The following is a 1,153,433-nucleotide window of genomic DNA, read 5'->3' as shown; positions in this document are numbered from 1 at the left end:
TCATACAAGCATGAGAACCCTCTCTTCATGGACTTTTCTGACTCTATTTGTTAGGGTGTTCCTAACATTAGTAACTGCATTTTGATTTTGACAACTTTTGCATTACAAAATAAAAAGGTTTTTAAAATGTAGAAACAACAATAAAATAAGCCAAATAGCTAGAATCTCCCAGGAAAAGCCAACATGACCCTCTTATGTCCTGCCTACTCTGTCTTTGTTGGGAACCAAAGCTGGGAGAAGACACTTGGGCTGACTGATGCCTGTGTCTCTTGCCAAATAATGTGATAGATAAGGGAAAGCTAAATATAGCTTTGCTTACTTTCACTTATATAGGCCACAGTGTCTTGCTGACTTTAGAGAAATTCCCTTCCAAAACATTATTCTACAACTGGTTTATTTGGACAGTCCAGTCAAATGACCAGTTGATTCACTGAAGGGGAAAAAAAAAATCACCTAACAAGTTGAATTATCACTCAGAATATCAACTCCTTCACCCAGTACAGACAGTTATGGGATGTATGTTCATGATAAAACAGCTCCAAGAACAGCTTTTAGGTAATTTAACTTGGGGTTTTTAAAAGTAGAGAATCATACTTGGAATAAGCATTACAAATAATTAGCACTTTGGAAATATGATAATTTAACTGTAAAAACTAAGCTGAAATGTCACAAGAACATTTAGAGCTGGAAAAGACCAGAACTGTTCCTGTGTTAGTTTGCTAAGGATAATGGCCTGCAACTCCATCCATGTTCCTGCAAAGGACATGATCTCATTCAGTTTTATGGTTGCATAGTATTCCGTGGTGTATATTCACCACATTTTCTAATACCTCATGTTCTCCCTTGTAAGTGAGAGATAAATAATGAGAACCAATGAGCACCAAGAGGGGGAACAACAGACACTGGGGCCTACTTGATGGAGAAGTGTAACAGGAGGTAGTGGAGCAGGAAAAGTAACTATTGGGTACTATGCTTAGTACCTGGGTGATGAAATAATCTGTATACCAAACACCTATGACATGACAAACCTGCACATGTACCCTTGAACCTTAAATAAAAGTTAAACAATAAAAAAGACCAGAACTCATCTACTCAAATCACTTCATTTTATATGTAGCAGAAGTTTATATCTGAGTGAAAACTAAATTTCAGACATATCTGGGCATCCATTTCCTCAGATTCATTATAGGGACTGGGGCCTTGGAGGACTTTGTTTTACTTTCTGGCCCTTGAGGGAAGAATCTTGGTGATGAATGGGTGAGTAGAATACCTATTCCTTTGGCTCCATAGACTAGGCCTGAGTCCTATGGAAAGAAGAGCATTCTTTCCATTTCTCCTCAGAACACAGCATGTGTTAAATGCAGTGAGGACTGAATGGAAGCTGCAGATTGGGAGCACAAGAAGGCAGTGTTTCAAAAACAGTAGCAATGGCAATGACTTTTCTGGAAGCAAAGAGAAAATTTGTCTATTTATTTAATAAATGTTTGTTGAGGACTTACTATATTCCGGGCACTGTTCTGGGTGCTTGTGATACAGCAGTGCTCTCAGGAAGCTTACATTCTAGTGATGGGAGTAGGGAGAGTACGACAGAGGAAGAAACAACAGGTATAATAAATAAATAAATTATATAATGCGCTTGAATGTTTTAAGTATTACAGAAAAATAGTAAAAATGCAGAAGGAGAGGGGTTCAGAGTGGCACTGAGGAGAGGTAGAGGCTGTACTGCTGAATAGTCAGAATAGACTTCATTAAGCAGAGAAGATTTGAAGGACATAAAGGAGTTAACAGAGCTGACATCTAAGGGAGGTGCATTCCAGCAGAGGAGACAGCCAGAGCAAAAGCCCCAAGGTGGGCATGTGCCTGCAGGTTTGTGGAATGGCAAAGAGGCCTCTGTGACTGATTGAGAGAGGCAAGGGAAAGAGTATTGGGTAAGTAGTTAGAAAGGTGATTGCACCAGATGACATATAGGGCCTTGCAGGCCATGGCGAGGACTTGGGCTTTGACTCTGCAGGAGATGGGAGCCAGTTTGGGGTTTTGAGCAGAGGAGGGGTAGGGCCTGGCTTGTGTTTGAATGCAATCACTCTGGCTGCTGTGCTGGGAATAGACTGTAGGATGGCAAGAAGATAAGCAGAATACCAGTGATGAGCCTGTTGCAGCAATGTAGGGGCTCACACCAGAGTGTTAGCAGATAAGAGCTGGTGTTAAGAAGGTCAGATTTGGCCAGATGTGGTGGCTCACACCTGTAATCCTAACACTTTGAGAAGTCAAAGTATGTGGATTGCCTGAGCTCAGGAGTTTGAGACTAGCCTGGGCAACATGGTGAAACGTCCTCTTTACAAAAAAATACAAAAATTAGCCAGGCGTGGTGATGCATGTCTGTAGTCCCAGCTACTTGGGAGGCTGAGGTGGGAGGATTGCTTGAGCCTGGGAGGTCAAGGCTACAGTGAGCCATGATCATGCCACTGCACTCCAGCCTGGGTGACCCAGTGAGACCCTGTCTCAAAACCAAAGCCAACCAAACAAAAAAAGGTCAGATAGAAGGTCAGATTTTGGGGAATGAGTTGAAGGAAGTGTGTATAGGATGTGTATAGGATCTCCTGAAGATTGGATGTGAGGTGTATGAGAAAGGAAGTAATCCAGAAAGCATGAGAAGGATGGAGTTGTTATCAATACTGATATGGGGCAGACCATAGTAGAAGCTGGTTTGAGGACCCAGGAATTGGCCATGTTGAATTGGAGATGAGTATTAGACACTGAAGTGCAGATGTTGAATAGTTGCTGGATATATGAGTCAGGAATTTAGAGCTAGAGATATAAATTTGGGGATCGTCAGCAGAAAGCTGATATTTAAAGCTATGTAGTAGAGCAAATGAGATAGTTACAGAAGAGGACCAAGGATGAATCCCAAAATTGATGTAGGGAAAGAGAGGAAAGTCAGTAAATGAGACTGAGAGTGTTGAATGAGGTAGGAGGGAAACACAAAGTGTAGGGTGTTTTTGAAGTCAAGGGAAGAAAGGGGAAGGGTGTAATACAAGCTCAAATGCCCCTGATAAGTCAGGTGAGAGATAAGACTTGAAGGTAGATTTATCAATATAGAGGTTATTGTAGGAGTGAAAGCCTGATTGTAGTGATTTTAAAAAGACTAGAGGATGCCTGGGTATAATAGTTCGCAGTTGTAATCCCAGTGCTTTGGGAGGTGAAGGCAGGAGGGTTGCTTGAGGCCAGGAGTTTTAAGACCAGCCTGAGCAACATAGTGAGACCTCATCTCTACAAAAATTAAAAAAAAAAAAAATAGCCATATATGGTGGGATGTGCCTGTAGTCCTGGCTGTTTGAGAAGTTGATCATGACACTGCACTCTAACCTGGGCTAAAGAGCGAGATTCTGTCTCAAAAGAAAAAAAAAAAAAAAAGAAAGAAAAAAAGACTAGAGGAATTGGAGACAGCAAAGATAGGAACTCTTTTGAGAATTTTTGCCTCACACAGGAATGAACAAATCAAACAATAATTGGTGGGAGGAGTGAGGTCAAGGGAAATGTGCTTTTTTTAAGGTAATGTATTTCATAATTTAAAAAGGAGATTATTTCCACCTTCGAAGTTTATCAACAAATGCCCAATTGATGCAGATTGTGTTGAATTAAGATGTGATGTGTCAAATGTAAAAAGAGGGTGTAGAGCAGTGATTTTCAAAGCAAGATCCCCATAACAGCAAGAGCAGTATCATCTGGGAGTACGTGAGAAATGTAAATTCTAGGAGGCCACATCCCAAACCTACCGAGTCAGAAACTCTGTGGTTCAACAAGCCCTTCAGGTGATTCTGATGTACATTAAATTTTGAGAGCTCCTGGTGTAGAACACTGTTATCAGGTGAGTTTACTTCCAAATCATTAACATGAATGAATGAAGAATTTTTATTTTTTCTTTAAGAGCAGAAGGTATTTTTATTTTTTTCTGTCCTTGCCCAACCACGTATTGTTCAGGTGTCTCCATTCTAAGGAAAATCCCCCCTGCATTCCCCCACTCAGAAATAACGGCATATTTATATGTTGGTGGAAATGATCCAGTAGAGAGTAAAACATTAGTGATATAGGAGAGAGAGTGTAAAAATGTTGGAGTCATGTACTTCAATAGGTAAGAGAGGAAGGATCAAATACATAAGTGACATTAGATAGAAGCAAGTAGAGCTTCACTTACGGTGATAAGCAAGATGGCAGAGAGCATAGGCACAAAGGTGGTGGCAATAGGAGTCTGTGGAGTTTCTTATTGCTTCAATTTTCTCAGTTAAGTAGGCATCAAAGTCATTAGCTGAGAGTGAGGATGGAGAAGTTTGACAAGCTTGGCAACACATTCTATGGGCAATACTCTATGAAAATAGTCACTCAAACATTGCTAGTGTGAAATTATAGTGACTCCTTTGGAGAGAGATTTTGCAATATTTTTATCTTTTGACACAGCAATCTCACTTCTGGTATTTTAACCAGAGGATCCCCCTCCACAAAGAAACAACATATGTACCGAGGTTATTTATTGCAGCATTGTGTGTAATGGAAAACAATATTAGAAATAACCTATATGATCATTTATAGAGGACTGGCTAATGATGTATCATTTGGTTGTTTGAGTTTTGCTTCTTTTTTTGATGTAGGTGCTTATTGCTATAAATTCTCCTCTTAGTACAGCTATCACTGTATACCATAGGTTTTGGTATGTTGTTGTATTTCCATTTTCATTTGTTCCAAGATGTTTTTTAATTTCCATTTTAATCTCTTCATTGACCCACTGGCCATTCAGGTTCATACTGCTTAATTTCCATGTGTTTATGTAGTTTCCAAAATTCCTCTTATTATTGATCTCTAGTTTTATACCATTGTAGAGACAATGCTTGATATTATCTCAATATTTTTAATTTTTAACACTTGTTTTGTGGCTACTATATGGTCTATCTTTGAGGATGATCCATGTTCTGAGAATAATGTGTATTCTGCAGCCATATGATGAAATGTTCTATTCTGTAAATATCTGTTAGGTTTATTGTTCTATAGTGGAGATTAAGTCTGATGTTTCTTTGTTGATTTTCTGTCTGGAAAGTCTGTCCAGTGCTGACAGTTGGGTGTTAAATTACACAGCTATTTTTGTATTGGGGTCTATTTCTCTAGCTCTAATAATATTTGCTTTATATATCTGTGTGTTCCAGTGTTGGATGCTTATCTATTTAAAATTATTACATCCTCTTGATGAATTCACTCCTTTATCATTATATAGTGATCTAATTTGTCTCTTCTTATAGTTTCTCTCTTGAACTCTATTTTGTCTGATATAAGTACAGTGACTCCTACTCTTTTTTGGTATCCATTAACATAGAATATCTTTTTCCATCACTTTATTTTCAGTCTATCTGTGTCTTTATAGGTGAAGCATGTTACATTTAGGCAACCGATCACTGGGTCTTGCTTTTTAATCCCTTCAGCCATTCTATGTCTTTTGATTGGAGAGTTTAGTCCATATACATCCAGTGTCATTATTGGTAAGTAATGACATTCTCCTGCCATTTTCTTGTTTTCTGATTGTTTTATAGTCTTTTTTTCTTTCTTTCCTTCCTTCCTCTCTTCCTTTTAGTGAAGGTGATTTTCTCTGGGGTATGTGTTAATTTCTTGATTTTTAATTTTGTGTATCTGTTGTATGTTTTAAGATTTGAGGTTACCATGAGGCTTGCAAATAATATAGCCCATATTTTAAAATAACAACACTTATTACATAAATACAAAAAATCAACTAGCGAGAAGAAGACTAATAAAATCTCCACACTTTAACTTAATTGTCCCAGTTTTTACTTTTTGTTGTTTCTGTTTCTATCTTACTATACTGCCTAAGTCTTGAAAAGTTGTTTTAGTTATTAGTTTTGATTAGATCATCTTTTGGTGTTTCTACTCAAACTATGAGTAATTTATACACCATAATTTCAATGTTATACTTGTCTGTTTTTCTGTGCACTATTACCAGTGAGGTGTTTTTTTTTTTTTTTGTTTTTGTTTTTTTTTTTTTTTGAGACGGAGTTTTGCTCTTGTTGCCCAGGCTGGAGTGCAGTGGTGCGATTTTGGTTCACTGCAACCTCTGCCTCCCAAGTTCAAGCGATTCTCCTGCCTCACTCTCCCAAGTGGCTGGGATTACAGGCATGTGCCACCATGCCCGGCTAATTTTGTATTTTTAGTAGTGACGGGGTTTCGCCATGTTGGCCAGGATGGTTTCGAACCCCTGACCTCAGGTGATCCACCCACCTTGGCCTCCTAAAGTGCTGGGATTACAGGCGTGAGCCCAGATGTTTTCTTACAGTTCATTAGCATCCTGTTCTTTCAGATTGAAGAACTCCCCCTAGCATTTCTTGTAGGACAGGTCTTGTGTTGAAATCCCTCAGCTTTTGTTTGACTGGGAAAGTCTTTATTTCTCCTTCGTGTTTGAAGGATATTTTGTCTGGAAATGCTAATCCAGGATAAAAGTTTTTGTTTTTGTTTTTTTCCTCAGCACTTTAAGTATCTCATGCCACTCTTTCCTGGCCTGTAAGCTTTCTACCGAGAAGTCTGCTCCCAGACATATCGGAGCTTCATTGTATGTTATTTGTTTCTTTTCTCTTGTTACTTTTAGCATTCTTTCTTTATCCTTGACCTTTGGGAGTTTGACTAATAAATGTCTTGAGGTAGTCTTATTTGTGTTCAATGTGCTTGATGTTCTATAGACTTGTTTTTGTACTTGAATATTGGTATCTTTCTCTAGGTTTGGGACATTCTCTGTTTTTATCTCTTTGAATAAACTTTCTACTCCTATTTCTCTCTCTACCTTCTATTTAAGGTCACTATCTCTTAGATTTGCCCTTTGAGGCTAGTTTGTAGATCTTGTAAGCATGCTTCATTCTTTTCTCTTTTTTTTTCTTCATTTCGTCTCCTCTGAGTGCAGATTTTCAAATAGCCTGTCTTCAGGCTCACTATTTCTTTCTTCTGCTTTATCAATTCTGCTGTTAGGAGACTTTGATGCATTCTTCAGTATGTTACTTGCCTTGTTCGCCTCCAGAATTTCTGCTGCTTCTTTTTTTTTTTTTTTTTTTTTTTTTTTTTTTTTTTTTTTTGAGACAGGGTCTCACTCTGTCAGCCAGGCTGTACTGCAGTGGTGCGATCTTGGCTCACTGCAACTTCTGCCTCCTGGGTTCAAGCAATTCTTGTGCCTCAGCCTCCTGAGTAGCTGGAATTACAACATGTGCCACTGCACCCAGCTAATTTTTATATTTTTAGTAGAGACAGGATTTTGCCATGTTGGCCAGACTGGCCTTGAACTCCTGGCCTCAAAGTGATCTGCCTGCTTCGGCCTTCCAAAGCACTAGGATTACAGGCATGAGCCACTGCACCAGGCCTGCTTGATTCTTTTTAAATTTCAATATCTTTGTTAAATGTATCTGATAGGAGTCTGAATTCCTTCTCTGTGTTATCTTGTATTTCCTTGAGCTTCCTCAAAACAGTATTTTGAATTCTGTCTTAAAGGTCACATATCTCTGTTTCTTTGGGATTAGTCACTGGTGCCTTATTGGTGAAATTATGGTTTTTTGGATGGTGTTGATGCTTGTGGATGTTTATCAGTATGTGGGCTTCAAAGAGTTAGGTATTTATTATAGTTTTCACAGTCTGGGCTTGTTTGTATCCTTCCTGGAATCTTTCCAGGTATTTGAAGGAACTTGAGTGTTGTGATCTAAGTCTTTGGTTACTGTTACCATATCTGCTTTGAGGGTTCCCAAAGCCCAGTAATGCTGTGACTCTTTAAGACTTGTAAAGTTACCGCCTTTGTGGTCTTGGGTAAGACCTGGGAGAGTCCAGGGAGAAACTCTTGTCTTCTTCCCTTACATTCCCTGAAACAGAGTCTTTCTCTTTCTCTCTCTCTCTCTCTCTCTCTCTTTCTCTGATGCGCTGCCAGGAACTGGGGGAAGGGTGATACAAGTACCCCTGTGACCACCATGACTAAGACTATACTGAGTCAGACCTGAAGCCAGTACAGCACTGGGTCTTACACAAGGCCTGCAGTGACCACTGCCTGACTACTGCGTATATTCACTTAAGGCCCAAGGACTCTACAATCAGCAGTTGGTAGAGCCTGCCAGGTTTGTGTCCTTCCCTTAAGGATGGAGAATTCTCTCCGGCTCTGGGTAGGTCCAGCGATGCTGTCTGGTAGCCAGGGCCTGGAGTTGGAAACCTTAGAATTCTACCTTGTGCTCTATTTTATTATGGCTGAGCTGGTACCCGTGCCATGAGACAAAATCCTTCTCACTCTACCCTCACCTTTCCTCAAGCAGAAGAGACTCCCCATGGCCACCACTGTTTAGGCCCATGGTAAGTGCTGCCTGGCTACCACAGATGTTCAACTAAAGACCAAGGATTCTTCTGTCAGCTTGCAGTGAATGCTGCCAGTCTTGAGTCTCTTCAGCATTGTAGATTCTCCTTTGTCCCAGGGCGGGTCCAGGAATGCCATCTACGGTCTAAGGCCTGGAAACAGGGATCCTAAGGGCCTATTTGGTGCTCTACCCCACTGTGGCCAAGCTGGTACCCAAGCTGAAAAAGTCCCCTTTATTCTTCCCTCTCCTTTCCTAAAGCAGAAGGAATCTCTCCCCATAGCCACCATAGCTGGGAGTATGTTGGGTCACACCTGAAGCCAGCACAACTCTGAGTCTCACCCAAGGCCTACAGTGAGTGCTGACTGGCTACCACTGCTGATTATTCTGGTCTCAAGGACTCTTTAGTCAACAGGCGATGCCTTCTGCCAGGACTGAGTTTTCCTTTTAAGGCAACAGTTTCCCTTCTGGCCCAAGGTGTGTTTAGAAATGTCGTCTGGGAGCTAGAGCCTCAGGACTCTTCTTCGGTTCCCTATTCTACTATGGCTAAGCTGGTATACAAGTTGCAAGACAACATCCTCTTTACTTTCTGCTCTTCTCTCCTCAAGAGAAGGAGTCTCTCCAAGAGCTGCAAGTTATGCTGCCTGGTGTTGAGGGAGAGGGTGATGCAAGCACTCCCTTGGCCACCCCAGCTTGTGTCTCACTATGTTGTATGCCCCCTAGTCCACTGGCTTCCAACCTGGAAGAGCACCAGGACTTGCCCGGGAATTGCGGTCCTTGTGGCCTCGACTGCCTTTCAAGTTTATTTAAGATCCTATAGCCCTTTAGCATACAGTGGTGGGGCTTGCTGGAACTTAGGTTCCAACCACTGGGCTAGATAATTTGCCTTTGTCTAAGGTTGGTCTAAATGCTCCCTCTATGGGCACCAACTGAATTCTGCCCCATGTTGCTTTCCACTCTGACAGGGCAGCACTGAATTCCAATGCATAGTCCCACAACCATTGTGCTCTCCCTCCAACAAGTGCATGCATTCTCTCTCCATGTGCCATGTGACCACTGCCGGGGAAGCGGGAGGGGTTGTGTAGGCGACTGGGGACTGTCTTTCCTGCCCTCTTCAGTGCCTCTTTCTTTAATATGATGTTATAATAAAACCAGGTACTGTGATTGCTTTCTTAATTTTTGGTTCTTATGACGGTGTATTTTTGTGTAGATAGTTGTTCAATTTTGTATTCCTGCGTGGGGAACAATTGTGGGAGGCTTCTATTCAGCCATCTTGCTCTACTTCCCGCTCCAACTGAGGTTTCATATAAATTTGAGTATCAGCTTATTAATTTTCACAACAAACTTGTGACTTTTTAGGGGGAGGGATTTTATTGACTCCATAAATCAAGTTGGGAGGAAATGATATATTAACAAAATCAAGACTCCAGCCTATGAACATGTATATTCATGTTCATAAGTATATTCCTGTATTTAAATCAGTTTTTAAAAAATTTCTCAGAAAAATCTTATGGTTTTTAGTGTAAAGACCTTACACATCTTTTTAAAGATTTATTTCTAGGTATCTGATTATTTTTGGAAGATATTGTAGTTTTAAACATTTGTACTTACTCTCCTGATCTAGATAAATGAAATTGATTTTTATATTTTCAACTCCTTCCAACCTCCTTAAAACAGCTATTAATTCAAAACTTTTGTAGATACTTCTGGATTTTTTCACTTCTAATCCTTATACCTCTCCTTCCTTTCTTTCTTGACTTATTATGCTGATTAGGATCTCTAGTGTGACATCAAATAGAAGTATTGCTAACAGACATCTTATCTTGTTCCTGATCTCAGGGGAAATTTTTAAAATAATTTAACAATAATTATGATGTTTGCTGTAGGATTTTTGTAGCTACTATTTATTCAGATTGAGGAAGTTCCCTTGTCGTCTAAGTTTGCTAAGAGGCTTTCTTTTTTTTTTTTTTATTAATCACAATTGAAAGTAGAATTTCATTAAATGTCTTTTCTGCATCTAGTGAGGTGATCATATGATTTTCTACCCTTTTTTCCTGTTAATATAGTAAATTATAAGTTAAATGAATTAATTTTCCATAAGCTTCATGTGGTTGTGTTATATTAGCATTGTTAAATATCACTAAGTTAGATTTACACACACACACATATTATTAATGTGATTTTTATTTCTTGAAATGTCTTTTACAAGTTTTCATTTTGCTGGCTTCATAAAACAAGATGGGAAGTGTTCCATGTTTTCTCTCTCTTTTTTTTTTTTTTTTGGAAGTATTTGCGTAAGATTAATATTATTTACTCTTCAAGTGTTTGAAACACTTAGTGAAGCCATTTAGGCCTGGAGTTTTACTTTGTGGGGAGGTTTTTAATAACAGTGATTTTTTCTTTCATAGATCTAGGACTATTTATTTTTGTGTCAATTTTGTTGAGTTCTGTTTCTTAAAGAATTTGTCCACTTTCTCTAAGGCTGCTTGTACCCTAACTCCCTTGCTCTTCTTTTCTTAGGTCCCCCAACTACACTTATATTAGTCTTTCCCACTATTATATATATATATGTATATCTTACAACCTTTTCAGGAATGTCAATGCTTTTTACTTCTACACTTCATTCTAGATACTATCTAGTGCACTAATTCCATTTTCAACCTTGCCCAATCTGCTGTTAAATCCATCTGTTGAGCTCTTAATCTTAGCTATTTTATTTTCTGTTTCAGACTTCCATTTGGCTTTTTATTGTAGATTCCAATTCTTTGGTGACATTCTGTCTTTTGCCATATGTTTCCTTGAACCTATTCATCACAATTATTTTAAAGTCTTTGTCTGATAACTCCAATATTACCTGTTTCTGCTTCTAGCCTCTCTCTTTTTCTCTTGCTCCTGTTTATTTGTATGTCAGTAAATTTTTACTGAATAGATCAAGAATGTGAAGGACTAGAACCTCCTCCTCTCTGCCTATTTCTGACCCGAGAGATGAGGCCTGAACTGAGATTGAAGAGAAGATTTGAATTCAGAATGAGATTGAAGTTTTGATTTAAACCGAAAAGCTTTAATACCTGAAAAGAAGATTGTTTTAAAAAATGAAAGTGCTTATGTTTCTCTTATTGTTTTGTCAGAGTTTGAAAGAATACAACTCTTTGTCATATAAAAAATGTTTTTGACTGAATGCCCAACATTGTGTATGAAACATATAGAGACTCCAGATCATGGTATCTTCCTCCAGAGGATATTGCCCTTTCCTCTGTGAGGCAGCAGAGGATTAGATAAATGTAATTCAACTTGGGGCTTTGCTTACTGAAAGCTAATTTGCAGTCGTTTTATGTCCCAGTTTATTTCTGGTTTACACCCACTTCTAGGGTGTAGCTCTTTAGGAGTTCCAACTAAGAATCAGGGTTGTTTGTTGGAGCTCCTCCTACTTATAAGGTCATGAACTCCAATTTTTCACCCTGGAACATTGTGAGCCTGCTTGCTTGCTATGCTTTGTTGATGCTTTCTGCTTGGCTTCTTACCCTAATTTTCTGCACTGTTTAAACTGTAAATGCCTCTAGAAGAACATTGGTTCCAAGCGCTAGGTTCTTTTCTCTGTCCCTTCTATCTCTCTGGGAGCTTGGTCTCTCAACATCTAGCTGCCTTGTCCACTGCACAATTTAATCTCCCCAGCCCCAAGAGGTGACCTAAAACTGCTCTGCTAAATTCTTTATCTCATCCTCCATGCCAAAAACATCCAGGAAGAAAATAAGTTTCCATGAAGTAAGCTCACCTTAATGAGCTCCTTTCTGGATCTAGTTTCTTAGTAGCCTTCTTATTTCTTCTCAAAAGATGTTTATAAAAACCTGCCTTTTCTAGTTTTTCTTGTTAAAATATTCATCTCTGCTACAAGCTACTCAATCATAGAAGACATCTGAACTCATGATTAAAATGCATGCATGCATGCATGTGTGTGTGAGTGTGTGTGTATGTATCTCTGTTTATCTCTGTTCATTGATTGACTGGATATAGGAGTAATGACCCTGTAGTAGCATACATACCTAACACCAAGATATTTGTTTCTGTGCATCATTTCCTACTTAAACTAATCAGGTTTCTTTGGAGAAACTACTGATTTCAGTGAAAGTACAAGCACAGTGTGAGCCTAGATATAGATACCTTGCTATACCAGTGATATGGTTTGGCTATGTCCCCACCCAAATCTCATCTTGAATTGTAGCTCCCATAATCCCCACATGTTGTAGGAGGGACCCAGTGGGAGGTAATTGAATCATAGAGAAGGGTTTTTTTCCCTGCTGTTCTCATGATAGTGAAAAGACTCACAAGATCTGATGGTTGTATAAAGGGCAGTTCCCCTGCACATGATCTCTTGCCTGCTGCCATGTAAGACATACCTTTGCTCCTCCTTTGCCTTCCACCACGATTGTGAGGCCACACTAGCCATGTGGCACTTAAACCTCTTTTTTCTTTATAAATTACCCAGTCTCAGTTATTTCTTCATATCAGTATGAAAATGGATTAATACAACCAGAAAGTAAGAAAGTGATCAGAGAATGATGGGAATATTTCATAAGGACACAAGAAGCAACTTGAAGGGACACCCACTGGCTAAGTCTGGGATAATTTAAACACACAAATGAATGATGGTAATAGTTTATAGTACATTGAGTTAAGAAAAAAAAATTCACAAATTCATGCTAATATTCAAAGTAAAATAAAAGGAGTGGAGAAAAAAGAATTCCCAGTGTGTTTTTTTAAACAGAAGAATGCCAGCTACTAAATGTAAAAGGAATAAAAATAATTAGAAAAGCAATATTTTTTTAACACCCAAAGTAATAATTGGCTCGGGTAAGGATCATCAGAGGATGCTAATATGACTGGGCAAAATGTTGAAAATAAGTCTCAAAATATCACTCTACAGACTACTTTTAAAGAGAAAAAAACATGCTTTCTCAATGGAAAAGTCTGGTGGTCACTACTTTAACCAAGTGACAAGCTTGTCAGTGCCAATAGTGGTTTTACTTGATGATGTGCCTTCAGTATGATCAAGAGGAAGGTACACAACGTAATTTATGTGATGTTCTTGCTGGAAATGTTTGATCTAAATATCGTAGCGAGGAAAGAGGCAATTCTAGAATGTGAGGCATGATGCAGGACATCCTACCTGGACTCTTTAAAGAGACACTCAAATGCTCTGAGTGAGTCTTGAGTGGATCTTGGATTGGAAAAACAGAAGCCATAAAGGATATTTTGGTGGATGATCGAAGGAATTTTAGTAAAGACCGGATGCTGGATGATATTGAATTCATGGCGACTTTTTTAGGTGTGTTGATGTTGTGGTTAAATAGAGGAATCAGTTTATTCTTGGAAAATACATCCTGAAATATTTTGCAGTGAAGTGTCGTGATGAAAGCAACCTACTTTTGTATGATTTGAAAAAAAGGATGTGTGGGTATGGGTGTGTATTTAGATAAATGGAGTGGGTGGATCCAGATGTTAACAGTTAGCAAACATAGGTGAGAGGTATGCAGGTCTTGAAAATTAGAAGAAAAAAATTCTTGTAGCTTTTTATTTTTTCAACAAAAATCCACAAGATGGCAGTAGAGGAACACTCTCAGAATGGGTTTCTTGGGGGCCTCTTGTAAGGTGATATTTTCTGATTTGAAAAGCAGGATGCGAGATCCAACAAAGGATTGTTTTTGCTTTGTGAATACATTTACATGTAATGTTATACAAAGGTATGAAGACAAAATGCCGTTTGACTGTATCATTCTATGAATTGCTTTCATCGAAATAAATACCATTTTGTTAAATCTGGTCCATACACTCCTGAAATGTGTCCAAAATGTTATCTGTGTGAGCGTTTTTCTGTTATGATGAGAATAGCTAAAGTTTCTGCTAAGTCTCAAATGGGTCAATTATTGCTCCCCAAACTTAAAAGCTTGAGGGTTTCAAGAAAGTGCACTAGATCAATGCCTTAACCACGTCAGAGCTGGTAGTAGTTTAAGCCATCTCTCTTTAATATGTGCTTTGAAAGTGAGTTTAGTGAAGTGCTCTGGCAGTGCTTGTTTGTTAAATGGATTGATGTAGGAACTAGTAGATGTGGATGGATATGAGTCAGAAGACCTGGGTGTGAATGTAGCACTTATGCCATCCTCTTCCCGAACATCCTTCCCCAAACACACACACCAAGATAAAATTGTAGCCAGCAAGATGTTTGTGGTCACATAAAACAATTCCCCACCAAACAAAATCAGTTGTTTGCCTGTGTTTCATTTTTTACTTCCCAAAGAGAAACAGCTTATTGGTTAATGGAGATGCCTGCAATATAAAATTTTCTCGTTATAAACATTTGTGACGAGTTCATATTTTTAGGGCAACATGAGCCAAGCTTGTAATTACAGGAAGCTTCTAGTCTACTGTGAGTGTCACCTTGCCTCTTGTTCCCACCTCCAACCCCTGCCACCCCAGGAGTTCTTGGTTTGGATCAGGACTAGGTTTCTATAAATTGCAACGTGAGCAGCTAGGTGATCACAGTAACAGCCAAGCCATGTAATGCTCTTCTTCTGATTCACTGGGCAGATAGTTGTCTTAGAAACTTACGTGTTGACTTGATTGTAAAATAAAATCCCTGTTGAGCAACTTGATCTGGCTATTTGAGTGGTATGGATTTTTTTAAAAAGTGTAAACTAAGGGAAAATAAAATGCTCATTTAAAATGTGTTGGCAGCGTGTAGTTGGCTTAAAGTGTCATTTACTGAGTTGTTACCATTTTTGCTCTCTCAATTTTATTAGTATTAAAAATTCATTATTGAGGGACCGTGAGCTACATGCAGTTAGTAATGTGACTGAAAGTGAGAGACTAAATAGTAAGATGGTCATGTATCTAGAAATAAACTTTTAACTTCTCTTTACCGCATTCCCCATGGAAATACCATGTTGTGCCATGTTGTTCCTTAAAAGATCTTATGTTCAGTAGAGAACTGGTGAAATAAATAATGACACATTCATATATTGAGATTGTATATAATTGTTGAAAATAATGACATAGATTCATATATATTGACATGGAAAGATATCCAAGCTGAACTGTAGGAGAAACAGATCTAGTTGCAGACCTATACGTAAAGCAGAATACTATTTTGGAGTATACATTTGCTATTGCATGTTCAGAAAATAAGATATGGGAGATCATATAAAAATTTGCTTAAAGCAATTTATTTATGTTGTGGGGAAAGGAGTAGTATTGTAGTACAAGGGAACTTATGTTTTCTGTTTTATGTGTTTTTCTGTTGTCTGGATTTGTTAAAATGAGAATGTAGTCAGAATAAATAAGGATATAAAGGGAGTGTATGTTGGCACTATCCTTTGAGACCTTCATGTGCCAAATGTAATTGTGCAATATAATCAGTTCTGTCATTCCTCTTGAATAGACAACAGTCAAAGAGAGCCAGTTAGTTAACTTATAAGTTATATCCCTTCCACATTCAAAGCTGTTTACAATATTAATAGACTGAAATGAAACAATAAAAAACAAATGTATAAACTAAAAAAGACAAATTATTTAGAAGGAATGAGATAACTCTTTAGAAGGAATGAGATAACAGGACCTGGAATATGGAATGACTTCTCTACAGAATATAGCAAAAAGTTTACCTCTGAGCTTTCTGGTATCCAAGGGGAAAAGGAAAATATGTTGGCTCTATATATTTCTACCAAAGTAAGGAATGCTACAAAGAAATTTATCATACGGCATCACATATGTGACACTGACATCTTGGACAATTTTTTAAAAACAATTTTGCTCATAATTTATTTCATTGATTTATTTTACATATATGAAATAGAAAAATGATATTTCAAAGAATTATGCCTCTCAAGTTTTGGAGGAAATTAATTTTTAGAAATAAAAAATTAAATTCAAATTGCACAAATAAAAGATAAATTTAAACTCTGCTTAAAAGTAAATTTCAATAGAAGATTGTTGTTCTCCTTGAATAAGAAGATGAAATTGTGGAGTGAGGTTGTTATTTGTTTTACTTTTTATGGGGATTTTTATTTTTTAATTTTTATTTTAGATTCGGGGGTACATATGCAAATTTGTTAACTGGGTATATTGTGTGATGCCAAGGTTTGGAGTATGAATGATCCCATCACCCAAGTACTGAGCATAATACCCAATAGTTTTTCAACCTATCTGCTCCCTCCTCCCTCCCTCCCTCCCTGCCTCTTCTAGTAGTTCCTAGTTTCTATTGTTGCTATCTTTAGGGCAATGGTTTTTTAATTGTATTTTTACGAAAGACACAGAGACCTTTGATTGAATATTTGCACTATTTACCCTCTATCAAAATGCAGTCAAAACATCAAATCACAACTCATTCACTGAAAACATCTTTTTGGGAAAACTGAGGAAATATAATCCAGGTACATATTTTCCTGATAATCCAAACAAATTTTTTTTTTCAAACCGGGCTGCACAACAGAATCAACTGGGGAGTTTTTAAAAATTTACTATCTGTAATCCACCATGAATCTTCAGAGATTCTCATTCCAAAGGTCTGGCATGGATCTTGGGAAACTAGCTATTGATGCTCTGCACATGTTCTGATGCAAATCCTGGTTCGAGAATCACTGATCTGTGATACACAATAGGCATAGCATGCCTTCCTCTAGCATATGTTTTATTTGAAGGCAAATAAGTTGAAACATTTTTGTATGAAAACAAACAGATGAATTATGGAACAGAATTCTAATTTTGCATTAGTTTCTGAAATAAAATATGAGCTTTAGACATTTGATGCATTCAAGGACTCACTTAGGGCTATATTCCCAGACTCTGTGGAGGTAGAGTTTATGATTCACTGCTATGAAATTGTTTTGGTGGAAAGGTTTTGTAAAGCACCAAGGGAATTGTATCAGTCAGTGTTCAGTGCTTATAAAATCCTTGGAAAGGTTAGAAGATTGGAGGTCAGGAAACACACCACCATAACTGTGAACTAGAGGCTAAGAAGCTACCACTCAAGAACTTCTGCAACCACTGCTGTTAACTCCACTACTTCTGCCCCACAGAGCTCAAAGCTGACTAGTAAACTTGACCAAGAGTGGCCAAAGAAGTAGGAAGATGGCATTTTCCTCCCTCCCACATTTCAAATCTTGTGTAAGTGCATCTCATTGGGCAAATGGAATTCACATCCAGAATTGTGTTGCAAGAGAGGCTGGGAAATAGAGTTTTTAGATTTTTTACCCCTGTGAAATAGGAAGGTGCATGGAAGAGGCTACTGAGGGTGCTGAGGGTCAAACGATGTTGTCAAGCACAATCGTGAATCAAAAGTGCTAAAAAGTTTGATATAATTGGCTAGGGAGGACATTGAGATTCACAAAGCCTGGAGATAATGCCATCTCCTTGTAAAGCTGAGTGAAATACTCTTTCCATACAGCCTAAAATAGAAATTTACATTTTATCTCTTTTGTAGAAGTTATTCTATAGATGGCTCTGTCTTGAAAGATGACATTCATTATTGGCAGTGACATTTCAGCCAAATTCCTTCAACTGAGTTTGTGAATTGCATTTTTTTCTAAATTAATAAATTGCTTATTTGTAAAATAGTTTCTTTCAGTGTATATGCAACTGAATCTGAATTATATGTGAAATGCTATCCCATTCATTTTGCCTGGGGTGTGCATGTGCATGTGTGTTTGTGTGTGTGTGTATGTGTGCATGTGGACACTTTCTGGAGGGCTTTATTAAGCTAGGATATAAACTGGTTATTTCCCTGATTGTCCACACATAGGTCATCATTCAAGGGTAACTTTAACCTGACAATGATTCTATTGACCTGGAGTCAGAAGGGGTGCTTCTCTGAGGGAATCTCAGTAATAATAGGTACTTATCGAGTACCTGTTCTCTGCCTAACTTTGTGCTAAATGCTTTACATGTAGTGTTTCCCTTATCCTTATGACAATTGTTTGAAGTATATATTACTATTCCCATTTTGCAGGTGAGGAAGTATGCACAAAGAGGTCAAATATCTTTCTGAGTTGACAGAGCTTGTAAGTGGTATAATCGGAATTCGAATGCAGGTGTTTGATGCCAAAGGTTCCATTAACTTAGGTGACATTGAAGAGAACCTCAGGAGATTACTTGTGGAACTACTGAAGCCTTTTTTCCACTTTACTCTTATCACCTTAGCCCCTGTATTTTGGCTAAATGTATGACCATACTTAGTAGGGTAACTGAGTTTAAGAGGGGAAGAGAGCATTTTTAGCACAAGCTGAGATACCCATGAATGCAGACAGAAGAAAAACTATGGTCATTGAATCAACTGTTCCAGAGCAGACATAAGACAACCCTCTCATCTTCCCTCCTTTCAAAGCCATTCAGCAGTATTAAATTGTGGAGTGGGAATTATAGTACGTAATGTAAATTCCTACAATGCTTTGAGTTTAGATGGTGAAAAAAAATAATAATGTGGGAGAAAAAACATGCATTTGTCCACTGCCTTGTGTGAACTAGGAAACTTCTCTCAGAAAGGATTGAATTATGGGATTTTTTTTGCTGTAACTGGACTGATGGCAACAGAATTGAAATTATTTCTTCTCATTCTTTAACTTATTACCCCCAATTGCATCATTCCAGTTTTATGTGTGGGACTGGATCATATACAGTAAAAGTAAGTGGGAAGGGAACACTTTCCATCCAGTATAAAATAGCCAACTCAACAATAAACTAAGCACAGTTGCTCTTATCACACAGACATTTCACACAGCGTTTATCAAACAAGACACCATCAATATTTTGGGAGGGACTGGTTTTCATAGTGCAGAGCTGTCTTAGGGAAATTGTTTAGGGTCTCTGACTTCAGGGTACTAAGTGTCAATAGCCTAACTCCATCTTCTGGAGAAGCAGGATAGGTGAGGGCTCTGCCTCATCCATGGCATGATTGAATAGGGAATGTTGCTTGCCTGTGGGCATTTCTTCAGGGAAACTGCCTGAAACACAGACAAGTAATTTGCTCAAATTGGGATAACCAGATGAAAATACAGGATGCTTGGTTAAATTTTAATTTCAGATAAACAATGAGGAATTGTTTTGTATATGTCCCTAGATTTTTACTGGGTGTCCTGAATTTTTATTTGCTAAATCTAGCAAATAATCAGGCAACCTTAGCCCAGTGTCAATTGGCAGATCCACGACTCAATAAGTGGTAGATCCATGACTTGAAGCCAGGTCTGTTTAGTCTGACATCAGACCCTGCGTGCTTTCTACTGTTCTGTACTGCTTTCTGCACTTGAGCAACTTTCATGCACAAAAATCATGCCCTGGAAGATACAAAGATAAAGCATAATCCATGCCTTCAAATTATTTGGCTTTTCCAGGACAAGAAAAGAGGATTTGGGAAGAAATGTGTATTAACACTATCTTCTTGAGAGCCTACTATATGATGAACGTTGAATCAATTTATATTCTAGGGGAATTTTAAAAGTTTAAACAAGGAACATATGTTATGCCTTCCTCTGAGAAGTCTTGTTAAAACATTCAGGTTGTTTTGTAGGGTGATATATCTGTAAAGGAAGCACCATGAGAGGCTCTCCCTTAATGTGACTTCCTATTCTTATTTCTCCTTTGGTTCAAGAGGTAGCTGATTAAGAAGCTCAACCAAGGTTAGAGCTTCAGTTAATTAATGGCTTTCATATATTGAGCATGGAGGCCCTAAAGATAAGAATACAGCTTAGATCCTAGTAGGTTTCTTGAGCTAATGAAGTCTTTACTGAAAATTCTCAGGACTCTCAAAACTGATAAAAGCACTTTTAAACATTAACGTATTTATCTTCCTATTTGCCTTTATTAATGAGATTGTGTATATAAAAGTGCTTTGCAAACTGTAAAAGATATTTAATTGAAATAACTGTGAAATAATATTTTGTGATCTCTTTTTAACATGAATAAACAGACATCAGAAAGCTCAGAGTTACAGAGGAGCAAACAAATATGTAGATGGTGTCATCCCGCATGTATATGTTTGCAACTTGCCTTATTTACCCGACATTGTTTTTGAGATTTATTTGTGTTAATACATTTAGATCTAACCAATTTATTTTAACTTCTTTATGGTATTCTATGATATGAATAAACCACAGTGATATTTATCAATTCCCCTACTGAAGGATGATTAGATTGTATTCACTATCCATTTTGCTATTGCAAATGGTACAGCAATGAATAGTACTGTAATGCACATATGTGTCTTCTTGTGAACATGTGTAAAAGTTTTCTTAAGATAGATACCTGGAGGTGGTAAGTTTGATATTAGCTTTGCAAATTAAAAATTTCCCTATATGATATTGTATATTGTTTATGAAACATACGTACAGAGAAAAGAATAAGAACATTCATTGAGGCCAGGCACAGTGGCTCAATCCTGTAATCCTAGCACTTTTGGAGCTCAGGAGTTTGAGACCAGCCTGGACAATATGCCAAAACCTCATTTCTACAAAAAGTACAAAAATTAGCCAGACGTGGTGGCATATACCTGTAGTCTCAGCTACTTGGGAGGCTGAGGTGGCGGATCTCTTGAGCCCGGGAGGTCGAGGCTGCAATAAGCCATGATTGCACCACTGCACTTCAGCCTGGGTGACACAGTAAGAACTTATCTCAAAAAAGTAAAACCTAAAACAGACCATTTATTGAAATGATACACAGCAACTTCAGTAGAGTGGTTATTCTAAGGAGAGAAAGGCAGGAAAAACATGGGAGGGGTTTGGAGCTCAAGCTCTAACATTTTATTTTGATTCCATTTTACTTTATTTTTATTTATTATTATTATTATTATTATTATTATACTTTAAGCTCTAGGGTACATGTGCACAATGTGCAGGTTTGTTACATATGTATACATGTGCCATGTTGGTGTGCTGCACCCATTAAATCGTCATTTACATTAGGTATATCTCCTAATGCTATCCCTACCCCCTACCCCCTCCCCACAATAGGACCCGGTGTGTGATGTTCCCCTTCCTGTGTCCAAGTGATCTCATTGTTCAATTCCCACCTATGAGTGAGAACATGAGGTATTTGGTTTTCTGTTCTTGCAATAGTTTGCTGAGAATGATGGTTTCCAGCTGTGTCCATGTCCCTACAAAGGACACGAACTCAAACAAATATTCCCCTTTATTTATTTATTTTATTCATCCTCTTCCCTCTAACCTCCTCTTCCTGGCTTCTGGTAACCGGTAATCTACTGTTTGTCTTCATAAGATCTACTTTTTTTTAGTTCCCACATATGAGTGAGAAAATGAAATATTTGTCTTTCTGTGCCTGGTTTATTTCACTTAAAATGTCCACCAGTTCCATTCATGTTGGTGCAAATGACAGGATTTCATTCTTTTTTTTATGACTAAATAGTATTCCATTGTGTATAAATACCACATTTTCTTTATCCACTCATCCATTGATGGATACTAAAGTTGATTCCATATCTTTGCTATTGTGAGTAGTGCTATAATGAAGATGAAGCTTAGATGTCTCTTTGATATACTAACTTCATTTATTTGGGGTATATACCCAGCAGTGGGATTGCTGGACCATGTGACAGTTCTGTTTTTTAGTTTTTTTTGAGGAATGTCCATACTGTTTTCCATAGTGGTGTACTAATTTACATTCCCACTAACAGCATATGAAGGTTTCCCTTTTCTTCACATCCTCACCAGTATCTGTTATTCCTTGTTTTGTAATAAAAGCCATTTTAACTGGGATGACATAATATCTCCTTATGGTTTTGATTTGCATTATTCTGATGATTAGCGATGTTGAGAATTTTTTATATACCTGTTTGCTATTTGTATGTCTTCTTTTGATTAATGTCTATTCAGATCTTTTGCCCATTTTTTAATCATATTATTTGTTTCTCTGCTATTGAGTTGTTTGAGTTTCTCATATGTTCTGGGTATTAATCCCTTACCAGATGGATAGATTGCAAACATTTTCTCCCATTCAGTGGGCTATCTCTTCACTTTGTTGATTGTTTTCTTTGTTGTGCAGAATATTTTTAGAGTAAAGTGATCCCATTTGCCTATTTTTACTTTTGTTGCCTGTGCTTTTGAGGTCTTACACAAAAACTTTGCCCAGCCCAATGTCCAGGAGTGCTTTCCCAATGTTTCTTTCTAGTGGTTTCACAGTTTGAGGTCTTAGATTGGAGTCATTAATACATTTTGAATTGATGTTTGTATATGGTGAGAGATAGAGGTCTACTTTCATTCTTCTATATATGATTTTTCAAATTTTCCAACACCATTTGTTGAAGACACTGTCCTTTCTTCATTGTATGTTCTTGGCACCTTTATAAAAAAATGAGTTGGCTGTAAATGCATAGATTTGTATCTGGGTTGTTTATTCTGTTGGTTTATATGTCTGTTTTTCTGGTAGTACCATGCTGTTTTGGCTATTATAGCTTTGTAATATATTTTCAAGTCAGGTAGTATGATGTTTCCAGCTCTGCTGTTTTTGGTCAGGAATGCTTTACCTATTTGGGGTCTTTTTTAGTTACATATACATCTTAGAATTGTTTTTCTCTTTCTGTGAAAAATGTCCTGGTATTTTGATGAAGATTGCATTGTATCTGTAAATTGCTTTGGGTAGTGTATTAGTCTGTTCTCATGCTGCTAATAAAGACATACCCCAGACTGGGAAATTTATAACTTCCACCTCAATTGAACCTTGAGACAAGGTTCAATTCTTGTCTAGAAGCTGCTAAGACTTGGAGCTTGCACCTACTGAAGCAACAGCCCAAGCTGTACCTTGGCCCCATCTAGCCATGGCTGGAGCTGCTGAGACACAGGACAAGTCCCAAGGCTGCACACAGTAAGCAGGCCCTGGATCCAGCCCATGAAATCATTTTTTCCCTCCTAGGCCTTCAGGCCTGTGATGGGAGGAGCTGCCATGAAGGTCTCTGACATGGCCTGGAGACATTTTCCAGGTGATTAACATCTGGCTCCTCGTTACTTATGCAAATTTCTGCAGCTGGCTTGAATGTGTCTCCAGAAAATGGGTTTTTCTTTTCTATCACATTATCAGGCTGCAAATTTTCCAAACTTTTATGTTCTGTCACCTCTTGAATGCTTTGCTGCTTAGTAATTTCTTCTACCAGATGCCCTAAATCATCTCTCTCAAGTTCAAAAGTTCCAGAAATCCCTAGGGTAGTGGCAAAATGCCATGCCACCAGTCTGTTTGCTGAAGCACAACAAGTGTCACCTTTATTGCAGTTCCCAGGAAGTTCCTCATCTCCATCTGAGATCATCTCAACCTGGACTTCATTTTCCATATTACTACCAGCATTTTGGTCAAAGTCATTCAACAAGTCTTTAGGAAGTTCCAAACTTTCCCACATTTTCCTGTCCTCTTCCAGCCCCTCCAAACTTTTCCAAGCTTGCCTGTTACCCAGTTCCAAAGTTGGTTCCACATTTTCAGGTATCTTTACAGCAGCACCCCACTTCCCAGTACCAATTTACTGTATTAGTCTGTCCTCACACTGCTAATAAAGACATACCTGAGGCTGGGTCATGTATAAAGGGAAGAGGTTTAATGGACTCGCAGTTCCACATGGCTGGGGAGGCCGCACATTCATGGTGTAAGGAAAAGGAGAAGCAAAGCTACATCTTACATGGCAGCAGACAAAAGAGCTTGAGCAGGGGAACTCCCATTTTTCTTTTTTCTTTTTCTTTTTTTTTTTTTTTTGAGATGGAGTCTCACTCTGTCTCCAAGGCTGGAGTGCAATGGCACAATCTCGGCTCACTGCATCTCTGCCTCCCAGGTTCAAGCGATTCTCCTGCCTCAGCCTCCCGAGTAGCTGGGACTACAGGCACGTGCCACCACTCCCGGCTAGTTTTTGTATTTTTAGTAGAGATAGGGTTTCCCCATGTTGGCTAGGCTGGTCTCAAACTCCTGACCTCAAGTGATCCACCCATCTCAGCCTCCCAAAGTGTTGGGATTACGGGTGTGAACCATCGCACCCAGCTGGAACTCCCATTTTTAAAACCATCAGATCTTGTGAGACTTATTCACTATCACAAGAACAGTATGGGTGAAAACACCCTCATGATTCAATTATCCCCACTTTGTCCCGCCCTTGGCAGATGGGGATTATTACATTTCAAGGTGAGATTTGGGTGGGGACATCCAAACCACATCAGGTAGTTTTGTCTTTTTAACAATATTAATTCTTCCAACCCAAGAGCATGGAATGTATTTCTATTTTTTTTGTCCACCCTCATCAATTTCTTTAATCAGAGTTTTATAGTTTCCTTGCAAACATCTTTCACTTCTTTAGTTAAATCGATTTGTAGGCATTTTATATTCTTTTTGGCTGTTGTAAATGGGATTGTTTTCTTGATTTATTTTTCAACTTGTTTGCTGTTGGCATATATAACTGCTACTGGTTTTGTATGTCAATTTTGTATCCTACAACTTTGCTAAATTTATTTATCAATTCTAACAGTTTTTGTTGGAGTCTTTACATTTTTACAAATCATTTCATCTGCAAACAAGGATAATTTAGATTTTTCCTTTCCAATTTATATGCCCTTTATTTCTTTCTCTTGCTGAATTGCTCTGGCCAGGACTTCCAATACTATGATGAATAAAAGTGATGAAAGTGGGCATCATTATCTTCCAGATCTTAGGGGAAAGGCCTTCAATATTTTCCCATTCAGTAAAATGTTAACTGTGGGTTTATCACATATGCCATTTATTATGTTGAGGTATGTTCCTTCTATACCCAGTTTTTTTAATTGTTAATTTTCATGAGTACATAGTAGGTGTATATATTTATGGGGTATATTTAACATTTTCATACAAGCATACAATGTGTAATCATCAGGGTAAATGAGGTATCCATCACCTCAAGCATTTATCATTCATTTTACAAACAAATTATTCTCTTTTAGTTGTTGTAAAATGTACAGTTAAATTATTATTGACTAAAGTTACCCTCCTGTGCTATCAAATACTAGATCTTATTTATTATTTCTATGTTTATTTATTTATTTATTTGTATTATACTTTAAGTTCTAGGGTAAATGTGCACAACGTACAGGTTTGTTACATATGTATACATGTGCCATGTTGGTGTGCTGCACCCATTAAATCGTCATTTATATTAGGTATATCTCCTTATGCTATACCTACCTGCTACCCCTTCCCAACAATAGGACTCGGTGTGTGATGTTCCCCTTCCTGTGTCCAAGTGATCTCATTGTTCAATTCTCACCTATAAGTGAGAACATGTGGTATTTGGTTTTCTGTTCTTGCAATAGTTTGCTGAGAATGATGGTTTCCAGCTGCGTCCATGTCCCTACAAAGGACATGAACTCATCCATTTTTATGGCTGCATAGTATTCCATGGTGTATATGTGCCACATATTCTTAATCCAGTCTGTCACTGATGGACATTTGGGTTGATTCCAAGTCTTTGCTATTGTGAATAGTGCCACAATAAACATACGTGTGCATGTGTTTTATAGCAGCATGACTTATAATCCTTTGGATATATACCCAGTAATGGGATGGCTGGGTCAAATGGTATTTCTAGTTCTAGACCTTTGAGGAATCGCCACACTGTTTTCCACAATGGTTGAATGAGTTTACAGTCTGACCAACAGTATAAAAGTGTTCCTATTTCTCCACATCCTCTCCAGCACCTGTTGTTTCCTGATTTTTTAATGATCGCCATTCCAGCTGGTGTGAGATGGTATCTCATTGTGGTTTTGATTTGCATTTCTCTGATGGCGAGTGATGAACATTTTTTCATGTGTCTGTTGGCTGTATGAATGTCTTCTTTTGAGAAATGTCTGTTCATATCCTTTGCCCACTTTTTGATGAGGTTGTTTGTTTTTTTTCTTGTAAATTTGATTGAGTTCTTTGTGGATTCTGGATATTAACCCTTTGTCAGATGAGTAGATTGAAAAAATTTTCTCCCATTCCATAGGTTGCCTATTCACTATGGTAGTAGTTTCTTTTGCTGTGCAGAAGCTCTTTAGTTTAATTAGATCCCATTTGTCAATTTTGGCTTTTGTTGCCATTGCTTTTGGTGTTTTAGAAATGAAATCCTTGCCCATGCCTATGTCCTGAATGGTATTACCTAGGTTTTCTTCTAGGGTTTTTATGGTTTTAGGTCTAACATTTAAGTCTCTAATCCATCTTGAATTAATTTTCATATAAGGTGCAAGGAAGGGATCCAGTTTCAGCTTTCTACTTATGGCTAGTCAATTTTCCCAGCACCATTTATTAAATAGGGAATCCTTTCCCCATTTCTTGTTTTTGGCAGGTTTGTCAAAGATCAGATAGCTGTAGATGTGTGGTATTATTTCTGAGGGCTCTGTTCTGTTCCATTGGTCTATATCTCTCTTTTGGTACCAGTACCATGCTGTTTTGGTTACCGTAGCCTTGTAGTATAGTTTGAAGTCAGGTAGCATGTTGCCTCCAGTTTTGTTCTTTTGGCTTAGGATTGTCTTGGCAATGTGAGCTCTTTTTTGGTTCCATGTGAACTTTAAAGCAGTTTTTTTCCAATTCTGTGAAGAAAGTCATTGGTAGCTTCATGGGGATGGCATTGAATCTATCAATTACCTTGGGCAGTATGGCCATTTTCACGATATTGATTCTTCCTATCCATGAACATGGTATGTTCTTCCATTTGTTTGTGTCCTCTTTTATTTCACTGAGCAGTGATTTGTAGTTCTCATTGAACAGGTCCTTTACATCCCTTGTGAGTTGGATTCCTAGATATTTTATTCTCTTTGAAGCTATTGTGAATGGGAGTTCATTCATGATTTGGCTCTGTGTTTGTCTGTTACTGGTGTATAAGAATGCTTGTGATTTTTGCACATTGATTTTGTATCCTGAGACTTTACTGAAGTTGCTTATCAGCTTAAGGAGATTTTGGGCTGAGACGATGGTGTTTTCTAAATATACAATCATGTCGTCTGCAAACAGGGACAATTTGACTTCTTCTTTTCCTAACTGAATACCCTTTATTTTTTTCTTTTGCCTGATTGCCCTAGCCAGAACTTCCAACACTATGTTGAATAGGAGTGGTGAGAGAGGGTATCCCTGTCTTGTGCCAGTTTTCAAAGGGAATGCTTCCAGTTTTTGTCCATTCAGGATGATATTGGCTGTGGGTTTGTCATAAATAGCTCTTATTATTTTGAGATACGTTCCATCAGTACCGAATTTATTGAGAATTTTTAGCATGAAGGGCTGTTGAATTTTGTCAAAGGTCTTTTCTGCATCTATTGAGATAATCATGTGGTTTTTGTCTTTGGTTATGTTTATATGCTGGATTGCATTTATTGATTTGCATATGTTGAACCAACCTTGCATCCCAGGGATGAAACCCACTTTATCTTGGTGGATAAGCTTTTTGATGTGCTGCTGGATTCGGTTTGCCAGTATTTTATTGAGGATTTTTGCATTGATGTTCATCAGAGATATTAGTCTAAAATTCTCTTTTTTTGTTGTATCTCTTCCAGGCTTTGGTATCAGGATGAGGTTGGCCTTGTAAAATGAGTTAGGAAGGATTCCCTCTTTTTCCATTGATTGGAATAGTTTCAGAAGGAATGGTACCAACTCCTCCTTGTACCTCTGGCAGAATTTGGCTGTGAATCCGTCTGGTCCTGGACTTTTTTTGGTTGGTAGGCTATTAATCATTGCCTCAATTTCAGAGCCTGCTATTGGTCTATTCAGGGATTCAACTTCTTCCTGTTTTAGTCTCGGGATAGTGTAAGTGTCCAGGAAATTAACAATTTCTTCTATGTTTTCTAGTTTATCTGCATAGAAGTGTTTATAGTATTCTCTGATGGTAGTTTGTATTTCTGTGGGGTCAGTGGTGATATCCCCTTTATCATTTTTTTATTGCATCTATTTGATTCTTCTCTCTTTTCTTCTTTATTGTGGTCTATCAATTTTGTTGATCTTTTCAAAAAACCAGCTCCTGGATTCATTGATTTTTTGGAGGGTTTTTTTGGGTCTCTATCTCCTTCAGTCCTGCTCTGATCTTAGTTATTTCTTGCCTTCTGCTAGCTTTTGAATGTGTTTGCGCTTGCTTCTCTAGTTCTTTTAATTGTGATGTTAGGGTGTCAATTTTAGATCTGCCCTGCTTTCTCTTGTGGGCATTTAGTGCTATAAATTTCCCTCTACACACTGCTTTAAATGTGTCCCAGAGATTCTGGTATGTTGTATCTTTGTTCTCATTGGTTTCAAAGAACATCTTGATTTCTGCCTTCATTTCGTTATGTACCCAGTAGTCATTCAGGAGCAGGTTGTTCAGTTTCCATGTAGTTGAGCGGTTTTGATTGAGTTTCTTAGTCCTGAGTTCTAGTTTGATTGCACTGTGATCTGAGAGACTGTGTTATAATTTCTGTTCTTGTACATTTGCTGAGGAGTGCGTTACTTCCGACTATGTGGTCAATTTTGGAATAATTGCGATGTGGTGCTGAGAAAAATGTATATTCTGCTGCTGTTGGGTGGAGAGTTCTGTGGATGTCTATTAGGTCCACTTGGTGCAGAGTTGAGTTCAATTCCTGGATATCCTTGTTAACTTTCTGTCTCGTTGATCTGTCTAATGTTGACAGTGGGGTGTTAAAGTCTCCCATTATTATTGTATGGGAGTCTAAGTCTCTTTGTAAATCTCTAGGACATGCTTTATGAATCTGGGTGCTCCTGTATTGGGTGCATATATATTTAGGATAGTTAGCTCTCACTGATGAATTGATCCCTTTACCATTATGTAATGGCCTTCTTTGTCTCTTTTGATCTTTGATGGAATAAAGTCTGTTTCATCAGAGACTAGGTTTGCAACCCCTGCTTTTTTTGTTTTCCATTTGCTTGGTAGATCTTCCTCCATCACTTTATTTTGAGCCTATGTGTGTCTCTGCATGTGAGATGGGTCTCCTGAATACAGCAGACTGATGGGTCTTGACTCTTTATCCAATTTACCAGTCTGTGTGTTTTAATTGACCATTTAGTCCATTTACATTTAAGGTTAATATTGTTATATGTGAATTTGATCCTGTCATTATGATATTAGCTGGTTATTTTGCTCGTTTGTTGCAGTTTCTTCCTAGCTTCCATGGACTTTACATTTTGGCATGTTTTTGCAATGGCTATTACCTGTTGTTCCTTTCCATGTTTAGTGCTTCCTTCAGGATCTCTTGTAGGACAGGCCTGGTGGTGACGAAATCTCTAAGCATTTGCTTGTCTGTAAAAGATTTTATTTCTCCTTCACTTACGAAACTTAGTGTGGCTGGATATCAAATTCTGGGTTGAAAATTCTTTTCTTTAAGAATGTTGAATATTGGCCCCCACTCTCTTCTGGCTTGTGGAGTTTCTGCCAAGAGATCTGCTGTTAGTCTGATGGGCTTCCCTTTGTGGGTAATCTGACCTTCCTCTCTGGTTGCCCTTAACATTTTTTCCTTCATTTCAACTTTGGTGAATCTGACAATTATGTGTCTTGGAGTTGCTATTCTTGAGGAGTATCTTTGTGGTGTTCTCTGTATTTCCTGAATTTGAATGTTGGCCTGCCTTACTAGGTTGGGGAAGTTCTCCTGGTTGATATCCGGCAGAGTGTTTTCCAACTTGGTTCCATTTTCCTTGTCACTTTCAGGCACCCCAATCAGACGTAGATTTGGTCTTTTCACATAATCCCATATTTCTTGGAGGCTTTGTTCATTTCTTTTTACTCTTTTTTCTCTACACTTCTATTCTCACTTCATTTCATTCATTTGATCTTCAATTGCTGATACTCTTTCTTTCAGTTGATCAAGTCGGCTACTGAAGCTTGTGCATTTGTCACGTAGTTCTCGTGTTATGGTTTTCATCTCTATCAGTTCTTTTAAGGACTTCTCTACATTGGTTATTCTAGTTAGCCATTCATCAAATCTTTTTTCAAGGTTTTTAGTTTCTTTGCACTGGTTACATAGTTCCTCCTTTAGCTCTGAGAATTTTGATCGACTGAAGCCTTCTCTCAACTCCTCAAAGTCATTCTCCGTCCAGCTTTGTTCTGTTGTTGGCGATGAGCTGCGTTCCTTTGGAGGGGGAGATGCACTCTGATTTTTTGAATTTCCAGCTTTTCTGCACTGCTTTTTCCCCATCTTTGTGGTTTTTACCTGCCTTTGGTCTTTGATGATGGTGACGTACTGATGGGGTTTTGGTGTGGGTGTCCTTTCTGTTTGTTAGTTTTCCTTCTAACAGTCAGGACCCTCAGCTTTAGGTCTGTTGGAGTTTGCTTGAAATCCACTCCAGACCCTGTTTGCCTAGGTATCAGCAGCAGAGGCTGCAGAAGATAGAATATTCCTGAACAGCAATTGTTGCTGTCTGATTCTTGCTCTGGAAGCTTCATCTCAGGGGTGTATCATGCCGTGTGAGGTGTGTGGTGTCGGTCTGCACCTAGTGGGGTATGTCTCCCAGTTAGGCTACTCAGGGTTCAGAGACCCTCTTGAGCAGGCAGTCTGTCCATTCTCAGATCTCAACTTCCATGCTGGGAGATCCACTGCTCTCTTCAAAGCTGTCAGACAGGGACATTTACCCCTACCGAGGTTTCTGCTGCTTTTTGTTTAGCTATGCCCTGTCCCCAGAGGTGGAGTCTACAGAGGCAGGCAGGCCTCCTTGAGCTGTTGTGGACTCCACCCAATTCGAGCTTCCCAGAGGCTTTGTTTACCTGCTTACGCCTCAGCAATGGTGGGTGCCCCTCCCCCAGCCTCACTGCCTCCTTCACTCCATGACCACTCTAACTATCCTTCTCACCTCTTGTCACCATCATTCTACTCTTTGTCTCCATGAGTTCAATTGTTTTAATTTGTATTATTTTTTAATTTTTAATTTTTTTGCATACTTAGTAGGTGTATATATTGATGGAATGCATGAAACGTTTTGATATAGGCATGTGATGTGAAATAATCACATCATGGAGAGTGGGGTTTCCATTCCCTCATGCATTTATCCTTTGTGTTACAAACAATCCAATTACACATTTTAAATTATTCTGAAGTCTACAATTAAGTTATTTTTGACTGTAGTCAGCCTGTTCTGCTATCAAATAGTAGGTCTTATTCTTTCTATTTTTCTGTACTCATTAACTATCCCCACCTCCTCCTCAGGACCCCACTACCATTCCCAGCTTCTGATAACCATCCTCCTACTCTTTATCTCCATGAGTTCAATTGCTTTCAATTTGCAAGAATTTAGTAAGAATATGCAAAGTTTGTCTTTCTGTGCTTGGCTTATTTCATTTAACACAATGACCTCAGGTTGCATCCATGTCATTGCAAATGAAAGAATCTCATTATTTTCTATGGCTGAATAGTACTCCATTGTGTATATGTACCACATTTTATTTATTAATTTGTCTGTTGATGGACACTTGGGTTGCTTCCAAGTGAATGTTGCTATTGTGAATAAACATGGAAGTGCAGATAGCTCTTCGATATACTGATTTCCTTTCTTTTTGGTAAATACCCAGCAGTGGAATTTATGGATCATATGGTAGTTCTACTTTTAGTTTTTGAGGAACCTCCAAACTGTTCTCCATAGTGGTTGTACTAATTTACATTTCCACCAACAATATGTGAGGGTTCCCTTTTCTGCACATTTTCGCCAGCATTCATTATTACCTGTCTTTTGGATAAAAACCATTCTATTTGTGGTGTGATTATTTTATATCAATGTTTTCTTTTAGTACTTTTTTAGTCTGAGGTCTTAGATTTAAGTCATTAATCCACTTTGATTTGATTTTTGCATGGTGAGGGATAGGAGTCTAGTTCCATTCTTCTATATACCGATATCCAGTTTTCCCAACACCGTTTACTGAAGAGACTGTCCTTTTCCCATTGTATGTTCTTGGCACCTTTGCTGAAAATGAGTTCGCTGTAGATGTATGGATTTATTTCGAGTTCTTTATTGTATGCCATTGGTCTCTGTGTCTGTTTTCATTGTAGTATCATGCTATTTTGTTTACCATAACTCTGTAGTATAGTTTGAAGTCAGGCAATGTGGTTCTTCCAGTTTTGTTCCTTATGCTCAGGATAACTTTGGCTGTTCTGGGTCTTTTATGATTTCATATAAATTTTAGGATTTTTTTCCCCAAATTCTGTGAAGAATGTCATTTGTATTTTAATAGGGATTGCATTGAATCTGCAGATTGCTTTGGATAGTATGAACATTTTAACAATTTCAATTCTTTTAATCCAAAAACATGGCATATCTTTCCATTTTTGTGTGTGTGTCTTCTTCAATTTCTTTTATCAGTTTTTTATAGTTTTCCTTGTAGAGGTCATTCAATTCTTTGGTTAATTCATAAGCATTTAATTTTATTTGTTGCTGTTGCATGTAGGCTTACTTTTAAATTTTTTTTCAGATTGTCTGCTGTTGGCATACAGAAATACTACTGATTTTTGTATGTTGATTTTGTATCCTGCAACTTTACTTAATTTGTTTATCAGTTCCAATAATTTTTGATAGAGTCTTAAAGTTTTTCCAAATATGAGATCATATCATCTGCAAAGAGGAATAATTTGACTTCTCCTTTTCCAATTCAGAGAGACCTTTATTTCTTTGTTTTGTCTGATTGATCTAGTTACGACTTCCAGTACTAGTGAATAGCTATGGTGAAATAGACATCCTCGTCACGGTCCCAATCTTAGAGGAAAGGCTTTCAGTTTTTCCCCATTCAGTATGATACTAGCTTTGGGTCTGTCATATATGACGTTTATCATATTGAGGTATGTTCTTTCTATACCCAGTTTTTTTAGGGTTTTTACTGTAAAGGGATATTGAATTTTATCCAATGCTTTTTCAGCATCAATTGAAATGATCCTACAGTTTTTGTCCTTCATTCTGTTGATATGATGTATCACATTGATTAATTTGCCTATGTTGAATCATCTTTGCATTGCTGGAATAAATCCCACTTGGTCATAATGAATGATCTTTCTATCATGTTGTTGAATTCTATTTGCTTTAATTCTGTTGAAGACTTTTGCATCAATCTTCATCAGGGATAGTGGCCTGTAGTTTTCTTTTTGTGATGTGTGTTTGTCTGGTTTTGGTGGTAGGGCCATATTGACCTCATATAATGAGTTTATAAGTATTCCTTGTCTATTTTTCAGAATTGTTTGAGTAGGGATAATATCAGTTCTTCTTTAAATGTTTGGTAATATTCAGCAGGGAAGCCATTGAGTCCCAGGCTTTTCTTTGCTGGGAGACTTTTTTACATGGCTTTGATCTCATTACTGTTCTTGGTCTGTTCAGATTTTGGATTTCTTCATGATTCAATCTTGGTAGGTTGTGTCTAGGAACTTATCTGTTTCTTCTGTTTTCCTATTCATTGGCGTAGCATCACTTATAGTAACTTCTAATGATCCTTTGAATTTCTGTGGTATAGGTTGTAATAACTACTTATTCATTTCTGATTTTATTTATTTTGATCTCTCGTTTTCTTTTTAATAGTCTGGCAGAAGCTTTGTCAAATTTACTTTTTCAAGAAACAACTTTTTTTTTGTTGATCTTTTATATTTTTTTCATTTCAATTTCATTTTTTCCTACACTGATATTTAATTTTTCTTTACTTCTACTAAGTTTATGTTTAGTTTGCTCTTCATTTTCTTGAGATGCACCATTAGGTTGTTTATTTTGAGTTTTTCTTTTTCTGATGTAGACACTTATAGCTATTAAATTCCCTCTTAGTACTGCTTTCACTGAATCCCATGTATTGTGGTATGTTGTATTTCCATTATCATTTGTTTCAATAAATTTTAAAATTTCCTTCTTAATATATTCATTGACCCACTGGTTATTCATGAGCATATTGTTTAATTTATGTGTGTTTGTATAATTCCCAAAATTCTTTTTGTTATTGATTTCTAGTTTTATTTGGTCTTTGTGGTCAGAGAAGATGCTTGATATGATTTAAATTTTTTGAATGCTTTAAGACTTATTTTCTGGCCTATCATATGGTCTATACTTGAGAATGATCCTTGTGCTGAGGAGAAGAACATTGGGTCTTGTTTTATGATCCATTCTGCCACTCTATTTCTTTTGATTGGGGAGTTCAGTTAATATAAATTTAATGTTATCATTGATACATAATGACTTACTCCTGCTATTTTGTTGTTTTCTGATGGTTTTGTCATCTTGCTTCCTTCTTTCTTTTTCTCTTCTCTAATGAAGGTGACTTTTTCTAAGAATATATTTTAATTTCTTGCTTTTTATTTTTGGGATTGTGTTGTATGGTTCTAGATTTGAGGTTACCATGAGGCTTGTAAATAATATCTCGTAACTCATTATTTTAAACGGATAACAACTTAATACTTATCGCATAAATTAAAAAAATCTAACAAACAAGCAAAAAATAAAAAAAATACTAATAAAATAACTACACTTTAACTTCTTCTCCCTACTCATTATTGGTTTATAGAGGTTTACCATTTCTTCAAGGTTTAATCTTTGTAGGTGGTATGTATCTAAGAATTTATCCATTTCTTCTAGCTTTTCCAATTTGTTGGCATATAGTTGCTTATAATATTCTCATGATTTTTTGTATCTGACCTCAGTTATGTCTTCTTTTTTATATCTGAATTTATTTATTTGGGTCTTCCCTCTTTTATTTAATCTTAGCTAAAGGTTTGGTAATTTCGTTTATCTGTTCAAAAAATCAAATTTTCATTTTGTCAATCTCCTGTGTTTTTTTTTTTTTTTTGGTCTCAATTTCATTTATTTCTTCTCCAATTTTTATTATTTCTTTCTTTCTACTAATTTTGGGATTGTTCTGTTTTGGATTTCTAGTTCCTTGAGGTGCATTGTTGGGTCATTTATTTGAACTTTTCCTTCTTTTTTGATTTAGGTATTATTGCTATAAATATTTCTCTGAGTACTGCTTTTAATGTATTTAATTGATTCTGTTATGTTGGATTTACATTTTCATTTGTTCAGGAAATTTTTTTTAAAATTTATTTATTATTATTATACTTTAAGTTGTAGGGTACATGTGCATAACGTGCAGGTTTGTTACATATGTATACTTGTGCCATGTTGCTGTGCTGCACCCATCAACTCATCGTTTACATCAGGTATAACGCACAATGCAATCCCTCCCCCCTCCCCCCTCCCCATGATAGGCCCCTGTGTGTGATGTTCCACTTCCTGAGTCCAAGTGATCTTATTGTTCAGTTCCCACCTATGAGTGAGAACATGTGGTGTTTGGTTTTCTGTTCTTGTGATAGTTTGCTAAGAATGATGGTTTCCAGCTGCATCCATGTCCCTACAAAGGACACAAACTCAACCTTTTTGATGGCTGCATAGTATTCCATGGTGTATATGTGCCACATTTTCTTAATCCAGTCTGTCACTGATGGACATTTGGGTTGATTCCAAGTCTTTGCTATTGTGAATAGTGCTGCAATAAACATACGTGTGCATGTGTCTTTATAGCAGCATAATTTATAATCCTTTGGGTATATACCCAGTAATGGGATGGCTGGGTCATATGGTACATCTAGTTCTAGATCCTTGAGGAATCGCCATACTGTTTTCCATAATGGTTGAACTAGTTTACAATCCCACCAACAGTGTAAAAGTGTTCCTATTTCTCCACATCCTCTCCAGCACCTGTTGTTTCCTGACTTTTTAATGATCGCCATTCTAACTGGTGTGAGATGGTATCTCATTGTGGTTTTGATTTGCATTTCTCTGATGGCCAGTGATGACGAGCATTTTTTCATGTGTCTGTTGGCTGTATGAATGTCTTCTTTTGAGAAATGTCTGTTCATATCCTTTGCCCACTTTTTGATGAGGTTGTTTTTTTCTTGTCAATTTGTTTGAGTTCTTTGTAGGTTATGGATATTAGCCCTTTGTCAGATGAGTAGATTGCAAAACTTTTCTCCCATTCTGTAGGTTGCCTGTTCACTCTGATGGTAGTTTCTTTTGCTGTGCAGAAGCTCTTTAATTTAATGAGATCCCATTTGCCAATTTTGGCTTTTGCTGCCGTTGCTTTTGGTGTTTTAGACATGAAGTCTTTGCCCATGCCTATGTCCTGAATGGTACTACCTAGGTTTTCCTCTAGGATTTTTATGGTATTAGGTCTAACATTTAAGTCTCTAATCCATCTTGAATTAATTTTCCTATAAGGAGTAAGGAAAGGATCCAGTTTCAGCTTTCTACTTATGGCTAGCCAATTTTCCCAGCACCATTTATTAAATAGGGAATCCTTTCCCCATTTCTCGTTTCTCTCAGGTTTGTCAAAGATCAGATGGCTGTAGATGTGTGGTATTATTTCTGAGGACTCTGTTCTGTTCCATTGGTCTATATCTCTGTTTTGGTACCAGTACCATGCTGTTTTGGTTACTGTAGCCTTGTAGTATAGTTTGAAGTCAGGTAGCGTGATGCCTCCAGCTTTGTTCTTTTGACTTAGGATTGTCTTGGAGATGCGGGCTCTTTTTTGGTTCCATATGAACTTTAAAGCAGTTTTTTCCAATTCTGTGAAGAAACTCATTGGTAGCTTGATGGGGATGGCATTGAATCTATAAATAACCTTGGGCAGTATGGCCATTTTCACGATATTGATTCTTCCTATCCATGAGCATGGTATGTTCTTCCATTTGTTTGTGTCCTCTTTTATTTCACTGAGCAGTGGTTTGTAGTTCTCCTTGAAGAGGTCCTTTACATCCCTTGTGAGTTGGATTCCTAGGTATTTTATTCTCTTTGAAGCAATTGTGAATGGAAGTTCATTCCTGATTTGGCTCTCTGTTTATCTGTTACTGGTGTATAAGAATGCTTGTGATTTTTGCACATTGATTTTGTATCCTGAGACTTTGCTGAAGTTGCTTATCAGCTTAAGGAGATTTTGGGCTGAGACAATGGGGTTTTCTAAATATACAATCATGTCATCTGCAAACAGGGACAGTTTGACTTCTTCTTTTCCTAACTGAATACCCTTGATTTCTTTCTCTTGCCTGATTGCCCTAGCCAGAACTTCCAACACTATGTTGAATAGGAGTGGTGAGAGAGGGCATCCCTGTCTTGTGCCAGTTTTCAAAGGGAATTTTTCCAGTTTTTGCCCATTCAGTATGATATTGGCTGTGGGTTTGTCATAAATAGCTCTTATTATTTTGAGGTACGTTCCATCAATACCGAATTTATTGAGCGTTTTTAGCATGAAGGGCTGTTGAATTTTGTCAAAAGCCTTTTCTGCATCTATTGAGATAATCATGTGGTTCTTGTCTTTGGTTCTGTTTATATGTTGGATTATGTTTATTGATTTGCGAATGTTGAACCAGCCTTGCATCCCAGGGATGAAGCCCACTTGATCATGGTGGACAAGCTTTTTGATGTGTTGTTGAATCCGGTTTGCCAGTATTTTATTGAGGATTTTTGCATCGATGTTCATCAGGGATATTGGTCTAAAATTCTCTTTTTTTGTTGTGTCTCTGCCAGGCTTTGGTATCAGGATGATGTTGGCCTCATAAAATGAGTTAGGGAGGATTCCCTCTTTTTCTATTGATTGGAATAGTTTCAGAAGGAATGGTACCAACTCCTCCTTGTACCTCTGGTAGAATTCAGCTGTGAATCCATCTGGTCCTGGACTTTTTATGGTTGGTAGGCTATTAATTATTGCCTCAATTTCAGAGCCTGCTATTGGTCTATTCAGGGATTCAACTTCTTCCTGGTTTAGTCTTGGAAGAGTGTAAGTGTCCAGGAAATTATCCATTTCTTCCTGATTTTCCAGTTTATTTGCGTAGAGGTGTTTATAGTATTCTCTGATGGTAGTTTGTATTTCTGTGGGATCGGTGGTGATATCCCCTTTATCATTTGTAATTGCGTCAATTTGATTCTTCTCTCTTTTCTTCTTTATTAGTCTTGCTAGTGGTCTGTCAATTTTGTTGATCTTTTCAAAAAACGAACTCCTGGATTCATTGATTTTTTGGAGAGTTTTTTGTGTCTCTATCTCCTTCAGTTCTGCTCTGATCTTAGTTATTTCTAGCCTTCTGCTAGCTTTCAAATGTGTTTGCTCTTGCTTCTCTAGTTCTTTTAATTGTGATGTTAGAGTGTCCATTTTAGATCTTTCCTGCTTTCTCTTGTGGGCATTTAGTGCTATAAATTTCCCTCTACACACTGCTTTAAATGTGTCCCAGAGATTCTGGTATGTTGTATCTTTGTTCTCATTGGTTTCAAAGAACATCTTTATTTCTGCCTTCATTTCGTTATGTACCCAGTAGTCATTCAGGAGCAGGTTGTTCAGTTTCCATGTAGTTGAGCGGTTTTGATTGAGTTTCTTAGTCCTGAGTTCTAGTTTGATTGCACTGTGGTCTGAGAGACAGTTTGTTATAATTTCTGTTCTTGTACATTTGCTGAGGAGTGCTTTACTTCCAATTACGTGGTCGATTTTGGAGTAAGTACGATGTGGTGCTGAGAAGAATGTATATTCTGTTGATTTGGGGTGGAGAGTTCTATAGATGTCTATTAGGTCTGCTTGCTGCAGAGATGAGTTCAATTCCTGGATATCCTTGTTAACTTTCTGTCTCGTTGATCTGTCTAATGTTGACAGTGTAGTGTTGAAGTCTCCCATTATTATTGTATGGGAGTCTAAGTCTCTTTGTAAGTCTCTAAGGACTTGCTTTATGAATCTGGGTGCTCCTGTATTGGGTGCATATATATTTAGGATAGTTAGCTCTTCCTGTTGAATTGATCCCTTTACCATTATGTAATGGCCTTCTTTGTCTCTTTTGATCTTTGATGGTTTAAAGTCTGTTTTATCAGAGACTAGTATTACAACCCCCACTTTTTTTTGTTCTCCATTTGCTTGGTAAATCTTCCTCCATCCCTTTATTTTGAGCCTATGTATGTCTCTGCGTGTGAGATGGGTCTCCTGAATACAGCAGACTGATGGGTCTTGACTCTTTATCCGGTTTGCCAGTCTGTGTCTTTTAATTGGAGCATTTAGTCCATTTACATTTAAGGTTAAGATTGTTATGTGTGAACTTGATCCTGCCATTATGATATTAACTGGTTATTTTGCTCGTTAGTTGATGCAGTTTCTTCCTAGCCTCGATGGTCTTTACATTTTGGCATGTTTTTGCAATGGCTGGTACCGGTTGTTCCTTTCCATGTTGAGTGCTTCCTTCAGGGTGTCTTGTAAGGCAGGCCTAGTGGTGACAAAATCTCTAATCATTTGCTTATCTGTAAAGGATTTTATTTCTCCTTCACTTATGAAACTTAGTTTGGCTGGATATGAAATTCTGGGTTTAAAATTCTTTTCTTTAAGCATGTTGAATATTGGCCCCCACTCTCTTCTGGCTTGGAGAGTTTCTGCCGAGAGATCTGCTGTTAGTCTGATGGGCTTCCCTTTGTGGGTAACCCGACCTTTCTCTCTGGCTGCCCTTATGATTTTTTCCTTCATTTCAACTTTGGTGAATCTGGCAATTATGTGTCTTGGAGTTGCTCTTCTCGAGGAGTATCTTTGTGGCGTTCTCTGTATTTCCTGGATTTGAATGTTGGCCTGCCCTACTAGGTTGGGGAAGTTCTCCTGGATGATATCCTGAAGAGTGTTTTCCAACTTGGTTCCATTTTCCCCCTCACTTTCAGGCACCCCAATCAGACGTAGATTTGGTCTTTTTACATAATCCCATACTTCTTGCAGGCTTTGTTCATTTCTTTTTCTTCTTTTTTCTTTTGGTTTCTCTTCTCGCTTCATTTCATTCATTTGATCCTCAATCGCAGATACTCTTTCTTCCAGTTGATCGAGTCGGTTACTGAAGCTTGTGCATTTGTCACGTATTTCTCGTGTCATGGTTTTCATCTCTTTCATTTCGTTTATGACCTTCTCTGCATTAATTACTCTAGCCATCAATTCTTCCACTTTTTTTTCAAGATTTTTAGTTTCTTTGCGCTGGGTACGTAATTCCTCCTTTAGCTCTGAGAAATTTGATGGACTGAAGCCTTCTTCTCTCATCTCGTCAAAGTCATTCTCCGTCCAGCTTTGATCCGTTGCTGGCGATGAGCTGCGCTCCTTTGCCGGGGGAGATGCGCTCTTATTTTTTGAATTTCCAGCTTTTCTGCCCTCCTTTTTCCCTATCTTTTTGGTTTTATCTGCCTCTGGTCTTTGATGATGGTGATGTACTGATGGGGTTTTGGTGTAGGTGTCCTTCCTGTTTGACAGTTTTCCTTCTAACAGTCAGGACCCTCAGCTGTAGGTCTGTTGGAGATTGCTTGAGGTCCACTCCAGACCCTGTTTTCCTGGGCATCAGCAGCAGAGGCTGCAGAAGATAGAATATTTCTGAACAGCGAGTGTACCTGTCTGACTCTTGCTTTGGAAGCTTCCTCTCAGGGGTGTACTCCACCCTGTGAGGTGTGGGGTGTCAGACTGCCCCTAGTGGGGGATGTCTCCCAGCCAGGCTACTCAGGGGTCAGGGACCCACTCGAGCAGGGAGTCTGTCCCTTCTCAGATCTTAACCTCCGTGTTGGGAGATCCACTGCTCTCTTCAAAGCTGTCAGACAGAGTCGTTTGCGTCTGCAGAGGTTTCGGCTGCGTTTTGTTATTGTTTACTGTGCCCTGTCCCCAGAGGTGGAGTCTACAGAGACAGGCAGGTTTCCTTGAGCTGCTGTGAGCTCCACCCAGTTCGAGCTTCCCAGCAGCTTTGTTTACCTACTTAAGCCTCAGCAATGGCGGGCTCCCCTCCCCCAGCCTCGCTGCTGCCTTGCCGGTAGATCACAGACTGCTGTGCTAGCAATGAGGGAGGCTCCGTGGGTGTGGGACCCTCCCAGCCAGGTGTGGGATATGATCTCCTGGTGTGCCTGTTTGCTTAAAGCGCAGTATTGGGGTGGGAGTTACCCGATTTTCCAGGTGTTGTGTGTCTCAGTTCCCCTGGCTAGGAAAAGGGATTCCCTTCCCCCTTGCGCTTCCCAGGTGAGGCAATGCCTCGCCCTGCTTCAGCTCTCGCTGGTCGGGCTGCAGCAGCTGACCAGCACCGATCGTCCGGCACTCCCCAGTGAGATGAACCCAGTACCTCAGTTGAAAATGCAGAAATCACCGGTCTTCTGTGTGGCTCGCGCTGGGAGTTGGAGACTGGAGCTGTTCCTATTCGGCCATCTTGCTCCGCCCCCCTGTTCAGGAAATTTTTAATTTTCCTGTTTAGTTTCTTCATTGATCCTTTCATTTCTTTGGAGCTTGTTCTTTAAGTTCTGTATGTTTGTGTAGTTTCTGAGATTCTTCTTGTTATCAATTTCTAATTTAATTCTATTCTAGTCAGAAAAGATACTTCATATGATTTCTATGTTTTAAAATTTGTTGAGACTTGTTTTTTTGGCTCAAGCTTGTTCTATGTGCTGATGAAAGAATGTGTATTCTGCAACAGTTTGGTGAAATGTTCTGTAAATGTCAGTTATGCTTATTTGACTTAGTGTGTACTTTAGTTCTGATATTTCTTTGTTGATTTTCTGTCTGAATGAACTGTTTGCTACTGAGAGTGTAGTTTTGGAGTATCCTTTAATTATTGTTTGTCAGTCTGTCTCTCCCTTTAGATCTATTCATGTTTGCTTTAGATACTTGGGTACTCTAATGTCAAGTGTGTAAATATTTATGATTGTTATATCCCCTTGTTAAATTGACTTGTTTACATAGTGATTTTATTTGTCTCTTTTTGTAGTCTTTGACTTTTGGTTTATTTTATCTGGTATAAGTCTAGCTTCTCCTGCTTTGTTTTGGTTTCAAGTTGCATGAAATATCCTTTTCTACCCCTTCACTTTCCATTTACATGTGTCTTTATAGACAAAGTGGGTTTTTTGTAGGCAATATCTAGTATTGTCTTGTTTCTTTTTCTATTCAGCCATTCTATGGCTTTTAATTTGAGAATTGAGACCATTTATATTCAGTGTTACTATTGATAAGTATAGACTTTGTACTGTCATTTTGTTGCTTGTTTCCTGGTTATTTTGAGACTCCTCTCTTCTCTTCTAGTTTTATTACTGTCTTTCCTTGTGGTTAAATGATTTTCTCTGGTGGCATGCTTTAATTTGTTGCTTTTTATTTTTACTGAATCTATTATAGGTTTTTCCAGTGTGTTTACCATGAGGCTTACAAAAAACATCTTTTAGATATAACAAGTTATTTTAAAGAGATGACAGCTTAGATCATAAAGAAAAGAATGGAAACAAATAATCAATCAAACAAACAAACAAACAAACAAAAACCGGTTACACTTTTAACTCCATCTCCCTTCCCATTTAGACTTTTAGTTGACTCCATTTATGTATTTTTATATTGCTTATATCTTAACAGGCTGTTGTGCTTATAATTGTTATTGTTTTTGACAGATTTGCCCATTGAGCTTCATAATAGTTATGAGTGCATTGCACATCACAATTACAGTTTCAGATTATTCTGGGGTTGTCTGTGTATCCGTGTGTTATATATTTATTTTATGTATCAATTTAAAATATTTATTTTACCAGTGTGTTTTCTACCTTCATTTTTTTTTCTGCATGTTAGTGGTTTTTTTTTTTTTCTTTTAGATTGAAGTACTCACTTTAGCATTTCCAATAAGACAGGTCTGGTGGGGTAAATTCTCTGTTTTTGTCTGGGAATGACTTTATCTCTCCTTCATGTTTCAAGTATAGACTTGCTGGATACAGTATTCTTGGATGGCAGTAATTTTTTTTCTTCCTTTCAGCACTTTGAAAATGTTGTTTCATTCCCACCTGACCTGTATGGTTTCCACTGAGAAGTTTGTTGCCAGACAATTTGGAACTTCTTCATGTGTTATTTGCTTCTTTTATCTTGCTGCTTTCAGGATCTTCTTTTAGTCCTTGACTTTTGTGAGTTTTATCATTAAATTCCTTTGGGTAGTCTTATTTGGGTCAAATCTGTTTGGTATTCTCTGAACTTCCTACACCTGGGTATTTATATCTTTCTCAAGTTTTAGAACATTTTCTGTTATTTATTTATTTTTTTGATTAAGATTTTTAGCCATTTTTCTTGCTTAGCTCCCACATAAACACCAATAATTTTTAAATTTTGTCTTTTCAGGTAATTTTCTCTATCTTGTGGGTTTTCTTTGTTTTCATTTTTTTAAATTTCTCCCCTCATTGTATATTTTTAAATTGCCTATCTTTGAGCTCACTAATTCTTTCCTTCACTTCGTCCATTCTGTTGTTTAGAGCCTCTAATTTTCAGTTCAGCAAATGTGTTTCTAAGTTCCGAGATTTCCATTTTTTTAAAACTAATTTTAATCTCTTTGCTAAATTTCTCTGAAAAACTTGTGAATTTCTTTTTTGTCTTACCTTGGAGATTGCTGACATTCCTTCAAATTGTTCTTTTTAATTCTTCATCAGAGAGTTCACATATCATTGTCTCCTTAGGATCAGTCACTGGTTCCTTTGTCTGGTTTGGAGAAATGATGGTTCCTTTTGCTATTGTTTCCTGAGAATGTATGTCTTTGTCTTTGTGTTGGAGGATTAGATTTTTATTCTGTATTCTTTGTAGGGCTAGTTTTGATTAGGTATGTTTGCTTAGAGAGTCTTTGTATTTTACCTGTTGATACTCTTTTTTCTTTTCTTTTTTTCTTTTTCTTTTTTTTTTTTTTTTAGATGGAGTCTCGCTCTGTCACCATGCTGGGGTGCAGTGCTGTGATCCCGGCTCACTGCAACCTCTGCCTCCTAGGTTCAAGCAATTCTCCTGCCTCAGGCTCCCAAGTAGCTGGGACTACAGGCACACACCACCACACCCAGCTAAGTTTTGTATTTTTAGTAGAGACGGGGTTGCACCGTGTTGCCCACGCTGGTCTTGAATGCCTGAACTCAGGCGATCTACCTGCCTCGGCCTCCCCAAATGCTGGATTATAGGCGTGAGCCACCACACCTAGCCGATATTCTTTTTTTTTTTTAATACTTTAAGTTCTAGGGTACATGTGCATAACGTGCAGGTTTGTTACATACGTATACTTGTGCCATGTTGCTGTGCTGCACCCATCAACTCGTCAGCCCCCATCAACTCGTCATTTACATCAGGTATAACTCCCAGTGCAATCCCTCCCCCCTCCCCCCTCCCCATGATAGGCCCCGGTGTGTGATGTTCCCCTTCCCGAGTCCAAGTGATCTCATTGTTCAGTTCCCACCTATGAGTGAGAACATGCGGTGTTTGGTTTTCTGTTCTTGTGATAGTTTGCTAAGAATGATGGTTTCCAGCTGCATCCATGTCCTTACAAAGGACACAAACTCATCCTTTTTGATGGCTGCATAGTATTCCATGGTGTATATGTGCCACATTTTCTTAATCCAATCTGTCACTGATGGACATTTGGGTTGATTCCAAGTCTTTGCTATTGTGAATAGTGCCGCAATAAACATACGTGTGCATGTGTCTTTATAGCAGCATGATTTATAATCCTTTGGGTATATACCCAGTAATGGGATGGCTGGGTCATATGGTACATCTAGTTCTAGATCTTTTTATTTATTTTCCACTAGGTCACTGCCTCCTTTTTCTCACTAGATGGTACCTTGATTTCAGATTTGCCTCAACGTTAGTGAATAATCAGATGTCTGCCTGTCCTGAAATTGGGGAGGTCCCTAAGGGAGGATCCTGGCAGTGTGGGAAGCCTAGCTAGGGATATGTGACCAGGAAACCTGTGGAATGGGCCTCCACAACATGATGCTGCTGAATAGCATCTTTGGTTTGGTGTCTCCTTTGGCCAAGTTAACAAGAAGAGTTTCCAGGGCTGGGGATGGTAGTCTCACCTTCCCCTTTGTCTTTGGCTCCCTTCAGAGATATATCTCCTTTCAGGCACTCATGATGTTTCTTGTGGGTTGAAGTAGGGACAAGTGTCTTGCCAGGGAACCAAAGATGGTAGGGAAACTGGTTGTCTACCTTGATCTTACTTTCCCCTGCACTGAAATGGTGAGTCAGGGGAAAATTTTTCATTTGCTTGGTGATGAGTAGATTGGGGTGAGGAGCATGACAGATACGGAAGTCATATTCTCTACTGTCTGCTTGAAGATGTTTCACTTCTCTGTGGTCCTGGTAACTGTCTCAATCTCATATCTAAGTTCTCGGGTATTGCTGATGACAAACTTGGCACTGTATACTTGCTTTTGTTTTTTTGTTGGGGAAGGGGGAACTGAAACAAGCTTGCTTCTACACTACTATTTTGAAATAGAAAGTCCTATAACATTTTATTTCTTTAAAAAAGCAGAGAAAGTTCAGAAGTACACATGGCAAGATCTTAACATCTGTTAAATATGGGTAGTGAATACATAGGCGATATTATTTCCTATATGATGTAGATATTTCATAGACAAAAACAAAAATACTGTTATATAACTAAAAAGGTATTTTGAAGGAATTCAGAACACCAGCCCTAATATCTGACCTCTAGTTTTCACTCAGATAAAAGTGAAGAGTGTAGGATTCCCCTTTCCTTTAAATCAGCTCAGAGTCACTTCCTGTAGTACCACCTCCCTCTATGGACCAACAAGAGGGGACATGCTTGTTCACACCAAAGCAAAATGTAGCCCAAACATCCATAAAACTCCCCAAAACAATGAGCAAAGACTTCCTAAATAAATCTCTATTCAATCACATTTCATTCTCTCTGATGGAAATGAGGGCCCAGTTCAAGATCTTATGAGTGCTTTAAAATGGAGGCATGATATTTCTAAAGCTAAAAATGCTGACGTTTTTTATTGGTGGTTTTTTTGGTAATTGTAGTGACAAATCACATGAGGGAGCTATAGGCAAAGGGAACTAAAAGAGAGTGCTGGGAAAAGATATTTTGCCCTGGAGAAGTATACAAGAATTGTCTGAAAAGCCTATCTAACTACCTCTCTTAGACCATTTGCTATTTGAGCAAGGACAAATGCTCTCTTGCATCTTACAGCGGATCTGAAAACAGAGGGGCAACAGGAATCTCTTATGAATTCCCAATCCAAAACTCAAGCCAATGCAAATCAATAGTGAAGTAGGAACCAAATCCTAAATTTTGAGAAAAGGCATTTTCCTCTGTAATTACATCTAGAGAGATTTCACTATTTGGTATTACTGGCCAAGAGTTGTAGGATGCATTACTGAATTCTGGAACATAGCTATTTGGTTAACCAATGTAATAATGTTAAAAGACAAGAGAAACCCAAAGGCTCTATAAGTAGACAACAAATATCACATTTTGTGCCTAATCAGGTTTTTCAATATTATTCATTACTTAATAATTTCCAAATATTATTCAATCATTAATTAATTATTGTAATCTAGTAAACTGGTGGGCTATTTATTGTGGCTTGCTGACCAGAGCTTAATCAATGCAGAAGCTGTTTTACTTTAGGTAAAACCACACTCACATGGAAATTTTCTGCTTTATATTTATTGCCATTAAAATCACCCCCCCCATTGCATTTCACAGATCAGATTAATATATCAATATTAATAACATAAGTTAAATTTTAAAAGGATCCCATCCAGTCTTCCAAACTAATTAACCAGCAAAGATTTAAATAAGAGCTCTGCATTTCCCTGTCCCTAGAACCCACACGCAGCAGAGGGCTTTGTCCTTGTTACAAATCTGACCACATGGGAGAAATTTGCTAAAGTGGCTTTTGTACATGCAGTGGCATCATTGGGTCTGGCCACTGCTGTGATTCTTTGCCAACAACTGCTATTGAACATTTGCCACCTTCCCTGCTGCTACTGAGGCTCAGGATTAGATGCTAGGACTTCATTTCTTGGCATGGCAGGCGGGAGCCAAGCAGCATGGCAGAAAGAGAAGAAACCTTTGAAATCATCAATTTGAAGGCCCAGACTCAAATTGGCAAGTATGAAGGGGAGGGAAGTAAATAGGACTCTAAGTCAAAGGGCCAATGCTGGTCCTCAGAGAGAGAAAGAGAGAGCCCTTTGGGAGCAGTTTGGGTTGAGAGTCACTCTCTTCTGATAGGGAGCATATGGGAAGCAGACAAGATTTTGTTACTTTAGCATAAGGTTTCTTAACTTGGACACTATGGGCATTTTAGGCCAGATACTTTTTGTTTTGGGGGCCCTGTCCTGTGCATTGTAGGATGTTTAGTAGCATCCTTGGACCTTACCCACCAGAAAACAAATAGCACACCCGTCCCCCTGTTAGGACAACAAAAATGCAGACATTGCCAAGTGTCTACTGAGGAGAATAATCACCCTGGTTGAGAAGCATAGCACACAGTGACCCTTTTAGCAGGTTGCGTTTTGGATTTTGTTGCACCAAATGTGACCTTATCACCTGTTATTATTTGAATTGTGACTTCTCCTAAAATATATTAAAGTCCTAACAACCATTACCTCAGAATGTGACCTTATTTTGAAATAATGTATTTGCAAATGTAATAAGTTGAGATGAGGTCATATTGGTAAAAGGTGGGGCCCTAATTCAATGTGACTGGTGTCCTGATAAGATGGTCATTTGAAGACAGACACACACAGAGAGAATGCCATGTGAAGACAAAGGCAGAGATTGTAGTGAACACCAAGGATTGCCTGAAACACCAGAAGTTAAGAGAAAGGCACAGTATAAGAAACTGCACTGCCAACACCTAGATTTTGGACTTGGAGCTTCTAGAACTGTGAGACAAGACATTTCTGTTGTTTAAACTGCTCAGTTTTTGGTACTTTGTTATGGCGGCCCTAGAAAGCAAATATACCCTCCTTACTAAAGTGACCTGTTAACAGTTACTTTGCAGGGAGACATTTTTAGAACCAGTACACTAAGCTCCAGGCAGGAATTTAGCCTTCAGGAGCAGTCCATCAGAGGCCTGCTAGGTCTCCACTAGCTAAGTCAGGTTATTCACCTGTCTTTTAATTCAATTGGTCCCTGAAATGAGGTTGAGGACTGCTTTGAAAGACCTCAGGTTAAAGGTAAATGGCAAACACAACCAAACCCCTATGGTATGTCCATTACTGTCCATCCCTCCCCTGGATCTTCTCTGACTCTTTCACTTAAAAACAAGACTCGGGGGCAGTGGAGAAAGCATCCCATGTTAATCTATGAGAAACTAAAAACCCATCCACTCTTCCATACTTATTTGTCAAACAGTGGAAAAGTTAGTTAGGATCTTGAGCTCCTGGCACATCTTCTTTCTTTTACCTGCTTTCCTCAGAAATGCAGCTCACAGCAAAAACTATGGTTCCCCTTCCTCCACATCTTCACCAACATTTATTTCTTGCCATTTTGATATTAGCTATCCTAATGTATGTGAGGTGGTATCTTATTGTGGTTTTGATTTGCATTTTTCTGATGATTAGTTATGTTGAGCATCTTTTCATGCACTGTACAATGTAGCCATTTGTATATCTTCTTTGGAAAAATATCTATTCATGTTCTTTGCCCATTTTAATCTCACTACTAAATCTATTTCCCAAAGAAATGCAATCAATATGTTGAAGAAATATCTGTATTCCCATGTTCATTGCAGCACTATTCACAATAGCCAAGAAATGGAAACAAACAAAGTGTCCACTGACAGATGAACGGATAAAGAAAATGTGGTACACACACACACACACACACACACACACACACACACACACCCAAAATGGAATATTATTCAAATTTTAAAAAGAAGGAAATCCTGCCATTTGTAAGAATGTAGAATAATCTGGAGGACATTATTTTAAGTGAAATAAGCCAGACAGAAAGACAAATACAACATGATCTCACTTATATGTGGAATCAAAAATGTTAAATTCATAGAAACAGAGAGTAGAATGGTGGTTGCCAGGCCCAGGGGTTGGAGATATGGGGAGATATTGGTCAAAGGGTATAAACTTCCGTTCTAAGATGAATAATTTCTACAGACCTGATGTACAGCCTGGTAAGTATAGTTGATAATACTGCATTGTATACTTTAGTTTGCTAAGAGAATAAATCTTAATTGTTCTCACCACAAAAAATAGTAACTATGTGAGGTTATGAATATGTTAATCAGCTTGATTATGTTAACCATTTCACATGTATTTATATTAACACAGCACATTTTACATGTTAAGTATATACAATATTATTTGTCAATTTTGTCTCAAAGCTGAAACAAATTTTTAATAAAGTCAAATGAAACGAAAGAAGAAAAATAAGTTTGGGGACTTTGGTATGTTCAGAGCTCCCTTAGCCCTTGGCTTCAACATCTCCCTGGGTGTCCCTAGAGGTTGGAGGTCTCTGCAGCTTTGAGTGCCAAGTCCAGGGAAGGCAGGCAGAGGAAAAGGGAAGAAGTGGGAGGCATTGGACCCTTGGAGCTGACAAATGTTCCCTGTCCCCACCCAGCCTGTGGCCCAAGTCCAGCTGCTTTCTTAATTTAACCCTTAATCTGCCTTGGCAGGGCCTGCTGGGCACATAGCCAAATTTGCTGTTTCAAAGTAGAATAGAAATGGTGGTGGAAGAAATTATGTGGATTAAAAGCTTTACTTTTTTCCATAAAAATTGGGGAGTGTGAACACTAAACAGCTATCATTTCATATGTCCTTTTGATGTGCCGGGTGCTTCATAGACTTACCTCACAGAATCCTGGCAACTATCCTTGGGAGATGGAGATTTATTAGACCTGTTTTCAGGAGATATAACTGAGCCTCAAAGAGGTAAAAGAGCTTTCCTGAAGTTTTCACAACTATAAGGAATAGAAGCCGATTTGAGTCCAGATTTTCCCGGTTATCATACTGCTCCTCTCCAGTGAGCCCTTGCCTCTACTACAAGGCCTGGATGTCTCCATGCTGTGGTAGGTGTGGTATGGGAAGCCTACAGGGTACCTGGATATGGAAGGCAGAAAAATAACCCCACCAAAGACATCCACATCCTAATTTCCAGAACCTAAAATCATGTTGCCTTAGATGGTATAAGGAGTTGAATTGTGTCCTTCAAAAAGATATATTGGTGCCTAACTCCAGGTACCCTAGATAGTGAACTTATTTAGGAATAGGATTGCTGCAGATATGGTTAAGTTCAGATGAGGTTATACTGGAGTAAAGTGGGCCTTAATTCAATATGACTGGTCCTCTGATAAGAAGAGAGAAATTTGGACACAGGGACATTTAGAGAGAAGGCCATGTGAGTATGGAGGCAGTGACTGAAATACTGCAGCTTCAAGCCAAGAAACACCTGTGACTATCAGAAACTGGAAAAGGTAAGCAAGGATCCTCCCCTAGAGCCTTTGGAGGGAGCACAATCATACTGATACCTTGGTTTTGGAGTCCTAGCCTTCGGAAGCATAAGAGAATAAATTTCTGTTGTTTTAAGTCTCCCAATTTGTGGTGCTTTTTAATGGCAGCCTTAGGAAACTAAAACACATGGCAAAAGGGACTTTGATGATATAATTAATGGTATAAACCTTGAGACAGGGAGATTAACCAAGTTTATCAGGGTGATCCCAATGTAATCACAAGGGTCCTCATAAGAGGGAGGCCGGAGGGTCAGAGCCAGAGAAATTCGAAGATGCTATTCTGCTGGCTTTGAAAATAAAGGAAGGGGCCATGAGCCAAAGACTATGGGTAGCCTTTAGAGGCTAACAAAAGCAAGAAAATGGATTCTTCTCTATAGCCTCCAGAAAGAACACAGCCTTGTCAATACCTTGATTTTACCCACTGAGAGCCATTTGGACTCCTGACTCTAGAACTGTATGCTAATAAATTTGTATTGCTATAAGCGATTAAGTCTGTGGAAATTTGTTACAGCAACCATAAGTGATGAATATACTCGAAAACCTGGCAGCCTCTCCTATGAATAGCATCTAGCATCCAGCTGCTCTCTTGGACACTAAGGTTAGAATGAGGACCTGCATTATTTCACTCACTTGTCTCTGGGTATATACTATCAAAAAGAGTCAAATATGTTTCCAAATCAGATGTTTCTTCAGACACTGATATTAATGTCAAAAAATGTGAGAAAAAAAAGGACAGTACAAGATGAATGAAAATAAATGTGTCATTGTTAGTAAAACCTAATATGTGTAAAGAGCTTTACGTTTTACAAAATACTTACGTTTTAGATACAGGGTCTTGTTCTTTTGCCAAGGCTGGAGTACAGTGGGGTGATCTAGCCCACTGCAGCCTCCTGGGCTCAAGCTGTCCTCGTGCCTCAGCCTTCTGAGTAGCTAGGATTACAGGAGCATATCACAATGCCCAGATAATTTTTTTTTTTTTTTGGTAGAGATGGGGTCTTGCTCTGTTTCCCAGGCTGGTCTTGAACTCTTGGCCTCAAGCAATCCTTCCTCCTTGGCCTCCCAAAGTGCTGGGATTGCAGACATGGGCCCCTGCACCTGGCTCTAAAATACTTACTTGTTTGATTTCATTTCATTTTCATAAGGGCACGAGGAGAAAGGACAGTGATCGATCTCATGGATGAGAAAACTGAGTTTCTGAGAGGTTAAATTACTTTTTCAAGGTCACAAAGGTAGTAAGAGGGTGGCTTGAAGACGGAGGTTCTGATTCTAAGTAGAAGCCTGTCCTACTAATTCATGCTTTCTCACAGCAATATAGTAATATTTGTTTTAAAAATGAGTATATACTAGATACAAATGTTATAGCCCATAAAACTCAGTTGTACAGGTTACTTCACTGTTTCTATAACTGAAGCTTTTTTTTTTTTATTCAGTCCTGAATCTGCTGGATGGCGCAAAGTGTACTCTCGGTCATTTTCAGGTCACCAAAGTGATTTAAGGTCTTGGCTCACATCAGAATCCTCTTCCCCATTCTCTTCCATGTACTGTCCCCTCAGTTATACAGGGTTTATATAACTTTATGGTGTGGGGAAAAGGAGGATGATGACAGCCTCTGCTGCAATGTACACCATGCACTATGTTTGCTGTCCACTCTCACCTCCATGGAGCATCCTCTGAGACAGTTATATTCCCACCTGGCCTCATGCCATGTGGCATATCACTTTATCCAGCCTTGTCCCCCCCTCACAACCACATGACTCTTTTGGGCCTACCAGCTCATACTTTCAGGAATAAGGGGAAATCTTCCTGCTGTCTCTTTCTCCCACACTATTTGGGGCTGTCTCAGAGTCCAGTTTTGTCCCTGACATCTTTAGCAGTTTTCTGTACTGTTTCCATAATGTGGTGGTGCAAGGAACTCCTGTCAGGATGACCTTACTGTCATTATTTCTTCCTTGTATTCACAAGCTGAAATACAAGAGGAGAACATTCACATGTTTCTCTTCTCTACATCTCTTCAGTTACAGTCCTAACCTGAAGGCAGTGCTTGTGGAATGCTCTAGCTCTTTGAGTTTGAGGTACAAGGTTGTGCTGGTGTGGGAAAACATCAATTAATAATTCAAAATATTCTCCCACCAGGTCATCTTAACTCAATTATCAATTATGTGGAGGTGCATTAGAGTTTGGAAAATTTTGTTATGTGAAAAAAATACGAATCTCAGAATAACTAAGTAGATTATGTTTTACACACATAATTTAATGACTGTTACATCTTGGAGAAGTTACTTAATTTCACTTAGCCTCAGTTGCTGTCTATAAGATGGGAATTATCAGGATCAGATTCAGTTTGGTGGGGTGCAAAACTTATACCATTTGAGGGACCCTCTAAAAGAAAATTACAAAAACAGAATTAGGTATAAGAAGGAATATGTGCTTAACTAGCACCCAACTAATCCAACTCTGGGGCCGTAACAACCTCTGAATACCAGTCTCAGAATTGGGGAGGAGCTCAAAGGTAATGGATGTGAGAGTGTTTTGTAAACCGTGAAGTGATGTGGCTACAAAATTGGAACCAACTTTAGAATGGTCCATTTGATGTGCTACGTAGACATTCTTGGTTTAAGTAACTGCATGTAAGAAAATTTAAATTATTTCTTTTCTAAGGATCATTCCATGTTTTTCTTGAAAATTATAATTTGAATGTTAAAAAAAAGGAAACCAGTTAAAATGAGGCCTTTGAGCTAAAAGCTTAAAAGAGATTAAGCTGAATCTAATCAAAATTAGACTACTGTGAAATAGGTATAGTGAAAAGAAAAACAAGCAAGTTTGGGAAGGTGGCAATGCCTCTTCAAATAAATAACATTGTTTCAGAATTGGAATATGATGAAATGAGCCTGGAATTGATAAATGGGATAATTGAGTTAAAATCTATCTTTACCCTAACTCACTGTGTCACTTGGAGTTGGTGTCTTACCTGATCAGGGTCTCAGTTTTTTTACATGTAAAATGAAATGATGATACTAGATAGTCCCCAGTGTTATTTCCTGTTATTTCCTCATTTTTTTTTTTTTTGGAAAGTGATAGCAAGTTTATCAACAAAGTAAAGGAATAAAAGAATGACTACTCCATAGGCAGAGCAGCCACTTCTTCATTGTTGTAAAAAAAAAAAAAATATATATATATATAGATAGATAGATTACTTGAATAGTTTTGGTGTAAATGATAATTTGTAATTATAAATAATTTAAGGATACAGCAAAGTACAAAAAGAAAGTTAGAAAAATCTCCTTAAAAGTTCAATATTTCAAAATAACCATGTGAATATTAGATGAACTCAAATGGCTCTCCTAAATATTGAAGGATGAAGATACAGATACGGAGAAACCCCTTATAAAATGGGTTCATACCCTACATGCTGTTTTTAAACGAAAACTACTATACTTAATTTTATTTGTATTTTACACAAAAGAGAAAAAAACTAAAATGAAACTATCTTAATTATGACAATAGGTACAGGGAAAAAATACTTCATGAGAATTTTTAATCTGATAGCTCCTTTGTCTTTTCAGGTCAAATTCACTCCAGATGTGTGGTCTAAAAAATTTCAAACAGAGAATTTTATCTAATGTGCCTCCAATTTGGTAGCACTCCAAGGCAAATGGTAGAACCAAATACAAATCCTCTATGGAGAAAAGTGTCAATGAATTTCCATAGATAAACTTTCAACCTAAATGAGCAGCTCACAGTAAACAAACAAACATGAAGCAACAACAAATAAACAAGAAAATCATAAAACACCCAAGGAAAGAAAGCACTGTAAGCAAGGACCAACAGAAGAAAAAGAAACAATAGAAACAACCCCTAAAGTGTTTTAAACACTGGTATTAACACACTCTGTTTAATGTTTAGGGCAATAAATTTGAAGATTGATACTAAGAGGAGGGAATAGCAGATTTTTAAAATAATTATATGTAATTTATAGACATTAACATATGATAATTGAAATTCAAAACTCAATGACTGTACTAGTTAGCAGATTAAACACAGCTGGAAAATGAATTCATGTATTGGAAAATGTACCAGAAGAAATTATCCAGCACATAGTTCAAAAAGACAGAGATGGGAAATATAAAAGCAAGCACATGAGACATGGAAGATTGAGTGATAGGCCTAATGTCATTGATGCATCTGTTGAAGATAACAGAGGAAAAGCAACATTAAAGAAGTAATTGCTGATGATTTTCCAAAATTACTCAAAGAAACCAATCCTCAGATCCAGGAAGTCAAAATCAATCCAAAGTAGAAAAAATAAATCTTCATCTAGAGGTACTGCAGTGAACCCAAAGAATATCTGTGTTCAAGAAACAAGATATCTCAGAAGCAGTCAGAGAGAAAAGACAGATTACCAATAAAACAGGAATAGCAATGATGAATGACATTTAAACAGGAACAATTAAAGTGAGAAGACAGTGGAATAGTATCTCCAGTAGACTGAGAGAAAACAATTGTCAGCATAGATTGTACACACAACAAAAATATTTTTCAAAGTGAGGTAATTAAAGATATTTTCAGATAAATAAAAATTGGGTATCTATTACCAAAGGAAAAAACCACTAACGGAAAATTTCAATGCTACACTTCAGATAGGAGAAAAAGGATTCCAGCTAAAATGAAACATAAAAATGTGAGTGAAGATATTGGTTAATATGTGTGTAAATCTAAAGAGACACAAATGATAGAAAACAATAAAAACAATTTCTAATTTATGAAGTTAAAAATAGTCCAGAAGTAAAATATTGGACAATGATATCATTTAGTATTTTGAACTAGTATGAGCCCTTCTTAACTCCTATGCTTTCTGGACTTAATAGTCCAAATAGAGGAATATCTGAACTGCTGAACTGCAGTTTGGAACTACTATCTGTTGCTATGTGCTGAAACGATAGCAAATAGGGAGGATTCATGTGACTGGCTGCTCTTTGAACCCTGGGCATGGCTTTAAGCTGAGCTGGGCAGTTGTACTTATGTTGCAGCTAGTCTAGCACTTCATCCTCATTGTTCTATAATTAAAGCTAAATGGAAGAATGGATATTTGGTTAGAAACCTAGAACTCTCTACCACAGCTGTATACTTACATCAAGTTGTAGCTGAGAAGGATGAGGCTCAGAGAGGTCACAAAGCTGATGGCTGACAGTGAAGGAGCAAGAGTTTGGGTTTACTGACTTCAAGTTTAGTATTCTTTCCTCAGGTCCATGTAATCTCTTTGTTGTTACAGCAGTTATTTTCTATTCATAACTCTTTGCAACAAGGGTGTTTAGAGGATAGCATTTGGATCTGATGTCAGGCACCTGTCTGTGGATTATGGAGTTATTTGGCCTTGGTCTATAGCCACCTGAAGGAGGATTAACTCAGGATCTCTGAGCAGATTAGGCAGTTTGAGATTCCAACTTCATGACTTTCAATCCACTATGAGGGAGCCTCTAGTGAACTGGGAAGTAGTTTCCTTTCTCCCAGGAGTCACTTCCAACACTAACTCGCAGAGGTCTCAGGCCGTTGTCTGACTGGGGCTCATCTGACCTTGGAGTAACCCCCCAAGACTGTAGTTGATTAATTTTCAACAGAAAATCCTTTTAAGTTTATCTGTCTTTGTGGATGTAGGTCACTTATGTGGTGTAACACTAAAGCAGGGTAGCCTTGAAATTTTTAATAAGAGAGTTGACATTTTTCAGAGAGGAGAGCGAGAAACTAGTTGGGGCCTTAGGCAATCAAAATAACAATGAGAATATGGTGGTTGTAGCAATAGTTTCTGCTGGCTTGAGGCCAGAAAGCTGACTACAGAAGTTAGAAGTAGGCCACATGCAGATTTATCTTCAGGGATTTCAGGAAAGGGGTGCTCCAAGATGCCAGAAATATGACTGGCACATTTTGGAGATAATTAAATTGTCTATTATCTTCATATTAATAATAGCTTGTTGGAAGAAAGAAAAGACTCCACAAAAGAACTTGACATTCTGATAAAAGGATTTACTTACACTATTCAATTTAACTCTACATTTTTATGTCATGTATGAATTTTTACTTAAAACAGATCTCGATTATATGTGCTTATTCTTTTAAAAAAATCCTCCTTGCTGATTATTCATTTTTCTCCTACTTAGCCTAGATGACACTTCTCATAGGAAGTTATCAAACCTTCATATCATGAGAGATGTCCCTTTCCTGTGCTCACAGTTTCCTACGTTATACACTATGATGTAATTGCTTATTTACTTGTCCATCCGTATCCCCAGTGCCCTGCACCTGGCACATAGCAGACTTCAGTGATTATTAGTTGAATGGAAGAATGAATGAATGAATGTAGGTACATTTTTGTGAGAGTTTGTAGAAGAAAGAATTTGCATCTGATTGGGTGAAATATAAGATACTCTATAAAAGGTATATCATTAGAGATATGTTTAAAAATATGTAGAGTTTCATAAAGGGGAAAAGGCAAGAAGAATTCCAGACAAAGCAAAGGAAACATCACGAGTAAACCACAGACACAGGAGCAGTAAAGTATATCTATGTAATGGCCAGTTCAGATTGGCTAGATCTGTGATTCTCAAACTTGACACACATTAGGATCACCTGAAAGGCTTATTAAAATCTTAAAGTTACTGATTCAGTAGGTCTTTTGTGAGCCCCAATAAGTTGCATTTCTAACAAGTTCCCAGGTGATGCTGGTCCAGAGACTTTGAGAACTATTGAGCTGCAGAATAGTGTATTTGGAAGGAGCGGTAGTAAATAAAGATGGGAAGATAGACTGGGGCTAAACTGTGGAAGGTCTTTAAATGATAAGCTGAATGTTTTGTTTTATTGGTAGGTACAGGAGAATCACCGGAGAGTCTTGAATGTTGAAGTAATTTAATCAGAGCTATTTCTTTCTCTCTTTTTTTAAAAAATTATACATTAAGTTCTGGGATACATGTGCAGAACGTGCAGGTTTGTTACATAGGTATACATGTGCCATGGTGTTTTGCTGCACCCATCAATCCATCATCTACATTAGGTATTTCTCCTAATGCTATCCCTCCCCTAGTCCCCCAACCCCCAACAGGCCCAAGTGTGTGATGTTCCCCTCCCTGTGTCCATGTGTTCTCGTTGTTCAACTCCCACTTATGAGTGAGAATATGCGGTGTTTGGTTTTTTGTCCCTGTATTAGTTTGCTGAGAATGATGGTTTCCAGCTTCATCCATGTCCCTGCAAAGGACATGGACTCATCCCTTTCTATGGCTGCATAGTATTCTATAGTGTATATGTGCCATATTTTCTTTATCCAGTCTATCATTGATGGGCATTTGGGTTGGTTCCAAATCTTTGCTATTGTGAATAGCGCTGCAGTAAACACACGTGTGCATGTGTCTTTATAGTAGAATGATTTATAATCCTTTGGGTATATACCCAGTAATGAGATTGCTGGGTCAAATGGTATTTCTGGTTCTAGATCCTTGAGGAATCGCCACACTGTCTTCCACAATCATTGAACTAATTTACACACCCACCAACAGTGTAAAAGCATTCCTATTTCTCCACATTCTCTCGAGCATCTGTTGTTTCCTGACTTTTTAATAGCCATTCTAACTGGTGTGAAATGGCATCTCATTGAGGTTTTGATTTGCATTTCTCTAATGACCAGTGATGATGAGCTTTATTTCATATGTTTTTTGGCCGCATAAATGTCTTCTTTTGAGAAGTGTCTGTTCATATCCTTCACCCACTTTTTGATGGTTTTTTTTTTCTTGTAAAATTGTTTAAGTTCCCTGTAGACTCTGGATATTAGCCCTTTGTCAGATGGATAGATTGCAAAAATTTTCTCCCATTAATCAGAGCTGTTTCTTTAGAAAAATTTGCAGTGGCCAAAAGAATGGCTTTATGGATGTGGGTAGTTGGGGATTGGATGAAGAGATTGTAGGTAGAAGGCCAGTTAGGAAGTGAATCAAATATTCCAGGTTTTAATAAACCATTCTATATTGCTGAGTTTTATCTTTTAAAATGTTAATCATTTTTTAATGGAAATCTTCTTAAAATATATTACACACTCTCTGCTTTCCTACAGAGGCAACCCTGAACATAATGCATCCTTTCGATGACACCAAGTTATCATTCTGAATATCAGTGATTGCACTGGGTTGTAACACAGTGTGCTGTCATGGGTATGGAAGTGTAAAGAGCTTTTTTGCCCAATTCTAAATGCCCTGGAACTGCTGTGAATTTTTAGTTTTGTGTCTTCTATTGATAGCATTTCTGACTCTCCCTTGGCAGCTCCTCTCTCCATTCTAATTGGCTGATTCTAATCTGCAATGGGCTGGAAAACCAGATATAATTGTTTGTAATGTAGGAGTAAATAGAGTATGGGTGAAGTACTCTTCTATAAATAAAACCTATAAGCTTTGGGGTGTGAACTCTGCAACATTTATTTGGGCTGCTTACAGGTCTTTTGATGTTCTTTCTATTTTATGGCTCAATTCCAGGTAAATGAAATTGCCAAGAAGATGAGAAGTAATGTGTTGTCAGTAGGAGTTTCATGTCTTTTCTTTCCAAATCATAATACTTGGAAGACATATAAAAGCCATAATTATGAGTAAATTCACTTCCAGGGAAAGAGAAATAGTATTTTAAAAGACACATTTATTGTTTTCAGATCACTCTCCTCCATCTTCCCTACCCTGATAGTCATTTGAAGTTAGACTCTAGACCACAAATTATTTGTGATATTCCTCTTGAGAGGTCACCATAAAAGGTGCAGAAAACTTTCTAATATATGAGATGATAGTGTTTATTAAAGTGGTAAGATAAACTCTTTCCTTGGAATACTGTTGGGAGCTAGGAAGATGGGGAAAACCCCACTATGTTCATAGCATATTGAGTCTCCAAATAGCCTGCCTCTTTTCAAAGGAAGCCGAGTCCCACAAAAGTCTTCAGGTAAACTGCGTATGGGCCCTGTGGAGTTTATTAACTTGTTTTTCAACAAAGTGTAAATGTTGCAGATATAAATACAGTTATACAGTTAGGGGAGGGGAGGGGAAGAAAGGGTACTAGGCCAAAATATTTATTATCACAGTGACATTGTAAACTAATTAGAAAACATTTACTTATTAGTTTGATATTATATATGTATAATATGTGTATCTGTATATATATATATATGTGTGTGTGTGTGTGTATACATATACATACACTATTGGCAGAAGAAATTGCTTACGAAGTTATCAAATTTTATTCTTAAAAGAAAAAGCCAGAAAACAAGACCACAAATGACAAAACATCCTAGTTAGAGCCCAGATGGCTGCATAAAATAAATAGCCATTTCCTTGATGGAAGCATAGGCAATTTGGCTTGTGAAGCTGCAATTCCAGTGAAGCTGCAATTCCAGCAGAGATCCTTGAAACAGATGTTGATATTGCTTGTGCGTCAAAACTTTCTCAAAGAGCAAGATGTTCAGGTAGCATGATAAACAAATAACTGGTACCTTCAAATTCTTGTTAGTGTCACAGGGAGACAGTGCTCCCCCGAAAGGATTTTGCCTCAAGATGCCCAGAGCAGAGCACACAAGGACAAAAACTGGAGGAAGATGACATTTTTCTAGTGTTCTGTTACAGATGAAAGCAGCTCCCAAATCTCCATTTTGTTTGTGTTCATTTTGATTCTTCCATCTGCCTCCCTGTATAGCTCTGCCTCTTCAACGTCATGTCAGAGAGAATACTACATTAGCTGTTCCTTTGGGGAGGATGAAAGGAGTATAGGGAAGAAAACGAGGATGATTAGGATTCTGGCAGATAGTGGTAAATGTCAACAACTTTACAACTGTAGGGAGTGGTAGAAACAAAGACCATAGCTGGAAAAAGAGTATGATGAATTTATGGGCTGGTGGCCAGAGAAATATGACTAGAATATAGGGTTTGTAGAGGGAAAGAGAAGGTTGAGAAGAAGCATGAAAAAATTGAGTGAAAAATAATGATTGGGGAACTTTAAACTCAATAACACTCTTTCAAGAAACCTTGTACTAGTAATAACTTTCTTAAAAATTTCCATCTGATATCTTATTTGAGAAAGAGTACTTGGATTTCAGCAACTTCAAAAACATTCACCTTTAGAATGTACAAAAATACCAGGAATTTTCAAAGTAAGATGTTTAGAAAAATTTTAGTTATAATAATAAAAGGGTTTTTTTTTTACAAACAAGGAAATATCATATGTTTTTTATATCTGTCCTGTAAAATATTCATCAACAGCAATAAAAAAGATGTCACTGCAGATGCCTTAGATTAAATAAGAAATTATTATGAACAATTTTATACCAGTAAATTTGAAAATTAAGATAAAATGGACAAACTCCTAGGAAAATATAGCAAAATTAATTGAACAAGAGTTAGAAACCTGAGTAGTTCTATAACAATTAAAGGAATTCAATCACTAATCATAAGCCTTCCCACAAAGAAAACTCCAGGCCCATATGGCTTCGTTGGAAAGTTCTACCAAACATTCAAAAAGCAAATAATTTCAGTTTTGAATAAAATTCCAGAGAACCAAAAATGAGTGAACACTCCCTGACTTATTTCATGAGATGAACACAATCCTGATTCTCATGGATGAAAACAATAAAATAAAAAAATATAGAAAAATATCATTTATTTCAATAAATGAAAAAATTCTAACCAAATATTATCAAATAGAACTCAGCAACATATAAATAGGATAAATCATTATGACTGTCTTAGTCCATTTTGTGCTGGTACAACAGAATACCTGAGACTGGGTAATTAATAAAGAACAGAAATTTATTTCTTATAGTTCTGACTGGGAATTGCAAGATCAAGTGGCTGGCATCTTGCAAGGACCTTCTTGGTGCATCATCCTATGCTAGAAGGTAGGAGGGCAAGAGAGGGAGAGAAAAGGGGCCCAAAATGCCCTTTTATAATAAACCCACTCTGGAGATAACAGCATTCATTCATTCATGAGAATGGAATTCTCATGACCTAATCACCTCTTAAATGTCCCACCTCTTCTTAATACTGTTAAAATGTTAATTTTATTTCAACATGAGTTTTAGAGGGACCAACCATTCAAACCATAGCAAAGACAAGGTACAGTGTATCACAGGAATATATGATTACCTTCATAAAATCAAACAATGTAATTCACTACATTGACAAATTAAAAGAGAAAAATCATATGATCCTCTCAATAGATGCAAATAAATCATTTCATAAAATTAAACTTTCATCTGAAAATGGTATTTATTAGAATTATACAGTAGAAGTAGAGATGTCCAGAAAGGAAGAATAAGAACCTCCATAAATTTATCCCTCCATAAAATAAGTGAAAATGCTGGCCAGAAAATATGTCAAAATAAACCTTTTCAACCCTCTATAAATTAATCAAAGGCTTGAAAAAATTTGAGGGGGATTTACAGAAGAAGCACTGCTAAGCCTGAGTAAGAACAGCAGGGACTGTGGCTTTTAAACTTCTCCTATTCCCACCTCCATCTCCCCCGCTCTGTGGTAGCCTTGAAAACCAGTAGCTTCTTCACAATGACTAGGAGCTATGAAAACTAGTGTCCTTGCAACTACTGGAGAGGCACATCAGTTTTATAGCTCCTCAAAAAATCCCATTCTCACGAGAATTGCCTCTGTTTGAGATCTCTAGCGAAAACTCATTTTTACGGCTTGTCATTACTTGACCTGATTCAGTGCTTACTCCTCAGAAAAATTCCTCTTCCTAGGATGTTTGTTGAAAATAATAAATGACAATTCTTCAATATCACAGCTACATGAGGCTATGACACCAGTTAGGGAAAACAAGAATATGGAAAAAAAAAAAAAAAAACAACACACACACACAAATGGAAGATCTGGGAACTACATGTTAACATGGGGCTTTGAAAGCTCTTATACATGTTTTAGATCTAGAAGAACAGAAACATGTGTTGGACTGTGAGAATTCCTGAATTCGAACAAATGACATCACTTTTAGTGAGAGTAAAAACAGGTATGACTACTTTGGAAGACAATTTGCTATTTTCTAATCAAGTAAAAAATGATGTATAACAATGACTTAGAAAGTCTACTCCTATGTATATGTCCCAAATCAATGCACGCTTATAGTCATACTAGAATTATTCAAAATTGCCAATAACTATAAATAAACCAAATGCCCATCAGTAGAATGTATAAGGAAATTATGGACTACTATATGACCATAAAGTGAATTAACTGCAGCCACACATATCATAGATTAATCTTTCAACCATTATACTGAGAGTAAAAAATACATGCACCAAAGAAACATGAAGTGATTTTGTTTTATAAAATTCAAAACCAGGGAAAATTATACTGAAATGTTTGAGACTGCGTACATATGTTGTAAAACCATAAAGAAAGACAAGAAAATAGTCACCATACAATTCAAGATGGTGACATCCTTTAAGGGGTTATAATGATAGGATACATAATGGGCTGCTGGGTACCAGCAATGGCGTGATCTCGGCTCACTGCAACCTCTGCCTCCCAGATTCAAGCTATTCTCCTGCTTCACCCTTCCGAGTAGCTGGGACTACAGGCATGTGACACCATGCCCAGCTAATTTTTTGTATTTTCATAGAGACGGGGTTTCACGCTGTTAGCCAGGATGATCTGGATCTCCTGACCTCGTGATCTGTCCGCCTCCGCCTCCCAAAGTGCTGGGATTACAGGCGTGAGCCACTATGCCCAGTTGGGATCATGATTTTTAATACATATAACCATTACACTCAGAATCCCACTTGTAACTCTTCTGATTTCTAGTACAGTTAAAACAGTTTATAAAATGCTCTTGACGGCAGCCAGAAAGATTGCTAGAAAAAGCATTAGCATTTTTTGGCAGCAGTCTCAAGGGATTCTCAGGGGGAAGATGTCTTGGTGTAAAGGCATTATTTTTAAGACACTGGCTTACACTAGCTATCTGATTTGCCATTTCTAACATTTCTAACGTTCAACTGCAGGTAATGCCTGCCTTTTAGTTTTTTGTCTTCAGCTACTAATTCAGTCCAGAAGACTGAAACACAAATGAAAACACATTTTTTCACCATGCAAGCCTCTCATCAGGCTTCATTTTCTCAGTAACCAATCTGGCAGAAGATAAGTGTCTTTGGAGCATAATTTCATTATCATTCCTTCTTTTTACATCCAGAGAGAGAATTGTCTCTGGGTTCATGTTAAGTTGGTAAGGATCTCACACTCTCATACTCTCATATCTAATCCCTTGAAATCTGTACACCCATAAGGTTTTTTCCTCTTGATCTTCTGATAGGCACTGATTAGGTACGTGATGGAAAGTAACAGGGGTATGGGCATGATTATGGTCAGATATAAGATATAGAGGGCCGGCCCGGCGCGGTGGCTCAGTCCTGTAATCCCAGCACTTTGGGAGGCTGAGACGGGCGGATCACGAGGTCAGGAGATCGAGACCATCTTGGCTAACACGGTGAAACCCCGTCTCTACTAAAAAATACAAAAAACTAGCCGGGCGAGGTGGCGGGCTCCTGTAGTCCCAGCTACTCGGGAGGCTGAGGCAGGAGAATGGCGTGAACCCAGGAGGCGGAGCTTGCAGTGAGCCGAGATCCAGCCACTGCACTCCAGCCTGGGCGACAGAGCAAGACTCCGTCTCAAAAAAAAAAAAAAAAAAAAAAAAAAAGATATAGAGGGCCAATCAACGAGCACCTTGTAGAATATGCTGTAACCTCACACAATGCAAGTCACTTAATAGAATGCAAATAATCAAGCTGGAAGGAAGACAGGTCCTGGGGTAAGCATATCACACCCACCATGGGTAGTCGCATTCTCTCTCCTTTTTTTCTTGTGTCCGTGTGTTCTCATTGCTCAACTCCCAATCATGAGTGAGAACATGCGGTGATTGGTTTTTTGATCTTGTGACAGTTTGCTGAGAATGATGGTTAATTTTATGTGTCGACTTGACTAGGTAAAGGATGCCCATATAGTTGGTAATACATTATTTCTGGGTGTGTCTATGAGGATGTTTCAGGAAGAGATTAGCATTTTATTCAGCAGACTGAGAAAAGAAGATCACCTTCACCTATGTGGGTGGTCATTATCCACTTCATCAAGGGCCTGAATAGAACCAAAAAGCAGAGGATGAGTGAATTTGCTTTCTGCTAGAGCTGGGACTTTTGTCTTCTCCTACCCTTGGACATTGGAGGTCCTAGTAGCTGGGCTTTCAGATTTGAACTGGGCCTGTACACCATTGGCTTTCCTTGTTCTCAGGGCTTTTGGCTTGGACTGGAACTATAGCACTTATTTTCCTGGTTCTCCAGTTTGTAGGTGGCAGATAATGGTACTTCTCAGCCTCTATGATTGCGTGAGCAAATTCTTCATAATAAATTTACTTCTATATATCTGTATATGTACAATTGGTTCTGTTTCTCTGGAGAACCATGACTAATACTGGGATATCCTAATCCAGTGGTTTTCCAGTTATGCTCTGGAGTGGCCTCTCTTCTGGGCCACTACAGAGGGGACTTGATCCCCTATTCTAGAGCAATCAAAAGAACTCTACTTTATTCATTTATTAATTGAGGAAATATTTACTTTACATGTCCTATATGACAGGCATGAATTGTGTCTGTGTGTGTGTGTGTGTGTGTGTGTGTGTGTTTGTCTCTGTGTGTGTATGAAGACCCATTGGTGAGAAAGAAAAGAACTTGAATTGCTTGGAGGCACTGAAAGGTGGCCCAGTATGGTTGAGTGTAGAGTAGGGATAGGAAAAACGAGAGAGCGATGAGGCTAGAGGAGTAAGGGTCTGTTTTTTGTGGTGGATCCTGGGTTTCTGGACTCAGAAGATGTCCTTTTCATAGAAGAGTATATCTGGGAGATGCTATGGCTTTTTCACATGTACCTCAATAGTCTATTCTCTCAGATGGCAGATATATTGCCAGCCTAATTCATATGGAAGAATATCTAGGATAGCGTGATATGCCTTTGATAAATGTACATTTGAAAATGAGGTGGTGGGTGAACAAGAAGAGTTATAGATCTGTATCCTCCAAGTCCTTGCTTCTAATTATCTGGATTAAAAAATAATTAGTTAAAATCTAGCTGTTATTTCCAGAGATTCCTCCTGGAAATAATGTGCCAATGTGGGAATATGTTGCTTTGAAACAATAATACCTATCGTCTATGCATGCTAGACACTTGGCCAGAATTATTTCATTTAATCTTCATAATAACCCTATGAAGTAGATACTATTATTATCCAAATTTTATAGATTTTTCAGATATTAACTTACCCTAAGTCTCATAGCTAGTATTTAGCAGAGCACGAATTTGAACTTAGGTGGTCTTGGCCCTAACGAACAGAAAAATAATTAAAGATAATATTATTTCAAAAATATAATTCATTGAAACTCATAAGCATTAACTATGTTAGAAACTCTCGAACTGCAGATCAGTGTGCCTAGTTTTTATTTTTAATTTCAACTTTTATTTTAGATATGGGAGTTAATGTACATGGGAATATTGAATGATGCCCAGTTATAGAGATCCCATCACCCAGGTAGTGAGCATAGTACTCAATAGTTAGTTTTTCAGCTCACGCCCCTTTCCCACCCTCCCTGCTCTAGTAGTTTGCAGTGTCTATTATTCCAAAATTTATGTCCATGTGTGTTCAGTGTTTTGCTCCCACTTATAAGTGAGAACATGCAGTATTTGGTTTTCTGTTCCTATGTTAATTCACATAGGATTATGGTCTCCAGCTGCATCCATGCTGCTGCAAAGGACATGATTGTATTCTTTTTTATGGCTGCGTAACTTTCATGGTGTATATGTACCACTTTTTTATTACACAATCTACCATTGGTGGGCATCTGGGTTGATTTCATGTCTTTGCTATTGTGAATAGTGCAGTGATGAACATATGAGTACATGTTTCTTTTTGGTAGAATGGTTTATTTTCCTTTGGGTGTATACCCAGTAATGGGATTGCTGGGTTGAATGGTAGCTTGACTTTAAGTTCCTTGAGAAATCTTCAGACTGCTTTCCACAGTGGCTGGATCAATTTACCTTTCCACCAAAGGTGTACAAGTATTCTCATTTCCCTGCAGCCTCACCAGCATCTATTGTTTTTAATGTTTTAGTAATTGTCATTCTGACTGGTGTGAGGTTTGATATCATTGCGGTTTTGATTTGCAGTTCCCTGATGATTAATGATGCTGAGCATCTTTTTCTACGTTGGCTTCTTGTATGTCTTCTTTTGAGAAGTGTCTGTACATGGCCTTTGCCCAGTTTTTAATGGGATTGTTTGTTTGTTTTTTGTTTGTAAATGTGTTTAAGTTCCTTATAGATTCTGGATATTAGAGCTTAGTCAGATGGCATAGTTCGCAAATATTTTCTCCCATTCTGTAGGTTGTCTGTTTACTTTGTTGATGATAGTTTTTTTTGCTGTGCAGAAGTTTTTTAGTTTAATTAGGTCCCATTTGTGATTTTTGGTTTTGTTGCAAGTGCTTTTGGCATATTCATCATTGAATCTTTGCCAGGTTCTATGTCCAGAATGGTACTTCCTAGGTTATCTTCCATGGCTTTTACACTTTTAGATTTTATATTTTAAGTCTTTAATTTTACATTTAAAATTCTCGTTGCATTTCTGTCCACCTTGTTGAAGATCAGATGGTTGTAGGTGTGCAGTTTATTTTTGAATTTACTATTTTTTCCCGTCGGTCTATGTGTCTGTTATTGTACCGGTACCATGATGTTCCTGTTACTGTGGCTCTGTACAGGGTCTTTGTTGTTGAATTCTTACCCTTAGTATCACAACGGAGAGAATTAAGTGTTCTTTGGTGGTGTTGTTTAGGCTGTGATCCAGTAGATGGCGGTGGAAAATAATGGGCAGTAGATAGCTTCTTAGCTTTGTGGATCCTTTGTGTATCTTCCAATTTGCATTTGTGCTCTGCAGTGCAAAAAGTAGATAGGACCTTACCAGATCCAATCCTGGGCGTTGGGGGAGCCACCTCCGATCACTGGCACTGTGCTTGTGTGTGTGTGTGTTTGTGTGTGTGTGTGTGTGTGTGTGTGTGTGTGTGAGATGTTTCAGGTTATGGGGTCCCCTCGGGCAGATGTCCAATAGGGAGACAGGCCACACCCTTAACTGACCAGCCCTGTGGAAAGAGGCACACCCTGGTCCCACACCAGGCCACGAACTGGTGCCACTCACCTGTCTCAGTTTTCTGAGAGTGTGAGCTCCTTCCTTTCTCAAGCGCTGGCCACAGATCCTGGCTGGGCACTCCCAAGCCGTGGGCTGCAGCTCTGGAGCACCAGGACCTGCTTACAGCTTCCTCCTCTGGACTCATGAGGTTGGGTTCCAAGTGTGCTGGGGTATCCAAAGGACTCTCAGCCTGCCAGAATGCATTCAGGTGGAGCAAAGCACCCAGGCTGGGCAGCAGAGGCTGCACTGTGTGCACACTTCTGTGGGGTGGCCAGGCAACACTGCCCTGGAAAGGGTTGGTGAGCAGGTGGACCTGCAAGACAGACATGCCCCAGTCCCACAAGAAAGCCAGCCTTGCTTTTTCCCCATTGGGTGTTTAGCTTGGGCCAGAACCTCCCAGATGAGATGGGGAGCCCTAGAAGATAGGTGCCTATGGCCAGATTCCACTGCAGCTTTCCTGTGCACAAAGGTTCCTGGCTCTGTACCTGCTTGTATTAGTCCCTTCTCATGCTGCTATAAAGAACTGCCTGAGACTGGGTAGTTTATAAAGGAAAGTGGTTTAATTGACTCACAGTTCTGCAGGCTGGGGAGGCCTCAGGAAACTTACAGTCATAGTGGAAGGGGAAGCAAACACATTCTTCTTCACATGGTGGCAAGAAGAAGTGCCGAGCAAAGGGGGAAAAGCCCCTTATTAAAACCATCAGACCTCATGAGAACTCACTATCACAAGAGCAAAATGGGGGTAACCCCTATGATTAATTATCTCCCACCGGGTCCCTCCTATGACATGTGGAAATTATGGGCACTATACTTAAAGATGAGATTTGGGTCGGGACACAGCCAAACCAAATCACTGCTAAAACCCTATCTCTGCCTAAGCCCTAAGGAAATACCCCTGCCCACTCAAATGTCTGTGGTTGGTGTGGGGTCTTCTGCAGCTAGGATCCCAGAGGTCCATGGCGAGAACAGGCATTCCCCCAGTCCCTTCACACATTCCTTCCTCAAGAGCCATTCAGGGCTAGGAACGCCCCAGTGTTCAGGCACTCCATGTGGAGTTTCCAGTTTCCACTGTCTTCAGCCTCTGTATCTGAGTCTTTTCTGCATCCACATTTGGCATTTTCTCTCTGAAAATCTCTTCAAATTATGTTGGTTTAGTCAAAAACCCGGTCTCTCTCTCAGCAGGAGGGGCACTTCCTGGCTGCATCTAGTAAGCCATCTTGAAACAAACAAACAAACAAACACCTAGTTTTTTTTTTCTTTACTTGTGAGTTCAGGCAAATTTATGCTCTGAAGTCAGTTACAGCTACAGAAAGATGTACACATAGTGTCATTGCCTGAAAAGTATTGGATAGACCTGGCTGAATTCTCATTTCTGGCATTCTCAGACTGTGTGGCTTTTGTCAAGCTCTTCACTGTCTTAATCTCAGTGTCCTGATCTGTAAAATGGGGCTCACAATAGTGCCTACTTCATATAGGTGCCTTAAGAACTGAATTATATAAAGTGCCTACCATGGTTAAAAGTAGCACTGTCCAGTGGAACTCTCTGCAATAATGGAAATGCTCTAGGGCTCTTCTGTCCAATATGTAGCCGCCAACCACATGGGCTATTAAACACTTGAAATATGGCTAGTTAAACTAATGAGCTAAATTTTAAATTTAATTTAATTTAATTTACATTTACACTTAAATAGCCACATATAGCTGCTAGCTACCATCTTGGACAGTGCAGATCTAGATACAGAACTAAATTCTCAATAAATTGAATGTTTTTATTATTGTACCGATATTTTGCCTAAATTACAGATCTTCTAGCTTAGGGTCCTTCCATGGACTGTGGACTGACTTTTTTCATGCATAGATTGATTTACTCTTGTCTGCCTTTCTTGATTTGTCTGTACTTAATCTTTTAATCACTGAATTATACCACGTATCAGTCTGCCTTCTGTGACCTGGCATCCTTGATGTTGCAAAGCATACATCCTTGGATATGGAAATTATATGACAATCGAGATAAATAGTTGAATGGTGGACTCAATGTTCTTTGCCTTCATGTGACTTTTTCCAGGGTGCTCAATAGTTTCTATCAAAGGAAGGTGTTTTACTTGTCTATCTCCTCAGTGGACACTCCGTAAAGACAAGTTGTAGAAAGGCCCAATGGAGGCTTCAGGGAAAATCATACCATTTATCTGTTTGAAATATATTTTTGGGTTTTTACATTCATGTCATGAGAAACTGATTTTTAAAAGTTTCTGGCTTGTAGTAGATATAGTGTAGAGTACCTGACAAGGGAATGAAAAGGTAAACAGGAGTCAAGAATCTGTCATTTGTTGATTTGTTAATATCTCTATTCAGTCATCCATCCATCCATGCATTTAACACACACTTATTGAGTGTCTGCTATGTGCTAGTCTCCAAGAACCAAAAGATAAGACTTTGTGACTGCTCTTAAGGAGTTCACAAATAAATGTGATGGAATAATGTTACACACATTGAAGTGAGAGTTCCCCAATTTTTTCCTTTCCCCCAGCCAGTCAGAGAAGGCCCTGTATATGCCAACCCAATTGTCTCTGCCTTTTGAGGACAGTTTATTTCTTTTTTTTTCATTCTTGTAGAGAACGGGATCTTGCTATATTGCCCAGGCAGGTCTTGAACTACTGAGTTCAAGCTATCCTTCTGCCCCTGCCTCCCTAAGAGTAGGGATTACAGATGTGAGCCACCATGCCCGGCAAGGACAGTTCATTTCTGCTAGTACAGTTCCTATGATTTGGGGATACAGAATCAGAGAATGGGAAAAGGAAGACAAGACTGAATAGAAAAGAAGGGAAGGACTTAGCCTATTTAGCTAAAAACATAAAGTCAATTTACAGATAAAATCTCGGGAGGAGGGAAGAATGGAGGAACACACAGTAAAAGCCAAGGGTAGAGGGCAGAGCTCCCTAGCAAGGGGAGAAGGTGGTTGGTGAATGAGAGGTATAAAGAGTGTGAAGGGCAAGAAAAGCGGGGAGGAAATAAAAATGGAAACCAAGAATATTCCCTTACCACTAACTTGAGAATTTTGATGGGATCCTAGTTCAAGCCTTTTGAGAGACTAAAGTAAATAATATAATTTTTATACTATTATTTCTGTGTGGTTTGACTATGCTTTCCATTACTTTGTGATGGAGCCACAGGAATCACAGTTTTAATAGGGTTGCACATGTAAACCATTACAGTATAACATGCCAACCACTAAATGAAGTAAGCATAGGATTTTAGGGAAGGGTTCATCAAGGAGTAGATTGTTGAACTGAGTTTTAAACGGTAAGAAGTCAGTCAGGTAAGAAGGATGGCAGAATGTGGACATGTGACACAATGTGGCCTAGTCAAAGAATTATAAGGGACTTGGAATGGCTGATATGGGTGGTATCAGCCACCCATGAGGAAAGCAGAAAGAGGTGAGACTGGAGAGGTTATAAGGGCCAGATCATGAATGGTCTTAATGTCACTGCTGAATCTTATTCCATAAGCGTAAATTGTATGCTGTAAACAACAGAGAGCCACTAAGTGTTTTGAGCATGGGAATGGCAGAATCAGATTTGTGTTTCAGAAAGATTTTTATGAATGATGAAAACTATCTTGGCTGCATGTGAGCAGGGCAAGGCTGGAGGCAGAGAAAGTAATTATGAGCCTTGAGCAATGCTGTAAATGAGAATTCTGTTTTGGACATATTCAAGTTTATATGTCTTTGAGACACCAAAATAGATATATTTGGTACACTGTTGGGTATGTTGATAGAGATTTCTAGTGCTCTCTCATATCTGGCTCTTCTAACCTTACGAGCACATTGGAGGATTGTACTTGAAATTAGATGAGGTCTTGTGACTTGTTCTAGCCAATTTGCTGTGAGTGAAAGTAATGTAAGTCACCTCTGGGCTAAAGCATTTATTTAGCAGTATAATTCTCCAGTCTCCCTTCACCTGCTGTATTGACCAAAGAGGCTAAGTGTCCCATATGGTATAGGTACAGGATAATAGCACTTCCATCAGCCTGACTACTGGAGGACAGTGTCTTGGAGTGTTACCCAGATTTAGATTTTATATATAGAATAAGTAGGAAGTAAACTTTTGTTTTGTTGAGCCAATAAGGTTTTGAATTTTTAAGACCAAATAATAACTTATCCCATTTTGATTAATACATGCCTGAATCTCAAGAGAGATATCTGAGCTATATGTGGAGATTTGGAATCACTGGTATATAGATGTAACTGAAGCCATGGAAATGTATGCCCACGGGGTAATGGTATAATCAAAGAAAAATGGACTGCATATAAGAACCATAACTCCAGACACAAAGTGAAATGTAGAAGAAGATAACCCTATGAAGAATTAGAAAGAGGAATCAGCGACATAGGAAGAAAGAGAAATGTGGTGCCATGGGAACAAAGTGAGGAGAAAATGTCCAGAAGGGTGGTTAGTAGAATCAAATGTAGCAGGAAGGTCAAGTCTGATTAAGTCCTGTTAAGGCTGCAAATGATTTTTCAGCAAGGAGATGGCTAGAGACTTTGGAGATACTAGTTTTAGAGGAAGACTAACTGCAGAATCCAGGTTGCATTCAACTGGTGATTAGGAAGTAGGTATGAAAAGAAAGTAAACATAGATTATTTATTTAGAAAGTTTAATTTCAAGTGAAGGGAAAGTGGGATTTTGAGAAAAAAAGAAAGAAGGAGAGAGGAATAATGTTATTTCAATGGTTAGAGGAGGATGTAGGGAAGGATAGGTTGATGATACTGTGGTTGTTGCTTATGTGGACCTGCTGGTATTGAGTTTGGGGCATTAGTCCAATGTGGCCAGGAGAGATCCCCATGGTGAGTGTACTTGAACCAAGAGGGAGAGTTAGCAGCTGGGAGGAATTGGAATCTACAGAGGACTGCTCATTAACAAAAAGATGATCTTCACAAGGAAAAAAGATCTGCCTGCTACAGAAGTGGAACCAAGGTTTAAGGCCCTGGGTTGGGAGTCAGCAAGTAGGGTCAAGAGTGAGCTCTCTTCACACAAAACTGAAGGGCTGAAGGGTCATATAGCTTTCAAATTAGGACAAGTTAGCCTGTGCAAGGGGGACTGGAAAGGTTGAAAGGCTGAAACAGCAAAGGCTAACAAACAGGAGCAAGGGGTGTGGCAGGAACCTAATTGAGGGTGCATGAGTCAGAGAACAGAGCAAGAAGCAGGCCAGGTAGGGATGGGAAAGGTAAGTGATGAGTGACTCATTGGCAGGAGATTTTGAAGTAGAAGGAGTGCTCTCAGATCTTCCCTTTTGGGTTCTCAAGGTACTGACTCCAGATATTAGGGCAGAAGCTGCAGGGTAGAATATGCTTGGCATGCAGCAGGACTGGAAATTGGGGACTCAGGTAAAGCTTTAGCATTGACCACTAAACTATAATATTTCCCTCAAATGTTGAATATTCTCAAAATAATAAACAATATACTATTGCATTGAATTTCAGCCAAATTAATAATATAAATTTGGTAGATTTTCTGAATAGACTATCAGCTCCATGAGGGAATAGTTTTGCCCACCTGGGTCACCACTGTGTCCTCACTGCTAGGAATATTACGTGGCTCCAAGCAAGTGTTTAACAAATGTCACATGAATCAGCAACATGGCTGAATCTCTTTAAAATGAAGAAAGGGAATTTGAGGAAGTAACGTCAAGATGGACCAACTGATGCTGAAGATATAGGTAAGCAACAAACAACTATAGCAAAGTCTTCAGAAGGATGCTGTGGAAGAAGGTAGAGTTTAAGATCAGGAACAGGCAATGGTAGAGTCTTCTGGAATAGCTTAAGACTAGGAGCAGCAACAGCAGCCTAAAACAGACTAGAGAGAATGTGAAAAGGAAATGACGCAGCCAAAGCAAAAGAAGTACCCAACATCCAGCCCTCTCCAATAAACTTTGCATATTTCAAGTACCATCATGGAATTGATGCAGCAGGATTGTGGGGCTTTTAAAAAGTAATCTCCTGTTGCCTGATTGCTCTGGGTAAGACTTCCAGTACCATGATGAATAGGAGTGGTGACAGTGGGCATCCTCTTGTCCCAGTTCTCAAGGTGAATGTTTCCAGCTTTTGCCCATTCAGTATGATGTTGGCTATTGGTTTGTAATAGGTGGGAATATAAATTACTTCACCCACTGTGGAGAGCAGTTTGGAAATTTCTCGAAGAATTTAGAACTACCATTCAATCCAGAAATCTCATTATGGGGTATATACCCAAAGGAATATAAATCATTCTACCATAAAGACAAATGCATATATATATTCATCGCAGTACTATTCACAACAGTAAAGGCATGGAATCAACCTAAATGCTGATCAACAGTAGCTTGCATAAAGAAAATGTGGTACATATACACAGTGGAATAATACACAGCCATAAAAAAGAATGAGATCATGTCCTTTGGAGCAACATGGTTGGACCTGGAGGCCATTATGCTAACCAAACTGACACAGAAACAGAAAACTAAACACCACATGGTTTCACTTGTAAGTGGGAGCTAAATGATGAATATACATGTGATATGGTTTGCCTGTGTCACTGCCCAAAATCTCATCTTGAATTGTAATCTCCATAATCCCCATGTGTCAAGAGTGGGATCAGGTGGAGGTAACTGGATCATGGGGGAGGTTCCCCTATGCTGTTCTTGTGATAGTGAGTTTTCACAAGATATGATGGTTTTATAAGCATCTAGCATTTCCCCTATTTGTTCACTCTCCTTTCTTCCAGCTTGTGAAGAAGGTGCCTTGTTTCCCCTTCACCTTCTGCCATGATTGTGAGTTTTCTGAGGCCTCCACAGCCATGCTGAACTGTAAGTCAATTAAACCTCTTTTCCCTTATAAATTACCCAGCCTTGTGCAGTTCTTTATGACAGTGTGAAAATGAATGAATACAGTAAACTGACATTGAGGTAGTGGGACACTGCCATAAAGATACTAAAAAATGTGGGAGAGATTTTGGAACTGGGTAACAGGCAGAGGTTGGAACAGTTTGGAGGGCTCAAAAGAGGACAGGAAGATGTGGGAAAGTTTGGAACTTCCTAGAGACTTGTTGAGTGGCTTTGACCAATATGCTGGTAGTGATATGGACAACAAAATCTAGGTGGAGATGGTCTCAGATGGAGATGAGGAACTTGTTGGGAACTGGAAGAAAGGTGATTTTTGCTTTGTTTAAGCAAAGAGCATGGCAGCATTTTGCCCATGCCCTAGAGATTTGTGGAACTTTAAACTTGAGAGAGATAATTTAAGGTATCTGGCAGGATAAATTTCTAAACAGCAAAGTGTTCAAGAAATTACCCAGATGCTCTTAAAAGCATTCAGTTTTATGCATTCACAAAGAGATGGTTTGGAATTGCAACTTATGTTTGAAAGGGAAGCTGAGCATAAAAGCTTGGAAAATTTGCAGTCTAATGATGTGATAGAAAAGAAAAACCCATTTTCTGGGGAGAAATTCAAGCCAGCTGCAGAAATTTGCATAAGTAATGAGGAGCCAAATGTTAATGGCCAAGACAATGGGGAAAATGTCACCAGGGCTTGTCAGAGACCTTTGTGGCAGCCCCTCCCATCACAGGCCTGGAGGCCCAGGGCAGGAAAATGGTTTCATGGGCCAGGCCCAGAGCTCTGTTTCTCTGTGCAAGAGCAGCCTTGGGACCCGGTGCTCTGCATCCCAGCCTCTCCAGCTCCAGCCATGGCTAAAAGGAGCTAAGGTACATCTCAGGGCATTGCTTCAGAGGGTTCAAGTCTTGAGCCTTGGCAGCTTTCACATGGTGTTAGGCCTGAGGGTATGCAGAAGACAAGAACTGAGCTTTGGAAACCTCTGCCTAAATTTCAGAGGATGTATAGAAATGGCTGGATGTGCGGGCAAAAGTCTGCTGAAGGGGCAGAACCCTTGTGGAGAACCTCTGCTAGGGCAGTGTGGAAGGGAAATGTGGGGTCAGAGTGCCTGTACAGAGTCCTCAGTGGGGCACTGCCTAGTGGAGCTTGAGAAGAGCGCCACTATCTTCTAGACTCCAGAATGGTAGATCCACCGACAGCTTGCACTGTGTGCCTGGAAAAGCCACAGACACTCAAGGCCAGCCCATGAAAGTAGCCGGGAGTAGGGCTATACCTTGCAAAGCCACAGGGCAGAGCTGCCCAAAGCCGTGGGAGCACACCTCTTTCATGAGCGTGACTTGGATGTGAGACATGGAGTCAAAGGAGATCATTTTGGAGCTTTAAGATTTGACTACCTCTCTGGATTTTGGATTTGCACAGGGCCTGTAGCCCCTTCATTTTGGACAATTTCTCCCATTTGGAATGGGTGTATTTACCCAATACCTGTGCCCTCATTGTATCTGGGAAGTAACTAACTTGGTTTTGATTTTACAGGCTCATAGGCAGAAGGGACTTGCCTTGTCTGAGATAAGACTTTGGACTTGGACTTTTGGGTTAATGCTGGAATGAGTTAAGACTTTGGGGGACTGTTGGAAAGGCATTATTGTGTTTCAAAATGTGAGGACATGACATTTCGGAGGGATAGGGGTAGAATGATATGGTTTGCCTGTGTACCCACCTAAAATATTATCTTGTATTCTAACCCCCATAATCCTCACATGTCAAAAGCAGGATCAGGTGGAGGTAATTGGATCATGGGGGCGGTTTCCCCCATGCTGTTCTTGTGACAGTGGGTGAGTTCTCATGACATCTGATGGTTTTATAAGCATCTGGCAGTTCCACCCTCACTCTCTTGATCTCTTTCTGCCTTGTGAAGAAGGTGCCTTGCTTCCCCTTTGTCTTCTGCTGTGATTATGAGTTTCCTGATGCCTCCCCAGTCGTGCTGAACTGTGAGTCAATTAAACTTCTTTCCTTTTGTAAATTGCGCAGTCTCAGGCAGTGCTTTATAACAGTGTGAAAACGGCCTAATACAACATGGAAACACAGAAAGGAACAATAGACATTGGGGTCTACTTGAGGGTGCAGAGTGAGAGGAGGGTGAGGATTGAAAACTACATATTGGACATTATGGTTATTACCTGAGTGATGAAATAATATGTACACCAAACCCCCGTGACTTGGAATTTATCTATAGAACATACCTGCACATGTAGCCCTGAAACTAAAAAGTTAATTAATTAATTAATTAAAAAATAATCTCCTGGAACTTTGGAGTTGGTGTTCTTAAGGAAGAGCACTCTCCAGTGAGAAGTCTTATATTGAGGAGAAAAGGTACCAACTTGTGTTGAGAAACGAATGAGTGGCTGCACGCTACTGCCTTTCCAGGAACCAAAGAGGATCATACCATTGTTAGCTACTGCTTTTGATGTGTCAAGCGTTTACATACATTATTTCTAATTCTCTCAGCAATCCTCCAAGGTTAGTGTCATTATCCCTGCTATACAACTGGAGAAACTGAGGCTCAGAAGGAATTAATGTCTTGCCTAAGGTCCTGTACTCAGAACTGGTAGAGCTTGATCTCAAATACAGCACTGTGCTCCTGCCTTATATCCAGACAGTTGTCCCTCCAAGAAGGAATAGGAATAGCTGGAATCACCTCATGTATTTACCTTATACAGGTTTCTGAGGATCAGCAATCCAAATGTATGGTTATAACTGTCATGAGCTTCCACTCCCTTTTGAAGACACACAGATCTTATGTGGTGATTCAGAGGATGTAGGAGCAAATACCAGATTAAAACTGCATTACCCCAAGGGAGCCTTTCCTAACCTCTTGTCCCTACCCGGTGAGGAACACCAGTGCCACATAGCATATAGATAAAAGTGAAAAAAGCACCATAAATACAAAACTCTGTGCATTTACTTTATACAGTTGAGGATTAAATGAGCTAATACATGTGAAGCATTTTGAATAGTGCCTGGCACATAGTAAGCCCCCGTAAATGTTAGCTGTTCTTGTGGCCATCATTGTGATAATCACCATTATCATCATGATTATTATCATTATCACCTTGGCTAACTAAGCTCAGTGAACAAGACTGTACTTTACGTATTTTTATTTTTTTTAAATTGGAATCTCCAGCAGATTCCTAATTGACAGCAGCAGAGGCTTCTGTAAAAAGGTAAGGAAATGTCTTTGGTAATGTAAGGAAAACAGTGAAAACAATGGCACCACACCCAATGAGAAGTGGTGGAGTGAAACAGTAGAGAACTCTGGGCAGAGAGTGGGGACATCTCATGGCCCTGATCCTGGCTCTGCACTAGGAACTTGTGTCATCTTGGCAAAAGTTTCAACCTCTGTGAACCTCAGTTTCTTCATCTGTAAATTGGAAATATTTATTCAACATTATCTCTACCCCTTGCAACTATATGGTACAATTACATTGTATACAGATCACAGCAAACTGGATTTGATAACCAAATGTGGTACACTCCCTATGCTTGAAACTAAGGCACTGCGAGAGACTGCCAAAATAATCTAAATTATTGATTAAAGAAACTGATTTTGTCAAAGGGCCTGAGGAGAATCAAACTGAAAAAAAAAACAATTAATTATGATGTATTACATTTTTAAATGTCTTATAAGTGGAATAATATATTGTATAACCTTTTGGGACTGGCTTTTTTTCACTAACCATAATGCCCTGAAGTTTCATCCAATATGTGTGTATTGCTGAGTAGTATTTGATGGTAAGGATGGACCATAGTTTTTAAAATCCATTTATCTGCTAAAGGATATCTGGGGTTTTCAGTTTTGGGCTATTACAAGTAAAGCTGCTATGAACAGATTTTTGTGTGAACTTAAATTTTCACTTCTTTGGGGTATAGTCCCAAGGGTGCAATTGCTAGGCTGTGTGGTAACTGCATATTTAATTTTATAAGACACTGCCACCTTTTTTTCCAGAGTGGCTGTATCATATTACATTTCTACCATCAGTGAATTGTATAAGTGATCCAGCTTCTTTGCCCCCTTGCCAGTATTTGGTGGTGTCACTATTTTTTATTTTGGCTATTCTGATATCTCATTATGGTTTTAATTTGCATTTCCCTCATGGCAAATAATTTTGAATACCTTTTTATGTGTTTGTTATATATAAGCCTTGTTTCCTGAAATGTCTCTTTATGTCTTTGCCCATTTATATATCCTGAAGAACAGATTAGTGACTGCTAGGGGTTAAGGATGGAGGTGTGAGGGAAGGGGATGAAGGAGAAAAATGGGTATGTTTATAAATGGACAGAACAAAAGATCCTTGAGTTATGGAACTGTTCTGTATCTTGATTGTAGTGGTAGTCACATAAACCTACAAGGTGATAAAAATGCATAGAACTAAATACACACAAGTGCACACTAGCACAAATGAATACAAGTAAAACTGGGTAAATATAGATAACTGAATTGTATTAATATCAATATCCTGGCTGTAACATTTTGCCATAGCTTTGCAAAACATTACCATTGGGGGAAACTGGGCAAAAGATACGTGAAATTTCTCTGTATTGTTTATTACAACTGCATGTGAATCTACAATTATATAAATAAGAATTCAATGAAAAAAAGTAACTGGAGACGTATCTGTGTTCAATGCCTTGCTCTTTTTTCCCGTAAGACATCACCCTCTTACTAAAGACTGGTAGATTGATAATTCAGTATGTTGTGGATATTTAACACAGCCTATATAGATATAGTGATGATAGGACCAAGCAGAGTACAGATCTGTAATGGATCAGGGAACCTTAGGCACCATCAATGATGAATTAATCATGCAATTTGTTTAAGCTCTGTGATATGGTTTGGGTTTGTGTCCCCGCCCAAATCTCATGTTGTATTGTAATCCCCAATGTTGGAGGAGGGGCCTGATGGGAGGTGACTGGATCATGGGGGCATATTTCCACGTTGCTATTCTTGTGATAGTGAGATCTCATGACATCTGGTTGTTTGAAAGTGTGTAGCAGCTCCCCCTTTGCTCTCTTCCTCCTGCACTGGTCATGTAAGACGTGCCTTTTTCCTCTTCGCCTTCTGCTATGATTGTAAGTTTCCTGAGACCTCCACAGCCATGCTTCCTGTACAGCCTGTGGAACCATGAGCCAATTAAACCTCTTTTCTTCATAAATTACTCAGTCTCAGGTAGTTCTTTATAGCAATGTGAGAATGGATTAATATACTTTATCTAACATAACTTTATGTGTGCAAAGCCATGTCTGCATATTTTAGTTATTTATTGCCTGCCTATACACTACTATGTGCTCAATAAATGTTTACTAGATGGATAAATAAATTAATAAACTGATGAACAAATGTTGTCCCAGAGAAACTTGCCAAATGCAATGAGAACTTGAAGAGGACAATGGAGCATGGGATTAGGAATTATAATGATACCAAGGTTGTCTGTGGCCAAGATAACTAGCTTTCATTTTTCCTGTATTATAAAAGTAATATATACTCATTGCAGGCAATGTGAAAAACACAAAAAGCACAAATCTATGCATAAATAATTTAATATTTTGGCTTCACGCAGTGGCTCACACCTTTAATACCAGCACTTTGGGAGGCCAAGGTGGGTGGATCCCTTGAGGCCAGGAGTTTGAGACCAGCCTGGCCAACATGGTGAGACCATGTCTTTACTGAAAATACAAAAATTAGCCAGGTGTGGTGGCACATGCCTGTAGTCTCAGCTACTTGGGAGGCTGAGGCAGGAGAATCACTTGAATCCCAGAGTGGAGGTTGCAGTGAGCCAAGATCGTGCCACTGTACCCCAGCCTGGGTGACAGAGCTAGACTCTGGCTCAAAAAAAATTAATTTTTTTCAAATGTTGCTGCTGTTGCTTGTCAGAGCAGATGCATCTGAATCTGGTGTGGGTACAGGTTTGTGATGAGGCCTTCGTAATGTCAGTTTCCTACAACATATCTCCATAAAATGGTTGTAAATGGTACAATCTTTATTTCTTATTCGAAATTGTTTCATTAGCAGTTTGGGCTTGGCTAAGCTAGAACCCTGAAACATTAGAATAGTGTGGGGGCTTGTTAGAAATGCAGAATCTCAGGTTCTGCTCCAGATCTTCTGAATCCCGATATGCATTTTAATCAGAGCCCATGAAAGTCTGAGAAATACTAAGCTAGATCATACTTAAGTATATATATATATAAAAAATATGTATATATACTTAGTATATAAATATAATATATTAATACATATTATATAATGTATACTTAATATTAAGTAAATAAAAAGTATACATATTATATAATGTATACTTAATATTAAGTAAATAAAAAGTATACATATTATATAATGTATACTTAGTATATATTAAGTATACTTACTATTAAGTATGCATTACATATACATTATATATAATATATGTATGTATTAATATAAAGTATACTTTATATATAATATGTATATATCATATATATGTATGTATATACACACATACACACTTTTTTCTTGCAAAGTAATGGATATTCATTGTGTAATATTCGGAAATTTTAGTAAAGTTTAAAGAAATAAAAATTATATAAATCCCAACCACCTAGAGATACATTGTATATATTATATATTTTAATATATGATACATTATAACATAGAATATAACCACTTGTGAATATTATGATTTTTTTCTAGAATTTTATTAAGAATTTTATTTTTTTCTTTGGCATTATAGTGTATGTATTTTTGTATGTTCACATTATTACCTGGCATTTCCACACATACTAAATGTTTTTGTTTGTTTGTTTGCTTGTTTGTTTTTTTAGATGGAGTTTTGCTTTTGTTGCCCAGGCTGGAGTGCAATAGCGCGATCTCGGCTCATTGCAACCTGTGCCTCCTGGGTTCAAGCGATTCTCCTGCCTCATCCTCCTGAGTAGCTGGCATTACAGGCATGCACCACTATGCCCGGCTAATCTTGTATTTTTAGTAGAAATGGGGTTTCTCCATGTTGGTCTGGCTGGTCTCGAATTCCTGACCTCAAGTGATCCACCTGCCTCGGCCTTCCAAAGTGCTGGGAATACAGGCGTGACCCACCGCACTGGCAATATTTTTCAAAATCATAGTTTTTATTGGCTGCATGATAATCCACCTGAGGGATAAAGCTTAGGCATAACTCCACTGTCAAATAGTAAGATTATTTCTAACTCGTTGCTAGTATGCTGTGAACATTTTTTCCCATGCATTTTAAACAAATATCTGATAAACTCCCAAAGATATGTTCCTACAGGATTAAAGAGTAAGAATTATTGTGATAATCTTGATATATATGGCCTAATTATAGCAACAATCTACCTTTCACAGCAGTATACAAACATGCTTACTTTGGTATCTTTTCTGGGCCGTATTTTTTCCTAATTCTTCATGTTGAATTAATTATAGATTTATGGCATGTTGAAACAGTAGCAATAGTCTCTTGCCCTTCATCCAATCTCTGCAATGGTGCAATCTGACATAACTGTAGTACAATAGCAAAGCTAAGAAACTGATATTAGTGCAGTACTATTGGACTACAGACCTTATTTGTATTTTCACCATTTTTATATACACTGTGTGTGTGTGTGTGTGTGTGCATGTGCATGCACACACATGTCTAGCTCTAGGCCATTTGATTCATCCATAAATTTGTGCAATCACCATCACAATCATGACACAAAACTGTTCTATCTGCACAAAGGAACTCCCCTGTGCTACCCCTTATATTCACATCCATCTCCTACCCTAGTCTCTGTCCCCTGGCAACCACTAGTCTATTCTCCGTTTTTATGGTTTTATCATTTAAAGGATATTATATAAATGCAATCATATAGTATGTAATCTTTTGGAATTGACTTTTTATTCACTCAGAATGATGCACCTGAGTACCATTCAAATTGATGCATGCATCAAAATTTCATTCCTTTTTGTCGCTGGGTAGTATTCCATTACAGAAATGTACCAGAGTTTGTACCAGGGATATTTTAGTTGCTTTTAGTTTTCAACCACTATGAATAAAGCTGCTATGAAAATTCATGTACAGGTTTTTATGTGGATGTAAGTTTTTATTTCTCTGAGATAAATGCCCAAGAGTGCAATTGCTGGGTTGTGTGGTAAGTGATTATGTAGTTTCGTAAGAAACTGTCATACTCTTCTGGAGTGGCTGTATCATTTTACATTCCCACCAGTAATGTATGAATGATTCCGTCTCCACATTCTCTCCAGCATTTGGTGATGTCACTAGTTTTATTTTGGCCATTCTGACAGGTAGTTAATGATGTCTCATTATAGTTTCAATGTGTATTTTCCTGATGGCTAATGTTGAACATATTTTCATGTGCTTATTTGTCATCATAGCTTCTCTTTGGCAGAATGTCTATTCATGTCTTTTGCATAATTTCTAGTTATATCATTTTCTTTTAACTTTCGATAGTTCTTTATATACTGTGCTTAAGGTATGGTGTCTATTTACCAGTGCTGTACCAATTTAAATGTCCTGGTTTTGATTTGGTAATACAGTTATATAAGATGGCATCATTCATAGTGAATTTATATATCAATCCAGTGGAGACTAAGATAAGAGTTCAAGGACTCTCCTACTAAAGTAATTAACTTTTTCAGATATGGGTTTTGCAAGTATTTTCTCCCAGTTGTTAAGTTGTTTTTCATCCTCCTAACGCTGTCTTTCACACAGCAAAAGTTTTGACACAGTTTAATAAAAAGAATAGATGAGAAGTATCTAGTGGAATGTGGACAGATACAAAGGAGCACCACCGCTTACCAGCTTAATGGAGAGTTCTTTGTAGTCTCTGGAAGCAGATATGAAAACATTTCATGTCACCTTAGTGGTGTCACACTGATCTCCTCCTCCCTACTCTGGCCCCATCTCCTGCCTCTGGCTGCAGGACCCACTACGTTGAGATTCCTACCTTTGGCACGAAATAGATAAAGGACCCCTGCCACAGTAGGACTTTGACTTCTTATTCAGCTCCATTATTTCTCTTGGCTATTTCTTAGTCTCTTGGAGTATCAGCCTTCTGCCTTGCATCTTGCCTCTAGCAGCCTGGTTTCCCAGCCTCTCCTTGAGGGCTTGCAATAGCTCAATGACCATTCTCCTACATGTACCTCCTCTTGTCATGGCTTCTAACACACATGCTCTCTGGTAACTGCTAGCCTGAACAAAAATCACACAAAATTTTGTTACAAGTAGTTGCACAAACTATTAAAGTAGCCACTTTAATGCTAGAGAAGTGAAGCTGGGTAAAATGTCAAGATCATGTTTCAATCTATTTGAAGGCAAAAGATGAGGATGGCACCTATGCCCCACCTATTAGTGACCAGGGATGAAAATACAACGGCTGCATAGGCAAGGCATTACACCTTGTAGAGTCCTGCCCTTCCATACTTGAAAGAATACAAAATATATGAGAAAGGCAAGAGGGTAAAGGGGAGAGAATATTCATATTTATTCTTTCGGAGTTCAGGTATCATGAACCATATCCAAATCCAATCTGCTTTTGTTTGATGTACATGATTAATCTTACAGATAAACATGTGTTGATTAGAGGAAATGGCATTCCTCTTGCTTGTCTTCCAATTCCAGACTTAAGATCATTTTGTGAATCTAAGAAATTTTTCATGAGCACCAACGCTGTGCTGGAGCTAGCTCATACCTTCTTGCAAGAACTCATTATGCACATCTCTTCCCCACTCTGCGTTAAGTGAAATAAAGTTGCTAACTTGAAATCAGCCATGGTGGAAATATTTACACCATAAAACCAGCAAACACTACAAATCAGAACTTACTTTTCTTTCTTTTGGGGAAGCCAGTTGTTCAACATCTACTCATATACCAGTGGGTGCCTGCCATTGGGTATTGTGTAGACTCCGGGAGATAAGAGATGATCCTCTCTCAGGCACCTCACAGTCTGGGAATTAGAATGCCCTTTTGGAAACCAAACCTCTTCTGTCAGCTCTTCTGTTCTGTAGTCCCACCCTGGCTAATCCTTTCTTCCTCTCCCTTTTTTATTTTTTATTTTTTTTAAACAGAGTCTCGCTCTGTTGCCGGGCTGGAGTGCAGTGGCCTGATCTCGGCTCACTGCAAACTCTGCCTCCCGGGTTCAAGCAATTCTCCTGCCTCAGCCTCCCAAGTAGCTGGGACTACAGGCATGCACCACCAGGCCCAGCTAATTTTTGTAGTTTTAGTAGAGATGGGGCTTCACCATGTTGGCCAGGATGGTCTCTATCTCTTGACTTCGTGGTCTGCCTGCTTTGGCCTCCCAAAGTGCTGGGATTACAGGTGCGAGCCACCGTGCCCGGGCCCTCTCCCTTTCTTTTCAGCCCTTCCCTTTTGCTTTTTGGGAACTCCCATTTCATTCTTATGCAGTTTCTTTATCATCTCAATACTTTCCCCAACCACCTTCAACATTTCCTTGCCTTCACTGAAGGTTGGATTTCTGAGGGTAGCGGTTTTTTGTGGCTCTCTCAAATGGAACATGCTCAGAATCTCTCATGTCCTCAGCCTCTAAGGGACCCCAAGGAGGACCTGCCATTCTGTTGGCATTCTGTGGCTATTACCAGACCGTTACTGCAATACTTTTAATTAATATCTCCTCTTTCTACATGATCTAATCAGACTATCCCTCCTTCATTAACCCAAAGAGGGAACACAGATGGAGCAGGTTTGGGAAGAAAGAATTTGACAGGGGTGATACTGGTGGAACATCTAGGTGGAAGATGTCCAGCCAGATATTGGACATGCAGCTACCAAGGATCTTTGTAAGCAAGCAACTTTGTGGAAATTTCCTCGGATTTATATGGGGGATTTATTTCTTCCTTTATCTTTTCTACCCTCAGGACTGGATAAGGAAAAAATTACCTATGAGAGATGAGGTAAGATTCTGTTTTACCTCACAAATCATAAAATTAAAATGAATTTATGTTCAAAATATAGTTTCAGTGATATTTCATTTTTATTCTTCAAAAATTGAGGATCCATTAGCATATGACATACAGTGGTGATTCACAAGTCAGATTGCCTTTCAGAATAATCTGGCACATTTATTTAAAATACACATTCTTGGCAACAGACTATCCCAACATTCTCCAATGTTCAGTTAACTAGATAATCCTTTTCTGACCATTCTGACTAATTAAAGTACACTTCATTGTATGGGTCCAGGGAAGCAAAATATAAGTTTGCAACATACAAGCTTGATAACCCTGATTTTTCTGTTTCATAACAAATAACACAGGAAAGAAGAGAAGGAAATATAGCCCACACTGGGATCTGTCTTCCTTTCTACATATTATATCCCATCTTGAGCACGCATGCCACAGCCTGATGCTGATGGTGATAGTGATTAGAGTAGTACATGTATCAGTGGATTGCTGAGAACAATAAATGGTTATTGTTTAAGGGGCTTAGAACAGTGTCTGGCACATGGTAAGTGTGATATAAATATTAACTTTAAAAAAAATTTTTTTATTATTAAAATTTAAGTTCTAGGGTACATGTGCATAACATGAGGTTTCTTACATATGTATACTTGTGCCATGTTGGTGTGCTGCACCCATCAACTCATCAGCACCCATCAACTCATCATTTACATCAGGTACAACTCCCAATGCAATCCTTCCCCCGTCCCCTTTCCCCATAATAGGCCCTGGTGTGTGATGTTCCCCTTCCTGAGTCCAAGTGATCTCATTGTTCAGTTCCCACCTATGAGTGAGAACATGAGGTGTTTGGTTTTCTGTTCTTGTGATAGTTTGCTGAGAAGGATGGTTTCCAGCTGCATCCATGTCCCTACAAAGGACACAAACTCATCCTTTTTTGTGGCTGCATAGTATTCCATGGTGTATATGTGCCACATTTTCTTAATCCAGTCTGTCACTGATGGACATTTGGGTTGATTCCAAGTCTTTGCTATTGTGAATAGTGCCACAATGAACATACGTGTGCATGTGTCTTTATAGCAGCCTTTTGGTATATACCCAGTAATGGGATGGCTGGATCATATGGTACTTCTAGTTCTAGATCCCTGAAGAATCGCCGTACTGTTTTCCATAATGGCTGAACTAGTTTACAATCCCATCAACAGTGTAAAAGTGTTCCTATTTCTCCACATCCTCTCCAGCACCTGTTGTTTCCTGACTTTTTAATGATTGCCATTCTCACTGGTGTGAGATGGTATCTCATTGTGGTTTTGATTTGCATTTCTCTGATGGCCAGTGATGACAAGCATTTTTTCATGTGTCTGTTGGCTGTATGCATGTCTTATTTTGAGAAATGTCTGTTCATATCCTTTGCCCACTTTTTGATGGGGTTGTTTGTTTTTTTCTTGTCAATTTGTTTGAGTTCTTTGTGGGTTCTGGATATTAGCCCTTTGTCAGATGAGTAGATTGCAAAAATTTTCTCCCATTCTGTAGGTTGCCTGTTCACTTTGATCGTAGTTTCTTTTACTGTGCAGAAGCTCTTTAGTTTAATTAGATCCCATTTGTCAATTTTGGCTTTTGTTGCTGTTGCTTTTGGTGTTTTAGACATGAAGTCCTTGCCCATGCCTATGTCCTGAATGGTACTACCTAGGTTTTCTTCTAGGGTTTTTATGGTATTAGGTCTAACATTTAAGTCTCTAATCCATCTTGAATTAATTTTTGTATAAGGAGTAAGGAAAGGATCCAGTTTCAGCTTTCTACTTATGGCTAGCCAATTTTCCCAGCACCATTTATTAAATACGGAATCTTTTCCCCATTTCTTGTTTCTCTCAAGTTTGTCAAAGATCAGATGGCTGTAGATGTGTGGTATTATTTCTGAGGACTCTGTTCTGTTCCATTGGTCTATATGTCTGTTTTGGTACCAGTACCATGCTGTGTTGGTTACTGTAGCCTTGTGGTACAGTTTGAAGTCAGGTAGCGTGATGCCTCCAGCTTTGTTCTTTTGACTTAGGATTGTCTTGGCAATGCGGGATCTTTTTTGGTTTCATATGAACTTTAAAACAGTTTTTTCCAATTCTGTGAAGAAACTCACTGGTAGCTTGATGGGGATAGCGTTGAATCTATAAATTACCTTGGGTAGTATGGCCATTTTCATGATATTGATTCTTCCTATCCATGAGCATGGTATGTTCTTCCATTTGTTTGTGTCCTCTTTTATTTCACTGAGCAGTGGTTTGTAGTTCTCCTTGAAGAGGTCCATTATATCCCTTGTGAGTTGGATTCCTAGGTTTTTTATTCTCTTTGAAGCAATTGTGAATGGAAGTTCATTCATGATTTGGCTCTCTGCATGTCTGTTACTGGTGTATAAGAATGCTTGTGATTTTTGCACATTAATTTTGTATCCTGAGACTTTCCTGAAGTTGCTAATCAGCTTAAGGAGATGTTGGGCTGAGGCAATGGGGTTTTCTAAATATACAATCATGTCATCTGCAAACAGGGACAGTTTGACTTCTTCTTTTCCTAACTGAATACCCTTGATTTCTTTCTCTTGCCTGATTGCCCTAGCCAGAACTTCCAACACTATGTTGAATAGGAGTGGTGAGAGAGGGCATCCCTGTCTTGTGCCAGTTTTCAAAGGGAATGCTTCCAGTTTTTGCCCATTCAGGATGATATTGGCTGTGGGTTTGTCATAAATAGCTCTTATTATTTTGAGATAAGTTCCATCAATACCGAATTTATTGAGAGTTTTTAGCATGAAGGGCTGTTGAATTTTGTCAAAGGTCTTTTCTGCATCTATTGAGATAATCATGTGGTTTTTGTCTTTGGTTCTGTTTATATGCTGGATTACGTTTATTGATTTGCATATGTTGAACGAGCCTTGCATCCCACGGATGAAGCCCACTTGATCATGGTGGATAAGCTTTTTGATGTGCTGCTGGATCCGGTTTGCCAGTATTTTATTGAGGATTTTTGCATCGATGTTCATCAGGAATATTGGTCTAAAATTCTCTTTTTTTGTTGTGTCTCTGCCAGGCTTTGGTATCAGGATGATGTTGGCCTCATAAAATGAGTTAGGGAGGATTCCCTCTTTTTCTATTGATTGGAATAGTTTCAGAAGGAATGATACCAGCTCCTCCTTGTACCTCTGGTAGAATTCAGCTGTGAATCCATCTGGTCCTGGACTTTTTTTGGTTGGTAGGCTATTAATTATTGCCTCAATTTCAGAGCCTGCTATTGGTCTATTCAGGGATTCAACTTCTTCCTGTTTTAGTCTTGGGAGAGTGTAAGTGTTCAGGAAATTATCCATTTCTTCTACATTTTCTAGTTTATTTTCGTAGAGGTGTTTATAGTTTTCTTTGATGGTAGTCTGTGTTTATGTGGGGTTAGTGTTGATATCCCCGTTATCATTTTTTATTGCATCTGTTTGATTCTTCTGTCTTTTCTTCTTTATTAGTCTTGCTAGTGGTCTATCAATTTTGTTGATCTTTTCAAAAAACCAACTCCTGGATTCATTGATTTTTTGGAGGGTTTTTTGTGTCTCTATCTCCTTCAGTTCTGCTCTGATCTTAGTTATTTCTTACATTCTGCTAGCTTTTGAATGTGTTTGCTCTTTCTTCTCTAGTTCTTTTAATTGTGATGTTAGAGTGTCAATTTTAGATCTTTCCATCTTTCTCTTGTGGGTATTTAGTGCTATAAATTTCCCTCTACACACTGCTTTAAATGTGTCCCAGAGATTCTGGTATGTTGTGTCTTTGTTCTTATTAGTTTCAAAGAACATCTTTATTTCTGCCTTTATTTCGTTATTTACCTAGTAGTCATTCAGGAGCAGGTTGTTTAGTTTCCATGTAGCTGAGCGGTTTTGATTGAGTTTCTTAGTCCTGAGTTCTAGTTTGATTGCACTGTGCTCTGAGAGATGGTTTGTTATAATTTCTGTTCTTGTACATTTGCTGATGAGTGCTTTACTTCCAATTATGTGATCAATTTTGGAATAAGTGTGATGTGTTGCTGAGAAGAATGTATATTTTGTTGATTTGTGGTGGAGAGTTCTGTAGATGTCTATTCTGTCTGCTTGGTGCAGAGTTGAGTTCAATTCCTGGATATCCTTGTTAACTTTCTGTCTCATTGATCTGTCTAATGTTGACAGTGGGGTGTTGAAGTCTCCCTTAATAATTGTATGGGAGTGTAAGTCTATTTGTAAGTCTCTAAGGACTTGCTTTATGAATCTGGGTGCTCCTGTACTGGGTGCATATATATTTAGGAATTGTTAGCTCTTCCTGTTGAATTGATCCCTTTAACATTATGTAATGGCCTTCTTTGTCTCTTTTGATCTTTGATGGTTTAAAGTCTGTTTTATCAGAGACTAGGATTGCAACCCTTGCTTTTTTTTTGTTTTCCATTTGCTTGGGAGATCTTCCTCCATCCCTTTATTTTGAGCCTATGTGTGTCTCTGCATGTGAGATGAGTCTCCTGAATACAGCAAACTGATGGGTCTTGACTCTTTATCCACTTTGCCATTCTGTGTCTTTTAATTGGGCCATTTAATCCATTTACATTTAAGGTTAATATTGATATGTGTGAATGTGATTCTGTGATTATGATATTAACTGGTTATTTTGCTCATTGGTTGATGCAGTTTCTTCCTAGCATCGATGGTCTTTACATTTTGGCATGTTTTTGCAATGGCTGGTACCGGTTGTTCCTTTCCATGTTGAGTGCTTCCTTCAGGGTCTCTTGTAAGGCTGGTCTGGTGGTGACAAAATCTCTCAGCATTTGCTTATCTGTAAAGGATTTTATTTCTCCTTCACTTATGAAACTTAGTTTGGCTGGATATGAAATTCTGGGTTTAAAATTCTTTTCTTTAAGAATGTTGAATATTGGCCCACACTCTCTTCTGGCTTGTAGAGTTTCTGCCGAGAGATCTGCTGTTAGTCTGATGGGCTTCCCTTTGTGGGCAACCCAACCTTTCTCTGCGGCTGCCCTTAACATTTTTTCCTTCATTTCAACTTTGGTGAATCTGGCAATTATGTGTCTTGGAGTTGCTCTTCTCGAGGAGTATCTTTGTGGCGTTCTCTGTATTTCCTGAATTTGAATGTTGACCTGCCTTACTAGGTTGGGGAAGTTCTCCTGGATGATATCCTGAAGAGTGTTTTCCAACTTGGTTCCATCTTCCCCCTCACTTTCATTCACCCCAATCAGATGTAGATTTGGTCTTTTCACATAATCCCATACTTCTTGAAGGCTTTTTCATTTCTTTTTCCTCTTTTTCCTTTAGACTTCTCTTCTCGCTTCATTTCATTCATTTGATCCTCAATCACTGATACTCTTTCTTCCAGTTGATCAAGTCGGTTACTGAAGCTTGTGCATTTGTCATGCATTTCTCGTGTCATGGTTTTTATCTCTGTCAATTCAATTCTCTGCATTGATTATTCTAGTTATCCATTCTTCCATTCTTTTTTCAAGATTTTTAGTTTCTTTGCGCTGGGTATGTAATTCCTCCTGTAGCTCTGAGAAGTTTGATGGACTGAAGCCTTCTTCTCTCAACTCCTTAAAGTCATTCTCCGTCCAGCTTTGATCCATTGCTGGCGATGAGCTGTGTTCCTTTGGAGGGGGAGATGCGCTCTTGTTTTTTGAATTTCCAGCTTTTCTGCCCTGCCTTTTCCCCATCTTTGTGGTTTTATCTGCCTTTGGTCTTTGATGATGGTGACGTACTGATTGGCTTTTGGTGTGGGTGTCCTCCTGGTTGTTAGTTTTCCTTCTAACAGTCAGGGCCCTCAGCTGTAGATCTGTTGGAGACTGCTTGAGGTCCACTCCAGACCCTGTTTGCCTGGGTATCAGCAGCAGAGGCTGCAGAAGATAGAATATTGCTGAACAGCCGGTGTACCTGTCTTATTCTTGCTTTGGAAGCTTCGTCTCAGGGGTGTACCCTGCCGTGTGAGGTGTGGGGTGTTGGTCTGCCCCTAGTGGGGGATGTCTCCCAGTTAGGCTACTCAGGGGTCAGGGACCCACTTGAGCAGGCAGTCTGTCCGTTCCAAGATCTCAACCTCTGTGTTGGGAGATCCACTGGTCTCTTCAAAGCTGTCAGAGAGGGTCGTTTGCATCTGCAGAGGTTTCTGCTGCTTTTTTTGTTTGTTTGTTTGTTTAGCTGTACCCTGTCCCCAGAGGTGGAGTCTACAGAGACAGGCAGGCCTCCTTGAGCTGCTGTGGGCTCCACCCAATTCGAGCTTCCCAGAGGCTTTGTTTACCTACTTAAGCCTCAGCAATGGCGGGCGCCCCTCCCCCAGCCTCGCTGCTGCCTTGCCCTTAGATCGCAGACTGCTGTGCTAGCAATGAGGGAGGCTCCGCGGGTGTGGGACCCTCCTGGCCAGGTGTGGGATATAATCTCCTGGTGTGCCGTTTGCTAAGACCCTTGGTAAATGGCAATATTGGGTTTGGAGTTACCCGATTTTCCAGGTGTTGTGTGTCTCAGTTCCCCTGGCTAGGAAAAGGGATTCCATTCTCCCTTGTGCTTCCCAGGTGAGGCCATGCCTCACCCTGCTTCAGCTCTTGCTGTTCGGACTGCAGCAGCTGACTGGCACTGATTGTCCGGCACTCTCTAGTGAGATGAACCTGGTACCTCAGTTGAAAATGCAGTAGGCGGAGCAAGATGGCCGAATAGGAACAGCTCCAGTCTCCAACTCCCAGCGCGAGCCACACAGAAGACCGGTGATTTCTGCATTTTCAACTGAGGTACTGGGTTCATCTCACTGGGGAGTGCCGGACGATCGGTGCTGGTCAGCTGCTGCAGCCCAATCAGCGAGAGCTGAAGCAGGGCGAGGCATTGCCTCACCTGGGAAGCGCAAGGGGGAAGGGAATCCCTTTTCCTAGCCAGGGGAACTGAGACACACAACACCTGGAAAATCGGGTAACTCCCACCCCAATACTGCGCTTTAAGCAAACAGGCACACCAGGAGATCATATCCCACACCTGGCGGGGAGGGTCCAACACCCACGGAGCCTCCCTCATTGCTAGCACAGCAGTCTGTGATCTACCGGCAAGGCAGCAGCGAGGCTGGGGGAGGGGAGCCCGCCATTGCTGAGGCTTAAGTAGGTAAACAAAGCTGCTGGGAAGCTCGAACTGGGTGGAGCTCACAGCAGCTCAAGGAAACCTGCCTGTCTCTGTAGACTCCACCTCTGGGGACAGGGCACAGTAAACAATAACAAAACGCAGCCGAAACCTCTGCAGACGCAAACGACTCTGTCTGACAGCTTTGAAGAGAGCAGTGGATCTCCCAACACGGAGGTTAAGATCTGAGAAGGGACAGACTCCCTCCTCAAGTGGGTCCCTGACCCCTGAGTAGCCTGGCTGGGAGACATCCCCCACTAGGGGCAGTCTGACACCCCACACCTCACAGGGTGGAGTACACCCCTGAGAGGAAGCTTCCAAAGCAAGAGTCAGACAGGTACACTCGCTGTTCAGAAATATTCTATCTTCTGCAGCCTCTGCTGCTGATGCCCAGGAAAACAGGGTCTGGAGTGGACCTCAAGCAATCTCCAACAGACCTACAGCTGAGGGTCCTGACTGTTAGAAGGAAAACTGTCAAACAGGAAGGACACCTACACCAAAACCCCATCAGTACATCACCATCATCAAAGACCAGAGGCAGATAAAACCACAAAGATGGGGAAAAAGCAGGGCAGAAAAGCTGGAAATTCCAAAAATAAGAGCGCATCTCCCCCGGCAAAGGAGCGCAGCTCATCGCCAGCAACGGATCAAAGCTGGACGGAGAATGACTTTGACGAGATGAGAGAAGAAGGCTTCAGTCCATCAAATTTCTCAGAGCTAAAGGAGGAATTACGTACCCAGCGCAAAGAAACTAAAAATCTTGAAAAAAAAGTGGAAGAATTGATGGCTAGAGTAATTAATGCAGAGAAGGTCCTAAACGAAATGAAAGAGATGAAAACCATGACACGAGAAATACGTGACAAATGCACAAGCTTCAGTAACCGACTCGATCAACTGGAAGAAAGAGTATCTGCGATTGAGGATCAAATGAATGAAATGAAGCAAGAAGAGAAACCAAAAGAAAAAAGAAGAAAAAGAAATGAACAAAGCCTGCAAGAAGTATGGGATTATGTAAAAAGACCAAATCTACGTCTGATTGGGGTGCCTGAAAGTGAGGGGGAAAATGGAACCAAGTTGGAAAACACTCTTCAGGATATCATCCAGGAGAACTTCCCCAACCTAGTAGGGCAGGCCAACATTCAAATCCAGGAAATACAAAGAACGCCACAAAGATACTCCTCGAGAAGAGCAACTCCAAGACACATAATTGCCAGATTCACCAAAGTTGAAATGAAGGAAAAAATCTTAAGGGCAGCCAGAGAGAAAGGTCGGGTTACCCACAAAGGGAAGCCCATCAGACTAACAGCAGATCTCTCGGCAGAAACTCTCCAAGCCAGAAGAGAGTGGGGGCCAATATTCAACATGCTTAGAGAAAAGAATTTTAAACCCAGAATTTCATATCCAGCCAAACTAAGTTTCATAAGTGAAGGAGAAATAAAATCCTTTACAGATAAGCAAATGCTTAGAGATTTTGTCACCACTAGGCCTGCCTTGCAAGAGACCCTGAAGGAAGCACTAAACATGGAAAGGAACAACCGGTACCAGCCATTGCAAAAACATGCCAAAATGTAAAGACCATCGAGGCTAGGAAGAAACTGCATCAACTAACGAGCAAAATAACCAGTTAATATCATAATGGCAGGATCAAGTTCACACATAACAATCTTAACCTTAAATGTAAATGGACTAAATGCTCCAATTAAAAGACACAGACTGGCAAACTGGATAAAGAGTCAAGACCCATCAGTCTGCTGTATTCAGGAGACCCATCTCACACGCAGAGACAAACATAGGCTCAAAATAAAGGGATGGAGGAAGATTTACGAAGCAAATGGAGAACAAAAAAAAGCAGGGGTTGCAATCCTAGTCTCTGATAAAACAGACTTTAAACCATCAAAGATCAAAAGAGACAAAGAAGGCCATTACATAATGGTAAAGGGATCAATTCAACAGGAAGAGCTAACTATCCTAAATATATATGCACCCAATACAGGAGCACCCAGATTCATAAAGCAAGTCCTTAGAGACTTACAAAGAGACTTAGACTCCCATACAATAATAATGGGAGACTTCAACACTACACTGTCAACATTAGACAGATCAACGAGACAGAAAGTTAACAAGGATATCCAGGAATTGAACTCATCTCTGCAGCAAGCAGACCTAATAGACATCTATAGAACTCTCCACCCCAAATCAACAGAATATACATTCTTCTCAGCACCACATCGTACTTACTCCAAAATCGACCACGTAATTGGAAGTAAAGCACTCCTCAGCAAATGTACAAGAACAGAAATTATAACAAACTGTCTCTCAGACCACAGTGCAATCAAACTAGAACTCAGGACTAAGAAACTCAATCAAAACCGCTCAACTACATGGAAACTGAACAACCTGCTCCTGAATGACTACTGGGTACACAACGAAATGAAGGCAGAAATAAAGATGTTCTTTGAAACCAATGAGAACAAAGAGACAACATACCAGAATCTCTGGGACACATTTAAAGCAGTGTGTAGAGGAAAATTTATAGCACTAAATGCCCACAAGAGAAAGCAGGAAAGATCTAAAATTGACACTCTAACATCGCAATTAAAAGAACTAGAGAAGCAAGAGCAAACACATTTGAAAGCTAGCAGAAGGCTAGAAATAACTAAGATCAGAGCAGAACTGAAGGAGATAGAGACACAAAAAACTCTCCAAAAAATCAATGAATCCAGGAGTTCGTTTTTTGAAAAGATCAACAAAATTGACAGACCACTAGCAAGACTAATAAAGAAGAAAAGAGAGAAGAATCAAATTGACGCAATTACAAATGATAAAGGGGATATCACCACCTACCCCACAGAAATACAAACTACCATCAGAGAATACTATAAACACCTCTACGCAAATAAACTGGAAATCTAGAAGAAATGGATAATTTCCTGGACACTTACACTCTTCCAAGACTAAACCAGGAAGAAGTTGAATCCCTGAATAGACCAATAGCAGGCTCTGAAATTGAGGCAATAATTAATAGCCTACCAACCAAAAAAAGTCCAGGACCAGATGGATTCACAGCTGAATTCTACCAGAGGTACAAGGAGGAGTTGGTACCATTCCTTCTGAAACTATTCCAATCAATAGAAAAAGAGGGAATCCTCCCTAACTCATTTTATGAGGCCAACATCATCCTGATACCAAAGCCTGGCAGAGACACAACAAAAAAAGGGAATTTTAGACCAATATCCTTGATGAACATCGATGCAAAAATCCTCAATAAAATACTGGCAAACCGGATTCAGCAACACATCAAAAAGCTTATCCACCATGATAAAGTGGGCTTCATCCCTGGGATGCAAGGCTGGTTCAACATTCGCAAATCAATAAACATAATCCAACATATAAACAGAACCAAAGACAAGAACCACATGATTATCTCAATAGATGCAGAAAAGGCTTTTGACAAAATTCAACAGCCCTTCATGCTAAAAACACTCAATAAATTCGGTATTGATGGAACGTACCTCAAAATAATAAGAGCTATTTATGACAAACTCACAGCCAATATCATACTGAATGGGCAAAAACTGGAAAAATTCCCTTTGAAAACTGGCACAAGACAGGGATGCCCTCTCTCACCACTCCTATTCAACATAGTGTTGGAAGTTCTGGCTAGGGCAATCAGGCAAGAGAAAGAAATCAAGGGTATTCAGTTAGGAAAAGAAGAAGTGAAATTGTCCCTGTTTGCAGATGACATGATTGTATATTTAGAAAACCCCATTGTCTCAGCCCAAAATCTCCTTAAGCTGATAAGCAACTTCAGCAAACTTTCAGGATACAAAATTAATGTGCAAAAATCAAAGGCATTCTTATACACCAGTAACAGACAAACAGAGAGCCAAATCAGGAATGAACTTCCATTCACAATTGCTTCAAAGAGAATCAAATACCTAGGAATCCAAGTTACAAGGGATGTAAAGGACCTCTTCAAGGAGAACTACAAACCACTGCTCAGTGAAATAAAAGAGGACACAAACAAATGGAAGAACATACCATGCTCATGGATAGGAAGAATCAATATCATGAAAATGGCCATACTGCCCAAGGTTATTTATAGATTCAATGCCATCCCCATCAAGCTACCAATGAGTTTCTTCACAGAATTGGAAAAAACTGCTTTAAAGTTCATATGGAACCAAAAAAGAGCCCGCATCTCCAAGACAATCCTAAGTCAAAAGAACAAAGCTGGAGGCATCACGCTACCTGACTTCAAACTATACTACAAGGCTACAGTAACCAAAACAGCATGGTACTGGTACCAAAACAGAGATATAGACCAATGGAACAGAACAGAGTCCTCAGAAATAATACCACACATCTACAGCCATCTGATCTTTGACAAACCTGAGAGAAACGAGAAATGGGGAAAGGATTCCCTATTTAATAAATGGTGCTGGGAAAATTGGCTAGCCATAAGTAGAAAGCTGAAACTGGATCCTTTCCTTACTCCTTATACGAAAATTAATTCAAGATGGATTAGAGACTTAAATGTTAGACCTAATACCATAAAAACCCTAGAGGAAAACCTAGGTAGTACCATTCAGGACATAGGCATGGGCAAAGACTTCATGTCTAAAACACCAAAAGCAACGGCAGCAAAAGCCAAAATTGACAAATGGGATCTCATTAAACTAAAGAGCTTCTGCACAGCAAAAGAAACTACGATCAGAGTGAACAGGCAACCTACAGAATGGGAGAAAATTTTTGCAATCTACTCATCTGACAAAGGGCTAATATCCAGAACCTACAAAGAACTCAAACAAATTGACAAGAAAAAAACAAACAACCCCATCAAAAAGTGGGCAAAGGATATGAACAGACATTTCTCAAAAGAAGACATTCATACAGCCAACAGACACATGAAAAAATGCTCATCATCACTGGCCATCAGAGAAATGCAAATCAAAACCACAATGAGATACCATCTCACACCAGTGAGAATGGCAATCATTAAAAAGTCAGGAAACAACAGGTGCTGGAGAGGATGTGGAGAAATAGGAACACTTTTACACTCTTGGTGGGATTGTAAACTAGTTCAACCATTATGGAAAACAGTATGGCGATTCCTCAAGGATCTAGAACTAGATGTACCATATGACCCAGCCATCCCATTACTGGGTATATACCCAAAGGATTATAAATTATGCTGCTATAAAGACACATGCACACGTATATTTATTGCGGCACTATTCACAATAGCAAAGACTTGGAATCAACCCAAATGTCCATCAGTGACAGATTGGATTAAGAAAATGTGGCACATATACACCATGGAATACTATGCAGCCATCAAAAAGGATGAGTTTGTGTCCTTTGTAGGGACATGGATGCAGCTGGAAACCATCATTCTTAGCAAACTATCACAAGAACAGAAAACCAAACACCACATGTTCTCACTCATAGGTGGGAACTGAACAATGAGATCACTTGGACTCAGGAAGGGTAACATCACACACCGGGGCCTATCATGGGGAGTGGGGAAGGGGGAGAGATTGCATTGGGAGTTATACCTGATGTAAATGACGAGTTGATGGGTGCAGCACACTAACATGGCACAAGTATACATATGTAACTAACCTGCACGTTATGCACATGTACCCTACAAGTTAAAGTATAATAATAATAAATAAATTAAAAATAAAAGAAAAAGAAAATGCAGAAATCACCAGTCTTCTGTGTTGCTCGTGCTGGGAGCTGGAGACTGGAGCTGTTCCTATTCGGCCATCTTACTCCGCCCCCCCAGTGAATATTAACTTTTATATAAAGATTTTCCAGATCCCCTAACTCATTGGTGAAGTGTCTGCTGATTGACTTGCAGCATACACAAACAGGCTGTGTTGGCTTATTTGTTTTGTTCTATTCTGACTATACAGGGAGAGTAGGCGTCTTCATTTCTATCGAGTCTCCCTTTATGTAGTTCAAGATTATTAAGTTCCCATCTAGGCTTCTTGCTTCGAGTTCAATAATTATAAATATTTTTATCTTTCATTGTAGCTCATGCTTTCCTACGCCTAAATAACCTCTTTCCTGTTCCCCTAACACATTCTCAGGAACTGTTTTGCTCACTGAGTGAGTATCCCTTTAGATGACTTTTATAACGAAAGAATAAATGGTCTCATATGGTTGAAAGACCCATGAGACAGAGTTTAAGTCAGTGCTCCTCAAAATGTGATGTGCATCAGAATCATTTTTGGCTCTTTTTACAAATAAGGATGCTTTTACTCCACCCTGAAGATTTTGATTCAGTAGGCCTGCGTTGGGGCTTTGAGAGGTGTGCTTTTCAAAACCTTATAGTTAGATTCTGAAGTATAAGGGTTGAGAGCAACTACATTAGGGCATATGCTTACCTGCTAACAATCAGCTAGCTCTACTGGGTTCAAATACTCAAGAGGCTCCTCCATGGGCATTTGGAGCTTAATGCAGTCAGGTATTACAATCCTATGCTCACAAGGGGATCTGTGATTATTATCATCATTATTAACAATATTAAAATGGACTAATAAAGGGTTAACATTTATATAGCACTATGTGCCAGGCAATGTTGTAAGTGCATTACATAAACATACATAAATCAAGGCATTTAATCTCCATAACTTTATGAGGTAGGGACTACCTCTTTTACCCTATTTAGCAGAACAACCTACCATCCTTGTTATCAGATATGGAAACAGAGACACAGAGAAAATAATAGCTAACTTTATTGACCACTTACCCTCTGCCAGGTTCTAGCTTTAGTAAATCCCTCACTTGCATCTAATTCTCACAGCACTTAATGAGTACAGTGAGGCCTCATTGAGGTAGGTCCTTTTCCAAAGTTAATGCTGCTGGTCAGTGGCATCACCAGAAGAGCATCCTACATCTTCACTGATCTAAAAGTCTGTGGGATCTGGCTGTCAAGATAGGTTAGCAGCTTTTTCTTTTAATAGTATGTGAATAACCCCATTATTATACTGACTTGTAGATACTTTTGTGATGAGTTAAAGGAGTTGGGAAAGAAAGTATTCTTTAAAAAGCCTTTGGAAGCCCTCTCTTGAAGTAAGTGGGAGAAGTTTAATTCAATATATTGTTTGAAACAGATCCCCCTAAGTGTGAATCTAAGAAGTTAGGGCAGGAACTTCCTTCATGCCTCCTTCAATTGACCCTGGATTTTTCAGAGAATGAAATAGTAGAGAAGGGGTTAAATGTGAGGGTGCCCTGGCTGAAACTTTTTACTCCCTCTTAAATCTAAGAATGTTCTGAAACAAGCCTCAGAGCACATGACAAAGGTATTTCTGACGCATCTAGATGTGAGAAGCAGTACCTTTGGGTGAAAAAAACAGTGGAATTTAAGAGGACATTTTTTGGTGGATTAAGGAGGCAGACAACTTGGAATTGTTCTGGAAAATCTGTTCACTGTGCACTAGCTGGGTGGCTAGTCAAGATGAGAAAAATTTTAATCTTCTCATCTAGGAAGTATGTGTTCCTAGAGACAAGACAGGAACTACAGCTCTTGCTGTAGTTTTTTAAATTGCCTAGGAGATTAAGAATATTGTTATCTTGGGCAGAGTTTTGGATTTCCCTAGCTCTGAATGGGCAGATGTATTTTGGGACTATAAGATATTTTTCAGACTCAAAGGGTAAAAACAACTACACAACTTATTTGGAGTGCAGGAATTTCCTATCTTTCAATAAAATTAATGTTATTTTTAAAAGCATAGATAATAATCAGCAATAATAGATAAATAGATATATGGAAAAGCACACAACAAATAATCTGTCAATGTTTAGCAAAAGAAGAGAAATGTAAGGGGGAAAAGGAATAAGTAAGGTAACAAAATCCATATGCATCTGTGGTGACAAATATGGGCTTCTTTGCAGGAAGGAGTAGAGTATTTTGGGGATAGGGTAAGCACCTTGCTACTCAATACGTGATCTGCAGACCAGGCGCATGAGGTTTACTTGGAAGCTTGCTGGAAATGCAGAATCTCAGATTCCATCCCAGGCGCACTGAAACTGCATTACATTTTAACAACCTCGATGGATGATTTGTTCTGACATTAAACTTTGAAAAGTACTGCGGTAGAAGACTGATTTAAGATCTCCTTTTGTTTGCTGCTCCATTTTTATGCATTCTTTAGGAGGAAATGCCTTTTGTTTGAAGGAAAAATGTCTCTACTGAGTGGTGAATGTAGAGATCAACCTTGGAGAGAGCCTGGAAGCATATTACTGTCTCCTTCTCTGGTTCTGACAGTGAAAACAACAACAACAACAAAACAAACAAACCAAACAAAGCAACACCTAAGCCTTTCTATTTACAATACTCTATGTGATTTAAATAAGAACACAAAGATAATCATTACCCTCATTCTTCACAAACATGCATGTGCAAGGCTTTGTAGATGTGAAAGTTACTTGGTTGTAACTGTTTTGTTCAGAGTTGAAAAGTACTGAGAAGCATCCCTAAATTGACTTCAAACTTGGGGTAGGTGAGAAACAGCTGGGGGGAGTTGAATGAAGTTGGTAGAGATTCATTCTGACAGGATAGCTATTAAGACTAAACACTTCTTTGATGGTGTGGGAGCCTGGAGCACTGACTGTAATTGAAAGCCTGAATCTCCCATTTGTAATACAAGTTGACAGTGAAGGCCTGATTGTTGAAAGTATTCTAAAGTTGTTTTCAGCATATGTTGGGACTTTCTCTTATAATTAAAAGGCATCAATATGAAACCTTTTTTTTTATTAAGTAGACTATTGACAAGTGAGATCGTTGTAGCTTTCTCATTATGGAACTGAATGAAAAAAGAAAACAGTTAAATGGTTTGAGTTCTCAATGTGGTGAGTATACAGTTTAGTAAAATAGACGCATTAGCAGCCAGAAAAAAACAAGGGGTAACTAGAGTTGTGCTGCTAAATGTAATACTATTTTGGAGGACTTCCAGGGACTAAAGAATACCATGAAATATTATTTATGTGGATACATCCATTGTCATACTGAGATAGTTCCTAAACAGAGTCTACAAATAATAGCTAGATCTTGATTCCTTAGCAAAATGATCAAGATCTTTTTGATCTTGCTAAGTCTATGACTTCCAGCTGAAGTTGCAGTTCCTTAAGAGTACATTAGGAGCCGGGTGTGGTGGCTTTCACCTGTAATACCAGCTGCTTGGGATTACAATAGTTCAAAACTGCAGTGAACTGTGACCCTGGGACCATGCCACTGTACTCCAGCCTGGGTAATAGAGTGAGAAAGAAAGACAGAAAGAGAGAAAGAGAGAGAGAGAGAAAGAGAGAGAGAGAAAGAGAGAAAGGAAGAGAGGAAGGAAGGAAGGAGAAAAGAAAAGAAAAAGAGAACTTTGGTGAAAAGTGGCAAGGGAATGATATCAGCAAGATAGCTGAATAGAAGTGCCTCGTGCTGTCCCCACCCCCATAAGACCCCAAACAACTGCATTTGGACTAAAGTGTCTGAAGGAGTGTGCCAGAGTACAGAAAGGGCATGGCTGAATCCCTGTGGAACACAGAAACCCAGGATGGTACCATAGAGAGGCGAGCAAAATATCCTGTCTCTGCCACCCTGTCTCCTCCACTGGAATCAGCTCAAAGCCAGGAGGAACTTCTTGTGGGAAAAAGGTAAGCAGTAGTCCCCACTACCACTGCACATACCTTCATCCCTTGCTACAGGAGAATCTTGCAGTCCTTACAAGCCCTGAACCCAGTTTGAGAATGTTAGATTTTACACAGCGGCATTGCTCCCAAGTAGGATCCCAGGTTGTGAATCACTCATTCCCCATGACCCAAGCTGCTGTGGAACAGCAACATCTTGAAACTGGACCCACTGCTAGAGTGTGTCCTCACCTAAGGGTCAGTAACCACTGCATGCCTTCATCCCTGAGGCTCTACCACCATTCTACCATGCTCACACACGTGGCTGCAGTTCTGCTACTCCAGTTACTTGTAGCTTAGGCCCAGAGAAACAACCCTGACCCTTGTGCCTGAACCCATGTGGTACCCTACCGCTCAAGAAACAGGGAGTTCTGCACAGTGAGGAAGCCAACCTTGCCTAAGGGACCTACCATGCATGCACACCCCTGGCCTAAGAACCATCTCAGTGGCCCCATATCTGGTGAGCCTGCCTCCAGACCAGCCAGCCAGCTGCACACGTGTACCCTTGTCCTGAGAACTAGCAGACCAACCCACCCCTGCAAAGCTACAGCACTGCCACAATGAACTCCCACAGCCTAGGCCACTGAAGCACTCACAGGCATCACTGACATGGATTACAGATGAAGAACCTATAGACTATACTATTGTATCTTCCCAGAGCCATAGCCAAGATACAATATCCAACCAATACCCTAGGAACTATCTATAGGAAAAAACTTTCCTTATGAAAGGTATTCCATACAATTGGAAGAGGCAACTGTTCCCCCAGATGTGCAGATATCAATGTAGGGACACAGGAAATGTAAGAAACAGGAAACATGACACCTCAAAAACAGCACAAAAATTCTCCAGTTAACAGGACAAAAATAACTTATAAATGCCTAAAAGGCAATTTAAAATAATGATCTTTAGGAAATCTAATGAGACACAAGAGAATATAGATAATCAATTCAATAAAATCAGGAAAACAATTCATTATTTGAATGAGAAATTCAACAGAGATAGATCTAATAAAAAAGAATGAAATAGAAATATCGGAGCTGAAGAATACAATCTATTAAAGAATACTATTGGGAGCCTCAGCAATAGACTAGATAAAGTAGAAGAAAGAAAGTCTAAATTTGAAGGCAGATCTTTTGAAATACCACAGTCAGAGGAAATAATAGAAATAAGAAATAAAGAATGAAGAAAGCCTATGGGACTTGTAGGACACAATTGAGTGAACAAATGAAAATTTGCATTATGGGAGTTACAAAGAAGAAGAGAGAGAGAAAGGCACAGAAAACATATTTAATATAAATAATTTGAAAACTTCACAAGACTTGGGAGAGAATATGGTCATCCAGATCCAGGAAGCTCAAAGGTCCCCAAATAGATTAACCCAAAAAGGTCCTCTCCAAGGCACATAAAATCGAACTGTACAAAGTCAAAGACAAAGAGAGAATTCTAAAAGCAGCAAGAGAAAAGCATCAAGTCACATATAAGGTAATCACCATTAGATCCTCTGCATACTTCTTAGCAGAAACAGTATAGGCCAGGAAAAAATGGGGTGATACAATCAAAGTACTGAAAGAAAAAAGCCTGCTAGCCAAAAAAACTATGACCAGGCACAGTGACTCATGCCTGTAATCCCAGCACTTTAGGAGGCCAAGGTGGGAGGAACACTTGAGCCCAGGAGCTCAACACCAGCCTGGGAAACATAGTGTGACCCTGTCTTTACAAAAAATAAAAAATAAAAGATTAGCCAGGCATGGTGGCGTGTGACTGTGGTTCCAGATACTCAGGAGGCTGAGTTGCTTGAGCCTGTGAGGTTGAGACTGTGGTGAGCCATGATTGCACTACTGTACTCCAGCCTCAGTGACAGAATGAAACCCTGTCTCAAAAAGAAAAAAAAAAAAAAAAAAAAGAACACTATACTCAGCAAAGCTATCCTTCAGAAATGAAAAAAGAAACTCCTTCTCAGACAAGCAAAAGGTGAGAGATTTCATCACTACTAGATTGGCCTCACAAGAAATGCTTAAGGGGGTTCTACAACTGGAAGTGAAAGGGTGATCATTACTATCATGAAAACACATGAAAGTATAAAACTCACTAGTAGAGGTAAATTCATAATTAGACTCAGAACGTTCCAGCACTGTAATGGTGCTATGTAAATATTTCACACCTCTAGATGAAGGTTAAAAGTAAAAATGGTTAAAAATAAATATAGCTAAAATTAGTTGTTAAGGAACACATAATATTTAAAGATCTAAATCAAGGCAACAAAATATAAATTGATGAAGAGAGTAAAAATTTAGAGCTTTTATGCAATCAAATTAACTTGTTATCAGCTTATAAATACAATATTCTTTATGTTATCCCCAGAGTAATCACAAAGGAAGAAATTGCATCAGATACACAAATAAGAAAGAGAAAAGAATCAAAACTTGGCATCACAGAAAACCGCCATGCTACAAAGGTGAACAACAAGAGAGCAAAAAAGGACCAAAGGTTCTACAAAACAACCAAAAAACAATGAACATAATGGCAGGAGTAAGTCCTTATCTATCAGTAACAACCTTGAGTGTAAATAAATTAAATTCTTGAATTAAAAGGTATCAAGTGGCTGAACTAATTTAAAAAAAGAAATAAGACCCAACTATATGCAGCCTGCAAGAGACTTACCTCTCCTGTAAGGTTATACATGCTGAAATGAAGGGGCGGAGAAAGATATTGCATGCAAACAGAAACAAACAGTTAATAAGAATAGCTATACTTATTTCACATAAAATGTACTTTGGTAAAAGCTATAAAAACATACAAAGGTTATTGTATAATGATAAAGCAATCTATTCAGTAAGGTGATGTAACAATTGTACATATATATACACTCAACACCAGAGCACACAAATATAAAAAGCAAATTTTAGATCTAAGGGGAAAGATAGACTACAAAACAATAATGGCAGTGAATTTCAACACTCCACTTTCAGGAATGGACAAATCATCCAGACAGAAAATCAGTGAATAAACATTGGATTGAAACTGCATTGTAGACCAAAAGAACCAAACAAACACTTAAAGAACATTCTACCCAACAGTAGAAGAATACACATTCCTATCAACTGCACATGGGACATTCTCCAGGATAGATTATATGTTAAGACACTAAACCAGTTTCACCAAATTTGAGAAGATAGAAATCATATCAATTATCTTTTTTGACCACAACAGTATAAAACTAGAAATCAAAAACAGGAGGAACATAGGAAACTTACAAGATACATGGAAATTAAACAATACGTTCCTTAATAACCAATGGGCCAATGAATAAATTTAAAAGGAAATTAGAAGATTTCTTAAGACAAATAAAAATGAAAATACAATATACCAGAATCTATGGGATACAGTAAAAACTGTTTTAAGAGGGAAGTTTATAGCAACAAATGCCTACATCAAAAAAGAAGAAAGTGGAGAGGATGCAGAGTGAGATGGCTGAATAGAACCCTCCAGTGATCATCCTCCCCACTCCAGAAACAGAACATTGAACAACTATCTACACAAGAAACCACCTTCATAAGAACCAAAAATCAGGTGAGTGATACCTGATTTTAACTTTATATCACTGAAAGAGGCACTGAAGGGTGTAGGAAAGACAGTCTTCAGCTGCTAACAACACCCCTCCCTATCTCAGGCAGGGCAGTGTGGTGCAGAGAATCTGTGTCCTTCTGGCAGGGAGAGCAAAGTGATTGTGGGTCTTTGCATTGGAACTCAGTGTTGACCTGTCATAGCAGCATTTGGCAGAAAGATACTTGATATGATCTCTATATTCCCAGTGCCCATAAAGGGAGCACTTAGACCTGCACTAGCCAGAAGGGAATTTTCCCTCCCAACGGTAGGGAGAAATAATTCCACCTGGGAGTTATAAATTCAGTGGTTCTGAACTATCAGTTAGGATCCAGGAAAAAGACTCGCTGCTACAGTGTTCAAGGAGATGAACAGGATGTTGAGAATAAGAGCATAGGCTCAAGCCGACCTCAGTTCAAATTGTAGCCAGTGACACCTGTTCTTTATATATGTATTTGTGTGTGTGTGTGTGTGCACATGTGCGCGTTTGTGTACATTCGTTTAATCTTTTAAAAAAATTATGGATACCTACTTTACAAACTCTTGATGGTTTGAGATATCATATAAAAAGTACTTCAAACAGTACCCATAACATAGTAGGAGATCAACAAACTAGGATTTAGTAATAGTAGCAGTGTCATCAGGAGTAATACCAAAATGGTGGGTATATAAAGTCAATCTAATCTTTAATATTTCTGAATAGTGTGGCCTTGTTTATAGGCCAACTCACCTTTACTGACTAATAACAGATGGGGAACAATGGATCCTTTTCCTCATGAGTGACATAAACAGGAATGGTACACAAGAAGTAAATATGAAGAATTAAAAGTATATATATACACACACATACACACACACCCATATTGTTTATTCTACAAATTACTTGCTATTCATATTGTGCCATGACTTTTGTATCAAGCTCTGTGACCCTGAATGGGAGGTGCTAAGTTACTTTGTATTTAATTGTTATAATTTATTGCTTTTTCTGCCTTCAGCCGCTGACTGTAAATTTTTGTAGAGAAACACAAAATCGCTTCCTGTTCTTGACACATAAAGGCCTTTTTCCCCCTAGTTATGCTCATAATTTTATGTTGGATGACCTTTGTTTCTGTGGCTTGGTTTTATGATTTAAAAACTGCTTTGGATGACAGACAGTTCTGGAAATGATTTTTTTAACCAATGCAAATTGCCTGAGCCCACGACATAATGCTAGTTCCTCTCTTTATATTTCCTGTTAGCATTACCGGCGTCATGCTGCCTATAAATCAATTAATCTGCCCTGGATGAGAATCTCAAGGCCTGTGAATATGTTACTTGAAAAAAATACCTTTGTCTCTACCAGCTTTTATTCCCAACATGAAATTCTTGTAAAATCACATTAAGGCAGTTGGAAATTAAAAGCAATCCATTTTTTTCTTTAGATAAAAGGTTTGGTTCTGATACATAACACAGTCCCTTTGAGTGAAAGAGAAGAATTTTTGTACTGAGTATTTTTTATGGTGCCTGAAGCTTTAACCTTCTTTTCTTTCCTTGTTGTGTGTAAAGAAAATTAAGTATCATAAGTAAGGGAGACTACATTGGTATGTGCAGCCCCCATTGGCTTTTGATTGTGAAAACACAGGCCAAGGCCTGAGCATCTTGATGGAAATCATGAAGATTCACCCGCAACAGCAGGTTTGAATTTGTCAGCTTGAATTTATGAGATTTAGTATGCACATGAATAAATACTAAAGAGAAAAACTTTATCTCCAACAAATTTAAATAATTTTTATTCAAAAAATGCAATGAAAGCAAAATTAAAAGAAGTATTTTATTTACTCGTAAGCACTAATGAACAAGGGCACAGTGGCTCTGGACTTGGAACTATAGCTTGTAAGTCCCATTTAGGGCAGTATCATCCGTGACCCCTTAGCAGGCCAATTTCCTGTTGAAATCCATGGAGGAGTCACAGACTTTTGAAGAAGATCAAGTCTTGGAGAAACTTCTGCTTAATCCATTCACTTCTCTCTCCTCTTTTTCTGCTACATAGGTTACAATGATCAGTTATCATTATGACTAGAGCCATTTAAGAGAAAATATGCTTGTGTCGGATAAAGGATAACCATGTCCAATAGTGATGTTATTGAGGTTATTCAAAGGCCTTACAAAAGCATGGTGCTAACCTGTATACAGATTTATGGGAATTTTGCGCTTATTTCTTTACATATTAGTCACCTACATGGAGAACAAAATAAGAGAATAAGGGGGCAGAGCAGACATTAAGAGGTGGAAAACATTTTCACAGCAGTATCTTGTTAGCTTTCCAGTATCCTCTGATTTATCAAGACACAAATACTCACAGCTGGTGCATATTTTGATGCCAGAAAACCAGCATGGCTGAAATTGGAAGTCACCACGTCTCCCTGTATCAATTTAGTGTCCTCATTGCCCCATGCAACTTCTTAACATAAATTTGGATTTTAAAAAGAGTATTTTTTTTGAAGTGTGGGCTTTTTGAGATTAAGTGTAGGCCAAAGGGATGCATGGCTGAGAAGTTAAGTATGATCAAAATCCTGCTAAGTGCCTGCCTTATATTTGTCAACCAGGAGGAATAGTCTAAGGCTGTTGGCAGAAGTTCAGGCTCTTCCAAAACAAGGGCAGTCTACCAATCTAAGAGCCAAAAACAGCGAAGGAAATATGTGCCAGCGTTCTCCCTATATTGGCCCATTGGGTTTTGGTCACCCATCCTTAACAGGGTCATTTTCTGGCTGCTAATAAAAACAGCAGGCCCAAATTTAGGGTTCTTGAGGGCCATTAGGACAATGGAGAAATTACAATACAAACAGAGTGGTTGAGATAGATAGGGACAAGAATGGAGTTGTACCTATCTGAGAAAAGATGTTCTGAGTGTCTGTGATTCATGGAATCAGTTTGAATAGTGGGAATGAAAACATAAAGTGATTTTGGAAGTTTTCAAATAACATATGTACCAATATGTGTGTGCACATGCACACATGTGTGATGGCTGTTTGGTAACGTGTGTATCTCATGTCCTGATGATATCATCTTTCGGAATGAAATATTTATTTTTGCAGCTACCTATGAGAGTTTGAAGGCTAAGTCCAGTCCACTTTCTGAGCCTCTTCGATCTGAGCAGAGTCAAAAATCCCCAGTGGTTACTGAATCCTGGAATTAGCCACATTTCTGTTGACCAAGAACACCTAGTGTGCTTAGTGGTGTTTCTTGTTCCCTCATGTGCTTACCAAATCATACCTTTCTCACTTCCATCATGTTGGTCCAGTCTGTCTGCCTGAGTTCATGTTTTGGTTTTGAGTTCCTCACTGGAACTAGGTTTTTCTTGAATACCTGCCCACTTGGCTGGGTTCTTATACTGATCATGACCCCCTCCTGCACCAAACCTGCATGCAAGAGTTCCTTTAAACTTAGGACATTTGTCTGCCTCCTGATATAACAAACAAACTACCATTGGATCAGTCCTCCCTCAGCTGTGTTGGACCTACTGTGGTCTTATTTTCCCTCCTCACTTGAACAGGTTAAAGAAGATCCAGCATGCCATTTCACCTGAGATTTTTCTGTTTGATGGCAATCAACATCCAAGAGTTCATACATTTACCAAAAAAGGGGACATTTTTGGTTTAGAATACTTTGAAATGTCAAAATGAATGAAAGTATTAACTAGTAATATTAGTGCATTAATATATAACCTAGTTACATATGTCTCCATTTTTTTAAGAACCAATCACAAGTCTAATGAGTACTAGTCCCAGTTCTGGTCCTATTTTGGTGATTTGGAATATCACACAGTAAATTCCTCCTTTTATATATGTTACAAACTGTAGCTATTGCAATATTCATAAGCAAGAGTTCTCACAAATATGTAAAAATGAGGTATGTATCTTTATGTCACATATTTATAATTTTAAATCTGTCACATATTTACAAGTAATCAAATAGAACAGGTAGAAAACACATTGGCTTTAAATAAACCAAAATTTAGAACTTAAAGTATTTCTATATTGATGTTCTTCAAAAATGGTATGGACTAGGGAGTGAGATGTAGAAAGATAAAGAAAAAAGAGCTTAATTATGATGAATTTTTTTATCATCAGATAATACATATTAATAATTTCTCTATTTTCTGTGTTTCCATATCTGTAAATAAGCCAAATTAATTTTATGAGCCTGCCAAATTATAAGTAACACTTCCTAATGCTGCCAAACCAACAAAGCACTTTTTAATCTAATCAGCACTAAAGTGTTACATATATTTATCTTTTAACAGTTTAGTAACTTGTGGTTAATTGCCAAAATATTACAGTGGGACTGAAATAGGTTTCTAAATATCCAGAAGAAGGGAGGGGTGGTCCTACCTTCAAAACCTGCCAGATTTAATTCTCCTTAGGAACTTCAAGCAGGAAAGTTGTGAAGCAACTCAAAGACCATCAACAAACTCACTTGTGCTGTCTGCAATATATGTTTTCTGCAGACCTTGCAATAAAACTCCTGATACACACACATATATAATACACACACACATATATACACACACATATATACACATTTATATATACACATATATGGGTATACATACACATACATATATATTTAAACTTTTTGTACATGTTGTTGATTAAGAGGAGGTAAAATTAAGAGGGGCTAAAATTTCAAACTGACACATATTGCTGAACATAGAATTGTACACATGAGGTCATTACTGCAGCACATGTGTGCTGGGCTCAATAATTAAATATCAGGTGCGCACTTTCCTTCAGAGGCAAGGAGCAGTTGTACAATAAAAACAAGGGGGTGTGGCATTCATCTCATGGTGACAAGATACCATTTTCTTCGTTAGTGCAGAGGCAAGTTTGGGATACTTTTCTCTGAATTTTAATATGTAGAAGAACCTTATCTGGCAAGATATGCTTCTAAAGTTCCTAGGATTGTGGTTGTAGTTTTAGCAATGAAATGAAAAGCTAAAGCTGGATTCATTATGGAAAACAAAATAAATTTGGTGGTTTTGAAATGTCCAGAGGCTACCTGAAAAATAGGTATTGATGTATCTCACATATTTTAAAAATATGATCAGAACAAGACATATTAGAAAAGTAATTTCACCACATAGGGTTGAGAACTACATTTATTGTTTAACTCCAAATTTAGCATGTTCTAGTTGAGACCTTATATCAGTTGTTAAATGTTGGTGATTAAATTTCCAAGAAAAACAAACAAACAAAAGCATTTCCTCTGTGGAAGGCAATATGCTGAATTGGTTAAGAACACGGACAGGTTCTGGCAGCAGATTTAGCTGTGTCACCTTGAGTAAATTTCTTACTCTCCTTCTGTCTCAATTTCCTTATCTGTTAAGAAAAAAAGGTGACTTTAGACACAATTACCTGATTTGGGTACTCAGGAGAATTAAATGAGTTAATACATACACAGACATATATGAACAAATTAACAATAAAAAAGCAAACAATCCATCAAAAAGTGGGCTTAGGACATGAGTAGACAATTCTCAAAAGAAGATATACAAATGGCTAACAAGCATATGGAAAAATGCTCAACATTGCTAATGATCAGGGAAATGTAAAACAAAACCACAATGCAATACCACTTTACTCCTGCAAGAAGGGCTATAATCAAAAAATTAAAAAATAGTAGACGTTGACATGGATGTGGTGAAAGGGAAGCACTCCTACACTGCTGGTGGGAATGTAAACTATTACAACCATTATGGAAAACAGCATGGGGATTCCTTAAAAAACTAAAAGTAAAACTACCATTTGATCCAGTAATCCCACTACTGGGTATCTACCCAGAGGAAAAGATGTCATTATATGAAAAATATACTTGCACATGCATGTTTATAGCAGCATAATTCGCAATTGCAAAAACGTGGAACAAGCCCAGATACCCATCAATCAATGAGTGGATAAAGAAACTGTGGTATATATATACAATGGAATACTACTCAGCCATAAAAAGGAATGAATTAATGGCATTTGCAGCAACCTAGATGAGACTGGAGACTATTATTCTAAGTAACTCAGGAATGGAAAACCAAACATCATATGTTCTCACTCATAAGTGGGAGCTAAGCTATGAGGATGAAAAGGCATAAGAATGACACAATGGACTTTGGGGACTCAGGAAGAAAGGGTGGGAAGTGGGTGAGAGATAAAAGACTACAAATAGGGTGCAGTGTATACTGCTCGGGTGTTGGGTGTACCAACATCTCACAAATCACCACTAAAGAACTTACACATGTAACCAAACACCATCTGTTTCCCAAAAACCTACGGAAATAAAAAAAAAAGTGAGTTAATATACATGAGGTCCTTAGAGAAACACCTGGTATGTAGAGAATATTCATGAGCAGTAGATATTATTATTACCACTTACTGTTCAAGGTTCTGGATTATTTTAGTTGAAGAATATGCTGAGATTTCTAAGCAATTTAAAATATATATCATTTACAGACATTTGTGTATATGAATCATAATTTTTCTGATACTAGGAAAGCAAAGGAAGTCCAGAAATAAATTAGACATAGAGACAAATGTCAGCGCAATTGATAACCATTATACCAAATTTCAAAATTTCATGTACAACCAGACAGTTTCTTTCTTCTCATTAACCAACTTGATAATACCTAAATATTAGGTTTGTGCAAAAGTAAGTGCGGTTTTTGCCATTACTTTTAATCCCATTACTTTGAACATACTTTGTATGTTTTCCATCATTTTTCTTACCATTTTGTAAACAAATTCTTCCCCCATTCCTTTTAATGGCAAAAACCACACTGACTTTTGTACCAACTTAAATAGTTATATATTTGAAATTAAACAACAAATCTGTTCTATATATTAAGGTTCCATGTAAGATTATATTTTTAAAAGTCCATCCCACTGATTAAAAAAAAAAAAACAACTAAAAAGATTTAAAGTTCATTGATCTAAAGAAGATAGTGTTTCTTTTACTGTAATTATAATAATAATAATATAATTTTTATGAAGTACTATCTTACCTATGACCTCATTTGTTACAACAACCCAGCAAAGCAAGCAGGATTGGAATTATCATTCATATTTTACTGATGAGAAAATGAAGCCTTGAAGAGGTAAAAGTAACTTACTCAGAGTGACAAGGCTATTGTGACTCAAAGTCAGAAAGGATTCCAATCCAATTCTCGATTCCTCATTCAGTTTTTTACTTGACCTGCCTTGCAGCTGACAGGCCTAAGTGTTCCTCTTCCAAAGCTGAGAGGACCTTTTCTCCTGGGTGCTCCTGATGCAATGATTTATAGCAGAGGTGCGGGGTCAATGCCTTTCTGACTGTACAGGAGGGAGGTTTTCCGTGCACCTTGGCTTCTGATCGCCCTGTGTAGTGAATTTGGAGGTGTCAGGGTGGACTCACATGGTAATGTGAGCCTAAGATGAGAAGTTAATTAGGTCTGTTGATATCTAATGAGGTTTCAAATCATTTATCACCAGTAGAGAGCACTATAAGATTAGAATTAATAGCAGGACTTGCATGAAGAAAGTGATGTTTGTATCAAGAATGTATTACAAAGGTAGAGTTAAAATGATTGATTTTAAGCAAGCATGATCTGCCATTGTAATAGTAGATCATTTCCATCAGTTGAATCTTTACAAAGCAGTCACTCAAAACTTGCATTTAAATGTAATAGCAATATTAAAAGAAGTAGACGTTGCTTGCTTGTTGAAGTTACATTGAAGAGGTTCAATTCTGAATCATAACCCAGGCATATGCGCCTTCTGCTTGAATACCTTGCTTCCAAACAACTGTTGCGTTTTTCTAACACAGAGTTCCTTCTTTCTTCCTGACTCCTGTGTTGCATATGGGACTCCATACATACAAAATAGGTTCAAAGAATTACCATGGGGCTTCATGCTGACCTCCTTTATTTTTCTTACTTGGGATTTGTGGCTGTTGGCTTTCTTAAACCTTTTTTTTTTTTTTCTGGTTGTAGATATAAAATCAAGCTTCATTTCATAAGTAGCCTTCAGTGTATTCATATTATTTAGAGACATGCAGTAAATACAAATCTGCCCACAGTGTACAGACTGAAATATTGGCATTTGGTTCCATCCCAAGTACAGTATTTTACTAGTCTATCACTGAGATGCATCACACAATGACTTTAATGCTGTGGAAAGCTTTGAAATGGATCTGCCTTAAAGACAGATGCATTTACACTTCACATGTTTTTCATCATTTTTTCTTACCATTTTGCCTGTTCCCAAACTAGCTGTATTTAAACAAATTTTTCCCCACAGCCATTTTGTTCTCTGATTTCATCCTGCCGTGAAGTCTCAATGCAAAATTGGCAATAGCATGATTGATCATTTAGCTGACAGCATAATCATGAACACAAGGTAGAAACTTCACTTCACATCCAGTAAGAGGAGAAGCTGGAATGCAGAGGTATTAAAATACAAATATCTCCCATGAAAACAGAGGAAACACGAGAGGTTTAATGTTTGAATAAATCTCCTGTATTCCCCAAACCCGAGCCATTGATAAATGTGCTCCCTCTTCAATCTTGTTTCAGTATTCAGGTTTTCTCATAAGTAGTGTGTTTATTGAAAAAAGCCCTCTCCCTTTACTCTGTCCTCATCACAACAGTAAAAGAACCCGCCCCTTCCACCCCCCACCTTGCAAAAAGAGCCTGTGAGAACGCTTTCCTCTAAGGACTCAGTTACTTGTTTGCTTAAATGAAGAAGAGACATGTCTGCAGTAATACTTGCATGTTGGATGAGCCCCATTCAAAAGAAAATCACAATGAGGTTTCTGTTTATACAGGTGCCATTAGGGGTACTTACTGTCCCAGTTGTAAGTTAGGTAGCTAACCAAGTGCACTGCACATGGAATTAAAAAATTCAAATTAAAAAAAAAATGCAAAGAAGCTAACTGCTGTGCTGGCATGAGGATTGGGTCTCCCAAACACAGGTTCTATCATTTAGTTCCCCAAGGGGGCTCTACATACACTTACAGCAGTATACTAGCAGTATACAGTATGTAGTATACTAGGCTATTGAATACCAAGTCAATTTTATCTGTCATTGACAAAGATTGGTATGGCCTCAAAGAGGACTTTCAACTGGGGGCTATTGCTTTTATTTTTGCCTTTTGTGTAGAATTGGCACTTTAGGGCTGCTGGCAAAATAAATTTACTGACAGTGACAGCATCTGTGAAATAAATTTACCTAGAAAATATAAATATGAATATACATATATCAGAAGAATGTATTATAAAAAGTTTCACATTACTTGTGTTAAATATTCAATGACACAATAGATATGAACACATTTCATCTAGAGTCTCACCACAGTAGGGTAGTATTTTTAATAATAATTTTTTGAATCTTATACATTTTAAAGCTATTATTTGGGGCTTTAATTTTGTATATACATAAGTGTCTCTTAAGTGAAGGAATTTAGCACAGGTTAACTGATAAACTGAAATGACAGATATGTACTAGGCACTCCCACTCAGCTTGTGTGAAAAAAGACGGCAAGGAAGTCCAAAAAATACCACAAGGTTTTCTGCAAGTTACAGAACCCTTGCTCTTTCCAACCTTATATAATTCACCTTTCCTCTTGTTCAGTCATTCAGCAATTACTCATTACTTTTGCTTTATATTTGAAGTATTGTCTTATTTTCATAGTTGAGCTTATAAATGATACATAGAAAGCATGAGCAGAGAAACTTATCAGAAACATCCATCACTGAGCAGAAACTCTCAGATTTGGGATGTGATCCACTTGTTTATTTTATGTAATTTTTGCTCTCTTTGCAGCCCAGCTGTATTCTCCCAAGAACTTGTGGTTGTTTTTCTCAGTATTTCCTTATCTTAGATTCCAGTGATACATATGTGTGAGGCTTTAAAAAGTTCTTCTTGTGCCATGTCCTCTTAACATATAGCTAAAACTCCTGGGCATCAGAAGCAGTAGGCGAAACTTGAGTCAAATCAATTTTTTTTTCCTGTCTGAAAGATCTGTATTACACAACAATAGTAAAGTAGATGGTTTGGAAGCAGAATATGACATATGGTCCTCCAAACATCATCCAACCTTCTCTATGCAGTACATGGCATGAAACTTGGCATAACACACCTTGGACCAGGTCCAATGGCATTCAATCACTGGCAATGCTAGAAACACTTTGATGAATCATGGACTCACTATTAGCAAACAATTTCATGGCCCTTCCCTAAGGATGGTGTAATAGTGGGACTTCAGTGTATTATATAAAAAGAAAAAAATACATATAATAATATATGGAATAGTCTTGTTTTTCTCTAACCCCTTCACGCACACACACACACACACACACACCAATGATGGAAACACACTCTTCTTTAGTCCTTCCCATTTGTCCATTTGCAGACTAGTATTCCTGTTTTCTTCAGTGACAATGTGACTCTTAACGCCCACTCAAAATCAATTTCAGGAAAAATTCATTACATTTTGCCATCACTGGCAAGGCTACATAATACGTACTCAATAAATATGCATTTGAGTAATGAATGACTGCATCTGTCAAGATGAAAATAAGGATTTCCAAATTAGAATCATTTTCTTGGTCTTTCAGCTTTGGTACCTGTAAGCTATTTTTGTTCTTTGAAAATTTGATTGTAAACAATATTGTTGCCATTTCTAATTTTAAAATCTTTTACTCTTATATTAATCGAGAAAATTTATGCATGATGTCTTGCATGGTTCTTGATATGTGGTAGGCAGGTAGTGTTAGAATGAAAATTGGTGAAAACAGTGTGATAGGCTCAATTGCATTAAATAAAATGAACACATTAAAAGGTTACTAATTATAGCACCTATGAGCTGTAATGTAAACAAAGGAATTGTAGGGATACAGATTAGCCTTATACCATATAGAATAAAAAGTGAAAGGGAAGAAAATCCAAGAGGAAAGAGGAGAGGGAAGAAGATTGGTTAAACCTCCTATTTATTAAAATTCAATATTAGTTTGGACAAAAATAAATGTTGGACTTTATAATTCTTGTTATTTAATATTTTAAAAACTGTGATAAAATACACATAACCAAAAATTTACCATTTTAATCATTTAAAAGTGTACAATTTTGTAGCATTTAGTACACTCATATTGTGCAATGGCCACCACTGTCTAGTTCCAGAACATGTTTATTACCCCAAAAGGAAACCCCATGCCCATGAAGCAGTCACTCCCCATTTTACCCTTCACCCAGTCCCTGGAAATCACTAATTAATTTGCTTTCTGTCCTTATGGATTATTCTGTTGTGGATATTTGATATAAACGAAATCATATAATATGTGGCTTTTTGTGACTGACTTCTTTAACTTAGCTTAAAATTTTTGACGTTCACCCATGTTGTAGCATACTCAGCACTTCATTCCTTTATAAGGATGAATGATATGCCATTGTATAAACAGACAACATTTTGTTTATCCATTTATCACTTGATGGACACTTGGGTTGTTTCCACCTTTTGGCTATTGTAAAAAGTGCTGCTATGAACATTTGTGTATAAGTTTTAGTTTGAACACCCATTTTATATTCTTATGAGTAATATACATAAGGAGTGGAGTTGCTGGGTGTGATGGTTAATTTTATGTGTCAACTTGACTAGGCAAAGGGATGCCCGGATAGCTCCCTTAATAATATACCAGATCACATGATAATTAGATGTTTGGCTTACCCCAGTGTTTTCCACAGTGGCTGCACCATTTCACACTTCCACCAGCAATGTAGGTAGGTTCCAATTTCTCCACATCCTCATCAACAATTATTATTTCTCATTTTTCTTGTAGTCACCCTAGTGGGTGTAATTTTCTTACTCTAAATTTCCTCCCATATTCCACATTGGAAGTATGCAATATTGTACAGGGCAAAGATGAAGTACCATACACCATTAGTGCCGGATGAGGGCCAAATAGTGAAGGAAGTTCTGTTTGACTTTCATGCCTCTGCATTCCCATTCTGTATCCTTCCTTTATCCACCTTTGGTGGTGCCTCTTCTTTTTTTCAGGTCCTTGGTGTCCACCTTGGTCAAGGTACGACTTAGTCACTTTAAGATAACCGTATAACATCTCACTCCTGTTGGGAGTATTTATATTTTAACAGACAAACTAAACTTCTGAAATTGCCAGCAATTAGCAGGCGTGTATTTTAGGAGGCACAGGGTAGACAGTAGGCTTGCTATGAGTCTCTATCATAGATAATGGATGTGAGCTCACAGTCTGTTGACTGACGCCCAGTGTGAACAATGTTCACATAATAAAGCACATGAAAAGGAGTCAATTGGTCAACTCTCAGGAGGGTAGTCAGTCATTCACCTTATAAGAATTGGTCAAATGCTTATTTTGTGCTAGGTACTGGGAATGGCGCTGTGGGTTGAATCTGTACTGCATCCTGATTTCAAGGAGCTTATATTAGACTTGTGTTTACAAGCAGTAGGGCTGATGTTATAGGGACCCACATTATCCTCTGATAAGGCTACCTTGTGACTAGTGGACAACATGTATGCAATAGCTGACCACATATACAAATATAATCTGTGCTCCTGAAAACAGCAAAATGAACTTAGGAATATTCACCATGCTCCTGTGACTCATACACTAAAGTTTTAGGCCCCCATTTCCCACATCCTAGACCTGAACTGTCCAATACAGTAGTCGTATGTGACCTTTGACACCTAAAATGTATAGTGAAACTCAGGAACTTATTTAAATGAATTTTGATTAATTTATATTTTAAAACTGGTACTTGATTCAGTTATTGGAAAACTTTCACATGTTTGAAACAGCTTGGTCATTTGAATCTACTTTGTCAACTATAAATGTTATTAGCTCTAAATAGAGATCAAATATTTTCAATGAACATTTAGCATCCAAATTGGGGTGTGCTAGAAATACACACCAAGTTTTACAAAAACAGACATATAGACCAATAGAACAGAATAGAGAAATCAGAAATAAGATCAAACACCTACAACCATCTGATCTTTGACAAGCCTGAAAAAAACACAATGGGGAAAGGATTCCCTATATAATTAATGTTGCTGGGATAACTGGCTAGCTATATGCAGAACATTGAAACTAAACCCCTTCCTTACACCTTACACAAAAATTAACTCAAGTTGGATTAAAGGCTTAAATGTAAAACCAAAAATTCTACAAAAAAAAAAAATCAAAAAACAAAAAACAAAACAAAATTTAAAAAACCTAGGAGAAAATCGAGGCAATACCATTCAGAACGCAGGCACGGGCAAATGTTTCATGACGAAAATGCCTAAAGCAATTGCAACACAAGCAAAAATTGACAAATGGGATCAAATTAAACTAAAGAGCTCTCGCACAGCAAAAGAAACTATCATCACAGTAAACAGACAACCTACAGAATGGGAGAAAATGTTTGCAATCTATCCACCTGACAAAGGTCTAATATCCAGAGTCTAAAAGGAACTTAAGCAAATTTACAAGAAAAAAATAAGCAACCTAATTAAAAAGTGGGCAAAGGACATGAACAAACACTTCTCAAAAGAAGGCACATATATGGCCAACAAACATGAAAAAAAGCTCAACATCACTGATCATTAGAGAAACGCAAATTAAAACCACAATGAGATACTATCTCACACCAGTCAGAATGGTGATTATTAAAAAGTCAAGAAGTGTCTGTTCATATCCTTTGCCCAATGTTTGATGGGGTTTTTTCTTGTAAATTTCTTTAAGTTCCTTGTAGATTCTGGATATTAGTGCTTTGTCAGATGGATAGTTTGCAAAAATTTTCTCCCATTCTGTAGGTTGCCTGTTCACTCCGATGATAATTTCTTTTGCTGTGCAGAAGCCCTTTAGTTTAATTAGATCCCATTTGTCAATTTTGGCTTTTGTTGTGACTGCTTTTGGTGTTTTAGTCATGAAGTCTTCGCCCATGCCTATGTCCTGAATGGTATTACCTAGGTTTTCTTCTAGGGTTTTGATGGTTTTAGGTCTTATGTTTAAGTATTTAATCCATCTTGAGTTAATTTTTGTATAAGGTGTAAAGAAGGGGTCCAGTTTCAGTTTTCTGCATATGGCTAGCCAGTTTTCCCAACACCATTTATTAAATAGGGAATCCTTTCCCCATTGCTTGTTTTTGTCAGGTTTGTCAGAGATCAGATGGTTGTAGATATGTGGCATTATTTCTGAGGCCTCTGTTCTGTTCCATTGGTCTATGTATCTGTTTGGGTACCAGCACCATGCTGTTTTGGTTACTGTAGCCTTGTAGTATAGTTTGAAGTCAGGTAGTGTGATGCCTCCAGCTTTGTTCTTTTTGCTTAGAATTGTCTTGGCTACATGGGCTCTTTTTTGGTTCCATATGACATTTAAAGTAGTTTTTTCTAATTCTGTGAAGAAAGTCAATGGTAGCTTGATAGGGATAGCATTGACTGTATAAATTACTTTGGGCAGTATGGCCATTTTCACCATATTGATTCTTTCTATCCATGAGCATGGAATGTGTTCCCATTTCTTTGTGTCTTCTCTTATTTTCTTGAGCCGTGGTTTGCAGTTCTCCTTGAAGAGGTTCTTCACACCCCTTGTAAGTTGTATTCCTAGGTATTTTATTCTCTTTGTAGCAATTGTGAGTGGGAGTTCACTCATGATTTGGCTTTCTGTTTGTCTATTGTTGGTGTATAGGAATACTTGTGATTTTTGCACATTGATTTTGTATCCTGAGACTTTGCTGAAGTTGGTTATCAGCTTAAGGAGATTTTCGGCTGAGACGATGGGGTTTTCTAAGTATACAATCATGTCATCTGCAAACAGAGACAATTTTACTTCCTTTCTTCCTATTTGAATACACTTCATTTTTTTCTCTTGCCTGATTGCCTTGGCCAGAACTTCCAATACTATGCTAAATAGGAGTTGTGAGAGAGGACATCCGTGTCTTGTGCCAGTTTTCAAAGGGAATGCTTCCAGCTTTTGCCCATTCAGTATGATATTGGCTGTGGTTTGCCATAAAGAGCTCTTATTATTTTTGAGAAGATGTTTATGTGGCCAACAAACATATGAATAAAAAGCTCATTATCATTGGTCATTAGAGAAATGCAAATCAAAACCACAATGAGATACCATCTCATGCCAGTTAGAATGGCGATCATTAAAAAGTCAGGAAACAGCAGATGCTGGAGAGGGTATGGAGAAATAGGAATGCTTTTATACTGTTGGTAGGAGTGCAAATTAGTTCAACCATTGTGGAAGACAGTGTGGCGATTCCTCAAGGATCTAGAACCAAAAATACCATTTGACCCAGCAATCCCATTACTGGGTATATACTCAAATGATTATAAATCATTCTACTATAAAGCCACATACACACATGTTTACTGCAGCACTATTCACAATAACAAAGATTTGGAACCAACCCAAATGGCCATTAATGACAGACTGGATAAAGAAAATGTGGCACATGTACACCATGGAAAACTATGCAGCCCTAAAAAGGATGAGTTCATGTCCTTTGCAGGGACATGGATGAAGCTGGAGACCATCATTCTCAGCAAACTAACACAGAAACAGAAAACCAAACACTGCATGTTCTCACTCATAAGTGGGAGTTGAACAATGAGAACACATGTACCCAGGGAGGGGAACATCACACACCAGGGCCTGCTGGGGGGTCGGGGGAAAGGGGAGGGAGAGCATTAGGAGATATACCCAATGTAGATGATGGGTTGATGGGTGCAGCAATCCACCATGGGACGTGTATCCCTATGTAATAAAGCTGCACGTTCTGCACATGTGTCCCAGAATTTAAAGTATAATTTTTAAAAAGTCACGAACAACAAGTGCTGGTGAGAATTCAGAGTAAAAGGAACACTTTTACACTGTTGGTGGGAATGTAAATTAGTTCAACAATTGTGGAAGATAGTTTGGCGATTCCTCAAAGATCTAGAAGCAGAAATACCATTTGACCCAGCAATCCCATTACTAGGTGTATACCTAAAGGAATATAAATCATTCTATTATAAAGATACATGTGTGTGTATGTTCATTCCAACACTATTCACAATAGCAAAAACATGGAATCCACCCAAATGCCCATCAGCGATAGACTAAATAAAGAAAATGTGATATATATATATATGTATATATATGTGTGTGTATATATATGTGTGTGTATATATATGTGTGTGTGTGTGTGTGTGTGTATATATATATATATACACAACATGAAATACTATGTGGCCATAAAAAAGAAGGATATTATATCCTTTGCAGGGACATAGATGGAGCTGGAAGCCATTAACTTCAGCAAACTAACACAGGAGCAGAGAACCAAACGCCGCATGTTCTCTCTTATAACTGGGAGCTGAATGATGAGACCACATGGACACAGTTGGGGGGTGGTGGTGGAAACCCACACACACTGGGGGTGGAGGTGGGAGTAGATAGCGCATCAGGAAGAATAGCTAAGGGATGCTGGGCTTAATACCTAGGTGACGGGTTGATCTGTGCAGCAAACAACCATGGCACACCTTTACCTATGTAACAAACCTGCACATCCTGCACATGTACCCCGGAACTTAAAATAAAAGTTGAAGGGGGAAAAATAAGTACCTATCAAGTTTCAGAAACTTACTATAAAAAAGGAATGTAAATTGGCTCTTTAATAATTTATACATAGAATACATAGTGAAATGTGATTTTGAATTTGTTTAGAAAAATTATTAATAATATTAAAATCAATTTCTGTTGTTTTATTTTACTTTTTGAGAATGTGGCTGCTAGAAAATTTTAAAATACTTCTGTGACTCACATTGTGATAGTGTTTCTACTGAATAACACTGCTCTAAAAGATTAGGGTTATCTGAATCTATTTTCCTTTTACTGTAATATACGCATCTTTTCTTTGTTTTCATTTTACTCCAGCTTTATTAGGGTATAATTGACAAAAATTTGTATATATTTATAGTGTACAGTGTGATGTTTTGATATATGTACATGTTGTGAAATAATTTTCACAATCAAGCTGATTAACATATCTATCACCTCACATAGTTATAATTTTTCTGTGTGGTGAGAATATTTAAGATCTACTCTGTTAGCAGTTCTCAAGTATGCCATACATTATTATTAGCTATACTCATCAAACTATGCAATAGATATCCAGAACTTATTTATCCTGTGTAACTGAAATTTGATACCCTTTAATCAGCATCTCCCTATTCGTCACCTCTGCCCCCAGTCCCTGTCAACCACTATTTTACTCTCTGCTTCTATGAATTCAAACTTTTTAGATTCCACATATAAGTGAGACCATGTGGTTTTTATTTTTCTGTGCCTGTATTATTTCACTTAAGTTAATGTCCTCCAAGTTCATACATGTTGTCACAAACGATGGAATTTCCTTCTTTAAGGCTGAGTAGTATTCCATTGTGTGTGTGTGTGTGTGTGTGTATAGATGTATAGAAAGTTTAGTGTGTGTGTGTGTGTGTGCGCGTATATATACTTTCTTTATCCCTTCATCTGTTGATGGACACTTAGTTTGATTATAACCTGGCTATTGTGACTAGTGCTGCAATGAACATGCAAGTAGATTTGGAGTAAAACTCCCCCTTTGTCATCCCACCTTCTTTCATCACATCTCCCAAGGATACTATCACCTTGCCACACTTCTCGAGGCTGACATCCAGCAAATGGCAAATACGTGAAGAAACATCTGGGAATTTCTCACAGCCTTCTTTCTAAATACATTTTTCCCTTTCAGTCCATGACCAGGTTCACTTATAATTCCAACACACTCAAATCATGCTCCCCTTGGCTTTACTTAAGTGACAAAACAATCCAATAGAGTAATTTACACTAAAATGATCTTAGTTTGATATGTTTTTGCTCTCAGGGGTATTTGCATTTTAAAATTTGCTGCCTGTAGAGAACAACAGTTAAAGGGAAGAATTTAAGAGTGATATTTTGAACACTATGACCAGTAAACTTGATCTAGTTTCCTAGTTATAAACAATACAAACAGACAAAAATCTTAGGTCTTCCTCCATACATTCTCTTCCTGTTCCCCACCTTCTTCTCCCTGAGTAAGTAGCCATTGATAGAAAAATGATCCTTGACTTTAGGTAAATTTATCTGTTTCATATGGTAAAGTGAAATATTTATGACCAATCAGAGGTAAGGTTTGAAACAAATTAATGTGCCTTTTATTTCTTTCTTTGTTCTAGATATGATAATAATGAGCAGTTTCTCTTTCATAAGACTGTCAGCTCCTCTAGGGTTGGCTGCCTGGAATTGAAAATACCAAATAAGTGTTCAGTCAATTCATTTGATTTTATTATGAGCTCATTAAAAAAATACAACCAATCTCAGTAGAGCACAACTTATTAGCCCAAAGAATACAGCAGAAGGTTTTGGTCCATTCTTTAGTCTTCCCAAAGAGATTTATAGCTGAAAGAACTAGAAGACTGTTCTGCTGTGCAACCTACAGCATGTACCTCTGTCTCTTCATTTTATTAGGAAATATTGAATATGTTATCATAAGCATAAGAAAATGGATGTTGTTTCTCCCAGTGTAAGGATAAACATGTAATCTAATTATGTTTATTAATTTTTCTTACTCCCTTGAAATTATCTCTTTTGATAGAAGACTGATATGTTGAGTTGTTCTCTGAAAGTCGACAGGGAGTGAGAGAATTTAAGCTTCTCTTCTTTGGGTTGAAATGGTAGGACCCCGTTGAACTGGAAAAAGAGTTAGGAGTTTGTAAATATATTGTACCTATCAAGAATACAGGAATGTGATTTTGGAGTATCCCAGAGAGTGCTTATTTTACCGCCCCATTGCCAGTGGAAAACTTGAGACAGAATAGGGTTAAGCAGTTTCCCAGTGTTCCACAGTAAATTGGCAGTTGAATTGGGATTAGAATCTAGGTCTCCAAACCTTAGGGACTTCTCTATTAGCTCAGATCATGTACGGCTCAGCAGTTTCTTTCACAAGATCCTCCTGACATGACACATGCCATCAGTCTTATTTTATAACAGATGTTTTGAGGGTGGAGCAGATGGTCTCTTCCCTTCACCCTCCCAGCCCTTGACTCCAGAGAGTCAGAACATGTCAGATATGGCACTCATAGCCATCTTTCCCCCGGGATCTATCTCCCCTTCTGCTCTTCTTTCTCATATGCTCATCTTTCCCATAATCGAGAAAATATTGTTCCTATGGTTTCCTTTTTTGATGAGGCCGTGTACTTTTCCCATCAAGTTTTTTTTTTTTTTTTTTTTTTTTTGTCATTTATGTTCTTGCTGTCCCGACTTTCCTTTAATTTTTGTAGAAGACAGCATTGTCTAGTTGGTAGGAAGAACACTGTCCTCTATGACACTGGCCTCCACATTCCGTTATGACTCCTGATATAATGGATGACCTATGGCAGGTTGCTTTCTACCTTTCTGTTGTGTACATTTTGGACTATCTTTGGTCCCCTGGAGTACCCCTATGGATGTCACTTGGGGAGCCACTGTCCTAGAGTACTTAGAAATTCGGAGAAAAAGAATAAGGCCTCATCATCAAGTTCCAGATGCTCCACTATCTTTGTCACCCATGGTTTACATGTAGCTTACTCTCTGTATTACCATTTTTATTCTTCAATGCTTTTCCACTATATTTTGCTGCTTTAATGTTGTTAAATGGCCTTCTGACATTTATTTCTTTTTTTTCTGAGCTAACCAGATAACTTTATGTCCTGAGAGAACCCAGTGTTAGATGTATATGTGTGTATATGTGTGCATTTACATGTACACACATGTGCATGTGTGCCTGCATACATGTGTGTTCATGCACTTCTACAAATTTCAGTAAATTGTATTTAATGGCAGAAACATTGACTCTGGTGTCATAGATGCTTTTATTTATCAGCCTTGACATACACAAGCTGTGTGACTGTGGGCAGGTCATTCTACCTGTTCTGTATAGACACCCAGGAAATCGCTGCTGTGGAGAAGCAATTGAATACACAAGCTGTGTTAAAAACAATGAAAACCAAAAAGAGGAAAAAAGGTTCTTCACTGGTGAGCCATTGCCCCAAGGATGGAATAACTGCCAACTGACCCATACCCTTGCCTCAAAGTGAGCAGTCCTGAGTAGATTGAGCAGCTAGGTTCATGTGGACTTGTTCCATTCTGGGAAATCCTCTAAGGGAAGCTAGTTAGTTTCTTTCAATACTGCAGACAAACTACCTCATTTACATTTTAATGCAATAAATGAATGGAAATGATGGCCATTCATTTCTGACCATAGCCAGAGTCATTTAGTTTTTTTTAAATTTTGCTTTGTTATTACTAACGAAACAACCTTATAATTAATCCCAATGTAGTTTCCTGTATTGGGCTGAATGGATATAATCAGAATGACAATGTAGAATTATAAACTGAAAGATTCTTATTTTCCTGGTGAGCCTATCATGAAGCCCTCCTGTGCCCTTTTGCCATAACATAGTGCAACACTTTTATCTGCAGCCAGTAACAGGCCTTGTTTTTTTCTTCTATCCTAACTTGGGATTCAGTTGCCTTTTACTCCCTGTTTATCTCTGTTTGAGGAAGTGCAGAATGCAGATGGTGAATGTTGATTCTCCTTGGACATAACCTTGAAATTGGACCCTAGAGGGTCCTAGGAATTTTCCAATTATTTATTCCAATGTTAACATGTTTTACGATCTCCCTGGGCTTTTCTCTGTTCACAGTAACTCTGGTTAGGAGATTGGATTAAGTGACCTCTCATTAAGTGAATACCATTGCCCTTGGTTTCTTAATTTGGCCACTAGCTAACATCTGTCCCTTTCTACCTTGGGGTCTAAAGTCTCTCATCTTTATATCCAAAGATGATTACGAGATTATTCCAAGTAAGAAAAGTCCATTGAAAACAATTGAAGGGACCAATTTGTTTTAAACATTTCATCTTATTTTGTCACTGTTTTATCCACTTTTCAGTCTTTTAAAATAAATACTGGTATAATGGCAGCAAAATCTTGTGAGAATATCATCTCTCCTAAATGTACAACCTCCTTGAAATATACTGACTTTTGTATGGTCCTAGAACTAGAGGAAATTTATGAGAGCTTTGAACCCAGCTTCTGTTTTTAAGGCTTCTTCCTCTAAATTCTCCATGATAGATGATTGCTCACTAGGGGTGGAAAATTTTGTAATAACATTTGATGGCCTATTCCAATGTCTGGACAGTTGTTCAGTGGATACTCCTAAGACATTGCTATATTACATTGAAAATCACACTAGACTTTTGCTCTTCTAATTTGTTTGAGTTTACAAAACACCAGCCAATATTCTATTCGCAGAGCCTCAGATGTGAGGGCTGTATCATGTATCACCAGAGTTTATTCACCTGCTCTAGCTAACTAGAAGGCTGTCGCCTTCCTTCCTCACTTCTCTGCACGTAGCCAAAGAGGACAACCTTCTCAGTTACTTACAGCTTTATTTGTATACTAATTGTAATACCAATTGTACCAATTAGTACTTGGTAGCAATACTAAGCAAGCATCAGCCTGTAAGCTTGAGTTCACAAAAGTCATTATACTACATTAGAATACGCAAGGGTTTGAGTTCTCACAAGGACCAGAAGGGCTGCATAATGATGCCGTCCTGCCTATGTTGACTCCTGTGGAATGCATTTTGTGTACAGTTTTCTAATGATGCTCCAGGGACTTTCCATTCCATTAGTCCTTTGGCACCTTCTAATATGTTTACTGACTTAGGACATGCCTCAGTGCCCCCCAAAAGGGTTAGAATTGGTTTTCATGGGCAAGGCTGCTTGGTGGGTAATTTAATTCTTTGGAAGTTTTTCATGCTGGTCCTCTGTTAATTTCCACAACTTTCAGTGTTCTCTGTGAGCGTCATCACAAGGAGAAAAATTGAGAGACCCTTGAACATTGTTTTATGTCTTCTACACTCTTGAATGTGGAGGAAATAAAAACGTGGTTGTTGTCCCAAACCTGGCTTTGAGTCATAGGGTCCCAATTTGCTTCTCAAACCTCTTCTCTTCTCATTTTCTGCACCCTGGGCGCCAGAGATCTTCCCACCACAGGCTTTCACACCTGTTTTTTTTTTTTTTTTTTTTCCTGTTTCTCTGTTTTTGATGCTTTTTTCTTCATTATTACTTGGCAATTCTCTCATTTGCCCAGCTAGCTCTATGGTTTTGACTTAAATGTCACCTCCTTGGAGCTGCCTTTCTTAGCTCCAGAGATTATGTCAGGCCTTTCTGGACCATTTATCTCCTTAGTTGCATTTGTCAGAGAGGAAAGTTATACCTTTACTTGCAATATCACTTCATGTGGTGAAGAATAGAGCACAGTAAAGCTACCCTCAGAAGCAGATGCTCAGTCAGGCAAAGGGATCTGCTTTTCTGTAGCTCATGATATTAACACCTTTCTGGATGTTTATTGGGCCACTCAAACCTGGCATTGAATCCATGGATGGCAACAGTCTTTGAGCGTCTGCTGAGTGACTTTAATCTTAATGACAAATTGAGGAACATTTGATCCATTTGATATCAAATTAAATTAATGATTATTTTCCAAACACCCATGAGTAATATTGTGTTAAGTGCCTTGAAGTAAAAGCAAATTTATAGAACATGCTACCTACCTTGTGATCTGGTTGTGTAAGCCTGTGATCTGGTTAAGATGAAACAAACTTCACACCCAAAAAATTAGTAACTTCCCCTCCCCTGGTGATTACACAAGTCCTCTCTTCTTGAATATGGGCATGAGCTATGACTTGCTTCTAACCAATAGAATATGGCAAAGGGGACAGGCCCTACTTGATTACATGTATGTGATTGCATAATCTGGACTGTATTGCTTGAGTCTATTTTTCTGTCACTAGCTTTGAAGAACTAAGCTGTGATAAATCCCATGGCCAATTGCAAGGAAATGAGTTCTGTTAACAAACTGAGGCACACTGGAAGTAGGTCCCTCCCCAGTCAGGATTTCAGATGAGATCCCAGTCCCGGATTGCAACTTTATGAGAAACCATAAGCAAAAAGCCCAGGTAAGCTGAGCCCAGACTCCTGATGCACAGAAACTGTGAGGTAATATGTGTGTATCATTTTATACCTTTGAATTTTTGGTAAATGTTACATATCATAGAAAATCAACATTGCTATCTAATAATTATTTGCATGATCAGAATCAAATGTTTATCCCCCACACTTTATGAGTTTCTTATGGACAGGAACCATGTCTCTCTCTTTTACTGTTATATCCTCTATGCGTATGACAATGCCAGGCAGAGTTGCCACTAAATAAATATTTGTTGAATAAATTTATGAATAAATAAACAAATAAATTGGAATGTCAAACTTAGTTCAGGGCACCACATGTGAAGATACATTTAACAAATTTTACGATCTTTAGTGCAAAGCCACAATAATTAAGGTAAGAGGTGTGGAAAGCATGGTGTGTGAGGAACAGTTAAGACAATTGCAGATACTTGGCTGAAGAAGTAAGAACATCAGATGGGAAGTAATTACTAGGGCTCAGACATGTGAAGATATGTCCCATGGAAAAGAAGCTCTGCCCATGCACTTTTGCAACCCCATAGGTTAGTTGAACTGGGAAGCCAATGAGTAGGAGATATTGGAAGACAGATTTTGCTTGGTGTAAGGAAGAGTGTGTGTATGGTGGTGGTAGTGTGATTAAAAATTATAGCTGCTTTTTACTCCATGGGGTAGTAGTGAGTTCCATTTCACTTGAGGTGCTTAATCAGTGAGAGGCAACCATTTTTTAAGGATGTGGTAAAGAGGACCTCTTCATTTAAAATGCTTATTGTACAGTTACGAAAAAAGACAGACACAGAAGATACATATTAACAAGACATTATGCTAAGTGTCAAATGAGATACAGACAACAAATCAAATATACAGTATTTTAGAGAAAGAAGTCCTCCTGAAAGCCAAGCAATTAAAGAGGACTTTGTAGAAGGGACTGTATTTGAAAGAAGAGTAAGTGTTGGATAAGTGAATCTAATAAGTGCGGGATATTTCGTACACGAGTAATAGCATGGACAAAAGGGAAAAGTACATTCCAATCTACAAATTACTAGACCCACCTAGCCATCTCCTGTTTAAAATCACAATGAGCTGCATTCTCTATCTTTGCTTACCAAGTATTTCTGCAGGTGCTCTGCCCAGGTACCTCCCGTCTTTGTATTCATACACCTCAACTTCTTTCTGAGCCTAGAAGTGCATAGACTACCAGAAGCTATTGGTAGATGTGTGTCTTTGGGTTTTTTTCAATTATAGAAGAGACTATGTCAGAGCACACTAGCTGAAAACACAGTCATTAGTCATGTGCTTTCCCAGCCTAAGCAGTGAATTAATGTGAAATTTGAACACATTTCTTAGCGTCTTGATTTTTTAATTTCTGCTACAAAATGATAATGCTTCTGGGTTTCTCATTGAAACCTCAGGGTGCCGAGTATTAACTAAAGAGAAATAGCAGTTACTGGTACAGTCTGTGTTTATTCTATTACCAAAGATGTCACCAACAAAAACAAATCTTAGACCTTCATTCTCATCCACTATAGTGGGTTCTTTAAAGAACTAGGATGCCAGGGAGGGAACTGATGAAGACTAGTGATGAAGGATTACTTCTTCAGATGAAAAAAAGAGCTCCTCCCATTTCAAAATAAATTCTTGCCTTCTAATATTAGGTAAGTTACTGATTTATAGAGTAGTTTTTGACAACACTGAGGCTTAAAACTCTCTTCACAGCATGGATACCAGCAGCCTGAACTTTTCCCTACCCTATTTCTAGGAACTTTGACCCCAGAGGACCATCCTCTTACTCTCCAAAAGGAAACGCATATTTCATTTTATGCTGGCAGAACATTTTAAAGCTAAATAATGCAATTTAATCTCACCTATCTGGAAAAATATCCATTTGAGTAACAGCCAGATCTTTCTAAATATATCTTTTTTTTTTTTTAACTGATTTAACATTTAGCACTGTCTTTTATTGAGGAAGAGGAAGGCTGTGTCTGGGCCCCTATATGAATGGCCTTTATTTAAAACCTTTCTCCATATTAACTTCCTTTGACTTTCATGTCAATCTAGAAGACTTCATGAAGTAGTTGGTGCTGATATTATATTTTTATTCCTGAAGTCAGGCAGACTCCTTACACTCTCTTAACTTAGATGAGGTACACTGCCTTATTATCATGAGCTATTTTTAATGGAATGGGCTTCAATCCCATAGAATAAATACAATTACTAACTGAAGGCCAGGGTGTAACCATTGAACTATTGCCACTAAAGGCAAATGGGGAGGTCTGTACGAGCACTACAAAACAAACAGATGAATATAGGTGGGCCAATAGTAAGAGAGTGAAAATTCAATCTCTACTATTTGGGCTAACCTAAATAAGTTTGATCTGGCGACATCTAGACTGGCAGATAGATATCCTCCTACTAGGTAAAGCATGGTTCTTCAATGATGAAACACCATTCTTTAGTATTGAAACAATAGTAAGGAGGTTAATGAGTACAGACATACAATTAAATAGAAGGAATAAGTTCTAGTGTTTGATAGCACAACAGGGTGACTATGGGTAACAGCAATTTATTGTGTATTTTAAAATAGCTGGAAGACAAGATATTATTCTCAAACACAGAGAAAAGATAAATGTTTGAGGTGATGGATATCTTAAATATCCTGATTTGATCATTACACATTGTATGTATGTGTCAAAATATCACATGTATCCCATAAATATGTACAATTATAATGTATCAACTAAAAATTTAAAAGATTAAGATGGCCAATTTTACATTATGGGTTTTTTGCCACAGTTTTTTTTAATGCAAGTTTCAGAACACTACTGCAAGTGTGCTAGGTCAAATCTCTTGGGTAAAGGGACTGGGAATGTGCATTTTAACAAGTTCCCTGGGGATTCTCAGGCACACACTAAAGTCTGAGAAGAGCTGAACTTGACCCCTACAATTCACAGAGCTCTATTCACCCACATCTTCTCATTTAACACATACCAACTCTGTAGGTGGGTATTACTGTAATCACTATTTCGCCAGTAAGGAAATTAAGGCTCAGAAAAGCTAAGCAAATTGCTTTGGATCATACAGCCAATAAGTGGTGGAGCCAGAGTTCAAATCTGGGTCCACCTGGCATCACACCCATTTTGTTTCATTGTGTATTTCAACTTGTTTCTTATCCATGGACATGAAAGTTAGACTTAATCTGCCTTCACGTGTCTGACAAAGTATTAAATGTCTCAAAACAGTATTTATCTGATCTTTTGTGGTTATTCATATTAGCATTTTTAGCAGGTGCTCATTCTTGTTTAGTGCTGTCTGATTTGTCACTCACTCTGATGCCCAGGTATTATTCAATTGAACCAAACCAGGGTTTTCTTCTATTTGGATCAATGCTCTATATCTTTAGTCACCCGATGTATGTATCTTGTAAAATTCCCAATGTTGATACATCTGAGGTTTTCTGTATTTATTTCCTCTAATTTCAAGATACAACTTTGAATTTTGTTGATATGTCTCACAAATAGTTTATTGAATTAATTAATATTGATCTTCTGCTCACAAATCTTTAGTGGCTCCTGAGTACCAAATTGTCTACTGAGTAATGTCCAAGTTTCTTAACTTTGTATATGAGACTTCTATAATCTGCTGTCAAGCTACCTTTCTAGCCTTTTCTCCTCTACATGCCTGATATTACATCCAATTGGATAGAGTGTCACTTTTGAGTATATGTATTGAACTTTTCTACCTTCCTGTTTTTGCTGCTGTCATTTCCAGTGTTTAGAATGCCTTTTCCAACCATATTTACCCATCTTTAGAAATTTGGCCCAATTCTTTCTATTTTCTGCATGATTTTTTCTGCATATGATCCCACCATAAAGTGACTTCTCATCTTATGTATTTTTAATGCATTTAATTTGTTTTATGCATAAGACAAAATTTTCAACTGCCTTGTATTACTGCAATTTGCATTTGTGGCCAATTTTTGCCTATGAGATTATAAGGACTTTAAGACAGACCATAAACTTGTAGTCCTTAGTTTAACATTACTTTTGGACCTACTGTGTGTCACCCACTCTTCTAGGCACAAGGATCACTGAGATAAAAAAGAATTCCCGCCCTCATGGGGGCTCACAGCATAAAAGAGGAGACAGAGAGGTAAACAACTTTATATGTCATACAAGTATAACTCCTCGTGTTCCCCCTAAGAATTGCCACTCTGTACCTATCTTTTAAATTCAACAGAGTCGTCACCAATGTAATTTCTTTGATAATTAATGACATATTTCAATCAGATCAAAAACTACTAGCCAGCAATCACATAACTTCTGAGCTAAAACCAAATATAAATGGAAGTTCACATAACTGGCCTGAGATATTTTAACTCATGTGTCTGAACTTGGATGGGACCCGCTAAATCCTCTTCAATGGTCAATAAACATTTTGCAATGAAAAATAAACATATGACGGTGATTTAGTGAGTGTTTCTTATGTCAAGAGAAGGCTGTAGGTTTTATGTTCACTTATTTAGTGGGGTTTTCTTTGTCACCTATGATTATACTCATCTGTAACTATGAAAAAAAATCAATATGGTATTGGATTGGTTTTGCATGGGAGGGGGTGGATTAGAGAATAAGAAAACATCAAAACATCATACATGAACACAACTACTTTATGATAAAGAATTACAAACAGAAAATACAGGCTGATAAAGCCTTAGAATGAAATTGAAATTATTCCTGCATTCACTTGGTTTTCTGTAGTATTTATAACAAAGTTTAACAAAGCCTTTCTTAGCCCCATAGGCCATATACTTAAGATAAAATGTTTGCCAGTCGAGGAATATAAGTGTATTCTAAGTGATGAAATTTATTGTAACCTAAAATAACAAGAAGCATGGAGCGTTTGGGGACCATTGTTATTGAAAATGACAATAGATAGTGTTCTTGGGTGTTACCTTGATTTTTCTTTAGAAAGAGCAAAGCTGTCATTTTTCTTTAAAAAGAGTAAAGCTCCTGGCCCTCTGAAGGAGATGGTTGTCTCTATTAGCATGCATTTGTTTAGCACTCCATGCTGTCAAAGCCCTTTCTTCGTTCACCTGCTGGATATGTCAGATGTATTACTGAGATGATTTTAGTCACAATTCATTGGTTTCTTTCCATTTTTGTATCATGATTAGTGTTAAAGATGGAATTACAAACACGGTCTGGGTATAGGATCACAACAATATCTCTAATTAATGGAGCACCTTGGCAAACAAACACTTCAAACAGAAAGGAAGCTGTATTTTGTGATACTCTTCAGTTTACTGAAACTCTGTTAGAAAGATTTTCCCAGGGAAACTGATTCCTTTTTAGGTTTCATTTTATCAATTTGCATTTGGTTTTTAATATGGTTTGTTTTAATTTATGAAGTCTAAAGTGAATGAATGGTGAATAAATATGTGTTTTCTTATGCATTTTAACCCACACATAAATGTACAAGTCTTCATATGCATATGCATATGTGTACATATACATGCACCTCTTTTGTTTTGGCCCTGGCCCTTCAAACTCAGCCAACCCACCTACATGCCCCATATTCTGAAATTGTAGAAAAGCTTAGAGGATTCTTGGTATTCCAGTTATTGCCTAGGCCTTCTACTTGCCTGCTCCACATTTGATCTTGATCATGGCTCTTCTCTCCTCATTCTGTACCCTGCCCCATACATTTCTCTGTCCACCTTTGGTTTTGCCATTCTTCCTTCTAGATGTTACTCTCACTTCTGCATTTTTGCATATTGTGGCTTTCACAAAATGCTCTAGTCTCTGTGCCTCTCTTGATTTTGGTGTTTTTGTTGCCTTATAAAAGAAACTCCCTACTCTAACATTTCTCGTTGAACCAGATCCTGGTGTGAGAAAATAAGAGAAATAAAGGGTGGAAAAATATGGCATTTTACTTTGTGTGAAATTTGTATTTAATCATTGAGAAAATATTGAGCTGAATGACCATATGCAGTGCTCTCCTTCTCCCTCCAGTCCAAGTCACAATCCTCTTTTGTCTGAACTACTGCAATCTGCTGTCCTCTGAGCTTCAAACCTTGTTCCCTACAATCCATGCACCATGGAATCCATGCAATGGAATGAACTTGTAACATATAAATCAGATAATGCCATTCATCTGGGTCAAAACTCTCTCCAGAGAAATTGGATAAAAGCAAATTCTTGACCATGGTCTATGAGGCTCTGTATTATATTTCCCCTGCCTACCTCTCTGCCTCATCTCCCAACATCCCTCCTCTCTGCTCCCTCTGCTTCCTCTGCTTCAGCCTCATTGGCCTTCTTGCTGCTTCACAAAAACACTACACTCTTTCACACTTGAAGGCTTTGCACTGGCTCTTTCCTCTTTCTGTAATACCCTGATCCTTGATCACACAAACTGATTTTTCTTGTCATTCAGATTTCAAGTCAGATATCACCTCTTTGGAGAGTTTGCTGGCCTCGCAATTAAATGTGTCTCCCAGCACTCTCTACTATATGATACTGTTTTATTTTCATTATATGTTCTTGCTCATTCATATATTTAGCTGTTTACTATCTGTCTTCCCACCGTTAGCATGTGAATTCCATAAGAGCAGGGATCTTGTCTGGTTTGTTCATTTCTGAAAATCCAGCAAATAGAATAATGCCTGGCATTCAGTGGAACTACATAAATATATTTTTATTAATATTTTGGCCTTTGAGTGAAAGCTAGAGTATATATATACTTAACATATATTAAGCAAGTATATTAACACAGTTAACATATATTTATTCATTACTTCTCGCGATGGCCTTGTCAGATAAATGACATAATCTGCATTATATAGATGAAAAAAACTAAGGTCCAAAGTGTAAAGTGACACACATATATAGGAAGAGGTGATGCTAGTATTGGACCCCAAGTCTATATGATGCTGTATCAGCTTTCTGTTGCTGCACAACGACTTACCACAAGCTTCATAACTTAAAACAACACTTATTTATTATCTCACAATTTCTAAATATCCAGGCATGGCTTTCCTGAGTTCTCTGCTCAGGGTGACACAAAGCTGAAATCAAGGTACCAGTTGAATTGTATTCTTGTCTGGAGGCTTGCCTATGGAAGGAGCCACTTCCAAGCTCTCTCTGATTGTTGGAAGAATTTCTTGTGACCATAGAATTTGTGGCAGCATGCTTCTTCATATCTAACAGTGGAGAGACTGGATTCCTGGTATGAGAAAATAAGATGGATAAAGGGTCCATTATAAAGGTCTGCTCCTTTAGTCTCTGACTTCCAGGAAGGTCTAGATCCTCTTTTAAAGGATTCACCAGATTAGATCCAACCCACCCAATATAACATCCATTTTTGATTAACTAAAATGCAATGGATTCGTGACCTTAATTATATCTGCAAAACAGGTCCTACCCAAACTCAAGAGAAGGAGATTATACAGGGATGTGAGACATTAGGAGTCATCTTAAAATTTTGCCTGTCATGTGGTACAAAAGATCTTTCTATTTCTACTTTAACCTACTTTGGGTAGAAGATTGGGTGCAAGATCCTTTAGAGTTTTAAGATACTATAATTGCATAAATACATAGAAGAAGGAATAACTCCCAAGTGAATAAATAGTTAAGAAGAGATTACCCAAACCATTGCACTTGAAAATGCAATGCAAATCACAAGAAATCAACAGAGCATTGTATGTGATCAAATCTGAGATTGGCCCACATCTCTCATGTTGGATCACAGTTTGCTTTGCAATTCTCTGCTCCTCTTGGCCATCCCATTTTGTCATTCAGAATGGAGACACTCCACTTGAAAGGTGAATTCATGTTGTCAGATATGTGCCTTACTGAAGCAAAAAGATGGCTTTCTATGGAAAGTGAACAGATTTAACCAGGCAGCTGCATTAAAGACATGTCTTTGAATTGCCTTTTTGAATTTTCTGCTTTGGAAACTAGGAAAAATGGATGAGCCATGTCTCAAGAGTCTGCATGTGTTCATTCACTGAACTTCTACAGAGCATCTACTGGGTGCTAAACTCCATGGAGCCTAGGCACAGAGGTCCAAAGATGCACAGAAGAGGGTTCCTACCTCAAGGAGCTTACAGTTTAGTGGAACATATAGACCAACAAGCTGAGAAGTATATAGATGAGTGTAGGCTTAGGCATTGGAGTGGAGGTAGAGAGCAACCACTTCTGCCATGCTGAGAAAGAGTTTCCAGAGGACAAGCCAGGTCATGAAAGATGCACAGGTGCTCACTTTATAGTTTAAAAGGGCAGGAGCTTAAGAGACATTCTAATAAGGGGGAACAGCATGTGCAAAGGAGTAAAGACCTGAAAGGCCATAGCATTTGGGGTACTGTGTAAGATTCAGAGGGGAGAGCAGAGAGTGAGTGTGGGGGACAGGAGAACTGAGGTGAGAAAGCTAGTTACAATGTGTGAGTAGCACTGTCATTGTGTTATAGGTGGCCTCACTCAGGGGAAGGCACCCCAATCAGACTGGACGATATGATGTGGTCTGCCATCATATGCCTCTATAAGCAATATTTACTAATGTCAGTAGCATAGTGCAGACCCTACCAAAGGGCCCCCTATAAAGGGTATATGATGTCTAGAACTTTCCCCTATATTGTTAGTTAGTGAAAACCTGAGAAACTCCTACTGCTGCTTTTGTTTTTCATATTACTTTAATGGAAATTATGCATTTGCTTAATCCTAAATAACCAACATTGAATTTTATAACATTGGAGTGTATGGGAAATTAAAAATCCATTTTGTTTTTCTTCATTTTTCTTTTTACCCAATGAAGACCAAAAAATGTATCTTTTAAAACTTGTAATATTAAATGTCTTTCAGCATGACTATTTTTATATTAATGTGAAGTATATGAAATCGGTGCAAAGAACTGTAAGAACAAGCAAGTCTCTTGTATGCCTTTCAGTTCTCACAAGGTGGTTCTGATGGTAGTGCTATAAGTGAAGTGTCCATCTCGTGTTTAGAATGTGGGTTTCCAATGATGCTAGAACAAAACCCAAGAGGCCAATTGCCTTGGTGTATGTGTGTACATTTGCAGGGGAGGGAGAGGATAGCAGAAAAGTTGAAAGTAAACTCAAAATACATAGCTTCATCATTTATAAGTAATATTCCACAAGGATTACTTTTATTTTTATTTCTTAAATAATAATTAATAATTTACAGATAACTTTAAAATCTGATAAGGTCAGGATTTGGAGCTAGCCAGATCTGGATTCAAAGCCAGATTCACCACTTCCTAGCTATGTTTATTTGTAGACTTGAGTGAGTGGCTCACCTTCTACAAAATTTCACTTTCCTTATTTCTAAAATAGGAACACAGTAATTAAATTATCTTGAAGTTTTACTAAATAAATTATGTGAGGGAACAAATATAAAATGTGTAACATCAGAAGCAAGAGATAGAGATTGGGTCATGGAAAAGACAGCATGTAGAGTGGTGGGAGCACACATTTTGGAGTTATTCCTTCATTCAATAAGCACTGATTGAGTTAGGCATTCAGTAAGTGCTAGTTATTGGGTTAGGTTCTAGATGCACAATGATGAATAAGGTTACTTGATCTGTCTTAGAGCTTGACCCTGGTGATTAGAGCACCATCTCTGCCACTTACTAGCTGTGTAAGCTTGGTAAGAGCCATTTCTTCTCTCTGATCTTTGGCTTGCACATGTGTAAAGTGGGAATAATAATACCTGCCTTGCAGTATTCTTGTGAGGTTCAATGAAACAATGTATGTAAAATATTAAGCTTATGGTAGTTGCACAGTAAAACAAGGCAATAGATCATCATCGTCATCATCATCATCAGAATCTCATTATTGCCAAAAGAAGTTTAAAGTAGTTGGTTGACTGAAAGATACTTGGAGCTGAAACTATAGACTCTTCTGGATTTAAGCAAGTTCTGTGGATTTTCTAATGCCTTTTCTGGTGTTGCAGCACATTGAGTCCCCACCTCCCCAACCCTGCCTTCAGCCCATTTTAGCTTGGGAGATAAACATTAACTTCAACATTGTAAGACCTTTTAATTGTAGCTCTTGCAGAAGCTTAATCCAGAATCTGTTCCAACCTTCTTAACTGACCAGTGAAAGCAAAGGCCGGTTATTGCCATTCAGGAGCAGAGCCCTGCTTTTCGGACTCCAAGTTGAATGCTCCTTATACCTTCCCACTGCTGCTTACAGAATGAAGGAGCAATAAGGCAAATGTACCTGCAGACTGCATATTACATAAAGCAACTTGTCTCCTAAATTTAACTGAGAGTGGACAGATAGCAAAAAAGAAGGACTGCTTTATAAACGTATTTTTGTCATGAATATTATTGTGGATGACAGCCTTAGTTTTGTAGGTCTTGTGTTGGGAAAGTCAATGTGTAGCCAGTTGTTTTTTTCTGTATAGTTATTGGGTTCTATGACACAACAAAAGTCTGGTTTATGATTAGCTGATTTATATTTTCTCCTGCATATTTTACTTTAATCTTTACTTGTAGAATAGCATCATGGAAATACAAAGGATCTGGAGCCAGAGATAGAGCTGGGTTAAATCCCAATTCTGTCACTTATTATCTATGTAAGTGACTAGAGGCATGAGGCATGCCACTTGACCTCTCTGAACCTCAGTTTCCTCCTAAGTAAAAGGATGGTAATAATAGTCTTTATACTGCAGGGTTGTTGTGAGGATTCAATGAGTTAATCTGTATAAGATGCTTAGAATATTTCCTGATACCCAGTATGCACTCAGTAAATATAAGCTATGTAAATATTATTTACAATATTACATATTGTAATATATGTTCAAAACCTTATCAGTTGGCAGTTGCTACCATCTTAAATTGTATGCAAATATTGAGAAGCCTGAGACATTTAAAATAATTTGCTACGGTATCACTTTATACTTGGATGACACATTAACTTTCTAATCTTTTAACGTATTAATAAATATTGATTGAGAGCTTGTTCTGTGCTAGGCACTGTTTTATCCCGATGAAAGAAACAGGATCAGTGTAAGTATCTCCATCTGAAAAAGGAAAAAGCACATGTACATAGATGTTAGAGTATTTGCTTCATGTCATGTTGCTTGTTAGGAGTTCAGGTGGACTGGAGCTCAGATTTTTTGAGTCTATACTCAAAGCTCTTCCAGCTTTATTCTACTATTGTGTCTAGTGCAATGGGCCTGGCCAGGGGCATGCTGAGTGAGTAGCAGGAATGCCTCTTTAAAAGGCAGTGCTGTGTACTTAAAGAGGAGAGTGATTTTTTTTTTTTTAAAGGAGGCACCAAGAGCCAAAGGAGAGTCCAAAATCCAAAGTTCAGGAGAGAAACAGAGTTCAGAGCAGCTGGGAGCAGGCAGGTATCTGGAGCCCACTGAAGTAGCATAGCAAGGTGCAGCCAAGCATTCTTATAGATGGCGTGGCTGACTTGAGTGGGATTCCTGTCTGTGTGGCAGTTTTTGTCCTGGGGCATCTTCAATGCAACGCTGGGCTTCTGTTCCAGCGAGGCTCTTTCTTTTCCCTGATCTGTTTCTCTGCATGAAGGCAAATCTTTTCTCTTAAAGGGTGTCTCTTTTCTTGATTGTGATAACATACGCTAGCATCATTGTAAATCAATTAAGCTTGGTGTAACAGGTAGTCAGGTAAGTGCAGGAACTTCAAAGAACTTTGGCAGAAATGATGCTTGTGGATGAAATTTAGTGTGGGAAGTGGAGAAGACAGCAAAAATGAAAATGGGCTCTCCTGTTTATACCAAGATGGCCCTCCTGACTCCTGGTCATTCCTTCGTAGCCACAAGGATGGATTTGCACTGGTATAACCACATTTTCTCCTTGACTCTTCTTGTGACCAACAGCACCATTTGCCAGATGAGTCAATGGGTGAGAGGAGAGCATGGGACGGTGACATGGCCAAGTTAACTGACCAACGTGGGAACTGGACTGATAGCTTTCACATAAGGCTTCCAGAATCTCATTTCTTATAAACTATAGCATTAAACAAAAGGTTATATAAACAGATCAAAACCAATTGACTTTGGAGTAAAAAAACGGCATTCGTTCTGACTTGTAATACTCATCCATTTTTTTAGACAGATGTCTGGGGTTAGGAGTTTGAATGAAGACTTGATTTTAAAATGACAAGGCACTCATATGGACAACAGGAGAACTTTGGTACCTATAAATTGCTGGTGAGAATGTACTATTGGCTCTGAGCAAGCAACTGTAAATGTTAAGAGTTTCAGGAGTAAGGGCTGAATAGCCCCTAAATCAGTCTCCAAATCTCAAGACCCTCAATATGATCTTGATCTCTACCGCCTCCACTGAAGAAAAATACTAACTTTAAAGAACTCCTTGAATTTCTTGATGTATAAAATTTTTTCCATGTTGAAAGTTCTTTTACATTTCTGTGCTCAAATCTATGGAAGTATAAGAATCAAAGTTAGACATAAAGTCGTGCGTAAAGTTCAGGTTCCGCATTTTGCTGCAGATAACGAGTCGAACATCTGACAATGCTGCTTTGCAGTTACCTCTGGCTCTTTCCTAGTCACACTGTTAGTATTAGTGCTAACAAAAGTGTCAGCACCATTTTTAGGTTTTCTGTGGTGTTAGCGTCTATCCCTCATCACCCCCCTCCTCCTTTGCCCACCCACTGACTTGCAAGGGTATAGCCTGTTGTTGTAATACACTTGTTATTCCATTTTTATAAAGAATTTTTCTCCTTTCCTTCTCTCCATTGTCTCTGAATCTAGCCTGATTTTCACAGCAAGGCTCCCACCTGCTTTTGGTTGCAGAATGACCTTGGAATCTTTTGCTAAGGGAGAACTGCTCTCTTGCCTTCTAGCTAGTAATTAGTGTCAGATGATGTAAACTGCATGGGTTGCAAATACAGCTAGGAAAGGTGAGACGTGCCTATTGGATGAAAATATTCACATCATAGAATTGTTGGAAAACTTGAGTATTGAGCCCTTGTATATTACATATATAGTATGTGTGTGTGTGTGTGTGTGTGTGTGTGTGTGTGTATACACACATATATATACACACACACATATATAATTTGTAATAAGATGTGGATGGAGTGCAACTCCTCACTCTCCCGTTTTGGAGCTGAGTTTCTTTACACTGCAGTATTCGTTTTGATAACCGTGCAGAGACAGATGGCATTTTGTCCGCCTTCCAGAACAGAGGAATAGTTTGCCTAGCTATAGCTAGTATAATGAGAAGCCGTGTAAGTTGAAGATGAGGTAAAACCGGAGCATCTGTCAGTCCTCGCGTGCCAGATTGGAGATGCTGCAGACGAACTAATATTTCAACAAAAAGTTGAAGCAAGTATAGATTTGTGACCAAAATGATTGCATTTGATAACAATGGCATAGCAGATGTCCTAGAGTTCATGCTTGGTTTTTATTACTGCTCTGTGAATGTTTTTGGAAGCGAGACCTACCAGCACAGCTTGTATGGAACATGTTCATTATAAAATTTTATTTTACAGAAGACAATGAGATGGAAAATTTGTAGCTAATTTGGTACTTTCCTACTCTATCATGTTTCTTTACTTATTATTTGGGAAAAGGTTGCATTCTTGTTTGATTTACATTGGCATGTTCTGGCGTAATGAAAGAATACCATGTTAATTTGAGGCAGAGAATGAAAACCAAAATGAATGTCCATTATCTAATATTATGTTTTCAGTATGGACCATAGGAAGATACGTCTTAACCTATCTGGGATCCTCCTTTTCATCTATTTTCTCTTATTTTGTTTTCTTATTTGAGGCTAATTTTTAAAAAGTCCTTTAGGAATCTTGATTAGGAGAGAAACAGGAAATATAAGTGTTTCAAAACATCATGTAATACATGATAAATATATACAACGTTTATTTGTCAATTTAAAAATTAGTTAATTTTTTAAAACAGAAAGAAAGAAAAGAAACAGGAGAACCATGGTTTGCCTGCTAACATCATTCTTCAATAGTTAGATTAGTAGTTATTATTTCCTCAAGAAAGTAATTGCTTTATACTTAGATGGTTTAAGTTCTTTACATATTGTGAAGAATGTGCTTCTAAGTGTGCCTGATGCTTGTTTTGGCCTCAGTGCTATGTAAAGCAGTGTTAATGTGACTCAATTAAAGAAAGTCATGGGCTCAGAACCCAAATCCCACCACATGTGCCTTCTATGAAGGGCAACTTCTCTGGGTTTTAGCGAATTGGAACATAGCTATATAACCTGATTGCCTTAAAACATACCCTTATTGGGAGAAGGCAATTATTTTCAAAGGTTGATGTATGTTAATAAAAGGTTACATGTAAATGTCAAAATGTTATAGCATCGAGTTTACACACAGAAAGACAGTCCAATTACATACAAAAATACATCCTATTACAGAAGCTGTTAGGATGATTTCTCTGCCATATCTTGTAAGCAAATCATAGTTAAGGACAAGTGCTCCTGTCTCCCTGCAACTCAATGGCTCTTGGGAAACATATGGTTTTACTTCTGGCACTCCTCTTTTTGCTTCCCTTCAAGGTTTTAACTCAGATTATTCCATTTCCTAGCAGTTTGTGGTGTTGGAGCCTTTGGGTTACATGGGAACCATTAGCATGGTTTTGGGTTTGCCTGCATGGGTTGATACCTGCAGTTGTTTTGTAGAGTGCTAAACCACACTCCTGGCGAGTCTCAGTTTGAATTAAAAATGTTGATATAGTAACACACTAGTGTGTTAAAATAGATATGTGTGTAATTAAATAAACATGCCTAGCTGAAAGAAGAAAAAGAACCTATTCAATTCACTCTCATCTACTTAAAGGCAATCTTGCTTGTCTGCTGTCCTTATATTGCTTGTTTTCTCAATGCTCTTTTTAAAAACAGTTTTCTTATTTTTAAAGGGAATTGAATTTCATATTTTTAAAACTTAAATCTATTATAAATTATTATCAGATAATCTAATGTTCTGAATGGCATATCTCAGATATTAGGCTTGTGAGATTTTAAGTTGATTAAAGTGTTTTAAGAAATACGTACATCGTATTGCAGAAAATTTTAATTAACATGCTGCAGAGAATTTTCTCATGCATTCCCCCTGAATCTGATCAGATCACTTCCTTGCTTACAAACTTTCAAAGTTCTAGAAGAGAAACATCTTTGTATGACACTCAAGGTCTTTCATATGACTTGAGATTCAGTCCTGTCTCCCATTGCTCTCCCTACCCCTTTCTCACACATAACGCACTGAGCTCTATCCCTCAAAACCCAAGTCACACCAAGGCTTCCTTGTGCCACTGTGCCTTGCCACATGCTGTAGCTTCTGAGTAAAATCCCCTTTTTACTGCCAACCTTCTGTTTCGTCTTTTAATTGTCCATATCAGGCATGATATTCATATTCTGACACTAAAATTCTTGAAATTGCCAAATGGATATGCTGTAATAATAACTCTTGCGAGCCATTCTACAAGCTCATGGTGCATATATGCCTATGGCTCTCACTCTTTCCCATTAATTCCTCAAGTTCCTACCTGCTCATTGGCAGGAAATACAGTATCTCTCTCTTGACAGTCTTCTCCTACCCCTATGACATTTCGAGGAACTCTAAGTCTTCCCACAGTTCAGAGAGGATGGGCTTCAGGGCTTCTCCACCTAAATAAAGGAGAAATTGGAATCTCAGTTCTCTCTCGCTATTGCCATACAGGGATGCTTTGGAAAACTGGCAATATTTGAAGGCTTCAACATGATTTTTCTTGCACCTCTCACACTTTCATATATATATATATTTTTCAGAGAACCCCCAATAGATTCAATCACCTCTGACACTGGAAGAAAGAAAAAGACACATTTGATTTCCATGGGTTACCCTCTACCTTCAAATTTCAAAAAGGAAGAATTCAAGTGACAAAATATTTGTATCTTAACAATAATCAAGACCTTACATTTCTATACCACTTTCAAAATACTTCCATATAATATCAATAGAGGAGATAGGGTTGCTGCTTGTTATGGATGAAAAAATTGAGGTTTAGACAAGTTAAGCAATGGGCTTAAAATGACAAAGCAAGCTAAGTCATAGATTTTGGACCAGAGCCTGTTTTTGACTCTGCCTTTCCTTGAGATTTCTTTTGCTTCTGCATTTTGGATCTCATTTGTTCTGGCTGTTTGTCTCCTGGCTGACCATTCTTTCAAGGCTTGGGCCTATACAATGGGCTTTCCCTTCTTTGAGCTACCTGAAAGGGACACACCGTTAGGCCACCCCCTTGAGATCCAACCCTGAACACTGGGACCAGGCCAAAGGCAGGGAGGGAAGAGTTTAGATCCCTTTTAGACCAAAATTCTTTCTCCTGTATGACTTTTCATGTTAATATCAAATAAGCATCATTTTTCTTTGTTCTCATTTTTACTTTAACTGACCACCTTAGCACATGATAGGAAAATAGTTTTTCCAGTGTATCCACCAACATGTGAGTGTGCAACTAGAAACTATGGTGACTTTTCTATGTCCATATTGACAATTACTTTACGCTGGAACTCATCATTAGAATTATTTTTGTCATTGTGCTACTTATTAAGTAATAAAATATACTGATTTAAAATAAGAAATCAGATGACAATTTGTGGAAGAACATCTGAGGAGGGAAGAGAGAAGATTGTACTGAATGTATATTCTATCAAGGTCAACAGTCACTGTTGCTTACAAGATAAACAAATTACTTAGAAATGAAGATGACCCAGGAAAACAAGTGCAGCCTCATTTCATATTCTGATAATTTAATCCTGTACATAATGCTGAACTCAGACTCTACAATAATGCTTATGCAAAATCAGGACTGGTTTGACAAATGAACAATGAAAGAGGAAATTAAATTAAAGATTAAAAGAAGTTATTTGAATCCCTTCTTGGTCAAAATGGGCATATTCACATAAAAATTAAGCTCAATGAGTATAAGAAAGTTTATAAATCAGTAGCTGGGAAGAATCTTATCACTTCTTCCCTCAAAGTAACTTGTGCAAGCCTAGGATGCTCCTAGACACACTATAAGATATGGAGAATTTAACATAAAAATGGGTATTAGAACTCAGAGTAATATACTAAGTTATGATGAGTCTTTTTTTCTGGGGTAAATGGTTGAGGTAACCCTGAACTGTGTACAAAGATGGTGCTACAAGTGAGAGATCATAGCTACCTTTGCTCTATGTTATTATCCTTCAAAATCCCTGTGCCTTAATAGTGACTAGTAGGTAGTAGTAGAAGAAATTTCCTTATATAGATCAACATTTTAGACAAATATTCAGATGACTCATTTGCATACTGCTGACTTCAGATAGATTGAATATTTTCCTTGCACCAAGTGTGACTTTTCTACATTTTCTCTATGCTAAATCCTATCTTTAATGATTATTTTTATTAGTGTCCATTGAAACAAATTAGTCTATTAGGTCTGGAACAAAGGCTTTAACAGTGTTTCCAACAACAAATATGTATCACACACATCTTTATATTTGCACTTAAGAATATCAAATCATGAAAATCTGTACAATCTGTGCAAATCAATGGAGAATGATAGGATGTACATATATTTTATGTAAATTGTTACATACTTCATGATTACTTCTGTAATCTAATCATCCAAAAACTGAAAGAAGAAAAAAATGGTTACAGGCATATTTTCATGTCAAAAAACATCAGCATCTTTTTTATTGGCTGCTTTGCACTACGAGATGTAGCAGCTGTATGTTAATTTATTTAACCTGTCCCTATTGAGGTACATTTGGATTTCTTCCAGTTTTTCAGTATTACAAATAGTGCTACAATAAACATTCATATAAATACTGGTTTTTTTGTGTGTGCATTTTTAAAGAACTTTAATTTTAGATTTGAGGGTATATGTGAAGGTTTGTTACATAGGTAAACTCATGTTACAGTGGTTTGTTGTACATATTATTTCATCACCCAGGTATTAAGCCCAGTACCCAATCTTTTCTCCTCTTCTTCCTCTCAACCTCTACCCTCAAATAGGCCCCAGTGTTTGTAGTTTCCTTCTTTGTGTTCATAAGTTCTTATCATTTAGCTCCCACTTATAAGAGAAAATGTGAGTTTTGGCTTTCTGTTCCTTTGTTAGTTTGCTAAGAATAATAGCCTCCAGCTCCATCCATGTTCTCACAAAGGGCATGATCTTGTTCTTTTATGGCTGGATAGTATTCCATGGTGTATAGGTACTATACTTTCTTTATTCAATCTGTCATTGATGGGTCCTTAGGTTGATTCCGTGTCCTTGCTGTTGTGAATAGTGCTGCAGTGAACATTTGCATGCATATAAAATCATTTATATTTCTTACCCAGTAATGGGATTGCTGGGTCAAATGATAATTCTGCCTTTAGCACTTTGAGAAATTGTTGTACTGCTTTCCGTAATGGTTGAACTAATTTACACTCCCACAAACAGTGTGTAAATGTTCTCTTCTCTAGGCAACTTTGCCAGAATCTATTAATAATAGCCATTCAAACAGGTGTGAAATAGTATCTCACTGTGTTTTTCATTTGCATTTCTCTAATGAGCAGTGGTATTGAGCCTTTTTTATATGCTTGTTGACTGTACCAATGTCTTCTTTTGAGAAGTGTCTGTTCATATCCTTTGCCCCCTTTTTAATGAGGTTGTTTGTTTTTCTCTTGTAAATTGGTTATGTTCCTTATAGATGCTGGATATTAGACTTTTGTCAGATTCATAGTTTGCAAAAATTTTTGCCCATTCTGTAGGTTGTCTGTTTGCTCTGTTGATTGTTTCTTTTGCTGTGCAGAAGTTCTTTAGTTAATTAGATTTCATTTGTCACTTTTAAGTTTAATTAGATCTAACTTGTCAATTTTTACTTTTGTTGCAATTGTTTTTGGCATCTTTGTTATGAAATCTTTGCCCGTTGCTATGTCCAGGATAGTATTGCCTAGGCTGTCTTTCAGGGTTTTGATAGTTTTGGGGTTTACACTTAAGTCTTGATTTTTGAGTCTAGAGTTGATTTTTGTATATGGCGTAAGGAAGTGGTTCAGCTTCCATCTTCTATGTATGGCTAGCCGGTTATCCCAGCACCATTTATTGAATAGGGAATCCTTTCTCCATTGCTCATCTTTGTCAGCTTTGTCAAAGATCAGGTGGTCATAGATGTGTGGCCTTATTTCTGGGCTCTCTATTCAGGTCAATTGGGCTATGTGCCTGTTTTTGTAGCAGTACTATGCTGTTTTGCTTACTGTGGCTTTGTAATACCATTTGAACTCAGGTAACATGATGCCTCCAGCTTTCTTCTTTTCACTTAGGATTGCCTTGGCCATTTGGGCAGTTTTTGTTCCATACGAATTTTAAAACAGTTTTTTTCTAGTTCTGTGAAGAATGTTATTGGTAGCTTGACACAAATAGCATTGAATCTGTAAATTGCTTTGGGCAGTATGTCCATTTTAATAATACTGATCCTTCCTATCCATGAGCATGGGATGTTTTCCCATTTGTTTGTGTCTTCTCTGATTTCTTTCAGCAGTGTTTTGTAATTCTCATTGTAAACATCTTTCACCTCCCTGGTTAGCTGTATTCCTAAATATTTTATTCTTTTTTTTTTTTTTACTATAAGTTCTGGAATACATGTGCAGAATGTGCAGGTTTATTACATAGGTATACACGTGCCATGGTGGTTTGCTGCACCCATCAACCCATCATCTATATTAGGTATTTATCCTAATGCTATCCCTCTTTTAGCCCCTCAACCCCTGACAGGCCCCAGTGTGTGATGTTCCCCTCCCTGTGTCCATGTGTTCTCATTGTTCAACTCTCACTTATGAGTGAGAACATGTGGTGTTTGGTTTTCTGTTTCGGTGTTAGTTTGCTGAGAATGATGGCTTCCATCTTCATCCATGTCCTGGCAAAGGACAGGAACTCATCCTTTTTTAGGGCTGCATAGTATTCCATGCTGTATATGTGCTCTATTTTCTTTATCCAGTCTATTATTGATGGGCATTTGGGTTGGTTCCAAGTCTTTGCTATTGTGAATAGTGCTGCAATAAACATACATGTGCTTGTGTCTTTATAGTAGAATGATTTATAATCCTTTGGGTATATACCCAGTAATGGGATTGCTGGGTCAAATGGTATTTCTGGTTCTAGATCCTTGAGGAATCGCCACACTGTCTTCTACAATAGTTGAACTAATTTACACTCCAAGCAACAGTGTAAAAGCATTCCTATTTCTCCACATCCTCTCCAGGATCTGTTGTTTCCTGACTTTTTAAAAATCACTATTCTAACTGGCATGAGATGGTATCTCCTTGAGGTTTTGATTTGCATTTCTCTAATGACCAGTGATGATGAGCTTTTTTTCATATGTTTGTTGGCTGCATGAATGTCTTCTTTTGAGAAGTGTCTGTTCATACCCTTTGCCCACTTTTTGATGGTTTTTTTTGTTTGTTTGTTTCTTTCTTTTTTTTTTCTTTTTTGTAAATTTGTTTAAGTTCCTTGTAGATTCTGGATATTAGTCCTTTGTCAGATGGATAGATTACAAAAATTTTCTCCCATTCTGTAGGTTGCCTGTTCACTCAGATGATAGCTTCTTTTGCTGGGCAGAAGCCCTTTAGTTTAATTAGATCCCATTTGTCAATTTTGGCTTTTGTTGTCATTGCTTTTGGTGTTTTAGTCATGAAGTTTTTGCCCATGCCTATGTCCTGAATGGTATTACCTAGGTTTTCTTCTAGGGTTTTGATGGTTTTAGGTTTTAGGTTTAAGTCTTTAATCCATCTTGAGTTAACTTTTGTATAAGGTGTAAGGAAGGGGTCCAGTTTCAGTTTTCTGCATATGGCTAGCCAGTTTTCCCAACACCATTTATTAAATAGGGAATCCTTTCCCCATTGCTTATTTTTGTCAGGTTTGTCAAAGTTCAGATGGTTGTAGATGTGTGGCATTATTTCTGAGGCCTCTGTTGTGTTCCATTTGTCTATATATCTGTTTTGGTACCAGTACCATGCTCCTTTGGTTGCTGTAGCCTTGTAGTATAGTTTGAAGTCAGGTAGTGTGATGCCTCCAGCTTTGTTCTTTTTGCTTAGGATTGTCTTGGCTATACAGGCTCTTTTTTGGTTTCATATGAAATTTAAAGTAGTTTTTTCTAATTCTGTGAAGAAAGTCAATGGTAGCTTGATGGGAATAGCATTGAATCTATAAATTACTTTGGGCAGTATGGCCATTATCACGATATAGATTCTTCCTATCCATGAGCATGGAATGTTCTTCCATTTGTTTGTGTCCTCTCTTATTTCCTTGAGCAGCAGTTTGTAGTTCTCCTTGAAGAGTTCCTTCACATCCCTTGTAAGTTGTATTCCTAGGTATTTTATTCTCTTTGTAGCAATTGTGAATGACAGTTCACTCATGATTTGGCTTTCTGTTTGCCTATTATTGGTGTATAGGAATGCTTTGTGATTTTTGCACATTAATTTTGTACTCTGAGATTTTGCTGAAGTTGCTTATCAGTTTAATGAGATTTTGGGCTGAGACGTTGGGGCTTTCTACATATACAATCATGTCATCTGCAGAGACAATTTAACTTTCTGTCTTCCTATTTGAATACCCTTTATTTCTTTCTCTTGCCTAATTGCCCTGGCCAGAACTTCCATTACTGTGTTGAATAGGAGTGGCAAGAGAGGGCATCCTTGTCTTGTGCTGGTTTTCAAAGGGAATGCTTCCAGCTTTTGCATATTCAGTATGATATTGATTTTGGGTTTGTCATAAATAGCTCTTATTATTTTGAGATACGTTCCATCAGTAGCTAGTTTATTGAGAGTTTTTAGCATGAAAGGGTGTTGAATTTTATCAAAGGCCTTTTCTGCATCTGTTGAGATAATCATGTGGTTTTTGTCATTGGTTCTGTTTATTGATGTATTATGTTTATTGATTTGCATACATTGAACCAGCCTTTCATCCCAGGGATGAAGCTGACTTGAGCATGGTGGATAAGCTTTTTGTCATGCTACTGGATTCAGTTTGCCAGTATTTTATTGAGGATTTTCACATCGATGTTCATCAGGGATATTGGCCTGAAATTTTCTTTTTTTCTTGTGTCTCTGCCAGGTTTGGGTATCAGGATAAGGCTGGTCTCATAAAATGAGTTAGAAAAGTAAACCTCTTTTCCTATTGTTTGGAAGAGTTTCAGAAGGCACAGTACCAGCTCCTGCTTGTACCTCTGGTACAATTTGGCTGTGAATCCGTCTGATCCTGGGCTTTTTTTGCTTGGTAGGTTATTAATTACTGCCTCAATTTCAGAACTTGTTATTGGTCTATCCAGGGATTCAACTTCTTCCTGGTTTAGTCTTGGGAGGGTGTATGTGTCCAGGAATTTATCTATTTCTTCTAGATTTCCTAGTTTATTTGCATAGAGGTGTTTATAATTTTCTCTGATGGTAGTTTTTATTTGTGTGGGATAAGTGCTGATATCCCCTTTATCATTTTTTTATTGTGTCTGTTTGATTTTGCTCTTTTCCTCTTTATTATTCTGGCTAGTGGTCTATCTATTTTGCTAATCTTTTCAAAAAACCAGCTCCTGAATTCATTGATTTTTGAAGGGTTTTTCATGTCTCTATCCTCTTTAGTTCTGATCTGATCTTAGTTATTTCTTGTCTTCTGCTAGATTTTGAATTTGTTTGCTCTTGCTTCTCTAGTTCTTTTAATTGTAATGTTAGGGTGTCAATTTTATATCTTTAACACTTTCTCCTGTGGGCATTTAGTGCTATATATTTTCCTCTAAACACTGCTTTAGCTGTGTCCCAGAGATTCTGGTTCATTATGTCTTTGTTCTCATTGGTTTCAAAGAACTTCTTTATTTCTGCCTTAATTTCGTTATTTACCCAGTAGTCATTCAGGAGCAGGTTGTTCAGTTTCCATGTAGTTGTGCTGTTTTGAGTGAGTTTCTTAATCCTGAGTTCTAATTTGATTGCACTGTTGTCTGAGAAACTGTTACGATTTCTTTCTTTTGCATTTGCCGAGGAGTGTGTTATTTCCAATTATGTGGTCAATTTTAGAATAAGTGCCATGTGGTGCTGAGAAGAACGTATATTCTTTGGATTTGGGGTGGAGAGTTCTGTAGATATCTAATATCCTTGTTAATTTTCTGTCCCATTGATCTTTCCAATATTGACAGTGGGGTGTTAAAATCTCCCACTATTATTGCATTGGAGTGTATGTCTCTTTGTAGGTCTCTAAGAACTTGCTTTATGAATCTGGGTGCTACTGTATTGGGTGCATATATATTTAGGATAGTTAACTCTTCTTGTTGCATCAATTCCTTTACAATTATGTAATGCCCTACTTCGTATTTTTTGATCTTTGTTGGTTTAAAGTCTGCTTTATCAAAGACTAGGATTGCAACCTGTGTGTGTGTCTTTGCACACGAGATAGGTCTCCTGAATACAGCACACTGATGGGTCTTGACTCTTTATCCAATTTGCCAGTCTTTGTCTTTTAATTGGGGCACTTAGCCTGTTTACATTTAAGGTTAATGAGTGAACTTGATCCTGTCACTATGATGCCAGCTGGTTATTTTGCCCATTAGTTGATGCAGTTTCTTCATAGTGTCGATGGTCTTAACAATTTGGTATGTTATTGCAGTGGCTGGTACCGGTTTTTACTTTCCATATTTACTGCTTCCTTCAGGAGCTTTGTAATAATGCAGGCCTGGTGGTGACAAAATCTCTCAGCATTTGCTTGTCTGTAAAGGATTTTATTTCTCCTTCACTTATGAAGCTTAGTTTGGCTGGTTATGAAATTCTGGGTTGAAAATTCTTTTCTTTGAGAATGTTGAATATTGGCCCCCACTCTCTTCTGGCTTGTTGGGTTTCTGAAGAGATATCCACTGTTAGTCTGATGGGCTTCCTTTTATGGGTAACCTGACCTTTCTCTCTGGCTGCCCTTAACATTTTTTCCTTCATTTCAACCTTGGTGAATCTGATGATTAGGTGTCTTGGGGTTTGTCTTCTTGAGGAGTATCTTAGTGGTGTTCTCTGTATTTCCTAAATTTGAATGTTGGCCTGTCTTGCTAGGTTGGGGAAGTTCTCCTGGATAATATCCTGAAGAGTGTTTTCCAACTTGGTTCCATACTCCCCATCACTTTCAGTTACAACAATCAAATATACGTTTGGTCTTTTCGCATAGTACCATATTTCTTGGGGGCTTTATTTGTTTCTTTTCATTCTTTTTTCTCTGATCTTGTCTTCATGCTTTATTTCATTAAGTTGATCTTCAATCTCTGATACCCTTTCTTCTGCTTGATTGACTTGGCTATTGATACTTGTGTATGCTTCACAAAGTTCTTGTGCTGTGTTTTTCAGCTCTATCAGGTCATTTATGTTCTTCTCTAAACTGGTTATTCTAGTGAGCAATTCCTGTAACCTTTTTTCAAGATTCTTAGCTTCCTTGCATTGGGTTAAAACATGTTCCTTTAGCTCAGAGGAGTTTGTTATTACCCACCTTCTGAAGCCTACTTCTGTTAATCTGTCAAACTCATTCTCCATCCAGTTTTATTCCCTTGCTGGCAAGGAGTTATGATCCTTTGGAGGAGAAGAGGCATTCTGGTTTTTGGAATTTTCAGCCTTTTTGCACAGTGTTTTCTTGATCTTCATGGATTTATGTACCTTTCGTCTTTGTTGTTGGTGACCTTTGGATGGGGTTTTTATGTGGACCTCCTTTTTGTTGATGATGATGTTATTCCTTTCTGTTTGTTAGTTTTCCTTCTCAGTCAGGCCCCTCTGCTGCAGGTCTGCTGGAGTTTGCTGGAGGTCCACTCCAGACCTTGTTTGCCTGGGTATTGCCAGTGGAGGCTGCAGTACAGCAAAGATTGTTGCCTGTTCCTTCCTCTGGAAGCTTCATCCCAGAGGGGCACCCGCCAGGTGCCAGCCACAGCTCTCCTGTATGAGGTGTCTGTCGACCCCTGCTGGGAGGTATCTCCCAGTCAGGAGCCATGGGGTTCAGGGACCCACTTGATGGGGCAGTCTGTCCCTTAGCAGATCTCGAGCACTGTGCTGGGAGATCTGCTGCTCTCTTCAGAGCTGGCAGGCAGGAATGCTTAAGTCTGCTGAAGCTGGGCCCACAGCCATTCCTTCCCCCAGGTCCTCTGTCCCTGAGAGATGGGAGTTTTATCTATAAGCACCTGACTGGGGCTGCTGCCTTTCTTTCAGAGATGCCCTGCCCAGAGAGGAGGAATCTAGAGAGGCAGTCTGGCCACAGTGGCTTTGCTGAGCTGTGGTGGGCTCTGCCCATTTTGAATTTCCTGGCAGCTTTGTTTACACAGTGAGGAGAAAACTGCCTAATCAAGCCTCAGTAATGGCAGGCACCCCTCCCTCCACTACGCTCGCCCGTGCATCTCAGGTTGCCTTCAGACTGTTGTGCTGGCAGCGAGAATTTCAAGCCAGTGGATCTTAGCTTGCTGGGCTCTGTGTGGGTGGGATCCTCTGAGCTAGACCAGTTTGCTCCCTGGCTTCATCCCTCTTTCCAGAGGAGTGAATGGTTCTGTCTCTCTGGCATTCCAGGTGCCACTGGGGTATGAAAAAACAAAACAAAACACCACCTGCAGCTAGCTTGGTGTCTGGCCAAATGGTCACCCAGTTTTGCCCTTGAAACCCAGGGCCCTGGTGGTGTAGGCACCTGAGGGAATCTCCTGGTCTGTGGGTTGTGAAGACCATGGGAAAAGTGTAGTATCTGGGCCAGAATGCACAGTGCCTCACGTCTTCTCTTGGCTAGGGGAGGGAGTTCCCAGACCCCTTGTGCTTTCCAGGCGAGGTGACACCCCACCCTGCTTTGGCTCAACCTCCATGGGCTGCACCCACTGTCTAACCAGTCCCAATGAGATGAGCTGTGTACCTCAGTCGAAAATGCAGAAATCACACACCTTCTGTGTGATCTTGCTGGTAGCTGCAGAATGGAGCTATTCCTATTCAGCCATCTTGCCAGCCACAGGTATTTTATTCTTTTTGTGGCAACTGTGAATGGGATTGACTTTCTTATTTGACTGTTATTGGTGTATAGGAATGCTAGTGATTTTTGTACATTGAGTTTGTATCCTGAAACTTTGCTGAAGTTGTTTATCAGCTGAAGGAGTTTTTAGGCCAAGGCATGTTTTGATTATCTTAGAGTTGGCCTTGTTCAACTTTGCTAATCTGATAAGGGTGAAAGATATCTCATTGTAATTTTTATTTATGCTGTTCAAATGTTACTGAAGTTGAGTACCCTTTTATATGCTTAGTGTCGTTTGCTTTTATTTTCTCATTTCAGAAGGTACCCTTTGCCATTTTTTCTATTATAACCTATTTTTGTTCTTTTTAAAAATTTTTAGTTTATAAGAGCTTATTGTATATTAAATAATATATTCTTTTCTCTCATCATATGTAGCTGAAAATATTTTCCACAGTTTGTCACTTTTTAAAAAATTAGTTTGAGGTGTTGTTTGACTAAACATAATTTTTAATTTTTAGTTTTCTTATATTCAAATTTTCCAGACCTCAAGTTTATGGTTCCTGATTCTTATGACATGTTAGGAAGTTCTTACCCTAAAATTTTCCGAAAAACTCAACTAAAGTATATTTTATAGCCTTTTTGGTATTGCTTTTTTAAATTACATTTTTTATATATCTGACTTCAATTTTGACATAAAAAGGTAGAATTTCAACTAGGAATGTATCCTTTGATTTCATTTTATACACAAATTAGTGTTAGTTGGGGTTAAATATTTCTAATCTTAATCTTTCCCCAAAGTTGATATCTTGTTGACCTAATATCGTATATTAAATATTATTTCATCTTTTCCCAAGTGATTTTTATCATATACTGAATTGCCACATATATTAAGTTCTACTGCTAGATTATATTTAGTAAAATACTCATACTTAATTTAGGAGACTATATCACATATAGAAAAAGTACAGCTTTGAGGCCAGATTCACATAGGTGTATGAAATCATTTTGAAGAGAACATATCTTTCTTGAGTGTCCACTATTTGCTAAGTATCTTATATATAACTCTATTATTTCCAAGCTGTCTGACCTTTAGTTAAGTACTTAACATCTCCTTTCTTCTTCACCTGTGTGATTTGAACTGTATACCTATTCCCTAGGGTTTTTCTGGGTTTCAAATGAAAAACTGTAAGGCAACTCATGCTTTGCACAATAGTGCAATTCCATAAAAATGACCATGTAAGCTGAAAACATGTAAGGTGGTCCCATTGATTATTGAGAGTAATTATTGTTTTGTGTCTTTTAAAAATTTCTCAAAATGTCATCACAAATTCTTACTGTTTGTTATAAATGTATAAGGGAATGTAATAAAATTATGAAACTAATATTTAGTCATACACTATAATTTAAAGCATTAGAAATATTGAAAATGAGAGTGTTTTATATCTTTGTTAAAAATTGTTGTATCAGGAATAGTGTGAATAATGTTCACCTTGTCTTACAGTAACTTTCAATATGGATCAAAAATTTTTTCTATACCTTGGTGAGTTGTCATACTCTTTTCCAAGTTTGAATCAGCTTCAATATCTTATCATTTACACTGTCAATATTGTGAAATACCTCCAAGAGTTTCCTTAATGTGAAAATTTTCACTAGTGTCATTTCTTCAGGGACCACCCCATCCTTTTCTTACAATGACTTTCCTGATTTATGTTGATTAGCTCACCTTCACGAAGTTACCTCTGGCTTCATATCTAGAGTCTCTTGAATGATGGCAGTGTCATACTTTCCACTGTCAGATATTTCTTCTATAAGTCCATTTATGTTTGATTCTAATTTCACTTCCTATGTTATTATTTACTGTTTCATTGCTTCTCTTTGTCTTTCTTGTTCCATGTTTTAGTTATCATTCATTTATTTCATTCCATAGACAAACTAGTGTTAGTTGGGGTTAAATATTTCTAATCTTGATTTTTCTCCAAGTTGCCATCTTGTTGATCAAATATCATATATTAAACACTATTTCATCTTTTCCCAAGTGATTTTTACCATATACTAAATTACCACATATATTAGGCTGTAATTATTGATTTTATTTAATGAAATACTCATATTTAATTTAGGAGGCTGTGTTACATATAGAAAAAATATAACTTTTATAGACATATATCTATTTTCATAAAATGTCATGGATGTGTCACTGAGAGGCAAGGGGACAACACAACTACACATCTTGCTGTATGTGTATGAACTGAAAAACAGATGATTAGTGACCAGTCACTGGCAGACATTGAAAGAAGTGATGAAATAAATCACTAGTCATGATGCACATTGTTATTACATAGTAGATTTGTAGACTGAAGAGCCAGCAGTGAGGTTTGTACTTAATGCAATTATTCACAATATACCGTGGGAACTGAAATCTGAACTGTAGTGTCAAGGAGCTAGTGTTCTTTAAATAAACTGTGGAATCTGAAATATATGTATATCAGAATTGTGAAAAGTTAAGAACTGGATGCAAAGTACATCCCACAGTCCTTGACACAAGGTAAGTGCTCATAAAAGTTAAGCCTCCTTTTATTTTCCCTTTAGATGAATCTAAACACGCCTACACAAATTTTGTGTTAATTGGGGTTAGTCATTGTGTCCTTCAGCTACTACTAACCTCTCTATACTCCATCCTATAATCATGGTTTCCCTCCCAGTTTGGGGCTCTAGTTATATCTGACATTTTCAACCATTATTTATAAATATGTGAGTTTTAAAATTAAGTGTTCTCCCTCAAAAAATGTTCACAAATGACTTAGGCATTGATAATGAAACAAGTGAGTCTTATCAATGAGAGTAGCTTTAGGTAGGTGACCAAGCAGAAAGTCCATTCAAGGGCTGATGTTTTAAATTTTTACTTCTAATGATGTTGAATTTGAATTCTTTATTGGCTCTAGGAGACTAGGATGTTGAATTTATTGTAGAACCTTGAAAAGTGTTGTTACCTCCTTTTACTAGCACCTTAGTACAGATACAACATTGTTGCAGTGCCACTTCCTCTCTTAGAGGTCTTCATTGAGTATGTGAAATGACTCCGAAATACCAATTTCAGACATGCCCATTTTAGGTCATAGTTTAGCTTTCACAAAGGTAGGCCACCATTTTGTCATTCTTTAACAGATGCCAATTGCTGTTAAGCTAAACTTGCTATAAACAATAGTAATTCTCTGGCATGATGACTCTTATGGCCATCTGTTAGGGTGGCACTGTGCCCACTCATAGGATAGTATGCCAGTTTCAACAGGGCACAGGTGCCAGCCAAACATAGGTTTAGAAGGATAGCCTGCAAGAACTCAGCAAGGAGATCCTCCAAGTGGTTAGTGATGCCAAATTAGACCCACGTGCTTCATTACAAGGGATCACATCTGTTGATGCTTGTGGGCATTATATTGTCAATTAAGGCTTTTCTTTCTGTTTCTTTATTCATTCCAACTTTGGAATGGGAATACAGAAAATCAGGACCAAAATTACTCCTTGGCCAGAAAAATAATCAATATTTCCCATGTCATCCCCTGATGTTTTCTGCAGTTCCAAACTTTATTCTAAATTATGTGAAAACCGAAAGACACATGATGCTAGCTTATGATGCTAGCTTATGATGTTAGCTTATGATGCTCTATTATTAAAGATGATATCTAGGAAACAACGAACTAACTCTATCTCTGATTATCAACAACATTTTAAGAATTTATCTGCTGGAAACAGAGATTTTAATCCTAGTTAAGTATGTGTCTCATGTATCATCTGTTATTTCTTTATTGAAGGATTATTTTCAACCAAAGACAAGATGGACCACAACGAGTCATTTATTATCCAGTGTTCTCTTTCATGTCTGTGTTGCAGTGCATGGCTTGACTCCAGAATAGTGTTATTACACCTTTGTGTGTTTCAAACTACACTACAGGTTAGGTACATGAGACATAAGGGAAATACAGCTACCTATGCCACATGGAAACACAGAAAGAGTTTTTGGAGATTTAGGAGCAGAGGCAGGGCTGAGGTTTGAGAGTTTTCTTGTTGTATAATAGAGACCATGGTAGTGTCTTAAATATGGGATGGTGTTTAAAAGTTCACATCAGTCATTTTCTTTTCCCCCAAATGTTTATGTACCTAGATTACAGATACATTCATGAATACCTTAGCTTGTCATGTAAAAGAACCTAGAGGACTTTGGAATATATGCTTGACTTTTGTGATTGCTAGCTTAACATGTGTATTTTCCCTCTCTCACTCTTTTCCCTTGACAACACTAACATAAACAGAAATCGAAATTGGGCATTCTGTTCCATCCCAGTGTATTACTTCCTCATGGTACTGAGCGTTCAATCTATCAATCCTAATTATCAGGCAGATTAGAAGTAACCAAAGCAGGATATAGCCCACAAAGGCCCAGAAATTATAGCATGGAAACCGCATAAAGGGACGTGGGTGATGGTGGGGAAGAGGAAAAGAGTAGAGTGGTGAGTGCACAAGCATTGAGGTCACAGAGACCTGGGTTGAAATTCCAGCTCTACTCCTAGCTCCTATTAATACTACTAGCAGATGTGTAACCTTGGGCAAAACATTAAACCTCTCTCATCCTAATTTTTCTCACCTGTAAAATAAAGACAGTTATACACACACATACACATACACGCAAACACACACACACACACAGACACACACACACACACACACATATAGCTACTGGCCCATAGTGGGCTCTCAGCAAATGGTTGTTATTAAGAATATGATTACTATTATTATGGTGTAGAGTCAAGGAAAGGAAGGGGTGGCAGAAGAACAATCTTATTTTGTCAGCGTAATGACTCAGAGGGCCCACCAGGTGCTTCTTCAGAATTATTTTGGAAAGCTAAATGTATTATGATTTCCCAGCATATGCCCCACAGTGGCTGCCTTAAGTGCCATTATTCTCTCCTAGCCTCTAATCCCATCATAATGTCTTCACCATGCACATCTGATCATCCTTCCTCTCTGCATAATTAACCTTTATCTCTTTTAGGATTATATTTAACACATACAAACAAATATACATACATATATATAATTTTTTTTGAGGGGGGAACCAGTGCTCTGTGGCATGTGGTTTTCTTTTTATTATTATTATTATACTTAAGTTCTGGGATACATGTGCAGAACGTGCAGATTTGTTACATAGGTATACATGTGCCATGATGGTTTGCTGCAACCATCAACCCGTCATCTGTATTAGGTATTTCTCCTAATGTTATCCCTCCCCTTGCCCCCATCCCCTGACAGGCCCTAGTGTGTGATGTTCTCCTCCCTGTGACCATGTGTTCTAATTGTTCAACTCCCACTTATGAGTGAGAACATGTGGTGTTTGGTTTTCTGTTCCTGTGTTAGTTTGTTGAGAATGATGGTTTCCAGCTTCGACCATGCCCCTGCAAAGGACATGAACTCATTCTTTTTTATGGCTGCATAGTATTCTATGGTGTATATGTGCCACATTTTCTTTATCCAGTCTATCATTGTATATAATTTTTTATTTGGTATAAAGAAAAGTGTAATGAACATGCCTATACCCACCCTGAAGCTTAAGGATCCAAGATTACAAACATCACTGAAGTTTCCTGTGTGCCACCCCTACCCTCATTATGCCCCCTTCATCCCCATGAGGGCAAACACTATTCTGATTTTATCTTTTCTTCTTTTTCATTGCTTTCTGTTATACTTTTATCACATATGTGTCAATACTTAAATAATACATTGTCAGTGCTTTTGAGCATTATATGAATGGTGTCATACTGCCTGTTTTTCCCCCTGCAAGTTGCTTTTTTCACTCAACATTATGTTTGTGCAATTCATCCATGTTGATGCATTTTTGCAGTTCATTCATTCTCATATAAATAGTATTTCATAGAACGAATGAAACATAATTTATTCATTCTTCTTTTGATGTCCATCTGGATTGCTTCCCACTTTTTGCTACTAATGAACATTCTTAAGCTTGTCTCTTCATGTACATGTGCAAAAGATTATTTAGGTATATACCTGGGAGAGAAACTGCTGACATTTAGGGTCTGTTTAACTTCAGCTTTTCAAGACAATGTGAAACTTTTTTAAAAATTTATGTTAATTAATACTTTAACAGCAGTGAACAAAATTCTCTTTGCTCTACATCCTGACTAGATCTTAGTATCATCAGACTTCAAAATTTTTGCCAATCCAGTGGTATAAAACTATAACCCATTGCTTCTAATTTGTGTTTCCCTTATTACTAATGAGGGTGGGCATCTTTCCAGGTTTATTGGCCATTCATGTTTATTATTCTGTGAAATGCCTGTTAATGTGTTTTGTCTGTTTTCCCCATGACTTGTTAGAAGTGACCCACTTTATCTTAGTAACATTTTTTGCCTTGAAGTTGACTTTATCTAATATCAGTAAATGATTTCAGCTTTCTTTGAGGTGGTATCAGCATAGTAAAGTTTATCACTTTCTGTTACCTCCAACCTTTATCCTGTTATCCTGTGTTTTAGGTGAGTCTCTAATAACTAGCAGATAAACGGATTTTTAAAAATTCAGATAAACAATCTTGTCTTTTAACTGGAACATTTAGTTCACTTATACTTAATGTAATTAATGGCATATTTAAATCTACTGTTCTTATATTTTCAATTAGTCTTGGCTGTTCTGTTTAATTTTCCTTTCATTAAGTGTGGCCTTCTAGAGTGATCACATGTGTTTTTATTCCATCCCCCTTCCTGTACTGGTTTAGAAGTCATATATGCTTTATTATTTCAATTATAAACATATATACTTTACTTCTATTATTTTCAGTTATACTATGTACACTTATTAAAGACTAATGGCAAGGAATAACTTTACCCTTCTCCTGGGAAGTACAAAGAGCTTAAGACAGTTTTACTCTAACATCCTTCCAACTTATATTACTATTAAATAATTTTATTTCTGTTTAAGCCCACCAGATGTCATTACTATGGTTTTAAAAAATTGATACATAATACTTGTACATATTTATGGGGTACATGTGATATTTTGATACATGCATACAACGTGTAATTATTAAGTCAGGGTAATTGGGATTACTATGGTTTTACACAATCAGTGTTCATTATATTTGCCTACACATTTACTACTACTTTTTAAAAATACTTCTTGCATGTCAGACCTTCTATCTGTGATTACTGTCCTTCTGTTTGAAGTATATCTTTTAAAATTTCCTTCAGTGAAGCTCTGTTGGTGACAAATTTTTTGTTTATTTTTAAATGTCTTTATTTCCCCTTTGTTCTTATAATACACTTTTTTCTGAGTATAGGATTTTTTTTTTTTTTTTTTTAGCACATTGAAATTTTTATTCTACTCTCCTCTGGCTTCCATAGTTGGTATTTCTCTGGCTTACTTAAAGGTTTTCTTGTTGTCCTATGATGTCTCTGGGTATAGATTTCTCTTTGTTTTTGTTGTTTTTCCTATTTAGGAATTGTTGTGTTTTTGGAATCTGTGAATTAGAATTTCTTAGTTCTGGAAAATTATCAAACATTATTTCTTCAAATGTTGCCTCTATTCTTTCCAGTTTTCCCTTCTGGGAGTCTGATTAGACTTATGCTAAACCTTCACATACTGTAATCCATATCTTTTAGCTTCTCTTTCATGTTTTTATCTGTGCTCCAATCTAGGTAATTTCCTTAGATACACACTTTAGTTTACCATTTCTGGCTTCAGCTATATGTATTCAATTTGTTGGTTAAGCCATCCATTAGGATTTAATATCAGTGGTTATAGTTAAGTTGTTTCTATTTTTAATTCTCAAATATTTATGTTCATTGTTGATCTCTTATTTTCTGCTCATTTTTGTTTCTTTTATTTCTTTGAAGATTCAGATTATTGTGCATTCTATCTTTTATCAGTAACAGTTAAAATTATTGGTTGGGTGCAGTGGCTCACGCTTGTAATCCCAGCACATGCAGAGGCCTAGGCTGGAGGATCACTTGAGCCCAGGAGTTCAAGACAGGCCCGTGCAACATGGCAAATCCCTGTCTCTACCAAAAAAAAACAAAAAACAAAAAACAAAAAACAAACAAACAAACAAAAACCAAAAAAACACTGGCCAGGGGCGGGGGTGGTGGCATAGTCCCAGCTATGGGGAGGAGGGGACTGTTGCTGAGGCCAGAGGATCGCTTGAACCCAGGAGGTCCAAGCTGCAGTGAGCTGAGATCCTGTCACTGTACTCCAGCCTGGGTGATAGAGCGAGGCCCTGTCTCAAAACAACAACAACAAATACTTAAAATTCTTAAATGTTTAAATCTGTTCTTTCTTGTTTCTTCTGAGTCTTATTCATGGTAACTTGTTTCCTTATGTGTTTAGTGATTAAACACTTGTTTCCTGATGTGTGCTTCTATTTGGCTAAACAATCTGTGGGGCTCTTATAGGTCTGGGTTGAGGACGGTTTATTCACAGATAATTTTATGTGCTTTTGCTGGCCAAAAGGGATGCTAGTATACTGGAATAACTTCTAGGCTTGGTGTTTTTCAACCATGCTGGTTGAATAAATTTAAATCCCAGTTTCTTCTAAAGGAGATCTCTGGAAACAAATTTTTGGGTTTAGGGTATAGTCGAGATTCCTACTATTGTTATTAATTCATGTCCATCTGCAGCTGTGGTGAAGAAAAGTTTCCTTGCGGGCTTGTTCTGATGGCTGACAGATTTTGTTTCTGGCCTATTTTTCACTGACAATGTAGCACCTTCAAAAGAGCCAGATGTACCTGATTATCTCAGGTACAGCTTCTTTATTTGCCTAGGCCCAACGATTAGGATTTCATTTCCAACTTCCAAAACTCTACATTACTGGCATGTATATCTTCACACTGGGTTTCTTTACTTTTACATTGTTTACTACCCTATTCTGGTTTCAGCTTGTTCCTCCTTCTTTATCTACCTCCTACCCCCACTTCTGTGTTTCCTTCCCCCACTACCTTCGATTCTTACTTTCTTCTGAGCTCAGCATGCATTTTAAAATATATTGTTAAAAGTCATCCACAGCATTTAGAATTTTCGAAGTAGTAGGGCTATTTAGAATATCTTGTTCACAATGTTACCAAAACAGGAGTTTTCCTTCTCTTAATATCTAGTTTTCAAACTATAGTGTCTTTTTTTCTTGCAAATAACACCTTTTTGTGTGTCCTTGATCTTATCTCTGCCCAACTCCTCTCAAACCTGGTTCTATTATTTGTCCTGTTTGTCTGTTTCATCTTCAACATTTTTCCCTTCTGAATCCAAATACCTCTGGGTACCCTCCCTCCCAAGAAAATCTTCCCACAATCCTAGTAGCTCTCAACCTACTATTTTATCTTTCTGATTACTATAACTAATCAATCAAATATTATCTTTCTATGGCTCACACCTGTAATCCAAGCACTTACGGAGGCCAAGGTGGGTGGATCACTTGAGGTCAGGAGTTCGAGATGAGCGTGGCTGACATGGTGAAACCCCGTCTCTACTAAAAATATAAAAATTAGCCAGGTGTGGTGGCGCATGCCTGTAATCCCAGCTACTCTGGAGGCTGAGACAGGAGAATTGCTTGAACGCAGGAGACGGAGGTTGCAGTGAGCCGAGATCATGCCACTGCGCTCCAGCCTCTGTGACAGAGCAAGACTCCTTCTCAAAAAACAAAACAAAGCAACAAAATAATATTATCTAATAATCTCTGTAGCTGGCAGCATTCTTTGACACCAACCCTCTTTCTTCTCTGAAACTTGAAACCCTTGGACTCCTCTCTCACTTCATATGCAGGCAGTTGCCCAATCCTATATGATAGGGCTTGCTCTGGAACATATTTCATAGTCATTTTTTTCCTGTCCCAGGACACAGCCCCAGTTAATTATTGCAACCCTCTCTAACCAGTCTCTCCAGCTCAATCCTCACCAAAGCTGCATCTTCTTTTCAGTAATGCTCTGTCTGGGTTTTCCATTAAAATCACCTGAGGTGCTTTAAAAACTGTTAATACCCAAATCTCATCCCCAAGATTTCTGATTTGATGAATATGGTAGGCAGCTTTGCACATCAGCCTATTTTTTTTTTAAGCTCCCAGGTGATTCTAATATGCAGTCAAACTTGTGATCTGTTTTTCTAACCCAGTGGTTCTCACACTTCAGAGTGCATCTGAAACCTCTGGAGGGTTTATTCAAAGTGAGTGCTGGGCACCACCCCCAGAATTTCTAATTCAGTAAGTCTGCAGCAGGCCTGAATGTCTCACAAACACTCAGGTGAAAATGATGATGCTGGACCAGGGACCACAGCTCTAATTCTATAGCCATAACTAAACAACAGGTCTCATAATATCACTGCTCTGCTCTAAATCCTTTAAGGGTTCCCTATTAACTATCAAAATAAGTACAAGTCACTCTTTATATGGCCTTCAAAGCCCTTTACCATCTCTTCCTAGATTCCTAATTCCTGCTATATTTTCTGTTACTTTCTCTATGTACCAATCAAATGAGACTACTGGCTCTTTTCAAAATACAACCAATATTATCTCTTGCCTTCATATATTTGCTCATATTGTTTTGTTTGTTATTGAAAAATAAACTTTATTGTGTATATTTGAGGTATATGGCATGATGTTTTATATATATAGTATGATGGTTAACATAGGAGAACAAATTATCATATCTGTCATCCCATTCTTTCCTCTTTGGCAAGAGCAGCTATAATCTACTCAGGAAAAATCCCAAATACAATACATTATTATTAACTGTAATCCTCATATTGTGCATTCGATCTTTCAACTTGTTCATCCTACATGTTTTTTATTTTGTACCCTTTAACTGACATCTCCCCATTTCTTCCCCCCACCCTGCCATGACCCTCTAGAAAGACTTTTATTCTGTCTCTGTATATTTGACATTTTATTTAAAAAAAGATTCCACATATAAGAGATATCATGCAATATGATTTTTCTTTCTGCGTCTGGCTTATTTCATTTAGCATAATGTACTCCAGATTCAGCCATGTTGTGGCAAATGGCAGGATCTCTTCCTTTTTTAAGGCCAAATAATATTTCATTACACACACACACACACACACACACACACACACACACACAGTTCCTTTACCCATTCATCCATTGATGGACGTCTAAATTGTTTCCATATCTTGCCTATTGTGAATAATGTTGCAATGAACATGGGAGTGCAGATATATTAAGTGGTGATTTCCTCTCCTTTGAGTATATGCCCAGAAGAGGGATTGCTGGTGATTGATACTGGTAATTGATTATGGTAATTACCATAATCGTATGGTAATTCTGTTTTTAATTTCTTCAGGAACCTCTATAATATTTTTATAATGGCTGAACCAATCTACATTCCCACCACCAGGGTACAAGGGTTTCTTTTACTCCACACCCTCAGCAACCCTTGTTATCTCTTATCTTTTTGATAATAGCTATACTAACAGGTGGGGAGTGGTATCTCATAGTGATTTTGGTTTGCATTTTCCTGATAATTAGTGATGTTAAGTACTATTTACTCATATTGTTATCCTGGCTGGTGCTCATGTGTTCCCCTGTCAAAATTCTATCTATCCTTCAAGGTTTATCTCACATACCTCCCTCAATGATATTTCCTTTTTCTCAGTCCCCAACTGCCAATACATACTCACACTCAATCACTCACTCACTTATTAACTCACTCACTCATTTATTCAGCATCACAATTTTCTCGTCTGCCAACAGGGTCTCCCCAAAATCTACTATCACAGGCTGCCCAAAACGATATGCCTCATATATGTGAAAGCCTTCATGCTTAACCACTTCCACAATTTATCCAACTAAATTTTAAATGTCTTGAATAGAAGGAATGTATTGTATTATTACTACCTTATGTCCTTGCTATTCAAAGTGTGATCCAAGGCCAAACAGCATTGATATCACCTGGGTGCTCAATAATGATATAAAAATCTCAGGTCCCACCTGAGAACTTTTGAATTAGAATCTACATTTAAAGGATGTGCAGGTGATTTGTATGAACATTAAATCTTGAGAAGCAGTCTGTAGTACGTAGAACAATGCTTGGCAAATAGTAAGTATACTTATGTGCCGCAGAATGACATTTTGGACAATAATGGACAATATATATGACAGTGGCCCCATAAAATTATAATACTGTATTTTACTGTATCTTTTCTATGTTTGAATATGATTAAATAGTTATTATACTGTTACAGTTGCCTACAGTATTCAGGACGGTACCTGCTATACAGCTTTGTAGCCTGGGAAGAATAGGCTATACCATATAACCTAGGTGTATCGTAGGCTACACCATCTAGGTTTGCATAAATGCACTCTAGGATGTTTGCACAATAGTGAAATCACTTAAAGATACATTTTTCAGAACGTGGCCCATCAAGTGATACATGATCATACGTGACGAATATATGTTGACCTGAATCATTTAGAACAGGAAATACAGCAGAATAGATCTATGTTTTTTTCTGACCTTCCTCAGGGATACAGCTCATCAAATTGCATCCTGTATCATTTTGCAGGAAACAATAGGATTCACTGAGTCAAGATTGAATCAAAAAACAAGAGTAGGTACACAGAGATGATATCAGAAGGTAGGAACACTTCTGTGGAAGAATTTGTAACCTAACTCAGCAGACTAGACAGACTCACTGAGAAGATAATCTCAGTTTGGAGTGACTAGATAACAACCTTGTTGCAGAACATTTCTGCTGAAATGCAAAGTCCCCAGCACCTGTGGGGCAGCAGCATAGTGAGGACTGCTCAGTTCCCAATAATTTCTCTCTCTCCTTATGGAGTTTTGGGTTCCTTTACTCTTGAAAATTTTTGACTTTTTAGTTTAAATCCTAGGAGGGAAAGATTGGTCAGGAGGAGTATTGCCTAGTGCTGTTAGTCACTTCAGTGTAAGCGACCATCTTGAATTAGTGCACAGGTCAGTGAATCATGATTATCTGGCAGACATTTTACTATCCCATACTTGATGGTATATTTTGTGTATATAGTCCATTCCCACTTTCACTGACAGGAATTAAATGATCATTTATCAATCATAATTTAAAAAATATTTATATCACACTTCATTCTGCAGAGGCTTCAAGGCCATTTACAACATTTATACATACGTGAATCAGATATGGGGGAAATGTAAGTCAAAATTTTAAAATATTAGGATTATACAAAGAACAATACTTGTGTCTAGACAAAAAAAGATCAACAGAATTGTCATAGTTGAATTTCAAATTTGCTTCTGAGTTCCCTGGAAGCTAAAGTGAAAAAGGGAGGCATCAGTTCTACTAGTTGTTTTTGCAAATTCAAATAATGAAAAGTGCCTTTTAAAGGGAAAAATAAATAACTACAAAACTTATCTGTTAACCTACTTTTACTATACTGTTATTATGCTATGGAAAAAAAGTGAACACAAACTTCTTATGTCTATGGTCTTAAACAACTATAAAACTGAATATATATATATGTATGTGTGTGTATATATGTGTGTGTGTGTGTGTGTGTGTGTGTGTGTGTATTCTCAAGCCTTTTCAGCTGGAGGCTGAATATATGTGTGTGTATATATATACACACGCACACACACATATATAGCAAAACTACAAAACCAATGACATCCAAAATAATTACATAAATTTAATGGACAGATGATGATGTGCTGAAACTAAATTTTGAACGTTGGGCCAAGTAGAGAAAAGATGTATTATCATCCTTTATTTTCTGCTTGTTTGTGGACTTGATCTTTTGGTTTTCTGCATGATGGACCATCATTTGGGTAATCATTGTTATCATGGTCGTTATTTTTCTTCTTTAACAAGGAATTCCTTTTTTAACCAACCAGCCATTTTGTGTTAGGCAAGGAAATTTAACAGTGCATTCAAACATCTACAAATGATTTACCAAAAATGGAACTTAAATTAAAGTTATTCATTGCATATTTTTTACAACACTTACAGTGAATGAATTTAGAGAGTGGATGGAGTACGTATTCTCCAAATATGCTACACTATGGCATAATCTCCAAATATGCTACACTATGGCATAATGCTGAAAAGCCAGGGTTTGAAGTTTCAGAAGCAGGGTTGAATACTGCCTCTAATATATATGAGCAGTGTAGCTTTGGGGAAATTACTTAACTGTTCTGGTCCTCTGTTTCATCATCCGTAAAATGGAGGTAATGATAATACCCTATTATTAAGACTGTTGAAAATAATAAATGAGATAATGCATGTAACATGCCTGTATCAGTCAAGATTTAACCAGAGACCAGAACCAGCAGGAGATATATACTAAGAGAGTCACTGCAAGGAATTGGTTTGCATAACTGTGGGAGTTGGCTAGACAATTCTGAATAACTAGGGCAGGCTGTTAGGAAGCGCCTGGAACCCTTGGGCATAGGCTGAAGCTGTGGCCCATAGGCAGCAGAATTTCTTCTTCAGGAAAGCCTCAGCTCTGCTCCTAAGGCCTTTCACCTAATTGAATCAGGTCCACCTATATTATCTAAGATAATCTCCTTTACTTAAAGTTAACTGATTGTGGACTTCAGTCACATCTGCAATACATCTTCATGGAATGCATGGGTTCGTGCTTGACTGATAATTGGGGACTGTAACCTAGCCAAGTCAACACACAAAACTATCACAGTGCCCAACATGGAGAATGACTTATAGTGACTATTCAGTAGATGGTAGACAGCGAGACTGTTGGAATGGTACATGACCATGGGTAAGACATATAAGTGTCATGAGAAGTAGCCTGGGGTAAAACATGAGATTCGGAGTTGGAGAGACCCGAATTCAAATCCTATTATAGCAATTTACTAGCTGCATACATTCGGGCAAATGACATTTCCTCTCAATGCCCTTGTTTCCTCATCTGTAAATAAATGTGAGATAGTACTCCTGACAGCTACCCTGTGAGGTAAGTGTTACATGAGATTAGATAAATGCCTGGAATGTATAATAATTCAACAATGGTAGAAATTCCACTTTCCCATTTGTTTTCTTCTTAACCTCTCTGGTCATCTGCCTTCTCATCTATAGCATGAGAAAAAATATAATACCTACTAATAGTTTTGTAAGGATTGAATGAAATAATGCATTAGATCTTTAAATGTATAGTAAGTACTCAATAAATGTTAGCCATAAATATTCATATTATTATCGTCTTTTTTTTAGCATAAATAAAGATTTTATTGGTCAGTTTGGGTGAGTGACAAACTGACATGCCCCCAATTCACTATTCCACATATCCAAGCCCCTGAGCGGGCGAGAGGAGAAGCTAAGCTTATTGATGGTGGGCAATGGGTGAGAGGTGGAAAGGACTTGAAGGCCTCTGGGGGTTAACAAGGCTACCAGGACCGGAACCAACGTCCTAGGAATAAGTCCAGGATGGAGAAGGCATCATCCAGGGCTTGGAGGTCTTGGTGATTCTGGATCATCCCTAGGACTGCTGTCTGCTTCGTACTGGGTTACTGTGGTCTCTGTCTGGCCCTCACTGTCCACCACAGTCCAGCGCTCCTCCACTATCCCATCTGGCTTAGTGATCTTGGTCACAGAGATGCTCTTGAAATAGGATCTGGGCTGGGGCTGTAGAACCGGGCCAAAACCCTCCTGGGAAACCTGGGAATCAAGATCATTGTCCTCTCTGGTTCTAGGATGGGGGTCCACAGGCCATACATCATCAAACCTATGAAATGGTCTCTGGGAGGCCCAGTCTGGTGCTGTTTTGAGGGATTCACTTCTTGCATCACTCTCCAAGACCCCCTCAAAGGTCCTGGGCTGGTGACTATCTAAATACTTAAGAATCGAGTCTCGAAGTGTCTGTCCCTCCTGCAGTCTGTCACCAGGTGTCTCTGACTCAGGACCTGGAAGTTCAGGAGGATGGGAAGGCAAGGTCCAGGCCTCCGTATTGCTGAAGATGCTATTGAAATCTCCTACTAGGGAGTCAAAGCCGAAGTTATCGTGGAAACGTATCCCTCCTCCTGGGCTGAACTGAAGCCAAAACCAAATTCCTTGGGGTGGAAGGGTGGGGGGAGGGGTGCTGAGGACTATGGAACCTTGGGTTCCCAGGGCCCCATGAGCCCCCTTCTTCCTCTTCTTCCTCATCATCATCTTCATCTTGAGTCATCCCTCCAAAAAAGGGATCTCTGTGACTCCGAGATCCAGGAAAGCCGAAAAAGCCCCGGAAGAGATCAAAGAGGCTCATTCCCGTATTAGGACTCGAATCTTTGAACCCCTCAAGTGGTTCATTCGCAGAAGGGGGAAACCTGCGCAGCCCTGTGGGAAATTGAGCAAGGCGTCAGCCCATATTACTGTTCTCTAACCGTCACTTCTTGCAGTTGGGCTTCCAATAAGCACAGAATAGCAGATAGCTTGAGATTGTCCACTCAGAGGAAGCCTGGAACCAAGGATTTCTATGTTGCTAGTTGAGGGCAGACTCAAATGCTTTAGGGATCTAATGAAAAGCTTGTTTTCTTATGTGAAATTGGGGACCTGCCTTCAAAATTGTAGATATTTTACCTCCTTGTATAGTATATACAAGCAGAGACAAATTTTTCCCTTAGGAAGTAGTTAGGAAGTTTCCCTTAGGAAGTACTTCAAGTGAGTAAGTTTTTAGGATCAAGTCATGGAAGCTGTATCTCATGAGGCTCTTCCCAAACTAGAGCACAATTTCCTATTAAAATGAAACCAATATTTTGCAGATTAACCATGCACACCAAACCTGAAACCTCCTCTCCCCTATCCCTTATTTAAAACCTATTCCCAACTCTTGTAGACTCCACCTACAATATATTCTGAATCCAACAATTTCTCAGCCCTGCTGCTACCACTGTAAGCCAAATCCCCATTGCCTCTGACCTAGCTGCTCTCTGCCCTCCACTGTAGCCTCATTCTAACCCATTATTTACAAATCAGCCAGAGGATCCTCTAGAAATGTAAGCCTGATCATGTTATTCCCCCCTTCCTGCTCAACAGCCTCTGCAGATTCCTTACTGCACTTAGGATAAGGGCTAATGTACTTTATGACACACAAGACCCTTCATGGGCTGGTCTCCACCAACCTATAGTGAACATTGTTGGTTTGGAGCAGCTCAGTATTCATTCTTTCTTCCTAACTACATTCCACTTTTCTTTTAGGAAATAACTTCTTTCCCACTGGATATAGTCTGGGGATGCCATCAGACAGGCACTCTGTCCTCCCTTAGGTGGGGGCAAGCTCATATTGAAAACAAGACCATTAGTATGCTCCAGGAACTGGAGCAGAGGGACAAAGAGGCAGAAATTGGTTAACGTTGATTCATCCAAGTGGGTAGCACCTAGACATGACCATTTGTATGCTAATACATTTCCTGGACTTCCTACTCCCTAGCCCTTCAAAGTTTTCTAAATCCTGTTCATTTGAAAGCTTTTCCATCAATCCTTTAAGCTCCCAGTATCCTTCCCCAAACTGTTTCTCCTCTGTCATTTGTGTCACTTTTCTGCTTTCTCACTCTGATCCACTTATATTGCTTGTATTAGTTTGTTCTCATGCTACTATGAAGAATACCGAGACTGGGTAATTTATAAAGAAAAGAGGTTTAATTGACTCACAGTTCTGCATGGCTGAGGAGGCCTCAGGAAACTTACAATCATGGCGGAAGGGGAAAAGGTACATCTTCCATGGCGGCAGGCAAGAGAAAGCATGTGTGAATGCAGGAAAAACTACCATCTATAAAACTGTCAGATCTTGTGAGAATTCATTCACTATCGTGAGAACAGCACAGGGGAAGCTGTCCCCATAATCCAATCACTTCCCTCCCTCCATATGTGGGGATTACAATTCAAGATGAGATCTGGGTGGGGACACAGAGCCAAACCATATCAATATGCTATATTACCTTTGCTCAGAATCTTCTTTCCCCACCTACTTTAGTCAAGTACTCAGTCTCAAGATCTCAGCTCAAAGTTATTTCCTTATGATGCCTTCCCTAATTTCCCTCATTAGTTCAAATCCTTCTATTGGAGGTCTTGTGGAACTCTGCTTTTCCTCTAAGTAGCTCTTAATGCAGCTATTATTTTACTGAGTTGTGTGAAACTTTGTTTCTCTTGCTCCTAGAATGCTAACTCCAAGAAGGCAGACATTGTATTCATTTTGTTTACTGATGCACCCTTGGTAGTGGCGCAGTGCCTACCATATACAAGGCTCCCAGTAAATATTTATTAAATAGATGAAAGCAAAATTTGTGTGGAAACTTAAGCCAAAATATGATACTTCTAAAACAATTCATGCTTGTTGGCAGTATAGCCATAGGAACACAGAGTCAGGCTTTTCTATAGCCAGGGGTACCTTAGTGGAAAAAGTTAAGACATACTGAAATAGTTGTGACTCACCTCAACAAGACAAATGCTTGGAGATCATGCCTGCAGAAGTCATATTTCTTCATTCATTCATTTACTCATTCCTTTATTTATCTACTCATCCATGTGGTCAACAAAAGTGTATTTAGAACTCAATTACTGGGGCTCCAAAGATGAATAATGAGATCAGATAAGCTTTGAGTATTAAATATATGTTTTTGTTATAAATATAACCAGTTAATATAGAGAAAATATAAGTTAACTAGTTATTTGATGTAGAAATGGATATGCAAATAACTGATATTTTTTCCTAAGATAATTGCCCTCATACAGTCATCAAAATAATGTTTATTGGGTTACTGTTTTCATTTTCACTTTTAAGATGACCTTCATAATTATTTTCCCAATGTCATGGCTCCTTATCTCTGTATTAGCAGAGATATTTCCAGCTTTCCTTGCCTGATATCCCCAAGTGTCTCCAATTAGATTGTGTCACATTGTGATGGTTTTTACCATTTTCATGCTACATAACTAATTTTCATTGGCTGTGTTTCTTTAAAAATACACACACACTACATATTTTAAGAGAGGAGATAAGTAGGGCATCAAGTAAAATAACAACAAGAGAAAGTTCTGTACTCCAAAAAGATTGGAAATTACTCATGTTATCTTTTAAGAATCAGCTTCCATCTATGCTTTTTCTAGTCTCTCTGTCTCTTTCTCTCTCTCTCCCCCTCCATCCCTTCTTCCCTCCCTCCCACCTTCTCCGTCTCTCCTAGGGTTTTAAAAAAAATTCCAGCCCAACTCTGTCCATACACAATGAACATGTTACTCTAAATTCAATAATATTTCAGTTTTAAAAAAAGCATAAGTGATCGCTTCTTTGTTGTTAATCACTTGCCTTACTTAATTCATTCATTATACTCAGAGGCTCTGAGATTAAGTCTCCAGGCTGGAGAGCTTCATATGAATCCTTTCTTTTTTATCTATTCCAACTTAGATTAAGTCTAGGTCCTGTTTAATGAGGTGCCACTGCTGGGTTTTCACGCAGAAAGAATTCCTCATCCTCGGTGGTATGTATATACCAAATAAATTATCTTTTATTTCTTGAATCTCCGACTATTGCTTCTTGTATGAAAGACTATGATTATGAGCTCCCTGGGATCTGGGCAGCTGGGTTTCTTTGATATGGATTTTTTTCCTTTTCATCAAAGCCTTATCTTGGTTTTTTTTTTTATTATATTTACGGTGTGTGAGATTATGAAGAGTTTTCTAGACAGCACCAAGTGCCATGCCATAATGAACTGAGTTAAGTTATTGGGTTAGGACTCCCCATGCTCCAGTCAATTTATATTCCTTGGTATAATCTGTTTATAAATGAGCAAAACTACTTTATGTTTCTGCCACAAATTTTATTGTGTGTGTGTGTTCACATGTGTGTTTTGGTGGGAAGAATTGCTAGTTTTTATTTTTCATGCATGGTTGTGCACACAAATTCAGTAATTTAATTTCCCCTTAAATACTGCCTTTTCCCAAACATCCAGTTTCCAGATTAAAAAATGCATATGTAGGAGTGTTTGCAGTGTGCACTACATTCCTTGAAGACTAGTCTCACAAGGCTGTCTCATCACAACTAAGAGTTGTCATCCTGGCACTGCTGAAGTGTTCACTGCTGCTGCTGAGATAATGGTACTACTTCCCCATGGGCCTGCTTGGATAGACTGGGACTCAGCAGCCCCATAGTAAGGTTAGGAAATAGTCACGGAGGCAAAGAAGACCAAAAAAAAAAAATAGAACAAAAGGGTGGGTGGTGGAGGTAGAAGGGAGGAGAAGAAGTTCCCATGGAAGGCAATAAGACATCAGTACTGCCAGCACATTACCCCCAGTGGCACCATTCCCATCCCACTGTAGACAATCTGGATCCACAAGTCTGCTTTTTGGGACAAATTAATGTGTTTTGGTAAGAACCCACTAGTAATGAGGCCAGTGTCTTGGGTGATGTTATCATACGGTCCACTTGGCTTTGTATAGAGGAAAAATAGTTTCCACACCCTCTTACTGCTGCTAATTACCAACAAAGAAAACCAAGACAGAGAGTAAATGGCAGAGTACAGATTTCTACCAATAACCACAAATCAAATGCTGCAGCAGGTTATATATAATTACAGCCTATCCTTACAAAATCAATTATAAAAGAACAGGTGGATTTTACCAAGCTTAATATTCTGCTAATTTAGAGCTCTGTAGCAACAGCATGCCAGAGCAGTGAGTCTTAAACTTTTTCATACCGTGCAGCAACAAGAATGCCTGTCCAAACTCCTTGAGTAACCACATGAGTCTGTTCATGATTAGAAGTTACAGATCCGGGGGCTCCAGCTGTCCCAGATCTCACCCAACCAATATGAGAACTGAAGGAATGAATATAGGGCCACCACTGTATCCCACTAGTTAGATGATCTCTTTTCTAGAAATTTTCAGCAAAATGGGATTCTACCACTTCATTTTAAAATCAACTTTGATGGAATTACTGTAATGAGCACATTTATCGATTTAAACTCTTGGATATGTATGCACGTGTGTGTGTGTGTGTGTGTGTATGTGTGTGTGTGTGTGTATGTATTTCTGTGAAAGCATTTCTATTTTTTTGTTGTTAAATAATTTCTCTTTCAACTTTATACGTCCAAGACTGAGTCATAAGGCTTATTGCCCCAAGGGAGGAGAAGACAAAACCTGCCCCAAACAAAGAGGTTATTGATCAGCTGTAAGTCTTAAAAATTGACTATTTTGAGATCATAGAAAGACCATTGTCTTGAAAAACCAAGTCTGTTGACAGATAAAATTATTTGCTAATTTTTTTCTAGTTCTTATTTAACATATGACAGACTGGGCATAGCTGCCTAGATCATGGAGGTTTACTATATTCTTAAAATAGAGAAAACACAGGAAGTGAGAAAAAAAAGTTGAAACAGTTTTTTCTGTTCCTAGTTAGTAAGGGAAAAAAGAGAGAAGAGGGAAGGAGAAGGAAGAGTTCACATGCTTGGATGTTTCTTGTCCCTACTCTTGACATACTTTGGATTGGCCTTGGGACTCTTGCAAAGGCCCGCACAGGGCCGCATCCAGCATGCTTCAAAAGTAATAATAATACGGGATGATCTAAGTAAGGAAGCTGGCCTTGTGTGCTGAAGGCAGTGATCAAGGATCCCCATGGACTGGATAAACTGGAAGATTCAACATATCCTGGTGAGGGAGTGAGGAGGGGCTGAAAATGCCTGTAGTTGGAACAAAATTGTCTCTATGAATGAGGACTTCCAATCTGAAGAAAAGTGATTAAGACTATGGACCCTAGTGCTGAGTGTCAGCTTGTTGCCTTGACAGGTCAGATGGAACTCATTGTACCTTAAATGCCACTACTCCAGGGGGTAGAATACAGCATGGAAGTCTTCCCTTAGCCATGGTTTCACTTTCTATGGTTTAACTTATCCACAATCTACCACAGTCTAAAAATATTACAATATTTTGAGAGACAGAAACCACATTCATGTAACTTTTATTATGGTATATTATTATAATTGTTCTACTTGATTATTAGTTATTGTTGTTAATCTCTTAGTGGGCCTAATTTATAAATGAAATGTTATCATAGGTATATATGCATAAAATGTATTATATATTGGATTTTGTACTACCTGCAGTTTCAGGCATCAACTGGGGGTCATGGAACATATCCCCAGCAGATAAACAGGAACTATCATAGCTGTTCTGTTACAGACACCAGCTAGGATCTAGGAAACATCGTGTGGACTCAGAGACACTATCTCCTCTGCCACCTTAGAGCAGAAAGATTCTAAGGTGGCCTTCTATGATCCCCAGCTGCTGGTGGTCACAACCTTGTGTCATCTCTTCTAGTTGATTATGGGCCATACCTGTGACTTGCTTCCAACCAATAGAATGTGCCAAAGGGGATGGGGTGGTTACTCCAATGATTACATTATGTCATATGTTAAATATGAAGGGATTTCACTCCTGTGATGATGCTATATTATACAACACTCTGTCTTGCTGGCAAACTGTCTCAAGAGTCTCTTATTTTCTGTTGCTGGCTTTGAAGAAACAAGCTGTCATAAACTCTACTGCCACAGAAAATTGAATTATGTCAACAACCTGAGTGACCTTAAGTGGATCTTTCCCCAGTGGAACCTACAGATTAGAACCCAGTCTTACTCAGTACCCTCAATTACAGCCTTGTGAGACCCTGAGCAGAAGGCCCAGTTAAGCTGTGCCCAGATCTCTGATCCACAGAAACTGTGATACATATGTGTTGTTTTAAGCCACGAAGATTGTGATCATTTGTTATGCAGCATAGAAAACAAATATACCTAAGGTCATATAAGCCTTGGCCCCCTTATATACCTGCAGACCACCTTTTGAATTTTTATTTATTTTTATTTTTTATTTATTTTATTTTATTTATGTATTTATTTATTTATTATTATTTTTGTGTGAGACAGAGTCTCGCCCTGTCACCCAGGCTGGAGTGCAGTGGCTGGATCTCTGCTCATTGCAAGCTCCGCCTCCTGGGTTCACTCCATTCTCCTGCCTCAGCCTCCCCAGTAGCTGGGACTACAGGCACCTGCCACCAGGCCCAGCTAATTTTTTTTTTTTTTGTATTTTTGGTAGAGACGGGGTTTCACCACGTTAGCCAGGATGGTCTTCATCTCCTGACCTCGTGACCTGCCCACCTCGGCCTCCCAAAATGCTGGGATTACAGGCATGAGCCACCGCGCCCAGCCAATACCTGCAGACCACTGTGAAGAAGAGAAGGAGAGGAGGAAAAACTCTGAAGAAGAAAACATTTATCTAACAGAGACTGAATTGAAAAAAGACCATTAAAAGCAGAAGACATTGAATTGGACCGGGTTTACTGAACTGCAAGACATTTTTCCTAATATCCAAGAGTGTGGGCATTGCCAAGCTCATGTGGATATTTTGATAAACTATAGAGAAATAAGGTACTTTTTGTATGTCTGAGTCTAGTAAGAGTAGATTAGTGATACACACACACCTGCATACACAAACGCTTCAGACACACTATTGTGATTATCTTGAAATTTATGTTTAGAGTCATTTTTGGGAGTTTCAATTCTCCTTGGATCCAGAGCATTCATGTCTGTGATACCTCTTTACTTTAACCTGATGTTAAATTGAGATCAACTTGTGAACATCGAGGAGAACAAAATATATTAATGAGCCCAATAAAGATCCTGTTTCTTTTCTTTCTTTCTTTCTTTCTTTCTTTGTTTCTGATGTGGAATTTCCCCCTGTTACCCATGCTGGAGTGTAGTGGCATGCAATCTCGGCTCACTGCAACCTCCATCTCTGGGGTTCAAGCAATTCTCCTGCCTCAGCCTCCCAAGTAGCTGGGATTACAGGTATGCGACACTACACCTGGCTAATTTTTTTTTTTTTTTTGTATTTAGTAGAGACGGGGTTTCACCATGTGGGTCAGGCTGGTCTTGAACTCCTGACCTCAAATGATGCACATCCTCGGCCTCCCTAAGTGCTGGGATTATAGGCGTGAGCCACCGCACCCAGCCTAATCCTGTTTCTTTGAACACAGTTTAATAAAATGAATAAAGCCTAGTATCTATGACTTCTGTTTGTGGGGTTTGACTGCTCAATATAATGAGCCCTCATTTGGAAAACTGTATCTTCATCTGTAAGAAACTTTAACATATGGAAGAAGCATTAAAATGGCACAGTTTATTAATTATACTTGGATGGAGTTCAGAATTGTTTATGGCAATGCATCTGGGAAACAGTAGCCACTGGCAGAGTTCAGGTATCCTTTGGCAGCCACATGACTTGTGTTGACAGTGTGAAAGGAAAGGTTTGCATTCTGACAGGGAAACTGGCATAGATCACAGCCAGCATCCACGATGTTGTTCACTTGAAGTTCCCTGAGTGGACTCGAATCTCTCCAAAAAGAGATGCACTAATGGAGATTGTTAGATTCAATCTAACAATCTTGCCTCTAACATTTTGTTATAGGCAAAATGATGGTTGGCACAGTATTTGTCTTTCCTACCCAGCTGTGCCAGAGCCAATCATTCCTAAGTAGCTGCTTCCTCATCACTTTATACTAGAGAAGTTCCCTTGTTGGGTACCAGATACTTTGCTTCCCTGATCCCTTATTCAGTGTAGGCGGGACTTGTTGAATTTCCATCCATTTGAGACCTGAGGAAAGATTCATCTCTACACTCCTCAAGTGAGGACCCAGGACTCCTGTGAGTCCTGGGCTAAGAAATGCCTCTGAGCAAGAATAGGCCAGAAGGAAATAAAAGGATATATTGTTTTCCTTCCAGAAATGGACGTAAGGATGGGTGTAGAGTTAATCTGTCTTTAGGAGTGGGGTCTTGGCAGTGGTCACACAAGCAGCTGGCCACTCCAAGGGGTTGGCAAGCTACAGGTGCAAGTCCAGGGCTTTAAGTACAACAATGCCTTCAGCGCAGGGAGAGAGGAGAAATCAAACTACTGGTAGTGTTGTGAAGTTCTTCCTCTTCTAGTTCATTTTCAGCAAAATTAAATGATCAACTGCTCATTTGATTTTTCTCACAAATGCATAAACCACTAACAAAGAAATCATGGAACACAATAGATATGCACTGAGTTCACTGAGTTATGCTTATTTCCTCAAAAAATTGTGCCTTTTGAAAGAGAAAATAATCATTCTTAGGACAGTATGGAATAACTTGCTTTAATAAATTTAAATCTATTTTTAAAGATAAAGGTTTAAGTTGAGTAGAGTGGGCATGGAGATAGGGAAAAGGGAGAGAATTACTTATGTCTATGAGTTCGTGTTTTCTTGAAACAGACATGGTGGTTTGGCTACTGCCCCATCCATATATTATACTTCGTAGAGTTCAGGCAGTCTACTTTCTCAAGAGGAATAGCAAACAGTTTGCATTGCTCTACATCTGGGTACTATATTGGGGGCACTGAGCAGGAGGCCTGCTTCCCGCTGACTTCTTTAGAGAAAAGAACAGTAACATTTCAGCTCCATAGTGGGCTGTTATCAAATATTTTGAACTTATAATCTTGTAATTGCTATTAATGTTGCATTAAAAGATTATTTAATGAAGGAGATCATGCCAGGAACAAGTATTATAATGACACCAAGCAGCCTGCCTTCCACATACCTGGAAAAATTCCCTACTGTAGTGGAAAGTGAAGATGAGCACTGCTTGCCAGTTCTAAATAATAGGCTTCACACTAGAATTACTAAGACCTGTTGCTTTTGTCATGCGCTCCCACACATGTGTGCAGATGCACACACACATACACCCCTCATAGACAGAAACACAAAATTGATGCCAGTGGCTCACGACAAGTCGAACAGAAGTTTCTAGCTTCAACTGCAGTATTTAATCCGAGATTAAATAACTGGGTAAGAACTTTATATAGAGAAATACTATGGAGTTGGCCTTCAAGTATGTTTTAGGTAGAAAAAGATTTCCTCTGCCACTCTCCCCGGTTTCTAGGTCCTCTTTTCTTTTGCAGCCAGATTTTCAGAGGCTTGCATCTGAATCTGGAGGAAAAGCCATGTTTGGACTGAGAAACTGGGTGGCAAAGCAGAATAATTACCTGATTGCAAACTAGTATAGGCATTTCTTTGGACAGAAATTAGGTTCTGCATGGGGCAATATGGCTTTTTAGGACACACATCTGATTGGTGTATTTTACAACCCTTGTTTTGGAAAACTACTTTAATCTTCACCTGTGTGGAGAAGCAAAGCTGAGACTGAGAAGCAAAATTTCTGTATAGCAAACCAGAGTTTTGTTTCTGTAAGCAAGTCCCCAAAACACCAAGAGCTTATCTGTAGTTACCAAAGAAAAGGAACGATCCTTTATTGAATTTTTGTCATGTTCTAGGCTTTGAGATCAATGCCACATACATACCTGACTAGAGCAAGGTTTCCCAACCTCAGAATTATTGACATTTGGGACTGGAAAATTCTATTGTGAGGGGCTGTAGTGTGCCTTTTAGGATGTTTAGCATCATCCCTGGCCTTCACTCACTGGATGACAGTAGCACCACCCTCCCCCCAGTAATAACAACCAAAAACGTCTGTAGATATTGCTCAATGTCCCCTAGTGAGAAACATATTTGCCACCAGTTGAGATCCACTGCTTTAGTGTTATCCTCAAATCCTATGTATGAGGTGCTATCATTATTCCCATTTAACAGATGGGGGAACCTGAGTCACTAAGAGGTAGTGGCTCACCCAGGTTCATATGAGTAATGTGTGTCAGAGCTCCCAGCTTCTATTCTGTGCTGTCTCCAGCCTATTAGGTGATGAGAACAGCAGAGTGGGTGATATGGTTTGGCTCTGTGTCACCACCCAAATCTCATCTTGTAGCTCCCATAATTTCCCACATATTGTGGGAGGGACCCAGTGACAGATAATTGAATTATGGTGGTGGGTCTTTCCCATGCTGTTCTTGTGATAGTGAAAGGGTCTCACGAGATCTGATAGTTTTTAAAACAGGAATTTCCCTGCACAAACTCTCTTCTCTTCTCTGCCACCAAGAGAGACATGCCTTTTGCCTTCTGCCATGATTGTGAGACTTCCCCAGCCATGTGGAACTGTAAGTCCAATTAAATCTTTCCTTTGTAAATTTTCCAGGCTCGGGTATATTTAACAGCAGCATGAAGACAGACTAATACAGTAAATTGGTACCAGTAGAGTGGGGTGTTGCTGAAAAGATACCTGAAAATGTGGAAGTGACTTTAGAACTGGGTAACGGGCAGAGGTTGGAACAGTTTGGAGGGCTCAGAAGAAAACAGGAAAATGTGGGAAAGTTTGGAATTCCCAAAAGACTTGTTGAATGGCTTTGACCAAAATACTGATAGGGATTATGGATGATAAAGTCCAGGTTGAGGTGGTCTCAGATGGAAATTAGGAACTTTTTGGGAACTGGAGCAAAGGTGACTCTTGTTACATTTTAGCAAAGAGACTGGTGGCATTTTGCACCTGTCCTGGAGTTTTGTGGAACTTTGAACTTGAGAAAGATGATTTAGGGTATCTGGCAGAAGAAATTTCTAAGCAGAAAAGCATTCAAGAGGTGACCTGGGTGCTGTTAAAGGCATTCAGTTTTATAAGGGAAGTGGAGCATAAAAGTTCAGAGAATTTGCAGCCTGACAATGCAATAGAAAAGAAAATCCATTTTCTGAGAAGAAATTCAAGCCAGCTACAGAAATTTGCATAAGTAACAAGGAGCCAAATGTTAATCCCCAAGACAACGGGGAAAATGTCTCCAGGGCATGTCAGAGACCTTTGCTGCAGACCCTCCCATCACAGGTCTGGAGGTTTAGGAAGAAAAAAACGGTTTCCTGGGCTGGGCCGGGTGTCCCTCTGCTGTATGCCCTGCATCCCAGCTGCTCCAGCTGTGACTAATAGGGGCTGAGGTACAGTTCGGGCTGTTGCTTCAGAGGGTGGAAGCCCTAAGCCTTGGCAGCTTCCACATGGTGTTGAGACTGCAGGTGCAACCTTTCTTTTGGAAATTGTCTAGTCTAGGTATATCTTTATCAGCAGTGTGAAAAAAGATTAATACAGTGGGCCTGACCATCAGTTTGGGGCCATCTAGGAAGTAGGTTATTTCACATGTTGACACTTGAGTTTCTGTCCAAGCTTTAAAGGAAGCAGCACTAGAATTATGGCTGGAAGCCTGAGGACCTACCCCAGAATCCTTTGCTTCACACTCAGCAGTGACCATTATCATCATTATAATCACAGTAATGGAAGAGGTTTCAGGTTTTGAAGATTTTCTCTTTTGTAAAGCTAGGCCTCATTCTCTTTCTGGATGTCTGGGTTTCAACTACAGTCAAATAGAAAGAAAAGGAGTGAAGTACCAGGAAGATTGGGTTCCAATCTTGTGTAACCTTGGACAAATTCTTGCCCTTCTCTGTACCTCGTTTGGACTTGTGTGCAAGGAGAAGGTTAGACTTTATTATCTTAAAAGGCCATTTTAACTCCAACATCTTATAAGAGGGCTTAGCCAATATTAACCGTAACTTGTATTAGGTGCCCTTGGGACTCAGCATTGCTGTCTTAATGGCTATGAATTTGGTAAATGGCTTGAAGAAGGCTTATTGAAAGCATCTCAGAAATACCTTCCTCCTGCAGACTTAGGAGGACCGAGGCACAGACTATGTCTGAGGGAGAATAGAGAGAAAGGAAAATTCCTTGTCACTGCTTGTTTTTCTACATTTTAAAAACCACTGTCACCAACCTGGGGAAATGCCACTGATTTGGCATCATGAAAAGAGTATAAAGACTTTTGCTCACAGTGCTATGGCTTTTATTAGATTTCTGGGGAAAGAACAGCAAAGCATTCCTTATTATATATCTTCAGGTCAGAATTGTATTGCTTTTGGCCAAAGGCCATTGCAAGACTTACAGAGCAAAGGGTAGATTCAATGTGATTTTTAGAAGAAATTGTAAAGATCAGAACAGAACTAAGTTAGAATAAGTCTCTAAGTGTAAGAATTTTCAACATTATAGCATTTTTTCCTAAAAGGAATAATCATTCTTCGCTGTTTGAACTAGGGTCTACAATAGCTTATGCTTCAGTATTTGAATAATTCAATGCAAATAGACACTAGAAATATATGTCTTCAAAATGCCATAAGTAGTTAAAATTAGCCCCCAAACTTTTGAGCTATATTCAGAAACAGATGACTTTGTGCACAACCATAGACTTAGCCCATATATACGTTTTTTACCAAACTAGGAGATTCTGGCTGGTTCTGCCTTCAATCATGAAAGTCAGCATGCCTTGGAAATAGAGTGCTGTAAAGGACTGGTTCTCCACCTTGACTGCACATTTGAAACATCTGGGAGAGCTTTAGAAGTTACTGTTGCAAAGGTCCCACTACCCAGGATTCTTACTCAATTGACCTGGCATGTGACTTGGGAATTTGGGGTTTTTAAAAGTCCTGCAGCCGAATGAGCTGGCGAAGTTAAGAACTACCCTGTAAAGGCTTTTCTGGAAGGTAAGTTTTTCCAAATGATTCCTTTTTACTATCCCACAACTATCTGGGAAATTATATGTGGGAATGATAATAGTTTGGAGCATGCAATAAGTATTCAGTCAGTATGTGTTCAATATGAATCTGAATCTGGAAGAAATATGCCTTTAACATAGCCAGGCCATCAAATGGAGTGTCTGATCAAATATAGTTTTCCATATTTTTTTTTGTCTCCACTTCTCACCTAAACTCCAGGTTTATACATCCAGTTTTCCAATGGACATCCCTTACATGTCCCATGAGGACCTCACTTCCCATGCACCTAGGCCTGGACCCGTGCTTGTCTTTCACAAAACTTGTTTCTCTTCCTCGGTTCTTCATATTGGCGGTGAAAGACAACCATCTAACCAGACACCTAAATTATCTCCCTTCTCCTGTCTCTTCCCCACATCCAGGTATAGCCTTTTAAATTCTACATTTGAAATTTCTTTTTAATATGCCTCCTCCCTCCTTTTCTCCTTTTTTCTCCATCACCATCATCACTACTTTAATATAAGGACCTCTCATCCCTTATTGCCTTCCAGAGGCCCAGGACATTTCAATGCTGGCTGCTAAATAGAATCATCTGGGGGAACTTTGAAAACACTCTGATGTCCGAGATCACCTTCAGATACTGGTTTCAAATGTTCTGGGATGGGTCACCATATAGACTATTAAAAAGTAAACTCCCTGCTTTATAATATGCGGCTGAAGGTAAGGATCTCTGTATCTTATAAACTTCTCTTAATAACTTCCTGCCTCCAAACATATGTTATCTGCTACCTGCTGACATAATCTTATGAAATTCCTGTTTAAACCCTTCAGTTGTTCCCTATAACCTCTACGGTAAAGCCTAGAGTCCTTTGCAAGGCACTGGTCGTCCTTGGAGATCTGATCCCAGCTGATTTTTATGCTCCATCCCTTACCATGTCCCTTTCGCATGTTACTCCATCAGCTCACATCCCTTGAGTTTGTTCACACTGCTCCCTCCCCTGAGTGCCTTTTCCTCCTTCTCTGCCCAGCAATAATTCATCTGGATCCTTGTCTTCTGGGATCCCCAAAGTACATTGTTTAATCTTTGTTCTGGCACTGATCACATTGTAGACTAGTCAAAATTGCTTAAGTGTTTGTTTCTCTACCTCACTCTACTTCAAATGGATTTTTATCTCTTTGAGGACAGGGACCATGTCATATTCATCTTGTATCCCTACTGCGTGGGTCACTATGCATTGTAAACATTCAATAAAGTGATTAAACCAATAGGCCAGTGCCTACTTCAACCCTGTATATCAAAAGGAATAAAATTGACACAATACAAATTATTTATGAAATTTGTTCTTCCTATTATGAGGCTAAGCCCAACATAAATTTGATATCTAGTTCTCAGGGGGAAAAAATGACAGTTTCTTTAGGTCTTTTATTATGATCTCACAAATACAGATTCTGATGGGAGTCCAAAATGACCACATTAATGTTTGCAAGGTACTGGAGAGGTGAGAGTGAGGGGTAAATATAAGAGTGCTTTTAGAAAACTCTTTTGTAATGTTTCCAGGTTTGCACTCTGTTCATTATCCCAGTCCCATTCCTTTATTCAGATAGAATTTGGGTCACTGAATTACAGTATGGAAGAATTTTAGAGGAAGATCGATTAAGTGGCCCCTTTTGGTGCAAGAGAACTTCAGTCTGGCTCCTATGGCTTTAGTAACTTTGGCCTTTACTATCTTAGCATGTAGTTTCCAGGAAAGTGCTTAGTTAAAATAAATACCTAGCTATTTAAATACCCAGTATCAATCAATTGACTGACAATATGGAGCCCATCAAATTGCCATTTGTCCCTCTCCCAATCATCATTTTTTTATAATTAATATTTCATGATAATTCCTTAAGTGAATTATTCTATGCAGATATATAATTGGGCTCCTAGGTGAGTATTTTTGTATGTATTTAGATTATACCTCATTTCACAAAGGAATTAAGTCAACTTGTAAAAGGACAAAAAATTACCTAAAAATTAAGAAAAAATTCCAGGGTTATAACGGTTATAAGTTTTAATACAATATTGGCAACCACAGGGATAGAGGTTTCTAGGGTCACTTGAGGGAGGAAAAATACTGCCCAAGATAGCTTTTGAAATTTTGATATTAGATTGTTATCTTGGATTTTATAGAACAAAAATAAGGCATGTATTTTATAAAATATTTACTATAAAAGAAAAAGTTTCATGACTGCCTATTCTGTACTTTATTGATTTTATGTTAAAAATTTAAACAAAGATTATCAGTAGTATTTATTACAAATATTTCTAGGACTCTGTTATCAAGTAACAAACTGGAACATTATCCAATAATACCTCGGCAGGACAGACCAGAGCCCAGGATTGCCTTACTTTTTAAAAATGACAGAGAATGGGAGGAGAACACAAGTATACAAGCAGAAAAGTCACTAGGGAGAGCCAACACAGTAAATAAACAGAATAATAATAGCAGGCCAAAAACTTAGTTTATTACTTGCACACAGCATCAATTTAGAATTTGTGCAGAGATAATGAAATACCCTATAATATGATTTCCAGATTAAGTGTGTCATTAAGATAAAGGTTGAATAGAAGCAGGACTAAGGTATGCCCTTGCTTCACTCATGGTCAAAGAACTGGCAATTCCTACCTTTATTTCATCTAGGGTGCCGGTGAGAACCTGTTGAAGCAGAACAAAGAGATGTCTATCAACGATGATGCAAAGCTATCTGTCCAGAGCCGATTGCTTGTGACAGAGCCAGAGGCGCAGCAAAATCTACAAATACAGCAGAGTAGTGTTTATTAGGGCTTCATATACTTTGTTGTACAAAATAATAAACAGGTTTTATTATGTGTAAAATATTCTTTGTGCATGAAAGCAAGTCATGCTAAAATAAACTTAATGCCTTAACCATCTATTTAAAAAGAGTTTTCAAAGTCTGTTATTAGACTCATTTGATCAGGAGATTGTTATAGATGTAATACATCTGGTTTTCTGCAGTGTTTGATATTTACTCATTCAACAAATATTTGTCAAATAGCTGCTATCTTCTACTCCATGCCAGGCACTTCTCTAGGAACTGGGGAAACAGCAGTGGACAAAACAGTTAAAAACCCATGTTTCTTGGAGCTGACATTCTAGTGGGAAAGAGAGAAAATAATCAAGTAAATAATAAAGTGTATCTGCTGAGGTCAGTGCTGGGGGTTAGAGAATACTTGGCCAGTGGGGCCTGAGATGGGATGGGGGGTATTATTTAATATAAGATAATCAGGGCAGGCCTCTCTAATAAAGTGACTATGAATGGAGACTTGAAGGAAGGGAGAAAGTCATGTGACTGTCTGGGTAGAGTATCCCAGGTGGAAGGAACAGCAAATGAAAAGGTCCCAGAGTACAAAGGTTAGTGCTTGAAATGTGGCAAGGAGGCCAGCATGACTACAGCTGATCGTGCCAGGAAGAGAGTGAAAGGAGAGAGGAGGAAAGAACAATGGCAGGAGATGAGAGGAAGGGACACATAATGTTGCTCAGTCATAGTGAAGACCTTGGGGTTTACTGGGAGCAGAATGGGATGTCATGTTCTCCTCTGGCATTTTGAAGATGGTGAAATGAAAACTGAATAGTACAGGTAAGTGAATTCCCAGCTGATGAAGCCACTACATCTGAAGTGATCATTAATGGATCAATGTAACAATGGAGCAAGGTCTCCAAGTGGCCTATCATGGAGTTCTCCACTTGGCTGTACCATCATATGCAATTCCTTTGACTTGGGTAAGTAATCATGATTATATTAATAATAGCTAATACTTACCTAGCACTTACTGCAGACCAAGCACAGTTCCAATTGTTTTACATGTATTCCTTCATGTAATTCACACAGCAGCTTTATGATTAAGTGCTATTATAATCATCACTGATAAAGCTACAGAAACACTAAGATGCAAAATAAAGTGCCTGGGTCACAAGGCCAGCATGATGGTGACCTGGTTCCAGAGTGTGTCATCATAATCATTATACCATACTCTCAAAATGGAACACATACATGGTCACCAAATTTTCAGATAAAACAAAGCTGCTATAAATGATAATATGTTCACTGACAGAAGCGGGGTTCATAGGAGACACATTTTTCCGTGGTGATCTAGAACGTGAATGCACACACACACACAAACACACACACATACACACATAGACAAGACTTATATAGCAGTAGTCACTTTTACTATGTGAGTTGTACTCTATCTTTTCTTTTTCTAATTTTAATTTTTTTTAATAAGGCATGACAACCAAACAAATTTTACATCTCAATAACAGGTCCCAGTGCACAGTTTGAAAAACAGTTACCTAGAACAATGTGTTAGTGAAACCTAGTCCTCCCAGAATGCAAGGTATCACTTGCATTTATCACCCAACCCACCTATACACATATGTATACCCCTTGTCCAGATATTCTCTGGTAGATGTACTCTCTAACTCAATAAAGAAGAGCCTTATGAATGGGCTGTGGAGAAAATGGTACTCTGGCTATATCAAAAAGTTGACCCATAGAGTAGAGGGACAAGCACCCAGTTTTTTTATTAGGGAAATCTCACGTAGCTGAACTGATGGGCAGATAGCCAGAAGGCAAGTTCTATGTGCAGTTGTATAGCATAGACTAGAGCATGGAATACATTGTCTGCTGATGTGTCAATGACTTTGTGGTTGCACTTGATAGAAATTCCCCCATTATTTTGGAAATAGGTTTGTCATCAGCCCTATTGTTCTGCGAGTTTCATTTTTTCTTGAGTGTCTTTATATGTATTTTAAGAGAAAAACTGCATCAAGAGCTGATAATCATAACCATGATGTGGTAGATCATTTTTGCTAAAATTCAAATCTTATTATTGGATAGTAGGAAAGATAAATTTTATGTTTTATAATCCCCTTCCTTCATGTCTTTTTTTTTTTCCTTTTGAGCATAACACACTATCATTTGGGTCCTGGTCATTTATTGTCACTATTTTTCATTTTTGACAGGGAATTAGATCTTAGGTGATCATTGATTTATTTTGATGAAACAGTAAATTTCATATCCCTAAACACAACATTGAAATATAAAAATACCAGTTAGACCAGGTGCTGTGGCTCATGCCTATAATCCCAGCACTTTGCGAGGCTGAGGCAAGTGGATCATGAGGTCAGGAGATCGAGACCATTCTGGTCAACATGGTGAAAACCCGTCTCTACTAAAAATACAAAAATTAACTGAGAATGGTAGCATGTGCCTGTATTCCCAGCTACTCGGGAGGCTGAGGAAGGAGAATTGCTTGAACCAGGGAGTGGGAGGTTGCAATGAGCTGAGATTGCACCACAGCGCTCCAGCCTGGCAACAGAGTGAGAGTCCATCTCAAAAAAAAAAAAAAAAAGAGAGAGAGAGAGAGAAATTCATCTTTACATATTTAAACTATCATAATTTAATGACTTGGTAAGTACATCTTTTTGCAATATGAGTTGGTCTGTCTGCTATGCCACAGGCTCTTGAGAACTTGCCATGCCTATAGAACAAAGGCCACATGTCATCTCAGTCCTCTTACCTCTCTTCCCCTCTTTGAATGACTCTCTTTTCTCTTGGTCTTTCATGATAGTATTTGCCCTTTACTTGGTGCCAAAGCTCTTGTATAAAAATGCAAGTTCTGAAAGTTATATTAGCATTTAGTTACAAGGTGACCACTAGGTGAAAATGATACTTTTATAATGATACATGAAAATATAAAACTAAATAACTTTTATAAAACTTCAAGATCCCTGAAAATTTGTCATTTGGTTCCAGTTTGAGAAACATTGAGTTACACAATTGATACATTTCTAATGAAAGATGCTACTATTTATTCAAAGGAAATAAAGTATTTTATGGTGGGAAATGTTAAGTTTTTCCTGTGGCTTTCCAGGGTGAAAACAGCAAAAACAAGGCTGATCTTATGTAGTTCTTTCTCATAACAATATGAGCACACCAAAAGTGACTTTGATGGAGCAAAGGCAATGTGGTTCAAGCAGGCACCATTCTGGTGGCCAGGCTTGATCCCAGGGAAGAGTGTAAATAAGCTAGTAAGGTGGCTAGTGGACTACAGGTCCTTCAGTTTGGTGTCTGTTGTGGTGCTGTGCTTAAGAGCATAGGCTGCCAAAAAAAAAACACAGACTGGAGAGTCACAGATCTGGATTTCAATCCTGGCTCCATGTCCTATGCTGATTTCTGTTATTTTCTCATTAGCCTGAGATACTTAAAATATTTGTAATTGGCAGCAGTGTGGCCGTAAACACAAAAGCCAACATGGGCACTAAAATCACAAAACAGTGCCCAGTTAGAGGGGGTCACCCAGATGGTTTCTAAAATTCTTACACTGATATTAATATTTTAGATATTCTATCAAAGTTAAAATCCACACTTTAAAACGTTGTTGTGTAACTATAGAACCTCGAGAATATAGCGGTGGACCTTAGCTTAGGAAAGTGGGTTAAGGGAGGTCCCAACCTTCTGTAGTAAACCTTATGTCAGTTTAGACCTTGCCTTATTTGAGGATGAAGTAACTGAACATAAGATCTAAGAAAACAGTATATCTAAACAGGACTGAGAGAGAATGTACCTTACAGCCTGTCTACTCACACTGTAATATGCATGATAATCCCGGTGTGTCGTGTAAAATGCAAATTGCCATTCTGTAAGACCAGGATGGCCTAAGATCGTGCATTTCTAAGCTTCCAGATTATGCCATGCTATTGGTCTGCAAACCACTCTTTGAGTAGGAAGGGATTAGAGTTCTGGTTCTCAAATTTGGCTACATATTTGAATCCCCTGGAAATATTTTTAAAAATACTTATGACTTGGGCCCACCTTCTGAGATTCTGATCTACTTGCTATGGAGTCATGGTTTGTAAAAGCTCTCAGGGTGATTTTTATTATGCAGCCAAGTATGAGAAGCACTACTTTAAACAAAGCACCCAGAAGTAGGTGAATAGAGGGGTGGCAAGAGGTCTAGAAATCATTCCACATAAGAGACAGCTGAAAACAAACCAGGTTATTCAGCCCAGATTAAGAAAAGTATGTGTGTGCATGTGTGTATATAAGATCTCTGTGTTTTTATATTTGATGGCAGATAAGTAGACTGAGTCTGATTATTGCAGAAGATACAGCTAGGGCTGAAGGATGAAAGCTACAGATTAACCTGATTTCAGCTTTTCAGTTTAGCATAAGTTTGTGCTTTCTGACCTATTGGGCTGTCCAGTAAAGGAACAATCTCTCTGACAGAGTAGTGAGTTCCCCACCTGTCAAAGTGTACATGCAGAAGCGAAGTGCTGGTCTGCTGGCTGGGTTTCAAAAGGCTCTGTATTAGTCCGTTCTCACACTGCTAGAAAGAACTACCTGAGACTGAGAAATTTATAAAGAAAAGGGGTTTAATTGACTCAGTTCTAAATGGCTAGGGAGGCAGGCCTCAGGAAACTTCCAATTGTGATGGAGGGCGAAGAGAAAGCAAGCACATCTTCACATGTCAGAGCAGGACAGGGGTGGGGGGTGAGGGGTTGGGGGTGGTTTGAGGTGGGTGGGGTATGCCACACTTTAATACCATCAGATCTCCTGAGAACTCATTCACTATCAAGAGAACAGCAAGGGGGAGGTCCACTCCCGTGATTCAATCACCTCCCGCCAGGCTCTTCCTCCCACACGTGGGGATTACAATTCGAGATGAGATTTGGGTGGGGACACACAGCCAAACCATATCAGGCTCACTGCAAAGGTTGGGAGTTTGAGCTATCTGACCTCAAATTTTCCTCTTGAGGGGCACGGCTCTCAGAAGCCCCCTGATTGGACCCCAATGTCTGCCCTAACCATGTCGGGTTGTGACTCTGGAAGTTACTTTATTCTTTAAAAGTTTGAGCAACTGGAGAATAGATATAGCCAAAGAGACCTCATTATATGACTAGGGCTTTAATTATAAGATGACTTTTTTCCTTTTAAATTTGAATAGTACATCATTTTTATGCAGTTGATTAAATAATAAACCTACCTTCTCACCCTTATTTGTGATTGCATTCATAAGCCATGAATAATTAGAAATAATATTTGAAACAAAGGCCTTCTGGGCTTATCTCATGAAAAAATAATTAAACCATAATGAAATTTCATAAGAATAATCAGCCTCCCTACCCCCATTCCCAGAGACCAGAAACACACACACACCACACACACACACACACACACACACACACACACACAATATTTAATATTTCTCAAAACCAGGAGAATTAGTGTGGGTTGTTTGTTCTTCCATGTGTTTCAGCATAGTGCTTGCTCTGTGTGTGTGTGTGTGTGTGTGTGTGTGCGCATGTATGTGTGTAGTCTTTGGATGATGTTGTTTATCCCTGTTAGATTTACCCTCATTTTGTGTTGACCAAGTGGCCAAATCTCAGACCTCTCAACAGAGGCAGTGTGGGGAAAGCAAATGGGCTTGGGAGTCAGAACAGGGGTCAATCCTGGAGCTGCCATTCCCTAGCTGCCCCACGATCTTGGGCAAAGTGCTCTAAGTCATGATAATAATGCCTTCCATATAGAGCTGTGGCCATGATCGCTAAGATAACACCTTTTAAGTGCCTAGTGCAGTGCTGGGCACATTCAGGGGCTCAACAAAGGACAACTATTATTGATATACTGCCAGTATGATTTATAAGCCCCTGACTCCCAGGCACTTTCATACATATAAATGAGTAGTATGTAATAGTGAATGGGCAATTGACATTCCCCAAAATGGCAGCTGTTTTGTGTTTGCTGATCCAGAATGCCTGAAAGGTGATTTACCTACAGACAATTTTCCAGACATTTTTTTTGGAAAAATGTGGAGAATTAATGAATCCAGATATCTGGGATTCTCTGCCACCACTCAGCCCCTTCTAGCTCCTACTGTTGCAGATGGTAAAAATGATACTAATGATGACCTGCGCGGCAGCAGCTATGGAAATAACATTTCTTGAGCTCTTACCACATGTCAGGTGCTGCTCAAAGCTTCCCATGCATTGGTTCTTTAATATGAAGTAACTATTGTTGACTACGTTTTACAGATGAAGAAAATGAGGCTCAATGAGATTGGGAAGTTGCCCGGGACTGCACAACTGATATGTACATGAAAGTATGGGTTCACAATCCCTTGTCTGCAATTCTGAAATCCAATATGGGTTAGAAACTGAATTTTTTTGCATGTTTCTAGCAAACTTCTTTGGTGTCCTAACTCCTTCTGAACAGACTGTATAGCTATTTGCAGCCTATTTATTCTACTTAATCTGATTATTCATCTGCTTCACGTCAGAAAAATTACTGTGTTGATTCCAGGGTGCTACTCCTGACTCCACTAGTGGTGTTACATCACATACAGTTACATACATTGGATTGCATTTCTAAGACCTAAACAATTCTGATTTTTGAAACATTAGGCACCAAGTGTTTTGGGTGAGGAATCACGACCCTGTCGTTGAAAATATCCATATTTAAGTCACATGTGTGTTAATTAAGCATTCGTGAGTTCCACTGGTAGGCTCATCATGGAAGGGACTGACTTACTAATGGACTTCTCAACACAGCCCTTCTCTAAGAAGCCCTTCTCTAAGCTTCTGCCTATAAAACCCAAGGAAGAGAAATTGTCAAAGCCCTGCCCTCTGTGATATGCTGGTGCTATTTGGGGGAAGTGCCTAGAAGGAAACAAGGCTAAGGACAAGGAAACTTAACTTGAGAGCAGCTGCAAACAACACAATCTAATTTCCATAATTAGCGTTAAATGAGACATTTGGGAAAGGTGAGAAGCATAGTTCCATTCCCCAGCTCCTTGAAGTACTTTTACATTTCTCTTTCTCTTTTGCAGCCATGGTTGCTGTAGAAGCTCAGTAGTGTGTGGAAAAAGGCCTCAGAGCTGTCCTTCTTTATCCCAGGGCTACAGCCATTCCTCAGCTCATAAACAGCTGGGTCTTGGGGATTTTTCAGTGCCTCCACTTGGACTAGGCACTAAGAAGATTTGCTGAAGTTACCACAACCTGACCACAGCTATCCTATATTTATGCTTCTGTTGTGCAACTTTAAAGGTAAGTGTTTGTTTGAAGTAGATAGACTTTTTAAGGAAAAGGGAAGGCAGAACATAGAGGAGGGGCAGCACAGAAAATATATGAGCAGAAATATCTTCCTGATGATTGATCAATCCCCCAAATGCAGATGGAATTCTGTATTTTCCCACCACAAGTGGTATTCCCCACCAAAATATTGGTTTTATTTTGCTTTTTCCTCTTATTTTTCTGATGCAATTTGGCATGTCTCACTTTGTGTTTCAGATGATAGGATGCAGATAACTTAATGACTTTTGGGAAAATACAATAAAATCAGAATGAAAATTGAAAAATTGAATGTGATTTCCTGTGGTGCTCAACCAAGAACCAATATCCTTAGTCCATTCTGGTACATTTCTTTTTTCTAACTTTTTAAAGCATAAAAATAACTAACTTGTATTTATGCTGACCATGTGCCAGACACAGTACTTGGCATTTTATTAATTTATGCCACACAACCACCTCATGTGGTGAGGCAGTAATTTTTATTTTTAAAAAAGTTTTATTTTAGGTTCGGGAGTACATGTGAAGGTTTGTTACATAGGTAAATTCATGTCATGTGGGTTTGTACATATTATTTCATCACCCAGTACTCAACAGTTTTCCACTCCTCTCCCTCCTCCCACCCTTCACCCTCAAGTAGACCCCAGTGTGTATCGTTCCACTCTTTGTGTCCCTCAGTTCTCATCATTTAGTTCTCACATATAAGTGAGAACATGTGGTATTTGGTTTTCTGTTCCTGCGTTAGTTTGCTAAGGATAATAGCCTCCAGATCCATCCACGTTCCTGCAAAAGACATGATCTAGTTCTTTTTTATGGCTGAGACAGTATTTTATAAAACAGATTTATTGAGGTATAATTCACACACCATAGGATCCACCCATTTAAAGTCTACAATTCAATGTTTTTATTGTATTTACAGATATGTGCAATGATCACTGCAATGAATTTTAAAGTAATCTATCACTCCAGAAAGAAACCCCATACCCATTAGCAGGCATTCCCTATTCCTTCTCCCCTCTGCCCCTGGAAACCTGTGGTCTATTTTCTATATTTATGGATTTGCCTATTCTGGGCATTTCGTATAAATGGAATCATAAAATATATGGCTATTTCTGAGTGGCTTCTTTTACTTAGCATCATGTTTTGGAGGTTATCCATATTGTTGCATGGGTCAGTACTTCAGTGTTTTTAAGGCTCAATAATATTTCATTGAGTGGGTAGATTTCATATTGTTTACCCATCCGTTGAAGTACATTTGGATTCTTTCCAGTTTAGAGCTATTATCAATAATACTGCCATAAACATTCGTATACAAGTTTTTGTGTAAACATATGTCTTTATTTCTTTTTGGCATAGACCTAGGAGTAGAAGAGACAGTGTATTTATTGTCCTCATTTTACAGAAGAGGGAACATAACCACTGAGATCATATGTCTCTCTTTCATCAGAAAGGCAAGGCATTCAGTCAGCTGATCTAGTTGAGCATAGTGGCTTTAAAGTCACACTGATGTGGGTTCAAATTCTGGTTTGCCACTTAATCACTGTGTGACCTTTGGTAAGTCAGTTAATCTCCATGAAGCTTGGTTTTCTTTTCTGTGGAATGGCAGTGAAAACAATAGTAGCTATATCATGAGTCACTGTTGTTGTGAAGATTAAAGGAAATATTACATGTGATGTGCTGAGCATAAGACTTGCCTAGCACATAGTGCTGAGAAGGTTTTAGCTGCTATTATTATTTGCCTCTCCTGAAGCACCTAGAACATTACTGATAAAGCCTAGTTCAAAGTGACATTAACAATGATCTCTGCGGTGTATGAGTTGTCATTGAGTCCAGAAAAGGGTGAGAGTCTTCAAAAATAATTGCATAAACTAAAGTAAGCATCTTCTAAGCTTAGAGACTGACATTTGGAAAGACATGCATGACTCAGAGTCAGGCTGACCCAGGGGTAGAACAGCCCATGACTAAACTGTCTGGAAGCACCACTCCAGATGAATTTTGTGGGCATGAACAGGGCCAGGAAGCCAACTCTATAGCCATCACAAAGTCTTCCTCCCAGCAAACCAGTGTTTCAGGAGGTCCAGACACATTGGTGAGGTTTCTCTTACATATTTGATAGCAGTGAGGTTGTATAGTGCAGTGACTAATGGTAGGAACACTCACACTGGACCGCCTGCATTTAACCCTGCTTTACCACTTACTTGCTATGGGAGGTTGGGAAAGTGACTTTATCTGTGCCTCAATTTCCTCATCTGTGAAGTAACTAATAATAGCCCCTACCTCACAGGGCTGTTAAGAGAATTAAATGAGTCCATATACGTAAGATAGTAGGAACAATACCTGGCACAGTGTGAGTCCTATCTACAAGTTCAATGTTGCTGTTACTATTATTGTCCTCTTGTCTTGTAGCTGAGGCTCTTACCAAGGGTCTGTTGGCCCAGAGAAATGTTGCTTATGTGGGTTGCTTCTTATTTCTATTACTGTTGCATAACAAGTGACACCAAAACATAGTGACTTAAAATAACAACCATTTCATTAGACTCATTTGCTCCCTGTGGCATCAATTAATGTCATTCAGTAATATGCAACTCGTATATGGGTTAGTATGAAGAATTCAGGATACCTTTATTCCCATATCTGGTGGCTCCTGGGGATGGCTCAAAGATCAGTACTACCAACAGAGGACTTTCACCTGGCCTGTCCTTGTGGCTTGGGCTTCCTTACCCCATGGCAGACTCAGGGTAGTCAGCCTCCTTCCATGAAAATTCAGGGCTCCTAATGCAAATGCCCCAGTGGATGGGCAGAAGCCGCATGGCATTCTATGACAGTACTGGACGTCTTGCAGTCACTTCTGCCACAGAGCTTGTAAGTAATTAAGCCAGGATTTGAACCCAGGTCTGTTTGTCAGCAGAGTTTGTATTTCAAATGAGTCTTTCTCCTTGTTCTGGGGAAAAAATAGGATATATAGAAAGATTCTCATCAGTATGGTACAAAGCTAACTGCATATGGCAATTTTCACTGAAATTATTCATTTGGTTTCCTCCTGTGGTCACTTTATTACAAGTAAATACAGCTGATGTCTCCACAGCATGTGATATGATTCTGGGAGAAGGGAAAGGAAATAAAAGAAATTCCTTTTTCTCCAAGACAATCAGGTTTATTCTTACTCCCAGAGAACTCATAGTTTTCACTTAACTCAAGAAGAAAAACAGAAAAAGTACTAACCAAGAGCCAACTTGAGGAAGCAGCAGTTGGGAACCATGAAGACATTTCTCTGAATTACCAAGTGTTGTGTGTAGGGGGAAAATGGATTTATTGAAATGCAAAAATATACAGTACACATTATGCTGAAAATTGCCTATGTTGTAATTTAAATTTAAGGGTGCTATAAAAAAATCAAATGTGGAGTAGGCCCACTTTCTCTATATTCAGATTGAGTCTGCTCTTATTACAATAATTACAGTACTATGCAATCATTATTTAAAGGGATCAATGATTTTAACGTGACTGATGTTGTATGTAGCACAGTCATTGGAAAATATTATGCTTGTGAATGAAACAAGGCCAAGAACTATTGAAATTCAGATATAGGCAGCTTTCTTTGTTTCATTAAGATGCCCTTGTCGGATAACATGGAAAAATGACAATTCATATCATCTGTTTCACTCTCTTAGTGCTTTCAGTTATGAATGTGAGCTTTACCAAGCCCTCAAGAAGAAGAGAGCTGAGAGTTTAAGGTTATTGTATTTTCTTAGGTTATGGTTCAAGAGAAATTCTCAGTAGATTCAGAATCAGATTATATTTATTTAGTACCCTTCCTGTCCCCAGCACCATGCTAGGCATTTTTACCTCACGTTTGCTTAATTAATCTTCCTAACAAACTGTTGGTGATCAGTATCCTTAACTCTGGTTTTATAGACGAGGCAACTGAGACTCAGAGCACCTTTTGGAGGGAGGGATACTGTGGTTTGTGCCCTGACCAAATTTATCTCTATCACTCTCATTCTACCCTTTCCCCCTTTTGAACTGCTTCAGAATTCTCAGTTCTTCAGTGCACTCTGTTTACTTTCAGTTCTCAGCTTCAGACCTGTGGTTTCCTCTGCCTGGAAGGCTGTTCCTATCTTGCAGAGATCCTTTAAGTTTCTATTTAAAATGACTGTTGTCAAAGTCCTTCTCTGGTTCCTCGGATGGAGTTAGGCCTATCTTCTACCTGCTTCCAGAAAGCTCATGCTCCATATTCATTCCCAGTTGTTTGCAGACACGTAAGTATTAAAGTATCTGAGTGACTCTTTAGTTGTTAGTTTGTTTCCCACATTAGCATTATAACTGTAATAAGGCAGGGGGTTTTGTTTGCCTTGTGCTTCACCACACTCTTGTACCTAGTGTATTTCCTGGGACACAGTAAGTTCTCAATAAAGATAAATTGACAGGCTGATCCAGAGAAACTATTGACTTGCCCATAATCACACAACTGATTTCTGCAACAGGGAAGAGCAATGAGCAAATTCATGATTCATCCTCCCATTTATACTCTAGCAAACAAGCTGATAGTTTTAGGATTAGATTCTGCCTGATCAGAAGTATGAGTGTAAGTGGCATTGGCTGAGTTAGATATTCTGCATGAGAAATTGAAATGAAGTTTACCTTTTAAAGTTATTCATAGTACATTAGTACAGTGGTCTGGAGTACAGTTTTTGGAGCCAAGCTGTCTTGGTTTGAATCAAGTGATATGTGACCTCAGACAAGTTACTTAAACCTCACTGTACCTTACTTTCCTCATCTGTAAACTGGGGACAATAATAATAGTATCTATCTCATAGACAAGTTGTAAGGATGAAGTGATTTAATACAAGTAAAATGTTTAGAAACATGCCTGGCACATGCTAAGTGCTATGTAAGTTCTGTTTGTAATGCATAGTATCCATCAGAAAAATCAAGTCCACCTAGAACCTCAGAATGTGATCTTATTTGGAAACAGGGTTTTTTGCTGATGTAGCTAGTTAAGAACCTCGAGATCAAATCATCCTGGATTTAGGATAGGGCTTGCATTCAACGGTTGGTGTTCTTATAAGAAGAAGAGAAGACACAGGCACACAGAGATGAAGGCCATGTGAAGACAGAGTCAGAGATTCAGGTAATACATCTATAAACCAAGGAATTCCAAGTATTGCCAGCAACTGTCAGATGCTACAAGAGAGGCCTGTAACAAATTCATCCCAGTGAGGGTGAAAGAGGCCAGAGTGCCATGTGGTGACCTGAAGCCAGGTGCTTTCCCTGTTACCTCAGTATCCCTGCCAGGGCCCAACTTGCAGGCCTCTCTGGCCAGAGGTTGTCTGCCCTCTGTTCTCAGCAATCCTGCTCTGTGTTCCCTTCTCTGCTTATTCTTCCATGGTAACTTTCCTTCCAATGTTCTTCCTTAGGACCTTTAGAAGCCTGGTCCTGAGCTTAACTATTTTCCTTATCTAACATCCTTAACTAACATCTTTCACAGAATGTCTGCCTGCCCAACTCCTGCCTTGCTTCAAATCTGTTGCCAGTGCAGGCTGCTGGTTTTCCATGAGGATGGGAGCTCTTTCCTCAGACCCTCATTGACACTTGTTTTCTATGGCAGCTGTAACAAAGTTGTACAAATTTTAGGCTTAAAACAAAAGAAATTTACTTTTCCACAGTTCTGGAGGTGAGAAGTTTGAAAGAGGTTTTACTGGGCCAAAATCAAGGTGTCAGTAGGGCTGGACTCCCTCTGGAAGCATTCAGGGAGAATCCTTCCTTGCCCCTTCCAGCTTCTGGTGGCTGCTGGCATTCCTTGGCTTGTGGCCACATCATCCCAACCTCTGCCTGTTGGGTGCATTACCTGCTCATCTTCTGTGTCTTTCCCTCTGCCTCTCTTATAAAGACATTTGCGGTGACATTTGGGGCCCATCTGGATAATCCAAGATCATCCCCTCACCTCAAAATCCTCAATTTAATTACATCTGCAAAATCCCTTTTGCCAAATAAAGTCACAGTCACAAATTCTGTGGATTCAGATATGGCCATGTCTTTGGGTCACATTCTCAGCTTCCCACAATCCTTCCAACCCTCCTCTCCTCCTTTGTGGAAGATGTCCTCACCTTAGTACTGGACCACCAGCTGGCTGCAGTTATCTGTGGTGCCCTGCTCATGCCCTCACAGCTCATTGTTTGGGGTCTTCCTCTCCATTATAAGGTCCGCCAGAATCCTTCCTGGGTGGCTTCAGTGTTCTTGCAGAAAGCCTACCCATCACCCTGGTCTCACAGCTCCCAGACCCCTTTTGTTCTCATGACCTCTGTACTCCAGAGGCTTCCATCTTCATGGTTAATTTCTCCTTTGAAACTTGAAACTTCAGTATCTCATTCTCTTGCAACAACTACCAAACTTTTCTGGTTTCTCATGTCCTTACTTTCCTTTTCCTGCTTTTATGATCTCAATTTGATCTCTGGTCCAGTTAGCCCTCTCTGACTTCACTGCCTTCCCTGTTCAGAAGCGGCCTAGCACTCCAATAATCCATTTACCTGTTGCCAACCATGTATTGCATTTTTTATTTTGTGGCACAGAACTCCAACTGTGGGAATCTGAACTATCTGGAGATTTTATACATCAGAAACTTTGACCCCACGCATACCTTAGCCTACACTGTCTCTAGGCTTTAGACATTCTTAGTAGTTTTAATCTTTCCTAATATACTTTTTATAAGGAGTATTTACATTTTATAAGGAGCATTTACATTCCCATTATCCTATAGAGGAAAGTAGCAAGTTTGTCCCATTGAAATACAAAACAATGAAGCTGAACTGTGTGATATTTGAATACCAGCAGAACTTGGGTAAGGATTCAAATACTTTGAATCTAAATTGGGATGCTTAGTCTGTCCTTTTTATGAGAGGAGAAAAATAAACATGGTTAGAAAATGGCAGTTCTGTTTGAAAATAACTTTAACTCCATCAGTAGGTTTTTCCAGGTCATGTTTGAAAAACTTCCAAAGAAAGATAGTTTCTTCATTTTGCAACCTCATTGTACTGATAGAAAGAGAAGTGGGAATGTTGGAGTCCAAACAGTTTTCAATGCCATGAGAGCAATGAAAGTCTACAATGCCATCCTCTGTCCCTTTGTCCCACCTTTACTACTGTAAGTGGCATTTTGAAGCAGCCCGTGGCATTTTCATTGTATAATCTTGCCTCATCCCTTGCTATCCCCATTCCTTGACTCACACATGGGGACATTCCAACAAATGGGACAAAATTAACCCAAAGAATCCCTGAGGCAATAACATCAGGCATCTGAGACCAACTTGGAAGGTTGTTCCCCTGGCATTTAATTCACCCTCCCCCTTCCACTCATCCTGCCAAGAACAGGACTTCAGCATTCCGGGGTTTCATGAAAGCTCCTTTTAGAGCTTCTCTCCAGGATATGGATTTGAGTGACTGTGTTGAGGTTAGGACTTACCTTGTGCAAAGTTCTGAGCTAGGTGCACAGAGATAATTGAGGACACAGCATCCTTCAGGGAGTTTACATAGTCATGTGGAGAGTGGAGACAATAGCAGGCTGGAACTGCCTTAAAAGAGACTACAAGAGCTAATCATTACATTTTTAAGAATTCTGAGAGCTGGTTGTTAAATGCAATCATTATTAAAAATTAAATCATATAAACATATAATGAAATGCATTTTATTAAAAACAAATTTAATTCATTAATTTCTAGTTATTTTATGATATTATTTGTGCAATTGAGATTATTTACATCTATTGGTATGGTAGAAACAGTATACGATCATTAACTACTGTGCAATCTTCACAACCACACATTCAGTGACATATTGGTAGCTTGAAATTGACCATGGAGTCATGGTAGGAGTATTTATACTATTGAATCAGCAAACACTATAAATCAGGACTTTTTTCCAGAAAGTCAATTATTCAACATTCACAGTGTCACCCCTGGTTGGGCAAGGAGGGAATGCCTTAGTAATGACTGAGTGCAGTAATAGAAGTTCAAGCAAGTTCTCTGTTTGTGTTGAGAAAATGCTTCAAAATGGTGATGATATTTGAGAAAAACCTTGAAGGATGAATCACATTTTATCCACCACAGATTGATAGGTATGGTATCCTTGAAACACAGAATAATGAGCAAGGTCATGGCAGGGATAAAGCATTGGACATACTTGAGCAATAGCCAGGAATGTATCTGGCTGACATACATGACCAGTGTAAGGCAGTAATGAAAATGAGGGTGAGAAAGCCAGTCAAGGACTAAGTGTAGAGGGTTTAAAAGCTATAGTTAGGAGCTTGAATAAAATTCAGAGTAAAATAGGGGGCCAGGGGAGATTTTAGAGTGGAAGCAAAGCATCTTGAGAGCTGTGTTTCGGAATATTACTATACCAGGAACATGCAATCGGGTCAGAAGCAGGAGGCTGATTAGGAAGTCACTGCCTCAATACTGTGGAGCTAACGAGGATCTAAAGTGGGATTCTGACTCAGGAAGGAGAAAGGAAGCTTCTGATGCAAGAGACATTTTGAATGTGTATTTCACACATCTTGGCTAAAGTGCTGATTCTATCCTTGAATGTTTCCAATGCTAGCTTTTGTATAAGTTTCTACTGTTATCTGAGTGGTCTCTTAGCCATGTGATAAAAGAAAAAATATATAGGTAGATATAAAATTCATGCCTTTAATGGCAACAATTGGCAAGTGTTTCACTGGTTATTTTCTGATTCAACATCCCTAAGGATGTGCCTGATATCTTCAATGTGCATTTAGGAGGACAAATAACAGTATTTTAAATGTTCCATATGGTTAATCTAATTATAGGAGCCAATAGTCAATGTAGCAATGTAGTAGGCAGCTTCTATGACAATGGTTTCATAGCTTGACTTCTAGAAAATTAGTATAGAAGAAGATTAAATTGAGGCCAGGAAAAATCTCTCTCTCTCTCTCTCTCTCTCCCCTCCTCCTTCTCTTCCTCCTCCTCCTCTCTCCCTCCTCCTCCCTCTCCCCCCCTTTCTCCCCTCTCTCCCTTCCTCTCCCTCATCCCTCTCTCTTCTTCTCTCTTTCTGCCTCTCTCTTCCTCTCTCCCTCTCTTTCCCCCTCCCTCTCCCTCTCCCTCTTCCCTCTCTCTTCCTCTCTCTCTCCTCCTCTCCCTTTCTCTCTCCCTCTCTCCTTATCTCCAAAAATTAATATTTTTTTCATTAGCAATACTCATGAAATTTTGCTGTGAAAACATGGAATTCCAGGAGAGAAGTTTGGTTTCCTCACCATAATCTGAGAGGGAGACCTGCATCAAGTATGAAATACTTCAATCTAGGCAGGTAATTTTTAAATTTTTCATAGAGATGAGGTCTTACTATTTTGCCCAGGTTAGTCTCGAACTCCTGGCCTGAAGCAAGTCCTGCCTTGGCCTCCCAAAGCACTGGGATCATAGGTGTAAGACACACCCAGCCCCATTTTTTTTGTCTTTCCCTTCTCCCCATCCCCTGTTCTTTATTGGAAACCCGGGATTCTCAGTTGTTTCAAAATTGCCTGAAAGTTTCAAAAAGCTTTGCAAAGTAGTGGTTTAGAAAACTCATGGTTGGACTTCAGCAGACTTGAAGTTGGCACTTTAGACACCCAACCCTTAAAAACACCAAGTTCAACACCTCACTTCTGAGATTTCTTAGAAAAGGCAACTCCCTATAGTCTTCCATCTTGAAATATAATGGAGATAAGGCTGCTACTGACACCAATTAAAAATGGCTGTGATTAAACTTGCTGATGTTTGTATGTGGAATTTACATTCATCTTGGGGGTGAGAAGAGTGTGTGGCAATGCTTCTTTTCAGTTGCGGGGGAGCTTTGAAAATGCTGGGTGGGTTGGAACAGGGATACCTGAAGATATTCAGAAGAGGCAATGGGAAAGATTGGAGTGGATGTTCTAGAGGTAGAGTGGATAAGAACTGGAGAAGAATGGATTGGATATAGTGTGCTGTAGATGATGAGGGCCTGTGGTGTGGTGGGAGGCATTGGGTTGGCATGGATACTGTTCAGGAGGGAGTTAAATAATTGCTTTATTTCTTGCTGGCAACCTTTTGGAGGTGACACTGGGAAAAGACTACGAGAATGATCTGGCCCTGGACATAGTTTTTCTTGGAGAATGAGTCATTTATAGACTCTGAGAAATAAATTGGAGGAAAGATAACAATGAGTGCAGGTAGAACAATTGGGGAACTATTGGTGACAGTTTTGGTGAGAGATGATGGGGACCTGGGGCTGGTGTATTGATGATGGAAATGGAGAACCTCAAAGGTGAAAGGCAATTGTGAAGACAGATGCTGCGGGACATGAGAGGAAAAGAAATTTAAGAATGAAATTTTAGAAAGAAGGCCTCTGATACATTTATTTGATGCCAAAAAGGGTCAGCTTCCGACAAAAAGCTGGGAACCATGGTACCAGAATGGAGTGATTTGGGGTAATTACTCTTTCTCAGTTGTGGTCTGTGACTGTCAGAGCTCACAGGCAACGGGGCAATCTTTGAATATTATTTTCCCCTGAACTCTTCAGGAGCAGATGCGTTTCCAAACGTCAGTCTCTTCTGTAGTGGACAACAACCTTTTCCCCTCTGTGTTTTGTTTTTTACCAAAACTTACCCCAAGACCTCGCTTCACATAGTTTTCTAAACTCCTGACATCATTTCCTTTGGGCTATATCCTGGAGAGGCCCAGAAAGCCTCGACTGGGTAAAGAGGAGTCTTTGATTAGAGGAACCTCCAACACAAAACGCCTTGTCTTCCATTTGTTTCTCGCTGGCTTTGGGAGCTACATGCTAACTTCCATGGACAATTCAAGAAAACCTTTTTGTCAGTTGTTTTCACAGGTAACCCAGTGACAATGTTCTCTTTCCCTGAAGGAAGATTTGTGCCTATTGTCACTGTTTATAATTCAAAGTGCAAGCTTAACACCTCTGATTCTCATAGTAAAGCTACCATTGCAGTGGAAATCTTTATATGACAGGATTCCCAAGCCTAATCAATGGCACACTTATTCCAAGTAGCAGTTGATGTGATTACTCTCGGGACAATAAAAACACTTGGACTATGTCTAGGACTTCATAATAATGAAATTGGATATAAAATGAACCAATGCCAAGCCAGCTTTAATTCCCCACTGTTTCAGACCATGGTTCTAATGGGGGAGTTAGAGGGGATATCCCTCAAATTCTGTCCTTGAATGATAACTACTGTATGAAACTTTACCTATTCCAATATCGTGTTAAACAATGGAGATAGTCACCAAGAAATCTTTAGTATGTCCTAAAGCCAAGCCTTGGACTGGCTTGTGTTAGTCCAAGGATAATAACCAGGGAGCAATGAGAAGAAAGGAGGAGCTTGGCAGCAAGCACTATTAGTGGAAATTTTCTCTTCAGCAGGAGTTGGAAGCAAAAAGGGGACCTCTATATGGATGTTTGTTTCTTGATCCTGGACATTTCAAAGACTGGGAGCCAGGCAAACCAGTATTGGAATTCTGATGGTGTGACCAGAGAATCAGTTTTCTTATCAATAAAACAAGGATATAACATTTTCTCACAGTGTTCTTAGATACCCCCATTCCATCACAAACTTATTCTTCCCTCAATGCATCATTGCTTCCCATCTCAGAAAATAGTACTACTGTCCAATCAGTTGCTCAATCCCAAAACCATTTACTTCTTTCTTGTCCCTCCACCCACGTCGAATTCATCAGGAAGTGCTGCAAATCCCACCTCCAAAGCATAGCCCAAGTTTACCTACTTCTCATGAAAGATCTATATAATGAAAACTATAAAACACTGATGAAAGAAATTGAAGAGGACACCAAAAAATGGAAAGATCTTTCATGTTCATGGATTGGAAGAATCAGTATCTTAAAAAATGTCTATACTACTCAAAGCAATCTACAGATTCAGTGCACTCCCTATAAAAATACTAATGACATTCTTCACAGAAATGGAAAAAAAAAATCCTAAATTGTATATGGAACCATACACAAAAGACCCAGAATAGCCACAACTATCCTAAGCAAAAAGAACAAAACTGAAGAAATCACATTACCTGACTTCAAATAATACTACAGAGCTATAGTAACCAAAACAGCATGGTACTGGCATAAAAACAGACACATAGACTAATGGAACAGAGTAGAAAACCCAGAAACAAATCCTTACACCTATGGTGAATTCATTTCTGACAGAGGTGCTAAGAACATACACTGGGAAAAAGACAGCCTCTTCTATCAATGGTCCTGGGAAAACTGGATATCGATCTGCAGAAGAATGAAATTAGACCCCTATCTCCTGCGATATACAAAAATCAAATCAAAATGGATTAAATACATACATCTAAGATTATGAAACTACTACAAGAAAACATCGGGGAAACTCCAGGATATTGGCTAGGCAAAAATTTCTTGAGTAATACTCACAGACACAGGCAACCGAAGCAAAAATGGACAAATGGGCTCATTTCAAGTTAATAAGCTTCTGCACATCAAAGGAAACAATCAACAAAGTGAAATGATAAACTACAGAATGGGAGAAAACATTTGTCAACTACCCATCTGGCAAGGAATTAATAGTGAGAATATATAAGGAGCTCAAACAACTTTAGAGGAACACTAATAATCTGATTTAAAAACTGGCAAAATATTTGAATAGACATTTCTCAAAAGAAGACATACAAATGGCAAACAGGCAAGTGAAAAGGTGCTCAATATCATTGATCATCAGAGAAATGCAAATCAAAACTACAATGAGATATCATCTCACCCCAGTTAAATGACTTCTACCCAAAAGAAAGGCAATAGCAAATGCTGGCGAGGATGTGGAGAAAAGGTAGCCCTTTTACAATGTTGGTAGGAATGTAAATTAGTACAACCACTATGGAGAACAGTTTGGAAGTTCCTCAAAACCTGAAAATAGAACTACCAAATGATCCAGCCATCCCACTGCTGGGTATACACCCAAAAGAAAGGAAATCAGCATATCAAAGAGATATCTGCACTCCCATGTCTGTTGCAGCACTGTTCACAATAGCTAAGATTTGGAAGCAACCTAAGTGCCCATCAACAGATGAATGGGGAAAGAAAATGCTACTTATACACAATGGAGTACTATTCAGCCCTATAAAAGAACAGAATCTAGTCATTTGGAACAACTCAGATGAAACTGGAGGACATTATATTGCATCAAATAAGCCAGGCACAGAAAGACAAACTTCACATGTTCTTACTTATTTTTGGGAGCTAAACATTAATACATTGAACTCATGAAGATAAAGAGTAGAAGGATGGTTACTAGAGGCTGGGAAGGGTAGTAGTGTTTGGGGGTGGATGTGGGGATAATGAATGGGTACAAAAAAAGTAGTTAGAGTGAAAAAAACCTAATATTTGATAGCACAACAGGGTGACTATGGTCAATAATAATTTAATTGTGTATTTTAAAATAAGTAAAAGAATATAACCGGATTGTTTTTAACACAGAGGATAAGTGCTTGAGAAGATGGATACTCCATTCTACATAATGTGATTATTATGAATTGCATGTGTGTATCAAAATATCTCATGTACCCCATAAATATATATGCCTACTATGTATTCACAACAATAAAAATTTAAAAAAATTATTGTGTAGGCAAAAGTTTACCTACTGTTGTTCATCTCCTCTAGCCATACACTATCCAGTTCCTGGACATACCTCACTAGGTCTCCACCCTAACCGTTCTGCATTCACCCACTCTTATCCCTCTCCAATCTATTTCCCAGAGTAACCTTCTAAGAATTCAAATTGATTTACAATCCTCCAGTGACTTGCCATTGCACTTAGAGTACAATCCATACTCTACACTCCTTTCCCCTGGTTTCAAGGCCCTCACCAATCAGTTCCTGCCTGTCTCTCTGGTTTCATCTCATGCACATTTCCATCTGGCTCGCTAAGTTCCAACGACCCTGGTAACATTCTTCCAGTTGCAAGAACACAGGGGACTCTTCCCTACATCAAAGCATTTGCCTGGCTGTTCCCTCCACCTAAAACACTCTTGTCCCTACACCAACCCACCTCCCTTCTTTGCATGACTGGCTCTTTCAGGCCTCAACTCAAATATAACCCTCATCCGTATACACTCTATTGAAAGGAGCACCTGTCCCTTGACACAATCTATGGCATCACCCTATGTCAGTTATATATGTAGGACTTATCCTTTGTACATATTTTTATTTGTGTGATTTTCATGTTTATTGTTGGCTTCTTCTCAGACCATATGCTGTATAAGAACAGGGACCTTAACTGTCTTATTCCCATGGTTTTTCCAGCATCTAGAATGGTGCCTGACACATAGGAGGTACTGTATACATATTGGTTAGAAATGAATTGAATGAATGAATACAAATGAGTAAGATGAATAAAATTTCATGAGGATCAAGTGAAATAATAGAGGATGAAATCACCTGTAAACTGCAGAGTTCCATATTTTGCAGTTGTTTTTCTTTGTCCCATTAAAATCCTTGCACTGCTTATCCTCAAGAACTCCTCTCCACGGAAGATGGAGAATGGTCAATTCTTTGCTACTGCTCACGGCCTTATGCATTGTCCACACATGTTGTTAATTTGTTTGGTGAATTTTCAGTAGTTGTTTATTCCAGGCCTCAGCATATCCAGCATTTATTTTGGCTTAATGATCCCTCAGCCCATTTTATATTTCTGAACACTGTAAAGCCTGAATTATTAGGGGAAAGAATTAGAATTTACTTTAGGGGATAGTTTGTTTATTCATTCACAGTGATTTTCTGTCCCTTTTCTAGATAAGCTGGTTTAGAGATGCCCAAGGCCCATAAACTACAAATTTTAAGATGAACTGTGTCAACCAGAGCCCTTTATTCTTCGATGGTAGATAAAGTGACCAGTTGATTCTCTCTGTTAGAGAGGTCTTTCAGAGAGCAGCTTAAGACAAACTGATATCATCTTTGTTTGAATAAATATTAAAAATCCTAGGGCTCTTCTCCCATGGGTGTTGCTTATGCCTCCCAATCGTATCCTTCCCCAAAGCATGGAAACAAGTACTTCCAATTTGTTGGTGAGTCACCTGCCATGGGCCTCTCCAAATAGTAATTCTTACCTTAGCTTTTTCAGCCAAGCCAGTTCCTAACCCCATACCTAAAGGTGCTTGTTGAGACAATGGCCGCTGCTGTCTTGAAAGGTAATGAGGGAGGCTGAGCTGCCTGATAGACTCAATATCATCACAGTGGCAACAGTGACAGTGCCATGTCATCAGTATCACCAAGAATCTCATGTGCTTTCCAAAGCTTTCCGATAAACTGGATTTCCTCAAGGACAGTTTGAAGAAGCTGCCTCCAGAATAGGATAGCTGGGCTATTTTCTGCCTGCATAGTGTATCAATAAGGTAAACTAACTGCATATTTCCTAAAGACTCTAACCTTTGACTGTGAGAAAAATCTAGAAATCCTAACTTTCAGCACTCAGGTGTTTGCTGCTCAGGGAACAAGGTTATTCTTCTTGTTGGCCTTGAATTTCTGTTTATACCTCTGTAGATATATTTGTCTCATTTGTTTGAATTTAGATGTATCTCTCAGGAATTGGATTTTCTTTTGCCTGATTCCTTTGGTGTTTGTTGTTGTTACCCATGGTAATCCTTACAGAGAGACATGATATCAGTTGCAGGATTGTGTTCTTTTTCAATGAAATAAAAGCAGAGAATACCATAAAACTTAGGCAGCCCATGATGTGAGCTTACAGCTACAAATTTCTTATAACCTTAATTATGATCTTTTGCATTTTTCATTGTTTTTCACTTTTCAGATGGTGTTGTCAAATCAATTAAGACTCCTAGGAACTGAAACATTTAAAAATCCTATTCTCTATCTGAAGAGACTGACAAATGACATCATTTATTCTGAGAACCGATTGAGTTTGGACTTCTCAGTCAACATATTCACAATCATCTCTTGCCTTTTCACAATTAATTTTAGGGATTACCATAGTTAGCATTCTGCCAGCATTCTCTTCACTAGAGAAATAAATGTCCCTCATGAAAGAGAAAGTGTGCACTAAACTGGAAACTGCTGCCTAGCTATAAAGATTCTGAGGGTCAGGGAAACAAAAGTCTGAATCTTTGCTAAAGCAAGCTGTTCTGATCTATTTGCCACAAAATCTCTCCTCACTGTTTCCTCTTAACCCCAATCTTGTTGTATATCCCTAAGTCAAATGCCTTATTGCTATGAATAAGAAATCCTCTTTTATAATGTGCATATATCCTTGCAGTCAGGAGAGAGCCTGGCCTGGCTGTAGCTGCAGGGTTCTCTGCAGGGCTAAGGTTAGTGGGAGGGATGTTTCATGCCCAGAGTATCTGGGACTAGGGAAGTCAAGGAAGGGTACCTGAGGTCAGCACACCAAAGGGGAGTAAACAGGTTACCAAAAGGGGAGAAAGTTTGAGATACTACTGTGGAGATAGAGAAGAATAGAGCTGTGGAGAAGAGGATTAGAGGCCATGGGTTGAAAGCTAACTGAATGGGTGGGCCTGGGAACATTCTTGGTGGCAGAGGTACTGGGCTATGACTTGCATATGGCTTTTTATTTGAATTCCTTGTTATTTGCATGGGAGAACCTGATCAACTATATCCTGGACATGGCAAGAACATGCCTTCCTCTAATGATGAGCAAAGTTTTGTGCATAGGGAAGAATTATTTGGAAAATAAAGATATTCATCAACCTCATTTCCCCATTAAAAATGAAAATTGCTATATAATGTCATGGTAAAAATGCAAATACTTACAACTTAGATTATCAACTTTATTGAAGAGCTTCAATGAGAAAATTGGCATTACTTTTAGTCACTGAAATTAACATCTGGACATAAGCATTCCCTTTGAAAACTGGCACAAGACAGGGATGCCCTCTCTCACCACTCTTATTCAACATAGTGTTGGAAGTTCTGGCCACGGTATTTGGGCAAGAGAAAGAAATAAAGAGTATTCAATTAGGAAAAGAGGAAGTCAAATTGTCCCTGTTTGCAGATGACATGATCGTATACTTAGAAAACCCCATCATCTCAGCCCAAAATCTCCTTAAGCTGATAAGCAACTTCAGCAAAGTCTCAGGATACAAAATCAATGTGCAAAAATCACAAGCATTCCTATACACTAATAACAGACAGAGAGCCAAATCATGAGTGAACTTCCATTCACAATTGCTACAAAGAGAATAAAATACATAGGAATCCAACTTACAAGGGATGTGAAGGACCTCTTCAAAGAGAACTACAAACCACTGCTGAACAAAATAAAAGAGGGCACAAACAAATGGAAGAACATTCCATGCTCATGGATAGGAAGAATCAATATCGTGAAAATGGCCATACTGCCTAAGGTAATTTATAGATTCAATGCCATTCCCATTAAGCTACCAATGACTTTCTTCGCAAAATTAGAAAAAACGACTTTAAAGTTCATATGGAACCAAAAAAACTTACATTGACAAGACAATCTTAAGCAAAAACAACAAAGCTGGACGCATCATGCTACCTGACTTCAAACTATACTACAAGGCTACAGCAACCAAAACAGCATAGTACTGGTACCAAAACAGAGATACAGACCAATGGAGCAGAACAGAGCCCTCAGAAATAATACCACACATCTACAGCCATCTGATCTTTGACAAACCTAACAAAAACAAGAAATGGGGAAAGGATTCCCTATTTAATAAATGCTGCTGGGAAAACTGGATGACCATATGCAGAAAACTGAAACTGAATCCCTTCCTTCCACCTTATACAAAAATTAATTCAAGATATATTAAAGACTTAAGTGTTAGACCTAAAACCATAAAAACCCTAGAAGAAAACATAGGCAATACCACTCAGGACATAGGCATGGGAAAGGACTTCATGACGAAAACACCAAAAGCAATGGCAACAAAAGCCAACATAGACAAATGGGATCTAATTAAACTAAAGAGCTTCTGCACAGCAAAAAAAAACTACCATCAGAGTGAACAGGCAACCTACAGAATGGGAGAAAAATTTTGCAATCTACCCATCTGACAAAGGGCTAATATCCAGAACCTACAAAGAACTTAAACAAATTTACAAGAAAAAATCAAACAACCCCATGAACAAGTGGGCAAAGGATATGAACAGATACTTCCAAAAGAAGACATTTATGTAGCCAACAGACACATGAAGAAATGCTCATCCTCACTGGCCATCAGAGAAATGCAAATCAAAACCACAATGAGATACCATTTCACACCAGTTATAATGGCGATCATTAAAAAGTCAGGAAACAACAGGTGCTGGAGAGGATGTGGAGAAATAGGAATGCTTTTACACTGTTGGTGGGACTGTAAACTAGTTCAACCATTGTGGAAGACAGTGTGGCAATTCCTCAAGGATCTAGAACTAGAAATACCATTTGATCCAGTTATCCCATTACTGGGTATATACCCAAAAGAGATAAATCATGCTACTATAAAGACACATGCCCACGTATGCTTATTGCAGCACTATTCACAATAGCAAAGACTTGGAACCAACCCAAATGTCCATCAATGACAGACTGGATTAAGAAAATGTGGTGCATATACATCATGGAACACTATGCAGCCATAAAAAAGGATGAGTTCATGTCCTTTGTAGTGACATGGATGAAGCTGGAAACCATCATTCTCAGCAAACTATTGCAAGGACAGAAAACCAAACACTGTATGTTCTCAGTCATAGGTGGGAATTGAACAATGAGAACACTTGGACACAGGGTGGGGAACATCACACACTGGGGCCTGTTGTGAGGTGGGGGGATGGGGGAGGGATAGCATTAGGAGAAATACCTAATGTAAATGACGAGTTGATGGGTGCACCAAACTAACACGGCACATGTATACATATGTAACAAATCTACACGTTGTGTACATGTACCCTAGAACTTCAAGTATAATTTAAAAAATATTAACTACTCATGTAAAAAAAAAACCTTTACAAAGTCTTTTTAAAGTATAAATACACACACACACACACACACACACACGAGAACCTAATTTCAGTGGGGTTAGGTCTAAAATTTTAACCTAATTTCAGTGGGGTTAGGTTTAAACATTCAAGTGTTTCCTTGACTACAGGGCAATGTATCAAAAACTTGACCACAGGTTAATATACAACAGCGTAAGTACAATAAAAGGAATGGAGAGCACCGCCCATACAGATTCTGATGGGTATGGCATCCCTGAAATTTGGGCAGTATAGTAGCCCTGAGTGAGCCTTAGCAGGTGCCCTCCCTGGGTGAACAACCAAGGTAGATAAGGAGAGTGCTTTTGTGTTCTTCAATTCTTCATTTATTCTTGATTTCTCAGAGAAGTGTACATCATGAGACATAATGAAGAGAAACATGTGAAAAGGAGTGGTTGAACTATTAAAATTAGAAGTTTCAAACTGCTAAAAGTAAAAAGGAGTGCAATTAATAGATGCACAGGGCCAAGAGGCTTAAATTAACTAGGACCATTTCAGAAAATGGAATCTATGTTCACCCTAATTAACATCCTCTGTAGCAAGAAGTCTTGACCAACCTTGACAGGAAGGAGAGTTTCAAAAACAAATGTGATTGATTGACAATTAATTTCTTTTCAGCACTTTTACCACTGAAGTAGTTTTCAATGGAAATTTATGGCTTTATATTAATTATCAAGTTAAAAGTCAGTCTATATATAAAAAATCTTGAGAATTATTTTATTTAACACATATTTCTTCCATATCCCCCAGGAGAAAATATCTAGCAATTTCTATTTTGTGTTTTTATTTTTAAAAGTAAACTCCCTTTTATATACACACATATCTGGGGATTTCTAAAAGAAAAACTCAAATCATAAATTCATGGGACCTTATCTATTCTTTCCTTGGTTATCAGAATATTAAATGTTGATGATTTAAGAAAAAAACATCTGGACATATTTGAGAAATAGCACACTGGGAGGCAATCTTCTAATATTTTCTCCTGAGATGAGAGAACATGTCATAGTAAGAACAGAAGCCCACCACTGGCCTACCTGTCCTGAGTTGCTCATCAGTCTTGGGTATACTAGAAGGAGTGATGAATATACTCTAAAATGGTTCCTCACCAGATGCTGGGACATCCAGTGGTTTCCAGAGCTCTGAAAATTAGACTCACAGAGCAGGTGACATTTGAGAAAAGACTTACAGCAAGTAAGGAAGTGAACAAAGGGGTTATCTGTAGATGAATATCTGAGACAGAGAGACCAGTAGGTACAAAGGTCCTGAGATAGAAGCTAGACTAGCATGTTTGAGGAACAGTAAAGAGGTCAGTGTGTTATGTCCCCCAGGCATTATTCAGGTAGATGAGAGTGCTGCCAAGTAGGAAAAACCTTTGGCTAAACTACTTTTCATTACTGTCAGTGGCACCCTCTGAGGTCCTCAGTGGGTGAGAGATGGAGGACTCTAGAGATCACGGGTGACAGTTAAAGGGAACATATATAGAAAATTGGGGTAAAAACCAAAGGCTTTGTAATTTTTTAAGTTGCTCTGAAAAAGACACTGTTAAGAGGATGAAAAGACAAGCCAAGACTAGGAGAATATATTTGCAAGTCACATATTTGACAAAGAGCTTGTAAAGAAACACACAAATAAACTCAACAATGTAAGAAAAATTTTAAGAAGGCAAAATATTTAAACAGACACCTCACCAATTAACAAAAAATTTAAGAGGGCAAAATATTTAAACAGACACGTCACCAATTAACATATGTAGATGGCAAATAAGCACATAAAATTATGCTCACCGTCATTTATCATTATAGAAATATAAATCAAAATCACTATGAAATACCATACATACCTATCAGATTGGCTAAAATCCCCAGCACTGACAACACCAAATTTGGATAAGGATGCAGAGCAACAGGAACTTTCATTCATTGCTGGTGGGAATGCAAAATGGTATAGCCATGTTGGAAAGCAGTTTGGCAGCGTCTTACAAAGTTAAACTTTAGTCACTTTAATGTTACTTCAGCAATCACACTCCTAGGTATAATCCAAATGAATTGAAAACACATATCCACAGAAAAACTCGTGAATGTTCATAACAGTTTCATTCATAATCACTAAAAACTGGAAGCAACGCAGGTGTCTTTCAGTAGGTGAATGAATAAACAAATATGGTCCACCCATACAATGTCATACTATTAAATCGGTCTGAACAGGCATGCTTCCACTTATATTATACTCTGGAAAAGGCAAAATTTTAGAAAAAGAAAACAGATTCTTGGTTTCCAGTGGTTGTGGAAGTAGGGAGGGTTGAGTAGGTGAAGCACAAGAGATTTTATTAGGGTGGTAAAATTAACGTGTGTGAATTGTATTGGTGCATTTCACACTATGCATTTGTCAAACCCCACAGAACTTTATGGCATGAATAGTAAATGTTAATGTATACAAATTTTAAGAAATCACTTTGGAGATCAGAGAATCCCAGAATGGAAAACAGAACATGGCAGAAGAACTCAACTATATTATAAATGTATGAAATAACCTCACTGAAGGGAATGGGGGAAAAGGTGCTGCCCTAAGTAGCAATGGAAATGGAGTCTTTAAGACTAAAGGCAAAATAAACTGCCCCTAAGCACTAACTTCTAGTTAATAAAGTTATCCCTCATAGAGGTATACATTAACAATTATGACACTGCTATACATGTATACTTGCACAACTAAGTAAATTTATGGTAGACGATGGGAACCAGGGTTTTCACTGTTGAAATGAGAGCTTACAGATAAGCAAGGGGAAGAAGCTAGAATGATCCATCTGATAATGAAATGGAGTTGGAGACATGGTATGAATTCATGTTTAGCTTAATTTAGATACAAATGGTTACATATAGAACTATATGTAGATATGTATATATACAGGCATTAGTAGAGATATATACCTCCTTGCTCTGTTGGCTGAGAATGCCAGTAGCAATGAGCGTACTTAGTGGTCATATTTCAGTTTCTAATACCACCCTCCAATAAAAGGAACCCAGAACTCCTTTGAGAGATAGCTGATTTTAGAACTGGGTCTGGAAATATCTAAGGTGACCCTGGGGCATTTCATAGTAACAGAAAGTAAGGAAATACTTAAACAAATTTGATAGGTATATTTCAAAGGGGCACAGGGGCCAAATGAAAGCACCCCAATAGTGAAAGCCAGAACAATATAGCCAACAAAATTAAGTAATATTGCATTATAACTCAAAAGGTAAAGTAAATATCTATGAGTCCATACTGATAAAAATTAAAAGTTGTATAAATAAATAAATTAAGGAGAGAGACAATTCTCCCATTCGGAAGAATTATCTAGATACTCTGCTCTCCAAGAAGTGAAGCATGACTACCCACTCCTGCAGTGGGTAAGGAGTGGCTTTACAGTGGAAAAACTTGATATATGCTACATCAGCCAGGTCATCAAGGTTAACATCAACAGTGATAAATCATGTTCATAATATGTTCCATTGATATGATGTGACAAGAACCTCTGTGGTCTTCCTCCCAAAAACCCATAACCCCAGTCTACTCATGAGAAGAGCATCAGAAAAATCCCAGTTGAGAGACATCCTGCAAAATACCTGATCAGTACTCTCCAAAAATGTCAAGATAATTTTAAAAATAAAAAGGAAAGCTTGAGAAACTGTCACAGCCAAGAAGATCCTCAAGAGACATGAACACTAAATGTTATGTGGCTTCTTGGATGGGATCCTGGGACTGAAAAGAACTTTTAGGAAAAATCTAAGGAAATCTGACTTAATAATAATGATGTGTTTGTACTAGTTCATTAGTTGTGACAACTGGATTATACTAATGTAATTGGCAAACTGGGTGTTGAGGGCGGGTATACACAGGAACTCTTCATGCTATCCTTGCAACTTTTCTGTAAATCTGAAAACATTCTGAAGTAGAAAAGTTTGTTTAAAACAAACAACAATAAAGCCCACATAAGGCTTCTGGAGTCAGATTTACCTAGGTTTAGATCCTCCTTCTGCCACTTACTAGCTCTATGAACTTGGGCAAGGTACCACATCTCACTGAGCCTCTGTTTCCTCCTGCATAAAATGGAATATGAAAGTCTGCCTGATAAGGTTGTTGTGAAAAATGTCATGAGGCAAGTGTGGTAGCATATATAATGCATATGGCTATTAGTTAGGAAGCACTCAATGAATGGAAGGTATGGTTAAAAGTCATGTCTGCTTTTGCTACCTGGTGGGGAGGCAGCAGTTTGCAGGGTTCCTGGAGTATGGCAGAAGAGATCAGTAAACTTTAGAAGAGAGCTGAAGCAGGAAAGAGAGCCAGCCAGGAGCATCTACCAGGAGCCAGAGTGTGGAGCCAGAATGGGAGCACAGTTCAGATGAGAACAAGGAGCATAAGTCAAAGGGGCTCTCAACATGAGGGTGAGCTGTTGTTGCCCAAGCCTCATTTTAAGTTTCTATCCATATTTTTGAACATGGGAAGCCCACCTGTGTTAAAATCTCTCAGGTGGTGTAAGCCATGTGAGGCAAACCCCTTAAAGTGGTACTGTCATTATCTTAATTGGTATTTCTCTCACCCACTCCCCTCTTTGATTAGTTCAATCTTTTGGTCTGATTCAATCTTGTGCCAACTTTTCTAACAGGATGAAAATAAGCCATGGCTTAGAGATCTGAAGATATGTTGCCTATTGATATTATTTGAAAGGAAGTGTCATTGATATTATATTATCCAGTCCCATCTTGGAAAATAGTAGACAGGTTCTCAAAGTACATGGAGGCCAGGCTACAAATTTGCATGTACAGAGTTACTCTTTGAAAATGAGCTCTAGTAGTCCCTACTTCATTAATTTTGTGGTGCTTACTTCATTTACTAATTTAGTTTTTGCTTCATTAATTTGCTCAGAATTGCTTTAACATTTTAAATGCCAGTAGCAATTCCTCTTCCACAACTATACAATGAAAATGTGTGCTTTCATTTCTCCTTCCCACTTACTCTCTTACTTCTGCAATCTCATATGCGTGCCACACTTGATTTTCCAATTTGCTAATTATCCACGGGAAATATTTGATCTCATGTTTATTCTCACTCTCCTTAACACAGGCTTCTAGTGGTTTTTATTCTTTTCCTTCTTTCTTTTGTTTTCAACACTCAGGGGAAGAACCTAAAGAAGACCTAAAATGCTTTGGTTTTAAGATCAAGATCAATACCTCTCAATTAGATGTTTCTGAGACCTTTGAATATGGGTTCTTACCTCTTCTAAGAAAAGAACTGTGACATATTGCTCTTTTGAATTCACACTGTGACAACGATGTGATACATGCACAACTACTACGCAACAGGCACTAAATACTACATCACAAAATCCAAAGCTAACTAGTAAGGGGAGAAGGGAATTATAGAAAAACTCAGAGTCTGTACTTGGAAATGATGTGCAGGCTCTACACTTTTCTATAAAATTTATGGCATGGGGCATGGCTAAGAGAAGATACAAAATAGGGAGAAGTCAGTTGTACAAGTTCAGTGCTATATATCTATATGGACTCTCCCTGTAGGACAATAGCTACTCTGGAAAATATGCTGGTGTATTAGTCCATTTTCATGCTGCTGATAAAGACATACTCGAGACTGGGCAATTTACAAAAGAAAGAGGTTTAATGAACTCACAATTCCATGTAGCTGGGGAGGCCTCACAATCATGGCAGAAGATGAAAGGCATGTCTCACATGACAGCAAACAATAGAAGAGAATTTGTACAGGGAAACTCTCCTTTATACAACTATCAGATCTCGTGAGACGTACTATCATGAGAATAGCATAAGAAAGACCTGCCCCCATGATTCAATTATCTCCCACTGGGTCCTTCCCATGACACATGGGAATTCAAGAGGATATTTGGATGAGGACACAGCTAAACCATATCAGCTGGTATTCTTAGCTCTCAGGGGATTCAAGTTGCCTAGGAGCAAAAAACAAAAAAACAAAACAAACAAACAAACAAACAAATGCCCCATTCTCTCATTACTGCACAGCAGATGCTGTTCATTGTTGGCAGAGCTGAGCTATGAAGAATCTCAAGACCTTCTTCAGTGGGTCTTCATAATTTAGACTTAATTATATACTCTTAGTGCTGCCTGGTACTTTTTTTTGAAAGAATATTTTTGATGCAACCAACAGCTGAAATCAAAGGCTCAATGTAGTGTGTTTCCAGTGAAATATCATATACTTGAGGAAATTACTAGGGGGAAACCCCAAATACCATACTGGATGGATGACTTGTCTGACTATGCAGGGGCTTCCCATTTGTGAAATAGACCACTATAATGTGGGTTTCTTGGCAGGGCTGGTGTCTTAGTTTTTTAAAAAAGCACCTAGTACATATGGGGGCATTCAATCTTTGAAGAACAAATGAAGTTATCATAGAAATGTGGTGTTTATTACATATGTTACAGAAATTTGAATATTTTAAAAGTTTCAAATGAATTTGCATCCTAGCTAAAGACAGAATAAAGAAAGAATAAGTAGCAGAGTAATAAATTTCTTTTATTTTTTTCTTCAACTTTTATTTTCTATACATTTATTTTTTATTGTACTTTAAGTTCTAGGGTACATGTGCACAATGTGCAAGTTTGTTACATATGTATACATGTGCCATGTTGGTGTGGTGCACCCATCAACTCATCATTTACATTAGGTATATCTCCTAATGCTATCCCTCCCCACTACCCCATCCCCACAATAGGACCTGGTGTGTGATGTTCCCCTTCCTGTGTCCAAGTGATCTCATTGTTCAATTCCCACCTATGAGTGAAAACATGCAGTATTGGGTTTTCTGTTCTTGCAATAGTTTCTGAGAATGATGGTTTCCAGCTGCATCCTTGTCCCCACAAAGGACATGAACTCATCCTTTTTTATGGCTGCATAGTATTCCATGGTGTATATGTGCCACGTTTTCCTAATCCAGTCTGTCACTGATGGAAATTTGGGTTGATTCCAAGTCTTTACTATTGTGAATAGTGCTGCAATAAACATACGTGGGCATCTGTCTTTATAGCAGTATGACTTATAATCCTTTGGATATATATGCAGTAATGGGATGGCCGGATCAAATGGTATTTCTAGTTCTAGATCCTTGAGGAGTCGCCACACTGTTTTCCACAATGGTTGAACTAGTTTACAGTCCCACCAACAGTATAAAAGTGTTCCTATTTCTCCACATCCTCTCCAGCACCTGTTGTTTCCTGATTTTTTAATGATTGCCATTGTAACTGGTGTGAAATGGTATCTCATTGTGGTTTTGATTTGCATTTCTCTGATGGCCAGTGATGATGAGCATTTTTTCATGTGTCTGTTGGCTCTAAGAATGTCTTCTTTTGAGAAGTGTCGGTTCATATCCTTTGCCCACTTTTTGATGGGGTTGTTTGCTTTATTCTTGTAAATTTGATTGAGTTCTTTATAGGTTCTGGATATTAGCCCTTTGTCAGATAAGTAGTTTGCAAAAATTTTCTCCCATTCTGTAGGTTGCCTATTCACTCTGGTGGTAGTTTCTTTTGCTGTGCAGAAACTCCTTAGTTTAATCAGATCCCATTTGTCAATTTTGGCTTTTGTTGCTTTTGGTGTTTTAGACATGAAGTCCTTGCCCATGCCTATGTCCTGAATGGTATTACCTAGGTTTTCTTCTAGGGTTTTTATGGTTTTAGGTCTAACATTTAAGTCTCTAATCCATCTTGAATTAATTTTCGTATAAGGAGTAAGGAAAGGATCCAGTTTCAGCTTTCTACTTATGGCTAGCCAATTTTCCCAGCACCATTTATTTAATAGGGAATCCTTTCCCCATTTCTTGTTTTTGTCAGGTTTGTCAAAGATCAGATGGCTGTAGATGTGTGGCATTATTTCTGAGGGCTCTGTTCTGTTCCATTGGTCTATATGTCTGTTTTGGTACCAGTACCATGCTGTTTTGGTTACCGTAGCCTTGTAGTATAGATTGAAGTCAGGTAGCGTGATGCCTCCAGCTTTGTTCTTTTGACTTAGGATTGTCTTGGCAATGCGGGCTCTTTTGGTTTCATATGGACTTTAAAGCAGTTTTTTCCAATTCTGTGAAGAAAGTCATTGGTAGCTTAATGGGGATGACGTTGAATCTATAAATTACCTTGGGCAGTATGGCCATTCTCACAATATTGATTCTTCCTATCCATGAGCATGGTATGTTCTTCCATTTGTTTGTGTCCTCTTTTATTTCACTGAGCAGTGGTTTGTAGTTCTCCTTGAAGAGGTCCTTTACATCCCTTGTGAGTTGGATTCCTAGGTATTTTATTCTCTTTAAAGCTATTGTGAATAGGAGTTCATTCCTGATTTGGCTCTCTGTTTGTCTGTTCCTGGTGTATAAGAATGCTTGTGATTTTTGCACATTGATTTTGTATCCTGAGACTTTGCTGAAGTTGCTTATCAGCTAAGGTGATTCTGTGCTGAATCGATGGGGTTTTCTAAGTACATGATCATGTCATCTGCAAACAGGGACAATTTGACTTCTTCTTTTCCTAACTGAATACCCTTTATTTCTTTCTCTTGCCTGATTGCCCTAGCCAGAACTTCCAACACTATGTTGAATAGGAGTGGTGAGAGAGGGCATCCCTATCTTGTGCCAATTTTCAAAGGGAATGCTTCCAGTTTTTGCCCATTCAATATGATATTGGCTGTGGGTTTGTCATAAATAGCTGTTAGTATTTTGAGATATGTTCCATCAATACTGAGTTTATTGAGCGTTTTTAGCATGAAGGGCTGTTGAATTTTGTCAAAGGTCTTTTCTACATCTATTGAGATAATCATGTGGTTTTTGTCTTTGGTTCTGTTTATATGCTGGATTACGTTTATTGATTTGCATATGTTGAACCAGCCTTGCATCCCAGGGATGAAGCCCACTTGATCATGGTGGATAAGCCTTTTGATGTGCTGCTGGATTCGGTTTGCTAGTATTTTATTGAGGATTTTTGCATCGATGTTCATCAGGGATATTGCTCTAAAATTCTCTTTTTCTGTTGTATCTCTGTCAGGCTTTGCTATCAGGATGATGTTGGCCTTGTAAAATGAGTTCGGGAGGATTCCTTCTTTTTCTCTTGATTGGAATAGTTTCAGAAGGAATGGTACCAACTCCTCCTTGTACCTCTGGTAGAATTCAGCTGTGAATCCGTCTGTTCCTGGACTTTTTTTGGTTGGTAGGCTATTAATTATTGCCTCAATTTCAGAGCCTGCTATTGGTCTATTCAGGGGTTCAACTTCTCCCTGGTTTAGTCTTGGGAGAGTGTAAGTGTCCAGGAAATTATCCATTTCTTCTAGGTTTTCTAGTTTATTTGTGTAGAGGTGTTTATAGTAGTCTCTGATGGTAGTTTGTATTTCTGTGGGTCGGTGGTGATATCCCCTTCATCATTTTTTGTTGCATCTATTTGATTTTTCTCTCTTTTCTTCTTTATTAGTCTTGCTAGCAGTCTATCAATTTTGTTGATCTTTTCAAAAAACCAGCTCCTGGATTCATTGATTTTTTTTTGGAGGTTTTTTTTATGTCTCTATCTCCTTCAGTTCTGCTCTGATCTTAGTTATTTCTTGCCTTCTGCTAGCTTTTGAATGTGTTTGCTCTTGCTTCTCTAGTTCTTTTAATTGTGATGTTAGGGTGTCAATTTTAGATCTGTCCTGCTTTCTCTTGTGGGCATTTAGTGCTATAAATTTCCCTCTACACACTGCTTTAAATGTGTCCCAGAGATTCTGGTATGTTGTATCTTTGTTCTCATTGGTTTCAATGAACATCTTGATTTCTGCCTTCATTTCGTTATGTACCCAGCAGTCATTCAAGAGCAGGTTGTTCAGTTTCCATGTAGTTGAGCGGTTTTGATTGAGTTTCTTAGTCCTGAGTTCTAGTTTGATTGCACTGTGGTCTGAGAGACAGTTTGTTATAATTTCTGTTCTTTTACATTTGCTGAGGAGTGCTTTACTTCCAACTATGTGGTCAATTTTGGAATAAGTGCAATGTGGTGCTGAGAAGAATGTGTATTCTATTGATTTGGGGTGGAGAGTTCTGTAGATGTCTATTAGGTCCACTTGGTGCAGAGTTGAGTTCAATTCCTGGATATCCTTGTTAACTTTCTGTCTCGTTGATCTGTCTAATGTTGACAGTGGGGTGTTAAAGTCTCCCATTATTATTGTATGGGAGTCTAAGTCTCTTTGTAAGTCTCTAAGGACATGCCTTATGAATCTGGGTGCTCCTGTATTGGGTGCATATATATTTAGGATAGTTAGCTCTTGCTGATGAATTGATCCCTTTACCATTATGTAATGGCCTTCTTTGTCTCCTTTGATCTTTGATGGTTTAAAGTCTGTTTTATCAGAGACTAGGATTGCAACCCCTGCTTTTTTTTGTTCTCCATTTGCTTGGTAGATCTTCCTCCATCCCTTTATTTTGAGCCTATGTGTGTCTCTGCATGTGAGATGAGTCTCCTGAATACAGCAAACTGATGGGTCTTGACTCTTTATCCAATTTTCTAGTTTGTATCTTTTAATTGGACCATTTAGTCCATTTACATTTAAGGTTAATATTGTTATGTGTGAATTTGATCATGTGATTATGATATTAGCTGGTTATTTTGCTCATTGGTTGATGCAGTTTCTTCCTAGCATCGATGGACTTCACATTTTGACATGTTTTTGCAATGGCTGGTACCAGTTGTTCCTTTCCATGTTTAGTGCTTCCTTCAGGATCTCTTGTAGGACAGGCCTGGTGGTGACAAAATCTCTCAGCATTCGCTTGTCTGTAAAGGATTTTATTTCTCCTTCACTTATGAAACTTAGTTTGGCTGGATATCAAATTCTGGGTTGAAAATTCTTTTCTTTAAGAATGTTGAATATTGGCCCCCACTCTCTTCTGGCTTGTAGAGTTTCTGCCGAGAGATCTACTGTTAGTTTGATGGGCTTCCCTTTGTGGGTAACCCAACCTTTCTCTCTGGCTGCCCTTAATATTTTTTCCTTCATTTCAACTTTGGTGAATCTGACAATTATGTGTCTTGGAGTTGCTCTTCTCGAGGAGTATCTTTGTGGTGTTCTCTGTATTTCCTGAATTTGAATGTTGGCCTGCCTTACTAGGTTGGGGAAGTTCTCCTGCATGATATCCTGCAGAGTGTTTTCCAACTTGGTTCCATTTTCCTTGTCACTTTCAGGCACACCAATCAGATGTAGATTTGATCTTTTCACATAATCCCATATTTCTTGGAGGCTTTGTTCATTTCTTTTTACTCTTTTTTGTCTACACTTCTTGTCTCTCTTCATTTCATTCATTTGATCTTCAATCGCTGATACTCTTTCTTGCAGTTGATTGAGTCGGTTACTGAAGCTTGTTCATTTGTCACATAGTTCTTGTGTCATGGTTTTCATCTCTATCAGTTCTTTTAAGGACTTTTCTACATTGGTTATTCTAGTTAGCCATTCATCAAATCTTTTTTCAAGGTTTTTAGTTTCTTTGCACTGGTTACATGGTTCCTCCTTTAGCTCTGAGAAGTTTGATCGACTGAAGCCTTCTTCTCTCAACTCATCAAAGTTATTCTCCATCCAGCTTTGTTCCATTGCTGGCAATGAGCTGCGTTCCTTTGGAGGGGAAGATGTGCTCTGATTTTTTGAATTTCCAGCTTTTCTGCACTGCTTTTTCCCCATCTTTGTGGTTTTATCTGTCTTTGGTCTTTGATGATGGTGACCTACTGATGGGGTTTTGGTGTGGGTGTCCTTTCTGTTTGTTAGTTTTCCTTCTATCCATCAGGACCCTCAGCTTTAGGTCTGTTGGAGTTTGCTTGAGGTCCACTCCAGACCCTGTTTGCCTGGGTATCAGCAGCAGAGGCTGCAGAAGATAGAATATTCCTGAACAGCAATTGTTACTATCTGATTCTTGCTCTGGAACCTTCATCTGAGGGGTGTATCCTGCCGTGTGAGGTGTGAGGTGTCGGTCTGCACCTAGTGGAGTATGTCTCCCAGTTAGGCTACTCAGGGGTCAGAGACCCACTTGAGCAGGCAGTCTGTCTGTTCTCAGATCTCAACCTCCATGCTGGGAGATCTACTGCTGTCTTCAAAGCTGTCAGACAGGGACATTTACCTCTACCGAGGTTTCTGCTGCTTTTTGTTTAGCTATGCCCTGTCCCCAGAGGTGGAGTCTACAGAGGCAGGCACGCCTCCTTGAGCTGTTGTGGACTCCACCCAATTCGAGCTTCCCAGAGGCTTTGTTTACCTACTTAAGCCTCAGCAATGGCAGGCTCCCCTCCCCCAGGCTTGCTGCCACCCTGCAGTTAGATCTCAGACTGCTGTGCTAGCAATGAGGGAGGCTCCGTGGGCATGGAACCCTCCCATCCAGGTGTGGGATATAATCTCCTGGTGTTCCATTTGCTAAGACCCTTGGTAAAGCGCAGTATTAGGGTGGGAGTTACCCGATTTTCCAGGTGTTGTGTGTCTCTATTTCCTTTGGCCAGGAAAAGGAATTCCCTTCCCCCTTGTGCTTCCCAAGTGAGGAGATGCCTCGCCCTGCTTCAGCTCTCACTGTTCGGGCTGCATCTGCAGACCAGCACCAACTGTCTGACATGCCCCAGTGGGATGAACTCGGTACCCAAGTTGAAAATGCAGAAATCACCCGTCTTCTGTGTTGCTCATGCTGGGAGCTAGAGAGTGGAGCTCTTCCTATTCAGCCATCTTGGGTGCACCCCAAATTTTTATTTTAAGTCCCAGGGTACATGTACAGGATGTGCAGGTTCATTACATAGGTGTAATGTGCCATGGTGGTTTGCTGCACATATCAACCCATCACGTAGGTATTAAGCCCAGCATACATTAGTTATTCTTCCCAATGTTCTCCCTTCCCTGACATGCCCCTTCCTACAGACCTTGTGTGAACCCCAGTGTGTGTTGTTCACCCCTCATTGTTCAGCTCCCACGTATAAGTGAGAACATGCAGTGTTTGGTTTTCTCTTCCTATGTTAGGCAAAGTGATAAATTTCTATCCTGTGCAAATGACAGCCTGTGCTGAGGACGGCCTCTTAACAATGATAGCTGTTTTATTTCTTAAGTAAGTTTGATAATCACAAATCAGGCATTCATAATAAAGCCAGTATCATCCCATTTTTCTTTGATTTAAGATGTTTCATAAGGCAGGAGGATATAATTAAACAGTGATTGGCTTTTGGACTAAGAATATACTCACAAACACCATGAATTAATTAAAAAGATGAAATAATTTGAGCATTTTTTCCTGCTGTGACTAACATTTGACATTTGGTACATTCATTGTAAAGTTATCAATCCAATTTTTACTGCAAACTGAAATGGCTGTTTTATTTTTCTTTCTTCCTCTTTTTAATTTTAAACAAATGTACCAGAATTATTTTCTTTCTAAATGAGTGTTATCCTTCAGACTAGTCTCCTCGCTGAAAATACTCATTCCAATGATGTCCCAATTGTTCAAATCGTTTTTGTTGCTCCTCTCTTCATTCATTTATTCCATAAGTGTTTGTGCCAGACACTATGGTACGTCCTGGAGACAGAGTGGAGAGCAAGGCCTGGCCTCTGACGTTCCAGAATTTTCAGTCTAGTCTCGTGGTGCTGCCTCAAGAAAGTTGTGGTTCTCATAAGAAAACCACTCATTTAATAGTTTCTTTCTCTCGCTAAATCCTTTCAGCCTGATTACAGAACCAATACACATGTATCTGAATGAGTTTTTACAAATCAAATAAAACCAAAAAAGCAAACTACCACCTTAGTAGCCTTACTTCTATCCAATAGTCTCCCACCTTTGGGTTATCCCTACTGGTCTCCCTGCTCACTATCTTAATCCACGACCATTTAAAACCTTTTAAAGTTTTTATTTCTTCATTGTCCTTAAGAGAGGGTCAACACAACCCTTCTGATTTCATCTCTCACCTCATCTCCTTCTTTTCATGTTTAGTAATCTAGGCTACCTCTGTAATGGGCATTATCTGAGACCTTGCAGATCTCAGGCTAGTCTTCTCTTGCTTTTACATGTGAAAGACAGCTTTGCTGGGTCTAAATCCTTAGGCCACTGTAATTGTCCCTCAAAACCTTGTAGACATTGCTCCTTTGTCTTTTGGTGTTTTTTTGTTGAAATGAAAAAATCATAGATAACTTGATTTGAGTCTTTGTTTGCTGCTTGAGTGCTAGCAGGAATCTTTTTAATAATAATTTATCAGGATATACCTGGATTATATATTGATCTTAGTTCAATTTTGTCTGAAATACGGAAAATGGCAATTCTCTCCAAATTCAATTTCAGATAATTTTTCTGAACTGAAAATTTTCTTCGATTATAACTTTGATTGCTGTTTCTAATCCATTTGCTCCATTTCTTTCCTCAGAAACAACTGGTACTGGTAGGTAGAATATGTCACCTATCTTCCATAATGGTTATTTTGTTCTCTAATCCCTACCAAGCGTTTTAGAGATGTTTTTCAATGTATTTCTCTCTTTCAATGATTCAGCTTTCTGTTGTGTCAAGTCTACTTATTCCTTTGGATTTATTCTTTCATCTTGATTATTGCCTTTTTCTGTTTGGTTCCATCACGGGAATCTGGGATGGAAGATTGTATACATTCCTAAATGATTATGGAATGTGTTTGCTCCTTAATTTTCACTTTTATTGCAGATAAACCTCATTTTTTTTTCAGATTGTCTCATACCTGTATTAAAGGCAATTTGGGAGGTTTTCTGGTAACCTCACTTATCCCACTGTCTTCCTGGGGGACAAATGTATGCATTTAAACACAATATAAATGCTGAATTCTGTGAATTTTGATAACATATCTTTAAAAGCACCAACATGCATTTACTGCATTAACCATAACCTGGATAGGTCTCCCATATTTTGCAACTATGTTCACAGTCCTTTTCTATAAATTGTAGTACTTTATGTTGATTCTTATTTTTAAATTAAAAAATGCATAACTTAAACTCATTTTTCCTCTCCATGTTCTTGATGTTTTCTTGTTCTTTCTATGTCTCTTTACCATGTCTCTTAGTAAATGTAGCACCTTATATATGTCTGCTAATAGCTCAATTAAAACGCTACATTAAATTTTGGTGATTTATTTAATTTTATTTTCTTCAAAATGAAGATAACATTTTTTCTGATCACAAAAGTAATACATACGCTATAAACACTCGGGCAATATAGAAGCAGGTCACATGTTTTGAAAAGAAGTTCATAGAAGGGAAAAACGATATAGGGGATAATGGTTCAACTTCTAGGGAGAAATTGATGGAACTAAATTATGCCACCTAGGAAAGAAGTAGTTAGACACGTAGGTGCTGTTTTATTCAGTTTTTTAAAAATTCTTAAGATAATGTCCAGGCTCTTAGAAAGGAAAGAAATCTTTTGCCTGATAACTCTCAGAAACTGCTAAATACTTAGGAAATACAGTTATACAAGGCTCAAAGAATATGTAGTTCAACTATCCATTTGAAAATCAGATGTTGTACATGTTTCTAACTATCTGAAATGCCTGCATGTTTATGATAGAGGGAGCATTTAATGGGGTTAGACAGACTAGATTTCCAGACTCCAAAATACAGATGATGAATTGCAAATTCCTTCTACTTTATCCCTATGGGTTATGGTTTCCTCCTTAAAAGCTGTATTTGAATGATATATAGTGGCTGGTAATAGCATCTAGCTCCAATCATGGAACTCCCTTTGGAACTCTGTAAAGCTTATGGTTTTTGTTCATATTCCTTTCTTTTAAAAGAATAGATCCCATGTTCTATTCTGAAGGACTATTAGTTGTAGCAGCAATTAGTTGAACTATTAATAAGTCCTTTCAAATATAAATGTGTATGTATGCAGTTACAGATGTGACTGTAAATGTGAAATGCATATATAAATAATGCATATTTTCAAGAAAAATGCAAACTTTTCTTTTTTTTTTAATTAATAGATACAACTGTACATATTTGACATGTGCAACATGATGCTTTGGAGTATACCTACGTTGAAGAATGACTAAATCTAGTGAATTAACATATGCATTACCTCATATAGTTATCATTTTTGTGCTGAAAACATTTTGCATCCACTCTCCATATTTTTCAAGAATATATTATTAAATATATTCACCATGTTGTACAATAGATCTCTTGAACTTATTCCTCCTATCTAACTGAAGTTTTATATCCTTTGACCAACATTTCCCCAGCCACACTGTAGCCACCCCAGCCCCTGGTAATTACCATTCTACTATATTTCTATGAGATCAACTTTTTTAGCTTCCACATATGAGGGGGATCATGTGGTATTTGTTTTTCTGTGTCTGGCTTATTTCACTTAGGTAATGTCCTCTAGGTTAATCCGTGTTGTTGCAAGTTACACAATTCCTTCTTTTCTGTGGCTGAATACTATTTGTGTATATACCACATTTTCTTTATACAGTCATTAATTGGCAGACACTTAGGTTGATTCTATATCTTGGCTATTGTGAATAATGCTACAATGAATATGGGAGTGTAGGTATCCCTTTGACATACCAATTTCATTTCCTTTGGATATATACCCAATAGTAGGATTGCTAGATCATATGATAGTTTTATTTTTAATTTTTTGGGTAATCTCCATAGCATTTTCCATAACAGCTTTACTAATTTACATTTCCCCCAAGAGTATGCATGCGTGTCCTTTTCTCCACATCCTTTCCAACACTTGTTATCTTTTGTCTTTTTGTTTATAGCCATTCTAACCGGAGTGAGGGGATATTTCATTGTGGTTTTAATTTTCATTTTCCTCATCATTAACGATGCTGAGCACTTTTTCAAATAACTGTTGGCCAGTTCTGTGTCTCCCTTTAAGAAATATCTATGCAGGTCTTTTGCCCATTTCTAAATTAGATTACTTTTTTTTTGCTATTGAGTTGAGTTCCTCATATATTTTGTATATTAATCTCTCATCATATGCGTAATTTACAAATATTTTTCCCATTCTATAGATTGTCTCTTTACTCTGCTCATTTTTTCCTTTGCTGTGCAAAGCTTTTTAATTCAACGCAATGCCATTTGTCTATTTTTGGTTTTGTTGCCTGTGCTTTCAAGGTTACATCCAAGAATTATTGGCCAGAACAATGTCATGGAGCTTTTTTCCTATGGTTTCTTCTAGTAGTTTCATAGTTTTAGGTCTTTCATTTAAGTCTTTCATGCAGGCTAAGTTGGTATTTATATATAGTGTGAGATAGAGCCTAATTTCATTCTTCTGCATGTGAATATCCAGTTTTCCCAACACCATTTATGAAAGAGACTGCCCTTTCCTTGTTTCATGTTCTTGATACCTTTGTGGAAAATTAATTGGCTAATGTGTGAATTTATTTCTGAGTTGTCGATTCTGTTCCATGTGTCTGTTTTTATGTCACTCCTTTTTATGCCACTCCTTTGCTGTTTAGGTTACAATAGGTTTGTCATATATTTTGAAATCAGGTAGTGTGATGCCTTAAGTTTTGCTCTTTACAGTGAAGATTTCTATGGCTAATCAGGTCTTTTGTGGCTTGCTGCAAATTTAAGGATAGTTCTTTGTATTTCTGTGAAGAATATCATTGTTATGTTGATAGAAGTAGTGTTGAATCTGTAGATAACTTGGGGTAGTACAAATGTTTTTAAAATATTATTTCTTCCAATTTGTGTACAGGTGATATCTCTGCATTTATTTGTCTCTTTTTCTTTCATCAATATGTTATTGCTTTCAGTGTACAGATGTCTTACCTCCTTGGTTAAATTTATTCCCAAGTATTTTTGGAGTTTTGGAAATGAGATTGTTTTCTTGATTTCTTTTTCATATTGTTTGCTGATAGTGTATATAAATGCTACTGATTTTTGTATGTAATTTTGTATCCTGTAACTTTACGGAATTTGTTTATCAGTTATAACAGTATTTTGGTAGTCCTTAGGGTTTTCTATATATAAGGTCATGTCATCTGCACACAGGGATAATTTAAATTCTTCCTAATTTGAATGCCTTATATTTCTTTTTCTTGTTTTATTGCTCTGGCCTCAGACCTCTGTTACTATATTGAATAAAAATGGCAAGAGTGGACTTCCTTTTCTGATATGGTTTGGCTGTGTCCCCACCCAAATCTCATCTTGAATTATAATCTTCAAGTGTCCTGGAAGGAACCTGGTGGGAGGTAATTGAATCATGGGGGTGGTTTCCCCCATACTGTTCTCATGATAGTGAGTGCGTTCTCTTGAGATCTGATGGTTTGATACATGTCTGGCATTTCCCCTGCTGGCACTTCTCTTTCTTGCCACCATGTGAATAAGGACATGTTTTATTCCCCTTCTGCCATAATTGTAAGTTTCCTGAAGCCTCCCCAGACATGTGGAACTGTGAGTCAATTAAACCTCTTTTCTTTATAAATTACCCAATTTCAGGTATTTCTTCATCCCAGCATGCAAAGAAACTAATACAGTAAATTGGTATCAAGGTAGTGGGGTGCTGCTATAAGGATATCAAAAAATGTGGAAGTGACTTTGGAAGTGGGTAACAGGCAGAGGTTGGAACACTTTCCAGGGGTCAAAAGAAGACTGGAAAATGTAGGAAAGTTTGGAACTTCCTAGAGACTTGTTGAATGGCTTTGACCAAAATGCTGATAGTGATATGGACAATGAAATCCAGGCTGAGGCGGTCTCAGATGAAGATCAGGAACTTGTTGGGAACTGAAGTAAAGGTCACTCTTTCTATGCTCTAAGAGACTGGAGGCATTTTGCTCCTGTCCTAGAGATCTGTGGAACTTTAAACTTGAGGGAGATGATTTAGGGTATCTGGTAGAAGAAGTTTCTAAGCAGTGAAGTGTTCAAAACGAAGCAGAGCATAAAAATTTGGAAAATTTGCAGCCCAACAATGCGATGGAAAAGAAAAACCCATTTTCTGAGGAGAAATTCAAGCTGGCTGTAGAAATTTGCGTACATAATGCGGAGCTGAATGTTAATCACCAAGACAATGGGAAAAATATCCCCAGGGCACATCAGAGACCTTCACAGCAGTCCCTCTCATCAAAAGCCCAGAGGCCTAGGAGAGAAAAATGGTTTCATAGGGCAGGCCCAGGGCTACCCTGCTCTGTGCAGCCTCAGGACATGGTGCCTTGCATCCCAGCTGCTTCAGCTCCAGTGGTCGATAAAAGGGGGCATGGCACAGCTTTAGCTATTGCTTCAAAGGGTACAAGCCCTAAGCCATGGTGGCTTCCACATGATGTTGAGCTTGTGGGTACACAGAGGTAAAGAATTGAGGTTTGGTAACCTCTACCTAGATTTCAAAGGATGTATGTAAATGCCTGGATGTCCAGGCAGAAGATTGCTGCAGGGGTAGAGCCCTCATGGAGAACCTCTGGTAGGGCAGTACAGAAGGGAAATGTGGGATTGAAGCTCCCAAACAGAGTCCCCACTGAAGCACTGCCTAGTGGAACTGTGAGAAGAGGGCCACTGTCCTCCAGACCCCAGAATGGTAGATCCTCTGACAGTTTACACCATGCACCTGGAAAGGCAGGAGATACTCAATGTAAGACCATGAAAGCAGCTGGGAGTGGGGGCTGTACCCTTCATAGCCACAGGGGCAGAGCTGCCCAAGGCCATGGAAGCCCACCTCCTGCATCTGGGTTATCTGGATGTGAGACATGGAGTCAAAGGAGATCATTTTGGAACTTTAAAGTTTAATGTATGCCCTATTAGATTTTGGACTTGCACGGGGCCTGTAACCCCTTTGTTTTCACCAGTTTCTCCCATTTGTAATGGGTGTATTTACTGAATGCCTGTACCCCCATTGTATCTAGGAAGTAACTAACCTGCTTTTTATTTTACAGGCTCATAGGTGTAAGGGGCTTTCCTTGTCTGAGATGAGACTCTGGGCTTGGACTTTTGAGTTAATGCCAGAATGAGTTAAGACTTTAGGGGACTTTTGGAAAGGCATGATTGTGTTTTAAAATGTGAGGACATGAGATTTGGTAGGGGCCAGGGGCACAATGATATGGTTTGGCTGTGTCCCCACCCAAATCTCATCTGAATTGTAATTCCCACAATCCCCACGTGTAGAACCTGGCAGGAGGTAATTGAATCAGGCAGGAGGTAATTGAATCATAGAGCTGGTTTCCCCCATGATGTTCTCATGATAGTGAGTGAGTTCTCATGAAATCTACTACTTTTATTAGTGTCTGGCATTTCCACTGCTAGCACGTCTCTCTCCTGCCACTATATGAAGAAGGATGTGTTCTTCCCCTTCTGCCATGATTGTAAGTTTCTTGAGGCTTCTCAGCCATGTGAACCTGTGAATCAATTAAACCTCTTTTCTTTATAAATTACCCAATCTTGGGCATTCATAGCAGCATGACAATGGACTAATACATTTTCTTATTTTGAATCTCTGGGGAAAAGCTTTCAAATTTTCCTGTATGAGTGTGATATTAGCATATAATATATGACCTTTATGATATTGAGGTATACTACTTTTATATTTAATTTGTTAAGAGTTTTTACTATAAAAGGATGTTGAATTTTTTCAAGTACTTTTTCTGCATCTACTGAAATGTTTTTTTCCTTCATTCAGTTAGTGTGATGTATCACATTTATTTATTTGCATATGTTGAACCATTTTGCATCCCTCGTATGAATCCCACTTAATTACAGTGAATGAGCTTTTAAATGTGCTACTGAATTGAGTTTGCTATAATAGAATTTTGCAGAATATTTTTTTCATCTATGTTTCTTAGGGATATTGGTCTGTAGTTTTGTTTTCTTTTTTTCAATATCTTCATTTGACTTTGATATTAGGGTGATGCTGGTCTTGTAAAATGATTTTGGAAGCATTCCCTCCTATTTGATGGTTTTAGATGATTTGGGAAAAATTGGTATTAAAAAAAAATATTTGGAAGGATTCAGCAGTGAAGCCATCATTTCCTAGGCTTCACTTTGAATGGGAGACTTTGTAGTATTGATTCAATCGCTTTACTCATTGGTATGTTAAGATTTTTTATTTCTTCACAATTAAGTCTTCATAGGTTGTATGCATCAAGGAATTTATCCATTTCTTCTGGGTTATCCCATTCATTGGTGTATAATTCTTCAAAATACTCTCTTATGATTCTTTGCATTTTCATGGTAGCAGAGGTAATGTCTCCTTTTTCTTTTTGCTCTCTCTCTCTCTTTTTTTTTTTTAATTACACTTTAAGTTCTGGGATACATGTGCAGAACATACAGGTTTATTACAGAAGTATGCATGTGCCATGGTGGTTTGCTGCACCCATCAACTCATTATCTACATTAGGTATTTCTCCTAATGCTGTCCCTCCCCTAAGCCTCCACCCCCCAACAGGCCCCAGTGTGTGATATTCCCCTCCCTGTGTCCATGTGTTCTCATTGTTCAACTCCTACTTATGAGTGAGAACATGTGGTATTTAGTTTTTCTCTTCTTTTGTTAGCTTGCTGAGAATGATGGTTTCTAGCTTCATCCATGTCCCTGTAAAGGACCTGAACTCATCCTTTTCATGGCTGCATAGTATTCCATGGTATGTATGTGCCACATTTACTTTATCCAGTTTATTATTGATGGGCATTTGTGTTGATTCCAAGTCTTTGCTATTGTGAATAGTGCTGCAATTAACATACGTGTGCATGTGTCATTACAGTATAATGATTTATAATGCGTTGGGTATATACCCAGTAATGGGATTGCTGGCTCAAATGGTATTTCTGGTTCTAGATCCTTGAGGAATTGCCACAGTCTTCCACAGTGGTTGAACTAATGTACACTCCCACAAACAGTGTAAAAGCATCTCTTGTTTCTCTACATCCTCTCCAGCATCTGTTTCCTGACTTTTTAATGATCGCCATTCTAACAGGCGTGAAATGGTAACTCATTGTGGTTTTGATTTGCATTTCTCTAATGAGGTGATGCTTAGCTTTTTTTCATATGTTTGCTGGCCACAAAAATGTCTTCTTTTGAGAAGTGTCTGTTCATATTCTTCAGCCACTTTTTGATGGGGTTGTTTTTTTTTTCTTATAAATTTGTTTAAGTTTCTTGTAGATTCTGGATGTTAGCCCTTTGTCAGATGGATTGATTTCAAAAACTTTCTCCCATTCTGTAGGTTGCCTGTTCACTCTGAAGACAGTTTCTTTTGCTGTGCAGAAACTCTTTAGATTATTTAAATCCCATTTGTCAATTTTGGCTTTTGTTGCCATTGCTTTTGGTGTTTTAGTCATGAAGTCTTTGCCCATGCCTATGTCCTGAATGGTATTGCCTAGGTTTTCTTCTAGAGGTTTTATTGTTTTAGGTCTTAGATTTAAGTATTTAATCCATCTTGAGTTAATTTTTGTATAAGGTGTAAGGAAGGTGTCCAGTTTCGGTTTTCTCCATATGGCTAGCCAGATTTCCCAACACCATTTATTAAATAGGGATTACATTTATTGATTTGTGTATGTTGAATCAGCATTGCATCCCAGGGATGAAGTTGACTTGATCATGGTGAATAAGCTTTTTGATATGCTGCTGGATTATGTTTGCCAGTATTTTATTGAGGATTTTTGCATTGATGTTCATCAGGATAGTGGCCTGAAACTTTCTTTTTTGGTGTGTCTCATCAAGGTTTTGGTATCAGGATGATGCTGGCCTCATAAAATGAGTTAGGGAGGAGTCTCTCTTTTTCTGTTGTTTTGAATAGTTTCATAAGGAATGATATTAACTCCTCTTTGTACCTCTGGTAGAATTTGGCTGTGAATCTCTCTGGTCCTGGGCTTTTTATGGTTGGTAGGCTATTAATTACTGCCTCAATTTCAGAACTTGTTATTGGTCTATTCAGGGATTCGACTTCTAATTGGTTCAGTCTTGGGAGTGTATGTGTCCAGGAATTTATCCATTTCCTCTGGATTTTCTACTTTATTTGTGCAGAGGTGTTTATAGTATTCTCTGATGGTAGTTTGTATTTCTGTGGGATCAGTGGTGACATACACTTTATCATTTTTTATTGTATCTATTTGATTCTTCTCTCTTTTCTTCTTTATTAGTCTGGCTAGTGGCCTATTTTGTTAATCTTTTCAAAAAACCAGCTCCTGGATTCATTGATTTTTTTGAAGGATTTTCAGCCTTTTTGCACTGGTTTTTCCTCATTTTCGTCAATTTATCTACCTTTGGTCTTTGATGTTGGTGACCTTCAGATGGTGTTGTTGTGTGGACGTCCTTTTTGTTGATGTTGATACTATTTCTCTCTGTTTGATAGTTTCCCTTCTAATAGTCAGGCCCCTCTGCTGCAGGTCTGCTGGAGTTTGCTGGAGGTCCACTCCAGACCTTGTTTGCCCAGTTATCACCAGCAGAGGCTGCAGAACAACAATGATTGCTGTCTGTTCCTTCTTCTGGAAGCTTTGTCCCAGAGGAGCACCTGCCAGAAGCCAGCCAGAGCTCTCCTGTATAAGGTATCTGATGACCCCTTTTGCGAGGTGTCTCCTAGTCAGGAGGCACAAGGGTCAGTGAACCATTTGAGGAGGCAGTCTTTCCCTTAGCAGAGCTCGAGCACTGTGCTTGGAGATCTGCTGCTCTCTTCAGTGACGGCAGGTGGGAACGTTTAAGTCTGCTGAAGCTGTGCCCACAGCCACCCCTTCTCCCAGGTGCTCTGACCCAGGGAGATGGGAGTTCTATCTATAAGACCCTGACTGGAGCTACTGTCTTTCTTTCAGAGATGCCCTGCCCAGAGAGGAGGAATCTAGAGAGGCAATCTGGCTACAGTGGCAAAGCTACAGTGGGGTCCGCCCAGTTTGAACTTCCTGGTGGCTTTGTTTACACTGTGAGGGGAAAACCGCCTAATCAAGCCTCAGTAATGGTGGATGACCCTCCCCCCCACCAAGCTTGAGCATCTGAGGTCCACTTCAGACTGCTGTGCTGGCAGCGAGAATTTCAGGCTAGTGGGTCTTACGTTTTTGGGCTCCACGGGGATGGGATCCACTGAACTAGAGCGCTTGGCTCCGTGGCTTCAGCCCCCTTTCCAGGGGAGTGAATGGTTCTATCTCACTGGCATTCCAGGTGCCACTGGGGTATGGGGAAAACAAAAACAAAAAAACTTGCAGCTAGCTTGGTGTCTGCCCAAAGGGCCGCCCAGTTTTCTGCTTGAAACCCTGGACCCTGGTAGTGTATGCACCCAAATGTTTCTTCTGGTGTGCAGGTTGCGAAGACCATGGGAAGCGTGTAGTATCTGGGCTGGAATGCACAGTTCCTCATGGCATAGTCCCTCACGGCTTCTCTTGGCTAGGGGAAGGAGTTCCCTAACCCCTTGTGCTTCCTGGGTGAGGCAACACCCCACCCTGCTTTGGCTAGTCCTCTGTGGGCTGTACCCACTGTCTAACCAGTCCCAGTGAGATGAGCTGGGTACCTCATTTGGAAATGCAGAAATCACCCACCTTCTGCATTGATCCCGCTGGGAGCTGAATTTTTCAGATTTAAGATGCACAACTAATAAGTATAATGTGAATACTCCAAAACTGATCCCAAGCATTTTGGATAAGGAATCCTCAGCCTGTTTAAGTAGAACTACTCTTGTAATTGTAAATATCTATGCATCCAATGTTGTAATCTTTTCTTATCCTTTTACTATGTCTTTTTTATTTATATTATATTATATTATATTATATTATATTATATTATTTTGTGTATGTGTGTCTGTATGGGTGAAATTAGTTTCTTGTAGGCAACATATAGTTGGGTCATATTTTTTTAAATGTATTTAACCACTCTGTGGCTTTTGATTGGAGAATTTCATCCATTTATATTCAAAGCAATTATTGACAGGTAAGTAATTACAACTACTATTTTGTTATTTGTTTTCTAGTTGTTTTATAGATTCTTTGTTTCTTTCTTCCTCTCTTGCTGTATTCCTTTGTGGCTAAATGATATTCTCTAGTAGTGTGTTTTGATTCCTTGTGTATCTAGTATAGTTTTTTGCTTTGCCATTACCATGAGGCTTATAGAAAACATCTTATTGTTATAACTGATTATTTTAAGCTTGTGACAGTTTAACACTGACTGCAAAAAGAAAACCAAACCTTTATACTTTTAGTGCACTCCTTCTCCACATTTTGGATTTTTGATGTCACAATTTATATCTTTTTATATTTCATATATCATAACAAATTATTGAAGCTATTATTGTTGTGTTTAATAGCTTAATCTTTTAATCTTCATACTAAAAATATCAACGATTTAAACACCATTATTATAGTATTAGAGTATTCTGAATTGAGCATGTGCTTACTTTTGCCAGTGAGTTTTATACTTTTAGATGTTTTCTTATTCATTAGTGTTAGTTTTCTTGTAGCTTGAAGAACTCCCTTTAGCATTTTTTTGTAAGAGAGGTCTGGTGGTAGTGAACTCCTTTAGCTTTCTCTCATCTAGGAAAACATTTATCTCTCTTTCATTTCTTAAGAACAGCTTTGCTGGGTATAGTATTCTTCATTGGCAAGTTTTTCTCCACTTCAGCACTTTCAGTATATCATCCCACTCTTTAATGGTCTGTAAGGTTTCTGCTGTGAGGTCTACTGTTAGATATATTGGATATCCCTTATGTCATTGGCTTCTTTTCTCTTGCTGCTTTTAGGATCCTTCCTTTGTCTTTGATCTTTGACATTTTAGTTATAATATCATGAGTTAGTCTTATTTATATTGAATCTTATTGGAGACTTTTGACTTTTGTTTACCTCAATATTTATAGTTTTATTCATATTTGGAAAGTACTTTTCTATTATTACTTCAAACAAGCTTTCTACCCCTTGATTTTTCTCTTGTCTTTTTATGACACTTATGACTCAAATATTTGTTCTTTTGATGTTCTCCCATAAGTCTTGTACCCTTTCTTTATTCCTTTCCGCTTTTTTCTCTGACTATATATTTTCAAATAACCTGTCTCTGAGTTCACAAATTCATTCTTCTACTTGGTCAATTTTGCAGTTGATGCTCTCAATAGCGTTTTTCATTTTGTTCATTGTATTTTTCATTACCAGGATTTCTGTTTGATGTTTTTCATTGTTTCAGTATATTAAATCTTTTGTTCTGGTCACTTATTGCTTTCCTTTTTTGTTGAATTGTTTCTCTTTATTTTCTTGAAGTTTGTTGAGCTTCCTTAAAACTGTAGTTTTCAACACTTTTCCAGCACTTCGTACATCTCAATTTCATTAGAGTCAGTCACTGGCACCTTATTTGATCCCATTGTGATGTCATGTTTCCTTGATCCTTGTGGTTGTGCATTGATGTCTGTGCATTGGAAGAAGAAGGTACTTATTCCAGTCTTCACAGGCTGGCTTTGTCTGGGAAAGTCCAGTTGCAAATATGTCACTTAGGTGCATCAGAAGCCTGGGGCAGCTGCAACCAACATGGCACTGCCAGAAACTTGGGGTACCCTGTGGAAGGCACAGCACTGAGTTGTACCATAAGCCCAAGGAAGATGCAGCCAGCATTAGACTGGGACACAAATGAAGCCAGGGGCCAGTGAGGCCTGCCTACTGCGAGGGCTGCCTGAAGCTGAGGGCTGTTGATGATGGCCTGGCAGTGGTACAGGCTAGAGATTGGGCTTGCCATGCAAGGCTGATGTCTAGAGGAGCTGTGTGGCACTGTCTGGCACCAGGGCAGGTCTAGAGGCTCAGTTTGTGGGTACTGGCCTGGTGTATAGGGTCATGAGGATCTGCCCAGGGCTGGGTTCTACTGCAGCAGTCCCAGTGTTGGGGTCCCAGAAAAAGTCCTGCACTCACTGACATCTCTTTCCCCCAAGTAAAGGGTATCTTTCTTTATATTGTACTGCCTGGTGTTGGTGGAGGGTGACCTGGCTAAGGTAAAACTGCCCTTTCTATCCTCTTCAATGTGTCTTTTCTTATTATTGTGCTAAAACCAGGTATTCTGATATCTCACCTGTTTTCCTTAACTCTTGTGAAGGTATTTTTTTGTTGTTGTTTGAATAGTTGCTTAAATTGATGTTTTTGCAGGGGAGCAATTACTAGAGAGTACTACTCCATCATCTTGCTCTGTCCCTTCTCAAACTTACCATTTGCTAGTCAAATGATATCTTAGTACTGAGCAAGTACCCAATGAAACCATTCTTATTTTCATGTAAATGGATATCTTTAGTTACTTGGCTGATTGTCCATCATTTCCAAGAACATAAACTTTACTGTAAGAAAGTTGTTTCAATACTCATTCATTATTTCACTCATTCACTATTTTATTGATAATCTGTTGTGTATCAAGTATTGTACTAGCTTCTGGATAAATAATAACAAAAAGAGTAGAAGAGGCTTTGTTTTCTATGAGCTAGTAATGCTCTAGTGGAGTCTACAGGTAATTATAAAATTATGCAATAAGTACAAGAACAGAAATGGCTACATGGTGCCAGTAGAGCACATAGTAGAGACATCTTACTTAGAGTGATGGACTAGAATGTTAAAGGCATTTTTATCAATGATATACATTGGCTCAGTTTCTATCACAAGGAGGGTTTCATGCTGAATTCTGAGTATTCAAGAGGTATGTGACCTCAATGGGCTTAACATCAAATTGGTGAGAAGGAATATTTACATATTTAGGAAATAACAAGAAGACAGAATTCTTATAGGACAGGAGTAGGAAATAAAGTTGAAGAGGTAGTTTAGAGCCATGTTGTAAAGATCCCTGAATGCTACAGTAAGAAGTTTTACAATTTATTCAGTGTACTAACGAGTAAAAAGGGGCATTGAAGGTTTTTAAGAAGGGGTGAATGAAAATGTGTAGCTTCTCTGCTATAATATAAGCTCAAAGAATCCAGGAACTGTGTCTCCCGTGTTTGGCACTGTCAATCCAGAGCCTAGCTCAGTTTTTATCCTACAGCATGTACTCGATAAATGTATATTGACCAACAGCCTATATACAAAGTGTTGCCTTAGAAAGATAACTCTGGCTGGCCGGGCGCGGTGGCTCACATCTGTAATCCCAGCACTTTGGGAGGCCGAGGTGGGCAGATCATGAGGTCAGGAGGTCAGGACCATCCTAGCTAACACAGTGAAACCCCGTCTCTACTAAAAATACAAAAAAAAATTAGCTGGGTGTGGTGGCGGGTGACTATAGTCCCAGCTACTTGGGAGGCTGAGGCAGGAGAGCACTCCAGCCTGGGCAACAAAGCGAGACTCCATCAAAAAAAAAAAAAAAAAAAAAAAAACAAATAAAAAAGATAACTGGCTCTGGTTAATACCACGTATTGGGTGGCAGACTAGAGTCAAATGGAAAAAAAAAGTCTGTCTGTTCTTGAGTAAAGTAATGAAGGTCTGGGCTATAGAGAGAATATTGGAAATAGAATGAGGATATGCTTGCACGGAAGAAGTGGGTAGCACTTATTGACTGGGTAGGTTAATGAGCAAGGCAAATGTTGGAAACAAGGGTTATTCTAAGGTTTTAAGAGGATAATAGCAAAGAGCTATTGGCAGAAATAGGGGAGTCTAGCAGAGAAACTAATTTGGGGAGAAAAATTATGAGTATGGGCTTTAAAAATACAAATACACTAGTCCAAAAATTGTCAACTAATTTCCAATAGGCTAAGTGTCTAAGAGATTGTAGACAACTAGTTTTGTTTATTGTTATACTACATAATGGTTATGTTCAAGCCATCAGTTATAGTAATGGTCTGATGCCAAGGCTATAATATTTTCCACACACATCAATAGGCAGGAAGTCCACCAAGCCTTTTAAGATGGAAGCTTTTTGAATGTGGAGTGTCTTAGTCTGTTTTGTGCTGTTACAACAGAATACCTGAGACTAGGTAATTTATAATGAACAGAAATTTACTGGCACACAGTTCTGGAGGTTGGAATTCCAAGGTCAAGATCCTTCTTAAAGGACCTTGGCAAGAGCCTTCTTGCTGCATTATCACATGGCTGAAGGCAGAAGGTCAAAGGCACAAGAAATGAACCCATTCCTACGAGTACTTTTTATGTCAGTATTAATCCATTCATGAAGTCGGAGCCCTAATGACCTAAACACCTCCCATTAAGCCTGACCTCCCAACATTGTTGCATTGAGAATTAAGTTTCTAACATATGAATTCTAGGGAACATATTCAAACCACAGCATGGAGCAAATGAATCAATCAAATGAAAGTGTAAGTGACTTCAACGGCAACTCAATAATAATAATAATAGTAATGATAATAAATCATACAGAATTTTGAAATACCTAACTATTGAAATACTATCTTTTTAAATTCAGTACTGCAATTTCAAGGTTCAGTTTCATTAACTAGTATACTGAAAATTAATGATATGTATGTCCTTGCAGAGAACAGGAGTTGAATGGTGTTTAAAAAAATAAATAAATAATAAATTAATCAAATACAATAGCAATTTACTAAGCCAATATGTCGTAACTCTGATTATGCAAAAAGTGAAGTGGAGTGTAGTGAATTTGAGGTCAACTTTTCAAACAAGTCATCAGGGGGAAAATAAGAAAAGTGGCAAAGAGCTAAATATGCATGAAGCTGCTATTGAAGTTTAATGGAAAAATGGGGCTCTTGTCAGCTAGCTGACTACTTAATAATGTTAACACCACTACAAACAAGTTGTGGTTTATTGCTTCAATTTCCTACATACTGGCAAGAGAATTAACAAGACTGATGCATTAAGATCTTAGATTTCAGTGAAATTAGGTGACTAAGGGGGTGATGAAAAAACACTTGTTCTTGAAGGAAACACAACTCTATCAGGAACTTAATACATTCTACCTCAGAGCATTGGATAAGCTGCTGATTTAATAGTTACACTGAAAAGGAAACCCTTTAATCAGTCATTTCTGTACAAGAGTTATTATGTGTTAATTTATTTAAAGAAATCACATGCCGAAGTGGGAAATTTAAGTACATCTTTAAATATTTGTGTTTGAATTCAGAGATTAATAAAATACAATGACTTTGTGAATATCCCTGATTCATTCAGAGTGTAAGATACTAGTGAAGTAGACTTTTTAAAGGAGAATGTACTTCAGTTTTCCCTGAGATTTAATGGAGGCTCTCCAAGCAATTAAATGGCTCACCTGTAATGTCTTAGTCAAATAGAAACTTTCTCCTTCAAGCTCTTTCTCAGCACCAGTATGGATACTACCCAATGACAATCATCACTGTTCATATCTACCTTTTCTGGCTCATAAACCAGACAGAGAAAAGAGACTGGTCCATTACAAAATAGCACGTACAGGCCAGGTGCAGTGGCTCACGCCTGTAATCCCAGCACTTTGGGAGGCTGAGGCTGGTGGATTACTTGAGGTCAGGAGTTCGAGACCAGCCTGGCCAATATGGTGAAACCCCATCTGTACTAAAAATACAAAAATTTGCTGGGCATGGTGGTGGGCACCTGTAGTCCCAGGTACTCGGGAGGCTGAGACAGGAGAATCACTTGAACTTGGGAAGTAGAGATTGCAGTGAGCCGAGATTATACCACTGCTCTTCAGCCTAGGTGATAAAGCAAGACACCATCTCAAGAATAAATAAATAATACCACACATCTACAGCCATCTGATCTTTGACAAACCTGAGAGAAACAAGAAATGGGGAAAGGATTCCCTATTTAATAAATGGTGCTGGGAAAATTGGCTAGCCATAAGTAGAAAGCTGAAACTGGATCTTTCCTTACTCCTTATGCAAAAATTAATTCAAGATGGATTAGAGACTTAAATGTTAGACCTAATACCATAAAAACCCTAGAGGAAAACCTAGGTAGTACCATTCAGGACATAGGCATGGGCAAAGACTTCATGTCTAAAACACCAAAAGCAACGGCAGCAAAAGCCAAAATTGACAAATGGGATCTCATTAAACTAAAGAGCTTCTGCACAGCAAAAGAAACTACCATCAGAGTGAACAGGCAACCTACAGAATGGGAGAAAATTTTTGCAATCTACTCATCTGACAAAGGGCTAATATCCAGAACCTACAAAGAACTGAAACAAATTGACAAGAAAAAAACAAACAACCCCATCAAAAAGTGGGCAAAGGATATGAACAGACATTTCTCAAAAGAAGACATTCATACAGCCAACAGACACATGAAAAAATGCTCATCATCACTGGCCATCAGAGAACTGCAAATCAAAAGCACAATGAGATACCATCTCACACCAGTTAGAATGGCGATCATTCAAAAGTCAGGAAACAACAGGTGCTGGAGAGGATGTGGAGAAATAGGGACACTTTTACACTGTTGGTGGGATTGTAAACTAGTTCAACCATTATGGAAAACAGTATGGCGATTCCTCAAGGATCTAGAACTAGATGTACCATATGATCCAGCCATCCCATTACTGGGTATATACCCAAAGGATTATAAATCATGCTGCTATAAAGACACATGCACACGTATGTTTATTGTGGCACTATTCACAATAGCAAAGACTTGGAATCAACCCAAATGTCCATCAGTGACAGACTGGATTAAGAAAATGTGGCACATATACACCATGGAATACTATGCAGCCATCAAAAAGGATGAGTTTGTGTCCTTTGTAGGGACATGGATGCAGCTGGAAACCATCATTCTTAGCAAACTATCACAAGAACAGAAAACCAAACACCGCATGTTCTCACTCACAGGTGGGAACTGAACAATGAGATCACTTGGACTCGGGAAGGGGAACATCACACACCTGGGCCTATCATGGGGAGGGGGGAGGGCGGAGGGATTGCATTGGGAGTTATACCTGATGTAAATGACGAGATGATGGGTACTGACGAGTTGATGGGTGCAGCACAGCAACATGGCACAAGTATACATATGTAACAAACCTGCACGTTATGCACATGTACCCTAGAACTTAAAGTATAATAATAATAAAAAATAAATAAATAAAAATAAAAAAATAAAAAAATAAAAATAAAAAAGAATAAATAAAAATAAAATTTTAAAAAATCAAAATAGCATTTACATGTGGCCTCTTTAGAAAAGAGTAAAGCAAGAGGTGAAGATATGAGCCCAATTGATGAAGAGCTAAAGATATTGCTGAGGAAGTATCACCACGGCTTCAGCTTATTCAGTGAAAAATATCCATATTGGGTATACAAACTGACTAAAAGTCACCTAATAATAGTATGTGGAGAAAAAACAGACTGTCATTGTTTAAAATATTAATTTTTTCCATAGAATATGGGATGCTTTTTTAATTTGGAAGTTGATTTTTTTTTTTACTTTAATTTCCTGGATACATGTGTAGAATGTGCAGGTTTGTTACATAGGTATACGTGTGCCATGGTGGTTTGCTGCACCTATCAACCCGTCACCTAGGTTTTCAGCCTTACGTGCATTAGGTATGTGTCTTAATACTCTCCCTCCCCTTGGCCTCCAACCCCTGACAAGCCTTGGTGTGTGTTGTTCCCCTCCATGTCCATGTGTTCTCCTTGTTCAACTCCCACTTATGAGTGAGAACATGTAGCATTTGGTTTTCTGTTCCTGTGTTAGTTTGCTGAGAATGACAGCTTCTAGCTTCATCCATGTCCCTGCAAAGGACATGATCTCATTCTTTTTTGTGGCTGCATAGTATTCCATGATGTATATATGCCACATTTTCTTTATCCAGTCTGTCATTGATGGGCATTTGGGTTGGTTCCTAGTCTTTGTAAATAGTGCAAATTTAAAAGAATAAAAAAAAAAATCCCACCAAAAAGTGGGCAGAGGACATGTACGGACACTTCTCAGAAGACATTTATGTGGGCAACGAATATGTGAAAAAAAAGCTCATCATCACTGATCATTAGAGAAATGCAAATAAAAACCACAATGAGATACCATCTCACGCCAGTTAAAATGGCAATTATTAAAACGTCAGGAAACAATAGACGCTGGCGAGGCTGTGAAGAAATAGGAATGCTTTTACACTGTTGGTGGGAGTGTAAATTAGTTCAACCCTTGTGGAAGAGAGTGTGGCAATTCCTCAAGGATCTAGAACCAGAACCATTTGACCCAGCAGTCCCATTACTGGGTATATGCCCAAAGGATTATAAACCATTCTACTATAGAAACACGTGTACATCTATGTTTATTGATATTTTTTCTTCAGAAGATTTACCTGGTTTGATTCTTCTATTGGAGTAGAGGTTATAGATTCATTGAATCATAGGTTATTAGACCTTAGAAATCCAGTAGCTTAAAACTTTTAGCTGTGCAATTATTTAAAAAATGAAATCGTATGTGAAAGCCCATAATATCTATGGATGGAAATAGAGCTGCTTGGGTAAAAGTGGGGAAAGGAGCTGGCCCCACCAGCTGTCCCTGCCATCTCTGCAGCAGCCACTCCTAAGGCACATTAGAGGATCCCAAGAATAGTAGGTGTGATTAGAAAACACATAAATTTCACAAATGATAAAACTAAGGCTCAGAGGTAATAAAATGACTTAGCCAAGGTCACACAACCAAGAAAGCAAAGGTAGTATTTAAGTCTTCTAAGCTGGGCTAAAGTCAAGATGTTTATAGCCACCCACTGGATGGTAAAAGGTGGCTTACCTCATCAGGCCTCTCAAACTATCACTTTTTGGCAATTTTTAGAAATAATTAACACAAAAGAGAAAGTTACATTAATTTTCTTCCCATTAAATAGATGGCTTAAGAGTAAAAGGCAAAACAACTTTTGTCTAGTGCTTGGTAGATCTCTGTTCCATGGAGGAAAGGAAGAGACTAGGCACAGTCATTAGGAGGACTTCTTACAGAAGCTGAAGTTGCTTGGGAAATTACAGAACCATTGACTAGAATACATCAAGTACAAAAGGGATATGTAATAATAGAAAAGTAGTTATGCACCTAAGTCCTGAAATGTAGTATTACATCCATCCTGAGAGGTAATCACTCCTGTCATTACTAAGCTCTGCAATCATTCAGTCAGGCATGATAGATGGCTTCGCACCCAATCCCATCACAGGCAGACCTTGCTTCAGAACCCTGGGCTCTTATGGCTCAGCTGAGGTTCAGGCACAAGAGAGAAATAGCCACCCTGGCAGTTTTTCACTAACCTTTAGGTATTGGTTATTGGCCTTCTTAATTGAAATAAATGATTTTTTTTCATTAGTGCTTTATGGAGCCATTTAAAATTATAATCTTTCCTGTCTCAGAATTAGTTTAATATGATCCACTATGATTACCTCTAATTGGATTTAATTTAGATTAAAATGTTTGAGCTCATATGATGGATAAGGTTCTATTGCAGTGTGTATGGGGAGGGGGGCATGTGGGTATGCCTGCTTAAATTTCAGGAGATTGATTTTTCTTACTATTGACTGCTGCAATTGTATGTTACTAAACCCTGGACTAGCAAACAGTCAGAATGTCATTTTACTGCAAAAATAGTTTGTCCTTGTTGAAAGTTGTAGTTAGAGAACACAGAGTGTACTAAAATTCTATCTTGAGAAGGAATAAAATAGAAGCATGCTATTTTCTTCTATCCCTTTCCCAACCCCCACCCCTGTGTATATGCTGCAACTTTTGCCCTAAAATGTATATTTGTGCCTATATATCTCTCTAAAGCTCTTGAGGTTGTGTTGGCCATTCCTCGCATGGATACTGAAGAACGCTTGTTAATGGGCAAAATGGTAAATGGCATAAGCATTTAATTCAGGGAGTAATCATGGTAGAAACAGTCTAGGGCTCTAAACAATAGATGGAATGCTCCTCGTTGTGAAAGAGTAAGGGCTGATGGTTAGCATTGCATGAGAGCCCATTCCCGGCACCTAACAGTGGTGTTTGCTTTCTGCTTGCTTCTACGTCGCGAGTGGATCCTTGCTTGTGTCTTGCTGCTTCCTTCCTCTATTAGGGCTATAAAATGACTTAGTTTTGCCATAATCAGGTGACTAAACCATTGTAGTGCTTTCCCAAACATGTATTTTTAAAGCCATTTACACAGTGACACTGAGTTTTAAGAGCTCAGTGTGTCTCTCCAGGGGCCTGGCACTTGCAGCTCACTAATGCACTGGCTTAGTTCCCTTTTTAACAGGAGGCACCGGTTAAAAGCCTGCTCCACCTCAGGCCCATCAAGTCTAAAACCTGACTGACCCAAAGGAGCCTTATTTTAGTGATTAAGACTTCAGATGGATTACCCTTGACTTGAATGCTATGGATGGATTTGGTTATCACAGTGTGCAGATTTAAGGTTTGTTATTGAAAGTCACAGAGATGAGATATCAGAACTGTTCCCTATAAAACTGGAAGCATTATATACTGACTAAACATGTGCATGAAATCCAGAGAGGGCATGAGAAGCAAATCTGGTGCCAAACCTGATGAGCATAAGGCCTCCCTCCTCTGGTTTCTTTCCAATCTTTCGTAGCATTCTGGGACCTAGAATTTACAGCCTTGGGAATCTATTAAAATGAGTTTCAGAGTATTATGGGATTAAAAATGAGGAGTTAGAAGGAAAATTTGCTTGGAACCAGGCAACTTTATCAATACTTACATTCACTTTGGTTTTGTTTCACCTTGAAACATCTGAGCATAGAAGTGTTAGAAAAATTGACTCATCAGTACAAGTGAGATGCTAATATTACAACTGAGAAGCTGACCTTGATAACCCTGAAGGGAGAGTTGGATGTTGGTGTTTCCTCTTTTATCCTTCATAGGTTGAGTCCCCTTAGAAACTGTTACTCTTGGGGTGAGACATTGATTATAATCAGACTTTCCACTTGACTATGGTTGTTATGTTCTTGTTGAAGGATAGACAGGAAACATCAAGATAGACACCATTGTTGTCAAGAGAACTGGGTAATCCCCATTCACTATCAAGAGAAAGAAGTAAGTCTAGTTTTCATTTCCTTCTGTGAGATGGAGTACATAACATATATGAGAACCATCAAAGAATCTATGGAGGCTTCTGTTTAGTCTACAGCCAAGAAAAAGTTAAGTCTCAAGGTGAAGAGTAAAGATATATCTTTAGTAACTCATATAATTTAACAAAGCAGCTCCTGAATGAAATAAATGTGAGGAAGTGCGATGTGAATCTTAACAGAAAAGAGGAATTGGTAGCACAAATAAACAGTTTTCTAGATTGTCAGGACACTTATGTGTTCATATTAAATCCAATCCAGAATATGAGCTAGGGATTCCCAACTCTCCTTTAGTGGCGGTGCTCTCTTACTTAACAATCTTCTGTCCCAGCCCCATTCCTCTGAATAAAGGTAGTGAATGACATTTGTTTGTTATATTTCAGATTAAAGCAAGGATAAAATTACTTTTAATGAGGGGTGGTATAATTTTACAGTGCTCCTTAAGATCACTGAAGGCATTCTGAGGTGTCACAAAACCAATATTGGGAAACTAAACTAACTCTTCCGTTAAATTTGGTTTAAAGAGTTGGCAATTTTCAAATGTGTAATAAGTATGTTTAGAAATCATGAGGACAAACTTCCTTTGGGTTTTTACCAATTTCACCTTTTACCACAGCTCTTCCAACTCTGTGGCCATCTGTTTTGAGGTGGGGACTGACAAGTCCCACAGGAAACTTCAGATTCTTATCTATTCTTACTGATGCAAGAGACATCTCAGTCTCAGGAATTTTGTGGTCTAGTTCTTTAAATAATAGCATCCATATTAAAATGCACATTTGGTGATTTGGTGCATCTGAATAGACTAGAGGCTACATGGATTGGTTGACTGTTAGTACAGCAAGTCAAAGAGAGCATAGCCAGCAACCTACTGTTGAATTTTGGAAAGGGTGAAAATAGCCAGTGGAAGCTGTTATTGTCCTTATTATTATCATTGTCATTGTTTTAAAATAATTCACATAAAAATCTAATAAATAGTATAAAATTAAAAGTAAAGTTTTCTTCTCTGTCCCCTCAACCCCAGTCCCATTTCCTAGAGAAGCTACTTTTAGTTTTTTTAATGATTCTAGAATATCATAATACTAAAAATATAGTGTTCTTTCTTCCTTTTTCATTGTTAGATAGTACATATTGACAGTATTTTCTGTTGCTGTTATATATGAGGAATTTAGGAAACTACACTCCCTGTTTTCCACATTTCATCTCAACTTCTTGATTTTTTTAGTTATACTATTTTTTAAACCACCAGTGATTTCATTTTCAAATTTGAACAACGTATATCCAGCTCTATTTCTTCCAGGTCTATTTCTTGTTTCATCAAATTTTGACACTATTTATTTACTCTATACTTTGTAAACAAAATAAACTAATACATACACACATATCCCACCTCTTCTTCTCTCCTTCTGCCTCCTGTTGTCTCCTACATCATTACTCTCATGTTGTCAAGGTTTGTAGCATTTACAACGTATTCTGTAACTACTGCTTTGAACCATATGAAATTGTCATTTATGTTGGTCAAAAATAGTCAAATATCAGCAATTTTATGTGGTTCATTCCATGTTTGCAGATTATATAATCTTATATTTGGAAAAACCCAGAGTCCACCAAAAAACTATTAGAACTGATAAACAAATTCAGTAAAGTTGCATTATACTAATACAATTATGTTTTCTGTGCTTGCCTGTAGCTTGATTCTAAAAGTTGAAAGCCAATAGACAGTCATAATATTAGATATATGTATGTTTCTCATGACAACAAAGTTTTGTAGGATCCATGGTTTTAAATAGCATTTAATGACTCATAAATAAATTCCCAGTCTCAACCTGTTCCCTGTATTACAGACTGATATCTAATTACCTACTTATTACCTGTGCATTCTAACATGCTATTTCAAACTTAACTTGTCCAAAACATCTCTTTTTTCTTTTTCATTTTTTATTTATAATTTTTGTGGGTACATAGGTATATATATATTTATGGGATACATGAAATGTTTTGATATAGGCATATAAAATATAATAATCACCATCTGGTGCCAAGATGGCTGACTACAAGCAGCTATGGTGCATGACTCTTATGGAGAAGAATGAAAAGGGAGAGTAAATATGGCACCTTCAACTGAAACACCCAGGGACTCACATTAGGACTGATCAGGGAAACAGCTCAACCCACAGGGAATGGAGAAAAGCAAGGCAGGGCGACAGCCCACCTGGGAGTGACATGGAACCAAAGGAATTTCCCCTGCCCAGCGAAGCAGTGACTGAATGTGCAACCCAAGGAAACCATGCTTCTCCCATGGATCCTTGCAACCCTTGGGACAGGAGATCCCCTCATGAACCCACTCCTCTAGGGCCTTCAGTCTGACACACAGAGCTGCATGGAGTCTTGGCAGAACAGCCACTCAAGCATGCATGGAGACCCAGGAGCTTTACCTACTGTGGCACTGAGCTTCCCGGTAAAAAAGACTGCCACTCTGGTAAGGTGGGAGGTGGGACCTCCATACATACCCCTACAGAGGTGACTGAATCCAGGGGGCAGAGCAGCAATGGTCTGCAGGCTCCACTCCCATTGTGTCCCACTGCTTTAGAATTCCAGCCCCATCAGCAACAGTACTGCGCCTACCTGGGAGGGAGTTCCAAGGCAGGGTGGAAGGGAAGGGTCGGGCTGCCATCTTTATTGTTTGGGCAACTCAGCCATTCTACCCTGTGGGCTTTAGAGAGTACAAAACAACTGTGGACCAAAGGTATCTCACAGCACAGCACAGCCGCTCTACCACAACATGGCCAGACTGCTTCTTTAAGTGGGTACCTGACCTGTTCCTCCTCACTGGGCAGGACCTCCCAGCTGGGGCCTCCAGTCACCCCCATTGGTGTTCTCTGGCTGACAGAGATTTGAATTCTCCCTGAGATGGAGTTCCCAGAGGTGGTGGTAGGCTGCCATCTTTGCTATTTGGGCAACTTAGACATTCCGGCCTGTGGGCTTTGGAGAACCCAAGCCAACCAGGGTAGAAGCAATACCCCAGCATAGCACAGCTGCTCTAAGAAAGTGTGGCCAAACTGCTTTCTTAAAAGGGTCCCCAATCCCGTTTCTCCTCACTGAGAGGATCTCCTAACCAGGGCCTCCAGCCACCCCCACCAGTGTTTTCTATGGGATGGAGCTTCTCGGGGAGGGGTGGGCCGCCACCTTTGCTGTTTGGGCAACCCAGATATTCCAGTCTGCAGGCTTTGGAGAATCCAAACTGACCAGGGGTGGAAGGGATCCCCCAGCACAGCACAGCACAGCTGCTCTACCAAAACATGGTCAGACTACTTCTTTAAATCTGTCCCCAGTCCATTCCTGCTCACAGTGTGGGACCTCCCAACTGGGGCCTCCAGCCATCCCCACTGGTGTTCTCTGACTGACAGAGATTTGAAAACTTCTTGGACAGTGCTCCCAGAGAGAGGGGCAGGCCACTATCTTTGCTGTTTAGGGAACTCAGCCATTCCAGCCTCCACACCTTGGAGAGTCAAAGCCAACTGGAGGCAGAGGCAGTACCCCAGCATAGTGCAGCTGCTCTGTGAAGGCGCAGCCAGACTGCTGCTTTAAGCAGATCCCTGATCCCCTTCCTCCTGACTGGGCAAGACTTCCCATAGGGTGTCTCCAGTCACTCCGACAGGTGCATTCAAGCCAGCAACAGGTTCATACCTCCCTGGAATGGAGCTCTCAGAGGAAGGGGTGAGCTTCCATCTTTCTTGTTTTGCAGGCTTCACTAGTGATACCTCCAGGTACTAGAAAATGCAAGGCAACTAGGGACTGTAGTGGAACCCCAGCAAATGGCAGCAGCACTATGGAAAAGTGGCCAGACTATTGAAAAAAAAAAGCCATCCAAAGGTCAGCAACCTCAAAGATTAAAGGTAGGTCAGCCCACAAAGATGAGAAAGACTCAGTGCAAGAATGCTGAAAACTCAAAAAGCCACAGTGCCCTCTTTTCTCCAATGACCGGATCACCTCTTCAGTAAGGGTTCAGAACTGGGCTGAGGCTGAGATGGCTGAAATGACAGAAGTAGAATTCAGAATGTGGATAAACACAAATATTCACTGAGCTTAAAGAGCACATTGTAACCCAATGCAGGAAAGCTAAAAATCATAAAATATTACAAGAGGTGACAGACAAAATAGCCAATATAAAGAAGAATGTAACAAACCTGACGGAGCTGAAAAACACAATACAAGAATTTCATAATGCAATCACAAATATTAATAGCAGAAAAGGCCAAGTGGAGGAAAGAATTTCAGAGTTTGAGGACTGTGTTTCTGAAATAAGACAGACAGACAAGAATAGAGAAAAAAGAATGAAAAGGAATGAACAAAACCTTCAAGAAATATGGGATTATTTAAAGAGACTGGATCTACAACTAACTGGTGTGCCTGAAAGAGATGGGGAGAATGGAACCAATTTGGAGAACATGTTTCAGAATATCATCCAGGAGAATGTCCCCAACCTAGCTAGTCAGGTCAACACTCAAATTCAGGAAATTCAGAGAACCCAAGTAAGATACTCCGTGAGAAGATCATTCACAAGACACATAATCATCAGATTCTTTAAGGTTGAAATGAAAGAAAAACATTAAGGGCATCTAGAGAGAAAGGTCAGGTCACCTACAAAGGAAAACCCATTAGACTAACAGCAGACCTCTCAGGAAAAACCTTTCAAGTCAGAAGAGATTGGGGGCCAATATTCAAAATTCTTAAAGGAAAGATATTCCAACCCTGAATTTCTTATCCAGACAAACTAAACTTCATAAGCAAAGGACAGATAAGATCTTTTTCAGACAAGCAAATGCTGAGGGAATTAATTACCATCAGACCTGCTTTAAAAGAGATCTTGAAAGGAGCACTAAACCTAGAAAGGAAAGACCACTACCAGCCACTACAAAAGCACACTGAACTACATAGACCAGTGACACTATAAAGCAATCACATAAACAAGTCTGAAAAATAACCAGTTAACAGCATGATGACAGGATCAAATCCACACATATCAATAATAACCTTAAATGTAAACAGACTAAATGGCCCCATTTAAAAGACACAGAGTGGCAAGCTGAATCAAGAACCAAGACCCATTAGTACACTGTCTTCAAGAGAACCATCTCACATGCAATGACACACATAGGCTCTAAATAAAGAAATGGAGGAAAATCTACCAAGCAAATGGAAAACAGAAAAAAGCTGGGATCGCAATCCTAGTTTCTGATGAAACAAACTTTAAACCAACTAGATCAAAAACGACAAAGAATGGCAGTACATAATAGTAAAGGGTTCAATTCAACAAAAAGAGCTAACTACCCTAAGTATATATGCACCCAATACAAGAACACCCAGATTCATAAAGCAAGTTCTTAGAGACATTCAAAGAGACTTGGACTCCCACAGAATAATAGTGGGAGACTGTAACACCCACTGACAATATCATCATCAAGACAAAATTAACAAAGATAGTCAGGACCTGAACTCACCTCGGGATCAAATGGACCTGATGGGTATCTTCAGAACTATCTGCCCAAAAACAACAGAATATATATTCTTCTCATTGTCACATGGCACCTACTTTAAAATTGATCACATAATTGGAAGTAAAACCACCTCAGCAAATGCAAAAGAACTGAAATCATAACAGCTTCTTGGACTACAGCATAACCAAATTAGAACTCAAGACTAAGGAATTCACTCAAAACCACACAATTACATGGAAATTGAATAACCTGTCTTGAATGACTTTGGGGTAAATAAGGAAATTAAGGCAGAAATCAAGAAGTTTTTGAAACTAATGAGATGAAATATACAACATACCAGAATCTCTGGGACACAGTGAAGGCAGTGTTAAGAGGGAAATTTATAGCACTAAATGCCCACTTCAAAAAGACCTCAAGATAACAACCTAACATCACAAGTTAAAGAATTAAAGAACCAAGAGCAAACAAATCCCAAAGCTAGCAGAAGACAATAAATAACCAAAATCAGAGTACAACTGAAGGGGATAGAGACATGAAAAGCCATTGAAAAGAGCAGTGGATCCTGGAGATGTTTTTTTTTTTTAAATAGTAAAATAGATAGACTTCAAGCTAGAATAATAAAGAAGAAAAGAGAGACAATTCAAATAAACATAATCGGAAACAAAAAAGGGGATATTACCACTGACCCCACAGAAATACAACCAACCATCAGAGAATACTATAAATTCCTCTGTGCACACAAACTAGAAACCTAGAAGACACAGATAAGTTCCTGAACACATACACCCTCCCAAGACTGAACAAGGAAGAAATTGATTCCCTGAGCAGATCAATAATGTGCTCTATAGTTGAGTCAGTAATAAATAGCCTACCAACCAAAAAAAAATTCCAGGACCTGATGGACTCACAGCCGAATTCTACCAGATGTACAAAGAAAAGCTGGTACCAGTCCTACTGAAACTATTCCAAAAAATTGAAAAGGAGGGACTCTTTCTAACTCATTCTATGAGGTCAGAATCATCCTGATACCAAAACTTGGCAGAGATAAAACAAAAAAATAAAGAAAGAAAGAAAACTTTAGACAAATATCCTTGATGAACATTGATGCAAAAGTTTTCAATAAAATACTGGAAAACCGAACCCAACAGAACATCAAAAACTTATCCACCACGATCAAACAGACATTATCCCCAGGATGCAAGGTTGGTTCAACATATGCATATCAAAAAATGTGATTCATCACATAAATAGAACTAAAGACAAAAACCACATGATTATATCAATAGACACAGAAAGGCCTTCAATGAAATTCAAAATTCCTTTATGTTAAAACTCTCAATAAATATGGTATTGAAGAAACATACTCCAGAACAATAAGAACCATAAGTGTCAAACCCACAGCCAATATCATAGTGAATGGGAAAAGCTGGAAGCATTTCCCCTGAAAACTGGCACAAGACAAGGATGCCCTCCTCACTCCTGTTTAACATAGTATTGGAAGTTCTGGCCAGGGCAATCAGGCAAGAGAAAGAAATAAAGGGCATTCAAATAGGAAGACAGGAAGTCAAACTATGCCTGTTTGCAGATGACATGATCCTATATCTAGAAAACCCTGTCTCAGCCCAAAAGATTCTTAAACTAATAAGCAACTTCAGCAAAGTCTCAGGATACAAAATCTATGTGCAAAAATCACTAGCATCCCTATACACCACCAACAACCAAACTGAGAGCCAAATCAGAAATGAACTCCCATTCACAGTTGTCACAAAAAGAATAAAATACAGCTAACTAGGGAGATGAAAGATCTCTAGAAGGAAAACTACAAACCACTGTTCAAAGAAATCAGAGATGGCACAGACAAATGTAAAAACTGGCCACGCTCATGGATAGGAAGAATCAATATTGTGAAAATGGCCCTACTGCCCTAATCAATTTATAGATTCAGTGCTATTCCCATTAAACTACATTGGCATTCTTCACAGAACTAGAAAAAATTATTTTAGATTTCACATGGAACCAAAAAAAAAAAAAAAAAAAAAAAAAAAGCCCAAATAGCCAAGGCAATAAGAACAAAGCTGGAGGTATCCCGCTACCTGACTTCAGACTATACTACAGGGCTACAGTAACCAAAAGAGCATAGAAGAGACACATAGACGAATGGAACAGAATAGAGAACCCAGAAATAAGACTGCACACCTACACCTATCTCATCTTTGACAAACCTGAAAAAAGCAGGTTTGTCAAAGGATTCCCTATTCAATAAATAGTACTGTGATAACTGGCTAGCCATATGCAGAAGACTGAAACTGGACCCCTTCCTTACAACATATACAAAAATCAACTGAAGATGGAATAAGGACTTAAATACAAAACCCAAAACCATAAAAACCCCGGAATACAACCTGGGAAATACCATTCAGAACATAAGCACTGGCAAAGATTTCATGATGAAGATGGCAAAAGCAATTGCAACAATAGAACAAATTGACAAATGCGATCTAATTAAATTAACCCCTGCACTGCAAAAATAAACTATCAACAGAGTAAACAGACAACCTACAGAATGGGAGAAAGTTTTTGCGAACTATGCATCTGGCAAATGTCTAATATCCAGCATCTATAAGGAACTTAAATTTGCAAGAGAAAAACCAACAACCTAATTAAAAAGTGGGCAAAGGACATGAACACTTTTCTAAAGAAGACATACATGTGGCTAACGGTCATATTAAAAAAAAAGTTTAACATCACTTATCATTAGAGAAATGCAAATCCAAACCACAATGAGATATCACTTCACACCTGTCAGAATGGCTAGTGTTAAAAAGTCAAAAAATTACAGCTGCTGGTGAGGTTGTGGAGAAAAGGAAACACTTACACGCTGTTTTTGGGAGTGTAAATTAGTTCAACCATTGTGGAAAGCAGTATGGCGATTGCTCAAAGAGCTAAAAGCAGAACTACCATTTGACTCAGCAATCCTATTATTTGGTATATACCCAAAGGAATATAAATAATTCTATTATAAAGACACACACACAGGTATGTTCACTGCAGCACTATTCACAGAGCAAACACCTGGAGTCAACCTAAATGCCTATCAATGATAGACTGAATAAAGAAAATGTGGAACCCATATGCAGCCATAAAAAACAACAGGATCATGTCCTTTGCAGGGACATGGATGAAGCTGGAGGCCATTATGCTTAGTAAACTAACACAGGAACAGAAAACCAAATATTACATATTCTCACTTATAAGTGGGAGCTAAATGATGAGAACACATGGACACAGAGAGAAGAACAACATACACTGGGACCTATTGGAAGTTGGAGTGTGGGAGGGAGTGGATCAGAAAAACTAATATGTACTAGGCCTAATACCTCGGTGATGAAATAATCTGTGCGACAAACCCCCATGACACATGTTTACCTATGTAACAAACTTGCGCATGTACTCCTGAACTTAAATATATATTTAAATGTATGTATATGTGAAATTGGGTATCCATCTCCTCAAGCATTTATCCTTTGTATTACAGTCTATACTTTTATTTTAAAATTTATAATTAAATTATTATTGACAATAGTCACCCTGTTGTGCTATCAGGTAGTAGATCTTACTAATTTCTAGTTTGAAAAACCATCTCTCTGCCTGTTTCTAGTAAAAGACACCACTACACATCAGTTGCTCAAACCCCAAACCTGGGAGTCATCTCAGATTCCGATCTGTCTTTAAATCCCTATTCTACCTTTAACATCTCCTATTGTCTCTTCCTCCAAAACATATCCTAAATTGATCAATTCTCAACCCATCTAATATTACCAACCTCATTCAAGCCATTATCGTCTCTTGAATCATACTCTAGCAAATAGTCACCTAACTGGTCTCCCTGTTTCTATTCTTGATCTCATACCTACAGTCTATTCTCCACAGAGTAAGCAGAATGATTTTAAAGCAAAATCCGATCATTTCCCTCCCCTGCTTAAAACCCTTCAATGGTTCTGCAGTATTTAGAATGAAAGAATAAAACCTTTTGCATGGCCTGCAAGGCTCTGCACAATTCAGCCGCAAACAAACTTCTCTGATCATGTGTTCCATCACTCGTCTCTCATCTGTGGTCTTTCAGCTACAGTGGCCTTGCTGTTTCTGCCCCATACCATGATGCTTCCTACATTAAGGCCTTAAAATGTGCTGTTTCCTCTGCCTGCAATACTCTGTTTTCAGATCTTTCCATGGCTGGCTCTTTGCTGTCATTCTGGTCTCAGTGCAAATATCACCTCGTTACCTGATCACGCAATCTTAAATAGAACATACTGCCCCATCATTGGTCACTCATAACCTGCTCTGCCACCTACCCAGTTTTATTTTCATCATAATACTTAGAAGCTGAAATTTGCTTGTTTATTTATTTATTTGTTCATTATTTATCTTCCACTTTCTGATGTTTGCTTTATTATGACAGAGTATTTTTTCTATTTTGTTCAGTCATGTATTCCCTGAGCACCTAGGACCAATGTCTAGCATGTAATATGCACTCAAAAAATATTTATTAAACAATATACTTTCTAAAGAAAGATGCCACATTTAGTTTGCTTCATCATTTGAAACATAGCTCTTTTGTGCAGCTTTTTTTTTTTGCCAGAGTTTCTAATTGCCTTTTCTTCCCTCCGTCTCCCCCTCCCTTCCTTCCTTCCTTTCTTCCTTCCTGTCTCTGACAGAAGAGGCACTTGCTACTATTTCATCACTAAGAACCTCAAAGTTCTTACACACACAGTTTGTGGGATAGATTTATTTTCTTCTTAAAGATATTTTTCAAGCATTCCTCTAACTTCATGTCCAGATTGAATCAATTACCTTCTGTCATTCTGGGATACATTTTTATTTCCCACTTTAAAAGTACATCCTTGAATGTTTTTCCCCAAAAAAAGAATGAAAATTAAAATTTTCAAGTCTTTTTATGCAGAAAATGGCTTTACTTTGCCCTCTCAGTTGATTGTTTTTTCTAGAAATAAAATTGCAGGTTTAAATTTATTACCCATTAGAACTTTAAAGACATTGTCCTTTACAGTTTTAATAATGAAAGTAACATCAATCTGATCCCACTCCTTTAGAGATGACTGATTTAATTGGTTTTCTTTTCTATCAGGAATCTTTTCATTTGTTCACTCATTCCACAAATGTTTATGGTGTATCTACTATATGTCAGGTAGTATTTGAGTAACTAGATGTATAGAAATGAATAAAACATTATTCATTGTTTTGTAGGCTAAAATCTCTGCCTGATGAAACTTATTTTTTAGTGGGTAAAGAGAATAAAAAGTATAAGTATATAAAATCTGTGGTACATAAGATGGTGATAAATCCTTGGTAGACAAAATAAAGCATGGAGGGATAAGAAGTACTGTGTGGGAGGGGGGTATTAAATTTAGATAAGGTGGTCTCGGAAGTGTTCACTAAGAAAATGACTTTTGAGTAACGATTTGAAGGAACCATAAGGATATATCATGCCACTATCTGATGAGAAATATTTCCAAGGAAAATGAATAGTCATAAAAGCCCTGATTTTAAAGCCAGGCAAGTTCATTTCAGAAATAGTGGGGAGGGCAGATAGACCAGTGGAATAAATGAATGAATAGTGTGAGATGAAGTCATGGGCAAGTCATGGAAGATGTGATAAGTTAGAATAAAGAATTTAGTATTTACTCTGAGTGAGATATGAAACCACTATCAGGTTTCAAAGAAAGTCTTCTGAATTGAAGTAGAGTAAATGTGGGCAAAGGCAGAAGCAAGGAGACTAGTGAGGAGGCTACTGCAATAATCCAGGTAAGAATGATGATGGTTTGGATCAGGGTGGTGGCAGTTGAAGTGGTGAAGAGTGTCTAGATTCTAGATATATTTTGAACCAGAGACAACAAGGTTTTCTGCATGTGAAATATAGGAGAAACAAGAGTCAAGGATAAGTCAAAGTATTTTTTCCTAAGCAACTGAAAATATGCCATAATTAAAGTATGTGAGGGAAATTATAGGGAGATGTTTCCTTTGGGTGGGGTGGGTGGGATATCAGAAGCTCAGTTTCATGTATCAATTTTGAGATGTCAAGTAGGCAGTTGGATATACCACTCTGGATTCAGGAGAAAAATCCAGGATAAAGATATAAAGTTAAGACTCATCAGCCTATAACTGGTATTTAAATTCATGACACTGAATAATTCCACTTAGGAAGTAAGAAGAGATAGAAAAGAGGACCAAGAACCAAGTCCTGAGTTACTTCAATGTTTACTTCAATGTTACTGTCTGTGGAAATGAGAAACCAGCAAAGAGACTAGAAAGGAATGATTTGTTATCAAGAAGGGAAATCTACAGTGAATGATGTTTCCTGGAAGCTAAGTGATTTTTCTCTTTATCTTTCATGAACTGAAATTTCAACATGAGTAGGTATAGGCCATTTTTTAAATCCTGTTTGGCACTCAAAGGGCCCTTTTTATTTTATCACCCAGGTAATCAGCATAGTACTTGATAAAGAGTTTTTTTATCCTCACCCTCCTCCCACCCTTCACGCTTAAGTAGGTCGTGGTGTCTGTTGTTCTCTTCTTTGTGTCCATATGCACTCAGTGTGTAGCTACCACTTATTAATGATCCCAGGATTATCTATTTCCTCTAGTTCCATTTTTTTTCCCCAATTCAGACTGGTCCTTCTCTTTCATGTTGTTGTTTTTCCTCAAACATCTGATTATCTATTATTAGTCATTTATATTTATGGATGAAGAACTATATTGACTAGAACAGTTGCTGACACTGGTTTCTTTTACAGTTATACCTGTACATAACTCCAAAAGGCTACTCTCTAGATTGAAAATGCTGAATATTGAATACAGACTCTGTGGAAATGGGTTGACAGGCTTCTTTTTAGGATTTCTTAGTGGGAAGTAGGTAGGCCGCCTCAAGACTCCTCCATGTAAGTGCTAAAGTAAGGAAGTCTTTACTTTGGGAGTAGAGTAATTCAGAGTTCATTTTAGAAGTAGAAGACTTTCATGTATTTCATTCATTGATGAAGTTACCTTTCCTTGTTGTGTTTTTTGTTTGTTTTGTTCTGTTTTTGAGACAGAGTCTTACTCTCATGAGTTCAATGGCATGATCTAGGCTCACTGCAACCTCTGCCTCCCAGGTTCAAGTGATTCTGGTGCCTCAGCTTCCCAAGTAGCTGGGGCTACAGGTGCACGGCACCGTGCCCAGCTAATTTCTGTATTTTTAGTAGAGACAGTGTTTCACCATGTTGTCCAGGCTGGTCTGGAACCCCTAACCTCAGGTGATCTGCCCACCTTGGTCTCCTAAAGTGCTGGGATTACAGGAGTGAGCCCCTGTGCCAGGATTTCCTTGTTTTGTTTTGTTTTGTTTTTTCACTTCATATGAGGTGTAGTGTCACAATACTCTGTACTCTGCCTCTTTACTTAGCTACAATATTCATAGTATTGGCCTTCTCTAGGAAAATATTCTACTCTGTTTAGAAAACTGTACTTAGAACTCCAGACAGCAATAAATATTATAGCTAGCTACTTTGTATGCATAGAATAGGGGGAGGGGACAGCTGACCTTATTACCCATTGACAGTTTCCAATGTGACTACCCTGATTTATCTCCCACAGCCCATTTCTGCACTTAGCACCTACTGACTATGAGCTTGGTGGCTTTCAGGGGCTCTGACAAAGTATATCACCTCCCTGAGCCTTCTTCCATATGTATTTTGGATGACACCAGGCAGTGTGGTTCTAATCAGTACACTATGATATTTCACAATATATCTTTACTTTGATTTGGTTAGGTCCATGAAGAATGGGGACATCAACAAAAGTGCTCAGTCATTTGGAACCAGAAATCCCGCGGCTATTTTCCAACTTTAAACACTAACTACAGTACTTTCCTCATTTTTTGGTTCATTTAATAAAACGTTTACAGTATTAAACAGCTATGCATGATATGCTCCTTTCGACAAACTGTTCTTAGCCTCCAGATAGCCTACCACATGCTTACATTTTCTTCTTTTACCTGGTGGATGGAAATGGTGGCTAGGGAAGGGAAGAAGACCTAAGGTATTTCATTTAATACCCTTTACAGCTTTATGAGGTAGATAATATCCCCATCTTACAAATGATGAAGCAGAGGCTTAGCGAATACAGGAACTAGCCCAATGCCATTTGTATCGTCAGTAGTAGACCTGGTATTGGAATCCAAGTCTATTTTACTATAAACCTATACTTGTGTTACAACAAGCTCCCTCCCCACCTGTCTGACATTGTTCTCTATCATAGAAAAGGACTCTGCCCAACTTAATGAATAATATTTGTAGGCATTAAAAATTAAAAATTAAAATTTCAACATGGTATATATGAGAAGTATTGTAGTTATAGGATTTAATTGGTGATGAAGTTGTTTAGTGATTTATAATCTTTTTTCTTTGTGAAACACATTGCTTTTCAAATGTTAAGAATTCTTTCTCAATGGGAAGGCTGATAGTACCTTTTATTTCTGTCATAAGTTTAATGAATAACCAGTAAAATTCTGCTGGAGGTAGTGGTTGTGTGAGTAATTTTTGTTGTTCATGGTCTGAGTTTGCATTGCAGGCAGTTGCTCATTTTTTTCAATCTGGCAGCTTTAATAGAATAGAAGAGCAGCTATCCTGAATGCAGTTGACTGTTACTGTCCAGCTGTAACAGCTAAATCCCACAGGTACTTACTCAGTTGTAGAGCTGTGAATGCACCCAATAAGCAATGATCTGAACAGATTGAGGGAAGTATATTGGAGAACTCAAGGAGCAGACTGGCTGTAGCAGGATAGACCCCTCAAACCAGGGGCATAGTGAGAAGTTTGTCACTCTCTTCATTTTGCAGCCTCTTCTCCACTGACTGTCTTATTCCATTTTGTGCTGCTCTAAAGGAATACCTGACTGGGTAATTTATAAAGAAAACAGTTTTATTTCACTCACAGTTCTGCAGGCTGGGAAGTCTGAGAAGCATGGCACTGGCATTTACTTGGTTTCTGGTAGGGCCAGGTGCTAGGTCAAAACATGGTAGATGAGGTCAAAGGGGAAGTGCATACATGCAAAGAGAGAAAACCTGAGGGTCATCTTGGCTTTATAACAACCCACTCTCAAGGGAACTAATCCATTCCCAGGAGAGTCCTATGAGAGTGAGAACTCACTCACTACTGTAAGAATAGCAGCAAGTCCTTCATGAGGGATATGCCCCAATGACCCAAACACTACCACATTGGGGATCAAATGTCAATATGAGTTTTGATGGGGACAAACTCAAACCGTAGCAGACTGCTACCATATCATCCACAGTTCAACATGCAGAACACAGGAACACACAGAACACAGGAAAGCACATTATAGTTACAATAGCATCCACTCCTAGCTACTAAAAAAGTGCACTTGGGTCCTGAGGATAGTGCATCTGACCCTCTTAACCTCTGCAACTCACTTTTCCACCCCAGCTTTTCTGTCCTTCAGTGAGTTTACCCTTGTTCCTGGGGACTGCAGAGCTCAAGTGTGATGTTCTTGTCTATGTGCTGGGTCACCTTATTATAAAAACATTCAATTGCTCATCCCTTGTGTGATGTCCTGATACCCATCCTTAGACCAGAGCATCTCAGGTCTGATTCCTTCGAGGCTGATTGGACTTTCCCCCAAACAAATGTTTATTTGGTTATTACTAAACGCAAAAAAACAAAAACAAAAACAAAAACAAACAAAAAAAAAACCTTTCCATTATGAAAATAATACTAAAATGTTTATGAAGATAGAATCCAACAGGGCTGGAATTTGGGAGAGGTAAGAGAGATGAGCCTTGCAAGTGTTGGATCAGCTCTCACCAAAGTGTTTTCTTAACATTTGAAACAAGGGCAAGAAAAAATCTCATAATTGCTGTTTTGCTTTTTATCACTTCAAATGAGAAGTATAAAAATGTGTTCAAAAGGTCTGAAGAGTGATATAAATGCAAAATATGACTATGTAACTAAGTCTGGCTAATTCTTTGACTTACTAAAGATTTACACGAATTTGACCCTTTTTCCCCTAAGTCATATAGAAAACAATAAGGTAGCAAATATATGCTGCAAGTGTCATTCTAAGCAGAAAGAATGTGACCTGCTATTGGGGAGTATTTGGTTTAACTTTCCAGCCTTCCTTTCTTTTCTTAACTACCATTTACTTAGAACACAAAACAAAGAGAAACACAGTACTTAGCTCCCCATCACATTTAGGGAGATGCCTTTTACAATCCCAAACTGAGAAAGGATAATATGGCAATTTTACAAGCAATTAGAGGAATTTCTGGATTTCTACACACTCTGTGACTTGGCATCATGATAGAATCTAAAAGATTTTAATGTTAGTCCTGAAAGATGGTAAAAATCATGTCTTGTGATGTAGAAAATGGAAGTTTCTTCCAAAGCTGCATTAATGAGCCTATTTCCCTAAACCTCATTAAGCCAACCATAGATGCTGTTCAGTTTCAGCCTATCTTACAGTTATTAGAAGATGATGTCGAAGCGGCAAAGATTTAGAATTTACAAGTTAAGACTTAGTGTTCAACTCTGGCCTTTGAACTACCCTGAAGTTATCGTCTAATTCAATTAAAGGCACATAACTAATTCAATAAGCTACACATATCCTGACTTGGAGTGCATTGCAGGTAGTCTAGGAAAAGAGGAATAGAGAAACTATGTTTTTATAAATACAGTGTAGTACAGGTGTTACTGGCTCCTGGAGATATTCAATTCCTGTGAATTAACAAACCAAAGCTGGAATTTGAGACAAGCCTAGAAAATTACAGATTAGATCATAGTAAAATATTTTTAAAAAATCAAAATCCAATGTAAGAAATTAAACTCAGTGTTTTTTTTTTTTTTTTTTTTTTTTTTTTTTTAATTGGGGAAGGTATTCAATGGAGTGTGTGTGGTTGGCCGAAACGTACAAAATAAAACTTGCACCTTAATTGGGGTAGCTCAAGTTTTTGTCTGCAGAAGCATGATGCTTTTCTGTCCTCTTTCATATGGGATTGCCTAGGAACATTCAGAAGGTGAGGATGAAAGTCAGCCATTTAGCTTTATATCAATTGCTGTTTTAAGGAAACCATTTCTTAAAGGTGCTCTTTTCTGTTTCTATGTCCAAATTTAGGAATAAAATAAATACTACAAATATCCATTAAAGTAATCCCATTTTTCACACTGCTTTACAGTGTGAAACTGCTTTACAGTTTACAAAGCACTTTGATCTCCCATCATTTAATTTAATATCTGAGAGGCAGGAAGGTAGCACAGTAGAGTTTGGGCTCTGGGTATCTGCCTAGTAGCTGTGTGCCCCTGGAAAAATACAGTGCCTGGCTGAGCCCCCATGTCTTCACTTGTCCTAAGGGGATCACAGTACCTACTTGTGAGAGGGATTGTGAGAAATAAACAAATGCATGCCAAGTGCCTGGTGCTGTCCTGGCACAGAAGAAAGCCCTAGCAAACATGAGCTCTCATTGTTATTAATATACCAAAGACCCTGTAAATTAGACATGATTATTTCTAAACTACAGCTCATGAATCCAAGGCTTATGGAGGTGAAATGACTGGCCAAATTAGCAGAAAAAAAGGATTTGAACTCAAGTCTTCTTATTCAAGTTTAGAGTATACTCCAGTCCTCATACCACAACTGGTTAACTAGTGTATTTGTTTCCCATGACTTCTGTAACCAATTACCACAAACTTGGTAGCTTAAAACAATATAAATTTATTCTCTTACAGTTCTTGAGGCCAGAAACACAAAATCAGTTCCACTGGGCTGAAATCAAGGTGTCAGCAAGACCCAATTCTTCCAGAAGCTCTACGGGAAAATCCATTCCTTGCCTCTTCAGCCTCTGGTGGCTGCTTACCTTCCTTTGCTTGTGGCTGCGTCACTCAAATCTCTATCTCTGTGGACACATTGCCTTATCCTTTTCTGTGGGTGTCAAATCTCCACTGCTTCACTTTTATAAGGCTACATGAGATTACATTTAGGGCCCACCTGGATAATCTAATGTAAATTCACCATCTTGAGATCTTTAACTTTATCACATCTGCAAAGTCCTTTTTGACCATATAAGGTAACAGAGACACATTACCGGGATTAAGACATGGATAGCTTTTGAGAGCCAGTTATTGAGTGTACCACAGCTAGTATGGAAAAATTTGTCTGGGCAACCTGTACCTAGCTGGGTTTCTACCCCATGCCAGTTTATTGAAATGCAAATCCATCTCTATTCTCCTGGCGGCTTAGACATCTGGAGCCCTGCCAGGCAATCTGGTCCCCTAGCCTGTGTTTGCATGAGCCTAGAACTTCAAAAGTCTGATTCCAGCTTCATCCTCAGGATCCACAATTGCCTTTCTGCTTGGGTCTGACCCTTACTGGTTTTTCATGCCTCTCCCCAACATATGACCTATACGCCCAGGGAATGCCCCCCAAAAGTCAGGTTAATTCCATCTCATTCAACAAGGGTTGATCTACATTCTACAGTTAGAGAAGGGGATAGTGGTGGAAGGTTCTGATGCACTCAGATTGCCTGGGATGTGAGTCAAGGATTTCAGGGCCTACAACCCTGAGCACCTTCTCTAAGATAATGGTGCTTTGAGGAAGTTCTGGAGAAGGCTACCCCTCCATGGCCAGTGCTGGCTGCTCTATAGGCCCCTGTATAATTTTACTGATGCTTATTGAAATACACACACACACACACACAGAGCATACATGTATATATGCACATGTGTATATGTGTGTATATATAATATAGTCATATATACATACATAGGATGAAGTATTTTGACGGAAAGTATAGGATAGGTCTATAAGTATATGCATATATCCTATACTTTTCATCAAAATACTTTATTTATATATTCTAATTCACATGACAACTCAAATAATACCACTTAGTGGTTCTCATGCATTCATTTACTGAGCACCTCCCCCATGCCAGGCCGCCTTGCTTGGGGTTAGGGATACAGAGGTGAATCTCCTGTGGTCTGCACTCTTACAGGGATCACAGTTTGTGCAGTAGACAGATTTATATATGAGTAATTAAAGAATAGAGTGATTGTTGCTATTAGACTATGCAATCCTGGGGTCAGGGTGAGGCGAGTGAGGTACACACCTAGGGCACAAAATTTAAGGAGTCTCCAAAATCTCAGTAATCAAGGTGATTAATATTTTACTGCAATACTTTGAAAAAAATTAATGGGAAAAAAATCCATGATGAACAAAAGTGCCTTCTTTTGCCATGTAAGGTAACATATTTACAGGTTTCAAGAACTGAGTCATGAATATCTTTGGGGAAGGGGCATTATTCAACTTTTTGGATTGGTCAATGCATTGACTGCTGTGGGGTCTGAAGCTAGAAAGCTTGAAATGTGTGAGTCGATGAGAGCTGATGCCTTCAGGAAGACCTTCCTGGAATGTTTCACCAACTTACTGAGGGTCACAATGGACAAAAGAGTTAGTGTGATGCAAATGTTAGAGGCAGCTCCTAATAGGCATCAGATCAAATTGAAATCTCTAAGCATATCTTGCTTGCATTGGAGAGAATTTGTCCTAGCCTGCTTCAATTTCAAGATAAGAGCCAGGGCAGTGTGAATCTTGATTAAGTTAATGCAGAAAAAGAAATAGAATACTTAGGATCAGAAAGTACAAGAAGGGCCAGGTTTACTAGCCCACATTATATCTCTCTTCTTCTGCTCACACATTTCATCCACATAGCATCTACCTGTTACAGAATCCTCCCAGAGGGTACATGTTTCATTTCTCAAACAGAAGCAATTTTCATAGTCTTCTAGTAGGTCTTCTATTTCCAAGTCAGGGTTACATCGTGGTCAGCTAAGAAATACATCTTGTTTTTAATATAGTTTTTTTATTACAAGTGTAATAAATATTCATTCTAAAGAAGCTGGGAAAGTATAGAAAAATGAGATAAGGGGCGAAATCATATAATCAGACCCCTGAAAAACAGATTATTGAAGTATATTTTCTTTCAGTTGTTTTCAATGCATAGTGACTTTTCCATGCTTAGTTATATACATGCATGTGGGAATATATATATATATATATGTGTATATATGTAGAAATAGTATATATGTATATATATACATATATATACACAGGATACACACACATCATATACATATATATATACACACACACACACATACATATATGATTAAGAGTTTTTACAACTTTGTACTCTGATTATTTCTTACCGTTCTTTGTTCTCATCTGTTTTGACCTAATGATCAGCATCAGCCCACACAGTCAACCACTTCCTTCTCAAAACACTTACTTCCCTTGGCTTTTCTATCACCGAACTCTCCTAATTTTCCTCTGATTCACTTCCCATTTGTTCTGAGTCCTTTATCATCATGGCTTCCTTTATCTGACTACTGAATGTTGGAATTCTTCAGAGTTAAAACCTGCTCCTCTTTTCTTCTGGCTTTGTATTTCTGCTCCAGGTGGTTTCTCCCATTGTCATGATTTTAAACACTATTTGGATGCAGATGCCTCTCACATTTTGATCTCTAGTACAAACCTCTTCTTTAAAATCCAGGTTTACACACCCAGCTGCCTTACTTGACATCTCTACTAGAATGCTTCACAGACTTCTCACACTTAACAGGTCTACACGGAGCTCTTGACTTCCCCTTCTCACAACTGCCTCTCCAATCTTGCCTGTTTCAGCAAATGTTACCCTATTCCACCTGTGGCTCAATCACAAAATGAAGGAGTCATCTCCATTTCCCTTGCCTCTCACATCCAATCCATCACCAAGTTCTGCTTAGCCTATCCCATATTAGGCTTTGAATTGACCCATTTCTTTCTATCTCCATTGCTATCCCTTGGGCTTAGCAAATACCTTCTTTTACTTGACTATGACAGCAGTCTCTAACTTTTGCCTCTTGTAATTGATTCTCTATATAATATCCATAATCATCTTTTATAAAATAAATTATGTGACAAAAATTCTTAAATATCTAGCTATTGACCTGATAAATGAATTATGATATAAACATATGATGGAATACTATACTCTTATAAAAATGAATGAGGCAGGCAGTCATGTACTGAAATGGAAAGATCTCCAAGACATATTATTAAATGAAATAAAATCAATATAGAGAGTAGCATATAATAGCAAAAGTAGTAACTTTTGGCATAAGAAATATAGATAAAACAATATCCATTTGTATCTCCATCATAACTGTAAAAGCCTTCATAATAAACTAATAAAATGGTTATTTGTGGATGGGTAAGGGAAATATATGGTAGACAGGTAAAGGGGTGGGGGCAAGACATGTCACAGTAAACCTTTTTTTTTTTTTTTTTTTTTTTTTTTTGAGACGGAGTCTTGCTCTGTCACCCAGGCTGGAGAGCAGTGGCCGGATCTCAGCTCACTGCAAGCTCCGCCTCCCGGGTTTACGCCATTCTCCTGCCTCAGCTTCCCAAGTAGCTGGGACTACAGGCGCCCGCCACCTCGCCCGGCTAGTTTTTTGTATTTTTTTAGTAGAGATGGGGTTTCACCGTGTTAGCCAGGATGGTCTCGATCTCCTGACCTTGTGATCCACCCATCTCGGCCTCCCAAAGTGCTGGGATTACAGGCTTGAGCCACCGCGCCCGGCCAGTAAACCTTTTTTATATTGTTTGGATTTTTGAACCATGTGGATGTATTTCCTATTCAAAAAATAAAACTAGAAGTAGCTTCCCACTGCACATAGAATAAAACTAATTTTCCCTGTCGTGGTGTACAAGGCCTCTGCCCACCCACCCCCACTTCCCTACCGTTCCTATCACTTTCTCACTACTTATCAGTTCAAATGATCTTCCTTAGTTAATCCTATACTCCATGCATTTTTCCATCTCAGTACCTTTGTGCTTCCTTTTTTCTTTGCCTTGACTGCCATTTCTCCTGGTCTTCACATGGCTAACTCCATGAAATCTCTGTTAAAACATTACTTCAGGCCAGGCACAGTAGTTCATGCCTGTAATCTAAGTACTTTGGGAGGCTGAGGCACGAGGATCACTAGAACCTAGGACTTTAAAACCACGCTGGTAAATATAGCGACACCCCATCTCTAAAAAATAAAAAATAAAAAATTGGTCAGGTGTGGTGGTGGATGCCTGTAGTACCAGCTGTTGGGGAGGATGAGGCAAGAGGATCTCTTGATCCCAGGAATTTCAGGCTTCAGTGAACCATAATCATACCACTGTACTCCAGCCTGTGTGATAGAGTGAGACTCTATCCCCCCCGACCAAAAAAAGAGGTCACATCAGAGATCTTGTCCCTGAGGTGACTTGGTAGGTTCATTGCATCCTACCTTTTATTTATCTCAATCACAGTACCTTGGTTTCTTCCTTCCTAGCACATGCCACCATTTTTCATTATTTTGTTTAAATAAATAATTTATTTGGTTGGTCACCATCTGTTATCTTTCACTAGAAACCAAACTTCATGAGGGTGGGAACCATGTATATCTTTTTCACTCTTGTGTAACCAGCTTCTACCCTCTCTGCCTGATACATAGTAGGTAATCAGTAAATGTTAACTGCATGTGTAAATGCAGATGCGTGTCATAAGCATTTAAGCCACATCACTGTAATTTTTTAAAAACATCTTTGTAATAATTGTGTAATATTCCATCCAGTGGGTACACAATAGTTAATGCAGCCATTTTCGTGTTGACACTTAGGTGGTTATCAAAAATGTATGAAAATATGCTTAACCTCAACATTGTCAGTATTGCATATAGTCATGTTTAATTTTTTTTATTTATGTTATAGTTTGAAAAGTGATATTTTAAAATTTTTAATTTTTATTTCTTTGCTTACTGATACAGTATTATATGCTTTCTGTATGAACCACTTGGATTTCTTTTTTATGGATTGTCCTAAACATCTTTTAAATTATATCCTTCTCTTACTCCAATGCTAATGTCTTAAATCCAGGTCTTATCATTTCTGGCCTAGATTGTTTAACAGCCTTCCTACTACCTACTAGTCTTGTGATCTCTATCCTCACTGCCTTCCTTTCAGGAGAATGTATCCTTTCTCCTAAAGCCAGAGTGTTGTTGTTTTTTTTTTTTTCTAAAATGAATATTTGTTTATAGTATTTACAGTATTGCTTAGAACTCTTGATCCCATTGCCTAGAAGATAAAGACTAAGGTCTGTCATATTATAGCTTCAACAGAGCTATATAGCTTCAACGGATCCAGCTAAAAATCTTACCCCCATCCAACATCACATACTCATACCCAACCCCCTGCCACACACACGTCATGTTCATGTCTAGTTAATTACTCTCTCTTTCTGGAATACCCTTACACCTCATCTTTCATCCAGCTGGGAAACATCTGCTTATCTTTCAAGATTAGATCAAGGGTCAGTTCTTCTATGAAGACTGAGTCTCCCAGTCTTGTTAAAACTGACCACTACCTTCCTTATGTTCCACTTATACTTCATTCAGATTTGTATCATAGCAACTGTAACACTTAGCTGTGCTCCTTTTTTCATGTTCAATTCCTAGTAGATTTTAACTACTTTAAGAGACAATTTCTTATAAACTTTACCTTCCCTAGTGCCTAGCACATTTCTTGAAATACATAGTCTACATCCAATGAATATGTATTGAAGGTATTTGCCATTATTTGAGTATTAGTATTTCCTTATAGATTTATATGAGTGATGTATATGTTAAACATAATAATTCTTTGTTTTACTTATAATGAATATTTTCATCAGTTTACAAATTGGTTTTTAAGTTTGATTATAATATGTTTGAATAAGTTGGTTGCTTTATAGGAGTGTTAAATCTGTAAAAAGTCAAATTTATTCATGCTCTAAATTATTTTTTTCATTATGTCTAACTTTAGAAATTCCTATTCCCATTAGAGATTTGATAAATATTTATCTCTGTTTTCTTCTTGTTTTATTGTTTGCATTTTTTAAACGTTTAACTCAGCTGAGCGCAGTGGCTCACATCTGTAATCCCAGCACTTTGGGAGGCCGAGGCGGGTGGATCACGAGGTCAGGAGATCGAGACCATCCTGGCTAACATGGTGAAACCCTGTCTCTACTAAAAAAATACAAAAAAAATTAGCCGAGCATGGTGGCAGGTACCTGTAGTCCCAGCTACTCGGGAGGCTGAGGCAGGAGAATGGCATGAACCCGGGAGGTGGAGCTTGCTGTGAGCTGAGATTGCACCACTGCACTCCAGCCTGGGTGACAGAGTAAGTCTCCATCTAAAAAAAAAAAAAAAAATTCAACTCAATAATCCATCTGGAATTTACTTAAAGGTGTATAATAAGTATTTCATTTATTTTTCCCTAGTTAATTAACTACTTGTCTCAATATCATTTATTAATAAAACGTTTTCCCCGTTGATTTGAGACACCTTCTTTATCATATATTTGTTTCATATACATAGTAAGATCAGCATGGGCAATATACATGACTTCATTCATTTGTATGTCTACATTTGTTCCAGTACCCTAATAATTATAGATCTATAACCTGTATTTCAAAGGCAGTAAGGTATAAATGAATTTGTTAATATCTGATATGATGAATTTCCATTCATTACTCTTGTTTTTCAAAGTTTTCTATGCAATGTTCTTCCATTTTTTTTCTCAAGTAAATCTTAGGATTATTTTATTGAGTTCCCAAAGGAATACTGTTATTATTTTGTTTGGAATTCAGCTGAAATTGTAAGTAATTTAAAAGAGAATTAATCTTCCTTTGCCACATTCAGTCTTCCAACTCAGAAACATGGTGTTATCCCCTACTTATTCAAGTCTTTTTTTTAAATATATGTATTCCTCAGTAAAGTTTTAGAGTTCTCTATTGTAGGTCTCATATAGTTCCAATTAAGATTACTCCTAGGCATTTTGAATTGCATTCAGAAAACTTCTCTGGTATGACCAAAAATGACCATGCAACCCACTGATAAATCTAAACCAAAATATTGGGGCTGATATTTTTTAGGCCACGTGGTCTGATGGCAATTGAGGCCATATAGTGTAGTGGTTATGTTCATAGGCTTTGGTTTCTAGATAGATGTGATTCTGAATCCTGGTTGTCATTTATTACCTATGTGACTTTGGGCAAGTTATGTAAACTCTGTCTCAGCTGTTTCATCTACAGAACAGGGATACTAACGGTACCTCTCCTCATAGGGGTTTGCTAAGGAACATGCAGGATAATTAAAGTGAAAGCTTAACATGGTGCTTCAGACATAATAAGTGCTCAATAAATGTGAGCCATGATGGCAGTGCTGATTAATGGTGACAACAGAGAAGAATTAGAAATAGAACTATCTTGAAAATTCTGATAGCCAAAAATCACAGGAAAGTGAAAAGGAAAAATACTCAAAGGAAAGTGAAGATAAACAGGGAGACGAGAGTGGGAAAAGAATAGGTACTTGTGTTAGGGAGTTATAAGATGCTGTTTTCTGGTTTGAAGAATATGGAGAAAGGCTGTATCATTATTGGAAGTAGCAATAAGAACTATGCTAGGGAAACTACCAGAAGCCAAGGAGAGGGAAGGGGAAGCAATGATATGATTCATCATTTTATTAATCACAGCATATTTTGTATGAGAATGTCAGTAGCATTCAACTAGAAGAACAGATCACTTTTTAAATGTGTACAAGCATGGAGTACAGAATGGGGAGGATGGAAGGGAGGGAGGCAGGGAAATGAAAGAGAAGAGAGGGTTGTTTCTTATATGTGAATGCTTACACAAATGTATACTTAATTATGCCATATGAACAGCAGAGTTTGAATTTTAATCTAGATGTGTTTGGTGTTTTGGCATGGTCAACTGCAAGGAGGAAACTTGATTTATTGTGCATAACCTTGTTTGGGGAAAAATCAAATTAGCATCCTTAATTTAATCTGAAGTACAAACAGGAAGCTGAAGGCTGAGGAGCTCTGTAAAGAGAGTATGGGAAAGTGTCATGTTGCCTAATGGTTCCTGTTCCAAATCTTTTCTATTCCCATTAATATCCCCAAGATGCAACTCAGCAACGATATTGATATGGTTTGACTGTGTCCCCACCCAAATTTTATCTTGAATTGTAGCTCCCATATTCCCACGTGTTGTAGGAGGGACCTGGTGGGAGATAATTAAATCATGAGGGTGGTTCCCCTATACTGTTCTCGTGGTAATGATTAAGTCTCACAAGATCTGATCATTTCATAAGGGGAAACTCCTTTCACTTGGCTCTCATTCTTTCTTGTCTGTCACCATGTAAGACATGTCTTTCACCTTCCACCAGAATTGTGAGGCCTCCCCGACCACGTAGAACTATGAGTTCATTAAACTCCCTTTTCTTTATAAATTTCCCAGTCTCAGGTATGTCTTTATCAGCAGCATGAAAACAGACTAATACAGTAAATTGGTACCAGTAAAGTGGGATGATTCTGTAAAGATACCCAAAAATGTGAAAACAACTTTGGAACTGGGTAACAAGCAGAACTTGGAACAATTTGGAGGGCTCAGAAGAAAACAGGAAAATATGGGAAAGTTTGGAACTTCCCAGAGATTTGTTGAATGACTTTTACCAAAATGCTGATAATGATATGAACAATGAAATCCAGGCTGAGGTGGTCTCAGGTGGAGATGAGGAACTTCTTGGGAATTGGAGTTAGTTGCAAATACAGTAAAAGTGACCCTTGCTATGTTTTAGCAAAGAGACTGGCAGCATTTTGCCCCTGCCCTAGAGATTTGTGGAACTTTTCTGAGGGAGATGATTTAGGGTTTCTGGTGGAAGAAATTTCTAAGCAGCTGAACATTCAAGAGGTGACTTGGGTGCTGTTAAAAGCATTCAGTTTTAAAAGGGAAACACAGCATTACAGTTCAGAAAATTTGCAGCCTGTTGATGCAACAGAAAAGAAAAACCCATTTTCTGAGGAGAAATTCAAGTCAGCTGCAGAAATTTGCATAAGTAATGAGGAGCCAAATGTTAATCCCCAAGACAATGGAGAAAATGTCTCCAGGGCATGCCAGAGACCTTTGTGGCAGCCCCTCCCATCACAGGCTGCTCCCCAGAGGCTTAGGACGAAAAAATGGTTTCATGGGCTGGGCCCAGGGCCCCACTGCTACATGCAGCCTAAAGACTTGGTACCCTGCATCCCAGTCACTCTAGCCATGGCTAAAAGGGGCCATGGTACAGCTTGAGATGTTGCTTCAGAGGGTGCAAGCCTCAAGACCTGGCAGTTTCCACTGTTGAGCCTGCAGGTGCACAGAAGTCAATAATTGAGGCTTATAAATCTCCATCTAGATTTCAGAGGATGTATAGAAATGCATGGATGTCCAGGCAGAAGTTTGCTGCAGGGGGAGGGCCCTCATGGAGAACCTCTGCTAGGGCAGTGCAGAAGGGAATTGTGGGATTGAAGCCCCCACACAGAGTCCCCACTGAGGCACTGCCTAGTTGAGTTATGAGAAGAAGGTCACCATCCTCCAGACCCCAGAATGGTAGATCCACCAACAGCTGGCACTGTGTGCCTGGAAAAGCTACAGACACTCAATGCCAGCCCATGAAAGCAACCAAGAGGTGGGCTATAACCTGCAAAGCCACAGGGGCAGAGCTTCCCAAGACCATGGGAACCCACCTCTTGCATTAATGTGAGCTAAATGTAAGACATGGAGTCAAAGGAGATCATTTTAGAGCTTTAAGATTTGATTGCCCTGCTGGATTTTAGACTTGCATGGGGCCTGTATCCCCTTCATTTTGGCCAATTTCTCCCTTTTCAAATGGGTGTATTTAGCCAATGCCTGTACAGGCTCATAGGCAGAAGGGACTTGCCTTGTCTCAGATGAGACTTTGGACTGTGGACTTTTGGGTTAATGCTGAAATGAGTAAAGACCTTGGGGGACTGTTGGGAAGGCGTGATTGGTTTTGAAATGTGAGGACATGAGATTTGGGAGCGTCCAGGGACAGAATGATAGGGCTTGGCTGTGTCCCTACCCAAATATCATCTTGAATTGTAGCTCTCATAATTTCCATGTGTTGTGGGAGAGACCCAGTAGGAAATAATTGAATCATGGGGGCAGTTCCCCCATACGGTTCTCATGGTAGTGAATATGTCTCATGAGAGCTGACGGTTTTATAAGGGGAAACCCCTTTTGCTTGGCTCTCATTTTCTCTTGTCTGGTGCCAGGTAAGATGTGCCTTTCACCGTCCACCATAATTATGAGGCCTCCCCAGCCATGTGGAACTGTGGGGCCATTAAATCTCTTTTTCTTTATAAATTACTCAGTGTCAGGTATGTCTTTAGCAGCAGTGTGAAAACAGACAAATACAGATATTTTTAGACACAAGGTCCATTATTAAATATAAGATATTCTAGATATTCTGTAGTATCATGGCATACTCTAACATTAGTGCTGTAAAAGCCCTTCAAGCCCAACTAATCGAAGGGCTTCATTTGACAGATAGCATCACTAAGGCCCATAGGAGGGAAATGACTCATGTACAGTTGTGTGATGAGCTGGTTGGCAGAGCTACAACTGACACTGAGATCTCCTGATTCACAGTGCCTTGCTTTCCACCATAACACAGGTTCTGCCTATTTTTGGAAACTCCCTAGGACATCTGTCTCTTGGCGTATACTCATCCTTTGCTCTGGGACCTTCTAGTGCATGTAGGAAATGTTTTATAAAAACTCACCAATGTGATTTTCTTTCTGTGGGGGACTAGGGTGATGGGAACATAATACAGACCACATATGGAGAAGGAAAGAATATTTTCCAGAAGCTAAATTGTATTTTTATCTTTTTCCCTCTAGAGGTATTTCTGAAAAGATTTTTAAAAATTTAAACATTTTCACTTCATAGCCTCAAAGGCTGGCCTGTCTGGGCAAGGTGTTCAAGATAGGCTATGCCAATTCTGCTTCCCTTCTAGGCACCCCATGGGAAAATAGCTTACATCTACAGAATACTAGTTTTCTTTAAAGTATGTAATAACAATGATAATAACACTTACAGAACCCTTTACAGCTTTCAAAATGCACACATACTATTTTAAAAAGCTATATTATGTTTCTGATTATACACATGTTCTTGCTCTTTAAAAAAATCTAAACTATAGAAACATACAATATAGACAGTATGTTCCATAATCTTATACCACTGGAGATAGTTATAGCTGTTAACCATTTAGTCTCTGTTTCCTGTAGACCTTGTTCTTTACATATGTAGATATATAGTTTATTGCTATTACAAAAGGGAGCACCTAATATAAAGAATTTTGCACTTGATTTTTTTTTCAACTCTCAGTGTGTCCTGGATAGCTTTCCATCCTGATCTATGTATCTTATTATTTTTAATGGATATGTACTACAATTGACCCTAGAACAACGTGGGTTTGAACTGTGTAGGTCCACTTATACATGGAGTTTCTGCTACTTCTGCCAGCCCTGAGATGGCAAGACCAACTTTTTCTCTTCCTCCTTCTCCTTTGCCTACTCAACATGATGAGGATGAAGAGGATGAAGACCTTTATGATGATTTACTTGCATTTAATGGATTGTAAATGTAATTTCTCCTCCTTATGATTTTCTTAATAATATTTTCTTTTTCCTAGCTTACTTTATTGTAAGAATACAGTATAGTGGTAATCAATTGTTTATGTTATCAGTAATGCTTCCAGTCAACAATAGACTATTAGTAGTTAAATTTCAGGAAAGTCAAACTTATACATGGATTTTCAACTGTGCTGGAATTGGTGCCCCTAACTCCTAAGTTGTTCAAGGGTCAGCTGTGTTCCATTGAAGAGATACTCTTTAATCCTTGTAACAGAGATCAGCAAGTTATAGCCCACCAGCCAAATCCAGCCCACCTACTATTTTTATAAATAAAGTTTTACTAAAAGACAACCATGCTTGTTTGCTTACATATTATTATATATGGCTGCTTTTGTGTCATAATTGCAGAGATGAGTAGTTGCCACAGAGACCATCTGGCCTTCAAAACTGAACGTATTTACTATCTACTATCTGACTCTGCAAAAAAAAGTTTTCTAACCTTGTCTTATAACAACCACCCAAATTAAGCAAGGCACGATTGCCTTATTTGGGTAATTGTGTGTGTGTCGGGGTGGGGGTGGGCAGTAGTGAATGTTTCCGTGTGTTCATATACATATGTATATGTCCTACAAATTTCATCCTATATGATAGTCTCATTCCTGAAAGATCACATGTCAATTGAATCATATTTTCAATGACCTCAGTTTGCTAATTAAAGAACTATTACACCAAGTGATTTGTTCTAATGAAGAGATCTTCTCAAAAGTGAAAACGCAACACCTAATACCATACTGTTTTGTTCAGTATTTTGACTTGCTGTAATGTACCCCTGTTCATCTAAAACCCACATATGCCAGCACACATACTTACACACTCATAAATACATTGATATGTACATTCACATTCATATTCACTCATACACACACGCACACACACACACACCTGCACACAATACAATGTTGAATGAGTAATATCATGCCATCAGCATTAGCAGGCTAGTTCTTATTTTGGCTTTCTCATTCACTTTATCCTAGGAGGTGCCCCAGTCCTCAGGTCCACTGAAGGAAAGAAAGGTTTAAGAAGTGTGGCCTGGCACAGTGGATCTTACCTGTAATTCCTGCATTTTGAGAGGCTGAGGTGTAAAGATTGCTTGAGCAAGAAGTTTGAGACCAGCCTGGGCAACATAGTAAGACCTCATTTCTACAAAAACAAAAATATGAAAAAAGGAGCTGGTTGTGGTGGTGTGTGCCTGTAGTCCAGGCTACTCAGGAGGCTGAGGCAGGAGGATTGCTTGAGCCCAGGAGTTTGAGGATGTAGTGAGCTGAGATGATGCCACTGTACTCCAGCCTAGAGGACAGAGAGAGAGCATACCTCCAAAAAAATAAAAAGGTGAGATGTGATGGCTTTGACAGGTCTATGAGCTTGAAGGTAGGAAGAACATTCAGTGGAGTGAACAGCAGGAAAGGAAACCAAGTTGGAAGTGGGACGCTCAGATGTGGAGGAAACAGGAGACCGGAGCCTCTCTAGAGAAGGCTAGCCTAGTGGAGAGACCCAATCCCTTAAATCAGTGGTTTGTTCTGGGGCAAAAAGGGAATAAGAAGCCATTGGCAGTGCTACAGGCAAGGTTGAATGGGAAGACCAAGCACATGGAAAAGGTTGTGTCATTAATCTGAACAAGAGCAAAAAGAAAAGCCACCAGTTGTTGAATACTTCCTATGAGCTGGGCACTAGGTTAAATCCTTACCTGCTTACCTTAGTTAAACCAATACCGGTCCTTCCCCTTCTTAGCTGAGCAGCTTCAGCTCAGCCACTAAACCTATCTGAGTCTCCCTTTCCTCATCTGTAGACTGGGAATATTAATGGCACAGCCCTCACAGGTTTCTGGTGAGGGTTAAATACTTATAAAGTGCTTAGAGCATTGCTCAGCACTGACATAATAAGTGTTAGCTATCGTTATCTTTGTTATCATAATTTCTTTGCCTATGACTTGGGTGCTATTATGATCACCATTTTACAGATGATGAAACAGAGGCTCAGGGAGTTTGCATGACTTGTCTAACGTACGCAGAGAGTACGTTAGAGGAGCAGGTTTTGGATCCCAAGTGAGAGTTCTTAAACACTCTACTCCAGGGCTTCTTCATCTTCCACTTGCAGATGGATCACCGGAGCATCCTATTAAAGTACAGACCTTTAAGTCTGCAGATCTGGAAAGGGGCCTGAGATTCTACACTTCTAAGGAACCACCAGGGATGCTGCGTTGCTGGTCCTTGGCCACATTTTCAGGAGGAAGGTTCTGTTACCTTTCTATTAGAGACTGAGGTCCTCACACTGAGGAGATTCTTCTTAAGAATGTCTGTCTGAATTTCTCAACACTCTTCTCATTGAGTTTAGAACACTGGCTTTCAGGGCTTTTTTTCCACCTTAGATATGAGTCTCACAGAATTCAATTGAGTTTATCCTATAACTTGTCATCATTTTCAGACATGTCATTTGAAACAGCAATACACAAACACTCACAAAGTTATCCTAGCTTTGCCAGTTAAATCACTTTTAGTGCTTATCAAATCAATTTCTGAAATGTCAGTTTCATATTGTTAATTATTACCTTTCTGCTTTTATGAAAAGTAATGTATTTTCTTTGGTTCTTTTCCTAACCATCTATTCAATAAATATATATTACCTCCCTACCATGGGCCAGGCACTGTTGTGGACACTCAGCATAGAAAAATGAACAAAAACAGGCAGCTTATCCTCAGGGAGTTGACAACCTGTTAGAGGGAGGATAAAGAGAAAAATAAGTAAGAGTATCAGCTAGCAAGTTATTGATAAATTACAATAGAGACAAGTAAATCCAGGCAGTCGGGCAGGGAGAAGGTTGAAGGTGTCGGGGGGTGAGAATGGAAGATTGTTTTTTCTGTAGAATATCTAGGGAAGGCTACACAAATAATGTGTCCTTAAAGCACAACCCTCAGGGAAATGAGAACACACTATGTGTCTATGTGGGGAAAGAATATTCTCAGCAAATATTTGGAGAAAAGCCAGGAGGAGATTGTGGGAGTCAGAGAATAGGAGGTAGTAAGAGTTAAGGTTGGAGAAGTCATGGGGTGGCACTGGCTAGGGAGTACCTTAGAGAGCTGTGGAGGAACTTGGGCTTTTACTTTCATGAGATGGGATCAATGGCAGAATTTTGAGCAGAGGAGTTTTTAGAAGATGACTCTGTCTTCTGCATAAACAATAATTAGGGTCAGGTAGAAATGGAACGTACACCAGTTAGGAGGTTGGAAATATTTGCTTTACAGTATGTTATGATGTAAGTAAGCATTTAACCACTAACGAGTTTATAGGGCTGATCTCTGTCCAAAGAATCAGCAATAAGGATGGCAAAAACTACCATTGACTGAGGATTTACTCTGTTTCAGGCACTCAGATAATGGTTTCACTTGGTGTGATCTCATTGAATCCTCACGACAACCCTATCAAGTAGGCCATTTTCAGAGAAGGAAACCAAGGTGCAGAGAGGTTAAGCCACTTGCTCACAATCACACAGCGAAAAAAGGGGAAAATCAGGAATCAAGCTTGTCTCTAATTTCAGAATACTATCCCATAATCATAAGGATCACAATTAAAGACAGATCAAAACTTCTGTCAACTGTAATTTATCTTTATTCTATCTTTATCAATATGGTAACAAAATTCTGCTATTCCATGGTTTTATGACCAACTTTTAATTTGGAGCGATGCAAAATAACATAATGAGTATAAGGTACTAGGTTGAGAAATTGGGTCCAATTTTATCAGATGCCTCTCTTGGCAAAGGAGAAAAGAAGTCTGTTCTTAGCTGACCTATCAGCTTTTCAAAGCTTTTTGAGACAAACTCATTTTTGAGCCTCTTTTCCTCTAATTCTGATAATTTCATTAGCTACTTATATTAAAGGGAACAGGTCACTCTCCCCTCTAGACACTGCTGATTAGTTTATGCTGGAGACCATCTTATGTGCTTGGTTGTTTAGGACGCCTTGCCTCTGTGAAGTGGCACTTAAGGCAAAGCAAGGTTTTAAAGGCAAAACAAGGTTTATATTGCTTTTCAACCCTGGTGTTAGGAAAGCTTCTGCTATGGATCATATGCTCATGGAATTAACTGCAATATTTTAAGAACTTTATAGTGAACCCACTGCATCTGGGAAATTCAATTTAGTAACCAAAAGACAAAGTTGTTGTTGTAATTGTTAGGATCATATAACCTTGGAAATGCTGGAGTAACTTAAACAGAGAAAATATATGTTAGTTCCAGGTAAAACAAATCTAATAGATCCATTTAATTCAGTGATACTACCCTTTCATCCCTTCCCTGCTCTCCTAAACATGTGTGCACACTCATGCTTTTATACACACACACACATACAGGAAAGGCTGCAAGCTGTCTTTATAGACTTTCTATTGCTTCAGAAGCCACTTCCTGGCCTGGTCTTTCATCTGAAATCTCAGTACAACATCTCAGCACTGAAGGCAGTTATTTCTGTTGGTCTCTGGTTGAGAGATAGGCAGTGTCCCATCTCCAAAGCTTCATTCTGTGGGTTGGGTAGCCATGCTGCCCCTCACCCTCACCCCAACCTACTTCCCACCCAACATCCAGGAAAGAAGATGAAACTAGTATGTAGACTTAACAATATTTTTTCAAAGACTGTAAATCTCTACTATTTATTGCTAGCAAATAAGCATCCTGGTGATTCACATATATTTTCAGGCAAATGTTCAGAGATACATGGCCAACTGTTACCCAAATTAAAGGGCATAAAGTGTCCCCTGTGAGCAAAAGTTGCAAGAACTTTATCTAGAAACTGTCAAGCAAATCTTAAGGCTTTGCCACTTAACTGCCTCATGACCACAAGCAAGTAACTTCAGCTCTCTGAGCCACAGGGTTCTCATTTATAAATGAGGTAAATGGCATTTCCTTCCTTTCCACTTGCATTGGCCCTCATTTGCCCCAGTGCAGGTCCTCTGGTTTGGTGGTGAGTTGTTTTCCCATCATAGATGCTCTTAAGTGCTGTTTCCAGATAACGGGAAAGCAGAAAGCCGCAGGTGAGAACAGAGAGCTGATTGGCCACATTCTCCCTGATTAACCCCATGGGAATCCTTAGGCACATTTCAAATCCTTTGGCCAGAATATAGGCCACCTAAGACCTTGCAGGGACTGAAGGACCAGCCATTGGGAGAAGGGTGCTGCCTCAAGTGGCCCAAGTAAAGAGTCCCACAGGCAAATGTGGGTGCTCATTCTGTAGCCTGGGCATCTTGGGTAATGTGATATTCTGTACTTCTGGATGGTGCTTTTCAGTTTATAAAACATTTTACCATCCACAGTCACATTCAAGCTTTCCACTCATATGTGAGGTGGGCAGGACAGTTGTTACTCTGTGTCCATTTTTACAGATTAAAAAACTGAGACTCAGAGAGTTGAAGGGACTTGCTCTTGGATGCAAGAGTCCAATTCACAGGACCAGCTTTACTAATCATAAACTCAGTGCTTTTTCATTATCTCCCCACCTTACTGCCAGATCTGTCCCTAGATTTGAAATAAGAATGCAGCTGTTTTTCTTTCATGACACCTGTGAGGAAATGGAGCTGAAATTCTCTTTGTCTACACTTAGTCCCTGATGATCTTTTGGCTTTAAATATGTACAGATGCATTTGCATCTCCAGCATGGACTCTTGAACTCTAGCCTCATCTATCCAACTGACTACTTGAAGTCTCCTCTGGGATTGCTAGGAGATATTTTGAACTTAGGAGGTTCCAAACTGAAATCCTGATATTTCCCTACCCCCTGCTCAGACAGGCCATTCTTCCAACTGCTCTGGTCAAAAGCCCTGGAGTCACCTTTGGAATCTCTCCTCTTATACCTCATGTCTGAGCTATCAGCAAAATATATTCTCCAATCTAACCATTTCGTCCCCTCCCACTCCTACCAGCCGGGTCCGAGTGGATCTCATCTCTCCCCTGCATCACTACAATCACCTCTTTGTTCCTACTGGTTCTTTACTTTTCCCCTCTATACTTTATTCCTCCCAGAGGCAGCCTGATCACATGTTTGAGTCACAGCATAGCCCTCCTCTTCTCAAAATCTTCCCATGGCCCCTCAACTCACTCAGAGTAAAAGTCTCCACAGTGGCTTCTGAGGCCTTGCATGATCCAGACACCCTGTAACTTCTTAGACCTTCTCTGTTATTACTCTCCTTTGGCTTCTCTCTTTTTCTTCTTCTTCTTTTTCTTTTTTTTTTTTTTTTCTTTCTTAATCTGTCACTGACTTGAAGCTCAACCCTTGGCTATTCTCTTCACTCAAACTTTACTTCCCATCTAGCTGTTCCGGGAGCAAACCAGACTGTTCCTACCTCAAGGCCTTTGTCTTAGCTGGTTTCTCTGCCTGGACCATGTACCCTCTTCACCTGGATATCATCAGGGCTACCCTCCACAGCTCCCAGAAAGTGGTGGCTTAAGACATTTTGTTGAATGGATATCTATTGAACATAGAAAGGTGGAGATAGAAAGCCAGTGAATGTCAGAGATGAAGAACTAAGGACACCAAGTCATCTAATTCATGCAGAGACCTTAGTCCCTGCCCCCAATGCATTGTAATTTATAGGTTTGCATACCTGAATAAATCATGCTTACAGTAATAATTAGAGACAGGATCAACAGTTGCCTCTCAAGTGCAGGGACCTGTATGCTTCATTTTTCAAACTCTAGCTACTAGCATAGCTATTAAGGTATAGTGAATGCTGAAGAAAATGTTTATAGAGTACATGAAGAAATGATGGGTAATCCCATGAACAGAAAGGGGAATTATTAACTAAAGATAAAAACGCTGGTGAGAGAGAGAATAAACATCCTTAATGATGATAATAGCAAACAGTGTGCAGCATTTACTCCATGCCTGACACTATTCTAAATATTTTATACATATTAACTCATTTACTTTTCACGTAACCTTCTGAGGTATATATTTCCCCATTTTTCCAATGAGGAAATGGAAATACTTTGAAGTAGCTTGACCATGACCACACAGCTACTTAAATTTAAAGCTGGGATTTGAACTCAGGCAATCTGATCCCAAATCCATGTTTTTACCTCCCACATTATACCAAATCTAGAATTTAAGACTATTATAAATGTCTATTTTAATATACTGAGCCCTGGAGAGGTGATTAAGGAAAGAATAACACTACAAGAATTCACTATTTTCCACTGTTTTTGAACCTTTATTAGACCAAAGTTTTAGACTACCTTATTGACTAATGTTTAACAAGTCATATTTTAGTGTATTATTCTACTTGCTTTTTAAAAGCTCAATGTGATTTATGAGTTTGCATACCTACATGAGTCAGCTTTAGGATAATGATTACAAATGAGTTAGGGGTTGCCCCTCAAGACCAGAACCTCATATGCTTCATTTTTGAAACAAGCTTTTGGCCCAGAAAAGATATTGTTCAAATAATATAAAAATAAAAGTTTTGCTCATGTGCACTACTAAAAATATCATGGCTGGGGCATGGATTGGACTGACTTTGACCTAGGCTAGAATGCCATCTATCAAAGGAAAAGAACAGAAGTTATGTGACCTTGAAAACTACTTTGAGAATCAAATAATAAATTTCTATAGACTTGTTCTACAGTAAAGAACTCTGCCAAGATGGGTACATATTTATGCCAAGCAAGCAGAAATTAGTGTTGTTTTCATTTTGGTTATTGTTCTTTGAACTTCCTGGGGAGATAGGCTAACAAGTTTATGTTTGTGTATGTGTATACATAGATATATAGATATAGATATAGATATTCATATATATGTATGTATAGAAGGCCTTCTATATATATGAATATGTATATTCATATATGTATATATATTCATACATATATTCATATATATATTCAAGGCCTTTTAAACACATATCACTATTATTGGAATGATGAAGAGACTTAGAACTGTTTGATATTGTTATCTTTAGATTACATGATTTAACATATGGGATTTAAAAGCTATATTCCTATTACACTGTTCCTTTCAGCTAGTAAAAACATTAAAATCTCAGTGAAAATTGAGTCAATAAGATCACATAAGATATACTCAGCTGCATGTCTCTATTGACAAAAGTACAATGAAAACATTGTGGTTTTATATAAATCTTTCTTGGTAGCTCACTGGAATAAGTACATTCTTAGACTGTTGAATACTTTTTGTTAAATATATGAAAACAACAGTGAACTATACGTCCAGTAGATTGCTACCTAAGTTTTGTGATACAGTCTGTCTTTGTGGCCATCTGTGTCCCAATATAATTAAGTTATTGGATCAGTTGATTCTGACGTGGGGTGTTTTATGCATCAATCTGATAGACAAAAACAACAAGGGTTGAATAATCTTCTTGGTTAGTAGTTGCCAAAACTTGCTATAGTCTTGCTGTTTAAGAGAAGCCACTAGACTTATGAATATATCCCATTAGCTTGGCAGAATGCATTTCTGTAACATGCAGTCCCTGATGCAGAAGTAGTCATCATAGGGATGTTGGGGAGGGACAGTGACATCATTCAGCACCATTCAATAGCCATTCACATAGTACATGCTCTGTGCCAGGCCCTGAGGTAGGCCCTGGGGACACAAAGATGAAGAAGTCATAGTCCTGCCCCAATTTATAGAATTACCTTTGGCTTTGAAATAGTATCTAATAGCTTTACCATTCAATGGGAACCTTATTGTGGCATTGGAAGGTAAAGCTTTTGTTCGCTTTGAGGAGGAAGGCTTCATTAGGTTGTGCTGATTCAATTGCTTGACATTTTCCTTTTTACTTTTCACCAGGGAACAATGGATTTCTGTGCAGAAATCACATGGGTTGGCAGTTTGTAATTTGGGTGATTAAGGATTTTTCCTTAAAAATGTGAAGCTGCCAACAGCTATAAAGAAAAGTTTAACTATTCATAATTAATTGAGTCATAGTTTATGTATTACTACAAATGTTAGTAGTATCACTTATAAATATATCATTGACTTGGAAACGAAAATGACTTACTGAATTTTCTAGTCCATTCTCTATCAACGCAAAATTTTTCCCTCCTGTATTTTCTTAATTGCTTAAGCCAATCTGTCATGTTTTTAACGACTTGATATATTAATAAATTAAGGTTTGGGTCCCACAGAGGGAAAATGTGTATATACATAAAATAGTAGATTATGTTCCTTACAGGAGGGTTATCCTCCTGAGAATATCAAAATTATTTGCTTTTTAAAAAGAAAAACAAAGGAGATTTAAAATATTTTTTATTTTTTATTTTTTTATTATACTTTGTTCTAGGGTGCATGTACACAACATGCAGGTTTGTTACATATGTGTATACATGCCATGTTGGTGTGCTGCACTCATTAATTCATCATTAACATTAGGTATATCTCCTAAATGCTATCCCTTCTCCATCCTCCCACCCCACAACAGGCCCTGGTGTGTGATGTTCCCCTTCCTGTGTCCAAGTGTTCTCATTGTTCAATTCACACCTATGAGTGAGAACACATGGTTTTTGGTTTTTTGCTCTTGCAATAGTTTGCTGAGAATGATAGTTTCCAGCTGCATCCATGTCCCTACAAAGGACATGAACTCATCCTTTTTTATGGCTGCATAGTATTCCATGGTGTACATGTGCCACATTTTCTTAATCCAGTCTGTCATTGATGGACATTTGGGTTGGTTCCAAATCTTTGCTATTGTGAATAGTGCCGCAATAAATATATGTGTGCATGTGTCTTTATAGTGGCATGATTTATAATCCTTTGGGTATTATAAATACCCAGTAATGGGATGGCTGGGTCATATGGTACTTCTACTTCTAGATCCTTGAGGAATCGCCATACTGTTTTCCATAATGGTTGAACCAGTTTACAGTCCCACCAACAGTATAAAAGTGTTCCTATTTCTCCACATCCTCTCCAGCACCTGTTGTTTCCTGACTTTTTAATGATCGCCATTCTAACTGGTGTGAGATGGTATCTCATTGTGGTTTTGATTTGCATTTCTCTGATGGCTAGTGATGATGAGCATTTTTTCATGTGTCTGTTGGCTGCATAAATGTCTTCTTTTGAGAAGTGTCTGTTCATATCCTTTGTGCACTTTTTGATGGGATTGTTTGTTTTTTTTCTTGTCAATTTGTTTGAGTTCTTTGTAGGTTCTGGATATTAGCCCTTTGTCAGAGAGTAGATTGCAAAAATTTTCTCCCATTCTGTAGGTTGCCTGTTCACTCTGCTATTAGTGTCTTTTGCTGTGCAGAAGCTCTTTAGTTTAATTAGATCCCATTTGTCAATTTTGGCTTTTGTTACCATTGCTTTTGCTGTTTTAGTCATGAAGTCTTTGCCCATGCCTATGTCCTGAATAGTATTGCCTACATTTTCTTCTAGCGTTTTTATCATTTTAGGTCTACCATTTACGTCTCTAATCCATCTTGAATTAATTTTTGCACAAGGTGTAAGGAAGGGATCCAGTTTCAGCTTTCTACTTATGGCTAGCCAGTTTTCCCAGCACCATTTATTAAATAGGGAATCTTTTCCCCATTTCCTGTTTTTGTCAGGTTTGTCAAAGATCAGATGTTTGTAGATGTGTGGTATTATTTCTGAGGGCTCTGTTCTGTTCCATTGGTCTATATCTCTGTTTTGGTACCAGTACCATGCTGTTTTGGTTACCATAGCCTTGTAGTATAGTTTGAAGTCAGGTAGCGTGATACCTCCAACTTTGTTCTTTTGGCTTAGGATTGTCTTGGCGATGCAGGCTCTTTTTTTGGTTCCATATGAACTTTAAAGTAGTTTTCTCCAATTCTGTGAAGAAAGTCCTTGGTAGCTTAATGGGAATGGCATTGAATCTATAAATTACCTAGGGCAGTATGGCCATTTTCACCATATTGATGCTTCCTATCCATGAGCATGGAATGTTCTTCCATTTGTTCATGTCCTCTTTTATTTCACTGAGCAGTGATGTGTAGTTCTCATTGAACAGGTCCTTTACATCCCTTGGGAGTTGGATTCCTAGATATTTTATTCTCTTTGAAGCAATTGTGAATGGGAGTTCACTCATGATTTGGATCTCTGTTTGTTTGTTATTGGTGTATAAGAATGCTTGTGATTTTTGCACATTGATTTTGTATCCTGAGACTTTGCTGAAGTTGCTTATCAGCTTAAGGAGATTTTGGGCTGAGAAAATGGGGTTTTCTAAATATACAATCATGTCATCTGCAAACAGGGACAATTTGATATCCTCTTTTCCTAATTGAATACCCTTTATTTCTTTCTCTTGCCTGATTGCCCGGGCCAGAACTTCCAACACTATGTGGAATAGAAGTGGTGAGAGAGGGCATCCCTGTCTTGTGCCAGTTTTCAAGGGGAATGCTTCCAGTTTTTGCCCATTCAGTATGATATTGGCTGTGGGTTTGTCATAAATAGCTCTTATTATTTTGAAATACATTCCATCAATCCTGAATTTATTGAGAGTTTTTAGCATGAAGGGCTGTTGAATTTTGTCAAAGGCCTTTTCTGCATCTATTCAGATAATCATGTGGTTTTTGTCTTTGATTGTGTTTATATGCTGGATTATGTTTATTGATTTGCGTATATTGAACCAGCCTTCCATCCCAGGGATGAAACCCACTTGATCATGGTGGATAAGCTTTTTGATGTGCTGCTGGATTCGGTTTGCCAGTATTTTATTGAGGATTTTTGCATCGATGTTCATCAGGGATATTGGTCTAAAATTCTCTTTTTTTGTTGTGTCTCTGCCACGCTTTGGTATCAGGATGATGTTGGCCTCATAAAATGAGTTTGGGAGGATTCCCTCTTTTTCTATTGATTGGAATAGTTTCAGAAGGAATGGTACCAACTCCTCCTTGTACCTCTGGTAGAATTTGGCTGTGAATCCATCTGGTCCTGGATATTTTTTGGTTGGTAGGCTATTAATTATTGCCTCAATTTCAGAGCCTGTTACTGTTCTATTCAGGGATTCAACTTCTTCCTGGTTTAGTCTTGGGATGTTGTATGTGTCCAGGAATTTATCCATTTCTTCTAGGTTTTCTAGTTTATTTGAGTAGAGGTGTTTATAGTATTCTCTGATGGTAGTTTGTGTTTCTGTGGGGTTGGTGGTGATATCCTCTTTATCATTTTTTATTGCATCTATTTGATTCTTCTCTCTTTTCTTCTTTATTAGTCTTGCTAGCAGTCTATCAATATTGGTGATCTTTTCAAACACCGGGCTCCTGGATTCATTGATTTTTTGAAGGTTTTTTTTTTGTGTATGTCTCTATCTCCTTCAGTTCTGCTCTGGTCTTAGTTATTTCTTGCCTTCTGCTAGTTTTTGCATGTGTTTGCTCTTGCTTCTCTAGTTCTTTTAATTGTGATGTTAGAGTGTCAATTTTAGATCTTTCCTGCTTTCTCTTGTGGGCATTTAGTGCTATAAATTTCCCTTTACACACTGCTTTAAATGTGTCCCAGAGATTCTGGTATGTTGTGTCTTTGTTCTCATTGGTTTCAAAGAACATCTTTATTTCTGTCTTCATTTTGTTATGTACCCAGTAGTCATTCAGGAACAGGGTGTTCTGTTTCCATGTAGTTGAGTGGTTTTGATTGAGTTTCTTATTCCTGAGTTCTAATTTGATTGCACTGTGGTCTGAGAGACAGTTTGTTATAATTTCTGTTTTTTACATTTGCTGAGGAGTGCTTTACTTCCAACTGTGTGGTCAATTTTAGAATAAGTGTGATGTGGTGCTGAGAAGAATGTATATTCTGTTGATTTGGGGTGGAGAGTTCTGTAGATGTCTATTAGGTTTGCTTAGTGCAGAGTTGAGTTCAATTCCTGGATATCCTTGTTAACTTTCTGTCTTGTTGATCTGTCTAATGTTGTCAGTGGGGTGTTAAAGTCTACCATTATTATTGTGTGGAAGTCTAAGTCTCTTTGTAAGTCTCTAAGGACTTACTCTATGAATCTGGATGCTCCTGTATTGGGTGCATATATATTTAGGATAGTTAGCTCTTTTTTTTGAATTGATCCCTTTACCATTATGTAATGGCCTTGTTTGTCTATTTTGATCTTTGTTGGTTTAAAGTCTGTTTTATCAGAGACTAGGATTACAACCCCTGCCTTTTTTTGTTTTCCATTTGCTTGGTAGATCTTCCTCCATCCCTTTATTTTGAGCCTATGTGTGTCTCTGCATGTGAGATGGGTCTCCTGAATACAGCAAACTGATGGGTCTTGACTCTTTATCCAATTTGCAATCTGTCTTTTAATTGGACCATTTAGCCCATTTATATTTAAGGTTAATACTATTATGTGTGAATTTGATCCTGTCATTATGATGTTAGCTGGTTATTTTGCTCGTTAGTTGATGCAGTTTCTTCCCAGCATCGATGGACTTTACATTTTGGCATGTTTTTGCAATGGCTGGTACCGGTTGTTCCTTTCCATGCTTAATGCTTCCTTCAGGAGCTCTTGTAGGGTAGGCCTGGTGGTGACAAAATCTCTCAGCATTTGCTTGTCTGTAAAGGATTTTATTTCTCCTTCACTTATGAAACTTAGTTTGGCTGGATATGAAATTCTGGGTTGAAACTTCTTATCTTTAAGAATGTTGAATATTGGCCCCCACTCTCTTCTGGCTTGTAGAGTTTCTGCCGAGAGATCTACTGTTAGTCTGATGGGCTTCCCTTTGTGGATAATCCAACCATTCTCTCTGGCTGCCCTTAAGATTTTTTCCTTCATTTCAACTTTGGTGAATCTGACAATTATGTGTCTTGGAGTTGTTCTTCTCGAGGAGTATCTTTGTGGCATTCTCTGTATTTCCTGAATTTGAATGTTGGCCTGTCTTGCTAGGTTGGGGAAGTTCTCCTGGATAATATCCTGCAGAGTATTTTCCAATTTGGTTCCATTTTCCCATCACTTTCAGGTACACCAATCAGACGTAGATTTGGTCTTTTCACATAGCCCCATATTTCTTGGAGGCTTTGTTCATTTCTTTTTACTCTTTTTTCTCTAAACTTCTCTTCTCACTTCATTTCATTCATTTGATCTTCAGTCACTGATACCCTTTCTTCCAGTTGATCGATTCAGTTACTGAAGCTTTTTCATTTGTCATGTAGTTCTTGTGTCGTGGTTTTCAACTCTATCAGGTCATTTGAGGACTTCTCTGCATTGGTGATTCTAGTTAGCCATTTGTCAAATCTTTTTTCAAGGACTTTAACTTCTTTGTGATGGGTTCAAACTTCCTCCTTTATCTCAGAGAAATTTGATCATCTGAAGCCTTCTTCTCTCAAATCGTCAAAATCATTCTCCATCCAACTTTGTTCTGTTGCTGGTGAGGAGCTGCGTTCCTTTGGAGCAGGAGAGGTGCTCTGATTTTTAGAATTTTCAGCTTTTCTGCACTGCTTTTTCCCCATTTTTATGGTTTTATCTACCTTTGGTCTTTGATGACAGTGACATACACATGGGGTTTTGGTGTGGATGTCCTTTCTGTTTGTTAGTTTTCCTTTTAACAGTCAGGACCCTCAGCTACAGGTCTGTTGGAGTTTGCTCGAGGTGCACTCCAGACCCTGTTTGCCTGGGTATCGGCAGCAGAGGTTGCAGAAGAGTGAATATTGCTGAATAGTAAATGTTGCTGCCTGATTGTTCCTCTGGAAGTTTCATCTCAAAGGTATACCTGGCCGTGTGAGGTGTGAGGTGTCAGTCTGCCCCTAGTATAGGGTGTCTCCCAGTTAGGCTACTCTGGTGTCAGGGACCCACTTGAGCAGGTAGTCTGTCCATTCTCAGATCTCAAACTCCACGCTGGGAGAACCACTACTCTCTTCAAACCTGTCAGACAGGGACATTTAAATCTGCAGAGGTTTCTGTTGCCTTTTGTTTGGCAATGCCCTGTTCCCAGAGGTGGAGTCTACAAAGGCAGGCAGGCCTCCTTGAGCTGCGGTGGGCTCCACCCAGTTCAAGCTTCCCGGCCACTTTTTTACCTCCTCAAGCCTCTGCAATGGTAGTCGCCCCTCCCCCAGCCTCACTGCCACCTTGCAGTTTGATCTCAGACTGCTGTGCTAGCAATGAGGGAGGCTCTGTGGGCATGGGACCCTCCGAGCCAGGGGTGGGATATAATCTCCTAGTGTGCCATTTGCTAAGACCCTTGGTAAAGTGCAGTATTAGGATGGGAGTGACCCGATTTTCCAGGTGTTTTGTGTCACAGTTTCCCTTGTCTAGGAAAGGGGATTCCCTTCCCCCTTGTGCTTCCTGGGTGAGGTAATGCCTTACCCTGCTTTGGCTCTCGCTTGATGTGCTGCACCCACTTTCCTGCACCCACTGTCTGACATGCCCCAGTGAGATGAACCCAGTACCTCAGTTGGAAATGCAGAAATCACCCATCTTCTGTGTCACTCACACTGGCAGCTGGAGGCTGGAGCTGTTCCTATTCGGCCATCTTGGAACCAAACCTCAGGAGACTTAAAATTTTAAGAGAGAATGTTGAGTTCAATATAAACACTAGCAAGAAAATTATAGTTATTAAAAGGCCTTCTATTTGAGTAAAATGATCACAATTTAATATTTAGCCTCATTCTATTGCAATATTTTTATTCTTGTTTAGTATTGTAACCATTTTGGATACCACATATTTTGAGGTTTTTCCAAAATGTCCTTAAAGAAATTAATGAACAATTGACTCTTTTGGCACAGGCTGATTCTTCATCTCTAATACTCCTGCTTTTATCCAAGACACAGTAAGCTCCAACTTTTTCTCGCTTCTCCTACTGTGAACTCCAGTACCCTATATTTTTACCTAGAAGCACGATTCTGTTGTGTCCTCTGGTTGCCAATCCCCCACACCCCTCATTTCTCTCTCTCCCTCTCTCTTTCTCTCTCTCTTTCTCTCTCTCTCTCATTTGAAACGTAGTTCCCTTCTTTCAGTACATTTTTTTTCCCATCCCAAACTGGTGCCCAAGGTAGAAAAATGACATGTGATGGGGGCCAATAAAGAAACTGTTATTACAAATCCCAAGAACTAGGCCAAAGAAGAAATGAATAGAAAAGCAATGACTAGACTTGAGTATAATTTAAAAAAATAGAAAATACAAATGAATTATGACACCTGTCATCTTTTTAATATGGAATGCTGTCCAATACCCCAAATCACTTGACATTTATATGTGACTTTGTTTTCACAAACTCTTTGAATACAAAGAGCTTTGTGATAATTACTTGATTATTTATGTTCATGTTCTATGTGGGAGTTCAGCATTATATCAAGATCTCTTTTACATTAGGGGAACTTGCTCTTTCAGCACTACTGACTCATGGGAAGTACAGAGGAAACCAAGAACAATGCTAATCTAAACAGCTCCACCTCCCAAATTGGACACGGTTCTCCTTGGGATCAGTAGTTTAGAACCATTTATTGTTCATTTCTTGAACTAAGGAACAGGGAATTTTTTTCTTTCTTGAATTTGGAGATGGGAAACGTCATATTCTCACATTCAGATTCATGATTACAAGATTTTTAATTAATTTTACACATGCATCTTTTTTTTTTTTTTTTTTCTCATGCTGAAAATTTCAGTGATTTGGAAAGAGGCAGATGGAGTCCTGGCAGAGTTTATAGAATGGAAGAGACTGGAGTTGACTTAAATGTTGGTACATAAGAGGCACCAAATTAGGAAAAGTTGAAAATTTTAAAAGTAAGGGATGGTCAATAGTGTAAAATTCCTGATAAAGCAGGAAGAGGGACACTCTATCCATAATATTATTAGGCCACAAGCAGGGTTCTAGAATACTGGTGCAGGAATCCTGCAGTCTTTGTCACTTGGAAGGTCTCTTCCTCCTGGATTCTGTAGGAATGCATATCTCCCCCCAAGTTGATCCTGTCATGACCATTTAGGTTTAAGAGAAGGCATCATATATTGGTTCTCTACCGTCCATGGCAACACACTTAGGAATAGAACTGGCTTGGATTCCCAGGCCAATGCTCTTTCCCTACATTATGCTTTTGTTGTTGAACATACTGCCTTAAAAAGTTATATCTTCATTATTTTTAGTTGCTGGTTAATGATTTTCTCTGTACTTTGTACATTTTGTCTACTGGTTTTATTTAGAGCTGGTTTCTGCATATGAAGTAAATCTGAGAGAGTGGGTTCTCCTTGCCCAGATGTCTAACGCAGCCCTCCTCTCCCACTCCACTGCTCATATCCTTCTCATCACTAAGTTCTACAGTGTTATACTACTTATTACCATTTGAAAATATCTCTTTAGGTTGTTTAATTGTTTATGATCTAATTAACTCCCCACCTGGACTTTGAGCTCCTTGAAGATATAAAATTTCATTGTTCTGGTGCTAGAACCATACCCCAAGTTCTAAACAGTGCTTGTCACATAGAAGCCCTTGGATAAGGTCATGCTAGAAGTTTGTAAGGAGTTCATATTTGTCCTTTCCTCAAGAACAGAATTTGTAATAAATAAACAGGTAAATAATAAACTCATTAAATGGAGTATCTGCAATAAGGTGGTATGTGTTTATTCATTCTTTTTTTGATCAAATATTTGCCAAATTACTATTTACAGGGCTGTGCAGTGGGCTAGGTGTTTAGAGTACAGTAAAAATGAGCCATGACTCCTGCCTTCAAAGAACGTATAGTCAAAAACAAAAACAAAAACAAAAACAAAAACAGACATGTAAACAAAAATAGAAATATTGGGTACAAAAATACTACTATATAAATCATCTCTTCCCTCTCCACCCTGGCTTCACTGTAGTCATAAAGGGATATTTTAAAAATACTGATGCCTGAAAGGAGTCGGAGACAAAAGGCCACATATTATTTGATTCCAGTTATGTACAAAATTTAAAATAAGCAAATGCATAGAGAGAGAAAGGAGATTAGTAGATACTGAGGGCTGAGGGGTGGAGGAAGAGAAGAAATGGGGAGTGACTGTTAATGAATATGAGGTTTTTTTTTTTTTTTGGAATGATGAAAATGTTCTAGAATTGGATAGTGGTCCTTGAAAATATACTAACAAATTCAATTTTATACTATATGAGTGCATTATATGTTATGTGAATTATATATCAATACAATTTTTTTTTAAATTCTGGTGCCTGACTTTCACTTCTAAAGATTCTGATTTAATCGGTCTGGGGTATACTGTGGGCATTGAGGTTTTCAGAGGCATCTCCGGAGACCTAGGTTGAGGACCACTGGTCTGACTACAGTGGTAGGTAAGAGAAGGTAGGGATCAACCCTGCTCAGAATTAGAAAGTTTTCCAGTGGCAGAAGATGGAATTAAAAGATAAACAAGTCATTTGACTTTCATAGGTATGACTAAGACTTGATTCAACGTAGAAATAGTCTATTATTGCTAATTTGCCAAGATTTTGTCAATATCTAAGCACTGATTTAACGTAGTGCCTTTTATATGCAGTGTCACTTTTCAAGGTTTCAGTTACCTGCAGTCAACCATGGTAAAACAATATTAAATGTAAAATTCCAGAAATAAGCAATTCCTATGTTTTAAATTGCACACCATTCTGAGTTGTGTGAACAAATCTTGAGCCATCCTGCTCCATCCTGCTTGGGACATGAATCATCCCTTTGTCCAGCATAGCCACGCTAGGGATGCTACTCTCCTGTTAGCCACTTAGTAGCTGACTCAGTGATCAGATTGACTGTTGTAGTATAGTAATGCTTGTGTTCAAGTAACCCTTATTTTAATTAATAATAGCTCCAAAGCACAAGAGTAGTGATGCTGGCATATTGTTAATCACTGGCTGTGTTGAGTTTATAAATTAAACTTTATAATAGATATATATGTACTTTAGAGGGAAAAAACATAGTATGTGTAGGTTTCAGTACCATCCATGGTTTCAGGCATCCATTAGGGGTCTAGAAACGTATCTACCAAAGATAAGGGAGGACTACTATATTTCTGCAGCATTGTCAATATGGCTTCTAGGTGGTCAAGCAGGTGAGATTTCTTACCTTCAAATGTAGAATATGGAATTTTATTTTTCCATATCTAAGCAGTCATATATATTCTGCTTAAATATGCATTCTGACCCTGATGTAGTAAAGTTTTTGGAATTTCACAAGGGAGTTGATAAAGCCAGTGAACACAACAAATTTTGAATAGCTTGGGATTACAAATGATTCACTCTTTGATCAGAGAGCTTTCTAAACTTTGGTAATTTTCTACCTCATAGCTGGTAGGACGGTAGATATACAGAATCAGTATAGTTTACAAAGGAAATTTCTTACATGTTAGCCTCCATTTGTGCTATTCTCAAAGTTATCTTAAAATACTACAACAAAACTAGTCAAATGTCCTTTAATTTTGATTATTTCTGCAACAGAAAATGGCAATTTGCTCAAGGGGAGAATTAGGAAATTTGATATGAGTTAGACTCACCACCCCACTTCATGTTTCACAACCTGAAATTTAGATGACAAGGCTGAATTATCCAATTACTGACTACAAATTCTTATTTCAGATGTTGATTAATGTTCCAGTGCTTCTCTGCCTCCTGTTACTTCAGCATTTAGAACATGATTATAGTAGACAAGAGCTTTCTTATTGGCTCGTGATGACTATAGAAACTCCACAGGAGCAAAACGGTCAGGAAAGATGACAAGAAAGAGTAAGAGAAAAAGGGACACAGAGAAAGTGTGGCAGGTAGGGATGGCAGAGCTACCAAAATGAGATTAGAAGTGGCAGCTCACAGACTCACAAGGCAGTAGATCACCACTTCCAAACCTTTGTGCTTACCAACATGACCTTAGTCCTTATTAAAAACACAGATCTCTAGTCCCACCACTAGAATTGAGTTCAGCAGATATAGGGTGAGGTCCTAGAATCTGAATTTTTACATGGTCTTACCCAGATGCAAATGGTTCCCAGCCCACACTTTGAGAAACTCCGCAAGAGAGATGACATGACTAGTACTAGTAACAAAAACCATGTTTTGTAAATATAGAGCATTTTAACTGCATTTTTCTTTTTGCTTCTCATATGATCTTAGAAGATAGATTGGGTAGATATCATTTTTCCTCATTTTAAAAATGAGTACACTAAAGTTCTAGGAAGTTAAATGATCTGAAATCCAACTTTTTCTACTCTTAGATGACCAATCCTTTTACTAAATGAAGAAACATGCACTAAAATAATTCAGTAATATAGAGACATTCAGTGTAAGGGCAAGCCTGCCTCATTAAGAAAATGGTCTTTAATGCAGGGTACTATTAAAGGATAGAAGATAATAGAATATATTGTTGAAAGTTTTTTTTAAATTTTAACATGTCAAAGTTTAGGACACTTCAAGTGCTTTCTTTCTTTAGTTTGAGCCTTCACTAATATACAATCATCTAATGAAATATTTATTCATTTATTCAATAAATATGCTGCATAATTGAGATATTACTGGGACACAGCTTTGCATTTGTAACCCTTTGAAAACATTCTCAGTTTTGTACATATTATTTTATCCTTATTACTATCCTTTATTATTTTAAAATGTATTTCTTCTTACACATAGCTATGCTGTTGTGTATTTGTAAACACAATAAGCCCATAAGCAGCATTCAACAATTCCTCATTAAGTCAGTATTCTCCCATACTCATTTTGTCCTACTTCATCTACCACTTTCTAAGATGTGAGTCACCCATTCAGGTGCTCACTTTTTGTTTCATCCTCAAAATGGTAATTTTTTGTTCTTGATCCTCATCCCTTCACTTTGTTGAATAAGAGTATATAAGCTCTCTTTGTGGCCATTAACTTGTTTCTTCATTCTTCCTTACATAATCTTGGCTGAAAGGCTCTTGTGTGGCACACTGTGAACCTATGTTGCTACATGAACTGGTGGGTTGGAGCTAGGTTCTGATCATTTTCTTCTGTCTTCATAAACTTGAAGAGCTAAAACATGAAACTACTGCATAATTCTGTATTGATCATGTTCAGCCCTCCCTCCTCTGGTGACAAGCTGCCTTCTGACTATAAATCAAGAGGGCTATGCCAACTGTTACCTCCTGGCAGGACTGTACATTTTGAAGGGAGCCATGAAATGAACAGGAAACTAGTGCCAAAACATTCTTGATCATACATAAAATTTCCTAATGAAAAATTCCCAAATCCTTCAGATGGTCCCTTCTTTGATTGATGTTTTTATTCCCATGGACCAATTTATTTTAACATCTTCCCCTTCAAACAATTGTCAAGAACCCTGAGGAGCCCTTCTTCGACCTTTGTATTTTGAACCCTGGCATTTTATTTTTCACTTGAGCCCACATGTTTGTAGCTTTATGCTTTGTTTCACCAATTTTGGCTCCTGCTTTTTAAGCTTAATCTTTAGAGATTTTTAATCCATGCAGGCTTTCATCTGTTGCTTTTGCAAATGTGATATAATACATCAGCTGTATCAGCTGTGACTGGTGTGGTTGGCCATATTAGGCCTGACAAAGGAAAGCCCCAAAGTGGACCAAACTGAACACTTTTAGTCCAGGTAATACAGATGCAGAAAGGTGGAGACTGTCCCATCAAATTCAGAAAAGCAAGAGTTTCAAGTGTAAAAAAAAAAAAAAATCACAAACATTGGGCCCAGATGGTATGGCTGTCTGAATATTATATTACCTCTCATATAAGCTGTTCCTGGGTGCCAAATACTAAGTATCTTAGTCAGTTCACACTGCCATAACAAAATACAACAGGCTGGGTGACTTAAACAATAGGAATGTATTTCTCACAGTTCTGGAGGCTGGAAGTCCAAGATCAGTGTGCAAACATGGTTCCATTTCATTGAGACCTCGCTGCCTGGCTTGTAGATGGCTATTTCCTTGTGTGTATTTGAATGACAGGGAGGAAGAGCAAAAAATAGAATATGAATGCAAGCTTTCTCTTGTCTCTTATTATAAGGAAAAATTCCATCATGAGGGTCCCACCTTCATGACCTCATCTAACCCTAATTACCTCTTAAATGTACCATCTCCAAAGACCATTACATTAGTGCTTCCACATACAAATTTTGGAGAAGGGTACACAAACATTCAGTCCATAACACAAAGGGTGTGAAAGACAGCAAACCCATTTCCAATATCTCTGGCATGGTGGACATCTCCATGTGAGCTGCCAACACTACAGAATTCAGGGCATGCCTTTGAAAGATGCAAGGGAAGCCTAGGCAGCTAAGCCCATCCCTGCATCCTTATTTCATTTGATCTTTGGTACTGCTGATCTACCGCTTTGATAATAAACCAAAGTAAAAGTGACCTCAAACCTGGATCAAACTTCATAGTTTAGTCTCATGCAACTGTAATCAACTGTTACTTTTTTATCTCCACTGCTCTGTAGACCTTATCAGCAGGTCCACAGGCAACACATAGAGGAAGAGGCTCTGGGAGAGGCTTTGCCTCATTCTTTGCTTTATATTCATTTCTATTCCCCAACTTGCTTTTTCTAACTTTTCTGGTTATTGATCCTGACCGTGTGATTGCATTGACATTGAATAAAATCATTCTTTAAAGAATTTCTTTAAGCTCCTACTATGTGCCAGGTGTTGTTCTGAGCACTGAATATACAACAGTGAACAATAGAGATAGAAACTCTGCCTTGGTGATGCTGACATTAGGCAGAATAATAGATCATAAGAGGTACCAAGCAGGGAATGGGGATAAGCAGTGCTAACGGCCACTTGAAACAGAAACTTGAACAAATTTACAAGAAAACAATAAACAACTGCATTAAAAAGTTGGCAAAGGATATGAACAGACACTTCTCAAAAGAAGACATACATGTGACCAACAAGCATATGAAAAAAAGCTTAACATCACAGATCATTAGGGAAATGCAAATCCAAACCACAATGAGATACTATCTCATGCCAGTCAGAAAGGCAATTATTAACAGGTCAAGAAACAACAGATGCTGGTGAGGCTGCAGATAAATAGGAATGTTTTTACACTGTTGGTGAGAATGTAAATTAGTTCAACCACTGTGGAAGACAGTGTGACAATTCCTCAAAGACCTAGAACCAGAAATACCATTTGACCCAGCAATCCCATTACTGGGTATATACCCAAAGGGATATAAATCATTCTATTGTAAAGATACATGCACACGTTTGTTTATTGCAGCACTATTTACAATAGCAAAGACATAGAACCAACCCAAATGCCCATCAATGATAGACTGGATAAAGAAAATGTGGTATGTATACATCATGGAACACAATGCAGCCATAAAAAGTAAGGAGATCATGCTCTTTGCAGGGACATGGATGGAGCTCGAAGCCATTTCCTCAGCAAACTAACAAAGGTACAGAAAACCAAACACTGCATGTTCTCACTTATAAGTAGGAGCGGAACAATAAGAACACATGGACGCAGTGAGGGGAACCACACACACTGGAGCCTGTTAGGGTGGGGGTGTGGTAGGAGGGAGAGCATCAGGATAAATAGCTAATGTATGTGGGGTTTAATACCTAGGTGATGGGTTGATAGGTGCAGCAAACCACCATGGCATAAATTTACCTATGTAACAAACCTGCACATCCTGCACATGTATCCTAAAACTTAAAATTTAAAAATGAAGGAAAATTTTTAAAAATTAGATAGTGGTAATGGTTGCACAACTCTATGATAATGTACTAAATACCACTGAATTTTGTACTTTATAGGGATGAATTTTATGTTATGTGAATTACATCTCAATAAAGTTATAAAACAAAGAGGAAAGTCTGGCCAACAGGGCCTCTAGAGATTTACTTCAAGTAATAGATTGTGAAAACTTAGTATATGATACATGTGACAGGCCCGCTCTTTAGGAAAAAAAACATGAAGCACACTGAGAGGTGGGAGAGTGAGTGAAAGAGAGAGGATGAGTAAGTGTTTCATCTCCCCCACCCACCGCATATCAATAAAGGTGAACTTTGTGGAGGAAATGGAGGTTTGACAAAAATATTCCAACCAGATTTTTGGGGAAGTTGCCAACAGAGCAGATGTATGCCATCTTCACTGTCTGAGACTCTGGAAGATCACCTTTAAGAGTGTCCCTCACCAATAAGGAGTGATCATAACAGAGGAGAAATGGATACAAAAAGAAGGGCACTTCTTCCATAGCTCCTACCTGGCATAGAGAGATCCAGAAGTCTCTACATACTCCCAGTGAGGGACATGGAAAGTAGCTGAATGTTGAGAGCCAAGGTGACTCCATGGCAGAGGCTACAGGTGGCAGCCTAATCCAGGGGCTGGTAGAATCGTGTGGCTGAGACACAGAGGGCCTCAAGGGCAGTCATAGGCTAAGACAGGGCCTACTAGACAGGATGGAGAGCAACATCATGCCTGGATTGAGACGACAGGACAAGCAGTATTTCATTAGCCCTGTACCTCATTGTTGGATGCCAGGAAGGTGGAGTATCTGACGACATTACTATAGAGGCCATAAGCATTCACACAAGGATCTCCTTGCCAACCTCTGTTGCTATCTTGGGAAAAAAGGATATAGGGATGGGTGGTGAAACTCTGGAACACTGAACATTTACCTAACGGGACTAAGTTAACCCAGAAGAGACTATTTTTGATTGATGGAGATTTCATACCCACTAATTAGAAGATTTTAAGATACTCCTCATCACCATTATTTATTGGAATAGGGACTTCAGATAGAGATAAGAACACTTATCAGAGTTTCTTGACCAATCATTGACATTCTGGGTAAGATAATCCTTTGTTATGCAGGATTGTCCTGGGCATTGAAAGATGTTTAGCAGCATCTAAGCCCTCTACCCATTAGATGCCAGTAGTTACTCTCCCCTCCATTCCAGAAGTCACAAAATCCTCTCCCCTCAAGAATAAAATTGCCCCCAGCCAAGAAATATTTCATTTTATGCATTCTATACACATCTGAGGACAGAGGGTTCACTTTTCCACCCCTCTTTCTACCTACATGTTCTAGCTCAGGCCTCAAATATTCTACATGATGTGAGACAAGCAAACTTCCTCTCCTGTGTGACTTCTTCCTCCTGTTGAACAATGCAAAGAGCCTGAAAGCCATGCCCTTTCCTGCATAATACATGCCCTTCTTTGTATTCAGCTTTGTTTCTTATACTAAAATTACATCCTGTTTCTTTGCTCTCCGAGCCCCACAGGCTGTGTCTCGAGCTTCCTGTGTTCTGATATGATTGTATTACCTGTTCTGAGATGTGCTCTCTGCCACTCGTGTGATTTTAATTCATCCTTCCAGGTTTCCTTTGCCCTCCTGCATTTTTCCTCCTCCTACACTGCCTCCCATAGCGGCTACTCTTACCTCTGCTCTCCTCTTTATTTCTTCTTTTTTGAGTTGGGTCCATCTCTCTTGGCTCTACTCAGCCCTTTTTCTCTTGGTTTATTTTCCAGTGGATTCTGGGAGGTGCCCATCCCCCACCTGCTCCACCTCCACCCTGCTGACCTCCTCTGTATAGTCCGATGAGCCATTGCTACTGAATGAGGAAAGGCTTAACCTTCCATTCCCCACCCCATATTCCTTTCCCTGGCCCCTCTTTTCCCTCCATAGCTTCTGTCTCTGTTTTTATTCTTTGTTTCTTGTCCACTGCAAGGTGAAATTCAGCCTTGTCCTTATGTTCCTCATCTCATCCTTTCCCACATTTGTGACATATCTTCCCTTTGTCACATGAAGAACAGCAGCGGGGTGGAGAGCCTAGCGGAGAGGATGCACACAGTGCCGGGAGTCAGTCATTCAGACAGGGACATAGATCTTGGAACTTATACATTTCTCAGCTGTGTAAAATGTGGGTAATAAAAGTAGCTAATCCATAGGGTCACTGAAGGATTCAATGAGTTTGCAGTGTACAATGTTTAGTAGATTCTAGACTGTATGCCCTGATATCTAGTGGATATGCAGTGAATATTTGTCACATGGTTAAAATTTTGCATGATATGCATCCCAAGACCTGGCACATAGTGAATGCTCAAAGTAAAAATGTTCTTCAACTGAACCGAATCAAACTGTCTTTTCGACATTAGATTTGATGGTCCAGACCTCAAAGTCAAACCTTACTTTCTTCATAAGTCACAGTCTTTTCTTCTTCAGGTTGAAACTTCTCCTATGTCTATAATTTGATTCCTCAAGAAAGCAAAGATGCTACATTAACCTACTACACAGAATCCTTCCCAAACTATTCTTACTGACTGTTCTCCTAGTGTACCCTCCAAAGTAAACTCGTTATTTTCCTGCTGATTTGAAGCTTATATCAAACTTTATGGGAATTTAATCATGACAAATTGGTCCCTAGGGTACATGCCAATTGGATTAGTAATCAGGATCCCCTGCACATAATCTGTGTGCAGCTTTTGAAGCAGATCCACATGCCAAATCTTCCCTTAGAGGACTCTCCCTGCTCTCCTCCCCTTCAATATGGAAAAAGTTTCTTATCTTTTCTTTGTCAGCTTCTCTTCTGCACCTCCTCCTTGCTCCCAGTTGTTTTATTCCTCTTTCCTCCACCCTGCTGCCATTCTTCAGACTCTTTTCTTTTCCCTCTGATTATCAAACTGAATTTAATCCTGATAGATAAATTGAGCATGTGGTATTAGCTACATTGACAGATGAGGAAAGTCAGGGTGGCACATTACCACCATTGCTCAAGTTATAGAATGGCACAGTACTGCTGGAATCGAGATTAGACATGAAGGTCCTGCCTCTAAGCCTGTGGATTTTTCACTTTGTCAAAACCATATTGACTTCAAACAGAGTGTCAGTGAACATTACCAATCTCTACAAAATCTAAGATATGTTGTGTTTTTATCATTAAAGGTTGTTACCCATAATGAAGAAAGGATTCATATTAGTCTAATACTTCTATAGAGCAGTGTTCAAAATCATTAGTGTTTTATCTCCATATTTGTCATTTGTTGCTTCAAAAATTATTTATGTACATAAACAGGAAACAGTAACTACAATTTTATAGCACTTCAAATTTACAAAGTCATTTTATAACCCATTGTTTCATTTGCATCCTCAAAACAATCTTGCAAAGAATGCATTGTTAACCCTATTTTACAGATAATGAAACTGAGGCTCAGAAAACTTCAATAATTTAATGTGATACACTTAGCTAGGAAATGACAGAACCTTGAGTTGGAAACTTTTCTTCTTGATTTCAAAGCTCATGCTCTTTCAGTTTGAGCATTGTACTTCACACATGAAGGGGCTGTGCTTCTAAAACCCATTTAGCTTAGTTTATGAACATTTATTGTCAAGAGTAGGAATGCATCAAATTTACAGACAAACAATGTAAAGGCAAATCAGTAATATTATGTTTAGCTATTGATATGAGATGATGCCACTTGCAGAATTAAAATTCATTACAGGCAATAGATCTTTTTCAAGACTAAGCTTTGCTAGATCCTATTATTTTGTAAATAGCACCAAAATAAAGGAGTGGGGCTTATTAGGGTAATTAAATATGTTGATTTAGTCCCCAGTTGAGTACAGTGGGCCTGACTGCTCACTCAACAGTGCACTAAAAGTCTGTGACACGGTATGGGGAAAACAGGCCGGGCTTTGCAAAGCTGCATGTAAAGCATCTGCATTTTCAGCATTGGAAGCTTGATCAGAATTTCCATAATGAAGTTAGAAGACAGGAAGATCTGAGACTAGATTATACAGCTCATTGAAAACTCAAACTGTTTCTATGAATTATAAGAATAGATTTAATCCCCAAATTGAAAGGTTACATGCCTGAATTCATTTTGTACAGGGAGATGAGGTTCCTTTTCAGTCTTGAGTTTGCAGATGGACCAGATGGCATGTACATGCCCAGAAGGTCAGGTGACAAAATGAGGGGATAGATGCTTATGTACATGTTTCTGGATAGAGGTTTTGTAACTTCCATGAGTTTCACAAAGAGGGCAGGGATTGGTTAACCACTGATAAAGAGGGCAGTTGATGCCTTGGGAATGAGTAAGCCCACCTGGAGGGAGTGGGGATAGAGGAAGATCCCAGGCAGAACCTAGAAAATCGACCAACTATAATACATATCAGACATTTTAATAAAATTATTCTCAAATTAGTGTCACATGAATTACAGATAGTGTGATTAGACATCACAATGATAAAGTTAGTGGTGATTACTGGTGACTTTTGATTTTGGGCCTATGGATGCATCATATGTGATGCATAAACCCCTTCAAATTGGATGCAAAACTGTATGTATATGTGCATATGAGCATGTCTAGGGAGAGGAGCTCTAGATTTTCTCAAAGTCTTAGAGAGGGTACTTGACCCCTTTGAAGATTAGGAATCACTGTGGGGATGGAGCAAGATGGCAGAATAGAAGCCTCCATCATTAGTCCTCCCCACTGGAACAACAAATTTTAGCAATTATCTGCACACAGAAAACCATTGTCACAATAACTGAAAATTAGGTGAGTAATCACAGTACCTAGATTTCACTTCACATTAATATAAGAGACATTGAGGAGAGCAGGAGAAACAATCTTGAATTGCCAATACCACCTCTTCCCTATCCTGCAGCAGTGACCATGCAGCATGGGGAGAGAATCTGCACTGTGGGGAAGGACAGCACAGAGACTGGGGGACTTTACATGGAAATCAGTGTTGCTCTGTCACAGAGGAGAATAAAGCCATGCTGGGTTCAACTAGCACCTGTGCATAGAGGGATCATTTGGAAAAGACCTGGCCAGAGGGGCATCACCCATCCCAGGGGTTCGAACATGAGTTTCTCAGCAAGCCTCACCACCATGAACTGAAGTGCTCTGGGGTCCTAGGTAAACTTAAAGGCAGTCTAGGACACAACGACTGCAATTTCTAGACAACTGCTAGTGCTAGACTGGGCTTAGAGCCAGTGAACTAGGGTGGCACATGATCTAGGGAGACACCAGCTGGTTTGGCTAAGGGAGGGCTTGCACCATCCCTTCCCTAGGCCTCAGGCAGTGCAACTCACAGCAACAAAAGTGACTCCTTCCTTCTGCTTAAAGAGAGGAGAGCAAAGAGTAAAGAGGACTTTGGTTTCCGCCTTGGATACCAGCTCAACCACAGTAGGATAGGGCACTAGGCAGAGTTCTGAGGCCCTCATTTCAGGACCAAGTTCATAGATGAAATTTCTAGACACACCCAGGGCCAAAAGGGAATCTACTGCTTTGAAGGGAAGGACCCAGTCCTGGCAGGATTTATCACTCACTGACTAAAGAGCCCTTGGGTCCTGAATAACCAGCAGTGATGCCCAGGGAGTACACCGTAGGCCTTGGGCTTTAAGACCTGCTGACTACAGGTCTGACCCAGCACATTTTCAGCTGTGGCGACTGTGGTGAAAGACTCCTTCTGTTTGAGAAGAGCAGAGGGAAAAGTAAAGGGGACTTTGTCATGCACCTTGGGTACCAGCTCAGCCACAATAGGGTAGAGAAACAAGCAGGCTCTTAGATCCCCGAGTCCAGACCTAGGCCCTTGGACGGCATTTCTAGACCTACCTTTGGCCAGAGGGGAGCCCATTGCTATGAACAATGAGTCCCAGGCCTGGTAGCATTCACCACAAGCTGATGGAAGAACTCTTGGGCTTTAGGTAAACATTGGCAGTAGCCTGGCAGAACCTCCATTGACCAGTAGTGGTGGCCACAGAGAGAGGCTCCTCTACCTGTGGAAAGGGGAGGGCAAAGTGGGAAGGACTTTGCATTCTGGTATAAGTACCAGCTTAATCTCAGAATAGAACACTAGGTAAACTGCTGAGGTAAACACTAGGTAAACTCCAATACCTGGCTCCCAGGCAGCATCCCTGGACATGCCCAGGGCCTGAGGGAATATACCACCCTGAAGAACAGGGCCTTGGGCAAGATCCAGTGCTGTGCTGGCTTCAGGTCTCACCCTGAAGCCACAGGGGTACTAGTATCACCATACCCTCAGCTCCAGGTGGATCAGCACAGAGAGAGAGGGACTCTATTTGTTTGGGAAAAAGTAAGGGAAAAGAACAAGAGTCTCTTCCCGGAAATCCAGAGAATTCTTCCAGATCCTATACCAGACCACCAAGGCAGTACCTCTAAAAGTCTGCAAAAACCACAGTTTTAGTGGGCTTGGGGCCCAATTTCCTTCAAATACCTGGGAAGCCTTTCCCAGAAGGACAGGCACAAACAATCCCTGTGAAGAATACAATAAATATCTAACTCTTGAATGCCCAGACACCGACAAACATCTACAAGCATCAGCATCATCCAGGAAAACATGACCTCACCAAATGAACTAATTAAGGCACCAGAGAACAATCCTGGAGAAACAGATATGTGACCTTTCAGACCAAAAATTCAAAATAGCTGTCTAGAGGAAACTCAAATAATTTCAAGGTAAAACAGAGAAGGAATTCAGAATCCTGTCAGATAAATTTAACAGAGAGACTGAAATAACAATAACAACAAAATAAAGCAGAAATTCTAGAGTTGAAAAATGCAATTGACATGTGAAAGAATGCATCAGTGTATCAGTGTCTTAATAGCAGAAGTGATCAAGCAGTAGAAAGAATTACTGAGATTGAAGACAGGCTATTTGAAAAAAAACACAAGGAAGACAAAAAATAATAAAAAACAATGAAGCATGCCTACAGGAAGTAGAAAATAAATGCAAGAGGACAAATCTAAATGTTATTGGCCTTAAAGAGGAGATAGATAGATATAGAAAGTTTATTCAAAGGGATAATATCAGAGAACTTCCCAAACCTAGACAAAGATATCAACATTCAAGTACAAGAAGGTTATAGAACACCAAGTAGATTTAGCCCAAAGAAGATGACATCAAGACATTTAATAATCAAACTCCAAAAGGTCAAAAATAACATATCATAAAAGCAGCGAGAGAAAAGAAGCGAATAACGTACGACGGAGTCCCAATATGTCTGGCAGCATACTTTTAAGTGGAAGCCTTACAGGCCAGGAGACAGTGGCTTGACATATTTAAAGTGTTGAAGGAAAAAAGTTTTACCCTAGAATAGTATGTCCTGGAAAAATATCCTTCAAACATGAAGGAGAAATAAAGACTTTTCCAGATGATATGGATTGGCTCTGTGTCCCCACTCAAATCTCACATTGGATTGTAATTCCTAGTGTTCAATATGGGGCCTGGTGGGAGGTAATTGGATCATGGGAGTGGTTTCTAATTATTTAGCACCATCTCCTTAGTGCTATCTCATGATTAAATTCTCATGAGATCTGGTTGTTTAAAAGTATATAACACTACCCCCTTTACTCTCTCTCTCCTGCTCTACCATGTGAAGATTGCATCTGTTTCCCCTTCTACCATGATTGTAAGTTTCCTGGGGCCTCCCAAGCCATGCCTCCTGTACAGCATGCAGAACTGTGACCAAATTAATCCTCTTTTCTCCATAAATTACCCAGTCTCAGGTATATTTTTATACAGTGTGAGAACAGATTAATATACCAAACAAACAAAAGCTGTGAGACTTCATCAATATCAGACCTTTCCTACAAGAAATGCTAAAGGGACTTCTTCAATCAAAAAGAAAAGGATGTTAGTGAGCAAGAAGAAACCATCTGAAGGTACAAAGATCAGTGGTAATAGTAAGCACACAGAAAAGCACAGAATAGTATAACACTGTAATGGTGGTATATAAACTACTTTTGTCTTAAGTAGAAAGACTAAATGATGAACCAACAAAAAATAATAACTGCAACAACTTTTCAAGACATAGACTGTAAAATAAGACATAAAGAGACACATATTAAAAAGCAGAAGGATGAAGTTAAAATGTAGATATTTTATTAGTTTTCTTTTTATGTGTTTGTGTCTTTATTTGTATATGCAATCAGTGTTAAGTTGCCATCAGTTTAAAACAATTGATTATAATGGTATTTGCAAATGTTATGGTAACCTCAAATTTTAAAAATGTACAACAGATACACAGACACAGACACAGACACACACACACACACACAGAGAGAGAGAGAGAGAGAGAGAGAGACAGAGCAAGAAATTAAAGCATATCACCAAAGAAAATAACCTTTGCTAAAAGGAAGACAGGAAGGAAGAGAAACCTTCAAAACCACCAAAAAAAAAAAAAAAAAAAGGCAGGATTAAGTCCCTACTTATCAACAATAACATTGAATGTAAGTAGACTAAATTTTCCAATGAAAAGACACAGAGAGGCTAAATAGATGTAAAAACAAGACCTAATAATCTTTTGCCTACAAGAAACACACTTCACCTAAAATATACATATAAACTCAAAATAAAGGAAGGGAAAAAGACATTCCATGCCAATGGAAAGCAAAACGGAGCAGGAGTACCTATACTAATATCAGACAAAACAGGTTTCAAGACAAAAACTGCAAAGAAGAGACCAAGAAGGTTATTATACGATGATAAAAGGGTTAATTTAGCAGTAGGATATAATGATTATATGTGCACCCAACCCTGGAGCACCCAGATATATAAAGCAAATATTAGTAGAGCTAAAGGGAGAGGTAGACACCAATGCAACAGTAACTGGAGACGTCAACATATACTTTCAGCATTAGACAGAAGTCCAGTCAGAAGATCAATAAAGAAATATCAAATTTAATGTGCACCAAGAACAAATGGACCTAATAGATATTTATAGAACATTTAATCCAATGGCAGAATACACACTGTTCTCCTCAGCACATGGATCATTCTCATTCTCTGACCACAATGGAATAGAAGTAGAAATCAATAACAAGAGAAATTTTGGAAGCTATATGAACACACAGAAATTAAAGAATATGCTCTTGCGTGGTCAGTGGGTCAATGAAAAAAATAAGAAGAAAATTGAAAAGTTTCTTAAAACAAATGAAAAAGGAAATACAACATACCAAAACCTATGGGATACAGGAAAAGCAGTTCTAAGAGAGAATTTTATTGCTATAAATGCCTACATCAAAATAGAAAAAAAATTCAAATAAATAATCTAATAATGAATCTTAAAGAATTAGAAAAGCAAAAGCAAGCCAAATCCTAAATTGGGAGAAGAAAATAAATAATAAGGATCAGAGCAGAAAAAAAATGAATTTGAAATGAAGAAAACAATACAAAAGATCAATGAAAAAAAAGTTGGTTTTACGAAAAGATAAAATTGGCAAATCTTTAGCCAGACTACAGAAAAAAAAAAAAAAAAAAAAAAGGAGACCCAAATAGATAAAATCGGAGATTTTAAAAAAAGGAGATACTACAACTGAAACTCAAAGGATCATTAGTAGCCCCTATGAAAAATTATGTGCCGATAAATTGGAAAATCAAGAAAAAATGGATAAATTTCTAGACACATACAACCTACTAAGATTGAACCATAAGGAAACCCAAAATCTGAGCAAACCAATAACAAGAAATGAAATCTAAGCTGTAATAAAGTCTCCCAATAAAGAAAAGCCTGAGACCCAATGGCTTCACCACTGAATTCTACCTAACATTTAAAGAACTGATACTGATACCAATCCTACTATAACTGTTGTGAAATAGAGGAGGAGGGAGTCCTTCCAAATTCATTATATGAGGCCAGTATCACCCTGATACCAAAATCAGAACAAAGGCACATCATAAAAGGAAGGAAGGAAGGAAGGAAGGAAGGAAGGAAGGAAGGAAGGAAGGAAGGAAGGAAGGAAGGAAGGAAGGAGAAAGAAAGAAAGGAAGGAAGGAAGGAAGGAAGGAAGGAAGGAAGGAAGGAAGGAAGGAAGGAAAAAGAAAAGAAAAGAGAAAAGAAGGAAGGAAAGAAAACTACAGGCCAGTATGTCTGATAAATATTGATGCAAAAGTCCTTAACAAAATACCAGCAAACAAAATTCAGCAATACATTAAAAAGATCATTCATCATGACCAAGTGATATGTATCATAGGGAGGCAAGGATAGTTCAACATACACAAATTAATCAATATGATACATCATATCAACAGAGTGGAAGACAAAAATCATATGATCATTTCAATTGATGCTGAAAAAGCATTTGATAAACTTCAACATTCCTTCATGATAAAAACCCTCAAAAAATGGGTATAGAAGGAACATACCTCAACATAATAAAAGCTGTATATGACAGACCCACAGCTAGTATCATGCTGAATGGGAAAAACCGAAAGCTATTCCTCTAAGACCTGACACATGACAAGGGTGCCAACTATCACCCCTATTATTTAACATAGTACTGGAAGGCCTGGCTAGAGCAATAAGACAAGAGAAAGATATAAAGAACACCCAAACTGGAAAGGAAGAAGTCAAATTATCCTTGTTTGCAGATGATATTATCTCATATTTGGAAAAACCTAAAGACTCCACACACAAAAAAACTGTTAGAACTGATAAACGAATTCAGTAAAGTTGCAGGATACAAAATCAACATACAAAAATCAGTAGTATTTCTGTATACCAACAGTGAACCATCTGAAAAAAAAAAATTGAAAGTAAGCCTATTTGCAATAGCAAAAAATAAAACTAAATAACTGTTAATTAACTTAACCAAAGAAGTAAATAATCCCTACAAGGATAACTACACAGAGCTGGTAAAAGAAATTGAAGAGGACAAACACAAAACATGAAAAGATATACCATGTTCATGTATTGGAAGACTCAGTATTGTTAAAAAGACCATACCACCCAAAGCAGTCTACGGATTCAATTCAATGCTGTCCCTATCAAAATACAAATGACATTCTTCACAGATTTAAAAGAAACCATCCTAAAACTTACATGGAATCACAAAAGACCCAGAAAAGCCAAAGCTATCCTGAGCATAAATAACAAAACTAGAGGAATCACATTACCTGACTTCAAATTATACTAGAGAACTACAGTAACCAAAACAATGTGGTACAGGTATAAAAACAGACACATAGACCAATGGAGTAGAAGGCAGATCCCAGAAAGAAATCCACTGCCTGCAGTTAACTCATTTTTGAGAAATGTGTGAAGAACATACAGTAGGGAAAATACATTAGGGTCTCTTCAATAAATGGTGCTCTGAAAACTGGATATCCATATGCAGAAGAATGAAACTAGAACCCTATCTTTCACCACATACAAAAGTCAAATCAAGACGTGTTAAAGGTTTCACTCTAAAATCTAAAATTATGTAACTACTACAAGAAAACATTGGGGAACATCTCCAGGTTATTGATCTAGCCAAAAATTTCTTGAGCGATACCCCACAAGCACAGGCAACCAGGGCAAAAATGCATAAATGGGATCACATCAAGTTACAAAGCTTTTGCATAACAAAGGAAACAATCAACAAAATGAAGAGACAACCCAGAGAATAGGAGAAAATATTTGCCAGCTACCCATCTGACAGGGGATTAATAACCAGAATATATAAGAAACACAAACAACTCTATAGGAAAAAAAAACAAACTAATATTCTGATCAAAAGATGAGCAAAAGATTTGAATGCATATTTCTTAAAAACACACACACACACACATACAATTGGCAAACAGGCATATGAAAAGGTGCTCAACATCACTGATTAGAGAAATGCAAATTGAAACCACAATGAGATATCATCTCAGTCAAGTTGAAATGGCTTATATCCAAAAGAAAGTCAATAACAAATGCTAGCGAGGATGTAAAGAAAAGAGAACCTTTGTACATCATTGATGAAAATATAAATTAGTACAACCAATATGGAGAACATTTTGGAGGTTCCTCAAAAAACTAAAAATAGAGGTACTATATGAAGCATTCCCATTACTGGGTATATACTCAATAGAAAGAAGATCAGTATATCAAAGAGGTGTTTGCACTCCCATTATTATTACAGCAGTAATATCCAAGATTTGGAAATAACCTAAGTGTTCATTAACATAGAAAATGAGGTACTCCTAAGCTAGCAGAAGACAAAAAATAACTAAAATCAGAGCTGAACTGAAGGAGATAGAGATACAATAAAACATTCAAAAGACCAATTAATCCAAGAGCTGGTTTTTCGAGAAAATTAATAAAATAGACTGCTAGCTAGACTAATAAAGAGAAGATTCAAATAAACACCATCATAAATGATAAAGGGGATATTACCACTGAGCCCACAGAAATTCAACCAAAGACCAGAGAATATTATAAACTCCACTATGCACATAAACTGGAAAATCTAGAAGAAATGAATACTCACCTGAACACATATACTCTCGTAAGACTGAACGAGGAAGAAGTTGAATCCCTGAATATACCAATAATGAGTTCTGAAATTGAGGCAGTAATACATAGCTTACCACCACCACCAACAACAAAAGGCCACGGACCAGATGGCTTCACAGCTGAATTCTACCAGATGTACAAAAAATGAACTGCTGCCATTCCTACTGAAACGATTCCAAAATATTGAAAAAGAGGGCCTCCTCCCTAACTCATTCTGTGAGACCAGAATCATCATGAAACCAAAACCTTGCAGAGATACAACAAAAAAAGAAAACTTCAGGCTAATATCCTTGATGAACATCGGTGTAAAAAATCCTCAAGAAAATACTAGCAAACTGAATCCAGCAGCGCATCAGGAAGCTTATCCACCACAAGCAAAAAGGGTTTTTCCCTGGGATGCAAGGTTGGTTCAACATGCATAAATCAAAAGATGTGATTCATCACATAAACAAAACTAAAGACAAAAACCACATGATTATTTCAATAGATGCAGAAAAGGCTTTCTGAAAAATTCAACATCCCTTCGTGTTAAAAACTCTCAATAAACCAGGTACTGAAGGAACATACCTCAGAATAGTAAGAGCCATGTGTAACAAACCCACATCCAATATCATACTGAATGGGAAACAGCTGGAAGCATCCCCCTTGAAAACTTGCACAAGACAAGGATGCCCTCTTTCACCACTTCTATTCAACATAATATTAGAGGTTCTGCAAGGCACTCCACCTGATGGGCCTCGCTGAGCTCCCAGCTGACAGCCAGCACCAACCTGGAGCTGTGTAAGCGATCATCTTGTACTTTCCTGCCCAGTCAAATTTCAGATATCTGCAACTCCTGGCACATGGAGCAAAAGGTTCACAGAGATGAGTCCAGTCCTCTGTCAGCCCAGATAATCCTGAGACAATAAATAGTTATTGTTTTAACCCACTAAGTTTTGAGATAATTTTTTACACAGAAACAATCAAAATCGTTATTTTCACTTCTCGTGGGTAAGTATTAGGAGTAGAACTGCTGACAGGCCAGGTGTGGTGGCTCACACCTGTAATCCCAGCTCTTTGGGAGGCCGAGGTGGGTGGATCACTTGAGGTTGGGAGTTTGAGGTCAGCCTGACCAACATGAAGAAACCCCATCTCTACTAAAAATACAAAAATTAGCTGGGCCTGGTGGTGCATGCCTGTAATCTCAGCTACTCAGGAGGCTGAGGCAGGCGAGTCACTTGAACCTGGTAGGCAGAGGTTGTGGTGAGCCGAGATTGAGCCATTGCACTCTAGCCTGGGCAATAAGAGTGAAACTCCATCTCAAAAAAAAAAAAAATTTAAAAAATGAGTAGAACTGCTGGATCATATAATATGTGTATATTAATCTGTATAGAAAATTACCAAATTATTATCATATTATCAAAAGTAGTTTTACCTCTTCATACTCTCACTAGCAAAGTAAGAGTGCTCTGGTTTCTCCATATCCTCATCATAACTTTTTAAAATTTTAGCTACTGGCAGTTATTCATGGTATCCCATTGGTTTTTGTTGTTGTTGTTTTGTTTTTTTGTTTTTTGTTTGTTTTTTTGAGATGGAGTCTCACTCTGTCACCCAGGCTGGAGTGCAGTGGTGCAATTTCGGCTCACTGCAACCTCTGCCTCCCGGCTTCACGCCAGCCGTTCTCCTGCCTCAGCCTCCCAAGTAGCTAGGACTACAGGCACCCGCCACCATGCCCAGCTAATTTTTTATATTTTTAACAGAGACGGGGTTTCACGTGTTAGCCAGGATGGTCTCGATCTCCTGACCTCGTGATCCACCTGCCTCGGCCTCCCAAAGTGCTGGGATTACAGGTGTGAGCCACCACGCCCGGCCCTCCTATTGGGTTTTTAATTATTATTTCATGATTAGTAATAATGTTGAAAACTTTTCATTGTGTTTAATTATCATTTGTTAATCTTCCTTTGTGAAATCTATTTACAAATCTTTTGTCTATTTTGTTTTAAATTGAGTTTTTGCCATTTTATATTTATTTGTTGGAGTTCATTGTATATTCTAGATACAAGTCCTTTGATTGATAGATAAATATAGTGTGATTCTTTACTCCAGTCTATAGCTTGACTTTTTATTTTCTTAAGAATGTCTTTCAATCCTAAGTCAAAAGAACAAAGCTGGAGGCATCACGCTACCTGACTTCAAACTATACTACAAAGCTACAGTAACCAAAACAGCATGGTACTGGTACCAAAACAGAGATATAGACCAATGGAACAGAACAGAGTCCTCAGAAATAATACCACACATCTACAGCCATCTGATCTTTGACAAACCTGAGAGAAACAAGAAATGGGGAAAGGATTCCCTATTTAATAAATGGTGCTGGGAAAATTGGCTAGCCGTAAGTAGAAAGCTGAAACTGGATCCTTTCCTTACTCCTTATACGAAAATTAATTCAAGATGGATTAGAGACTTAAATGTTAGACCTAATACCATAAAAATCCTAGAGGAAAACCTAGGTAGTACCATTCAGGACATAGGCATGGGCAAAGACTTCATGTCTAAAACACCAAAAGCAATGGCAGCAAAAGCCAAAATTGACAAATGGGATCTCATTAAACTAAAGAGCTTCTGCACAGCAAAAGAAACTACCATCAGAGTGAACAGGCAACCTACAGAATGGGAGAAAATTTTTGCAATCTACTCATCTGACAAAGGGCTAATATCCAGAACCTACAAAGAACTCAAACAAATTTACAAGAAAAAAACAAACAACCCCATCAAAAAGTGGGCAAAGGATATGAACAGACATTTCTCAAAAGAAGACATTCATACAGCCAACAGACACATGAAAAAATGCTCATCATCACTGGCCATCAGAGAACTGCAAATCAAAAGCACAATGAGATACCATCTCACACCAGTTAGAATGGCGATCATTAAAAAGTCAGGAAACAACAGGTGCTGGAGAGGATGTGGAGACATAGGAACACTTTTACACTGTTGGTAGGATTGTAAACTAGTTCAACCATTATGGAAAACAGTATGGCGATTCCTCAAGGATCTAGAACTAGATGTACCATATGACCCAGCCATCCCATTACTGGGTATATACCCAAAGGATTATAAATTATGCTGCTATAAAGACACATGCACACGTATGTTTATTGCGGCACTATTCACAATAGCAAAGACTTGGAATCAACCCAAATGTCCATCAGTGACAGATTGGATTAAGAAAATGTGGCACATATACACCATGGAATACTATGCAGCCATCAAAAAGGATGAGTTTGTGTCCTTTGTAGGGACATGGATGCAGCTGGAAACCATCATTCTTAGCAAACTATCACAAGAACAGAAAACCAAACACCGCATGTTCTCACTCATAGGTGGGAACTGAACAATGAGATCACTCGGACTCAGGAAGGGGAACATCACACACCGGGGCCTATCATGGGGAGGGGGGAGGGGGGAGGGGGGAGGGATTGCATTGGGAGTTATACCTGATGTAAATGACGAGTTGATGGGTGCAGCACACCAACAAGGCACAAGTATACATATGTAACAAACCTGCACGTTATGCACATGTACCCTACAACTTAAAGTATAATAATAATAATTTAAAAAAATAAAAAAAAAAAAAAAAAGAATGTCTTTGAGGAGGAGAAAGTTTGAATTCTGATGAAGTCAAATTTACCAATTTTTTAAATGATTAATAATATTTTATATTTGTTCTCTCTAAGAAATCACTGTCTACCTCCAAGGTTGAAAGATATTCTCTTACAACTTTTCTTAAAGTTTTCCTATACCTTTTATATTCATGTATATAGACCATATTGAATTAATTTTTTGTGAATGGTCCAAAATGGTAACTGAGATACGTTGTTTCATTTTTAATATAACTATATTTATATATTTATATAATATATAAATAAATATATATATTTATATATAATATTAAAAATAGTATCATATATAATGTGTTTTATTTTATATATATATATAAAAGAGGTTCTGGCCAGAGAAATCAGGCAAGAGGAAGAAATAAATAGTATTCAAATAGGAGGACAGGAGGTCAAAGTATGCCTGTTTGCAGATGACATAGTCCTATATCTAGAAAACCTCATCTTCTCAGCCCAAAAGCTTCTTAAGCTGATAAGCAACTTCAGCAAAGTTTCAGGATACAAAATCTGTGTGTAGAAGTCACAGTATTCCTATACACCAAAAACAGTCAAGCCAATAGCTAAATCGTGAATGAACTCACAATTCCTACAAAAAGAATAAAATACGTAGGAATACAGCTAACAAGGGAAGTAAAGGACAAGTGAAAATGTGGTAGATATACACCAAAGAATACTATGCAGCTGTATAAAAGAATGAGATCACGTCCTTTGCAGGGACATGGATGAAGCTGGAGTCCATTATTAGCAAATAATGCAGGAACAGAAAAACAAATACTGCATCTTCCCACTTGTAAGAGGGAGATAAATCATGAGGACAGATGGACACATAGAGGGAAACAATGGATACTGAGGCCTACTGAAGGGCGGAGGGTGAGAGGAAGGAGAGGATCAGAAACAATAATGAATAATAGGCTTAATACCTGGGTGATGAAATAATCTGTATAATATACCCCCATGAGACAAATTTAATTATGTAACAAACATGTACATCCTCTACATGTACCCCTGAACTTAACAGTTATAAAAAAAAAAAGAAAGAAAGAAAATGAGGTGCTTATACACAATGGAATACTATTCAGTCATAAAAATGGATGAGATTCTATCATTTTCAACAACATGGATGGAACTGGAGGTCATTATGTTAAGTGAAATAAGCCAGGCACAGAAAGACAAACTGGATATTCTGACTTATTTGTCAGATCTAAAAACCAAAACAATTGAATTCATGAACACAGAGTGTAGAAGGATGGTTACCAGAGGCCGGGAATGGTAGTGGAGATCAGGGAGTAATGGTTATTGGGTACAAAAAATAGTTAACAAGAATTTATAAATATAGTATTTGATAGTACAACAGGAAGAGTACAGTCAATAATAATTTCCCTGTACATTTAAAAATAACTAAGAATATAACTGGATTATTTGTAACACAAAGGATGCATGCTTGAGGGATGGATACCCAATTTTTTATAATATGATTTTTACACATTGCGTTCCTGTACCAAGATATCTCATGTACCCCAGGAATATATGCATCTATGTACTCACAAATATTGAAAGTAAAATTTTTTTAAAAGAAAAAACATTTGTGAAGCTTTGAACTCTGATAATAACAGTGATTCAGCCTCCTTCCTATGTCAGACTCTTAGATTTACATTCCTTTCCATCTCTCTCTTTTTTGTTTATTTGACAGAGTAGTGCATTAAGTGCAGAATAATGCAGTCCAATCTGAATACATAAGAGCTGAAGGGGGAGAGCTGAAAGGAGTGTATCTGAAGGGATTACTCCAAGAAGACTCCCCCAGAAGAGGTCTCTCTTAAAGTGAGATCTAGTAGGTCTGTTTAGCACTTGATTCTTGAGCTGGCATGGAGGAACAAGGCTGCTTGGGCAGAAAGGCATGGATAAGAGGGCTTTGGATGACCACATAATTGAGTATTGAGTTAACATGCAAGACAAGGTATTTCCTTTTTGATTGTGTAAGACTCTATAAATGAGGAAGATCATTGCCAGACAGAAAACTTCATAGACTATTTATCATTATAAAGTGGACAGAAGAAATTGACTGACCTGGTGGCTTAATCTGAATTTTGAGCAAATGCTTCATTAAATTATAATTCAGTGCATCAGATTTATATAGCCCCTGTCTTCATTAACAATATAAATATTTCTTTAAAATAGCATTTTGGAATTGAACACAGTATGGTAATAAGTTTCTTTCCTCCCCAAGCTGCTAGCAATCGATTCTCACCTAGTTGTGTGGATGACACTTAGACTTTAGCCTTCTTAAGAATCATCCATGAGGCATGAGTTACTGTGCTATAATTCATATTTTGCCAGGGTTTTTAGATTTTATAAAGGAAGCTGTCTTTAGCATCAGTGGGAAATCTCCAGGAACAGACTGGATCTGTGATAGGATATCCTCAGAATATTCTAGAATACAAATGGTGCTCTTGAGCTCCCTAGAAATGTTTGACATTTATTTATTCCCAGCAAAAGGCTGAGGCTTTTGCAGGTATGCCCCCATTTATGTAATAGGTGTGCTTCTGAAAATCACTGTGTAAAAACATCCACATACATAAATAATGAAGCTTTAAATTAACAGTATGTGGTCACTATTGAAGAACAAATTTTTGCAAAGTGAAATATCTTTGTGTAATGTGAATATCATCACTGGTTTTATAAGCATGGTTTCTGGTATATTCAGCTTCTTTAGAAGTGAAACCTATTCATATGTAAGCCCAGGGAACTAGTAATTGCAGTCTTCATGTGTTTAGGCTGATTGGGTCAATATTTTTACAGGGTCTCTCTAATTCTTTTAAGTTGGGAGCAGATGGCCCTTTTACATGAATGATAAATTGTGAAAATTGAACATAGAAGAAAAAATAGTATTTGAATCAAACAAAACTTGTTACAAAGTTAAAATGAGACATATCTAATGATTTGCGTGGTAATTGGGCCAAAATATTAAGTGGTTTCTGTAAATGGCTATAATTAGTGTGACTCTAGGTACAGAGGATATTGAAGAGAGTGTTGAAGAAAAGTGACCAGATCTTTTTGAGAGCCCCTTGAGTCATAACTCAGAAGGACTCAGGGCTTTCCCTCCTTCAGCTAGTCATGCCAATAGCCCAGCTTTCAAGGAATTTCTGTTTGACAGAGATATATTGTGTCAGACTCAAACCTGTAAGACCAAACCAGGCAAGTCATACTTATTGTGGACCACTTGTTTCTCAACTTGAGCATGAGTCAGAATCCCCTGGAAAGCTTGTTAAAGCACAGATGACTAAGACCCATTCCCAGTGCTTCTCATTCAGCAGGCCTAGGATTGGGCTCAATAATTTGTATTTCTAACAAGTTCTGATGTGATGCTATTCCTTTGGGGGACACTCTTTGAGAATCACTGGCTTAGAGAAAGGGTGCACATCTTAGTCTGTTTTCTGCTACTACAACAGAATACCTGAGACTGGATAATTGATAAACAGTAGACATTTACTTGGCTCATGGTTCTGGAGGCTGAGTCAGCATCCAGTGAGGGCCTTTATGCTGCACCATTCCATGGTGGTGGGAGGAGGGGCAAGAGAGGGCAAGAGTAAAAAAGCAAGAGAAGGCTGAACTTGCTTTTTTAAAAACCAATTCTCACAATAACTAACCCACTTCTGAGATAAGGACATTAACCCATTCATGAGAGTGGAGCCCACATGGCCTAATCACATCTTAACAGTCCTACCTCTTAATATAATCACAATGGCTATTAACATTCAATATGAATTTTGGAGGGGACCTTCAAGCCATAGAAGTGCCACTGCAGGAACCTCAGGAACAAATTGCTAATCAAGAGAAGAAGCCCAATAAGTTGTCATTTTTACCTCATGACATGGAGAGAGAACTGGGTACAGGGGTGGGTGGGTTTCAAGAGCTATCAGCTCTCCTCAGTATCCCTCTCCCCAGGGTCTCACTTGCATTCATGGATTCATTGGAGACATATCAGTCATGGGAACTGCAGCAGAGAAGATTACAGTCCAGAAATGTGCACACTGGATGAGAATCTAAGTTGACAATGCTATGTGCATACAAGAGGTACAACTCCTACTACAACTACCTTTTCAGTTTCATTCACCTCCTATTCTCCAATATGACAATTTCCCACACTCCCTCTCCACAATCACCCAACACATCTTGCTCCATTCTCACTTAGGGGATGACGTTGCATTTTACTTCACCCAAAACAGCAAAACAATCCAAGGAGAATTTTCACAAGCTTCCACATCTCTCCAACCACCTTCACCTGAGCCAGGTATTTGGTCTTCTATTCCATTACACTGGATTAATTCGAGTTCTCCAGAGAAATAGAACCAACAGTATGTGTGTGTATGTATATGCATAGATGATAGATGATAGATAGATAGACAGAAAGACAGACAGACAGACAGACAGACAGACTTTAAGGAATTGGCTCACACAATTGTTAGGGCTAGCAAGTCTAAAACCTGCAGGGCAGGTTGGCAGGCTGGAGACCCAGGAAAGAGTTGATGTTGCAGTTCAAGTCCAAAGGCACTCTGGAAGCAGAATTCCCTCTTCTTTGGGGTACCTCAGTTTTCCTTAAAGCCTTCAACTGATTGCCTGAGGCCCACTCATATTATAGAAGGGAATCTGCTTTACTCAAACTCTATGGATTTAAATGTTAATCACATCCAAAACACCCTCACAGAAATATCCAGGATAATATTTAACCAAATATCTGGGTAATGCAGCCCAGCCAAGTTGACACATAAAATTAACCATCACACTGGGTTAATTGGTCATGTTCTTTCCTGGGCCAGTCCTTGCAATGGTGCCCTACCTAGATCCCATGTCTGTCACATATTCATGAACTTCTTTCCTGCCATCTGTCCTTGTTTTCCTTCCTGATCATTTTTTTCTACTTGATCTTTCTCATCAGCTATAATATCTCTCATCATTATAAATTTTCCTTTGACCCCCATATTCTCCTCTAGCTAATTCCCAGTGGCTGTGCTCCCCTTTATAGCAAATCTTCTCCAGTGAGTTGTCTATAACTGCTCTCTCAATTCCTACTCCTCCAATTCTCCATTGAACTCCCTGCAGTGAGTTCAGTTGAATGCCTTAAGTGAAAGCCTTAAGTGAAAGCAGTCAGTCTTTCATACCCAAAACTACACTTGTCAAGGTTACCAGTCACTCCGTTGGTGTCAGATCCAATGGATGTTGCTCAGTCCTCATTAAGCAGCAGCATTTGGCACACTCGGTTTCTTCATTTTTCTTCAAATATGTTCTTCAGTTGTCCCTCAGTACACCACACTCTGGGTTTTGCTCTACCTCATTGGCCACTAATGTATCAGTCTTCTTTTCTGGTTTCTCCTCATCCTCCTGATTTCTAAATATCAGAGTACCCTTGGGCTTAGTCCTTGGCTGTCTCATCTTTTCTATTTATATTCACCTGCTAGGTGATCTAATGTGGCCCCATGGCTTTAAATACTTTGGATATACTAATGACCTCAAAGTGAGTCTAATAAATGTGTAACTGCACGATGGAATCAATCCAGTGAAAGATACACTGTGCTATGAGATCATATACCAGGGGTTCTTGTCCGAGTCTAAAACAGGTGTTTACAAACTTTGGCCTGCAGGCCAGTATTCAGCTTGCAATCTGTTTTTGTCAATAAAGTCTTATTGGAACAGAGTTACACCCATTTGTGTACTATAAGGCTGCTTTTTATACTACAATGGCAGAGTTGAATCTTTGTGACAAAGATTATACAGCCAGCAAACCTGAAAATATTTACTGTTTGGCCCAGAAGTTTGTTGACCCCTGGCTGGGAGATCAAGGAACACATGATATTTGAATTGAGATCAGAAATATGAATAGGAGTCATCCAGGCAAAGGAGAGACAAGAGCATTTCAAGGCACTAGAACAGCACTGTACAAGCCTTGAGAGGGAAGGGAACATGGGGAATCAGAGGACCTAATGGAAAGCTAGCATGCCTGTAGAATGGGTTCAACATACCAAATAAGACTGACTAATGGTGGAGGCAGTTGTGTACCTCACAAATATTGCATAAACCAGTGCTTCCAAAACTTTATTATGTGTTAAAATGAAAACACCTGTTAAAATGCAGATTCTGATTCAATAAGTCTGGGATGGGGCCTGTGATGCTGCATTTTAAGCAAGCTATCAGGGATGCTTAAGTGGTATGTCTTCAGATCACATTTTGAATAGGAAGCCATGCTGAGTGGTTAGATAAGAGGCATGGGTGGGGGAAGAAGGAATCAAGGATAATTCCAAGTTTCTAACTTGAGCAACCAGGTAATGCCACTCACTGGGATGAGGAGACTGGGGACCAAGAACGTTTGAAGATGGAGATGCTGAGTTAAGTCTTGGATTAGTTAAATTTGTGGTGCTGATGGGGACATTTAGGTGTAGACCAGCAGGTAGTTGAATATTGAAGGTTGAATTTAAAGGGGGAAATTTGTACTAAGGGAGGGTTTTTCAAAATTAGATGAATGAGACTTATGCATTTTAATAGGCTGGGGAAAGGAAGTTTTAATGGGGATGTATCCAGAGGAATTGCTACCCTTGAACAGGAAGAGATGGGGGTGTGAAAGGTAAAAATGTTTGTTTCTGTAGATGTTGTGGGTGGAGGGGAGCTTGAAGGCACTCCCACTGTTTGTCCCTCTTTCCCTTGTGAAAAAGGAAGCAAGGCCATCTTCAATTTCCTTATTTATAAAATGAGAGGGGTGGGAATTTATCTCAAGGTATCATCCAGTTTGATGGTTCTGAGTCAATACCAAAAGATTTAAATGTAGCATATAAATAAAAACAAATATTTACATTATATATAGAATCGTAATGAGAAATACTATGTCAAGAATTGGGTACAATTCAAATATGCATTTTATTTTAAGTCACCCTAAAGGTAATTGATGCATTAGAAAAGATAAGAAATTCTGTAAAGATTTAGATCTGTTACGATTTCTGACTAAGGGTGTGCAATAATATATAACACTCATAATCTTTAAACTATTTGGCAGTCATAAATCTGTCTTCACAAAGTACCCTGGGAGACTGTTTCCCTTTTAAGTGGTATGGAAACCGAGGCAAGGAAATTGTGACTTGTCTAGAACTTTGAAGGAATCTTGCAATCCTGTTTTTTAAAGCCAGGATGTGAGAAGGGTCACATTTGGCTGATTTTCTTTACTTGAAATGAAAAGGCTCTGGAGGAAGCTTGTAGGGAAACTGGGTCATGTCACCTTCACCTAACGACATGAAGCATATCCTATCAACAAGATTATCTTCTTTTAAGGGATATTTTAGAAGCTTCTTGAGAGCAGAAAACTATATACAACCCATCTAGATATTTTTTACAGCTTCTAGAACACATAGTAGGAACAAAATATGTAGTAGTTGAATAAGATTTTCTTTTTAAGCATTGTGTCTTAGAATGAGAAAATTAGACTTTTCCCAGTAATGCCTGGCCATAATCAGAAAAGTCATGGCTGATCCTTGGGTTCAGAGTTTTGCTCACAGAGAATGTGGCTCTTATACTTTATTCCTGGCAGGAAATTTCTTCTTGCCCAACTTGCTCTATGGAATGAGAAAGTGGACTTTGGCCTTTTACTAAGTTGCTGTGTCCCAGTGTAACTGAAAATTTTTTTTACTGTTTTCCCATCTAAATGTTCAAAGCAATGGTGCCTCCTCCTATCTACCCCAAAGGTTTTTGTAATGATAGCTCTTCAGGATGCTGAGTTCTTAGAAGAAAGGTATATATATGAAAAGTATTATCATATACAAAACAGATACTTTTCAGCCAAGATACATTTTAAAACCAAAATGAATACAGTTTCTGGAGTATCAGTTAATAAATACAAATGAATATGCTGAACTTATCTGTATCATAGGGGAACTGAAAGAAGCAATTGATGCTTATAAACTTTCTTGAAGTCTTTGAATTAAAGAGTCTAAAATGTATGAGGTATGATTACCTTCCTTATTATGAAAGTTATAATTAATACACACACACATTTTCCAATTCAGATTCACAGTTAGGACTTGTTTCAATGGAACAAACCCTTTAAAATTAATATTTGAGTAGGTAGTCTCTATTCCCTCTAGAGTCTAACTCATTTGGGTGGGCACAAACTTGTACAGATTCTAGTGTCACCCAAGTACATTCTGCCACTTGTATATGTGTGTGTGTGTGTGTGTATGTATATGTGTGTGTGTGTGTATATACATACATATATATATATATATATATATATATATACATATATATATATTTTTTTTTTTTTTTTTTTTTTTTTTTTTTGAGATGGAGTTTCGCTTTTGTTTCCCAGGCTGGAGTGCAATGGCGTGATCTCGGCTCACTGCAACCTCCGCCTCCCGGGTCCTGCTCAGCCTCTGAAGTAGCTGGGATTACAGGCACACGCCACCATGCCTGGCTAATTTTTGTATTTTTAGTAGAGAGGGAGTTTTACCATGTTGGTCAGGCTGGTCTCGAATTCCTGACCTCAGATGATCCACCAGCCTCGGCCTCCAAAAGTGCTGGGATTACAGGCATGAGCCACCGCACCCGGCCCTGCCACCTGTATTTTATAATTTTAGGAATCTGCCTTGCATTCATGGCAGGAAAAACTTAAATAATCCTGTGTTATTTATTCGAACTTCACAGAAATCAGGAGCCAAATAAGAGAGAGGAGATATATTTCTACATTTAGCAACGTTACTTCAGATGGCTGGACGTTCTCTGTGACATTTGCTTTAAAAACATTTCTGGTTTCATTAAACTATCTTTGATAGATATTAACCAAATATTCACTGTAGTCTAGTTTTTCACATTCCTAAATGATTGGCATTAGAGTTAGAAGGGGAAAAGGGATATATGAGTAAATGGGCTGAGATGGGGGGCAGACAGTTCGAAGAACTCATGGGGCAGGGCAAAGGAGTGACCAGTATTCATTAAACAACAAAACCCTGTGGAACTTTTTAGAAGTATACTGTATTTTCATTCATTTACTGAGAATGTAGATACAATTTGTTCAGATTACAAAGGAATGTCCCACTTAGGAACATACTGTTCAGAAGGACAGAGAACAAAATGTTTCTGCCCAAGCTCACTTGCTCAGGGTGTGCTAGGGAAAAGAAAAAAAAAAAAATACCATTTTTATAGTTCAAAAACACTTGAATACTCTCCACTGTAAAATTCTTTTAACTTTGCTGTGGGTTTGAATTTTCTACAATAAAATGTCAGAGAAAAAATTAGAAATGTCTCTTTACTCCTATTCCACTACCACCCCTCCCTACTTCAGACATCAAGCACACAGAATCAGAGCTCAGAAAATCTATCTAATTACTTTGTAAATTATATATTCTAGAATGTTCTTTGCCATTCTAAAGTGAAATTTAGGCATTCCTCTCTCATCACCTAAGGAGACGACAATAATATTATCAGAGCCAAACTATAGTAAGAGGTCTTTAAATACATTGAATCATACAGGACATAGAAAAGGTGATAATAACAGACCCATACACACATTATTAATACCCAAGTAGCCAGAGGTGATCTGAGGTTTTCCTCTTTAGAGGTGACAGACCGAGAGGTACACAGGGAAACAGTTCACAGTAAAAGAAAAGAAAGAAAAAATCAGTGGTCTTCATTATGTGGTGTACCCTGTAGGTTCTTTAAAAAAAAAAATGTGGATTAACTATTTAAAAAGTGAAGTAACCAAATATCATTGTTCAATTACTGTTGCAATTATGAGGATTGTATTTTCCAAACCCCAAACTGGGACATACACTTTGAAACTGGGACTGCCTAGAAAATTCAGAATGTGTGATATATTCAACAGTCTGATTCTGGTCTCTTTCTTTGTACTCCATAGAACTGAAGGAAAACATTTGAGACAAAATTCTATGAAGGTTTGTTATGAATCTCATTTTATGTTAAGGGACAATTGGCATTTCTGAATTGGAGTCCTGGGGCTGAAAGCACAAGTACATAATGTAAATATCTTTATTATCATTCATTATCCATCTTCAGAGGTACATTATTATACATGATTATGCATATCCCTGTAAAGAGGTATGGTTTCCACCTACAGTGACCACAGTTCCCAAATCCCAAACCAAGAAGCATAATCAGCATGCTTTAACAGGGAGATTGGATTTTTTGAAATCTGGGCTGTCCTGAAAAAGCTCAAATATCCCTTGGCAATATCTGTGTCGAATATGCAGGCACCTTTTAATAAAGCAAGGCAGAATAGGCCTGTTGTTCAGAGGAAAAAGGTCAGAAGAAGGTCATGGCTGGGTGACCTTGGAGCCATTGGGTCATATCTCTTTTGCAGCTGGGAAGAGTGAGGAAGGTTAAAAGCAGAAGCTCTAAGAGAAAAAACAAAAAACAAACAAACAAAAAAATCCAAGGTCTCCATTTGGCATTGGAGTAAAAGAGAAAAAGAAACTAGCATTTTGAAGGACAGGCAGTACCCTGGGAGGATTCTCTCTTAGGCTGGGGACTTGGACCCTGGGCTCACTGTGTGTGAGCATATAAGCTGTGATGGGCTGAATCATATACCCCAAAACTTATATGTAAACATCCTAACTCCAAGTACATCAGAATGTGACTGTATTTAGAAACAGGATGTTTAAAGAGGTAGTTATGTTAAATGAGTTTAATTGGGTGTGACATAATCCAATCGGACTGGTGTCCTTATAAGAAGAGAAAATTAGGACACAGGCATACACTCAAGGAAGACCATGTGAAGACACATGGAGAAGATGGCTGTCTACAAGCCAAGGAGACAAGACACAAACCTGCAGATTTCTAACCTCCAAAACTGTGAGACAGTAAATTTCTGTTGTCTAAGCAGCCCAGTCTGTGGTACAGTCAGTCCTCTTTTCCATGGGTTCAGCATGTGCAAATTCAATCAATCATGGATTCAAAATTTCTAAAAATAGCAATACAACAGTAACAATAACACAAAATTGTAAAAAATACAGTATGACAACTATTTACATAGCATTTACATTACATTAGGGATAAGTAATCTGGAGATGATTTAAAGTATATGAGATGTGTGTAGGTTATATGCAAATACTATATACCATTCTAAGTAAGGGACTTGAGTCTCCAAGGATTTCGGTATCGTGCAACCAATCCCCATGGATACCAAGGTACAACTGTAGTTTATTACAGCAGCCTGCCAAACCAGCACACCAACATAATGTTGTTGCACATCAGGGCCTCCAACAGGAAGGGAGCCATGTGGACCTGGAAGGGAATAGGTCCTCTGGAAATTTCTTGCCCTTGGCGTTTTATTTCTCTGGTTCTTGGAGAAAGCCCCAAAAAGGAATTTAGAAAATGTATCACACTCTGAGACCTATCGTCCATGAGTTTTCTACACCTGTTTCCAGCCTTTCCAGAGTGATTTGAGCATCACGTATAACCAGTGTGAGGCTTTACCAGGACTTGTATGAAATTAGCTTGCAAAGACTCTGAGAAGGCTGGTACCATCAAAAAGATTCCTCATGATAGTACTGATGGATGTTACCCTCTAGTACCCCCAAAGAGAGTTACAATGTCATGAGATGGCATCATCTTCAACTGATACCTCAATAGCTATTTGAATTTGATCATGCACAAGGACAGTATTTGATTGTAGTTGTTAACAGTGCCCTGGGTTATTGCGATCTCCCAGGATAGAAATCAAGAGAGATCACCAAACATAGCAGCAAAGGAAAGTTTATTCAGCTTGTGCAGAGGGATTCAGCACCAAGAAGGGGAAAAGGAATGGGCTGCTTCTTGAAGGTAGTCTGTGGGTTAGGGCAATAGGGATTTTCTAGAGGAAACTATTACATCAGGGCATGTAGGAGGGGTTTTCCTAGTGCTTGTGCATTAGCTCAGCATGCTCCTTCATACATCAAATGTAGCATTAGCATTTTAAATCTCCACCCTAGGCATAACTTTTGGCATTAAAATGAGGAGGGGTTAACTATAGCTTGGAGTTTAAGACTAAGTGCACATGAGGGGCCCCAGGGAAATCGCTAGCCTCCTGAAGTAGACACTTTCTATTAATAGCTTCTTGGGTCTTTTGTTACTGATTGGCTGAAAGTTAGGTAAGCTACAGCTTGAGTAGTAGATTATTGTTATTTTCCTCCAAACCATATTAAAACAGGGAACCCTTAGGCAAAGAATTCATGACCAAGACCCCAAAAGCAAATGCAACAAAAACAAAAATAAATAAATAAATAGGAACTAATTAAAGAGCTTCTGCACAGCAAAAGAAATAATCAGCAGAGTAAAGGGACAACCCACAGAGTGAGAGAAAATCTTCACAAATTACGCATCTGACAAAAGTCTTATATCCAGAATCTACAAGGAACTCTAACAAATCAGCAAGAGAAAACAAATAATCCCATCAAAAAGTGGGCAAATGACACAAATAGACAATTCTCAAAAGAAGATACATAAATGGCCAACAAACATATGAATAAAATTCTCAACATCACTAAAAATGCAAATTAAAACCATAATGAGATAGCACCTTATTTATTCAAGAATTGTTATAACTAAAAAATCAAAAAATAGTAAATGTTGGCATGGATGTGATGAAAATGGAACACTTCTACACTGCTGGTGGATATATAAACTAGTACAACCACTATGGAAAACAGAATGGAGATTCCTTAAGGAACTAAAAGTAGAACTACCATTCAATCCAGCAATCCCATTACTTGGCATCTACCCAAAGGAAAGAAGTCATTATATGAAAAAGACACACGTACACACATCTTTATAGCAGTGTAATTTGCAATTGCAAAAATATGGAGTCAACCTAAATAACCATCAACCAACAAGTGGATAAAGAAAGTGTGGTATATATACACCATGGAATACTATTTAGTCACAAAATGGAACAAAATGATAGCCTTTATAGAAACTTGGATGGAGCTTGAGGTCAGTAATCTAAGTGAAGTAACTTAGGAATGGAAAACCAAATATCATATGTTATCACTTGTAAGTGGAAGCTAAGTTATGAGGACACGAAAGCACAAGAATGATATAATGGTCTTTGGGGACTCCGGGGAAAGGGTTGTGGGGTGGGTGAGGGATAAAAGACTACATATTGGGTATAGTGTACCCTGTTCAGGTAATGGGTGCACCAAAATCTCGGAAATCACCACTAAAGAACTTATCCATGTAACCAAAAATTACCTGTTCCTCAAAAGCTTTCTAAATTAAAATTAAAAAATAAAACAAATCAGCGAAGCAACCAGCCTGCCTATCTCATTCCTCCCTGAGAGATTGTATCCTCCTTATTCTTAAGGGGTTCTGGGTGAAGGTCTTTTTTTCTGTAACTACTTTCTGCTGAGCATGGGCATACTCCCTATCTTTATCCCTGGGAGGAACAGTCATCTCTCATAACTTGGTATAGGGGCCAATATGGTCTGGACTGGCGGTCTCCAGAATTGGCTGGAAGCCTTGTATGACAATTAACTTGACATAAAGTTGTTATCTGGAACACAAAATTTTACTAGTAGGTTAAAGAAACATTAAACAAACAACAGCCCAGAAATTAATAGAAGAAGCATGGCCAATAAGGGCCCCAAGAAGGGAAGAAACCAAGTTATACAGGGTAAGGCTGATTTTACAGCATTCAATATCGAGTCAGCTGTTGGATTCCCTTTACCTAAAAGGTGTAGCCACTTTGCCTGATTACAGATTGTTTGGATGTTAACTTCTACTTGCCCTGTAGTATTTATCCAAGTACAGCAGGAGGTGTTGGCGACTGTGCATATGCCTCCTTGTTCTGCCAATAGATAGTCTAGGTCTAAGTGGTTGTCCAACACCACATTAGCAAGAAAATTGATGGAGGTCTTCAGAACTTTCAGATCCTTTCCTGTCTTGTCTACTATATGACCAATCTGTCATGTCAGATCATATAAGATTACCTCACAGGAAGTGAAGACTCTGCAAAAGGTGCAACTAGTCCAATATTTAGGCCTATTCCCACCGTGACCATGCCGAGGCCTCACCTTGCTCAACTAGGGGCCTGATGTTGGCAGGTAGAGTTACAGAAGATTACTTCATTTATCATTTCCAAGGCACATTTACCCACGAATTGTATATTGTCTATGCAAAAATAGGCCTGAGCCAGTGGAGAAAATGTATAAGAGAAGTAGGACGTGACCCATGGGAGGTGGTTATTAGGGTGGCCATAAAGAAAAACAATTCTGGGAGGAGTGCAAATGCAAATGTCCTCCTGGGTGTTATTGAGAATTGTGAGGTTCAGGTTATTAATTGTGCAACTGTGGCCTTGATCATTGTCTGTGTGTTGCTCCATGATGTTATGTACTAGGTGGTCAGGGATGACCTTTGAGGTACCTTGAAGTATGGTAGATCTGCCCCCATAACTGAGCTTGTAAATTGCTGTGAAACCTTGGGCAGTGTAAAGCCGTATTTCTAAAGTGGTGGGATGTTACCCTGCCAGTATTCACACTGCTCTGAGTAATCAGAAAGCATTTTGCTAGCAGGTTTGGGCCCATACATTTTTAGTAATTCTATAGGGCACCAATGAGTTAACTTACATATGCAGAATTTTAAGTTAGAGGTGGGGTACCAAGTAACATTGTAATGAGAAGAAAAATTGCAACGAATACATCCTGCTCAGATGTGGTTTAATTCCTCATTTCCTATAGCGAGAGAATAGTTTTTAGCTGGGGGAAGGGTATAACAAGGAACTTGATGGGTAGGAAGCAGTCTGACAGTTAAAGGATAGGGTTTAGATAGCTGACCTCTATTTAAGTAATATATGATCAGGTTTAGGGTAGACAGGTTTAAAGGATCTGCAAAAGGAACACACAAAGAGAATTGGGGGTGCCTGTGGCAGATCCAGCATTTAGAAAGGGATTCTCCTCTACTGATGATTTTGGAGAAACTGACTAGGCTATTGCGATTCCAGGGGCCTTGCACCCAGATTAAAAGAAAGAGGGTATAATGAGAGCATGATTAATATTCAAGGCAAGATACTTGTTTGGTTAATAATTATGCACTTGTAAGTGACTTGATTCTAGCCAATAGAGGGCAGACAGAGTGATACCAACCAGTAGATTATTAAGAAAACACTAACAATTAACAGGAAGAGTAAGCACACTCGTATCAGTTATGTATTTAAGAGTATTCCTTAGTTTTATTGCTGCCTTCCAGAGGCAGCTTCCTGAAGAAATATTTGAGGTCCTCTGTAAGCTTCCAGGAGTAGACTGTTTCCTCCGAGAAGGCCTGTTCGTCAGAAGAAGCAAAAGGTTTTATTCTAGAGACATGGACTCAAGTCGGAAGTCCTTCCAACGTTATGACCATTGGAGTGGACAAGATAACCTGGTAAGGACCCTTCTATTTTTCAGTTAACTGATCCTCTGGGTTTCCTTCTCACCATGTCTTGAGTAGGACCTGTGAACCTCGGCTAACATGGAAATGATCTGAAATCCCCTTTCCTAGCTGAGGTAATCTTAATACTATATTGAATGATTGCCTGCTGAACTTGTCCCAAGCTAATGATGTATTTTAGAGCCTGATTTAAATCTTCATCTAGTAGAAAGCTTGTTTTGAGAAAAGGCCACCCATAGATCATTTCAAAGGGCCTGAGCTTTATGTTTCCCTTCGGGACAGCTTTTAATTTTAGTAAGGCAATAGGAAGAAACTTAATCTGTGATTCCTCGGTGTTTTGGCATAGTTTAGCCACAGTTTTGTTTGTTTGTTTATTTATTAAAGAGTTTGGTTTATTCTTTCAACCTTCCTGGAATACTGAGAAGGTCAGGTGGAGTGAAGTTTGTACTGGATGCCAAGACTGCTAGACAGTCCTTGGGTGACCCAGGTGATAAAAGATGGCCTGTTGTCACTTTGTAGAAAGGCTGAGAACCTTAACCTAGGAATTATTTTTTTTAAGCAGTGATTTATAAACTTTGGTTGCTTTCTTTGTTCACATGGGAAAAGCTTTCTCCCAGCCTGTGAAAGTGTCTGCCAAAAATAAAAGATATTTGAATCACTCTTTGGGAGCATCTGTGAAAAATCAGTTTGCAATCTCCTCCAAGACAGGTCCCGCAATGTTGCACTACAGCAATCAGAGGTGGAGCCAGTAGATGGGCTTGGGGATTATTTCTAAGACAAATTTCATATGCCTGAATTACCTGATCCACTGTGATTTTTAAAGCCTTGCCCAGTAGGAAATTTTGAATTAAATTTCATAGTAAGCCTCTCCTATAGTAAGTTGCCTCATGAAGGCCCTTTATGATTTTCCACTGGTCAGCTTCTGGTAGGAAGAGGCATCCTTGCTAATCTTCTAGACATCCCTGACCATTTAAATTGTATCCCTCCTTCTCTGGCAATTTCTCTTTTGATTGGCTCTATTGGGGATTTGAAGGCAAAGTGGAGGGTCTGATTACAAGGGCCAAAGTGTCAAGTTACCCTATCCATGCTGCCTGTTTGGCACTTTATCAGCCTGGTTGTTTCCTTGGTTGATTAAAGAACTGTCCTTTTTGTGCCCTTTACAGTGTGTAACAGCTATTTGGTGAGGGAGTTGAACTGACTCAAAAAAGGATAGAATCACTTCCTTATCTTTTATCAGGTAGCTCCTAGCAGTCAATATTAACCTCTCTTTCCAGACAGCTGCAGAGCATGGAGCACTAGGAATCTATACTTAGAGTCAGTAGATACATTAAGTCTTCTTCCTTCCCCAAGCTGAAGAGCCCTGAGTAGGGCTCTGAACTCTTTTCCTGAGCTGAAGTGCTTAGGGGAAGTGCTTTTGTTTCTATGGCTTAGTTTAGGCTGACAGCATGTCCTGCCTTCCAGACTCCATTCTCTACAAAGCTACTCCCATGTAAACCATTCTTCATCTGGATTTTCTAAGAGAGTATCCTGCAGGTCGATTCAGCTAGAATAGGTCCTCTCCAAAGTCTCCACATAGGTGTGTTCTGGTGTCCCCAAAGCGAGCGAGGGAATCAGGGCAGCAGGATTCAAAGTCTGACATACCTTTAAGGTCTGGGGTGTCCAGTAGTAGGGTCTGGTGTTGAGTTAACCTCCCCCGAGTCAACCAGTGGTGCTCTTTTATTTCTAACACATCCTGGACCTGGTGGGGAGTGTAAACATCAAGGAGTTGGCTTGTATGAGTTTGGAGACCTCTCTGACCAGTAGGCTAGTGGCGGTCACTGCCCTAAGGCAGCTGGGCCACCCCTGGGCTACTGGGTGTAATTTCTCTGAAAAGCAAGCCACTGGCCTTTGAACAGGCCCTAGCTTCTGAATTAGGACTCCCAGGGCTTATCCATACCTCTCATGTACAAAAAGAAAGAAAGGCTTCCACAAATCTGGGAAGGTTCCACACATCCCAAGGCAGGAACCTGACAATACTCAGATTTTAGGGTTTCATATGCTTGCTGGCAGCCCTTTTTCCCAGTGGAACAGTTCTTTTTCTCCACCCTTGAGTACCTCATAAAGGGGTTTAACTATGAGGTCAAAGTTTGGGACCCAAATCTGGCAGAAGCTGGCCATCCCCAGAAATCCCCACAGCTCTCTTCTATTACCAGGGACCAGCAGGAAGCAATTACCTTTTTTCAGTCTGGGGTGAGCATTCTGGCTCCTGCAGTAAGTATGAATGCTAGATAGTGAACCTGTATCTTAGAGATCTGAGTCTTTGAATAGCGGCTCTTATATCCCTAGTCAGTCAAGAAACTTAAGGTTTTAATAGTATTTTGTTGAGAATCATGGAAGTCCTCACTAAAAATAAGCAAACTGTCCCCATCTTGCAATAAGGCGCCACTTGTAAGTTTATGGTCTCTGAGGTCTTTTGCCAGAGCTCACCCAAAAAGGTAGGAGCTATCCTGAAACCCATGGGGTAGGACTGTCCAGGTATATTGGAAAGTTTCCTGGGTCTATGGATCCTTCCATGTAAAGGCAAACATGTAGATGGAGTCAAGATGCAGCAGTATACGAAATAAAGCATACTCTAGATCCAGCACAGTATAGAAATGAGTGCAGCCAGGGATTTGAGAGAGCAGTGTGTATGTTTAAGGAACTATAGGATAAATGGGGACAACTGAGTTATTCACTGCCCTAAGACCTTGAACAAAGTGGTACTTTCCATTTGTTTCTTTCACAGGCAGGATTGGAGTATTACAAGGGGGCTGGCAGGGCTAAATTAGCCCATGCTGTAGGAACTTTTCCAGGAGGGGCCATATCCCCTGTAGGGCTCCAGGTGTCAAAGGGTTTTAGGGCTTGCATAGGTAGGGTATGCTTGGCTTCAGTTGTATTTTAATAGGCTCTGCAGTGATGACTCATGCCAGTGTACTGGTATCCCATATGGACTTTGCCACTCAAGTCAATATCTCTTCTGAGACACAAGGCGGTTTCTGACCTTGGGGAGCCAAAAGGGCCAGTTAATGAATTTCCTTTCTAGGGGTTGTCAGAACTTTTATGGTATTCCCTCAGAGAGAAACTGAGGCTCCGAGCTTGTATAATAAATCATGACCTACTAAAGGAAGAGGATCCTCAGAGACATATAGAAAGGAATGAGTAATAGCCTTATATCCGATTTCACAAGTCAAAGTCAAAGGAAAAGTAAATTGTCTAACTTTTGGCTGACCACCTTTTCCTGTCACCCTACAGTCAGCATTGGAGAGAAGTCTGATAGGTTGGATAAGCATGTCGAGGGTGATCTGAGGCTCCAGAATGGTGATGATGACTTGAGGCAGATGAGCAGGCCCCCTCAAGCAGACAGAGTAGCCTACCCATCTGAGAGGCTAGCAACAAGAGTAACAGGTTGGGGAGACTCATTCTCTCCTGGCTTCCTATGACAGAATAGGCAGTGCCTTTTCCAGTGCCCCTTTTTCTTACAGTAAGTGTACTGGTTGCATCCCATTTCTATTGCTGCTGGTCAAGGTCTATTCACACCTCATCCAAGGTTTTTCTATTGCCTAGGGTTACCTCACGGCAGACCTATAATTATGGCACCCAAAATATGTGCCTTGTTTTCATTCTCTCATCCTTCGTTTCCTTCTCTGTCCAGTCTTGATTGTTAAAAGCCTTTAAAGGCCTAAGGGATGTGAGGGCCACATTTCAGCTTCTGAAGCTTTCTCTGAATATCTGACACAGTTTGGGTTATGAAACTCATGGCCAGAAGGGTTTGACTCTCATTGGTCTTTGATTCTATACTATTAATAGTATGTTTTCTGAATATTTCAGAGAGCCTATTAAGGCACATAGCTGGACTTTCATCCTTTTCCCAAGTAATTTATTTTGCTTTGTCATAATTTGCTGGATTTTCTGGAACTTTCTTGCTCCCTCCATTTTGCAGTTGAGAAAATGACCTACCTTTGACTGTTATCTTCTATCTTCATAAACCCCCTGGGAGTTTTGTTCTGGGATCACCTCACTAGATGCTTGGTAGACAACATGACCAGAATTAGATTCTGCTATCCTTTCTGTATATTCCCTGGACTTTTTCAAGATCTGAACTTTTTCATCAGGCATATAAAGGTGGGTCAGAACTATCATAACATCTTGCCAAGTTAAAACACACACACACACATTAGATCCAATTTAGTAAATTCTGAACTTTCCAAGAACCAGACGAACCACTCCTTGTATTGACTTATATCTGACATTGAAAAGGGTGCAGGGGAATGGCCAAGATGGACAACCAGAGCAGCTAGTTTGAGTGGCTTTCACAGAGAGGAATGGAAGGGGTGAGTAAAGACATCACCCTCAACTGAAGCATCCAGGAACTCGCATTGGTACTAATCAAGGAAACAACCTGACCCACAGAGAAGAAAGAAAAGCAAGAAATGACAACGACCTACTCAGGAGCAACATGAAGCCAGGGAATCCTCCCTCACTGAGGGAAGTGGTGAGTGAATGTGCAACCCCAGGAAACTATGCATCTCCCATGGGCTTTGGAGAGTCCAAAACGACAGGGGCAGAGGTGGTTCCCCACCAAGATACAGCTGTTTTGTGTCGAGGCATGGCAAAACCTTTTTTTTTTTTTTTTTTTTTGTGACGGAGTTTCACTCTTGTTGCACAGGCTGGAGTGCAATGGCGTTATCTTGGCTCACTGCAACCTCCGCCTCCCAGGTTCAAGCGATTCTACTGCCTCAGCCTCCCAAGTGGCTGGGATTATAGGCATGCACCACCATGCCCAGCTAATTTTGTATTTTTAGTAGAGATGGGGTTTCTCCATGTTGGTCAGGCTGTTCTAGAACTCCCGACTTCAGATGATCCGCCCACCTCGGCCTCCCAAAGTGCTAGGATTACAGGTGTGAGCCGCTGTGCCCAGCCAAAACTGCTTGCTTAAGCGGGACCCCAATCCACTCCTCCTAGCAGGGCAGGCCCTCCCAGCCGGGTCCTCCCAGCCAGGGCCTCTGGCCACCTCTGCCTGTGTTCTGCCTGGGGCCACAGGCTAGACTAATTAAGAAGAAGGAGAAAAGATCCAAATAAACACAATTAGAAATGACAAAGAAAATGTGACTACTGACCCCAAAGAAATAAAAACAATCACCAGAAACTACTACTAATCCCTCTATGCACTCAAACTAGAAACCCTAGACAAGATGGATACATTCCTGGACACATACACCCTTTCAAGACTGAACCAGGAAGAAATTGATTCCCTAAACAGACCAATAATGAACTCTGAAATTGAATCAATAATGAATAGCCTACCAACCAAAAAATAATAATAGTAAATATCTGGGATCTGATGGATTCACAGCCAAATTCTACCAGATTTACAAAGAAAAGCTGGTACAATTCCTACAGAAACTATTCCAAGAAAATTGAGGAGGATGGACTCCTCCCCAACTCATTCTATGAGGCCAGAATCATCTTGATACCAAAACATGGCAGAGACACAACAAAAAAAGAAAACTTCAGGCCAATATCCTTGATGAACATTGATGCAAAAATCCCCAACAAAATACTTGCAAAACAAATTCATCAGCACGTTAAAAAGCTAATCCACGATGATCAAGTAGGCCTCATCCCCAGGATGCAAGGTTGGTTCAACATACTCAAATTAAATAAACGCTATTCACCACATAAACAGAACTAAAGACAAAAACCACATAAGTATGCAGAAAAAGCTTTAAATAAAATTCAACACCCCTTCATGTTAAAACTCTCAAAAAATTAGGTATTGAAGGAACATACCTCAAAATAATAAGGCCATCTATGAAAAACCCACAGTCAATATTCATACTAAATGGGCAAAAGCTAAAAACATTCCCCTTGAAAACTGGCACAAGACAAGGATGCCCTCTCTCACCACTTCTATTCAACATAGTATTGGAAGTCCTAGCCACAGCAATCAGGCAAGAGAAAGAGATAAAGGGCATCAAAATAGGATGAGAGGAAGTCAAACTATCTCTGTTTGCAGATGATATAATTTTATATCTAGAAAATCACATAGTCTCAATTGCAAAGCTCCTCCAGCTGATAAATAATTTCAGCAAAGTTGCAGAGTACAATATCAATGTACAAAAATTACTAGCATTCCTATACACCAACAACAGCCAAACCAAGAGCCAAATCAGAAAAGCAATCCCACTCACAATTGCCACAAAAAGAATAAAATACCTAGGAATGCAGCTAACCAGGGAGGTGAAATGTCTCTATAATGAGAATTATGAAACACTGCTGAAAGAAATCAGAGAAGACACAAACAAATGGCAAATCATCTCATGATCATGGTTAGGTAGAATAAATATTAAAATGTCTATACTGCCCAAAGCAATTTACAGATTTAGTGCTATTCCTATTAAACTACCAAGGCCATTCTTCATAGAACTAGAAAAAAACTATTTTAAAATTCATGTGGAACAAAAAAAGAGCCTGAATAGCCAAGGCACTGCTAAGGAAAAAGAACAAAGCTGAAGGCATAATGTTACCTGACTTCAATTATACTACAAGGCTATAGTAACCAAAACAGCATGGTATTGGTACAAAAACAGTCATGTAGACCAGTGGAACAGAATAGCCTAGAAATAAGGCCACACATCTATGACTATCTGCCTTTCAACAAAGCTGACAAAAGCTAGCAATGGAGAAAAGAGTCCCTATTCAATAAATGGTGCTGGGATAACTGGCTAGCCACGTGCAGAAGATTGAAGCTGGATGCCTTCCTTACACCGTACACAATAATCAACTCAAGATGAATTAAAGACTTAAATGTAAAACCAAAAACTCTAAAACCCTGGAAGACAACCCAGGCAATACCATCCTTGACACAGGCATGGGCAAAGATTTCATGACAAAGACACCAAAAGCAATCATAACAAAAGCAAAAATTGAAAAGTGGGATCTAATTAAACTTAAGAACTTCTGTATAGCAAAAGAAACTATCAACAGAGTGAACAGACAACCTAGAGGGTGGGAGAAAATATTTGCAAACTATGCATGTGACAAAAGTCTAATATGCAGCATCTATAAGGGACTTAAATTTACAAGACAAAAACAACCCCATTAAAAAGTGGGCAAAAGACATGAACAGACACTTCTCAAAAGAATACATTCATGTGGCCAAAAAACATATGAAAGAAAGCTCAACATTATTGATCATTAGAGAAATGCAAATCAAATCCACAATGAAATACCATCTCATGCCAGTCAGAATGATGATTATTAAAAAGTCAAAACACAATAGATACTGGCAAGGTTGCCAAGAATAAGGAACACTTTTACACTGTTAGTGGGAGTGTAAATTATTTCAACCATTATGGAAGACAATGTGGTGATTCCACAAAGACCTAGAAGCAGAAATACCATTTGACCCAGCAATCGCCTTACTGAGTGTATACCCAAAGGAATATAAATCTTTCTATTATAAAGATACATGCATGTGTATGTTCATTGCAGTGCTATTCACAGTAGCAAAGACATGGAAACAACTTAAATGCCCATCAACGACCAGATTGGATAAATAAAATGTGGTACATATACACCTTGGAATACTATGCAGCCATGAAAAAGGAATGAGATCATATCCTTTGCAGGGACATAGATGGAGGTGGAGGCCATTATCCTTAGCAAAAAAACACAGGAACAGAAAACCAAATACCACATGTTTTCACTTATAAGTGGGAGCTTAATGATGAAAACACATGGACACATAGATGTGAACAACATGCACTGGGGCATATCAAAGAGTGGAGGGTGGGAGGAGGGAAAGGAAAAGAACAATTAACTATTGTGTACTAGGCTTAATACCTGAGTGATGAAATAATATGTGCATCAAACCCCCGTGACATGTGTTTGCCTATGTAACAAACTTTCATATGTACCCCCAAACCTAAAATAAAAGTTAAAAAAAGGCCAGGCGCGGTGGCTCACACCTGTAATCCCAGCACTTTGGGAGGCCGAGGCGGGCAGATCACGAGGTCAGGAGATTGAGACCATTCTGGCTAACACGGTGAAACCCTGTTTCTACTAAAAATACAAAAAATATTACCAGGTGTGGTGGTGGGCACCTGTAGTCCCACCTACAGGTGAATGGTGTGAACCTGGGAGGCGGAGCTTGCAGTGAGCCGAGATTGTGCCACTGCACTCCAGCCTGGGGGTCAGAGTGAGACTCCATCCCAAAAAAAAAAAAAAAAAAAAAAAGATATTAAAAGACACACTACAGACCAGTAGAAAATATTTGTGTATTATAAACTTGCTAAGAATTGTATTTAGAATGTATAAAAAACTCATTCAACTCAATAATAATAAAAATTAAAATCTATTTTTTTTTAAAAAAGGAAAGTGTACATGTATCAAAACTGTCCTTCCAGTGCCATCTGTTACCTCCCAGAGCTGGTGGAGAAGTAAAGGAAGGTGCAAGCTTTGAGCCTGACCAGAGCCCCATTGGGAATAGCACTGGGGGTTGTTGGGAAGTAGAAGGGGAAGTCCTCCCTGACACAGCCCAATATGGGGGAGGCTCAGAGTGAGAGGAAGGAGGACCCACCAGGGCAGAAGGACTCATTGCTCCTGCCTGCCCCTAGAAAGGTGTTGAGAAGACAGCATCTACAGGGTCAAAGTCTAAAGCAGAAATTGGCTCCGTTTTCAATTGTTTAAGAGATGCCACATAGACTCTGCAGGAGTCCCACAGTTTTGGATCCTGGTTTAATTTTATAAAGGCCAGCACATATGGGATCTAAACATATTTATTAGAATTTCTGCAACACAAATTCAATTGTAAATAGTGTTATAACTCAAAGACCCCATTCCTAGGCTATGTCTCTTTGTCTCCCTGGGGATTCCAAAGCCAAACAACATTACAGAGATACATCAGCTTCTTTTTCTTTAAATTATCCAATTCAAATTCATCTCAATTACTGAGGATGCATCCTAGGGAGAAATCTTTTGGTATGCCTGCAGTGTTTTCCATGGTAGACCTGGTGTCCTATGATTAAGTAGCCTGATGAGGGATGGAACCCTTGGCTCTAATGAACCACTCCTCTTCCCACCCAACCCAGACCCTCAGAAACCTGGTGAGAACCAGGCAAGAGAAGGAGGACAGAGAGAAGGAAGCTGACTGAGGGAGCTTGAGAGACTCTAGCTTCCAAATTTTCTGGCCACAGCCCTCAAAATTTAATAGGTTGTAGCTTTTGCACCAGCTCTAAGTAGAACCTACTGTATATTTACATTCATTGACACTGACTCTATCAAACGATAAGGTGATGAACTAGACAAAGTGGTGATCTGATCTGGTGAGTAAGGCCTTTCCCAGGAATTGTGAAGGGTCAAGCTCACATGCAACAAGGACCATCAAAGGAAGTACATTTTCACTTAGACAAATGACAAAGCAAATTTCCAGTTTCCAGACCCCATAGAGAAGACAAAAATTGAGGAAAGTACTGAGAAATTTCAAAGTCTGAGACAAAAGAGAACTCCAGATTGCTGACTGCTTTTTAGCCAGCTCAAGAACAGGAGACAATTTCCCAGTTCAATATCAGAAAGCTGAGCCAGATTCGCTCCAGCTACCCAAACAAAATACCAGATGGGTAAATAGGAATCACTCCCATTGGACAAAAAGAAACTGAAACCAGGGTTCCAAGGCTGATTAATTAAACACCAGGACTCCTGAAGAGTCAAAACAGACTGAAAAGGAAGAAGGTGAAGGGAAAAGGGAAGGGAAAAAGGAAGGCAAAAGGCAAGGCAAAAGGCAAGGCAAAAGGCAAGGCAAGGCAAGGCAAGGCAGGGCAGGGCAGGGCAGGGCAAGGCAGGGCAAGGCAGGGCAAGGCAAGGCAATGCAAGGCAAGGCAAGGCAGATGAACGAAAGGGAACAGGGATACATTCAGAGTCTGGATCTGACTCACCAAGGCGCCAGCACTGAAACACTGGTCCAGGATGCTAGCTTTTGTTCATGTCTGGTCAGACACCTCCATCCTCTGGGCAGTCTCACTCACTCTCCTGGAACCTAAAAGGAGAGCCTCACCTGGGTGCCACAAAATGTTACCAGCATCATGCATTTTTGTGATTGCCCAGGATAGAAACCAAAAGAGATAACCAAACATAGCAGCAAAGGAAAGTTTATTCCGCTTGTGCACAGGGGAATCAACACCAAGAAGGGAAAAGAAATGGGTTGGTTCTTGAGGGTAGTCTGTGAGTTCGTTTTATAGGAGTTTTCTACAGGAAAGTATTATATCAGGGCATATATAGGAGTAGGAGGGATTTTTCTAGTACTTATACATTGGCTCAACATGCTTCTTCATATATCATATGTGGAATTAGCATTTTACATCTCTACCTCTGGGCATGATTTTTAACATTAAAATAAGGAAGGGTTAACTATAGTTTGAAGTTTAACTCTAACTGCACATGCAGGCCCTGGGGAAGTCCCTAGCCCTCTGAAGCAGGAATTTGTGGTTAACAGCCTCTTGGGTCTTTTATTACTGATTGGTTGAGAGTTCGGTAAGCCACAGCTTGAGTAGGGAACTTTCATTCTTTTCCTCCAGACCATATTAAAACAGGGAACCAACCAGCCTGCCTATCTTATAGCGAGTTTGCTTTAATCTGTTCCCAGCTTACCTTCCTTTTCCTAGATGAAGCGAGACTCAGGTTAACCAAAATGCCATCCTACCTTTTGTCTTTTGACTAGATACATTGTAGAGGTTTGGATTTTTTAACCTGGGATGGGAAAGGCTGAGAGGGGAAATGATCCTGGGTATGCTAATGAGAAGAAAGAAAACAAGTATGGCACGGATACCTCTCTCCCCCCCTTCTATGTGTGTCCTCTACCTGTTGTACATTCGTATGAGGTAGGTATTAATATAACCTACACTTTGTAGGTGAGGAAACAGGCTCAGAGAGTGAAAGGGAGTTGACCAAAGTCACAGAGCCAGTGAGTAACAGGGTCAGGGAGAGAAGCCATGTCTGCATGACTCAAAGCTTATGTCTCTAATTACCCTACATACTAGCCCGCTGCCTTTGCAAGTTATAAATAGGTCATGCTGGCTTTACTCATTAAGTCCTGGGATGCTAAAGTGAAAGTACAACTTCCTTCCCAGTATGCCTTGTACACATCCTGAAACTGAAAGAAAGCACTTTAGAACAAATTAAAGGCAGTTGTCTTCTGTGTCTTAGGGAACAAAAATACTAATTGTATTTTTGACCTCAAATTGTAGAGCCTGAAAAGATTGGCTTGAGCCTAGATCATTCCCTGGACAACTAGAGGTCTAGAGGGCATAATAGAGGTCCACAGGTTTTTCTCAATGTGAAGCAAACACTAATCCTCCCAACTAGACAGAGAATTTACATATGCTCCCTTTCAGACTGGGCAGGCAGACAAAGTCACAAGTGCTTTGACTTTGGGTTAGGATTCTGTCAAGTCCATCAATCCATTAACCTCTCCTTCACAGCCATGATAGCTAACCCTGACTGAACACTTTCTTTGTGCCAGCCACTGTTCCACTTCCTTTACTCTTCATAATAACCCTGAGGTTATGACTAGTATCACCTCTATTTTGCAGATGAAAAACTTGAAGGCATCTCATGCTGACAAGAAACTGATTGGGAGTTACCTGATCCTTTCAATTTATTCTTTAAAAGGGAAAATTTATTTAATTATTACCTCATAAATGCAGGTGGTAAAGAAGGCTATTCAAATAAATAAATGCTGTTTGATATAGCAAAATATTTCAAAATGTGTAGTTCCCAGTGAGGACAGTTCTTTATAAAGGTGGCCTTGATGATGAGAAGCTTTGGGCTGTCTATTGGCTTAGATCATATAATGAGTGATAATCTTACTGGGCTATCAGAGAATTCCAGGAAGTCTAATGTAAACCCTAACCTTTGGGGGCCCATCTCAGGAAGATCAGTGACCATTCTTGCTCAAATTCATCACTAGAGTCTCTGGGCTTGGTCATCAGAATGACCCATTTCATATGTAAAGTCTTTGAACACAAGAAATCAGTCATCTTGTAACACTAAGACAACTCAAAAACATGCAAAAAGGGACACGTGTATGATAAATCTGTGGCTTGGGCCCCATTTCTACACTAAAATACATCACTCTTGCCTTCTGTTCTACTTATTGTCACTGGCTGCACTTTGCTAGAATGGTCAGATCCATTGGGGGTAAAAATCCCAAGCATAGCAACAGTGTCCAAGCAGAAGCAGCAGTCAAATGTTTTTAACTAGCAGAGGAAAGGCCTGTGTACCAATAATCAGCTCAGAAGCCAAGTCAAAGTGGGTTCCACTGTAGCAGAAATGATGTGGGGTAGAACTGGCAAGGAACAACAGGCAGGCCCCGTCTTTTAGAATTTTGCACCAGATCTATGGAAATCTCAGTCCAACAAAATGCATCTCAGCCAGCTAGAAGAAAACCGCTGGCTGAAAGTTTAGTGGCAGAGAATGTGACCTGATTTTCCTCAGAAATAACAATAATGGTCATTGAGTGATAACTAACTACACACCAGATACTATTCTAAGTGTATGTTATCTCATTTGATTTTGCGAAGGGATACACAGCAACCCCATTTTGCGTAGAGGGAAACTGAGGCTCGGGAAGATTAAGGAACTTTCCAAGGTGACACAATTTCAAAGTAGCAGGGCTAGAATTCTAATCTCAGTATGTGTATATTCTAAGTCCATGTGTTTACCGACTAGACCAGGGAATAGCAAACTTTTTCTGTAAAGGGCCATATAAATATTTTCGGGCTTACAGACTACATGGTCTCTCTCACAATGACTACTCTGCTGTCATAGTGCAAAAGCAGCAAAGGACAATACATAAATAAATGTGCATGACTGTGTTCCAATAAATCTTTATTTTAAAACACAGGCAGTGGGCCACGTTTCACCATAGTTTGCTGATCTCTGAACTAGGCTATAATAGTTCCCTAGTTGTCTGAAGCAACAATTTGCTCTGGTCTTACACTTAAGTGCCATGTAATCAGAGACAGTAGTTTATTGGAAGGAAAGGGAACTGAGCTTAAGGGTTTGGGCTCAAGCCTCAATAATGTCACTTTTTGTGGGAACTTGGGCAAGTTATGAAATGCCTTTGTGCCTTAGTTTCTCTATTTACAAATAAAAATGAGACTTACTCTTCTGTGTACCTCACTGGAATATGTGTTTTCAGGAAGATAGGGAAAACATGGAGGGCCTGCACCTTGAAAAATGTAATTGCCATGTAAATCTTACCTGCTTACTTTTCCTTATACCAGGGAGTGGTTACCTGGAGCCCTGGTGTCTTTGGAAGGAGCAGATAACCCATAGCTTTTCTGCAGAAGCAGGTGAGTCAGGGGCACTTGCATACCCCTGTGAAACTAGATTCCTATGGCAACAAACAGAATTAGAAGCAGCTCCCGTGCTGTGTAAAAGAACAATGGGAAGACAGCAAACTAGAAAGGGAAAATCAGACAAGATATGGAATTGCAAGAATTGTTGGTTAAGCTCAGCTTGAGTGGCTAATGCTGATACCCAAATAAACTGCTGATGTTGATAATGTACTATCTCTGTCAGTGATAGGGATTGTTTACATTGCGTGAGAGAGAGCTCTTGCCTTGTTGAAGCATGTGTTTGTGACACCATGAAACAGTTAAATAATATACTCCTTCTTGACAAGGGGCTTTTCAGCGCTCTCACATCTGGGCACTGAGAAGGAGCTTTCCAACTGATCCCGGAAACTTCCACCCATAGAAAGAGGCTGCAAGGAGGACAAGTCACTCAAGCTGAAATGGCCTGTACAGTGTATTTGGTCCAGCTCTTCATGCTTCCAGTAGGGAAACAGACCCAAGAGGTGGCCAGCTGAAGGTTCTTAGATGTAAATAGCAAGACCTGCACCAGAACCTGCACAAGACCTGACTCTTTTGCCCAATGAGTCATCCCATATTTGGAATTTGAAATGTCTGCTTCAATACAATGCTATGTATTACCGTTACTTTCATTGAAATACCCTGATATTGGCAAATGAGCCCAAGGCAAGAATTTCCTTGATGATTATTTTTGCAGATCTTCAGTTCAAAGCCAATTATTTGGCCTCCTTCATTCCAAAGCAATAAGGAACAAGGCCCTCTACACCTCTGTTTTCCCATGTAACAGTTTAAAAAATTAAGTGGTAATCAGTAGCTTGCTCTTTTCTCTTAGTTCTAGTCATTATTACTTAGAGTCACATTGTAAATAGTTAATACTGATTTTCAGTATGTTTTAAGAGAACAAGTGGTATCTATTGTAAGACAACTTTCTTTCTTTCTTTCTTTCTTCCTTTTCTTTTTTTTTTTTTTTTTTTTTTTTTTTTTTTTTTTTTCCTTGAGATGGAGTCTCACTCTGTCACCCAGGCTGGAGTGCAGTGGTATGATCTCGGCTCACTGAAACCTCTGCCTCCCAGGTTCAAGCAATTCTCCTGCCTCAGCCTCCTGAGTAGCTGGGATTAAAGGCGTGTGTCACCACACCTGACTGATTTTTGTATTTTGGGTGCAGATGGGGTTTCACCATGTTGGCCAGGCTGGTCTTGAACTCCTAACCTAAGGTGATCCACCCACCTTGGCCTCCCAGAGTGCTGGGATACAGGCATGAGCCACCACACCCGGCCAATACAACCTTTTTAAAGCTTTCCTTTACTAATAATATCTAGACCCAACCACTGTGTACTATCTCTTAACAAATATTTTTTAAATTTTACCCTTAAAGTTACTAAAAAATAAAATATTTTAACTTTGCCAGTCTAGGAAAACCTCAAACAAAAAAACCTCTGGGTCCCTGGATGTAAGAGTTATTTTTTTTTTCCCTAATTAGTTTTTAGATATCTGTACCTATTTGCTGTGAGTTTTGTATTTTTATAATGTTTTCAGGTAAGGTATTTCCTCAACATTGCCAAGACATTTAATTTTATCTTATGCATTGTACACATGAGGAAACATTGAGGCAAGGAGAGTTTACATATAACAGTAAAAACATGGGATTTGGAGTCAGTGAAATTCAAGCCATAGCTCCTTTATATTCTAGTTGTATGAGAATGGGATAATTACCCAAACTCTCCATCCTCAGTTTTCTCATCAATAAATAGGGAAAATAATGGTACCTGCCTCCTAGGATTGAGTTCCAGGTGAAATGAGCTAATGCAAGTATGCTTGGCAAAAGTGTGCTCAATAAGTGTTAGTCATTATTTCCTTGGGGATTCTGGGAAGTTTATACCACTTACATTCTACGATACAGGATAAAAATGTGAAATATTTATTTTGAAGCCATGAATAATGTTAGATAAAAATGCAGAAATGCCAATTGTTAGTGCTGACATACCCGCACCTTGTATGTTAAACCAACTTAAACTCAATTTCTCCATCAAAAATTCCATGCTGTGAGAAAATGTTTTCTGTCACCCAAATGCTTTCCCATTTTGAATGTAACTGGTATGTTTTATTAATGCTACATTATTTCCCACTGAACCATTTTTCCTCCAGAGCATGTGATGTCATTTATAGCCACTGGTACACACATTTCTTCCATATTTTGTCAATTAAGCATGTCATAGAATTTAATATTTACAATCTTGTATGGTTCACTGAACTAATTGAGGGAAAGAGAAATAATGACATGGGGAACAAAATAAGACATGCTACTTTTACCAAAGAAGTAGGGATAGAATCCTATCCTGTTGATTTTATTAGTGAATATTAAATATAATTATGAGGCTTATAATGAACATACTAATAACTTTATTAACCATTTCAAAGAACAAATTAATATTTAAATATTTAATATCTGGAACTCAAACTTTCACACTCATGCTTGCCAATTCTCTCATAACAGACAAGATTTGTCTTAGGAAGCAGATGGTATAGCATATTTGTGGAAGGTAATGTTGCTTGTTGCCAAAACCTAGGTAACACAGAGGCAAACTCATTTGTGTCGGTGAGATTTGTGTGGTAGCATGGGCAGGTCACAGAAATTTTTGGTTTTGGCATAAGCAATTATGGGCAGAAATGTATAACCCTAAAATTTCTATTTGAAGTCCTAACCCCAACTACCTCAGGATGTGACTGTATTTGAAGGTAGGCTCTTTAAAGAGATAACTAAGGTTAAATGAAGTCATAAGGGTGGGTTCCTAATCCAATGTGACTGGTGTCCTGATAAGAAGAGGAGATTTGAACACAGACACACAGGGAAGACCATTTAAAGAAGCAGGGAAAAGGCAGCCATCTACAAGCCAAGGAGAGAGGCTTCAGAAGAAACCAACACTGCTGATACTTTGGTCTTAGACTTCTAGTCTCCATAACTGTTAGGAAATAAATTTCCATTGTTTATGCCAATCAATCTGTGGTGCTCTGTTATGGCAGCCTGAACAAACAAATATATAAGCCCAGTCATTGATGACTTGATCCCCTCAGCTGAGGCAGGGAATCATAGTAAGTTCATATATGTGTATCCTTCCACCTCATTGACTCAATGAGAGAGGAGCAATGTTGTCAAAACACCCAGAAGGCCCTGTCTAAAGGCCTGCCTCTCAGGTAACAGAAGAGCTGGAATTTTCAAACAGAAGTCAGGCGTGGGACACCAGAGTACAGTCAGGGGTTCAGAAACCTAAGGATGCAAAACACAGGTTAAAGAGACAGCAAAGTGTCAGGAGCCATAGCAGACAGAAGGGCCATAATACAGGCTGATAATAAATCTAAGCCAAAGTAAATGTATCAATGATCAAATGCCAAGATGTGAACCTGATTCAGACAGTGATTTCTGCTTTTGCAAGTGGTTTTCTATATTCTTTCTGTAGATGCATGAACAAGTTCTGAGATAGTTAGTGTTGAGCTGGAAGAAAAAGCATGGTACAGTGAAAAGGACATTGGGCTTCCAGTAAGGAAGTCTGAACTCACATTCCTGGTTTCAAATTATTCTGGCAATTCATTGTTCTAGAATATATTAGGTATTTATTTACAGTATGTCACGTGCTGAGCTAGGTGCTAGGGACACAGAGGAATATGTGATCCAGAGGGAAAGGAGAGGGAGATAGGGGAAATTGCAGCAGAGGTTAATTACGTTAGAGCTATAACAAAGTATGCGGTGAGGACTTTCACTTAAGTCAGAATAAACGCTCTGATGACAATTCAAAACTCTGGATAAGGAAGGGGCCTCAGGATAGCTGACTAGATGCATCTGGTACTTGCCTTTCCTGTGGAGAAGAATCAAAATAGCCAGTAGATAATCACACTTTGAATATATTATTTAAGAGAGAACATTGTTGTTCAGCAGAGAAGTGATGGGAAGCACTGAAAGCAAGGAAGAAGAAAGCCAGGCAGCCTGTTTGGCTGGAATTAGCAGAGTCTGGAGAAGTTCCTCAGTGTGGGGAAAAGGTAAGTGAGAGACCCCCAGTCGTCCACGTTTCTTTGCAGATAATCCTAGACACAGGAAAACACCTTGACCCTCACAGGCCCTGAGACACACACAGGCATTTGCCTGGAGACCTTGTGAAGGCATTGCTCCAGAGAGAGGGCTTATGCTGGGTCCCACAAACCCCTGAGTCCCAAGAAGCTCCAGTATGGCACCATTTTGAGATATAAACCCTCGCCAGACAGTGTCCTTCCCTGGGGCTCAACAACCCCTGCATTTCCACACCCCTGGAGCCCCACTGACATTCCATACTCATAGCCACCACCACCAGGATTGAGATGAGAGCCACAGTCAATGACTCCAAACACCCCAGCAAAGGGGTGGCCAAACATTTTCACACACACAAAGGATAAATTTGACTGGGCTTTGTTCATGCCTTGGGTCTGCACTGGTGGCAACACTCATAGCCCCAGCTACCTGCCTACCTCTGTTTTCACTTAAAGTAACACTGCCCTCCCCGGTAGCAGGGCTGCTATACAGCTGCTGCTGCCTCTACCTGAGCATTATGCTGGGGGCCTGTGGATCACCCACCTTTGCCAACCATAACCAGTGCCTGTACACACCAACAGGGACTCTGAGGGCAGGTCTGTTTGGACCAGCTTTACCCACTCCCAGTATCCAAACACACCATCTGGGGGCTTGGAGATGGCCAAGCCCAGTTCACCACTGGTGGCACCTGAGCACTCCTCCTGGGGTCTGACGTCAGGTCCATCCAACCTGCTGCTACCATCACAGCTGAAACTCAACTGCACAGGCCATGTGGAGGGCTGGGGACTGGCCCACCCAACACCAACACAGGCAACCACCAACCCCAACATGGACCGCTTGGGTCCCAGAAGGTGTCTTACTACTGCCACTGCCATTGCTCAGGCTGCACCTGCTGCCCAGGAGCTGGAAAACTCTCTCACCTACTTAACCCCCTACAGTCACTCCTGGCACATGATCAAGCCATCCAGAGGCCCCCAAATCAGCCCACCCAGACTTGCTAACACAGGTGGCAGCATATGCCATCCTGGGACCCAAGAACAGGAATACATAATGTTTAAAAAAATAAATAAATAAAAAACATTGATAAACCATTTGTTAGGCTAACCAAGATTAAAAAAAGAGAAGATCAAAAAACCGAAATCTGAAATGGAAAAGAAGAAATTACAACTAATACCACGGAAATACAAAAAAAAAAAAAATCATCAGAGTTTATAATCAGCAAATATACACTAAGAAACTAGAAAACCTGGAGAAAATAGACAAATTCCAAGGTACACACAATCTACCAAGATCGAATCAGAAAAAGATATGAAAATTGAACAGACCACTAATGAATAATGAGATCGAATCAGTAGTAAGAGGCCTCCCAACAAAGATAAGTTCAGAACCTGATGTCTTCACTGCCAAATTCTACAGAAGAACTTACAGCAATTCTCCTCAAACTATTCCAAAAAACTGAGGAGGATGAAATTCTCTCTGACTAATTTTACAAAGCCAGCAATACTCTGAATTGACAAAACAGGCAAGAACACAAAAAAGAAAACTACAAGTCAATATTTCTGATAAACATAGATGTAAAAATCCTCAGCAAAAAACTAGCAAATTAACCCCAACAGCATATCAAAAAATAATATACCATAATCAAGTGAGATTTAACCCAGGGAAGCAAGGAGGGTTCAACATACACAAATCAATAAACATTATATGTCACACCAAAAGAATGAAGGACATAAGCTATAAGATCATCTCAACAGAAACAGAAAAAGCATTTGATAAAATTCAACATCTCTTCATAATAAAAACCCTCAACCCACTAGGCGTAGAAGGAATATACCTCAACATATTAATGACCAAATATGACAAACCTACAGCTAACATCATACTGAATAAGGAAAAGCTGGAAACCTTTTCCCTAGGAACTGAAACAAGACAAGAATGCCCATTTTGACCACTCTTATTCAGTATAGTACTGGAGGTCCTAGGCAGAGGAATTGGCAGCAGAAAAAAAAAAAAAAAAAAAAAAAAGACATCCAAATTGGAAAAGAAATCAAATTGTTCCTCTTCTATCTAGAAAAACCTAGAGACTCCACCAAAACAACACTTAGATCTGTTAAATAAATTAAGTAAGTTGCAGGATACAAATCAACATATGAAAATCAGCAGCACTTCTATATAGCAACAATGAAATAGCTGAGAAAGAAATCAAGAAGGCAACTCCATTTAAAATAGCTACAAAAAAGTAAAATACTTAATAAACCTAACCAAGGAGATGAAAGGTCTCCACAAGGAAAACGACAAAACACTGATAAAAGAAATTGAAGAGGACACAAGCAAATGGAAAGACATCCCAAACTCATGAATCAGAAGAATTAATAAGATTAAAATGACCAAAATGCCCAAGGCAATCTAAAGATTCAATGTAATTCCTATCCAAAATACTAATGTCATTTTTCACACAAATAGAAAAAACACTCCGAAAATTTGTACAGAAAACCAACAAACAAAAAGAGAGCCAAAATATCCAAAGCAATCCTGAACAAAAATATCAAAGCTGGAGGCATTGTACCATCTGACTTCAAAATGTATCACAAGGCTACACTAACCAAAACAGCATGGTATTGGTAGAAAAACAGATGCATAGACCAATGGAACAGAATAGAGAACCCAGAAATAAATCCATTTATTTACAGCCAATTGATTTTCAACAAAGGCATAGAGAGCATACATTGGAGAAAGAATACTCTCTTCAATAAATAGTTCTGATAAAATTGGGTGCCCATATGCAGAAAAATGAAACTGGACCCCTATCTCCCATCATATACAAAAATACACCTGAGATAGACTAAAGACTTGAATGTAAGACCTGAAATTGTAAAACTACTAAAAGAAAACAGGGAAAACACTTCAGAACATTGGTCTAGGCAAAAATTTTATGTCTAAAACTCCAAAAGCACAAACAGCCAAAACAAAAATGGACAAATGGGACTATATTAAACTAAAAAGCTTCTACACACCCAACGAAACAATCAACAGAGTGCAGATTCAACCTGTAGAATGGGAAAAATAACTGCAAATTATTCATCTGACAAAGGACTAGTATCCAGAATACATAAGGAACTCAAACTATTCAACAGTAGAAAACAACAACAACAACAACAACAAATAATCCTATTAAAAAGTGGGCAAAGGACATGAATGGACATTTCTCAGAAGAAGGCATACAAATGGACATAAGGTATGTGAAAAAAATATTCAGCAGTACTAACCAGGGAAATGGAAATCAAAACCACATGAAATAACATTTTATTTGAGTTAGAATGGCTATTATTAAAAAACAACAATAGTTGCTGGTGAAGATGTAGAGTAAAGGAAATTCTTGTGCATTGTTAGTAGGATTTTAAATTAGTACAGCCACTATGAAAAACAGTAGGAAATTTCTCAAAAATAGTACAAATAGAACTACCATATGGTCCAGTAATCCCCCTACTAGGTATCTATCCAAAGACAGGAAACCAGTATATCAAAGGGATACCTGTACTTGCATGTTTATTGCAGCAGCAATCACAATAGCAAAGATATAGAATCAACCTATATAAATGTCCAACAATAGTCAAATGAATAAAGAAAATGTGTGTGTGTGTGTGTGTGTGTATACACACACACATATATGTATATACAAATGTGTATATATACATATATATACACACACACAAGGCAATATTATTCAGCTGTAAAAAGAATAAAATCATGTTATTTGCAGCGATATGGATGGAACTGGATGTCATTATGTCTAATGAAATAAGCCAAACACAGAAAGACAATGTTCTCATGTTCTTACTTGTATGTGGGATCTTAAAATGTTGATTTTTGTGGAAGTAGAGAGTAGAAAAGTAGATACCAGAGGCTGGGAACAGTGTATGGGGAGTAAGAAAGACAGAATATATAGATAAGGCTTTATAGGATCTTGTAGATCAGGCCTTACACAAGACTTTGGCTTTTATCCTGAGTGAAATGGTGAGCTACTAGAGGAAAGTGTACAGAGAAGGGTCACCATCTTGTTTTGATTTTAAGAGAACCCCTCTGGCAGCTATGTTGAGAACAGACTATGAGTGATCAAAGATAGAAGAAGCCAGTCCAGCTTAGGTGACTATGGAGTAAACCAGAAGTAGTTATATTCTAAAGAATTTGTTCATTCAACAAGTAAGCATTGAGCAATGGTGGAGGTTGTGGGAAGTTATCAATGATGCCACCAAAATCTCAGGCAGTTATCTGGAAAGTGACAACTGTGAAACCAAATTTGTAAAAGAAAAATACGTTACAACAGCATGAATAAGCCATCTAATTACAAGTGTTAAAATCTAATTAGTATTCAGTTTATAACACCTAAGGTGCAAACAGCAGTGTGTGGGAAGCCTAGGATGCTGTTGGACCTATCCTTTTTGCATGGATGAACACTCTCTATTGTCTACAATAAGTCTCCACAGAACTATGTATGGCATATCTAACAGCTTTGCAAAAGTTATAAGAACTCAGTATTAGGAATTGGGGAATTTGATACAGCTGAAATAATACTACATGGTAGGTTTATTCCTTAAGAAAACCAAAACTTGAATTAAACTGTCAGACTTGTTGATTGGGAAAGAGAAGTAGATTTTTACTTAGTGTTGTTTCTTCTGCTCAGCCAATAATATGTGATCCCAAATCACACTTCTAGTTTTTGATGTGTGCCTTCATAAGTGTTTGTCATGGGGCCTGATATAATTAAATGGATTTTCAAGTGTTTTTCGAGGTACATTGCCCTCCATCCTCAGAGTACTATGGCCATTATACTGTAGATCTTCATTAGGCAAAAGCTTACAAATCTTCAGTGGCTTCATAAGGAGGGATTAAAAATTAACTCAGGATTTTTAATGTTGAAGCTTATGAACTGTTATTTTATTAGGGCATATTTTGTTCCACCTACTGCACATATCTACAAATAGCATATGCCCTTAGTATAATCCCAGTACTAGTAATAGACTGTTCACTTGTTTTAAAAAGTAATTTAGACTGGAATGAGTAATTATGTCCTAATTGATATGAAACAGGTTGTTTCTGGGTCTGAAAAGGAGTGCTAGAAGGGGAGAGAGCCCAACCATCTGGACGCTAGACTCTCTCAGAGTCATATGAGACACTCTTCAAGTGTGGTAAGGAGGCCAAAGAATGCAAACATCATAAAATTTGGAGGTCGTGCTACACAGTCCTGCTCCCTAAGTATAATCAGCCAAAAGTATTTGTTGGGGTCTACTGAAACCTCACTCTTCATTCTGTCTCCTGATAATTTAACTGATTAGTTGCTGGCAGGTACATTGGATAGTAGTGAATTAGACCACTAAATGTCCCCATTTAATTAGTAAGGTGATATAACTGGCCCACAAATAGAGTAAGGTTACTTTGGATTTCTCAGGGACCTAACTAGGTCAATTAATCAACTATTTGGTCTACTGTTCATTGGCTGACCACCAGAAGCAAATGCTAATTTGCCTGGATTGGGTTCATTAATAATACCTAATATTGGCTGGGCATGGTGGCTCATGCCTGTATTCTCAGCACTTTGGGAGGCTGAGGCAGGTGGATCACCTGAGGTCAGGAGTTCGAGACCAGCCTGATCAACACGGTGACATCCCATCTCTACTAAAAATATAAAAATTAGCCGGGTATGGTGGCAGGTGCCTGTAGTCCCAGCTACTTGGGAGGCTGAGACAGGAGAATTGTTTGAGCCCAGGAGCCAGAGGTTGCAGTGAGCCAAGACTGCACCACTGCACTGCAGCCTGGGCAACAGAGAGAGAGAGACACTGTCTCAAAAATAATAATAATAGTAATAATAATACCTGATACTTATTTATTGCTTATAAAGACAGTGTGTTAAGCATTATGTAATTTAATCCTCATAATAACTTCATTAGGGAAGTTTCATTATCCACATTTTACAGATGAAAAACTGAGCATCCAATAGAGCTCAAGTGACTTGACCTGGGTTACACAGCCAGTAAATAGTGGAGATGTGATTCAAATACAAATCTGTCTCACTGCAAAATCCCAAGCTCTTGGTAATAATATTATTCTGTAGTGGTCTATGGAATATAGCTCTGTAGTTGTAACATCAGGCTTAGTGCTCATCTTGCAAGTCTGGAGAATGAAGATATGCTCCATGTGGTGAGGTTAGAAGTGAAGAATTCTGGTAGGTAAGTAGGCCATTTCAGCAGAGATGCTGTTCATCTATTATTATTTATCCCTCCATATTTATGCTCAATATCATTATCCAGGAGTGGCCAAGGCCTCATTTCCAATCCCTCCCCCGATTCCTGAACCTCATCCTTCACAACAAAAAGTTATCTCTGGATTCCAAGGTGTCAAATATCTGATAGGATAAACAAATTCATCTCAATATGTGAATAAAACAAGACTATAGCACCTATGCCCCAGACTATTCCTTTATCTCTCTAGTATTATAACATGTTCTCATTTAATGGAAGACTTCTGTATGCATTCTTCTGCATTAGCTGTCAAACCTTGAAGAATCACTGAAATAATGGGGGTTTCAGAGAAACTCCTAGACAAGCAGGTGGAAGACACCTGTTGGATAAGGTATAACCTTGGCGAACTTCATTGATTGCAGCTCTCTGTAGAGTTAATTCTATAGATGCATTATGAAGGCCATCAGTTAAGAATTCAAATATTACATTTGCTTTGCATAAGAACATACACTTCATAGGCAGAGTGGGAGCAATGTTTTCATCTGCAGTGAAGCCCCTGATTAAGTCACTTAATTAGGTTAATCAGGTGCTTTACTTTCCTAACACAAAAAGTTTTACTGAATAGTAATACTAGATTATTGGTAGCAATGTCAAAGATAAGCTGGTGTGTGTGTGTGTGTGTGTGTGTGTGTGTGTGTGTGTGTGTGTGTGTGTGTGTTTAAATGTATTTCAGATAAGATAATCAGATTACTGTTACAAAATTCTAGAGTCTCTTGGCTGTAAAGTGACATACTAAATATTGCTTTCTAATTTTCCATTGTAATGCATGAAAGAGATAAGCACATACTTTTATCAACAGCAATGAAAAATGCAAATCTATTGGAATAATAAGAACTACTTAATGTTAATTAAGAGATAACTTTTTAAAGGAAATAATTTGGAGTTTGGAACTCTTTGATATCAAGGATCTGCTTCAGAAGGTTAAAGGTTATTTTTGCAATTGATCCCATGTAGAGAACTGTCTTCCAGGAATTGTTCTCATATTGTTCCAAAGTGAGCATAGAGGGAAATGTAGAAGCCAGGGATCAAAGAAACCAAGCAATGTGAAAATGATAAATCAGTGGGGCAGGTGGAATTAATTTAGCAAATAGCAAATATGTTAGCTTGAGTGTCCATTTTGTATAGTGGATATCTATAGATAGCTTATTATGAATAAACAATATACCATAATGCAAGTTTCACCATAGTGTTTTTGAAAAATGGTGTGGTTACTCATTTGGGAGTATCCATCCAGAATGGATTATTATTAGTACTCAATTCTGAGACAGAGGAGCCAAAAAGTTTATTCCTTGGAGGACTAACTTTATTACATAAGGCAACCCAAAGTAACACTGTCTTTATTAGTTTCCTGGGACTATCATAACGCATGACCACAAATTTGGTGGCTTACAACAACAGGAATGCATTGTTACATTGTTCCAGAGGCTAGAAGTATGGACTCAAAATGTTGGCAGGACCATGCTCTCTCTAAAAGCTCTGGTGGTCTATCCTTCATTATTTCTTCCAGCTTCTGGTGGTTGCCAGTAATCCCTGGCATTCCTTGGCTTGTAGAAGCATCATTCCAATCACTAATCCAACTATATTAGTCCGTTTACATACTGCTGTTAAAGACATACCCAAGACTGCAATTTACTAAAGAAAGAGGTTTATTGGACTTATAGTCCCACATGGCTGGGGAGGCCTCACAATCATGGTGGAAGGCAAGGAGGAGCAAGTCACATCTTACATGGATGGCAACAGGCAAAGAGAGGAGCTTCTGCAGGGAAACTCCCATTTTTAAAGCCATCAGATTTCTTGAGACTCATTCACTATCATGAGAACAGCACAGGTACGACCCACCCCCATGATTCAGTCATCTCACACCAGGTCCCTCCCACAACACATGGGAATTATGGGAGCTACAAGATAAGATTTGAGTGCGGACACAGAGCCAAATGGTATCACCAGCCTAATCCAGTATGACATTATCTTAACTTGATTACACCTGCAATGATCCTGCTTGCAAATAAGGTTACATTCACATGTATCTTTACTAAGGCTTTAACATACCTTTATGGAGGACACAGTTCAATTCATAAGAGTGTCCTATAAAAAGCACTAAATTTTTAAAAATCTCTTGATTAAAGGAAGAGATTCCAACCAACTACACTTCAGTGATGCTATATCTTTAGTACTGACTGTAGAAAGATGAATGAGAAACAAACAATGGACAAAACAAAGAACTCAAATACTCTTTTTAATTCTGGGTATTAGTCCATTCTAACACTGCTAATAAAAACATACCCAAGACTGGGAAATTTATAAAGGAAAGAGGTTTAATTGACTCACAGTTCAGCATGGCTGGGTAGGCCTCAGGAAACTTACAATCATGGCAAAAGGGGAAGCAAACACCTCCTTTTTCACATGGTGGCAGGAAGGATAAGTGCTGAGCAAAGAAGGAAAAGCCCCTTACAAAGCCATCAGATCTCATGAGAACTCACTCACTATCATGAGAACAGAAGCATGGGGGTAACCACACCCATGATTCAATTACCTCCCACCAGGTCCCTCCCATGACATGTGGGGATTATGGGAACTTACAATTCAATATAGGATTTAGGTGAGGACACAGCTGATATGGTTTGGCTGTGTCCCCACCCAAATCTCACCTTGAATTGTAATAATCTTCATGTGGCAAGGGTGGGGCCAGGTGAAGATAATTGAATCATGGGTGCAGTTTCCCCCACACTGTTCTCATGGCAGTGAATAAGTCTCATGAGATCTGATGGTTTTGTAAATGGGAGTTCCCCTGCACAAGCTCTCTTGCCTGCTGCCATGCAAGATATCTCTTTGCTCTTCCATCATCTTCCACCATGACTGTGAGGTCTCCCCAGCCATGTAGACCTGTGAGTCTATTAAACCTCTTTCCTGTATAAATTACCCAGTCTTGAGTGTGTACTTATTAGCAACATGAGAACAGACTAATACAATATCCAGACCATATCATTCTGGGAAGCCGTTTTCCTATCTACCACCTCTGCTTCCCAATATATCCCTAGAGTAAGTGGGGAGGGTGGGTGATATCTTCAAAGTGACCATACATCCCATCCCTGAGCTTCATCTGAACCCCATTTCTCACATCATTCATGATTAAGAGCACAGGCTCTAGAATCTTATTATTTACATTCAAATTTCAGCTACCCTCACCCCCGCCAAACACCATAACTTGCCAACTGGCTCCATCCCTCAGTACCAACTAACACACAAATTGAAGGAGCTGTCACCATTTCTTTAGCTGAGTTTCTTACAGTGAAGTTGCTTAGTGAATTACATCATTTGATGTTAAACTCCCCGCCACAACCCTATTAACTTTGAAAATCTTTTTTAAATGTTTTCATTAAAAGAAAAATATCCTTCTCAATGCATTACATTATTTTATTCATATATAACTAGATATCTAGCTCTTCATTTTGAACCTAATGCTCATCGTGGGATTTGCTCCTTTAACCTTTATGATCTTGTGGAAATCAGCATAAAATATGTTCTGGGAATTCTTTTTTCTAAACATTATTTTTGACAAGTGCTGGATGTTTTAACTGATCTTTGACTTAAACCCTGGCAGTTTTATCTTTCATGTCTTCCTTTGCTCTTATGGATGGGTTAGGGTGGTTTTTCTGAAAAGAATGTCCAAACATAGCAAACGGTTTAGAATAACTCTGTTTATATCCTTTGGTGAGAGGGGAAAGGTCTTGGGAGAGAATTAATAATGTCCTATTGCTACTCGCAAAGGACATCAAACAAATTGATAGTGATCTTGTTTTTCCTGCAAGATAGTACTGAAATTCATAAGGATGAACTAAAGCTGAAGAAGCTAAAGCCTGGACCAGATGAAAGGGCTATTCTGTGCAGGTCTGGGTTGTTCATTAGTGCAAGATGAAAATTCAAAGACAAGATGGCTGGTCAGTAAACTCACAGGAGAAATGTACTTATGGATGGAATGAGGGTGTAAGAATTTATACTCAGAAGTAGTATATGTTTGCTTTTGTCTATATTGTAAAATTATTCTGAACAATTTTGAAAATCACTCGCTTCCATCTGCTTCTCAAGGGAATTCTGCCAGACTACAAGCTTTCTCTCTTTCTTCTCCCAGGTCACTGGGTATCAATGGGACAAATAATCACTCCATGGCATCAGCATGTATATCAAGAAAGAGAAAGTCACTCTTTAATAAAGCTAGAAAACACCAGTATTTTCTCAGGAGAAATTGCAATTTTCATTTTTAATCTGTCTTGATAAAGTTTTACAAGATTCAGGACTTTCATTTCTCTCAGGTAAGTAAGGCTCCTTAACTATTATTTCTAGGGCTTTGGTGGAGCCCTTCATCTCTTGGACTCTCAAAAAACCCAAACTATACCCAGGCAATCATATATCACTTATAAAGCACAACATGCAATGAAGGCTTAACTTCTAGGGTAGGAAGTGGCCTGATATACCTGCAGTTTGATGCAAGTATTCTAGGAGGAAAATAGTTCTTATTTACAACCAAAACATACACCCAGACAAATTTTCAGATCCCCAGATAAGGAGGGAAGTGGCCAGGTCTCCTGACCCAGAGAGTCCCACAAACTCTATATGACCATGAGCAGGCAGTCTGCAATTTTCCCATCTCTAATATGAACAGGTTTGACTAAGCGAAATCTAAGGAGCTTTCCTGCGCTAAAGTTGAGGTGTTTCCCTACATACTATGCAGCTGTGTCCCAGTGTGGCTTTTGGGATCCATTTCTGTGTCCAGGCTCTTTCCATACTTCTGCACTATACATTTCTATTTACTCCCTTCCTCTGCTCCTTACTCATCATTTTTCTTTTTCTCTTTGTTTCTCTAACCCCATTTCTTCCCTTTTCTCTCATCCTACATTAGGACTAAGTAAATTCCCTTCGGGGTCTTTTTAATGTTCAAGTAGCACTTAGATGTTAACAAAGCTACTAACCTCCATTCTCTTGACAAACCAGGCTTTTTTATTTTAAATCAAATTTCAAAATACATGCAAGAAGCTCTTAATACCCACAGGTTATGATGAGGCATTCTAAAGATCCTGCAGTAATGCTGTTTCCATCCAGCACTCAGGGACTCTTTCACCAGGCTGCTGACATCTTGTCTGCATTCAGCAGTTCCCCAAACCTCATTGTTCCCCCTACCCCAAGGAGTTTCCCAGGGCTAGACAGACAAGCTGATTGTATGTGGCCCTTCCGGAAATCAAGATGCTCTAACTTGAAGAGAGTTACTTAACTTGACCAGGACCCACTCAAACAGTCACAGGGGACCTCTCCACAGGGTGGCCCTTCTAGCCTTGTGTGGCCACTATTTGAACAACTTGCAATGCTCCATCTCTCATGTACATGTGGAGTAAATCACATTCTTATTTGTTTTATAATTTGCACAGAAGATATCTGCAGTCCTTTAGGTCCTCAACAATCACAAAATGCCAAGTGCTCAGTCCCTCCTCACCATGACTCCATGGGGTAGATGCTATTATTAACATCCCTATTCTGCAGCTGAGGAAATTGAGGCATGGAGATGTTATGCAAATTGCCAGAACATATACAGTTAAGCAAGGAGCTAAGCTGAGTATCAAACCAAGGTAGCCTGGATGAAAGCATAGGTACTTAACCACTATACCATGTTCACATTTTCTTTTCCCCAGTTCCACAGCCTGTCAGTGGTGGGACTAGAAAAAGAACCCATGTCTGTCTGGGGATAGAGCCCATATCCTCAACCAGCATGTCCTGTGGAGGCATGGTGGGGTTATGAAGCAGGCTGACCATGATGTGCCTTCTTTCTTGTGACTCTGATGCTGTAATAATTGAAGTGAGGCAGGAGAAACACAACCAACAGTTGTAGATATTCAGGTTTTGGGGTATCACTTTGTAAAGGAGAAACCTGAAACTAAATGCATACCATGAGAATTACAGAACTACCAAACTAAAATGGCAGGGAAATTGTAATATCTAAAATCAGCTTGAGGCAGAATCTAATAAAGAGGGGTGAGAGTTCAATAAAATAGACTTTTAGCATTCACACAATAAACTATCTAATAAACTTGGCAATTGTCATAATATTTGGTTTCATTGAGAATACAGCCTGTTTACAACATGGAATAACTTTATCTGTTAATTAAATACAAAATTCAGTTCTCATAAAAATATAATAATTAACCTTTTCTTACCTTAGGATAGCTTCATCAGTAAATACTGGAATTTCTCAAGAAGGGAAATAAGGGGGTACTTGTGTCTGTAATGCTCACTATTGCTTTGCTGCTATAGATTTGCAAGTTCAGCACTCGGGATACATTTTTTTTTAACTTTTAGATGTTTTTCATTTATTGCAATTAGTATATGCTACTATCTGGCAACAGTAGATGACTCAGTTAAATTTATGTTACTTGAGCTACAAAAGATTCCTAGATGAGTATCCTGCTGTGAATTTCTACTTCTTTAAACCCAACTAACCCCTCCACCCCAAAAATTCATTTTTAACACTTTAAAAATTGCTAAGAGAGTAGATTTTAAGTATTCTTACCACAAAAAATAAATATGTGAAGTAATACATGTGTTAACTAGCTCATTTTGGGTATTCCACAGTGTATGCATATTTCAAAACAACATGTTATGCACAATAAATATACACAATTTTTATTTGTCAATTAAAATAAACAAAAAAAGTATGCATAAAAAAAACAAACAAACTCCGTAGCACTCACTATTCAGCCCATCTTGAAGCACTGGGGTCATTCATCATTAAGTAATTAGAGGCAAGTTAGTCACCCATTCAATAAATGCCCGTTATGATCTTTTAATACGTGCCAAACTATCTTTCAGGCACTGGGAATACATTGAAGAATAAACCACATAAACACTCCTGCCATCATGGAGTTTACATTTTAGAGAATTCCACTAGTCCCATATTAAAGATGCAAACAACTAGTATAGGAAGTTTTCACTGGGAGCTATCCACTGAGGAGCTTATTGCACTACACTCCTTACATCTCATCGACTAGTCAAGGACCTTGTCCTAATCATTCTCCTATCTGTCTCCTGCGTCATCAATGTTATTTTCTCTACTAGACCATTTTTCACAAATGTATACACATATTATAGTTTATCCCAGTTAAGAAAAAATGCTCTTGACCCCACATTTCTCTCTAGTTACCACTCTACTTCTTCACCCCTTTATAGTGTAAAAACTCCTTTAAAAAGTTGCCTGTATTGATTTTCTCTACTTTCTCTCCCCCTAAATGGTCATTTTATCTCCTTTCATTCTCTCTGGAACCTCTTCATATCAAACATTCCCTTCCACCAGAATGGCTTTTGTCAAAGTTGCCTATGATCTCTACTTTGTTAAACTTAGTGATCGACTCCTAGTACTTATGCTGCCTAACCTGTCAGAAGCATTTATCTCAGTTGATCAATTTCTTCTCTTTGAAAAACATCTGGGACAGCACATTATCCTGAGCTTCCTCTTCCCTTACAAGCCATTTAGTGTAAAAGTTAAATTCCTACAGCCACCTATAAGACCCCCTAAACTTATTCGTTTTGCCTGAAATAGTCTTCTCACAGATATCCACATGGCTCGCTCCTGCCCCTCCTTCGGCTCCTTGCTCAAATATCACCTTCTCAGTAAGACCTTCCCCAACTGCCCTATTTAAGGGTACAACCTCCTATTCTCCATACCCTACCTCTCACCTATTCTGTTTTTATCCATAGCACTTTGTCATCATTTAACATATTGTGTATTTTATTTCTTGTTTATTGTCTACCCCTCTGCTGCTCACCCAGAGAATATAAACACTAAAGAGAGTCAGGGATTGTTGTCTGTTTTATTCATTGCTGAATACCTAGTATATAGACCAATCTTGGACACATGGTAGGCGCTCAGTAATATTGTTGATTACTTGAATGAATGAATAAATGAAAATTTATTCTTATACAGGTATAGGAGACACACTAAACAGCAAGACATGGTCCTTGCCCCAAAAAGTCCATGGTGGAAAGAAGAGAAATATAAAAGTTAACAGAATTTCTGTTCAGTATGTTGATTGCAGTCCTAGGTATGAATGTCAAGAAGACTATGGGAACACATGGTAGACAATAAATGCTTACCACAGTTTTAATGAATGATTTCCGTTAGTTTTACTAACAAGAGAAACACTTCTCTTGAGACACTGACAGTCTCCTAATGACTCTTGTCCTTTACAATCCCCAAGGAAGGACTGGAAACTAAAGAGAAACTGTTGATATTACAGTGTCTGGCTTTACCATTGGAAATGTAAAGCACTAATCTTTGTTACTTGTTAAAATCACAAAGTAAAAATATAGTTAAACTGAAAGCAAACAGCAAAAATGTGCCAGGATAGGTAGTACCCAAGAGAATTCCAATGAGACTTATTACTCTGCATTAAGATGTAAATTGCATAGTCCTTTGAGTCAATATTTGCCGATTGTATATTTTCTTTAGCCAAAGGTGAGTCAGTTTGAGGAGTAAAAATAAAATAACAAAAGCATGAATTGCTGAAATGAAACTTTCCCCCTGCTGCTAAAACTTTGCACTGACACTGTGTCTGACAACAAAGCAATAGATTGGAAAATGAAAAAGTGAGTCAACCAATTGTTCTGTCCACATGACACAAATGCTTTGACTTCTTTACCCACTGAATTGATACTGTGTATGAGTGGTTTGAAGGGTAGAAAATGGGGCAGTGGAGGGGAGGGTATTTTGAGAAGCATTTGGTTCCACATCATTCTCTTTCTCATAATCTGACTTTTCCTAGGTGGTGAATGATTGAGAGTCAGCATAAACTGTTCCGTAGCTATCCTAAACATAGTTTGCATACTGTGGTTCCAAATACTCCTGTTTCATTTTTCTTCACATCCAGGGAATGGTACATTTTGATCTGTACTAGAAGCAGACAAAGTCATCATAGGGACCATTAGTAATTGGTACTATGGAGTAGGTATGCTCACTCAACTAAGCGGAGTGCAGAGAACGAGCAAACCAGATCAAGGCTGGGCTCTTTGGAATCCCTACTTTGAAGGAGCCCATGAAAGAGAGAATGAGAGGGTGGTGGTCAGAGAAGTTGGAATAGTGGTCCATTTCAGTAGTGAAGGAAAGAAAGGATTTATGATAGAGGTCAGCAATGTCACATGCCTCTGAGAGGTCAAATCAGATGAGAACTAACCACAAGGTGGAAGCAACCTAAATGTCCATCAACTGATGAATGGATAAGCAAAGTGTGGTAAATCCATATAATGCAATATTATTCAACCTTCAAAAGGAATAAAGTACTGATACATGCTACAACAGGGATAAACCTTGAGAAAAAGGATGCTAAATAAAGGAAGCCAGTTACAAAAGACCACACATTGTATAATCCCACTTTTGATGAGATGTCTAGAAAAAACAAATCCATAGAGACTAAAAGCAGATTACTAATTGCTAGGGGCTGAGGGGATTGAGGGGAAATGGGGAGAGACACTGATTAATGAGAACAGGGTCTCCTTTTGGGGTGATGGCAATATTTTAGGACTAGAGGTGATCATTGCACAACAAAAGACTGTACTAAATGTCATTGAATTATATACTTTAAAATGTTAATTTTATGTTAATGTGAATTTTACCTCGATAAAAAAAGACAGGGACTGAGCATGGCCCTTGGATTAAGAGGTCATTAAGTTTTCCATAAGAGCAGTGTCAGTGGTGCGATAAGGAAGAAGTTAGACTCTAGTCACTTGAGTAATGACTGGATATTGAGAAAGGGGATGCAAAGAGTATACAGAAATCTTTCCAGAAGTAGAAAGATAAAGTTAGAGTTGGAGGATTAAAGGAGGATATTGTTTATTCACTCAACAATGTAGGCCATTGTATTTACTAAGGAGAGGCAACTAGTGGAGAGAGAGGGGCTGAGAATACAAGAGAGACACTGGCTGGCAAATAGAGTGAGGTTTCTACACAGGCAATTGGATGGGAGCCAGAGGTAAAGAGGTTCATTTTAAATAAAAGATGGAACTATGCCTCCTATGGGAGGGAGGGAAAAGTGATGCTAAGGCAGATGAGAGTATGTAGAGGAACTATTCACATTCTTTCTATGAGATCGGAAGCAAGGGCAATATATAGAAGCATGATTAAAACCGGCTAGTTGAAATAGCCCATGTGTGATTACCAGAAATTGATTGACTTTTCCTTTCCTATAACCCTTAATGAGGGAAAAAAGACTGTTCTCAAGAGTCTTTCATTTTTATTTATTTCAGTTGTCTATATCGGGCTCATTTTTTAAAATTCTATAACTCCTCACTCCCCACCACACACATGAATTTAAATTTTGAATTCCGTTTGTCTAATGAGTAAATATATTTATATCATTAAAATAACAGTAAACCCAGTGAGCCCTCCAATTCTAATAATCTTAAAGTACAGTATCTGAGGCATCTAAAGTTCAGTGCCTTAGAGAGTTAATTAAGTCAAGTTAATTGGAAAGGATCCAATCTCCAGATAGGTAACATGGTTGATTATCTTGTTTATGCTTAAACAGAATAACAGAGGTCATTACAATACTTTTTAGAGCATTATTGATTGATACATAATTTCTTAATTAATTTTGATTGACAATATCTTGCCTCTTGAATTTACTCTTTCATCGGAATGTCCTTAGCACAATTGATCTATTGAAATCATAATGATTTAGCAAATGATCATTTGTATAATTTAATTTTAACGTACAAAATACCCTGGCATTTGGCATTTTACTGACACTCTGTGTAAGCCAGCACATTCACACATATGTGTGGCATGCTGCCAAGGGCCAAACTGAAAGGATGAAGGTTTCTGGGAGCAGTAGAGGTACCAATGAGTAGTTTGGACAGGATTTTTAGCACCCCCACCCTCCTTAATCTCCATAGCTTTTTCCCACTCCGAAGCTACTTCAAGTAAACATGTACTCTAGGTAAAAACTATGGGCTTGGTCAAGTGCAGTGGCTCATGCCTGTAATCCCAACACCTTGGCAGGCTGAGGTGGGAGAATCGCTTGAGCCCAGGAGTTTGAGACCAACCTAGTCAACATAGCAAGACCCCATCTCTACAAAAAATGTAAAAATTAGCCAAGTGTAATGGTGCATGTCTGTAGTTCCAGCTACTTGGGAGGTTGAGGTAGGAAGATTGCTTGAGCCCAGGAGGTTGAGGCTGTAGTGAACCATGATTGTGCCACTGCATTCCAGCCTGGGTAAAAGAGGGAGACCATTTCTCAGGAAAAAACAAACAAACAAACCAAAAAGAAAAAACAAAAAACAAACAAAAAAAATGTTTATTTGCTTGCCAAATACAACTTCAAGACAAGTTTTCTAACCCCTTCTTCCAACCAGTTTGCAATCCTCAAGCCTCTGCTCTATAGAAATGCTGGAACTCTGCATAAGATAGTCATTTCTCAAAATGAAGCTGGGACAGGCTAATTTGTGACTGGAAGGTACTGTAGGGGAATCTGCTCGAGTGACTGTAGAGGGAGTTTCTAGTTTCAATAGAAGTTCAGACTAACATGATCTTCTAGGTGCATTTAATTATAAATTCTTAAATTCCATGCTTTGCAATGAGGTTGAACCCCAAAGAGCTACCAAAGATACCTTTAACTCATTCAGGTTTTAACTATATATGTATGCCAGCATATAGTTAAAACATAAATGTACATATATACATATGCACACATGCACATACATATATACAGTATATGAAGTATATGTATGTATATATATACAGTATATGTATGTACATATGCAGCATATATATGTATGTGTATATATACAGTATATGTATGTACATATGCAGCATATAGGTATATACCTATATACTGTATATGTATATTCTGTATATATGTATGTATACATACATACATATACATACATGTATATGTATATTCTGTATATATCTATATTCTGTATATATGTCTGTATATTCTGTATATATGTATGTATATATACTGTTTATGTATGTATGTGTATGTTTGTACTGAATATGTACGTGTGTGTTTGCATATGTATATATATGTACATTTCACTGAGATCTCAGTTTTACAATATTACAACTATTAAAATAGTTATCTATAACACTGTATTTCTCCCCAAATATTATCAGGAAACTTAGTTACAGCAGTGGCCATTTGTAAAAAGATACCCCCAAAGAAGTTCTGAAGGCAAATTACCTTTCTTTTCTGCAATATTCCATAAATTAAAGCTAATGATTTTAGAGCAATTATCTGGAACAAACCATGGGCTTTTAGAGAAAAGGAGCTCATATGGATTATATCTCACTTTGGAGTGTTCCCTTGCACATTTGTGAGTTACCTTCATCAAATGTCTACTGTTCTGACCATTTTAGAAACATAAAAGATGGAGTTCAAAGGTTCAAACTGAAGAAAATGGAGAAAATTGACAATAATACATAAAGCAGCTGTGTTTAAAATAAATCTTCAAATATTCTCCACCTCACCACTGGCACAGCTGTAGGGGAAACTGCTGTAAATGAGCATGTTTTACATTTGGACAGTATAATGAATTTTCCCATAATACTTAAGCAATTAGCTAAGCGTTAGTGTTTTGCATAGAATTTTGTCCTTGTTACAATAATTTCTTACATGTTTATATCACTTTAGAGTTTGTAGTGTTCTTTGATGTATATCCTTTCACTTTAACAAGTTACTCAACAGTTTCTCTGTGCTAGGCATTTGACACATTCTACAATGTATCTCATTTAGCCTTCACAACAGCTCCATACAGAAGGGCCTGTGATCTCAGCTTGTGGATGAGCAGACTGAGGCTTGGATTGAATAAGTACCTTGTGCCTGCTGATGCACCTTCAAATTAGAATATGGAGCCTGGCTTATACCTCAGATCCAAGTTACCTGGAGCCCATGCTTTTTGCCATCATCCCTTGTGGCTTCTGAACTTTGCCTTCCCTTTCTTCTTGTTTCACTTCCACCTCTTATGTGTGGTCCCACATTGTTTAAAACCTTTATTAGTAGTTACTATGGGGAAGTCGTTACATAAGATAGAGCTGCTAAACAATGGCAATAATAACAATAACAATAATAACAGTAGTTGCTAATATTTACTGAGCTAAACTGACTGTGTCTGGCACTGACTAGGGGCTTTTGATTCCTTATCTCCTTGAATCCCAACACATGTATCATGTGTTGCATTTAAAACTTACTCAGTCCTGGGAGGCTGGCAGAACTAGCATCCATATCTATGGTTCTTTGAGGCTAAGAGACATTTCTAAGGTCACACTGCTAGTAGGATGAATACCAGAACCTAGGTTGTCTCTCCACCCATCGGATTCCCTTACTCTCTACTACACCTTACAAATACTAGTGATTAACTACTATATACCTCCAGATGATACTATTTACGTTTGTTTTACCAATTTATTTCCACAGCAGGCACTAATACTGCAGTAAAATTAATGATTGTGTCCCTCTTTAGTGCTCTTCTATTCAAATTGCTTTATGCCCCAAGGATAGAAAAGTGATAGCCTCTCTGTACATCTGTGTCTCTTTTTCATTTCATCTTATTCCTGACAACAAATTGAACTTCTGATGTGGACAGATAAGATTCTAACTCACTGAGCTGCAAGGCAGGAGTGACTCAGTAGAATAAATGTGTTCTCATGGAAGTCTAGAGAAGTGATCTTAGGCAAGAAAAGAGCATGTACTAAGAAAATTACGTTTGCCCCCAAGATGAGTCACGGTGTCAACACCTCATTGTAACTAGTCCATTTTGTCCTAAGTTCTGGGAAGCAGTTAGCTACTTTGCTTCCCTTGTCTATAAGGAAGTATTATATAATGGCAAGAGCGTAGGAGGCCAGAAAATTGGGTTCTAAACTGATCTCTACCACTAACTAGCTGTGGGACCACTTCCCTTCTCTAAGCCTAAATCTCCTCATTGCAAAAGGAGGTCACGCTGTCACACTAACTCATCTATAAATGCCTTTTTACTTGAAAAATAATGATAGCTAAGTTTTGCAGAGAGCTTCATGAACCACTTCTATGAACCTTATTGCATTTGCTCATCATTACATGCTTGCAAGGGAACCATTTGTCCTTCTTCATTTTACAGATGAGAGAAAGACCAGGACTCAAGAGCCTAAGTGACTGATCCAAGGTCATACAGCTAGAAGTGGTGGAGCCATGATTCAAACTCATATATCTCTAATCCTGAACTTCATCTTCTTTTCACTACCCCACATCTACATTTGCTTACTCTATGTGTTAAACATTTGCCTGTGTCTTATTGATTGACATGACAGTCTCAACAGTTGATTTAGTTGTGTGTATAGATTATTTTCCTAAATGGCCACACATTACATTAATTTGCTGACTTCCAACTAAAGAAACATGTGATAAATTGTAAGGAAGAATAATCTTTTATGATAGGGGTAATGGAGAAAGTAAATAGTTTCTCGAATAAATAAAATTTATTAACATGCCATTATATTTAGGGCTTAAATTTACTCAGAAAGCAATAAATCCCCAAAATAATTTATCCTTCTGAAAGGTCATCCAAGACCTGCTTCTTAACCCTCTACAACATCTCTTTCCACACACAAGTCTGAGACAGAGACTTTGGGTGATATGTGGCCAATCAACCACACCTTGTGGCTGAGCCCTGGGGGAAGAAGACCTAACTAGAAAAACACCCAGTTGGAGTTTTGACTGGATTTCAGTAGGGGCATTCCATCTTCTCAGAAGCAGAAAACTGATAAGTCATCCTTTTTATCACTTGATGTGGTCTATGGCTTTAAATGATCCTGTTTAGTTTCTGACCCAATAAACATGAACCGATCTCCTAGAAGGCAAGCTCTGTGCCATGTGGGAAATAAGAAGAATGAATAAAGATGGATGGTTCCTATTCATAAGGAGCTTCCATGCAAGTGGGGGAGACAAGCAAATCATAATTACTGATCCACACAGGATGCAGTATATAAATAGGAACAATGGATGGGCTATGGAAGCTCAGAGCATAGAATAAAATAAATCTGACTTGACAGGAAATGGAATTCATGATCAAATGATCGAGGAAGACTTCACAGAGGAAGTGGCACTTGAGCTGTGACTTAAGAAAGGATATGATTGCAAGAGATGGAGAACTGAAGAAACAGCATCCCAGGCTGAGAAACCAGCATGTGGAAAGTCACAAAGGCATGATTTTTTATACTGACATTTAGATTGTCTTGAATTCCATGCTTTATTCTGTAGGCATTAAGGAGGTATTGCATGTTTTGGGGCAGAAGATAGATGTGCTCTGTCTAGAGGTTAAGTAAGAAAACGTAGGTGGTGGTATGGAAGGATGGATGGGGCAGCAGGGAGACAGAGGAGATACAGGATAAATTGGAGGTAATCATGAGGTTATGAAATGATGATAAGATATTGAGAGCCTGAATGGTGGTGATGATGGAAATGAAGACATGAATCCAAGTTTTTTTAGTGTTTCCACACTGAAAAGGGAGAACCTGATCAGTTGGATATGGAGATGATGAAGAAAGACATGACCATCTGATCTTCAATAAAGCTGACAAAAGCAAGCAATGGGAAAAAGACTCCCTATTCAACAAATGGTGCTGGTATAACTGGCTAACCATATGCAGAAGATTGAAGCTGGACCCCTTCCTTACACCAAAAAGTCAACTCAAGATAGATTAAATACTTAAATATAAAACCCAAAATTATAAAATCCCTGGAAGACAACCTAGGAAATACCATCCTGCACATAGGAATGGGCAAAGATTTCATGACAAAGACACCAAAAGCAACCACAACAATTGACAAATGGAATCTAACTAAACTAAAGAGCCTCTGCAGAGCAAACAAAACTATCAACAGAGTAAGCAACCTACCCAGTAGGAGAAAATATCTGCAAACTGTGTATCTGACATCTAATATCCAGAATCATAAAGAACTTAATTCAATAAACAAAATGCAAATAACCCCATTAAAAATGGGCAAAAGACATGAACAGACACTGCTCAAAAGAAGACATACAAGGAGTCAACAAACATGTGAAAAAATACTCAGCATCACTAATCATCAGAGAAATGTAAATCAAAACCACAATGAGATAACATCCTGCACCAGTCAAAATGGATATTATTAAAAAGTTGAAAAAAACAGATGCTGGCAAGGTTTTGGAGAAAAGGAATACTTATACATTGCTGATGGGGTGTGTAAATCAGTTCAACCATTGTGGAAAGCAGTGCGGCAATTGCTCAGAGAGCTAAAAGCAGAACTACCATTCAACCCTGCAATCTCATTACTGGGTATATACCCAGAGGAATATAAATCATTCTCCCTCAAAAACACATGCATGCAAATGTTCATTGCAGCACTATTCACAATAGCAAAGACATGGAATCAACCTAAATACCCATAGACTGCATAAAGAAAATGTGGTACATATACATTGTGGAATACTATGTAGCCATAAAAAAGAATGAGATGATGTCCTTTGCAGGGACATGGATGGAGCTGGAGGCCATCATCCTTAGCAAACTAACTCAAGAACAGAAAACCAAATACACATGTTCTCACTTATAAGAGGGAACTAAATGATGAGAACACATAGACACATAGAGGGGAACAACACACGCACTGAGGCCTATCAAAGAGTGGAGGGTGGAAGGAGGGAAAGGAGAAGAAAAAATAACTCTTGGGTACTTGGCTTAATACCTGGGTGATGAAGTAATCTGTACAACAACCCCCATGACATGAGTTTACCTATACAACAAACCTTCACATGTACCCCCGAACCTAAAATAAATGTTTTTAAAAAGCTGAAAATAAACAAAAAAATAAATAACTTACATAACACTCAACTGTTACGTAACACAACACTCACTCTGTTCTAAGGGTTTTACATAAATTAACTTATTTAATCCTCACAAAAACTTTTGAGATAAAGGCTGTCAACTTTAAACATTAAGAAACTCAGAGAAGGGGCGGAGCAAGATGGCCGAATAGGAACAGCTCCAGTCTCCAACTCCCAGCGCGAGCGACACAGAAGACCGGTGATTTCTGCATTTTCAACTGAGCCTCTGCTGCTGATACCCAGGCAAACAGGGTCTGGAGTGGACCTCAAGCAATCTCCAACAGACCTACAGCTGAGGGTCCTGACTGTTAGAAGGAAAATTATCAAACAGGAAGGACACCTACACCAAAACCCCATCAGTACATCACCATCATCAAAGACCAGAGGCAGATAAAACCACAAAGATGGGGAAAAAGCAGGGCAGAAAAGCTGGAAATTCAAAAAATAAGAGTGCATCTCCCCTGGCAAAGGAGCGCAGCTCATCGCCAGCAACTGATCAAAGCTGGACGGAGAATGACTTTGACGAGATGAGAGAAGAAGGCTTCAGTCCATCAAACTTCTCAGAGCTAAAGGAGGAATTACGTACCCAGCACAAAGAAACTAAAAATCTTGAAAAAAAAAAGTGGAAGAATTGATGGCTAGAGTAATTAATGCAGAGAAGGTCATAAACGAAATGAAAGAGATGAAAACCATGACACGAGAAATACGTGACAAATGCACAACCTTCAGTAACCGACTCGATCAACTGGAAGAAAGAGTATCAGCGATTGAGGATCAAATGAATGAAATGAAGTGAGAAGAGAAACCAAAAGAAAAAAGAAGAAAAAGAAATGAACAAAGCCTGCAAGAAGTATGGGATTATGTAAAAAGACCAAATCTACGTCTGATTGGGGTGCCTGAAAGTGAGGGGGAAGATGGAACCAAGTTGGAAAACACTCTTCAGGATATCATCCAGGAGAACTTCCCCAACCTAGTAGGGCAGGCCAACATTCAAATCCAGGAAATACAGAGAACGCCACAAAGATACTCCTCGAGAAGAGCAACTCCAAGACACATAATTGCCAGATTCACCAAAGTTGAAATGAAGGAAAAAATCTTAAGGGCAGCCAGAGAGAAAGGTCGGGTTACCCACAAAGGGAAGCCCATCAGACTAACAGCAGATCTCTCGGCAGAAACTCTACAAGCCAGAAGAGAGTGGGGGCCAATATTCAACATTCTTAAAGAAAAGAATTTTAAACCCAGAATTTCATATCCAGCCAAACTAAGTTTCATAAGTGAAGGAGAAATAAAATCCTTTACAGATAAGCAAATGCTTAGAGATTTTGTCACCACCAGGCCTGCCTTACAAGAGACCCTGAAGGAAGCACTAAACATGGAAAGGAACAACCGGTACCAGCCATTGCAAAAACATGCCAAAATGTAAAGACCATCGAGGCTAGGAAGAAACTGCATCAGCTAACGAGCAAAAGCAGTTAATATCATTAATGGCAGGATCAAGTTCACACATAACAATATTAACCTTAAATATAAATGGACTAAATGGTCCAATTAAAAGACACAGACTGGCAAACTGGATAAAGAGTCAAGACCCATCAGTCTGCTGTATTCAGGAGACCCATCTCACACGCAGAGACATACATAGGCTCAAAATAAAGGGATGGAGGAAGATTTACCAAGCAAATGGAGAACAAAAAAAAGCAGGGGTTGCAATACTAGTCTCTGATAAAACAGACTTTAAACCATCAAAGATCAAAAGAGACAAAGAAGTCCATTACATAATGGTAAAGGGATCAATTCAACAGGAAGAGCTAACTATCCTAAATATATATGCACCCAATACAGGAGCACCCAGATTCATAAAGCAAGTCCTTAGAGACTTACAAAGAGACTTAGACTCCCATACAATAATAGTGGGAGACTTCAACACTCCACTGTCAACATTAGACAGATCAATGAGACAGAAAGTTAACAAGGATATCCAGGAATTGAACTCATCTCTGCAGCAAGCAGACCTAATAGACATCTATAGAACTCTCCACCCCAAATCAACAGAATATACATTCTTCTCAGCACCACATCGTTCTTACTCCAAAATTGACCATGTAATTGGAAGTAAAGCACTCCTCAGCAAATGTAAAAGAACAGAAATTATAACAAACTGTCTCTCAGACCACAGTGCAATCAAACTAGAACTCAGGACTAAGAAACTCAATCAAAACCGCTCAACTACATGGAAACTGAACAACCTGCTCCTGAATGACTACTGGGTACATAACGAAATGAAGGCAGAAATAAAGATGTTCTTTGAAACCAATGAGAACAAAGATACAACATACCAGAATCTCTGGGACACATTTAAAGCAGTGTGTAGAGGGAAATTTATAGCACTAAATGCCCACAAGAGAAAGCAGGAAAGATCTAAAATTGACACTCCAACATCGCAATTAAAAGAACTAGAGAAGCAAGCACAAACACATTCGAAAGCTAGCAGAAGGCAAGAAATAACTAAGATCAGAGCAGAATTGAAGGAGATAGAGACACAAAAAACCCTCCAAAAAATCAACGAATCCAGGAGCTGGTTTTTTGAAAAGATCAATAAAATTGACAGACCGCTAGCAAGACTAATAAAGAAGAAAAGAGAGAAGAATCAAATAGACGCAATTAAAAATGATAAAGGGGATATCACCACCGACCCCACAGAAATACAAACTACCATCAGAGAATACTATAAACACCTCTACGGAAATAAACTGGAAAATCTAGAAGAAATGGATAATTTCCTGGACACTTACACTCTTCCAAGACTAAACCAGGAAGAAGTTGAATCCCTGAATAGACCAAGAGCAGGCTCTGAAATTGAGGCAATAATTAATAGCCTACCAACCAAAAAAAGTCCAGGACCAGATGGATTCACAGCTGAATTCTACCAGAGGTACAAGGAGGAGTTGGTACCATTCCTTCTGAAACTATTCCAATCAATAGAAAAAGAGGGAATCCTCCCTAACTCATTTTATGAGGCCAACATCATCCTGATACCAAAGCCTGGCAGAGACACAACAAAAAAAGAGAATTTTAGACCAATATCCCTGATGAACATCGATGCAAAAATCCTCAATAAAATACTGGCAAACCGGATTCAGCAACACATCAAAAAGCTTATCCACCATGATCAAGTGGGCTTCATCCCTGGGATGCAAGGCTGGTTCAACATTCGCAAATCAATAAACATAATCCAGCATATAAACAGAACCAAAGACAAGAACCACATGATTATCTCAATAGATGCAGAAAAGGCTTTTGACAAAATTCAACAGCCCTTCATGCTAAAAACGCTCAATAAATTCGGTATTGATGGAACGTACCTCAAAATCATAAGAGCTATTTATGACAAACCCACAGCCAATATCATACTGAATGGGCAAAAACGGGAAAAATTCCCTTTGAAAACTGGCACAAGACAGGGATGCCCTCTCTCACCACTCCTATTCAACATAGTGTTGGAAGTTCTGGCTAGGGCAATTAGGCAAGAGAAAGAAATCAAGGGTATTCAGTTAGGAAAAGAAGAAGTCAAATTGTCCCTGTTTGCAGATGACATGATTGTATATTTAGAAAACCCCATTTTCTCAGCCCAAAATCTCCTTAAGCTGATAAGCAACTTCAGCAAAGTCTCAGGATAGAAAATTAATGTGCAAAAATCACAAGCATTCTTATACACCAGTAACAGACAAACACAGAGCCAAATCATGAATGAAATTCCATTCACAATTGCTTCAAAGAGAATCAAATACCTAGGAATCCAACTTACTAGGGATGTAAAGGACTTCTTCAAGGAGAACTACAAACCACTGCTCAGTGAAATAAAAGAGGACACAAACAAATGGAAGAACATACCATGCTCATGGATAGGAAGAATCAATATCGTGAAAATGGCCATACTGCCCAAGGTTATTTATAGATTCAATGCCATCCCCATCAAGCTACCAATGAGTTTCTTCACAGAATTGGAAAAAACTGCTTTAAAGTTCATATGGAACCAAAAAAGAGCCCGCATCTCCAAGACAATCCTAAGTCAAAAGAACAAAGCTGGAGGCATCACGCTACCTGACTTCAAACTATACTACAAGGCTACAGTAACCAAAACAGCATGGTACTGGTACCAAAACAGAGATATAGACCAATGGAACAGAACAGAGTCCTCAGAAATAATACCACACATCTACAGCCATCTGATCTTTGACAAACCTGAGAGAAACAAGAAATGGGGAAAGGATTCCCTATTTAATAAATGGTGCTGGGAAAATTGGCTAGCCATAAGTAGAAAGCTGAAACTGGATCCTTTCCTTACTCCTTATACGAAAATTAATTCAAGATGGATTAGAGACTTAAATGTTAGACCTAATACCATAAAAATTCTAGAGGAAAACCTAGGTAGTACCATTCAGGACATAGGCATGGGCAAAGACTTCATGTCTAAAACACCAAAAGCAACGGCAGCAAAAGCCAAAATTGACAAATGGGATCTCATTAAACTAAAGAGCTTCTGCACAGCAAAAGAAACTACCATCAGAGTGAACAGGCAACCTACAGAATGGGAGAAAAGTTTTGCAATCTACTCATCTGACAAAGGGCTAATATCCAGAACCTACAAAGAACTCAAACAAATTTACAAGAAAAAAACAAACAACCCCATCAAAAAGTGGGCAAAGGATATGAACAGACATTTCTCAAAAGAAGACATTCATACAGCCAACAGACACATGAAAAAATGCTCATCATCACTGGCCATCAGAGAACTGCAAATCAAAAGCACAATGAGATACCATCTCACACCAGTTAGAATGGTGATCATTCAAAAGTCAGGAAACAACAGGTGCTGGAGAGGATGTGGAGAAATAGGAACACTTTTACACTGTTGGTGGGATTGTAAACTAGTTCAACCATTATGGAAAACAGTATGGCGATTCCTCAAGGATCTAGAACTAGATGTACCATATGACCCAGCCATCCCATTACTGGGTATATACCCAAAGGATTATAAATTATGCTGCTATAAAGACACATGCACACGTATGTTTATTGCGGCACTATTCACAATAGCAAAGACTTGGAATCAACCCAAATGTCCATCAGTGACAGATTGGATTAAGAAAATGTGGCACATATACACCATGGAATACTATGCAGCCATCAAAAAGGATGAGTTTGTGTCCTTTGTAGGGACATGGATGCAGCTGGAAACCATCATTCTTAGCAAACTATCACAAGAACAGAAAACCAAACACCGCATGTTCTCACTCACAGGTGGGAACTGAACAATGAGATCACTTGGACTCAGGAAGGGGAACATCACACACCGGGGCCTATCATGGGGAGGGGGGAGGGGGGAGGGATTGCATTGGGAGTTATACCTGATGTAAATGACGAGTTGATGGGGGCTGACGAGTTGATGGGTGCAGCACACCAACATGGCACAAGTATACATATGTAACAAACCTGCACGTTATGCACATGTACCCTAGAACTTAAAGCATAATAATAATAAATAAATTAAAAAAAAAAAAAAAAGAAACTCAGAGAAAGAGAAATAGGATTTTTCTTCGCAAATTCACACAGCTAGCTCTGTGTTAAAGATGGGGTTGAAATCCAGGCACTTTGGCTTTTGAAATCCATGTTTTTTAACCACCACCCTCAAAAGCCAGTAGGATTTGAGTGTGCCTGTAACCATATAGCCTTGTAAATACTTAACGTTTTATCATAAATTGTTGCCAATATAAGTCCAAAATAATACCTCATAATTATTTTAATTTATGTATTTTTGTTATAGAACCACTTTTGTATATTTATTGGCCATTTAAAATTTGTTCTGCTAGTTTATTTGCTCATTTCCTTATTAGGATGTTTTTTCAACATTGTAGAACTATTTATATACGAGGAGCCCTGCATCTTTGTCATATATTAGTTTGAATCACATAAAATTGCTAATATTTGACCATTTTGGATCTATAAAAATGTCAGTTTCATATGGTTCAATGTAATGTATTCATTAGTCATATGATAAGTGATATTTATTTAACACAGGCAAAGCACTGTGTTTTATTTACATATATCTCCTCACTTAATTTTGACAACTATTCTACAGTGTACATGCTATCATCTCCATTTTATAGATGAGGAAACTGAGAGGTTACAAAACTTGCTGAGTTCGTGAAGCTAGTGGTAGGCATGTATCGGGGGAGGGGTATCAGGATTTGCCTATGGTCTTTCGGACTCAAAGGGATATGATTTTAACCACTGCGCTATATTGTTTTGCATGTTTGTATTCCAGATAACTTTTTAGACACAAGTTTCTCCAAAAAAATTCCTGGTGGAATTTTAATTTGGATTACATTAAATTTATAGATTAATACATGGGGAATCAATATCTTTACACGATTGAGTCTCCCTATCTAAAATCAAGGTATGTTCCTCCATTAATTATTCTTTTAGCCCCTTTATAAAGTCTTATATATTTATTTACAGGATTATTCAAAATGATAATTCCAAGGATTTAATAACGTTTATCCTTTGGGTTTTTATCTTTGTGTTGCTGATGTGATGAAATTGTTTTCCATTATATAATCTAAAATAGCTACTATTTGTATATAGAAAAGTATTGATTTGAGTACATTAATTTTGTACTTATTCATTATACTAAATTATTTCTATCTCTTGAATCTGTTTCCTTCTTTCCATCACAAGACAACCATCCTCTCTTACCTGGATGACCAGTCTCCTAACTGGCCTTTTTTGTCTCCTAGCTTCCCTGCTAAAATTTGTCTCACACTGTTACGACAGTGAGCATTCCAAAGTACAAGTCTCATGCTTGCTTTACACCCTTAAGGGGATTTATGCCCATTGCCTTTTGGAAACATTTATGCCCCCTTACAAGGTTTCCAGGTCTCCTTGTGACCCAGACTGATTTACCTACCTTTTAAACTGTGTGTCTTGCTATTCACCCACATGGATACAACATCCTAGCCGTACTAATTACTCATATTTATTATAATGCAGTGTGAACATTCATGCCTTAACACATATTGCATCCTATGAATAGAATGCATTTCTGACTTATTCCCCTTCTTCCTGGGGAATGACCCTTCATATATCAGCTCCTCAGCTCTTCTCTGAAGACTTTTGAGTTATCCAGGCAACTTCCCCATGCCATTCACTGTGTTTCCACACTGTACCATTTATATGTCCCCAGTATTGCCCTTACCATGCAGGATTGTCATTGTTTCTCTACACAGATTAGTAGTTAAGATGGCCTTTAGAATCAGACAGATCCAAGCCCATAGCTCATGCAACCAATTGCTATTTGTGTGACCTTGGGAAGGGTATATGATCCCTTTTGGATAATAATAGATAGACACCTCACAGGGAAATTGTGAGGATTATTTAGGACAATGTGTGCAAAGTACATAGCCTAGTGCAAGGCACGCAATAGATACTCAGTATTTTTTTTATTTAACAATGCAGAAGATGAGAAGAGGTAAGACTAACCAGATGGCATAGGCTTCAGGGACAGAGGGGTTGCTAAAGAAGATTTATGGAAGTTATTATGGGGAGCATGGAGAGAGATAGCTTATATGTTATCCTGAGGAGTGAGTACTGTGGAAAAGTGAGCAGACTTCACTGAAGAGTATTGCTAAACAATGACGTTTTAAAGGAATATTGTGTTTTGGTTAAGGCAATGATAGCTGCAGAGGAAATATTTAAGATTTTCACTGGAAGTTACATGTGATATTGTACCTGGAAACCCTCAACTCTCCTACTCTGGAGAAGAAGTTGTCCTAACAGGCTGACGTAAAAATGTAGTCAATGGTGGTGAGTCATAGGAGGGATGCCAAGTGTGGAATCACCACAGATGCCAGTCAAGGTTCAACATGACCAGCTGTTCAGGGTGCTTTGAAAATCCAAAACCTTGAAACTACCTAAAGGCTCCTTTTGAGTCAAGTATCAAAACAATGGATCCCAAATGACTCATAATATGATTTCTCCCAGATGCTCTTTCTGATGACTTTGTTTCCAACATTGGTATCTGATGCTCTCCTAATTACTTTGGACCACTTCCTGGAAGACTCTATACGACTCTCATCATTGAGCAGTTGCTTTGCAATGAAGATGGGAAAAGACCTCCTCTATCTTCTGTTATCATCTAAGGCCCTCAATGATGTACCTATTGCCTCCATGTATCTTCTTGGGAAGGTCTTTCTGAGGCTTTGGCTGGTATGTTAATTTCTTGTGGAATATACGTACTGGTGTTCTGGTGCTGTGATGTCTGAATATATTGAGGTATTGACCATACACTGGCCGATGGTTTTCCTTTTGTTTATGTGGAGAGAGTCCCTGCTCTGGCAAGGGAAGTGATGAAGGGAAGGGAGGGCAGAAGAGGGGAGGGGAGAGGAGGGAACAATTTACTGTGCCTTTTTAAAAAGAGATCAGCCAATAAAAATGTAGATTTTGGAGACAGACAAATCTAGGTAAAGCCTTGCCTTCATCACTTTTAGCGCTGTAGTGTGGAGCTGGTTAATCTTTCTGAGCTTTAGTTCATCTGTAAAATGAAGCCAATACCATTTCGTGTTCATGAGCAAATAAACATATAAAAAACTATGGATTTTTTTTTTATCTTCTTATAAAGAAATTTTTTAAAAAGCAAAACCAGACCCAGAAGTTGTCTGATTGAGAGCACAGTGGATTTAGGACCCACCCAGACCTGGACTGGAGTCCTGGCTTGTGTGACACTGAGGAAGTCACCTTGCATTTCTAAACCTCAGTTGTGTTAAACTTCTCAAATTGAATTAAAGTCAATGTAAAGTGCACATGAAGTGCCTAGTGCAGTTTCTGAAACATAATAGGCTGTTTTAGTCAGAGCTCTTCAAAGCAACAGAACTAATAGCATATTTAAATATATATGTGTGTGTGTGTGTGTATATATACGTGTGTGTGTATATATATGTGTGTGTGTGTGTATATATATATTTCTTATGAAGAATTGGTTCACATAATTATGTAGGATGAGAAGCCCTCCAATCTGCTGTCTGCAAGTTAAAAACCCAAGAAAGCTAGTAGTATAATTCCAGTCTGAGTCTAAGGGCTTGAGAACCATGGGAGCTAATAGTGTAATTCTTAGTCCAAGAGCAGAAGATGAGATGAGATGTCCCAGCTCATGCTGTGATACAGAAAACAAAATGCAAGAGGGGTCTGGCAAATTCCTCCTTCCTCCACCTTTTGTTCTATTCAGACCCTCAGTGGATTGAATTATACCCACCCACATTGAGGAGAGCAATTCTCTTTATTACTGAATCCCTGTATTTAACTGCTAATCTTATCCAGAAACGCCCTCGAAGACATATGAGAAATAAAGTTCAATCTGGGCACCCCATGACCCAGTCAAATTGACACATAAAATTAACCATCATATAGGGCCTCAGTAATTTTTAGCCATTGTTATCATCATCATCATTATCATCATCATCAGCGGACATGTTTGCTTTTCTAGTTTTGGCATCAACAGCAGCAACAAACGTTTATTTGATGCTTATTCTATCCAAACAGATATCCTCTGTTTGTTACCCCAGTTGTTACTTAAATGTTGAATAGCCTTGAATAGTGGAAACCAAAGCTATGGTTTTGGTGGTAACATCTAGTCATCATTTATCAGTATACACAACATACTAAATTTAGAAAGCCCCTAAAAGTTCTTTGTCCTCAGACATAGGAGTATTCCCAGAGTCACAGGGGAAGGCAGAGTGCTTGAAGTTCCTGAAGCAGTTACGATGTATTTTTAGTTCCTACATTAAAGTGTTTTTCTCCCTCTCTTTTGTATGCACATGTGTGTTGAGTGGGGTTGTGGAAGTAAGAGATCTTGAGAATGAAAATGGGCTAGATTGTCTTCTTTCTTTGTCATTTAAGAAAATGATTCACCTTTCCATTTTAGCCCTTTCCGTAACTAAGGGGTACCTTTGGCCAATTATGACTCACTTTTCTATTTTTGTGTTATAGATTTAGACTTGAAACCTTAAACAAATGCAATTTTGATATATGTTTTCTTAATAGTAAAAGTGACCAAAACTCACTATAAAATCAAAGATCTTTGTGAAAATGTCACCAAAATGGAAAAAGAAACCTTTTATATGTAGTAGCAATTTACTCTCATCTAACAATGCCAAGGGGTTGAAAGAATTATCTCAGATATTTTTTAAAAATTGTTGGGCTTAATTTTTTACATCCTGGATTGTTAACAAAAGAACAAAAACAAAAAAATATTTTAGCAGGCAGACGTGCACACACCTGGGACCAATTAAGTATTTTTCCTTCATCTTAATCAGAACTCTGGGGCTCCTCTCTTTCATAGTAGACCTACATTCCTCAATTTTGAAGGTTTTCTTTTCTAAATGCTATTTTAAAAAAATTACTGATATTATTTGAGGATTTATTTAAATCAAATAAATTACTAGTTTTAATGGTAGTAATGATATTTCACATTTGGATTGATTTTACAGATTTCAAATGACTTCCACACATTATTTTACTTGATCTTTACAACAGATAACAGCCTTATAATAAGGTAAGCTGGCCAGTCCACACTCCCACCGTATAGATGAAGAAACTGAGCCTTATACTAGTTCAGGATCATACATTAGCATCAGAGCTGGAGTTAAACTCAGGTCATCTGATTACTTAACCCAGTGTTCTTCCAAATGCACTGCCCTACTACTCAGTCATTTTTTGTTTCCTTTTCGTCCCTTTAAAATGGCATGAAGAACTCTATTAGTTTCCTGCAGCTACTGTAACAAAGTACCACAAACTTGGTGTCTTAAAGCAATAGCAGTTTATTCTCACATAATTCTGGAAGCCAGAGTCTGAAATAAAGGGATCAGTGGAGCCATTCTTCCTCTGAAGGTGCTAGAGGAGAATCCTTTGCCTCCTAGCCCATCAATCCTTGGTGTTTCTTGGCATGTAGTTGCATTACGCCAATCTCTATCTTCATTGTTACATGGCCTTCTCACTGTGTGTCTCTGTGTTTTTGTCCAAATTTCTGTCTTCTCATCAGGATACCAGCCATATTAGATTAGGGCCCACTCTACTCCAGTATGACCTCATCTTAACTAATTACATCTACAATGACCCTATTTCCAAATAAGATGACATTCCTGAGGTACTTGGGATTAGGGATTTAACAAATTATTTTTGGCACAATTCAACCCATAACAAGTACGAGCCATAGCTTTCTTTTCCTGGGTGTAATTTGATAAATTACACTTAAAAAAATAATAATAACATGTTATCACACCAAGCATCAAAAGACATATATAAATATTGACAAAAACACACAAAAATATCTTAATCAATGTTATAGTATTTGATGATTTCTATCCATACCACAAATGGCAGGTGGGTTGAGGTTTTGTGTATACTTTTGAAGCATTTTCTTCTAAGTAGGCATGTGTTCTCCCATAAATAATCTCTCATTTTTGAGGGATACCAAAACCTCTTAGCTCCTAAGGGGAGGAGAGGTTACTAAGGGTGGAAATTTTTGGAAAATATCTTCAGGCATATATTTGTGTATTTTGTAATGTGGATCTGGATACCACAAAGCTGGAATTGGATCCATGTTTGAATGTGATTCTCAGGAGCAGTTGCTTTTGGAGGGTACTTAGAGAGATTTCGTGATTAGAGAGGAATAATCAGAAGGCATCTCCTTTCAACTGGGGCAAGAGTGTAAGTTTAGCTTTGGGGTATGACCTTGTTCAGTGCTTTGTAACACAAATCCCCATTACATTCATAACAACAGGGCTTGCAGGAGGCCTTTGAGTAAATAATGGGTTCAATGTAAGGAGCATTTAGTGAGCAGTTACTCTTTGCAAGGTCCTTTATTATGTTGGACACAGAGAGGAGTCAATCATTACACTCCAGGGAATCTAGCCTAGTTGTTCAAGTAAAAATAATACTCGCAACCTACTTTGTGCAAGGCACGGTAAAGATACTGGTGTTATAAAGGTGATGGAGAGGGGAAGGAGAAGGAGGAGGTGGAGGAGGAGAAAACATCACAGGGGCATTCAATTTCTAGTGAAAGGGGGAAGGCAAGTAGGAAGGCTCATATAATTCAGCCTATTCAGGCCTGTAGGAAGACAGACAAGGTGCAGCTAGCACAGCCTGGGACTTCAGGCAGGACCACCACATTGCATGATTCTGAGGAACATTAGTCACATAACTTGCAATACGAGGGTCCTCTTTCTGGGGGAGGGTGCTGCTGCCTTAGCTGATTAAACGGTGAATTAGAGTCAGCAAATAAAATATGGAGAACAGATCCACCCCCAGTTCATACTGTTCTGCAAATTAGACAAAGTACGCCTTTCTCTAGGTGTGTGCAGCCTTTCAAATGGAATATAAGAAGTTTGGACCTGATTCTGCCAGTGGGGTGTGAGGAATTGCCTTGACTGTACTGGGCAGAGTATTAAAGTAGTTAGAAAGTATTAAAGTAATTAGAAAGGTTGCCAAGGTATCAATACAAAGAGCAATGGAAGGGGAAGAGTGTGGAAGCAGTGAAGTCAGTTAGAGGCTATTATAAAGCTTCAGGAAGGAGGATGGTGTCATTTCTGACCAGGTCAGTAGCTTGGTCTTTGCACTCCTTATCTAGTCCTGCTACAACCTATTTTCAACCCGGCAGATAAATTCAGTGTTTTAGAGCATAAGACAAATCATGTCATTCCCCTGCATGTACCCTGCCAGTGGTTTCTTATTGTCTCCTCACATCACTGATCTTGGTATTCAAGGCTTGAAGATGGCATAGCCTTCCTCTTCAAGTTCACCCCATCCCACTCTTCCCTTTTATTTTCTGGGATCTAGTCAAACCGCTTTCTTTTCAGCACTTGAAACACAAAAATCTCTTATCTGCTTTAAGACCTTTGCATGGACTTTTTCCTTCTGCTTGGAAAACTTTTCCCCAGGTCTTATCATCATCCTAATCTTTCAGATCTCAGATAAAATGTCTTCCACTCAGAGAGGACTTTACTTTATCACTTTATTTAAAGCATCCTTTCTATTACCCTATCTCCTCATCCTACATGGTAGACACTGTTAATTGACTACATAGCATGAATTCCCTCTTCCTGCCTAAATGGGACACTGCTTGTGTTCATGTGTTTAACTGTCTCCCATTCAACTCTGTGTCTGAAAGGAATCTGATGCTGCCATAGTTGCAAGAATGGGCATGCTTAGTATACAGGTAACTGTATTTTACTTGCTAACTGTTGGTTGAGGAATGGACATGAGACCCAACTCTAGACAATGCATTCACTCACGCAACAGATGTGTTCTGCATACCTTCTGCCTTTGTTTGTGCTGCTATAATAAAATACTACAGACCGGGTGATTTATAAACAGTCGACATTTATTTCTCACAGTTCTAGATGCCAGGAAGTTCAAGATCAAGGTACCAACAGGTTTAGTTGTCTGGTGATGGTCTGGTCTCTGTTTCCAAGATGGTGCCCTGAATGCTGCATCCTCTGGAGGGGAGGAGCGCTATGTATTCATACGGCAAAAAGTAGAAAGGTAAAGGGGGTAAACTCCCTCCATCAAGCCCTTTTATAAAGAGCACCTAATCCCACTCACAAGGGAGGAGCCCTCGTGGCCTATTCACCCCTTAAATGCCACATCTCTTAATGCCATCACATTGGCAGCACATGAATTTTGCAGGGACACATTCAAATCCTAGCACCTTCTGTAAACCATACACTTCTATGTCCTGGGGATACAGCAATAAACAAAGCAAATTTTAAAAATCTGCCCTCATGTAGTTTACATTGTAGTAGGGGGAACAGGCAAGGAGCTAAGGCAGAAATAGGGAGAGCAGCTTAATTATTGCAATAATCCAGGTGAGAGATGGTCACAGTGAATTGGTGAGAAGTTGTATGTTTCTGTATATATTTTTAAGGCACAATCAGGGTGAGAGATGGTGACAGTGAAGTGGTGAGAAGTTGTATGATTCTGAATATATTTTTAAGGTACGATTGATAGAATTTCTTGGTAAATTGAATATGAAGTATAAACAAAAAGAGAGAGAAATCCTGGAAGATACAAATATTCTTTTCCCTGAGAAACTGAAAGAATGGAGTTGCTGTTAACTGGATTAGACAGATGGCAGGATAAGCTGGTTGGGGGGTGGTCAGGAGTTGAATTTGGAACTTTTAAGTTTGAGATGCCTGTTAGACATACAGATGGAGATATCAAATAGGCAGTTGATTATAAAGGTTTAAGGGAGAGGTCCAGATTGGAATTATAAATTTGAGAGTCAAAAGCATATAGATGATCTAAGTCTTGAGACTGGATGATATAATCATGAGACTTACTGTAGAGAGAGAAAAAAAAAAGAAAAGTGAAATAAGAAATAAGATGTTAAGCTGAAATCTGCAAAAGAAGAGGAGAACCAGCAAAGGTGACATGCAAGGAATAATCAGAAAAGTAGGAAGAAAACCCTAAAAATATGACTTCATGAAAGTCAAATGAAGAAAGTGTGTTAGGGAGGATAGAATGATCATTTGTGTCAACGGCTACAGAAGGGCCAACCAAAATGGAGTAATGAGCACCGGATTTAGTCACATGGAAGTCATGATCATTTGGGATTGCAGGCAGTGTGAGCCTGATCAGAATGGGTGGAAAAGAAAACTAGAGAAAAAGAACTTGAAGACTGTGAACATAGGTTAATCTTTCAAGTGTTTTGCTATAAACAGAAGGAGAGAACTTGGGTAGTAGCTAAAGGGGAAATATGAGTCAAGAGTTTTATTTCATTTAATTCTGACATGATAAAAGAAATAACAGCACATTTATACACTCATGAGAACAATCCATGACAGAAGAAAAACTTGATGATGGAGAAGAAAGAGATTTATTAGAACGAAGTCCTTGGTTAACTGAGAGGTGATGAAGTATACTGCACAGTACCTTCATAGAAAGTGGAGGGAAGGCAGGCTGTGTGCAAATGCAAGTAGGTGTGAGCTCATGGAAGGTTTCTTCTATTTTCTCACTGAAATAGGAAGCAAGATCATCAACTGATAGTAAGGTGGAGGAGGAAGAGTTCAAAGTATGAGGAAAGAAAAAAAGGTATATTAGTCAAGGTTCTCCAGAGAAATAGTACCAATAATTTATTTTTATATATGTGTATATCAAATAATATCTATATATAAATAATATATGTGTGTATATATGTAGTGTATATATATATATAAGTTGTATATATATTATGTATTATATAGTATATGTGTGTGGTGGGGGGAGGAGATGTAGAGATTTATTATGGGAATTGGCTCATGTAATATGGAGTCTGGAAGTCCCATGATCTGCCATCTGCAGGCTGGAGAACCAAGAAAGTCAGTGGTGTAATTTAGTCTGTGTCCAAAGGCCTGAGAACCAGGGGACCTGCTGGATTAAGTTCTAGAGTCTGGAGGCCTGAAAACCAAAAGCTCCAATGTCTAAGAATAGGAGAAGATGAACATTTCAGCTCAAAAAGAGAAAGAACAAATTCCTCCTTCCATGACCTTTGTGTTCTATTCAGGCACTCAACAGACTGCATGATGACCACCCACACTGGGGAGGGCAGGTCTTTACTCAGTCTAATGATTCAAAGGCTAATATCTTCCAGAAACACTCTCACAGACACACCCAGAAATAATGTTTCTGGACATACCTTAGACCGTCAAGTTGTCACATACAATTAATCATCACAGGAGGTATAAAAGACTTTTGCAGAAGAATAGAAGAAAGAATGGAGTCAGGAAATATGATTGCAAGGCAGCATTAAGAGTTCACCTAAGGCAATGGCCATTAATTTCAAGTGAGACCAGTCCTTACCATGGTAAGGTTTTCTCTTGGCACATTCAGCTGAATGGGTAGAGACATGAGTAAAAGATGGATATAATGAGACATTAGGAGAAGCCTGTTGCAGAATTTCTGGTAAGGCTTTCCTCTCATTTATTTGAGTAGGAGTAGATCTAGATCATGTGGGAACGAACGCTTTCACAGTTTGAGGGGAGTACTCTTTGATAAAAGCAATTCAAAATTGCAAATATAAAATTGTTTATGGGATTTCATACTCAAAATGAGAACATAAATCATAAGTTATAACTTTTAAAAATCTGACATCACAGGTTAAACAAAGCAACACATTGTTTTTATCAGCTGCCTTGCAGACTGTTATATATTTTTTTCCCCTAGACATTTTTGGCTGATATTCTTTGATCACCTCTTTTAATGACAATGATTTTGTAATATTTTCCACAGAATGATAAATTAGTGTTTCCTCTAACATGGTTGATTAAAATTTTATTTTTTTAACATTGGTAATTTAGACGCATTTCTTTGAGCATCAGAACTTGATGTTATTACCATCAGATAGATTTTTAGAATTGTCAAATTTGGGGAAAACCTTTATCAAATTTCTTTCATAAATGTTGAAAAAAGGTTTTTCAGGTCTTCTTGTGCAAAGATTACTCTTTGAATTAAGACACTTATAAACCAGTTTGTGGAATGACCTCCTACAAATGGCAAACTCAGTTTTATATTCATTGTCTGTGTCATTATTTCATAGCAAATTACAAAGAAATTTAAGTCAATATGTTTATGTGATTCACTCCTCTTTATTAAGTGGAATATCAAAAAACCCAAGTCTTTCTATTGGATGTTTATAATTATGATGCTGATATAGGAGAAAATTTCGATTTTGGTAAGTTTGAATGAAAACCAAAATTTCCCCAAAGCTTCTGGCTTTGATCGTTCCAAACCTTGTTTGTTTTCCAATTCCACATATTTCTGGTATCAGGCATGGTAAGATAATACTGTGCTATGATCTCTGTCCAGCACCTTCATTTCCCTAAAATTCCCAGTGCAACCTGACCCAAGGGAAAATGTAACAGAACAGAGTTTGGAGTAGAGAGAGTGGCTTTAACTGAAAGTGGTTAAAATCTTATGTTTTCAAATTTTATGAAAACCTATGACCTTGTGAATACATTGCTAGGCCCTACCTAGAGCTTTGAAAGGAGCCTGTTCAAGTGAGGGACCCTAAAGCTTGATTAATCTTCGTTAGCATCACAATAAAGTTTCCCCTGTTTTGTGAAAGGTCCAGAAGAAAAATGAGTTTGTTGTATCTTCAGGTGATATCTAAAATGCTGCAGCATCTTCCTCCCAGGCTGAGGATGAAGTCAGTTTCAAAGATGACAGAGCAGTGGTGGAGACTGCTTGGATCCTTGATATTGTTGAGTCATTATTGAACCAATTCTGGAGCCTACTTTACCTCTGGACTTTATTCCTTAAATGATTTTGAGTTGGAGTTTCTACTACATATAGCTGAAAGCATCCTAATTTCCTTTGTCTACTCTCCTTTCCTCTAAGTACTTATCAATTTCCAAAATTATCTTTTGAGTTTACTTGCTTGGGGCTTTTTTGTCTATCTAAATGTAGGTTTTACAAGACTTTATCTTGTCTACTATAGTATCTATAATACCAAAAACAGTGCCCAGCTCATAGTAAATGTTCAATAAGTATTTGTTGAATTAAAGAATAAACAAAGTGTGGTGTTAACAGTGAATGAGGCTGGCAATGAATCCTCACTTTTATTATGTTTTACACTCTCAAATATGTACACTACAGGAAAGAGTCCATTTCAATGAAAATATTCACCTGGTTATTGTGATTGCTATGTTGAAGCATTACTGTTGCAGACATTTCTTCATTCTACTCAGGACCAATGGCCCACTGATTTCCTCTTGCCAACAAAGGCTAGGATGCTCTGGGGACTGAATGTGTAAGCCCAAAGGTTTCCATATTGTCTTGTTTCCATATGTAGTATTAAATTATGGGCTATCTAACAGTTAAAGGAGCTAGACCTCTTGGTAGGGAAAAGAAATAAAATATTTTCTTTGGAGAGTAACTTTTGGCTCCTAAGTATGCTTTGTTCTTCACAACCCATCTGTCACCATGTTCTGACATTTCCCTGAACAGAACATCATGTGTATTTGCCCTCATCTCTTTATTTCCTGAGTAGGCTCCTTCCTGGAGTTATCTAGTGTCCTCAGCACTTTCACAAATGTTCTTCAACAACCCACTCTCCATCTCTGGCCAGTTTCATCTTTAATTTCTCACATTAATGACCTCTTTCTACCAAGGAGCCTTTAGTGACTTCCTGGGGGTCCTGCAGGTTAAGGCTGTATTAGTTTCCTCTCAGCTTTAAGAAAAAGATATTAGATTCCCTGGATACAATTGGCAACTATAGTCTTGGTGCTAGTGACAGCAGCCAATTCCTATTAGAGGATTAGCAAGACACAAGACTCCGTAAACTAGAGAAAACTGCCTAGGTACTGACTCATCCATTTACTGTTTGTTTATTTATTTATTTATTTATTTATTTATTTATTTATTATTTACTGGGCACTTACTGTGTACCAAACACTATGGATGAAGCTGGAGATACAGAATCAGGCACAGTCCTTGCCCTGAAGGCGTTCACTGTCTGGTGGAGAAAACAGACACATAAACTGATGTTTACAAAGGAGTGTAATGAGGGTAGATACAAAGGAGTGTAATGAGGGTAGATTCAGTGTTAGAAGAGCCCTTTGAAGGGTCATCTAGACCCCTCATGGTGATGTAAGGAGGAAAATCCTATGGTAATCTAGCAAGGATGAGTACAAATTAGCCCCTTTTTGATAGAGTATTGAAGTAAGGTATTCCAGAAAAGGGAACAGCATGCATAAAGCCCTGAAAGACAGAATGTATGTAGCACATTCAAAGAATGAAGAAAATCAGTATGGTTGGTGAAAGAGTTGTGAGAATAGGGTTAGAAGATAGATGAAGCAGGAGAGGCAAGAAAGAACCGGAGCATGAAGAACTGTTAACATATTAAATGTGTCTGTATGAATTTAGACTTTGCCTCAAGAGAAGTGGATAAGTATTGATGGGTTTTCAACAAGGAAGTGGCATGGTCAAATTTGCATTTTAGAAACATCACTATGGCTTCAATGAGGAAAATAGAGTAGAGAGTATTCTTGTGATAGGGAGCACAGTTAGGAGACTGGTGCAGCAGCTTAGGTGAGAGATAATGGTGACCTGATCTATGATTTTAAAGGTGAATGTGAGCATATTTGAAATATCTTTTGGAGACATAGTTTACAGGAATTGATGACTAATTTAGTTGTCTGGGAGTTGAAGCAGGGGGAGAAGTTAAAGTAGGGATGGGGATAGTCAAGAATTTCTTAAACGGAAAACAAAAAGCACTAGAAAATGAAATTTTAATAAAAATACATACATTGACTTTATTAAAATTAGGAGCTTCTATTTGTCAAACGATACCATCATAGAGTGAAAAGGCAAAGCAAGGACTAGGAGAAGATGATTGGAACTCATATCTAGAATACATAAAGAAATTATATACATCAAGAAGAAAAAACCAACCCAATTTAAAATTTGGGTAAAAGAGTTGAACAATCACTTCACAAAAGGATTTCTAAATGGCCAATAAGCATATGAAAAGATGCTCAACATTACTGGTAATGAGGGAAATTTACATTAAAACCACAATGAGATATCACTACACTCCCAGCAGAATGGCTAATATTAAGAAGGCTAACAATATCAAGCTTTGGCAAAGATGTAGAACAATTAGATGCCTCGTACACTGCTGGTAGGAGTACAAATTGGTATTACCAGTTTGGAAAACTGATCAGCAACATCTAGTAAAGTTAAACATATACCTACCCTGTGACTCAAAAGTTCAACTTCTGGGATAAATAGAGGACTATGTTTACCAAAAGACGTGTATAAAAATATTGATGTCATTCTTATGAGCCCCAACTGGAAAAATGCAAATCTCCATCAACAGTAGAATGGATAAACAAGTTGTGGTATATTCATAAAATAAAATACTACAGATAAATACAAAGTAACAAATAACTGATAGATAAATTAACATAGATACATCTCACAGATATAATGTTTATGAACGACAAATGAGCACCTACAATATGATCCCATTTATCTAAGCAGGCACAACTAGTAAAAGGTTATAGATGTCAAAAGAGTGGTTGTCTTTAGATGTTGGTACTGACTGAGAAGGAGCACTAGGGAGCCTTTGGGGCACTAAAAATATTCCACATCTTGAGAGGGGGAGTGGTAACATGGGTGTACACACGTGCAAATATTCATTGAACTTTACATTTAGATGGTTTGCTCATTGTTTGAACATGATTATAGTACATTGGGACAGGCATAGGGGTTTTAGAGAGAAGATGATGTCAAATTTGGACATTTTGAGTTGTAAGTACATAAACACATTGAAATATACCAAACCAAAACTTGGGAGAGAGATCTAGACTTGATTCTTCAATTAGAGGCTGTTTTCCATACAAAAGTTTATATGAAGGCCGTAAAATAGGATAAAAGCATGCAGTCCATAAGATTCAGAATAATGAGTGATCTTTGCTTTTAGAAACCCTTATGCAAAAATACAGCATGGAATAATTAATAACATTGTTAAAAAACTAGATCAGTTGATGCGGGGTCTTAAATCTTAACCTGGAGAATTGGATCTTGACTTGAGGTGTAGTGGGAAGCCTTGTGGGTTCTTGAGCTTGGGAGAAAGAAAATCAACCTGCTTTTAAAATAGATAATTCTTGTAGCCATGGGAAAGATAAACAGGAGCATACCAAGTGTATTAGTCCTTTTTCATGTTGCTGATAAAGACATACCTGAGACTGGGCAATTTACAAAAGGAAGAGGTTTAATTGGATTTACAATTCCACGTGGCCTGGGAAGCTTCACAATCATGGCAGAAGACAGGGAGGAGAAAGTCACTTCTTACATGGATGGCAGCAAGCAAAGAGAGCTTGTGCAGGAAAACTCCTGCTTATAATAACCATCAGGTCTTGTGAGACTACCAGGAGAACAGCACAAGAAAGACCTGTCCCCAGGATTCAATTACCTCCCACTTGGTCCCTTCCACAACACATGGGAATTCAAGATGAGATTTGGGTGGGGACACAGCCAAACTATATCACCAAGTCTGACAAGGGAAGGGCCAGTGAGGAGGCCAGCTGCAGTCATTTAGGCTTGATGTCAGAAAGGCCTGGCCAAAGGAGCGCCAATGAGAATGAAAAGGAGAAGATACAAGACCAAGAAAGTGTCAGGAAAGAACCAGCAAGATTTGATGGCTGATGATGTATAGATATGAGGGATAAAAAAATAAAAGCCTAGCTCCAGCTGAAATAATATGAGTTAGCAGACTTCTTCAAACCAGCACTTGAACCTATTTCATAGTTATTGAGTGCATTTAATGAGGTAACACATGTAAAGTGGTTAGCACAATGCCTCACACATGCTAAGTATTCAATTAAGTTAGCTGCTATTATTCTATCCACAACTGCTCATTGCTAGAGAAATTTATGCAACCAGGCAGGTTGGTTCCTCTTTAAATTCCTGGTTACCAACCTCAAATGGGTCCTTAACTCAGCTTATTCCTTCACCCGCTGTACCCACGGTTTTTAAGCTTTTTACCCTCCTCAAGCACCTTGCCCTGCTTCACACTTTCTGTCTAAGCATCACCTAGCCTGTCACATTACAGAGAAAACAGATGCCATCAGAACATCTGTTGATCCTCCCTCAACAGTTCACCACCCCAGTCCATATGTGTGTCTCTTTCCCATCCACTCCTCACCTGCTGTTACCGTGAAGAGGTGTGCTGTATCAAAGACCAGTACCCAAGAGAGCACCACTTCTAACCCCCACACCTGTCTCTTTAACCACCTCATCTCTGGATCAGAGAAGGTGAAAGCAAGGGCTCTTACTGCCTGGGTTTGCACACTGGTTTTGTCACTTACCAACTGTGGAACAGTGGGTAAGCCTCTTAACCTCTTGGCACCACCATGTCCTCAATTGTAAAGTGGGGACAATAAATGTATCATCTTATAGGGTTGCTATGAAGCTTAAATTAGATTATACATGAAAAGTACTTAGCCAGTGTCCAGTATATGTTAGCTAATGATATTATCTATTGCTCCTTGAGTCTTTCTATCAGAATTCTAAAGTGCTTTTCATCTTAAAAACACAAAACTCCCACATACTCTTCCAACTATTGCCTTATGTATTTGCTGCAACATAACAACTGAACAAATAATCTGTACACATTACAGCCATTTCCTTTCCTCCCCATTTATTCTTCAGATTCTTCCAAACTTGTCAAAGTCACCAATAATTAAAATGTTGCAGGATCCAACACACACTCTTCTGTCTTCATATTATTTAACCATTCAGCAGAATTTCCATGGCTTCTTGGGCATGCCCTCGTCCATAACCCCTCACTGCCATTGATTTTAGGACTTTCTGTGATCTTGGTTTTCTTCCTACCACTTTATCAGATCTTGCATAATCTTCATTGCCCAATCCACCTCTACCTGAACTTTAGTTACCAATGTTCTTATGGCCCTGTTCTAGACCCTCCCATAACTTCAATTACCACCTGCTTTAGTCAGGATGAGCTGTTATACTATGGTCAGAAATTAGTACTGAAATATCAGAGATTGAAAAAAAGAAAAACAATTTATTTCACACTCGTGGCCAATGCAGGGACACTGGATAACATTTTATCATGTCCCAGTCCATGATATGGCCTCAGTGTCCACTACATCAGGGAATTTCAAACATGGAAAACTCCCACTCCCCCCTTAACTGCTTCCAACTTTACAGTGACATGTGTCACTTTCACAGCCAAAACTAGATATATTGTTTGAATTCACTTTAAAGGAGGCTTATTATGTGCCAAGGAAGGAGGAGAGAGCTGATTATGGTGAGTTCTGACTGTTTGCACCAAACCATCTATATGCCAATTAACTCGCCAAATGATACGTCTAGCTCAGACCTCTCTTTTGACTTCCAAATCTATTTAAGTTGGGATTCCTGGTTGCAAATAATACAAATCTAACTCAAATGATTTATGGATATAACATAATTTGTTTTCCAGATTATTAAGTTGTCTTGAGAAAGCTAGAGTCTGGGATATCTGCCAGAATTGAACTGGAACCAAGAAAACTAGAACCCAAGAAGGACTCTGTCCATCAAGTGCTGTTTTCCTCTCTGTGTGTATCTACTTCGTGATTTCCCTTTGCTTGTACCTGAATGTTTCTGCTCCTAGTCAACATTTCAGAACAAGTCACTGCCATCTTTTGAATTTCCAAGTCCTCTGTTTTATCTGGCAGAAGAGAGTGTGACTCCTCTTTATCAGCCCTGTGTCTCAAATGCTAGGAAAGAATGTCGATTGTTTCAGCCTAGGATAGGTCCCAGCTCCCTGACTATATCACTGTGTGTAGGGTCTCTGCAGCTAATTTAGTGATGGGAAGTGGGCAGCAGAAGGGCAATTCACAGAAATTAAGGACAATTTGGGGATAAACAAACCAACAGACGTCAAGTAAAACATTTAGTAATATGTTTAGCCAAGAGTTCATGAAAGTCTATTATATACCCAATCCTGTTCTGGGCACTGGGCATACATTACTGAATGAGATAGAGCCCCTGCCCTCAAGGAGGTATATTCTCATGGAGAATAATAACAAAGAAATAAATAACATAATTTGAGGTGATAAGAAATACTAGGAAGGAAAATAAAATGAAGTAAATGGAATAATGAGTGATAGGTAGTGCTACTTGAGATAGGATGATGAAAGACATGACTTTTGAAAAGGTGGCATTTGAACAAAGCCATGAATGAAATATGATAGCAATGCACAAGAATATCTGGAAGGGAGAGTGTTCCAGGCCAAGGGAAGAGAAAATATAATGGCCCTAAGGGATAAATGAGCTGGAGGAGTTCTAGGGAAAACAAGAAGAGTAAGTGAGGGTCAGAGTGGTGGGAGCTGAGCTTGGAGAAACAGGCAGGGTCAGGTTATGCCTAGTTGGGTCTGTTAAGGTCTTTGGATTTAAATCTGAGTGCAGAGGGAAGTCTTTGAAGAGTTCTGAGAAACAGAAAGATACGATTTTATTTACATTTTTGAAAGATCATTCTGGCTGCACTGATGATAAAAACCTCTAGTGGAGTGAGAGTAGAAGCAGGAAGCCCAAGTAGGGGGCTGGGGCAGTTGTTCAAGTGAGAGAGGACAGTGACTAGAGCTAGAGGGATTACAGTAGAGGTGGTGAACAGAAGTGTTTGGACCGTGGATGCATTTTGAAGAAAGAGCTGCCAGAACTACTGATAGATTGGATGTGAGGAGCAAGAGAGAGAGAGGAGAGTCATAGGTTTTCAGCTGGAGCACCCAGATAGATGGTGGTACCATTTACTGTAATGGGGAAGATGAGGAGAAGCTGTTCATTTCTGTGGGAATGAACAAGATTAAGTTATGGTTCTTTGGATGCATTAAATTTTAACAGACAGATATCAATAAGGTGGGAGCCATTGGCGTATAGATAATATAAATCCAAGGGACTCATGTGTCATGAGCACACCAAAAGATGAATGCTTGAAACCAAGCTCATAAGCTTCCCACACCCTTTCTCCAACCTGTATCTCCTCCAGTAATCCCTAGTTAGTAGAATGCATCACCACGTACAAGATTGTTCCTGTGAAAAAACCTGCACGGCATTGTTACTTTTTCCTCTTCATACCCAAACACCCAATTTATCACCAAGTTGTAATTGATTTCAAAGGTAAAATTTCTCTTGAATCCTACAATTTCTCACTAAAACAATTATGACTTTTCCCTGCTCAAAACTATTTGAGGGCTTCTCATTGCTTGAAGATAAATCCACAACTCACAAAGCTTTGAATGAGTGAACCACTGTGGTCCTCTCAAGCTTTATTTTATATCTTACAGGGTTCTTCCTGGTGCCCTCCACTCCTGTCACACCAGCCTTTTTTCAGTTCCTTGACCATACCATAAACTCTCTCCTTCAGACCTCATTTATTGTTCCTGAAACACTCTTTCTCCACCTCTGCGTAAGTTAATTTCTTTTTTTTTCTTTAATAGATGTTATACCATAGTGGTGACAAGGACAGGCTTTGCAGCTGCACAATCTTGGAGAATTACCTAAATTTGCTGTATGCCTCAGTTTCTCCATTTCTGCAATGGCGATAAATGGCTTTTGTGAGGATTAAGTGGGTTCAGTCATGTAAAGCCCTTCAAATAACACCTGGCATGGAGCAATTGCCCAGTAAACAGGTGCTCTTATTCATTCTTTCAGGTGCAGTTTCAATGTTCTTTCCTCAAAGAGGTCCTTTTATGATGCCAGCTGCCCTAGACATGGTTAGGTCTGCCTGGTGGATGTGCCCACGGTCCACTGTACATATCTCTATCTCCCGTATCACGATTATAGTAATTTTGTGTAACCCTGAAATTACAGCTCCTCCAATCCTGGACTGTCTTGTTCTATCTTTCTCTAACAGTTAAACACAGTGTTTCAACATATATCACTAAACAAAGTAATACATATGCCACACACTGCTAAACATGAGGATTCAAAGATATCATCATACTCAGTAACACACACACACCAAGCTCTGTTAACTGAGTTCTAACATTCATCATTTAATGTAGTACATGTAGAAAAGTATTTTTCTACTGTTCAACATAGTGTGTCACACAGATGTTACTATAGTGAGTTATTCACACACCTTACTCTGTCAAAATACTTTCAGCATGTATCCCTAAAGAAGTCTACATGTAGTATGTGTTGCTAAACAGTGTTTCATGCAGATATCACTGTAGTGAGTCATTCATGCACCTAGCTGTGTGAAGCATAGTTTCAAATATGCCACTAAAGAAAGCAATACATGCGCCCACACTGCTAAATACAGCATTTCACAGATATGTCACTATACTCAGTAACACATGCCTCAAGCTCTGTAAACAGAGTATCTTTTACGGGGCATATTTGGAAAGGTAAGAGTCAATCTATTTCAGAGGCCACCGCTACTCTGTCTTGCTTATGCCTTCTTGCTTCTCCCATTTCCATTTCATTTTGCAGCCTGCAATTCCTAAGGACCATTTCCATAGTCCAGGGGGTGAACACACATACTCTCACAGGAAATCCACTTACGGGTTCACTCCAGTGCTTAATAATTTTTATTGTCCAAGGCCTAGAGCCCTGCACAGCCCCAGTCTTCACAGAGAACATCCTCACCTTCACACCTTCTCTGTGCAGATTCCCACTCAGCTTTAGGGAGGGTCCTTAGAAGAATCCATTCCTTCCCCAAGAACCTCGAATAAGGCTTTGACATTCCTAAGTCCCTTCCCTATCTTCCTGCTGGGAAGGGCTCCTTTACAAGACTTCTCTTTCCAGGTGATCCAATGGGAAATTATTAGGAAGAGACAAGGCCTCCATACGAACATCTGTGCAGCCCCAAAAGACAAATATAAATTCTCCAGAGTTGTTTGAGTCCTTTTTAAAGGAAAGAAACACTTCCTGACTCCACAGCGATCGGTCCAGCTGACCCAGGACGTACTGGAGGTAGCAATTTACTCTGCTATGCAGTGCTTTGTCAGTTCCCCTTTGTTCATTTTAATGCTTTCAAGGCTGTGCCCAGGGGGCCTGTAGGTGCATAAGAAATGGGAGCCATTACTGGGTTGTTGGACTTTTAATAGCCACCACTTAGCTACACAAACACCTGGCAGAAGCTTTGAATGGAAAGGGTTTCCTTTGTCTTGCCTCTTTTGAATGTGGTCAGTTTGTTAGGCAGGTTCCTCAGCTATAATCTCAGTCTGATGAAGGGAGTCCAAAGTGAGGACTCAGTATCCTCCAAGAAACTGCCAGGGGTAGAGCTGCTGATGGAACAGCACAGGGATGCTCTTGAGTTTACTGATAAAATGCCTCAGACTGGAAGCTCTGTTTGTCTCATATCCTAGTTCCTGGCACATAGTAAGTGCTTGATGAATATTTAGTCAAGGAATGAAACTTTCAGAAGTGTGATTAACTGCTCACATCCTTAGATAAGTTATGAGATAATTCAGAGAGCTTACGTGGCAGACTACAATGTGAGCAGAAAGGAGACCAACCGAGTTCACCTTACGTTAAGGACCACACAGTTAAGGACCCTAACTAGGAGATGAATTTGTATAGAATTTGTCTTGCCAGTTACCATTGGTCCAGGTGGGAAGTCCACATCTTGAGGCAGAGGGCTGAAACCCAGACAAAAACTCAGTATTGTGAAGTGGCAACTTTCCCAGGAATCACATGGGGGAAATAGGTGAGTTCTAGAGGCCTAAATAAGCACCCTGGTAGGGACAAAGTCCTGAGGAACATGGAAGTGAGATACTGGCAATCGGAACTTCCTCCACTCTGAGCAGATGGGCAGAAGGAAGCAAACCAACAAACCTCAATGAACTCAACAAAAGAAGTCACCTCTTCACATTTCCAGATTATGGATCTGAAATACAAAAGTATGAGGGCTGAGCAGCATGCAAGTAACTGGGAGTAACATTTGAGTAAATATTTTTTTTAAGATAGAGGCTCTGCATTCTGCCTAACGCCAGAACAAGGCTTCAAGGGTTGATGGGATAGAACCCTCAAGTGGGCTCAGGAAATGAACTTGGCTCAGGGAAAGTTTACAAACTAAGGTCTGGATGCCAAGCAGTTCCTGACAGCAGAGGATGATGAAATTAAAAAGAGTGCCTGCATTATTTTGACCTCCTGGACACAATCCCTTCATTCCTCTTCATGTTCCTTTGCTTTTGCTCTTTCTTCCATTCTTTCTGTCGATTCCATTCTATTATTTTTCCTCCTACTTTTCCTCCTCCTCTTGTTCTTCTCCTTCTCCTTATTCTTCTCCTTATTCCTATTCTTATTCATATTAAGCAGATAATAACTGAATACCTTTTTGTCATACAAGATTCTCACATTACCATTATTTATCTGAAGCCCAGCTCAAGACCCAAGATCCGTATGTTCTGAGATGTCTTTCTGATCCTGACACCATTCTCATGTTTTAGTGTTTATCTTTGGAACTTATAATTCCTTTCCTTTTTTTTTTTCCCCATTGCCATGACCTCAATTACCGACACTTTCTAATCTTTCTAGAATTCATTTATGCCCATTGCAAGCTTTTAAGGACAAGGTCTATTTCCTTGTTAAACCTTATCATCCATTCATTCATTCATTCAAAGCATCTGTTGAGTGCCTGATCTGTTCTAGGTGTTTGTTTAATCTATAGATTTATTGCTTTCAGAAAGAGAAGCACAGAAAACATATTTATTAATAGCATCTTAGTCTGTCCAGGCTGCTATAACAAAATACCATAAACTAGGTAGCTACTGAACAACAGAAATTTATTTATCATAGTTCTGGGAGCTAAGAAGTCCAAGAACAATGGACCCACAGATTCAGCATCCAGTGAGAGCCCACTTTCTGGCACCTTCTAGCTATTTCCTCATATGGCAGGAGGGGCTGGCTAGTTCTCTGAGGTTTCCTTAATAAGGACACTAATCCCAATCATGAGGGCCCTGCCTTCATGACCTAATCATGTCTCCAAAGGCTCCACCTCCTAATACCATCACCTTGGGGGTTAGGGTCTCAACATATGAATTATGGGGCGACACAAACATTCAGACCAGAGCAGTCAGATATCTTTTTAAAAAGAATGAAAGAGGACAATGTTTAATATTCTTGATGCTGACACAGTGCAATTTTATTTTAGGACTGATAGTTGGTCTAGCCTAACTGAATTGGCTTTTTCCAGCTCTTTTTGCACAGCCTCAAATTTAGCCTTCTGATACCTTTTCAACTGACAAGGAAGTTAGCTGTTCTTGCTAAAGGTCATCATCATTACAGGCTGCTGTAGTTTATTGCTCTTAACCTGGGAGAATTCCCTTTAAGAGGTTCAATTTTCATAAAGTCTTTTCTGGTTTTTTGGAGCAGCCATAATTTAGTGCCCCCAATTAATTGAGGGAGCTAAAATTTCATACATAGTTAACTACATCTTCAATCAGTATTTGGTGCCTAGAAAATAAGTCCCCAGTGGACATTTTCCCCTGCAAGTCATGTTGCACTGAAAAATTGGTGCCTGTTCACAGACGGTTTCTCTTTCAAATGTTCAAGTTCAGCAATGATAGCAGTCAGCTAAGTAGAGAGTGTTTCTGAGAAAACGAGTGCTCAATGCTGCTCTGGGGTATCTGACAAAGAAATGGAAGTGACTTTAACTTCCTCCAAGTAGATGAGTCAATAGTTACATTATTCACTCTTCAACCCATGTTAAATAAATGAGGGTCCCCAAGAAGCTATACATTCTCTTCCAACGGGTTGTTACTGTTGCGTAGAAGCAGTTACTCAACCCAGTTGCTGTCAGGACCTCACCGATTACAGATGGTTTAGATATGGCAGCTCACCCTGTACCCTCCTCCAAATCCCTGGAAGAAACATCTCTGAAAGGTTTGCACAGATTTCTGACTGGGATGAACACTTCAGCAAATGGACAGAGTCCTGTCCCTTCGGAGGAGTCAGGAGTCCCTTTTGGAGTCAGGAGGTCTGGGCTCTGGACTCAACTCTGCCATTGATTCCTTGTGTGAGCTTTCACATGTCTTTTCCCCAAATCCTGCATCTGTTTCCCCCACTCCAGATCTTTGATTGTTGCCTGCTATCACTACACGTTGCAGGAGAATTGAAAACAGGTATCTACTCAACAAATGTCCATAGCAGAATTATTCATAATAGTCCAAAAATAGAAAAAACCCAAATGTCCATCAACTGGTGAATGAATAATCAAAATGCAGCATGTCCATATAATAAAAACTTATTCAACCAATAAACAGGAATGAAGTACTGATACATGCTTTGGTAAAAATTAACCTTGAATACATTATGTTAATTATGCTCATTGAAAGAAGCCAGAAACAGAAGGCCACAAACTGTATGATTCCATTTATATCAAATGTCCAGAATAGACAAATATATAGACACTGAAAGGAGATCAATGGTTGTCAGAGGCTGGGGGAGGGGGAATGGAGAATGGCTTCTTAATGAGTATGGGGTTTCCTTTTGGGGGTGATGAAGATGTTCTTGAATTTGTTAGTGGTGAGAGTTATACAACCTTGTGAATATACTGAAAACCACTGAATCATGCACTTTGAAATAAAAGAATCACCATAATAGTTTGTTTGAATTATGGATTCCAATCAAGAGTGGAGACCAGATCATCTATATTTTTAACAAGTGGCCAGGTAACTCTAACGGTCAGACAAGTTTATAATGACTTTTTCCTAAGGGCCCTATCCAGTCTCTATTATCTGACTTCTTGCTGTTCAGATTATTCTTTTGTTCATCCATGCACCATTCACTGTGCACTTGAATAAATGTATCAGACAGCTCATGGTTAAGATATGTGGAATAGATAGGTCTCGCCCTAGTGAAACATACATCTAGTGCTTTGGTTACACGAAATGTTTCTAAATGCCTTTTAAATTTTAATTCACATTCTATCAAACAACCAAACAAACTACCATAGAGAGCTCAGCACATCTACTTAATAAAACATTTTTTAGATGGAAAAGGAGAATCATGATGTTGAAGAGTAGCTTCTCACCAAATTACCCTTTTTAGAGCTAGTCCTGCAGGGTCTATGAGTAACTTCCAGAATCCCTTTGGTTAAATTAATAACCAAGACACTCGATGGTCTTTTGGAGCACAATAACATGGAAGACTCCACACTGAGACATCATTTCTGTGGCAGCTCTAGTCCATGGCAACACAGAAGGCTGAACACATTCAAGGTTTAGGGGAAAGCCTTTCTAACTCATGAATAGGAGGGGGCCTCACAGCAGATGCCTCTCTTGGCACTAGGAAAAAAGGCTGCTTCTCACACTGTCACTTGCTGTCATAAAGCCTTGAAAATTCTGTGATTGGCCTTGAAAAAGAAATGAAACCACTATACAATGGTGTGATTGAAATTTCAAAAAGGGTGCCACACTAATTAGTACTTATGATTTGGAGACAAATTGCTTGAAATGATGCTGATGTTTTTGAATGCAATAGAAAAATGTATATTCTCAATCAAGAGTAGGCTCTTGAAAAGATTTTTTTTTTGAATTGAAAACAAATAGGAGTGTTCATAAAAAGAGGTAGCAGAGCAAGATTCTCCCATACACACTTTTAGGATTGTGGCAAATCCTGCCACTGCCTATCTTTTCTGTGTTCAGGGAGCTCCAGTGTCTTCAAAGTGGTCTCTTCATATGAAGAGGAATGAGATTTGAGGAGGACGGAAGAATGAGGCAACCAAATAATTCACTTTCCTGCAAAAATATTTCTACTTTGGATAGAGATAGAGAACAGCATCCATTTTTTAAAACTAGAATGCTGGGAGCTTCATGAGACTCTTTTGTTCAAGCCTCCAGGCCTCTTAGTACAACTAGGTGGGGCACACCTGGAACAGAAAGCCCTATGTGGGGACTTCTGCCTATCTGGCTGGCTGCAGTAGATACTCCCACTTACTTCTCTCCTTCGCTCTTTTTTCTCCCCTCATCTATCCTCTTCCCTTTCTGTCTGTCACCCTTTGTCTACCCTGCCTCAGACTTTGTTCTAGGTTCTATGAAACCAGAGATAAGTTAGCCTTGTTCTTGTCCTAAGGGAGCTCACAGCTAGTAGGGGGACACAGACAGCAGACATATGAATACCAGGCCAAAAAAAATCCCGTTTTCAGAGGTGTGCATAGGAGGGAGCAAGTACTGGTAGCTTTGCTCGGTAGTGATATGGCAGAGTAGATGGGCAGGGGCCAGCAAGGTTTCCCTGGGGAGAGGAGAACAGATGCTATGATTTCCTGCAGAAGAGAGGTACATTTTCAATGCAAAGGGCTTTGACCAGTCTACATGTTTGTGGGAAAGTAGGAGGAAGCCACATGAAGCCGGACCTTTAGGTGTTTGGATGTGCCTTTTCAGGATGGTGGGGTACAAAGGCTGCTGACTTCCTGATTTCCACTGGGGATGCCTTGTTTGTCTTTTCCACATCTGGCCCTGCAATTTTGCTATTTAGTCACAGCAAACATGCTGTGGGTATTCTTGTGGGAAATTTATTAAATATTTCAAACTAAATGTGGTTAGTGGAGGATTACAGAACACTTACTTTGGTTAAGGGCAGGGGAGAATTTTTTTTTTTTTTTTTTTTTTTTTTTTTTTTTAAGGAAAAGGCTACCCTGATTATCAGAACCCCATGAAATAAAATAAGGGCACCTGTTTCCTTCCTCGGAGGAGATACTTTTTAAAAGGTAAGACCCCTTCCAGATTTCTAAGGGCTCCCAGGTTCTTGGATGCTTATGAAATAAATGTTATTTTCAGGATAGAATGTGCCTGCTAAAAATCACAGACCAAGAAGGCATCTCTCTGCCTACTAAATACTTGGGCTGTGGTGTGGTGGACGTGACATACTAGAATTTCAGGATGGGAGACGCTCTTTCCTTCTTTCTTTTGTGCTTTGGTACATAACAGTGCTGGGGAGCTTGGTTATTCATGCACCAGTCTTGTGACAAGAAGATCATGCATGGTAGTAACCTACATTTGAGAGCTTACCCCAAGGGTGGCTTAGAGTTTAGATTGATTAATATTTGTTCAGATATTATCTAATGGAATCCTTCATTTTGTAGAATGGGGAAAATCAGAGAAGGACAAGCCCTGTAATGTTTCTTTATGGAATGAGGCTGTCCAATAGGTCTTTTATGTCTAGTTTAAGTTTACCACACATCATCACTTATATATACATTATTATTTTCCTCTTTAGCGTATAAAATCTAAAGAAATCAGCCATGAGATATTGTAAGTAATCTGGTGATGAGAAAAACAGAGACATATTGCTTATTTCTCACTTTTTTCTCATGTTACTGAATGCCCTTCCCTTCTCTAGTTGTTTCCTTGCGATTTTGTGCCACAGTTTAGCACTGCACATGTCCTAATTCTGCAATACGGTTTGTTGAGTATCTCTAGGCGTGGAGCATAGAGCTGAAATAAAAAGTATTTTTAGGCCATAGTTAACTCCTGCTTGCTCATGCACAGAGATGTAGTGCTGAATAGGACATGGGCTTTGGAGGCAGCAGAAGTTGCATAAGAACCACAGTCTTGCCCTACAGGTAACAAATACAGAGCAGCTGCCATTTTTCACTTATTAGGTAAGTGAACTTGAATAACATGTTTAACTTTTCCAAACCGTGGTTTTGTCATCTGTAAAATGGGAATAATCACTCCCATGCTCAAACCCCTGTACTGTCTTCCAATCACACTCAGAATAATATCCCAGGCCTTTACCATGACCCTAGGCAGGGTTTGCAAACTATCCTGAAGAGAAGAATCACCCAGAGTTTTTGTTAAAACTTCAATTTTGTGCCAAAAGACATCTCCTTTATGCCACGTTGTAGTCCTCTTCTTCCAGTCCCTTGGTCACTTCCCCTAGTTTCTTTTTTTCTCCTTTGATGATTTTAGCTCCTGGATCACTGTCACTCTCTCAAAGACTAGTGTTGTATTAATTATTGGTGATTTCAATATCGACGTGGACAAAATTCAAACACCTTGGCCTCTCAGTTCCTTGACTTCCTCCTCTTCTCTTGTGACCTTGTTCTCTACCCTCTCAGCCAGTCACTCCCGTGGCATACTTTAGCTCTTCTCATTACCAATAACTACAACCCCCACAACCTCAATGTCACATATCCTGTTCTCTTTCCACCACTTCCCATCTTTCTGGCTCATTCCATCTAATGCTCTATCTCCAGTCATCCCTTCAACCATGGCGGACTGTACAATCGATTGATCCTACAAACGTTTCACTCTGATGTCCCCTCTTCTCTCCTTAATTGCATGGACAAGCATTTTAATTGCTTCCTATACATAGCCTCAACTCCCCTGCACCCCTTTCACTTTGTTTAGCAAAACCACAATCTCAGTTAAATCTGTCTCTCTGCCTACTTTGCACTGTACTTGTGCAGTCAGTCATGACTGGGAAAAAACCCACAACTATGCTGGCTGGTATCACTCTGAATTCATGACCAGGAACCTCAAGTGGACCCTTAACGCTGCTCAGCAATTGTGCAAGGTTTGCCAGGTTCTTCTACTCTCCCATTCTCCAAGACGACTATTACATATCTTTTTCTACTAATCAAGCTTCTACCTCCTCCTTTCCATATTCATTTTCAGCTGATAAACATGCTTCCTATTATTCACTGAGAAAATTGAAGCAATCAGAATGGTTTACTCACATTCCTTCCACTGTATCTACCAACCTGCCTTCCTTCCTGCTAACTGAATGAGCAGTTAGTGCTCAATCTAATGGTCAGTTCATTGTCCTTATCTGATTGGACCTAGCAACAGCTTATTGACACAGTTGACCATTCCTATCTCTGGGACACCCCCAAGCTCTTGGATTACCTTCTACTTCACTGGCTGCTCCCCACCAATCTTAAACTCCTTTGCTGGCTCCTCCTCACCTCTCCATTCTCTAAACACTGGAGTTGCAAAGTCAGTCCCTAGACTTTTCTGTCTATACTTATTTCCTTGGTGATCTCATCCAGTTTCATAGATTTAAATATCATCTATTTGCTGACAACTCTCAAATTTATATCTGCAATCCAGACTTGACCATCCTGTATAAAAACAATGCAGTTTATCTGCAGCCACAGCACTGGCAATTCCACTTATTGGGTTATGTTTTGTTTGTTCTTTAGCATGTAGCTATATCTAGTGTGCGATGTCATTGTTTAAAAGCCATGATCTTGCTCTGTCATCCAGGATGGAGTTCAGTAGTGCAATTACAGCTCACTGGAACCTCAAACTCCTGAGCTTAAGTAATCCTCCTGCCTAAGCCTCCAGAGTAGCTGGGACTACAGGTGTGTACCATCACACCCGGCTATATAATTTTTAAAGATGTTTATTTTCTGTCTTCCCCTATTAGAACATAAGCTTCACTGGGACAGTTTATTTTCTGTCTTCCCCTATTAGAACATAAGCTCTATCGAGAACATAAGCTCTTTTGTTTGTGTGTGGGGTTTTTTTTTTTTTTTTATGTTGTATTCCTAGTGTCTAAAATGGTACTTTCCATGTAGTAGGTGATGAGACTATTAAATCAGAATTTCCAAGGAAAAGCCCTGGCAATTTGTGTATTTGGCATGGGTCCAAGGCGATTGGCTTATATTGGGGAAGTTGGGTGAGAGAGTTCTGGCCTAATGAAACTTTTCATTGTCTGCCCCCTCCTAATCTGCTTGACCTAATTTTAGCTACTCTCTGTACTGCCCATGTTGTTTTACCACACTGATCTTTTCATGATTCTTATAACGTGCAAAATATCTTCTGACCCCAGGACCTTTGCACTTGCTATTCTCCCTGCCTGGAATATTCTTTGTATGACTTTCTCTATCAGCTTATTAAGGACAATATTTAGTTTGTATGGTTTAATTTGGTTTATTCAGGACTGATAAATATTCAGGGCTGTGCTTGAAACACCCTCCAAGAGGTCTTTCCTGCTCCCATGATTCTCAATCCTCTACCTTTTTTCATAGCACTTAGCACTACCTGGAATTAGATAATACGTTTTTGTTTGTTTGTTTTGTTTTTGTCTGTCTGGATTACTATGTGAAAGTAATGATAGCTAACACTTGACACCTGCCAGATACTATTAAAAGTAATTTGCATATAATAATTGTTTTAATCTTTACAACAACTCCAATGTTGAAATTTTACCATATCCATTTTGTAGACATAGAAAACTGAGGCACATGGAGATTAAGTAACTAGCCCAAGGTCATACCAGCAGTAAGTAGTACAGTTTGTGAATCTGGCTCCTGAATTTGCCTCTTTTTAGATAAAGAGGTTTGTCTATTTTCTTTAACATTGTATCTCCAGGGCTTAAAACAGTGCTAGGCACATAGTGAGTGTTCAATAATAGTTAAGTGTTGAATCACTATCGCTTGTATTAGTCTTTTAGGGCTGCTATAACAAAATACTGTTTTGTTTTGATTTTTTAAATACATCAGACTGGGTGTCTTATACATCAGAAATTTATTTTCTCACAGTTCTGGAGACCAGAAATTCAAGATCAAAGCGTTTGTAGGTTTGGTCTCTCTTGAGGCCTCTCTTCTTAAATTTACAGATGGCCACCTTCTGTCTGCATCTTCACATGACCTTCCCTCTGTGTGTGTCTGTGTCCTAATCTTGTCGTTTTATCAAGACACCAGTCCTTTTGGAATAGGGTCCCACCCTTAAGGCTTCATTTAACCTTAATCACCTCTTTAAAATCCCTATCTTTAATTATACTCACATTTGGCATTAAGGTTTCAACCTATGAATTCGGGGAGAGATATAATTCAGTCCATAACAGGCTGAAGTTCAGTTCCTAGAGAATCAGGATACCAAAATCAGAGTTGCTGCCAAAGACCAGACATGCCAGGGAAGAGAGAAACTCATGTGCCATGTACTCCATTGGTTTTCAAACTCGTGTGTGTGTGTGTGTGTGTGTGTGTGTGTGTGTGTGTGTGTGTGTCTGAACTCCTTTCTCAAAAGAAATCTTCCATCTTCTATGGAAGCCTATTATAGCAAGCATGGAAACAAGGGTTCACTGTTGGGAGCTGAGGTGGAAGGCTTGACCCCAAGCACTCACTGGGGAACCACAGACCCCCGAGGTCTCCTGACCAAATTTCAGCACCTCACTTTACATGAAACACTTTTGAATCTATAAAGGAGCTAGAACACTCTCTACATTCCCCATGTCTAGCAACAGACTTGACCTCAGCTCAAAGAGAAAGCCAGAATGTCTAGTTCAGCATTCATGGGCTCCAGCAGAAAGCCTGGAAGCTTTGGCAGCAGGGAACCAGGCCAGGCCTTAAACCAAGAGAGTTTAAGTTTTAGGTGGCCATCACAACTATACCAGGTGTAGTTGGAGGCTCAACTTCATCCCAATCAAAATAATGACCATGCTGCTGCTGCCTTTGTATTATTGGCAACTCATCATTTTAAATGAGAGGTTTAGGCTGTTTGAATGAGACAAAATCCTGCAGTTAAAGTTCTCTGATTGTATAGATCTATATCGCCTTCCTTCTAAAGCACTGGAACTGTTGAAAACACTATAAATCACTCCCAAGTGCCTTAATTCAAATATTATTTCAGTATGCAAATTACAGTCATAAAGCATAATGAAGCACATTTCAATATCAAGTACAAAAGTCAGCACATAAATATAAAATAGGAGTGAATGAATGTGGTCAACGTTTTATTTTATAAATGCAATTTGCCTCCTGAAGCCTTTGAAGAGCTTTGGACCAATACGTGGAGAGTCCAGCTGAATTCGATAACCAGGAATTTTCTTTTTTTTTTTTTTTTTTTTTTTTTTTGAGACGAAGTTTCACTCTTTTTGCCCAGGCTGCAATGGTGCCATCTCAGCTCACTGCAACCTCCGCCTCCTGGGTTCAAGCGATTCTCCTGCCTCAGCCTCTCGAGTAGCTGGGATTACAGGCATGTGCCACCATGCCTGGCTAATTTTTGTATTTTTAGTAGAGACGGGGTTTCTCCATGTTGGTCAGGCTGGTCTTGAACGCCCAACCTCAGGTGATCCACCCGCCTTGGCCCCCCAAAGGACTGGGATTACAGGCGTGAGCCACCACGCCTGGACAGGAATTTTATTTTTCTAATTATGAAGGAGGCAAGAGTATGAATGTATGTGTGTGTGTGTGTGCATGTGTGTGTGTGCACGTGCATGCACCTGTGTGTGTGTGTGTGTAATTTTGTATTGTTTTCCATATTTCTCCATACTATCCTATTTTTAAAAAGTTATACTTTAAGTTCTAGGGTACATGTGCACAACGTGCAGGTTTGTGACGTATGTATATATGTGCCACGTTGGTGTGCTGTACCCATTAACTCATCATTTACATTAGGTATATCTCCTAATGCTATCCCTCCCCCCTGTCCCCTCCCCACAATAGGCCCCAGTGTGTGATGCTCCCCTTCCTGTGTCCAAGTGATCTCATTGTTCAGTTCCCACCTATGAGTGAGAACATGCGTTATTTGGTTTTCTGTTCTTGCAATAGTTTGCTGAGAATGATGGTTTCCAGCTGCATCCACATCCCTACAAAGGACACGAACTCATCCTTTTTCATGGCTGCATAGTATTCCATGGTGTATATGTGCCACATTTTCTTAATCCAGTCTGTCACTATCCTATTTTTAAGTAAGCTGTCTAGCTTGGCCATTCCTTGCCTCAAGGATTTTTTCAGTTTTGAAGTCAAATATATGCCCCGGACCACCTTACTGGAAGGACTATAAAGATGGAAGAACTCAGGGGAATGGCTACAAGGGTCATGTAGAAGAGATGCCTTACTGAAGAGTCAGGGCCTCCAGTAACAGAGCTATAGCCCTGAAGGGCCCATGAGGACTGAGAAGAGTTCTCCTCAATGCTTTGGTGTTGTCTAAGTCCCTGGGGTTTTTGTATAATCACAGGTGTGGTAGAGTCCCCACCAATGACTAAGTTTAGATAGCCTACCATTCCAAAAGTATAGGACCTCAGAAGTACAGTTAATATGGTTTAAACAGGATGTGTATGTGTGTGTGTGGGGGGTATATATTATATATAATATATATGACATATATATGTATTTTTTATATATATATATAATATATATGATATTTCTTTGACTTCAACCCAAACTTGTGTCCAGCCCAGAACATAAATGAGAATGAAGGCCTCATCTTTGTCAAATGCCTTGCTTCTGCTCTTTTCTTCCTTCTTAACAGTTGTATCCCATTACATCTTTTAAATTACATAGATAATATGAGAGTACATTCTTGTTAAATAAGATTCTGAAATTTCAATTGCTTCAGTCAAGATCCAGTTCAAGATTTCTATTTTGAAAGAGGTCTTTCCCATCCTTATTTCTGTCTAATGACTTAACTCTGTCTTATTAGAACTTCAGATATTAGTTTGTTTCCTATAACCAGGACTCATTATTGATCATTTAAAACTATTCCAGAGTTTCATTTATGTAAATTTTATCTGAGTAGATTACATTTCTCAGGGGAAAGGGTTATATAAGGGCCTTTATTTCTTTGATAAAACTCATGCTTAATTCAGGCTGGGCACGGTGGCTCACACCTGTAATCCCAGCACTTTGGGGGGCCGAGGCAGGCGGATCACAAGTTCAGGAGATCGAGTTCATCCTGGCTAACATGGTGCAACCCCATCTCTACTAAAAATACAAAAAATTAGCTGGGCATGGTGGCAGGCACCTGTAGTCCCAGCTACTTGGGAGGCTGAGGCAGAAGAATGGCGTGAACCCAGGAGGCAGAGCTAGCAGTGAACCGAGATCGTGCCACTGCACTCCAGCCTGGGTGACAGAGCAAGACTCCATCTCAAAAAAACAAACAAACAAAACAACCATGCTCAATTCAATAAATCAAAGCATTTGCAGAGTGCCAAATTCTGTGCCAAACAATGTATCAGGGATTTTTAAATTAATGAACAGATTAATTTTGGAAGGAGAAGGTTCAGACCAGATTTAGAAGAGGAGAAACTCGAAGACATAAGCACTGAAGCTGCATAACCTTCACTGACCTTGCAGTCACTCCCTTTGCACTTGGTTATGAAAGATTCTATGGTTCTCAGCTTTAGGAAAACTACACTTATCCCTGCACCATTCTCTATCTTTTTCTATTTGTCTGAAACCAATTCTCTGTACATTGTTAAAGACAGCCCTATCCATTAAGAAATGTATCTTCACTCGTTACTCTAGTGTATTGTTTGGGTCAGCCTCTCTAGTATAGATTTTCTCAAAATGTGGCCCAGTCCTCTAGGGTGCTTGATAGAATGCAGATTCCTGGGCCAAGTAATAGACATTCAAAATAATATTTGTGATGGGCCTGAAAATCTGTATCATAACTTATCTACCCCAAGTGATTCTGAAGCACAGCAGTACCCGAGAGCCGTATCTCCAGTACCTCTGCGGCCACTGTGGTGAATTCCATCTTGGTTCTCAGTGTCTTCACTTCAGCCCATCTTCCTTAATCACATAGAGAAGACTGTCTCCTCTTTTTGAATGGCTCTCTCTAGTTTGAAGAATCAGTTCTTGCTTAGATGCAAAGCAGATCTGCCTAACAAAAACTGAGCTTAGTGGCCAACCCAGTCAATCATTTGTATAACCATTTCTATTGTCCAACTTTTGGCAATTCTCCACTAATTCCAGAACCTAGATATCTTCAGGGGCATGGTCTTCCATAAACTTTCATAATTTGAGCTATATCATAATACTTTAAATGAACATTAGTAGTGATATAGGCAACAATTCCACCAATGAAAAAGGAAGTTATGTGTATATTCAAAGTGATGTACACACACAGAAGCTGTTTCCCACATACTCAAAATATTAAACATGTGTATTAATTCCAGTGGTATTTATTGTTCTTTTTATGTGCTAGATGCTATGCTAGGCAAAGGCTAAAAATGATTAAGAAATAATTTTCATCTCAATAGAGTTTAACAATGACCTAGGTGTTAAGACTTTCAATTGAGCAATTCTTACGTGTGGTCTGTATCTTCCCATTCTAGAGAAAGTGGTCAGGGGAACCTCTAGCTTTTTATTGGTGTTTGGCTGCTCAGCTTCCAACGGAGAAGGGTGAAAATGAAAGAAACCACTTATTAAGCCAATATTTAATGAACACCAGGCACTGTTCAGGGTCCTGGGGACACAATGGAAACGAAAACAGGCATGGTTATTGCTGTCTTGGAACTGACAATCTAGTGGCAGATACAGGCAATAAATAATTAAATGAACAGATGAAAGTCATATTGTGAAATGCATAAACTCAGTGAAATGTCATAATATATTCTAGGGTGGGGCGGGGTAAAGCAAAGATAAAGAAAAGTAGATGGATTCAAGATATACTTTTGAAGTAGAGCTATCTAAGTTTGCTGATAGTTTGGATGTGGTGGCATAAAAGACCAAAAGTAATCAATGATAACTCCTAGATTTCTGACTTATGCAACTGAGTGGATGATGGTGCTATTTATTGGTATGAGAAAGACAAGGCATATAATATTGATGGTATATGTGCTGAGGACCTAAAAGCTCTAAATTAGATACGTTTTAATTGACATGTTCTATGAGAAATGCAAGAGTATATTTTGACATGTAAGCATAAAATTCAGTGAAGGGCCAGGGCTGGACATATAACATTGGTAGTCATCAGCCTAGATGTAGGCTAATTTAAAATTCCTGGGAAGAGAATATGGATAGAGAAGAAACAGAAACCAAAAGCTTAATTTTTTTTTTTTTTGAAGAGACACTCAAACTCACTAGTTATCTAGGAAATATAAATTAAAACAAGAATGAGATCATCCAGTGGACAAGAAGACTCACAAAAGTGAAACATGCCAAGTTTCGGTAGGGATGTAGCATCAAGGAGCCCTCATGTACTGTTGTTGGCAAGTGGAGACTGGAGCAGCCATTCTAGTGGGCAACCTGGTAGTAATCACTCAAATTAAACACCCACTCCATGACATAACAATCCAGTTCCTGGGATTGTAGCTCAAAGGAATATTCACAAAGGATCGTAGCTCAAAGGAATATTCACATGGGCCAAATGGGGAACATAAGCAAGGATGTTCATGGAAATGTTGACAATCGAAAGGTGGTGGTGAGTTGGAGATAATTTGTGCCTCTCCAACTGAAGGAGAGAATGGACAGGCTGTGGCGTGAGTACTATGCAATGCTCAGTAATGGACCAAAGGGATCTAACTACTGCTCAGTAAAAAAAAGCCTGCCACATATTATGCAATGCCATTTATGTAAGTTAAAATATATGCGTACAGGTAACTATGTGAAATGATGGGTATGCTAATCAACTTGATTGTGGTAATCATTTCACAATGTATACATATACCAAATATGTTATACACTGTAAATAAATATAATTTTTTATTTGGCAATTATACCTCAGTGAAACTGGAGAAAAACACGCATACGAAATGACTCTCTGTTTCATAAGAACAGCTACAAACAAAAGGACATACACTGATTATATGAGAATGGTTATCCATGAGGCCAAAGGGAAATGGAATTGGGAGTTGGTGATGAGAGGGAACAGATACATAAATAAAACAAGAGAAGGGCCTTGTACAGTCCAATTATAAGGGCCATGATTTGAGAACTAATAAAACCCAATACACTTGAGGTTCAAATCAAAAGGAGAGAGATGAGAAAAGCAGGTACCAGACTGAAGAGCACCAGCATTTAGAGGTCGGGTGAGGTAAAAACCTGAGTCCACCAGGTAGGCTTTGTGTGCACCATACCCTCAGACTAGATGCAAGATGTATTCACATATTTGTTTCCTGCCTGACCTCAGAGGATTCTCTCTTCTTGTTGTCAGGAATACTCAGGTTTCTCTCTTCTTCTTGTCAAGAACTTCAATACTCCCCCACCTCAGCAAAGGTTTTGTAAGTTTTAACACTGGAGATATACGACACATAATTCAGAATAACCATTTCTGATTTGTTTCAGAAGATACTTTCCTTCAACTATTTAAGAATAAAGGGGGCGACAAAAATATACTGTGCCTCAGTTTTCTCAGATATGAAATGGTGATCATTTGGTTTTCATCAACTTGTGCCTGGTCTATATTGTCAGCCTCCTAACTGATTTCCTCTCCTGAAAGTTCTCCTCCCGTCCTCCCTTTACATTGCCACAATGATATTTATAAAAATAAAATGGGATCAAGTTGTTTCCCTCATTAAAAGTGTTGCATGACTCACCAATGTCTTCAGAAAAATATCCCCTGCCAGGAGCAAGGCAGTATGATGTTGGAAGAAACTCAGGGGTTTTGGGGTTAGACGAACAACTTGAAAATTATCTATATGACCTTAAGCTAGTTACTGCACCTCTGAGTTTAGTTTCTATACCTGTAAAATATGGACAATAATTCTCACCTTACAGGGCAGTGGTTCTCACGATTTAGTATGTATTAGAATCACCTGGAGAGCTTGTTAAAATAGAGTGCTGAGACCCACCCCCAGAGCTTCTGATTCTTTAGGTCTGGGATGGACTTAAGAATCTGCATTTCTAACAAGTTCCCAGGTGATGCTGATGTTACTGGGCACTTGACTACACTTACAGAACCATTATTACAGGGTATTGCGAGGACAAGAGATTATGCATGTCGAGAGCCTCCCTACTATGCTGTCTGTAAATGCAAGTTGCTATTGTTTCTTTCATGTCCCTCCAACCACTTGGTCTCTACTTCTCCAGTTTCATTGCCCATCACCAGCCTGCACACATCCTGTGTGCCAACCACAGCAAACCACTCACTGTTCCCTGAACCTCCGGTGTAGTTTTGCCCTTGGGGACCTATGCCTGTGCTTGTCTTTCTTCCAAGAAGGTCCCCGCCCCTCCTCCCACCTATACCACCACCACACTTTGGAAGAATTTCCTCCTCTTCAAGGCCCAGCTCAAATGCCCAGGAAGTTTCTGTACATCTTCTTCAGTTGAAATTAATTGCTCATTCCTACAACACTTCATCCATCTATTTGTTTATTTATTCTTTTTGTAAATATTTATTGAGTATGTGCTAGGCTCTGTGTTGGCTGCTGGGAATGAAATGTTGAACAAAACCAGATATTATCCGTGTTTCGAAGGAACTCAAAGTCTTTGAGGGGAAAAGAATTGTTCCTCAAATAAATACAAATGAAAGTAAAATTACAATACCAACAAGCAAATAAAAGAGGGAAGAACAGGCTGCTTTGAGCACTTTTAACAGAAAAAGATTTATAGAGGATTAAAATTCCCCTTTTTCTATATGAATTGTTGAACTCTGTAAGGTTAGAATGGAGGAACAATACAAAAATGACTTGGGTTTGCATAGTGCTTTTTATAATGAACTTATTTTCTGGCACATTATGGAGATAATTTCATTAATTCTCATAATAGCATGATGTGCAATCTCACAGCTAACACATATTGAGCACATACTAACTTCATGCAAGTGTTCTAGCTAATATCAGGGGCTGTCAAAATAAATGAAGTATGGCTCCTACTCTCAAATTGCTAACACCCCAGTGGGAAAGGTTATATTGCACACAAGTCTCAAACCCAAGGCATGGGGAAAAAGTATAGAAAAAGGCATAATCATCTAGTTCTCTCCTCCCCCACCAGAATGCAGATAGTGACACTTTCTCCCTTGTGTACCAGTGTTGCCCAAGATCAAGAACAGTGCCTGGTGTATGATGGACAAGTGATATCTGTTAGGTGAATGAACACATCCCCACACTCAATGTGCCTGTTTAGGCTTCCATCATAATTGCCCTATACTGTTACAACCTGACCTTCCTGGCTTCAGCCATGCCACCTTCAAGCCATTCCCCTTACCACAGCAAAAACAACAACAACAAAACCCACCACCGGGCAACTCACAACTCTTCTATCTCCTATTTAAAGCCTGCCAGTGTTCCCTCTGCTTTTGAGAAAAGTCCATTATGTCTCTTGTGGGCTGTGAGGCCCTTTGTGATCTGGGTCTGGTGTATATCTTCTGCCTAAGCTGCTGTCCATCTTCTGCCTCAGCTTCTGTCCAGCAGTACTGCCCCCCCGCCACCACCCTCCACAATGTGGTCCAGCAAGAGTGTGATGCTTGTGGTTCCTTGAATGTGCCAAACTCTTTCTCCTCTGGAAACTTCATCCCTCACTTCTGTTCCCACTGCCCACTGCTGATAAATATAAGCTAAAAGTTAAATTTCCCAATTTTGAGATAACCTGCTAATAACTTTCTTATATCCTTTCTTATATCCTCAGCTTTCTATCTGAGGGTGGGAGGATGAAGTTAATGATTAATGATGATTAACAATTGGGATAGAATTCCAATGATTTTACAGAACAATTGTAGTTCCTGACCTAACAACCTTATTCTCAAATTAATTTTGGATAAATATGTGATTGTTTAATGAGCGAACACAACAGCTTCCATAGGAGATCAGGTAAAGTAATAGTGGCCTGCCCTTAAAAGCAAGCTCCCCTATTTTGTTAATCAATGAGGGACTAACAGTGTTGTTGCCTGTGGCTCTGCTAGGAACAGACCACATCTGCACATTTTAGTTTTCCTGATTTACAAATTGAAAATCAATGTGTCCTTATGAACACATAGACGCTGGATGGGTCTGCCCCATAGATCCAAAGCATAGTGTAAAGAAAGACAAACTGAAGGCCATAGTCCACTCACATGGCTGCTCCTCAAGGGAAGGCTACAGTCTCTTAGGAAAGTCTGCATCCTCTTCCTGACATGTTGTTGACTGTTAACACCTGGTCTTTCAGTGTCATTAGAAGAAACGTCATTAAAATATTGTGGCACTTCTGCTTTTAGTAGAACTAGAAAGCCATGAAGCATGCAAACAGAGCATGAAAATGAAACACACCAAGGATGGTTATGAAACTTTTTCAGACCCAACAAAAGTTTTACTTCAGTCCACATTTTGGTTTTGGTGGGAGTCCACATGATTTCCTTCACTTAAAGTGGTAGATCCATGTCTGTTTTCTAACTAACCTCTTCTTGGTTACATGGTTAACTGGCCTCCACAGAGCCAACTTGGGCAATTCTGACAAGGTCAGGCAGTGGAAATGTCCAGGCATAGATAGACCTCTGGTGCCCATTGCCCATTCAAAAAAGTCAAAATGTGAAGGCTGACTTATAGACTTCTGAGCAAATGTTCAGTGAGCTGAAACACCCTGGGAGACCATGACTTTATCCTATGAGGATCCTCAGGCACAAATCAGTTTGTCCTATAATATAGTTGTATGCCTATCTTCTCCACAAGTGTGTGTGTCTCTGTAAGGTGAGAGTTCTGATCAATCTTTTCTCTGTCTTTCAAACTCCCTTTATTCCCTCCCCTATCTCTCTCCTGAACACAAGTATAGCTTCTGGCACAGTGCCTTACAGGACTTCAGGAAATTTCTTCAATCAAAAAATATCTTATGCTCATATTTGTGAGACTCAGCTATGCTGGCCTCTCACCACAGTTCAATCCATGTTAGGTATAGAGTAGAATGCCCTAAACAGTTCTCTGGAACCTCACCCTTCTGGGGGCTTAATACTGAATTTCCAGAAGACTTCCCAAAGCACAGGCTCTGAATCCAATAGAGTAGGGAGGTTTATAAATAGCAAATTTATGCCTTTTTCTGCTAGAAGTTGCTTTTCATTTAATTAGTGAAAAAAAATCAGTGTTACTGTTTTTCTTACTTTCTTTTAATGATAAAAATATAGCCATCATGTTATCCTTTTATAAGTATATTGCTGATTACATATGCTGATTCTTAGTTTTTCTACTCTTTGTCATACCTGGATCCTATTTATGAACTTAATTCATCTGAAAAAGAAATCACCCCTGCCATTTCTCAGTTCCTGCTTTTCTCACAGGACACATGAGTTCCTGGATACATCCAGGCAAGACCTGAAAGTATAGGATGTTCCAGGACTGTAAATAATGCTAGGAAATCATTCTGCCCCAGCCCATGGGGACAAGTAACAGAAACCCTGGACACTGCCATTCTGGTAAGCTGCTGGCAGTTGAAATGTACATAACATTCTGTTCTCTCTGTTTCTAAGAAAGGAGTTATAAATATGAAAGGGCAAACTAAAACATTTGGATGCTTAGATAACTGTATCTCTGATGAGAATCTATGCTGTCTAAAAGTAGGCTAGGAACTGATTAAATGAAAAGGTCCTAGAGATTCCCATTCAAGAACCCTGGAATGACAACATGAGTAATTTTAATCTTAACTATTTGTTGTTGCTCTGGATACCAAAGGCTGTTAGTAAAAACTAACACAACAGATTTCTAAATAATAAAGTTGAGAAATTGTTGGCTCAGGTCTGAGCCGATGGTTCCTATTCTGACTGGGTCCCTTTCCAGTGAAAATCATTTGTCATTTTTCAGTCTTCCATTTTCTCTAGCCAAATGTCTTGGAGTGATCCGTGAAGCCTTTCACACTCCACATCCAAACCATTAGGAAATCTTATGGACTTTACCCTCCAAATTATGTGTAGAATCTGACCATTTCTAACTGACTCCAGTCCTAACTACCCCAATTTAAACCACAATTTACTCTCACCTGGATGATAAATAGCCTCTTTGATCTATGGGTTTATACATTTTATCAAAATTGAAAATTAATTGGCTATTAATTTATCAAATAGTTTTTCTTCCCTCTCTCTTTTCTCTTTTGCGGACTTCAATTACGCATGTATTAGGGCACTTGAAGTTGTCCCACAGTTCACTGACACTGCTTATTTTATTTATTTATTTTTAATTCCTTTGTCTCTGGGTTTCATTTTAGATACTTCCTATTTATATATCTAACAAATTTATTATTTTTTTTCATGCGATGCCTAATCTGCTGTTAATCCAAAATCCAGGTTACATTTTATTTTAGTCATCATTATTTTCATCTATAGAATTTCAATTTGAATCTTTTTGTATTTTCCATCTTTACTATGTTCAGTCTTTCCTCTAGCTTCTTGAGCATATGGAATATATTTTTAATATTTTTACCTACTAGTTCTATCATCTGTGTTAATTCTGGGTCAGTTTCAATTGATTGAAGTTTTTCTTTATTATAGGGGGTATTTTTCTCCTTCCTTGGATGTCTGATAATTTTGGATGGGATGCCAGACTTGGTGACTTTTTTTTTTTTAGCTTATAGGATATTGTACATTTTTATTTTCCTATGGATATTAGTGAGCTTTATACTGAGACATAATTGCATTCCAACTTTTTGGGGGGCTAAATTTGTGGTCACTAACCTTCATGGTACCCATAACCTTGCTACTAGACAACTTGCATTACTGTGGAGTTTGGTACTTAGAAACAACTATCTACAAACTGCCCCATGAGATCTCCTTTGATTTTCATATATAATGCTCGTTTGTCACTTTTCACATCTTGAGTTGGGAAGTTTTATACTGCTGTCGACACTAAGTCTTCCCTAAGACTCACAACAGTAAGTCCTCACTTAATGTCATTGATCAGTTCTTGGAAACTAACTTTAAGTGAAATGACATAAAGCAGATTTTCAAGTAACATAATTTCCTTCAACATCGTTTTCTTGCAATGTTGCTTTTAAAAATTTGTTTTGTTATACATCATTTCACTTGAAGTCAGTTTCCAAGAACCTATTGAAAATGTTAAGTGAGAACTTGCTACACTTTACTTATCTTCTTTCCATCTTTGTTTTTCCCCCACCTTGTTATACCCATTCCCACCCCGGCCCACTGTCCTTACAATTGTTTGGGGCCCTGGCCTGTGATTGGTAATAAGTGTTGCTAAGGGCCTTCTAGATTTACACTCAGTGATACTGTACATGTAGGCATCTGATAGCCCCCTAATGGCCCAATAACGTCAGGAGTATCCTTTTCAATTAGAAAATTTAAGGCATCATTAAACAAACAAAAAACTTGATGTGGACATGTTAATACAAAGAACATGATTACAAGCAGGATTTTCCAAATTTCTAGTGAATCTATTTTGCTTGCTTCCAATGCATCTATAATATAGCATGATCAGTATTTTTAGTATGAATTACAACTTAAATACATGTCATTTTCAAGTAGATGCAGATCATGTTTGTTAGGGGAGGAATAAATGATGACAAATGGAATTGGACCATAGCATTTCCTGAATCCAGACTATTGAAATCTGCTCTAAAGTGTTAAGAATTAGGTGGTACAAATGTATTCCCTCTTGAAAAGCTTTTGTTGTATAATTTCTATGTGGGGGAAAAAAAGAAGGATAGATGACAGCTAATATATTTTTGTAAATGAAAACAGCATCTAGAGTCTGCCTGAGGAGAAATTGTCTATGAAGATCATATTTCTGAATAAAAACAGGATTTCCTTTGTGGTTTAATTCAATGAGCAATTATGGTAAAACATGATTAACTCAGATATACTCATTTTCAATATGTAATCTTTTGGACACAGTGGACAGAAGGTTACTTTTGTCTAGAAAATTTCTTCTTATTTTTCTTAAAGATAATTCTTATCACTGCAATTCGTTTGGCCATTATCCATAACTTTGTCTTATTAGGTCCCCATCCTTCTTTGTCCTGTTATGCTTGTCACCATCCCAGCTACCCACACTTCCCTGCAGTTCATCTGTGGCTCATGTTCTGATCCTGATCTCACAAAGCAGAAATCCCATGAATTAACTGGGTAATTATCCTTTACCTGTGCATAGCACTTCGCACTTTATAAAAAATTTTATTTTTGTATTTCACTTAATCTTCATAAAAGGCTATTTTTCATACCCCATTTTACAGATATAAATATTGAGGTTCAATGTAGCAGTCATTAATACTGTTCACCACATGTTTCTATTTCTCCCCCTCCTATACAGATGCTAAGATGGCATTTCCTGGCTTCTTTTTGGTTTTGTGGAGCCAGATGACTGATAACAATGAGTGGTTAGTGGCAGTAACATGTACCACTTCTGGGCAGAGCAATTAATTGTCAATATCATACCCTCCAGAGCTCTCTTTTCTGTTTGCCGTAGGGACTGCCAATGTTTGCTGTAGTAGCTGCTAAGTGATTACAATGGAAATGGAACATGAACTATGCTGGTATTTCCAAAAATGTCTTTGAGCTAAAAGAGTTAATTTTCTGTACCACTGTTTGTCCAAGTCGCTAAATATTAAGGTGCACTGTGAATCTGCAGGAACAAATAGTATGCAAAATTTTCCAAAATTATTTTACTAGAAAAAAATGCTATCTTTTCTTGTATAAGAACTTGCAGCATTAGCATTCTGCAGAATACACTTTGGGAAGACTTGTACTAGACCCTCCTTCTGCTTCTGTTCATGCATGTTCCTTCATCTTCCTCAGGTTAAAGGCCTTGGTTAGAGATGTGGTTAGGGAAGTTTGGTGGAGCTCTAGAGGGAAATTAGAATTAGATCGAAGATCACTTACCAGCAAGATCAGCATGAGCTAGGCAGAGGGTGGTGGCCATTGAGAGTATCTAAAGAAGCAAGTCCAAGGCGAGCTGTGGGTCCAAGCCCAGTGTGAATAGTGAAGATGAAAAAAAGGGCAGTTGCCTAGGGAAAGGGACAGTCAAATGAGCCTCCAAAGGACATGGATGGTGGAAGAATCCATATATGAGACAGACTGCTGACCAGGAAGTGAGCATGGGAAAGGTAGAGATACAGCCTTACTAACAGCTACTATAACAATTATTAAATCTTACAGAGAACTCACTAAGTGCTAGGTACTTTGGTTAGCACTGTTTACATTTTTCTCAATCCTGCAGGCATTATTAGTATCCCCACTTCATAGGTGTGGGACTTACACAGTGTTACACAAACATTAAGAAAGCAAGTTGGGATTTGCATCCATATCAGCTCAATTTCAAACACCATGTTTGTAGCCACTATTCTCTACTGCCTCTTTATAGCTCATGAAGCCCAGCTCTTAAGAAATACTTTTTGCATGTAGCTGCAACACTAGAAAGATGGCAGAGCAAGAGCAAAGAAAAATCCCTTTGGTTCCAGAAAATCTCCTGAAAAAGAGGAAGACTTATCAAGCCCTCAAAGCCACCCAGGCAAAGCAGGCACTTTTGGCAAAGTAGGAGCAGAGGAAAGGAAAAGGACTTAGGTTTAAGCCACTGGAATAATTCCTACATGATTCCTGGTGGCAGAAATGTGACAAGGTGCATCTCAGACAACTAGAAGTGAAACCTCATGACTTGGAATTGCCAGATAAATATTCCTTGGCCTTTGTTGTATGCATCGAAAGGATTGATGACATGAGATTACTGCTGCAGATCATTGCAAGACTTCGCCTAAAGAAAATTTTTAGTGGTGTGTTTGTAAAAATCAACCCCCAGAACCTAAAAATGATGCATATAGTGGAAACTTATGTGACCTGGGGATTTCCAAATCTGAAGTCTGTCCGGGAACTCATTTTGAAACATGGACAATCCATGGTCAAGAATAAGATCATCCCTCTGACAGACAACACAGTGATTGAGGAGCACCTGGGGAAGGTTGGTGTCATTTGCTTGGAAGACCTCATTTATGAATTTGCCTTCCCAGGGAAGCATTTCCAGGAGATCTTATGGTTCTTGTGCCCTTTCCACCTCTCAGTGGCCTGTCATGCTACCAAAAATAGAGTGGGCTTTCTCAAGGAGATGAGCACACCTGGCTATCGGGGTGAATGCATCAATCAGCTTATCCACCAGCTGAACTAGACCCAGGTGCCAAACTGCAGTAAATTTTTATCAATGAGGTGGAAGCATGTGTTTTTGTTTTTTGGGAATTTTTATCAAGTATCTTCAGAGAAGATTATTTCCTGCTTTATCTTCAAAAACTGGAAAGGAGGGGTCAAAGAAAAGACAGTAGCTTATGTTCATAGCAAGCACCTCTCATCACGGCCCAGTTCCAAGGAAAAATTCCCAGCGTTTTCTGCATTGTGGCTGCCACCTCGTCTGAAATCAGCACATTCCATGGAGGAAGGAGTCCTGCTTTGTTGCATCTTCTATCCTAGGGTTTAATGTTGGTAAATGAGTAGCTCAAGCATTTGTATAAGGCTTCCTAAGACTCCTGCAGCAATCGACCAAGCCCAGGGACATAACTGAATCTGGAGATTCCTGGGGCCTTGTTTTGAAAAAGACTTGAAATACACATAGGAAGAAAGGCACAAAAACAAATATCCACTTGTCTCTGAAAAAAAAGAAAGAAGAAAGGAAGGAAGGAAGGAAGGAAGGAAGGAAGGAAGGAAGAAAGAAAGAAAGAAAGAAAGAAAGAAAGAAAGAAAGAAAGAAAGAAAGAAAGAAAGAAAGAAAGAGAAAGAAAGAAAGAAAGAAAGAAAAAATACTTTCTGCTATCTTGACTTTTCTCTTTACTAGCCTAATTAGTGACATTTGAGTGTATTCGCAATGAAGAAACTAGAGCAGGAAACCTGTGGGATATAATTTTAGGGGACTTCCATGTTTGTATAACCAGGTATTCTAGCTCTTTTCTCAAAAGTCAATCTAATAGATAAATCATCTTCCAAAATTATCATAGTCAGTAAACAAAAGACTTTCAAAACACCTTAATAACTATAATCACTTTCTAATATAAGGCAACATCATTTTGATCTCAAAAAGAAACTGTTGGGTTTTGTGACAGAAGGAGAAACTGGATACAGACTGATCTCTTATATAGATAACTGGAGAAATCCATCTGAAACTGTTAAGCTTCTAAAAGAAGATGACTTCTAATTCAGAAAGTTTATTTTTTTCTTGCACTGCTCAAATATTGGATTTGGATCATTTCATTTTCTCCCCTGTTTAGTTTCTGTGATTAGGTCCACAGAGTTTAAAAGATATGAGTCATAAACTATGAAACACAAAGACCTCTGATTCATCTAGAATTTGTTGAGTAGATGAGTCAGTATATTGATTAACTTTAGTGGCTACTGACACTTTTCCCTTTCATTACTAGTCATTCAGACACAGAATGGGTGGTGAGATACTTTTTCATACTTCTTTATCATCAGACTTTGTTTTCTGTGGTTTGTTAGCTTTTTTTTCTTGGTTATCTATACAGAGATGAAAACTAAGCTATAAACAAAGGCATTGATTGCGTCAATGAGTTGAATCACTTGGTCTTTAATTATGAACTACTTGGAGACTGTTAAAAATTCATGCAGTCTTGTATTCATAATGGTACAGGTTTAAAAGTCATTAAGAAACAGCATGACTAGCTTAGATAATTAATATTTGGCTTGAAAAATAAAAACATTGCAATTATGAACAGCACGACCCATGGTCAATTATCTATCACATTTTTCCCAAGTAAATTCTAAAATCCAAATGAATTTATTATGAAATTAGCCATTCATTCATTCATTCATTCAACAAACATTTATTATTTTTAACTACTGGGTGTCAGGAACTCTGCCAGAAACTGTCAAGGATCAGAGATGAAGAAAATTCCATTCCTACCCTCAAAGAGCTTATAATCTAACAAAGGAGTTAATACCTCTGTACACGAAATGCCCTTTAATACAAGATACATGTAGAAAATGATCAAAGAAGCATCAAAGTAATTCAAGAAGAGACATACTTTCAATGGGGGAATACAGGAAAAGCATCATAGTACAAAGAATTCTGAAAAGTAACAGAGAAGGCATGATCAGAAAGTAAAATGTAATGAAAGATAAGGTATATTCAGGGACTGAAACTAAGTTATTTTAACAACTGCAAATGCATGACATAGGGCACTGCCTCTCAAACTCTATCATTTGTAAGAATCACTTGAAGATCTTGTTAAAATGCAGAGTATTTTTCGGTAGGTCTGCAGTGGGTTGTGAGATTCTTCATTTTTAGCTAGCTCCCAAGTACTGCCCATTCTGTTGGTCCATGGACCACATTTTGAGTGCCAAGGTCCTAGGGCACTGTACTAGAAGTCAAAGACTGTAGAGTGCTCATAGTCAACAGTGTGATACAGACAATAAGACCAACGGGATCTTATAGGAAGGTGAGGTCAGTAAGCACTGGAGTGGTTATAAAATGTTTCTTAGAAGAAGTAGAGCTAGAACTAAGATGTGAAAGTATAGAGGACTCACTCTAACATGTTGGAGAGGCAGAGATTCTAGGCAGGTAAAATATGGTGAGTGAATATGCAGAGGAATGCATATAATCTGTCCAGGCAATAATAAGCAGACCAGTCTGGCTACAGTGGAAGCTTTTTGGAGAGGATTAGTGGGTTATAATGCTAGAAGTATAAGGTTTAGACCAGATCATGGAGGTCTTTGAGAGTCAGACTAAGATGCTTCAAAATCAGCTTGAATGCAGGCTTGGCATGATGGAGATAAAATACTGAAAAGTCAACAACAACAAAAATACCCGCAAAAGTACCATCCTGTTACTAAGCCATGTACCCATAGCACTGGACCTCCCTGAAAGGTACATTTTAAAATTTTTGTGCACAGCTGCCATATGGGTATCTGGCAAGGAGCACTGGTAAAATGAGTGTTTCACCAGTTGTAGCTTCCCTAGAGAGTATATTTACTAATGTGTAGTATTACTGTATACCAGGAGGAAACATAAAGAGTGAGAGATACTTAAAAAGCTAAAGATTAAGGGGATGGTCAGGTGGAAAACTGGGATTTGGAAGGCAATCATTTCAGCATTGGAGGATGGTAAAATTGCCCAGGGAGGAAGTCTAGAGCAAACGTTCTTAACATTTTCTGCAGGGTCCTGGACTCCTTTGAAATTCAATTAAATTATGGCCCCTTTTACCCAAATGCATAAACAGATGCACACACAAATACAGTTTGGCATAAACTTACCAAGGTTTCCTGGAACCCTCAGAAGCTTTTCCATTTCTTCCTAAGATTAGAAACCTTGCTTCTAAAGAGGAAAAAAAAAGGTGAAGGACAAAGCCTTGGAAGAGGAAGCAGTGAAGAAAAACAAGGAGCCCTTAGGTAAGAGGAGAAACCATAAATTTCTGTATAAGATTGCCTGAGCCAAGGAAAAAGAGTTTCTAGAAGGAAATGTCAACATTACGATAGGTCATAGTTCAATGAGGAAGAGCATGTTGGATCCAACCATGTTGGATCATGGTTGATTGCAAAAGAGAATGGTGAGTAGCATGCTGAGAGTATAAACCCTAAGTTCAGGAGTAAATAGACAATGAGGAAGTGGAGTTGGAAAGAAAGAGGATTATAAAAAGAGAGATGGTAGAAAAAATAAATAAGGCAGAGAGGAATTTTAGCATGAATGAGAAAAAATTGAAGAAACTTGTGTCAGTAAATTAAGGTGTGATGTTGTCATCTTAGGAGGGTTTGTAGAGTTGGAAGCTTGATGAAATGTTTGAATTGGCTGTCATAAACATAGAGAGTCCAGAAGGGATGAAATCAAGATCTGCAATCAGTATTTGATATATTACTAATGATGAAATATATGAAGCTTTTGAGCTTACAATGTTTCTCTCTGCCATCGTTCCCCAAGGATTCGCCATTTATATCTGCCATGGTCAACTGCAGGGCTAAATTCTTGAGGCAAAATGCTGGGCATATATGCGTCAAGTCATAATCTTCTCATGTTACTGAAAAGCTGTTTTCTGTAAACAACTTTCCAAGAGTTGTTACTTCACCCATCAAATGAAATTTCTCCCGTGAAGAGGCAGTGTTACCTGTATAGATCCACTGGACAGGCAGCCATTGACAGTGAAATAAATTAAAAATTTCATTGAAATTACTGTACACACATGCATATGGGGAATAATTTCATATTAAAATATGAAGGTAAATCATGAATATCAGATAGCCAATCAGTAAGAATTTGAAACATATAACAGTTATTATCATACTCCCCAGAGTAGTGATAGTCCAATTCGGAACATTTGAATACAGGAAAATTGTAGTTTCCTCTGCTTCCTGGCAAGGGTCTAAAGGTCTTGAGAGGGAAGTTATGTGGATGAAGAAGAATAAAGACTGATCCAGGGGAGCATGGCGAGGCACAAGCACATTTTGAAGGCAAAATATGTTGCTTGTGCCTGCCAACATTGTGAATGGGTTTGTTACATGGATTGAAATGTACCAACTATCTACAAAGTAGGCAGTACCAAAGTCATCTGATTCACTTTTATCAGGTCTGATATATGGCACCCATTGAGATTACAGGCGTGAAGTACCTAAGACAGGGCCTGGTATGAACAGTAGCTTCTCAGAGAGGGCAGTTTCCCCTTTCTCCTTTTGAATTGGTGATTGCAGGAAGGAAGTGTTGCTGTTTTGATAATGGCACTGAATCTAGCCTTAGCAATTAAGGCTTCTACCCATGGCAAAACTTACATTTAATTTTAATTCATAAATAGTTAGATTTTTGTGCCTCCACATGAATTTTGTCGACATTTGTCCACATTACAAAAACGCAACACCAGATGACACATTTTGGCACTGCATTTAATCTCCATTTGAAAGACAGAGAATTGTAATGGGGAGTTGGCAGAGGTGTGTATCTGCATTTGTAGCTGGTTGTAGCATTTTTCTTCTCTTTGAAGCTCTAAAAAGTCATCACTTTTCATAAGCTGCAAGATAATGGCTAGACTCTCTGAGATGTCAATATTTTACCATTGTCAATTCATCCAGAAGCTAAGAACACACTAATCAGTCATCTATGGCATTCTTACAAAATAACCAAATTAGAGAGCTGTAAAATATAGGGTCACAGCCTACTAGCCACTCAGTTGTTATGTATAATGTACAGGCAACATCATCTCCATTGAAAAACATTTTCTAAAAACCTAATTGCCCTTCTGGGGTTATTCTAAGAAGAGAAGGGCATAGAACCCAAGCCTTTGAAGAGGAGGACATGAACTCTGAACCCTCAGAAGTCACAAATGTCACACAGTGACAGTGGAGCAAACCTATGGAGAGCAGGAGAAACATGCTCAGCCATGCATGACTATCCAGTCAAGCATATGGCAAGAGCAATTTTCCCATTTGACATATTCCCTCCTTTTGGGCACCTCACAATCAATCAACCACTATTTTTGAGGGCCTACTATGTGCAGGGACTTATGCTTGTATCTGTGGTGATCTACCAAACTGGCTGGATTCAGAAAGGACACCACAGAGGTCTTTGCTATAACTTCTCCTCCTTTCACCAGGATTTCCAAGGTTTCTGAATATTCAAGTATAGTTATGGGGGCAAGCTTAGTGTTTTCTTTAATTGAAATACAAACATATAAGGGAAGCAGAATCTTGTCATTAAAAATTGAATATTAATATTAAAACATTTTGTCTAGAACTAACTTTTGTGTGGAGCAAATTTTTGTTTTGAGGGCAAACTCCATGATACAGAATTTGAAGAGGAAGTTGGGAACTAACTTATCTGTGCTTGAAAAGTGCAGCAGAATACCAATTATGAAGAATTAGCTGCTATCCTCCTTCAACAAAAGGGACACATATTGTACTGCATTCCCATTCTGTTCTTTTCATTGACATGGGGAAAGGATACTACAACAGAAATGAAAAGGAAATGAGAGCCAAATTCATGGCTTGTGAATTTCAAATGCTGAGGTCTAGTATCTCTAAGCATGTAACCAGCCTGAATCAGCCTCTTCACCCACTTCCTTGGTATATACTCTCTGAGGGGCAATGTAGTATCTTCATCAAAGTATGACCATCGCAGACAGGCTGTATGAGTGAAAATCCTAACTCCACCACACACTAGCTATGTGACCTTGGGAAAGGCCCTTAACTTCTTGGTGCTTCAGTTATTCCACCTGCAAGAATAGTGCCAAAAGTAGTACCTACCTCACTGGGACTATGCTTCCTGTATAGCCTGTATAACTATGAGCCAAATAAACCTCTTTTCTTCATAAATTAGGCAGCCTCAGGTATTCCTTTATAGCGACACAAATGGACTAACAGGGGAAGGGTTGGATTACAGGAACTGTAGGCAGGTTTTAGGGTTTCAAGAACAGATGTGACTTGTGTCACACTTTGCAGGTAGTGGACTAGGCAGTAGTGAGCCTCAAAGACATCTCTCTTGAACCCAACGTGGCTAAGGAGCAATAGATTTGAAATGGATGAGGATGTCCCTAGGTTGAAGATACCCAGGTAGCCTCTCAGCCTCTGTCAGTCCCAGAGCAGCAAGAAAGAGGAGCTGGATGGTTTCCCATACACCAGAGATGGAGTCCTGGACTGAGAAAACCAGAATGGGGAGAGGGCCAATAGTGGAGAGTGAGGGTCAGAACAGTGACAACTTGTGTGGGTGTGCTATGATTTGTATGTTTTTCACCTCCAAAACTCATGTTGAAATGTAATTGTCATTGAAACAGTATTATGAGGTAGGACCATTAAGAGGTTATTAGTCTATGATGGCTCCACCCTTATGTATGGGATTAATGCTGTTACACAAGGGCAAGTTCCGTTCCTTTTTTGTCTCTTCTTCTGCCTTCTACCATGTGAGGATGCAGCAAGAAGGCCCTCACCAGATCAGATGTCAGCACCTTCACCTTTGACTTCCAAGCCTCCATAACTGTGAGAGAATACATTTCTATTCTTTATAAATTACTCTCCCTCAGATATTCTGTTGTAACAAAATAAAACATAAGGCAGGGTGCCAACATGAGAAGATGGAGCCTGCTGACGATCAGTACACTTGACCCTGGAACTCTAGAGGTAAGTGGAAAGAGAAAGCCCCTGACCTGACTGAGATGATATGTCTTCCATCTAGCAAAGTGGAGACCAGTAAAAAAGGAATTAAATTGATTTATCAAAAAAGAAGTCACAAATTTTACATACTTGTATTTAAGGCCTGAGATTCATGCCAAGGACTCATGTTTAGTTTTTTTCTAATAGTCACAAGTATACTATGCACTAGTTAATATTATCCTCACTTTATAGATGAGGAGTGTGAAGCTGAGGAAGGCTAAGCAATTTATCTAAGGTCACAAGTCTAGCAAGTGACAGAGCTAGAATTCCAACCAGGTCTCTGGATCTAAAAGCCATGCCTGATCTTCCCACTCTGGCACTCTGCTTCTCAAGAGCTTGGAGGGACTATGCAAGTCTAGATCTCAATAAAGCAGGACTAAGATGGTCTCTATCAAACGATATAAAGCATACTTTATATCTTCTCCTGAACCTTCTTCTTTGCCCACAACTTGAGCAGGTCTATTCCATATGCCAAAATGAAACTCCCAGCCAGGGTAAACACCTCAGCCTTGCCATACCTCTGTCTCACCTTTAACTTGTGCCTTCTTGAATCTATCTTCTACTGATAATTTTCCATATTAAACCACATAAAAATGATAGCTCTCCAATTAATGTAAAGGATCTAGGATTGAACAGAAGAAATACTAAGCTAATACACAGATTTAGAATCAAAAGAAATCTAGTTCCAGTGTCAACCCTGATAATAAGAGACCATGCTAAAATAAACCATAGGAGGTACAGTGCAAGTATTGGAGGGCATGACTACATTGGTTTTTATTTTACTTTTTTTTTGATAATAAAAAGGCACCTGGTAGAGAACCAATATTGGAGTCAAATTTACCTTATTTTCATGAATCTTTACACAACTATCTAAGCCACAGAACTTAAACACTTTATAGAAGCACACATGAGGTGCTTTTATTTGTAAAAATCTCTCCTACTTATGCAAAGAATATTGAATCTTATTTTCTTTCTATGTTTGGAATTCTGGCTAAGCTTACTTAAATCTTTACTGACTTACCTTTAAGCAGTGAATGCTTCCATTACCTAATGCTAATATTACATTTTTCTTGATGCTTTTGGTTTTGCCTTGCTTCTTAGTCAGGTATGTCATTTTTAGAAATAGATGATCATAGTCAAAATAATGCAACAAGGGGTAAATATACACAGAGAAATGTTATTTTGCATTTTCTATAGATTACAAGACTATCCCAGGTATGCATGCACAGGACTAAGCAGGCATAATTTTTCACCTTTTGAATATAGTATAATAGAGTCAATGCCTGATTATCAGTATGTACTGTATTCTTTTTTTGTGAATTGTTGGCATGAATTTTAATGCCTCTATCAGCTTCCCACAACTCCGTGCAACATTCCTCCAAATCAACTTCCCCCATTGACTGGAATTATTTACATTCTCATTTGCTGAAAATACTGACTTATAAAACACAATTAGGAAAGTAGGCTTAATTAAAAGACAATGTATTCTAAGCTAAGATAGAGAACACTTCCAAAGGCAAACAGAAATGACTTTGGATTTTTTGGACTTCTTGAGTTATCTGTACTACAATGCCCCTCTGTTTTATGGGTTATTGAGAGTTGGCTGTAGTTTCCATTTGGTGTTAAATCATGAACATATGAGTAGATATAAGCCAAGAAGCATGTACATCATCCATATGGAGCTGTTACAGAAAATACCCTGCTGATGCTGAAACAGTGAAAATAAGAAGCCAATCTTGCTGGAACAGTGAAAATAAATGTGAAGATTGTGAAGATAAAAGACCAGAGTATAGAAAAGTTGACCTTAAATTTCTTTTGTTTTTCCTATGCTACTCATTGTTCTATTTTTCAAAGAGAAATTGCTGTTGAATACAGAGATTTGCATAAAATTCATGAAAAGTTGCATTCTAGAAGGCAGAACAAGAGAGCTTTTCAGCATAAGTGCACATATTTGTATCTCTCAGAATAATTAGTCATAGTGAACCAAGCAAACTATGTTTTTACCATGGTGAACATTGCAAACCATTATTCAGTTATCTGTGAAAACTTCAACTGCCCTTTTCAGACACTTTTTAAAAATAGAATAGTGAATCTGTGTATTTGAGAAAAATACAGATAAGAAGATGCTATGTATTGTCCAAGTGACTTATTAAGTCTTAAAATAATTTTTCTTGGAGACTAAGCGTCATATTTTGTAAAATTATACAGACTTAAAATGCAATAAGGTCATGTTTATCCTAGAGAAATTTGAAAACTGACATTGGTGTTAAACTTTGGTCAAATTTATTCTTGCTTTTTGACTGAGTCATTTTAGTAGTTCATTTAACAATCATTCTAAGTAAAGTACAGTATTTATTGTATTATTGAGGAGAAGAAAGAAGAAAATCGAACAGTGAAATCTGTTTGTTTTTTTTTTCTACCATGGTTTTATTTGACTTTACATGGCTACATGGCTGAAATATCAAGGTTGGGTTATTTTTTGCATTATCTGTTTATCTTTCTTATAGGTAAATAGCGTTAGGATTTTGCTGTTGGCAAATCACCTCTTGCTTTTGATCATGATACAAGTTAACTCTCTAGTTTATGTCCAACTAGAAAAAAAAAAATGGAAGCTAGCATAAGAATGGCAAATGCCTTATTTATTGACAGAAACAGTGGACCAAGACATTTGAAATCAGTTAATTCATCTGAAATAGTGGTCTCAGGTGGACCCAGATTTGAGACTTCAGTTCTATTTAGCACAACAGGGATATAAACTAGTCAGAAATATATTATTTCAGAAACCTGAACCACAAAGTGGTCCAGGAAACAGCCTGAAAAGGTGGAAAGAGCAATGGATGAGGACTCAGGAAACCTAAGGTCAAGCCCTACTGCTTTCACTAAGAAACAGGGAGACTTTGGACAAGTCATTTCCCCTCTCTGAGCCTATAATTCTCATCTACAAAGTAAGAACAATAATATGTCTTCTGTTTTCTTGGGAGGATCAAATGAAAGTTTTGCAAACAATAAAATGCCAGAGCTTTGTACTGGATTCTCAGTATTGAGAAAAACTTTCGCTATTCTCCTATAAGAATGAAGGAACTATTGGTTGTTTATCTTTATGTCATGTGTAATATATACTTTGTTGTTGTTTAATAACTATATAATGTTCTTATTCCACTAGGATGCCAGCTGGTATAGTTTACACTGAAGTAAAAACAGATAAATAAGGAGATGAATCATAACAGATGGAATAGTGGAAGCATTCATAGTTGTTATATGTTAATGGTTATGCCCAAATCAGTTTCCATACCCAAGATTTCCATTAGGAATTTATGAAAATTGGTTTGATGTCTTTGAGCTTCTAAATTCTATTTGGATGGCTTGTTGTTCCCTAATCGTAATTCCCTAATTTTGAAAGCCTATAAGCCATCAACAGTCTTTAAAATTCATTGCCTAGAATATGCAGAGTGCACGCTGGGTATTCTCAAGTGGTGGCACTCAAAAAGGAACCAGGTCATTTTCTGTACTCATTTTTTTTTTTCAGTGACATTATCAGTCTCTTAATCACTCAGGTCAGACAATGTCACCATCTCTAAGCACTGAGCAAGCAACAGAGCACTATAGTTATGTAGGCTGTGCCTTGCTTGCATACTCCCTATGCTTCCGCAGAGTACCCCACACCATCTTTCCAAATACTCACGCAAGTAGGGCTTTGTACCCCTTCCTTAAGCCAGAGGGCGTAAGTACAACAGAATGGTCAGAATGAGAAAAATTTTGAACTCCATATTTCAGTTATAGTAAGTAGTCTTAAAGTGTCAATGACAATTATTGTCATTTAGAAAGCATTTGAACTATAAGTATTCTTGGATGTCTTTCCTAGAACTGCTAGTGGCACCACCTATTTTGGAAACATTGGCATGCACATTGTTGGCTGGAAAATTCAACAGCCATTTCCAACTCTCTTCTCCCTGCTTCCTACAGATGTTGGAAGGCTAGGTACTTATAGCTAGGTTTGGCTAGAACTTGTTTGAGACTTGGGGAAATTATTGTGGTTTCCTGATAACAAAGCACATGTGTCTTCTCCTTTTCATTCTACCTGCTAAATTGAAGCCATAATATCTGAAGCTATAGCAGCCTTCATGTGACCATAAGGTGATAAAACCTCATCACACACACACACACAAACACAAAGGCCAAAACTTTGAGTGTAGCAGAATAAAGAGATGGAAATAGCCTAAATTCTTGAGGACACTGTTAAGCTGTTTGCTCAACGATGAGACTGCCTTACTTCATACTTAACAGTGAATATCCTCATAGATTCGAACTATACTCATCATCAGGTATTAGTTACTTTCAACCTAAAGCTTTTCTAATGAATATAAAAATATTCATAGGGAATATTGACAGTTTTAGACAGGAGAATAACATTTTTCCTTAGAAATGCCCATGTCGTCCATCACTTAGATCGCAAAAGCAAAAGATTAATAAAGTATATATGAAGAAAGAGCCTGACAGTAGAATTTTTTTATTACACATCATTTTTATATCTAAAATTTTGAATTGTCCATTGCTAATGGGCAGTCCTCTCACCTCAAATTTAAATTCTTATCTTTTAATCTCTATTGCATTATAGCAATATTTTTGTTATTTTCTACCCTCCATAAAAGGGAGTAAAGTTAGCGTCTACAATATTGGAATAAAAGGCATCTTTAAATCTCTTAAAAAAATAAACATAAACAGACATCAAGTAGTAATTGTAGTACAGCAACCTGCCTGCTAATGTAGCCTACAAAAATGACAAAAAAATGAAAAAATGAATCAATATAAAAACCATACCCTTATCATAGCTTAAGGACAGCGAATGCCCAAACTTCAAAGTAACTGTGAGTGAAAAGATAAAATTCACCAATTCCCAGAGTTTCATCTCTCCTGGTCCTGGCCCATGTCTGTCCTACTGTAAGGTTCTGTGGCCAGCAAAGGCAGACTTTTCAAAAACAAACAAAGAAACAAACAAAAAACCAACCTCAGGGAAGACAAACGAGGGAACCTAGAAAAATGTGCTAAGTTTATTTTAAATCTACTTCCAGAAAGACTAAGTCCACTTTAATCTTGAAAATACAAAATAAAAAGTTTCTAGGAAGATGAGAACATGAACTATAAGGAGAGAACTTAAAAGTATACATAATTAGAAGGGACACATATGGTTTAAAGGAGTCAAACACTGTTTAAGCAGGCAGGCATGATGTAAAAGAGCAGGCATGATATGAAGGAATGGGCTTCAAAACACATAGCTTTGGCAGGGAGAAGAAAAGTAAGAAGGAAGGGAAAAGAAACATTTGGCAATTGGGTAGTCAAAAGGAATACAAAAGCAAAGGGGGAAAATTTAGGGCCCTGTAAGCCAAAAGAGAACCACATCATCTAAGCACTTACAACTCCCACATCACAACCAAAGTACCTGCTCCTTGCTATACTGACAAAAGAAGATGGCATTTAATTTGCAGTCTTATAAAAATAACTCAGTACCATAAAAATGAACAAAAGAAAACTGAAGGTAACAAAGCTATGACAGAAAATTAGGAAACAAAATATCATATGTATGAACTGAGGAATCCCCCCCCAAAAAAGTATGAACCATATAAAGAAGTAAGTCAACACACCAAATATAATTAAATATATTTAAACAAGCTTGTGAGGATATAAAAAACTACCTTCAGTCAAAGTTGAAAACTAAAAGTAGAAATGAACTAAACACAGGAAGAAATAAGAAGAAAGATGAGTAAACTCTGCAAATAAATGGAAGAAAAATACAAAATTATCTTATGAAAGAAGAATAAATGACAAGGGATCCAAGGGAGAAGGAATGGGTTGAAATGAAAATGTAGTAAGGGGCATTGAAAAAGGCAGAGAGAGAAAAAAACATAAATATTAAAAGACCACAAAATATAAGTAAAAAGGGTCAAAAAGAAAGTAGTGGAAATGGAAGAGAGGCAAAGAAGGAATAATATTTGTGTTATTGGAGTCCCTGGAGAAAAAAATGTAGAAACACTGAAACAGGGCTAATATTTAAAACTACGAAACAAATATCTTCCCAGAAATAGAAAAATGCCTGAGTTGACCTATGAGTACTAGGGGAAATTAACAGAGAATTTTCAACTCTAAAACATGACCTGGTAACATGATTAGATTTAAAAAATAAAAGTAAAATCTTCTAGGCCTCTAGGCAAAAAGATCGATTAACTTACAAAACAATTAGACTGGCACAGAATTTTCATAATCAGCATACAAGCAGAACAGCAATGAAGCAGCATTTTGAAAAATAAAACACTAAATGAAAAAAAGTATAAACCAATAATTGTATATATTAATACAATCAGGCTGTTCTTCAAGTTTCAAGACTAGAAAACCAGTTTTCAACATTCAGTAATTTAAATAATTTGATATTCATCACCTTGTTCTGTGGAATTCACTAAGGGTAAGTTTCATCCAATCAAGTTACGACTGTGAAACTTCTGCAAAAGAACATATGGTGACATATTAAAACTATAAAAGTACAGCTAAGACAAAAAGTATGAATGAGGGTGACATATATACACACAAAAATAATCTATTGTGATAAAGTGGAAATAATTTAACTAAAATTGAGAGGAGGAAGAGTGAAAGAAAAAATGTAAAGGTCACTGCTATGTAGGCAATAGATGTGTATTGAAGAATACAAATTTATTTTCTCTATTGTGTTTATTTTTTTCAATTGAATAGATCTTTCTTCTAATCTTTATTACTTACTTTCTTCTCTTAACTTTGCATCTAGTTTGCTCTTTATTTTCTAGTTATTTAAGGCAGAATCAGGTTACTAACTTTAGATCTTTCTTCTTTTCCGATGTATACATTTAATGATATAAATTTACCTCTGGGTGTTACATTAACTGCATCCCACAGATTTTGATATTCAGTATCAAAATATGTTCAGTTCAAAACATTTTAATTTTTCTTCAAATTGCCTCTTTGATCTATGTGTTATTTAGAATGTGTTGTTTATTTTCCAAACATTTGGGTATTTTACAGATATCTTTTTGTTAACGATTTCTATATTAAGACCATTACAGTCCAAAAATAAACTTGATTATTTCTATTCTTTCAAATGTGTTGAGCTATTATTTTATGGTTCAGAATATGGCCTACCATGTGCACTTGGAAAGAATGTGTATTCTGCTGCAGCTGGGTAGAACATTCTATTAATATCAATGAGGTAAAGTTGGTTGATAGTGTTGTTCAGGTCATCTGTATACTTTCCGATTTTCTGCCATCTTGTTTTATCAATAACGCAAAGAGGAGTATTAAAGTCTCCCACTCTAAGTATGAATTTGTCTATTTCTCCTTTCAAATTGATCAGTATTTTTGCCTCATGTATTTTGAAGCTCTGTTATTAGATGCGTATACATTTTCTAATTGTTATGTCTTCTTGAATAATTGACCTTCATCATTATGTAATTTCCCTGTTTCTCTCTAATGATATTCTGAGGTCTACTTTGTATGTAATTAATACAGTTTCCTTTTAGTGTTTGCATGATATATCTTTTTTCATCTTTTAATTTTCACTTAACCATTCATTTGTATTTAAGGTGGGTTTCTTATAAACACAAGGATACATATTAAGGCTTAAAGTCATAATTTAGAATACAAATATATGACTTATAAATATTTATGCACCAAATAAGATAGCAACCACCTTTATGAAGCAAAAACTGCAGGAGATGGCATTAATAATGGGAGAGATTAATAAACCAATTCCAGTACAAAGCAGATCACATTGACAAAACGTAAGCAAGGAGAGAGAAAATCTAAACAACACAATCAATAAAGTGTATTTTATGGATATATATTGAATGTCCTTATAATAGCAAATACACATTTTCTGCATCAATTGTGGCACAGTCACAATACTGATCAATATTGGAATCTAAAGAATAGCTATACTGTTTTGGTTACATTCAGAAAAAGCTATAACAATAGTAAAAAGTAAAAATCAAGTAAAAATATTGCATGGAATACTCTAATCACAATGTAATGAAAGAAGACATTGTTATTTAAAAAGCCAGAAAATAGAAAAGGACCTTCAACTTGAATTCAAAAAAATCTTTTTTTTTTTTTTTTTTTTTTTGAGACGGAGTCTTACTCTGTTGCCCAGGCTGGAGTGCAGTAGCACGATCTTGGCTTACTGCAACCTCTGCCTCCGAGGTTGAAGTGATTCTCCTGCCTCAGCCTCCCAAGGAACTAGGACTACAGGCGTGCACCACTATGGCTGGCTAATTTTTGTCTTTTTAGTAGTGATGAGGTTTCATCATGTTGTCCAGGCTTGTCTAAAACTCCTGACCTCAGTCAATCCACCCACCTCGGCCTCCCAAAGTGCTGGGATTATAGGCATGAGCCACTGCGCCTAGCCAACAACTCTTGAATGTAAGAGAAAATGTAAATTGAGGTTATAGAATTAAAAAATAAAATAATGACATTAAAAACATTTCTTATCAGAATCTATGGAATGCACTCAAAACAGTGAATCGGGGGATAATTCACTACATTATACACTTACTGATAAAAGTGGACTTTTGAAAATAAATGAAATGCCCAGCTCTAAAAAACTAAAAGGAGAAAAACCAAAAAATAAACAACAAGGTAAACAAAAAAATTAACAAGGAAGAATGTAAAGTTAAAAATAGAAATTAATGAAGCAGAGAATAGAAAAAAGTAGGTCTAATTAATCATTAAAAATTATTGGAAAAGCTGTGAAATGCAGTTGTTCTGCCAAACCACACTCCACTCCTTTCATCTTCCTTTCTAGGGAAATATTTTAGTTTGTCAGTTACCATTGAATAACTCAAGGGCTGATTTGTAGATTTTATCCAATGTCAAAAAAGTCTATCTTGCCTTTATCAAGCCACTTCAAATAACTATGGAGATTATTATCACCCTGTAAAGTATATTGTTTTACTCCTAAGCAAGGGTGAGGAATCTGAGTATCATGTGCAAGGCTCAAGATGACGCTTAGGACAGAACATGCAGAGTAAAAATAGTTTCCTTCCATATCCAGGTAATAGAAAGCTGACAATTGTAGTCCTGTCTTTATGGGATGAAAACAGTCCCTTTACAATAAGTTTCCTGAAAGGGAGAACAAATAGATAATAACTCTTCTGGTAACATATTATGGTACACTGGCCAGTGTGTTTTTGGCGATTAAACATAATCCTGTGAATCAGATTAATTCACTTGCTGAGTGTTCATTTGCGGCATCCCTCTGTTGGGTCTTGGGGGCCCTCCACGACCTCGTGGGGCTCCCCGTGGTCCACTCTGCCCAGAGCCTCGCTTGAAATTCTGCTGATATCCATCCCGTTGATAGCCAGAGTAATCCCAGGGAGCACTGAACTGAGACTGTGTATAACCACTGTTTGGAGTGTTAGAGAATGAAGGGCGGTAACCATCATATCCTCCTCTGAATCCATTGGCAGGGCCCCGGTATCCATTCATCAAGCCTCTAGCACCACGGGAGCCTCCACGAGACACACCACGACTATTGTAATAGGGCTGATTGCTACGTGGAAATCCAGTGTTCTGCTGAGGAGGCTGCTGGTGGTTACCAGTCACTTGATGGGACTGGTCCGGGGAACCATGGTAAGTGCCAACCACTGTTTGAAGCTATTCTTGCTGAAGCTCTGTTTGTTCTACTTGGTGAGGCTGACTAGAAAAGCTCTGGTTATAACTGGCCTGGTACTGATTTTGCTGTTTTAAAGTTTCTGGTTCACAGCTTTTCCAGTTAAATTGGAGCACTGAACGTTCAGATGCATACCAAATTATGCATGGGTCCTAATCACACCTATAAGGCTGGCTACCAGCTTTGACACAGCACTGTTCATCTGGCCAAACAACTGTGGTTAAAAACACATGTAAAATGCTTTTTAACAGCTGATACTGTATAAGACAAAGCCAAGATGCAAAATTAGGCTTTGATTGGCACTTTTTGAAAAATATGCAACAAATATGGGATGTAATCTGGATGGCCGCTTCTGTACTTAATGTGAAATATTTAGATACCTTTTTGAACACTTAACAGTTTTTTTGAGACAATGACTTTTGTAAGGATTGGTACTATCATTCCTTATGACATGTACATTGTCTGTCACTAATCCTTGGATTTTGCTGTATTGTCACCTAAATTGGTACAGGTACTGATGAAATCTCTAGTGGATAATCATAACACTCTTGGTCACATGTTTTTCCTTCAGCTTGAAAGCTTTTTTTTAAAAGGAAAAGATACCAAATGCCTGCTGCTACCACCCTTTTCAATTGCTATCTTTTGAAAGGCACCAGTATGTGTTTTAGATTGATTTCCCTGTTTCAGGGAAGTCACAGACGGTAGTTTCAGTTCTGATGGTATAAGCAAAACAAATAAAACATGTTTATAAAAAAAAAATTATTGGAGATTTTTTTCTTAATGTTACCAAAACATCAAAATCAGTAACTAACTAAAGAAAGAAACAAAAAAGGAAGTAAAATCATACAAAAAAATAACTGATAAGAGGGAGGAAATTTAAATAAAATCTAAAGATACTACTTTTCAGACCTCTTTGTAAATACGTTGAAAACCTAGAAAAATGGATAATTTTTAATGAAAATCCACTTACTAAAAATAAGCTCGTTCGATATAGAAAATTTAAGCAGACCAACTTTCATAGGAATAGAGAAAGTTTTAAGGATTTACCTTACATTTTAAAAAAGTCACACTCAAATGGTTTTATAGGGGAACTCTATCAAGCTTTCAAATATTAGTTTATCTCAATGTGCTATAAATTCTTTCTAAGCATTGAAAAGGGAGGAAAACTTTCTAATTACTTTTATGAAGCAAGTATAACATAAATAACTAAATCAGATGAATATAATATTAAGAAACTAAACCAGAGAATAGTATCACCTATGATTATAATGCAAAAATACTAAATAAAATATTATTAAATAGGTTACAATATCATATTATGAAAATAACATACCATAATCATGTGAGACTTATTCCAGGCATGTAAGGTTGGTTCAACAATAGAATATTCATTAATATGCTATATTAATAAATCTAAAAAAAATGCACAATTATGTTCATAGATGCTAAAAAAAACCTTCAGCAAATTTGATTAATTTATAAAAATAAAACAAAACATTGAAGAAAACAATAATTTAATATATGACAAAAGTGTTAAGTCACCAAGGTAAGATGGAATAAGGGACTTTCTCACAGGTTGTTCTGGAAAAACTGGGAAGCCAATTGATGAAAAAGTAAAGATTGATTACATCCTCATTTCACATCAATAGACTCCAAATGGATTGGGATCCAAAGGTCAAAAATACAACCTTACAAGTACTAAAAGAATACTGAGAGAATTCTTCTTTAACCTTAAGGTAAACAAACTTTAAGACCCCAAATCTAGAGCCAAAAAAGAAAAGATTGATGAATTTGACTACATACAATTAAAAGATACATGAAAAATATTATATAAAAAGTCAAGGACATCTGATAAACAGGGAGAAAAATATTTGCAACATATACTACAGACAAAAGACATATCCTTATGATATAAAAACTCTTAGAAATTGAGGAACAAAGCTTCTACACAACAAAAGAAACTATCAACGTAGCAAACAACCTACAGAATGGGAGAAGATATTTGCAAACTATGCATCCAACAAAGGCCTAATATCCAGAATCTAAGGGAACTTAAATCAATAAGCAAAAACAATCCCATGAAAAAATGGACACTGGACATGAAAAGACACTTCTCAAAAGAAGACATACAAATGACCAAGAAACATATACCAAATACTCAATATCATTAATCATCAGAGAAATGCAAATCAAAACCACAATGAGATACCATCTAACACCAGTCAGAATGGCGATTATTAAAATGTAAAAAAAAAACAACAGATGCTGGCAAGGCTATGGAGAAAAGGGAATGCTTATACACTGTTGGCAGGAATGCAACTTAGTCCAGCCACTGCGCAAAGCAGTCTGGAGATTTCTCGGAGAGCTTAAACTAGAGCTCCTATTCAACCCAGCAATCCCATTACTGGGTATATACCCAAAAGAAAACAAATCATTCCACCAAAAAAATCATATGAATTCATAAGTTCATTGCCACACTATTCACAATAGCAAAGACATGAAATCAACCCAGGTGCCAATTAAGGTTTGATTGGATAAAGAAAACATGGCACATGTACACCATGGAATATTATGCAACCATAAAAAAGAAAAAGATTATGTCTTTTGCAGGAACATGGATAAACTGGAGGCTATTATCCTTAGCAAACTAATGTAGGAACAGAAAACCAAATACTGCATGTTCTCACTTATAAATGGGAACTAGCCATTGAGCACACATGGTCATAAATATGGGAATAATAGACACTGTGGACAACTAGTGGGTGTTTGGAGGGAGGGGGTTGGGTTTAAAAACCACCTATCAGGTACTATGATCACTACCTGGGTGACAGGATCCACACTCCAAACCTCAGCATTGTGTAATATTCCTATGTAACAAGCCTGCACATATACTCTTTGTATCTAAAATAAAAGTTGAAATAAAAAAATTAAGGAATAAATGACCAAGACTTTGGTAGGGATTGGGAAATAAGACAAGAACGGGCAATGCACAAATACACACACACAAACACACACTTCCATACAGATACACACAGATACACACACCCACTTCCTACTTCTGTCTGCCAGGACACCTGAGAGCAAGAATACCCCAGTAGCAATGAGCACATCCAGTGCCCAGATCTTGATCTCTAAACTCCTTGCTTCCATAAAGGGAACCAGGAGCTCTCAAAGAAGTGGTTGATTCTGGAGCTGGGGCAAAGAAAACACAAGGTGATCCTGGAATATCTTGTGGTAATAAAAAATAAGGAAGTGCTCAAAAAGGATGAATGCATATCAAAAGAAAACCACATTCCTTAATTAAACTAAAGAGCTTTTGCATGGCAAAAGGAACAGTCAGCAGAGTAAACAGACAACCCACAGAGTGGGAGAAAGTCTTCACAATCTATACATCTGACAAAGGACTAATATCCAGACTCTACAATAAACTCCAACAAATTAGTAAAAAATAAATAAATAAAATTAAATAAAATAAAAAAATTAAAAAAAGTGGGCCAAGGACATGGATAGACAATTCTCAAAATAAGATATACAAATGGCCAACACACATATGAAAAAATGCTCAACATCACTAATGATCAGGGAAATGCCAATCAAAACCACAACGTGTTACCTCCTCACTCCAGCAAGAATGGCCATGATCAAAAAATAAAGAAAAGTAGATGTTGGCATGGACGCGGTGACTAGGGAACACTTCTACACTGCTGGTGGTAATGTAAACTAGTATAGCCACTATGGAAATAAGTGTGGAGATTACTTAAGGAACTAAAAGTAAAACTACCATTTGATCCAGCAATCCCACTACTGGGTGTGTACCCAGAGGAAAATAAGTCATTATACGAAAAAGATACTTGCACGTGCATGTTTATAGTAGCACAATTCACAATTATAAAGATGTGGAACCAACCCAAATCCCCATTAATCAACAAGTGGATAAACTGTGATATACACAAACACACATATACACACACACACACACACACATTTCTATATATATATAGAGAGAGTATATCACATATATATGATATATACATATATGATGGAATACTACTCAGCCATGAAAAGGAATGAATTAATGGCATTTGCAGTGATCTGGATGAGATTGGAGACTATTATCCTAAGTGAAGTAACTCAGGAATGGAAAATCAAACATCTTATGTTCTCACTCATATGTAGGAGCTAAGCTATGAGAATGCAAAGGCTTATAAATGACACAATGGACTTTGGGGACTCAGGGAAAGATTAGGAAGGGGGTAAGGGATAAAAGACTACCAATTGGGTGCAGTGTATACTGCTCAGGTGATGGGTGCACCAAAATCTCACAAATCACCACTAAAGAACTTACTCAAGTAACCAAACACCACCTGTCCCCAGTAACCTACGGAAATTAAAAATTTTTTTTAAAAAGAAAGAAAATCAGATTCCAAAATGACAGCACTCCCAACGGCCAAAGACGGAACAATATGGAAATAAAATACACAATGATGATATTGGATTATAATTTGTAGAATAAAATTAACATCCATGAATCCATATTGATATAAATAATTGAAAAAATGGGGAGAGGGGTTGGGTAATTCATTCTAACAGAATAATGCCAATTGATAAATGTAGAAGGAAAGAGAGAAATAGAAAATAACCATTAAAACATCACAGTAATCTAGGCATTGTGGTGCATGCCTGTAGTCCCAATTACTTGGGAGACTGAGGCCTAAAGATTGCTTGAGTCAAGGAGTTCAAGGCCAGCCTGGGAAACACAGCAAGACCCCATCTGTTAAAACAAACAAAGAACCAACACAGTAAAGAAGAAATCTAGATGACCTCAAGTTTGCTGATGATTTTTTAGATATAACACCAAAGGCACAATCCATGAAAGAAAAAATTGATGAGCTGGGAATCATTAAAATAAAAAAATTCTGCTCTGTGAAAGACACTGTCAAGAGAATGACAAGGCAAGCCGCTGATTGAAAGATAACATTTATAAAAAGAAATCTGATAAAAGACTGTTATTCAAAAGAAAACACAAAACCAGACTAAAATATGAGCCAAAGACCTTAACAGACATCTCACTAAAGAAGATATACAGATAATGAATAAACATATGGTAAGATGCTCCACATCATATTATCAGAGAAATACAAATTAAAACAATGAGATACCACTACACATCAATTCAAATAGCCAAAATCCAGAACACGACAACATCAAATGCTGGTGAGGACGTGGAACAACAGTAACTCTCATTCATTGCTGGTGGGAATACAAAATGGTACACACACTTTAGATGACATTTTGGCAAGTTCTTACTTAACTAAACATACTCTTACCATAAGATCCAGCAATTGTGCTTCTTGGTATTTACCCAAAGGAGTTGAAAACTCATGTCCACACAAAAACCTACACACAGAAAAAGTTTACTCATAATTGCCAAAACTTAGAAGCAACTAAGATGTCCTTCAGTAATTGAATGGATAAATAAACCGTAGTATATCCAGATAATGGAATATTATTCAGTGATAAAAAGAAATAAGCTATCAAGCCATGAAAATATATGGAGGAAACTTAAATGCACATTACCATGTGAAAGAAGCCAATATGAAAAGGCTACATATTGCATGATTCCAACTATATGACATTCTGGAAAAGGCAAACCTATGGAGACAGTAAAAAAAAACCAGTGGTTGTCCAGGGTTAAGAAAGGAGGGAGGAATGAATAGGCAGAAAACAGGGGACTTTTAGGGCAGTGAAACTACTTTTTACGATACTGTAATGGTGGATATATGTCATTATACATTTGTCCAAACCCATAGAATGTACAATGCCAAGAGTGAATCCTAATGTAAACTATGGATCCTCGGTGATAATGATGTGTCAGTGTAGGTTCATCAGTTTTAACAAATGCACCACTCTGTGGAGGATGTTGATAATGGGGAAGGCTGTGTATGTGTGGAGACAGAAGGTATATGGAAAATCTCTGTACTCTCTGCTCAGTTTTGCTGTGAAACTAAAAGTGTTCTAAAAAAAATAAACTTTGTTTAAAAATAAATAAATAGCTTTGGGCATATATAGTTTAAAAAGAAAGAAATACTTGCTTATCCCTAAAACTGGGGATGGTGAGAGCAAGCACGGAATAAGCAGAGAAGAGATTTCAAATTCACAACTATTAGGTTGGTGCAAAAATAATTGCAGTTTTTGCCATTACTTTTGATGACAGAAAGCCCAGTCACTTTTAAGCTAGGCACTGTTATAAATTTAACAGTCATTTTCCATTTCAACATCCCAAGAACCTGAGTTGATATTTTGTAAGTGGACATAAAAGATGTTCAAAAATGTGTTGTGACTTGCTCAAGGTCACACAGCTCTTAAATTGGAAGATTTCTGGTAATACTTATTTTTATGTTTATTTTTATTTTCTACATTTTCCTAGATTTGACATATATTTTGTTGGCGAATTTTTCAAACATCAAAGAAATATTAAATTATTTGAATTTGTTTAGGTCTTTTAAAGCAATTGTTTAAATATTCCTAGAGTACTACATTAAATCAATAGACTTATAGAAAACTTGGTGCTCGAGCTATACTTTTTGGCAGCCAGTGAGCAGGTAGAGCACTACTGCCTAGACGTAGAAAAGGAAGGGATTGGGGATGTGAACAACATGGATTTTAACTGTGAGGGTCTACTTATACGTGGATTTTTTTCAGTATGTTACATCTAGTGTGCCTACCTCTCCTGCCTTCCCTTCTACTTCCTTCACCTCTTCTGTCTCTGCTACCCATGAGACAGCAAGACCATCCCCTCCTCTTTCTCTTCATCCTCAGCCTACTCAATGTGAAGATGATGAGGATAAAGACCTTTATGTAGATCCACTTCTGCTTAATGGAATAGTAAATATATTTTAAATATATTTTGTCTTCCTTATGATAGTTTTAATAAAACTTTATTTTCTCTAGCTTACCTTCTAATAATACAATATATAATACATATGATATACAAAGTATGTTAATTTATTATTTCAATTGTCAGTAAGGCTTCTGGTCAACAGTAGGCTATTAGTAGTTTAGTGTTGGGGGAGTCAAAGTTTATATGCAGATATTTAACTGTTCTAGGGATTGGTGCTCCAACCCATGTGTTGTTCAAGGGTCGGTCACATGTACTTTGAACCAGATTAGTCCTCTATCATAACAGCCCCAAATAATGTAAGGCCTCCTCAGACTTGACAAACATGATCTTTAGGTCTTAAACCCACTGATTAAAATGTTAAATTTGAGTACAGAGGAGCTAATAGTGACCCCAGTATACCTCACCATAAGAACTTTTTTAGGTCCTGTGAAGAACTACAAAATCCTAGTCATTTTTGGTAATCAGCGAGTAGTAAATTCATTTGGTTGTTCAAATTCCTCCCCTTCTAATGCTTCATTAGGTACTGACCCTTGACTCTCCATTGGAAAACACACTTGGGGAGACTGTGGGTAAAGGACTAGCTATAAGGAGATATTAAGCTGAAGTCTTCCAAAGTAATGTGGTGGAAAATGAGCTGTCAGTAAATCCTGGATCTTGTGTCATCCTGGCCCACTTTGTGACTTCAGCAAGGCTTTTTTCTTTTTTGTCTTCTCACTTTCTAAATGAGGGATGTCCTGGAAAGGAGTGGAACATTACAGAAGAACAGACCTCAATTTGAGTGTTGGCTCTTCAACCTATCAGCAGTGTGATGTTGAACAAGTTAGTTAAGTTCTTGAAGCCTTGGTTTCCTCACCTGCTGTGATGGTTAATTTTACATGTCAACTTGACTAAGCCATATGGGCAAAGATGTGAGGATAAACCGATTATTTTCATAGTCTCAAAATATCTTCCACAAGGTATTTATTAATTACAAGAAGAAAATTACAGTGGAGAAAGTCAGCAGATACATTATTAAGGTTAATGCCACCAAAGATAACATCACCAAATCCATGATGAGACATACTGAGAAAGTTACAGTATTACTTCTGTGATATTCTTGCCAAAAATGCATAGCCTCAATCTAATCATGAGAAAACATCAGATACACTCAAATTGAAAGACATTCTAAAAATAACTGACCAATATCATGAAAGTCAGGGACAGACTGAGTAACTATTTCAGACTGGAGAAGACTAGGGTGACAGGACAACTAAATGCAGTGTGGGATCCAGAATTGGATCCTCAGACAGAAAACAAAAATGTCATGAGAGCAGAAAGTGGTGACATTTGGATAGTTTCTGCAATTTAGTTACTAGTACTGTACCAATTGTAATTTGTATCAAAATACAAATAATTTATATGATTATATAAGATATTTACACTAGGGGAAGCTGGGTGAAGAGTAAATGGCACCTTTCTGTATTATTTTTGCAACTGCTCTGTATGCCTAAAGTTATTTCTTTTTAAAAAAAGTACAAATTAGAAAGACACAAAAATACCTGCCCTTCTGAAGCTATCATTCTGAGAAAAAAAAAGGAAAAAAAAAGAAAAAGCATAATCATATAAATTAAAAAAAACAAAAGCCCTGGACCTATCCCCCAGGAAATATAGTGAAAACCTGGGGTAAAGCACAGCCTTAAGCCTTCAAGGGCGTAAACACACAAACATAGATTCTTGCACTTTCATAGGTTCTGTTTGCTGACTTGAGTTGCTGCAATGGTTCTTTTATGATTCCTTGCTGTCTTTTCAATGTTAGTATGAATATATGGAGCCCTACATAGTTTGAATCAGGTGTAACAAGGACATCATCTCAGATTTCCCCACCCCTTTCAATTTCCTTCAATGGCTTTGTCTCTAAAATAGATTGTCTTTTCCACTTCTTCAAAGGAATATACCTCACTGAGAAGATTTCTACTAATTCACATCTCTTAGATAATACAAGGCAGATTTTTGAGACCCAGTGGGGATTGGCCTTGGGGAACTTCTGTGGAGAACCTACCCCAATCTGAAAGCAGAGTTAACCTCTTTTTAAACAAAATTTTATGTGTATATATATATATATATATATATGTATATATATATATATATATATTCACTTAAAAGGTAATACAGGAGCATTATAAAAACTTTTGGAAAACACAGAAAAATAGAAAAACAAATCACCCACATCTCACTCCCTCGCCTCCCTCTGAAGACTATATATACTTTTTGGTACATTTGCTTCCTTCCAGTCTTCTCCTTATGCATCTGTTTCATGTAGTTCAGACTTATGTTTATACGATTTCATACATTTTCCTTTCATAATAAAACATTTTTCAGGTTATTACAAACCTTTTGTAAATATAACTGTAATGGCTGAATAATATTGCTTCATGTGGCTATTGTCTCAATCCCTTCTCCCCATTTTTTGATATTTCATTTGAAGGAATGCCTTGTTAGTTTATGTGAGCTTTAGGAGTTGTGCTACTCTTCTAGAGGATGCTGACTACTGGTGTGTTTTCAGAAAAGGCATTGTGATGGAGAGGAATGAGCTCTAGGCTTGTAGCAGAAGACATGGGTTCAAATTTTGAGTTTTTAATAAAGCTTTTAAACTTCATTTGCTCATTGTTCTTTTCTCATCCATTTCCTCAGTTGCAAAATGCCATAACTGATGCATAATCTTCAAGTTTCCCTTGAGTTGTAACATTCTATGATAAGATTATGTGTTTTCCTATAGACTTGTTTGAGTTCCTTATATATTCTGGTTATTAAATCCTTGTTGGATGGATAGTTTATAAATATTTTCTCCCATTCTGTAGGTTCTCTTCACTTTCTTTGTTTCCTTTGTTATGCAGAAGGTTTTTAGCTTGATATAATCCCATTTGTCTATTTTTTGCTTTTGTTGCCTGTGCTTTTGAAGTCTTATTAAAAAAAAACAAACAAACAAACAAAAAAACTTCTATCCAAAAAAAAAATCTTTACCCAGACCAATATCCTGTAGTGTTTCCCTGATGTTTTCTTTTAGTGGTTCCATAGTTTCAGGTCTTAGATTTAAGTCTTTAATCCATTTTGAGTTGACTTTTTTATATGATGAAAGATGGGAATCTAGTCTCACTCCTCTGCATATAGATTTCCAGTTTTCCCAGCAGCATTTATCAAAGAAACTGTCCTTTGCCCAAAGTATGTTCTGGCAACTTTTTAAAAAATGAGTTGGCAACAACTCAATAGTAAAAAGCAAAACCAATTAATCTGATTAAAAATGGGCAAAAGACCTGCGTAGACATTTCTCAAAAGAAGACATACAAATAGCCAACAGGTATGTGAAAAGATGCTCAACAACAGTAATCATTAAGAAAATGCACATCAAAACTACAATGAGATATCCTATCATCCCAGTTAAAATGGCATTTATCTAAGAGACAGTTAGAATGGCTATTGTAAGAAAGACAACAAATAGCAAATGCTGGTGAGGATGCAGAGAAAGGGAAGTGCTCATACACCATTGCTGGGAATGTAAATTACTACAGCCACTGTGGAAAGCAGTATGGAAGTTCCTTACAAAACAACAGAACTACCACATGATCCAGCAATCCCACTGCTGAGTATATACCCAAAATAAAGGAAATCAGTATACTGAAGAGATCTGCACTCCCACATTTAGTGTAGCACTATTCACAATAGCCAAGATATGGGATCAACCTAAATATCTATCAGTGAACAAATATAAAGAAAATGTGATATATATACACAATGGAATATTATGCAGGCATAAAAAATGAAATCTTGTCATTTACAGCAACATGGATGGAACTGAAGGTCATATGTTAAGTGAAATAAACCAGGCACAGAAAAACAAATATTGCATGTTTTCACTCATGTGGTAACTAAAAAAGTGGATCTCACGGAGATACAGAATAGAATGGTGGTTAGCAGCGGTTTAGAGGTAAGGGGAGGTGGACTATAAAGAGAAGTTGGTTAATGAGTACCAAAACACAATTAGAAAGAAGGAATAAGTTCCAGTATTCAACAGTAGAGTTAGGCGACTATAGTTAATGATAATTTATTGTGTGTTTTAAGATAGAAAAACTGGAATGTTTCCAACACAAAGAAAAGATAAATATTTAAGGTGATGGGTAACCCAATACCCTGATTTAATCATTACATATTGTATACAGGTATCAAAATATCAAATATACCCTCAAAATATATACTAGTGTTATATACCAAAAAATTTTTAAATGTTTTTAGTCAAAATTTTTTATTCCGTTTTCAGCAATTTAAAAAGTTTTATATGTCAATGAATCATTATTGATATTGATGTTTACATGTTAATGCTTCAACATTTATAGAGGACATGGTTATATAGTTCAAAATGTCAGGAAATGCTACCTACATTTTTTGTCAGTAGGCATACTCTTTGGCATCTGGGACCTGTAAATGAACTCTTTACAATTTTTCTGTATTATCCCCAGTTTGTATAGAAAGCCTCTGTTTACACGTCACAATGGCCTACATACTCTGAACCAAATTAATTGATGACTAAGGTACTGTTGGATGTCCGACAGGAACACTAGGCCCTTTCCTAATGGACTTATTGTTAGAAGTTTCTTCCTTATTTTATGTTTTTTTAAAAAAATAAATCTCACAGAGATTATAAACTTCTTGTTCCTATAAATGGTCCTGATGCCTGTTCAACCTTTAAAAATGTTAACTATAAACAAAATTACTGCAGAAAGTTTCTATCATCTTTTTATCAGTGAACTTCTAGAAACTACACTTTGGTGAGCGCTATGTAATGGTTCTAACTGGCTGCTTGGAGACCTGTAATAAAGGTTAATGCATTGAAAAACCTACTCATTTAAAATATGCTTTTGGTTAAAAGCAGACACTTTGACCAAAACTGGGGCATGTGAAAATGGAAAGAAAATACTAGAGAACATTTCCATTCTTCACTAGCTCTTGAATATGAGATCAAAAGATTTTCTTCACACTCACATTTGCCTCTGATGCATTCGAGGTGAATGAGAAAAGTAAGCAAAAGTTTTGTCTGCTTCAGAGATAAAATATGGTTGCCATTTGACCTAGGTGAAGCATTTTCCCATACAGAATCCAGCAGATCAGAATGGGGAAAGGAGGATTCTATCATGATAGAAGATTTGGGGAGGCAGAATGGGGGCTGCATGTAGGACTTTACATGTGCTATGTAAATGATAACATGTTGAAGAAAACACACATTACTAATGAGGATAGTAGAAAATGAAAGTACAGCCAGAACATTTCCCATCCTAGAGACTGTGGCTTTCTTTTGGGTTTTGTTCTTTAACTGAGAATTACTTGGCACCTTACACTCAATAGAGTCAGTATAATTCATTCCAGGAAGGCATGTTTTAAATAAAGTGAATTTTATGTGCTTTCCAAGTAGAGCTGACCATTTTCTCTTTCAAGCAGTGGTATCGCAAAGTGTCTACTTAACCTGGAACCTTAAACTGAGAGCTTAATGAACACTTCTTGAAGATAGTTGATTACAGAGATAATCAATCCTAAAAAAAAAGTAAATCATTCTCTTACAGACTATCGGATGGAATTTTCATTTTTCTCCAAAGCATAAGTTTTTCCTTAATTTATAGTTCAAATGACAAGTATTTTAAAACATAAAATGGTATAAGATGCAGTGGTTTAGGATTTCAAGACTGCATAATTTGAGTTTCAATTGAGACTTGGGGGATCTCTTGGTGAGTAACCTGAGCCTCCAATGGACTACAGATAATCAATAAGGTTCCTGGTAGTGCTGATATTCTATGATATTTTAAAAAACCCTAAATGCTGGCAGAAAAGTAAAAGGCTATCTTGGGGCCATCATCCTACTGAGAAATGTAAGTGACTAAAATGCCATGATCTGATAAATAAAGTCTCAAAGTATGGCCAGTTGACCTAAGGAGAAGCTATTGAGTGAGCCACAAGTGTGACACCTGGAAGTGCAGCTGGGTGAGGGATATGGCCCTCTTCCAAGCTGTGGTCTTTCAGAAGATTGTGAAAGTATTTTGGCCTGGAGTATACCTTTAAGTTGGATCCCTCACAGCAATGCAAAGTACACTATGGGGTGGAAATGGGCAGGCACTTGTTTGCCTGTTCACAGTAGATCCCATTATCACTGGTGGTGGGTCCAGAGGCATCTCATTCATTGAGGAGGTTGCAGGTTTATGGAAGAAAGAGTCTAAGTGGGGGCCATGGGAATAGTGGTGGAAGGTCTCCTCAGTCATTTAACTGTTACAATCCAGGCCAACTCTGGGTCATCCTGATCATACAGATGTGGTTTGATTGCTGTGAAAGGAGGAAGGATGAACCACCTAGTGGCAGGGAAGCATGGCCTCTTTGGAGCAGCAATTCCCAGGAGGTGAAGTGATTAGGCAAAGGTTCTAGAGGCTGAGGCCTCTGCTCTCCTTTCACCCACAGAACAACACAGCTTAATTGTATCTCTGATGGCCATCACTGAGCCCAAGCATCAAAGCTTTCAAGAATAATTCAGAACTTGAGGAGCTTACTGCATTCCATTTCCTGAAAATAAAAGAGGCAGAAGCAGCTAAAAGTTGACTTTAGGCAGTCATTTCATTTCTATTAATGACACCGCCAAGGATTTTATTGTTAGCAACTTATTAGAAAAATAAAAGTTTCTCACAATGCTAATAACCAGGATGCTTTAAACAAAGGCACTGATTTAAAACCCTTTAAATATTTCAGTATGAAAAATCAATGATCTGAATTCCCTCCAAAAAATGATTATCAAGTAGAAATACGTTTATACATCTTAATAAATATTACTTTAAAAGCATGAAAACTTGCAACTGGAACCCATGCCTGGTTAATATATACCCTTTTGTAAACAAACTAACAACAACAACAAAAAACTAGAACAAAACATCCAACTACAGCTAGTACTCTTAGCACTGCTGATGTCACCTGATGGGGAAGCCTCTAAGACATCAACTCTCGGGATGATGAGAGCACACATTTATCTGGGGCTTTTTACCATTTACAAAGCACTTTCATATACATTAGGTTTCCTCTCTGGCCACTGGGAAAAATGCTTGACTTCCCTCTGGAATCCAGTCCTTCAGCCCTGCAGAGCTGGCTCCAGGAAGAAACTGTTGGCAACCACACTGCTGAATGGGTTGAGAGCAGCCCAGGGATAGCAGTCGGAGCTCCAGGAAGTAAATTTCTCAATCACCATATCAGACATGGAGATTATTGATCTGGGCAATTCAGGTGACTCTTCACTTTGCCTTCCTCATCATTATAAACTACCAATCTGCATTTGGCCATGGACTGGAGGTTATACAAAGGGACTTCAAATCAAGGAACCATAGAATGCCAGAGTTGGACTGTTTCCAACTTCCTTAATTTGTATACAAGAAAATGGAGCCCTCAAGAAGTTAGAAGAATGAGCCAGGGATTCGTCATTGCATAGCAGCATAGTCATATGCAGAAGATAACTCCCTGTGGATGCCTTACAGCCCACCAACATGTGTTCCCCAAAAGTTGGCCAAAGAGGTTTCTTAGCCCTAGATTTATAATCTCCAGGAAAAAAGCCCATCTGAGTCTTCTTAAATGATGAAGCAAGAATTGCTCCACCGTATTCTTGCTTCCTGTTGTCTATTAGATTGACTTTCATTAATACAAGGGCATGGCTCAGTCAACTGCCTTCCTCCAATTCAGCCACAGTTGAGATCAGGGAAATTGCACCATGAGAATTTTTTTTCTAATCCAACAGTTAACTGATGCCACTTCAGTCCCAAACTCCCAGGGTATTATAGTTCATCAGGGTGGCCCTGAGACTATAAACAACAATGTGGTAAGTAGAACAAGCACTGGATTTCATGCCCAGCCCCAGCTGCTCAGTTGTCCCACCATGTACCCTTGGTGAAATCACTTTAACTTGTTTCCTCTACTGTTAAATGGAGCGTATGGTTAATTCTCTGCTTACCTCTCAGAGCTAAAGTGAGATGAAATACTTTGTGAATGTAGAATGGGGATAGTATGGCAGTGTGGATTAGTACATGGGCTTTGCCAGCAAACCAACTTTGGGACAAAACCTGGCTATGGCACTTATTAGCTCTGTGACTTTGAGTAAATACTCAGATTCTGTGAGCCGTGGTTTCCTCCTACAAAATAAGTAAGTACAATACTAGTATCTACCTCAGAGAATCATGCTGATGAGTAAATGAAATAATGTATATACAATGCTTAGTACCGTGCCTGGTACATAGTGGCTCAATCAATATTATCTGTTATATTGTTATGCTAAATATGTAAAAGGAATTACAGCAACATATCATCTAAAATCAGAATAACGTGACCTTTCAAGTACCATAAACCTAATTAAGCAGATGATTGACATAAGGTCACATGGTGTTTCATATTTAGGACCTAGTAGGAATCCAGAGCCAGGGACTTTAGAAGAGCTCTGAAATGGGATCATTACCTATGATAACCAGAAAACTCAAGGGTAGGTTCTTTCAATCATGATACCTGATTGAGATCCAAAATATAAATGGTAGAAACAGGAGTTGTGAAAAAAAAATACATATGCATATTCAGGAAGTTCAGAGAATTGTCCTGACCCAATTTGAAATCAACTCCTGAGATTGCTACCTATACAGAGGCTGGTTAGATAGATCCTGGAAGGGCCTAGTATGTGTCAGATACCATCCTGGGCTTTGACGACATAGACTCAGGCCCTGCCCTCATGAGGCTTACAGTTTCTAGGGAGAACTGATATTGAAATAGGCTGGGCACTGTGGCTCATGCCTGTAATCCCAACAGTTTGGGAGGCCGAAGTGTGTGGATCACTTGAAGTGAGGAGTTCGGGACCAGCTTGGCCAATATTGTGAAACCCCATCTCTACTAAAAAATACAAAAAATTAGCTGGGCGTAGTGGCGTGTCCCTGTAATCCCAGCTACTGAGGAGGCTGAGGCAGGAGAACCTGGAAAGCGGAGGTTGCAGTGAACTGAGATCATACCACTGCCCATGCGCTACAGCCTAGGTGACAGAGTGGGACTCCATCTCAAAAAATAAAAAAAAATAAAAAAAAATAAAATTGAAGTATATCTTTAGAAGGATCATTCTGGATATTGCAACCCATGTGTGGAAACTGCCCCAAATTCAGAGTCATGTCACTCCATTCTAAACTCATGGCAGCACCAAGTGGTTCTGTCAGAAGAGGAGCCACAGTTATGAAAGGTGGTAGTACCCATGGTGTCCATGGAATTCTTTACAGCAAGCTTCCCCAAATGAACTGTAACCTGGATCATAAGTTCTTCCTAGAAAGTAAGTCAGCCTGACAGCATACCAGGTCAGAAACAAATGCTTCATATTTTAAGTGGAAATCTGTGGTGTGACACAATGACACATGTATCACACGCTGTCAATTTGTTCATTTCCTGTAACTGACATGCACAGTGCAACTTTCTTAAATTAATCCTAATTTTTAGACACTATCTACCCGAATCTACATGACATTGCCTTTAGTACAATTGTACAAATGGAGGATTTCAAGTTCTTTGAAACAAAGATTAGTACCTGGAGACTACAAATTAAACTCCTTTAAAAGTAATTCAAGTCAAAAATCTCACTTTAGAAAATCTGAAAATCAGCATTTCTATAAAACCAATCCTTCTTAAAAACAATTTCTGGTTTTATCTCAATGGATTGAGTCATGGAGTCTCAGTTTTGATCCTTTCCTGTCAGAAAAGATGGCTTTCTGTTGGCCCATGGGTTCTCCCAGTAGGTTCCTTTTGGTTGGGGTTTTGTGACTAGGGGAAATTGGTGAGGCACTGGCAGGGACAGGGGAGGCAGTCAGAATGGGAGAAGTCAACAGAGGGAGAAGAATCAGAGGGAGAGAAGGTTGTGCCTGCAGTTTCTAAAATATTCGGTTGAACTGAGAGTTCTGAAACTGGGGCCTGAGGTGGGTTTTGCTAGGTAAGAAAGGAGCTTTTCCAGCCAAAACAAGGGCATTAGGCTGGTGAGGAGGAATATTCCATCTTAGCTAAGATGCCGTAGTGAGTGGAATGAGAGGGAAGCAACTGAATCCCCACCACAGGCTAGATGACAGCTAGATGATCCCAGTATGACAGCAGCAGTGGGCCCTCCCTCCAGATAGCCTTTTTATTTCCTCTTGCTACTGTCCTCCATGCAAAGTGCTTTCTCCTCCCTCCTGCTAGCTTTTGGTGGAGGAAGCATGGCTTGGATCCAGCATCCTGCCCGAATATTTGAGGATTCATTGAAGAGCTGAGTTCTTGGGCCCCTGGCCCCATCACAGCCAGAGATGCACAGAGTGAGGAGGAAGGGAAAAAACACACCTTGGATCAGAGAAGACAAAGCTTCTATCTTGCCCAGTAGCTGATGCTCAGTGAGCAGGTGCCAGGCCCGGGCCAAGAGACCTCAGGGACAGCCTGGCCCCTTCAGTGTTGCTTGTCTTAGCCTCATCTCTGTTTGAGGAGCGTGGCTAGGAAGTGGGAGTTCCTTCTACCCAACTCAACCTTCCTGCTTGGTTTTGATCTCAGGAAGGGAAAGCCCCTGCCCCTCTTTTGAAGCAGCAGCTGGCACCGCTTGTCTCTTCTCTCCTTCCCGCAGGCACTTCTGTTCATAGTGCTGCCTCTTGCTGGCTCCTTCTGCTTCTGCTTGGTCCTCCTGCTGATTGGGAAGAAAGTGCACCAGTGGAGTGATGGGGGGCTGGAACTCTTAAAGGGGAAGCTTTATTTCTGTTGAAAATTTGTTTGCTTAGCATACTATTTGTTTTTCTATCTTTCCCCATTAAATACAATTTTGTGAGAAAAGTAAACCAGAAATAAAGTGACCATAATCACCATTTAAATGTTAATTGTAGATGTTCTGGCTTTCCTGTAAGGATTTTCAAGCAGATCAAGTACTAATGCTGGCAACAATCATTAGCAATCAAATCCAATTTGAGGATTTTTTACTGAAGGCATAAAGGTTGTAGGCCACAGATCTGAGCGAGGCCGTCCTTGTTGCTTTAAAAGGGCTCTCAGAATAGGGCCGAATACTAGAATTCTATGAATAAACAAGGCACAGAGATAATTTGAAAATCCCCAGCACCATTTTTGCCAATAACTGTTTCTCCATAGAGTCTTTTTGACCATCCGAGTTTATAGGTAGCCAAATCTACAAGTCACTTTGAGATGTAGTCTCCCCTTGGCTGCCCACTGGTTGATTTTCCATCAATCAACCAGTATCTGTTGAGGACTTGGTCCCATGCAAAGTAAATAGAAATCTAAGCAAAGTCCCACTGGATGCTTGAGTTGCAGAGCCTTGTTTCTCTATGTTAATGATGTGCTTTTTTCCCCCGCATAAAACAATGTGAAAGAGACCAGACCCTGGGTCCCTTGTAGCTCAAATGCTGAAGTCATTCATGGTTGGAGCTGAGGCACCTTCTACTGGCTTCAGCCCTGGAAGAGCTTCCCAGGTTCTAGGTTCTAATCTGGGATCCCCCTCTAGGGGAAATATCAGATCTTGAGTATTTTAATGTCTTGGGGCCTCTGTTTCTTCAGGAAAAAAAAATGAAGTTAAAAGCTATTTGGATGATTTTGGTAATATGAGCTAATACTGTAGAAGCATATTCAAATAGAAGGGAGAATGTCAGAGAAGTATGAGCCAGAGGGCTGCTGGGTGTTTCATGGGGAAACTGAGGCCCAGATAAGTGACTTGCTTGGAGTCACACAGAGAGCTACTGGCACCCTGCTCTGTCAGGGTTCAGTCTACTGTCCTTCCCAAGAGAGTTCTAGCCTTAGGATTTGAATAATATGCCAATACTATTCCCTCTGTATAACGATACGAAGAAGGCAAATTAGATGCCCGGGACTCCAGAATGCTCATGTCCTGAAATGCCAGAAACCGGTCCCGCCCCTTCCCACAGGCCTTTCTCTGCAAGGAGGCCAGGGAACCTTTCCCTCCAGGGAATTGGCTAAAGGGATCCACCCCTTCCTGGGGTCCCTTCCTGGACCAGAGGTGGAGGTTGAAGGGAGTAGGAGGCTCTGTTAAACCCTCCACGTGCAGAAAGAGAATTTCAGGCCAGAAGGGAGACGGGCAGCCGGTGCGTGGGATACTGGGCACACACCCAGTGGTTTTCCCATTTATCAGAGGAAGAGCGTGCAGAAGTCTTTTGCTCAAGGCACCTGGTGACTGTGCGAGGAAAGTGACAGTGGAACCCAGTTTAACAGTGTCCCAACCCCGAACTCAAGGACCACACAAGGGCAGTCATTTGTTCCTATCCTTGCAGCCCACTGAATCCAGGGCCTACAGCTCGCCGACCTACTAGGTGCGCGCCTAAAGGCATGCCTGGAGGGCCTGGGTGCGGGCACGTGGAGCCACGGGGACGGTGAAGGTGACCGCCTTCTCCTTCCTGGACCCGCATGCTACGCACTACAGACCTGAGGGATGCTCAGGCCCGCAAAAGTTTGTTCCACTACTCGGGGGCTCAAGGAGCTGTGCTTGAGGTGACAGGGGGCGACCTTCAACCCCAGGGCTGTTTGTGCTGTCTTTTCTAGATCGAAACTAATTCCCAGTGGGGCGGGGGGTGGGCTGGGTTTCAGAGAGGGGTCGCATTCCCCAAGCCAGCGTCCGGGTCCCGCCAGCCCACCTCCTGTATCCCTGCCACGGCGGCCCCTGCGTCCCGGGTCCGGGTCCGCGTCCGGGTCCGGGTCCGAGTCCTCAGCTCTGTGGCCGCTCCCACTAGCTGATTTTGACAGTGGGGGGTGGGAGGGGGTTCCTGAACGGCGGGGGCGGGCACCTCAAGCCCCTGCCAGATCCGGGGATGATAACGTGCCTGCTCCATGTCGCGGCTTCGAGCTGTCCAGGCTCCGCCCCCTGTGAGTGTGTAAGTGTGTGATGCTGCCGCGGCCGCCGCCGCCGCCTGTGCAGCCGCTGCCGCCGCCGCCGCTGCCGCCCCGGCTGCCGCGCCGCGCCGCTGCCTCTGCCCCGGCCGCCCCCGCCGCCGCCGCCGGCCCGCAGCCCGCCAGGCGGGCGGCCCAGCCCGCCTGAGCCCGCAGCGGCTGCCGCCGCAGCGTCGGGACGCTGGGTGCGCGGGCTACCGCAGACCGAGCGGACCTGAGTGGGCGACCAGGCTCTTGCCCGCCCAGTGCCACTGCCGCCGCTGCCTCTCCGGAGCGCAAGACCAGGCATCTCCAGCGCCCGCCCCTGCTGCCGATGCGGCCCGCACACTTTTAGCTGGGCGGGAGGGCTGGAGAGCCGGGCCGCCGAGAACCGCCAGCGAGCTGTGCCGAGAGTCGCGCCGACCCGCTGCGATCAGGGACAGGCGCCCACCCGCCGCCGCCGCCCGACCGCTATGGATCTATTCGACTTTTTCAGAGACTGGGACTTGGAGCAGCAGTGGTAGGTGTTGATTTTTGCCTTCTCCTTTGATGAGCGAGTCTCCTGGCGAAGTCTGAGGTTTTCGCCTTTGTTAAGAGGAGCTGGAGCTGTCGTGGGGGGCGCCCCGGACTCCCTCCCACTTGCTCTCAGCCACCTCTGGCCCCGGCCGCGCTGACTCCTAGGTCGGATGCCAGGGTGGGGGGAGGTGCGGGAAGAGGGAGGGATGCGGACCCTAAAGCGTCGCTTTGCGCTCCAAGTCTAAAGAGTTGCATTTGGCTCACATCGAATTCGGTGCCGCCCGAGAGCTGAACCGCACGACCTCCCAGGAGCTTTTCTCTCGGAGCGGCTCGCGGGTCTGGCCTCCTTGAGCCCCGGATGCCGCCCGCCCGAAATGCCTCAACTTTCCAGGTGCCCAACGCTCGCGGCCGGCCATGGGGGAAAGGCAACGGCCAGGTGCCGCCGGCTGCCCTCTGCTTCCTTGGTGGCCACCGCCCCCGCTGCCGCCACCTCCATCCCTGCGCTGCGCGGCGCGCACACCTTTCCTTCTGCCGACTCAGCCCAAGTTCCCTGCACTCCTGGGTGGAGCAGCGGCTTTGGGGGCCACCACTCAGGGGACCTTGGTTCGGGGCCGACTTCGGCGCTTGGCTTTCAAGACTGAGGGTTTTCGGAGTTGGCCCCCAAAGTCCGCAGCTCTGATGTCAATGCACATTTAATTACCGGCTGGACCCCCGTCGGCCTCCCACTGGGAGGCAGCCGTAGTTTTTTGTAATGGGCATCCAGCTCGGATTCAAAGGTTGAGTCAGCTCTTCACAAAATACCCTAAACTTGTCGCTGAGACATTTTGAAAGATGGTAGAAAGGTGACTGGGGAGCTGGAAAGTTGTTACTGTCTTAGAGATGTGCGTGCGCGTGTGCATAAATACTGATATACATATCTATTAACTTTTCAAAAACTTCACTTACTACAAACATTATCACAGTTTATTTGTCATAGTATTTAAACATATCAGATTCCCCCCGCAGTCTAAGGAATTAGATAGGGAGGGGGCGCAGTGGTAACCGCTTAAAATTGCATTCTTGGTTATTGCCTTTTAAAATGTATTTAGAATGATCTGTAGTACCTACCAATAGTGCAAAATCTTTTGCAATGTTAAACTACTAGCGGCCGTTGGTTATGAATGCTGTGTATTTTTACAAGGATTTCCCCTGTTGATGTGATATTTTAGGCAATTTCCTTCTTTAAAAAAGGGTCATATGCTTAGCCAACAGCTTCATTATGCCAATCATGCCTCCTTTAGTTGCAAATCCAAGATAATCAGAACTTAAATACATTTTATTTTACAGCAATTCCGGATAAATCCTTGAAGCACAAATTATGCTGTGTTAGTATTAATCTATAAGGCGTTTTTGATACCACGGTTTTATCAGCTCTGTAGAAATACATTGTTACATTAAAAAAATGCTGTTATTTGAAAGTAAAAATTACAATAAAATTATTGCTCAATTAGATATGCTCCTGCACACAGCCTTTACTCTGCTTCACTAATTTATTTTGCAGACAACTGATAACCATAGCACTACTATTTGCATACAATTTGCCTAATATATGGTGTGGGTTACATCGTTAATTTAGCAGACATTGTTATAATTAATTTCATGGGTATAGTTCAAATGTTAAACATATACAAGGTATTAGGTTTTTAGAAACATTTTTTATATTAATTCTGGTTTAATCTTATGCATATGCAATTGCATATTTAAAGGGGATGGACTCTTTTATGTTTGATTTCTTTAAAAAAAAATGATAGGCTCCCTCACCCCTGTGGGAGGCTTTCTTTTTCTTATCTTAAGGAAAATGCAAAACCTTTTTTTCCTCCAGATCCCTAACTGAGCCACATCAGTTAAGGAGCACAGACTTGGACACTTCGAGAATATTATGTGAAATACTGATTAATTAGTGTAACGCATCTGCATAAATAAGTCTGTCCTTTCCCTCCGTACATGATCCAGGAAAATTTCTCCGTCTTACTGCTCATGAGTGGCACACTTCGTTATGCATCTCTGTTTATAAACATTTGTAATGTGGTTGTGCTTCTGTGTTTTATACAGCTCCACAGAGAAAAGGAAAATAAATGTGACAATAGTGGATGAACTAAAAAGCTTGACATTGTCTTTTCCCACTTCTCTTTGGAAGTCCAGAGCATGCCAGTTACATATTCATTATATGTTTACGTGCCTTCTTTGGGAGTAAATAGCTACTTAAAGTGATGGCCTCCACTCCCCACACCCCCAACCCCCCAGGAAGGCCAAGAAAGGAAGAAAGACCAGCAAAGTTAATGATCTTATTTACCTTTAATTTATTCTTAACATTCACTTGTGGAGCAGTAAGCTCTGAGCTATCTCTACTGCAGCCCTAGATGTCTGACAATAAATGGATCAGGACAGCTTAAAAACGAACTCATTTTCCTAGACATAACATACAAAGGCATATGTGTTATTTGCAAACATTTGACTGTAGCAAACAAAAAGTGTGTGCCCATTTATAAACACACACATTTGTTAGGACAAATGTAAATGGAAAGGATGGAGTACTAATGATGCTGCAGTGTGCATGTTATGGGCAGTGTTTGGGAATGCTCACATGCCTAATGGAACATACCACTGGATTTCACAAACTGCAAGAATAACTAAATGGGTCATGCTCTGGACTCGATTAAAGGGCCAAAGCTCAAGTTCTTTAAGATTCCTGAATGAATGAGCAATGTTCACCTGAGTTTGAATTTAATATAAACCATTCTGTGAAAGAAAAAAGATTTCACAGATGTCTGTCTGTGTGCATGAAAGACATCACTTGCTCTTCAAGAAAAAGATAAATTTTTAAAAAATCAAATTTCTTCATTTAAATCATTCCATAGACTTGTTTTTGGTAACCAAGTAAATGAATTATTGAGGTGACCGAAGATCATGTAATGATGTCATTAATCCCCAGTTAAGAGGGGGAAAAAAAAGCAAATTCAGAGGGCCTTTCAGTTCTGTAAGTACCTCCCACCCAGTATTGATTAGTTATTGCTTTGTGACATGCCAAGGTTCTTTGTGGGGATGCTTACCTTTCCTTCATTGGAAGGAAGGAAAGGAAAGAAAATACAGAAAATACAGAAAGGGACACATTCTTAAAAATTAAAAAAAAAAAAATGAAAAGAAAACCACCATGATAGCAAAATCAGAACGTTCAAAAGCCTAGTTATAATTGTAAAGTGATTGTGACAGTGGCTGGCTTCTCACTGCAAGGGACAGCATCAATTGTTTGTAGTTTTTATGTGATGTCTCACAAATAGCCTAATTAGAGGCAAGCTTGCAAACGGGCAGTTATACAGGAAGAGACTTCAACTCACTAAACTGTTATATAAATAGAAAGTTCAAAGGTCTGTGTGGGGCTGTCAAGGCTGAGAAGGGGCCATGTGTCGGCCAGGCTTCTCCTCCTAGGGTAAAGGCAGCCCCAGGGCCTGCCCCAGCAGTCCGAACTGCACTTTCCCCAGTTTTCCTCGACCTTACGAGGGCGGGGCAGTACTGGAGAAGGGGCGGGGGGCTGCTTTCTAGACAAAAGTGAACTGTTTCAGCTCCAGCCGGGCATGGCCCATGCACTGCAGCAACCCGGCTGCCTCCTCCTGTTCTGTGAGCACAGGTCTTCTGAGGCCTCGTTAGCTACAATCCTCCAGAAGAGCGGAACAGGACTGTTTATGGATGGGAAGGTGTGGAGATGGGGGGACACAATCTTTGCCAACTTGGAGATGCTAGGGCTGTGGTGGGGTAAGGGAAGGGGAAGTCCTGTTTTGAATAAGGCCTAGAGATTCCCAGCATTTCTTGGTCTCTACCTCCATCCATTTATCTTTCCCCTTTTCCCTCTGTGGTCTCTTAAAAGGCAGACTGCCTATGGTCTGTTTTCTTTGCTAGTACAGTATGCATTCTCCCGTGTGTTTGAGCATTCATTCAACAAACCATTTGGGGTTGTGTTTCTTAAGGGAATGTGTGGGTAGGAGAAATATAAGTTGGTGAAATTCACTAGTAAGGTCTCCTCCGCAACTCCCCAAACCCTCCAAAGAATGAAAGCTCTCAGTAAATCTTAAGAGGCACATCTATTGGACACCGAAGAAAATTATCTCATGGTAGAAATCAGCTTAATGATAAATGAATTGTTTTGCTAATGATTCAGTCAAGCGTTTAACAACTTTAAAATATACAAATCAAGATAGAAAATGACTGCCTCGAAAATGAATCCATCATTATAGACATAAATGAGATTCCATACATTTAAGCATCCTGTAGATGGATACAAATTATATTGTATTTAAACAGGCTAATTATTACTGAATAGAAATGGTTTTAATGTACTAACCTTTAACATGAAATAAATGCCCATTATTCTTAGCTAAGATTATTTTTGCATGCAAAATTTGCACTTATTTAACACAATTTCAAAACTGTAGAAGTCCAATGAAATGGCCTTCTCTGGAACAATTTAGAGCTGTGGCCTTAAGAGCTTGTAACTGTAGGTCATACCTCAAAGAGGAAAACTGCCATATACTTGATTAGCCTGTCATGTAGACAAAACAATTTTTGCTGCAGTGACTACATTTTTTACTTGTAATTTTGTTTTTCTTTTTCTGACTGCTGTGGGATAAAGAGAGATTTTAAAAACTTGCTTACTGATAAATGGAAAGAAATGTTACTGATTAAAGAACTCAAGACCAAACTTGAAGAAACCTTTTTGAGTGTGTGTGTGTGTTGTGCATGTGTGTGTTTCACCTGTGGTGGAACTCAACATTATCATTGCTGCTATAATTCGAATGTTTACTCTGTGCCACAAGCTTGGACTAAATTCTGGAAGGACTCAATTTCATTTAATCCTTCCAACAACTTTCTGAGATAGGACCTGTTATGATCCCTGTTTTACAGATGAAGCAATGAAATCACACAGGCACTCACTCAGTGATGCAATCCAGGTTTCAGCATAGATGGAGCTGACCCCAGAGCCTGCAGCATCAACAACTGACATTTTGTCTGAACCTTTCCAACATGTGGAATGCTGTTCCACATGCTATCTCATTTGATCATTGTGAGTTAGAATGTTCAGGTGTTCTTGGCATTTTATTGAATGGCAAATTCAATCTTAGAGAGGTTGTGTGACACATGTAAGTTCACACAGCCTGTTGGTAGTAGAGCTTGCTCAGAAATCCACATCTGCCTATTTCCAAGTCAGGTGCCTTTTCACAAAAGCTCATTGCCTGTTATTTATTGTGTGGGTCCGAATATTTATTTAGCTGTCACTGAAACAAATGGATTGGATTGTGTATGTTGTACTTGTGGAAAAAATCTGTGGAATTACCATGTAATTTGACCAGCCCTGGAACTCTGTTTTTTCCTTTTAATTAGAAAGAGAGCAGTCTATATACTGATACAATCTCTTAGTATGTCATTTATGGAAGCCCCTTTCATGAAAATGTGAGAATGGAAAATCATGTGTGTGTGTGTGTGTGTGTGTGTGTGTGTGTGTGTGTGTATGACAAATCTCAGGTCCATTTAAATCTGAATGCTCAAATTTTGAAGATTTGATACTTGAATATAAAGAAGACCATGGTATACTTTTTGGCTCATTTGGAGCCTCAAAACTGGAGGTGGGAAGTTGGTAACATTTCATTCCAAAGCTTTCTAATTTACCACTTGTGCTAATTGATTGGACCCTCACAATAACCTTAAAGGTTTGTTAGGATTGGTATTTTAGCTTCATTTTGTAGATAAGAAAACGGAAGCTCAGAGAGGTTAACTTACTTGCCTGAATTTACACAGCAGGTGAATAGTCTTAGGATATGTGTTTGTTGCTCTTTTCGCTGTATCATCACTGTTGCATTAAGTTGTTAATATTTAAATATCCACGTTGCTTCCTAGAGAATGGTGTGTCACTCTCTGGCATCATTTAGCACGGTGTTTTTCCATCACAGGTACTCAATAAACATCTGTTGATTGATGTTACTGTCACATTCAACTCAAAGACTGTTCCATGCAAATGCAGGTCTCTTTCAAGGATAATTGCTTAGTAAATCCTGGTGATAATACTGTACCTCTGCCTGTGTGATCGTATATTAGTTATTTGTAATTCTTTTCATGTCTTTTAGCCAGTCTGATCTCTTTTGCAGAAAATAAAGAGAATAACCAATGGTTACAGAAGAAGATTAATAGGAAAAGGCAAAAATAGTATTCATATAATTGGCATGATTTTAAAAAATAGAATTTCTATGAATTCCAAGGTGTGTTTAGCCCAGAAGAAAAACAAGAGGAAAGAATATCTTTTAAGGTACAGCATTATAGGAATTAACGGACTGGTATTGTGTCTCAATCTGCATTGAGAACATTAATAAAGAATGTGTAACAAAAATCTGAGGGAAAAATGAGTGGCCGGAGGGTTGGGATTCCTCCAGCTTTCCTTGAGTTTCAGTCTTTATGACTTGTATTTCATGAGAAGGCTGTTTTTCTACTTAACTACAGCAGATCCACACCATAAATTATCATGACTGTTAAACAAAGGTCCAGCCCTAGGTTCTTCTAATGTAAAACTTTTATGTTACACTTTAATGAAATTTTATATGCATGTTCAAAGCAAGGCACACTTTACACCGTAGAGAGGGTGATGTTCTGAATTGTTGAATTTATTTTAAAGTAAATCTTTTAGATGACCTTAGCTCCTAACATCTACCTACTTACCGAGCTCAAAAAAAGTTGTCTGAGAACTGAAAAAAATGGCATGATTTAAGCAAAACTGACAATAGCACTATAGCTAGAACCTGATTTTGATTATGGATTGCTTAGTTTATGGGATGCTGTTTTTCAAATATACCTGTGTATTTTGCTTCATTTGAAAAATAAAATCAGCTAATGTTTCAAAGTAATCTTTGATTTGGTTCTTCAGTAGGTACTTTCCCTTATATGAAGGTGTAAAAGTCACACTTTGAGGAATAAGCTAAGGAAACAAGCTTTATTTTCATTACAAAATCAAAATCACTCATCTGTTTATTTTTCCAATGTTTCTTTTGTTGGAGAAATAAAAGACATTACTTCCATCCTATGAAGAACAGTTTGTTTTGTTAGATTTCCAAATAAGAGTTCTCTGCATCATCTACCATCTTCAATGAAAACCAGATCTCAGTAGCAGATACTGGTTCACTTGGTGACCTTTATTAAACCATTTTCCTGGAGTCAGTTTTTGTGTTTTGTAGGCAATGTATCTCCTGGAAATAAATAGCTTTGAAATGGTTTCTTTTTTGTATAAGTAAAAAATCATATGCTACTTGTCTTGTAGTGGTGCTGCAATTGAAATCTCAGCTTTAACAATCACTGGAAGAAGTTGTTTGCTAAAAGTGTGATGTCTTCTTGGTGTTTGGGTTTCTAGTATGGTTTGATCAAACCAACCAAGCAGATGGAATGTATTGTTATAAGGTCATTTTAACCTTTAAACTATGGCAACATGTACATGACACCCTGACTATCTGTTGAACAATGAAAAATGCAATTACATAGACTTTATTTCCCCAATCAGGATGTCAGTCAACTAATGTTTTAATAAATTATTTTTCAAAGGACTGATTGTTTTCATGCCAGGTCGGCACAGCCACAGTGAGTAAATTAGACTCAGTGTGATGGATGTTTCTGATGAAGTGCCATGGAGAGGTTTCATCAAGTTGCTATTATTTATTTGCTGCCAAAGTGCTTGGCTTTGGTGTGTAGATGTTAATCAATTCCTAGAAGCTGGAGTTTTAAGGCTGGAGGGCCCCTTTGAATCATGTGATCCAAACTCCTCATTGTACAGGTAAGGAGACTGAGGCCCAGGATGGGAAAATGACTTGCCCAAGGACATCCAGTCAGTAATTGGCAAAACCAGGTCAGGAGCCCTTGTACTCTACTTCAGTGTTTGTCATCTTTCAAGAACTGTTTGTATTGCCTACCTACTCTGTGCCCAACACTTTGCTAGTCAGTCATTTTTAGGGAGAGATAAAAGGCCCGTAGAAGATGACCTCTGGCCTCGCAGAATTTACATTGAAATGTATAGTTAGCATTAGGGAAATAGTATGACATGAACTGTAAGTAAAATAGGAATTCTGGGAGAGAAAGAGAATGCAAGCTAAGTAGGCAAAACAATCCTGGTCAAGGCCCATGAAACTCTTTTATCAGTATTAGTACAGTTCAGAGTGAAATGGAAATCCAGAAATTTTTATTGTTTAGGGGACCAGGAGCATTGAATACTAAACGTAAGACAATTGACTTTGGACCCTGAATTATCTGGTTTGACAATAGCTCACATTCATCACATAATTGCCTGAGTCCTCTTTTGCTGTGTGAATGGAGTATTCTCATTAACACAGACCAACATTTGCTGAGGGGCAACCACAAAACTCTCCCAAGAAGAGTTTTGGAAACATTCATGCAAACATTCTTCAAAGAAATACCAAATGAAAATGTGGTTTTTTTCTGAAATAATTGAAACAAGTGTTTGTAAATTGGTACAGTTGCTGGCAAAATGGCCATTTTTCAAAAGAAGTGTATAGTGTAGCTCTTGAGATGTTCACAAATACATTGCTTCTTTTGCTTTTTCTCCTTTTCTAAAAATATAATTAACTGTTTTGTTTGTTAGGTGTGTACCAACATTTTACCATCAGTATTTCTTTTTTCCTAAAAAGTGAGTTGGTGCCTTGGTACTGTGTGATTGGTGTTGACATCTGTGTTTATGATTAGCTGTTTGGCCACCAAGTAATTCTTTGCCTGGCTATGTCATTGTGCAAATCTCAGCTTTATCTCTGGGAAGCTGCTAGGGAGCAGCAAACCTCCTGCCTCCTCCGCCCCTCAAACTCCCATACTCCTACCCAATCTGTTCAGATGCCTCTCCTCTGTGCTTTCATATCTTCCTGAGCTGACTTCCACCTGGGCTGGATCCTGCTTTCTCCCTTTCCCAACTCTTCCCATGCACCTTTGTTGTTGTGAGTGATGAGAATGTGTCTTTTATTTTTGTGTTCCCAGTGCCTGGCCCAGAATAATGACCTAATGCTGCCAGTCCCGAGTGCAGCATCATTCATTTATTCAATTCGTTCAGGCACTATGCTAGCTCTTCAAAATATTAAATCTAGGCGAGAAGACCTAAAAGCAGTATTAATAATAGTAATAATTTAAGCTAATAATTAGAGGTAACATTTCCTGTGTGACAGGCTCTGATTTGTGTTATCCTATTTCTTTATTTAACAGAGCAGGAAACTGGGACAGAAGGGTTCAGCGACTTGCCCAAGGCCATACTGGTAGTATGTTGCTGAGCTGGAATTAATCCACAGACCATGTGAATCCTTAGCTTCTCTGCTAATCTATAAGGATACCTAGGATAGATGCTATAATAGCGGCAACCGCTGCTTGCGCTGAGGCTCTGTAGTAGACTGGGCTAATGAGGACTTTACCACCCATCCTTAGTATTTACAAATTGGGTTTAAGTTCATTACCAAATATGAGGCATGACTTTCCAGATACCTACTCCAACAAGAGACACACAAGTCTGTTCCTCTTTGGTGTAAGTGGCAGATTCTGTGCTTGGGAGGAAGGTATACTCATCCATAAGCCTGAACTTAATTCAAACTTGACAAGAATGTGAGCTCATTAAGGGTGGAGAGTTTTGTTAGTTTTATTCACTGCTGCCACTGCAATGCTTAGAATAGTGTGTGGTGCACAGTAGGTGCTCAGTTATTTCTTTACTGAATAGGTAAATGGAATGATAGACAAAAACCTGCTTAATACTTTGTGTGATCAAATTTTTGAAGAGATAGCTCAAGAGGTGTAAGAATGAGGACCAAGAGAAGTGCTAAAATCACAATGAGCAGACAGGTGGGTACAGGTAGGTGTGTTGCCTTGCCTTCCGTACATACTTTTCTGAAATAGGACGCTTATAGAAATGTTATAAATTAAATGTTCTTTATGTGCATCTTACTTGCCAGGAATACTCTAGGGAAGTCTTTGTTGATGAGCAAAATCTCTCCCAAACAGCCCTAAACTTATCAGATTTGTATACAGCATTTTTAGATTTTAGATTTTTGTGTACAGCATTTTCTTGTCATGACGTATACCTACATTTAGTATCTGCAACAGTGCTTTAAGGGTAATTGTGCAGCCTTAAAAAAAAAAGGTGTAGCAACTTGTTACCGTCCCTGAATTGTAGCTTTCATCTAGTACAAAGAGGGGGAGAACAGACCTTCAACATTTGCTGTGTATTTTTCTCCACAATTTTGTAACATTGTCTCCTCTTAGCTAGATGCCTTGTTTGCTTAATAGTTCCTGCTTTGGAGGCTAACCTGGGATTTGAATTTCCCTAACATACATTTTTACATTGAACACATTTTCTATTTATGTCTCTGGAGAATTCAAATTACAATTTCATACCAAGGATATGCAGAAAAGTTTCCACACGTGCTGATTTTTAAGAAATCTGTAAGATAATTTGGTAGGGAAAGAGGATTCGCATTTACAGAGCATTATGGCATATACTTTACAAACATCACCTCATTGAACAAGGACCCTAAAAGATAAGGGTTTTTACCCCCATTTTACAGATAAGAAAGATGAGGATCAGAGGGGTGCACCCCTAACTTTCTCAAAGTCACATGATTAGCCAACAGCAGAGCCCCAAGTTTCTTGGACCCAGAGATCACATCCCTTCTGCTATAACCTGCCTTCACAGAGTTGAAGATGAGCTGATAATAGAGTTTGTTGGGTACCTTCAAAGTACTAAAAGTAATCTGGAAAAACACCCCTGAATATTATTTTATTATCTTCAAATTGCAAAATTAAAGGTAGCAGGATGCAGGTCCAGAAGATAGACAAAAACATGAGATGACAAGGAAATTTAGGAAATTTTAGTGAGAGTGAAACACCCAGCCAGTTAAGTGAACCAGACTTTAAGGTACATACTAGGAGGACAGACTGTAGATAATTAATGGGTCTTTAATAAATTGGGTCTCATAATCAGAAATGAAACTTATCTGAATATTAGTTACAGATCCAGAAGAAATTCAAGAGCCATGATGGACCTTATAAAAAAAATAACAGTTAAAAGTTAACTATATCTCTTTTGCTACAATTAGGCATTTCGGCCATTTAGTTTTGAAGTTCTGTAACAGTTTAAACTTCAACAGTGCAAATGTATTCAGACTGTAAGTGGTAAAACTTCCTGTCAAGAATGATGAAGGCTGTGTTCATTGTATTCTGATTAGCATCATACTTAGAAATTACAATGAAATGCCAATGAGCACTCTAATGCCATTGAAAAAGGACATCCATGACACACGTCTGCCATACATACTTTGGTAAACAATTGCAGTGACTCATATACCTTGAACAAAAAACAGAAATTTGATCAACCTATTTCAAAAGGCTTGAAAGTTAAAGCGAATTCTAAATGTAGATTAGTAGCAAATAATGACAGCTGAGCCAGCATTACCTCAGTTGATTAATTTATAAGGATACTGGTCAATGATTTTACCCAACAGCTATGCATAGTAGAATCCTAATGGGATCTGTCTGTTAAAATTACATAAAGTAGGGCATTTGATTTATTTCATAGTTTCTCAGAGCTCAATTTTAACTTCATACAAATAATACATTAGTCACCCGGGATAAATGACATGCTGAATACAGTTGTGATTTTGTCTGCTTCTCATAATCAGATTTAGCAAAGGATTACATCTGTCTTCGTAGTTTATTCCTATCCTAAACATTTGTAGGTAGAGTGGGATCTTTTCTCTTGTTTCATATCTCGTTAGATGACATCGGACCATCCAGCCCTTTCCCTGCCTCTGGGTTTCTGGAGTGTGTAAGGAAGATTCACTGATTTAGGGGTAGTACTAAGACCTACCACATCAAATAGAAGGGTTTAAAGACATTGCTACTCTAAATATATCATTAAGAATATATCACTATCTATCTATTTATATATTGCTGAACTATTTTATTTCATTTTTGAGATTTGGTTACATTCTTAAATCTGGAGTACATATTATTATAAAGCTAATTCAGTAAAATAACACTTAAATCATTCAAATGCACTAAAGGAGGTGAAAATGTGGGGATCACCAAACTTTGCCTAAGTGCCTATACTCCAAATCATCATCTCCCTCACTATTGACCCTGGGGTTGGGAGAGTCTTTTCTTTGTGTTGTGAATGCTGCAGTAGCTGCTCCAGGGATGTACATCTCTGAGCCTTACAGTGTCAACCCAAATGTGATTTCAATGTCAAGATCTGGCTGACTTTTACACTCTGATCACCATTATTTCTGTCTTTTAGTAGCTTCATTGCCTTAACGGAGGATGGAAAGGTGAGTTTGCCCAACTGAAAAACTTTGAAATCTGTTCGGCCTACACTTGCACACCAAAATTAGAAGAAGGGGGAGGTTTTAAATTTGTGGCTGGCTGGAAATATGTGGGTTTATATTTTTAAGATGTAAAAAATATGATTAGGAGAAAGTTCTCAGAACTTCATGGACATCATGTAACTCTTAGAAAGTAAGGTAAATGATAAAATATGGGATAAGTTTCCTTAAATTGAACATAATCATAAAAATTCAAGGCAAAGCAACATATTCTGCAAAATTTATGAGATTTGAGGGTGGGGGAGAGTTTGCAAAGCTTGACAACCTCCAGTGCATCTGACCTGGCACATTCCTGTTGGTAATGAGAACCTTATGGGGTGCTGGGCCTCGGTTTTCTTAGGCAGGGCCTACTCCCCGAGGGTATCATAAATGATACGCAAGTCAGGAACTTCATGGCTCATGGCATTTCTCAGGGATATTTTAGTTAAGCTGTCCCACCCAGGTACAGTGGCAGAAGTTGAGAAGAGGGCCCACTTATAAATCTTTATTGAACTTTAATTAATTAATTATTTGCCATTGTTTATAGGAATTTGAAAGGGAAAGACATATTGAATGACCATGCCTATCTGACTTTATAGAAATGGTCCAGGTTCTTGGGGTTAATGTGACTTTTATTATTTGATAGTCATGCATTTGTTTAACAATGGCAATAACCAGAAAACCACAGAAGTATAAATACCAGTAATGAAAAGTTCAATGCAAAGAGGGAAAAAGAAGAAGAAAAAGTGCAATGCCAAAGTTAGGACTGTTTCTTCTGGTGTTTTCTTATGTTTTGTCTTCCCTTTTCTTTCCTTTTATTCCCACGTGCTGTGAAAGTTTGGAGTTGTCCACAATCTCATTTGTGAATTTGGGCCTTCCATCGTAGGATGTGTAGGGTGGTCAGTCACGAAATGTGTATTTGTAAATATGTGTTTGTTCAAAAAAGTCTTACCACCCGGATTTCCTGAACATAGTTCTCATATAGCTTTATTCTCAAAGGACTTCTAGCAGTGATGCTACATTTTTGTGGTGACAGTTGGAGGCAAGGAAATGTCCAAGTTGAATTGGTACTTGATGTTGATCCTTTAACTATGAATGTTTACTGCCTTCCCTGGGAACCTGGAACTTAGCCAACTTTAACAGCCATAGAAGACAAGCCTGATGTTACTTCTAAATACACAACCCTCAGTTCTCTATCACCTACCCTCCTCTTTCACTATCTTTTAAATTCCTGATATTTATTCATATAAACAGTTTAGTAGTTACTGTTTTATTTGATTCCTTGAATAGGTCTGACAGCATTTGGAAAAAGATAGTTTATGATATGGGCATCATGGTCTTATTTCACTGTTGTCCTTTTAATTGTATTACTTACATCTGATAAATTTTCAGATTTTTTCTACCCTTTATTAGTGATCTAGGATACTTATGGCAGTGTTTTGAAAGGTGAGAAACACAACACTGCTTTCTGAATTTTTTCTAAAGACTATGGTGCATTTTATGAGAGAAATGTTTAAAAGGTTGTTATGAATGAGACAGCCTACACTGAATGAATGAGGAGATTGGACAAAATGAAACCTTATTTTAAAGGAAAAATAAGAAGCCATTTTTACCTTCCATAAGTTTACTTTGAAAGGGTAATAAACAAATTGTTTCCTCACTGGAAAAAAGGGAGGAAATAACATATTCGGGAGACAGAAGCCTTTAATATCTTGCAGGCAGTTTTATTGTATTCTGAATTTCAGGTCCAAAACTGTCGTGGCTAATGTAGATTTATGAACCATCATTTAAAAAACTCCGAGGAGCCATCTTGCATTTAAATTGTCGAATTATTAGACCTTAATTTTCAATGAAATAAAAAGACACTAGAAATTCTGGGTGTTTTGCTTTAGCTAATAAAGCCATACTTGTTTCCATTTCCAGTGTCTTATTTCCAGTAAGACTGAATTTTCATAAATAGACAATGGATAAACAAGCCTTCTTAGCTTTAGTACTGATACTTTGTATCCCTCCATTATTTATTAACTGGACTCATAAGGCCCTCTGTGAGCTACATGTTTTTCATAATGATAGTCTCCCATTTAAAAATAGAATTGTAAAAATCATAAAAACTATAACAATATAAAAAGAAATGTGATCAATTTTTATGAATCAGTGTGAACTAATTTCAGTGGTGTGCAGGCAAAATGGTAAATGCAGCTATGGCTCAGTTCTCATGCAATGTATGATGTGTAAAGAAGAAAGGAGAATCTACCATTGGTTCTTTGCAACGGTTGCTCCTGATTCATGTCCCAGCAGTGGTATAGAATCTTATAACTTCAGATCTGCAAAGGTCCTTAAGGGGGATGAGAGTGAGGCCAGCCCCTTGTTCAGTCTCCCCACAAGTAGTTATCCAGCTTCTGCTAGCCAGAAACCAAAAACAAAAAGATGATGAGAATGAAACTACCTCCTATGGTAGCAAATTTCTTCTTTTTTGGATAGGTCAAAACAAATTCCATTGTGTGTGGGCAAAGAAGCCTTCTTTGAACTTCCAGCCTTTGGTAGCAGTTCTGCCCTGGAGACCACACAAAATAGTCTAAGCTCTTCAGTTCACGTCAGCCCTCCCAAGGTCAAAGGACAGCTTGCCTATCTGTGTTCACTGTGTTCTCATTTCTTAGGGCAAAACGTCCCAAGCCAAGCTTGGAGAGACTTCAAGAAACTCTGTCTAGATATGCAAGTGGGAGGTGGCTGGGCCCTAAAGGCTCTAACTCTATTTTTAGGTTAGATAGAGCAGGGAGAGGCGTCTTTATCTCCTGCGTATAAACTTTTTCAAGGGAACTTGGGCTGAGAAGCAGATATTCAACGGTCTTTTCCCAGGAAACACCCCTCCGGATATCCCCTCCAATTGCCACAATATGAGAACCCCAAAAGATCAAAAGGTTAACAGGAATGTTTCCAGGAGGAATCAAATAACTAATGTTAAAGCGTGATGCTTCCTGTGAAACCATACATCTCTCACTGTCACCATATTGGCATATACTTGGCAGATGACAATGGCCCTCAGAGTTGAGCAACTACTGCACGTCAGACACTCATCTGAACGCTTTCCACACACACACTATTAATACTTCCAGTAACCTTGCGAAGTAGTAGGCAAGCTTATTGCCATTTTTATGATGGGGAAATTGAGGCCCAGAGAGGTTGAGTCACTTGCTTAAGATCACATAAGTAAGTAGTAGAGCTGGGATTTGAACCCTGGCACTGTAACACTGAACTGTGATACAGCTTCTCAGAGATAAGTCTTGAGATGTTGCTCAACGTTGGCCCCCTCTGAACAAGCTACTACTTGGATGTTATGAAAAGCCACTCTTCTGGCTGTGATGATCGTTTCATCCTGTAAGGGGGAGATTGGGTCCTAGTATTATTTATTCCACTCTGATACTACATCATTGAATAGCTACATTCTCTTTGCAGTCTATTTGGTAGCCGAGCACCAGCTTTGTGATGAGTAAAATTTTAAGTATAGTGCCTCCTGAAGAGAGGAATGGTCATTCATTTATTCCTTCATTTAACAAATATTTCTGGGTGTCTACCATTAGCCAGGCACTGGGGATATCATAGTGATATTTGTGTAAATGGCCCCTGGAGTCAGACCATTAAATACTAAAAGTAGAACAAGCAGTGGGCAAAAGTCCAATGTTTTTCTAAGATGCCACAGATCATATCTGAAAATCCTTCTGGTGGCAGAGATTGTGGCACTTTAAGATGACAAAAACAGATACCCATTGCCCAGTCCTACCCAGCCTTCTCTTCAGTACCACGGCCCTGGTTGCTTCATGCTGGAGATTTATATGAATGAGATCAGCATAGGAGATGGAATTTGTCAAAGCCATAGCAAACCCACTTCCAATGAAAGGGCTTGAGTCATCTGTCATATAAGGAAATGCATGACACAGAGCATCTGGCTTTCTTTGTGGCTGCCAGGATGCCAAGCGGACCCAACACTCCCTTGAATGATTTTTTGTGTCTAGTACTCATTTTTTTCACTTGTTGTACAAGAGGCATCTTAAGTCAAAATCGAGCCCTTAATACATTGTACCACATTGTTGATTACTGCAACCTTTCAGTCATTATTCAACAAATCATTTCTTGTACTGCACTATTGATTAGTTATTATAAAACCCTGAATTCAACTGTACATTATTGGTTTTTTTTGCCAAAGGAACTCTAAATTAGAAAATAATTTTTTCAAATACTATTGTCACAGCTATTAATGGGGCATCCCAAGATGAATAGTTTCTTGCTACCAAATATCTTTTATAAATATTGCGTTTAAAATTGAGACTCGAGATTCATCTTGATTTGGGGGGAAAAGTCTATTAAAAGGACTTTTTATTCCATTTTGCTTTGGTCTGGTCTTGGCACAGGAGTGTGGATTTTGCTAATAAGATCAAACAAAGCTGTTTTCTTCCAGAGAGCCACCTTGACTATCAGTGTGGGTGTCAGATGACAGCCTTTGTGGTGAGAAGTTTATTGTATTTACTTGGGCGGTGGTCTGTAGTATTTGCAGTGCTTCATTGGCATAGTGTCTCACTTCTGCAAGAGAAGTTATCCACCACCGTGGGTCATTTACTGTCTGTCAGGCGAGACATTTATAAACCAATGTCCTTTGTGCTCTGCCCTGAGCAATGACCCCACATATGATTGAGCTTTGATGGAGAAAGGAAAAAGTGGTGTGTTGTGTTTGGTCACTTTCCACTTGAGTGGCAGTTACCTGGTAAAATTTAAGGTGGAGGAGTATGCATGTCTTGTGTTTAAGCAAAGACTGGATGACCCTTATTAGGAATGTTGCAGAAGGAATTCCAGCTTTAGATGAAGGTTAAACTAGATTACCTTTGAGGTTGTTTCAGCTGCTGAGTTTTTATGATGCTTTAAAATCCTTTAGGAGAAAAGCTGCAGTGTAGGTCATAGGCTGTGAATCCTAAGCTTGAAATTGTTGGAAAATTTTGCTCGAATCAAATCACATTAAATTCACTTTAAATTTTAGAAATATATAACTTACAATATTTTGACTGTTCATTGGGGTAAGGGGGAGAATAGGAGGAAGATTATTACAACATAAAATACAACAAACCATGAAAACAACATCATACTTCAAAATTAATTTTTTTTTCTCAAAAAATTAAAAGGATTGGGAATCACTGACCTATATATTGCTTTATTTTTCTTTTTGGCTCATTTGTGAGCTCAACAATTTGAGCCTATTAATTACTGTTGCCTCCTATTGGCATTTTAATGGCACCTTATATAAATAGAGGCAGTGAAGCTAGTTGCTGCTCTCCCAATACTCCCCATTTTTTGCATTTCTGACTTAGTGCAGGGACCCTTCTCCATTTGGTTGTTGGCATGCTTGTTACAGAAGTCAGTTAAGTATTCTTCAGGTCAGAAGTGAGATGTTAGCATTCTCACAATGAAGAATGTATGGTTTTCTCTCTCTTATCTACTCACTTTCTGTGTGTTTTTAAAATAAAACCTAAGCATCTTATTCTTCTTTGTTCATAGCATAATGGAATAAATATTACAGTCTTTGAACACATTCTTAGTGAAATCACTTGCAGCAATTTCTAGTGTTTGGTTTGTACTAGATATCTCCCACTCATGTAGACATGAAAATAATACGAAGCGGAAGAAACTACAAATGAAAAAAGAAAACCAAAAAGAGTGTTTACAAATTCAGGGAAGAATCTAAAGTATTCTTGTGCTTATGCATTAAGGGAACATACTATGCATGTGTCATCATTTAATGACATTTGAATGTGCCATTCAGAGACCCGAGGAAATAAATTAATAAGAATGTTTATCTGTGCATATATACAGTATGTATATATGCATACATATGTACTTACATACACACTGTATATACACACATATATACACACATATAAAAACACATATGTAAGCTAGTTGTAGAGTCTAGGCTTTTGTGAAACTTAAACTCTTAAGATATATGGTTCTAATACCCCATCCCACCTCTCCCCACTCCATATATACAAATAACCTTTCTTACTCCATTAGCCTTTTGGTCTGGTTGAAGGCTGTTTTGTCTAAACATATTATGACATTTTGTTTTAAACATTTTTTAGAATAAAATAATTAATGCTAGCTGCCCTGAACATTTGTGCATTTAAAAGTAAAATAAAAGTATATAAATCTAGTTTACATCTGAGATGTTTCAAAGAGGGACTTTATCTAACAATTCAAAAACGTACAAAATCCCTTAATATCCAAGATGGACACACCCAGCTGTATTCGGGGCCTGCTGCTTGTCTAGAACTATTTTCAAATGCTTTTGGATTCAGTGAAACCCCAAATGCACATTGCCTCAAGTACTTTTTCCCTCTTTAACTTTGAGACCCCTGTGTATTTGGAGGGAAATGAAATACATATGTTTCTGATTCATTTACACTCATCAAAATGTTTTGTGAGAGCATTTGATGTTCCAGAAGCTTTTGTGAATTTTTGAAAATAAACTTTTGCAAACCTTCCTCACCACTCTCACTGCCACTTTCCATAAGAAAGTCATATTTAGCTGAGGGTAAACAAATTGAAATGCCCAACAGGGTTGAGTTCAATTCTTTGTAGCTTAGGCAGAGTGTTTTGGGGGCTCCAGGTGGCAGGCACCGGGCTCCCACGTTTTTGTGCTGGTGTAACTGGGCTCAGCAGGTCGCAATACTCTTCTGGTTCTTCTTAACACTAGCCCAGCTGTTCTTTCTTTTGGATGCAATAGAAAGAATTTCCAAATAGATTTAAACCGAACAGAGAATTGACTCCTGTAACCAGAACTTTCATTGAACTCTTTGTAGAAGAAAGGCCTTGATCCTTATTTGTTATGTGAAATAAAATGTCTTAAGTGGGAATAACTTTCATATCTCACAGTGCCTTTTACTTCAGACATTAGAGCTGTGTTTATAATTTTAATCGCATATCTACAGTTCATTTTTTTTTTAAATTAAGGAATCTGATATACAGTAATCAGAAACAGTTTTGATCAATCTCTTTCATTGTGGCTTGTGGCTCTAGCCTTTTTTGTAAAGTAATTTGTTTATGCTTATAATTACAAAGCACTCTAATAGCCTTATTCTATAATGACCCAGACAGGGCCTCTGAGAAGAAGTCTTTGTGTGGAAGTCAAACAGTTTAGTGGAGCATAAAGACGGCAGACATTGCCAAGGCCAGGAAAGCCATCAGTGCATGGCCTACTATGCACTGAAAATGAACTTGGATAGAAGCTATCTTAAGTCTGCTTCCTTCTCACAGGGGTTTGGCTTGATGGAAGCAGGCCTTCAGGGTTGCAGTCATATCAGTGCGTCAGTGGGTCACCAGGTACCATTTGCATGGAGCCTCTGATAATGTCACTGTCACCATTCTTGCACCCTGTGACAACACAGAGGACTGGCCAATTACAAACCCAAGAAAGCCTCTAGTAATTATTCAAATTCATGGTACATTCAGGTATAATTTACAAACTGAATGTACCACATTCAGGTTCCACAGCTACCTGAAACAACAACAAAAACAACAACAACAACAACAAACCAGACGCTTTTGCCTTGATCTTGCAAAAAACTTACCCTAAAAAATAATATGTCTACCTTTGGTGGTAACTAACACTGAAGCATATTTCGTGGGAGGTAGTTTTGGTTATCAAGATATACTTCCCCTCTATCTCATAAACCTTAAGAAGGTATTAGAAACAAATTACATTGCATAGTTTACATATCCATATCTCCAAGGCTTTCTATATGTCAATAAAATGCCAATCATCAGATTTGAACTGATGTGAAAGTCAGGGACAAAATGACCACCTAACTTCTCAGTTGAGACTACATGGAATTACGTATGAATATTTCAGATAAGATCAGATCTGATCATAAACTCTTATTTTTGTAGCATGCAAGTGTGTGGATAATGTGTAAAAAGGAAGACATAAGTCAAATGTGTTACATCTGAGACTCTCTTGCACTGAGGTTGAAAAGGCATTGCATCCATGAAACAGCCCTTGTGCCATCCAAAAGCACTGCTCCTTTCTTCTCAGTTGCATCAACTTTCTATGGAGCTCATACCATTGCCAGATTAGGGCACTCAACAGGGGCAGAGAACTTCAAATGAAACTTCTGCCACAGTTCAAGCATTTGTCACCACATTGCCAGTGAGCCAAAACCTTTCCTCTTTGTGCTGATGGCTAAACAAGAATACTCTCACAATCTCCCCTGTTGTTCTTTTTCTAAGTGTGCCCTGAAAAAGTTCTGATGCAAAATAGTCAAATCATGACTGTTACTTGCTTGCCATCTGTCCTGACGACAAGAGGAAACATGGGTTGCACCTACTGGACCTAAAGTCTTCACTTCTTCTCCAAGGATTGCAGGTGCACAGTTCACTATATTTAACTATGTGGGCTGTCCCAGAGGGGGCTTGTGCATGCATTTGCATGGGGCAGAATGATCAGCTCTTGCCTCCAGTCCACCTGGTGATAGGGACAGTTTCACATTATATGTGTATTTTCGGGAACATTTTGTATTAAGAGGTGAGAGTGGACTTTCTGGGCGTGCAATTGTTTGTTTATGGAAAGAGGCATACATTGTGTCTACAAAGCAATAGGGAAAAGGCTTTGAGGGAAAACTTCAGTCCCTTCCTGCTTGGGGAACATGCCGTGGGAACCTTTTACGTTTTCTATTCACTATTTTACTGTTCTAGGTCTGCACTGAGTGGGAGTTAAATTTTAAATGCACATCAGGTCTTTGCAAAGACTTTTAATATACAATTGCTGGTACAGTTGCTTATACAATTGTACAGTTGCACAACAATTACTTATGATTGATGTGTATTTAGATTGACTTTGGCTAGGCAAGAGTGGTACCCCAAAACCCTGTTCCAGTTTTGAAAAAAACTACTTTATTAATATATTCTTATCTTGTTGATATTGTCATATTTATACATTCATTTCTTGCAACTAAAACCTTCTGGCATATTCATTGATAAACTATTCCAATAACTTAGTATAAAGATCTGCTCTACGTGATCACACACGTGGGCATGCAAACACTAATAAAAGGAGAAACCGAGGCAAGGAAATCATGCAAATTTCCGGAGGTCAAATTTTGTATTGTGATAGTATTGAGAATACATCCTTGAAACTGGAATTCAACTTCAGTGACTAAAACACTTGCTCTCTGTAGCATCTTTGTGAAATGTAGGGGTGATATATATGCATATATATCATCTTCATTAAGAGGAAAGTGAGATATTTATGGTAGCTGCTAATGTTAATATCAATTTTCAACATTAATAACAAAATGAGCAGAATGAGGCCAATAGATCCAGGTCCTGTATATGATTAAATTTATTTATTTTCATTTTGAAGTGAAAATGTTAAATCAATTGCATGATTTCCTTTGAATTTGTAATAATGACATTATAAAGCATATACATGCACATATACCCCATTCATGTAATTAAACAGATTCATCAAACATATTGTTGAAAAATCTTGGAAATGTATGGGACAGAGGATTAATTAACTCAGAAGCATATAAACTCTAAAAAGTTTGTTAATCTATTTTCATTATACATATGCTCTTCCATGTACGATTTGTGACAGCTTAAGGACAGATGGCCGAGTAATTTACAACTCTGACTTCAATTATATACCGTGTTGTTCAAATGAAAATAGCTCTCTTGCAGCACAGATAGAGATGTTAGCAACCATTTATAAGAAGTGTTTGGAAATTAGGATGAAAGACAAAGCCTGCTTTGTTTGATTTCATGCAAAAAAATTTAGAATGCCTGTTCATAAAATAATTTCCAAATATTAGTCTTTAGTTCTTGACAGTTTTAAAATTGTGCAAGTGTAAAAGGAAATTATAACTGCTTTTCTTTTCTCTTTCATGTAGTTCATAGCAGATATTTCAACACTGTCGCTGCTCCAGAAAATCCTTGGATCCAGTTCCTCCAGATTGAGAAAGGAATGACATACTCCTTAGGGTAATCATGTAGGCAGGGATGAGGAGAATGGTCAAAGAGAGAATTCTGTGTTTTGACTTGTAAAGGCACCCACTCCACCCTAGTATTTTCAAAGTGGCTCTTAGATGTCAGGCAGTATGATTCTCATTCAAAGCCTGGGACACCACAGAAGAAACTGCATCTTGCCACTTAAACTTACTGTTAGCACTTCAGTACTGATGTACAGCTTTGGTTGAAGCCTTTCTCTCTCTCTCTCTCTCTCTCTCTCTCTCTCTCTCTCTCTCTCTCTGTGTGTGTGTGTGTGTGTGTGTGTGTGTGTGGTTTGAAAATTTTATCCCCCTTTAGACTGTAACCTAGTCTTTTAATGTGCATGAAGAGAGTAAAAGTAAATATATGCCCTTATAGAGAAAAGGAGGTGATTTATTTATTGCTTTCCCATTTTTAATTTGCCCATTCTAAATAATGTTCCAGAAGGATCTGTATGACTTAATACTTTCCAGAAAAATTCTATTTTTGTAGGCTAATGGTTCAGTTTACTTCTCATTTCTTCATTGCCTTTCAGAAAAGTACTTCCACAGGAACTTAGCATTAAAATTTGCCTTTTCAAATATACCATATGGAATTCCCAAAGGAAATATTTAGTCCAGTCTCACTCATTAATTTGGCTGTAGAGCTGAGTTCTCTTCCTCTCACAACCCCCTTCCCCAATTTAAAACATTTTCGTAAAGTCAGAAACAGAGGAACTAACAAGAATCTCTGGATCCATTAACATTCAGTCATGTAGAATTTCTCAGAATATTCCCATCGTAAAGAGAATGTAGAGACAACATTTGAATGGATGGCATTATGTGTGTTTTAGAAGCCAGGTGTACAGAGCACTTTTCCGTACATTTTATATCTGAGTTACCAATGCCTCATTTTCCAGAGAACAGGCTGTAGGCGGCATGTGTGTCCGGGGACACTGAGCTTGCCTTCCTTTACTAAGGACTGTAACTGCCACATCACCATTTGGAGTCATGACTTATAAAGTACTCAGTCTTCTTTGTTGACAACTGTTGTGGGCACCTCTCCCTTCTAAGTGTTCTTAAGGAACAAGTTTTGAGAAATTAGGTCAGTTGAATTTTCTAATAGTTTTGGAATGCAAATTAACTGTACAAAAAGCTTCAACTGCGGTTGTAATTGTAGCTTGTTAAAAATGAAAAACAGAGATGTCAGAATTCTATTAGGAAAAAATAATTCTAGTAATATTTTCCTGCTATATTGACCCTGCTAATTGTATAAAAGTAAGTACATTCAAAATTTAACTTATGTGTATGTGTGTGTGTGTGCATGTGCAGGAGAGAGAGACAGGTGTTAGAGCTACCGGTTTGCTGAAGTAATAACTTTCCTTTTCTTCTTTTCTATAACCAAGCATAATATATTAAGAGAGCTTTGACATCACATTTAAAGTCTAAAATCCAGCCAATGTCAATATTATATAGAAAATATTGACTTTAATCAAAAAGGTCTGACTGATGTTAAAGCTTATAAGAACTAACAAAATTGTAACACTTATCACTAAATTACCACTATAGAAATATGTAGATGATAATCTCAGCCCAGTTAATGAGCTGATTCTCAATAGATAATGGTCCCATTAGTCAGATGTTATCATTTAGCTTATCTATATTACTTATACATAGTTTATATTTAAATAACCAGAATAGAAGACTTCATAAATACACATTAGAGTTTGGGCTATAGATTTCAACACTATCTATAGATAAAGCTATAAATAGATGAATATTGAATATAGTAATTTAACACTTAAGTAATTTTATAGTATCATTAAAAGGAATGACAGTTGAGCCATTAATTGTAAGGATTTGAAATGTTAGAAAAAACAATTGTGAAGTTCACAGAAAAAGACAGGAAGAACATTTTAAACATCATCTATTTTGGAGATGGAAAACAACATTTGATTTCATGTATATATAATGTATCCCATAGTAGGGACCCAGTGTCAGTAGACTGAGATAACATACAAGAAATCTGGAAGTTCTGACTGCTCTGTGTGCTCAGGACCTCCACAGGGTACCAGGCTTTACCAACTTCAGGACTTCCACTAGTCTGAGTAGCCAAGGCACAGCAGTCACAGCTCAGAGAGACATATCTTTAGGTTTGCTGAAAACACCTGTTTCTGAGAGCAATCATAGTGTAATAGTTTTGACTCAATAAAGTGATCTTCGGTGAGCAAGAAGATCAGTTGGCAGAAATGCAATAGGAAATGTGGCACAAAAAACTTGGCACTCCACTATAAGAAATAACTTTACCTTTGTTAATTCATTTAATCGGTGGATTCTTATGTATTTAATGAGTTATAATCCATTACTATCATTTATTTATTTATTGCTAAAATTTGAGATAATTTTAGATTCATACATAGTTGCAGGAAAGAATATACAGAAGTCCTGTGTACTTTTATCCAGTTTTCCACAGTGGTAATATCTTGCAAAACTATAGTACAATACAACCTTGTTATTTTTTTGATGCACAGATTTTCCCAGACTTGACCAGTGGGAGCTGTTTCTAGCTGGCTCCTATGTCCTTTTGATTTTTAATCTCTTCCTTAATTTCTGGAAAAAAAATACTTCAGGTTCTTCTGGTACTTTTTCTGCTTCAGCCCCAGAATCATTTCTCTTAGGAGCCTAATTTCCTTTATTGGAAAATGGTACTTATAGAATAAGATATAGAACAAAATGGTACTTAAAGAAAAGGGGATAGGTATACCTTTACTACCAGAATGCCATTATTTCTAGGCCATCTCAGCAAATAGAGCTAGGAAATATATACATGTATGTGCACATACACCTACATGAACACACATCTATCTCTATTTCTATGTCTGTTCATCTGTATATACAGAATATGAAAATATCATGAGGTTATAATGATCTCACCAATTCCAATAAAACACCACATTCCAGTCTTTCCCCTTTTCTTACCGGAAACTCCCTTCTCTAAAATTAAGAAATTTAGCTCACGTGATCCACAATACACTTAGTTATTTGCTCAATCCAAATGTGCTAACCCCTACCACTGTGAAAAATCAATTCAGGTAAGAGTCATCAATGGATTGTAAAAGCAGTGGGTGAAAGTTTCAGGAGTAATGATATATTTACATAATTTCTAATATTTCCCTACAAAATATTTATTAATTGCAAGGGGAAGAAGTAGCAAATTGGCAGTGGAGAAACCTGGCAGACACCACCTTAAGCAAGTGACCAAAGTGAGCATCATCAGGAATGAGACATGGAGACCTCCTTTGCCTCCTAATGAAATGCACTGAAGGGAACACAAGATCACTTTTGTGGTATTTCTGCCAATAGTACATAATCTGGATTTAACTATGAGGAAACATCAAACAATAAACCCACATTGAGGAACATTCTGCAAAATAAGTGCCCTTTTTCTTAAAAAAAAAAAAAAAAAGTCAAGATAGTGAAAAATAGAACTGGAGAACTGCTCCAGGGTAAAGGAGGCTAAAGAAACATGAAAACTAAATTCAAGGCGTGAATCTAGATTGGATCTTGGACCCTTTCTTTTTTTTTCTATAAAGTATATTATTGAGACTGTTGGTGAAATCTAAATAAAGTTTATAGATTAGATAACAGTAGAATATCAACATCAATTTCCTGATTTTGATAATCATATTGTAGTTATGTAGGGGAATGTTCTTTTTTTAGGCAATACACAATGTTGGTTTTACAGGTAGGGGGCTATCATGACTGCCAATTAAGACTATGTGAAAGATATATAGGCTGTTTTAATATTCTTGCAGCTTTTCTGGAAGTCTGAATTTTTTTCAAAATAAAAATGTTTCAAAAAAACAAATGTGTTCCCCCACCACCTCATCCTCATTCTATGCATTGACGTTTGTCATTTCCTGGACCAGTAATTGGGTCCCTTCTAAGTCACCTGAAGCCATCTCGTTTGCTTGCTCTAACTCTAGTACTGGCTCAGATGAACCTACCTCTGTACCTCTGTATCCCATTTCTCCTGTTGATTTCTTTCTTCTCCTGACATCAGAAAACCATTTGAAGGACAGTATACACATTATCCTTTCTCTTGACTCTTTTTACCAGCTCTCCAATGACCATTTGCCTTTACCTGACCCAAGAAAGTGATGCTGCTGCTAACCATAGGTACTGTCCTGTAATTGCAGATTTCAACTTTTTTGATATGCTCAAAGTAGCCTAAGGCAAGTAACAATCTGTGCTAGGAGAAGAGCAAAGACTACTGCAATTCACTTTACTTTTTAAATTTACCTAGAAAGAAAAAGAGAGCCAATAAAAATTTGAGGGATTTGTTAATTTGTTAACTTGGTATTTGATTTGCCCTTACAGTTGTACCTCACCTTTTAGATATTTTTCTACTTTGGGAAAACTTTAGCACACTAGTCAATTATATACTATTTTAACTTATCAAGGTGAGCTTCTCATTTAAAGGGAAACTGAGATCAATTCTTTTGTTAAATCAGTCATCACTTCCTACTCTTGTTAAAGGAAATTTTTTCTGTGTTGATATGTCTTTGGGTGTGAAGTGCACATATATGTTATAGAAATTCTCATGATGTTCCTGGTGTTCAGCCTTAGACCTTTGACAAACTCCTGGTCACATGGTCTCTTGAAAGGCAGAGTGGAAATTGGGGCTTGGCATGATGTTATGGCTATCAACTGGCTCAGGAAAGCTTCTGGAACTAGGGAGGGAAGTGCCTTCCCATTTACATTTTGGATTCTCTCCAGTTCATATTTTGGATTCATTTCAGTTCATTAATTTTTTTCCTAAGCACTATAATGCTTTAAAACAATAAATATTTCTAAAAGAAACAATCCATTCTCAACTCAAACCAATGTATTCAAAAAGCCATATGAGTGTTATTTTCATTTAGAAAATTACACATCTGGTTATGGAATTTGCTTCAACTTCAGCATGTTGAGTATAAGTGGTCCCTATTTTTTTTAATAAAGGGCTTTTCTGTAGTTATCTGAGCACATTCACACAAATATCTTTCAGATCATTAAAGTAAAAAATTTGATTTAATGCTGATAAGTTATTGTAAAGACTTTCCTTTAGAAACATCTTCCGTTTTCCCACTGTGCTCATAAAGTTGATAATCATAACTTAAAATTATATTGATACAAGTTTTGTCACAGATTCCAGATCTGAAATATCATTAATCATAAAGATTTATAAACAAATCAGTAAAAATAAGTCCATCTATTTTCTACTCCAAGGGTGCTAATGGAGGTGCACACCAGTGTGATGTCCAGGACATTTTGTCTGCCTCCTTAATTAGTGAGAAAATCTGTGGTAGCCCAGTGCTGGCTTTGGTAGGTTGAGGGAATGGACTCCCGTGCATGACCCCATGACCCTTCCCATTCCACTGAAGCTTTTTTTCACCATGATGACATGAGCCAGTGTGTTATCATTAAAGGAACACTGAGAGCATCTATCAGGCACCTTTTTTGTTCCTATGAAATGGGGCCTTTATGTACAAAAACAAAGTGTAGGTAAACACAGCTACAGCAACTGGCTAATCAGCAAATGAGTAGATTGTGCTTGTGTTGACATTTCTGTTGTCAACCTAATCATTTGTTTGTTTAACTGATGGTTGTTAACATATCAAAACTAAGCTTGAGAAAGTGATAAAATGGATGCATGTTTGTCCAATTGTCTCTGATGCAAGATGATATTTTAGCAAAAACCTTTTGATGTGCACAGATTCTCTGATGAGGTTCAAGGAGTACATAAATTATTCTGAGGGTAGGAGTACTCCCACCACATGGAAACTTGCTTTGAGGTTTCTAGCACCCTCATGACCAGCTTTCCAAACCAAAGAATGAGGCTTCTTGAAAACCCACCCATATTTTACTAAGTATCACCAGATGGTTGTAACGATTATTAAAACAAAATTGGAAATGTTTTTCCTCTGTTGTTGGGAATGAAGTGACATAGGTGGCTCTCTTGGAATGGCTAAAATGATAAGGAAGCAGCAAGTGGGTAGTCAACAGTTTCTGGAGGCACACTGTTGCCCATTTGCATGGTAACTTAACCATGTAATCCTGCGACTTTGGGCAAGTCCCTTCCCCTCTTGGTGCCCTGGTTTCCTTATCTGTAAAAAGGAGTGGTTGTGTTTATCAGATAGGTTAATATGTGAAGGGGCTGAGAAGAGTGCCTGGCATGTGGTAATACCTGTGCCTACTTTGTGGGGAAGTCAGGAGCATTAGATGACTTCATGTGTGTCAATTATCCAGGATGGTGTCAGACTCATATTGAGCACCCAAGAAATGTTAGCTACTGTTATCATTGTTGTCATTTTCATGTCATCTGTGGGCAGATTTGCCAGCCTTTTCCATTGAAGAGCAGATACTCAGTATATGGTAGCTATTGTTAATATTATATAATATTATGCCTGGCACATAAGTGCTAAAAAACATCAGTATCACTACTATTTAAAATTGTTATTACATCATGAAAATGTCCAGGAATCTTCCATTTGGTCGAATTAAAACGTTTTCCAAGTTAGGTGACTTGGCAAGTGTTGCCTTGGAGTGATTTTTGCAGACTGTTCATAACTCCAGTCTTTCATTCCCATCCCATGCCTTCCTCTTTTCATATGAATTAATTCTATGCATTGAGATTTCCTAAGTCTGGTGGCAATTCTTGTAAATTTGCTCCTTTTTTTTTTTTTTTTTTTTTTTTTTTTTTTACTGTTTGCAATGTCTTATATAGTTAAGCTGCAGTTCCCCACATCACCAGCAGGTGCTGACGACTAACACATAATATGTTTCATTCTCGAATTTTTTAAGATTGGGAAGCTTGGAATTTAGGGAAAAAAATAGTGTTATACTTGGGAAATGAGAATACTGGAAACTATATAGAATAAGTTGGACTACAACAAGTATATCCTATAGGTATGGTAGCCTGACTATTCTTGAGAGAGAATTGAAAGCTTAAGACCATCCTGTTTTTGTCTGTTTAATCATTTATATTTAGCACATGTTTAGGTGGCTCTGGCAGGTGCCCAGCTGAGTGCTGTGGGACCAATGATGAGGAAAAAATGGAAAACAGACATTAACTTTGCTCTGGCTATTTCTCTTTTTAAGGCATACAGACAGGAAAAATGGCCAGTGAATTGTTCATTAAGAAACATATAACTTCTGTTTATTAAAATAGACTTTTTTTATTAAAAATATATCAGAAAGATTAAAGCAAAAATATATAGTAAAAGTATGAACATAACATTCAAATGCATCTTGCGGTGATGAGGCAGAGGCAAACACAATTCTTCCCCATCCCCTATCTGACATAGTCTTCACAAAGCACTGTATTTGCCAGGAGGACTGAATATTCAACTTCACAAAAGAAGGCAATGAAATTTAGTACTCATCCAAATAAAATGAAATCTCATGTTCCAAAATTCTGAATATTTATTTTAGGTTCAAGGTAAAGGGCAGGTTGGAAAAATGTGGCTTGTTTATCATCATTTCATAGAAGATACAGTAGGAAAACATTCAGCATTATGGAACATGTGATTTCATCTTCAGGAAAGTTGCCCTGAGTTCTACTGAGGCAAGAAGAATGCAAATATGTATTCATTTGTGCATGACTATTTATTATAGGTAATGCATGAAGTAGAAGGAGGAGTATGGGACCTCTCTGAGCCTCAGTGTCTTCATCTGTGTAATGGGGTTGTTGTGAGGCCCTAGGGCATAGTGTAGGTGAAAACATTTGTAGACTATTAAGCAGTATACAAATGTGGAAGATGGTTAAAGGGTTCACGTTTTTCCAAATATTGAATTTATGTTTGTAAATATATACAGTATCTGTCTATATGTGAAGTTGGAAGTATTTGTATTTTTGTTACCAGGAATCAGATATTTGACTGTTTTAACAGCTACACAAGTCAGCTGGATTTCCTCAGCTTTTATTTTTACATATTTGTTTATTTTAGAAGGTTTGTGTATACATGTGAGAAGAATAAGTATTGATAGGAGATCATTAATTATCTTTTTTTTCCCAAAAAAAGGCAAAACATTGAACTAGCTCCTTCCTGTCTTATTTGTTCAAGTGTTGTTAACATTCTTTAATGGCGGGTTTTAATCAGTTCATCATCATCACCAAAAGTACATCACTGAAATCTAGATTTAGTAACACAGCAAAGACAGAACATACAAATTGACATTTGTATGTTTTTTTGATTCCCATTTTGTGCAAAGCTAACTTAAGATGCCAGTGACTCACAAAACATATTGTTTAAACATGTTCAGATTGCTAACAGACCATACTGTTATGCCTTTTAGATTCCAATAAACCATATGAAAATGCTAATTATTGAGTCTACATTAATTTGTATAAATTATGCAAATTGAGTAGCAATTAAGTATTACTGTAGTTGAGGTGGATTCCATGCCATTTTTTAACTTAATGTTGGATTGACACAGACTCCATTCACTAAAACAAATTGTTTTATTGTTGAGTGTTTACAAAGCAATTGCTGATGGTAATTGGTTGTAGATGACACTATTGTGCATTTCAGTAAGATTTATTTAACCACATGCACCACAACCAAAACACAAACACAGGAAGAATGGTCAAGGAATTACTTTATGACAGTTCATTCAGAAACCGGAGTTTCTGTCCATGAAAATAGGCATTCTTTAAGAAATTTTAGAAAGATGAAAACAGACAAATAAGATAAAGTAAATCACTTGGAGATATGTAGTTAAAGAACAATTGAAAGAAGTGGAATTTAGCAAGAAGTCAAGGCATCACATTCAGTGTTTTAAGCAGGATATTGGGAAGTAATTATAATTTTAGCTGCCTCCATGGTATACGGATGAGAAATTCAGCCCTGATTTGTTCAAACTAATTGTGTATACTTTTGCCATGGTGCACAATGGTTCTATCCAAATTACTTAGACATAAGCAAATATTGTAACCAAATACTGAGCCTGGATATGTGTGTGTGTGTGTGTGTGTGTGTGTGTGTGTGTGTGTGTGTATTTAACAGTCGGTCAAACAGCATCTTCATACTTTATCAAACATTAATTAGCAAAGTTATGAAGTGTTGGCATCTTGGGAGCAGCTTAGCCAATTTTTAGTGATGTTTCATAGAAGGCTAATTCTGGAAGAGATCATCTCAACCTATTTCTATGGAAACCAGGAATCTGCAGTCATGCTCTATCACCACCAAACAGAACTCAAGGCCAATTATCTTCTGTTCCTGGGATTCAGAGTGGCTTTTGCAAATGTAAAGGTTAAGCACACTGATGCCATAATTATGAAAGGAAAACAAATCTTACCTTTCACCAGAAAGTGTTGTGTTAGATAGTGCATAAATTATGATTCACAAACACAGTAATGGCTTTAAGGTTGAAACATGGTATCCAGGTGATTAGTAGATTGTGTCAGCCTTTCATAATTTTTTTTTTTTTTTTTTTTGAGATGGAGTCTTGCTCTGTGGCCCAGGCAGGAGTGCAGTGGTGCGATCTCGGTTCACTGCAAGCTCCACCTCCTGGGTTCACAACATTCTCCTGCCTCAGCCTCCTGAGTAGCTGGGACTACATGTGCCTGCCACCACACCCGGCTAATTTTTTATATTTTTAGTAGAGCCGGAGTTTCACCATGTTAGCCAGGATGGTCTCGATCTCCTGACCTCGTTATCCAACCGCCTCGGCCTCCCAAACTGCTGGGATTACAGGCATGAGCCACTGTGCTTGGCCTGATAATTTATTTTTTGTTAGTTTCTCTAATCGGCGGTGGATTTGGAGACTCTAGATTCATGACAAGTGATCTTCCTGAAAATTGAACCAAAATAAAGAGAATATGTTATGAAATTTCTGCTAGGGTCATATTTATGCCATTATTCTAATAAGAACTTTAATAAGGCAAATCTAGAAATTGGTTTTACTGGCTTCATAAATTTGTCTTTCATAGTTTCCAACCCAATTTTCATTTGCTTTGACTTAAAATATATCAGCATTCTGAAAATTTTGAAGAGTGAATCATTAAATTCAATATTTATTACTTAATATCTTAATAATAAATGTTAAATCTCTTAATGGACTGTATTTCAAATACAGTTCACTAAGTCCTCTGGTTTTCTTTTAAAAACCATGCTTCATTGTAATTCCCATTGCCACTTTTGCCGGACATCTTATTTCCCTGGCAAATCTATTGAGGAAAAATGAAATTTTAAGGCAAGGTCTGTGCTTGGAAAATCTAATTCACTCTAACTCACTAGGTCACTTAGAACCAAATGATTCAAATAGAATTCTACCTACAGCAAAAGAATGGAAGCTGTATGTAGGGATGTGAGTGAAAGCCTTGCTGCTTTTCTCAGATAGGATGACTGGGTGCAACAGTGGCCGAGTACTTAGCCACAAGTCTGAAGACCCCTGCCTAGGACCAGCTTCATGGCTGTAGGCAAGTTGTCAAACTCTGTGACTGAGTGTTCTCATCTGTGACTATCATGAAGATAAAATGATATGCATATATGAAAGTTCTTTGGAATATGAAAAGGATGTATAAATGACAAGAATTCGGACTTATTTAATAGAGCAATGCATTTAGAAGCTGGCATCACATGTTGATTTTGGCTCAAACTGTGGCACTGCATAGTCTGCATTTGAATTCAGAACTATCCATGTTGACCTGTGCAACCATGGACACGTCACATAGTTTTGTAGGCCCTAATTTCCACAACTGTGAAATCATGAAAATAACAGTTTCCACCTCATAAGGTTGTTTTAGTGGTTAAACAAAGTAATGTCTGGCACAAAAAAAGACACTTAGTAAAGGTTAGATATTACTACTGGGATACATTGTATTAATGATGACAGAAAAACCACTGTTCTTATTTTGCAAGTAATAGAAGATGTCTGACTAAGCTTTATTTCTTTTTGTATTAATTATCTTCCTACCAGAAATTTTGATCCTCAAAACTTTATTGAATTGTCTCCAGTATCCCACATTTGTCCATGTAGTTTTGTTTCATTTCTAAATCACATATCAAATCTTGTTACCTGCTTGCTCAGTAGAATACAATGGCTCCTCAAATGACACCCTGAGCTGTCCTATAAGGAAATGATGAAAGGTGTGGCTTTGTGGTCAGAGAGACATGGATTTGAATGCTAACTCTTCCCCTTACTCATCATCTGGCCTGGGTAAAGTTATTTAAATTCTCCAGGCCTCAATTTCATCATTCGGAAAATGGAGATAATCATAGCACCTAAGTCATAGGGTACTTGATTGTGAGGTAATTTACACAAGGACTTGACCCATAATAGTCACTCAATATGATAGCTGCTGCCACCATCAATGTGGTTATGATATGATTATTATGAATTAAATTCAAACTCTTGAGGCTGGCATTAAGAAGCCCCCTATAATGTGATCTACCTTTATTCTTTTCATTCCTTACGAAACAGTTTTTTTTTTTTTTTTAGCATTAGCATGGCCCAAATATTGCATGAGGCATACTTATATTAGCTAATCATTCACTATGTATCTGAAATTCAAATTTAACTGGGCATCCTGTGTTTTCATTTGCTAAATCTGTCCACCCTACTCACACATCTATACCTCCCACCAGTACCGCCACCTTACCTCCTGCCAGGGACAGAAAGACTTCCAGAATGGCAGAGTTTCCTAAATGTACCCATTTCTGAAGTTTCTACTCAAGGAGGCATTCAGGCCCTGTGCCGGGCATTGTAACAAGAAATTTTTAAATTATTTTCCTTTATTTATTTTTATTAACATTTGTTAATTCTTACTTCCCAAATGTGTAGTGTATAGAAGATTGGTGGGCCTACTCACTTTCCCCATGGCTGTAGCCTTAGTTACCCCAATCACTACCCTGCTCTGCAGCCCCCTAACTGTCACTGTGGTTCTCTGCCCTGGCTTCATCGTAGCTGGTGGCATCAGATTTTATGATGGTGTGACTCAGCATTGGCATGTTATAAAAAGCTCCCCTAGGCAATGCCGATGTGCAGCCAGGGTGCTGAATAATTGCTAGGCTTCTGCTTCAGGCTGTTCCTTCTGCCTAGAGTGCCCCTTCATTCCCATTCCCACGTTTTTTCCTTCAAGAATTCGCACTTTGGAAGACCAAGGCAGGTGGATCACCAGGTCAAGAGATTGAGACCATCAGGCCAACATGGTGAAACCCCGTATCTACTAAAAATACAAAAATTAGCCAGGTGTGGTGGTGCGCCCTTGTAGTCCCAGCTACTTGGGAGACTGAGGCAAGAGAATCGCTTGAACCCAGGAGGTGGAGGTTGCAGTGAGCCAAAGATTGTGCTACTGCACTCCAGCCTGGCGACAAGAGCGAGACTCTGTCTCAAAAAAAAAAGGAAAAAAAAAGAATTCAACCCTCCATTTACATCCTAAACCATATCACTTTATTCATCTTCCCCAGACTCAACACTATCTGCCTTCCATCATCAGCAGGAAATCTTCTTGTGCCTGGTTGTTGGTCCTGCAAGACTGGGAAGCCTGAAGGGCTGGGGGTGCCCGGTTGGATTCAGCGTCCCTTGCCCCAGTTCCCAGCACAGTCCCCTCAGCATCGCTGACAAGCCATTGATAGCTGCCCAATTGAAGTGACTGTGATGTAGTGGCCCAAACTTTCTATGAAGCTAATAGAAACAGAAACTCATTATAACTTTTCTAAGTACTTGTTTATGAAGAAACCTATGCAGATATCTAGTAATCATTTTATCCCAAATTGAGATAACTGTTAACTACCTGTGTTGAAACTTTAATAAAGAGAATAATAAATATCTTCATAGAAAACATTAACTATTATCAAGCTTTGGTTTTTAGTTTTACGTTGCTATCATAAGTTGGGTAAGGTTATTTCAAAACCTATAGAGGAGACATTGAAGTGGCTTAATTATTTAATTAGCAATAGTGAACTTTTGGAATTTTGGTCTCTGTATGTGACTCCTAGACACCATTGTGATATCTGCATTTTTGTTTAAAACAGGTTAATAAGCCAATAGATTTTTTAGAAGATCTTTTCCCATCTCAGTGAGCAGTGAAATCTGAATCTATAGCTTGCAAATGAAACTATTTTTCCCTAAAGCCATTGAGGGCTGTTACTCAGTCTGGTGTAAACAATTTATTATTACAGTCTTAGAATATTTGCATTTTAATTAAATAAAATTTTAATTAAATTCTAAACTTTGCTCAGAAAAGGCAAGTTTGGGCAGCTAATGCATGGTAAGGTAAGTTGCCTATTCAGAGATGACTTAAATTTCAGGAATTCTGTGTTTGATGCCATTTAAATAGCAAAGGAATGTGTGTCTTTCCTGCTTAAAAATATTTCCCAGCTGCCTTTGGGAACCCTCCCCAGGAGCAGACAAGAGGTTTGGAAAAGCTACAGACTGGTTAGATATTGAGATGTTTTAGACAGACAGAGATGGATACAACAGATCTGATTGTCATGGAGGTCAGGAAAGGGTTGGTGAAAGATGTTGCTTAGGAGAGAGGTACACATGAATGGGTACAAACATTTTCTGAACACCTTCTATGTGCTGGGCACCAAGTTACCCTGAATTCAAAGATGAGTTTTGCCAAGATGATTTATGTGGTCCAGGTGTAAGCTGATGAGAGCCTGCTCTGTGATGGGAGCTGTGGGAATGGGAAGGAAAGGAGAAACTTGTTTCTAAATTTTGATTTTTTAAGTTTTTTTTTTTCTTTCTAGCTAATGCTTATATAATTGGAGCTTCTTGGATCTGCCATTATGCTCTAGGGCATATAGTTTGCAGTGTATGTTTTTGTTTATTTCCAGGACCTTTTACTGAGATCCATTCACTGTCAATCCCCTGGCTCCTTGTGTTGCTTTTCCTCCCTGCTGCTTAACTCAGGGCTTCAGATAGAGCTGCTTCATTTTGGGAGGTCAGGATAATGATGCTGCCCTTTGTTCGGTCCTCCTGAAATGAAGCACTGATTGCAGAAGGTAAAAGGCAGTGGCTTAGGGAGAAGCCGAAATGGCCCCATCAGTCGCATCAAGATTAAACAATTCTCCCATCTAATGGTAGGAAATGAGGCATTTTCTGTGAGCCAAACCCTGATAGCTCTGTCCTTGTGGTGCCGCACAGGACATGCGGGGGTGTAAGTACTTTGTAATGAAGCAAGTTAAGAAATAGACTGAGACATGGGCCATCCTTCCTCTCCCCTCAAGGTCAGACTTCAGTGTCATTAGACCAACTCCTACGTAGTATCAAAACCTCTTATTCAGAAACACTGACAGGTATTTGACTGAATTCAAGAAAATCTACTGTTTCCAATCTTGTAACTGTTTATCAAGGTATTAAATCAAGCAAAACTATGAGGACATGTATTAGATGTTTCCCTGTGTGTAAGGCATTATGCCTAATACAGTTGTTCTCAGGTATAGGTGAGCATTAGAGTCACCGGACTGCTAGAAGCATGCAGATTGCTGGGCCTCACCCCAGAGTCTCTGCTTCAGTGTGTCTGGGGTGGGACTTGAGAAGCTCCCTTTCTGACAAGCTTCTAGGTGAAGGCCATGCTGCTGGTCCCTGGACCGCACTTGAAATATGAGGTTGAAGGGCAACTTACGAGGTCCGTGCTTTCAAAACTTTAATGTACACAGAAATCATTCAGGAATTTTGTGAAAATACGGATTATGCCTCAGAATATCTGGCGAAGCACAGACTAAATTTACGTGAAAGTTTAAGCAAAGTCTATTGATTTATTTGCCTGAAAATTTTGATTTATCAAAAACAATATTTAAAAAGAAAATAAGCCTTTGATCACAAATAGCTACTATTTCTCTTTTTTTTTTTTACTTTGTTTCATCCATGTTTCTGTGAATTTATTGAACCATCCTTGCATTTGTTACATAAATCCCACTTGGTCATGGTGTATCATCTTCTTTTTTTTTTTTTTTTTTTTTTTTTTTTAAATTCCCATTCTCTTTTATTTGTTTCTTTTATTATTATTATTATTATTATACTTTAAGTTCTAGGGTACATGTGCATAATGTGCAGGTTTGTTACATATGTATACTTGTGCCATGTTGGTGTGCTGCACCCATCAACTCGTCAGCACCCATCAATTCGTCATTTACATCAGGTATAACTCCCAATGCAATCCCTCCCCCCTCCCCCTTCCCCATGATAGGCCCCAGTGTGTGATGTTCCCCTTCCTGAGTCCAAGTGATCTCATTGTTCAGTTCCCACCTATGAGTGAGAACATGCGGTGTTTGGTTTTCTGTTCTTGCGATAGTTTGCTGAGAATGATGCTTTCCAGCTGCATCCATGTCCCTACAAAGGACACAAACTCATCCTTTTTGATGGCTGCATAGTATTCCATGGTGTATATGTGCCACATTTTCTTAATCCAGCCTGTCACTGATGGACATTTGGGTTGATTCCAAGTCTTTGCTATTGTGAATAGTGCCGCAATAAACATACGTGTGCATGTGTCTTTATAGCAGACACATGAAAAAATGCTCATCACTGGCCATCAGAGAAATGCAAATCAAAACTACAATGAGATACCATCTCACACCAGTTAGAATGGCAATCATTAAAAAGTCAGGAAACAACAGGTGCTGGAGAGGATATGGAGAAATAGGAACACTTTTACACTGTTGGTGGGATTGTAAACTAGTTCAACCATTATGGAAAACAGTATGGCGATTCCTCAAGGATCTAGAACTAGAAGTACCATATGACCCAGCCATCCCATTACTGGGTATATACCCAAAGGATTACAAATAGCTACTATTTCTTAGATCCTTACTGTGTGCAAGGTCTTGTGCTAAGTGCTTTGCATGTCTTATCTTATTTAATCATTACACTAACCTTATTAAAGTGAAGACAATCCCTGTTTTACAGATGAGAAAACTGAGGGCTCAGAGAGATTACTCAAGTCATACAGCTAAGTAAATTACAGATTCCAGATCTGAACCTAGGTGTGGCTGACTTTGAAGCCCTGTGACTTTCTTTTATACTACACTGTTTCTCTTAATAGCTACCCAAGATAGTTTCCACTCTGAAGACATTAATTTGATATTTAAGCTGTCTACCCTACTGTCAGTTATGTTCCTTGCTGATCCTTCTTTGACTTGTCCTCTGCTGAGCTGAGTATTTATGGCTAGACCCAAATAAGCAGACAGGTTCTGCAAACCAGAAATTTAAAAAAGAATTTTTCATTAAGCATGTGATGGGTTATAGAGTTGTAATTTTTCTTACATTTTGGCAACCTTTAAAGGTAGTATGCCCTATGAGAGTTACAGGAAGACAAAGTAATCTAATTCATTAAGCACTTATTAAGTACCTTGTGCCTTAATATCTTTTTTATCTTGTAACTCTCTTAACCATCCTGAAGATAGGAACTACCTTCCCCATTTTATGGATTATATTAGAGAAGTTTACTAACTTGTTTAGCATCACACAGCTAAACAGAGACTTGAATTGTGATAGGAAGCTGGCTGTGTTAGATTTCTAAGCCATGCTATTTTCTTTAGATCATAGTGCCTCTCAGTTTCCTCATCTGTAAAATGAGGAGAATGATACTCATTATACAGGCAAATAATAACGTCTGGCATAGATTAGGTGTTCAGTACATGGTAGTTATTTATTATTTTTATGAGAATCAACAAGAACTGGAAGCAACATAGACCCACAACATTCTACACTCTCATTTCTCTTTCTCCTGCTATTCTCTTCTCTTTCTCTTGTCCTTTCCCCTCTTCCCTCTCCCCATCCAACATTCTGTAAGATTGAACTATCTTTTTGTATTAAAAAATAAAAACATTGAACTAGCTCCGTCCTGTCTTATTTGTTCAGGTGTTGCTAACATTCTTTAATGGGGGTTTTTAATCAGTTCATCGTCATCACCAAAAGTACATCATTTAAATCTAGATTTAGTAAGCCCTAATAAGCCCTACTTAGGCTACAGTTCGGACACAGGGATTTTCAGGTCCATAGTGTTCACCTTGACCCTCACAATTACAAAGAGGAGTAACATTAGATTCCCATTAATTAAGGGCAAATGCTACCCATCACTTTGAAAGTTTTGGTGTTAAAGTGTGTCTGTATTTCTGGTTTAGAAAGACATGATCTAAGTTGCTAGATATAAGATGTCATTTCTTGTCTTTTCTGTTAGCCCTAAACATCAGCTTGCTTTAATTAGAAATAACTGTAAGGCATCTGCTGAAAATATGTGCACTTTCATTAATCTAGGGTTACTCAAGAGAATGGCAAAGCAGTTTCTATATTACATTTGCTAATAAAGATTATAAACAGTATTTCAAGATGAGGACTAAAATGAAATACCTAAAACCTTACCAGCTCCAGCTGGTTCATATTTACATTGCCAGAAGGAGGGATTAGAGAAGCACTGCAAATGCACAACACCTTCTGTATTCTTAAAATTAAAGGGACAAATTGTTATCTGAAATGAGCTGCAGGCCAGGGAGGGGGAAAGATAACAATATCAGCAGGAACAAAGGTTGTGGCTGACCAGCTAAAAAGTGACCTTTTTTTTTTTTTTTCATTTTCTCAGAATCTAAAAATGGAATCCCATTAAAATGCATTAAAACTAGGAAACAAATATAACATAAAAAAGCCAGTATAGTCGCAGATGCTAAGTGTACACTTCCCACAACAGGGTTGTGCCTTAGTGTCATTCCCATCAACCCATCCACCCAGCTTCCCCCTAAGCAGACACCACTTCCTGGGAGTAAAGGAAGCATTTTTGGGAGCTAATCTCCCAGTTGGTCTCGGGCCACTAGGGTCCCATTCAGTTAGTTATTACTTCAGGACACTTACTGGTTCCCTAGTGGTCCCGAATAAATGATTGCAGCTCCTAAAACATTCTGACTTCCAAAGTAGCTTGTGCATGAGGAGAATGTGCAAATCTCATGAAATGAGATAATTCTGAGCTTCCAAAATCCTGTTAAATCCAGTATAAAACTGTGAAGCTGCCATACTTGGTGTCTTTCGTTAGTAAAAATCATGGACATCCTTCAGGAAAGCAAAACTACCCTCTCACTGCTAGTTTCCTTCTCCATAGCCAAGACGCGAGAAAAAATAAACGTCTGAAAATTAAAGATCTTTCAGCTATACCAGATGCCTTTGAAAAGAAACAACTCAGTCATTCAAACAGCCTGATTTTATGAGGTGACATTTTAGATTATGATATGACATTGCAGATTTGACATGATTGTGCTAATTGTGAGAAAATATGCTACTTTGATCAAACTAGAATGAAGGAAATAAAAAGACACTGTGGCTCAACTTGTAATAAAGAGCAGCTCATCCTCACAGCTTTGTGATTGTTGCTATAGTTATCTATTCAACATGGGATGCACAATACAGTTAACGTTTCATTACCAGTAGCCTGTTGCGTGCTTATTGTTAAAAGGAATTTAACATACAAGTTTTTGTATGGGTTGTTCGCCTAATTCTGATTCCTCGTGCTGACTGGCATGAGACAGGGAGCTGGATTGTATTAAACTGGTTTTATTGTGATGTGACTATGATGGATGTGACAAGGGCCTCTATTATTCGCTGGGGAGTGTGGCCGTTAATGAAGCCATTAGCTGAGCTAAGGCAAGTGAAGAAAATAGGGAAATTATCACTATTCTGAAGCCATTAAGTTGTAATCCACCACTTTCTCTCCTTACTCAAGGCATCTCCTTTTAAGGCCTCCCTGACTGTCCTTTAAAGATTCATTAATTCATTAACTTTCCAAGGAGATGGGGGTGGATAGCATAGTTGAAATTTTAATCAGTTCAGCGTATCATATTATTAACATTATGACAGTGTCTGTGCTCATTGCTGGATCACATCAGGTTAATTTTAAACAAACCACATTACAGCAGATGTCTTTCTGTTCTATACATAACAGAAGAGCTTCCATTTGTAGAGTACTTTAGATTTCACCAAGCTCTTTTATGTTTGGTTGATACCCAGGGCAGGCACTATCTACCCCTGTTATACAGATGAGTGAACTGAGGCTTAGTGAGGCTAAAATAACCTGAGGAATGAAGATCAACCAGCCACTAGATGGGCAGAAGTGGGTTTCACCCTTAAATTCTCACTGAACCTTTGTATTATGAATCATGCTTTTCACATGTATAGTCTTTGCTGGAAAAAATGAAACCTCTGGTGAGCACAGATCTTTTGAAAATGAATAACTCGTGTTGTATTCTGTATTAAATGTTTAAAAATATTTATTTAGCTATTCAGGGCTTTGCATCTTTTTAAAACAATGGCGGTGTGCTCTGTGCGAGTCATATATGTTATATACTACCCTGTGGGTGGTTTCAGTTTACTTATAAAACGTTTAGCTCAGTCAAGTTGAGTGATGTCTGGTACTTGGCAAAGCAGAGTGTTCTTAAAGACACAAGTTTTGGCTCCATAGCCCTTAGGAAACCAACATTTCCCAAGCAGAAGTCAGGACAGTTTTTTCTTTAAAGGGATAGTGAGGTCAATTCTATGCTCAATCCTTGCCATGCTAATAAAATTTGGGACCCAGAACCAGTGCCTTAGCTCATCCCCAAATTGATGCATCTTCAGACCTATTTGTGTATATATGTTGCACATTTAATTGTTGCTACCTATTGCAAGATCCAAATGGGTAAATGACACACATTTTGATCTTCTACACTAGGGTATTCTTGAGACCTCCTAAAAGGGAGCATGAAGAACTGAGGCTTGGCTGGCTGCTGGGCAGACCACTTTGCTTAACAACCATCCATGCAGACAGGTGCCCACAGGCTGATGGGCTGTCAGGGGAAGGCAGTCACAGGAAGGAAGGAAGTGGGATAGGAACTGAAACAAAGATTATTTCTCCTCATATATTTATGAGTTTCTCTAGGTGGGCTAGAGCCTAGAGCGAGGAGAAACTCAGTATGTATTGTTAAACAGAATGGATAAAAGGAAAGGGACTGTGACTTAAGAATTCATTGAGCAGTCTATGATCTTTTGGACCATCCCTGTCTTCATCACAAGTAAGTCCACACCTGGAAATGGAACTTTTCCTTCCAAACCACAGAGTGGATCACCAGGGAGAGAACTGTAATGAAATCTCTGTTTCTGAAACCAGGTGGCCTTACTGTTTCTGTGTGAGTTGGTGTTAGCAAATGGTTGCATGAAACCTTCCTGATGACTTATCTTCCTCTAGAGGGCAGAGCTAGGACTGGATCCGGGCCTCCTAAATTGTAGACCCTGGTATTCAAAAGGGGGTCCATGGAACAGCAGCATCGACCTCTCTTGGTATAACTTGTTGGAAATGCCCAATGTCAGGTGCCAGCCAAACTTCCTGCACTGCCAAAAGATCCCCAGGAAATGCATATGCACAATAAAGACCAAAGAGCCCTGCTGTTGAGCTCACACTGCTGATAGGCTTGGTTCATTGAAATGTGAATCTTATGTGCAATGACTAAAGATTGTGTTCTTTTGCCTTACTTTTACAAAAGAAGAAGGGAACTGATCTTGATTGGACCCCCTACCCTGTGCCAGTAACTGAATGTGCCTGGCATGCTATGTTTCTGCTTGGTTTCTGCTTGCTCAACCTTCACAACTACCCTGGGAGATAAGCATTGTCTTCCTAATCTTATAGGCAAGGAATTCTAAGCTGAAAAACAAAGTGACTTGCCCAAGGCCACAGGGTAATTGTCAAGGCTGGGGTTTGAACCCTAGTTTGTGTGTTTTCAAAGCCTTCCGCATGACAGCATGCTGTAGTAGAAAGCACAGAGAGAAAATCTGGAGGAGACGAAATTGCCTAGTTCCTCGGGGAACATCTCTAGAGGATTGATTTTATTATTGTTGTTTAATAATCCTAATTATTTGAGTATATTTTTTTGTAGTGGCTTACAGCATATCTTGATAAACATGCAAGAATTGATATTTGGCAGTATTATGAGAAATAACATTAGGCTGTAACAGTGTTGTAAGTTTAGATACTTTTGTTGAATGCTCAATTATCTGCATGTCCTACTTTCAACTTTTTATTAATAGGGTTAAAGTAAGTGAACAACTCTTCTGCTCCTACCATCCATATCACTTATTTATTTTTGTCTCTCCATGTTCTGTGAAGGCAGAAGTCTTTTAGGTCTCAATAGCTAATTACCTCCCTTGGGAGAACGCTGGGAAGACAGGAAACATCGAAAAGGTCAACTCAGTTTAAGCTGGTGGTTTGCCACAATGTGAGGTGAGGTGGTCACTTTCGAACTTGGAGCGAATGGTCACTAAGAGGGGAACTTGCCAGGCAGCAAGAAAAGGAACCTCCCAGGGCCGCCCATTTGCCTCAGGCCTTGTGTTTTATTTCATAGCCTGCTCGAATTCATTGTATGGTTACATTTTTCCCCAAACAAAATACTCACCGCTTAAATATAATCCAGTTCTTTCCAAGAATTTTGGGATTTGCCATTTGAATTACTCACAAGACTTCTTTCCTGTATACTCACGACTGTTTCTTAAAAGTATCCCAGTTGGGAAATGATTTGCTGCCCCAAGAAAACAAGCAGGTTTACATATCCCCATCCCCACCCCGCTTCTTTCTCTCTCTCTCTCTCTCGCTCTGATTTCTTCCACTTTTCCACTAGGGCCAGCTGAGAATCCTCCCAATGTGTGAGTGTGTACACACCTGTGTAAGTGTGAGTGTGCACACATGTGTCTCAGTTTGCCTCTGTCTTAGGGATTGGGGCTGCTGTAAAGCAGCCTTATATTGGGCAGGTTTTCCTACATGTTGATTGTTAATGAGATTAATATTTTCTCCCTTGTTATGTAGGGCAATTCTGTATTAACAAGCTGTCGTCTTTTTCTTTCTTACTGTGGGGCTTTCTCAACTGTCATGCCATCAGGCTCATGAGCCTTTCATGAGAAAGATATGGGCCTCTTATGAGTCCACTGAGCTCAGTCCACATGAACAGCCAGTCCAGTCACTGGCAGAATCTGTGGTACTGTGTTACAATCACCACAGTCATGAGTAAATTTGAGAGGAGATGCTGTGAGGCTATGCAAATATCCCATTGTTTCTTAGAGCTTCACTCACTAATTTTAGCATCTGTTGATGAAAGTTGCCTGCAGAAATTATTACTATGGTGTTCTAATGATTTTCTATTTCTCTCCTTCCATCAACCTTTATTAATTTCTTCTGTGAAGAATCCCTTCTTCTATTTATACATTACCCAATTTGTTTTAATAAGTTGGGAATCATGGATATTTATTTTATTCTATGAGTTATAATCAAATACTGTTGTTATTTATTTTCTTGCTCAAATTGTTCTAGCTGTAGTTAGGGGTTTTCCATCCCCTTCGTTTCCGGTTGAGGAACAGGCTGGAGAGGGGAATGCCTTGCCCAAGATCATGCCTTTGGAGAGAGTGCCAGGGTTAGAACGCAGATCTATCTCTTTTTGAACTCACAGTTCAGGCCTGTCTCCATTATACTGTGCCACTTTATGAAACACTGAAAAGTATCTAGGTATACTCTCTCACTTTGCTGTGTTTCTTTACTCTTTTGATTAACACAATTTTGATTGTCCTTCGGAGTTGGGTACAGGAGGAAATTTTGGGTGTCAGCCTCCTCTGTTGGAAAGCCTTTTTGTCACAGACAAATAACTTCACTAGCTTGATCTACTGTAGAGTGGAATTTAAAATAAGCTGGATGCCTTTGGGTTGTTATCTGATAATAAGGCAGCATAGGTAGGGTGACCATGCATACTGGTTTGTCTTGAGTAGTCCTACTCAAGACCTACTCAAGGCCAGTATATTTAGTGTTTTTGTAGTATTGGGTTTAGATGTATGATACTGCTTTGTATTTACTGTGGCCATATGCAAAAAGATATTACCACTTTAGCACTGATTGGGTCTCAGTTATTTGTGTGTTATCATGCATCTATTTAATTGAGCAGCTACTACATGCAAGGAGCTGTGAGAAATGAACATGAGGCCAAGATATTGACCTTGCCCTCAAGGAATTTACAGTCTTTTCAGATAATCCATACCCACAAACACCATAAAAAGTAGACAGAATTAAGAACTATGAGAGCTACACAGAGAACATGATGGGAATTCAAAGAAAGTACTGCTCCTTTCTTGCAGTGAGGGGTCTAGAGTGGCTCTGAGGTTGATTTTGTACATGAAGAGATGAGAAAGGATAATCTAAGTGGAAGATACAGGAGAAACACAGATATAAACAAAAGAATATCAAGGGAACTGTTTGTAGATCCCTTTGTCTGGTTGCATGACACAGAATATAGCAGAAAGCCATGAACCAGCTGAAAGTAAGAAGAATTTGGCTGGCTGCAGACAGGCAGTACAAAAATGTAAGGGCATACTAACCTTTATTCCATCACTGTGGGCCAGTTACTATGCTAGGAATCTTATATACCTTCTCTCATTTCATCCTCAAAATTTCTCTGAGGAAGGGAGTGCTTTTCTTATTCTTTCCTTGTATTAAGGACTATGAATATATTTCAGGAGAAGAGCTTCCAAAATGCTTCCAATAAATATGTGGGATGGTTAAGCAATGGCACAACAAATTTAGTTGCCATGACCTAGGTCTGTCCAAAGGCCCCTCTACAATTCAGAAGCTCTCAAGAGAGAAATGTCAGCTTCCCAAGTGTCCAGGTTTAATAACATTTGAACAAAGAAAAAGACCTTCCTAGGAGACCTCCATTTTACCTAGAGGTATTTCCTTTCTATTAGTTCTACCTGTCTATCTATGTGTGTACCAAGAAGAGGGTCACGTTTTCCCCTTCATCCTGCACCTATCACTCTCCATCACTCTCCACTGCTCTGACCGCTAAGCTCTTTCATCATCCGACATTGACTTGTAATTTAACAGAGGCCATGTGCTAAGCAGGACACTGCAGTATTGGCTGGCCAGTTTGACTCAGCTGTCTTCCCACTGCAAGTCAATTGTTTTTGCCTGAAATTATTTCAGCAAACTTTGTGCTGTATCTGTGTCATGCTTTTGGCCAGTTTGTCAATGTAAATGCTCCTTGGTAGTAGGAGTAAGATCAATTCCTGCTCTACCTACCCATGGCCCTTGGACAATACCCTCTACCCAGTGGGTTTCACCAACAGACACTTTGTGGTGGGCATGTTGGCAAAAATGTTTGACTCCCAACCACTACTTCCCAAGGTTTTGCCATGCACAAAGCTCTCCTTATTTGCACACTGGGGTTTTCTGTAACTGCAATGTCCATCCATGTCTAAGGAAGCAGCCAAATAAAGAAGCTGCTTCCCTTTTATTTTATTTTATTTTATTTTATTTTTTTGAGACAGAGTCTTACTCTGTTGCCCAGGCTGGAGTGCAGTGGTGCAATCTTGGCTCACTGCAGCCTCCGCCTCCCGAGTTCAAGCAATTCTCCTGCCTCAGCCACCCGAGTAGCTGGGATTACAGGCACGTGCCACCACACCAGGCTAATTTTTGTATTTTTACCTGAGATGGGGTTTCGCCATGTTGGCCAGGCTGGTCTTGAACTCCTGACCTCAAGTGATCTACCCACCTCGGCCTCCCAAAGTGCTGGGATTACAGGTGTGAGCCACTGCACCTGGTCTGCCTCCCATTTACTTTAAAACATCTGTTCTAGTCTTCCAGTGTAGGCATGATCATAAGGTGGGAACACCTTTAATAGTTAAAATGGATTCTGAACAATTGGCTCATGAAATTCAGAGAATATAAAAATACAATCTTTTTGGTATGTGTGCCATAATATATACTGGCTAGTTACATCTTTAATCATTTTTAAAGTATTGAAATATCATCTACATGAAAATAACTCTGCATTGGTATAAAATATTTGCTTTTTATGATGTTTTTGTTTTGGTTAAAAAGATTCATAGAGCTAAAAGGAACTTTTAAAGGTCATCAGGTTTGTTCTCATAATCTAGCAATCAGCCATTCTAGGCAAGTGAAAATGTAGTTTGCTTATAACAGTGTCCTGAAAAATAATTTTTCAACCTTGAGGTGGGGCTATGTCGACTATTTCCGTATCCCATTCCTTGCTTGGAAATAGTAGAGACTCAACAAATATTCACTGAAAAAGCGAATGAGCCTTTAAAGGAAATGCATTTAATTGGCTAGAAAGCAAATTCTGAACACATATTTGTAGAGTGGATGCATGGAAGAAGGAATGGGCAGACAAGCCACTAGGAAATCTTCTGATGTAGCTAACCTGATTTTCTCATGTTACAGATGAAATCAGTTTCTTCTTATTCAGTTCACACAGTGTAAGTGAGTTTCCTCAACTAGTCATCATACCCTCTCTATTTGAAGGAAGTTATTAATTCTTCCCTCAGTCCCGTCTCCTCTGGCTGAGTAATCATAGCCTCATTTACCTTTCCTCATAGGTTCATCTTTCCAAGCCTTTGAGAGTCTCTGTGGCTCTCTGATCCCCAAATGCATCATAATCCTCTCTCTGTTTTAGAGCCTAGGCCTAGATATGCCAATGTGAGATTTACAGAGGGATTAGTGGGCATTTTGTATCTAAACCTGGATGATGACAATCACAGACTTCATTAGTGGATAAAGAAAACCATAAGACAATAGGGGTTTTGTGAGATTTGTGGTGAGTTTTTTTCAAAATTATGTTTGACCACTCTTTGCTCTTCTTTCCCCAAGTTGCTGTTTCTGGAACTCACAGTTGTGATTAGATAACATCAGAAAAGGAGGCTGCTACCTTTCACTCTTGGTTATTAAAAACAATATGTTTAATAGTTTATTACACATTTTCAAATAGCTTCCTCTGAAAACTGGAGAAAGATTCCCCCCACCCCCATGCAATTCTGTGGCTCAAAGATTGTCTTTTAGCTAGAAATATTGATTTTCTGTTGTTTAGCCACCAATGGATTGCTTCTTATCTCTGAGACTGGATTTTTGTTAGAATGAGAGTTGACAGAATTCAGATTTAGTCAAGTGAGGTGTGTCAGAGTTGGTAAAATGTTAAAGTTTGAGAACAAATTGGATGTTAACCCAGGAAATTCTGTGTGAATTTTGTCAAAAGAAGTGATTTCAGGAATCAGGACCTTTGTGGTGTATATTTGCAGAGAATAATTATTTAATTGCCGAAGATAATTATTTAAATGCCTGAATCTCCTTTTGGGGGAGGAGAATTGATTTCCACAGATTTGTTTATACAGATTCAGTCATAAAGCAAACCTGAAATGAAAAGTCAGTCCAAATTTTTAACAGAGAATTGCATTAGGTTTGGTACATTCGTATACTGGATGATAATTAATTTTTCTTCTTTGTATTTTTTTGAAATTTCTAATTTTGTTTTATAATGACCCTGCATTACTTTTATACATGCTTGTATAACAAGTAAAGAAAGACACAAACATACTTCAAATATGAACCCTATTTTGTCAAATAAAAAAATCATATACAAATGCTCCCCCATCAATCTATGATTTTTTTTACCTTACAGTGGTTTGAAAGTGATAAGCATTCAGTAGAAACCATACTTCAAATTAGTAATTGAAATGCGTGTTCAGCTTACAGTATTTTCAACTTATGATGGGTTTATCGAGGAGCTTCTGCAAATACATATGTGCAGGAAAAAAACTAGAAGGAAATATACCAAAATGTATTGTGTTAATGGTTATTACCAATGATTGATAAGATTATAGGCTGCTCATCTGATCTTTGACAAACCTGACAAAAACAAGATATGAGGAAAGGATTCCCTATTTAATAAATGGTGCTGAGAAAACTGGCTAGCCATAAGTAGAAAGCTGAAACTGGATCCTTTCCTTACTCCTTATATGAAATTAATTCAAGATGGATTAGAGACTTAAATGTTAGACCTAAAACCATAAAAACCCTAGAAGAAAACCTAGGTAATACCATTCAGGACATAGGCATGGGCAAGGACTTCATGTCCAAAACACCAAAAGCAATGGCAACAAAAGCCAAAATTGACAAATGGGATCTAATTAAACTAAAGAGCTTCTGCCCAGCAAAAGAAACTACCATCAGAGTGAACAGGCAACCTACAGAATGGGAGAAAAAATTTGCAATCTACTCATCTGACAAAGGGCTCATATCCAGAACCTACAAAGAACTCAAACAAATTGACAAGAAAAAAACAAACAATCCCATCAAAAAGTGGGCAAAGGATATGAACAGACACTTCTTAAAAGAAGACATTCATACAGCCAACAGACACATGAAAAAATGCTCGTCATCACTGGCCATCAGAGAAATGCAAATCAAAACCACAATGAGATACCATCTCACACCAGTTAGAATGGCAATCATTAAAAAATCAGGAAACAACAGGTGCTGGAGAGGATGTGGAGAAACAGGAACACTTTTACCCTGTTGGTGGGACTGTAAACTAGTTCAAACATTGTGGAAAACAGTGTTGTGATTCCTCAAGGATCTAGAACTAGAAATACCATTTGACCCAGCCATCCCCCATTACTGGGGATATACCCAAAGGATTATACATCATGCTGCTGTAAAGACACATGCACACGTATGTATATTGCGGCACTATTCACAATAGCAAAGACTTGGAACCAACCCAAATGTCCATCAGTGACAGACTGGATTAAGAAAATGTGGCACATATATACCATGGAATGCTATGCAGCCATAAAAAATGATGAGTTCATGTCCTTTGTAGGGACATGGACACAGCTGGAAACCATCGTTCTCAGCAAACTACTGCAAGAACAGAAAACCAAATACCACATATTCTCACTTATAGGTGGGAATTGGACAATGAGATGACTTGGACACAGGAAGAGGAACATCACACACCAGGTCCTATTGTGGGGAGGGGGTGGGGGAAGGGATAGCATTAGGAGATATACCTAATGTAAATGATGAGTTAATGGGTGCAGCACACCAACATGGCACATGTATACATATGTAACAAACCTGCATGTTGTGCACATGTACCTAGAACTTAAAGTGTAAAAAAAAAAAAAAAAGATTATAGGCTGCTTTTATGTATTTTTCATTCTTCTCTATATTGTTACAGTTTAAAAAACATGTATATGTGAATCAGGGTTTCTTAATCTTGGCACTACTGACATTTGCAGCCAAGTAACTCTTTGTTGTGAGGGGCCATCCTGACTATTGTCCTGAGTTTCCCTGACCTCTACACACTAGATAACAGAAACACCTATTCCTCCATAGGTGTGACAACCAAAAATGTCTTTAGACATTGCCTAATGTCGCTTGGGAGGGGGCAAAATCAGCCCTGTTTGACAACCACTGATATAAATTAAATTAGTGCTTCTTTAGTAGGAAACTTTCCAGCCATATAGAAACAAAACTAAGGCTTAAATAACTATAAATAAGGTAAGCAACAACATAGCTCCCCTACACTACTCTCTTCTCTTTCCATTCTCAGTAGAATGCAAGTGTGGGATAATGGCCTGGTTGAAGTTTACAGAGTTGTCAGGCGATAAATGGTTTTGATAAGCCACCAATTCCCTCCCCATAAAATAAATAGACTACATAAAGCAATATGGGCATAGAGATTTCTTATATGTTTAGGCACACAATTAGCACTTAATGTGTGTTTAATAATAAGCAATGAACCTCTTACCAAATTAGTAGTAGAACTTATGGTCCTTTTCTGCTCTAAACTCTCCTCCAGATGCTGGGAAGTGAAAAAAAAAAAAAAGAAGAAAAGAAAAGAAAAAGAAAGAAAACGAGATTGAGCAAAAGTTGAGTTGCTTTCTGCCTGTGGTCCTTGGAATTACAACTTTAAAATTTTTGTTCTGGAGACCCTGTGTATTGCAAAGGTCCCATTCAAAAAGAGGACTTCCTCTCTTTTGGAGAGCACCTGTGCAGTAAAGGGTTAACCTAGCAAGCTTGGGGTGTTCCAACCCTGCATATTCCAAAAACAGGGCCAGTCAAGGGCTTCTGGGAGATAACCTCTAGGTCCTTGGAATATTCTGCCTGATGAGAGAGTCTTTGTATACCTGGGGAGTTAAGCCACACCAGATAGTTTATGCTAACAATGTGGGTTATGGTAGGATCCTTGGGCCACTGTGTATCAGTTTGACTTCTGGAGGGACTGGAGACTGAATAAATAAAATCAGGCACATGGGTGCTCCATGACTACTGACTAGTCTTCAATAAAAATCTGGACACCAATACTCAGGAGAGCTTTCCTGGTTGGAAATATTTTGTACATATTGTCACCCATCATTGCTTGGGAAATTAAGCACTGTCTTTACTACTCTCCTGGGAGAGGAAAACTAGAAGCTTGTACCCGGTCTCTCGTGGACTCTACCATGTGTACCTTTTTCCTTTGCTGATTTTAATCTGTATTCGTTTACTGGAGTAAACCATAACCATGAGTATAGCACTTTCTGTGACTTGAGTCCTTCTAGCAAAACATACTTGAGGGTGGTCTTGGGAACCCCTGACACAGCCACATGTCCTTTAACTCACAGAGAGTGATGGGGAAAGTCAGGGTCGAAGCATGGTGTGAAAACCCCAAATCTATGGCCTTGCCCAGTGTGTGTCAACTCTGACTTGATGTACAGCTTGAATTGGCTATTTGGTCCTCTAGTAGGCAGGGTCTTCACAGGCCAGGTGAATGTTGGAACCCAAGTACCTGACTGGGGGGCAAGCTGCACTTCATACCTGGGATTCTATCCACCTGGGGAGAATATTGGTCAGTATCCTCTTCCCTGAGAATCAGACACATGTGTACATTTGCCAGGGTTTCGCTTGCCAGGCAAGCATAGCAGAGGTGTGGCCTTTAATTGCCTTTGGTTCTCAAAGTATTCTGAGCAGTGTACCTGAACCACTATGCTTGTTGGTCTGCTCACTTTGCTGTTTTGTTTTTTGAGTAGAGGGTATAAGTTTAATATTACAAAACAAGTCTTGGCTTCATAGCACAGATAGATACCTTTGTATGAATGAAAAAGTCAAATCTGGGAGAATGGAGAATGGAAGGCCTTATAGGTTTAGATTTTTCTCTAGCATGTTTCATTCAAAGCCTGTTTACCTCTGGATATGGAAACTGGGGACATCCTTTACTTATAGCCTCTGCAGAGACAACTGCCCCTAAGTTAGTCAGGGCCCCAACTCCATTCTAGGTGTTTGTTGCTTGGTGGGAAGAAAATCAAAACAGTAAGAAATGAGTGGTTTTACCCCTAGTAGCTTGATCCTGCAAGACAGGGAATTGCACCAAAGATCTGACAAATGGTGGGGATTTAAAAAATGCTCGGGATGGTTCTCCCTTCTGTGTCAGAACACATTATTTGAGGCTAAAAGGAGAGGAGACTCTTCTTTAAGGAATTCTTAAATTGAACTGTAACTAACACACAGTAAAATGTTGCTTACACCCAGGTAACTGCTACCCAAAACAAGATACAGACCAACTCTGTCCAATAGCAATATAATACAAGCCACATCTATAATTTTAAGGTTTTTTTTTTTTTGCAGCCACATTAGAAAAGGTAAAAAGATACAAGTGAGATAAATTTTAACACTATATTTTCAATCCAGTGTATTTGAGTCATCATCATTTCAACACATAATTAATGTAGAAATTATAATTAAACTTCACATTTTCTTTGTAACAAGTCTTTGTTACAAGCATATTTTATACTTACAACACATTTCATTCAGATGCCAACATTAAAAAAATTGTGGTAGAAAACACATAACAAATGTACTGTGGCCTTCTCTGAAAGGGGTATAAAGTGCTCAGGCTGTGAACGAGTATAGGCTTCTGGAACAGAGTGCTGTCCTTGGGTTTTACTTCCCAGTGACTTTGAATCCTGAATTCCTGTGGTCAGAAGGCAGACTCCTAGAACTTGATCTGAAGACTGAAACTGTACCTGAGCCTCTATCTGTGTCCTCAACTCATTCTTTGCTTTCTTCCATGTCCCCAGACCCTAACTTCCTTCCACTAATATTACTGAGAGTTTGCCAATGCAGGACAATCTACAGAGTGCTCCCAAGGGAAAGACATTGTAATCCCTGGAAGAACTTATAACTCAGTGGAAGAAGACACTTCCAGACACCATTAAAAACTATGACATAGCCCTCAGACTAGAGGAAGCCTATGGTTGGAGGGAGCTTCCTCAGGTTAGAGGAAGGTACAACATGGAAGTATGGCTAGGAGTTGAGGAGGCAAAGAGCAGGGTCTAAGAATGAATAGAGTGTGGATTAACTGTCAGATGGCCAACTTTACTATTTATAGGCTGTGTCACCTTGAGCCAATTGCTTCATCTCTCTGGGCTTCTTTGCCATTATCTACAAAACAGGGATAATACACATATTTACCAGAGGTGTCAAACATCAAACAAAAATGAATATTAAACATTTGTTGCAATGACTGGCTCATTTGCTCACTCATTCATTCAACAGATATTTTAAAACATTAACCATATGCCAGGTGCTGGGCTGTTTGCTGGGGATACAGCAATAAAGTGAGGTAGGCGTGGTCTGTATTCTCTTAAAGTTTGACATCCAGTTGAGGAGTTTAATTAACAGTATTTATTATCATGGTGAGAGGCAGACATGAGAAAGGCCATGGTACATGGTGCAACTGAAGAAAAGTGAGAGGTTTAAATCAAGTTTACCTGTGCCTGGAGGGAGACAGGACTGGAGGTTAGCAGAAGGTGATAAAACTGGAGTTAGATTGGGCCCCCATCACAGTCTCAATCCTGATGAAAAAATTTTGGAAATCTTCAATAAGCTTTTCAATATTTGGGATTATTCAAGTATTTTAATAAAACTAGAATAGACAATTCTGTTTCTTATGGGGATAATGGAAGACACTCCAGTTTAATTTGCATTTGCCATGTCTTACTGTCCAGATTTCAGACTCTCTAAGATTAGGGAGCATGCTATCCCTGAATCTTCCACCCAAACTGCTTTTGCAGTGTAGCTTAGACTTAGATTCTTCTTGACTCTCTACATATGTTGGCCAGAATTGGGTCTGGCACAGAATGAATGTTCAATAGATGTGTGTTGAATGGCTGGATGGGAGATTGGATGGATGCCCAAGACGCTGGCAGAGTCAGTCTGGCTATTCCAGGCTCCTCCCACAAGTCAACTCCTGCAGAGAAGAGGCAACTTTCCACCCAATAGAAGGGGACATGGCCTAGAAGTTAAGATATCTGGGTCCTCGCCCTGTCTCTGCCATTCATTTGCTTTGTGATCTTGGGCAAGTCACTTAACTCCTCTGGGCCTGTTGCCCAACCTGCAAAACTAATGGGCTTTGACCTCTGGGATCTCTTTTGTGTTTCACATTTCATGATCATCTGGCTCCCAAGGTTCATTTTCTCCAGTCTCCTGGCTCCTGACACTCACATGTTGTGTAAGCTGCTCACTAGCCTATATTTTGTGGAACTGAACTCAAGCCAATTAAAAACAGAGTACATTAACAAGAGTTTCAGTGAAGATGTCTGATCCCATTGTTATTGCAAAGGGTTAGTGAAGGGGCTGCGAGAGGATTATGGTCTCTGTTGAAACCTGTATTTAACTATTCGTTCCTTTCTCTGTATTTTCATCATATACCCACTGAGTACTTGACCATTGCTGTGCATGAAGAAGAGGAAGAATTAATCCTCATCTGACCTCTATTTAAATGATACATTTTAGTTTCGACATAGAGTGATTCTAAGTTCTGCCCTGATAAGGCCGGTTTCTGCCACCTTTTTGATCTGTAACATGTTCTGCTTCCTGGTTTGAGCATCAGAGGACTTGGATTTGTCAAGACATGTCCCTCAGCAATATCAGCATTTCTTTTTTGGGACAGTTACTGACTAAGTTCACAGCACTGGGGAGAAAGAACCGAACAGCTAGAAAGATGACAGCCAATGACTATAGGTTTCCCATCCCATTTTAGTCATCTCTCACAAAACTAAAATCACCATAAGAAATCTTTCTGCATATGTAAGAGTCTGTATTTTCAGCCTTGGAATATTCATTCAGTTTTTATGCATCTGATTATGCACATACCAATAACCCTCTAATTTATGGATGCTTGCTATTAGGTTTTGTTTAAATGAGTTCCTTCCAAAAGGAACCAGCCTTCTGTTCTAAAGAGACACGTAAACCACACGAGGTGATTTTTCCTACAACTGATTTCAAGTGTGGAGTCTTCAGGGTGTAATTTAGATGTAGCTGTGATGGTTTATGGCCACAGAAACTGTAGGTGTGCGGGTAGGAGGCTACCTGGTACTTACGAATGACTGGAAGCCAGAGAGCAGAGGGAGAAAGCCAGCGGTGGGGATTTTAGCTCAGTTTCACATCTCTACCCCAAGGCATTAGATGCTACTAATTCTTCAAAAGCCAAAGATTTGTTTTACAGAAGAAATTCTGATTTGATTAAGATATTGCTTCCAGACCTAATGTTCCTTTAGCAAATCATGCCTACATCCATGATTAGAAAAAAACTACATGTTATCTAAGCATAGAAAAGCCACATGATTTGAAAGTATTTTACAGAAGTAACATTTAGTGTAATTACAGTACATTTAGATTAATTATAACCCTGGTTCTGGGCGCCACCATACTTAAGGTCGTATCAGCATTTTTGTTTTTAACCCTATGTGGAATAAGTTTATCCTCTGGCTGCATATTTTTTTACTCCAGAAAATATTTGAGTTCCACATAACACGAGATCAAAATTGAATGGCCTTTTCTACTTTTAGGCTAACTTTAAAAAGATATAATTTCAGAGAGGCTATTCTCTTTAAGATTGTTGTTTGTGTATAGAATCTCAAAATAGGTAGACATTAATTTTGAAAAAAATGAAAATGGTCACAATGCTTAGATAGGAAGTTGACTTGCTATAAATGGCTTGTGTTTCCCTTTGAAAGGCTTTATAGCATTGGCCATAAAGTAAAACCTGGTTGACGTTTAACTGCCATGTCTGTCCAGAACTTACCTATCTGACCTGAGTGTGTGGCTCCATTCAAATTGGGCCCTTAGGGAGGCACCACCTTATTCTAACAGTTCTACCTGACTAGGCAGGTAACAGTTTGAAATTGCACCTTTGTGAATGGCCTTTGGAATCTGTGGCTGGTTCTTTTTAAATATCCTTTATTGTAAACCCCAGATTTTCATTTATTGATGGTAGTGGTGATTGTGATTTTTTTTGAAACAACCAGAAAGTAATTTGGAACAAGATTTGGTGAGTAAGGAGGCTGATAAGGTCGAATACAGGTTTTACTAAAAAATGAGCTATGGCTCTAAGATAATGAGCCTAATTTTCATGCATGGTTCATAACTGTAGCTGAAGGTAATTCCCTCAGAGCAGTTCTAAATGTGGTTGAAGAATGCATGTCTCCTTGAAGATGGTGTATAGTTTCCTCATAGTGTTGCTTCTAAGAGTCAGCATTTATTTAAATGTTAAATGTCTGGTAGTTCCTCTTATGAAGAGTCTCATTGTCTTATAGTTATAAACCATGTAAGTAAAGGAGATTTCTTTAAATTCTAAGTATTGGACTGTAATGAAACTAAAAATTGTTATGACTTATGGCCTATTTTGCTGTTGCTATAATAGAATACCAGAGACTGGGTAATCTATAAAGAACAGAGATTTATTTGTTACAGTTCTGGAGACTGGGATGTCCAAGATCAAGGAGCTGCATCTGGCAAGAGCCTTCTTGCTGTGTCCTGCCATGGCAGAAGGTGGAAGAACATGGTTCCTAACTGTAGCTGAAGATAAATCCCTCAGAGAAAGAATGCATGAAAAAGAGAGAGAAAGAGAGAGAGCAAGGTAGGAGCAAGGAGAGTGCTGAACTCTTAAAGATCTCACCTCTCAACACTCTTGCGTTAGGGATTAAGTTTCTAACTTTGGGGGACACATTCAAACTATAACAACCTGTCATATATAATAAAGGCATTTCCTAAAATCTATTATCTTTATACAAATGAATGGAAACATTCTCAAAAATATTTGTTAATGCTAGCTAATAGTTGGCATTTTATTGAGCACTTACCATTAGTCAGGCAGTGTGTTTGCCATGCTTTAACTGGCTTACCTATGACTTTTTGAGAATCTTAGAGACCCATCCTTTCAAATATTGCCAATTATGTTCATAGAGAGGTTAAATAACTTGTCCAAAGTACACAGCTTGTAAAATGCTGAGCTGGGATGAGAAGTCAGGCCAGTCTAACTCAGGGTCTGCCCATTTTGCCCCACCGGATGCTTCAGTACATTTGATAAACACATGCATCCTGAGTAGAGCCACAGATTATTGCTTCCCAGCATTCTAGCTGTTCTCTTGGTTGATTGAGGCAAAAGGAAGGACTGTTCAGCCATTTATTACAGAGCAAGTTATATCAAATGAACAAAAGAATCAAGACAAAAGCAGTGAATTTCTCCAGCCCTCACTTGGTTTTATTTTTCTTTTCCCTTTCTATTTTGCCCTGCTAGGTTGTATTTTACCTTTTCGTGGTGGAGTTGTTCAGGCGAGTGGCTCTCATCAGGAACAAATGATGCCATAAATCCGGGCTAAAATCAATGAGGTTATGAGCTCTAAGAGTGAGATGCAGTTCGTGGGCCCAAGTGTTTTCCCTTCTTAACATGCTGCACCTTGGAAGCCAGAAGCCAGAGGCTTGGGTGTTGTTGTTCTATATGCAGTTAGTTCTCTCATTTACAGACATATATATAGCTGCTCTGTCACTGAGCTGGGTTCCCAATACCCATCTTCCCATTTTAAACAAGAAGAATGTCGAGAAGAAATAATAGAGAGTACATATGCTCTCATGCCTGTCTCCAAACATTTAAGAAAAGAGACAGAAAAGGAAATGCCAAACAAAACCACCTTTTGGTAATAACACTGTAATGTAAAAATTATTGCCTGGAATTCTTGCAAATGGCTTCATCTCCCTCTCTTGGAGAGACTGGTACCAGCTCTTTAGCTTTACTCAGCTAAAGGGAACTGATTTACCAGTGCCAAATGCATTAATTTAGTAAGAAAGAGAACAATAGCAATGGAGGCCATTCAGTTTTCTGATGACTGGTTATGGCCATTTCCTGAAGTACTGACTTCACTTAGAGGAAACTCATTAACAGGCACCAGGCATCTTAGGTAGTGGCTGTGAGTGAGAAACATGACTCTCAAATACTGTGTCTTCATTCTCAGCTGTTGGTGCCCTTCGTGTGTGAGATAGTGGAAGGGTAATAGGAGTGACCACTGAGATTTCTACTCCAAAAAGACAGGTTCAATCCTATAAGAGAAGCTAGTTTGCCAGTTGGAGCTGGCCTATTTTAGTTGATGAGGTGGGAAAATGGACTTATTTTCTACTCCCTCATCACACAGATTTCTTGGCTTGGGGAAGGGCCGTTACTAGGGTCACAGCATTTAAAAAATATCACTAATCGAGATGAATATTATTTTAATGTGGTATTTGTGAAAAATCAAAACTCATGCAGAAAAATCCACAATGAATAAAAAATCTATTTTTTTTTAAACTTTAAGTTCTGGGATACATGTGCAGAATGTTACAGGATTATTACAAAAGTATACATGTACCACGGTGGTGGTTTGCTGCACCCATCAACCCATCATCTCCATTATGTATTTATCCTAATGCTATCCCTCCTCTAGTCCCTCACCCTGTGACAGGGCCCCGTGTGTGATGTTCCCCTCCCTGTGTCCATGTGTTCTTATTGTTCAACACCCACTTATGAGTGAGAACATGCAGTGTTTGGTTTTCTGTTCCTGTGTTAGTTTGCCGAAAATGATGGTTTCCAGCTTCATCCATGTCCCTGCAAAGGACATGAACTCATCCTTTTTATGGCTGCATAATATTCCATGGTGTATATGTGCCACATTTTCTTTGTCTAGTCTATCATTGATGGGCATTTGGGTTGATTCCAAGTCTTTGCTATTGTGAATAGTGCTGCAGTAAACATACGTGTGCATGTGTCTTTATAGTAGAGTGATTTATAATCCTTTGGGTATATACGCAATAATGGAATTGCTGGATCAAATGGTATTTCTAGTTCTAGATCTTTGAGGAATTGCCACACTGTCTTCCAAAATGGTTGAACTAATTTATACTCCCAGCAACAGTGTAAAAGCATTCCTATTTCTCTACATCCTCTCCAGCATCTGTTGTTTCCTGACTTTTTAATGATTGCCATTCTAACTGGTGTGAGATGGTATCTCATTGTGGTTTTGATTTTCATTTATCTAATGACTAGTGATGGTGAGCTTTTTTTCATATGTTTGTTGGCTGCATAAATGTCTTTTTTTGAGAAGTGTCTGTTCATATGCTTCACCCACTTTTTGATGGGGTTGTTTTTTTCTTCACACTATACTACAAGGCTACAGTAACCAAAACAGCATGGTACTGGTACCAAAACAGATATATAGACCAACGGAATAGAACTAAGGCCTCAGAAATAATGCCACACATCTATAACCATCTGATCTTTGACAAACCTGACAAAAACAAGAAATGGGGAAAAGATTCCCTGTTGGAAAAACTGGCTTTCCATATGCAGAAAACTGAAACTGGACCCCTTCCTTACATCTTATACAAAAATTAACTCAATATGGATTAAAGACTTAAACATAAGACCTAAAATCATAAAAACCGTAGAATAAAACCTAGGCAGTACTATTCAGGACATAGACATGGGCAAAGACTTTGTGACTAAAACACCAAAAGCAACGGCAGCAGAAGCCAAAATTGACAAATGGGGTCTAATTAAACTAAAGAGCTTCTGCACAGCAAAAGAAACTATCATCAGCGTGAACAGGCAACCTACAGAAGGGGAGAAAATTTTTGCAATCTATCCATCTAACAAAGAGCTAATATCCAGAATCTACTAGGACCTTAAACAAATTTGTAAGAAAATATCTGATTTTTAAACAAAGACAGGATCTGTAACAGTGCCATTCTGAGCCATAGTGAAGCCTGAGGCAAAAGGAAAAAATAAGACATTTTGATTTTTAACAGTATTTTAAAATTTCATTTATCTTGATGACAGTTTTTTTCTGGGGGGGTACCTCCTGTTCTCCTCAAAGTCCAGCTCTAATGCTTTCTCTCTGGGGTTTTGCCTGATTTTTCTCTGTACCCCTCACCACTTCAGTGTGAATGTATTTCACCTCTGGTCACCCATTAATACTTTCTGCAGATCTCCTTACAGTTCCTGCCATGGTAGACCATACTTTTTATATATTTGAAGTATTTGCATTTTTCGTAAGACAATGGCTTCCTTGAGGATGAAGTCTATGTCTTTTGCTTTTTGTATCCATAATGCCAGCCAGACATTTTGTAGGTAATAAAAAACATATCTGTTGATTGTTAAAAACCAAAAAATGAGTGAATGAATGAGTTAAATGAATAAATGAACATAACATTTGAGATTTCTTTTAGTATTTTATTAGTGGATTTACATTTCAACAATTATTCCTAAATATAACCTTGGATCAATTTTGACCCTTAATTTGGGAAATCAAAGTCACCTGGAAAGAACTGGCTCTAGGGTATTTCCTCTTATAACCATCAGGCAGGGAGTCTTGTTTGCTAAATGGGTAATGATAAAGTCATCTTCATGAACCTATCCAAGCATTGAACTCATTTTCATTACATAGAAAACTCAAGAGCAATTCAGCATCAATTTAGTAAAGTCTTAGGACAGAGATGATAGCTTGCTGAGTGTCATCTTTCAGTTGATGCTTCATTAAGTGTATCTGGCTTTATTCTAGGGTGTGGTCCTTATCCGGGTCCCTGCCTCAGAATCAGGAGTAGGGTGGGCTTCTCTTTGCAGATGCCAATCCATACCTGTACCTCGCCTCACTCCTACTGAGCCAGGATCTCTAGGGGTTGACTTCTTTGGTCCTAGAAGGAATGCAGTGGAATACACTGCAGCCCTTAGTAATCTAACCTAAATGGTCTGTGTGGCCAAGCTGTTTGGAAGCCTACTTTTATTTTTTGAGGGCTACGTTTTCTTACCCATTTTTATGACAGTGATTCAGTGGTGAGTTTCTTTTCCTGAAATGGTTCAACATAGGGGAAATAATCTTTTTTACTAAAAGAAAAAAAAAACAAAACAAAAAAACAGAACTAGAGTGGGGCAAGTTATACAATATTCATGATCACTTCAAATTAGAGAAGTAAAAGTCAGTGTTGAAGTGGCCGCTTGCATGTGGAGCTATTATGATTAAGATTCAGGGTCTGTGAGATCTAATCCTAGTTGCAGGACACTGTGAAATTATTGAACTACATACGGGAAAATGTTAATGAAAGCGGTGAGTTCCCACCCCCTAACATTGCTCCTTGTTTTAGAGTTTAAGACAACAGAGTTATGCCAGCAAATGACAGCTTTGTTCAGTCTACCTGATGTCAAATGACTGGTCTGACTGATTTCTTTTTAAACCACGTTTAATCAATTGTCAAGTCGCTTTGGCATCATACAGACACAGCCTGTGCTGTGCTGGGAGCTGTGTTTTGATTTAGTGTTAAGAAGCCATGGCTGAATGGTGAGTAAAAGTCATGCAACATCAGAATATAAACTATGGAAAGAATGGAGACTCATAATCACAGACACTGCTGCTCAGCTTTCCCAAGTTGTTCAGAAAAGTACAACTTCTAGTGTCTCCCCTGGGCCTCCTGTTTTCTGCAAGCAACTCTCCAAAAGATTCTAAACCTCACTCATAACTACGGGTAACAAGCCACCAAAGGGCCTCAGTTTTATCCTCTCATGTAAGCAGTCATTAAAACAATCTGTCTAACCATGCTTTCTTCCTTTCCTTCCCCAAACCCTTTGGAAACCAAGGCTAGAGACATAGGTCAGCTTAACTGTTCCAAAAAAGACCCAAACAAACCTGAAGACAACTGAGTTCAGGTTGAAGGTGATTTCACTGTTATTCCCAAGAATAATAGTCATCTCCCTTCCTCTCTCTTCCTCCCTTTTTTCCTTCCCCTATTTCTTTTCCTTTCTTGACCTCCTGCAAGGGGCCTGCCAAACTGGAGGCCTTGAACTAGGTACTAATGGCTCAGTGGGGAACTTGATGCCTGGTTGCATGGAGTTTACATTTCAGTCAGGGTGTGCAGACATGAAAAAAGCCACAAAGAAAGGCACAATCCAGTTTCAGATTGCAATAAGTCATCAGAAGAAAGAAAACAGGTTCCTGTAATGCAGTTACAGAAGAGGAAGAGGCCGACTTTAGCCTTGGTCATCTGAGAAGGCCCTGTTTGAGCCGAGGCCTGCAGGATGAGAAGAAGCTGGTCAAGTGTGGATCTTGGGGAAGCATTTCAAGGAGATAGCAGCGCAATTACAAAAGACCCTGAGGCAGGGACATGCCTGGCTTGTTCACAGAATAAAATGAGCCTTGTTAAGGAGGGTAACTTTATAGAGGATGAGGTCAGGGAGGTAGGCAAGGATCAGATCTGTGGGTACTTCAAAGGCCCAGATAGGCAATTGGAATTTCATTCTGCCTGCAATGGGAAGCCTTTGGAGGAGTTTAAGCATGGGCAGGGGGATCTGATTTACATTTTAAAGGGGCACATTGGCTGCTATGTGGGGATCAAAATGTAGGAAGGCAGAGAAGGCAGTGGAGGCCAGCTGGGAGGCTGTCATTGCAGTGGTGTGCACCAAGGTAGTGGCCGTGGAAGGAGAGAGAGGTTGGAGGTGGAGTCCACAGAAGTCACTGATGGATCCTGTGTGTGTGTGTGTGTGTGTGTGTGTGTGTGTGTGTGCGCGCATGCTGGGGGCGACGGAGGTGAATGAAAGGCAGGAGTCCAGTGTACCTTCTCAATTTTTGTGTTGAGCGACCAAGAGGATAGTAGTGCCATTTGCTATGCTTTATGCTTATATAACCAGGACAGTCCATTGAGATGGTTTTTCACAAAGGACTAATCTTTGCCAAGTAAGTTTTATCTTTGGTGACACAACAGTAAAATAAAACTATTTGCAGTACTCAAATGGTTGTCTTTTACTAGCAGATTCACACATTCATATGTAGGATTTCTAACATCTGGGGACTGATTTTTAGCCCGGGTTATCTTCCAGACTGTGAGCTACTTGAGGGTAGATAAGACACCATATCTTATTTCTCCTGGTACTTCTAGTGTCAGTGTCAGTGACCAGCACATGCCAGGTGTTTTATAAATGCTTGTTGAAAGGAAGAAAGGAAAGACAACTGACCTTCTCCAGAACTTGACTATCTTTTATTTCTAATGCTTATCATGACAATGAAGAGGACACAAAAAGGAAAATAAAATAAGGGCATCTCTGCAGATTAGGAAGAAAACTTCAATATATCCTGAAGGGAAAAATATGATAGAACAAAACAACAGACATGCTGTAGATCACTTCTTCCCTCACTGTTGAAATATTCAATAAATCTATAGCAGCACTTACCTAACTGCCTGGCAGTATGTTAGTATTCAGGACTAAATTTCAACTCAGTTGATCCTTTGAATTCAATCCCAGATAAGATTTAAATATATATGTTGTTCATATCTGAGACACTTAGGATGACACATATATTATCATTAGGCTATATTCAGTAACTAATAAATAAATTATTAAGAAAAGGAAGTCCAAAATGCCTGTGTAATTATAGAGAAGCTTCCTCATTCATTTGATGCAATAGAGTCAGTGAGCTGTCTGGAAGAAAAACTATTTTCTGCCAAAGCATTTGGTAGTTCCCTCTTGATTCGGGAAAAAAAAAAAAAAAAAAAATCAACATTACTCTGCATGCCATTTTGGAGGTGTTTTAACGTGCTCCAAACCTGCCTTTTTTCAGCCCAGCCTCTGCTCTGCCATTTTACACCATTTTCCATTCTTAATTGTTTACTATTCTGTGCTTTTAGTCTCGCTCTTCCAGTGGCCAGGAAGATATATCCCTCACTTTGTCTACTTCAGGTAGCCTAATTATCCTTCAGTGCTCAGCTCAGATGCCATCTCCCCTAAGCAGCCTTCCTGGACTTCCCCCAGGCTGAATTCATACCTTCCTCCATGTTTCCTCTGCTTTGTATTATGTGCAGTTTTTGTGGATGCCTCCTACAACTACATAGTATTTATCTTCCACAGTTCCTAGATAGCGCATTCCACACAGTAATACTCAATAGAGATTTATTGAATGCCTAAGTGGAATTGCAGTAATGTCACGGTCCTGTTTCTTATTGTCTTCCTCTGCATCAGAAGGAGGACATGTAGAATTGGCTGCTCTTTGCTTTTTACAGCAGGTCAAAATAAATGCAAGCTCTGACACATTACATGGAATTGAAATTAAGAAGAAAGAGTATGATGCTTGTTATCAGTGGAATCATGGGCATGGTAGGAGAAAATTACAGTAGTGACAGGACTGCTAGTCTCAACCTAGGATACTGGCAGTAGTTGGCTTTGTGACTGCAGCCAAAGATTATACCATATTATATTAGTTAAATGGTTGAATATATATCTGTTCTTGGAGGAATAGTATGTAATTAATCTCTAGTTTTTTAATATATTTATGATAAGAACTCTGTTTCCCCTGTATTTTATTTTTCTTAGGTTGTTAAATAAAACTAATGATATCTTTCAAGCACTTTACTCAATATTCCCCCAAAAGCATCAGCAGCAAAAGTTTATGAATATTTTTATTAGAGATGATTTGGATTTTATTCCTGAAACACAGAGCTAGAAAAATTTTAAGGTCATTAGCCATAAGAGTTTTAAATACATTGTCATTTGAATATGTTAGTTTTAGCTTCTACGTTCTCTGATATCTTTAGCTTTTCCCATTTTAAGTTAATAATGATAAAAATAAATTTCGTACTTACTGGCTTTTTTTTCATCCTAAGGTGTTTAACAAACCTTAGGGGTACAAATATAATGTGTAGCAATCCATATGCTTGCTCATAAGCTTATGGCCCTAAGAGCATAATTTGATTACAATTATTTGTGTTTCATTGAAATTCCACACAATCAACTGAAGAATTGGGTCCTAAGTTACTGGAAAAGTACAAGTAGAAACCCTTGTCTATTCAGTTAACATGTCTTCGAATATATCTATTTCTATTATTCCTTCCTTTCATATCCTTAGTAATTTTAATTTCCTGATTGTTTACTCTCTGACAGGCACTGTGCCAAATAGTTTATGTGCATCATCTCATTTAACACTTGCAACAGCTCTGTGAGATATCATTATCACATGGTGCAAATAAGAAAACCAAGACTCAGAAATATTATTATTATCCATTTTGCCCAAGTCTGTCAGCTAATAGTTGTCACAGTCAGGGTTGAAACCCAGGTGTGTCTGACTTCCAAGCTCATTCTCTTTCCCTATGTTTGTAGGTGTCTCTGGTTGAATCAGATTCTGATTTCTTCCCAGAAGTCTAGATTCAGAATTAAAGAAACAAAAGAATGAAAGTATTAAAATGGTTGCTTGAATATCAAAACTGGATGGTCATGAATACCAAGGATCTATTTGTTTTATTATATATATATGCTTTGGCAATCCCGAATTGGAGTAGAGTCAGTCCTCAGACAATAGTTCTCTATTTGAATCAGAGCAATGAGATGCAACAATTCAGTTGCATCTCCCTTAGGCTCCCCAACTGAAGACCACCTTCTGGCTGAATTACTTTATGGTGTGGTCTTTTTGGTACCTCAGTAACTAAGAAAGTGTTTTCAGATTAATAAGATGTTGAAACACCAGATGAGCCATCAAGGCGTGTGCAAGGTCTCCATCCTTAAGAATGTCCATGTTGAGAAAACCGTTCATCCTAGATAGCTGAACCGTTCACCTCTTGAGATCTTTGACAATTCTGTGATTTTTGCACGACATGCACACTTATCAAGTTAATTTCACCTTAAGCCAAAATCTGCTTCGTAGCTCTTTATAACCAAAGTGCCAACAAATCAACCAGGTGTTTCTGACAACCCGTAGACTGGATTAGACTCTCTATTAGGCACTTGTGGTACTTTTTGCTTCATAGTATTTCTTACTCTTACAGTTCAGTGATTATTTGTGTAATGCCTGTCTGCCATGCTAGACTATGAACTCCAGTTGGACAGAGACTGTATTTGTAGTGCTCAGTACTCCACCTTACCTGCAGTGCTTAACCTTATGACTGGCAAATAGTAGGAAGTCAATAAATATTTATTGATGGAAGAATTAATGAATGAAATTTAATAGAAGACTAGACACATACAACCATGCAGCTGATTTAGTGTTGATTTATGCTACAGTAATTCCCATTCTTAATTTTTAAGCACACGCCTAGTTCAATACCTCTTTCATGACCTAACAGCTCTAGGGGTTTTATGTGATGGAGGGCAATTCTGTTTGCTTGGTGATTACAAGAGGCAGATACAATATTTACTAGCCTTAGCAATTCCTGAGCAAATGTGGTCCCTGGAGAAGGGCACATAATAATAAAGCAGGAAAACCTAGCTGTTATCTCAAGGCAAAGCCACACAGGCATCAAGGCTGAGGCTCACATTCCTGTGGTCTGGAGCTCTGGAGTTTTCAAGGGTTATTTATGGTGACACTGATGAGACAATTCATTTAAATACTGTAACTGCTGAAGTATCCCAGAATGAAAAACTCAGATCACGGTGGAGTAAATACCTTGTTGACTCTTTTAACTCTCTGATATGCCATTGTTTCAAGGATTTACACTAAAATACTTGAGTCTTGAGTCCTAAAATGAGCCAAGAGAGATAAACTGACCATGGCTTCCTCCTGTACATAGGATTTTGTTTCTTAAAATGAAGTTCACTCTCATCTTTACTCAGCCCATTGTTCTTTAATTGGTCAAATGACGCTATAAATGAAGGACTTTGATAGCAAAAAATAAATGTTTTATACATTGCTAGAAAAAGCTTTAGGGGAAAATTTTAGCAAAAGAACAGATTCTTTCTTGTTTCTATAGAAACCAGTAGTGATCAGGAGGAGCGAGGTGTTCTTTTAAGCGTACACATTAGTAAGGCCATCTCAGCAGTCTCCAGCATACTGGAGAGCTGGAGTCAGAGACCCGCTAGCTGGGGGAGTGCCTCTGTCTGAGTCCTTTTGATATCACTGGGAGTTGGGGACATCTTGCTGGAAACACCCGGTTCCTCATAGGCTGAGTAGGGTTGCATCCACAGTCACTCAGCATCACTGAGCCAGAAAGGTTTTTAAAGGAATCTCCTGTCAAAAGGGGAGGAAAAAGATAAACATAGGAAAGCTTTAATATCAGATGTCAACAGGCCTTTAAATGTGCTCTTTACCACTGAGCAGTGAATACTCTAGTTGTATCCTAACCAGATCACTTATAAACTGTCCAAAGCATGCATTTGAATCATTGGATTGTATGACAATTTGTTGCCCTTTTGGTTTGTCTACTTCCATAAAATCTTTTAAAAATGAAATTTGAATTAAATGTATCTTTTTAAGTTAAATTTCTAGAGCTGTTAGGTTCCTGACAAGTGAATGTTGGACAAGACTTACAATCAAATTCCAAAGCAAATACTTTTTTCTAAAGCCTAATCAATGCTACAGCTTTCAATGATTTATCTAGTCTTTTAAATGAAGTTTAGGTCAAATGTAATGACAGGATGAAGCAGATGCATTTTACTTCAACCTGACATGCCCCAGAAGGTAAGAGAAATATCTGGTAACTGATAGAAGAGTTTTCTGTTTGCTTGACATTTACTTTGTATGTAAACAATCCAGTATATTGGCATGTCAATATATTAGTTGGTGGTGGTCCAGAACATGATGAGAATTTAGATAGTATTTCTTTCTGCTCACAAATATACACTCTTGATCAACAAGAGAACATTTATTGCAATCTTGCCTTGCAGTTGGCAGAGCAGAATGAATCATTTTGAAATATAAACTTCCTCAGATCTAAAATATACCACAGGAAAACACAAGATATAAGGGGAGTGGATTATGAAATAAAAGGAGCATACTTCATAGTCTATAGGTTATAACCATTAAAGATTGCCATTAGTAAGATGCTGGGCCAAATGTGTAAGACTACATTTGGTGAGCAGGTATGAAAAGCTCATTATTTCCTTGAAACTGTTCTTTGGAGGCAACACTGCATTGTAGAAGGGTAAGAAGTGGCCCCTTACTGGCTATGTGAACTTGGGCAAGTTACTTTCCCTCTCTGACTTCGGGTTCCTCATCTGCAAAATGGTAGTAGTAAAAATGATAGTGATGGTGATGATGATGATGATGAGGAGGAGGAGGAGGAAGAGGAGGAACACAGGTAGGAATAGGAGGAAGAGGATTTCTCTCTCTAGGGTTGTTGTAAAATTTAGATAAGAAAATCTAGAAAACTCTGCATATAGAAGATGTACAATGTGAGTCATGTTCCTTTCTACTTTCCCTAAGAACAAACCATATTAGTACTTAACATTTCGCTTTTACCAAGCTTTTAACGGTCATTTCTTTGCTCTTCAACGAGAACTGAAGTTTTGCTGAAATATGCTTTGGGAGAAAAGTAACCAAACATCTCTAAAAAGCAAAATAAAACAAAACAAAACAAAAAATACGAGGAATGAGAAATATGCCATATTTTCTAGACACATTTTATTTCAGTTTTTTTCCCCCTGGGTGTAAAGTTAGGGTGCAAAATCTATCAAGTTATTCTATTAATTTTAAATTAAGAAATGTGGAGATTTGCTTTGCTAGAACTAAAGCTTTCCCGATTCTCTGAGGAGAACTGTGTATGTGTTTGACCTCTAGGGCTGAAGTCATGGTGTTAGCCCCATGTGACATTAGTGTTCAGAAGTTCTTTCTATGCATGGATAAATCTTAGTTGCCTAGCACAAGTTGTGAAACATAATAGGGGCTCATTAAATATTTGTTTAATGAATAAATGAAATTATTATGAAATAAAATTAAAAATGTAATATTTACCAAACTAATCTCAGTACATTTGTTTCAGTGATTTTTTTCATACAATCATATGTGATATCAGACCACATGTAATATATATAAAAAGGATAGCTGTCAGTAAAATGGAAAGAATCCTTGTCTCCATCTCACTGGCTTGATTGATATATACTCATATCCAGTATTTCCTATAGACAGGCTACCATAATTAATTTGATTATTCTTTCACATAATTTTGATGGATCAAGATGCAGACGATTTACAATTTCTACCAATCCAAAGTGTACAGTGTATGTTTGTTTTGGTCTGTAATCTCCGAACACTCATTGTCATCACCATCAAGCCTACTTTGAACCATACAAGCTATATAGTGTCACATCTACATGGTTATAGACCCTCAATATGCTTAAGATGAAATTTCATATCACCCAATAAGAAATCTTCATTATTTATTAAGAATGAGTCAGGATGAGAAAGCAGTTGCGACTTCCTGGCTTATTTCGCTGAAAATCTCTTCAATTTGAACCAAGCAATCATTACTCTTCTTTTAATATACATCACACACATAGGTGGATCAAGAATTGAAGTCTCATAACATTTAGTAAAGTAGAAATATGCATCTTCGTAGAACAAATGTGGAATGTGTATTTGTATTATTCCTTTTCATTTCAAAGATAGTGCTGCTTACAACACTGATGATCTGGGGATGCAGATGTGACTGAAAGGATCAGTGTAATGACAATCCTTCTACCTGAGACACAGGAAATTCTCCCTTTGGATAGGGCCTGGTGCTTTGTATTGGTTTCCTTGAGCTGCTGAAACAAAACACCACAAATTGGTGTGGCTTAGAACAACAGAAATGTTTTGTTTCCCAGTTCTAGAGGCTACAACTTCAAAATCAAGATGTTGGGAGGGCTATGCTTCCTCCAAAGGTGCCAGGAAAGATGTGTTCCATGCCTCTTTCCTAGCTTCTGGTAACCACAGACATTCCTTGGATTGTTGATCCATCGCTTCAATCCTCCACCTTTACATGACCATCTTCTCCCTGTGTCTTCCCATCCTCTTGCCTCTATGGGTGCCTATCTCTCTGTCCAAATGTCCCCTTTTTATAAGGATACTAGTCATATTGGATTAGGGCTGATCCTAAGACCCTCATCTTAACTTGATCACCGCTGTAAGAGCCCTATTTCCAAATTAGGTTACATTCTGATGTGCTGAAGGTTAAGACTTAAACACTTTTTTTTTGGGGGGGGGAGGGTGGAAACAATTCAATTCATAATAAATTTTCATACTAAAGTTTGTTATTTGCAATTGCACCTCTGGCACTTGTGGTATAGATGAAGCATTAGCTCAAAAAACCCAACTGCCTTCTTTGGAGCTGCTTTTCTGGGCAAGCCTGTGGACTACTTAATTGTCACCAAAGTTCTACCATCAGGCCACTTGACTTGAAGCCATGCTTCTGTGGATTCTTAAAGATGACACTTCTGCCCTCCTGCCTGTGATTACTGTGCCTGATTAGCTGCAGCATTGCTTTCCAAATATTCCAGAACTTGGAATTTCCAGTAATTTAGCTTGGACTGGTCTCTACTCTGCGCCACCCCATACCCCTAACTGCAGCTCATCTAGGTTCATAAGTTTAACTGGGTCTGAAAGATATCAAGAAAATTTAAACTTTGGGGGGAAAACAGATGGAAAAGCTGTATTGGAGTGTAAAGTAAAAGATTGTATTGATTAAAGAGAGGAATTCTAAAAGTCTTGTAGCTAAACTTATTCCTGTGGGAAAAGCTGCTAACCCAAATCCTCCTAGAAAAATAATGCCAATTAAAAAAGGCACTGAGTTCACTAGCTTAAAAGCAGGCATTCTCAAGATAGTATTATCATTTAAAAGCTTCTAAAAGCTTTCTTGGAAGCTTGAGCAGGTTCATTGTCCTAAGGACAGATGGACACCTGATAAAGTATTTATGGCCCAATCTAACTAAGGATCAGCACAGGGTCATAGGGTCAATGATAATAGGACTAATATCTCTAGATCCACCTACATATAGGAAGCAGTTTCTAAAAGTTATGAGAAAAAAGATTATTCAGCCTGAGGCATTAGTAACTATTTTGATTAAAAATATTGGTAGGGAGCTTCAAAGGTCATCATCAAGTAAGTGAAAAGACACATCACAGAATGAGAAAAATATTTGCAAACCATAGATCTGATAAGGTACTAGCATCCAGAAAAGCCAAAAAAAAAAAAAAAAACTGTTACAAAATAATTCAATTAAAAAGTGGCAAAGCATCTGAATAGATATTTATTCAAAGTAGATACAAAAATGCTAATAAATACATGAAAAGACACTGAATATCTTAGTCATCAGGGAAATGCAAATATTATTAAAAACCATGAGACACCACTTCACACCCACTAGGATCACTATGCCCAAGAAGATACACAACAACAAGTGTTGGCAAGGATGTGGAGAAATTAGCACCCTTTGCTTGTGGAAATGTATTAAATAAAATTATGCAGACACAGTGGAAAACAATTTGGGAATTCCTCAAAAAGCTAAATATCGAATTTTCATGTGACCCAACAATTACGCTTCTAAGTATACATGGAAGAATATTTAAGACATGTGTCCACATAAAAACTTGTACTGGAGTGTTCATGGCAACATTATTTATCACAGCCAAAAGTGGGAACTACTCAAATATCCATCAACTGATGAATGGACAAACTAAATGTGGTCTATCTATACAAAGAATATTACTCAGCCAAAAAAGGAATGAAGTACTGATGTGTGTCACAACTTGCACTACAATTTGGATGAACATGGAAAACGTTATGCTAAGTGAAACAAAAAACAGACATAAAAGGTTACATATCATATGGTTCGACTTATATTCATAGAGTGGTTGTCAGGAGCTGCTGGGAAGGGAGAATGGAGAGTGACTGCTAATAGGTACAGGGTTTCTTTTTGGAGTAATAAAAATGTTCTGGAATTAGATCGTGGTGTTTGTTGCACATCTCTGAATATAAAAGGACTACAGAATTATCGACTTTGAAACGGTAAACTGTATTATCTATTAATTATATCTCAGGAAAGTTTTTAGAAAAACAGTTTCACTAACTAGCTTTAACATTCACTGATGATTCTTTGAAACAGCAACTAGATATATTGTTTACAACTTAGACAACAATTTTTATTTCAGAAAAGAGTATTTTATCACTGGCATTTAGAATTGCTGCTGTGTGGTGATGATAAATAGCAGACAGACTTTAAAAATTGTTAGGGAAATTATGTTAGAAAACATTAATCACTCTAGTTTTGTAAGAATTCACCCAGCTTCCAGAAAAAGATACACAGGCTGGTTTCAGTGTTGGATCAGTCAGCAATGACAGTCAAAACTTTCTAGTTTGCCAGCTTTTCAGTTGTAAGGTCAGTCATGTACTCCTTGAAGCCTCTGGGACCCTGATCCCCAGCACATCCACTAGAGGGGGAGCAAGGGAGATAGAATAAACATGCAATGAGTGGTCTTGGGGTGGCTAACGGCCTGGGGGAAATGCTATATGGCGTGGATAGGAATTTGAACTTCTAGACCAGCATATAGTTTCTTGATATTGTGAGTGTCTGTGGAATGCAATAATCGATACTAACCTCTTGCTATTTAAAATGGTGATAAAGACATTTTTTTTTGTCCTCAAGAATCACATGGAAAGCACCTTAAAATTAGATTCTGTTTGAATTGGACATCAGGGATCTTTTAAAATTACATTTTAAGAAAAAAACATGGAGGAAGGTTAACTTTGATGTGAACAACACTTGAAAACCAACCGCAGATATTTAAGGTTAACATATGTCTTATTCCCACAAGATAGGCAACTTTAGTGTTTTTTGCAGTCATGGAAACAAGTTTGGGTTAAACCATATAGAGATTTGAAGCTTTGCTCTTTGAAGTGAAGCTAAAAGATAGAACAAATGGAATATTTCTTGTATTTGGAGAGGGAGAAAAATCATGATTCCACAGTAAAGTTAGTATTAGCGGTCATGTTCTGATGTGACAATCCAAACTAGAAATGTGGGGCAAATTTCTATTTCTGAGACTCCAAACTAAAAATCTTGGAGCTGGATTTTTTCACCCTTAGCATCATGTACTCTGCCTTGATAAGGAGGAGACAAAGGATAAGCCAACAATCTTTTAAGATAATAAATATAGAGAGATAGTTGAGATTTAACCCAATCTATATTTCTCACAGCAACATCAGGGGTTTTGATGACCTGAATCATCCAAAGAAAGAATAAATATTGCTCAGTAAGGATTTAATAACAACTACATTTTATTATTGTCTGAGTCATGGAAATCAGCAGTCCTTGTCTATAGTGTACTGATGGCTCATGAAAACATTAATTCTCAACAATATATAGTCAATTCCCACCAATCCTAAAAGCAGATTATCTAACATGTAGATTATTTCTGGCCCTTCTGCCATAGTGACAAAGGGAAGAGTCGGGCCTTTGTGAATGGATGTGATTGAGTAGCTCTATAAGGGTTGGTGTAGACAAGGCCAAAGTTAGTGGATTCGTCATTATGATTCATGGCCTCCTGTAGGCAGAAACACCAAGCAAACTGAGCCATAACCACAGCTCTGGGTTTGGTTGTTTTGATCTTAGTCAATGACATGGAAATCTTTCTTAATAATAGGAGCACACAGATTCATTCTGTAGCACAGCAACTTGTTTATTCTTGTTTGGGTCAAATTGTTTAGGAAAGGGGTTGTAACTGAGGATCTTACTTCTGGAGGCAAGGGATGGTGGGCTGAATTTATGGTGCTTTATCCTGTCCTGCCCTTGTGCTTCATGAAGATGATTGCACAACAGCTGTGGCCTTAGTGTTTACCCAACTGCTAATATCTAATAATAGTAACTACCATTTACTGGGTACTAGACTGTGACTTTTACTTACCTTGTCGTTTAACTCTCAAGAAAAAGCTAAGAAGTACACATTATTGTTTCCAATTCAGGGATGGTGAAACTGAGAGTCTGAGAAGTCTGTATGTATAGTATCAGTAACTGCTTTCATTGGAATATTGTGCAGATTTATAAATACATACATAGTGCTGGTGTGTGTGTGTGTGTGTGTGTGTGTGTGTGTGTGTGTGACTGAGCACTGGGCGCTGTGCCTGGGACAAGAGAAGCACTAAGTAAATGAGAGTCACACTTTTTTTGTCCGACATAGCACTGACTATTTTGCCATTGCCTACCTAGCAGATTCAATAGGTAATGGTTGAATTGAATTAAAATCTCACTAAATAGATTTTTCAAGTTGGCTTTCCTTCTGTAATTAGCTTTCTTACAATTTGAGTGGTAATTGGTTGGTGGAAAGAATAATTAATAATAAAGGTTGTTTATTTGTGGGGTGAGCATTTATCACTGTTCTCGTTTTCCCTCTTTTCCATCAGCATTTAATTCACAAAAAGGAGAATAAGTTAACTACAGAGAAATTATATTACTAAATATTGAATAGCAATTACAATACATAATATGTTTTCCTTTTAATTAGCAAGTAGACTGTTCATTATGTTTTAGATAATTGTTACATATCACTTAATTTTATTTCTTTATCATTTGTGGCAGGTGATTACGTTTCCACAGGGTATAATTTTTAATCACATTATTTTGAAATTTGATTGCAAGATTATGCAGTACAGAATTCAGTGTATTCAGATCACCCTGAATCTCTCACATTCTTTGCTTCTGGAAAATTTGCCCTTCTTTCTTCTTCCCTGAATATGTATGATAAGCAAGAATTCAAAATTAATGAAGCCCAGTATTGGTGTAAATCTCTCTAAATTGCTCATATTTAGAGATCTTTGAACTTGAACTCAGAAACTTCAACTTGTGTCCCATTGCAATAGCCGTCTCTTTTAAAACCAGTCTTTTTTGCTAATAAATGCAAATAATGTGCAAGTGCAAATAATAAGTTATACAATGAAATAGAATGTAATATATAATTATTATCTGATATTATATTTACAAATAATAGCAAATAATAGCATCTCTGACTCCTCAAGGAGCTAAATAGCATGTGGTATGTCGTTACCACTTTTCCTCTCCTGTGTCTTTGAGGAATTGAGCTAATCATGCCCCTTGTTGTCTGCTATGGGATTGACACTGCAAGTTTAGCTATGACAAGAATTCAGTAGCAGTGTACAGGTTGCTTGAACACAGACAGACCTCCCTGCTTCTACTTTGATAATGTTTACAATGAAGGAAAGATCATAGGCGCAGCACCTATTACAATTATTGTTATATTCAGGCATTGGCAGATATGGCACCCAGATGCTTTGTCGCAGTTTTTCTTAATAACTGGATTATCTGATTTCCTACAAGTTCTGCAATGACAAAGTGGCAACCTTTCGGGGAAAGTTTCATAGAATGAGCACTGTTTTAGGCAAGGCAGCCAACTTGGTTTAAAATCAGATCATATCAGAGGAATGAGCAGAGTCTACAATTATAGGTCATACAAAGATTGTGAAGATATTAAATGTGAAGCAAAACTCTTCAATTTCCTTATTTCATTTTGTTCTGAGGAGTTTAAATAATACTGCTTAATGCTATCAGGACGATGTCAGTACTTCAAGGGAATAACTTTCCTATTTAGACTTGGTCTTGCAGTCTGTTTAACAGCTATTTCCTTTATAATGGCATGTTGCATTTCCCAGCATTCCTTAGGGCATGCAAGGAGAATGGCATGGACCTCTTGAATAATTAATATGGTTTTTTGAGCAGTAGTCATGGAAACCCAAGCAGTGTCACATATTTGGAGTATAAGAATTAGGCACATTTTGAATATAACATTTAACCAAAAAGGTGGCTACCCACCAAAGACGAAAACCTTTTTCCCAATTCCCCTAGTTTAGCAACATGAATGTGGTTTGGGGTGTGTGTGTGTGTGTATGTGTGTGTGTGTGTGAGAGAGAGAGATAACTAATCCTTGCTTCATAATACAATTATTTTTATATTTTTGTGTTTGAATTGCTTAATTGGTTCTCTTTGCTCTATTTTTGAATTCTCTGTTTAATTGAAATGTTTTCACATGCAAGCTTCTGTTTTCATACTTTATCTAGGGCTGCTCAGTCACAGGTTATTACTTTTTTATTAAAGAGAAAATGCAGAACTTAATTTACAATAAAATAGCATAGACCACTCACTGTCTTGAGTTATCCCTAAGGTATCACATCCTTTCTAATGCTGCCCCAAACCTCTGATGTTATTAGGTTGTAAGATTTTCAAGTGTGTTAGACAATTGCTATTCATGAAAAAGCCTAAAGTGTTACTGCGAAGTTTCTAGACCTGCTCTATTAGACCAGTTGTGTGTATGGTTCTTTTATTTGTCTCAAAAAGTGTCTCTTCAGAATCAATATCATCATTACCTTGAATGTGTGTGTGTGCGTGTGTGTGTGCGCACACACGTGCGCACAAGTCAACCAGGCAATAGCAAAAAGCTATCATCCAGTCTTCAGTAATGGTGTACGTGAAAAGAATAAGAATAACTGGAAGTTATTTATAGAATATAAACCCTCTGGTTTCATAAGCCATGTATGCTGCTATTTGCTCAGTTTTATTCCACAAACAACTGCAGTGTCTAAGGCTCCCAAACCTCTGCTTTCCTAGACTGATGAAGGAAGTGATTAGTAATACCATGAACAAATAACAGAAGAGTAAAAAGAATAAAGGGAAGCAAAGATTTCTTTTTGTTACTACTTCTAGTTTTCTGCCTACTATTTAAAATTGTCTTTCTCACAAAAATGTGCCACCTCATGGAAGCCCACACGTTTTAACTATTTTGTTTTGCACTTTCATTTGTTAAATGTGCTTAAATAGTGGGGATCTTCCTCAAAGCTCCAGATTTTTCTCTCATCTTACATTGATCCTTTCTCTGTGGTGAATATGCTCAGCGGTATCATCTTTTTCCCCCCGAATGCCTTTACAAGAAGGCATTACTCTGTCTCACTTGCATTAGGGCCCACGTACTTTTCACCTCTGAGGCTGTGCCTGTGCTTTCATTGGGATTCCAACTGCATCACTGGCCGGGCTTCCATCCATCTGTTGATAAGTTGCAGCTCCTCTGCGACTCTTTTTGGAATTACCAGGCAAATACTGGACTGATGCTTCAGCAAATCCCCAAATTCTTTCTTTATTTTTATTTGGTCATGTGTTATGCTTACTTTCACTCTTGTCCTTTTACTTTTCTGTGAACTGATTTAGTCAGAAAATTCCAATTGGAGATGTCTTTTCTTATATCATTTTGCTTGTGCTTTTAGGTTTTGGAAATTTGCAGTCCTGTGCTTATGAAGTTTACCTGTTTGCAAGGGCTTGCTGACTTATTCCCGTATATCTCCACTTTATCCCTTAGGCTCTCTCCCTGACAGTTCCCTTGGTTATTTCTTGAAGGTCAAACTGTCATTTTGATAACTTTCCAGCATCCTTCTCCTCCCTCATCATTTTTCTAGATTATTTCTTTGAGGACTCCACTTAAGAGTCATCTTTTCCTCTTTCATGGTACCAGCCCCTCCCAATCTGAACCAAGTGCCCCATGTGTAGACCACCGCATGACACTAATAGATGTGTTGAAGGGATTTGCTTTTATGTTTCCCCTGCTGCCTGAAAACTTTGAGGTTCTTGAAAACAAAGACCGTATGTTATTCATTTTTCTATCCTCAGACCTTTATACATTGTTCATCACATAGGTAGGTGCCCAATACATGTTCCTGGCAATGTTGATTCCATGTAAAAGGTTGTTAGGCTGCTTCATTTTCTTACTTTGGATTATTTTTGTTATCTATAGATGCATTCTGTTTGGGGAAAAACAAAACACATCATGGGATACTTGGAGACATATTTGTCACCTAACTAGCACTTTGCAGGGCAAAAGTATTTGAATATGGACTGTGAAACATTGGTTGAACGAATTAAATTTTTTTTTTATTGTATGGAGGGCATCCAGGGACATAAATGTTAGACTCTAGCCTTTTAGGCAAATGTTTTAGAAAGGCACCCTCCCCAGTGAAAAAAAATCACCATTGTCACCTTTATTAATTACAAATAAAAAGGTCTTACTTTGAGGTGGGTTCTACTAGAAAGGATGTCTTTTCCCAGAGGCTGAGCTCAGTTGCAGATTTTGTTTCTAGGCTACACATAAGCCATGCCTGTTAGCATGGCAGCTAAGTTGTTTTGAAGCATCAGACATTAGGGATCTTGTAAACTTACAGAAAATGTGTCTATGATCAAGAAGGTAAGCACTCTTTGAGTGATCCAGCAGCAGAGAGAATCAAATAGTAATTTGGAATAAAAGCATTTTTGTTGTGATAGTTAAGCACCATTGTTAGATTCCATACGCTGAACTGAAAACCCACGTATGTCTGTAATAGATGGCTGAAATGGCTGAATATAGCCTCCGTATTTGTTAGCAGATTGGCTCCAATATGTTTGGTCTGTAAATAACATTGGAGTAGTACACACATCTATAGGGAGCGAACTTTTACCTGAGATGCGCATGCACAATTTTCTCTGAGTTCAATGCAAGGCCAAACACAATTTAGTTTGGTGAATAGCAGGCTTTTATCAGCAGCATGTATATCACAGCTACACATGTTTTGAAAAATAAAGTGATTGTTGTCATTTGCCATAGTAAAAGAGAGTTGTCTGTAGTAATATATTTAAATGATGCTGTTAGTCATTTATGCCCCAACATAAATGCTGTTTCATGTTTGTTTTATTAAATATAGTAGTATTGCAAGAATATTTTGTTGCTCAAAGACCTACATGAAAACTGGACTAAATAAAATTAAGGAGCTATCACTGCATGCAGCGTGTGGAAACCAAGTAAAAAGTTTGATGTTTTGTGACTGTGACTGGAAAACTCATCATGATACTGACAGCTGAGCTTTATTAAAGCATTTAATGTGCAAGGTGGCCAAATAAATGTGATAAAATATGAGGATTTCTTTAGAGTAAATAATTTGAGGTGCTATGAATGACATGGAGGAGTGGCAGAATTCAGCCTGGAGTTCTTGTGTGTACTAAGAGTGAAAAAGGGAGGTAGGTCAGCATCTCTTTTGCAGTCCCATTAAACTAATTTCCTTTGGGTCCTGCATCACTATCATGCAGATAGTGCATGATTTTTAGAGAGAACGTGTAACTTTGCAACCCCCTCTGCTGCCTAGTTGGTAAGAACTCAGAAACTGCAAACTGAGCTGAACATTCTATGCTGTTTATAAACCAAGGTGCCTCTGTGGAACTTGTACTTTAATACTTGTCAAAGCAGTGCTGCATTTGCCTGGATACACTTGCCCATTCATATCCAGGGGCTTTTTGCCCAGTACCTCCTATGTGCCAGATGGCTGCTACTGGTTATGAGTCAGTGAAGCCTGTGGTTATCAAATTGAACTCAGCTTCTAGGAGGCTCTTATCCTCTGAACCAGCCCATCCACCTTTTGTAAAAGAACCCCCAAATAAAATATCTGTCATTGGATATTTCTTTAAGGGGAAAATAGGTAAAATAAAATGAAAAATATTATCTTCCTATTCTTTTAGCCATATCTGTTAGCACAGTAGCTAAGCTGTTCTGAAGCATCAGACATCAGGGCTTTTGTAAGCTTAAAGAAAATGTGTGTTGTGATAATGAAGCACCATTTTTTCATTCAGATGAAGTTGTAGAAAAGACCAAAACAAATTTTTAAAGAAAATTATTTGAAGTTAGGCACATTTTTGAAGAAACAAGTTCATAACAGTTATTTATATATGTGTGTATATATATGTGTGTGTGGGGGGATTTTTAAAAAATAAGCTCAGATAAGTGGGTTGAAATAGAATAATTTTACTTATGTAGATAACAAATCAACTTTATACTATTATTATAGCTTTTTAAAAACATTTTATTTTGACATACAGAAAGTTATAAGAATCATGGAAATAATTCTCATATTTCCATCACCCAGATTCCTCCTATGTTGACATTTGTATCACATTGCTTCCTCCTTCCCTCTCTCTCACAAATATACACATATATACACCTCTCACACACATACATATATGTGTATATATACACACATGTATACATATATGTATATGTACACACAAACACACTTCTTTCCTGAATTGTTTGAGAATAAGTCACAGACATATTGAACATAAAGTTCAATATATATTTACTAAAAGCAAAGATTCTTTTACATAAGCACAGCATATTGATCAAAATCAGGAAGTTAACATTGGTACTAATCTATCTAAATACTTTAATCTAAAGGCTTTATTCAGATTTTACCAATTGTTCCAATAATGTCCTTTAGAGCAAAAGAAAATCCGGGGTCATATGGTGCATTGGATTATTATGTTTCTTAAGTAGCCTTTAATCTGGGACGTTCCTCACTCTGTCTTTGTAATTTCATGTCCTTGATATTTTTGAAACTACAGGGCAGTTATTTTGCGAAGTATCCTTCATTTTGGGTTTGTCTTATTAGTTTTGTCTTTGTTAGTTTTCTAGTGATTAGAGTCGTATTATGTACTACTGGCAGGAATACCACAAAAGTGACATTGTGTTCTTCTCAGTGCATCATTTTAGGAGGGACACTGTTGATTTGTCCCATTACTGGTGATGTTAACTTTGATCATTTGCTTAAGGTGGTAAGGTGGTAGAAAGCTTGTCACGATAATGCCAGGTTTCTCCCCTATAAAGTTAGTATTTTTTTCTTTGTAAATAGTAAATATCGTGTAGGGAAGTACTTTGAGACTATGTAAATGATCTTGCTGCTCATCAAAATTTTACCCTCAAACTAATTAAAAAATAAGAAGAACATATGAATATGCTCATTTCTTCAAAGAGCATATACAAATGTCCAATAAGCATATCTAAAGATGCTCCACATCATTAGTCATCAGGGAAATGCAAATCAAAACCTCAAAATCAAACCTACAATGAGATAACACATCACATCTGCTAAAGTAACTATTCTTAAGAAGACACATAATAACAAATGTTGAAAAAGTGACAAATTGGAACCTTCATTCATTGCTGCTGAGAACATACAATGGTATAGCCACTGTGGGAAACAGTTTGGTAGTTCTTTAAAGATGTTAAACATAGAGTTACCATATGACCCAGCAATTTCACTCCTAAGTATATACCAAAGAGAATTGAAAACATTTGCTCACACCAGAACTTGTACACAAATTTTTATAGCAGAACTAATCATAATAACCAAAAGGTAAAAACATCCCAAATATCTATCAATTGGTGAGTTCACAAACAAAATGTGATATATCCATATAATGGAATATTATTCAGCCACAAAAAAGAATGACGTACTGATGCGTGTTACAACTTGTACCTCAACTTGGACAACCTTGAAAACATTATGCTAAATGAAAGAAGGCAGACACAAAAGGCCACATATTGTATGATTCCATTTATGCAAAATGTGCAGAATAGGCGAAGACACAGTGACAGAAAGTAAATTAGTGGTTGTAACTGTTTAGTGATGGAAGGATGGAGTGCAATCGCTTAATGAGTACAGGGTTTCCTTGGGGTTAATAAAATGTGTTCTGGAATTAATAATGGTTATGGTTCCATCACCTTGTGAGTATACTAAAAACCTCTAAATTATACACTTTAAAATAGTAAATTGTATGGTATGTGAATTGTATCTCAGTGAAGCCATTACAAAAATGAAGTTTCCCTCATTAGATTTAGCATTCGTTGACAATTCTGCTGAATCAATTATTATTATGGTGGATGCCAAATGGTGATTTTCTTAAAAAATAATAGACTTTATTTTTAAAAGCATTTTTAGTTTCATAACAAAATTGAGCAGAGGGTACAGAGATTTTCCATATACACCCTGTCCCCATACATGCATAGCCACCCACCATAATAGTATCATGCATAGTAGTTTCAGTGTCCTAAAAGCCCCTGCGAATGCTAAGTCCTCTCAGCAGACAGAGCTAGAAAATCCATGTGTATACATATGTTCATATATGCATACATATATACACACATCTATTATTTATTTTTATCTTCCTTTCATAGATTTCAGTATAGACAAAGGCACACATTAAAAGCTACAAGTTTGTACTCGTACTCTAATTTCCATCTGACATAACAGGGTTAATTTTTCCTTTTTCCTTTTCCATATTTATAACTCCTTTTTCTGACATTGAGAAACCTGAGTCCAATTATTCACTATATATTAACTAATTAACTAAATTCTAGAATAAACGGAAAAGTATTTTCAGAATTGCTAACCCATGACACTATGGAAAGAAGCCTACTAGCTAGTGTACAACATTTGCTTAGAGTTATTTTTGTCTTTAGCCTAAGGACATATAGTTTGAAGACTATGTGCAAAAATCACTTACATTAGCTCTTAGTCCCCTTATGACCCCACCCCCACTGTGGTTGTGTTATTCATTTGAAATATACTTAAGTTTGCTTTTTTCTGTTTGAATTCCTTTAAAAGTTTTGGTTTTTCACCTTTGTTTATTTCTTTTCTTTTTATTAAAAAAATCACTGTGAAACATTAACGTGCTTTTAAATGTCAGAACTTTTTCATTTAAAAAGGTATCCGGGATCTTACTCAACATCAGTTTATAGAGATCTTCCTCAGTTTAAAGGTTATTTTAATTAAACAAATCTCTAGTAGAGGAATATTCAACAATGTGTTGGTTTCTTTACAAGAAAAAAAGTCATTTTATTTTCTGTTTTGAATTTTATTTTCAAATTCCTGGATCTGGGAAACTGTTAAAATGGTGGAAGAGTATGTCCAAGGAAACATTAGCATTCAAGAGAGAAAACTAGGAAAATGACTGATGTAGTAATTACATAAGAAAGATATTGAAAAACTGAATTTTATTGTGTCTGCTTACCAGCTGTTAAAATGAGGAGCCCAGGTCAGCTTGACGTAGTTATTTGCCCCTAGAGTTAAATGAAATGATTTTTTTTTTTTTTTTTTTTTGAGACGGAGTCTCGTTCTGTTGCTTAGGCTGGAGTGCAGTGGCCCGATCTCAGCTCACTGCAACCTCCACTTCCCGGGTTCAAGCGATTCTTCTGTCTTACCCTCCTGAGTAGCTGGGACTACGAGTGCATTTTTTATATTTTTAGTAGAGACGGAATTTCACCATGTTAGACAGGGTGGTCTCGATCTCCTGACCTCGTGATCCGCCTGCGTCGGCCTCCCAAAATGCTGGGATTACAGACGTGAGCCACCATGCCAGGCCGAAATGAATTTTTAAACTGAATGCCTACTTAGTGGCAAGTGCTATTTAGGACATAAAAGAAACATGAGATTTGGCTGCTGACTTTACAGAACATCAGATCTAATTGGAGAAGCCAACCAAACATGTACAAAAAGAAAATTAAATCTTTCCAGATTCAGGAAAATAGAGGTGCTGTTCCAGGATACTAGATAATTACTTGACTAAATGGATTGTCCCAGCTTCCAAGGAAGCCCTGACTGCTCTGAAAGTAGTTCAAAAGTGAAGTACTCTGAGAACTGGATTGGTCGGGGCATGTCTGAGGATGAGTTGGGGCTGAGATAATTTTGGGGAGGGCACATGGGTAGGTGAAAGGAATCAGGGATCTATTGCAGAAGGTAAGACAGCTACTGGGTACAAACATAGGTAGGACTGTCCAGTGGTTTTAATGAAAGAGCTAGAGCCAAACTTCCTGGATTTCACTATGGTGGCCCTGCCATTTATTAGTCCTACAATTGTGATCAAGTCACTCATTGGGATAAGCATCAGTTACCCTCATCTATAAAATGGAGTGATAATAGTACCTGCCACCTAGAGATCTTGTGAGACCAAAATAAGATAATCCATGCAACTTGTAGGACAGTGCTTGGCACAGAGTATGCTCTCAATAAATATTTGCTATTTATCATGCAAAAGCATGAGGGCAAGGAAGCATAAGATGTAATTTAAGAAGACTGAGTAAACCAGTCTGATTGGATTAGAATGTTTAAGACGGGAGCAGTGGGAGTTAAAGCCCAAAATATATGTTGGGAACATACTACATTGTGGAAAGATCAGTATAGTAGTTAATATTTATATGTGACTTACTGTATGCTTGGCACTCATCAATGTGTTTTTTTTTTTTTAATGTATGTCAGTCCATTTCTGCCTCTTGCCAACCCAATGAGAAAGGTATTATTATTATTGTCCTCAATTTACTGTTCAGGGAAAATTGAGGCACAGAGATGTTAAGTAACTTGTCCAAGACCACACAGCTTCTAAGTGGAGAATCCTGGGTGCCAGATCAAGGTGTATTAACTAGCCTTGAATTATAGAGCTTTATAGATACTTGGAAAAACTTCACCTCACTTCCAGAAGATGTGAATATGGAAGTGGAGGAATTAGTGGCAACAGTGGCAACGTTTATATTACGAGAAGATAATCTCAGCCATGCCGTGATGGAAATACGTATTAGGCTTTTAGAATTTGAAGAGATTAATATTCCACAAGTGTTCATTTTAGGTAACATTAGCTTTTTTCCTCTCATAAGTATACATTATTACAAGAGGATAATACTCAGATTGTTGAATTAGAGTGGTGATAAATGTTTTAGTAAACCTATGGAAACACTTCTCAATCGGAGCTCTGTCAGTCTGCAAATTAAGCAAATATATACCCAGTTCATCTTTTCTGTGTAGTTTAAATATTTGAGAAAAAGAATTCTTCAATATTTAGAGAATAGGACAGACATTGGACTAATAAGGGATGCTCCTCTGAATACTTTTGCATATTTCATTGGTGACCAAAGTGCTTTTTTATTATCTATATTATAATTGATACCAATAGATAGTTTAAACCATAGGATCACAGACTCATAGAGCAGGCCTTTAGAAAATTTCCAGCCCACTCTCTTCATTTGATCCAATGAGGTAGGCTTAGACAGCGTCAATTACTTGCCCAAGGTCACACACTTAATACAGCCTCTCTTCCCTCCTTCCCTCCCTCCCTATCTCCTTCCTCTTTGGCTTCCTCCTTCTCTTCTTTTCTCCCTCCATCCTCCTTCCCCATTCCATATTTTCTTCCAACAAACATTTGAAATTGGGCACATTCTAGGTGCTAGACCCAATTCTGAGCACTGGAGACCCAACAATTTACGAGGTAGAAGTGTTCCTTGCTCTCATAACTCTAGCTCAATACTGTTAATAACTATTTCTAGACTAGAGCTTATATACTACTCCATTACTCTGATGAGGATTCACTGGCTCAGATAATCTAGAAGAGGAGATACTTTATGCATTAAACAAAAACAGTTGTAACATACAGCCAGCATTTTGCATATTTTAGGGAATATGTACAAGAAGAGCTATTATTTTTACATTGATTCTAACAGGGGTTCCAAAGACAGAAGGAGCCAACCACTCCAAAATTGAATGACCAATGGGAAATTGCTTTTAAATATATTACTCATGATGAAAAAGCATGTGTTTTAGTATATGAATATTTTATTAAGCAAAGTGCCTGTGACTAGCTCCAGAATTTTGTAATACTTAGCATGAAATATGTAACAAATTGCATAATTGAAAAAAGAAAGGTGATTACAAAAACATGGCTTACGGGGCTAATAACTCCTAGAAAGAGCACACCAATGCATAACTGCTTGAGCATTAGAGTACTATATCTTGAAAAAGGCCTGTAGTGAAAGTTTGAGTTGAGCCCTTAAAAGGAAACTTCACACTAAAGTTACCTTTATCTCTTTGCCAAAGGAAAGCGGTTGGTTGTTGAAAAGTGGCTGAAGTTGATTGCATGGTCTGCCTGGCCCTAAAGTACCCTTGCAAATGAGACAGAAAATCCAGAGTTATATGCCCTCCAACTGAGAAAGCATATTTATTGACTTCGAGATATATTTGTTTTTCAGGCATGCTTAGAGATCTACTCTTTGTTTTCCTTAGGTATTATTCATTCTATGTATCTTCAAGTACCATAATTTCCCAGACACTCTGCATGCTCTTTGCCCATAGTAGGTGTCACATGTAGGTTTGCTGGTAGCATTGATTTTGCGTGGGTTTCAGCTTCCCCCAAAAGGCAGTCCTTTGAGCTCATCTTTAGGGAGCATCGGTGTGCTTTTAACTGTGGTGGCTTCATTAGTCTTGGTCCCTTCAATGCCATTAGTGGATTTTTAACAGAAGGAAACTAGCCTGCTCCATTACTCTCTGCAGCATGGGTTCTTATGCAGTACATGTATTCACATGGGTTTTATACATATCACAGCTTTTCAAGTGAATGAAATGTCAATGTTAATCCAGAATAGGTGATATTTGTTCATATATGTAAAATGTAGACATTTCTAATACAATTATGTGAGTCTGTCAAAGTTACTTCTTGAAATGACGTGTGTGAGTAGTGCCATTGCTTTAAGGGTGGCACTTACAAAACTGGCAGAGGCCATAGATATGCAGCAGACAGTGAAGGTTTCACTCTCTCACCTCATCAGGCCTCTACTTTGTTAGTCCCTCCAACAAACCAGAGGGAAACTGTTTATGGAGGGCAGAAATGGGACTGACTCATGAATCCTGGATTCCAATAAAGATCATATTGAACTGGTGGAGTCGTTCAGTGATTCAACTTGCAGAAATTATCATGTAAATTTTATTTCTCCAAAGCAATCATTCGTGTTCACATTTTTTTTTTAATCAAAATCTGAATCTTACCTGATTAGTATACTTTCCTTCTACTGTGAAAGTTGTGCTTTAAGTAAAGGCAGCAACATCAAAACGTTATGCAATTTCTACTAGCTTACCAATGTAGTCATGTCTGTATGGTCACCCGCATGCCACTGTCTTCTTCTTCTTTCTGATCATCTGCTCCGGATTGTTTGAGAGAGCTTGAACCAGGCTAAACTAAAGTGAGTCACAGCACTCCCTGGTCTTTCTATTGTGAGTCGGCATCAGAACTTGTAGAACCGCAAGGACATACTCAAATTTCAGTTCTCCATGTTCACTTTAGAGATCACATGAGACACTACATGTTATTGAGTAAAAGAAACTGAATCCATGCCATGGATCCACATGGCATGTGGACAGTTAAGAGCTGAACTAGGTTAGCATTTGCAGCAGGGGAGTTGGAAAAGTGGCCTGGTCATACCTAGCCCAGCAGGTCTCTTAGTGCAGTGACAAGACAATCAAATTGACAGGCTTTGAGAACTTTCCTCTTTCAACATAAGGAGGGAAGGGGGCAGAGAGGCAATGAGAGGCATTTAACTGTGCTGACGGGACTTTTTAAATTTGTTGTCACTGATGCCACGGACGTTAATTCTGGTAGGGTTAATTATGAGAAATTTAAAAGCTGCTCTGAACAGACTGTACCCTTCGCACTCTGATAGAGCAGGCTCTGACATGAGAGCATCTCTTCATTAATATCCATCCCCAAAAGGCTACTACATGCAGCGTTTGGAATATGAATCTTGAACTTCCAGGGACAATGCAGGACACCAGGGAGATAGGGTTCAGAGAAGGATGACTATGCTTCTTTTACATTTTCAGGAAAACACTGCAGTGCTGGCCTGGAAATCACCTGGCTGGTGACATTTGGAAAGGAGAATTTATTTATTTACTTGTTGGTATGTTATGAGTTTTGAAATATGATTTTAACTTCATTTCAGGTAGACCTCACTGCATCGGGGTTCTCAGTGTTTCTGTGTAATTCATGCAAACACCAACAGGTAGGCTTGTAGAAGCCTTATAATTGTTTACCATTTAGTATGTCACCCAAGTGGCTCTAGGGCATGCATTTCTTTCTCAGGAAAATTTTACCAGCTCCTTACACTAGGCACTCTTCCACCAGCCTAATATATTATACTAAATAGCAATCTTGTTACACCAAACACATTGCAGAAAGTAAACTGTGAACAAATACCAGTATAAATAGTGCAGTTGTAAGGCAGATGCTGGGGAAAAAATGAAAGCCTTCCTATACAATACGCTTAATTTATATTATTGTAACCTGAAAGGCCATGTTTTGAAGGAAACTCACCTAGAAATGGAAGTAGGTAAAACAGTAAAATGCCGTAGCAGTGTTACCTTTCAGCAAAGATAAAGCCCTATTGTTCAATGGATTGGGAACTGAGAGCGGTCACAGAGCAGCTCTTCATGTTAAAGCTCTGTTCCAGAACACAAGTGTAGTTCCCCCTTAGTAAGGGCATCTGCTAATCATTACCACCAAAAACGCAGTTGGAAAGACATTAAAATATACTACCTATTTTATACTGCAGAGCTGGCAGTGTGAACACAGAGCTATTCTTGGATTTGCTGGCTCTCTAAGGAGCTGACAGCCATTGGCTGTTAGAAAAAACAAAATATGAAAATCCATCAATATGTAATTATCTCTTCTCTTTTGTCTGAAGATCATATTGCTCAAAGGGATATAATAAGGCACAACACTTTTGTTCTGCCTCTGCATTCTGTTTCATGCCTTTTCCTTCCTACTGAGGGGGCACCTACCTAGGCCTTGCTTCTGATCGTCCACTAGGATCTATTTGCATAGCCATAGTCTGTACATGCTTTTAGGCCTCCCTCCCTTTCTTCCTTTTTAATTTCTCAAGCCCCTGAGACATCAGTGGTTCTCTATGAGAAGCATCCTCGCCTCTTTATATTCTTAGCTAGCAAGTGGTGTCAAACCCCAATGTTGCCTCATTCAGTACCTCAGGGCGTCATACCACATGGAAGTGTTCTTGGTGGCATCCTAGTGGCTTTAAGAAATACCCCCATACCCTTCTAGAAGAACCCAAGAATCATGAGGATAAGATAGAAAGGAACCCAGGGGTTGCTAATTCCAAGACAAGGAATTGCCTCGGATTTGTTGTATTTTTTTTCCTTAGGAAATGTTTCCTACTCCCAAGACCCAGTAAAATGAATATTTTTCATTATGACTTCATAGAGGGTTAAACATAGATAGGGAAAGAATCATATGTGCAAAATAACTGGATCATAACTACTCTTGTGGTTTTTCCATTCAGAAAATACTTGTACACAGCAACTCATTGGAGGAGGGAGGTTGTGTTTTATTATATAATCCTGGTCTGCAGTTTTTCTTAGATGCACAAGATGGTTGTTTCTGTTTCTCTTTGAATTACCCTTGTGGCCCTCTGGGTATTATACAAACGATGAACTTCTATGTTCATTGGAACATAAACAATCTTCATCCAAAATGTTTGGTATAATTTTTCTTCCTCTTGAGCTCATTGCTCTTGCTGTGCTGCTGTCATTGGTAGTGTCATCCAAATATAATATTGGACCTAAACGCCATCAGCAGACATGAGCCACAGGGAATAGGGAATAGGAGGGGGACATAGGTCATCATAATTATGTGAAATTTCTTGGGCACTGTTTACATGGAAGGAACACTTGACTATGTGTGGAAGCTTGTCTACAAGTCGGTTCCCTGGCGTAACTCTAGGGTAAAGAGTTCCAAAGCTCTGGAGGCAGGAGACCTGGGTTCCAGGCCCAGCCCTGCTACTGATTTGTTCTCAGCCTTTAAGTTAATTAACCAACAAGAGCCTCAGTTTCTTTCTCTCCTTCAGGAATGGAGCTAATAATCATTTCTGCTCTGCTTTTGTTACTAAGGATCAAATGAAATGCTGTACAAGTGCTTTAGATACCAAAAAGTGCCATGCATATTCTGGTTATTCTTGTAGCTTGTATATTATTATCTAAGTCCATTATTTAATGGCTTCCAGCCACAATCAGCTCTTTCAAGGCATGGACGGGATTTATTCCACCATTAGCAAAGAAATTTCCTTTTCTGAGAGGGCCAAGATTACATTTTGTGTAATCTTGCCTTCCATAGAAGTGACCACTTTCAAGTACTAATTTTACATGCACTTGACCACTTGGCAAATGAAGTGAAACACTTTTTAAAAAAAACATCTTTTCTTTTGGATAATTGTTGCAAAACACTGATATATAATTTCTCGTCAGGGTAAGGATATACGCTGTTTTTAACTGTATTTCTTGTTTTCATCGAAAATGCAGCCCATTCACAACTTGTTCCCACAGGCTTGCACTGCCACATTTCCTCATTAGCTTTGCCTAAGACAAACTCCTGTGTCATGGCTGATGGAGCCTTTATGAGCTTTTTAGCCAAATGACTGATGTTTGCCTCGTTGTGTCAGATCCGAGGGCACTCCTGGCATCTCTCTTTATTCCCTGTCTAACACCATCAATCGAGCAGCTGCCGTGCACCCATGATCAGGCTGATGATGAAAATGTGCTCAGGAGCCTGATGACTCCAGTTGTCTTTTATCTGAAGAGGCCAGTAGATGCTGGCTAGATCTTATAGTTATGTGAACAGCAGATTTTGTCCCAGGATTAGCAGGTGAGAATCACTGGAGCTGAGTCCATAGCAGCTAGGTGAGGGCCGTGAAAACTAACATTGGTTTATTATAGAAGAAGCTCCTAGAAGGACTGGTTTTGGCCGTTTTAGTCATTTTCCCATTCATCCCTTAGAAGATTATTTTGGCCTTTTCATTTTGGTTTCATGTCCTAGACAAGTTTATTATTCTCATGACCGTGGGAAGAAAGCTTTTTAAGCCCAAGGCCTGCAAAAAAAAAAAAAAAAAAAAAAAAAAAAAAAAAAAAAAGAGTGTATTTTTCCTAAGTGCACTTTTTAATGAAGATAAATATTTTTTTATGGGGCACATCAAATTCCAGCTGTACCTTCATGAAGTTTCCCTGAATATGTGATGACAGCTTTTATTTGCTGCTGAAATTAAAAGTGATCCGTGACCTTCTCTGATCCTGAGACTGTTACTGGCCTGGTAGAGTGGTCTGCAGATGATAGGGCTTGGGCTTCATTAGGGCACTGGCCTACTCCTGTGAGCTAGCTTGATGGGGTTAGGCCCTGAGGCATGCGCCCTTTGGGTGGAGCTCAGCTAAGTGCCTTATCAGCAGGGAGTCAGCTCTATAACCTCCCAGCTGAGCCCAGGCAGGATGAGGTTGAAACAGCCTATTGTTTGTTCTCCTCTAGGCTTTTTTCCTTACCCAAAAGTAGCCCTGTGGCTTTTTTCTCTTTTCTTTCTTGCCTAGTCTCCCTTTGTATCATCTTTTACTTGGAAAACCAGAAACCTGTATTATAATTTAGTTCAGAACCTCAGCTTGTTCTAAAGTGTTTGAAATAGATTGCTCTGCTGATCCTGCAGGGGAGCACAGGCTGACCACACCAAAGGACATCCTCATGTATCCAGGAAAACTTGGTGAGACTGTAGCTGGATCTTGATATGCTAATTTCTAGTCATTTCTGAAAAGCTGTGTATTCTCTAAACCAGCAAGTTCTTGTGGTGCTCAAACAAGTGAATGGGGGTAACAATTTTTATATTTGCTTAACACCTTTTATAATAGTGTATCATGATTGCGTTTCTAGCTACTGACAAGGAGTCTAGAACAGGGGTGGGAGATAAAATACAGTTCAAGGCCACCTGGGAGTGAAAGAGGAAGTTTGGTAAAGATCATAAGTTTTGTAACCCTTGCCTAGTGTTAGAATCACCAAGAAAGGATTGAGAACAAACCCATGTCCGGAATCCACACCTGAACAGTTAAGTCAGAATCACCTGGATGGACCCTGCATGGGAATGTTTTCAAAGCTTCCCATGTGATTTGAGTGTGCATGCAGCCAGAGATAAGAACCACTCGTATGGTAAAAGAGGCATGAACTTCTAAGTCAAAGATGGTAATTTGAGCCTTGTCTTATCTCTGTGCCTTATTGGTGCTGTGGACTTGGAAAAAATCATCTAATCTCTCTGTACCTCAGGATCTTCATCTGTAAAATGGGAATCAGAGTAATAGCTGCTATTTATGAGTGCTTTCTTTGTACCAGCTATTGTGCTGAGCACATTACATGCATTCTTGTTTAATCTTCACAAAATCTCAAACGATTTGAGAGTACTGTAGTTATCTCCATTTTACAGATTTAGAAACTCAAGCGCAGAGAGTGTGAATAATTTGTCCAGGTTGTATGAACAATCAGCCTAGAACCAGAACCCTTACCAGCTGATGTTTACTCCAGAGGCCAAGCTCATAACTATGATTCTAAAAACAATGACCACCACCAAAACAATTTCTTCACAGGGATATGAATCAAGTGAGTTAATATATGTTTAAATACTCTGTAAACTGTGCATAGATATACACGTGGAAGTTGCATATTAGTAGTGGTAGGAGTAAAAAGAATAGGCTGGGAATTTCGGTTCATGAAACATTGGTGTCAGCTGAAAAGCTATAGACATGCAAGCAGAAGTGAGTGGGATGTGGCTAAGCATTTGTGGGCTCTTGTGGCTTGGTTAGAATTACAAGACAGCACTTTAGAACTGCTTAGCCTGAGCTAGTCAGGACTTACTTGGGTCTGCAATCAATTCAGAAATACATCTGGGACACCCTCCTGAGGACCCCTTTGCCTTTTGTTTATGTGTACTAAATTTCAAGTTCTTTCTCAGTTTACAGAAGTAACACCAGGCACATAATTCATGTTTTAAAAGAAGAGAGAAAGAGACTGGTTGTCATATGTGAATTAGCTGCTTTGACTTTTTTCAATAGTGGATTGATCACATACCTGTAATTTAACTCCCTTTTAAAAACCATACCAAAACTACAATAAGGGATTTTTTTTTTTAAAGAAATAAACTCAAAAGGACTGGAGATGTGGGAGAGGAAATAACCAAATTTCAGAAGCTGGAAAGCATTTGAGCAAATATTAACTGATTAAGCAGATCTGGAAATCCATATCCTAACAGTGGGAAAGCTTAGAATCAATACAATTCACACTGCAGAACCTTCAAAAAGCCCAGGAATTGGTGATAGCGGATATCCCTTGAAGCGGGAGTGAAGAGGGTATAAAATATAGAGGACTGATTGAAAGCTGTGTAAGAAGTTAGATCCCTAATTCCTCTCCCTCACTCTTACTGCTCTTCCTTTCCTCAGCCTTGCAGAAAATGGAACTTTATTTTTTGGAGAGGATAAAACAGAGGTTTATTGTCCTGGAGTACTTTCCTGGAAACAGAGACTTTTAGTGAATAAATGCATACACCACCAGCTACACACAGGGAGTGCCAGTTTGCTTCCAGTAGAATGCTGGCAGCGAGGATTCACTGTGACATTCCAGAAAAAAAGGAGATAAAGAGAAAATTCCACAAGCTTCCAGAAAGAAGGAGGAAGGAAGGAAGGTAGGAGATGGGGAGAGAATAGGTATCATGCAATGGGACAGAATGGCTTTGGATTTCACAGCAACACTCGAAACTCAAAGACAATTCTGAAGGAAAATAACTTCCACCTTAATATTTCTACTTAGCCAAATTATCGATCAAGTGGGAAGATAGAATGAAGACATTTTCAGACACTCAAGATCTTAGAAAAAAATGACCTCTAACCAATTTTTTTCTCAGTAAGCTGGAGAGGATGTATTTGTTCACCAAAAAGAAGGAATAAATCAAAGGAGAGGATAGCATGTCTGTAGGAAACAGAAGCTGTAACACAGGAGAGAGGCCAAAGGAGTCTACCAGACAATGGTGAAGAGAATCCCGGATGCAGAGGGCAACCAGTTGAGGTTGAAGCAGGTCAGAAAGCTCTGAATGAAATTTATGAAGAAGATGAAATAGATAGCTAATGTGAGTAAATGTATTGACAGGATTTATGCAGCTAGTAGAGAGTTTGAGGTTGCATTAGTAATATGTGCATAGAAAAATGAGCCAAACATTAATAAAAAGCCAGTCATGATGATTGACTCCAAAAAGTAGCTCAGGAAAGAAAAATCCTAGTTTAGTACATGGCTTAGCTCTGAATAACATATACCATCTAAAAATTGTAAAAATAAAAATTTATCTAACTAAACTTTTGGTGTAAATATGTTGGGAAGATGGAGGGATGACAAGTATTCGAGTATATAGTAGGGAAGGAGAAAGAAAGAAGGCCAACTAAATGCTCATTTTCCACAGAAGGAAGTCAACAGATAATACCTAAAAATAAAAAAGATAGCAATTCAGTGTGTTTTTTAGAGAAATGGAGGCAAATGCTCCAAGAATAAAATAAAGTTACAAGCAATTGCTTGTTGAGAAGAGGGAATAACTCAGGGGTCCAGTGCAGGTCTGGGAACTGCTTTGGGTCTTTAAGAAGCTTTGATAGGTAGTTGACTCTTGAAATAATCATATGTATACATCAATTTGATAAAAAGCCCTAACATCTACTGTGCTCTTTTGCAAATACAACAATGAAAACTGCCTTGAGATAGAAAATGAAATGCACAAAGTAGTAATAGAAACTCCTTTCCTTGGTGTAGGAGATAAGAAATATATATATAAACTCCTACTAAGCAGGTGATAGTTACAAAAGAAAGAAAGAAGTCCAACAGTAAAGAAGCAAAGTCTCCATCAAACTTTTATTTTGAAGGAAAAATAATCAAACACCAATGAAATACACTGTAGTGCATCTGAAGGAACAAGAGCGCCACCCACGCCCAACCACTTCATGGCCACTTGTGCCCTAATGTGACTGCCTAGCCAAGGGGCCAGGGAAGCTGCACAAAGACCCTTTCATCTAGCCAGGTCTCTCTCCTTAATTGCTTTCAAATCCAGTAGAGCTAACCCAAATACAATGGGTACTTGAGATGTAGCCTCTGAAAAGAGCATAAAGTGGAACGACTATGTTCCCATCTCCTCTGACTGTAGGAATCAGGATTTCCCTGGAATTTCCCATTAGCTTCACTTTTTAGTATTTCGGCTCTCCCAATTAGGCCAAGTAGTGATGTGCTGAATGCTAGGGCAGATCCTAAATGTCAGTTAGCGAGGTTTATTGAAAGCAAAGGGTTCTGTGCACAGGAGAGTCATATTAACAGATATTTGTATCCATTTGCATAATTGATGTGACTAAATAGTTTAATCAGGAGAATATTGGAAATATTTGTTACACTTTTAGCCTCCTTTTGTATTGCTCTAGGATAAAAACTGTGGAGATAACTGAATGTATTGACTAACTCCTCAGGGAATGTGATATATCTTTTGACAGTGAAAATTTCCAATAAACTCTCAGCACTACTAAGGAACAACTCAATGGACCATATTAACACTTCCTGTCTGTCTGTCACCAGACAGCCACCAGGGGTTACTATAGCTAGACTCTCTACAGAAAGGGTTATGACATCTGCTGAGTGGCAGATGAAGGGGTCTGGCTTACCCTATTTTCTATGGTGAAGCTACAGTTAGTTAATTTGAGATGAATAATGCCTTAGTGGAGTTTACCAAAAACCTCTGCTTGTAGGGCCTTGCAACAAAGAGGAGAATGTTTAAGCCGAAAAAATGCTTAATATCTTTAAAAATATCAAGCCAGGCTGTTTTTGTGTGTTACCCTATGAAAGGCCCCACGAGGAGGTGGAGGAGCTGAGGTGGGCAAAGAGGGGAGTGTGGTAATCTCAAAGAGCCTGGTAAGCTGGACAGCGATTTCCTTTCTCTGTGCCAGGTAAAATCAGCACAGGAGCACTTAATCGCTTGTTGTTCTAAGGTATTAAGTGAATACATTTTTCATGGCCCACCTGCTAGTGTAACTAATTAACAGCCATTCTCATTAATTACATTGATCAGGATCATAAAATAATTTCAAATTGCTGAACATGATCAGCAGGAGTAAAATGGTTTCACTTTAATCCCTTAATGATTTTTTCATGATTAATCAAACAAAATATATGTAGTTATTTGATCCTTTTTTCATCTTAGAACTGAAACTCAGGGCAATTATAGTCGACATAAAGTTGATGCAAACAGAACTACGTTTCATGCAGTAGCTAATTAAGCAATAAGACACAATGGGGTGGGGGTATATGATTATCATGAGATAATCACCTCCCTGAGGAGTCACAGAGCAAAAGGTACAGTTAGTACCTCTGCTCCCACAGGGCTGTGATTACCTTCGCATAACCATGTATCCCGCCGGCACCTTATTGCTAATCGGAAACTCTTTTCATTTTACACAGAAATAAATTGAGGAAAAATGACTTTGATCATAGGAAATGGCTCACTGCAGTATAAAGGTTTCATCTATTAATAGTGACAACATCAATGCATACTTTGAAAGGTTAAATAATCAACCATGCTGTTCTCACATCATCAATAGGAGTTGGGGGGATTTTAAATTGATTGTTTACACTTTGAAGAGTACATACATCTGGTGGTTTGGGTGTGTGAAATGTAGTCTACAAATGCTCATACATCTAATAATTAATGTTTGATTTAATTGGAAAGGTCTTGCTTTTAAGGTACTAGACATTTTTGAATGAAATTATAAAAGAATAGTAAGGAAACTCATTTCCAAAGTCTAAAAAAGAGAAAAAAAAATAGATTTGCTAAATTTTGGCCATAATTCCTCAAATTGCTGCCAGCATTAAAATTTTCACGCCATCTTCCAGCCAGCAACAAGATGTGACAATTGGAACACAAGGCCATTTAGGTGAAGGAGATAGTTCTGGCTCTGAGACATGGCTCGTCCCCTTCCCTCTCCCCATAAATGAATAAACAAAATAAAACTCAAACAAACAAAAACAAAGTAAAATGACCAGTATCCTTCCTGTGCCATGGCCAGGTGGCAGGGTGAGAAGGCCCTGCTTCCTAGAGTGCCACCATCCCAAGGCACTAGTGTTCTCCTATCCTTGCCTGCATACTGCATGCCGTGGGAAACCTGAATTCATTCCAACCACTAGACTTAGTTACTTCTTCATCTAGGAACAATAACGGTGTTAGAGCAGGGGTCACACAAAAGAAAAGCAAAATAAACAGACAAAAACCTACTACCCTTTCCAGCAACTTCTAAACAATACAGAGTATAGATAGAATCTAATGATTGACAAACATACCTTTGGCTACCCTGGCTGTTTAATGTCTTGAACGATTTCGTTCTTTTTAACTGTAAAGAGATCCTTTGTAAACTTTAATGATATTAATCAACTAAACTTCTCTTTTATCATGAAAAATAACTATGTATCTGAGTTATGCCTAAAACAATCAGATTTATTTCCTTTCATATTTCCCTTCTGTTGGGCTAAATAATTATGGCTTTCCCAAAAGTGGTTTCTTTAAAACCATCTTTCTCTATTTTAAGTCTAGAACGGTAACAGAGTAGGTAAATAGTTGTTGGCTCTTGAAGAGGTTTATCCAAATTTGCCCAAGTTTGTCTCAAAATTAGAATGCCTGGTTTGGCATCTGTGGACTTCCTGAAGGAAACGCAATCATGTACTTATTGTGACCCTGTGAAATGAATATAAATTGTGTCATATGCAGGATGCATTACTGACTTTATGACACGTATACTTTGAAAATTGAGTACATCCTATATATAAAAGCATCCTTCAATTTCTTATGTTTTTAAAGTAAGTTGGTTAACAATATGATGAATTGAAAAATATGTATGTAAAACAATTGGACACCAGATTCAGGAATTTTCCTTAACGTGTTGGTAAGTTCTATCTTTGAAAACAAGAGTCTCACTTTAACCTTGCTAAACCTTCAATTAAAGCCATTTGGCTTGATCAGTTCAAACATTTGACTTGATGTGGCTCTGCTTGGCATGGGGTTCTCTACCATAGAGAAACACTTTTTGTGGTCAGGGTTATGAATGACCAAGACTGTTGAAAAACAAAATAGGCAGAAGATATAGGCAATCAGTATGATCTTGAAACATTGGCTTCATAATGAGTCTACTGGTCTCTCAGCTTATCTTGGGTTCACAGCAGCACTCAAACTTACATTATGTATTACGAAGAGGAAATGTCAGTTATTAACTTAAGTAGCATAGGTACAAATTGCAAAAGGGCTTTTAAAGTGCCAAATGCTGGAAAAAGGAAATTAAATGTAGTTATTTATGATAGAGATTTAGAAATACTTAGATTTGTTCTTGGAAGACCTGGCATTTAGATTTTAAATCATGTTCAGTCCTCGAACTTGAACAATTCATGTAAAAATAAGAAAAAAGGCATCTTCCCCTATAATCATCTAAGTGCATATGTGTGTTTGGCCATGATTTCTGCTCCCCCAACCCCCAAAGCAATCAACCATCAGAACTTTCTCCTTCAATAAAACATAACACTTTCTTCTGTCTGGTGAGTTGAAATGATGACAGGTGAAAAAATTGACAAGTGAAGGACATTTGTAAACCTCTTTCAATTGAGATTGATTTTTGGTTTTTGTGTATGTGTGACTCTTCCACATTTAGTGGATATCATCTGGAGAGATCTTTGCACTTGTAAACATTACAGGTGTTTTGATCTTTCCAAGCTAAAGAGACTTGGTAGTCTTGTATGGAATTTAGCAACACAATAGGTCTTTAGATGGATAGTCCCCATGGTATTAATGAAGTGCCATTTAGGAACTGCTCATTGGCCCAAACAAGTGGGAGGACAGCTTGGCGAGACAGATGGAAAGGGCTGCTTTAAGAAGGGATCAGAAAAGGCATTGCTCCTCTGCCGGCCTAAATCCACTAATCTGATGTTATTATTAGCAATAAGGAGCAGTGGCCAGAAGAAAATCTCATTCTCTACAAATGTCATTTAAATAGGACTCTGATATTTTCTGGTCAAGTCAACAGGCGTTATTCAAATACTGAGCACTTTATTTGTAAATGCAAGAGGGAAAGAAAACCTTCAGTTCAGCAGTTCTTAGGATGTCAGCTTACTAGTATTGATTAATCGTTCAGTAGTGGCAGCTGCTTCTTTATTAATGTGCAGCTCACCATACAAAAGATATCAGGTGTAGGAAGTGTTTGTTGATAATTCACATTTTCTCGCAATGTGGCAGAACCTACTCTCACTTATTCAACTACTGTTCTTAGAAGTTCACCTCCTTCCATCTCCAGATGCCTGCCACCCCCAAACTCCCTGTACCCACTCCCAAGACAGTTAGTAGGCTGAGCCTCCGTCAAGCAGACAGTGACTGCAACATCAAAAAATATTTGGAAATATTTAAAAAGTGCCCCAAGCTAAGTGTACAGAAAATGCAAAGGATCTGAGGTATGAATGCGCTTGGCAAGTTGGAGAAAGAGAAAGGAGGCCAGTATTGGCAAGAAAAGAGTAATTAAGTTGGAGAGTGGCATGAAATGAAATAAAAGAAGTAGGCGGAGACAGATATTGTACGGCCTGGCAGGCCATGGGAAAGAGTTAGATTTCATTCTGAGAGCAGTGGGAAGTTTTTGGAGAATTTAAGTCAGGCAGTGACAAGATTTGATTTATGTTTTATTAATAAAAATGTAGTCCTCTTCCATATGGAGAATGGATTGGAGGGTGTGGGATTGGAGGGGGTGATAGTGGAGGATGAGAGAAGAGTTGAATGTTTGTTATGGCAGTTTTCTAGGTGAGAGTTGATTCTGACTTGGGTCAAGGTCATAGAAATATAAATGGAGAGAAAGGGAATACATTTTGGAGGTAGGTAGATGAAATTTGCTCATGGGGTTGAGTGAACAAAACGAACCAATAAATGACTTGAAAGTGATCGTTGGGGCCATATAATGAGAAAAGGCCGAAGGAGAACAGGCAATGTAGAGTAACAGTTAAGAGCTCCAGTTTTGCCATGGAGCAGCCTTGATTTTGATCCTTGGACATATTCTCTAAGCTTCATTTTCTTAATCTGTAAAAGGTGAATAGTAGTAGCCACTACAAAGGGTTTTTTTTTTTTTTCCTTTTTTTTTTTTTTTAAATGGAATCTGTAAGGACTAATGCAGGTAAAATACTTAGCACACTGCATCATAAATAATAAATGCTTAGTAGATAATTACAAAGGAGTCTTAGGAGAGAAACAACTTTGGAAATTCATATAAGTTTATTTAATTAAATAACTGATGGGACTTCCCCCTCTTCCAATATGAAGTTTCTGATTTGACACATTAAAAAGTCAAGAATGTGTCTAGTGAGTCAAGGGTAATGTCAGCAGCACATCTGGCTACCTTGAAAGATTTACCTCCCCAAACCATCAGAAACAACAATATAGGAAAAGTAAATTCTACACAAAACCAAATTCTTTCAGGATAATTTGAAGACAGACAGTGCCAAATGTGAAATCACTATGTGTAAAGAGGAAAAAAAAAAGTCACCAAATCTCAGTGTGTGATTTTATGATTATTCCCTGACTCTGCTCTGATAAAAGACTTTGCAGTCAGCAAGGGGAGACGAGAAAAACTTCGAAAAGGGTCGGTATGTGCAGAATTCCCTAAGTTCTTCTATGCTGAAAACTTTTATTTTCTCCTATATTGGCATCTGAATAACAGACTGGCTAGATATAAAATCTAGCCACTTTCTTTCATTAGGTGTTTTTTTTTTTTTTTTTTAATTCCCCATCATTGCCTTGGTTTTGAAAACTCTGATGCCAGTCTAATTCTTTTGTGTTCTGTAGCTTATTTGTATTTTAGCGGGAGGCTTTGAGATGTTTATCATTATCTTTGAAATCTAGTTTTGCCACCAAATGCATGGAGTTGATCGTTCTGCATAACTTCAGATATGCAGTGAGCCATTTCAGTGGGCTGATTCAGATCTTTTTCTATTTCAGGAACATTTTCTTGTATTGTAATTTTAATTATTAGCTCTGTAGCATTTTTGTTTTTTCTTTTCCAGGGACCCCAATAATATAAATGTGATTTGTTTTTTTGCCTTTCTTCCATTTATAATACATTATTTCTGGTTCTTTTTGATTTTCTTATTTATGTAATTATCTCAGTTATTTTTCTGTATTTCTTCAATGTCTCTTATTAAATTTCATTTGAATCTATTCTCCCTCGTGCACCTTGTAATTTATTCTTTATTTTTTAGATAATTTTGTCTTTTTCGTTTATTTATTGAGTTTCATTACTTACTTTTAGTTTATTCCTGGGTTTTTTTTACACATCTCTAATTTTAGGTTTTAGATTTCTAAGTCAAGGCGGATTTTCATATCTTCAAATGCTTTTTTGAGAATATTCTTTTTGAGTATTTTAAATCTTTTTACAGTGTTGGATTATAGTTTTCTTGTACTTTGCAATTGTTTCTTGGAAGGTGGGTTTACTCAACTGAAATTTATAAAATTTCACTTCCTATGCCATGACACATTCACAAAAATTAATTATATATTAGGTTTCATTGAAAACATGAATAATTTTTGTAAAGTACAAATAGTATAATACAAATAACACACTCCAATTGCAATGCAATAAATTGAGAAATTGCTAACAAAATAAAAACTAGATTGTCACTTTCATCTAGAAATTTTAGTTTATTTTTTATTTTTAAGAGACATGGTCTCGCTGTCTCACCCAGGCTAGAGTGCAGTGGCACGCTCATAGCTCACTGCAGCTTTGAACTCCTGGGCTTAAGCAATCCTCCTACCTTGGCCTCTCAAAGTGCTGAATTAAAGGCATATGCCACTGCAAAAGCTCCTGAATGAAAGAGGACATGCAAATTGAAATTACAGATTTTAAAAAATGGAAAATAAAGCACTACATATAACAATCTATGAGATGCATTTAAAGCAAAGATTAGACAGAAATTCATTTCATTGAGCACTTTTACCAATAAAAATGAGAGTGCAAATAAATGGGAAAATGCCCAGATCAAAATATTAGAAAAAGAATAGCAAAGTACACCAAAAGAAAGCAAAAAGAAGGAATTTATAAAGACAAAATAGAAAATAATGAGGTAGAGAGCAGAATAATAGAGCAAATGTGTTTAATAAATCAAAATTCTGCGTTTTTTAAATTATGCAAATAAACAGCTAATTTAATGAAGAAAAAGAAGTAGAAAGGAAAACTATACAAAGTAAGAGATGACAAGAAGGAACTATCCATTAGAGAAAAGTAAGTTTTCAAAAATCACAAGTATTTACTTTTCAGATATCCACATGAAGTTGAAAACCTAGATAAAATCAATAATTTCCTAGAGAAATACATATTACCAAGACCGAGCTCACTTGATTTGAAAAGCTTAAACAGATCAATACCCATGAAAGGAATGGAGAAAGTTACGAATGAACCACTTCACAAAAAGCACCAGGCCCTGATGATTTCACAGTTCCAAAACTACTCTGTGAATATTAGGGTTGATCAAACTGTGAATATATGTTATTTGAATGACATATTAATATATGTGAATATATGATAATGAGCTTAGGTTTCTCACTGTTGGAAAAAGGAGTTACAAATTAGTAAAGGGGGAAGACCAGATTGAAACTTGTGTTGGAACTCATGTTTGATAGGTGATAGATAGATAAATAGATATAAACGTGTACATTCCCATTATTTCCTAGCTTGGTTTGCTGAGAGAGCCTAGAAGTAATGACATCCTCATAGCAATAAGCACATCTTGCACCCAGATCTTAATTTCTAAATACCATACTCTGAGAAGTGAAATCAGGGTCTCTTGGTGAAGTAGTTGAGTCTGGCACTGGGGCCAGAAAACTGTAAACTAAACCTATAATATCTTGTGATGCTAGAAATAAGGAAGTGTTAACAAGCAATCAAGGTGTCAAAAGGACAAAGGACAAAGGAGCCAACACCAAAGAGCACCTAATGGTCAAATCATGGACAATTTAAATAACAAAACAAGCAGTGATAGTAATGGGTTATGGTCCATAGAATAAAATAAATATCCATGAGTTCATACTGCTATGAATCAATGAGTGAGTGAATGAATGGAGTACAAAGTCACTATTAGTGAAAGACCATGCTGTAATTATCACAGGCAAGATCTAACAATGAATAATTCAAGGAATCTGAGTTTTGGAATCTGGAAGATTTGGCAAGAGCTTTTACTAGCTTAGTGAGTATGGGAGCCAGTTACTTTACCTTTATGAGATTCTGTTTCCTCATCTTGAGACCATAGTAAGGTCTCAATATTCTTGCTTTACATCTTATCATCTATGACCCTAAACATGGTACATGGCACACGAAGCCAATTTCTTAGGATTCTACATTGTTGTGTCTCCTTGGTTTCCTCCAATCTGCGACAATTAATTCCTCATCTTTCTTCATCTTTCATGATCATGAGACTTTTTATGAATCCTGGTAGTTACTTTGTAAAAGTTTCCTCAATTTGTGTGTATCCTAGATTTTGTCATGATTATATACGAAGTTATGCCCTTGGGCAAATACCACAGAAGTAATATTGTAGTTATTGTACTTTTCTCAGTGCATCACATCAGGGAGTTCAAGATGCCAATAATCTTAGTTGTTAAAGTTACTCTTTTTCCCTTTTTAACTGGTCTAAATTCGGGGGAGATATTTTCAGACTATGCTAACACCCTGTTTCTCCTCAAATATTCAACAGAATAATAAGATGAGTATTTTGAGAAGTTGATGATACCTTGCCATCTTCAGAACTGCTGCTAAAAGGGAATATTTAATATACCATGTAAAGAGGTGATTGTGTTTTGGAAACTAGAAGTCAGTGTAGAACTATAATCTAGTTTTGTTGCACTTACTGAAGTCCAGGATAGAATATGACCCTTGAGAGTAGAGTTTTCTGTAAAAAGGGACAAAAAATGCCATGGTCAGGTATTGGATTATATAGTCTGGGAAGATGTATTCCAGGACTTACAGCACTGGTTTTGACATACCAAATGGCTTTATGAAGCTATCATAAGGTACTCAAAGCAAAATTAAGTTTAATTAGTATACACACAGTCACATAACAATGCAGTACTTCTATAAAGAAATGGGAAAGATGTCATGAAATCTAAGAAGCACAGATATGGAATTGCATCTTCGGAATCCATGGAAAACTCTGGCTATCTGGTGACTTTTGTGTAGTTGCTTGGCTCTGAAGGAAGCTAAGGCTTGTATTATTTATTGGTAGGGGAGTCAGTGGAATACTTTATTTTAATTAATTAATTTTTGGGGGACAGGGCCTCACTCTGTCACCCTGGCTGGAGTGCAGTGGCATGACTGTAGGTCACTGTAACCTCAGACTTAGCCATCTTCCCACTCCAGCCTCCCAGTTAGTTAGAACTACAGGCATGCACTGCTCATGTCCCCATGCCAGCTAAAAAAAAATTGGTAGAGACGGGGTCTCACTGTGTTACCTGGGCTGGGTGAAACATTTTAAACACTTCTTTAGACATCTCCAAAGTCTACATTTTACATTCTCGTCCTGAAATCCAATCTTAGTTTGTAATGGCATATATGTGTAAAGGTGCTTTTAACAACACGAATGTTTAGTGTGGCGTAGAAAGTCCTTGAGCCAAATCCTACCTTCAATGTGCACTTAAGTTTCCATTAAAGGAGAGTGGCAACTGAGCTTATAGAGCTGAGGGTAACATTTGAATTATTCTATAAGAAATCAGGGTACTAGGGACTAGGATATTGAATTTCACTTTTCCCCATGCTGACATTGACTTTCCTCTGGAGCATCACCAACTAGCGGGATCTAGTTCAGTTGCATGATTTTTTGTTTTTCTTCAGTAACCAAAATCCAGAGATACAAATCCAGGGCTTAGGGGGCTTGCATATAGTTTTGCCATATTCCTGAGGGTTTGTGAGAGCTTAATCACTTTCACATTTTATTTATAAAGCAAATGTTCCATGACATTGAAACATTAAATGTATTATACTCAGTCATGTGCAATGTATAATTTTCTAAAATCTCTGATTAATTTAATATGGGTGATTTTCATTCTTTGATATGTGGCCTTGGTGTAATTTATAACAAGCTATAAATATTTGAAATGCTATGGAAATGTGGTTTGAGGAATAGTATTAACACCTGCCTTCTATTCTAGTTGGGTTATATTAAGTTCTGAATGTACATGGATATGTTTCTGGGATATGATTTGATCTGTGGTCTGTCTGTGTGTGTAGTGACTGGCTGAATTAAAAGGGGTTTTCACTATTTTCTTAGTTTTTGCTCTGAAACCAAGTCTAATTTTGGGAGTTTTATAGCAGCATTCCTTTTCTGTACTTTGTGATTCCTTGTAGAAGCAGAAATGCCAAAGTACTTCGTGTGCTAACTCCTCTCCTTCTTACTCCACACACCCTTCCCAACTCAGTATGTGCATTATAACCAGGAAATAAATAACACGGTCCCTGTTAAAGCCTGTACCCTGAGACACACACATTGGATATGGTCCTCGTGACATTCGTCCTGTCATGGTATGGCTCAGCCAACCTGCCCAGGGAACTATAAGAATACGGATTGTCTTTAAATCTGATCCCTTCCTGCTTCCTTGGGAAGGCAGGTGAAAGGGGCAGCCTCTGAGCTCAGTGGCCTAAGCTTTGCCCCTCCCACATCCATCTTGTTCTTAGGAAGGGAAAGAGTGAGTGCAAAGCAGAGCCTGTGAAAGCTTTTGGCTTTCCCTGAGCACTTCCTGGTCTCCACTACTGAGTAACCTGAACCTCATGAGCCTCACTTCCCTTATCTGTCAATGATGGGTAATAATAATGCCTATCTCATAGGATTGTTTTAAGAATTAGAGATCGCACATGTGAAGAGAGAGAGGGGGGTAGAAGAGTGAGAGCACTCATGCATACTTAGTACATAGTATGGGTGCATTGTTATTGTCACTGTAGTTCTTTCCCCTGCTATTAATAATTCTAACTGTAAATGACTTGGTATTGAGTCACAGGTGGTGAAACAGCCTGTTTGTTGCTCATTTGGCAGTTAATGGCCAATCCAGTAACACAGTGTGGGATTCCTGATTCCTACTTTGGGATTTATTCTACCTGATCATGATGCTCTTTGTCCTCCCAAGATGGAGAATGGAGACTATGTAAGGCTCAGAGACTCCAGTTAGTATTCCATATTTAATGATATCTATGTTTTTGTGCATTTCCTTTCAAAACAATAAAAACCAAAGTGAAGCAAAACAGAGAACAAATATTCTTGCAAATAACATTTAGCGAGGGCAGAGGAAATTGTACTTCCCTTTTCTGTTTTTCCCCCTTTCATTCTGAGTGAGCCACAGTATTACATGTAAAAGTTGTGTAGCTGCATCTTTTTTCTTCGACAAGATGAGTGGTTTATGATTTATGGAATCAGCTTGGGATTTACTTATACAAGTGAACTCCTGCCATTCCAACTGCATTTCCAGTGGGTAATGTGCCTGGAGAGGTGTGGGGGTTGGTGGTCAGGCCGCTGCCAAAATCTGGCATTTGGGAAATGGCATCAGGTTATCTCTATATAGGCATTACAATCCCTTTAAAAGGTATTGAAGGAGCTTGTTAAATGGGAAATAAAGCTAAGGAGGAAAGAACGCTGAATGAATTATATTAGCTGACATTGAAAGCAGTAACTTATTAAAATAATGCTTTATAATTATTTTACTTAGCCCAATGTTTTTCAAATATTATTCTGTCTTCCCAGTATTCCTAGCAGAGACATGGAAAACAGGCCCATTTATCAGCTATATGATGTGACGGTTAAATGGAAAGTTGGGCTAGATTTTCACTTGTGTGAATTTGCACCCTGGAAGTTGGACATTCGTAGTCAAGTGGTCTGGCAGGTAGGGGAAGCCCTGGGTGAATGGTGGTTGTTTTATGCAGTGAGATATTTGGAAGGTAGGTTTTCTTTGGAGAAGTTGGCTTTGCTGTCTTGTCTCCAATTTGTTGAAATTAAACACTACATTCAGGTAGTATGGTCTAATGGTTACAGTAATATTTGTGAAGATGAGAAATGTATTTGTATACACATAAGATATATTAGTTTCCCATGGCTGCTGTAACAAATCATCACACACTTAGTGGCTTAACACAACACAAATTTATTTTCCCACAGTCTTGGAGTTCAGAAATCTAAAATGGGTTAGCAGGGTTACATTCCTTCTGGAGGCTCTAGGGGAAAATCCATGACAGCACCCCCTCCCCAGTACTTTCCCAAACTCATCTTCCTTTGCTTCCTTAAAATGGCTCTTTCTTCAGACAGACTGGGACAGTCACTATGCCCTGAGTGGGCTGGCTGAGCCTTACATAGTCTCCATTCTCCATCTTGGGAGACTCCAGTTTCAACTCCTCCATGAAGCCTTGCTTGCCCACTCCAGCCTTCAAGGATTTCTCCTTTCCCTGAACCCACCTGTAGTGGGCCCACCCACTCATTTGGCAGTTGTTAGAGAATGTTTAAATCAGTTAATTGTCTTTATATGTCAATCGGTCTTATTTTTCCAAATAATTATAATATTGAGATCTGGGGCCATTCCTAGCACATTTGCATGCTTTCCACTCAGCATTTAGTGCCTAGTAAGTCTTAGATACATATTTCTTGATAACAGCATGTGTGAATAGGGATTAACTTTGCAGGGCTTTTGTTCTGGGATTTATTTTCCTATGCTATTAATCAGGCACTTTATGCCATTTAAATTTATTGACATTTAATTTCTTAGGAAACCCCCTCAGTCTACCATAGAGAATTATGTACTGACTCATTCTCATGACTGTGAAACTATATGAAAGTTCGTGTAAGTTTTGTGGTAAGCTAGACACCTTTTATAGTTCTGACAATAGCGACTTTTCCTAAGCCTCAGTCCATGTATCAGACTAGGCCTATTTAAAAAGAGTTCTTATCTATGGAGATTTTTCCTCCCTGCTTAAGATGTCTGAAACCTCTATTAACAAAGCCCTCTCTTCTTGTGCATTATATTTGTAAGGCATAATCTTTGTAATTTCCTCCAAGGATTTCCTCAATATAAAAGACGAAACTGTTTTACCAAAGCTATTGAATAGACATTGTTTTTCTAATAGGGTATTTTCCACCTGATGCTGCTGTTGCTGCTGCCAAACTAAGAAGTATATGCAACCATGTTAGCAAATGAACATGCTTCTAAAAATAGACACAGCATATGTGGAAAAACATTTCTAGAGACTTACAAGGTAAAAAGGAGACATGATCACCAGACCAGTCCTAGGTTTGTGGCTTATATAAGACCTGGATTGGTAAGCTGTTTATTGTCCTTGTGGCAGCCCAGTAACTGGAAGAAACAACATGCTAGTTAAGGCCAGACATTTTGTACAAGAGAATTTTCTGATTAGTAAGAAAAGGTAACCAATGTGCAAATATTTGTGATCCAATTGGTGACATTTCCCAAGTGCTTTTGAGACCTTGGAGAATGTGGCCTTCATGAAGTCATTCTTTGGTTCTCTTTCCCCCTTTTTGAAACTTGGCTCTTGAAAAGGTGGGAGAGGGAAAAGGGAGGTGGCCAATCTTTTAGAGAAGTTACAAAATAATCACTGTAGTTGTGTCAAAGCTGCCCTTTGAGACTATAATAATGATCACATCATAGATTTTAAGGCAGTCTTTCACTCACAGTTTCTAAATTGGAGAGGCTGTTTCCAGGAGACTCAATAGTGACCATAAGGATTGTTGTTAGGCTCCATTATGGCCTGCTTCCATTTTACATCCCCTAATATATTAGGCCATAGAAATCAGTAGTGTGAATTCAGCCTTTCATTTATCATTGTACCTCCCCACTTATCGTTAAATCCTTAATTTTGAAGGCTCAAGTGGCCTATTGTGCTGGCAATTAGCCAATTGCAGGTGCAAAATCTTGATGGCATCCATAGGGAGGCCTTGGTGGGAATTGTCTGAAGAAATGGATCCCTCTTTATGCACTTGGATGCAGAATTTGTGAGGGGATGAGTGTAAAGAATATTAAATGCATAACAGATGACATCCCAGGAAAGAATTGCAAGTGAAAATGAATGTGAAATTGCTTGTCTGCAGATTGACCTTCTTTGATTAGGCAAAAAAGACCCTTCACCCTAAGCCCTTTACAATAGAAATACCCAGGGTACAGTGGGAATGGAGACATTTAGAGGTATACTCCATCCTTGACATCTGCCTAAAGAGTTCAATAATGGGGTGGCCTTCCATGCCTTTCCATCCCTATTCAATACCAAGGCAAAATGTTAGGGCTTGGAATGTGAGCCCCAGCACAATTTAGCCCCCAGCTTTTTCTCCCATCACATGCCCTCATGAGCCCTGTGCTGTAGTCTCCTGTTGTCACCCGAGCCATAGCTCTCTATCTCTCTCTCTCTCTCTGAAATTCCTTTCCCTGCTTTATATACTTTAAGTGATCTGTAAAGATGCACATCAGGTCCTCATCACTTCTGAGAAATGTTTCCAGGTCATTCTAGCCAAAGATAAAATCTTTATCCACCACATTCCTGCTGCACTCTGTATCTCTGTTTTGTACTTAGCCTTGAATTAGAGTGATTTATGTCTCATTGATTTGTGTACTCCTGTAAAACCTAGCTTGGTGCTTTGGCACCGGTTCATTAAATTAATAACAACTGTATATTCAGTTTAGGAAAAACTTGACATAAGAAAATCTGAGCACATTCTTCTAAATAAGATATGTAAGAATTGGCAACTCATTAACAACTTAATAGAGAGGCTGGGGGGACCATCAGAGACGGAGAGCTGATTGGGATAAACTATCATTTGATGCAATTAGAAATAGAGACAAACCATTTTTAAAACTATAATCAGAGAGAAAGTGGGAATTGACTGATGATAGCTTAATTTACATACAATTTTGCATACCTACAAGCTTTGCTTTATTTTTATTTTTTAGTCTGCTATACCTTTCTGAAATTTCTTGCATTATTGTAGAAGTAGGTGGAAAGCTGAATTGGCCCTTTGAATAAGAGCAATGTCTGTTAGTGCCATTTATGAATCTAATGCTAGAGACCAGATTGAAGAAATGAGATACAGTATTCTATTTTCAATCACCTGGAGGAGTGATCCCTGCTTGGCAAGGTGAACATAGATGAGATGCACTTTTGCCTCATCCTAGCCAGCAGGATTTGGAAAGAACAACCATCAGAGTCAGCAGATTCAAAACTACTATAGCAGGCCACCTTCTCCATATCCTTTCCTCCCTCCTTCCCTCCCTCTTTCCCTCCCTCCCCTTCCTTCCTTCCTTCCTTCCTTCCTTCCTTCCTTCCTTCCTTCCTTCCTTCCTTCCTTCCTTCCTTCTTTCTCTCTCTCTCTCTCTCTCTCTTTCTTTCTTTCTTTCTTTCTTTCTTTCTTTCTTTCTTTCTTTCTTTCTTTTCTTTCTCTTTCTTTCTCTTTCTTTCTTTCTCTTTCTTTCTTTCTTCTTTCTTTCTCTCTTTCTTTCTCTTTCTTTCTTTCTTTCCTCCTTTCTTTTCTTTCTTTCTCTTTCTCTCTCTTCCTTTCTCTTTCTTTCCTTCTTTCTTTTCTGCCTTTCTTCCTCCCTTTCCTTCTTTCTTTTTCACCCTTATGTTTCTTTACAGGCAAGGATAAAGGACTAATCAGTTTTCCTTAATGAATAAATGATTCTATGCAAGAGAAAGGGGAAATGATCATTTAATAACTTTATATTATTTCCCCACACCTCCCTTATTTCTTTAGCCCCAAAGTGAACATATATTTCTGTTGGCTGGTATAATTCTTTGCCCGACTCCAAAATGTTGTCATCAGTTCTTGAAGGTTTGCAGCAAGTTTATATGTCTTTTGTCACCCAGCACAATTCATGCCTGCTTTTTCCTCCTGTGACTTCCATACTAGCGAGGATTAAAGCCCATTTTAGCCTAAGCAAAACAAAGTTAAGAGGGTAAAATATGCAGCATGCAGAATCAAGAAATGCAACAATGCACTCAGAAGCCAAGGGCTTACTCTCCTCAGCTGATGCACCATTTCAAGTCTCTGTCACTGGCCTTCTTGCACATAGAAGGTATGTGATAACTTTGGAAGAGTTAGAATGGAATTTTGCATTGATAGTGTCATTTGGTGGTTTAAAGTTTAGATGGAGTTGTCAAACCATTATCATGGCTCTGCATCCTAATCTCTAAAAGAAAATTACTGTATGTGAAATTAAAATGAATCGTTTCTGATTTTCCCATCTCTTTTCTATTCATGCCTTTAGGGGGCCTTTAAGGACTAGAGGACAGAATATTATGAAAGGAGGTAGATATATTTATTCTACTCATGAGAAGGCCCAATGCTCTTGGCTTCGCCGCCTGTGAATCATCTTGTCTTTCCTCCCTTGAAGGATAAATATGGCATTCATTCCAACCCATTTAGCCCATTATTCCTTTGTATATAAAATAGGTCCAATTAAGACATTCTTGTGTTAATTTCTGCATTCTATGTATGGCTAGAAAGAATTTAAAAATATCCATCACAGCAAATGTCTCAAAATGTTTCATGCATACTGAGCATACCACTCTTGCCCCCCTCCCCAACCCAAAGGCAATAATTCACCCAATCATGGAGATTTGTGATTTTATGTTTTCCACTTACCTACATTAAGGCTCTGTGTATGCATAATTCAATATTTAGATGAGGCCATATATTTGTAAATATCTGGTGTTTTTACTAAAAATTTTCATTTTTATCCAGATGTCTGACATCATAGAAAATCAGTCTAAGAATCTACTCTTTATATGTTAACTCATTCATGGTTACTCAAGCATACAAACAGAAAGAGACATGCTTACCTTGTTCTTGTCTGCAACCCCTGCTCCTCCTCAACCAGTGAAGGGGTGAGATCATCATATTCTGAAGTGTCTAACTGAAATTTCATTATATGTCTTCCACTGGTCATGGAAATTCATTAGACAAGCCACTCTGGACTTTAATCTTCCATTTACTAGCCATATGATCTTGGAGAAATCATTGAGCTTCTCTTTGGAGCTGGCTTCTTTAACTCAAAAATGAAAAGAACCCAGGGAAGAGTTGAGATCTTGTAATTGCAAAGACTCCATTGCAACCCAAAGTTCTGTGAATTTCTTTACCTCTACCTTGTCTGAAAATTAACAGTTGATGAATATTATTGTGCCAGTGTCCTTTGTGTTATAATTTAGCATACTTTGAGGTGATGTTGACATCTTGTGTAAAAGTTGGTATACAATAACCAAAAACATAGTTTTCAAAATTTTGAAACAAAAGGACAACATTTTCAAAGACCCCTTGAATGTTGAGTGTTGCGTGTTGATGCAATTCACACTCGCTTTATGTTTACTCCTTGTAAAAAACCTTTCTTGTATATACCTCTTCGATAAAATCAGCATGTAAGAAGCTCATACAAAATATGTATCCTCAAGATCGTGTAATATTTGGTTACTAAAAAGATTCACTGCCAGAAGAGATACAACAAAGTTCCTCTGAATTATGAAGTAAAACTTTGAATTGAAAAATGTTGCTTTCCATTGAAAGGTATCTTTCCACAAGGGATAACATGATGATAGATCTTTACACAAGAGTGACATCCAGGGAGAGCATTTAGGGTATATATACGATGAACCTTACTTATTTTCTCTTTCTCTCTCTCTGAGTGTATCTGTACATTTATATTTATGTGTGTATATATTTATATATGAATATCTATAGTTTATATTATTAGAAGATGAAAGTTATTTATAACCTGAATTATGTTCTTTCTGTGACTAACTCTTTAAAAATTCTAAACATCTGTTTGAGTCATTAAAAATATCTTATTTTCTTACCTAAGGGACACTTGAGGTTTATAGCTTGTGTTAGTCTGTTGTCATGCTGCTATAACAAACTGCCCAAGATTGGGTAATTTATAAAGGAAAGAGGTTTAATTGACTCACAGATTCACAGGGCTGAGGAGGCCTCAGGAAACATACAATAATAGTGGAAAGGGTAACAAACATGTCCTTCACATGGTGGCAGGAAGGAGAAGTGCCGACCAAAGGGGAAAAAGCTCCTTATAAAACCATCAGATCTTGTGAGAACTCACTCACTATCACAAGAACAGCATGGGGGTAACTGCCCCATGATTCAATTATCTCCACCTGGTGCTGACCTAGACACATGGGGATTATTATAATTCAAGGTGAGATTTGGGTGGGACACAGAACCAAGCCATATCATAGCCTTGAGATTGAATGGATCTAATTAAAAAAAATACCATTTCATTCCTTTACAAATATTTTCCTTTATGATGACATCAGCAGAAATTGGTACAAGGTGGATTTTCATGAGGGCTTCATGTTAGCTGGGACAGTTTATGTAGGCATGGTTATCATTTTCTTATGAAGGAAGGAAACAGATTGACCAAAGGGATTCTGCTATTCGTAGAAGTGAGCAAGTACTGAACAGGGAGAAATTTCTAGTCAAAATGGATGCCTATTGAACAAGATTTTTGGAACTGGAAGAGTATGCTGCACCTTTTGTCTTGCTCATGGCCCTAGACCCCACTGCCTGATAACCACCAGAAGGAAAGAACTCCCTATGCCACTGAGTGAAGTTATGATGCAACCTGTCCAGAGGCCAAAGAATATTAAATGAGAACACCCAAGGACACCAGAAAAATTGAGATAAACATTCTTTTCTTCCTGTTTTTTCCTCAACTTCTTCTATTCTATTTTCCTTCACTATGACCTATTATTCATCATCAAAATCCCTCGAAGTGGCGGTTTTGAAGGATTCCACAAATAGCCTTGTATACAATCCCTCATGGCTTTCATAAAGACCCTGTCATTTGTCCTGCATGAGTCCCTCCTGACCTCTCTTATCCTGGGGCTACAGACTTTCTCCAAGATAGCTCAGGTGCTAATGTCAGCAAAACAAAACTGATAATGATTGGTACTGTGTGTGGGAGTGCAGTCTGACTATTGAAACAGCACTAGAACAAGGACTTTGGACCAAATACATAGCTGAGCCCCGAGGTTGCATTATAAAAATGAAATCCCCCAACTTCCTTCCCTCACACACTTCACCTCATTTTGCTGGATGGCTCCAATGTCATTTATGAACATATTCTTTACCAGAACTGTTAACCAATAGATTGAGAAAAAGTGGGTTTCATCTTTTATTCCTGTTATTAATCTTCCAAAAGTTGGTAAGATCTCCAGAAGATGAGAGATTGTTGGAAGATGGAATGCTGCATTAATTTAAGACTTCTCTGTGTTGATAGAATATTCCACATATGCCTTCTGTAAACAACTGTGTGGGAAAGAGTTATCATAGTCCATGTATCTGAACTCACCGTTGCATAAGCTACACATAGAAATCAAGCGGATGATATGTACCCAAATATTTAACAACAGTTTTTCTCCATCTTGCCTCCCTGGAGGACTTTCCCAAACCACAGTCTTGATGACTGCTATTTCACACTTTGGCTATGTGATTTTATGAGTTCTCTGTGATCTACCAGCATATTTTTATTTGCTTTAGCAATTTTGCCAAGTAATACGTAATTGGGATTATTGTCCTGCCAAAGCATTTTCATCAGTGTGATTAGAAATACGTAATTTTGAAGAGTGACAGTAATTGCCACCCCAATGTATGCACTTTTGTGTTTAGCTCAGAGGGACTAAGTCCTTAGAATGTCGATAACATGAGTGTGCAGATGTAGTCAGCATTGTCAAACTCTGGAGTTCAGTCTTAACAGAACTGTCACCAGGACTGGAGTCACAGGTGTCAGTTTTTCTTAGGGAAGAGTGTCTTGGGTCATTGGTTGCATAAAGTAAGGCTTGTCTCTCATTGCTACTCAGTAGTCTAGTAAGTGATTTTCTTAGGAAATCCATACTTTGTGGTTTGTGGCTAGCAAATGTGAAGGGAATGAGTTAGGTGGCAGGGGAGCTGTGTTTGTAATAAAGATTGTTTTCATTTTTCCAATAACTCTTTACCTTCATACCATTGTTATTCATAATATGTGCCTTCGAACTCCCAAAATGTAAGGTAAGGACCTTTACAAATATATCTTAATTCATTCATTTTAGAGAAACTGAAATGTACAAATTAGTGCATTTTATCTCTGCTGGTTAATTTCTGAATCACTCATTATACCCTGGGTTCAATAATAAAAAATCTATATCCTTCTTATAGTGATTTTTGGGTTGTAATATAGATGGACTTTACTCTGGAAAAGACATTCTCATCAGAAGACCTGGATTCCAGGCTCTCTAATATTAATTTTGAGCATGCTTTATGATTTTGAGCAACTCTTTTTACATATCTCTACCTTATCTTACCTACTCCTCCCTACTGGGACTTTTATTTTTCCTCTAGGACATATCTGGAGCTTGTTGCCTCCAAAGGAAAAGCAGTGCCTCTTTAACCTCCAATTTTTAGCAACTGTAGTAACCACCCATTTCATGAAAACCTTTTATCAGAACTGCCAACTCATACCATAAAGGATGGATTCACATTTTTCAACTCTTCTATTTTCTGGTCTGCCCTTTGTTGGTGATTTCAATGAGTATCAAAATAGAATCCTTGCACAAATAACATAACTCTCAGATAGAAAAATAATGATAGAAAACACTCTCAAGGGAGAGCTGTGCAAGGCAGTGAATGCCTATGAGCCAAGCAAGCACCTGAGTTTGAAAGAGACAATTCCAGGGAGCTGTCCTGGTCTAGCTGCCATAGCAGAAGTGATGGCAGGAGCTAAGGACATACCAATTTTTATCCTTTCCTGAATCATGGGATCTGTGATTAGAGCAGGAGCCCTTTTATTGGATGAGCTTGGGACAAGTTATTGGTTGGCTAATCAAGAAGTCATTTCAAGCAAGGAATTATTTAGAAATTTTAACATATAAAGTGTTTTGTTTTAATGTGTATTTTATATATATATTCATTTTCTAATTTTTGGTAGTCTTTTTTGGAGTATTGGATGGCTTGTTGAAGTTCCATGTGGACTTTTTTTTTTTTTAATATATAAACCACACCCTTTATCCATTTCCAGTTTAAATTTATTTAAAGTGGAACAGGACTTACAGGCACTTGGGAAATGATCTCAGCAGTTTTTTAGTGATACATTTTAATCAAGTTTCTCCACATATTCAGCTTAGTTTTTATAGAAACAGTAAGTCTGTTTTTCACTCATATTTAGTCAGTTTATCTTATATTTGTTTTAATTATGTAATCATAATAACAACTACAATTGGCATAAACTCTCCTGTGGTAAGAACGCAACTCAACTAACAAGAATGCTGTGTTGAGGCACTCTATTGAAGAGCCCATTAGCTGTGGATATTTAGCTTTTGTTGAGTAAAATGTGTTAGGATCATCCATTCATTTATTTGTTCTATTTACTGAGCTACCTACTATGTGCCAGGTACTCTGCTAGGTGCTGGGAACATATTGGTGATGCAATAAAATACCACTGACCAGGAGCTTACATTCTAGTGGGTGAGTCAGAAAGTAAACAAGTAAATACAGCTATAGAGGTTTATCCTATTTACTTTAGTCTATTATGCATGATTTGCAATTACTAAATTATGATGTTAACATGTCAAGAGCATTAGGACTATACTGCTAATTTACCCTTGTTACTTTAACATTGTCAATTGTTTACTTGAAATCCAACTCCTGAGTGATTGAAAAGTTTCATATTCTCAAGCCTGAAAGAGTCAAAGTGAACTGGGGCATTTTTGTCATGTGATACCTCCTGATGCTTATAAAATAGATGCAAACACCAGTTGAGGCAGCCCTTTCCGAGAGCTCTGACAATGATTTCTATTCATTCAGTGCACATGGGTTGAGACTGTAGTAGTCAGGGTCCTTCAGAGAAAGAGAACCAGTAGGAGATAGTGTAGATAAATAGAGGGAGAGAGAATTTTAGTTTAAGGGATTGACACACACAATTGTGGGAGCTGGCACAGCTGAAGTCTGTAGGGAAGCCAAGAGGCTAGAAATTCAGGTAAGAGTTGATGTTGCAGTCTGGAGGCAGAACTTCTTTTCTGGGAAACCTTAGCCCTTGCTTGTGAGACCTTCAACTGATTGGAGGAGATCCATTCACATTATGGAAGGTTGACTTTACTTAAAGTCAACTTGTTGTAAACATTAATCACATCTACAAAATCCCTTCCCAGCAACACCTAAACTGGTTTTGACCAGCCGACTGGGGACCATAGTTGATATCTGCAGTTTACCATCACAAGTACCTACTCTATAGGTGCAATGCTCAGTGTTGGGAGCTGACAGGCTCAGTTTCTACGCTCAAGAGCTCTGAGTCTTGTAAGTCAAGACTGTCTGCCTTGAGTATCAGAACCCTACAATGTAGTAGGGAGTCAAATGCTAATGTCTCTTGTGATGTAGTCCCAGGCCAATCTGTGCCAGATTTCTGGCATAGGCTGTTTGCCTATTCCTGCCACTCTGCTTCACATGCCGTGTTCTCATTCACTTACTCCTTGAGCTCAGCATATTATTTGGTAGCCATGGTTGTATAGTGTTTTAACTAAGTTGTCACTAACCTTTTACTCCAAGTACACTGTAAGCTCTTCAGGGACATTCTGTGTTGACATCCCGGCAAGGAGGCTGATGAAGATGAAGCAGGGGCTTGGTAGAAACAATTCAGGTGCAGTGTGTTGCCATTGATTCTAGTAGGAATTGCCCAGAGATTAAGAAATAAAAATAAAAAGTCATCAGATTAGTTCTAAAGGTTATAAAGATGGTATCATATAACATAAAGAGATCCACACGCTGTATTTTTCTGGGCAAATCATTGCTCTTTGCTGACCCTTTGTTTTCTCATATGTAAATGAAAGGGACAGATGAAGTGTTCTCTTTCCTCTAAAAGCCAGTGATTCTAATTGACTTTCATGCAGAAGACCATGAATGTTATTTAGTATTGAAAGAATGGCAAACACTTGTTTTTTCTAAACCTTTGAAAGGCTTAGAACTGGAAGGAAATTGTTCTTCTTAAGATCTGTGTGAAGTGGTGTGCCTTAAAAAAGTGAAATGGTGTGTTTGTATCTCCCATTTCACTGTGCCTAGCTTAGTGCCTGACACCAAGGAGGTGCATATTAATGTTTGCAGAAACTGACTAAAAGAATAACTTAAATATTGGAGGGTTTATTTTAGTCCTAATATTTTATATGAATATGTTATCACTTCCATTATATAGTTCATATATATGTCCCACTCAAACATTTGAAAATATATATATATATATATATATATATATATATATATATATATATATATGTTTTAACTTGGTCTAGAATTTAAACCACCTCAAATCATATGAGGAACAAGAAGAGTTACATTAATAAATATATAGGTAATTGAAATAAAAATAAACAGTTAATCTGTTTGCATAGAAGACCTGTGTAGGTATTATGTATTAACATAAAATAACCACAGAGTTTCAAACTGCATCAAGCTAGAAAAGCAGCTCCAGATTCATAGTCCCAAATGTGAGCCTCTCCTATCCCAGTTCTTTTGAAAATTCCTGCCTCTTTTAACATGAGGTTTCATAATTTGGCCAACACATGTGCCTTTAAAGCCTACAGGGTTGGTAGAAGGTCTGTGATAAGCTGGCAGTTTTGTTATTCAGATACTGATTTTGTCAATGCAATTTGACAAAAACTACACATCTAATTTAATTGTTAAGATGTCTCTAAACCAGTAGCTCTAGACATAGTAAGCTAATGTCAAATAACATAGGCTTATTTTGTATGGGCCAAGTCTTTAAAATTTCTGACTTAGTGGGCAATTTTGAAGTGTCAAATAATGCATCTTCTCACAGTTAAGCTGCTTTGAATCAGCAGAGTTTTGCAGTCCACAGTCCCTTCCCCATCACAACGTCTAACCTCGTCACCAGCCACTTTTTATTTTGAACTCTTCTCCTTTAGCACCTAACTTTGTCATTCTGTATACACAAAGCTATAATGATCTAGGTTAAAATGTATTTGATTCCAATATAACTTAAAAAAAGCTTTCTTGGCATGTATCAGCATTGAAGTTGCTCCCACCTTTTAAAGCTATGCAGCCATATTACCAGCGTTATTTTACTTTGTATACCTGCTTCAATATATGTCTTATATTGCCTGTGCAGATATTTAACTTGCTGATCATAGCAAAATGAGTTTCAACTGATTTATGTATATTTTTTTCTTTATGTATAGATACACTTCTTATTGAACAATGATCACCAGAAGGAAAATAAGACTAGATTGTTGAAAATGAACATAATTAGTATTTATTTCTCTTTACATTTCTTTTTGCTTACATCATTAGTATTTATGAAGCCAAAATAATATTCACAGTTACTTTCAATAAAAGAGAAATTACTACTGCCCGAAACCAGACTGTAGGGCACCCAAAATCCAGATGGAAACTAAAATTTCTGTCACATATCCAATTTTCCCCCATATGGTAACAGTCCTTTTTATACTTGGACATCATCTACATCCTAAACATGTATCCAGAAACATTGATGCGTCTAAGAATGGAGTTATAACAATTGTCCGAGGATGTCTGGAATTTAGTTTGTACTTAGCCCGTAGCAAAATGCAAGTGAACATAAGAAAACCACTTCCAACATTTTGAGTCCTTAGTTATGAGTTCCATTTTCTCCATTGTTCTTTTTTATTTGCATGCCAATCAGATGAGTTTGTCTCTTGTGAATATATCTCTGCAGGCTTCTGTACCATTTCCTTGTGTCTATGAGGGACCTGTCACTCTTCACTGACTTCATCTTAATAATTTGCTTTCCCTGTGGGCTTTGCTTGTCCACAGGGATTAGCTACTCCAAAGAAGGGATACTTAACTTGAGGCTCTAAGCTGAGCAGCCAGGCCCTGTCAATAGCTGTGAATCACTGACTTCTGGACATTCAGCTGCACATGAGCTTCCAGGGGTGCAAGGTTGATGTGTCCCCTGCTGGCTTAGCATGCTGGCCTGTCCTGAGACTAACGTGACTTGTAGAACTGTTACCTTGTCACTGACAGATTTGCTTAGTGGTGCTGACTTTTGGCCCCTTACTCCCCCCGCCAAAGAAAAGGTCGGTGCGGCAAAATAAATCTTCAAAGGACAGGAGGGTGGTCACTCTTTCCAGTCAGAAGGAATATGTAGCTCAGTCAACCTCATTATCAGTCACATCTGGCCTCCCACCAATTACAAGACACTTCGTTTAGTGATCTAGTGCTGCCTGTCTCTTCCTCCTCTGGACTGGATGGACATCAAAAACTTCAGATGCCAGTTGCCTTTCTTTCATTTCTCTACTCTTATTAATGTGTTACTTTAAAAAAGTCACACTTTCTTTCCTCCATCAGAAAAATGTCTTTGTTCCTAAAGATAGAGGATCCTTCAGCCATTCTAACTTAGAAGGGAAAGGTAAAATGCATTAGTTCAATTTAAGCACCAAAGACTGTTATCACCAATGACCTGTTTAAGCAGGGAGTATCATGGGGATTAATGACAGACTCAAGGGAGCTGATGACCCACGGCAAAACCAAAAGGCCATTAAGCGCCATCAGTTATTTAATTCCTGGGGAAAACCCATTTGGTGGTAATTATTGCTGTTATAAACTGGACAAAAAAGAGGTGCATGAGTTGTATTAATGAACCCTGATCATTTTATTTTATAATGTTAGTCCATGAAAAAAGTAAATGGTTTTAAAAATTTGAGTTTCACTTTTTAATTTCTAAGGAAATGCACCATTGGAAAAATTAGTGGTGCCAAGAGAGGCCCAGCAGTTTGGTGGACTCTCCCCCTATTCTCTCTTCAATTCTTAATCTCAGACATGCTGGACTAAAGAGACATGGATGTTGGGTGGTATTGTCTTAGAGCATCATCTCTCTACCATTTACTCTTTGTGGTTATTTCTGTTAATATTTAGCCAGACCGGCCTTCTGCTTGCACCCAAGTCATTTTACTCTCCTGGTGCGAGTTCAGGTCTCTTCTTCTCTTCTCTCCCTCCTCTACTCCCACATTACCATATTAAGCAAGAATGTACTATGTCTAAGGTGCTGTATTCTATTGGGGTAGGTGACATGGATGTATATTTGATATTAAAGACAAAGAGGTTAGATGATAGGATTTCTGAGATGGAAGGGGGTGCATTAATTTCCTAGGACTGCTGTAACAAATTGTCACAAACTTGGTATGTTTAACAATGGTTATTTTTTTGTCTTACAGTTCTTGAGGCCAAAAGTCTAAAATCAAGGTGTCCAGGGCCACACTAGCTCTGAAAGTTTTCGGAAAGAATTGTTCCTTGCCTCTTCCAGCTTGTCATGGTCCCAGGCATTCCTTGATTTTTGGCTGCATTACTCCAATCTTTGTCTCCATCTTCACATGGCCTTCTCTGTGTCTCCAGTATCCCTCTCCTTTCTCTTGTAAGGGCACAAGTCAATGGATTTAGGACCCACCCTAAATTCAGGATGATTTCATCTTGAAATTCTTAATTTACTGCAGTACTAAATATCCTATTTTCAAATAAGTTCACATTCATAGGTTCTGGGTGAACATATATTTTGGAGATCACTATTCAAAGTACTATAAGACTGGGCATAGTGGTTCATGCCTGTAATCTCAGTGCTTTGGGAGACTAAGGCAGGAGGATTGCTTGAGGCTGGAGTTTGAGACCAACCTGAGCAATATAGCACTCCATCTCCACAAAAACAAAAAATAAAAAAGTAGCTAGACATGGTGGTATGCACCTGTAGTCCTAGCTACTCCAGAGGCTGATGTTGGGAAATTGCTTGAGTCCAGGAATTTGAGGCTCCAGTGAGCTACACTATGATCCTGCCATTGTACTCCAACCTGGGTGACAGAGCAAGTTTCCATTTCTAAAAACAAAAACAAAAAGCCAAATGCTACAGGAAGCAAATTCCAGGCAGGATCATTAGAGAATGCTTAATGGAAGAAGTAACCTTTACATTTAGACATGTAGAAGAAAGGTTTTTCCAGGCGGAGAGAATATCATGAGGGCAAAGACACAAGACAAAGGAACAATTGTGGCAAGGATGGAGTTGCAGAAGGATTGAATGGGGGTCAGCTTGCCCAGGCACAGAATGTAGAGGACAGAGGAGTGAGGGGCAAATTTAGGAGATGGGTATGGGCCATATCGTAACCCTTGGCCTGGAAAACACTGAACACTGTAAAATAAGACAGGAGGCTTTGGAAGTGCTTATAAGAGAAAAGTAATGAAAACAGGGCAGTAGCAATAGCAATTGATAGGAAGGACTGGATTCTGAAGGTAAAATGAATGGTCTGGAAGCTTGTAGATTTTATAGATGGATGAAGTAGTGTAAACAAAGAGCAGTAAAGGGAAGGAGGCAAAGATGATGCCCATATGTCATGCCTGTGTGACTGGGGATTTGGTAAAATTGATTAAAGAAATGAGAAGCACAGGACAAGGAGCAAGTTTGAGAAAAAAGTTGTATCATATGAACTTTGAGACATTGGAGAGTCAGGCAGAAATGACCCTCTACTAGGTGAGATTTCAGGGCTGGAGTTCAAGGGGGTATCACAGGTGTGTTTTATGTAGATTTGGATGTCTTTGTGTAGAGCACCCTTCAAAGCTCTCAGATTGGCCAAGCTGGCCAAGGGAAAGCTTATGGTGTTCAAGAAAGAGCAAGCACAAAGAGAGCCTTGGGGACTTCCTCATTTGAAGGAGGAGAAGCCAAAGGTGGGAAAGGAGATTGTAAAGAAGAAGCCAGGGCAGCAGAATTCAGAACTGGTGAGCCCCATTTTCCTGAAGCCAGGCAGGAAGGTGTTGGGAAAGTGGAACTGCTTTGAAGTGAGAGACTGGTAATGGGGGGACAACACTGTGAATGTACCTAATGCCACTGAATTGGACACTTAAAAATGGTTAAAATGGCAAATTTTCTACTATATATATTTTCTATTATATATTAATATATTTTAATTTGAATAAAATATTAATGTAATATACCAAAAAAGTGGAAATGATCAACAATGTCGAATACTGTGGATGAGTCTACGGAGATAACTGGGAAGAGAAAGCAAACTACTTTAAAATTATTTGCCAGAGAGAACCAACCATGATTGGAAATATCATTTAGTTATCCCCAATCATCCTGATATAGTTGGCACTTTGAAAAACATGTTAGCATATTGGGTTACTTCTTGTGTTGAACACTTGGCATTATAAAAAATTATTGGTCTGGGACAGGTAGGTAACCAAAAAAAAAAAAAAAAAGATTTATTGGGCTATGAATGCATGGCCTTCTTAGAGCCAAAGTGGTCATAAACATTGGAGCAAAGAAAGCTAGCTATGAGATTTGTTTCTAGAAGTAAAATCCCAATTTTGGTAGTTAATGATATCCTAATTGCTGTAAAGACATAGTGGCAGTTTCTTCAAGACTTTGACACCTTCTCCAGATTGGTATAACAGCTGCACTGTATTGGAAAGCTACATTCTCCTTTGGCAGATGAATGGTGGCAGTCTCTAGCAGGCATCTCTCATGGTTTGCTAAGTTATCAGTTTGACTCTAACTTTTTTTTATGTGTTGGTTGGCATTACCCATAGGAATGAGCATTTGCACCATAAGTAAATGTGACTTTTATCATAGTATTATTAGATATACTGAAATAAAATATGTATTTCCCAAAGTGTATCTCATTTTAAAGTAATTATCCAAGGAAAATAGAAACCTCATAATGAATATTAATTGGCCTCAGGTGAATTACAATTATATGACAAGAGTTTGTGTGTGTGTGTGTGTGTGTGTGTTCTGAATGGTCAGCGAGGTTGAAGGAATAGGGAGAAGAAGATGATAATCTCTCTATGTCTCAATTTTCTCATCTGTAAAGTGAGGTGACACGACCAATTAGCCTCTGAAAGCATACTTTCAACTGTAAATATTATGTGCTTCTAATATTGAGAATAAAACAGCAACAGACATGCCTAAAAGTTTGAGATAAAGCTTTATATGCTTTCAAGTGGCAAATTGTTAGTTTACTTTAATGAATCCAAACTTTATGAAGTCAAATATTTGATTAATTGCATCATTAATCTGTTTCTGTTAGCTGATTGAAACAAATTGTTTATTAATTTCCAGTTGGTAATATGTAAATTTATAATTTAATTAAAATCTCATTATGTATTTTTTAAGACAAAAGGCACATTGATACAGAGTTTGATGAGTGAGACACAGACAATGCTATAGAATCAGCTCAGCTGCAAGAAAGATAATTTGTTACCAGGCTCTGTGCAGAGGGAGAGCTGGGCCTGGGGCCAAGCTACTGGGCCCACTTAAAATCACGGGGAAGCTTTTTATAGAATGTGAGTTCCCTTGAACACTGACATGCTTCCTCAGTAAGTCTGAAAATTAGAGCTTTAGAAGTGAGAAGGTTTCTCAAGATTATCAGACTCTAGTCCGGCTCTCTGTCAGGTATTTGAACCCACAACTCTTGAGCCTATTCAGTGGGCCAAGCAAAGCTTGCTTCCCTGTGGATGGAACCAAACTCACCCTCATACACCTTCTTCTCTGTGAATCCCAGAAAGTCTGCTTTATCTTCCCCAAGCTGTGCTTCAGAGATTGAAAGACAGAGCCCCTATGTGCCCTGAGTCTTGTCTTTTTAAAGGCAAAATATACCCAGGTTTTTTAACAAGTGTCCACAGGACAGCATTGTGAGCTCACTGTGTTTTCCTTGAAGCTGATACATTCCATTTTGCCTAGTTCCCTAGAGAGTACCAGATCCCACAGAAATGCCCTCTGTGAGGGGTCTTACCAGAGCCTCTCTTGTCAGAGTTACTAATTAAATGTATTTTCCGTAGAGACCTGTGTGCAGGTTAGTGAAGCATCTTGATGAGGGAGGAGGTTTCTCACACAAAGGGCCTGAAGGTAGCCATTTCCAAAGGAGCATTAAAGTCCCTCACTGGGCTTAAAAATGTGCAGGGGCCCACATCTTGGTGATTTGGTTTTGGTTTTCTGGATAAATTTAGGGAGCAGATACACAGATAAACATTTGCCTTTGCCTTTGTAGTGTAATTATTGACCATTTGGGGTAATATTTTTATTCCTTGTTTTCCTCAAAGTCTTCCCTGATTCTTGCAGGTGGGAAACACTGAAGGTCACCTGGGTGCAGGTTCTAATGATGTTTCCAAGGTGGGAGACAGTTTGCCTCTGCCCACTGTCCTCACTACCACCTAACAGTAGAAGGTTTAGAATGTTTCTTTTGGGCACTTCCCTCCACTGGAGGAATGGATCTTGCATACAAATGGCCTCTCTTGCCACTCCTGTGTCCATTCCTGTCCCCAGCCAGCCTGCCCTCCTTTCTATGTTTTATAACTTCTCTGGGCAGAAAGACAAGGAAAGCTGCTGGTGGAGTCCAGAGAATACATTCATCCCTGCTAACCTTTACAGGTTCCCCTATCATGACTGTTCATCAAGTCTCTGGTTCAGCCTGACCTGTTCTTCACAGTTGCCATTCCATAGTTTTCCTCTTTCTGCGAGCTGAGTTCCTTACTTACCCCAACCTGGGCAGATGAATCCATCTTCTGTTTCTCTAAGGACATCAAGGTCATTTTGCCATTTGGCATGAGTTTCATAATCTTTCTTCCTCTCCACCTGTCATAGTGATTCTCACTGCTTCCAAGTATTTGTCAATCTTCAGCCCCTTCTTACTTTCCCCTACAGAGTAAGAAGTATCCTGATGCCGTCCCAAATTGTTCTCTCATTCTCCATTCTGCCAGTGCATTTGAGCACACATGAACAATGGGATGGTTTTTTCCTTTTTAGATTAGGTGCAGGGTTCCAGAAGATTATGTTTGTCTAAAGACTCAATAACAGAGAAGATATAGCCCAAATGAAATGTATCCCTACTCAGTCTAAGAATGTAGTGAAATTATATTGATAAACGATTTCTGATTAAATCTATAAAAGAAGAAAAAAGCTCTCAATTTTGCATAGGATTGCTTTAAGAAAGTTTTTAGAGAGAGGAAATATATACATATATATGTGTATATATAAATATATATGACTGTCATATATAATATAAATATATATGACTGTCATATATGTATAAATATATATGACTGTCAGGCACACATGTAGAAGTAAAAGGGCAAGGCGCAAGCCTGACTGATTGAACTGGGAAAGACATAGCAAGAAATTTTCAAATTCAGACAGTTTGGTACCTACACAGACAGTGAAGAGAAGAAAAAGCCAAAGAGGCTAGCTCCCTATTATCCTTTCCCCACACAACAAGAAGGACAACAGAGAAATAAAAGGGGCTAGATGGCTGTAAAGTGAGTTGTAGAATATCTCATTGCTGAGGACTTCATTCTAGTCTGCAGCTAAGTGACATTTTTACTCAGAGCTCCATTGAAAGGCAGGGGGAGGAGGGCATGGACCAGAACCCTGGAGTTGATGAGAAACTGGCTCATAACAGTCTTCCAGAGGAGTTAGGGAGGTAAGTGGGTGAAAACCTCAGAACAACTCTTTTAATAACGGCCTAACATACTCTTGTGTTTTGGGAGATCACAAGGCATTCCACAAAGACTCAGATCAGCTATGGTTCAAACTTCTGTTTGTGTGGATATGTGCAAGGTTGCCAGGGTGCCATGCCAGAGCCATGCCTCAAGAACAGTAAGAGACCAGGTTACAGGCACAGATGAATGTTATTCAGGCACAGATGAATAACATGTGTCTTATTGTCTGTTTAAAAGCCTACCTTTGTGAGAAGAGGGATTCCATTGAAATGCAGCCATCATTTTGGATTTCCCTGGTCTATGAACCTGGTAGTAAGAGACTAAAAACAAATTTGTATTGAACTTGAATGTTAACTTAATAATCAAATAAATACCTTCATGTTTAATGCTTAAAGAGAATTTCATTAAAATTTCTTTGACGTTAAGCCAAATTTTGAAGTGAATTGGAACTGGTTTGCATTTCTTAAATTGGTCTTTCTTTGGAAATAATGAAAAAGTGTTAGAGTCTTGGCCGAATTCCAATGACTGTGACTCAACTTGTTAAAGTTAAATTTTAATATTTACACATTACATAGTATAATATTTATACTAGGCAACAGATTGGGTGTGTAGAATTCAAAATAGGATACACTTTGACTTGGAATTGCAGTGTGGTAGTCATTACACCCGGAGAATTGGGGGTGATCAAATGCTGAGACTGAGGCAGCCCAAGCAAAGGAGTTTCAAATACAAACACTGCTATGTGTGCAGTTCCAGCTTGTACTTATGTGTTGGTTTTCGTGACAATGTATGCTTTGTACTCTTGCCGATCATTGATTTTACTGTTGTTGAGATACTTAGGGGAAAGCTGGCTTGACACCATCTACTAGGTTGGATGATAATGTAGCCAGCAAGACTGCCAGTGACCTCCCCTCAGCCTGCCAGGAGCCAGTCTGGCTCACTACTGGAAAGCAGGAGAAGTTATGTAAAGATGAATGTAATCATAGAATCCCAGAATATAAGAATTGCTTAGCACACTGGAAACTTTCCAGTACATGCTCCCTGTTTTACATGTGAGGAATCTGAGGCCGAATAGGGTTAAATGATCTGCTCAAGGTCACTGAGCTAGTTAGTGATAGAAAGATGAAAACTCAGGTCTCCACCTCTAATCCAGATAGAATAACTACCCCTGAATAGAAACTCACATGTAGTTTTCTGAGATTGACCTATTTGAAGATATAGAAATAAATAATAGAGAAACACCTGGATCAAACATACCTAGATTCTTTTGGCAATGATGTAAAGGGCATTCAAGAGTCATTTATAGTGTAGAGTGCAACTGGATGATACTGCAGTTCCTTTCAAAAGTCAGGGTTCCAGGAGTACTGTGAAAGAACAGCAGCAAATACAAGTTGGTATAGTATTAAACTCTCAGGTCTAGGGCCTAGAGGGCAAGGTACTCAACACAGTGCCCTTTCTCACCCAGTCACAGTCATACACAAAGGGATTACCAGGTCAACTTGTTAGGTCATGGGCACCCTGAAACTAATCGTACCACTTGTCTGAAAGAGGATTCGGCACATTGAGTGGAGCGTGGGACAGTTTAACTGCATGACTACATGTAGCCTCTTCTACTCTGTGGTACTGTAATGTAAATTTGCCTGCCTCATCCCTAAATTGTGGATGTGCATATGCATGTGCACACACACAGATGCATACACAAGCCTAATCAACATTCACTGTACCCTTATATTCAGTCATATCATTGGCTTAATAGCGTCATGTTGTCCCTAGAAGATAAAATTGAGACAACCACTTACAAAGAAAGCATTCTGTCAGTCACTTGGCCATTTAGTCTCCATATCCTTCTTTATTTAATAACTCTTTCTACCTTGTGCCAAACCATGGGCTTTCTTTGGAGGGCTTCCAAGTTACTTTTTTCCTAAACTAATCCCACACAGTCTGGAATATGACAGCCTTTTCAGATAGACTGGGTTGCTTGCAGACACTATGTCCTGTTAAGTTTGTAGTGATTCATGAGCATTTTAAGTGAAACTTCCAAAACTCATTTTATCTGTTCAGCCTCCTATTTACAAACCACAGGACTACAGGAATGCTCTTTTCACTTCCTCTTTCACCTTTCCTTTCTTCCATGAAAAAGTGAACTAAGATCAAGGGTCAGAATAACCCAAAGGGTGGTAGAAAGAAAAGAGCACTAAATGAAGAGTCTGGAGATTTGGGCTGTGGTCCAAGTCATGCCACTGATCAGGTGGATGACATTGGACAGTCAATTTCCCTTTCGTGTACTTGATCTTCCCTGTAATGGAAAATGATGGCTTTGATCTTAATACCCTCTAATAACCCTTTGATTGAAGGTTGTTTTCACGCTCAATTTTCTCCTGTTTTCATGTTCCAAATTTTAACTACAATAAAGTGTTTTGCAGGTGTGTGATGTCTTTTAGGGTAATTTTCCTTCTATTGGAAGATGTATTGTCATCTCTATTGCAATGTCACTGAAACTCCTTGTTATCAATAAAATTGATGGGTTAATATGTTAGATTTTATAAACGAGTAACCATAGATTTCATATGACAGTAATGTGTAAACATGACAAATCCATCTTTGATTGTTATGCTCAAGTAAAATGTAAGAGGACAACTGTGGCCCCACTTATCTAGAGAAATTGAGTATCTAGTTATTCGAGGTAATTTAAGCATCTTGTGTCAGACTCTTAAGCTACTTGCATATGAATAGAAAACATTTCCATGGTCACTTTTGGATGGTTACTTTTGCTGAGTTTTACTGAATAATAATATCTTACATCTCTATGTAAGTGGGACCTGTTCCCTCTTCTCTCCCTCTCTCAAAGATCTAGTGTCTCTTCTCTTAGAAATAACAAGCATAAAGATAAATAACATGTATAAAGCAATTTGTCTTCAACAGACGTTTTCACATACCTTATCGTATTAGAGGGTCACAGCAATCCCTGGAGATACTTACTGTTAGAAGAGTCAGCCTTGCAGAGCTGAAGTGGCTCAACTCAGCTCTCATGGGCATTAAATGGCAGAGCAGGTGTGGATGACACAGACCTTCAGGCTCTTCCCTGCCTCACCCAGTGGGCACTCTTCATGTGTGAGGTGGTTGTGAGAAGAGACATTTGAAAGCTTTCATAAATCATTCTTATGCATTCATTTGCCTCAGGAAGAATTTTGAAGTCCTACTGTATGTCATGTAACGGTTTGAGGCACTAGGATGACCACAGTGAACAAACCATTATACCTATGTTAGGCAAAATAATGCCCTGCCTCCCCCAAAATGTCCATGTCTATATATATCATGTGAATACACTACAAGACAAAAGGGACTTTGCAGATGTGATTAAGTTAAGGATCTTTAGTTGGGGAGATTATCCTGGATTATTACAGTGGGCCTAAAGTAATCATAAGGGCTCTAATTAAAGGAAGGCAGAAGGATCAGAGGCAGAGAAAGAGATGTGATGAAACAAGTAGGGGTGAGAGAAAGAGAGGTCTCAAGATGCTATGCTGCTGGTCTTGAAGACAGGGGAAGGTCGCCAGCCAGGCAATGAAGGTGGGCTCTACAAGCTGGAAGAGGCAAGGATATGGATTCTGGAGCCTTCAGAAGGAACGCAGCTCTGCCAACACCTTGATTTTAGCTCAGTGAGATCTATTTCAGACTTCCTACCTCCAGAACTGAAAGAGAATAATTTTTTGTTGTTTGAAGGCATTGTGGTTGTAGTAATTTGTTACTATGAAACTGATGTAATACCTGTCTCTAGAAACTCATCACATATTTGGGAGAATGGCAAATAAACAGTTCCATCAGAGAGGAGTAAGTGACGCTGAAGAGAAGCTGCACCATGTTGGGGACTGGAGACTGAATGCAGCCTGGATGAAAGGTGCGAGGCTTCCTCAAGGAGGCAACAAGGAAGATGAATCACAGATGTTTGGGCATTTCAGAAACTAGTGACTGGGGCACAGTTTTTTTATGTGTCACTGTGCCCAGGGTAGGGCCACTCCAGAGGGAAATGAATAATAGCCTGAGGATTCTATTTACATTGAGGAGCGGGGGGCAGAGAAGTAGGGGGCCCACCACTCATAGGATTCTGTATCCTGGCCCAGCATTGATAGAGTTATCCTATCTGCTTCCACGGAATAAGCAAGCCCACAGCGTGGGCATCGATTATATATCTGTGTGAAAACTACGTACATGTAATATATATGAGTGTGGATATATATATATATATATATATATATATATATATATATATATATATATTTTTTTTTTTTTTTTCATCTAGTGATCCCAGCATATATATCAGTATAATATTCAATATCCATTAACTTAGGGACACACAGTGGAATTTGAAACAGCTGAAGCTTGAAGTAGATCATATCCTTTCTTTCTAGTCTGCGTTGGATCATACATTACGATGAATACAGGCAATTATAGGCAGATTCAATGACAGTGCTGCCATTTATTGGAGTATAATTCCTCTAGCCAATCAGTACTCTAAGTAACAATAAATTATGTCAAACTTCCAATATTACTTGAGCATGTCGAGGGCTATGGATCAATGGGTGTCTGATACTTGAAAAGCTTCAGCATTCAGTTCTTATTGAATCTGTAATTAACAAATGAAACTAAAATAATCATAGTAAATTGTTCATTTGGCCACATTTTTGTTGTTGAGCACACTGTGTGCTGAGGAACAATAGTGTGAAGTGTTGCAGAGCATGGGCCTGCACTCTTCTATTTCAAGGTGCCCAACAGCAAATGAATGCATCTATCAAAGCATCCAAATGGTGAGTTGCTGTGATAAAATGATTCATACTTGCAGGATGCTGATTTATGTGGCTGAATAGTATGTGTTAATAAAAGATTGTTTTATATTAAAAGGCAGAGTTTAATTTTGATAGATTGGCTAGCAATTTTCCAAGAAAATATCAGTAAACTGAGGGAGTTCTAAAAGTTATGTGTGAAATGTATGTGAAACAGGTAGAAAAAACTCCTGGTGGCTTATGTGAATCAAAATTTTTTCCAGCTATTGTGAGTACCTTGGGGTGGGGGGGGGAAAACAGACATAAAAGCCTTCAAAACTGCACAGTTTAGATTTAAAGACACAGTTATTGGTAGATTGTCCTACTCAATTATTTAGCCTTTTTAGCTTCTGTGCCTGAAAAATGACTTCATCTTATAAAAGGCAATTTACATTAATCCCGGAATACTGCTTAGGATCTTTAAATATTTCAGAAAGGGGCATGCGCTGGTTCCCACATACCAACACAGTGTTTGTGATGTTCATTAAAAATATTAGGGACCACGATGTTCAGAAACTACTTAGCATAATTTTGTTTTACTAGTTAACTATGCACCAGTGATGCTCAATTGGGTCTTAGCATGAATACACTCATACAGTGCACTGCTTCCATATGGTGCATCGGGTAGAAGCATATTAAACATATTACACAAACAGAGCTCAACACCTCACATATTATTGATCAACAATGCACCAATTAGACAATACAACAGTCATGAAAATCAACATTGACATATGTGCCCCAGGTCCAGATGAAACTGGATTGACAGGGAGAAATGAAAATAGAAAAGGCGAGATAATTAAACAGGATGGCATAAGATCGCATAGGTTAGACTGTTACAGCAAACTCAAAGGCACAGTTTTTTATTGCCCTGAGGCACAGCAATGAAACCAATATTGTTTAAGCTCTAAGTGGCTTATTAAGTAGACCTAGAAAATTTCTACTTTTAGGGTAGTGCTGACCAATAGAAATATAATGTGGGCCACAGATACGAGCCACATATGTAAGTTTGAATTGCAGCCACATTAAAAAGGAGTATAAAGAAACAGATGAAATTAATACATTTTATTTTAACTCAATATATGCAAAATATTTCATAGTACTGTCTGTATAAAATTATTAATGCTATATTTAATATTGTTTACATACTAAGCCTTTGAAATCTGTTATATATTTTACGCTTATAGTACATCTTAATACAGACTAACCACATTTCCAGTCTCCGACTGGTTAGTGGCTCAGATTGATTAGTCGAGTTGTGGATTATTTCATTATAATTGTATCTTATCCTCCAGTTTATTTTATGCTCCTTTGGATAACTGGTTTTTTTTTAGAAGGCTGGAAGGGTGGGGTTGAATGTGTTAATTGCAGAGACAGAGCCTCAGAATAGTCCAGGAACTTGCCCCAGGTCACACAATCTCTAAGTGGCAGAATCACTCTCTGAGGTCTTTCCACCACATGACCTCCTCCTTCTAAAAGTCCATTGTTTGTATGTCCTTCCATATCCTTGTTTGCCATAAAAGCACAATTATGATCTATTAGCTAGTCAATTAATCATGATAACCCATTGTATTAGTCCATTATTGTATTGCTATAAAGAAATAGCTGAGACTGGGTATTTTAGTCATACTTCTGTAAAGACGTTACCTGAGACTGGGTAATTTATAAAGGAAAGAGGTTTAATTGACTCACAGTTTCCCATGACAGGGGAGGCCCCTGAAAGTTACAATCATGGTGGAAGGAGAACGGGAAGCAAGGCATGTCTTACATGGTGGCAGGAGGGATAGAGAGCAGGGGAACTGCCACACTTTAAAACAATCAGATCTTGTAAGAACTCCCTCACAATCACAAGAAGAGCATGGGGGAAACCACCCCCATGATCCAATCACCCCCACACCAGGTCCCTCCCTTGACACTTGGAGATTACAATTCAAGATGAGATTTGAATGGGGACACAGAGCCAAACCATATCACTTGGTAATTTATAAAGAAAAGAGGTTTAATTGGCTCTCTGTTCTGCAGGCTGTTCATACATGGCTTGGCTTCTGGGGGAGGCCTCAGGGAGCTTTTACTCATGGCAGAAGGCAAAGCAAGAGCAGGCATCTCACATGGCAAAAACAGGAGCAAGGGAGAGAGGGAAGGTGCCACACACTTGAAACAACCAGATCTGATGAGAACTCATTCACTATGGCAAGTACAGCCCGAAGCCATGAGGGATCTGCCCCTGTGACCTAAGCACCTCATGAGATTTGGTGCTTTTTGTCAAATAAAAACCTTAAAATAATGTCCCTTTGCTCTAACACTTAGGACCTCTTTATACCTTCTAGATGAACAGAATTTGAAAGCATTTTACAATGAAAGCAGGGGGTGGTATTGAAGAAAAATTAACTGCACCTGGACTCAGACAATCTGCATTCATATTCTGGTTTTGCCCCTCATTACCTCAGTGACAGTGAATGCTAAGCAGTCAGCCCTTCTGGGTCTCAGTGCCTTCATCTGTGAGATGGGAAGTCAGAGTGCCCGTCTGGCCTATTTCTCAAGATTGCTGCAAGTTTTGTATAAGATCTTATTTGTGTAAGGAATTGCTCAGTGAAGTGAAAAGTGCCATGCAAATGGAAGAGTCTGCTGCTTTTCAAGAGAGAAACATTTTAAAATCCCAGTATACTCCATATTTATTCATTTATTTATTTGGTAATGACATCAATAATCTGCGAATTTACTCACCTTCATAAAAATTCAACCATGACAGATAAGGCTAATATTGTCTCAATATACCCCCAGCTCCTCCCGTCACTTGCTTAACTACCTACTGCTAGTTTGCTTGATACAACCTTTTGGTCAAAGTAAGAACATTTGTATGAAGGCCCAGTGCTAGATAGGAGACAAGCAATTGGCACACACATAGTTTTGAATGGAAGGCTGAGCTGGTGACCCCAGGTAAGCAGAGACCTCTCACCTCCACAACAGAAAACATTTGTGCCAGTGGAATTGCTCCTGTGCTGCCACGTATAACATGTTTATTGTGTGTGTAAGGGTGTATGCATGTGTGTGTGCAGTGCCAAGGCTCAAGAATGAATTACGCATTTAGTGGGTAAATCCATTGGACCCACACAAGATGCAAAGGGTAAACATGGCTCAAATTGAGTCAAAAAGAAACAAGAAAAGCAAGCATTTTCTGTTTTATATTAATTGGTAGGAATGTGGGCTGTAAAATCCTCTGTGGCAGTATTTGTTGCAGAGAATGTTTTCTTTATTCAATGAGGATAGTAGAGGAGAAGAAAAATCTCCACCAAACACTATCGTACCACCTTAAGTAGTACTAAAGATAATGATTCTAATGAAGATAGAAAAAGGAGCTGCTATTTCATCAATGATAGTAAGTTTTGTTTAAAATATGAAATATTAAAATATTAAACTGCAAGGCATTGTCCATTTTTATTCACTGTTCTTCAGAGAGCAAATGCAAAGTTACAGAAGAATTTTATTAAAAATAGCATGCATACTTAGAAGAAGCATTGTTAACCAAATTACCATCACTGATATCATTTACATGTGTCATGTTTCAAAAGAAGAGTGCGTTGTTTTAATTTGCTTTTTAAACACCACAACAACGTCTCCAAAAATTTAAATACAACAGAACATTAGAACAGAAGAAAACTATCTGAATATACTGGTCACAACTTGCTTAAAGCATTTCTGACAGCAGCCCTCTGCTGAAGAGAAAATTGCACAAATTGCCAGTTATTACCATTTTTAATAAATAAGCCTTCTACCTTCTGCCTCCCTCTCTCCCTCCCTCCCTCTGGCTTCTATGTGATTGTGTTCAACAAGCATATTTTCAGTGGGACCATTTCTATTACCGAGTGATTGAGCTCTGATTTACACATCAATTACCCACCTTCATGGAGATTTTCATGCTCCCCTAGCTGACATCAATGAAACATAACTGCGTAAATGCTCTATTTCATACCAGTTTTGGATAACTGAGACTGATAACTAATCATATCGAGAGACAGTGTGCTATAATACACAAAACAATAAATATTTCCCTTTAAAAATCTCATCTATTCTTTATGAGTTAACCATTCACATGCTTACCTCAGTTGTCCATTTCTTGAAGGATCTTCCTGTCACTAGCTATCTCAAATGAAGTTAGGGTTCTACCCTAGAATACAAGCATTTGCAAAGGCCAAATTATCATTTTCCAGCTTCCCCAAGGAGCAGAAAATCTTATTGTTTTCCTTCCAGTGTTGTAGACCAATTTGCCAAATAGCTCATGGACGATCCACTGGACTGAACTTGTCTGTATCTTTAATCTCTTGTTCACTCTTCCATGTTTGTCCCATGGTATCATCTTTAATACCACTTCATTCATGTGTACTTGAATTAGCTGAAGTGTTCAAGTCCCAGCTGGACCACAGCTGGCTGATTTTGTTTCCTATCCCAAGCCAACCTGAGAGTGTTCCTATGGCACTTTCCTCATAAACTTGTAACATGTGTTACTCTGTACTACAATTGTTTTGGAATGGATTTGCCTCTTCTTCTGGGTTGTGAATTTCCCAAAAGCTTTTATTAGGTCTTTTTTTTTTTTTTCTGAGCACTAAACATGGTACCTGGCATGACGTAGATATCCAGTAAGTGTTTGTTGATTAAATAGACAATGTATTAACTAATATTTTGTCAACATTTGTCACTGAACTTAGGTAGAAAAATATGTTTGCCTGTCATTTGTTCATTCATTCCATTGAAAAATATTTATTTTGAGCTGAACACTGAGCTTGGCATATTTCCAGATAAATGGGAAGCAGAAATGCATTATTCCTCTCTAGTGACAGTTTCATTTAACACCCACAAGTTCTTTCAGACATAGCAGGAAAGGGGGAAAAGAAGAATGAGTTGGAAAGCCAAAGGAGAGTTGTGCTAGAGTAAAAGGGACAGGATTAGAATGGATCAAGTGCAATGTAGAGTGAAAAAGACAAGGTCTAGATGATCTGCACGCACTGTGAGGAGGCCTGGAGTTTTCATTGTGAACTGGCTCAGGAATGCAGTCTGTAGGTGCATGCATTTGGTAGTTTGAAATCAAGGTGTTAGTGGGGTTGGTTCCTTGTGACGGGTTTTAGGAAGGATCTGCTAATTCTTCCTAATATCCCTGAAGTTTGAATGAAGTGTGATGTTTCTGGTAGTTTGTTGACAATATTTGGCATTCTTTGGCTTGCAGAATCATCACTGTGATCTCTGCCTTTACCTTCACACAGAGTTCTCGCTGTGTTTCTGTTTTCACATTTTCTCCTCTTATAAGGATGCCGGTCTTATAGGATTAGGGGCCCGCCCTAATCCAGTATGACTTTATTTTTAACTAATTACATCTGAAATGACCCTGTTTCCAAATAATGTCATATTCTGAGGTACTGTGCATGAGAATCTCAACATAGGAATTGTGGGTTGATACATTTTGACTCACAACAGGGTTACCCTGATTCTAGTCAGGCACCTTGTTAGGGCAAGAGGGAGAAGTGTAACTTAGGGAAGAGTCACACCTATAGGTCCACATGAGAAAGCAAGCCTACAGTCATAAGAGTTTGCTGCTGCCCTACACTCATACTCAGGCCAGGGCTCTGCAGGAGTGCATGGTAGAAGGAGGCAGGGCCAAAAGGTTAAGCCTATAGGGGGTAGAATTTGCCTGGGCAAAAATTAGTGAGTGCAGGTGGATCAAAGGGTTTGTTGAGATGTGAAAACAGAGTCAGCTTAAAATTGTCAATTATAAACTCCTCCTTAAGGGCATTAATTTCCTTAGTTTAAAAGTAATTAAGAATACTATTTCTGAGAAAATATTGTTTTAAATTAAGTAGTTATTGAAATTGCCTTGCTTATAGCTAAATGAAAATAAAACACCTTTTAAAAGTGTCACTTATGAGAAGCCAGAAGGTTATATTAAGACTTTGACTTGGAAAAGAATTCCTGATATTTAATGGGCATAAAGAGGAAATACTTCAGGTAGCTTTTTCCTAATTTGAAAGACAGAGCTGTTCTGTGTAAGTTGGCTGCAGAAGCAACTGGTATGGAGTTTGGGATGTGGTACATGGGATGAAGCCAGGACACATTGGGAGAGGACAAAGGCTCATCAAGAGCAGAGGGCCAAGCTAAGCCTTGGGCCACTGAGCAGGGCACTATGCCTGCCTCACTAGGGCAGGCAGGCCTGAGGAAAGAGGAAGAGGAGGAGGTGAAGGGAGAGGAGAAGGAAGACCTCATTGATGACATCAACTCCTGTGGTGTACTCCTGAGCAGCACCACAGATTCCATAAATTGAACCTTGCCTCAAGCCAGAATTCAAATAAACCATGAAGTACTTTAGAGCCATCACAAGTATTCTAAGCTTGTCACTGCCTCTCTGCTTCCTTTCTCGTAAATCCATGGGACCATTTCTGGTTGTGGAAAGCATCCTCCTGAAGTAAAGAATTAGATCTGGTAGCTCTTTAAAGCTCAGCATTAGTATCAACTTTGATTAATTTAGACAGGGAATTATAAATGAGATTGGTTCAAGTTGACAGTAAAGAGTGAATGAAGAAATATTGGAAGAAACATGAAGAAACAGGAAATTTATAAAAAATTATTACTTCTGATTGGCAATGGGGAACAGGGTGGATGCTGACAAGAGTGGAAGTGGGAATGTTTTATATCAATTTGATTTTTATGTACAGTAGTTTAAATTTTTGATCCTATTCAAAAGTCATAAAATATAAATGAAAACATTTACTATATTCACTATCTGATTACATATTTGCTTGGTTTTTGACATCCATTCAAGGCCTCTACTAGTCTTCAGGAAGTATTTTTATAAGCTTCCAAGTCATGCAGTTGTTTGCAGCTCTCTTGGTTTGGCCATGTTGAGTGTGAGGCACTTGTAAGGCATTGGTTTCTGTTACAAATGGGTCAATGAGCCATGTGAAGTGATAGTGAAGCCTCATTTTTAATGAATAGGTCAGAACTAAAGTTATTTTAAAATGATTTTCTATAAAAATGGAAATCAGACATGTAATATAAGAGCATGTTATAAGAGCAGAAAAGAAACTCAGGGATCCTTAGATATCTATTGTGCAATAGAGCTGTAGTACGGTACGTGCATATGGAAGAGGATAAGGAAGTGCTTGACATGAGATTCAAGGAGATAAAGTCAGACATTCCATAGTTGTAAAGGGATAACTGACACATTCTGAGCTGTTTGGGAGAGAAGGGAAGTAACACTTGTTGAGGAGATAGGCACCCCTCTCAAGCAGTCAGGGATATTGGACCACATCTGTTAGCCAACAGTTACAGTGTATGAGGACAAAAGAATTTAATTTCACTGGAGAGGTTGCTTTTAGAGGACATTTAATTGGCATACAAAGTGGGTGATATGCTGAATACTGCTGCAGGCAGATGGGAATCTTTGGGTTGCTAGAGTCATGGTCATTCTATATAAAAGTGGTATTTCCATTAAAATGGAATCCCCTGAAAATAGAGTTTTAGTGCACTCTTACAACATTTTTGATAATCAATATCCATCTGTGTGTCTACCTGTGCTTGCTTTTCTGAGAATAGTGTAAACCATGCTCCAATAGCACCTGAGAAGCCGGGATATTCTGAAGATAGTTAAGATTTTAGACATACCTTCTAGATTAATTGCACCGTGCATGTTGTGTGAGCAGAGCTTAAACATGTGGATGTGCCTCTCTGTGAATAGAGTGTCCTTCTCTTCTGTGAGTAAGACTAGAATCTTCTTTATGACCAAGAGAGTGGCCTCTGGATTCTGACAGCCCCAGCGGTTACTGTGTTTGTACCACTGACTAATTGTATGGTGTTGAGCATGTTAACCTCCCTGTGTCTCATGTATCTCAGTTTCCTCATCCGTAAAATGACGATGGTATACCACTTCAGGGTTTTTGTGATGATTAAATAAGATAATGCTCATAAAAGCCCTGGAACAGTGGCTGGCATAAACAAGGAATCAACAGACAGTAACTATTAGTGTTATTGTTGTTCTTCTGCACAAGTCTATTTTTGTAATAACTGCTTTCACCTTCAAGACACTTTTCTCAACATATGCCAGCAATGTATATTTCTACATAATAGAATACATTAGTTCCCTGAAGGTGTCTGGTCCTTGATTTTCCTTCATGAAATGAAGAGATAAATGATCTCTTCAGGTTAAGTTTTTCAGATTTTGATATGCCCAAATGGGTCAAATAAAGAAATTTATCTATTAATATAAAGACCAGGAGTTATTTTCCATGTGATGCCTGGGATTCACACTGTGAGATCCTGATGCAGTTGGTCTAATGTATACCCTGAGCCTGGAGATTTATAAAATATTCTCTGGATGATTCTGATGGGCAGCCAAAATTGTGAACCAAGTGATAGAAGAAATATTTAGAAACATTTAAAATTAAAAGTTATTATTTTAAATTTCAGGTCAATATTTGTGAATTACATTTTTAAATTGATCAACTTAGTGTCTCTGTCTCAAAGGTCATATCTGAGTCTATACAGAAAAATTTGTAAAGGATATCTAATGAAATTAACTGAATCTGTTACTAGAAAGACTTTAGACTTCAGCAACCATGAAATTTTGCTATGTTTTTACACAGTAAAGAGAACTCAAAAGCTATAAAGAGATTTACATTTGCTTTATCAGGGTGTCAGTCATCTCATCTGTTAAATGTGAGCAGTGATTAGTAGTTTACAGAAGCCTTTCTTGATAACTGTCATATTTAACCTTTACACTAACTGCATGCAGAGAAGACATAAGGTTTATTTTCATGTACAAAGGAGGAAACTGAGGCTTTAAATGTAAAGCAATTTATTAATGAACAAGAAACTTGTAAGTGAAAGAGACAGAGCCTGTCCCAGATCATCTAAATCTGAATGCCATCTTTTTTTGACACACTGTAAAATTCCTTAAAGCTTTCTACCTGGGAGCGACAGAATCTGTTTCTTTGATTGGCATCAGGTTAGGTTTTTACTAGGTTTTTGCCATTCCTGAGTGTATTAAATTATCTTTGCAGCTTGAGTATTTTGTGTTTGTTAGAGAGATGACAATGTCTTCTTGAGTGTTTCGTAGGCCAGTCAAAATAATTTTGTCCAAAGCCTAAGCCACACACTTTTATTCAAAAAAGCAAATATGTTTTCCTTATGGCATTTGCATTGGCCATTGCTTATTTGTGTACAGAAAGGTTATTTGTGTTCAGTTGGAGGATGCAGTGACTTAAAAACCTCTGACCTTAAGGAGGGAAAAGTCTAATGGGAGACTTAGAGAATCCTGGTTGAATCATTAGAAAAAAACAAGATTGAGTCCTCTTAATGAGCACAGTATATCATAGGACCAGGAATATCCATACAGTGGAATATTATTTAACTATAAAAAGAAATGAAGTACTGACCCATGCTACAGTGTGGATGTACGTTGAAAACAGTATACTCAGTGAAAGAGGCTTCCACGTATATGAAATATCTAGAAGTGGCAAATTCATTCACAGAGAAAGTAGACTAGTGGTTGCTTAGGGCTGGGCTGGATGGTAGGATTGCATGAGTGGATGATACCTAAAAGTGTACAGATCCTCTTTTTGAGTTGAAAATATTCTAACATTATATCATGGCGATGGTTTCAAGATTCTGTGAATATGCTAAAAACCACTGAATTGTACACTTTAAATGGGTGAAATTGTATGCTATATTAGTTATATCTCAATCGAGCTGTTATTAATGAAAAGAGAGGACTAGAAAAGAAGCAAAGCAGGGGATACAGAAACAAGGTAGGAGGAATGGCTCTTGGGGAGTCTGCCTGACTTAATTGGAGGATGATTAGACAGGCTTTGCAGATGGGCTGAATCTTTGCTTCCATTTTCAGAAACGGAGGCGATGAGGTAATCCCAAGATGCTCCTACATTGAAATATTAAGCCTGTTTCTTCCAGGACTTCTAGACTATTGATGTCTACATAATTTTTAAAACCACAGATTTAAAGGAAAATAAAAAACAAATTGGAATGATCAGAGGGCAGGTGTCTAGAGCTAAAAACTTGTGTGTTTCTCACCTTTTCATTCTCTTCTTGATTATTTTTCATGAGAGACAGTGTTTGCAGGGAGATAGTACATTTGCTGAAGAGAGTGGTGGTATGCAGAGTTCCTCATGAGTCCTGCCATTAAATATGGCCGAGGAGGTTCTACTGGTTTTGAAAATTCCTTTCCAAGGCCGCTTACCTCCTATTCTTTTTCACACCTCCAGATCCAAGGTTCTTGTGTTTTTACTCTATACATGTAAAATAATGATGGCTTGTTTTGAGCTGTTTTTATAGTTTTGAATTTAGCATTTTACATAATGTGGGTTAAGTTTGAAGGTATTGGATAGCAGAGATTTTCTTTTCTTGAGAAAAAGAAGTTATGTAGAGATTAGATGAGTGTCAAATTCAAAATAGGATTCGGTATAGAAAAAGTGTCACCTGACTCTCTGGAACATATAATATGGATAAATATCTACACATGTTATAGAAGGCAGGGATTCATTCAGAAGAACCACAAGCAGTGAGTGATAGCTTATGTTTGTTCTTTGGGTGGACTAAATATGTGTTTTTATGCTTTTGCAAAGACATTAGCCAAATAAAGGCGTTTAGTGTAGTTGGACTGGAAAACACGTGAGGCTGAATTATTTACCTTTATGTACACCACTACTACAGCAAATCATATATTAGCAGTATTTTAAAACAAATTTATCATTTTAAAATATCAATTTTTTAAAGTTTCCCCAAGTGGCTTTGTAAAATAACCAAATTAGGTAAACAATGAGTATTAGGCTTCATGAAATATATGAACCAAATGGACTGAAACTGGTTTTTACTCTCCCTCGCCCAGCCTCTTCCCCACCGATGCAGTTAATTTTTACAATCCCTTTAGGGTCTGTACATTTTGATATAAGGAAACTAATGGTTTTTCTATACTTGAATCCAAATTAAATCCCTAAAGATTTTCCCTACTGGCAATTTCTAATAAAAAGCAGTCCCAAGGAAAGGTGACCGACGGAGTGCATGTGAGACTCATCTTCATTCTGAAGTGTGATGGAAACACAGGAGGCAGAAGGGACAAACCACGTAGCTTGGGAATGTGAAAGCCTGAGTTCCAGCCTCCTAGTTCTCTGACAAACCCGCTGTGAGGCCCATTACCTTACGTTAGTTCTATTTCCTCATCTGTAAAATGAGGGCACTGCAACTAGATGATTGCTAAACTCTCTTCCTGTTTTAAACAGTCTCTGTTGTAAAAGACTAGCCTGTATTGTCAGCCTGCATGGGCTACCACTGTGCGCTAATGAAGACGGCGTAATTGAACTTTCTGGATCTCAGGGAATCTACATGTGCCCTGCATTTTATTGTCCCACCAATGTACCTGAGGCTTTTAATGAGCAAAACGAGAGTTATCTACATACAAGATAAGGTTCAAGTGTCTGAGAGAAGGAGAAGGCTAGGAGAAGATATTACTTGAACTTGAAGATGGAAGAAACAGATTCAGATTTTCCTTTGCCACTAGCTTGATGACGGCTTGAGACAGCTGCCTCTGTTCATTTTAGGAGGGCCTTAGTTTCCTCTTTTGTAAATGAGGGCAGTTCCTCTGTTTGTGGTGGCCAGGGAAGCACACAGGTGGCTGAAATCACAGCTAATATAAAAAACATGGGCCGGGTGCAGTGGCTCATGCCTGTAATCCCAGCACTCTGGGAGGCTGAGATGGGTGGATCACCTGAGGTCAGAAGTTCAAGGCCAGCCTGGCCAACATGGCAAAACCCTGCCTCTACTCAAAATACAAAAAATTAGCTGGGCATGGTGGCTGGTGCCTGTAATCCCAGCTACTTTGGAGGCTGAGGCAGGAGGATCGCTTGAACCTGGGAGGCGGATGTTGCAGTGAGCCGAGATTGCGCCATTGTACTCCAGCCTGGTCAAGAAGAGGGAAAACTCCGTCTAAAAAAAAAAAAGAGAAAGAAAGAAAAGAAAAAAATCCTATGATAGAGAGAAGCTTCTCACCATCATGCCTTACACCAGGGTGATTAACAAAGTAGTTAAATGGAACTTATTCTTCTTTCTGACCTTTTCCAATCAACTAGTATGGATATCAGTGAAATAGGGATTCCAAAAAGGTAACCTGGAGAGAGAGAAACCTAAAACCTTTGGTTAATTCATAGTAAATTTGGTTTTGAGTGGTCAGTTTTTGTGTTATCATAATGTGACCAATTTTATTATATCCAGGAGAAAAATGTTGGAAAAATATCCTAACTTGCTAAGAGTGGTGAATCCTTGAGTTGAGCTTTTTGGCTTAACTTCTCAGTATAAACATGGGTTTTCATGCTGATTGATAGGATCAATTCGTCCTGTCTTCATCACTGAGAAGAAACTTGAATTGTTCATGCCAATGGTATGATGATTAATTCAGGTTTTCGGCTTGAGCATTTCTCTGTGGGCTATGGAGCTCTTTTTCCTTTGGAAAGCAGGCCTGGGTGTGTAAAGATATATCGAATTATCAGGGGACAGACATATACTTTCCTGTAGCCTCTGCAGGGCTCACAGGTTCAAACACAACCTGCCCGAATCATAAGAAATTTAATTGAGTAGATAAAGAGGTCCTCATAATTATAAACTGCAGTAGGTATAACAAGAGGCTAAATACATAGCTGTGGTTTTAATTAGCTGGTGCTTCAAATTAGTAATGTTGGTTTCAGTCAGAAATCAGTGACATTATAAACTGAAAGCCTCATCACCATGTAGTTCATTACTCATTAGACCTCTCTGTGTGAAGCCTTCAATACAACGCCATGCTGAGCAAGAAAGGAAAAAGTTGGAGATATTTGGTTGCCTTCCAAGAGCAGTGGAGCTCTGTGGAGATTAAATTCATTCTCGCCAGAGATATGAGAATTAACTGTTCTTTGTTGGATGTGTTAAAAAATGCAGCAGGCAGTTTTGCTTGCAACGGATAACACCCGCGTGCACACTCAATCTGCTATTCAAATTTGTGTCTGGAATTTGGTAGCTAATGAACTGACGCAAAATGCAGCCAAGAGCCTCCTAACAAATCAAAGCCAGGGCCAAAGCACCGAAAGTGCCCTTACTGCTGGTCGTTTGAAAGGTTGTCATGCAAGTTGAAGCACGTTTCCTTTTCTTCTTCTCCTTTCTTTTTCCTTCAGGGTTTTAATTATATCTTTCCCTCAGAGGAGAAGGAAAGTAGTTTGCAAAGCCAAGAGACCAAAGCACTTCAGTTCTCTTCATGGGAGAATTAAATGTGATCTATGGGCCTGTCATTCTGAGCTGTCAGGTGCACAAAATGAACAGATAGCTAGAAAACTGACATCCTGCTTGCATTACTCAGAAGGAAAAGACTTTGGTTCTTGTTTGTGTATAGATACTAATCTGCTATGGAAAGCAGAGAAATTAAGTGTCCTTCTCCTTTGCAACAACTCCACCCTCACTAAATATTGCTTTAACTTGTTACTCTACCCTCACCCTAACACCCAATCTTTCTTACATTTGGACAAATTTATGGGATTGGATTACACACAGCCAATGTATGGTGCTGAGGTACAGTCACAGACGCCACACTTAACGGACTGAAGATGTTATTGTGCCTGATTAGTTCCATGTCAGTCTCAAACATGGAGACATTGAGACACACAGCAATTGTTTGGGATACTGAGTTCAACTTGTGAATGGAAATGAAAGATGATGCTAGAAAATCTAATACCTATGGAGGGCATCTGAGACTACAAATGATAGGCTGCCTTCCAGTATCTGGACTTGACATCTTCCTTGACCAGGTGAGGCCTAGATGTGGGGCCCTGGCTTTGGGTAGGACTCTGAAGGTTTTGTTTGCTTTGCTCAGACAGTGATAACATTTGTTGAATATACTCATGAATGGTCCAGTGAGCTTTAATGTATCTGACGTTGTTTGTATTATGAAAGTGTAATGTGCATTTAAACATCCTATAAATGTTGTCACTGTTTTTTAATGGAGAAATGAGTGTTCTTTATCCAGGAGATGAAGTTATCAAAGTCACTTTGAATTTGACCTCAAGGATTCTTGTGAAGAAAAGTGGATGATTAAGTGTAGTGGCATTGTACACTCCATGTTTATCAACATCCAGTTAAGCTGCACAGATAGTTTATGTTCTAGGTTCTTACTTTATAAATTAAATTTATGATGCTTTGAGCAAACTAGCCTACCAATGATAGATATTAAGGTTTTGGATATAGTCAAAGCCTGTCAACTGTACTCTTATATCAGTAGATCTCTTGTAATTCCTTTAGCTATTATGTTCATTTGCATGTCAATTATCTAATTAAGTCTTAACATGGGAATATTAACATGGGGAAGGAAACCAATATTTATCCAACACCTGCTAGGCATTTTATGTACATTTATGTAACTTAAATTTGCCCAGTGTGTATGTACTCACGTTGGGTAAGGTTAACATCAAAAGCATGAAAAAAACCCAATGAATAAAATAAAATACACCACTACAAGACTTACAATTATGGTTTAATTTGCAGTCTTGCATGATGAAGAAAATAATTGTTTTCTTAGTAAGGAAGCATTCCATTCCATAATACCAAAAGGCCTGGAATATATCTTAAATGTTGTTTAGGAGCTTTTGATCCTCCAATGGGAAAGCCTGAAATGTGATGAGAGTCACAGTTAGTCTTTGTAAAGCATTTGTTCATCGAGGTCATTAAAGGCTTTCGACACCTCCTTTTTTTTCATCTACAGCTAGTCATTTGTTATTCAAGTCAGACCCCCTTTTTTTTTTGTGAAGAGTTTCTCAAAAAGGCTTCCATTCACCTTTGAAGAAAACTATAAGAAGACCAATACCACAACAACCAAACAAAAAGAAGTGTAGGTGATTTGGTTATTTATTTTTCTGTGGACTTCCGAAAATGTCCTTAAATTCTCCTGTGAGTTCATTAAAACAGGCTCACTTTGGCTATGGGCTCAGGACAGAATTCCAGTTTATCTGCAGCTCCATACTTTGATAATTCTTTTCTCTTAGGACTTTGTGACATCTGTGGATTCTGAGCACTAGGTAGTTGGCAACACAATGTAACTTTAATTTAGTACCTTTCTGCACTGTGGACTGAGTTTTGGGGAGTATGCAATTACTTATAATAATCAAACAAGGACAAGGGAAGAGAATTTTGCTTTACTTGCTTGTCATGAATGTAATTTCAGATAAGCAAGTTTTTGTTTTCGTCTTTGTTCTGAAGAGCTGGTCAGGATCTTAAACTCAATAGGTGTAATGAAAAGGATTATCTGCTCTCTATGTAGTGTCAGCTTGGGCAGCAAGTTGACTTGAATTTTTTTTTTATTATTGACAACAACAAAAATTTAAATGATTCGCATGATTAATTTATCTTTTTCTCTTTTTGTCTTTTCCTTTTCATATCAGTCACTATGAACAAGACCGTAGTGCACTTAAAAAAAGGGAATGGGAACGGAGGAATCAAGAAGTCCAGCAAGAAGACGATCTCTTTTCTTCAGGCTTTGATCTTTTTGGGGAGCCATACAAGGTAGCTGAATATGTATGTATTTTTTCTTTCTGGAAAATGGTTGCTTGTTACATTTTCGAACTCACTAATCAACATTTGATTTATGTTTAAAGCACCCAACTCATTTCCAGGGGAATATATTTTACAAGTGAAATTTGTACATACACTGTATTTGAGGCAACTGCAAGTTTCTGATGAAGTCTTCAGAAACAAATTTCATCTTCTTTCGGGAGCACAGTAGGATTGAAGAGATACTTGTGAGACTTCCTGTTTCCAATGAGCCCCTCTCTGCCCAACACTTCCTACAGCAAGGAATGCCCCCTTGACACTTTCTACTGCTGTGATTGTCAGTAGGCAGCTCCTGAAGACTTCATCAGAATGTCAATGGAGATATCTGTTTCTTTTCCCAATCAGTGTCATCCATTGCAAGGCCACTGTTTTTCTTTTCCATTTTAGGTTGTTAGCAGCTCTTCAGTGGTTTGAGTGCTCTTTGAAAATCGTTGTTCCAGAATAAAGGAAAAAAGCCAATCATTTTTTCTGATGGTTAATAATCATGGGTTAGAAGATTGTCTCAACCAGAGGGGGGTACTATAGCTAGGTTGAATTTCTAGTGGTAGTCCGGCTAGTGTGTAGCTCCAATAATCGTCAAACTGCTGTGTCTACAAGTATTGATTTTATAGTGACTGCTTCTAAACTTTCTATTTGGGGTAGAGATGAGAGGCGACTGGGAAGAGATTATGATGGAAGAATCTTATTGAATTGCTGGCAGCTGGTTGGTTTTTATTGAAATGTAGTATCAGTGTAATTTTCTGTAATAAAACAAAAATGATGTAAGAAATACAACAATAGAGAAAATTTTCAAGAGCTGTGATTTTAGAAGAGTACCCTTTAAGGGACAGTGACTTCTGGAAAAGGAAAGTTCTTAAGGAAGACAGCATAGGCCCAAATACTACTTTGGGGTAGAGAGTAAGCTATTTGGATTGGTGACTGGTGAGACTAGGGTCTTGTTGCCTTGTTCAAAGCAACTAAGCAACTCTTGATTGAGACATTGCAGGAACTTTCAAGTTTGGTAAGCCTGATGAAGAAACTTAGGTCACCTAAGCTACTGGTTTTCAATCTGTCAGTAATAGTATGATCCATAAAATAGCAGTGTTCCCATATCAACAGGTTAATTTTTATACTACTTTGAAGGTATATATTTAGATATATAATTGGTTTAACAAAAATTTATGAAGGCCTACTATGTGCTAGTCACTGCCTTACACCAGTGTACAAAGAGGAATAGCATAGTCTGTTTTCAAGGAGTTCCTAGTCGAGTGGCAGAGATCATTTGAACCAGTGATGGCATGCCTGCATGGTGACAGATAGCAAGGGAAAGATCAGCAAAGACTTTGTACTGAAACTCATTATAAAGAGTTTGAACATAATTTTTTACATGATAAAAATCATTACAAATATTTAAATCATGGTATGGCCAGGACAAATGAACAGTTTAGAATGATGTTGGGCAGTGTGGACCATGGGTTGCAGGTAGGAGATACTAAGGAAAGATAAAGAAGCTATTGTAATTGATGAGGGGAGCTCATATCAAGAATGATTTAAGGTAGAGTAAGGAAGTTGAAATTATGGAATTGGGTGTCTAATTGCATGTGGGGAATATGGAATAAGAATTAATGGTTCCCAAGTTTTTTATTTGAGAGAGTGGTGGTATCATGAACAAGTTGTTCAGGAAGAGAACATGGTTGGTGCTTGTAGAGAAGAAATAACTAATTTAGTTTTGAGCATGTTGGCTTTGAGATGCTAGAGAGATATCAGGAGAGAGCTATCCAGAAGGCTTGGATATATGGGTCTGAAACTCATGGGAGTGGTCAAGAGAGAAGTTTAGCTGTTATTGTCTTATAGGTGTTAGTGGAAGCTGTGAGAATGCCTACCATCACTGAAGAGATTATGGAATAAAAAAGAGGACAAACAATTCTTGGGAGTAGCACCATTTAAGGGGTAAAAGAGGTGGTGAAAGCAGAGGCCAGGAAAGGAAACTCCAAAGGAATGATCAGAGTGGTAGGAAGAGAACTAGGAAAGAAACGTTTAATAGAAACCTAGGGAGCTAAGGATTTTGTAGAGGAAGGATTTGCTGTGCCTCAGAGAGGTCAGGAATGGTAAGAACTTTAAAGTGGCTGTTTGGATTTAGCAGTTAAGGAGTAATGGTGACCTTAGGGAGAGTTGTTTTATTTGTTGATGACAATGGTCACTGTGGGATGCCAAACTGCCAGGGGTTGGAGAATAAATGGGAAGTGGTTAAGTAAAGAAAGTGAGATGTCAATGTAGATATGATCTTGCAGAAATGTTTTACATGGAGGAAAAAAGAAAGAAAGATAAGTTAGAAAGTAAAGGGAGGAATTATATAAAGGGAAGCTTTTTTAAAAAATGAGATAAACGTGAACATGTTTAGAGATTGATGGGAAGCAAATAACTTCAATGGAGAAAGAGAAGGTGGAAGATACAGGAGAGAAGGGTGAAGCTGAAAGGTCCCAGAGGAGATTAAAAATAATACAAGATGGAGAGCAGTTGAGGAATCATGAGCTATGGGGTGGAAGGTGGGAACAGAACATTAGAATGAGAACAAAGCAGAAGAGGGGAAGGAAGATTGGGGAAGTGCAAGAAATCAGGGCTTCCATTTTCTGCAGAAAATAGAGGAGAGGTCAAAGCATGGTAAGTGTCTTATCTTTTCTCAAGGTGAAGAAGGAACAAGGAGATAAGTTTTACATATTATCTTTGGATGGGCTAGAAAAATGAGCTTTACTCAAAAGTTTATTCTTAAAATCCAACATCCACACTATCCTCAACACTATAATGAGGTGAAGAACTCTTGATTTATTCTCCCTTCATAATTTTAAGTCATGATAAATTGATGGTCTTGTACCTTTAAGGTAAATGCCATCTTTTCACAAGGCCTGTTATATAGATCCATTTTTTAAATGTTAGCAGTGTATTTTTGAGTAGGCAGTTGAAAAAATCTGTTATCAACATTTTCAGAAGTTTCAAAAGCCATCTGTCTTGATATTACAAGGGTACATCAAGTAGAGACATAGATGGGAACATTTAGTATAGTGTGGGGCAGGGCGTATTGCGTGATTAGTAGCTTGTTACCTTTGTGCTTCCTGATGAGGAAAAACATTTGTTCTTTTTTTTTTTTTTTTTTTTTTTCCTGAGACGGAGTCTCACTCTGTCACCCAGTCTGGAGTGCAGTGGTACGATCTCGACCCACTGCAGCCTCCACATCCCAGGTTCAAGTGATTCTCCTGCCTCAGCCTCCCAAGTAGCTGGGATTACAGGTGCATACCACCATGCCCAGCTAATTTTTGTATTCTTACTAGAGATGGGGTTTCACTATGTTGGCAAGGCTGGTCTCAAACTCTTGGCCTCAGGTGATTGCCCACCTTGACCTCCCAAAGTGCTGGGATTATAGGCGTGAGCCACCACGCCTAGCCAAAACCTTTGTTCTTAAGTCAAAACTGTGAAGAAAAAGAATAATGCTAGTGATTGTTGACCTAATAATTATTTTTCTTTCACCCTTGCTTTGATGATTGGTTGTCATCTTGAGCTGTGTCCATATTCAGGGTTCCCTGGGACAGCACTGAGGAGTAACAGAATACTAGAACTGATGTTGCACCTCCATAAGGCTCTCCAGACCAAGACTGGGCTGGATACCCTTGGAGTATCTGGACATGCTGACATGGCAGTGGTCATGGGGGTCCTAGAGCTGGCCCATGGTCCACTGGTAGAAACGAGAACATACCACAGCTCTTCCCTAAGGTGGCAGTGGGAGGACTTATCAAATTTAGAATAAACATTCCTGATGGTGGGTCAAGACTTTCAGGAAAGTTCTTGCTACCCTGAAGCCTAAAACAAGGTCCAGTTACCTGTCCAATAGCGCCAGTGGTTCATAAACTAGCCAATATGAACACTGATCTCTAGGACCTATTATCCTTTCTTGGCAGAAAGATAAATGGTGATCTCTCATGTTCCTGGCTAATTTCTTTCCCTTCTTTTCTTTGCCTCTACCACTGCTAGAATGGAGAGAATGTTGACCGTCCCTAGATTTGGTTAGTGATAGGGAACTTCTCTCTTGGGCTGCTTTTGTAGCATATGATTTTCAAATTGGAGTTTGTGTTATGCTATTGAGAAGGATGTCTTCAAATGTTCCTGAAAAACATGAAGCCATTTGACTTGTCTAGGTTAGTGCACTAAGTCTGGTAAGGAACTGGCATGTAACAAGTGCATGCCAGCTTACTGTGTGCTAGGCACTGTGCTAGAGTTTCATGTGTGTGCTCATTTAGACCTTATAACAACTGGGGTATGCAATTTTCCCATGTTTTCCATGAGGAATTTTAACTCAGAGAATCGAGATGTCTTCTTTGCATTTTCATATCCTTATACATGGCGAATTTAGACTTTGCATCCAGTTCTGTATGATTCCGTATCTGTAACAGGAAGTTATTTATCCTCTGACGGGAAGTCAGAAGACTTGATCAGCTTACCTGCTGGATGACAGTGGAGAAGAAACTCCCTTTCTCTGATCCATAGGTTTTCTTTTTCCTTTCTGGATTGAATCATAGTAATTAATAAGAATAGTAACATTCTATGACTCTTTATAGCCCAATAGGAATGAGGAAACTGAGGTGCAGAGAGGATTATTAAGTGGCCTACCCAAGGTCATTTGTGTTGGGGCACATAGAGGTAGAGGCCAGATGGAGGCCAGACCTACTCTGCTGACTCACATGGTTGTTTTAAGGATCAAATGAAATAATGTGGGAAACCTTGCTTTGAAATCTGTAAGGTGCTATACAAATTCAGGTATTATCGTTATTATAATTAGAGTAAAGAAGGAAATAGAAACTTAGAGCTTAGAGAGATTAACTGCAAAAATACTAGAATTAGAAAAAAATGAATTACTAAATCACATGTTGGCCACAATAAAATAAAAGAAAAAAATGAGTTTCAAAACTTAAATTATTTTGCTACTTGTATTAAAAAGAAATAATATGGTACAATAGCTTCCTAGCACATTAGTCTTGCATGCAATGAAATTATACTACTGATTTGTAGATAGCATTAGAAACAAACTGAGGGAAGTTTGCATTTCCTGAAGTAATGAGAGGCGAAAAAGCTTAAATGAAGGAATGCTGTTAGTCATGAGCCACAAACCAGACATGTAATTTATGCCTGAAAATACTTGGAATATGCATTTCCTGATGATAGAGAAATTGTGATTACTTAGAAAATAGGGGCTGCAGAGGTTACCTTTAAAGAATCAACCAATTATCTAGACCGGTAAGTAAAGAATTGAATAATTGAAAGAAGCATATAATTGATTAAAATGGCTGAGTTTCATTTTTGTCACGTTTATAATGTTCAATCAAGATTATCAAGAATATTTTGCTCCTTAATAGGATTACTAAGACTCAGGAGGGTGAAAAAGAACATTTAGTATGAATCCGAAGTTGCTATGGTGTATAATGAGAGTACATTGTGTAGGTGTGTATAAATGTATTTCGGGTCCCATTAGGTTTTCTATCCAGTGGTTCTCGTATCTCCATCTTGAGAAATTTAAAAACTGATTGACAATTACCCACCTCCAGTGGTGCGAAGGTGGAGTGCTTACTCTGACAACCTGGACTGGACTGCTAATTATATGCCAATTGTTGAATGGTGAACTTCTTGAGGCTCTGTGTCCATGTGTCCTCTGTGCATAACCCTGCCTCAGGAGGGTCCCAAATTTACCAGTGTCTGTCTTAAGAACTACTATAATAATTCCTACGTGTAGCCACAGAACATCTGTTATGCAAACCATATGGATCTTCCTTCAATCAGCAACTCAGAAAGCATCACCAGTGAACTCAACCTTGAACTGTGTGCTATACATTTCCTGTCACACGTCCTTCTGAGACAATTGCTCTATGAGGAAACTAGTCTAAGGGAGATGACATCCCTCATTTCTCCAGGTTATCACAGCTTCACTCCTGTGTCACTAGTGTGCAAGAAAGCTGCACGCCTGGATTGTATTAGCCTAGACCTCTAAGTCCACATACAGACATGCTTTCACTGAGTTAGTCATCATAAGAAAAAGCCACATGAAGACATATTTGCATCATCTTGGAAAATGAGGCCCCAAAAATTGTTTCATTGCTCAACTGTTCTTCTAAACATATCAATGAGAGGAATTCCTTTTCACATTTTATTATCAGACAACCATTTGTCTCGTTTAATGAATTAGGATATGCTTCTTTCGATCAAAGATAATTCTGTAACCTACGAGCTTTTCCTTTTTGCCTTAGCTACCAGGAAACTCAAAGTTAATTTAATGTTAAATTGTAGTAACCAAGTTAGCCTGATTTTTGCTTGCTATTATGTACCTTTGACTCCAGCCATTGCAAATTCTTTATTTTGATATAGACAGGGTATGAATTTTAATTTATCCTATTCAATTCTATAAAAATTTATTGAGTATTTGATAAGCACAAGACATGGTGCTACATCTTGGGTATATAAAAATAAGTGAAATGTAGTCTCTGACCTTTAAGAACTCATAGTTTTATTCAAGAAAAGTTATCATAAGTGTAGTATACACTGTGTAGTAGAAGGTTGATTTTCTAGACTCGTTGAGAGAAATTTCAATTTTCCTCTAATTTTGTTCACATAGACACAGTTTTAGACATTGGCCAGTTTAGAAATTCTCTTAATTTGAAGTATATTTTTGTAACCTAGCTATGGAAAAATATATCTAAGCTTGCTTCAGAAACCCAGATCATTATAAGTAATTGTCAATGAAGAGATATTACAAAGGTAGGCAAGGTTCTCCCTACTGAGGAAAATATGAACCTCTTTTATTTACTCCTGAAACAAGAACAGGAATTTGACTAGCTTGCTTGTAAGCAAATGAGCTTTCATGTTCTTAAGTCCTGATTATGTTTCCTTAAGGAGACTACAATGACTTCTCAGGGCATGGAGGTATTACAGTGGTCTCTATGACACCTAGGGACAAGGTTCTGATTTTGCAGAGCTCTGTTTCTGTGAAAGCCAGATAATAGAATGAAGGCATTCTAATGGGAAGTGAAATGGTATTGTTTTCCCTTGTTGGGTCAGATCATTGAATATGGCCGGGTATCACTGTTCATGAGGCAAACATCTGACCCACGAGGTAATCTGTTTGACAGGCCAAAATAACCTACAAATGTTTAAAGCTTGCATCAGATTCTTGTTGGACCCTCAGCACAATGATTTTTTTTGTTTTGTTTTAAATTTAGAGATTGAACAGGGAGCCTGGTTTTGGCTGCTGTCCATGTGGTTCATTGTGCAACTCAGTTGAAGGAGACCACTATATACAAAGGGTTTATTCTTGTCTGGGCTGAAAAGTAATTCCTGCCTTTAAAAATGACAAACCTAGAGACTTTTAGGAAGTAAAAGTGACTTCTATCCATCTATAACTTTTAATATATCTTTCAGATGTACTTTTGAAAACAGAGTGATTATTCAGCTGAGGATTATAGAGAATGTTAATTGTTTAATCACTACTTCAATACTAAGGTTGCATATGATGCAATATATGATTGGAGGATAAGCAAACTAAAACTGACATGTAGTTACTTGATTTCTAAAAATATCTGTCCCTGACAGAGCTCCCTTAGCATATGTTTAGCATACTTTTCCTTAATCTTTGAAATTTATATTTCTCCTATTGCCCTCATTTCTTTGGAAGTGTATCATATGGTTTCACATACACGGTATGAATAAAATACTTTATATGGTATATGGAGATGGTGCTGATAATGAGGCCAAGATTACTGGTTTGATTCTCTCTCTGATTGTTCCTTCTTGGTATCATTTGCTGGCTCCTCATCTTATCTCAGTCTCTTAAAGGTTGATGCTTCCCAGGGTTCTCTGCGAATCCCTATCTTCTCTTTCTATGTTTGCTTTCCCCAGACGATTTCACCCATTTCTGGCACTTCGCCCTCTATCCATCTGCATATCCTCTCATCTTCACATAAAGAGGAAAACACACAGCCATACAACCTAAGTTTAGACTGAGATGCTAGCCCTGGATAGGTATACTCCCTGTGTACACCAGGAGACTGGGCTGTGTTAACGGCATGTGAAAAATTTTAGATGTTAAACAACTGTCTTCAGCAGAGAGTGTACCAATGGTTAGATGGTCACTCCCTCCTGTGCATTGAAAATGTACCCATGGATTCGGGACTTGAAGGCCACATAGGGTGATATCTTTTGTGGCCCACATCCCAGATGGCTCCTTGAATACTGGTAGCCTTCTATCATTGCAACATCTTGGGCCAGGATAGTACAGCCTAGGTACAAAACAGTCCTTTGGCTTTCTGAATTCAGCAGCTTGTTTTGATAACCTCTTTGGCATATAAAGAGAATAAAGAAAGCCACTTTTGGGGGTGAACAACTGAGCTTGCATCAAAGTCATTTCCAAGTATACAGCTACCCATCATTTTTTAGTATGATAACTTTGCTTTCTGTATTACAAAAACCCATGCAGGAGCATAATTATTTTAAAAACAATCACAGCCATTTTAATAGAACAAATACATCCCACAGGGGGTGGTGTAGCTGGTATACTGATTGTCCATAAAATGATTTAGTTGCCTCTCTAACAGCTCTACATTAGGCTAACATCACTTGAAAAGATAACTTTGTTTTGGTTTACTTAAACAACAGTTTAAATACTTGAATAAATTTTCCTTAATAATTGAAAAGACACAGAAGGGTTTGAGTCACTGTTGAAAACAATTGCACCATTTCAAAGTAAATGAGTGTGAATCATCAATATGTAAACACAGTCTTTCCAGAATATACAGGCAAACACTAGTAATTCATACAGTTCTTTGATTAGAAGGAATCAGATTCACTTTAGTCATAAGTTAGCTCAATTAGATGCTGTTTAATTCCATTCCTTTTCTAAACTTATCATAGTCATGGTAGTACAATTTAACTGATTTTCTTATCCAATAGCCTAAGCCTTTTTCATGGTATAATGTGGTACAAAGGCTGATATGTCAAACATTTATATAGGTAGAACATTCCATTATAACTCCAATGATTGGTAAGCAAAAGTTGTTAATCACAATGTAGAATGTAGAAATTCAGCTCATCTGTCACAGAATAAATTATTTTTTCTAATAAAATTAATAAATGATATAATTTAAAACTTTTTATCAATGAACATGTTTAAGAACTGGCTAGGGAGTATACAAATGTTAGTCATACCCACTCATTCCAAGAGGCTTTTTCAATAGTGTTATTGATTTTTTTTTCTTACATAGCACATGAAAAGCATGAAATTATATGGCAACAGGACAATTTCAAAGAACCCCGTATGGTAGTCTACTTAGGGCATCTGTTTGAAACATTAACATTAGGAAACACAAACCTATTCATTCTCTCTCCTCCCACCCCCATCTTTTTGTTATTTTAGACAAACAAAGGTGATGCACTTGCCAACCGAGTCCAGAACACGCTTGGAAACTATGATGAAATGAAGGATTTGCTAACTAATCATTCTAATCAGAATCATCTAGTGGGAATTCCAAAGAATTCTGTGCCCCAGAATCCCATCAACAAAAATGAACCAAGCTTTTTTCCAGAACAAAAGAACAGAATAATTCCACCTCACCAGGATAATACCCATCCTTCAGCACCAATGCCTCCACCTTCTGTTGTGATACTGAATTCAACTCTAATACATAGCAACAGAAAATCAAAACCTGAGTGGTCACGTGATAGTCATAACCCTAGCACTGTACTGGCAAGCCAGGCCAGTGGTCAGCCAAACAAGATGCAGACTTTGACACAGGACCAGTCTCAAGCCAAACTGGAAGACTTCTTTGTCTACCCAGCTGAACAGCCCCAGATTGGAGAAGTTGAAGAGTCAAACCCATCTGCAAAGGAAGACAGTAACCCTAAGTCTAGTGGAGAAGATGCTTTCAAAGAAATCTTTCAATCCAATTCACCAGAAAAATCTGAATTCGCCGTGCAAGCACCTGGGTCTCCCCTAGTGGCTTCCTCTTTATTAGCTCCTAGCAGTGGCCTTTCAGTTCAAAACTTCCCACCAGGGCTTTACTGCAAAACAAGCATGGGGCAGCAAAAGCCAACTGCATACGTCAGACCCATGGATGGCCAGGACCAAGCACCAGACATCTCGCCAACACTGAAACCTTCAATTGAATTTGAGAACAGCTTTGGGAATCTGTCATTTGGAACACTCTTGGATGGAAAACCCAGTGCAGCCAGTTCAAAGACTAAACTGCCAAAGTTCACCATCCTCCAAACAAGTGAAGTAAGTAATTTTTAAAGTTTTGTTTGGTTTCATTTTTTTAAATTTCTCTGCTCTAACCTCTATAATCCAGTATTCACAAGCAGCTCTCATTTACCTTATTGAGCTGTATAGGATACTCTTCAAGTTCAGAGTCTGAATTTTGATCTTCTGTCACTTGTGACATAACTGATTAACACGCTGCAAACACAGTTAAATCTCCATAATTTGGAATGACAAAAGACAAGGTTGGTCTGACTGAATGATTGACAAGTTGGAGTTATAAAAGAGTTTCATAAAATACAATTATAGTAATATTATGTACAAATTAATGACATTTGAGATTATAATTGGTGATAAGTAGTATAAGGTTCATGAGAAGATTGCGAGTCACTATAGGCCTTCACTACTCAATAGCATATTCTAAACCTAAAATACAGAAGTTCCTTAAAGTAGAAGAATGTAGAAGTGTGGTTTGCTGGAACCTGAAATAGAAGGAATTCTTTAAGAATTTTAGTTTCTTGAGTGATTACAGAGCTATTCCTTGGCAAGATCTTAATGTTATCTTCCATATCCATCAATCTTCCCTTCTGCATCTCCTTCCTCCACAGGTATCTACATAGCCCTTTTATTCTACCTTCATCCTTTCCGTCAAAGCAAAAGGCATTACAAGTAACTAAAGCCCACTGGTTTAGAATGACTAAATATCCTACCCATCTCAGGAATCATTGCCTTGTAAAAGAGAAGTCCAGAGGCACCAAAGCCTCTTCTGAGGAATGAATCGCTAATGATTGGATTCCAGGCCTTGTGGTCCCTGGGTGGGGAGCATATATGGTGCTGCCTCTCAGACACCACTATGTAAGCGGCTGTCTACTGCACCTCAAGGTCTTGATTGGAGGAAGCCACTGCCTTTAGATTGGATTCCTGTCACTGGTGACTAAAGGCTTGAAATAACACAGAGGAAGAAAGTAGGGTTAAATTCTTACTCAATAGGAGTGACAGGCAGTCTGTCTGAATGGTTACAGACTCCAAGTCAGTGTTATCTGAGTTAGAGAAGTGTGACCCTATAAGCCCTCTGGCTCTCCTTCCTTTATTTATCCTCAGCAGATGCGGTGATTTCAGAGGACAATGGGAACATAAAGGGAGGGAGGCCTGAGGCTGTTGACTATATTTTCTGAATGTATGTTTTTAATATTGTTTCATTTCTGAGGCAGTTTTGCTTTTTGTATCATCATTCATCAAGCCTTGTCAAGCTTCCCCTTAAGTATCTCTCTAGTCTGTCACCTCTACCCCCACTGCCTTTGAACCACCTGTGAGCCTTCAGTGGACTGCTGTGAGAGCCCCTCTTGACTGGTCTCCTTCCCTCTAGTCTCACCTCTCTTCCATACCATCCATGCAGGCTCATCTAACAGGCAGATCTGACCATGTCACTCCCTGCTTTTGATTCTTCAGTGCCTTCTCATCACTTCCAGGGAAAAGTCCAAATTTCTTAGTCACACATACAAGGCTCTTCACCCTTTATTTCCATACTCCTTTTTTGGCTACATATTTCACTACTTCTTCATGTGCAGTTGAAATCCCAGCCATATGGGACTACCTGTGGTTCCCTGTCATGTCATGCTTTATCACGCTTCCTTGCTTTTTGGCCTGCTGTCCCCTCAGCCTAGAATGTCTTTCCCCACCTTCCTTTGTCTTCCTGGTGAAGTCCTGTTTCTTCTTCAGGTCTGGTCAGTTGTCACCTTCTCTGTGAAAGCTTCCCTGATCCCCTCAGCTTAATTAAAAACCCCTTTGTCTCGGCTCCTCTAGCACCTTCTATATGCCCTGATTGGCACCAACTGCATTGTATTGTAGTGATTTGGTTATGTTTCTATCTCCTCTACTAGACTGTGAGCTCACTAAGAGCAAGGAATACCTCATTCTCTCTGTATCCCAAGCGCCTAGCAAATACTTAGCACATAGTAGATATTCAATAAATGTTTGTTGAATGAATGAATTTCAAAAATGGTTACTTGATTACATTTTCTAAGCCACAATGTTAATCAAATAACATGCACAAATGTAAACAATTGCTAGGAAATCCATCATGAGTTATATCTTTTTCAGTTGTATTCTGTCTGCATGTTTCTTACTCTGCTCTGCTCCTGTTCTGTCATTGAGAAATCCTCGCCATAATTTCTGTGGAATGACTTAATACAGGCCTTAATACTTAAAAACCAAAAAAGAGATCTGCTTTGAAAAAGTAGAAGTATAATGGGAGATGGGTATATCATTCTTGTTTCTTCTTTTGCCCTGGTATCTGCTGCTGTTCCCTCCTTACACAGCCAGAACTGATCTGGAAATAGCACTGCCCCATAAAGCAGTCTGTCAGCCTGTTTCCATACCTCATTAGTAGAGTGACAAATCACAGACCCAGCGAAATCCACTCTGTTGTAATTCTCTCTCTTATACATTCACAAAATGGCTGACCCAGATTCAGAAATGACTTCATGCTTTCCCTCAGTGCTCTGGCACACCAACGAGAGGTACATTTTCAAAGACAGTCTGAGCTGTCATCAGCTCTGGAGACGATTATCCCAGGAGCAGCCTATGTGCATGCAGCCTTTGTTGATGGTACAAACAGACCTTGGTAGAGCTCTGTATGAAAAACGGGCCAGGTGCAATAAAGTCATGATAGGAGATCAGTGAAGAAAGTACTTATTTTAAAATATGGGTTTCAAGGAACGATTTGACAGAAGAGTAGAGAGAAGCTTAAAGCCCTAAACTCAGAGGCATATACAGAACCCAAGGGTAATGTGAGAATCAAAAATAGGAGGAAAAGGAAAGAGAGGTTACACAGCCCACCAAGAGAGCTTAGAAGGGTGCAGATTAAAATGCGGGCATAAATACAGACAGGGTGGAGCATTACAGAGCTTTGAACCTAATGGAATTTATGTGGCTAAAACTCTGACCAAGTCTGAAAATTCACCCTATTAAATCTTGATGCACTTTTCAAAAACACTTACCATTAAAATTCAGCCCCAGTTCCTGGCGCCAAGAAGTTTCAGGCATTGGGTTCCGGGTCCCTAGTCAGTGTAGCTGTCTTTGATGAGTGGTAACATTACTCTAAGTTATTACCAAAAAGACTTATCCGTGGAGCAATCACAGTATTTCTTTGAGCATTCTCAACTTTTTCCCTGGCTCTGGTGACAGGAGGTTGATGAGTGTTAGTGAAGTGCATTTGTGGGGAGGGTGAAGCGGGATGGGTTGAATGGCCAGAAAACAGACAGCATTCTAAGATATACAAATAAGCAGATAACATTATATTTATGAATTGAGAGATCACAAACTATTACTGAAATGTGATGTGCAAGTGTGTGTGCCCATGTTTGTTTATGTGTCCACATATTGAGTATATAGTGGGGAGATTTTTTTTTATCCTTGAAACATTTCAATGCGTCTTAGAATTTCTGTATCAACAATAAGGATATTAGAAGTATAACCAACTTCATTGCAGAAGGTCAACTTTTCAATTGAGGCACGTCATTTTAACAAATAATTTGTTTAAAAACTTTATGTTGGGGCCGGGCGCGGTGGCTCAAGCCTGTAATCCCAGCACTTTGGGAGGCCGAGACGGGCGGATCACAAGGTCAGGAGATCGAGACCATCCTGGCTAACACGGTGAAACCCCGTCTCTACTAAAAAATACAAAAACCTAGCCGGGCGAGGTGGCGGGCGTCTGTAGTCCCAGCTACTCAGGAGGCTGAGGTAGGAGAATGGCGTGAACCCGGGAGGCGGAGCTTGCAGTGAGCTGAGATCCGGCCACTGCACTCCAGTCTGGGCGACAAAGCGAGACTCTGTCTCAACAAAAAAAAAACAAACAAAAAACAACAACAACAACAACAACAAAACTTTATGTTGGTTGGGCGCAGTGGCTCACACCTGTAATCCCAGCACTTTGGGAGGTTGAGATGGGTGGATCATGAGGTCAAGAGATCTAGACCATCCTGGCCAACTTGGTGAAACCCCGCCTCTACTAAAAATACAAAAATTAGCTGGCCACGGTGGCACACACCTGTAGTCACAGCTACTCGGGAGGCTGAAGCAGGAGAATAGCTTGAACTCGGGAGGCAGAGGTTGCAGTGAGCCAAGGTTGTGCCACTGCACTCCAGCCTGGTGACAAAGCTAGACTCTGTCTCAAAAATAAATAAATAAATAAACAAACAAACAAACAAACAAAACTTCATGTCATAGAGTTTATTAACATTCCTGGAAATAACAACAACAAATTGCTGATGTGTTCCGCAGTTGGGTTTAGAAGAATTTTCTGGGAACTTCATCTGAAAACAGTAAAAGGCCTATTTATATCAAGTAGAAACTGAGGGTTGCTTGCAGATGGTGTTTTATTAGGAAATGAATTTGTTAATAAATGTAGCTTTATACATGATTTCTTTACATATGTTTTTGTTTATTTTTACCTTAGGATAAAAATCTGCTGGTGTAGACAGCTTTGCATTTTGGTGCAATTTGTTATTAGTATAGCTTGCCAAGTAAATAATCACATGCACATGAAAGGATTGATATCACATATTAAGTGTCTCTATCCTAAGTCAATAAGCTTTTGAAAGTACAAAACTAACGTGTAGAGTGTCATATCCCTAAAGGGTTATTTGCTTTACATGCTGCTCTTGGCTGTGATCTAAAGCTCTCTGAGGCTCCAATTGCCGCAAAACTAGTGGCCTTAGAAAAGTTTGATAGAAATGATGTGGGATTTGTCTGTAGCTTATTTTAGTGGGTAACTTTGTCAACCAGCAGAGAAATTATTGCTAACATTTGTGACTGTGACTGTCTTGTTTCACACCCTATGTAGTGATCACTGTGAGTATAATTACCTTTATTTATTGTGAGGTAGATAGTAAACTCAGGTCCCTTGTTTGAGAACTGCACAGAATGCTAGAATATTACCATTGGTGTTCTAGATATGTTCATGCAGCTACACAGAAATGAGACAGCTGCTTCACTGAATGGAAGGCTATCCAGTTGCTGTTTGCAACTCAGGCTAAGAATTTTTCACTTGACGTATTAATCTGTTTTAATGCTGCTGATAAAGACATACCTGAGACTGGGCATTTACAAAAGAAAGGGATTTAATGGACTTACACTTCCACGTGGCTGGGGAGGCCTCACAATCATGGTGGAAGGTGAAAGGCATATCTCCCATTGTGGCAGACAAGAGAGGAGAGCTTGTGCAGGGAAACTCCCCCTTATAATAAACATCAGACCTTGTGATACTTACTGTCATGAGAACATCACAGCAAAGACCTGCTCCCATGATTCAATTACCTCCCATTGGGCTCCTCCCACAAAGCATGGGAATTGTGGGAGTTACAATTCAAGATAAGATGTGGGTGGGGACAGAGCCAAACCATATTAATCCACCCCCAGCCCCTCCCAAATCTCATGTCCTCACATTTCGAATCCAATCATGCCTTCCCAACAGTACCCCAATGTCTTAACTCATTTCAGCATTAACTCAAAAGTCCACAGTCTAAAGTCTAATCTGAGTCAATGCAAGTCCCTTCCACTTATGAGTCCATAAATTCAAAAGCAAGTTAGTTACTTTCTGGATACAATGGAGGTACAGGCATTGGGTAAATACAGCCATTCCAAATGGGAGAAATTGGTCAAAACAAAGGGGCTACAGGCCCCATGCAAGTCCAAATCCAGCAGGGCCATCAAACCTTAAAGCTCCAAAATGATCTCCTTTGACTCCATGACTCATATTCAGATCATGCTGATGCAAGAGGTGGGTTCCCATGGTCTTGGGCAGCTCTGTCTCTGTGGCTTTGCAGGGCATAGCCCCTTTCCTGGCTGCTTTCATGGGCTGGCATTGAGTGTCTGTGGCTTTTCCAGGTGCATGGTGCAAGCTGTTGATGGATCTACCATTCTGGGGTCTGGAGGTTGGTGGCCTTCTTCTCTCAGCTCCACTAGGTAGTGCCCCAGTAGGGACCCTGTGGGGGCTCCGACCCCACATTTCCCTTTCACATTGTCCTAGCAGAGGTTCTCCATGAGGGCCCTGCCTCTGCCGCAAACTTCTGCCTGGATATCCAGGCATTTCCATACATCCTCTGAAATCTAGGTGGAGGTTCCCAAACCTTAGTTCTTGACTTCTCTGCACCTGCAGGCTCAACACCATGTGGAAGCTGCCAAGGTATGGGCCTTCCATTCTCTGAAACAACAGCCCAAGTTTTACCTTGGCCCCTTTTAGCCATGGCTGGGGCAACTAGAATGCAGGGTACCAAGTCCCTAGGCTGCACAGAGCAGAGGGCCCTGGACCTGGCCTATGAAACCATCATTTCCTCCTAGGCCTCCTGGCTTGTGATGGGAGGTGCTGCTGTGAAGAACTCTGACATGCCCTGGAGACATTTTCCCTATTAACATTCGGCTCCATGTTACTTATGCAAAATTCTACAGCTGGCTTGAATTTCACCTCAGAAAATGGGATTTTCTTTCCTATTGCATTGTCAAGCTGCAAATTTTCCAAACTTTTATGCTCTGTTTCCCTTTTGAAATGGAATGCCTTTAACAACACCCAAGTCCCCTCTTGAATGCTTTGCTGCATAGAAATTTCTTCTGCCAGATATCCTAAATCATCTCTCTTAAGTTCAAAGTTCCACAAATCTCTAGGGCTGGGGCAAAATGCCACCAGTCTCTTTGCTAAAACATAACAAGAGTCACCTTTGTTCCAGTTCCCAACAAGTAACTCATCTCCATCTGAGCCCACCTCACCCTGGATTTCATTGTCCATATCATGATCAGCATTTTGGTCAAAGACAGTCAACAAGTCTCTAGGAAGTTCCAAACTTTCCCACATTTTCCTGTCTTATTCTGAGCCCTCCCAACTGTTCCAATCTCTGCCTGTTACCCAGTTCCAAAGTTACTTCCACATTTTCATGTATCTTTTCAGCAGCACCCCACTCCTGGTACGAATTTCCTGTATTAGTCCATTTTCATGCTGCCAATGAAGACATATCTGAGACTGGGCAATTTACAAAAGAAAGATTTAATGGACTTACAGTTCCATGTGGCTGGGGAGGCCTCACAATTGTAGCAGTAAGTTAAAGACACATCTTTCATGGCGACAGACAAGAGAAGAGAGCTTGTGCAGGGAAACTCTTCCTTATAATAACCATCAGATATCATGAGACTTACTGACTATCATGAGAACAGCACAGGAAAGACTTGCCCTTGTGATTCAATTACGTCCCACCAGGTTCCTCTCATGAAGCGTGGGAATTGTGGGAGTTACAATTCAAGATGAGATTTGGGTGGGAACACAGCCAAACCATGTCACTTGATGTATATCACCAGTTTATTTTTTGTGCATTCTTATGAAAATAAAATAGTATTGAGTCCAAGGCTTTATCTGGGCTATTTCTAAACCCATCAAAATGAAGGGATAACTTTATACTTTTAGGGTACCAGAAAAGATTCTTGAACTTAGTATTTGTCTTGTAGCTGTGTGGAATCTAGAAAGCTTTGTACCTTCTTCTCTGCTAGTCCATCCCCTGGTAGTTGCACTTTGTTTATGCTTTTTTTACTAACTCTTCCAACTCACTGGTCTCATTGGTATTCAAATTCATTTTCTTATCATATTCCTCCTAACTTTCTCTTCATATTTCCTCTAACTTTAGTGTCTCCCTAAGCTAAATGAAGTGGTCTCCAGTTGAACATGTGTAGTTGATAGTGATACAGATAGAATACCTGGCTTTACATTCTTCATGATGGAAAGGTTGGAGATGCTAGGAGAGAAGTGATTAGGAAAAACGTCCTGAGGAGTGGAGACTGAGACCATTCTCACAGTAGCAGGACTGATTTGTCAGGCAGAGACACAGAGGAAACCAGGGAGGATTTCACAGAGAATGAATGAGAAGTTTGTTTTGAACTTGGCCTTTAATATTGGGTAGTATTAGAGTAGTTCAAGAGGAATCTGGAAAGCAGTTCATATGTGTGCATATTAGTGATGAATAGAGATAATAGCATATACAGAAAGGGGAAGTGAGTAAAATGTGGAGTATGTTCTAAGGATAGGCCAGTTTATCTGCAGCTGCGGATATGTGGGACCAAAGTGAGAGAGCTCAAAAACCAGATTGCCAGTTCTCTTGAATTTGTAGGCAATGTGGCAACCAGAGTGTGACGCTGAACTTGACACGTTACTTTCCCTGTCATCGTAGGAGACCTAGGAATTCTCTCAAGACAATTGCGATCATCAATTCAAGCAGTAATTTCTGAGCTTTCCCAGGTTTGTTCTCTACCTCCCTACAAGAAAGGACATCTCAATTCTTCTCTTGTAACCATCCTTTCTTTTTCAGTGTGCTTTCCCAAGGATCTTTCTAAAGTAATGCTGAACTAGCTATTTTATACCATACTTTCCTTCCCTTGGAGTCCTTGTCCTCCATTCATCCCCTTTCTCTTCCATTTTTTTTTTTTCATTGGCATTAGTCAAACTCAGAGATAGGTCTCAAAGATGGCGTCTTAAAGAGTATGCAGATACTTGGGATTTTTTTTCTTCCTGTTTCCTCAAGTCCTCTTCTTTCTCATATGTATTTTTTTTCTTTTCTAAGGCTGTATGCAAGTGGTTCTAGCCATCAACATCCTAAAACAATGTCAGTGATTTCAACATGCCATTGTATAGGTAGATCAGAGTATTTGGTTTCAGTGCATCTTTCTTGGCACACTTCACTTTTAAAGTCCTTGTCTTTTTTTTTTTAACACTTTTTTTGGTTGGAAAGAAATCAAAAGATTGATTTATTCTTACTCTGTTTAAAAAACAATTAATTCTTATGTTATACACATTTCTATCATCATTATTGATGATGATGCAATTTAAAACAGCACTATTTGATAATTTTAGTGATTCTTCATGAGACAGCTGAAAATAAATCTCTACTTTGGAAAGTGTGAAATATTACAAAGCATAGTTTTAATAAGGTATACTGAGATGTGGGTTTGTCTTCTGGCCTGGACTTTGTTTGTAAAATTAAGAGAGTTATTTTGCCTTTCTAGGGCTTTTGTCACATGAGGAGATTAGACTGACTCATTCGTGGGGTTGCTTACAGCTCTAAATCTTCTCTTTGTGGTTAAGCCCAAACCTATCTTGTTTGTATAGTAATTTCAGCCATTATCTCCCCAACCCATAATCGTCTAGGAGTATCCACAGTAGAACAGCATGAAGGGATCTGAGCCCTGCCTGCACACATTCAGAACAGTTTGGAACTTTGTAAGACTACGTAAATATGGGCAGACTCGAATTGGATCCTTTTAGGGATTGACTACCAATTCAGTTGGGGTATTCTTATATTTCACTTTTTTTTTTTTTTTTTTTTTTTTTTTTTTAAGTAACAGCTATATGCTGCATTTTACCAGAAAGTACCAAACTGTAGACTCAGCAAATAGCCTCCTAATCCTTTTGTCACCACCCACTAAAATAATGAGAGATAGAGCACTCCTATTTTCACATTACTTCTAGGAAAATATTTTGACAGATTCAGTATGCAGTAAAATGGTAAGCTTTTGTTATGTATATTCCAAATCATCTTGTTATCACTGGCTATATCGATTAGTTCAGTACTTTCTGAGCCAGTCCTAAAAAAAGACTTCTCTCATTCTGCATTAAAGAATAAGAGAAATTGACAGGTAGATAACCATATTGATTCAACCCAAATAGTAAATGCAAGGGACTTTAGACATAAGTATTAAATCTCTTTATGGGAGTTGTAAGTGTGTTTGGTATTTTCTATTTGACATGAAAGAAAATAATCTCTAATTAACCATCATTTTAAAGTGAACTGTGCTTTGATTTGGGTTTATAATATAGGTGCCAATAACAAAAACTGTTACCTTTATACTTTATAATTTACAAATGTCTTCATACATCTTATTTTGATCCAGTTCTAATGGGGTCTGGAATTATCATTTCCTTTTCTGATGCAGAAACTTAGTCTCGGAGAGGCTAAGGGTCACTTGCCTAAAGGGACACAGCCAGCAAATGGCTATGGCAGGACCAGGACCCAGGCTTTTAGTGACACTTCCACATGGCATTTGGTGTATGGTGTGCTACTGTATATATATGGGTTAATTTTCTAAAAGTAGCTCCTCTACTGGCACATAAAGGGCAAGAGAATAATGAGCTAAATCCAGCTTAAGTTAAAATTCCCTTGTTAGGTTCATATTTCAAAAGTCTGGGACCAAACACACCAAAAGAGCAATTTTTCTTGTGGTATTACAGGTTATAGTCATGTGGTTTTCATTTACAAATATGGTGGGAAGTAGTGTTTTTGCAATATTCCTAAATGAGTAACATATGACACAACTTGTTAGAGGACCTTTTCTTGGTTCATAAAGTTTCTGAGTTTTTGTGTCTTTAGTGGGATGACTTTATCAGAAATCCTCAGACAACACAGCTAAAATCTAAATTTCTGTGGTTGAAACACAGCCACCCTCAAGAGAAACCTTAAATGTAAATGAGAGGTCAGTAAAAAGTGGGTATGAAACTAATTGCTATAGAAGCAGTAAGACTTCTCTCAATTGTTTGAGCCCCTGAAAAATAGATTAATTATAAAAACTGTCTAGGATCATCAAATTGCAAAAGTAGTTAGCAAGGAACAGACAGAATTTGTGACATTTATTCATAGACACTAAATGGATGAGTGTCACTCTACCTCAGCAAAAGAATGCAGATGGTCCATATATAATCTACTTCAGAAAATTACTGTAACAATAAATGAACTAAGTAGCTGTGAAAGTTCTCTGAAAAGTATACAAGACTCTGCAAATGGGAGGCGTATTTGTTTCCTGTAGCTGCAACAGAATATCACAACTGAGTGGCTTAAAACAAGAGATTTATTTTCTCACACTTCTGGAGACCAGGAGTCCAAAAAGATGCCACACTCATTCCCAGTACTCTAGAGGAGAATATTTATTTGCTTTTAAGTAGCTTCTGGTGGCCCCAGGCATTTCTTGGCTTGTGGCAGCATCATGCCAATTTCTGCCTGCATCTTCACATGGTCTTCTTCTAGGTGTGTCTCTCTGTGTCCTCTTCTTCTAAGGACATCAGTTATTGGATTGAGGGCCTACCTTATATCCCAGATGATTCATGTCTAGATCCTTAACTAACTCCATCTGAAAATACTATACATATATCCAAAAAAGGTCACATTTTGAGGTACTGAGGAATTTTTAGGGAATAGTATTCAACCCTGCATAAGAAAGGTCATTCTTCCCACTTTTCAGACTAAGAATAGAGGGAGTCTATGCTCTGCTCAGTGTGAAAAGCCTAAGCCAGTCTTTTGGAGGTAGGTGGGCTTCTCCACCTCAGAACTGACTTCAGGTTTAGTCCACAATACTTCTGAGCCAGATCTTTAAGCTGTTCAATTTGACTGCGACTATGAGAAAGACAATGGCTCTGGATAAACTGTTAAAATATAATTGTGCATAAATGAGATTTAAAAATCTTTTAGGGAAATATAAAGTTTCTTTTCACTCAGATAATAGATAAAAATAATTTATTAGTACAATTGACATTTTTTGTGAGCTAGAGCTAAGTGGACAAACCTTTTCTGAAAAATAATTATTTTCCACTATAGGGGCTATATGGTCTGTCTGTCACAAATTCTTATCTCTGCTATTGTAGCATGAAAACAGCCAAAGACAGTACATAAATGAATGGATATGGGTGTGTGCCAATAAAATTCGATATATGGATACTGAAGCTTGAATATCACATATTTCCATGTGTCATGAAATATTCTTTTCCTCTTTTACAAACATCTTACAGTGTAAAAAATACTCTTAACTTGGGAGCCAAACCACAACAGGCAGTGGGCTGGATTTGGCTGGCAAAACTTAGTTTGCTGACCCCTGGGCTAGATCTAGACAAAGTTTCAGACAGCAGAACACATTTTGCTTCTTGTGCCTGTTATCAACAGGAAGATGGCTTTTAGAAAGTGAGGAAAGTCAGTTTTGTTCTTGTACAGAGCAGAATCCTAGAGTCAGGAGAGGTATCTATAGTCAAGGGAGAACTGGCCAAGGGAGTAGAGGCTCTCCCAGGTCTAGGCCTACAGACAGGTGAATGTAAATGTTGTGTACCCAGGATTTGAAATACTCTTCAACACCACAAATCTCACCCTCCATTCAAGAGAATCTTTTTTCTTAATAACTCGTGGGGTAAAGGTCATTTTACCTTTTGCTTCCTCAGAATTAGAGTGTCTGGACTCCCAGGGCAGGAAACCATTTGCATACCCAGTCTTGGACTCAGAATCACAAGACGTAAAAGAGGTGACCACTGATATAAGTGCTAAAAGGAAGCCAGCCCTATTATTTTATCTAAGGAGTGGATGGCCTAGGCCAAACCCAATTGACATTCTGGAATCCCTTATAGATCAGAAGGACTAAAGCATGTATTTGACTTGGGCATGGGGAGGTAGAGATTTCTAAGATTCTTGGAAAAACACGTCCTCTTGTATAGCCTATGACTTTGAGTCAAATTAGGTGAAAGGGTTGATGTTCTGTGGCAGCCCCTACAGGCTTTGCATAGCTGATATATAGGGGTGTTTTTGTATGTGTGTGCACATATGCATGTGTTAGGTGTTCATGTATCTCTTTGGGGAGGGGGTGCTGAGAAATCCAGTGGACTTCTGGAGGAGGCTAGAAATTATGGCATTCTTGGTACTTTCTGAAATTTTTGCCCAGCACGCAGGGAGATATCTAGGTTCCTAAGTGATGTAGAATGAAGGAGAAATAACAGACAGGATCTGTTTAGTTAAGGCTTTAAAGATGAGGTGAGGTTCAGCAAGGACTTTGGGAAACACATGGGTTGATGGAGAAAAAAGAAGAGGCTGCATCTTAGATGTAATGAACTGCGTAAAGCCTTGAAAGTTAATGGGGCTCTAAGCTCCGTGCTTCCTATGAATGGGATCATGCCACTCATGTCTTAAAGTAGGTATCATAGAAGAATGCTCCAATGATGTTGCATTTTCATGAAGAAGTTTGGTGTTGGGAGAAGTAGCTGCTATGCTGTATAGTTTCAAGGTCACTGTTCTCATAGAAAACAGGGTGAATTGTGACTTCTGTCACTGTTCTTATAGAAAACAGGGTGAATTATGACTTCTGGAGTCAGTGAAGGAGATGGCCCCAGTTCTAGACTGAACTTGTTCTTTGGTCTTCCTCTGCTTGGCAGGTTGTCTTTTTCATCCCGACCTTGATGTGAACTTACTGGGGAAGCTGATTTCCTCAGGGACATCCAGAAATGCCTTCCTTGGGCATCTGCTGGATATGGAGACCAGGATGTTCATCCTGAGTGGTGTCTGACCAAATGTTCTCTCCTGTGTGTTGAGACCCCAAAACTGCCTTTCTGCAGTTCTACTCTATTTAACTTGAATAAATGTGGCCTTCAGATTCTTGGGAAGAAGAGAAGCTCTAACTTCCCTTCCCAGTCAAGATTGATGGATAAAAAGGGCCCACACCAGAGACATAAGGCTGAACCCACAATCCACATATATTATAATACTTCTAGAAGGAGTGGTCTTATTCAATACTGGAGGGAAGCATTTAGCTCAAGGACAAACATTTTAAAAAACCTAGTGTAACATTTTGAGTAGTTCACACTGAGTTTGATACTATGAATTACGATTTTTTTAAACTCTGAAAATGTTATCTTATGGACTGTTGGAAAGATTCACTAGATACCTGTAAAATCCAGTATTTTCTTTTATTCATTCATTTACCAAATTTGCATTGACTGCCCATTGTGTACCAGGTACTATGCCAGAAGCTGGAAAACTGAGATGATTACATATTGCCTTATCTTAGGTAGCTAAAGTCTGGGATATAGACACAAAAACAGAAAAGTCACAATGAAGTATAATAGAACAGTGTTTGGTATTCTCTTTAAGCAGAGAAAGAATAGCTATCTGAGGTGTTTAGAAAAGCTTTTTCAAGGAGGTAGTAACTTGTGGCTAGCTCTTGGAGTATGATTGGAAGTTTTCTTGGTGAAGAAGTGGAAATACAGGCATTTCCTTCAATGTAAACCCACATCAAGTTGTAAATTGGCTTGATGGCTTCTGGGATTCATGAGACACAAGAGTCAGCTGTGTTTGGAGAGAGAAGAAAAGTTTGGTTGGGAAGACTGGGGGGCTTGGCATCACCTCTACATGATGGAGAGTCTTTTAAATCATTAAAAGGTAAAATGTATAAGGTATAAGCATGGTAAATAATGTTTTAGAAAAACCATCTTTACAGGATGATTGGCGGGGGAGTTGGGGGAAGGGAGTAACATGTTAGGACTGGTGAGGTTCGAAGCAGAAAGATTGAACAGGCTGTTGAAATATTCCAGGGCAGAAATGCTAGCAATTTGAATTAGGGTCATTTTTGAGATAGATTTTTAAGTCTGATTCAGTGGAATTCAGTGATTAATTAGATGGGCCATTGAAAGTAAACCAACAGAGAGGAATTTAAAATGATGCTGAGGTTTCTAGCTTGGGCAAGCAATGGATGGGATGGTGATACCATTACCCAAGATTCCTTTCTTTGACATGGAGAGCTTCACAAAACAGGTAAGTTTTTCCCTTTATTTCTTTTATTGTCATGCTGTCATGATAAAGGCTTTGAATGTCATGATATTTGATTAATGCTTGCACAGTGCTTCTTGTTGTAAAGCTATGTACAAAAAATCATGATCATTTTCTTATGCCTCATTGAAAGATTTATTTCTTACAAATGGCCTTTTTTGTTCATCACTTAAAAATTAATGTCTTACCTCAGAGAGGTTTGATAGTACTTTAGAGAGCATGGGAAAATATGCTGAATATTTTCTTAGAAATCATAGAAGTGATAAGTTTCTATTAGTTATACAGTACATTAAACATTAAATTATGTTTTGTCTTTTGTAGTTTTTGAAATCAAATGAACACATTACCAGTTGAATTTATCTTGTACTGATAGCTGTGGACTTTTCTATGATACTTCCTGACTTTGTTTCTTTTAGACTGAAGTTGGCTACACAGGGAACATGTTTACGATGGAGAGTGGGAATGACTTTGCACTCTGTACTATTCTCTCCCTCAGTCCCTATGATATAATATTGATGGAGAAATCACATCCTTTGATTTTGGTGGAGTTGGTGTAGGGTTATTCTGACTATCTGTATATAAATTGTTACCTCAAAAACTGTTTGACTCAGCTCCCCTGCCTTTATTTGGTGACCATGGACATTGCCTTTTAGTTAAGATCAGTGAATTTCTGGTGGTAAAAGCAGGAGGGGAGTGGAATTGAGTGTGCAATATTTTTGCACTCCATAGTTCCTAGGATTTTAATTGTTTTTTTCAAATATAGATAAATTAATCATAATGTATTTAGTTGACTTTACTTATCCAGTCCATCTCAGTTCTCAACTATTTGAAATTCTCTCTGTAACTCCCATATATTTTTGTATTTTGAAATTACTGTAAACACAGAGATTTTGAGACCTGAAAGCTTCACTTCTTGCAATGAACATAGCAGCTTGGCAAGAGGAGGCCTCACCAAATGCGTCACCTTGGCTAATTACAGAACTGATCCTTGAACTCTCCACCCATAAATCTGGGTATTAAGTGAAAAGAAAAAATATCAGCATTTTGAAGAACAGCTTATATTCTGTTAATGCACATGAATTGAAAGAGCAGTACTGTGAGAAAACTGAATCATTATTTTCTTTGAGTGGGAGCCAAGGAGTGGCAGTAAGACTGTGGAGGTGATAGTGGCAGTATTTATAAAATTACAGATTCTTGATTCTGAGAGGGCTCTGCAAAGCCTGCCAGTCCAATTGGCTTCATAGAAACACATTAGTCTGCTTTTAGACTGCATATTCCTCACTCAGGAATGAGGAAGTCCTGAAAGGTCACAGGTGAAACCTTCATCTGAGAGAGTTTGCATCAAAAATAATCAAGTGCAGTGTGGAACTTGGCCATTTTCCATAACCCAAAGATACATATAAAAGTTCCTTAGTTGGTAGGCTCCAGCAAACATATTAGCCATATGAAAAAGCAACATCTAACTTCTGTATTTTGACTTATGAAGGAAAAGGCCTCCCTGTCACATAAGTATGTTCATTTCACCTCCTGTGGGGAAAAGAAAGGAAATTGTAGCTACAGTGTGTTATTGAATCTTCCTGAAATTAGCCTTTAGAGTTTTAGAGTTTGGGAAGATTGAAAGATTGACTACCAATGCCTTCCACACACAAAAAAACAAAAAAAGTATTCTATGTTTGCATCAACACTGGTTCAATGCTGAAATACAGCTAGCCAAAACCCATGGTAAAGTTTTTCATACATTATATAACACCACTATATAATACATTGAAAGACATACTGGATTGGAGATAAATTACTGAAGAAATACCAGATTTAGTTTGTAGGCTTTAACTGCAACATAATTCATTATGTGATTTACATAGGTAGACATAAGTACATTTCTTTCCAAACTATATAGCAATATACATATAAAAGCTATAAAATAAAAAAAGTAAAACCATACTAGATGACTGCTGAGAAAAGATGACTGTTAATTTTTTAAATAGCAATCTGATAGTAAAGTTAACATGATACAAGAGAAAAGGTTTTACTAATAGACATTTAAAAATTATGTCTTCATAAATCTAGAGGATATATTACCTAGAGTTAGAAATAACAGTGTCATGCTTCCTGTTTAGAATAAGCCATTACTCATTTTTGTCTTTACATCCCTATTTAATTTGTACAGTATTATTTATTCCAATAATTAGTGTTAACTTTCTTGGCAGTAGGCGATATAATTACCTTTAAAATTTAAATGGGATAAAAATGCCTTGAGAACATGGTTTAGGAAAACTCTTAATATTTATTTTCACTTGTCTCTTTAATTATTAATTTGTGTAGTATTTGAAAGAAAATCTTGAGAAATGGAAGACCACTGACAGAATTACTTCCCAGATGAGCAGACTTGGTTTTTCAGTTGGTTGGGTGACATTCTGGACTGCTGAGGCATTAGTGATGCCAAATGGAAACTCTGCTACCCATTCAACATTGCCAATCTAAATACATTTCACTTAGAACAGCACAGGTCATTATTCTGAAAATAAGCCATTCACATGACTTCTGATTTCAAATGTACATATGCAGGTGATTATTTTCCTAAATACATAAATTAATTTGAAACTAGTTTATAATCTTAATAAATGCTGTAACTCTGAATAAGCATACTAGTCTCCAAGAAAATCAATGTTTTGAAAGATGGAAGGGATAAATCTAGCCTGTCCTCAGCCATTAAAAAGTACACAAGCAATGCCAAGGTAAGGTTGAGAGTATTCATTCATTTATTATGTATTGAGCACATCTACATGCATAATATAGTTTTAATCTTTACGGGGGGATCCAAAAACTTTAGAAGAAGAGATGACTGGATTTTTGCCAATTCCAGTCATAATACCTGGCACAGAGTAGGTGCTCATTAAATATATGCTGAATAAGTGAATGCATCCCCTGGAAAGCTGAGGAGTTCATACATATCTGAAGCAATTAGACAATAATAATAAGGAAATGTGTATGCAGTTGTGTGATAACAAGTTATAAAATAAGGGTATTGCATGTGCAAGCCTTTCTTGAAGATGACGGCCCAGTGATTGACCAGAAACAAGCCTGACATTTGAGGAAGTTAGCCTTCCAGGTGACAGGAATTAGATAATCAAAGATCAAGAGTAGGAGTAAGCATGGTTTCGGTAGGTAACAACTGGTCACTAAATTTTTTTTTAAAAATCAACTTTGACCTTTATCAAGCACTTATCATATGCAGAGTATGGTGCTAGGGCTTTGAGAGAGACAAAACTGGAAAAGATTGTGTTCTGCCTTCAAGAAACTTATGTCTAGCAGGACAATTTTGATATATTCACATTAACAACAAAGCAACAAAATGAAGTAAAAAATCAGGGTTGCAGGAGAGTTCAGAGTGCCATGGGAGCCCAGAGCAGAGAGAGGGGCATGCTGGCAGGTAGATTTAGGATGGCTCTAGGGAAGTATGGTATTGGCATCTGCACTAAGCCCTACAAGACACTGGGATGAAATCATGGGCATTCATAAACTTTTGGGGCCTTCACCCTTTGTGAGAAGCCGGTAAAATCTCTACCCCCATGTCTTAGAAAAATGTGACTTGGAAATACTCAAACTGTGTTTTATACAATTGCTTAGGCTTCCTGAAGTCAAACTGTGGGCCTCCAAGGCAATCCATGTACCCAGAGTTGAGACCTTTGGTGTAGTGAGAGAAAACTTGCTTTGGAAGGGAGTAGAGTCATATTTAATTGCAACTGCTACCTTTAGCTTTGTGATTTGGACAAGTTTCTCAAGCCTTCAAAGTCTCAATTTCCTCATCTGTAAAACAGGGATAATAATACTTACTTGAGATTATTTTGGCATAGAACAAGTTAACAGAAATCACCTGATCACACCAGGCACCAAACACATTCTACTTTTCACAATACCTTGGGGCTGCTTATGCTTTATTGAGAGCTGGGGAGGTGGCTGCATAGCTGGGTTATTATCAAGTGCTATCTTTTTTCTGTCCTTTCCTACCCATTAACAGATGATTTGTATTTTAAAATAATCCTCAACATGCAAAACTTTATGAGTACACAGGGCAAAATTAACTGAGAAATATCCCACACTGAATTCTTTGGATAAGAACACCAGAAAATGAGCCTAAATGTTCAGTTGTAATGTTGATGATCACAGTGCGCTAAAAGGTGTGTGTGTGTGTGTGGTGTGTGTGTTAGTGTGTGTGTGTGAGAGAGAGAGAGTGAAGAAAGAGAAAGAAAGGAAAGAAAGAAAGAAAGAAAGAAAGAAAGAAAGAAAGAAAGAAAGAAAGAAAGAAAGAAAGAGAAAGAAAGAAAGAAAAGAAAGAAAGAAAGAAAGAAAGAAAGAAAGAAAGAAAGAAAGAAAGAAAGAAAGAAAGAAAGAAAGAAAGAAAGAAAGAAAGAAAAGAAAAGAAAAGAAATAAGGAAAGGAAAGAGGAATGGAATGTTAAATTGGGACTTCAGTGGTATCTCTGTTTTTGTGTTCCCCACCAGAGGGCTTTGGGCTTTCATAGGCCTCAGTTATTTTCATTGTCATGTATTTCCCCACGGTTTGTTTTGATTTACTGATGGATGGCTCAAGATTTTGGTAGAAGCATGCATACTCACAAAGAAACACACAAACACACACATACACATGCACAAAAGAGCATGCATAATTACAGAACAAAAGCAGCAGGTGATAAATACATACTTTAGCTGTTGTACAAACGTATAATGTAGCTTTACAAACATGTTTTTTAGTGAAGAAATAAAAGGAGGGTAGTGGTGGGTGGTTAGGTTTAGAATCAAAAGTTACACAGCTGGTCATTGTACAGGTGACTCAGTTTGACTTTGTATACTATGAACATTTTGATTGCAGGGCTTAAAAATATGTAATCCTAATTTTAAGAAAACTAACGGAATAAACACTCATTATGCACACAAAAGCCCTTCCATTCAGCTTTTCATTACTGTGCAGTTATTTTCTCCAAAACAAAATGAGTAATTATTTGGAAGTACTTTCAGCACGTCCACCATATGGGCTAAGCTTGTTCCCGACATCTACAGTCCTTTGAATGGAAGTGCCAAAGGCCTCCTGCCACCATGGGCCATAGCCAACTATCATGTGAACCTGAGTCTCACAGGTTACATGGGAAATACAGGACAGCCAGACCAGCCTGCTTCTGGGAAAGATGCAAAATGCAGGAACTAGAGAACAGCGATGAGGTGTTTTTGGAGACTAGGCACCAAGTAGGTATATCTTATGTGTAAGGATGGGTGGACAGGTGGATGGATGGATGGATGAATTGATGGACATTTCAAGCAAGCCTAAGGACATAGTAAGTTTAGAATCTACATAATGGCTCATCAGGCCATGCTAATTTACTTACATAAAGAAAGGAATCTTTTCAAAACATTATACTTGTGATTTGGTTTACCAATAGTTAACATTCTATATTTTTAGCAAAAAACTTATTAAAAATGTTCCTAATTTGTATTATTTGGGGTTTTTATTTTCTTGTACTGAGAAATTCCAAAAAGTTGATTTGGATAGATAAATACCTAAACCTCAGGTCTTCGGTAGAGTATATCAGGGAATTGTGGTGCTCAGGAAATCACAGATATTATTCTCATTATTATTATTGTTAGAAGGACAAATAGTTCTAGAGTATCAGGAAATGAGAGTGGATATAGGTTTTGCTTTACCACACTCTTGTCTGAGGTAACCTGAGTAGAGAGATCAACAGAGAACTTTGCCATCATCTAGCTGATGAGTTGTGTGGTCTTGGGTTTTCTTGTGTTGATTACACATACACTTAGCAGGTTTACCCTCTGAGCTGACTTTCTCAGCTGTATCAGAGGGAGAAGTAATCTTTGCTTTTTACTTTCTTTAAAAGGCTGTGTGAATATGTCCTGAGGTTGTGGATGTGTGAGTGCTGTGTAAACTGTGAAGTGTTTTGTGCTTGCAAGATGAGGGCTTCATACATCTTCAGTAGAGCTCTCCAGATGCTTTTATCTGTGCAATTAAAATTACATATGTGTTCTTTTCAATTTCTATGGTTGCAAAAATGAATGTATCAGTCTACATAGTACTCAATGACAGAATGATTTTACTTTTAAAATGCCATGTTTTGAGCTCTAGCTTTGCATGTTTATGAACTTCTAGAGTTGTCCATGTGGATGTGTCCTATGCTACCCTGCTTTCTTGTGAATGAAGAGGTCTGAAATGCTTCTGGAATACTTCTATGTCAGTTTTGCTTATTGTGCATTTAACATGTTGGTCTTACAGGGGAGACATGTCTTTTTTAAGTATGAAGGACATATTTCTGGCATTTTTCTCTCTTCTCCATTGATAAGCTGTGACTGCAGTTTTTGTTTGTAAGCTTTCCAAACCTGGCGATTTTTCATCTGATTCAACCTTTCTCTTGACAAAACACCAGTCTCAAATGCTTTGCCCATTCCTGGTCAAGGCTTAGAATTGCACTCTTACTTAGTGGCAAGAGACTTTTATTTGGCTTGTTGCCTTTCAGAAGACTACTTTTATTGGATCACTGACTTTTTTTTGGCTTTGGAGGCTTGGAGAACTATTTAGAGCATTTCTTTTTATGAGGCAACATTGCCCAACAGAAAGTTGCTTTCTGTGGACTTTCCATCATTAAGATGAATATGTGCCTGGTATACATTAATTTCACCCATACCTAATATCTTAGAAGTTACCCTGTGAGAGAGCCTGTACAAACATTTTAAATGAAATAGGCCTATGTACAATCTAGGTCTGAAAGGCATTACAAGTTTTTAAAGTGTCGTCATTGGAGAAGAAGCTGTGGAGGCTACTTTTAATAAGAGTATGACAAAAGACATGTCTCTCACTTAAGACCAACATGTTAAAAGCACAGAAGCAAAATTAAGAATAGATTAAATATTGTTATAAACTAATTAATGCATATTATTGACCCTTACTAATCAGAGGCTTTCAAACTAGAAATAGTTAGCTCTTATATTTCTGACATTTTTGAATTTAGCAATGTCCAGCAGTGATAATTTTGAAGGAAGCTATTGGTTGGCTTTTAAGTTTGTACCTTCAGCTTCAAATTCAGCATGTTCATGCAATATTATATGGGAGGCTCAGTAGATTTTACTGAAAATGTAATACATTTCTTCAAAAAAGTTTTAAAAGGCATTATTTCAAGTTTGATTGGTAAAGGAAGTATCCACAAGTTAATGAGGCAGTCCCAATTTCTAACCTCGGCCCTTTCTTATAAGCACAAATTTCTGTAACTGCTCAAAATAGCCCTTAGGCACTTAGAACAAATATATACCTGGCCCACCTACACACCTATCTGATTTTCTAAATGTTGGAGCTAAACTCCTAAGATTGAAAATGAAACTCAATAAGCAAGTATCAATTTAAAGAATAAGCACCCCAGTAGCTAAATTGAGAAATGCAATTGTAATTATTTGGTGAAATAGAAATCAGGTCATTCCAGCTGCAAATTGTCATAGGAAAGCCCAAAAGGAAAATGTCTTCATTTTGACTAACATTGCCATATTTTAACTTTGGGATTGTTATAACTTGTTTTTCCACAGGTATTATCTGTATTATGTATGTTTAGGAATCAAAGCGGTTCTTAGCTTCCAACAGCTAAGTAAAAATAAATGTGTGTAATTGTTGAAAAGTATTTTTAGTGTTTAAGGAGAAAGCAATGCTTTTTTGATTTAAGTAGCATAACTCAGACTGGATTCCGCAGTAGACATCCCTGACTATAGACATTTCTGTAGGCACTTAAGTGCAAATTAAGCATGTTAAGACCCAAATTAGAGTCAAATCTGATGTGAGCCAATTCACTCTGAATCACAGTCCTGGAGTGAGAAGTGATCTGCTAGGTAGGTTGTTGCTTAGCTCAGATCTTGGTGCTGCCTTCACTGGGAGGGGAGGAAAAGGGGAGATGGTAGGAAGAACAATGACCAGTGGCTTAAAGTAATTTAATAATTAGCTTTCCACATTGGTTAATTTGTGCATTATTTAAGCAAAACCAGAAACATTTTTAACCTAGTGAATTATCCCTGCCCATAGCAGGAATTATTGGAGGATGCCACAGGAATATACAGGGCTATTGAAACCATCTGCTTAGAGCCTTTAAAGCTTGAACCATGACAGCACAAATGGTGACTTTATTTTTATATGAATTTGCATTTCTCTTTTTAAAAATATTCCATTAAGCATTCAGTATTATCAATAACTAAATGACATTCCCAAACTCTAGAATGGGAGAGTAAATTCTCAGTGGAGAAAGAGCTATTCTTATATATAATAAACAACAACGATTCTGGTGAAATACTATTGTAGATAGGAACCATTTAAGAGCCAATGTTCATATGTATGTAATAGTTTCAGAATCTAATGTTTAGAATTTCCAAATATCTCCCGTTTTCTGCATAGCTACCTCCCAGCCCCATACCAAAATATCACTTAATCTTCATTTTTTTTAAAAAAAATACTGGTCTATTTATCTCTTTTGTAAATTTTCAGGATTTTGACATACAATGTGTCCAGGTGAAAATATATTACATCATCTGTCTCTTTCTCTCTGTCTCAATCTCTCAATCTCTCTCTCTCTCTCTCTCTCTCTCTCTCTCTCTCTCTCTCTTTCTCTCTCTCTCTCTCTCCCTGTCTCTCTCTCTCTCTCTCTCTCATACACACACATACATACATACATACATACATACATACATACATACATACATATACACACACTCCTATCTGTAACCATTTTTCTTCTTTCTTTTCTTCTCAGGAGATTTTAAGCAAAAATGGCTTTGGATTTTTCTATTTAAGAAATACCAACATGGAATTCAGTAGTACATTAGCAGTGGAAATTTTGAAGTCTGTGGATTTTCTTTTTAGCAAAGCCTAAATGAATCTGTGAGAACTAATAAACATGATAACAAAATGTTGCATTTCTTTAATTGTTTATATTCTGACAAATTCCTGATGATTTCATATATATTTGAAGCAATCTGGAAATCAAGGAATGGGGTGAAACCATTGATCTTATTTTACATATGCTGAATGAAAGACCCAGGAAGAGAGAGATGCCATAATTGACAACAGTTCTTCTGACTCCCACATAAATGTATGCAGCAGCAATGCCCTTGTCTTTTGTTCTTCCTTCATTTAGACTGAGTTAATCCATCAGCACACATTGATTGAGAACCTACTCTGTGCTAGATAGTGATAGAGTGACTGTATGAGTTATTGTTCTGAGCAGGACAGTTTTTAAAGTGAAAAGGGGCATAAACCAGTGAAACAGATGCCCAACTCTAGCTGAGGGACCTTTGACAAGTGACTTAGCCTCTCCCAGTCAGTTTCCTCAACAGGGGATGATGATAATATATGTATCAAGTGGCATGTGTATAGTGCCTACTAGTACCTGCTTCACACAGTAGGCCCTCCAGAAGGTTTTGATTTCTTCCTCTTTCCTGGAAGCATCCCCACTTCTGGAATCCTGGGTGTTTTTGTCCAATACTTAATGGCATTTACTGAATGCTGCCTCCAATTGGGGTCCTTTGGGTGCAAGCCTGTATTCTGTTAGTGCTGTTTAGACCAGAATTTCTTGGAGAGCTGGGTCCATGTCTTTTTATCTTTGCATTTACTCTGATGCTGCTAGTTAATTAATTAATCCAATAGCTATTTATTGAATACTCTCATTTAGCAAATTATATATATATATATATGTAAGATGAGTACAGAAAGATAGGCAAGTAAAACAAACCTGTGTCAAATGAAAAAATAAGAACCTATGGATCTTAAAGGATTGATATTGTCTCTATAGATACTTTAACGCTTAAGCAGTGACTTGTGACTCTAGGGGAATTTTCCTGACTATATTCAGATGTGCAAAGCATCAGTTTTATTGTCATATATGTTGGCATTTTCATTGGAACAAGAAGATAATAAATACAAATAACCATCTCTATATCATAGGGTTTCCTTTTTTAAAAACAACAAATTATCAGGTTTCAGTTTCAACTATTAAAACAATCTTCCCAAGAACTTATTTTTAAACCTGTAATATTGTCAATTTTGAGGTTTATTTCAATGTTTTTAGATGTCCAAAAAATAATTCATGCAGATTACAAAATCTAGTTTTCACATGAAGGTATCCTTGTTTTTTATTTTTAATTAAAATCAATTAGGTACATATCAATGTGTTGATTTGGTAGCAGAAAATATAATACGTAATACCTTTCATACTAGAAAAAATGTTGAAAGGCATATTTTCAAATGTCATTTAGCTGATGAGATTTAGAGTTTTCTACATATTTACTTCTTAAGATGATATTGGTACTTAGGTAAGAGCTCATTATTTTAAAGCCTTTGATTTCCCTTCAGTTTGATCCTTTTGTGAAACCAGAAGCTTGTGTCTCTAGCTTCCTAGTCTGTTTTTATGCAATGTGTGTGTGTGTGTGTGTGTGTGTGTGTGTGTGTAGCACAACCAAGGATGTCAGGAGATGTGCCACTTTGTTTAATACACATTGATGTTTAAACATTTAAATATTGCTAAAGAAAACCAGCTGGCAAATAATTTAGACTTATATATGGTGAGTCATTCCTTTTTCCTCTTTCTCCCCTTATCCGCATCTCTTTCCCTTCTTCCTGTATTCGATACCTACTATGCACTAGGCATGAGATATGTATATGCAGCTGCCTTGTACACATCTCTATTTGGATGTTCCCATTGGGACCTCATATTCATAATAATTAACACTGAACAGTTGATGGCGCTACTGTCTATGCCAGAAGCCTGGAATCACCTACAATTGCTCCTACTCCCTCATGTTCTATAGCCTATCAATCACCATATCCTACCTTCTTTATTTACTTTGAAACTGTGGTTCCAACACTTTGACCATCACCTTACAACAGGTAAGCATCATGACTCAGCTGATTTCTGCTGCTGGTTTTCTTACCTCTGGTCCCACACTACTGAACCCCCGCCTTCTCCATGTTGCAGCCAGACTGATCTTTCAGTGCCCCCCTTTGCCTAAAGATAGAAATCAAAACTCTGGAGATCCCCTTGTGACCTGGCCCTTGCTGCCCTTGCCAGCTTCTTCTAACATACTGCCTTCCAGCTATATGAACTGTGCCATCATACTTTTACCAGCTAATCTCAGTTTACTCTTGATATCCTTTGGGAAGACTTCTCAAAGCAGGTATTCCTCTTTTCTGTTCCTGCAGTTTTTGTAGTCTTTACGCCTGTGAAACTTGTCTCACATTCTATTTTGATTGCTTATTTACATATATTTCTGTCCCAATAGCTTGGAAACTCCTCGAGGGCAGGGAGTTTAGTGAAATTAATCTATCATTGTATCCCTTGTACCTAGCACAGAACTTAGCACTTAAGTAGGGGCTTATTAAATATAGTCATGCATCACTTAACAACAGGGATGCATTCTGAGAAGTGCATCATTAGGCAATTTATCATTTTGTGAATATGATGGAATACACTTACACAAACCTAGATGGCATAGCATACCACACACCTAGGTTGTATGGAATATCCTATTGCTCCTAGGCTACAAACCTGTATGGCATGCGACTATACTAAATACTATAGGCAACTGTAACACAGTGGTAAGTATTCATGTATCTAAACATATCTAAACATTGAAAAGGTATAGTAAAAATACATTATTATAATCTTATGAGGCCACCATGACATATGTGGTTGATTGTTGACTGAAATGACTGTACTTGCTGTAGTGGTCCTTGTTGTATTAGTTTGCTAGGTTGGCTATAACAAAGTATGTACTACAGCCTCTGTGGTTTAAGCAAGAGAAACACATTTTCTCCCAGCTCTGGAAGCTAGAACACTGAGACAAAGGTGTGGACAGTGTTGGTTTCTTCTGAGCCCCCTCTCCTTGGCTTGTAGGTTGCCATCTTCTTTCTGTGCCTTCACATGATCTTCCTGTGCAAGTCTGTGTCCTAATCTCCTCTTCTTGTAAGGACACCAATTAGATTGTGTTAGGGCCCAATCTGATGACCTTGTTTTACCTTTATCACCTTTCTTAAGGCCCTGTCTCCCAAAACAGTCACATTCTGAGGTAGTGGGGGTTAGGACTTCAACATACAAATTTAGAAGGAGGTGACAAAACTCAGCCCATTGCACTTGCCCTTTAGATATTTGCAGACTAGTGCTTGATTGTCCTGAAGGCCTATCTTACGAGATATGAATAGAAATGTTTGGAGTGGGATTTTCACAATGGCCTCCTGGAGTGTCTGTGGTTGGGAAGGTGCCAGGTTTTAAGTGTGTGTGGTCCCCAGGACCACTCCTGTGCAATGAGTTTCTCTTTTTCTAGTTCATGGATTCAACTGGTGTGATTGCTTGAGGAGCAGTGATGATAGGCTGTGTTCGGGAAATCAGAGTCGAACAGATGTCCTTTGGTAATATTGGCTATATTGCCAGATCTGAGGGCTTTTCCTTTACTTACAGTGCCCAGTGAATGATATTGTAACTGTTTAGAATGTGACTATTATCAGAATGCAACCATATTTGAAAAACTTTACACTTAGCTTCTCTGAATTGACTTACTACTGTTAAGGCAAACTTGGATACTCAGAAAGTATTTGGCTGGCTTTGTTGCATTTTCACCTTCTCAATGAATGGAATCTATTAGTTACTTGCTTATTCAGAAACATGTAAATCATCTATAGCCGATTCTCTCTCTTAGTGTGTTTGATTGACTGACATTGTTTGCCATCTCTCAAGTATTCTTTGTGTATATAAAATCCCAGACTCCTGTGCGGTTTAAATATAAAATTAAAATGTTACCAAAAGACTCAGGTATTTTCAGCCTGGCCCAACAGCCCATCTCATGGAAGACCTGTTTGAACTGATGGGCCCTTGATGTAGCAGACCCAGACTTTTCAGGTCAGAGGAAAGAAAGTGTCTAGAATCATAGATCTTACAGAGAGAAGAGGCTACTTGCCTGCACTGCAGTTTGTAGTGAGGGACTCTTGTGATCAAATAATCAGGAAAGAGGATGCCTCAAATTGTCAGAATGTGTAATCGTTTTATGCCAAGTCAAGGATAACTCAGTAACTGAGCAAAAAACTTTTTGTTTTCCAGTTAACTAATTAGTTACAACCTGTTCTCTGGCAGTGTGGACCATAGAATCATAGAACTACAGAGAATGTAGCAGTAAGGACCCATAGGGACCATCTAGTCTAAACCTAATTTCGACATTTAGGGAAATTGAGGCCCAAAGAAGAGAATGAACTTACTCAGGACTATGTGTTGGGCCAGAGACTGAGCTGGCACCTGTATTTAGGTCTCCTGACCCTCAGTCCAGTCTCCTTTCTTCATTATATCAGAGTGTTTAGGCCTCTGCCAGCCATCTCACCATTTTGAGGCACTATGGCTTCCCATCTCAGTTGAGAGGCAAGAGTGTTTAGCAGTTAAGAGCATGTGCTCAGGGACCAAACTGCCCAGATTTGTATCCCATACTAGCTATATGATATTCAGCAAGGCACTTCCTGTCTGTATGAGTTTGTTAGCATTACCAGAACAAAGTACCACAGACTTGGTGGCTTAAACAACAGAAATGTATTTCCTCACAATTTTGGAGGCTAGTAGTCTAAAATCAAGGTGTCAGCAGGGTTGTTATCCTCTGAGGGTCTCTCTCCTTGGCTTGTAGATGGCCACATTCTCCCTATGTCTTCATGTGGTCTTCCCCTGTGTGTATCTTAGTCTCTTGTTCTTAGAAGGGCATTAGTCATTTTGTATTAGGGCCCACCCATATTCCCTCATTTAATCTTAATTACCTATTTAAAGACCCTATCTCCAAACATAGTCACAATCTGAGTTAGTGGAGGTTAAGACATTCATATATGAATTGGAAGGGGGTACAATTCAGCCCATAACCATGTGACTAGGCCTCAGTTATCTTATCAGCAAAACAGAGATGATAATAGATTCTACTCAAAAAGGGTGTGAAGATTAAATGAATTGGTCCAACATAGAGTGCTTAGAACAGTGGTAGTGTGGGTTGTTAATTCATAAACTGACAACAACAGAATCTAGGATTTTCATTTCATTCACAAGTATGAAATCTAAGTGTTTAAAATGTCAAAACATTTTTCCTACTTTCATTTACTTATTCAACAGTTGTTTATTTTATATCTGTGTATCTTATATTGTGGTAGTTGCCATTCTGGTCCGAAGAAACTCATATTCTAGAGGAGAGACACATGATTACAATGTGTACAAAGTGCAATGAAATATGAGCATGGAGTCACTAAGAATTAATTTGACCTACAAGAATCTAAAAGGCTTCCTGGAGGATGTGAGTGAGGAGCCAAATCATGAAGTGTAAGTAGGAATTGGTCAGCAAGCCAAATGCAGGAAAAAATTTAGATCTAGGGCACAGCATGAATAAAGTCTAGGGAATGTGGTGGTGAGGGGACCCACTGTTGTTTGGTACAGCTGGAGTATCGGCTGTGTTGGGGAAAGTGGTATGTGATGAGACTGGACATTTTGCCATGCTCAGTAGGTTAGACTCATATTCTGTACGTTGAAGCTGGCTAATAGTGATGGCTGACATTACTAAATGATTGCATCACTCATTCTCACTAATCCTGATCGAGACCTTAAAATCCATTTCAACACAACTCTTTAGGCAACCATCACCACTCAACCTGCATCAACCATCACCACTCAACCTGCAAAACTACTAGACTTGAGACTATTAGTTTAAAACTGCATATTTTCTTAGGTTGCAAAAATGTTCTTTTTTTTTTTTTTGCCTGATTTGTAGATGTGATAGTAACATTCCTTGGAAGAACTGTAGGTAGATAACATATAGTAAATTGGGTTTACAATGATTTTCTAAAAAAAGGAAAAAAGATAAAACTGTCTCACATTTTGATCTGAATTTATCAGGCTCTTGAAGTTCAATGAAATGTTCAAATACATGATCATATCATGACCATTAGAATCTTGGTCTAAAACTCAGCATTGGAAAGTTTCAAGGAATGATACATCTTAGCGTTTTTGCTTCTACTAAGGGATACAGGATTTTCCTCAAGAATGCAAACAAAGCAAAATCTTTAGTATTACCTTTTATTGTAATAAGGTAAGCATTTAGGACTGGATGTATTATTGGTCAGCATTACTGATTTGTGTCACAAGACCCACAGTATTCCAGAAAACTTGACCTGCTTTTCTGTGTGCCATCTTAATACTTATGTTTTTGTTGAGAAAAGAAAAGGTTCCTGTTAAGGAGATAAACTAGATTAAAATGATTGTTCTCAGTTTTGGTGAGTTGTATACAATTTTTATAAAGCATGTACTATTCATTTCTGGCAAGATAAAGTCATATTTATTTTTGTGTCATATATATAATTATATATAAGCATATAAAACTTAATATGTAGTTGCATGTTCTATTTGCTTTCTTAGGTTTTCTCTTATATGTGTGCAGAGACAAAGGATGGTATCAATGAAGCCATCTCAGGTCAGTTTCTTGAGGAAGCTGATTCTGAGATGAAGATTTTTGCATGTGGGAAGGTTCTTGGGAGTACATTTATGGTCAACACTTGTGAAGGAGTAAAGAAAATGAAATGACCCTTTAGAGTTGTCCTGAATTGAGGCAAGGTACCAGGTTTTTAGGCCCCTGCTTCAACTAGTAATTGGATGTGGGCTGCCCCAGGAAGTAGGCACAACCTTGAGTCAGGAGCTCTCTTATGGTGAGGGAAATTCTTGGAAAGGTGACTCAATGGAGGGCAGCCAGCAGCCCACTCTCCCAGAAGATGAAAGAATTAGTGTTTCTGCTCAGAAAGAGGCAGGGATCTGGGACACTTGGAACACACTATGGATATGTTCATCTGGACAAATATGCATATCCTTTGCATCTTATAGAAACCTGTCTTTACATTAATGGTGGTATATTTAATAGATGTTTAGCTTAACGATTTTCAACATCTAATTTTAGTTCTTCTACCATTTCTCTCCAGAGTGGTCTGATATATGCTTCTTTTGCTTATATCATCTTCGGTTGAGTCAACTTGATGTCTGTTTCTGGCTTTGGCCTCCTGTACTAAGCCACATATGAAAAGGCCATCATTTGCTATGTACTGATATAATTCTCCCTTCTGTACACATCAGATCTTGTCCGCCCAACAAAAGGAAGTTAGATTGCCCAGAAACAATCAGTTGTTTCAATGGAATGCATGTTCCTGGCCTCACCTGGCAATACATTATTATTTGGCATGAATTTACAATGAATTCAACTTCCTTTCTTCTTGCCATACTTCAAAGTGAAAGTAAAAAGCTGAGTCCCATTTAAGAATGAAACACTGGCAGACAAGAAGCTGTCCAATTGGCTAAGACCAACTTATGGATGATGCCTTATGAAGAAGGCTTTATTAGATGGAGAGGACTGTCAACTCAAGGGTGTGGGACTATTGCATACAATTTAATGTCCATCAACTTTGCTAGATGGGCGTGGAGGAGGGGCAAGTGGAGTTCATAAAGTTCGGTATCTACCATAAGCAAACTTTTTTAGTGTTTTCAGTCTTAAAAGAAAATATTGGCTTTGTTGTGCCCAAATCGCCTATAGTTTGTTTGCATGTTTTGCTGCTTTAACTCCAAGAGATAAATGCACATAAGCACTATGTGTTCATCCTGCTAATGTCATTTAATTTAATGAGTTTAGAAAAATTACTTGATTAACCTTTTATAGTAAGGGTTTTGAGAATTTATGTTTACATTTTAAATTTGAAAATAAAATAATCTGTCTTCAACCATGAACAAGGTATCATAAAGCACTTTTTTTTTTTTTTTTTTTTGACACGGAGTCTCGTTCTGTCACCAGGCTGGAGTGCAGTGGTGCGATCTCTGCTCACTGCAATCTCTGCCTCCCAAGTTCAAGCAATTCTCCTGCCTCAGCCTCCCGAGTAGCTGGGATTACAGGCTCCCACCTGTGGCTAAATTTTTTATCTTTAGTAGAGAGGGCATTTCACCTTGTTGGCAAGGCTGGTCTCGAACTCCTGAACTCAGATGATCCACCTGCCTCTGCCTCCCAAAGTCCTGGGATTACAAATGTGAGCCACCACACCTGGCCTTCATAAAGCACATTTTTTTAACTACCACCCAGCCATTCCAGTTACCATTTGTGTGGGCTAGGTTTTGCTTTTAGCTTCATTTCAACTTCACCAATAATCTTTTGAGAGCCTATTAAGTACAAATTGTATTTGTTTGGTCAGGCCCCATCTGGTGACAGGTAAGGAGACTATGCATTTGGATGTTGCTGACACCTGGTCATGATGGAATCCGTGCCATTGGAAACAGAGACCCAAGTATGTCTGAGATAATGACATTCTAGCGTAATGCATGTATATAGAATCCAAAGACAGGCCTGATGAATAACAATACCATCTGATAGCAAATAATCAATGCAGGAAATTTAGGCCACAACAGCTTGCTTGCTCTTTACACTGTCATGGTTGATTGGTTATTCTCATCACCCTTTGTTTAAAATCATTTCAGAATTAATTGGCATTCATTAACGAAAGTCTTTGCAGTGGAATTGCAGAAACAGTCATTAATGTAGCTAATAAACATAAAAAAGAAAAAAGGTCCTATTACTGGGTCCCTACAGGCTGTTAACTAACATTTTGAATAAGAATACATAAACATAAATTAAACATTTTTCAAACTGCTAAGAATGTGGGAATTTCACATGGTGGTCTGTAATAATGCTTTGAACTAATTTGTTCCTTTTTTAAACATGTAGTTTAGAGAAAGTGATTCTGTTTAGAAATTATTATCTTGGATGATCTCTCAGAGAAGCCAGGGAAAAGCCAAAGGTAAGTCATCTTATCAGCCAGTAGATTTTAACTAAAAGTAGAGCACTAGAATGTAAGTATGACAATAACAAAGTCTAACATCATGGAGTTATTTGATCACTTAGTAGGTAAGTTTCTAAAGTATAAACCTTAATTAATGAGATTTAGAAAAGCACTCATTCCACAAGATAAAGAAACAAATCTTTCAAGAAGTAATGCTTTATTGTTCAGGTGCCTCAGTTTTGGTTTATCAGTGTTGTATAATGTTGAATCTTCTACCACATGCCATTAGAACAAACTCCAGAGAACATCCACATTATTTTGGAATGATGAAATGATGCTGACTTCTGTTTCAGTTCAAGGGCCTAGGGCTTACAAATATTCTCAACTTAGCTTCTGACTCATATCTTTATCTTCATATGCATAGCTCTGGTTAACTCCAAAATGTGCACCATTCTAGAAGACCCTGGATAGAAAATCCATCAAATTTTCTTATTCTTTGGTAACATGACTAGGCATTTCCAGTTATCCAAAGGGTAATGGAAGAAAATGGCATATAGTTTTAAAACTTTACTTTCCTATTCAAAGGATATTTGTGTCACATGTCAGTGTTGTGTTTTTAAGAACAAGATAAGGTATGGAGAGAATCTGTGCTCTAACACCAAATACAGTAGAAACTCCCTTAATTCATCACCCAATTCAAAATTTGCAAGATTAACCAACACTCTTTCAACCCTTTGGGAAGTATGCTGGCTGCTGCCCATGACATATAGATTGTTGGCCAGAGGCAATTTTTGGGTAGACTGCCACTTCTGCTCCCAACAGTTGAATTTGATAGCTAGTGGGGGTTAGTTGTGTTTGCTCCCAACCCTGTTAATGCCAGTCGTACATATCATTGTAGTCATGTAATTAAATTTAGTATTGCATAAACCAAAGAAAAATGAGTGAAAAAAAATTGTTTCTCCTATAAAATGAATGTTTTGGAAAAGTTTAGTGATATCGGTTTCCTATTTCTTCTCAAATGTCTTTAGGTTCCTACTTTACTTTCAGGAATCTCAAATGAGCAACCTTAGAGCATGTATTGTAGGTGTGTATGTTGTGGAAATCCAGTCAGTGATCTGTACTCAAAGGCCTTGGCCCTGAGTTAAAAGATTTATAATTTTATGGATGAAGTTATAATATAATTTTTAATATACCAAATGTTGTGATACCCCATTTAAATACAATCCTTTGATTTGATGGCCAACTGAGGGTTATAATCAATTCCAGTTGAAAGAGCTTCTCCTCTTACTAGAGAGTATCATCATTGTAAGCTGAGATTTACTGTCTCAAATGAATAATCACTATTGAGCGCTATAGATCTTGCCTTTATGTCCTGCTACTACATTTAGAGCAGATGGGTCAGTCCATTTACCAATCCGATCTCAGGCACATTTCTTTCCCTAGGCCATTGTTCATACCATTTCTCGTTATATACAATGTTCCTTCTGTCCCCACTTTTTTCAATCTTTCCACTTCCTCTTCAACAGGAGACATTTATCTAATTCCTAGTTCCCATCAGAAACAAAAGAGGCAATTTAGGTAAATTTATCATTCTGAACTTTGGTTATTTGAGGTTATTTGATGTATCATCTTCATACTTGAGTAGCTTACGTCATGCGTCTGCAAGGACCTGGTGGGGTTGTTGTATATAGGATGCAACAGAGTCCAGCCCAGGCCTCTGAGCCTTTTCTACACAGAAAATTATTTTACTGCATTTATAAATGATATGACTATAGCTGGTTTGAAATATATGTCATAGTTTTAGCCTAGCAAAAAAGTTTTGTTAATGTATTTGAATGTAAAATACCAGGACAGGTAATTTATAATGGGATATCGATACACTTTTCACAAATTTCAGATCTCCTCAGAAGTGCAAATGCTGAATGTATTGCAACCATGTATAATTGTATTGTAGCAATAAACATAGACGTGTGTGTCTAGAGTACACATGTCATTACAGGCGTCATAGTACAGTGGATTTGTATTGAACTCTTAACTATGACCAAAGTCAGTCCTGATTTCATTTTAAAAATCGTGTTAACCTTTGGTAATTAGAATATAAAACCAGGAAGACTCAAAATTGTTAGTCTAACTTTTGTTTATTGACTAGAACATCTAAATGGCTTTAGGCATCACAAAACTATAAAAAGTGGCTTCCTATTGGGTCTTTGATCCATTTTAATTTATTTTTGATGCTGTATGCAGTTTCTGAATATCTTTTGTGGCTTGTAATAAAATAGCCGCAGTGCAATTTTGCATGTATGTCAAGCGACGCGTGACCTGCTATGCAAATTTAATACCAAGGTGCCAAAGCTGAATTCATAATGTTTCCCAGCTACAGAGCTGTTTAAGGCAGTTTAGAAATCAATGAATATGTAATATGAAGGTGATAAGACCTAAATAAAAACCCTATTTATCTACTATGAAAAAGTATTTATACACAGAATACATAGCACAAGCAGAAAATGGACACAGTTTCCAATTATATGGTTTGCATAAACAAATGTTAAACTGCGTGCTCTGAATAGATAATAATATAGCCAGTCCCTCTGCATTGTGTTTTAAACTTTGAAAATGTTTACAGATGTGTTTCCCCTCTTAAGATATAAATAAAACAAAATGTGCAGCTGAAGCAGTGGGATCCACTCTGAGTTCTAGTGTTTCTTTTTTTCTTTCTGTATTTTATGTTAGCCTAGATTTTATACTTGATATAGGGCTGAACTTCTTTAATACCAGGGTAAGCAGACATGCGTTTTATGAAGTCTTGTGCTTTATTTTGCAGTAAGAAAGATCAATTGACAGCAATTGATTAAAGTGAGAAAATCCTAATAACCCAGGTTGCTGTAGAATGTGTAAAATTATTTGGATCTGAACTTCTGATATTCCACTATTTAAATCTATATGATACACTGTTTCTGTTGGAGTGGTTATGCCATAATTCTAGTAAACATTTAAGGAGTTTGTATAGTAGCTGACTACAGTGTGGGAAGAGATTAACAGGGAAGACAGGGCTTGATTGACGGGAGTCAGTCCTGGCTTTTTATCATGGGAAAAATGTATTTGTGCTTCTCCACAGAGAGAAGAAGAAAGAAAGAAAGAAGAAACAAAAGAAATACACATTTTGTATGTGCAATGTGTGTGCTTACATGCATATGTAAGTGTGCATACGTATACATGCACATGCATGCATACACACATACACTCAGTCTGTACTGTTTATGACGCCCCTGCCAGTCAGATTCCAGACACATTTATATCCTCTGGTTTAGAGTAAGCTGCTACGATAATGACAAATAGTGTTTAGAGCAGTCAAGGAAAATGTAGGGGTGAGATTTGAAAATAGCATCTATAATGCCATCTGGGTGGTGCTGATACTTTGGAGAGCATGGAATACACCTATCTAGAGGGCAAGTGCTGTCATAGCAAAGTCAGATGAAGGTCTATATGGTAGGGAAAGTCAGGACTCTTGGTAGATAATGATGAACTTTCACTCAGGCTCTGTATTTAGGTCTTTGAAGGAGGAAAATCAGTTTCTAGAAATTTACCTCAGTTAAAGCCACAGTTGGTCCTTAGATAAGCTGCCAGAATAGACACCACAGCTAGAAAACTGATAGGCCCCTGTCTTTGAATTTTTACTTGCCATATGTTTCCTTTGGATAGCAGCATACTCAATAAGAGTGCTTAAAAACCAGGCAGTAATTCTAAGAAAGGCCAAAATAAAGAGCAAGTATAAGTATATCTGATAAAATGTCAAAGTTTTAATGTTAAATTTTATTTATATTGTTTTGGGCCATTGTATTTTCTTTTAAAAAGCTTAAGCACACAGTAACTTATGCATTTCACCTAAAGGTTACATATCGCTTTACAAATGGGATGTGATTTCAGGCACTGTTCATCCTATTTAAGAAATGGGGAAACTGTCAGGGTATGTGATGTGATTCTCAAAATATCAGTGACATATTTGGGTTGTGGAGACTGGTGAAATGGAGATGTGGCAATTACCAGGGTCATTTCAACAATGGAGACAGCCAAACTTGATAATTCAGACAAAAAATAATCTACCTTGGCCACTTTCATTGAGCAGATGAACTGAAAAGTTGCCAAATCTCAACTTCCTGATGCTCTGTTCAAACCAGCCTTCCCTGCAACAGGACCAGGCAATCTGGCTGACTCCCGGGGCAGGCTCTTGTTCCACTTAGCTTAATTAAATGTGCCAGGCACCTGAAGTGGTGGAGTTACCCAAGGGAGTATTTGAGCCCCGTATTGATCCAAAGGAAGGGAGAACTGTTGAAGTGTGTGTGTGTTGGGGTGGGGGGGGGGCGATGGGCAGGGGGGTTCTATTCTGTAGTGCCCACCATGTTTCTAAAAGAGCCTCAGTCCTGACACTGAAGCACTTCATCCTCCACAAGCCTCCCTCCCCTGATATGTTCTTTCCAATAAACTCTTCTGTCCTTGGCTTTTTGCAGATGCTTCCGGGAAGAAGTTAATAACGGGTGTTTTGGAATATAACTATAGAAAAGCATTAAAAATTGTTGTTGCTGTTGTTGTTTAGAAAGAACATCTGTAGACTCAATTATTTTTCAAGATTCTAATTTACTGCTTTGCAAACAACAGGCCAAATTATATTATCTGTATTTAGCCCTACTCTATTGCTATACTCCTGAGAATTTAATTGGCAAACTAATATCCTGTCAAAATGTCTTCTGTGGCTGGAAATCTTTCTAGCTCTTAGAGATTATAAGGTTTAAAATTAACTAGAATCCCCCTAATAAAATTTCAGTTTATAATTTGGGGCCCTTGCCCTTTGTATTCTGTGAGAACTTTTTGGTAGGTATGAGGAGAGAGAGAGAGTGTGTGTGTGTGTGTGTGTGTGTCTGTGTTTACACCATTATGGTAAATTGCCTTGGTGGATTCCACTCAGCTGTGTAAAAATCTGTAATGCTAGCAGGAACAATTATATCGTGTCCATAATATTGAAATAGACCTCCTAGGTTTAGAGAAAAGTGGTTTTTCGCAGACAAAATTGTGTTCTAAGTGATGTGCTAGTAAGTATTTTGATGAGCACAAGTTTATGTGTGGAAAATATTTGACCCATCTCTCAACACCTGGTGGAACACTCACTAGTTTTAACATTTAAAATGCTTTTTAAAAATGGCACTTTAAAGAATCATATAGGGTCCTCCATCTGTTCTGATATTCATTCCTTCATAGATAAGAAAAATATGTTGATTGTTCTAGAATTCATTGCCATGATAAATGACAAAACTCACTCAGTTTTAACTCTAAAGTGTAATTTACTTAGTTAAATTGATTTTATTTGTGGTTGTATGTCTGTGAATTAGTCTGTAACTTACTGTGAAATTTGCCATATCTGCCATGACCAACCCATGAAATTTATCATCTGTCTCTCTGATTTACATAAAACTCCATTTATAATCATCAAACCCAATTTACAAGTGAACAGTATTAAACTAAAATTCTGAACATTGAAGCATTTTGACATTGTATTTGCTGTGCACTGAAAAGGTAAATTACAAGTGTGAACCATGTATAGATATTTTGACATTTATATTTTTAGGTTTCATTTGATCTTAAGTGTGCCATTATTGTGAATTCATTAGCTATTACTGGAAAAGTACTTAATATAATGGATTCATTTGGTATCCATGTGGATGTCACATTTTTTATGTATTTTCTACTATAATTTTACTTCAATTCCGCTCTAGAATTGGTTGATGGATTCTCCCATAACTATAGTTCATTTCTAAAAATCTAAAACTCCTAACTAAAATTTCTCATACTTAAAATTGTTTAACTACATGGCTTGGAAATAGGAAACTTTACTTGGTCCTTGTCAGAAATATTGAGTAATGGCAGCTCCATTTGAATGGCGTCCATTGTTGATAACTGGGAACAATGTGGTGCAAATGGCGTTAAAGAGACATTGGTGAGGAGGAAAAGAAAAGAAATGCCATTTCCAGGTAAGTTTTTATGCACTGTTTATCTTTTTTGGTAAATGCCACCATACCGAGCCCTCATTTGTTCTTGTCTTTTCTTAGTGCTTTATCTGTTCCTTCAGTGCTGCAATCAGGCACAGGTGGTTCCCTTCACCAAGTGAATGAATATTTAGTGCTGTCAGGAGTGTCCCATGAAAAAGCCCCTCTTGATATCTCCAAACTAGGCTGATCTGTCATTTCTGAACAGGGGATTCCTATGAGTCACTTCTACACTTAAGTGAAACCTAACCAGTAGAATTACCTAACATTGCAGTTCAAGCCCATATGATTAGTGATGAATCTTCCTAGGGCATTTTAAACAAAAGTGGCTTCATATCCAATTATACTGGAAAGGTCAGACAGTCTGCATCAAAGCTTCAGATTGTTGAGAAACAATAGCATACGATTATGATTTTAGCTTGTTTGTACAGCTACAGTGAACTGTTTGCTCGAGATTAGATTTTGGGTAAACAAGCCCCTTTAGACTCACTTCGAAAAGTGAACAAGCTCATTGAAACTCTTTGCCTATTAAGCTCAGGAAGAAAATCGAGGTTGAAATCTGGCAATATTTATAATAGAGTATTTGATTCAGTTGTTTTATCTTATAGTAAAGCCAGCCAGAAGAGACAAAGAATTTGAGGGACCAGAACAGACAAAAGTACATATAAAAGTATGTTTAATAAAGGCATAGTGTCAAGGCATTTAGACCTCTCTATCCTACTGTCAGCATTTCCTGTTACCTTTAACAATGTGGTGATTCTCCACTCTAATATCAACTGCAATCTTCTAATTTCAGGAATAAATTACATACAAAAGTTATTTTCATATCACAGGGCCATAAAGACAAAGGAATGCCAAGCCTGGACCAAGATACTCAAATTATAATTTGTTTTCTTTTTCGAAATCCTCATTAAACATGAACCATTTCTCCCATTCATGAACTGCTAACAGGTGTCATGGCAAATGATTCTTTTAAAAATAATATCTGTTTCCCACGTTGCAGGTGTGTGTATATCCCAGGAAAAATGATTGTCTGATTTATATGGATCCCCCAAGGTACATTAAACTTGAATATTAAAACAGTAGGTTTATTCTGGGTGAGTCATGGATTTAGAAATTTAGTTTTTGTTCAGAGTTTTTGAGAGTAAATTTCTTGCTTTAGAATTACTGATGCAGTGGAACAGACAAAATATCAATGGTTGATTCTAAGGTAATAGAATTTAATAGAGCTCACTGTATGGTTCACAGCCTTTTCCTCTAACCTCTTCTTGCTAGTCCTTCCCACATCATATCTCCCGTCCACACTCAGATTTCTAACTTTATTTTATATTTTCACCTGGATACCCCACACATACTAAAAAGCCCACTTGTTTTATTCTTAAGAGTTTCACTTATTAGTTATAGTTATTAATGGAACCTTAAATAGGCCAGAAAGATAGAACTCCATCTTCTTTTTTATTGAGACAGGATCTTGCTCTGTTGCCCAGGCTGGAGTGCAATGGCACAATCATGGCTCAGTGCAGCCTGGACCTCGACTTCCTGGGTTCAAATTATCCTTGCACCTCAGCCTCCCAAATAACTGGGACTACAGGTGCATGCCACCACACCCGGCTAATATATATGTATAATATATTATAAATTATATATATATATTTATTTATGCCTATAATTAGGCTGACTGCAAGTGGTTTTGGAACATAATTTATTTTCAGAAATTTTGTATGTTGTGTGAAATAGGAAGTACTGGAAATCGTATATATATATATATATATATATATATTTTTTTTTTTTTTTTGAGACAGAGTCTTGCCCTGATGTGCAGACTGGAGTGCAGTGGCATGATCTCAGCTCACTGCAACCTCCACTTCCCAGGTTGAACAATTCTCCTACCTCAGCCTCCCGAGTAGCTGGGACTACAGGTGTGAGCCACCACACCCGGCTAATTTTTGTATTTTTAGTAGAGATGGGGTTTCATCATGTTAGCCAGGCTGGTCTTGAACTCCTGACCTCAGGCAATCCACCCACCTTGGCCTCCCAAAGTGCTGGGATTACAGGTGTGAGCCACCACACGCGGCCTATATATATACATATATATATACACGTGTGTGTGTGTGTATGTGTGTGTGTGTATATATATATATATAAAATTATTATTATTATTTGTAGAGATGAGGATCTCACTATGTTGCCCAAGCTGGGCTCCAACTCCTGACCTCAAGCAATCCTCCCACCTTGGCCTCCCAAAGTACTGAGATTAGAAGCACAAGCTACTGTGCCCAGCCCCCATCTTCTTTTATAACATAATTTGTTTCACACAGGCACCCAAGTTCAAAACCCTACCTTCAACAGCCAATCCAGGACTGCCTGACAGTTTACCAATTTATGATGCATTCGTCTTTGGATCTTTTAAATATTTTAATCATAACATATATCCCACTTCAATTTTTATTATGATACTTCTACCTTTTCTTCTATAATGTGTATTCCCTGAATAGATCGTTTATTATATTCTTCATGGTATCCCCACTCCCCAACACAGTATCATTTACACAGTGAGTACGTCATAAATGTTTGTGAATCAAGTCAACTGGAATCAAATGGAATCCAAGTATATAATTGCACAAGATCAAGGTGCCACAGTCAAGACCTCATAGCAGAAGCAGTACACTTCTTAGTGATTAACATGGGATGTAGTGATCAAACAGCAAACAGACTCTTAGCCAGGAGAAAGTGTATTATTTTCCAAAAGGGCAGTGATCACATTGCAGTTGACTCTATACTGTTAAGACTGTGCCACAGGAGTTTCACTGAGGACTGGGTGCCACAGTTAAAGGCATCATAAACTGGAATGAGTTAAGAGGAATGTGAGGAGAGGACTTTGAGCTTTTTCATGTGAAGCCAAGTCAGATAACTTAGGGAACAACAGAGTTTTCATCATATATCTGACAGTCTGTTGAATGGAAAGGAAGAAGAATATGGCTTGTTCTATGTGGCTGTAAGGAATGAAGTCCCCATCAACTGATGAAAACTTCAGGAAGGCCAATTTTGGCTGAGTGGTCAATAATGTATGCCTTATCTTGAGTTAGAAGAAGTATGAGTTTTCTGTCATAGAAAGTGTGTAAATAGAAGTTAGAGAAGCCCTTGAGAAGGGATGATTCATAAAGGAGTCAAGTATGAGTTGAGGATCCTCATCAACTAGAGGTCTACAATTAAGAGATCCTTCTAACTATGCAATCCTGGGACTCTATACATTTGCAGAATTAGGAGATCCTTCTAACTATGCAATCCTGGGGCTCTATACATTTGAGAGGGGCCCACCACCTTATCGTCTCATAAAATATTTGTGAACTTAAGTTTTAGTTGTACATTTTGATCCTCTGTCAATCAACCCCTTAACTTATTTATTCTAGCTTCTGATGTCACTCCCTTCACTCCAGTGCAGGAAACATTTGTGCTCTCCAGTAATTAACTCCAAAATCTTGTTTCTCAGAGCTTTGCATTAAAATTGCACTTTCAGAGGTGGGTGCCTCTGGTAGCCATTCTAGCTATAGTTCTTCCTAGGAAACTATATGGACATGATGTCTGCCATTTGGGAACCTGTCCATTCAGCAAGAAAACAAGTGATTCACCTTTGCATATGGAGCGATAGAACTGTAGGCCAGAGGAACTCTTTATAGCTTCTGTCAAGGGTTCTCCTGCCATTGAATCCACCAGTATCACTATTGCCAAAAAGCTATCTGCCATGGTAAACCCAGCTATTTAAAACTTTGAGAAAGCTCACCTGTCATACGACATTCATGACACACACTTCCACTCCTGTAATGCCTTCACTTTATTAGAGTTGTCCCAGATACATTTAAGTACCTGTGTGATTCCTTTTCCAGACCAAAAATGTTCAGATTAGGATCAAGAGGGTATGTTGATGTGATAGCCCGCACTGGAATATGAAGATGCTCTTTCTTTGAGGCTTGGAATAAAATGAGAGAGCAATCACTTGAAATGCGTATGGCTTCCTAGGCCCCTATTTCAGCTCTACTGACCATTTGCAAGGGTGTTCCATAGTTCATAAATGCAACTCATATTTGAGTGTAGTAGGGAAAAATCATTGGCCAATTAAAAAAGTCATCGTCTGCAAATATTTTGTCTGAGTTATGCCTAAACAGAAGATTATCTTTTTAGGATAGATACCATTCTTTCATCCTGTCCGTTGTTAGAGCCAAGCTGCTTCTTTCAGTAGTCTATCATTTCTTTTGAGGGCAGAGATTATGTCTTGTCTTTCACCGTGTAGACATAGCTTATCAGAGTCACTTGTACTCATAGTAATGGCTTTGGACCCATTTACTAGGTTGAATGGTTTGAATTTATTTTGGAAAGTTGTGATCTGTTCTAGTTTTTACTTCAGTTTTAGTTTCATAACAATAGCTCTGATTTGCAAATTGGAAGAATCTAGACTGTTAGAAGACTGTCAAAATAGAATGTGAATATACAGAGACACCATCTAATTATCATTTGTAGGGATGGGAACATGGTAAGCTCTAATGTTGCCCTAAATACATATCTTTGAGGAGTTGAAATCATTCTGCTTGCTGTATTTGTACAGAGATATCTTTTATTCAGTTTTATCTATTCATTGTAGAGACTAAAATCTGTGTATTGTAGGCATTAACGTAGTAATCTTTTTAAGTTATCCAAAATAGAATCTTTTTGGAACTTTCATGTTTGGAAATTATATCTTGTAATTAGGCATATTATCACTTTATAGAAAAATAATATGTCACTACAGAACTGAAAATAAAATATATATCCATATATATATATATATATATGTATATATATTTCTTTTTCTTTTTTTTGTCATTTGGGGGAAGGAAGGTGGTTTACACTGAGTATCTCTTATTTGCCAAAAAGTGTGTTAAGTTTTTTGTATACATCATTTCATTTGATTTTTGTGATTCTTTGAAGCAGGTGTTATCATCATCCCAATTTTATTAATGTTCAAATTGAGTCTCCAAGGGATTAAAGTATCTGGCTTGAGGTCATAGAATAAAGGATTTAAACTAAAAAATCTGTCCAGTTTCCAAACCAATGTTTCTTTGAACTACAATATATCCATGCAATTGGGCTTGTCTGTGGCATCATGCTATTAGTCTTTTACTTTTGATCCAATGTCGTCATTAGAATTTTGCAATGCCTCTCATTTATTCTAAGAATAGCTAATATTTAAAGAAATGCAGAAAGAGTGGCCCCTCAAATTTCAATGGTGGTAATGTTACAGGACAGAATTGCAAATGATTCATCACAAATATAAAATAAGCACATAAAATAAAAAGAACAAAGCATACTGTTGTAATTACCCTGCAGTCCCCTAAATCTTTTAAACCCTATTAACTTGCAGCCACAATTGTTGGATTGTTCTTGTTAGTACTCCAGTATTTCAATTGTTGTTTTTTAATGCTTGCTCATCATTGTTGCAAAATGTTCTAGTAATTGGATCTTTAAAAAATCTTCAGAATATTACATATGAGTTTGTTTGCAAATATGCACATATTAGAGTCTGAACTGTGCACTTTAACTATCCTAGAGATATTTAAAACATGCTAGAAAGTTATGTCATGGAATAAAAAAGAGCTAAATCAAAGATTTAAGCTGCCTCCTGTCACTCCATTAGAGACAACTACTCACATGTACCATTGTGGTCTAAGTGAAAGGTAAATCTTACAAGTAATAGCTTTATTCTCATATTCTTTGATCAGCTGAACTCAGTTGGAACTATATAAACAACAAAAAAATCCCCAGGAGGTTAAATCTTTGCCTTTCTTCTAATCGAAATGAAAATATTACAGTCACTAGAAATATGGTAATATGATGCAAAATGGATCACTTCAGGTCAAGATTTCATGGGTCAACTTGTTTGTTTAAATGTAGTCCCAGATACTCGAGCGACTGAGGCAGGAGAATCACTTGAACCTGGGAGACGGAGGTTGCAGTGAGCCAAGATCATGCCACCGCACTCCAGCCTGGGTGATAGAGTGAGACTCCGTCTCAAAAACAAAACAAAACAAAACAAAATTAGACAAATGCTACATTAATGTTTGGGTGGTAAGATTCTATTTTTGAAGACTTAAGTTTGCAGATATGCCTATATACTTTTGGAGTTTACCACTTTCTTATTCTGCATCATTAATGTGATATTTTAAATTACTGTATATTTTACCTTTTTTCTGTATTTAGTAAGAAATTTGCATTTTTGATTTGATGTAACAAAGGTTTTAATGTAATTTATGTTAGATTTTGCATTTTTTTCATTACCATTATACTTTAACCTGACGGAATGACTGATCTCTTTGTATTAGTATTGCTAATAATCATGTGAAATGTTTTGAGACAGAGTACTATATTTGTGAATATAATTTTATGGCTTTTTTCACTTAGTAAGAACCTTTCTATCATTATGGAAAACTAAGAAAATTGCTTTCTGCTGTACAATCTGGCATTCATTGTAGATTAAAGCTTATTTTTCTGTGAATAAAACTTATTCAATAAAATACTAAAAAAATTTTCTGGACTAGTCAAATTTTGGATTGACTGCCTTGCCAAATGTGCCAGTCATTTAACTGCCTCCCTGACCACTTTTAACTTGAATGGGAAAAGATAGGATTAGAATGATTATTTTTAAGGATGTCTCTTATACATTCTTGGCACCTAGAACAGTCATTGGCACACAAGAAATGTCAATTTATTGAATGTATAAATTAGTGTGTTTAATGTGAGTGCTCACCAAGGGAAAAACACAATATGTTATTTGTCACCTCTGCAAAATTATAATCGTACCTATCTCATGGAGTTACAGTATAAGAATAAAATTATATAATCATGTTAAATCCTTTGAGTAGTGTATGATATATTGTAATCATTCAATAAATATTACAATATAAAGTATATAGTTGAGGATTTGCTTTTTACAGTGACTTTGCTGTTTGAACTGTGAAATACACATATACACACACTCGCAGGCAAGTGCACAAACACAGACAGTGTGGCATGGTAGAAAGGGTAGCATACTAGTGGTCAGGAGAACTGGATTGAATACTTATTCCAAAGTTTGCATGTTCTCTGAAGTCAGGAAGGCATTATTACCTATCTCACTTCAATTGTCTGGCCTGTAAAATGGGAATTGTAATACTTGAACTGCTTGAAGGTAGGGTTTTAAGATAAACTCTCTTTAGAGGGGTTTTCAAAGGTACTTAATGGCCCTGAGTCAATGATAAACCTAGTATAAATTGAGAAAGCCCCAGTATAAGAATAGGTTTGTGACCTATAAATACTTAATCTAAAAATCATCACTTAATGATGATGATCATAGAACCTAGAATAGTCATCGGCTATTTAAACTGGAAAGATCCCTTACTCAACAGATTCGGAAATGGAGTCCCTGTTAAATAAAGTAAATTGCCCAAGGCCAGACACAATTTCTAAGAGGAAGATTCCAATTAGAAATTACGCATTCAACTAGTGATGAAATTGATCAAGTTATTCTCATTGCATCACTGACTTAGATTAAAAAATGGCACAACAGAACTGAAGACAAATAAGGCTCTTAAAACATATGCAGTGATAAAATGGATCTCTTTCAAAATGGATGATTCTCTGCACCCATCCTCTCTGCCTCCCTAGATAGCACTTTCCATCCATCATATAGGCAATATAGATTTGAGAGCAATACTTACAATTTTTCTAGGCTTCTTCTCCATCTTTCTGCTTAGACAAATGGAAACATTTAAATTCTTATGATTTTATAAATAACATAGCATTACATATTTATTCTTGTGGGAAAACATATATAACATCAAGTTTACCATTTTAACCATTTTTAGTGTACAATTCAGTGGCATTAAGTATATTTGCAATATTGTATAACCATCATCATTATCTATTTCCAAAATTTTACTTTTTTGTCACCTGAAACAAAAACTCTGTAATATAAAACACATTGAGAAATAAAATATATGTTGGTTTTTGGAAAATTTGTTAGAGTAGAGCATTAACCACATGTAGATAATTTGCACAATGGGTTTATGTTTCTTTTTCTGTTAAATTCAGTTTAAACCATGATTTATTTGCCCTATGTATATGTCATAGCCCTTGGAGGCAAATTTCACATTTTTTTGAATCTGTGAAATATTACCAGTTTCATAGGTTGGGCCAAGGTCAGTTGACTGGATGAAATGTAAGAATTATCTGTCTTAAAAATAGCGACTGGACTAAGCTCATTTTAATACTCTTACTGGTCACCATTTTCATATGTTGTTTAGTTACTTAGAAACCTTTCTCTGTAATAAATTACACCTGATTAAATTACTTGCATTACCATGTGTTTAAATGTGCCAACCATAGTCAAATATTATCATTAAAATGCTTAATTTGCCAAGTATAGAGTCAAGAGCAACTCAGTAAATAAAGAATGAAGAAATTTTCTCAATGTGGAATAGTTTTTCCTTTGCTTGAATATATGACAGTTAAACATTTTTCTAACAGAGAACAAAGGCTTGAATCCAATTCAGCTCTGGAAAAAAAATCATTTTGTAAAATGGATAAACTGCCATTTTTCTTACCCAATGATTCATCATGTATTTCTAAATTCTGATAAGAATTGTTACAAGTCTTTTCTGTAGCATTATTAGAAAATCTACATTATTATGTATGACAGACCATGTCAAAATAATTGTGTGTGGGACTAGTCTAGGTTAAGAGGAATCGTATTTGATGTTACTAATTTTCACATTATTTCACCTATAAAAATTCTTCTAGCAGCAAAAGTTTTATTGCACTGTATTTCAGAGTCTCTAATTTATTCATGGGATAAATGTTTCATATAATGAATTTTCAAGTAAATGTATTCTGAAATTCATGCATAACCATGCCTGCTCTAAAACTATAAAAATTTGGTTAAAATTGAGGCATCTCCTCAATCCCCTTGGAAAGTGTATTGGGGAACCTGGAAGATTTTATGCTAATGAAGGCAATATGGCTCGCTTTTCTTTTTATCCAATATATTTCTTTTATTGAGTTCAAGTCATTGTCCTAATTAATAACTTTAAATGGAAGCACTTCATCAATTGTATTGAGGCACTAGTACTGCTTAAAAAGTACTATGTACTAGGCCCGTCCTGTGTCATTCAACACATGCCTTGTGATAGAGAAATATGTTCCATATTTTCTTCTGAATATTTTGTGTGGTTTAAGAGCCCTCTGCCATATGGTCTTGTATCTGCCTTTCTTCCCTCACTCACTCCCTACTTCATCACCTCCTTTGGATTTTCATAGTGGTGGTGGTAGTTGCTCAGCTCGATACTGTGTTGTAGTCTGTGGGCATTGGTGGGAAGCATCTCTCTGGTGTGATCCACACACAATAAACAGACATTAATACAAGTAATGGTTTAAAGCATGCAGTCACATCTGCCTCCATCTTCACATGGAGGGGTGGTCTTAGGTTATTTTGGCAGGATTTAATTCTGTTTGTTCAATTTTCCAATGTAAGAGATAAACATAGGATTTGGAAGTATAGAGTCTGTGTTTATCCTCAATACTAAGAATTCTTGTGCCTTGGGAATGTTGCCGTATGCCAAACCCAAGGTGTTGTATTTAAAGATTAAGTTCCTGAAAAACCCTGATTTTCAAAGAATAACATTATACTGCATTTCAAAAGTTATAAAGTAGAATTTCATATATAAAAAAATCTGTATTCACTCCCCTCAAGACAGTGAAGAAGGTCACTTTTCCTAGGGACAAGAACAACACAAATCTTAAAAGATGACATAGTATATGTTTCTTTGTCTAGATAGCCTCTTTGGTTTGGAATCCTTCCCTGAAAGATTGGCAACCCCTCCCTCAATCAAAAATAAATAAAAAACAGGCTATTAAGTATAGTTTTTAATGAGTATAAAACTCAATATGCAATGAATTCAATATACAATGAAATGTCAGAAATACAATATATAATGAAATGTTTCATTTGAAGAGAGGGGCTGTTGTACATTTACACTCATTCATCCATGCATGCATTCAGCAACATTTATTGTGTACCTACTATGTGCTGGTCACTTTTCTAGGTTGTAGGGACATAATAATGAATAAAACAAGTCAGGACTCTGCCGTCTTCTAACTTGCATCCTTGGAGTGGTGGCGGATGGGTATCAGAGAATAATGAAAATAAGTATGTTAAATATAAAATATGTAGGATGATGACAAGTGCTATTAAAATCATGAAACCAGAGAGGATGTTAGAAAATGGCTCAGGGGCTCAGTTTCTAAGAGTGGTTAGGAGAGGCCTAACTGATGTGACATTTGAACAAAGACTTGAAGGAGGTGAGGAAGCAAGCCATGGACTATGTGTGGGAAGAGCCTTCCAAGCAAGGGAAACAGCAAGTGCAAAGGATGTCTGAAAAGTATAAAGAGGCCATAGAGGCTGGAGCAGAGTACTCAAAGTGTAGAATGGCAGCAGATGAGACAGGGAGGGAAAGATTGTTTCTGTTTTGGGTAGGTAGAGAACAGGTCTTGGAGCAGCATTTTGCAGACCATTTGTAAGGGCCCTGAATTTTACTCTAAGTGAGATGGAGAGTCATTGGAGGGTTTTGAGCAGCACGAATGAGGCACCCTTGCATGGCACTTTGGTGGTTATAGAAATGCATCAAATTTCATCATTTCTCTTGATATGATATGGTACACTTCGATAACGGAATTTTATAAAACTCGTGTCTCAGGGCTAGCACCTTCAGTGGTGGGGGAGGTTGGTCTTGCGGTGAAGAATGCATAATGTGCCCTGATTAAATAATTAGCAATAGATTTTACAGAAAATGCCGTCAGTATAGGATTTCCAGTACTTTCTATTTCACCAAACATACAAAATTTCTGAAAATAAATTATGTTCCAAAACTGCTTGCAGTCACCCTAATTATAGGCATCTCTATGTCTTCTATCCGTTGGCAGGAATAAACTTGAAAAGGCTGCCTAGTTATTGACTCTTGAGTCCAAAAATCAATGTGAGGTAGTCAGTTCTCAAATAAAAGAGACTGGGAAGAAAGCAGAAAGAGGATTGAAAAATTGGCCTCCTCAGAAATGCACGAAGGGGACATTTGCAGTCTTAAGGGGCATATTTCCTAGTAGCATGTCTTGTAGGGGCCCTACTGAGGTAAATGACTTAATTTTAGTCTGTTTAAGAAGTTCCATTATAATGGTTCTTTCAGGGTATGAAAATGCAAAGAGTGAATATTTCGATGACCAGATGCATGCAAGCATGTTTTAAATGACTGCAATGTAACTGATATGTGCTGCCATCAGTTGTGACCCAGGTAACAGTGCAGCTAAAACAATTTCAAGTGGGTCAAGATATCCCTGGAGTACTTCCTGCAGCGTTACAAAAATCTCCCAGCAATGTATCTTAAGTTCTGTAAATCATGCTAAACTTAATGAAACCTTTTGCAAGAGCATTCCATTTCTATGATGCATTTAACTGCAGTTGTTGACATGTTGTATCTTGATTGAAGAAATATGTAAACTTTTGATAAATTGCTTGTGGTACTAGGAATGTAAAATATACCAACGATTTCTTTAAAGTAAGATTTAGGGTATGTGTTTTTACGTATAATTGATTACCCCCTAATTAATTAAAATGTGCTCCTTTAGACTTTGTTTTCCATCTCAGACTAATATTTGCATTCTTATGTTGTGGATTTAGTTTATGATGCTTATTTTTTAAGATAGAAAACTCTGAAACTCAAGGCTGAACTGCAGTATGTTCATCATGTTTATACTTACTGCTTTGGCATAGTTGAGTATGATAATAATAATGCTAGTTTATTTCAGTCAGATTCAGTACCCCTGGAGTACCTACTCTGTGCAGTACTGTGTTTTGTGGAAGTCGTGCAGTGTCTTCAAAATGAACAAGTATATACCATGGCTACAACACAAAAAATCTACTGAGAACCAAAATTTTATGCCAATGGCCTGTTGATAGTCTCCTTCCTCCTAAGATGTTATCTCCAGAATGTCGGGAGCTTCCTTTGTCTCATTCACTTCTGTATCCCTAGCCAGATTGACACATCAAGTTAACCATCACAGTGCTGGACAGAGTAAGTGCTTACTGCATATTTGTTGAAAGAATGACTAAATATGAGAACAAACATTTGCTATATACCTATTGTGTACAAGGATCTGATCCAAGTAGGTCACAGTCCCTCCCATCAAGTAGTTTAAAGTCTGGATGATGTGGGAAATGAGGCTGAAGACAGAAATCAGAGAAACAAAAATAAAGGGAAGAGGAGAGTGAAAGTGCATAAATGAGTTGACGGTGTCTGCCAGGAAAAAACCCGGAATGCTGTCACTGCAGAGGTGGGGTTCAAGGAAGTATCCCAGGACCTTGAACAGCAGACCTTGAACACCAGGGTGAAGGGTAGTCTGGCTGGGAAAATGACGTCGATAGAAGCGCTAACAAGGGAAAGGACACAGTATATTTGCAGAGCAGCAAGTGATCTGAGTTTCTTATCGAGCAATTTGTAAACATGTAGGCATGTTCCTTATCAAGCAATTAGTAAGCATGTTCTTCTAGCACCTTTAATGTCAGTAGATTTAGTTTCTGGTTAGGTGTACAAGCAAAGGGTAAGAAGTTCAGCAAGTAATCCATCAAGAAAGCCCCAGATCAGCACATGTATGTACTCCATTCCACTCCCACTAGTGTGTGCTCGCTGGCACACACAAACATGCACACACACACACATGTGTGCATGCCCTGGATGATCCCAAGCATAGCTCTCTCCTGTCGCTGCCAGACTTGACCTCTTCTAATGATGGGGAGCAGACCACAGAGAAGTCTCTTGCACATATCCCAATATGAGGATGACAGGGGCCATGTGAACACATATGTCCAAAGAGAAACCATGAGGTTTTAATTGTGGTCAAATGCATTCTACTTATAGAGTTGAATCCAAATGGATGAATTCACTGGTCAGCAGCATAGCTATGAATTTGTTTAATCAACTTCTTAAGAATCAAGTCAAGTTCAGATACACTTACTTTGCAGTCTAATTTTCTAGAGGTCCCAAAGTTTTAATACACTCATCTTCTCTGGTTTCCCACAGGAAATGATGATCCCATACATTTAAAATGTTTTAATTACTCAAGGAATACAGGAATACATGATTAAACACAAGCACTACAGACAAGCCTCAAGTGCCCTTTTGCTTCTGTCTGAAATTCTTGTCCCTTCTCCTGCTTTTGTAGGTAAAAACTGCTATGAATTTGGTGCCTTCAAGGCATCATTTCTCTGTCTCTGTCTCTGTCTCTCTCTCTCTGTGTGTGTGTGTGTATGTGTGTGTATTCACAACCACACCATATATATTATTTTGCATAGGTGCATTTTACATAAATGGTTATATATACATATATGTGTGTGTGTGTCTTTGTGTGTCTGTGTGTACATATGTAGTAAGTGTTGCTGTTTTCACCTAACTATATGTCATAGTAATCTACTGGCTTTAACTCAATCCTTTGACCAGCTGTCCCAAATTCTATGCTATTAAATATAATAATGCACTGTTTATTGTGCCATCCCCTTGTTTGAGGACACTGAAGTTGTTTCCAGTTTTTTAGCTGTTGGAAACAGTGCTATACTTAACACATTTCTATACTACTCCTAGTACCCCCATGGAAGCATCAAAAGAGAGAACGTTGGACCCTACAACTTAATTTTAAACAAATGTCTTCTCATAGAAGAATCTATGCCAGTGTAAGATGAACTTCCTTATTTCCTTAACTTCTTATTTCAGGTGATATGAACTACTTTGGTTGGGGGAGTGTTGCTAGATTTGTCACTATTGGTCTTACATGTATTTTCCCACGGCATACAGGGTAGCAGGCCATTTTCTCTCTGAGTTTACTATGGATGGCTCTGCTACAGTGTCTTGTTTTAATTACTCAAGGAATTACACCTCAAGGTGTTGAGACTGCATATCAGGGGGGATTTCTAAATGCAGGGAGCCCCTCTCTCAGATACCTTATCTATATATACTCTTACATAGGAATACTGACTTACTACTTGCTCTCCCCACTCACCACAGATGCCTCTTGTGGCCTCTCTCTTCCTTCTTTCTCTCACAAATAGTTCTTGGACACCCTTATGTGCCACACACTATTGTAGACACCGGGGAACACAGCATGCTAAATTCTTGCCCATGTGGAGGTTATATTTTGGAGGGAGGAGACAGATAATAAATGATAAGCACAATAAAGAAAGTATAGTATGTTCAAGCATGCTAAGTGCTAGAGGAAAAAAAGGAAAACAGTCTGACAATTCTGCAAAAAGTTAAACATAAAGATATTATATGACCCAACAGTTACACTCCTAGGTATACATTTAAGAGAACTGAAAACATATGTCCACACAGAAAAATGGCACGCAGATGTTCATAATAGCATTATTCATAATAGCCCTAAAGTGGAAACGTCTCAAATCTCCATCAATGGATAAATGAATACACAAAATATGGTCTATCCATACAGTGGAATATTATTCAGCTATGCAAATGAATGAAGTACAAATACATACCACAACATAGATGAACCATAACAACATTAGGCTAACTGAAAGAGGTTCAAAACAAAATGTCACATATTTTATTAATACAAAACATTCAGAAATAGGCAAGTCCCTAGAGACAGAAAGCAGATTATCAGTTAGCAGAGGTTAGGGGATGGGGAACACTGAGTAACTGCTTAATATGTAGAGGCTTCCCTTTTTGGGTGATGAAAATGTTTGAGAATCAGACAGTGGCGATGTTCACTTAACGTTGTTAGTGTACTTAATGCCACTAAATTACACACTTAAAAATGGTTGACGTTTAATTTTATGTCTTGTAGTGTTACCTACATTTTAAAAATTAGAGGAGATCAAGGAGGACCTGGATTGCAGAATTGGGGTGCAATTTTGTAGGGTATCACTGAACAGGTGCCATCTGAGCTACAAACATACCAGGTAGCAGGGGCAGTCATTCAAAGGGTCATAAGAAGGGGCATTGCCTCGTGCGTTCAGAGAACAGGAAGGAGACAATGTGCCTGGATGTGAGTAAAGGAAGGGCAATAGGAACAGAGGCAGCCTTGATCTTCCTCATTCACCTGCTGTTTCAGACACCACTGGCTATAATTGTCCACAGTTAGTTACCCGCCCAAAGTTGCAGTGATGATGGTATTGGCAGTGGTGAGGAAAAGAAGAAGGGAAAAGGCAGAAAAATCACTCCAGATACTTCCCAAGGCCCAGAATTTAATCATACGTTATTTCCTTTGACTACAAGTTTCCTTTACATGATACTTCCCCTTAGTTGTTGTTGTTGTTGTTGTTGTTGTTGTTGTTGTTGTTGTTTTAAACATATTATGAGTAGAATGTATTTTTCAGTAACACCTTATCTCATGTAAAGGACAAAACTTACCTTTTGTAACATCAGTGAAGAAAGGTTAAGGTTCCCAGCAATTTAAAGGGATATTATTTCAGTGAATATCTATGTAAGAATAAATTAAATAAGACAGACATGCAAAAGAAAAAGTGAATTTATTTAGAGAGAGATCATGTCCCTCTGTTCTCAGATGCTTTTGGAGAAAACATAATCATAGATAATCATCCACTACTGCATTCCCAGGTCTCCTCTGACCCCACAAAATGGGCATAGGGTCATCATTTCCTTTTTAGAAATACTTGTAAATAATTGAGCGAGGCAATGATGTGAACTGGGAAGGGCAATGGAACTAGGACTAGAAGCCTAGGATTTGGGGCCCAGCACTTGTATTTATAATTTGTACAACCTCGGGCAAGACACTTAACCTCACAGCTGCAGGTTCTTTATCTTCAAGCTAGAAATGATATCGTCCCTGCCTATCTAACTGGGTCACTGTGAGGTTCACATGAATCAAAGGTATATAACTGCTTTCAAAAGTACAATTTCATAAATAGAAAGTATTACTATTAGTCATCAAACATAAAAGCGGTTATTAAGAAAACCTAAAACCTCTCTCCTTCTATGTGTGCTTGCATATTTATATTTTTTTTATTTTATGATAGTACACATGTGAAGTCAGTCTCTGAGCCCCTTGAGAAAAGGGAAACCTGTTTTATTCATCTCTGTATCCCTGGCACTGAGCAGCGCTCTATACACACAGTAGAAGCATAGTTAGTTAGGCTAGGTTGAGTGAATGGATAAATAAAAACCAACTGTATTTTGAATTATTCTCATGAGGTAATGGTTTACAGTGTCCCACAATTTACCATGTACACTGTTTGATAGTTTGAGTACTCCGGTGTCTAAGAATAGATGGAGGAAGCTAACAAAACAGAGTTTAAATTGAGATGATGTCATAATTAGCTTATGTATTGTGACCTAGAATAAAGCACATGGTGATTCCACAACAGTTTTGGGGCCAGTAAAGCTAGGCAGTCTGGGATATTAAGGTGAGTTTTGGTTGTGGCAACCCAGAGGAAGGTTGCAGTGGCCCATCTATCTATCCCAGATGAAAGACATGCTGCACCCCTCTTTCTTGATCCATGAAGTTCAAAAGGAGGCACCAAGCATTTCAGTCCTTCTTCAGGATGAAGGTAGGCAATATAAGTTGGCTGTTGAAGGTCCACAATCAGTCAATGGCTTAACAAGTAGCTTTTCTCCCTCTTTACAAATGAGTCCTTGATCACAGTGAGGTATTTCCTTTGACTTAAGGATATCCAAAGCACTGATTTAAATACCGTTCCTTAGAGGTAAAATTGTATGGATTTCCTTCCCACTAAGTAAGGAAACTGAGACAAACACCAGTTAAAGGCCTCAGGGTAGTCAGAATGCTTCACTGACTGTCCCTTTTGGAACTAAGGACAACCAGAGCATCATGGATTGGATCTGATATTCTCATGTCAGAAAGTGAGCAGAAGTGAACTGAATGTCATTCTGAGACTTCAGTGTAGGATAATGTCCATTTTCTCATCTGCCAAATAGGGATAATTATCTCTACCTTACTAAGTGGTCGTGGAGATCAAAACAAACAACAATAACAAAACACCCTATCTGTCTGCTATTTAAGTGCTCACATGCTCCAGAATGGATGGTGCGGGCCAACAACATGGGGTTGAGTTTGAAGTCAGAATTAGCTTCTTTATTATCAGCTAGATTTGTTGCTTTCTAACCAGCAACAATGACAACAAAACTTACCATGTGGAAGGGCCCAGCAGAGCTCCTGGCATGTAGTAGGTGCTCACTGAATGTTAAGAAATACAGACCTATAATGAGGGATGCTTGGCAATGGGTATGTAGAATGCTAAAGATAACCACTTACTTTGCCCATCAGTTAGACCATTGCCGCCATTTGCACTCCCAGCCTCTTCCATTCCCCCAAATCTACTCTCTATTTCCTTCTGTATTCTCTTGTGCCTTCCTCTAATTTTTTTTCAACTCTCACTTTTTTTCCTACCCTACTTTTGCCTTGGTTCCTCAGTGAGATCTATGAGCATAATATACTCCAACTACAGTAATTCACCTTGCTGAAGTGGCTGCTGAGTTCTGCTTTGAAGGAAATTTATTTATTTAATTTTGGTGAAGGGAAGTTGTGGCTGGACAGCTTATAGAAATGTAGGTCTAGTTTTCTGGGAATGTTTAAAGAAACCATGCACCAATATACATTGTCTTCCTCCCTCTCTCCTTCCTTCCCTTCCTTTCTTCCTTTCTTCTTTTATCGTTCCCATCCTCCCCCTTTCTTCCTTTCTTCCTTCAATCAATCACATATCCATATTCATATATAGATATATCTTTAATCTTTTGCCTATAACACTTGTCAATTCTATCTTCATTTTTCCCCTTTGGGCTTATGAGTAGCTATAGTCGGTGCTCCATAAATGTTTATTATGAGTAACAATGATAATAGTGATAGAAAGAGCAACACATGTGCTATTCCTCAGTGCTTGTTATCTCATATACAAAATTAAACACTAATGTTGCCATCAGTTACTCCCAAAAAGATGGTGGAAGCATATTTGTTAGTGATATTTTGATAATAACTATATAAACAGATATTTGTCATGCTATTCTGACTCCTACATCTTCATTCACAGAAGAACATTTTATTTACATTGTCAAGTAAGAGGGTGGCAATTTAAGTGAGACTTGCAATTTATCACTTGCTTTGCTTTCCAAGGCAAGTCCTGGGAGTTGCATTTTTGAAATGGATCTAGAATCACTCTTTTCTAAATGTTTTCAAATATACTCAGAAGGATAAAATGGATACCTATATCCATATCTCATATTTCTATGGAGGGCTCATAGAGATATTTGTCCTCCATAGAGATATGAGATATAGATATTACCTCCATTTGCACCCTGGGATATTTTCCTTGCCTCAGGTAGTTTAGTTGATTCAAAGCCACCAGGGTTTATAACATGTCTGTCTAACTGCCTCTTGACATTATAGGCTTAAAGTCTATATGTAAAGAATCCACTTGGTAGGGGGAAACTTTCTTTTGGGTATATATTTTACAATCAAAGTGAGATATTCCAAAATGCAAAAGAAAATGTATGCACAGGAAGAAGCATAACACTGAACAAAATTGGGCAAGCCTGACAAAAAATAAGTGTGGATAAATGAAAACTTGAACCTGGCAGTGAAGAGCACATGATTTGGAGTGGGACAACACTGGCTCTACCATTTATTTGCTTTGGAACACTGGGGAAAGTCCTTCTCTGGTCCTCACGTGTGAAATGGGGATAATAATAGTTTCTACCTCATGGTGTCATTGTGAGTCACAAATGAAACAAATGCATTGAAAATCATTGTGAGGATAACATGAAATAATATTTATCTAGTGTTTAGCAGATAGAACACTGGATAAATAGGAGTGGTTATCACTATTATCCTATCAGACAGGTTGTCTGTGTCAGCCCCTCGTTAGGATGGCATCATCTGCCTAGGACCAACAGTGGAGGGCAGTGAAAGATTATGGGGTAATGATTATTTTCTGACCTTTAAGGATGAATAATCTCAGAATCTCAGGCTTGAAGAGACAGAGTAAGCTTCATGGAGGAGGCATGATTTTATTTGACTATTTCAATTAATAAGTGTATCAGGTTGCTAGGGCTGCTGTAACATAGTACCAGAAACCAGGTAGCTTAAATAACAAACATTTATTGTCTCATAGTTCTGGAGACTAGAAGACTGCAGTGATGGCAGGGCCATGGTCCATTTGAAGCCCCTAGGGGAAGATACTTCCTTATCTTTTCCAGATTTTGGTAGCCCTGGGTGTTGCCGTAGCACTTCAATGTCTGTCACCATTGTCACATGATATTCTTCTCTGCATGTGTGTGTCAATGCCCAAATTTCCCTCTTCTCATAAGGACATCAGTCATGTTGGATTAAGAGCACACCCTACTCCAGTAACAGCTCATCTTAACCTCACAAATTAATCTGCAGTGGCCCCATTCAAAAATAAGGTCATATATACAGGTACCAGAGGTTAGGATTTCAACACATCTTTTGAGGGGCGGGAATGCAGTTCAACTCATAACAACAAGTATCTGTTAAGGTCTTATAGTATACTAGGTGCTGATCTTGATGTGGAAGGACTGGTCAGAAGGGCAGAGGAAAGAGGGCTTTAAATGAGGGAAATTGTGTGAGTTCTGGTTTAGGAACAACAACAACAACAAAAACCTACAAGATTTTGTTCAGCAAGTAACACTGTGTGGATTGTCAGAGTACGGATTTCCCATTGAGCATGGTGGGTAGAGTTGCTGAGAAGACAGACTAAGTGACACGTATCCACGCCTTCTGATATTTGGGGTTGCACTGGCTCTTTTGTTTGTTTGTTTGTTTGTTTTTTGGCCTTATTCCCCTTCTTAAAGAATGGCCCTTCCCTCCACTCAGGCTCCCAAGAACTCAACCAGCGAGACCTTGTAGATTTCCTACCTCTTCTCACCTTCATGTGAGATGTCCTCTTTCATCAATCACTTTAGGCTGTCAAGCTGGCTTGTGCCTGCATCATTACTGCTTGGAACATGGCAATGACTTCTTTCTAACTTGTTTTTCTGTTTCCAGTCCCTTCTCCCTAGGTGGTCCTCCATACTATTGCATATCTGAACATGTCAACACTTTGCTGAAAATTCCAACAATGATTGTCCAACACTAACATGATGAAATTCAAACTCCTTAGTTTAGCATAAATGCCTAAAATTCCTACTCCCTCAATTCTGAGGCATCCTGCAGTGCCATTACAATGAACTACCACTGTAGCATCTCAACTGCCCCAACGTGTGGCATGCCTCACTACCTTTGTATACTCCATCCCTTGGGGCAATGTTCTCTTCCTTTCTCTCCCTTTACCATCTTGCTAGCGCCTTCTCAAGTCTTCACCACTCAAGTATCACCTTCTCCAGGAAGCCCTCCTTGGTCTAGTGTCCAGTCTGAGATAAGTTCTCGTTTTTCTCATGCTTCATGAATATAGGGCTGCGGTCAATCCTCTACCTTGTCATATAGCACAGTGTATCACAATCCTTAATTACCGTGGTTTTCTACTCCAGCACCCAATGAGAAGTGTGGCTTGTGAAGGCCTGTGGCTCATGTCTCTCTGTAGCCCCCATGCTGAATGCTGGGCCTAGCCCAGGGCAGAAAGCCAATGTAAATGTTCATGGGCTGGAGAGTAGAAAGGCAGCAGGCTAGCCAACCTCATGGCCTGGGAGTTACCTCTGAGATGATTGATTCCCTAACGTCCTCTGGCAAAAATGAAGATCAAAATACCTCTTCTACCATATACAAACACTTTGACAAGGGAGAAATTTAGTGCGACTGAGAGATAAGGAGACAAACTTTCTAATTATACAGCTCATGGGCCTAGCATTTGGCAGGGATCATGTGAAGCACTCACTTTTCTCCATTTTAACTCACCATTTCCCAAAGTTTAATTATTGAGGGCACATTAGGCAGAAGATGAGGAGTGAGAATTATAAAAAGTAACTTCAGTAGACAATCACCTTGTAAACATCTTGTGATGAGGCTGGCTATTAAACAGGAACGTTCGGTACCAACTGAAGCTCAGGCGAGTTTAGCCAAGCAAATCAATGCAAGTTAATCTTCCAGTGTCAGCTGGCTGAGTTTTGGACTAGTGATGAATGCCTTGACTGGAAAGATGAAATGCTGGAATGCCAGCCAGTGTTCTGACAGCTACAGATGGTGCCAATTACTGCCAGTGGAGCCTGTCCTGCTGTGAGCCCAAGATGTCTGATTTGTGGCCACAGGAAAATGAAAAAGAGGCCTTCCAGCTGGGCCTGTCACCTGTCCTTTATTGTTCTGTAACCAAAATTGTATTCAGGTGTGAAAACCTTTTTTTTTTTTTTTTTTTTTTTTTGGTGATGGTGATGGGGGCATTGGACATGGGGAGGAAACGGGAAAAATGTTACTCATGTCAATCATACAGCCATGCTCATTGCCAAGCATATGCCTGAGGAGGTGAAGCAAGTCACTACCAAGGTTGGCCACTTCTTCCCATATCATTCCTAGCAAACAAAAGACTGTCGATTAACCTGAAACATGGAAAAAGGCAAATGAAAATAGCTCCAAGGCTCATGATTGCCATGGGATTTTGTACACATAAGTATGATCTGTTGTATCGTTTGAGGAGGATGGTTTTGCTAGGAAGATTGCTGTGCCTCTCTCCTATGGCAGACCTCAGGACTGGGTTCTCCTTGTGTTTAGGCCATGGTAACAAATGAATTCAGTAGCATGTTTGGAGTCTAACACCCAATGGCCCTCTACTATGCTCCTCCTTTGAGAGAGGAGGCTGCACTCAAACTTTAGAGGCCCCAAGAATGATACCTTAGCATAAATTGCATCCTCATTATAAAAGTAACAATATAAAAAATAATAGCATCAACAAAAATAATATCTGCAATCACATTTATTTATTGAGAACTTTTGATGAATAAAATATTAGGCCCGGTCTTTTACCTACTTTACCCTTAATCTTTTTTTTTTTTTTAATTATACTTTAAGTTCTAGGGTACATATGGATAACGTGCAGGTTTGTTACATATGTATACTTGTGCCATGTTGGTGTGCTGCACCCATCAACCCGTCGGCACCCATCAACTCGTCATTTACAACAGGTATAACTCCCAATGCAATCCCTCCCCCCTGCCCCCTCCCCCAGATAGGCCCCGGTGTGTGATGTTCCCCTTCCTGAGTCCAAGTGATCTCATTGTTCAGTTCCCACCTATGAGTAAGAACATGGGGTGTTTGGTTTTCTGTTCTTGTGATAGTTTGCTAAGAATGATGGTTTCCAGCTGCATCCATGTCCCGACAAAGGACACAAACTCATCCTTTTTGATGGCTGCATAGTATTCCATGGTGTATATGTGCCACATTTTCTTAATCCAGTCTGTCACTGATGGACATTTGGGTTGATTCCAAGTCTTTGCTATTGTGAATAGTGCTGCAATAAACATACGTGTGCATGTGTCTTTATAGCAGCATGATTTATAATCCTTTGGGTATATACCCAGTAATGGGATGGCTGCATCATATGATACTTCTAGTTCTAGATCTTTGAGAAATCGCCATACTGTTTTCCATAATGGTTGAACTAGTTTACAATCCCACCAACAGTGTAAAAGTGTTCCTATTTCTCCACATCCTCTCCAGCACCTGTTGTTTCCTGACTTTTTAATGATTGCCATTCTAACTGGTGTGAGATGGTATCTCATTGTGGTTTTGATTTGCATTTCTCTGATGGCCAGTGATGATGAGCATTTTTTCATGTGTCTGTTGGCTGTATGAATGTCTTCTTTTGAGAAGTGTCTGTTCATATCCTTTGCCCACTTTTTGATGGGGTTGTTTGTTTTTTCTTGTAAATTTGTTTGGGTTCTTTGTAGGTTCTGGATATTAGCCCTTTGTCAGATGAGTAGATTGCAAAAATTTTCTCCCATTCTGTAGGTTGCCTGTTCATTCTGGTGGTAGTTTCTTTTGCTGTGTAGAAGCTCTTTAGTTTAATTAGATCCCATTTGTCAATTTTGGCTTTTGCTGCCGTTGCTTTTGGTGTTTTAGACATGAAGTCCTTGCCCATGCCTATGTCCTGAATGGTATTACCTAGGTTTTCTTCTAGGGTTTTTATAGTATTAGGTCTAACATTTAAGTCTCTAATCCATCTTGAATCAATTCTCTTATAAGGAGTAAGGAAAGGATCCAGTTTCAGCTTTCTACTTATGGCTAGCCAATATTCCCAGCACCATTTATTAAATAGGGAATCCTTTCCCCATTTCTTGTTTCTCTCAGGTTTGTCAAAGATCAGATGGCTGCAGATGTGTGGTTTTATTTCTGAGGACTCTGTTCTGTTCCATTGGTCTCTATCGCTGTTTTAATACCAGTACCATGCTGTTTTGGTTACTGTAGCCTTGTAGTATAGTTTGAAGTCAGGTAGCGTGATGCCTCCAGCTTTGTTCTTTTGACTTAGGATTGTCTTGGCAATGTGGGCTCTTTTTTGGTTCCATATGAACTTTAAAGCAGTTTTTTTTTCAATTCTGTGAAGAAACTCATTGGTAGCTTGATGGGGATGGCATTGAATCTATAAATTACCTTAGGCAGTATGGCCATTTTCACTATATTGATTCTTCCTATCCATGAGCATGGTATGTTCTTCCATTTGTTTGTGTCCTCTTTTATTTCACTGAGCAGTGGTTTGTAGTTCTCCTTGAAGAGGTCCTTTACATCCCTAGTAAGTTGGATTCCTAGGTATTTCATTCTCTTTGAAGCAATTGTGAATGGATGTTCATTCATGATTTAGCTCTCTGTTCGTCTGTTACTGGTGTATAAGAATGCTTGTGATTTTTGCACATTAATTTTGTATCCTGAGACTTTGCTGAAGTTGCTTATCAGCTTAAGGAGCTTCTGGGCTGAGACAATGGGGTTTTCTAAATATACAATCATGTCATCTGCAAACAGGGACAATTTGACTTCTTCTTTTCCTAACTGAATACCCTTGATTTCTTTCTCTTGCCTGATTGCCCTAGCCAGAACTTCCAACACTATGTTGAATAGGAGTGGTGAGAGAGGGCATCCCTGTCTTGTGGCAGTTTTCAAAGGGAATTTTTCCAGTTTTTGCCCATTCAGTATGATATTGGCTGTGGGTTTGTCATAAATAGCTCTTATTGTTTTGAGATACGTTCCATCAATACCGAATTTATTGAGTTTTTAGCATGAAGGGCTGTTGAATTTTGTCAAAAGCCTTTTCTGCATCTATTGAGATAATCATGTAGTTTTTGTCTTTGGTTCTGTTTATATGCTGGATTACGTTTATTGATTTGCGTATATTGAACCAGCCTTGCATCCCAGGGATGAAGCCCACTTGATCATGGTGGATAAGCCTTTTGATGTGCTGCTGGATCCGGTTTGCCAGTATTTTATTGAGGATTTTTGCATCGATGTTCATCAGGGATATTGGTCTAAAATTCTCTTTTTTGGTTGTGTCTCTGCCAGGCTTTGGTATCAGGATGATGTTGGCCTCATAAAATGAGTTAGGGAGGATTCCCTCTTTTTCTATTGATTGGAATAGTTTCAGAAGGAATGGTACCAGCTCCTTCTTGTACCTCTGGTAGAATTCAGCTGTGAATCCATCTGGTCCTGGACTTTTTTTGGTTGGTAGGCTATTAATTATTGCCTCAATTTCAGAGCCTGCTATTGGTCTATTCAGGGATTCAGCTTCTTCCTGGTTTAGTCTTGGGAGAGTGTAAGTGTCCAGGAAATTATCCATTTCTTCTAGATTTTCTAGTTTATTTGCGTAGAGGTGTTTATAGTATTCTCTGATGGTAGTTTGTATTTCTGTGGGGTCGGTGGTGATATCCCCTTTATCATTTTTTATTGCGTCTATTTGATTCTTCTCTCTTTTCTTCTTTATTAGTCTTGCTAGTGGTCTATCAATTTTGTTGATCTTTTCATAAAACCAACTCCTGGATTCATTGATTTTTTGGAGGGTTTTTTGTGTCTCTATCTCCTTCAGTTCTGCTCTGATCTTAGTTATTTCTTGCCTTCTGCTAGCTTTTGAATGTGTTTGCTCTTGCTTCTCTAGTTCTTTTAATTGTGATGTTAGAGTGTCAATTTTGGATCTTTCCAGCTTTCTCTTGTGGGCATTTAGTGCTATAAATTTCCCTCTACACACTGCTTTAAATGTGTCCCAGAGATTCTGGTATGTTGTATCTTTGTTCTCATTGGTTTCAAAGAACATCTTTATTTCTGCCTTCATTTCATTATGTACCCAGTAGTCATTCAGGAGCAGGTTATTCAGTTTCCATGTAGTTAAGCAGTTTTGATTGAGTTTCTTAGTCCTGAGTTCTAGTTTGATTGCACTATGATCTGAGAGACAGTTTGTTATAATTTCTGTTCTTGTACATTTGCTGAGGAGTGCTTTACTTCCAATTATGTGGTCAATTTTGGAATAAGTGTGATGTGGTGCTGAGTAGAATGTATATTCTGTTGATTTGGAGTGGAGAGTTCTGTAGATGTCTATTAGGTCTGCTTGCTGCAGAGATGAGTTCAATTCCTGGATATCCTTGTTAACTTTCTGTCTCGTTGATCTGTCTAATGTTGACAGTGGAGTGTTGAAGTCTCCCATTATTATTGTATGGGAGTCTAAGTCTCTTTGTAAGTCTTTAAGCACTTGCTTTATGAATCTGGGTGCTCCTGTATTGGGTGCATATATATTTAGGATAGTTAGCTCTTCCTGTTGAATTGATCCCTTTACCATTATGTAATGGACTTCTTTGTCTCTTTTGATCTTTGATGGTTTAAAGTCTGTTTTATCAGAGACTAGTATTGCAACCCCTGCTTCTTTTTATTCTCCATTTGCTTGGTAGATCTTCCTCCATCCCTTTATTTTGAGTCTATGTATGTCTCTGCATGTGAGATGGGTCTCCTGAATACAGCAGACTGATGGGTCTTGACTCTTTATCCAGTTTGCCAGTCTGTGTCTTTTAATTGGACCATTTAGTCCATTTGCATTTAAGGTTAATATTGTTATGTGTGAATTTGATCCTGCCATTATGATATTAACTGGTTATTTTGCTCGTTAGTTGATGCAGTTTCTTCCTAGCCTCGGTGGTCTTTACATTTTGGCATGTTTTTGCAATAGCTGGTACCGGTTTTTCCTTTCCATGTTTAGTGCTTCCTTCAGGGTCTCTTGTAAGGCAGGCCTGGTGGTGACAAAATCTCTAAGCATTTGCTTATCTGTAAAGGATTTTATTTCTCCTTCACTTATGAAACTTAGTTTGGCTGGATATGAAATTCTGGGTTGAAAATTCTTTTCTTTAAGCATGTTGAATATTGGCCCCCACTCTCTTCTGGCTTGGAGAGTTTCTGCCGAGAGATCTGCTGTTAGTCTGGTGGGCTTCCCTTTGTGGGTAACCCGACCTTTCTCTCTGGCTGCCCTTAAGATTTTTTCCTTCATTTCAACTTTGGTGAATCTGGCAATTATGTGTCTTGGAGTTGCTCTTCTCGAGGAGTATCTTTGTGGTGTTCTCTGTATTTCCTGAATTTGAATGTTGGCCTGCCCTGCTAGGTTGGGGAAATTCTCCTGGATGATATCCTGAAGAGTGTTTTCTAACTTGGTTCCATTTTCCCCCTCACTTTCAGGCACCCCAATCAGACGTACATTTGGTCTTTTTACATAATCCCATACTTCTTGCAGGCTTTGTTCATTTATTTTTCTTCTTTTTTCTTTAGGTTTCTCTTCTCGCTTCATTTCATTCATTTGATCCTCAATCGCTGATACTCTTTCTTCCAGTTGATCGAGTCGGTTACTGAAGCTTGTGCATTTGTCACGTATTTTTTGTGTCACGGTTTTCATCTCTGTCCATTCGTTTATGGCCTTCTCTGCATTAATTATTCTAGTTATCAATTCTTCCACTCTTTTTTCAAGATTTTTAGTTTCTTTGCGCTGGGTACGTAATTCCTCCTGTAGCTCTGAGAAGTTTGATGGACCGGAGCCTTCTTCTCTCATCTCGTCAAAGTCATTCTCCGTCCAGCTTTGATCCGTTGCTGGAGATGAGCTGCGTTCCTTTGCAGGGGGCGATGTGCTCTTATTTTTTGAATTTCCAGCTTTTCTGCCCTGCTTTTTCCCCGTCTTTGTGGTTTTATCTGCCTCTGGTCTTTGATGATGGTGACGTACTGATGGGGTTTTGGTGTGGGTGTCCTTCCTGTTTGTTAGTTTTCCTTCTAATAGTCAGAACCCTCAGCTGTAGGTCTGTCGGAGATTGATTGAGGTCCACTCCAGACCCTGTTTGCCTGGGTATCAGCAGCAGAGGCTGCAGAAGATAGAATATTGCTGAACAGCGAGTTTACCTGTCTGATTCTTGCTTTGGAAGCTTCCTCTCGGGGGTGTACTCCACCGTGTGAGGTGTGGGGTGTGGGTCTGCCCCTAGTGGAGGATGTCTCCCAGTTAGGCTACTCAGGGGTCAGGGACCCACTTGAGCAGGCAGTCTGTCCATTCTCAGATCTCAACCTCCGTGTTGGGAGATCCACTGCTCTCTTCAAAGCTGTCAGACAGAGTCATTTGCGTTTGCAGAGGTTTCAGCTGCTTTTTGTTGTTGTTGTTGTTGTTTAGCTGTGCCCTGTCCCTAGAGGTGGAGTGTACAGAGACAGGCAGGACTCCTTGAGCTGCTGTGAGCTCCACCCAGTTCAAGCTTCCCAGCAGCTTTGTTTATCTACTTAAGCCTCAGCAATGGTGGGTGCCCCTCCCCCAGCCTGGCTGCTGCCTTGCTGGGAGATCACAGACTGCTGTGCTAGCAATGAGGGAGGCTCCGTGGGCGTGGGACCCTCCCGGCCAGGTGTGGGATATAATCTCCTGGTGTGCCTGTTTGCTTAAAGCGCAGTATTGGGGTGGGAGTTACCCGATTTTCCAGGTGTTGTGTGTCTCAGTTCCCCTGGCTAGGAAAAGGGATTCCCTTCCCCCTTGAGCTTCCCAGGTGAGGCGATGCCTCGCCCTGCTTCAGCTCTGGCTGGTTGGCTGCAGCAGCTGACCAGCACTGATTGTCAGGCACTCCCTAGTGAGATAAACCCAGTACCTCAGTTGAAAATGCAGAAATCACCTGTCTTCTGTGTCTCTCGCGCTGGGAGTTGGAGACTGGAGCTGTTCCTATTCGGCCATCTTGCTCCACCCTACCCTTAATCTTTTTAACAAAATTGCCTGAGAGCTATTACTATCCCTTTTACAAATGAAGGCACTGAGTAACAGAGGGGTTGAATGGCTTGCTGAAGGCCACAGAATTACTGAGTGATACCACCTAGATTTGAACACAATTCTCCAAATCTTACAAGGGAGTGCAACCAAGAAGCAAAAAGAATATTATTACTTTCATGCCATATAGTTAGAGTGAGGTGTTCAATTTATGTTGGAATGACCATAAAGGTGCTAACACTAAGCTCTTTAGTAGTAGTGGAATAACAATAGGAAGGACAGCAGCAACAGCAGAGTTAGTAATTAACACATCATTCAGATTTTTACTATTATTACTGTTAGCCAAGTTTTGCTTCCAGTAGGTCACCACTAAATGTTATGGTTTGCTTCCAGTAGGTCACCACTGAATGTTATGATTCTGGTCCTAGATAATGGATACATAATACTAGGCACACAGGTAGTTTTTTGTGAAGCAGGCAAGGACATAGGGTCAGCTGGTACCCAGTTTGAGTCAAGAAGAGACATCAGCCTAGTCTAGTTGTCAAGCCTTAGGGTTGCATTTGACTCTTACAGCACACCTAAAGGAAGCCACTCTAGCCATATCATCAATAATTCCATCAGTCCCCAGAGAACCCTTCGGAGGCAGTTTGAGGAATGGAAAAGTCAGTCCCAAAAGCCCTACCCCCACAGGGGCCCTGTGAGCAGTCAATCCTGCATAGACTGATCTTCTGCTCCACATCAACTGAGCTCTGTTAACCTGGATGTTGTCCCCCATCCAGTGTGGTTTCCTAGGAGGTGGAGCGGGTTCTGGGATTCTCTTATCAGGATTTGGTCTGGAAGATCGGGTACTCTAATAAAAGACCATTTCCTCCTTTAATAAAACATGTAGCACAAACAGGCTTCAGTGCCCTCTGAGAAAACCTCAAAGACTTAACACAGTGTCTTAAAAGGCACTTCCTCCAACTTTGTGGGCAAACAGAGATTAGAGTTTGGGTCCTAAGAGAACTTAGCTCACTAAGATATGGCTAGTGCCTCTAGAACACTTTCACTTCTCTGACATAATGTCCATCTTTGATAAACTTTCAGTGCATTTCTCCCTTTTCCTATTTTCTTACTCAACACAAATCATCATTGACTGCACTTTGACATTTCTTTCTATCTTTGTTGAGACATCTGTGATCTCTAATTGATTTCTTCTCCAAAAGACAATTGATTATAAAAACTTAAGTGACTCAAAATTATTTTACTTGTAATACTTTAAATTATTGTGGATAGTATGTCTTGGCCACGTTAGTTTGCATTCCTGGCTTTTCAAGGTGGCCAAGAGTTTCTCGAAGAACTAGCAATAAATGAGAATGATTTTTTAGTTTTAAAAGAACTTTATATTTTTTAAAAAATAGAGTGTTGAAGGGCTATAGGCCAGTTTTACTCAGTAATTTCTATGTGGCGATTGTTTAGGGGTTTTCCAAGACCACCCAGTATTCATTGACTTGCTAGAAGGACTCGTGGAACTTAACATGCAGTCAAACTCAAGACTGAGAGACACAACAAGAATAAATATTACAGCAAGATCAATAAAGGAAAAGACACATCAAGAAGAGTCTTGAGGAGTCCATATGCAGGCTTCCTATGCTCCATCCCTGCCATGACGGGCCACACAGCAAGCTCTCACCATAGCAACAAAAATGCAGCAGCATACATGCAATGTTTCTTCCTAGGAAAACCCATTTGAGACTTAGCGTCCAAAGTTTTTACTGGGGTCTGGTCACACAGGCCCACTCTGCCTAGCAACCACCAAAATTTCATATTCCCAGAGGGAAAACCAATTTAGGGCCCCAAGTGGGCAAAACAGTCTTATCACTGAGGGGAAATTTCTTATCAGTATAGAGAACTGTTTACCAGTCAAGTGCCCAGACTTCAGCCAAAAACCAACCTTATACACAAGCCTTTCTAAGGAGAGCAGTCGCAGGCCTGCTACGTTAAACTCTGTTCTGCACATACCATCCTTTTGTCCCTTGGCCAAAGCATCTTCATAGCAAAATCACTAACAGTATGACCCCATTTGGCAGAGTGAGACTGACCTGCAGTATTGATCTCAATCATGTCTTTTAGGGGTCATGGATTTAGCCAGTTAAAACAAATCCCACCAATCATAAAGGTCTGTGTTAAAAAGCCAGGTGGCTTCCTTCTTAAGTTTTTGTGTGAACCATTTTGATCTAGCCTGGGGTATTGATTTAGGTGTAGCACAGCTCTGACAGTGTGTTGGCAGTTGACCCAAAAACCTTGCAAGCCTGAAGTGGTATTCCAGATAGCCAGGGCACACACAAGAAACACAATCCCCCAGGGCACACATGGTCCCCATGCAGACACACAACTTACAATTGTTAGGGCATCTTAGGCAGTACAGATTAACAGAGCCCCCAGTGTGGCCTCCCACCCAAAAAAGATGTGGCAGGCATCCTTTTTCTTGTGCTTTCTGAAAGGCAGAAGTAATGCTTTATAGTTAGATTTAAATGTTTATTTATTTATTTCAAATTAATATGACCTATAATCATTTTATTTAAGCATAATAAAATGGAAATCTGCTTTTTCCATTTTGGAATTACCTGACTGGAATAGCCTAACTGCTAATAGCTTCTAAATTAAGATGATCAAAAATGTTTTTTTCATTTTATTAAATATGTCCTATAGGAATTGAACTATTTTGATCTCAACTTCAAACACAAATATTTAGCAAATTTTAGGATTCATTTAACAATAGAATTATACCAGCAGACAAATAGCCTTACAAAACGACCCTCAGCATCTGGGAAGCATGTCACAGTTGTGCATGTTGTATTTCCACCATATCACTTTGCAGAATTAATAGTTTCTGCTCCAAATGACTATGAATAGTAAATTGCAGTCTCTTAAATGGGAAATTGGCTTATACATTAGAACTTTTGGAAATAAAGATAAATGGAGAGGGTGAAAGGAAGTCAATGATGATACAGCGCTTTACAGTTTGCAAAACACTGTCCCATAGATTCTCACAATTGTCCTCTGAGGTTGGCATTCTTATTGCCACTTCAAAAGTAAAAAAAAAAAAAAAAAAGAGTTTGGAACACATTGAAAATCACTCTAAATAAACAAGTAGTAATGTATGGAATTAAACATAGATATTCTGACTCCCAACTCTACTTTTTGCGCTACTATTAATACCACAAGACTAACTTTTAAGCCTTCAGCCTCTCACCTTGCTTCAGCATGGAAATAGCATACAGCACTAGAGGAAGCCTAGCTGACAATTTGCTAGTGTTCTTTATAGCCTTATAGTGTCTCAAGGCTGGTGTTTTTGTTGCAGATGTTCCTCACTTCTTTGATTCAAGATCAACAGAGTTCCTATAAAAAGATATTGTATTTTGCATGTTTTCGGTAATTGATGATGTTGATGTCTTTGGTACTAATACATGAATGCTTTTGAAGAGCCATTGGAACAGGGAAAAAGTTGCAAGACACAAATCTCAACTTGACAAACACTATTCCGAGACACTAACTAGTTAATCATTTGACTGTACATAACTAGCTGAGCTTGGGCGTGACATGCAATTCTTACTCCAAACAGAGCTGCTGCCACAGCCTCATCGGGTTTACTGTCCATTTTCCGTTGTTCTAAGCTATTTAACAGCAAATCTTTAGCCTTAGCCTTCCCTGGGACTGGCTTCTTGTTAAAGAAATCTCTGCTGCCTACTGAACTCATTTTCATTTCCTGCCAGCAAGAAGAGAGGGGATAAAACTGGTACAATCCACAGGCCATAGGCCCCAAGTGGACAGTTTTCTGTAGAGCTGAAGCAGACGATGGGTGGGTTTATGTAACATTAAACCCAGGTGGCTACTTACCCACTTTGCCTTGGTGCAGCATGTTTTGGACTTGGCACAAATTAGTGTGTTTGTCTTTCATTCTACTTGGCTACTGGCCAGCAAGGATACTCTATTTTCATTTTGAAATTTCACTTGGCAGATCCTTAAAAGTCACCAGAGGACTTTTCCTGAGTAATAAAAAGAAACTTTTATTGAAAACTAATTATTTTTTCAGATGAATATGCCAGCTGTTTAAAAATGCTGCAGTCATGTTAAAGCATATTTCAGTAGTGTACTTGCAAATGCAGATCCGGTCGTGAAATGCTTTTTGACAGTAACTTGCGAGCACCTTATTCCAATGTACCTCTAGGCCTAGTTACATGCAGGTCTGGAAATCTGATAAATGCCAAAAAATATCCACTAGGTGAGTAAATCAGTTATTTGAAAATGCGCACATATTATAAAGTTCACTATATAACTAACAGGTTCCCCCTGCTTGGGAATGAAGACTGACAAAAGAAATGCATACCATTATTCATCGAGAAATTTTAAGCTTTTAGAAGGGAGTAGGATTGAATGACTTGGGAAGGTTGCAGTTATTCTGGGTATACTTGGGCTTGTGTGTCACTCTGCATCTTTGCCTGTGTCTACACACATAGTTGTGTATTTCCTGTGTTCTGGGCTCCACACTAACCACTGATATATGTATGAAACACTAAGATGAATTAAACATTGTCTTTGCCTGCCAGGAATTTACAGCTTCATGGGGTGAATCAGAAGAGAGACAAGAACATAAATGTAAACAAGACAGAGTTATGCACATGTGAAATAGAGGCTTAAGGGATATCCTGGACTTACACAAAGCCTGGTGTACACTCTGACTCAAGGGACCAAAGAAGAGCGTGGTAATAGAGGTCGCATTTGAGCTAGATCTTCAAGGATGAAAATGGCAACGATTAGTGGAATGTAGAGAAAGGACATTTTTAATTCATTGAAAGAATAATAACAAAGACACCAAAGAATAAAAGGGCATGGTCTAGAAGGGAGAATATCAAAGGAGATGAGGCTGGATGGAGCAGATGATAGAAAGTCTCAATGTGACACTACAAAGGTTATTTTCTTTTCTGTGTACATTTGTGAGAGGGAGAATGGATTTGCTCTCTGTTGAGTCTAGGCTTGTGAGAAGGGAACTGGCGTACTCAGGCTTTCATTCTGGTGGAGAGTAGAAAATTAATTGGATAGTCATAAGACTAGAGACAGGGAAACAGACTAGTTAGGAGCTATAATAATAGTTCAGGGAAAGGACGACAAGGGCTTGCAGGGGCATTAAAACAATTAGCCAGTGAATTTAATCAATGCAGAGAGTGATCTGGCTAATTCAGGGGGTTTGGAAGGAGGCACTTTACTCTCAATTACTTGTTTTTATTGGCTTGACTTGGCCAGATAATTGTCTCAACTTTCCACTTTGCTATGCCTATGTCACAGCCATTGTATAGTTTGGACAAATTGCTTAGTATCTCTAGGTTTCATTTCCACCAGCTGTAAAATAGTGATACTAATTCTTGCTACCAATGGTAATTGCCTCATAGGAATGTTCTACGCATTTGTGTGAGTGGTAGCATATCCGTGGCATGCAATAATCATTAACAAGATTTCTAATACTAATACTAATGTGCTTCAAGATCTTCTGAAAAGTCAACAAGCCCAAATACTAAAACATTTGAAGTGATAAAAGGGTGACTCCATTTGGTCAAGCAATAATCCCCGATGACCTCTCTTTCATTTGCAAATCCTCTCTGATTTAATTCAAAGATTTTATTTTATAACATAAATGTAATATCCAAAGTTGTCTTAAGAACCTTTCTAGGATTTTTGCAGCAGATTGTACGCTGCTTTCCACCAGCTCCAAAGCTGTTCCAAACACCAAAGATTTCCTAGACGATGAATTTGCCTGTCTGTCTGCAGGTAATAGTTGAAGTCCAGAGGTGTTTCAGAGTTTAGCAGTGTCCTTTTTTGATGACCTAAGGACCCAGTGACAGAAATAAGTTTTGTTATTTTTCTAAATCATGGTGAAAACTTTAAGAAAAAAAATGCCTTTGTTGACTGACCTCAGGCTATTGTAGAGTGTTAAGAAAATTAGGGGAAGATTTAAATGACATTTTCTTTCAGGAAGTCAGCCTACTCCTCCCCCAACCTCTACTCCACAAAACAAGACAAAACTGCACATTCATGAGATGCACATGTGTTGACATGATCTGAACTATGTTTTCCAGAACATCTGGGGTTGGTTGGCCAGTATTAGCAGTACTTAAAAAGCAAAACACCCAAAGCCAATGTTGCATGTCAGTTCTACTACTAACAAGCAAACAAGTGAAACCATTCCTGGGGCTTAAAACTAGTTCACCAGGAAATTCAGGCAAGTGAGAATTGAGCTCCCCATTGCCAGTGCAGTTTTCTGATAGTGGTGTTGTCTCAGGAAGCCAAACTGTGGAAGACAGAAGCTCCATTTCAGCTACTAACAGCCTAGATGTTGAAGCATTTTATTCCAGGATGAGGTGTTTGGCAGCCAGGAAGATTGTGTACATAAATCTGGGCAAGACTCTAAAGGCCTCTGTCTCAGATCAGCTCTTTCTGACAAGTCATTTCAGTGAGACCATTTCAAGGTATGGCATCCAGTTCCTCGAGTGACCTAAATCTCCCTGATGCTGCTCTACCCCCAAAAGGATCCCAAAGAATTCATTTCTATCTATGCCTAGCCAAGTGTCTTAGACCAATTTATAGAGACGAGTTCTGCTGCACGTGTGCACACCTCAGGGCTCAGCAGTAGCAAGCCAGGTTGTATGTATCTTTTCCCAGCTGGTCTTGGCAAAGGACCAGTCCCAAAGGACCTAAACTGAAGTGGCAACGTTTGATTTATCTAAATAAGTTGCTCTCATAGGAATGGGAAGATTTTCTCTGTGAGTGTGTGGGGCTGGCCCTGACTTGATATCTGACTACAGGTTCACTTTTTATACTCCATCCCCAAGCATCTGGGAAATTGCATTTTCCTTCAGAGTGCAACCCCTACCTTTTCAGAAATAACAGAAGAAAGGAAGCATTTGGGACAAAGCACTTACTTTTGAACAAGTTAGAAAACTCTTCAATTTTAGAAGGAAGAGTTTAAAAATCACTGGACACAGAGTCAAAAGGCTCATGGTTCAAGGGAAAATTCTGCCATTTTAAAAACTACTGCGATTATGGGGTAAGTCACTACAGTATTCTGATCTTGTTTAGCTTCTTATATATAGAATGGGAGTACCTAGTACCTGCTTCACCAGCCTCTCATCATTGCTTAGAGGGCGAAAGGAGGTGATCCATGTACTAATTCTTTGAAAAATATAAAGGATTGCTTATTTGGAAGTTTCTATATGGGATGTGGCATGCTTTATGAGCAAAAGGCCCATAATTGTCCAGGTTAACTACCTGTCACTAGAGGCGGAAATAATTCAATAACTCAGCAGCCCACTCTCTTATTCAAACAACACTGAATGACATGTTTGTGGCTTCCTTTTCCTTGTATATAAATAGCACCAGCTTCAAAATGATGTGATCTTTGGTCAAGAGGTTATTACTGACTCTGATTTAGAGATACAATTAACTTCCCATCAATAACTGTGTTCAACCTAAAATAATTATAATAAATATTATTTTACCTGCAAGATTTTTGTCTGGAGGTAGGGTTCACTGTTTTACCCTTGTAAGTGAACTGCTGAGAATGAAGTAATAAAAATTATTTATTTTGACTACTCATGCAACATTGTCTGCCTGCTTGACGTTATGTGTTAAGAACATTTAATTATGGATGGGTGAAATTGTCATTCATTTGTTATTAAAATATTTGTGACACAACACCCACATCTCCAGTACTGTCATCTTAGGTACTAAGAACTGTAGGATTTTTCTGCCCCCAAACATTGTGTCCCTTTAAATTTAGTATACTTTTCCTTCTTTTGTGCATTCCTTCATTCATTCATCCTTTCATTCATTCATCTCCTTATTGGAATGAACCCTTTTTCTATCTAAGAAACAGTGTCAGTGCTCTGGAATTTGGAACTCTATAGGCTGGTCTATGATAAGACACCTGACACAAAGGAGACAATAAAGTAATTTTTATGAAAAATAAAAAATTAAAGTATTACTGATGAGCAAAAAAATACATATTTTATCAAAGCAAAAGCCATACTTTCTGAAACTCCACGATTTGTGTTTTTGTGTTTGTATGTTTTACTTTTTTTCCTTCATAGTGCTGCCACTGAGTTAACATATCAATAGATGCACAACCCACCAGTGGATATAATTAATGCTTGGAAATTGTGGCTTTCAGAAAGTCCCAACAAGCACAGGAAAATGTCTTAATTTGACCATGGCCCTGAGCAAATGCTAGTTTGTTTGGAAAGACAAAACTAGGCAGTTATGCGGTGTATGGTCTATAATCTGACAGAAGGAGACCAAAGCCTACCTATCTATTTCCATCCAGTGGCCTTGGTTCCAACAATAGTGCCATTCACAGCAAGACTATTAAATATCCTTGCATGGCATCACCTTATATAAACATAGTTGTGAGGGACCAGAAGCCTGGGGACAGAACATGTGCTGCAGTCCTCTGTCTGCCCAGTGGTGACCTTCCAGGCCACATTATACTCACACAGGGAGGGTGGCGAAGTGCTTGCTCTGCACTTTATTTGCTTCTAGTTGTTGTCTATGGATTCCTTTCTTATAATAGGCACTTGTTTGGCTACTGTACTTGAGCTCTTGTATGATTTCAGCTCAGGAGTTTGGACGCAGTAGCAGGCGAGGACTATGAATGTAGTAGTGAGAGACCAGCCATTGAAAATGGAAGAGGAAAGGAATAGTTACTAGGCATATATTATGTGCTTGGCACTCTGTTAGACCTTTATGCACATTATCTCATGTGTACCTCCCAACAATACTATGAACAATACTATAAAGCTAGTGTTGTATCCCTACTCTGTTGCAGAGAGAACAGCCACTTTCCCAAAGCCACACAGTAAAGCATGGAGCCAGGATACTATCCCAAGTATTCCACTATATGCTTTATTCAATTCGCCACACTGACTACTACATTATCTTTCTTTGTTGAATCAGGAAATGACATATATGGTGTCTACTGAAGATGGATCATTCTCTTGTTTGTCTTAGGCTAACCAGTGTCACAATTTTGAAGATGTTGACTAAAAATATTCTAGGAATCTTGAAAAGTCTACCTCAATATTTATGAATAAGAATCCCCTTCCTCACCACTTCTACCAAATAATAGAGGCAGTGAAACCCAGTGTCTACCACATGGTTCTTTATAAACATGTTTTTTCATAAGTTTTGTGCATTTGTATTTTTTTGTGTACCTTCAACTGGTTTGAGTAGGTATGGAGACACAGGTGTGAGAACTGGAAGAACACTGGAAGATCATCTAGCATGTTTGACAGATGCATAAATTTAGATCCAGAGAAGGAGACTGTTATTCTCTCCAAAGTCACCCAGCAAGCAAGTGAAAACACTAGAACCTCACCTTGAAGAAAATGTCGTTGTGTGCCTATAGCTATAAATTAGGTCACCCAGACTTATTAGGCATCGATTCATATAAGAATAGACCTCTAGTTTTGCAGAGGTTTGACAGATATGCACAAGTGGCTTGCTTGGGAATTACGTGTATCTCAGGCATTAAAGCAAGAGATGGCATGTTACCTTTGATGCTGGAAAGACCAAAGACCCAGGAAAATAATCTTTCATCCAAGAATGGGCAAACAAATATTATCTCAGATTCTCTGATGCACAGTTCTCTTTGAGCGTCTGTGTATATTTATGCATATATCCACCTTTAGTTACCTCTTTCTTTCAATCCCATGTTTAGCTTTTAGGAATTTAAACAATGTGCAAATTTTGTTTTGTTTTGTTTTGCATTTCATTAAGGCACATGAAGACTATGTTGGAACACTTGGGCTAGAATGTGGTTCTACCATATAGTTTATCAATTTTAAACAGGTCAAATATGTGAGAATATTAAAATTTGTTGTTCTAGTACCTCCATCTTTTTTTTTTTTTTTTTTAAGTGAAAATGAGTTTCTTAAGAAAGTAGAGGAACAAAAGAGTGGCTACTCCATAGACAAAGCAGCCTCAAAGGCTACTGGTTGCTCTTTTTTTTTTTTTTTTTTTTAATACTTTAAATTCAAACATTTGCACAATGTGCAGGTTTGTTACATATGTATACATGTGCCATGTTGGTGTGCTGCACCCATTAACTCGCCATTTACATTAGGTATATCTCCTAATGCTATCCCTCCCCCCTCCCCCCTCCCCACAATAGGACCCGGTGTGTGATGCTCCCCTTCCTGTGTCCAAGTGATCTCATTGTCCAGTTCCCACCTATGAGTGAAAACATGTGGTGTCTGGTTTTCTGTTCTTGCGATAGTTTGCTGAGAATGATGGTTTCCAGCTGCATCCATGTCCCTACAAAGGACACAAACTCATCCTTTTTTATGGCTGTATAGTATTCCATGGTGTATATGTGCCACATTTTCTTAATCCAGTCTGTCACTGATGGACATTTGGGTTGATTCCAAGTCTTTGCTATTGTGAATAGTGCCGCAATAAATATACATGTGCATGTGTCTTTATAGCAGCATGACTTATAATCCTTTGCGTATATTCCCAGTAGTGGGATGGCTGGGTCAAATGGTATTTCTAGTTATAGATCCTTGAGGAATCGCCACACTGTTTTCCACAATGGTTGAACTAGTTTACAGTCCCACCAACAGTGTAAAAGTGTTCCTATTTCTCCACATCCTCTCCAGCACCTGTTGTTTCCTGATTTTCTCTGATGGCCAGTGATGATGAGCATTTTTTCATGTGTCTGTTGGCTGTATGAATGTCTTCTTTTGAGAAGTGTCTGTTCATATCCTTTGCCCACTTTTTGATGGGGTTGTTTGTTTTTTTCTTGTAAATTTGACTGAGTTCTTTATAGGTTGTGGATATTAGCCCTTTGTCAGATGAGTAGATTGCAAAAATTTTCTCTCCATTCTGTAGGTTGCCCGTTCATTCTGGTGGTAGTTTCTTTTGCTGTGCAGAAGCTCTTTAGTTTAATGAGATCCCATTTGTCAATTTTGGCTTTTGTTGCCGTTGCTTTTGGTGTTTTAGACATGAAGTCCTTGCCCATGTCTATGTCCTGAATGGTATTACCTAGGTTTTCTTCTAGGGTTTTTATGGTTTTAGGTCTAACATTTAAGTCTCTAATCCATCTTGAATTAATTTTCATATAAGGAGTAAGGAAAGGATCCAGTTTCAGCTTTCTACTTATGGCTAGCCAATTTTCCCAGCACCATTTATTAAATAGGGAATCCTTTCCCCATTTCTTGTTTTTGTCAGGTTTGTCAAAGATCAGATGGCTGTAGATGTGTGGTATTATTTCTGAGGACTCTGTTCTGTTCCATTGGTCTCTATCGCTGTTTTAATACCGGTACCATGCTGTTTTGGTTACTGTAGCCTTGTAGTATAGTTTGAAGTCAGGTAGCATGATGCCTCCAGCTTTGTTCTTTTGGCTTAGGATTGTCTTGGCAATGCAGGGTCTTTTTGGGTTCCATATGAACTTTAAAGCAGTTTTTTCCAATTCTGTGAAGAAACTCATTGGTAGCTTCATGGGGATGACATTGAATCTATAAATTACCTTAGGCAGTATGGCCATTTTCACAATACTGATTCTTCCTATCCATGAGCATGGTGTGTTCTTCCATTTGTTTGTGTCCTCTTTTATTTCACTGAGCAGTGGTTTGTAGTTCTCCTTGAAGAGGTCCTTTACGTCCCTTGTAAGTTGGATTCCCAGGTATTGTATTTTCTTTGAAGCTATTGTGAATGGGAGTTCATTCATGATTTGGCTCTCTGTTTGTCTGTTACTGGTGTATAAGAATGCTTGTGATTTTTGCACATTGATTTTGTATCCTGAGACTTTGCTGAAGTTGCTTATCAGCTTAAGGAGCTTTTGGGCTGAGACGATGGGGTTTTCTAAATATACAATCTTGCTTATGTAAACAAATGAATGCAATTCATTGAGATTTCCTTATAGTAAATGTAAGTGAATAGTACAAATAAATTTTTGTCTTTGTGGAGTACATAAATATTCATTTTATTTTATTTTTATTTAAGTTATTGGGGTACAGATGGTATTTGGTTGCATGAGTAAGTTCTTTAGTGGTGATTTGTGAGATTTTGGTGCACCCATTACCCGAGCTGTATACACTGCACCCTATTTGTAGTCTTTTATCCCTCACCCCTCTCCCACTCTTCCCCCTAAGTCCCCAAAGTCCATTGTATCATTCTTATGCCTTTGCGTCTTCATAGTTTATCTCCCACATATCAGTGAGGGCATACAATATTTGGTTTTCCATTCCTGAGTTACTTCACTTAGAATAATAGTCTCCAGTCTCATCCAGGTCACCACAAATACTGTTAATTCATTCCTTTTTATGGCTGCATAGTATTCAATTGTATATATATACACCACAGTTTATTTATCTACTCATTGATTGTGGGCATTTGAGTTGGTTTCATGATTTTGCAGTTGTAAATTGTGCTGCTGTAAACATAGGTGTGTGAGTATCTTTTTCCAATAATGACCTGTTTTCCTCTGGGTAGATACCCAGTAGTGGGATTGCTGGATCAAATGGTAGTTCTACTTTTAGTTCTTTAAGGAATCTCTACACTGTTTTCCATAGTGGTTGTACTAGTTTACATTCCCACCAGCAGTGTAGAAGTGTTCCCTGGTTACCGCAACCATACCAGCATCTACTGTTGTTTGATTTTTTGATCATGGCCATTCTTGCAGGCGTGAAAAGCATTGTGCTTTTAATTTGCATTTCACTGATCACTAGTGATGTTGAGCATTTTTTCATATGTTTGTTGATCATTTGTGTATCTTCTTTTGAGAATTGTCTATTCATGTCCTTAGCCCACTTTTTGATGGGATTTTTTTTTCTTGCTGATTTGTTTGAGTTTGTTGTAGATTCTGGATATTAGTCCTTTGTTAGATGTATAGATTGTGAAGATTTTCTCCCACTCTGTAGATTGTCTGTTTACTCTGCTGACTGTCCCTTTTGCCATGCAAAAGCTCTCTAGTTTAATTAGGTCCCAGCTATTTATCTTTGTTTTTGTTGCATTTGCTTTGGGTTCTTGGTCACGAAATCTTTGCCTAAGCCAATGTCTAGAAGGGTTTTTCCAATGTTATCTTCTAGAATTTTTATAGTTTCAAGTCTTAGATTTAAGTTCTTAATCCATCTTGAGTTGATTTTTATATCACGTGACAGATGAGGCTCCAGTTTCATTATCCTACATATGGCTAGCTAATTATCCCAGCACCATTTGTTGAAAAGGGTGTCCTTTCCCCACTTTATGATTTTGTTTGCTCTGTAGAAGATCAGTTTGGTGTAAGTATTTGGGTTAATTTCTAGGTTCTCTATTTTGTTCCATTGGTCTCTGTGCCTATTTTTATACCAGTACCACACTGTTTTGGTGACTGTGGCCTTATAATATAGCTTGAAATCAGGTAGTGTGATGCCTCCAGATTTGTTCTTTTTGCTTAGTCTTGCTTTGGCTGTGCAGGCTCTTTTTTGGTTCCATACGAATTTTAGTATTTTTTTTTTTCTAATTCTGCAAAAAATGATGGTGGCATTTTAATGGAGATTGTATTGAATTTGTAGATTGCTTTTAGCAGTATGCTCATTTTCACAATATTGATTCTACCCATCCATAAGCATGGGATGTGTTTTCATTTGTTTGTGTCATCTATGATTTCTTTCAGCAGTGTTTTGTAGTTTTCCTTGTGGATGTTTTTTCTCCTTTGTTAGGTATATTCCTCAGTATTTTATTTTATTTTTGCAGCTATTGTAAAAGGGTTGAGTTTTTTATTTGATTCTTTGCTTGGTCGCTGTGGTGTATAAGAAGAGCTACTGATTTGTGTACATTAAACTTGCATCTGGAAACTTTGCTGAATTCTTTTATCAGCTCGAGGAGCTTTCTGGAGGAGTCCTTAGGGTTTTCAAAGTAAATGATCATATCATCAGCAAACAGTTGACAGTTTGACTTTCCCTTTACTGATTTGGATGCACTCTGTTTCTTTCTCTCGTCTGATTGCTCTTGCTAGGGCTTCCAGTACTATGTTGAAGAGGAGTGGTGAGAGTGGGCATCCTTGTCTTGTTCCGGTTCTCAGAGTGAATGCTTTCAACTTTTCCCCATTCAGTATTATGCTGGCTGTGGGTTTGTCATAGATGGCGTTTATTACATTAAGATATGTTCCTTGTATGCCGATTTTGCTGAGAGTTTTAATCATAAAGGGATGCTGAATTTTGCTGAATGCTTTTTCTGCATCTATTGAGATGATCATGTAATTTTTGTTTTTAATTCTGTTTATGTGGTTTGTCACATTAATTGATTTGCATATATTAAACCATCCCTGCATCCGTGGTATGCAACCCACTTGATCATGATGGATTATCTTTTTGATATGCTGTTGGATTCGGTTAGCTAGTACTTTGTTAAGTATTTTGGCATCTATATTCATCAAGGATATCGGTCTGTAGTTTTCTTTTTGGTTGTGTCCTTTCCTGGTTTTAGTATTAGGGTACTGCTGGCTTCATAGAATGAATTAGGGAGGGTTCTTTCTTTCTCTATCTTGTGGAATAGTGTCAAAAGGATTGGTACCAATTCTTCTTTGAATGTCTGGTAGAATTCTGCTGTGCATCCATCTTGTCCTGGACTTTTTTTGTTGTTGGTAATTTTAAAATTACCATTTCAATCTCACTGCTTGTTATTGGTCTGCTCAGAGTATCTAACACTTCCTGATTTAAGCTAGGAGGGTTGTATTGTTCCAGGAATTTATCCATCTCTTCTAGGTTTTCTAGTTTATGTTTGTGAAAGTGTTCATAGTAGCCTTGAATGATCTCCTGTAATTCAGTGGTGTCAGTTGTAATATCTTCTGTTTCACTTCTTAGTGAGGTTATTTGAATTTTCTTTCTTCTTTTCTTGGTTAATCTTGCTAATGGTCTATCAAGTTTATTTATCTTTTCAAAGAACCAACTGTTTGTTTCATTTATCTTTTGTGTTTTTTGTTTGTTTGTTTCAATTTCATTTAGTTCTGCTCTGATCTTGGCTATTTTCTTTCTTCTGCTGGGTTTCGGTTTGTTTTGTTCTTGTTTCTCCAGTTCCTCGAGGTGTGACCTTAGATTGTCTGTTTGTGCTCTTTCAGACTTTTTGATGTAGGTGTTTAGGGCTATGAACTTTCCTCTGGGCACTGCCTTTGCTGTATCCCAGAAGTTTTGATAGGTTGTGTCATTATTGTCATTCAGTTCAAAGAATTTGTTAATTTCCATTTTGATTTCATTTTTGACCCCATGCTCATTCAGGAGCAGGTTATTTAATTTCCATGTATTTGCATGTATTTGAAGGTTCTTTTTGGAGTTGATTTCCAGTTTCATTCCACTGGTCTGAGAGAGTGCTTGATATAATTTCAATTTTCTTAAATGTATTGAGGCTCGTTTTATCACCTATCACATGGTCAATCTTGGAGAAACTTCCATGCACTGTTGAATAGAATGCGTATTCTGCAGTTGTTGGATGAAGTGTTCTATATGTGTCTGTTAAGTCCATTTGTTCCAAGGTATAGCTTAAGTCCATTTTTTCTTTGTTGACTTTCTGTCTTGATGACCTGTCTAGTGCTGTCAGTGGAATATTGAAGTTCCCCACTATTATTGTGTTGCTGTCTGTCTCATTTCTTAGGTCTATTAGAAATTGTTTTATAAATTTGGGACTTCCAGTGTTAGGTGCATATATGTTTAGAATTGTGTTATTTTCTTGTTGGACAAGGCCTTTTACCATTATATAATGTCCCTCTTTGTCTCTTTTAACTGCCATTGCTTTAAAGTATCTTTTGTCTGATATAGGAATAGCTACCCCTTGCTTGCTTTTGGTGTCCATTTGCATGAAATGCCTTTTTCAACCCCTTTACTTGGAGTTTATGTTAGTCCTTATGTCTTAGGTGAGTCTCCTGAAGGCAGCAGATGGTTGGTGAGTTCTTATCCATTCTGCATTTCTGTATCTTTTAAGAGGAGCATTTAGGCCATTTACATTCAATATTAGTATTGAAATGTGAGGTACCATTGCATTCATCATGCTCCTTGTTGCCTGTGTACTTTGTTTTAGTTTTTTCTTTTCGGTTTTTAACTTGTAAGTCCTGTGTGATTTATGCTTTAAAGAGGTGCTGTTTTGATATGTTTCCAGAATTTGTTTCAAGATTTAGATCTACTTTTATCAGTTTTTGTAGTGGTGGCTTGGTAATGGCGAATTCTCTCAGTATTTGTTTGTCTGGAAAAGACTGTATCTTTCCTTCATATATAATGTGTACTTTCACTGGATACAAAATTCTTGGCTGATAATTGCTTTGTTTGAGGAGGCTGAAGATAGGGCCCCAATCCCTTCTAGCTTGTAGGGTTTCTGCTGAGAAATCTGCTGTTAATTGGATTGATTTTCCTTTATAGGTTATCTGGTGCTTCTGTCTCACCGCTCTTAAGATTTTTTCCTTCATCTTAACTTTGGATAACCCAATGACATTGTGCCTAGGTGAAGATGTTTTTGTGATGAATTTCCCAGGTGTTCTTTGTGCTTCTTGTATATGCATATCTAGATTTCTAGCAAGGCCAGGGAAGTTTTCCTCGATTATTCCCCCAAGTATGTTTTCCAAGCTTTTAGAATTGTCTTCTTCCTCGGGAACACTGATTATTCTTAGGTTTGGTCGTTTATCATAATCTCAGACTTCTTGGAGTCTTTGTTCATATTTTCTTATTCTTTTTTTCTTTGTCTTTGTTGGATTGAGTTAATTCTAAGACCTTGTTTTTGAGCTCCGAATTTCTTTCTTCTACTTGTTCAATTTTATTGCTGAGACTTTCTGGAGTATTTAACATTTCTCAAAGTGTGTCCGAAGTTTCCTGAATTTTTTATTGTTTTTAATTTAAGCTATGTATTTCCTTGAATACTTCTCCCTTCACTTCTTGTGTCATTTTTTGGATTTTTTTTCATTGGGCTTTGCCTTTGGTCCTTCCCTGATTGGCTTAATAACTAACCTCCTGAAATCTTTTTCAGGTAAATCAGGTATGTATTCTTGGCTTAGATCCATTGCTGGTGAACTAGTTTGATTATTTGGCGGTGTTGAAGAGCCTTGTTTTGTCATATTACCAGGATTGGTTTTCTGATTCCTTCTCGTTTGGGTAGGCTCTGTCAGAGGGAAGGTCTAGGGCTGAAGGCTGTTGCTCAGATTCTTTTGTCCCACAGGTGTTCCCTTGATGTAGTACTCTCCCCTTTTTCCTGGGGATGTGGCTTCCTGTGAGCTGAACTGCTGTGATTGTTGTCTCTCTTCTGGTTCTAGCCACCCAGTGAGTCTCCCCAGCTCCAGGCTGGTACTGGGGATTGTCTGCACAGAGTCCTGTGATGTGAACTGTCTATGGGTCTCTCACTCATGGATACCAGTGCCTGTTCCGGTGCAGGTAGTGGAGGGCGCAGTGGACTCTGTGAGGGCCCTTAGATTTGGTGGTTTAATGCTCTATTTTCGTGCTGGTTGACCTCCTGCCAGGAGGTGGTGCTTTCCAGAAAGCATCAGCTGTAGTAGTGTGGAGAGGGACCGGTGGTGGGCTGGGCCCTAGAACTCCCAAGATTAAATGCCCTTTGTCTTCCACTACCAGGGTGGATAGAGAAGGACCATCAGGTGGGGTTGGGACTAAGTGTGTCTGAGCTCAGACTCCTTGGGTGGGTCTTGCTGTGGTTGCTGTGGGGGTTGGGGGTGAGACTCCCAAATCACTGTAGTTATGTACCTAGGAGGATTATGGCTACCTCTGCTGAGTCTTGCAGATAGTCAGGGAAGTGGGGGAAAGCCGGCAGTCACAGGCCTTACCTAGCTCCCACACAAACTGAATGGTGGGTCTCACCCCCACTGTGCCTGCCCCAACAGCCCCAAGTCTGTTTCCAGACGAAGGGCCAGACAGACTTGAAAACTTGCCCAAGGCTTTCCTCCTCTCAGCTGCTAAAGAAAAGGGCTTTAGTTCTTCACCCTGCCTGTGAAGTTGGCTTGCCGGATTCGGGCCCTCCCCTGGGTTCTGGCCAGGAGGCTTCTCACCCCATTCAAATTGTTACAAAGTCCAGCTAAATAATTCCTTCTCCCTATGGCGTTCCTGCTCCTCTGGCCAATCTCCCGATGGATCCCTGTGGTGTCAGGCAAAAATGGGTTGCTTGGGGGACCCAGGGAGCTCTCAGGACCTTTCTGCTGCTTCCTCTACCCCTGTATTTCACTTGGCTTGGCTCTCTAACTTGACTCAGCTGCAGGTAAAGTTGGAAACTTCTCCCGGAAACAAACCTTCAGCTTCTCCTGTGGGGGTGTGTGTTCAGGAGAGGAGGGTCTCCCTTTCCCACTTCCACAGTTGAGGTACTCACAGTATTTGGGGTGTCTCCCGGGTCCTGCAGGAGCAGTCCCCTTCCTTCAGAGGGTCTGTTGGTCCTCTCAGGATTGCTGGTTTGTTCTCGCATTAAATCTGGAGCTAAAATTCACGATGCTAGCCTCTGCATGCTGCTCTGTCCGGAGCTGCAATCTAGTCCTGCCTCCCATCCACCATGATCCCCGCAAGTAAGTTTCAATTAGTGTCTGTGAGTTATAATCAAGATGATAACTCCATACACTTCAAGCCAAGACTTCTATTAATTTTTTATATGTTAAAATACAAATAATCATTTAGCAATATTTACTGGACATATTTCTGCAAAGAAATCTCTTACTAGTTTCTGGATTAAAATTATACTTGATTGTATCCCCCCAAAATTTGGACCTACTCATGTTTGTTAAAATGGGAAAGGAGAAAGTAAGATTTTGGTTTAATCATTCTATTTTGTATGAGTTTGTAGGAGGTATTAGACATTATCTGTTTCAAGTACAATAAAAAAAGCTCTAAAAGTATGTAAGCATTTCAGTTTTAGTTTGCTGAGGACTATAGCATGCTATAGTGGAGTAATTACTGCATCAGAGTCAGAATCCATTGGACTTCTGTTTTTCTGTCTATAAAATAAAAATGGGACTAATAGAATCCTTAAAATTCTATCATGTCATTGGAAAACTTGCATGTGCTTTGCAGGTAAGGGATTTAAGAACGATATTTGCTGTAAAAAAAATGTGAGATGAGTATTATTTTCCCACAGGAATAAGATGACCAGTTGCTAAATATCAGTGGGTTATGTTCTCTATTCCTAGACTTTCCATTTCCTTCATGAACTCTTATCGGTCCATCTTTCTGCAATCACTCAAGAGGTCTGTATGTGCTTTCCAGATTTCTTCTCTTGGCTTCAGAAATTTTATTTGGGTTTTGTTCCAGCCTATATTTTATTTGTTTATGAAAAACTTGTCACTACTCCTCTTCCTTTTCACTTCTTTTTGTGATTTGCTGCTACTATTTTGTGTTTCTTGACAGAGGTAAGTCATGTACTGTTCGCCTGTTTATAGCTCTATTTCTAGCCAGCTCTTCTGCCTAAACATTCAGACTCATTTTCTCTATCTAAAACTGACCTTAAAACTAATATTTGCTTTTCAGCTTACAGTTCAGTATGTCTGTAAAGTTTTTGTTATACTATTGTCTCATGGACCAGAGATAAACAAATGGTATTACATTATAATGCTCTAATACAATCAACTGTTGCATGAATGAAGTGTCCTTCAACGAATAACACTATTTGTCAAGCAGGTATAATTCCATTTTGACTAATGGAAAGAATTTTGTATCCTTCAATTGATGAAAGTGAAGATTTTACAGATCAAAGTTTTAATTAAAAAAAATGAGTACTGAAAATCACAATGCCTGCAAGTGTTTAAATATAGCATAGGAGCTTCTGGAGAAACACATACACAAATAATTTTTCTTATTGTGTACAGATATTTTATTCTTCATGGCTTGTTAAACAATGAAAATGAACATTCAGTAATGATATTTAAATTTTGTTTGATGGGTGGATATGTTTGTGAGTGTGTGTATCATGATAAGGGATGGGTACATGCACTTGATTTATTTCCTATTTTCTTCTTCTTTCTGCTCCTTGCATTTTGCTGGAGGACCATGAATGCTTTATTTTCTCAACCATGTCTACTCCCCCAATGACAAAAAACATTGAGGAACTACATGGATAGAAAAGGCAAGAGCTCTAATGAGGTCTTTAAAAAGGACTCCGTTGGGTAGTCAGAGTAGGGTACAATAGTTATTTGATTTAAAATGAAGTCCCTAATGGCTTCTATCACTAATACATTCTGAATTGATTATGTGAGTGTGGAATGCTTGCAAAGAATGGAGAAAACTGCCAAATACAGACTGGATTTGTCTGAAAGGCTTTTAAAAGAGGGGGCAGAAACATAAGTAAATATGTGTATATGAAATATATAGAAGGAAATGGGTAACTGTGTGCATATGCTACTATTTTCTACTATGGTAGGATTTCTGTACAGAAACAGCCCAAGGAATCATATCTCTAATTTTTTACATGTTATGTGCCCAAGGAAAGGTGTAATTAATGGTGCTAAGAATCCAAGCAGATTACCCTTATATTTTTTCAAATTGATGCCTTCTACCTCATCTCATTTAATGCTCACAACAGGCCTGTGAGGTAGAGGCTCCTGTGAAGATAGAGATCCTGAGTCTCAGCATGGTTAAGTAGCAATCTTCCTTGGATTACACAGCCAATGAGTGGAAGGGCTAAGGATAAAACATGGCTCATAACCAAGTGTCCTGTCTATTTTTTGTAATAAAATTTTATTATTGTATTATAATTTAGTTAAGAATCTTGCATGTACGTAAGCATATGAAGAAGAAAACAAGTTACAGCATGATGTCATCACCCAGAAATATCAACTACTAATGTTTTGGTTTATTTCCTTTCAGATGCTTGCATGGGTAGACAGAAGACAAGAATTGAGGTTATCATTGCAATCAGAGTTTTGTGCCTTGTTTTCCTCTTTGTAATACAATATGAACTTTTTATCATGTCATTAGTCTTCAGAATTATAATTTTAAACTCTCAATGCCTTTCTCCTGGTTCATGCCACCACTTTTTAAAGGAATTCATCCATCATTGGTGACAGTCCAAAATGGAAAGATGACATTTGTCAGCATTTTAAGAGCCTTCTAATACTCATGATCATATTGTCATGGGGAGGTGTCACTTTACTGAGTTTTGTTTTGTTTTTATTTTTTGTTCTGTTTCATGTTTTTCACAGAGGCATGGAGAGAAAGACCTCTAAGCTGTCAGGTTTTAAAGCAGACCCTGCTACCATTTTTAATTATAGACTTGTCACGATCTTCTCTCTGTGATTTACCTATAAAGTAGGAGTGCCCCTCACTGGTGAGGGAAGGATTCAATGAAGATTCAGGATCCCTTAATATGTAGGACTTTGGCTGAGGAAATAAAGGATAGGCTAGGATTTTCCAAGTTGTCTCTACCATGGCACAGGTAATAATGAGTCTTATGCCTGGCTTCCCACTTAGGTGGATGTGTTGATGGATTATTGCTCTTGTAAATATCCTTCTGTATATATCCTTTGGTAAATTAACAGGTGGTCAGTACTCCTAGGTTTCCATGTTGCTTTGATTCTCATTGCCATATAACTCAGAGCCAGTCATTTCCTCAATGTGGTTTCATCTCTAAAATGAAAATGTTGGATTAGATGATCTCCTTATTCCTACAAGTTCTAAAATTGTTATACATCTATTGTATGCTGTTCAGTAAATGGAGGACCAGACATGAGCCCTGTAATGCAGCTCCACAGGCAGTGATGGGGAAGTAGAAAACATTTTCTAATTTCCGTTAACCCCTTCCCCCATCTACTCTATCTCCGGAATTATTTTTTTAGAAGCCAAGTGCTTCTTGACTTTTTGCAAAACAGTATTTTGATGAGTTAATTTAAAATAGGTCAGCAACATATGGACTCTATTTTACTTGAAATGTCCAGTGGTTTAAAAATGAAATGAGATTGCGTCACTGCACTCCAGCCTGGGCGACTGAGCGAGACTCCATCTCAAAAAAAACAAAACAAAAAAAACAAAAACAAAACAAAACAAAAAAGCAATTAAATGAAGATTTTGGCAAATGTTTTTAAAAGTATCTTGAAACTTAACCCAGGTTTTCTGTGCCTGTCCCTTTATAAGAATGTGATTACTGTTCTTGTCTCTTTAAATACTGAAGCCTGCAGTGCCTATTACAATTGCATGTCCACTAAAGAACAAGTAGGCATCAGCTGATAATCATACTGCATTGTTGTTATTATTATTATTGTTATTATTTTTAGACAGAGTCTCACTTTGTTGCCCATGCTGAGGTGTAGTAGTGCGATCTCAGTTCGCTGCAACCTCTACCTCCTGTGTTCAAGCAATTCTCCCACCTCAGCCTCCCAAGTAGCTGGGACTACAGGTGCCTGCCACCATGCCCGGCTAATTTATGTATTTTTAGTAGAGACAGGGTTGGGATTATAGTTGTAAGCCACTGCACCCAGCCCATAGTGCATTATTGAAAGGGAAAAATGCCTGCAAACGCAAGCACAGTGCAGCTTATCAATTAAAAAATAGTAGCTAAAGCAAAAAGAAGAAATATCAGTTGAAGCAGCTACTTTATTAGTAATGCGTGATAGTGCTATACGCAGACAAGTAGCAATAGTCTTCTACTTACATCTATTCTTAATTAATCTTGAATCCCTAACAGGCTTTTCACTGAAAATTCCATTTTGCTCATTTGGATATCAGACCCTGTTTGTAAGATGCTATTTAGTTTTCTCCTAGCTACGGCCTAACCTTTTCTCTCAAGACTTTTAAAAATGAATATTTCATAGCATCATTTGCCTTCCTTTGTAACTAGAGTGTTTTGGAAGGCTACGAATAAGAAAACAAGTTGCAAAGCCAGGCAGAATCCCTCCTCTTACTTCTATTGTATCAATCAGAATGTTGTTTTTTTCTAGAAGGATCAATGCCATTTATCTGTTGGAGCACATTAAACCCCTGCTTAAGGATTCAGGCTACTGTTTTCTCTTCCAGAAAGGAATTACCACAACCATACAAGTCAGCGTAGTAAGAAGCTAAGAACATTTTATCAATTCTTTCATTCATTCATTCATTCATTCATTCACTCATTCTGCATTTCCTGCAACTTTCTATCCTGGGTAGGAGATAGATAAGTTAATAAGCAGTGACGATGCCAAGCTTTCTAATAGAAGGATGATGCAAGGAGGGGCTTACTGCCATCAGGCAAGGCTTCTCATATTCAATTCCCTTCTGGCAGACTGAGGGCCAATCACTGGTAGAGACTAGTTGGAATTGACATCCCAACGAGGTAGAAACAGATTGTACCAAAGCATGGAAATGCAAAAGGATCTGGCCCACTTTGGAAAGAAATTCAGGCTGTGTAGTCATTGACATGGTGGCGGAGAGGTAGATGAACTGGGGATGGGGTTTCTAGATACAGAGAAGCATTAGATATTTGATTATTTCTCTAAGAAAAATAAAAATAATTTTCAATGACCCTATGAATTCTACACGAAGCTCTCCTGACTCACACACCCTGAGACATTTATATCAATAAAAGTTATTGTTGGCAGTAACCAAGACTCCTCATGAACTCCTACTCACCCTTCAAGACCTAACTTAAATAGCACTTTTGTAAGGAAACTTCACTTGATCCTGACTTTATGTCCCCTCTCAGAGCACTGCTCAAACATCATCTTTTGCTCTAGGCTGACTTGCCTGTATTGCTCACCACCGTATCTCAAAGTTCAGCAGGGTGCCTGGCCCCTAGAAAGAGTTTGACAAATAATTTTTGAATGAACAAAAGAATATACATTATGCCCGTTAAAACTCTATGAAGGATACAGGTACAACCTTGAGCACTCATGCAAAAAAATACTGTAGCTAAAAGAGTAAATGGAAGTAACACAATTTGAATCTTTATTATACGACATTTAACTTAAAAGCACCAAGTTGAAAGTTTTTGGTTTTTGATTCATCTTTCAAAGCCTAGAGTCACTTTCCAAATAATCTGCCTGGGACTATTTTGTTGTTTACACATCTCTTTATTTATTTTTTTTCTACTGTTATTTTCATTAACAACAAATACTTTAATATCATACTAAACTGAGCTACATTAGATCAACTTGAAATCTTTTAGACTCTCCAAAGCTGGGCATTACATATTCAAAACAGGACCTAATGTTTCAGAGCTTCATATTCTACTATAATTATATGGTTCAATGCAAGTGATTATATCTCTTCTTCAGTAACGGGCTGAAAAGTTTTGGTTTGCTGGTTCTCTCATAATTTACTGCCTAGGTATAATAGGCCAGTCTTGCGGAAAAAAAGATGATAAATGATGCTGGCTGGGAATCATAGATTTATTAAATTTCTATCAAACAGTGCAACAAAAAAAATCTGCTTAAGTTAGAAATGGGCTCAAATTTTTTAATCAAAATTCATGAGTCCTGATGCTTGGTTCAGTAGGTCCGAGGAAGGCTTGAATTGAAGACTGATTAAAGAAAATAAAAGGCTTATTTGAAGTAATTTTTCAATGACGGCTTTTAATTGGATGTTAAATCAAATTCTTATCTGCCTTTCTGCAGATAGCACATTATATAAAATACAGTTAGCGGCACTACCACTGTAACGGATACACTGAATAACAATTGACTTCTCAGTTTACACTGAGAGGGTAGAAGGACTGTGTTTGTCAGCCTGTCAGAAATTAAGTATGTAAATTAGTGCTTAAGTGTATGAATATGAATATGATTTACAAGAGGCTTGGAGTATTGTTGGGGAAAATACTGAGGTTTCTGTTTCCCCTTCAAGGTTAACAAGTACTCAGTGACCTTTACAGACAGCGTGCAGCCATGAGTGTGTTAGTGTGTGTACCCACGTGTGCATTTTTCCACTGAACTTGGGCTGGGAGCTTAAATACTCCCGAAGAGCAAATATCGGACTCATTCTCTAATGTCCCTTTCTGCCATCCATGAATGTCAGCCCATAAAAGCAATTTCATTAGCATTTTCTCATTTGCCAATATAAGCAGTCAGTGTGGTACTAATAATGGGTCCTTATCCCTCCTTTGCAGAGGATGGGTACTGTGCCCTGTGGAAGGAAGATGGGCTACCTTGACTGGGGGACTCAGAGAGCACCCTGGCCAGCAAATGTAAGCACTTGAGAACCTATTTGGGAAAAATGGTTGGCATTCCTGAAAAAGTGCTTAACCTTTTGCAGGCCATAGTGGGGATGGGGGCGGAACAAATTCATCCTTCACAGCTGACTGAGATGAGGGTGGTTTGCAAGAGTTAATGGAACTTTTGTAAGTACTGAAGTAAGTCCCAGGATAGCATCTACAGATTGAGGGAATGGAGTTTGCATAGAATGGTTTTCTCAAGTACATTTTTAATGGTAGATCTTTAGTAGACAGCTCATTAATTTCATGATTCATTGCCATGAATAATATCCTTTAGGTTTAGGAAAATTTTCTCCCATTTTTATTCTAATTTTTGGAGGAACTGTAAAAGCTGTGCTTCATAGAATTTAAAAAGTGGAAACCCCAGTACATAGCTTAGTTATAAATACATATTGGTTTCTCTGTTGCCCTAAACAGAATAGCTTCTGTGTTGGCTTTCCATGTTTGAATACTCATAATATCATCATTTTGCTGATTGAGAATTATTATTTAAACTAGTGAAATTTATGTTGCCTTCCTAAATAGTCTTTTTTACTTTTAATTTTAGAAACAGAGTCTAGCTCCATCACCCAGGCTGGAGTGCAGTGATGTGATCATAGCTCACTATAGCATCAGACTCCTGGGCTCAACAGATCCTCCCACTTCAGCCTTCCAAGTAGCTGGGACTTCAGGTGCATGCCACCGTTCCCAGCTAGTCTGTTCCATTGCATATTTTCATTACCACTTTTAGAGTTAAGTTATTTTAATTGACAAATTCTAAATTACATTAATAATAATAATACCTACATCTGCTATATATTGAGTGCCTCATTTGGGTCAGGCTAGTTACTTGATATTGATGGTTAACAGCAGCTTGTGGTAAGTGCTGTAGTGCCTGAGGAATATTCCAAGGCCATATGGTCAGAAGTGGCCCAGCAGGCATTGCAGCCCCACTTGGATTGACCCCAGACCCTACGTGCTGCACCATAATGTAGCATCAAATCTTCACAGCCCTTGCAAGGTAGTTGGCATTAAGCATCTTTTACAGATGATGAAACTGAGGCTCAGGAATGGTAAGTAAACCAGAACACAATTAAGACATTGGTGAGAAATTTGAGCAAAAAGTATTTCCATTTCCACCCTTCACCCACTGCCTCCTCCTCACCTTACATTGTGAGCACTTTCTCCATCATGATGTTGAGGGCCTGCACTATTTATTTATTTATTTATTTATTTATTTAGACGGAATTTCGCTCTCATTGCCCAGGCTGGAGTGCAATGGTGCAATCTCGGCTCACTGCAACCTCCGTTCCCCGGGTTCAAGCGATTCTCCTGCCTCAGCCTCCCGAGTAGCTGGGACTGCAGGCGCCTGCCATCACGTCTGACTAATTTTTTGTATTTTTAGTAGAGACAGGGTTTCTCCATGTTGGCCAGTCTGGTCTCGAACTCCTCGAACTCAGTTCGAACTCCTTGAACTCAGGTGATTTGCCCCTCTCTGCCTCCCAAAGTGCTGGGATTACAGGCGGGGCCACCGTGCCCAGCTGCCTGTACCCTTAACATTTATTCAGAGACTCCTATGCAGTCGTCTTTTCTGGGACCTCATCTTTGTTGGTTTTATTTTTTGGGGGGAATAGCGTTTGACATTTTCCCATCCTTCTTTTGAAGACTCTTGACATTGTATTTTCTTGGCTCTCATCCCGCCTGTCTGTCTGTCATTTGCTGTTTTTCCCTTCCATCCCTCAGCATGAGGTATCATTTCAGTACTTTAACTTTGAGCCTTATCAGTCATCAGATGTAGTCATTCTCTTACCCAGTCATTTTTTACTGTGCCATCTCTCCCAGACTGCTGTCTCATACTTCTAGCCATGCTCTACTTGTGTCAGATTTGGATTTAAATCTGGATCCTGTGTAACCCTGGAAAACTCAATGAACATTTCTACGCCTCTGTTTTCTCATTTGTAAACTGGGAATGATAATAGTTCTTCATAGTGTTAAATGAAGTGTGATATTTATAGGGTTAAATCGTTCTTGCAAGGATTAAAAAAAATGAGATGGTGAAACCGGAGAACTGAGCACAGTGGCGTGCACAAAATAAGCAGTCAGCAAATGGTAGCTCTTTTTCTTATTACTAGCATCCACTTTTGGGTCACATGGCACAAGTTGCCTTGCATTGTCATTCTTAATGGCCATATCTTGTCTCCATGAGAGACCATGAGCAACTTGAAGCTATAGATATCCATATATCATTCTGCCTCAATCAAAAGGCGTATTCTTGACTTGTCTTTTGATAACAAGCATTTAGAGTGGTTTATTTTCATTCTGTGAGCTGAGTATAACAATTTATACTTATTTCCAAATCCTCCAGTGTTTGCTGACTATAATTGAAACCACATAAAGATGCTCTGTTTAAATCCCATAAGTAATAATTCTGTGCTAACAACATTTTTGAATATTTCAAGGAAATAGCTAGTTTCTCCAGAGAATTGCTAGTATCACCAACATTTTTGGTGAGGTTTTTGTCTTTGTTTACTTTTGTAGCCAGTTTGAAATGCTAGATGTGGACTGCTGTGGACAGGATGAAAACCAACAACAAAATTCTCTAGCTAGTTCATTAGCTTCATTATGATGTACGTGAGAGCTAGATTATTCCCTCTATGCAATAGTTGTGTTTTCTGAATGAGGGAGTTGCTTTGGGAATGAGGTACCTGTGATACTTCTAGAGCATTCAGGATTTCCAGATTTGTAAACAGTTATGCACAATATTATGATGCCCTAATCACCATGACAGAGAACACATGGCCAGACTGGCCTTTCTGTAGGAGAAAGCACATTACAGGATAAGAATGTGCTAAGCAACCTCTAGTAGACAGGGCTTGTTCTCTGGATAAAAATGCCTATCGTGATTGTGTGGGCATGTCAGTGGACATGAGGAGTTTCTGATTAGAAAGCCTATGTTGTTTGGGTAGCCAAATAGCAGGTGCTTTAAAAATGGTGGTATTGACACCCATCACCATTTCTTAACGAGGCCTCATGGATTCTGCCTACTTAATTTGCCTGCTCTCCCTGACATGATTTATTTGTTCACTCTCCGTGCATGTTGTCTTATTTCAATTGGGGCTGCTGTAACAAAGTACCATAAACTAGAAGGCTTATAAACATTAGAAATTTATTTCTCACAGTTCTGGAGGCTGAGAAGTCTGAGATCACAGCACCAGCAGATTTGATGTCTAGTGATGTCCTCTTACATTTTTAGTATCTTCTTGTGGCAATCCTTGTATGACAGAAAATGCAGAAAAGCAAGGCAGCTCTCTGAAGCCTCTTTTATCAAGGTACCAATCCCATTCATGAAGGAGGAGCCCTCATGACCTAATGACCTCCCAAGGGCAACATCTTCTAATACCATAGTATTGAGGGTGAGGATTTCAATATATGAATTTGGGGGAATGTAAACTTTCAGACTATAGTACATGTACTATTCCCACTGCCAGGAATACCATCCTGTTTTCCCTGCTAATAATCGACTCTACCTTTGACAACAGAGCAAACAAGTTATAATATGAACTTTATGAGTCATTGTCTTTTATTTGCTGCTAGGCTTTCCACTACCTTTGTATCCAGTACTCACCAGGATATCTTGAACCCAGGATGAGCTCTCTTAATGTCTGTAGAAGGAAGGAAGAGAAGGGAGGAGAAGTGGGCAATTTAGTCAAACCACCGGGGAATCAAACAACTTGTTAATAATCCCAACTATGGAGTTTATCCATCTAGTTCTAGTCCTGAATAGCATCCCAATTTTTTAAAAAATGGATTTCAAGTGAGAGAATGTCATGTTCACATTAGTATTGAATGAGCCACAGCATGTCCCTGATTTAATTATGTTATGTGAAAATTTAAGTAGTGACGTAAGAACATATCACTTTGGGGACATTTGCTGTTTTTTGATTTAACCTTTGTGGCAGCAGAAACCATCTCCTCATTGAAGACCCCTAATGAAAGCTGGCAGAAATTTGTGTTTTTATTTTAACTTCATGGAAGAAAAATAATATGTTACTTACATAGATATGTTTCTAATTATAGCTTTTTCGTTATACTATTTTAATTGTCTTCTTAAATGCAATATTTGACACGCTGCCAGAAACTTCTCAATGATTTCTTCATTGAGCAAAGGGTTTTTAGACATCAACTACATTTGTTAAAACCGTACACTTTTGCAACATTAAAACTCAATCTTTTCTCCCAGGGTCACATTGCAGCTTATATTCCTCCTTTCCCAGGACACATCATGCCCCTCTGCATAAATGTGGAGGGTGAGGTAGGGAGAGCTTGAGCAGCCATTTGTAAGGCTCACTTCTTTTTAAGCTTTAAGACCTTGGGGATGTTGTGATGATATAGCTGTTTGTCTGTGTGGGAGGAAATAGGATTAAATGAAATGAAACCATACCGGAATCACTCAAGTCCACATTTTTATAGTATGCATAATCTACTTTTTTTCTGGAAGTCATGAAAGATGTGTTTTATTTCTTGTTTTGCAAAAATAGCCGCCTCTGGGATTGATAATACTAGTTTAAATTCTTCAAAAGAATCCATGAATTGTAACTGCTCTGATAGTTCTGCAGCTATTTATAAATTTGTGTTTTTGTTGAGAAAAATATAAGCTGTGGAGTAAATTTTAAGTGCAATTATATACCCTTGGAGGAAACTTTTGAGGCAGTATCATAAATGGACTTATGGGGCAACCTCCTGATAATATGGGACAGCTGATTCTATAATATATGCATCTGGTCATATATGCTTTTGCACATTTTCATTTATCTCATTAAACCCATTCTGACGTATTTTTCATGTAATAGCTTTTCTGATAACTTTGGTTTGTAAAACATTAATATTGTATCTTTTGGGGGAAGACAATGATGTCTCTGTTTTAATCTCCTGTAGGTACGATGTGTATCCTGCACTTTACCGAGTGGCAGAAGGCACAGCTTGTCACCATTAATTGTGACTGGGATATGTTGTTGATGCTGAGACTCTATCCAATGTCCTGAACTGAAAAGTTTTCCATAGACCACTGACAAAAATAGGCCATGGAGTCTGTGTTCCTTCAGTTTAGTTCTACATTCCATGGAAGCCACTGCTACCTGGCCTATTGCTTAGCCTTTCAGACATCTCTCCCATTCCTTCTGAATACACAATTGGCTCTCGATCTTAGTACACGTGTCTAATTAAGGTGTGCAGAATACAAACTCCAGAACCTCCCAATATTTAGTCAAATTCTTTTGTGCTTGAGGGAGCAAGGCGATAAGTGGGGGTTTGATCAAGAGCTTCCCATCCAATCAATCATGGCTATGATCAAGAGTAGACCACAAAAGAAGAAGGCATAACTATAAGCTTCCAAATCACTGAACCTAGTAAAACTATTTTCCAAATCCTATTAAAAGAGCATTAAGATACAATACACATTGATTATACAATAGATGCCATTATGCCACATACAATATGCAATAAACACAAGTAACCATGCTATGTAACACTTTTTATCTCTATTAATCTAATAAGCAAGCTCTAACAAGCATTAATTCAACAGTAAGTACCAGTAATTGTGTTAGGCTTCTTAGAATCCTAAGAAACTTTGGAGGATTGATTTGGTTTTCCACGTATTTTTAAAGTCTTTTTTTTTTTTCCTCTGGGAAACATGAGCTGATAACTGTTTTCTTCCTGTCAATACATGTCCGTGTAGCAAAGACCATCAGGAAGGCATGAAAAGGGCAGGAAATTTATTTGCTTTGAGGATCCAGAGACTATCTATGGGCTCCTTCTTGGGATCCAAACATCTGACCTTTCTTAATCTCAACTAATGGAAAGAGTCACCTTTCACCTCTTCTTCCTGTGTGGCCCCTCCCACTATTCCCTTTCCCTACACCAGGAGGATAGAGTCTTATTACAGAATCCATTCAGTGTTTGGATGTTGATTATACATTGTTGAAGGAATAGTTAACCATTGTTAAAAGGGGATGTATAAAGTGCTGAAAAGTGGTGACTTGTGATTAAAGGTGTTCCCCTTCTTTCTTGTTGAGAGACTGTTCAATTCAACTGTATAATTAAAGAATACAAGAGAAATAACACACATAACCCCTGCCCTCCGGAAGCTCATAATCTATTATGAAGACTAAGAGAAATATACAAAGGATTACAATGAAGTAAATAACAGAACTCTTCCTTATAACATCTTTAAGGATTCTGAATAAGTTGGATGAAGGCATCAACATGCTGATTGAGTCCATGCTCTCAGAGATGGGCTTTTCATGTTGATTGTAGTGGTGATTACATTTTGTAACTGTCATAGCGAGTGTAGGAGTCAAAGAGATAGATTAATATTTGAAACTCCCTGATTGCTTTCCATCTTGGCATCAGGTTATCATTTTAGTTGCACTTATACCAGAAACTCCCATGTTCAAACACTTCCTTCCATGTTATACATTTAGCCTTATCTTGATTAAGACTGAAACTGCGTTCGTCACTTTTGTTTTCAAATCATCGTGACACTGAGACAGTTCAATGCTTTGTCTGTGCTTAATTATGATATTCAGTTACAGAAAAACGTTTCCATTTTTTTCCAATCTGCCTTAATCAGGGCCTTAATTCTGACCTCCTGGCTCTGAGTTCTGTTGTATTTGCTCCTCTACGAAATAGGAAAGCAGTCCCTATTCAGGTTACACTAAATCACAAAGTGATGGGGGGTGACAGGTTCTGCAGCAAGTTAGAATCACATGCTGTTAGATTTTTGCCTGTATGGACCAAATTCTAACAGAAAAGTAAGAAAAAGAGGAGGTCACTGCATATGTCCAGATACTCTGAAGTGAGATGACAGCATTAGAGTGACAACATCTTATTCTTCAGGCAAAGGAAGTATACAGGATTTCTAATTAGAAAATCAAAAGCACTCAAACATTATTGAAATTATCATATGGTAAAATATCCAGTGATTATCTGTCATCTGTCTGTCTATCTGTCATCTATCTGTCTATCCAGCTATCCATCTTTCTGCTTCTGTTTACTGAGCCATCGTATGGGATATTTCATAAATTTTGCTTCGAACACCCAAATATCTTCCCTGAAACAAATATGCTATTGGTCATCTGAGCCCTTTGCTCCTTCAAGAAAAATTAGTGGAGCAGAACAACTGAAGTTGAAACACTGGCTAGTTTTGATGTTTATAATTAGAGATTGTTTACAAGCTTGATGGACTGGACTTGAGCCAGGAAACTATTAAAAGAGGCTGGGCCCATATCATTATGGAGCAATGTAGGATAGGGGATTCATATAAAATAGGCTTTAGAATATAACAGCCTGCATTCATATTCAGGAACTGTCTCTTTCTAGTTGTAGGGAAGATATTTAACTGCCCTGAGTCTCACTTCCATTATCTGCAAATTGGGAACAATAATAGTGCCTACCTTAGAGGGTTCTTTAGGATCACATGAAATAAACCATGTGAAGTGCTTAGCACAAAAATTGGCTGTGCTGTATATGTGCTAACATTTATATAGAGCTGGCTTGGTGAAAGAATGGCACTGGCTAAGACTGGTGGGAGGTAAGAACAGTTAGCAAATTAATACAGTGAGCTTCTCTCCTTGCGCTGTGTAACTTGAACTGGGAATGATCTCATATGAAAGAGTTAACTGTGCTTTCTACTTTGCTGGTGAATTATGAGAATTCTGAACTTTATGATTTTGGAATGTGAACATTTCTTTTGATAGTGGTGATTTGTGTCCTTTATAATCTGCAAATAATCAACCTATTTATTTGAAATAAAAAAGAAGGCAATTCAAGAATTGATTTATTTCCCTCTGACATCTCAGTAGTAGTACATTTGAATCTTCATTCATTCACCATGTCTAAATCATATAAAAACCTACCCAGGCATGATGAATGAAGGTATAGTTTTGAATTTTAAAAATAAAATATATGAAACAGATGTTTGCAGCAAGCTTCCTCACTTTCTCGATGATTAGATATAGGTGGTGCTGACTGAATATTTTGAGGGCTCATCTGGCAGCTTAAGCACAAAGTGCATGCTTGCAAGTTAGCAACTAGAATATAAGAAGTTGAGACACATAAATGTAGTAAGTGAATGAAAGGTGGAACTTTTGATTTCTCAAGTCATTACATTTGACCTGTTGACCGCTGGTCACGGTGGGAGTTCATAAATGTCAGAGAACAACAACATAACATGAGCACATGGAATCCAACAAAAGGGTCAGGAGGGGAACATAATATGAGGAGGGTGAATATTAAAATCATATTCAATTTAAATTCATTCTGATATATTTAGAAAATGTTCAGTTCTGTAACAATCTTACCCCAAGCTATAATATAGCATTGGCCACCGTGGCCAGGACTATATTAAAGTTCTATTTGGTATAGATCAGGAGTTTGCAAATTACAAATGCTTGTTTTTACAAATAAAGTATTGTCAGCACACAAATATACCCATTCATTTACGTATTGTCCATACTTGCTTTAGCACTGCAAGGGTAGAGTTGAATAGTTGTGACAGAGACCATATAGCCCACAAAGCTGAAAATGTAGTATTTGGTCTTTCACAGGAAAGTTTGCTGGCTGCGATTTTAGAGGAACAAGAAAAAAGTTATCATACACATGTATGCCTATATGTGTGTCTATATATACGTGTGTACTATATGTGTGTGTATACCCATATATTCAAAAATACAGTTTAAAGTACCATATATACATATTAATTAGAAAATTATAAAGAGTACTATATCATGCTACTAGCATGGTAGTTGGCTCTCAGTTGGTGCCCAATGAATGAGAGTTATTAGTATTAAAAATAGTCTGCATAAAAAGTAACCTAGATTCGATCTTTAAAAAGTGTTCTGGATCAGCAAGGACTATTTTATAAAGAAACTGAGGAGCAGGAAGACTTGTTCATTTTTGGTAAAATGAGAACTAACCCCAGTCTTTACTCTTCTTTGCCAGAATTGAACACAACCATTGACTTAATAAGACTTAAAAGTCCTCAAACCATTTTAAAAATCTATCTTTCACTCTTGTTTTTGTTGTTATGCTTTATAATTATTCAAAAATTTAACCTCTCATGCATCTCCGTGCTTTATAAGCTGGGAAGAGAACCAGCAATATCAAAAAACAAAAGTCTGTTCTCAGAATAACTGCAATTTTGTCAAAACATGCAATGTCCCAAATGCTACCATGGAGCTCATTTGAAGTAAATTCATATATTTAGATGAGGTCAGGTGACATTGATAACTATCTGAGTAATCCATTTTACATTTTGCCTGCTATTATTAAAAACTACATATTTGCATTATTTAGCATGATCCTATGTAGGGCAAAGCCTCACACTGAGCAATCTGGTTGATTCCAGTGTATTGTATTAAAGCAAAAAACCATGTAGGTAGGGGCAGAATGCAAGGAGCAGAGTATGAAGCTCTTGAGAGTAATGTATAGAACAATTTTCTGAGGCCAAATGTTAGCTTGGAAAATTTGAGGGAAGAACTGTCAATCTAAATGTCAGGTTATTTGAAACAACATGATTCTTAAGACACAGAAACACATTTCTCAAATATTGGATAGCTGTTTTTTGTGATTTTATTTGTTTAGTTTTAAGGTTGGCCCTTTGGCAGACATTTTCTGTAACTTTTTTTTAATAAAAATGATAGAAGTTGATTGTGGAACATTGGGAAACTGTGGAAATAAATAAAAACTAGAATGAAAATCACCCATAATCTCATCAATAAGCAATAACCACTGTAGATAGCTCAGTGATATCTATGTCTCCATCTGGTTATTTATCTCCCCCAAACAGAATAATCGTGTGTATATGGTTTTCTGTCATGCCTTTTTGAGCATTTTCACTTATCATTAATTTTTAAAACTTGAAGGAAGACCTTCTATATAAGATTATGGAACATGATTACATTTTTGATTTAACCTTTCCCCTTTTGTTGAACATTTAGACATTTCCATTCTTTGGTATTGTAAATAGAGCTGCAATAAACAGCATTTTGCATGAATCATTTCATGCATGTTTGGTTTTTCTCCCTTAGAATAAAATCCTAGAAGTGGAATGATTGGATCAGAGAGTATGAACATTTTTAAGTCTATTGATACATATTTCCCAACTGTCCTGAGATTCCCTACTGAGCTGGTATTACAGGCACCCGCCAGGACGCTCGACTAATTTTTGTATTTTTGGTAGAGACCGGGTTTCACCATGTTGGCCAGGCTGGTCTCGAACTCCTGACCTCAAGTGATCCGCCTGCCTCAACCTCCCAAACTGCTGGGATTACAGGCATGAGCCACTGCACCCGGCCGACAATATGTTTTAAGGAGTACCAACAACAGTCCTGAATTTTCTATGCTAAACTCGGCAGTCCTGGGCAGATGAGAACAGTTGGTCATTCTATTTTGCTTTGTGTCACATGGACATAGGACTTAAATCCTGGAAATGTCAAGACTTTGGGTTTGGAATTTGAGAGAATCTTTATAGAAAGCTGCATTTCTGTGGGAAAGTCATTCCTTTAGTTCACATGATCCTTGAAAATATGTACACAATTATAAACCATTCTACTTTCTCTTAGGTTTTTGTACTAGACTTAACTGTTTGCATAACATTAAGGGTCCTTATTTCTTTTGAATTATGAAATAAACACTTTTATACCCAAACTAGAAAGAATGAAGAGTTTTATTTCCCAAGAAATATTGTAGAATGAGTTCAAGGATTATTACTGAGATAAGAAAGAATGAATGCAGTGTGACAATGAAGGCCCAGTGAATTCAGAGAAGCAAAATGGTTCTGAAAGTGACATTTTCTCACATAGTCCTCTCTGCTGACATTATTGTAAGCACTGAATGCACAGTGCAAGCATGGTATTGATTTTAAATCACAGTCAGAGAAATAGGGGCTGGAAATATTTTTCACTATATTTTGAGGATAGAAGGATCATTATGTTATCCTAGGAATAGTTTTGTTAATGGAAATGCCTCTGATTCTCCCTAGATCTATTATAAATAGATTCAAATAGCTTCAGCGGCATTTATCCTGTGCTTCACTTCACTTGCACGATGTACTATGATTATGACAATGCCTGAACTGTGTCTGAGAATTGTAAGTTACATTCAGCCTGGAACAAGAAATTAGTGTCCCACCAAGTAAATCCAGTAATGCCATCAACTTTTTAGGCATGCTGTGAAAGCAATTGTGAATTAATACTTTTGCTTTGAGCCACAGTAGACAGAGTGGAGAGTAGAAAATTCACCTGAAAGAGCTTTTTCACTTTTCTAACAAATGTATCTGCCCAAAAGCCATTTTGACTCTTTTCATAATAATAATGTTTTAAAATTAAAAATAAAACATTGAAACTAAGCCATTTGTGATTTTCTTTGTTCCAATTTAGCATAGTTGGAATTTTCATCAGATTGGAAAAATAATTCACTCCCAAAGTAACAGTTACTATGCTAGGTTTAATAACCAAGCTTCAAACCCACCCAAATCAGGATTTAGAATGGAAACAGTGACATACCTCCTGAAATCTCTAAGCAGCGTTGAATGGAGCTGCTTAAAAAGCCAGACTGGAGTTTTCTATGGGCCTTCTTAAAAAGAACTGCAATCCCTGCCTGGTTACAGAAAGCAGTGTACAAGACAAATAAGAAATGCTACCTTTCTTTCTTCTTTTCTGACAAAATTCACAAAAATTTCCTCAAGCTTTCAACAGTGTCTCTGTCAGTGGCTCCTCAGGAAGAAGGATGGCCTTCAGCCATCATCGAATATTCACAGGGAAAGAGGTTTTTAAGAATTGTAGTGCCAATTGCATGCTCACAGCTGGACCAACTCAATGGGTTATGAGACAATGGAAGGGCAAGTTGTTAGTGTTATTGAGGAGAAGCAAAATCAGTGAAAATAAATTGGAAATTTCCCTTGTGTAAAAGAGTGAAGTATGCTGAGGTATAGAAGTGGATGTGCAGAGTTTGTATCATTCATCTATTTGAACACTTACAGCATTTTCCAAGTACCTTAAGTGAGGCATTGTTGGATAGTTTGTCAATATAATAAATAGTATATACAGCTTTTATTAAAATATGAAGTCATGTCCTTATAAGATAACTATGTAAGATTTTAACATATTCCTGTGTTAAGCTGACATTCAGTGCCAAGTCTAAAATTATTGAACATAGACACCTCTATTTGCCAATAGATTTAAGTACAACTCTTCTGCATTGAACTCTTTCTATGTTACCTCATCTATTTATGTGACCTTAGAAAGAATGTGTGAAGAAAGCAGTCTTACATTTAAGAACATTATTCCTGTGTATTCTGATCTCAGTTTCCTTATATGTAAAATGAACTTTATATCTCTCTAATATTTAATGAATTTGTTGTGACAATCAAGGGTTATAATCAAGGGTAACATTGATCCTATGTTTCACGTCACTTCCACAATGTACAAAAATATGGCTAGACAAAAGTATGGGTAGGTATAGCTTTGACCAGAGTGGAAATATTTAGCTATTTGGAAACATTGAGAGTTTTTTCTTTTTCTTATTGTTTTAAACTATTATTTAGAACTATTATGTAACATTTTACAGATAGAATAGTTGGGGGTAAAGTCACTGTACTTATTGCTTAGTCCTGTGGATGTATATGGGGAGGTCATATACAAACAATTACTAAAGAGGTAGATGATTTTGATGGCATATCACTCAACTGTCCTCCAGTTTTTATTGTTGTTGTTGTTGTTGTTGTTGTTGTTGTTGTTGTTTTAATAAAAACTCGGTCCATTATTTTGCCAATTGAAAACATTTGCAATCCACTCTACCTTGGTTTTCTGGGTCAACTCCCCATGGCTGATTAGCTCTTTAGACTGCAAACTCATTCATTTGTTTATTTAATGAGTGTTTACAGAGTCCTGACTCTATGTTAGGCATGGTATCAGGTGCTGGTACTACAGCAGTGAACACAGCAGACACCTTCTGTACCCTCATGGAATGTAAGCTGTGTGTCTTCTCTGTTGTGGCTGCCCAAATGCCTAGCATAGTGTCTGTTGCATAGTAGATCTTAGTGAGATTTGCTGATGGGTGACAGATGATAGAGTGAATCAGTATATGATTAAAAATGTGAGCTACAACAGTTCTCTGCAAGTGTAGACTTTGTAAGCTCCAAACACTATTCTCTGCCAATAATGAACCTCACTATATATATGTGCGTGTATATGTGTGTGTGTGTATGTGTGTGTGTTTTTAGGAGAAATGTTGATTTTCTTTTACATTTTTAAATTTCAATAGGTTTTTGGGGAACAGGTGGTGTCTGGTTACATGAATAAATTTTTTAGTGGTGATTTCTGTAATTTTGGCGCACCTATCACCCAAGCAGTGTACACTGTACCCAATGTGTAGTCTTTTATCCTTCATCCTCTCCCACCCTTTCCTCTGAGTCCCCAAAGTTCACTGTATCATTCTTATGCCTTTGCATCCTCGTAGCTTAGCTCCCACTTATGAGAGAGAACATACGATGTTTGGTTTTTCATTCCTGAGTTACTTCACTTAGAATGATGGTCTCCACTTCCATCCAGATAGCTGCAAATGCCATTATTTGTTCGTTTTTATGGCTGAGTAGCATTCTATGGTGTGTGTGTGTGTATATATATATATATACACACACACACACACCTATGCACACATATATATGCGTGTGTGTGTACATATATATGCTTAAAGATATATATAATGTGTATACATATATAAAACATTTTATTTATGCATTCGTTGGTTGATGGTCATTTGAGCTGGTTCCATATTTTTGCAATTCCAAATGGTGATGCTTAAGCTAGATCTGCCATGCATATAACATCTCATTGTATGTTCCCTCAGATCTCTGCAAGCTCCCTCAGATCTCTGAGGATAGTTGACTGATTCTCATTTCATGTATTCTATGCATCTTATAACTTCTCAGGAGCCCCTCTTTGCTCTGGCTGCTAGGGAACTGACTGTCCTTTGTGACCCAATTGGACTAAATATCCAGGGTTTCTAAGAAAGTACTTGTGCTACTTAATCTTGGCCTGATCCTGCCATCCATATTTCTTACAGTTTTAAACATTATTGTATTGCGTTTATACCCACAAACTTCCCAACATCTATTTTGTGACAGAACAGGATTGAACATGTAAAATACAAAAGTGCATGTGGCATGAGGTCACTGACCTTACAGCCCAGGCTGACGACACTTTTTCTGAATAGCTAACTTCTTGAACTCTGTGCTTTCTGAATAGCTAACTTCTTGAACTCTGTGCTTGCTTTGCTGAATTACTTTGTATTTTAAAATAAATATACTGTGTCCCTTCTCAAAACAACAAATATTGATTTCAAAAATCTTTTTTAGTTTTGAGAATCTCAAAGCATTTTATAGGTTAAAGGTATCTAGACTTGACCATACTTTTCTGCTAAAATTTATCCAGTAGTACTTGACATTGTGTTGGGCACTGATAAAGTATTTAGTGGATTTAATTATACTCCATATTTTACTTCCTGGGTTTTTCCAGGGGAGTACAAACCAAAATCAAAATCTTAGTCTCTGAGATATGTGTAGAACATATTAATCGAGTGTTAAACTTCAGGTTGGCTTTCATCTCTGCATCCTAGAACTAGTATTAGTTTTAGGATGCTATGTTCCAAACACTTTCTACTTTGAAGGAATGGGGAGAGATTGCTACAGGGGTAATTTGTTATCTTCCACCTGATTTTTGTTTTTTTAGAGAGAAGTAGGTGATATGGCATGGTGACTCTAGTTATTAACAATGTGTTGTATACTTGAAAATTGCTAAGAGACATTATAAGTGTTCTCACCACAAATAACTAATAAATATGTGAGATAATACAAAAAAAAAAAAAGAAACAAGAATAGAAAGGTAGGTGGAACATAAAAGAACAACAGCCAACACTGAGGAACACAGAAATCCACCTGATTATTTTTATCAAGTGGCAAGGTAGAAAATTAGCAAGAGAAATTGAGATGAGTGCAAGGATGCTCCTGTTCTGGACCGCCATAAAGACAGCTTTGATTCTCAACTGATTTTTATTTCTACCACTGTTTCTATATTGGTGCCAGTTGGAAACATAGCATGCAAGGTGTCACCCAATAAATGAATTTGCCCAGGGAATAAACTAACAACGATAACGTTTTCTTGGAAGCTAAGGGAGTAATTAGAGCAATGACTTTTAGAGACTTCATTTCAGAAAAGTTCATGCTTTAATATTCAAATAATTACATTAATCTGTAGATTAGTCAGCTGAAATATTAAATTTTTTGGCACAAGCTTAATGAAAATTGTCATAATGGTGCCAAAAAGAAATCTTATGGCCGCCTTTTAAATACCAAAGAAATTCTCCATTGTTGTGATAAAATACAGATGTGGCATAGAAAGAAACTTGCATGGTGAGCAGAAATAGAATATATAATTAGAACAAAGAGGGCTTAAATCAAATTAATCTTCATCTGACAGGAACAGTTACATTTACATCATTGAGTGCAAAGTCATAGCCAAAATTGAAATTAGAAACAGATAATTATGATAAGAGAGGACACTTATGCTGACTTTTCTCATGCATAATTGGAAAGCATACAAAATGCAATGCTGTTTCTAATTAGAATTAGCATTAAAAGATGCCAGTTTTGATGAATTCTGGGTTTTGCCATAAAATAAGTTGTCTAAATAATTAAACTATGGACATACAAATTTGTTTCCCTGTGTGTTCAAGATACAACTTTAATAGTATCAGTGATATGAATGCTGTTAATTTCTTTTGTCAATGGCATATTGTAATTTTGTTGGCTTTGTTTTATTTCTATTTTTCTTGAGAATCTGATTTTATTCTTAAAACTCTGTTATTCATTTCTTTCGGCAAAGTCTCTTTTCATACGTGTACTTACATATACATATGCCTTACAAAAATACAGAGTCTAATTGTTCACTTGGCATGTATGAAAAGAGTGTGTATGACAGTTTCAGAAATGCAGATGTGTAAAGACTCTGTAATACAATCTTGCTTTTTTCACCTTGGAGTTCAAATGTGCTATTTCTGAATGGTTGTACTCAAAGGGAAAATGCGCATCCCAATGACAAATTCTTTTTGAAATATTTCTTCCTGAATTATTTACTAGAATATTCCCTTGACTGGGGGGGCTTTTCCAGCAACCTGGCAGTTGAGAAAATCAGGGGCAGGTGTTGGCCATAATCTTGGGGCTCCATTAATTCATGGCAGGTGCCTCACAGCTCTGTAGTCTTTGCTTTTCTTTCATTGTTGTTGTTTTTAAAAGCATTTATTTATAGAGACGGGCTTTTGCTATGTTGCCCAGGCTGGTCGACAACTCCTGGGCCCAAGCGATCCTCATGCCTTGACCTCCCAAAGTGCTGGGATTACAGGCATGAGGCACCACATCCAACCAATCTTAGCTTTTCTTGACCTCTTGTTCTGTTACTCTTTTCTTATTTTCTTTTTCCTTCTTCCCTTTTCCTTCTCCAAGGTGAAGCTTCCACTTTCTTCAGTAGTAGTAGTGGGTTTGGCTGTTTAAATCTCCAGGGGCTCTTGGGAGCAATTTCATTCTTTTCCATTAAATTCATTCTGTCATATAGTGATGCATATTATTTTGTAGATTGTGAAACTCCTAATTTCATTTTTCTTGGAACTGCATGAGTTTCTGTGAGGAGAAGTGGACCCAGACCAACCAATGAAAATGCATTTCAAAGCTCTTTATTTCTTGATTTTGGATAAAGAGTTTTTCCTCTGCATAAACAAAATGGATCTTAGTCATATAGCATACAGGGCTTCTGGTTAAGGTAACATTGAATGCCTTTCCACCTAGGGCTCTTTAAAACCCTGTGAAGGATTAGATTAAAACCTTGTGAAGGTTGTAGATTTCCTTCCTAAGAAAGTCTTTATGAGCAAGGAGGATTCTGATCCATCAAGGATTATTTAAGAGTGATGCTGCCTGAGGTTTCTCCGATTCTATGATCCTGATCGTTGTCAGATTTCTTCTTGGTTTAGCGTTCTCTCAAAATTTCCCAGTACCCAGAAGTGCCAAAAGAAACATCAAAGTGTGGTTTCTCTTTTAGATCTTGGTTGTAGTATCTTTCCTTAGCTTTCACATTTTTCTTTGAATTGTGTTTTTATTTGTTTGGTTCATTTTGGTCTAAGGGCTAAGGGTAAAGGGCAAAAGAGAAAGTCATCAGTATTTTATTTTAGGGACCACAGTAGAATGATACTTGAAATGCCATTTTAATATAACTTCTCAGATAACTGTTTTGTACAGATAAAACAGTTGTTGCCAGGATGAATTATATAATTGACTTAAATAAAAGTAACATGGAAGAGGGAAAGGATTTTAAACATAAGAACAAAAATAATAATTTATCAAATGAAGCTCCAATTTTTTATTGTTAATGTGGTTGGATGATGTATGTTAAGTAACTTGATTAAAAGGTAGTTGTAAAAGCTAAACATTAATAACTTCTGAAATAACAGGATTTTATTTGAGAAGATGATAACATGGAAGAGAGTGTGATTGTGATGCAACAAGTGGCATCAATGTGACCATCTCAGGAAGATTTTTGTTTCTAAAACGCAATCAAAGCATTTCAAATGATAGACTCAAAAGAGCATTTTCAATTGAGATAGTTAGTCATATAGGCTGATTTGCTTCAATCTGAATGCAAAGTTTCTCAGGGAATTTGCCCCTGAAAGCCACTAGCAACCTAAAGCTCACTCTTAAGACAGAAAGGCATCCTAAACCCTGTGATTTCATAATACCCTTGCAACCACATGCTGAAAAACTAATTTGCTAAGAACTTAAAAGGTTGACAAACAAATTACAGCCATCTTGATAGGGGGTGATCATTGGCATTACCGACTCAGTTGGGTATTCTTAATGAAATAAGATAGCTTTGTTTTCACAACTTGCCTTGAAATGTAGATGAAGGATATTTAATGCTTTTTAAATTAGCAGTATTACGTAGTTACATAGCACTTTACATTTGCACATATCATTGATGTCAAATCTATTTCATTTTCCTTCAAAGGCTTCTGGGAAGTAGGTCAGGATAACCAGGCCCATTGTATGGAAGGCATAATTGTAACATGTGCTCTGTCTGATGAGCCTTGTGTATGTAATCTGAACTCTTACATACTAATGGCCATCCGCCCTGGGAGGCTGACTGGTGCCTACTGCTGCCTCATGCCTCCTCCATGCTGTCACTTCTGCTTGGAATACTTGACAGTTTCCACTTACTTCCTCTGCCTGGTGAACTTTTATTCATCCTATGAGAGCCTGATCAAACTTGTCTCTCTTCTGAAGTTTGCTCTGCCACTTTTCAGCCCTTTTCCCACCTCCACGATCACCCTCACCCCCATCCCCGGCAGTTAGTCCTTCTCTTTCCTAGTTCAAACTCCCTCTGTTCTGTTGTTATGGCTACTATAGCATCTATCACGCTGTAATACAGTGATCTCATCACATATGCTGTCTGCACTTGGCTGGCCTAGGACATGTGTCCAGGTTACCTACAACTGTCTCCTCTCCTGAAGAAATGGGATCCAAAACTAAGAGTCCTTAATTAAATGCAGTTCATACCTCCTTGACTTCACTTCCAGGCCTTCAGAGGTGAAGCCTGCTTTTAACTACTCCTGCTGTTCTTGCTGACAATTTTATAGAGGATCTTTAAGGGCTTTCACACTGGGCCAAAAATGTGTGCATATGCTTACACACACACACACACACACCCATACACACACATATTTGCAAGTTAATGTGATCTGCAAGACCTTTCAGTTTGAGAAGAATAATGGCTTTGGCTATAGAGAAGCTATTCCCATTGCTATCACACAGAGAATAAATTAAAGTTGCCTTCTAAGGCACAGGTTAGGGAGGGAAAACACAGCATTTTGGGATCATTGACCAAAAGGTCTTTGCTGTAGCAGAAAGTTATGAGGACATGTTTTTGTTCATTGTTTTTCTCATTTGTTGTACAACTGGCCATTAAATTGCAGGTGTTCCTCCCAGCCAACAGTACCATCTGTGTCCTGGATGGTGGCAAGTTTGTGATGGTTCAAGATCAAGTTCAAGATCCAGATCAAGAATCAGATCTTGCCAAAATGTCACTTCTTTTTTAATTCAACTGTTCTCATTTAATTCCTGTCTACAGCCCTTTGAAGTAGATGTTATTCTTTCTCATTTAAAGGTGACAAAATTGAGACTTTGAAGGGACAAGGGGCTTGACATGTGTACAGCTAGAGTTTTATGCCTATTGGACTGAGCCTTGACACTGTGCAACCTCTCATTTCTTTCCACAGAATGGAGCAGGGACCCTGCTTGAAGAAAACTTGATAGATGAAAAATCATATTACAAGACAAGTACATTAGAATTTTTATTTTTAAAAGGCTTACTATAGAAGTCTTTACAATTTGGACTTGCTTTGTGGAAGGCAAGATGTGCCTTCCTTCTGAAGAAGTTCCATTGAATATATTGGGTAAAAGGCAGCTATAGTGTCATGAAGGCTGCCAACAGGCATGGAGTGTGAGTGGTTTTCATGAATAGCAAGAATACAAACCTGTAACAGAAGAAACTAAGGTAACAGGGTTACAGGCAGCAGGGACAATGATGTATTTTTTTCCCTATCGATAAACTGTTAAACATTTTTGCAATACACTGTTCTTTATGTTCCTCAGAATGTGTCACTGGGAAGCTCAGTTAGAAATGTAGAGCCATTTCTTAGTACGTAATAGACTAAGGCCTCAGTCTTGCCCCTCCATCCTGGACTTGGCTCCTATTTCGCTCTGGGGTCTTTAGCTTCAATGAGAATCCAGAACAGACGTTCTGAATGTTTTGGGAGAGAGCCAGAGCCACTGGAGAAGTATGGAAAATGATGCTTCTCAGACTCAGGACTCTAAATTAATAGAACAGATTCCAAACCCAGACCCCTTCTCATTAACTTGATATTATATTTTAGACTGATTCTCAGGAAGAATCCCCAGATTTCCAGCTGTTCAAATGGGCAGTTACATCCAAATAAGTGCATTTTGCAAACCAATTAAAAATGGTTCCATAGCATTGTGATCTCTCCTGCTGCAGGCAGAGCTTTCCATGGAAAGATATGCCTTCTTCAGAAGTCAAGTTATCAGCAATTTCACAGGGGCCAATTCAAAGCCTTTCCAGATTATTCAGTCTTCCATCCGACATACATTTGCTGAGTGCCTACTATAAGCGAGTACTGTGCTAAACATTAGTGATGTGTGATGGGGAAAAACTGGAAAGGACAAATGTTTATCATGATTGGATTAGACACTGCCTTGGTGTGGCTTGCAGATTAGGAGGGAAAATCATGAGTGTGGCATGATATTGACACAAACATCTATAGCTCAAGGTAGAAACTACTAGGAGAGGTATAGATTAACTCCAGCCATTGTTACTGGGGATGGCTTCAGAAGCAGAAGGTTATATCCGAGAAAAACAGCAGTCCTTTTTATACGTGGACATGCTGAATTTGAAAACTGATATTTTCTTATCTCAAATGACACAAAGGAAATTGTTTCTTTAGATATACTTTAATCCTGTTTGGTGGGGTCCCACACATTTGAAATATCAGTGGGATTTGTAATTGTAAAGTTGGGAGTATCTTTCCAAGAGCAGGAGGTACTACAAATGGAGGAAATGTTAATAAAAACATGGACAAAGGGGTAGAAACTCGTGCAAATTTAAATCACTAATAAGTGATATTTACAGTAGTCCATAATCTATCGATTATGGGAGGAATTGTCATGGGTCCTGTAGTCTGGAAGGACCTCACACAAGTCTTCAATAGAACATATGAAGAGCTAGGAGAAAGCCTCTCATTCCTTCGTGAGGATGGTAAAACATGTTTTAATGCAAATACTTCCTTGATCTTCTTATGATGACGTTTCTGTTGCTGAAATTATTTGCTGCTTAATATGGTGTAAATGTATTTCACTGTAGGAGTATTGGTGCAGAAAAGAGTTAACATTGCAGTACTGAAACTGCAGTTTCCTGAAGCGCCTGCTTACAAGGTTGGTCTGTGGCTGGCCTCTGGGAACATGGCTTTGAAAACGTTCCCTAATGGGCCGGGCGCGGTGGCTCACGCCTGTAATCCCAGCACTTTGGGAGGCCGAGGCGGGCGGATCACAAGGTCAGGAGATCGAGACCACGGTGAAACCCCGTTTCTACTAAAAATACAAAAAATTAGCCGGGTGCGGTGGCGGGCGCCTGTAGTCCCAGCTACTCAGGAGGCTGAGGCAGGAGAATGGCGTGAACCCGGGAGGCGGAGCTTGCAGTGAGCCGAGATCGCGCCACTGCACTCCAACCTGGGCGACAGAGCGAGACTCCGTCTCAAAAAAAAAAAAAAAAACGTTCCCTAATGGAAAAATGTGGCTCACCGTGCCTCAATTGTTTGTACAAACGTGATTCATCTGAATACCTGCTTTCTTTCACAGGATCTGGAATTTTGGTATGTGCTAGGCAGAAGGTGCCTATGTAGCTAGTCCCAAATGAAAAGATTCAGTGCTAATTCTATAATGGGCTTCCCTGAGCAGAACTTCTCAAGAGATGGAGAGAACACAAGGAAGCCCGCATATGGATTCCTCCAGACTGCCGATTTCTTTTTTCCTTATTTTCCTATCGTAAGCCTTAGTCGTGAGTGAACTATATGTTGAATTCCATGGGTGTTTCTAGTGATTCTCTAAATGTGTGGGTGGTCTTATGGACCCTGCCAAACATAATTAAAGTGTATCTAGGAGTAACTATCTTCTTTGTGTTATTTGAGAGAAGAAAATACCAGTTTTCAAATTCAGGATGTCCAATTATAGAATGTGCAGCTGATTTTTCACAAACAGAACCAAGACCTGCATTTCCTCCTTATATTCATTTTCTCCTTCTCTTTTCCGTGTGTAATTGCAAGAGAATGGCCCCTGATTTTTATATTGAACTGCCTAGTAATGAGCATTCCTCCAACACACTGAATTCTCCGAAAAGAAGCCCTTTCAGGCTTGTGACCATCTTGTCTGTGTTGTGATTGGCAGTAATCCAAGTAAAGACAATAGTAAATATGTTTTCTCCTCTCACACCAGGTGATCCTCAGTGAATCTGATTGTTGACTCATTTGCTCTCTCACTGTAACAGATGTTGCTTTTGGAGATGGAAATCAATGTTACAAAGTATTAACAAGGGGAGAACTTACAAGAAAGTGAACCTAAATGATTCTTTGCTGATTTAATACAGCCTGATCTTGGCCTGTTATGTCAGATTTTGCCAACAGATTTTAAAGAGTGTAATTTTAAGTAGGAGATTAGTTCTGTGACGTGTATATATGCATCCCAGATAGCCAAGAGTAGTGAAAGTAGGAAGACGAGACCCTAGTTTGAAATGTGAAGACAGATCGAAAGTTTACCTGAAAAAGACACCTGCAAAATTCATGCAAGACTGGATGTAGGCAGGAGACTATTGGCCCTACAAATGTGTTTTTTGACCCATAATAGGTTACAGCCTTATTTAATAGGTCACATTTCACTGCCTTTATGGGCATCCTTACATCTTCTTTTCAGTGTAATTATCTCAACACACATCTGATGTGGCAATGTAATTGACTCTTGCTTTTGTACAGTTATAGGTTAATGAACCAGACTGACTTTTTTAGACCAAATCACTCATGTTTTGTTTTTGAAATGAAATAGAAATGTATTTAGAAGGCGATGTTTGATACATTAAAAATTCTCAGATGGCTGACAACTTTGATTTCTCATCCTTTATGCATCACAGTGTGTAGCCATGAAGAAAGGATTATAGAGGCATCTGAAAGCAGCTTGGATGTTTGAAATTTAGAATCCAAGAGGAAAGAATGGCAAAATGATGTTTTTGATGAGTTTAACGTTGGCTGTATAGAACACCATGTGATTATTATAGAAGAGTGGCTTACATTTTCAAAGTTTTTTTTTTTTTTTTTTTTTTTTTTTCACCAGAGCCCCCTATGATTTTCAGGTATAATATGTGGTTACTTTAAATTTTCAGTTAAAATTCTTTCCAAAAGTCTGTTTCAGATGCAATTTGTTTGTCCTCTGATGAAGCTGCACAAAGATTTCTTTACTAATAATTTCTAAGTGGAGGCAGTAAAGATACAAAAGATATTGAAACTTAGAATTGAGATTGAGAAAACAAATGCCTTATCATTTATTTTACATTGTCATGGAGTTAGTCTTCTGGAATCACTAACAAAAAATGAGCAGCAAATAATAACTAATAATTCAACCATTGATAAAGAAGCAACTCATTATGTATATAGCATAATCATTTTTCTTTAAAAAATGCTTGAATAACATAGACACAGTGAGGGGAACAACACACACTAGGGCCTATTGGGAGAGGGAACTTAGAGGTCAGGTGCAGCAAACCACCATGGCACACGTATACCTATGTAACAAATCTGCACGTGCTGCACATGTCTCCCATGTTTTATTAGAAATAAGGAAAAAATAAAAATAAAGATAAAAAAGAAAGTAAAAAAATAAATAAAAAGTAAATTGCATTTGATTAATAGAAAAAAACACTTGAATATATAAAAAATACCAGAAGACCATACACCAAGATGTTAAATCTAGTAATTTCTATGTGGAGAAGCCATGGATTCTTCTTTTAAAATATATTTCCTGAATTTTTTATAGATATCATGCTGTTATTGTTATAAGATGAAAGAAAATATATGTATCTCTTTTAAAAAGTAATAATTATTGTGGGGAGGTCTGAAAATAATAGTGACTATATATTTGATTGTGGTTACATTTTTTCCCCAAATCCTCATGAGAAGAAAGTAATCCTCCAAAGAATTCTGTTTCCAGCTCTTATTAACTAGCCTCTTATAACCAATTGAGGGCCAGGACAATTTCACAAGCATTTGTGAAGAGGCTAGCCTCTTGAGTAGTAAATGAGATTCATCTTGGAAATATGCAAAATTTGGGAGAGAATTAATCAGAGTGACAAATGCAAATGATGAGTATGCTATAGAGATGTAAAGCTGCTGTTCAAAGAGAAAGAAAGAAAGAACAGGGAAGAAGGAAAGATAGAAAGAGAGAAAAAGAAAAGAAAGAAAGAAAGAAAGAAAGAAAGAAAGAAAGAAAGAAAGAAAGAAAGAAAGAAAGAGAGAGAGAGAGAAAGAGAGAAAGAGAGAAAGAGAAAGAGAGAAAGAGAGAAAGAGAGAAAGAGAGAAAGAGAGAAAGAAAGAAAGAAAGAAAGAAAGAAAGAAAGAAAGAAAGAAAGAAAGAAAGAAAGAAAGAAAGAAAGAAAGAAAGAAAAGGAAGGAAGGAAGGAAGGAAGGAAGGAAGGAAGGAAGGAAGGAAGGAAGGAAGGAAAGAAAGAAAGAGAAAGAAGGAAAGAGAAGGAAAGAAGGAAAGAGAAGGAAAGAAGGAAAGGGAGAGAGAAAACATTGTCAAAGGTTTGGTGGTAGAATTAGCTCTCATTTCAGGAGCCCTTAAAGTTGGGAAGAAGAGGACTCCAAATGCGCAGGAAACTGGGTCTCTTATAGAAAATCTGAGCTAGAAGTTGTTCATTTTGCAAACTGTCAGAATCTAGGAGAAGCGCGACCATGCTCCAATAAGTTATTTCATAGACATTCTTAAGCTTTTGGGAGAACACCGTGATTTCCAAGAATTTCCTCTAAATGAAGAATTAGGGCTCATCTTGAGTTATTACAAATATAACTAGCAGCACATACTTGTCAGAAATGCCAAGTCAGGGTGACTGCCCATATCCTGTAATTTTTTCTTTAACTCACTTGCCATTATTAGTTTACATCCCAACTTTTCCCAAAAATGAATCAGGTCAGCCAAAAAGTTAAAATGAATGTCAGCAAAAACAATTCAAGCAAATGATTAAAGATTTATAAAAATTAGCGCAAGAGGGAAGAGACATACCAGGAACCTCACATACAATCACCATCCAAAATTGAGTACTTAATTTAGCACTGATAATCTTTTTAGCATGAAATAGATGTCATATCCTCCTTATATGAGCACAGACTGACATGGAAGAAAACAAGAGTCTGGAAAGTTTTGTCTAACACCCTATTCACGCTGGTTTCCTGTGCTTGATGAGCACTTTAATAATTTTATTTCTTCCTCTCCTTTTCCCTCTTCCTTTCCACTCTGCAGAATTCATATCCTACATTCCTCTCTTATTCATCAGCCTTTCTGTGTGTTTCCCCAGAGATATACATAATTTTGCTCCTGCTATTCTCACACACATGGCCGCTGCTCTAAAAAAATTCCTAACAGCAACCTGTGCAATTCTTCCAGAATACTCCCTCCCTCCATCTTACTCATATTTTTGTGAATATGTTGGTTTTGCTTGGGGAAAATTTTGTTTCTTTGTACTCAGATCAGTAGGTAGGGACTGCAGTTTATAGCTAACTGGACAGACTCTTCTCTGTAAAACGGTAGCCCAATGCTGTGCTTGTTCTTTGGCCAAATGGCAGAAAAGATTAAAAAAAAAAAAAAAAAAAAAAGATTGTTTCATCATGTCATGAACTTATGGGATCTTTTGAGTGATTAAAATGAGTGAGGTGGACTGTACTGGACTTGAACCTGCAGAGTGATTTTTATTGATTGTGTAATTCAGCTCTTTTGCTTGATTATTTGTAATTATGCTAATCAACACATCCTTATTTTGAATGTTTATTCATGCAAATGGATACACCTTTAGTGAAAAGCTCTACAGAGTAGTATAGCCCTCTTTTTTCATTTAGATACATTTGATAATCAGGGGATACATTTGTTACAAAAATTGATTAGGTGGCCAGGGAAGAGTCTTACATTTATTTTGGTTTCTAACTTCTTACCTATAAGTTCTGTGTAATATGCATATTTTACCTATAAGTTCTGTATAATATGCATGTTCTACTCTGATATCTGAAAGTAGCTTATAAAATTAAAACTATCGAAATAGACAAGCTGGAATAATAAGTCACCCTGTGCTGGCATGCACTTTGCCTTCTTTGAAAGCACTTGGTAAGTGCTATATAAATGTTAGCCTTTATTGTTTTTACTTAAACTTTTCACATTGAATCTGTGAGGTAGGCATGGTTAGCCCCATTTGCCAGTGAAACAAAGTGAGGACCAAGGTTGTGTAGTTTCTCTATGGCAGATGTAACAAATTACCAAAAACTGGATGACTTAAAATGACAGAAATTTATTATCTCCTAGCTTTGAAGGTTAGAAGTCCAAAATCAAGGTGTCTGTAGAACTTTCTGGAAGCTTTTAGGGAGACTCTTTCCTTGCCTCTTTTAGCTTTTGGTAGCTGCTGGCAGTCTTTGGCTTGTGGCCTCATTGCTCCAATCTGTGCCTCTGTCTTCACATTGATTTATTCTCTGTATGTTTTGTGTGTCTTCTATTCTTCTTGTGTCTTTCCCCAAACTCCCTCTGCCTCTCTCTTATAAGGATATGGGTGATTATATTTAGGGTCCACCAGATAATTCAGGATAAATGCATCCTCTCAAGATCCTTAACTGTTTTTTTTAAATATACTTTAAGTTCTGGGATACATGTGCAGAATGTGCAGGTTTGTCGCATAGGTGTACATGTGCCATGGTGGTTTACTGCACCCATCAACCTGTCATCTGCGTTAGGTATTTCTCCTGATGCTCTCCCTCCCCTTGCCCCCCATACCCCAACAGACCCCAGTGTGTGATGGCCCCCTCCCTGTGTCCATATGTTCTCATTGTTCAACTCCCACTTATGAGTGAGAAAATGCAGTGTTCGGTTTTCTCTTCCTTTATCAGTTTGCTGAGAATGATGGTTTCCAGCTTCATCCATTTCCCTACAAAGGATATGAACTCATTCATTTTTATGGCTGCATAGTATTGCATGGTGTATGTGTACCACATTTTCTTTATCCAATCTAACATTGATGGGCATTTGCGCTGGTTCCAAGTATTTGCAATTGTGAATAGTGCTGCAATAGACATATGTGTGCATGTGTCTTTATAGCAGCATGATTTATAATCCTTTGGGTATATAACCAGTAATGGGATTGCTGAGTCAAATGGTATTTCCGGTTCTAGATCCTTGAGGAATCGCCACACTGTCTTCCACAATGGTTGAACTAATTTACACTCCCACCAACAGTGTAAAAGTGTTCCTGTTTCTCCACATCCTCTCCAGCACCTGTTGTTTCCTGACTTTTTAATGATTGCCATTCTAACTGGCGTGAGATGGTATCTCATTGTGGTTTTGATTTGTATTTCTCTAATGACCAGTGATGATTAGCTTTTTTTCATGTTTGTTGGCTGCATAAATGTCTTCTTTTGAAAAGTGTCTGTTCATATACTTTACCCACTTTTTGATGGGGTTGTTTTTTTCTCGAAACTTGTTTAAGTTCCTTGTAGATTCTGGATATTAGCCCTTTGCCAGATGGATAGATTGTAAAATATTTTTCCCATTCTGTAGGTTGCCTGTTCACTCTGATGATAGTTTCTTGTGCTGTGCAGAAGCTTTTTAGTTGAATTAGATCAAATTTGTCAATCGTGGCTTCTGTTGCCATTGCTTTTGGTGTTTTAGTCATGAGGTTTTTGCCCATGTATATGTCCTGAATGGTATTGCCTAGGTTTTCTTCTAGGGTTTTTATGGTTTTAGGTCTTACGTTTAAATCTTTAACCCATCTTGAGTTGATTTTTGTGTACAGTATAAGGAAGGGGGTCCAATTTCAGCTTTCTGCATATGGCTAGCCAGTTTTCCCAACACCATTTATTAAATAGGGAATCCTTTCCCCATTGCTTGTTTTTCTTAGGTTTGTCAAAGATCAGATGGTTGTAGATGTGTGGTGGTATTTCTGAGACCTTTCCATTCCATTGGTCTATATATCTGTTTTGGTACCAGTACCAGGCTGTTTTAGTTACTGTAACCTTGTAGTATAGTTTGAAGTCAGGTAATGTGATGCCTCCAGTTTTGTTCCTTTTGGTTAGGATTTTCTTGGCTATACGGGCTCTTTTTTGGTTCCATATGAAATTTATGAAATTTAAAGTAGTTTTTTCTAATTACGTGAAGAAAGTCAATGGTAGCTTGATGGGAATAGCATTGAGTCTATAAATTGCTTTGAGCAGTATGGCCGTTTTCAGGATATTGATTCTTCCTATCCATGAGCATGGAATATTTTTCCATTTGTTTGTGTCCTCTCTTATTTCCTTGAGCAGTGGTTTATAGTTCTCCTTGAGGATGTCCTTCACATCCCTTGTAAGTTGTATTCCTAGGTATTTTATTCTCTTTGTAGCAATTGTGAACAGGTCACTCATGATTTGGCTCTCTGTCTATTATTGATGTATAGAAATGCTTGTGATTTTTGCATATTGATTTTGTATACTGAGACTTTGCTGAAGTTGCTTATCAGCTTAAGAAGATTTTGGGCTGAGATGATAGGGTTTTCTAAATATGAAATCGTGTCATTTGCGAACAGAGATAATTTGACTTCCTCTTTTCCTATTTGGATAGACTTTATTTCTTTCTCTTGCCTGATTGCCCTGGCCAGAACTTCCAATACTATGTTGAATAGGAGTGGTGAGAGAGGGCATCCTTATCTTGTGCTGATTTTCAAAGGGAGTGCTTCCATTTTCAAAAGGAATGCTTTTTCCCATTCAGTATGATATTGGCTGTGGTTTTGCCATAAATAGCTCTTATTATCTTGAGATATGTTCCATTAATACCTAGTTTATTGTGTGTTTTTAGCATGAAGCGGTGTTGATTTTATCGAAGGCCTTTTCTGCATCTATGGAGATAATCATGTGGTTTTTGTCATTGGTTCTGTTTATGTGATGGATCACGTTTATTGATTTGAGTGTGTTGAACTAGCCTTGCATCCCAGGGATGAAGACGACTTGATCATGGTGGATAAGCTTTTTGATACGCTGCTGGATTTGAGTTGCCAGTATTTTATTGAGGATTTTTGCATAGATGTTCATCAGGGATATTGGCCTGAAATTTTCTTTTTTTGTTGTGTCTCTGCCAGGTTTTTGTATCAGGATGATGACGGTGACATAGAATGAGTTAGGGAGGAGTCTTTTTTTTTTCTGTTGTTTGGAATGATTTCAGAAGGAATCATACCAGCTCCTCTTTGTACCTCTGGTAGAATTGGGCTGTGAATCTGTCAGGTCCTGGGCTTTTTTTTTTTTTTTTTTTTTCTTGGTTTGTAGTTTTTTTGTTGTTGTTGTTGGTTTGTATTAGTTACTGCCTCAATTTCAGAACTTGTTATTGGTCTGTTCAGGGATTCAATTTCTTCCTGGTTTATGTATCCAGGAATTTATCCATTTCTTCTAGATTTTCTAGTTTATTTGCATAGAGGGTTTTATAGTATTCTCTGATGATAGTCTGTGTTTCAGTGGGATCAGTGGTGATCTCCCCTTTATCATTTTATATTGTGTCTATTTGATTCTTCTCTCTTTTTTTCTTTATTAGTCTGGCTAGTGATATATCTATTTTGTTAATCTTTTCAAAAAAACAGCTCCTGGATTCATTTATTTTTTCGAAGGGTTTTTTCTGTCTCTATCTTTTTCAGTTCTGCTCTGATCATAGTCATTTCTTCTCTTCTGCTAGCTTTTGAATTTGTTTGTTCTTGCTTCTCTAGTTTTTTTAATTGTGATGTCAATTTTAGATCTTCCCCACTTTCTCCTGTGGGCATTTAATGCTATAAATTTCCCTCTAAACACTGCTTTAGCTGTGTCCCAGAGATTCTGGTACATTGTGTCTTTGTTCTCATTGGTTTTGAAAAACTTACTTATTTCTGCTTTAATTTTGTTATTTACCCAGTCATCATCCAGGAGCACATTGTTCAGTTTCCATGTAGTTGTGCGGTTTTGAGTGAGTTTCTTAATCCTGAGTTCTAATTTGATTGCACTGTGCTCTGAGAGTCTGTTATGATTTTCATTCTTTTGCATTTGCTGAGGAGTGTTTTACTTCTAGTTATGTGGTCGATTTTAGAATAAGTGCTGTGTGGTGCTGACAAAAATGTATATTCTGTTGATTTGAGGTAGAAAGTTCTGTAGATGTCTATTAGGTCCACTGGGTCCAGAGTTGAGTTTAAGTCCTGAATATCCTTGTTAATTGTCTCTCATTGATCTGTCTAATATTGACAGTGGGGTGTTAAAGTGTCCCACTGTTACTGTGTGGGAGTCTCTGTCTCTTTGTAGGTCTCTAAGAACTTGCTTTATGAATCTGGGTGCTCCTATATTGGGCGCATATATATTTAGGATAGATAGCTCTTCTTGTTGCATATATATATTTTTTTTTTTTGCTTTCCATTTGCTTGGTAAATATTCCTTCATCCCTTTATTTTGAGCCTATGTGTCTTTGCATGTGAGATGGGCCTCCTGAATACAGCACACCAATGCGTCTTGACTCTTTATCCAGTTTGTCAGTCTTTGTCTTTTAATTGGGGCATTTAGCCTATTTACATTTAAGGTTAATATTGTTATATGTGAATTTGATCCTGTCATTATGATGCCAGCTGGTTATTTTGCCCATTGGTTGGTGCAGTTTCTTCATAATATTTATGGTCCTTATATTTTGGTTGTTTTTGCAGTGGCTGGTTTTTCCTTTCCATATTTAGTGCTTCCTTCAGGAGCTCTTGTAAGGCAGGCCTGGTGGTCACAAAATCCCTCAGCATTTGCTTGTCTGTAAAGGATGTTATTTCTCCTTCACTTATGAAGCTTAGTTTCGCTGGATATGGAATTCTGGGTTGAAAATCCTTTTCTTTAGGAATGTTGAATATTGGCCCCCACTGTCTTTTGGCTTTTAGGGTTTCTGCAGAGAGATGTGGTGTTAATCTAATAAGCTTTCCTTTATGGGTAACCCAACCTTTCTCTCTGGCTGCCCTTAACATTTTTTCCTTCATTACAAACTTGGTGAATCTGATTATTATGTATCTTGGGGTTGCTCTCTCAAGGAGTATCTTAGTGGTGTTCTCTGTATTTCCTGAATTTGAATGTGGGCCTGTCTTTCTAGGTTGGGGAGGTTCTCCTGGATATTAATATCCAATATTAATATTAATATCCAAGTGTGTGTTTTCCAACTTGGTTCCATTCTCTCCTTCACTTTCAGGTACATCAATCAAACATAGGTTTGGTCTTTTCACATAGTTCCATATTTCTTGGAGGCTTTGTTCATTACTTTTCATTATTTTTTCTGTAATCTCGTCTTCATGCTTTATTTCATTAAGTTGATCTTCAGTCTCTTGATAATTTGGCTGTTGATACTTGTGAATGCTTCACGAAGTTCTCTTGCTGTGTTTTTCAGCTCCATAAGGTCATATATGTTCTTCTCTAAACTAGTTATTCCAGTCAGCAATTCCTCTAACCTTTTTTCAAGGTTCTTAGCTTCCTTGCATTAGGTTAGAACTTGGAGGAGTTTGTTATTACTAGCTTCTGAAGCCTACTTCTGTCAATTCGTCAAACTCATTCTTTGTCCAGTTTTGTTCCCTTGCTGGTGAGGAGTTGTGATCCATTGGAGGAGAAGAGGCATTCTGGTTTTTGGAATTTTCAGCCTTTTTGCACTGGTTTTTCCTCATCTTCGTGGATTTATCTATCTTTAGTCTTTGCTGTTGGTGACCTTCGGATGGAGTTTTTGCATGGTCATCCTTTTTGTTGATGTTGATGCTATTGTTTTCTGTTTGTTAGTTTTCTTCTAACAGTCTCTTCTGCAGGTCAGCTGGCATTTGCTGGGGGTTTCCCCCAGACCCTGTTTGCTTGGGTATCACCAGCGAGGGCTTCAGAACAGCAAAGATTGCTGCCTGTTCCTTTCTCTGGAAGCTTCGTCCCAGCAGGGCCCCCACCAGATTCCAGCTGGAGCTCTCCTGTATGAGGTGTCTGTCAACCCCTGCTGGGAGGTGTCTCCCAGTCAGGAGGCATGGGGGTCAGGGACCCACTTGAGGAGACAGTCTGTCCCTTAGCAGAGTTTGAACGCTGTGCTGGGAGATCCATTGCTCTCTTCAGAACCTGCAGGCAGAAACATTTAAGTCTGCTGAAGCTGCGCCCACAGCTGCCCCTTCCCCCAGTTGCTCTGTCCCAGGGAGATGGGAGTTTTATATATAAACCCCTTACTGGGACTGTTGCCTTTCTTTTAGAGATCCCCTGCCCAGAGAGGAGGAATGTAGATAGGCAGTCTGACTATAACGGCTTTGTGGCGCCATGTTGGGCACCGCCCAGTCCAATCTTTGTGGTGGCTTTGTTTACACTGTGAAAGGAAAACTGCCTACTCAATCCTCAGTAATGGCGGATGCCCCTTCCCCCATCAAGCTCCAGCATCCCAGGTCGACTTCACACTGCTGTGTTGGGGCAGTGAGAATTTCAAGCCAGTGGATCTTAGCTTGCTGAACTCCATGGGGGTGGATCCACTGAGCAAGACCACTTGGCTCCCTGGCTTCAGCCTTCTTTCCAGGGGAGTGAAAGGTTCTGTCTCGCTGGCATTCCAGGTGCCACTGGGATATGAAGAAAAAGCTCCTGCAGCTAGCTTGGTGTCTACCCAGACGGCCACCCAGTTTTGTGCTTAAAACCCAGGTCCCTTGTGGTGTAGGCACCCAAGGGAGTCTCCTGGTCTGTGGGTTGTGAAGACCGTGGGAAAAGTGTAATATCTGGGTTGAATAGCAGGGCCCCTCACAGCTTCTTTTCATTAGGGGAGGGAGTTCCCTGACCCTTTGCACTTCCAGGGTGAGGGAATGCCCCATCCTGCTTCTGCTTGCCCTCCTTGGGTTGCACCCACTGTCTAACCAGTCCCAATGGGATGAACTGGGTACCTCAGTTGGAAATGCAGAAATCACCTGCCTTCTGCATTGGTCTCTCTAGGAGCTACAGACCAGAGCTGTTCCTATTTGGCCATCTTGCCCAGGAATCTTTAAGATCCTTAATCACAGTTTTTCCATATAAAGTAATATAAGTTAATGTTCACAGATTCCAGGGATTTGACATGGACATATCTTTTGGGAACCATTTTCTGGTTTTCTACAAAGAATATCCAACCAATAAGTGACAGAGCTAAGACTGACTGAACTTTAGGTATCTTGATAGCCAAGCCTGTGTTCTTCTAATCCTGTAGCAAACTATCCCATCTCTGCTCTAGAATAAATTTGGAGACCAGTCAATGTTATGTCTACTTTTCAGAAGTTAGGAACTGAGTCCCCAAGAGGGGAGATGTTTTGATATTTGGTTAAGAAATAATATAACAAACATAAAAACAAATCAGATTCACAGTTAATAGAGCAGGATGGTTTTTCCCATTTCTCTATAAGGAATTAAGGATTTTGCTTGGTATATTTTATTTTAAAGACTTCTGAATATTATTTGGATTAAACGAAGCTAAAGAGAATACTTTATTATGCATTTTAGTGAGCTTATTATCAGTAATATGTTTAGCATAAAATTTATTAGTAACATGCCCTTTAATTTAGCCTAATCGGTGCTAATTTAGTTACATTGCATTAAATTACACCATTTAATGTAGCTATACGTGGGTCAAGAAATTTATTTCAGCAACTTAGGTAATTTTTCATGCAACTGAACAGTAAAAATGGCATTTAGGTGGCTGAAAAATGCAATACTCCAAAATAATAGTTTTCCTGAAGTCTTGTTAGAAAGGCACACAGAGCTTGTCTTCAATCTCTACTCATTTTCCAAATCTGTAAAAATTAGCCAAAGTATAAATCAGGAAAAGGGGACTGATGCTTATAAGGATACTGGAATCTTTATAGACGATTCTTGTTCCGGCCTTCATTTCTGATTCACTGTGTTAGGGAGCAAATAACATTGAAAAAGAAAAAGAGGCTGTTTTCTATCCTTGATCTTTATGTCTTCCTTTTTGGATTTTGTTGGTTAGGTGATGGAAGTATGATGCTATTGATATTTCCCCCTCGGTGGTATAAAGAAAAAAGCCAATTCATGTTCAGAAAACACATACACAAAAACAAAACACGTTGCCAATGTGCAGCCTGAGCCATTTTCTCAGACTCTGTTTTAACCACCATGAACCACCAAGAGGTTTAGGTGAGGTTTTATGAAGACATAAAGATCAAAGATGGGAAACAACCATTTTTAAAAAAAAATTTTTAATGTTATTTGTTACGTAACATAGCAAATCAGAAATGAAGGTTGGGACAAGGTTTATTTGTAAAGATTCTGGTACACTTAAAAGTGTCAATCTCCTTTTTCTTGATTTGTATTTTAGTTAGTTTTTACAGATTGGGAAAATAAGCGGAGACTGTCTTTCAGGGGATCCTTCCTTGCCCACTTGTTCCTCTCATTTATGTTAACTCTGTCAGTTCCACACATCTCCCATAGACAACTAAATGGTTGCTGTAACACTACTGGAGCTCATTCTAGAACTTAATAACCATCCCAGTATATGATTTTTTTTAGCTTGTCTCTAGAAGGAAGCATTGCCTGGGTCTTGAGGGGAGGTGGATCTGCAATAATCCTAATTAGACCCATAGGTGGCTTTTTCTGCAGTTTGCTTTCAGATAGCTAACAAATGAGGGCAGATTTGCAGAAGTATAGACAGATTTGACAGAGATAGAATGCTTCTCTTAAGGGGACCTGTGAGAGTACAGGTGAACCAAGCATCAGATTCCACAGGCCTTTTGAACTAAGGGGGCATCACACAGTATTAGCAGTAGCCCTGGGTCTCTCCATGTGTTTGCAGCACAATTGAGCTGCTGCCTCTCCTCCCTAGCTTTCTATAGTTCTGGGAGCAAATGTCCCACAGCCCAGTTGGTTTTGCCATTTTGCAAGTTAGAAACTCAAGCCTTCAGTGAATTTCCTCTCCAGTGGCTGAGGAGATACCAACATGGCTAGGGGGTGACAGGAGTTCAGAGTAGATTAAGAAAACTTCCCTAATGCCAGAGAGCTTGAAAGGTGTGCCAGCCATTGCTGTGTCCAACAATGCTGCCACCCTAAGCAGACAGGCTGTACCACCTGGTTACTACCACTGCCTTTTTGGGTCTCTTCCTTGCAGGAGGCAGCTGAGGTAATGTCTTTGTTCAGCCCCTATTACTGAGCTCTTGGGTTTCTGAACCCAAGACTCAAGAAAAATGGGACTTAATTAGGAAAAGCTGCAGGGAGCCATCAAAGTGTCAGCAGCATTTTGAAGGAGAGACAAGAGGAAGTTGGGGATACTCTAGAGTCAGAAAGGCCGAAGGAGAGTGTACAGGCTGGCAACATTATGGCAGGGGTGCCTGTGTTGGTAAAACCCCGGAGCTGAATACCTTGATGAGGTGAACCGTTCCCCAGTACCTAATGCTACGGTGCATTAAGGATGGGATAGTTCTCACTGAGTACTGTTCCTTATAATAATAAAATTAATTTGACCATTTGGAACAAAATTTAGTAATGGGCCTCATCCAAGCCTCTAAATATGCATATTCCACTTTGGAACTGTACATAATTGCTCAATTGCACCTGCAAATCATGTTGTTAGCTCACTAATTATTCAAATAGTGGGGGCAATTCCACAATTGTGTGTGTAATTGTGTTAATTGTTAATGCAGTTAGGTACAGGTGCACCGTGACTAATTACACATGCAGAAGCAGCTCCCAAACGACCCACTGTCTCCATGCACGGGCTGCCCCTCTCGGAGACAGACATAAGTGGGTGACACAAACAAAGCCATAGGCCATCAGTGGGGGTCCATCTGGCAAGGCTTTCACTTGGGAGCCGCATATACATTTGGGAAACAATCAGGTCTTTGACTGAATTCAGCTGTTTTTGCTTTTGCTTCTCTTGTTCCCCCTGCCCCCAAGGCTGTGAGAGGCTTGGGGCACCCAGCTCCTGAGCTCGTGTGAGTATGTGTGCACGCATGTGCATGCGCGTGTACACAGGGTCACACAGAAACTAGTTTGTAGGGCTCTCTCTAGTCACCTTTTTGCTGATAGTTCCCTTGGCTGATGAGATTAGCTTTTAGTCTGGGATTTTATTACTATCTTTCTCTATCATCCATATGGTTTCAGGAATCAAATTTATCTGTACCGGGTATCAGGATATTTATGCCATTTTCAGGGTAAGAGATGCAGCCTGGGAGGTGAAATTTAGGTGATTTCTGGGACATTCTTATGGCTTATGTCAATGGGACCAGAATAGGGACTGCTGCCACATTCATACTTTACCTATTTCCTCATCTCTTCACCTCATTTTGTGGCTTGGTGCACAGCTTTAGTAATAGCCTTCCTGGCTACAAGACATGTCTGATAAGTGGTGAAATAGCTCTTCTGTGTCTGTGGGTCAGGGGCTGGTTGCGTATCTCATGCTGTGGAAGGTATGCTATAGGTATGTTCCCAAAGTTTTAAGACTGACTTCATATCACATATTCTGCCCAGTTGTCTCACAAACCAGAAGTTTTACCTTTTGATGGATCATGAGGTATTTTGATATTTTGATCCGTAAAATGCACATAGGCACACATGTTTTCCGTATTATTTCAGACTCCCTGAAGCTGATTCCTGGATCTCAGTTTATCATCCCCTTCCAGAAACCCTCAATATTTCAGCACTTAACAAAGTGCATGGTTCATAGAAGTGGTTTGATGGAATGAAATAAATTATATGAAGGCATTCTCATTTGAGGTATGTGATAACTGAATGAAGTTGGTAAAAATTACAATGCAAATATACACAAGTCACACACACATGCACAAAGAACTTTGAGATGATAAATCCTACATTTTGTTAGGAAAGATATGGTCAATACAGCTATAGGTTTTTATTATTGTCACAACTATTAGTTTCACAACACAGTTGGTAAACGTAATTAGTATTTGTAGCCAAGTATGCATTTGATGATCTGTAAAGTGTGTAATTAGGAGGGAGAGAGGGAAGGAAGGAAAGAGAGGAAAAATTGGGGGAGGGGTGCAGGGTAGAAGTATACAGACTTCTGTAACCATAGACCCTGTTCTACACAGGACGTGGGGCTCCCAGGCTGCACATGCACATTGCACCTCGGGCCCTTCTAGCAGCCATCCACACGTACTTATTGTTTTGACTTTGTCCTCTGTAAACCTAGCTCTGAGGAACTGGCTGTCTCATAAGAATACCCTCACTGCTATAAGGAAGGCAGGTCAGCTGTAAAAAAATTAATTAGCACTGGCTTGGAAGCTCAATGCCAAAACGAAAATAAGCCACACTTAAGACAAATCAGTCTGTGACTAAAAAAGGAGAATCTTTTGAGGGAGCACTGAAGTTAGGGGTAAGGGAATCCATGCAAATTGGCCTCGTACTGGTAGAAGCAATTCACTCTGCATCACTGTTGCACAGGGAACGGAACTGACTCACTTCATACCCAGGTCTCTGTCCCAGCAAGGTGCCCAGTGAAACATAGGGATAATGTAGAACTCACATCACAGGATCTTTGTGAATGTTAAATGAGATGATCTTTGTCAGGCACTTAGCACCATGCCTAGCCCGCATTAAGTATTTAGTAAATGTGACTGTATCATTACTATCATTATTGTTATTGCTGTAATTATTTCAACTGTTGTCCTTTTACTCTATAAATATGGGAAATTAACCCTGCACTGCTGTTGCCTCCCCACCCCACCCTGGCCAGTCATTAACTCTGCCCTCCTGCCATTGAGTATTGTTCATGCCTTCCTCTTGTCATTTTCTATAGACTGCCTTGTAGTACAGGCATTCATGTATTTGTCTTCACCCACTAACTAGGCTATATGACTGAATTAATTTGCTAGGGCTGCCATAACAAAGTACCACAACTTGGGTGGCTTAAACAACAGAATTTCATTGCCTCACAGCCTGAAGGCTAGAATTCCAAGGTCAAGCTTTTGGCAGTGTTAATATCTTCAGAGGACTGTGAGAGAAAATCAGATCCAGATCTCTCGTTGGCTTGTAGATCGCCATCTTATCCATTCTTGTGTCTGCATACCCTCTTCCTTCTATGCATATGTTTGTATGAATTTCTACATTTTATAAGGCCACCAGTTTTATTGGATTAGGTCCCAGCCTAGTGAAATCATTTTAATTTTATTACCTCAGTAAAGGCCCTGTAACTAAAGAAGGTCACGCTGTGAGGTACTGGGGGTTACGACTTCAACATGAATTTTGGGGGAACACAACTGAACGCATAACAGTCACCATTAACAATATAGTGTGCATTTTATTTGTGTTTGAAACTCCTACAATGATGTCCAGTTCAGTGCCTGGACTATATTTGAAGAAGCAATGGGCCTGATGTGGTTGAAGTCAACAGGCCTGGGTTCTAATCTCTTTTCTCCCCACCCATGGACCAGTTAGCCAGTCTGAGTCTAATTCTCTGTCTAAATGCGAGGCTCCTCATTCCTACCTTAATGGGAGTAATAAGCACTAACGATTATATACATACAAAGTACCTGCACATATTAGATGCTCAATAAAGTTAGTTATTACTCAAATTTTTGCTGAGTAAACTAACAAATAGTGTCTGTAGGGGTGATCGAAACCTACATATCTAGTCACAACTGTTGGCCAGAATTAAGTTTTTAACATCTTTCTTAAGTTGGGCTCTTTTTCATTTCCTTTCATGGTTTTTTACCTAGTCCATGTATAATGGAAAGAAATTAATACACTGGTTTGGAATGATGTGAGCAGCCAGCCAACTTTCTGAACCAATTTTGTGAAGAACAATCAACATTGTGGCTGTGTGTGTGTGTGTATACATAAGTTTATTTGGGCAGTCCAAGTTGCCTTTTTAGGTGTGATATTTAATTTGTGAATAGGAAAAGCCAGTTTATCACTTCAAATTAAAATTTGTCTGTTAAATTTCAGAAATGTATGTAACTTTGTAAGAAAATATTCCCAATGACAGCACTATATCTAAGGCCATGATATCCAGTAATTAGGAAGCAGAAAATAGGCACTTGTCCAGAAAGGAGGAAAATTCAAAGTTCACATTGATATTGTTCTTCATTGTAGTTTCAGTTCAGTAACACAAAAGTGTCAAAATCAAATCCAATTTCCTTTTGCCTGCTCATCTCAACATTGCAGCAGTGGCTTAATGTGCATTATTTGCTACTTGGTTGACATAGATGGGACTATCAGTAACATCAAAAAGTCAACCTCATAATCACTGATTTTTTCACACCGTGTCAATTGCAGCAAATCACAGAGATATAGATACGCGTATTTGTCATGTTGAAGGTGATTAAAAGATTTTGAATCTGTAATCACTACAATGAAATAGATTGTCATCAATAAAGAAACTCTAGAGCAAGGGAGTTATACTGATCTGAGCGTAGGAATTTGCAAACTCTCTTTCTCAGTATCTTGCCCTTCCAGAACTGTAAAAGATATAGTAGCGCATTTTGTGGAAGAAGGTTCATATTTTAGTTCAGAGCACTTTTTTTATTTTCAGCTTCCAGATCCTAATGTGGACCTTCTCAGTGGATGGCTACATTGTCATTCATGTTATCTAAAAGTTTATATCTCCCTACTAAGCTCAGCTTCGGTGCATTTGACCGCATATCCTAACTGGGTTAGGCATCCTGGAAAAATCATCTGGAGGAGAGAGGGAGCTATAGAGACTGTTTATTTTCATTCAGAATTATCCACTGGCTGCAATTGGTTTCATACTAATTCTATAAAGCAGTATAGAATTGTGAGTAAAAATGCATACTAAACAACTTAATGCAATAAAAATGAAGCAAGAGCACTGTACTTTAAGTTTTCTCTTTTCAGCAGTTACACAGAGCCATGTATCAAGAACATGTGTCCGTGTGGGCCTCCATTAATAAAAAACTGCATTATTGCAGGTCAGAGGGGCCATCGCTATTTATATTGGGGCCTAAGCCAATATTCTGTGTGCCAAGTCTGTGCACCTTCGCACTATCCTGCCTCTGTTCTCACCACTCTCTTCTTTACGCTTGGGTGGTCATATTTTGAAATTTCCCCAGGACCAGTTTATCATGCAGTCACGTTTCTCATCACATCTGAAGGATGTTGTGCTTCGCATGGTAATGAGGCCCTCTTTGTTTCAGCTGCTGCACTGTTCTCAGTAACTCCCATCAGTTCCTGCAGTCTGAGGGCTAGTGCTGTGATGTTAGTGTGTGGAGGGTCTCTCAGGGAAAACAACTTGCTTATTACTTGGTTGGGTTTTCAAAAACAGATTTAAATCAGTTTCAGGTTTTAAGCTGTTATGTTTACTCTGGATTTTTAATGCATGAAAACAATTTATGAGCATCAGCTGCAAGCCTTGGGTGGTTATGTTTGTCCAGATAACTGTGCCCATGTATACAACTTACTGCATATTTTCAAAAGAGGCTGAACCAAGTTACCGACACTCACTTGAGCATGTTCTAAAGAAAGAAATGACACTCCTAGATGACATTAATTTATTTACGAATGTATTAACTGTGATAGTGTATTTCTCACCAGAACTGCTGAAGAATATTATTTTCTGTCTTCTCTCAAAATGATTATTATTTGGTTTTAAATTGCTTTAAATTGCATCCAAAGAACATGTTTCCTCCACAGAGATATAGTCTGTCAGTTTTATAAAATATGTGCCCTTGCCTTATCTCAGCTAATTAAGCATCTAGTCCTGCAATTCTTATCTAGACCCTAGGAAATTATGAGAATTTAATACAGTAAAAGGATGACAGTATCGAGTTTGTTTTCCCACTAGCTGATTATACCACGATTCCAACAAAATCTATGTCTCCTGAATGTGGACAGAAATACTGGCTATTACCAAAGGTAATGATTTCGCTGAAAATCTCTGTGAGATCTTATGAATCACACTTGTAAACTCATATAACATAGAAGCCAGAATAGACCAAATAGACTAGAAAGGGAATCAGGCCCCTTCATTTCATAGTGAGGAGACTTTAGCTCAGAGAGCATGGGTGATTCACCAAAGACACACAGCTAGGTAAATGAAACTTGATTTAAAAAATGGACCCTAACTGCCAGAATAAATAGAGAGGGATGGTCCCTGTGATATATTTTGAAGCTGTCACAGGTCGCCTTGACAAAATGGAGAACGTCTGACAGGCCAACATTTACCAAGTGTTCTTAATGTAGGAATACCATGTTCCCCTGAAAGGAATCATCAAATGTAGAGTATTATAAAATGGCTTTCTCTTGGCATTGTTAATTGGTATAATCAATACATTTAATCTCAATTTACAGTCTTACACTTCTGGGAGGTGTGCAAAACCTGGAATACCTGCTTTTCCAGCCTCTTCAATTCATAGGTGAAGAACTTGACGGAGATCTAAAGGGGGGGTGGTATAACCAGGATATTCTGACCTCAGCTGCTGAGCTCTTTATTATGGTTCATCCCTCTTCTTTCACAGTGAACCGCCCATTTAAAAACTGGCCCATTATGAGATTTATTTATTGTCCATCTTAGCACTCTGAAAACAGAGAGCTGTAAGAATAAGTCCATTGATATTTTGAATTGCCCAAACAGTGGTACTGGTTTTCAAACGGTTACCTTGGCTATGCTGGTCAGAATGGCAATTATTAAAAAGTCAAGAAACAACAGATGCTGGTCAGGTTGTGGAGAAATTGGAACGCTTTAATACTGTTTAATACTGTTGTTGGGAATGTGTATTTTTTCAACCATTGTAGAAGACAGACAGTGTGGTGATTCCTCAAAGATCTAGAACAAGAAATACCATTTGATCCAGCAATTCCATTACTGGGTATATACCCAAATGAATATAAATTATTCTATTACAAAGATACATGCACACGTATGTTCATTGCAGCACTATTCACAATAGCAAAGACATAGAACCAACCCAAATGCTCATCAATGATAGACTGGATAAAGAAAATGTGGTACATATACACCATGGAACACTATGTAGCCATAAAAAGAAATGAGATAATGTCCTTCGCAGGGACATGGATGGAGCTGGAAGCCATTGTCCTCTGCAAAGTAACACAGGAACAGAAAACCAAACACCGCATGTTATTACTTATAAATGGGAGCTGAACAATGAGCACATATGGACACAGGGAGGGGAACAACACTCACTGGGGCCTGTTGGGAGTGGGGTGGGGGGAGGGAGACCACCATTAGGAAAAATAGTTAATGCATGCTGAGCTTAATACTTAGGTGATGGGTTGATAGATGCAAAAAATCACCATGGCGCATATTTACCTATGTAACAAACCTGCACATCCTGAACATGTACCCCAAAACTTAAAATAAAAGTTAAAATTAAAAAAAAGATTGAAGGAACATTTCAAACGAGACCAAATTGCAAGTGCACTTTGAAAACTTTGGATGATAATACTGGAAAGAGCAGGTTTTCTCTCATTAGAGCTAAATGGAACCAACCAACCAGTAGCGAGTCCATTAGACAGAACTTGTGAGAAATGCAGCTTTTGAAAAATTAAGCTTTAAAATTCCCATAAGGAGGACCCATTTTACCATTAAATTGTCAATTGCAGGTCAATATATACTTATTCTATGTACACTCTCACATAGACTTTCACATATGCAAAGAGAAACACTAAAGTTGCTATATTAGTCTGTTCTCATGCTGCTAATAAAGACATATCCAAAACTGGGTAGTTTATAAAGGAAAGAGGTTTAATTGACTGACAGCTCCACATGGCTGGAGAGGCCTCACAATCATGGTGGAAGGTGAATGAGGAACAAAGTCACATCTGACATGGCAGCAGGCAAGAGCATGTACAGGGGAACTCCCCTTTATAAAACCATCAGATCTCATGAGACTTATTCACTGTCATGGGAACAGCACAGAAAAGACCTGCCCCCCAGTGATTCAATTACCTCCTACCAGGTCCCTCCCATGACATGTGGGAATTATGGGAGCTACAATTCAAGAAGAGATGTGGGTGAGCACACAACCAAACCGTATCAGTTGCAAATTCAGAAATCCATAGCAGGTCAATTAATTGTTTTAAAACTTTCTCTCTTGAATTACTTGTCTTTATTCAACAGCCTCAAGATAATCTTAGCTCCTCATTTGATTTAATTTGTTATGCAAAAAATGGCACCAAGTCCTCTTATGGCTGTTTTAATCAGTTGCTTGTTGAAATTTTATAAAATAGCCAATTGAGCTCCACATTGTATTTTTTGTATGATTAATTTGAAATGATTGTATTGGCCATAGTAGTTATGAATGCAAGGAAATAATAATCTTATCTAATTTATGTTACTGAGCTGGATATATATAACTTTATGCTTATCAGAGCAATGGACAAATTGGACTCATTGAACTGCAACTTACATTTTCATGTTCATTCCATTGTATTATATTGGTACATCAAAGGAATTTTGCAAAATAAAAATATTGAAACAACTTATATTTTAGTAGTGGCTACTAGATTTATATATACAGATAAATATAAACTCCTATTTGATAATATAGTTAGGAACCAGTTTTTTTGTACAGTGATTGAGAACATGGGTTTGAAGTCTTACGGACGTGATTTTGTTTCTTGGCTTTATCACGTATTAACTGTGGAACCTTGGGAAAATTACTGAGCCTCTATGAACCTCACTTTCATCATTTACACCATGGAGATAATAATGCCTTTAGCTTAGAGTTGTCATGTAGAATAAGCAAGATAAAGGATAGGCCTGGTACACCTAAATGCTCAAAAAGCATGTCCTATAAAAATAACCATTTATATCCAAAAATTAGCCGGGCATGGTGGCACGTGCCTGTAATCCCAGCTATTCGGGAGGCTGAGGCAGGAGAATTGCTTGAACTCAGGAGGCGGAGATTGCAGTGAGCCGAGAGCTGCCACTGCACTCCAGCCTGGGCGATAAGAAGAAGACTTCATCTCCAAAAAATAAAAATAATATATAACCATTCTTATGACTGTTTTAACACAAAAGTGATAACAAAGGACCTTGCTGACACAGTTATTTTCATTTTTATACCTTACCTTTAACTCAGCGTACTATTAATCATTCTGTTGGGAAAATAATTATGTAAAATGGCAGTGCTAAGAGGGTCTTTATATAGAATTCTGTGTGCCCTGGAGGCATTTGTGATAATGTCTAGGATGGACTAAGCCTGAAGGTTACTGTTAGGCTATGATTTGGCTGATGTCATATACCTCAATGCCTAATTAGGGAGCCCCATTGAAAGTGATCGTTTTCTCTTTGGTGTGGCCCTTCCATTTAAGGGTTGAATGTTATGGTTACATTAATGAAACTAGACAAAAAAATAAAGAAGACAGGAAATTTCCTACACTTTCTGAAACACAGCTCATAGACACCCTTAGAAACGGAGGCTGAATCCTTTACAAGAGTGGGGCATTTGCAGCTGCTCTAATGTATATCTCCCCAGAAATTAACAAGTACTGTTATTTTCTGCACTTAAATAATAACTTACAAAATAGGTTTATTCATTCAACTTTCTCTTATCAATACTTCCAAATTGCTAGCATTATATTTTCTCATCTCCTTGTTTTGAACATGACTGTGACCTCCTACACACTAGCTAACCTCACTTTTACAGCCAAAGATTCTAAGGAGGAGCTGCAGCCCTTTGCCTAACATAACTTACCAGGCACTAGGCAAAGCTGTATTCTGACTTCCTGATGGTCCAGTCTTTAGCAGCGTGGGTGGGGGAGGGCAGGGCCTACACTGCTGGGTAACTGGAGAGCAAGTGCATCAAAAAGGTGCCCACAGACTTTGCCTCCCTTTTATATAACTTCTATTCCTGCTTTCACACTGCTTTTTCAGACATCTTTTTGTCACAGCTTTAACAATTACCTCATCATCACAGTATTTAGAATTTTTTGACGAGATACTGTGTTTGAATACTGTTTTCAGAAGTAAGGTGGGGCACAACTCTTCTCCTCTCCTCCACCCCTGCTGCTTCCCAACAGAATACAGAAGAGACTTTGTAGGACTTCCAATAGAAGAAGCTCGATTAGAGCTCCTTGAGTTGCTGAATTAAATTGCAATCAATTCAATAGAACCAAATGGAATCATTAAGTAATGAATCCCCTGTCATGAGAATCATGTCAGCGATACTTGTATGGTATGATGACAGGACTTGGCTTGATCAGATGGTTTAAGGTTAACCCCATACCTTCCATTCACATGGTTATGTGACCTTGGGCAAGTCATTTCACCTCTGTGCACTGCATTTGTCCTCATCTTTAAAATTGGGCAGAAGGTAGCAGGCTGGAGTGTATAATCCCTGGGGCCTTTTCTCTGTCAGGAGCCTGTATAGGCGATGAGTGTATCCACTCATTACTGGACAGGCAACTCACAAGTATTCCATTGAGAATGAACAAGCAGCATTAGCTTTGCATGTGAATGATGGCACATTTATTATCAGATTTATTTCATGTATTACTTGTCCTTCCCCTCCCTGTCTTCCAACAGATATAGTAGATCTCAGTCAGTTTTAATGCTTTCAGCCTCTGCTGCACCTGTAGTAACTGTCTGCCAGAGGCAGCCCTTTTTCAAAGTCCCTATCTTACTGTAAGTAACCAGAATTTCTAAAGATGGAAAGGTTGCCCCTGCCAACTCTATTTCACTGTTTCTCTCTTTCTTGAAAGGAGCAATGAAAGGGAGAGGGTATCCCATGTTGAATAAGTAAGTGTCTGCCTTCATTCCAGCCTTGTCATGGCTCCAGTAAGCTCATTTCATCACAAATTTATGACTCCTAAAATCAATATTGACTGTGAATGTTGGGGGGACAATTTTGAGGGCACATCTGAAGTACCAATGAACCCATAGGAATTCCCTTCAGTTAGGTGAAAAATGATCAAGAAACAAAAGCTAAAGGAGGAGTCAAGGACTACAGCATCAGGGTGCTGAACTCAGTGTTAAACCTGAGTCCTTAGTGCTTAGCAACTTTGAAGTCCTGGATGGAGGAAAGACTTGGTCTGTTTGTGGTAACAGCAGGTGCTTTCCAAGGTACAGACTGTCTGAGTCATTATTGTACAGGTAACATTCTCTCAAGATGATCTTTTTCACTTTCAAGTTTTCAACGTGCCATTTTGTAGGTTCCTTTTTAGACTATCAGTATTTTGCTTTTGATGTTGATGGTCAGCTTGGAATTTGTAATAACATTAATAACCGTATAACAGGGATAAATAATCTTTCATCTTGCAGAGGTGGGGGCGGGGGGTTCATGGCAATTTATCAAATTGTCTCCTGGATTGCTATGGCTCTAGTGGGAACTACATGGACAAATCTATGTTAAACAACAGCAGCATAAAATAGTGGAAGACACACTGGATTGTTTAGCCAAAAACCCAGGGGCTAGTCTCCACCACCTCTGACTAGCCATAAAACTTCAGACAAATCATGCAACCTTTTAAAGTCTCGCTTCTTTTTCATCTTAAAAAATGAAAGTAATTTTATCTTATTTGCCTACTTCAGAAGATTGTTGTAAGCAACAAATGATACCAGGAGGGGGATAATAGATGTAGAGGATGTGAAAGGATTTTGTAACCTGGCAAGGACTCTAAATTTCCAATGAATTATTTCTATTAGCAATGGTCTTAGTAGCAGTAATAGTAGAAGATATTCTTAATGTCATCCTCATATATAAATTCCCTCATTCCCCTTTGTTTTCATATGCCACCAGGATGCTGTTCTTAAAGTTTTGAATTAAGGGGTAAATATCTTTACTTTCAGGATTTAGGAGATCTCTCTCATGGGGTTAGATTATCATTTATAAAGAACTGAAACTGAGGATCTTGAAAACGCTAATTGTAAAGCTTATCATTACAGAGTAGATGTCAGATGCTGCCCTGAAACTTTGTAGCATCCTGATAAGGTGTCATGCTTTCCTTTTCAGCATAGATTGCAAAATGAAGGGTAAAACATTTAGAAATTAATAAAGCATATTTATAAAAAATATACCTGGCCATGAGCAGTGACTCATGCCTGTAATCCCAGCACTTTGGGAGGCTGAGGCTAGCTGATCACGAGGTCAGGAGATCAAGACCATCCTGGCTAACATGTTGAAATCCTGACTCTATTAATGATATAAAAAAATTAGCCAGGTGTGGTGGCACCCACCTGTAGTCCCAGCACTCGGGAAGCTGAGGCAGGAGAACCGCTTGAACCCGGGAGGTGGAGGTTGCAGTGAGCCAAGATTGCACCATTGCACTCCAACCTGGGCGACAGAGTGAGACTCTGTCTCAAAAACAAACAAACAAATATATATATATATATATATATATATATATATATATATATATATGTGCATACACACACACACACACACACATATATACACCTAAGTGTCAGACTAGATAATTTCAAGATTAGTGTGATCATAATAAATTTTTGTTTACCAAATACTCTCAGCCTAGAGCTTCTCAGATAACCAATTAAAAGCACACTAAGTATTAATAATTGCATTATTTAAATAGGCATATTATTTTAGGTTTAGAAGGTCCCTCTTCTTCATGATAATGCATTTTCATGAAGAAAGATCTTAAAACTGATTCTAAGGATCTTCAAATAACACGTCATAGTGTAGTATATGTTGGTGAGTTTATTTATCTTGAGTTGGGAGCTTTTACAGATTCCAGCTATATGTCTTCACCACAAATCTTGTTTTTTTGTGCTCATGGCATGAGTGAGAATAAATGGAAGTTGTGGAGTCTGTGAAGGCCACTGGAGGGAGATTTCCCAGTCTCCTAATATATCAGTGTCTCTTCCTATCTGTTTCTGATGGGGTCCTACAGCACGTCAACATCCTTAGGTAAAGAAAATCTTCCTAAGAGGGAGCAGCAGTCACTGAAATTAAATTAATGAAACCCTGCATCTGCTGATCTATTTGACAAGAAGGAATTCGGGCTGCCAACATTTAGAAACCACTAGAAGTAATCTCCATTGGAAACCAGGCTTCGACTTTCTGCCCTGGGCTGCCCAAAGTATTGCAGTAGAAAATGCGAAAGTAAGTTGAACTTTGAATTATAATTTCAATGACTGTCTAGCGAAATGGATTCATGCTCTGGCACTGCACCTTTGAGGCTGTGGGTTCGTTCACATAAGATAAAAATCTGTCTGGCCTGACAGTTGAAAAGGTTGCAAGAACACTTGATGTCTGATGGTCTCAGTGTATTGCCAAATCTTGATTAAAATGGAAGACTTTGGAATAATTATGTTTTTTTTTTTTTCAAAATAATCTTTTCAAACAGAGCCATTTCTACATGTTTTGGCTTTAAGTTTATTGACTTAGCCAAGTATAGATTGTATTTTCACTACCATTTAGCAATAACATCATACTTAACATGAAGCTCTCACATAGTTGAGATACTTTGGCCTTGGGGCCAACACGTTATTTTTGAAAATGACATCTAATTGTCATTGTAATATCCTTAATATTAAAAACTGAACTATCTACATTTTAATGCTTCCACTTTAACTCTAGAGCACATTGCCTGTCATCTGTTTTCATTATGAAAATACTTGCAGGAATGGCTTAGCATTTTTACTTCTGTAGATCATGTACCTGTGAAATGTGTAGGTTTTAATTTTAGATTAGAGACATCTACTAACTAGAGATTAACACAAGTTGGATCTTTCTAATTAATCTGCTTTTGGACCACAGATTGATAGACTTAACAGACACGAGTCACCTTAAAGACTGGATTCTAAGCCAACCCACTTGTTTTACATCTGGGAAAACTGTGACTTGCCCAAAGTCATACAGTTTGTCACTGAACCAATAGAGTTTCTTCAATACAGTCAGTTCAAGTATATTAAGCAGTATCTCATGAAGTACTAAAAGAGTCCTGAGGGCGGGGACAAAGTGTTACATATAGATGTCCACCATACTCAGAGAAACTCTATTCAGATTCATCTACCACATTTTCTGTTCTCAGCCAATTACATTTGACTATGCCAAAAATAAGGTACTTTCAGGAAACTACTTTCTGTCTTTTTCAAATGCTAAAGTCACTCTCTATCTGATTGTTTTCTCTTATTCAAAGCTAAGGTCCTGTCTTGCTCCCTTGCTTGACGACCCAGATCCATGGACAGTTTTTGCTTTCATGACTTTCTGTTGAAGTTATTGTCAGAGTCATGCATCTGGCTTTTTAAAATAGGATCACCACATAAACTGGGATTTCCAGGATAGCCCTGATTTCAATTCATTCTCCCCATAAATTGATATTCTAGAAATTTCCATATTTGGTCATGTAAATCACGTAATGCAAGCTGCCTTTGGTACCCACTGAAAGAAAATTTTTTTCTGCCAATGTGCCTCATTTAGGGATCAATAAAAGATATCTGCTAACATGCACTGTAATTCCTTACTTTAGATATGCAGGTCTTGTCTACTCATCTATAGTATACGCTCCCTGTCTTAGTGTGTCTTGTGCTTCTATAACAGAATATCTGAGACTGGGTAATTTATAATGAACAGAAATTTATTGGCTCACAGTTTTAGAAATTGAGAAGTCCAATGTCAAGATGTCAGTATCTGCCACAGGCCTTCTGTCTGCATTATAACATGGTGGAAGGCATCACATGGAAGAAGTTGGAGGTTGGGGAGAGACGGAGCGAGAGAGAGAAGCAGAAACAAAAGAGTGCCAAACTTGTCATTTTATCAGGAGCCTACTCCCATGATAATGACATTAATTTATTCATGAGGGAAGAGCCCCCATAGCCTAATCAACCCTAAGGGCCCCACCTCTGAATACTGTTACAATGGCAATTAAATTTCAACATGAGGTTTTGAAAGGACAAACATTCAAGCCATAGCACTCCCTGTGGACAGCCATTGTTTATCATGTACTGCATTTCACATAATGCTTAGCTTAGTGCACTGTGCATACTGAGGGTGCAATGCATATTTGTCATTTGGGATTATTTCTTTTACATGAACAGATTTTCCAAACCCCAAATTTAGAAGTACTGCAACACATTGATTCTGGTCAAGAGTAGGTCTGGTTAGTTCATTAAGAGTTTATTTTATCAGTAATGTGGTGTGCTTGTACCTGAAATTATAAATGCCTGCCAGGTATCTGTATCCTGCATACTTCCACAACTCAGAAATAATCAATACTTTGTTTTCTTGTGGATGCGAGACAAGTTAGGATCACTGGTGCTGGGTATATGCTGTCCACGTTAATTGGCATAGACCTTTAGGCTTCATAAACCATGGTACACCATGTATCACTCCTTCTTTGTTCTTCAGCATAAAATTCAATGGGCTTGAGACGCTCCACAGAGCTGGCCCACACTTAATGTCACAGACCCTTTATGACACACACTATGTCTATTTCAGGGGTTTTTGCAGAGTGATTTTCTGGAAAAGTGCCATGCCCTTCCATGAGCCAAGAATTTCAGAATGTCTCATAAATGGTGGACAGACTGGACTTTGGGGCCTCTCTCCAACTAACAGAAGATACTAAGTAAGGTCCAGGGGAAGTTTAAGAAACAAACTTCCTGTGTTTGTTCTATTGATTTTCCTACCAACAAGAAGTGTAACAAATTGTGATGTTTCCAAATAAAAAGCATCAGGAATAAGCTCCCATTTTATTGAGTGGTTTCCTGGACACACATGCAGGTGCATTTTGGAAGAGGCTGGATATGGCCAGAGACAGGTAACAAAGCCAGGTCACTTAACAAAGCAGGAAAGATAAGGGCCACGGTTGCAAATCATTATTTATAATCAAACGAAATGGTAATTTTGCCAACACTCCCTTCTCAAACATAAGACCATCATCATGGTAATCAAACTATTACTCTGACACAGTTTACTTACCAGGAGACCAATCTGAGATTGATGACCTGAAAATGGAGGTTGTCTTTCAATTCATTTGAAATGCAAACCGAGTAGACAACCTATACCTACTGTGGCATATTTTTAAAGCAAAATCAGCACCTACATTGACCTCCTATTTACATTTCTTTGAGAAGAAAAGAAAATCACATAAAAGCTATCAAGAAACACATTTCACAGCAGGCAAATTAATTGGTTTTACAGTATTTGAATGGAGGGTTTGTCAAATAAAACATGCCGTGACAGTTAATAGTGTCATTTAGAGCCAGAAAATTATTGGCTTATTTGTTATTGGATAAAAGGAAGGCAAACATTTTGTATTAGAAAGTTTTAATGTGTTTAAAATCCTCATTAGGGATTAATGGACATGCTTGCTTAGCACAGCGCCTCATTAATTTGAGGCTAAACAGTTACTTCTGTGTTTCAATCTCAGTGTTGTTTCTTAACTTTTTTTTATTTCTCTTTAATTAGATCTTGCATTTGAGTTTGCTCTCTATACCATTGGAGATATAGATTTAATTAATGAGATTTATAAATCTAATGAAAGTGAGTTATTCTTAGCTATCGTTTCATTTTAGTGAGCAGTTAAACCACATGTAAGTAGGCGCAGATCTAAGAGATTTCAGAAGTACAGAAAAAATGTGAACTTCCCTGAATATATTTAGCTGTGTCACTTGGCATTAATAGATAAAAGTGTTTTAATTAGAGTCATAAATAATAGGGGAGCTGGCGAGGATTCAGTTCCCATGCACATGGCTTGTTCTTTAGGATCATCACTGTCAAAGAAGAGCAATTGTAACTCTGTTTCTGTGGAATTTCAGTGTCATCCACTGGCAATTAAGACAATCCTAAGTGCGGAGTATAGAGAGTCAATAAGGTTTGTTAGAGGTTATTATGAAAGTGGAGCCACTTTCTATCAAGTGTATTCTGTTGTCACTTTTATTGAGGGCATCTGTGGGTACAATTTATAAAGTCTATTCCATTTACATTGCTTTAAGGGGAATTTAGTTAAAGGAAAAACTGATAACTGAGTTTTTTGTTTTGAAACAGACGGTTAAATCATTAGCTATTTATTTGTAAGAAGACCATTGTAGTCTCTTTAAGGTGAGGGATTGTGAATGTCAAGGTAAGACTTTTTTTTTCTAAAAGATTTTCAAAAAATAAGAGCCAAAGGTACATATTTAAAAGATTTTTTTGTAAATGGGGTTATGGAACTTAATTTAAGACCCCATAATATACCTGTGGCAATGCCTTCAGAAATTACCATAAAAACCTGAACTCCCACTTTTTTTTTTCCCATGAGGAAGTCCTTGTATCTTAGACACTGTAAATGAGTTGAAGAACTTGTCAATCCAAGACATATAAAAGATAATCATATTTTAAAATACTGCATGATAGCAATCATATATTAAATGTGTAAAATGCTTGCTTGAATACAAAATGTTTCAATGATTAAAAATAGCTCTTCTTTAAACAATTCAGAAACTCCTTCTAATGTTCTAAAGGAATGATTTCTCTCAGGAGGATATGAGTTAATAGAGTTCTTTGTGCTCCCAAAGAGACAGAGTAGCATTCATTTAGGCCCAGAGGAGATCCTCAAGCCTTGGGGCTTATATTCAGCCCTGGGTTTAATTTCATCTAGCCTTCTGGATACTGTTACAGGAGTCACTACTGTGGAGTCCTGGTCATTAGTCCTACTCCTGTGCTTTCTACTTATTGCAGTCAGAATGAAACCTCTTCTAGATTAGAACAGTTGGAGAACTATGAACTGTGGTTAATTAATCAGTGTTGGAAAAAGCAGAAGCTAACGATGAGGAGCAGTGTCACCTTCATCCAAATCGTCAGAGCTACTTGGCTTCCAACTCCCTTCTTTATCCCCGCCTCCCTATCCCTTCTATTATTCTTCCCTAGCAAGTCTATGATCCATGTTTCTGTTTTCCAAGACAACTATTCCAACCGTTCCTTTTTCTTCCAATTTCCAATAAACACACCCCACTCTTAGCTGATGATCTTGCCGCATACTTCATAAAGAAAAATAAGATACAACCAGACAAGTACCATCTCATCTTCTTATCTTTAATTTCTCCAACCCAGCTGCTTATGTACCTGGGCACTCTGCCTTCCAACCTGTTACAATGGAAGAAGTGTACAGAAGTGTCCATGTTCCTATTTCAAGCCAACCTCTTCAGTTGTGTCTTGATCCACTCACTCCTTCTCAAGGATTTTGCTTTTACAATCATCCACTTTCACTTTGCCACACTTCTTCCCTCTTCACTGAGTTCTATGCATCAAGTATATAAATATGTCTTAATATCATCCCTCTTATAAATACAAAACCAAACGAAAACCTTGACTCCACATCACCACTTCCTATTATTCCATTTCTCTACCCCCTTTCACAGTAGGAATTGTTTATTCACTCTCTCCACTTCTGCCCCTTCCACTCTCTCCTCAATACACAATCAGGTTTACATCCCCACCAAGCTGCTGAAACAGCTATGACCAAGGATACAAATGACCTAGATATTGCTAAAGCCTGTTCTGCAGCCTCAAACTTATTAATGACCACTTTTTCCTGGAAGCACTTTTTCTTCTAGGCTATTGGGACCCCATGCTTGCTTCCATACACACTTTAAGAATTCATTTTTGGCTTTGGAATACATGACATGTGATAGATAATATACCATGCTATGTGCAGTGTGGCCTCCTGGCAAAGGGACTACTGCATATAGCAAAATACATAAAATAGGAAAGAATAAAGCAGAGTGTTAATAAAATCGTAGAATCTAAAAGATGTGTGAAAGATCCCGTAACCTGGTGACCAGCCCAAAGTGAAGGTGTTGTTTGTTATTCTGTGGCAACATAGGAAATGTAAGATAATAATGTGTGTGTGTGTGTGTGTGCCAGCATGTTTGATATTAGCATAAATTTAACTGTTCTGTATTTTGAACAAACTGGCCTGTATTCAGAGATTATGCCTTATTAACCTTTTGAAAGTTGTAATGTTCTTTTACAAAATAATAGTGCCAGTGGTTAATTTTGTTTTATAATGCCCTTATTGATAAAATAAAAAGTTAGTAATCTTATATGTATTCCTCATTATTTGTGTACTGTTATGTGAAATACAAAACACTGGGTACTTGTAATATATTCCCATGCCTTTACTGTATAGGCTGCTTAGGCTGCAGGCTGGTGAGTGAAGAAGCGGATTGTCCCAAATTACACAGCTAATTAGTGGTAGAGCTTGGACACATAACTACTGCTTCCTGTCAGGTTTTTTCACTACTTTATAAGATTTGTTACATGAAAGTGAGATCGCCACTTTGCAATTGTTTACTTTCTCTATATTATGAGCTTATAGTATTAAGAGCATACTACAACTTTAAAAACGCTAACATTTACTCTTTAATTGACAGAATTCAAAGGTGAACTTGCCTCCTGATATATCTTTTTAATATATTTAGATAATGTATTAGTTCACTCCATTTTGTACATCTCTAGTTTTACAGTCTTCTCTTTTATTATGAGAGATTATTATGGGCCTGCACACAGACAGTCATTACCATTAATGGGAGCACACTAAGTAGGGATTAAGTGGAATCTAGATTTTGATCCTAAATGGTCTTTGGTTGCAGTACTAGGACTTTGGGACAGAAGTGAGTATCCTGCAGGCCCTGAGGAGTTGGCTGCTTACCAAGGAATTTCAAAAGGAAAGGACTAGGGCTGGAAGATCCGTGGATTGTAGGGCAAGCACCAAAAGAAGAAAGAAGGTCAGGAAGAGCATAGGCAAGAGAGGGCAAGCAAGTGGAGTCAGAATCATGGAGACTGGCAAAGAGAAGTAGGAGATAGCTCGAGTCTGATCCCAGAATGATGGAATCATAGCAAGAAGCCTTGAGACTCTAAGTTGGAGATCTGTCCCTGTGGAACTGGGCTGGAAGACCCTACTCAGCCAGGGTATGAGTCTGGGTAGCTGCAGCAGTAGTAACCAGAATGGCCTCACTGACTAGCCCAGGGGACTTGAGACAGAGCATCCTTGAGGGAATGTGAGGCAGGCAGCAAGGTGCTTCCAGATAGGTTCTTGATTTCTAACAGTAATATTTCTAGATGTTTACCTTGTTTTTCTCTAAGACTGTAATATACCCTCATTCCCCCATCTCCTTTTATAGCTCACTCTTCTATAGAAACTAGTTATTAGAGCAAATAAATGAACAGTGAGCTAATGGCTATTCAGAGCCAACTGAATTAAGTACTCTTCACTTGAAATTCCATCTGCCATTAGGTACTCTCAGCTGATGATGGGCCTTTCTGCATATGCATTCCACCATTGCCCATACCTAATGTAATCACTGAAGAGGTGTCCTCATAATGAAGCATGTCACCCAACCCTCCTCCACCCTTCTCATCCCCACTCTCCCTTGTCTCTCTTGTCATATCCACTCAAGTCCCATCTCCAGTCTCCTTTTTCACCTTTAATGAGAGCCAGCAGATGGAGAAGCAGCCTGAGACTCTTTACGCACTGGGACCCTGAATAGGATTTAGTAATTAGCAACATTCATAAGATGTCGTGGGAGCCGGTTTACAAGACGACCAAACTATCTCCTCAGTGGTTCCAAGGCTCAGAGTGCTGACACCTTTCTAAAGACTTTTGAGAGAACTTAGCATACAAAGTGCTGATGGAGACTTAACATGCACCCCCTACTAGGCTAAGGTACTTTTATATACCTCACTTCATCTCAACCTCACAAAAATCCTAGAAGTGGATTTTTTAAACTTTCTCTTACATAGATAGGGATACAGAGGCTCAAAGAAGTTCAAGTGGCTTGCCCAAGGTCGTAAAGCAAGCTGAACTTCAGAGCTAGGATTGAAATCCAGTTCTATGGAGCCTCAAAGACCAGGCTCTTTCCACTGCCCCCTTGGAGCCCCTAGAAAATACAGTAAATTATCTCATTCTCAAAGAAATAACAGTTCATGGTTATCTTTTGGTTTTATGTTCATGTATGATTCCAAACAATGGGTCATTTCCTGTATTTGGCTTAAAAAGACATATGTTAAATTATTTTGATCTTCATGCTCTATTTTTTGTTCTTTTTGTACTTTGTTGGTGCATATTAGCTTGTTTTACATGAAGTATTTTGACCAGGAGACTTACTTAAAAATTGGCCAGAAGCAGTATTTTAAAGCAAACACCAGCTCTTTGGATGCCCAGGATTTTTGCTGTATTAAAATGAAATTGGAAGATGAGCTGGTTAGCTGGACCATGTAACTGTTGTGAAATCGTTTTTGTTTTGATTAAAGTTATATTACCCGAGGACTTCTATCTACAGCTTATGCAATATTAACTGTTCCCGTTTAATCATAGACTCATGAATACAAACTAGAATAGGGACGGTTAAGGTGAGGCAGGAAGCAAGGGACAGACAGATCCTAATGTGAACTGAGTTTGTAGTTTTCCAAATTCATTTTGGAAAGCTGGGACTCCCTGGATAGAGACATAGGGGATTTCATAATGCATGCAAATAGGAACTTCAGAGGCTGCTGTCCTGTGTTTTTACAAATTACCAATGATGGGAATTACAAATTTTAAAAAGCTCGAAAACTCATTTGGTAGTACAATATCATAACCTGGGTTTTTATTTTATTAGTAATTCTGTGTCAGGGGACTTCTGTGTACCACAAATCAATCATGGGGATAAATGGGGAAGTTTGTTAATGAAAGTACAAATGGAATTAGTTTGGAAGTCGCCATCAGTGTCTGTTGTGGATATTGGTTAACTGGGCCCAGTTATTTAATTTGCAATTAAATTTTCGGTTTTTAAGTTTTACTTTGAGAAAGTGTTTGTCTAGGTGGAATATACCTAGACTAGTGGATTATGATTGCCAGGTATTGTGGGACCACCCTCAGGATGATTTTATGGGAAAAAAATGACTTCTCTTCTTTCACAATCCCTTAGTAATAATATACTCAGAGGTATGCATTGAGCTCCTCTGGATTAACCATGTGATGATCATTATTCTATTAATGTTTTACATTAATCTCCATGTTTTCTATTAGTGATGGCTGCTGCTTATGTCTCTCAATGCCACAATCAGCATGTTTTTGATATCTTGTATTACCCTAACTGCTAAGAAGTATGCTCCGATTAAACCATCCTATGCAATTCATTTATTGTTGCTGCAGTTAATTGAATATTTGATGATTTAAAGGAACTCTGATTATTTCATAAGATACGTATTTATCACCAGGCAGATAATTTGTGCGTGATCTCTGTGGCTACATGGAGTGGCAGCCTGCACTGTTAGATGCAGAGAGGGTAGGCACTTGTGAGGGTTCTCGGTGAACTCACCACCTGCCCGATGTGCACCTCCCTTCCCTGGCCCTCAGAGGACCACATCCGTGCCCAGCACAAGAGGGTCGTCTGGGGCCAGGAGTGAGAGCACAGCCTCCCCTGTGTGTCGTGCAGCTTGCTTTCTGCTCCAGGAGGAGGGGGCGGAGAGGGGGAATGAGAAAGGACGCTGCAGCTCTGAGTGGCTAACTTGGCGCTTTGTGGACTATCTGAATACTCAAGAGTGGATTTAAAGAGAGGAGAAGGTGCCTCCGGAATTAAGCAGCAGCTTGGCAACTCAACGGGCAGCAGTTCTAATCCCAGTGCCACCACTAGTTCTCTTCCTCAGTCTCTGTCTTTCACACCTGTCCGAGTAACTCCTCCAGAATTACTGCAAAGACGTGTGGGTGTCTGTGAGAAAGAGAAAGAGAGTGCAAGAGAATAGAATTTGGGGCTGAGCCCCAGCCTTAGCTCAGCTTTCTTCCAGTGTGCAGAGTGACCCTGGTGCATCTCCGCAGGGGACTCAGTGACTGAAGTGGCCTCAGGTGGCCCCATCACTTCTCAGCCATGTCGAATCCTTGGCCTCTCACTCCCATATGGAGCGAGGACTACAGTGGGGACCTCAACGGCTGGGAGCTTCTGTCTGACATGGCAGTGTCGGTGAACCCGGTAGGTACCCTTTCCCTGGCACTTAAATCAGACCTACTGTTTGGTCTTGTCTGTTTCCCTGTAAATGTTGTTTCCTCAATTTGCGTGGAGTCTTGAAGGCAGAAATGGTGTTGTCTTCAGTGTCTTTAAATCCTCCCTCTTGGCACCATCCTGAGCACAGTGTGAGCTCAATCAGGATTTGTTGTCTAAAGAAATAAATGGGAGAGCTGATGAATAGGCGGACAGGCGAATGAATGCGATCCTATTACCCTTGTCATGACTACCTTACAATGTATGTCCCAGTGGGTTTCTAATTGTTTGTTTTCCTATCCCATCTAGACATTTAACTCTGAGAGAAAGAACCCGAGACTCAGAGTGATTTGTATTACCAACTCTCCATGTTTTGCACTGTACTAGGCACGTAAGAAATATTTGCTGGTTAATTAAAAAACACTTGCAGGAAGCACTTGCGGTTCAAACGTGGTTGTCTTATGGAGAAAACAGCTGTGGGCCTGGGCTAGATGAATTTGTAGAACTAGTGACTTTATGAGAATGTTGGATTTTAGTGTTTTCTAAAGAAAAATATCTAAACACTGAGTGTGAATGCATATTTATTTGACTGCTCTTGCCTTTAGAGTTCTTCTCTGTCTGTCCTGAGTGCTGCCGACTCCAATAGTCAGTCATTATTAAATGTGCTGCAAAGCTTCAGAGTCCACAACTTTTTCTCTTTTGACAGCATTTCCTCCCATAAAGAAGTGGATATTTATATTTCGAAGAGGGGAGATGATATTTTCAGTTGGCAAGAGTGAGTCAAATCTTAGTTTGAAAAGATGAGAAGACAGGACTTAAGAAAAGTAAGGAGAACAACAGGACAAGGGGTAATAACTTAATTCATTGTATTGGGCTTTGCGGATTACAAAGCACAGTCACATCACTTATTTCACAGGAGGCTCACAGGAGCCCTGTGAGATTTAAAAAGGATTGGTATTACTATTATTCTTTCCTTTTCTTTTACATTTGGAAAAACTGGAACTCAGAAAGGTACAGTTATTAAGTCCTGTTCCCAAGTGGTAGGGCCAGGACTCCCTCCCAACCCTTTTGACTCATCAGCAGGTGCTCTTGCTGTGTCTGCATATCACTCATATATTTTCACTTTGATTTAAAAATTAACGCTGATGTGTTTGTGTGGGAAAAGGGGAACAAAGACCTTTTCATGAGACTGGGCCATACATTTTTAGCCTAGGCTGCACACTCTAATACAATGCAACAATGATATTGAAGATTTAAGCCTTTCTTATAATCCTTTGACCTTTGTATTTGGGGAATGTGTTTGTTAGAAGTTCAAGAACTCTCTTGGAAAATACAGTTGCTGGAGCACTGAGCAATGGAATGAGGTTGTATTTGCAGTTGAGAACTGCCAGTTTAGCTGTATAATCATATAAACATGTTAGACTAGCATCTTCCAGTGTATATTCTGCAAACATTCATTTTGTGAAATAGCAGTAGTTATTAATTGAAAAATAAAACAAACAAACAAAAAAAACAACTAAAACTAAAAACCCAAGACTTAAGGGCCAGGGAAGTTGGGAATGTACTTTATTAAAAATTTTAGACAGGTGTCTCACACCTTTTTATTTGCATCATGGATCTCCAAAGAGGGATACAATATGGGTTGCAACATTTCCCATACTTCTTTGGACACAAAACCTTTTATTTTGCATAACTACTGTCCATGGGATGGTCATCTTTTTAGTACTTCCCCACAGCTTATAGTTGTGCATTAACTATGTGATTCTTCATATTCATCTTCCTATTGAGCCTGTAAACTCCATGAGTGAGGAAATTGTGTCTCCTTTTGCTTCCCATTGTAACTCTGCCTAGCACCAAGTGGCACAGTCCTTAACTCTCCAAAATTGTTTGTTGAATGAATGAATGAATTGTGCTACACCAAATCACCAGTGGTTCTCTATCTGAAACCTGTATTTTAGATTCTTTACAAGGTATGCCCAGCCAACTTAAGTCTTTTCTTCTCCTATTTCTTCTACCTAGTATTAGAGTATTATTGTTATTGGGAGGATGGCTGTATAAATTTGTCATCCAAACTGGAGGACATTTTTGAGAGAGAAAGGGAATACTATCAATAATTACACAGATAACAAGTGTAACCTGGGGTTGTACTGGGCCATCTAGAATTGATAGCCCTTCATTATTGGTGACTGTCTCAGGCTGTCTCTCCTATTTGGGATGTTAGGCCTCTTGGAGTGGGGACTTTTACATGTAGAAGGTCTTCAATAAATACTGGTTGTAATGAATGCATGTACAGAAGTGACTATAATTCTGTTTGAAGATTTGCTGTATTGTTTAACTTGTAGTTTTGTCAGGTGAGGAAATCTAGTGCCATATTCTATTCTTCATTTCCCCAAGTATAGTTGAGTCCATATTTCAGTCTGTTGGGGAGTTAATAATTGTCCTTGCAAGAGGCCTGGGCAATGTAGATGTAATGGCAGTGCTCTCTTAGCAGGACTGGGCGTTCATCTTTCAAGGCAGTGAATGAGAGACCCACTGTTCTTACCAGAGCAGGCAGGAAGCAAATGTGATCAGACTGCAATCCTGGAGAGGGTTAAGGTGTGAAGGGGAAATAGGAATGTTTGGGGGATGCCTAAAACCTGCACAGATGACGTGGTGATCAGCAGACATTTTTCTAGATGGTTGCCTGACTCTCAAGTTCCTGATGGTGCACTGTCTTGCAACTGGTATCTTATTTTATTATCTCACTTCTTGCTTTCACTGATTATGAAGCACCTGCAGGAAAGGGCTATGGGCCTGACATGGAATAAACCCTCAGTACCTTTCTGCTAGTGACTTGAATCTTGATTCATTAGGAAGGTGTCACACTGGGAAAAATGGATCATGGGATTCACTGAGTATACTTCTTAGACTTCTTGTAACTGCCAAGGCAAGCATGCAATTTACGCAGGCCGTTATCCTTAGTGTTTTGTAAGCACCTAGTTGGACTCCCAAGTTCAAAAAGAACTCAATTTAATCACAAAGTGTTTTATATAGGCCTCATATTTTTAATGAATAATATACAAAAGTATGTCAGAGGGTCAAAGATGCCTTAAAGATCATGAGATCAAGCTCTCTTTGGATAGATGAGCAAAGAGAAGCCCGAGGGGATGGGGGAGGGGTCAGTGCCTAAAAGCAAATCAGTGACAGAACAAGGAGTCACTTTCTTTCTGCACCATGCACTGCGATCTTACCACTTCATTAAAGTAAAACAAAATTAGTCATTTGCAGAGATATTCTTTTGTATTTAATAGGAAAAAATTGATAGCTAGATTTTCTTGCTTTACAGTTTGTCCTACAGAGTAAACTATTGTACAAGAAGAATAAACAGATTGTGCCTAATGTTTTCTATTTATTTTATTTCAGGTAAGTCTTCCCAGTGATCCAAGCTGTGTTGAAGAAATCTTGCGGGTGAGTTTAAACCTTTATTTTTGTGCCTTTTAATAATGAAGCAATCTATCTGCTTAAGCTGTTTAAAGTAATTACTGTTCTGTTTCAAGGAGTTTCATAATGGGGAATCCTGACATTCTACTTCAAGACCCTTCTGCTTATTCCAGTGGCCTCATTTCTTACCTGTCTTCTTTCCATTTTGTAATCAAGCTAGTTTTCTAATATCACTAAGCTTCTGCCCTATCCATTCCTACATCCTTCTCAGACACTCACCACCTTCTTTAGGAAACTTTCCCTGTTCAAGCACCATACCCTAAACCTTTGCCTTTTACCTTTCTGGGACCTCAACTCAATCTCACTGCTGCCGCCCACTACGTGGAACATGGTTATCAACATTGATTGTGGCCTATAATGAGGGGAAGAGATGTGGGAGTGGGAGAGGAGGAGAAGATGAGAGACTTGAAAATGATGGCATGTTGTGGGAAGTGTTACTTATGGAAGTGAGTGTATGTGTGTGAATGCCTTGGGGGCAGAACAAAGTTGAAAGAGTGGCTATAATCTCTCCTGAAGTAAACAATTAAACCAAAAGAAGAAACCAAATTTAAGTGAGAAAAACATATCTGTCTACTGTCTCTGGCCATTGGCATCAGAAGGCAGTATGGAATCTCAAGAATAGGAATCATGGTAATGAGCTGCTGTACCGGCTCTACCATTTGTCACTTCTATGACCTTGGACAGATTACTTTATCTCTCTGAATTTCCTTTCCTTGTCTGTAAAAGAGGACAATAATACCTGCCCTAACTCCCTTATAGGCTACCAAGTGGTATATAAATCCTTGTTATTGTAATAAATGATGACCAGTGTAGTCATATAAAAACCATGAAGGCTTTCTATCTGGGAAAGAAAATAATCTGTGTGCCAGTGAAAATTCTGCATTCCCTTTCCTCAGTTACCAAAGTCACTCCAACTCCCTCTTCATCCCCCTCTCCCAGTAAATGCCTTCTCAGCAGCCCAGTGTTTGAAGCAAGCCCTGAGAAAATGCAGCCAAAGGAATAGTCAAGAGCCAAAAGCTGTTTACCATTGAATTGGCTTGCCACCCAGAGTATACCTGATGTGCACATTCGTGCACCTGTTTCAGCCCAAGAACATTGTTCTTGACTATTAAAGAGATGAGTCAGTCATATCACTTTGATCAGTGATAAGACTATATGGATTAGGGCAGGGGTTCCCAATCCCAAGGCAATGGACTGGTACCATGTGTTCCTCATGAGAATGTAATGCCTTGATGATCTCAGGTGGAACAGTTTCATCCAAAACCATCTCCCCACCCCTACTCCCACTCCCTACCCCCTCATCTGTGGAAAAATTGTCTTCCATGAAACCAGTGCCTGGTGCTAAAAATGCTAGGGACTGCTGGATTAGGGCTATGCTGACTACTTTGGTAAGATAAGAACCCAGCAACCCCTCAGTCATCTGTCTCAGTCATCTATCTCAGGGGCCCGACGTTTTGGGTGGAGACGAGGCAGCTGTTATGAGTGCCACAAAAGGAATGCACACTGGGAACTCAGCTGCTTGCTCCTTTCCCATTGGGAAAATACATTCAATCCTTGCTCACTTGTCAACAGCCTTCCTTAACAGAAGGTAGTAACATTGAAAGAAATGTCTTACTCTGCTCTACATAGTAACCTTGTTATTCCTTTCTTCTCTGAGTCACAAGCATAAATAAACTCAGTGGCCTTTTTCTTAACTCCCAAAGGAATGCCAGACATACCTCAAAATCTCTACCTAATTTGTCACAATTGAAATTACCTACTTGAAAGCAACCCAGCCCTGGTGCCTAGGTGGTTGGTTATGTGACTAAATGCAGGAAGGAGGGTGAACACCTGGCAGAGGCTGGCAACACCAGTCTCCTAAAGGAGCCACTTAGAGAAACAACAGAATTTCACTTACACATGGAAAGAAAAGAAGCAGGTTTCCTTAATAGGCTCACAAAAGATAACATGCTTTGAGAAAGTTACAAGAGTCCTTCTGTTATTCTTGAAAGAGAATCTAGAGAAATGTCTCTTTTTTTGAAGGGCTATAGATTGTATAGAATTCTTTTTTTTTTTTTTCCAACAACGCTGTTAATGAGTGGGCTTTCTTTTATTAAAGAATGAATGTTTCATTCCCCATGCTTCAAATAAAAATAAGCTTTCTGAAATTTGCGTCCCCAATTTTATGACTAATTGTTAAATTTTTATAGACCACCTTGCTTGTCACAATAGAGCATGCTTGTTGGGCTTTTTGTCTTAATTACACATTCGTGTTCCTTTTGGTTCGAGGGCCTTAGAGGCCTGTGGCGGGTTCCACAGTAAATTTGTCACCTCATTCCCCATAAACCCCCTTCTTAGGGAAAAGTACATTTTCTCTTTCTCCCTACCTCTCCTGGCCATGTTCACTGCTTTTCAAACTAAGCAGAGGCCCAAACAAGGTCATCTCTCCTCACTGAGGGGAGCTATGCAGAGGAAGGAGCACCAGCCCCAGAGTGGAGGAGCTGGCTTCCGGTTGCTCATGAGATTCCCTTATTTCCTAGCTGTGTTGCTTTTCAGTGTCTTCATCTAGAAGCATGAGCTAGTTATTACCCCCTCCATCTCTCTACTCACCTCCAATGAAGGAAAATTTAAATTATGCACATTGTTTGCATCTGCACCATGAAAATCTGAGTCCATTTGCTCTCCCATCTTTCCCACTTCCCTGATCCCCCTTTTTTCCCTCCACCACCTGGCAAGCAAACATATGCAAACCCACTTCATCTCACATGGAGACAGACTTCTTTTATTAACCAAATGCAACACAACCAGCCTTTCCCCACTCTCAGCCCCTCAGTCCTCCAGGCTATGGAAATGCTTTCACCTTATGTGTTTTGTTATGGCCCCCTTTGTCAAAATGCTGTCCAAATTCAAGCCAGTTGGTTTCTCTTGAAAGCCCCTCTCACCATTCGTCTGACAATGTTCTCAGCACCCCTTCAGACCAGCGGGTCCACTTTTCTTTCTTTGCCCCCCTGGGCAAAGTGCTATAATATGCCGGAGCCCACCTTGTCTCGTCTTCCAGCAATTTTCTTCTTGCCCTCATGCCCTTGCAGATGCAATCAGATTACAACAGGCTAACTTGACCTGATGTGTCAACCTTATTTTCCTATAGCAGGTGACGGCTTTTCAAAGCACTTGAATCTCATTGTCTTATTTGATCATAAGGAATAAGGTAGTTTCTTATTATTTCATGAAATCGAGGTCCAGAGAGGTTAAATGACCTGCAATCCAGGGTGGGGCTGGTATGTGGCGGAAGTAAAATAGTATCTGGCCTTTGTTTTCTAAATCTAGTGATCTTTGCACTACACCCAACTCTCAATCACCCTGTCACAAATCTAGAGTGAGAATCTCTGAATATTAAACAAAATTGCTTTAGACAGTAGCTGACATTTCCAGCAACTTTAAGAATACCAGCAAACCAATATAATTTGAACAGATCTTAGAAATTAATTCTGCCTTTTTGTCATTCTTTAATATTTTTTAATCTAATTTCAAATAATAATAAAACAATAGCAAATTTGCTTCTAATAATAAAAGAACTGATAATAGTAATGTGTGGTCTATTGCATGCCAGGCACAGTTCGTAAGCACATTATGTCTTTGAACCTTCACAACAACCCTCAAAAACTGTTATTAGTCATGCTTTACAGAATGGTAAAGAGTGAAAGTCAGAGAGGTGAAGTAATTTGCCTCAGGTCACAGTTCTCCAAATCTCTGACAAGAGTCATGCTATATGTTCTTCGGGTCCTGTTGGCTTATCTGAATCCATTCTTACTTAGCAGCCTCCAGTCTGCTTTATGATTAACATTATGGTGGATTCAACCAGCAATTCATTTCAGCTTCTGTTGTTTCCTCAATTTGTACAAATTCAGTTATGCCAGAATAATTTAAGTAGTTTTTTGAACAAACTAGAATTCATTGGCCTACAACACCTTTACACCAAACTGATCTTCTCCCACGAAATGAGCTGTACAAATTCAGATGTCTTTGCTCCTTTTCAAGCATATTATTGCTTATTATGAATTTTACAAATCAGAAACTTAAAAGCAGCAATCTGTGCAATGCATCCCAGCTTTTACACTTGCTTCCATCAGCATGCTATTTACTCTTTAGAGTCAAGCTACTCTCATGTGTAAATGGAAATAAAAAATAATAACAACTCTGGCCACAGTGATGGCATTTTGCAGTAACATTCATCGATCATGTGAGGGATTCCTAGGCAGCTCATCTGTAGTAATATGGGCACCAGCAGCAGCTTCTTTTCTGAGCTCTGTGGGGTTTTATGGATCCTAGAGTAATCATTTCTGGAAGAGTTAAGCCAAGGAGAGCAGCATGCTCTAAATGCTACTAGCTAAGGATGGATGCTCAATGATTATTTGTTCTGCAGTAGTATGATTTATTTGTTCATAGAAAGAATTTACTTTAAAAAATCAACAAACTATCAAATCCTTTCTGGAATCAAAAATGCAGATAGAGCATTTCTTTTAGATTTGATGCTGAACAGATTGTCTCTCCTAGCAAAGTACCTTCTGTAGTTGATAATTTCATAGGCAAACATCTGTAAGGGTAATTCAGTGTTTATGAGGGATGCTGAATTTGCTAGCTAGGATTTAGGGAACTTGATTTGATAAACTGTATCTTCTTACAGATTTCTTCCTGCCATAGGGATCAGGTTGGTAGACACCTACTTGGCCACCTCTTTTTGAGTACAGTATGATCTGTGTTTACAGCATTCTAAATTATGGCAATTCTACTTATTAGGCTTGTGTTTTAGTTAAAAGTTTTAGCATGGAAAAATTTACCAAATATTTACAGGGCAGTGCTTGTTATTTTATTTTTATTTTTTAACAGGGAAATAAATGAAAAAACCCATCTTGCAAGTAAGAAAAAAATAGATCAGGGAACAAAACTGGACAGACAATTATGTCTGAAAGGAAATTTGATTATATTGTCATGACTATGCAGCATAATCAAGCACTTTTCAGTAGAATTTCTTTTATAAATTTAACCAATAATTAGGCAATTGATTTTATATCCTGTCAATACATTAATGTATAAATAATGTTCAACTTGGATTCATGCAAACGATTTTCTATATAGCTGTCTTAAATAAGAATCATTCTGGAATATTTCAGAAAACATGTATCTTATTTGGATGTGGACTTTTAAAATTACAATTTCTTGAAATAGTAATATAGTGTTCCACCCAGGAAAGACAATTCCTAAATACAATTTAGACTATAATTAATGTTAACATTGATGGAGTCAAATAAATGAACTAATGATTGTGCCCTTTGCTAATCTGATGACTAGTTCTTACCTAATGGCACTGGGAAATATGTAAATTTGTCAGCAGGTGAAAATGCCCTTGACTGGGTAAATAATGTGCAGTAGTACCTTTTCTGAAGCTAATTCAAAGCACTAATGGACTTAATACGTAGCATGCATATGTGAGGTGAGCTATTCATGGAACCAAATTAGCTCATAAGAGATATTATCCATTATATGCCTCCTAATAATCATTTCCTCTTTTGTCAAACACAAACCAACCCAGAAGAAAGATGCTTAATTTAATTATAACATCTGTTATGTGAACAATGCAGGTAAGCCATCCAGTGTGCTTCCAAATGCACTTAGAACCTGTCAAGCAGTTTAAATATTTTTATGTGGAATCTAGGGGTTCGCAGCTAGTATATGAGGTGAATTTTAAATGATTTTACAGACGTCATTGGGAAAGTGAGTAATATGAGTAATGAGGTGACTGGGCCAGTGAATCATGGGAACCTGTCAAACATGGGGAGATGTCAGGGAAGAGATGATGTCAAATAGCAGTAACTTAGCAACCCAGCATTTAGCTGTCCAGAGAATGAGCAAGAGTAGCCCCTTTAAAATAGCTGAGTAAATATATCAGTTCCTATATATCTTAGGTATGCTATAAAAATAAGTCTGTTCTCTGTCAACCTGTTTCTTTTTGGGAATATGGTGATTTATGATTTTCTATTGAATTGGATGAAAGCAGGTGAGAATTTAGGCCATATGTAGAATTTACACCTGCTTTCTGTATCTTGGGTGTATGGAGAGAGTAATGAAACAACGCATTGGTTTGCCAAAAAGCATTCTAAGCTTCTCTGAAAGAAGTAATAGCTTCCAACTGTTGTCTGAGAACGAGAATTTTTGTCCTAGCTTTGCTAGTGGGATTGGGCTGGGGGAAGGAGAAGTAATGCAAGGAAGTTAACCATTCCACCTGCATCTGTGTAAAGGTGAAACTCATGTCTCTGCAAAACACCTTGGGGAAGTAGCCTCTTGGAATCAATTTGGTAGGCATCTCCCAGTTTTGAAATGAAAGAAAGAAGGAAAGAATAAAACAAGGCTGGTCCCTTCTCTGATTTGTCACCAGAAGCATTCAGGAGAATGAGAAAAATAAATTTAAACTCCATAATTGATGTAAACAAAGGGTATCCATAAGCCTGACTCACAATTTATTTTGTGAAGGTCAAACAGGGAAGAAGCCAATAAGTGATTCCCATGGTCTTGGATTTTTGGCATGGCTGATGAAAGAAACACTGATTTTCAGAATAAGTGGAACATGGTGAAAAGCAAAAACAATATTAGAATAATAAGAATGGATATTAAAGTTGGAGATTAGAGCTTCCATGGACCAAGTTTGGGACACAGTCTTGAGAAGTAGGGAAGGCAGGACTGAATGAGAAATTACATAAATGATCCATATTTGTAGAAGGCACTTTGTTAGTGAGGCAAGGTGGATAAATGAAATGCTGCTTTTCTAGTAGCCTGCAGGGCTGATGTCTGTTGATAACAGAGAAGTAAAGGCTGAACACATTTGGGCACACAGCCTTATATTCCAAAGAGAATTCCTGCTGGTCTGGAATTCAGCCACAGCCCTGACTGGTCCTGGAAGAACTCTTGACATGAAAAAAAAAAAAAGTAATAAAAAAAGAATCACCACAAGATCTATGTAAAAAAGAAATACACAAAAAGCATGTGAGAAAAGTGTACCAGAAAAACACATTGTTATGGAAAAATCAAAGCTGTGACCAACATAGTGGCATGAATTTGTTAAAACCATGAAGCAATTTTATCTCAAAAGACAAGAACAAAATCAATGATACTATTAAAGATGCTGTTTAACTTAAAGATGCTATTAAAAAGTAGATAAATCAAGAGGTGTGAATTAATGAATTATGAACAGAAAATCATTATAATTAATTAATTCAAGATCCTTTTCCCAAATAAAACAATACTACAATAAAATAGATACTTGATTACTTATCATCAAGAAGAAAAGGAAAACACCAATACATAAAACAAGAACTATTAAACAGAAATAATCTCAGATACAGAGGAAACTAAGAGAATAATGAGTAGCAATTTTCTCAGCTCTGTACAAATAAATATAAACAGGTGGATGAAATGGATGGTTTTTCTAGTGAAATGTAATTGGCAGAGATTAACTCCAGAAAAGACAGAAAATCTAAACAGGCTTATCGCCATCAATAAAATGAAGACTCTCCCCACCCCTTAACAAAAGCGTCACTCCCAGATGGGATTTCATGAAGAAATTAAACTAAACTTTCACAAAATATCACAGTATAACTTTTACACAACATAGAACAAAAAGAAAAAATTGCAAGGTACTTTTTAGAAAAGCCAACCTAGCTCTTGTTTTGATACTAAAATCTGACAAAAATAGAACACAAAAAAGAAAATTACATAATAATATCATTTATGATTATTGTTGCAAAGCCCCTTAATGAAATACCAACAAACAGAATCAGACAGCACTTTAAAGGATATACAACATCACCAAGTGGGTTTTATTCCAGGAGTATGAAACTGGTTCAGTATTACAAAATCCATTTGTATAATGCCTTTTGCTAATAGAATAAAAAAAGAAAAATTACACAGTCATCTTCATATAGATGATAAAAGACACTTGACAAAACTGAACACACATTCTTGATAAAATAGAAATAAGTGGAAACATCTTTAATGTGATAACATATATCCACCTTAACCCAAAGGCTAGTATCACATTTCATGGAGAAACTCTCAAAGCATTCTTATTATAGTCAAGAAAAAGACTAGATGTTCTTTATACCACTATCATTTTATATTTTTCTGGAGGTTAGCCAAGACAATTAAATATGTAAAGAATAAGAGGCATTAAAGTGAGAGATAATGCTTAAAATGGTTATTATTTGTACATTATACATATATTGTTTTCCTGGAAACCAGAAGCAAATTAACTAAAAACACTATTATGAATAATACACAAATTCAGCAAAGCTGCTGTGTGCAAAATAAATGTATGGCAATAAATAGTCTTTACATATAAAGCAACCAACTATAAGATGTAATGGGCAAAAAAAAATCCATTTACACCTTATGAATTGATGTAACAAGAAATGTGTCAGAGCTATATAAACAAACTGAGTCACTATGAGAGATGCCAAAGAATACTTAAATAGAAAGGCACACAATTCCTGAATAGGAAGACAATATCACAGACGTTTATGTTATCCCTAAGTTAATCTTGGATCCTTACCTCAAGCCATACAAAAACATTATTTCTAGATGTATTAAAGATTAAAAACAAAAACATAAAATGTTAGAGATGTATATGGGAGATTTTAATTCACTTTTCATTATCGGGTCAAGTCTCAGAATTAGATGGCGGGGATAAGAAGCAGTCGGGGGAAAGTTCAGAGGTTAGAGGAGATTGGAGAATGAAAGAGTAATTGAAAGAGAGAGAAGTCTCTCACTCTAATGGAGTATAGTTAAGATTATGAGGCAACATCAAGGCTCCAGGTAATATTGAAGATATTATATTTATACAGGTTCCAATCTGTAGATTGCATAATTTCCTCCAGCAGTGCTTATTTCATTACCCAGAGACCACTGGCTAATGGGTCGATGACAGCCTGGAGGCCTTAGAGAAGTTGAAAATTGCCCCAAATCATATATTCATATGGTTATGAAGCAGTTGACACAGAATTGGAACTCATGTTGGCCTGAATCCAAAGTACACACTAATAGTGTTACCACTTACCTAGCATTTTTTTGTACCTGGTACTGTTAGAAGAATTTCACATATAGCAACTCATATAATCACTGTATCAATGCCAAGAAGGAAGTACTATTATCATCCCCTTGTTAGATAATGACGTGGAAGTACTCTGAGCTTAAGTGACTTTCTAAGTTCGACAGCTAACCAGTGGCAGAGCCAAAATTTCAAACCAGGCAGTTTTTGGTGATTATGAATAATGTGGGTATTAATAATTGTGTAATTGTGTACAGATTTTTGCATGAACACATGTTTTCATTTATCTTTGGAATATACCTAGGAGAGGGATTGTGGAGTCATACGCTTAGAGTATGTTTAAATTTATAAAAACCATACTAAATTGCTTTTAGAGTGGCTGTACCATTTTGCATTTACACCAGCCAAGTATGAAAGACCACTTACTCAGCATGTACCTACTTCCCATTTGTATATCTTTTTTGATGAAGTGTCTGTTCAAATCATTTACTCATTTACTAAATCAAGTTGTCTGTTACCTCATAAATGAATCTCGAGAGTTTTTATTATTTCTGGACATAAGTCATTTGTCAGATATGTGATTTGCAAATATTTTCTCTCGGGCTGTGGCTTGTCTTTTCATTCTCTTGGTGATATCCTTCTAGGAACAAAATTTCTTAATTTTGATGAAATCCAATTTATCTTTGTTTCATGTTATGGATTATTATTTTGTTGTCAAGTCTAAGAACTTTTGGGTTAATTCAAGGTCAAAAACATTATATCGCATGTTTTATTCTAAGAGTTTTATTTAAGTCTTCATTTTGGATTAATTTTGATATGTGATGTGAGGTATAGGTTGAGATTTACATTGTTCATTGTGTTCCAGCACCATTTATTGAAAAGATTGTATTTAATCTTTCTCCATTGAATTGCTTTTGCATTTTTGTAAAAAGTCAATTGACCATATTTGTGTGGGTCTATTTCTGGACTCTCCAGTCTCTTCTACTTGTCTATGTCCTTGACCTTTCACCAATACGATAATGTCTTAATTTCTGTAGATACTGTAAGTCTGAAAATAACATAATGTGAGTCTTCCAACTTTGTTCTTTTCCTAAAACAGTTTAGCTATTCTAGTTCCTTTTCCTTTCCATATGAATTTTGGATATATCATTTATGTTTATAAAGAATTCTGCTTGAATGTTGGTTAGTATTGCCTTACATCTATAAATCAATTTTGAGGGAATTAACATCTTTACTGTGTTGCATCTTTCATCTCATGGATTGGTCAATGTGCCTCTCTATTTATTTAGGTTGGCTACTCTATTTTTAGGGGGACACTGGTAATCTGTAATTCCACTTTAGAGAATTCATGCTATGAGAAAAATCCAAGCTCCTAGAAAAACTATGTGAACAAAATTATTCATTACATGATTCTTTGTAATAGCAAAAAATGCTACTATATATCTAACAATAGGAGAATAGTTAAGCAAACTCAAATTTATACATTCAAAATCATAATCAACCATTAAAAAGATGGCTTTGCTGATGATGTACAACATGAGGAAAAACTATGAGATAATGTTAAGTGAAATAACCAGAATATAATATTTTATGTTCTTAAGTATTATATCTCTATAAAAATATGACTAAAAAGAAACTGAAGGAAAATATTTTGAAATGATAGTTCTTATTTTGTTAGAGTTAGAATTATGGGTGAGTTTCTTCTTTTTATATTTTCTCAATTTTTATAATTTATATTACTTTCATAAAAATATTTAAGAAGCAATTTACTCATGTAACAAACATGCATGTTTACTCCCTGAACTTAAATAAAAATGAAAAAGCAATTTAAGAGGTATATTGCTGAACTAAAATGCACTTAGCAAAGAGTATCCAGGATAGTGGGTAGTTTCCAAACTAGAATGTCTAAAGAGATAAGCAGTAGAAAATTGAACTAGAAGAGGGAGCAAGCTGTGGCTGCCTGAGAGACTACCCTGTGGAAGAAAGAGGCTCAGAGGGTGCATTTGGGATAGAAGGCCTCAAATGGTGGAATCCAACTTTTGAGGGGCACTTATAGAGGGATAAGTATCAGGGCAATAAAAGCAAGAATGTTCTGGGGTTTAGGGCATCGTGGTTAAGAGAGTAGAGCTCGACTCTTCTCACTTGCTGAATGTTTTTGGGTAAATTAACATTTTTGTACCTCATTTACAAAAGTGTGATAATATGTCCTAATTCTCAGAATTATAGGGACAATTAAATTACATGATGCATATGAAACCTCTAGAATAGTGCTTGGAGCACTCAATTAGATCCTTCCTTTCTCCCCTGTTCTAATTGGTAGATCTGTCCAAGGATAGAAGGAGGTGAGGTCTTTGTCACTGAAAGTGTTCAAATAGAGGCACTGTGCTCCCCCAGTACCTAGAGGATAAACTTCCAAACCCAGATCTTGGCAGTCAGAGTCCTTCCTTTATGTCACCACCCATGCCTACCTCACGAATTGCCAGTTCTTCCAACTGTGTGCCCTTTTCCACATCCATTGCAGACTTCTCCCCCTTTATCAGATGTGCCATCTCCTCCTCTGCCTCTGTGTGTTGCCTCCTCCCTCTGCCTGCGATCTCATCCACTCCTGTCTTTGTCTGGTGACCTCCTATTTACACCATGTAAGATCCACCACAGAGACCATAGATATTAATGAATTAATTTCTCTATCTGTCTTCTAGGTCCCCATAGCAATTTTTATATACCTACACTTGCCTTTGTATGTGTGTATGTTGGGGAGTTGCCTCTTGTGGCAGAATGTGAGGTCCATTAGGGCATAGTCTGTGTGAAAATCCTTACTCTGTCTCTTTGGCCAATTACAGAAAACACCCCCACATACATGCACACAAAGGTGACAAGTGTAGGTACATAAAAAGTGCATAGATTAAATGCAGTGTGTTTATTAAATGACTTAAATTTGTAGAGGAGTGGTTAGAGAAAATGACCTCATAGTGTTATTTCCACCCAAGGTATAATAATGATTTGATTTTCCATGAAAATATTACAAGTTAATAAGCAGATAATAGTGCTTACTGAGTAGAATAATTATACAAATATTAGGCATTTTAATGACTCCATTTCTTATTTCTCCAAATGATATATTATCACCATTGTGTGCTTTTTCCATTGCCAATTTCTTTTTAAGAAGGGCAAACTGCCAAATGCAACTCCAATCATTTAGATGTGTCTGGATTCTTGGAAACTTGACTACCCTGTGTTCTCCTACAAATGGACCTTGAGAGCTTCCTTGGAGGTTGTAGCAGGGAAGCCCAGCTGCTCCTATACCTTTGACCTAAGAAGGGTTCTTCTCTATAGAGAAGCAGTGGTAGGAGGAAGAAATGACACCCATCTAACCAGCCAGATCAATTGAATCAATCCTGACGTTCAGTGGGGTAACAGATGTCGCATCCAGATAGTCATCACATCCTCAATTGACAATTATTATTTAATATATATATATATAGTCTATTTTTAATATTGTTCCTCAAAATACAATAATGCTGGCATTATCAATTTAAACAAGGTACTGAATAAAGGCAGGGCCCCATATGCTACTACAATGGGAGAGATTTTCAAATCTGTCAAATAATGTTTTGGCACCATTCACTGTGCTTATTATCACTGTGATCACAAGAAAAGAGCTTCCACAAGATGTGTTTTCTTCTCTAGAGTGATTCCTCCAGGGTGTGTGTGTGTGTGTGTGTGTGTGTGTGTGTGTGTGTGTGTGTGTATGTGTGGCTGATAACCTGTATGTTGCTTCCATTAAACACTCCTTTCCCCAAAGCCCCTTCATTATTGGAATGAACACACTAACACGAACAGACTCATCCTGCTCTTTTCTCGGCAACATGTTAACTGGAAATTGCAGAATCATAAAATAAATAACTAAGGCCAATCTAAAGCTAAGGTGTAAAAACAGCATCCTGGCTGTCTGGGCCTCTGATTATTTTCTATTCAACTCCCTTACTACTTCTCAGGACCTGTTGGGTTTAGAGGACACCTGAAAAACTAGTCCATACTCCAACTTTGCAGCCTCCTCGCTGCTCTTTAATCCTGGAGCCCCCAGCACATCCTCACACCCCTAGTGCTTTTGATGCAAAAGTGAATGGCAGGTCTGACACCTGGAGAATCCACCTCGATATTGTTAGAGCCTGGTCTGCTTCTGTCCTGTGTTACAGAGTGGAGACCATGCAGCATTGGCCTTTGAAAGAACTGGGATTAAGATGAAAACAATGTGCCAGTGACATTGGACTGGACATCAAAGGACCTCAGAGCTAGTTCTGACCCTGCCACTACCTTATTCTGTGACCCTTGGCTAGTCTCTTAACCATTGTGTGCTTCAGGTTCTCCATCTGTAAAGTGTTGAATTTTTTCCACTCTCCAGTACAGAAACACCAACCACATGTGGCTGGCTATTTGAATTTAAATTAATTAAATTTTAATAAAATAAAAGTTCATTTCGTCATCCATTTCAAGTTCTCGTTAGCGACATGTGGCCAGTGTTTGCCATATTAGACAACACAAAACTCAACATTTCCATCACTGTAGAAAGATACAGTGAACAGAACTGCCCCAGATATCTCTTCAGATTTGCTCTAGGTTTTTATTCTGAGTTTTACTGTCAAATAAAACCAAATATTGTTTTACCTTCTGGACTGTGTATTCTAGACTGTGTTTAGAGTATGTCTGACTAATTTATTTCCTCCTGAGTCCTATGTACAATACATTAATCAAATTCGACTCTAGTTCTGAGCAGTGCCCCTACTATATAAGACAGAACAAAAAATAAGGCTGAGTAGATAGAAAGAGATAAAGCAAGTATTCCCACAAAAGAGAGAAAACGAGAGAAGTTTCAGGCATACACCTGGTTTGTTGGGCAATGCAGGGACCCATGTACTCCTAATTCAGGCCTCAGGCAAAGTGTCTTTCCCTGTGTTTGATAAGATTAATAATGCTTTCATCCCTAGGCTCTGGAAATAAGAGGGTACCTCAGGCCCTTGAATGGCCCTTTTAGGAGAGAAATGGTACTATAAAAACCCAGGACTTGATTCATATTTGCTTCCTCTCTCTGTCTCTCTCTCTTCCTCTCTCACTCTCTCTTTCCTGCACTCTTCAACGTTTCCATCTCTTTAGACATCCACCTAAGGTGCATCATTAAAGAAAGTACCACAGCAGCACTTGGACAACTCCAGTGACTTTAATTGTCCCATTTCCTCATAAAGGGAAGTTGCTTACCTATACCTTGCTGTAGTGCAGGGGCTTGAGATCTGGATTATTAATGTTAAAATGGACTGAGTCCTGAGAAAAGCCATTCATTGTACAAACTTTCAGTTATGTAGGGTAAATAAGTTCTGAAGATGTACTGTCTTATATACTCAAAATTTACTGAAAGAGTAGATCTTAAATGTTCTCATAACATTTAAGCAACAAATAAAGGTAGCTATGTGAATTTGTGGATATATTAATTAGCTTCATTGTGGCAATCATGTTACAATGTATGTATACAACAAAACCTCATGTTGTATACCATAAATATATATTAATAATTTCTTTTGTCAGTTATACCTCCATAAAGCTGGAGAATAAAAAGCTATTAATTAGAATGCATTCTGGTGACAAGGGAAATTTAATAAATTTGTGCCTCTCCTTAGAGATCAGCTTATTTTTACTGACTTGCCATTTGGGTTTTGTGACCGTCATACTTGCCATTGGTTTGTATGTGGCATGAGTAAGGGCAGTGGTTTGAAAACAATTATAAATTGGGTTCTGTGGGTCATGCATGTAATCCCAGCACTTTGGGAGGCTGAGGTGAGAGGATTGCTTGAGAACAGGAGTTCAAGACCATCCTGGGGCAACAAAACGAGACCCATATGTCTATAAAAATAAATTAATTAGCTAGGTGTGTTGGTGCACACCTGTAGTCTCAGATACATGGGGAGGCTGAGGTAGGAGGATTGCTTGAGCCCAGGAGTTGGAGGCTGCAGTGAGCCATGATCACACCATTGCACAGAACTCACTCTGAGGTGACAGAGTGAGACCTCATCTCTAAAACCAGACACATACCCACTTACACACACACACACACACACACACACACACACACACACAAAATGATGATAATGTACTTCTTATAACGACCAAATTATAATGGACATCCAGAAAGGTGAGGGAGCCTTGTTCCTGCTACACGATTGGAGTGTTCCCTTTTAGAAAACCTGTCCTATGGAGCATGGTGGCCAAAGCCTAGAGCTCAAAGCCAGACAATTGGGCAGAGGTTCTTGAGCTGCATGACATTGTCTCCAAAACTCAGTTATCTGACCTATGAAATGAGAACAAGAAAAACTACTTCTCTGTATTATTGAGTGGATTAAATTTGGTAACATAAATGAAACAGTGAATTCTAACCCCCAAATACATACAAGCTCCTATTGGATTGTTATTATGACTCTTCTTGTTATTCAGAAATTCCAAATATTTTCAAAGTATAACTTTGAATTTCATATTTCAACCCTTCACAGACTCTCTATCTGATTTGGCCAAGGAGCTTCGATTGCCCCTGTGATTTTCTTGAATATTAAATAAGTAAGCTCCTTTCATGTCTTTAATAGAGTGGTTTTTTTTTTTTTTTCATTTTTGACCACTCCATAGTTCATAAGGCACGTTGCAGCTTTTCAAATTGTCAAATTTGTTTAATTAGCCCAGAGACCCTGCCAGGTTGGTTTTTGTCAGCTGTATAGCAGTCTCTGTGGGTGGCTTGCAAATCTCTGACCAGGGTTTTGGGGGTTTTTTAAATCATTTTGCACATTTCTTTCCTTCTTTAATACGAATGAAGGAGAGACTAGATGAGCAGGAGGCAGTGGTGGGGGTGGGAGTAGGAGGGCAATGTGTTGCGGCACTGGTTGGCAACTGGCTTTTGGACAAGAGTTACAAATTGATTACAAGTAACAGTTGGAATCCCAGGCCTGAGACATCCAGGTTTATGTGTGTGTTGCAGGTGGGGTAGAGTTCTCCTCGAGGTATTTATTTACTTCAAGACCAATGTTTCATTTGCACCAAAACCTTCCTGGGTATAAGGGTTTGACATTGTTCCCTTTGAATCTTCTATTTGGTGCTTTGATAAATTTATAGCCAGGAGTAAAAGTATTGATCTGGTTACCCCAAAAGATGTTTTAGGCCAAAAAACGATAGAGGTTTAAAGAGGATTTAGAGACATCCATGGGCAGTGGATTCTCAGACGGTTATTAGAAAGCTTGCAAGGGGCAGGGGGTGGGGGTAGTGGGAATGCACCCCTTCCTTATGGTGAGTAAATGTTTTGAAGTACAAATGTGGATCCCTAAAAAATGTCAATGGGAAACTATTAATAAAATAATCTTTTATAATAGTCTCCCTGTGTGATTGTTACCTTTTAATTAAAGAAAAAGACTTGGTGGTGAAATGCAATAATCAGATTTGATTGATTTTTAACAAATGCTTAGTATAAAATATCAGGTATGAATCACTAGCTACTTGTAGCTTACACTGGCAAGTTGCTGTTTATACCAAGGCAGAGAGGGACCTGCTTTCCTGGGTTTAACACAGGATTGAAGCTTTATAGCATGCCTTTGGGGCCACATTTTTGTACATACCGCTGGCCCCCAGTGTTCATACAGAGTTTAGAAAGTTCTCCTTTTTCATCAGTCAAATATCCTTTTAGAAAAAAAATATGCCTCTCACTTGTGCTGTGTTTTTGCCACTGTTAATATGGAATACAGATGCTATTTATTTTCCGTTATTTGGAGGAATTGTAGAGAAAAACGAATCTGGGGAGAGGAGTGACTGTCCAGGCATTCAGAAATACTCAACCTATTAGGGGCTTGGAATACTTGGAGGGGGCTTTCTGAATCAGTTTCACTGTGACTTAGTAGTGGTTTTGATGTTGTTAAATTCAGGCTACTGCAAGGAATTTGATACCTCTGTTGGTTTATTTTTATTTTTATTGAGGGGTGTCTGTGGGTGGGGGACGGGAGAGAGGGCCTGGTGTTCAGTAGTTAGACTGTCATCTTGTGATAGATTTGTTAGTTAATTTCATGTGAATGGGACAAACCAGTTCTCTTTCATCCCCCTGGCACTGTGATTCTAAGATTGAAATAGTTGTTTCAGAGGAAAGACAATTCCATGCAAATCATATTGGATGGAGTTTCAGCTATATTAGCGGCCTGGTACCTTATTTTTACTGAGCTCAGGAATAATGAGAGACCAAAGCTATAGCCAAGTTCTTCACTGGAGGCTTCTTTCCATGAAAATAGATATTACTTCTTTATTCCCCAGCAATTGAGCCTTTGTCCCTTCTAAAAGCAGTTGTCATGAACTCCTCATTACCATTTTTCTTAATGTGATAAGTGTAAACTACAAGAAAGCTATCATGTTTGAAAAGCTACAGCAGCCCTTAGAAATGGAATACTAACATGCCTTGTGTAATTCTTTGAAAAGGCTTAGACTGAGGATTGTGTGAAATGTATCCTTCTGTCCCCCTTTGCCTAGAGTTGTCATTCTCTAGTACCTTTCACTTATAGCATAAGCTGGTTTTCTAAAGGACTGCTGTGTTACTGCATTGACACTCTATCTCTCCAACAATGTGAAATCAACAAATCCCTTTGGCAATTTCTGAAACATATAACAAATTGTGCATTATTCTCTTAAAAAAATTAACTTTGATGGGCTTATTTTATTTCTACTTCGAATGGTAACTGGTAATTGTTATTACCTTACTCTCATTCCAGTTATCAATACTCTACCTACCGAGAGTAACACCAGACCCTGTACCGGGACCTAGTCTAGCTTCGTGGCTGTTAGATACCTTGCAAGGAGTAGACGCTCAATAAATGTTTTCTGAATGAATGAAATTAGATATAGATTATTAGAAATGGTGCTGGAGAAGAAGCCAATGAAAGTGTATGAGTTTTATCAAGTTGGTTTGCCTGAGTTTGTGCTAAAGGAGCAAATTGGAAGGTAACCATTAAGAAACATCTCATGCTGTGAGGATATAGCATCTCATTCCATCTTGTGAAGTGACTCTGAAAGAAAAAAAAAAAACACATGGCTGTAGTGTTATGAAAGCCAGGCGAATTATCTCAAATCAGTATATTTTAAGTGATAGTCATTGGATGTAATTGATGGGAAAATAATTTGAAACAGAAGAGCTGGAAATTCAACAATGCAGTTAAAAATCACCTTTGAAAAGAGTTACAATGATCTGATGTCAAAATTAGCTTAAGAATGTAAGAAACAATTTCAAGGGCTAGAAATGTTAAGAACTGACCCTCAAGAAACCCCAGAATCCTCAGATACCTGAACTGGACCACTTAACAAAAGCCCTCTACCTTGATTCCCTTTTTGCTACTGCTCTTTGCAGAACAGTTTCTCAGTGGCCAGTTCTTACATTTCTAACCTTTGAAATTGTGTTAATTCTGCCTATACCAAACAAGGCAAACAATTCAATGTTGTTCAATCTGATAACATTTCCTAGTGGGGTGTTCAGTCTTCTATTCTGACTGGTTCAACCTAATTTAGACAAAGACGAAGGTCTTAATAAAGATTAAAATTTACAAGGCAATCGTGTTTAGGGAGTCAAATACTATTAGTTAGATAGTTGTGGCCTCAGGTTGCTGCTGCTGAAACCTTTTACTGAACTAAAAAGGTCTGGTTGAATTCTGCCCAGTATATCACTATAGTGCTCTGTTCCCTCGTATTTACCTTTGGAGACCTTTCTTTGCAGTGTCTGAATGTAGAATGCCCGAGGAGTAATGGGGCCAAAAAAAGTTGCATGAATAGGCCCTGCACATGGTCATATATGTTCCTGTCATATTCAGTGGGTGAAATGGAATTGATTGCATCTGGCAAAGGCAAGAAGAGGGCTTGATTGATTTCCTGATTGAGTACACAGTGGAGATTCAGAATACTGATCACTATACTTCCCAATTGTACATTATAATTAGGGCTCTTTTTCAATGGAACCTTTGGTTGGGTCTGCCAGGATGAAGGCAGCCAATGTGAGCTGAACTTTTTGCATGTACAGTCCTGGGTCCGAAGGAGAATATTTACAGATTCCCTTAAACAAATGCCAGCACTAAAGAGTTTGAATAAAGAATTCAATTATTTATTTGAAGAAACATCGCTAGGGTTTTTATACCATGCCATTGAAACCATAAGTTAATGTTAGAAACTTTTAAAAGAATTGCATTTTGCGTTGACCCATTGTTATGCCATGGCCGAGAAGTTATGTTTAATGTAACAGTTGATTTTACACTTCATCTCTATGAGCACTTGCATGGAAATCAGAGGAGCAATCTCAGGAGACTGTCTTAACAGCATTCCAAACAGAAGAAGAGAAGCTTGGCAGGAATGGTTAGTGATCAAGCCCAGGAAACTCTATGGTTCCACTGTTGTTAGATTTTCTAAGAGCTCAGCAAACAATCAGACAAATTGGGCTGTTAGCTGTCTCACTGTGAGACAATAGGCTCCCCCTCAGCGTGTTCCCCCCACCCCATCCCTGAGAGAATGATAAATTTCCTTAGCCAGTTTAGTCAGCCGTGTTTACATGTCATGTAAAACAACTGCTCCAGATTCAGTTTTGCATCTTCTCATATATATCTTTGACTTTGCAGAAGTGAAATGTATGATTATCTGGTTAGGTAAAGCAGTACAGTTGGTTCACAACACCCACTCCACCAAACACCCACTCTGCCACCTTTTAGGAATCCCTTTTCACTTCTCTAGGCAGAGGACATTTCCCCTTCAGAGATGAACTGCTCACTGCCTTCTAAGGCAGTAGGCTCCATGATCGGAAAGCTCACATGATTGGAAATTTTCTTAGTTTGAGCAAAAATTGGTCCTCTGATAACTTTACCCATACAACCAGTCCTAACCTCTTGTTTCACAAAGCAGGTCTCAAATGTCTTTCATATGAAAGACTTTCATGGATTTAAAGACACTCCTCACTCTCCCTTTTCTGTGGACTAAACTTTCCCTGTTTCTTTAATGTGTATGTATACATGAGATGAGCTTTCCAAGCTCTTACCCTTCTGGTAGCTGTCCCTTAGAGATACTGCAGTATTCCCATGCCCCCACTGAGATGGGACATCCAGGAGAGCTCTCTGAGAGGACCCTGAGAGGAAAAAGATCAGTAACTCTTCCCACATGCCCTACTTCCCTCCAGGGGGAATTTCATTTGGAATAGCCAAGCTCCCTGATCCTCAGCAAAGGGCCCCTGTCCTTCTGAAGCCTGCCTGAGGGGCTCTAGTAGGAGAAGCAGGCAAGTTCCTGTGTCTGTAGAGGCTGCACAGCAGCCTGGCTACATTCTGGCGCACCACACTGGGAGCAGCAGCCTGTGCAGATCACATCCAGCTCCCTGGATCCTTTTACAAATGGCTGTGTGGCTCCCTCCATGGACCCATCTTAACCCTACTCCTGCTATTGTTGTCTATTTCCTATTAACAGCCCCACTGCTGCTGCAGATAAGGGTGCTAATGCCCCTGCCTGGCTCTGCTCTCCTATCAGGGAGGAGCAGAGCATCCTACAGGCCGGTTAGCAATTGATAGCAGATTGAGGGCGAAGGAATGATTTGTTTGCTGCTCTCCTGAACCCTAGCCCCAGGGAAGCCCTTTCTAGGCATCCTAAGGGCCCTTGTGCCTTATTCCCTTGCAACCTGGTGCTTAGCTGCTTCATTCCCTCATTTCTGGCTCCTCACAGAACTGTCAAGAATCATGGATGCAAAGGGTCTAAATCATTCATTCAAACAAATTAGGTCTTTCTGGTAAGTCATTAATACCTCCTCCACACACGCACACACATATATGTTTTTGTAAATGCATAAGGACCTTTAGATAAATAAACAGATTCAGCAGTGTAATAAGAAGACCTCACTCACATAAATGTTTTCAGGTTTAATTTAGTTTTGGAGAAGGAAAGATGCTGATGTTTCTTCATCCTTAGTCTGTCGTGGCTTGTAAAGCTACTCAGTAGGATACCTTTTGGGAGTACGCAATCTGTAAAGCAAAACTAAAAAATATAAGAAGGAAAGAAAAGAAAAACTGAAGGAAGGAGGGAAGAAGGAAGGAAGCAAGGAAGGGAGGGCCCCTCCAATGTAAGTCAGACACCAAGGTTAGTTACCATGACTCGTTTGTCCTTTACTTCTGATTTCCTGTGAAAATATTGATAAACTTGAACCCGATTTTGCAGATGTATTCTTCTATTCAACCATATTTTTATTTGAGCCACTCAGCTGTTCACGCTTATTCTTAATCATGAGAATTTGTGAATACTTCCAAAATTGAATTTATTACTTTCTTGGTATTTTAGTAGAGGGAAGGGAGAAAGGTGTATGCAAGCTCCATCTTGAGTCTTGGGCAGATCCCAAGCTGCCTGGTTGCTAAGCCAAGGCATGCAGGCTCATACTGACAATGCCATAGCCACACCTGTGGGGCTGGTAGCAATGAAGTTTGAATGTGTACAACACTATATGGTTTCCAAAGCCCTTACACACTTATTCATTTGCTTTCCCTTATGTCAAGCCTGTGAGGTAGGCAGAATAGGTAGAATCAGAGATGAACAGTATTGCTAACTGGGAGAACTAGAGGCCATCCGAGTCAAAGCCCACATGTTATAAGCAGGAAAGCTGAGGCCCAGAATGGACAAGCAACTTGACCAGGGCCACCCACATAGCTTTTGGCAGAGCTAGGCTTGAGTTAAGTTCTCCCTATCTTAATACTTAGTCCAAGTTGCTTTTGGGGCTCTCTCTGAGTATCACAACAACAATGAAATATGTGAACTATCATCATCATTAGCATTCATTAAGGTGGTCATTTGAAAAATCACCCTAATCATCTCTTCAGTTTGAGCTCTTTTGCAGTAAGTATCTTAATATTTATGCTTAACCTAAACACACCATTTGAACAGCTACTATGTGCCAGGTATAATGATAGCCTGTAAAAGGAATACACACACACTCACACACACATAACACACATGTGTGCTCACAAACACTGCTCCTCTCACTTCAATTATTGAAGCCTTTTCCAAATGCCTAGAACAGTGACTTTCCCCACCACCTTGTTCTCTGCACCTTTGCTCATTCCCCTCTTAAGGTGATTCACATGTCAGGCAGTGAACACTTCAAAAAGAGGTCCTTGACTTTATCCTTTCCATGTCCCAGTGACTGGCTTATAATGGCTACACACGCCTGTAATCCCAGCACTTTGGGAGGCCGAGGCAGACAGATCACAAAGTCAGGAGTTTGAGACTAGCCTGGCCAACATGGTGAAACCCTGTGTCTACTAAAAAATACAAAAATCAGCCAAGCAGGGTGGCACGTACCTGTAGTCCCAGCTACTCGGGAGGCTGAGGCAGGAGAATCGCTGGAACATGGGAGGCGCAGGTTGCAGTGAGCCAAGATGGCGCCACTGCCCTCCAACCTGGGCGACAAAGCGAGACTCCATCTCAAAAAAAAAAAAAAAAAAAAAAAAAAATTAGTAGAACAAATGCAAAGAATCCACCAAACAGATCTGCCATTTACTGTGTGACCTTGGACAAGTCACTTTACCTCTTTGTGCTTCGATTTCTTGTCTGTGAAAAGAGTGTGAGGCTAATCCCTGCCTGTTTCATTTCTGGTACAAAAAGACCAACCAATTACTTATTACACACTAGGCAGGAGAGATACAAAGGTGAATAAGGTAAAGCTTGTGACAACATACTAGTTACTTGAGATAACAGCTATTCAGGTAAGCTGTGTGTTAGATGAGTACAGGATCCATTTGAGATTAGCAAAGCCTGGAACATAGACTGTCTTTTGCCCTTCACCCTGTGGCATACCCAGCTTTTTTGTCTAAATTGGGCAAAGCAAGGATACCTGCAAGTGGTTTTGGATTTGTTTTGACTCCTAGCCATGACCTATTGTATGGATAATATGGTGGAAAATTGAGCCTTTTGTGATTTTGTGGGGTTTGACTTTGGAGTCTTCATATCACATTAATATAAGTGTCTTCCTATTATTAGAAGTTATGTAGAATGCTCTATCACTTATGAAATCTATTCTTTGCTAAATACTAAAAGATAAAACAGTATTCCTTAGTCTTTTCTTCATTATCCATGTTAGTCAATCTTACAAAGGGACACATATTTGTTATAGTGGAAAGTGTGCACTCTTGTACCAGTAATCAACCTTCACTTGCTACTAAATGTAAGGCTGTGTATAAGTGACCTCACCTCTTGGAACCCCCATTACCTCAGTTGCCCATTGAGAATATGAATCCCTACTTGCTTTCTCTCTCTCTCTCTGTCTCTCTCTCTCTCAAATTATCAAAGGATCCCAAACATAAATCCGTGCTTCTTTGTGGAAGTTCAGACCAGTCTCAGATGTGTGTGTGTGTGTGTGTGTGTTTGTGTGTGTGTGTGTGTGTGTGACTTATTTTTCTTAAAACAGAAGTGATTCTTGGTGTTGTATACAGGTACTCATCATTGGATCTTGTTATAAAAGCTGTGGCAACATTTTGGGAGCAGGGGTTCATCCCTACTTCATGACTGGGTGAAGAATTAGTAAAGTTGGGTAAGAATGCATAGGTGTCTTATCTTAGGAATAGCAAGAACATAAAATAGATTAATATCCTTCAAGTGTTAATAAAAAGGATAACAATGGAATATCTGCCATAAGCATGCCACACTTTACAAGTCTAACTCATTTTGAGAAGTGAAAGAGCTTGCTTGCTCCAGAGTCCTTTGCAGAAGATATTCTTTCAGGAAATTATATTCCTTTCAACTACATCCTGCCTACTGTAATCAAATGCATCAGCGGTAACATGGACTCAGTGTGCTGTTTCATGAAATTTCACATTTTCAAATACAGTTTGAAATCAGTTGTAATTGTAAATGCAGAAGTTTGTGCAGTTCCATGTGGATTGGCTAACAGGGTGGTGCACTCCACTGGTAGTTCAAGATAATCAGTTTCTGCCTCCGAGTAAACACAGAAAACCTGGGGGAAATGGTACACCTTTGAGAAATGACTTGATTCTTCCCGGTGTCTGAAACACCTTTCAATAAACCCAGAGACACACCTCTAAAATCAGTGGTGAAAGGGGATAAAACCAAGCCTCTAATCAATTTAGTTATACCCAGTAGTTGCTGAAAACAGACAACACTCCTTTTCCTGGAAGAGACTTACTGCTGTTTTATTGACTCTGGCTAAATATGAACTATATTTTATTTATTTTGAAAAAAATTATTGTAATTGACAAAAATTGTATATACTTATGGGGTAAAACATGATGTTTTGATATGTATATACATCGTGGAATGATTACATCAAGTTAATTTACATATCCATCACATCACATACTTTTTTTTTTTTTTTTTTTGAGACAGAGTCTCGCTCTGTCACCAGGATAGAGTGCAGTGGCACAATCTCGGTACACAGCAACCTCCGCCTCCCAGGTTCAAGCAATTCTCCTGCCTCAGCCTCCCAAGTAGCTGAGACTATAGGCACATGCCACCACGCCCAACTAATTTTTGTATTTTTAGTAGACACGGGGTTTCACCATGTTGGCCAGGATGGTCTTGATCTCTTGACCTCGTGATCTGCCCACCTCAGCCTCCCAAAGTGTTGGAATTACAGGCGTGAGCCTCTGCACCCAGTCCACCTCAGATACTTTTTTTATGGTGAGAACAATTTAAACTCTGGCTTAGCAATTTTCAAGTATACAGTACATTATTACTATAAATAACTGTAGTCACCATGTTATGCAACTGATCTTCAGAAGTTGCTCCTTCAAACTGAAACTTTGTAACCTTATACCAACATCTCCCCCATCCCAAGCTATATATTTTAAATGATCTGACTGTTTTGGAGACCAGCCTTAATCAGGAAAAACCATCTAAATTGTAAAAGAGATCATTGAGTATTTTTAAAACTCAGAGTAATTAGAATTCAACTTTAAACTGTTGTCACATACATTTACTTTGCGGCCAGTTTTGATGAATACATGAGTAGGATTTGTCATGAATTTTATCAACTGGATACAAATGCACAACTCAAAAACACTTGGAAGTAGTCTATCTCTTAAGTAGGTTAAGTATCTCCTCTAAATTGTGTATGCATTTTTAATGTACTTACCTCCTCCTTTTTAAATAGTGCTAGGTAAAATTCAATCCTTGTCTGAATAATACTTACAAATTCTGCTTCAGCAGTGCCACTGCGAATGAATCTTTGAAGTATCTCTTTGCATTACAGCTCTTCATACATCAAAGACTCTTTTTGAACTGAGTAATTATAGAAGGAAAAAAACCTTGTTTTAGTGCTACCTGAGAGTTCTTATTAATATTACCTTTGAAATGACTAATTATGTTACTTATAAAAACTGGAAAAAAACAGGTATTATGTAACTTATTAAAAAAGACTTTCATAAATTTCGATCTCCTCCATCCCTCCCCAAATCCCTACTTTATTTCTATCATGACTTTTTTAATGCTTAATGTTTACATAAGAAAACGACGACTCCAACACATACTGACTCCCTCCTGCTTCACAAAACTTATCATCTTTCTGTTGCTGGGGTTTTGAGCATGTGATTCAATTATCCTTGCTCTTAGCGTAAAGCATGTTGGCCACATGCCCTAAGACTCAAGTAAGATTTGAGCAGCACTTCTTTCAAACTGAGTATTTGAAAGAGCTGAGAGAGTGCCCCTGCTGATAGCAGAGGATGGGAGCCTAAGGGGCTTTTCCTGTTTTGAGACTTGAACTCACAAATACACTGTCTATGTGTATGGTTGTGTGGAACTGGGCTACCAATCACATAGTAACCTCTATGAATGAGGAAGAATTCCCGTCAGCGGCTTCATCTTTGCATGGAAAAACCCACAGTATGTGCATCACGGGTCACTACCTGTTGGGCTGTATCAAGAGAAGATGAGTATCAGAAGGCGGTGACAGTACTGTCCCCCCTTGAGCTGACAGATCACACCTGGAACAGGATACCATGAGTTAGAAGAGCCCCAGGCAATCTGGAGTTCCTCCTGGAAGCACCAAAGATAGTGACAGAGTACAGAAATTGAGCATTAGAAGAAAAGTTGAAGGTTCCCAATAAATGAATGAACAAGCTGAGAATGTCTCAACCTGGAGAAGAGACAATGCCGGGGGATAGGATTACTATCTTCCAACAGCTGAAGGCTTGTCATTCAAAAGAAGAAGGAGATGCATTCTGTGCAGCTCCAAAATACAATATATAGGTAGAACTTCCTGAGGAACAAGTTTTTAACTCACAAAAGAAGGAAAAATAACCTGATCAGGCTGTCTCAACATGGAGCAGACTGCTTCAAGCAGTAGCAAGCTCCCTGTCACTGACAGTGTGCAAGCATCTGCTGGATGGTCCAAATGATTTTAAATTCACCTTAAATATTAGGTCAATTAAGTTAGTATTTATAAAGGACCTACCCTGTTTAGTGCCAAAAAAGGGCTTGATTTTTTATGTGCCCTGAAATAAAGTTGCTTTATTTTTCCTCATTAGGAGATGACCCATTCCTGGCCTACTCCTCTCACTTCCATGCATACTGCTGGACACTCTGAGCAGAACACATTTTCCATCCCAGGACAGGTCAGTTCTCTTCCTTCCTGCATTTTTCTTTGTCTTATTTTAATTATACCAATCTTCCAGTTGGATTCTCAGTGACAAAAATGGCCTTGGTCTTCTAGTGCCATAAAATCTCAACTCTCTCTCTCTTGCCCCTCAGAATAGCAATATAAAAATAATTTTTATTGAAAGTGAGTCTTTAAGACAAAATACACACAGATATTGGCATGCATATCTTACTCCATAGGGTGTTGCCACTGTCCAAGTCACTGTGTCTAGAACAGATGAGACAGAGATTGAATAAGAAATATTCAATCCCTTAAGAAATATCAAATAGATGATGGAACAGCAACGTTCAAGATTTTTAAGTTACAAAACCTATACTCTTTAATGAACTGATTTTCATTTTTATCACCTCAGTTCTTGCTCACAAGAAGACAGATCTTTACAAAACACCACATCACAATGACAGAGCTTTTCCTTCTGCAGTTCTATTGTCAAATGTTTAATATTATTTTTATTTACCTTCTCCCAGTAAGATTTGCTTTATTGCCATCAGTTTTTAAAATGCCTAGACATGGATATTCTAACATGCTTTAAAAAAATATATAATGTCTTCCTTTCTTCCTCCATTCCTTTCTTCCTTCCATCCATTTATTCAGAAATTGTTTACTGAGAAGGTACAGTGGGCTTAAAGTTAGGGGTGAAGAAAAACCGTCTACATGCTATCACGTAGATCACAAAACAATGTAGTAAATGTCTTCATAGAGAAGACAAGACACTCCCGTGGGGAGTTGAAGAAGTGCTCACCACTGAGGTGGCAACATTTAGAGGATGCTTAAAACTCTGACGGGTGAAGAAGGGGCCAAGAGAAGAATACCGCATGTAGAAGACTAGCGTGAGCAAGGTCATGAGAGATGAGGGATCATGCTGTGATGCATGGTGGGTGATATAAGGTCTTAAGTGGCAGGATTAAAGTTTGTGTGATGGGGAGTGGAAAGAGAGGAAACCTGGGCAAATAGGTGCATCTTTGGAAAATGCCTCAGATACCACCTCAAAGAGTTTAGATTTTGTTTGTAGAAGGAGAAAGACCCAAAGGAGAAACCCTTAGATTTTAGGGTCATGATTTTGACAGTAATACTGGTCTAAACTTTGCTTAATGATCTTCCTTAACTTATGAAAGAGGTCAGAACTAAATGAACAGCTAACCTCACTGTCCCAGTATGGGTGTGTGCTATTCATTTTTGCATTCTCACCTACCCTCTTTAGGCTCCTGTTATCCTTCCCCCTGGCATCTCCAGCAAAGGGAGTTATCCATCCAGTTCAGGTCCAACACTTGTATAGCAATTGCAGTGTTTTCAGCTGAGTTCTCCAATTTTGGAGATAATTTGTGCAAGTTGCAATTTTGACATTTGCAAGTGTATACAATAGAACTGTTGTTTAAATGGGCTTTTGTAGTAAGTGCACAATTTGGAATCAGGCACAGTTTGCATTTTCTGCCCATTATCTGTGCTACCATCAACCCCATGACAAAGGTAGAAGTGAGTGGGCTAAAATGGTGAAAGCAAGAAGTCTACACACCCACTCCTGTTTCATTTGATTCCTGCCAAAATGTTGGTTTGAAAGAAAAGTACATTTTAAATAACAACCAACACGTACAATGGCACCATGTGCCTCACGTCATTCTAAGCACTTAATATATAGTAAAGAATTTAATCCCCACTACAACCCAAAGAGATTGTTAATTTTACTACCCCAATTTACAGAGGAAGAAACCTGGTAGTTAAGTAATGTGCTCAGGATTATCCAGTTAATGAATGAGGGAACCAGTATTTAGATCCAGGTGTTTCTGGCACCAGCGGTCATACTATCTCTCTGTATGTCTTTTATCACACAGGCTTACTGATGCCCCAGTTCAAATTGTGTCTTCCAAAACATGGCCATCCCTATATGCAACAAAGGTGATTTCCCTTTCCTCAGTGCTTCCACTAGAACTAGGTGGCAGCATCCTTTCAGAAAGCATCAGTTTCTTACATCCATGACAGAGCTTGCCCAGAGGAAAGAGTGCTGTCTTAAGAGCTGCATTCCCAGCTGTTTTTAATCCTGGCACTGCCATTTGCTTGCTGTGTGGTCCTGTTCAAGTTCCTCTAAGTCTCTGTTTCCCCATCTGTATTGGGGCGTGGGGTGTGTGTGTGTGTGTGTGTGTGTGTACACTATATAATTCCAATGGATTTTTTTAGTTCAAATAGTTGATGATTCTGTAAGCTTACTAAAACAAATACAGTTGAAAATTTTCAACTTAACTTATTTATCAATTTCAAATTGAAAATACCATGTTTTCTCATAGACGATGAAAAACTTCACAAGGAAGGGAGTTAAGTGCATGCCAAGTAGATTTGAGAGAGTAATAATATCCTCAGGAGAAGTTTAATAAAGTTTTCCTGGAGGTAAACATCCTCTAGAACAGTGGTGGGCAAACTATGGCCCATAGGTTTTTACGTCTTTAAAGGGTTAACATTTTCAAAAGAAAATTAATATATTATTATGAATAATATTCGCATGAGTGTGGAATTCAAATGTCAGTGTCTATAAATCAAGCTTTCTTGGAATCCAGTCACACCCACTTATTTACGCATTGTCCATGACTGCTTTCACACTACAATGGCAGAGTCTAGTAATTATGACAGAGATGGTATGTCTCCCAATGCCTCAAGCATCTACTCTCTGGCCCTTTGCAGGAAAAGTTAGCTGACCGTTGCTCTAGAATCTAGATCCTTTAGGAACTTCTGATTTTAGGATTATTGTCAAGGCTATTGCTTAAAAGAACCTCATAAGTTTGTGAAAACAATTTGGCATCAGTATATTCTACTGCAAAAATTACGTATATGACATGTCTATGAAATAAATTCATAAAGCAAAATCAGGCATTTAAAATAAATTTGTATTGTTTGTTGTGCATTAACAATTACTGTGAGAACTCTGCAGATTATTTCTACAACCAAGCTATTTCCAATTGGGGTTGGATATGTATGTAAAGTAACTTTGGTGATATACAAAGGTGTTTCATTTGTTTTGATTTGATTTCTAGTTTAAGAAATGTGAAATCCAATGCATAATAATCAAAACATCATATGTACCTCATAAACATATACATCTACTGTGTACCAAAAAAAGTAAAAATTAAAAAATAAAGTAAAAAGAAATGTGAAATTCAGTTTAACGTTAAAAAATGCATCCAGAATATATATCAGTTACTCCAATTCGGTGAATAACATAATGTTCCAGTTTGCTGTATACATTGTTGCACTGATGCTCTGGAAGAACTGATTGTTTAGGTGTAAAGTCCAAAATATTTGGATGAAGGTTAAAAATTCAGGCATAAGACCAGTACAAAGACTGACTACATGTTTTACTCTCTGATCAGATATTTGGCTTAATTGACTTTGGAACTTGACATTTAATTTCCTGGAGGTATACAAGCCCAAACTCATCCTGTACCTTTGTAATGAAATCCCTTAAATAGTAACAGATAAAAATACTTGTATATAGTTACAGAGATATAAATGGTTAACAAGTCATTTATTTGACACTCTGGAAAATGAGATGTTCTGGATAATTAAAATTATTGGATAACTGAAAGTTATTATTCTATAGGAATCATGCAATATAAATTATTTTGAAGTGTAATTAATATTTTCCTGACTTCTTTTAAAGATTATGTCAAGCATGCTTTAGTCTTTCTTGATAACTTATATATTATTGTGAGCGTAAATTATTGTAGTATGTGTAATATTATACTATGCTGCAATTATGTTCTCGGAGTCTATTAAGACAGATGGGAATGCTTGCCTCTATATTAAATGACTGTAGATTCTTGTGCTTTTTAAGTTCAGACTTTTCTGTGTCATTTTTGTGGGCTCCTTTGCTATTGGTTTTCACCTGTCAATTTTCTCAGTGCCTATGCCTCTAGAAATATTTCCCCTTCCTTGCCATCTGTGATTTGAAAATGAGTGGGAATCATTTGAGTCCTTTGTCAAAAGACAGTTCTCTATCAGGGAGAGCACAGAAGCCTCTGAGCAGCAAACGATATGGGCTTTGCAACAGACAGTTCTTTCTCTAAGAGGCCTTTTCTGCCTCTTGTTGAGTTTGTGGTAGTCTTCTGGAGTGGTGATCTTGCCGGAAGATAAATCTCTGGAGCAACAGAATCATACTAAATACATTGGAAATTTCACTTTTGATTAAAGCAAAGTGTTAAAATTTTTGCTTACTTTTTATACAAGATAAAGAATGCTGTGAGCCTAGTTTTCATCTACAGAGGGTCAATATTAGGCTTAATAAATAGATTACTTGAAACAATAATTGATATAACTAATTCTTGTATTTACTTGAATTCATTGTCTCCACTTTTGGAATGCCTGTATTGCGGTTTGTACCATTTATCTTCCATCCACACAGTGCCATGTGTGCCCTGATTTTGCCTTCATGTTTTGTCAGTATCCACACAGGTGTGCCACACTCCCAGCAAGGCAGCATGTGCAAATCTGAATTTCTCAAAACAGTGAATGAATTGTGTATAATGTGACTTTCAAGTCAAATTTAAATTCCTTTAAATAACACAGTCCACTAACATTTCACATTGCTTCCTATACTTCGACAGACTTGCAATGCAGTTTTAAGAACACTTCTTATATACAAAATGAGGTACATCTGTGCACATGTGTCATAGAAAGTTGGATCCGTTTCTATAAAAGGGAAAAACCAAGCAGATCTATTAATGATGATCTTGTTTACAGTTTTACAAAAAAACATGATCATCTGTTTGAACCAACTCCTCTTTATTCTTTTAGAGGCATCATTTTCCAGCTAAGTGAGAAATTATACACTTCAATTTCACACATATGGGTCATTTGTTCTCATGTTACACACATTTCCAAATAGATACCAGTCTTACTTATAATTTTGATTAAATGGCAGTTATAATCATGTTGCAGCAGGTTTGGCTGGCAAATGTTTATCCTTCAAATAGAGCTATAGACAAAAGCCTAATTAATGGAATTGTTAACAGCAGTTTCCTATTTGCAAACATTAGTCTACTACATCTTCAGCAATAATTAACATGCCTCTTATTCTCCTTGTGTCATCTAACTAATGTTTGTGTCATATACATTCTTCCTTGTAGGAATCGCAGCATCTGACCCCAGGATTCACCTTACAAAGTAAGTGGTTTTGAAAAATCCTTCTTAGTCCAAACATCCATGTTCTCTGTTCCCTCATTTTTTCCTTTTTCCTACTTAAAATCATTAAAACGTGAAAGAAGAACAATAACAAAAAGTTTTTTTAATTGTTAAGTTTTAGCTCTCAGAAATAAGTGAGAAGATGCAAAGTTTGTCTTTCTGTACCTGGCCTTTCTCACTTAACATAATGACTTCCAGTCCCATGATATATCTAATTGGTTCCTTCTTTTTTTTTTTTTTTTTTTTTTTTAAATCTGTTACTTATCCCAAGAAGGTAACTTGGGGGACTGCATGTTTGGAGATCAATTTAATTCAGAATAATCATTTGACAGTAGAAACATGAACAGTAATTGTTTATATATTTTCTTTTCAGAGTGGAATGACCCAACCACCAGAGCTTCTACAAAGTCAGTATCTTTCAAATCGTGAGTAGTTGGATTTCCAAATTAGGCCTTTTTGGGGATATCTGGCAAGGAAACAGTGCCTCAATGCTGATCTAATCATGTTCTCTCCTCTGCTCCTTGAAATTATGAACCTTGACTCATAATAATATGTAGTTTGGTTGGGGTGGGGGGAGAATCAGATTTCCCATTGTCTTAGTCTGCTTGGGCTGCTATAACAAATACTATAACCAACATGGCTTGTAAACAACAGAAATTTGTTTCCCATAGTTTGGGAGCCTCAGAAGTTCGAGATCAATGCACAGCATAAAGGGCATCTTGTGAGGGACCATTTCCTCATAGAAAGCTGTTTTCTTACTCTAATCCCACATGGTAGAAGGGGTGAGGGGTCTCTCTCAGACCTCTTCTTATAAGGGCACTAATCCCATTCATGAGGGCTCAATTCTCATGTCATGATCCCCTCCCCAAATACCCATGTCCTAATACTATCACTTTGGGGGTGAGGATTTTAGCATATTAATTTTGGAGTGATACAAACAGATTATAGGACCCATAATAAGTAAGTAACAGTAAAAGTTAATGAGATCACCATTAGGCTCTCTAAGTTTGTAAATACAGACCAGGTCAATACCTGGGATATGAAAACAACTGTGATTTCAGTGAAAAAGGAAAACTCTAGATGGCTTGTTTCTCACATTTTAACTAGTTGTTCAAACGCTGCATAATATCAGCTAAAGACATTATAGTACACAATATTCAGTCACCACTGACTGGGATGGACGAGGGAATCTAAGCAGCCATGATTGGACTTGAAATGTTGAGTGGATTGCTATGGCCAGTCAGCCCAAAACCTCACTATTTGCAGGTCATCAGGCGCCTGTATATTAAAGACAAACAAGGGCATCCAGGAAGAGCTGGAATAAGATATTACATGACGGTAGGTTGAAGTTCAGAAGCCAGGGCCCTGCAATTCACTCAGCACTGTCTTCATTTTTTATTAATGCTAACTGAAGGAGGAGTTTGGAGAAACCAATTTCCTCAGATTAACTATTGTAGATTTTCTAATATCCATTTGTCCAAGAGAGTATCAAGGGAGTATTATTTCTCTCACAACTTCTTTTGTACCTAATAATAGAAAATGGAAGTCAATTTTTTGTGTAATAGGCACACACTTAGACTATTTCAAAATGAAATAATTTATGACATTCAAGTGGCCTAATGGCACCCTTGAAGTGAATTGCTCACCTTTTGGAAGATCATGAATAATTGCATAAAACAACTGGGAATGACTCCCAAATAGACTGAGGATTTGAGAAAGTAAGTGGCATTTCTACATTCTTGGTGCAGGGCAGTAGCAAAGCCCCAAAGGCCTGATCCCATCACTGGTTCATTTATTTGCTTTTCTAGACTGATCTGGGCCTTCTAATTCAAAGTTCAATTTCAACAACCAAGAATTCTCAATTTTAAGAAGCAAGAAGAAACAAGAGAAGGGGATAATAAAACCATAATCCCGATTTAAGGACCAAATTATATGAAAACACAAAAATCAAAGTCATCTTTGATGCTGTATATTTTAGCTTTTCCATTAATCACGTTTTGAACTGCCCTCCCCCTTGTTATTCTAGGAAATAATAGATCTAATCCTCCCTGCCTTCACACTTGTCTCACTTCATCCCCATTAAAGTCAGTAAGATTCACACACACACACACACACACACTCACACGCGCTTAGAAAATCAACACAAGTTTCTAAACTTGGAAAATATATAAAAATATATTTTCCTGTGTAAAATTACTTACTCCTAAAGAAAGAGTATTAGGCTCCCACTGTGAAATATGCTGCTTGCTATATATACTGTAGAATGCAATGTTTCAGTAGTTTGTAACTAACAGAAATAAACTTGTCAATTGTGGTTTATAGTTAGAGGCTGCATTTCCAGAGAACAGTACTTCGCAGCACAGTAATATATAGTGTAGTCAATACAACTAAAATACTCTATAGGAAGCATCAGTAAAACTAGAAGACACTGAGTTCATTTTATGAATGAGCTCCTCTCTTTTTGTCTGTTTAATCTGAAGTCCAAGCACTGTCCATCAGATTTTAGCTGGAATAAGTTTCCTTCTTACGGTAGGGTATGGGTTTAACATAGGACAGATCAGAATTGTAATAAAGTTATTTTTATTTTTAGCTTCCAAATTATTGGCTTAGCCATTACTATCATTCTCCCACATTGAGCTACGGTGTGCTTTTTAAGCCACCTCCTAGGATTTTCCATTTGGCAGGGTAATCCTCCAGGTGATTAAGATTGTTCTGAGTGTAAACAGACTGCTAATGTCTGCACCTTGGTGAGAAGCAGCCTGTAAGTCAGCCATGATGCAGGAAAGACCCAAGGCCAGAAAGTGTCCTAAGCACACTCCTGACAGTGCAGTAAAGAGAGATTAGAGTCTTGTAAAACAGAATCCCTTAATTACTGGGACACTTCATTACTTTTCCTCATCTTGGCCTGTTTTCCCTGGTTGACAAAACGCAGATCTTCCATTGGAGTATGCATTGTTTATAAGGATTATGCACATGGGCACCAGGTCTGAAAACATTGGCCACAGTGTGCCTGAGTATAAACTTGGAACTAGCCAGTCTCCCTCTTTCTTTTTGACAATTACTGCTGTCTCTGACCCTGACCCCAACAATATGACTGGCTTTTTGGAAAACTGGGTATTTTTCTTCTCAGTGTACTCCATTGGCATACAGTGCTTTTTATCAGTGTCCATTCATGCCATGACATCCTACCTGCTTCAGCTGGAACTCTGAATGCTTACGAGGCAAGAGTACTGAATTGGGGAAGTTTGGAGACCTAGGTTTAATCCCCTCCTTTCTGTCAGTTGTGGTATTGTGGGGGAAAGCACTGACCTAGTATACAGAAGATATGAGGTTAAATCACAGGAGAATTTATTTTTATTTTAAACTATACAGACAGAGTCTGTTAAAGGGAATTAAACAAATTAATGAGTATATGTGTCTACACATGCAGCTACACCAACAAACACTTGTCAGTGTTCAAATTTAAGCAGTTATACTTTTTAGTAATTAAATCTAGCAACATAAAAATACATTTAACTTTAATCATCAATACTTTCTGGAGGAGAAAAGTTGGTCTCCCACCCCTCAGCCTCTATGATTCTGAGCTATGTTACAGTCTTGGAACAGGGCCCACCTAGGTCTTCTAAATCAAACGGTGTTTCTAATCTCCCTCAAAAATGTCTCTGTCCCAAAAAACAGGGTGAAGCATGGGCATAAGAAGGTGAAATTGTGATTTTCACGGCTGTGGAATTGTATGTTTACACAGTAATATCATGTCTGTCTATTTTGTCTCAAAGAGATCTGTTTATTTCAATGACAGGATTCAGGCTCTGAATGGACTCACCAGACATTGTGTTACTTTGTAGTTTTTCTTTTTCTTCCCCCACCCCCCGCTCCTCCGCCCCCTCCCCTCCCCCGTTGCTCCCCGAGATAGAGTCTCGCTCTGTCCCCCAGGCTGGAGTGCAGTGGCACAATCTCGGCTCACTGCAAGCTCCGCCTCCCGGGTTCATGCCATTCTCCTGCCTCAGCCTCCTGAGTAGCTGGGACTACAGGTGCCTACCACCTGTAGTTTCTTAATGAAGTTATTAAAGAGCAATGAGGAAGAAAACATAACCAAACCGAAGAACTTGGATTTTCTTTGTTCAGTTGGATTGATTCATCCAGCGGATTATAACATTTTGCCATTTACCTGTCAGTTCAATGGCCTTCCCAAATGCATGACCCTGTTGGTCTTTTATGGGCCATCATAGATAGGAACACATAAGATGCATTAAGTTGCCCCGAAAAGGATTTTCAGGCAGGTTCTATGAACTCAAGGGTGTACATCCAATTAGTTCTTAACTTGTTTGTGAGTACTGTTGAGGAGATGGCAGCTCCAAATATCAAGCTCCTTTGTAAAACTTGGTTGTTAGCATTTGGACTATGTCCAGGTGAAAACCATCCAGACCCCCATTTAACTGAGCAGCTCCTGTGTTTTAAACCATGCTGTCGAGAATGCCTGGATAGTTTCCATAAAATCTTAATATAGCCATAATGCTGGGTTGTTTTTTTTTATAAAACCAGTTTGCCAACTTATGGTATTAACTATATGTTTTAAAACATCCCAACTCTGGAGTCAGAGAGTTGATGGAAGGTCTTATGGAGACAGATTGGTTGAGGCCAGCTTGAGTTTACATGTGGGTGGTTGTTATGCATGTCACATGAAGACATCCTTGATTGTAGCACTAGTTAGGAAGAAAGGGCACTACACTATCACAGGAATGACACACACAAACAATAATTATTGTGCTGTTGAGAACAAGTGTCAGGTGCTTTTATGTACATTGCCTTATTAAACTTGCCAGGCATCGTGGAGGTGCTCCAAATTATTCCCATCTTACAGATGAGCAAAGCAAAGCTAGAATAATAGTCCTTCCTCCTGAGGTGTACACAGTCCAGTAGGAAGACAGACTGGTCATGCCCACTTATTCTGAATGGATATTTTGGCTACAAACATATAGAAGAGCCCTCTGAGTCACAATGCTCCTAAGTAAGAAAGTTTGAATGCAAGCCAAGGGCCCAGTGAGTTCAAAGCTCCCTCTCATCCTGCTAAGTTGCCCTTCCTCACAGGATTTGATAAGTTCAGGGATTTAGTATGCCAAAGTTTTCCTTTTGTACCTGGACACAACATTCCTACAACCTGGTGGGATGTAGTCCCACAAGAAATTATACTGCTCTGTTTTTGATGACACAAAACTGGGTCAAAACTGTTTTATGTAACTAAAATGTCATTATTTCTAAAGTTTTCTGTAAGTGCTATGAAAATTTCATTACCAAAGAGAATAGGAAGACTGTGAAAATGTTTTCCAGATTGCTATAACCAATACAGGAATTACATTATTTTTAGATCAATTTTGAAAATATTTTTACTAAAAATTAATTGATATTCATTACAACCCTGGCCATCCTTTTACCAAAGCTTTCATCATTGAAAATGTTTCCTTTGAGATTTTAATTTGAAATTTAAGAACTGCAATGCATTATTGCAGAGCAATAACCCACTTTCTAGCAATTTCATATATTCTTCCCCATGTAGATGTTTGATCTGCTACTTGTATGCAATTTTGGTAGCAAAGTGACTGTGTAATGGGGCAAGGAAGAAATGACTGTTATTTTATTAATCAGATTAATTCTTAATCAGAATACATGATTTGGTACTTAGAATTTAAAAATACTGCAGCTGGGCATGGTGGCTCACGCCTGTAATCCCAGCACCTTGAGAGGCCAAGGTTGGCAGATCACGAGGTCAGGAGATCGAGATCATCCTGGTTAACACGGTGAAACCGTCTCTATAAAAAATACAAAAAATTAGCTGGGCATGGTGGCGGGAGCCTGTACTCCCTGCTACTCAGGAGGCTGAGGCAGGAGAATGGCATGAACCCGGGAAGCGGAGCTTGCAGTGAGCCGACATCGCACCACTGCACTCCAGCCTGGGCGACAGAAGGAGACTCCGTCTCAAAAAAACAAAAAAACAAAAAAAGTACTGCTAATCAGTTTGAGACTCATAGTAGCCAAACTAACTCTCCTGATAATCTGGTAATCTTGGTAACTTTACTAGTTGCAGACATTCTGGTTTTTAAATCCAGAAGTATAGCAACTCTTGCTTTTAACTTGTCTTGTATGGCCTGCATCTCTGAGCTTGCCAACTTTTCCTAAGGACTTAATATATTTTTGGAAGTTCTCCACTGCATCAGGGGCAACCACCTGGGAGCAGAGAAAACAAAATTTGGCAGCCTGTTCAAGCTGTGAATTAAAGGTAATTCACAGTTTGAAATGAATCAGTGTGAGGTCCTTGAGAAGAGTAATCAGACATCAAGAGGATTTTATGTTGAGGACTGTATATTGGCTAATGTGACAACAAGCAATATTGGCATTTGGAATGTTTGCATCAAGAAGCACTGAAGCTGCCGGGGCTTAATGGGTACCAAGATCTAACATGGGGGCTCCCTTCAAAGAGAGCTGTAGATTTACATTTCTATCACAAAATCTGGAAACAAAGATGGATTGGCTCAGCCGTCATAGTTGAAAGATTAGATCTGATTTTTGTGGTGGTGTTCATGGACCTAAGTCTATCATAGGATTTGTATATCTCGGCTTTTGAGACACCTCTGTAATTGAAAGCAAATGTCTCTCTCTCTCCCTCTCCCCCACCCTCTGCCCCTCTCTCTCTTTCTCTCTAGGTAAAGGCAAACATCTCTTCCTTTCTACTAGATTTCATTTTTTTTCCAACAAATATGCATTCAGTACCTACTATATGTAAGGCTCTGGGCTATACACTGGTAACTCAAGGTGAAACACTGCACATCATTGTCTCAAGGAACTCATGGTCTAGTGAAGATAAGACTTGCACCGACAATGCCAGCAACCCAACGAACTCGTACTAATTGAGTGCCTACTATGTGCCAGGCACTTCCCTTGCAATTTTTCTCCTTACAAGCAATCCCATGGGGTTCATCATCATTATACTGTACAGAAGTAGAAACGCAGCTCAGAGACATTGAGTGAGTTGCTCAAAGTGGCACAGTAACAAAGAGGGAGACAGAACAGGACTGACTCCAGAACATATGCTCTTAACTTAACATTAAAGCCATCCTATGAGTCATTTGGAGGTGGCCTTACTGATTTTCAGTCAGGTGTGATCTTGCCCAGGCATTAGGACAAAATCGACTAACCACAATGCAAGCCAAAATGGCAATGCCATCTTGCTTTAAAACAGGGTAAGTATTAGATCTAAATATTATAACTGAGTTAGGTTTTGCATATACTACACATGCTGACATGGGCACTGAAGACAGATCTGTCCTCAACTCAGGGCCTGCATCCAGATTGTGTCACCAGGACTCTAGAATGTTCCCTTCAGTGAGGCTGAAGGATCTATTCCTGCAAGGAACTTAGACCATCACAAAAATGAAATTCATGTAAGATTGATGTTGGTGGCATATCCCTTCAGAAATGTCCATCATGCCACATTAAAGAGAAGAGAAAACTGATATTTGGGTCTATTTTTATAAGAGACTCATCCATCGCCTTTCATGCTTACCAACTTGTTTGATAATTAGAAAGTGGCTTTCTATCCTCATGGTGAAATAATTTTCAAAAATATCCCCATCTGTTATCAACCACAGTGGCATATTTCCAAATTCTTCTCAGCATTTTTAAACAGTAACTGGGAGTGAAGCAAATAATGCTGGTGGAAGGCACTGAAATTAATAAGCAAGGGACCAAAGTTAAAAAAAATTCAGTTATATAATTGAATGTAATGTTGTGATAACACACCCATGCACACACACATGCATACATATGCTCTGTATCCCAGAACAGTAGGTCACTCTAATGTTGTTTGATCTAATGAGATGCACACATACACACATGCACACTCTTTTTTCAGTTTTTACATTGTAAAGTGCTATGATCACAGATATTTTTCTTTTTTTTTTTGAGATGGAGTTTCCCTCAGTCACCCAGGCTGGAGTACAATGGCTGGCGCCATCTCGGCTCACTGCAAGCTCCGCCTCCTGGGTTTATGCCATTCTCCTGCCTCAGCCTCTCAAGTAGCTGGGACTGCAGGCATCCGCCACCTCGCCCAGCTAATTTTTTGTATTTTTTAGTAGAGACGGGGTTTCACCATGTTAGCCAGGAGGTCTCGATCTCCTGACCTCGTGATCCACCCGCCTCAGCCTCCCAAAGGGCTGGGATTACAGGCGTGAGCCACCACGCTTGGCCAGAGATATTTTTCATGTGCACAGTGAATGATAATTTTAACACACTTTGACACAATACATTAGCCCATGTGAGTGGCACAGCATTCCTGTTAGACAGCCAATTGAAAACAAACCAGGCATAGGGAGGGGAAGAGATTTTCCTAAAATCCCCCACCTAGGGAGAGGTAGTGGTAGGGCTGGGACTAGAAGCCAGGATTCTGCATTCTCAGAATATGCTGCCTTGTCCCCAGATTCCCCAGACGGCTGCAGGGCCAGAACTCATCAGAGCCCTGACAAGTCTTCCAGGCCCAGATGAAGAACATACAACAACAGTGTAGACAAGCTCCATGGATCTTTCTTAGAATTTATAAACAAACAAACAAAATCCAACTGAGACTGCAGTAGAGGAGAAGAAATATCTGCTTCTGAACTATTCATTTTGTTTTTCCATCCTATCAAGCATCTCACAAACAGCCAGATCCTTTACCACAATTGCATTATTGGGAATGTTAGGTTTAAATGGTCTGCTCTTGACACCTTCTCAGAGTTGCTAAAAGCCTTCCATTTTACACTGATGAGTAGGGAGCAGTGTTGGCAGAATACCACAGATGCATGCACAATTACAGCTGTAAAATCAGTTGAAGAATCTGACAAATGCCTTTATTTGTGGTTCATCCACCCCCTTTAACAATGAAGACCAAAAAAGGAAAAAGTCTCAAAGCTATTTGATTGACATCTACAAATATGCTGCCAAGACTGGGACAGGGTAGGTGGGATGGAGTAGATGGGGTCGGGGTAGGTCTTCTGAAAACCAAAAGAATAAAATTTATTTTCTTTGCTACCCTGTGGGTTTTTGACACTGAAGATCTACAGTACGACCCCATAGTACACTGCCTTGTCCTTGTCAAAGGTTCTAGGGTCCCTGAGAGAGCAATAAGTGAGAGAAAAGTATCCAGAGAAAAGTAGAAGCTAACAATTTAGCAACCTATAACTCTGACAGCTCCATTGCCTAATTTCTGGAGTTACTTGTTTTGGCATAAGAAGCCCACTTCATAAAAATTCCAGATGGAGATCTCAATTTTGTAACTACATAGAATATTTCTCTTTTTTTTTTTCTTTTTTTCTTTTAACTTTTAGGTTTGGGGGTACATGTGACGCGGGGATTTGTTATACATATTGTTTCATCAATAAGTTATAAAGCCCAGTACTCAATAGTTATATTTTCTGCTCCCCTCCCTCCTCACACCCTTTCCGCTCAAGTAGACCCCAGTATCTGCTGCTTCATTCTGTGTGTTCGTAAGTTCTTAACATTTAGCTTCCAATTGTAAGTGAGAACATGCAGTATTTGGTTTTCTGTTCCTGCGCTAGTTTGCTAAGGATAATAGCCTCCAGCTCCATCCATGTTTCTGCAGAAGACATTATCTCATTCTTTTATATGGCTGCATAGCATTCCATGGGATATATGTGCCACATTTTCTTTATACAATCTGTCTTTGATGGGCATTTAGGTTGATTCCATGACTTTGGTATTGTGAATAGTGCTGCAATGAACATATGTGTGCATGTGTCTTTATGGTACAATGATTTATATTCCTCTGGGTATATAACCGGTAATGAGATTGCTGGGTCGAATGGTAGTTCCGCTTTCAGCTCTTTGAGGAATCGCCATACTGCTTTCCACAATGGTTGAACTAACTTACACTCCCACCAGCAGTGTATAAGTGTTCCCTTTTCTCCATAACCTCACCAGCAGCTGTTTTTTTTTTTTTTGACTTTTTAATAATAGCCATTCTAACTGGTGTGAGTACATAGAATATTTTTATATTTTTCAAAAGAAAAATCTTTTAAAGTACCTATTGCTCATAATATCTGGAAATTGTCTAGGCCATCTAAAAATTGAAAGGGTCATTCTAGGTTTCTCCAGAATAATTTTCGTATACCATATGGTATAGAAAGAAAGGAAGAAAACAATCTAGATGTGAGCAGTATTCTCGGGTAATTGCAACCACCACTTTTGGCACCTACTATATACCTGGCACCATGGCAAATATTTTATAAGCATCAGCTATTTCATGCTCACAGCAACCTTGTGAGATGGATATCGCTATCTCCATTGCCATCGTCACCACTATCATCACTTCCAGGATTGTCCTTTCAAGGGCTCAAAGACAATGCCAAACACCTGTGGCTGCACAGCCAATGCCAGTAGTCACATTAGAAGTCAGGACTGCCTGGTGCTCTTTCCACTGTGCAATTTCACTGGTTCACCTGTTTAATCACCTTCTAGCCTCATAATGTCTCTGAGAAATTGATAAGATTAAACTGATTTTATGGAGAAGGAAATTTCATCCCAGAACAGTTAAATGACTTGCTCAAGATCACACAGCTAGTTGTTGAGGGAGGTGAAGTTTCACTCCAGGATTCTTGGATTACAAAATTCAAATCTTTTTTACCTTTTTTAATACCCTATTTGCCTCACCCACATAAGGTTTCAATTGAACTGTTATTAATTGTTAAATACAAAGGAAAAATAACAAAATAATCTTAATAATGCTACTACTTTCTAGTTCTTTGGCATTAGTGTTTTCTACACATACTGTTATATAACACATAATGTATATTGTTATATTGTTAAATCTTTTAGATTTGGTCTTTACTCAATTTCTGGAGCAAGGAGACAGGGGAGGGAGCCAGTGTTGTCCTAGAGAGGTCACAGATGTGGGGCATCTATTTCCGAGTGGCTTAAATTCCAGAGCTCTCACTCCCCTGTCATGTGACTTGATGAATTTATTTGGTGCTTTTCTGAGCCTTTGTTTCTTCATATAATAAAACAGAGATGATATATTACTCAGACTCTGTAGTGAATTGTGTCGTCAACAGATGAGCTCATGAATGAGCTTTGCACTCACCTACTCTCATTGGTTCTCTTTCCATGTTAGAAGTGAGGAAAGTCATGCCCAGGTGACCTAAGTGAGGCGTCCCAGCTCACACAGGTAATAGTGTTGCCAAAGCTCAGTCCTGTTTCTTGACTCCTAGTTGAGTGCTATTTTTGCTAATCTGGGCCGTTATTTTTCAAAAGTGTTTTGTCAATGCAGTTTGAATCAAAAGATCAACTGCCAGTGCTGTCAGACAGCAATAGACTTAAAATCAATAACTATGTATGCCACTCCTCTCCTAATTAGATATCCCCAGCATGTTTCTGGATGTTTCACACTGCTGAGAAGAGTGACTGCATTTTTCCACTCAATTATACCCAAGGAAACATTGTTCAATTTAGTAATAGTTTTAGTGCTTATAGAAGAATTTGAAAACTTTAGAAAAATCTCATACGTTTTATAATCTCACTGTCTTAGAGATTGGGATTTGGGACTAGGTCTACCCTTTATCTTCATGCTTTTATGCAGCTCTTTAAAATTTTGATATTGAAGAGGGCCTGAAACTGGTGACCTGTGTTGCCCTTTACTACTGGATTAAAATTTCAGGTTGCTACTATGGTAACCGTACCTTGAAAATTAGATCCTGACAGAGTCACTAAGAAATGTAAAAGTGCACTGCTGCCATGAACTTTGAAGAAAGGTTGCATACAATTGTCAGCGACAGCCTCTTAATTGAAATAATCTGCCTTTCCCATCTGCTAGAAAGAGTTTGTGTGTCTTGGGGAGGAGGGACAAAAAGATTATATCTTGATGGATTTTTAACACAAAAATGGCTGTAGTTCGAAGCAAAGCTGTTTTCTGCATGAAATTTAAATCAACTTCAGCTCAATTTATGCTATTCAGAAAGAACTGTGATACTCAGTATTCACAGTGGCAAGAAGCCAAGATGCACAGTAAAGATATAACGATACTGAGAGAAGATACTGCTGGGGATCTATCCCAGAAAAACCCCAGTGGCCCCAGGGTCCAAATAACAACCTCTTTTAAACCACAGATTTCTGTGCCCAGGCCTCTGGGAAGTTGGGGAATGCAGAGCAGCCGCATGACAGACTTTCAGATCAAGAGGGCCAGCAGTCACTGATTTGCTTAGTGGCATAAAAGCTGAAATCATATTGATGCTCCCAGAGCCAGGGAAATGAAGCAAGCAACATAGGGTCTCTTGGCTTTCAGGAACATGAGGGTGAATGGCACTTGCAATTTCAGGAATTCCTTTGTGCATGTCTTTCCCAAGGCAAGCACATCACGGGGTGTCTGACTTTATAATTAGTAGTGGCTGTATCTGTGGTTCTATAACAGGATTTTTGTTGTTGTTGTTATTGGGCCTTTTTATTTTCTTTATTTTTTTTTCAACAATCTCATAAAAGGATTTTGATTTGTACTTCTAACACCACACATAGAAAATGACTCTTTAACTCTCTGAAGGGCAAAATTTCAGACAAGAAGTGATGTTCTCACTCTGAGAATATTGGTATACTATTTTGCACACAACAGATATCAAATATTAAACCTGTTGGACAATATCAAGTAGTTGGGACTGAGGGATGTGGAGCCATAGGAATTCTCACCACCTAGTGGTGGGAGAGTACCTTGAGGGGTAGTTCTATCTGAAGACTTCAGGTAGAATTGCCTCTCACTTCATTTAAGAGTCTTTTCATTTTGGTTTGGTCAGCATGGGTACTAAGGGGACTGTGATAGTGATGATTGAATTGTGATATACTGATATACCTCTAAACCCAAGGAATGCCCATGAAAGCCCTACAAACAAATATCACCAGTCTTCTACCTTTGAGGACTGTGGAACCACAGGTAGCAGGATGTTTGACTCTCCTGACATAATAGTTTCACAAATCTATTTACCTGAGTGGAAGTGGTGGTATCCACTCCCCTATTTCTTCAGCAGTCGGTACAGGAAGAACCTACTACACAACAGATAACCAGAAAATATTATTGAGTGTAAAGTGAAAGAAAGATCCAGAAGGTGTCACTTGCTCTGAAGTAATACTATTTTTTGATATATTTTACTCTTATATTTGTTAATCCATATTTTAAAAGTAGTATCGTAAGGAGAAATATAAATGCATGCATGTGTGCATATGTATGTGGCTGGAAAGCAAATACAATGCAGAACTTGAAGTGGACAGGCTCTGTAGCTGGAATGGCTGGGTTCAAATCCCAGCTCCACCATCTTTTAGCCATGTGATCTTGGTCAAGTTACTTAACCTCTCTATCACTCAGTTTCCTCATCTGTAAAATGGTGGGTAGTAATAGCACCTACATGATATGATTAAATGATTGAAGTGCTTATCACAGTGCCTGGTCCATAGGAATTTTTTGATAAATACTTTTATTAGTCATGCTCATGATTATTGCGGTCATCATCACTGAGTCTTTTGAGTGAGTGCTGTTTGTACTACATTCCAATCTTCAGTCACTTGGGAAGCCTTTCACTCTATTCCCTGACTTGTCCCAGAGGCCTCCAGTTGGAGAAAGACCTCTCCAGAATGAGCAAACCTGGACTACATTGAACATTTCCTTGGCTCACCTGCCTACCCCAGTCCCAGAGGATAAAAACAAAGAATGGCTAGAATGTCTTAAATGTATACATATTTGGTACTAGGCAGAGTCTTCTTGTTCTTGGAGCTCATCACAGCATCTTATCACAGTCACAATTGTACTCTGAATTTGTAGTTATTTCTAAAAATAAAAGCTAGGACTTAAGTGCCAAACACTATGCTGAGTGTTTTATATCCACTAGCTAATTGACTATTTACAACCCAGTGAGATGTAGGCACTGCCATTACCCACATTTTATAAATGAAGAACTGAATTTCATGACTTGAAGCTAAATTTTTATAGCCAGTAACGATGGATTCATTACTTGAACTTATGTCTGGTTGACTCCAGTAAGAGACCCCTTAACCCTGGCCCTCCTGCCTACCCATGGACTCTCCAGTCTCAGAGTCCACCTGGACTTGATTGTCTTGGGAAATGACAGCACCTCCTCAGAGGTAGCGGAGCAAATACAAGAATACAAGAGAGAGGAAACAATGGAGGACAGGAATTTGACCAGAGATATTCCCTGCTCCTGAGTCCCAAAACAGCCTCTCACATTTTGTAAAATCACCACTGGAATAATTTGCTGAGTCATACTTTTTAATTCTGTGGTTCACATATATATGAAAAACTACTTTTGAAATATATAACAAGCATGTTGTCAATTTTCTAATCAGGTGAAACAAATTATTTTCTTTATTCCCAGTTTTTGCATGCATAAAGGAATTCGTCTGAATAAGAAAACATGTCAATAAAATTTCACGGAATAGCCTCTGCCATTCTGTGAAATAAACATTCCATTCCCTTGCCTGGGCAAATTGTTCCTGTTGCTGCATATCTACTTCTGTTTTCTTGGTCTAAAAAGACACTTCAGATTCTGCCTTTAATTATGATAAGGCTTTACTATTAACTCTTGAGAATAAAGCTTATTTTTGCTGGGAGGGAAGGTAAAATAACATTTAAATTGGTTTTAAAAATAGGAATGGAATCTCAGAAGACACACTAATGTAGAATACACTATATATCAAAATATATAAGTGCATAGTTGTAACAGTGGCTTAGTAAACATATTGCTGAGTGAACTATGAAAAATAATTCACCAAGGTACTATTTCCCATACTCCTAAGCACTGAGTTAAGAGAGTAATGCCATAAAGTACATATGCACTGTTTAAAAATATTTGTGTGTTTTTTAAAGAATACTTTCTTCAGGCCCAATAGACTAATCATTTTTTCTTCCCTTGCTAAAAAAGTACACTATAAGGAATTTAACTAAGTGGTATATTAAGTGAGGGTCTAAAGTATTTGTAGAAGATAACAATTCTGAGCAAAGAAATATCTTTAGCAATTTGATTCTGAATGTGACATAAATCAACTTTATAAAATAGAATTAAAAGAAGTTCAGTTACAGCTTTCCAATTTTTCATATAATTTAGCATTTCATACTCATTGTATTCGCTACTGGCACTTTTGTTATAAAAGCCTGAAACTGCAGGTCAAATGAGTGCTTATGTGGATATAAGTAATCTGATTTGTTTTTCAGAGAGAGATCTTTCTCTGAACAACATGATTTATCCAAATTAAGAGACTACCTCTGTGGAAGAGCAACTCTCTTGAAGACCATTCTTTACATAAGGTTTTACTCAAAACTCCTAGAAACCTGTATGAAAATTATAGAATAATAGGAGGCGTTCCTAAGCTTTCAACCTTCCAATGCTCTTGCTTAAATTTTAGACCTCAACTAAAGTAACTTGACTTTTCAAATTATGTTTCAATTCAGGTTTGTTGTCTTTTTTTTAATTTTTATTTATTTTTCTTTTTTATTATACTTTAAGTTCTAAGGTACATGTGCACAACGTGCAGGTTTGTTACATATATACACATGTGCCATGTTGATGTGCTGCACCCATTAACTCGTCATTTACTTTAGGTATATCTCCTAATGCTATCCCTCCCCCCTCCCCCAACCCCACAACAGGCCCTGATATATGATGTTCCCCTTCCTGTCTCCATCTTTTAATTCCATATTAAAAAGTTTGATGAGATTATTATGAGAAGGGGGGGAGATGATAAGGCAGTTCATTATGCACATCAAAGCATTTCAAAACATTTCTGGTTTAAAGCCATTAAATAATTTCCCAAATTTGAACCTGTGGTATAAAACACTTTTTTTAGTCTAATTCCAACAATGTAAATGAGATACATGTGGAAAGATTTCAAAGTAACGTTTCTTATAAATAGAATTTCAATAGCTTTGCCTTTTAAAAGGAAAGCAAGGGGTAAAGTGGATGAATCATGACAGTCCCCCATAATGAGAAAACAGAGAAAATGCTCATTCACATGCCCACTCTATTATGGTGTAGTTTGGCTGCATGATGGTTATTACTGAATGATTATAATACACAATTTTACATGGGAGACAAAAAGAAAATCATATATAGATGTTTTCCCACTTGAAGTAAACCTGTCACAAAAATTCTAGAATATATTTCCAAACAGATGAAAAGGTAGTTTTTCACCCTTAAAAAGAATCCTTCACTTTGAAAATGATTCACCGCAGTTTCCCTTTAAATAGTAAGCTCATCTCATACATTTACAATATGGTTTGATTTTCAAAACATCAGTTTACATGCACTTTCCAGTAACAAATCTATTGTGCCATGTGATGCTTACTCGTATAGGATAAAAAAGCAAAAGTGTTTTTTTCTGATTAATACACAATATTATAGTGTACAATATACAAGTATCAGTACATTTTGTTCAAACTAATAAGTACTTGGAAATGGAGATGCAAGAAGATCCCATTTCATTGACAACAGTTACAGGGATTTACGTTAAAAAACTATAAAATAACACTGAAGTACATAAACAAGGTTTGAAAGAACTAGAAAGATATATATGTTCTCATAGCAGAAGTGTTATTGTGTTATTTCTCCCAAAATTAATTTATAATGCAATTCCAATTAGAATTCCTCAAAATGATTCTTTTTGGCATGAGACAAATTATTTTATAGTTCATACACTAAAAGGGTAAATGCTCAACCATAGTAAATGAAAAGAAAGAACAGTAGAAAAGATTTTCATTACTAGATATATGAAAAAACTATAATCCACTTTAATAAAATCAATACATTATTAGCATGAAAATAGATACTAGATCAACAGAAGAGAAAAGACAATTCAATTTGTGTCCCTATATATGTATGTAATATATAACAATAGCATTACATTGATTCAAAGAGAAAAAAATTGATATGTAATGATGATACTGGCACTACTAGATTTCCATTTAGAAGAAAATAAAGGTAGTTTCCTATCACATTTAAATATATTAATGTAGGAAGAGGATGAGAAAAAAATAACTAATGGTTACTGGGCTTACTATCTGGATGATTAAATAATCTCTGCAGTAAACCCCCATGACAGGAATTTACCTATGTAACAAACCTGCACTTGTACTCTTGAAATTAAAACAAAAGTTAAAAAAGATACAAATATAAAATATAAAACAACAATAACGAAAATACCTTTAGTAAAAATTCTTGGAACTCTATTTCTACAATCTAGGGGAGAGGACCCTTCTTAATTCAGTCAGAAATCCAGAAGTTCTAAAAGATGAATAACTATAAACAACTGAAATATAACATTTTTATTGAAAAAGATGCCACGTTTCTATATACAAATGGGATTTTCCTACACACAATGAAATGAAAGTTTGTATGAATAAAAATTAAGCTTGTATGAAGAATAAAATAAAAGCAGAAAAACAAATGTAGAAAAATATTTGTTTAAAAATTATTAAAATGTATAATTAAAAATTTAAATATTTAAAGATTAACAACACTATATAGTACATCTGACATCCCAAGCAGTATTCTAAGCTCTTTATCTGTATTACATCGTTTATTTTTTAAAAATTAATTGATTTTTTTTACTATATTTTAAATTCTAGGGTACATGTGCACAACATGCAGGTTTCATACATAGGTATACATGTGCCATGTTGGTTTGCTGCACCCATCAACTCATCATTTACGTTAGGTATTTCTCCTAATGCTATCCCATGCACTTTCCAGTAACAAATCTATTGTGCCAAGTGATGCTTACTTGTACAGGATAAAAAAGCAGAAGTATATTTCTAAAAATGTGAGTCGATGGTTTATAGTTGCTTGTCTTTAATATTAACTATTTATAGTCCAGCAGATTTTGCTAACACAAGTTGAGATGGAGATGCCACTGGCTGCCTGAAAGCTAGTTCTGCAATGCTCATTCTTGATTATCAAAATGCCGTATTTCAGCAGCAGTCGATCAAACACGACCTTGTTCTTGTTCTCATGGGAATCTAATCCTTGAGTCCCTTCTTTCTCCTTAAATTTGTCTGGTTCACAGACACATTCCATAAGCTGAAAATCTAACAATAAATTAATGAGAAAATTAGATCAGTTTGCATAACATTTGAAAAGGAATGTAACCTTTGTTTGCACAATTTTCACAGTCAAGGTGGAATGGACAGATCAGTAACTGGAAGTGTAGTGTAGTACCTCACAGGACATGAATTCTCTAAAGAACCCTGGCAACCCATGTGAAAATGTTACCTGGAATCATCATTTTGAATAGAGCAAAATGCCGTTGGAAAAGAGGCTAGGGCTGAGCTGTGCAGCATCATTTGAGATCTGTGCATCCAGAAACTATAAGCACATCTTGAATATAGAAGACGCACCTCCCTGCTTTCACTGTAATATTTTAAATAGTGTTCTGGCTGGCTTAGCTTTTTAAAATAAATGCGTTTAATGTTTGTCAGGGAGAGGGTGAAACCACACAGGAACATTTACAGCAATATGTAAATTGACATTATATGGATTTTCTGCTCTCCTAAGAAACTTTATTAGGGAAAGTCACTTTTTTTCTGCATAAAAATAGCAGCCCCTTAAAATATATCTAAGCAGTTAAGGCTTCACCCCCAATAGTTTGAGTAAACACATTTTTTTAACTTTTCTGTGGAATTCAACTTTGAAGGTTTTACATAAGGTAATTCTGAAATGGTTCTATAGAGTTAATCCTGGGTCTTTTATTTATAAAGCATTAATCTCAGACTTTTTAAAAAATGTGATTGTCTCAAATAATTTCTGAGAACAAATTGAGCTTCTAAGATTTAAAAAGAAAGGATCTAATTCTGTTTATTTGTGGCCACCAAGCAGGTCAGTGGGAGAATCCTGTATGTGTCACTGAGTGATTATTTTGAGAAATTGAGTATACTGACTCTCATCTTCTAATTGAAAATTGGGTTGCTGCTGTGCTTTTTAAAAAGTTTTATTAATATCGGACAACTTTCCTTGGAAGCTTTGGGCTATACGGTTTTATTTATGCCATGCAAATGATGTGAATACTTGAGGCAAATAAAATCAGAGGAAAAGAAAATAACCACTTTTCTATCAATTATGTGTATGTGTGAGGCAAAATTATTTTAAGTATGAAATATTTAGATTCTCTTTTTATAAATCCTTTATCATGAAATAGTTACTATGAAATATTAATTGGTATTCAGCAAAAAAGGGAATTATATGATCCAACATATTTGGGAAACAGTGGGTTAAAAAAAACTAACAAGTCTTTTCATTGTAGGAATTCTTTGAGCCTTTAATATGCAAATGCTCACTGTGTTTCTACAAGAGGGGTGTAGAATATGAAGTGTTTTTCAAACTAACTTGGCCATAGAATTTTTTTTTTTTCCCAGAATCTCTACCAACATGATGTGGAATAATTTGGGACACTCCAGTCTAGATAACTACGCCATTATAGAGTTCTTTGTGCATATGTAGACTCAGCTTCAATATCTACCTGGAGTGTGGATGCTCATTATCTTTTATCTTGCCATCTTCACTCCACCTTTACTCCAGTTGCCCCGCTACATCTGAAAATACATTTTAAAGCAAAAATATCCCTTATAGGCAGCTTAGTGAAATTACAGATAATTTGTGTTTCAAAATTATGGGGGCTTTATTTTTGTACTGATAACATGGAGAGTGTTCTGAAATTCCACCAACTTTCACCCAGATTTCTTTTGTGAGGAGCCTTTTGTCTGTTCCCTACCCCACCCCCCCACCCTCAGACCACCTGCAACTGTAAGTTGTCTCCGGGGTGGCTGACTGGGATCATCTTCCTTCACTGTGAAGAGAAAAGCTGGCTGAATAGAGACAAAAACACTGCATACTCACTGAACATTCTTGAGAGATAATTTGCTACCATGTTTTATAAAACTGGAGACTGGATGTGCTTAAGAGCTTTTTAATAAATATTGCCAAGAGAGATAATAGTCCTATTATCTGAGTGACTTTTGAGACCATTCTGAATGCTGGTGTTATTGAAAATGCAGTAATGAAGTCAACTCTCAGATCTAAGCATGTGGATCGTCCACTTCAGACTGTGTCTTCCCTAGCTGGCTTGCTGAGGCCACTCAGCCCAGCTCTGGGCCGCCTTCCCCTACCCTCTGTGGGAATGTGTTTTGAGAATGCAAACACGCATAACATTAGACTGAGAAAAAATGCAATTAAGAAGATATTTTTTTAAAAAATGACGGGAGGAGGTGATGCATTATACACAATCCAGAATCTAAAGGAAAGGACTTCCCATTTTGCCCTCATTTTCTGTGCACTGCTTGGCTCTATTAACACCAGTAGTCCAGAGCTGATGTAGTCCCTCCTAAACAGCCAAATTATATTTTCAACAAGGCCAAGAATGTGTCCTTTATTTAAGCACTTTCTTGATAACTGATCTATTATGAGAAGTATTTACTACATAGTTAAACTGGCAAGAACTAAAATTTCTGGTTTTCTGAGCTACACACTTAGAGCAAAGATGTTTCTGTGAACACAGTACTTCATTTAATTATCATTTTAATTACTTTATTGACTTAAACATTAGTATTGAACACATTTTACAATAATGAATATATAAGCAATTTATTATTTTCATTATTTCTTATCTCATTCACCTTATCTGAAGCTTGATAGCAGATAATTAGTTGATTGAATATGAAAACACCCAAAATATTGTTGGGTAGCAGAGATGAGCTCCAATTAGTTGACTCTTTCTTCCCTCACCAATTACATATTATTTTTTTATATTTGTTTCTGGTATATACTCAATATTTATAATATGCATATTTGGAATTTATACAGAGGGAGATGGTTCAGTGATTGTATTTGAACTATATTGTAACAGCTACCTTATAATATCTATGAAGACAAATATTGAATTTTTATATCTAGAATTAACATTTTACTTTAGAGTTTCTCATTAATCATTACTTTTGTTTATTTTATGTATGGTGTTAGAGACATGTTTTTGAAAATATTTTTTCTCAGCAAACTGGGTAGGGTTAAATTTAGAAACTTGACAATAGAAGAACTATCTACAGAAAATACCAAAGATGAAAATGCAAAATGCTAAGAGGCTGGTACAAAAGTACAATTTACAAGACTGTACTCTCCTTGAGGTTGGAAGTTGCTGGAGAAAAGTGACTGATGGTCTCACACCTCATCTAGCTAAACTCTCTTTCTGTTATCTTGGTTACCTGCACTATGAAGTGGCCTTTCAACTTTATTTAATGTTTGCAAAATCTGGCTGATTGATTGCCTACTCACTGAGGTTTGGGGAACCTCGGATTTAAACATTATCTAGGCAGTAGCAACATGTACTTTTTTAAGGACATTTAAAGGAATACTAGTAAACTTCCGGTGGGTATTCTAAGTTTAGATTTATGGTTATTCTTTGAGGAAATACCAAGAGTAAATAGAACTACCTAGCTTATCTTGTAAAGTTGAGGTAATCATTTCGCAGGGATGCTTTTCACTGTTAGTTGAGCCTTCTCTTGCTGTTGCAATTTTATTTGTCCACAGGGAGAAAACAGGTAGGGTGGGAACAATGCTAAGAATCCAGGTAGCAGTGTGTGAAGAAATGTATATTTTCATGTACAAAGAGAAGATAAATTAAATTATTAGAAGTCAGAAGATTCTTATGTTTGCTGTAAAATAAAATTCTGCTGACAAATCCACCTCAGGGGGACCTGGCTTTGGGGAGGAAGGTCCTTAATTTGCTTTTCTCCCCAAATTCTGATGAAAGCCAAAAGAAAAATCAATTAACCAGTGTCAAACCAGGGCTCAAAGATGCCCTGATGCGGCACTGTGTGTTCATTGGTAAGCCCTAGTGTACTGTGAGCAAGTCGTCATCATTTAGTGCATGGCTGATGAGAGATATTTAACTCAAAGAGAAGTGGCATAATCATTGAATTTGACTCTGCCAGCTGACTTACCCTGAAAGCCCAGAGTGTATTGGCTTCAAATGGTTAACTGACACAATTTTCAACAGAATATTCTCCTCCAACTGGTTGGAGATCCAACTTAGTGACTTGAGATTAGCTGAAAGGTGGAAAGGCTTCTCTGCCTCTCTAACTTCTGTTTTAGCAATAGATAACTAGGAGTTTTGTTGGTGGTATGGTTAATATAGATCACAGGCATTTCTTTTGGGGAGGAGAGCCTTACTATTTGAGGTGAAGCCCAATGGCTTGACTTTCCCCCAAATTCCACAAACACAACAATATAAACAGATTTTTTTCTTTTTCCCACAAACTCCATTCTAGTGTCCTAGAAACAGGTAGATGTATGCAGATTAATTTGGCATAGTACAGCAAATTGCTGCTGTGAGATATATCATAGAATTACTTCCTAGCTCAGGCTAGCTAATGGCTGGAATGAAATAAAACATAAAAATACATTTACGTAGATTGTTTTATAAGTCAGATAAAGCTTTATGTTACCTACCATTGGAACTGGACGTGTTTTTGCAAGCAGCATAAGGGTTGTTCATGTAATACTTTCATTATTTCCAGCAAATGTAAAACAAAATAAAAACAAGAACATTGAATTTAGCTGCCATTAACTACCATTAACTGTAATTTTTCCTGACAAGCTCTCTCTCACCTGATGGTGAGTGAAATGCTGGGAAAAGTCGACTGAAAAATTGTATAAACGTTGATGAAATATGCCCTTGTATTTTAAGCATGCCCAGTTCAGACATTTAAAATCGAGCAATTTATAATGTGTTAGCAGCCAGAACTCCATCATGTTTTAAATAAATTTATTTTTCTACTTCTTGTGAGACTCTAAGTCACTCTAAGAAGACTCATGACATTTCACTGTACAAGGCAGGTCACAAATTGAATAATGTGAAATAACTGTATAAGAGAACTGAAGAAAATGATATGGCAATAATGTGCTTTACAGTAAAATTTGATAGCCCTCTAAAGATTAATGAGTATGTTTGTTTACTTTGAAGTGAAAGGACAAAGGCTTCATAATGGAATTCAGAAAAATGCCTGAATTAAAGGCATCATTGCCAGATAAAATGGCTTTCCTAGTCTGTGGTGAATTCAGAAAATCTACCATGTATTTTGCAGTAGAAAGAATAGCCTAGGTACTGTCTGTGATAATATGTCTTATAAAGCTGCCCTGGAATGAATGAAAGTCCTCTTGTGGCCACACAGAATAAAACAAGCTGCAAGTCACAAGGTTCTTGTCCTGTCCCAAACATTGATTGAAAGGGCACTTTATAAAGGGAGAAAGAAACAGCGGGGGCACCCTCATTTGCATCACCAAACCCTAATGATGGAGGCGCTTTTATGGACACACTGTGTACACAGAATAGGTTCAATTAAAAAGAAGCCGTTTTACATTGGCCTTTACCCCACCAGGATTTTTTTTTCTAAAGACAAAACAAAGACCATTTATCTGGGTAACAATACATTACTTTAAAAAATGAGGCAGAGTGTAGAACATAGGGTAGGCAAGAGGCATGGGTCTGCCATGGTTTTATCTTTGCCACTTCTTTTCTTAGCCAGTGCACTGTAGGCATCATGAAAGCATATCTTTGTCAAAATAAGGTAAATATGAATGACGGTTAGAGTAGGCAGGAATCTTGTAGCTGACCCTGACTAGGAAGAGCATGATTCAGAACTTCACTTGAGTTTAAAATGAAGTTCCATTAGCAGGGACCGAAATGAATTGCTGTCTGATAATTCTGGCCTCGATAAAATGAGTTGGGGATTTGAGTTCAATGCCTATGGACAGATGTTCCACAGACAAAAAAGGAGGCTCTTAATTGGCACTAATTAACACCCTTGTTGGCAGGGAGAGATTGACAAGGTTATTTCTATGGCACTTCCCCCGCTGACTCCCATAGCTGTTCTTTCCAATATAAGGGGAGACCAATGTAGGTAAACTTATGCTCTTAGCCTTCAAGGATTATTTGTGCCCCCAAACAAAGACAGTCTTCGCATTTCTAAGCTGTCAACTTAGTAAGATTCTTTGCCTAGGATATACATTGGCTTTTATTTTTAATTAAATAAAGTGTAATTAGTAGGAAACAATCAATACGGTAGAGTGACAAGCAGTTTTATGTTGGTTTGTTTGTCCCTGCTTAAAGAAGCAGAAGCAAAAAGAAAAAAAGAAAGAAGCTGTATTAAGGATGAGAAAAACAATCTAAGCACATTATAGATGTTAACACTAGTAGAGAACATAGAAGGTATTTTATACTGGCACAAATTCCTGCAACCTGCTGTGCAACACATCTTTTCAATGCTTTGTTTATAATCACCTTCATCTGTAAAATGGGAAAATGCCACCAGCCTCCTGAGAGGGCTAAAGTCTGTAAAGAACCTGCATGTCCTGGGGCATAAAGATGTCTTATGAGCTATCTCTAAAATGAGTAGCATGATGAAGAAGCTGTGGCTGCATTCTAATATACATTAAGCAGAGCTATATGGTAGTATGCTTTAAGTTTCTGCAAATGCTTCTCTCTCTATAATTGCAAACTTGAGAATTATGCAAAAGTAGTTATTTTGCATTTATTCAATTTAGTGCTAATAAGGAATTCAAAGAATGGATTAAAGTCATTTTTAGTAACTTGACAGATTTTTGTATACTGTAGCATGATGGTGTACATTGCTGAAGAGCTGGAGAGGCTCTTAAATCTAGACTAAGCCCATTTATTTTTCTAGGAAGACCGAGAGATTAGATATCCAGAACTAGATTCAAAGAATGCTCATCAAGAAGACCCACATGTGGTAGAAATCATGTGTGGGGGTGGGGCAGCTGGATGGCAGGTTCCTGAGAAGCGGAGCCTGACATAGGCATTCCTATGAATGAACTTTAAAGAAAAAGAAAACTGTAGGAAGTGAAGAGAACAAGTGGGATGATGGGCTTGGCTGCAGCTTGATCCCATGAGGAATCCTAGAGCATGAACCAAATCACAGAGTTGTCCCACATTGAAGCAAGATGGGGTCAGTCATTTGGCTGGATACTGGCTGAACACATTCCTGTCACTTGGATAGGGGTTTCCCATCCAAGAGCAAAGTGACTTTCCTTCTGCCAAGGGCAAGTATCTGGAGAAGGGCCCACCTGGAGGTCCCTGGAGAAGGACCCACAATAGCTAGAGCATCTGTGCACCAGTCTGGTAAAAGAGATGAGGGAAGGGCCATGCTACCAGCCTTCACTACAAGGCTAAGGTTGGTAGAGCCAGGTAGCTTCCTATCTAAGCAAGGCCTTTTGTTTCCTGAGCAACTTTCAGAAGAGCACGGTGTTGACTGAGCAGAATAAAGCCCATCCTTAGATAGTGAAATTTTTAAAAAGTATCCTTTGATAATTAGCAACAGTATGCACGTAGATGAGCTAAGCAATATTTTCTTTGATGTGAACAGTCCTTCTTGAAGTATAAGAAGACAACACAGATGTTAATTTGGCTTCTTATGTGTTCAGATACTGTGGAAGTAGAATTCCCAGTTCCTCAAGCAAAACATTCTCATTCATGCCTGTCCATACTTGCATATGCCTCCTGTGTCATGCCTCTGCCTGTGGTACTCTGGAATCCTTGTCTTCTAGTCATTTCTCAAGATTGCACACCAGCATAAATTCCTAGGGGAAGATTTCCTAGAACACAGGTCCACCCAAATGAAGAAGTCACTATAGAGGCTATGTAAATACTCCAAGTTCCAAAGACAAAGGGATTTCCAGTACTTCCTCAAGGCCATCTCTCATAGCTTAGATTTCCTGTCCATACCCTGGAACCTAAAGCCTAGGCTCCTCTCAGTTCACTCACATTCTTTGCCCCCGAAGGCATTTTCCTTGTCACCAAGCACCTACTACAATTGAAGAAGGTACAGTCAGTCCCAAGCAGCCCCACCAGGTTTCTCTTACCTCCTCACCATGGATGCCTGGTATCCCTTCCTCATCAGCATTCTCTGATTCTGACACTGGATCCCATCCAAGAGCCATACACTGTGCTGGTACATCACAATGCCAACCACCCCTTTTACATACTCTTAGAACAACCACCCCCAGATGCCCCCAGCTCTTCTTCCCTCAAGGCCACAGAAATCTGCAGACTCCATGCATCCCAGTAGTGATTTTCAGAGACTGTGGCTTCTGTTGCCCTTGAAGGATTCTAATTAGGGGAATTGCCTGGCCGAAGTTATGCTTTAGAATGATTACTGAGGCCATAGTGAGAGATCCTGAAGGCTTAAAATAAGGTAGTGATAGAGAAGAGAGGACAGACTGGAGAAGGGTATGATATCTGTGTTCCCAACAACGGATTTGAGTAACTGACAAGATGTGTGAAGTGAGAAAGAGGATAGAAGTTTTAAAAGGATCAAGCTTGCTTGCTTGAAAATTTGGGTAGGTGGTAATACAATAGAGATATCTTAGTCAATTTGTACTGCTATAACAAAATACCTAAGACCGGGTAGTTTATAAAGAAGAGAAATTTATTTCTTCACAGTTCTGGAGGCTAGAAGTCTAAGACTAAGACACCAGCAGGTTCAGTTGTCTAGTGAGCACCCATTATCTGCTTCCAAGATAATGCCTTGTTGCTGCTTCCCTAGGAGGGATGAATGCTGTGTCCTCACATGGTAGTTAGAACAAAATGGCAAAAACGGCTTAACAAGTTCCCTCCAGCCTTTTATAAGGCACTAATCCCATATATGAGGGCAGAGCCCTCATGGCCTAGTCACCTCCTAAAGGGTCCACCTTTTAATGCTGTTACACTGGGGATTAGGTTTCAACATGAATTTTGGGGGAGACACAAACATGCAAACCATGGCAGATGCAAAAGTAAAGCAGAAGAATTAACTTCTGACACATGCTACAACATGGATTAAACTCAAAAACATTATGCTAAGTGAAATATAATATGCTAAAGCCACATATTATATGAGTCCCTTCATATGAAATATCTAGAATAGGCAAATCAATAGAGACAGAAAGCAGATTAGAGGTTGTCCAGGGATGGAGGGTGGAGGGGATAGAGGGATTGGGAGAATGATAGTTAAAAGTTACAGGGTTTCATTCTGAAGTGGTGAAAATGTTCCTGAACTAGATAATGGTGATGGCTGCACAACACTGCAAAGATACTAAAAAGCATAGAATAGTCCATTTTAAAATGATAAATTTTATATGTATTTTATTACAAAATAAGTAGATAGATTAAAAATAAAGCAAAATAAATGAAGGAATGCATACATACATACTTAAACCAGTAGGAGGGACATGCAAGAGATGGTGAGCTCAGTTTTAACTTTCTTAGGCTTGAGGCATTTGTGGAACATTGTGGCAGAACTGGATTTAGGTGCCAGGAGCTCAAAAGAGTGTTATAGCTGTCAGGGCTATAAATACATTGCCTCAGCCCACCCATTTTGGGGAGCTGGGAAAGTAGGAACTGGGGCAAAGCCCTATATTAGTTTCCTGGGGCTGCTATAACAGAGTACCATAAGTTGGAAGGCTTTAAGCAAAAGGAATGTCCTGTCTTCCTAACTTCCAGATGTTAGAAGTCCAATAACAAGGAGTTGGTTCCTTCTTAGGGTTGTAAGAGAAGGATCTGTTTCAGGCCTCCCTCCTTGGCTTGTAGACATCTGTCTTCTCTCTCCCTGAGTCTCTTCACATACTCATCCTTCTATGGGTGACTGTATCCAAATTTCCCCTTTTTATAAGGACACCAGTCATATCGGATTAGGGATCACCCTAAGGACCTCAAGACTTTATCTCCAAATAAGACCACATTCTGAAATATTGGGGGTTAGGGCTTCAACATATGAGTTTTAGGTAGGAATGCAATTCACTCCCTAACAATCCATTTCCTGAATTTCCCTTTTCTGAATGGCAGCAATTGTAACGATCCTCCAGTTGCAGTAGTAATCAGCTACACAGTTCTGTCCCATCCTAGGTAGTGGGAATTTGGGAGCACTTTCCCCAAAAACCACTCTAGAGCTTCCATCCATTCTTCTGCACTCTCTCAGAATAACATGGACTTAGGGAGCTGACTCAAGAGTCATCTGCATGCAGTCATTTTCAAATAACATTGTTATTGCAATTACCAAGTTGAGAAAAGCCTACTCAACCACTACTTGGGCAATTAATAAGGTAATGAAAAAAACAAACAGATTTACTTTTTTATGTGAAGACAAAATGTTTCTAGGAAGCAGCTCTCACATTCTTTGTAAGCAGCTCTGCTCTGTGGATTTTCTCAGCATCTTTGACCAAGCCTGGCTTGTGACCATCTTGTTTTCCTATGGTAGTTCATTCTCTGGTTTTGTGGTGGGACATTATGCCAAGAAAACTCACTCAAGACCAAGAGACAGATCAGGCTGTTGTTCCACATTTTCTTTCCACTAAATCACAGTTTTCTTTCAAGGGAAGGTGGCTATTGTGAAGCTGTCAAACTAGCTGTTAAATGGGCTGAAGTGAAGGCTTCTATTAACAATAGCAGCTATCTCTGTCAGATTCAAGCTCTGCAGACAGTTACAAGGCAATTTGGCCCTGATAGGTGGGCTATTAAAAATAACAAAAGCCAAGAAGAATGAGAGAGGAACACCCTTTTTACTTCCTGGTCTCAAAACTAAGGGGGCAACTGAATATTTCACACTTGGACCTAGCCTGCAGTTAGTGTGGCCTCCATAATCTCACAGGGACAAGCCATCCTCCCTCCCTGGGTGTTTTCCTTTAGCCAGGTCTGGGAATGGAAGATGGCATTGGGGAGACAGCAACAAGGTCTCTATCAAGTTCAAGGTGGCCAAAGAGTTCTGAATGCTGATCATGATTGGAAACAGTGTCACTGGTGAGGACAGTGTGTGTGCTGTGTGTGTGGCTGTGGGGGGCGGGAGGGTGGAGGCAGTGATGATGCCCTCTGCATGAGAAAGAGCAGTGTGGACAGTTTTACACTGTTATATCCAAGACTGTGAAGGTTAGACGACAGACAACCAGAAGAGAATTAAAGGGAAATTATCTCTCAGCTTAAGGGAGCCCCAAATTAAATTGGATTAATGAGTTAACATTTGCCTTACTGTAGGAGTTACACACCAGTACAGGGCCCTGATAGGAGCCCGGCTACCTAACCCCTCATGTCATGGTTTGGAAAATCAATTAGCCAGTGAAGGACTGGGCCTTGCGTAAACTCAGCAGAGGAGAAACTGCTGCAACCCAGGCAGTCTGCACCTCTGACCAGCAAGAATGGACGACTTTTTTTTTACGTTGAAATGGATTCAGTCCCATTTTACCTGTGCTTAATGAATTCGTATATAACATGATCCTTACCCCAGCTTCTTCTGTAATCACTAAAATGTGAGCCTCCTTCCATCAGCCCTCACATTTTATTAGAGCAACTCATCCAAATTTGCAGCCCACATTAACCACATGCCTGCCTGTGAGTTTTATTGGGAATGGGGGCAGGTGATTTGTACTGTTGAGAGGGACATTGTATAGACAGATTCCTTCTTTACTACCCTCAGGTTTAGAAATTCCAAAGTCAGGGAGGAGGAGAAGAGTCTTTGCCCACAGGACCTTGGCTTGGTCTCCACCCCATCCAGACAGCTGTCTCTTTAATATAATGCTTTGTCTCTCCTGAAAAAGACAAAACCCTTTTCCCTTGGTGAGGCTTCTGCTGGTCGTATCAATTGCAATTTTAATGTAGGGAAAAATACAATGAGAAAGAGATTAGGCAGGAAAAAATAGCTCTTCTTCTCTGTGTTTTTCTTGGCAGATATGTCTAGGAATGCAGTGGAGACCTTCTGCCATACTTTGTTATGCAGGACAGTAAGCAGAGTGGTTAGGGACATGGGTTTTGGAATCAGGCCACTGTGGATTGCCAGACCAGCTCTCCCTTCTTCTCTTGTCCAGCTGTGAGACTTAAAAAAAAAAAATGACAGCTCTATTTAGATACATATGACATAAAATTTACCATTGTAAAGTATACAATTCAGTGTTTTCTAGTATATTCACAGAGTTGTGAAACCATCACCACTATCTAATTCTAGAATATTTTCATCACCCTGAAAGAATCTCTACAACATTAGCAGTCACTCCCCTTGCACCATCCTCCCAAGCCCTGGCAACCAGTCTCTTTCTGTCTCTACAGATTTGCCTGTTTTAGACATTTCATATGAAAGGAATCATGTGATATGTGGCCTTTGGTGACTGGTTTATTGCACTTGGCATAATATTTTCAAGGCTTATTCATGTTGTACCATGTGTCAGTATTTTCTTCCTTTTTATAGCTGAATAATCATTCATTTCATGGATCTATCACATCATGTTTATCCATTCCATCAGTTCATTGACATTTGTGCTGTTTCTACTTTATGTCTATTCCCTTATAGTTAATGATGTTGAGCATCTTTTAATCTGCTTATTGGCCATTTGTTTTTCTGTGTCTGTCAGTCTGGGCTGCTATACCAAGAATCCCATAGGCTGGGTGGCTTAAACAACAAACATTTGTTTCTCACATAAGTGGCGGTTGGGAAGTCCATGATCAGGGTGCCAGTATGGTTGGGTTCTGGTAAAAACCCTCATCCTGATATCCTCACATGGTAGAAAGAGAATGAAAGGAAGCAAGCTCTCTTGGGTCCCTTCTTAGAAGGTCACTAATCCCATCATGAGTATTCAACTGTTATGACCCAGTCACCTCCCAAACACTCCACCTCCTAATACCATCACATTGGGGATTAGTTTCAACTCTATATGACTTTGAGGGAGGGGGACACAGAAACATTCAGTCCATAGTGGTATCTTCTGTGGAAAAACGTCTATTCAGATCCTTTGCTCACTCTTTAATTGGGTTACTTATTTTATTGCTGAGTTTCCAGGGTTCCTTATAAATTCTGGATACTAGATCCTTATCAGATATATGGCCCACAAATATTTTCCCCCATTCTGTGTGTTTTCTTCTTAACTTTTTAAAGCCTGAACTTCCTCACTTGAACAGAGAAAATACAAGTACAACTTCCCAAATTTCGTGGAAAGAGTCAATGAAGTGATCCATTAGAGCACTTAGAGAAGTGAATATCTGGCACACATTAAGCTTACCTCAATAAGTCTTAGTTATTATTAGCTAGTATTGGTTTACTTGGATTTATTGTGAGACAGAGGCAAGGTGTAAGCTCTCAAGTCATAATTGTACATCTGACAGGTGTGATGTGAAAGGTTCAAAGTGCTTTGATTAAACTAACATGTTTTTCCTAGAATGATTAGAGCAATTTTATTTGAGGGACTACACTTTTATTCTGAATAGATTTCCTAGTTCTAGATATTAAATGCTAAGTCTTGGCCAGTATTGGGTCTGCTATTCTCCACGTATCTATATTTATAGTTCTTTCTGATTCTATCCAGACAGTTAGTTACCTATTTATCAAGAATGTGAGTCTATGAATAACAAGATAGAAATAGCCAAGTTCTGGGGCAAGTATTCAGAATTGGCACCCTCTTACCTGAAGCCAAATCAGGAAAGAATAGAGCTCCAATTTCATAAGATGTTCATCCACTATATGTAAAACCTACCCCCTTGTCTCTCTGTTGTTGCTTAAACTACTTTCTTCAACCAGAGACCTGGTGATTTCCTCTACAGTGATTCTTTTAAGGCTGCTTTTAAATACATTGATATAAGAACCAGGCTCCAGTTTGCCTTAATATCAGTAATAGTGGAAGCAGTGGCATTTATCAAGAACTCAGGATGAACTCTTTTCACATATTATTTCAACTAATCTTTGCAACAGCTGTCCAAAGTTGTTATAAGTAGCCTTGTTTTAGAGAGAAAAAAAATGGCAACTCAGAGAGGTCAATTAGTTTGCCCAGATTTGTACTGTTAGTAAAGGCAAGAGCACAGGCTGGACCTGTAGTCTGTTCAGCTCCCAACTCTTTGTTATTTTCTTTACATATTGTTACCCCTAAGGAAATTGAATTACAGAGCCCTTGATTGTTAGACAACTGAGTTATTTCTGTGTTTCAGAATTAGAAAGCCAATCCTTTCTAATTCATTAATATAGGGTAATACAGAACAGTTTAGATAAGTATGTCATTTGTTGACAGTGGCCCTCCTTTTTCCTGAGAATCTTCCTCTCCGGTTCAGTTTTTCTTTATAAGTCAATGGCAGTGCTAAAATCATGGCCTTACATGTGTTCAGCAGGGTCACGGGATTAAGAAACACTCATGGTACATTGGTGAGCTACAGAGAATTCATTTGCCGTAAGCTGAAATTTGGAGAGAGATGGCCAAAATGACTCAACATGGTTGGCTTTCCACCTCAATGTAATTGTGCCGTGTGCTATAATTTATAGTGTAAACAAGTTTCCTGCAAAAGCTAAATATATCGTGCAACTCATTTAATATGCACAGAAGGAGCCATTAAATTATTTCAGTCCCATTACTCAAAATGTTCAGAAAATTCCTCTACATTAGAGCCAGTGCAGTTTTGGCTCTACAGCCAAGTGCATCAACATAAATGTTGAATTCTCAGAAGGAAATGCATGCCTCATACTGTTACTTAGGGAAAATATATGCCCAGACATTGTGGAGCCCCTTCTAAAACAATTCTCATTTTGTTAAAACAATAAGATCAAATTTTCAATCAGGTTATAAAGCATCTCTGCATTTCTAAAGCTTGCAGACAATTGTGAATACCAATAAAAAGGTGATGTGTTTTTAAAGGATTAATAATTTATGAACCATGGAAATGGAAACTGAGGCTTTTTATATCATTTTCTAATTTTGTCTACCTACGTGGAAAGAATGCCTTGTGGAAGCCATATGTGATGCCTTAAAACTGTTTAAATTGGAGTAATTATCAGAACAAATGGTGTCATTGGATGATATTAGTCTGTTTGTGTTCCTTCTGTCTACCCAATGAATCAACATTAATACATATTTTTAAAAACATTTGAAACATGGTCATCTGTTATTTCTTTTTTGTTTTAAAGTATATGTTTAAAAATTGATCTAACCTTCCATACATACTAAAACATTCCTTAGATTGAGAGCTTGCAGTTACATATTCCTTATGCGAAAAGAGAGTATCTTTCTCTACTTAGCTGTTGAACAGTTTGGATAACGAATGGATATAAAATTTTATCAAGTATACTTTTGGCCTCTGTTGAGGTGACCATCTGGTTTTCATCATTTTATTTGTTGATGATGTGCTATGTTCCATGAACAGACATTTCATTATCAAAATGTTTTAGCACTCCTGGAATGATACTAGATTAATATTTCATGATATATAGTTCAGTTGCATTTTAGGTAGATTTGAATTTTCAAGATTTGAAAAAGTTGATATAGTAATATTAAAAAGGTTCTCATTATTAAAAACATGATCTACTTCTGTTTCTGGCATGCAAAAGCTATTTGTGGCAAATATAGTTATTTTCCTTCTTTCAATTTTTACTTTAACATGAGAACACATTTCTCTAGTTTGCCTTGTTTCCAAATAAAATGACATCTGATATGTCAGGAAAATTCAAGCTGAACTATCTTGAGCCAATAATCACAGATGATAAAGATTGGGTGATTCCTATGTGCTAGGGGTTTGAAGTGAGATATTGCATTTAATAGTTACAGCAATTCTATAAGACACTCAGAAGTTCAAGGGATTTGATCTGAGGTGACACAGGTAGTGAGAGTTTGAACTTGGGTCTATCTGACTGCAGTGCAGGCTCTATTGCTACACTGAGCTCTTCAGTGTACTCAGTAGCCACACACAAGTCAATTAGCTTTGCAAAGTGGAAAGTTACTGGTCTCTGAGGACTCTGAATATTGGCTAGTTCTTATGGATGTGTGTGCCCTTGGACCCAACATGTTACATGATGAGCTCTGGCTAGCTTAGCTTACATGCATCACCCTTAGCAGAGAAACAAGTCCATTAGCTATTGTTCTGTTTATGGTAATGATACTACCAGCCTTTGTTAGAATTTAAATGTGGACAGCACATTCACAATGAGACATTAGTAAATGAGAGTTACTATGTTCATCAGGTCATCAGGATCTGAAACTCAGATCTTCTAAGAAGTAGTTATCAACTTACAAGGATGTCTGGTGGTGTAGGGGAGCAGTTTTACCATGGCACCCTGGAGAACCTACAGGTATCCAAATAGGCCACATAAGCAGAGGTTTGAACCACAGCTAATGTGAGCCTTGGTGGAATACCCAGTGATCCTCCCAGAAGAAGAGAGGACAAGAAGATTGTGAGATGTACTTCAAGCCCATCTCCCATTCACCTCCCTATCTCCTTTGGAATGCTGTTATGAGACAGTTTCCCATCACCTACCAGGTTCTGTTGAGGGGTTTTCTGTCCTGCCCTCCACATAATAGAACTCTAGCCTATACAACTGCTAAGCTGAAGTCTAAAATTGACTCCTCAGCTACAGTGTGTCCTATAACTTGGTTTTCAGTCATCTGGCCTCCTTTGTTTGGTATCCTCCTTTTTGGTGTGTGGGACAAGAGTCGGGGGTCAGCTGGCACCTTCAGTAATTCTTCTTTTATTTTATTTCAAGCCTAGTTTAGTAAGTACTAAACTATCTGTATCTAAAAGTGGACCTGTATCTTTATTGGTTGAATTAGCCAGGCCTTGGCCTTGACCTTGCCCTGTCTGTATGTGTGTGTAACAGGTGGTACTCATACTCATCTGCTAGAATGCTCACAGGGGTCCTGGGCTACATGTGCCCAAGAAGGTATATCCAGCTCTGCAGAGTTAAAATACTGTCAATACGGATTAGAAAGCAATCTACCTCTTCCCCTAAAATGGAGTGTGGAGAGTGATTTTGATGCAGCCAAAAGATCTGAGCATACAAATCAGGTGGGATTTTTATAAATAACTGAGCAAAAATGCTGTCAACATTGTAGTTGGGCCTACATTGTCAGGCCTGAATATTTTGCTTAAATAATTTGAAATAAACTGTGAATTCTTTATGCATCAACATAAGGGAAATCTTATCTGCTGTGTCAATTCAGGTAAACAGGCCTTGTTGACAACCTTTCTCTGGAAATGGGTTTGAGAAATGATTTAAAGCACTCCAAGCTAAAGTGTTCTGTTATCAGCAGCTGAAAATTTGCCATGCATCACATAGAACTAAGAATTGGTCCTTTCCCCCATTGAGTTTAATGTAAGACACAATGACTGTCAGCAGGTATGAGTTGTAGTGCACTTAACAGCAACTTAATATTTTGGTTGTTTTGGACAGTTTCCTTAGATAGATATTAATGGACCAACTCCATAAAGGAGTTATTTCCTTAATCACTTGACAGTTAGGAGCTGATGTGAAGAGATGAGTAATGAAGTACCCTTTGTGATTATACTTTGGAGGTAACCACAGGAGTTTTTTATATCTAATCTGCTGTAGTTGTTCCAAGAAGCTGAAGGGAGACTGAGAGGGACAACTCCAAAAGGAATTCTGCCTTTCCTCATCACTTGAGAATGGAAGCTAACCAGTGACTGGGTTTGTCTCCAAAGAGAAATGCTGAGTACTAGAGACACTCTTCTGCCTGATAGACAAAGGTCCTAGCATAGGTCTTCACTCGGCATCTGAGCCTTATCAAAATATAGAGACATTCGATAGAAAGGCAGCCTAGTGTGAGGGAAGGCTTTGATGTCTGGTGGAATTCCTGATTTAAATTCAGTGTTCTCAGACAACCTTGAATGTTAGGATCATCAGTGTCCAAATTCAATTGACTCCAATTCTGAAATGTCTCTAGAATCTAGTCTCCACTATTTTTACTGTCTGTGCCCTGACCCATGCCACCAACCTGTGTTACCTGGAGTACTACGATGGCAGTCTAACTGGTTTCCTTGCTGCCTCCTTCTTTCAGTTAATCTATATTCTTTCCTTCCTGAAATCTCATCCACAAATACCAAGCCTACTATATGGTCTTGAATGAATTCCTATTGCTCTGCTTGGATGACTTTCCATATCACCTAGTATGACTCAAAGGAAATTCTTTCAAGATGACTTGTACCACCCTACAAAGAGCAGAATATCAGCTATCGGGGTCCATGCTTGAAATTTTTTTAAAGATAAAAGATTCTGTGTTCTCCTTTGGAATTATTCCCACATTTGTTTTCAGGCCCAGGTTGATCTACTGAGTTATGGTCTTCTCTGGGGAAATTCACTCTTAGATGTTTTAACACACACACTTCTAAAAAATGACACAAGACTGTTTTGTTGTGTGTAACATTTTCTTGAAAGCCATCCGAATTCTGTTAGGCACTTTGTCATTTGCATGATAACTTGAGTTCCCACATTGGAAGGACATTATATAACCCAGAGAAATATACTAAGAAAATGAAAATCAAATCCAAAATAATGACAGTAGAGCAGAAAATTGGTATTGTGCTGAATTTATGTGACCAATTCTAAGGAATTCCAAGGTTGAAGAGGTGATGGTTTGATTCAAGTCAATAGTCATATACATCAGTGTTCACACTATTAGCTTTGGCTTATGTATACAATATAGATATAAATTCATATGTACCACATATGTGCCCAGACAAAATGATAGTTACTCTACTCTTCTCCTACTGTTGTTTGAGAACTCAGCTCTCTAGGCTGTCAGACTATGTGGCACTTTCTGAATCTCTGAGATACATATTATTTTTATTCCCATTGCATGGAAGAGAAAACTGAGGATCAGAGAGGGTAAGAAAATTAAGCTCAGGTTCTCTTATGAAATCTTATGCAATATCCATGGAGCCACAACCATCTCCATAAAATGAGGAATCTTAACTAGATGAGTTGTTTTTAGGCTTTGTTCCTGCAAATCCCTGGGAGTTAACAAAACTTAACTACTTTAATCTTATTTGAGGTTTCTCGTAAGGTTTCATTTGGCTACACAAGAAAAAATGTTTTGAGTTTAAGAGTTTGAAAATCATTGGCTTAAAGCAAGGGTCAGCAAATTTTATTTTGATAAAGACCTAGATAGTAAATATTTTAAGCCTTCATTTGGTAGCACCTACTCAACCTGGCCATTGTAGCTCAAAAGCAGCCATGGATGATATATAATCAATGGGAGTGGCTGTAGTCCAATAACACTTTATTTATGGATAATGAAATCTAAGTTCCATATAAATTTTTATGTGTTGTGAAATATTATTCTTTTGATTTTTTTACACATTTAAAAATGAAAAAAAAAATAAAACTGTTTGGGGGCGGTGCCAAGATGGCCAAATAGGAAAGCTCCAGTCTACAGCTCCCAGCGTGAGTGAGGCAGAAGACAGGTGATTTCTGCATTTCCAGCTGAGGTACTGGTTTCATCTTACTGGGGCTTGTCGGACAGTGGGTGCAGGACAGTGGGTGCAGCGCACTGAGCATGAGCCAAAGCAGGGAGAAGCATCGCCTCACCCGGGAAGTGCAAGGGGTCAGGGAATTCCCTTTCCTAGCCAAGCGAAGATGTAACAGATGGCACCTGGAAAATTGGGTCATTCCCACCCTAATACTGCACTTTTCCAATGGTTTTAGCAAATGGCACAAAAGGAGATTATATCCCACGCCTGACTCAGAGGGTCCCACACCCACGGAGCCTCGCTCATTGCTAGCACAGCAGTCTAAGATCGAACTGCAAGTCAGCAGCGAGGCTGGGGGAGGGGCACCCACCATTGCTGAGGCTTGAGTAGGTAAACAAAGCAGCCATGAAGCTCCAACTGGATGGAGTCCACTGCAGCTCAAGGAGGCCTGCCAGCCTCTGTAGACTCCACCTCTGGGGATAGGGCATAGCCAAACAAAAGGCATCAGAAACCTCTGCAGACTTAAATGTCCCTGTCTGACAGATTTGAAGAGAGTAGTGGTTCTTCCAGCACGGAGTTTGAGATCTGAGAACAGACAGAATGCCTCCTCAAGTGGGTCCCTGACCCCAAGTAGCCTAACTAGGAGGCACCCCCCAGTAGGGGCAGACTGACTCCTCATACGGCTGGGTACCCCTCTGAAACGAAACTTCCAGAGGAACGATCAGGCAGCAACATTTTCTGTTCAGCAATATCCACTATTCTGCAGCATCCGCTGCTGATACCCAGGCAAACAGGGTCTGGAGTGGACCTCCAGCAAACTACAACAGACCTGCAGCTGAGGGTCCTGATTGTTAGAAGGAAAACTAACAAACAGAAAGGACATCCACACCAGAGCCCCATCTGTACATCACCATCATCAAAGAACAAAGGTAGATAAAACCACAAAGATGGGGAAAAAACAGAGCAGAAAAGCTGATAATTCTAAAAATCAGAGAGCCTCTCTCCCTCCAAAGGAACGCAGCTCCTCACCAGCAATGGAACAAAGCTGGATGGAGAATGACTTTGACAAGTTGAGAGTAGAAGGCTTCAGATGATCAAACTTCTCCGAGCTAAAGGAGGAAGTTCAAACCCATTGCAAAGAAGCTAAAAGCCTTGGAAAAAAGATTAGACAAATGGCTAACTAGAATAACCAGTGTCGAGAAGTCCTTAAATGACCTGATGGAGCTGAAAACCATGGCACGAGAACTACGTGATGAATGCACAAGCTTCAGTAGCTGACTATATCAACTGGAACAAAGGGTATCAGTGATTGAAAATCAAATGAATGAAATGAAGCGAGAAGAGAATTTTAGAGAAAAAAGAGTAAAAAAAGACAAACAAAGCCTCCAAGAAACACAGGACTATATGAAAAGACCAAATCTACGTCTGATTGGTGTACCTGAAAGTGATGGGGAGAATGGAACCAAGTTGGAAAACACTCTTCAGGATACTATCCAGGAGAACTTCCCCAACCTAGCAAGACACAACAACATTCAAATTCAGGAAATACAGAGAATGCCACAAAGATATTCCTCAAGAAGAGCAACTCCAATACACATAATTGTCAGATTCACCAAAGTTGAAATGAAGGAAAAAATGTTAAGGGCAGCCAGAGAGAAAGGTTGTGTTAACCACAAAGGGAAACCCATCAGACTAACAGCGGATCTCTTGGCAGAAACTCTACAAGCCAGAAGAGAGTGGGGGCCAATATTCAACATTCTTAAAGAAAAGAATTTTCAAGCCAGAATTTCATATCCAGCCAAACAAAGCTTCGTAAGTGAAGGAGAAATAAAATCCTTTACAGACAAGCAAATGCTGAGAGATTTTGTCACCACCAGACCTGCCCTACCAGAGCTCCTGAAGGAAGCACTAAACATGGAAATGTGCTACCAGCCACTGCAAAACATGCCAAATTGTAAAGACCATTGATGCTAGGAAGAAAATGCATCAACTAATGAACAAAATAACCAGCTAACATCATAATGACAGGATCAAGTTCACACATAACAATATTAACCTAAAATGTAAATGGGCTAAATGTTCCAATTAAAAGACACAGACTGGCAAATTGGATAAAGAATCAAGACCCATCAGTGTGCTGTATTCAGGAGACCCATCTCACGTGCAGAGACACACATAGGCTCAAAATAAAGGGATGGAGGAAAATCTACCAACCAAATGGAAAACAAAAAAAGGCAGGGTTTCCATCCTAGTCTCTGATAAAACAGACTTTAATCCAACAAAGATCAAAAGAGACAAAGAAGACCATTACATAATGGTAAAGGGATCAATTCAACAGGAAGAGCTAACTCTCCTAAATATATATGCACCCAATACAGGAGTACCCAGATTCATAAAGCAAGTCCATAGAGACCTACAAAGAGACTTAGACTCCCACACAATAATAATGGGAGACTTTAACACCCCACTGTCAATATTAGACAGATCAATGAGACAGAAAGTTAACAAGGACATCCAAGAATTGAACTCATCTCTTCACCAAGCAGACCTAATAGACATCTACAGAACTGCCCACCCCCAATCAACAGAATATACATTGTTCTCAGCACCACATTGTACTTATTCCAAAATTGACCACATAGTTGGAAGTAAAGCACTCCTCAGCAAATGTAAGAGAATAGAAAAATAAAACAAACTGTCTCTCAGACCACAGTGCAATCAAACTGGAACTTGGGATTAAGAAACTCACTCAAAACCGCTTACCTACATGGAAACTGAACAACCTGCTTCTGAATGACTACTGGGTACATAATGAAATGAAGGCAGAAATAAAGATATTCTTTGAAACCAGTGATGACAAAGACACAACATACCAGAATCTCTGGGATGCATTTAAAGCAGTGTGTAGAGGGAAATTTATAGCACTAAATGCCCACAAGAGAAAGCAGGAAACATCTGAAATTGACACCCTAACATCACAATTAAAAGAACTAGAGAAGCAAGAGCAAACATACGCAAAGGCTAGCAGAAGGCAAGAAATAACTAAGATTAGAGCAGAACTGAAGGAGATAGAGACACAAAAAACCCTTCAAAAATCAATGAATCCAGGAGCTGGTTTTTTGAAAAGATCAACAAAATTGATAGACCGCTAGCAAGACTAATAAAGAAGAAAAGAGAGAAGAATCAAAGAGATGAAAGAAAAATGATAAAGGGGATATCACCACTGATCCCACAGAAATACAAACTACCATCAGAGAATACTATAAACACCTCTACACAAGTAAACTATGAAATCTAGAAGAAATGGATAAATTCCTGGACACATACACCTTCCCAAGACTAAACCAGGAAGAAGTTGAATATCGGAATAGGCCAATAACAGGCTCTGAAATCGAGGCAATAATTAATAGCTTACCAACCAAAAGACGTCCAGGACCAGATGGATTCACAGCTGAATTCTACCAGAGGTACAAGGAGGAGCTGGTACCATTCCTTCTGAAACTATTCCAGTCAATAGGAAAAGACAGAATCCTCCCTAACTCATTTTATGAGGCCAACATCATCCTGATACCAAAGCCTGACAGACACACAACAAAAAAGAGAATTTTAGACCAATATCCCTGATGAACATCAATGCAAAAATCCTCAATAAAATACTGGCAAACCATATCCAGCAGCACATCAAAAAGCTTATCCACCATGATCAAGTGGGATTCATCCCTGGGATGCAAGGCTGGTTCAACATATGCAAATCAATAAACATAATCCAGCATATAAACAGAACCAAAGACAAAAACTACATGATTATCTCAACAGATGCAGAAAAGGCCTTTGACAAAATTCAACAGCCCTTCATGCTAAAAACTCTCAATAAATTAGGTATTAATGGGACGTATCTCAAAATAATAAGAGCTATTTATGACAAACCCACAGCCAATATCATACTGAATGGGAAAAAACTGGAAAAATTCCCTTTGAAAACTGGCACAAGACAGGGATGCCCTCTCTCACCACTCCTATTCAACATAGTGTTGGAAGTTCTGGCCAGGGCCATCAGGCAAGAGAAAGAAATAAAGGGTATTCAGTTAGGAAAAGAAGAAGTCAAATTGTCCCTCTTTGCAGATGACATGATTGTATATTTAGAAAACCCCATCATCTCCGCCCAAAATCTCCTTAAGCTGATAAGCAACTTCAGCAAAGTCTCAGGATACAAAATCAACGTGCAAAAATCACAAGCATTCTTATACACGAATAACAGAGAAACAGAGAGCCAAATCATGAGTGAACTCCCATTCACAATTGCTTCAAAGAGAATAAAATACCTAGGAATCCAACTTACAAGGGATGTGAAGGACTTCTTCAAGGAAAACTACAAACCACAGCTCAACTAAATAAAAGAGGACACAAACAAATGGAAGAACATTCCATGCTCATGGATAGGAAGAATCAATATCGTGAACATGGCCATATTGCACAAGGTAATTTATAGATTCAATGCCATCCCCATCAAGCTACCAATGACTTTCTTCACAGAATTGGAAAAAACTACTTTAAAGTTCATATGGAACCAAAAAAGAGCCCACATTGCCGAGTCAATCCTAAGCCAAAAGAACAAAGCTGGAGGCATCACGCTACCTGACTTCAAACTATACTACAAGGCCACAGTAACCAAAACAGCATGGTACTGGTACCAAAACAGAGATATAGCCTAATAGAACAGAACAGAGCCCTCAGAAATAATACCACACATCTGCAACCATCTGATATTTGACAAACCTGATGAAAACAAGAAATGGGGAAAGGATTCCCTATTTAATAAATGGTGCTGGGAAAACTGGCTAGCCATATGTAGAAAGCTGAAACTTGATCCCTTTCTTACACCTTATACAAAAATTAATTCAAAATGGATGAAAGACTTAAATATTAGACCTAAAACCATAAAAACCCTAGAAGAAAACCTAGGCAATACCATTCAGGACATAGGCATGGGGACCGACTTCATGTCTAGAACACCAAATCAATAGTAACAAAAGCCAAAATTGACAAATGGGATCTAATTAAACTAAAGAGCTTCTGCACAGCAAAATAAAGTACCATCAGAGTGAACAGGCAACCTACAGAATGGGAAAAAGTTTTTGCAATCTAATCATCTGACAATGGGCTAATATCCAGAATCTACAAAGAACTCAAACAAATTTACAAGAAAAAAACCAAACAACCCCATCAAAAAGTGGGTGAAGGATATGAACAGACACATCTCAAAATAAGACATTCATGCAGCCAACAAACACATGAAAAAATGCTCATCATCACTGGCCATCAGAGAAATGCAAATCAAAACCACAATGAGATACCATCTCACACCAGTTAGAATGGCGATCATTAAAAAGTCAGGAAACAATAGGTGCTGGAGAGGTTGTGGAGAAATAGGAACACTTTTACACTGTTGGTGGGATTGTAAACTAGTTCAACCATTGTGGAAGACAGTGTGGTGATTCCTCAAGAATCTAGAACTAGAAATACCCTTTGACCTAGCCATCCCAATGCTGGGTATATACCCAAAGGATTATAAATCATGCTGCTATAAAGACACGTGCACATGTATATTGATTGAGGCACTATTCACAATAGCAAAGACTTGGAACCAACCCAAATGTCTATCAATGATAGACTAGATTAAGAAAATGTGACACATAGGCACCATGGAATACTATGCAGACATAAAAAAGGATGAGTTCATGTCCTTTGTAGGGACATGGGTGAAGCTAGAAACCATCATTCTCAGTAAAGTGTCGCAAGGACAAAAAACCAAACACCACATGTTCTCACTCATAGGTGGGAATTGAACAATGAGAACACTTGGACACAGGAAGGGGAACATCACACACCAGGGACTGTTGTGGGTGGAAGATGGGGGAGGTATAGCATTAGGAGATATACCTAATGTAAATGACTAGTTAATGGGTGCAGTACACCAACATGGCACATGTATACGTATGTAACAAACCTGCACATTGTGCGCATGTACCCTAGAACTTAAAGTATTTTTTTAAAAAAAGAAAACAAGAAAAAAAGAAAAAAAAAACTATTCTAAAATCAGAAGCAGTATAGAAACAGAAGGAAGGCTGCTTTGGGCTGAGGCCTTCAGTTGGCCAGTCCCTGGACTAGATGGCCCCTAAGGGAACTCCTAGTTCTCACACTAAGGAGCCCAATTAATCTCATGAAATACCTATTTTCTCAACCCCCTGGAAGGCCATCAGCTACAGAAGACAATCTTTATCAGGCCCACATGCCTATGGCAGAGTTCATGTTTAGACCCTGCCTGTGGGCACAGTGGTTGGCACTGGGCTATGGGGTCCCCACCTGATAGATCTTGGAGATTTGTTCCTATACAGTATAATACAGATTTTCAAATGGCTTGTCACTGCCACAGCCCTCAGACCGGGATTCTGTAGGATTCCCAGTGAGGTGGTGGCCATTGAACCAGAAAATTTTAAGTTAAAACCTTGGGAAAATTAAATGTATCTCTTCCTAAAGGGGAAAAAATAGCCTGAGAACCTTTACTGCACGGAAACAGAATGAATTCCCTGAAAAATGTCACCTCCTCTTCCTTATCACCTGCCTTCCTACCAACAAATGATTTAATGCTGAAGAGACTACAAAGCACTAGATAGGAAAATATATAATTCCCTGAGTAATTCTAAACCAGTCATGTTTTATTTCTTTTAGCTTACTTTATGAAGAGGAAATGCCCTTTAAGGAGTCAAGAGGGCTAAGTTACTATTCCAGAAGAGGGACCACAGTAAGATTCTGCCTAATGAGGACATGCAAGCCCTCTCTAGACTGTGTTATTATCCTCAAAGTCAACTGTGTCATTCATTTGGGCCATCAGAAACTTACTCTGATTGCCATGAACTCTGGGGTATTTAGAAAGACAATAATAATTTAAACCAGTAACCAGAGGACCCCAAACTCATTGGGCCAGAAGTTATAGCTCTATGTTTTAGTTAATAGCTTAAAATCTGAGCATAATAGCCTCCTCCCTCTCCTGTATGACAGAGGTAGCAACACTGGTTCTGTCTCCAACACCATTACAAGTCTAGTCTCTGAGTGTGGACTATGGAGAACAAGACTCCAGCTGCAAGGTAGAAGGTACAGGAAAGCTCACAGCAACTCCTAACTGGCAGATCATTCTCACGGTTAAAGGTACTGAACAATAGAAAGGTTTTGTTAGCTACCTATCAGAGAAAACATGTATGACCATATGTTAGGGATGTTGCCGTTTTCTCCACTAGGTGACACAGTGACATGGTGAAAGAGATAGCACTCTCAAGTACTTCCAATTGGAAGAGTACATCTGAGAATCAGTCACCAGCATTGCAGCTAGCACTATAGATACCTTGAAGCTGGAATCTACCCAGTATTGAGTGCTGCTGTCTGCCAAGAGGAACATCATTTTGTAGTTCACAAAAAGGCACCGTGTAGGCTTGCAAGTTCTAAGAACAACTCAATGTGCTAACGGTTGTTTCTGAGCAAGGATTCTGGATCAACTACGAGCCTATTATGCGCAGTCTTACACACAAACTTCAGAGCCAGATGTGTGTCAGAACAGCCTCCTGAGAGTGACAGGCCTAAAGACACTGTGCTCAAGGTGAGCACAACTTCCAGTGGGGGGGTCACCCTTGGTTCATTTCTCTGGATCAGCAGGTAGATTCCCAGGTATGAGGGTCAGAACATTGGGGCCACTCATTTTTTTCGGAACTCTCACTTGGTACTGTCTGGATGTTTCCTCTTGCGACTCACTTTCAAATTTCTGGGATATCTTAAGCACTCCAAGGGGATCTAAGAAAACCCAAGACAGACCTGATGAGTTTAGGCCATTTCTAGATGAGTAAACCAAAGCTCCGAAACTTTCCAAACTCCTTAATAGTCTTTGAATCTCTCCTTATTTGGTCAAGAGTTTCCAATGATGTATGGGGCCTGATACCTCTGCCAGCCTTTGGGTTACCACCACAGCTTTTAAAAATTATTGTACAACAAAATTCCTCTGACAATAATAATAACAATATCAATAGTAACTAAGATGAAAATGATAACTGGTAGCTATATTGGCTCCTGGCAATTTGTATAATCTTTATTTTCAAATTCTAAAAATTGTCCAGAGTGGGTATTGTTATTACCCATTTTAACATATAGAAAATTGAGATTTAAAGGGTCTTAATTACTGGATAAAAAAAAAATCCAATAGGAATTCCTGTATTTGAACTTAGGTCTGTTTGTTTCTCAAGACCTTGCTCATAAGTTCATGCTGACTCAACCAAGGGCTTCTTCCTACAACTTTCTATAATAATGTTTCAAGCCCTCTATTTTAACCTCTTCAAAATCACCTAAGCATTCCACTATGTAAATTGGCAAAGTTTTTGGAGTGTGATCTTATGATTTTATGGTTATGATTCACATGGGACTTGTCATGTCATAGTGCACTAGAATGTTTCAGTGCAAAGAGCCCTTGGAGGCCACTAAGCTCAGCTTGAAGCTCGGAAAACCAAGGACAAAGATCCTCTTTTGGTCCATTCCATCTCATCCAAATTTCACTATTTGAACTTTTATAGGATCATCTCCTCAGGGCAAGAACTTGGGTTTTTGTTCAGTTTTATAGATTATTCTATGTCTTAATACTACAAATTATAGATCATAGTAAAAATAAAAACAGCATTTTTACACCAAGATGAACACTGTGGTTGACTAGACCCTGAACAAACAACAGACTTCACTAAGGAAGTCTAATTGGTTCTGTTTTCACCTAATTGAAAAGTTGAAGAACAATATCCGTTTTTTTGTTTTGTTTTGTTTTTAAGATCACACACACAGGCATACATTTATATGAGCAATTTTTTTTCACATTTTTGTGATAGCCAATGTGTGATGAATTGTCTATGGAATTATAACCTCATGAAAAGAGATCACCATTTTTCTGCGGAGACGACTTTAACTGCATTGGGTGTGAATGGTGCTGCTATAATAATTAAATCTAAAATCTTTCTTAATCCTACACTTTCCCTAGAGTAATGTTCAGCATTAGCCAAGGATGAAAATGCAAACAAGTACATGTATATTCAATAATAAAGCTTAATAGGTCAGGGAAGAAGTGGAATGAAATGAATGCCTAGTGCCTCCAGAGATAACTAATAGCAATTTGCCTTCCTAGTTACTTCTTTGACTTATGTTTACTGGGACTTAAATATATGCATCAGATTTTCCTTTATTAACAACCAAATCCATACCAAGCTTGTTGCATGGTGGGGGTGGGGTAGAGGGAGGTTGTTTAATGTCAATCACTGTGTAGATTGGCTGCCTATTTCCAGAATTGTACGTTGGAGTGCATTTCATCTCCATGTTAAAAGTAATATAATGTTGATTGGAGAGTAAAATAACTGCTGAGTTCAGAACTCTGTGCTATGACTCTGGATGTGCTACTTCTACCTGAAGGAGAGAAACCTGAAGACCACAAGCATATTTCTACATCTGGTCTTGAGATGCCCTTAGACATTTCCCAAGTCATCATGGATTACCTTCGGACTGTTCAGAAAATTAAAAGGAGAGGAGCAAAGGCATACAGAAACTTCTGCTTCTGATTACTTGTTAATAGTATTAATGAAGTTCATTATTTCCAACTGAGATATCTTTCCAAACTAATGGTGCCCCGCATTATTAGTTTTGTGCTTTCATAAAGCACTTTCACATGCATTAGCTCCTGTTATGCTCACCACCATCCTCCTGTGATGGAACCAAAGTATTATCCCATTGAAGAGATGAGGGACACAGATGAACCTCAGAGCTGGTAAATTACCCCAGATATTGGGGTTTATGATTAGCCAGCAATTGAATCCCAATGTTTTGACTCCATGCTAATATGTTTTGTGAGGTTTTTGTTGTTGCTGTCAATTTTATTGAATATACCATCTTTTATAAGTTGTACCCTCTAGGAAAACCTTGTATACTCCCAATTCTGGCTGGAGATGATCTAGGTTCCATGTTTGCCTCCTTGATTTCTAGTTGTCTGCTCACAAGCAAGCCCATTAATCTCTCTAAACCTCAGAGTCTCCATCTGAAAAATGCAGCTGTAACACCATTTCCTTCATAGAAGTATTGTGAGGACCAAGTTCCATGCTGCTGGTCAAATACTTAGGACTTCCTCTGTCTCTGAAAATTGACCCTCTAAATGCAGGAATTATTTACCATTTCTTTTGCTGACTACTTGAATATAAATTAACACATAGACATTCCTTAGCTGTATCGAGATACACACACACACACACACACACGCACACGGGAAGTAAAGCCATTTATAATAACAAGCATAGGTAGTTTTTAAATATTTAAGTTCTATAGCTTATGAGAATGATACAGTCTTCATCTCCCACAATGTGTTGTAAAGAATTATTTGTTCAGAGTTATAAGCCTGCAACTGCAAAAGAAATACCAAGATACACTTTTTCTCCTTCTCTAAGATCTTCAAAACATCCATTAGTCTCTTGAAGGACAGTCATAAATCCTGCAAATTTAGTTTATCCGAAAGCTACTCTAACAGTTGTCCTTCCCACCAATCATCCTTTATATCAGTCTTTGGTTTGCAGACCTCAGTGTAAACATTCTAGTGTTATGTGACTGAGCATGAAAGTGGAGGAGCTGTGCTTTTCTTGGAGAGTTATTGGATATCCACTCTGCCCTGACTCTCTTTTCAATATTTGAACATAACCTCTGAAGTAACTTTCCCCCTATTTATCAAATTAGAAGCTTCCTTTTCCCTTCTGGCTTCTCTTCCCGGGAAAACACCCAAGTGGGATTACAGAGATGGAAATTTTAGGAGTGGCTCTAGCACTAACTATTAATAGCTGTGTGAGCTTGAGCAAAGCAATTAACCTCTCTGAATCTTTCCTTCCTTGTCTGCAAAATGATCCCAGTAGACTCTATCATTTGTGGGAAGATGCTGTGAAGCACAGTGAGGTGAAAATGCTGCACCCCCTGCCCTCAGGAGAATTACGGACTAGTGGGGAGAGATTCAGTGGAAAGCTGTGCTGTGATCCAGATGGAGCTGAGGGTTGGGCAGAGGAAAAAATATTCTTCCTGAGATGGGAGTTCTTTCTAGAAAGCTTTTGTAGAGGAAGTGGGATCACTGGGCTACAAAGGATAAATGGGATTTCCAGAGTTGAGAAAGAGATTTCTAGCCCTGGAACTGAGCCTGATGCAGAGTCTAGATGCAAGAAAAAGCAATATATGCATAGGAAATGGTCATTGGTCCAGAGAGGCTGAGACTGTCCCCTCTTGAAGCCTAAGGATGAGGTATAAAGTTGTATTTCGTAAATAAAAATATGAACACCAATAGGTCTTTAAAGACAGTGTAGCTGGAATTTTAAGATAATAAGCTATTCTTCCTGCTGTACCTCACACTTGGAGATAGAGAGGATGCCACTGGAATTAATATCCCTATGGAAACAAAAGGCTCTGTGACTCCATAAACAATTTTGAAAGTGCTAGTTCATCACCAAAATCCAGGCCACTCAGTTTTCAGGTGCCTTGCCTTAGGAGAGAAAGATTTCTTATCCACATCATGGGCTTACATCTCTCAGATCAAATTTTACAGGAAGAGATCGGTCATATATCAGAAGGTTAATGACTAGCCATTTCTCTCCCAGCTCTTTTGTGGCCACCTAGCTACCCAGCAGCAGAGGGCACTGAAAGAGAGTCCAGGTTCACTGTGCCTTTTACCTCCGTCATCCAGAGAGACCCAGCAGGCTTTGACAACAGCCTCTAGAGCTAGGGACTGTTATCATGCCCCTCTTCTTTCATGGGAGACTTCGAGCACCTTGTCCTGTAGAGATCCAATGCCACATCCCACATACACAGTGATTGATCAGTACATTTATTGCACTTTTAGTAGTAAAAATGTATAGAATCCAGTCATCTCTGGAGATCCTGAAATAGTATTTTCCCCTTGATTTAGGGGAAGGTAGAGAGGAAAGATGTGTGCAAAGTATGGCATAAATATAAGAGCTCAAATATCTAATTAGGTGAAACAATCTTAGTTCCCTCTACACATTTGAAGGATTTGCAGCTGTCAGATTGTAGCTCCAATACTTTATTCTCATTGCAAGATGTATCTGAGGATGATTTAGAAAATATGTTTTCTAACTCAAACACCACCCTGATCTCTTTGTAGGATGCTTGAGGATGACCTGAAGTTGAGCAGTGATGAAGATGACCTTGAGCCTGTGAAGACCTTGACCACTCAGTGCACTGCCACTGAGCTCTACCAGGTAAGAAGAGCTTAGGGCTTTGTTTTGGGACTAAGTGGGGAGCAGGAGGAACTGGAATGGCTTTGACATGCTTTGACATGCACAAACTTCCCCATGCTTTATCTCTGGGCTTTGGAGAGAGGGAAAGAAGCAAAGATGGGCATAGTGTTCTGGAACAAGTCAAATCAGCTCGAATTTTCATTAAAGCTATAGTAAGGAGATGTAGAGCTCTTTAAAACTGCTTTCAACCACCTCCAATCTCTCTCTCTGTTCCATACACAAATGCTGGTCAGTAGTAAGCAATAGAGATTGTCTTACTCTCTCTTGGACTATTTATTGTCCTGGGTGAGGTATAACTTTCGTTTGGTGACTCTGGTGTGAGGCTTGGAGCCCATACTCATTAATTTAGATATAAATGTGATGCTTCATTCACCTTTCCCAGATGCACCATTTCAGAATGCGGCTGAGAATCAATATGCAACATCTTGCCACTTAAATGAACCTTTAGGCAAAAGACATTTGGCAAAAACTTGCTGCTGCCCTTGTCTCCTTCTATTCCACACTTTAAGCATTTACAGTACTTTACCACCAAATGAGATGGCAGAAATGCGTGTTTTCAGCATTTCAATGAGACTGGACTTTATGATTTGAAAAGGCCAAGTATCATTTATGACTCATGAGAATGGCAACCTAGTGTGTGGTGTCAATGATGCTTGCACATTTTCTCTTTGAGGGAGAACTGTCTCGAATGTGAGGTCCTTCTGGGTGTGCTTATCACCTCAAATGAGGAATGCAGAAGGATTGCCTTTCTTTAAATCCAGTACCTGATGAAGATCTTCCTACAGTGAAGTCTGCTACATTATAAAACAGACTGTTTAAGGGAATGCTTATGCACTGATATTTCAAGAGAGTTAACAAATATGGAATTCCATGTTGATTAAACATTTCATGAGGAAGAGCCTGCAAAGAAAAGCTTAGGAAAAATTATCAAGGTTCAGCTACTCTATTCTCATCTACAGTTGTTTACCACACTAGAACTCCTACCATTCTGGTATACTTTAAAAATCAAATCCATCTTCAAAGTTATGTGGCCAAAACTTTCATCTACGTTACTTTCTCCACTTTCTTGTGCTTGAATTTTAATAATATGTAAAAAATAATTGCATCTTTGCAAGTTTAGTGCTTTACCAAGAACAACCACAGGGTAAGTGTAGACTACACAGTGCTGGCCTAAGCCAATTTCACAACTCTTTCCCAGGGGCTTGCTGTACATTTGCTGAATGCAAGCTGTCTCCCTCCTACTTGAGTTGGGCTTCATAGCAAATGTAAAATGCACACTTAATTTCCAAAAATTGTCATTTCTGCCTCACACATTTAATACGCCAATGACAGGAGCATCATATTTGTAAGTAAAACAGAAGCAAAAACGAAAACATTCCAGATCATTGATTTTGACAGATAAAAAGTTGCTTTTTAATCGAAATGTTTGAAGTAGAATTCAATAATAATTGAAAGTAGATTTTGCACATTGACTTCCTCTTCATGTAATTATATGAATGTAATCTGCTTTTTACCTTATAAAGTTATTTTCTGTATTTATCTTAAAATTGGCAAAGGGTCTGTTGACCTGAATCATCTGGGTTTTAGGGTATATTCACTGACTTTTTGTAAGTGCTGAGACTCTCAGATGATCAGGATTGGTGGGTTGGAACCTTTTTATGACATGCTGCCCCTAGTCATGATGTCTTCCTCAAAAAGGCTTAGATTCTCAGTGAAAATTGGATGGGGAGATTGAACTGGGGGCTCTAAGGTGAGGCAAAATGACAACTTATTCCCTCTAACTGAGTCCTAGGAGCAAGATGTAGGCACAAGGTTATAAACATTTGCAAATGAACCCTCCTTCTAGAGTCTGAAGATTAGTTACAAGACCTGGAAGGCTATAGACCAAAAGAGAATGCTTGTGCAGTAGTGGCAGCAGTAATACTAGCAATGTTTGCAGAGCTCTGCCTTTAGGATGCATAATATCCTTTTGCAAAAGTAAATGGGTTGACATAATTTTCTCTTCTTTGTGGCAAAATTCACTTAATGTAAAATTAACCATTTTAAAGTGTTCAATTCTGTGACAATACATTCACAAGGTTGTGCATCCATCCCAGTTCCAGAATTTTTCATCACTCCAAGTGGAAACTCCATACCCGTTAAACAGTTACTCCCCATTTCCCCCTCCCCCTAACCCCTTACAACTGCTAATCTACTTTTTGACTCTATGAATTTGTCTGTTTCATGTAACTGGAATCCTATAACATGTGACCTTTTTTGTCTGGCTTCTTTCACTCACCATAATGTTTTCTTGATTCTTCAATGTCATGTATCAGTACTTCATTTTGTTTTATGGCTAAGTAGCATTCCATTGTATGAATAAACCACATTTTCTTTATCTACTCATCATTAGATGGACATTTTTATTGTTTCCAACTTTTGGCTACTGTGAGTAGTGCTATTGTGAAGATTTGTGTGCAAGTTTCATATAGACATGTTTTCTTTCTGGTGTGTACCTAGAAGTGGAATTGATGAGTCACACGGTAATTCTACAGTTAACTTATAGAGGAATCATCAGAATAATTTTTAGATAATATAGTGCCATGTAGATAACATAGTACGGTTCACTCGTCTTTGAATTGGGACAGTCATACCTCCAGCACCATCATAAGGAGGAGTATTGAGATTACCATTTTTAGAACCACTCTTGCTCTGTGCCAGGCACAAACTAGGTGTGGTGTCTCACTTGAACCTTACAGCAAACCTTAGCAGTAGGGTCGGGCCTCTTAGCTGAGCAAAAGAATTGCAGAGTCACTCCATTTGTGGCAGAATGATTGGGGAGAAAGCATACAGACTAATGCACTGGTCTATAAAACTGTGCTCAAGGGCCCAGACAACACTGCTGGTTTCAGCTGACATAATAGAAATGGCTCAGAACCCAGTGGCTGCATTCATGCAGACATAGTCCAATAAAAAAGCCATTTACTTTCTGGAGACGTCCCCAAATCATCTCATCCATAATCATCACACCTTGACTCATTTGACGAAACTCAGATTATCCAGGTGTAGTGAGTATACAGCAATCTTTTTCAAACAGTGTCTAAGAGCTTATACTGTGGGCTTAGAGCATAAACATCCCCAAGAGAATACGTTTCAAATACATGTATGAAAATGAAATACAGGATCAAGTTGTGTCGGCTTCTAAACTGGCATTTGGGTACCGAGTATCTTACAATCAGAACAGCCTCCCCTTTTTTGCCACTTCCACTTTCCACAGCAGTATTAGCCATGGTGAGCCAGGTGACAGGTTGTGTGCATAAACACAAGCAGAGCAAGTAGAGTATGTTCAAATGCTAAATATTATTCCCTCAAATGGGAAAATGGAACATGAGTCCAGAATGGGGGAATTATAATATATAAATTAAAGATGCCAAATGGTCAGCCATAGAGACTCATGATCATAAGAAAACATTTTTAACAGAAGATTTTACCTTCGAATGACTCTTTAAAGTAAGAGATATATAATCATACATGTGCATGGCTTCAATGAAGAAGCAATAGTGATTGCAGCCTGAAAATACCTGTTAAAACTTTGTATTTTCTCTCCAGTCCTCTACTGCATTTGACTTTCTTGGTTGGGACTATTTGGACAGCAGACATATCCATGCTGTGTTCTAAGGTGGTGGGACAATGCTGGGACAGTGTAGGAGAGTATGTGAGATTATAGCTATATAGTCACACAGACATGGCTTTGAATTCTAGCTCTGCCACTCTCAAACTGGTTGACCTTGGCCAAAGATCTAAGTACCTACAAAATAGAGGTAAAAATAGGACGTTCTTCATTGGGTCATACTGGGGATTCAACGATTAGGTGAATCAATACAGGCAAAAGCACCTGACACTATGCTTAGCACATGGTAATTACTCACCACTTTAAGTGATAATAATTATCATAATTATGAGTGCTACTAATGATCTATAAAGCTTCATATTCTTTGAGATGCTACATATATTTACTTTCCCTTTTCTTGTAAGGAATGGGATGTTAAAGACAGCTGTGGGTTATCTATCCTGTATATGGCAAACTTGAATGAAAATGTTCTGTCATCCTAAAGTTGATTAGCTGTGTGCCTGGCCATGAGTAATTTTAACTGTAGATATTAAGAACATAGCTTTTGGAATAAAGAAGCCTGGGGTTTAATCCCAGGCCTCAAATACTAGCTATATTGCATTGGGAAAGTTGTTTAACATCTCTAAGTCTCATATCTCTTACTAGTAGACTGGAATAAACCAGCCTTGTCTGACTCATAGGAGTATTGTAAGGATCAAGTGAAGACAGTGTATAAGAAAATGCTTTGAATTATACAATAGGTGGTTACTCTTCCTTGTGGTCCTTTTAAACATTAACTGGCAGCCCTCTCTTTAGGATCCATAAGGAAATAGACACAGCCCTTCATTTTGGCCTAGGTATCCATAGGGATCTGCTAGGAACTGCATTGCATGTCTTAACTGGCCCCCAAAGGCAGCCATTGGATATGAATGACCTTAACTTTCCTCTAAGCCCTGATAGAGATCCCAGGACAAAAGGTTAGGTTGCCAATGATCTGCACCAAGTCCTCCAGGAAATTATGTGTCTCTAAAAGAGTTTTTCTTCCAATGATTGGCATGGGTGGAGAGTTGATTCATACCCTTCTATTGCAGTTCTTACCGTCTCTTTCTGAGCTCATGTTATGCCCTAGAGAAAGGCTTGAAGGCTCTTCTAGGATGCTGTACTCATCTTGGCTCTCTCTCAGGAGCTATCCCTGAATGGGAGATAAATAACTATTTGAAGTTGACATTGAACTTTGCAAACATCCAGAACAGTGTTGGAATTAGACGTAGTGCTATGTACTTAGTGTCTGAATAAACATATGTGGTGCAATGTATTTTTTAAATTTGATATCAATGGCATGGTTGAGATTTGGGGGCCACATGGTGTCCATTACCCGACTGACTGCATTTTTTACTTCTCAGCTGCCATCATAGTGGCATCATAGATATAAAATCCAGCCCTGGCCTTCCCCATGAAACACTTATTGAATTGCCATTTTCAAGTCAGTCCTCCAGGGCAGGCAGAGATGGCCACTGGGGTTTGGCTAGGGAGTGGCCTGACCCAGGAGGACAGACGTTTTGGGAGTGGGAATATGTTATGTTCTCTGTATCTCTGTATGCCCCTGCCTCATACCACTAAACCTCTGGTTTTTCTTTTTTGTCAGTTTTTCTTTTCATTTTTCTCGGGGTTAAAGGAACCCCTGAAAATTAGGAGTTAAACCTGGAATCAATTTTCATTTACAGCTGAGAAGCAGTTATTGATGCTCTGCTTGCAGTTCAATAAAAGATCTAAAGATATAGACCTTGTGCTTCTCTTTCAATATAAGTAGCCTAATCAGTCTCAAATTTTTTTTAACAAAGAAATTGTATCGACAGGTTTATTAAAATCGCTGTCTTTAAAGTTTTAAACTATCGGCAATTTGACTTATTCCAAAAGCTTCTAGAATGTGTGGCAGGCAAACTCCAAAGCTCCCTCCAGCACATGCTCTTAGAGCCAGGTAAACATCTGCTTAATATTTAATTGAGTGATATTATGATTTCTGATTTCCACAGCCCTAAACATGTAGTCTGGTGTCCACAGGTAGCAGGATGGCTTGTGATGCCTGGGTTCTGAAACCTAGTTAGATCTGGGCCTGGCTGTCTCATGCCGCAGTTATCTCACATTGGCATTAGAAGCAGCAGACTTTAGAAATCTAAAAGCCATAAAAGAGATGGGTCTTGTTAGAAATTTCCTTTAGGGCATTATAACATTAATAACATCTTATTAATATGAATTAGATTGAAATATTAGATGACTTCATTTAGCACAGTTAGTAAGTTCGGAAAACGTTTGATATGACTGAAAATGTTCAATTAGTGACCAGGTTCACTGAAAGACTCTACATAAAGCTTGGAGTAGTATGCTAGTGCTTTAAAAACAGAACTGAACCATTAAAATTTTATTTGAACACAAAACATTCTAATGTGTTTTGTCTGGGCACATGATCATGAGTAGCTCCCGTGTACCCAATTTTATTTAACCCCATCTTATTTTTTTTTCTGCCGAAGAAGTATCCTGGTATTCTGTGAAATATTCACTTAATTGAAAGCATATTAATTACTGGAGATGTATGGACTTTCCAACTAGACACTAGTCGTAGAGTTGCACCTTAAGCATATGAGCATTTACAGAAAACAATGATCTTCTTAGATCTTCCTCTCCACTTCATAGTTTTTGTTTGTTTGTTTTTTGTTTTTTTTTTTTAATCTTCAGATTACTAATTACCTAACACAAAAAAAGTTACTTTTAATCTAGTTTCTTGATTTTGGTCTTATATTTGGTCCATTTTGATTTGTTTGTTGTTTGGTGGTGGTTATGGTTATGGTGGTTGTTCTTGTTGAGCGAGCTTACTGGCCTGGTTGCTATTTGAGAATTTCAAATGAAATTATTACATAGCCACTGAAGACCTGAACATTCTGGCAGCTTTGGGATGTGTTCCTGATACCTGTGATGCACACCACTGAACTTTCAGAACCTAGTAGCCACATTAAATTGAAAATCTGCATTTATGTTTTAAGTTTGCTAATGAAAAAGATGCAATAAATTTTACCCCTGCTATCATCTGGCTCTTTTGAAGTTGGTGTGCTGTAGAGAATATATTAGTTGTGACAACAGATACTCTTCCCTGCTGTAATCAGTCCTATTTTGTAGCCACAGTTCTCCCTCATCATACTGAACAAGTTGTTACCTCCCCGAGGTTTCTCTGCATTTCCATTTACTTTGTTATCAGCAGAAAGGCTGGGGAAAGCCTCTTTGGTAATGACATCGATACGACACACACAGCAAGAGAGGTCAGCCTGTCAGAGCTCTAGAAAGAGCAGATGGATTAGGATGAAACTGGGTGCAAAATAACTTTGATAGAGTCTTTTAATGTAAACAGTTTATCTGTCATTGCCTTTCATTGAAATCCATCACAGAATGATAGCATTTGGCCCGTTAAGGTTACAGAATGTAGCTGAATAAAATCTATACATTGTCATACTCAAACTGTCCACCAATTAGAGAATGAGAGGACATTTTAATTTATTCATTAAAGACAGGAAAGTAAACAGGGTTACATATAAGGTTAATAGAATAACATTGGCCTTCATATTCCCAAGATTGTATTTCCCATTTGGCTATGTTAGCACAGAGACTAGATTAATAAGAAACTGCTTAGGGCTTATATGATGTGGTTTTTAAAATGCTTGAGACAAGTCTGTGACTGTTTAGAAACCTGTGTGCTGAATTTTTTTTATTACAATTACGTCTTCTCCTTTAGTACCAATTTTTTTGACTTGTAAATCTATATATAATAGAATGCTTTGAGCATACAGAGATGCATAGAAGTGTAATGTTTTTACGTATTGTGCTTATCACATGGTCAGTAATGACCAAATGCTGGTTAATGTCTAATACACTTTATGAATTATCCAACTATGAGCATTTCAGTTGCAAAGCCAATAGCTGTTTTGCTTAGCTTAGCACTTTTCCACAATGACCTTAAGTCAAACACTGGTGAGGATATGTTGCTTGCCCCAATATCCAAACAGAAACTAAAATGGATATGATCTGTCATTTCAAAATATATAATGTTCATGTATGACAGGGATGACCACAGCCTTTTCACCCACAAAGAGCACACAGCACATATATGGTTCTGTAAAGAGTGTGGCAGTGAGAGTATCAGCCACCTCTGGAAAGCTGGGGACCACTAAGCACAGATTTCAGTTGAAGTGCCTGGAGAAACAGTCGTCATCATGTTGCCCTTTCTGGGCTGGAGGAAGTGGCTAGACATCATTGGTCCTTTCTTCACTCAAACCCCACCCCCTGTTTGGTCCCAGCACGTTCTTTTTCTTAAGTCTCTTCATCACCCTAATTAGGGTCCTAATCCATTCTTGCAACCTGGAAGTTTCACTCTGGAGTCATTCGTAAGTAAGTCCCAGAAAATGCAACATGTGTGCCTAACTTCATTGGTAGTTTCCAAGCCTTGAGTTTAACCAGGGTTCTGGAATATACCTAGAACAGCATGCACATCTCAAGCAAAAGTTATATAATGAAACACTTGGCCACTTTGAAAAAGTAAGATTTTGAAATTTATATTCTTGCTTGAAAAATTTACTGGGGCTTCGGTTTAGGGCTCAAGAATGCTTAACTCTGCCCCATCCCCGCCAGATATCTGCCATCTGCTAAAAAAGTCACCAGGCAGGCTGCAAACACCAAGAACCTTGCTCTGCATGGAAAACTGAATTGATATTTTCTTAAGCAGCTATATTTACTTTTATGTTTATTTATCAAGAGCAAAGAGCGTAAGCATTGTTGAATTTGAGATAAACCAATCCAACATTAACCATTCAAAATACAGGTGGGTGGGCAGAAAAAAGAAACAAAACTTTCCAAAATGTATGGGGCCACATAACTCATATTTCACACAGCAAAAATTTCATAGGAGTCTTTGGAACATTTTACTAAAAATGTATAAACTTGCTAAAGCTGATTTCTTGTTAATGGAGGCCGACTAAGGCTTCATATTTAGCCCTGAATCATATATATATGTGTGTGTCTTTCTCAAAAAAACTAAAAATAAAACTACTATATGATCCAACAGTCTCACTACTGGGTAGTTTTCCAAAGTAAAGAAAATCAGTATATTAAAGGAATACTTGCACCACCATGTTTATTGCTGCATAAGTCACAATAGCTAAGATATGGAATCAATCTAAATGTTCATCAACAGATAAATGGTTAAAATGTGATATATATACACATTGTGTAAACTGTGATATATATGTATATACACACATTGTGTAAAATGTGATATATATGTATATATATGCATATATATATACACACACACACACACACACACATATACACAAAATTGATTATTATTTAGCCATAAAAGAGCATAAAATCCTGTCATTTCTGGCAACATTGCTGCAAAAGCAAGTAGGGCTTTAGTTCGTCCCCCTCCTGTGGAGTCTGCACTCTGGATTCATGCCCTTCCCTGAGTTCTGGCCAGATTTCTCAATGGGTTCAAATTGTTACAAAGTTCAGCTGGAGGTTTCCTTCTCCCTGTAGCCTTTTCCCAGTGCCTCTGACAGCCCTCCTAAAGGACCCCTGTGAGGCAAGGTGGAAATTGCTTACTGGGGGGCCCAGCAAGCTCACAGGGCTTTTCCCACTGCTTCCTCTACCCTTCCTCTACCCCTGTATTTTGCTAGCAGGGGTACTGTGCTTACAATAAAAATGGCTTGGGTATGGTTCCATAAAGTAGTAGGGATACAGGGAACCAAGTTACAATTGGCAACATTAAATTCACCCAGACAATGAGGGCAAGAGATAGTGTACAGACCAAATGTGTTAATACCCATGTAATTTTATTTGAATATTGACATAAGTGACACCCACCCACCACCTTAAACACACACATATAAATGAAGTCTGCAACAACATCCTTTTGTCTTATTGACAAGTATGGCCATGCTACTATATGACTGTATTTGTGGTGTTCTGGCTGTGAACAGTGTACTCTGTGAGTGTGTGTGTGTGTGTGTGTGTGTGTGTGTGTGTGTGTGTGTAAGACAGGGAGGGGGAGGGGGGAGAGAGAGAGATACAGAGATACCAAGATGAATGGAAATTCTGTGCATTACTAATTGGCACACCACTGCCCTCACCTATGGATGTCTGTTCCAATTCCATATGCTCTGTTATGTTCCTCTGTGAAGAAAGTAGTGCAATGGTGCTTGTGATAATTCCTCAGAAAAGTGGAAGAACCTGGCCTCTTATATCCTCATTTGCCCTCTTCTTCTCCCCTCTGTATCTTCTCACCTCTCCTGCCCAACCATTCTTACCTAATATTTCTTCTCCCAGCTCTCACTTGGAGCAGAATCACAGCATGAGCCCAGGTTCTTAAAGACAGCGATTAGGTTCCCCTTCGAGCTCTGAGCCACGAGCCTGCCTGGTAACGTGGAGAAAACTTTATAGTGGGTGAGAGCATCCCTATGACCAGGCATGTCCCAGAATCCCCGAGTCTAGCCTTCAGAATCCTCTGGGCATAAGCATGGACTCGAGGGTCATTAAGTCTTAGTAAGTCTCTATTCCTCTTTACTGCATCTGCCGAGAAACACCATGCTAGGTATAACTCCTTAGCTCAGAGGAGCAGATGTGTTATGAAATGAGGGGGAAGGAAACTATCCTGAAAAGAGAACAATCTGTTTGGGAGATGATGTTAATTCAGCTTCCCTCAGGAGCCGTGAAAACACTGATTTTGTACCATTAAGTCTTCACAGTGTGACCATGAAACTGTCCTCAGCAACTTTTCTGTTTTAATATATTTGTGTAAATCCTGATGTAGTTTCACAACTGTTACAATTGAGGCTTCAAAAGATGAAGGAGAAGACATCTCAAGTAGACAAATTAGACTCTGTGGCACAACTCTTTATTGGCAGTGTGCATGCCTGCAGATAATGGCAGCAGCTATCTTCCAACCCAGCAAGATTCTCCTTCTCAGTCTATAACTAATGGTGAACAGATACAGTATTTGGAGAGAGGCTTCCATGTGTTTCAGCTTTTTTGGCAGAAAGTGAAGAAAATTCCACATTTTTTCTGATAAAACATATTATATTGTCCCTTCCAGCCAGAGCAGAAGTAGTGTTTCCTGAGAGGCTCCCTTCCTGAATGATGATAGGATAGACCTGATAATACTACCAGGACATGCTACAGAGCCTGGTTTTCCTGACTATAGTTAGAAATAGACTGAGGGAAAATTGAGTACATTAGACAATTAGTTGCTATTTTTTGCCTCCTAGTCCAGACTATTTTGAGTTGTTAGCACAGAAATAGCAATGCTGTCTGTGGTCGAAGAGACATACTGGTTTGATCTGCCATGTTCTTGTGTTCATTATTTCTCTTTTGATTAACAAGAAAGTAACTCCCTAACTTCCTGGTTCTCCCTCATTGTGTCCATCTTCCTTATTGTATCCACATTTATCTTCCCAAATCAAGTCAGACTCTATCCAATTTCTGCTTAAAATTCCTTCCCTTGAACCCTACATTCTCCATTGTATACTACAGACTTTATGTAATAAAGGGCAAACACCATTGTTGCCAAGAACATTGTTGCCAAAGTCCTTCACTCAATATTCAATCACACATATATATATGATTCAGGGCTAAATATGAAGCCTTAGTCCACTTCATGTATTTTTTATATATATATATATATATGAGAGAAAAAATGAGAAAAAAATACATATCCATATATATTATATATATTATTTTATATATTATATATCCATATATAAATATATATATTTATATATACATATGGAGGTAATCCTTTTAGATATATGTGAAATACTCCTGTGTGTGTATTAAAATATAGAATACCAGACCTTAAAATGACCATAGAGAGTTTTTACTCCAGCTTTCTCATTTTCTCAATAAGAAAACTGAGATACTAACAGTCAGTTAGTATTTAGTATATAAATAAAAATGAATGCAGTCTCATCACCCAGAGTATAATGTGTTCCAAAGGGACAAGAAGCCTGATCACACTAGTAGGTGAAAGATAAAGGTGTATTATCAGTATTTCCTGCCAATTAGGTTTTTGAATACATAATTGAGCACCTACTATATACTAATAATACACTTCCCATTTCTTCTGGTTATGCATGGTAGGGAGAAAACCTCTATTAGGCATTGATTGTCTCTCACTAAAAGACACATGTCATTTTGCGAGGTGTGCCCCCTTAGCATCAGAGGCAAGAGGGCTCAGATTGGTTAGGGGAAAGAAAATTGAATTTTCAAACCCACAAACCCCAGGGGAACAGAGTGACCAAGTGCCACTTACATTGGGCCTCCTGACTGGGGAAAAATAAACACCTCAAAGCAATACTGAAGTGCTTGCCTGGCATCTCCATTTTTACTCCACTTAGAGAATGATTAGTGTCAACAGATGACTTTTGTGGGTGAAACATGCTTCTTCACCAAAGACAGTACATTTTTCATTAAGTTACAATAAACCAAACCTTAGTTATAAAGGAAATTTCCAACTGACAAATGGATCTTGCTAAAGGATTTTCTATCCAGCAACATAGCCAGAGTGAAGGGAGCAATTCTTTATGGAATGCAGGCACTGCTGAATGCTGTTATCACATCATCTTTGGGCTGGATGCTCACAAAACTCTGGCTGCCAAGTTAGTGAAATGTGCATGCAGGTACAAGTAGTACCTGCTATTCAGTGGCTGTTCAACTGGCTGTGGCAGGGTCTTGAATGGCAATGTGAGTGAAATTGATACTTACTCAATAAGCAATGGGAAGCCATGAAGGATTATGACAATGAGAGCAATGTGATCAAAGTGGAGCCTTAGGAAGATTCATCTTGCAGTAGAACATAAAATGGATTTAGAATAGGGAGACCAGTAGAGAAGTGAGGTGGCAGTGGCCACAGTCCTGGTGAGAGGCAACACAAATCAAGTTAGCAGTAGTTGCAGGAAGAGTGAGGAAGGCACAGGTAGCTACAAGCTTTCTTCCAGAAAGTGGGATGGGAAATTCACCCTGTGAATGCTGCTCCATACTCCCTCCTCTTTGGAGTGTAAACAAGAGCCTTACATTCAGTTGCTGGATGAATTTAGATGCACATCAGCCTGGAGCTCAGCTCTTCCTCCAGAGGCTTATTTTTTCCCTCCATACAGAGCTTAGTGTCATCTGGCACATTTTCATGCCCAGAGCATAATGTCCAGGCCTATGAGTTTGCCTAGTCATTCCTCATTCATTTATCTCATCAATGTTCAAGTGACTATTAAGTGCAAGACATAGTTCTATCCACTTAGAACAAATTTTCCCCAACCTCTGTCTGTCAAAAGTATATTCCTGCCCTTGTTATGTATAGCAAAGACCTATTTCGTTGATTATCAGAAAAGAATGAATAAAGTTAAAATGTGGAAAGCCTAGTGATCTAAAGATAGGTAACATGTTTTTGCTTCCTAGTGGTTCAAAGTTCAAATACAGGATATTTCCATGCATGTTTTCAGGCATGCATAATAATGGTTAGTGTTTTCCTAAAGATTACAATCCCTGTATGACAAGTCAGAAATTCAGGCACCCAGGTGTTGTAAAATCTTGAGTGACATTTTGTCCTCTTAATCTGCCACCCTTGGCTGTGTGTGCTTAATGCCAGCTGAAACCCCAGCCTACAGGATACATTGTCTTTTGCTGTTTTACTCATTCCAGTGAAATCTATTTAAATGCTGTAATTAAGCAATTCATTTTTATATTTAAGCAAGTGCTGTCAGTATATGTCTCTTCAATTGTTTTAGCCAGTTCTGATGGTATTGACTTTAGACCATCTGAATACCCTAATGATGAGTTCATTTGTTAATAGAAGAGTTTCTCTTCTGAACTTAGGCAATCGATGCAATTTACCAATACATGCTGCTAAGTTAGAGTATGGCTGTGTCTCACAGAACAATCATGTGAAAAAAAATTAAATCCAAAACAAAACAAAGAAACACAAAATCAATGCAATTAATTGTTTTTCTGTCTTTTTCCATATTGTTGAATACCCAGTTATTTGAAATTATCTGAACAATTGGCTTTTCCCTTTTGATTAAGAAATGTAAAAACCCAGTTTGGATGTATCTGCTAGTAGAATGTAAGGAAAATGCATATGAAATAGAAATGCAAAAGGAATATAGAACAATACTAATAAAATCACACTTTATGCTTGACTGACAGTATTATTATTGATTATGGAAAAAACCAATACCTGAGTCCACTGCCACAATATCTCTAGGCCATCCAAATGTTCGCTTTGACAGTCTCAACATACAGGAAACATATTGCATTAGATTTGTTTTCTGTAAAAGGAGGGGGATAATGTCATAAGTTTGACTGTAACTGTTCAAAGCATGCTTCTTATAACCCCCAAAAGATTCTCTACATTTTCTATAAATATAGTATACATGTCTATTGGACTAGAATAACAATTAATGGAGTATAATCTCTGGGACAGAATTACCTTGCTAAAGAATTTTGAAGAAGTGTTATCATTATATAGCAAACAGCTGGCAAGTTTTCTAAGCATCTTTTATGTTACATTTTATCCCTAAGGAAATATGATATCGTGTATGCCATGTGGATGGGACTCAAGAGATAGCAACAGTCTTTCCTTCCTTCATTCTTTCTACCTATTTTTTTGTAATAGCGCTATGTTATATGGTTTATGTAATTCAATATGGTTCCTGGGTTACCTGAGCTTTAGTGCCGCACAAGGATTATCTATATAAAAGAAAGACGGGGTTCTTATTTTCAGGAACATAGGTTTAGTGAGTGAGCAACTCTGAGCCTATCTGTAGCCACATCATCCCTCCAAAGGAAATAAATTTGCTGATAATGAGAGAGGAGTCATCTCAGAAATCCTCCTTGGAATCAGAGAAGTTCCTTCTTCCTTGCATTTAATTTCTCAAGATACCCCATGACAGAGGTGGCCCATGTAGAATAGGAGCTTCAGGGCTTCCCCATCCTCAGGGTCCAACATTAATAAAGAAGTAAAGAGCCTCTTTGATGGAGTGAAGTGTGGAAGGAGGGGCTACTGAAGGAGAGATCAGCTGGAAAATACGGAATCATCCTAGGCTTCCTTGGAAACACAGAGAGAGAGAAAAGAGAGAAAGACAAATAGAGAAAAAGAGAGGTCTGTAGAATCTAAACATATCAAAGTCTTCTGTGAATAGCACTTTCCAGACAGAAGCATTCTATTCACTCCAGAACCACTACTGATATGGAGAGTAGAAGATAGTGGTTCCTATAATCCTCATTGGAATAACTACATAGGTTTCATACCGCAACATGGCCTCTACTCAGTAAGCCCATAAACTATCTGGCTGTAAAAATCTACGCATGAACACCTGTGTAGAAAGCAGTCACAATCAAGATGCACTGCATTTACATATCATATTGCAACTTCCAGAGCACTGTTGTCGATGTTGGCTACTCACAACCACCCTTGCTGTAGAAAAGGCAGAAATTATTATCTTCATTTTTAAAATGAAGAAACTGATGCTCAAAGGTGTTTAGTACTTGCCAATAGGGTAAGTGGCAAAGCTGGGACTAGAATCCAGGTTTTTAACATTTCTGGCACAGCACTCTCTCCACGCTAGCCTATTACCTCACATCACACCATACTGGAGTACATTCTCTAACATTTTAATTTCTTTTATGGTTTTTTCTTATACTAGAGCTTCCTCAATTGTGAGATAAGTATCATGATAGGGAACCATGGCAAAAAAAAAAATAAGGGGAATATAGGTTTTTAAAAGCATATAGACGTTATAAATTAAAGCAACATAACTGTTAACTCTCCAGCCTCCATTTTCCAATCAGTTTAAATTACTTTAATGTATGTTTTTAAACTTAAAATTAGCTGCAATCCCAATATGTAACTGTCTTGATGTTTGGTGAATTGTGCTATGTCATTTCCTTTTAATTTTCCTCCTTTTGCAGTGTGTCTCACATTCTGGCATGTGTATCCAGAACTTGCGATTGTCTTCTTATGTCCCATCATTTCAAAAGAGAAATTATCTCTTTGTGTATCTTGTAGAATAATTCACGTATCATTTGCACATAAATAATTCACTTAAATTTTTTTCCTCAAAGTCTCTTAATGTAATAATTCCTCATAGCATGCCTAAAACAACATCAAATTACAGTGAAAGCAAAGTAACAAATTGCCAGCTTTTTCTCATATGGCGAGGTTCTCTGCCATCATTTACTCCACCGTCATTTACTTGCCATCATTTATTTGAGAGATTCAAGGTGATGAGCACACAAGAGGATGACATGAGGACATCTGACTAGAGCTGTTGGGACATCAGAATAATAGCAAGTTAATTTCCAAAGAAAGGAGAATCTTTCAGCATAGACATTTTCGATCAATAGCCAGGCAACCCAGAAAAAATAATTTAAAGGAAGTTATTTTCCTATGTTGGCTCTATAAAAATATGAATGTTTCAAAGAAACTGGCCTCAAACATGATCATCCTCCTCCTGATCAGAGAAAAATAACTGGGTCTAATTGGCAATTCCAAAGCATAGAGCAGAAAGGATATTTTCACAAAACATGCCTCCGAATCAAAGGGAGGTTAAGCAATGTCACTTTGATTTTTCCCTCTTCCTGTCTCCTGCCAGTGGCAAGCTCATCCTATCACATCCAGCATGCTTTAAAAGGAAACCACTTGAACACAGCACCCATTACTTTGTGATAACCTAAGTCTTCTAGAACAGACTTATCTGGAGTCTAAGGGATTGAAAAAAGTGGATTCATGTGATTTCCACAGTGACATGTCTTCAGCCTACTGCTGTATCTTATTACAAACCAGCCAGACTTGGGAGACAAAAGGGTGTTTTTAAAAAAAGGCAGATGTGAGTGTGCATGTGTGTACAGACTGGGTCCTGCTGCTGTAGGAAAGGTGTGTGCCAGTCCCCACTTCTTGCCAGCACCTTCTCTCTCTTTGTTCTTCTGACATGGGAGAATCTGCAGGATGAGTGAGGTTCGCATCCTCTGTACATGGACTGCAAATGAACAGGTTTTCATATCCAAGATACATGTGACAGATGAGTTGGGCCAGCCAGACACATATTTCTTGTTTTCTCATTTTCACCTCTTACCTCATTCCTTAGCTTTTTTCCTATTCTAGCACTTGCCAAAATTCAACCTCAGGCACAGACGGTGAGAAAATGATTTTTGCCTACCAAGCCAAAGAAAGTGCCCAAATATTAATGGTTATTTATCTAGAAACAGAACCTGAGACTTAATAAATGGAAGCATGGATTTCCAGCACTAACATCTAAACTTTGGAAGTGTTTTATTCAGTTGTTATGCATAGAGGGTTTCAGTGTGTCGAATATCACTTGTCACCCAGAATGTCAAGTCCAGAGTTAGATTACATGTTGTCTCTGCTAAAAGTGGTTGCCTCTGTATTCTAATTTACAGCAGTATTCTCTTCTCTCTTCTCTGTAGCCCTTACCCACCTCCAAGATTCACAAATATAAAGGTCCCCAAACAGATACTTTTGTAAAGGATCTGAACAACCCTGAGGTTGTCAAATGGCTGCTTCAATGCTCTTTTTATCAAACATAGCGTCTGTAGCCTGAAAAAGTCTACGAGAGTACAAGTTTGGTTCTGATTACATAATTATGCTACAGAAATATGAAAAAAAATCGTCACTGAAACCCTCCAGGTGCTTAAACAGTTTGATAGACTGTAGCCACTCTGCCATCAGCACCCCCAGCTGTGTTGCTTAGCAACATTTTAATTCCAAAAGAATCGAAGGAGATGAAATCCCTGTGGAGAAGGAAACAGAAATAAGAGGGCTGTTGACAGATGATCTGAGTTGTTTCTTCTAATATACTGTGAAGATCACTAGCTCTTTTCATGAATGATAAATGGACTGTACACAGATCAATGGGTTCAGTGCTAAACTGGAACCAGGCTCCATGTCTAAGGCAATGCAGGCCGAGAGGCCCGGGGATTTCCTCATTTCTATGATTTGGTGTGTATTTTCTTAATGATCCACGGGAGGAAATTGATCTCAGTATTCAGTCATTCCTTGTCCTTTTGTGGTGTAGGCTAATAAAAATGATTTTGGAAATGGACACTTGACTTTCTATCATGGTGGAAGTGTGGCCAGGTGTCAGCAGCAGTGCTAGGGTGAGCAGTTCCCTACCACAAATCTAAAAATCCAAGATATGCCCACGACCATTCCGTCTGCATCTGTTTCCCCAACCTGTCATTACAACACAATCAGGTCCAAACAGGGTAAGATTAGAGTGAAAGGTGGGAAGAGAAGGACCCTAGTTGTGCACCCAGAAGTCCACTTTTATGGTCCCTGATGAACTTTCTAGGCAGCCTTCACAAGTCCTGCCTGTATTGGAAAGCTGCACTTGGACAGGTAACTGTGTTTCCCAGGAGAAGAAAATTGCTTTCTGAGTCTCCAGTCTGCTTATCTACAGCACCCTGTTTCGATTAGCTCCTTATGTTTCTGAAGAGCATTTTATATTGCTTATTGTTTTGGTAGCTAGTTGCAATGATTATGCCTGCTAATATTGTCTAATTGCATTTTTTCTTCTCTTTACAGGCTGTTGAAAAGGCAAAACCTAGAAATAATCCTGTGAAGTAAGTTATTATTTTTATTAGTTGCAAATGTTAATTTTAATGGACTCGATGCATGTGAAAAAATAAGGTCATAAAAGAGACCTTGGATTTTGAGTTAATCTCTATTCATGACAATTTAAAGACAAAAACAAAACAAGCCAAAAAAAATCCTCCAATGAGCAGGGACCAGCTTATATTTTTTCCTGTGTTCCTGATGAAGAAATGCTCCAAGTTGTACCCAGTTTACATAAATTAATATGTGCAATCCATGAATAGCTGCCAAATTCTATTATAATCATATTCAATACATAGTACTTCAAGCCTTTGGGTTTTGCACATGCTAAAAAGATTACATTTTTAATTGCAAACCTTGGACCTATGACAGAGACATAAATGACTGAAAGTGTGCCAAGTGATTTCCAGCCACGTGGGGAAGTTTGGCACCTTGGCATCAAGGCCTCAATACTCAGTTAATGAAAAGCTCATAAAATATACGTAACCGAAGGCTTTTCTTTTTTTGTTTTAGCTAACAGAAAGCAACTCCCAAGGCATTTTATGAGATACTCTTAAATCATAAACAAGCTACACAGACCTCCTTTAAATATAGTATGTCTTAGACATCCCTGTCTCTTCCAGAAGGGAGACTTTCAAATTAAGAAGGATGACTGTCTTGTCATTTGGGTTTGTAACATCTGATTGCAGTGTTACAATGCATGCTAGCCCTGCCAGCTCTGTGGCTGAGGGAGGACTTTCTCTATTTGCTGGGTTATTATAGGTCTGGTAGTATCACATCTCGAGGAACTATGTGTTAATTTATTTCGGCTGACTTCCATTATATTGATACCAAATACAGAAATGGAGAGTACATTGATTTTTAAGTTTCTGGGAGAATGGATCAGCTAATGCCAATGACAAGAAGCCTGCTTATGTTTTGTATAATAAAATAACTAACTTTTCCAGGGCACCAGGGTAGCATTTAGCATACCATTAAATCCAAGCCCTAGTACGTTTTTCCAAAAGGTGTTGTGTACTTTGCTTTTAAGTTTCATTTTTCTTAGGCCAAAGAATATTTCCTATCAGGCTCTGTAACGTCTAGAGGGATATCCGTAGTCTGGAGATATATTATGTTGTAGTCCTGTGGAAGTATTTGTAGTAGCTCAGGTTTTGTCAAATTGTGCAGTTGGGGTTGAAATCTTCTCTGCAGCCTGATTTCTTTTCCATCTGAATGCCCTAAAGGCTCCTCCACTGTGAGCCTGTGGCTGGCAAGCTCGGAGAATTAGAGGTGGTGCTAATGAGGCCAGGGTCAGGGCTTGTGTCCCTGGGTGGGCGATTAGTGATCTTCTTTCCTGCAGTTCAACTGCACTCCTCCCTCCAGTCCGCCTGCATGCAGATGTGTGCCCCAGGTCACAAGGCATGGGGCTAGGGCTGGAGGAATGTAAATCGAGGCCCTCAATGGCAAATGTGTCCAAGCTCCAGCCCTCCCAATAGGAAGTGATTCCCAAGCTGCATTTTTGCATGCATAGAATAGCCCATCGGCAGTGTTTGGGGTTGCATTTAATTCTATTCTAATGGCCTAGAAGCGGGGACCTGTTTTCTCTTTGCTACTTGTGAGAATTTGACCCTACAGTAATTGTATTTTTATGAGTTCTTATTAATTCACAGTGCAGACTCTATCTAATGTCTAGCTTTCTGAGGAATGTTATAAAAAGAAGGAAGGGAAACTAGAAGTCACAGGATTATTGAGTTTTGTGCTTTAAATATATTTGAAAATCCGCTTAGTAATAAACCTAAGTCACAACCAACTGGTAGGTGTTTAGAATTGTCTTCTAATTAAATAAGATACTGTTCTCAGGATGAGTTTGGGTTCATGATACCAAACTCAGCACTTGAAGAAGGAGACTTCCTCAAGACCTCAGCTCAGAAACAAAAACTCCACAGCAAGGTTCAGTTGCTCTGCCTGACAGGAAAACGCAGTCAAAGTTTTTAAAAAGTTTTATATATAATAGTCCTTTTGCCATTTCTGATGACATCAAAGGCACCCCTCCGGAGGAAATCTCAACTGCACAACCCTACTATGCCCCAATTCAGCAGGAAGCAGTTAGAGCAGTCGTCGGCCAACCTCCCCAACAGCACTTGGGTTTTCCTGTTGAGAGGGGGGACTGAGAGACAGGACTAGCTGGATTTCCTAGGCCAATTAAGAATTCCTAAACCTAGTTGGGGAAGGTGACCACACCCTCCTTTAAACATGGGGCTTCTAACTCAGCTCACACCTGACCAATCAGGTAGTAAAGAGAGCTCACTAAAATACCAATTAGGCTAAAAACAGGAGGTAAAGAAATAATCAAATCATCTATCGCCTGAGAGCACAGGGGGAGGCACAATGATCAGGATATAAACCCAGGCATTCGAGCCGGATCAGGCAACCCCCCTTTGGGTCCCCTCCCATTGTATGGGAGCTCTATTTTCACTCTATAAAATCTTGCAACTGCACACTCTTCTGGTCCGTGTTTGTTCCGGCTTGAGCTGAGCTTTTGCTCACCATCCACCACTGCTGAATGCTGCCAATGCAGACCCGCCCTTGACTTCCACCCCTCCGGATCTGGCAGGGTGTCTACTGCGCTCCTGATTCAGCGAGGCGCTCATTGCCACTCCTGATTGGGCTAAAGGCTTGCCATTGTTCCTGCACAGTTAAGTGCCTGGGTTCGTCCTAATCAAGTTGAACACCAGTTGCTGGGTTCCATGGTTCTCTTCCATGACCCACAGCTTCTAATAGAGCTATTGCACTCACCACATGGCCCAAGATTCCATTCCTTGGAATCCATGAGGCCAAGAACCCCAGGTCAGAGAACAAAAGGCCTGCCCTATCTTGGGAGTGGCCACCACTATCTTGGGAGCTCGAGGAACAAAGCCCCCCCGGTAACACTAGATAATTTCAGTTACACACAATGCACTGGAACCCCAAATAGAGTAAATGTTCAATACATGTTTTCTGAATGAATAAGTAAACAAATTGGACATATCCCAGAAAACAGGGATTCTTCCAGGAAAATAGGTTTATTTCAGGAACCTAACCTGCAGGCTTGATAAGGCTGGTGGCGCTCTTCTAGTAGAGTGTCACCATCATGTCAAAATACAGTACATAATATGTATGGTAACTAACCAAGTGGTCCAGTCCCTGTTATTCTTGACTCATGGCACATGGAAAAATGTTCCTCCATTGCTCTGGTTATTTCTAGCTGTTTTGTTTCTGACCAGTTCCTTGTTTGATCTCGTATCAAGAAATAACATTTGATTGTCTTTTTGAGAATACAATGAAAATTGTGTACAGTTTTACTGGAAAACAGAGGCCCAACGGCATCATTTACAATTCAAGTATGAACACAAATTGGGTGTGGTTTCATATAGCCCTTTGGTGTGGAGTTTGGCAAATGGTTGAAAAAAAATCAAAGGAAGAACATTTCTTGACATGTGCAAATTATATGAAATTCAAATTTCAGTAGTATAAATAAAGTTTTATTGGAACACAGCCACACTCATTCATTTCCATATTGTCTGTGACTGCTTTTGTGTTACAATGGCAGAGTTGAGTAGTTGTGACATAAAATGTATGTAGCCTACAAAGCTGTACACTTTTACCATCTGGTCCCTTATAGAAAGTTTGTGGACTCCTGTTCTAGTTGGTGAGGTAGAAAAAAGCATTAAGCTTTTTTGTGATGCTGAAGGTTAAACTATCAATCCGTTCTCCTTTGGCCTTTAAAACAATAAGTAGATATTTACTGAGCCCTTATTGTGTGTTTAGGACTTTCCAGGGTTGATATGCCACTTAATTCTCATTCAGAGCAAACAGACTCGCTCTTCACTCACTACCTTTGAAAATCATATGGACATGAGATCCATTGACAGGGCATTGATGCCTCAGAAACCAATGAACATATAGAACACATATCTAGAGCATACTGCTAGTCTTCCAAACTGTGTGTAGATGGATTTATAGAAAAGATCATATGAATTTTCTAAAATTCTGTCACTTCCACATCTAACTAAGGTCAAATTAGCTTTCAGTTATGGTGATGGTAAATAAACTCATTAGTACATGGCTAATAAGTTTCTAAAAGTTTCGCCTCCCTCCCCCTATTTCTTAACCACTTATTCAATTTATTTTTAATATTTTCATGGTTGTAAGCTGCTTCTTTCATTGCTATAGGGAGACTCTGATATACAGTAATTATGCTCCATTTAAAAAGGAAATTAAATATATGCCTAGTCAATGTAAGCACATAATGTACCTGGATACACTAATGCCATTTCCTTGAAACATTAAATACTACCTCTGAAGGTAAGACTCAAACATGAGTGTTCTTAAGATCAGTGATCAGGACAAGAGAAATCTGGTGTATTTCTCACTATAGTGGAACCATACTGGTATCAGAGTTTGATTAGTATGTTCAAATTATAGCTCCTTAATGTGTCAGAAAGACTTTCACTTGTATTTTAATGCTCTGCAGCAGTCATCTCCAAGATTTCATTGTGACAGTAAGGCCTGAGAGATCTACAGATTTCTTCCACCATATGTGACTTATCACATATATATTTTTTCAAAAACACATTTCTGTTATTAAGACATATGTGATAGTACATTTCTGAAAATGTGAATTGCTTTTGGCTAAAAGCCATGCACTAATAAGTTGAGTTGAATCTAACCAATGTTGACATCTGTTACCAAAAGAGAGAGAGAAAGAAACAGAGAGAGCATGCACACACTGTTGTCAACCATAAAATTCTTCCCTGCTTTTACACTTTAACAACATTAAACAATGTGATGGTTGTCTTTCACAATTCAGGATCAGAATCCACTCTGCGTAGGAAATTACAGTTTTTTTAGGACCTGGTTCATTATAGATATGTTGCTTTCATTAGTGAAAATGACAAATAGCCACAAAAATTTTCCTGACTATGATATTTGCACATTATTCATTTATTCACCTGATGAATATTTATTTAGGTTCTACAACATTCTGGGAACTGTGATATATGCTGAGGGAATTAAAAGTAAATCTGAGATAGGTCCTACCCTTGAGGAGTTTAGAGTCCAGCAGAAAAGATAAAATCGGTTTGTAAAAAATTAAGCACAAGATATATAGGGAGAGAAATGTTTGTTAAATGGGGAACAGATAAATTACAGGGAGGCTGTAAGAACAAAAAATGCTTCTAGTTAACACCATCAAAGATGGAAGAGACAATGGGGAAGGAGAAAGCATTTGCACCAGGATTTTAAGGACTGCTGGTTTGCAACACTGGTGCTGGCAAGGGAAAGCAAGGAGCCCAGGATGCCTGATGGGGTGCAGGCAGTGAAAGACCAGGTTGGAAACCAAGGCTGAGTAGAAATGGTAGCTTAGGACCCCTCAGAGCTCATCGAAATGAAAGAGATTCACATGGTAGAGTCAAATGGCATTAAAGAGCTCTTCACTTGGTACTGAATGTGAATTATCAATCAGTCCCCTAATTATTAAACACAAAGAGTTGATAGACCGGGGTTCTAGTCTTAAATCTGATATTAGTTTGTAGTATGAAATTGCATGTGTCACCTCCTTGTTATAGGCCTCAGCTAGATTATTTATATGGACATTCCACTTCTTTAAAAAAGCCAAAGCCTGGAAGTCTGTTTTATGATTATACTCATTTTAGAACAATATTAGCCCTGTTAGTTCGATGTAGATTCATGCATGCACATAAATTATATATATGTGTGTGTGTGTGTGTGTGTGTGTGTGTGTGTGTGTATAATGCATCTATATTTAACTCCACAAACACACACGTGCACAAACAGATAATGCCTTTCCCCACCATTTTCACCTTTTACATTTGTGGAATAAAGGACAAGAAGCCACATCATTAGAGTTTATCTTAGGTAGAAAATAAGTGTGGCTCCAAAGACACTGGGCAAAGCCTTTGAAATGGCCCCCTCGGATCAAAGGTAATTTTGCATTTGGAGTCCATATCTCTTATGTTGTTCTTGTATATATGCACATCACAGACATGCAGAATGTCAGTGAATTAAGTCACCATTCTGAATGATAAGGCAGTGGAATCTGATTTGTGTTCTGCCAAACAAATTTTGTGGGATTGTCTCCTTTAGACAAAAGGCTCCAGCACCAAGAAGTTTTGGCATCTTCTATCATATCCCTTTCCTGAAGCATCACTGTGCACATTCACATAATGTAGGCTCAGAGAAGGAGTTCTGTTTAGCTTTGTCTTACCTAAGGATTCCCAAATGTGTTTGACCAGAGGATATCTTTGTCTGGCAGGGCAAATGTTTCATGAAACACAGAATTGAGTGTTGTTGCTAACAATAAAGTGGCTTCATTCCATTTAAAAATGTTTGATTCTACATTTGTTGGCAAGATCACAGAGAAAAGGGAACACATACACTGCTGGTGGGAGTGTAAATTAGTTCAGCTATTGTGGAAAGTAATGTGGCAAATCCTCAAAGAACTTAAAACAGAATTACTATTCGACCCAACAATCCCATTTTTGGGTATATAACCAAAGGAATATAAATCATTCTACCATAGAGACATATGCGCATGTATGTTCATCGCAGCACTATTGACAATAGCAAATACATGGAATCAACCTAAATCCCCATCCATGGAAGACTGGGTAAAGAAAATATGGTGTATATACACCATGGAATACTATGCAGCCATAAAAATGAATGAAATTATGTAGTTTGCAACAACATGGATGGAGCTGGAGGCCATTATCCTAAGCAAAGTAATGCAGGAACAGAAAACCAAATACTGCATAATTTTTTAAAATTTTACTTCAAGTTCCGGGATACATGTGCAGAACGTGCAGGTTTGTTACATAGGTGTACGTATGCCATGGTCATTTGCTGCACATATTGACTCATCCTCTAGGTTCCCTCCCCTAGCCCTCCACCCCCATCAGGCCCTGGTGTATGTGTTCCCCTCCCTGTGTCCATGTGTTCTCATTGTTCAACTCCCACTTATGAGTGAGAACATGAATACTGCATATTTTTAGTGGGAGCTAAACAACGAGAACAATGGACAATACGAAAGGAACAACAGACACCTGGGCCTATTTCAGGTTGGAGGGTGGGAGGAGGGAGAGGATTAGAAAAAAATACCTACCAGATACTATGCTTATTACCTGAGTGATGAAATAATCTGTAAATCCAACCCCCATTACATGCAGTTTACCTATATAACAAACCTGCACATGTACCCCTGAACCTAAAATAAAAGTTTTCTAAAAAAAGAAAATGAATTGACTGTAAATGCTTAGATTTATTTATTTCTGGGTTCTCTATTCTGTCATTCCTCTGTGTGGCTCCTATGTCTCTTTCACAGTGTGTTACTGTAAGTTATTTTTATGAATTGTAAATGCCCTGAGACACAGTCCTCGATGAGGGTATAGGAAATTTTGGGGTGGGTTCCACTGAGTGAGATACATGGAGCTAAGTAGTCCCCAGTGAACTTCCTCAGATCAGTGGGCAAAATGCCCAGTCCACTCATTTCAGGATAATGAAGCACCCTCAACAATGTGCTTCCTACGTCCTCCCCAGACCTCTAGTCAATCTCTAACTGGCTCTAGGCAATTTAAGGACAATTAATGGAAAGATACCAATAACATCTCTCTCTAAACAGCTGCATAAAATAAATTGGGCTCTTTCTGTTGTTCAGATAGACACAACTGGATGCAACAGGTTCCAGCAATCATTCTCACAGCTAATGAAATTTGCACAAATTTCTGGACACCTTTCTTTTCATTGGTATTTGCATTTGTACCATCTAGGCAATCTCAGAAGAGAAAACTGAGACCCAAAGAGCAAACTGCCCAGAACCTCAAGTTTCCAGGAACTCTTCAGTTTTTACCAACTCCCTCTCAGGACACACATGTCCACTTTCAATGCCTAGAAATGTGTTATTGGTTTTTTCAGTTGTATTATATAACTTTATTTAACAATTTATTTTCTTAGAACATGACACCAAATGTGTCAAAAATTAATGAATCATCATATTTGCGGGTTCTTTAACAATTATGCCAACTTCAATTATATAAAATTTATATCTGTAAGGATAAGTTTCTTCAAAACTTCAAACACATTAGTTGCCAAATTACCATCACTCGTCATTCCAAAAGTTTTATGAGAACCTTTTCTCTTTAGGTGTTAAATTAATACCCTAATAACCACAGGGATAAAATAGAAAGCACTCATTTATTGGTGAATCTGATGGACCTCGACTAAGCTGGCAAATGTGGAATTAAACCATTTTAAAGGGAACTAAACCATGTTACTTTTAGTATCAACATTCATAAAATACTGCCTGGTCCATGTGTTAGTTTCTAATTCTGTCCTTCTTAGTGTTTGCTGTTTAGACAAGAAGGGACAACGCTGTTTAATCTGCCCACACAAATCAGCTCAGTTTTGGGTACATAAGAGTTACACCTAGAATTTTACTTCAATATTGCCATGTAGTGATCTTTCAGTAGTCAAAAATTTAGAGTCACATAGCTAACCTGCTAGAATTCAAGCAAGCCACACATTTGCTCTTTTAACTAACAATAATGATGTCCCTACTATGTGCCAGACACAGTTGATAGAGAGATTAGTTAAGTAAGATCTCTACTGTGAGAGTCCCCACACACTGGTAGGGAAAGACAAAGCCATTACACTACAGAATAGGTCGTTTTTGTATGATTGAAGCATGTGCAGCATTGTGTAGGGCAGAGATGAAGGAGGGAGCAACTGCTGAGAGTGAGCTCTCCCTATCTCAGCAGGAGTCCCCCAGTGAACAGTGGGGAGAGGCCATTCAAGAGAGCAGAACAACACTTTCAAAAGGCACTAAGAGAAGAAAGCAGATGCTGTGTTGTGAGCAATGTCTGGTACTTAGAGGCAGCTTGGGGCAGGGGGGTATTTTTCACAGTAGCAGAAAATACCAAGTGTGTGAGTTGCAGAATAGAAAAGAAAGGAAAGGGTTGTTGCATGTGCCAGTATACCTAAAACATCACACTGCCAAATATTAATACTTGGGCCCTATTTTTGGTATTAGGAGGAGAGCAATGCAGTGTGGGTGAAAGTAACAAAGTGCTGGAAAGGATTCTTTTATTCTAGAAAGTTAAAGGTTAGAGTTAGGGAGAGATTATAAGGTGCTCTTTTTAAACTGTTTGCAAAGAAACAGACATATCAAATTCTGATTATATCTAGCTAATCTTTCTCTGTGGACTTTTATGTAAATCTCAGCTCATATAGAGTTCCTGTAAGCATTCAGCTGTTCCCTTGTAGCTTCATGAACCCTTGATTATTTCTTGCATTTTTCAAAATGTTTGTTTCATACAGTTCCTTTCACATTACTCAAATGTCTAGGCTACACTAAGATATAGTATTTTAGGCATGACACAAAACACTATTATTTTAGCTTCAGTTTCTGAATTCACTTCGCAGACATAAAATTTCTTTCTGAATGTGTTTTTGTCAGCCCAAAACATAAGCACAGTAGGGCTATTTTTATTTGTAGGGAAATGATGCATGCCCCCATGGTGACTATATACAGGGCTCCAAACAGTAAATCAGTCCTCTGTCGACCACAGAATGTGTTCAGAGTCAAGAGCCCGAGGTAATAAGTTATTATTCAGTTGACTACTAGTTTGGGGGGACTGAGAACTATGGAAATGACTCATTTTGGCCAGGGACTCAAATAGGAAACAAATAGTATCTGCTTTCTGAAAGCTTTTGCCTAAATCAACAGGAATTAACTAGAGAGCCATCATTGGGGGGGAAAAAAAAGTATATCATTCTTCCACAGGAAAGTGTTTTTATTTGTAGAATTTACAGCATAGGGGTATATTATATGTCATTATAATCCAGTTTTTATATGCACATGTGTTTATATACTCTATATCAGCATACCTTCATGCACCATGGTAATTTAAATCCAAGACAGAATTGTTCCCCTTGTTGGGGCAGGCAGAGGCAGCCATAAATAAAAGAAGGTCTCGAATCTTTCTCTCAATTCTCATTCCTTTTCCAATTTGTTTACTGCCTTCTGCACCTCTCAGCACCATACTGTCACAACAAGTGGGTCCCAAGTACTTAGGGAAAGTGTTTCAGAAAACTGTTGTGGCTTATATTCCTCCATGGAAGCCTGGCAAAGGGAGCTCAGGGCAGCCAGAGAGCTCATTCGTACTCATTCATGTTTGCGTTATCAAAGGCTGCAGTGTGGTTGCTGGGGATCTGCTAAGAATAGCATCTACATCTAAAATTACAACTTATTCATCTCTCTCACAAACTGGAGATGTGTGTAACTTCCAACACTGGCTAGGTGAAAGTTTAACTTGACTCAAACCATGTTGCAAGGGTTGAATAGCAAATTAGACATGTTAGAAAACTTGTTTTAAATATATATGTGGATGTGTATATACACTTTCTACATACACATTGTACACTCACATATAATTCAAGCTTCACCTATTTCCAAACAGGGATGTAACATAATTGAAACAAGATTGTAGAGGAGAATGTTTTAAAAAAAACCAGAAGAACCTATTTCCAAACACTACAGAAACATCTGTTTACATATGTGATGGAACTAGAAAAAGCTATGTGTTTTTAAAATCAACACCCAAATGAGGGCCGCCCTACAATGACAGAGCAGAGCACAGCTGTGCCCTTCCTGCAATGATGCTGTTGTGGTGCACAGCCCGTTGGGAGATCCCCTTGGAGAGTGCAGTCAAACCATGCATGAGGTTCTTCTCCTGGTCTTAGTGATAGGTGATAGACTTTTGAATGTGGTTTTCACTTTTAAAAACTAATCTAAGATGGTGATTCGGAGCCATGGATGTTGAAAAGCAGTTGTAAATCAAAGCAGTTAATGTGGTTCAAAATAAGAATGATTTCCTCTTACACACAGTGAATGCCTTGAAGAGGAATTTTGCAAGGCTTTGAGCAGGAATAACAATATTGGACCACCGCTGTATACAAAATAGCATATGACATATACACTCTCACTCTCTTTACCCGACTTTGTTTTTTCTCTTAAGTAATCATCATTCTCCCTCTCTCTCACTCTGTCCCTTTCTCTCTCTCTCCATGTTTTGAAGTGTCACCTCCCACAAGAATATAAGGTTCATACAAGTGAGAATGTTGTTTTAGTCACTGCTGTAACCCTAGCATCTCAAATAGTAGCTGTCATGTAACAACAGCTCAGTATCTTGAATGAGTAAGTGCAAGCATCTAAGGATATGACTTTAAAGTTAAACCGTCCTAGTTTAGTTTGAGTATGTGTTTAGTCTTAGAATAAGTATGATTTTGTGCTGCCCTTTGGAAATCATACTGAATTAATTATTAACCATAGGGTAAATTATTTGCTTTTTTTGGAAAGGAATAGAGTTTTATTTTATAATAATCTATATTCCATATTAGCTTTACTCTGAGCCGTCATAAAGCTAGTTTTACTGTTATTAATAGAGCTAGAATTTGACCCTCCAAGTGATTCTTCTGGTGTATATCCACCTTCATACTTTTGATGCATTCCCTCTACGAATTGAAAAGAGGAGGCACAGGAGTGAAGATATCAGCCTCCTTATGAATGGGGGTTAATGCATGGGTAGTTATAGTTGATGTATGTCATTAGGCATTTTCAAGAATGACAGAAGTCAAATTTTCATAATATGGGACGAGGAAACAAAAACATCATTAAGTCAACAGTTGAAAACACGTGCAATTTTCTATTTTTGAAAGGCATCTTGATCCTCAGAAATCAGCAGGATTAGGCACAAAGCAGCCAATTTCAGAACTCACATACTTGTCCTCTTCTTTGGAGTTATGGAGTGTGAGATGCATCTGATACTTCCCTTTTGTCCTTCCTGCAATACTCCACTATCACAGCACTAAAAAACACTCAGCAGCTTTTCCCATTGGCCAATAGTTGCAGAAGTTGGATGGTTCCAAAGCTCTAAGGGAGCTGCCCTTAAGCAAGGCTTGACTTACTGTCACAGACATTTATAGCCACAAGGTCTAGGCAATATCTCTGCAAAGTGGTTAAACTAAACAAGCTTTCTTTAATTTTATATTCTTCTCATGAATATGTAAGTCATTAAATTCTTTGGTCACATCTCAGTGATGGGGTAAAAATATCCCTCACTTAATACTGAAGTGTACAAAAGAAACAAACAAACAAACAAAATCCAAGACCGTGTTACAGGAAATAACATTGCTACAAGGTTAATTTTGCCTCATACAGCATTTCCTAGAATTGAATTGCCTGATCTCCTCCCTCGGGGGTTGCTCCAGTGCTTGCAATAACCAAGGCTGATTTTTATTGGAAAATCACCTCTAGATGAAGAACATACTCCAGAGGAGATTTTGCATGGGACAAACTGGTTTCTGGTGACAGTGGCATGTTATCCAGGTTGGCACTGTTTGAGTTCCCAATCTTTCTATTCATTCAGGCAGCACATTCATTAGCATTCATTAACCCTTAAAACATGGTAGAATAAGTAGACATATCAGGGAATTTACTTTAAATTGTTTTCAAGACTTATTGGCTAGCAGGCCAGTATTCAAATTGTAGCTCTTAACATGCGCATTGAATGTTTTACTAGTAGTGGTGAGACTCGCGATAGTTTTTATTTCAAAAGCTTAACAGATAGCTCTTTTACATAATATAGGACACTCAAGGATCCTGACTAACTGGGAAGAATTATGGAGGGTAGGATGATAGGAGAGGGTATGATAATACTGAGCAATGAAGATCTCATGTTACCTCTGCAGGCATGGCTTATCGAACAGGCATTTCCTGTTAGTTGTTTTTTTTAATTATAAAAAGAATCCATAGTTATCTTGACAGCACAGTGTAACACAATTCACCGGGAGACACAAATTCGGAAATACACCCCAGCTTCCAAACTTCACCAAGTGGAAATGGAGAATATTATAAATGGAACACATTAAGCCTCCAGGAGGAAGGAAAGGGAGGAGGAAATTGATAGAGAAGCCACACATCAGAGGACGCTGGTCACCTTGGGATGACATTAATTCTAGAGGCTAGAGGGCAGATACTCAAAAGCTGATTTGATTCAAGGTGGGATAGTTGGAGAAAAATCCAGAAAGGATAGTTTTATGAACAAGAGAGGGAAACAGCATATATTTTATCAAAGTACAGACTGCATCTGATCCTTGAGCTTCTTAGGCAAAACTTACAATAAGAAGGAGAGAAACGAACCCCCTGTTGTATTCCTTTTAAAAATCTCTCTGCCTGGGCCACTCACCAAAGCACAAGAAAACTTGTTCAGAGACAATGTACCTAATGTCTACTTCTAGATTTGTAATAATTCAGACATTAATGTAAAAAGCCAAAATGACTGTCTATGCTGACTGGTTGGTACCTTCCCTTTATGAATTTTGTGTCCAGATTACTCTTCTTTACTCGAACTGAGAGAGGGAAAGTAAAACAATTCCCAAGATTCAGCACTGACACAAAGCTTTTTAACTACTGATATAAGTGGTATATGGCTTAATACTTGGGTTTTCAGCAATCAAAAAGCAACCCTGTGCAATATCACCGTAGCTCAGTTCCCAGTGGGCATAAGAGATGATTAGATATATTGAGTTCTTTGTGTCATTCAAAGAATAAAGAATCTCATACACATTTGTGTTAGCTTCCTCTCACTTCATTTCAATTTTCAATAACCAGTGTCATCACTTGTAACAGTTTCTTCATAATGAAACCTCATGTCGAATTGGATTTGTCTCTCAAGTGAAAGCATATTGGGAAGCCTTCTTGAAAGCTGATCCTTGAAATAATTTTTACTGCTACAAAATTTTTACATATATATATAATTTATTTATTTCAAATTCCCCAAGCAAGAATAATATAGAAAATGAATAATAAAAACAAAATTATGACATTTAAAAAAAGTTATAGGTTCACTTTTCATATTTGACAAGTCTGGGGGAAGAAGTGCTCTGGTTAATCCAAATAATTTGGTTAATAGAGCTACCACATATAGAGAGAATGATTTTCAAGGAATTAGAAGGCTATATACCCTTAATAAGAAACGATGTGATCCATAATATAATCTTTTCTAATTCAGAAAGACCATATAAGACTATCACTGTGAATAATTCTCATTGTGCCATTTGCACAGAAATTCTGGTTACTCAAAAGTTCTAGGTGCTTGGACACAATCATTCTCAGTCTCATTTTCCAGAATATCAAATTATGTTCTTGGATTTGGTAGTTTGGTGTTAAATCATGCCTTTGCTCTATGTGGCTTTCTACCACCTCAACAAAACTATAGTCAATCACACAGTGATGTAAAAAAAAATGTGGTAGTGTCTGCACAAATTCTAGTGTCCAGGTTAAGTCAAGTATTGACTAGACATTTTGTCTCCTACTTTCCCAACATGAAGATAGTTGAATTGGGGTAGTTTTTCTATAGATTATTGAGAGTAGAACTCCCCCAAGGCTTTTTAGTAGTATAGATGACTGAAATCCAGACATATTCCTTGTAACCCCTGGAATGACAAGGGGTAGGAGCCCTGAAGCCTCTTGACTGCAAACCATCATGTTAGTTTATCCTGGTATACTATTCCAATTCTTTCCTTTGTGGACCAAGATTTGTAAAAGATTAGGAATTACTATCCTAGGGATTTAGGTGTTGCATATCCGTGTTCGTTTTTTCAAAATTAAAATTCTATAAAGCAAGGTAAAGCACTCAGAGGTAAAAGCTTTAAAGTCGTGGTTCTCTCTTCCTTCAGCCAATTTGATGGGCTAAATCAGCATTTCTTAAAGTATTGTCCATGAATGGTGTTTTGAGGGATGTTAATAGGTATTGTGAAGGACACAAAACAAATGTGTGTGTCTTTGGGGTGTGTGTGAGTGTAAGAGAGAGAGAGAGAGTGTGTGTGTGTGTGTGTGTGTGTATTTGGTGGAGAGTGGTTAAATAAGTATGGGAAATGCTGAGTTTTAAAATTTTTCTTCTAAGTTGAATTTTGAGCCCCTAATATTACATTGTGCACCTCTAAGATGGGGGACATAGTTTCTTGTTGTGCTTCCGTAGCTTATTTGACCCTAGAAGCTTTTTGCCTATGGAATATCAGAATCAACTTTGAGACATGCTGGAATGAGTAAAGTTGAGTTGTGTTGGTGATTTCAACCCATCAGTGGGTTAAGGAAAGTCATTGTCATGTGAGGCTACCCCTAAGTGAGCCAGAAGCAAAAATGTCTTTAGACAAGGTGTTTCTGGCATATGGAGCCACTGCAGCAAACTCTGGAAGGTTCACCAGCCTACCAATGGGATCACTAAGCTGGACAATGGTCCTAAGCAGTCTTTAAGCCACAGCCTTATTGCAAGCAGGTAAATTGAACTAAAAAATTGGAGATTTATGGTTCAACTAATTAGATGATTATGAATATTCATATTGGCTAGGTCAGCATCCTTAGTAATGTCTATTCCTCTCTTAAAACTTTCTCCATGGTAGACATATAAAGTGGGGATTTTGAGATCATAACACAATTTTTAACAGCTTTATTGAGATATAATTCACATACCATACAGTTCACTGATTTATAAAATTCATTGGCTTGTATATTCACAGATTTTTGTAACAATCACCACAATCAATTTTAGAACATTTCTCTCACCCCCCAAGGAAGCCCTGGACCCATTACGCAGTCACTTCTCATTTCTCCCTCCAGTAAGCCTTGACCAGTAAACTACTTTCTGTCTCTATGGATTCACTTATTCTGGATATTTCATAAAAATGGAATTATACAGTTTGTGACCTTTTGTGTCTGTTTCTTTCACTTAGTATGTTCTCAAAGTTCATCCATGTTTTAGCATGGGTTAGAACCACTAGCTGACTCTAACTAGGGAATGTTACTAGGAAAAAAAGAATGGTCTTCCCTTTTCTACATTCCAAATGTATAGGGAGAAGGAATTTGATGGCATTTTAAGAACATTGAGAGATATTGAAACAAAAGTAAATTATAACTTGATGCATTCTGATGCTTAAGATGAAATGACTCTATTATGTGGATCCTTCTCAAAAGCATTGAACATCTTGTGGATTAGTTTTTAGTAAGCTGGTGTTAAGTATGAATGGTGTTCTTCAATTCTGTAAACTATTCATCCTACTTGCAAAACAAGGAGGTGGTGTGGCTATTGTATCACATATCTATGGCTTCCCAATTCATACTCTTACATCTGGCCATTTCCTATAATTTTATGAAATATTTTAATACGGCAAACTCATTTCAATTACACAGTCATTGTTAAGTTTTGCCAAGGTTGAGTATGGATCGTTTTGTGTTCATTAGAGCACAAAATTAGAATTTTCATTGCCGCAACCATAAACACCATTGGCACAAAGGATTTGAGCATTTTCTCATAAAATCTTGGAAAACTGATAATTGTTGTTTTCCCTGTTTTTCAGCATATTTTAGTTTTTTGTAACTATTTTGTGTTTTTCCTCTCCTGGTATATTTCTTTTGGCCTAGAAGTGATTCTCTTCCAAATGGATGATGTCACACACAATGCATGAACTAGTGAACACAGAGAGTACCATCCCTAGAGTCAGGGGAAGAAGAATAAATTATTTCTTTAATTTTCTCAGCTTTAGGTGGTCCAAAGTCTGGCAGTTAGACCTGAGTAAGTCTGGAAAAACCGTCTGGCACACCTACATCTGTTCTCACATTTGCCAATCAGGATTTATCAAAAATCAATGACTCAAAAACATGAAGCTCTTGAGAGGTGCTAATTTGTGGCTAAAGAATAATTCAAATGCAGCACCATTTGGTCTTCATGGAATATGGTTTTGATTTTGGGAAATTCAATGACTGTTTCATCTTTCTCTCTTATATTCTCTGTTAAAAGAAGAAAAACTGGAAAGTAGTTCTAATCTAAGGACTTTATTTTCCCTACATTTGTCCCTTTGGAAATTTGGAATAACTTTGCCAAGGGGATTTAGATACCTCAGTGCTATTTATTTATTAATGGTCACTCATACATCCCTGATCTCTTCCTAGTTATCGGGATGTTCTCAGCAAAACATCAACACTTGATTCTGTTTTTCACTTACCGTCCCTTTTCTCCAACCCTCTGCCTGATATTCGAAGTCAATCACCTATGAAGAAGGTGACTCCCATTCCTCTCCCTCCCAGGCAGCAAAGAGGAGATAACTATTCATTATTCATTGCAATGTTTCCACTTTGCCAAGATATATTCTCTTACTTCAAATTCAGAACAGCTTATTGGCTTCTGGGAGTTCAACAGCCATGGGTGGAGGAACACGTTCATTAGAGGAAGCACATGACTCTGCCAGATTTAACTGACAGATTTTGAAGCTGGAGCAAGCAATTGGCTGACACTCTTCAGGCATGAATGTCTTTTGGTTCCTGCTGTGCTCATTGTTACACAGGTGCTCCTTATAAAGTACATGTACATTTCTAAGATCATAAAACCAATAATGTCATTCACATACTAAAAACTACAGGGAGCTTATGCCTCCATGACAAATTTGAGATGGGAGCAATCTATACTATGATGTGTATGTATAGTATGTATACATATGAATGATGCATATATAACTGATTAAATTATATTTTGATACAGTTAGATTGCATTTATCAGACTTTGTAGATTTGGAGATTAAAATGATTTGCTTTTGAACCTCATATGCTTGGGACAAGAGGTTTTGTCTCTGAAAGCCAAAAAAGTCTTGTCAAAAGGTAGCTTCCTTAATATTGCTTCTAAGGTCAGCTTTATGATGTGAGGTCTAGAGTATAAACATTAAACTCTAATACTGTTTGCAAAAATTTTGAAACAGAAAGATACCAAACCATATTTAGCTCACTAGTAAGTAAAAACCAAAGTGTGTTTGATAGATAAAATATGGGCATGTGTTTAAAAAAAAAAAAAAACATGATGTATATTAGCAGAGTTGAACTGGGTCCCACAGATACAGCACAGAGAATAGAAAAATACTTCAACTTCTAAGAAAACACTCAATTGTTTGCTTTGTAGGATGTATATAGTCTTTGCCTAGAAGAGTTTTATTCTCTGTGAGGGAATCCACAGTGTACCAAATATTCCCTCTTGCAGGATCACAAATCACTTTCTAAATCCAACCAAAAGCTTCTCTGATTGCATGTGTTTATGAGGCTGGTGAGTGTCCAGGCCCTTGAAGAAGGAAGACTGTTTCAGTATATTTGTTACAGAAGAAGGAAGTTTTGGAGGTTTCTCTGGAGCTGTTTATCTTTTGTGAAAAAGTAGAATATGTCAAAATAGAGCCACAGCTTAAACTCTGGCAGTTCCCAGCAAATAAATGAGGCCTAATTATATTTAGGACTTTAGCTCTAGTTACATCAATAATAACAGTGGAAATGACCACCAGATTTTTGATTTTTCTATAAAAAGTGAATTGAGGCTGGGCGCGGTGGTTCACACCTGTAATTCCAGCACTTTGGGAGGCCAGTGCAGGTGAATCACGAGGTCAGGAGATCGAGACCATCCTGACTAACACAGTGAAGCCCCGCCTCTACTAAAAATACAAAAAATTAACCAGGCGTGGTGGCAGGCACCTGAAGTCCCAGCTACTCAGGAGGCTGAGGCAGGAGAATGGCATGAACCCAGGAGGCAGAGCTTGCAGTGAGCCCAGATCGTGCCACTGCACTCCAGCCTGGGCGACAGGGTGAGACTCCATCTCAAAAAAAAAAAAAGAATTGAATGTCAGCTTCATATACTTTGGATGAGCCTCAACTCTTCTTAGAGTGGAAGAGCAACTATAGGAAATCAAAATGTAAAACCTTTTTACTATGTGGACTTTGATTTTCTTTAGGGAAAGAGTTAACCACCAAAGATAATGCTTAAACCTACCAGCTAATGAAAAGACAACAATGAGATAGTGAAATTTGTAGAAAGCCCATCATATATATGCATGGGTGTGCATGTGTGTGTGGGTGTTTGTATACACTTTTAGCAAACATCAGTTTTCTTTCATTGGAGGCAAATCTGCCTAAATTCAGGGTTCTTACCTGAAGCCTATGCCTTCCATGTAGATGAACAATGATAGATGTTATGAGATTATGAAAAATGGAGATAACTTGGACAATTAGTACCTCTTCCAAGGAAAACATTCTCCTTAATTTGACGCATGTGAATGGAAATGTGTTGAGCCTCTACTCTGCTAGACACAGTAGGGAATGCCAAAATGAGGAAGCCAACACCTGCCTGTAGATGCATTAGAGGTTAAGTGGGGTGGGAGCAGGGAAAGGAGGAATTCAGACACACAGCTCCTTCTACTTCCAGATAGATGCCAACCCAAGTATGACACAGAATAATTTTTAAAATGTTAGAGTCAGGCCAAAATTCCCCACAAATCCTTCTGGTTTCAACAATCTTTGGGTAATATAGGCTTACACTGCTTCTGTTGAGTTCTAATATCTACACACTTTATCTCACATTCTGCCAGAAGGTTCTTTGTAGGCTGAATATCAGCAGACAGCCCAGCCAGATGTACTCAATAAGTGAATGCATATAACAAGACACTTGCACACACATCTAAATCTAATCATTCCATCAAAACAGTCATAAAAAGTAAATCTGCATGATATTAGATCAGATTATTTTAATGATTTCCTTTTAAGAGCAGCTGTCCAGTTTGCATACATCCCCTCTTGAATCAAAAGAAGTGGGGAATGCATGAGCACTATGGCTCCACACAGTTCTAATCCTGTCTAATCTGTGAATCCTTATCTGCTAATACGTAGCTTCCTGTCAGTAGATAGCCATAGGGATAAACTTAAGAATATTCAGCGGTGTTATACCATCATACCAATGAGATGCTATCATCTTTATTTTTAGAGAAAATTTTAAAGACTAGAAAATAATTTGAACTTTTTAACCAGCTTATAGAGTTAATGCCTAGAACACAGTAGGTATTTAATATTTGTTTAAATGATTGAATGCAAGAAATATTAAAGAAAACCTCAGCCTATAGGACAACATTTCCACAGTGTGTTACAGGCACACTTGTCCAAAGGGATGCTAAGAAGTCAGCACTTTGGTGTTCCAAACAGTTACCTCCATAACAGAATGCTGGCCGATGGCTCTGGCCTTGGAAGTCCAGGCCTCCTGTAAGGCTTTCAAAGAACCTAGGTTACAAGAGGCATAGGCTGGAGTAGTGAGGGGCACAGTGTTTGGGTTCAAATTCCACCTCTGTCACTTCCTCACTGTGTAGTTTTGGGCAAGTTGCTTTAGCTCTCTTTGTTTCCTTTCCCTCATCTGTGTAATGGGGATAATGATAGAATGTGCCTTATAGCGTTGTGATGGAGATTAAATTAGTTGATATGTGTAAGGCACCTGGAATAGTGTAGTTATGCAAGCCTTTGGTATGATGTTCATTCCCATATTGGATAGCCTACCAGCTGGGTTCAATGGCAAGAGTTCCATACCTGGTGTAAGAAGACCTGGATTTGAAATCTGGTTAGCTTTGTGGCTTTGGGCAATTTCTTTAACTTCTCTTAGCCTTAGTTTCCTTGTTTCTAAAATGAAATAATGCTTCCTGTAATTGATGTGAGGATTAAAAAAGAGAATTAAATGAGATTCCATGTGTACAAAAATCCCTGGAATATGTTAAGTGCTGGATAAGTATCTTCTGAGTCTGCTGGATGAGGGTCCTTAGAGCAATGGCCCTCACACCCAGCCATGCTTAAGCTGATCTGATATTCCTGGTATTTTTCTTGCCTTATCTTGCAGCTCTACTGCTTCCCATATACTGTGCATTACGTAGAGGGTAAGTCCAGAGGTGGGGAAGCATCAAGGCTGTACTGGAAGTTCCATTTTAGGCCGAGGCTTGCTATGTCATAAAAGAAAATAACAAAGTATGTGTTGGTATCTTTTGCCAAGAGCAACCTAAACACATCAAAGCCTGACAGTTCTATTTATTTGGTCTCTTCTGAGATGAAAAGGGGTGAATGGAAATTCTCGCACTCCACATCACACTGGTTGCATGAGCTCCCTCTCCACCACTGACAGTGGCCGACTGATGGTATAGTTTAGGAGGGAGATTCTCTCTCCACCCTAGTCATTACTCTTGTTGGGGATCTGTGGGAAATCAATTTTATTGCAGAGCAGGAATGGAAGTAGCCATGAATTCCATAGTTTCTAAATGAAGACACAGCATATGGAGAACACAGAGTGGAATTTATAGCTCATAATTACAGAGGATATGTTGTTGGTCAAGTCTGTCTTGCTGGTGTTCACAGCAATCCACTCCTGCCCACATTAAAGCATTGCCAAATTGCAATAAGCTCCTGGCCATTTTCCCAGTGATTGAACCTTGCACACCACTTCAGTCCATATTTATTGATTTTCGTCAATCAAATGAAAGCTTATTCATGGATCTATCTGGGTGACCTCTTAAAATAAAAGCCTCAGTGTCACATGGAAAGAACAGCTTATGAATTCTGCTCTGATGCTCTAATTGAGAGATATACAAAGTATTTAGCAGGTGCCCACCTACTTTTTCCCAGATATTTTCAGATTCTCCAAACCTGAGACCTAAGGTGTCACATTCTCTAGTGATTGTATTTGAGGTTTTTTATGAATTCTCATCATCGGTTTACCTTTTGGTGCCACTCTGAGTAATGATAGGATTTTTTCTTATGATATTTTTTCTGAGACTTAAACTTTACAATTTATCCAGAGAGCTAATACATTTTGGAAAAAAGAGAAATTGGGACCTTGAGCATGGACATTTATCAATAACTACTAATGCTATGACTATTGAATTAGAGAGAGGGAGGGTTCTCTCTCTCTCTCTGAATTAGGCTGAGGCAGGGTTCAAGGCAGATAATGTGTTGACAGAAACCTTGTAGCAGCCAGACTACATAAGCTTAATAATTTTCTTTTCTTATTTAAACAAATAACACTTTTACTGTACATCATTCCTCCCTGTTTTCTTCTCTCCCTTTCTCTGTTTTATCTTGTTTTTCTTTTCTTGCTGCATGTCTGTCTCTTCTTCTCTTTCCTATTTCCTCACAGTCTTCTCTTTTTTTTCCTTTCCCTTTTTTCTGTCGTACATTCTCACACTCTACCCACCAGGGCTCAAACTTCACTATAGTCTCATTGGACTGTAGTTTATAGAAGGAAAGTAAAGATACCTGGAGGTTAGATTAAAGGGAAGGGTCCTCCAGCTATTCTCTTGTGCTCGGTTATTATTTTGAATACTAAACAGCAGTTCACTCACAGGCAAGAGGGATGTGGCATCCTGCATTCTACTGAGATGGTGATTTCTTTCATGGAGTGTCATGAACAATGTTTATTACCAAAGCCCTGCCAAACTCCCTATATTTGGAGATGGAATAAACGATGTTACAATGTTTTTACACGTTCACATTGAATTGTACTTTATTTAAATGGAACAACATTGGGGAAGGAATTATTAAGTATATCAAAGTGTCATCTTTCAGGCGGTATTTCCGTGTGCTGAGTTTCTGAAATGAATGCAAAGATGATCAGGGATTTTCACTGTATTCCTGAAGATACAGATGGTATCCAACATCTCCTCAATGAAGGCTTTGGCTCTGTTTTTCATAAGGTTCCCACTCTGTTCATATGAAGTAGTGTATCTTAAATATAAACCTATCATCAGGTTTAGCAAATCAATACCATAAGAGTGTGAAATGTTCCCCAGAACTCTACAAGGGCATTTCACAGTAAAAGCAATTGAAAAAGAAGCTGCAATGGAATATCTTATGAGATAGCCATTTAGATCACAAAAGGGCCATAAAAGTCACAAGCAGTTTGTGTGAAGCAAGGTTCATAATATAACCATACAGGACTGGAAAGAAAGAGGAAAATTGCAAACCAATTTGTGGTTATAGCTTTTTCTGTCAATTCTACTGGGATTTAAAACTTGTAAAAGGTAGAAACTTCTGCCAGCTCACATTATGTAGAGAGACTGATAACCATAATCACAGTAGCCAAACAAACACCAATTATTTGAAGCCAATAAAATCTTTATTAACTTCAAAGCAATTAGTGCTTCTTGGGTTTATTAAGCCACAGAATGAGAAGATGCCACCCAAGACCATTTGTCAGCAACAAATTTGGGAGTCATCCCAGGATACTTCATTTACATCTTTCAAAATTTTTTTGCAATTGAAGGATGAATAGTTTGAAGTTGAGTAGAAGAAAGAGTGGCCCTGCTTTGGGGAGCCTATAGAGGGCTCCAAGATGGCACTCAGAAGCAGGCCCTGTTTGGTATTTAATGCTATCAGACAACCTACCATGTCCATCATTTCAGGCTCTGCAGACCCAGCTAGCTTTCTCAAAGCAATTGCAGTAATAATTGCTGTCTATACTGAGGGCCTGCTGGGCACCACAGTTTCTGTATGCATCATCTCTAATCAGTTCGTCAGCTCTGCAAGGCCTTATTCTCTTCTTATAGATGAGGAAACTGAGGCTGAGAAAAGTTAATTAATAGTAGTTGAGAATGGAACCCAAGGTTGCTTGGTTACCTCACCTGTGATCTTGCCAGGTTCCTCCTTCACTTGATGAGTCAGTTGATGGCCAGAGCCACACCACACACATTTTTCTACTTGAGTCACATTGACATTACCAAATTGAGACTTAATCTTCATGTCCTTTTAGACTGGAGGCAGGAGCTGACAGATCTCCTGGCTATATGTAATTCTGTATTTCTTGCTCTAGCTTTAAATTAATCTCTCCCAAACAGTAAGAAAACTAATTAGATTACAATTGCAAGTCTTTTAGCATGAATCTTTATGATTCACTGTTGATTATGAGCTGATGCACAGCCAGTCTATCCAGATCTTTATTTCCATCTGAGCAATAAAAGTAGTTTCTGGGTTCCCTTCAGTTAACATTTCTCTTTAAAGAGCAGCATTCCATTAATGAAGACATATGAAATGAAATTTTGTTGCTGCTCTACTCAATCTGATTTCTGCAAACAAATGAAAAGTAATACTGCCTCTTTTAATATCATTAGGAGGCCTGACATCTCATAATTATCTTTAGGTTGTAGTATAACTGAGGCAAGAGTCCTAGTATTTTTGTGCCACTTGTGCATCACTGAAGTTCTTTCCTCAAATGGCAAAACAGATTACACTGGTGTTCTTGTCATCTGTCTACGTAATCTTTCTGAGACCAGACAAAAATATCTATTTCTGTATTTTGCAGAATCTTCACTCACCCCAAGAATTCATGCCTGTAGAGCACTCTCAGCAGATTACTCACTAGTGTTAGCTTAGCTAAGAGTCTGGAATCCAGTAGGTATTATCCCCTTTCTTGGCTTATAAAATCCAAAGATGAGAGGAAACCCAGATTCAAGTTGTCCAGAAGAGTTCTGGAAGTCCCCAGGGCTCAAAGCCAGCTCTGAAAGATCCTACAAAATGAGTTACACTCTAGTACATGGAAGTCAGTGGGCATCTACTACTTGCTAAATTTATGGACAGAAAGTCAAAACACTTTGCCTGAGTGTATCCTGCAGCATCATAGCCTGAGGCAGAACTGTGACACAAGAAGCTGGAGATGAGACAGACCGGAGCCATTCTGACACTGCTGTGTTCTAGCTCTGTGGCCTCAAACTAGTCTAGTTTCCTTCAAGAGCATCATGATTTTTATTGGCAAATGGGAATAAGTAAATGGAGGTTACAACCTCTGCACTGGCTCCCTCACAAGGTCACTTCAAGGAACAAAGAGAGGATGTTCTTTGTCCAAATTACGTATAAATGATAAGAGGCTATAAATGAACGTGAGATTATTCTCATCATACAGTATCCAAAGAGGTAGGTAAAACATCAGGTCTCAACATGCCCTGGCCTACAGTAAACTTTAGAAAATATCCTATGAATCTGGAAAATGTTTCACACTGAACTATACCAGCTTCCTTCATTAAAGGGGAAGCAAAGGCCAAGGGGGAAGCCCTGGTGGGGGATGAAGTTGTGCAGGACACTTGCCATTTCTACTCTGGAATGGAATTACTCAGGGGATAGCAGAAGCCCTCTATGTTTCTGAGCCAGCCTAGGCCATTGTGAAATGACCACTGTCCCAACATTGCCTCCCTGGCATAGAAACTAGTGATCACCTCAAATAGCCAGGGCCAATTAGCAGCAGAACCTTGCCTGCAAGCCACTACATCTCCAAACGCTCTGTTCTCCATCCCCATTCACTACTGGCATTCTAAATGTCGAATTTCAATTGCATTGGTCCCAAACCATGTATGTGTATCACAAATAAAGCGAGGACTCTTTGAGGCCTCTGGCTACTCAACCTGGAAAGATGTCTATCACCTTGCTAATCACTGACCTGAAGCTGATGAGGGTTTAAATAACACAGTGCTCCTGATCCCATGACCACTAAGGCAGTGCTATTTCAGCAGCTTCTGCTGGCTGACTTCAGATAGAGTCTTGGGATGAGTGATATTTTTGCGAGCTGCAAATGCCTCTGAGTAATGGTTTCATTCATTTCATCAAATACCACATTTTACAACTGGTTGTGCTAAGTAGACATTTAAGAATTCATACGCAGCCGGGCATGGTGGCTCACGCCTGTAATCCCAGCACTTTGGGAGGCCGACGTGGGCGGATCACGTGAGGTCAGGAGATCAAGACCATCCTGGGTAACACGGTGAAACCCCGTCTCTATTAAAAATGCAAAAAATTATCCAGGCATGGTGGCACACACCTGTAGTTCCAGCTACTCAGGAGGCTGAGGCAGGAGAATCACTTGAACCTGGGAGACGAAGGTTGCACTGAGCCAAGATCACACCACTGCACTCCAGCCTGGGTGACAGAGCGAGACTCTGTCTCAAAAAAAAAAAAAAAAAAAATGAAAAACATATACAAGCCTTGTTTGTGATTTGCATTGTCAACACTGAGTTATTTCACAGTACCTGCCCAGTGCAGTGCATTGATATTTTAAGTAATATATCTGCTTCTTAGAGTAAAAATTTTAAAATGTGATGATTATTATAGCCATTAATACCCATTTATTAGAGTGGTACAGTTATAAATTATATGGCTCCAATTAATTTGTAACTGTAGTCATTATATAAACACAAATCACACCAACTAGCATCTTCTTATTTGCATGTTTTACACAATTTTATCGTCTATAATGACTTACATTGTTGAAATAGATTTGTTAATGTTACTCAGAAAGATGAAAGCAAATTATCTTGTTTTCTCTTGTAACTGTTAATAAGATGAAGGCTGAAATGCATGCTTTTATTCTGCTGTAAGTATTATGTCATATTTGGAAAGGAGTGGGGTTCTCTTTCAGAAAATGCATTGGGAAATTCTGGTTTTGACTGGGTGAGTGCTAGAGAACTAGTTCAGAACACCATTATGGGAAGAATCCACTCCAGAAAGAAAAGAGTGATGATTACAGTCTGTTCGGCCTTAAATCTAACAATTTGGACTGTTCATTTGCTACTTACTTGCAATTGGGATTTTATATTTTCTTTGTTGCCTTTGCTGCTACTGCTGATATCAGGAAACATGTCTTAGGCTAACATCATCCTCACTATGGCAGATATGTAGTAGACTCCACTGGGAGCCAAGAGACTAGTACTCTCCCACCAAATCTGCCTCCAACTCAGGATTTCACTGTTGTCAATTCCCTTTCCTCTCCGGGCATCAATTTATGCTCCTATTGAGTGGAGGAATAGAAGAGACATTCTCCAAGTTCAGCTCTAAAAAGTTGGATGGGAAATTTTATAAATTTGGATCTGCTTGCCATGATGAATCATGGAACTGAAGGTATCGCTTAGGTTGAGATCAGGTATAGCCTGTGCAACTTAATCTTCTGAGAATTTCTCAGATTGGAAACAAGCGAGAGTTATTCTGGATTTCCTGGGGATTCACAAGAAGCTATAGGCCTGCTGAGAGGCTACTGCTCCTCTGTGGGTTTGAAAAGGATGATTTTCTTGGTCATCTACCACTCTATTTGTTGTTCCCTTTTGCATAATAGGAAAAGCTTTGGAGTGAGGTAGACCTAGATAAGACTGCTAGCTCTTCCAATTATAGCTTGTGATCATTGGCAAACTTACTTAAGCTACCTGAGCCTCAGTGTCTGCGAACCAGCTACACATTAAGAAGCCTTTCTTGCCTACCTTCCAACATCAAACTCATGAACACAGTCTCTCTCCTGTTGGGTTAACTGGGTTCCAGCATTATTCCTATCTCTTCAAAGAATGTCTGTGAAGATTGAGAAGACTTGTGTGAAGTGTTCAACCCCTACCACCGAGTAGTTGCTCAATAAATGAGCACTTTTGTTCCTATTATCTGTTATTAGGGGTTCACTTTGTCAGTCATTGAAACCATCAAGCTTACCATAATTTTGAAAACACACACTTTTACATCATTTGCATTCATTCATTTGTGTATTAAATATTCATTAAATGCCTACTAGTTGTCAGGGACTGTTCTAGGAACTAGAGATACAGCAAAAAACAAAACAGTCCAAAGCTCTGCCCTAGTGGAGTTTATATTCTCTTGGGTGGAGACAGACAATAAACAATATGAAAGTATAATGATAAAATATATCGGAAGGTGATAAATAGTATAGACAGAAATAAATCAGGGGATTGTGCTAGAGATGGATGAGGTAGAGCTGTAGTTTTAAATGGGGTTATCAGGGAAGGCTTTTCTGAGAGCTGCATCGAGCAAAGACCAAAAGGAAGTAAGGGAGTGAGCCTTGCAGAGATTGCAGGGAAGAACGTTTCAGGAAAAGGAATAGTACATGCAAAGGTCTTAAGGCAAGAGTATACCTGGTGTGTCTTAGAAACAGTAAAGAAGATAGTTTAGCCGAAGCAGAGTAAACAAGGGTAAGAATGTTGGGGAAGGAGATCAGAACTTGCACTGGGAATTAGACTGGACAAGAGTTGGTAGGCCACTGGAAAGACTTGGCCTAGATTGAGTGAATTGGGAGCTGCGAGAGAATTTCAAGCAGAAGAGAGATATGATCTGAATTATGTTATAAGGGATCACACTATACCTATTAACAAAGGACTATGGGAAGGGAGCAGGGGTAAAAACAGAACAGTAAGGAAGCTATTACCATAAGCCAAATGAGAAGGATGGTGGCTTGTATCAGGGTAGTGGTGAGGAGCAGTGAAGAGTGGATGGATTAGTGATGTATTTTGAAAGGAGAACAGATAAGATTTGCTAATGGAGTAATTGAATAGGGATACAGACAAAAAAGAAAAGTCAAAAACAATTCCATGAGTTTCAGCCTGAGCACTTGGAAAGGTGCTATTTGCTGTTAGCTGAGTCATTTACCATAATTATTATTTACAGGTAGCATGATAACAATAAAACCATATGGACATATTTGAATAATTATTTTTCAATAAACAGATTGGGAGAATGTTAGCTGCTTGTTATCTATTAACAATATTGAGGGGAAGTGTCCAAAATATGTGAGATCGTTTCTGCTTACACTGACCAGTGCTTCTCCATTTCCTTCTCCCCTGGTCATTCCTTTGATTGAGTTTCCTAAGTCCAGGTTGCAATTACTTGCCCCAAATCAGTGGTTCTCAAACTTGGAAATCAATTATGGAGCTTATTAAGAAATCCAGGTATGAGATCACCCTCTCACATCCATGGAATCTGACTGCTGAAGCATAAACACACAGCATTCACACACATCAAGTTGTCACAATTTTTACACGACTGAATCAATCAAATACCTGGTTTGTGGTTGATCACTAGTCAGCTTTCAAAATAAAATAGCTCGGTGTTTTAAAGAAAACATTTTTTCTGTCCAGGTTGTCTGTACTCATCAGCTTCTGTCCACCACCAAAGTGAAATGGCCATAACCGATCTTATCCAGATGGGGGTTTAGGCAGTTGATGGACTCACTCACGTGACCTTTAGTTCCCTGAACACAGTTTTGTTTGGCCTCCATTCCTCTTTTGACAGTTTCAAGAGCTGGATTAGTAAATCTCCAAGGTCGTCTACACCCATATGATTCTATGATACTGCAATTCTGCTATGTTGCTATGAAATTGTTATTAGAAGACCATTTACCCCTTAAACTTGGGTATTCAAAAAACTAGAAACCTAAATGATGATGACAGATATCTTATTTAAATTTCATGTAAGAATTAATTCCAAGTCAATTCAACATAGCATAGTAGTAAAAGATCATACAGCCTTTGTGATTGGAAAGACTGTCGTTCAAACCTTGATTCAAGTTGCTTAACGCCTCTACATTTCAGTTGCTCACCTGTAAAGTGAAGGTAATAACAGCATGTGCACCATACTCCTATAATAAGGATGAAGTGAGGTTTCATGAAAAGTAGTTAGCACATTACCTGACACACAGTATGTCTCTATTACTATCACCATCATCATCATCATTTCTATTAACTGAAGAATAATTGATAAACATGCATTTTCAATTGTCATTGAAAGGTGTAGAGAAGGCTGCAAATAATTTTATGAAAGCATATGTTTAAAGATTTTAGGACTAGCTCTCCAATAGGTTTGTCTGAATATACACATATGGATGGGTTATTGGTTGAAATAGAGCATAATTTTTCAAAGTGTGTTTAGACAAAACAAAAACAACCAAAAAGCATACTTTTTTTTTCTAGCCATTTACTGGCAGTGAGACCTTGGACAAAGTCATGGCACATATTAAGAACTCAACAAACAGAGTTTTATTGGTATTATCGTTATTTTACATATATATATATATATACACACACACACACACACACAGAGGCACACACACACACATAATGGTGGTGAAAGAACCATGTTGGACAAAAAATATTTATATGCATGATGTCCTAATAACTTTGTTAGGTCTTACACTCACTCAAGCATCAGACTCAGGAGAGAGAGGAACATAACATATTTTGAAATTAGGTTTATATAAGACTTTCTCTTTATAAGCTACAGATTGTTGATAGGCTAACAATAAGCTTAAACTTGTGTCATTTGAAACTACACACACACACACACACATACTTATATATATATAAGTCTGTGCATTCTTATACAATTCTATGCCCAAATTTCATATTCCTATCATCCTTTTCTATATCAGTAGCTCATTTTCAGAGGTAATGTTATTGGTGCTCTTCACTCTCATGGACAAATTAAGTCCAAATCAACACATACCAGACCTTCCTGAAGCTCTCAGCAGACACTCAACTTCGTGATACTTGGTTTCATGTGAAATTGCCTCCTCCTAAGGCCAGACGGGAAATCAGGACTTGGAATAAGCACGGTTCTCCAGCTCTGCTCCTGCCTTGGCAATTTCGGTGTTTCACAAGAATTGCCGTGTTTTTGATAAGAATGATAAAAAGTCAGATATAAAGGCAAATATCAAGAAGACTTCTGGCTGACAAAAGCAGAATTTGGAGAGAAATGTGAAAATAGTGACTTAGTTCAGCAATAGAGGGAGTATATTTTATACTCTAGGTTTTTTTTGTTTGTTTGTTTGTTTGTTTTTTGTAAAATCGTGACTTTCTAGCAAATGACATCCTAGAAGATATTTATCAAAGCAGGAAAGCTGTGGAAAAGAGCACCTCGCATTCACTTTAATATTTTGCCTTTTCTTTTGACATTTTCTTGCCTAGAGATCTAATTCCATTAAATATGTACATTTTTTTTTTTTGGCTGGAAGTCTTCGTGGATCTTTCAGATAAATCTTAAAAGTACATAAGGTCTGTAGAGCAGCTTTTTTTTTAAAGTGCAAATGAGACACACAGTAGAATATTGTTTATGAGGGTTTCCAAATTATTTATATTCCTGCAGAAATGTACCTTGAATTCTCTGTGATGATGATAAGGGAAAAGGTAAGATTCCAATATGCCTTCTGTGGAGCACTGTCAAACCATATTAGTCCTATTTAATATCTGACATGCAGGAATTTACTTTGGCTGATACCCACTTTGATTGGCTTTATTAGACATTGTCAAGGCTGTAACTTTGCCTGATGGACAAGGTACATAGAAGTGTAATCAAGTGTCAAGTTAGCAGTGCACTCGGTAATATTCCATTATGCGTTTGCAAAGGGACATAGCTTCACTACTCTGCTTCACCATGACACTTCTCTAGGACTTTGGAGTGAACATGTTTGCTAAATTGGAAGATTACATTCCAACTGTGGTGAACTGGAATGTCTCCTCATAGACTTTCAAGCATATACTCTTGCATCCGTAATTTCTTCTGTTGCTTTTATTTATCATTCCCTATGCTTCCAACTATTTTTTCTGCATTCATATGAAATCAAACTCCCACCATAGGATTCACAAATGTAGGTTTTTGGAATGTCACATATTATGGTTAGTCCCTGTGGGAAAGGGGCTACAGTTGAGGGGATCCAAAGTTGGAGTTGAGGATAGGAGTAATCCAGATTTGGGTTATGCTCTGCAGCAGAACTACCACTTCATTACTACATATCTTGTAGGTGTGATCTTTTCAGCAGGTAAGACCTTCAGTATATTAAGGGAAAACGCAAAGTCATTGAATAAAGTGAGTAGGAGCAATGAGAAGCTACAGCAGGGCTGAAATACTCAGGTTAATATGTGACACTACTCAGAGGCTCAGAAATGCAGTGCAGGCTCCAGTCTTCTCCTACAAACCAGCTCAATTGATGGCTCCCGGCTAGGCTGGTAGTCCTATGGGATAGGAGAGGAGACCATAGTTAAGAATAGTTTTTCCTTTGCATTATAAAGGCAGGAAAAAAGTCTGTGATTATAAGGTTCTCTGCTTCCAAATGATCAATTTAAAAACTATGAGACTAGACATCAGAAAGACAAATATGAGAAGCCAGAAGAAAGGAGAAAAGAAAAGGAAATAAAGAAAATCTTTTAGCCCTAAACACAACTAAATCATATCCCCAGTCCACCTTAGACCTCTGGTTTGTTTTAAAAAACTTTGCATGAGAAGAGTTGATTCCTTTTCCCCCCACATATGTCTTACAGCTTTGGGTCATCTCTGGTCATTAGATAATTGTAGTAGCTTTACACAACTAATTTTTCTATTGCCAAAGACAAAGATGTGTTGGAATTTTTGCATGGTGGAGGAGATAGTGGGAATGAAGGGAGAGCGCAAAATATATTGCCTTTGCAAAATTGTCATCGAAAGGATAGCCAGAACATAAATGATACTGTTTTGGCTTCAAAAGGGTAAGCAGGTGTCTTCAAAGTCCCAAATGAGCTGTGTACAAGCTTGTACAAACAAGCGCAGAATCAGGCCTGTTTGTTATTCACACAAACAGAGTGTAAACCATGTGAATTCCACAGTTCCCAGAATTCAGATGGTACACAATGGTCCATAATGAGCAGCACCTGTGCTTACCTCAATTACCAGACAGTTCTCAACAGCAGCAGAAAGGGCTCACTAGAATTGTTTTTCAATAATAGATTTAGTTATGTCTTTTATAATTGGATTCAAAAGCTCAAAATTTCATTTTGCAACTTGTTCATAAAATTTGTATGGAAAAAGTCTGGCATTTATTCAAAAGAAATAGTCTATGAAGAAAAAATTGCAAAACAGCCAACCGCTGGTAACTAAGCAGCCAAATTATAGTCCAAGCACTTGGCAAATACACCGTCTTTTCATTATTTCAGTAATTGAATTTCTGTTAAAGCATGGAGCATAATTTAACATGAGGAATGTATTTATAATACAATAGTGTTTCAGTAATAAATGCATTATGATTGTCACTTTTAATGGAGTCTTATGTATTCCCTCTGAGACTGTGTGGCAGACTTTGAGACAGCCACTGCACCAGTGTTGTTTGTAGACAATTGAATTAATTGGAGACATGGTCATTAACTCGACCTGAATACCTCTGATTGCTTCTGTAAATAAGGTTAGAGAGCAAATGGCTAATCTTCGTTGTCATTATAGATTCCTCTTACATTTTCACACTGCCTTGTATATTAAGATCATTTTGCTAAGCAGCTTTTCAGACTCTCCTTATATTTACAGTATTGTCTTGTGTGGCACATAACCATAATTGTATCAGACTTATATTACATTCTCCATATCTTTATAAAGTACGATACTAAAAAAGAATCTATGTTGAATCACAATAAAAACCATCAGACCAATAAATGAATAAGCCACAGTGTATAAACCATCATATTAAAGGAAAGTAAAACCACACTGCAAAAGTTGATTTGGTCTCCTCTTGCAGATCCATGTACAATTTGGAAACACAATTAACACAGGATGGCCTCCCAAAGATGCAATCACTAAAGAAAGAGCACAGCAAGAAAAGCATTGATTAAAATATCTTTATGTTTCAGTTGATGTCATGCCCTTTCTTGCCCTTCTGTAACAACATTAGTAACATGCAAATCAGAGGAGGTTAGGTTCTTTCTCCTTGTTCATTCTAGAATGGAGTTAAATAAGAACTATTTCAAATACAAATATTAAAAACTTTTAAATATTTGACTTACCATGTTATTTTTGTAGCTTTATCCTGTTATAGGCATGCAAGATATTTAGAGGGGATTTGGAGAAAAAAATCTTCTCCTTTTATGACTCAAATAATTCAAAAAGAGCATATACTGGAAACATCTCTAAAAATGGACTTCCCAGTCATTTTATAATTCAGACATATTATAAAATACCATTAAAAATGTACAGAATTATGTTGAATAACGAGATATTTACAAGTAGGATACCACAAAGAAGATGAAAAAGAAGGAAGAGGAGGAGCAGAAGGAGGAGGAAGACAAGAAAGAGGAAGGAGGAAAGAAAAGTAATTCTGTGCTTTTTTTTTCCCTTGACAAGATTGAAATATACTGAATATATCAAAGATATCATTTATACTAGATCTGTATAAATTATCTATACTACTTGAAGAGTAAATCACTTCCTCATTGTTGTACCAAGCCACTGGAAGCCTATCAGTTTTCATGAGTTCCATGGCTAACTGAAAGTGTTGACATTTTCTTTGGATATTAAACGGGTCATGCCCAAAAGAGAAAAATAACTACCATTTCAATTATTTCAGACTTTTTGCCTTTATATATTCTTATTTTAACACTAATCTTTGTGTATATGATGAAAACGTTACATTTGATTCTCATACATATGAATGTACATATGTGTATGCTAGTAATCATGGCTAGAACCCAAATGTGGGTTGTTGTAAACATTGACTGGCAGCAGTATCATTTTTAATAAATGACTAATGGCCAACATGTGCTGCAGAAGTCATCATTTCTGTCCTTAGCCAGCTAATAGCAACATTATTTTTAAATTAATGTTATGCACACCATTTGAAGGATGACACTTCTCCCAATGTTTTTACTTCTTAGCCAGCCATCTCGATTAATGCTGAAATGATTTTACTTTCTTGGTATTAGCCATCTTGGATTTTAACAAACAGGTGTACACACACTTACATATACACTCACTGAAATGCAGACTTGCACACATGCACTCATACATACATACACACACATTCATCCATTCACAAGGCACAGGTACACATACACATGCACACACATATTATCTCTTATTTAAACACCTTGAATTTAGGCATAGTTATCTGAAATGCATATTGAAATATAATTTTAGTGAAAGGGAACATTTTGGCATATAATCTTTCTGGAAAATATCTCTCTGCCAGTGTTTTGCCCAAGTTTCTAACTGGCATAGTAGTATGGGACTCACAGAAACTGCACTGGATTTTGAGATGTTGATACCATCAGACTAGAAATTACTCTTATCTCACTAAAAGTACATGTCTCCCATGCTTTGCAAGTGAGAATATTTTGTTTGTTTGTTTGTTTTGGACATTTAAACCCCACCCCCCAAGTTGTCAAAGCCTTGTCTACACCATAATCCCTAAGATGTGTATTTGTTTGAATTTAGTTGGTAGGGACTCTGTAGCATTGTGATTTGCTGTTGACAGACTAGAAGGGCATATGATGTAACCTTCAGAATATTCAGATTTCTAGATTTTTCTAATGAAGTGGTTCACCACAAATGTAATTTGCTTAACCCCAGAAGTTATTTTAATTCCCTGTTTTAAATCCATTTTATTCTAAATTCTGCCTTCTTTGAAATTGCTAAATTTCCTAAATTCCTTTTAATAACAAAACCAAACACCCTGACCTTATTACTACCAGCCTGTCACCATCACAGGTCCTGCCAGTTCTTGGTGAAATGCTTAAGTTTGTTTCCATTTCTTTCTATGTCAGCATTTAATAGACTCTGTGTTCATTTGTGACACAGGATTGTCATTCCTCTTGCTATTGATCTAGTTGTAAGCCATACCATTCCACATACAGGAGTCAGTGTTGAGTAAGGCTGCCTGTACTTAGCTATCTTATCACTGGTGGCCATGTACAGACTTCCTCTTGATGTCAAAGGTAAATTGGATACAATATCAAATGAGTTCCCCTAGCATGAGGAAATTGTGGTCCTCTTTTCTTCTCCCATTTGCACTTGGCTTCCTTCAATTTAGCATTGATGAGAAGGAAGACTACTAGCTAGAAGGTAAGATTTTCAGGCAGACTAAAGATCTAGTATTTCCTATGCTGTCATTCAAAATAACAGGCTTATGAACTTCTGTTTAAAATAGCTGGGCTTTTTGACTAGAGGGCTTTTGTGTAGAAGATTTAAGATGTCAGCTTTAAATATGACATTGATAGTCTTTGGCGAAGAATGGGAGTGAATTTTTGTAGAAACTGCCTTTTTTTCTGACTGTTTATTAACAGTCTTTGTGATTTATAGTAAATGCTGGGGAGGATTTCCAGGCCCATTTATCATGAGAAGGGAGCACCTTCTTGTTCTTAATGTGAGTGTGTCATAATTAGCAATGCATGTGGGCCAGGAGATTTAGTTCTGTCTTTTCTGAAAGTCCTTCAACCTCGTATTTAATCCCAAACTGATTGAATATTTTTTCTTCTTTGAGGAAATTAATTATGCCACTGGAAAAATCATCAACTAGAGAGGGAGTTGATAACAGGCACAATGTAGGCTGGGTTAGCTAATGTATCAAAATGACATGATTAGAGTAACTCACATCTTAGACAAATTGGAATAATGGAGTCATCATTCTAATTAAAAACAGGAAGGTCTGTTTGTATGTAGCATTCATTTTCAGTAAGAGCCACACCATTTGTTTTTCATGTTCATGCATGTTTGTACACTCTGCGACCCATCAAAGGCTGTTGCTCCAAATACCAATTACGTTAAAAATATCCATCCAGATACTTTGCATTTTGTCAATGGAACTGAAGCTGAAGAAGGAGTTGGGCACTGTGTCATAAGGCCAGCATTCATAGAAGCAGTTGAAAGGTTACAAATCCATCATCATGCAACCTATTTGCCTGATTATTTTCATCAAATTAACTTATGCTTCAGGATGTTTTTGTGTTCCATAGGCTGGCCTAAGTATTGGCTTCTGTTGATAACCAGTAACACATGGACATTTCACAGTTAAGTATTGTTCTTTACTGGGTGACTTAATTTGCACTTTATTACTATATATTATAAGGCCATTTGAAGTATTTTCTTATAACAAGAAAATTATATACAATTCATCATGCCAGTCACCCTGGGATATGCACAATGACTTTACAGTCTGGTCCCTGCCATCAGGGAATGTACAATTTAGTGGTGCAGGTTAGCACAATGAAATAAAATCATCTGAGAATAATGAAGTGATAAACTATGATGCGAAACAGGGAGGTATCTATAAGAATTAAAAAGTCATTAGCGATGACCTCATATTATTTGAATTTGAGCTTGAAAGATAAAGATTTAACCAAGCAGAAGAGAGGGGAAAAGTGTCACTGTAGATAGAGCAAACAGGATAAGCAAAGGCATGGAGGCAATGTGGGAGCAGAGAGGAGACAAAAGTTGCATTTGTGTTGTGAATAACAATCAGAAATAAAACTAACACTAAGGTAGGTGCTGATGGAGATCTAGCTCCAAAAACCTTATAGCAAAGGGTGTACATATCTGCCAAAAAGTCACTGTGAATTCTGAAATCAAGAGATCTCATGATACAACATATTGTCACAGAGGGTGAGTACAAAAGAGCAAATCTTTTAGTTCACCAGGGAATGAGGTCAAGGCGACTAAGAAAAGAACATTGGATTTGTGGCCAGGCGCAGTAGCTCACGCCTATAGTCCCAGCACTTTGGGAGGCCAAGGTGGGTGAATCACGAGGTCAGGAGTTTGAGACCAGCCTCGCCAACATGGTGAAACCCCATCTCTACTAAAAATACAAAAAAATAGCCGGGCATGGTGGCACACACCTGTGGTCCCAGCTACTCGGGAGGCTGAGGCAGGAGAATCGCTTGAACCCAGGAGGCGGAGGTTGCAGTGAGCCGTGATTGTGCCACTGCACTCCAGCCCAGGCAAGAGTGTGAGACTCCATCTCAGAAAAAAAAAAAAAAAAAAGAGAAGGAAAGAACATTGGATTTGCAATGATGAGTCGGGAAGAGAAGTGTTGTTGCTGGCAGTTAAGAGGTAGTTTTAGTAGCCAAAAGAGTTTCAAAGCCTAATTACTAGTGGTGAGGAAGTGGAATCAGTAAGTGTTGACTTTGACCACATCTTTAAGACGTTTTCATGACGGAAGACAGTCAGTGACTTTTTCCTGATTAAGAATGTATGGGCTAGTCTGGGTGACCACCCAGAAGGACTGTCTGTACAGCATCCACTTCTCTTGGCAATATGTTGTGTTGCTGCCTTGTGAGGGTTAGACACAGCAATTTTGCGAGTTATGGTTTTTGCCATTCACTTAGATTTCTAATGATCATGTTTACAATACAGTTATGAAGTACGATTCATTCTGTAAGGAAACTATATGACTTTTATTTTAGAAATTGCGTATGTGACTTTGAATGGGCCGACTGCAACAAGGTTTTCCTAGCACACAGTGTTGGTCTCCTTCAGTGTTTTCAACACAAAATTCTTACAACCGGCTTCATTAGGTCACTTGAAGAAAACTTTTTGGATTAATTCTGAGTCTTATTGCTTTCTGATATGATTAGAAAGATGAGTTTTGTAGTGGGTTTTGATTGTTCTCATAGCCTCAAACTTGACAGTGTTTAGTCAATGGTCACAGTAGCCTAGTGAATAGGTAATCCTTTGATACCTGTTCTTCCTACCTTCTAGTGTTCTTGTGGCAATCAAATCATGGGAGTTAACTTGCTTGAAAACTATCAAGTGCTCTGCACTTAAAAGTATTCTGATCTTACTGATCTGATGATGATGATATCCTCTTGAAGCCATAGAGTCACAGAGCAATAGGGATGTTAAGTGCCTACCCAAAGGCAGAGGATGTGTCTGTGGACAATACTCCCTGAGATTTATAGAGAAGAATTCTTTATGGCTTTACTCTAGGGTATATTAAGCACACTAAGCACTTTACAGAATATGTGGTTGATAAAGACTCTGGTCTCAGAAACTTACCTTCTAAATCAAGTGTCTGTGATATATCAGGTAACAGATCAGACATGAAGGGAAGCAGACAATACTGATAAGGAGAATAGCATTGACCAACATCACAAAAGAGATGTAGTCTAAGGAGAGATTGGAAGAGCAATGCCCACTTCCCAAATTGAGCAGCAGGTCTAAGTATACTGAGTAATAGGAAAGAAGACATAAAGCAGGCAAAAAGGCAGAGGCTTATGCTAAGCCACTGTGAGACTATCTTCAGGAAGACCTGTGCCTGTCTAAGCATGCTTTGTACTTTCCTAGGGAATTCAGCCCACCAACTGCCTGGGTTCTCCTGACAAGCAGTTGGGCCCCATCTCTGGGCCAGTTTTTGGAACACAGTAGAGGAGATTCCTCCATGGAAGCAGTTTCTGGGTTTAAGACACTATGTACTTCCCAGTGGAAGTACATAGCCTGCTCCACCTACGATTTGTGACGGATGTGATTCTTTATGGGAAGGTCTTGACCTTGTTATAGACTCCTGGCCCTTTCTGGGTTTCTTGTGAATGCAAGCTGCCACTCAATCATTCATTCTCAGCTTTGCAGAGGCCAGAGCTCACGGGAGTCAGTGTTCACATCCACTTGCTTGCCTTTCTTCTCTCCTTTGCTCCCATTTTTTAAAAATGGGCTTTAAAGGCAAAAGGTACAAAAATACTTGGCTTTATATTATTCTTTTTCCTGCCTGTTTGGCTGTTTGATTGAAACAGCTCTGTCTCATGCCAGAAAAGTCAGTATGATTTTTAAAATTATTTCCATAGAAACCGAAATATCAGTTTATTCTCCCACATACAAATTGCAATGCTTTCAAGACATAATGGTCCATTAGCCAACATCGGCCAGTCTTACTGGGAACATGCTGACATCCTCCATGGTGAGGTTGAATCCAAGTGCCTTTTTTTCACTCCTTTGAAATTGCATATTGAAGTTAATCTCATAGTATCCTTAAAACTATTTTTCAACTTGATATGGTTTGGTGATGCATCTCAGCATTCTCAGCTGTAAACTGGAAGTAGTAAGAGTATCTAATTTATAGTATTGTGGTGCAGATTAAGAGAAACTGCAGGGAAAGTGCTCAGCAGCCCAGTTCCTGGCATATAATGAACACTAGCACTACCAGGATGAATTATGCCCTGGATCCCCACTATGGCCATGGATATAGCCTGCTATGACCCTGTGCTTGGGCAGTGGCAAGCCACCTTTGAACGTCATTAGTCATCCATAGGACATGTTCACAGGAAAGAAACATACATTAAGTGAACTGCTGGTGTGGGCAAGTAGGCTCAGGAAAGTGGTAAACTGATATCCCAGCTTATCAGAAGGAATCTGATAGAAATTGTTCAGGAACAATTGCCTAAAGAAAGCTTAAATTTCACCAAGTCAGATGAAAAATGATACAAGGTAGTCAACTTTCTCTGTTGCTAAAGGAGGACAGAATAATTATGAAAAAGTGAAATTCACAGTTTACCTCAAAATTGGGTTTTAGCCTTTAGTTTCAAACCACTTCCTTTTCTCCCAGTGGCTCCCATCTGAATAGCCCCATGTAGATATTAGCCTTGCCACTCTCCGTATGGTCCCCTGGGAGTTATCTGCATCACCTGTGATTATATTGGAATTGCAGAACTCAGACCTTGCCCCAAGCCTACCTAATTAGAATCTGCAGGTTAATAAGATCTCCAGGTGATTCCTATGCACATTAAATTTGGAGAAGCATGGGTTTGTGAGTTTTCTCACCTAAATTACCTCATCCAGCCCTCTTAAAAACCTATGTGATATATTATCCCCATTTTACAAGTAAGGAAACTGAGACCCTTATGTTAAGTGCCTAGCCTAAGGTCATACAATGATGAAGTATCCAAGGTGACACTCAAAAGCAGATCATCTAACTGCCAACCCTATGCTCTTCCCAGTGTACTAAAACTGACTCTTTAAAACCAGTAAAGAAAATGCAGCCATCTAGATATGTGGCAGTGGATTGAAAATGGGAGACAGGGCACAGGTAGGAAAAGAAGAGGCCAAGTGCCTGAGTCTGGTCAGTCTACAGAAAGGACAACCAAGCCCTGATTAGTTGTGAGTCAAACATGGTGCTGAAAAGCCATTGCCAAAATCACTCATAATTATCTTCTCAGAAAGGAAGTAGGCGTTGAGTAAGTTAGAAAAAATAGGAACTAAAAGCTGGTGATCGAAAAATGTAAAAAGCCAGTCACTTATAGTTATCATAAAAGTTCAAAACAGTCTGTTTGCAGCCTCTCTGGAAGATGTAACCTCTCATTGCACCATTGATGTGGCATTAATCTACTAGCATCTTTTTACTCAGAGATCTGCTTCACAGCACGTCATTTAGCCCTCTAGCTTCCCTTCCCAGGGTGGGCTTATATGTTTGGACTTCTCTGAAGGGAAACTAAATTTTACAAACAGAAGAAAATCTGTTCAGGTGTAAGAGGGTGCACTCAGAATTTTAATTATTTGGCTCTTGTATTAGTTTCCTATTGCTGCTGTAACAAATTACCTCAAACTTAGTGATTTAAAGCAATACACATTTGTCATCCTAGAGTTCTGGAGGTCAGAAGTCAGATGTGGGTCTCACATGGTTAAAATCAAGGTGTCAGTAATGGCTGCATTCCTTTATGAAGGCTCTAAGGAACAAACTGTTTCCTACTCATGTGAGTTATTGGCAGAATTCAATTCCTTATGGTTACAGGACAGAACTCTCCATTGTCTTGCTGGCTGTTAACTGAGGGCCAGTTCCAGCTTCTAGAGGCTGCCACATTCCTTGACTTTTGGCCTCCTTTGTCCATCTTCAAAAGCCAGCATAGCAGGTCAAGTTTTTCTCACATGGCATCACTCTGGCCTCCTCTTCTGCCTCCCTCTTTCACTCGCAAGGATCCCTGTGATTACATTGGGCCCACTTGGATAATCCACGATAATCTCCCCATCTCAAGATCCTTAATATTCACATGTGTGAAATCTCCTTGGCTATATAAGGTAACATATTCACAAGTTCTATGGATCAGGATACGGACATCTTTGGGTCAGTCATTACTCCATCAACCACAGATCACTTCAGTCATTCAGGGCTTTAGCAATGTCATGTATAGTAACTTGTCTGAGAAAATGAATAGGAATGAATAGGTGTGGACCTCCTTATTACTCTTTGCAGATAAATTGAGGAGGCTCTATTTCAAACATCAGATGAGATAACAGGACAAACATCTTAGTGTATACAAGTTAGGCAAAGATAATCTTTTTCTGAAGTTACATCAGGATGTGGCCCAGATCACAACTGGACCATAATCGACTGTCTGCTCATCAATAGCATCAGAGAATTAGCAGAAAATATATTTGATTATTACTTGCTTGTGATGATATTGGGATATGAATTATTTTATTTTCAAATTGTGCTTGGGGGGCATCCCAAGGAGGTGGGGAAGCTGCTGGGGACATAGGCTCCCTCCACTCTCCACATCCCTTGTTTCTTGTTTCCACTACAGCAATTCTGCTTTTATCAGTTTTATATATTATTCTTCTGTGTACATTTTCCATTGCTTTCTATTTCTGCGTATACTATTTGTTGCAGAAATGGGCTAAGTGGATTTTCAGGGGGCAGGGGAGATGGGGGAAAGATTTCAAAACTGCTGACACAGACAAAATGGATTCTTCCCACTCTCTGGCTAGAACAGGTTCAGGGTTCAGAGCATCTGCCTCTGGTGGCCTAATGTGATGAGGCAGGCATAGTGCTCCAGTTCTGGAACCCAGAATTCAGAGACAAAAATGAGGGAGGAAGGGAGATAAGATCAGCTGCGGATGTTGATTCCTTTGCCCGAAGTTCATCTCATTACAGCTTATGATGAAATCAAATATGAAACCGTTCTAAATTATCTAGTAGACAGACATTTGATCCCAGTAAAACCAGAACACAGTCAAGTTGATGAAATTCATACAAGTCTTAACTGAAGAGGAGAGTTTCATATAGGACTCTCCCATTAAACATCTCATGCTCCATGTCTTTGGCAAGTTCTGGGCCTTGTGAAATGTGTTGCCAAGATCAATACCCTGTGGACTTGCTTATAGAATCCTCCCATGTACATTTCCTATACATAGTCTGGATGCCCACACAGCTTGATGGAGTAGAATGACCAATTCATCATCTCTGTTTATCTGCAGAGAAAGGGATTTACAGTTAAATTAGAATTAGACTCAAACAGCACTGGTTCTGGTGTTTGGCTTTCTGGAGGCTGTTAATCTGAATTAGTAAAAAGTCTGACTTATAAAATAGCCTTACAGAAGTGCAGTTTTAATCCTGTAAGGTTTATAAAATAACCCTGTGACTGATAAAGTATTGTAGAGAGCAGGACATTCCTAGACTTGCCTTAAGGAGCAGATTGGATTGCACAATGTCTCTTCACATGTTTTCTCATGAAGTCCATAAGCAGCCTCACTTAAAATCCCCAATACACATTAGGTTCATAAGGATTATAATCTTTGAGTTGGAAGACACCTTAAATTTTGTGGGTAGTGGGGCCAGTGGTGCAAGCGGTAAAGGAATTTACCAATACAGTTATAGGAAAAGAAAGGAAGATTTATTAAAGTATGAAAATGTGTTGCAAGGTTGCAACATCAGAGAAGGGGCTGTCTGCAAAGAGGCAGGGGCTGGAGGGAAGTTTTATAGGGTTGTGCTGGAGGGGGCTATGTACAGAAGAGGTCATTTTGCCCAAGAAGCAGGGTCATTGTACCCGTGGAATGAGGTCATTGTTTGGGATTAGCCATCTCTCAGAACAACTGTTCATTGTTCTTCCCCACCTGGGCCCTCCCACACCTGGGGCCCCTTCCTCATTGTTGCTTACTTATCAGGACTCCATATTAAAGATCACCCAACCCCACTTCAGACCCACAATAAGGATTCTTCTTCCACATTCTTTATAGCCGCTGGCTATCTGCTCACCTAAAGTGCAGGGTTCACTGGCATGCAAGGTAGTGCATTCTTTCTGTGGTCAGCTGTAAGTTTTTAAAAGTATTTCCTGATGTTGAGGTAAAATCTTCCTGACTAGATCTCCAACTCATTGGTTTTGTATTTACCATGGAAGTTCAGAACAAGCCCACTCTTTCCCTGCTGCCAGGGCAGACCTGCACATTGTTTGAAAATTTTCAGTATATGTGCCCCTGCCCCCATCCCCAACCCAGAGTCTTATTCAGGCAGAATAGTCGGTTTCTTCAACGTGGCCTTTGGCCTCATCATCTTTTCTGCATCTATTCATTAATTATGGTGCTACACATTAATCCCTTTATTGCAGAAGAGTCTGGGTGGTGTAAGCATAGAAAGACTATCACATATAGAGTCTAGCATGCCCGGACTATCTCTTAAAGCCCATCTTTTCCCCCTGGCACTCTCAAGCTTTCCACCAGGGCCAACCCTGTCTGGAGAAGGCATCTTAAACGCCTCCCCAGCGTCTCTCTTACTGGCCTACTCTTTGATCACCTTCCCCAGCTTTGGATTCCCCTGCTAGGGTCACTGACTTGCTAAGCCATCTTCTCTGCCCCCAGTCTGGCCTACGACCATGAAGACCTAACAAATGGGTTTGGGATTAAAATGAAGCTTAGTTCTACTTGGTAAAGATGGCTCACTCTGATGAATAAGATAGCAAAATCTGATCTTTGAAAAGGTTGAGCAGTTGACTTTGAAGTCATTACAATTGTGGGTCCTTTGAGAAGTTTTATTACATTGTAGTGAAGTTACTGAGTATACTTTTAATATTTACAGACTATAGAGTGGATGGTTTAATATAGCAAATGTTAATTATTTTTCGTATCAGACATTATGTTTGTTGTAACCACTAGCATTCTTTTTAAAAGCAGTTTATTGAAATATGAAAGTAAATGATGTGTGAAAAATAACATTAATACAGTCTTAGTGAATGAAGAATATATAAACTGTGCATTAGTTTTTCATCTCCTAGGCAGAATCAAGTATTACATGGGCTAGCTTTACTCATAGCCACTTTAATATACATCTGGAAAATAAATTAGTAATGTATGAAAATAAATGTAGCAGAAGTGGAAATTTAACTAGCTGAACAGCTAACAGATTTCAGTGAAGAACTGAAAGTGACATATTATGATGCTTTGCCAACTTGAAAGTTCCATGGTATATTCCAGACAAGAATGTGGCCTTAGGCCAACTATTCATATATTGATGTTTGTCCTGCTTTTAAAGACAATGTTTCAGTTTTGTACTCACTTTTTGTCCCTGGGAGCAGTCCCAACTGGGCGCAAGGTAGGCCCACAGGAAATGAGGCCCAGACTCAGATGTAGAGCTTACATTCTTTAGCAGACTGGCTGCATCTACAGTCTCCAGCAAGCCCATGAGCAGAAGATGGAGAGTAGAGGCACTGGAAAGGTGCTGGTGAGAGCAGTCTTGCCTCCATTTAAGCAACCGTTATTCCTTTCCACAAATGCTGGTTCTCCATTTCCAACTGTGCAACTTCCCAGAGAAAGCAATTTCTTTTCACTAACACACTGAAGTCCTTCACCCCTAGTTTGAGTTCTCATGGTGTCCCCCCTGAATTAAAGTCCACCCTCCTTCTTATCCCCACATCTGTATGTCTAAGTATAAAAAGCTGATGTACTTCTTCTTGTTCTTCCTATACTAATTTTCTCTAAGTGTTCATTGGCAAAATTGACTGTGCGTGGGGTCCCACCTGAGAACGCAGAAACAGATTTAGCTACAAAAATTCTTAGGATACATAATTTCGGCCGGGCACGGTGGCTCAAGCCTGTAATCCCAGCACTTTGGGAGGCCGAGACGGGCGGATCACGAGGTCAGGAGATCGAGACCATCCTGGCTAACATGGTGAAACCCCGTCTCTACTAAAAAAATACAAAAAACTAGCCGGGCGAGGTGGTGGGCGCCTGTAGTCCCAGCTACACAGGAGGCTGAGGCAGGAGAATGGCGTAAACCCGGGAGGCGGAGCTTGCAGTGAGCTGAGATCCGGCCACTGCGCTCCAGCCCCGGCGACAGAGCGAGACTCCGTCTCAAAAAAAAAAAAAAAAAAGGATACATAATTTCAGGTATCATTTCATTGGGTCTCAGTCAAGGTTGCCCTTATGTTTAAAACAATTTTAATTTCATGTATTTATTTATATCTACTTACAAGTATTGTCAGATTTTCATATATGGTTTCTATTCACATCCATAATTTCTTACAATTCTGAAATTCAACAAGTTCTGAGAACCAATATTTTTTTCTAACCTCTAGACAAACTCATTTGATGATAAAACCTGACCTAAACTGCTGTAAAGATATTTATTTAAAACATTTATGTATTCCTCTTACTGTGAATGTTACTGCAGCAATAGTAACAAGTTTTATTAAGGGGTGCTTATCCAGATCCCATTGAGAATATTATATATGGTATATTCAGCATATTACTTTTTAAAATTAGAAACATCTGAATGCTAAAATACATCTGTTCTCAGAAGGGCTTTAGATAAGAAAGATACATACAAAACACACACACATGCGCGTGCACACACACACACACACACATTTTTCTACTAAATCCATGAAACTTTGATTTAGCTGAGGAATAAGTTGATTTTGGTCGATAAATCATCTGTACTTCATGTGTATCACCTTAATGTGTTTGGTTTTGAGGAAGTAATCCCAGGGATTTTTTGTTTCCTACAGAAGTTGCTAAAAAAAATATCTAGTAAGTGGAACTCTATCCAGAAATATTCCAAAATCAACCTAGAGTCTATTTTAGCTTAGTAATAGCAGGATGACCAGCTTCTTATTAAAATAAATGAGTGCATAAATGTGAAATGATACTAGAAAACAGCCTTTTCACTTGAGAATCACAAATGTGGATACAAATTAGATTTTATCCCTCGATCCACCACCCAGTATTCTCAGTGTTGCAAATGCTCTGTGTTATATTTAAAACTTCACTTGGGAGGAATTGAGGCCAAGTTAGCCTAATCTCTGGATTAGTCTCACTTAGATTTCTGTTCTCTCAATCTTTATTTAGTAACCAAGGTCAAAAACAATTGATTAGATTTAAAGATAACTTTGCCTAAATAGGGTATCATTACTGACACTAAAGAGAGATCTACAAAAGAATACAGAGAAATAAGAGCCCTGTTATATAGGTCTCCTCCCTTTCCCCCTACTGCTGGGGGAAGACACACAGTTCTCAGGAGATACAGTAGTCTCCTTATTTCTTGTACTTTCCCTAATCTCTTGATGTACTTGACAGAGGAATGTACTTGTAGTTCGCATTTACTTAGCAGATAGCAGTCTAAAATGAGCTTTCACTATATGAAAGAAAATGTCTACCTGGGAGATTAAAGGGCCAGTCTTTAAGGACACATGGCACAGGAAGTGGAAAGGCTCTCTGCACTGAGTAGTGACTGATGAGGAGCCCATGCTGGCTTTGAAGGGATCCTGTTCCTTCCCAAGCAGCAACTCAGTATGGCTCCAGCTCAGCGAGAGCGTTGTAATGTTGGAGAAGAGGCTGCAGTGAGGGCATGGGGTGGGGGCATGAACTCGTTTGGGTTCAGGCAATGAATAAATGTCTGTGCTCCTTGAGTTGGGGGCTGGGGAATCCTTGCGGATCCTCTTTGTCACATTTAAACATGGGGCCACAGGACCAGGTGATCTCCAGGACCAGACTGGGCTCTCTTGACTAAGCTGCTGCTTCAGATTTGGGGAATGCGAGGGAGAGAGCAAGTCAAGTTGCTGCTGCATGCAAGGGGCTGTGAAGGCCCAGTAGATGGCAAACAGACAAACAGGCCCTGAGCACCCCCCTCCCCATGAGCTAAACTGATCTCCAAAGAGGGGTTAGGCTGAAGAGACAGAGGGAGATTAGAACCTTCCCCCAAATTTAGAGACCCATTTCTGAGAGAAAGGAAAATTCAGTCCAAAGCGACAATGAGAAAAAGAAAGGTGATGGCATACCCCAGTGTGCCCAGATGCAGCTGAGGCTGGTTTGTTATAGGACACAGAGAGCAAACGATTGGTAAGGAGGAGTATTGATTATCAATAAAGGCAGAGTAGCAAATGGTGTCACTTTCCAAACGCTTTGCTTGGTCAGCTTTACAAACTTAAAATTAATCATTACAGCTGATTGGTCTCTTATGATCACACCTCCTTGTAAGAGTTACAAGGAGGTTATAAAACTTATGGTGGAGGAGGCCTAGGAGTGTGTTGTCACATTCCCTTATTCATACACCCAACAGACAGAAATTGAGGACCAACTCTAGTCACTTTGAGGCTGAGCACCAGGCCCTCAGCAATGAATATGCTCAGCACAACTAGTGTCCTTTGAGGCAGCTGGGGGGCCAGGGTGCTAGGTGCTAGTCTTGGCTCTCCAACTAGCTGGGAGGCAGAGACCAGCTCCACCCTCTTTCTGAACCTCAGTTTCCTCTAATTAAAATTGAACTCACTCCTTCTTGGTAATAGAACTATATACCATATGTTTCACTAAGATCAGAGCCTCTTGATGAACCTGTGGGGTATTGAACAAGGGGGCAACAAAAAATGAAAAATTATCTTACCTGAAAAAAAAGGGACAGTTCAACATCTAAGGCACTACATCTATATCCGCATCCAGAAGGCATGCAAACTTGGCTTAAGGTTTTTATGTTGAGTGAGGGTGGCAAGGTTTTCTGGAAGACAAGGCAGTGTGATGGAAAGCCAAGGAACTTGGATACACATAGGCCTGGTTCTCTTCAAACTTTTCAACTTGGGCCAGTCACTGGACCTCCTAAGCCTCACATTTCCTATCTGTAAAATGGGGATGGTAAACCCCACTCTGCCGGTAATTCATGGATCATAGGCCCTTCTGCTGAACTGGGCTGTTTTCCATCTGATTTGAGAGTAAATGAGGCAATGAATTATGTTGTTTTTCTTTCAGCCCACCCTTGGCCACTCCCCAGCCCCCACTTGCAGTGCAAACCAGTGGGGGTTCTGGCAGCTCCAGTGAATCGGAGAGCAGCTCTGAGTCAGATTCAGACACTGAAAGTAGCACCACTGACAGCGAATCTAATGAGGCACCTCGTGTGGCCACTCCAGAGGTGAGTAAAGGTGCCAGAGCCCTAACCATGATCTGCCTGTCCTGGAGGCAGCACCCTCAACACACACACACACACACACACACACACACACACACACACTCACACTTTCAGCACAATAATTAATTCAGCACAATAACCACTTCAGAAAAGTATCCAGATGTTTAACAGCATTCTTAAAAAACATATATTCACATAGTCCTAACATGCATACATGTTTTGCTGTGTGACTGATTTGCTGTGTGACTCACTTAGCTACTCTTAGCATAGTAAAACTAGCATAGTAATGAATAGACTAGCAGCTTGTCTTCTGAGAGAACCAATGAAGCCAGTCAAGATCCAATTCTGGCCTTGGGGACACTAACCCTTACTCTAGATTAAAGTGATTAAAGTGTGAATTGCCACTTGGCAAGTAAGACCCAAGAAGTATGGCTTTCCTTGAAGGTAAAATGATTATTTAAATGTTATATGTTCTTTATTTTAATATGCATCCTTCAAGTGTGTTTGATAATAATTCACCAAGACATTTAACACAGCTCCATGAAATACGAAAATAATAATTTTGAAATAAAAGAATTTGCTTCACATCCACTCTGAGTCCAGGATAGCTACTCAATTTCCCTGAGCCTGCATTTGGTTACAGCAAGTAAATTCCACCCTCAACCCCCGGATCTCCATACACTTGTTTTTCAATAATCAGAAAAGAAAAATAGGAGACAATAATGAATTACTGCTATTAATAATAGAAATACCTGTTGAACATGGACCATGCGTGTGTCAGGTACTGTGCTGAGCTCTTGACTTGCATTGTCTCATATCATCCTCATGACAACCTTACAGAGTACTTATTATTATCTTTGTTTTATAGATGAGAGAATAAAGTTCTAGGAGGTTAAAAAGAACTTTCCCAAGATCTCACAGATAGACAGTGGTAGAGCCAGGACTGAAAACCCCAGTCTATGTGTATCCAGAGCTGATGTTCTCAACCCGAGAACTCTGCTGCCCACAATGGCAGCCGATACAACTTCCACAACCCTTGCCTGCCATTGTCTTGTGCAGGTTCCTATCACAACTACTCAAGTGTTTTTAATTCTGTCACCCTCTATTGGCTGGTACCATAAGCCTCAGCTGATGGCTTTCAAAAGAAGAGCTCTTGTAATAAAAATGATGACTCTTTTTTCAGCTGGCAGAACTCAGAGTTAGGAATCAAGGACCCGAATAGTACACATCATTGCCATGGTTTAGTGGATGCTAATGTCTGCATGCATGTCCCTATAAATTGGTTATTGCCCATACACCAAAGAAAGCTCAGTGGTTTCTATTTTTTGGAAGTAAACTCTTTTTGTCCTTCAGTAAAAATACAAAAGGCCTAATCTGTTTGCAGGGAATGACAGCATCACATAGAAGGCACTGGCACTTTGGCAGCTGGAAAGCGTTTCCTTTTGAATTATACCTGAGGTGCGCTTATGTTCCTTTCAGGATCGGAGACTACTACCTCTGCCTCCTGGTGAGAGGTTGACTGATGATTCCCATAAAGGATTTTGGAAATAGGTTTCCCTCATTGGCATCCCTGCCAACCGACTAGAACATCTCTCTGTGAATAATTCTTTTCTTTCTGGCCAAAGTAGAGAATATTTTCAGAGAAGGAGTAGAAATGAGTTTAAATAACTAGACTGTAGCTGGTTTGTATCTGGCTATTTAGGTCATTTGAATATTATGGATAGTGGGTGTGTGCAGGTGTGTGTGTATGAGTGTGTGTATTTGTATATGTGTGAACAGTCACTTGACATCCAAGGCTTTTAGTAGTAGTCTCTGTACTGAAGGTTCTCTTGAATCCTTCCCAAGTGTAAAAATCATTCTTGCTGCTGTTTCTCAATCTGCAGCCTGAACCACCCTCAACCAACAAGTGGCAACTGGATAAATGGCTTAACAAAGTGACATCCCAGAACAAGTCTTTTATTTGTAGCCAAAATGAAACACCCATGGAGACTATTTCTCTGCCTCCTCCAATCATCCAACCAATGGAAGTCCAGATGAAAGTGAAGACGAATGCCAGTCAGGTCCCAGCTGAACCCAAAGAAAGGCCTCTCCTCAGCCTCATTAGGGAGAAAGTCCGTCCACGGCCCACTCAGAAAATTCCAGAAACAAAGGCTTTGAAGCATAAGTTGTCAACAACTAGTGAGACAGTGGCTCAAAGGACAATTGGGAAAAAACAGCCCAAAAAGGTTGAGAAGAACACCAGCATTGACGAGTTTACCTGGCCCAAACCAAACATTACCAGCAGCACTCCCAAAGAAAAAGAAAGCGTGGAGCTTCCTGACCCACCAAGAGGCCGCAGCAAAGCCACTGCCCACAAACCAGCCCCTAGGAAAGAACCAAGACCTAACATGCCCTTGGCTACCGAGAAGAAGAAGTACCGAGGGCCTGGCAAGATTGTGCCAAAGTCTCGGGAATTCATTGAAACAGATTCATCTACATCTGACTCCAACACAGATCAGGAAGAGACCCTGCAAATCAAAGTCCTGCCTCCGTGCATTATTTCTGGAGGTAATACTGCCAAATCCAAGGAAATCTGTGGTGCCAGTCTGACCCTCAGCACCTTAATGAGTAGCAGTGGCAGCAACAACAACTTATCCATCAGTAATGAAGAGCCAACATTTTCACCCATTCCTGTCATGCAAACTGAAATGCTGTCCCCTCTGCGAGATCATGAGAACCTGAAAAACCTCTGGGTGAAGATTGACCTTGACTTACTCTCTAGAGTACCTGGCCACAACTCACTCCATGCAGCACCTGCCAAGCCAGACCACAAGGAGACTGCCACAAAACCCAAGCGTCAGACAGCTGTCACAGCTGTGGAGAAACCAGCCCCTAAGGGCAAGCGTAAGCACAAGGTAAGCGGTCCAAAGTGGCCTGCCAAGTGCTTGTGAGCAGTGTCTGTTTGTTGTCTAACTTGATCTTGAGCCTCATTTTCAAGGAAGCCAATGGCAATGCATTGCAGATTTTGGTAAAGGTGATGATGCTTTCTGTGGGAAATGCAGTATTTGACATGACTAGAGAGGAAAAACTAGGAATGATCTGTAGCCAGTGGCAAGAGTGTCCATTATGGCATATGAGGACTTAGGATGCATAGGAAAGAAAAATACGCAAGTGCCCTCAATGTCCAAATGCATCTTCTGGGGCTTCTTCATTTCTCTGGACAAACATTAGCATCTCCACAGCCTAGTTATACTCTGAGCCTCCTGGGTCCTACCAACCACATGTTCTGCCCAGCCTGCTGGGATCACTGACCTATGTGGTAGGCTTGACTTGGGAAAATCTTACCTGCAGGAGGTTAGAGCTGAATTCCAAGGCTATAAAGTATACTCATAAGGTGAAATCCAGAGTGGCCCTTTTCATTTGAACTACGTCTAGAGAAATGGTTTGGTATCCAATACGCTCATTCTGTTGTATCTCCACATCTCAGGGTAGGATTTTTTAAGAGTGATGTTATCTCATGATGGTATTCAGGTAATCTTATTTCTGTCCCAGTGCTGTCACAGTGGCTAGAAAGGAGGTTGGTTCTCAGTCCTTTCTTCATTTATTCTGTCCCTTTCCAGGAAAGACTTAAGATTCCTCATTGAGCTGCAGCCCCCACTGTGGCCAGGCCATCCTACTGACTAGGATGCTGCAAGAATGATTGCAGTCATCATTCAGATTGACTTTACAAGTTCCAAAACAGAGGGTATTCTCTCTGAGTTGCATACCAACATACCTAATGAGAGTACAGTTTGAGCATCCCAAATCTGAAAATCCAAAATCCAAAATGCTCCAAATCTGAAACGTTTTGAGCACTGACATGACACTCAGGAAAAATAAATGTTCATTGGAGCATTTTCAGATTTTGGATTTTTGAATTTGAGATGCTCAACTGGTAAGTTTAATGCAAATATTCCAAAATTCAAAAATATTCAAAATCTGAAACACTTCTGGTCCCAACTATTCTGGATAATGGCTACTCAACCTATATTCCAAAATAGGGACCAAGAAGTCAAAGATCTTTGCCCTACCACTGATTCTCCACACTTAGTGATGATGACAGTATAACCACAGCTGACAATGTACCTTCAAAACAGCACATGCAAAAGTCCAAAGGTGTGCTTTGAATGTGGTTCATTTCCTTGCATGGTGCTCATTGTGTAAGCAGTCTTTACATGTCAGCCATGATCCCCATGCTGCTTGGACAGGATTTATGTTACATTCAAGTTACAATATTAGTTTCCAAACTACTCATTTGTGGGGGCATTGTTGATGGGAGAAGTGTCCAAAATTTAATAGATTCTCTTTACTTTTGTCATGAGATTCTCATGCCAGTCAGTCTTTACACAGAGGTTCAGATCACACAGTTCCACTCTCCCAAATGCCAACTTCTTGGTAGGACTAGGCTAGGCAAGTTGATTGCTTTTCTGTCTGATCAAAGGTGCACATTTAACTCTCCTACCTAATCTAGAAGTTAAAATAAAAGCGAACTATGTATCTTGCTCATGTTTTTAGTGTATAAAATATGGTTGTCTGAATGGTGCCATGCATTTCAAGCTCTGTGTATTTTTTCCTTGTCAAAGCCAACAGAAGTTGCAGAGAAGATCCCTGAGAAGAAGCAGCGCCTGGAGGAGGCCACAACTATCTGCTTGCTCCCCCCTTGCATCTCACCAGCCCCACCCCACAAGCCTCCCAACACTAGAGAGTGAGTTTGCCCTGTCTCTATATGATGGCTTGGTATGATTGTTCAGACTCCTAAGAAATCCTGATTGAACCTGTTTGGGGGATCCTACCCCAGAATACTTTAAGGTAAAAAACAGGAGTCTCTCAGTCAAGGCCTGACAGCTGTCCCTGGCCACTGGTCTAACAAGGGTGTGATGAGGGGTAGAACATAGGCTGCCAGAATTGGGGTGACTCCATGAGCTTTTAGCAACATTTCTTTACTGTAATTCAGATTTATCACTAAAATTAGTCAAAATGAACTTTTAGCACTCAGTGAAGGGTAAAAGGAAGTAAATAAATTAACAAGAAGCGTCAAGAGAAGCCCTATCACTTTCATCAGATCACTTGCTTCTACCCAACGTTCAGTTCTGATGGTGATTAGCCAATTTCCCTGGAAAAGCAACTCTTTGATCTTGACAGAATGAGGCAGCTGCTTCCTCTTTGATGTCATTACTTAACATTGATATGAATCTTGAGGACCAGTAGCTATGTCCGGAATTCCACAGAAGCCAAGGGAATGAAAATATAAAATGCCGGCTTTTCCTGACACAGAGCCGTCCCAGGACGAGGGCCACTCCCAGACAGCTCATCTCTCTGGCCTCCCCAAACATGTCATTCCAAGGATCTGGCACCCCTTTTTCCTTCTCTCTCTGTGTGGAAGGTTCCAGAGTCCATCAGGAGGCCTCCTGGCACCTCCTCACTCAAACAGCTTGAGTCTTCTCCAGAGAAGTCCTGCCTTCTGTTTCTGCCAAGCATTGTGACCAAGTTATTTCTGTCTTATAAATATCACTTAACTAACAATCATGTCAGCTACTTGAACCATTCTGTCTGAGTAATTATTGCCATAAATTCATTCAACGTTAGAGATTACTTCCATCAAAGCCCAGTTTTGGAGCTTATTAGCAGCCCAGAGCAGAGAGGCAATCTGGCTAACTGCTGCTAACAATTGATTTCACAGATTACAGTTTAACATCAGTGATATGGCATCAATCTGCTACAGATAAGATGTCGGAAATAAGTTATCAGCTTACATTTGTCTGGATCTTTGTTGTTTTGAGATGAAAGGAAAGAAAAGATCAATTACCACTAGATCTGGTTTAACTAATAAGGAGATTTGAGTCCTGGGCTGCTCTCTCCCTGAGGATCAGTAGTTATTGGTGAGGTGCGTCTGTATTCTCTGATATAACTTTGCTCTGAAACATCCCTTCACATACATACTTGAAGTTCTCAGAACTAGAGACCCTTCCAGTGGAGCAACCTGACCCCTTCACCTCAGGGTAGACCAGGCATGTGAGGAGACATGCTCCCCTGATGGTCAGGCATGGTCATTCCAGAGCCCTCCTCCATTGTTTGCAAGGAAGAAGTACTAAAATGGCATAGCTGTGGTGGCACTGCTTCCTCAGTTTCCAGGCTTGGACCAATTTGGGCCATCCAGCCTTGCCACAACCTTCAGTCCCCACTGCTACATTCTCTAGGTGACCCAGTGGCCTGTCACTTTCCCCATCTTATAAAAGAGAGATGACCAAGTATTACATAAAGATCTAGTCATTTGAGTTGGTTCTTACCAAATGTCATGCTCAGGGTTGGGGTCCAGCCCCAGCTGAGGTCTGAGGCGAGTGTGTGGATGTGGGGCAGGGAGCTGGAAGAACACTCAAAGAGACAGCGGGTAAATGAGACATAGCTTTATTCAGCAGCTCCTTCACAGGGTGAGTGTTACATTTATACATTACACAAACAATAGTGGCTGAGAGCCAGGTGGTGAGCTTCTCTATGTTACGTCTTCATGGCTATGATTATATAAGACGTGGGACTGTGTGCTTGTGCCCCAATCCACTGAGTCATCTAGGCTGTTTACTTCAGCCTATGCCTGCTGCCCTATGCCTGCTTGACTGTAGCACAGCCATGTTCCTTACACCAAATGGTGTCTTTAATCCACTATCTTTACAATGTCTCTGCTTTTCTAGTAGGTAGGAAAGCAGTGTTTCCCTTGTAGTATTTATTGTTCAGAAAGAGCCTCAATCAGTTTCTTATGCCCATCAAACAGATGAGTTTTCTCTGGAAAACTTTCTGGAGTTGAGGAAGAATAAAGCAATGACTGACCTCTTAGCGGTCTCCTCCTGGGAATCCTCTCCTCAAGCTTTGCTCCTTTGTGCCTTATTAACCTTTCAAACAAAATGGGAGACAACATTCACTTTTCTAAATGACTATTCTAAACCTAACAAAGATTGCACACCAGACTATGACAGCTATAGTTCTCCATACTTCAACAGAAAGACTCTCCTGGACCTCCCCTTCTTTTTTAGAGCTGGTACCTTCAGCAGACCCTCTAAGAATTGAGTGCAGGTGGTGATGCTCTTCTTTTCTCTACTGTTCTCCTCTGGCCTATTGGAAGAGGTACCCAAAGACGTAAAAGCTGTTTTTGTAATTGGAAGTCGTAACAATGACTGAGTGGTCTCTAGAAAATGCTCTCTGGGTGTCTTTCACCAAAGAAGTCTTTAAAGACCCCATGGTTCCAGATCATGACCAGGCAGATGTAAAAGGGCCAGGTCACGGGTGCTCACTGTACAGAATGCAATGAATTCCCACTGGTTGGTTTAGTGGCAGACAGGCAGGCATTGCATGACTGTAGTTGCCAATGGCAAAGTAACTGCCTCTCAGAAGTAGCTCTTTCCCTTGCAGCCCCCAGTTTCTTCTCAGGCAGCTCAAGTAGTGGGGGAGTAGTTACAGCTAATGAGCCACCATTCACCTCCTGTAGATGCCACAGCCATGCTTGACATCCACACATATAAATTCCCAAAGGCCTGGTGCCTTTGTAATTATTACACTTAATGTGATCTGCTATTTGTGGAGCTTCCTCATGGACAAGAATCTTGATCCATATATTCACCATCATTTTAATCAGGCATCACTAGTATTTTAAAATGGTTATACATGTCAAAGCAATTTTTAAAATCCATTGGAAATTATTTTTAATTAATTTTAATCAATTGAGGTAATGACAGAAACAGTTGTGTTTTTTCAGTTTCACTACACAATAAAAATTAACATAGGGCCACATTTATGAAACAAAAGATGGAGAAGATGACACATATTACAACTGGCAAATTTGTGCAACACAGTGGAAGTGGGCCAAGGGGTCTGCATTGACTTCTATTTCAGGGAATCAGACCACTTGAATGCTTGTTCATCTTTGATTTGTTGTTTTGAGATATTGTAAATCTATATTTCTAGACACTGACTGAAATTGACCAAGAGGAAAACATAAATTCTTGTTGACTTAATTTGCTATTGAAAATGTAGTCAATAATCATGAAAAGTAAATAGCTGCACAGTGCAATATTAGTTGTCTAAGAAAAGATTAAAATTCAAGTAATCTTCATTGATTAGTCTAAGACAGTAACTAAAATGAAAATCCATGACCCAATTACCATGTTAAGCAGCTAGCATAAGGTTTCACTTGTTCTGTTTTATTTGAAGTCTCAGACTATTTGATGGTGCCCATTTAATGGGCAGATAAATCAGTTTGAAAGCACGGGAGTACTTTTAAAATTGCAGATGTCTAATGTGAATATGACGAAATAATATTTTTAAATGGAGTTTTGTAAAGTGGAGTACATCAGTACTTCAGTATAACAATTTAAGGTCAGAGGCTCATTACGCTTGGTGTTGGAGTAGAACATTCTGTATATACAATTTGCATTGTATGTCACAAAACTATTTAGTGCATTATTTATTTCTAAGTAATGCATAAGCATAATATTTCTTAAGAAAATATTCTTCCACTGATTGTTTATTGTGCCATTTATTGCATGATTGTGCAGTTAAGTCCTAGGGCAAAATAAGTAGGAACCATCCTGGAAAATGATGGGATTAAAGTCTTCATTGTATTTTCCATAAAAATCTAATTAACAATAATCTTGAAAAGTTGAAAATATCCTACTGTAGCACACTCCATTAGACATTTACATTTGTCATGGAGTTCTGCTGCAAAGACATGAATTTATTCTTGGATACATATGTATACATATATCTATATTTATATAGAGAGATATCTGTATTTATATAGATATCTATATCCATGTCTATATGCATTTTTATATACACTCTTCACCATAGTTAGAGGGATAGCAATTAAAATATGACTTCAGCTGACAGTACTAGCATCATGGGGAAAATCAGAATAAAGAAAGAGAAGACTTTATGACACCCTACACTTTTTGTTTTCCACAGAAATAATTCATCCAGGAGAGCAAATAGAAGAAAGGAAGAGAAACTATTTCCTCCTCCACTTTCCCCACTGCCAGAGGACCCTCCACGCCGCAGAAATGTCAGTGGCAATAATGGTCCCTTTAGTCAAGACAAAAGCATCTCTGTGACTGGACAAATCACATCTACCAAACCTAAGAGAACTGAAGGCAAATTCTGTGCTACTTTCAAAGGGATATCGGTAAATGTAAGCATCTTGGAAGAAATACTGTAATTGTCGGATAGAAACAAGTTAACTCAGCTCATCTAACTTGATCATTTGGGGATGTTGCAGGAGGAAGGGAGGAAGATGCAGAGAAAAAGTATGAGAGGCCTGTGTATACAAACACACAAACTCTCCATTATTTCTCTTTGTATAGTGCCTAGCATATTGTCACAAATAATTAGGTATTATAAATGCTACAGATGTTATTATGACACTGATAATGCTTAAAAGAATCTGCAAAGTCATTTCCACAAGGGCTAAAATCTACTGGGTAAACATGATAAATATATTAATATTTGCTCCTAGAAATATATCATCCTTCTTAGGGAAATCATTAGGCTTCTCTGATAGCAGTGAGCAACCAGTGCCTCTTCTTGGGCCATTCTTTCTTTCTATTAATGATTTGAAATCTGGAAGACTTTGTGGTATAATTTTTGCCTTACCCTGTGAGTTAAGACACTTAACTCTCAACTTGCATAGTGCTAGCACTGCAACAAATTTGCTCTATGACTCTGGGCCAATCAGGAAACATCTCTGAGATAATAACATGAGTGGATTTGACTAGATGATCTATAAAGCTTCTTCTAGCTCCAAAAACGTTTGCAATTTTGTGCTCGCAGAGTCTTCTCTATTCCATTTAGGCATGAAGTCCTGTTTATTGACTCAACGGGTGAGTAAGTATGGAGAGATGACATTTCTATATAACTTACATGATCATGGCTGAATTCAGCCATTTCCAGTCAGATGTGCCAGGACTGACATAAATGCCACGTGTGGTGGATATAATGTTTCAGGGTTCTTGCCACACATCTTGGCCATAGAGACAAATGACACTGTCTTGGGCTGGCCTAACTGTTTGGTCTAGGCCAATCTGACTGTGGCAGTGGAGACATGGAGCTGGCTTACAAGTTTTTTATGGCTCTGTTTCCTTTAAAATGTTTAGTTTGTAAAAAATATTTGTTTTCTTCGTATCCATCATAGCAATTTGCAGATGCATAGGTTCTCAGCACATTTATATCAGTGAGATCTAGGTGGTAATAATTATTTCATATTCAGAAGGTCCAGGATCAACTGTAAAAGATCCACATAAATATAAGAAATACATTTCACATTTGGCTTTTGTCTTTAAAGTGACCCTGTTGACTATGGGAAACATCTGTGCATACGTGCATGCATGCACTCAGCAAATGCTGAGGGCACTGGGCTGTGGGGTGGAGGGACAGTATCATAAATCAGAGATGGCTCCAGTGTTCAAAGAGCTCTCAGTCTAAAGTGAGCAATGAGACATGGGCTCAAAGGACTAGAATGTAAAATAGCTGGTGATTGGTGTCTTAGGGCAGGGATAGAGACAGGTCTCTGAATGGTCCAAGGACGATTAAAGCACTTCTGGCTGTAGGCATAAGGCAGTTTTCCTGGTGGAGGAGGCATTTCCTGAGTTGGTCCTTAATAGATGAGTAGGGTTTAAAAATGAAGGGAAGTGGATGAAGAAAATGTGGTCTATCCACAAAAATGGAAAAGGAAGGAAATCCTGTCATATGCTACAACATGGATGAACCTTGAAGACATTATGCTAAGTGAAATAAGCCAGACACCAAAGGCCAAGACCATATGATTCCATTGACACGAGTTCTGCAGAGTAGTTAAATTCATAGAGACAGAAAGTAGAATGGGGGTTGCAAGGGTCTAAGGCAAAGGGTAAATGAGGAGATACTGTTTAATGGGTACAGAGTTTCAGTTTTGCAAGATGGAAAGAGTTCTGGAGATTGGTTGCACAACAGTGTGAATATACTTAACATGACTGAACTGTACACTTAAGAATGGTTAAGATGATAAATTTTATTATATGTGTATTTTACCACAATTTTAAAATTTTCAAAATGCAATGAAAATAGTAAGTTGAATAAATTATCACAAGGTGGTAAAAAAAAAAAAAAAAAAAGAGAGAGAGAGAAATGAATGGAAGGCTTTTTGAAATCCAAAACTTCACATGTATCAAATCAGGAAAGTGAAAAAAGCAAGGGCATGTTCAGTTCGGTTGAAACTAAGGTTCATGGAAGGGAACAGTCGCAGATTGGACAGAAAGCTGCAGCCAAATCAGGTAGGGCCTTGAGTGCCAGCAAAGGAGCTTCAGCCTTGAGTTTGTATTTGAGTGCAGGGCAGGGAGATGCTAGAAAATTTGTTCAGGAAGCTCAAGCTAGCAGACAGCAGGATGAGGGTGGAGGCAGAAGCTAGCTCAAGGGCTGGGAGTCCAGCCAGGAGACTCTTTGTTAGTCTCAGTGAGAAGCCGTGAGGGCCTGCATTTTGAGGCTTTGAGGGAGAAAGGGACAAATTCGAGAGATATTGGGGAGATACAATTAATAGGAGTAATTAACTACAATTAACTGTTAATTAAAGATGAAATAGAGCAGTGGTTTTCAAAAAGAGTTTTAGGAGCATTATCATTGTTCAAAATGGAATAATTTATGGAACTTCAATATATAAAGCTGATTAAAGCAGAGCAGCTCAGATGCAAGGAAAGGTGGGGAGTCTCTACCTTGCCAGTTTCAGTGTCCCTAGCCCAGATACTACTGCAGTTCCCTGTGTAATTGTGCCAAACTCAGTTTGGAAACTCTATTGACATCGAGAAATTCAGCTTTGATGACAGGGAAGACCATCCTGCCATTAACAGAAACAGAAAACTGGTTTGATTAGTGATTTGGTTTGCCAAAAATTTGAGGTGCTAATGGCCATGTTGGTGGAATTGTCCTAAGATGATCACTGTAGGCTGGAGCTTTGGAGATTGGGTAAGATTGAGGTTTCCATTTGGGTGTTACCTACTTATTGTTGAATCTGTGCCAATAACACACAAGATTGACAGATCATATCAAGAAAGAAGAGATCTGCAGAGTGAACTTTGGGGAACACCAACCTTAGAGAGATACCAATTCAGAAGAGCAGAAGGAAGAGGAGGCACCGTGGGAAGTATGGTCAGAGAGAGAACAGTCAGGAGAGTCCTACAGTTGCTGGGGGCGGGAGGGCAGAGTCGGCCACTTGAACACAGCAGGTGGTCTTGTGATACTACACTGTCACATAATTACAAATCTTACCACCTCCTTTCTCCATCCTCTCTATAGCAATGACAGTTCAAAGCAAAGCCCTTGTAAGTATTTTACCCATTTGATTTTGGACCTGGTAGAAATGAGGCTTCACCATCCCAAGATTTCAAAACAAAATAGAGACACACTCACATTTCACTTAGCTAGAAACCAATCAAGCGCCTCACATGAACAAAAGGGCTGATTCAACCTCAGTTTAGCCAGGGCAGGGATGATTAGAGTACAATTTCCTGGTATTTTGCTGGACTGTATCTGGTATTTTGCAGAGTGACGTGAGGACGTTACTTACCCTAGAGAAAGCTTCTGGGTTGGTTCCCTTATCAAAAATACCCACATCGGGGTCAAGGGATTTATTTAATATCTCTCTCTCTCCCTCTCTTTGTCCATGCATCTCTTCCTTTCTCCCTCCCTCCTCCTCTCTCCTCTCTATATTCTTCCTTCCCTTCTCCCTCACATTTACCACTGGATTTAGACCTTTGCCGTGGCTGTCTTAATGGGATGGTGGAGCTATGTAATTGCAGCACCCGATTATCTTGATGTTTGGTGTCATCATAGAATAAAAGCTGGTGATTCATGGTGTTCATAAAATATCCAGGGTCACCTATTTATCCGAGCTGTGTGCATTGGTTTCTTTGTCTTTTTCTTTTTCTTTTTCTTTTTTTTCTTTTTTTTTTTTTTACCTTCTTTCTTAACGTGCTTGACATTCAAAGCATTTATGACAAGATGTTTTAAAAAGCTGGACCTAATGGAAACTATTTGTACTCCTTTTTCCCAGGAGGGAGACACTCCAAAAAAGGCATCCTCTGCCACCGTCACTGTCACCAATACTGCTATTGCCACTGCTACTGTTACTGCTACTGCCATTGTCACCACCACTGTCACAGCTACTGCCACCGCCACGGCCACCACCACAACTACTACCACTACCATTTCCACCATCACCTCTACCATCACTACTGGCCTCATGGATAGCAGTCACCTGGAGATGACATCCTGGGCAGCTCTGCCCCTTCTATCCAGCAGCAGCACTAATGTCCGGAGACCCAAGCTCACTTTTGATGACTCGTATGTTGTTCCAGATTATCATGGACAGTTTGGAGTAGTGAATGGGGGATGGGGGTAGCATGGCTTTTCTAGTGCTATGCATGTGTCACCCCAAATAAGACCTCAGCATCAAATCCTATACCCTTAAAAGTACACCCCACCCGCTGCATACACACTCACCACTCTGTCCCCACCAAGAAATGTTTTTGTCCCATTTTAATTATGCAGCATTGTTACTGTTCCAAAGGCAGGTGCAAAGGCAGGTTGTTTTGTCCTTTCCTATCCATGTCCTCACATATAACCAACACACAGATTTATAGCCAGGTTTTGTTTGATCTGTTTGGACAACTGTAATGGTTGGGGTTGGAGGATGTGGTTATTTATCCTAATGGGCCATTATGTACTTCAGATTTCATTTACAGTATTATTTCAAGGTTGGTTATGATATGAATGACAGCATTAGTCTGCCTTTTTCAAGGCATTATATGGGAATAAATTTATAGCAGAAAAGGTTTGATGATTCAGTCTTTTAATGAAAAGATGAAGCATTGGTTTCTGAAAGAGCTTGTTTTGTTTATTTAGGGTTCACAATGCTGATTATTACATGCAAGAAGCTAAGAAGCTGAAGCACAAAGCTGATGCACTGGTAGGTTCCCTTTTTCTCATTGCTTTGTTCCCATTAAGGATTTATGTTTCAAAAGCAAACAAAGAAAGCACGTTTCCAAACAAATTTTCAGTAGCACAGCCCACACCTGCCTGTCAACACATTGCTGCCCTGACACAGGGAGATTTGAGCTGGTAAATTACTTAGCTCTGTAATTCCCAAAGTTCTCAGGGCTTGGTTATCATGTCATTTGTTTTCCCACCATTCTTCCCCTTGCCCCAACTTCAGAAGCTCAATGGCATATACCATAGTCATTATCTTTCAAGTGAATTTGAAATGACTTATGAAACTTCCCTGGAAATGATGCGCTTTTTGGGTCCAGTAAGCCAGAAGTCATGTGAGAATGTGAGAGTTGTTTAGAGCTGTCTAAATGGCCTCAAAAATTGGCTTTGGGAAAACTAGGCCTGAGGAAAAACTCAGCTCCTTGCTGCATTTGATGACATGTTTTCAGAGTGAGCCCCTCAATTAGGCTGGGGTCCCAAGCAGAGAAAAGAAATGCTGTCATCTGGATTTCTCAAGATATTTTACCCAGCTGCCTCCAAATGTTTTAGCCACCTAGATCAGTGATAAGCTCAACATTTTGAGTTGTTTGATTTGGTTGAGGCTCCTAACAGTGGGTCTCAACCACACATCACATGGGAAGCTTTAGAATAACTCTGATGCCTACCCCATATCCCGGACCAATGAAATAAGAATTTCTGGGACTGGGACCCAGGAATGAGTATTAAAGCTCCCCAGGAGATTCCCAAGTGCAGATATTTGAGAACCACTGTCCTAGGGAAGGCCCTAAATTCAGGCTTCTCACTTTGACTAAACCCCATTGGGTTAAAAAATAGCATCCTCAAACATTGCATTGTGTCCCGCTAGGACTTAGTTGTCCCAGTAGTGTTTTATATTGGGAATGCTGTGATGAAATACCATGACTAGTATGTGGCCAACATCAACTGTCCATGGTCCTTACATCTGCCTTTTCCCTACTTTCTGTCATTTCCCTGCTGTGGTACAAATTGCTTAGTGTCTGCAGGTAACCTTTCTGTGGTGTAAATTGTTCCTTAGAAACAATTTTCCCTGCTCCTGCAGACAAAAATGACAAGGCAGGCTGGGTGCTAACTCCATTGGAGATGCCAGGACAAACTGTACCTGTGACCATTGTATAGGTGATGAGAGATTTGAAAGGCACTGGATGGCAATGCTGCTGCCTCAAAGACCAAAGGTTTTCTCTAAATGTCCTCAACTCTATGGCACTACAGAGCACTCAAGTGCTCCTAGGGTTTGCCATCTGTCGAAATTGGGGTTAGGGAGCATACACATGTTCCTTTGACAAGCTGTTACATGAGCTGATGAAGACTGGGATGTACATAGGAGACCATGTAAATGAAATGTTTGAGGAACTGAGAAAAATCAGTGCTGCAGACATATACACATATAATTATGAACTAATAACACTCTACATTCCAAGGTTGTGTTTATATATATGTCTTTCAAGGGATCACATTTGGCGTAATCCATTTAGAATGTGCATTCCCAATTGGGGAGACACTGCCCCTATGGGGGCAAAAATTGGTTTTGGAGATGGGGTGAAAAAGTTTTAGTTATTGCAATGGGGTGTGACCCTCCAAGGGGCCACAGGGCATAAAGAGAGAATAAGTATATTTTTTGTATTAAAATTTCATTGGGGGTACGTGAAAAAATACAGTGATCCCTCTGTATCTATAGAGGATTGGTTCCAGGACCCCCTCGGACACCAAAATCCTCAGATGCTCAAGTCTCTGATATAAAATGGCAATTTGCATATAATCCGTTCACATCCTCTAATATACAGTAAATCATCTCTAGATTACTTATAGTATCTAATACAATGCAATGCTATGTTAAGAGTTGTTATAATGAGTTATTTAGGGAATGATGACAAGAAAAAGTCTGTATATGTTCAGTGCAAATGGAGCCATTCATTTTTTTCGGAATATTTTTGATTTAAGATTGGTTAAATCCATGGATGCAGAACCCACAGATAAAGAGGGCTGATGGTATCTTAAAAATTTCTTGGTGGTAGGGGGGTGATATTGAAAAAAAAGGTTGAGGAACACTTAGAGGAATGATATTTTTGCTAGCCTTATGTGTATATTAGCCTGGGAAGCACCCTTATAGTTTAAGCCACTCATTTTATGGATGGGGAAACAGTCCCAGGGGTGGGGCATAACTTGGCTATTAATTGGCACTATGGTCATGTAATTTTCTGTCTGGACATCAGCTACTCCTAGGGAGGAAGGGCTTTAGGCTAGGTGATCTTCACAGATCTCTCCAGCTATTGGGTTATGAATGAAAAGTCACTTTCAGAAATCAGGATCTAAGAACAATTTCCAAATGGGAGAGCCAGTGGAGCCAGATGACCTAAGGAAATTATCTTGTAAGGCAAAAGAGAAAGGACCTGGTTTGCATATATGTATACAAGTTTTCACGAAATCAGCTTGAATTTTATTGAAACCGGTATTTCTCCACAGTAACTTACAGAAAGAAAACCACAGAATTCCTGCAGCTCATAAAAGCTGAAGAACATTTATTGTAAAAAGTCATTTACAATAAGAGATTCTGCAGGACTTGTAGCTAATCATTTTATGGTTGTACTTAATCCTTTACTAGAGACAGCTACTCTGCCATTTTGAAAATTGAAACTTTCACAGTTGCAGAGAAAATATTTTGATAAAAGGTATACAAGAAAATTAAAATAGCTAAATCTGCATTATATTCCTTCTTTTACATAAAATACCATATTAGTGGAATTCTTACATCCTGCTATCAAAAATTGAAAATGTTAAATCCTGTTATAAAATACTCACTATAAAAGTGTCATATATAATATTCATTACACATAAAAAAGAAATCAGTATGTCTAAGTCAGTTTAATCATGACCATTATCAGGGCTAAAACCTTTGCAATAAAATTTTACTAAACTAAAATATTTAGTAGTACTATATTTTTTGGCTTTTTGACACACTATTTCAAACTATCATTTACAATGAAAGTGATGTGATTATTGTCAACAGTCATACTACAGCTTCCCATTTTTCATGACAATAGCATCAATTTGTTATTCTTCTCCTGAGAGTGAAGTTGATGTGCTCACAAAGAGTTCTAAAGCAAAAATGTATGTGTTCATTGTCCATGAGACTTATAAAAAGCAGCCCTTAGTTGCAAGTACTGTCTATAGGACACTACAATGACTGGATAGTTTAGTAAATTTCATGAATAGAAACTAGTTGAGGCAATGATTTGGATCAGGTCCAGCAAAAAGATAACAATAACAGCAACAACAATGCCAGAAACTACATATGACACCCTGCCTGCATTTTTCTCTTCTCAGCTAGCCTTGGTGTCATGACGATAGAACCTTAAGCCGGTAACTTCATTGTTAAGACCAATTCATACATTGTCTTCTGTATCAGGGTTTCTTAGCCTGGGCACTGCTGACATTTTGGGCCAGCTCATTCTCTATTGTGGGAGCTGTTTTGGGCATTGCAGAAGTTTATAAGCATTCCTGGTCCCTATTCACCAGATGCCCCCTCTCCCCAGGGGTGACAACTGAAAGTGTCTCCAGACATTGCCAAATGTTCCTTGTGGGAAGGGGGCAAAACTACCCCCGTTTCAAACCACTCTTTTATATGAAGGAGAAAACAGAGAGTATCATCTTGACGAGTCATCTTCCTGTTTCAGTTCGAGAAATTTGGCAAAGCTGTGAATTATGCTGATGCCGCCCTGTCCTTCACTGAATGTGGCAATGCCATGGAACGCGACCCTCTGGAAGCAAAGTCCCCGTACACCATGTACTCTGAGACTGTGGAGCTCCTCAGGTGAATGGCCTTTCTGCAATCATCTTCCTACACTCATTTCAGCTAGAATTAGAAGCTATGTTTTTAAAAATTTATCATTTCCACTTATTAATAATTTGTCCAAGCCATCCTCTTAGAAGTCATCATAATTAGTTCTTGCTATTTTATTAATATCATGGAAAATTTATAATTGATGGACACTGATTTTATAAATTATCTCCTCCAGAAGTTATAATGTGAGTGTTATAATTTTCAATATTCGTAACATTAAAATGGAAATGTAGTGGGTAGAAATAAGTATAATCATTTTACCATTTAGCATTGACTTGTCTTTTCAAAGGTGCAGTTTTATAATTCAAAAAAATGGTGCTCTCAGGATTTCTATTACAAACCATGTTTTCTAAGAATTTTTATCTTGGTTATTAAAAAGGGAGGGGCCCTGTTCCAACTTGGAGTTGGTGTTTAAGGCTGCAGGTGTGGAGTAGACTTTCTATGCGTCTGGAATTAGGGAAATAGATGAGGTGGTAGTAGGGGCTGGCAGTACAGATGAGAGGATGAGAATAGGAGAGGGGATATTAACTGCACACATTATTGGTTTCATTTATATTTTATTTTATTTTATTTTATTTTTTTTTTTTGAGAGGGAGTCTGGCTCTGTCGCCCAGGCTAGAGTGCAGTGGCCGGATCTCAGCTCACTGCAAGCTCCGCCTCCCGGGTTTACGCCATTCTCCTGCCTCAGCCTCCCGAGTAGCTGGGACTACAGGCGCCCGCCACCTCGCCCGGCTAGTTTTTTTGTATTTTTTAGTAGAGATGGGGTTTCACCGTGTTAGCCAGGATGGTCTTGATCTCCTGACCTCGTGATCCGCCCGTCTCGGCCTCCCAAAGTGCTGGGATTACAGGCTTGAGCCACTGCGCCCGGCCCATTTATATTTTAAATGAAATTTTCTGGCTGTTGGTCTTGGTGGTGTAGAAATTCTGGGTTATCAAAAAATTCATAGAAGAAGAGGAAGAAGAGATAGAAGAAGAAATAATCCATTCTGGTGTTATCCAGTGATTTGCAGATATTTGTACAATAATTTAATCCACCCCTGAATAGTGAATAAGCACCATCGTTCACTAGATGGACTAAATAATCACTTTTGATTGATTAAGTAAGCAGTTTTTTACCTGAAAAGTCCTTATGTCCAGTTCCATCTGGCTTGATTAATCAATCATGCCAGGACTGGTTTATACTATCTTGCTTGTATCTGCATTAACTGTTACAAATCTGAGGATATTTGTACCTAAATCTTCACACAAACATTGGACAGATTTAGTGTGCATATTTTCCCAGTGACACATTCCAAAAGATAAAAAGAACTTTTGTTTTTTTAAATAAAAGTAACGCTGCTGACATAGAATCAGAAGTTTAGTTAGAGCCACAAAAGTAGGGTGATTATAAGGGCAGCTCTAGCCTTGCCTGCTGAGCCAATCAGCCTTCTTTCTCTTTGCACTGCTCTGAAATGTAGGCACCGAGAAAAGTGTCAAGTACTTCTCCTTGACTTACTTTATATACTGTGAAAGGCACCACCACCATTCTGTAGCTTTCAAGAAGAAATTGATTGCTCAGTGTCTAGTCAAAACTACCTGTGATTTTCAAAGATACACAAGATGAACATACTGGCAAAAATTATAAGGATTCAAAACTGAAGGGAAACATTAGTGAACAAACACAGGGACAATTCATGCTCTCTATTCATTCAAAAATGCAAATTTAAAAAGTCACTTTTTAAATTAACAAGAAAACGTAACAATGTTAATATCTAGCATTAAAAACTACAGCAAAAGAAGGCCTAGCAGTGAACGAGACCTGTCCTATGCAGCTGATGGGAATGGAAACTGATTATTGTAAATCGAGGGCAATTTGGCATTGTGTAGGAAAAGCCATACAAATGAGTATTCATATCTTTTGATCCAGTACTTTAACTGTGGAAATCTGAGTTTTCTCTCCTGAAGAAAACAATTGTAAAGACTAGAACAAGTAATCGGTATGATGTTCAATTTGACATTATATATAATAGCACACAATTGGAAGCACACCAAATAATAATAGAAAAGTAATTACATAGTAGACACTCAACAGAATACTTTGCAGCGATTGAAATACAACAATGACAGAGACAATGAAGCCACACAAAATATATTTATAATATGATGTTAAAATAAAATCAAGCTGCAGAATAACATGCACACTACAATTATGATCATGAAAAGTTTGTATATGCATCTGAACCAAACTGGAAAGGAAATGAAATCATAGCTGTAATAAGTGAGTGAGATTATGGGTGTTTTCCCTCTCTGCATATTCTTCTTTGTTATTTTCTTTTAAGAAAACACATGCTGTCTTAAAAATATGAAAGTAAAATACAAATTTCATTTTGTGGTAAAAGTGCGATGTGAATCATTAAGTAATTTTCTTTTAATTATTTGAAAAAAGTTATTTAGGGAAAAAGCATGATTTATGTTTTATTATATGCTATTTTACTTCCCATAGAAGTTTATTTCAATGAAACCTGAAAGTCAGTGGAGAATTTACAAGCATTCACTTTAAAGTCAATGCTTTTAAACTTTATTTTGAGGTAATTGTAGATGCACATGCAGTTGTAAGAACTAATACAGAGAGTTCCTGTGTACCCTTCACCTAGTCTGCCCCAATGGGAACATCTTGCTTAACTGTATTACAGTATCACAGCCTGAATGTTGACATTGATACGCTCCAAAGACTTCATTCAGATTCAACTAGTTTTGTTTTGTTTTGTTTCCAACTTCACCATTTTTGCATGTACCCGTTTATGTCTTCTCTATTTTTTACTTTTTTTTATAGTTTCTGTAAATTACATGTGTGTATAATATTTTTTAATGAGAGGAATTTCAGTTGGGAATAAAATGAGTTAAAGCAACTAGGTCTTCTGGTCCATTTAAGCAATTGAAACTCCACTATCAAGTCACTTCAAATCTGGTTGCAATTAGAGGGTGAGTGTAATATGAACATAGTTTTTAGTACTGCAATATTATGTTGAAGAAATTTTTATTACTCTCTCCCCGACAGTATGCTGGCTACAGAGAGAGAGCCCCATTTTCTTCATTCAAGTAATTATAGTTGCTCTGAGCTCTGGGAATCTGCAATAGAAATGTATTTGTGAAAACAAGTGGGGCATCACAATGACTTGACATTTCAGTGATCCAACTGTCAAAGAAAGCTAGATTTATTACATAATAAAAAATTCCTTTGCTTAATATTGCAACAAAAGAAGGGGCCCACATTAAATGTACAAGTGCCTTTCCTGGAAAATGTTCACTCAACACAACTAGAGCAATAACCAGGAGAGCAAGGCGGCTAGAATGCTGCGGAGGCCAAGTCTCAGGGGGTGAGCCTAGGCTCCCCAGTGTTCTGTGGGCGAAGGCTGCTGAAAGTGAGGAGTCAGGCATGCCAGCTCAGTGGTCCTGCAGGCTTTCCATAGCCTTCTTATAAATGAGAATTTTCAACTTCCTTCTGCCACACAGAACTCCATTACTTATTCTACCACAAATACCTGTGAAATTGCATTAAAGCTCAGACAATGATTTTATGCAATGAATCGATTTTCAAGAGTCTAAATGCCCTGAATGGAATGTACTTGACTAGAAGAAAAAAAAAAAGGGAACTACTCAACCTTTTATCACCCCAGTGCAGAACAGTAACAATTAAGGAGAATAGAAAGACAAAATATACAAGCATCATAAATTAAGGGTGCTTAGACCTTAAAATGCTGTGAAATCGACCTTCATTTAAAAACAAAAACAAAAAAAACACTTTCAATAGGAATATATTCAAAACCTGAGCCATTAGAAAAGACCTTTTAACTGTGTGATTGATTGCTCATGTCAGACATAGTTGTATGTTATTTACCTAATCTGTCATAAACTGAACTGAAACTGACATTCTTGTCCACCTTTCATTGAAAACCAATCATGTCGTTTAGCTACAGTGTGCCTAGAAACAGTATTTTACCAGCATTTAGACACACACATGTGCACACACACACACACACACACACACTCACAGTAATTCCATAGCATTGTCCTAAGGCTCATGATTTCACTGCCTTCTTCAGAGTTGAACTCTGTATTTCACATGAGTCCTCTTATGACGCTTTGATCCTGATTTTGTGTGTGTTTTCGGGGAAGCATGCTTTTGCCCACATGCACCAGTCAGTCCTCCTGCCCAGAGCAAATGTGGGAATAACTCATACAGGCAATCAGACTACCAATGATTTTGGGCATTTCTGAAGGGTAATACAGATTCCACTTTAGCTTTTTCTTTCTCTTCAAAGGTATGCAATGAGGCTGAAGAACTTTGCAAGTCCCTTGGCTTCGGATGGGGACAAAAAGCTAGCAGTACTATGGTGAGTCCCATGGAGGCCACAAGAAAATTGCTGAAATGTCATAGAAGGATTTGAAAACTCTAGATCAACTTAAGCTGCTTACCCCAGATCATTACTCTTGTTTTCCATTAAACTATTAAAGGATAACTAATGGATTTCTTCAGTTGCTGACTAAACATTTACTCTCCTAATTTATACCCTTATCAAAATGGAATTTTAACGCTTGCCCCTTCCCTCTTTAGAATTTCTTTATTTACTTATGTTTCTCAATCTAACCATAGGAGAGTAACTGCAAATTGTGAATCAGCATTCTTCTTAACAGTTTATAAGTTTCACTAAGCACTGACATTAACAGAAGCCTTTCCTTATCACCACAGCTACCGATGTTTATCACTCCTCTATTTGAGAATGTTTAAGCTGAAGAAGGACCATGCTATGAAGTACTCCAGATCACTGATGGAATATTTTAAGGTAATCCTTATTTTGTATAATTTATAGGTACATGATGATAAAATCACTAATAAGACATGACATGCATGTTATTGAATGTCAAATGCTGCCAAAGGCTTAACCTCTCTCCTCCCTGCTGGCCATGGCCGTCCTATCCCTCCTTAAGGGCTCAGCAAGGAGTTTATGTCTGATTTGATTCCAGGGAGAGAAGGCACGATAGTGCAATCCCCTGACTTTTTTCCAGACTCACAAATGACCCTTGACAACCTCCTGGTTGCAGTGAGGAGTATGTCACCTTTTTGCTGCTCTGTGAGGTGGGCACAACTTGTGGCTATAGGTATGGCCAGTCTTTTGTTAAATGATAGGTCAGCCCAGGAATCTCTCAGAAGTGAGAGAAGTCACTGTGGCCACCCTGGCTCTATGTGCACATCCACACCCCTGGAAAACCTTTGGCCATGGGGAGTCTTGGAGTTCAGTAGCTGTAATCAAAAACAACTGATTGCTTTGGCTATCAAAACAAACAAACAAGGCCATATTGTTGGGAACTGGGGCTTTTAACTTGCAAGCACAAAAAAGGCAATCTCAAAATGCAAAGCCAAAATTTGAGAATGAGCCCAGGTAAAAATTGCAAACAGCAGCTTCATACTAGGCCTGATCACTGTACTCTCCAACACCAGTCATGATTTAGAGTTGGGGAGACTCAATGCTCCTTCTGTTGGGCAGGTCTAAAAAGAAAAGGACATGATTTTTTTCTGTTTTTGTCAAGTGCCTGAGACTTCTTGGCTAAATCATACCAAAGTAGTTGTTTGAAATGAGCAAAATTATGGCCTTACATGAAACATACAGTGAGTGGAAGTGCACAGCTTTATGAAGACGCTGTGGCACAGTTGGGAAAAGGAGCAAGTTCCCCAGCTATTATGCGGTGTGGCCATAATGCCATAAGGCTAGTATTCATGTGGGTAAAAGGGAGTCACGTACAACAGGCCCTCTTCTCTTCATATGTCTACACTCTTAACTTCTGCTTTAGAAAGTTCTTTCTTGAACTTCAGTGGGCATCAGAATCCCCCAGAGGACTTTTGAAACAAGAGTGTTCTGCCCCAGTCCCCAGGTGTCTGATTCTGTAGGTCTGAGGCATGGCCCAAGAATTTGTATTGCTAATCAGTTCCCTGGTGATGCTGCTGCTGCTATTCTTGTGATCACACTTTGAGACCCACTGATGTAATATTTGCCCTCTTTGGCCTGCCCTATATAGTTTACAGGGTATTGCAAAACTCCAAACAAATATTAAATAATTCATTCATCTAGGAGTGTGTTGAGCTTTCTTGAGATTAAAAACTGGAGTCTGCGGAATGCACCTTAGGTGTGGGTCTACAAAGTTCCAGAGAAGTGTTCCACTCTCATTGGACTCCCGAAAATGCTGACTCTTTCCCTGACCCTCCTTTTGTAAAGGGGGCTGGGCTGGCAGCAAAGAGGCAGAAGATGAGCATCACTGGGGATATAACTTCCGAGAGCAGGTCTGAGTCAGGCACAGTGCCACAAGAGTTGTGGCCATCTGTGCTGCTTGACCTTCCACCTGGCTAGGCCATTACAATGAGCCTGATACTTGTCCTGTAGTGGTAATGCTGAATGTCAGTTTTCCCTCTGATCCACAAGTGTGTGGTCTTGAAAATACAAGGAAGCCCATCCTTTAAACCAGCCCAGTTCCAGCAGAGGAACAAAGGCATGTTTAGTATTCTATTGCAATGCAGCCCTGGACCAGTCACTTTGTTAAATAGGGAAGCTCTTTAGCCATGAGGGTTTCCATGTAAATATAGCAAATCAAGGTGATTCCTGAAAACAAACAAACAAATGAAAATACTGCTTGGCTTTGACACATTCGTGGATTATTAGAAATGACAGCTCACTCTGCATCCCAGGGAAAAAGTTTCCAACTGGAGCTAAAGGTGAAAAGCTTACTTGTACTCTGAAGAGCTTGTTTTGCAGAATAAATTTCAGATGAGGATAATTAAACCACTTCTTGGAGAACCGAGTCTGATTTCACTGGGCCTTTTAGTGTATAAGATCTTTCATCAAGTGACTTTCATGGTCCTGATTGGAGCCCACTAATTATCCTAACCAGCTATTTTCATCGAGTGTGCGTCGTGGTGTGCTGACGTGCACATACATCCCAGCTCTGCATCCCGAAATGCTGCAATCAATATTAATGTACTCTAAATCACACTTCCATCTGTTTCTGAATTAATAAAACACAAAATAGATGTCCTTATTTCCCTTTCTCTCTCTCTCTCTTTTAGCAAAATGCTTCAAAAGTCGCACAGATCCCATCTCCATGGGTTGGCAATGGAAAGTAAGTATTTTGTGAAAATTGCTTTTTCATGAAGATGAGTGATTCAACAGACCCCAAATATTTTGCAGTGACAAGTCAGGAGTGAAGGTCAATTCTAGAACTACAGTCATTTTTGTGCATACAAAATTCTAGCCAGGCTTTGGCTAATGGCAAGACAGAAAAGTTTAAAAAGATGTGGTTCAGAGTTATTTAACGATTTGATCTTTAAGCCAAATTATAGCCATAAAAGTATATGCTAATAAGATGGCAAGCACCATGCCATTTTAGGGAGGCAGGATAAAGTTAACTCCACTGTAGTGATTTTTCAATGATTCATTCAATAATGAAAGACCAATGAAATATTCATTGATATATGGTAAGTGCTGTTTAATAAAACCAAAGGCATAATAGTGCTGAAAATGTGAAGCCACTTGGTCAGCCAATTATCCAAGCCTTCATGATAATTTTTATATTAATACTAAAATGCCCTAATCTAAGATAGAAAAGCATCCACTATAATGCTGATCAGAGACTCAGGGAACTCACCTGTGCCTGAGGCCTTATTTAGAGTTCTATCTGCTTGGGACAGCTCAGTCTTAGCAGCAGTGGAGTAGGGGCCCAAAAACCGTTGACCTGGTGCTGAAGCTGCCCTTGGCTTACAGGGTAAGCTAAGAGGGCCCCTTCCTCTCTCTGGGCTTGTTCTTTATCGCTAAAATGAAGGGGTTGGACCCAATGTCCTCGAAGGCCCACTGAAGAGATGTCTCTTATAGAGAGTGAGTTTGAATCCCAGTTCTGTGTCAGACGTGAAGTTAGCTAAACTTGCCTGAGCATCAGTTTCTCCTCTGATTCCCAAACACCCCTCACCAGCCCAAGCCCACACCCCTCAGTGATGGGAAGAGAAACTAGATGACTGTGGACATAGACCATTTTATAACTCCAAGCTGCTTTTTCAGTTTTTCATCATTTCAAAATTCCTGCATCTCTGATCAAAATAATTTCTTCAAGAATAAAACAGTCTCTACTGCCACTTTATAAATATCTAGAAAACACACTCCAAAAGCAATGTGACAATGAACTCTATTTTGAAATCATAAAAACATTCAGTGCGAGGGAACAGATCCATTGAAAGCTACACATTAACTCAATTACTGCATTGAAAGGAAGCACTGTTTAAAATGTTGAATTGGGTCTTACTCTTATATTGACGAACAAAAGGGAAAGAGTGCTTGTCTCTTAAGAGAAAAAATAAGTTCAGAAAATAAAAATAACCAGAGAAAGGCCCAGAGAAAACTGTTTTCTCTGAGCACAGAGTAAAGTAAGGGCAAGGGCAGGTAAGCAGCTATTAAAAGATCACTGGGAAAAAAATGCATTTTTTTTGTTTGTTTTTGTTGTTGTTGTTGTTCTTGTTGTTGTTTTAATTCTGAAATGAAAGAACTCAAACACAACCTAAGCTTGTGAAGTTGCATGAAAAGCCTCCTGAAATGATTTTTAAGCAGATTTTGCATGAAGAAAGCACATTCCCTTTGGTAGGTCACAGAGCTTTTGAGTGAGGCAACTCAAAACAGTCACTCAGGGGTTATGTCTCATTCATTCAGCAAATGCTTTGCATGCATCTGCAGCACGATGGGCTGGGGATAGAAAGCTGAATTTGATATGGTCCCTGCACTCCAGAAGCACACAGTCCAGTGGAAGGAGGTGACAGGTATGAACAAGGTGCTATGGAAGCCTAGGAGAAGGAGCTTAGGGCTCCCTGCATAACCAGGAAGGGCTTCTTGTCTGCAAGCAAGATTATGGCTTGTTTCCCTGTGAATGAGGGTGGTGTCCCCCATGGAAGACTCTCACAGCACCTTCCAGGAGCAGCACCCTCTGACTTCAAACCCTCCTAGGCTGGCTAGCAATTGGGGAAGTCAGTTGCCCAGAAGTGGTTAAGGGCTCTGCAGGAAATTATATGGAGAGATGAGCAGAGGGTTGAGAACAGACATTCAGGAACTGCTTCCATGGAAGCTGGGGAAAAGAAGTGCAAAGAAGCAATTGGAAGAAGAAGCAGAAAAATCTGCTGAGTTTACAGCAGGGGCCAGGAAACTTTTTATTTAAAGCATCAGACACTATATATTTTGGGCTTTGTGTCAAGAGGTGAAACCAAGGCTACTGTGAAGAAAAATATGAGATAACACAAATTTTCACAAAATTGTTACTGATAAGATTCAAAATATCATACCAATTATGTATAATTTTTGAAATACAAGTCTATTGGTAAGAAGAACGAAGAATATAAAATTTTTTCATAACATTTTGCTTAATTGGTGTTCAAAGTTAGTGTCCCCTCTCAACAAATTGATTGCAAATGTTCATCTTTTGCAAACTATTCGGATCTCACAGGCTGTACAGAAACACAAGATGGGCCAGATTTGCTGACTCTTGATACAGGGTTCTGGAATCCACATTGTGCAGAGTCTAAAAAGGCTAAGCAACAATTTCGAATGTCACAGAGAGATATTAAAAAGAAAGAAGCCGGGCAAACATGGATGGCAGTACTTTGAAGTGATCTGGTGGAATGGAAAGAGAATGAAAAGAATGGGCTTTGGAGGAAAATGGACCTGCTATTAGATCCTGGCTTTTCAGCTCTTTAGGCTCTGTGGCCCTCAGGACGGAGCTGAACTTCTCTGAGGCCAGAAACAGCGGCAGCAGAACTTTCCCTGCAGAGTTATGGTGAGGCTTAGACAGAATATTGGTGAAGCCCTGAACTATGCTTGGCACACAGAGACTGTGCAACAAATGATGGCTGCTGCAGCTACTGTTGCCATGATTATTGTTGTAATTGTTACCTATTTAAGTTAGAAGGGATAATGATCCCGCCTCTAGAATTCCCACAGCACTTGGTTAGCACCACAGTTTTGGCACTTACCCTAGATTTCCAGAAAAGAATGTATTTTGCTCCTCTATTAGACTCTTTGCTCTTTTGCAATAAGTAGCCATCCACCCTATCATTCCCCAAGTATTTATTGAGTTCCTACCTTGTGTGAGACACTCTGCCAAGCCTCTTGTAGATATACTCCCTATCCTCATGCTATATATGCTTTTCTCCTTCTACCTTCCGGAGCACTTTATATGTAGTAGATACTAAATAAAGAATAGAAGCAAGTCATTCATTTATTCAACTGGTGTTCATTGAGAACATATATGCCAGACACTGTTCTAGATACTGAAGTATGGCACAGAGTGAGATACACAAAACAAAACAAAACAAAACAAAACAAAACTGCCCTCATCAAGGTCACATTCTGTTAAAGGAAAAAGATAACAACAAACATGTGGCATACTAGGTGATGGGAAGTGTCATGGAGAAAACTGAAACAAGGAAGGCAGGCAAAAAGGGCTGCTGAGGATAGGGGAGGGAGCAGTGGTACCATGCTGAATCTTGAGTAGGGACGTTAGAGAAGGATGATGGTAGAGCAAGCCATAACAATACTGGAGGAATTTCTTCCAAGCAGAGGGATGGCAGCTGCCTCTGAAGCAGGAGGGAGCATGCCTGACAAGTTCAAGGAACAGCAGGGCTGGGTATGGCTTATAGGTGAGAGGATGGTGGGTTGGACCAGGGTGGTAGTGGCAGAAGTGGTGGGAAGCATGTGCTTCTGTGCACATGCTCACTTGCATGTGTCATGGAAATATGTAGAAAAGGGTGAGATCTGCAAGTAGATAGACACAAAGAACAGGAAGGGAAACCCTACGCAGTGATGAAAGCTAAGTCAGAGTTGGAGAGCATACTGAAGTGAGTGGGCCCTGCATCAGCCCTCTTGTAGCCACAGCCACAACTTCTTAGGCAGCTTTTCATTTAATGAGCACAATGTAGTGTGCAGACATGCTCATCAGAATATGTCAGACCTTAGAGCCTAGTGTAAGAACAGTAACAATTGAAAACAGACACTTATCCTAGCTCTTCTTGCCTCCACCACTGAGTATTTAAAATAAATAAATTAGAGAATAGTAGGGGGAAAAGTCCCCAATAACCTTTCAGTGTGATAAAGTAAAAAGGGCTTTTCAAGATGTATGTGATAAAGAGAGATGATTTGGTTTCTCTTGTGACTCTTGGACATGATTGGAGATCATTGCCTTTTCTTGCAGTCAAGAAAAGTAAGGCCGAGCAAGGAGAAGGGATATGCTCAGGGGCACACAGCAATTTTATGGCAGGGCCAGGGCTAGACTCCAGATCTCCTTGGATTCCAGTACCTCTTTCCCTGAACCATGTGGTCTCTTTCCCTTTTTTTTTTTTTTTTTTTTGGAGATGGAGTGTCACTCTGTCACCCAGGCTGGAGTGCAGTGTCTCGGCTGCAACCTCTGCCTCCTCAGATCAAGCGATTCCCCTGCTTCAGCCTCCCAAGTAGCTCGGACTACAGGCGTGTGCCACCAAACCCAGCTAATTTTTGTATTTTTAGTAGAGACAGGGTTTCACCATGTTGGCTAGGCTGGTTTTCGAACTCCTGACCTCAGGTGATCTGCCCCACTTGGCCTCCCAAAGTACTGGGATTACAGGCATGAGCCACTGTGCCTGGCTTTTTTTTTTTTTTTTTTTTTTTTTTTTTGACACAGCCTTGCTCTGACTCCCAGGCTGGATCACAGTTGTGCGATCTTGGCTCACTGTAGCCTCAATCTCCTGGGCTCAAGCGATCCTCTTGCTTCAGCCTCCTGAGTAGCTGCAACTAGAGGCACACGCCACATGTCTTTCTAACTTCCTTCAACATTTGTGGCACATGACAGCTTTGTCATTTTCTTTAAGAATTACAAATGAGAAAGTATTTCTTTCTTGCCATGAATTGACATTTAAGAGTTAATGACTACCACTGGGGAAAAACACTAGGAAATAGCTTTTGCAACCTACCACAACAAAGAAACCCAGCTTTCACTGCCTTTTTGTCATTTCACTGTCTTCTGTGCCTAGACCCCTTAGCTTGGACATCTCCTCATCCCACTTCTACCTTAAGAATAAATCTTTCTGTCAAGAAGTAATGAAGTAGCTCAGAAATTATAAACATAGCAGGAACACTCTTGAACCCACTCACACCAGACAAGCACAGAGCAAGTGTGAGGACGAATTTGCTCCCTCAGACCAGACCAGAACATACCAGAAAATAGACTCTGTTTGCAGAAATGGTCCAACTCTCTCCTATAGCTGTAGGCACAGCCTGTGAGTCTCAAGAGCATTGCAGTTGTAATTGTTCCCAGATCTAGTCAGCAGCATTTCAGCATTTTGGTACGCTGTGATTGCTGTTTCCCCAAATCATCTGTATGTGCTGCCCATCAGGGTGCACACCTGTTCTGGGAGCCACCCTGGAAAACTAGAGTTGCCAACAATAGCAACTGGTAAGGGGGTGGGGGTGGGGCAGGAGACAGAGTTACTTGATTGTGTGATAAGGTGTGTTCAGAGGAATAAGGAAGAGATTCTTTCAAACATGCAGATTCATGGAGTCCTGAAGACATCTTCCCTCCATTTCTTTTACTCACTCATTATGTTCTGTCCTGATAAATTGATGCGTTTGCCTGGGCAGATGTTCAAAGTGTGACTGGAGGGGGATAGAGAAGCAGAGGGGCACACAGACCTTGCTCCTGCACACAGGAAGCCACCCATGCTTTAGTGACTGTTCCTGGGCAAGCTTTCAGGTTCCTTAGGTAGCCAGATCTAACCCTGGGCCCTGGAGGAAAAACGACCCCTATGCTGTATGCAACCAGCAGGTGACTCCTTGTTGCAAGTATTAAAGAATGTAATGAAAATGTGTGTCTAAACACTAGTACTCTCTGAAGTGGAAACTCTGAAGACGTCTTTTTATAAATCAGCATGCAGGTAAATAGTCAGCAATTAACAGCCCATCTCTGTAGCATGTCTTAAAGAATCCTAAAGAGAGAGAATACTACTTTTCCCAGCTTCCCAAATACTGCTCCTTGGGGGGCTGTAAGAATTGCACTTTGCTTATTGTGGTACCTGTATTTGGAGCAAACTGACATTGTGGTTTCCATGAAACACTTTGATAATAGACCAATATTGGACATCAAGTGTTTTCTAACTGCTGATAGCCATTCCAGCAGCAGGTAGAGAAATCATCATAGCTCTGAGCTGTTTCTTTCTCTGAAACATCACAACACTTGTTATATGTATTCAAAGGAAGAGCTATATTTATGGGTAGAATTAATGCTGGAGAAATATCCACTCAGTCCTCTCTGGTATTTGAAGACAAAAGCAGTGGTGTGCATGGAGTCCTCGGTGGTTGTCAAAGGCAGTGGAGACTTTGGTGTTTAATGTTAGAAAGGAAGAAGAGTGGGCCTCATTCTATAGCCTGGCACTGTAGCTCTGGGTGGCTTGGTCAGATGAGGCAGGTATGGGGTGGTAATAATCTCTGTATCCACTAGAGCCTCTGGAAAAAGCTATTGTGTTGACAAAAGCTATTGCATTGACAAAAGCTATAGATGTACTGTGAGAAGAGTCAGTGGGATGTAAGAACAAGCTCCACTCTGATGGGGCTTCACATATGTACACTATGCTAAACTTCACTCCGGCAAATGACATTCTGATGAGATCCCGGCGTGATGGGGGAGGCCTAGAACCCCACTGTCACTCTTTCCTACCAGCCTAACAAGGCCTGTCTCTTTCCATTCCCCAGGAACACTCCATCCCCAGTGTCTCTCAACAACGTCTCCCCCATCAACGCAATGGGGAACTGTAACAACGGCCCAGTCACCATTCCCCAGCGCATTCACCACATGGCTGCCAGCCACGTCAACATCACTAGCAATGTGTTACGGGGCTATGAACACTGGGATATGGCCGACAAACTGACAAGAGAAAACAAAGGTATGCTCATCTGTTCTACCCGTATAGCTCACAGACCACGATGGAGTTAACTTCACTTTAAAGGACTTGAGTTGCACTTGGTGGCCTTATATCTTTCTGTATCTCTGATTTCCAGGACTTAGATAAGGGAAGACAGAGTTTGCTCAGGGCTGCCACAGTGACCTGTTATTCCTGAAAGAGTGAAAAAGCCCTGAAATTTTGTCCTCCTTTAAATCTTAAACTAATTTGAACTGTGATGTGTTTTGAATTTCACTCACTGACAAGGATCAACACAGAGAAACAGAGGCAAAGACAAAAATAATGATTTACAAATTAATTATGATCCTGTTGGCTCCTGTTATTATTATTATTATTATTACTATTATTATTTTGAGAGGTGAGGTTGAACTAAGGCCTTCAACCTTCATTATAATTACTAGCTCCAGTTGAGTACACAATAACGCAGCTTGCATTTGGAAGCAAGGGCCAAAGTTCAGCTAGTACTTTTCACACACTGATGACTGGGATGAAGAATCAGGGTGCTGTTCATGATGACACTTGAACTTTGTTACAAAACAAATGCAAAGAGGACCCTGCTTTACCAGAGTGAATCCGTGGTCTTTGGTGACTCATGCTGACATCTGTGACCTTAGCTGTCATTGAGGATCACAACAAAGCCTCACTATCCTAATGAAGGTGGGAAGTAAAATCAAACTGCACATTTGTCCCAGCTGTTCATTTGACTTGGCTGATTCTGGCCCCGCAATCACAGACTGCTCCGCACCAGTCAAGGTGGGGACAAATGTGGGCTACCCATTATTATTGTATCGCTGAGCATGGGGAAACTATCTCATTGGAATAGGAAGGATGCAGATTTTGCAACCCAATCATTTAAGTTTGAATCCTACCTGGGTCATGCATTACCTGGGCAACCTAGGCAAGTTAATTAAATCTGTGAGCTACTTCCTAGCTTCCATCTCTATAATGGACATAACAGTGATGATGATGGTAAAACTTTCCAGAGGGATGATAGAGATAGGTTGAATTAAATAATAGGTGTAAAGCACCTAGTATAAAATTCTGAGTCCAAGGTAGAAATTCTACAAAGATTTATTATCTTTCCTTACTACGTAATATTATGTATCTATATAACTCAAAGATTTTGTGGCTCACAAAGGACATTCCGTAGTTTGAGACCTCACCCCTCAATGCATCTATAAGCTTACACTGACTCCTGGGAGTATCTGCATGTATTGGTTCCACAGGTTTGTGCAGCAATTTCTATATGCCAGGAACTGCACTATTGCTTTATCATTTGTTGTCTCATTTGTCCTTATTTCATACATGAGGAAACTGAAGCTCTATGAGATTAAGAAACTCACCCATGTTATCACAGCTCTTGCTCGTTAGAAGCAGGAATCTAGAAGTATCTGATTCCAGATTCTCATCTCTTAATAGGCTACACTGCACATCTAGAGAACAAAATTAATGACAGGTCCTCAGAGACCTTTGGTGAAATCCCAAACCAGTTATCTGAGCAATGGATAATTATTAAATTGTCTACTTTTCTACACCTCTGGAAATTCAGAGACAACTGGCCTATACAACCAGAGTCATCCAGGGGTTCTAGAATTACAAGTGAAGATGGACACATCTTAAGATTTGTCTAGCATGTCTGCCTCCACTATTTCTCTCTTATTTTGTTTCAGTAACTGGAGGGCAGTTCAATATTTATGGATTTCCTTTATCATTGCATCCATTTACAAAAATCTGGTTATTTCCCTCTAAATTAACTTCAGAACTTTCCAGGAGCAATGTGGTGGCTGTGCTGAGGTTAGAGTGAACTGGTGTTAATCTTGTCATTAGCACAGTGTGTCAAAGAGTTTCTAAATTCTCTGTGTCGTTTTGAATGAAAACAACCCCGTCATTCTTGCCTTTGGTTATGAGAGAGCAGAGAGAAAATATGTCCTGTTAATGTTGTCATTGGGGTTTTCAGTGGACGGGGGAGAGGACTAGTGTGAAATCTTCTGCTCAAAGCCTTGAGTTTCATACCTTGTCATTTCTGATCTACTTAGCTCTGGGAATTCTATTGACATCTACCTTGTCTGTATAGAAGTGAGATAACTGCGGAGCTTCCCTTTTGGTTGCAGCTCTGCATCGCACTGGAGACAACCATGTATTTGCACGTGTTTTACCCAGTGGAGATGGGTGAAGTTGGTTCTCCCAGTGAAAGGTCTCCACTCCTGCCTCATACTGCCCACCATGCAGCTGCAGATGACTTATTGTAGAAGGTTCTGGTGCTGAAATGAGCCAATGGCACTTATGCTGCCCCCTGGCCTTTGGTCTAGAAGCTTACCTGCCCAGCTGCTTATACTGTTCATTTGGAGCAGTTATTAAAATGGTGTCTAATTAAGAAAGCCAGAGAGCTTTGTACAGAATACCAAGGGAACATCCTGGCTCATATGAGGCTCACATTCATTCAACAATGACTAGGTCCTTAAATATTTTCCTTAATACTGTATTACATAGGAAAATATTTTAGATGCCAGAAATAATTTACTCTTTTATCAGAAGAAATTATTTTTATTGCATAGTACAGGTTAAAAAGTATCATATAATCAAATGAGGTTGACACCTAGAGAAGGATCCCATATGTTATATATAACATAAAGAATAAATGCATTGTTTGATGAAATTCCATCTCCTGAGTAATCAAGCACATGTAACCCATGCATGGAAATCACTTTCCAAGAAGGCAGGAGAGCATCCCATGTTAGGGCAGTCTCCAGTCCCATCCCCACACCCCACCCCCTGACACAGATTCCTTGCTGCCAGCCAGCACATAGATGAGGCTGCTTCCTTTGCCAGAGAGCTCTCTCATAACCAAGTGCCAGGCAAATGAATTCATACATGAAAAGGGAACACCTAGCAAGTTTTTAGAGATCATATAGTTTTTCCCACATAGTACTTCTATCCCATAAGGCAGACATTCCAAAACTCCAGTCACGCTAGTTAGTAGTGTAGCCTCAGGGCTGCCCCCTTCCCTAAGAGAACCAAGGGAAAATCAGCTGGGCATTCTTACCACTCATGTCCTAGGTCAGGGGCAGGAAAAGTTGTTAAGTGACAAGATACTTGCAGGCCATTTTCCATCCCCAATGAAATTGGTAAGAAGACTTACAAAATCAAATTCCTCCTTGATGTTTATTTATCTGTGGAGGCTGATGGCTGCTATTAATGCCCAGATTCATGGGCCTTGTCTAGACCATGCCAAGAAAACTCAGTAAACTCGGTTCATTTAGACAAAAGGAAAAGAGGATATTTTCAATTCAGTAACACATTGAATGACAAACAGCTTGACATTAGATAGACCATGGCTCCCTACAATTTTGTGTAGAAATACCCTTTTCTAAATATAAATGTATAATCAATGAAAACATAAATTTATTACGTGCTGCAGAGTTTTTGGAGCTCACTAAAGATTAAAATAATGGGGCTTGATAAACTTGTGGAGTTTTGGTCTCCTAGTAGACACTCTATAAATGTTTGTCGAATGAATGAAGGGACAAATGAATCACATTTCCATTGTCCATGTGGTTGTGGTGTTGTGTGAAAGCAGCTTCTCAATGTGGTGCATATTTTCATGATATCCTATGAAGGCCTAACTGAGGACTGCTCTGCCTTTCAGAATTCTTTGGTGATCTGGACACCCTGATGGGGCCTCTGACTCAGCACAGCAGCATGACCAATCTTGTCCGCTACGTTCGCCAAGGACTGTGTTGGCTGCGCATTGATGCCCACTTGTTGTAGTGGGTGTTCTCCTATCTCTAGCATCACGACCCATCACTCTACCTCTACCAGCGCACTGATGGTCACTGGTGGAACTCCACTCATTGGGGAAAGTTCTCTTTGGTTATGTTTGTTTTTATGCTTCTTTTGTTATCTGTGAAAAACAGAAGTCATTGTAAGTTGACACTACAACTTAAGGGCAGTGTATGTTTTATTAGTCATTTTTTTTAGCATTTGATATGCAATCCTCAGATTCCACCATCTTTTTGTGCTTCATGGAATGACAGTCCCTACAATATTGTTTTAAGCCCACACTACCCAAAACAAAGAATGGGAAGCACTTGTGATAAAGACAGGCTCCTGAGAAATGCAACAAGTGGTCTTACATATACATGAGAACTTAGACACAAGGGACCATCCCCCAAACTATACTCTTATACCCAGAAAAAAACATATTTCAGAATCTATCATTAAACTTTTGTGTATCCCACAGATTCAATCTTCAGGTGAGAATTTTCATTGTCAAAACCCACTGGTTAGATGTAGCAACATCATGAAATCAAGAGTATCGAGAAAATAAATGAGCATAGCAATGCTACTCTTAAAAAGATGCTATGCCACACAACCAGAGGACTTTCTTGCTAGCATCCCTTTCCTTATTCCCTATGTTGTTAATTTTAATGATAAGAAGAAAGGGTGACATTTATTTTGACAAGTTTTAGGCATCAGCTGGCATCAGTATTTTTCAACTCTATTATTTGAAGTGTAAATCCTCACCTGGGATTCTCTGTGTGCAAAGTTCTCCTTTTGAGGAACAGTTTGGTTGATGCATGCTTTAGTAGCCAAAATGCTACACTCTAGACTTAGAGTTGGGAGTTAAGAGAGGTCTGGAAAGTGTCCAATAAGGAATTCACACCTCTGCCTCCTTTACAACAACAACATTTACACAGTTGGTAAGTGGGTCCATAACTGGCAGGATTTTTAAATTGTATTTTGCTCAAATCTATGGAAACAAAAATCAAAATCAAGTTATCACTACCTAGAAGTAATAATATACAGTTTTCTTCCTAGTGGCTTGAAAATCTGGACTTCCTCAATTATTATTTGCATTTTCTCTCTTATAGGGTTTCCGTTTTCTACTTTCTTTTATCTCTTATCTGTGTTTCCTTTTCCTTTGTTTGGCTCATTAACTTTTGACTGAATTACAATTACTGATTTTATTAAAGTCCATATTATCATGAATAATTTCCATGAAAATTCCTAAGAAAACTCCAAACTCTCTAAATAGTGGTTAGCTTTTATTTTTTTTAAATGAGTCTTGGGGTAGTTTCAAAATCAGCTTCACCCTGAGATGCTTTGAAAGAGCCCTAAACATTGGGAACCATTCACCTAATTTGGAGATATTTCTCACTGGTTGTGACTACACCCTCATGATACTTTACATTCATTTTATGTCCCTAAACATCACAATGTAAATATCATTTTTGACATTCCAGCTCACCAGAAGATTCTTACACTTGTGGTAAACACTATCCAATGCATTACTTACTGGTAATTACCTGCTGGTATATAATTCCATGTAGCCTTTAATATGCTGGGTTATCAAATTCTGTTCACTGAGTTATGACCAGATAAATAATAGATATGCACATGAAAGATGCAAACTTGTATGATTATTAAAGTAAGCCATGCAGGTCCATGATAGAAACAGCAGGTGATGACTCTGCACTCTCATTGTCAAGATTAGATATATCCCCAGTTGCAAAACAGCCATACTTGAGCTGTGCTCTGGTCATCTTTGAGTTTAAGACCCTTTGTTGTATAAGGCTGTGGAAGTTGTACTCCAATGGCTGAAGCCATATTGTTAATATGGCTGATGGGAGCATCCCAGCAGCTGAACCCAGCACTTTTTATGCTCCCACTGTGGTCGAGTTTTATGTTTACAGTCTCAGCAACAACACCTATGCATGCACACACAAAAAAATGAAACCTGAAAGAATCTTTTCTGAGCCTCTTAAAAGAGGAAAATGATAACATTAAAGACTCTGAACATCCAAGGTTGGTGTCACATATAAAAATTAAGCTGATGACTTTGCAGTGACTCAAGTTCTCTCTTTATCATGGTTTACCAGGTAGAGTGCTTGGCTATTACTATATAAGGAAGCCCACTGGCTTGACTTGTAAGTTCAACCTAAACCACAATCCTAGACCATTATGGATTTAGGAGTAGATTCTTGAAATCCCACATCCAGAAACTAGACGTTAGAATGTTGGGGCAGTTTCCCAGAGAAACAAGCATATTGCCTCATGGATGAAAGACTTGTAGTTCTAGTTTCAGTGACTTGTTATATCTACTTACATACAACAGGGAGGCAAGAGGATTCTCTGTCATCTCTGGTGACTGAGTGTAAAATATGTGCCAACTTGACAGCACAGTGACCAAATCTGACAATCGAGCTCTGGATCACCACTTGATTATGTAGTAGACTCATTTATAAAGCAGTTTAGGAACTAATTAAACATGGAGGATGAATTACCTTCCTATCCCTTGAGATAAAACATCTTTCGGTTTCATGATTAAGGATTGTTGCTGTTTTATAGTTGCTCTATTCATCACAGTGTAAATGGTGATGCGTGTCGTAGGTGCGCAGCTATTTGAGGGACTAAGGGATGGAGATATTCCGTCAAATGAATCTCTTCAGCATACCAGTTTGTGGGAGGGATATGAGACATGTGGATGGTAGTGAGAGATTGTGCCTCTAGATCTTGATGGAGGCTTAGTGAGACACACTTAAATAAGCACATGGAGGTTAGAGTAGAGGGCAGAGTAAAAGGAAGCTCCATCTGAGCAAGGACACCAAAAGATCTCAGCCCTGCAACTTGACCCAGGTAGGGCCACCACTACGCCTTCACTTGTCACCCAAGCTCCAACCACAGAGAGTTTGACAAGCTTGTGTTATGATGTTGACTTGGCTTTGTATTTTTAATTAACTTTGGATTTTTAGTGGTTTTGTCATATAACTGTCTGAGTTTGGTAGGTAGGATTACTTTGAAAAGGGTTTACTAGTGTGGTCCTCCGGGTAGAATTTAGCTGTAAGCATGTTGTTAGCCAGCCTGTAGACTGTTAATTACTTAATAATCTCATTGGGAAAATACTAGTAGTTTTATATTTGGATGACATAATTGGAAAAGCAGATTAGCTGCTACTACTTTTAAAAGACTTAAGGTCGGGATGCCTTTTTTTTTCCATGTAAGGAAATGAAAAGATCAAAATCTTCAGGCAATAAGCAAGTTGCAAAATTAGAAACCATTGCCTAAAATATGTTTTGTTGAGTTTCCAAATGGATGAATTTTAATTTGGACATTACATCACTAAATGCATTAGATTTTGTCTGCATTGGAAAGATACTTCTAGCATATCTTTCCCAAAGATATCTAATTTGGATTCTGTTTTATGCAAATTTGCATCCCGGAGGTTGAAGTTGGAGTTTGAGGTTGGAAAGTATTTTTGAAGGCAGAATCAATTGAGTTGTGAGGGTGAGGCCCTCACATACTTCTCAACAGACATGATAAAATTCACCTGCATGAGTTGGCAGGTGGGAAAACCAAACTGGATCACTGGGTAAGACTACTCAGTAAAGCAATGAACTGCTTGCTTAGAGAAGCATCACTATCCCCATTGAGAAAAATGTGTGGCAAGATGATACAGCTACACAGTATCAAATGAATGGGTCAATTCAGGGCCCCCAAATTTAATTCTGTGGGGAAAAAATATTGAGCCAGTTGTCAGTGTTCTGTTACACGACTGGCAGACTAAATTCTTCATCATTGTTGTTATTGTTGTTGTTTATCATTTTCACTCGCACAGCCTTATTCTCATAATTAAAATCTGATTCATTTTCTCTTTAGTGTTAGTAGACTCCAACAACAGAAGTGGCATCTGTGTATTGATAATCAGCATTTACCCTGGCAGGAGACTAATCAGATAGGCCAGTGTCAGACATTAATCCTACCGTCTGATATTTTTGGTGAAGGAAAAAGTATTAATTCTCTTTCCATCCTCCTCCTCAGAAATATAGAAGCCCTCTTTACCAATCATCACATTTTACTCTGTAATCTACCAGCTAAAAGAAAATTGCATTGTGGGGAGGGCGGAAAGGGGGTGGGGGTGGGGGTGGAGGGTGGGGAAGCCCCACAAAGCCAGATTGCAGTTCTTGCCCCTTTTTGCTTCTGACATGAGATGTTAAAGAATTATTCATAGTGCTCACATTGCGTTAGGGGACACTGAACTGCTTTTCAGATCCATGATCAGTCATCATTCTTCTAAGAGATTGGAGCTTTGCTGTTTCATTAACTGTGCAGTGTAGACTAATGGTGTTTAATAAAAATCATTCAAAATTTCAAACTCTTTTGCCAGTGACCTCAATTTTGTTGGCTCTTTGATTTGTATCAGACTTTGAGGAGGGAAGGGGGAAGTGAAGGAAGCCCGCTTCCAGGCCCCTGACAGGATGCTGCAGTGGCAAGGTCAAGCTCGCCTGCCTGCCAGCAGTTGGCTGGTGAGCAGCAGCATGCAGACCAGCTGTGGGAAGCCTCCTGAAGAATGCCCCAGCTGATGCTTTCAGCTGGGAATAGCTTGTTCCTATTGGGGAACTCATTGTTCTCCAGTCTCTGCAGCAGGAAGCCAGCTGTCATATCCGGAGGGAATTTCAGATGCTTTACCTTTTTGGTTTTGCCCTGCATCACTCATGTGGCTATGAAATAGATGTGTCTCTGAGAATAGAGCCCAATGTAGTGACAATGGGTAGTCAAATGCACCCCAGATGCTCATGCCCTCTTGTGGTTCTGCAGTGTTTATGAAATTTTGGGGAAAGGAGACCCTAGACAGTAAGCAAAATTGGAGACACTCCAACAAGGCTAAGTTAATGCTGTGTTGCCCAGACCAAGAGCTAGCTTCTCATTTGGTCAGCCTAGCATGCAACCAGTAGTGTGGTGGTAAAATGTTTAACAACCAGCTCACTGAGAACAGAAAGCACCTGGTTTGCACCATTTGCCAATTTCTGTGGCATAAATACTACCACTTTAGATGATTTTAAGCTACCAACTGTGATGTCACTGAACACATGGTTGGAAAGAGATGCACACAGTTGACTCTTGCAAGCCTGGGCAAAAATGCCTCAACACACTACTGGATGCAGCCAGTCAAAGAGGGTTCATATTTCATATATGTGTTCATGTGGACACACACAGACACACACACAAACTCACCCTTACACACACACTTCAATGACTAAAACAATTACATAGTTTTAAGATATGAGTCAATGTGTGAATGTAGAAAGCTCATGATAAGGCCCTAGAGGTATGGGCTGCCCTGGAAGCCTAGGTTTTAAGCAGGAGAATAGCTGAGAAGAATGAAGCCCTCCTGAGCTGAAAGGAGAGATGGATCAACGGAGATGGTTTCATCATCTCCTTCCATATCTCATAGTTAAAACGGGCACTTAGAAAACCCTCATGATTGATTTTTTAAAAAGATAAGTGAGTGTTTTTTTATTTTTTTATTATTATCATCATTATTTTGATTTACAAGTGCTATTTGTAACTTTCACATGTAACTAGGATAAAGTATTTATGGGAACTCTATGGAGAATAGCCCAATCCAGAATTTACTGTGTTTTTCTTTTATGTGACATGGAAACTCAGTAATTCTCCTATCTTCACATTGTTGTTCATAAGATTTTTTACTTTAGTTATTAGGGAATCTAAGTTTTTTGTTAACATTTTCTTTTAGTTAAAAGTATCTACTTACCGTTTTAGCTCTGAATTCAAACCAGAATATCTCTGTATCAATTACATGACTAATAGTCAGAAACAATCATCCAAACCAAAATAATTCTCTTTTCCACCCAGTACGAAGAAAACTAAGCTCAGTAACAAGAAGGCATAAACTAAAGTATATAATGAGACTTTCATTAAATACACACACACACACACACACACACACACACTCACTCACACATACACTTTTTAAATTAGGTCTCCACACATAAATCATCTTGAAAGTAGTTTAGAAAATCTCAAAGAATTAATTCTCCTGGTCCTGTGCATCTTCTGCAGTTAATAAGAGGTTTGTATCTGGAAAGACTGAAGAACTTGTTCTAAAATCTTTTTTTTAAACATTTCCATTTTCTGTCTGGGCCTGTATCCATGGTTGAATGTTAGCCCTGGAGGAGATTCATGTCTTACTCGCTCTTTCTGGCCCTTCGTCTTTTGCCTCTGCAATTCTTTTTGTAGCTGGCACAATAACAGGGACTGGAGGTCTATTCTTTCATGGTATTGCTACAACATTTGTCCTTACTGGGAAATGGTAACATCTGGGTCTGGTTTAATTGGCATTACACTTACACAGGGACTCTGAGCACCCCCTTCACCACACCAGACAGTGGACTAGTTTTCACAGCTACAAAGAGCTAGAAATGTGTTTAACATCATCCAGTGCATCCCCTACTTTAACACCACCCTCACTAATCTATCATATTCACCCATAAATTTTACAAATGAGATTGATTCCGTCTCAAGACAATTTGTCAAATACTTAATTTTCTTCCTGGATGATTCTACTTACTGGATATTTTAGAAAGAAAAATGTCTGAGATAAAATCCCTCACATTTACTCAATATTACAAATTGCTGTTTCTATTCCTACTCTGAGTAGTGTTTCTGAAGATTGTTTGCTGTAGTGTTGTCTTTGATAAAATGAATGTCAGTAGTGAGCCTTTTAGAGATACCATGCTCAGAAATCCTCTTTGGGATCAGGAGATACCTAAAATTCTCCCCCTTTGCCCACTTTGTTAGATGAGTGACCTATTCTTTGGATCCTGCAAAGAAGAGACTGGTTTCTTTTCTTTTCTGGTGGTGGTAGTGGTTGTATCTGTGGCTGTGATGGTTGTTGTTACTTGTCTTTCTCTCTCTGGCTCTGGCTTTTGCTTTCCTGCTAGTGTTCTTTCTCTTTCCAAACAAATAGTGAAATTAAATGTGAGCTTCTGAATTGTACTTGTTCATGCTTTTAAAACATAACAGATTAATAAAAATAGATGTGTCCTGATTAAAAACATGCCCCCTGGAAAGGCATGCTGTATTATGAAATCGTGATAATATAACTGCATTATTACATGGCAGTATAAATATTAGTCTGTTTAATTCATTTGTCCAATTGTATAACTTTGTGGAGCAGTGTTTTGACCTTTGCTACATAATTTTGGAGCAAGTGGAGTGGTTGCAGGCAGACGAGACAGTGTTATATCAGGATTTTTCAATGAACTTTAGTTGGAGGCCTGGCAATGGCAAACATCTCCAGATGTTTCTGTAACCATTATAAATATGAAAAATCCCTCTTCAAAAAATTTCCCAGAGTACTTCAGTCAAGACTTTTTAGGTTCATCTTTTTTTTTCATTTCTCCTTTTCTTTTTCCATTATTTTTGGATGGGGGTTTGTTATCATTGGACTGAAGAAATATTTTGATTGCAATGGTCTCTCTCTCTCTCTCTCTCTCTCTCTCTCTCTCTTTCTCTCTTTTCTTTCCTCCTTCCCTCTATCCATCACCCCTCATTAAAATATTGAAATCTGGAGTCTTTGATAAATCTGCATTAGACCAGGCTATATGCTAGGAATGAAATCTGGGCAAACGTCGATGGGTTTTCAAAGAATGCTCCACGTTCATTGGGCCCTTTCACACCCCACAGTGATAAATGAAAAGGATAGAGATAGTTTTTGCAAAAGGGCACTTTGATAATATCCTCTGAGACCTAATGCAGTTTAACAAATGACTCCACCTGTTTTTCCAGTAAGTAATTTGACTGAGACTTGCAAAATACCCCTGCGAGTTGTCAGGGGTGTCTTCTGCCTGGTCTATAGTGTGTGTGTTTGCTTTGTATCTAACAGACACATTCACGTCTCATGTGCTCATATGAAGTATTTCCTAACATTCCCATTAGCCTGTATATAAGAATCAGAAAGATAATCCCAACATGTTGTAAATGAAGATGTGACTCTATAACCTTTCTCTTCTTCCTGGAAAAAAAAAAAAAGACATTTTCATGCGTATTTTAAACAGAAATTTTGTATATTTAAGTGTCATGGAAAATATTTATTGAGTAACTGGGATACAAATGGGAATTTAATTGTCATCATATGCTTTGTCTGTGGGGATGCTCACCAACACCATGCCGCTGGACCATTGTGGCAAGCCTAACTGCACAAAGAGTACACATCATCAGTGTGTGTGTGTGTGTGTGTCCCTGCATGTGCAACATGTCTAGCTTGCTGTCCTTCATGGGATTTTAGCTTTCCCTTCTTGAAAAACATTACTTTACAGTTCCAGGAAGCCCTGGTTACGTTACTATACGAAGGCAGTGATTTGAAATGAAAATTCCTTTCCTCTTGGAAGCTTTGGTCATAATATCATGGTTCAATTAAACAGATTCCACCGGCCTTTGTGATGGAAAAAGCGCTGTTCAAATCCAGTTGAGTTTCCAAGAGGAAATTGTAGGTCAAGATGCATGAGAGGGAAGATGAAGGCCACCTCAGCTGCAGCAACATGAGCTGAGTTGAGCCCTCAGTGTTGAAGTTGACTTGCTCCAAGCTGCAGTCCAAAACCCTTGGGCCCATGCCTGGCCTATGCTCCTTCCCAAGTAAGTAGAGGAGCAGAACCATCAGGAACAGCCTGCCTGGCTCCTAAGAAGAAAACTTCCTGACGTCCTGCCCCCAAAGGAAGACCCTTTCCCCAGGGGCACCCCAGGTGGCCAGTAAATTGTGATGACCATTCAGAAAGTGCCCCCTTGGCTTTATGAGAATCCAATTAGTCTTCTGAACCACCTTTTCTTGGGTGCAGATTTCCAATATTCATGCTCATTGCAGATCCACCAACTGTCACTGTTCTTTTTTTTTTTTAATTTATTTATTATTATTATACTTTAAGTTGTAGGGTACATGTGCATAACATGCAGGTTTGTTACATATGTATACTTGTGCCTTGTTGGTGTGCTGCACCCATCAACTCGTCATTTACATCAGGTATAACTCCCAATGCAATCCCTCCCCCCTCCCCCCTCCCCCCTCCCCATGATAGGCCCCGGTGTGTGATGTTCCCCTTCCTGAGTCCGAGTGATCTCATTGTTCAGTTCCCACCTGTGAGTGAGAACATGCGGTGTTTGGTTTTCTGTTCTTGTGATAGTTTGCTAAGAATGATGGTTTCCAGCTGCATCCATGTCCCTACAAAGGACACAAACTCATCCTTTTTGATGGCTGCATAGTATTCCATGGTGTATATGTGCCACATTTTCTTAACAAGCATGCTCGTCTTGTCAGAATTTCAGTAAGTTCCAATTTCCTGTACAGACCAGGGTAAACTGTTCTAACATCAATCAATTAATGAAATGTTATCTGGTTTTTAAAAGCTGGTTTCATGTGCTTTATGTGTATAAAACTATATCTGCCTGTGTGGCTTTGCATTTCAAATGTGTGGCGCACAAGCATTTTGTTGGTGCTTTGTTCTCAGTACAGTAACTCTGTGTACAAACATTTTAATGTGGTTTTGTTGTTTTCCAACAAGATGTCTCTGTAAAAATGATATTGGCTGAGCTGGTGCGTTGGTTTCTCTCATAGAGGCATTAACTATACTGCCAATGCATTGAATTATTTAAAAATGCAAAATAAAATTTTTATGAAAATCTCATTTTAGACATGTAGATCATTCTGCTTAGAGACTTTCGAAGCCATAGTACCTTGTTATCAACTCTTCCACATTACAGTACATAGCCGGTGCTCCCGCTTACATCAACAGCCATAAAACTGACAGCCATAAAGAAAATAACTCTCACAAAGCCAATTCATTTTATAAGAGAGACCCTTGGACCATCATTCAAAGCCCATTTAAGAGAAAATTATAAAATATTTAGTTATCTGGATTCCCAGTACACAGCACAAAAAGCTTGCAAAGTATAAAGTTATAACTAGTAGATGCTGACAAAAGAGAGAGAATTACAAAACTAGACTGAAAACTTAAAAACACAGCTGGCAATGGCCATTTACTGCAGGGGTATGCTGCCAGTAGCCCTGGGAGGACAGCACAAGCAATAATTTTGGGTCACAGTAATGTCTGAAAGTCATCAGGAAAAGGTTAAATATACCTTAACTAACACAGAAACTCATGTCATATATTTAGGAACTGTTTCCTTCAAGATGTTAAAGATTTTTCTGGACAGTTAAAGGGTAGGTTTCAGGTATCTAGAAATTTCATTTACATGAAATGTATTCTCTGGCCATGTAAAGTGAGGAATTGCAATGCTAAGACTACACGGCACAAAACACCTGTCAGTAAACGCAACATTAACAACTTGGCTGTATTTCCTGTGAAAAAAATGAACTACACTTGGCTTGACCAGATATTTTGACTCTGCATAATCATAATCATAATCATTATCATAGTCCAAGTGTGAGCACGAATATAGCTAAATGTGATTAAAACTGATAGTTAAAATACCACCACTAAGAATTCCAAATACTTTACAAAATGGAAAGGCCACAATATCTGTAAATATGAACATTTTTATTGTGAGATGATGGGGAAATATTTGAGCTGAGTAAATAGAACTAAATGGATTATAAATGTGTTCTCAAGCAACCAAGTTGTTTTCTGCTTCTCTCAAAACAAACAGATACCATAAATGATGACCATGCCTAGGTAAAAGTATGCACACATGCAGAGAAGAACTTAGAGGAAATATGCAGAATGACATTTTTAAAAATTAGGAGTGCTGGGATTATGCTAATTGATTAGTTTTTGTGACATTTACAACCAGTAAGGCACTACTGGCCAGGCACTGTTTTAGCACTTTCTTATATATTAATGCATGTAATTCTTTTAAAAGCCCTGTGAGATGGGTACTAGCATATCTCTGTTGTATAGATGACGACATGGAGACACAAAGAGGTCTTCAGGAAAACAACTTTCCTGAAGTCACACAGCCAGGTGTGTGACCCCAATGTGGCCCCAAAGGCTTTAATCTTAACTACTACCCTCTACTACTTGTTATTATTAATAATGCTATTGATTCTATAACATATATTATTTTCATTTTAGAAACAAAAGTAAAGAAGGACCACAGGCCCTCACGAAGTGATTTCCTCTTAGTCTTTCCAGAGGTCACTAAAGGAAAGGCATTGGGCCAATCTTCCAGAAACACCTTTTCCTATAAAGACAGACCAGGGCACAGGAGGAGTCAGCAACTCAGAAAAAGTTTGCTGACGTGGAGCCTCTTAGTCTTGGAAGTAACAAATAGAAGAAGAGATGGCACCACCTTCCTGGCTGTCACTCTAGCTGAGATAAAGATCAGGCCTTGGATTGGCAGAGCTGTTTGTTTATTTATTTAAGACAGGGTCTCATTCTGTTGCCCAAGCTGGAGTGCAGTGGCATAATAACAGCTCACTACAACCTCCACCTCCTGGGATCAAGTGATCTTCCTGTCAGAGGTGTTTGAACTAGAGCGGCTCCATCTTGAATAGGGCCTAGGTGAAATAAGGCTGAGACCTACTGGGTTGCATTCCCAGGAGGATAGGGCTTTCTTATTCACAGGATGAGACAGCAGGTCAGCAAAAGATACAGATCACAAAGACCTTGCTGATAAAAGAGTTTGCAGTAAAGAAGCCGTCCAAATCCTGCAAAGCCAAGATGGCAACCAAAATGACCTCTGGTGGTCCTGACTTCTCATTATATGCTAATTATAATGCACTAGCATGCTAAAAGACATTCCCACCAGCACCATGATAGTTTACAAATGCAATGGCAACATCTGGAAGTTACCCTATATGGTCTTAAAAGGGGAAGAACCCTCAGTTCCAGGAAGTGCCCACCCCTTTCCCAGAAAACTCATGAATAATCTACCCCTTGTTTAGCATATAATCAAGAAATAACCATAAAAGTGGCCATCCAGCAGCTCGTGCTACTGCTCTGCCTATGGAGTAGCCATTCTTTTATTCCTTTACTCTCTTAATAAATTTGCTTTCACTTTATTCTATGGATTTGCCTGAATTCTTTCTTGCATGATATCCAAGAACCCTCTCTTGGAGTCTGGATCAGGACACCTTTCCACTAACACTCCCACCTCAGCTTCCAAAGTAGCTGGGACTATAGGTGCAAGGCATCATGTTCAGCTTACTTTTGTATTTTTAGTAAAGATAGGATTTCACTATGTTGCCCAAGCTGGTCTCTAACTCCTGCGCTCAAGTGATCCATTCATCTCGGCCTCCCGAAGTGCTGGGATTACAGGCATGACCACTGTGCCCAGCCAATCGGTAGAGTTTTAAAATCAGTTCACTTTAAGACAGGTCCAGCCCCACTCTAACTCCTACTCCTTGCCTCTGAGATGCAGACACTTGTTCAGAAGGGAAGTAGAACATCCCAGGCGAGTGAGTCCCCTGGGCTTTTGGCAGGATTTTAAATGAGGTTCTCACTGCCTGAATTAAGTGAGACATGTAAGAGGAAGAAAGCCCCACTTTCTTCCTCTGCAAAATGAAGTTGGTCATATCCACCTTCTCCCTGCTACCCAGAGATGAGCAAGATGTCATCTAGACTGGTGTTTCTCATCCTACATTCTCTCTTGGAAACCCTGAGGTTTTCCAAATAATTTCTTCTGACACACTGTCATTACCAAGGCCAAGAGACTTAATCTTTTGAGGGTGTAAGAGTAGTGAGGCAACTTCTAGTTTGCATGTCTAGCAGGGGATATGCCACAAGTGGGTAGGCTGTGGCAGAGTGTATCACACAAAGGGCTAGGAATGCACTGAGGCTCATGCTTTGGGGAAAGAATATGTTTAGTTTTGTGTGTTTCTCCAGGAAACACACTGCAGCTTAGGTGGGAGATTTTGTTTCATCCCCCTTTTAAGAAAAGGGAATAAAATAGTAAAAACGTTAGCTGTGATATGAGAGGGAATCTACACAATTTGTTAAGGGAGATTAGGCCAATACATTTCACGTATAGGCATTTGAAATTGACTCATGTTATCAAAGCCCTTTGCAATTATGCAGGTCATGAGCTGGAGGTCTCCTGGGATTGACAGTTACAGAAACTAGTGTGTGAGTTCAGGAGTTCAGTGACAGGCAGGAAATGACTTTCAATCTCTGTCTTTCTAGCTCTGGGACTCTCCACCTTAAAGAAATACTGGGGGACTTTTGAAAATGCAAATGTCAGGCTTCCACCTCAGAGACTGATTCCATAGGTGTGTGTCAAAGGTCTCTGATATCTTTATCTTTTAAGGCTTCCTTGTTGATTCTTATGTGAAACCAGGATGAAGAACCACAGTTCTAGGCTTATCAGAGAAAAGGCCCAGTTACCCATTTATCCCACCCACCTTCCTGCAGGAACAGGAGATAATGGTGCTTCTAGTGCTCTAGGAAAAAACATCCCACAGGAATCCAAGCTCTGAGTATTCTTCTCCAAGGAAGGAATTTCCTTTAACGCTTTTATAACTTTCCAGGAATTTTCTAGTTAGCTCAAACCACAATGCACTTGAACATATTCTCATTTCCAAAATACAATAAGCCCTGCAGCAGGCTAGAGATGTAAGAGGAAACTCATGAGGAAGAATGTACCTTTCTGGAAACAATTCTCTTCAGCATGGCTGGACCTGGGCAGAGGATTATATTGTGGATCTGAGTTTCTCCCACAATTCTCAACTCTGAAGACACAGCAGTGAATGACCAGAAAGGATCCAGAAGGAACCTTCTCTCTTAGAGGTTCATTTTAAAAGCCCCTCCTTACAACCTTGCTGGGAAAAAGCATTTGTAGGACAAAACAAACAAACAAACAAACACTACAAACGAATCAGTGGGAGCAAAGCTTCCTGAGTTTACCCTAGTGTTATCAATGGTCTCTTTGTATGGGTTCCTATGTTGTTTACATTTTCATAGCAGGCCAGGACTGTTTAGCTCAAAAGCCCTGGGGACAAAATCAAAATTTTACACATCAAATCTGTTTTAAATATAGCCCAAATAAGCAGTTTTTTAGCAGTTTAGAGCCTGCTCGTTTTGCATACCTCATGAAACTGTGCCCAACATCTCTTAGGCATAGATCAGATAACCCAGGGGGATATAAAGACCATGGCTGCCCTTCAGAGCTGTCTGACCCAGAGACTCCCCACTGAGTTGTTGAGTTATATCAGCTAGATGTAGAAGCCCACTCTTTCCCTTCTCTCTTCCCACTACCATGTCCCTAGCTCTCCTCCCCTTCCTAGTGATGGCCTCTGGACCCTGGCATCTAGAAGATCTGATTCTGTGAAGGACTTTCTCTCACCCCTCCACCTACAAACCTGTCAGTGTCATCCAAATAAAGCTTGTTGTATGTTACTGCCACCTCACGGTGACATCCTTTTCTTTGATCAGTCCCCAAATTTCCTCAAACTTACCACATCAGGAATCAAAAAAGGACCTCGAAAGGTCAACTGACAGGGGGAAGAGGCAAGCTTTATTTGGGGTCTCCTCTTGGAAGCTCCAAAGCATCTTGGCCACCCCCCTAAACTGACTAAGTCTTGGCCAAGAATCACTGAATAAGTTCCATGATAGACACCAAACACATCCTGAAGCATTGCCCTCACTGAGAAAGAGCCATCTCCTTCAAAGTGTGGCCCAAACACCTCCAGTGCCCTGTTGGTGTGCCTTGCTCTGGACTTTAGGCCCAGCTCATCTCTCACACTCTGGCACAGAGCACCTTCACCTTGGCTGAGCTTTAAATCTTACTAATTCTGGCAGCCCATCCCAGAAATTCTGATCTAGTTGATTTGGATACTACTCTCTACCTCTAACCCTCAACTTCCATAAATGGGTAGTTTGTAAGGTTTTCCAAGTGATTCTCATCAGCAGTCAGAACTAAGAATCCACTTTCTAGCCAAAGCTCCTTCATCCAGGGCTGTACACCTTGCCCCCCACCCCCACCAATGTCTGGCAGTGGTGGACGGGATCTTTGAATATGGCTGAATTTCTGGGCCCATAGCTTATCTTTGGTAGATAATCAAAGGTCATTCAAAAGCCATTGGACATTTGGGCTTGGGAACTCATATTCAAAACTCATGGTGTACACTTAGGATCCCAGAATATCCTTAAAATCCCTGTGGAATTGGTTACTAATAGAAATAGCCACCCACAAAATAATCATAATCTTTGCTAACTAAACTGTCAAGTGTGAATTGTAGTCCCTTATGAACTAAGCCATGCCAGTGCCTTCTCAGATTATAACCCTTAGTTTGGGGCAGACAGGAGGCCTAGATTTGCATCTAAGCTCTAGGGAGACATGCACTCGTGTCCCATGATTCCATCACGTCTTTGAGTGAAATAAAGGCTCTTTAAGAGAGACAGCATTGTTTAGGGCACATCTGGATACAAGATGACCGAGAAAAAAGTTTCTTCCATTTGGGATTTCAGATTTATATTTGACTATCCAGTTGAATCCACAGTCTTTTAATCAGCTCAGAACACAAAACACATCATCTGCAAGGTACAGGTGATGTCTTATGTTAGCTTCTATTGTTGGGTAACAAAGTATCACAAACTCAGAGGCTTAAAACAATGTACCTGTTTATGACCTCTCAGTTTCGGTAGGTCAGGAGTCTGGGCACAGCTTAACTGGGTCCTCTACTCAGGTTCGCACGAGGGTGCAATCAAGGTATTTGTCAGAGCTGTGATCAGCTGCAGCTCTGGGTCTCCTTTTACACTTCCTCGGGTTGTTGGCAGAGTTCATTTTTTTGCAGCCATGAAACTCAGGTTATCTTGCTTCCTCAAGACCAACAGAAGATGGGGCCTGTCCTCTAGACCCTCTTTCAAAATCTTCCCTAATTCAGACCCACCCAGAATAATCTCTGTGTTAATGAACTCAAATTAAACTGATGAGGGGCCTTAAGTACTTCTGCAAAATCCCTTCACCTTTGCCATATAATGCAACCTAGTCACACAAGTGACATTCATCATCTTCACAGGTCCTGCCCACACTCAAGGGGGCTTATGCAGAGTGTGTATACCAGGGGGCCTGAATCTTTTGGGCCATCGTAGATTTATGTCTACACCATTCCCCTTAGGTGCAAGAAGACTTCACATCCTGCACAGAAGACTCTTCTGCTTTCCTATTATCCCCGGAGCAATGGACCTGGAGCTACTTCAACTATGGCCTTGCCACCAATACTATCCTTTTCTCTGTGCCTTAGTTTCTCCAAGCAGAACATTATTCAAACAACCCTTACTTCTGTGCTGCTTAAGGGAGTGTTATAAATTAATGAATTAATTGTGTTAAGCTCATTAGTCAGATGAAAGGTGCTATAGAAATGCAAATTATTGTTATTTTGAAATCTTGTGGCTGTCATCACAAAATTTGCACTTAGCTATTAGACACTGTGTCTTTGCCATCTATCAGCCCCCAGTTCACTAACAATGTTCATATTTTGCTTCAAACCATTAATTTGGAAATAACCACCTTGGTGCTTATGATGTGCTGATGAGGAATTATCTGCCCCGGGAACTTGCCAGCAAGAACTATTAAAAAAAAAAAAAAAAAAAGATTGCATTAGCTGAAGCTCAAAGAGGAGAGCCAATGAGGAAGAAGGAAGAATATATTCCCACTGATTGCTTCTCTTACCCTCTAGGGATTGCAGAATGGCTTCTGACATCTCTCACATCCCAAGGAGCCCCAATGTCCTGATTGGCAAGGTGCAGACTGACTCCTCTTTCCTTTTGACTATAGCTGCAGCTGCCCTAAGATGATGTAAGGTTTCCTGCTCAGGGGGCTTGCCAAGGACAACTTCCTTTTCTGGACCCGGCTTTCCAAGCACTCCTGGAAGACCTAAGCCCTGCTCCCCACATAGCATCAGACTCTTGATGGGGCCAAGCTTTATTTCTCTCGGCCTTCATCTATAGTCCCTGCCTAATTCCATCACTTCCCCTTGAGGTGTGCATATTCTCCTGAGCTGTTTCCTTGCAAGCGACCCTGCCCTTGTTGGTCATGGGGGAATCTCTGATCTACAGGCAGATCCTTTATCTTTTCAGGAAACCCCTAGCCTGTCTCCAGCCCTAGAGGGTTCTCTTAAATCCATCCTCCTTAGGAGCACTTCCCAAGGCTTAGCCCAGCCTCTGCCTCTCTGTCCTGCTGTAGGAGCTGATGGGTAGAGAGAGGATTGAGTGGGTGGGAAGGGAGAGGAAAGTAGGACTTGACCTAGAAATACCCAAGTCTGAGGCCTTTCGTTTGTGCTCATCCCTAGCTGGTGCAGTACCTCTCACTCGCTGTACTGACAAAAGGCTGGAACCCAGCTGCTCCACACTCTTGAGGTCATCCGCCCTCCACTAGCTCCAGGAGACTTCCATGTAGCCATTGGTGTCAGAGCTGTACAGCTCAGCTGTAACCCTGCCAGGGACAGGCTGACAAGATTTGAATGTGCAGAGTTGTAGAGCCAGCTGGGAATAGATCTGCCATTCTCCTTAGCTCTGAGCTGGAAAAAAGTTCTAACTGTTTGCCATGAAGAAGTCTGAAGAATTTCTGCCCTTGGGTCAGTTGTGCCTAGTTATGGGTTGAATTCATGTCAGAGTCCTAACTCGTAGTATTTCAGAATATGACCTTATTTGGAGAAAGAGTCTTTCAGAAGTAATCAAGTTAAAATACAGTTGTTAAGTTCAGTGCTAATCCAACATGGCTGATGTTCTTAGACAAAGGGGATATTTGGAGACAGACTCACATAGAGGAAGAAGGCCATGTAAATGTGAAGATGGCCATCTATAAGCTAAGGAGAGAGGTCCAGAACACATCCTTCTTTTACAGCTCTCAGAAGGAACCAACCCGCTGATGCTTTGATTTTAGACTTCCAGCCTCTAAAATCTGTGACACATATACTTTATATGTATATATTTGAGATGGAGTCTTGCTCTGCCACCCAGGCTGGAGTACAATGGCACAATATCAGCTCACTGCAACCTCTGCCTCCTGGGTTCAAGCGATTCTCCTGCCTTAGCCTCCTGAGTAGCTGGGATTACAGTCACCTGCCACCATGCCCAGCTAATTTTTTGTATCTTTAGTAGAGATGGGGTTTCACCATGTAGGCCAGGCTGGTCTTGAACTCCTTGACCTCAGGTGATCCGCCCACCTCAGCCTCTCAAAGTGCTGGGATTACAGGCATGAGCCACCATGCCTGGCCTTACTTTACATTGTTTAAGCAACCAAGTGTGTGGTACTTTGTTATGGCAGTCCTAGCAAATTAATATAGCACTCATCCCTTTATTTGATAAGTAGTCATTATGTGCATAGTATGAGGTTCTGGGACCTCATGGGGGAGCAAAACCAGATGCTCCCCCACCCTCATGGATCATATGGTCCAAAGGGAGAAAGAGCCATCCAGCAGGTATTTACACGAATAAATGGGAAATTGCAACTAAGATGAATACTGTGAAGAAAAATTGCCTGCTACTGTAAAAGCCTAGTGCATAATGGGAGGTGGGTGGCAAGTCAAGGAAGGCTTCACTGAGGAGGTGTCACTTGATCTGAAACCTGAAAGCTATGTAAGCCTCAAGTAGACAAGGAAGAGAGGGAAGAGCAGTTCAGGCCTAGGGCATACTAGGTACAAAGGCCCTATGCTAGGACCTGCTGCAGGCCCCCACTCAGACTCTCAGATGGCTTTCAAGCATGCTGTCACCCTTATAGCCCATGCGTGAGTGCCATTAGCCATTGTCAGCTCTGTGAGGGCATCCCCAAAGGACCCTCAATGGAGGATACCCATCACTAAGGGAGGAAGAATTCCGATGAGAAGGCGGCCTGGGAACTAATGCAAGAACAGACTTGCCCAAACACTGGCTTCAGTTTTCTGCCCCGAGTCCATGACATATGTACCAAAGGCAGCACAGGTGTCACATGATGGAGTCATGAGAAGGCTGGCCTTGGCTGGTATAGTCACTCTGCCACTTTCTGGTCAACTTATCATTTAACCTTTCTGAGTTTCATTTTTCTCACCTGTAAAATGGAGACAATAAAGTGCCTCCCAATTTTAACCCCATATAAAGGGTATATATAGCACAGGAGAAATACTCAATAACCACTACTATTAACTTAGCAATTCTACCCATACTCTACTCCTCTACATTCACACATGGCATTGGGATTGTTTCTGGAAATGGGGAGTGGTAGACACACCATACCCATAAGATTAACCTTCCCTAGACACCTTAGCAGAATACAGGTGGTAGGGTATGAGAAAGCAAGTCAAGCAGGTTGGGCCCCATGAGGAGAGGTCACCTCCAATCAGGCCAAAGGCCAGTGGGATGGAGACGTAGTAGTCAAGGAGAGGAGGCAGGGCCAAGGGAGCTGCTCCCTAGACCTGTCTCCAACCCCAACTGGTCCTGGCCTACCACTTCTGGCCATTTAGCTATATTTCCTTCCTGATTTTCAGGGACTGTAATTTATGGCTTGGCAAACTATGACTTCTTTGTAGTGGAGTCATTGTGTTTGTTAGCATAATCATTTTGCAGAAAGAATGTCAATAAAGGCTGGGGAGTGAAACACAAAACCCCCCACAACCCCAACTGCTAAATAATTGCTGGAATGAGTTGTCAGGAACCTTTTATTTACTGATTTCGCGCATTTCATTTATTTCTGGCACAGGGCCAACCTTCCTGACAGTTAAGATTTATTGATTTAATTGCCTAGGGTAACCATGCAATAAAATCATCTCAAAGATAAATTTTCATGGCACTGTGCAGCATGGAGGTAATTTTTCAAATGCTACGGCTATATTTCTGCAGGTTACAGGTGCAAAATTTGCTTAAAGCTGGAATGTCTCATTATTGCAGCTCAGGAACATTGGGGGCCAGCTCTTTGGTGGAAATTCTATAGAGGAGAGAGTGAGACACACAGAGAGAAAGAGAGAGAGAGAGAGGGGAAGAGGGAGGGACAGGGAAGGGAGAGAGAAAGAGAATGAACAAGAGAGCACAGCCCTTTCAGGAAAGAAATGATATTTCCTTAATTGGTTCATATATTCAATGCCCATGAGAAAGTGGGGCTTCAGTTTAATTAGGAATGGGCTTGGAGGTTATTTACAGTGTTCTGTGGAATCATTTGTTTCCAGCTGTGCGACGCTTTGTATGGTATGAGCCTCACAAGGTAGATGATTGCCACTTGTGACATTCGTGTTTATTGCTTCTTTAGATCTTTTTATTTACCCTGTTAAAGTGCTCATATGGCTTCGAACCACGGGTACATGAAAAACTCTGATTAACTCCCAGGTTAATGGTAACATTTCAGGAAGTCAGAAATAGCATAAACTTTTAACAATGTGAAATCTTTTCTTATCTCTCTCGATTTATTTTACAGTGTTTTTGCTTTGATTGCAGGTTTCAGATGGTGCCGTTTAATAGCTTATTAAACTTGCAGCCTAGCAGGTCTGCTATTTGGATAAAATTTTATTTTTGCTCAGGTGTAAACTTTTGGAATAGATATAGATTTTTTTTTTCCACCTTATTGAATTCCAGCGACCAGGGTCTGGCTGATTTTCTCAGATGTTCTTTGTGTGATGCAGGACCATGCAGGAACCAGTTTGAAATTGTTGCCCTTGAAACTTAATCCTTGCCCATAGTGGAGAAGGATGACAACCTGGGATGGGAAGGGGAGCTTCAAGCTTTTCAAATGAATCTGAACAAGGAGCCAAGAGCTATTAATATGTGCTATATTTAAATCAAGCCCCAGCCTCCTCAATGCTCAGATGGTGAAACTGAAGCCCAGAGAGTTAGGAGTAGAGCTCCTAAAAGTAGGTCTTCCGATGCTCAGGGCAAATCATCTCGTTTTTGTACTACCTATACTGCCCTGTTCACATTACTCACTGCAGTATAGTCCAAGTGCACATTAGCTTGGAAGACTCATCCCTCTCTTTACTTCAGTTTCTGTTTATAGATAAAGGGGGTTGGAGTAGATGCTCACTACGTGCTCACCCACCTCTGACAGGCTGTGATTGTAAGGACATGTGCATATCTAGCAGTCTTACTCCCACCACCTGGCCATTAACACAACTGAACCATTCTCCCCATGAACCACTAGACTTCATGAATTCTATATGCACGTGTGCCAATGGCCCAGACTCACTGTTTCATAGCTACATATTCTCTTCCAATGGAGTAGGCTTTGCATAGTTCATAGCTTGTGATTTGCAGAACTACAACAAAGTGAAATTAGACTTTGACTAAAGAGGAAGCAATGGAAATTTGAACTAAAATGAAGTGGTGAGCACAGCTGACTGTGTAGACATGCTTCCCTGCTGTAGCCAATGGCTGGGTGGAAACTAATCTGTTGTGGGAGTGTCTGTGGCAGTGTTTCTGAGGGTCAGTGCCAGGACTGGTTGCTAGGCACTGGGTCTGTGTGTGTGCATATTCACATAACCCACCCAGATGTGGAAAGAGGCCATTCTAACTAGGGTCCTACACAGGAGGGAGTGTGAAGAACAAGAGGCTATGTGAGCATTGAGGGGATCATACCAAACCTGGCTCAGGTGTCCTGACTGGCCTCTGCCCAGCAAACTAAGGTTTGGGGTGTTCCATCTTTGCACTGTAACAACAGCCTCATATCTGTCCTTTCTGCTTCTTTCTGCTTCCATTCTTGCCCCCTCTAATATACTCTAACTGTGGCCAGAGGCACCTTTTAAATATGCAAGTCTGATGATGCCAATTCTCCATTTACAATCCTTAAAAGACTCCTCATCACTCCCAGGATAAAGTTCAGAAGCCTTGGTGCGATGTGACAAGACCTGGATGTCCTGGCTCCTGCCTTGCTCTCCAGCTGTCCTCTTCCAACCAATTACCAATTCCTCTAGAGCTTCATTGAATGGGCCAGCGATGAACCCCGGTGCTCAAATGAAGCATGTGCATGCGTATGTGCATGCGTACCTGTATGTGTGCACACATAAGCATGCACACACACACACACACAAACACACAGAGTTCTCCTTGATTTTCTCCTTTCCATAATCACTTATAACCAATCCATCAAGACGTCCTGGCAACTCAACTTCTAAAACAAATTCATAAACCATCTCTTTCCTCCATCTCCACTGCCTCCACGCTGGTTCAAGCCACCATTATCTGTCATTTGTTCAGTAGCATATTAAAGAGTCTTAAAAGTCTCCTGGAAAAGGAAAGCTCTTGAACTATAGTTAACCCTCAAGTTTCCAAACATATTTGACAATGACCTTTTTTGAACAACTGTTAACATTCACTCAGCAACTATTTTTTGAGGGCTTTATGCTATAAATTGTCTAGGTGTTGAGAATATATCATTGAAAAAAGAAAGACTAATTCTCTGCTCTTACAGAGCTTACAGTCTAGTGAGGAAGAAAGGCAATACACAAAATAAACTCTAGAACACCAGGTAATAAGTGCTGCTCAACTGGGACGAGAGGATGACTGGGAGGGATTCAAATGAAAACGCAGAGGGTTGGCTCTCCACAGGAGTACAAACAGTTCATCCATTGTGACAGAAGGGCATGCAGTGGACATTGGCACACATCTGAGAATGAAATGTTCCAGTGTTCCAGGAAACTGTGCAGGAAATTCTACCTAGAGGATAATTGCCTAACTCAAGAAACTTCTTGCTCCAGCTGAGTTTTTCACTATATCTTAGCTCTTGCCAGCACTAACCCCTTCATCCACCCCTCCAACATACTCATATACCTCTCCACTCCAGCAGCACCCAGCTACTTTCCATTTCCCCCAAAATACCTAGTGAATTTACCCACACTGCCCTCTTTACTTGAAGTGCAGATTCCCCTCTTCTTTGTCTGGCAAAATCAGACTTGTTTTTGTATCCCTTATCTCTTTAGCAATTAGCACAAGGTCTTGCCTGGAGTTGATGCTCCGAAAATGGTAACTTGAATTATTCTACCTTACTCTTTGCTTACTTAACCCTTCACCTTCCCACAGCGACACCATTGTTATTACTTTTCAAAGGAGAAAACTAAAGCCTCACCACAAGACTTTCCAGGCCAAGAGGCTGTCATGTCCCATTTGGACACAAAAGGATATCTTAAGGCCTCTGGTCCCCAGTGCCCCAGATATCCCTAAGAGGAAGCCCTATGTGAAGAATGGGAAGCTCAGAGTTGCTCTGCCCCCTCCCCTCTACAAATCCTGAGAGTGAAGACTCAGCTCAAACCAGCACTTCTGGTTTGAGTCTTTGACTCTTTCCACTTGTTCCCAAGTTACTACAAGGGGGCATGTGAAAGCAATCAAGGTCCTTCCCCAAGCAAAGAAGACAATGGCCAATAAAGGGCTAGTTCTTGCCAAGAGAGTGGTTTGGGGACCAAAGAAGGGCAAGGCAGAAAGTTGATCCCTTGTGAAGATTTCTATGAGCTTGTTAGGACCCAGTTAGTCCAAGGTAATGGGTGGAAAAATGAAGGTCTCCCTCATATGGAAGACGTTAAGATTATAAAGCAGGAAGTTCATGGTAGGGAGGATATTAAAAAGCACACATTTGTGCTAATTTGGAAACAGTCATTTGGAAGAATGTACAGGAATGGAGCAGATCTGGCAGTGCTCTCTGGTGTAGAAAGCTGGGGGCATATTTCTCAATTGATCACATTTCTATGGACATCAGGCATACTTCTATTCCTACCCCATCAAACACCTGCCAGAAGTTCAAATGCACCAAAGCCTTTATGACTCCGCATTAACATTTTAAAGTCCACTGGGACATTCAAGTCTCTCTAATTAGAAAATTCCCATTGTCAGGGGTTCGAGGCTTCCAGCCTGACAGAACCACTAAGGACCTTTCCAATGTAATGGTCTATCTGCACCTGTATAGAAGGAATGGCCAGTTTTCTTGGCTTGTCTATGCAGGGGATTTACCAATGAATTTGGCCTGGCGTGCACTACAGTGACCATTAAAATCTAAGCATGACACATGTAAATTCAGGCCAGAAGGGTTTAGATAAACTACAGTGGGTAGAATATAAAGCCGTTTCTGTTGCTGAATGGGTTCAACTCACAGGCATGTGTCCGTGAACACTTTGCTGATTTGCTATCACCTTCACAAGCCTGGCTGGTGTGCTGGCAGCAGCCAGGATAAAGTACATTTTCCACTGAATCTGGTCATTGCTATGGAGCCAAGCAAAACACATCACTTGAGGTTTTGTCTACCTATAGTAGTCCTTCCCCAGGGTACCTGTGTCTTAGCGTGGCCAACTGGATCAGGATGAGAGAAGCCAGTGGCATAAGCCCCAACCTCTGATTCAACAGCAAAATAGAACATTGGAAGAAACTAAACTGGGTCTTCAGAGATCATCTCATTATCTCCACCTGGGTCTGGCTTCATATTGATTTGAGCTGCTCCGCCTACATTCCAGCCCCCATCTTCTGTGAAGCTATCCAATGTTTTATTTACTCATATGCTCATGAGCTCAACAGTCACTGGACACTCACTATGTGCCAAGCACTTTTGCTGGTCCTTAAGAATACAAAAATGAATGCGACAGGCTCCCCCCGTCAAGGGGAGACAAGAGGCCCCCACAAAACCTGTGCTGAGGGACCTGTGGGTAGTGATGAGTACATAGCCACATGCCCCTTTCTCTGCGTCAGCAGATGTCAAGCTTTATATTCTTAATAACTATCAAGGACCCTAAACAACTTGTATTTACATGGATTATGTCTATCACTACCTACCATATTAGAAGTTAAGACTAAGATATTAAAAATATTAATTTGTTAAATAACTATAAAATAAAAAATCAATCCAGTACATGGTGTTATAAACAGCACATGTTTATGAAAAGTAACTATATTTTTTCAAAACAAAAATTATTTAGTTAGAAGAGATGCATTGTTTCACAGTATTTCAAATGCCTAATCTTCGCCTTAATGAAAGATAGATGGATTCTTCCACTTCTGCATTGAATCTGTTTGCAGTATGTTGCTCTGTTTGAAGTATATGAAGAAAATGCACATAGATATGCATTTAGATAAAATAAAACTATTTTAATAGACCAGATAATTTTGAATATTCTTCATTGACGCAACATGAAAAATCTCAACAAAAGGGACTTTTAAAAAAATGTTTAGTAACAATAAAGATCTAAAACCATATCAATGAATGTTTGTACTCTGCTGTATTAAAATCCATTGATCTCTCTATCACTTTGAATGGGTTTTTAAGCAGTCATGCTTTTGTAACACTGTGCATTGGTCATCCGGAAAACACTGGTGCCCTGAGTTGTGTCTATCTTTTAAATGATGATACCTTTCATTATGTAATACCCCAAAGCCACATTTGTTTATATCACCACTGATCTGATGGAAAATGTCTTTGGCTATTGGGAAGCTGTCAAGCTCACAGTGGTGAATCTATGTTTCCCAAAATTCTAATTTTTGCTCGAAAGCTCAAATTTTGTCATTGGAAAGAAATTAGTTTTTTTGTTTTTGAAGTGGCAGGCTCACTGTGTTCACTTTTGAGAAGATGTTTATTAAATACTTGCTAAGTCACCATAGATTGTCCCACATATTTTCAAGTCAAAATGGGGTTCTATGAAAAAAAAAAAATCAGCCAGTTCATCTCACAACTCAATGGCATAAGTGGTTTTCTTTGAGTCAATAATTGTATTATAGCGTATAACAAATGCTTTATATGTGGTTCCCATTTTGTCACACAGAATATTAAAAAGACCTGCACTCAAGGCTTGATCTTTCATAAAATTAATAACTTTTTCTACTTCTTCAAGGACATTCTTAAGTGAAACTTTTTTTAACTGCAAGTGTGGCAGTGAAGAAGCCAAAAACTACTAGTACAGTAGTAGCACCAACAGTGCAGATGTCAAGCCAGAGAAAAAGGCAAATAATGAAAATAGTTTTTACTTCACAGAATCTCCAAAAGAGTCTCTGGGTGCCCACGAGTCTATGGATCACACTTCAAGAATCATTGTTCTGTTTAATTTTCATGCCACTCCCTTTAAAATAGGTGCCTAGATTTACCAGACTCTGGGACCTGTGCCATTGAGTCTGCCTCTATGCATAAACCCCATCCAGTCTGCAAACATTTTGAGGATGGGGTTCTGCTCATTGCTGTATTCATGTCATCAGGCACAGGGTCTGATATGTGGCAGGCCCTCCTTTAATATTTGTTGAATGAAAAAATGAATGAATGAACGAATTAATTGCTTGAGATTGAAGCTGAATATAGGGTACTGTGAAAGGTTCACCAGGAGGTGGCTACTCTGCTCTCTAATTTATTTCTCCACCTTTCTGATTTCTGTGTATGTAAGAATGGACTATACCTCTCATGGAAGAGTAGTGCTTTCAGAGATGAGGAAAAGCTACATTTACAGAGCCTTCTCTGCAGGGAGTGTTTGCAGAAGTCCTAAAATTGCTCACTCAAAGGGAGCTTAGTGAGAAAAATGAAAATTCCACTCCTTTTCTCGCAAATGCTATTTCATTTTCCATTTTAAGATACTGATGATGCTGGCCTAATGGGGTCTATTGATAGAGGAGATGGAATCAGGAGGGCCCTCAGCGAGAGAAGGCTGCACCTAAAGGGCAGATTGGAGTAAACCACAATGAGGCACATAAAATTGGTCTTCTGAGCCACTCTACAGAGAGCCTTAGACATGAGAGCCACATTTGAAAACAAATCCCACATTTAAAAGGTAGCTCACAGATACCACAGAAGAAGCGGGAGCTATGTGCAAGAGAGACAGCAACCCTCAGGGAAGTTTTCTTCCGTTTTGAGTTGTGTGTGAATGAGTGCAGCAGTCATGACTGTGGGAAACCCTTCTGTCTTGTTCACTGTGGCCTAGGACATTGCCTGGCCAATAGTAGGAGCTCGATTGAATTAATCAATGAATGAATTAATGAATGAATGCTGAGAACTGTATAATTCAAAGAGCACATTTTACTACAACAGGCTACTCCTCTTTACAGACATCCACCTCACCTGCTTTGGTTCTGGTTTCCACAGGCTGAAATGCTATTCTTTGTCGACATTAACCTCACCCTATTCAACCTGTGAGTCTCCGTACCAGGCCAACCCCCTATGAAGACACTGTCTTTCTCAGGCCCTGACTCCACTTGCCATGGAAGAGTTGACCTTAGCTAGGAGCACACACAAGATTTTTTCTCCCCATTCTATAGTTTAGAATAATGCTGGAGAAGATGCTGTCCAGAAAGGCAGGGCTGCCCCTGGGATGTGCAGGGTCCTAGGCAAATATTTTTGTGGGTTCTTCTCTATACAAACAATTTAATGAAAACATGTATTGCAAAATTCATGGGCTCACATGAGGTATAGTGATTTGTTGATGAAGATTGAGCATTGTAAGGGGAGAGGAGGTACTTAGCTGTTTGTTTACTGTGCTATTAGTGCTTGTGAAGTTTCACCATAGGGTTCAGGTTCTACATCTTCTTGCTCGCGCTCAGCAAGCATGTCTTTATGTTCCTAATTGTCTAATGAACCACACATGACTAAGGTGATATCTCCCACTGAGAGGAAAAGGGAGCATCACTCTTGTTGCTCAGAATGCCATGGCTCTTGAGCACCTACTTGTACTGAAACAGTCTAGATCTTCTTACCTCTACAGGCCCCTGATACCCTTAAGTTCATGCTGGCTACACCAAGACCCATGACGCTACCATTATCCACCAGGCTGCCCGTGAAGATCAGCTCCCTGTGGACTCTCAGACATTGTTACTGTGCTTTGTTTATGATGAGCACAAAGGTACAACTTCTCCAGAGTGTGCAGGAAAATGTGAACAATATGTCACTTTATGGTCATGTTCAATGTACCATTTGGCACTTTATAGTATACATGTAGAATGACACGTCTTCCAACCATAGCCTCTCTTGAACCCTGGAGGTCATAATCATCACATTCCTAGGACCAGATGTCTGTCCATGTTAACTGCACCCTTGCATTATACACATGCCACCACAAGCAGGGAGGATGAGTAGGGGGGGCGGGAGGCCCATTGACAGAGCATGAAAAGTGATCACATTCACGTAAGGGATGATCATGATACCATCACATGATTGAAAGCAAAAGAGGAAATTTATCAGAAAGGCCCATTGGAAAAATGAGACAACAATGTCAGAAGCTCACAGAGGAGATAGAAATAGTTAACTCTATATGACTGTTTGACAAGTGCCACAGAGCCCATAGAGAGACTGGTGTCCTGGATGTCAGTGGAAGGGGTCATATCAGGTAAAAAACGCCTGCCACAACCTCCACCTCTGGTGCTATAGACTAGAGGTGGGCACACAGATGGGCAAAGACTCATGCATGGGCCCACACATGCAATTCAAGCCCAACTGGTGCTGGTGTACTAACAAGATCCTGGAGCTCTGAACCTATCCTATGTCAGTCAAGTCAGCATGCCAGCATTATTCTAGCAGCCCAATGTTGCACAATTTCCCAAAAGAAATGCCATACAACACACTGGAACAACTTGTAGATATGAGTCTAGGAGCTCCAAAGGGGATCTAGTTGGTCCCATGATCACCTGTTCCCTGTGAGGGCACCACAGGGGAATAGGTGGAGAGTACACAGAGAGAAGAAATGGAGACTGGAACTTATGCGGGTCCCTGTTTGGGCTCAGGGTGCCCTGTTCAACTGGTACTGCCAGTCTGACTGGTCCCTCTCACTGGAAGGGGACTTAGAAACTTTCAAGGAAGGATTTTCCGGTGATCAGGACCTATAAAGGACCCAATCCAGACTGGCAACACCCTGCCTGGATGATACTACTGGCCCTGTCTAGTCACAGGTACCAGATGGGGTCTTAGAAAATTTTGGAAAGCATTCCAAAGCAGCGGACCTCCTGAGGAATAGCGACTGGACGAGAGGATATGTTTGCTCAGGTCTGAGGGTGGTATTGCAGCTACAGACTGTATTTCTGAGCTCTCCTTGAATCTAGGTAGAGTTATAAGACTAGTTTTCACAATGGAATGTGAGTGGAATTAATGTGTACTCTTTCCAGGCCAAACTAATAATAAAACAAGAAATGATTTATCCACCTTTCATTTTCACTTCTTTTTTTTTTTTTTTTTTTTTTTTTGAGGCGGAGTCTCGCTCTGTCGCCCAGGCTGGAGTGCAGTGGCGCGATCTCGGCTCACTGCAAGCTCCGCCTCCCGGGTTCACGCCATTCTCCTGCCTCAGCCTCCCGAGTAGCTGGGACTACAGGCGCCGCCACCACGCCCGGCTAATTTTTTTGTATTTTTAGTGGAGACGGGGTTTCATTGTGTTAGCCAGGATGGTCTCGATCTCCTGACCTCGTGATCCGCCCGTCTCGGCCTCCCAAAGTGCTGGGATTACAGGCTTGAGCCACCGCGCCCGGCCTCATTTTCACTTCTGCCAGCTGGTAGCAGAGTTCTCTGAGGCCCTAGTTGTGGCACACCCACAAGGTGGAAGGACCCAACATCCCTAGATCTTATGTGGAGGAAAGGCTGCCAACCAGCAATTTCCATAATGCACTGCTACCTGAATGAGAAATAAACTTCTATTGTGTTAAGCTACTGACATTTGGGAGGTTTATTTGTTAGAGAACCAAGTGTTATTCAAAATGTAAAGTTCAAGTTTACATGGGGTTTACATTAAGAGTGGGCATGATACAGTCTTAAAGCTCTCCAAATGTGTCTTCTAGCCTTCTGATTGCCAGCAACCTCATTAAGTCTGACATAGCTTGAGATTCAATGGGACTGTAGCAGCTAAAGATACAAAATGCCTGGAGGTCACAGCTCAGGAGACAAGGATTAGCAAAAGGGATGGGTCTGTCTTTTTTGTGTTTTGCATTTCTAGCTGCACTCTGCAAAACTGACTCTTGCAGGTTCAGAGAACTGTGTCTGAGCTCTCCACAAATATTCTCCAATGTCCAGGAGCCCTTGTAGACATAAGGGATCTAGGACAATGGTGGCTAACCCTGGAGCTAAAAAAGTATAGAAACGGGCTGGGCACTGGGGCTCACACCTGTAATTCCAGCACTTTGGGAGGCCCAGGTGGGCGGATCACTGGAGGTCGGGAGTTCGAGACCAGCCTGACCAATATGGAGAAACCCCGTCTCTACTAAAAATACAAGATTAGCTGGGCGTGGTGGTGCATGCCTGTGATCCCAGCCACTCAGGAGGCTGAGGCAGGAGAATCGCTTGAACCCAGGAGGCGGAGGTTACGGTGAGCCGAGATCATGCCATTGCACTCTGGCCTGAGCAACAAGAGTGAAACTCCACCTCAAAAAAAAAAAAAATGTATACAAAGGTAATGAGGTTGATTTGTGCTCCCTGAATTTATTAGGCAGAGCTTTGATTGACTACCTGATTTCATGGCCCTTCATAGTCTTCATTTTACTTTGAAATATAGCATATAGAACACTAATAATAGATGATATTGATTTAATGGGGGATTTTCATGAGGAAGAGATTTTTATGAGATGCAACAGTACTTATTTGAAGCATATTGACATTTTTAGTGCATGCTGAACAGCTTCCAGATTTACAGGCTACAGCTTTATAATAGAAAAAAATGACAATGAAGATCATTAGGAATCCTAAATTAAATTGGAAATCTTTAAGAACTGTAAAGTTTTAGTCAGAAAGTACCTGTCAAGAGGGTCTTAAGTATTCACTCTGGGATTTCCAGTCACAGCAATCATGCCTTAGAAAACAATAGAAATCATAGTTCATTTTTAACTGTTTTAATACAGGAACTCATCCCGATAGGAAATGTCTTGGGTTTACTCCAAACCTGAGAGTTTTTAGCAAGTATGATCTCGTCTTTTGTGGTTACCCTGCTATCAAAGCCCAAGAAACGCTGCATAGCTAAGTGATAGAGTTATATGAGCGAGACAGAGAGATAAAAACAGCGTGAAAAGCAACATCTCCATCATCAACTGGTTGTCAGCTTCTAAATACATCACTAGTCCCTTGAGGCTTGAAACATTGTCAGCTACCCATCTTTGTAAATTATTCCAAGCAATCACACAGTAAGTCCAATTCAACAATGTGCACATAGTAGGAATCAAAGGTCACTTATCTATTGACTTATTTACTCATTATATGTATATTTCTTGAAGCCTACTCTGTGCTGAGTCATCGGGATGCAGAAAGAGATAAACAAGGCTTAACCTTAGGCCTTCAGTTTCATATACAACAGCAGAGACAAACCACATCTAGTAGATTACCACAATCTAATTTGATCAGCACAAACAGAAATGTACTGTTGTAGAATATTTAATGGTGTGAAGAGTGTTCAAAATATAGTCGACTACAAAAAGAGAGATAACAGTATCTTATCTAAATAATAATTTATATAATAATCTTATCTAAATAATAATAATCATCATTATTTTTGTATAACACTGAAACAGTGTTATAATAATAATGTAAGCATATTTTTGCAAAGAAAAAATTGGAGATTTCTAATTAAGATGGTATTCTCAGTTCATATTCTGAACCATGTCCTACCATATCACTCTTTCTCCCTACCTCTTCCCTTCCCATTCTTTAGACATACATCACTGTTAGATAAAAGGTACAGAGAAAATTTTAAAAGAAAACAGCCACACTCCAAGACAGAATGATAACCCTTAATACAGAAAAACAAAGTAGCACATAGGATGAAGTGTCCAGGATGGTGTACAGGGCACAGTTTTAAAAACAACCAGAAGTGTACAGAAGTTTCTGATGTTTAATGAGGCACAGAAATACACTACACAACATGGAAAAGGATGCAAGGCTTGTTGCTTGAAATAAGGACTTGGGATGGTGCTCCACTCAAGACATTTAAGCTGAGAGCCAAATCAAGAATGCAATCCCATTCACAGTAGCCACAAAAAGAATAAAAATACATAGAAATATGGATAGCTAAGGATAAAGAAGTGAAAGATATCTATAAGAAGAACTACAAAACACTGCTCAAATAAATCAGAGATGACACAAGCAAATGGAAAAACACTCCATGAACATGTATAGGAAGAATCAATGTTGTTAAAATGGACATACTGCCCAAAGTTACTTATAGATTCAATGCTATTCCTCTCAAAATACTGCTGACATTTTTTACGGAATTAGAAAAAACTATCTTAAAATACACATGGAACAAATAAGAGAGCCCAAATTGCCAAGGCAATCCTAAACTAAAAGAACAAGACTGGGGGCATCACATAACCCGACTTTAAACTATACTACAGAGCTACAGTAATCGAAACAGCATGGTACTGGTTTAGAAACAGACAGATAGACCAATGGAACAGAATAGATAGTCCAGAAATAATGTTGCACATGTAAAACCATTTGATCTTTAACAAAATTGACAAAAACAAGCTATGGAGAAAAGACTCCTTATTCAATAAATGGACATGAAATAGTTATGGTTATGGTTATAATAGAATGGTTATGGTTATAATAGAAAGGTTATGAAATAACTGGCTAGGCATATGCAGAAGATTGAAACTGGATGCCTTCTTTACACCATATACTAAAATAAGCTCAAGATGCATCAAAGACTTAAATGTAAGCTCAAAAACTATAAAAACCATGGAAAATAACCTAGGAAATATTATTCTGGACATAGGACGTGGCAAGGATTTCATAACACAGATGCCAAAAGCAATTGCAGCAAAACCAAAAATCAACAAATAGGACCTAATTAAACAGCTTCTGCACAGCCAAATAAGCTGTCAGAAGAGTAAATAGACAATGTACAAATGGTAGAAAGTATTTGCAAGCTATGTATCAAAAAATGGTCTAGTATCCAGTACCTACAAATAACTTAAATCAACAAACAAACAACAAATAACCCTATGAGAAAAGGGTAAGGGACATGAAGAGACACTTCTCAAAAGAAGATATACAAGCAGCCAAGATTGTTTCATTTGCTGTGCAGAAACTTTTTAGCTTGATGCGATCCCATTTGTCCATTTTTGCTTTGGTCATCTGTGCTTTTGAGGTCATACTCAAGAAATTTTTGCCCAGATCAATGTTCTGGAGATTTTCCTCAATGTTTTCTTCTAGAAGTTTCATCATTTCAGGCCTTAAATTTAAGTGTTTAATCCATTTTGATTTGATTTTTTTGTATGGTTAGAGATGAGGGTCTAGGTACATTAATCTGTATATAATTGTTCAGTGTTCCCAGCACCATTTTTTGAAGAAACTGTCCTTTCCCTGCAGCATATTTTTGGTGCCTTTGTCAAAAATGAGTTGACTATAAATGTGTGGATTTATTTCTGTGTCCTCTTTCCTGTTCCATTGATCTATATGTCTGTTTTTATGCCAGGACCATGCTGTTTTGATTACTATAGCTCTGTAGTATACTTTGAAGTCAGGTAATGTGATTCCTCCAGCTTTGTTCTTTTTGCTCAGGATTGCTTTGGCTACTCTGGGTCTTTTGCCAATAAATTGGAAAACCTAGAAGAAATGGATATATTCCTAGACATGTACAACCTACCAAGACTGAACCATGAAAAAATCCAAAACCTGAATACACCAATAACAAGTACCAAGATAGAAGCCATAATAAAAGGTCTCCAATCAAAGAAAAGCCCAGGACCTGATGGCTTCACCACTGAATTCTAGTAAATATTTAAAGAACTAATATCAGCCCTACTCAAACTATTCCAAAGAAGCAGCACTGTTTTTGAAATCCCTAAACTGGAAAAAAACCCAAATGTGTATTAACAATACAGATAAATAAATTATGCTGTAATTGTATGATAGACTACTATGCAGCAATAAGAATGAATGGTCTACTTCTACGTGAAACAACACGGATGAATTTCACAAACAGGTGAATAGAGGCATCCAGATGCAAATTGGTAGAAAATGTATGAATCTATGTGTTTAAACTTTGAAAAACAGGCACATTAATCTAAGGCAATAGAAGTTAAAAATCATGGTTAGTTTTGAAGAGGTGGGTGTGGAAAATGATTGGGAGGGTACAAGAGAAGGGCTTCTGGATGTTAGTAATGTATTTCTTGATCTAAATGGTACTGACATAGATGTATTCACTTGGTGAAAATTTTTCAAACCATACCCTTATAATGTATGGACTTTTACGTGTGTAGAAAATTTATAATGGACAAAAGACATCTAAAATTGCTAAGTGAAAAAGTCAGAATAGAAAAAAAATATTTATATATTCTCATTTATCTAAAAAGGGGAGGAAGCGAATGTGCACAAACATACATACACACACACACATATCTGTGTGTCTTTGCTATACCCCTGCTCCCTCCCTGCAAAAAGCATGGAAGGATAGCCATAATATTTTTAAAATGTCAGCTTACAGGAAAAAGTAAGTCACAAGATGGGAGTATAGAGATGAAAGCCATGTCTCCTGGGGATACTTGTATTGTATATTATACTTTAGAATGATATGAATGTTTTACATAATTTTCAAGGATAATTGAATGAAAATGAGAACAAATCCACTCGTATAAACTGGAAACAAAATTAAATGAATGAAATTACGTATTGAGTTTGTGGCAGAGCCACACACAAAGAGATTATTTCAATTGTCACTAATTGGACCATTCATCCCTAGCAGGATATATCTTAGGACAAAAAAAATGCCTATCGAACAATGACAAAAAATCAACCAAAGCAAACTCAAAACCCCACAACAACAAAATGAAACAAACAAGGAAAAGAGAACTGGAAAAAATAAACAGTTTTCAGTAACATTGGTAATAAAAATTATTATTGTTCTTTGAAACAATTACATATGTATAATTTTTATATATAATTATAAATATATAATTAACCTAATTAAGGAATTAGGTTAATCATGTCTTTAACAATGAGGTTTTCCTCTCCACAAAAAAAGAAATAGAAACATAAAATCAAAGAAACTGACTATAAAGTTTATGAACCTGATTTTGATTTAGTACCCTAGAACTTTAATAAAAAAAGTATTATTATAAATTAAATATGTACTTGAACTCTGATTTGAATTAACTAAGTGTAAAATATTAAGAAAACTTGAAAATAAATTTGTACTATTACTGAATATTTGATAATATTAAGGAATTAATCATCATTTCAGTTGTGAAATATTCTGTAATAAAAGTTTTTTAAAGTGTGTTTAAAATTCCAAGCAGTATAAATAAAATGAAACCCTCACCATCTACATCTAGACACATCATAATAAACTTCATGTTCTGATATGAAGGAAAAAGAAAAAATCTTAAACACTATTGTAAAGGCAGTGTATTAGTTAGTTATTGCTGCATAATAGATTATCCCAAAGCTTAGGGGCTTAAAATAACAAACATTTATTATCTCACAGTTTTGGTGGGCCAGAAATCTGGGTGAAGCTTACCTAGTTGACTCAGCCTTAAGATCTCATATAAGACTGCAATCAAGATGTTAAATGGGGCAGCAGTGGCATCTGAAGGCTGAACTATGAGAGACTTTGTTTCCATATTTATTTATGTGAGCTTAGCAATATTCAGTTTCTCACTTGTTATTGGATTGAGGGTCTCAGCTTTTTTCTAGCTGTTGGCTAAAGGTCCCCTTCAGTTTCTTGCTACATGTAACTCTCCAGAAAAAGTTCACAACAAGGCAGCTGACGTCCTCGGAACAACAAAGTCGGGGAGGAGCAGAGGGCATCTAAGATTTTCTCTAATTTAATCTTGGAAGTGACATCTCATCATTGTTGTCATATTCTATTCATTAGAAGAAAGTCACTAGGCTCAGCCCATACTCATGGGCAGGGGGAATACACAAGGACACACATACCAGCAAGTTGAGATTCTTAGGCATCATTCATTTTAGATGTTGCCTACTACTGGCAGATGAAGAAGTAAAAATTAGACTCACAGCAGATTTTTCAACAGCAATAATGGATTCTAACGATTCTAAGATAATGAGAGAATATCTTCAAAGTGCTGAAGGAAAATAGCAACCAACCTAAAATTTTATTCCAAGCTAAATTAGGTATAATAAAAGAGATGTTTCTTCAAGAGTCGATTTTTTAAAAATAAAAGTATTTTTAAAAAAGAGAATAACTCTGGAGTAAGCACAATCATTCAACATACCCAGGATTCTATGTCAAGATTAATTTGGTATAGAATTCAATAATAAATGTAAAAGAAAAGATTATTTTTTCATACAAAACATAAGAGAATTTCCCACAGCTACAAGGGATATGTTTCAGCAGAATGAAGAAAAATGATGGAAGAAGGAAATAGTGGGATCCAAGAATCAGCAGAAATGATAGGAACTAAAACCTGTTACATCAGGGTAAAAAGAAAGTCTAAATGTAGTTACAAAGAGATGACTTTTTTGAGACCGAGGAGAATCATAAATTTGATCCAGCACCTTGGGCAGCAATTTCCATGTCAACTTACCAAGGAAGGAAATCAAAGCCCTTGGTAGGTTACATGACCAGTACATGATGCAAGATAGAGCTTCACCCTTCCACAGGCCCCTCCCAAAAAGACCTTTGGGTAAGTCCTAGGAAACAGTTGGAGACCATTTATATAAAATATTACTGAAATTTTTCCATAAAAGATGGAATTTCAGCCAGAGACCCTTTTTCTTGACCTATAAATATTTTACTATGAGCTTCCCTTCTTGCTCCAAAATGAAAACAGAAAGGAATCAACATTTTCTGAGTGTGAGAGGCCTATGGAGCTACCAGAAGGAAAAAACTGAGGGGTGCAAGTAAAGAAGGCGGCCAGAAAGAAGGGACTCTCAGATTCCCATTCAAGATAATATATTTTTAGACTTAGGAAAACTTATAAAAAATAGGGCAAAACAAAATAAGATAAGATTGTAAAGCTATACTTTCAAATGTTTACAATGATCATGTCTGGGAAATACATATATGGAAGTATAGTAGTCCCCTCTTATGGAGGGATATGTTCCAAGACTGCCAACAGATGCCTGAAACCGCATATCGTACTGAACCCAACATATACTATGGTTTTTTCTTACACACATGTACATATGATAAAGTTTAATTTATAAATTAGGCACAGTACTCTTGCACTTTGTGGTCATTATGAAGTAAAATAAGGGTTAGTTAAACGCAAGGACTGCAATTCCAAAATAGTGAATCTGATCACCAAGATGGCTGCTAAATGACTGATGGGCTACAGGTAGTGTCTATAGTGTGGAGACACTGGACAAAGAGGATTCGCCTTCCAGACAGAATGGAGCCAGACAATGCGAGATTTCGTAACACTATTCAGAAAGGTGCACAATTTAAAATGTATGAATCGTGTATTTCTGGAGTTTTCTATTTAATATTTTTGAACTGTGGTTTACTATGGGTAACTGAAACCATGGATGAGGAGAGGCTGGTTTCAGGTACCCACTGGATATGGGGACTACTGTATTGGTGATTTTAATTTTCTTTCTTTTTTATGCATTTTTGTAACTTACTACTATAACATGTATTTATAATAATAATAATAGTGCCTCTTCAAAAATGAATGAAAAATAAGTTTCATAAAAATATTTTTATATTTTCTGTGTCCTGAGGGTTTTTCACAGCATGTTAGAGATGGAGGAGTTGAACATGGTACAGGGAAATATTGTAAACGTGTCTCATCCCAGCCCTCCACCAGCATCAGTTAAGTATTGCACCAAATTGCATATAACTTCTTGTGAGAGTCATTAGTGCTAATTACCCAATATTTCTGGCTCTCTGTCTTCTAGGCACATGGTAGGATTATACCTCCTCACTCTTCTTTGAAGTTAGGTTGGGACATGTGACTTGATTTGCCCATAAAATCTGAGTACAAGTTACACTGTCACTTCTGGATGTAATTTGCTGCATAGTATTCCACTTTCTGAGGTAATCATGAGCTCACATACTGAGGGGGAGCCTCCAGAAGTCTGGGTTTCTGAATGGCTGCAATGAGCAGAGCCCCTCCACTGACTCATGTTGGATATGTAGCACGAGTGAGAAACAGACCTTTGTTGTTACTCCACTCAGATTTGAGAGTTGTTTGTTACTGCAGCACCTTCTAGTCTATCCTTGCTGATATATTTTCCTTTGGGGTCTGAGAGAATCATATTAAAAGTCAGGCGTGTACCTCTCACAGCTCTATTACTGAGCACCTTCTGCAAAATTAATCATGCTTATCTTAGAACAGTCTATGAAACCTAAACCTTAACAATTCTTCTTAGGTATTTCTCATAGGATAGCCATCGTGCAATCAACAAAGGAGAAAGATATTAACCCCGTTCCCCACAATCTGTGGCTCAGGATTTAGCCTTCTATCTGTATTAATCTGTTCTTGCAGAGCTATAAATAACTACTTAGGGCCAGGCACAGTGGTTCACGCCTGTAATCCCAGCACTTTGGGAGGCCGAGGTGGGTGGCTCACTTGAGGCCAGGAATTCAAGACCATCCTGGCCAACATTGGCCAACATGGGGAAACCCCATCTCTACTAAAAATACAAAAGTCAGCCAGGTGTGGTGGCGCACGCCTGTAGTACCAGCTACTCAGGAGGCTGAGACAGCAGAATTGCTTAAACCCAAGAGGCGCAGGTTGCAGTGAGCTGTGATCACGCCACTGCACTCCAGCCTGGGCAACAGAGTGAGACCCCGTCTCAAAAAAAAGAACTACCTGAAACTGGGTAATTTATAAGGAAAAGAGGTTTAATTGACTCATGGTTCTACAAGCTCTACAGGAAACATGGTTCAGGAGGCCTCAAAAAACTTACAATCATGACAAGAGGTGAAGGCCTTCACATAGCCAGAGCAGGAGGAAGAGAGCAATGAGACGTGGGTGCTACACACTTTTAAACAACCAGATCTCATGAGAAATCTATTATGAGACAGCACTAGGGGGATGTTGCTAAACCATTATAAACCACCCCCATGATCCAGTCACCCCCAACCAGGCCCCACCTCCAACACTGGGAATTATAATTCAACATGAGATTTGGGTGGAGACACAAGGCCAAACCATATCATATCATAGGCCAGATGTCAGTTGAAACCAGCATTCTCCTAAACAAATTAACTTGGGAACTAAAGTGGCTGAAATCCATCAAAATGACCTATAGAAGATAAAATGTAGAAAATGGCATGTGGCAATAACAACCTACATGAGGTGAGGGGGACAGAGATGAGGGAGCATAAATCAAGCAGCCATTTCTTCATGGAGGTACAGGGCCAGTGCCTGCACCAGAGAAAAGTGACATGGATCTTCCCAGTGTTGACAATGGAAGCTTCTTGGAATAACACAAAGAGTATTGACTCAGCAACTAGGAGACCAAGGCTATAGTCTCAGATTTGCCACTGAGTCACAGTGTAACCTTGGGCAAGTCCCTTGGCTTCTCTATCTCCCCATTTGTAAGATGAATGTATTGGGTGGCCTCTGGGCTATAACACTCAAGTGCCTTCTGGAACTAGGCAGATAACACAAATAGGTTATGTGCTTCAACTGAGCCTACTGCAGTAGGCAGTGGTAGGAACTTATGTGAGCACATGCCCTGCCTAAAGGAGTAAAATTCAAGTTTTTAAAACATTATAGAAGAAAGAGGAAAGGCATGTGTGGTTCTCATTTGACTGGTACATCTCTAGTCTATGATTGAGCCCTGGTTAGTCTCGAAATATCTGTCTATGTGATATTGTATTGTTAGGGCTTCTGATTTTTTCTACTGACCGATTTTAGAACACAATGGACCCAGTACAGGCCTCCCACAATGTCTTCCAAATGATAAGCTTGAAGTCACCTGATGACTTCACCTTTAACACTTTATGCTTAGAAGATTTGCTCCAATAGCCAGGACTTCAGAAGGATCTATTCCTATTATTTACTCATGAAACGTTTCTAGTACTCACTCAGAAAAAAATCTCAGGATTCCTGTCCATTATGGCCTTCTTTTCTTCACACAAATGGCTAACTGCCTTGGAATCCCAGAGGCAGTGCAAGGCAGAGGGGAGAGGGAGAATAAAAGAAAATTGCTTTAAATGGGCTAAATATACCTATGAAGCGAAAAAGCAAATTTTCCTGCAAGGCAAGTGCATCAATTAAAGCTTTCAATGGAAAGATGTTACTTATGCTCTCAGCATTAGTCTGGAATATATATTACAGAACTCTATTTACTCCTCTAATTAATATAAATGAGTGGTTACTATAGCAATTATTGCATTATATGATGCACATAAAACTCTGGCTATGCTTAAAGCTAGGGTCAATATTTTAAATCACTCTTGACTCATCATGAATCAAATATCCCTTTCTGGATATTCCAATGCACGAAGGTTGAGCCTTTATTAGTAATAATGGAATGTGGAATTAATGTAGCACATTTTATCTTCAAAGTGTTTTAACTATATTAACTAGCTAAATTCCACAACATTCTCTCTGTGAGCATCTGTCTCTCCCACCTTTCAGATGGGGAACCACTATAACCACAAGGGAGGTCTGTTGAAGGGCATTTCTCTTTGCTATGGTTTGGAAATCCAGGGTACAGAGTTTTATTATCTGTCTTAGGAATGACATAAGAAAGAAGAATTTACATCAAATCAGAATTCACAGATGACTTTTGGTATGTGCCTGAGGAAAAGTGTCTGAGGAAATGTGAGAAGCCTGGAGTAGCCAGGTAGGGAGAAATGGGGAGGGGGTGGAGAAAGGGAGTGGGTAAATTTGGCCTGACAGCCTAATGGCCTGAGACATACCAGGGAGGGGGATGGATGTGCAGTTCTCCTCTCTCATGCTTCTGTCTCTCAGCGTCCTTTTCTGTGGCAAATCAATTCCCCAGGCCTCTGATGCCACGTGGCACTTACCATAGCCTGGAACTATGCTCCCTCCATTGCTTGACTGTTTGCTCCTCTGGGGCAGAGTTAGGCCTGATTCCTCTCTGTGCTCTCTCAGCAATGAGTACAAAATCTGGCACAGAAGAGGTGCCCGATCAGGGTCAGCTTCATGGGCATGCAGTCAGGGTAGCTCCCCAGGGTTCCAAGCTCAGAGCTCATAAGGGTTTTGTGCTTCGCTTAATGCTCAGTGGTCACTGTCTTGAAATTCTTAATAATTTTATTTGAATTTGTGTTTTATAAATGAAATCTGGTGAGACAATAAGGCCTCCGTTCACCTCCCACCAACCCCCTACCTCTCTGAAATAGGTTCTTGGCTACCTGCTCCCCTGACCCCAGTATTCTAGGGACCACCAGTCTTCTCCTTCCACATCACCTCCCAGAGACTATAGTTGCCCTCTGCCCCTGGCAAGGGCCTGAGCATGGAAATCAGGCACACAGGCACTGTGGAGTGTCAGGGTGAGTCATGGCTTCACAGCACATTCAACAATTAGGCAGGGATGAGCCCTGCATCTACCCCTGACTCGGGTACTGTAGATGTCCTGGAGGAGAGGTTGCAATCTCCAGCAGTCTCCTGTATGCTGTGGGTTGAGGTGGCCATCCAATGGGAAGGAGAGATGCTTGGCTTGGCTTCTCTGCTCTCAAGCACTCAGCCAGGGCTGTGTGTGTATATATCTAGGAGCAGGCAGGAGGGAGAATCTGGCTGCTGGTGGACCTCGTGGGGTCCCCTGGGTATCTCTGAGGTTTGTACTCTCCTTGCAAGTATCTCTGTGCCCAACTGAATGTAACATTAAATAGCAAACAAAAATCACCAGGACAGGTCCAGAGAGAGAAGGTAGAAGAAAGAAAAGAAAGTTTTATATTTTTGTAACTTTAACAGCATTTCCCCTGAATTTTGAACAAGGGAGCCATATTTTAATTTTGTACTGAGTCCTGAAAATTGTGTAGCCAACTAGTCTTCAATAAAGACTCATTATTAATAATAAGTATTTTATATTGGGCAATTGTTCTGACTAGGCACTATGCTAGGTTTGCATGCATCATTTCATCTAATCCCTATGACAGCCTTATGAGGCAAGTCAGTTTCTTACTACTTCCATCACTTAAGAGATTGTGTTCATAGGCATGTTAATCATCTTTTATGTGCCTCAATTTTCTCATCTGTAAAATGGGCCATAATAGGTTAAACTACATGATATTGTCATTTCGTACATTAGAAATGGTTAAATATTGGCAATTGTGTATGATTCAATTCCTCCTAGGAGTGCAGGGAAGATATAATGACATAACATAAAAGTATTGAGAAAAGTGCCCAGCCCATAATTATCAACTAATGGTAACTGTAGTCGACTTTTATTAACAGTAATGATATTTTTAGTAGTACATGATTCTTCTTTTGATACATAAGGAAACAGGGGCTCCTAAAAGTTGGGTGACACCGCCAGAAACAGATAAGTCTGAGATGGGAACTCAGGCCTTCACTGCTTGAGCCGAATTGCCCTGCTTCCATGAGTATTTGGAGAAAGCACTAGGCTCCTCCCATCTTGGTACAATCTTGGCCCAAGGAAGTGTGCCCTGAGCGGCAGCCCTGACAGGTCTCTGTGAATCCACCCTTAACACTGTCAAAGTCCTTAGTAGCATTGCTTTTTCTCCATCTCTAAAATGAGAGAAATTTCCTCAACCTGAAAACGCAGTGCATATATGTGTGTTGACAGTAAGAGGGCAGCTTGCCAGCAAGGTATTGTCTAAAGAGCATGAGTGCTTTCTTGTATTTAAATCCAGTTTTCCAAGGACAGACACGTCTCAAGATTTGTCCTTTCTGATGTCTTCTTTCTTGGAGGACTCATCAGGATTATAACTGCAATTGATTTATTTTTATTAGCTGAAGATGAACTGTAAAAGGGTAAAGGTTCATTTTGGATAAATCCTCAAAAGTTCGGAAAGCTCCCAAGACTCCTGCTGAACTTTCTTAATCTCTCCACAGCTTTACGTTCTGTGTAATTATCCATATTTGTGAAGGGTAAACTGCTCTTGGCTTCTTCATCTCTGTCACTTCCAATTGCTTGCTGGTCCCAGAAGCACCACTGCTCTCCGTTAGAGTCCCACGGTGCTTTCTTCAGAGCCCACACAAGGTCAGCATTGCCTGGGAAGGCACAGAGGCAGTTCTTCCCTAGGGATCCCAGGCCTAACAAAGTGGATTCTATTTAAATCAGAAAGCCAATAGTCAGCGGCCAGTGGGGAAAAAGTCCTGAAATTAATAATGTTTAAAAAATGAAAGGTCCTTTGAAAATGAATGTGTTACTAAATCTTCCTGGGAAGTAAGACCTTAGTAATGGTTCCCATTTCTCTTACTCACTGAAGAGTGAACAAAAACGTCTCTTCCACACTCATGTCCAAGAATTTCCTGACAAAGTCATTCCAGCAGTCTTTCTGAGGAATTTTGAGAAGCGTTTTTTAACCCCAGCCCCGTCTTAAGACAACACTGCTCCTGACCAGTGAGAGGAGAGGGTAGGTAAAGTGACCTGGAAATGCTTCACATTCAATCCTGTCCTTCCACAGGAGATAGTCCCAGAGGTTGTAAAGCTCGCAGCACCATCTGAGAGTTAGGAGCCCTCAGTTCATGACCTGGCTTTGTCACTCACCCCCAGGGATACTTGCCTCAGCCATTCTTGCTTTTGGCTTTTGGTTTCATCACCAGGAAAATAAAGGTTTGGATGCAATCTCTAAAGAAGTCTTCAGTTTCAACACCCTACTTAAAAAACTTAGTGAGGATAATATTAATGGCAATTACATAATAATAGTACCTATTATTAAGAATCTATTATGTGCAATGCCACTTAGTAGCTAAGTGAACTTAGGGCAAGTTACTTAAACTCTTTGTGCCTCTGTTTCCTCATTTGCAAAATGAAGATGATAATAAGACTCACCTCCCACATAGGATTCTTGTGAAAATGAAATGAGTTAATTAATCTACATAAAATTCTATATGCTTGGCACATTGGAAGGCCTCAAAAAATGTTATCTGTGACATTATTACTATCTGTTGGGCATTATGTTAGTTGCTTTGTACAAATTAGGTGGTCTGTTCACCTACTTCAATGCTAAAATCGCTACTCAAATTAGCTCATCTGGAGGTGGGGTTATAGGTTACCTGAAGAGTGATAGAAGTAACAGAATTAGTGAGAAAAGGGGTAGATTAGTTCCATGTAAAAAATTATGATTTTAACTAAATGTCTTAAATGTCTTTTTTATTTAGTCTATACTCAAATATAAATGTCCTTGTGAACTGATGGAGTCCTCACAATAATTCTAGGAATCCAGAACCACTGAAGTCCATGTCTCCCCCAACAGGAACAGCATACCAAGATCATGTCAATTAACTTCCCACTCTAGCTTCTTTGAGGGGCCTGGGCCAGGACTGGGTAGCGAAGAAAACACAAAAGTGTCCTTTGTCTTCATCCCAGGTCTGCTAGTCTCTAGTTCTAGGCCTGAGAATGAGGTTAATCTTCTCTGGACATTGTTTTCCCTGGCTAGAAAATGAGGGGTAGACCAGCCAGATGGTCTTACAGGCCAGTTCTACCACTCTAGTATTAAATAGTGCTAAATGAAATTTTATTCACAATTTATATTGATGGCTCTGTCGACTTGAAGAAAATTACTACCTTCCTAAGTAAGATAAACTTTACATACTTCAAGGCTAGCGATCTCATGCCAGTTGGAGATTCTTGAAGTGAGAAGGTCAACTTTGTAAGCTGTATCTTGCACCCTTACCTAAAACCAGCCTCGTTCGTTGTATGACCTCTCTGATTCCAGATGTGGCTCATGCACTGACATTATTGGAAGTAGAGAGAGGGTATGGTGGTGGAGGTAGCCCCACCTGGTTACTCATCATTCTGGCTAGAGTGTGGACGTAGGACTTTGCACTTTACTGCTTCACAGCTTAACGGAGACATGGCTGGAGCATTTAAGTAAGACTTTACTAAAGGCTTGAGAAAAACGACTAGAAAATTAACCAAGTGAGCTAAGAATCTACATAATCTGTCTTGCAAGCTTAGTTTTACTCTCTAGGGAGGCCCTAGTTCTTTTTCCATTCTAGTTCACAATCTACCTAGAAGCTCAGCAAAGGCAATCTTGGCAAGCACCCAGAGGTACTAGCTCAGAGATCTGTACTCCCTAAATAGTAGACTGCAAAATATCAGTTTAAAGAGAATTCAGGTCCCCTTCCTCTCTCCTGGTTTCCTCAAGGCCACCTACCTAGTTGTAGTTGTCTAAGAATCCACCTTCTTTAATTATAGACTCTTGGAGTCAGAACAGAGCACTACCATGGACTACCCAGACAACTTGAACTTGATTGAAATATAACATAGTAATAGCAATTCTTACAGCTGCACCAAGAACTAACATGTTTGAGTGTCTATTCAGGCACCGTTCTAAGCACTTTATATGGGCTAATTTACTTCTTACAACAAGGTTATGAGGTTGATACTATTATCCTCATTAACAGATGAGGAAACTGAGGGCCATAGAGGAGAAATAACCTGCTCAAGGCCACAAAGCAAATTCCAGCAGAGTTGGGAATCCAGCCCAGGCAGTCTGACTCCAGAGTCCCCATGTTTAACTGATGCATTATGTGTGAGATACATCCAGAAACAGCCTAGGACTAAGCGAGCCCTGAAATGAATTGGAGAGAACAGTTCTCAACATTAAGCAATGTGCTCAGGTCTAGTAGGTGCTAGATAAATGACCATCTTTTGAATAAGTACGTAAGGAATTGCCTCAAACTGTTGACAAGCTAGAGGAGAGAGACAGGCACACAGACAAATAATGATATAATGCCATGCACACAAAGAGGACAGTTACTGTCTTCTCTTCTCTTGAGTTCGGTATAAAGTATGAAAGAAGCAACTACTAGGTCCTTCTTCCAGGGCAAGCTTGCCAAGTCTCTCAGAGTGTACTGCTTCTATGAATACAGAGAGTTTGTTGCTCCTCATTGTTTTGGTAGGCCACACTTGATATGTAAAGTTGTAAGAAATTATTACAGAGCAAAGCATAATTTTAGAATATATAAATGTCTTCTCATCCATTGGGATGGCTACTATCAATATAACAGAAAATAGTAAGTGTTAGGTGTGGAGAAATTGGAATCTCTCGGCACTGTTGGTGAGAATGTAAAATGGCACAGCTGCTGTAGATGACAGTATGGCAGTTCCTCAAAAAATTAAAAATAGAACTACCATATGATCCAGCAGTTTCAATTCTGGGAATATATCCAAAAGAATTGAAAGCAAGATCTCAAAGAGATATTCGCATATCCATGTTCATAGCAGCATTATTCACAATAGCTAAGAGGTGGAAGCAACCCAAATGTCTATCAACGGAAGAAGTGATAAACAAAACATGGTTCATACATACAGTGTAATATTATTTAGCCTTCAAAAAGAAGGAAATTATGTCATATGCCACAGCATGAATCAACTTTGAGGATATCATGCTTAGTGAAATAAGCCAGTCACAAAAGACCAATATTGCATGATTCCACTTATATAAAGTCCCTAGCATAGTCAAAGTCATAGAGACAGATAGTAGAATGATGGTTTCCAGGCATTGTGGGGAGGGAGAAATGGGGATTATTGTTTAATGGGTATAGAGTTTCAGCTTTACAAGATGAAAATGTTCTGGAGATTGGTTGCAAACAATGTGAACAGAGTTAACACTACTGAACTATACACGTATAAGTGGTTAAGATGATAAATTTCATGGTATGTGTATTTTACCACAGATTTTTAAAAAGCATAAACACAAATCATAGCAGTTGTGCTATAATCCTGATCAAATATAAAGGCATAATTTTGTGGTGATGCCCAAACTATTGCTGACTCGTACGGATCTTTGTTCACTCTGATGCAACCTCGATTTCTAAGCATAACATGAAATGGCAGCCAGATGCACCTGGAATCCACAAATGAAATCCACTTTGCCCTTTTTTTCTATTAGCAACATAACATGCCAACTGCCTAATTGAGAAGACATAGCCACGGCGTAATGATCAATGTGTTCAATAACCATAACAGTATTTATTCTGCAAGGGATAAAGACCATCAGAGTCTTGTAACAGGGCCCTAACATGGAAGCTATTGTATTCCCATTTAAACTGAAAAGAGGAATCCACAATCTGTGCTGCGTGTTAAACAATAAAAGCCCATGAAAGGCAATTAATGGCTCAGTGCAGTAAAGACTGGGATACCTCAGTGCCTGGCTACAGCAAGTCTTGTTCTCCACCAATGTCTGGTCAAGGGGTCTTTGGGATAAATAGAGCCCAGGAGGCTTCTGAAGCACTCACTCAGCAAAGGCAGGCTTTATCTAATCCTTCCATTTGACAAGTTTTTCAGTCACCATGTACTCACTTGGGTGGGTCCCTGAGAGAATCTCTGATTGAGCTCGTTTTTAAGAACTGTTTAGTCCCACTGGGGAAGATATAACATGCAGTTTTTGAGTCCAAAAATCCTGGATTCAAATTGTAGCTCTTCCACTTAGCAGTAGTGTGATTAAAAAACTTGTTTTCCTCTGAGTTTCAGTTTCTTCTGTAAAATAAGAATAATAACAGTATTGGGCTCATAGAGTTGTTGTGAGGATTAGTGGGATAACACATGTAAAGCACAACAGTACTTGGAATTATTATTAATAATTCCATAATACATTATTGCTATTGTTACCATTGTTATTTTAATATTTTGCTCAAAAAACGGAGTGTCTAATGACCTTCCTGAAGTATTTCTGTGACTTAGAGTTCCTGGAAAACAGAAAGGTGAATATCTTCAGTAACTGCTACATTGGAACATGGTTCAGTCAGTTAACAAGTAACCCCAGAGGACTCAAGGGGCTATAGCATAGTATTGTCCTGGAACACTGCTGAATCTTTACCTTGGTCTTCTCATTATCTATATGGCTGTGCATTTAGTAGCTTCAATAAATGTGGCTGCAAGGAGATGTCAGAGCATGCACTGCCATGGCTCACTTCAGAGATTTCTGCTGTGTCAGCAGAGCCCTCAACCACTACACTTCCCTATCACCAACACAGCATTTGCCAAGTAGCTTGGCTCAGAGCCAGTAGTAGAAAAACCTGAAAGCCCAAATCTTCCTCCTAGAGCTAGTGCAGGTATTTCTTGATCAGCCTTGAATGGCCTGACCACCAGAGATGCCTCCCTTACCTCATAGAGATTAGTCTCTCCTCAAAGAATTACTAGAGTTTCCCCATACCAGTTAGGTGGTTGTTTAAGGGCCTGTAAATGAAGGACGTTGCCAATCAGCACACCCACTAGCTAACATAGGCTCCAGGCTGCACCTGGTGTAGACCAAGTGTTAATTATTTCTAATAATTTTAAATAGAATATCTCATTCTGAGAGTATTTATCACATGCTTAGACATGGTTCTAAACACTTTACATGTATTCACTTATTTAATGCTCACAAGAACCTTATGAAGTAGATGCTCAAAGAGGTCAAGTCTTCTGGCTACTTTCCATAGACCTCAGCTGGAATGAGGCTCCTGCAGCTGCTTAGTGTCCATCTCAGTTCATTTCGTGCTGCAACAACCAAATACCTGAGATTGGGTAATTTATAAGGAACAGAAATTTATTTCCTCACAGCTCTAGAGGCTGGCATGTCCAAGATCAAGGCACCAGCATCTGGTGAGAACCTTGCTGCTGTATCACCCCATGGCAGAAGGCAGAAGGGCAAGAGAAAGAGAGAAAAAAGGGCCAAACTTGTCCTTTTATAACAAACCCACTCCTGCAATAATGGCATTAATCCATTCATAAGGGTGGAGTCCTCATGGCCTAATCCACCTCTTAAAGATTTCACTTCTTAATACTGTTACAATGGCAATTAAATCTCAACATGAGTCTTAGGACAAGCATTCAAACCATAGCAGTCCCTCAAAGACTCAAATTATACTATATAGGAGATTCTGGTGTAAAGCCATATTCCCTATCCAAACAAACTGCTGTCTACCTGTGAACTGAGGGCAAATAAGGTTAAGGTACAAAAAAGGAATCAGAAGTGGTTTTTTTTGTTTTTTGTTTTGTTTTGTTTTGTTTTGTTTTTGAGATGGAGTCTCGCTCTGTTGCCCAGGCTGGAGTGCAGTGGTGCTATCTTGGCTTACTGCAACCTCCACCTCCCAGGTTCACGCAATTCTCCTGCCTCAGCCTCCCTAGTAACTGGGACTACAGGAGCGTGCCACCACGTCCGGCTAACTCTTTGTATTTTTAGTAGAGGCGGGGTTTAACCATGTTAGCCAGGATGGTCTCGATCTCCTGACCTCGTGATCTGCCTGCCTCAGCCTCCCAAAGTGCTGGGATTACAGGTGTGAGCCACCGCGCTCGGCCAGAAGTGTTACTTTTGAAGTGAGTAATGGAAATGATTTGGAGTTTCAGCACTGGCACTATAATACTGAGAAAATATGTGTGGAGTAGATTAATAAATGAATAAATCATATTAATGATTTTTCAGCAAAGATTTATGTTAAATGACCAATACGTAAACAAACAAACAAAAAAGCACATAGGTAAGAAGAGACTTTTCACTTCCATTTTGTGGGACCCAGAGCTCAGGAAACAGAGAAATAATTATCTTGTTTTCCGAACCTCTGCTATGCCCTGAAATGGAAGTGGGAGAAGAACAGAGAACTCAGGAACAGGGAAGCATGATGCTTTGGGCCGTTGGGTAGTGTGTACTCAATGCAATAAAGGTGGAAATTGGCTTTTGTCTGTCAAACCAGAAGAGGCCCTTGCAGACTCTTTCTTCCCCACTGGGTCATTGAACATGAAGTTATGAAATGACTGCAGCCCTCCCAGGGTCTTGCATCTGGCCAGAAACCCACTGAAAGCCTTGTCTTAGTGCTATTTCCCAGGGAAGTACCTTTACAGGCAACTCAGCCCAACCCTGCACTATTAGCTTCAGATGATCTGGGCAATGCAGATTTATCATCCTTAATCTAGTGGTTTAGTCTGATTCCCAGGAAAGAGCTTTGAATCCTGGTTTCAGTAAACATCTTCTCTCTAATCTGTAAGCTATTTATCAAATATGAATGCGCTTTTTGAAATGAGTAACTCATTTCCCTGGCGTTTTTGTTCCGAAAATAATTGAAAGTGACAATACAAAGAATTACACATAGAGTTGAATCATCATAAAATAAATATAAAGTTGGAACTGCCCTTGGAGGCTCACTCTCTTGTGCAGCTTCCTCTCTGAGGAGGCACAGATACTTCCATAGGCAGATCTATGTTCCATTATTGATTAGCTTTTAGACTCTTGTTACATATTATATTAGAATGGTTCTGTGAATAAAGAATGAATAGTCCACCCATACATATAAACATCTTATGAAAGAACTTCTAACTTTTTTAAAGGAAACCTCATTTGGGCAAAATTTGAGAAAATGACAGAAGCCATTAAACCCATGTTCTAGGTGACTTCTTACATTTCTATTCTGTTCTTTTCAGAAGGAAGCCAAAGATCACATTTACCCAATTTGGCTTGTAGGTGCACGTGAATGTGTGTGTGTGTGTGCGCGCGCGCATGTTTGTGTATATGTACCCACCTCTTTGAACAGCAATTTGAAACTTAGGCATTAGATAACATTCTAAAGGAGAATAAATGATGTATGAGACTATTCTTTAAGACTAGCCATTAAAAGTCTAAGGTTGATGTTTAAAGGGGGATTCAAGTTCAAATGTTCTTGAGTTTAGCCAAAAACATCTGGCAGCATGCTGTTACTCCTGCTTCCTCTCCCTCTCCAGCTCTCCCTGAATTTTCCTTTCTTTTTTATGTAAGTGCAACTGCCTTAAAAGCTGCATGGGCAAGGGGCCAGTGAACCTTGGAAAGTTATGTTGGTCGCCAAAAACAGACCACTGAATGTGGGCCAGTTTATCCAGAGCACAATTTTGGCATTACTCCAACTACAAAATCCTGGTTGCTACACTTACCTCCACTTTACTCATTCTAGAATTTATTCCCACTGGTTATAGTGGCACACAATATAGCCCTTCAGGCTGTCATTGTTGTCCTCTAATAGAGAAAATAACCTTCCTGACCAGGCACTTGTTGATCAATATCTGAGCTTGTATATGTTTTATATTGTTGCATAACAAACTACTACAAACTTAGAGGCTTAAAACAACAGAAATTTATTGTCTTACAGTTGTGGGGATCAAAAGTGAGACATGGGTATAATAAGTCTAAAGTCAATGTGTTAGCAGGGCTGTTTCCTTTCTGGAGGAAGAATCTGCTTCCTTACCATTTCTGGCTTCTAGAGACATTCCTTGACTCATGGTCCTTTTTTCCATCTTCAAAGTCAATAGTGTCACCTTTCTCTTACCTTTCTTCCATTGTGACATTGTTTTCTGATTATGGTCAGGAAAGTTAATCCACTTTTAAAGACTCATGAGATTAAAATGAGGGTCCACCTGGATAATCCAGTACAATCTTCCCATTTCAAGGTCATTCACTTTAATCCCATTTGCAAAGTTAACTTAACCATGTAAGGTAATAGGTTCTGGATTTACAACATAGATATCTGTGGGGGCCATTACTCTGCCTTCTGCAGAGCTCCATCATTTTTTTTTCCTTGTGGTAGTGGTAATAGTAGGAGAACCTACCTACTTCCATTGGATCTGAAGAAAACAAGACTTTATTCAATCTAAGAAACTAAAGAAAGAGCCTCCAGTGTTTCAGCCATCATGGTGGTCATTGAGATGCTCACTGTCTACAGCCTATCAGCAAAATGAGAAACTCATCTAGTTGGCTCAGATGAACCTGCACACTCAGGCCCTCTGGTGTTTGGAGTCCATGATACAACCTGGCTACTTAATAGCTCTTTCTTCCTGAAATAAGAAATTGTTTCTGCAGGCCGGGCGCGGTGGCTCAAGCCTGTAATCCCAGCACTTTGGGAGGCCGAGACGGGCGGATCACGAGGTCAGGAGATCGAGACTATCCTGGCTAACACGGTGAAACCCCGTCTCTACTAAAAAATACAAAAAACTAGCCGGGCGAGGTGGCGGGCGCCTGTAGTCCCAGCTACTCGGGAGGCTGAGGCAGGAGAATGGCGTGAACCCGGGAGGCGGAGCTTGCAGTGAGCTGAGATCCGGCCACTGCACTCCAGCCTGGGCGACAGAGCAAGACTCCGTCTCAAAAAAAAAAAAAAAAAAAGAAAAAGAAATTGTTTCTGCAGAGGTGGAAATTTTCGTCATCCATAAAATTGTACTTTTACAGTTGTCTGTTCACAGATATATAAAGTATGTATACTTTTAACATAAAAACCACATTTTCTTTTGCCAAATTAGCACATACCATGCTTTTGCTTTCACTTGATATATATTTTTATTTAAATGCCTACTATACAGCAATATAATTGTACACTGAAGGTAATGGAAAACTTAGCTGAGATGCCATAATCACCTTTTAAGTCAAATTGCTAGGCTTTCATTGAATCATGATTCCATGGCAGTTAAAACAAATGTAGGCGGCTGATGCTGAGAAGATCAATTGCATTTTTCAGCACAGGGAAGTAATGTATTTGCCCCCCTCAAAAGGTGTTTAAGTAATAAAATATTTCACAATGCAAATTGACTGGTGAGGTAGGGGAGGCAGTAATTTCCGGTGAGGTTTGGTGTGGGAGTTGATTCAGGCGCTACAACTCACACAGACAAATCCAGGTTGCCAAGTCTAGAGCATTAGCAATGTCTTATAAATTTGGGCAGTTCAGAATGTATAATTCAGCTTGAAAAAATAAACAATCCCTTTCTCCCCTTCACTTCCTGTGTAATTAAGGAAAATACTGACTTAGTCGCCTGGATAATTACAGGGCTGTAGGCCTGGCCTCAGGCAGTTTACAGAACTGCCAGTAATACCATCTGAAAAGTGAAAAATATCAGGCAATCAACTGTTGGCTTTGTCAAATACCTGGTTTAAATGATTTCCTTACTCCTCTCCATTTTGAATTGAAGAGAAAATGTTAACATGCCTGAGGGGTTCATTGCATACACACTTGAGCTATGGAAGATGCTGACAAGGACATTCCTGAATGTCTGCTATTTTATACAGTGAACTCTCCTATTCACCCAGTGACTCCCAGCCTTAAAACCAGAGACAACACCGATTCCCTCCTGTGATCCTACTTCATCAAGGAAATTGAAGCCAAGGGGCATGAATTCATCTCAATTTAATGCCCTCTTCCCATCTGCTAAAGTATTGTCTAGGACCATTCTTACTTGTCTCCCTCCTATTAGTTGTATGAACTTGAACAAGCCATTTTACCTCTGTAAGCCTCAGTTTGCTCATCTGTAAATAGGGAAGATTTGAAGGCACACTATAATAAGTGCTCTAGGGAGCATGACTGAAGATGATGATGGGAATGTGATGATGGTGACTCTGCTGTGTCTCCTGAGGGAAGAAGGAGGAAAATGGGGTGAGACTGGGGAGTTGCCTGCCTCAAAGAATCTCTGCTTGTGCGTTTCTCCACCCCTCACTTCTCTATCTCATCTCAACTCACTCAGTTGAGGGCTTAGATGAGAGAAGAGGGAGGGGGAGGATATAGTACATCTCTAGAACACACAATGGTGAACAGTTCCAAGAGAGGTCAAGTTGCCTTTTGTGCTTCGTCCTCTCTTCTGGGAGAAGGAACCTGTATCAAGGGATCAGTGGAACCAGAAGCACAACCATAATTTTTCTAATTTAAACATGCAAACAAAACATGGTTTGTAATCCAGAAGCATTTCTCTACTACCTGGATTCCTTTTAGATTAGTGGGTTAGGTGTTCAAATAGAGGCAGGAAAATCATAGGCTATGGAATCAGTGAGATGTGGTTTGAAGTTCTAGTTCTTCATGTACAAGCCTTTATAATACGGGCTACTCACTTTACCTTTCAAAGTCTTGGTCGACTTACTTTTACAATGGGAATGAGGATTACAGGGGTCTTAGTCACTTTTAAACATATGAAACTGTTATAACAGCTATTTTTGTGTTTTTAAAATAAGCATTCTTAGAATAGCTTTAGATTTAGAGAAAAATTATAAAGATAGTAAAAAGAGGCAGACCCAAAATGGCCAAATAAGAACAGCTCCAGTCTGCAGCTCCCGGAGTGAGCGACGCAGAAGACGGGTGATTTCTGCATTTCCAACTGAGGTATCAGGTTCATCTCACTGGGGCTTGTCAGACAGTGGGTACAGCCCACGGAGGTGGGCATTGCCTCACCAGGGAAGCACAAGGGGTCAGGGAAATCCCTTTCCTAGCAAAGGGAAGCTGTGACAGATAGTACCTGGAAAATCGGGACACTCCCATCCTAATACTGTGCTTTTCCAATGACTTTAGCAAATGGCACACCAGAAGATTATATCCGACACCTGGCTCAGAGGGTCCCATGCCCACAGAGCCTCACTCACTGCTAGCACAGCAGTCTGAGATCCAACTGCAAGGTGGCAGCGAGGCTGGGGGAGGGGCGCCACCATTGCTGAGGCTTGAGTAGGTAAACAAAGCAGCCAGGAAGCTGGAACTGGGTGGAGTCCACCACAGCTCAAGGAGACCTGCCTGCCTCTGTAGACTCCACCTCTGTGGGCAGGGCATAGCTGAACAAAAGGCAGCAGAAACTTCTGCAGACTTAAATGTCCCTGTCTGACAGTTTGAAGAGAGTGATGGTTCTCCCAGCATGGAGTTTGAGATCTGAGAATGGGCAGATTGCCTCCTCAAGTGGGTCCCTCACCCCCAAGTAGCCTAACTGGGAGACACCTCCAAGTAGGGGCCAACTGACACCTCATACAGCTGGGTGCCCCTCTGAGACGAAGCTTCCAGAGTAAGGATCAGGAAGCAGCATCTGCCATTCCACAATATTTGCTGTTCTGCAGCCTCCACAGGTGATAACCAGGCAAACAGGGACTGCAGTGTACCTCCAGCAAACTCCAACAGACCTGCAGCTGAGGGTCCTGACTGTTAGAAGGAAAACTAACAAACAGAAAGGACATCCACACCAAAACACCATCTGTACATCACCATCATCAAATAAAACCACAAAGATGGGGAGAAACCAGAGCAGAAAAGCTGAAAATTCTAAAAATCAGAGTATCAGAGTGCATCTCCCCCTCCAAAGGAACATAGCTCCTTGCCAGCAACAGAACAAAGCTGGAGGGAGAATGACTTTGACGAGTTGAGGGAAGAATGCTTCAGATGATCTGTAAGAATGAACTTCTCCAAGCTAAAGGAGGATGTTGGAATCCATCGCAAAGAAGCTAAAAACCTTGAAAAAAGATTAGACAAATGGCTAACTAGAATAAACAGTGTAGATAAGTCCTTAAATGACCAGATGGAGCTGAAAACCATGGCATGAGAACTACATGATGCATGCACAAGCTTCAGTAGCTGATTCGATCAACTGGAACAAAGGGTATCAGTGATTGAAGATCAAATGAAAGAAATGAAGTGAGAAGAGAAGTGTAGAGAAAAAAGAGTAAAAAGAAATGAACAAAGCCTCTAAGAAATATGGGACTATGTGAAAAGACCAAATCTACGTCTGATTGGTGTACCTGAAAGTGATGGGGAGAATAGAACCGAGTTGGAAAACACTCTTCAGGATATCATCCAGGAGAACTTCCACAACCTAGCAAGGCAGACCAACATTCAAATTCAGGAAATACAGAGAACTTCACAGAGATTCTCCTTGAGAAGAGCAACTCCAAGACACGTAATTGTCAGATTTACCAAAGTTGAAATGAAGGAAAAAATGCTAAGGGCAGCCAGAGAGAAAGGTCGGGTTACCCACAAAGGGAAGCCCATCAGACTAACATCGGATCTCTCAGCAGAAACTCTTCAAGCCAGAAGAGAGTGGGAGACAATATTCAACATTCTTAAAGAAAAGAATTTTCAAGCCAGAATTTCATATCTAGCCAAACTAAGCTTCATAAGTGAAGGAGAAATAAAATCCTTTACAGACAAACAAATGCTGAGAGATTTTGTCACCACCAGGCCTGCTTTACAAAAGCTCCTGAAGGAAACACTAAACATGGAAAGGAACAACTGGTACCAGCCACTGCAAAAACATACCAAATTGTAAAGACCATTGATGCTAGGAAGAAACTGCATCAAATAACAAGCAAAATAACCAGCTAACATCATAATGACAAGGTCAGATTCACACATAACAATATTAACCTTAAATGTAAATGGGCTAAATGCTCCAATTAAAAAACAGAGACTGGCAAATGGGATAAAGAATCAAGACTCACCAGTGTACTGTATTCAGGAGACCCATCTCATATGCAGAGACACACATAAACTCAAAATAAAGGGATGGAGGAAGATCCACCAAGCAAATGGAAAACAAAAAAAGGCAGGGGTTGCAATCCTAGTCTCTGATAAAACAGACTTTAAACCAACAAAGACCAAAAGAGACAAAGAAGGTCATTACATAATGGTAAAGGGATCACTTCAACAAGAAGAGCTAACTAACCTAAATATATATGCACCCAATACAGGAGCACTCAGATTCATAGAGCAAGTCCTTAGAGAACTACAAAGAGACTTAGACTCCCACACAATAATAATAGGAGTCTTTAACACCCCACTGTCAACATTAGACAGATCAACGAGACAGAAAGTTAACAAAGATATCCAGGAATTGAACTCAGCTCTGCACCAAGTGGACCTAATAGACATCTACAGAACTCTCCACCCCAAATCAACAGAATATACATTCTTCTCAGCACCACATTGCACTTATTCCAAAATTGACCACATAGTTGGAAGTAAAGCACTCCTCAGCAAATGTAAAAGAACAGAAATTATAACAAACTGTCTCTCAGACCACAGTGCAATCAAACTAGAACTCAGGATTAAGAAAATCACTCAAAACCACTCAACTACATGGAAACTGAATAACCTGTTCCTGAATGACTACTGGGTACATAACAAAATGAAGGTAGATATAAAGATGTTCTTTGAAACCAATGAGAACAAAGACACAACATACCAGAACCTCTGGGACACATTTAAAGCAGTGTGTAGAGGGAAATTTATAGCACTAAATGCCCACAAGAGAAAGCAGGAAAGATCTAAAACTGACACCCTAATATCACAATTAAAAGAACTAGAGAAGTAAGAGCAAACACGTTCAAAAGCTAGCAGAAGGCAAGAAATAACTAAGATCAGAGCAGAACTGAAGGAGATAGAGACACAAAAAAACCACTCAAAAAATCAATGAATCCAGGAGCTGTTTTTTTGAAAAGATCAACAAAATTGATATACTGCTAGCAAGACCAATAAAGAAAAGGGAGAAAAATCAAATAGATGCAATAAAAAAAGATAAAGGGGATATCACCACCCATCCCACAGAAACACCAATTACCATCAGAGAATGCTATGAACACCTCTACACAAATAACCTAGAAAATCTAGAAGAAATGGATAAATTCCTGAATACATACACCCTCCTAAGACTAAAACCAGGAAGAAGTTGAATCCCTGAATAGACCAATAACAGGTACTGAAATTGAGGCAATAATTAATAGCTTATCAACCAAAAAAAAATTCCAGGACCAGATGGATTCACAACCAAATTCTACCAGGGGTACAAAGAGGAGCTGGTACCATTCCTTCTGAAACTATTCCGATCAATAGAAAAAGAGGGAATCCTCCCTAATTCATTTTGTGAGGCAAACATCATCCTGATACCAAAGCCTGGCAGAGATGCAAAAAAAAAAAAAAAAAAAGAATTTTAGACCAATATCCCTGATGAACATCAATGCAAAAATCCTCAATAAAATACTGGCAAATCATCGAATCCAGCAGTACATCAAAAAGGTTATCCACCATGATCAAGTTGGCTTCATCCCCGGGATGCAAGGCTGGTTCAACATACGCAAATCAATAAATGTAATCCAGCATATAAACAGAACCAAAGACAAAAAACACATGACTATCTCAACAGATGCAGAAAAGGCTTTTGACAAAATTCAACAGCGCTTCATGCTAAAAACTCTCAATAAATTAGGTATTGATGGGATGTATCTCAAAATAATAAGTGCTATTTATGACAAATCCACAGCCAATATCATACGGAATGGGCAAAAACTGGAAGCATTCCCTTTGAAAACTGGCACAAGACAGGGATGCCCTTTCAAGATTGTGTTGGAAGTTTTGACCAGGGCAATCAGGCAAGAGAAAGAAACAAAGGGTATTCAATTAGGAAAAGAGGAAGTCAAATTGCCCCGGTTTCCATATGACATGATTGTCTATTTAGAAAACCCCATTGTCTCATCCCAAAATCTCCTTAAGCTCATAAGCAACTTCATCAAACTCTCAGGATACAAAATCAAGGTGCAAAAATCACAAGCATTCTTATACACCAGTAATAGACAAACAGAGAGCCAAATCATGAGTGAACTCCCATTCACAATTGCTTCAAAGAGAATAAAATACCTAGGAATCCAACTTACAAGGGATGTGAAGGACCTCTTCAAGGAGAACTACAAACCACTGCTCAGTGAAATAAAAGAGGACATAAACAAATGGGAGAACATTCCATGCTCATGGATAGGAAGAATCAATATCATGAACATGGCCATACTGCACAAGGTAATTTATAGATTCAATGCCATACCCATTAAGCTACCAATGACTTTCTTCATAGAATTGGAAAAAACTACTTTAAAGGTCATGTGGCACCAAAAAAGAGCCCGCATTGCCAAGACAATCCTAAGCCAAAAGAACAAAGCTGGAGGCATCACGCTACCTGACTTCAAACAATACTACAAGGCTACAGTAACCAAAACAGCATGGTACTGGTACCAAAACAGAGATATAGACCAATGGAACAGAACAGAGCCCTCAGAAATAATACCACACATCTACAACCATCCGATCTTTGACAAACCTGACAAAAACAAGAAATGGGGAAAGGATTCCCTATTTAATAAATGGTGTTTGGAAAACTGGCTAGCCATATGTAGAAAGCTGAAACTGGATCCCTTTCTTACACCTTATACCAAAATTAATTCAAGTTAGATTAAAGACTTAAATATTAGACCTAAAACCATAAAACCCTAGAAGAAAACCTAGGCAATACCATTCAGGACATAGGCATGGGCAAGGACTTCATGTCTAAAACGCAAAAAGCAATGGCAACAAAAGCCAAAATTGATAAATGGGATCTAATTAAACTAAAGAGCTTCTGCACAGCAAAAGAAACTACCATTAGAGTGAGCAGGTAACCTACAGAATGGGAGAAAATTTTTGCAATCTACCCATCTGACAAAGGGCTAATATCCAGGATCTACAAAGAACTTAAACAAATTTACAAGAAAAAAATCAAACAATCCCATCAAAAAATGGGCAAAGGATATGAACAGACACTTCTCAAAAGAAGACATTTATGCAGCCAACAGACACAAGAAAACATGCTCATCATCACTGGCCATCAGAGAAATTCAAATCAAAACCACAATGGGATGCCATCTCACACCAGTTAGAATGGTGATCACCAAAAAAATCAGGAAACAGGTGCAGGAGAGGATGTGAAGAAATAGGAACGCTTTTACACTGTTGGTGGGACTGTAAACTAGTTCAACCATTGTGGAAGACAGTGTGGTGATTCCTCAAGAATCTAGAACTAGAAATACCATTTGACCCATCCATCCCATTACTGAGCATATACCCAAAGGATTATAAATCATGCTGCTATAAAGGGGAACATCACACACCGGGGCCTATCATGGGGAGGGGGGAGGGGGAGGGGGGAGGGATTGCATTGCGAGTTATACCTGATGTAAATGACGAGTTGATGGGTGCTGACGAGTTGATGGGTGCAGCACACCAACATGGCACAAGTATACATATGTAACAAACCTGCACGTTATGCACATGTACCCTAGAACTTAAAGTATAATAAAAAAAAAAAAGACACATGCACATGTTATGTTTATTGCGGCACTATTCACAATAGGAAAGGCTTGGAATCCACCCTAATGTCCATCAATGATAGACTGGATTAAGAAAATGTGGCACATATACACCATGGAATACTACGCAGCCATAAAAACGAATGAGTTCATGTCCTTTGTGGGGACATGGATGAAGCTAGAAACCATCATTCTGAGCAAACTATTGCAAGGACAGAAAACCAAACACTGCATATTCTCACTCATAGGTGGGAAGTGAACAATGAGAACACTTGGACACAGGGTGGGGAATGTCACACACTGGGGACTGTTGTAGGGTAGGGGGAGGGAGGAGGGATAGCATTGGGAGATATACCTAATGTAAGTGATGAGTTAATGGGTGCAGCACACCAACATGGCACATGTATACATATATACCAAACCTGCACATTGTGCACATGTACCCTATAACTTAAAGTATAATAATAATAAATAAATAAATAATAAAAGTTAAATTTAAAAAAGATAGTAAAAAGAGTAATCATGTACTCCACATCAATTTTTCCCTATTGTTAACATCTTACACTAGTATGACATATTTGTACAACTATTGAGCTAATATCAATACATTATTATTACTAAGGTCCATATTAATTGTCTTAGTTTTTTCTGTTTGTTTGTTTTGTTTTGTTTTTGAGATGGAGTCTCACTCTGACACCCAGGCTGGAGTACAGTGGTGCAATCTTGGCTCACCGTAACCTCCACCCCCCGGGTTCAAGCAATTCTCCTGTCTCAGCCTCCCAAGTCTTAGTTTTTACCTAATGTTATTTTTCTGTACCAGGATCCCATCCAGGGTTACATTTCATTGTCATGTCTCCTTAGGTTCCTCTTGGCTGTGGCAGTGTCTCAGGCCTGACTTATTTTTGATGACCTTGATGGTTTTATGGAATACAGATTGTCCCCATTACAATGGTTTGACTTAAGATTTTTTGAATTTATGATGGTGCAAAAATGATATAGAGTCAATAGAAACTGTACTTTAGTACAGTATTCAATAAATTATGTGAGTTATTTGACACTTTGTTATAAAACAGGCCTTGCATTATATGATTTTACCTAACTATTGGCTAGGATAAGCTATGATGTTCCATAGGTTACGTGTATTAAATACATTTTCAACTTAATATTTTCAACTTATGATGGGTTTATTGGAATATAACCCCATCATAAATTGAGGAGCATCTGTATTGGTCAGGTATTTTGTCGAATGACCATAAACTAGGAATTGTCTGATTTTTGTCATAATTAGATTGGTATTATGGGTTTTGGGGAGGAAAGCCATAGACGTAAAGTGCCATTTTCATTACATCATCTCAAAGGAACATGATATCACCATCTGCCATCCATTTACTTATTTTTTTCAATCCCATTCTACATGTACAGTGGTTTCAGAATTTTTCATCCATACAGTAAAAAACAACTTCGCCAGTACAGTTCTTTTTGTCTTTAGACTTAACATCTCTGCTTATTTCCAAAGTTACTTAAGTCAGCAAATTTTCCCCTACCCCTTTTAGTGTGGTTATGTCACACATTTCTAACACAACTAGATTATTTTGTCACAGTCTGCCAATTTGGGTTCATAATCTCCCAGATGATTTTCTAAATATACATACATTAAGATTCATACTTTGTGCTTGTGTGGTTATTGACAAATACAGTGTCATGTACCCACCACTACAATATAATACAGAGTAGTTGCACCACCCTAAGAAATCCCATAGGCTTCACCTATTCAATCTTACCCCCATCCCAAACCTCTGGCAACTACTGACCTGTTTTCTGACTTTATTTTGTCTTTTCCAGAATGTCATATAAATGGAACCATATTCTGCATATTCACTTTAAACTGGCTTCTTTTACTGAGCAAGATGTATTTAAGATTCATCTATGATTTTGTGTGGCCTGATAGCTCATTCCTTTTCATGACTGTATAGTATTCTATTATACGGATGTACCACAGTTTGTTAATTCATTTGCTAATTGAAGATATATTGGCTGCTCCCAGTTTTTGGTGATTATGGTTAAAATTGCTATAAATATTCATGTGCAGGTTTTCTACATAAACATAACTTTTCAAGTCAGTTGGGTAAATACCTAGAAGCATAATTAGATTTTATGGTAAGACTATATTCAGCTCTGTAAGAAACTGCGAAGCAGCCTATCAACGTGGCTGTACCAGTTTGCTTTCCTACCATCAATGAATGAGAGTATATGTCGCTCCACATCCTCACCAGAAATTGGTAATATCTGTTTTTTGGATTTGGGCCTTCTAATATGCATGTAGTGGTATTTCATTGTTGTTGTAATTGGCAATTCCCTAATGACAAAAGATGTTGAACCTCCTTTCACATGCTTGTTATGCATACATCGTCTTTGGTGAGATATTTGTTCAGATGCTTTCTACATTTTTAAGTTGGGTGGTTTGATTTCTTATTGTTGAATTTTAAGTGTTCTTCATGTATTTTGTATACAAGTCCTTTATCAGTCAGTGACTTGTCTTTTGATTCCCCTAACAGTGTCTTTTATGGAGTAAATTTTTAAAATTTCAGTAAAGTCTAACTAATGCATGTTTTATTTCATAGACCATGTTTTTGGTGTTATATGAAAAAATTGTCACCAAACCCAAGGCCATGCTGATTTTCTCCTATATTCTTCTAGAAGCTTAAAGGTTTTGCATTATGAACTTACCTTCTCATTTTTAAAATGTTTTGCATTTCACATTTATGTCCTTGATCCATTTTAATTTAATTTTTTTAAATTTAGGGTGTAAGATCTGTGTCCAAGTTCTTTTTTCCTTTTTGCTTATTAATCCCAAGTTGTCCCAGCTCCACTTGTATTCTTTTAAACTGGCTTCTTTTACTTAGAAAGATATATTTAAAATTCATCCATGATCTGTATTCTTTCTCCATTTGTATTCTTTCTCTATCAAACTGCCTTTGTGCTTTGGAAAAAAATCAGTTGACTATAATTGTGTGGTTCTATTTCTGATCTCTATATTTGGCTTTATGGATCCATATGCCTATTTTACACCAATACCACACTGCACTGCCTTGATTAAAGTTGTTCCGTAGAAAGTTTTGAAATTGGGTAATATGAGTCATCCATTTATGTTTTTCTTTTTCAAAATTGTGATGGTTATTATAGGTCATTTGCTGTACGTATAGGTTTTATAATCAGTTTGCCAATACAGTTTTTTGTTTTGTTTTGTTTTAGAAAAAGAAGCCCTTCTAAAAGTTTAAATGGGATTGTGTTGAATTTGCAAATCTAATAGGGAAGAACTGATAACTTTACAATAGTGAGTCTTCTATTCATGGATTATCTCTCAATTTCTTTGTATATTTGACTTATTTCATCAGTGTTTTGTAGTTTCCTGAGCTTAGATATCAAACACATTTTGTTAAATTAATACCTTAGTATTTCATTTTTGCTGTTATTATAAGTAATATATTTTAAAATTCAAATTCCAGTTGTCCATTGCTGATATATAGGAAAGCATTTGACTTTTGTACATAGACTTGTACCCTGCAATCTTGATATACTCACATAGTTCCAGGAATATTTTTTAATTTGTTTGGGTTTTTTACATAAAAAATCATGTATCTTCAAAGAAAGACACTTTCCTTTCCAATCTGTACACATTTTATTCCTTTTACTTATCTTATTGCACTAGCTAGGACTTCCAGTTGTCTTAGGATTTCCTATTCCTATGTTGAATCGGAGTGGTGAAAAAGGATACCGTTGCCTTGTTTCTTATCTTAAGAAGAAAGTATTCAGTCTCTCTCTATTATGATGTTAGCTGCAAGTTTTTCATATATACTCCTTATTAGCATAAGGAAGTTCCCTTCTTTTCCTAGCTTTTGAGAGTTTTTATTATGAATATGTATAGAACTTTGTCAGATGCTTTGTCTGCATCTATAGTTACATCTTCATTGTTTTTCCTATTAATGCTGTTAATATGTTGAATTGCATTGACTGATTTATTAATGTTGAACTAGCATGTATTTCTGGAATGAACCCCACTTGTTTATAATGCATTATCCTTTTTATATATTGCTGGATTTTATTTGCTAGTATTTTGTTTAGAATTTTTTGCATCTGTGTTCAGGAGAAATAGTATGTAATTTTCTTTTCCTAAAATGGCTCTGCATAATTTTCATATTAGAGTAATTCTGGCCTCAGAAGATGAGTTGGGAAGTGTTCCTTCTTCTATTTTCTGGAAGAGATTCTGTCAAATTGATATTAAGTCTTCCTTAAGTTTTTCGTTGCATTCATGAAAAAAGACATCTGGGCTAGATGGTTTACTTGTTTGCTTTGGAATGTTTTAAACTACTAATTCAATTTATTTTCAACACTTCCAGGTTATCCACTTCTCACTGAGTGATATTCTTGGTTTGTGTGTTCCAAAAGATTGGTTCATTTTATCTAAGTTATCAGCTTTATGTGGACATAGAGTTGTTCATAGTGTTCTCATATTATCTTATTTAATATTCATAGTATCATTAGTGATGAAACTTCTTTCCTTCTTGATATTGGTAATTTGTGTCTTCTCTCTTTTGTCTTCATTGGCCTAGTTAGAGGCTTGTCAATTTTACTGATCTTTTCAAAGAATCACCTTTTGGTTTTACTGGTTTTCTCTGTTGTTTGTCTGTTTTTTATTTCATTGGTTTCTGGCTTGATATTTATTATTTTCTTTCTTCTGCTTACTTTAGTTTATTTTTTAATTCATTCTCTATTTTCTATAGTAGGATCTTGGGATTATTAATTTTAGATCATTTTTATTTTCTAATATTTGCAAGTAATTCTATAAATATCTCTGTAAGCACTGTTTTAGCTGTATCATGCAAATTTGATAAGATATATTTTCATTTCCATTCAGTATAATAAATCTTTAACTTTCTCCTGACACTTCTTTTTTGACTGATGATTTATTTAGAAATGTGTAGTTTACCAAACACTTCAGACTTTTCCTGCTGTCTTTTTGTTGTTACTTTCTAATTTAGTTACATTTTTGTCAGAGGACATATTTTATATAATTTCTATTTATTTAGATTTGTTAATGTGTGCTTTATGACCAATAATGTTATCTATCTTGATGAATGTTTCATGTATACTTCAGAAGAATGTGTATTCTTTTATTTGATGGATTCTGCTATAAATGTAATTTAGATCAAGTTGATTGATTGATAGTACTGTTCGGGTCATATATATTATTATTGATTTTCTGCTTCCTAGATCTTGCAATTAATGACAGAGAGGTGTTGAAGTCTCTAATTGTGATGGTAGACTGATTATCTAGTTCTCCTTTTAGGTCCATCAGATTTTGCCTCACGTACTTTGATACTCTGTTACTAGGTGCATATGGGTTAGGAATTGTTATGTGTCTTTGGAAAATTTACCTTTCAACATTATGTAATGTTCCTCTTAATCCCTGTTAATCTTCATTGTTCTGAAGTTTGCTTGTCTAAAATTAAGAGAGCTACTCCAGCTTTCTTTTGATTAGTGTTGGCATAAGGTAACTTTCTTCATCTTTACTTTTAACCTATTTGAATCTTCATAATTAAAGGGTTTTTATAAACAATATGCACTTTACCCTTCTATTTAAACTTTATTCTGAAAACATCTGCCCTTAATTGGCATATCCAGAGAATTCATATTGGGAATGGTTATTGATCTACCATTTTTGCAACTATTTTCTTTTTGTTTCTTTGTTTCTTTTTCTCCCTCTCTGTTTTCTCTGGTTTTAGGTGAGTATTTTATAAGATTCCAATTTATTCATTTTATTTGCATATAATTTATACATGATTTGTAAAAAACTTTAGTTTTGTTCTATGGTTTACAATATACATTATTAAATAAATAATATATGCCCTCAAACAACACTATACCAGTTCACATAAAATACAGGTATTTTATAGCAGAGAAGTCTCATGTTCTTTGTTCTGTCTCTTATGACATTGCAGTAATTCATTTAACTTATCCATTTGCTATAAACATCCAATAAATTGTTATTATTGCTTTAAGCAAGCATTCATCTTTTACCAATTAAGAATAAGAAAGATATTGCAATGAGAAAAGGATAGTCTCTTCAATAAATGGTGTTGGGAAAACTGGATAACCACATGCAAAAGAATGAAATTAGACACTCATCTCACGCTATACAAAAATCAACTGAAAATTGATTAAATACTTAAGCATAAGACAAGAAACAGTAAATCTACTAGAAGAAAACATTGAAAAAACTACATGACATTGGTCTGGGAAGCTATTTTTTATATTTGATCCCCCAAGTTGAAGCAATAAAAGCAAAAATAGACAAACAGAATCACATCAAATTGCTGGACACGGTGTCTCATGCACATTATCCCAGCACTTTGGGAAGCCAAGGTGGGAGGATTGCTTAAGTCCAGAACTTTGAGATCAGTCTAGGCAACATAGTGAGACCCTGTCTCTGCAAAAAATTTAAAAATTAGCCGGTCATGGTTGTGCATGACTGTAGTCCCAGCTACTTGAGAGGCTGAGGCAAAATGATTGCTTGAGCCCAAGAAGTCAAGGCTGCAGTGAGCCATAATCACACTACTGCACTCCAACCTGGGCAACAGAGTGAGACCCTCCTGTCTCAAATATATATATATATATATATATATATATATATATATATATATATGCTAAAAGCTTCTGCAAAGGAAACAATTAGCAATGAGAAGAGACAGCCTATGAATTGGGAGAACATATTTGCAAGCCATACATCTGATAAGAAGTTGTATGAGAAACTCCAACAACTGAATAGCAAGAATACAAAAAATCCAATTAAAAAATGAGCAAGAGACTTGAATAGACATTTCTCAAAAGAAGACATACAAAGAAACAACAGATGCCAAAGAGGTTGTGGAGAAAAAGGAACGCTTTTACACTGTTGGTAGAATTGTGAATTAGTTCAACCAATGTGGAAGACAGTGTGAATGTGGTGATTCCCCAAAGATCTAGAAGCAGAAATACCACTTGACCCAGCAAGCCCATTACTGGGTATATACCCAAAAGAATACAAATCATTCTAGTATAAAGATATGTGCACATGTATGTTTATTGCAGCACTATCAAAATAGTGAAGACATGGAATCAACCCAAATGTCCATCAGTGATAGACTGGATAAAGAAAATGTGGTACATTTACACCAAGGAATAGTATGCATCCATAAAAAGGAATGAGATCATGTCCTTTGCTGGGACATGGATGGAACTGGAAGCCATGCTCCTCAGCAAACTAATGTAGGAACAGAAAACCAAACACCATGTTCTCACTTATAAGTGAGAGCTGAACAATGAAAATACATGGACACATGGTGGGGTACAACACAGAGTGGGGCCTGTCCAGAAGGTGGGGGAAAGGAGAGCATCAGAAAGAATGGCTAATGGATGCAGGGCTTAACACCAGGTGAGGGGTTGATCTGTGAAGCAAACCACCATGGCACATGTTTACCTACATAAAAAACCTGCATATCCTGCACATTTACCCTGGAACTTAAAATAGAAAAGAAGACGACATACAATGACCAACAGATATTTTTTTAAATGCTCAACATCACTAATATTAGGAATATGCAAATTAAAACCACAATGAAATATTATCTTACACCTGTCAGACGGCAATTATCAAAAAGACAAAAGATAACAAGTGTTGGCAAGGATGTAAAAAAGGGAACTCTGTACATTGTTGATGGGAACGTAAATTAGTATACCCATTATGGAAGACTGTATGGAAGTTCCTCAATAAACTGAAAATAAAACTTCTATATGATCCAGCAACTCCACTGCTGGGTATATATTCAAATGGTATATCAAAGAAATATCTGCATTCCCTTGTTTATTGCAGCACTATTCACAATACTAAATTACAGAATCGACCAAAGTGCCCACCAACAGATGAAAGGATAAAGAAAATGAGGTACATATATGCAATGGAATACTATTCAGCCTTAAAAAGAAGGAAATTCTGTCATTTGTGACAACATGGATAAAACTGGAGAACATTATACTAAGTGAAATAAGCCAGGCACAGAAAAACAAAATACACATGTTCTCACTTATATGTGGAATCTAAAACAAGCTTACAGAATTAGAGAGTAAAATAGTGGTTGCAGAGACTGGTAGGGAGAATTGGGAGATGATAGCCAAGAGTACAAAATCTCAGAGAAGAATAAGGTATTTTTTGAGATCTACTGCACAGCGTGGTGAATATAGTTAATAATAGTGTATTTTACATTTCGAAATTGCTAAAAGTAAATCTAAAATATTCTCACTATAAAAAATAAGTACTTGAGGTGATTGATAGGTTAATTAGCTTGATTTAATTATGCCACATTTTAAAAATAAATTATAATATCACTTTGTATCCCATAAATACATACAATTACAAATTATCAATTCATAACAAAAAATAAGGAAAATAAAATATTTTATTTTACCTTCATGTATTCATTTTATGACACTCTTCCTTCCTTTATGTAAAATCTAGATTCTATCCAATATCATTTGGCTTCTGTATGAATAACTTTTAATATTTCTTGCATAACAGGTCTGCCAAGAGTGAATTCCCTGAATTTTTGTTTATATAAGAATGTCTATTTCTTTTTCATTGTTTAAGGATAATTTTGCTGAACATAGAATTCTTTTTTTTTCTTTTTATTATTATTATACTTTAAGTTCTAGGGTACATGTGCATAACGTGCAGGTTTGTTACATATGTATACTTGTGCCATGTTGCTGTGCTGCACCCATCAACTCGTCAGCACCCATCAACTCGTCATTTACATCAGGTATAACTCCCAATGCAATCCCTCCCCCCGCCCCCTTCCCCATGATAGGCCCCGGTGTGTGATGTTCCCCTTCCCGAGTCCAAGTGATCTCATTGTTCAGTTCCCACCTATGAGTGAGAACATGCGGTGTTTGGTTTTCTGTTCTTGTGATAGTTTGCTAAGAATGATGGTTTCCAGCTGCATCCATGTCCCTACAAAGGACACAAACTCATCCTTTTTTATGGCTGCATAGTATTCCATGGTGTATATGTGCCACATTTTCTTAATCCAGTCTGTCATTGATGGACATTTGGGTTGATTCCAAGTCTTTGCTATTGTGAATAGTGCCGCAATGAACATACGTGTGCATGTGTCTTTATAGCAGCATGATTTATAATCCTTTGGGTATATCCCCAGTAATGGGATGGCTGGATCATATGGTACATCTAGTTCTAGATCCTTGAGGAATCGCCATACTGTTTTCCATAATGGTTGAACTAGTTTACAATCCCAACAACAGTGTAAAAGTGTTCCTATTTCTCCACATCCTCTCCAGCACCTGTTGTTTCCTGACTTTTTAATGATTGCCATTCTCACTGGTGTGAGATGGTATCTCATTGTGATTTTGATTTGCATTTCTCTGATGGCCAGTGATGAAGAGCATTTTTTCATGTGTCTGTTGGCTGTATGAATGTCTTCTTTTGAGAAATGTCTGTTCATATCCTTTGCCCACTTTTTGATGGGGTTGTTTGTTTTTTTCTTGTAAATTTGTTTGAGTTCTTTGTAGGTTCTGGATATTAGCCATTTTTCAGATGAATAGATTGCAAAAATTTTCTCCCATTCTGTAGGTTGCCTGTTCACTCTGATGGTAGTTTCTTTTGCTGTGCAGAAGCTCTTTAGTTTAATGAGATCCCATTTGTCAATTTTGGCTTTTGCTGCCATTGCTTTTGGTGTTTTAGACATGAAGTCCTTGCCCATGCCTATGTCCTTAATGGTACTACCTAGGTTTTCCTCTAGGGTTATTATGGTATTAGGTCTAACATTTAAGTCTCTAATCCATCTTGAATTAATTTTCATATAAGGAGTAAGGAAGGGATCCAGTTTCAGCTTTCTACTTATGGCTAGCCAATTTTCCCAGCACCATTTATTAAATAGGGAATCCTTTCCCCATTTCTTGTTTCTCTCAGGTTTGTCAAAGATCAGATGGCTGTAGATGTGTGGTATTATTTCTGATGACTCTGCTAAGTCAAAAGAACAAAGCTGGAGGCATCACACTACCTGACTTCAAACTATACTACAAGGCTACAGTAACCAAAACAGCATGGTACTGGTACCTGAACATAGAATTCTATGTTGGTGAATTGGAAGAAAATTCATCATTTAAAGTGTACAATTTAGTGGTTTTTAGTATATGCATAGCTTTTGAAACCATCATCACTGCCTAATTCTAGAATACTTTCATTACCTTATAAAGAAACACAGTAAGACTACTGGTTAACAGTCACCTTCCTTCCACCTCCCCCTGTCCCAGGCCCTGGCATCCACGAATGTATTTTCTGTCTCTATAGAATTGCCTAGTATGGATATTTCATTTGAGTGTATTCATGCAATATATAGCTTTTTGTGTCCGTCTCTTTAAATCAACATAATTATTTCAGAACTGTAGCATGTTGTAGCATGCATCAAAACTCCAGTCCTTTTATGGCCAGATAATATTTTATTGTATGGATATACCAAGTTTTGTTTATTCAGTTGATGGGCCTTTGGGTTGCTTTTACTTTTTGGTTATTAGAAATAATGCTGCTATGAACATTTGTGTTCAACTCTTCGTGTACACATATGTTTTCAATTTTCTTTGGTAGACGCCTAGGAGTGGAATTTCTGGATCATACAATATCCCTATGTTAACTTCCTAAGGAAACTCCAAAATATTTTCCACAGAGATTGCACCATTTTACTTTCCCACCAGCAATGTATGAAAGTTTCAATTTCTCAATGTCCTTGTCACACTTGATGCTTTCTGTTTCTTCATCATAGCCATCTATGCAGGTGTGTAGTGCTTACTTACATTCCTATATCTTTTTCAATGAATTGACTGTACAAATCTGTTGTCTATTTTTTATGTTGTTGTCTCCCACGTATTTTGTGAGATTTATCCCTAAGTATTTCATACTTTAATGCTAGTGGAAATGACTTTACTTTTTAAAAATATTTTGATTATTTGTCCTAGTATATTAAAAATGAATTTATATATTGACTTTTATTTTGCAACCTTGCTAAAATCATTTAATAGTTTTAGTAGTTTTTTGTAGATATCATTGGATATTCTACATAAATGATCAAGCCATCTGCAAATAAAAACAGTTTTAGTTCTTTTCCAAACTTGATGCTTCTGATATCCTTTTACAGTCTGATTTCATGGTCTGAACTTCAATAAAATGGAAGTCAACATCTTTTTCTTGATCTTACATTAGAAGTAAAACATTCAGTCTTCTACCATAAAGTATGATGTTATCTGCTGGGTTTTTATAGATGCTCTTCATCAGTTTGAGGAAATTTTCCTTCTATCTCTAATTTGATGAGAGTATTTTTAAAGTAAAGAATACGTATTGCAGCTAATCAAATTATTCCTCTGCATTTATTGAGATGTACACATAGATTTTCATTTTTAGTTTTTTAATAATATGAATTACATTGATTTTCAAATGTTTAACCAACCCTTCTGGTCTCACTTGCTCATGGTGCATTGATTTTTTATGTATTGATGGACTCTGTACTTCATTCTAGGTATTTTCTATATGTCATCAAGAACACAAATTTCTCCTTCTGCCATGCCTAATCTGCTGTTAATTCCAACCACTGTGTTTGTCACCTCAGACACTATAGTTTTCATCTCCATAAGATCATTTGGAGTCTATGATTTCTATGTCTCTACCTAATTTTTGGATATATGAAATACAGTTATTACAAGTATTTTAATGCCCCGTCTGATAATTCTGAAATCTGTGCTAGTTCTGGGTCAGATTTGATTTCTCAAGGTAATTTTCATTTGATTTTTCTTAACTTAGTGAGGTTAACCATCTTTTAATATGGTTAAGACTGGTTCTATATCTCTTTTGCAAATTGTCTGCTCATGTCTTTGTTCACATTTTTCTGTCGGTTTACAGTATTTTGTTTCAACAATTTTTAAAGTTTTTATATGTTAGTGATATTAATTATCTAGGTTATAAATTTTCTCCAGTTTTTCAGTTGCCTTTTGAATTTTTTATGGTGGTTTTGTTCTGCTTTTTAAAATTTTAAGCAGTGTGATGCATCTTGGGTGAGTATACAACCAGCAGACACCAGAAAGGAAGTGCTGCATAGGAAATCATGGGAAGCCCCACTAACCCCAAGGTTGTGTGCTCAGGGGACTTCAGGCAGGCTGAATCCACTAGTTGACCAGAAATATAAGACCTATGGAGAACTTCACAATCTCTTTTCCCTTTCCTTTAGGGCCAAAAATTTGAGTTGGATACCCTCTAACCAGGGAGCTACATGGATATAAATTAATCACACAGTGCCCCATCCAAGAAACTGGAAGCTTGTTAGAGCTATTCATAAAAATGAATTCCACCAGTATATCAACTGTGAGGCAAGATCCCAGGAAGGTAGGATGCTAACAGTGACAGCAATAAAATAAGGCAAGAAAAGCATCCGGCTTGTGAGGACACATTTTGAGAAGACCTTTGCACCTAAAGGTCACACACCCATGCTAAGGCAAACTCCTCCATGGGAATACTCATCAGTCTTAGGTGGGAGTTTTCTGCATGCAGTCTCCCAACATAACTTCTAGCATATTAATATCTGCCTCATCTCTCCTATACTGTTGAAACCCAAGTCCAGTACTACATCTGCTGAGATGACCATGACCCCAAGGTTTGTGATGAGATAAGGATACCCAGTGAAGCAAGTCTGTTTACTGAACACAGACTAAGGGCAGTGATTTTAGAATGGATTATGAAAAACTGAGGAGGGTTGCATGGATGCTGGGAAAAGGAGATGGGATGGAAAAGTTTTCTGGTAGTAGCCACGAAGTGAGAAGTCTTCCATATGCATAAGATAAATTTTTAGTAAGAAAGTGGATGATTTATGTCTCCACAAACACTTAAATATGGCCACATCACCATGGGTGGATTGTAAGTAAGACGTACAAAAACTAGGTAATGGTGAAGAATGGTAGAAAACAGAATGTAACACTGAATGGGGTGACTGTGGAGAAAGGCTTGGAAGAGACATCCTCTCCTTGCTATGTGGTCCACCAGAAATAACATTGGAAAATAAGGACGGTGACACGTAAGTCTGGAAGCTCTTTTGGGGGTGCGAAAGAAGTGCTCCCTTTCTCCAACTAGAACATTATGACTTCCTTCACACTACCCCTTCCACACTACCCCTTCCTGTAATAAGCTGTCAGGATAGTGCATTTGATCTCTAAACCTCTCTCCCCTGAAAACCCAGGACTACCATTGGCTTTGCTGGGTGGTGGCTTACTGACCAATCAAAGCTCAGGGGTGAGACTCATCACTGTCCTGGGAGGGGTATATATAGGAAGAGCAGGTGGGCTGAGGTAGACCACTGAGAGTCACTGACATGGTAAAGATGACTATGACACCATGAGCTTCCAGCCCAGTTGTGGAACAACCACCTGCTGACACCAAAGAGCCAAGGAAGAGGGTGGCCCCTTCTCAACCAAAGCCCAAAAGTCCTATCAAGGTAAGAAACCCACCCAAGCTCCTCCTCGTCTTCCCCTTGACTCCTCCCTCTCAACACTCCTACCCTGTTCTTGCCTGACACAACCCCCACCCCAGACTCTACCACTTCTCATGAAGCCCCTATTTCTACCCCTCCTCCATCCACTTCCTTGACACAGATGCCCTTCTGTGATCTCCCTGTTGTCCTTCCAGGTTCCCAAGACTACCTGAAGGAAAAAGGAACACTTTGAGGGAGTTCCAAGAAAAAGGCCACTCCCTAAAAGACCACCTTTTTAAGAAAATGTGAGAAAGAGAGCAGGTCAACACTATCTGACCACTGTGACCAGCTGAATGAGGAGCTCAGTTAAAATGAGCCACAGCAGGACCAAAAATGTGAGGAGACCTCCACCATCTGCAGCATCTCCCTGGACAGTTAGTAATTTCAGGACAAGGCCAGAGACCTCAGATCTATCTGAAAAGTCTCCAGAGGTCTGACCCCAGAGAAATAGCCAACAGGGTCTAGAGTACATTCTACACCCCATGGTGTATGAAAATAAAATAAACCGTTTGTAAAATGATTTGTGTGTCTGCATGTTCTAGGATGGTGGAGAGGGCAGAAGGAGGGAAGAGGTGGTGTGTGGGAAGGGAGGGAAGTGGATTCTGTGGGGTTGGGGTCAGACCAACAGGTCCGCAGTTAACCAGACATGGAGGATAATGATTAGGTAAGTCCTGAACACTGAAGACAAATTGCGTACTGAACACTTTCACCAATGGGTAAGGTAGAAAAGAACTTGGTATCTTTGCCTGTGGGGTTGGGGGGCAGACCCAGATGAGATGTGATGTGTGGGGTGACAATGACACTCCCTGAAAAAAGGCAGACAACAAAATCAACTGCAGGCCACCTACCTGATAATGGTGCTTGTTGCACTCTACCCTATGATGTAAGCACCTAAAAGCCTTCAAAAAACCCCAAACATCTTACTCTTCTAAAAGTTAGTCCAAAGAATTAAAATAGTGGTGTTTCTGGAGATCTCATACACAACACTGATTATGCAACTTTCTTCCTAAGAAACGGGGCAGAGTAGTGGATGAACAAGGGAGTAGCAGTTGGGGGTAGTGGTCTGCATTCCACGCAGGCAAAAAAGTAAAGCATTATCTGCAGAGGTTTTTGTTTTGTTTTGTTTCTATAAACATAAACCCCCAAAAAGTTATTCGTGTTTTTAATTATCACCTTCATACTCCAAAATTTTTGAATAATGTCAGATGTCAGTGATGAAATACTCTCCACTCCCCACAAAGTCTTTTGTTGGTCTAAGTTCTAGAAGTTTGATGTGATTTATGTTGTATGTATATGCGTATGTGTATGTGTGTTTGTTTGTGTATATATATGAATGAAATTATTTCATGTTACCACATTCTTAGCACTTATCCCTTAAAAACTGGTGTATTCTTCAAGGGAGTTAATTTGGAGAGCTCCCTGTTATACAGGTTGGCCCCTAACCCTGGCTGACAGTTACCATTGCTCCTTTTTGTAGCAAATTTCTAATAGTTTGAAATTGCTTTAGGTCACTTTCAGTGCAATCCCAGTCTTCAATTCCTGTGTTGATGTGTGGAATACATATATCTTATGTTGGTTATAAACAAACAATGATAGCACAAAGGTTGTAAAGGTTTACACTACTGCATTAACTTGTTTTTATTTATGTTTAAATCAGCAAAACAGTATGAACTCTGAGGTGCAAAGTTTTGCGTGAGAAGTCCAAAATTTTCCTGTATTCGAGCATAAAATATTTTATACTTATTTTGAAAAATGTCTTCATTTTTCAAAAATAAAAAAATAAAAATAAAGTGGAATTTATTATTCTTTAATTGTCAGTTACTTATTTTAAGACTGTAGAACAAAGCAAGAAAATACAGCATTATATTAGTTGTGGTTACTTACATTGTACCCTTTGCAGATGTTTTGGTTGCCTTAAAATATTTTTACTGCCATAATTATAAATAAAAGTCAATAAAATAAGTTTTAAAAAATGTATATATTTGAAGCATTATTGTTATTTTCCTTATATTACTGAAAATTTGTTCAATTAAGGAGGGAGTTTTTTAAAAAATAGTTTCTGGTATGGAATATATTATGTATGCCACTTGTGGGAGACTTTTTTTGCCAAAACCTTTTTTAATTCACCTGTAGTGTCCAGGCTTTATTTTGTATTTTTGCTGAGACCTTTCCCTTCAATTCCTACTTTACTAAGAGTTTCTATAAGGAACGATTGTTGGATTTTGTTAAATGTTCATTCTGCATGTATTGTTTTCTTTTTTAGTCTGTTAATAAGGTAAATTATATTGACTGGTTTTCAAATGCTTAAGCAACCCTACATTCCTGGGAAAAGCTTCACTTGATCATGGTGTATTATCCATTTTATGTATGGATGAACTCTGTTTCATTCTAGGTGGCCTCTACTGCTATGTCTTCAAGGTACACAAACCTTTCCTTCTGCTATGTCTAATTTACTGTTAATATTATCAAATGTATTTCTCATCACAAATGTTAATTTTTATTTCTATAAGTACAAGCTAAGTGATATTTATGTCTCCCGTAATTCTACTATACTGCTTGAACATATAGAATTCAGTTTTAATAACCATTTTAATGTCTTTGTCTAAGTCCAAAATCTGTCAGTTTGGAGATAGTTTCCATTTCTCAGGATAGTTTTTTAAAATTTAAATTCAATTTTTCTTTTCATTTTAAATTAGTATTAGTCTTCTAAGGCTACTATAAGAAAATGCCATAAATTAGATGGCTTATAAAGATGGATAGTTATTTCTCACAGGTCTAGAGGCTGAGAAATCAAATTTCAAGGCAACAGCAGATTTGGTGTCTGTTGAAGGCCTGCTCCCTGATTCATAGTCAACTATCTTCTTGATGTGATTTCAAATGGTAGAAAGAGCAAGGAGGGTCTCTCTCTCGGACCTCTTTTATAAAAACACTAATCCCATTCATAATGGCTCCACTCTCAGGACCTAACACCTCCCAAATGCTCCACTTCCTAATATCATCACCTTAGGTGTTAAGATTTCAACTTATGAATTTTAGGGGGACACACATATTCAGTGCACTTAACTTAGTGAGGTTAACCAGCTTTAAATATGGTTAAGGACTATTTCTACACCTACTTATGAATTGCCTGCTCATGTCTTTTTCATATTTTTCTATTAGATTTGGGTCCACTGTCCAAAAATTTGTCAGTTTTTACATATTAGGGATATTAGCCCTGTAAGCTACACATATTTGTAGCCCTCTACATTATAATGTTTCCCCAATTTGTCAGTTGTCTTCTGATTTATTTCATGTTGTGTTTTGTTTTTCCTTCTAAAATTTTGAGAAATGTAATGCATTTTGAATGAGTAGGCAATCAGTGGACACCAGGAAGTAAGTGCGTCACAGGACGCCCTGGGAAGCCCCACTATGCCAAATAGGTGTGTACTCAGGTGAGGACCACAAACTGGCTCAATTTGCTAGTCAATTAGGAACCTAAGGCCTGGGGTAAACCCCACCATGCCTTTCCTCCAGGTCCATAAACCCGAATAAGAGATCCTCTACTTGGGGGGCTACATGGACAGGACTTGATCACACAGTGTCTCCTTCAGGAAGCTGGAAGCTTGTTATAACCACAGCCAACTTCGTAAGCATGCAACTTACACACTCACACAGGGCCTGAAGCTTACAAGGGCTCTGTGTACTTGGTTTAATTACTGAGGAGTCCTGAATTTTGTAACAATTTTTGAACAGGAGTCATATTTTCATTTTACACTTGCCTTGAAAATTATGCAATTGGTTTCTTCCCCACCCTCAGCCTTCTAGAATCAGGATTTCTGTGGTGAGTGCTAGACCTAGAAGTAAAAAGGCTTCAGTCTCATTGCTCTACTACTTCCCAGCTGCAAACAATTCTGTGACTCTCTCCTCCTATTTCACGTGGGAAACACATAAAGATATAGACAGAAAACAAATATGTTCCTCAGGATACTCTCGCCAGCAGGTCCTCATGCTGGCCTGCTGTGACTTCCAATCTGGCATGCATGCAAAACCAAGACACCAGCTGTTGGAGTCTCCTGTCTGCATCAGGAAAACTCATATGGAACTTGTTCTTTCAGCCCGGCAAGTAGGCAATATGGACTGACTCCTGGAGTTGAAATCCTTGAATACTCTTCACTTCTAAGTTCTGAAATGAGGCCATGATCTGCTGGAGTATTGTGGTATCCTTTGCCTCTGAGTCAGAAGAAAGGAACTGGCAAAGGCTTTGTAGGTTGTTAGGACATCAAAAGGCCCTTATGACCTTTTTATAATTGTAAAGGATTCAGCAAGATTTGGATGAGATTTTGTCTCAAGCACTCACGAATTCTACCATGAGGAAAAGGTGATGAGCAAAATATGTTTGTCAGATGTCAAAAGCAGCAGAGTACAGATGACTCCAGATGAAACCTCACTTTTCTTTCCCAGGTATGGATCAAGCCAAATGGAAGTGCTTTATCTGTTTGGAAACCTGGATTTTTACCATCTGGTCCAACAGTCATGGAAATCTGAGAAAGCAGCTTTCAAACACTAGTGACCACATACTCTGGAGAATGATACATTCAGGGCAGCTTTTTTCATACCTTTGTTTTCTAACCTGTTAGCTAAAAGAGTTCTTGCCTGCCATAAAAGCCATGTCATCTATGTCTTTCATAGATGTTTCAAGTTGATAGTGACCCAAGTACAGCGAAAGGGCACTTTTGTACCTTTTAGGAATTGCCTAAAGGTGTTCCTTTCTGTATTGCCTCTTCTGCTCAGCTTCTTCCAGGGCTGAAGATGAGCATGAGGGTCCCACTTCTCATGTGTCTTGTGGCATGACAGCTCCAAACCATACCAGCCTTCCCATGTCCCCTTACATTTAGGCAATTTTTTAAAATGGGATGACCAGGAATTGCTGAAATTTGGAGGGAGATTGATTGTACTCATTCTGTGTGTTTAGAGATGAAGCATTAGGACAAATGGGCTTGGCAGTTGTGGGATAGTTACCTACCCCTGCCAAGACACTTCAATTCTGACCTGTGACAGTGTTCTTGGGACAGCTAGCTGAATCAATCTCCCAGGCCTTTATTTGTGACATGTAGTGATAGAGGCTCATTCACAGGTCACAAAGATCTAAGTATGCTTGGTGAATGGAGTACTGGCTGGTCTGCCATGTGAAACAATGGAAGCAATCACTTTTGGGGTGCTTTAACTCTTTAGGCCCCTATGATATAATTTGGTGGTTACCTGATTCGTGAGCCACTAATGTCCTGATTTTTCACCAATAGAAGTAGACCCCTTATTTTGAAAAGACTGCTAAACACCGATTATCATGCAATGATCTCTGACACAGGCTGCACCAGTAGCAGTTCCCAATCCTCATCCCAGCTTTCTCTCATTGGAGAGATCAGTATCCAGAAGTATACAAATCCCTGAAGTGAAACAGATTCTAATCAGAAATAAGTAAACATATTTCCTCTTAACAAATAAAAATGCTTCAAACTGAGAAGGCAGAAAGGCAAACACAATTCCCTTCCAAAGACAAACAAAGCCTCCAAATTGTGTGGTTCCACACTGGTGTCTTTAAAGATCTTACACTACTTCTGTAATGTGCAAAATTGCTGTATATAAAAAATGCAATATGCAAAAAAAATTTTAAATTATAATCCAAATCAAACCCATTAAAGCAAAACAAAACAAAAGAGAAAATAACAAGTGTTGGCAAGGATGAAGAGCAAAGGGAAAACCTGTGCACTGCTGGTGGGAAGATAAATTGATACAGTCACTATGAACAACAATATGGAGGTTCCTCAAAAGCTAAAAATAGAACTACCCATGATTCAGCAATCCTACTACTGGATATTTATCCAAAGAATATAAAATCAGTATACTGGAGAGATATTAACACTCCCACATTCATTTCGGTATTATTTACAATAGCCAAGAGGGGAAAATAATGTAAATGTTCAACAAATGAATGAATAAAGGAAATGTGTTATATTCATACAATGCAACATTCACCCTTTTTTTAAAAACCAGAAGTCCTATCATGCTACAATATGAATGAAACCTGAGCACATTAGATTAAGTGAAATAAGACAATCACAGAACAGCAAATATTGCATGAATACACATATATGAAGTATTTAAAGTAGTCAACCCATAGAAACACAAAGTAAAATGGTGGTTGCCAGGGGCTGGGGTTAGGGAGAAAAGGGAGTTTGCTGATCAATGGGTAAACAGTTTTGGTTGTGCAAGATGAAAATAAATTCTATAAATCTGCCATGTAACAATGTGCATATAGTTATCTATACTGTACTGTACATTTCAAATTTATTAGGAGAATATATTTGATGTTATGTGTATTCTTTTTAACCAAAGTATAAAAAAGTAATTTATTTGCAGAAGCATCAACAGTAGCTGCAAGTGGTTGGCTGCAGTGGGCTTGTGGTGGGCCCAAATGATGCTTTCCAACTCTGAATCAAACCCAAGGGACATAGGGGACCCAGGGCCACTCTAGGCACCAATCTTACTACCCTTCCAACTTCACCCATTTTTTCATTATCTGTTAGGCTATATCACTCCTCTTCTTAAATGAGAAAAATAAGACTATATGTCTAGCAACATCTTGAAAGGCCACTTAAATCACCTATGTCTTTAAACACAGCTCAAGTATAACATGGGCTCTGACAGGCCATGAAGAGTGGAACTGGCAAGATAAAGACTGGGGATGAAGCAGGAAGCCAAATGTCTTAGTCTATTGAAGTAGTTATAACATAATACCATAAGCAATAGAAATTGATTTCTCATAGTTCCAGAGTCTGGCAGTCTGAGATCAGGGTGCCAGCATGGTTGAATTCTGGTGAGGACCCTCTTCTTGGTCATGGAATGCTGTCTTCTTGTGTCCTCACATGGCAGAAAGATAGCAAGCAAGCTCTCTGTGGCCTCTTTTATAAGGGCACTAATCCGGTTCAGGAGGGCTTTACCCTTATGACATAATCACATGACTCCCACAGGCTCCATCTTTAAATACTATCAAATTGAGGGTAGAGATAGCACCATATAAATTTTGTGGGGGCACAAACATTCAGTCAACAGCACGGGGCTTTGAGCTTCACCAGTGAGCCTCATAGGTCATCGATTCCGCTGAGTCTGGGGCCAGTGATTCTCAGGATGGCTTCTAGCTGCAATTGATAATGTTTAATAAGGAGAGTCCCAGCATTTCAGAGCCAGGACAGCACACTTGACTGATTTTATTTATGTGCCATTCATGATTGTATTAGTCCATTCTCACACTGCCATAAACAACTACCTGAGACTGGGTAATTTATAAAGAAAAGAGGTTTAATTGACTCACAGTTACACAGGCTATACAGAAAGCATGGCTGGGAAGGCCTCAGGAAAGTTACAATCATGGCAGAAGGTGAATGAGAAGCAAGCACATCTTACCGTGGCGGAGCAGGAGAGAGAGTGCTAAGGCGGAACTGCTACACACTTTCAAAACAACCAGATCTCGTGAGAACTCTATCACAAGAACAGCAAGGGGAAAGTACACTCTCATGATTCAATCACCTCCTTTCAGGCTCCTCCTTCAATACGTAGGGATTACAATTCAACATGAGATTTGGGTGGGGACACAGAGCCAAACCCTATCAATGATACTGTCCCCTCATGCACTTGCTCAGTCATTCATAACACACACATTTTCATGCCTTCTGTGTGTCTGACACTGTGTCAGGCCCAGAGGGAATAGTAGAGAAAGGTGGCCAGAGGAGCACAAGAGAAAATCTTTTGACCTGGGCTCTAGACCAATACTTCTCTACCCATAAAAACACAGATTTTTGAGGGGCTTCGGAGTTAATGAAGAAGGTTCAGCATGGAAAGCAAGCACCAACTCTGGACTGAATAAATAGTATAGCTGATTCATAGAGGTACTATAGCATAGTATTCAAGAGCTGGAGCCCCAGAGCCAAACTGCTTGGGTTCACATCCCAGTTCTGATATGTGGGTAGTTTCTTCATTTTGTCATGCCCCTGTTTCCTCATCTATATAATTGAAATAAATAATAACATTTACCCAAGTGTTAGCATATGTGAAGCATATAAATATTTGATTATTATTACATGTGTGCCACATTTTTTCAAATGTCTCTAGATGCCATTATAATAAATTAAATATAAATTTGTTTTGTAATATAACCTAATGTAGCTTATGGTTATTCTGCATTTTCTCAGTCAACTGATGCCAAGAAGCATAAATATTTTCAAGAGAGGATATTATGATTTATTTGTATGTATGAAACAAAAGATGGCACAAACCTCCTTGATGCCATTGCCCCATGATTCTGGTGCTTTCCAGCCATTTCCTTACATAGACAGAGTCTAAGATTAGGGACTGGCTAGGTCCAGTTTCTCATTCCAGCTCTGCTCTGTCAAGCATTCAAAAACATTTATTAAGAAACTAATTATACAAGGCCCAGGGTGAAATACTACCTTTTACTTCAGAAGATGGCCGAATAGGAACAGCTCCAGTCTCCAACTCCCAGCGCGAGCGACACAGAAGACTGGTGATTTCTGCATTTTCAACTGAGGTACTGGGTTCATCTCACTAGGGAGTGCCTGACAATCAGTGCTGGTCCGCTGCTGCAGCCTGATCAGCCAGAGCTGAAGCAGGGCGAGGCATTGCCTCACCTGGGAAGCGCAAGGGGAAAGGGAATCCCTTTTTCTAGCCAGGGGAACTGAGACACACAACACCTGGAAAATCGGGTAACTCCCACCCCAATACTGCGCTTTAAGCAAACAGGCACACCTGAAGATAATATCCCACACCTGGCCGGGAGGGTCCCACGCCCACGGAGCCTCCCTCACTGTTAGCACAGCAGTCTGCGATATCGCGGCAAGGCAGCAGCGAGGCTGGGGGAGGGGCGCCCACCATTGCTGAGGCTTCAGTAGGTAAACAAAGCCGCTGGGAAACTCGAACTGGGTGGAGCTCACAGCAGCTCAAGGAAACCTGCCTGTCTCTGTAGACTCCACCTCTGGGGACAGGGCACAGATAACAACAAAAGCAGCAGAAACCTCTGCAGACGCAAAGGACTCTGTCTGACAGCTTTGAAGAGAGCAGTGGATCTCCCAACACGGAGGCTGAGATCTGAGAAGGGACAGACTGCCTGCTCAAGTGGGTCCCTGACCCCTGAGTAGCCTAACTGGGAGACATCCCCCACTAGGGGCAGTCTGACACCCCACACCTCACAGGGTGGAGTACACCCCTGAGAGAAAGCCTCCAAAGCAAGAATCAGACAGGTACACTCGCTGTTCAGAAATATTCTATCTTCTGCAGCCTCTGCTGCTGACACCCAGGCAAACAGGGTCTGGAGTGGACCTCAAGTAATCTCCAACAGACCTACAGCTGAGGGTCCTGACTGTTAGAAGGAAAACTATCAAACAGGAAGGACACCTACACCAAAACCCCATCAGTACGTCACCATCATCAAAGACCAGAGGCAGATAAAACCACAAAGATGGGGAAAAAGCAGGGCAGAAAAGCTGGAAATTCAAAAAATAAGAGCGCATCTCCCCCGGCAAAGGAGCGCAGCTCATCGCCAGCAACGGATCAAAGCTTGACGGAGAATGACTTTGATGAGATAAGAGAAGAAGGCTTCAGTCCATCAAACTTCTCAGAGCTAAAGGAGGAATTACATACCCAGTGCAAAGAAACTAAAAATCTTGAAAAAAAAGTGGAAGAATTGATGGCTAGAGTAATTAATGCAGAGAAGGTCATAAACGAAATGAAAGAGATGAAAACCATGACACGAGAAATACGGGACAAATGCACAACCTTCAGTAACCGACTCAATCAACTGGAAGAAAGAGTATCAGCGATTGAGGATCAAATGAATGAAATGAAGTGAGAAGAGAAACCAAAAGGAAAAAGAAGAAAACGAAATGAACAAAGCCTGCAAGAAGTATGGGATTATGTAAAAAAAACAAATCTACGTCTGATTGGGGTGCCTGAAAGTGAGGGGGAAAATGGAACCAAGTTGGAAAACACTCTTCAGGATATCATCCAGGAGAATTTCCCCAACCTAGTAGGGCAGGCCAAGATTCAAATTCAGGAAATACAGAGAATGCCACAAAGATACTCCTCGAGAAGAGCAACTCCAAGACACGTAATTGCCAGATTCACCAAAGGTGAAATGAAGGAAAAAATCCTAAGGGCAGCCAGAGAGAAAGGTCGGGTTACCCACAAAGGGAAGCCCACCAGACTAACAGCAGATCTCTCGGCAGAAACTCTCCAAGCCAGAAGAGAGTGGGGGCCAATATTCAACATTCTTAAAGAAAAGAATTTTAAACCCAGAATTTCATATCCAGCCAAACTAAGTTTCATAAGTGAAGGAGAAATAAAATCCTTTACAGATAAGCAAATGCTTAGAGATTTTGTCACCACCAGGCCTGCCTTACAAGAGACCCTGAAGGAAGCACTAAACATGGAAAGGAAAAACCGGTACCAGCCATTGCAAAAACATGCCAAAATGTAAAGACCATCGAGGCTAGGAAGAAACTGCATCAACTAACGAGCAAAATAACCAGTTAATATCATAATGGCAGGATCAAGTTCACACATAACAATATTAACCTAAAATGTAAATGGACTAAATGCTCCAATTAAAAGACATAGACTGGCAAACTGGATAAAGAGTCAAGACCCATCAGTCTGCTGTATTCAGGAGACCCATCTCATATGCAGAGACATACATAGGCTCAAAATAAAGGGATGGAGGAAGATTTACCAAGCAAATGAAGACCAAAAGAAAGCAGGGGTTGCAATACTAGTCTCTGATAAAATAGACTTTAAACCATCAAAGATCAAAAGAGACAAAGAAGGCCATTACATAATGGTAAAGGGATCAATTCAACAGGAAGAACTAACTATCCTAAATATATATGCACCCAATACAGGAGCACCCAGATTCATAAAGCAAGTCCTTAGAGACTTACAAAGAGACTTAGACTCCCATACAATAATAATGGGAGACTTCAACACTCCACTGTCAACATTAGACAGATCAACGAGACAGAAAGTTAACAAGGATATCCAGGAATTGAACTCATCTCTGCAGCAAGCAGACCTAATAGACATCTATAGAACTCTCCACCCCAAATCAACAGAATATACATTCTTCTCAGCACCACATCGCACTTATTCCAAAATTGACCACATAATTGGAAGTAAACCACTCCTCAGCAAATGTACAAGAACAGAAATTATAACAAACTGTCTCTCAGACCACAGTGCAATCAAACTAGAATGCAGGACTAAGAAACTCAATCAAAACTGCTCAACTATATGGAAACTGAATAACCTGCTCCTGAATGACTACTGGGTACATAATGAAATGAAGGCAGAAATAAAGATGTTCTTTGAAACCAATGAGAACAAAGATACAACATACCAGAATCTCTGGGACACATTTAAAGTAGTGTGTAGAGGGAAATTTATAGCACTAAATGCCCACAAGAGAAAGCAGGAAAGATCTAAAATTGACACTCTAACATCACAATTAAAAGAACTAGAGAAGCAAGAGCAAACACATTTGAGAGCTAGCAGAAGGCAAGAAGTAACTAAGATCAGAGCAGAACTGAAGGAGATAGAGACACAAAAAACCCTCCAAAAAATCAATGAATCCAGGAGTTGGTTTTTGAAAAGATCAACAAAATTGACAGACCGCTAGCAAGACTAATAAAGAAGAAAAGAGAGAAGAATCAAATAGATGCAATAAAAAATGATAAAGGGGATATCACCACCGACCCCACAGAAATACAAACTACCATCAGAGAATACTATAAACACCTCTACGCAAATAAACTAGAAAATCTAGAAGAAATGGATAATTTCCTGGACACTTACACTCTTCCAAGACTAAACCAGGAAGAAGTTGAATCCCTGAATAGACCAATAGCAGGCTCTGAAATTGAGGCAATAATTAATAGCCTACCAACCAAAAAAAGTCCAGGACCAGATGGATTCACAGCTTAATTCTACCAGAGGTACAAGGAGGAGCTGGTACCATTCCTTCTGAAACTATTCCAATCAATAGAAAAAGAGGGAATCCTCCCTAACTCATTTTATGAGGCCAACATCATCCTGATACCAAAACCTGGCAGAGTCACAACAAAAAAAGAGAATTTTAGACCAATATCCCTGATGAACATCGATGCAAAAATCCTCAATAAAATACTGGCAAACCGGATTCAGCAGCACATCAAAAAGCTTATCCACCATGATCAAGTGGGCTTCATCCCTGGGATGCAAGGCTTGTTCAATATCCTATTCAACATAGTGTTGGAAGTTCTGGCTAGGGCAATCAGGCAAGGGAAAGAAATCAAGGGTATTCAGTTAGGAAAAGAAGAAGTCAAATTGTCCCTGTTTGCAGATGACATGATTGTATATTTAGAAAACCCCATTATCTCAGCCCAAAATCTCCTTAAGCTGATAAGCAACTTCAGCAAAGTCTCAGGATACAAAATTAATGTGCAAAAATCACAAGCATTCTTATACACCAGTAACAGACAAACAGAGAACCAAATCATGAAAGAACTTCCATTCACAATTGCTTCAAAGAGAATAAAATACCTAGGAATCCAACTTACAAGGGATGTAAAGGACCTCTTCAAAGAGAACTACAAACCACTGCTCAGTGAAATAAAAGAGGACACAAACAAATGGAAGAACATACCATGCTCATGGATAGGAAGAATCAATATCGTGAAAATGGCCATACTGCCCAAGGTTATTTATAGATTCAATGCCATCCCCATCAAGCTACCAATGAGTTTCTTCACAGAATTGGAAAGAACTGCTTTAAAGTTCATATGGAACCAAAAAAGAGCCCGCATCTCCAAGACAATCCTAAGTCAAAAGAACAAAGCTGGAGGCATCACGCTACCTGACTTCAAACTATACTACAAGGCTACAGTAACCAAAACAGCATGGTACTGGTACCAAAACAGAGATAGAGACCAATGGAACAGAACAGAGTCCTCAGAAATAATACCACACATCTACAGCCATCTGATCTTTGACAAACCTGAGAGAAACAAGAAATGGGGAAAAGATTCCCTATTTAATAAATGGTGCTGGGAAAATTGGCTAGCCATAAGTAGAAAGCTGAAACTGTATCCTTTCCTTACTCCTTATATGAAAATTAATTCAAGATGGATTAGAGACTTAAATGTTAGACCTAATACCATAAAAACCCTAGAGGAAAACCTAGGTAGTACCATTCAGGACATAGGCATGGGCAAAGACTTCATGTCTAAAACACCAAAAGCAATGGCAGCAAAAGCCAAAATTGACAAATGGGATCTCATTAAACTAAAAAGCTTCTGCACAGCAAAAGAAACTACCATCAGAGTGAACAGGCAACCTACAGAATGGGAGAAAATTTTTGCAATCTACTCATCTGACAAAGGGCTAATATCCAGAACCTACAAAGAACTCAAACAAATTGACAAGAAAAAAACAAACAACCCCATCAAAAAGTGGGCAAAGGATATGAACAGACATTTCTCAAAAGAAGACATTCATACAGCCAACAGACACATGAAAAAATGCTCATCATCACTGGCCATCAGAGAAATGCAAATCAAAACCACAATGAGATACCATCTCACACCAGTGAGAATGGCAATCATTAAAAAGTCAGGAAACAACAGGTGCTGGAGAGGATGTGGAGAAATAGGAACACTTTTACACTGTTGGTGGGATTGTAAACTAGTTCAACCATTATGGAAAACAGTATGGCGATTCCTCAAGGATCTAGAACTAGAAGTACCATATGACCCAGCCATCCCATTACTTGGGATATACCCAAAGGATTATAAATCATGCTGCTATAAAGACACATGCACACGTATGTTCATTGCGGCACTATTCACAATAGCAAAGACTTGGAATCAACCCAAATGTCCATCAGTGACAGACTGGATTAAGAAAATGTGGCACATATACACCATGGAATACTATGCAGCCATAAAAAAGGATGAGTTTGTGTCCTTTGTAGGGACATGGATGCAGCTGGAAACCATCATTCTTAGCAAACTATCACAGGAACAGAAAACCAAACACCGCATGTTCTCACTCATAGGTGGGAACTGAACAATGAGATCACTTGGACTCGGGAAGGGGGACATCACACACCGGGGCCTATTATGGGGAGGGGGGAGGGGGGAGGGATGGCATTGGGAGTTATACCTGATGTAAATGATGAGTAGTTGGGTGCTGACGAGTTGATGGGTGCAGCACAGCAACATGGCACAAGTATACATATGTAACAAACCTGCATGTTATGCACATGTACCCTAGAACTTAAAGTATAATAATAATAAAAAAAAGAAATACTACCTTTTACCTGCAAACCCTGCAACAAATTATTTCATCTGCCTAAATATCATTTTTAACCTGTAAAGTCAACATGTAACTTCCAGTTCATTTTGAAAATTAGAGAAGTAATACATGTAAAATCATCTAGCACAGTGCCTGGCACAGAAACTATGCCCAAGAAATGTATATTTTCTTTCTAACTCATGATACGACAGTTGAGAAATGGCTGCATAACCTGCCTAATCCTTTAAATATGAGAAATTATATTTGGTTTCATGATAGTCACAGAGGTGAAATGTACCCAGCTCTATTCAAGCACGGGTTGGGGATCATATAAAAATGAGATCCCATAAAGCATATCCTGGCTGTAGGCTGCTGCCGCCCTTTATGGAAAAGAATCCAGCACACAAACACTGGTTAGGAGAGACTCTAACCTAGAAATGCTCAGTGGCTCAGAACTTAATCGGTTGGGTATCAACATTTAGTTATGAATATGGCTCCTTAGGATTTCTACTCTATATCAATATCCTTTAGATAAACATCCAGCCTGAAAGGGCAAAGAGAGAAGGAGCATGGCTCTGAATTCTAGGATGAAGGATAGGAGGATGGATGGAGGCAGACCAGGAACATCAATTAACCCCAATCATGTAACACTCATTTGTAATTTCATCCCTGTGGTTTACATGGCATTAGAGTCTATGCATGAAGAACACTGCAGTAATGATGATAAATCCCTACCACATCAGGGATCAGGATGACATGTGCTATGAGCTTCCTGGAAAAAGGTTACATATCCCCCAACCTGGCATAGAGGATACAGAAATGAACAAGTTGGATAATGACCCTTCCCTCATGGAGCTTATAGTCTAGTAGAGGGACAGATAACAAACACACGAATATATAACATCAGGTGGTACTAAGCACTATGAAGTAAACTGAATCAGGGCAAGAGGTCCATGACTGACATATTTGAGGCTGGGGGTAAAGGTGCTCTTTTAAGATAGAGGGGTGAAGGAAACTGTCTCTGGGGAGGTAGCTTTGAACAGAGGGGAGTATGTGGTAAGGGAGGAAGCCTTGTGAGGATCTGGGGAAAGTGTCTCAGTCAGATGGCAAAGCAAGTGCAAAGGCTTTGAGGCATGAATGAGCTTGGTGAGCCCAGGAGTAGCATGAAGAGCAGCACGGAGTTTGTGAGTAAGAAAAAGTGCAGGAGAAGAGGTCACAATGGTAGTCAAGATATGACCACTTCTAGCCACCTCTGTCACTACCACCATGGTCTAAGTCACCACCATATCTTGCCTGGATTCCAATATAGCCTACTTAACTGATTTCCCAGGTTCTGCTCGTGATCTCCTTCAGTCTAATGTACCAGTTCCCAAATTTTGCTGTGCATTGGAATCACCGGAAGAGTTTTATTTATTTATTGCTAATTCATGTTTTTGAATAATGCCTGTTCACAAGTGGCAAAGCATTCCAAAGGCTAGTAGTGGAAAAATCAGAATTTGAAACTATTCAGTTAATTCCTGAGCCTCCTCCACCATAGCTATTATAGTTTACTGCCTACCTGCAAAGTAAAGATGTTAAATAGATCACAATTACATAGCACCTACTACGTGTTGTTAGCTCACTATCTTACAGATATTAACTTGTTCAATCTTCGTGGCAATCCTATGAGGTCAGTTTTACTTTTAACCTGTGATAAGGATGAGGAAACTGAGGCTCAGAGATGTTACATTGTTTACCTATGTTCGCACAGCTAGTAGGTGGTGAGTTTGGTATTTGAACCCATGTAATCTGGCTCTAGAGCATTCATTTTCAAGAGAGTTCATATCACTACCAAGGGGACACTAATTTATTTTTTGCAGGATGAAAAATTATTACTCTTATAGATAAGACCCAAATATACATACAGTACCTTAATATACATACAGTACCTAAATAGTATATTAGTCAAGTTTCTCCAGAGAAACAGAACTAATAGGATATGTGTATATATTTATACAAAGATATAGTTATTATAAGGAATTGGCTCATGTGATTATGGAGACTGGCAAGTCCAAAATCGTCAGGGTGGGCTGGCAGGCTGGAAATCTGGGAGAGTCAATGTTCCAATTCAAATCTGAAAGCTGTCTGCTATAGACCCAGAAAGCACTGATGTTGCAAATCAAGTCTAAAGGCAATTTGCTGGGGAATTCTCTCTTGCTTGGGGTAGGCTGGTCCTTTTGTTTTATTCATCCTTTGAACTGATTTGATGAAATCTACCCACATCATAAAGGGTAATCTGATTTACTCAAAGTTCACTGATTTTAAATGTTAAACCTATCCAAAAACACCTCACAGAGGCACCCAAAATAATGTTTGACCAAAATATCTGGAAACCTTATGGCCCAACCACTTTAACACATAAAACTAACCATCACAAATAGATGTACAGCATATCTGTGGTATTAACATCTCATGGGGAAGGCAAATTGGAATTTTTCAAAGTTTGAAAGGCTCCTTGAGTGGAGGGTGTATGGGCAATAATGAAAAAAGAGACTGAGAAACACTGTGCTAGAGTGTGCCTTCAATAATCATATAGTTTAGGACAGTCAATCAGCTGAAGAAACCACATAGGTAGACAAGTGGCTTAGCTATTATAACTGACTAACTAATACTTACTGCCAGCATGTAATGTGCAGATACTATGGTTAGATTTTTACGTGCATGTGCAGGGAGTATGGCTAACCACTGTCATGGTTTCAGCTTGCTCTATTTAGCTCCTTCCTCCCCCTCCAGGGGTAGGGGCTCCTACAGGTGTAGGGGCTACGTCTACTACGCAAATCCCCCTTCTTTGAGATCAACGTGTCATGGGCATTATGGGCTAGTGTCCACTGAGATAATAAGGCAATGACAGAGCAAAGCATGACTGGGCATCTCTCCTGCTGGAATTCAGAACCCCATCCTTAATGTACAGATAGGGGTGGTGAAGAGGTTATAGGCTCTGGGTGGGAAGTTCATGGGCAAGCAAGACTGTGACTCGTGGGCCCTTTAAGACAACTTCACTGACATCAGATCCCAGGATTTTAGGGCCCACCCAAAAAACGTTCTCACTCATGCCTCATTGGGGAGCTGTTAAAATTTCCCATTCCCACGTCATACACTTAAATGAAATCAGAAGACCCGTGGGTGGGAGTTAGGCATCAGCATTTTGTAACAATCCCCATGTGATTCCATTGTGCAACAAAATTTGGGAATCTCTGCCTTATTTTCAACAGTGCTCCTAGAGTTTCTTTAAAAACAAAGTCTAATCATACATTTCTCCCCTGCTTAAAACCCTCCGGTGATTACCTATTGCACTTAAAGTCCACCTTTTTCATGTGACCTATAAGGCCATCTCCCCGTTGTTATCTGAGTGCATTCCTCCTCCACTTACTGTGCTTTAACTGATCTCTTTTTGTTCCTCAAAGATGCTGAGCTTGTCCTGCCTCAGAGCCCTAGTATCTCAGCATTGGAATACTATTCCTAACCCTAACCCTTCTTGTTATTTAGACCTCATCCCAAATATCACCTCCCCTAAGATTCTTTCCCTGATTCCTCTAGATAATTTTGTACACAGACAACTTTTATGTAAATGCTGTGATGTGCCACCAAGATTCCCCTTCAGGTACTGAAGAACTTGCCACAGCTGCTGAGAAAGTTGTCAGCACTTGACTTTGGCTGGAAAGACTGCATCTTTTCAGGTGCAGCCTGCATCAGGTGACTTGCCACTGGTAAAGTTAGTGGACACAGACACCTTGCTGTAATATGGGACAACTGTGAAGGTCCATCCCAGCCTCAGCACTCCACAACAGGTGACAGAAGCCTTGGCTGAGAATACATCACAGCCCAAATTCTCCCTTGTCCAATTCTGCTTCTTCCCCTTCCATAGCTGTTGATCCCAAGAGCATTTCCCAAGGATATTATTGTACACTGATTTCCATCTCAGAGTCCAAGGTAACTAAAACTGCAAAGGTTGCTGCCAGGAGTAATCTGAGAAACGAAACACTAAGATGGCATTCTGGAGCTGGACCACCTGCCAGACAGTTGGCACCGTGGACCCCTTCACTGGAGATAGGTGACACAGAAATAGCTCTAGCACAAGGCAACAATTTAATTGTTAACAATTTTACCTGTGGGAACTGGGATGTGATGCTTGTGGAAAGAAATTCACTAGCAAGAGTAGAATTGGTTGGCCTGTGTTAAGCATAATTAATGCTTTGGAGAAAGGTAACAAAAGGCTACAAGTGATTATTGTAGAAGGTAAAGAAGGTCTCATGTCTTGCATCCAGAGAGCAGAGAAAGCTAAGACCCAGGTTTAAAAATGAATCATCAAAGTAACAAAGCTCCAAAGAAGTTTAAACTCCCGACCACAGGCCTGTTAGACCAAAGCCAGGGCCCTGATTGGGAAAGAATGGACCCCAAATCATAGTGTGGGGACACCTGGGTTGATATACCAGCAATCTGGAATCCTCAGGATTTCCCCCAAACCTTCTGCATATGCAGAAGTGGCCCACTCTTTCCTAGAAATGCTGTTTCATTTCCTGACAATGATGCAGAGGCCTCTCCCTTGAAAATGACACATGCATTCTCAGGGTCTGCCTCTGCCTCTACTTCTGGCAGATAGTCCAATGGGGAGGTTATGTCACAACATAACCTGGCTGGGGGAAATGATGGGCCTGCTAAGGCAAGAAAGAAACTTGACCTCAAAGAAGCTGCTGGACCTAGTCAACCTGAACCAACCAGTGGGAGTCAGGAGAATGTGCATGGGACTGAATTCAGACAGCACTGGACCAAAAGGAAGTCAGAACATTAAACTGGATAAAAAGTGTTTATATGGGAGCACCAACAGACACAAGATTTAACACTCTGACAAGGACCCTGGAAGATGATATGAAAAAGGTGCCTAAGATGATGCTTAGAAATATGGAAAAAACAGTAGTATGAACCAATTAAGGTAGAAATGCCAGAATTGTTGATACAGGCAGTAGTAAAAGGAATTAAAGGCCCTGGGAAGTGGGCATGCTACAGTAGCTATCCCATGGATGTCTGGAATTCCTACTGGAGGAATATGTTGTACAGGAGGGCATGGAGGATATATCATTTCCCAAGGCCATTGGGAAAACACAGGAGAGAGGAACACCAGCATCACTAAGGTCAGTGGTAGATCTTCCCTGTAGGACAGGGCAGATGGTAGTAGATGAGATCATAGAGATGAATTTACTGATAGCAATAAAAATAGCAATAGAGGACAGATGATAATATTTTACCATCAGAAGCAAAGAGTATAATTACTGTAATGAGCAGCAAAATCAGAATTGCCATGAGGACCTGACCCATAGAGAGCTATGGAGATAGTTAAAAAAAAAAAACAGTATCCCTAGGGACAAGCTAGATGGGCAGCCAGCAAGTGTAGCATTCAATCTATACAGTCAGAGGAAATCAAGGACGGGTGAGCAAGAGGTTGTGGGCAGTCACACTGACAAAAAGTCAAAATTCCTTGTTTAGTTTCTAAACCTGAGCAAATTTTCAGATCTGGAATCCATTGAATGGAGGTTGGGTCCCTGGGAGGAAGGATCCTACTACACCAGGCAAGTATATATGGCAATGATTCCTTTACATGTTCTCAAAAGGGGCAAATGGTCATTTACTTGGATAACTGTATAGTTGTGAAAAGAGACTATCCAAACATTTCATAACATCCAAGTTTCTACTGATAACCAAGGACTTGAAACATCATAATGACTCTCAATTATAGTAGGGGCATGTGAGGACCAGGTAACCAATGTAGTCCTGGCCCAGATCTGGCTCAACAATGTGTCCTCAGGATCCACAGACCCAAATGATAATCACTGGTTCTTCTAGTTTTCAAACGTACAATTGGAATTGACATACTTGGCAGGTGACACATGACCTGAATAGTTTCTTGGCCTGAGAGATATGAAGTATAATAGTGGAGCAGGCCAAATGAAGCCCCTTGTGTCACTTAGGTTTATGACAATCCAAAATAGGAGAATCACAACAAAGACTTCTAGGGTTGAAGAACAGCAAGGTCATGCCATCTATGGTGGAGAATTATATAACTTTAATAAAACAATCTCTGGCATGCTACCAGGCCCTGATAGAGATAAAGCATCTGATCATGAGTCATTAAATGACCATGGAGCCAGAGCTGCTCTATGTGAGCTGGGTGATTCTAGACCCACTAACTCATAAGGTTAGGTGTACTCAGCAGCAATTCCTTGTAAGACCAGTTGATGGAGGAGGGAAAACACAGAGTTTCTTTCTCAGACTGGCTGAAGAAACAGGAAGCAAGCTGAAGACAGGCCGTAGCTGCATTATAGCCCACTGAGGGGTGACCTTAAAAGAAGCAGTGAAGGTAAATCCTCCCAATGGGCAGAGCTTTGGGTGGTGCAGTTGTTCATTCACTTTATTTGAAAGAGATATCCTGAGGTTATAATATGTAAGGAATCACAGGGAATCACCAATAGGTTGGTCGGTCAGAGGCCTGCAGATAGAAATATAAGATTGAGGACAAGGTAGTCTGAGATATGTATGAACTTGCAGAATTGAGTATGAAATGTAAAGATCTTTGTATATTTCATGATAAAAATCCATGAGAGAATATCTGCTATATAAGAGGCACCAAAATCACAAGGTAGACAAAATGACTAGACCAAATGATGTCAGTGTTACCCCAGTGCTTGCACAATGGACACATGAAAAGAGCAACCATATGGCAGAGATAGCAGCTACGCATGGGCCCACTTGCATGAGTTCCCACTCACCACGGCTGTTCTAGTTACTGTCATAGCAGAATGTCCAACTTGCCAGCAACAGAGACCAACACTTAGTCCTAATCCTCAATATAGGATATATTCCTGGTTTGAGGAAATGACCAGACACTTTGTGGCAAGCTGACTACATGGGAACTCTTCCACCTGAGAAGAGTGATTCATTTGACAAGTGCTTCATTTTGACAAGAATAAAACTATGTTCTAGAAATCACCTCAGACAGCACAAGAATATTCGATTTACCTACTGGCATAGGATTACATATAACATAACATCAAACCAAGGAATGTAATTTACAGACAAAGAGGTGCTGAAAAGAGTACATGACCATGGGATCTACTGGTTATAGCACACCTATACTACTTAGAAGCTGCAATCAAGACAAAGTACAGCCTGATGAAGGCACAGCAGAGGTGACAGTTCAAAGGGAGTTACCCTCCAGGATACAGTGTACACTATAAATCAAGACCTTTATATGGTTTTGTGTCCCCAGTGGGTAAAAAAATACGTTGAATCTCAATTCAAAGAGTAAAGGCAGGAATGGCCCCTCTTATAGGATTGGTGTTTACTGTTTTCACTCAGTGATCTTTCAGAGAATTTGTGTTTCCTGTCTTTGCAACTCTGGGCTCTGCGTTTAGAGCTTATAGTTCCTAAAGGGAAAACACTTCTACTAGGGGCATAGGAGGGAGAGATGCTATTGTAGAATAGAACTAGGAAAGAATATGTGTGGAACATAGGTGACCCAGTCAGTTGCCTAATCCTGATGGTGAATAGAAAAGATTAGCAAACATGGACTGAAAAGGTAAACAGGGATTCAGGCACTTTAGAGATAAGATCTCAGTCATGCCACCATGTAAGCCATCAAGACCAGTCAAAGTACTAACTGAGGAAAAGAAGAATTTGGAAAGGAGACTAGATAGGGATATTGAGTGTCAGATGTGGCTTCAAAACTAGTTGCAACAAGGGCTATAATTTGTCTCATAAATCCTCTTACAATTTTTTCCCCAGGAAAAGAAACTCACCAGAGTTCTGGAGTTGATGCTCCCAGAATTTCTACAAAGAAGGGGGTCCAAGTGGCAGAAGAGATGGACTCTAGTGGTTGTTAAAAAATGTACAACCCAAATCTGCCTTCGGTACTGAAGGATTTATTTCCCTAGCTTCCACAGGAGCTACTGGGCTTATTGTTTTCAGCTGTCAGCTCTCTTTGGCAATTGCCTTTAGCTGAACCTCTCCCAAGTTCATATCACCCTTCCTAAGGGAATTTGCACCCAATGACTGATAAATGTGAGTGTAAAAATGCTTCATCTTTTTGCCACAATGTGGTACAACTCTGAAGGATTGTCTCAGCTTGCACCCCCGTTGGAGTCAGGTATTTGTTGAACAGTGTTACAGTTCAACTTTTCCCTCTGCCAATCTTTCTTCCCTTTCTTCTCCACCCTTCCACAGTTGTTGATCCTGAGGTAGCTCTCTAGTACATTTCCTGTATACTAATCTTTGTCTCACAGTCAGCTTTGTGGAAAATCCAACGTGCAAAACACACACACACACACCGTTGTAGTAGTTCTGTATTATATGACCATTTAATTGCTCCACTAGAGTTACAATACGTAAACTTTTCCTATGCATTTTTTGGTTGCTTATTATCTGTTTCTTCTCCTAAACTTTAATGCCACAAAAGCAAGGACCGTGCATTGTTTATTCACCATGACTGGCTGTATCCTTAGTCCCTCCTTTGTACATATATGTAAGGAACATAGTTGCGCTGCAGACAGGCAGGCATAGGCCGAGGTAAACATCCTGCATGACTCAGTGATATTGGAGTGCAGGCACACAATTCTGTGCATTATACAACCACAGCCATGTAGCCATAACATGGCAAGGCTCATCACCTGGCTCTGAGCCACTATTGTCTGTGAGGTGTATAAATGCAGCACTGACACTGTGAAAGAGTTGCTGAATAAAGCCATGTCCCATCTATCTGCTGTCTCTCGAGTGCTCTTCCAGCTTCCTGCCCTCCGTCCACCCTCTCCTCTCAGATCTCAGCTGGGGCTTGAACCTGACATTTGACATAGTCGGCAGGATAAGGTGAGTGGACCTTAAGCCCCTGAGGCTCCCGGGTCAGCTATGTGGCTGCATTATGTGGCTGCATAATGGGCTGTGGTACCCAGTGGCAACGGTGCTGCTAGGATGGGCCCCAAAGGAAACATAGGAGGTAGTGGAGGAGTCTTTCATGAGTGTGAAGAAAGCGCTGAAGGAGCCAGAAGCACATAGCACTGAGAAGGAATGCACCTTCACTGGCAGAGTCAGATGGGTGTTTCTGACTGAATTGTGGCAAGTACATGTTCAGTCCCTGTGGGATGCTGCACAGGTAAGAGACCTTCAAGCACAAGCCACATGCCTGGGGGCCCAAATACATAGCCTGGAGAAAAACCTGGGGGTAAGGGACATCCAGGCACAAACAGGGCACTTAGAGGCCCAGATAAATGGCCTGGAACAGGAGTTAGAGACTGCTGTCAGTGCAACCTTGAGCCCGTCCTCCTGGCCAGAAACTCCTGTTTAGTCTGATGCTGAGGAGGAGGAGACTCCTTCGCTGCAGGCTCACTTCGTGATCCATCAGAAGGTAGAACATGAGCAGCTGATAGGGCCTCAGGGTCGGGCTCAGGGACCCCCTACCGTGGTGGAACAGACTTCCTATAGTGCCTATACCCCCACTGAGCTGCAGGAGTTAGGCAAGCAATGTCGGCAGCGTCCGGGGGAGCCCCTCCCTGCTTGGTTACTCTGCCTTTGGGACGAAGGTGCTGACAACATTTCCTGCTCTGCCTCTGAGATGGAGAAGCTGGCTTCTATTACAACTAACCCCTCCCTTTGTCAGTGGCTGCAACGGAGCCAACAGTTAGCAAAAGGCAAAGTGACCACACTCTGATTGAGTGGCTGATGGCAGCCATACAAACTATGTGAAACAATGCTGGAGAAATACCAGAAACTGAGTAAATGGCAATCACATACAGATATGGTGCATATACTCCAGGAGATGGGTATGTGGCAGGCCATGGTTGATCTGAGTACCTGAGGGCCAGATGATGAATGCTTTATCTCCCAAATAAGGGATCTTGTGCTGGGCTCAGCACCCCCAAGTGCTTTTGGCTCTCTGGCCACTGTCCTCACCCTGTATGTGGGGTGTCGCTTACATGAAGTGACTATGGCAGCCCTCGGGGAGGCAGAAGGCCATTGCTAGAACTGGGGAGTTGTGCCATAAAAAAGGGGAAGATGCTCCCTCCGCAGGTAACCACCCCACAAGATAAAAAGGGGCCTCAGCGGGTAACTTGCATGCAGATGTGGATTGATTTAATTTCAGCTGTGGTTGCTCAAGAGAAAATTAGCAGGCAACCCAATAGAATGCTGTTCGCTCTGTGGAGGCAATTGTCCCCAGAGAAACAATTCCAGAAAATACTCAAGAGGGGGCAAAACAGTGTTGCTCAACCTAATCCCACCAGGACACTTCAACTCAAGGACTATTTGCAGGCGGGTGAAGTTATAGAGACTTTGCTGTTTGATTTGGAACTGACCAAGGTGCCCGGCTTGGGGGGACACCAGACGACCGAAGGTCATATGTAGAGCTGGCAATCCACTGGTCTCCCACAAATGTACAGTGGGTCCTAGCACAGGTAGATACCGGTGCAGACTGCAGTCTTGTTTATGGGAACCTGGATAAGTTTCCAGGCAGAGCTGCATTTATTAACAGTTATGGGGGCCAGTCAGTGAAGCTGAAACCTGTGTCTCTGCATCTTGACATTGGTCGCTTGGCTCCCCACCTATACACTACGTATGTCTCTCCCATACCTGAATATATTTTGGGGATGGACATTTTGCATGGTCTGAATTTACACCCACAGCTGGAGAATTCAGCGTCCAAGTCTGTGTAGTAAAGCCGGTACTGTGTGGACATATACATCACCGGCCCCAAGTTCTGCCACAACCCTGACAGGTTACTTCCACTCATCAATACCATTTGCCAGGGGGGTATATGGAGATAACTGAGACTATTAAGAAGTTAAAGGAGGTACAAATAGTGCATGGCACCCATAGTCCCTACAGTTCCCTGGTATGGCCAGTCAGAAAGCCTGATGGGACTTGACAGATGACAGTGGATTATTGGAAACTGAATAAAGTAACACCCCCTCTGCATGCAGCTGTGCCTTCCATCATGGATTTGATGGACTGCTTGACAATGGAACTGGGACAGTACCACTATGTTGTAGACTTGGCTAATGCATTCTTCTCCATTGACATTGCTCCAGAGAGCCAGGAGCAATTTGCCTTCCCATGGAAAGAACAATGGACTTTCACCATCCTGCCACAGGGCTATGTGCATAGCCCCACCATTTGTCATGGTATTGTTGCCGGATTTAGCTGCCTAGAAATAGCCAAAAGGGGTCCACTTGTTCCATTATATTGATGATATTATGTTAACCTCTGATTCTCTTGCAGATTTAGAAGTGGTGGCACCCTTCTTGTGGCAACATTTGGCAGCATGTGGTTGGGCTGTCATTGAATCCAAGGTCCAAAGGCCTGGATTGTCTACCAAATTCTTGGGAGTTATTTGGTCAGGTAAGACAAAGGCCATACCAGAGGCTGTCATTGATAAAATCCAGGCATACCCCCAACCCACCACGGTGAGGCAGCTGCAGACTTTTGTGGGCTTCTTGGGGGTATTGGCAGGCATTTGTGCCCCATTTGGCTCAAATGATAAAACCATTGTACTGGTTAACAAAAAGAGGGGCTACCTGGGATTGGGATGATGAGGCTGAGACAGTCTTTCTGGCCTCCAAGTGGGCTATTCAGCAAGCACAGGGCTTACAAGTGATAGATCAGGGGTGCCCATTTGAACTTGAAATACATGTGACTACAGATGGTTTTGACCAGGGCTTATGGCAGCACATGAAGCATTTTAGTATGCCAATAGGCTTTTGGTCCCAACTTTGGAAGGGAGCAGAGCTCCAGTATTCATTGATAGAGAGGCAATTAGCTGCTGCATATGCTGCCCTTCAGGCCTGTGAGAGCATGATGGGACAGGCTACAGTTGTCATATGGATGGCTTACTCAATAGCAGGGTGAGTATGCTCCTAAGTAACGACCCTCCACACTGGGATGCCACAAACATCCACTTTAGCAAAGTGAGGTGCCTACTCAGAACAGTGAAGTACACTGAGTACAAGTCCCTTAGTAGCAGTTATAAGAGGTTTCGGGGCCTATAATCCTAATGCAAGATAAGGCCATGGGGCCTGAGGCACCCTAGACCCTGAGCCATCACTGTTTATGGAAGGGCACACTCCCCCTATTCCTGATGGTGCAAGGTACACAGATGAGTCCAGCCAGGGTGATACTGCTGCCTGGACTGCTATTACAGTCCAGCCTAGTCCTGACACTATATAGTTTCATACTGGGTCTGGACAAAGCAGTCAATGGGCTGAACTCAGAGCAGTGTGGATGGTGATCACCAAAGAGGAGACCTCTATGGTAATCTGCACCAATAGGTGAGCAGTCTATTGAGGCTTAAGTTATGGTTGACTACCTGGAAGTTACAGAACTGGCTTGTAGGCCATCAGCCCATTTGGCGCCAAACCATGTGGCAAGACCTTTGGGAAACAGGTCACCAGAAAGATGTAACTATCTATCATGTGTCAGGCCATATACCTTTGGCCACCCCCAGAAATGATGAGGCAAATGCCTTGGCCAAGGTCCGATGGTTAAAGTCGGCATGAGATGTGGACTTGTGGCTACACAGGAAACTGGGACATGTTGGGGATAAGCTGATGCAACAGGTCAGTTGGTGCTGGGATCTGTCTTTGCCCCTGCGGGACATTTGCAAGGCCTGCCAGAAGTGCCCAGTGTGTGATCAGGCATACCTTAGACAGAGACAACTGCCTAGTGTAACACAACAAGCGGACAGTAGGGTGGATGCCCTTGACCAGATGGCAAATAGATTACACTGGGCCACTGCCAACATCACAGGGTTACACACATTCACCGACTGCTGTAGACATGGCCACCAGCCTGTTGTTCACCTACCCTTGCAGGGTGGCCAACCAGCAACACACCATTCAAGCCCTGCAACACTTATGTGCCTTATACAGCCATTCCCTGGCCATTGAAAGTGATAGGGGAACACATTTCACTGGACAGCAGGCACAAACAGTGGGCACAGCAGATGGACATACACTTGGGGTTTCATGTTCCTTATAAGTCATAAACCGCTGGCATGATTGAGTGATATAACAGACTCCTGAAGAACAGGTTACATTTGCATGTTCCTCCCCTGTCTTTGCAGTCCTGAAGTTCCAGGCTGGACCTGGTGCTCCAAATCTTGAATGGGCAGCCACGGAAAGGTGGCCCAGCTCCAGTGGAGGCACTGTTACATCAGGCTGGTGCCCCTATCCAGCTACAGATACACACCAAAGATGGCCAGTTTCAATCAGGTATGGGGACAAATGGTAATCTGTTGTTGCCTGCCCCAATGCCCCTGAAGGCAGAGGGAGAGAAAACCTGATGTTGGCCACGTACCCTCCAAGCCCCTAATTGCAGTTGGTAGGCTATCGCAGCCCACTGTGGGGAGGGCCTGCAGTATGACTTACATGTTATTCTTAGGGGAATGGCCAGGGAAGGGACGCTCCTCTGGGGGACATATGTGCTGTCTGTGTGGCCTATCATGAGCTCCCCTGCGACACTGGCATGGGTACAGAACCCAAAAGAACCACGGGGAGCTGAGAAGGTGTGGTACCATTGCCCAGGGCAGCAGCCCTTGGTGGCAGCATTGTTATCCAGAGATAAAAAGTTGGCCTGTATTTTGCCTGAGGGATGTGATTTACCCCTTTTATTACCTGTGCCTGGTTTGTCGTTTCAGTCATAGGTTGGCATGCTCCAACAGCATTTTGGACAGGACCCACACCTATGGCAAAGTGACCAACGTCTCCAAATGTTGGATCTGCACTGTCCTTCCAGCAGTAGCTGTAGATGGCTTGCCCTGGCATGTACATTCAGCTTCTGTGAAAAACTGGATGTGGCTAGAGACTTAGGGTCCCATGGACAATGGTTGGGATGCAACATGGCGAACTTTGGATAGGGAGCATTGTAAAACCTGCATTGCAAAAAATGCCTGCCCCCTGGCTGACCCATAGCATTCATGATGAATGGGGCTGGCTAATGGGAGAACACGTGGTGCCCCTATTGCAAGTACCATAATATATAGATCAACACTGGGATAAAGTCACTGTGGGATGGTTGCCCACTGTGGTCTGTAAAAACATAACACATGTCACTACACCAAGGCTGTGGTGGAACAAGCAGCCTTACCGAGGCTGAGCCCTGATGGACTTTGTGTCCCTGGGAGTTTACAAGCCTGAGGGGGCACGGGATGACCATATGTGCCAGCCAATTGGACTGGATGTTTTACTTGGCGATGCCCTTATGTGCTTGCCACCATACTTCCCTCATTGCCTCGGTGCCTGCACAACTAAGAGTTGCTACATTCCTGGTTTTTGCGAGTGTGGTGGGTCCCCTGGTGGCTCTACCCCTTAGCAATAACTCTCCTTGGAGCAGGTCTCATCACTGTAGAAATGCAGATTATAGCCCTTGCAGAACACACAGTTAAGGCCCTGAATTACACCCGAGTTGTCCTCCTTCTGTTAATTGATGAGGCTGATCAAACCAGGAAGGTAGTGCTGCAAAACTGGATGGCCTTAGACATCAGAACAGCTGACCAAGGTGGCACCTGTGCCCTTATAGGGTCACAATGTTGTATATATATCCCTGACAACCACCAGAACATAACAGCATCTTTACAAGGGGGGTTACAGGAGATTAAGGTGATTGAGCACCTTATTGATGACCTCCTACAGAGATGGTGGGTGTCTCTGGGCTCTAACCTACATTGGGGACTAATAATAATGGGTAGTTATAGCAGAAATATTAGTGATAGGTTGTTGCTCCCTGTATTGTTGCTGTGGCCTATGGGTTCAGGGTGCTGTCATATGTGCACAGGTCCCCACTAAGAGGACTCCCTCAGCCTAGGGGATGGAGTGTAAGGAACATGGCTGCACTGCAGCCAGGCAGGCATAGGCTAAGGTAAACATCCTGCATGACTCAGTGGGATTGGAGTGCAGGTGCACAGTTCCATGCATTGTATAACCACAGCTATGTAGCTGTAACATGGGAAGGCTCATCACCTGGCTCTGAGCCACTATTTTTCTGTGAAGTGTATAAATATTGTCTGTGAGGTGTATAAATGCTGGAGTGACACTGTGAAAGAGCTGCTGAATAAAGCCATGTCCCATCTACCTGCTGTCTCTTGAGTGTTCTTCTAGCTCCCTGTTCCCCCTCCACCCACTCCCTTTGGACCTCAGCTGGGGCTCAAACCTGGCAATATAGCTCCTCAATACTTTTTAAAAGAATAAATGAACATATGAATGATGAAAGACAACACTATTTTAGAGGTCTGAGGTATGTCTCTTGCTTGTTTCTAGGGGCTCCTTAGCATTGATTTGGCTAAGGAAATGACAGATGTGTGATGGAAAAAGGGGAGTACCAGCCAGGCTTAATAGAAACTGATAGCTTCCTCCACCCACTTCTACCAGCACTGTGAGCAGAACAAAGTCAGAGTTTATGACTTAAAATTAGGCCTCAGGAATGGAGGAAGGTATCCAAGTCCCTTGAAGAGCAGGAAACCTGGAACAGTCTGTGTGCTGGTTACTAGCCATTAGCCACATCTCCATCTATACTCCACTCCAGAAAACTGACCTCTGAGCTTCAGACCCAGGTTCCTTGATTACGGCTAATGGATGGGTGGCTAGTTATGTAATTGGAGAGAACAATATTGGCATTTTTATGACAAGGTTTGAAGAGGTATGTAAAAGGACATTTCAGAATGGGCACAGGGTGTTAAAATGAATGTGTCTTAGGCAAAATCCAAGAGAGAGCCAAAAAACTGAGTGTCCAAAATATGAAACAGGGAAAGCCCACCTCTGAACACACGTCCTCCCTGAGAAGCCTGAAAATCCAGATCACGGGAGAAGGATTTAACCTTAATTAGAGCTGAAACAAATTTAGAGAGCTGAGAGAAATATAAAAGTAGAAGAAGCAGCAGGAAGAGCCCTGTAGGCACTCCCAGACCCCAAGGAAGCCAATGAAACCCATTTCTGACTTTATCTCACAGGGATCCTTTGGGAGGTTGCCAGTGGAATTGGGGAAAGACCACAGGGAGAAGGAAACTTCCAGTTGAACTTTATAATAATTTTGACTGGGTGTGAATTTTCCAGAGCAGAATCCGGGGGTGTAGGGCAAATGGGAAGTGCAGGTATGAGCACGTAAGCCATGGCATGGAGCAGGTGAAGCCTGAAAGTCCTGTGGGGAGGCTTATAGCCTGGGGTAAATTCCCAGCCCTGCTCACCAGCTACCTGGATAGAAACTCAGTGCTGTTGGAGTAGCACCACAGAAGTGACACTGGCCTTTCTGGCTGTATGGAAGCTGGATGAGGCCTGTCACTGCTAGCTTTCCCTCACCTTACTTGGTGGCCTGTATGAGGCAGCAGAGGCAGTCATAATCCCCCTGGGAATGTAATTTTATTAGTCTCAGAAACACATCCCATCCCCCACAGCACCCACAGAAAGCCCTGCCTAAGGAGACTCTGAGCTCAGACAGGTCACACCCTGCCACTACCTGATGATCTTTCTCTACCAACCCTGGTAGCCAAAGACAAAAGACATAATCTCAAAGACATAAGCTCTCTGGCCCCACCCACTGCCTGAGAAACCCAGTATTTATCCAGGAGACCCTAGGGCAAGCTTGTATCTTCCCTATACTATCATAGCTGATACTCTCTTGAAATTGCCACCTCCTGGCTGGAGGCCAACCAACACTAACCATTTCAGCAGCTCATAAAACAACAACCCAGCCCCAAGAAAGGAAAAAAAACAGCTAACCTCACCGCCTGTAACACCCTGGCTAGCCAGAGGTCCTGAGTCTGTCCACATGACAACTTTACTGCCAGCACAACCAGCATTTGAGAAAACCAGCACACTAAACAAAACTACAACTAATGTCCCACACAGAGTCCACTTCACTCCCCTGCCACCTCCACTGGAGCAGGTGCTGGTATCCACAGCTGAGAGACTGAAGGTGAATCACATCACAGGAGTCTTTGCAGACACTCCCCAGTACCAACCTGGGGCGCAGTAGCTCCACTGGGTGGCTAGACCCAGAAGACAAATAACAGTCACTGCCGTCTGGCTCTCTGGAAGCCCCATCCCTAGGGGAAGTGGGGAGAGCACTATGTGAAGTGAGCACCCTTGGGATAAAAGAATCTGAACAGCAGCACTTGAACCTCAGATCTTTCCTCTGACATAGTGTACCCAAATGAGAAGAAACCAGAAAAATAATTCCATATTATGACAAAACAGGGTTATTTAGCACTCCCCAAAGATCACACTAGCTCACCAGCAATGGATACAAACCAAGAAGAAATATCTGAATTGCCAGAAAAAGAATTCAGAAGGTCGATTATTAAGCTACTCACAGAGGCACTGGAGAAAGGTGAATACCAACTTAAACACATTTAAAAAATATTACATGATATGGTTGGAGAAATCTCCAGAGAAATAGAGAGCATAAATAAATTTTTTAAAAAATCACAACTTCCAGAAATAAAGAACACACTTAGATAAATGCAATATACACTGAAAAGTCTTGACAATAGAATTGAACAAGTAGGAAAAAAATACTTCAGAGCTCAAAGACAAGGCTTTCAAATTAACCCAATATGAAAATGACAAAAAAAAAAAAAAAGAATTAAAAAAAATGAACAAAGCCTCCAAGAAGTTTGGGATTATGTTAAGTGACCAAACCTAAGATTAATTGTTGTTCTCGAGGAAGAAGAGAAATCTAAAAGTTTGGAAAACTTATTTTAGGGAATAATTTAGGAGAACTTCCGTGGCCTTGCTAGGATCTAGACATCCAAATACAAGAAGCTCAAAGAGTACCCAGGTTATCTAAAGTCAAGACAAAGGAAAGAATCTTAAGAGCTGTGACGCAAAAGCATCAGGTAAGCTATAAAGGAAAATCTATCAGATTAACAGCAGACTTACCAGCAGAAGCCCTACAAGCTAGAAGGGATTGGGGTCCTATTTTTAGCCTCCTTAAACAAAACAATCATCAGCCAAGAATTCTGTATCCAGCAAAACTAAGCTTCATAAATGAAAGAAAAATAGAGTCTTTTCCAGGCAAGCAAATGCTAGGAGAATTTGCCACTACCAAGCCAGAACTATAAGAACTGCTAAAAGGAACTCTAATTCTTGAAACAAAACCTTGAAATTCACAAATACAGAACATTCTTAGAGCATAAATGTTACACAAACTATAAAACAATAACACAATTAAAAAAAAAAAGTATTCAGGCAACAATTAGCATGATGAGTTGAATAGTGCCTCACATCTCAATACTAATGCTGAATGCAAATGACCTAAATGCGCCACTTAAAAGATACAGAATGGCAGAATGGATAAGAATTCACCAACCAAGTGTCTGCTGTCTTCAAGAGACTCACCTAATACATAAGCACTCACATAAAATAAAGAGGTGGAAAAAGATATTCTATGCAAATGGGCACCACAAGCTAGTAAGAGTAGCTATACATGTATTGGACAAAACAGACTTTAAAGCAACAACAGTTAAAAATACAAAGAGGTACATTATATAATGATAAAAGGATTAGTCCATCAGGAAAATATCACAATCCTACATATCTATGCACCTAACACTGGAGCTCCCAAATTTATAAACAATTACTACTAGACCTAATAAATAAGATAAACAGCAACATGGTAATAGTGGGGAACTTTAATACTCCACTGACAGCCTAGACAGGTCATCAAGACAGAAAGTCAACAAAAAAAGAATATAAACTGTATCCTAGAACAAATGGACTTAACATATATGTACAGATCATTCTACCCAACAACTGCAGTATATACATTCTTTTCATCAGTACATAGAACATTCTTCAAAATAGACCATATGATAGGCCACAAAAGAAGTCTCAACACATTAAAAAAATGAAATTATATCAAGTACTCTGTCAGACCACAGACCAGAGCAGAAGTGAATGAAATTGAAACAAAAAAAATACCAAAAGATAAATGAAACAAAAGTTAGTTATTTGAATAGATAAACAAAATTGATAGACCATTAGCAAGATTAATCAATAAGAGAGAAAATCCAAATAAACTCAATTAGAAACAAAATGGGAGATATTACAACTGCTACCACAGAAATAAAAAAGATAATTCAAGGCTACTATGAACACGTTTATGCACACAAACTAGAAAAGTTAGAGGAAATGGGTAAATTCCTGGAAATATACAGCTCTTCTAGATTAAAACAGGAAGCCATAGAAACTCTGAACAGACAAATAACAAGCAGCAAGATTAAAATGGAAATTTAAAAATTGCCAACAAAAAAAGTTCATAATCAGATGGATTCACACCTGAATTCTATCAGACATTCAAAGAAGAATTGTTGCCAATCCTGTTGACACTATTCCAAAAGATAGAGAAAGAGGGAATCCTCCCTTAATTATTCTACGAAGCCAGTATTACCCTAATACCCAAACCAGGAAAGGACATAACAAAAAAAGAAAACTACAGACCAGTGTCCCTGATGAACATTGATGCAAAAATCCTCAACAAAATACTAGTTAACTGAATCCAACAGCATACCAAAAAGATAATATACCATGACCAAGTGGATTTTATACCAGGGATACAGTGATGGTTTAACATACACAAGTCAATAAATGTGATACACCACATAAACAGAATTAAAAACAAAAATCACATGATCATCTCAACAGATGCAGAAAAAGCATTTGACAAAATCCAGCATCCCTTTATGATCAAAACCCTCAGCAAAATCGGCATAGAAGGGACATACCTTATGGTAATAAAAGTCATCTATGGAAAACTCACAGCCAAAATTATACTGAATGGGGAAAAGTTGAAAGCATTGCCCCTGAGAACTGGAACAGGACAAGGCTGCCCACTTTCACCACTTCTATTCAACATACTTCTGGAAGTCATAGCCAGTACAATCAGACAAGAAAAAGAAACAAAGGGCATCCAAATTAGTAAAGAAGAAACCAAACAATTGCTGTTCACCGATGATATGATCAAATACCTAGAATATGCTAAAGACTCATCTAAAAAAGCTCCTAGAACTGATCAATGAATTCAGTAACATTTCCGGATACAAAATCGATATACACAAATCAGAAGCACTGCTATACACACCTACAGTGACCCAGCTGAGAATCAAATTAAGAACTCAATCTCTTTTACAATAGCTGCAAAAACTATAAAATACTTGGGAATATACCTAACCAAAGAGGTGAAAGACCTTTACAAGGAAAACTACAAAACACTGCTGAAAGAGACAATAGATGACACAAACAAATGGAAACACTTCCAATTTTAATGGATGGGTAGAATCAATATTGTGAAAATGACCATACTGCCAAAAGCACTCTACAAATTCAACCCAGTTCCCATCAAAATACCATTACCATTCTCAGAACTAGAAAAAAGCAACCCTGAAATTCATATAAAAAAATGCCTACATAGCCAAAGCAAGAGTAAGTAAAAAGAACAAATCTGGAGGCATCACATTACCTGACTTTAAAGCATACCACAAGGCCATAGTCACAAAAACAGCATAAAAATAGGCACATAGACCAATGGAACAGAATAGAAAACCCTGAAATAAAGTCAAATACTTACAGCCAACTCATCTTTGACAAAGCAAACAAAAATGTGATATAGGGAAAGGACACCCAATTTAACAAATGGTGCTGGAATAATTGGCAAACCACATGGAGAAGAATGAAACTGGATCCTCATCTCCACCTTATACAAAAATCAACTCAAGATGGATCAAATACTTAAATCTAAGACCTGAAACCCTAAAGATTCTAGAAGATAACATCAGAAAAGCTCTTCTAGCCATTGGCTTAGGCAAAGACTTCATGACCAAGAACCCAAAACCAAATGCAACAGAAACAAAGATAAGTAGATGGGACTTAATTAAACTCAAAAGCCTTTGCACAGCAAAAGAAATAATCAGCAGAGTTAACAGACAACTAGCAGAGTAGGAGTAAATCTTTGCAAACTATGCATCTGACAAAGCGCTAATAATACTCAGAATCTACAAGGAACTCAAACAAATCAGCAAGAAACAAAACCAAACAATCCTATCAAAATTGGGATAAGGAAGAATAGACACTTCCCAAAAGATATACAAATGGCCAACAAACATATGGAAAAACATATGAAAAAATGCTCAGCATCACTAATGATCAGGGAAATGCAAATCAAAACCACAATATGATGACACCTTTTTCCTACAAGAAAGGCTATAATAAAAAACAAATAAAAAAATAAGATGTTGGTGGAGATGTCGTGAAAAGGGAACACTTTTACACTGCTGGTGGGAATGTAAACTGGTACAATCACTATGGAAAACCGTGTGGAGATTCCTTAAAGAACTAAAAGTAGATCTACCATTTGATCCAGCAATCCCACTCCTGGGTATCTACCCAGAGAAAAATAAGTCATTATACAAAAAGGATACATGAACATGGATGTTTATAGCAGCACAATTCGCAATTGCAAAAATATAGAAGCAGCCCAAATGCCCACCAATCAACGAGTGGATGAAGAACTGTTGGTATATATATATATCGTGGAATACTACTCAGACTTAAAAAGGAATGAAATTATGGTATTCACAGCAACCTGGATGGAGTTGGAGACCATTATTCTAAGTGAAGTAACTCAGGAATGGAAAACTAAACATTGTATGTTCTCACTTGTAAGTGGGAGCTAAGCTATAATGATGCAAAGGCAAAAGAATGATACAATGGACCTTGGGCACTCCAAGGGAAGGGTGGGAAGGAGGTGAGAGATAAAAGACCACACTTTGGGTGCAGTGCACACTGCTCGGGTGATGGGTGCACCAAAATCTCACAAATCAGCACTAAAGAACTTATACATGTAACCAAACATCACTTGTTCCCCAAAAACCTATTGAAATTATATATATATATATGTCTTATATGTGTTCTTGCCAAAAAGACTTGCCCCTCCAGAGGAGGCCCCTGATAACCTGGTAGGCAAGATGAGACTTTCCCCAGCTATATCAATACTTGCTCAAGAGGTCTGTGTACAAAGTGGCCACAGTGGCATGGATGAAGGCTATGAATGGGCTCCATAACATGGCCTTCTGCCCACTGGGCTTGACTTGGATACTGTCACTACAGGGTGACAAGCCTGTCAACAGAGGAGGCCAATGCTTATCTCCAACATGGTACCTCTCCCTTGGAATGCCGATGTGTCTGGACTTGGTTCCTTCTGGTGGGTTCTTGGTCTTGCTGACTTCAAGAATGAAGTCACGGGCCTTCGTGATGAGTGTTATAGCTCTTAAAGGTGGCACAGACCCAAAGAGTGAGCAGCAGCAAGATTTATTGTGAAGAGCAAAAGAACAAAGCTTCCACAGCCTGGAAGGGGACCTGAGCAGGTTGTCAGCTTTTATTCCCTTATTTGTCCCTGCCCACTCCTGCTGATTGGCCCATTTTACAGAGTGCTGATTGGTTCATTCAACAAAGTGCTGATTGGTCCATTTTACAGAGCACTGATTGGTCCATTTTACAAACCTCTAGCTAGCCACTGAGCACTGAATGGTGCGTTTTTACAGAACACTGATTGGCCCATTTTACAAACCTCTAGCTAGCCACAGAGTGCTAATTGGTGCATTTTACAATCCTCTTGTAATACAGAAAGTTCTCCAGGTCTCCACATGACCCAGATGTCCAGCTGGCTTCACCTCTCACTGAGCTAACCACCTAATGTCAGGTTTGTTCTGTACCATCATAAAGGAAGCAGAAATTTGTGGGAACAAATATTTTTCTGAGCACTGATTTGCCTTTCAAATCCACAGCACTTCTTCCACCCTCACCTTTTATGGATTTAAGAACTATTTTATGCTTCATCTTGTTATCACTCACAGCATTGCCTCTTTTGACCAGAGAACTAATTTTGCAGCAAAAGTGGAATCATTGTATTTTTCCTGTGGAATTCACTAGTGTTAACATGTGTCCCCTCACTCGGAGGCCTAATAGAAGACGGGATGGCCTAGTGGAGACTCAGTGATAATGCCAGCAGGGTGATAACACTCTGCAAAACTGAGGTGCTGATCTATAGGATGCAGTATAGGTTTCAAAACAGTAGCCAAGATATGGTGATTTTCCATAGCCAGAATACACAGGTCTGGGAACCAAAGGGAAGAAATAAAAATTACCTCAATCACTATTACACATTACATAAGTGTGCTTCCTGTCTCTCAAGCCTTCAGGTTGATGGTTTTGGAAGTGCTGGTACCCAAGGGAAGAATATTTCCACCAGAGAATAGTGGTAATTGTTCTCATTGTAAGGAGCTTAGCTGAGCCGGGGGAGCCAGCAGAGCTGCCAGGTGTCATTGTAGCCACTTAAAGTAACAAGTTACAAATGAGTTAAGCCTGTACTCACCTACTAAGATGGTATTAGCAAGCATCTAAACCAGAGTGCCAAGTCCTTGTTTTATTTCCTCCTATGGAATGGCACACAAGTTGAGGGCCCAGTGGATCAGTGTGGATGTGGGAGTCATCTCACTATTGAAGGAGCCCTAAATAAAAGGCTCCAGTAGTTTTATGGGCCCTGGAATGGGGAATGGGAGAAAGAAGAGAGCTCAGGGTGCAAAAACACTAGGTCCTCAGTCAGAGTGTGAAGTGTCTTCAAGGTTTTCCCCTCCTCCTCCCATAAGAAGGTCTCAGCAGAGACACCTGAGACAGGCCTCTGCCCAAGGCCTCAGATAAACAGACCAGGTGTTAAGATGTCCAGGCTAGGAAAATAAATACATAAAGATCATGACTGGCTAGAAGGATCTAAGGCCTTGACTCCAATTCTGTTTCTGTGCACCAAGTCTAGTGTGAACAGGGAAGATTTTTATCTGCCAAGTAAAGTCTTTGTAATCGCCTATGGTCAGGCCTGATATATCACATGTAGGTTTTTAAGCAGGAGCTGATGAATTAGAAGTTGACACTGCGTACTGGTCATTTCAGATTCCCCAATATGCTGAACCAAGAGGTGGAGAATAGGTGATCATAAGGGTGGGGTGATTGATCCTGATTGACAAGATAAAATTGAGTTACCATTACACACCAGCAGCCAGGAGGACTGCAAATGGACCCAGGTGATTCACTGAGGTCCTTCTAGCATTCCCATTGTCATTAACAAAAGTTAACATAAGACTGAGGCAATTCAATAAGAATGGACCAATAAGAACTTAGATCCTGTGGGAATGAAGTTTTGGGTCATCATGCCATGTAAAAATCTTTGCAGATATCACAGAGTAGAAAGAAGATGGAATGTATGTAAATAAGACAGATACGATTTATCGATAGAGGCCTAATGATCAGCTACACAAAAGGGAACTGTGGTCGCCATGTGTTTTGTATGAATTATTTTCCTCCCTTCATCCTGGTTCATTACAGGAAGAGTATCAGGTCCTCTTAATATTTCTAACTTCGCAAAGTGTGTTTTAGGCGGGAGTATGAATAAACAGATATGAACTTGTGATACATTGGCTAATGGGACTTTGTTTTGAGGATAGGAGTCTCTTCATCTAGGCAAAAGACGAGACTAGGTGCTTCAACGCAAAGTGGGCCTGTAGGGCTTATTTCCAATTTTCCCACACCAAAATCCATCATCCACCCTTCTCTGTTCTTCTCTGTACCCCCATGAGACTGCCTCACATGGACTCCCTAGCTTCTGGTTGGGTTTGGACAATTTGAGCAACAGTGAGAGACAAGAGGGTGAGAGGAAAGACGTTGGGATACTGGCTGTCTCCTCACCTAGTCCCCACAGTGCCATGGATTTTCAGGGGCTGCTTTCCTGTACCCATGGCCCAATAGAGTAGCCCCTGTTCTATGACTTTAACTGTCACTGAGCTGCAGTAATGATGTTCTTACTCTTTCCTCTTTAGGCCTTAGAGATGTAACAGCTTCTCACTGTTGCTAGCCTCTGAGTGCCCCACTACTCAGGCACTGAAGAGTGTGAGTTCCCTTAGCCCTCTCCATACTTTTATACATAGTTCCTTCATTAAATTATTTCCAGTTAAAGCCTTTTGCATATACTCTCTCTTTGCTCTAGAATTCTAGTGAATACACATGAAGATGAGGATTTCTGCGATGTGAGATTTTATGGAGAGATAGGTTTATGGGAAATTCTATGTTGAGGAAAGTAAAGTTGGAGAGGAACAGATGTCCAGAGAATAATGGCTAAAATCCCCCACAATGTTTCTTTTCTAAAGTTCAAAAATAATGTCACTACTTAGCTTTTTTTCTGGACAGCCATAGGCTAGTCTGGGAATAGTGGCTGGAGAGTCCTAGGACTCTAGGCTTACAAGCCCCTTTCTTGTTCATGGGTGAGAAAGTTGGAGTCACCAAACCCATCAGAGGGAGACTGTAATACTCTCTTTCTTTATTCTAGCCTCCAATATCTTTCGTGGCCTCATCCTTGTTTGCCTTTCTTTGATTATCTGCTGAAAATCAATGTAAATTATTTTACTGATGTCATTGCTATTCTAGTTACAAGAAATTATCTAAGGAAGTTAAATCAGTAAATTTCAAAGGTGAAACTCCAAGTACTCCTTACATTATAACCATTATAACTCTCTCACTGGGTACAAATTTCAGTTTTTGTGGTAGAAAAGAAACAATGCTTAGTCCTGACGCCCACTTCCCAATAAACTAATTTTACACTTTGGGAACATTTTCTAATGTATATGAGCTTCATATTGGACTTGTATACCTCTTGCAGTTATTATAGGCTAATGAATATGAATCCTAGATAGGCCAAAAGTGAATATGGCAAATGCACCCTTAGACTCCTTCTTAGAGGGTATCAGCTACCACCTACTGTATAGTCAGTCAGTTGTTATATGAAATATTCAGTAAATAAATTTATCGAGTACATGTTATATGCCTGGCACTGTGCAGAGCAAATTATGCACATACCTCTCAAGAAATGAACAAGATATCCAAATGTGAACCCATTTTAAAATTCTTCTGGATGGATTGTTTTCAAGCAATAGCCGGATTCTTGGCCATATTCTTCCTCACTGGGACTCTTGGTCTCACTTTTACATTGAAAAGGCTTAACTACATACTCTAAGCTTATCACACATGATAACTTATTCCCAGATAACTGGATCTATAATATACCTCCTCCAACATAAATTCTTATCATTCAAAGAATTCCAGAAGATCTGATATACACATATCACATATGTATATACCATATATATATAAAAATACAGGTATATACACCTATATATGTATACAGGTGCCCATTTCATGCACACACACATCTTTCCACTCAGGGATGATTATTATGATTAAAATTTACTGATGACTTATTATGTGTTCAGTGTCATTCATTATGCTAGGTGTAGTTTACACATTATTTCATTTAATCCACATAAGCAGTCTGTGTAGTAAATTCTGATTCTCATATTTTGCAGATAAGACTTAGTTTAAATGATTCACCCAAGGACACATAGATATAGTAAATGGTGGAGGTGGTATTTGAATTCAGTTTTGTCTGACTCCAAAAGGTGTCCCTGAACACCTTGCTCCCCTTCATTTAATAGATGTGGCTGTGTTCCATACCATATGACCCTCATCCTTCACTGAACTATGGTTTGGTTAAGGTTTGTTTGTCCCTACCAAAACTTATGTTGAAATTTGATCTTCAGTATGGCAGTGTTGGGAGGTGGGGCCTAGTGGGAGGTGTTTGCATCATGGGGGCAGATCTCTCATGAATGACTTAGTGCCATTCTCACAGTAGCGATTAAGTTTTCACTCTGACAGGACAGAATTCGTTCTTGTGGCAATGGATTCATTTCCTTGAAAGTACGTTGTTTTAAAACTAAAATGCCCTTCAGGTTTTGCCTCCTCCCGTGTGTCCACTTCCTCTTTGACTTTCTCTGACATGTTATGATGCAGCACAAAAAGCCCTAACTAGAAGCCAAGCAGATGCCAGCACCTCGCTTCTTGAACTTCTCAGTTGATATAACCATGAGCTAAATAGACACTTTTTTGTATAAACTACTCAATCTCAGGTGTTCTGTTATAGCAACACTAAACAGACTAATGCAGGGTATATGAAAAAATGCTCAACATCACTAACCATCAGAGAAGTGCAAATCAAAATCACAATGAAATATTATCTCTTTATCTCTCTCCTGTTATAAAGGCTTTTATAAAAAAAGGCCGGCAATAATAGATGCTGGTGAGGATGTGGAGAAGAGGCAATCCTCCTACACTGTTGGTGGGAATGTAAATTAGTACAATCACTGTGGAAAAATTTACAGAGGTTCCTAAAAATAAAAATGGAACTACCATATGATCCAGCAATCTCACTACTGGGTATATATCCAAAGGAAAAGAAATCAGTATATCAGAGATGTCTGTACTCTTGTGTTCATTGCAGCATTATTCACAATAGCTAAGATATGGAATCATCCTGAGTGTCCATCAACAGATTAATGGATAAAAACAATGTGGTATATATATACAATGAAATAATATTTTGTCATAAGAAGAAAATTCTATCATTTGCAATAATATGGAAGAACCTGGAGGACATCATGTTAAGTGAAATTAGGCACAGAAAGACATATACTGCATGATCTCACACATATGTGGAATCTAAATAAGCTGATCTCATAGAAATAGAGAGTAGAATGATGGTCACCAGAGGCTGTGCTGATTGGAAGGGATGGGGAGAGGTTGGCCAAAGGATACAAAATTACAGTTAGATAGGAGAAATAGATTCAACAGATCTACTTTCAGCATGGTGACTATATTTAAAGATGATGTATTCTTTTTTTTTTTTTTTACTTTTGTTTTAGATATGGGGGCAGATGTGCAGGTTTCTTACATGGCAGTGAGCATATCACCCAGTAGGTAATTTTTTCAACTCATGCTCCCCCTCCCTAATTTCCTCCCAACTCCAGTAGTCTGTAGTGTCTATTGTTCCCATGCTTATGTCCATGGGTGCTCAATGTCTAGCCCCCACGTGTACATTAGAACATGCAGTATTCGGTTTTCTGTTTGTGCATTAATTTGCTTAAGATTATGTCCTCCAGCTGCATCCATATTGCTACAAAGGACATGATTTCATTCTTTTATATGGCTGGGTAGTATTTCATCATGTATATGTACCACATTTTCTTTGTACAATACACCATTGATGGGCACCTGGGTTGATTCCATGTTTTTGCTCCCATGAATAACAATGAACACATATGTCATGTGTCTTTTCAGTATAATGATCTATTTTCCTTTGGGTTTATACCCAGTAATGGGATTGTTGAGTCGAATAGTAGCTCTCTTTTAAGTTCTTTGAGAAATCTCCAAATTGCTTTCCACAGGTACTGAACTAATTTACATTCCTGCCAACATTGTGTAAGTGTCCCACTTTCTCCACAGCTACACCAGCATCTATTCTGCTGACTTTTTAACTAGCAATTCTGACTGGAGTGAGATGGTATCTCCTTGTGGTTTTGATTTGCATTTCTCTGATGATTATTGATATTGAGTACTTTTTCATATATTTGTTGGCCACTTGTATGTCTTCTTTTAAGAAGTGTCTGTCTTTGGTCTCTGCCCATTTTTTTTTCATGAGGTTATTTGATTTTGATTGTTGATTTGTTTAAGTTTCTTATAGATTCTGAATACCAGCCCATTGTCAGATGCATGGTTTGTGAGTATTTTCTCCCATTCTGTAGGTCATCTGTTAACTCTGTTGATACTTTCTTTTGCTAAGCAGAAGCTCCTTAGTTTAATTAGGTCCCACTTATCAATTTTTGCTACTGTTGTGATTGCTTTTTGGGACTTAGCCAAAAATTTTTTGCCAAGGCTGCTGTTGGGAAGAATATGTCCTAGGTTGTCTTCTGTGGTTTTTATAGTTTGAGGCATTACCTTTAAATCTTTAATCCATCTTGAGTTAATTTTGCATATGATGAAAGGTAAAGGTCCAGTTTCATTCTTATGCACATGGCTAGTTAGTTATCCCAGCACCATTTTTTCAATAGCAAGTCCTTTCCCTATTGCTTGGTTTTGTTGGCCTTGTGGAAGATCTGATGGTTGTAGGTGTGTGTCTTTATTTCTGAGCTTTCTATTCTGTTCCATTTGTCTATGTGTCTGTTATTGTACTAGTACTATGCTGTTGTGGTTACTGTAGCCTTATAGTGTATTTTGAAGTTGAGTAGTTCTATTCTTGAAAAATGCTAAAAGATGCCGGGTGCTGTGGATCATGCCTGTAATCCCAGCACTTTGGAAGGCCAAGGTGGGTGGATCTCTTGAGGTCGGCAGTTCGAGACCAGCTTGACCAACATGGTGAAACCCTGTCTCTACTAAAAATACAAAATTTGCCAAGCGTGTTGGTGCATGCCTGTAATCCCAGCTACTCAGGAGGGTGAGGCAGGAGAATTGCTTGAACCTGGGAGGCAGAGGTTGCAGTGAACCAAGATCACGCCGTTGCACTTCAACCTGAGTGACAAGAGAGAAACTCCGTCTCAAAAAAAAAAAAAATGCTAAAAGAGTGGATAAGTATTCTTATCACAAAATAACTATGTGAGACAGTATGTTAATTAACTAGATTTAACCATTCCACAATATATATATTTCAAAACATCATATTATTCAAGAAAAATATCTGCACTGCGAAGTTTATTTCAGCAGTATATTATCTATCAATTTATAAATAAATATATTTGAACATTCTACCTAAAAGTTCTACTCATCAAAGATTAATTTCTATGAAATGTTTAATAAAAACTAAATGACTAAAACAGATACACATAATTGTCACTTTTTCTCAAAAAGTTAAATTTGGTATGTCACTCTCTGTGACCTGGGAAATGTTATAAAAATTGGATGAGCTAGCTCCAGCATTTTCACAGTTCTCAACTGTGAAAGCATAAATAAAAAAGAATATTTTCTTCATGTATTGTTGAAATGAAGCATGTAAATGCAGAGAGAGTAAGAAAACTACTTCAAGACCCTTTCAAGCAACGAAAAAAAGACCCAAGTAGTCAATTCCACTCTCAGGAAAAGAGCGAGGCACTTGCTAACCAGAGACCACAGGCTGATCCAGAGCAGAGACTCCAATGCCTTTGGCTCTGCCAAAAGCAGCAGAGGTAGCACATTGGAAGAAAATATTCCACCTATATTGGACTTCAGAAAATACAGTGACCTCACAGTGCCATTGTCATGCATACCAACACACACTCACACCTTTTTACACCTGAACATACATTTTCAGTAAATTCAACACTAAAAGTATGAAGGAAAGTTCAATAGATGAAGAATGGCCCAGACACTTCAATTTCCCTTTATGACATACTAGATTATTCAAACAACCTTCCCACACTAAACAACAAAAGACTAATAACAAATATTTTTTAGCTTTTTGAAGATGTGATAACAGAGTAAAGAATTACAAGGTCAAAATCTAAAGGGAAAAAGAAGTACACAAGTTTATAAAGAGTTAAACTGAGATCACTTTTGCTAAAGCCATATGCCAATCTTCTCTATTTTTAACTTGGGTTTTCTGAGGAGGCCAAAGGTCAAAACATAGGCTCCACCCAAAGTGGGAGACATCAGACAGAATAATCTTTTTACTTTAAACTTGGGTTTCAAAGGGCTGCCTCCTCAGTGTAAAGGTGAACCATGTGTAAACCTACCACTTAACTCCCAGATCACTGTAAAGAAAGTTACCTTAGTACTGAGGAGGAATTCACTCTCAGAAGTAGTAATCATAAACTAATATTCATAAAGATTCAAAGCCCAACTGGCCAAGGCCTGCATGATCCCAAACACCAAAAGTCATGAATTTAAATTAAAATGGTTCCAGGCTGCTAGTGACCCTGGTGCCTGGCAGAAGCAAATGCAATTCTACTCTTGAGAAAAGCTTCACTGCCATAGACATTAAACAATTTCTATAAACAATTTTTAAAGGACAAGAATTTAGAACACAACTTGAAAAACTAAAGAAATAAGGAACAATGAGAATGATTAAATAGTAAAAGCAAACAGTAGAAACAGACCTGAAAGACATTAGATATTAGAATTATAGAACAAGGCTATAAATCAGCTGTATTTTATGTGCCTAAAAGTGCAAGTTTGAAAATACATACAGGAAATAGGAAACCATAGAAAAGCAGATGTTTTAAAAGATAAATAGGCCTTCTAAAAATAGACAAAATATGGAAAATGCAAAAAGGACTGTAAAAAATACAGAGACTAGTGGAATAAGTGGAAGAGGGTTGGAAGAAAAAGAAAGAAAGGAAGGCAAGAAGGAGAGAAGGAATGAGGAAGAAAAGAAAGGAGGGAAGAATACTGAAATAAATGAGGAGATGTACTATGTTGACGAAATAGAAGACTCTACATTGTAATATATTAATTTTCTCAAAGCCAATCTATAGATTATGAGAGGATTTGGTATATTGGATATCAACACTTGTTATAAAACTACAGTAATTGAGACAGCATAGCATGAATACACAGAGAAATAAATAGACAAAGTGATCAGAATAGAAAGCCTAGAAATAGACCAACACACATATGGACTCTTTTTTATGTAAAGGTGACATTATACAGCACTGGAGAAAGAATAGCCTTTCCAATACATGACGTTGACTCAATAGGATGTATATTTGCAAAAAAGATGAAATTGGGCCTGTTCCTCATTCTATACATGAAAATAAATTAATTGTATCTTGTAGAGCTAAATATGAATGACAAAACACTAAACCTTTTAAAAATTAATATAGGAGAGTATATTTATAACCTGAGGATAGAAACGAAATAGTAAATAGGACACTAAAATCAATAAGCAATAAACGAAAATATTAGTAAGTTGGAGTACATTAAATAACTAATTTTTATCCAAAGACTTCATTAAAGAGAGAAAAGGCAAGGAATGCTTTCTTCTTTGCTTTTTATACTTCACTATGCATATAGTAGATACAGTGTTTATTAAAAATATAAATCAGATCCCATCACTCCTCACTTACAGCTTTCCAAACTTTTTACCCTAGCCAACACTTGGTCTAGTATTACTCTCCCTTGTCCATTATAATTCAGCTACACTCCAAATTCCTTTCCTATCTCTGGAAATTCACACATACTGTCTTTCTTCTACTCCTCAAATCCTTCTTTCCTTCAAATTCTTCAGGTATCAGCCTAAATGTCTCCTCCTTAAAAAAAACTGTCTTTGACCAACTATTATGAAGTCCATTTCTACATTATTGTGCCTTAGAACACCCTTGCTTTTTTTTTCATGGCACTTATAATGTATTTTCATTATATAAATCTGATATTTTATTTGTCCACTGAATTTATGCCCTATTAGACCTAGATTCCAAAAATGTGTTGAACATGAATGGATAGAGGGACGAATGACTGAACAATTCAGAATTTGCTTTTTACATTTGGCAAAAAGTCTCCATTTCCAGACTCCAAATCCAATAATTTTATTTCACCAAATATCCTTTCTGGTAGGCAAAGGATTAGTCATTTTTCTATCCGCTCATTGATTCAATCATATATTCAACAAGTATTTTTGAAGAGACTATTTGGGTAAGTAGATGGTGGGTTAAGCCGTTGAGTGATCACACTTATGAATGAAAAGAGAAACACAAGGGTATGGTGAGATTCTTACATACAAATACACTTTAAGGACCCACAGAAATACGATTTGAGGGAGAAGTTTTCTATATTTCAGTTGTGACTTTCTTTGCAGTTGTAATACTGAGATAGTAACATGCTCTGTAATGTCAACTACTTTTTATTCCAAAATTTGCAAGTGAGTCATCAGTTATTTCTGTCAAGTTTTTTCAAGTATCATATAACAGCTGTATTTTGGAAATTACATTGTTTACTGAGTTAACTATTATATCTTGCGGTTGTCTGAAAGTGTGAATAATTTTGGCAGCATCTTCCAATATATTCTACCTCTTCAGTAGACATAGGAAACAATTAAGAGAAATTAAAATGTCTGGTGGTTGTAAAACATGGCTGCAAGTTATTTGACACTCTCCTCATTGAGTGATGGCGTCCATGCCCCCTCCGTTTGAATCTGAGTGGGCTGTGACTTCTTTGATAATTAGAATACGTCAGAAGTGATATTGTGTGACTTCCAAGACCAGTTTATGAAAGCTTAGGCCAATCCTTCCTAGTTCTCTTGGAACATTTACTCTCTTTGAAAGCGTCATCTCAGGATACTCTCTTTCAGAAGACAGCTGTCATATTATAAGAGACCCCAGTCATATGGTAGGCTACATGTAGGTACTCTCATCAACAATTTCAGCTGAGTCCAGCCTTCAAGACATTGTAGCCTAGGCATTAGATAAATGAGGGAAGGACCCTCCAAGTAATTCCAGCCTTCAGCTATTCAAATTATCCCGGTCATATGTGTTCTCAGCTGAGGCTCCACAACACATGGAACAACCCCCACAGTGTTCTGTCCAAATTCTTGACTCAAGAATCCTTGAGCATAATAAATCAATGGTTGTTGGTTTTGACACTAAGTTCAGAGTAGTTTGTTGTGCAGCAATAATAATTGAAAAAAGATGATGAAATGAAAATTTTGGCTGAAGCACTGAAAAGTGGCAACATCTTAAATACAGAATTTTAAAAGATAAATAAATAAATAAATGCATTGTAAAAAGATTACAAAGCAGGGTGGGAATGATAGTTTGGAGGAAATAGTCTCATCTTTTAAGGATAAATTATTAGACAATGTCCCTGGGTTATAGGATTGTTCATATTTGATCCATAATTTAGGAAGGATCAAACACTATTAATTTAATTATTTAAAGGTAAGTGTTCTCACATCCTCAGGCATCTCTAACATAGTAATCAGTATAGAAGTAAAAAATATGTAGCCATAAACAACAACAAAATCAACAAATAAAATAGATTGGTGGATATATAGAAGAATGAATAGATAGGTAGATATAGCAAGCATGGTGATAAAGTAAGTGTAGTAAAAGGTTAATTGTAGAATATGGGCATATGGAGGTATATTATATCTATAGCTGTGTAACAAATAATTCCAAAAGTTAGTGCTTTCAAACAGAAAACCTTCATCACCTCAAAATTTCTGTGGGTCAGAAATCTGAGTATAGTTTAGCTGTATCTTGTGGCTCTGTCTCTCATAAGGCTGCAATCAAGGTGTCACTGCTGCTGCAGTCATTTTAAAGCCTGACTTTGGTAGATCCATTTCTAAGTTCAAGAGGTTGTTGACAGGGTTCAATACCTTGCAGAATGTTGGCCAGGGCTTTCTTGGTTCTTTGTCACACGGGCTTCTCTACAGGACAGTTTGCAACATGGCAACTGGCTCCCTTCAGAGTGAGTCAGCAAGAGGACAAAATAATGCTAGCAAGACAGAAGTTACAGTCTTCTGTAGCCAAAAATGTCACTCTCATATCATCAAGATGAACTTATGTTTACTCTTAAGAAGTAAACAAAGCAAGTACAATGGCTTAGAAAGATTTCCAACTGAAAGAGCTCAAATCAAAAGTGTTATTGAGCTGAAGACTATAAACTATAAACTTCAGTTTTCTCAAATATTTCTTTATACAGAAGAGCAGCATTCTGCTGCTTTCCTGAAGAAGTCTTCCCTGACCTGTGAAGATTCTGTCCTTCCTTATTAAACCCCTGCATTTTTGCTCCAGAGTGCTTGCAACCATGGCAATCCACCAAGCCTATGAATCCTACCTAGGGTTACCACATAAAATATGGACTCTGGTTAAATTGGAATTCCAGATAAATACTTTTTAAAGGATATGTCCCAAATATTGCATGAGATAAATATTTTAAAGTATTCATTGTTTTTCTGAATGTCAACTTTAAGCATCCAATATTTTTAGTTTCTAATCTGGCCACCCTGTCCCTCTAGATCTCTCCTGCTGAAGCCCCTGGACCTCCCACGCTCTTTCTCTTTGATTCCCCTGGGACTTTTCACCTTTCCACCTCGCAAGCCTGAAGGAAAGAGGAGACTGGGGTACTCCAGGCTCCAGCTGCCAGAGGCTAGACAGGGCTATGGAATTGCTGCTGGCATCCACAATTAGCCCCGGGAGCACATTTTCCCATAGAAACAATAATCTTAATGGCGGCTGGCTTTCTAGTGCTATGGGCCCTATAGTCCAGCCATATTCTTGGTTAAATAGGCCTTTGTGGACTGGCCTGGGAACCTTCTCACCATTTGTAACATTGTTTCCATGGGAAAAATGCTTCTCAAGTTCCAAACAACTGACTTACAAACAAACTTTTGGAACAAAACGCTTTGCTAAATTGGAGAAGGCCTGTAGACTCTCCCAGAGTCATTCAAAGGCTGGTGACTTCACTCCAAGATGTTAGCAAAGTTTGGGCCTGCTTAGCATACCAAAGGGAGGCCACTGGGTTTGCTAAAGAAACTTTAATAAGCAAACAGACGAGATTGACAGATCCATAATAGACAAGCTGACTCTGTCTTTGATTGGCGACATAGACGAGCATTTACACTGAATGATTTCCCTTAATCAAACACATGCCTTATCTGGACAGGCAGGACACTTATCCGACTAAGTGGGTGGTTATTAAGGAGATGGCAGGTACTCTGTATCTAATTGTACATTTAGCACCCTTTCACATACACCAATGCGCCAGAGGAAAGACAAGCTTATTTTTTCCCTCTATTGTCTGATACTTTCAATGTTTCATTGGTTCGTTCACCTTGATGAAAACAGAGCAATTATGCAGCTTTCATCTGCTTCTTTGAAAGGCATATGGAAAATTCTGCTTTCAGGAAAAAGTTATTAATTCCACAAAAGTACTTCAAGGCATTCTGAAATGTGGTCTCCCATATTGCTGAAATTACACGCAGTGCTGCAGCATTTGCATAACAAATGTGACAGAATGGTTACTTAAGAGACTAAAACAGGAGGACTAAAATGTACAGAGATACCTCATTTCTCATTAATTATTATTCGAAATGAAATGTAATGCCACTAGCTATAGTATGCCAGACGTAGAAGAAGGAAATATATCATCATGTATTTAAAAATCCTTGCAGAGCATAATAATAATTAAGAAATTATGACACTACTGATCTTTTAGAAGCAATGTAGCCACCTGTTCTTTCCTTTATTAATCACCAATTTTCTTCCTCTTTAACACTACACAGTGAACATTATTAAAGGGAAGAATACAAAAATAGATGTAGGGAGAGATAATTTATATTATGTAGCAAAAGTATATTAAAATGTATCATTTTAATTAAGACTTTCACTAGTAGAGAAAGTCATATTTTTGGTCTGGTTTATAGCAACATATAATTTGACTTAAAAGGATAGCAATGCATATTAGTAATTGTTATTGTTGATATTATTAATTTGCTCTAAAATTAACTGTAAGTGATTCTTTTTTCTTCTTTGAGCAGCAAGTAATCCCTATCATAAAACTGTGTTTACTGGATGGTTGAGAGAGATGCATTCAGTCAGGGCTGTAAATAGGAGGAAGGTAGTGAGTTTCTCAGGGGGAATGATGGGGTAGGGTGCTGCCTGTGCAGGAAAGCTTGGTCCATATATCCCAATCAGCTGAGTTTCTGCCTTAAAACTGGTGCGTGATTCTCATAGCTACTGGGCAGATATTGATGCCACAGGGGGCAGCAACAAATGCCCGTTTAAAGATGCTAGAAAGGAAAGTGGAAGTTAGAGTCACAAATCGCTATTCAAGTTCTAAACGGGCAATTTTTTTTTATCATGTAACCCTGAGCCAGTCAGATTCAATTACTTTTTTTTTTCTGCAAAATCTTTCCAGGCTTTATTAAAAATATCCCAAAGGTCTTGATTGTTATTTTTAAAACTATGAATTTGGAAACTGCTTGTTAAAAAAATAAAGCAATGAACATAATCATTTATTCTGGTAATAATTATCATATAAATATTAAATTGTTTTATTAGTTGAATTGTGAGAACTCCAGCTATCACTGCTTATTCACAAACTTGATTTTTGATTTTACTTTTAAAGTTAACATAAAGTAAAATTGACTTTTGGGGGTGTATAGTCCTATGAACTATCACACGTGTAAATTTGTGTAACTACCAACACAATAAAGATATAGAATAAATCCATCACCCCATAAAACTTCCCGCTGCTATTCCTTTATAACGACAACTCTCCCACCCCTTTATAGGGGCACTCTCTCCCACCCCTCCTTAGCAACCAGTGATCTGTTCTCTATCACTATAATTTTGTCTTTTCAAAAATGTCACAAATTTTTCTCAATAAAGCCTATCCCTTAACCTACATTTTGTGACTGAAGTTTACCCTGAAGGGCTATGTATGACAGCGGATCACCCTGATGAGATGCATCTTGCATGCCAGTTGGGGCACCAGAGAGAACCACCTACCACAACAGTCACCTAATTCACCTCCCTGCACCCACATTGATTCTCTTTCAATTTCTTATTCACACTGCAGCTAGTGTGGGTCTTTTTAAACAAATCTGTCGAGTTACCTACTTTCCCCCACCAATCCAATTTAAGACATTTCAATGGCTTCCCATTGGTCTTAAAATAGAGCAAAATCATACACATAGCTTAATATGACAGCATGATCTGGCCTCTACCCTTCTTTCCAGCCTTATCTTACACTCTTCTTTCCTCTCTGATCTCTAGCCAAACAATATTTTCTCAGTCACTTATAATAAACATGCTCCCTCCTGCTGGTAGGCACATCCTCTTCCATCTAGCTGGAATGCTTTATCCTTTGCCTCTCCTATTCTTCAGTATGAATCAAATGTTACTTCCTCAGTGAGGGCTTTTCTCAACTCCTAGTCACATTCCCAGAGCATCAGGAAATCTAGGAAACAATTACTTGCCTGTCATTTGTATGAGTTTACACTTATTTGTATGAGTACATGGTTAGAGTCTGTTTTCCTCACTAGACTATAAGATTCATGTCTCTTTTTGGTCACAAGAAGCCTAGTTTATAATGCCTGTAATAAGGTGGGTGTTCAATAGTAGTTTAACATACTATTTTAAGTATAACATAGAAAAAGCTAAGCCTCAAAGACCACATATTGTATGATTCTGCTTATATGGAACGTCCAGAAAAGACAAATCTAAAACTAAATAAAGTAGATTAGTGATTGCCTAGGGCTGAAGGAAGGAATGGTAATTAAATGTAAACTGGCATAAAGAATTTTACAGAGGTAATGAAAATGTTCTAAAACTGCACAACTCGGTAAATTTATGAAAAAATAATTATATTATAAATTTAAATTCCTGTATATAGTTGGGTCTTATAGCTTTTCAAGTTTATTCTGACAATCTCTATCTTTTAATATGTATGTTTAAACCATTTGTATTAAATGTAATGGCTGATAGGTTTGGATTTGAATTCATCATTTGTTATTTGTTTTCTTTATTTTTCATCCATTTGTTTTCACTCTTCTGTCTTCTTTAGGTTTATTTGAACATAAGATATGCATGTCAATTTATCTACTGTGTTTTTGATTACACATCTGTGACTCTTTCAATTTGTTGCTCTAGTAATTACAATATACATGTTTAACTTTTTATAGTCTACTTAGAACTAATCAATTGCCACTTCAAAGGAATATAGGGCTCTCATCATCATATTGGTCCTTTTACCCTACCCCATCTTATATTATATTAACAGTTGAGTTCTGTATTACGCCTTTGCACATTAAACCCCAATTGGTGTTATAAGTTTTGATTTTTTTTTTTTTTTTTTAGATTTAGTCTCACTCTGTTGCCCAGGCTGGAGTGCAGTGGCATGATCACAAGTGACTGCCACCTCGAACTCCTGAGCTCAAGTGATCCTCCCACCTCACCCTTCCGAATAGTTGGGACTGCAGGAACACGCCATCATGCCCAGGAAAATTTTTAATTTTGTAGAGACAGCATCTCACTATGTTGCCCAGGCTCGACTTGAACTCTTAGGCTCAAGTGATCCTCCCGAATCAGCCACCCAAAGTGCTGGGATTATGGGTGTGAGCCACTGTTCTCAGCAACTCTTGATTTCAACTCTTGAATATATTTTAAGAATCAAGATAAGCATAGCCTAATTATCATTTATGTTGCACTTCTTTCATTATTCCAGGTGTTTCATATTTCCTTCTGGTATCATATCCCTCTCAGAGTAAAGAACTTTGAGCAAATCTTTAGAGCAGTTATACTGGCAATTAATTCTCTTACTTTTCCTTCATTTGAGAATATCTATTTTTTCTTTGTTTTTCCTGAAGTATATTTCCACCTAGAATTCTGGAATGGCAGCTTTTTTCTTTTAGAATTAAAAAAAATGTTTTGTACTTTCATTCTAGCCTAAATGGTTTCTGATGAGTGTCAAGCATTTCCTGAGCAGCAACATTGTAGCAACTGTTATGTTGGCTTCTTACAGTTCCATAGATTCAGCTAGTAAGGAGACAGCAAGTCCAAATGCAGTTAGACAGTTGTACTCACACTGATAGCATAAGCAAGATCAGCATGGTGTCAACTATCTGCATCCCTGTTCCCACAGGATGACACTGAACTGAGTGGACCAGATGATTAACAGTATAAGCAGAGGGTTGCTCTGTCATGGAACAGCCAACTCTAGACTTTAGTTAAAGGGGAGGAGGCAAGGTGAATAGCCCTACACTTCACCAGAACCAGGGATGTAGGATGAGGACTTTGCTCATGGCAGCCTCTCAAAAACTAGGGAGGCAAGTGAGAAACTTTAAATCGCTCCTAATATGCTGCCTATCAAACCATGTTTCAGAAAGATCACAGGATTAGGTGAAGGTATGGTTTAGCCTTGCCTGTGGAACCTATGTGGAAATGTGCAAGATGGCCAGAGTACCATGGTAGAGCTGTTCCACTGTGATAAGAAATCCACAGACAGGCAAGTCATTGCTTCCTTATAACTCATGTATTATATTTGGCTGCAGTTGATAATTATTTCTTTATTTTTAGTTTTCAGAAGTTTTAATATGATATGCTTGGGCCTCGATTTTTTTAGACTTAACTTGTTTAGATTTCACTAAGCTTCCTGGATCTGTAGGTTTGTGTCTTTTATCAAACGTGGGCCATTATTTCTTCAAATTTTTCAGCCATTATTTCTTCAAATTTTACCTGCATCACATTCGTTATGCTCTATTTGTGGGACTCCTATAACTTCAACCCCTCTTATCAGAAAAGTAGATTTCCCTTTTGAAACCACCTTTGAAAAGTCTATGACAGTGAGAGAAATCCAACATGGCTAGCTCCTTCTTGGTTCTAGCCTCACAGGCTGGCAGTCTTCACTCATTCCTGGGCATTGGCCAAGCTAACTATGCAAGGAATTTAGTTTATGGTTTAACTTGGAAGAAAGGATTATAATAGTCCCTTCCTAAAACTAATCCCCTCTATGTTTGGGGGCTGAAACAATCTTCATAAAACTAATGAAAGACCAAAAGATTAGATTATAGGAAGGACCTAAATTCTGCTAAAATATAGGCATTTTTCTATAGGCTCTTACTGCTCAAGAGTCAATATGGTCAGACATTATAAGATTTTTGACTTCCTTCCTCAATTGCTTCTATATGTAACATCACTATTGTAGAACCTCAGATTGGTCTTTTGAGATTTTTTTTTTTTTTAAGACTTTTGCATTCTGGCAACTGACTTACCCCACCCAGACACAAGACTCAACTAGTCCTATGGCCTCTACCCAGAGGTGGACTCATTGCATGAAGACCATTTTCCACACCCCATGACTGCATCTCCAACCAAGCAACAGCACCCATTCCCTAGCCCCTTGCCTACCAAACTATCCTTGAAAAACCCTAACCTCTGAACTTTCATAGAGATTTATTTGGGTGACAACGCCAGGATTGCCTCTTGGTGGCCTTGTGTTAATTAAACTCTTTCTTGAGCAGGAATTTCTACTCTTATATCAGATAAAAGTCTTTAAAACAATAAAAATTAAAGACAATGAAGGGCATCACATAATGATAAAGGGTAAACAAGGATAAAGATAAACAAGAAGACATAAGTATCTTAATTATATATGCACCTAGCATTAGAGCACCCAGATTCATAAAACAAGTTCTTCTTGGCCTATGAAAAGACATAGACAACCATGCAATAATAGTGAGAGCCTTCAACATCTCCACTGAAAGCTTTAGACAGATCATCAAGGCAGAAAACTAATAAAGAAGCTTCAGACTTAAACTCGACACTTGACCAATTGGACCTAATAGACAGCTACAGAACACTCCACCCAAAAACCACAGCATATACTTCTGATCTGCACATGGAACATATGCTAGATCAACCACATGCCCAGTCATGAAGCAAGTCTCAATAAATTCAAAAACATTGGCATTGTACCAAACACACTCTCAGAACACAGTGCAAATGGAGAAAAAGGATATTAGAGTTTGAAAGAAAAAAGCAGGCATTGCAATCCTAGTCTCTGACAAAACAGACTTTAAACCAACAAAGATCAAAAAATACAAAGAAGGGCATTACATAATGGTAAAGGGAACAATTCAACAAGAATAGCTAACTATTCTGAAAATATATGCACCCAATACAGGAGCACCCAGATTCATAAAACAAGTTCTTAGAGACCTACACAGAGACTTAGACTCCCACACAATAATAGTGGGAGACTTTAACACCCCATTGTCAGTATTAGACAAATCAATGAGACAGAAAATTAACAAGGATATTCGGACTTGAACTCAGCCCTGGATCAAGTGGACCCAGTAGACGACTACAGAACTCTCTACCCCAAATCAACACAATATACATTCTTCTCAGTGCCACATGGCACTTACTCTAAAATCGACCACATAATTGGAATCAAAACACACCTTAGCAAATGCAAAAGAACTGAAATCATAACAAACATTCTCTCAGACTGTAATGCAATCAAATTAGAATTCAGGATCAAGAAACTCACTCAAAACCATACAATTTCATGGAAATTGAACAACCTGCTCCTGAATGACTCCTGGGTAAATACCGAAGTTAAGGCAGAAATCAATAAGTTCTTTAAAGCCAATGAGTACGAAGAGACAACATACCAGAATTTCTGGGATGCAGCTAAAGCAGCGTTAAGAGGGAAATTGATAGCACTAAATGCCCACATCAGAAAGTTAGAAAGAGCTCAACATCACAGTCAAAATAGCTAGAGAGGCAAAACCAAACTAATCCAAAAGCTAGAAGAAGACAAGAAATACCTAAGGTCAGGGAAATATTGAAGGACACAGATACATGAAAAACCCTGCAAAAAAATCAACAAATCCAGGAGTTGGCTTTTTGAAAAAATAACAAAATACATAGACCACTAGCTAGACTACTAAAGAAGAAGAGAAGAAGAATCAAATAGACCAAATAAAAAATGATAAAGGGGATTATAACCATTGAACCCACAGAAATACAAACTACCATCAGAGAATACTATAAACACCTGTACACAAATAAACTAGGAAATCTAAAAGAAATGGATAAATCCCTGGACACATACAGCCTCCCAAGACTAAACCAGGAAGAAGTCAAATCCTTGAATAGACCAATAACATGCTCTGAAATTGAGGCAGTAATTAATAGCCTACTAACCAAAAAAGGCCCAGAACCAGATGGATTCAGAGCTGAATTCTACCAGAAATACAAAGAGGAGCTGGTACCATTACTTCTGAAACTATTCCAAACAATAGAAAAAGAGGAACTCTTCCCTAACTCATTTTATGAGGCCAACACCATCCTGATACTAAAATCTGGCAGAGACATGACAAAGAAAGAAAATTTCAGGCAATACTATTCAAGACATAGGCATGGACAAAAATTTTATGATGAAATCACCAAAAGCAATTGCAACAAAAGCCAAAATTGACAAATGAGATCTAATTAAACTAGAGCTTCTGGGCACAGCAAAAGAAACTATCATCAGAGTGAACAGGCAACCTACAGAATGGGAGAAAATTTTTGCAATCTACCCATCTGATAAAGGTCTGATATCCAGAATTTACAAGGAACTTAAATATGTTTACCAGAAAAAAACAAACAACCCCATCAAAAAGTGGGCAAATGATATGAAGAGTCACTCCTCAAAAGAAGGCATTTACATGGCCAACAAACATATGAAAAAAAGCTCAATGTCACTGATGATCATAGAAATGCAAATCAAAACCACAATGAGATACCATCTCACAGCAGTCAGAATGGTGATTATTAAGTTAGGAAACAATAGATGCTGGTAAGGCTACAGAGAAGTAGGAACGCTTTTACACTGTTGGTGGGAATGTAAATTAGTTCAACCATTGTGGAAGACAGTATGGCAATTCCTTAAGGATCTAGAACCAGAAATATCATATGACTCAGCAATCCCATTACTGGGTATATACCTAAAGAAATATAAATCATTCTACTATAAAGACATATGCACAGTATGTTTATTGCAGCACTATTTACAATAGCAAAGACATGGAACCAACCCAAATGCCCATCAATGATAGACTGGATAAAGAAAATGTGTTACATATACCCCATGGAATACTGTGCAAAGATCATATCCTTTGCAGGGACATGGATGAAGCTGGAAGCCATGATCCCCGCAAACTAATACGGGAACAAAAAACCAAATGTCACATGCTCTCACTCGTAATTCAGAGTTAAACATTGAGAACACATGGATGCAGAGAGGGGAATGACACACACCAGGGCCTGTTAGCAGGTAGTGGGTGAGGGGAGAGAACTTAGAGGGTGAGTCAATAGGTACAGCAAACCACCATGGCACACTATGTATGTTACCTATGTAACAAACCTGCACATTCTGCACATGTATCCCATTTTTTTAGAAGAAATGAAGGGGAAAAAAAAAGACTAACAAAGTTTAAAAAAAGAGAGAAGATCTAAATAAATACAATCAGAAATGACATTGCAACTGATCCCACAGAAATACAAAAGATCCTCAGAGAATACCATGAACAATTCTGTGCACACAAACTAGAACCCCCAGAGGAAATGGATAAATTCCTGGAAACACATAATCTCCCAAGATGGAATCAGGAAGACGTTAAAACCCTGAGCAGACCAATATTGATCTATGAAATTGAATCAGAAAAAACAAACCTACCAATCGCAAAATGCCTGGATCAGATAGATTCACGCCCAAGTTCTACCAGATGCATAAAGAAGAACTAGTACCTATCCTACTGCAACTATTCCAAAAAATTGAGGAGAAAGAACTACCTAACTCATTCTATGAGGCCAACATCAGCTTAATACTGCAAAAATCTGGCAGTGACACAACAAAAAAGGAAACTTCAGGCCAATATCTCTGATGAACATAGATGTAAAAATCCTCAAAAAAATATTAGCAAATCGAATCCGGCAGCACAACCAAAAGTTAATACACGATGATCAAGTACGCCTTGTTCCTGAGACGCAAGGCCAGTTTGACATATGCTCATCAAGAGATGTGATTCACCACATAAACAGAATTAAAACAAAAAACATATTATCATCTCAATAAATGCAGAAGAAGCTTTAGATAAAATCCAGCATCATTTCATGATAAAAACCCTTTAAAAACTAGGCATCAAAGGAACATACTTCAAAATAATGAGCTATCTATGACAAACCCATAGCCAACATCATACTGAATGGGCAAAAGTTAGAACCATTCCACTTGAGAACTGGAACTAGAAAAGGATGCCCACTTTCACCACCCCTATTCAACGTAGTACCAAAAGTCCTAGCCAGAACAATCAGGGAAGAGAATGAAATAAAAAACATACAAATAAGAAATGAAGTCAAACTATTTGTCTTTGCTGAAGACATGATTTCATGCCTAGAAACCTGCTAAGACTCTGACTAAAAGCTACTAGAATTGAAAAATAATTTTAGCAATGTTTTAGGACACAAAATCAATGTACAAAAATCAGTAGCATTTTTATACACCAATAGCATCCAGGCTGAGAGTCCAATCAGGAGCACGACCCCATTTACAATAGTCACACACACACAAAAATATCTAGGAATATAGCTAACCGAGGAGGTGGAAGATCTCTACAATAACTACAAAACACTGCTGAAAGAACTCAGATATAACACAAATAAACAGAAAGACATTCTAGGTGCATGGATTGGAAAAATCAATATTGTTAAAATGGCTATACTGCTCAAAGCAATTTAGAGATTCACTGCTGTTCCCATCAAAATACTGAGGTCATTCTTCACAGATTTAGAAAAACTATTCTAAAATTCATATGGAGCCAAAAAAGAGCCTGAATAGCCAAAACAATCCTAAGCAAGAAGAACAAAGCTGGAGGGATCACACTACCCAATTTCAAACTGTACTGTAAGATTACAGTAACCAAAATGGCAAGGTATTGGTACAAAAACAGACACAAAGACTAAAAGAACAGAATAGAAACCTCAAAAATAAAGACACACACCCACAACCATCTTATCTTTGACAAGGCTGACAAAACAAGCAATGGGGAAAGGACTCCCTACTCAATAAATGGTGTTGGAATAATTGGCTAGCCATACACAGAAGAAAGAAACTGGACTGTTACCTTTAACCATATACAAAAATTAACTCAACGTGAATTAAAGATTTAAATGTAAGACCTCAAACTATAAAAATCCTAGAAGAAAACCTTCTCAACATCAGCTTTGGCAAAGAATCTTTGGCTAAGTCCCCAAATCCAATAGCAACAAAATCAGAAATTGACATGTGGGACCTAATTAAACTAAATAACTTTTGCATGGCAAAAGAAACTATCAACAGAGTACACAGATAATCTACAGAATGGGAGAAAATATTTGCAAATTAAGTACCCAAAAATGATCTAGTATCCAGAATCTACAAGGAACTTAAACCAACAAGCAAAAAACAAATAACCCCATGAAAAAATGGGTGAAGGACACAAACAGACACTTCTCAAAAGAAGACATGCAAGCAGCCAAGAAACATGAAAAAATGCTCAATATCACTAATCATCAGAGAAATGCAAATCAAAACCACGAGGAGATACCATCTCACACCAGTCAGAATGCCTATTATTAAAAAGTCAAAAAACAACAACAACCAACAAACAGATGCTGACAAGGCTGTGGAGAAAAGGGAATACTTACATACTGTTGGTGGGAATGTAAATTAGCTCAGTCACCGTGGAAAGCAATTTGGAAATATCTCAAAGAACTCAAAACAGAGCTACCATTCGATTCAACAATCCCATTACGGGGTATATACCCAAAGGAAAATAGATAATTATACCAAAAACATATACACTTGTATGTTCATTGCTGTGCTATTCATGATAGCAAAGACATGGAATTAACCTAATGTGCCCATCAATGGTGGATCCTATACAGAAAATGTAATACATGTACACCATGAAATACCATGCAGCCATAGAAAAGAATGAAATACTGTCCTTTGCAGCAACATAGATGGAGCTAGAGTCCATAATCCTAGGTAAATTAACACAGGAACAAAAAACCAAATCGCACATGTCTCACTTCTAAGTGGGAGCTAAACATTGAGCACCACGGACATAAACATGGGAACAACAGACACTACGGATTACTAGATGGGGGAGGAATGGAGGAGGGCAAGGGCTAAAAATCTACCTATTGGTGGGACCAGGCGCGGTGGCTCATGCCTGTAATCCCAGCACTTTGGGAGGCCGAGGCGGGTGGATCACGAGGTCAGGAGATAGAGACCATCCTGGCTAACACGGTGAAACTCTGTCTCTACTAAAAATACAAAAAATTAGCTGGGAGTGGTGGCAGGCACCTGTAGTCCCAGCTACTCGGGAGGCTGAGGCAGGAGAATGGCGTGAAGGTGGAGCTTGCAGTGAGCCGAGATCAGGCCACCGCACTCCAGCCTAGGCGACAGAGCGAGACTCCTTGTCAACAAAACAAAACAAAACAAAAACTACCTATTGGTACTATGCTCACTACCTAGATGTGATATACCCATGTAACACAACTGCACATGCACCCACTGTATAAAAAATAAAAGTTGAATTTAAAAAATAAATACATAGGTTATTTCTCTACTGCAAAACCAGTCTCAGTGAATTGGTTTTGTCCATGCAGTGGGAAGGAAGAACCCATCGGGTAATACACTTTCTCACAGCTTTCAGCACCTGGAGCCTTGCTGCCATCACTGTTATTATCACCACTACCACTGTGGAACTGTCTGGGGGCTGAGAAGGAAAAGAAGAAAAAAAAAAAGTAAAATGAATCCTACTGCCTCTGAATATTAGCTATCCACTTTCCCGCTTCTTAAACCAGAAGTATGTTATTTCCTGCAGTTCTGTCTAGGTTCCTACCTTGGACTCAGGACTGGAGATACTGGAGGGAAAAAATGGGAAACTCACCAACAATTGGTTGGTACTTCAAATTCTCACCTTCCTCTTCAATCTTCCCACTACCATTTACTTTTCAAAGCTCTCACTTAGCTGCTGCATGTAATCTGTTTAAATTTTATAACTGTATGCACTAAGAAAAACAAGGGAGAGTATGGTTACTCCATCCCAACTCTTGAATCCAGGACTTTCTCAGCCTCAATTTTGTCACCTGAGAATGGAAACTATCAGTGGTTACACAGCATTATTGCATTAAGAACATGATCTTACTATCCCAGGAAATTCTTATCTGGGAAGATGAAATTGTATATAATTTTTGGTTGCTTCAGGGACTTCCTAAAAATTCAAATATTTGAACAAAAGAACACTCATCTAATTCTCATCAGGGCGATGGGTCCCTTCTCAAATTGGCAAGTCATTCAGTGCACTTTTTTTGTTACTGTTACTCTTCAAGGCTTGCTTCAAAACCCTTACCTCACTGTGTTCGTCAGTTCCAAATGATTGAAATATCACAAATTATTCCAATCCTAATCATGCTCCAGCGTTAAATAATCTATTCTAAATCAGACCCCCAAAATCTTATGCATATCTTACTATTGACTACCCCTTCCTAGACATTACTAAGACAGGCAAATACTGATATCTCTTACTGCAGAATGAGATAAATGGACTTAGCTTGATCAATCAAAACATTATTATGGTGTGTGTATCATAATATGTATAATATGTGTGTGTGTATATGTATGTGTGTGTGTGTGTATATTCTCTTTTTCTGGAGAACCCTAACTGGTACACACACCATTATATATACATATGTGTATGTGTGTGTGTGTATATATATGTATGTGTATGTATGTATGTGTGTGTACATATATATATTTGTGTGTACCAGTTATATACGTGTGTGTGTGTGTGTGTGTGTGTGTGAAACAAGGAATTGACTTGCCTGATTATGGAGGCTAAGTGCCATAATCTGCTGTCTAAAATTTGGAGACCAAGGGAAGTTGATGGTGTAATCTCAGTCCAAACTTGAAGGCTTAAGAACTGGAAGACTAATGGTGTAAGTCCTGGCCTGAGTCCAAAGGCCTAAGAACTGGCTCTGATGTCTGAGGGTAGGAGAAGACAGATGTCTCCACTCAAGCAGATAGGAAATTCTCCCTTCATCTACCTTTTTCCTCTATTCGATGGATTGGATGATGCCCACCCACATTGGTGAGGGTGGATCTTCTTTACCAATTGATAGACCAATTCAGTCTACCAATTCAAATGCTAATCTCTTCCTGAAACACCCTCACAGACACACCCAGAAATAATGTTTTGCCAGCTATCTGGGCATCCCTTAGCCTACCCAGTTTGACACATGCAATTAACCATCATAGGTGTGTGTGTGTGTGTGTGTGTGTGTGTGTGGGTGTGTTTGTAGAAGTCAGCAATTGACAGACCTATCCAAAAATATTCTTGTGGGACCAATTTAGCAATTGAAAACACTTATCAGTTCCTCTACTTTCACAAAAATAGTTTAGACAAATCACTAAAGATCTTAACAAGAGTTTATATATTACAAATGAGAGACATGAAAATTACCCAATTTATTTACACCTGCCAACCTTTATGGACTAGAAAGTTCCCTGGATCTCACCATCCTAGCATTGTCAATGAGAAGTTTTCAATTTGTTTTGCTTTGTTACACATGATACCCAGAAGACAATTTTATTTTTCTATGTCCACTTCTATGTTCAAGAACTTTCCTACATTAGAGTCATGTGGTTAGCTCCCATCTTCTGAGTCTCTCTCAAGCTCCCAAATACCCATCTCAAAACACTTATCTTCTGTACGCTTTTTCTTTAAACCAATGTTCCTTGTTTTCATAAGTACAAAAGTATCACCTGTTCTGTAGAGAACCAAACCATAATTATTGGATGCTTGAACTTGTAAATGCCACACACTAGTGTGTTAATATAGGTATGTGTGTGGTCAAATAAATATGTCTGAGCTAAAGGAAGAAAAATAACCCATGTGCCTTTAATCCAATTTATTTACAGGCTGTATGACTTGTCTGCTTTTTAAAGAATTTTGCCTAATATCTCAAAGGGTCTTCTCCCATTTTTGCTTTATATTTTCAACAAGACTGACATTAATGTCTTTAAAAGTATCATGTGAATATGTTATGCATGGTATAATCAAAATGTAAGGCATTGTGATTTTAGAATCTGTGTCTTTAAAATTTTACATTGTGTTTTAGAAATATTTGATGTAGTTTGTCATATTGCAGTTTCCTTTGTTTCTCCAGCTTCTTTTCACTACCCAAAAGTCTCCACTTCTGCTTGACCATCTACTCCACTCTTCTTTCCATTTCCTATCTCAAATACCCCTTTCTCTAATTACCTCTATCAGGGTTGACTCACATATACTTATTTATTTATTTATTTATTTATTTTATTTTTTATTATACTTTATGTTCTCGGGTACATGTGCACGACGTACAGGTTTGCTACATACGTAAACATGTGCCATGTTGGCGTGCTGCACCCATTAACTTGTCATTTACATTAGGTATATCTCCTAATGCTATCCCTCCCCCCTCTCCCCACCCCACAACAGGCCCTGGTGTGTGATGTTCCACTTCCTGTGTCCAAGTGTTCTCATTGTTCAATTCCCACCTATGAGTGAGAACACGTGGTGTTTGGCTTTCTGTTCTTGCGGTAGTTTGCTGACAATGATGGTTTCCAACTGCATCCATGTCCCTGCAAAGGACATGAACTCATCATTTTTTATGGCTGCATAGTATTCCATGGTGTATATGTGCCACATTATCTTAATCCAGTCTGTCACTGATGGACATTTGGGTTGGTTCCAAGTCTTTGCTATTGTGAATAGTGCCACAATAAACATACATGTGCATGTGTCTTTATAGCAGCACGATTTATAATCCTAGGGTATATACCCAGTAATGGGATGGCTGGGTCAAATGGTATTTCTAGTTCTAGATCCTTCAGGAATCACCACACTGTATTCCACAATGGTTGAAGTAGTTTACAGTCCCACCAACAGTGTAAAAGCATTCGTATTTCTCCACATGCTCTCCAGGACCTGTTGTTTTCTGGTTTTTTAATGATCATCATTCTAATTGGTGTGAGATGGTATCTCATTGTGATTTTGATTTGCATTTCTCTGATGGCTAGTGATAATGAGCATTTTTTCATGTGTCTGTTGGCTGCATAAATGTCCTCTTTTGAGAATTGTCTGTTCATATCCTTTGCCCACTCTTTGATGGGGTTGTTTGTTTTTTTCTTGTAAATTTGTTAGAGTTCTTTGTAGTTTCTGGATATTAGTCCTTTGTCAGATGAGTAGATTGCAAAAATTTTCTCCCATTCTGTAGGTTGCCTGTTCACTCTGATGGTAGTTTCTTTTGCTGTGCAGAAGCTCTTTAGTTTAATTAAATCCCATTTATCAATTTTGGCTTTTGTTGCCATTGCTTTTGGTGTTTTAGACATGAAGTCCTTGCGCATGCCTATGTCCTGAATGGTATTGCCTAGGTTTTCTTCTAGGGTTTTATGGTTTTATGTCTAACATTTAAGTCTCTAATCCATATTGAATTAATTTTTGTATAAAGTGTAAGGAAAGGATCCAGTTTCAGCTTTCTACTTATGGCTAGCCAGTTTTCCCAGCACCATTTATTAAATAGGGAATCCTTTCCCCATTTCTTGTTTTTGTCAAGTTTGTCAAAGATCAGATGATTGTAGATGTGTGGTATTATTTCTGAGGGCTCTGTTCTGTTCCATTAGTCTATATCTCTGTTTTGGTACCAGTACCATGCTGTTTTGGTTACTGTAGCCTTTTAGTATAGTTTGAGGACAGGTAGCGTGATGCCTCCAGCTTTGTTCTTTTGCTTAGGATTGTCTTGGCAATATGTGTCTTTTTTGGTTCCATATGAACTTTAAAGTAATTTTTTCCAATTCTGTGAAGAAAGTCATTGGTAGCTTAATGGGGATGGCATTGAATGTATAAATTACCTTGGGCAGTATGGCCTTTTTCACGATATTGATTCTTCCTAACCATGAGCGTGGAATGTTCTTCAATTTGTTTGTGTCCTCTTTTATTTAGTTGAGCTGTAGTTTGTAGTTCTCCTTGAAGAGGTCCTTCACATCCCTTTAGGTTGGATTCCTAGATATTTTATTCTCTTTGAAGCAATTGTGAATGGGAGTTCATTCATGATTTGGCTCTCTGATTGTCTGTTATTGGTGTATAAGAATGCTTGTGATTTTTGCACATTGATTTTGTATCCTGAGACTTTGCTGAAGTTGCTTATGAGTTTAAGGAGATTTGGGGCTAAGACAATGGAATTTCCTAAATATACAATCATGTCATCTGCAAACAGGAACAATTTGACTTCCTCTTTTCCTAACTGAATACCTTTTATTTCTTTATCTTGCCTGATAGCCCTGGCCAGAACTTCCAACACTATGTTGAATACGAGTGTTGAGAGAGGGCATCCCTGTCTTGTGCCAGTTTTCAAGGGGAATGTTTCCAGTTTTTGCCCATTCAGTGTGATATTCATTGTGGGTTTTTCATAAATAGTTATTATTTTGAGATACGTTTCATCAATACCAAATTTTTGAGAGTTTTTAGCATGATGGGCTGTTGAATTTTGTCAAAGGTCTTTTCTGCATCTATTGAGATAATCATGTGGTTATTGTCTTTGGTTCTGTTTATATACTGTATTATGTTTATTGATTTGTGTATATTGAACAAGCCTTGCATCCCAGGGATGAAGCCCATGTGATCTTGATGAATAAGCTTTTTGATGTGCTGCTGGATTCGGTTTGTCAGTATTTTATTGAGGATTTTTGCATCGATGTTCATCAGGGATATTGGTCTAAAATTCTCTTTTTTTGTTGTGTCTCTGCCAGGCTTTGGTATCAGGATGATGTTGGCCTCATAAAATGAGTTAGGGAGGATTCTCTCTTTTTCCATTGATTGGAATCGTTTCAGAAAGATTGGTATCAGCTCCTCCTTGTACCTCTGGTAGAATTTGACTGTGAATCCGTCTGGTACTGGACTTTTTTTTGGGTTGGTAGGCTATTAATTATTGCCTCAATTTCAGAGCCTGCTATTGGTCTATTCAGGGATTCAACTTCTTCCTGGTTTTGTCTTGGGACAGTGTATGTGTCCAGGAATTTATCCATTTCTTCTAGGTTTTCTAGTTTATTTGCATAGAGGTGTTTATAGTATTCTCTGATGGTAGTTTGTATTTCTGTGGGGTTGGTGGTGATATCCCCTTTATCATTTTTTATTGTGTCTATTTGATTCTACTCTCTTTTCTTCTTTATTAGTCTTAGTAGCAGTCTATCAATTTTGTTGATCTTTTCAAAAGAACAGATCCTGGATTCATTGATTTTTGAAGGGTTTTTATCGTGTCTCTGTCTCCTTCAGTTCTGCTCTGATCTTAGTTATTTCTTGCCTTCTGCTAACTTTTGAATGTATTTGCTCTTACTTCTCTAGTTTTTTTAATTGTGATGTTTGGGTGTCAATTTTAGATCTTTCCTGCTTTCTCTTGTGGGCATTTAGTGCTATAAGTTTCCCTCTACACATTGCTCTAAATGTGTCCCAGAAATTCTGGTATGTTGTGTCTTTGTTCTCATTGGTTTCAACAAATATCTTTTTTTCTGTCTTTATTTTGTTATGTACCCCATAGTCATTCAGGAGCAGGTTGTTCAGTTTCCATGTAGTTGAGTGGTTTTGATTGAGTTTCTTAATCCTGAGTTCTAGTTTGATTGCACTGTGGTCTGAGAGACAGTTTGTTATAATTTCTGTTCTTTTACATTTGCTGAGGAGTGCTTTACTTCCAAATATGTGGTCAATTTTGGAATAAGTGCGATGTGGTGCTGAGAAGAATATACATTCTGTTGATTTGGGGTGGAGAGTTCTGTAGATGTTTATTATGTCCGCTTGGTGCAGAGCTGAGTTCAATTCCTGGATATCCTTGTTAACTTTCTCTCACGTTGATCTGTCTAATGTTGACAGTGGGATGTTAAAGTCTCCCATTATTATTGTGTGGGAGTCTAAGTCTCTTTGTAAGTCTCTAAGGACTTGCTTTATGAATCTAGGTGCTCCTTTATTGGGTCCGTATATATTTAGGATACTTAGCTCTTCTTGTTGAATTGATCCCTTTACCATTATGTAATGGCCTTCTTTTTCTCTTTTGATCTTTGATGGTTTAAAGTCTGTTTTTTCAGAGACTAGGATTGCAACCCCTGCCTTTTTTTTGGTTTTCTATTTGCTTGGTAGATCTTCCTGCATCCCTTTATTTTGAGCCTATGTGTGTCTCTGCATGTGAGATGGGTCTCCTGAATACAGCACACTGATGGGTCTTGACTCTTTATCCAATTAGCCAGTCTGTGTCATTTAATTGGAGCATTTAGCCCATTTACATTTAAGGTTAATATTGTTATGTGTGAACTTGATCTTGTCATTATGATGTTAGCTGGTTATTTTGCTCATTAGTTGATGCAGTTTCTTCCTAGCATCGGTGGTCTTTACATTTTGGCATGTTTTTGCAGTGGCTAGTACCCGTTGTTCCTTTCCATGTTTAGTGCTTCCTTCAGGAGCTCTTCTTGGGCAGTCCTGGTGGTGACAAAATCTCTCAACATTTGTTTGTCTATAAAGGATTTTATTTCTCCTTCACTTATGAAGCTTAGTTTGGCTGGATATGAAATTCTGGGTTGAAAATTCTTTTCTTTAAGAATGTTGAATATTGGCCCCCACTCTCTGCTGGCTTGTCGAGTTTCTGCTGAGAGATCCGATGTTAGTCTGATGGGCTTCCCTTTGAGGGTAACCCGACCTTTCTCTCTGGCTGCCCTTAACATTTTTTCCTTCATTTCAACTTTGGTGAATCTGACAATTATGTGTCTTGCAGTTGCTCTTATCGAGGAGAATCTTTGTAGCGTTCTCTGTATTTCCTGTGTATGAATGTTGGCCTACCTTGCTAGGTTGGGGAAGTTCTCCTGGATAATATCCTGCAGAATGTTTTCCAACTTGGTTCCATTCTCACCATCACTTTCAGGTACACCAATCAGATGTAGATATGGTCTTTTCACACAGTACCATATTTCTTTGAGGCTTTGTTCATTTCTTTTTACTCTTTTTTCTCTAAACTTCTCTTCTCGCTTCATTTCATTCATTTGATCTTCAATCGCTGATACTCTTTCTTCCAGTTGATCAGGTCAGTTACTGAAGCTTGTGCATTTGTCACGTGGTTCTCGTGTCATGCTTCTCCTCTCTACCAGGTCATTTAAGGACTTCTCTACATTGGTTATTCTAGTTAGCCATTCGTCAAATAATTTTTCAAGGTTTTTAGCTTCTTTGCGATGGGTTCAAACTTCCTCCTTTAGTTCGGAGAAATTTGATCGTCTGAAGCCTTCTTCTCTCAACTCGTCAAAGTCATTCTCCATCCAGCTTTGTTCCATTGCTGGTGAGGACCTGCGCTCCTTTGGAGGGGGAGAGGTGCTCTGATTTTTAGAATTTTCAGCTTTTCTGCACTGTTTTTTCCTCCATCTTTGTGGTTTTTATCTACCTTTGGTCTTTGATGATGGTGACGTACAGGTGGGGTTTTGGTGTGGATGTCCTTTCTGTTTGTTAGTTTTCCTTCTAAAAGTCAGGACCTTCAGCTGCAGGTCTGTTGGAGTTTGCTAGAGGTCCACTCCATACCCTGTTTGCCTGGGTATCAGCAGCAGGGGCTGCAGAAGAGTGAATATTACTGAACAGCAAATGTTGCTGCCTGATGGTTCCTCTGGAAGCTTCGTCTCAGAGGGGTACCCTGCCATGCGAGGTGTGAGGTGTCAGTCTGCCCCTAGTGGGGGATGTCTCCCAGTTAGGCTACTTGGGGATCAGAGACCCACTTGAGCAGGCAGTCTGTCCATTCTCATATCTCAAACTCTGTGCTGGGAGAACCACTGCTCTCTCAAAACTGTCAGACAGGGACATTTAAATCTGCAGAGGTTTCTGCTGCCTTTTGTTTGGCTATGCCCTGTCCCCGGAGGTGGAGTCTACAGAAGCAGGCAGGCCTCCTTGAGCTGCGGTGGGCTCCACCAAGTTCGAGCTTCCTGGTGCTTTCTTTACCTACTTAAGCCTCAGCAATGGCGGGTGCCCCTCCCCCAGCCTTGCTGCCACCTTGCAGTTAGATCTCAGACTGCTGTGCTAGCAACAAGGGAGGCTCCGTGGGCATGGGACCTCCAAGCCAGGCACAGGATATAATCTCCTGGTCTGCCGTTTACTAAGACCCTTGGTAAAGTGCAGTATTAGGGTGGGAGTGACCCGATTTTCCAGGTGTTTTGTGTCACAGTTTCCCTTGGCTAAGAAAAGGAATTCCCTTCCCCCTAGTGCTTCCTGGGTGAGGCGATGCCTCACCCTGCTTCAGCTCTCACTTGTTGGGCTGCACCCACTGTCCTGCACCCACTGTCCGACATGTCTCAGTGAGATGAACCTGGTACCTAAGTTGGAAATGCAGAAATCACCCGTCTTCTGCGTCACTCACGCTGGGAGCTGGAGGCTGGAGCTGTTCCTATTCGGCCATCTTGGAACTGGGAATCGACTCACATATACTTAAACAAAGATTTGTTTCTGGTAAAGTATACAGAGATAAAGCTGTATACACTAGAATTTTGCTTGAGGGGAACTCACAGTGGGGAAAGGATTTGTATAATTCCATTTTTAATTTGGGGACTTTATCTCTGTTCTCTTGGCTTCTTATCAAACCAATTCACAGGGCTCTTCTGTATAATATTTGCATTTCCTGTTTACAAATCACTTTGATATACATTTGATGCTTGCGAGAACGTCTTAAGACAGGGAGCAAAATTACCCTTCTTGAACAGATTGGGAAACTGAGACTCACCCAAAAAAAGGACACCATGGGCCACGTGCTAAACTAGGCAGCTTTTCCATGTTTTTAAAAAATTTACTCATTCATTTATTTACTCAAGAAATATCTTCTGCACTCTTAGGCTGTGTGAATTTCTGTGTTAGGTGCTAGGCCTTGATCCTATATTACTTTCAGACTTCTGAAGTATACAGATAAGACACCTTCCTTTAGAATTTGGATAATAAAATTCTTTTGCTTAGCTGTCTTTTTTATTTCTAGATTAAACCCAGGTGTATTTCAGCTCAACCCAAGTTGAATTAGGAATTAATGAAAGGAGACAGAAACAACACTAAATTGGAACTCAAGAGACATTAGGTACCAAACCTTACTCACTCTTTCACTCCAAGTATGACTTTAGACAACTTCATTTTTCTCTCTGAGCCTGTTTTTCCATCTGTAAAGAGAGGCATTAGACTAGGGGTATGTACAGCTCTAAGAATCTGCCTTTAAAGACTCATAGTAATTGGCTTTTACTATCTATTCAAAGACCAGTGACTCCTAGTGGTGAGTGAGGACTACATTCCCCAAGTTGGGGGTGTCAGAATCTCAGAGTGTGTGGAATTTTTAAAAATGCTTTTAATATTATAATTGTGCATTTTAAAAAGCGAGAAAAAGCCATCTTTTTTTATTGAAACTGTCAAATGCAAACTTACGGTAGCCCTCTAGACTCATGAGAACAGAGAACGTAAGTGCAATTTTTATAGTTAATTTGGGGTGGGAGGAATAGCATAATATCCTTTGACTTAAAGTGTCCATAGGTTTTAAGAATTAGAAAATGCGCTGCTTAGCTTGCAGGGGGCTGGCATCACAGACCCTGTGGCCACCCTTAAGAGTTTCTGGTGGGTTGCCTGCTGGATGTCACTCCCTCTTCCTTCCTCCAGGTTACTGTCTGTCTTGTGGGGAGGAGGCTTTTGCTGCAGCACTCTCTCATGGCCACAGCAGCTCCCCTTTCTGATGGAGCTACTGATTGAATTACTGCCTGCTACAAGCCAAGTGTGTTATTTAACAGTCATTTACCTTGTTTCACTGTCTTCCTTTGTAGATAATTTAATCTTGGTTTTGATCTCCATGTTGTGCTTCTTCCCTTTTGGTCTCCTAACCTCCTGATTTCAGCAAGCATGCCCTTGCTGCCCATTCCTCCCTTGATTTCATCTCTCATTTCACCTAACCTGTCTCTACCTGGGTCACTCCTTCTCACTGTTTTTTATTTCCACTTTGCCAATTAGCACTTTGGTGTACACCCCCTCTCTCAGCCTCATCCATAGCTTTTGCCTATCTAGCATTTAGCCACTCATATCTTTCTGTCATATTTTTGCAGATTACTAGACCTGATGCATCAATTTTCCCCCTTTCTGCCTGAGAAAATAGTTACTCGCTAAATGATTGTGCTTTTCAAGCCTCCCCTACTTGAAGCTCACAAATTATCATTGATCAAAGACTTTCATTAAGTGCATCATTAAGCAAACACTGTTCTTTAACACACCTGCAACCCGTCTTTCCCAGAAAGAAAGCAGGGAGAAGACCAGGGCAATTCCGTTGCTAAGTTCTTCCTATGAAGACAGCGTGAAGAGCAGCCCTTCATCTCCATGGGGCTGCTCTCGTCTCCACATGAGCACATAACTGGCAGTGACATAAATCAATTTTTTACGGATTAACACAGGCTTCCATGCAGAAGACAGGCAGGGCTCCTAGTGACTCGCATCTGAAGAATGCTCCTGATTTCTTTTCTCGCCCCCTTTAAAATAAAATAAATACAGAGGCTTGGAGTTGAAAGTTTCCTGAATGCTAGCAAAGCTCTGTTGAACGAAGCAAGTTGCCACGCACTGCTGAACTCTCTTTGCTCCCAGAAATGCCACTTGAGCCATCTTCCAAACCTCAGCCTCTGTGGCACCCCTTTGAAAAGCCATTGTTTCCATTTCAACTGCTAAATGTGGCCACTGACTCCTCATTTACCCCTTTGAAGCCCAGCAAAAAGGGGGAAATTGGAGGGAGGAAAGCACCTGGGAAAAGCCGCCCAAGAGCAAACATCAAAATGCCTACACCCTGCATGTGTTAGAAAAAAAAAAAAAATCAGTGAAAACCAGTGGGAGCCAATAGCATGTGTTTCTTATTCTTAAAACCCCAGCAGGCTTCACTTTACCCAGACCAACTTTTGAAATGTAAAAGAGAACAAAAGAAAGAGGAGATGATTAACAAAGAAGAAAAGCCATGCTTAGATGATGATTTTATTTCCCAGATACGCCTTTCCTGCCTCATTAATATACTTCTGGAGTGGATGAAAGTACTTGGCATCCAAAGCAGGTAGTAATGGCCCATCAAGAGATACCATGTCAGCTTCCTTAATGCCTTATCAAAGGTTTATTGAAGAATGCAGTCATCTTGCTACTCTCACTGGTTTTAAAGAGTTACATGAAGACAAATGAAATGCCCCTCTCCTTCATACGTTTTCTCTCAACCATTTCTGACAATATCTTTCATGTATAAATCATTCTTCTCTGATAGCATTTGGCTGGGTCTATCATATTAACAATGGGACCAAGACAATGCCAAAGGTCTGGGTAAATACTTTATGTTCATTTAAAGATGCAGAAATGTGTTCACAGCATATTAAACCCCAGAGAGCAGTGGGCTGTTGTTCATGCTATGTACAATATTACTGGTGCTGAAGCAACTTGGGCTTTGTAAAGTGGCAAATATATTACTGGAAGTTTGTACAGAGATGTAGTTGAGACTATATTATTAGTAACAACAAAATGGAAAAGCTATCTCTCACCAGTGGTTTTATTGAAACCAAGCTTGAATGGCTTTTGCCTGCTTGCTTCTGTGTAGTAGTGGAAGCAGATTTACCCAGGTGCCCAAACTTGAGAGGTTCAATGTGCCAGACACTAGCAGTGGGTCTAGTCTCTTGTTTATGAAAGGCCAACCCATTCCACCTCATCATCATCCTGCCATTTCCTCTAGTTCCAGGCTTTGAACCATATTTGGACCCGTTCTCTGCCTCTCATCAGATGCTATTATGCCCCATTGTTTCTCTGTCTTATAGAGTCTTCTACCTGCTTCAGCCTCTCTGGGGCTGCTCTTGCTTAGCACCTCATCATCTCTTGTTGGGATATTGTAATAATATCTCCAAGGGTCTGCATACCTGTGTTGTTCCACCCAAGGCACCATGGCAGTTTCTATCCTGAAATTCAGCTCTGATCACTTGCCTCCTTGCTCATCACTCCCAACACAAAACCTTAAAATACTTCAATTTGCTTGCATAAGAAAGTCCTGTTGCCTTGTACTGGCATTTAAAGACACGTTCCAATGAGAACACTTGGACACAGGGTTGGGAATATCACACACCAGGGCCTGTCGTGAGGTTGGGGGAGGGGGGAGGGATAGCATTAGGAGATATACCTAATGTAAATGACGAGTTAACGGGTGCAGCACACCAACATGGCACATGTATACATATGTAACAAACCTGCACGTTGTGCACATGTACCCTAGAACTTAAAGTATAATAATAAAAAAATTGAAAATAAAAAATAAATAAAGACATGTTCCATGAGAATCCAGAAACCCTATTCATACCACATTTCCACGCCAATATTTTGCTACTACAACCCTTCATGTAATCCCCTCCTCCAGACAACTAAAAAACTTGTTCTGCATACACCTAATAAACATTTCTTCCATATTTTACCCTTTGTTCCCATCCCATGCCTACATATCCAACTCTTCTCCATCCTTCAAGATACAGTTCAAAGGTCAATTCCCCCATAAAGTCTTCTGTTTCCCACAGCCGTAAGTGATTGTTTCCTCTTCGGACCCCCACTCAGAGTACTTGATTTCTGCCTCTGTTGTGCTTTGTCACTCTCTAGCCTATATTTGAATAATTCCTCCTGATACATGTAATAGCAGTTTTTATTTTATAAAATTGCTATATATCTTAGTACTATGGGCTGAATGTTTGTGTCAGCCCAAAATTCATATGTTAAAATCCTACCTCTCAGGATGATGGCATTAGGAGGCAAGGCCTTTGGGAGGTGATTAGGTCATAAAGGTGGAGCCCTCAGAAATGGAATTAACGCCCTCATAAAAGAGGCCCAATGGACCTAGGTCACCTCTTCTACTTCTGTGTCTCTCTGTGAGGACACAAAGAGAAAATGCTACCTATGAACCAGGAAATGGGCTCTTATCAGATACCAGTTCTGCCAGTGCCTTGATTTGATCTTCCCAGCCTCCAGAACTGTGAGAAATAAATCTCTCTTGCTTACAAGCCATCCATTCTATGGTATTTTGTTATGGCATCCTGAACTAAGACTCTTTATAATCTTATTCACAACTCTATCACATAGGTAGGCATTATTATCCTAATTTTACAGATGAAGAAACGGAGACTGAGAACGATGAAATGAGTTATCCAAGGACCTACAGTTTGTGGCAGATTCAGGAGTTGAACCCAAGTTTGTTCCTCCAATTCTGAGTTTATAACTTCTGCTTGTCAATATGAGGAAAAAATGTGGTTGAAGTTTTTTGTTTTTTTTGGTCTTTTTTTTGGAGGAATCAGATTTTAATTAGAATAATAATTAGTTATTTGATTCAATTCATCCACTTATCATCCTCCTCTGATTTGGGTATGTGGATGCCATAGGACAGTGGGAAGGATAAGTTTGAAACTGTGATTTGCCACCTTTGGCTTATATGTTTTTGGCAAATCACTTTCCTAATTTGGTCTTCACTTTCCTGATCTGTGACATGGACGTAATTGTGCTTACCGTCAAAAGACAAAATTACAACACATTTAGTTTAAGATCTAATTGGTTTTTATTTGCAATCTGGGAATTTGTCAACACTTCATTTCATAAAATAGAATGACTGTCTCTGGGCATGACAGAACAATTCATTTCTGTAGGGTGGGAAAAAGCAAACAGAACAATAAAAAAAGTAGATTGCTTTACATCAGGTTATTACCAGTCACTCTTCTTGTAAGGGTTAAAGAAAAGGGGATTTCCTTATTACACTGATTCAGGGAGGTTGGGCTCTTTCTGATTGGTTGCTGTGAATTTCCTGTTTTCAGGAAAAAAAGTAGTCTATTTGGGGATCTACCTGCTTCCATAAAGTTTCAGTCTGATTGTTTGGAACTTGGCATAAGTGACTCCATTTTTGTTTGGTCTGGTTTGTTGGGGCCTAATATAGGAGAGTAGTCCAAAGCAATGGCCTCCCATTAACTTTAGCATTACCTAGTCAGAATTAAGAGGATAATGTATTTGCCAGAGGATTGGTCATCACCACCCCTTTACTTATGTGCTCTGGGTGCTCCCTGGGCTACTTAACACAGTTCCCCACCCACTTTGGGAAATAGGGAGCACGGAGATAAATACTCCTACCCCTGCCAGCAACTTTTACCTGACTCCTGTCCTAGGATAAATCAATGCAACAGATTGTTTTCTGATCTTTTCTAAGTGAGATGTGCTCAGCAGTATCCTGAAAAGTCAGTTTTCTTTTTCAAAAATAACTTCAGACAAATGGTAAGGCATTTATCCCCTGGATACTGGTCTGCTCATAGCTCTACCCAGAGCACACCCAAGGTTGGGAATCAATCATTTGGAGGTCAAAATAACCACTATTTGATGCAAAAGACTAATTTGTGATAAGGCCACTTTGTGGTGACTGGACTAATTTAACTCAATTGGCTAGAGCATTGTGCTCACAGGCCAAGGGTTCTAGATTGATCCACATGTGGACTGCTTGACCCGGTAGCATGCTGTCCCATTCATTCCTCCAGGCAATTTGTCATAGGCCTTTCCTCTTTGACAATTATTGGGAAACTGAGTGATTGATTCAAAGTGGAATTAAATAATAGAGACAGAAATGAAAACAGAGGTAAATGGTAGGAACTAAAAAAAAAGACTAAGTAAACATAAAGAAATATATAAAAAATCAATCATTTTTCAAAGTGAATGCACTCATACAACTCCACCCAGGTCAAGAAATAGAACATTACCTGGATCCCAGAAGTCTTCCTCAAGATCACTTCCAAGCACTATTCTCTTCTCCAAAGGGTATGAATTTTGTCAGAAAACCAGATCCAGAGGAGGTGAAACTTCTGGAAGGCAACCAGTATGGAAGACAAGTTACTTCACTTTGACTTTCTGATTTTTCCCCATTGTAGTATCAAAAAGATAATGCTTACCTTGGAAGGCCATTGTGGTAATTAAATGAAGTCATGCATAGCTGTACAAACGGTTCCTGACATATGATGTTTTGACTTACAATTTTTCAACTTTACAACGATGGTTCAAAAGTGATATGCATTTAGTGGAAATGGTATTTTGAACTTTGGTCTTTTCCTATGCTACTGATATGAGGTGTGGTAGTCTCTTGTGATACTGGGCAGCAGCAATGAGCTGCAGCTCCCAGTTAGCCATGACATCACAAAGGTAAAGGACCCATACTCTACAGTGTACTGTATTTCCAGATGATTTTGCCCAACTGTGGGCTAACGTAATTGTTCTGAACATGTTTAAGGTAAGTTGGGCCAAGGTATGATGTTACATAGGTTAGGTGTATTAAGTCCTTTTTCCACTTACGGTATTTTGAAATTATGATGGTATTTTGGTATTTTGAATTTATGATTTATCAGGACATAACCTCACTGTAAGTCAAGGAGCAAGGAGCATCTGTATAAACTTAATAGGTGCTCAATGAATAGGTGCTGTTATTTTGCCATCAGTATCATTGATGAATTTGGATGATGGATGATGCAGAGTAAACCCAAACTCAAGGCATGTGCACGGTGCCATCTACACTTTATTGTATCTCAATAGCAGCTGTTGCAAGAGATGTAGCCTGTGGCTGCTCTCACCAACAGATACAAGACCTGTTTCTACAAACCTCACTGAGGACCAGGCTGTGGATGCCCAAGAGTTCATTCTACCTGCTTCATCAAATAACTGATGTGTTTCTGGGCAGTCAGGCCCAATCTCAGCCCTGCCACCTGTAACTAGTTTGAACTACTGGCAAATGCTGAACAGAGCCCAGCAGCAGTTCCCCAAGGGAAGGACTGCAGGAGCAGAATTGGAGAATAGAACGTAGAGAGTCTGAGGGCTGTGGCTGTAATGGGTAACCTGAGAAAGAATAGGGTGATGTGTTCAGAATGTCCTCAAACCATTTTTTGTGAGTTGCTATGATCTTGTTACAGTCATCTCTTTTTAGTTGTGTGTATTCTGATGAGTTGAGAAATGGGTTACCTTTTCTGTTCTTCTAAAGAACAATTAGCAGTAGGTGGGGATGGCGATTGGTTAAGCCTACTTCTAAAAATTATGTCAATAATCATGGCTTCCATGATCCTTTGCCTCAAAACACTCAAAGGAAAAAAAGCACTTGGTAATATCTGGTAGGATGTTTCTTGCCCTCAGGAGAAAGTAAAGCTATGGTCTTTGCTTTTTGGGCTTCCTTTTTACAATGCCTGATCATCCTCCCATTGAATTTCATCTTATTTTGGGACCCATCTGATGCCTGCAGGCATCAGCCCCTGTCTTCTTCCTACTGTCTAGGATTCTTACTCTGTAGGGATGGACACTCAGCTTGGGCTTTTCAGCCATGATTGCTCGAAGACTTCTCTTTAGAAACTCTGGTATCCTGAGAAAACCACTGTTCTTTAAAGAGACTAGGTCCAGCTTATGCTTCTCCCATCTTGGGAAGCTTTCCTGAATGCACCCAAGCAGACTTGGTTTCTCCCCTCCTTGTTGCCACTCTTGTAGGTATCTGGAGCTCAGCACAGATTTATCTGCATTGAATGTATTGTTCATTTATTTGTCTCACATTCTGATCTCCCTGAGTGCTAAGAGCAATTTCCTTATTCTTCCCTATATCTTCAGCTTTTAGCTCAGTTCCTGGCACATAAGGGTAAGCAGTAATCTCCCAGATTGATGAATAAATGTTTGTGCTGATCATACACTATGAAAAAGTCAATTGCCAGCTCTTTTTTTAATATATATACTTTAAGTTCTAGGGTACATGTGCACAACGTGCAGGTTTGTTACATATGTATACATGTGCCATGTTGGTGTGCTGCACCCATTAACTCGCCATTTACATTAGGTATATCTCCTAATGCTATCCCTCCCCCTCACCTCCTCCCCACAATAGGACCCGGTGTGTGATGCTCCCCTTCCTGTGTCCAAGTGATCTCATTGTTCAATTCCCACCTATGAGTGAGAACATGCGGTATTTGGTTTTCTGTTCTGTGATAGTTTCCTGAGAATGATGGTTTCCAGCTGCATCCATGTCTCCACAAAGGACACGAACTCATCCTTTTTTATGACTGCATAGTATTCCATGGTGTATATGTGCCACATTTTCTTAATCCAGTCTGTCACTGATGGACATTTGGGTTGATTCCAAGTCTTTGCTATTGTGAATAGTGCCACAATAAACATACGTGTACATGTGTCTTTATAGCAGCATGACTTATAATCCTTTGGGTATATACCCAGTAATGGGATGGCTAGGTCAAATGGTATTTCTAGTTCTAGATCCTTGAGGAATCACGACACTGTTTTCCACAATGGTTGAACTAGTTTACAGCCCCACCAACAGTGTAAAAGTGTTCCTATTTCTCCACATTCTCTCCAGCACCTGTTGTTTCCTGATTTTTTAATGATTGCTATTCTAACTGGTGTGAGATGGTATCTCATTGTGGTTTTGATTTGCATTTCTCTGACGGCCAGTGATGATGAGCATTTTTTCATGTGTCTGTTGGCTGTATGAATGTCTTCTTTTGAGAAGTGTCTGTTCATATCCTTTGCCCACTTTTTGATGGGGTTGGTTTTTTTCTTCTTGTAAATTTGATTGCGTTCTTTGTAGGTTCTGGATATTAGCCCTTTGTCTGGTGAGTAGATTGCAAAAATTTTCTCCCATTCAGTAGGTTGCCTGTTCACTCTGGTGGTAGTTTCTTTTGCTGTGCAGAAGCTCTTTAGTTTAATTAGACCCCATTTGTCAATTTTGGCTTTTGTTGCCATTGCTTTTGGTGTTTTAGACATGAAGTCCGTGCCCATGCCTATGTCCTGAATGGTATTACCTAGGTTTTCTTCTAGGGTTTTTATGGTATTAGGTCTAACATTTAAGTCTCTAATGCATCTTGAATTAATTTTTGTATAAGGAGTAAGGAAGGGATCCAGTTTCAGCTTTCTACTTATGGCTAGCCAATTTTCCCAGCACCATTTATTAAATAAGGAATCCTTTCCCATTTCTTGTTTTTGTCAGATTTGTCAAAGATCAGATGGCTGTAGATGTGTGGTATTATTTCTGAGGGCTCTGTTCTGTTCCATTGGTCTCTATCTCTGTTTTGGTACCAGTACCATGATGATTTGGTTACTGTAGCCTTGTAGTATAGTTTGAAGTCAGGTAGCGGGATGCCTCCAGCTTTGTTCTTTTGGCTTAGGATTGTCTTGGCAATGCGGAGTCTTTTTTGGTTCCATATGAACTTTAAAGCAGTTTTTTCCAATTCTGTGAAGAAAGTCATTGGTAGCTTTATGGGTATGGCATTGAATCTATAAATTACCTGCTCTTTTTATCTACATTTTTCCTATAGAGTGATAATAAAGTAATAATAACTTCAATCTTTCTTACATTCAATCTAAAGTAGAAATTTGTTTTAGTGACATATCTCCTTGTATTAAACAATAACAAACCAAGTTATTTTGCCCAGGCTGCCTTGTCTCTTGGCAAGTTTACTTTCGCCTTTCTTTTCAGATTCCCCAGTGGATATTCAGGTCTTCTAGGCCCATCACATCCCTCAACCTTAGGTTTCAATATTTGAATATAAATTTTGGGGGCTTGAAGAGTAACATTCAACTCCCTCTGTAGCCAAGTATTTAAAATTTTTCCTACAATTGGCCCCCAAACTGCTTTTTAAGTCTTACATCACAGCATCCCTTTGGAGTTTGGGTCACACTAGACTACTCCTGTTTTTGTTACATATACAATCACCTTTCATGCCTTCACACCTGAAGGTTGGTTTTGTTGAAATGTAATCTCCATTGTTGGCGGTGGAGCCTTGTAGGAGGTGTTTGGAACACTGGGGGCGGATCCTTCATGAATGGCTTGGGCTGATGATAAGTGAGTGCTCACTCTGAGTTTACACAAAATCTGCTCATTTAAAAGTATGTGGCACCACCCCTCCGTCTTGCTCCTGCTTTCACCATGTGAGACACCTGCTCCCCCTTTGCCTTCTGCCATGATTTTAAGCTTCCTGAGCCCTTCCTAGAAGCCAAGATGATGCTTGCAGAACCATGAGCCAATTCAATCTCCTTTCTTTATAAATTACCCAGTCTCAGGTGTTTATTTATGGTAATGCAAGAATGGCTTAATACAACACTTTCATTCAAACTGGTCACTCCTACAATGTCCTTCCCTCCCCTTCTGGCCTACTGCCATCTTACTAAGGTTCACATTCAACTCTAATGTCATCTCCACTATAAAATAAGTTGCCTCCTTCTCTATGCTTCCATAATTCTTTGTATGCACTTGTCTGGTCACAATTATCCTTTATCCTTTGTATCTTACAATATTATTACTTGTGAGCCTGTCTGGTTCCTGCCTAGTCTTCATAATCCTGTGCATTCTCCATGTTGGTATCTATCATACCTGCCCCAAGTGAGTGCCCAAAGGATTCATAATCTGTCCCTCAAATGTCATTTTATTTAACATAGAATTTAAAAACCTTAAAATGTGCTTAGATAAAATCAAACAAATTATAATTTGAAAACAGGATTTCTCTATTAACTTTTCCTGGAAACAGTTTTACTTATCAGAAGAAAGCAACTTCATCATAATTAACTAGGAATCCTTTTGTAAGATTTCTCAAATTAGTAAAGATGTCTTAGTTGGATCACACAGCCCTCATTACTTGATCATATGTGACAATGATTCAACTGTCATTAAATAGGAATTAAAATATTTCCCGATAATCTTTATTTGAACATGCATTTTAATATGTATTGATGGAACTCTAATGAGGACTACAGGCAGCAGAGTTACCACAGATCAGAAATCATTTTTCCCTAATGCCAGTTATTGAGGGTCAATTGCCATTTTCATCCTGAGATGTGATTTTCAGGTACAACTGGCTCAGAGTCATGAGCTGAATGTGAAATACTTGATTCTGAAAGGCAAGTCACAGAAACCATGCAATTTTTGGAGATTAAAAATGATCTATTGCTTTCTGTGGGGTTGGCTACGAAAAGAAATCACCATGTATGGAATTGCTTTGCTTTGGGGGAATTGCTTTTGTATTTTAGTAGTTAAACCAGATTTATTTTCCAAAATGAACTCTTTCTCTCAATATTTTCTGAGGGATACCCTGTGAATGATGCTTGCACATTTGGCAATCAGTTGGCCCTTTTCCATTGTGCCACTGCTCATTCACAAGCTTCTCATAAACCAAGCAGTCAGGAGTCTCTTGATAATAAGAAAAAACAGAGAATGTACTGATGACTTGTCCTTCCCATCCAAGTTGGAAGGAAAGCCTGGTTGAGGTCTCTGAGCTGTTTTCTATCCATTTAGGTCACTTAACACCTTATCAAACTAAGTCATTTATTGAGCATTAAAATTAATGTCCAAGAACATTAAATGTAAGTGAACATATCCGGGAGATTTAATTACTCTGTCTAATCAACCTAAAGGCTCTAAAAGCTAAACAAGCAGTCTATGTGAGGAGTTACATCAGAAAGGTCAAAGGGTGCTGACTATCCTAACGCCAGATCGCAAGCTTCAAAACAAGGGCCAGTCAAAAGTGACAGATTCTAGCCGTGATGATGTATGGAGACCTTCTCGGGTGACCTGAGGTGTCAACTCACAATGTAATGACTCATCAGTGAAGAAGAAAGGTGGAAAGGGATCAGGAAAACAGTAATCTGGTTATGACATGTAATGTATGCCTAGAAACGAGTGTCAATTTCACCCAGACAGCCTTTTTAGCCTTGAAAAACTGAATCAACACAAATGAATGGAGTTCTGAAAGTTCAAAAGGTTTTCCTTGAGGAGAAAAAAAAAAAAAAAACAAAGATTACTTCCTTAAAATCAAGCAATCACTCAGGAGGCATACAATGCTATTACTTCCAAATGTCTCTCATTACCACTCAGAATATTTTTGTCTCAGATTTATGGCAGTTTGAGTTTGTTTTCTTTCAAACCGTTCTTTACCCAAGGAACCCCTTTTAATTTGTAACTTGAAAAAAAAAAAAATTCCCCACAGACATTTGCAGACAGCTGCTGCCTAGTATTGCAAATTCTGCTTTCAAATGGGATTCAACTTTTGCTCATTTTCAACCTGAATCCTTTTGTTCTGTACAGTGGAAGCATGCATTTCTATTTCCACTGCCTTTTGTACTTCTCTTATTAAGACTCCTAGCCCCTGTTTAAAAAATCAAGTATTTTGAAGGCAGATTAATAAAAATCAGAAACAACAACAGATTTATGTTCTCAAGAACACACATAACCACCCTGATGTCACCAAGAGCAATGGATATTGGAGGCCAGAGTCTCACTTGACAGACAAATGTATTTATTGCATCTACATCTTAGTCACTTGGGTTGAACAAAGGAATCCACTTAGCAATTCACTTATTGCACCCCAATTCCAAGGTTTGTTTCATCTTGGAAAATTTGCAAGGTTTCCAGATGCTGACAACATGAAACAGTATCTATGATGTCTACCGTGAGGGCAAAGGGTGACCCTCAGGAAATTTCTCATGGCAGTCATTTTTGCCATGGCAGTGATGACTGCATAGGTGCAGTCTTTGTGTCGGTTGGCAAGGTTTTAAAATGCAGAGTTTGCGGAATAAAGATGGTAAGACAGAGTAGCCCTTAGACAATCCACTGTATAATTAGCTTCTGCTAAAATTAAAGGCTAAGTGACATGCTATCTTGTTGTCAACTTGAACACCATTGCAAGAGATTTAACATAAATCATACTTTCCTATTCCTGCATATAGCATTACCCTTAAAACACACACACACACACACACACACACACACACACACACACACACAGATGTATAGATTCTCTTTAGAATAGGCCTGCCCTTCCCGAATCCCGCTGAATAAAATTTGCTACTTGTTTCAAAATAGCAACTGTTTTTAATCAGCTCAATATAGATAAAAGTCAAACACCCAAAGGAGCTCACATGGAAAAGTTTCCTTTGAGTTGTAGCTGACGTTATTCTCCATATTTTTAGATTTAGCAAATATAGATCCAAGCCAGTTTTAGCTACCTCAAATTTTAAAGAGTATTAGAAATATCCCACTTTTTTTTAGTAGGAGGAAAGTTATTGTATCTTGGTTGCACTTAGGATTTGAGACTTTGAAATTATTTCCTGGGTTGAATTCCAGGTTGGGGTTGGGGCGGAGATGGGGATGGGAGATCTGTTTAGGCTGGTTTCCAGTGCAATCCTGTTTGCAAGTAGAGAAACCTGATCCTACCTACATAGGGCTCACTGTAAGAGACCTTTGGTTTTTTAGGTGAAGGTCTCCAATTTCTTTTTTTCAAGAGAAAACCTGGACTCAATCCATCTAAGTGAAGGGCAGGTCTTTTAGTTTATTTAAGTCTCAAATGGGAAAAAAGCCCCCTCAGACATAACCCTTTGGTTACAAATCTATTGTAACCTTTTCCAGGCAAGTCACATTTCCCTCTCCAGTTTCCAATGCATAAATATGAGAGGTGAACAGGAACGGCCCTTTCCAGATCATTAAAATATAAAGTTAGTTATTCTTCTATTAAATACTGACCAAGATAGTACGCTTATTTATAAGATTCAGTACTCCACCACTCCCACTACATACACTACTAACTCTTAATGGATTTTTGTCCTTAAATAAGACAACCTGACTCATCTGTGCAATGATTCACTGTTCCTTAGAGTATATATTATTCCAATTCGCAAGAGTTAAAAATGTCCAGACAGAAGTGAACCATACAAAACCCAAAGGAAAAACAAATTAGTGGACAATCGTCAGGCAGCAAAGGAAAATCTAAATTACTTTCCACAAACATGCGTATACTTTGCCAAAACATGGTAAAATTGAGTCAAAAATGGAATGCTTTTATTCTAAACACTGCATGAATCCAGAGGTTAATATAATACTTTGCTCCTTATAAACATGGCTAAAAGCTGTGAATACAACCTGGAAAAAAATGACCATAGGCAAAAATGACTACAGCCAAAAATGAATGCATAAGTGATTGACTGAAAGGTTTACAGCACTGTGTCTGTCAGGTAGGAAGGAGAAGGCCTCTCTGAGAGGAGAGAGAGCTGTTACATTATTTGTGAATTGATCCTGTTGATTTTATGAGGTATGTTACAGAGTTAGGAAATAGTTTATGCTCAAATATATGGTCCACAAATGAACAACTACAGTCATATCATTTCTAAATGACAGTATAGCATTGGTTAAATGACTGTTTCTTTACTAATGATATCAACTTCAAAAATTGTTTCTATCTGATTTTTATGAAGAGGATTTACAACCAGATCCATATAATATATTATGCAAGGCAATTTTGTTGGAGGGAACATTGGATTGGCCCAGATCTGACTCAGCATCTTGCCTTCATGGGATTGGTTGTTAAAAGACCAGAATGAGCATTCATACACCATGTCCCAAAAGACTCTGGACAGTGCTCCAGACAAGCTGCAGTGCTCCAGACAAAGGCTTCAAGGCCTTTTTTAAAGATAAGGTAGAGTCAGGCCACCAAAAAAGGCAAGACGTGGAGGCAGTGTATCCAACTGTCTGGATTCAAATCCTGACTCTACTACCACTAGCTATGTGAATATGGTTATGTTAATGTCTCTGAGCTTCACTTTCCACATCTGTAAACTGGGCATCAGCATAGTGCCTACTTGAGAGGGTTGTGTTGTAAAAATAAAAGGAGATTACACATGTTAAGCACTTAGAAGAACGATACAGTGTAAGCACTAACTGAATGTTAGCTCTTGCTTTTGCTGATACATAAAGTATTCTAGACCATTGGTGGAAGATTTCACACATATGACTGCCTTTGAGATTGTACCCACAAGTTACCACTGGTCAAAATGTAACCTAGCCTCCACATAAGAATAGAAAAAGACAAGAATGAGGACATAACTTTATAATTGGCATCTTCTTTCTGCACAACAAGTTCTTCCTATTTTATTTATATATTGAGCAACAAGTATGGCTCAGGCACAAAGAATAGAACAGTTATATAAATCACTGTGGTCCTTGAATGAGTGGAGCTTACAGTCTACCCTGTGCTCACATTTGTGGCCCTGAGGGATCTGGAATGGCTTTTCATCACCATGTGGAGACTCCCATATTTCTTCCTCTGGAGTCCCCGTGGCTGAGACACAGGTTATCAAACTGTCTCCAAAATAACACATGACCGACTGCTTTCAGAATTTCAAGATTTGCAGTAAATATTTGTGTGAAAATGAACAGGTTTGATAACTTCCATGATTTTTATTTATGTTTTTGTGTTTGATATTTTTAATCTGCCTAGTTCCACAAAGGTTTTGACACAACATAAATGATATTCTCCACAATAAGACAAAAATAAGTGTGGAGGCTCCCATCAACATAGCAGATTAAGCCCGTCCTTCCTCATATTATTAGAAAATACAGAAAAATATGTTTTATAGGGAAGTAATAAATGTAAAGAAGTGCTGATAAACAAGAAAGACTGTCATTGGGAGACCAGAAATGTTAAGGAATCCCTGGAAGATAGAAAACAGATTGGACTGAAACTGAGACCAATGTACACATAGAAGATCTCTTCAAGCTCACAATCAATAGAATCAAGTAGCCAGAGGGGCTCCAGGGTTAACAGTTAAGGTAATTAATTTAGGAACTGCTTCCAAGAAGAATTCTAGACAAACAAAAGAGAGAATGGAGGGGAAAATGGTAAGAATAATTAATATCTACTCTTAGAAAAGTTCAAGTATACAATGCATTATTAATTATAGTCACCATGCTATATGTTAGCTTTCCAGAACTTGCTCATCTTAAGTTTGTATACTTTGACAAACAACCACGCCCCAGACCCTGGCAACCATCATTTTATTTTTTGTTTCTAAGAGTTCAATGTTTTTTAGATTCCACCTATAATTGAGATCATGCAATATTTGTCTTTCTGTGTCTGGCTTATTTCACTTAACATAATATCCTCCAGGTTCATCCTACTTGCCACAAATGGCAGGATTTCCTTCTTTTTTAATGACGGAATATATGTATACATATACATACACAATGGAATATGTGTATATATGTATATATATTCCATATATATGTGTGTGTATAGATATCTATTCCATATATATATAGAAAATGTGAGATATATGTTTATCAGTGAATGCTTAGGTTGTTTTCGTATCTTGGCTATTGTGAATAGTGCTACAATGAACATGGGAGTACACATACCTCTTTGACATACTGATTTCATTTCCTTTGGATATGTGCCCAGGAGTGGAATTGCTGGATCATATAGTAGTTCTACTTTTCTTTTCTTGAGAATTTTTCATACTATTTTTCCATAACGGCGGTACCAATGAACTATCCCATCAACAGTGTATAAGGGTTCTCTTTTCTCTACATCTTTACCAACATTTACAATCTGACTTTTTTTATAATAGCCATACTAATGTGTATGAGGTGATATCTCATTGTGGTTTTAATTTGCGTGTCTCTGATGATTAGTAATGTTGAGCACCTTTTCATATACCTGTTGGCCATTTGTGTAATTTTTTTTTGGAAAAAAATGCCTATTGAATTCCTTTGCCCATTTTAAAATTGTGCGTGTGTGTGTGTGTTGTTTTTCTTTTCTCGCTATTGAGTTATTTGAATCCTTACCACACAAATGGTTTGCAAATATTTTCTCCCATTCTATAGGTGGCCTTTTCATTTTGTTGATTGTTTCCTTGCTGTGCAGAAACCTTTTAGATTGATATAGTTTCATTTGTTTATTTTTACTTACATTTGTTGCCTGTGCTTTGGTATTATATCCAAAAAAATGATTGGCAAGGTGACCATCAAGGAGTTTTCTCCCTATGTTTTATTCTAGGACTTTTATAGTTTCAAGTTTTACATTTAAATCCTTAATCCTTTTTAAGATGATTTTTTTGTATGGTATCAGATAAAGGTCCAATTTATCATTCTGCAAGTGGATATTCGATTTTCCCAAAACTATTTACTGAAGAGACTATCCTTTTCCTATGGTGTATTCTTGATGCCTTTGTCAAAGATTTGTTGACTGCATATGTGTAGGTTTATTTCTAGTACTATATTAAACAGAAGTGTGACGAGAGTGGGTGGGCATACTTGTGTTCCTGATCTTAGGGGAAAAGCTTTCAGCTTGTCACCTTTGAGTATGAGTTTAGTTATGGGCTTGCCATACATAGCCTCTATTATGTTGAGATACATCCCTTCCATAGTGTATTTGTTGGGAGATTTTGTCATGAAACAATGGTAAATGGTGTCAAATATTTTTTCTGCATCTATTGAGAAGATCACATGATTATAATCCTTCATTCTGTTAACATAGTGTATCATACTTATTTATTTCTGTATGTTCAGTCATCCTTGGATTTCAGAGATAAATCCCAGGTAATCATGGTGTAAGGTCCTTGGCATGTGCTGTGGGATTCAGTTTGTTAGTATTTTGTTGATGACTTTTGCATCTATGTTCTTCAGGGATACTGAACTTTCCTTCTAACTTTCTTTTCTTGCTTTGGAATAGAGGTATTGCTGGACTCTTCTTCAAGAGAAGAAGAAGAAAGAAGACACATCTAAACCAAGTAGAAATGAGAAAAGGAATATAACTGCATATAGCTATTAAGATTTTGTAAATTACAAGAGGATTAGAGGACTTATAAGCTTATTCTGATAATTTTGACAGTCAAGAAAGCTTCCACATGATGTAAATTGTTTCACAGCGTTTAAGGACATTGACAGTTTGCTTTCAAGTTATACAAGGCTACACTACCTTTATATTTACAAAAGATAAGTTTAGCACCAAAGGAAAACCTATAACCAATCTCTTCTCTGAAAATAGATCTAAAATCCTAAGTCAAATATTGGCAATCAATTGCAGCAGTTGATCAAGTAGGCTGTGGCAAAGACTGCCAGTTGCCTATCCATTATCCACTTTCCTGTTCTTTCTTTCCAGTAGAATCTTCATTTTATTTAGTAGGAAAATGTGGCCAGATGAAAAGAAAAAGAAAAAAAAAAAAAGAAAAGAACAAAATTTCCAATCCTGCCTGTAGATATATGTGATCTTGTAGCTAACTCAGTGCTGGAAAATGAGATGTAAGTAGAATTACTGGGTGGGAACTCCATGAAAGTCCTTAAAATAGGTACATGCAGGTAGCCTAATCTCTTTTACCTTCTCTCTCCCCTGTAATGAATACTGTGCATTTCTTCCTCCAGAATTGCTCTACCCTTTTCCACTCTGCTGTGTGGCCCCAGGCCAACCTGTATGGATCTCATCAATGTCCTTGTCCTCTGGCTTCTTGTTTGGGTTTGGCCAATGAGAGGCACTGGTAGGAGAGTGATGCTGGATGGGCAGAGAAATCAAGATCTTTATTCCCTGGGCTCTCTCCCGGTTGAGTCACAAGTTGACAGTGGCTTCTTATCTCTACCAAAGGCCACAGCTCTGATCAGGCAACCCTCTCTGACAACCATAGCTGCAGCTCTTTTTGCATTACTATAACCGTTCCTATCCCTTTCCCCTTCAAGCCAAGGAGTGGTAATGGCTCCCTATTGTTGCTAACTCCTGGGTTTCTTACCATCCTTTTTTTTTATTTCCCTCTGCCCATATAATTGTAAAAAGTCCATCCATTAAATTTGATCAGTTAACTCATCTGTTTCTTGCCAGGACCCTGACTTATATATTCATTCAGTCTCTTGTGTGGAACATAGATGTGTTACCTGGAGTTAAATTCTTTTGTGTTTCCAATTCAGCTATCACATTATTTCCTGGAGACTGTGTTGGCCAAAGTCTAGTTTGAGTGTATAACGGTGATGTGGTAAATAAATGGATAGTAGGGATAGAAAAGATGTGACATGTTATTATTTCATGTATTTCAGTGGAATGCATGCTTATGTTCCCTCAAAATTTATATGTTGGAATCCTACCCTCCTAATGCAATGTTATTGTCAGTTGAGGCATTTGGAAGGTGATTAGGTCATGAGGTTGGAACCTCATGAATAAGATTAGTGTTCTTATAAAAGAGACTTTAGAGAGCTCACACACCCTCTTTCTGTCATATGAAGACACAGCAAGAAGACGATAGTCTGCAACCCAGAAGGGTGGCCTCATCAGAACTTGACCATAATGGCACACCAATCTTAAACTTTAAGCCTCCAGAACTATGAGAAATAGATGTTTGTTGTTTAAACTACTCAGTGTGTGGTCATTGGTTATAGCATCCAGAACTAAGATGTGTATCATCCCACCACATGCAATAACATGTCATCAGTTGACTTCTTCTTCAGGTGAAGATAATTAGCAAGTGGTGGGAAGGAGTCCAACTCTTGAAGATCAAACCACCTGACCCATTTTGTTTTTAATAAATTTCTACATCTAATCCTCCACATAAAACATCATGCCAGCTTAACCCTGAAGGGGTCAATTCAGATCCTTCACTGAAATGCCCCATTTGAGCAAGTCTCCAAAATCAGAATGGTCTTTACTGGCATTGTTTCAATGCAGTGAGGAAATCTTATCCTTCTTTTCAAAATCACATGCAGCGAAAATCTTTCCCCTTGACGGTCAGCATACCTCATTGTAGAAAAGCAGAGTCTTAGATTCATTGCTTGATTCTTCTCATGGCAGTCTGAAAAGAAATGGAATTGAGCACATATTTTGATCATATTAGTAATTGTCATTATTCCTTTCAAAACTGAGACAAGATCAGGAGACCAGTTGTTGAACACTGGTTATTTTCTATAAATAAATCTATGTATGCTTGGACATTCAGGCATAACCTCTAATGTTTCGTTTGGCAACACCCTTCCTTGATATACACATTGCAGATTCTCCATCAGTACTAATCCAGATGCACTGTTTTCCCCAGTTTAAGCAATCACTCATGAAATAATTATTAAGTAAATTAAGAAAGCCCCCTCCCCTTCTGTACTATTAGTTGTCAGTGATAAATATAACAATAATAAAAGTAATTGAATTCAACAATCATATATGTCCCACACATATGCCAAGAGCTGATTTATACTCTATACATGAGTGATTTTGTTTTGCAAAGTATCTGCTTTCATGCACCATGCACACATGATAGTAATTGCTCTTTCTTTTGTTTGTTATTGATGTTTTGTAACATTCAACAGTGTCATCTAACACCTTTTTCTTCTTTCTCTCTGAGTAGTATATTTATTACTAAATTTGCAATGCTATCACCAACTTCTTGGCAATCAAGTGGCTTCATACCTGTAATGAAGTCTGAGTATGTGTTTGCTTGCATGAAACAGACCAAAATTAGCAGAGGCTTCTATCGTTTATAACAGCCTGGAGCTAGAAGATTCAGGAATGGCACGTAGGCTCTGCTCCAGGAAATCATCCGGAGATCTAGGTTCCTTCTAGCTTATTGCTTCTCCTTCTTTTAAGTGCTGCCCTCACCCATGTGGTTCAAGATAGCTCACTACCACATCCACAATGCAGGCAGCAGATGGGAGAGAAAGGGGAGAAGGCACAATGTCTCTTTCCTTTAAGGACATACTCAAGTCTCATGTGTCACTTACCTTTATATTCATTGGCCAGAATTCATCACTTGGCCACACATAGCTGCAAAGAAGCTGAGCAATTACACATTTGTTCTGAGTGTCCACATGCCCAACTAAAATGTCAGAGCTTTTCTTTCTGCAAAAAAGTGGAGCACAGATATGGGTGACCTCTAGAAACCTCTGTCACTTCTTGATATTTCTACAAGCAGCAAATCCTTAAATAATGCTCTTGTAATTTGAACCTGTTCCTTGTGTTCAATTAATTACTGGAAAACTTAATTGTTCACTTGCATAACAAATATTTAATGCCATGTGTTTTGTTAGAAAAGGACATGAAAGCTGTGATGCCTTTATGCAACCATTTAACAATTCTTAATATTTTGAACAGTCTTAAGCATATTTTCTCATCACACTTTTCCTTTTCTCTTTCTCCCTTCCTTCCTTCTTTTCCGCCTTCTTTTCTTCCTTCTTTTTTGCCTGCCTATATGAAATCATTGCAATCACACATTCACTTGTCCTAGAACATACAGATACATGGTCTATATTTGTACTTGAGTCCTGCTCACCATTTAAATTTACCACTTTACTCTGAGTTACAGTGTTTTGGTTACCATTTTCATAAGTTTTTTATATACTTCATTAAACAATTTTAAGTCACTAATCTATCTTTGAATTGAGCTTAAAATCAAACACAATAAAAAAAAGGAACAACAAAAAATACTGTACAACACCCAAAAGCAATAATATACAAATGACATAAAAATATGAAAATGAAGAACTATCTTATAATTAATATTAGGCAAGAGAAGTTAATCAACTAAGTCCTTATAGTGGATGTGCGATTTTAAGACTATAATGATTATTAAGAACATTAAGACATTTCTGTGACAATCATAATTAATCTTACATTTCAAATCTAGGGAACATATGTGGATAAATTAATTTCATTGCCTTTTCCACTGAAACTATGAAACGCTTTTGGAATCACTTAATATCCCATCAGAGATCTATATTGGTGTTCTGAAGACTGAAGCCTGCACTTTGAGAAATACTATTTCCTTACTTAAATTGGCCCTGGTGTGGTTTGTGTACTCATTTGCTTGGATCAACCAATCTGTTTCAGCCTGGTATTGTAGCCAGCAAAAAAGATTAAGGCAGAAGAGTGGTTGTTCCTGTTATTTTATGGTGGGGCATATATTAAGAGTTTGGGAGCAAGAAAGGCAGAAAATCAATACTACTTAACAAAATAATCTTATTAACAGGGATTTTAATATCTCTGAAAAATCAGTGTCAGTCAGTGGTATAGTGGATTACTAAGTCACCTTTGCTATCCAGTGGTTGCTTTTCTCTAACTTCAGAAAGATTTGGAGAGATAATTTAGATATACATTCCACCTAGATTCCAGTGATCCTTGCATTTTTAAAATTTCTAGCAACAGTACTAATACACTAACATTCTAAGACCAAAGTTCTCATGAAAAATAGAGATCAAAATGACTGTCAACTCACCATTTACCCCTTGCAAGGCAGAGAAATCGGTCATTGGCTTGAGGGGTTGTGGGGACAATAGAGAGTGGAGGTGGTGGGTAAAAGAGGAGTTTAGAGAAAAGCAGAAGAAAAATAATGAGTTTGGTTTTAAATATGTGGTGTTTGAGCTGCCTGAGAGAGGTAAACAAGTAGAGCTGTCCAGTAAGCATGTAAATATAACAAGTAGAGCTGTCCAGTAAGCATGTGAATATCACAAGTTGAAAAGTTTGAGGAGTCATCCCTCCGAAAAGAGTACTGGCCTGGGAGACTATAGATGGGATTGCTCATTACTTAACCCCTAACTTGCTGAGTGACCATGGGCAAGCCCTCCTCCTCTCTCAGAATCAATAATCCTGACATACACTGAGAGAGATGGAATTTTAGGGTTCATTTTTGCTCTAACAGCGTGTAACGGTGTTTATTATCAGATGCTTACGTATTTCTTGTTCTGTCACAGAAACATAATATAGTTGAAATCCTGGTGGTCTTAAATAAGTTTACCATTCAATGAAGATAATTCAAAAAATCAAATTTACCATCTAAGAACTTCTGAAAGAAAAAAGACATCAAATGTAACTTAGACTTCTCAGAGTAGCATTAATAAGAGTCTCTTAAGTACTCACAGAATATAATTCACCTCAGAAAATCAGCCTCAGGAAGCCCACATGATATAGGGTGTGCTGACTGTGTCACAAATAGAAATGGGGTACTTCTGACCAATCCTAACCTAGGTATATTGGAACATGTTGTGACCATTACTTTCAAATAGAATGTACATAATTCCAACATTGACTATCTGCTTTTATCATGGAGCTATTTCCAATACCATGTGTCCAATGTGGTTCTTAATCTTGTTGGAGTTTCCATGAAAGCTAGGGAAAGTCTCTCCAGAAGAGACTTTCTTTACACAATTTTTCATACAGTCATGAGGAATTTACAGACCTTCCCCTGCCCCCCGATCATGGACTAGCAGGCTAAGAACCTTCAGATTAAGACTGTTGTATTCTCTTTACCAGTAGATCAACTTCCAAACAACACTTACTATGTAATCATGGACAGGCTTCTGAAATTCCTTACCTACTACCCTGCTTTCTCATTTATTGTTTTATTATAATCTTTTTAAAAATAGACTTTAGTTTTAGAGCAGTTTTAGGCTAATGGGAAAATAATGCAAAGTATAGAGTTTCTATACATCCCATTACCTCACACATGCACAACTTTCCTTATTATTGATATCCCCCACCATAATGGTACATTTCTTGCAACTGATGAACCTACATTGACACTTCATTCTTACCCAAAGTCCATAGCTTATGTGATGGTTCATACTTGGTGTTGTACATTCTTTGAGTTTCAACAAATGTATGATGACATCCATCCCCATTATAATATTATACAGAGTAGTCTCACTGCCCTAAAAATCCACTACCTATTCATTCCATTTAAAAAATCAGGATTTTTTAATGTCTTCATAGTTTTACCTTTTGAAAAATGTCATATAGCTGAAACCATATAGTTAGTAAAGTTTTCATACTGGGTTCTTTCACTTAGTAACATGCATTTAGGTTTCCTCCATGTCTTTTCATGGCTTGACAGTAGTTTATTTATTTTTAGTGCTGAATAATATTCCATTGTCTTGATATATCCGTGTGTTTATCCATTCACTGACTGAAGAACATCTTGGTTGCTTCCAAGTTTTTGCAATTATAAATAAAGCTGTTATATTTCTAGTTTGCTGATAGGTTGTATAACAAATGGGTGTTAAATTTTGTCAAATTCTTTTTCTGTACCTGTTCATATGATTCTGTGATTTTTCATTTTTAGTGTGTTGATGTAATGGATTATCATTTATTATTTTAAGAGCAGTAAATAAGCAGAAAGAATAATATCTACCTTGCATTGTCATTTTAAGGCCTAAACTGACTAATGCATGTAAAAGGCCTAGCCTTGCAAATGGCATGTAATTGGAGTATAGTAACTTACCATTTTCTTCTTTTTAATCTGTCCAACAAAGGTGTAAACTACTGATACTTAAGCCGTGATCTCCAATCTGCTCCCAGAAAAGCTCTAAATCTCCAGAGGAGCACCCAGGCACTTGGGAGGATGCTACCACCATGTGGCTATCTCAGCCTTCTGATCTTTGCTAACTTATCAAAGGGCAAGTTTTGTAGTGTAGTGCTCCTACAATATCTTCAAAACAATAATTATCAACATCATCACACACAGTTTTCTTGTACTTAGCAGTGCAAGTGCCTGCAAGATCATTACATATTAACTGATAAACAGATTTTTTTGACCCTACAATCTGTGAAATATCACAACCGGTACAATGGAACAAAAAGTCCACAGCTTAGAGACCATCAGTGTTTAATTCCTCCCAGAGAGTGTTTGGAGAGATCCAGATTCATGTCAGTGACTTAATGGAGCTTTCAAACATGTTGACCAGAAATAGGATGGACTCCAGTAAGAGTATTGTCCACAGTAAATTACATGCACACTTTGAGAATTGAGATGGCAACAGATAAGCATTTTCTTATACTGACTGGCATGAAGTTCTGAAACAGGCACACTTTGAAAATTAAGGCTTGCCTACTCTATCTTCTGTACCCCCCTGACTTTGTTATATAAAATAGAACAGGTCGGGAGGGTCACATGCAGTTGGTTAAAGCTGAGGTCTAGCAAAAGAATACACTAAGACAGACATGGATCTTCCCTGTGTGTCCAAGAGCCAGATCTGCCTCCTGAGGAGCCCTGCTAGAGGGCCTGTGTGCCTGTGGGTGTGAGTTGTGGTCTGCTGAGTCATTACTCTTTATTATAGTTACAACTAATGAGGCTGTTGCTTTACAGGCAATTTTGTGGGTTTTCCTGCAGTTTTACTAGTTAGGAAGTAATTCATAGCTATGAAAACTCTGCCTTCTTCCTAAATTTATGTGCCTAAGGAAGGGAGGTGTCTTATGTCAGATGTGCCAAAGAAACTGCCACAGCAAAAGTCAGTCCCCATTCATTCCATGCAGCAAACATTCATTGACAGCTCCCTTGGGGTTAGGCCGTAGGGTGGGAGTGGGAAGTTGGAGAGGCAGCAGGGTTGAAGATGTCATAATCCATGCCTTCTCAGAGCTTGCAGTCTCATGGTGGTAGCAGACATGCAAACAGGTCATTCAAAAGCCAAAGGCAAAGCCAAGAGAGACCTGGAAAATCACCAGAAAGCACCTGGGATGCTGTTCAACTAAAAATCCCTTGATGAAAATGTCTTCAATCCAAAAAAAAGGCGGCCAGGTCTTCTTATGCCATTGCCCTATTTAAAAACAAAAACAAAAACAAAAAACAAAAAAACCTTTCCACAGATCCCCAGCAACTTAAACAAAACAATTCAAACTTCAATTGTCACTTTACAAAAGCTGGCTCCATTCTACCTTATAACCTTATCTCCTCTGGCCAAGGTTTCGTTCCGCCCCTATGTTTTCTCACTGCTATACTGTTTCCCCTGTCTTGTGGGGTTTTAAAAATAATTTTTAAATAATTTTTATTATAAAAATTATACAAGCTAGTGAAAATAAATAAAACTGGTGGTGGCAGCAGACTATCTAGAGTGGCTGCTTTGAAGACGCCAGCAGCAGTGGGGAAGGCATGGCAAGGGCTATGTGCTCTGTGGAGCCATTGATTGTTGTAGACAGGTGATCTGAGTGGGAACCCCACCAAGTTGGCATGGCAGGAGCCCCTGCTCCGGGGTGCAGCTATAGCCACCCTGCCATGGCTCTAGACCCAGGCATCCCTGCACTCTTAGGAGCCCAGGGAGTGCCTGCTCCTGTTCCCTGGCCTCTCCCTGCTCCTGGTGTCTGCTCTAGTGTGGAACAGAGTTGTGGTGAACACGGTTGGGTGTGCACATGCTTTGGGTGGCGTTGACAGGCAAACCATCTGCTGCCTCAGCCCCCTCTGGACTTTGGGCACCGACAAGCACAGGAGAGATGCTGGGGGGCTGAGGGTGGCTTGGCATGGGTCTGCAGGCACTTCTTAGCAGGGAAAGCCTGGGTACCATGGGTGGCATGCTGATGGCAGCAGAGGCAGACAGGTTCCTGGGGGAAGGGGTGGGTCCCCAGTGAAACCTCACCTTCAAGCCAGGCCTGAAGCCTGGGGCCCAGGGCCAGGCTGCCAGTTCAGGTGGAGTCCACCACATGGAGTCAGAATTTCATTGATGTCCTTCAGACAATTGAATGGTGCTTTTTAAGGCCCACCCATGGCCACTCATGGACTAATCAGCATGCACTCCCTCCATTCTGAGCACATAAAAACCCCCAGACTCAGCTAGATATAGACACTCATCTAGACAACCTGCCTGTGGAAAGGAGCTGCGCACTTCGAGTCTCTTGAGAGCTGTTCTGTCACTCAATAAAGCTCCTTTCCACCTTGCTCACCTTCCAGTTGTTCACATAACTTCATTCTTCCTGGACATGGGACAAGAACACAGGGACCTACCAAATGGCAGGAATAAAGGGAGCTATAACATATTCCTGACTGGCTCTCTGAGATTTGGGTGGTAACAAGCTCCTGGACTGTGAGATTGAAGACTGGCAACCCTTCTGGGGGCCCACACCTTGGGATTCCTCAAGCCAGAGCTGCTGTAACACTATAGCCCTCCTGTCCTCTGTCAGTGCCGGGCAGCCACCCCACACGACAGGAAGCAGCAGCAGAGCCAGGCCAGCCCAGCAGCCACCAGCTGGAGTGAGGTGGTAGGACTGAAACAGCTGTAAGAAAATGGGCTGAAATACACCCTTCCAAAACAAACCTCCCTCCCGCTCCACTCACCATGCTGAGGGCCACAAGAAGAAGAGAAGAGCTGTGGCCCTTCTGGAAGCTCAGACCTCAGGTATCCCTGAGCCAGGGTTGTGACATGCTCTAACACCCTCTTTGGGGCTCTATGATTCCTGACATCTCTGAGCTTTCAGGTGTCACCATGTTCTTATTTGGATGTTGGTGTTGGCAATGAAAGCAGCTTGCAGTACATCTGTTCCAGCTGCAGTCTCACATGGAGCTGGGCTAGTGTGCCTGGCTGTGAGCAGTGGCCAGACCCCATGCTTGCTCTCTCACACACCCCTTTCTGCTCCACGCCTGACTTGCCCTTGGCAGGCATGGAATCCAAGCCAGTAGCACAAGCTGAGCATAGCCTGCCAGGCCTAGCGGGTGGAACAAACCCAGTGGATGTGAGCAAAACTCAGAGATGCCACCAGCCACAGTCTCTGGCTGGTGAATCGACACCCTAAGAATCCTGTGACAAAACCATCCAATGATGATACACTAAAAATGCTTATAATCTCCCCGTTTTCCCATTTTTGAGGTAATCAATGTAAAAAGTCTGGTGCCTCTCCATTCAAGCCTTTCTCTAGGCTCATGTGAACATATATTCCTCTGTTTTGAAGGCCAGCTCCCTCTTGCTTCCCCCTAGTCATTACATATTCTAATCCTACCTATCTTCAAAAGCCATTTTCCAATTCTTCAAGAAGTCTTTCCAGATCTTCCTTCCAGTTGGAAGCAATCTTTTTCATCTTCGTGCTCAAACTATAATGATAACAACATAACAATAACAATAATGGCTAAAATTTTCTAAGGACCAAGTATGTACCTGCTCCTGATAACTGTATGTATTTACCTATTTTAATCCTCCCAACTAAAAGTGGACACTATTTTATCCCTCTTATAAATAAAGAATTTGAGGCTCAGAACATTTTAAAAACCTTGTCCTCGTTCTCCCTCCATTTAATGAGGGGAGGAGCTAGAACTTGAACCCAGGTCTGTGTGTTCTAAAGACAGTGCCTTTTGCATTCCACTCAACTACTGTTTGGGCAGATTTCATATTTCCCCAATGGAACCTGAGTGCTCTAACAGAAGGATACACTGTGATGTGTGGTGTATCATGAGCTCAGAAACTGTTGTGGAATGCTTCTTATTTTTTAAGATGGCAAAGTAAAATGTAATCAAAAGCTCACATTTGACAAAAAATGTATGTGATAGAAGTGATTTTTCTCTACTCAGGACTCAAGATTTTACTCAAAATGTGACAGAAAACTCTAAAAGCCCCCACAAGTTAGACAAGTAAATTCTAAGGCTACAGCTTGTGACAGCTGTTATATATAACCTGAGGCTATTGTGTAGTTCAACTGTGTTCCTGTTCCTTGAAAGTATCTTGGGTATCATATTCGAGTGATTTAAGGTGGGGGTTATTTTAGCAGCCATAAAGTATGGTCTAGTTAAAGGCTTACTTGCTCTATGCCTATCCTACTACGAATAATTAATATACCAGTTAAACAATTATCTGTTGTACATTGATCTTGTATCTGCTAAATTCAATTATTAGTTCAAATAATTTTCTTGCAGATTCAATCAGATTTTCTACCTAATCATGTCATCTGCAAATAAAGATAATTTAATTTTTGTTTTAAATCTAGATGCTTTTTATTTCCTTCACTCTTCTTATTTACACTGGTGAAAACCTTCACTACAATGTTGAAGCAGTGGTCTTTAGCAGACTAAAGAATCCTTCTATTCTTAGTTTACTAAGCGTTTTTATCAGGAATGCATGTTGGATTTTGTCAAAAGTTTTCTATGCATCTATTGAGTTGATTATATACTTTTTCTTTTGTAGTCCATTAATATGGTAAATTACATTGATTTTCAAATGCTAAGCTAACCTTGCATTGCTAGACTAAACCTCACTCTGTCATGATATATTATTATTTTATATATTGTGCAATCCAATTTGGTGAATTTTGGCCAATTTTTTTTGCATCTCTGCTCAAGGTAGCTATTCTGTGGTTTACTGCTCTTTTAAAATTTTTTTGTAATATGTGTTGGATTTTGTTGTCAAGATAATATTGGCCTCATAGAATGAGTGGGGAAGTATCTCCTATTCAGTTTTCTGGAAGGGTTTGCAAGTTGCTATTATTTCTTTTTCTAATGTTTAGTAGGATTCACCAGTGAATCTACATGGCTCCAGAGTTGTCTTTGTAGGTAGGTGATTAACTACAAATTCAATTTCTGTAATAGATATAGCTTATTCAGATTATCTATAGCTTTTCCAGTGAGATTTGACACTTTGCGTCTTTCACAGAATTTTACCACTATATCTAACTTAGTAATATTATTGACAAAACATTATTGGTAATAGTCCCTTATTGTTTTTTTTACCATCTAATATATCTGAATAGATGCCACCTCTGTCACTACTGATGTTAGTACTTTGTATCATCTCTATGTTTTCTTACTAGTCTGGCTAGAAGCTTATCAATTTTACTGATCTTCTTAAAGAACTATCCATTCATTGATTTAAAAAAATATTCTGCTGTAGTTTATTTCATTGATTTCTTCTCTGATTTTTATTATTTTCTTTTTCCTGCTTAATTTATGTTTAATTTTCCTTTCTTAATTTAATTTTTAAATATTAGTGCTGATGTAATTGATTTGAAACCTTTCTTCATTTCCAATATAAGCATTTTTTAACAAGACAAAAATATAGCTATTTATTCTTTTTCAGTAAGTTTCATTACTACTAAGGTATAAGCATTTAAATTGTTTGTGTAAGCAGTTATTCTTGTTACCCCAGTTTTACATTTTGTACGAGTTACAACCTTCCACAGAGCATAAGACAAAATATTATTTAAAATGTGATATCCTGCAAAAACTACAATCAAATTCACCAATTAGAATATCTTGCATCTAAATTCAAAACATATTTAAATTTTTAAAAATAATTTCAACTTTTATTTTAGATTCAGGGGGTACATGTGCAGGTTTGTTACATGGATATATTGTGTGATGCTAAAGTTTTGGGTATGGATGATCCCACAACCCAGGTAGTGAGCATAGTACCCAATAGGTAGTTTTATGACCCTTACTCCCCTAGCTCTAACTCCTCTCTTGTAGTCCCCAGTGTCTATTGTTGCCACCTTTATGTCCATGTGCACCCAATATTTCTAATATAAACTTTTTGATACTTATAAATTTCCCTCTAATGACTAGTTAAGCTGCATTCTACAAATTTTCACATGTTGTATTTTTATTTCTAGTTATTTTTAGATACCTTATAATTTCTCTTTTGGTTGATTTTATCAACCCTTTGGTTATTTGAAAGTGTGTTGTTTACTTGCAAATAGTTGAGGATTTTTCCGGTTATATTTCTAGCATTGATTTCTAATGTAACTCCATGTTGTCAAAGAACATAAGTTGTATTCTTAAATTCATGTTCTAGAATATGATTTGTTTTGTTAAATGTTCTGTGTACACTAAAAATAATTTGTATTTTACTGTTGTTGAGTGGAATTTTTATAAATGTCAATTAGATTAGCTTGGCTGAGACTGTTGTTCAAATCTCCAATAATCTAATTGATTTTCTGTCTACTTGCTCTGTCCATTATTGATAGAGGGGTGTTGAAATCTGTAATTGTGAATTTGTCTATTTCTCTTTGAAATTCTATTAGTTTTTGTTTTTTGAGTTTTGAAGCTCCGTTTTAAGGTTTATGAACATTTAAGATTCTTATGTCCTCTTGATGAATTGACCCCTTTATCATTATAAAATTACTCTTTACCCTGGTAATATTTTTGTTCTGAAATCTACTTTGTCTAATATTAATAAGGCCACTTCAGCTTTTCTTTCATTAGTATTTGCAAGATATTTCATTTTCTCTCTGTTTGCTTTTAGACTATTTGTGCCTTTATGTTTAAAGTTGTTTCCTCCTAGGGAGCATATAATTGGCTCATGCTTTTTTTTTTATTGAATCTGACAATCTGTTCTTTAATTGGTATTTTGAAACCATTTACATTTAATCTTATTATTGATATGATTGTGCTTAAATTTATTCTTTTGATATTTGTTTTCTATTTTTCCCATTAGTTCTTTGTTCCTTTTCCCCCTCTTTTCCTAACTTGGCTAATCGAGTAATTTTTATACTTTCATTTTATATCCTTTGTTTTCTTATTCATTATAACTATTTGTTATGTTTCTTTAGTGGTTGCTTTAGGATAGATTTATAGTATACATCTTTAACTTGTCATGACATGCTTTCAAGTGATGTTATTACCACTTCATGTATAGTATAAGAACCTCTTTGTCCACATTACATTCTATACTACTTTTACATATATTATAAACCCCACAATACATTGTTATTACTTTTGCTTTAAATGGTCAAGTATCTTTTACAAAGGTTAAGAAAAAAATGTCAATAATACTTACTCATGCCAATAAATTTCCCATATTGTTCATTCTTTATAGATCCAGATTTACATCTGATATGATATTCCTTCTGCTAAAAGAAATTCATTAAAAATTTACTGTCATGCAATTCTGTGGGTAATGCATAATTTCAGCTTTTGTATGTCTGAAAACATTTTTATTTCATCTTCATTGTTGAAAGATATTTTAGCTGGATTTGATGGCGAGTTTATATGTTAACTTGGCTAGGCTATATACTACCACATTATTCAATTAAAGACGAATCTACTTTCTGCTGTTAAAATATTTTTTTAGATGTAGATAACATCCACAATTGGTTGAAATTTAAGTAAAGGAGATTATCTTCAATAATCTGGATGGGCCTTATCCGATTACTTCAATGGTCTTAAGAACAAAACAGGTTTCCTTGAGGAGGAAAATATTCTGCTTCAAGAATGCAGCATCAGCTCCTACCTGAGAATTCCCAGCCTACAACTCTGTTCTATGGATTTGAGGACTGCCATTCACCAAAACTGCATAAGCCAATTCCTTAAAATAACTAGCAACTCCCCCACTACCCCTCTCTCCTACTGGCCCAGTTTTCCTAAGAACACTGATTGGTACACTGGATAAAAATTCTAGGTCATAGGATTTTTTTCTTTCAGCATTTTAAAGAAGTTACTCCACTCTTTTCTCATTTGCATTTTTTCTGATGAGAAATGTGCTGACCTCCTTATTTTTACTCTTCTACGTATATTCTTTTTTGTCTGCTTTTAAGATTTTTTTTTTGTTTATTACTAGTTTTAAGTAATTTGATTATCATGTATCTTGGTATTTACTTCATGTTTCTTATTCTTGGATATGTTTGAGTTTCATGAATTTGTAGGTGTGTTAGTTCATTCTCACGCTGCTAATAAAGACGTACTGACACTGAGCAATTTATAAAGGAAAGACATTTTATTGACTCACAGTTTTGCATGACTGGGAGGCCTAGGAAACTTAAAATCATGGCAGAAAGGGAAGCAAACACGTCTTTCTTCACATGACAGCAGCAAGGAGAATTGCTTAGTAAAAGGGGGAAAAGCCCCTTATAAAACCATCAAATCACTCACTATAGCAAGAACAGCAGCATGAGGTAACTGACCCCATGATTCAATTACCTCGTACTGGGTCCCTCAAACAATACATGGAAGCTAGAATTCAAGATGAGATTTGGGTGGGGACACAGCCAAACCATACCATTCTGTCCCGGCCCCTTCCAAATCTTACGTCCTCACATTTCAAAACCAATCATGCCTTCTCAACAGTCCCCTACAGTCTAAATTCATTCCAGCATTAACTCAAAGTCAAACTGAAAAGTCTCATCAGAGACAAGACAAGTTCCTTCCACCTATGAGCCTGTAAAATCAAAAGCAAGTTGGTTACTTCCTAGATACAGTGGAGGTACAGGAATTGGTTAAATACAACCATTCCAAATGGGAGAAATTGGCCAAAACAAAGGGGCTACAGGCGCCATGCAAGCCTGAAATCCAATAGGGTTGTCATTAAACTTTAAAGTTCCAAAATGATCTCCTTTGACTCCACGTCTCACATCCAGGTCACACTGATGCACAAGGTAGGTTCCCATGGTCTTGGGCACCTCCACCCCTGTGGCTTTGTAAGGTACAGCCTCCCTACCGGCTGATTTCATGAGATAGCATTAAGTGTCTATGGCTTTTCCAGGTGCACAGTGCAAGCTGTTGGTGGATCTACCATTCTGGGGTTTGGAGGACGGTGGCCCTCTTCTCACAGCTCCACTAGGCAGTGCCCCAGTGGGGTCTCTGTGTGGGGGCTCTCACCCCACATTTCCCTTTCACACTGCCCTAGCAGAGGTTATACATCCAGGCGTTTCCATACATCCTCTGAAATCTAGGTGGAAGTTCTCAAACTTCAATTCTTGACTTCTGTGCACCAGCAGGCCCAACATCATGTGTAAGCCACCAAGGCTTGGAGCTGGCACCCTCTGAAGCAACAGTTTGAGTTGGCCCCTTTTAGCTACAGCTGGAGCTGAAGCAGCTGGGATGATGGGCACAATGTCCCAAGGCTGCATAGAGCAGGGGGTGCCCTGGGCCTGGCCCATGAAACCATTTTTCCCTCCTAGGCTTCTAGGCCTGAGATGGGGCTGCCGTGAAGGACTCTGACCTGCCCTGGAGACATTTTCCCCATTGTCTTGGTGATTAACATTTTGCATCTAGTCACTCATGCAAATTTCTGCAGCAAGCTTGAATTTCTCCCCAGAAAATGGGGTTTTCTTCTTTATCACAAAGTCAGGCTGCAAATTTTCCACATTTTTATGTTCTGCTTCCTCTTCAACACTTTTCCACTTAGAAATTTCTTCTGCCAGATACCCTAAATCAACTCTCTCAAGTTTAAAGTTCCACAAATCTCTAGGGCAGAGGCAAAATGCTGCCAGTCTCTCTGTATAACAAGAGTGATCTTTACTCCAGTTCCCAACAAGTTCCTCATTTCCATCTGAGACCACCTCAGCCTGGACTTTATTGTCCATATCACTATCAGCATTCTGGTCAAAGACATTCAATAAGTCTCTAAGAAGTTCCAAAGTTTCCCACATCTTGTCTTCTGAGCCCTCCAAGTCTCTACGAAGTTCCAAACTTTCCCTCATTTTTTTATCTTCTTCTGAGCCCTCCAAACTGTTCCAACCTCTGCCTGTTACCAAATTCCAAAGTCACTTCCACATTTTCAGGTATCTTGATAGCAGCATTCCACTACCCGGTACCAATTTACTGTATTAGTCCATTCTGATGCTGCTGATAATGACATACCCAATACTGGGTAATGTATAAAGGAAAGAGATTTAAGTGACTCACAGTTCTGGATGGCTGGGGAGGCCTCAGGAAACTTGCAATCATGGCAGAGGGAGAAGCAAACATTTCCTTCTTCCAGTGGTTGTAGCAGGGAGAAGTCACCAGCAAAAGTGGAAAAAGCCCCTTATAAAACCATCAGGTCACTCGCTATCCAGAGAACACCAGCATGGAGGTAACCACCCCCATGACTCAATTACCTCCCACTTGGTCTCTTCCACAGCATATGGGGATTATGGGAGCTATAATTCAGAATGAAGTTTGCGTGGGGACACAGCCAAACCATATCAGTTGGTTTATAGCTTATATCAAATTTGCAAAAAGTTTCATTCATTATTACTTCAAATATATTTTCTGCTTTCTTCTCTACCCCACCCTCTCTTCTTCCAGGAATCTAATTACATATATAGTAGAGTGCTCAAAATTGTCACGGAGCTCACTGATGTTTTGTCCATTTTTCTTTATCTTTAGTCTACGTTTTTATTTTGGATAGTTGCTATTGCTGGTCATCAAGTTCACTAACCATTTTCGATTTTTAATTTTTGTGGGCACCCAATAGTAGGGGGTGGAGGTGTAGAGATTATTAATGTGTACCAAAAAAAAACAGAAAAAAAATAAATAAGACCTATTATTTGATAGCACAACAAGGTGATTATAGTCAACAATAACTTATTTATACATTTCACAATTGCACGTTTTTAAAAAGAGTGCAATTGGATTATTTGTACCACAAGGATAAATGCTTGAAGGGATGGCTGTCCTATTCTCCATGATATGATTATCATGCTTTGTATGCCTGTATTAAAACATCTCATGTCAATTGAGGGGCAAGCTGGTCTACTGAAGACAGCCAGGAAGAACATCTGCCACCAAGAGACTGGGACATCAGGAAGATTGGCACACTACTAGCAGATCATCAGAGAGAAGGCATTGAGAGTGGATGGAGGAAAGATACAGATGCTGGAATGAATGAGGAGGCAGCTAGGAACCCTGAATAGTGATAAAAGACACTGGGACTCATTCCTGGCCCCCAATGACTCCTGGGGAATGGGTAAGTTAAACAGGCGAAGAACAACCCACTCTCACCACAGGCCTCTGGAATCCCAGCAGGAGGAGACTCTGTGGTCACAATGGACACTTGAATTGGCAGGGAAAGTTGCTTAGAGAAGTGTTAGGGGTGGAACTCTAGCTGGCGCAGAGCCCAGAGAGTTTAGTGTGGGAGAATCTGTAGTGGAGCACAGTCAGGGAAGCCCATCTGTCTAGGCTCGACTTGCTCCTATAGAAGACTTTAGCTGTAGGGGAACTATGGTACCTGAACTCGGCAGGGTAGTCCTGCCCATAAGAGAGGTCCAGTCCAACCTGAGCACCTGTCAGTCTGCTGGCCTCTCCTGGGACTCAGCCTGGCCATGCTTGCTTGCACAGCAGCCTCTGGTGCCCAGGGGGCATACCCTCTGGGGGCCTGCATCATAGCTCCTGAACTGGCAGATTATGCCTGACCAGCAGAGAGCTTCTCCAGAGTGGCCCCTGTGGACATGCATCAGCCTGCCCATGCCCTCCCCCTACTGCGGCCTCCCCCATGTCACTTTGCCTGAATACACTCACCCACAGTCACCTTCAATATCACTTTGCCAGTGCATGTTTGCACAGGGGAACTTTGCCTCTCCTTCCCTACCAGTGCACATGTGTGTGTGCACCCTGTGGTGCCACTGCTGCCAACATGAGTCCACCCCTGCCCCTCCTCCATCATACTGCCAAGATTCTTGTGTTGAACCCTGGCTCCCTAAAATGTTCCAGAAACAAAACCAGTTGACTGAACCCACCTTATATCATAATCAAACCTTCAAGGTCATCAAATAGGGCAAAGGAAATAAAAAATTTCCTAAGGACAGCAATTTCAATGATTGATGGAACATCAGCCTATAGAGTTGAGATTGAACCAGCGCAAGAACTCTGACAACTCAAAAAGTCAGAATGTCTTCTTTCTTCCAACAACTGCACTAATTCTCCAGCGAGGGTTTTTAACCAGGCTGAAATGGCTGAAATGACAGAAATAGAATTCCGACTATGAATAGTAACGAAGATCATCAAGATTTAGGAGAATGTTGAAACTCAAGCTAAGGAAGCTAAAATCACAATAAAATGATACAAGAGCTGACCGACAAAATAGCCAGTATAGAAAAATAATGTAAGTGACCTGATAGAACTGAAAAACACACTAGAAGAATTTCATGATGCAATAGCAATTGTTAACAGCAGAATAGACCAAGCTGAGGAAAGAATCTCAGAGCTTGAAGATTTGCTTTCTGAAATAAGACAGTCAGTCCCTGAAAGATATGGGGAGAAAGAAAGCAACTTGGAAAACATATTTCAGAATACCCATGAGAACTTCCCCAACGTAGCTAGAGAGGCCAATGTTCAAACTCAAGAAATGCAGAGAATCTCCACAAGATACTTCACAAGAAGATCATCACCAAGCACATAATCATCAGATTCTCCAAGGTTGAAATGAAAGAAAAAATGTTAAAGGCAGCTAGAGACAAAGGACAAGTCACCTACCAAGGTAAGCCCATCGGGCTAACAATAGACCTCTCAGCAAAAACCCTACAAGCCAGAAGAGATTGGGGACCAATACTCAACATTCTTAAAGGAAAGAAATTCCAATCAAGAATTTCATATCCAGCCAAACTACACTTCCCAATCAAATAAAATTCTTTTCAGATAAGCAAATGTTGAGGGAATTTATAACTACCAGATCTGCCTTACAAGAGTTCCTGAAAGAAGCACTAAATATGGAAAGGAAAGATCATTACCAGTCACTACAAAAACACACTTACGTACAAGAAACAGTCACACTATAAAGCAACCATACAAAGAAGTCTGTGTAATAATAATACTTTGATGACAGGATCAAATCCACAGATACCAATACTAATATTGAATGTAAATGAACTAAATGCCCCAATTAAAAGATACAGAGTGGAAAGTTGGATAAAGAAGCAAGACCCAATGGTATGCTCTCTTCAAGAGACCAATCTCACATGCAGTGACACTCACATGCTCGAAATAAAGGCATGGAGGAAAACCTATCAAGCAAATGGAAAACAGAAAAAATGGGGATTGTGAGCCTAATTTAAGGCAAAACAGACTTTAAACCAACAATGATCACAAAAGACAAAGAAGGGCATTACATAATGGTAAAGGGTTCAATTCAACAAGAAGACCTAACTATCCCAAATATATATGCACCCAACCCAGGTTCATAAAGCAAGTTCTTAGAGACCTTCAAAGAGATTTAGACTCCCACACAATAATGGTGGGAGACTTCACCCCACTGACGATATTAGACAGATCATCAAGGCAGAAAATTAGCAAAGATATTCAGGACCTGAACTCCACACTGGACCAAATTGACCTGATAGACATCTATAGAACTCTCCACCCCAAAACAACAGAATATACATTCTTCTCATGGCCACATGACACATATTCTAAAATCAACCACACAATTTGACATAAAATAATCCTCAGCAAATGCAAAAAGAACTTAAATAATAACAACCACTCACTCAGTACACGGTGCAATAAAAACAGAAATCAAGACTGAGAAAGTCATTCAAAACCATACAATTACATGGAAATTAAAAAATTTGCTCCTGAATGACTTTTGGGTAGATAATGAAATTAAGGCAGAAATAAAAAGTTCTTTAAAACTAATGGGAACAAAACTACAACATACCAGGATCTCTGGGACATACCTAAGGAAGTGTTAAGAGGGAAATTTATCGCACTAAACACCCACATCAAAAAGTTAGAAAGATCTCAAATTAACAATCTAACATCACAACTAAAACAACTAGAAAAGCAAGTGCAAACCAATCCTAAAGCTAGCAGAAGACAAGAAATAATCAAAATCAGAGCTGAACTCTGTGAAAGAAACCTGAACAAACATTCAAAAAATCAACAATCCAGGAGCTGGGTCTTTTAAAAAAAAGTTAATAAGATGCATAAACCACTGGCTAGATTAATAAAGAAGAAAAAAGAGAAAATCCAAATAAACACACTTAGAAACAACAAAGGGGATGTTACCACTGACACCACAGAAATACAAATAACCCTCAGAGACTACAATGAACACCTCTATGCACACAAACCAGAAAATCTGGAAGAAGGGGATAAATTCCTAGACACATACACCCTCCCAAGACTGAAGCAGGAAGAGATTGAATTACTGAACAGACCAATAACAAGCTCCAAAACTGAATCAGTAATAAATAGCCTACCAACCAAAAAAAGCACAGGACCACATGGATTTACAGCCAAATTGTACCAGATGTATAAAGAAGAACTGGTACTTTTCCTACTGAAACAATTCCAAAAAATTGAGGAGGAGGGACTCATTCCCAACTCATTCTATGAGGCCAGCGTCATCTGATATCAAAACCTGGCAAACATACAACCAGAAAAGAAAACTTCAGGCCAATATCCTTGATGAAAATAGAAGCAAAAATTGTCAACAAAATACTAGCAAACTGAATCCAGCAGCACATCAGAAAGCTAGCCTACTACGATCAAGTAGGCTTTATTCCTGGGATGCGAGGTAGGTTCAACACACACAAATCAATAAATGTAATTCATCAGATAGACAGAACTAAAGACAAAAACTACATGATTATCTCAATAGATGCAAAAAGGCTTTCAATAAGATTCAATATTGCTTTATATTAAAAACTCTCAGTAAACCAGGTATGAATGGAACATAACTCAGAGTAATAAGAGCCATCCATGGCAAACTCAAAGCCAACATAATCCTAAATGGGCAAAAGCTGTAAGCATTCCCCTTGAAAATGGTATAAGAAAGGATGCCTTCTCACCACTCCTATTCAATATAGCATTGGAAGTCCTGGCCAGAGGAATTGGGCAAGAGAAAGAAATAAAATGCATCCAAATATGAAGAGAGGAAGTATAACTATTCCTGGTTGCAGACAACATGATTCTATATCTAGAAAACCACATAGTATGAGCCCGAAAACTCCCTAAGCTGCTAAACAACTTCAGCAAAGTTTCAGGATACAAAATCAACATACAAAAATCACTAGCATTACTATACACCAACAACAGCCAAGCCAAGAGTGAAATCAACAATGAAATCACATTCACAATTGCCACAAAAAGAATAAAATACCTAGAAATCCAGCTATTCAAGGAGATGAAAGATATCTACAAAGATAATTACAAAACACTGCTTAAAGGAATCCTACGCAAAAGAACAAGCTAGAGGCATCACATTACATTACCAGACTTCAAATAATACTACAGGGTTACAGTAATCAAAACACCATGGCACTGGTGCAAAGCTAGACACACAGACCGATGGAACAGAGTAGAGAGCCTAGAAATAAGACTGCACACCTACAACTATCTATCTGATCTTCAACAATGCTAGCAAAAGCAAGCAATGGGGAAAGGACTCCATTTTTAATAAATGGTGCTGGGATAACTGGCTAACCTTAAGCAGGAGATTGAAACTGAACCCCTTCTTTAAACTATACTAAAAAATCAACTTAAGATGAATTAAAGACTTAAAACTCAAAAGCTATAAAAACCCTAGAAGAAAATCTAGGCAATAACATTCAGGACATAGGCACAGGCAAAAGTTTCATGATGAAGACACCAAAAGCGATTGCAACCAAAGCAAATATTGACAACTGGGATTTAATTAAACTCTAGAGTTTCTGTACAGCAAAAGATACTATCAACAGACTAAACAGACAACCTAAATATTGGGAGAAACTGTTTACAAACTATGCATCTGACAAAGGTCTAATATTTTTCATCTATAAGGAACTTAAATTTACAAGAAAAAAACCCATTAAAAAGGGGGCAAAGGACATGAACACTTTTCAAAAGAAGACATACCATGGAACCAATAAGCATATGAAAAAAAGCTCAGTATCACTGATTATTAGAGAAATGCAAATCAAAACTACAATGAGATATCATCTGACACCAGACAAAATGGCCATTACTAAAAAGTCACAAAAATAACATATGCTGGTAAGGTTGTAGAGAAAAGAGAACACTTACAGAACTGCTAGTGGGTGTGTAAATCAGTTCAACCATTGTGAAAAGCACTGTGGTGATTCCTCAAAGAGCTAAAACCAGAACTACCATTCAACCCATCAATCCCATTACTGAGTATATACCAAAGGAATATAATTGTTCTATCATAAAGACATGTGCATGTATATGTTCATTGCAGCACTATTCACAATAGAAAAGACATGAAATCAAACTGGATAAAGACAAATGTGGTACATATACACAATGGAATACTATGCAGCCATAAAAAATAATGAGATCATGTTCTTTACAAAAACATGGGTGGAGCTAAAGGCCATTATCCTTGGCAAAGTAACACAGGACACAAAACCAAATACCATATGTTATCAGTTATAAGTGAGCAGCTTAATGGTGAGAAGGCATGGAAACAAAGAAGGGACTAACAGACACTGGGACCTCTCTGAGTGTGGAGGTTGGGAGGAGGGATAGGATCAGAAAAAATAACTATTTTGGTAGTAGGCTTAGTACTTGGGTGATGAAATAATCTGTAAAACAAAGGTCTGTAACATGAGTTTACCTATATAGCAAACTTGAACATGTACCTCTGAACTTAAAATAAAAGTTATTTTTAAAAATCTCATGTACCCCTAATAAATATATACACCTACTATGTCTCCATAAGTTCACTAATTTTTTATTCTGCAATGTCTAATCTGTTGTTAATAGAATAGCATCCATTGGATTGTTATTGTCAGACATTATGATTTTATTTCTAGATGATAGGCTTGGGTTTTTTCCATACATTTTGTATCTCTACCTAATATTTTTAATATTTCCCTTGGCTTCTTGAACATACAGAATATAGCTATAATAATCATTTAATATTATTGCCTATTAATTCTATCATCTGTATCATTTCTGAATCTGTTTTTATTGATAAATTTTATTTTTTTCTATTTCTCTGCATGACTGATACTTTTTATTGGGTGTAGACATTCTATCTTTTAAATTGATGTATGTTGTAGATTTCTGTATTCCTATAGTCTCAAGGTTTATTTGTAAATTCACCTAAATTACTTGGAAATAGTGTTTTCCTTTTAGGTCTTACTTTCTAGCTTTCTTAAGGGGGACCAGAGCAGCATTTACTTTAGGGTTAATTTTACACTATGACTGAGGTAAACCTCATCTATATATTCAACTTAATGTCCAACGAGTTATGAGATTTTCCACTATGGCTCTTGAGAACAAGCACTATTCCAGGAAATGTATGGACCCCACGGATAGTTCCATCTATTCTTTTTAGGTGATTCTTTTCATGACCGTAGGTGCTTTCCTCACATGTATGCATTTATCAGTACTTGGTTGAATACTCATGGGGGACTCTGTGCAGATCTCTAGAGTTCTTTCTCTACATAGCTTATCTTCTCTGGTATTTTACCCTGTGATCTCCAGCTGCCACAGCCTACATGGACTCCTAATTCCTTCTTCTCAAATTAGAGAAATAGCCCTACCTACTACCTAGCTTGGAGAATTTCTCTAAATAGTAAGCCAAACCAACTGTAGGCTATATTTGTTTCCTGTCCCTCTAGGATCACAGTTCATTGTCTAATCTTCAATGTTTTGAGAATTGTTTCATAGAGTTTGCCTTTGTATGTTATTTCATCTGGGAGGGAAAAACTAGTCCCTGTGATTTCAATTTACTTAGAAGCAAAGTCTTCAATAGTTTATTTTAATGGAAGAGGCTTGAGCACGTTTTAAGGCAGAGGAAGGTTATCATTAAGAAGGGGTGGTTTAATATTTAAAAAGGAGGCAATCAGTGGTGCTCAGTTGTTGAGAAGTCGGATGTGGATGGAATCTAGAATGCAGGTGGAAAACTGACTTTATATGTGAGGAAGAGCAAATCCTGTGTTATAATGGGAGGGATGGAGAATAGGATGGGTGTATGTGTGGCAGGATTTTCTATTTAATGGGCTTTATTTTTCTATTAAATAGAAGGAAAATACATCTGCTGAGAATGAAGGTGGTAAAGGTTAGAGACATTTTAAGAGACACATGTAGTTTTATGAAAAGTTGTAGAAAGAGGAAAATTGTTTGACCAGAAAAACATACAAGGAAGGTCAAGCCTTACTAATGATCCATTTAAGGATGGTGATCATAAATACATACTGGAACAAATCTAGCCTAATATCTCCTCTTGACCATGAATAGCTCAAATTCAACATATTCACAACTGAAAACATAATTTTAAACTGACTCTCTGACATGGTTAACAGGATGAATGACAAATCACATTTGTTGAAATGGCCAGCATTTAAGAGGAAGGCAAACTTAGAACAGAGATGTGTTTAGTTTTGGACAACCCGAATTTAGGAGAAGCTAGTGACCACTGAGACCACCCAACTTCAGCTTCACATAATAGATCACACTGATTCCAATGGCTACATTTGGTCCTCAGTATTCAAGATCATTAATAATCTTGACAAAAGCCAATTGATATGGTTTGGATATTTGAGCCCTCCAAATCTCTTGCTGAAATTTGAAAGCTGAAGGTGGGACCTAGTGGAAGGTATTTGGGTCATGGGGGTGGATTTCTCATAAATGACTTGGTGCCATCTTCATGGTAGTGAGCTAGTTCTTGCTCTATGAGTTTCCACAGGAGCTGGTTGTTAAAGATCCTCACACCTCCTCCCCTCTGTCTTGCCTCCTCTCTCTGCATGTGATCTCTGCACACACTGGCTTCCCTTCACCTTCCAACATAAGTAGAAGAAGCTTGAAGCCCTCGCCAGATGCAAATGCCAGATTCATATTTCTTGTACAGTCTGCAGAACCATGAGCCAAATAAACCTCTTTTCTTTATAAATTACCCACCCTCAAGTATTCCTTTATAGCAGCATAGAAACAGACAAAGACACCAATTCAGTGAGTGGTAGCAGATGAGATGAGGTGGCAACTGGTCAGGACAAGGGTAGGAAGAGGAAATAGAGACCAAAGAGCATCTTTAAAAGAGATAAATGATTGGAGCATGTTTAAACATTATTGGAGAAGATACAGTGTAAAGAGGAAAATGGTGAATACACATAAGAAAGAAAGAAATTATCATTGCTGTATGATTTTGTAAAATTGGGCAGGGATGGGATACGTAGCACAGATGAAAATGTTGGCTTTATTATTTTTTACTGCCCACAATTATGCAGATAGAATCTATCAATAAAGCAAAATACATGAGATTGCCATATAATACTGATTATAAATGTCTTTGCAAGATGTGTGTATTGTATCACTACAAGAATCAGTGTAGGCATAAATGTTCCCCTGATATAACAGAAAATAATTTCCAGAGATAAAATAGAGGGCTATATTTTAGTACCTTTTTAAATTTGAGAGGCTTTCAGAAGTAATTGGCCCTGGTCAAAACTAAAGTTGTCTTTGTAGACCTTGTAAACACTCACTACACTATAAATAATAACACTCAGCAGGCAAACTTGGTCAGTTATTCCAGGGCACATTTGGCAGACAACTCATCTTGGCAGCCTCATATAGAATCAGACCTTCAGAGGAGTGTGAATGAGTGTTTTCTATGGTTGAAGGGAGTAACACCCATTTTGAAATTCTTCTAGATCAAGTGTATTAGCACATTCTCACACTGCTATAAAGCATACTATCTGAAGCTCAGTAATTACAAAGGAAGGAAGTTTAATTGACTCACAGTTCTGCAGGCTTAACAGGAAGAATGGCTAGGAGGTCTCAGGAAACTTACAATCAAGGCAGAAGGGGAGTCAGGCATGTCTTACATGGAAGCAGGTGAGAGAAGAGTGCCAACAAGGGAAATGCCAGACGCTTATAAAACCATCGGATCTCACGAGATCTCCCTCACTATCATGAGACCGCCCCCATGATCCAATATATAATCATTTCCCATCAGGTTCCTCACTTGCCACATGGGGATTACAATTCAAGATGAGATTTGAGTGGGAACACAGAACCAAACCATATCATTCCACCCCTGGCTCTTCCCAAATATCATGTCCTCACATTTAAAAACCAATCATGCCTTCCCAACAGTCCCCCAAAATCTTAACTCATTCTAGCATTAACTCAAAAGTTCAAGTCCCAAGTTTCATTTGAGAGACAAGGCAAATCCCTTCAGCCTATGAGCATGTAAAATCAAAAGCAAGTTAGTTACTTCCAAGATACAGTGGTGTACAGACATTGGGTAAATGATCCCATTCCAAATAGGAGAAATTGGGCAAAACAAAGGGTCACAGGCTCCATGCAAATCCGAAACCCAGTGGGGCAGTCATTACATCTTAAAATTCTGAAATGATCTCCTTTGACACCATGTCTCACATCCAGGGCATGCTAATGCAAAGGGTGGGCTCCCACAACCTTGGGCAGTTCCTTCACTAGCTGGTGTTCAGTGCCTGTGGCTTTTCCAGGCACATGGTGCAAGCTGTCAGTGAATCTGTCATTCTGGGGTCTGGAGGTCAGTGACTGTCTTCTCACAGCTCCATTAGGCAGTGCCCCAGTGGGGACTGTGTGTGAAGACTCCAACCCCACATTTCCCTTCCACACTACTCTAGCAGAGGTTCTTCATGAAGGCTCCACTCCTGAAGCAAACCTCTGCCTGGGCATCCAGGCGTTTCCATACATCCTCTGAAATCTAAGTGAACGTTTCCAAACATCAGTTCTTTACTTATGTGCACCTGCAGGCCTAACAACACATGGAAGCTGCCAAGACTTGGGGCTTGGACACCCTGAAACAATGGCTGGAGCTATCTGTACCTTGATTCCTTTTAGCCACAGCTGGAGCTGGAGTGGTTGGGACACAGGGCACCAAGACCGTGGTCTGCTTTTGCATGGAGCAGAGGTGCTTTGGGCCTGACCCAGAAAACCATTTTTCCCTCCTAGACTTCTGGGCCTGTAATGGGAGTGGCTGTTGTGAAGGTCTCTGACATGCACTGGAGACATTTTCCTCATTGCCTTGTCTATTAACAATCAGCTCTTAATTACTTATGCAAATTTCTGCAGCCAGCTTGAATTCCTCCCCAGAAAACAGGTTTTTCTTTTCTACCACTTGGTTATGCTACAAATTTTCCAAACTGTTACACGTTGCTTCCCCTTTAAATATAAGTTACAATTTCAAACCATCTCTCTGTGAGCATACACAACTGAACACTTTCAGAATCAACCAGGTGACCTCCTGAATGCTCTGCTGCTTAGAAATGTCTTTTGCCAGATTCCCTAATTATCTCTCTCAAGATCAAATTTCCACAGATCTCTAAGGCAGGGATGAAATACCTCCATTCTCTCTCTCTCTCTTTTTTTTATTATACTTTAAGTTCTAGGGTACATGTGCACAACATGCAGGTTTGTTACATATGTATACATGTGCCATGTTGGTGTGCTGTACCCATTAACTCGTCATTTACATTAGGCATATCTCCTAATGCTTCCCCCCTCCCCGCGATCTCACGACAGGCCCCAGTGTGTGATGTTCCCCACCCTGTGTCCATGTGTTCTCATTGTTCAATTCTTACCTATGAGTGAGAACATGCGGTGTTTGGTTTTCTGACCTTGCGATAATTTGCTCAAAATGATGGTTTCCAGTTTCATCCATGTCCCTGCAAAGGACATGAACTCATCCTTTTTTATGGCTGCATATTATTCCATGGTGTATATGTGCCACATTTTCTTAATCCAGTCTATCATTGATGGACATTTGGGTTGGTTCCAGGTCTTTGCTATTGTGAATAGTGCCACAATAAACATACATGTGCATGTGTCTTTATAGCAGCATGATTTATAATCCTTTGGGTATATACCCAGTAATGGGATGGCTGGGTCAAATGGCATTTCTAGTTCTAGATTCTTGAGGAATTGCCACACTGTCTTCCACAATGATTGAACTAGTTTATAGTCCCACCAACAGTGTAAAAGTGTTCCTATTTCTCCACATCCTCTCCAGTACCTCTTGTTTCCTGACTTTTTAAAGATCACCATTCTAACTGGTGTGAGATGGTATCTCATTGTGGTTTTGATTTGCATTTCTCTGATGGCCAGTGATGATGAGCATTTTTTCATGTGTCTGTTGGCTGCATAAATGTCTTCTTTTGGGATCCTCCATTCTCTTTGCCATGGCATAGCAAGAGTCACCTTTGCTCCAGTTCCCAATAAGTTCCTCATCTCCCTCTGAGACCACCTCAGCCTGGACTTCATTATCCACATTATTATCTGCATTTTGGTTAAAACCATTCAACAAGTCTCTAGGAAGTTCCAAACTTTCCCACATCTTCCTATCTTCTTCTGAGCCCTCCAAACTGTTCCAACATCTTCCTGTTACCCAGTTCCAAGGTTGCTTCTCATAAGTTGTGGAACTCCAGGATGTCAGTGAAGTACCTGTACAAGAGGTAGCATATCATTGTAGTAAAAGCATGAATCTTGAAGCCACATTGCCTGAGTTCAACTCCTGACTGCTGCTTACTGGCTGTGTTCCCTTATGTAAGTATTTTTAAAAGATATCTGTGCTATATTTTCCTTATCTGTAAAACAGGAAGGGGGAGAAGTTATAGTACTTACCCCATAGGATGATGATTAAATGAATTAATCTTTGTAAAGCACTTGGAGCAGTGTCAGGTACATGGGAAATATTTGGTGTCTGTTAAATAAAAAGTAATATTTAAATTGGTGAAGAACTGCATTTTGAGAGAAATTCTGTCTACAAGATAAACTTTTATCTGGGTGAACATATTGGTCACTGTAGTTAACTTTAATAGCATCACCAACTTGTCTATTTGCTAAATTATATTAATCTTAGCTTAACTGACTAACCAGGTTACCAGATATGTTAAACAGAGTACCAAAATTTTGAAGTGGATGTCATAAAACTAGCAAAACTCTAGCAGAGAGGTATAAAAATTAAAGAAGTTGATATCAAACATGCTATTTATAGATGCTATAGCTTGTGTCTGAGTTGTTCTTTAAAGTGAAAGTGTTATTCCATGAGAAAAGCAGATAATTTAGCTCATAACTCCAAATTGAGACAATCATTGGACTTTGGTACATGGCAGAAGTGCTTTTATATGAACTTCCTATTTTGTCACATGGAATATTAAAACGACATGTGCTCAAGGGTCAAGATTTAATATAATTAATAATTTTTAATGATTCATCAAGGACATTCCTATGTGAAATTGGCTTTTTTTTTTTTTTTTTTTTTTTTACTACAAGCATGTGACAGTGAATAAAGCAATGGCTACTAACATGTTTTTTTGCCACTGTATTGATTCACTAAAATCATGGTAAATAAATATGCTATAAAAAGTGATATTTCAAAATTAAAATTTCAGACAGAAACATCCTCCTGAATTTAATCAGCACAACAGTTTTTAGTTTATATATATATATATATTTTATATATATTTATGTATATATATACACACACATATACACACACACACACACACACACACACACACACATATGTATAGTGGAACAAAGTTGAATTGTGCATTAAGTCTAAATGAATCCAAACATTTTGCCTGGCATACATACCAAGTAAGAGGAATGAAGAGGTAGCTTCATTCTGTTGTGCACATGAGCTATTTCACATATTTCAACACAGTCTAGTGATTTTTCTTTATTTTCCTCTAAAGTTGATTTTCTGTTCTATAATTTTATTTTTAGATGCAGCATCAATACAAGATAATCATGAGTCCCCCCACTCCAACAAAGAAAAATAGATCAAGATTATGATATATACAGAAAAATAAAGCATAATAAACCTTGATTACTTTAAACCTTATGTTCAGACGATATTTATTTTCACATTGTTGTTTATTACATGCATATACTTGTTTTCATTGTTTAATTATTCAATTTTATTGTTCAGTATCAGTGATAATTGCTTATGTATCTTGAATTGAGATGGATGCATATTAATTTTGCCTGTTAAAATTAATGGGATTTTTTTTTTTCATTTAGCAGCTTTTCACTCAGCAGCAGGGTTTTCAGGAGCAAATTAAAGCCATTAAATTAGGGATAGATATGTGCTATCTCGTATTTTAGTTATATTCATCAAGAGTGTTGTTCAGGATATCTAAGACATAATACTATTGGAAACTGAAGTTCCCTAACTCCTCTTTAAATAAAAGTAATCAACTGACACATTAATGTAAGAGTGGCCCCATGTTGAATGTAATCTTATTATCACCATAAAATCTCATTCTCAAATAATGATCAGTTCACACTGACATGTATGTACGCCTTTATTGATTTATATCCCTATACTTTTTCAAAAAGTTTTGCAGCAGCGTACAATGACATAATTTAATCAAAGCTCCTAGATCATTATCTGGAAAGTAGTAAGAACTCAATAAATGTTTGCTGTTATTGTCATTATACAGACATACATTGAAATCAGTAGGATAAAACTGGAAGATTAACTATATGCAAATGCAAAGGGAAAATAAGCTAACATTAAGCCCTGAGAGTTATAGTGATTGAGCATTAAACTTCACTCAGATTTTCCAAGCAACTATAGAAAAAGGGCTATAGAAGCATTTTCTGACAGAAGGAAGTCTAACAATTCTTCAAGAAAATTAAACTTTATCTTGGTGGTGTGGTTTTTACACCAGAGACTGTGAAAAACATAATGGACAATATCTTACATGATAGTTTTGTAGTAAATGCAGCAGTTAATTTATCCATCCATTCATTTAGAAAATATTTTGTCATTTTCTTTGTGGCCAAGGGCATAACAATAAAGCACAACTCAATTAGGGCGTCTCTATAGCAAGCTAAACAAATGAGGCCAAATATAAAGCTTTCCAGAAATCTAGATAACTAAGGTTAGAATTTACACTACCTAGCGTAACAATACCTACTAACAAAAAACAATACCTACTAACAAAAATAAATACCTAACAAATAAACATGTTAGTTGCCATTATTTTATTCACTGTCTCATGCTTGTAATAAAAAAAGTCAATTTCACATAAGAATGCCCTTTATGAATCATTAAAAATTATTAATTATGTTAAATCTTGACCCTTGAGCATGTCTTTTTAATATTCCATGTGACAAAATGGGAAGTTCATATGAGAACACTTCTGCCATGTACCAAAGTCCAGTGATTGTCTCAGATTGGAGCTGCAAGCTGAATTATCTGCTTGGCATTACACTTACTTTAAAGAACAACTCAGAGACAAACTACAACTATTCAAATTTGGGTATTTAGCAGACATTTCCTTGAAAATGAACAAAATCAGACTACAACTTCAAGAAAAACAACTGACAGGCCGGGTGCGGCAGCTCATGCCTGTAATCGCAGCACTTTGGGAGGCCGAGGTGGGAGGCCGAGGAGGTGAGGTCAGGAGTTCGAGACCAGCCTGGTCAACATGGTGAAACCCCGTCTCTATTAAAAACACAAAAATTAGCTGGGCGTGGTGGTGTGCCCCTGTAATCCCAGCTACTCGGGAGGCTGAGGCAGGAGAATTGCTTGAACCCAGGAGGCAAAGGTTACAGTGAGCTGAGATAGTGCACTCTAGCCTGGCAGACACAGCAAGATTCTGTTTCAAAAAAAAAAGAAAAGAAAAGAAAAGGAAAGCAAAAAGAAAAAGGAGAAAAACAACGGACGGTATTTGTTGCCTATGATAAATTCCATCATTAAAGTGAAAATTAGAATTTAGGAAAATTTGAATCTGCCACCTAGAATTTGACAGCTTTCTAGTACTTAAGGATTTTTATGAGTTGGGGGGAACATTAATGAATGTGAATTCCTGATGTTTCATATTGAAATATGTGAACATTTGGAAGATCTGCAAAACTAAGTGAAACAGTATTTTACCAAAAAAATCCTAATGTAGAACACTAAAAGTTATGCTTGAGTAAAAGATTAATTCAAAGTGTAAGCAAGACCAATGGATTTTGATATAACTGAGTATAAAAGATTCGTTGATATTATTTCAGAATTCAGATTTTAACTTTTAGAAAGCTAACTTTTGGGGGTTTGATGTAATATCAAAGAAGAATATCCACAATTATATAAAAAGGTGAATAGAAACCTCACTTATCTTACTATGTATCTGTGTGAGGTCATATTTCCTTTAACCAAAATTATATAATGCAACAGATTGAATACAAAAGCAAATATGAGAATCCAACTACCTTTTATTAAAGGAAACATTACAGAGATTTAAAAAATATTAAAACAGTGGAACTCTCCTGACTAAACTGTTTTGTTTCAGAAAATATATTTCATAAAATAATGTTTTAATTATAGCAAATACTTTCTTATTGTTCTAAAATTAATAAATATGTAAAAATTAAATCAATTTTAATTTTGAATATGGTACATATTGAGAGTTATAAACCATATAAACAAAAAATCTTTGAGTTTTTAAATAATTTTTAAGGGTGCAAAAAGTTCCTAAACCTACATCATTTGAAAACACTGCTTTGGCAATGGATGTTTAAGCACTTTCTGTAGAAACTTATAAAACTTTAAAGACATTAAAGGAAACTAAATAAATGGAGAAATGGGTGATGTTCTCAGGTAAGAAGACTTAGTATTGTAAAGATGTAATTCTCTCTAAATTGATTTATAGATTCAAAGCAATTTCAATAAAAATTGCAATTTTTTTCCCAGGAGAAGTTACACTTATTCTACATTTTACATGGAAAGAGTAAATGTCTTGAAACAGTCAATACACTCCTAAAAAATAACAAAGTAGGGAGAATTACCCTACTTTATATCAAGACATAATTTTAAGCTACAGTAAATAAGACAGTGCAATATTTTCCCTGGGATAAACAGATTAGTGTAACAGCTTAGAGAGCCCAGAAAACAACCCACACATATATGGAAATGCTATATGACAGAATAACATTGCAGACCATGGGTAGAAACACCATTCAAAATATAGTACTGAGACAATTGGCTAGTCACATAAAGAAAAATACAAAATTGAATCCCTATCTCATAGCATATTAAAAATTCAATTCTAAGTGGAGTAAAGACTTGAATGTGAACTGTGAAAGTATTCAAACTTTTACAAAAATAATACATTTACTATATAACCTTAGAGTGGGAAAATTTTAAAACAGGTCACAAAAGGCACGAATTATAAAGGGAATGACTAATAAATTCAAATACATCAAAATTAAGAACTTTGGTTCATCAAAAGACACAATGAAGGGAATAGAAAAACAAGCTACAAGCTGGCTAAAAATATTTGTAACATGTATCACCTACAAATAATCAGCATACAAAATATATAAATGACTCTTATAAATCATTTACAAAAATACACATAGCCCAACAGAAAAAAATATATATAGCACAAAAACTGAATAGGCATTTCCCAGAAGATGAAATACAAATGACCCATACACTATGGATAGATGCCCATTCTCATTAGTAACCAGGGGAATGCAAGTTGAAATCACAATGACATATCATTTTACACACAAAACACTGGCAACTATTAAGCGGTCTGACAAAACTAAGTGTCAGCAAGGATGCAGAGAAACAGGAATTGGGTGCTGCTGGTGGGCGTGTGAATTGATGTAGCTACTGTGGCATCATAGACATGTACTGCTCATCCACCTCTCTTTTCACAGGTCCAGATCTGTATTGAAGTTTGAAGCTTCTCTTTGCTACACCTCTCTCTCCCCATTATCCTTCACACATTTCCTCAATAAATCTCTTGAATATCAAATTCCATTCTGGCAGATGCTTCTTAATACACAAAGTGACTCAAGCTCTTTGGAAAATATCTTTACATTACCTGGTAAGGTTGAACCTGGTGTGTTTTATAATCCAGCGACGTTACTCTTAAGTATGGCCTAGAAAAATTTATACCATGAGAAATGTACAAGAATCTTCGTAGCAGCATTGCACCAAATAGCCAAAACCTGGAAGTAAGTTCAATTATTGATCACTGGCAGAATATGTAAATGAATTGTGGTTTACTCACACAATGATTACTTTACAGCCTGGGCTACTCTGTTTATGGCAGAACTCCAGGGAAGGGGGCATTCACACAGGTTAAGAACCCACTACAGATAGATGCATCAACCTGGAAAACCTCAAAAAGGACAAAGTGAATAAAAGAAGCAAACAACAGAACATTCCCTAGAGTATGATTTCACTCAAAACCCCAAACCAGACAAAACTAGACAATACACTGCTCAGGAATGTATGTATAAGCATAAAAACTCAGGGAGGAGTAGGGGTAATTCTATGACTTGGGTATCTTAATTTTTATCTAGAAAATGGGAAAAACAAAGAGCAAAGGAGCCATCAATACAAATGCTGGAGAAAGGTTACAACTTGGGCAAGGAAGGAGGGAC

The 1,153,433-nt window shown here is 38.7% G+C and overlaps 1 protein-coding gene and 2 pseudogenes across 10 annotated transcripts; 2 read left to right on the top strand and 1 right to left on the bottom strand.

The window, feature by feature from the left end:
• Positions 1-170,290: 170,290 nt before the first annotated feature.
• LOC105485094 (HCLS1-associated protein X-1 pseudogene) lies at positions 170,291-171,333 on the bottom strand (annotated as a pseudogene).
• Positions 171,334-347,140: 175,807 nt separating this feature from the next.
• LOC105485067 (ALF transcription elongation factor 2) lies at positions 347,141-960,811 on the top strand. 10 transcript variants are annotated; one of them, XM_071088433.1, is made up of 20 exons: positions 347,141-347,157; positions 609,150-609,270; positions 618,743-619,603; positions 772,598-772,642; positions 804,540-804,576; positions 804,968-805,019; positions 854,102-854,198; positions 872,459-872,496; positions 920,871-921,030; positions 922,911-923,921; positions 925,629-925,750; positions 929,998-930,220; positions 934,109-934,398; positions 934,960-935,023; positions 938,754-938,890; positions 943,222-943,293; positions 943,650-943,743; positions 946,017-946,069; positions 952,699-952,889; positions 956,554-960,811. In XM_071088433.1, the coding sequence occupies exons 3-20, from the start codon at positions 618,803-618,805 to the stop codon at positions 956,673-956,675; spliced, it is 3,609 nt and encodes a 1,202-aa protein (XP_070944534.1). In that variant the 5' UTR covers positions 347,141-347,157; positions 609,150-609,270; positions 618,743-618,802; the 3' UTR covers positions 956,676-960,811. The 10 variants fall into 10 exon arrangements, with proteins under 10 accessions (XP_070944534.1, XP_011745552.1, XP_011745551.1 ...); XM_011747250.3 differs by lacking the exon at positions 347,141-347,157 and adding an exon at positions 462,237-462,599; XM_011747249.3 differs by lacking the exon at positions 347,141-347,157 and adding an exon at positions 462,237-462,599 and having other exon boundaries at positions 609,150-609,282.
• Positions 424,879-425,646, top strand: LOC105485065 (ribosomal protein uL30-like; annotated as a pseudogene).
• Positions 960,812-1,153,433: the final 192,622 nt, after the last annotated feature.

Source organism: Macaca nemestrina, chromosome X (genome assembly GCF_043159975.1).
Source record: "Macaca nemestrina isolate mMacNem1 chromosome X, mMacNem.hap1, whole genome shotgun sequence".
Taxonomy (NCBI): Eukaryota; Metazoa; Chordata; class Mammalia; order Primates; family Cercopithecidae; genus Macaca; species Macaca nemestrina.
This window is presented reverse-complemented; position numbering and strand designations above follow the sequence as displayed.

What these genes read in the sequence shown, in the direction of transcription:
- LOC105485067 (XM_011747249.3), top strand. Translation starts at nt 462,553, where the DNA reads ATGGATCTATTCGACTTTTTCAGAGACTGGGACTTGGAGCAGCAGTG. An exon ending in GAGACTGTGGAGCTCCTCAG is followed by an intron (nt 938,891 to 943,221) that starts GTGAATGGCCTT and finishes TTCTCTTCAAAG; the next exon opens with GTATGCAATGAGGCTGAAGA. An exon ending in CACTGATGGAATATTTTAAG is followed by an intron (nt 943,744 to 946,016) that starts GTAATCCTTATT and finishes TCTCTCTTTTAG; the next exon opens with CAAAATGCTTCAAAAGTCGC.